The sequence below is a fragment of the Cylas formicarius genome, unplaced genomic scaffold, assembly GCF_029955315.1.
Source record: "Cylas formicarius isolate icCylForm1 unplaced genomic scaffold, icCylForm1.1 PGA_scaffold_1__22_contigs__length_36826433, whole genome shotgun sequence".
Lineage (NCBI taxonomy): Eukaryota > Metazoa > Arthropoda > Insecta > Coleoptera > Brentidae > Cylas > Cylas formicarius.
Window position 1 is genome coordinate 5,048,459 of NW_026844264.1, and position 919,270 is coordinate 5,967,728.

At 34.1% G+C, this 919,270-nt stretch overlaps 11 protein-coding genes and 1 pseudogene across 44 annotated transcripts in view; 6 read left to right on the plus strand and 6 right to left on the minus strand.

The window, feature by feature from the left end:
- Positions 1-302,680, plus strand: part of LOC132696963 (basement membrane-specific heparan sulfate proteoglycan core protein) — a 571,468-nt gene extending 268,788 nt beyond the window's left edge. For 4 of the 9 annotated variants that reach the window (XM_060662152.1, XM_060662155.1, XM_060662154.1 and 1 more), the window contains 54 exons: positions 1,997-2,107; positions 2,166-2,285; positions 171,246-171,368; positions 171,917-172,036; positions 172,775-172,885; positions 176,080-176,307; positions 179,612-179,728; positions 203,456-203,674; positions 208,170-208,304; positions 210,835-210,957; positions 211,014-211,235; positions 214,273-214,563; positions 215,613-215,672; positions 215,802-215,816; positions 216,412-216,639; positions 216,769-216,840; positions 217,579-217,686; positions 217,744-217,989; positions 220,136-220,539; positions 220,613-220,921; positions 222,613-222,939; positions 222,989-223,134; positions 224,695-224,896; positions 228,056-228,196; positions 228,253-228,534; positions 228,686-228,888; positions 231,097-231,325; positions 231,382-231,555; positions 234,064-234,770; positions 236,815-237,023; positions 244,111-244,268; positions 249,875-250,049; positions 250,117-250,152; positions 253,642-253,793; positions 255,891-256,288; positions 256,350-256,612; positions 258,389-258,569; positions 260,212-260,445; positions 260,506-260,684; positions 265,762-265,776; positions 265,862-265,957; positions 267,523-267,714; positions 270,779-271,039; positions 272,077-272,343; positions 277,468-277,608; positions 281,505-281,789; positions 281,847-282,004; positions 284,445-285,009; positions 285,065-285,286; positions 288,044-288,352; positions 289,436-290,065; positions 290,115-290,315; positions 293,748-294,111; positions 301,665-302,680. In XM_060662152.1, the coding sequence (XP_060518135.1) occupies positions 1,997-2,107; positions 2,166-2,285; positions 171,246-171,368; positions 171,917-172,036; positions 172,775-172,885; positions 176,080-176,307; positions 179,612-179,728; positions 203,456-203,674; positions 208,170-208,304; positions 210,835-210,957; positions 211,014-211,235; positions 214,273-214,563; positions 215,613-215,672; positions 215,802-215,816; positions 216,412-216,639; positions 216,769-216,840; positions 217,579-217,686; positions 217,744-217,989; positions 220,136-220,539; positions 220,613-220,921; positions 222,613-222,939; positions 222,989-223,134; positions 224,695-224,896; positions 228,056-228,196; positions 228,253-228,534; positions 228,686-228,888; positions 231,097-231,325; positions 231,382-231,555; positions 234,064-234,770; positions 236,815-237,023; positions 244,111-244,268; positions 249,875-250,049; positions 250,117-250,152; positions 253,642-253,793; positions 255,891-256,288; positions 256,350-256,612; positions 258,389-258,569; positions 260,212-260,445; positions 260,506-260,684; positions 265,762-265,776; positions 265,862-265,957; positions 267,523-267,714; positions 270,779-271,039; positions 272,077-272,343; positions 277,468-277,608; positions 281,505-281,789; positions 281,847-282,004; positions 284,445-285,009; positions 285,065-285,286; positions 288,044-288,352; positions 289,436-290,065; positions 290,115-290,315; positions 293,748-294,111; positions 301,665-301,716 (11,516 nt within the window). In that variant the 3' untranslated portion in view covers positions 301,717-302,680. Of the gene's footprint in view, positions 1-1,996; positions 2,108-2,165; positions 2,286-41,588; positions 41,831-69,327; positions 69,465-171,245; positions 171,369-171,916; positions 172,037-172,774; positions 172,886-176,079; positions 176,308-179,611; positions 179,729-203,455; positions 203,675-208,169; positions 208,305-210,834; positions 210,958-211,013; positions 211,236-214,272; positions 214,564-215,612; positions 215,673-215,801; positions 215,817-216,411; positions 216,640-216,768; positions 216,841-217,578; positions 217,687-217,743; positions 217,990-220,135; positions 220,540-220,612; positions 220,922-222,612; positions 222,940-222,988; positions 223,135-224,694; positions 224,897-228,055; positions 228,197-228,252; positions 228,535-228,685; positions 228,889-231,096; positions 231,326-231,381; positions 231,556-234,063; positions 234,771-236,814; positions 237,024-244,110; positions 244,269-249,874; positions 250,050-250,116; positions 250,153-253,641; positions 253,794-255,890; positions 256,289-256,349; positions 256,613-258,388; positions 258,570-260,211; positions 260,446-260,505; positions 260,685-265,761; positions 265,777-265,861; positions 265,958-267,522; positions 267,715-270,778; positions 271,040-272,076; positions 272,344-277,467; positions 277,609-281,504; positions 281,790-281,846; positions 282,005-284,444; positions 285,010-285,064; positions 285,287-288,043; positions 288,353-289,435; positions 290,066-290,114; positions 290,316-293,747; positions 294,112-301,664 lie in introns of those variants that run through there. The other 5 variants (XM_060662161.1, XM_060662157.1, XM_060662158.1 and 2 more) reach the window with 5 other exon arrangements.
- On the minus strand, positions 92,356-95,147 carry LOC132697276 (uncharacterized). Its single transcript, XM_060662633.1, has 2 exons — positions 94,740-95,147; positions 92,356-92,694 (listed from the first exon to the last, which is right to left on the minus strand). Exons 1-2 carry the CDS (start codon positions 95,056-95,058, stop codon positions 92,378-92,380), a joined length of 636 nt encoding a protein of 211 aa, XP_060518616.1. The 5' UTR covers positions 95,059-95,147; the 3' UTR covers positions 92,356-92,377.
- Positions 302,681-325,781: 23,101 nt separating the features above from the next.
- LOC132696851 (uncharacterized) lies at positions 325,782-428,703 on the plus strand. 2 transcript variants are annotated; one of them, XM_060661934.1, is made up of 2 exons: positions 325,782-326,189; positions 424,594-428,702. In XM_060661934.1, exon 2 carries the CDS (start codon positions 424,640-424,642, stop codon positions 428,054-428,056), a length of 3,417 nt encoding a protein of 1,138 aa, XP_060517917.1. In that variant the 5' UTR covers positions 325,782-326,189; positions 424,594-424,639; the 3' UTR covers positions 428,057-428,702. The 2 variants fall into 2 exon arrangements, with proteins under 2 accessions (XP_060517917.1, XP_060517918.1); XM_060661935.1 differs by lacking the exon at positions 325,782-326,189 and adding an exon at positions 413,098-413,510 and having other exon boundaries at positions 424,594-428,703.
- On the minus strand, positions 347,055-347,847 carry LOC132696273 (tigger transposable element-derived protein 6-like; annotated as a pseudogene).
- Positions 428,704-435,906: 7,203 nt separating the features above from the next.
- LOC132697310 (coiled-coil domain-containing protein AGAP005037) lies at positions 435,907-838,030 on the plus strand. Of its 15 annotated transcripts, none has more exons than XM_060662680.1 (21): positions 435,907-436,142; positions 451,471-451,682; positions 530,346-530,393; positions 596,726-596,883; positions 623,766-623,934; positions 624,028-624,226; positions 624,630-624,816; positions 775,358-775,487; positions 791,871-792,008; positions 792,578-792,686; positions 797,390-797,518; positions 799,983-800,095; positions 802,358-802,405; positions 804,845-804,901; positions 809,396-809,485; positions 810,082-810,144; positions 811,867-812,142; positions 817,021-817,237; positions 818,671-818,826; positions 818,888-819,002; positions 835,527-838,030. In XM_060662680.1, the coding sequence occupies exons 2-21, from the start codon at positions 451,562-451,564 to the stop codon at positions 836,688-836,690; spliced, it is 3,687 nt and encodes a 1,228-aa protein (XP_060518663.1). In that variant the 5' UTR covers positions 435,907-436,142; positions 451,471-451,561; the 3' UTR covers positions 836,691-838,030. The 15 variants fall into 15 exon arrangements, with proteins under 15 accessions (XP_060518663.1, XP_060518671.1, XP_060518669.1 ...); XM_060662681.1 differs by lacking the exons at positions 435,907-436,142; positions 451,471-451,682 and adding exons at positions 502,489-502,822; positions 520,817-521,139; XM_060662682.1 differs by lacking the exons at positions 435,907-436,142; positions 451,471-451,682 and adding exons at positions 502,489-502,803; positions 520,817-521,139.
- Positions 628,708-655,671, minus strand: LOC132697224 (uncharacterized). Of its 5 annotated transcripts, none has more exons than XM_060662547.1 (6): positions 655,552-655,671; positions 633,443-633,669; positions 633,159-633,343; positions 632,764-632,978; positions 630,960-631,059; positions 628,708-630,663 (listed from the first exon to the last, which is right to left on the minus strand). In XM_060662547.1, exons 2-6 carry the CDS (start codon positions 633,625-633,627, stop codon positions 629,819-629,821), a joined length of 1,530 nt encoding a protein of 509 aa, XP_060518530.1. In that variant the 5' UTR covers positions 633,628-633,669; positions 655,552-655,671; the 3' UTR covers positions 628,708-629,818. The 5 variants fall into 5 exon arrangements, with proteins under 5 accessions (XP_060518530.1, XP_060518531.1, XP_060518534.1 ...); XM_060662548.1 differs by having other exon boundaries at positions 655,557-655,637; XM_060662551.1 differs by lacking the exon at positions 655,552-655,671 and adding an exon at positions 646,954-646,972.
- Positions 701,478-725,331, minus strand: LOC132697002 (nicotinamidase-like). Its single transcript, XM_060662230.1, has 6 exons — positions 725,014-725,331; positions 714,889-715,072; positions 709,537-709,748; positions 706,690-706,846; positions 705,974-706,142; positions 701,478-705,915 (listed from the first exon to the last, which is right to left on the minus strand). The coding sequence occupies exons 1-6, from the start codon at positions 725,118-725,120 to the stop codon at positions 705,668-705,670; spliced, it is 1,077 nt and encodes a 358-aa protein (XP_060518213.1). The 5' UTR covers positions 725,121-725,331; the 3' UTR covers positions 701,478-705,667.
- Positions 740,509-769,559, minus strand: LOC132696512 (neuronal pentraxin-2-like). Of its 3 annotated transcripts, none has more exons than XM_060661375.1 (5): positions 769,385-769,559; positions 757,678-757,869; positions 757,520-757,625; positions 750,275-750,480; positions 740,509-742,845 (listed from the first exon to the last, which is right to left on the minus strand). In XM_060661375.1, exons 1-5 carry the CDS (start codon positions 769,418-769,420, stop codon positions 742,438-742,440), a joined length of 948 nt encoding a protein of 315 aa, XP_060517358.1. In that variant the 5' UTR covers positions 769,421-769,559; the 3' UTR covers positions 740,509-742,437. The 3 variants fall into 3 exon arrangements, with proteins under 3 accessions (XP_060517358.1, XP_060517360.1, XP_060517359.1); XM_060661377.1 differs by having other exon boundaries at positions 769,381-769,521; XM_060661376.1 differs by having other exon boundaries at positions 769,371-769,521.
- A 130-nt stretch (positions 838,031-838,160) lies between the features above and the next one.
- On the minus strand, positions 838,161-839,245 carry LOC132697312 (probable phosphatase phospho2). The gene is made up of 2 exons (XM_060662696.1): positions 839,064-839,245; positions 838,161-839,009 (listed from the first exon to the last, which is right to left on the minus strand). Exons 1-2 carry the CDS (start codon positions 839,115-839,117, stop codon positions 838,266-838,268), a joined length of 798 nt encoding a protein of 265 aa, XP_060518679.1. The 5' UTR covers positions 839,118-839,245; the 3' UTR covers positions 838,161-838,265.
- A 784-nt stretch (positions 839,246-840,029) lies between these two features.
- On the plus strand, positions 840,030-850,539 carry LOC132696959 (interferon-induced, double-stranded RNA-activated protein kinase-like). Of its 3 annotated transcripts, none has more exons than XM_060662143.1 (6): positions 840,030-840,060; positions 840,181-840,663; positions 840,750-841,032; positions 841,091-841,462; positions 841,531-841,736; positions 846,839-850,539. In XM_060662143.1, the coding sequence occupies exons 2-6, from the start codon at positions 840,217-840,219 to the stop codon at positions 847,166-847,168; spliced, it is 1,638 nt and encodes a 545-aa protein (XP_060518126.1). In that variant the 5' UTR covers positions 840,030-840,060; positions 840,181-840,216; the 3' UTR covers positions 847,169-850,539. The 3 variants fall into 3 exon arrangements, with proteins under 3 accessions (XP_060518126.1, XP_060518125.1, XP_060518124.1); XM_060662142.1 differs by having other exon boundaries at positions 840,036-840,127; XM_060662141.1 differs by having other exon boundaries at positions 840,036-840,663.
- A 32,379-nt stretch (positions 850,540-882,918) lies between these two features.
- LOC132696839 (T-related protein) lies at positions 882,919-910,253 on the plus strand. Of its 3 annotated transcripts, none has more exons than XM_060661898.1 (6): positions 882,919-883,154; positions 891,314-891,481; positions 899,972-900,225; positions 906,978-907,256; positions 907,519-907,677; positions 909,656-910,253. In XM_060661898.1, the coding sequence occupies exons 2-6, from the start codon at positions 891,321-891,323 to the stop codon at positions 910,183-910,185; spliced, it is 1,383 nt and encodes a 460-aa protein (XP_060517881.1). In that variant the 5' UTR covers positions 882,919-883,154; positions 891,314-891,320; the 3' UTR covers positions 910,186-910,253. The 3 variants fall into 3 exon arrangements, with proteins under 3 accessions (XP_060517881.1, XP_060517882.1, XP_060517883.1); XM_060661899.1 differs by having other exon boundaries at positions 899,975-900,225; XM_060661900.1 differs by lacking the exons at positions 882,919-883,154; positions 891,314-891,481 and adding an exon at positions 899,744-899,832.
- Positions 910,254-912,139: 1,886 nt separating this feature from the next.
- LOC132696275 (craniofacial development protein 2-like) lies at positions 912,140-913,877 on the plus strand. The gene is made up of 3 exons (XM_060661014.1): positions 912,140-912,146; positions 912,207-912,991; positions 913,086-913,877. The coding sequence occupies exons 1-3, from the start codon at positions 912,140-912,142 to the stop codon at positions 913,875-913,877; spliced, it is 1,584 nt and encodes a 527-aa protein (XP_060516997.1).
- Positions 913,878-919,270: the final 5,393 nt, after the last annotated feature.

Genomic DNA, 919,270 nt, shown 5'->3' on the forward strand with positions numbered 1-919,270 from the left:
TATTCTGTAATTCGCAATAATAATTCAAATTGAATCAATTTATACATTGTTAAAAGGCGTATAAATGGGGTAATCAAATTAGCAAAAAATATATAGGGTGTTCTATTAACAAAAACATAACTGTAGCACTTATCTTAAACATTATGTCTTATCAATAAGATTCCGTTTTCATCAGATCATTATTATATAGCTCGTTTAAAATACAAAGGGTAATTGAAATGTCCAAAGTTTCTGCTTCACCCTGTGTCTCACCAACAAAGGCAGCTAGCATTATTTTGATTACCGCATCTTCGTGTACAGTATTGCGAAAACCGCATCGTTCTATCTCTTATTGATTGATTGATGATACACTGATAGTCTCATTGATTAATAAATACCTTCTATATTACGCTTCAATAAATCTAGCTGAGGCTAGAAGTTCGCAGCTCAAAACCTTTTTTAAAATAAGTGCCCCGCCCCTGTTTGTATTTTTTACTGAGACCTGACTATTTTTCGAAAAACAACCCTTTGCTACCTAGAATTAACTAGATTTAACTAGTAAAAACTAGAGTTAACAAATATTCATAGTTAATTTTAGCTTTATGCTTTATGTCTAGCAGCAGTTTTTCGGAAATTCGGGTACTTATTCGGCTTTCGAAACGTCAAAGTCAAAAGATGGAAATGTAAATATTACTTTTACACTTTTCACTTTTCTCGGTGCCTCTTTTTTTTTTATTTACCAAATTAAAAAAAAGTAGCTGTAGATGTTTTCAACGTTTTTGGAGCTATAAAAAAAGAAGGTGAAATTTTGATCTCTATTTATTCATGTAATAGGTTTAAAAAAAAATGTTAATTTCACATTCTCCACTAAGACTCTTCAACATCGCTAATATTTGTTTTCAATTGATTAATCATTTTTGTAGGTCACCTTCATCATTTAGCTGTTCAATAACTTCTGTTTGCAATTGCGAAGTTGTAAACCCTGAAAATTTTCAGCTGATGGTTGATTTGTGACTTGGTAAAAACTAGTTTTAACTATTAAAATTCATCTCGGACAAAATATCGAGTTTGTCCGTTGTTCTTGGGACAAGGACAATGGGCAACGCCACAGTCATCATGGATGTACAGGAATTCCAAAACAATATCGTGGAAACACTTGCTAAAGGCATACAGATTATTTTATTATTTATTATCGAGCACAGCATAAATACAGACGCTATATTCCGGACAATATTAGAACTTCGTTAACTCCTCATTATCCCTATGGACTTCCAAAAATGCACTTAGACCTATCACCAGTTCGATGTATTTCACAACCAGCACAATCAATAAACAATGAATAATAGCTCTATCAGCACCTCTGTATATAGGAAACATACCGGACAGTATTTAATTGTTAAACTCGAAAATTAAATACTGTCCGGTTTCTTCATTTTGAAGCAAGCAAACTAGGGATCATCGAAATACTTTGCAAAAGGGCAATTACAATACACTGACCAACTATCAGTCGATGTAGAATTAAGTAGTATTAAACTGTATTGTCAAAACGTTCTTCTGCCACCTTCAAGCAATAGTTAAATCTACATTTAAGTCTGGCGGATTGTTAAAACTAGTTTTTTCTTCGAAAAATCAGGTTTTTACTGTAACAAATACACTGTTTCAAAACAACTAAATATCGCCAAACATAACCTCCAAATACCATGAGTTCGTTGAACTGCTAAATGACTTTATGAGATAGCAAATAAGTTCAAGCAGCTAGTTCCCGATGTTAGCCTGTCTCGTTAAGAACGTCATGATGAAATAATTAATCAATTCATCAATTTATTGCCAGTGTAAAACTGGTACAAATGCCAAACATAATGTTGCCGGGCCGTTAACTTTTACCCAAAATGTACCATTGATCGAAATTGCTTTAAATATTTTAGGGTACCGACAAATCCCCTACACTCGTTTCTCTCTGCATTTCGAAATGCCAGTTTCGTATGAATATTTACACGATTTTCTGGATATTTTGCAGACTGCGCCCAGGGTGAATTCAGCTGTGACTTTTCGCGATGTATTCCTGTGCAAAAGAGGTGCGACGGAGTGCCGGATTGTTCAGACTCGACCGACGAGCAGGAATGTTCAAGTAAGCCTCAAGTGACCTCCTTCAACCCTTTGGATGACGTTTTTGCCCTTGATTTAAGGATGCGAAAATGGTGCCTTATTCTGCGACGGCAAACTCGGGTACAACTGTATCCCCGTAGACAGGATATGCGACAAAAATCAGGATTGCAGGGATGGTGCGGACGAAAGGGATTGCGAAGGTAGGAATAGTATTTAAAATGATTTGAATCGAAAAGAAATTAGATGGAAACATGGAAGACGTTGAACTATTCGTGTCCTGAAGAATTTTCGCCCATATTGCGGAAGATGGGGAACGCAAATTTCAAAAATAGTCCATGATGATGAAGTTGAATAAATCATGAGGAAGATTGGATCAACCATTCTATACAAAATGCGTTTTATTCAGTCAGCGATGAAGTTTTATAAAGATATGTTTCGATAATATAGGAAAACGATCATCATTCTTCAAAGAAACGCCCATAAGCTATCGTTTACAAATATTATGGATTCCCTCCTGGGTCGATTGTTGATATTCTTAGCTTCTTGAGGGCTTAACTGGGACTGTTAGTCTTTCTATTTTGTACCTGCTTATATACTGTGTAAGGGGGCGGAGCTAAAAAATGGGCATCATAAGTCACTCCGATGACTGATTCTCATATTGGTGAAAGGTAAAGACCTGAGTCGTGAGTAATATTGTTATGTTGCTTATAGATTTCTATAGACTCTCGAATTTTTGGTTAGTAGAAGAATTGATTACATGCAAGAATCTTAGTTTTGTCGAATAATATTTGATATCCGGTTTCATGATTATGCTGATCAATTATTGAAGATTCTTTCATGTTCTAGTGTATATTTTTCGCGTATCCAATGGAATTTTGTCGTTGAAGGATCGAAGATGTTGGGCAAGTAGTGAATTGGTTAAAATTATAGTTCTTATGATTTTTTGACATGTTGTCAGTAATGTTTTGGATGTACGGGCGGTGAGGTTGCTTATGGACGCATTTTGCCTTTTTGCTAGGGACTCATAGAACGCTTAATAACTTTAAATCGAGATGGAGCTCTGTAAACAAGAGAGTTGAAAACCGATGACTTCTGGGTCAGATGGTGATGTGAGAATTCATTAAGTTTATCGGTCTGTTTTGCAAAGGTTTTCTGTAAACTGATAACTGAATGACCCAATGGTGTGATTATCTATTAATACCTAAGATCATTATTAGTTTCCAATTTAATAACATGGTTTAAATAGCAATTCTTGACCACGGGACCAAATACCAAAGGTAGTATCTCCATAGATTCCAGGATTTTAAAATAAATGAATTTACCGCGACAATTTCAGGAACAGGAACTTTGGTCATTATTTATAATTGTTCTATGAAGTGAAAGTGAAAGCAAGTGTTAGTACTATTGGTTTTTCAATTTATTCTAGTTTATATGTTAAAACCCTTTACATGGAAAACGAATAGGTACTTAACGTACTTAAGTTGGATATTGATATTGATTCGATGTTATACAGATGTTATAAGATGATAATGATGGGGAATATTTAAAGAAAAAACTTCATCAATGTATGTCCTAAATGTTTAAAATTTTGATATCCAGTGGGTTAAAGTGTGTATTAAGGAGATGCACAACATTTTTTTATTTATATCAGTGATGTTGATTTATATATATATATATATATATATATATATATATATATATATATATATATATATATATATATATATATATATATATATATATATATATATATATATATGATGACACTATATTCCGGGATATCATCCGTTCGCTCGTTGAACTCCGACTGGAATCCTGCATCCGACTGGAATCCTGCAGACGTTTCGCCAAAATCTCACTTGGCATCTTCAATGCTCGCGCTCCGAAAACACTTCGAAGTGTTTTATATATCGGATATCACAAGTATGTCTATTTATTTATTTATTTTGAACGATCAATGGTTACTTTTTAAATTTTACTTTAAATTTAAATTTTTATTTAACTTTTAAAATTGCATTGCAAATTCTAAGTGAACTTTTTCTTGACTTGTCTAACAGCAAATAATGCATGAACTATCAACCCAGTTTTTGTCAAATAGTATCGTAAAAAATAATCACGCGGAAAAGAAAAAATTTGATTCAAAAATATATTTTTATATAAATAAAATATTACATAGGCCGCTTTGCTTCTGCGCATCAGTATGATTACTACTTCTGACAATTTGTACATTTTTATCTGGTTGTCATTTTTGTTCAGTCATTGATTTGAATTATCAAGGGAAACACATTAATTAGTTGTAGAAAGTCTTGTCCATGTTCTAGAATTTATTGCGAATGACATACATTATCCATCATTATACTACGTAATATAAAAAAGACCCTTTCCCTTATCCCCCAATGACATTACGGAAGTTCAAAGCTTCTCGCTCTGAATTTTTTTTCTGTACTAGGATTGCGTTGTTTTTATTACAGCGCAGTCGGAATATTCCTGATAAAGGGCGATTAGATGCCGGAGAGACATTACATTCGCGGCGGGTGGTCGTTGATTAAGGGGCGGGGACTGCGCGACAAATATCCGTTTGAAATTTGTGTATGCCGAAAATTTAAGCCTGAAAATCGAGATACGAAAATGTAGCACGTATTTTTGCTCTTAGTTGATTAAAGCAAACGTACACAGCTGACTTGATTCAAGTTGAGTGTCCTTGAAAGTAAGGGCTAACTGTGAAATTAAAGAAAGTATGAATATGAACCTGAAATGGATAAGGCAAATAAACACAGCTAGTTGAACTTTAATAATGAAAAAGAACAAAAAATATGGAGCTGAAGAAACGAATTTGTCCACACTATGGAGAGATAACATTTTAGATCTCATAAAATGAAAATTTAACCAACCAATTATTATTTACCTATGGTGTGTCAAGCGAAGTAGAAAAATGTATGTAACACACTTATGCTTTCTATTTTAATTAGAGAATTTAGTCGCGATTTATGCCACGGATTTTATAGTATCAGCTTTCTGGTTGTTTGTTTATTTTGTCCCGCAATTATCAAAATAAGTCCAAAGGTCCATTTATGAAAAGTAAATTAGAATTTATAACTTAAGAATTTTTAAAAAGTGTGTCAGACTTTCTGAAAAATAAGTAGCAATATTATGGTATGGATATATTTTCTGTCTACTCTGGATTATTACATAAGCACAAGCTCCAAAACTCATTTTGTGAAGTGCAATTCTGAGAAACCTTGGTTAACTGGATATCTGTTCAAACAAATAAAACATAAGAGAGCTCTGTGGCGTAGATTAAAGGCCTCTGGCTCTGCTTCCGATTATGCTTTGCACAGAAGATTTTCTAATAGTTTATCCTTGGAGATTAGAGAGGCGAAGTCAGCATTCGAAAATGACCTCCTCAATCGGCCCAAAGCGTTTTATTCTTACGTCAGACAACACGTATCGTCTAAGGTAACCCTTCCTGTCATTAGAGATACCTCGGGAGAGGTCTCCTATAACCAGGACTTCATTTCAAATGAAGTTGCTTCATATTTTGCTAGTGTCCTTGCTGATGAACCAGCTAATCTACCGTCTCACTGTGAAGGTCATATTAATTCAAATTTATTAGAAGACATTCACTTTATATAATATATAGGTTTGCGCATGACCAATTTTAATCTGACGTGCCCCTTGTGGTCTTAAGCAATGATGAATGCCTAGGTGGTCATCCATTTAAAATAAGGAAGGAACAATTCAGGACTTCACATCGCCTGCATTTTATAAGTAACAGGACTTTCGATTATTGGAACAGTTTACCCCCAGATGTTGGGTGTGCGCTGAACTTGTCTGTATTTAAACATCGCTTGAACAGTGTATTGTTTCACAGCAATAACTAAATATTTATTATATGTATAACAATCTCATACTACTAACTATCAATGTGCATAATAGGTTTTCCTCTGCATTATTCTTTGTAATAATAATAATAATAATAATTTCTGAGTTACATCAGAATTTTTGAAAAATAGGTCAGACTTTGAAAACTAAGTGAAAGGTTTTGAAACACAAGTTAGAATTTCTTAAAAATAAAACATAATTTCTGAAATTTAAATAAGAAATTCTGATTTAAATAGGAATAACTGAGAAACAAGTCAGAATTTCTAAAAAATAAGTCAGAATTTATGGAAAACAAGTAAGAGAATAAGGTACATTGTGAATCGATATACACAGTCATTCATTAAGAATTGGCGATCTCTAAACTGCAAAATGTTACGATTGAGATCAATATACCTCATACAAATCTCGGTGGTTTCAATTTTCGTTTCGTTAATTTATAATGTTGTTGGCAGTTTTTTATATGGCATTTACGCAATTGGAACTTATCATCAATCAATTATATTTTTTATCTGACGTGTTTCCTAGAAAGACCGTCTAATTTTGTCGGTTTGTGATTTATTTTCATTTAAAAAGGTAATTTCATGATTCATGATTCATGTTTTCTTTCTAAATACTTAAAAGATGTAAATATACAGGGAGCAATAAATACTAATATTTAACAATAACGAGTTTGTAACAGTAATAGAAAAGCATCGAATGAAATTTAATAGTTTCGTAATATTGGTGTCTAGTACTTCCAATTTAGAGATTGACCTTTTTCATATATCACTCTGTATATCTAAGGATTCGATTTCCAATGTCCCTCACTAGAGACTTGTTAGAAATTTATAAGGGGTGTTTTTTTTCGATGTATAGAAGTTTAAGTTGCAATAAAACAAAGATGGATTATTCGATTGACATGAATTTTATTTATCCGAAAGATAATCTTGTGGCATTACATTTTAAATATGATTTCTGGCATATGACCGCCAGGGCTGGCGCGGATGTAGTCCAATCTGGACGTGCAATTTTCGATGACTTTTTCCAACATTTGTGGATTTATATCGGCAATAGCACGGCGAATGTTGTCTTTCAAATGGTCAAGCGTTTGTGGCTTATCCGCATAGACCGATGACTTTACATAGCCTCACAGGAAGTAGTCTAGCGATGTTAAATCACAAGATCTTGGGGGCCAATTCACAGGTCCAAAACGTGGAATTAGGCGGTCACCAAACGTGTCTTTCAATAAATCGATTGTTTCACGAGCTGTGTGACATGTTGCGCCGTCTTAATGTCTTGTTGACATTATGGTTATTCAATTCAATAATGGAAGAGTTAGTAATCATAGCTCCATACCGATCACCATTGTCTGTAACGTTCTGGTCATCATCGTTTTTGAAGAAGTACGGACCAATGATTCCACCAGCCCATAAAACGCACCAAACAGTCAGTTTTTCTGGATGTAACGGCGTTTCGACATACACTTGAGGATTAGCTTCGCTTCAAATGCGGCAGTTTTGTTTTCGACGTAGCCATTCGACCAGAAGCGCGCTTCATCGCTAAACAAAATTCACTTATGAAAATCGGGAACAACGGCAATTTCGTTTTGGGCCCATTCGCCTTACTTGATGATCGTTTGGCTTTAATTCTTGCACGAGTTGGATTTTGTAAGCACGTAAACAAAGATCCTTCCGCAAAATCTCCAATTCCTGCGCTAGATGGCGGATGGACTCATACACTCTACAGCAGCAATAGCTTCGTCTGTACCCATCGTACGGCGTCTCTGGGGATGCGAGTTATCAATAAGAGTAAATGTGGTGCGAAAACGTTCCATGGTTAACCGAATTAACTGCTCTGATGGACGATTTTGTCGACGATAAAATGGACGTAGTGCGCGATACGTATTCCGCACAGAACCGAAATAAAATTGCACTATTTGCAAGCGTTGTTCAGGCGTGAGTCTATTCATGATGAATTGCCAAACCAAACTGAGAATAAATCACTTAACAGCTGTTAAATTGGTCGCCATCTTAAACACTAATGCCAACTTAAATTTCTATACATCGAAAAAAAAACACCCATTATTTGTTCTCCTGAAATTCTGCATTAAGGCTGAACTTCTGACATGCTCTTCAGAAAGTCTGAATTATTTTTCCGAAATTTTGTCTTATCCCTCAAAAATTTGATTGCTTAAGAACTAATACCTATATTTCGTTCGTTGGAGACTTTTCTGTTTTGATGGAAGTTTAGTTCGTTATAAATTTTTGTTTACGATATGTGGGTCTCGGCGTTATATCGAATTGATAAAATTACGTTAAATGAGAAACCATCAGAAAAAAAGGCCAAAACAGTCCTGCTACGAAATCGTCGGTTGCATGTAAAGCGCCGATTTACAATGTCGGATCTCCGATATAAGAGGCGTGCTTGAATTTTGTACGATATTGATTAGGGGGGTGATCCTCGTTGAAGCGTCGTTAAAAATGAATCTAATGAAAGGCCGAGATTGATTTTTCCGCTTTCGCCCGCACTTAAGATTTAACCTATATCAACGTGGTGGGGCCGTGTTTTGAAGCTCGGAAAAACGGGGGTTGAGCGTGATTTCCCCTGTTGAATCCGCGCGTCAATTTCGATTTTTCGGGTGGTTATTGGAATATTTATAAAACGGCCCCCGAAACCGGGCATCATTCATTTTTGGATCTCTCTCGCGTCGACGATTTTTTTTTAATACGTACACCCTGTACAGCTTTACCCCTTTAGGTCTCGATTTGTTCAGAAATGAATTTCGGTAATAACAACTCACTAACAACAAGAAATATCGACTTGGGGGGAAAAAATTCCTATACTGTACCGAACCTTTCAATTAAATTCTTTGTTCTACAACATTTATTTACATTTACATTATTTATTCTTATTATGTCTTCGCTGTGTTGAAGTTAAGGCTATAGTTTTGACTTGCTATGTGTATTCTTTGCACAAATGTTTGTATTTCGCTGAAATGTTGTGTTAAATAAGAGCGGCGAGAGGACGCATCCCTGGCGAACAACTTCTCTAATTGCCATCCTTTGTTCTAAACTTAAACTTCCCATCAATGCTTATAATGTTTGACGTCAAATGCCTTAGAGAAATCTACGCAGCACAGATGCACGTCCATTGTACACTGAATATGGCATCTGTTGTACCCAGTGCACTTCGGAAATCAAACTGACACTCTGATATATTTTCTTTACATTTACTGTATATTCTACTATGGGTAACAGCCTTAGTAATATGATCAGGCTTTTCAAACGATACTGATCACAGTGTTTGGCATTTCGAGTCTTTGGTATAGCTCGAACTGTTGATCGTAACCATTGTACTAGAATTTCTCCCTTTTCAAAAATCGAGGAAATGATCGTCTGCTTCGCACAGGAGTTTAAGCATTCCACCTTGCATTTTGTCTGGGCCTGGTGATATTTTAGCTATGAAATTGCTTTTGATACTTCAGATCGTATAACTACTGGTCCTGGTACTGCTACTTTTTGATCTACGGTCATCGTTAAAAAGTCGTTGTGCGTATTTGTTTCATATGTTCACAACTTTCTGGTTGTCTGATATTAGATTTCCATCCGAATCTATTAAATTATAGTAGAGATTGATTGCGTTCCTTTCAGTTGTTGTAGTAGTTTATTTCTTGGTACTTTGAATGATTTTTCTCTTTATGTCGTTTTCTCTCCTCCATCAGTCACCAAATTTTTCATTTTTATGCGGTCCTGCGATGAAAATGTCCTGCTTGTCTCGTCTATAGCATCTTATACTCTCTCTCATTTAGAAACTGTGTTTGTAGTTAGGTCCCTCCTATCTTTGATATTCTATTCTAATTTGAATTTGAAGTTTTTCCACTGCTGCATTAGAAACCGATTGCACATCAGGTTCTGCACAGGTTCTCACCGACTTGGTATTATTGAGTTTATAAATCAGCTTGGCACCATTATGACGTTAGATGTAAAAAAAAACAGATTGGCTGTTTCTTACAATGGTTTCCTTCGCGTCTACGAGGGTTCGAATTGAATCATATCCCACAATAACATTTTTTTTAGTATATGGATACTACAGGAGTACTGGAGTAGGTACTAAGTGGGACAGGTATTTTCAATGAAGTATCCCGCATATAACTCACGGTAAAAGAGGTCGATCTAGTTTTAAATTAAAATTTAAAGTAAACTAATTGTGAAGGGTGGACTACAGGCGTGAGTTTTACTAAGCGAGACTGTAGATTTCTTGTGAAGGAAATTTCAAAAGACACTCTCGTTTTTCGTTTTCGATATACAGATACTCAAAGTTTAAAAAAATATATTTTTTATTAAAAAATTCGGAAACACACTAAATAAGGTATGATTGTGTCAATCATTTATAAAAAAATGGATACCTTTTTTAACAACAGTTTAAAAATAAATGAAAAATGTTGCCTCAATACCATTTACAAATTTTCTGGATTCTTCCTACATTGGTTGTTAGTGAATGGAACTTGCTGATGATTACGTTCGATGAGTTTATTTGTCACAGTCCCAAGCTTTTTCAATTTTTTTTAGCATAGTTGACATTTTTCATCCAATGTACTTTTGCTGTATATGCATGAAATGCTGAAAATTCCTGGTGTCTCAAACGGAACTTTGTCTTTATATGGGGTCAGTAATGTTTTGAATATAAGGAATGACCACAGTGGTAAGTATGGGGTTACTTGCTGACTCATTTTCTTCGGGGGGTTGTGGTGAAGTGTATTTTGTAATGGAATGCGTAATATTTATAACGTGGAAATTATTTGAGAGAAGTGCAGATGTTAGGTATATGAAATTTTTTAAGTTGCTTTACTTATTTTTAAAATTATTTTGTCGGGATTAGATCTTGAAATAGCATATTTTTGGTTCGAGTTTCATTAACTCGTTAAGATGGCACTTTAGATAATGCGTGGGCAGTGGCGTTGAGGTTTTTTAATTTTTTGAATGCGCTTCTGCGCAAATTTTCAACTTCGTTATAAATCCTAATTGTTTCTTTGAAAAAATAGTTTTACCTCTAAGATGTGAAATATTTCAACCCCAGGGTTCAATGCTGGTCTGATATTCTTGAACTTATTTATTACCCAATTTGACACTATAGATCCTAAAGCGCTATTTACAGCTTTCTCAGATGACGTTTGGTTCTTAATTTCATACAACTCCAACTCAGTTCTAGCAAATGATTACAATAACTTTATTAAAAAAAGAATAGTATGAATAAATTCAAAATTGAATTTAACAACCTTAACCTTGAACCTTAACTTTAACTGGAAAACTTCTTCTCATCAAGGCTCTTCAAGTTTTGCCAGTACTGGGTTCTCATCCGATTGAACATCAGATCTGGGACAATTTTTCACCGATTTGATTGAGTTTCTTCTTTTCTCTTTACCTTAATCCATTTAAAACGAGGCTTAGCGATATCATCATGCATAAAAGAATATAAATAAATTGAAAATTGAATTTAACAACCAAATGATCCCTTTTTACTACAACACAAAATTTCGTGGCCTATATATATAACTAGAAAATTTCTTCTAATCAATGCGTGTCAAGCTTACGCAGTACTGGAATATATAGCTTGAATATCTAATAGCCAAGAAATGTTCTCACACAATTAAAATCAATTCTAAAAGTCGAACAGCTAATGTTGACACAAGGCTGCGATGTAATCTGTTTCTGGTATATAAGTTCTCTTGCCGTAAAAACAAAAACTCATAGTTGTAGAAGATATTTTAAAAGTTTAATGTTTTAAATGTACCATCGTTGTTTCTTCATGTAGCATCATTGTTTCTAGTGATATACACAGTTTAAATACTAGTAGAGTAGTAGTTTTAACCTACTTATTTTTTAGTAATCTGTCGACATATAGAGGTGCTCATTTTCAAAATTTGTTAACGTTTAAAAATATGAAAAGAAAATCTTTCAGAAGATTATTTACAAATTGTAACATAGGTGCATCAATTTTTTGTTTTCTCTTTTTAGTTAGTTTCTTTGTAGCATTAGAAATGACTTGTCCTATACAATGTATTGTTGTCGATGGAAGTATTCGCATCGTATTTTTTGCATTGTATTTTATCAACTAGATTTTAATTTTTTTTGCAATTTTTAGCGAGTTTTGTACATGTTTGTTTGCCAATTTAATCGGATACAATGGATACCTAAATTTAGAAATCATTCGCTGAAATATAAGTACCTTATGCTAATGGTTGGTATATCGCCCATCGTATCCGGAAAATGTGCATGTATACTTCATGCTTTATGTGACCTCTATTCTTTCTATCACACAAAGGCCGACCGGCAAAGTGTTTTTATCCGGATGTTTTAGGGACTGATTTTTAAGCTCCAGTTTTTCCCGGAAACAAAATTTTCTAGTCAGAGACATCTATTTATGCCACATTGCGATTTGGTTGTGCGATAGTATATACATTGTGCTGATTGATTTATTGTGTTTATATGTTTCATTCCAGCTTTCCAGCATCTAAAAATAAATTTAATTTTTTTTCTACATCCATAATCATAATTCCGACTACATTTAAAGTCATGAGCTTACGCATTATTGTTTAAATCATTGTTTTCAAAAAGAAAAAATAGTCTTAATTGAGCAAATACTTAATTCATTGTTTCCTATCAAAATAGAAAACTTATCTGAGATTAGCTCGTGTAAGTGCGTTTCTCAACAATTACATTAAAATTAACAATGATGACATCCGACATTTTTTAAATTTGATAAAAATCAGTAGAACTTTAGTGTTCTAGTACCCTACCATAGCATAGCGCAACCTCAAAAATTGCTGCAGACAAACTGGTTAATGCCGTAGCTCGACCACAAATTTTCGCTAGTCAGCAATGTAAAAGTATAAGTTTGGGTTAGGTAGTCAAATAAAGACCAAAAACATGAAAATGTCAGTAAGAATCACTGAAAGGGATTTTTTTTCAAAGAAACGTCCATAGGCTTGGGTAATATTACTTTTTTATTCTCTTCTGTAAAAAATCTACTTATAAACTGAAACGGTTTCAGTTAACCTCTAAAGAAGCCAACAGGATGATTGTCTGACAAGTAGAATGCTGATTTCACGTTCGGTGAGGCTTCTGCAGGTTCAGAATTGGACAGTTGGTACTGTTTCTTATTACGCTTGAGGATCGAAAATATAGAATGTATTTTTGGATTGGCCTTTATCATTCATAACTTTCACTTTCAGTACTATTTACAAATCTTCTGGATTCGTCCTGCATCTGTGGTTGATGACCTGAACTTTCTGACGTTTCGGCAAGTCCTGTTGGCCTTTTCAGAGTTTAAACGAAACTATTTCAATTAAGTTATTCAATTCTGAACCTGCAGAAGCCTTACCGTGCGTGAAATAGAACTGAAATCAGCATTCTACTTGTCTGACTAATTCATTAGATACAGTTTGGACCGAACCAAAAAGTAGTCTAGAAAGTGTTCAACATCAAATCTTCAAAGCGATACAAAGCAAAAGAAATATTAAAAAATGTCTTGGGGTTTCTGAAAATATAGATACAGTTAAATATAAGTTCGTGTAACTGTCCTAGACCATAACATAGCATAGTGAGACATAAAAAAAATTGTTTGCTGTAGGAAGAAGAGGTTTACAAATACAAACTCAATAATGTTGCAGCTCGTAACTGAAACTCAGTTAAGCTATGGAAAAGTCAACAGGATGATTGGCGGAACATTGCAAGTTCAACTCAGCAACAACCGAAGCAGTAGAAATCCAGAAGTTTTGTAAATAGTAATACGTTTATTATTCTAAAAATCAAAATAATTAAAAACGCGTCTTTCGGAAGAAATGGCAGACATATTTGGAATGTTAGCAACACGTGCAAGGCACTTACGACTTTTCTCAAATAATTAATACTAAACCAGTTTTCCTGCTAATTTGCAAAATATAGACAGAAAGGCATAAACAGCCGGGCAAAACGTGACCTTTAAGTTTAGAAACTCTTGTAGGGCGAAATTAGTGGCCAAAAACGGCATTAACTTTTTTGTGGATTGATTTTTAGACTTTTTTCTTATAAAATCCGCTGAAGCGTTTTCGTGGAAATGGATTTTAAAAATTCACTGTTTAACACACACCCTTCTTATTCATTCACCAAAAATTCACTTGGCTTTTATTAATTTTCATTTGTTGACTCAATAGCAGACTATTTTTATGGAAAACAAAATAATGCTAACCAGTAAAAATAATTCATAATACCATATTAGATCACTAGCAATGAAAAATCGCTTTTATACATTAAATTTCCATTATTTTGAATTCATAGTGGTGATCTTATTTTAATATTTTGAGAAGAATCTCGAAGTGATTGATGTTAATTTTATTTCCAAGGATATTAACGCGCGTTAGTAACTCTTCCGGACTATCTACTTCTGTACCATATATAGAACGATACATATTAGCTCATAGATAAAAATCTACTACCAGTTTCTTACGCCCTGCCCAAAGTACTTTATCGTGCTAAATCGTCATAACATAAAATTTTGTCCAAAATATTTGGAAAGTCTTCGGATCTTAAATTCTGTACTGTATTGTAGGCCTTGCATGTGTGTCATTTTACCGAGCTAAGAATTCATTTACCGAAGTCACAAAACTTCTTGTTTCTTAATACGATTTGAGGATTTTTCTCAATTCTGTTTAGCGCTCGCGTATAATCATTAGAAAATACTTCCCGATCTTGTAAATAAAATGAATATCGAGAATTACTTTTCAATTTTTGATAAATAAATAAGACGGGGAAGGTGTACAGTGTATTTTTGAAATCCACCATATTTATTATATTAATATATTATATTTTTTTGATAAGTTTACGGCTGCTGATTGAAAGTAGCCGGTGAAGAAATTAAGAAATGCTAAAGGTCTATAGTCCAGAAGTTGAATATTCTTAGCCTAAGATTACACCCGAAAGCGTAACTGATTGACCCGAAAATGGCAGGCGGGATAAAACACGGAAAAACTTGTCTTTTGTTGTATGCTCTCGCAAAAAGTCTTTAAGGGTCGTCGGGGATGTATACATTATGGTTGAAAAGATTCTCGGGTCTTGCACAATGGCCGAGCTATGGCGCATTCGATGTCACCGGGCAAACGAGCAAAAATTGTCAAATCTGTTTTTTCACAAGTGTTAACTGTCATTTTTATACCGACCCTGGTAGACCAAGTTTAAAACGAATACTCGTATGCGTTAAGGGAGTCAAAAAAAAAGGTTTAAAAAAACCGAGCTAACACGCATTGTAGACCGTTTGGTGTACTATTAGAGGTATCTGGTTAACGGAAAAACGGATCTATTTTAAAATACACAGGGTGACGTAAGAGGAAGTGCTCTATCGCTCCAAAATATTGTCAAGTATGCAATGGTACCGTTTCAATGTAAACGTTGGCAACATCTAATCTAGAAACAAAGTAGATTTTGTTCATGTTTCCCTATACCTATGTGTTACCGTTATAAGAATAAAATTTTAATATTTTTAAGCAATTTCAACCTTTGAAGAAATCTTACTAAATTCAGTGCTATAAGCAAACAGAAAGTCGACATTCTCCAAAGTATTTTAAAAATAAAAATTAATTTGAATACGAATTTTAGAAAAACGTTTAATTGAGTTTTTTTTATTATCAAACTCCGTATACTCATTATTTTTCTAATTCTAGGAAAGAAACTAACAAAATTTTGCCCAAAATTTCATTTCAAGATTTTTACATAGTGCAATATTGCACAACTTGATTTCGAAAAAACGTTCGCACATAAACAGAATAAACTTAAAACTTTTTTTTTAATTTAATTTGAGCTTTTTTTCATCTAACTGGCGCTTTTGCGACTTCCGCTTTAATTATAATAATATAACAAAATCTAATGAACTATGACCTTCAAAGCAAGTAGCACTGTACGATTATATACTATAATGGAAAGTATATTTCAAATTCAAATTGAGGATGTCAAACTTATTATATCAAAGATATCATAATTTTGAGAAAATTATTTTATAGACTTATATTTTGAGAATACAGCAATCAAATCAAAAGTATGTTACATGTTGTCGTTTTTATTTTAATATTTGGTCATTTAAAACAGGTATATATAGGTATATTGTTTCTCCTTCTTTAATTATATATCATCAAATTTTAAACCAAGACTATTTACCACGACGAAAAAATCTTGAAAATATTATATTCATTGTTCAAGCATATTGAAATTCTTAATTTAAACTGGTGTTCTTAATTTCGAATTCTTAAAATCAACTAGAAAATATTGAAGATATCCATAATCTACAAGTAAGAATTTGTTTTTTTCTGTGTACCATTTTTTTAAAATGTTTTCTTTTACGAAGATCCAGCAATGGCTTTAACGCTATTGGAAAAACCGTTTGTGTTAGCAGATATTTTTATATTAAGCTTATGGAAAACTCTTTCCTTTCTAAACTTTTCCAAATTAATAATAGCCGCAATATTTCGAGTTTCTAGTGCTGCGGCCATCGCGCCCCTTCTCCCTATTAATGTCAAAGTAAATTGTTCCCTTCAAAATTATGCGTAATCCCTTCTTATAATCACCAAACCGTCGTAATAACCGCAAATATGGCCACAAGTAATTTTAAAGACGACAAAAGCGGATAAACATAAATTCCCAGCCCCCCGCCCTAGGCGTACGTCGCGGTACCATCCTGCGAGACGTCCCACCCTTATTATGCCGTCACTCCCCACTTTGCATAAACATTATGACCGTTTGGCAGTCGACCGCGCTTCTGTATCCTGGATTTTAGGGGTAAATAAAAGTTCGTAGAATGTATAATAGACGGCGATCCGATTACGCTAACCCTCTCCCTCTCTATCTTACCGACGATCCGAGGCACGTTGGCGGTACATTGCTTCCAGCAATTAGCCAAATGCACGTGTTGCTTGGATGTGCCGTAATTCGTTGCTGGTCAAGGGTCACGGTATTAAGTTGTTGCTCAAATTGTTCATCGATATGAATCGAGATTGTGTACATTCTTATAAAATATACACATCAAAACTGAATACATTTACATTTGAAAAGTTTACAAATTGAATATAGTTTGGAAATGATAGAAAACAAGAATCAATAAGACAATTAACATTTAACTATTAAGAATTAAATTTTATTTCTCAAACAAACAAACGCATTATTAACACAAAGGACGAAAAATTTCAGTATGAACACCTAATTTATTAATATCTGCGTCTCAGGAATGAAACACCATTGTTGGTCTAAACAATTTAGCAACTCAGTTCTTGTTTGAAATTTTGTGGTGATACACGCCCCTCAAGAATATCCCACGCGTGCTCGATGGTAAATCAACATAGCTTTCTTCTAAAAATCATCGTTCGATTGTGCTGCAAAATGTCTTCGCGATACTGATTTGTCGTCAAAGATCTTCCAATAGAAACGAGCTTCGTACAATTTCCCAAACTGATTGCTGCTCAAACAACCACCACCCCTTGAAACCTGTTGACTTCTTGCATAGTCTAAAAGCGACTTATATTTCTAGCTCTTCTCCAAATCTTTCTTCCTCTCTAGCCTTAAACAAATCTAGATTAAAAAGATTAAGAAGATACGCCATCAGTGATCGTCATTCAACCCTAAGTTTTCCGGACCCATTCTATACGTCTAGCTCGATTTCCTCTGCAAGTCATAGGCACCCGTACCGGTTTTCTCTCATCTCTCTTGCAGCGCCCCTGTATCTCACCCGAAGATTCCCCGTATCCTGATTTCGTTGCCATAAGCGACCAATTGCATTTTTTGGGCTGTTGAGGGCTTCTGCTGTTGCTCTAACTGTCATACCAATAGCTCGCAAGTGTGTGTGGAGGTCAAGATGGTGAAGGTATATGTTATTATCGTGAAATTTGCTGAAATTCGATCACAACTCGTCTAAACACTTAATACAAATTTGGACATATAACATTTTTTTAAATACCACTTTTTAGGATACTATTTACAAATCTTTTGGACTCTTGTTGGTTTCTTCAGAGCTTGACTGGAACTGGCTCGCACTCTACTCTGTACCTGCCTATACATTGTTTGAGGGGGGCGGAGCTAAAAGATATGAACATTGTCTCTAGTGACTGATTCCCATATTGGTGAAAGACAAAGGCACTTGAGTCGCGGTTAAGATTGTTTGGTTGCTTATAGATTTCTATACACTCTCGGATTTTTCGTTGGTAGAAGAATTGATTACATCCAGGAACTTTACTTTTATCGAATAAAATTGATATCCCGGTTTCGTGATGGGTTTATTTGCCGTAGTCTTAAGGATCTTTTATATTCTTTGAGCCTAGTTGATATTTTTCATCCGGTCTCTTCAATGTATTCTTTGCCGCATATACATGGAATGCTGTAAACTCCTGGTATCTCAAACGGAATTCTGTGTTTGACGGATCGAAGATGTTGAAAGATTTTTGGACGTGGAATTACAGTAGCCTGTGGTAGTTTCTTTTAAGGACTGAAAGCGAATGTTCCAAACAAATAAACAGAATGCAGAAGAACGCAATCAGTTAAAAAAAAATTATATTATATGCATTTTCGTTAGTAATGTTTATCTAAAGTAAAAACAGTTCTCAGACTTGTCTCTTGTTTAGTTTTGATGTGTATGGTGTTTCTTATGACTTGTTAAAAAGATCTGTTCTATAAGAAAAAAAAATCAATTTCATGGTTCTTTTCGCGTTATCGATGATATTTGACAGTGTGCTTAATATGATAAGATTGACTAACCAAAAGTACTTTCATGTGGCGTAAATGTAGAGGCAACCAAAAAATCAATGTAGCTGTTAACACACAAGAATGAGATTTTCTTATCTGTGTACAATGCCTAAAATTTTCTTCTAGAATTTAAAATATTTAGTTTTCGTTTAAGAATCAATACACTTACTAAAATATCAATCAGTATTTTTTAAATTTAATTTTTTTTAATGAAACTTCCGCATGCTACTGTTGTTTGTTCTTTCTTTTCTTGGTATCAAAAGCAGCTGTAGGTTCTCCATTATTACCAGATATCGCATTTATGGAATGTTTTTAGAAGAATGCCCTCAATACTTTTCATCTGAAACCAAAACCATGCAGATGGTAATAACATCTAACCATAACTAATAAAACCTATATTTCCTTTCCCCAATATGCGAATTAATCCCTCATGTCATGTACGTCCTTTAGCTCCATCTCCCTCAAACAGGCGCAGAGTGGCATGCAAACCAGCTTCAATTTAGTTCTGAAGAAAAATGATTGACGAAACTCCAGCAAGTTTGATTTGTTTTTTACAAAACTTCTGGATTCCTCCTGCGTCGGTTTTTGCTTAGTCGAAATTGCTGACATTTCGCCAATCATCCTGTTGGCTTCTTCAGAGTTTGAGCCGGTTTATCAACAACCGAGACAGGTGAATGCCAGAACATTCTTAATTTGCTCACTCAAAGTAGGTAGAAATAGCGAATAAAATAATAATATTAAAAATATTCCCCAATTTAAGTATTTGAGAGCATCAGACCTATTTACAAACCGCCTGGATTATTCCTGCATCGTTTGTTTCTAAATAAAACTTGCTGACGTTTCGCCAATCATCCTGTTGGCTTCTTCAGTTTCGGATAAGCTCTGCAAAAAGTCAGCAAATTGGGGCCACTCAGGAGGACTGTGGAAGAATGTTTGCTAAAATAGAATCTTTGGTGAAATAATAGAATATTTTAATAATAATTTACTAAATTTAAATTAAATGTTTCACAAGCCTCCTTACTCCATTAATACAGATACACGCGTTGTTTATAAATGAAAAATATTTAACAGCAACCTTAAAGTTTGCCATCTCGAATGGTGTTCGCTAGTAATCGCAACCGCTACTAGTAAACTCGAAAAAACTGTGATCCATATCATCGTTTCCCACGTCAATCTAATGATTAGGGAAGATTTCGTTTAAATAGTGCCTCGCATTTATTTTCTTAATTATTAAAAGGGCACACGAGAGAGAGAGAAAAAAATATGCAAAGCCTGGGGACCATAGGCGTACATCGACAAAAAATTTGGAGGGTAATAAGTACAAGATTTAAATGACAGGTATAACCTAATAGCCATGAAAGGTACAAGAAAGAAAAAAAATGGTATGATGAAAGTCTGACACAAAGAATCTGGCATAAGCACCTCTACAGACCTTTTCCTTTTGAAAACATGCTGAATTTTGATTGGGAATGCTTAGCACTTCTATTTCTATGACAACTGACATATGTTGTAAATATTTATAAACATATTTTGGTTAGTTGCTGCTCATATTCTGGCCATTTTTGATAAATACACAATTTATACAATATTCGGTTTTTTCTCTAAAATTACTACAGATAATCTACAGAACATGTGAATAATATATCTAACAGTTCTGCTTTCATTGTTGTTTGTCTATTCTATGCACCCTCTATTATTGTTAACAATTATAAACCTTTAAGACTTGCAGGTCGCGGGACAGGATCAATACCGGAATAATAGGCAAATAGTTTTAGGCATGTCGTGAAATGATCGTATCGTTAAAATATTAAAATTGTCTGCGACAAACGAAATGAATTTAAACGGTCCCGTTTCACGCAAAGGCACGCGACACGGCCCTCCGCCTTTTTATTCCTTGCGGATGTTGTCGTAATTTTCGAATGCGGGCAGTAATAATTATTAAAATTAAAAACAAATAACGCGAAACGAAAGTAAAATGTCCCAAATTAAAATTTTCCGTGATAATATTACCCAATTTATATGCTTTATTTTTCAAGAAAATTATGTTTCTCATTTATTATTGACAAAGAATAGCAAAGTAAACAGAAAAATAGAAAGAGATGTAAATCAACTATCACAAAATAAACGTACAATGCAATTAAAAAAAAAGTATATATCTGCTGAAGAAAATGCTTGGAAACGGTGGAATATCTGCAAAATTAGTCCATTGAAAAAAAAAAATGGAATTAAAAATATGAATATAACACCGAACATGGTCCCCACAAAAACTTACTGGAGGGCGCAACTTTGAAATCTCCATGTTTGATTACATATTCTACACCACAAAAAATCAGATTTTGTCCGTCTTCTCTTATAGAATTTTTGGCAAAACCAATGACCTGCGACGGAATCGATATTTTAAAGCTACAGAACACATTTGATCACCTCTCACCGGTGACTAGAGTAGCTCTAATTGTTTTGCTACAAGGTTTAATGAAGCTCACGTTTTGAAGTGACTTTCTGCACTCCTGATTAAAGCATAATTCATATCATAACATTCAAGAATTGCAGGTGAAATCCTTCACGGACAACCTGCTTAGCAAGTGCGGGGGAGTGTGAAATTCCCTGGTGAGTTATGTAATCCAGGTTTACCCACTAAAACACCCCCCAATCTACAGCATCGGCTGCTAGAGCCGTTAGCTGTCAATCTCTCATAATATTTTCTATATTTTAATGACGTTTAAATATGTCGCTGTAGGTTTATGTTTATGAATCAAAATAAATAATAAAAATAATAGTAATAATAATAAATAATAAATCATAAAAATAATTTTAAATTGTTTTTTTTTATTTTTTCTAAAACAAATAATATACTAGACATATTACTTTGACACACGATTTGGACAGCCTGTATGTGTAATTTCATAGTTTGATGCAAACGTAGGTAAGGGTTTCTCATGTTAGCAATTAGCTTTTCTCTATTTATTTATTTTATGTTATTTATTTCCTTTTACAAAATAGCACAAATTAACACAAACAATCCTTTACTCTTTAATTGGATGTGAAAGTAACTTAAAAACTAGAAAAAATTAATCGTTACCTGTGAATTTATTACATGATATACCAAAAAGGTATGTTGACACTTCATTGTCAACATTTTGCAAAATCCTTGGCTGAACAAAAATGTTTCTTACCGGTACCGTATTGGAAGAAGTATTGTAAGTTGGTACATAATGGTGAATCTATTAATTCATTTACAATGTTATAGACAAAGCACACATTTCAAATTTCGTTTATAAGTAATAATGAAGTATATTATTTATATCTGTAATTCAAAGCATTTACAAAAGTGTATAACAAACTTTGAAAATTTGCCTAACGAGTGTTTTAAACATAGCGGTGAGAGATTTAAAGCTTTAAGAACCTTGAGCAATTAATATTCAGTGTTTTCCAGAAATCTTTGGGATCTGAGCGAAATTTATAACTTAGATAAGCTTTTCTTTCATTTCTGAGAGTTATAACAAATAGGCTCAGCAAGGATTTATATTCAATTTTACTGCCTCAATTTTTAATTTGTTGTACTTAGATAAGGCTTTATTTCTCAGATGTTTAGTAAGTCTCAAATTACCAGTAAATCAAGGTGCTAGAGCTTTGGTTATCTTTCATGTTTTCAGGGGAGCATGAATATTGAGTAACTTACCTAAATTTTTAATTACACGAACATTACCTGCAAGATCTCCAGAACATGTTACCAATACATTGATTAAAGTTGGCTTTGACTTATAGCTACTACAAGCCGTATTAATAAAATCATCATTAAAGTGTGTTACACTTTGAATTTAATCTATTCAATTCAGTTTGGAAAATTTGATGACCAAGGGTGTTGGCAGTACAATACAACTTTAGATCACTATAGCGTGATAATGTCGCTCAGAATAATAAGGGCAAAGGAACACACTGCCGACTAATTCGTTAGTCATATTAGAAACCAATATTAGTTAGGTACAGGTTATTCAGGTACTAGAAAATCAAAAATGGATATGATTTATTAATATTAATAATTATTTTTGATTTGATAGTTTAAAGGTCCTACAATTTGTGCAAATATGTGGAAACTCACCCATTCGCGACTACGTTTTGTCATTGGAATCCATCTGAAATGGAAATAAGAATGACATATGACTAATGTCATGCTTAAATCGAATGATATCAAATAAAATCATTTATATTGTCAATGTATCAGGCATTTACACAGGTAGATGAAAAAGCATTTCCCGACAATTAAAAAACTATAACATTTCACCCTAAAACTATAAAAGAATATAATACGGAAAATGTAAAAGTAATAAGAAAAAAAAAGCAAAGAAATGACTACTTCCTCTTCTGGTCTGTACTTGGGTAGCAACAATGTAAAGGCAAAAGAAAGAAAAAAAGAAAGAAATAATCTTATAAAATTTAATTATTCAATTTTTTTACCCAAACGATATGATAGATAATAGGGTACACGGAGGAGTTTTACTTTTATCTGTTGAAAAATGTCTTACCTTTGTAATTTTTAAAATTATTTTGTAATCCATTTCACATTTTGATAATTATAGATGTGAAATAGTTTCGATAGGCAGCGATTCAAAAACCTGAGTAACTCTTGTCATACCTCTTTGAAGTAACATTTAAAAGGTAATGTGGTTAACAATTTGTATGTTGAATTGTTCATATGATGCGCTTACGTCGATGATTCATATTTTGTGATGATTTTAAATGTGGAATAATGTGGTTTCAAAATGGTATTCTATATGAAAGCATCATACAGCTATTTTCCAGCCCACATTTTTTCTATTTCGATAACAGCGAGCTGTTATACACGCCATAATCGAAAATTGTTGTTTTGAAGGTGATTTCTTTTCGTCTTGGAGACAAGGAATACAACAAACTGAAAAAGTGGATACGAAAACTACACTCTCCTGCGATTGCTCTATGTCACTTTGACGCAAAAATAAATACGAGTGAACATAAAAATTTCCAAAAAGCATTTTCCGATTAAAAATAATTTAATTAATATTATCCAAAGCGAATAATAGATTTGCCTCTACCAAGTCATTATTTTTTCAGCTGTTTTAATAGTCAATTAGCTTGGGAGCGAATCAACATTGGTTAAATAAAATTACACAAATTTAAAATAAAATGTTTGCGGTTTGCAAAAATCGATAAAGTTACCGCCTCGATTGTATTTGTGTAATATTAATGTTATTATTTGTCGATTTTTTTTATTTTTAATTAACTTGCCGAATGTAACAATGTACGTATGTACTTTTCCATCGAAAACATTAACGAGATATTCGGTAACGTTGCTCGGTGCTTGTGTCGATTAATGATTTTTGGATGCCCGCCAAAAAACGTCCCCCCAATAAAACGTCACGACGTTCTACACTCATCAAACGTGTCGAAAAATCCCGTATAGTAAATATAGTAGTGAGTCAACTCAACATGTGGGCTGTTGGGTTGCCGTTTTACCGGGTCGTTTATAGAGTATATTGGTTTTTATCGCTTTTCTATTTTGGCGAATACGTTCGCTCGGTCGATGTAAATAACTCCTACCATCGGTACAACCAGGAATTTAGCACCGTCTTAGCCACATACGTCCAGCTAAAACAGACCGCATAAGCTAATCATAAAACTAATATTAAAATTGCAGAAACGAGAATACCGACACAAACCGAATGCATCCACTTGCATCTGGCGCATTTCCTATATAAAAATACAAAAGAATAGGAATTAACCGTAACTTTTACTTAGATTTATCTCAATATATATAAACATAAAGTAAATTTGAAAAAAAAAAACACATTCATCATTCAATTTCTAGTCATGTAGCCTGGTCACTTAAACGGAAAAAAAGGAAAACGAAATAATTAGATTTCGCCAAAGAGTTAAAAAAAGAAAAAAAAAGAATAAATAATGAACTAAGAACCCACTAGTACGACTAAATTTCTTAAATTGCCAGTGTGCTTCTAAATGAAAATCAGAGAATTTAAATTTTAGTTTTTATTGAAACGAGGATTCAATAAGAACTTTGTGATTTGTTTAACGTAAAATGTACATTAGAAGATTGAGAGAAAATTTACAGGGCATATAAAAGATCGTCTATTGCCAGGTCGTCCACAAGCTACTGAGAATACATTGATTAAAAGTAATTGAGGTAACTTCAAATAATGTTGTTAGCCAAGGAACCTCTTTGCGTGTATTAAAAGAGTGAAAGTATCATGCCTTACATTACTGCGGGAGCTGATCCCGAACGCAGAATACATTTGTCCAGCTCAGACACTGTATAGTGCTTAAGCCACATTTACGGTAAATGTACAATATTTTAGAAGTACAAATAATCCAAGACGGTGCTCCGCCCTATTTTGCTCGACAAGTGGGTGAATAGTTAAGCACTAAAATGATCTTGGTCGTATACCAAATAGTAAATTTGAACTATTAAATAAAGTATAAGTGCGGCAGGTGAATTTAAAACACAAATGTCAAGGCCATAATTACTTTAATTTCATACGAGATATCTTCGCAAACAATTCTCTTTTTTTTTCGAGAATGCTTGGAAAGACTGCACCAATCTATTATGGTGATGTATGAATGTAAATTTTTAGAAACACAAATACTTGTTTTCTAAAAACTTCAGCAGAGTTTTTTAATCCATACTTTATTTAAAAGTTTCTTGGAAATCTACAACAACAAGCAAAACTATGCACAAATATTACACGACATAAGTAAATAAAATGAAAGAAATAAATGCACTCGTCTATGCATATACCCATGAAATGCCAAATCGCCAAGTTTGTTAAAACTTTATACCGTTGCGGCCATTTTCATTATTAATCTTTATAATATTGTTGACCTAAGACAATTTTTCATTTTTAAAAATTCACTATTCTCATGAAAACAATGGAGGGTCTGACTTTCTAATTTTATGTATTATGCTTAATGCTTAATAAATTTATGTATTCTTTTTATATACCTGTCAATTTTTCTTTAGTATTTTAAGCAACCTATTTATTAAGAATCTATTCGGTACTGTATAAAGGAGTATGAAGGAGGGTGTAACAATTCTGGGAAAAACGTAATGATGAAACTAAAAGTTTTGTTTACTCTATATAAATTTTGACCCAGCCTGAATAAAATTAGTGGATAAATGAAAATTGTAGGTTTAATTTTTTGCGGAAAATTTAGCCATTGATCTGCGTCTTTACAAGACGGAGAGTGATAAAAAAAATGTACAAAAAAATTATTTTCCCGACTTGACAATATCCGAAATTAGTTACTTTAAAACTGAAACTTAATAAAGGTATTAAAGCTATATAATGAATTCTCCTGCAGAAAAAGTAATTTCTATTTTGTAAAGAAACAGGGGTCCGGTAAAGTTTGATGTGATGCAATTTTAACAAAAATATGAAATCTTTTCTGTCTTTTTTCATTTGAAGAAGCGCCACAAAAACAAAAAGCAGTTTTAATGTAATTGATTTCATGTGCCATTGAAGAAAAATATTTATGCTTTTTTGTTCGCAAACACATTTATAACTCAGAGTAAACGCCAGTTTAAATGTAACTGATTTCTACTATTCTGAAGGCCAGAAAATCAAAAATATACATTTCTGCAAAAAATATTTTTGCTTCAACGTTCATAAAGGATTTGAAAAGACAAAAGTGCAATTCTTGCCCTTATATTTTTGATATCGTAATCATTTTATTTAAAAGCTTAAAAAACCTGGGTGCCGAATTGTCTTATGATGGAGTGGCCAAATAAAGCATGATTTAAAGAAAAAAAACATAATCTCCCCTTGAAGTATGTTCTTTAATGTAAAAAAATCCACGTCTACTTCAGCAGAACTTTTCAACGTTACATCTCATCGTAAATCTTTTTTGATGACAAAAAGAAAATGAAATGTTGCAGCAATCGATCAACGTATGAATACTAAAGTTGCTAAAATATGGAACAAATTAGTTTAAAAATCAGGTATCGAATTTCACACACTTCCGTAATAATTTTTTCTTGCTCATTTTTTTGCAGTAAATACCTTTTTTAGATGTGCCATTATTTTTTAAAATCCGTTTTGGAATTCTCCGAATAAAAAACAGAAATTTAATTTTAAAGTGAACAGGTGAATAGCTAGTTCTTAAATTATCACAATTCGATTTCTGTCAATAAAGCAAGTAAATATGGCGCACCTTATGAGACTGAAAATTGTAATTTTAATTCTTATTAGGTATGGAGGCAAGATATAGTTTGTTACTATTTTAACGCAAAATATCCAGTGGGTAAGTTTGAGAGAAAATTTATAGAGATAGAGCATGTCAAAGTAATTATTTTATTAGGTGTTGAAAATGTTCACCATTAAAAATGCTTCCAAAACAATTCAGTCATCTAAATTTTATGGTTCCTCCTTATACACTTTTTATTTTAAATATCCCGAAAAGCAAAAAGTCAATGGAATATTAGCTGGGGATCTTGCTCACCATTCTATTGATCGATTAGCAATCTACTGTCCGGGAAATTTAGTGTTTAACTATTTAGCCACTTGTCGAGCAAAATAGGCCGGAGCACGGTCCCGGATTATTGGTACTCCTAAAATTTTGTAAATTTACCTTAAACGTAGCTTCACCATTACACAGTGTCTGACCTGGAAAAATATAGACTGCGTTCGGGATCAGGTCCTGTAATAATGTAAGGGATGATACTTTTATTCTTTTAATATACGCAAATAGGTCCCTTGGCTAACAACATTATTTGAAGTTACCTCAGAAGGTGCACGATGAACATTATCCTCAACTTCTAATCGTTGTGTTCTCAATAGCTTTTGTACGACCTGGCAATAATAAAAATTCTCTGATTTTCATTTAGAAGCACACTGGCAATTTAAGAAATTTACTGGCACTAGTGGGTTCTTAGTTCATTATTTATATTGTGTTTGTATCAGAGTTTGGATGCACTTGGTGCTCTACTGCCCGAATTTGATAATGTTGTATTTGGCGGTGATTTTAATATTGTTCTTATGACCATTAATAAATCTGCGAATAAAAGAAGGCACGTGAGTAACATCGATATCACAGACTTTGATGGACTTGATAGTTTCTTCTGCTTCTATTATAGTTTCTGACTCCGATCACTGCTTAGTGTCATGTAGTTTTAAAATCGAAAAATTCAATCCTAAAAAATTTTACAGAAATTGCAGAGATTTCACAGATTTTCACCTGTGTGTACTTTTTTCATGATATTGATCAAATGGAGCCTTTTTTCAAGGCGAAAGTTTTGATTTTGTTTGGGAAGCATGCATCTGTCAGGACTTGTAAATTAACTTAACCGCCAGCTTGTTTAAAATTTAAAAATAATCATGCAGCTTAAAAATAAAGCTTTGAACGAGCCCAAAAAACTCAAAACTCAAATTACCAAGGATGAATATAGAACCTTAAGAAATTTGTTAAGCATGACTGTAAAGTCAAAACAGAAAGTGCGCAGGCAGTGCGTAGGAGTTTATGAATGAATGGTAAGTGTCATAATATTGACTCGTTTATAAAACATGACTATAGTAATCAATTATGTTGTCACGGTGCTGCTGCTTTTAATTTTCTTTCTGTCACCGCTGCGGAAGTAAAGAAAATTTTACTTTTGTATCAAAAGCTGAGCCACGGGCGCCGATAGTACTGCTACTGTATAGCTACTGTATTTGGCTCCTTATCTGAGTTCCAATGAAGATATATCCGAATTTCGCCGAACAAGTACACTGCCAACTCTATCCAAGGTATTTAAAAACCGTAATTTATAGCATTAAGTTTAATGCGGACTCGATATATTCTTCCTGCTACCCAATCTGGATTTCCAACTAGCCACAGCACTGCAGACCATAATAGATTTTAACTAGTATTTCAAGTTTACGATAAAAATGAAAATACTTGTTTGGTTCCTTTAGACTATAGTAAGGCTTTTGATACTGTAAATCATAACATTTTATATAGTTTAAGTATATGGGGTTAGGCAACTTAGCATTGAATTTCCTCCAAAGCTATTTTAGAAATATATTTGAGGGTGTTGTGTTAGCTGATGAAGCTTCACATTTGTTATAAGTAACTAACAGCGCGCTCAGGGTAGCATATTAGGACTCGTTCGTTTCTCTTTATACACCTTTGCCTTTTTGAAATTCATTAACTAATTTAATTATTAAAGTGGGTAAAAATTTATGATTACACTTTTTAGGCCATGTATCCGATACTCTGAAAAAGTGTTTCTATAAACAAAGTTTTATATATGCATGAAGATGTGTTAGATAAAAATACAAAATTCAATCTATGAGATACTCTGGTACTGTAAATTAATGTATCACAGCTCTGCTCTGGAAGAAAAAAAAATCACTGCAAAAAGTGCAAAATTGATATTTGGGATTTGCATACAATTTACGTAAATATGGCCTTTGCAGATTCAAAATGGTTCAAAATTTAAGAGAGGTTTAAAATTCATTTCTGTCGTTCGTTATACAAAATTTTCAAATGTAAGAAACTTGTAACCTGTGCAAATACGCATGAAAGGCAAACTTGGCATTGAGAGCCTCTCAGAGTTGATAAATATCGCACTACTTGTTTTCAACTTTGCTTTTCTTATCAGGCCCCTAAACGTTTTAATAAACTCCCAGCTTAACATAACCGGTTTACTACCGGTGTATACCCACATATTAAAAAAAAATGTTCGGTTTAAAAACTTGGTATCAACATTAAATTTTTGAGTGACCCTGTATATTTTCTGTTGGATTTCAGCGTTATTATTTTTATACTGTGGTATTCAAAAACCTATCGATACGGATCGGACATTTTTTTAGCGTTTCTTGTGACGATAAACCGTTATCCGCCACTAAAAAAGTAATTTTAAACACTTCGTGATAATTAAAAACGATTACTTGACAGATGCAAATGGGATGACACGCTTATTACGTCGGCGTGCATAATAAATTAAACGCGATTTGGTTTTATTAAAATCGTTCCGTTGGACGTTTTGCGCGCGCGTCTATTAAACATCCTCGAAATAGATTTTTATTGGTGACATAAGCGACGCCTATTTTATCTTTTTTAAATTAATTACGTCATCGGATTAGATGCGAGTCGGGTCACGGGGATGTGGGTTATGTGCAGAACGCCTTTAAATAATAATAAAGTTCCAGTTTCGCGTTTTATCGGTAATTTATACATATTCGAATTTAAAATTTACCATCCTGTCGCTTCGCGTATATACTCGCCGGGTATACAATGTAGTATGTCAATTACGGGCGTATAGAGTGTTGCTGAGAGTAGTAAACCCGGTCGTCCTTATAAAATTTAATGCACTTTTGGGACAACGTCGCGTCAATAATCACCATCAATCACTCGTTGTTTATCGCGCTCGTTATTCGACATTATGTATTGTTTATTGACCATGATTATGCAATCGCCGTGTGGTTAAGATATAGAAGAGATCCCAATGTTTGCTACGGTTTTTTTGATGCCCGATGATATATACATATAAAAAAATGCATTTGACTAATGTCAAGGAACAAACTCCAAGAAAATGAACTAAATGATGTCCTGTTTTTCAAAGGAACTTCTACGGGCTATTGTAATACTATTTACAAACCTTCTGGATTTCTCCTGTTTCGATTGTTGATGAATCGAAGTTGCTGATGTTTCGCCATGTTGGCTTTTTCAGAGCTTAACCGAAATTGGTTTGCATTCTATTATGTACTTACTTATATACTGTTTGTGTGGGGCGGAGCTAAACAAGCAACCAATGTTAACCGGGTCATTTACCTTTCACGATCTCTTCTATTCTCTACTGCTTTTTGGACATTGCTATGAAACACGGTAAGTGTCCGCAGTTTGAAGCTATCAACTTGAAATTTGACATACTTGTGTAGGTGAGTTTCCTTATGGCTTCTTCAGAGCTTAACGAAAACTAGTTTGCATTCTATTACTTACTTGTTTGAGTGGGACGGAGCTAAAGAACCAACCAATCTTAACCAAACTCAGTTCTTTACCGTTCACCAGTGTCGCAGTAAGTCATACGAGACAATGTTCATGTCAATTATTTAGCTCCGCCTTCTCAAACGGTATACAAGCAGGCACAGAGTAAAATGCAAACCAGTTTCAACTAAGCTTACAGACGCCGAAAATTCAGAAGATTTGTAAATAATAAATAAATTTTCACCTTATTGCCTGGAGGATTGATACGTCTAATGTAAACGTTCCTTCTCGTGTTGTTTGCCATTTATCGTTGCATTTGTTTTCATTGCGTTTGAACAAAATATCTTAATTGTTACTTTTTACTAAACTTCTGGATTGTTCCTGCTACTAGGGATTCTTCTTCAAATAACTAAAGTATCATCGACGCCGTGACGTGAATTTTTTTAATTGACTGAAAATTTGAGTATTTAAATTGAGTAAATTTTTCAAAGAAACTTCCACAGACTCCTGTAATACTTTTTATAAAATTTCTGGATTCCTTCTGCGTCGGTTTTTGTTGTCTCGAATTAGCTAATGTTTCGCCAATCATCCTGTTGCCTTCTTCAGAGCTTGACTAAAACTGACTCGCATTTTACTATGTACGTGCTTTTATATTGTTTGATATGGACGGAGCTAAATAAGGGACATATTCTCTAGCAAAGTAACTAGCTTCCTTATTAAAATCCTTTACAGGGAAAACTGATAGTATCCTACATAATTCCTTTCACTTCATTGAACAATTAAAAAGCACTACATTAGATACGTAAGATATTCTGGGTAGTTTCGACGTAGAATCCGTCTTTACTAAAGTTCCTATTCCTGAAACTCTCACCATCATTTCAAATATATTAAAATCCGAGAATCTGGAACCAAACCTTCTCACCTTAATTAAAAAATACTTGTCTGGAACATGTTTTTCTTATAACGGTCAAATTCAAACGTCGGGAACAGCTATGGATTCTCCACTATCACCAGTCATCGTGAATATATTTATGGAAGCCTTTGAGAAGAAAGTTCTTGACACCTTACATCTAAAACCAAAATTAGAGAAACGCACGGTCGATGATACTTTTGTTATTTGGCCTGATGGTCAGGAATGCCTAGTAGATTTTCTTAGACATTTAAAGTATACATTCTAACATACGTTTCAGTATTGAAATAGAAACTAATAACAACCTCCCATTCTTAGATATTCTTATCAATTGAAAATCACACCTATCGTTTGGTCATTGAGTTTACAGAAAACCTACTCACACAGACTGATAACTTCCCAACCATCCGGCCCAAACATCATCGCTTATCAACACTCTTGTTTACAGAGCCGTGAAACTATCTCAGCCCCAGTCATTCAACCTGGAATTAAAACACCTTACCTCTGCTCTTCTCTCTAATAATTTCGATATTAAAATATTAAGCGTTCTAATACACTTGATCACAACCTTCCAATAGCAATGAAACCGAAAGCAATCCCACACTTGCCACTGTTGTCCTTCCTTATAGTCAAAACATCACTGACCACATATCAAAAGTTCTAATATAACGTCAATACCAGATTTACCGCTTGTCTAAAAAACTCTCAACATCTTCGATCCGTCAAAGACAAAATTTCGTTTGAGATGCCAGGAGTTTACAGCATTCCATGCATATGCGGGAAAGAATAAATTGGAGAGACCGGACGAAATATATCAACTACGCTCAAGGAACATGTTAGAGCTTTAAGACTAAGACAAATAAACTCATCAGCAGGTGCTGAACACAATCACGAAACCGGTCATAAAATTTTATTCGATAAAACCTTGCATATAATTAATTCTTCTACCAACGAAAAATCTGAGAGTCTATAGAAATCTATAAGCAATCTAACAATCTTAACCGCGACTCATGTCTCTACCAATATGGGAATCATTCACCCGAAAAGGTGTTTATACCCCTCATTTAGCTCCGCCCCCCTCAAATCATATAAAAGCAGGTACAGAGTAAAATGCGAGCCAGTTTCAGTCGAGCTCTGAAGAAACCAACAGGATGATTGGAGAAACATTACCTAGTTGGAGTCAACAAAAACCGACGCAGGAGGAATCCAGAAGTTTTATAAAAAGTATTGAGTCATTCGTATTGGTAAAGTTGCGGCAATGTTTTCGTTTTTATTCTGTCGGTGATGTTACGTTTTCAAAATGCATTTGGCAAATGTATAAACGAGCGTTGGCTTTCGCACTGTAAATTTTCGATGGAAAAAATGCCGTCACGTCTAAAAATGGCCAACCTGCATTACGTGTGCCAAAAAGAAACGGACCCTCGGAAGAGATGATTTTTATTAAAGTGTTTAATAGCAAAGCTTGTATTAATTAGCAACAGTATTTAACGTAGAATTTTTAAATTTGTTCCGTGCCATTTTTTGAAACGACTTTAGCTCACAGTATACAAATTAAATTGCACCCACGCGCGGGTCAGCCGTCGGAAATATACCAGAAACGAATTCCCGATGGATGCAATTAATTAAGTACACCACGTGTATGAAATATGCAACTGCTAAGCTAATTCACACTTGCAAGTTGGCGCCCACATAATCTCCACTTCCAACGGCAGATATGTCCGAGATAAATAATTCATTATTAGTCCGGGTCCGTGCCCCATTTTTTACTTTGAAGATGTCCAACAGTTTGTGTCTAAAATGTTTATTTAGAATGTACACAAGTTACTTTCGCAAAATCGCAGAGTTTGCAAAAAGTATACGCGATCCTCAGTAAACTCGATATCTTGGTAACGATAGGTCCTAGGGGACCACCATTGCTACAGAAATGATCAGCGGTAAAAACAAATGTTTTTCTACTCCCGTCTGTAAAATTCCTAATTACACACCGATCTAGCGTGCGGGAAAGGTCACTTTACCACGTCAGTTTCGCTTCCCACGGATCCGAGCTGCTTCGGACATTTGCGGGATTTTACCACACGGGTTTGGGAGCAATCGGATGTTTTCGGAGATATTTCCCACGCTTTAAATTTTGACGTTTGTCAATTCTGACGGTCATGTCAGTGAATGTATTCGTGTTGTTTTGCGAAAATGTAACCAAAAACTAAATGTCTTAGAAAAAGTATAGTATGCAACACGTCCGGTAAACTTTTTAAGTCACTCGCTCCGCTCGCGTCAAATAAACTCGTGAGTCAAATGCCGGTTACCGCACTTGTTGCATAATATACTATTGTCCGTGATCTGTTGATTCATTGTTCATAGCTTTCAAACGGTTCAAATTTTGCTCCTTTTTGATAGTCCGCGGTATACACAAAATGGCCGCGATCTAACCTCGACAGCCAACTTTTTTTTCTATTATCAGCTGTTTTTTTGGACGGACGTTGCTATAACACAGGGTAAGTATCTGAAGTTTGAAGCCATCGACGGGAAATTTGACCTACTTGCATAAGTTACGAGACCTCTTAAAATTGGTAGCGCTGGGGGATTGGAATATATTTTTTAGAAATTAAAAACCACGTTTTCAACGGTGCAAGCCCCACGAAAAGTTAAAGTCAAATAGGAAGGAGTAAGGCAAGGATATGCCCATTCGCTCCTACTGCATAAGGTCTACTCTGAGGAGATGTTCAGAATAGGTTTTGAAGACACCTCGGATGGTATACTTAGTAATAGGCCATGCATTAACAACCTGCGTTACGTCGGCGACTCGGTAACTTTATCATGTAGTGCAACAGCTAATGTTTCGAGTAACAACAGCATGTGGAGAATTTTTGATGAAACTCAACAATAAGCTGCAAATTGGGTGATCTGGATTGCCGGCTTCAGAGTTCCTTAACTCTTTTGAAGTGCAAGGAATATGTCAAACTAGAAAGTATGCAGTTTCAAGAAAACCGTTGAAAATAGGTTTAGGGAAAGGCAGTCGATGTCCAATTAGATGGTGCACCACACTATTCATAGAATATAATCAAATACAAAATGGATCTCAACGAGGATCTCTAAAGGTTAATACGTATAAAAAGTTACAGTTAATTCTGATTTATGAAACATTTGTGGAATACGGATTAAGAGGCAAAAAAAATGTATATATTATTCCTTTACTGGAAAGGATTCCGTTGTTCCACAAAATCTCCAACTAACCTTGTTATAAAGAGGACATGTTTACAGTAAATGGAGTAGCATTTTATTTTCTTGGAGACTACATACAATTCTAAATTCAATAGGATTGAGTTTATACGACAAACCAAGTAATTATTCGTTAGTTGACCTAGAATCCTAGTGGTGTGGAGAGGTAAATTGGAGCTGGGGTATTTTAGAAAACAGTTACTAATATTTAAGCTGCTCGTGTAGTGGGAATTCCGAGTCAATTCAAGGATAACCTGAAAGCAAATTTCTTTGCATTTCATACGGATGTTAGAGAGTGGAAGTCAAATTTTGCTACAGATGGTTTCCATAATGTCTGCCAAATTTAATTGACCATCGTAACACCGCCTTGGAAGTCTATCGCTGCCCATTTCAAGTAACTTTACCAGATGTTTTAGGCAAATTTTAAGTAACAGTTAAATGAATTATACCACCTCTAATGGAAAGAGAGCAGTAGAAGTAGCTTTTTCGTGTTACTAGAAAAACAACTGGCAATAGTACTATTGGAAACCCGCATTAATTCTTTTGCGTTTCCCCAGAAAATGAAGAAGAACAACAGGTAGCTCCCAAATATGTATGCGTAAAGCAAGTGATTCTGGTTTTCGGGAAACATTGTGCCGTCTTGCCTAAAGAAGTCAAGAAGAGATGCCAGAAATATTAAGGAAAAGTATGAACTCTAAGACCTCCCTTAAAGAACAACGGATGCGATATCAATCTTCTTTGAAAATAGGTCAGGGGCTCTGACGGTGAGCTGAGGCATTCTCGTTTAAGTTCTTTATATGGTGGACATACTGACACTATAAATATGTAGCTTGTGCCACAGTAAATTCTAATAGATCGAAAGTTCTGCCGAAGTCAAAAAAAATCTTTTTCAGTGATAAATCAATTTTCAATACCAATACGAAAGGACGGGTCCTATGTTCTTTTTCAGCGTACAAATAATAGTAAAAAACAAGAGGTGCATTGTTTAAAACTTTGTTACAATAAGAAACAATTTCGATGAAGTATAAGGAAACCTGAAGGAACATACCTTCAAATTTTCTTAGAGGCATAAAAATTACATCGTATACATATAAATTCTTATGTATATATAAAAGATTACCGCACATTGAACTATCCTTCGTATACTTTTATCAGTTCAACGCATCCGTATTCGTTTTTTATTTATCGCCTTTGTGATCGATCCGGCCGCATTTTTCTATATGTTATAGTAAAAATGTAATTTTCTTAAGCTGCATTGCACATTGTCATTAGAAGTGGTCGTACACGCGATAGGCGTATATCGCGTTAGCCCATCATACGTGTTGTTACCGGCACTGCGGGGTTGTAAATAACGACTGGATCAATTTTTATGAAAACCCCCAATTAACCGATTGTGTTGCAACAAATTTGATACGACGCGTTTCTTCTTTTTGTCTCTCTGTGTAATGAACGTTTAACGCATTTTTAATAATTGCGCTATTTATTGAATTTAGTAAATATACAGGCGTAGTTGAGTTTAGTATTGCAGGAATTGAGACAAAAGGAAATGGTGGTGCGGGTTTTATGAGGTATCGATAGAAATAATCGAAATAATGATAGCTTGTATTATAAACTATACTCCAGAAACGCTTCCGCTTGGAGTAAAATGGCGCCAATGTTCGAATTATTGTTTGGTTTTTGTTTTATTGCTCGTAAACACCGGGGGATCTTCTTCTTAATCTTGCTTTTATTGGGCACGCGTACAGTGGACAGTGGCCTATCACCGACATCCGTGCAAAAGTCCAAAAAGAACAACAATAACGGACCAGCAACATTTTAGTTTCATGCACAGCCAGGCCTATTATGTTATTATATAGTTTGCTCTTTTTAATTAGTAGGCTATGAATTTTGAAAAACGGGAGCATATACCACACGCACAAAGCGGAAAAATGTGTTATTGTCATGTCGTCATTAATGGTCTTGCCTTAATCCCCATTAAGTTTACGAAGGTTTCCACATTAGTAAAACATCGGTACACCGAGTTCTAAAAGTCGACTATCTACACCCTTTTCGTATTAAATGATATCTGATTTTTGTAAGTTACTATAGTTATATGATCGAATTATAAGACCTTTTTTCTTTAATGTTAAAGTTAAAAAACCACTTGCCGAGTTTATTATAAATCGTTCCTTTACCAACGAGAAGAAATATGTGACTGCAACACGAAGGATGTTCAGTACGCTCACAAAATTAGGAATTAGCCTGATGTAAGTCTAATCCAAACCGTTGGATAGGAAGGGGCAGTTTGTTTCCGTGGAGTTCCAGATGTCCAGACCTTACTAAAAATATGGTTGATTGTATCCCAAATAATGTAGCCAACCTTTCAAGAGCTGAAATGTACCACGCAAGATAAATTCCTGCATAGAAAATGACTGAAAGCACCCTGAACATTTACAAAGAAGTTTGAGTTTTTCAATGAAATTTCCACAGGCTGAAGACCTATTTACCAATCTCCTGGATTCCTCCTGCGTTAGTTGTTTATAAATCAAATTTGCTGACCTTTCATCAATCATGCTATTGGCTTCGTCGGAGCTTAGCTGAAACAGAATCCAGAAAATTTGTAAACAGTCCCTTTGATCTATTTTGTGTGTGTTTTATCGTTATTAATGTTTAGTTTTCATAATGTTTAATTTTTTTCATATATTTTATCCTAGCAACTGGCAGGGTACTCAATCGCAATCATCTCACTCATAGCACTTTAGATGCTATAGAAAAATGCTTTATTAAGGAAAATTTGCAGTTACCGATATATATTTCCGTATATGTTGGAGTACACTGCACTACCTTCCTTTTATAGATAGAGTAAAAAGATTTGGATTTATCACAGCTTTAAAACAGTGTTCACCCTGTCATTAATATAAGAGAATTTTATAGAAAACTGGTTTTAAAATTCAAGATGGCAATTACGCTCTGTGGTAGCCATTTCAGAATCTCAAAAATGTTCACTTCCCCTATTTATTTAAGAACTATTTAAATGTTTTTATTAATATATTTAATACACGATTCCCTCTTCTACGAAAAATTGCCGTAGTTTCGAAAAAATTAAGAGGTGTCATAGTTTAATGCAGAAATTAAAATGAGATATACATCTGAGTAACATCAATCAATTATGAGATATAAATAGAGAGTCCATCGCCATTGCCTTGGCGCGAATCCTTTTGAAATCATCTACAAAACATTCATAAATCAAAGTAAATTATCTGTAAATCACTATTAGGCTATTAGAAAGTACACAAACAAAAAAAAAACTAGAACCAGATATACGAAATTATACGACATCGTGAATGGCTGACTGATCAATTGACCAACAACCTATTAAAATAGCAGGAATTCCACAAATACAAACGCGTTGTTTGGTCTGGATATAAACTTCTGGCGGCAATCCAAATCGGTAATAGAAAGTAACAGATATTTTTACTTCTGGTATTATGATAGCGTCGTACAGAAAACAGATTTGCATTTTGCCTTCCGATCGGCTTTCGTTTTTGACACGAAACATGCGAGCGCGCTTCGAATGCGATATTTTTCCCGTGAGAAAATGTTTTCTTACCAACAGAAAAACTGTTTTTTTTTTTTTTAATTCAACAGGTGCCTGGAGAAGTTTACAAAATCTGGACCCTGATTTAGACATTAAGATCGGAATTTAAATTATAATTCGTATAAATGAGAAAGCAGCATCTCCTCACACTAATCACTAGTGTTACTCAGTTAGGGGTGTCATGTCATTCGACTTTTATTTTAAGGATGCTCCTCTTAATAGCTGGCCGAAGCAACTTTTATCATAAAGTGTACAGAAGTCCTTCCACTCCGACTTGTCTCAATTCCTCCATAGCACTCCGCTCAGAATACCCACATAGCGGCGCACAACTCGCTCAAGTATGTCAAATGTTTGTTTTGCCTTTTGCTACTCTTCAGTTTGACATGGTTATCCCAATCAAACTTCTCATCAATTATTGCTTATCTTCATTAAACCAAGTTGAGTAGACACTGCAAATATTCTGTGATTGTTGGTCACCTTCATTTGAAATATTGTTTGTGTACTTGTTTTCTAATTTATTGGTATAACCAGTTTTTTTTAATATATCTCTTAATGCCCAATCAAAGCATGATTTTCAGTCAGTCAGTCAGTCAGTCAGTAGTCAGTACTAGTGTACCTTGCAAGCCCTTTCGCCAGCTCCCAGTGGGCTAGATCAAATCGTGTTATTGTCAAATCGTTTTGACGTCGAATGATCGACTAGTGGAGTAATACTATAAATCTCTTTTATTCAAAAACCTCGTTTCAATATTGAGCCCAGGCAGAGATTTTGAACACTTGTGCAAAATCCTGTTGCACTTCTTGCTCCTAAGAATCAATTAACCCTTCACTCCAGGAAAAAAAAAATTTGCCCCAACAGTGAATCATATATAGGTCTGTGGTTATAAAATCTAAGAAACAAGACAAAAACTAAAGGATAAAATCAATAGAAACTTGCAAATTCTCAAAAATAATCAATAAGAGGTACTACTAGAAGATACAAACAAATATGGGGAAGAATTTTAATACTAATGGAAAGAATTTAAAAGGAGATTCGTGTAAATATAAGTCAAACATAAGAAACGTTCTACAACAGTCGTTCTGAAGTATTTGAAACATCACAAGCAGAATAATAAACAGCCTACAATATTGGCCAACCAAAATGGCGAAATTATAACGAACATTTAAAGAAAATTAAAACATTACTTTTTGAGGATGTTAGAGATATAAACAGAATAGAAAAATATCACGAATACAATGGGCAGGAGATTACTAATCAACTCATGCTATAAACGCCATACAAAATATCATATAACAGAAACACTTCGAAGTGTGATTTTGGCGAAACGTCTGCAGGATTCCAGTCGGAGTTCAACGAGCGAACTGATGATATCCCGGAATATAGTGTCATCATATATATATATATATATATATATATATATATATATATATATATATATATATATATATATATATATATATATATATATATATATATATATATATATATATATATATATATATATATATATATATATATATATATATATATATATATATATATATATATATATATATATATATTAGCAATATATGCAGATTATACGACTACTAGCCTGAGGTACTATGATAAAAAAAACAACGATTTCTCAGAAGAAATTAAAACCAGAATATAGAAATGAGAAGGGTGTTTTGTAGCATTGATGTCATCGTAGATCTTAAGGTCAGGATGATGAGATGCTAAGTGTTGTCGGTACTGTCAAATAACGTAGATTCATGCTCCTTTCTTCTTCTTAAAGTGCAATATCCATCTAATGGATGGCCATAATTTTGGCAAACTCGTTTCGATCCTGTGTGGGCACTAAGGTGACTCCACTATAGAATGTGTTGGTTGATTTTGAATGTTTTTGAGTTTGATGCCTCTTTTTCCTTCTAGCTGGCTCTTCATAATCACGATACTTGCGGTTTCTGAATTTGTGACCCAGGTAAGCAGGCTTCCTTATTTTTACTATTTCAAAGACTCTTTCTCTTTCCATTTTGATCATTACCTCCGCATTTTTCACATGATAATTTAAGAATTCTTCCGAACACCTACATTTCAAAAGTCCATGTGTCTACTCCATATAATAGCACCTCGTGTATATAGCACTTGGCAAGTGATGCCGATGAGAGCTCTAATCAGATGCTGAGAAGAGCTCTCATGTTCATGCTGCTTTGGCCTATTCGATTCTAGGTCTAAACCTAAACATGTTGGATATTGTTGCAGTTCATTATAATATTTAAGTTCTCATTTGGTGTTATGGTATCGGCCATTACCTTCCTTTTGTCCTTGATTTTTAGACCAATCGTTCTCCCTCGGTGTTAATTGGTCATTGTAGCCTTTCGTGTCAATAATGACTGTGTGAGCAGCATATCGAAGGATCTGTCCAAAATGTTATTGTCACACTCCCTATTTTCCAAGATGAGATTGTTTGAAGATTATTTATAGTTCTTAACTACCATTCTACCTTGGAGTGTGTTTAACAAAGTTTAATGATTTTTGACAATGTTTGAAACACATGAAGATGTAAGATGTCTTGCCGAAGCCTTATCTGAATCCAAAGTGAGTTGACCCAATGGATCCTTAGGAGTCTGGAAATCAAAAAGGTGGAGGTGCTGGAGCTATGGATGTACCATATTATACTGAAGATAAAATAGGCCGATTGACTAACTCACGTGGAACGCATGAGAAGAATGCGATGGGGTAAAGAGATTATTATTTCAGTGAAAAGTGGCGACAGACAAGTGCCACTTATTGCAACTCATAGGCAATGAAAAGCGACGAGGAAAAGAGTAAGAAGGCGCGATTCCTGGCTGACACGTTCAGTTACTCCATTAATTTTGGTCAGCTGTATCAAAGCTACGTATAGCATTGATAATTGGCAACCTCAAAGAAGGAGAGGCCGACACTGCATGTTATTTGTTGTTAAAAACGGCGACACAAGAACTTACGCTATTGGTTGTGCATTTACAGAAGCAGCAAAACAGAAGAAAAGACAAATTGGCACATTTATTTGTCTTTGGAATCAACAGTTTGGAAAAAAGCAGCGGCATCGGCGATTGGCGGCCGCGTGGAAACACACGTGCGATTCGCCGCGAATCGCGGTGGTCGGAAAATCCTCTGGCGACCGACTGCGCTCTAACGCGGTTTACGTAGCCCGACGATATGCACCGAGAGATTAACAACACTTTCTTCGAGTCAGTCGTTCGACGGACCGCGTAGCATCGAACACGAACGCTTTGCATCGTAGACTTTAGGCTTCGTAGTCGTATCCCACTCGTCGCGCCCCGTTCGGCGAACTTTCTTGGCGGGTATTTTAAATTTTATTCAAAGTTTTTGTTTCGCCCCGGACCATTTTTCGGTTTTCGTTTTGAGCATGTGATTTTTGTCCCCTCGTTGCCCGGTGATTTTCGTTTTTTGGTTTTTATAGTCGTTTTGTAGGAGTTGTTTTTGGAATGGTAATTATTTTTGTTCTTTTTTTTTGCTCTTCGACGATCGGAAAGCCAATTGATTGCGGCGATTGTTATTAAGATTGGAAAAGGAAAAGGGTGTAGGTAGTTTTAGAAGTTGGACATTATGCAAATGATATTTGTCAACTAAAATATGTTTCCTTTAAACTCATTATATACAAGAGACCCATAAAACATTTTTTTCAATGAACGTATGCCGTAACTTGATTTCTTTTCGAGATGCGGGATATCAAAGTTATTGTAAAAAATCCGGTTTTTATTAATTATTCAAAAACATTTCTTCTGATTTTGATAAATTTTGAGAGTTTCATTTACTGTAACCAGAGACTTCTTTTTCTTTAACAAGAAAGGCTCCAGAGGCGTCGCAGGGGGTAATGAAATCGACAATTAAGAAAAATCATTATACATTTTGTATATTTAATATATTTTTAAATTAGGTTATTAAAAATATTTTTTTTGTGTTATTAAGTTTTTTCGCAATAATTAAACTTTGTTTTTCATAGATATATGTCATAACTTGATACATTTTTTAATTTTTATTTTATTATTTTTTAATTTTAATTTTCATATTTTCATTTATTGTAATAGGGGGCTTCATCTGCGGCAATTAGAGAAAAAGTATTCCAGAGGCGTCCCAGGGGATAATCTATTCGATGGTTAGGGAAAATCGTTGTACGCTACTACTTTTTTGTATGTTTAATATTTTTTTAAGATTATGTAATTAAGAATACATTTTTTTGTCTTATCAATTGTTTTTGAAACAAAAAATAAAAACGATTTCCCTGCACGTTCCTGGATATTTAAAATCCGCGCAAAAAACTTTTAGCGTTAGAGCATATAGCGGATTTATTTTTACGTATTATTACAATTTAATAAAGATTATATATCTTTTGCTTCGTTTTTGAGTCAATTTTTTTATAAATAAAATTCTAAAACTGGAGAAGGCAAAAAAAGTTTATTCTAAATGACTTAATTTTAAAAAGAATATGAAACATAGAAACATTTTCCTATTTGATTTACACTTTTGTTCTAATTGCGTTTATTATCGGCGGTTTAATCAAAATTAGAAAAAAATATTTTTGAATAATTAATCAAAAAAAATCCGTCTTTTTGGAAAAATGTTGATGTCTCGAACACAAATCAACTTAGAACATATGTTTATGGGAAAAAAAAAATCTAATTGTTAACTGAAAATTCATATATATACAGATTTTTTCTTAACTGATAAATATACTGAATTCTAAGACACATTCTGTTGTTTTTGAAAGAATGTGTAATTTAGTTTTTTTTTCCATTTCCAAATATATTTTTCTAAATTTCTGATAACTCTTCTTGTATACATTCCTTGTTCTAGCACAGAGACTAGAAGCAACTAGAATTTTCAGTTATGTTTACAATGAAGCATTCAAGTTAAGTAAAAAAGTTCTTAATTTCTTTTAAAAACAACCTATTAGAATTTCAATGAACTGAGTGAGGCAAATTATTCTCTTTAAGAAATATTTTTCATTAGATTGCATTCATTAATATACCTTTGTAATGAACTAGTTTTGTATAGAAAATTTAATGGCCTAACTCATATTTGAATATTTCCAAAACTTTGAACGTTTGATGATACTCTCGTATCGTGATATTAAAAAGGTAATAAGGGCTTTTGATAGATATTTTTTTATACATTTGTGAGCACAAAACACTTATTTTTCAAAGAAACTTCCACAGAATACTCTAGCATTATTTACAAAAGCTCTGGATTCTTCCTGCGTTGGTTGTTGTTTAATTGAACTTGCTGACATTTCACCTGTTGAACCAGTTTTAGTTAAGCTCTGAAGAAGCCAACAGGATTATTGGCGAAAAGTCAGCATGTTTAATTCAACAGCAACCAATGCAGGAGGAATCCAAAACTTTTGTAAATAGTCCAATATTTAATTATTGCAAAGTTTTGTTTTGCTAAATGCAAATGAAAGTTATTATTATGATATTAGTAAAAAAAAATTGCTGTTGAATTTGACGTCAAAAGCCATTTTCAACTTCCTAATAATACAAGAAATTAAGAAGATACTGGGTACTCTGGAAACTGCATTTATCTTGAATTCCACCCCACAAACTTCCATCATTTTGGAAATAAGTTGTGTCATAAAGAAGTACTTCAGTAATACTAAACTTAGAAATCTTTAATCAAGATCGTTTTGAAAACAAACCCCTCAATATTTTGTGTGTTTTTCAATAATCGATATTTCAACAGTAGTTTAAAAACTAGCCAAATAAATTCTGTTCTTTAAAAATTTAAAAACTAGATGAAAGTTTCTTTAAATAATGACAATTTATCTTCGCAACAGTTTGAAACTATGACACTCCACTGTTCTTTTAAAAATGTTTCACCGTTCGAATAATTAAAAAGCTCGTGGTACTTTACGATAAAAAAAATAAAGTCACCTCTCCCGTGTCCAACAGGACCCCTAATCAATTGGCTCGCCGCTAAGCAACGCCGATTACGTCACCAAAAAAAAAATCGCCACGATTCGACCGTTGACGTACTCCGTTATCAGATGTTTAATCAAACGATATGGTTGATACGTTTATTCGTCTAATTAGCGCGTTTGATAACGCAAAATCGTACAACATTGTTTCGTACTTCCCGTAGAGAGTTATTTTAATCACCACGAAAAGTAAGCGACTATACGCAAAACGAGTGGTTATTTCGGGATGAAACGGCATCACTTTCGATTCACTAATCCGTTTAATCGCGTTGGGATTTATGGGTTGGTTATTCTTATTGGTCGTTCATCTGCTCAATTATTTGTACACGGAATATACGGGGTGTCAATGAAATTAGTATCCAAGCGCTAAGTCAGCCAAAAAATTGGAAATTTCGAAAGGTTATAATAATAAATAATAATATTTTGACATATAAAACAAATGAATAGCACTACTGGTTTTGAAGTAAAATCAATTTTATTATTTTAAATGAAACACCTTGTATAAGTTCCCATTTTTGTATTCTACGGGTAAATCGAAGTAGGCAACGTTTCTTATCTTTTTTCGATAACTCTGATGGGTTTAGAGTCAATTGAAAAAAAGTAAGTATTTTAACCAAACAATTGGCAGTCAGAGTATATGGAAGCCCCCTACATGTCCCGTTTTCAATCCGCAATCTTCAATACTTAGGACCTGTGCATACCTCTAAATTTTTCACAATTTACCAACTTAACAGCTTTAAAGTAAGTTTTTCCATTCAAAAATGAAAAAAATTTCATTATTAATGTTCTTTAAGCACCAAAATTTAATTATAAAATTCTATATAGTTTGCTTTCTCAGAAATATTATTTATCATATTTTATTAAGGTAACAGTTTTCATTTAAATATTTATTGTTATATAAAAAGCGTTTTTGTTAATATTAAGAAAATAATTTAAAATAAAGGTATTATTAGTCAACGGCTAAAATAGGCAACAAATTCATTTAAAAATCAGGTTTTTCTTGCTAATTTTTCTGCCGTAAATTTTTTAAATTCAATTGCGCTTTATGCTTCCGATGTCACGCATAATTCTATTCTATCGTTCCTCTTCTACCAATTCATTGTCCGGGAAATACTGTAAATGTAAACGTGCGGTAAAAGCACAGCAAAATGTTCACTCAATTTTAGATTTTCAGAAAATATGTTTTTTTTTTTTTAAATGGCTTGAAATATACATGTCCCCACAGTAGTTTAATTATGGGATAAATAAAACGCAGCAGTAAATAATCAGACCTCAAATTTAGGTTTTCAAGAAATTTCAAAAAATGTATTTTTATTGAAACTGGTCCATTCCGCATGGTATGGTGTAAAACAATTAATACATAAAGCTACTGGATATTTTTTGCAATTAATGTTAGCCTTTTTTGTTACTGTACTGGCAGATTATATATCTGTTTCGGCCACTTTCTTTCAAACATTTGAGAAAACTTTGATATTCTTTAAAAGCCTGCCCTGCCTTCTCGGCGGTTTGTACATACAAAGATTCTGATCGAAAAATGAAATAGATGAATGAAATTTTTTTGCGAGTGAGTTCTTGATACAAAATTGAATGAATGAATGAACACATGAATGAATTATGAACACAGGTCATCAGCAATCTAAAAAACACTTTGCCACTTCTATCCAAATCGTCTAAAGTAATCATTTGATCTGCATGATCTACTCCGCCATATATTTCTACCTATTGAATTTAAAATTCTGTATATTGCATATTAGGCTGATATGGATTTGTCGTTTTGAAGAAATTGTAAATATCGGGCTGCAGTATCATTTTGTTCGGAGAAGTAAGGTCCAATAATTTTGTTATTCAAAATCCCTGATAAAACATTTATTTTGTGCGGGTTTATTACTAAACAGTATCAGCAGATGAAGAAGTGGATTTCAGTTGCACATTTCCATCACAGTGTCCCAAAATTATACTTTGCGGTCAGGATTATCTTCGTTCAGCTCCTGTAGTAATGTCATCTTGCACGGATGGCACTTTTATTCTTTTAATTCATTTAAAATTGTTCATTGGCCAACATCACTAATCGAGGCTACTTCACAATGGCGATTATCCAACTTCTAATAAAATATTTAATCTTGTGTGTAGCCAGATAATGTTTTACTTGCCCTGTTTTTCTAAACTTCCTCTCAATTTTGCATACTGTGGATCTGCAATGGGTCGTTGAATAGAAATTCAAATTTCAATTCTCTAGGCACCATCAAATTCTTTATCGACAGTAATGTAACAATAACAATTCAAGAACTTTACTAGTACTAGCTACTTGCTGCTCATTTTAAATTTGAATTTTAATATTTTTTCTATTATTTATAAAAAATAGGAGATAGGTATAGATATAGATGTATAGATGGCACCAAGTAGAATTCATTTTTTTTTCTACGTTTCCTGGTATGTATTTTTATTATAATAGGACACTATACATTATCTCTGTGTCAGTAACAATGTTAGCTGCCGTAATATGAAACTTCGCCTGCTGAAGCAGTATACGTGTGAACGTGCCCTTTAAGGTACTCGGAAAAGTGCGGACAAGAAAAAAGTGTCTTACCGCGTATCGCGGGGTAATGTATTTCGCGCGTTCTGCGCTATTTTTGATCTGGACGGGTTTACCGCGACCTTGGAGTACTTGTTGACTTAATTTATGAATGAATTGTTTACTTTTTACGCCTTTCGTGAGTGCGTAGCTATGGACCGGTCGGACCTATAAGGGAGTAATCGTTTAAACGGACCTGCGCTTTTTATGTAGAAAAATAAATATACTAGTAACTAAATTATAACGGCAAATAAAAAAAAAGGAAAATGTTCTCTTTCGGTTATCACGAAACGCGAAAGATATAAAATAGAAAAAGTAAAGCACAGATGAATTGGCAACGGTTATTGAGTTAAAAGGAAAATACTTAAATTTTTTTGCCCAAACAAGGTTGTTGTTTTCTATCTACAAACACAAAAAACACAAAGAAACCACTTTCATAACGCTCAATATCAAGAGAATGTTTTTTTAGTAATTTTTACGTCTAAATTTTGCATTTTTTTTTATTTTTGATTGAATTTATTTTTAAGAACTTTGAACATCCACCATAATTTTTTGTTGTCCATTTTTTGGAGTATATATAAAATGTACGGGGTGGACCAAAAAGTTTATTATTAATTTATTTTCTACATAATTGTAACTTTTAAATCAGATTTCCGGAGCCTACTGTCCTGTACTTTTACCTTTGGTGGAATAAAAGTTATTGCTTATCAAGCTCACCCTACTACCACTGAAAATATGGTTGATCGAATTCGAAATGCTGTAGTCAACCTTTAAACAGCTGAAATTAATACTTCCGTATTAAATACACGTAGCAGGATGAATTCCTGCATAAAAAATATCGGGAGCCACCTTGAACATTTGTGAAGACCCTTTTTTCCTTTAAATCAATTTTGTTGTATTTTAACGTTATTAATGGTTACTTTCCGAAATGATCGAATACAGCTATCAATTTATAAGCGTTGCGTTAGGTTAGGATAAATATATTGTGAAGCGGTTTTCACTGGATTTTGATCTTTTGTTTGACTATCTAATGACGTACAAAAATTCATATCATATTTTTTTCTACTCCTTTCTGTAAAATACCTAATTATACACCGATCTATTGTACGGAAGGCGTCACTTTACCACGTGACTTTCTTGTCCCACGGATCCGAGCGCTTTCGGACATGTCCGGGATACTAGCTCACGGATTTGGAAGGTGGTTTCTGAATGCAATCTGTATCACTCCTTAACTTTTAAAACTTTGCACGACGGACGGCCGTTTCCGGGGATTAAAATTTCAAAAGTTTTTCTATACTTCTCACCGTTTAACTAAAATAAATCGAGCTTGATCAGTTTCCCGTTTGCGAGTCTAGATTTTCTCTTTTGTCTATCGTTTCGCCGGGTCGGCCATTTAAAATATTCAGAATTACGACACAACCGCGTTCGTTTCAAGTGGCCGCGTAGGGCCGTTCTCCGCTATATTGTTACGTCTCAGATGTGATTTAGACACGATCCAAATTGACATTTCGTAAGGTTAATAAATCGTGTGTCAGTCTCGATCGGATCTCGCGTACAAGTCGCAACCGAAGCCGACATTTGATTGGCTATAATCAAGACGAGTTTTTCAAAACATAAATTTAATATAAAAAAAAGGCATCAGACCTATAAAAATTTGAAATACAGACCTCGAATCTTAATAATAATAATAATAATAGATTTTTTGCATAAACAATATCACAGCAAAGACAAAATAACATATTCGCATGACAAACTTTAGCAAAAGGTTTTTACGAAAGTCAGCAGGAATTTCCCACATACTGTTTGAGTCATAATATAAGTTAATTTACACTCAAGTGCAATAAAAAAAAGCGCAAGACTGAAATGTTTGGTAAAATTGTCAGCAACTTATTATTTTTAGGTTGAGTTTCATTTTTTTTTTCGAAAACTTACTGACCAATTTTAAACCTCTTGTTTAGACGTTTGATGAATTTTGGCATTTTAGTTATTCTTCTTAGTAGTTTTGTAATCTCTTTCCAATTTTCTCTATTTGCTGCGTCTCTAAAGTATTTGTTCCGGTATCTTTGACAATAACGTCTGGGCTCGTTTATTTATATCATGACTTTTTCCACACGTCTTTTTATTTCTTTGGTATCACCTCCTGTGTTTGTTATCATTGAGTCAAGGTATCCAAACTGGCTAATCACATCGATGTCATTTATCCTTTTGATTTCTGTTTGTTTTCATTTGGCCTGTCAATAATCATTTTTCTTTTTTTGTATTAATAACCAATTCATCCTCCCCGCTTGCCTCTCCATTTCTTCTTAAAAGTCCGATCAGTTCTTGTGCGCTATTGGCGAATAACGTGGTATCAGCAGTACCTCTCAAGTTTTTGCCACCAATGGATATTCCTTCATTCCAATTAAAGTTAGCTTTTCTAATGATTGTTTCGCTATATGCATTGAAGAGAATAGGACTGGCATGTCTATCGTACGCCTTTTGCCATGCTGAAGGAGTCACCATAAACTGTGTCTCTTATTACTTTCAGAAATATTTTTTTATGAAATGATGATTGGTAGGCTCATCATCTATGATATTGCCACATCTTTAGCCACTTAACACAGTGAAAAGCCTTGCTGTAGTCGATATTATCGAACGATATTGTATTCTTGAAAGACACTTCAAGAGGCTGCTGTAATAATATTTACAAATCTTCTGGATTCATTCTGCGTCGATTTTTAATGAATTACCTCTGTTGTTCGTTACATTCATGAAAAGTTTCTTAAGAAACATAACTTCAAGACCAGATTTACAACTTGTTGGAAAGTCTCTCCACATTTTCGATTCGTCAAAGCCAAAATTCCGTTGAGGAATTTATAGCATTCCATGCCATTGGAAAGACCAGACGACAAATATCAACTAGACATGAAGAACATGAATGAGCCTTAAGACCACGAGCAATAAACTCAGCAGCAGTTGGCGAAACCTGACATCAATTTTTATTCGGTAGAACTAAAATTCTTGCATGTAGTCAATCCTTTTATCCAGGAAAAATCGGAGAATCTATAGAATCCATAAGCAACCTAACAATCTTAACCGCCACTCAGGTCGTTACTTTTCACTTATATTGGGATCAGTCATCCGACACAATGTTAGTGTTCCTCCTTTAGCTTCACCCAACTCAAAAATATATAAGCAGGTACAGAGTGGAATGTAAGTCAGTTAGTCAGTTTCAATTAATCTCTGAAAAGGCTAACAGGATGATTAGCTAAACGTCAGCAAGTTCGATTTATGAACAACCTACTCATGAGAAATCCAGAATCTTTTGACATATTTTATGAATCATTGTAGCATCTACCTGTCCCAATTATCATCTTGGGCGCAAGATGATCTTCACCAGATTTACTTTTCTTAGAGCTATGAGGCTCCTGTTCACTGTTAACCTCAATGCTAACAGTACCATTTGCTGCTTCTGGCTGGTCATTTGATATTAATTTCCGACAATAATCGATCCTCTTCTTTGGTCAATATTGCTCCATCCTCTGGTTTTATGCAGTTGAAATTAGGTTAAGGTTACGGGTATTTGGTCAATTTTCATAAACATGTCTCTAGCCTGGTTTTGTTTGAGTGAATTAGAGCCTTCGTTGATGTAACTGTTGTTTTGATCTTTTCTACATAAACGTTTAATTGTATGTATTCGTTTAAAGTTCTTTGATTGTTTAGATCTCTTGTTTTTCCATGTTCCTCATTTGTTATTATTTGTTCGTTAACCTCATCCATACACCATTTGTTGACTCTTCCTTATCATTACACATTTCATCCAGTTTCTCCGTCACCATCACTTTGTAATTTTCGTTTTTTCTTATTAACCAATTTGGGCATCTGTTTTTCTTTGCAGGCCGCAATATCAATTTGAAGCGCAACTCTGCAGATAAGAATTGGTGGTCACTGTAGTCAATCTGATCTCTAGTTTTTTTCTGCTGACCTCCATGTATAAAAGCGCCTAGAATGATGTTAAAATGTTAAAAATTAACAGTTTATTGTCAATATCCAATAGTCTATAAGGCGTTCCTTTCTCTGTTTCTGACTGACCAAGACTGGGCTTGCACATTACATTTCGTAGATCGTGTTCCTCTTGGGTAGCACCAACCTTAGCATTAAAATCACCAATTATTAAAGTTGTTGCACGGGATGGTAACTTGGCTAGGTCTAAAGAGCTTCAATTTTTCCATCCTTTGCTTCACTTTCAGGTGCATAAACTTGAACAATATTGACATTCATAGGTTTTGTTTCGAATTTTACCACTATGATCGTTAACTGCAATTGATTTTGTCACCTCTACTCATTTTTACAATTATTGCAATCCCGTTCCCTGATGAAGACACGTAGCCTGAGAATGTGTTATAATTCCTAGATGTGAAATGTCCGCAAAGTGGGTTTGCGATAAGCCCACAATTAAATGAGTTTTTATTTCGTTCTCCACAATTGCCATCTTGCCTGGTTCACTTGGTCTGTGTACATCTGAAGTACCAACCTTTGTGGTGTTCCACATTTTAGTCATTATACATACATTATTAGAGTGCATTTGTGAGAGATCTATCCAACAAAAAAAAATTATCACAATCAAGTATTTTACAAGGGTCTACAGGGTGGTTATGATTGGAGTGTTTTAACAGAAAAAACTTATTTTTGAACTAAATAGAGCAAAATTGACTAGTTATAGGCTCGACCCTTTTCAAAAATTGATTTTTTAGTTGCGAATATTTTGGATTCGGATAAAAACATTTTATTTATTAATTTTTTTAAGCCAAATGCATTTTTTCTACAGTTCTCCATTTTCTCATGAAAGAATACAACTTTTTTTATTTTATATGTCACTATAAGCTATATATATTTCTTGGAATATGTAATGAAAAAAGGAGGAAATATATTTTGGTTTATGTATTAATAGGCATGCTGCCAATGTCAGTTAAGGACATAAATTTTATTCTTTATTAAATTTTGTTCTGCCACACATAATTTTGGCAGATAAAATTTTAGTTCCGTTAACAATTTAGAAAGTGCCAAAATTATGAAAAGTATGATAAAATGTTACAGTTTGTCAAACGAATCTGCAGAGGCAGCTAATGAACTTTAGTTTTGAGTATTGCCACTGCATTTGCCTTATAAAAATGTCTTGAAGGGAATCCAAAATTTTCATAAATAAAAAAGTTGTGGGTAATTTTCAATAGGGAAGAAAATTGAGAAACGCTCTATATCTCGGATTTTTATTTATCTAGTTCAGAAATAAGTAGAAGGGTATTTCATGTTTGTATCGGAAAATTTGCAATAACTTAATAAAACGAAAAATTTCACTTTAAAACGGGAGAAATTGAATCCTTGTTCATATTTTAAACAAATTTTTTAAATTCTCGTAGTCAAAAAATCAAGGCTACCTGCATTTTCAACCAACTTGCGATGCGTCCCTTAAGAGCATCGCTGATCCGTCTCTATAAACGGGGGTTAGTTCTATGCAAACAGCACGTACATCGGGGACCGGGGGAGCTTAAAATTTTAATTAATTATAGAAATTGTGTTGTTTGACGCAATCAGTTATTGTTGATTGAACTGATTAATTTTATATTTGTCTGAGCAAATGGCATTTGCGAAATTTACAATGTTTACCCCAACTGACAGTGCTGCTGACGCGTCCGGTGCCAACACGGCGGCTGCCAAATATAAATTATAAATGCAATAAGAATTTAATAATAATCGTTGGTAATTTATGTAAAGGTCGCTACGCGGTTAATTTGACCGAATATCTGAAGGTTTTTTTTTTAATTTTGGGTAATGATAATTTGTTATTAATCATACAGAAGCCACGAACAGTATACACATTATCAGGCTGTCATATCACATTTTGACAAAAAGTTTGTTTTGACCTCCATGGGAGATCTAAAGGCAGGTTTATGCACACATTATGAGTAATAAAAATGAAAACCTAATTTTTAAAGAGTTAAGTATTTTTTTATTGTGAATATCGAATGGTTTAGTTTAGCTGGTTCGTCAACTGTGAGCTGCTTCATAACTACAATCAAATTATATTTTATTACTAAAAGCTCTTGCCTAATCAGGCTTTACTTTTTGTTTGAACGCGAAATTATTGTAAGCAATAAAAAAATTTGTAAAGATCTTGCAAAAATATATATTATGCTTATATTATATAGGTGTTTGAATATTCAGTATTTTGCTCAATTTTATTGCTTATCGTTGGTTTTTCTTTTTTTTATCATTAACAACGTCCAAACAACTTTTATCTATTTTAAAAGCAAACGAACGTTTCATCAATCATCCTGTTGGCTTCTTCAGAGCTTGATTGAAACCGTAACGGTTTCATAACTTCTGTCCAGACTTCAAGCTGTGATTGATGCGGAAGGAGATTGCACAAAATATCAAATTCCTTCCAAGTGTTTTTTCTTGTCCACTTTATCTTAAAATGTTGGGCCCCTGTTAATAAGGACCAATCGTCTTCTAAATTTGTTACAATTCTTGCAGCCCCTAAATTTAATTATTTTTATTGTTTATTTAAATTTTTCAAAGAAACTTCCAGAGCCAACAGGATGATTTACGAAACGTTAGCAAGTTCGACTCAGCAAAAACCGACGCAGGAGGAATACAGAAGTTTTGACAAAATTATTACAGTAGCCTACATTTGTAATTACTAATTTAGGTATGCAATTATTGGAATCATAGTTATGAAAAAAAACATAGTTTTTTTCAGGTTATTAGCACATATTTTATTATAATCCTCACTCGTATTATTAATATTGCTATTGAAAAAGCATTAGAAGTACCAACCATAAAAACTTGACTAATCAAATTTTTTGATTAGGTATCTTACATTGAATAAAGCTATAAAGGTGTTGCAATTTTGCTTGTGGAAATTAAAGAAAAAAAACAAAAGAAAATAACCTCTTTTTTTTGTGTTTTTAGCATGTTTTTCTTTCACACAACGTAAGCCCTCGGTTTACCAAATCTTTCCAGTTAAGTAATCTGTAATTTTTATTGCGAAGATTGAAAACAAAAGTAAAGCAAAAAAACAAAATTTTGCGTAATATTTGAGCTTTATTTTTCTTTTTTAATATAAGTTTTACTCATCATCATCAAGGAAAACACTTTTTCCGTGTTAATAGCATATTTTTCTTTTTTTTTCTGTATTTTTTTTTCTAGTTTTATTTATTTGGATGGTGGAAAAAAATTCGAACAAACCATAAAAAATTGTTAAATCAAAGAAAAAACTAAAGAGCATAACACATTTTTTGGTGTGTCATTAGCATATTTTTCCTAATTTTTTTTCCAAAAAGCTTAGCTGTCTTTCTAAGAAATCTGAATAACCAACCATGAAAATTTCATCGTTCATTCGTAAAATAATCAGGGTATTGCAATAATTTTCTCCAGTGCTATTAGTCAGTATATTTTTTTCCATTCTTATTATAATTATAATATTTTAAATATTCTTTTCTCTGTGAAAAAAAAATATTTTCATTTTTTAAAAATAATATGTAATTTTGTAACAACCAACAATAAAAATCCAATTAACCATCTCTTCCCTATTTTTTTTTTTTTGCTCAAGCGAATTATTTGTCAACCAACCAAAATTTTCAGGGGTATCTTCAAATCGTGTATAAAACCGAATGGCAAAAAAAGGTACTAAAATGTTCGCTGTAGTATGATATTTATTAATTTCATTCAAACTTTTTTTTTCTAATTTTTTATTGAGTATTACATCATTAGGCATATAAATAAATCTTGTGATGCTGGCGTAATATGTGTAAGCGGAGCTTTGTGCGTTTGAGTCGAAATTGTTTATTTAAGGATTTGGGAGGAGGGAATGTCTGCGGAATAACTGGATTGTCGTATTCCTTGAGCGTAGTTTATTGGGGAACATCAAAAACGAATCGCTCGGGGTGGGAATTAGCAAAGAAATCCGGGCTGGCTAAACGTTATCTAATTTGTTCGTTTGATTCGACGACCCCCTCCGCCTCGTCGCCCCCACGCGGCGGTTTATTCAAATGAAAGGACCGAGCGGTCGTCTCGTACCTTCCAAACGCAATAATGGAGATTGTTAAGTTTTCGTATTAGCATTAATATGCATGCTAATAATCCGCACTATAGTTGTGGTTATTTAAAGGGGGTTGAGGAGGGGAGGGGCCCCTCCCCATCGCAAATAATAATAATTTAGTAATATTAAAATCGATGCTTGCATGTTGTACGTTTTGTGTAACTTGATTTATAAGTAGAGTTGACAATTTCTTATCTTAGACCATGGACGAATCTTTACTTTCAACGACTTTTCACAAAGTGTGGGTCATTATAGAGTTCACGTTTTATTCGTTTTCCCTCATTAGTTGTTTCGTGTGAAAATTGAATGGATATTTCATTTGGTTGTTGGCGGAACATTTCCAAATCTGTATTAAGACACAATTCGTCTGTTTGATCTAGAAGATTTCTATGCAAAATATTTTTTTGAATCGTAGCAAGTACTTATGCATTTAATTTTTCAAAGAAACTGCCTATTGTTTACATAGTTCTCGTAGAACTGTATTTCGAAGTATCGCTCGCAAATCTCATCGATCCACAGGTCCGGGAAAAAATGCTATTTCTATTAAAAAATAAATATGACATTTCTTGAAGACATACTTTCATTTTAATCGCGATCTCATAAGGGAAAGCTTATTCGACCAATCCTTTCTTAAGATATAAAGATCTTCTGAGCAGATTTGATAGATTTCCAATCTGCTTCTGACAAAGAATATAAATTGCTTCTTATCTATGAGTGCCACCAAATTCTGCCAGAATCTCTAATTAAAGAACTTCGAACAGAAGAGGGCCTTAAATGTATGATAAATTCTGAACAGAAAAACCAGAAAATCGTAGTATTTACAAATATTCTGAATTCCACCTGTGTTGGTTTCTGATGAATCGAACTTGCTGACATTTTAATGATCATCCTGGATTTGCATTGAACTCGGGACCTGCTTATATACTGCTTAGGAGGCAGAACTAAAATAGGGGCATGGACATTTTATGGATTCTAGACGTTTTCTTTTGTAGAAGAATTAATTACATGCAGCAATTTTAAATTGAAGAATTTGATGTCAACTGCCGACGAGTATATTTGACTAGTGTTAATGCTCTTTTACCCTGTTTAGATATTTTTCGTCCTGTTTCTCCAATCTATTCTTGGAACGCTGTCAACTTTTGGTATCTCAAACGCAATTTTGTCTTTGACAGATAGAAGATGTTGAGAAATTTTTATACGAGTGGTAAATCTGGTTATAACGCTATCCTTCTTCAGACTTTTTGATTTGTTTTTAATCGTAAGGAAGGACAACAGTGGTAAGTGTGGCGTTGCTTTAGGACTCATTGTCTTTAGAAGGTTGATGAAGTGTATTTTGTGTGAATCGTTAATATCTCTAATACGGAAATTATTACTGAGCAGAACAAATGTAAGGTGTTTTAATGCATGAGTTTAGTGACTTGGTGATGTGAAATAAATATCTAAGAATGGGAGATTATTATTTGTTCTCTTTACTAAAATCTCTTCTCCTGGGAGTCTGAATATTATTTTATTTATATTAAAATCCTGGATTCTGAGACCAAACCTTCCTACCTTAATTAAAAAATGCTTGTCCGGATACTTAAATTTAAAATACGGCATACTTATAGCAGTTTCACTGTTGCTTCTAGTAGCTTGAATTAGAGGCCCTGAATCATGTTTTTCATAAATTGTTTCTAAATTTAATGACAAATAAATTTTCTGACATGGGCTGGGTTTTCCGGTTAATCGATGTAGATATATTAACTAACTTAACTAACTACGCTGCTGAGATAACCCAGGTGAATGCAAATGTTTTAAAACGTTCGTGAATTGGTTTATTTATTATTTTTGACCACAAAATGTTCCAAAAATCATTAATAAAAAATGTTCCAAGTGATGCGGGGTTTCGTGGCAACACCGTACTATTTGTAGGATCAGTTTAAAGTGAAGGTTTACCGCGTCTAATTTTACAATTAAATTATTTATTATATTGGTGCCGGAACAATGAATGGCGTCTGGCAAACGTCGGGGGTGTCGGCTTATTTGTTTTTAACGCGTATTACTAATCTGATTATTTGCATTTATTGCCCGAGATTAATAAACCCGAATTGAAACAAGCGGCCTATTCTTAGAACGCAACTATGCGTAAATATTTCTGCATTCTGCTATTTTCCGTGGTTCACTGAACCATACGCTTCCTCTGATTCAAAATGGCCTCTTTCATGGTCCATATTATTCAAACGACCGAAAACGATCTTTTATAAGTATACCGCCAAGTGCAAGACTCGTTTATACAGGGTTTTTCGATTAGGGATATCGATCAGCCAAAAATAAGTCCGTTTTTTTATAAAAAGATACCTCTTGCCTTGCTTCGTTTTAAAGATACAGGATGTCAAAGTTTGTCAAGAAAATCTTTAGATCTTTTTTATTTTCACTTCAATGTTTTATTATGTGTTGCCAAAAGTATTTTTACTTGTTGGTAGTTGATGGTTTAGCCAATTGTGCCACAAAAGTAACATCATAAAGTAAAACACGAATTAACACGAATATTAATTTTTTTTCGATTAAGCAGTCAAAAATAAAAATGTTTGCCTTTTCAATTTGGCCTTGAAATAATATATATGTTATAATAAAAATATAGTGTCTAAAAATAATACAATTAATCAGAATTCGGTTGGAATACCGTATGTACATAATAAAATTGGAAAACTAAAACATATTCCTTGTAGATATAATATCGCAGTTTTTTCCACAAATTTTCAAATAAATCAATTTTTACTGCATTAAAAAGTAAATGTTCAAATCAAATGTTTTATATTCCATACCTTGCTTAAATTGGCCGACAAATATTTTGGAATGATACAGTAACATTTAGATATACTAAAAACTTATTTACTCCTTTAGACTGACATGAATATTTAGCAAACTTTGAATAACAACCCACGCAGGAGTTATCCAGAAGATTTGCAAATAGTATTACAGTAGTCTGAGGAATATTCTTTGAAAAATTAACGAAAATATCCTGGATTCCCTGGATCATCTAGAAGCACTAGTTCTGAGCCATCTAAAGTACTGTATTTTTTTATGGTCCCTCCCTTTTATGCTATATTTTGACGGAAAATTAATTACACAAAACATATAACCTCTGTACTCGATTTATTTATAACCTCAAACGAAGTGATCACGCAACTCATAAGCTTCACGATTAAGATCGTGTCTATGAGAACTACATTTTGCTTAGTTTCTTCACAAACTACTGAAAAGTGAAAGTCCCTTATATTTATTGGAAAAACTGACTTCTACAAATTGCATTTTATTTCGGGGATGTCAGTATAAAATACCCAAAATTAAGAAGACCATGAGCAACTCCCCATAAACATGTGTTAAACTGACCATAATTAACCGAAACTAAGCAATATACTCAGATTATTCAAGCCCAGAATATCTTCTTTGTGCTTTTAAATTACATTTTAGAAACCATCTTTTACGGAAAAATACCTAGAAAATTAAATATTTGCCTTTATTTAATATTACCATTTTGTGTCTTTTTTTTCTATGCTGGAATTATATCTGAAACACAACATTGGTATACCAAATTAAGAAGTAAAGAAGTACTTATTGCTACATGCTCGGTTAAGTTGACGGCTTAGTTGATCTTCGCCGAGCTTAAAATGAAGGCTTTTTTATTTATTTATTAATTGGGATAGCACAATTTCTTATTATATCTGGTTTTTTTATTTGTCTACTAACATTCGAACTGAATAGGCTTTTGATTTTATTCTCTCAACCGTAGTAACCACTGAAACCTCTTTTTTTATCTTGTTCGTGTGTAAATTAATTCATTCAAAAATCAATAACATTAAAGGCATCCGCTTCCGAAAGCTTAAAAATCGGATTAGTTATTCGCGTTTCACTAAAATTGTGTCATTTTACTAATAAAAATTGCGACTCGTGGTGTAGACCGAGTTTGGGAAGACAGGGAAGATTTTAATAATGATCGAGCGCTTATCTGCTTATTTGCTCAAGAAAATTAATGTCAAATTAAACGGTTTTATGGGCCGTGAAATTGATTTTTCTGATTTTTATCGCCAGCTCGGATACTTACATCACACCCCGATAATTAAGTACGTCCTCCTCTCAAGATGTTGATTTATGTGATACCGAATCGCGTTCGTTATTTCTTAAATTTCTGCTCACATGTAAATTGTGAACAAGACTACTTTAGTAACGATAACAATTTATAATAATATAATGTTGACACTTCAGTCACTATTTAAATTCGTTAAACGGGCTCTCATTGGCAATGACGTCAGCTCTACAATTTTCATATCTGAAATTGTTAGTAATGTCTTTTACTAGATAATACTTTGCTACAACCAAATCGGTACTGACATTTTTTTACATAGACTTCGGTAATTCAAGTGAATAAAAAATTTGCATTATAAAAAGAGGGTGCCCCACTAAGAGCAACGAGGTACAGTCTAGGGAAACAGATGTTCCTAAAAATTTTAACAGAAAAGTAAATCTGCCAAGTAAAACAAAAAAGAGCAAATGACCATCAGAGGACGTAATCCTCATCTTGAAGTTGAAAACTAGTTCTCTTATAATAATGATGCTTAGGGTGAACACTCCTTTAAAGCCTAGACAAATTCAAATCTTTTTTTTAGATGCGTCGTTGAGGTTATCCAACCAGACAACTTTCAACTTCCCCGTAGATTTTCTCACCGAACTGTGCTGTCTTTTTACTAAAAGCCAGTATTTTATTGTTTGTCAGCAACCTTTAGTTTTGGACAACCTACAAACTCTTTATGAAACAAGTTGTCATTAATGTTTTTTAGGAAATAGGATATCGTTATATTCCTGCTGCTTCTGTTGTAATTGGAAATTAGCTATATAACTCACACATCCACAGTTTTTAATATGGCGCTTGCGTGATTTGGAACTGAGGATTTGAAAAATTTTCCGCTATAGCCCGAACATAGCCGAATAGCGGACCCCGACCACTACCGAAGATTTTCAGCGAAAATGCGAATGAGAACGCAAGCGGCAATCGGAACACACCCAAACATTCAAAATTTTCCCGCGCCAACCCGAAAATTCCAAAACATTAACGAAAATTCAAAATTTCCCTCCAAAAGTGGCTGAAAACGGGCACTGCTATACTACTTCTATCACTAAAAGGAAAGTGGTGGGGGTGCTCCAACCTTTCGGGAACTACAAAATGCCTTATCGGGATTTAATAAACGTGGAGTCGTTAAAATGGGCTTTTTCTAGGCTATCAAACGTGATGTGAGTGAGATAATGGTCTTTGAGTACACCGCCACCAGTTGGCAAAAGAAATAATTTTCTGAAAACAGTTAAATGATATGATTTCTTTATGTCATTAGTAGTCAAGCAAGATTCCAACTACCCAGTAAAAACCTCATCACCTTTATCCTAACCTAACCCAACGCTAATGAAAACTAAACATTAATAAAGATAAAATACAAAATTGATCGAAAAGAAAATCAAAGGCCTTTATAAATGTTCAAAGTGCCTCTCTATTTTTTGGCAATATTTTCTTGAAGCCAACCAACCGATATTCTTGATTATATTGTCACCAAGACGGACGTTTTAAGAGAATGACTTTTTACTGTACTTTTTTTGTATTTAAAGTTATTCATCATAAATTTTCCTATTTTTGAATAACTTCGAAAAACTCGCTGCACAGTGTTTCAAATGACAATATTAGGCAATCAAAATTTTGTGCAAAAATTAGCACTGAAGACTCTTTTAGTAGGATACCATTTTTACACAATTTTAAAGATAGATAGATACTAAGAAATAGAAAAGAAATAGATACTAAATAGATACTTCTTCAGAGGTTACCTGAAACTAGCTTGCATTCTATTCTGTAGCTGTTCATATATTGTTTGAGGAGGGCGGAGCTAAATGAGGGGATGACTGATTCCCATTCGGCCCAAAAATCATCGATTATTAACGCTCTTGTTTACAGAGCCGTAAAACTATCTTAGCACGAGTCACTGAAACCATAATTAAAACATGTTCGTTTCCACCAGTCCTTCACAAAATACACTTCACCACAACCTTCCAAAGACCATGAGTCCGAAGGCAACCCCACATTTGCCACTGTTGTCCTTCCTTACATGCAAAACACCACTGACCACATATTAAAAGTTTTTAAGAAATATAACGTCAAAACCAGATTTACCACTTGTAATCATTTCTTTTACCAATCAAAAACCCGAGAATCTATAGAATATGAGAATCAGTCATCCAAGACGATGTATCTTTATCCTGTCTGAAAAAAATATATATATAATTAAACAGGTAAATATATAGAGCTCTTATATTAAAGTAATGGTCATGAAACTAGGTAATATTTTTTTAGTTCTGTCAAAATTTGGTAAAATTTTCGTGCATTACTTTTCACCCTTGTAAAGCATTTTTAACTTACCAGACGAATAGTCAGAAGTGATCACACAACAAAATCTAATAAATTCATATCACTTTTTTGATACGGAACGCCCATATTTTACGCTATAATGACAACAATAAAGCACAAACCGGGGTTATCGATAGAAACCGGGAAAACTAAGTCATACTTGATTCAAGAAAATGTTTTTAATGAATTTTGTTGTATGGTCTGGTCATGCAGTACTTATTTGTGGGTAACTTGTTGAGTTTCCATTTTCATTTTGTCTATTTTAATCGGCGAATATGCTGAAACGAAACATTGAGCCGTAGGTTGAAATTGTTTTGGCTTTCCGTTAAAAATTTGATTACTTTTGGTTTTTGATTATGTGTGCTGATAGATACTGAATTTGCCAAAAAACACATTTTTTTAATTCCATTTAAAATCAATTTCATGATCGTTATTCTCGTCCTTACTATTTACTAGGCCACAAAGTCTATTGATTTCTATAAAATCTGGAAATATTGAACTTTCCTACTGGGTATTTTAGAGTAAGTAGAAAAATATTTTAATTTCAACTTAACCACGAAAACTTCCGACTACCTTGAGGTAGATCAAAATTTTCACCATACCTTTAAGAACGGCTGCGGATTTTTAAGAAGTTTTAAAAATGCGAGGCATGGTTAGCTGGTCAAAATCCATGGAATCGTTGTCGATTATTCGTTTCAAGCGTGCAGCGGACTCCTTTTCCGGGCGCGGTAGAACAGCAGTCTCCCGTATATAATCCTAACGTTATAAATATAGTCGGGAAACGGTTGTAACAATTGCAAATGTCATATTTATTTTTACTCCACGTGACGAAAAACAAACACCTACATTCTTCGCTATCTGACACAGTATAAACAACGCGGTGACAGTAAAATTAAACTATTCGTAATTGATAGTACAGGGTGTGCACGCGCAGTTTTGTTGGTACGCTGTGAAACCAGAACTGGGAAAAACTAGGACTAATTGGAAACAGAAGGTAAAATAATTAGAAGAAAAAAATCATTGGTACAAATAAAAGTAAAGAAAGAACTAAAAAGAAGGTATTTGTGCTATTAACATTAAGATAAGTTTGTAACAAATTTTGGGCTAAAACGTTGAGATTCAGACGATGGAATAATAATAACATAAAAATTTAAAATAAAAAAAAGTTTAATAAAAAATAAAAATTTATGAGGAAAGAAAATAGTCCAAAAAATTACATAAACTGACTTACTCAACAGAAGTTTACCTCAAATTTTCTAATTTGAGGGATCTATGAATCCAAAACTCCAAAAAAGGCAAGTTCAACGACCTAAATGCATGTTCCATGAGGGTATTAAGAGCGAGAATCCCTCAGATACTGTAAATATTTGTGAACTTGTCATGTTCTGCTGGTAATTTCATGAGAAGTCTTTAATATTTTTCGCTGAAAGTAGCAAAGCGTTTGGCAGCCAACCTTCCCTAGAGCCACGTTGTAAAATGGAAATTCTTTCTTCTTTAGATGCAGTTCGATGAAGAATTGTGCCACATTATATTATCAAGGCTCCTCTAAATAATATATATTTGATAAATAGCCTTATTAAAATACAACACAACGCAACAATACAAAGAACATATCACAATAGGACAGATGGCGAGGTCTAGTAGCGCTACTTCATCTAACCACCGATACAGTGTAGTTGAATATTCAGAATTTAACAAGAAAAGAACTAGCAAACATAAATATCAGCCCTTAGGTTCGCCAAAATTCACAATTTGACAATTTGAAACCAATGCAAAATTTTATATTCCCAAAAAAAGAAAGAAAACAAAAAAAGCAAGGATAACATTCAAAAACGACTAAAAGAAAAAAAAAGAAATTAAGCCGTTCAGCCTCTCCTCAATCTCACCAGTTCTTTTAATGTCTTTTTAAATATAGAAGTAGGGGAACAATCAATAACATCCAGTGGAAGTGAATTGTAAATTTTAATATCGTCATATGTGAAAGAGCTCTGAAAGGCAGCCGTGCTATGCTTGGGAACATAGAACTGGTTACTGTGACGAGTGGCCTTATTATATATATCACTACCCCTGACCAGTGTATCATAGAGACACCTAGGCTTTTCGTACCTAGTAATTTTATACCCTAACTAGACTGAGGCACAAAATACTTTTCAGACAGGTTTAACTATTGAGAATCTTTGAGTGCCGGTGTTATATGATTCAATTTACGCAAACCATAGCTGTATCTCAGGCAGGCATTTTTCAATTTTTGTAAGCTGTATTGGTTCGTCCGTCTTAGAGCCTGCCAGTATACAACGTCCGCATATCCCAATAGAGAGAGTCACGCCCTTTAAGTCTAATCTCAGTAGATAATTAGTCTTTATACATTTACAGTACTTTTAGTTCTACAGTAAATAAGAACAGTGAAAATCAAAAAGCGGTTAACTATGAAGGAAGATTCCTAAGTTCATATATTTGTCGACTAATTCAAGCGGAGTATCATTCAACGAAATTTTCAGATCTTTGTACTGGATAATTTTTCCAAGAAACTGCCACATACTACTGTAATACTATTTACAAAATCCCTCTTGCGTCGGTCGTTCAGAGCTTAACTAAAAGTTTCAGTTAAGCTCTGAAGAAGCCAACAGGATGATTGGCGAAACGTCACCAAGTTCAATTCAACAGCAACCAACGCAGGAGGAATCCAAAAGTTTTGTAAATAGTATTGTACTGGATAATTTCCTCTTTTTTATTGCCAAAAAGAACAACCTGGTTCTTAGAATCATTTAATATCAGACCATGGACTTTGCAGACACTAGATATCACTTCAAGGTCCTCATTTATGCCATTGAGAGACATCTTTGACCATAAATGATAAGTATATTTGCATATCATCAGCACATTAATGAGAGTAACATTTATTTAGGTGCCTACAGACCATTTATCGAGTGCTGGACTATACAGTCATTTCCACGTGTGGTCTTACATTATCCTGATAGGTGCAATTTTAAAAAAAATATATGACTAATCTTTCATAAAATCTTAGCACAACTAGGTTTACGCCGAGATGCAATTCACCACATAAAAAGTGGGATTACTATGAACTGGTTTAAAATATATAGTTTACCCATCAGTGTTCGTATGATATTTATGTTAAATCGGGAAGTTGTTCTGATTGAAATTTTATTAGTATGTACATGTATGTTTGAATAATCGGGTCTGAGAATATGTACAGGGTATGCTTATTAAGAACGTAGATCTAACCACCCATATATTTTCATTACTTTAACTGAACTAAAAAAATTTTTTTTTGGGTTGTTTTACTGAAAAGTTCTTTATTTCGCCTATTTAACCTCACAATTTACTGTGTGATAATGACACAAAACAGTCAAAGTATTGATAAAACATATTGGTCCATTTTTATCAAGAACAATTATTTGAAAAGTTTATTAAAATTCTCTAAAATCGCACTATGGAATACACATTTTATGCGAAAAATTCTACATTGCTTTTTCTTCTTAAAGACCTAATTAAAATTTGGATATATATATTTTTTAATGGAACCATATTTGCTATGTGGATGTTTTTTAGAAAATTCGAAGCTTTCCCAAAAGTGTTTCAAATAATGACCGATTTGACAGGCAATTCTGAGTGCCATAGACTCATAGTGAGTGATGAAAAATATCATACCAAAATTACATATTGCAAAAACGCAGGTCTTTTTGAGTTCTACAATTCAAAGGGAAAGTAGACAAGCCTTTTTTTGTACTATTGATGATTTTCGAAGCCTACCTCCTTTTTGCGTTATTTTAATTTCATTGGAATAAGCAAGTCAACTTTGTATATTGCTTCTGGTGGGTCATGGTATTTTTCGAAAAGTCTTGTATTCTACACGCCTTTTGCAGCTTCCGTTGAAATTAGGACACAAATCCCTTTTCTGTCTATAAACTAATAAAAGATATTTCTTCTTTCCTTAGAAATGAATCATTTATTGCATTGAATAGATTTCATCAACACTTCACGTAATTATTTGTGAGACATTTCCAAATCACTCATCGTTGTTCACACGTCACTCAGTAAAGATCTAAGATTCACTGATCACGCCTGCTCAGATTATCACTTTAAAACGTCAGCGTCATTAAATACTGTCATGAGCCAATCGAAGTTTCCTACTATGTCTTAGGTGGCCAATTCGACTGCGGTTTTAGTAAAATGCCTTTACTTTTCTTTCAAATTCACTGTTTTAAAGATCAGTTTGTTTTGATCTCAATGACCGTCCTAATATTCTATATCATTAATCATCTTAGACTATTAGGTGAGGTCTACTTTGGCAATAGGTATGTAAAAAATCGTCAAATGGTGAATGTTTTGATTTTTCTTTTTTCGATTGCCTTAACGTAGTTTGTTTGATATGTTTAACCAAATACGACTAAATATCTTTTATTGTGCGAACATTCCTGAAATTTTCTAAAACTCCTCGGAATTGCAAAGAATTTCAATGCATGTCCAATCATTTAACCATATCTAGTCGTACTGATTTTCTTTATGTATGTATTTTGTTTAATGATATTTATGATATTTACTGATATAATATAATAATTAATGAGTCTAAAAATTGAAACTGAAACTAGAACGGAATGCCTTTCAATAACCAAAGAATTTTAAAAGATTTCAGAAAAATACCCATAGAATTTCAAGGAATTGCAGTGAAATTCAAAGGAATTCAAATTAAATTACTTAGCTCTGCGGTTTACCCCTACAGCTACGTTATTTTCAATATTAAACTTTAATTTTCTGGGTAATAGTTAACTTTCTAATTTTTCACAAATATTCCGTTGCCGAGTAACATGTTAAGTGCTAGCAGGTTAGAAAATAGAAAAACTAAGTCGAAAATGATTTGATAAAGTACTTCACGAAATGAAGTTTATCAAGTTGAGAAATGCGTCTTGCGTAACTCTGAGATATTGTGACTGTGACTTTGTTAAGCATGTCCCTCAAAACATATTCCAGTCAAAGCTCACAAGCTTAATATCCCCAATAAAAAACAAGGTTAAATTTGCTTTAAAAAACGCTATACTAAATTGTCAAAGAATGCCAGGAAAAATCAAGCAAATTATTGTACAAACTAAAATAAAATAAGTGTTTTCTGTTTACATCGTCGAGCCGCCACTGGGGACGTCACCGTCGCGGAACGTTCATCGGTAAAATCGACGATAATTTTTCCTCGGTAGCGCGTTTTGAATTTTTATATGCCATATAAATTTCACGTCGGAACTCGGTGGAAGCACATACAGAGCGCGAGCTGAGTTCGCTCGCTTAACGGACCCGAACAAAAGCACTTACACCTATTAAATGTTTTTTTGCGACGAATTAAGGGAGAATGACCCCGGGTTATTTTGCATTTCCTGCTACCGAACCGAGCGGTGCGGCGAGGGGGTCAGTTTTTCACTCCGACGCAAAAAATAACCCCCGGCGCGTGCTTAATTTGTAGAATCGTTATTGGGTTGTTAAATAATTTTGGGTGGTGATATTTGGTATAGCTGCCCAGTTCGTAAAAAGTTTAGTTTAGTAAAATTTAAGAAGTTCTGGACATTGATTAGAATACGTGGAATTTCAATTTTAAATAACTCGATATAATAACTACGTCACTACAACGCACAGTAGCTATTGTGACACTTTCCTTAGCTATAGGGCGTTATCTGGGTTCGTCTTTCTGACCAGACGCCATAACTTCCTTGTTGTGGCTCATTGCCTCTAGTTTGCTCCCAGCAGATGGACATGCACTCTCGATAAGCCTTCACACACTCTTCTTGTCAGAATCTGTATTCCCATGATGCTTAGATATTTCTTAAGCCGGCAGTCACTCGTCAATAGAGCTACCATTATTCTTACGGCCTTTTTTTTGTAGCTTAGCAGGTCGTAAATTTGGCCGATGAGCCTCTGATCAACTCGTTGCCCTGTCTTTGTCCTGGCATGTCTCTCTTCTATTGTTGGGATTCTCTTCTTCTGGTACGATCATACACTTTGACGAACCTTCGCGGGCGGCGCTTTCGTGTTACCTTGGTGAAATTCGTACCCTGGTAGGTAGGACATTGGAATGGAATTTTTTGTTGTCGTTCTGGATTTATGTATTCCAGCTTCTACTGTTTCTTAGATTTTTGGGCCGACTGCGTCTGCCCTTATCAGTGGGCATCAGCGGGCCATTTTTCCAATTTTCTCTGGCCCAGTATATGTTGATTGATTTGAAAAACAGAAGATGTATCACAAAATTCCCATATGGTTTAAAGTAATGTGTCATATTCGTTATGTACCTTTCGATATATAAAAAAAAACCTAAACCAACTTCTCTAACAAAACTAACAGCTGAAAATGGCAGTACACAGTTTTATATTTTTGAAAGTAACTATGTTTAGAGTTTAGAGCGTCTTTCAAATATAGCAGCTTAGTGACCTTTAAATCTTAGATTTAAGTTGTTCACATCTGCCTTAAGTTGTTTTTTTAAAGGTATGGCCGGTATTTCGTTTTTGACTTTTTTATTAAATCTGGATCTGAGAGTTGATTTTCCCGTCTTTTCTGAATTTTCTAGAACCTTAAATTTTTTTAGAGAAATGCGAAATACTGTTTAAAGAATGTTCTATATATACTTTGTCCTCACACTGGATCGCTTTGTTAGTTAAGTTTGTAAGTTCTTTATAAAGGGACTGATTTTTAGTTCTTTAGTTTTTTTTGTATTTAAAGTTGGTTTTATTTGTTAAATTTATCAGAAACTTGGTATTTTTTCTGTTTCAGGGTAAGTATTTCTTTTTAAAGGTTCTTTTTTCATCGATAGAGTTCAAGTCAAATATACTACGCCAAGGTATAGAGTTTAAGGTATTATCCAAGCGCACTCAGCTCAACATCTGCAAGAATCGATTTGTGATCCGACATATCATGGCCTAATGACTTTTATCTCTTTTATATATAGGTGATCTATTAGCTTCTTACTGGTATATTTCTATCAGTGCCTATTACATCTCTTCTGCCAAAGGTACAGCAGTACAAGCACATCGCCACCAAAGTTCCCATCCATCCCAATTTCCCCCCAAAATAATCGTAATCCGTTCTTTTTAGTATCCTTTTCGTGTTGTTTTTTTTTTACTTATCTTTTGTTTATTTTTTAGCTGCTTTTGCTACCCAATTTCCGATTTGGAATACATTTTTTGCATTTTTTCTATTCTCGTTTTGCTTCTTTCCCATCCAAAGGTGCCTGCAATTGGGTTGATTGTAGTATTGGGGGTGATTGTTTTCTTCTCTTTAGTCGTGAATTTTATATAAATTCACAGAAAAATTTGCTTCCCTGATTGTTTGATGGCTTTCTATTTAAGGTCTATTAGACTCGTAGACCTTAAAAAATCCCCCATAAAAGTTTTACTATTCATCACGTATTTGTTTATTAAACGAAACCACATTTAATCAACTCCGCGAGCGGAGTCGAATGCACGCATCACCTCCGCATATTTATTTATTTATAAACGCCGGCACAGAAATTAGTTTACGCTAAACGTTAAGTCGTGCGGTAATGCCATTCGAAATCGATATAGGCGCTAATGATAGCCAGAACGTTAAACGAACAAATAAATCGCACTCGACACGTATAAAAACGTATAAAACGCATATCCGCGAATTAAAAGCTCAGCTTAGAAAATATACAGCACGATTTGTTTTGAACGGAAACAGTACGCACGGACCAGGTTAAAAGCCTTTGAGGAATTACACATTTCATAAAAAAACGACACTGAAAATTCGCAAATGTTCGGCAACCGTTATAATACATCCGTTCGAAGTTGGGATATGACTTAACTCGTTGCAGTGACGAATTTATCGTTAAACATCTGATAAGTGGATAGTCGAACCGAATCGGCCTTGTTGTCCATCCCTCGTCCCCACAGAACTAAAGCTAATACAAACTTATATTAGGCACTCGTTTGATTCTCCCGCGTATATTACGCACGTCTGGGTGTGCGAGGTCGGTATCTCCATGATGGAGAAGACACCTTCGAAGAGAAACCTCGTCTTCTGCCTGACGCTGCTGATGGCGATGTGTCGGAATGCAGGTAAGGTTTTATTATAGGTTATGTTTATCACGGTGTCGTAGAGACGCAAAGGGTTGGTCATGTGCTATTGACACAAATTGGTCTTACTGTGCTGCCAACGTAATTGGAGTGTCGATGAAATTTTACCGCCAAAATATAAATTTCGGTAATTCTCACAGAAGTAATTTATTTATTACTTAACAACTTTACCATTAATGAAATGCATTCTTCTGGATTCTTCCAACATCGATTGATGGTAAATCGACTTACTGACGTTTCGCACATCGTGCTGTTGGCTTCTTCAGAGCTTCGGTGAAACTGCATTCAACTCTGTGCGTTCTTATATGCTGTTTGATAGGGGCGAAGCTACATTAGGGATATGAATATTGGCCCGGATGCCTGATTTCCCTATTGGTGAAACGTGAGCCATTCAGTGGTTGTTTAGACATTTCTATGTATTCTCAACTCAAATCACTGAACCTAGAATTAAGACATTTGCTCCTCCCTCTAATAATTTCCACATTGGAGTTATTAAGTATTTCATCTTAAAACAAACTTCACCATAAGCAACTCCACACTTGCCATTGTGAATCTTCCTTACATTCAAAACATCACTCAAAAATTTCGAGAAATCTTTCAGCATTTTCTTTCTTTCAAATACAAAATTCCGTTTGGGACATCAGGAGTTTATAGGACGTCAAACCTTATTCGACTAAACTAAAACTCTTGTGTGTAAGCAATTCTTCTATGATGCGGTCTGCAGAAGTTTGTTTGAAAATCCTTTTGTTTTTTTTAGTAATAGTTATATTTCTATTACCTATTAAATAATAAAAATAATATTTCAAATTTAAAAGCGCAATAATTTTATTTTTTGTTTTTAATTTTCTGTATTTATTTTTTATTAAAGAGAATACAGATTTATTCTATTTATTCACTAATTTATTTTGTGTTATATTTGCAATAAGTAAAACCAAGAAGTTCTATCCAAAAGTCTAGCAGTGAGACCAGGACCAGGAAGGTCTTTGTATACTTATGAAATTGTATTTTGTTAATAATTCTTATGTAGTATATGAAATCAAATAACTATTATTTTCAATAGTTATATGAGTTAAGCAATTGGACGCTATGGCGGACTCGCTTTGTTCTTCTGTATAGGTGGCAATAAAAAAAATGTTGTTTAGGTTCATTTATTTTGCAACATAGTTTTCACAAACGGTATAAGGCATGTTCCAATTTTCCGAAAACTGAACAGAGTGGTCAATTATAAAAGAAACATTGAGATGTCTTTGTACTGAAACAAAAATAATCTACTTTACTATGATCATCTCGTGATATAATTATTAGGGATTTTAGGAAATATAAATTCAAAACTTGAAGTTCCAAAATACATTTTGCAGTCCCTTAGCCCTACACCTCTGCATTTAACTACCAACACTAAAAGGTAAAGGACCTGATGATGTACCATGGTGAAATCCAAAAACTATTATTTTCCTATAACTAATGACACCATATGTTGATTTCTTTTTGTCAATAATTTCGATCAAGAACTTTAAGAACTTCTCCCCTTTGGTGTGAAACCGCATCAAACGATTTGGAAATGTCATAAAAAACACTGCGTTGCCGGTTGCTAAAAGCATGTGTTTAATTTACTATTTGTGAAGGATTTCCCTCTTGTAAAATCCCTATAGCATCTAAATACAGCAATATTAGATTTTTCTTCTTTATGTCAATTAGAAACAACGCAAAAATTGTTCACAGGTTTCCTTTGGTTTTAAAGTAGCCGTAGAAGATTTATACAGTGAGCAACCTAAAAGCAGTCTTCCCGCTTAGATTTAATTGCAGCTGTTGCACGGTCCTTCCCAATATTACTGATGATATTTTTATCACCTTGGATAACGACAACTTGACCGCGTCAGTTTTGTTAGATTATTCTATAGCTTTTAATACACCCGTTGCTTTTTTCGAATTTCAAATATATTGGTTTGAGTGTCTCTTCACCAACGCTTATTAAAAATTATTTATTATCAACCGTGAGCAGGCAGTGGTTTTTGGTAGCAAATTCTGTTGTTCTCTATTTACACATCACAATTCTCAAAAGCCTTCTTATCGCGTCAGATGATACTCAGATGTATCTCTCATTTCTGATCGATGAAACCATCAGGCTCTTTGTGCTTTAAGCTCACAATATTTTGCTGACAAAATTTCAGCAATAGTCTCTCGTAGAAAAACAGACAGAATAAAATTTTTGCATAACTATAATAATCAAATCAATCAATCAAATAAAAAAATTACGGGTGTTCAGAGTTGTTTACTGTTGTTGTTGTGCCACATGTCTAAAAAAAGCGTATATAATATTGAAATTATCCTTTTAATATATTCACATTTTCTGTAGGGCAGCATTTTAGGACCTTTATTGTCCTCTTTCAAGAGGTGGCTGTACAAATTTTTGTTATCAAAACAATAATTCTCTTATTTGTGCAGTGAGTTTCCAATTTTACAAGAGATGTATGTTTATCTGTCTGCCAATATCTGTCTTACTGTATTATATCTGTTATTGTATCAAATGTTGATGTCGATTTTCACTTTTTTAAATTTTTTTATTAGCAAATTTTGTCAATGCTTTAAAGTAGACTTTTTTTTTGTGTATTTCTTTATGTTGGATACGAGCTTTAGTATAAGAACAATCAGCATTCCTGCAATGCTGAACTGAACTACACCTATGTGTCTAATATGTGGAGTTACTTAATTCAATAAAGATATCTATTATTAAACTAAACGATTTAAAAGTTAGTTAGGAAGTGACGGGTTGTAGGTCATCACTCTATTATATCAGCTTATGTTCTTCAACTTCTTCTGAAATATAACCCAAAGATTTCCAACATAATAAACCAACGAAAATCGATCTTAGATATTTAGGCAATATAACATATAGAATTGGCCGATATAAGGAATTCATATTATTCGCAATATTTCGCATATTAAATGGAACTGTCAGGTCGTTAGGATCTTTAATTTCCGGTAAAATCATTAGCTGCCAGCACTATTATAAAAACGATCGATGTGCAAATAAAAGGTCCCGGTGCAACGCAGACGACCAACGGAAAGGATCTAAAATTAGAGCTCATTGTGTAGTATTTGCAAAAAAATATATCTAGGAACCTATTAGGGAAAGGTCGCGTCGTTATTTCAGCAGTGCATTTTTACTGCCTACAGTAAAAATATAATGCGACGAAATCGACTCAATCTTTTTTTACGAGCTTTTAATTTTTTTCTTGCATCCTTTTTTCCCGGTGTAGGATTTTTTGCAGCTGCGATTAAATTAATGAAGTCAACCCTATTAAGCTGTAGTGTGTAGAAGAACCGAACGGTGACTCACGCGCCAAAAGGTCTTGGATTGTCAGCGTGATAAAACCATATAACTATAAATTAAATAAATGTTATCATGGGCACTAGTTTTTAATTTTTCTTTAAATGACTTTAAAGATACTTGACTTCTTATCATCGCTGGGATTATAGAGAGCCTTGTTACTTTCGAAAAATCGATGAAATCGTATTTTTCGAAAGTATACGCGATTGGCAACGAAACTTATACCTCGGCAACGTCGAAAAAACCGTAACTTTGAAGTTCGGCGAGGCTTGAAAGACACATTATATAGGGTGTATGCACAATAAATTCACTTCAATTTTGCGAAAGTGCCATAGTGGTCCGCAGGAGCGCTATAGAAAAACAATGCGTTCTTCTAAAACAAGAAACCGCGACGCGGCTTCTTTTGGAAATAAAGAGCTAATCCACGATACATGCGACGAAATTGCCCGGCCCAGTGACGATTTGTCGAAAGCAATCTTGTTACTTTCGAAAAATCGATGAAATCGAATTTTTCGAAAGTATACGCTTTCCAACGAAACCTATATCTCTGCAAGGGAGCGTCGTACGGCGTCGCCGTTGGTACCGATGGAATCAGCGTCAAAAAATAAACGTTTCAATTTTTGTCTGTTCTCCGTTCTCTGTTCTCTGTCGACGCTCCATAAAAACGCAAGTAACTTCCGAACGGTTTGAGTGAGGGAGCTGAAGTTCTGCTCCTTTTAAATTGGCCACGAAAAACATAAGCCCATGGCAAATGGCGATTGAAAATTGGCATCTGTCTTTTTTTGCGATTTTCGTCTGTTTTTCGTACATTGCTATGAAACACGATAAGTGTCCGAGATTTGCAGCTATCGATTTCAAAATTGGCACAAATATAGAGTTTGGTCCCCTAACGGAACCTATTGAAATTGAGGTGGCTGGGGGGTCCGGAAGTATTTTTAAAAATTGAAAAACCGCATTTGCTTGAAAACTTGAAAAAAAATCATTTCTCAAAAGCGGTATGCACCATGGAAAAAATTGTTAATCCAAATGACGCGCAAGATTCGACCAAAAAATCTCTATTCTTGATGATTTTTTGAAAATGAAAAAAAAAAAAAAAGAAAATGGGCTCCCTTTGTAATGATAATTGACCATAACTAGAAGGCTGTGATTCTGTTGCCAGTTTTTTTTACATGGCGATATAGCCCATGTGGGCAGCTATTACTTTTGTATTTAAAGTTTTCACATATTGTACAGGGAGTTCGGGATATTCCGTGCTATATTGAAAAACGCCATAAGTGACTGAAATATATAGCTATCGGCTTTAAATTTGACAAGAAAATGAACGTAAGTACCCACATCTAAACATTAGAATTCGAGCGTAAAATAAAATATCAACAAATAATTTTTAAAAATTTTGTTTGATTATTTTGGCTTCCAGAAAAAAATGATTTCTCCAAAACTAATTAACTATTTAAATTTTAGAACCGGGAAATGTGGGAAATCCTTGGCTATGACTTTTGTTTCAGGCATTTTTTCAATTATATAGAACTTTTCAGGAATAAATTATTAACCGTAAATCAAAACTCGTAAAAAATATGTCTAATTGGTTTAAACAGTGTTATAGACCACATCGGGACTTACATTTTTTGTATTTACTGTTCCAGATATTCGAAAAAATCCAAATGAAAATCATCATTTCTCGCCCTCAATTTAACATCATTTACTATTACTATGTACCTACTGCATTCTTTCAGAAAACAAGTATTTTCTCGAAAACCATTTACTCTTCTGGAAAAATTTATATACCAGGAAACGTAGGAGATCCAGTGTCCGTTTATGGGTAAAGAATCTAAAAGTTCTTAAAATTTTCGTTTTTTTTTTTTGGGGTAAATTATTGGCGATAAATGAAAAACTGTTTGAGATGGGACAATTTGATATGAAGAGTATCGTAAACTGTGTCGAGAGAGAGTTTCAGTTTTCGTCTATAATACAGGGTGGGCGAGATATTTCAAAATATATGATTTTAAGCCGCAATTTACCAAAGTTCAAATTAACTTACATTATTATGGCGCAATAAACGTTCAAAAATGTGCCCTTCTGCTTGTAATCTTTTTCGTATATTTTCATCCATTAAACACTGATGAGGTTATCTAGTTGATATACGTCAATACAGCAAGTATTTCTCTACGCCTCACCCGGTGTATAAATTACATCAATTAATTCAACTTTAGGAAAATTCGTACTTTTTATTTAAGTTTACTGACACCACAATAAATTTTATGAATTTATTTACTCAGTTGTTCGGTAAAAATTTGCCAATGTCATTTGTTATAGTAATATTCTTAGACCGAAAGAATTGTAGATATTGGAAAAGTTAAAATAAATCGCAAAGTATTAAAAATAGGCATATCACATACTCAATAAAAGTTGTAGATTTTTGTAAGATCTTTCAGAAAAAAAATATATATGATGTGCAATTTAAGAAAATCAAGATTTTTCAATTTAAAATAAAACCAATATATTCATTTATTTTGAACACTCTGCAGCATCTAATTCAAATTGCCTTTCGAATGACGGCAATCTCAAATATGAGGGACCTTTAGAAATAATGGGGCTAATGTTTTTTTTGCCTTTGTGAAAAGTCGAATTTTGTTTAGAAAAATTGAAATGTTTAAAAAACTATATTTGGGTATGTATCGTTAGTAAAAAAAGTTTTAGAATTTTAAAAGGGATTCAAAACAAAATTTAATAATAGGGTGGTCCATTTAAAGATGTATGTTTTATTCATCGCGATTTTTATTAGCCACCCTGTATACTAAAAACTAAATTTAAATTGTGCATCCTAAAAATCTTTACAACTTTTGTATTTATTAAGTTAAATTTAAAAATTTGTATATCAAACAGTGGGTCAGTTTCTGTTATATTTTGGACGGATATGTGTGGATGTCTTTACCGATGATTCAGAAGTGAAATTCTGAGACAGCGAATCCGTATAGAAAATAAAAATACCTTCAAAATTGTGTCCACAACTCCTACTCCAAAAAAGCCTAAAGTTAAAATATTAGAAATATTAAAATGAAGTTGAGCGTTGGGATAATTCTTTTCGTCCCCCCTGTAAAGTGGTGAATATGGTTTCACTTGTCAGCCGTCGTTGTATCAAATGAGACTATGCAGGACATAAAAAGTTGAAGTTTTTGTTAAGAAAGACGAAAGCCCTCGGTCCTTTTCATTCCGTACCGTGAAATGTTGCAAATTGATCTTAATTCTTGATCAGCATTTTCATGGCCCCCTTGTATATCTTAGTTCTTTAAGGGAAGATAGTAACCACACCTTTTTAAGAACAAACCTGCATCTACTTTAATGTGTGTCAGTTATAATGAGACACCATGTGCCTGTGTTCATGTTAATGTGGTACTTTAAACACATTTTATATAACAAAGAATTGTTAGTAAATTTTGAAGCTGATAGATTACTCTTGATGAAATTAAATACTTTCACTGTCTTTATTGCTTATTTACACAAGGTTTCCATTGGCCAAATATCTTTAGTCATCTTTAGACAGACGGAAACGAACGGATTTTCATTCGTAATTTCAATGGGGTCAGAGTTAGGCGTCATAGCTTTTGTGCAACAAAAATAGAAAATTATTAATACCATTTCGACGACACAAGAAAACGCCTGTAGTAAATTTTATGGTTTCCAATTTTCAATACAAACAAGCCCGAATGGGCGTAATTAAAACAATGATTTACGACCTATCCGATATAATATCGAGCCACGCGCCTCTACAAATAAAAAAAGCGACAGAAATGGAACGAGGAACGTTTCGGCCATCGATGGTTTCAAGTTTCACGCGGCTAAACGTATCATTTAATTGGGCGAAGCGCGAGGACCACTCTCGCCCTCCTCTTTACCCCCCCCTTTATAATTCCAAATCGCCTCCGGCTGACAAATTAACCGCTTTAATTTACTTCTGATCGCGATAATAAAGTTGACATGTTGCTATAATGAATCGGGGGGTGGTAATTTGTTTTCCGGCGACGGTCTAACCGATATCTTTCGGGTGACGTTTGGATGGCACCTGAAGAATCGATCGATAAACATTTGCTGTCGGTTGAGCCCCAACCAGCACTTCTTATAGGATTTACAATAAAAAATGTGAACTGTTTTGTAAGGGGTGTTTTTTTTTCGATGTATAGAACTTTAAGTTGCAATAAAATGAATTTTATTTATCCGAAAGATAATCTTGTGGCATTACATTTTAAATATGATTTCTGGCATATGACCGCCACGGCTGGCGCGAATGTAGTCCAATCTGGACGTCCAATAACACGGCGAATGTTGTCTTCCAAATGGTCAAGCGTTTGTGGCGTATCCACATAGACCAATGACTTGACATAGCCCCACAGAAAGTAGTCTAGCGGTGTTAAATCACAAGATCTTGGAGGTCAATTCACAACTCCAAAACGTGAAATTAGGCCGTCACCAAACGTGTCTTTCAATAAATCGATTGTGTCACGAGCTGTGTGACATGTTGCGCCGTCTTGTTGAAACCACATCTCCTGGACGTCATGGTTATTCAATTTAGGAATGAAAGAGTTAGTAATCATAGCTCTATACCGATCACAATTGACTGTAACGTTCTGGCCATCATCGTTTTTGAAGAAGTACGGACCAATGATTCTACCAGCCCATAGAGTGCACCAAACAGTCAGTTTTTCTGGATGTAACGGTGTTTCGACATACACTTGGGGATTAGCTTCGCTCCAAATGCGGCAGTTTTATCAGGAACAACGGCAATCTCGTTTTGGGCCCATTCGACGAATCTACGCCTTACTTGATCATCGTTTGGCTTCAATTCTTGCACGAATCGGATTTTGTAAGCACGTAAACCAAGATACTTACGCAAAATTCTTCCATAAAGTGGATGGACACAGATCCAATTCCTGTGTTCGATGGCGGATGGACTCATTCGGGTGTTCCTCAATGCTACGCTCTACAGCAGCAATAGCTTCTTCTGTACGCACCGTACGGCGTCTCTGGGGATCGAGTAAACGTGGTGCGAAAATGTTCCATGGTTAATCGAATTAACTGCTCTGATGGACGATTTTGTCGACGATAAAATGGACGTAGTGCGCGATACGTATTCCGCACGGAACCATGATTTTCGAAATAAAATTGCACTATTTGCAAGCGTTGTTTAGGCGTGAGTCTATTCATGATGAATTGCCAAACCACACTGAGAATAAATCACTTGACAGCTGTTAAATCGTTCGCCATCTTGAACAGTAATGCCAACTTAAAGTTCTATACATCGAAAAAAAAAACACTCATTACCTTTATCATTTTGCGTTTTTGCTTTCTATGCACAATAACGAAACTTCATTGCAAAAACCACTTTTTTTTCATTAATAAAAGGCGGAGAGAAGAAGAAACGTTTGAAAGGAAAAGGGGATAGTTTCGTACCTAATTCCTTTCACTTAATTGAAAAATTTAAAACTAACCAAAACTATTTATGTACGTTGACGATATTTTTAATATTTGGCATCATGGTCACCAATGACTTCAAGATTTTTCAAATCACGTAAACTCTGTACACATTTGACCATTGAATTGGAAACTAAAATCTCCCATTTTTTAATATTGTTATTGATAGAAAATCAGACGCAGGAATTGAGTTTACAAAAACATAGAATTAGATACCTAACATCTGTTCTTCTCTTAAATTCGTTCGATTACACAATACACAGTGGCCCTTTCTTAAATTCAAAACATTACTGAGCAGATATCAAAAGTTCTTAAGAAATATCATGTTATAACCAGATCGATCTACCACTCTCCAAAGAGACACTAGCAGTTAACAGCATTCTATGCATACGCTGCAAGGAATGTCAAATCAGCGGGGGCTTAAGTTTGCTACAAATCCTTTCACTGACGTCCATATAATTGGTTCGCAATGATATTGAGGTGTGAGCAGCACAGTTTTCCTTTTCACAATTTTGCACGGCGTATTTCATAAATTGTTGTTTATAAAAAATTGCTATATGTAACAGTTCCTTCTTTATCAAATTATCGTTAAATTCAATACCTTGGTTAAGCAGTTGATAATTTGTTTTCTCCAAGATAAGGTTGCAGTCTTGTTTATGCGTCTTTGCGTTGTGTAGCGAAATATACTTTTTTCATTTCACAAAAATAGTCTCCAAGAACCTCCTTTTGAAAAATCTTTCTTCTCTCCTCCCCAATGCACCTTAACAAAGTTTAAATATAGATTTGTTTTTATATTTGTTTAGTAAATTCTGAAGTTATCAATGAAAAATTAATAACTGTTAAAATCTGTTCAAGAATTTTATTGGGTAATCATTTTTTTTTAATATAACGATCGAGTGAATCAACTTTTCTTCGAATTACACTTTTGGCATCTTAATAAGCGACTATTACTGAGTTTGGGGCATAAAGATCAAAAGTGATATTTTGAAATAGCCTCTAAATATGGTTTCGTTTGGTTTGTGGAGAGTGACTGCATGGATATACTCTGCAAAAAAGTTATGAAAATTCGAATAAGAAATGAAACTATTAGAGGCCAGCTGACCACAAGGATGGGTTTTAGCACCACTTCCGAGGTTCATGGTTATAAACAATCTTATTGACCGCTTCAATGAGGAAAATCACTACACTGTTGCATAAGCACTGTTGATCATGATGAAACATAACATTGTGATTGCTATGGATAATGTGTTGCTGACGAAACTCGCAGACATTGCTGTAGACGCAAAAGAAATCACCATAAGCAAGATTACTGATAAAACAGTATGCATGCATACTGTTCTGGAATGTTACTGTGCCCTTGTTGACGCGTCGTTCGTTCGGCCTGACCAAAAGGGCTGCCATAGTAAACTTCCGTCGGTCTGGTGAGTAAAACTTCCGAAAACAATTTAAAAAACAATAGGATGATAAAGAAAATTGTGCCAGCCAAGCAATACCTGATTATGTCGAGGAATAAGCTACTCATAGCCATATGTATTCTTACGGATGACTGTTGACTGAACAAACACCCATTGGTGCAATATATGACGATGCATAAATACTTTTAACCGAAAATTGGCCATAGCAGAATGCACATGATCTCTGCACAGTTATATCGCTCCGTGTCGGACGTCAAACGCATAAATTGATAAGAACGATGCAAAAAAAATTGTGGATTATATATTCTCCTGGTTTTGTCGCCGTAGAACCTGACGTGTTAATCCCAGGTCTGTGCACATATGCGGAAACTTTTCACCGCTGATTTGCACGGTTAAAAGCGACGTGAGACAATTTGCAGTAAAATAAATTTCCGAAATTAAAGCGACTCGTTTTGTACATGTGTTAGCGCGTCCAAATCCGGCGATGCGAAACTGCTGCAAAAACATTTTTGCAAATATTACTAGGATGAAAAACATCAATTCTTGTGTTCTCATTAGTTTCTGGACGACCTAGGTGTAGACGATCTTTGATATGCTCTGTTTCTATAAATTTTTCCTCAATTTTACTTATTGTTAATCTTGCTATGAGTCTTTCTGGAGATTTTGCGTTAAATCAATTACAAACTTCTTTTAGTTCTCATTTTGTCTCCCTACCGAATAAAAAATTGAATATTTTAGTTTTTCGGCTTTCGATTCCCTTACAGACGGAAATGTAATTGTAACAGTTTAAGAACTTTACTGGTACTAGTTACCTACTTGTTCATTTCAAAATAAAATTTCTTTTTATAAATTTTCTGGATTCCTTCTGCGCCGGTTTATATTGAGTCGAACTAGCGAACGTTTCGCCAATCATCCTGTTGGCTTTTTTAGAGCTTGACTGAAACTGGCCCGCATTTTACTCTGTACCTGCTTTTATATTGTTTGAGGGGGGAGCTAAATGAAGGGCACATATATGGTTAGGTTACTTACAGATTTCTATAGACTCTCGGATTTTTCGTTGGTAGAAGAATTATTACATGAAAGAATTTGTGTGATTGTGTTCGGCAACTGCTGATAAGTTTATTTGTCTTAGTCTTAAGGCTCTTTCATGTTATTTGAGCCTTTGAGATATTTTTCGTCCGGTTTCTCCAATGTGTTCTTTGCCGCATAAGCATGGAATGCTGTAAACTCCTGGCATTTCAAATGGAATTTTGTCTTTGACGGATCGAAATGTTAAGAGATTTTTGGACAAGTGATAGATCTGGTTTTGACGTTATATTTCTTTAGAACTTTTTTTTGATATGTGGTCAGTGATGTTTTTAATATAAGAAAAGACAACAGTGGCTAGTGTAGGATTGCTTTCGCCTTCATTGCTTCATTGTTGTTAGGTCTGATTTTGGTTAGGGTTTTGGTTTGATGGGAGGTGTTTTGCTAGGGAATATGTTGGAGAACTAATGGTATTGGCAATAGGTCGAAGGGGTAGTCCTAGTTTGTGAATCTTTGGGAGTCCGTGGAGGCGAGGAATTTTAGAGTCATGAGGGGTGACAGATTTTTTCACGGAGTATGATCAAGAAGAACCCTCAATGATAGATTTAAGGGTGTGTTCCATAAATGACGTAGGATCCTGTAAGAATATCTTGAATCTTTTCCTGATATTCATTTGTTGATGACCACCAGCATTTCCTTTATCTGCTTTTAGGATTAGATTCTAGATATTTTATGGCAATGCGTTCAGGCTTTGCAATATTAAATTCAGGGGGTTTTAGTTTTTCAAGGATTTTTGCGGTTTCAAATCGATTTTCATTAGCTGTTTGAGATGGTACTTTGTGTAGGATAGACTCGACATTTGAAATGATTTCCTCTTTTGGTTAGTTAGTTAGTTGGTTGGTTAGTACGTGGGACAAGGACCAAGTTGGAACGTTTTGAAAGAACTGATTTTTCCGTTTCCGATAGTTGGTGCGATGATACATTTATCACAGTGCTTGGTAGTTGAGAACAGAATGTATTCAGCAGTATTTTATTTCCTCGCAAAATATTTAACACATTTCTTCTGAATGAATTTCATTTATCAGGGATTGTTTGTTTTGAAACATTTGGGTACGAATACTACTTCTTCCCAGAATCTTTCAATGGGGTTAAGGCCTGGGGATTCCGTTGGCCATTGCAAAGCTCAAACGCTATTTTCTCAAAACCACTGTTGAACAAATTGTGAAAAGTGTTTTGAATCTGCATAATGAAGAATAACATTCTACATGATGTCCCTGTAAACAAATCGGTCCGTCGTGTTCCATGCTATAAAAATACACTCCCCTTACCATGTTTAATTGTAAGTGTTACGTATTTAGAATTACACTTTTTTTATGGGTAACCTCAGAGTCTCATTTCATCAGAGCGGAACACTTTGTAGTGTGTTTCATAATTAAATAGAACTTTTTATCCAAAAACTAATAGCTTTTCGTTGGATGTTTATTATATAACTTTACATCTACTAATCTTCTTGGTACTGTTAGTAAAATAGTTAGTAATAAAAAACAGCAATTTATGGAATTTCGGCAATAATCCTAGCTGCGGACTTCCAAGAATCATTTTGAGCAATTCTTTTGATTCGTACTTCGGTCATTACTGTTGTTTTCTTTGGCCTTTGTTACCTTCCCCGAATTCATTCACAACCACTCTCTGCTTCAATTCTTTTGAAATTCGAATTCCTCTTGCCATGACTAATGCACCACAGCAATGTTCAAAAAAATATAAAATAAACCTCACACAATTACTTTGGCCTTCACTTTCGCTAGAACCCTTCTTTCAAACAAATTATTTCAATGTTGGTCTACTTTTGGCGTGTTGGTATTAACCATTTAATACTAAATGTTAAAATAAATTCATTTGTTTTGTTAGTGAAAATTCTTGCCGTTTTAACACCTATTGTGCTATACATTATCATGCATGCATAATAGGGAGCTAGCTCAAAAAATAAAATCATTTCAAAACTATTAAAATCGTAAGATTATATCAAAAAGAAAAGTTCCAATCACAATTAAATTACCTGAAGAATAAAGGTTTAAAATTTGAAAAATTTTGCTTACTCCTAAAATGCGCTGCCATTGGTTGTGACGTCAAACCGTTGTTTGTTGATCTAGGCGCACGTATACAGACATTGAAATATCACGTAAAATAATCAATACTCATTAATCGCACGTGGTAATTAGTTATTTTCGGGGAACGTTTTCTTTAATTTTGCAATCAGACAATTTATCCAAAGTTGATATATTTATTACTGCATCGCACATTACGAGGATTTTTCTGAAGCTGAAGTTCGTGGTGTAAAAGCTATGAAGTAAGTATAAGGTATAGTATAGGTACAGAGATTTAATTTAACATTTAATTTAAATTGGAAAGTTCGATAATTGATATTTAATGGTGGCATTTATACAAAAATTTAATTTTACTTTAAAGTTGATCTATTTTTAACTTTGTGGTTAAATTGAACTTCACGGTACTAGCTTTTATCAGCTGAATTATTTATGTTATTTTCTTAGTATTTTATGGGAATTTTGCATACGCTGATATTAAAATGCTTCACTTTTCTGCAATTATTGCTGCGCCTTTAAATAAAGTAAGTAAAATAAAAAAAAGTAAGTAAATAAAGTAAAGTAAAATTTCAAATTTTAGGTTAAATTAGATGTCTGCATAAAAACCCAAAAACAAAATAAAATCTTAGATGTTAATTAAATTAAATGCCGTATAATAAGGTCTACTAAATGACACAACCCGGAATAACACGACTAATAAGTCTTATTAAAAATAAGTATTTAAATAGAACACTGTTTAGAATGAGCTCTATAAACACCAGTACTGATTTATTTTGTTTTATACACACATTTATGCTTACATTAAAATATGGTTCATAAACTTGAATCTTTGTGCTCTTTGTAGAATAATCCCTTACACTTCTTCTGCATGCTTTTAGCCATTTTATTCGTTGCTTTTTATCTTCCGGTACTCGAATGAAAATTTTAACTTCATTTTTCACAATTGAACTCGTACAAAAAGTACACTGTATTTATAAGGAGCATTTTTTAAAATAAATAAAAAATATTTAACATGTGCTGTGTACTTTCCTGCTGTGTGACGTCACGCCGGCTGCCGCAAATATTTCTCGAAGTGTTGCTCTACTTTTGTGCTATAGTATAGGTAAATGGATTAAAAAAAAAATGTATTCCATTTAATAAAGAGATTTGGCATCGTCATCTGCCTTTTGACCCACAGTGTGCAAGAAAAAATATGATTGACATGTGCAAGTATTGCAGGATTGCAGTGAATTCACATGTTAGTAACATAACATAACTATTAAACCTTACATTACATTGATAATTCATGATTCAATGTAATGCACTGGAACCCTGTTAACCAACATTTTTGCAAAGTCACGTTAAAATATAAAATATTCCGTCTATTTTCTGAAAAGTTTCCTATAGAAACCAATACGCGTTTGAAGATTCGATAATTTTATTTAAAACCAACGAAGTTTGGTGAAAATATTTAACTCACTTTTCGAAAACGTAAATCTCACACGGATTCCTGCGAAGCGGCGGACCTAATTTAAAACGGGTGCCAAAGACGGCAAGCCACTCGTCTGACGACCGGCCCTTCTGGGATTACGTAAGAAATACGAGCAGAAAGGAACTCAAAGGCGCCAAAGACACCGTGTAGCGGTTTTGGTATAATCGAGTTTCCGCCACCTACGAGCGTATGCCGTGTCCCATCGGAGATGTCCACCGAGACGGACATACCCGGGGGTAAGAGACTATCGACCATTAGTGTCTGGAATATGGATTGCCTCGTTACGATTCGCGCGGTTTTGTATATAAAGTGCGGTTCCGACCGCGATCCCGAGGATCGGACAGTTGTAAATTAAAGCAGCAGGAAGTTAAGACTTTAAAATACATCAGCTCCGCGAAAACCTGTTGGACGAAGACGTCAAATCTCTTCTCTGGACAGATCCGACAAAGTCATCCCTTTTTCCATAATGTTATATGACCCAGACTATGGAAGCTGTGTGATACTATACATTTGCAGGAAGCTGCCACTCTGAAAATTCATCGGCCGCCAGCTGAGTCCATAAAAGTTAGTCGTACTGCAAGAAACTGGGAATAATGTAACAATAAATTAATATGTTGAAACCTAAATTTTTACAATGTAACTAATACTTCAAAAGTAGATTATGAATAAACTGAGACTTTGAAAATAGATCGGCAGGAACCTCGGACATTAAAAATTAATTTGTGAGAAATTGAGACTTTAAAAATTTAAAATTTAATCAGCAACTGAGATGGTAAAAATATAAGAGCAGAAGAAAATTAAACCTTAAGAGTTTATTGGCAAGTAACAGAAACAGTTTCTTATCAAACTGAAACAGTTTCAGTTAAGCCCCGAAAAAGCCAACAGGATGATTAGCGAAACGCCAGAAAGTTAGATTAATCAACAAAATTAAATGATTTTGCTGAAAGCAATGACTATGAGACTGATAGTTGAATAATTGAAGGAAGCTGAAATCATAGAAACTGATTTTTCAGAAATTGAGAGTTCATTTATCTGCAAACTAAGACTTCCTAATTGGAACATTAAAAATCAAAAATCAATATGAGACTGCTTCTTTAGAAGTATGTAACAATAAACTGAGTTCTAAAAAATATATCAACAGGAAACACAAACACGAGGGATCTTTAACGTTATTCACAAAGAAACTTAGCATACTGGGACTTTCAAATTGATCTACTGGATCCTCAAACCTTAGCAATTAATTTTCAAGAATTAAGGTTTTAAAAGTTGTCAATCAGTAAACTGAGACTTTGAAAATGGGACGTTAAAACCTAATCGGCAACCAAAACTCAATCAGCAGGCGATTGGGGTCTTAAACATTTCAGCAAACAAAACTGAAACCTTGAAAAGTAATTAAACAGTGCAGGTTTGAACAAGTAAGCTAAAATTTTAGTAATTATTTTGTAAGCAATTAATACTTTAAAAAATGTTCACGACCAAATTAGAGATTTTGACAATCCAACATTGAAAATTGATCGTCAGCCGACCGAACCTTTAAAACTTAATCAGCAGGAAATTAGAAGAATTGATCAACGGACCAACAGAGACATTAAAAATAAACCAGCAGAGGATGAAAACTTGAAAATTGATCCCCAAGAAACGGGCATTCTAAAAATTAACTAAAATTTAACAACATACAATTAACAACACTTGTAAAATGAACTATTACTATCGTGAGAGTCTGAAAATAAATCGGCAGGAAGCTGAGGGTTTAGAAATTAATTTGCAAGACCAACTTCTTTTAACAATTGATCATGAGTAAACTGAAACTTTGAAACTGCTACTTCAAAACTAGATCGGCAACCAACTTAGACATTAAAATCAAATCATCCTAATATTGGATTAAAAAATGATTAAAAGGAGATTGCGTTAAAAGTAATTTCTCAATAAACTAAGACGTTAAAAAGAGGATGATAGGAAGCTGAGCTGGAAATTAATTTGCATGAAATTGAGACTTTAAAAACTGAAACTTGATCGGACGCCAACTGAGACCTTGAAATTAAATCAACATAGATCAGTACAAAGTGAAACCTTGGATATTGATCAGCAAGCAATCGAGATTTTAAGAAGGATAACAAGGAAACTGATACTTGAAAAATAAATTATTAATATAATCAGAAACTTAATTGGCAGTCAACTGGGACATTAAAATTAAATAATCAGAAAATTAGCAACTAAAAAAATAATTAACAGGAAGTTCAAATTTTTTAGCAATAAGCTGAGATGTTAAAAACAAATCAATACAGGATCAATAGTGCAAGCAACGGAGTTTTTAAAACATAATCACAAGGAAATTGATACTTGAAAAATAGATTATTATTATGGCGAGCCTTTGAAAATAAATGCGCAGGAATCTGAGCCTTACATATTGATTTGCAATATATTATTTTAAAAATTGATTATAAGTACACTGAAAGTTTCAAACTGCTACATTAAAACTTGATCAACAACTCAGACCTTACAATTAACCCCTCTGAGGATTTATTAACAACAAACTGTTCAAAATTATTTAGCAATATACTGAGACATTAAAAATAGATTAGTAGAATATAAAAAAAAAAGATTTGACCAAGTAATCAAAAGGAAACTGCTTTAACAATAGATTATTAGTATACTGAGATTTTGATCATAAATCGCAGAGAATCGGGTCCTTAGTGATTTGCTTGAAACTGGGGTCTTTAGAATTGATTAGCAGAAAAGTTAAAAATTACTTTACAATAGGTTGAAACGCGAAAAATAGATCAGAGACGGAAGTTCAAACCTAATCACAAGGAGAGTGATACTTTTAGCAATAAATTGAGACGTTAAAAATAGAACAATAGATTATGAAACCGTGAAAATTAATTGGCAGGCAATGTAGATTTTAAAAAGTAATCACACGGATAGACATCGATTTGCAAGAAATTTTATTAAAAATTATTCATCAGTGGATTGAAAATTTGAAATTATGACAATGAAGCTAACTAAGACCTTAAAATTAAATTTCAAGTAAAAAGTAAAAGTAAACTGAAACGTGAAAAATAAATCAGCGGTAAAATATATTATTAGTATACCGATACTTTGAATATCGATAGGCAGGAAATTGATTGATTTTCGCAAAAAACTGAGAAATTGAAAATATGTATATTATCATCAAACTCAAACTTTGAGAATAGATCGGCAGCAAACTGAAACCTTAGAAGTTAATCAGCAGTTTATCGAGACCTTCAAAATTGATTTGATTTAGAGAAAACGGAGACTTTAAAAATGAACAGAATTATTGTTGGATGTTGGATCTGCACGTGTTGGGAAGACTCGAATAACCAACACGTCCACCGTTGTTTAATTATTTATGGACAACAGATATTTTTTTGAACCGACCAGCGCCGCCCCTCCCTCAGGCGGCGAAAAAACGTAACGGGACGAAAATACGATACCGTTTTAAATTAAATTATCCGGGGACCATATTTCGTTGTGGCGTGTCTGTTTTCCGGGATAAAAAGCCGAGATAGAAACGTCAAAGATTAGATTTGTGTTCGCATTACATTTTGTCTAACAATATTTGCTGGCAACGGCCATTGGTAAATATGTTTCGAATTCGATTTCGGGACACAATTTCGTTCTAAAAGATCCTTTTTTTGTCATGTGTTCGTCGTGGTTTTTTCTATATACGTTCGTTTCGCCCCCTACCGCCCCGTCTTTATCACCGCGACGGTGTCAAATGTTTAACGCGTCATTCTAGCTACTGCACAGTGCTTCCGTCTTATGGGAAATGAGGTCATGAAATTCTCACTCTAATGGGATATTTTAAATATGTTTTTTTTTGTGCATATTTCAACTTTTCCAAGATAAATACATAATTTTAAACTTTAATGTAAATAAAAAAACTATTTTTAATCGCTGGTATTTGCATCAGAAAACTTCTGCTTGTATTCGTTATGCCCTGAACTACCATCAAACCCGCATTTTCCTATTAACATTAAGTCTCCTTGGAGTGGAAGAGTTGACAAAACGTCTTTTTCTAACTCAAGAATCCGGTTATCCGTGTGATCCAGAAGTGACTGCAGTTCAACTTCTGCAGATGTCTCTGACGCTTTTTCATCCGAAGGATAGCACTTTTCCTTTGCCTCCAGAACTTTGTGATAGGAAGGAAAGACATTTTAGACCGTTTTTGAATTAACAAAATCTTTAATGTATATTGATACCTGGTCAACTTAGCTTCAACAATAAGCGAGAGTATTTCGTCTGCATTGATCTGCGAACTTAGGGTTTTGGACTCATCTTCTTTTAAATATTTAATTCCTGAACTATCTACTTATAATAAATCCGACAATCTGCGGCGTTTAGATCGTTCATTACATTCTTCAAACTCTTTCAAAATTCTATTTGGCCTGCTCTTAGTCGTCGGGTTCCCTGCTGGATTTCTGCCAGCAATCATCGCTGGTGCTTACCTACTAGTTTTGATCTAGAACTATAAGTTTGCCTTCAATACTCAATGAAATTCTTACAAAGATAGGAGACACGTAGCTGTCAACTCGGCTGAGATTTCACGGATTGTTTCCGAATTTTTGTCTGCTTTCTTGGCTAACCAAGTATTGAAAAGGTACATCCTCGTGAAGGTGCATTTGATTATTTGATCTGCAACAAAAAAAACCTACTTTTTTTGTGCGTCTTTTATGTATTGTTTTTAATGTAAAATTGATGAAAAGAAAAGATTGGTAAACAACTTTAATAAATTTGGCCCCAAATGTGCAAAAAATAACATATGTACCAGGTGAATAAAGTTTATTTGTTTGTTTGTTTTTCACCTCGGGATACACTGTGACTGGAGTCCCTAGATATATAATGCACTATAACAAAAACAATGATATACATAATTTTTTTATCAATACGTTACGTTGATATTGCTATTCGAAAATACGGGCATTTGAAGGTAACCATAAAGGGATAAGAATATAACTGTTTTTGACACAAAAATACCTTGAGCAGCAATATCCATTATGGCACCACTTGCTTTCACAGTTTTTGGTGCGAAACTATATAAATCCAGGTAGCAACACACACGAAAAAGTTCACTGATCTCCGCAATACAAAAGGTGTACAATTACGATTGACGAAGTTCTCATTTTGATGAACGAAATCTTAGTGAGGGACTAGTTAATACCGGATTTCCTTTTATAATAATCATAATTAGACATTTCTGAGAAACTTAACGACTTTTTAGGGAAAAAGAAAATTATGAGAATCAAACAATTAAATCAACTCAGCATAAACAAGACAAGCCATCTATGTTGCTATTATGATTATGATGTTAGTACATGTCTAGTTCTTAGTGATTGATGCTTCTAGAGCATGTTTTTTTTTTGTAAAAGCTAAATACAATAATATTTTTTCCATAAAGATGTAGTAAAATGATACCTAAATATGTTAGTGAAAGCCGTATTCCGATAGTTTACTTCTAGCTTAAAATGTGATAATGATAAGGAGGAAGGTATTGGATTGCAAAATATACAGCCTGGGTTAAAAGGTGGATGTCGATATCAAGTTCCTTTTTTTTTTTCAATGGAACTCATTTTTTTCATCCATTTTCGACATTTCGCGCATAATTCATCTAGTAACCAGTAAGTAGCAAGTAAAGTAAAGTCACAATTTCTTTTCTGTCAGTAAAGAAACTGAAATATAACTGTAAGATACTTAAAAGAAAATTAATAGAAAATTTATAGAAACAGGGCATAAAAAGATCTGCGTCTAGGTCGTGCAGAAACTAACGAGAGCACAATATTAAACATTTTATTAGAGGGTGTAGCTTCTATGAACAGTTTTGCATTTGTGAAAGAGAGAAAAGTATCATCGGTACAACGTTACATTCCTACAGGATCCTACAGGAGCTACCCGAAGATGATCCCGACCGCAGACTACAGTTTTATGAAACTATGACGAAAAATTTACATTGGCAGTGATGAAGACATATTTTCTTTAAATGGTACGGCAAATAAACAAAATTATAGGTATTGGAGTACCAATAATTCCCGATGGATAAGAGAAAATCATACACAATATCCACAAAAACTAACTATTTTGGTATGCATTTTGAATAACAAAATTATTGGATTTATTTCTTCTATTTTATCAAATAACGTATTTCGGGGTATAACTTTTTTATTAATACCGCTCCGTTATTTTTTTTTCAGATTATTGTAAGCAAGAAAGATTATAGAGTGGTATTTCATAGTTGATTGTACTTTAGACCTTTAGGGAGGTATCGAACAGAATCTCCTAAATTCAAAATTAGTTGTACGTTATACAGGATTGGTCAAAACTAACGATTTGTCTACCAGATACAAAATTACGAAAAGTGTTTGTTATCACATATCTAAGAGCAAATTAAATTAATCCTATACCTAAATAGTTTAATTTCTGTAAATCAGGATTCGTTTCATTCAATTCTTCATTGTTCTGCCTATTATGTGATTGCCTTTTCCATAGAATATTGGTTTCGTTCCGATTTGAACGGATTTTATCTATAAAATTTGCACCACAATCAATAACCAACAAACTGGACTGGTAAACAGGAAAGAAATTATTTAACATACGTTTAATATCCCAAAGGAACCAAATTTCAGAGAAACTTGTTTTTATTTCAGAAAGCAGACGATTTAAGTACAGGGACGTGATATATCACTCGAAATGTAATTTAGTTTGCTTTTAGAATATGTGATAATATACAAAGTGTTTTTTTTTAATGCACTTTTTTGTATCTGATAGGCAAATAATTAGTTTTGGTTAGTTTTGGTTAGGCAAATCATTAGTTTTGACCCATGCCCTGTATAATATAGAACTAACGTTTAACGTTAACGTTAACGTTTGGTTCGAAAAATAAAAAATATATTTAATTTCTCGAAAGCCACTTAAGATAGGTACAGCATGGTAATATGCAAAAACAATCATAAATTATCAGCCGATCGGAAAATGCAATAATGTACATGGTGCTCCAATTAAAATGTCCATCTTGATGCTACTTGTTTCAAGAAGCGGCAACGCCGCAGCCTTAAAAATATTCTACCTCGATAGAGCGGCGTCACTTTGTCGCTTATGGAACTAAACGTCTAACGAACCACCAACCGTGAAACACCCCGTATCTTAGTTCAAACAAATCGCTGAATCGAAACACTTAATTAAAAATAAGCACGCTATGGATAAGAACTGGCATTGGCATTAGTCTTGACATTCATTAATCTAAATCAAAGATATATGTTTGGACACGCCCTGAAGTTCTCTGCAATTCCTAGGAATTTCAGGATATGTTCAGACAATAAAAGTTATTTAGTGGTGTTGATTAAATATATCCAGACAAACTACATTAAATCCATCGAAGAAAGATTCAGAATGGTGAGCATTTTACGACCTACAGAAAAAATCGGCCTCACCTATCGCTCAAAGATTTTTATGGATATAGAAAAAAAAAACGAGCTTTAGAACTGCGAATTAATCTAGGTTTTAAAGTGACAATTGCTTACGGATATTTACTGAGTGATGTGCGACGTGACCATCAAAACTACAAACGTCAAAATACTATGGCTAAAATCTATCGAAAACATTCGACCGCTCTTAAACACTGGACTAAAATCCGACAAATGTCTGAACACTTTTTGCACGCTTGATCTGTGATAATAAAAAAAAGAATCTTTTTACGCTACACCGGCCAGAAAGACCAAATTTAGTTCACACTGTATAAAAAATTCGAAAATACTTTTTTGAATAAATCAATTGCTACCTTTCTTTGAAAAATATTCATTCGAAACCACACTGATAGTAAAAATATATCGCAACACAAAATGCATTATGATGCTTTAGTTTTTTGTAATTCCACTGGAATTCCACCGTAAATCCTTCACATTATACAACATAAATCCACTCCACCCTCGGTGACAGCTGTTTAGTAGCTAATTGGAAAGCTAAGTGCTAAAGCACCCTAGTGGTTTATATATTGTAATACTTAGTTGCGATGGACCAAGGCAGAAAAGTTTCAAAACATCCAACGCGGCAAAATTATATTTAACAACCAAAATTCAATTGCTATCTGAAGATGAAGAATCGTCTGATCGTTCATCGTTCGTCGGACAAGGGCAGATGTCGGGCAGCTTTTTCTGGGCATCCTCAACGGAACTGTCAGCGTTCCTCCGTTCTTCCTTAAACTGTACGGACCTATTCGGCATTGTTCGACTTTTGGATTTTGCTTTCGGCGACCTTTTCTTTCTTTGAGCTTTCGGAGTATTGGCGCTTTTCGGTATGCAGAAACACGACGTGTCAATCGCGCCACCACTGGAAGGCCCCTGATCCGGAGGGCTTGGACTCCTTTTCCTTTTACGCGTGACGTTAAACAGACCTTTGATTGATTAATTGTATTTATTATTTCATTTTCACGACGTTTAAACTGGTCCAGTATTTCTCTTCAAGTGAACTGTTAAAAGGACGTGAAAAAGTGTATGCATGTGCGTACAAGTAAAGGAAGCTTTTGAAATAATCAAGAATAAGTTGAAAGAGGACCCTACTCTTCTAGAGGGGAAATTTCTAATCAAAAAGTCCATAATGCGCCGGCTGAAATTCTGCATGAATGCTTCCATAAAAAAGTCAATTGTTCAGCAAAGACGATAGGATGCTCGCTCCCTCTAATAATTGCAAATGTTCACATAGAATAGTTTGAAAACGTAGTCGTGACAACCGCCCGGACAAAAGCCAAGCTATACAGCAACTATAGGACTGTAGCAACAATGAGGACCAAAATTTTCTCTACCACATCAGCAAGTAGCCAGCTTCCCTTCCCGGATGTCCACTAATGCGATAACCTCATTCTTATACCGGAAAGCGTCGGTCTCTCCAAAAGATGCCAATATTTAAGTGTGGAATAGTTTGAAGATTTGGGCATGAGAATCTCCAAAATGAAGCCCAACCTTCATACCACTCCACATCATAAAGTGTATTATGGAGAAAGAAAATATTGCTCGGCTCCCTCCCTTTATGTTTTATTCCACAAAGGTGATAACCGCATTCAGAGATCAGTATTCTAGAAACTTACACCCTAGTGAACGAGCTTTATCCTTCCGATTTCCGATTAATGAAAATTCAGCTAAGTTTGTAGACAGAGTTCCGGAGAGTCATGGAAATCAGACCTAGTTAGTAGAAGTGAAGGTTAACCAACCTACTCTCAACATCTCCAACTTCAAAAGCCACACCGAAAGGAGACAAACGATAGTTAAACAATATAACATCAACACCAAACAGTTTTCTACCGAGCCACCTGACTGACGAAGACCAAATCTTCGGATCTTACAGGTACGGTGACTCTTATGTCGACAAGACAGAAGTGGTGAGGATCAATAATTATCTAAAAAACGTAATAGGCTAAGAAATTGAGAAATGCGGATTAGCTGACTATGCCTAGCTGCTTTGACATACCATGAAGTGGACAGTAGTTAAAAACATCTGCAAGGGATAACATAATTAACCTGCGATATTTAAAAAAGACCTAATAAAATTAACTTCTGAAAAACCACTTCTCTATTGATTCAATATTTATCTTAAGAAGACAAAAATATGAATTTTATTTTATATTTAATGCAATTAATATCTAACGTTAGCACAGATACTGACTAAAGAAGTAAACTTAAATAGATGAATTAGACAATGAGATTCCGTCATTCCATCATTTTCAATGAATAAATGGATAACAAAATAGGATGGGAAAACCCATTTTCATATAGTGTACTACAACAGAATCTACAACAGCTATTTTCTTTCCCTTATCAATCAACAAAACAAATGCATGACAACATGAACATACTCGATAAGATGCAATTTAGAAATTGGATACGATCTGGGTTTAAATTTAACGAGCTATGGAAATTTGAAACGGGATTTGCAAGCACAAATATATTTCTGAATGCCTACAACATTATATGGAGGAACCAATATCTATATTAACCTGGGGAGACAAGATTACACAGATCCACGACCACACAATGGAAATAAAAACACTAAGAATCTTGTAAGGAAAATCACTATACGAAAAAGTGAGAACTGCAGTTCAAGATGGGATACAATGTGTTGGAATAAGAAGGAAATTCTGGAATAAGCACGTTAACAGAATGAACGATGACAAAGAATAATATACCAGTCAGAAGAAGAGCCAGAAGAAGACCGCTGAAGAGGTGGAAACAATGCAAGACATCCTTATGAGGAGAGGCTTTACCAGGATAACAAAGCGATAGTCTTCCATATGTGAAACCGTATAGAAATAGAGAGAAGGAGCAGTAATTCCTGCTCTTTAGATATTAAGAGTGTTTGGACACCATAAGTGGAAAAATTTTATCTTGATTTACCGGGAACTCCGCGGTATACACAATTCCTGTGCAGTGGAACATGCTTACACACCTTGTATTCTTTTCATTTCTCTTTTGCGACAATCGGCTCCGATCAGATGTATATTGGCGGCAGGAGATACTGTAGAATAACGATCGTTCCTCCTGACGATGAAATTTGTCAGTTCGGCGTTAAACAAAGCGCTTTGCACCTGACTTTTCACGTCACCGTCGAGCTTGTAGTGCCTCTCCATATATTTGATTAAAGCGTCGAGTTTAATACTCCTTCCGTGTTGCGTTTGTAATTGATCGAGTGCCGATAGGACCGTGTACAGGAAGCTGGTTCTCGTCCTGCACTCTTTGACCGGGGGCGGCGGAGGAGGCGGGATCATTTCGACGGACTATATTTTTTTCCCGACCGTGTTAATATTGAATGGAAATGGCGTGTGATATTCGCGGTAATTTTTGTCCTCCGTAAGTCTTTGACATTTCTTTCCGGATGGTTTGACTTTGACAACTTGGAAGTAGGGTTTTTTTACTATGTGTGGCTGTTTGGCCAGCTTCACGGTGAGTGATTCGCCCCTCAAAAGATGCCTTCTTGATGAGGGTCTGAGACATGCCATCCTTCTTCGCGAACATAAAGAAACACAATTAAGAAGTAGGAGAAACCATTCCACCCAATACAATTTCAAGCCACATATTTCCAAAAAGCTAGAAATATTCCTAGCAATCATCTCAAGTAGGGTTGAACGGATCGGATGTTATTGATATGAAGGGAAGAAGCAAAAGGAAAAACCATATACCTACCATAAACTATTATGGGTAGACTTATCATCCTATATGGCCCAGATTGGAAAGTGAGCTGTAATGGTTAATGCTTTAGGCAGCACAAAGTAGTCACTTCTTCTCTGTTCAGTCCTAACCAATCAAGATTTAGTAGGGGTCGTATCAAAGGGTGGTAAGATCACCTTCGAAAGGAGCCATGTTGACAAAATGTGTTCTAACTAAGCCATATTGTATTATTCTATGTATCTGTCACTCATAAAGGGTTGACAATAATAGCAGCAAAAAGGGTATCATGAATTCAACTGTCGGTGTAGTAGTGCTAGACGCGTTTCTGATTTATTGACCGTCATCAGTTGAGATTACAAATATTCTGGATTTCTCCTGCATCGGTTGTTGATTAACTGAACTTGCTGATGTTGCTTTTTTTAGAGGGTAACTAAAACTGTTTTGCTTTCTACTTTGTACCTGCTTATATGTTGTCTGAGGAGTGGAAGGAAGTCCAGCCCAGTCCGAATCATTTAAATTATTTTGTACTATACTTGCAGCTCTGGCATTATAAACTCCTCTTGTAAGCTAGCAAGCATATTCGTTTTTCCATTAAATTTCATATTTCATTTAATAAGGGAAATGAAGACATGAACAAGATACTTAGAAAAGGTAGGCCTATACAGACTGTCATGTAATAGTGTTGCCGGAAATAAACGAAATATAAAATAAACACTCCATCGTGTCTAAAACTTCAATTTAAATAAAAAGTTTTTTCCTAACGTCATTTCGTAAGATCTAAGCTACAACTGAAAAAATATTTATCCAAATCGTGTCAGCAGTTTGCGACAAAAAACTTTGTAGTTGATCCCAATTTAAGCTGTGCGTTACCTAATTTCAATAAGAGGTTTAGCCATAAAACAGTCCTGCCTAATTTTCAAATTTTTCAATGTGTTACGTGTTATTTTCTTAGTATCTTAATGATTTGAAAAATCGATAAAAATCAAAACAGGTTTTTAAACCTTTTTTTTTGTTGACTCATCACTTCTTAATCGACTATTCAAATTCCATCAAAATGTTTTAAATAAAACCTTGCAATTGTAGAGTGGTATCCATGATTATTTAACAATAATATTTAAAATAAATTATTATGCGTTTCTGATGTTCAAGGAATACCCGAATTAATTTAATTCTCACAATATAAATAAATAAATACAAATTTCATTGTATATATATACAATCCTGGTATATATTATACACTGAGATACCCCTTTTTTTAGGTTAGAGTTAAGCAATAAAATATCTTAGGTGCTTTTTTCACAACTAGCCCTTATTCTTATGCTTCAAGCTTTCGTCCAAGATTGTAGGTTTCATCAGGAAGACTAAAGTATATGGAAAGACATTCTACTACATTTTGACACATAAAATTACCCAAATTAAGCAAGCAAACCACAAAACTTTTTTAGTGTTAAAATTAATAACCTATTGAAACTTACAGAATGTGCAGTTAATTTAAACTCTAAATTATCAATCCAAAAGCAAGTGGCCGGCATGTTCGTGTCAACATTAAAATTTTCGTTATTATTTAAAACACAGCGATAAAAGATTAGTTTAAACTAATAGACAGTCATCATTACATTACAATTTAAAACAACAACACTTCCACTCATCGCTTTGATTATCCCCTCTTTCCATGTCTTTTTGGGCCTACCACACTTTCTACGGTTCTGGGGTATCCATTCCATTACTTTCTTCGGAAGTCTGCTATCATCCATCGTTTGAACGCGCCCGAGTCATCTATTCCTATTCGTTGTTTAATTTATTCATTGCGGATCCTGTCGCTTGTAGAAATTCTCAGTGTTCTAAAGGCGTCCATTTCTACCGCCTCAAGTCTTCTTCGATTGGCCTCCGTTATCCTTCACGTTTCTGCGCCGTATAGTAGACTGCTTTTTACCAGTGTCTCATATATATTGATTTTCCGTTTCTTTTCCACAGCCAACTGTTCGTCTAGTTTGAGTTATTCTTTTTTTGATATACCCGTCATCTTTGCCAGTTGCATCAAATATCACTCCCAGGTAAGTATATTCACTGCAAGGCTTTATCTCCTCATTTTCTAGTTGGACAGTAGACAATTCTGCGCCAATCGGTAGGTATTTGGTTTTCTGCGTGTTGATCTCCAAACCCCATTGCTTATTTTCTTGTTGCAATTTTCTCGTCATGTACTCTAGATCTTCTACTATATCATTGGCCATGATAACTTCGAGATCTAATACAGCACGAATATCGAGAACAGGAAGAAGAGGAACAGTCCGGATTTCGAGCTGACTGCAAGACTGCAACCAATCAGGAAACACACCTTATGTTTATTGACCTTCACAAAGCATATGATACTGTCCCCGTCAACAGATTGTTTCAAGTATTACAAGAAACCAACATCAACTTTACCCTAATTAAGCTCTAAATGTTTTGACCGGTCAATTCTACAACCCTAGATACTATGTTACTTGCAGCCGTACCAATAGACGTGAATTAGTGGTTGGCGTATACCGGCCCCCCTCCTTCGTGAAAAACAGGGACACAATTAAATAAATTACCGGCGCGCGAAGCTCAAACACCGAGCAATTATTTTTCCGGATTAAACAAAAAAAAAATGAGGTATAACAATTCACGCGGCGGTGCGCGGCTTCAAAAGCTCCAATTTGGAAATTTCTCGAATGCTCAGCGCCAGCGTATGTATGCATATTTATTTATACATAAATACCCGGTGAGGTCGGTGCCGTGGGGATGACGTCATACGGGAAGGAGGGACCGGGAGAGCCGCGAAAGATTTAGAGTTTTTAATCAGGGAAAAGGCTTCGACGGCGGATTTAATTGCGGACAATTTGCTGCCGTTCATAAAACTAATTGAAAGTAATTAAGGGACTCGCGAATGGCCGCGGCGGCGGCGTTTCGCAAATCGGGACGGCCAGTGGTGTTGCTCGCAATATTTAGAAATACAAAAAAACATTGTTTTTGAAATTATATTTCAATATTTTGCATTAATCACTAAATTACGTCGTCAAACTCCCAATGATTTTGAAGTAAAAAAAAAAGGTTTTTTATACAATCGTGTTTTCAGAGAAAGATATCTCAATCAGTCACTTCCTTGTCCCAAATTTGACCGAAGTAAGGGGTTAGTTTAACCCTAATTTGGTTAAAATTGTTATAAAAAGGGTCGTCCCAAAAGAGAGATTTAAGAATTATTTGGAAAAATGCGCCCTAGAGATGTTTTGAATTTTTTTAGAATTAGGTATGAAAAAATACTTTTTCTCCTCTTGATTAATTTCCGACTATCAAAACTCGATATTACAACGTAAACATACAATAATACAAACATTCGGCCATCCTAACATGTCTATGATAGCAGCTACCCTACTTAACGCACAATAATCGTAGGTTATTATTCTCTCTCAAGAGCATCGTCGATAAATAACGTGGTCCCTCCCTATCTTCACGTATCTGCGCTTAGCAACACTATGGCAAAACGTTAATACAAAATCGTAACGAATTTCCCTCAGCACTTTGCGATTTGCGACTCTTTCATAGCGAATTAGGCTTAACATTTCAAAACCAATAGAACACCATGCTTTGAAATTTTAGAAATAATTTCATCCTACCATCCCTTTAGCTTACTATCTTTTCTACATTACACTAAGTTTTAAGTTAAGTTTTAATTAGACAAATTTTTGAGTAATAAGTAAAAATTTCAAGTCAGAATTTCTGACATAAGTCAATAACGCTAACTTGTAATTAGTCAAATTTTTGAGTAATAAGTACAAATTTCAAGTCATAATTTCTGACATAAGTCAGAATTTTGTGAGAAACATGTCAGAATTTATTTAAGTCAGAATTTCTGAAATTAGTCATAATTTCTGACATAAGTCAGATTTTCTGAGATTTAAGTCAGAATTTCTCATTTAAGTAAGAATTTCTAACATATGCCAAAATTTAATTCACAAATAATGCGCAATCTCTAAACTAGGGACACTTGACAAATATTGCGATTGACCATCCTGTTTTCGTTTAATGTTTTCATTTTATTCGTGATTTTTTTTTATTTTAGGTTTTTGTCATGACAATTACGATTTTGAAACTTAATATTGTTAATAGAGGGCGCTAGTTTCACCATATTATATAGCTAACTGTATTCGTATCTTTTTGTTGGTCGAGTACTGGTGGAAATATGATAGAAATCTGAACGAATTTTCATTTTTCATAGAAACACCGTCTAACATTACAGATTTTTGACTTATTTCCATTTAAAAGTTAATAGTAGTTACAACGTATGAGTAGCAATAAAACACAAATATTTAACAATAACAACAGAAATTATGACTTATTCATATCATATATCATTTCTGTCTTCATTCTTTTAAGTCTATGTGTCTTAAACTTTTGAAAACATTTAGTACCGGTTGAAATAGAAAAAAGGACCTGTTGAGACTGTCTTTAAATTAGACAATTCAAAACGTAATAAAGTTATGATTTAGGCATCATACTGGATTTTCAGTTAATATCTGAAGCAATTTTGAAAAGAAAGGCTTGAAAAATCTTGGTTTTGTATTACGCAACATTAAAATTTAATATATTTTATATAAATAATAATAATAATAATAATAATAACCAAAAAAGCAGTTTAGAGACCTTATTCTTATTCTTAAATAGATATAACGGGGAAAAACACTGCTATTCGTATGTAAATAACAGTTTTATAAGTTAAGCATCATCTCAAACACCTAGATATTGCTCAGTCCTTATTTTTCTTTATAAAATTGTGAACAATATTATTGAGTTATCTTTTCAGTACAGGGTGCGTCAACGATAGAATACGGTTCATTATCGCATTGGTTGTAAAAATATATACTAAATACAGAAGTCGTAAAAATTGTGAGGATGGCTCAAAAAAGCGTGACGAGTAGAATATACTTTTTTTTTAGTGGAATACTCTATTTTAAATTTTGTTTTAAATCCCTTTTAATTTTTTTTTACTAATAATAATAAACCTAATAATGTTATTTATGCTCTATAGTTATAGACTGCGTTGATATTTTTTCAACATTTTTTTTCCCAAGGATGCTCAAGGATGCTTTAATCTCACGATATGTCACATGACGATCTTGCACTATCAGTTCACAAACAGCATCGATGTTTTGTGGTATAACAACAAATTTAGAACGACACTCACGAAATTTATCCTGGAGCGAACGTCGACCATGATTGAATTCGTTATACCAATTTTTCATCGTTCTGTGGGTTGGTACTTCATCGCTATATGAAGAATTAAGTTCATCGATGTGTTGTTTTATTGATAATTTACGTCGAAAATTATGAAAAAAATATTTTTTTTAAGAACCTGTAAAAAAAAAGATTGTAGATCAAAATGTTTTGAGATCATTTATGCTAAAAAATATTAAATGTTCCAATGGGAAAAAAAACAAAAAAAACACTTGGTGTTGCCAAGGACAGAAATATAAGTAGAAGCTCTCGTATTCTACTTAAGGCTAACTTTGTTTGAAAGACACGTAAATTTTGAAAAATGATTTTAATACTGTATATTAGCTTAGGAAATATCTAGTTCAGGATAATAATAATAATAATAATAATAATAATAATAATAATAATAATAATAGTAATAATAATAATAATAATAATAATAATAATATTTATTTCAAATTTGTTACATAATATAACAAAGTGAAACGATGTCAAATATGGTAACAAAACTGCCATACAGACATATAATAGACACACAGAAAACTTAAATAACCTATCACATATTAAAATAGTCATTAAGGTTCTAACTGAATTAATAGTTTTTTAATTTCTACCTTGAACAAACGCTGACTATCAATCCCTTTCATATTCACTGGTAACATATTGTAAAATATGACACACATATATTCTGTTCCTGCTTCAGTAATTTGAAGACGATGTGCGAGGTAATTGAAATTGTCAGCTTTTGTTGCTCTATTGGTGTCCTTAGATCTTGAAAAAGGCTTAAATTTGTACATAAAAACATTAAACATTCGAAGGTATATAAAGCGTGCAAGGTCAAGATCCTATTTCTCTGATCAAATTTCGACATTTTACTTAGAACTCGAATTGTTCTTTTTTGTGAGATAAACAAACAAAAACTTGGCATCATCTGAAATATCAAATATATGCTCCTCTATTTCAAACTCGGTAATATTTTCCAATTTGGATGAGTTTATTTTGATTAAACCAGTTTTTTAGTCGTATGAAAAAATTACTGCTATCATTTAACAATTTTGCAATGTTCTTGGTGACAGTTATCAAAATCTTACCATCACATAGTTAAAGTATTGTTTGCCCTGGTTGTTTGGACCTAAGATATAGGTTATTTATGACAATAACAAATAAGAGTGGCTCCAAAATACTATCCTGTACAATTCCACACCCCTACTACTTGCATTTGCCCGTTAAGATATGTTTTCCATCATGCATTGTCCCTAATTTCGTAACTTTCCAGTTTCCGTGGAAGTAGATCTCTGTCTAGACAGTCTAAAAATATCTCAGCTGCTGCTTGCAATATTTTAGCAAATTGGAAAATTGCTGTCTGAGTTGACCTTCCCTTCAAAAAACCATGTTGATTGTTGTGCGGTACCTTGCAATTTGATAAAAAAAAATAGTTACACGTTTACACATGGCCAGTTCAAAGAGTGTACAGAAGCCAAGCAACAAACTGGTAGGTCTATAACTGTCCAAGATTTGCGGGTCACCCTTTTTAAAAATTGTTTTTATAAGTGATATTTTTAACTAATCCGGGAAAGTTCCACTTTTAAAAGATTTTTTTAATAATTCTCGTTGATATTTCGTCTATGCCACTGCTGTGATTATTTTTAAATTTCACAAATTTCTTCACGAGTGACGGGTTTTAAGTATATTGACTGGTTGTTCGTTATTATATTACAATGTACGGATGTTGTTCTACATATTCGAGAATATTTGGGATTATTAATGCTAGATATTTATTAGCTATTTTTGGTTTTTCCTGTAATTTATTTGTTTATTGCCCACGTTTTATTGTTATATTTTATAATTAGGTCTTGATAAGATTTTATTTGAATAGATTGTAATTTGTACTCTTTTTTTGTATGTTTGTATTCGTCTTTATGTGTGTTCATTAGGCTTAAGAGGATATCAAATCTTCTTTAATTTTTTGAAGTTCAGTATTTGTTTTAGTCTTTTTTACTTTATTTTTTAGTAATTTAAGAGAGAAGTTCTGATCAAAAAGAAGTTTATAAGTGTTTATGAATGTTGACCATTGCCTATTTACATTTTTTTATTTGTGCTCAATCTTGATTTTTCAAGTAACACAAATCAGTCCCTCTTTCTGGTTGAAAAATGCGCTTATATACAGGGAGCACAGGACACTCCGAGGATGGATTTGTCAATAAATAAATCAACAAATAAATGGAGAAGTAAAACCAAGATGCGACACACAATATCTAGATGACGCAGCCATTTGAGTAGTTGTTTATCCGATGCGATTCATTCTTTGAATTGCCCACCTTATCGGCACCACACGTGCCATAATTTTCCAGCTTTCCGCTCGTCGATGTTTTGTTCCCGCCGGCGTCCGAGGCGTTTTTTCGAAAACAGAACCGCATCGATGCGTGATTTCGCTCTATTTTTTACCTCCCTATCCCTAGGAATTATTCCGGCATTAAAATGGCCCCTACCTTCATTAAAATAATTGTTAATGATTTTGTGGGTTGACTCAATCGATTTCTACCGGCTATAGGTGCCCGTATAATGGGCGCGAGTTACAAATCCCTGCGTCGTGGAAAAGTTACGAATTACGTATCGCGTATGCGCTGGTTGGATATGCCGCAATTTATTCGAAATTACCCTCCCGTACCGCGGGGGAAATTATTTTTAATAAATAACAACCACCACCCTCTTGCGTTGGAGCGTGTTCGCAATCGAGGTTAAAGTTTAATGATTTGCAAAAAAAAAGGTTTTCCACTTCCCCATGGGAAACGAATTAATATCGAACGGCCGATTCCCAAATCGGAACATCATGGAATAAAAATATCACAAATCGGGACAAAGTTGAAACAGGTCCTCCATTTTCATGTCCCATTTCGGCATAGAAATAAATTTACCTAATCAATACATCAAGGGAAATACAAACCAATAAATGTAATATTAGTTTTTATAAAAGTTCTGGATTCATCGTGCGTCGGTTTTTGCTGAGTCGAACTTGCTTGCAGGAGGAATCCAGTTGTTTTGTAAAAAGTATTACGCTATCCTGTGTAGTAGTCTATTCCCTGCACATCGGGTTTTTCATGGCTGATATGGCACGATTATTTGACCAAATACAATGTAGCATAATCAATGCTAGAATCGTCTTTTTGAATAATTAAAATTTGTGTTCTTGTTATTGCGGGAATGCGAAATGCCTAATTGACAGAAAAGGCATGATAAAGTAAGAATATCGAACACTGAACTTTCTGACCCTTAAGAAATGAGTCAGTTTTTCAACCCATTTTGGAGGAGGAATAATAAAATAAAATTTTACAACGAGGGATATCTTAAATGCAATTAAAAGGAGTGCCAGCGTAGTTTTGGTTAGTGATTAGCTATAGTGTAGGCCCGTTGTTGAAATTAATAGTTAATTACGTATATAAATTTTAAAGGATGAATGTTTGACTAATTTTGAGACAGTTTATATAAGATGAGATGCAGGGGCAGGAAATAAAGTATTTGTTTTTTTTATTATAAATTCGACGTACTTGGTATATTGGCTGAACTTGAATTAACTTTTCCTTAATGTTAGAGGGCGCCATATACGCTGTGCTCTTGAATTTAATCAACCAGCACTTTTTTGTGGACCACCGTCATGTCATTTCTGTTACGTGCTTTTGAAAAACTAGTTGACATCCAATTTCTTGAATCTCGTTCATTTTGGACTGGAGTTTCGTAAAATAGCGACTTCAAGCTACCTAATAGAAAATAATAGAGAGGATTATGGTTCTGCTCTTACTATTCAACGGTTAGGGTAATTTTCGTCCAGAAATTCACGCGCCACCATACTGAAGTGTGGTGGGGCTCCGTCGTACATCAACCACATAATTCTTCATCACTTCTCAATATCCAGGAACCTGGTTCTCCAAAATCCCGCGATTGTCTTCGCCATTAATCCTTTCCGAAGAATACAAGAGTACCTTTTGTATATAGAATTGATGCAGACTTGGCGTTGGACTTAATAACTCCTGATTTGAGGGAAAAAGTTAAAACACATCTATTCAAGTGTTGAAATTTTGACTGAAGTGCTGCAGGGTCTAATTCTGTTACTCTGTTTTTTACTATTTACTCATCTGGAATTTTAAAATCTCTAAGTTATCGTTTAGTTTATGCAGATGATCGAGTTTATTCAGATGATGTATTATTGGTTTCCAGTACATATTGATGACGACCATAATATTTTGAGCATAATTTCCTACTAAATCCAAACAAATCAAAATTTTTATATTTTAGTAATAAAAAAATAACAGTGTTTTTCAATATATATATATAGGAGGACATCTTATGGACTTTACTTGCCACATTAAATAAAACGAATATTATTATACTCGTATATTAGTTAGAATCTTTGACACGTTTGAATGTTGTACTGCGCCTCTGCCCACAAAATAATTATATTTTGAATAAAAATTGTGCGTTATAAACATGGCAATGTTATTTCTTTTCTCTTTGATGTAGCATCTGCTCTTTCAACCACCATTAGCAGCTTTTAGTACAAAAAGGGAAACCTTTTATTATAACTAGATGTTTGGAGTTCCATTGCATTGATTTGAATTGTACGTGTAGTTTCTTTGAAAAATTAATGATAATATTCTTGGATTTTAAATTGGCTTTAAGTACAAAATATATAAAACGCAAGAAGGAAAAATATCTGGAATTAAACGGAAAACTCACACTGTATATTGTTTATGCAATAATAATATGATACTATTTTAACATATTCTAGTTTTGATAATGCGTAATTTATATCTTCTCTAATTTTCTTAGCAATAAAATCATGATTTTTCTTGGTCACTATAATCTTAAATCTAAGAGGTGTATTAATACTATTACATTTTATATAAACTTCAATTTGTACAGTGATGTTGTGTTTGCTACATTGCATTGAAGCGATTAAATGATTCGAAATAGTTTTATTGAGGTTGGCAGATGCATTTACCCAAATGCGAGGTGGAAATTTTGTGTACTTTGTCGAATATATTTCATTCATGTGGTTTTAGTTCGTAAAACTCAAAAAAAAAATTGTTCTAGTTTCGAAGGTTCTAAAAATAAAAATCCAAAACAGTAATCTTGCCATTTCAGGGCTTCTGAATTCTTATGTTACCAAGATGGAATCTGCAGCCTGTAATTTTAACGTTTTTCCATGCACATATTATTACATTTTCACAAAATTTCGCAATTTTTGACAGACACAGCTCATAAGTGGTTTAAGTTTTGTCGTCTAATAAATAAAACACTAATAGATAGGTCTGAAACATTATCTCTGTGGACGTTTTCATAAAGCTGTTTGGAATAGGCCTTAATGCTGTTCATAAAATTTAGGCAAGGCAATAATCCTATTAAGAGAGTGCTCAAGATTGATTTTTTTACCTGGCTCTGGTAACTTTTTTCCGAAATGTGAATATTACAAGGGTCATTAAAAATGGTTTCACCACATGTCCGAGGATTGTGTGTTGAAATGGACTACGCCCTATCGAACTGTAAAGGAAAGATTAACCGGTATTTTGTATGTCCCTTTCGCTAATAAATTTTGTTCTTTCTTTTCAGGTAAGAGGTTTCGGCTCGCAAAACGATGAAAATCTGGTAAGTTCTCCGTAACTGGCTCCATTATGCGCGCGAAAATATACGAGTAGTATGTCCAACATTCCTTGTCATTGCGCGATATATCGATCATGAGTAACACTAAATGCACGCAATTTGTGTCTCATGGTGCTACTTTTTTTGTGAAACGAAAGATGTAGTCCACAGAATTTTCTTATTCGGTTGCGTTTCTGAGCTGCAGGGTGATTTCGAAAATTTCGCGATTTGCGGCACTCCCCGTATCTCTGTTATTACTTAAGCTACCGAAAAAATAAAAAGACCATAACCATAACGTAACAATATTGCAAATTAAAAATAAAACCAGTGGTTGGAGGAAAGGTCCTCCAGGAAAAGGAAATCGTCCATATTGTATATTCTATCGTATCAAACGGAAAATTATCACGATGGCGTGAATTCGGACGTTTGTGCAAACTGTTATGGTAAAATGGTAAAATATCTTCCCTCCGATTCAATAGTAGTTATCGATAGCGCAAGCTATCCTATACGGAAGACTGCAACTTCATCCCTGAAGAGAGATTTTCCTACGTAGCATCTAATGGAGTACGTTCATATTTTTTGAATTATGACATAAAAGTTTTGTATTTTTAAATGAGTTGTATATTTTTACGTCGTTATAACATATTACCATTTGTGTTCAATTCAGATTTGTATTCAATAGTATAATATTTTAATATGACTTCTTATGGTAGGCCGTTGGATGTACTGGTATACCTCGACCAGAATTATGTTTTTACAACCGACTCCGCGATTCACTTTGCCAACTGTTACTCCAAAACCGCAGCCCCTTATAGAACACCCTGCCGAGCAGAGCCTTACCCGTAACCATTCCAGGACCGTCCTAGGAATTTTTCTACCTACACTAGCAAGCGGGATATAAGTATGTTTTCAATCATTTTCGCAGAGCAATTCTTGAAACATGTACATAAAAAAATTGGTACATAGTAACAATTCATTACGTTGTACGTCACTTGTTTTTATTGCTGCTCCTACTTCCCCTTCCGAATTTCTTATAACATTTTAAATATTCAAAACAATTTGTTTAGCATTCAAAGACAAATGGATCCGTTTTTTTATTTGCTGAGGTAGTTCGTCTTCTAAATTGTCATTAGGTTCCACTACCATCTCCACTTCGTCTTTAAATTCTGCGTTGTTTTCCATGTCTTCTTCGAAAGTGTTAGCAAACAGAAACCTTCAAAAAATATTTAGTTGTAAGATTATCTATATTCTTATGACGTACCTTTATCTACCGTGAATATAATATATAGTCTTAAAAAAGGCTGTTGTTTAGAAATCGAAGAACTATGTAGAAGACACAAAAATATAAAAAGAATGTTGTTAATCGACAGGCACACAAGGCAAAAATGATGGTTTTAAAAATTACCTGTAAGATAAATAGAGGACAGGTGCTTACCCTTAACCTTTGAACTATTCAGTCAAAACACCCTCGCAGGGTCAAAGCTCAAGAAAGAAAGAAAGAAGATATTGCAATTTAGATTAAACTCTTCAGAACGATACATATCACCTGATCTTAAAATGAATCTACTTATTCGACAATACCCAGCAGCATCAATGCTTATTCAAGTTTCGACAAATTTTTTGTTACGGCCATCGCAGGCAAGACCTGCTTACTGCAGAATAAACATTTGTTGGGATGAATTTTACTACGGTCCTGCGAAGGTCTGCAGTTGAGGTACTGTAAAATTCTTAAAACGTGAAAGCAATAAATGCGCTATATTTTTGGTTGTATTATACCAGCACTTGCTATTATGCATTTTCTGGTAGTAGCAGTTCCAATTTTCCAAATATAGTTTGCCTTTTTTTGGTTTGTTGGTTTGTTTGTTTTTGAACAATAGTTTATTTATCATAATTTTTTCACTATAATTTTGGTCGTATAATACTAAATTATTATTTTAATTTAAACGCTTTATTCGAGTAATATTTTTAACCGCATTTTCCTCTCGCAAAGTTAGTTTAAATTTGTATTAGTTCGGAAAATTGTATTTCTTAGAAAAAAAAAAAGAGTCCAAACGTAAATCTAAATATAAAGCTAAAGAAACTGCTCAAACGTACTCACATTCTATTGAATGTAGTGTCGTTGCTCTGGTAGCGCATTAAGCAATATAAGGGAGCGGTTTTGAACAATTTTTAATTCCTTGGCTTGGCTTTTCGCAAATATTCCACTGTCTGATGGTGATTTTGGTGTTTTACAGACGGGAGTAGAAAAAAATCTTGCTATCCTTATTTTTTTCTGGAGTTTCTTCATCCTTTCCCAGATAAACTTCAAAACTGCCATAGAAAAAAATGCAGTGAAATCACATATTTTGCAGGTTTGCTTGGCATGTGAACCATAAATGGACAGAGGCCTCTGAAACTTACTAATTGCTCAATTATTTTCCATATGACCTGGGCTTTCTTTTGCTTCTCTAAATCTTCCAGACAAAACTAGTATTTCGCAGGCAGCACGTACTTCCGTAACATCGACATCTAACCATAATGCCGTTAAATTGTCTTCACGAGTCTCGTTATGGTAATTTATAATTTCTTTGGGTATTTGAACAATTAATTTCAAAAATCTTAGCCTATAAAAATAAAGAAAAACAATGCACAATAGAATCGATATCTTTGCTTTTCTCTGTCAGAGTTTTTCTTTACGAATGAAATCAGATTCTCTTCTTTACCTGTTTTAGGAGCTGTGTATTTTCATATATTTCTCAGGTTCATTTCACCCTCCTCTATATTATCTTCTAACCCAGAACAATAGCTATATGATCCCCCAATCTTCCCCCATTATTTTCTTTTTTACAAGCCATTCTCATCTATAAACATTCAGTTAACTGTATTGGTATAAAATGATATTCCAACCGTAGTAGGGCTAAACACGTCTCAATTTGTACTAAAACAAAAAGTAACTCATTAGGAACAAAAAAAATTAAATCACAGAATACCAAAACTGACATTACCCAGAACAACAAAATTGAAATTATTCTTAAACTGTAATAATTATTGGTTTGTTTATTATTAATTATGTTTTAGCAGTGTATTTTAAGAGAATTTTCAGAATATTGGGTCAATTTTGAACAATGTAACCCCGAAACACGAAATTCCAATGCGCCTTGCAAACCTAAATTGGGGAGGGTGTTATGTAAACTGCTAAAACAATAGCCAAATTCACATTTTTATTTTTTTCTGAAATATCCAAGAGTTTACATGGGATCGTTCCACCATTAAAGAATATGAGATCGTTTTCCGATACCTGTCGCACCGCCTATTTGGAAAAAATAGACAAAATTTCGCGTCGCATAAAACGTGGGTTCAGACGCGCGGGCCATTACAAAGGAAAGTTGCCAAAGCCGCGGAAGTTAATTAATACAAAAAGGCTCTCCGCGCCGGTCTTTTGCTTCGTTTCGAAGCTATAAGGAGTTGTCGGAGAGAATCGCGATTAAGTTGGTAATTGATTATTATGCGCCGTAAAAATGCCCGGAAGGCACAGCTGTTTGACGAAGTCACCGTCAGGAGTTCGAATATCCAAAACGAAACGTTTCAAATAATTTGCACAGGAATAGCAAAAACTGTAAATACGACTAGCGTGAAGATCAGGCAAATAAATGCTGGTTCGTTTAAAAAAAAATTTCTACTCCCTTCTGTAATATACCTAATTACACACCGATCTAGGGTGCGGGAAGCGTCACTTCTCCAAGTCAGTTTCATTTCCCATGGATCTCAGTCACTTCGGACATTTCTGGGATTTTACCGCACGGGTTTGGGAGCAATCGAATGTTTTCGGAGATATTTCCACCCCTTGAATTTTGAAGTTTGTCAATTCTGACGGTCATGTCAGTGAATGTATTCGTGTTGTTTTGTGAAAATGTACCCAAAAACTAATTGGTCGTAGAAAAAGTATAGTATGCAACACATTCGGTAAACTTTTTAAGTCACTCTTTTATTAAACACTCGCTCCGCTCGTGTCAAATTAACTCGTGAGTCAAATGCCGTTTACCGAACTTTTTGCATAATATACTATTTTCATCATTACTTTTGACAAAGTAAAGGGATGGCCTTTAAGTACAAGGACGTAAAATTTTTAATTAAGTCTGTGAAAAAATAAGGCTATTATATTATAAAACTAGCTAATTCCCAGCCAAAATACCCACCATCTTGGAAAATGATTTTAAGAACTCTTTGTATATGAAAGATAAACTCGATACGGAATAGTATATTATGCAATGAGTGCGGTAGACGGAATTTGACCCACGAGTTCATTTGGCACGAGCGGAGCGAGTGCTTAATAAACGAGTGAGATAAATAGTATACCAAATGTGTTGTATATTATGCGTTTTCAACGACCGTCAGGAAAAAATCACAATTTAACAAATTAGAAATAATAACAAATTATAGGATTACTAGATTTCAAATAAAATATTGCATGTTGCATACTATACTTTTTCTGCGACCGTTAGTTTTTGGGTACATTATCGCAAAAGAAACAAGAATACATTCACTGACATGACCGTCAGAATTGACAAACGTCAAATTTCAAGGCTTGGGAAATATCCCCGAAAACATCCGATTGCTCCCAAACCCGTGCGGTAAAATCCCGGAAATGTCCGAAGTGGCTCGGATCCGTGGGAAACGAAACTGACGTGGTAAAGTGGCGCTTCCCGCACGCTAGATCGGTGGGTAATTAGGCATTTTACAGCCGGTAGTAGAAAAAGTATTTTTTAGGGTATTTTTGGTTTATTATGTTTTGGAGTTAAAATTTACAAAAGTTCGTGACCTATATTAAACCACCGCTGACGGTTATAAATAAATCCTATCCTTTTTGTGCTTAATATGTAATCGAAACATCAATCTCATAGATAAAATTACAGTAATTTATATGAGTCGGCTTTACTTTTATAGATGTTGGGGAAATTAATATAAGTTTTGTTTTGTGTATGTGTGTACGAAAACTATGTTTATGTTATCAACGGGATAAAATGCACGAGATGCAATAACAAACCCCATTAGTGTTCAGCACATATAAGCTTACAGCGAGGGGTAAACCTCTTGCTTAGGATGTACAGAGTGAGTGAACGATAGAGTAGAGTTCACTATCTCATTGGTTGCACAGGTATATTTTTTTAATGGAACGCTTTGTCTTAAAATTTTGTTTTGAATTCGTTTTGCAATTGTATATATTTTTTTATTAATAATAATACATACCTAAAGCTAATAGTTTTTCCAGTATTTTAATTTTGCTTCAAAAAACTATAGTTCCATTATTTTTGAAGGTAGATCACTAACAATTGGTATTAGCGTTATTCAAAGATGACCTAGAAGATATATTTCAATTAGATGCTACAGGGTGTTCAAAATAAACGAATATAGTTGGGTAATTTTAAATTTTAATTTAAATTTTAAAGTTTTATTATTATTTTTCATGAATCTACTACTTTTATTAAGTATTAAAAATATTTTTAATACTTTACGATTTATTTTAACTTTTCCAATATTTGTTTTTCTTCTTCGTTATATTAGTAGGTCATGACAAAATTCTTAGCCAACAGGGCTGCGTTAACTTTATTGGATTCGTAGTTGACGGTTATTAGCAGTCTTGGAGAAAATAACGGAAAAATTTTAAATTCACAGAACACGTAAATAATATCAAATACCTATTACTATAATAGTATATTACACAACAAATGCGGTAAACGGCATTTGACTCACTAGTTTATTAGACACGAGCGGAGCGCAGCGGAGTAGTTTTATTTTGAACGCCCTGCAGCATCTAATTTAAGTTCCTTTACATATATCTTTTACATCATCTTCGATTAACGCTAGTATCAAATAAGAGTGATCTGCACCTTCAAAAATAACGGCGCCATCGTAATTTTTCTGCAAAATTTGAAAAGGTATCAATTTTAATTTAATAAAATCTCAATTTAATACTAGCAGCAAATTCTTTCACATATGTCTCTGGTAAAATCAATTAAAAATAAAGCTTCCCAAAATAATGTAGTATTCGCAAGAGCAGATAAAGGAAAGACAGTCGTTGCTATCGATTCCCTAAAATATATTACAAAAACCAAAGAGTTTCTTAATCCAGATATATATCAGAGTATACAATATGATCCCACTGAATTATATCAAAAACAAATCAAAACAGGAATTACTGATTTATCAGTTTTTAACGACAAGGAAAAATACCAACTAATAATCATGAGCGCTCAACCTTCAAAGTTATATTCTTTAATTAAACTACACAAACATGATATGCCAATAAGCCCTATAGTTTCTTTTGTAACAACACCACAAATTTCAACAAGATTAATTAAAATTTTAGAATATAACACTGCCTTTAAACCTAGATATGCTATCAAAAATTCATTCGAACTAATTAACAAGGTTAAAGACATAAAAATTCCTCCTAAGGCAATTCTAGTTTCATTTGACGTTCAAAACTTATTTCCTAGCATTCTACCAATTGACGTAATAAACATAATAGACAATATTCTCACGCAGAGACAGGTTAACCCTATCATTAAACAAGACTTGCTAGATAGTTTAATAGTTTGTTTAGACCAAAATTATTTTGAATTTTTGAAGATTAATTATGGGAAACCCACTTAGTCCACTACTTGCAGCGATTTTCATGGACAATTAAGAAAATATCATACATAAACATCCTCTTAGTAAAGGATTTCTCTGGTGCTATAGATGATGTTTTTCCTTGTTTCACTGGAACCGAAAGACAACTGCAGTTCTTTTTGAATCATATTAGCTCTATACATAACCGCATAAAATGTACCATAGAGACGGAACCAGATAACTCTCTATACTTTCTGGACATAACTATAACTAAACTACAGAACAAGTTAGTTTTTTCCATTTACCATAAACCCTCGCACAGGGACACAATAATACATAATAACTCAAATCACCCCTTTTATGCTTTTATGCTTTTATCAACAGACTACTTAATGTTTCCCCCAGTTTCTATAGAAAATTTTGAAAAAGAATTAAATATTATAAAACAAATAGCTTATAACAATGGTTACAACCCCTTTTTGATAGATAAGATTATAACTAAAAATCAGTTTCAAATTCATATTAAACACCGAAAACAAAATTTATAAAACAATAAAATACATAGGAGAACCTAGCAAGAAAATTTCGAAACATCTATCTAAATTGGATATTAATATTGCTTTTAAAACTGAAAACACCATAGGACATTTTCGAAACAACAATAAAAACCCAAAATTCCGGAGTCAACAAGTTGAAATGTGGATCTTGTCTCAAAATTTATATCGGACAAACAGAAAGAAACGCATTAACGAACATAAAAGAGCGTATAAAAATAAAAGTTCATTCATTTTGAGGATAATTTTGATATTTTAGTTTAATCATTCAAAAAGCAAAAAACTAAATTTGTTGGAAGCTATGGAGATTAACAAAATGAGATATTCCAATTTATTACTTTATGACCAATTGGATTTAAAGGCGTCTCCGTTGTTAAATTTCAATTTACAACCCTATACCTGTAATTAAAAATTCTATTACTACCTGTTTTTATATATAAGTGTCGGACTATAGTCATATTTTGTATTTGATAAAGGCACGGTGTTGCCGAAACAGCTGTCATAAAGCATTAAAAACTGTGAAAATCTGATCATTTTTTTGCTCTAATATAAGTTGTTTTATTTTTAGGTATGTTTTATTGTTAATAAAAAAGTTAAGGAATATCAAAACTAATTGAAAATAATATTTCAAAAAATTTATGTTTTTTTCATCGCGACTTATTGAGCTACCCTATATAATGTAAAATTATTTATATGATTTCAAAAATTTTTGCAACTTTTATATTTGTCATTTTCTCATGACTTTTGAATTCACCCTGCACACCATAATTCCACTGCGGTTTACGGCAACAATTTCAAATGATTTTGAAGTGTTAGTATCTACAACAAAAATTTTATCCATTTATTCTCTTCAAAATTCATTGTTGTATTTCACGTTTTCGAATCTCGTTCTGCCATCTTTACAACAGCAATTATTATCTGCTACACGTAGGAAGCCAACTACCCGTCATTAGGGTCGGGTGTTTCAAGGCGAAACCGAAATTGTATTTGAAAAAAAAATCTAAAATCACGCAGTCATTAATCTCTTTGATGTCATACGAAACTGCATTAACGATTTTATGATCACCCACGCAGCCATTTATTCTCCGAAGGCAATCCGTATATCGTCGGGTGTATATTAGTAGACCGGACTCGTATGATTAGTATCTACCATAATGATTGCATAATAGAGAAGCGTCACTAGTAATTAGGAGTACGTTTTAATTTACATATCGAACGTAAGTGTTGTGAAATGAACGAGAGAAATCAAAAAACCAGATTGAAAATACCCAACAATGCGTGAAGTAAATTGATCATATAGAGCCTGAATATGAAAGATGTTTGGCGGAATTCAATAAAAACTAAACTAACCGTACAACCGAACCGAACCTTGCGGCTTTAATCACTTCGATGGGGGTACAATTTTGTCGGATTAGTAATAGACAATGATGAGGAAATATGGCGCTATGGTGTTGACATTCTAGAGCTTAAAAATCTGAAAACATTTGCCACCACAAAGTACAGGGTGTTCAAAAAAGAAGCGGCAATATTTAAAGGAATGATTCCTCAGATCAGTAAATGTAGGTCCGAAAGTGCATTGTTTCCAAGATGCTGGACGTTGAAGTTTGTTTTTTTAATAATATTTTTTAAATCAAATGAAATAGATTTCCACCGATTTTTTTTGCAATTTGGCAGCGTTGTTTCTAATGATAAGGGGCTGCCTATTTATAAAATTTATTGAAATAAAAAAAAAGTACCCTGCTGACAGTAAATTTATGTCGATACTTCCTTCCCCTTCTTCAAATTTTCTCATATCTTGCTTCGTTTACTAGATGAAAAAAAAATTTATAGTGCAATTATATCTGTCAACAATACGACTATAAATAACTTAATATTTATCGTAAAAGAACTTTAGAAAAACCCTTGGAAATCACCACCTGTACTACAGTTGCACCCAGCAATAATTTGAATTTTTTGGACCTCTACATTTTTCCATTTTCTTCATGTGGCTCCAGAGGAAAAGACCCAGAGGTTCTAAGTCAGGGGATCGTGCGGCCATAAGTGAGATCCACTTTGACCAATCCAGCGACTTCCCTATCTTGATACCAAAAACTCACGAAAAACCTAACTGAAATGAATGATATTATGTAAATTTGTTATTGCATGTCTTGAGAAACTTGCCTTTTCGGTAAACAGAATCAGCTGGGGATTTCAACCATTGACCGAATTCAATGCGTGGAGCAAAATCCACAAGATGAAGTGATTGAATAGATTGACAATGGTACTGATACAACAAATTTTCCTTGAGAATCTGCTAAATTTTTCCAGTAGTTCCTCTACTTCGTTTTAATGTGTCAATATTAATTTAATTTTGATCGAATGTTATTGGAACGAATATTTTTATGATAAATGGACATGCAATAAAATAGTTTTTATTTTCTCGTAAACGAAGCGAGATATCAGAAAAATTCAAGAGACGAAAAAGTACTTCTTTTAGTCACCCTGTCTCAGGGAAGTATCGAAATTAAATTAAAGTCAGTGACGCCCTTGTTTAATTTTTATATAATTAACTTAAAAAAAGCCATTAACTTTCAAACATCATAAAAAAAAACTTTGACAAAATCGGTCAGAAGTAGACGAACTAGTCGCAATAAATATTTAAAATGTTTATGACTGTGACTCGTTTATGTCACCTCAGTTGCTTTGTAACAAGGAAGAATGTTACTTTTTAAGTGTAGAAAACGGGTCCGTAATTCCATGGTCATATATTTTACAATGAATTCACTTTTATAACCACCAATTTACCTCTTTCACATTTGGAGTTAACCTTCTGTTTAGTCATTTTGCTGATAGAAATATTATTTAAAACAGCTAATTTAAATCGCGTGAAATGTGTTTGAAATTAGTGTCTACTTAATATGCATGTGCAATAAAGTCGACAATCTCTACACTAAGATAATGAAAGATGAAGTCCTAGTACGCTTTATGAACAGCACTACATTCAAGTACTGCTTTGTCAAATAGGACTCAATCAGAAAAAAAAAAAGAAAAAATCTGGCACAAAAGCCGCTGAAAATCTCGAGATTATAACAAAGCATATCCTGTCAATAGTTGGCATTGGTCGAATATGCAGCAGACTTGCTAGGCTGCAAAAGGAAGGCCGTCAGAATAATGATAGGTCAAGAGATGAGCCATTACAGCTTGAAGAGGCATCTAGGTCTACATCTGAGGAGTAGAAGAAAGTACCGAATGCAGATTTAGCTAAAATGAGAAGATTTTGAGCAGAGGCAACGAGCTACATCAAGGAATTACTGTTGAAACTGACCGAGAAGAGTCTAGATAAAGCTTTTTAACTAAAGATAACTAGATATTGTGGGTTGCATTGAATCATAACTCGTTTAAACTCTTCTCCGATACCCTACAGCACCAAAAATATCATCACGAGGGACAAAGGCAGGTCCAAGATACTACAATGTATCTTGTAGGGAAAGAAAGAACTATAAAGAGGCATTGAGCGATGAAGGGTTTTCTCGGTTGCAACCTTAGAGTCTGGTTAGTTTTGGTTAGATGGATAGCGACCGACAAAGTCATCATGGCCAAGCACTCGAAGAAAAGGAGAAGAAGAATTAATAAATGAAATAAATTGTTTGATAAATACTGTCTAATTTAACTGCCAAATTATATTGATTATCACTAAAAATTCCATTATTCTAGTTCAAAATAGGTATGGTATGTTTTAATACTTTGCAGGGTTACATTTAAAATTCATGTTTTCGTATTTCGCAAATTGTAGATAATGTTGTAAACACCCTGTAGGCGATAACCTAAAATGTATCATAATATGGTATAACTGTAAACAAAATTTAATATTTTTATCTAAATAGTTAATTATTTCCATGATCGATTATGCTTTTCGCAAAATTGTTGATGTTTGGTTCGAGTTGATGTGGCAAATATGTCCCAAATATTTTCAAAAAATAGAGGCCACAGCCTATTTATCTTTTTCCATTCTCCATATACATTTAATAAGCAAGCCTTTTATTCTAACTAGCATAATTTAAAATTCTTAAATCAGTTTGTTTGAGTCTAAAGCATTTCCTATTTTACAAATTAAATACCAGGAGCTAATTTGTTTCTTCGATTTCAGATAGCACTTATTGAGAAAATTATATTTTTAATTTAATTTTTTAAAGTAATGGTTAATTTTTAAAGTGGCTTTAAAAATAATTTCTTTACATACCTACGTTAAGGTAATTAGGATTAATAATAACAATTTTATTTTTAGGAAGAGCGGAGAGTTTAATTATTAATTCGTGCTGCATTTATTTTTTCAATATTTGTATACCGGGTGACAATGAAACTACTGTGCACTGCGGTATTTCAAAATGGCTTGATTTAAAAATATGAGGATAAGGTTTTATTTGTAGCATAAAAACAATCGAACTGCGTTCCCGAAGAAAGGAAATGACTTCAACTTTGTTATTTTAAATGAAACATACTGTATGTTTTTCTTTTTTCGAACTTGCTAAACAATTTTAAACAACTTTTGTCTAACATACTTTATGTCAATATTTTCTGAAAATAGTCCGTTTTAAAATATGGCACAGTTCTAAGATCTTTTATTTCTTTTCAAACATTTATCAGTTACTGCACGAAAACAGCTAAACTTGCAAGAATAAAACCTTCACTGCAAAATTACAATACACCCCTTTTTTACGTTGTTGATAATCCTTTTCTCACTTTGCCTAGAATATTATGGCGAGATGTTTAACAAAAAGTAGAAATGTCCCTTATTGACGGTGAATGTCTTTTAAATAAAAGACCGTTGGTCTCACTTTACGTTCTAGTTCATTTTGGAAATCTTCCCGAAAATGAAAATAAAGAAGGGTATATTTTCAGTAAAGACGCAAAAATAAATGTGTTAATGTCAAATTAGAGCAATTTTGCAGTTACATCATAGTATGACATTTATATCTAGTTTATTACTGGATGTCGTAAATTGACACAGGAAATTTGTTAGTAAGTAATGTTAGCAATATAAGACATAGAGATCATTCTTGAACTACCTTGAACGGAGTATAGCTTTAAATGGTTTATTGAATTGCGCTTTGATTAAGGAATAAGGTAAGTAAACGTAATATTTTTTGTTCTGGTCTACTGCGTTTTCTTTCAAAAAATAAAAACATCTTAATATTATTGTAAATTTTTGAATGGCTGTATTTTAAAAACCATTAATTTTCGAGAATTGTTTAGTGAGTTCCAAAACTTCAAAATATACAGGAGGTTCCATTCAAAATAATAAAGTTATCGTTTTTTTTTGCGCTGATATCGGAAATGAAATTTAATAGTTTTTATGCTACAACTGTTCACAATATCCAACTCTATTTCATATTTTCATCCCACGTTATTTTCAAATGCCGATGTGGACAGTGGTTTCGTTGCATCCCAATTAATAAAACAACATTTATACTATTTTTTTCAATTTATATTCTAATTTATTGTTATGGTTACCTCCTTGACGTCATATGACGTATTTGTCCCAACACCATGTTCATTGTCATGAAGGTTGCATTAATGACGACTTCTCACCGAGAAGTCTACGTCAATTTATAACGATTAAACACCTCATCGTCAGGCGACCGAGTGGCCACTCGGCAAAAAGAAAACAAAACAAAGGGAAACCAACAAAAAGGCCCCTCGATACTTTACGAACCCTTTTCTATATCTGATGTATTCTGTCATCTGGAAAAACATCCGCCTGTCTCGGCGGCCAGATTTATGAGCGGCGCCGATGAGGAATCAAGTCATTAAGCATTATTTTCGATCCGCGGGGTTTCTCCAACTTCCGATGTCGCAAAACTCTCGGCAATAGTTTTCGTCGGACGCGCGTTTTCCTGTTGCTGAAAATTTGCGCCCCGTGAGAGAGGTCAAATAACAATCCTGCGGCATTTTCCAGCGGATTCTCTCCCTCTCTTTCCTTTCATCGGCGTTATTGTCGACCACTATTGTTCAAATCTTTAATACTCCAAACCGCCCCCCGCCCCCCGCCTTCCATTCCTTCCGCCGCGGAGCGAAGAAGAACAATTAATTATATTTTCTTGCTCGGTCCAAATATACAGTTTATTGAGATGTAATCTTTGGGGTTAACTAAAAGTGAGAAGTGTACTTACTTCTTTTTTACAATATTTTCAACTTCCTGTCAGTTCTGGTTCTACCGGAAGTTGCTGTCAACTTGCTTATTTCAAACGGAACATCCCGTACTTTATTATTATATTTTGAGATTCTGTGTGAAAATGTTTTTGGCATATGTTCTATACCGATGTCCAACCGCTTTTTAAATGTTTGGCACTGAAAAAATATTGCACCTTCGGCTTAACCAACTTTGAAAATGCATATTTCTGTTATTTCCGAAAAGTGTTAAAATAGATTCTTAAGTTCACGTTTTCGTTATTGTTGTTGTCCATTTTTATACAGGGGGTCCAAAAATAGGCCACAAACATTCACGTCTTTTTGTAAGTCTTCAGGGCAGTTTGTTCCTCTTTGGTAGTATTCGTCGCCCTTCTTCTCGTCTTCTCCAAAAAAGGTCTAACTTTTCGTCGCAGTTCATTTTCCGGTCCTTCCAGTTGTAACGTCTCTATGGAGCTTATAATATTCCTGAGATAGATGGGCTGCGATGAATGGTGTCGTATTTGTTCGGCTGAATATTTTTCCTTCACGTACTTAGCTATGGAAATTATTACTTTTATTATTTTTATTACTACTTTTATTATTACTACACACACCTTATATCTGCTCTTCTCTCTAATAATTTCCTTATTAAAGATATTAAGCGTTCCATCACAAAGTACACTTCACCACAATCCTTTTACAGCCACTGTAGTCTTTCCTTCTGTTTAAGATACCAGGAGTTTACAGCATTCCATGCATATGCGGCAAACGATACATTGGAGAAACCGGACTATCAACTAGCCTTAAGACTATGAATAAATGATAAACTCATCAGCAGTTGCCGAAAAAAATCGCGAAATCAGACATCAAATTTTATTCGATAAAACTAAAATTCTGGCAATTCTTCTATCAACGAAAAATCCGAGAACCTACTAATATCTATATATCTGATATATATATTAAACAACCTTAACAGGGACTCAAATATGGGAATCACTTATCCCAGACAATGTTCCCCTAAATCTAATATTGCAATGCCTGAACGGCATTGCCCTAAAATCTCTAAAATCTAATCTCGACATCGTAATTCTAAAAGCAGATAAAGGAAATGTTACAGTGGTCACGGACACAAATGAATATCAGGAAAAGATTCAAGATATTCTTACAGACGGATCATATGGTCAACTTAAAAAAGATTCTACGTCATCTATGGAATTGCATCCTTAAATCTATCATTACGGCTTCTTCTCTATCAGACTCCGTCAAAAAAATGTGTCACCTATCATGACTCTAAAATTCCTCGTCTCTACGGACCAAAGATTCACAAACCAGGATTACCCCTTCGACCTATTGTCAGCACCATTCTCCAACATATTCTCTAATTCTCTAATGTCTAGCTTCCTGATTAACACCCTTTACAGGGAAAACTGACAGTTTCGTACTTAATTCCTTTCACTTCATTGAATAAATAAAAAGCATTACATTAAATATGCAAGATATTCTGGTTAGTTTCGACGTAGAATCCCTCTCTACTAAAGTTCCTATTCCTGAAACTCTTACCATCATTTCAGATATATTAAAATCCGAGAATCTGGAACCAAACTTTATAAACTTAATTGAAAAATGCTTGTCTGAAACATATTTTTCTTATACCTGCCAAATTTTTGAACAAACGTCGGGAACAGCTATGGGTTCTTCACTATCAGCAGTCATCGCGAATATATTTATGGAAGCCTTTGAGAAGAAAGCTCTCGACACCTTCCATCTAAAACCAAAATTATGGAAACGCTACGTCGCTGATACTTTTGTTATTTGGCCTCATGGTCAGGAATCCGTAGTGGATTTTCCTAGACATTGTTGCTATACTCCCTAACATACGTTTTAACATTGAAATAGAAATTAACAACACCTCCCATTCTTAGATATTTTTATCAATAGAAAATCGAACCTAACATTGGGTCATTGTGTTTATAGAAAACCTATGCACACAGACCGATACCTTAAGGCATGGTCACATCACCATCCGGACCAAAAATCATCGGTTATCAACTCTCTTGTTTACAGAGCCGTAAAACTATCTCAGCCCGAGTCATTGAATCTAGAATTAAAACACCTGACTTCTGCTCTTCTCTCTAATAATTTCCACATTAAAGATATTAAGCGCTTCTTTACAAAATACACTTCACCACAACCTTGCAATAGCAATGAAACCGAAAGCAATGCCACACTTGCCACTGTTGTCCTGATCTCATATTAAAAGTTCTAAAGAAACATAAATTCAAAACCAGATTTACCACTTGTCCAAAAATTTCTCAACATCTTCGATCTGTCAATATCAACTAGGCTCAAAGAGCACGAAAGAGCCCTCAGACTAAGACAAATAAACTCATCAGCAGTTGCCAAACACAAACACGAAACCGGTTGCATCAATTCTTCTACCAAACAATAAATCAAAGTGTCTATAGAAATCTATAAGCAACCTAACAATCTTAACTGCGATTCAGGTCTGTACCTGTCACCAATATGGGAATCAGTCATCCGAAATGGTGTTTATGCCCTTCATTTAGCTTCGCCTCCCTCAAACAATATGAAAGTAGGTACAGAGTAAAATGCGAGCCAATTTCAGTCAAGCTCTGAAGAAGCCAACAGGATGATTGGCGAAACGTTAGCTAGTTCGACTCAACAAAAACCGACCCAGGAATCCGTAAGTTTTATAAAGTTTCTTTGAAAAATTAATTAACTTCCCTTGTTGTTGCCTTACCACTAGCGGTTCTGTAACTATATAGTTTCAAACTTAAAATTTACCTAAACCTGTAGCTTGTAATCAGGGATTTCAACAAATCGATTTAGTAATTTAGCGTTTTTTTGACTAGTGCTAGAAACTGTATCACGAGAGGGAAATTGAAATTACAATCAAGTCACTCCGGCGCCGAATTTTTACATCGTTGGCATCTCGTCATCGATGACGTGACTACACGTTTATGTGGTATGAGCTACAGAACTCTAGAGTGAGAGTAACAGTTGTTTTAAACGTATTGTAACGACCTCGCTTCCGCAATAAAAAAAGCACATACTTATTATTTCGATTATGTGTAGGAGGAGACGATCATTATGCAAATGTGCCGAAGGACTATTTAAATGCTGTTTCGCACCTGTTCCTAAACAAGTGGCATACACCTACGAAAAAAATATGCACGACACACAGTAGTTTCGATGCGAAACCTTTCCAATTTATGTTAACTAGTTGGTCGGTTTTGCGGACTGTAAATGGCGTACGAAGGAAATAGATATAAGAAGAAATGCAGCACATACCGCAACAATTTAGCGTTTTTAAATATAGTAGACGATGTAATATGTCATGCTAACAAGATCTCCTATATGCTACTTATGCTGAATTTTAAATTATGGAAACGAAATTCATACTTTTAAATTCAGTGGAATCCAGAAAAGAAAAATTGGACGATAATAACTTTTATTCTACTCGCTACACTAAAATGCTCAATACGCAAAGTGTCATTTTAACACGTCAGTTTCGCTAACCTGCACGGTCACTAAGTCCGTGTCATATAGTAAATTTTTTTATGAATTAATGAAGTAATTACTTTTTTAATTCAGTTGCCTCACCGAATTGTAATTGTAAAATTAACGAAACTGTAATTGACTTTATGAGCATTTGAGAATTTTCTTTGAAATCGAGCATTAAATATCGAGTCAGTCAATTTAAGGTCTGAAATTCCTATTTTTCCAAATCAGGCAGTACCAAAAAAATGGCGTATTTGTTGAAATTTGAAAAAGAAACAACTTCAACAGATTCTTTTAATGCGTTAACTGATAAGTAAAAGAAGTGATCAATTATGCGGACTTGAGAACCGACACTGTACAGGGTGAGTCAACGATAAAGTTCATTATTTTATTGTTTTCAAAAGTTATGAGAAATTAAAAGGTAAATAGAAAATTTAATATACACAATTTCAAATTATTTTAAAGTATACAGGGTGACTCAAAACACACCCTATTTTTAATAATAATGCATACTTAAACCTAATAGTCTTGCGAATATTTTAATTTTTCTAAAAAAATACTGGTCTTCACTAGTAGATTACTAGATTACTCATATTTGATCTTAGCTTTATTGGAAGATGACGTAAAAGATATATGCAACATAACTGAAGCTGTTCCAGGTTAAGGAAAATATTTGATTTTTTTAATTGAAATATCTCGATTTTCTTAAATGTCACATAACTATTTATATTTGCTCTATATTTCAAATTTTTCAATATTTACCCTTTTTTCTGTCTAATACATATAAATATATAACAATAAGAAATAAATATATTCCTTTATTTTGAACACCTTGTAGTACTAATTTTAATTGCGTTGCACATATCTTTTACGTCATTTTCTACTAACGCTAATGAGTGCACATTCAAAAATAATGTTTCTATTGTAATTTTTTTGTAAGTATGAAAACTAGCATTTGTCTAAACAGAATATTCGAAAAACAAAAAATATATAGCTGCTATTATTAAAAAAAACTTGAATTTTGAAACGAATTCAAAACAACATTTAGTATATGATGTTCTGATTTTAAAAAATGTATGTTTTCTTCGTCATGCTTTTTTAAGCCACCCCGCGTATTTGAAATTTAATGGATGCATCCTAACAATCTTTACAATTTTTGAATTTACCATTTTCTCTTAATTTTTGAAGCTAATTAGATAATAAAGGTTACTCTATCGTTTACTCACCCTATAAATATGCAGAGGGATTAAGTAATATACAACTACAAATATGTGTTCTAAAACTCGTGAATTTCAACTATTTTTTTTTTTTAAACTGATCCTAGGAAACTTTATTTCTTATTCTAAGCTAAGGAACATGCCAAAGTTGAGGCGGTGTATTAATTATTCACCCTATATACTGTCCTATTGTTTTCTGTTGACTTTTTTTTAATATTAATGACTGTACACATAGGTATAAATTCATGATTGTGTACAGTTCAACTTTCAAAAGTAGGATAGATATAATCATAATATTTAATAGTCACATAAGAGTTAATAAAGTAGCAAGATAATACATGTTGGGATTGATGGCTTTTAAAGCACAATAACTGGGTCTAAACTTTCAGTGGCTTCTACAACCTGGAGCGAGAGATTATTAAAATGCTGACTCCATTTTTGTGTCTTAAAAGAACGACGACATATTTTGTACTATTCAGTTTCAGCATAGAGTTAGATGAAATATTAACAAGCCATTTAAATGACAGAAACGAATAATAGATTTGAGTACCATCTGCATTCAAATGATACTGACAAAATTTTGAGACATTGAGTAAAACAAGATGTGTAAATGCGAAACAACAATGTGCCTAGTGTACTTCTGTGTGGAACTCCGGTGACTACTACATTTAGAAAGACTATTTTATTATTATCTATTCCCTGCACGAAAAAATCGTCAGTGAAATCTGTCAATGTGAGTCTGTCATGGTATTTCTTCCCGTATGATCATGATTTTGTTGGTTGCTATCCGAAACAATTGGATGATGGTTTTTCCGTACCAGGCTCTAAGGTTCGCAAGCCAGGAAATACTTTAGTAGCCCGTTTTTGCCTATGTTCCACATTAGGTGGTTCAGTTTAGATGTTGATTAGTTCTGGTGCTGTATTTACCATCCTCGGTTGCTAATTGTTTGGGTCTACGGTATCTTCAAGATCATTCTACACCATACAGAAGTACTCAGAACACTTAACAACCAAAACATCTTACTTTTGTATTTAATGTGCACATTTTCAGGAAAGCACTATTTTTCTTTGCAATTTGATACCAAATCTCCTAAGAATTATCCCACGATTTATTTATTATAGAAACTCGCTCGATTCTCCTCTGGTTTATATATGAGTTTGGTTTAACTAGTGTTTCATAGGCTTTCTATTGTGTCGGAGAACACTATTATATCAATTGCATAACACTGTTATCAAGCTTCACTCCATTTATTGAGATATCTGTGTCTATATCTCTTACTTCCTCCCCAAAAATATGCTATCAGCACAGATTGAATGTCATGGGAGAGATCAAACTGGTTGGTGCTATTTTTTCTTCACATATGCAATTGGAAAGCCAGATTACTTTTCGGATAATATATCTGGTAGATGCAAGAATAATGTATATATGCATTTTTATACTTTTTTCTTAATTTTGAGTTATTATTTTTATTTTTATATTTCCTGGTCAGTGAGTTATTTAAATATTTTTTTATTACATGGATGTGTTTTTTCGTAACACTACATAGTTTGCTATAGTGTTTTATTTGGTTTAGTTGAATGGCTGACAGTTCGGTATTGTATCCTCTAGATCCTATTTAATGACATTTAAATGCTCATTGTGGACGAGAATTCAGGTCTCCTACGTTTCTGTGTTTCTGTATTTCTGTCTGACACTATTGTCACAGGCATTTATCCGTATACCGTAACAAAATACAAGCCGACGTCCTCTAACGTATTGGACGAATCAATCCACCTGTCCGACAAATCAACCGCGTTCGTAGGCAATCATTATTAATTAAAAATCGTAGACCCTTTGATTTATAGCTCGAATGCGGTCGAATTCCGATTCAAACATGCCTGTCAATGACGATAATGATGATGGCGGCTTGAAAAATATTATTGCCGTATTAAATTTCCTCGGCGTGACTTTGTATGTCATTCCATTGCTTTCCGTTCGTTGATCGTCAATGTTTGCAAAAAAAATGGGAGGAGGTAAATTTTAACGTATACTAAAGGTGAAATAGTCAGTGGTCTACAGTGAATTCTAATACAATTTTAAATTTATACTTAACAAACTGGCCTTGTTCATTTTTCTCCAGTTTTGTTTTTAAAGAAATAAAAATGCCAACCACTGCATCCATGTATGGGTGATTCCATTACTTTTTTAAGTAAAATTTGTAAGATTTTAAAACCAGACCTTTTAATTTTTTTTATACCTATTATTTTACAATAAATGCCTGAAAGAATTTACTACAACTTCAAGGCGTTAAGAAAAAGGAAATAGATTTAAGTTTAAAATCATATAAGCTCTTTGCACTATTTCATCAACTCCATGTTCATGTTTGTAAACAGTACTCAAATGATGTACTTTCAATATGATTCACTAGACGGTTCATAAATCCCAAGGTACATGGAGCTCGAGTCATAAATTCAAATTCTAAAGTTCGTTGAATTTTAAAGACAAAAGGTATTAAACTGTAATTCAGTGTTAACTTGAAACATTAACCAAAAAAGTTTTTTTTTTTTAGTTTTATCATAGAAATAAGAATATATGGGGTAATTAGTTTAAAAATAATTTATTGCGACAATTTATAGATAAATTTTAGAATGCACATTTAGCTGATTTATTGTAGGTTCTCTCTGATGGACAAATTATATTATATGATGAAATATATTCATCATCATCTAATTAATATAAAAATTTCATCACCAGTTTTAATTTTGGAATTTGAATTCATTTGAGCCGGGCGGTCAATTTGTTGTGCCATTGTGCCTGGGATCTATGAAGGACAATTCATGAGTTAGGAAAGAGTGTAGAGGAGACCGATTGCCGAGGCATAGCGAATCAGCCTTCCAACACCCACTTCCAGAATGTTGATAATATTTCGTGTGTCCACTCCCAGAATTTCCTTTCGGATTTCGCTGAGTGGTTCAGAGTCAACAAGTACATGCAGAAAAGTTGTATGATGCCAATGTTCCTAAGATGCTTTCTTGGTGGCCAGTGTCTAGTTATCAGCCCAATAGTCAGCCTCAGCTGATTCCTGTTGAGCCCGATAAGGCTGGAAGCAAGAGTCCTGGACGGCCCCTGAAATAGGGCTTTAGTACGTCTCATACCTTCAGCTTCAAGCCATATATTGAAAAATCTATTGCTAGATCTCTGGTCAAATAGACCTTTAATGAAGCTGTCGGGTACTGGGTAGGACAGATAGGTAGTGTACTGGTGCGACAAGCTCCACTTTTTGCTAGCCTATCTGTCCTCTCATTCCCTTAGATTCCACAGTGTCCTGGGACCCAGACGAGTGTGACGTGATTTGCCTTAGGTAATTTCGACTAACATGAGCGACCTGAGGGCTGCACGGCTGTCGCAACAAATATATATGCGTTTGTTCCTATAATTTAGGCCGACAATATGTCTGGCACAGGCCCAAATCGCATAAATTTCTGCTTGGAAGATGGTGGTCATGATTGTGTCCCAGAGTTTTCTCTGTTCTTGGTTCATCGCACCAGTCTGCTGCTCCTGTTCCTTTCTGTGCCTTGGACCCATCTGTGTACCAGATGAGCCCCTTCGGTTTCAGGACGCTTGGGAAGTTCTCTGTCCAATCCTGCCTATTTGGGAAGATTGCTCTGAAGTTGGTCTTGAATTGGTAGGTCTTGGAGATGCGATCACCACCCAGGATCAGAACCTGCTCCAGATCCTTGTCCCTAAGTATGTAAACCGCCTTCCTCCAAAAGCCATTAAAGTGCAGCCTCATGGCATATTTTTCCGCCGAGGCATTAGCATATAGAGATGGGGACTTAAGCATAGCATAGCTCCCAGCGCCAGGGTGGGCGTAGTTTTCATAGCCCCTGTTATACCCAGCATCGCAAATCTATAGACTCTGTGTAATCCTTTGATGTTGGAACAAACAATACAAAACATAAAAAATCGCAGTTAAAATTTATTACGTAATTTTATGTAGTTGCAATAATTTGTGGTGCAATATTGTAATGCCGCATGCTGTTAAAAATTTGGGAGGGCTTGAAAATGGAAATAAATAGAATTTACCTCGGTTTAACAGTCTTGTTATTATATTATATTATAGTTTAAATATAAACAAAAACATATGGTGTCATGGAAAAATTTAAAGGAAATGCCGATGATGTATAAATATCATAATTTACAGAGTACCCATAGACACATTTTTTCAAATCCAATTTTCAGTTCTGCGTGAAAATTTACGCATAATTCATGTATAAATATCTCCCAATTTTTATGAGCAATAGATTCAAAAACAGAAATTCAATTTTGATTGAACAGGTTAGTACCGGTAAAGTTATTAAATCGCCACGATTACATTTGTGTATAATGTATAACTGAAGTAATTTTTTTTTATCTTCTGATACTCTTTAGTGATGAAGCAACGTTTTGCTTAAATTATACGGTAAACAAAAGTTATGTTTTGGAGTACAAATCCCAGATGAATGAGAGAAAATCATACACAACAAAAAATACGTGTTTTGGCAGAGATTTTGAATAATAAAATTATTGGACATTATTTCTTCTACCAAAATCTTACTGGAGCCCGATATTTGGAATTCCTTCAGAATAACTTAATTCTTACCTTCGCAGTTTTTTTTCCAAATCCGAATGAGCCTGTTATGCCAGAGAGACAGATTTAGTTTGAACAGGGCGGTGCAGTGTATATTTAAAAATATGTATTTCACGGACAGTGGATTGGTAGAAGGGTATAAATAGAATGGCCTGAAAGATGTCCCGACATTAGTCAACTGGATTTTTTCCTCTCGGGATATTCGAAATCAAAAGTGTATAAGAAAATTCCACAAAATTTAGATGATTTAAAATTCGATATGAAACAAGTCAAATTAATGGTATAAGATATAAGATATGCTAGATGCGTAAAGAAAAAAGGACCCTGGAACCCACATCAACTTTTTGGCCCACTCTGTATATTTTCAACTGCAAAATGTACAGACAAGAAAAAATATTTGTTTTTTAAATGATTTTGTTCTATATTTTAGCTGTTCCCAATATATATATATAAAATTTAATATATTAATTAACCAAATAAGAAAAGAAGAAATAAAAGAATCATATTAAATCAATATGGAATAATAGAAAAAAATCAATGACTAGTTGTCTAGTAAAAATCAAAATAAAATAAATTTGGGTTTTTTGAAAAATCTTTGTTTTGCAAATATATTTATACAACTTAATATTTAAGAACATGCAATTTTATTAGAAAGTAGTATGTGTATAAATAGGACATATCAAACGGATCTTCTGTAGCTCAGTTCTATTAATTGCAGGCACCTGATTCTCTCTTGGTACTGAAAGTAATATAGATTTGGACAGAATTTGAACACAAGATAAGGTGCGGACTTTTTTTTGATGCTTTGTATTCTGTTTTAATCTGTATAAATCGAATTTACTTGTATCTCTTCTGTACATATATCTTTTCTGAATGCGCAGAAACCAGCTCAAAAAGAATTTAATTTCGAGAAGTGGAAAATAAGCATTACGAAATGCTGATGAGTACTTCGCGGTAGGTTGCGTACAATTGCTATAAAAATAACAAGACCTGAATATAAATCGCTATTTCAAATTAAAATTAAAATTCAATCGGTACGAATTGTGAACACAGATATTTCCGAAACACAGATGCGAAACTAAATGCGACAGAACATGTAAGTTGTATTTTTAAAGAAATTAACCTCGTTGGGTGTCAAAGTTTTCAAAAATAGATATTATATATTTTAATAAAATTTGGCCCACATGTACTATGTATCAAAAGGCATTATTTCATGTACCATAATTTTTTTTTAGATGCACCAGTGACTAATGGAATTTCACTTGTCTATTTTGGCAGACATTGATTAATATAAAAATTATTCTTGCAATCCACAATCGTTTCTAAAGAAATTTAATTTCTTGATTTTGTTCAATCTGATGTACATTTTTCTCTTAAAAAATTAAAAACTTCTTCTGCCCATGATAATAACAATATCGTTACTATGACAGCATACAGAAAATTATTATCTTTCTTAAGTAATTATCCCTCTATTTTATTAAAATACTTCAAAAAATCGAAGTACCAATATTATTTATCTTGTTTTTTTACAAAAGTTCTCGACTCCTCCAGAAGTTTTGTAAAAAGCATTACAGTAGAATCCGGAAGTTTCCTTGAAAAATTATTTATCTTGTTGTTAGGATGTTATATTATTTCATCATAGATGTAAAAGTGAAAAGAAAAGTCAAATATTTTCTTTTTCTAAAGAACTCGAGTTGGTAAGTACAAACTAGATATTTCGTTTTAGATAGCTATTTTATTTTTCATAAAAACATTTCTTGATTTAGCCAGTACAATGATGTTCTAATTAACCAAAATATTAGTTGTTCATAAGCAGTCAGTGCCACGCCATTAATCTCCTCTAATAAAAATGACATTTGCATTCATTTATGAGCAGATTTGATCTCTTTTTTTTTGTAGTCCGTTGCAGGATTTTCACTTAAAAAATAGAAACTAATTTTTTGCCAACAGAGAAGAGGTATTTATTTTTTAAGTTAAAACCGTACATCGCATTAAAAAAAATTAAGAATTTAAATTTCTTTAGAAATGAAATAGATAATTGAACTACCGCACGCCCGCCACTGGTGTTTTCAAAAAAATAAATAATGCCTCTCAATACATAGTATGTGTGTGCCAAATTTCATTAAAATATTTGGTGGTATCGCAGATATTAAAAATATATATTTTATTTTTCAAACTTTTACTACCCTGTTTCTCAAAAGTTAAGACGTTTACGACATATAGTCATTTGAAGTTTTCTTTTTAAAAATGGACCCAAAAATCGGCCCCTTAATTATTGACATTCAATTAAAAAACACCTTGTGTAGATAATTTAAAAAATTGGCTGTTGGGGAACAAAATTAAAAGGAGTTCCCACAAAAGTAATGAAATTCATACGTAGATAGTATGAAATGCACTACACGTAATTTTTTAAGAACTATCCAACTAAATAAAAATCAATAAATATTACTACTTTTTACAAAACTTCTGGATTCGTCCAGCAATAAATTTTACTACTTTTTACAAAACTTCTGGATTCGTCCAGCAATAAATTTTACTACTTTTTACAAAACTTCTGGATTCCTCTTGCAGTAGCCTTTGAGAGTTTCTTTGAAAAATTAATACATTTTGCTATACTGATTTTTGAAAACCATTATTTTGGCTTTTCTTTCAATTGCTACTCACGTTATTAATTGAAAATCTCTTAAAACCTTGCAAACATTCAAAGACATCATTTTTTTGAAGTATGTGTTATAAATTTAGTTATACATATAAGTTGTTAAACTATTATTATTCTAATGATTAATAAATAATAATAATAATAATAATAATAATAACAATAATTAAAAATTGTTTGTTATATACGACATTTCCAATATTCTAATAAACGAACCACACCTCTATCCGTGATCCTTGTCGCTCAAGGTCATCGAACAGCGAACTGGCGCATCTGCATGAACATAGTCTGCGACTGTAGAACCACTGGCGTCATTCGTCGCAGTATGACTTGGCGGTAAAAACACCCGCTTGGATTTTTGTGCATTATTTCACATTTCGTGACATTTATGCGGCACTCGAAAGAAAAACGGCATATCGGGGTCGCGTTTGGGGAAGGGAAAGGGAACCTCGCGTCTTGATACGGCTCATCACGGTTCATTAGCATAATGGCGGCGCTTTCCGCTAAAATGTCTCGTATTTGCGTATGGCAGTGTCGGGTGTGTTATAAGAGGTCTTCTTCGAGGAGAGTGCATTAACCCGGTTTGAAGAAAAAGAATGAAGTCGGCCGTTATTTCATTTTGACGAAGCTTTGGATAAGCCCACAGGTTACGCCCTGGGCGTTTTTTTTTGTATTATCTTGAATAAAAATTTTAATTTGTATTATAGTTTTCTTGTTCCATTTGTCTACAGGCTATTTTAAAACGATTGGGCCATAGATACTCTTTCTATATCAAAATTCAGATACAGAGCGATATAAGTAATTTAATTTTTTCGTTTTTTATTACTTCATCATTTCATTATTTCATAGTTTTAAAAAAAATTGGCATGTGGGGGTTTTCAGGGATGACATATTAGAAGGCGTAATCAGCTTTGCTATAATTTCCAGATGGCGCAACCTGCACACATTTTTTTTTTTTGCCAAAATAACATCATTTTTTTTTGTATATTTTCAAATTTAAAATCGGATAAGACAGGGTTATTTTTTGGTATTTTCGAAGTACAAAAAATATTTATTAATATTATATAAATATTACTTTGAAATGAACCCAAGTCATCCATCAAATTTATAAAATCGTGTTGTAAAAAATGTAATAGCATCAAGATTATTATATATTATAATTATTTAATAACCCTCCCCACGTTTATCTCCCGAAGTATTGACTTGAAATTGAAATATTTCAATACCAGGTATGTGCTGGCATTCCATGGGTCGTTAGTTTCTGAACACCCAGTTCAACAGAAAAATGTTATGTACACGTTGAGAGCGTTATCGACAGGATGCTATTGTTGTTGAAATTTCATTTCTGTAAATTGTGTTTGGAGTGTGTTAATTTGCATAGTTATGTTTTTCGAAAAGGCAGGAAGATGTCGAAGGATAATAGCAGAATATGCAAGAAATTTGATAAACGGCGCTTTAGTCATGAATGCGACCGAAGAAGTTTATCGATCATTCGTTTTGGAGTAAATTAAGTTAGAACCAAAGGAAACTGATATAAAGTATCAGTAATCGTTAAAAATCGCTAGCAAGAGGGTGCTTGGGACCACCTCACTTTAGTTTTGCAAGAACATGAATTTTTTCGACAATTAAGACCCGGAAAATCCCTTTTCAGAAAATCTTTGGAACAAAAAGGTTTTAAAAAATCGGTTCATTTTTTCTTCTAACAATATATAAAATGTTGCATATACTCCTTCTTCTTCGTCTTTCAATTCCTGTCCAGTCTAGATCTGGGCAATCATTCTGACAATAAAAATTTTGTTCTACGCAGCTCAGACAAAACCCCTTATTGTTGAAGAGAACCAAGTTCAAAGGCTCTTTAAACAAAAAATTCTTCTTCCGCCAAGTCCTCGTTTTTCTGGAAATTGTTCTTGTAATATTTCTTGTAGTAATCTGCATCTTTTTTCGCTCCGCATTACGTAACCCAGGTATTCGAGCTTTTTATTTTAATTGGATTAATTATTTCCGTGTCTTTTTGCGTTCTGTGAAGCACTTCTTCATTTGTCACAGGGTCCAGGAATATTCCAAGTCCCCTATGGTAGAGATACATCTCTTATAATAATAATAATAATAATAAAGAGTCTCTATTTTTTCATAATTCTATAAAAAGATTACATTTAAGTAAATGAAGAAAGGGTGGTATCGGACTATGTTGCTCTAATAGAGCCCCTACAGTTTGAAAAGGAAGAAAAAATCACTTGCAAAAACTTCTACAGTGTGTTCGGTCACTGACTTGCATTGCATACGATGTAAATTTATATTTAAATGATGGGCGGCCAGTTAGTTTGAGGTGTTACGGAAGCTTAAGAGCCGCGATTTCCAGCGCGTTTAATATTTTAGTGATTGTTTTTGTACAGGTCGAAGATTCCATATTATAATGTAGAACATAAAACGCATAGCAGCGAAGGAGTCCTATTTTTGTAGGTAGTGTGTGAAGAGTGGCGCCATTTTAATAAATACCGCTCTGGTATTTTCAATACGGCATCGAAATTCCTGTAAGTGACCCTATTGAGCATTAACGTGTAAGTAGTTATTACTTCAATAAAAACGCGTTAACGGTCTCTTTTCTGCTCTTATCTCAACAGCTCCCGCCACCACTGTTTCCACACTGACTTTCAGAAGCGATAGATCGTTGACAATTGCCATATCAGAAATTTTAAATTTATTTAATCAAATCCTCATGAGCTCTTATCCATCAATGTGTCCGCTAAAATTAATTTTTAATGTTAATAAATAAAAAAGTTATTTCGACTTTTAATCCTGCAAACGCTACTTTTTTTTATTTAAAATTTGTCCAAAATTGTCGGCTCAAAAGTCCAATCATCAGAAATTTGCTTTCGTTACTAATATATTCCAGTTTGCTTATAACAAAAAAAAAGAATACCTACTTTGAAAGTTGCCCCAGTTGATCAAAAAGTGAAACCAACTAACGGCGCAAAAACTATTGAAATTTTACACACTTATTTGTACCAAAAGTGCCTCCTTGTACCGCAGTAAGAAGTATAAATCGTTGAGATGAAAACAGCAATTTTATATGTTCTTTTGTAATAACTTATGAAGAACTTAACCGATTGGGACATTTTATGTTTATTTTGCAGTTTTTTTTAACGCGCGCAACTTTTGTTTGAAACATTTTTCTGAAAAGTCTTGCTCGCACTGTTAGAAGTATCTGGTAAGTGGATCAACGGATTTCTTTAAATTATACAGGGTCATGTAAGAGACGGTGCTCTACACTCTAAAATATTTTCAAGTATGCGGCGTTGGCATCCCCTGTATATCATTTCATTTTTAGATTCTTCTCATGAAATAATATGTTTGGGCCCTTGAAGAAGTCCTAATAGTTTCGTTCTTTATTTAAACGCAACATGCAGGGTATTTCAAAATTAACATTTGGTTCGGGAGTGTTTCTAATGTGTTGCATCTAAAATGGTTTGTTTGTTGTTGTGTTTTGCGTAGAATCTAAAGGGTGCCATTTAAATTAGGCATGATGTTGCCAGGTTCATATGGAAGTGGCGTAATTGCATTTTTGAAAATAATTTAGAGTGATAGCGCACTTCTTTTTACGTCACCATATACAATTGAAAGTAAATCCATTGATTCGTTCGCCAGGTACTTCTAATAGGTCATCCACTGTGCACCACCCGCACAGTTTCTTTTAAAATCACTAACTAACTTGCAGGCACAATTGTGCAAAACTGAAAAACGCGTTAGGTGAGAAATGAGAAATCAAATAAAACTCAGATATATTTTTTTGTGTTACTAACACAATGATGTTTCAAATTTCAAATATTAATGTAAGATTGGTTCCGTATTTTGATGAATTTAAAAAAACCGTTTTATATAAAAAATTTGTTATTATTGGCTTAACGTAAACACGGCTTTCTTCAAATATATCTGACGTGTGCGGTAAGGCAATGTTGCTCTTTACATTAGATATAATCTTAAATATGAAAACCCGTGCTCCTAGAGTCACGACGTTCTAGAATGCATTGATGTAAAAATTATTACATAAAAAAGAAATTTTGGCCATTGGAACTGTTTGTAGGCCTCCAAAGTATCATGGAAATCATGGAACACCTAAGTCCCCATTCTTGATACAATAATTCATTTTGTAAAAAAGATTTCAATATAGATATTTCGCAGTGTGAAAACATTTTAACTAAGCAGTTATTTTCAACATTAGAGCCATTTAATCTAGACCAAATTATTACCGAGAACACAAGAGTATGTAAGTCGAGTTTTTCAATTATTGATTTAATATTCACAAACTATGATCAAATTGCAAGCAAGGAAGTTATTTATTCTGAATTTCCTGACCATTTTGTAGTGTACTGTGAAGTTGAATAGCTACAAAAAGAAACCAATCACTTATACCATTTACATATAGAAGTCTAAAAGATATAAACTCTGATTTATTTTAAAGAGAACTTCTCTCATTTCGGTTTGACAACATCTATGAAATTCCGCAAATTGTTAAAAAAAAATTAATTTTAAAATTGTGCTTTAATAAATATTTTTAATTCTCTGATATGTACAGCTTGTAAAAAGTCATTGCAACCATGGATCATGGAGAATATCAAAAGTCGAAAGACGAAAGTCCCTGAGAAGTGAGTCAGCAACTTAATGAACTAACGCCATCTAAAATTGAAGGATATTCCCGAGTTGTTTCGAGATGTTGATGAGAGTTTTTAGATTCCCATTCAAATAACAGGAAAAGTCATATCAGTTCGTTGCTACAATTTACTTCGGTGAAAGATTTTCAAGTGCCTAAAATTATATAAAAAACTAAAACTAAAGCGTCAGGTTTAGACAGTCTAAGCACTACATTGATTGAACTTTGTTGCCCTCCCATCTATGAATTTATTACTCACCTAATAGATGAGTCTAAAAAATCAATATTTTCCTGCATGCTGAAAACAGGCCATTGTAATCCTACTGATTACAGCCAGTTTAGGACTGTTATTATCAAAAATTCTTGAGAGAATTCTAGACACTCAAATTCGTTGGCTCATTGGTCAATATTTTCTATTACCCGGAAAGCAATCTTATTTTCCAACTAGCTATAGCTGTACAACTGCCATAGCAGAATTGACTGATATTTCTCATGCAAGATGATACTCAAATAAATAATATAAAATTAGATTTTTAGAAAATCTTATTCTCACTAAATCTTTCGTCATTCTTTTCGGGAACAGAAGTAGTATTAAATAAAATAAAATATTTTTCAGTAAGTATTCACAGCTTAAGTTTTCTTGCTTTGGAAACTATCTATCCCGACGGTCATTACCTTCATCGAAATGACATAGTGTGTGGAACTTGCCTATACAGTATCGACGTCAGAAGATGCAGAGTTCGTGTATTAGATTTATTTTTGGTATGAAAATATAATTGGCATAAACTGGATTGTAATCTATTATTTTACAATATTATTCTTCTCTTTATTTATACAATAAAATTACTTTTCGAACGGATGTGTATCATTTACATTTGCGGAAAAGCGCATTAATATTACCAAAGCATAAAAACCAATTTTTAAAAAAATATTTGTCATTATATTAATTCACTATCTTTTAATTTGGCACTTACATTTAAAATGAAATTAAAGAAATCCCTGTCCGAAGGAGAATAATTTTTAGGTTTTGCTGAATTAACGGAAGAGAAAACAACATCCATTTGGGTTCCCTGTCTTACGAACTTCAACTGTATATTATATAAATTTTCTTTTATTTGTTTATTATCCATTTAAAATTATTTAAGAAAATTTTGATTTTTTTTATCAATCAGATTTTTTTTTTTTAATTTTATGTTATACGACAAATAATAATCGCAATTATTTATAACTTGCATTTGTTCTTTGGACTATTTTAGATTTTTTGCTGTTACTTTATTTCCATTTTTGTGTTGTTTCTGGCACAACGGCAAAATTTGTAAATGCCACATTTTCAAAGGCAATATTTTTGTCCTCAAAGAGAAAAGAAAAAATTATTAAAAATTAAAGAAAGTTTAAAACCTACGTTAATTTTCTCTTGCACAAATTAAAAACCTCAAAACCCACAACGCGGGGTATCAAATTATAGAAAAAAAAACTGCCGGTCGGCCGGGCAGATTTTAGCAGGTCTAATTATTTCAATTAGGAGCAGTTTTCTGTTACATCATTAAAAATAGATCCATTAGTCCGCCATAAACAACGGCCAAATGAACGCTAAGCAAATTTGTTTTGATATTGCATTATATAACGTTAAACAATGGCAACGGTTAGTACTATATTGCAGGATGTTCGCAGGTAAACATTAACGATTTTTCTAAAGGACAAAATATATAGATTTAAAAGGCGGGGGTTAATATTGCCGGGTTTACCGTTCGATATAGCGGCCGATAACGACCAGTTGAGCCGCCGGGTTTGGATAACCTCAAAAATGACGCTTTGTCTATTCCTTAAAAATTAAGCATATGCAAGCTGGATTTAATTTTATTATTAGCAAAAATTCGAAATCAAGACCGGAATCAAGGAGAACTTAGTAGAACTTACTAGCCAAAGGAGAAAACTTCACCGAAAACCTAAAATAGTAGCTGAATTGGAAAAAGGGAGCATATTTATTTATCTGGGATAACAACAACTGGTGATGGAAGAGAAGGAAATATTGTCTCAAAATCGTTAAAGAAAAGAATATATAAAACAATAATAAGTCCCGTAGTCCTATATGTTTGTGAAACATTGAAACTAAATTGAAAAGGACGGCGATCAGTAGAAATATTCCAAAAAACGGTTCTAAGGAAAATACATGGCGGAAAGTATGGGGAATTATGGGAAAGAAGGAAAACTAGTGAATTAATCGAGCTATGTGATGAACCACCTATTAGCTTTGTCAAAGCACACATGATGAGGTGGCTAGAGCATATAACGATATTCGATGACACCGGACCAACGGTCAAGAGAAATTGTTGGAAGAAGGAATAGGGACAGACCCAGGATTAAGCGGATGTAAATGGTATATGGGGACAAAGAAACTAGAAATACAGGAGTAACAAAGGCAGGTGATGGATAGAAAGAAATATATATGTTTCGGGTAAAGTTAGATCGGCGATTAAATCTAGGATTACCCGGGTAATACCCACTACTCTTGAATCCAAAATATTAACCGCGTTTTATCCGTATTTCATTGGCTGACTTTGAGTGTAGGATTTTATTATTGCGTCATCTTTCAGCACTCTATCGCCACGTGAAGTGCGAAAATGGCAACCAAAGAGAGTGGTGGATGCCCTCGTTTAAAGCAGCGTTTCTATGAAGTTTTGAAAGAGTTTGTGGGTTTTCGAAAAGTGCAAATAGTTTTCATTTTAATAATGAACAATACCAAGAACTGCTCGCATCAGTAAAGTTAGCAAAATATGGTAAAATCAAGTCTGCTCCACAATATGGACGTTTGAAAAGCTTATTCTTCTTGTATAATCAGGTGAATCTCCGTATAAGATATTACGTTACAGACGATGAAATGTTTGATATTTTGCGTGATGCACATTTGGCCAATGGACATGACGGTAGGCATGGTATGGAAATTGAATACAAGAAAAAAAGCTATATCTGCGCTTGTGTGAAGGGTGTCAAAAAAATTAAATCTGTCAAAAAAGGACTTGTAGTTAAACCAATGGTTTTTTCGGAAATTTTAAACGGATTTATTCTTATGCAATCTCTTTCAAATGCAGAATATAAATGTGTCGTGGTATATTGGGATCACTTAACGAAGTTTGTTCAGATACGTGAATTAAAGTCGAAAAGGGCTTAGTAAGTTGCTAAGATCCTAATAGACTTATTCTGTATTTTTGGCGCCTCATCTATATTATAATCTGACAACAAGGCTGCGTGAAAAGAGTAGATCAAGGTATAAAAAATATGCAAAAAATACATGATGAAAAATAGCGCATACCGCGATGGACTAAAACGAGCTCAACTTTTTCAAAAGAAACTATTGAGAATATACGAACCGACCAAGAGCTTGAGAAAATCGTTAGGGAATTTGGTGTAGAAGAACAGCGTTAATAAAACCAAAACGAAGTGGTCCAGTAACAGACAAGAAAATATTACTGAAGGTGACAATATAAACGGCGTGGACAATAATAATTAAGCAAACGCCAATAATATAGAAACTTCAGAAAATCAAACGAAATGTGCAGAATTTGATGAGCGAAGTACATCAGGAAATATAATGTGTGAACTTTGCTGGTGTCAAAAAAACATACAGTTCAACAGAAAGGATGCAAAAATAAAATCAAGCAAAGAAGATGAGTTTTATCTAATTCAAAGTTTCCTCGATTTGCCGTTGAAGATACAGCAAGAGTGAAAATTCCAGACATTGGTCCAGGGAGGGGCGATTTTAGAAACGTTCTCATGACGGTTATCGAGAAAATCGATGACGATTTTTATACTCCTGCACACGAGAAGAGAACATCGAACAAATATTTTCTAAAAATCAATTTTCTGTGTGCAGTGAGAAATCTGTAGATCTGGAAAGTGTGTCACTATAAAAGAAGAGCTTACATCAGCTTGCAAACGAACAATCAGTTTTACGAGGCGAAGGATTTAAATAATGTAACTGTAAAAGTAAATGCACTACCAATAAATGTAAATGCAAAACTATTGGAAATCTTTGCAACTCGAAATGTCACAGCTGTTCTTATTTGAACAAATCAGTAGAGTAGATTACCTTTAAGAGAATACAGGTTTAGAATTCAAATTTTTATTTATAAAATGTGTGTTTTTAAACATTAATGGCCTTGTCATTTATGGTACAACCAACTTTAACCAACTTTAACTAATCAACATATTCTGGACTGTACCCAAGACATTTGGGTATTATGTTCGGCAACTGCTGATGAATCAAGTGGTAAATCTAACATCATTTGATTTGATATGTGGTAATATTTTCAATGTAAGGAAATGCGAAGTATAGAATATGAGTTTCATTTTTAAGTCAGATGGTGAGCGGGAGATGATTAATTGAGAAGTCTTTGATGGTTTCACTTGTGTTGAGTTTAGTTTTTCAAATTTTTGAATGTGATTCTGTTCAGAAGATAAACGTAGGGTTTCAGCTTTGTCATTAATCATATTTGATATTGTGTCGAACTCGGACAGATCAGTCTATATTTTTTATAATATTAATTGTCATTTTTGTTTTTTTTATAACTGATAATTTCGGTACATCACTCACAGTGCTCCTGATGTATTTGATGGGAGGAACAACAACAAAATTGACGATATTATTAGCACACGCTTCGTAAACCATATAAACAGTATAAAATTAAATTTTCTTTTTCTAAGGTGATTGATGAGACAGTGGAGAAGGGTGTTAGCCAGAGAAAAACTTCTGCAAAGGGTATAGACGGATATTGATATTAAACTTATTTCTATCGTTTGTCTCGACCTCACACTCCATATAACTTTTCTTATTAGTAAATCTATTGTTTCATGAAAATTTACTTCAGTGTTCAATGTCGAAAATATTAGAAAAGGTCATATACCTACAATTTAATCGGCAGTTAATTGCAAATGGTACTGTACCCTCTGCTGAATCTGCTTTTCGTTCGCAAAATATCTCCCTTTGCGCTTTTAAACTTCATTTAAGAAAACATTTTTTACTGAAAAATATCTAGATAGTTACACATTTCTGTTTATTTAATATTATTTTTTATCTTTTTTGTTTTATGCTTCATTCATGTCTTTGTATGTATATATTTTTGTAATGTAAAATTGGTATACTAAATTAAGTTGTATGTCTAGTTAAATGCTCAGTGCCGCTCAGTAACTGCAGTATACACATTTCTTTGGGAGCAACTTGGAGGGCTGATTCCAGAGTTTTTTTGGGTGATAATGTTTCTAATTTTATTTATTCAAAGAAAGGGGTGACAGAAGAGTGTGTTGTTATTATTTTCTATACATACACCACACTTTTCCATTGATCTTAAATATTGCCGTTTTCATCAATACTTTGGCGAAATAAAGATTAATTATTCATTTTATTATGTTAGCGTAAACTAAATTTGTTGTTTTTGGCTCCAACACAAAAAGTGTCCGTTATAACTATACTTTGAATATAGCCTTACGTTAGGTTCCGTCGACGTCTGTAAGGATGTGTTCATTTAAGGTACAATGATCATGTATCATCATCATTTTTTAACATGATGATTTTGTGTATGTACGGCCTCTTATTTTCTTATAAATAGATTCGACCCTCATTTTCATGTTATGGCTGGTCCGTCTTTCTTTCTTCTACAGCGACCTAGTGTTTTCCTTTCCCATTACCTACGTGTCCATACCATATTTGTTGTCTGGTCTCTATTTTAGTTGTATAAATTCTTTTATTTTTTTTTTATAATCTCTTTTCTGTCTCAATTCTATTTCTGTTCCTGGTTGATAACTGGCATCGCTCTGATACACAAGATATTATTTTTTGTACAATTGCCCTGTAGATGGTCAGTGTTGTGTTTAAATTTTTGTAAAAATGTCTCCCCTATACTCTATATCTTTATTTAATATTCCTTCTCCAGATTCAATACTTCCAAGTATCTGCATAAAATTCATGCTTTTATTACTTGCAATTGTAATTTTTTTCTCTCTAGAATGTAAATTTTAAATAGCGTCGGAAACAGTCAGCAACCTCTTTTAAGACCTTTTGTGTGTGTGTTTCCTATCTTAACTGAGTTTTGTATATTTTAATAAATATTTTGTACTGTACGAATGACATACTTGATTCAGGCAGATATTTGAGAAAATTTTAAACATTATATTGAAGGGCATGGTATCTTAAGCTATTTGTAAATCTATGAATACAAGATGCGGGGCCAATTATCGAGTTCTTCTCTTTTCTGTCATTTATTGCAGAGTAAACATAATGCCTAAGCATGATTGCCCTTTACAAAAGTCACTTCTCCTGGTTCTTTAAATTTTAGTTCAATTGTACTTTTTAAAATTTTATTGTACAACCTTTCGATTGAAAAACCTACAATTACTCATCCATAATAGGAAATGTCTACCTATTACCTTTTTTATATATCGCCCTTGATATATCTCAAATTCCAATCAGGGGAACATCTTTTCCTTCTAGTAGATATTAATTAAAGATAAAATTAATGTTTCCGACATAATAATACCTGATCCGTTTTTAAGAAGTTCAATAGAGATGTTCTCAGGTCCTGGTGCTTCACCGTTTTTTATGCCCCTTAATATTCCTTTTTCTGGTGCTATGTTTTGAACAAAATCTCCTTCATTAAACTGTATTCTGTTTTTCATTCTATTTATTTTATTAGGCTATTAGTTTTATTTCTCCAGCTTTGAATGTTTATTTTCTCACATTTCGTTTTTTTACTTTGTCACCATCTTTGTAGCGTCTTGGTTGCATTATTTATACTTCTGGGATACTGGGTCATTAATTTTCATAAATTTCCACAGTAAATAAAAAAAAATGGTATGTATTTGATCGGATGTCTTATTACGCCAATAATGCTTAAACGGCTTAAAATTATTATTTTTTTTATTTTCTAAGTGAACGAAATGAAATCTAACCAAGAATGTACATAATATATTTTTTCTACTCTCTGCTCTAAAATGCCGATTCCGGTACTCATGGCATTTTGACATTTGTTAGTTGACGTTGACGTCACACGTCAGTCAGTGAATATAATAGTACTGTTTTTCAAAAATATGCCCGAAAAACGTATAATAACGCACCAACAAAATTTTTATATTTTCTTTCTGTAAAAGTCATATGAACAAAATATATAAAAAAATATTTGTTTCGAAGAGTTTTATGTCCTTCGAGTATTATAAATCAGCGGTGAACGGCACAGAGCCATGGTTAAATGTATATTCGGCATTGATGAAATAAAATAACTCAATTCTGTCCGCGTCTTCAACTATAGTCACGAAACGGCCATAAACTGCTGCTTGACTAATAACTTACCGTCTCCATTATGCCGTTATTTACGTAAAGACGCCATGTTTCCATTCGTGTTCAATCTAAAACACGGAGTGGACTCGCAGACATTTGATAAAATATCCGCATATCGGCACATCCGCCAATATGTCATTATTAGTATTATGGGTTCCATAATCGCATCTGCGATTTCTTGGATAATTTTAGGAAAAAAAGTGTATATTAATGTAGATCTGCACTAGAAGAAGAAAAAACGGATTTACTTATTTTCATTGAATTGCTTTAGATATTGTGTTGAAATTCGGTAGGTGTCTACACGGCATACAGAAGAAAAAAGTTGTACACCGACAATCGACATTTATTTCTTAGTAAAAATTAGAATGAAATTAAAAATCGTAATATGGAAATCTAGCATTAAACAACGCGAACAAAATAAAAAAAACATCTAAATTAACAGTTAATAGTGACCACCACCTTTAAAGCAAAAAATAAGAGGAAACGTGAATGAACTAAATCAAAATTTACATAAAATTGAACTGATAACTTAAGACCTGGATATGGCGGATGTGTCGAGAATTTTCTATAGTTTTACTATTAGATACTTATACAAATCATTATTAACATTTTTTTGGTAATTGTATATGCATATATTAAAATAGTTTTGGAAATATTATTTTGATTTGCCTTAAAAAAAATGTAGTAAAAGACGCTGCTTTGGTTGGCTTTTGGTTAGTTCTGATTACTTATGGTTAGTTTTGGTCAGTTTGGTTAGCAGAAAAAGCTATTTTACTATAACTGACCTTGATTGATGGGTGATGATGATGTTGTTAAAGCTGCCTATTAATGTTCGATTTCGATTATAAAGTAATATGCAAGGAGTGCCCTTAAAATAAGAGAGTAAATTATTTAAACACATGACTTATAAATTTTCTTTCCTGGCATAACCTAACATAAATCTTTGCCTTTTATTTAATAAATATAAAAATTGAAGGATGTTACTTTTCACAAAACTTCTGGATTCCTCCTATGTCGGTTTTTGCTGAGTCGAACTTGCTGACGTTTCGCCAATCATCCTGTTGGCTTCTTCAGAGCTTGACTGAAACTGGCTCGCATTTTACTCTGTACCTGCTTGTATATTGTTTAAGGGAGGCGGAACTCAATGAGGGGCATAAACACCATCTCTGATGACTGATTCCCATATTGGTAACAGATAAAGACCTGAATTGCGGTGAAGATTGTTAGATTGTTCATTGAAACTAATAATAACCTTCCATTCTTAGATATTCTTATCAATAGAAAATCAGACCTACCATGATTGGGTTATTGGGTTTACAAAAAACCCACGAACAGAGACCGATACCTTAATGCAGGGTCGCATCACCATCCGGCACAAAAATCATCGGTTATCAACTCTCTTGTTTACAGAGCCGTAAAACTATTTCAGCCCGAGTCACTGAACCCACAATTAAAACACCTTACCTCTGCTCTTCTCTCTAATAATTTCCACATTAAGGATATTAAGCGTTCCATCAAAAAATACACTTCACTACAACCTTCCAAAAGCAATGAGGCCAAAAGCAATCCTACACTTACCACTGTGGAAATTCGTTACATTCAAAACATCACTGACCACATATCAAAAGTTCTAAAGAAGTATAATGTCAAAAACAGATTTACCTTTTGTCCAAAAATCTCTTAACATCTTCGGTCCGTCAAAGACAAAATTCCATTTGAGATGCCAGCAGTTTACAGCATTCCATCCATATGCGGCAAAGAATATATTGGAAAGACTTGACGAACAATATCAACTAGGCTCAAAGAACACGAAAGAGCCTTACGACTAAGACAAATAAACCAGTTAGCTGTTGCCGAACACAATCACGAAACCGGATATAAAATTTTATTCGACAAAACTAGAATTCTTGCATGTAATCAATTCTTCTACCAATGAAAAATCCGAGAGTCTATAGAATTCTATAAACAACCTAACAATCTTAACTGCGACCCAGGTCTTCCGAGACGGTGATTATGCCCCTTATTTAGTTCCGCCCCCCTCAAACAATGTATAAGCAGGTACAGAGTAAAATGCCAACCAGTCAAGCGCTGAAGAAGCCAACAGGATGATTGGCGAAACGGCAGCAAGTTCGACTCAGCAAAAACCGACGCAGGAAGAATTCAGAAGTTTTTTAAAAAGTATTACAGTAGCCTGGGGAAGTTTCTTTGAAAAATTGAAGGATGTCCTCTCTATAGCAGTTCTCTTTCAGTTCGAGGAAGATATTTCCAAATGAATCTATCAGACATATAAGTCTGTACGACGCAACGGGTATTCATTTCCTGAAGGCCCCTTGTGATGTACTGTATGAGAAGACGAATGGAGTCTAGAGCGACCTGTAGTTCCCGCCTAAGAGGTGATCCGATCTGGACAAGGTGCTTTCCCCGACTTGAGCCTTTGTTTTGGCTTGTCACACAAAAATTTTTTTGGTCACGAGTAAATACTGCTCGTCCCTTTCACGGTTATATTGAGCGGGCTTTTAAGTTGGCCTTTGGCCCAAAACTTCGTTCTCGAGCTGATCAAATAATAGCTTTCCGTGTTCCCTTTTGCTCTCTGAATGGCTTCCCTATACTCTTTTCTAGTTTGTTTGTAGACGATCTCCAAGGTGCTCACACCTGTCTTACTTCTGGCTCTGATGTTTGCGATTCCTTCGCTCCATCAGTTTGCTGCTATAGCTGTTTTGGAAAGGGCCTGTTGCAAACCCCTGATTTGCATCATAGAGCTGACAGGCAGATCCACCTTCGGGAGTAGCATGAATAAGGTGTTCTCGAATGTGTCTTTCCTGATTAATGTCTTTGTTTGCATATCTCGCCACCTGTGGCCCCGCACTCTGTCCCCGATATCCAAATGGATATACCTAGGCAGGCTAAAAGACTTCTCCTCTAAAACGTCCCTGTCCCTCACGTTGTCGTCCAACTCAAAAGAGGATAACGTGATGTCTACATGTAATGTACTGCTGCCTCTGAGAAACGTGGGTTTTTTACAATTGAACGCCAAGTCCAGGGTTGCCATCCACTTGGAGTTGATAATCCAAAATTTCTTGATCCTTTATAGGTGTTGAGAAAAGTATGTGGGTCAACTAATCTGATACACTTAGATCACGGGCAAAAGTTGTTTTCGCAAAAGGCATGAACTTTTAAAAATCGTAGACATAGTTTAAAAATAACAGAAAAATGCGGCACTTAACTACGACAACAAAAGAGTTAATAACAAATTAAGGACGCATAGCTATGAGGTCACGGTTCATACGCCGCGTAAACAGCGTAACGCATGCAGTCCAGTCCCCATTCGCTAAGGGACTTTGATTTGAAATCGCGGGAGCCGGGGCGACAATTATTCAAAATTAATTGTTTGTTTCATTCACGTCCTTCGTGAATTTAACAAATCGTACACGAGAACATCTGGACTAGGCAGACGAGCCCGATTGTTTCGTAAGCTATAGATATTGCGCAAAATATTCAATTAATATATAGGTTAGTAACGAGGATATCTGTTTCCGTCATTGCGTGTTTTGTGGAACATTTTATAAAACGCTTTTCCAGCTTCTGCGAGGACGTGTTAAAAAGTTTTTTTGTATGTCATAAAAAATTGGAATTGAATTGATAAAAGTCGCTTTCCATAAAATGAGTACGAAAAATAAACTTTCGCTTAGGAAAGATACTAGGTCATCTATGAAACGCAACATTAAACCATGAATTCCTATTGAGCCTATTATTAGCACCATTGGTTCTTCAACTCATTCAGTAGCAAAATACCTTGCTTTTATATTAAAATCCTTACTAACTAAAACTAACCAAAACTGATGGTTTCGTATTTAATTCCTTTCACTTCATTGAAAAATTAAAAAACATTGATCACATGCAAACGTAATTCTCAACGTAGAGTCCCTCTTTAATAAAGTCTCTCCAGGGGACCGGAGCATTCTATGGTTCTAGCGCCCTCAGTCATTAAAGAGTTAATAAAGGAATTCTCCCTGAAATAATTTCTATAAATAATAAAATGAAAAAGAAAGCTGTTGGCTAGCTAGGAAGCTATTGAGCTATCCAAAGAAAACACCAGGCTAAGAATACCTGGGTATGTCCAGAAAAAAGTTATACATAGTCACAGTGTTTTCTCATTTTCATTGAAACTGACACAAAATGACGAAACAAAATATCGAAGTATAACTTACGACTAAGTTTTGGCTACCTCCAGATCTAAACAGTGTTCAAGACATTAGTTTACAGCACCTCAATACATACTACAGAGAAGTTGAGATGCCGCATGATAAATATTTAATGCCTAAAGTATCAGAAATACTCCTGCACGAATACCTGCTAACCAGTTTCCTTTGCTACTTATACCAAAAGAATATTGTATAAACAGTTAACAAAATATACTAACAATGATTTATGTAAGTAACTAATAGTAAAGCTACAGATAGTTCTCGACATGTCCGCCATATCCATTCCTATACAGTTCACAAAAATAATTAGGTGTTACCCAAGAATACAAATTTTTAGTGAATCAGGTAGGCTCGATGCATTTTCAAAAAGCAGCAGTCCAAATCTGTTTCCCAAAATACCTATTAAAAATTATGAATATCCTTACTCAACCAGAAACAGAATGAACAAAGTCACTGTCAAAACTAAGCTGTCGAAAACAATGGGATGTAGATATTTTCTTTACCTCTCTGCAATAGTTTCACAAAAAATAATAGGATTGCTTTGTACCACAACATTATTTAAAGTCAGATGAAATACTTAGTATAATAAATTTGAAGAACAACTAATAATTTCAACCTTATTAAATTTAACATCTTTGTCTTATTTGTTTGTGATTCTGTATGTATGGTTTATTTTGCACGTGATAGGTTGCACTTGTGGAATGAAAACTGTCTTTATTGTATTCTTTTTCTCTATTTTTTCCTCTTTTCCTCAATAAATACTTTATAATAGTGAATCACGATTCCTTTTTTATCGAATTTGTTTTTCACAAATAAATCCATAACCCGTGTTCGTTGAATCAATGCACTTTTTTATTAATATCATTTACTTGTTTGGCTCATTGAAGCTGTCGAAATTTGCTATGTGACTATGGATAGATCAAATAGATCATTTGGGTTGCAGTGGCAGGCTGTAACAAACCCCTTCAAATCACACTCTGCAATCCTACCTGCCTGCGCCGCTGATTGCCTATAAGTATAAGTAATTTTATCATTTGATTGGCATTTTTTTTGCATTAGTCGCAATTCGATTGGTGTAGGCATTATTATTAATCTCTAGATTTTAATTTGCTCCACACGACGAACAATAATTCGAAATGTTATAAATATAATCAAATATTAACCGGTAAACGTGCATTCGGACGCGTGAAATATTAATGTCGTCGACAATCGATTCGATTATTTGGCAGCCGAAAACATCAACCCGCTTGTTCAATTATCATATAATTATTAATCGTTTGTTGTTTATATAATAACTTTGCCCGGCGGCAGTTAATTGTGTAGACCTTTTTTTTCTCTCGGTCTGAGCAATTTTATTGGTCCGTAAAATTCGAACGTTAATGCTGCAATAACGGAACGATTTCGAAAAATAGTTCGAAACTAAAATAGCCCTGCGACTTTTACGAGGCAGTAAAAGTTGCGTGCTGGGCGACGAGAATCGATTGCGCGCGTGTGATTTTTCAAATTGTGATTCGTATTTTACAATTGGGCAACGATAACGAATGACCGTTAAATCCAGGAAAAATTTAAAAGTTATTATTGGCACCGCGTTTCGCTTTTCATCGGTTCGCAGTCAGTAGATGCAAGTCACTTCCGTCAACTACCCTTTAATTTACCGGACACCATGCCCATCGCATCTCCTCCTATTCGATAGGACCTCCGCGCTTTTACTTTGGACTATAAGATGCCTGTGCCATAAGGAAACTAAAGATGTCATAATTTTTTCAGAGTCTTCTCCCAGAGCTTGCATATTTACTTGGGTAAATAAATTAAGCGTATGCGACGGTTCCGGATTCAAATCGGCAGAGTTAGCAATTGGCCTGTCTGTCAGTGCAGAGGATCTATTGTGACTTTTACAAGCATAAGGTAGCACGAACTTGAATCTTTTCTCCATCATACATAGAATTTAGGTAAAAAAAATAAACAAAAACGCTTTTAGACACGAATCTTCAAGTCACTGATCCCCACCATTACTTGTTTTAAAACTCACTCGTCGAATTTGGTTCAATATTAAATTTATACCTGACCGGAAAAAGCTAAACACCCTGTATTCATAAAAACTATATACTTAACAAATTTAAGTCAAGACGAGAAACTTTTGTATTAACCTTTTTTTTGCAGATCCTATAATTTTTCTCATCAGATGGCGTGCATCTTTACTCTGAACCACATATTTCTAAAATTTATATATAAATTTATATATAAATTTATTTCTTTCTCAGACCTTTATTATTTCTTACAGATTGTAAGGAATCTAGATCTAGCTTACACACGCGAAACCAGAAGATGAACAGAAGCAATTGAAGGGATGCTTCTATTTGTAATTTTTTTGTATAATTTCAAGGCTGCCTTCTTCTTGGCACAACAAACAAGAAACCAGGTTACATTTGTACGAGCTTGCGGTTATTTCCTTGAAATATTAGAAGGTAAGAAAATTTTACAATAAAAAAGAAACATTGATATTTTCATGGCTTATAATTTTTATTTCCACCCATTGAGTCATTTACTCATTATACATTGGCCACCAACCAAAGAAGGTTGGAACAGTGGCCCTCTATTATGGGCTGAAATATTAGGGAATACAGGTGCCTGAATTAATTGAAAAAAAAATCTCGAAAAATGTGCAGGAGGAGGGAAGAACATTTCTCAGAAGCCCATAGGCCAATTTTACAACAAACTTGTTCATCCACGAAAGGAAGGTAATTTAAGAAGAGCAGGAAACTGCCACAAGTGTTATATGCGTTTTCAACTTTATCAACATTCGTCTCTCTTATTGGAGTCCACAGTTTCCATACTCGCTCCTTCGGATAGCTTTGGTTTGGTTTCAGGTTTTATTATGCCCAGCAGATGAAAACGAACTCTTGATAGACCTTCACATGAGCACAGCACGTATGCGGCTTTTTTCTCTTCTTCTTGGCAGAATCTGCGTTCTTTTTACCTTAGCGGGTCTGGTATAAATTTGACAGATGGTGTTCTAAGGAATTCGCCTTCTTTTGTACTGTATTCTAAGTACTGAGGTAATCTCTGGCTGGAACTCTGTTGGTAGCTGGAAATTTTCGTTCTGGATTCATATAGTCCAATTCCTATTCATTGAGTTTTTGAACTGTCTTTATTATGTACCTAATTAGTTCTGACTTTCTTGCTATCAGTTTTCTGTGGTTAGTATTTGAGTGTTGTAATGCTGATAAAGCAGTACTTGGGCTCAGTGCTGCCGCACGATAGTAAGTTTTTTCCTTATATTTAATAAGTGAAGATCACATGACACAATGTTGATAAATGGCTTTCGTATTTTAATTGCAAAGATATTATGTTTATGGTTATGATTCTAACTTGTGAATCGATGTCTTTTTTACTTTAGTTAGCTCAATCAAACCAGATTATCAGTAGCTGAATGAAAAACAGAGGATCAAACTTTTATCTAGAAATGTCCGAAGAAATGTTTAAATCTTTCTTCGTTTTTTTTTTGTAGCGCGACATTCGCTAAAAACCCAAGGGGTTGTCTCTTGTTTAAAATAAAGTACAGTTTGTTATATAAACTTAGGGTCATAAGCCAACCTACTACAAATGCGGCGACACTGTCATGAGATGAAAACACACTTTTTGTATAATTTTCAATTTTTTGAATAAGTGGAAAAAATGAAAAAACTTATGCAATGTTATATTTTTTTAATTTATCTTTAATTTAGCAACTTTTATCTACTGGAATGTTTTCATAATACTAACCATTCAATATAAAATACGACTAATTTAATCAAGAATTTATTATCTAATCTGTTAATTATTTAATTATAAAAGTTTTAATTCAATTGTGATGAATTATACCATTGCTGAAAAGACAGATACGTATTTTATGTATGGGCGTGCAAACGGAAAGAAATTCCTTGGAAGCTTATCGTCATTATGCACAAGCGCATCCTAATCGTAGACCACGTCACCGCAACTTGCTTCCTAGGCTTCATCAAAAGCTACATGATTCTGGACATTCGAAGTAGAAGTTACTGTACTAAATATTATTGAAAGACAACCTCAGAGTATTCAAGCTCTTTTACCAGGAGGTTTAGAACCCAATCCTTTTACCAAACGAATACCGATAATCCTTTTTTTGTTCAAAAATTCTCTATTTGGATAAAGCTAGTTTCTCAAGTCAACATTTTCACAACAGGCATGTAAAAAATGCCGAAAGTGTTTTTTCTTAGGTATCGCAGGATGAAATTTGGCTTGCACGTTCATAATTAAAATTTCTAATTTTTGGCATTAAAACAATATCTTTAAATGTCAAAATGACATTTTTTGATATAATAACACAGGTCATGTGATACTTCTTTTTAAAGGTCTTTTTACGTTCTATTTTCATAATAACTTCAATTATCTATACATTATCCATAATCCTACATTCCCGGAAATTTCTTGAAATTATTTTTAGTAAATATTCCGACAATAACAATGAAAACTGTGACTTGTTGGGTGGGTGAAACGAGCAGGTCCACCATGTAAACTTAAATATGGAGGCGGGTATTTTTCCCCGGCAAAAATTTGACGCATAGAGGTATTTTCTCAGTCGAGGAACTGGCGTATAGTTTTAACATTCCCCTCATACACCTTCGAACTTGAGAGGCGCATCTCGCGCGTATGTCTCCCAGTCGAGGCAGGATATCACAAAGTCTCTCTCTAGGCCATTTTACCGCGCCATTATAATATGACGAGGCAATGCGATGTGCCCGTTTAAGCTTTGAGAGTCAAATTACCAAGAAGCAATCGGGACACAGCATACGTAACGATATATCACGTGAGGCGGGGAATTTGAGCGATACCTACCGGGTAACGTCTATAAAATTTCAATGCGATCGATCGATTTTCCCTAGATTGAATTAGTGCGCGAAACGCATCAAGGCGGCATCCCCGACTTGTAAATTACATCTTCGAGACCATTAATCCAGTCAAATTACACATATACATGCATCTCTCAAAGCGGAGTGATAGACAGAAAAGAAAACACCTTGGCATTCATCCATCGAACTTACTCACGTTGGTGGGAAAGCGCTCGGCATGTTCCATCTAAAACTACGGAAACGCTACGTTGATCATATTATTTGGCATCATGGTCAAGAATCCCTCCCCTTCTCAAAGTCCTTTGGAATACTTGAAATTAGATTTAGGGGATCCGCAGTTTACTCCTTTCTTCTTCGAAGACAAGTTTAACCAAACCTATTTTTTGAAACTATTCCGAAGCATTGCTATTTATTTCATTTGATATTTTATTAAATTAGGTCTAATCTAAGACCGTCAAATCCAACTTTTCCTGTTTTTAATACCTTCATTTTTTTCCGTTTCTTCCCGAACTCTGTAGATCCTAATATAAGTCTTACTATTAAATTGGAAACTAATAATAATCCATAATTCTTATCCATTATTATTAATAAAAAATCGGACATAACATTGGTACCGTATACTGAAAACCTACGAATAAAGACCGATATCTTAGTGAATTGTCACATCACCATCCAGCCCAAAAATTATCGGTTAAAAGCTCTCTTGATTACAGAGCCTTAAAACTCTCCCAGTCTGATTCACTGGACCCACAACTGAAACACCTAACAACTGCTCTTCTATCTAAAAACTTTCACATTAGGGGTATTTAGCGTTCCATCACAAAGTACATTTTCCCCAACAACTTAACAAGATTTACCACTTGTCCAAAAACTTCTCAATATCTTCGATCCAGCAAAGACAAAATTATCGTTGAGACACTAGCAGTTTACAGTCTTCCGTGGATATGTGAAAAATAATAACATGAAGAAATAGAATGAAAAATATCAACTAGGCTGAAGGAATATGTAAGATCCCTGAGACTACCATCAATAAACCCATCAGCATCGGCCTAATAAAATCACAAAACCGGACATATATTTTATGCGATAAAACAAATTATTGCATGTAATTAAGTCTTCTGTCAAAGAAAAAACCGGGGATCCATTAAAATTATCAGCAAACAAACAATCTGAACCACGACTTATTTATGATTATGATTAACGATGATGTTGATCAACAGATTAGCCCAGAAGATTTTTAAATTTAGGTACTGTTTTTTTCTCTTTTCCAAAAATTTTTCTTGAAGTAAGTTTTAACAAACAAATATCTCATATTTCTCCACCCTGAAGCAAGGAAAGATTTTTTATTTTTATATTTAGTTTATGGATTTAAAGTACAGTTCTGAGTTTTAATTGAATTTAATCTAATTCACACTTTTCAAGTCGACTTCAAACGTCATGCTTATTCTACATCTTCTTCTTGTTGCATGATCTTTAAAAATTCTTTAGAGAACGACCTGCCCTTTCATCTGAAAGTGTCCAATTACAACCAATTCAAAATTAAAAAAATATTATGTGTTCATTCTATGACTTATTGTACCTAGTTTCTTCCCCAGTGAAAAGTTTATTGCATTGTGGCACTTCTTAAATGTGGATTAATCAGTACTAACAGAACGGTCTACACTGAAAGCAGATATATGAGCGACTCCAAGTATATTCACAGATAAATTGGTTAAGGCTTTCGCGGCCCGTTGATAAGCTATTATCTTGGTTCGGGTTTAAAGGCCGTCGTCGATTGGAATTAACTTCCTAACGTTTCGCTAGCACGATTGGCGAGCTTCTTCAGAGGTTCTTCCATCTCCGATGTTGGACGTAGACTGACGATTTCTCCTGCGCAGGTTGTATTTATGCCGATTGGTGGTGGGCGGGGCTTGTTCCGCTTCGGTTGGTCTCAGGATATCGATCGGTACTGCTCGGGCGTTCCTAAGGATCGGGTTCCAGATTTGGTTGAGTCTAAGGGTCTCCTCCTTTCGGTTGAAATTGTGTGGGTGTTTTTGTATCTCAATGGCTTCCCTGACTAGTCTGTTGTGATAGCCGTTGACCGATGCTAGTAACTTACAGCTCTCAAAGTGTATCCTGTGTTCCCCGCTGCTCAGTGCGTGTTCAGCTACTGCAGACTTCTCTGTACGTCCTAGCCTGCAGCTTGCTTTATGCTCCTTAAGTCTCGTTCCCATTGATCTCTTGGTAGTCCCGATGTAGACCTTTCCGCATGAACGGAATGCTGCAGGAGTCTACCGCATTCCGTGTTCATGCGGAAAGGTCTACATCGGGACTACCAAGAGATCAATGGGAACGAGACTTAAGGAGCATAAAGCAAGCTGCAGGCTAGGACATACAGAGAAGTCTGCAGTAGCTGAACACGCACTGAGCAGCGGAGTACACAGGATACACTTTGAGAGCTGTAAGTTACTAGCATCGGTCAACGGCTATCACAACAGACTAGTCAGGGAAGCCATTGAGATACAAAAACACCCACACAATTTCAACCGAAAGGAGGAGACCCTTAGACTCAACCAAATCTGGAACCCGATCCTTAGGAACGCCCGAGCAGTACCGATCGATATCCTGAGACCAACCGAAGCGGAACAAGCCCCGCCCACCACCAATTGGCATAAATACAACCTGCGCAGGAGAAATCGTCAGTCTACGTCCAACATCGGAAATGGAAGGACCTCTGAAGAAGCTCGCCACTCGTGCTAGCGAAACGTTAGGAAGTAATTCCAATCGACGACGGCCTTTAAACCCGAACCAAGATAATAGCTTATATTCACAGAATTATATAGTTCAGTAAGAGATACTTCTCTGGTCTATAGTTTGCGTCTAATTTATTTGGCCGTTTTCGAGAAAAATCTTTCTTTTCTTTCTTTAAAAACTTTTTCGGCAGACATGGGTCGATAAGAACCCTTGCCACTTTATTTTTACTGGTGTACCCAAGTAACCACCACAACGCAGTTCTGTCTCGGAATTTTTATTATTTCAAATGTCTATTAAAATTAAAATCTTGTACTCTTGTAGCGCAATCCATCGAGTGTCACTATTGATGGCTCATCTTAAATTAAATAGTTAAATTTCAAGTAATTTACGAATTATAATTTTGGAATGACTATACTTTAGAGGTGAGGGGTAACATTAATTTTATGGTATTAAAATTATTTCTGCTGAAAGCTCGAAGGATCTGATGAAAGCGGAAATAATATGTTACGTTATAGTTGTTGATATTCTCCAACATTTTTGTTTTAGTTTCGACAAAAAACACAAACAGTAAATGTAAAAAAAACTCTTTCACACAACAACCACATGTATTTAGTTTGGTTTGTGTTTGCATAAGTGTAAGTAAATGCTTTATGTTTGAACCACTTTCATTCATAAAATGGCAACAAATAAATTCCGCCCTCTTGGAAATCATGAATGAAAATCCACTCATCCGCCGATACAGCGGGCTTTACAGGTCGACGAGGTGAAATGGTTCCCCACCTTTGTAGTTAGTTGGGTTAAAAGCAAACATCTTCGTGCATGGGCCAAAAACCGTCAAGATCGATTTCTATTATTTGAACTTGTTTTTCCACTCCCTTCTGGAAAATACCCAATTATATATACACCGATCTAGCGAGATATTATCTACGGCTTAAATTTTGACGTTTCCAGTAAATTCCTATTCCCACTTAGAAAAGTTTTAGGGCTCAATGTGAAAATGTTAGGTATGGATGCTTGTCACAGGGAAGAATTATTAGAAGTAGAAATTACACACATTGAAGATCTTAATACTGTAACAATTATGATATATATAATACGCATACGTGTTTCCACAAGTCAATAGTAGTTAATAAGATAAAATAAGAATTACATTGAGAACTAACATTTAAATTAAATTTAGGGAAAACAAAAATTTGCTTTTTGCTTCTGGCGAATTTCCGCTTACAGCATATGTGAGCGTTGAGTGAACCGGAGCATCATATGCAGTTCTAAGAACTAAGAAAGGAAAAACACAAGAACTCAACCCTCACAAAGCAAAAGTAGGAGAGTGGTTCAGCTTTTTAAAATTACCTGACCGGATGACGCAGGACGATGACGAAAATCAACAGCAAACATTTCCTTCAACCCTTCAACAACTGTAGCCGAAAGTTAAAATGATAATTCCTTAACCAACAAAATGGAAACAGCGAATAAGATCTTGCATTCAGATGAAAGTATTGAAGCTGTTGATAATTAAAGACACTAGTATTTTTCAAAATGTTTCGTTTAGCAACTTCTGAAGAAAATACAAAAATTGTTTATGCCAGCAAAGTAATATTGAAATTGCATTCTCCTTATGGCATGAATAATTCATATTTCTCGATTGAACTATTTTTGCAGGAACCTTGAAATCTGAGTTTAACTGATGCTAGAACATTAATTATTAAGAGCAGTTCGATGATAAAATAAAATTCCATTTTTATGTATCTTATTTATCAATAACTTATTCTCAAGAGAAGGTGAAAAATAAAATGACATCTTTTATTTATCAACTCCCAAAAAATTAATATATAGCAGCTAATTTAATTACAGTAATTAATTTTTTAATTTTAACTAAGCTGTAAACTCAGAATCACTATTATCATCAACATTATTCACATCACAGCTGTAAAACTTATATTTTTACTTGCTAACCATTCTTGTATTGCATTTTTTGTCTAGCTTATATTTAGGATTTTTGATAGAGAGCATTATTGAGCATTGAAACAACATTCAATAGTTTTTATAATTCATCTTGCAGTCACTGATATGAGCGAAAATAGAGCTTTTACGTTTGATATGATTAGGAATTTAACAATCTTACCCGTCTGACACTATTTACCGTTTGCAGCAAATTTGGTGGTTTTTAAAGTTGTTACTAATAGCGTGACAAATTTTCAAATATCCATTAGGATCTGCACTTTCTTGCATACGCGATCTTCAAAATTTAGTCCATAAAACCAACATTTGGCGGTTTCATCATTGCTCGTCTGGGTTATACTCCTTCCAATTCCAAGTCAAATAAACGACATTGTATAATAACATGTTTTAAAATTGCGTATATTCGTTCATTAACATTGCATATCCAGTAATACAATTTAAACTAATTTATTTAGTTCTAAACAGAGATACCGATGCCAGTCCTGATCGGAATTATAAAAAAATAGGTTTAAAGTCAACTTTTCTTTGAGTGGTACGAAGTTTAGTAATGTGATGGTTTGTTATTACTTTTGATTTATGAAATTGTGACTTTTTGCGTAGAAAAAGTATACCATGCAACACTTTTAATAAACTTTTCAACCAAACATGGATATTCAAAATATAAAATACAAATTATTTAAAAATCCCGATTAGGGTCTGATATAGGCGAAATCAATAATGCCTATGGTCAATTCGAGAACATAAATAAGACAAAAAGGGTCACTCTTCGTCAGCCCGACGAAAAAGTTATCGGTCCCACTATTACACCTTTTGAGTGCCACAAAGTGCTAAGCAGGGGCAGGGAAGTGGAGGCAACTTATTGTTCAGTTTACGTTCAGTGACCGAAACCTCTGTCTTTTAAGTTGCTACGGTTTCGTAGAGCGTTTCTTTTGTCATTTAAAAAGGTACCGGCAAAATAACTATGCTCTGTGTGCCCCCATCAACGAAAGAGCACTGCGCTTCCGGGTATGCGACTTTGATCGGTTTATTGAATTTACGTATGCCGTACGTTCAATTTCAGGTTTTATTCTCGTAGAAAGAAGTGCACAGCCACACACACATATAAAACTTATTGTTTCGTAGCGTTCATATGTATACAGTGCATGCATCTGCTGATGTTTTAAAATGGACCACCTAGATAGAAGTTGCTCGCGTTTGCAGTGCGAAACAATTTGATAAGTTGACGGATATCTCGAAACATTTTTATCTAATTTCTACTCTGATTATTACCTGCGTTTGCTAATTAACTAAACTAACTTTCACATTTTTAACGTATAGTGTCGAATGATTTATTTGTCGAATAAATGCAACTGCAATAACACCAATGCGTAGTAACTAGTTATTTTTTATTATCCATTTAAAATGTGTTGACGATATGAATTTAAAGCAAGATAATTATAGAGTCACTCTAAGCTCCGCTTCAGACTAGGTGTGCTTTTATCACATGAAAAATAGTATTTTTAAAACAAAAATATAGCACATCTCAAAAAACAGTTACAAATAAAAATCAAGACCCATAATAGATACTTCTGGCAGCAGACTACGGTCAGATCAATGAAGATCTCCTAAATCAGTTCTTCACTGAAGAAAGCACAGTACCTTGGAAAATGTAATTAATATACTGAACACAACAATTGATAACTTTTTATGTCCAGTTCAGCAATTGATGCAAGCTGGTGTGTTAGAGGCAAGACATTTTTTATGTTGATTTTGGGAAAGCTTTTGATAAGGTTCCTTCTCGGAGATTGCTGTACAAGCTTCATCATTTGGAATTCGTTGACAATTTTTAAGAATCATGATAGATTTCATAGATAAACGAAACATTTATGTCGGATAGGATCAGCCAAATAAAGGAGTTCTTCACTTAACGACCAAGATAACTTCATTTTCTGCTGACACTGATTGCTATTTCAACCGAGAACTCCACTATTATGATTATCAACACGACAGTGACATAAAAAGGTGGATAAAAGAATGGCTAAGACTCTTCAACGATTGCAAATGCACTATTCTCTATTTGAGAGGAGATAATACTCATCTCACCTACACAGTTCGCACTCTAGAGGTTTGCGCTGTAGAAGGTTGCCGAAAATTTAACCGCTTGATTTTCGTTATATCCAATTCTTTAAAGTATGCAACACCCGAGTGATCTATAAAGCTACTTTCAACCTAATTCGGACTATGCTCAAAGCATATAAAGTATATGCCGAGGACATTGAAGCATCGGAAAGAAGAAGGATCTTTTTCTCCTTACTAAAAAAAAGAAATCACTGGGATAATCTGTGGGATGAATTGTGAATATAAAGTAATGCAAGGGTCGCATCGCTTTTCCGCTTATCTACTTATAGCATTTAATAATGATAATAAAATGTATTATATAAATATGTATTTATATATTAAAGTTTCATTTTTGGGTGTTTCCATTGCCATTGAATTGCTTTTCTGTACAAAAACTTTATATTCGTATATTATATTCCTTAGTGTTATTTGTGATCCAGGCTTGATGGCAAAAATTAAGTATTTTTGCGTACTATGTATTGTTAATATAGTGTATATAGTATGGAATGGTATGCATATAGTATGGTATATATAGTATAGTATGTATAGTATATTATGAAGTATGGTATTGGGTACTATATATTATGTAGTATAGTATGGTATTTCTTAATATTTCATTAAATTTTAAGAAATAGTATGCAACCAGTCGTATAACACATACTTTAGTCGCTTAGTTCTAGTAAACGAATGTCTTAAGAAGATTGAAAACGTGTTGTATACTATATTTTGATGTGTGACGCGATGAATAGAGAACACATGCAGCACCCTCAGAACTGGCAGACCTTTAAATGCCAGCAGTGTTTAAAATATTTGCTGAAAACATCCGATCGCTCCAAACCCATGACTAAAGCACCGGAAACGGGAGAAATGGCTCGCGACAGCGTTTAATGAAGTTTTAAAGTGACAGGGAGGGGGTAGAAAACCTGAATAAAAATTTTTCATGTATATAATAAGTATCAATTAGTGTCGTTCAATTTTAATTAATTGTTTTGCAAAGAAAATTTGACGTCTCCTATGGTTTACACGAAATTCGCAGGTAATCGACTCGCGTGTTTTTTCGGCAATCCCCGCGCCGCCTCCGATTTAACTGCCCCCAATTTTCAACGGAAAAACGGGCCATTTTCCGCCACAAAGCGGGTCGGCATGAAAATCCAAAAGCGACCTGTTGATGGTTTACTTAAAACGGAGCAGCCGACTCGTGAAATTTTAATCGGATATGCGGTGTTTCCTTTTAGTCGAATATTCCGCCACCGGCGTTGCCGCGCTTACCCTCGAATACCCCGATAATGGGGAAAGATTCTACTCTCTCTCTCTCTCTCTCTCTCTCTCTCTATCTCAAAAAGATTTGAATATAAGCAAACACGAGATGTAACAATGGGACGAAGTTTTTCCAAAATTTGGAACACCCTGTGGAATGGAGTAACAGTTGTTAACCACACTGCAGCATACTCTCTTATAGAGATATACTGTTTTAAAGCTAATAAACACCAAATCGTATATTTATTAAGCAAACTAAGGAAAACATAATGGCAAAAACTAAAAACATTCTAAAGCTAAAATTAACTTCATCGATAAAGTTCGTAACAAATTCGCAGATGATGAAGATGTGGGTGGTAATTTCGAGGGACATCCGTAGAGATATCAAAGATAATCTCCAGAACGCTGTTGCTCCCTACTCTCATTTTAGGGGATACAGATTGGTATTAATGGACAATAATGCGCGACCGCACAAGGGACGATTAATTAACGAATATTAATATGAATTGGGTATCGAACGAATGGTTTCGTCTGTCTGCAGTCCTGATTTTAATGTAATTGAGAATCTCGGATATCAAGCAGAATGCCATGAGACAGTGGAGGTAGTACTTCTATTACGATTTTTCCAAAATAAATGTAAGGAAGTGGGTTCGCGAAGCCAACATGGTAAGGAGTGATTTGAGTGGATATCTCTACGAAGAGATGTGAAGAGCATTTGAAAGGAGGTCGTGGCAACGCTTGCCAATTTTTGAAATATAGCCGACACTCAAACATTAAGCCGTGTCCACACTAGGTTGATCAACAAATCTGATTTAACACATTCAGATTCGACTCCTCCACACTGACTCAATATATGAGACCCACGTCCACACTGAATCGACATCGTTATTCGAACCTAAATAGTGTGGGCACAGATTAGGTGTATTGTCGTGCGAACATTGCATACTAGTGTCGAAGTGTGCGTATGCTTTCGATTTACTCATGTATCGCTAATATAGCGTATGCAACCCACTGTATTGTGTCGACATTATCGAACAGCCGTCTTGGTCTGCAGTTCTGGAAGAATTTCATGCCATTCCACAAGATTTTCTTACAAATTTTTGTTTGTTGACTTTTCAGAGCTTTACTTGATGCTTTCGCTTTGAAACAGTGTAAATCCAATTACAACAGACATAACACAAAACTTTCAGAAAAGATAATGCTCCGATGTGATTCCAGTTGAGAATTGTGGTGGCACCACTGTTCGAATCTAGAGGGTGTTCACTTTTCAACATAAGTCTAAATGGAAATAAATTGAAATTGTACCTATAAATTCCCTGGGCTCCTTCTGCTGAAATTTCGTCCAGCATGTGTTCGCTATATATTGTTTGGGAGATGCTGAGCCAACGAAAGGATAACAGATGATTCTCGGATCCTTCTTTGGTAGAAGAATTGATCACATGCAAGAATTTTTATTTCAGTCGAATAAGTTTGAGTTTATTTCAGTCTAGTTTATACGTATTTTCATAATTAATATTTTTCGTCCTGTTTCTTCAATGTACTTTTTCCTGTATTTGCTGCATTGCTGGTGTCTCAAACGGATTTTTTGGACAAGTGATAAATCTCATTTTAACATTATATTTCTTAAGACCTTTTGATATCTGGTCAGTTATTTTTTGCATATAAGGAAAGAACAATAGCAAGCGTGCTTTCGGATTCGTTTGCTTTGGGAGGTTGTGGTCAAGTGTACTACTACTACTCTACTTCTCCAAATTTAGCAATCGTAAATATCAATTAATGCATTGCTAAACCTGATAGTTAACTTAGCAATCACATTTTGCCCTTATTTTCGTTACTGGTTGACGGTTTTGAAATTTTCTTGAGCGAACTTAGTAGATTGTTTTGAATTAAAAGCTGTTGGGTGCTTTGTAAGACCGCAGCCGAATATTTTTATCTAAACTTTTTAACTGCCTTGAGAAACGTGGAAAATCAGGAAGTATTTTTTTTTTCAGGAAATATGCAAACATTCTTACGAATATCGATATATAAGGTACCATAGCTATCAAAGCAATTTTCTTAACTAAAAATTTATTAACTTATTTTGGCCAGACAGGACGGTCAGCAGAATCTAAGTAGCTGAAATAAAATCCAGTCCAGTGATTGGGGTTGAGATAGTTTTACGACTGCAAACAAGAGAGGTGATAACCGAGGACTTCTTGCCTGGATGTAACAATGCATGTCATTGATAGTAATGGAGAATTCATTCTAATATTTGTTCATAAATAAGATCGTTACAAGGAAAATATGTTATATGCAAGCATTTTGATTCCAGATTCTCGAATTTTAATGTATCTGAAATCATGTTGAGAATTTCAAGAATATGAACCTTAGTAAAGAGGTACTCTACGTCGACATGTCACAAAGTTCGATTCAACACCAACCGAGGAGGATTCCAGATGATTTTTAAATAGTATTACAATAGCCAGTGGAAGTTTCTACGAAAAACTGAATTTGAATTGTGACCTTAAACAGATAAATCTAACACAGCCTCGACGGTTGGAAAAAGGGTTTCGTTTCGACCGTCATGTGGAAAGACCGTCGGAATAACCGGAACTTTCCCGATTAAAAACGGTAACCGGCCGCAATCATCCAGATTGCTGCAAATATAGCGCGGGCATTTTGCGCGGCGACGAAAAAGATGAAAAATCAACGTCCGCAGAAAATTTAATGGGAAAAGTTGGGCAACGCCGCGCGAGCGGAAAATATTTATTCGAAAAGCGCGGAGTCCCGTGACGTACCGATTTCATATTCATGATGTATGTGAGCGTGTGTATAACCTACACACGCATTAAATAAATATTTGTAGGCAGATATTTTTTACGCCGGCCGCGCGTGAATTGTTTATGGACGGCCTAAGAGGTTCGTGAATTATTTCGGTTTCCATTTCGACAAGTCAAATATACATTACATCGGTCGAAAAATCAATTAAAACGCACGCGTCGATTTGTTCGTCGAAAGAATCCGCCATTTTTGTTGCGTTCGGGTATCACGGGTATTCCATTTGCGAAGTATGTCCGCAAAAGCTCCTGCGCCCTGATATTTAATCGGTAAATTAAATAGTTTGGCCTGACTTCGGGCTGCTGTATTTATACGGTTGCTGAAGAGAGCAAGACTTTGGAGAAATTATAACTGGGATGCCGTATACTGACAGTTTTTTCCTATAATAAATAAATAAATCGAACATAACGTACTAGAGGGTGAGGCAAAATAACTTCCTTTATACAAAACACATTGAAAGCCATTTGGCTGCTGTTCGATTGGAGCAACTGAGCTTTATTTTATATTCGAATATCTTGAACTGTTGGGTTCGTAGCTTTACGTCCAGGACCAATTGAATTGACAAAGTTGATTTCAGAAAATTTTAAAAAATATTTCTTATTTAAATATTCGACAATATAACGTTTTGAGCTATTCCTTGTAGGTTTTAACAAACTAATATAGTCAGCCCTTACATTTATTAACCTTCCTGAAAATTTTCTTTTAATTGTGGAATGGATAGAATCGCATTCCATTTGCATATAGTCCTTCTCTTTGAAGGATACAAACATTGAAAAATTCAAGAGTATTTGACAAAGTGAACCACAACAGTCACTCCAAAGATAATAGATTTGTTGTCGGAATTTATGTAAAACTTTGATCTATAAAGAGGTACAAATAACAGAGGCAAAACAATGCGCTTTTATTTCTCCTTCTCCCTACAAGTTTGCACAAAAGTACAGATCGAAGGTCCATATTATAAACTTGATTTAGTGGCTCCGTATCTTTTTCATTTTCATATGTCCGGTATCCTACACAAATGCCACATTCAACCATTTTGGAAATAGATATTGAAATTTATGTTAAATTTATGATTTTGTCATGCACATGAATCTTATACAGTCCCATAATTGACAAGACATTCATTTTAATTTTGCATTTTATTTTATGCAGGTATCATAATATCTACCTGGGCTTAAATTGTTTTATACAGTTGTCGAAATATATGCCGCCCATTTTTATTTTTTAAGGATATCAATGTATATCTACAAAGTTTTATTTTATTTTTACAGATGAATATGTCAAGTTTAATTCTATCAGTGGTTAAATATTAATAGTCTTGTTTTAATTTATGTCGATATCACATAATATCCAGCAAACTTATTTTATCTTACGTGACAATCATATTCACCTGTTTGCTTGATGTGTTTGGTGTGCATGGTGTGAGTTTCATTCAGCACTAACTAGGCTCTCAAAATATCTACTGCTGCCACCGTTACGTGTTTGCGTTTATTTCTCCCATTTGTGTAGCGATCGTTCAGTAGAGCTGTCTTGATCCTAAAACGTATTTAGTCGGAACCCGTTTGGTTTTGCCAAATGCATTCTTCCACTCTTCTTATGCAGATTGTTACCTGAACACCAATTCACATCACCACCCGGCACAATTACAATCAGTGATCAAAACATTGATCACAAGATCAGAAACACTGGCAGACGAAGACCACAAAGAGGAAGAAACAAAAGCTGTACAGGCGGCCTTGAGACAGAATGGCTTCTCCGAGTACAATATAAAGAAAGCCCTAAGACCACGGCCCACTAAAACCCAAGAAAAAGAAGAAGAAGAAAAACCTATGGCCAAAGCTCTCCTACCTTATGTCAAAGGAACAAAATAAGCAGAGTCCTTAAGAAAAACAAAATAGCAACAATCTTCATTGCAGACAAGAAAATTGCCAATGTAATTCCATCAGCAAAAGGAGTGTATAAAATACCCTGCAAGGACTGTGACAAGAGCTACATTGGCCAGACAAACAGAAGGTTACAGGTTACAGGTGCGCAACACTGTAACCAAAGACGAAAGAAATTCTTCAATAGCCCACCATGTAAGGAATACTGGACATTATATATATATATATATATATATATATATATATATATATATATATATATATATATATATATATATATATATATATATATATATATATATATATATATATATATATAATATTTAATTATATACATATAATATTAAATAATAATAAAATAAATAATAATTAAAAAACTCTTCCACAGGAAATTTCAGAAAGGTTGTATATATATATATATATATATATATATATATATATATATATATATATATATATATATATATATATAACCTTTCTGAAATTTCCTGTGGAAGAGTATTTTAATTATTATACAGGGCGCCTGTTTTAATCTGGGTAGAAACTTGTAATGTTTTTGTTTCTAAAGACAATTAATGAAATTTTTTCATACTCTGACTCCCCCCCAAAGCGCTATTAAAATATAAAACTTACTGTATACTTTTTATAGTCACCCAATTTTAACATATACGTGTTTTTTTTCCAACTTGAAATGTCCATTTGCAAACGGTGCAAAAAACAATAAAGCATTTTTTATCAATATCCTGATGTGCACAAGAAAAAATCACCGATTCTTTGAACCAACCAAAAAACTAGAAATCTCAACCGTTGTAATTAATAGGAGCGAATTGAATTTGTTCGACGATTTTTGATTAGGGATATTGGCCCCACGGTATCGTAATAATAGGCCAATTTTCACGGCAACCATCGCCGTCACAATGGAATATTGAAAATTCGAAGCGGGTCGTCGCCTTTCTTTATGGCAAAACTTCGTATAATAAATTTCTTCGTATTCAGCTCGTTCGGTGAATGGTCCCGCTTGGTACAAATTTTGTCCGTTATTGGGAATTTTTAAAGGCACTATACCGAGAAAAAAATTGTTGCGCCACGCAATCGGATTCCGCTTCTCGCGACTGCAGGGAACATGCTACAAATTTTCTAACACTGTCTCCTGGAACAGAAATGCGTATATGTCCTAGTATTATAGTTATAGTGTCATTTCATGAAGAACTTCTTATTTCTGTTTATTCTGAAATAAAACAAAGATTGACAAATAACACACTTATTTGAAACCAAAACTAAGTATTTAATAAAACTAGGTTGTTGTTAAAGTGATGACGGGTGAACTTTTAAAATAATATATCACTACTTCATGCATGCATCACTTTAACGACATTTGAGGTTGCACTGCAGTTTTGTTTTGAAACATCGGCAGTTGTTGTTTTCACATTAAATTTTAAAAAGTTTACATCCTCATTTTAAATATATCTGATCTTTAAATAAGTTTTGAAGAGGAACAGCTCACCACACTACACCGATAGGTGGCTGGTTTCTTTTGTACTTGAAAAAGTTATAACGTTCTTGAAATAATTCAATTTCCGTTTTTTGAGCATTTTCATTTTGTCGGTTGCTATTAATGGCCAATTATCCCGAATTTACTAAACACAAAGTTGATAAATCATATTAAAAATCCAAATAAAATGTTGTTTATCTACGTTACGTTTCTTACAATATTTAGAAGAAGATAAAATTACCCAGGAGCTAACGTTACGACATTTTGATGTTTCACTTTTTTAGTTAATTTATTATCTCCGCTTATTTTCTCCTTGAAAATTAGGTTTCGCCAACTAACCAAAACTAATCTTTTTTTTGTTATTCTATTACCTAAATAATTACTGTCCTACTTATTGGTTAAACCTAATTTTTAATGATCATACTATATATTGGAAAATGGGTAATAATGTCGAAACATAATTATGTCAGTAATGGGATAATTTGGTGCCCCCAAGTGATGAAGATAAATAAGATTTTATTTTGATTTTAAGTATCATTTGTCATCCTCATTAATAAATAATAATAATAATAATAATAATAATAATAATAATAATAATAATAACAATAATAATAATAATAATAATAATAATAATAATAATAATAATAATAATAATAATAATAATAATGATAACAATAATAATAATATTAATAATAATAATACATTTATTTACAATAATCCACAAGTCAATAATAAACATAAACAACACATAACCTGAAAACTTAACGCCTAAAAAATATAGAGGGCAGATGTACAATTATGAAAAAGTAATAATAATAATAATAATAAATTGTCTTTATTGAAAATAAAAATATTACAATATAAGTAACAATACAAACAACAAGAACAACACCATAATTGTCAACAAAATACACACCCGTACCTACATCATAAATACAAGAAATAGACGCACATCATACACTCATAAGCTCATGCTAAAAGATCTCTGGAAAGTTACCGAAGTGTGTCTAGGAACGCAACGGAAGTATCATACACAATGTAATTTGTAATCTTACAGTGAGGAACAATAACCGTTAGACAATATCGTTTATTTGAACTTTTACCTATTTTTTTATCTACGACTAACTAGCAAACACTGTTTTTCAAAAAGATATAGAAGAAGTGGCTTATTAGTTTTTGGTAAAGTTATTATATTTAATTTACTTGGTAATTCATTAAGAAATTTGGTTATTACATAATAAAATAAAGTGAGTGAAGTGGTGGTGTGAGGTTCCCCTTGCACCTAATATTGGTAGTGTGCACCTCATTTATAAATTTTATTTTTTGTAATAAGAAAGGAGGAGATTTAATCACCAAAATCTTACAAAATAAGCAAACCGAGTGCATATATCTTCCATTTGTAGAGTGTGATTTATAGGCTCAATTTTTTTTACACCGATTATCAGTCTCAAACAACAGTATTGTAATTTCTGAATACGAACAGTCAATCATCAATCAATCAATCAAATCAATGTGATTCAAACAAAGACGAAAGATAACATCACAGAAATTAAGTTGTGATAGGACTAATGACTCACACAACAATACTTTTGGTTTTTCTATTTAAATAATCCTTGTTTTGGTAAATAACCTTTAAATTGAAGTAAGCTGCTTGAAGGCATTTAGATATTTGATTTGAAAACCACAATTCACTGTCCAATAGTAAACCTAATTTTTGTACAGTGTCACTACTATGAATTACTTTGTCTTTGATTCTTTAAATGTAAGTAGAAGGGAACTTTTGTTTTTCTTATAGTAATTAACAGCTACCTATTCCTCTCGTGTGTCATCTGCATAATAATGACTTAGACATGAAAGACATAGCTTAAAAAAAATTGAAATATATGTGGAGAATAGGATCGCCCCTGATATAGATCCCTGTGCAATGTCTTTATTGAGACATAAAAAAAGAAGATAATTTGAACTTGTATGTCACTGCTTGAACCGTATGACTATAACTAAAAAGTAGATTTACTGATTTTACAGAAATTAAAACTGCGGTTAGCGAAGGAAAATTGAGCGTATTAAAAGCTTTTGAATAATGCAAGAGAGTCAGAACAGTAAGGTTACGTTCATCTAGAGCTTTAAAAATATCATCTGTAACTTTGAAAAGGGCAGTTGTGCAACTGTGTTCAGCTTTAAAAGCTGATTGATTTACCGGTATAAGAGAGTCTTAGAGATTATACAAATGCTTTTGAAGCTGTTAGTTAATTACTTTTTCAAACATTTCAGAGAATGTTGGGAGGACACTGATAGGTCTGATATTAATACAATTCATTGGATTTGGAATTTAGGCAGATGAATAACTGAGACTTTTTTCTATTGTTCAGAAAATATACATTTTTGTAAATAAAAATTTATTGTATGTGTGATGGGCGTGAATATGTGGGGAACGCAAAGTTTAATTGACATACCATCCACCCCTACAGCTTTAGTTTTAATATTATTTATTGGGTTTATTATTTCGATTTCCTTAACACCTGTAAAGGAGAAGCTAAGGCTTGAAGCGTGTTTGTTTCTTCGATAATATGAATTAATTCAGTATCCGGCAGGAGATTGGGTCTGCTATTAATGAAGTGTTTGTTTATATTTTCAACACCTAACTGTTTTGGCATCGAATCACTACTTCCACCTTTACCCAAATCCAACGATCTGAACGCTTTCCATAGTTCCTTCCGAGTTTGATTCAGTTGATCATGTTCATCGTATTACGCCTCCTTAAAACAATTCCAATAGGCCGGGTTTTTATTGTTTTTAAATTTAGCTGAATATTTATCACATCGTTTTATCATTTCCTTGAGGATGTCCGTTAACCATGGCGCATAATTTTTAGTCACTCGGATTGTTTCAAATTGTGCATGTGTATCGAGAAGCATTAAAATATTATTACTCAAAAATTTCACTTTATCTTCGGCATTTCCAAAATCAAAAATTTAAAACTGTCATAATTAAGTTTGTTAAAGTTTCTGAGTGCCATAAATGAAGCTGGTGTTCTATTGATCTTAATATTCAGCACACATGATTCTAGTTGGTTGGTCGGATACCCAAAGAATCTGCAGAACTATTAAATAACCTGACCTCAGTCTTTTGATTATAAAGTTAATTAATATTAAAATCACCATCCCGCAAAAAAATTCCCAAGTTAGTATTTTGCAATTGAATATTCACTGAAATAAACTGGAGAGTCCTACATTTATTTAGTATTTTGTATGAAATATTTTACATAAAATGGGATGGGTTGCGTTGTTGCCAACTGGGGATACCCTGTATACAAACAATTTGGTTCAAAATTTTTATAAATCGCATGTAGCATTATAATCCTTATCAGATTGTTTAGGACTACCTAAAATTGGAAACTTATTGCGTCCCAAAGTAATCACCTAACTGACTTACCTGTCTTCGTACAGCTGTTATCGAAACAGTATGAACCATAGATTAAATCACAGGATTCATTCAAAAATTAGTAAACTGGAAAATATTCGTCCTTTCAAATATTGCTTGTTAGCCATACGTTTTGTGAAATGTTTCGAATATTTCAGTTTGTTCATTTTCATAACTATAAAAGTTTCGTCTTCAAAATGTGCTGCCTTTATAGAGTAATTAATTTTTAGTTTTAGGCATATACAGTGTTCAAATAAAACCCAGTTTTATACTCAATTCTGTGGGAATTTCTGTTAACACTATCCGACCCTTTCTTAAAATTGTGTTTTTTTATTTATGTCTTTGTTTCACTTATTAAATAAAATATTGAATTCAATGTCAAACGTAACAATTACAGTTTATTACATTAAACAAATAAAAAGACAATATCAGGTGTTTCCTCCCTTACTCCTTATAACTGATTAATATTGATTTGATTGGTTTAATTTGTGCTTGATCGATATTAGTTTATTTTTCGCTGGTATTCTTTTCTTCAGGCAGATGGGGTTGATGGTCCATCGCATTAAGGTGTAGACTACGTCGTCACAGGTCTTATTCATCATTTTGCAGTATGCAATCTGGTATTATAAAACTCCTCTTGTAATGTGAAGTGAATAAAAAAAACAGGACGCTGAGAAAATATGATAGGCTATGCATTGAGCTAGACAGAGACATAAAAGTGTTAACTCCCACAGAATGTGACAAACATTGAGTATAACACTGATTTTTTTTTAATTGTTTTAGGAAAGTCAAGCTAGTCATGATTGCCGAACTAAACAGCACTTTTGAGAAATTTCTCTCATGATATATATATCTTCATTTTTCTTCATTTTCTAGATGTTATGGAAACAAATCTTTAGCACGCGTCCTTTTTGTTTCCAGCGTCCCGATGCAGCGAATCAGAATTCGATTGTGGCGATGGAGAGTGCATTCCCAGCTATTTGCGGTGCAGCGGGGAGCCGGAGTGCAGGAATCAGCACGACGAATACGGCTGTCAAACCTCACGTAAGTTTCTGTCCGTTTTCATTTCTACCTCTCGTTCGGCATGGATCGAAAAAGAACCGCTTCGGATTATGGCTGGCACTGGTAACAGCTTGAACATTTTGCCCGGCTTCTATTGCAGTTGCACAACGAAGGGCATGTTTTCCTTTTTTACTGGGGGTTGTGGATCGCGAAATGTAACATGTACAGTACTAGCTTGCGGATGCAGTTGTGTTTTTGAGGTTATGTTCGCTTGTCCAAATGCAAACGAGGCCAGACTTACGCATTATAGATGTTCTATAGTGTAGATGGATATTAGGTATTAAAATCATGTTATACCGTCTACTTATTAGGTTTAAATGTAATCATGTAGGGTACTGTTTTTTTTTTCAACCCTAGCCGAACGTATGCAAAACGTTAGTTTCCATCTGCATATTTTAGAACCTTGTAAAACGGAAAAAAATAACCTCTCAACGCAATTGCAATTGCAATACAGTCAGTTTACATTTGCGTATGTGACATGTCTAACGCTGATTACGGTAAATTTGCATGTTTACACACACACAAAACAGAAACGTTGGGAACCTGTAGGCCAGACCAGTTTAGGTGCCATGACGGAGAGTGCATACCTTTAGAATGGCAGTGCAATCGTCAGTACGAATGTCTTGATCAAAGCGATGAAAAAAATTGTCGTAAGTGTTTGAAGACTTTCCCAATCAGTCCATTTGTGATGTCCGTATTCTTCTCGTAGAGACCATGTCAAGTATCCGCTTCAACATTCTCATTCCCTTTTCTGTAGTAATATCCATTGTTCGTGGGATTGCATCGTTTCAAAGTTACCATCATCTGTCTAATGCTGAAAACCGATATATTAACTTTTGGTCTATCGGCATAAAATAGTCATTCGCATTCACAGGAAATGCAATACACAATACCTGTTGCTGTCGACTCTAGATATACAAGCAATTATTTATCAAATTCTGATGTCCATAATATCAGAATATCAAGATGATTGAGAAATTTAGATACTCAAGGCGAGATTCATCTGGAAATATCCTGATAATTCAGAAATTTCGACACCCAGGCTGGATATAATATCTGAAATTCATAATAATTAAAAAATTTCCATATTCCAGCTGGGTATATCAGAATATCATGACAATTGAGATATTTCGAAACATATCAGATTATCATGATAACTGAGTTCCTATGAAATTTTGAAAATTAATCCTCTTGATGGTAATTTGGCAGCGATGTAGATCAGAATCTTATTACGCCACCCCAACTTAACGGATTTTTTTTTCTAAACGTAGCGTCCCGTAATCTACCCGCCATGTAGCGTTCTTTCCCATTAAATATCCTAAATGGTAAAATATCCAGTCATTTTTATCCGTCGTCTGTCATTGTAAGGATACAATATCCACTTGCAGCATGCCGCGATACGGATTTCCATTGTCTCAATGGTTTTTGCATACCGTACGCGCAACGATGTGACGGAACACGCCACTGTCAAGACCAGTCCGACGAAATTGGATGCGAAAGTATGGGTTCTAACACGAATTTGCCGCATTTGATAAAATCTATAAGGTGGCGGTAATTTGGGTATGGTTAGGGAGCGGACATAATTTTAATATGAACCTTAAATTAGTTAACTTAACATAACTCAACTTTGGTAAATTAGAATGCTAACCTTAGTATCGCCTGCAAGTATTGGGAATTGCTGAGAATTAATTATAAATAGTTTTAAACTTCAAAATATTTTTTTCATTAGGGGTTGTTTGAGGAATTACATAAAATTTTAGAGGTAAAAGTAGACTCACTATAATTATAGGAAAGTTTTAATAAATATGAACTTGCGTTCCAAGATGCAGCCACCAAAATGGGAGTTGTTATTTGAATATATCAAGAAATAATCTTATTTCTCATAAGCATCATACAAGTGTAAACCATCACATCTTACTGAACCTCGGGTATTATTTTTAATTAATCTGTAAATACTTTTAAGGACTTTCTTTCATCTGATTATTTGATTTGTTTGTTTTTTTTTTAATTTGATCGAATCGCTTGGATAATTGTTAAAATAGGCGCTTTCGTGGATATGTTTATAAACTTTTCAAATGTCAACCTACAATGGAAAACCTGGAAATGTCGGGATTTGCATTGTTGCTTTTTGCACGTGCTATTTTTCAAATTTGAAACAAGTTTATGTGTATCTATACCTACGTTTTTCAAAAAGTACAATACGTAAACAAAATTGTGTAACAATCCGGTCAGTCGGACTAAGAATAGAATAAAATAAAAATTCCAATCGGGTTGATTTTGGTTAGTTTTGGGTACCCAGTAGAAACAAAGTTTTAAAAGTCCTCATCGATGTATGTTTAATAAGTTAATCAAAGTGAAACATAAAAATTTTTGTTTTTCTGGATTTTTATTGAAAACGATGTTTTGCTAAAAAAAATAGAAACCTGAATTGTGGTTTAAATACTTTTGGTCTGAAGATTTCGCGATTCAAAAAGTTAAAGGAGTTACATTCTGTATTATAAGCACCCACTTCCACATCTTACGGATTCTATTTGACGCCTCCTTTGGGGGAATTTTGTGAGAATATACTGAATTTACTTCATACTGATATTAATATTAATATAAATATTAATCTACGTTATGGTAGGTGCACTACTTTATGGATTTTTCTCTCTCTCCCTCTCTCTTCCATTTGGGATTCAGTCATCCATGACGCAATAAAACTTCATGTCTTTTCCTTCCTTTTCTGCTTCCTTGATTATGAATTGTCCAAATATAGAAAATCGCAAAATCTGTTCATTCATTAAAAATCAAATACCTAATTCATCAAACTAATTTTAAATACAAATCATTGTATAAAAGATACAGTTGATATTTTGTTGTTAAAAAGGAAAACATTCGGTTTATTCTGTTTTGCAAGTTTTCCTATCCTATGAAAGCGAAAGTCACTACACTATAGTGAAGAAAAGGGCACACAAAACCCTCAGTTGCTATTCGCCAGATAGAACCATATCCCTCTTAAACGACTGTTAGAAATGAGTAGTATCAAATATGGCGTAACTCAGGGTGCAATATCAGGGCCTCGGCTATTTATATACCCCGCAATAAAACTGTTAAAGATGCTCTTAAACAAAACAAGGCTCAAATTTTAGTCGTATCAAAAATACAGCGCTCGCGAAATTTTCTTTATTGCAATAAACAAAAGTCGCCCTATTTCGCTTTGTTTCACTCACATGATTTCCCATTGTTGGCACAGCACTGCTTCTTTGATCATCTTTAAGGTTTAAGTTCTTCGAGTTCAGTGGTTCTGGAATAATGCCTTTGCCATTTCTTTTCATATATTTCACTCTAATTGGTTTTTATACTATTAAAGACTATTTATACTATTAAAGACAATTTATTTTCTTCATCCAAAAACTATAATTATAACATGAGATGAGTCCGAACAACGTAAAAGGGTAAAAGAATTAGGTTACAAATTTAGAGAAGTCATAAAAGGACATCTTCTGAAAAAATAGTTTTATTGTGATGAGGAATTCTTTCATAACGACACGACAATGTAAGTGCTCATCATTTCTGTATCTCTTGTGAAGAAATAGTCAAACAAACTACTTCTACTACATTGATTCCATCATTTTTGTTTATAATTGACATGCACCTCATTTAACTCCGACCCCCTCAAACAATATATAAACAGGTACAGAATAGAATGCCAGTAGAGCTCTGAAGAAGCGAACACGATTATTGCCGAAAGGGCAGCAAGTTCGATTCATCAACAATCTACGCAGAAGGAATCAAGAAGTTTTGTAAATAATACTATGTGGAAGTTTTTCCCACAATCACAATTATTCTTAAATTTCTGTCTTCCGCTGCTCAGATCCAAATTGGTTCTAGGTTTCTGTGTAGCAGAAGTACATATCTTATTCGTGTTACTCTTAACATGCATCGTCATCTAGTAGACTTAACAGTCCTGCTTATCTCAGTCTCAGTCAAATTTTTTTTTATAATAATCACTACTGATGCTTTTTCAAGAAAATGTACCCGAACCCTTGAATATGTCCACAACTGGTAAAGCTGGAAGGATGAAATTCAATACCTGGTAGTTTCTGGTTATCCTAAAAGCAGTGTTGTCAGCTTTACCCCTGTTGCAATGTATTTAGAATCGTATGAGTAAAAGGTTACCGGAATTATAAATATCATCACGGAATCTGACAATAGTGTTGCAGTTTTGGAGATACTTAAGCATTCCGGTAAACAAAAATAATTGGGACAATCCGTTTAAATTAACCAAATTAGGACGTGTAACGTACAATTGGCATACCTGCCAATACTGCTGTTATTGTCACATCTTAGGAACGATGATTCTTAGCAAAAAAAATATAAGGACCATTTTTGTAGATAATTGAATGAGTTCAGAAATATTTTTTACCGCTTCATAGAAAAATGATAATTACTTATGGGATTTTTGTCACTCTCTAGGAATTTTTGTTATTTGATATGTCCATTACGACCGGATTGTAAAATTAGTAAAGGAAATCACCGTTAAAGGCAATTATCAGAAACCATTTTGGTGGTGGCATTTGCACTCAGAGAAAGGTTTTGTACCGAACCGTCCAAAAGTGTCTATAACGGGGGGAAGCGACGAATACATGGTTATGTCCCTCCCACCGAAACCTAGTTTATGTGGCTTAAAACCCGCTCAATAATAAACTAGATATTACACGATGCGAGCACTACCAGTGGCGATGCTCGAATGGCGATTGCATCGATCAGATTTATCGATGCAATCATAACATCGACTGCGGTGACGGGTCCGACGAAAAGAATTGTTCCTATTGCACGCGCGATCACTACAGATGCGGTGACGGGTCTTGCATTGACGTCACGAAAAGGTGCAACGGCGTGGGCGACTGTCCCAATTCCGAAGACGAAGAGCAGTGTGGTTAGTTTTGCTTTTATTTTCTGAGGTTTCACGGTCGATTCGGGCTATTTTCGCGCTCAGTTCATCGAACGTGGCTTTAAGGGAGAGGGTTAAACCTACGTAAAAATAAATATTCTCATGAAAAAATAATGACGCAGGCAAGAAATTGTTTGAACTCAGGTGGCTTTTACTTGATGAAAATCCATTTTACACAGTTAAATTTGGATAGAAAATGTTCAGATTTTCACAGGTAGTAATAGATTGGTAATTACCGGTATAGGGTTATAAATTTAAACTTAACAACGGAGTCGCATTTAAATCCAATTGGTTCATTGAGTAATAGATTCGAATATTTCATTTAATCACCATAGATTCCAACGAATTTAGTTTGTCTCCTTGCTGTAAGTACTTGCTAGAGTACGGGAAGCGCCATTTTACCATGTGAGTTTCTTGTGCCACGGATATTTCCTGGATATTATCGCAAAGGTTTTGGAGTAATCGGATATTTTCGGAGATTTTACTTGATGAAATTCCATTTGACACAAATAAATTAAAACAAGAAATGTTCAGATTTTCACAGTTATTTATATGAACGTAATATATAAAAAATAGTAATAGATAATTAATTAACGTTATATTAGATTTACGAATTTGAATTTAACGTAGTTTTCAACAAATTTTGTTTTTTCCTTTTTGATGCATTATGTAAATTATCAAAATCGTGAAACAAACATGTGCATTTCTGAATTTAAATTAATGGTTGAGGTAGAATCGGAACTTTTTTTATACGCTCTTTTAAGTTTGTTAAAGCGTTTCTTAAATAATGTTCTACCTGTTTGTTAGATATAAATTTTGGGACATCTTTTAACAATATCTTTTTAATTTTGTCTTATTTTTGACGTACAAAATTAAATTCTGCATAATAGTTGATTCAATGTGGCAATTTAATTTATCCAAGCAAATATTAAAAAAAAAACATCTAGCAAGTAGTAGTGGTTGAAAATGAAAAAAAAGTAACATCAGCTGTTAATTGACTGATACGATGGCAGGAATTTACATTGAATAACGTCACTACAGAAAATCCAATTATTAAAAAAAAATAAAGTTAATATGTTATCCGGGTACTTATTGTATCTCGACTAAATTTCTTCCTTTTGCCTTAATTTTTTCTAGTAAATAAAATATATAAAGTTGGAATTCAATTTATCCAGACAAAAAACTTGAAACAATTTTTCAACGCAACTTCCATAGGCTAATTTAATATTATTTACAAAACTTCTGGATTCCTCCTGCGTCCTGTTGTTGACTTGAACTTGTTAACGTTTCGCCGATCATCCTGTTGGATTCCTCAGAGCATAACTGAAACTGACATCACACACGTGATGGTTTCAGTTAGGCTCTGAAGAAGTCAACAGGATGATTGACGAAACGTTAGCAATTTCGACTTTAACAACAACCGATGCAGTAGGAATCCGGAAGTTTTGTAAATAGTAACTTGAAACAATATCTCATAATGTAGTAGTAGTAGTTGAAAATCAAAAGGCAAAAAAATGTAATATTATAACGTCAGAAACAAAATGTCTAACAGCCTCTCTTATCGATATGAAACAATTGATATATGTTGGGCTGAGTTTATAAAAAAAATCACTTTCTTATGTAGTTAGCGTTTCGGGAACATTACTGTCTTCTTCGGGACTAAAATGGATAATTTTTCGTGGTAATTTATGTGTGTGATTAGTCCCGAAGAATATGGTAAAAAATTGACTAACTTGGATAGTGTTTTTTTCTGAAACCTGTCCAAATGCTACCAATTCTTTAGTACTATTACGTTAGATGTGGCTTAGCTTAGATTTAATTGCAGGAAATTGCAAGAAATTGAAAAGTAATAGGATCCAATGTGAATACAGAAAATGCTTATTTTTCACTCGCAAAGTAAAATATTCGTTTTGCTTTATCTCCAGTGTTGACCAAGAATTAAGAAATCAGAACTAACAATTGCCAAAATATTACCAGTGTGTAAAATTTGCTGAAAACATCTGGAAACCGAAAATGGTATAGTACGTGTCGTGTCATTTACGACGTCAGCTTAATTAAACACTGTCGCATATCACTTGGGCTATTTTCGGCACTTTAGTCACAGGTTGATGAACAATCGGATGTTTTCGGTAGATATTAAATAATAATGATATTCTGACACCTTTTACTGGTTACGTCATACGACGCTGGGTGAATTTATAATAGTCTCAGAAAAAGTATATTATACAACACGTTTGATAAACTTTTCAAGTCACTAGTTTGTTAAGCGTTAGCTCCGCAAACTTGTTGCATAATATGCTATAATTCAAATTTGAGAATCGGGGTGTAAATATTTGCCCAAAACGTATTACACGCATAATGTTAGGTGATATCTATAGCATAGTAATGAGATTTCAGCCACCAATTACGTCATTATGTCATAAGAAAATTTAAGAAGTCATAAGAAAATTTAAGAACAATTTTACGACCCATTCGCCCCTTCCCGTCCATTCTAAACTTCCTCCTTCCTGTCCCCCTCATTTCCTCCCTCAATCCCTCCCTGTGGTGATCTGGTAGAACTTTCAGATATTATTTTTGTGGTAACCAAAGGACCATGTCTTGTGGTTAGCGCAAAGATAAAATCTGAACTGTGACGAGCTCCTTTTGGCTGATAAGGATCCGGGAGGAATTGCGGGAGAGGATAAGGGCAGTGTAAAGGGAAAAGAGTGGGTTGTAGGTAGGAGGACAAGGCTATGAAGCCAGATGGATACGAATGACCTTCAAATGAACCGGCATTTACTACGATGAATCTTAATTTTTCTTATGTAATAATGACGTAATTGTAATTCGAGTCAGATATAATTTTTCTCTTTTAGAACTAAACCGATGCAACAGAAGCAAAATCCGCTTTCATGGGAGGCCTCTCACCTTAAAGCCGCTTACTTAATACGCAGTCGTAATACTATCGCCCGAATTGATTCGCAGAAGAGAGTAGTTAGTTCGTCTTTTATGTCGTACTCAAATTCTCAATTCGCTTCGTCTTTCTGCGTCTGTATTTTGCGTTCCCTTCCCTCTCTACTTGTAGAAGCTGCTGTTATTTTTCTTATAAGAGCGGTATTTTGTTTCGGCCGAGTATATCCACTTTTCTTGGATTTTCCTCTTTCCTTATCGTTCTTTATCGCGGTCTGTATTTGGGCTTTTTGTGTTCGCTTACGTCTCTTATTTTCGAAACCCGGTGGCTAATATCGATGTGCGACCTCCCGCGTGGTTAAATATCCCATTGATTCGTAAACGAAATGTCCCCCTTTAGAGTATTGCGGACAGAACCAGTATAAATGTCACAACGGACAGTGTATACCGGAGGTACTGAGGTGCGACGGCAATTACGATTGCCTCGATTCCACGGACGAAATCGATTGCCTCACTGGTAAGGTCAATGTTGCCGAGTTTCGTTATTAACCCCCTGTATGTGTGAAGAATAACCTGCTGTTCGTTATTAGTCTACCTTGTTCGCTGTTTCCCTCATCGGTCTACGACTCGGAAGCGACAATTTCACAGATACTTTCTACAAAATACAGGGTGACCCACATTGAGTGTCCTATTAAATAGGATCGCGTAGAACCGCAAAAGGAAAATTTTTCGATTCATTGCCATTACGTTTTCCCTCGGGGCTATCTCTAGCTGAAAACGTTCTCTTTTTTCAATTACTCGGGACTTTGAATGGGACACTTAACGTGCATCAGCCCCACATCGCATACCGAAGACACGTAACGAGCATGAAATGGGAACCACTCTTCTCCCTAGTGCTTCATCGATGTAATGCGTTTAATATTATCTAGCTCGTAATTTTGGGAAATACCAACTTCTACAGGGTGGTTCTCTAACAATGCAAAGTGCTGAGTTCCGAAACTATTCGCCTTAACGACTTGCGGTGAAAGTTTTTATCACTTAAATGGCCATATGTTCCGATTTTCAAGAGGGGCGTCACAGTCATCTTAAGCTTTTCTGTAAGTGAAGAGTTTATTAAAAGGGCTTGGTAAAAACTTTTTATGTAAAAGTTGTATGATTTGACATTGATAAAAACATTTCTTTTAAAAAATATTTGGTATATTTCTACTTGCAATGAAAGTCCTTTGCATCGCGATTTCAAGAATATATACTGGCTGTTCAAAAAGTATATAAAAGGTGAAATATCTCAAGAATTGCGCAACAGATCAGCCCATAAACATAGGGATTTGTCCGAAGGACGATGTTATGAATCCTACTTTAGGGTTATGACACCTTCGTGTTAACATAATTAACGTAAACGTAATTAATCTTTTTAATGCATACCTACAAAGCCCTGTGGACTTGTTTGCACACATAGGAATGCATAATGATTACAAAAATTTCGATTTACAAAGTAATAAACCTATTCAGGCTAAGAGATCATTTTCAGTTACCGATGTATTTTTGGTTTTTGTAAATCACAAAATTATCATATTAGTAAAGCTAGCTAGTAAACACATTGTAACCTAAGAGCTTAGTATTATTGTCCAATACTGTTAATGGAGTCACTCATTTAATTTAGAATTATATTTTTTCAATTTTAATTAGGTTAAAGATTTTTTTTTGTTCAACTAGTGACTTAGTGCTGGCATTTAGTGCCATACATATTTTTGCTGCACATAATTTGTACTTGTACCAATAGTTCTAGGGTTGACATAGTGAACTATAACTTTGTCATCAGCCAAGTCTTTAAAATGCTTATAAACTAAATCACCCAAGGATACGCAGTATATCTCTGCAATTTTTAGTATGTTGTTAGAACGAGGAGTAAACAAACAAGAGTTTTTATGAACTTCAGTAACGTGTTTTTTACAACTTAAGTTTTGGTCAAATTATTCTCTTAAGTCCTTACTATCTGTGTTTGTTAATTATTATAAGCTGAGTGAAATTCCATGCAGTCATCTTTTTTTTTTGACTGAATTCACTTTTGGTACTTTCTATAACACTTTCCGCTGTGTCATCAGCCAACTATTCTATGCTATTCTATCCATTCTAAATTTAAAAATAAACTCTGGTGATTTACAATGGCCTAAATTTTTAATGTAAATATTGCAACGTTAACCTCATTAAACACTGTTGTGTGCCAATTCAAGCGTTTCCACTAGTTTAGTTACGGGTTACCAGCTACCAAATGTTTTCATTATATTTAAAATATTATTTTGAAGTCAGTTCTGATAGTTACCTCACACATCATTCGTTTTGCAATAATTTATCCAAAAAGTAATGGTCGCGTAAGAAAAGTATAGTACGCAACACATTTATAAACCTCTTCAGAAGATCATTAGTGCATATTTGGGAAAGGAAAAATAAGCCATATGCTAAACAAATTGAATTTCTAAAAATTAAAAGTAGTCGACAGTATTAATAAGTATTGAGTAGGTGACAGTATTAATATCTGTCAGGGTGAAACAAAATGATAATAAGAATACTCGCAAACTATATGTTTTTGAAATCGGGTTAAAAAGGACTTCCATCTTCCAAAAAATGTAGTTCTTGATTTGTTTGAATCTGCAGCACCCATTAATTTTTATGTTCTATGTTCAGATTCGCTACAAATTAAGTGGAGCATTGTGGAGTTTTCATTTTTCATAAAAATGTAGTCAAGAGTTAATTAAATAGGTTGGTAAAAACTCTATACCTCACCAAAATCATCGGAAAAGGAAAATTAATTTAAACAAATCATAATTTTGAATTTCTTAAATCATACAAGTTTTTATACTGCAAGTCTCTACGACAAATATTTTCTGAAATGCCACTATGCATTTTTATTTGGGTGGACATATATAGGAATGTAAGCATTCAAGCATTCTCAAACAGAGATCTTATAGATAAACCAATATAGTAATCATTATACAGGTTGAATCATAATCGAAGTAAACCACGAATTGTAGAGATTTGCGATAAAAATTGTTATAACTAAAGTGACTTAAAGGGAATACTGGAAATTATTGTCCAGCTCTTATGCTCCCATGGTGTGTTATATCTATAGTCGCGTAGAAAACGGCATTTTACTAAATAATATTTTATTGTAAGTCGATTAAGAGAATACGACCACTGCTAGCCTTACAAAATTCTGCATCTTTTTGGACTTATCAAGTTTAATTGTAGGGCATTAAATAAATGCGGAGGGGGAAATGAAATTTCTTACTAATTGAAATACCTACAACATTAATTCAACTCATCCGCTATTTTCGACTCATTTAAAAGGGGAAACCTATATATTTAGGAAAAGAACATACCTAGAGGGCGCCAAATCAAATATTAAAGCGTTTTTAAAGTTTCTCCGAAATTTCAAATATAATTGTATAAGTATTTCAACAGGAGCAGAAAGTAGATGAAATTTTGAAGAAAAAAGCTTGAAACCTAATGTTGATAACTTCACGCGTTTAAGAGTTATTTCCAGAAGAGCTTCCTTTAACATTTTGATATAAGAAATTGCCTAAAATTTTTATTTGACGCATTTTAAATTTTAATTATTGCCATTTGCATAATAATGTGTTATTTTCACCTTATTGATACGGAAAAAGCGTTTGATAAGGTACTGAGACATAAATTATGGAACATTCTAGCCGAATACTAATATGATTAGGGCGATGAAAATATATATTCCAGAAAATGTATATTCCATATACTAAAATAAAATTTCATAGTCATTCACAACCAAAGATGAACTGTATAACAATGGCAAGGAAAGTCAATATAGGCTGGTAAGTACATGAGAAATATCTGAAGAAGTGTTTGCCTACGATATAGTTGTAATCACAGGAAGTGAGAAAGATCCACAGAATAGCATGACCATATCGAGCAACCCACTGGAAGATTTTATATAAAACTAAAGCGGAAGTAATTATGATGAACACAAACAAATACAAACAAAACTAGTCACAAGTTTCTACTGCTTATGAGTAGAAATAGAGAACAACTGAAAACCTGAATATGAATAATAACTTCATAAAAAAAAAGCAAAATTTAATATAAATGACTTCAAGACCATATATCGATCAATTTTTACATTTGAATGTGAACTGTGGACATTGACTCAGTTCTTTAGTTACGCTCTGAAGAAGCCACTAGGATGGTTGGCGAAACTTCAACATGTTCGACTCAACAACAATCGACGCAGCAGTTTTTCTTGCAAATTTCTTTGAAAAAAAAAATGATTACTCACCAAAAAAGCAAAATTCCAGCCCTCGAAATGAAATGTTTTAGAAGAGAAAGTAATCACAGAAATGGACAATATGAAGAACAGGAGGAAAATCCTAGAAGTACACTCGAAAACATTCGGAAATACAAGAAAGTGAGACAGATATAGGGAACAACACTACAGAAAAGAAAGAAACGCCAAGCCAATATGGCACATCACTGTTGCTTATATTCTGCAAAAAAGTTTGAAGTGAATCAGGAGCTATGGCGAGCAATGAAAAGTATTGGGCAAAGTTTTAAGATCAGGATTAACCAGATGTAGTTTTAGTAACTCTTGAACACGTGAAGTTATCGATATGTGGTTTAGAAGTTTATTCTTGCATTTTTGTCTAGTTTCCAGTTTGTTACAGGTATGTTTTCTTTCTGGATAAGGTTTTCCCTTTTAAAAGAAACCTAATTTGCTCGACTGTGTTGATTTAAACAAATATTATAACCGTTTAAATCAGTCAGACATCTCCTTTATTTGATGCGCAACAATTGAAATTGATGAACCCAAAGGATGCCGAATTTTGCCAGGAATATTCTTTTATCAACTTATAATTTAATATCATATACGGTTTTCTACCCGTCCATGTCGCTTCCTAGTTATAATTTTTTTACTTGGCTGATTTGACCACCATGTAGAATGAGAGTGTCACTTGACATTTACATGCAGGATTTTTAAAATTAACTATCGCTCAAAAGCATTTTTGGCCCGATTTGCCTCACGATTTTGGTACGCACTCCGCTTGCGCTGGCATGCATGTAAACACGCTTTGCGCACCTTGTACGCACAACGAAAAATGTTGCGGATTATATTGAGAATGCCAATTAAAACAGGATAAAAGAAACGTTGTACATATATTTTATTGTTTGTTTGGTTTTCGAAGATATTTTTGCGGATCTGTAAGGTTATATTGTTACTAACTTTGACGATCGTGTTTGATGGCACGTGTCACACGTTGAACAGTGAGTTATGCGGAATGCGGCGCACCCATTGGTTGATACAGGTAGCATCGAACGTTTGAGGCCGAGGATCGTCTCAAAAATTTGTACAGATTGGGAGGCACTTTTATTTCTCCCCGGAAGGGAACTAACAGCACGCCGTGTACAGATTTTCAGTCCATTTCATTTACTTATCGTGTTGGGTGATGATTAATTTAGGATGCGGCCAATCGGAATTTCAATGTGCGGAAGGCTATTGCGTCGCAGATTACAAAAGGTGTAATGGCATAAACGATTGTTTGGGGGGTAGCGACGAAGAAAACTGCCCCACTCCGACTCCCGGTAGGTTTTCTTTCGTATATTTCTTTTTCTTTACTTTAGGACAGAAAGGAAAAAAAGATGTTGCCATTACTTGCTATGACGTCAAGGTCATTTTAAGATGAAAGTGTCGTTCTTCAATGGTAAATTATCTCAACGTTATACTTTTTTGGTTTATTTAGTTATAAAATAAAGTCATATTTATTGCGGAACAGCGGACACTATAAAAATAAATACCTTTTTATCATAAAACGGGTTACTGTAACTTTTTTACCAATATGGGCTTTTGATAACAACTTCCGAGAGAACTATCCAATTGACATTTTTTGTTTGATGATGGAAACGATTACCTTTCCATTACCTGTAAGAACATATCAATTATTTACGAAACCTTGTGGTAACTCTTTTAAAACTCCTATAGCACTTTAATTGAGAATCTTGTTAAGGTAAAGGTAATAAAATTTTAATCCCAGATGACCAACCTTAGTTAATCAAAAATTACTTTTTATTTTAAATCAACTAAATGCGATCCTCAAGAGTGTTGAAAACCTTTCAAATCACACACCTAGAATGTCTGCCTCGTGGAATCTGGGGGAGGCATGGTATATGGCCTTAGAATATTATACGACGATAATGATATTGTTATATTTTACGAGGACATCGAAAGCTATGGAACAACACAAAACCCGCTTAATATAGGTGATTTTATGATATTATGAACTGTGATAAATGAATAAGTCCTATCGGAAAAATCAAAAACCAGGTTGACAACATTTTATCCACTGAAAAAGAATAATAATAGATGTAAGAGTACTTAATAAGTTTACAACGGGTAGTGACCATAGAATGGTAAGGATACATGTGGGTGTAAATAGTGAATTTGAAACATGGATCAACTACGCATGCAAAACCTTGTGGAAAATAAAAAGATCAACCCAAAATATATGGCCTTAGAATATTATACGACGATAATGATGTTGTTATATTTTACGAGGACATCGAAAGCTATGGAACAACACAAAACCCGCTTAATATAGGTGATTTTATGATATTATTGGTAATTTCGGTTATGAAGTTTGAAACGAAGGAACAAACACTGTGATAAATGAATAAGTCCTATCGGAAAAATCAAAAACCAGGTTGACATTTTATCCACTGAAAAAGAATAATAATAGATGTAAGAGTACTTAATAAGTTTACAACGGGTAGTGACCATAGAATGGTAAGGATACATGTGGGTGTAAATAGTAAATTTGAAACATGGATCAACTACGCATGCAAAACCTTGTGGAAAATAAAAAGATCAACCCAAAATCTAGACCTCCCTTTAACAGAGATATAAACGAAATAAGCAACACTGTAACAAAGACATTAAAAAAGGTGGCAACAGAAGTAGCTAGAAGATATAAAAAATAAATCCAATAAAAAAGAAAACTTAATGAGAAAGGAAGTTGACAATCAATTGGGTACACCGAGATTAATAAAACTATTAAAAGGCAAATGAATGAAAAAACCATAAAAATCCAGAGTAAATTGAGAAAAATAAAAACATAAAATGTCTGAAACACAATCTAGGAAGAAACGAAATTAATAAAATTAAAGACCAAGACGGAATAGAGAGAAACACTAAGGATATTTTTAAAATAATTGAAGAATTTTGTACTGAACTATATCGCGCAAAACAGGATTCCCAGAAGAAGAAGTAAACAATTGAAAAATGAAGAAGAAAACGTGAACTCGAAGCACTCTAACCTAAAATCAGTATATCAGAAATAAAGAAATCTTTAAAAGACTTGGGCTGTGTAAATGCTGAAAAAATTAGTCATCAATACCCTCCATTTAACCAAATGTTACAAGAGAAAATAATACCAAGCGACTGGGCACTGTCAACATACATCTATATAAAAAAGAAAAAAAACAGACGTCATATATAAATTGCTTCAAAAATATTAACGAATAGACTAACAATGCAAGCACTTCCTGAAAGGGTCAACAAATCAGACATATACAATAGAGCAACAACTAACACTAAAATATACGAAGGAAAAAAACAAATACCAATAGAAGAGTTAGGCTTTTCAATATGGCATTGGAAGACATATTTAAAAATCGAAATTTGCTGACAAAAACTGGTGGGTGACACGCTGGTGTTGGAGTACTTCCAGCAAACAACAACAACGAGACTCACAATGAATGACAATAACACCAAAACCATGACAAATGCACAAGAGAATAGAATAAGTCGAAGATTACATATATCTGGACAACAGATTAAAATGGATAAAGAGAATCAAACAGCAGAAATCAAAACGAGATAGAGATTTGCAGAGTTTTATCCTAAAGAACAAAAAATTTCCACAATACCTGAAGACCAGAGTTTTTAACTAATGTGTACCCAGTACTCGCATATGGAGTACCAGTTTGGACGTTTACAAAAGATAATCTATGCAAAATATAGAAAACACAACGAGCCGTGGAAAGGTTTATATGCTAGGCATAAAATCAAACGATAAAAGAATATACACATGGACTAGAGAAACAACTAAAACCAGAGATGTCTAAGCTAAAATGGCGATCATATAATGGAGACCATGGTGAGAGATGCGGTGGGTACATGCTATTAAGCGCGTCTGACATGGCTAGGGATCGACAAGACAATTAGGAGAGGCCAATGTTCAATATTGGACAAAAGAGGCTGAATATACTGATATAGATGGATAGGAGGAAATCCAGAATTACTGATGCAGTAGAAAATCAGTTTTAGTCTATGCTTGAATACGCAGCAGATGTCGTCAAAACTTGACAAATTCAGTCAGTTAATTAAATTGGCAATATTATAAAGTAAGATCTTTTGTGTGCTACGGCAATGAACTCTCATTCTAAATGAAACTTTGTTAAATAGATAGGAAGGAGGGCACCCCTTTTTAATAATGGTACAATAATGTAGTTGCCATAAGTGAGTTAAAGTAATTAGAAATATGGGGATGACCTCGTACTTCAAAAATTAACCTTGGCCATAGCTTTGAAGTTTTTGTACACGTCTTTTTTCCAATAACTCAAAGTAAGGGCCAAACAATGTACGGCAGTAATTCAACCGAGATAAAACTAAGAGATGTCTGTAGAAGTTTTGTTCATCATAAGCTCTCCTGAGCTTTTAAGAAACGTGTCCTCCATAGGCTTTTACACCAATCGAAAATTTACAAATACATCTTCAAGTTTTGGAAATATTGCTTAAAATGCTCCTTCCTTTTTTATTCACCAGGTTCTACGTAAGTGTCCTCAAGCACTACTGCTCTAGCAATAAAACCTAAGACGGAAAAACTTTGTAACCTCTATTGAGCTAAAAAAAAAAAATAGAAAAATAATTGGTCGTGCGCAAATTTAAAATGTCACCTTACTTTTCAGTTCTTTATTTATTGATAAACATGCCTTTTAAAATTGTTCAAACTATAGAAGTTGGGAGAGCAACTACCGTCTTTTAATCGAAGAAGCTGTTGCTTGGGTCCTTTAAACCGTTAAAATGGAATCAAATTGATTCGGGACCCAAATGCCAGAATCTACGTGAAATACTATTTGCAAGTATTCTGGATTTCTCCTGCGTCGGTTCTTAATGAATCCAACTTGCTGACTCATCATCCTGTTGGTTTCTTCAGAGCTTAACTGAAGCTGTTTGAAGGTGAAGAAGCCAACAGGTTGATTTTTAAATAGTGGAAGTTTCTTTGAAAAAAAAATCTACATGTAATAGTTTTTTACTGTGCTAATGATTTATACTTTGGAGTATCTGCAAAATATTTATTGGATGCTTTAAGATTTGCAAATGTTTTTTCAGAGTAAGCTGTAAAACTTCGAAGGATAAAGTATGCAATATTATAAAACTTGCAGTCTTTTAGTATATATATGTTGTAACACCAATGATTTCTTATGAAACTCTAACAACTGTTGTAAACCTCAAACTGCAAAAAATGTTAGTTGGGTAGATACTCGGAACCCAAGTTGTTCGATGTGAAACTTATTTTTTACATTCCTGAATATTATTCCCAGATTGTGTTGCTCCTGAATGTCAAAGAATTTAGAATCAACATTGTTGATTTTTGGGACATTAAATAGTACTTGAGGTAAAAAAAATTTGTAATGCATTTTATCGGGAAATTAACAAAATACGTCTCATCGTAATTCTAAGATTTTCGCAATTTTCAATTCCCACAAGATGAGGAGCCCAAAATTATATTAGAAATTAAAATTACTGTATCCTTAGGTAGACATGAAAAGTTTCTAAAAATACTGAAAAATTTATAATCGAACCTGTCGCTTCTAATCCTCGCTCTGGCATGACCCAATTAGTAAAGATCAAGGGTTTGTCTATACTTAATTACAAGTCGCGTGGGTGGATCACGGCATTCACTGAACTGTTCGACGGCTTTCTAGACCGTTTTAAATACAACATTACCTTTTTAGTAAGCTTATCTGCCCTCCGCTATGATAAATTATTAATAGTGCCTTCTTCTATAGTCAAAACCTGTCTTATTATGCTGGTCTTAGGATTTACCAACTACAAATTTTGACGTTACTAACCGTTTTGAAAATGGAAGAAACTGAAAAATTACAAACGAATATCCAATAGCGAAAGCGGAATCAGAAGAAGACTCAAAAGTGTAAGCAAGGAAAGTCAAAGACCGAAGATTTGAGGCAAGATGTCAAAATGGAGGTTCAGCACGTCATTAATGTCACTCTTCGAGTTTTGAAAAATCTCTAAAAAAACGTATTTTTTTGGATATTAGACTTGAATCGTTTGAAGTTTTCGGTATAACAGCCACATTGGAGTGGACGTGGCAACTGTCAAGAGGAAAATGGGATGTCGCTCATTATTTTTTATGCTGACAACAAAATATATCTGGCCACAAATCTGACATTTATAGATTTGGAAAAAGTCTTTTGGCTTTAAAATAATTATTTGGAATTTTACTTGAGACAGGTATGACTAAAGCAATTATAAATACAATCTGGAATATGTGGAGACTTTCCTATCGAAATCTTTAAGAACATCAAAGGGACTTAGACAACGGTGCACTTTGTTACACTGGAGAAGAAGTGGAGCTATGGGAATAGAGATCGACAACCACTACCTTCCACCTTAATTATCGCAGGCGATCACGTTATCATTGAAGGTTGTGAGGAGGATACTTACTTATCTGCTTAGGGAACTGGAGAAAGAATACAAAAAATAAAAACTTAATATCAACCTTACAAAAACCGAATAACTAAAAGTGGGAGAAGGACAAACTGAACATACTGAACTACACATACGCGAAATTAAAAGGTGCAGAGAATACAAGTATTTAGGAAGTTTTATATTGGAACAAGGAAACTCTAAGAAAGATAATGAAAAGAAGAGGAGCTGTAGATAGAATATACCAATATATGTCGAAGGAAGGAGTATTAAGGAGTAAGAGCGGCGAAACAGAGTGATATGGAGATCCAAATGCGAGATGCAGTATAAGCTGTAGGATAATACGCACCTTGAAATTTTAGAAAAATTGCATAAAAGAAATTGATACCAAATACCTGCTTTGCCTATGCAGAAAAATTATATTTTTAAGCAGCTTGAAAAACAGAATGAAAATCGTTTGCCGAATATCTGAAATGCTGAAACCGGAGTCTCTTTTCAATAGCAAAATTCGTTAAATAACCAAAAATATAGGCAGTGGAGAAAGTATTGCGTGAACATGGCGATGAGGTTCTGCGACTGCCGTCATTCAATGCTTAGCGCAATAGAATAAAGATAAATTAAATAATAATAAATAATAATAATAATAAATTAGAAAACCTTAACAGATTTTAAAAGTGACGATGGGAGTTTTTAAATTTCCTGTCTAGAACATTAAATACTATTTTTTTTATAAATAATTTCCAGTACGGTACCTAAGCTGACTTCCATTGTTTCCGCTACTGCTTCCGGAAGTTAGTTTCGAAAATTTTCATTTACTTTTTAGGTCTTGAATTGATTTTCCAAACTAATACCATTGATTTTGGATAGTTGCTAAAATAAATTGAACATGTTTAATATTATTACTAACAGGAATAAATATTGAAGTTATTAATTAAGCTGACGAAGTAATCAATAAAAAAAAATTACATCTTTGTTATCGATAAAATTTTTGTAAGTAACATTATGTGGTTATCACCATACTACGTAAAGTAATAAAACTATTTTCCCTTCTTCGGGTATTATTGTGAAGGCACAATATTTTAGTTTTTGTGTTTAGTGACCTTTGGACACGCATGATATGACTGGATTTGACTATAACCTAACTTTTGTCACGGCTGACGTTGTTTTTTCAATTGATGCGTTAACTGAGCTTCACATCAAAATTATTTCATGATATTTAGTTCGTTACGGATGCTTATCATATATTTAGTGTATATTTTCCATTTGTAAATGGAACGGAGTAATAAAACCTTGTTACACATGCAAAAGAATATGGTAGAAAGGTGAATTTGACCTTTTTTGTCAAAATCACTTGGCTTTAGGTCAATTTAAGAAGTTTGCCCAGTTTTATCCATTCAATAATAATAATGGTCATAAATAGAAGAAAGTAAATCTTCGGGAGCCTCGACATTCATGTCCTCGTGATAATCTCCCGTTCAATAAACCCTCTTTTATCAGCAGCTCGCTGAAGCGACCAGCCTTTTTTGGTATTTTTGGTACTAAAATATTCTCCTGCTCCATGTAGCATTTCTTGTTTTTTTTTTTCAAATATTTTAGTCTCCGCCTTCGAGGTTTTCGACTTGTCCATGCTCTCCTCTTCAAAATAGAAATAGTGAACTTTTCTTTGAATCGTATATTTTGTATATTTGTATATTTTTCTTGTAATTGCCAAATTTCTTAACAAATATCAGGAAGAGCTATGGGTTCTCCATTATCGCCAGCCGGCCCAAATAGTTGACAGCTTTTGAAAACAAAGCCTTCCACTTCCTACTATGTTGATAATGACGTTTCTTGGTCTCATGGTCAAGAATCCCTCAGAGATTCTCTTAACCATTTAAAATGTATACAATCAGCCTACGTTTTACCATTTAATTATAAACTAATAATAATCTCTCATTGATAAATATTCTAATTAATAGAAAATACGATCTAAATTTGAATTAAAACATCTGACATCTACCCTTCTTTCAAGTGTTTTCCATATTGGACATAATAAAAATACACTTCGACAAAACTTCCCATGGAAAACGAATCCGAAAGCAACGCCACTTTTTTCCTTCTTTATATTGACAAGTTTACTGGCCACGCATCAAAATGTAATCATCAAAGACCAAATTCCATTTGAGACACCAGAGTTCACAGCATTCCATATATTGGAGAAATAGAACGGAAAATATCAACTAGGTTAATCGTGTCCCTGCTTTAACTCCGCCTCCCTCAAACAGTATATTAGCTGGTAGAGAGTAGAATGCAAACCAATTTCAGTTAAGCTCTGTATTGTAAAACTAGGATTATAAATGATTTTTTCATTCACTAATGAGGGGAACTATTACAACTTGTTTACATTGGAATGTACAGTGTGCTGTTTTACTACTACTGAAGATTAGCGTAGTATTTATATACGTTTATTACTCAACTATAATGTTGCCGTACTTAAGTGGTTTTATTACTCCACAACATTTGAAATTCATTGATATAACTTAAATTTTCCTTATAATAAAATGACAAGCCCTTGTATGTTATTACTTATGACTAGTTGGTAGTGCTGTGGTATACTTTTTTAGTAGTAAGGTAGGGCGCTTTTTGCTTTTATCAGTTGTCCGTCTACGGGACTAAATCAAACCCATTTATCGACTCTACGCCATATTAACGCTTCACCATACTAGTGCCCGCTTAACAAGCACGCTTTTTTTCCGTTTTTCCGCACAGATTCGTATTACGGCGAATGTTCCGCTAACGAGTTCATCTGCAGCGACGGCTTTTGCGTGGACTTGGTGTACCGATGCGACAGTGTACCCGATTGTCCAGACAAATCCGACGAGCTTAATTGTGACGAAAACACTAGCGGTAGGTATCGAGCCGAAGGCACCTGTCGATATGGGGCTTAACCCCACCGGAACAACGGGTTAAGCCAAATTCCGGATAGTCCGGGAGTCGGCTTGCATTTTTGATGACCACTGGTAATAATTCTAAAATGTTTTCCTGTTGTTCATTGAGCAATTTTCAAAATGGAAGTGAACGTCAGCTGCGGATGTACATTGTATGTACATATGTATGTCTGTTATTGGTGAAGATAGAGCCTTGCGTTTTCTAACTAACTAAACTAACTAACTAAAACCTTTGGTCCTTTTTTCGTGAAACGAAAGGTGACGTTACAAAATTTTCATGATTTGCTTAGTTGCTAAAATGCAGGGAGTATTTAGAAATTTGAAGTTTTGGAGCACCCCTCGTATCTCGTGTTTCCTATGACATGAATTGTATATATGGTTTCGTCTTTTTCAAAAAAAAAAAGAAAGTTTGTTTTTTTCGAACGGAACACAGTATACCTTATAGACCAATTTGATTCCGCTTAGTATGAGCTTCGTAAAAGTGGATACCAATATGGGGTGGTTTGTGTAACTAATCTCACAAAAATGTGTTTTTTTTTTTAATTTTCATGAAGTTTTTTGCAGTAGGCCTTAGGAAATTGAAAGTTTGCGAGTGCAATCTCTTGTTATTCTGAAAGCTTTTTAGAGGATTGAAAATGTGTGTAGGTTGTGCGTTAAAGAAAATGGTCGACGTTTTGAACAGTTTTTTTAGCTTTATAAATTAAAATAATTAGCTGAGGTTATTTATACAAATAATACCGTACTCTTATACTAAGCGGAATCCCATTGACCTCTAAGATATAGGGTGTTATATTAAAAAAAGTTTTTACATGTAAAAATCTATATAGAGATACGCGGAGTGCTCCAAAACTTCAAATTTCCAAAGCCACTCTGGATTTTAGAAACTAAAAAATTTTACAGTGTACAATAATTATATGTAAAAAAAAATATAATACTACATATGAACAAATATTTATATAGGGTGTCCCTGTAAAGGCGACGATATGTACGATATTGTGGAAAACGGTCTTCGAAATTTGCAAACAAAAATTGCTTTCTCGATTCTCTATTTTCTGTACACTGCTTAATAGTCCAGGCCTTGGAGACGATCTCCAATTCCTTATCACACTATCACTTATTTACAACAATAGCTAAATACGTTTTACTTTAACCTGATTTTATGTCGAAAGCAAAACAGTTTTGAAAGTTCTTTTCCTTTAGAAAAGGGTTTGAGGTCATAATTTATCAGCCCAGAAAAAGTCTGTTTTGTTCATCATATAAGCACGCGTCTTAACTGCAGGGTGTCAAAGTTTTTAGAAAAAGTTATATCAACTATTCAAAATCCTTTCAACTAACTAAAATTTACCACGCCAATTTTCCGTGCTAAGGGTCTTCATTTTCTATAATTAAAATAAAATTAATCATTTCAGTGGCGTCCTATAGGTTCATCTAATTGATATTTATGTTGTATTGTATATATATTTATATGGATATGGTAAAATCACGGTACGCTACTTATTTTTTAAGGATTTAATTTTTTTTATATTAATATCAATATATCAATCAGAAATCAAACTATTTTTGTCCCTTCCATTTTTTATTGGTTATTTAAAAACTTCAAAAACGATTTTTTTAAAACTGAGAATGTTCTTTTATAATCATCTATGTTTATATATTGCTCTTTTAATTTTAGAAATTATTATTTGTTTTGGTCCAAGTACATACACGAAAATGCCGACATTCAATATTTAAAAAAAGAGGTTAAATGCGAAAAAAGTTAAATGACAAATTTTTAATAGCTAATTACTTGGTCTGGTAATGTTATTAAATCTCCAAAATATCAGTGGGGTACTACACCTATAAATATCAATCAGACCGCTCTCTGGGAGTCATTAAAATAAAATTGTTTTATTTCAATTGCATTTTGTTTTATTTTGTTTAATCAAATATGCACTTAAAATTTTGTATTGAATTTTGAAACACCCTGTAAAGCGATACCCTGTCTACACATTCGTTGAACGTTTTTTTATTCCATAAAATATAGAGTTTAATAACAAAATATTTTGACTACTTGCGGTATTTACTGCAGGAACTTAAAAAAATATATATGACAGAGGACGAGATTCTATAGGGTGATTGAATATTAAAAAAAACTTTTATTTCTTCGGGAATTTCAGTTTAAAAATCAAAATTTCGAATAACCTTGTTTTAAAAAGATTTGAATACGTTTTTAATGGGCTAATTTAAAAGGTTGGCCAATTTTATCAAACTGCGAAAAATATTTGGAATTTCCTGACTCCTGTATTTTAGAGCAATTTTCTTGTAAAAAATCGATGGACCAGTGTCTCGCCTTTTAAACCAACTGAATAGTGTCGTACCTGTTGCTAAATTTTAATCGGTGTGCATAAAAGCTTTTGCAGTATATTAGCATCAATCAGCTTCTCTACTTGTACACCCCATGCCTAGTTTCAAGATCAACATCATCACACGCCTTCCGCTACTAAAACCTCATAGCAAATTTCCGCAAATTGTGCTTTTTTTCAGCAACTTTTCTTAAATGGGGAATAGTTAATAATAAACTTGACTTTGCATAGGTATTCAGAAGTAAATATTAGGCTACGTACTTTAAAACATTGTGATTTAATACTCAAGTGTATTGCTCTGGGAGTGGGGAAAATGCATTATATGTATTATACAGCCCAGCTGAAGTCAATAGGTTGCCGTTTTCTATTTTCGAGCCAGGTTTATTTAGAAATACCATTTTTGTTTATAAATCTAGCAGTTTTTCACATATTCCCCTGAAACTTGGTACATATTACTGTCCCGTTAGGTTACAATTTTTTTATAAATTTCGTAAATAAAAACCGCAGACTAGCAAAAAAGAAAGGACGTGTTGAAAAACAAAATCATCGATGTACGTCTATGGTCTTGGTACTCATTTCGTTACAAATATAATATAATTTCACTAATATAGTATAATTTTTTCCTTCTTACGTATTTTTGGGAATTGAAGTTTCTGAGATTTGATTGATATTGACATTGTTTGACTTATCATAAAAAGCAATAATGAAGCAAAATTGACGTGAAATCGTCATTTCATTGTCGACGCAATGAAAAATGTATGAAATACTCAATTTTTATAATCAAAAGAATTTCGTTGTTGTCAATTAAAATTTTAAAAAATGTGTTTGGCACTAATAGTCATTATATGTTTCGCCAATAGATTGAGGATGGTGATCATCTCATATACAATTATTAGAGTTATTTGAAAAACGTCATATGAGTCATGTTAAAATTAGCTCTACCACTTAAAGGAAAGAAAAAATTTTTCGGAAATAGATGTCAATAACTTCAGAATAAATGCAAATAAATGACTTTTATTGCAACACAAGATAGTCAAACAAATACTCTTGAACATCTCATTTAGATTTCTAGATTTCGCATTCCTAACCAATACTATTACTAAAGGAATTGAAAACAAAGTAATGTCGCCATTTTTGGGAATATCTTCAGGACACCTACCATTATTGAATGGTGACATTCGTTCCTTTAGCAATATATATATATATATATATATATATATATATATATATATATATATATATATATATATATATATATATATATATATATATATATATATATATATATATATATATATATATATATATATATATATATATATATATATATATATATATATATATATATATATATATATATATATATATATATATATATATATATGATGACACTATTCTCCGGGATATCATCCGTTCGCTCGTTGAACTCCGACTGGAATCCTGCATCCGACTGGAATCCTGCAAATCCTGCATCCGACTGGAATCCCGCAGACGTTTCGCCAAAATCTCACTTGGCATCTTCAATGCTCGCGCTCCGAAAACACTTCGAACACTAACAAAAATGTCCAATTTTTTTTTCCGTTTCTTCGCCCGAAATCTTAACTACTTTCAAAGATAGGACCGATTTATTTAATTCGCCACCACAATATCTTAAAAACTACAATTCAAAAATTCAAAAACAAAAAATGATGCAAAGTATTAATTATATCGAGAAAATTGGGGGAGGGGGATGGTATAACAGTAAAGTGGGGACACTCCCTTTTTTTCGTTTATATGAAAATTGTATCTTAACAGGATAATCATAAATACCAGGTTTCCACCTAAAAACTGCGTGATTCATAAATGAAAATGTTTTTTTAACCACCTGCATTTTTGAATTTCTAAATGGTGTCACAAGATTAACGCAAGGCGACACACAGGTTGAAAAATTTTATAAAATATGTTCGGAATAGTGATTTAACTTCGTCAACTATGAAGATAGTAACTTGTGGTAGAATGGATCAAACGGTGATGCTAAACACACTGGTCATCCAAAAACAAGCCGTTCAAATGTCGATACGGAAGCAGTTCGTGAGAGTATTTGCGTTCAGAAACATAAATTCCGCGTTGTGGACAAGTTTTGCGAATTTCAAGAAAACCTCTACAGCACATCTGCCCATGCTTACAAAGTTGACAATTGACACAAGAACTGCAGCCTAGTGACCATACACAGCGCGATTTTTCGAATAAAATCATTTCTAGCGATGCAAATTTTGTAAATCGTGAAAATTGCTTTTTGGGTTTCAGAAGACCCACAAGTGATTATCGAAAAGTAAATGCATCCTCTAAGTGTCACGTGTTTGGTACTGATTTTGAGCTGGAGACATCATTGGACCATACTTTTTCGAAAATGGAACTTGTCAAGCAGTGAATGTTACTGGTTCTTTCTAATATTTATGTGGATGACATATGGTTTCAATAGGATGGTGCCACATGCCATACAGTCAGTAAAAACATTCAATTACTGGTAGTATACTCTTTCATTTTCGTGACGAGAATTGACTGCCTAAATCGTAGGATTTGACACCATCGGATTCCTTTTAATGCGGTTAGCTGAAGTGTGCCAGCAAAACCGTAGAGGTTGTTTGCCGATATGGTATTCCATACATAACCCTATCGTGTATACTTTATGATTCAATAAAAAAATAACAATTTAAAGAAACAGACTGTGTTTTCTTCAATTCAGAACTTGCGTTAATTTTGGGACACTCTTCAGAGTCTATCATTATTGCGTTGACCCTTTTATTTCTACTTATCCTGTATAATATACATGGTGGTAATAGGTCATCTGCCCGATTCACTCTGTACAAACGGCGGTATGGAATTAAGTCGTTAATGCAGTTCGCTAAGTCAATAATTTGACGAGATAAAATCGCTCGCGAAGGATAAAAGCTTTTAAATTTAGTTCCTGAAACTTTGTCGAAACTAGGACCATTTGCCGTTAAATGGCGTTGATATTATCCGAGTACACGTGCCTTCAAATATAAAATGGAATTAATAAAATAAGGGGGCGATTCAAAGCAAATCGGTGATAGAAAGATAGAAGAAGCGCAAGCTCCGAATAAATATTTCGAGGAGCACAATGCAGAAGGAATTGCCATAAATGAGAAGAAACTGAACAATATAAGATGATGCCATCGCAACACCTTTGGGGTCGGACGTGAACTTAAAGAAAACTGAATTACTGATACTAAGTAAAGATTATAATCGTGGTTCCAAACTTTTTATCAATCAAGTTTGCGTAGAGCGAGTGAAACAGTCCAATTATTTGGGGACCATTCTAAATGAAAAATGAAAATAGTAGTGAAAACGCAAGAGAGATGTTTGTAAAAATCAACCCACTATTTAAATCCCGTCAAACTGTTACGTTGTTGCGTGTCTTCTCAGTTCTCCTGTTTCAGAGAAACTATCAAAAGATTAAAACAAAAGATTATTGCACATTCCAGTAATATACACATAGATAAATATCCATTGAATGTTCCATGTACACCGTGGCTAAATAAAACTACCCACTATACGATCTGGAAACCCCTAGGAGATACCAAAAAAAGTTTCGTACAAAAGTTTCTTGGACTCTCATGAAGGTTTATTATATTATAATTTTGTTGATACAGGGTATCCCAAAAGTGTCCCCTCCGACATCAACTTTGTTATTTTAAATGGAACACCCTATATATATATATATATATATATATATATATATATATATATATATATATATATATATATATATATATATATATATATATATATATATATATATATATATATATATATATATATATATATATTCTCACGTATTGATTCACGGATGGAAAGATGTGATGACACTATATTCCGGGATATCATCCGTTCGCTCGTTGAACTCCGACTGGAATCCTGCAAATCCCGCATCCGTTTCGCCAAAATCTCATTTGGCATCTTCAATGCTCGCGCTCCGAAAACACTTCGAACACTCGAAGTGTTTTCGGAGCGCGAGCATATATATATATATATATATATATATATATATATATATATATATATATATATATATATATATATATATATATATATATATATATATATATATATATATATATATATATATATATATATATATATATATATATATATATATATATATATATATATATATATACTTAAGAAATGGTTCTAGGGTTTTTTTGGTCCTTTTTTAGTGAAATTAAAATAAGTTTCCGTTACCTGTGAAACATTTTATTTTTTGTGACGTTTCGGCCTTCAAGACCTTCTTCAGACATTTAATTTTAACCTTAAGCCAAAAATCAACTTTTCACTATTTTGATTTTTGATTTGATTTTTGGCTTAAGGTTAAAATTAAATGTCTGAAGAAGGTCTTGAAGGCCGAAACGTCACAAAAAATAAAATGTTTCACAGGTAACGGAAACTTATTTTAATTTCACTAAAAAAGGACCAAAAAAACCCAAGAACCATTTCTTAAGAATATATAAAATCAAAATAATCCAAGAACTCACAAACTAGAAATATATATATATATATATATATATATATATATATATCTATATATATATATATATATATATATATATATATATATATATATATATATATATATATATATATATATATATATATATATATATATATATATATATATATATATATATATATTTTTGACATTTTTGGAATCCTTGGTTAAAATTAGAAATTCCTATTCGAATTTGGCATAGTTTAGGCAGAAATTGAGGATGTGTTTTTTTTTATTTTTGCCTCATGTTGTGATCCAGGTATTGCAAAAAAATTTAACCACAGACTACGGATTAACTACTCAGTCAGTTTGACAGATGCTCCTCAGCTTATACAGGGTGTCCCAAATAGGTGGTGCCGTTTTGGCGAATTCAATTAACAAAATATTAAATATATTTTTATGCCGATATCAATTCTAGGATAAAAAATAAGTTTGTAATATTTAATTTTTTCTTACTCTTTAAGATATTCGAGGTTTAAAATAACACCCGTTGAATTTAAAGCTGCCCACATTAGGTCACTTGTTGGCAATATTAGGTATTTTTTAAATAGCAAAGACATGATACTACTTCTTCTAAAGATATAATACTCCAGATATAAAAATAAAATCTATTGTTAACAATACAGATTAATTAAAACTTCAGAATTCATATTTAAAGAAAGATTTAATGGTTAATTATCTATTATTGAAAATACCAACTAACAAAAATAAGTAATTAAAGTATATAGGCTAACTAACCAAAGTAACAAATTTGAATAAATAAATAAATAAAAAAAAGTTAACTAGTTCGGTCTATAAAGTTTAATTAAAAATGTCCCTCTTAAAATGCTCATTTCATCAGACATTAAAACAATAAAGAATTATCAAAATATTTGAAAATGTAGTTGGCTATGACATCACAATTTTTTTTGACGCATTAGTTGACAATTCTGTTTGTTTTTGTTGTTTATCATATTTTTATTGAAAAAGTGCATAGTTTTTTGTTAGTGTATATTTGATTTGTATTTTAAATAAGTTATAGTTTTTTGGTTAACCTATAAATTTTAATTATTTATTTCTGTTATTAGGTATTTTCAATCAAGCGAGATAATTAACTATTAAATGTTTCTTTAAATATGAATTCTGAATTTTTATTAAATCTGTGTTTGTAGTATAGAGTCGATTTTTCTCAAAATCTGCAAGTACCTAATATTGCCAACAAGTGACCTAATGTGTTATCTTAAACCTCGAATATCTCAAAGACTAAGTAAAATTTAAATATAAGATAAATTACAAACTTATCTTGTTTTTGTCCTAGAATTGATATCTGAATAAAAATATAGGGTGTTCCATTTGAGCTGAGGCGCATCTGTCAAACTGATTGAGTAGTGCATCATCTCCTTAGTCTGTATTTAAATTTTCGTTGCAATACCTGGATCAGTGGCGTCAAAACGCATTTTTTTATGGGGCAAGCAAAATATGAAAAAAAAACACATAACCTGGATTTTTGCCTAAACCATGCAAAATTAGAATAGGTATTTCTAAAGAAACTGACCTTTCTTTTAACCAAGGATTCCAAAAATGTTAAAATACGGGTTGGGGGGGGACACTTTTGGGACATCTTGTATCAACAAAATTATAATATTTTCAATCTTCAGGAGAGAGTCCAATAAACAATAAACAAGCGTTACTGCAGTGTCACAATCTAACTTCCGGGATCATTCATATGTAGGTACCGGGAACATTTACTATCGTCTTGCGTAGTGGCAAAATGGTCATACCCGAATTTTAGACAATATTCCTCATCAAAACAAAAACAAATTTAATTTCGGCATATATTTCAATATTGCGTATACTTTTAAACTTTTAATAGGCTGAACCAAACAGAATGTCACTTTAAAAAATATTATTATATCATCATCTTACTGTAAGAAATCAATTCACATTTTGCAAAATTATCCATAGATTATACTGAGAAGTAGCCTTAAGTTCATATTGCGCATTTTTTAAACTTCGTATTCAGTAAAGTTCATGTGAAACGCTTGTAATTTGATTCTTTATCTTATATTTAAAGAGCTATTAGGAAAGTTGAAATAACAACAAGCAAGTTTTTCTTATTACCTTATATAGCGATTACTACAGTAAAATTTGATAGATATTATTCTCATAGAGAAAGAAATCATTTTTCGCCTATGCCTCTACATTTAAAGAAAATACTGCGGTAAAAATATCGCATCCAAACTTATTGACGATCTGTGAGCATCCATGTTGGTCGCTGAATGACGCAAGATTTTAAATCTAGCGCATGCGCATGCGGAATAATGGACAGAACGGTACTGAGTGCTATAAGAAATACTTCACGGCAATCTTAAGAGCAAGAGAAGACCAAGCCGAAGGAGATACAAATACAATTTGTTTCAGCATTTCATTGTTTCTGGACCGGTTAAATATCCTAAAATATCTATATACTTCCTAAATGAATCATCTTCTTGGTAAATACATGCAGCATAATAATCTCTCGCTTTGCCTCAAAGGCATCTCTACCAAATTTCCTGATCAATTATTAATTTTGAATTTTTCGCGACACTTTCGAAACTCCTGCAGTTAATTTTTTTAAGAATTTGCCTATCAGTGTATCATGCGTCATACACTTTTACAATACCAGATCCTTAAATTTTTTTTTATACTTAATAATAATAACATTACCTAATAAAAAATATTTACTCTCGACTGAAGTACTGACTATAATTCTAATAAAAATAAAAATAATAATTTATTAAATAATTTGAACAACTCGTTTTTTAGGTGTAATAATACAAAATAATAATTACATCTTCTCAATCTTTGTAAGAACTCTCTTACACTCACATACGTTTATTAGTCACTTCGTGATTATATTCTTCCTGTAAGGTAAGTTTTCTCCTCATTTTCCTGGGTCTTCCAAGCTGAAAACTTTTCAAAATTCCTAAAATATACGGCGTATTGCATTATAGTTAAGTTATGATAAGTAGTTGAATATGTTTAGTTAAGTATGTATAAAACGCAAACGTGTTGTTTGTGCATATGCAATTCTTTTGGATCTTCCAGATGTAAAAACTAGATGTTGGTAGGAGCGGTTTGTTTTTATATATCGGTATTTGTGCGCGATTATATTTAATATCAAACAAAGCGCTCTTCGATTCAGATTGCCTTCTAAATGGCCCGGCACGGTTAGAAACTTAAAAGTGTACTCCTGACACACGGTTATTGTTTTTTCCGCCAATCAGCTAGCGGTAGCCACTTTCACCTGCACCAATCACTGTGACGTAACGCGACCCGATAGATGTTCAGCAATAGCGTTGCCACAGCTGCCTCATTTCGACATAATACCTATTAGAAGAAAAAATGTATAAAGTTTTAAAAGTTTGGCGAGTTTTGTAAGTTTTCCAAAACTGTTGAATTCTCAAAGTCATGGGAAAGATACTCTCTTTACTTAATAATATGTAACTAACATAATTCTAGTGCAAGTTGTTACGACTCAAAGCTTCAACGCCAATTTTTCGGATCTGTATTGGGGTTCCCTCTGGGCGTTCACTACCAAAAATTCCTTTATAATTTTTTCTTCTCTCGTTTGGAGTAATTTGCTTAGACTACATGTCAAACCCTATACAACTTTCGCACCTCGATTATCGGGTCTAAGGTCGCTTTTAATTGGTAGAAGAATGCGGTGCGGACCAATTGAGATGCCGCGATGGTACTTGCGTCACTGGTGTACAGTGCGATCGCGTTTACGATTGCCTGGACGGTACCGACGAACAAAACTGCGAGTACTGCTCGATAGAAGAGTTCAAATGTCGCGACGGGCAGTGTATTCACGAGAGTTTGAAATGCAACGGCGTGCCCGAATGCCGCGACGGTTCGGACGAGGAAGAGTGCGGTACGAATGGCAACTGAGTGGGGTGTCTAACATAACAACACTACTATTGTCGACCACTTGTTTAGATACGAGAGATGGTCCTGATTTTTGTTACTTTAGTTGTTATCCGACCACAAAAAACTACTGGTTAGGTTGAACGTTGAATAGCGTATCATGAGTTTTTCCTATAATATGTTTTTCTTTTTATCCTTGCTCCCACTAGGTATGGTCTGTTTCAAAGTATACCGTTTTGGTTTTAATCACAATTGTGGAAATATTATATTTGTTCAATAAATGGAACTTTTGATTTTTGGTTTACGCTTCATTTTAATATGTTTAAACTTAAAAAAAAAAAAAATTCTAGATAAAAACCGACGACTACCAATCAAACGAGGAAATGAAAGAAGACGCAACAGAAAGAAGAACAATAGTTATTACATACCTCAATCAAAAGTTGATATTAAGTAATGATGTTGTAAAATCTATTAAATCAACACTCAACATCTTGGGTTCCTCTAAAGCAATACAATTGAAAATAAAACATTAGATAGAATAAATTAAACTCGATTTGTCAAAATCTGCAGTTGTGTCTTTTAAAGTTGAAAATGTAGTTTCTTTGCTGTAAAGGGTGTTTCACCTAACCCGTTCATTGAAAGTTTAATGGGATGTAATTTCCTGCCTTTCCATATTTGGATGTTCCAATTGTACTTCTTTTTTCAAATTTTATTAAAATTAAAGTTGTGGTCAACTTGCCTATTGCAAATGGAACATATTATTATATTATAAGATTCCGTGCGAAATTCTAAATATATTCTGTATATTATATCCTATACCTATATGTACCCGTTTTTGAATAAAAAAACATCCAGCATCCAGTATCCATCTTCGAAAATGGAATATTTTTTTAATTTTTGAACATTTGATTCTATTTTTAAACAGGGTGTTCAAAATGAGACCATAAACATCCATATTTGGAAAGCCGCTAAACTCGATTTGAATGAACGCCCTGTTACTTTAAGTGTTACCAAGTCCAGAAAGTCCAGAAAGTTTAAATTTAATGTGAAATAATACTCAAATTCTCATATTTTCAATTTGTTCCACGGTGAATATTAAAAAGTGCTGGAGAGAACCTGTCACGTAGATTCCTATTTGCCGCCAATGAACAACATAAAATTTAAGTAGATTGAAAGAAACTTCTTGCGTTTCAGAGAATAAAAAAATTGATTTAACTTAACTACGAAAAAATAAAAATATTGATTAATAAAACAAATTCCATATGCTGCTTGTGGTTGATAGTCCAATTCGGGCAAAGCGGGCCGTACCTTTTCAAATAATTTTAATGCTAACTTTAATAATTTATTTTTCCATAGCCAAGTACCATCACAAAATCTAATTTTTTAAAATATGTTTCGAAATAGGTATAAGTAACCCTAATAAACTTTTGATGAACGGGTTGGGTGAAAAACCAAAGTAAGTTAGATTTTCAATATTTATTTGTCTCGATGATTATAATTCTAATACCAATTATTTGGTCTCTTATCACGAACCTGTCGACAAATGGTATATTATTATAAATGTGTCATAGGATTTGAAGTCAAGGTTAAGTTTTCTCAGCCTGCGGGAATTGCAGTGCATGCACGGGTTAGTTAAAATTCCATTCTTGCTGATAGGCCCTGATTGAACACATTAAATGAAAAGTTGGTCCAAAATCAGACGTTTGGTTTGTTGTCCTAGAAGGACACAACCGACATGAATTACACTTTTCATTTCCTGAAGGTTATTAAATCTCAAACTAAGCAATCACCGGGATTCCATATACCACTTTATTTGCGGTATATGAATCCAATTTTCCAAACAACTAACTCTATGGAGAAGATCGCTACTAATAATTATATTGGTTTTATCTTTTTCTAGCTTTTTTTTAACCTTATCCAAACCAGAAAAAAAAACTTGTTTTCATAAAAGATTTAGGTTTTCCTGTTTATCTTGATCACTATTGTCCAAATGATGAAATTTAAAATTGCTACTTTTTTTTTTTCATTCCATAAATCTCCAAAAATGCCAATATTCTTTGTCGAGAATATTGACATTTTTGAAAGTAGCCAGATTTGTTTATAAACTTCTTGTTTACCTGTTACTATCCAGTAACATTAAATATGAAGGTCGTAATTTCTTTTTGGCAGGGGGTCCACTAAAAGCCAAGACGATATACATTGAGACTCACCATACCCATTTCTCATCCATAGAGAAAAACTGATTCGAACTATCCAATTCGGGACCATTCAACTAAGTCACACAATCTTAGAAGTGACTTTTTTATTCCTTTCAATTCTTTTATTTATAGTTTTAGCATAAATATGCCATTCAAATAAAATAATAAAAAACTGGACAATATTATCTAAAAAAAAATTATTTTTGATAGTTTTGTTCTCAACCCTACGCAAGAATCTTCTTCCGATGATTTATCCGATCTGGATGTTTACAATAGTCATGACTATTCGTTGGCAGCATATCAAAAGAGTTCGGTGGAAGTAACACTATACCATCAACGCAGTTTTTCCGGACAGGAAATTATCGTGCGACCTGGACCTCTCCTGCCTTCCACTTTTACAGTAATTCTTCGTAATAAAGGCAAAAGTGTTCCCGTTTCTTAATCATCACCATAAGTTGTGATACTTATGGTGATGGTTATTAATACAGTCCGTTCAAGATATTTTAAGAATTCTTTGATAAATTCAAATTCCAAATACATGACTCTGAAATCGTCCAAATCTCCACACTCACAACACATAATGAAATTTAAACTGAGGTCTATTCTTGTTATGTATATTTGCCGACGCCACACAGTTCTGTCGTAAATAATACCAAATATCCACGGTTTCAATGTACTCTAGTTCTATCCATATTGGCTTTTTGAATTTCCATTATTTCTCCATGTTGGCATCTATCAAATGAATTGGCATAGTACAAAACAGTATAGTACATTGCAAGTCTTGTAAAAAGAGCACTACCAGAGCCATCTAAGTATCAGAGACGTTTGACTCACATTTATTGTAAATTATGCTATGGATGATCTTAAGAAATATCTTTATTCCATGACTCGTCCCTAAGATGTCTTGGTATTGTTTATTAGTTTTGACAGGTTCAGGCTCTCAGCCAAAACTGCAATAAAAAGTGTACCGAACTAAATCTAAGAAAAATGGAACACGTGGCGTAACATTTTAATAATGCAATATTACGCTGGTGTTTATTTTGCGCTTTGCATTTTTCTCAAGCAGCGCATTTGTTTTTGACATTCAAGCGAAAGTTATAATAATATTTTGCCATAATATTGTTAGATACTATTTAAGTCATTAAATAATAGTATATTACGCGTGTCCTTAAAATAATACGGAATATGTCGAAAATCGGGAAATTTTATTTCCATTGCAACTTATCTCTGTAATACCACTTTTCTTCGGAAATATTTTTTTCTAAACAATCTGTCAAAATTGATTAATCTGTCATAATATAGAATTTGGTTACAAAATTATAGAATAGATTGTACAGGGTGTTCGAAATTATGTTTTCTACCCCCTTACCATAGGAACTACGAGCGATAGAAGAAAGAGATAAATAGAAAAAATCGTATAATTACATCTAGATTTATTAAATTTTTCAAAAAGACAGGGTATGTATAATCTCCTACATCTAGCCGACAAATCTTGAATCTTGAATTTTATCTCAAAATTAACAAATTTCCCTAAAACGGAGCCTTAATTATTTAATTATGGATAGATTTCTTATCATATATTTAATTAAAAATTTAATAAAAAAAAGTTAAAAAGTTATTTTTTTTATTTTTATATTTTAATCCTGTTTAGCATTGTGCATTAACTAAAAAAAATAATTCCGATTTTTACGGAACACACTGTATATATGCTAACTTTTAAAAAATCTAGACGAAAGCATTCAACTTTTCTATTTAACTTTTTTTATATAGTTGATTTCTGAGTTTATTTTTGAATATAACTTCGTGGATAATGGAAATGTCAACTAAAATTAATATCTGACATAAACACATAAACAATGATATATTATATGACCTAAGTGGTGGTCACTTAAGCGTTTAGACCTTATTGCGTATAAAATTAAAATGTATTCTAATATTAGGCACCAAAGTAAACTGACACCCAAAGATATCTGACTATTCAGCTCGTAAAGATTTGTAGGTTCATCTATCACAAGTTTCAAAAATCAGGACGCAGAACAAGTGGTCATATAGGAAGCCTATCAGTTTCACCCCGGTGTGTTTTGAGCTTGCTTAATTTTGACCAAAACTACGAAGATAAAACACGTTCGACCAATATAATGACGCCTATGTTGCATAACCTCACATGAAATCTTTTTAACGGCATGATAACGAGTGCACCAACGTATATCTAACTCGGTTTTCCTACGGGAATCGGTCCGTAACAGCATGCTGCCCCGAAAAATATCGGCACAAAATTTTATTGAAATTGAATTTAAAATTCAGAGGGATGTCTCAACGATGAGTTCGATTGCGAAGACGGCACGTGTCTGGAGATCGAAAGGAAATGCGACGGTTATAGGGATTGCAGCAACGGTCGGGATGAAGATGGATGCCCCGAGGTTCAGTCGCGTAACGAAAGTAGGTTGGACTCGCTGGTGGTGTTGGAGAGGGCGCCGCTTTCGAAAATGGCTGGAGGGGGGGGGGCTTGTAACGTTCGATTGTTTTCGTGATGACAATACAAGCGCATGTATTTTATATAGTCTGTTTCCTCAGATGGTGGAACAGTATTTAGCTTTTCAAGGGATTAAATATACAGGGTGTATGATTTTAATTAAGCTCCAATTAAACCATTCAGAGGTAAAAGTTCATATAAACATTTTTATTAATATTACGTCATTTTTAGACAATTTTCAGTCTAATTTGTAATTACTCAGAATTTCACGAAATTTAAAAAAATATAATAATAATATATCAACGGACGAGCAATGTTTTAATTTACTAATAATAACAAGTAGTAGATACATATTTGACCAAGATGCAATAATAAAATGTCTAAGCAACATATTTTTTTCAATTTAATTTTTAAACTTCAGCTTTTAGTTTACCCTAAACAAATGCAGTTAATAAGTTCCTCTGCAAATTTCGAGACGGGACAAAAATACCCATAGTTTGTACAATGATGTGAAATACCACATAGCTGTGTTGGTCTGGTGTTTCTTGCAGGTGACAGAGTTCAGGACAAGAAACATGATTATTCATTCGCTTAAATGAAAAGTAAAGCTCAAAACATGTTTTATGAATTTCCAAGTTTTGAATAATGGGTATGCCAGTCATTGTAGTTGATTTTTTCCATCAGAATATGCATGTCATAGGCTATGTGACGTAAAAAAAACACTTCTCTACTCTCTTAAATGAGACAGTATAAGATCTGTGGTTAGGTATTTATTTGACCACTGCACAATATATACTCTTGATTACGTGAATATTCGAGAAACTGCTTAAACTGGTCAGCACAAAACCTAGTAGCTTCATAGTCTTATTATATGCTATATCAATGTGACAAACTAATTTAAGATTACTGAATGTTACACCCAGTCCTTGATAGAATGAACACTTTCTATATATTCAGGCAAATAAGATGTTTTTAAATCACACCAAAATGATTAATTATGCAGATCATATTGTAGTAGTTCAAAATCACTTTTACAATGAATTAGATTTTTATATTTTACACCCTCTTGATGTAGTCCACTTATCAACCTTATACTTAATTCGTGCTAACTGAGTCAACCTGAGAGTTATTCTCAACTGCAGTTTAATGATCTATGTTGATTACAAGGTTAGTTTGGGTAAATTTTCCCTTGACAGAGCCATGTTATGCCCGCGTAGGAACACCTGTTATATATATATTATAAAACTGATTCTTAATAGGTCACACTCCATATCTCACATTCCAAGTTGTCATCCAAATTGCTCGAGACAAACAAACACTACCACAATATTCATATCACAACCAGTTAAATTTAAACTTCTTGAATACAGTATCCCTACAAACATGGTCTACACGTGTTGATGAGTAATGTTGTGCAAACATATTTACAATACCTGAAGAGTTCTTACTCTTGGTATCCCCATATAATACGTATTTAGGAAGCTCAAACTTTAGACTTTAGATATATCCGAAAATCATTTTTTGAATGAATACTGGATAAATGATCTTGATTGTAATTTGAATAACAATCTTGAGCTAGTATCCTCCACACATCCCTTAAATACAAAACTTGCTGCTATTTGTGGGAATTTCAAGGCCCAAGCTCACGGTTTAGTGCAAACTTATCTATTAATTTTCTAAATTCTAAACCACAATGTCTACTACGTCAACAGCGTCGAAGTCAATATCCCAGTTTAATAAAAGTGAAGAAAGAATAAAAGTGAAATTCAAATCTATAGAAATAGCGCCCGCGCATTTAATATATGAAATATTACGATATATTGAGTTCCGAAAGTCTATGTAGAAGAAATTAAAAAACTACATATATATTAGGCGATATATTTCACTTTCTCCTGCGTACATCAAAGGCGAAATTGCAAATTATTTAGTAACCTGATTGTCATATCAAAAAGTTCCCAGCTACGTTTTGTATTGATTAAAGAATTATACAGTGTAGAGTATACAGTGTACAATTGTTTTTGTTTATTTTCAGTTTTCTATCTTTTGGCGTTCTAGAAATATAAATGACATCAATAGTTGAAAACGTACCAAGCCGTGAATTTAAATAACTTCGCAATCGATGATCTATACGTTTATATGAACTTTTTTCTTGATTTTCAAAGTACAACGACTGCTCTATGATGATACACCCAGTATATATTCAAACAAAAGAGCGCAGCGAATAGATTTTTATTTACTCTGCCCTTCCAAGGAACAGCTTTGTGAACTGGAAGAACTCCTTCAAAAAATGGTGGTGGTGGTAGCTGTACTTACGAAACTTGACTATTATCTTGGGCACCGATAGTTACTGCATTGTCCATATTCATTTATCGAGGCCTTATGGTTTGATAAAACGCTAACGGATCTAGACTCGGAGCTTTCGCAATTGAAATCGATGACTTTTTTTTACGCGTTCGTGCTCGCGTGAAACTGCTTAAGATCCTCGTTTTGATTTAGGCAATCAGGCGACAACCTGCCGAGCCGACCAGTTCGATTGCGGCCAAGGAGAATGCATCGATCTCACGTTCAGATGCGACAACTACCGAGACTGTATGAACGGAACCGACGAAATCGGATGCGGTAAGGGTCGAATCGCTGCGCAAAGAGCACACCGTACGTCTGCGCGTTACGATCAGATTGCAGAGTGGACGAGTTCAGGTGTAACAACGGCGTTTGTATACCCTCCGACCGGGTATGCGACAGAAATCCCGATTGCGAGGACGCTTCGGACGAGGCAAACTGTCGCAGGGCTTGTCAGGGCAACGAGTTTAGGTGTCACAATAACGACTGCGTGCCGAATCATCTGCGCTGCGACGGTAGACGCGATTGCTCCGACGGATCCGACGAACTAGAGTGTGGTAAGTTGGTACAGTTACGTATCTACACCGGCAGAACTGAATATCATTAAACAAATTGCACTGAACAACGGCTACAATCCGTCCATTATCTATAAAATTATAAATAAAATACAAATCCACACAACAGTAAACTCTATTCATCCGAAACCTAACACAGAACACGAACAATTTTAAACAATTGCATATATAGGACAACCCAGTGAAAAAGTTTCAAAACATTTGTTAAAATGTGGTGTAAAAATAGCTTTCAGAACTAACAACACAATAGGAAAATTTTTAAAAAACAATAAAACGAAGTGTCCAAAATTTATATTCGACAAACAGGTAGATCCTTCAAGAAACGCATTAACGAACATAAAAGAGAGTTTAAAAACAATAGGCTATATTCTAATTATACTACACACTTAAACACAGAAAAACACATTTTTGACGACAATTTTGATATTTTACACACAGCCACAAAAAGTAGAAAATTAAATTTATTGGAAGCCATGGACCTTAACAAAATGAGACATTAAATATGTATTGCTTAACGACCAATTAGATTTAAATACCTCTCCATTATTAAACGTAAATTCTCACAACATTAATTAAGATTTTATTGTCATTAGTTTGTAAATATGACATTTGATTAAGACACGGTGTTGTCAAAACAATTGTCATGTGAATATATATATATATATATATATATATATATATATATATATATATATATATATATATATATATATATATAATTTCGTGAAAATGTGAAATTTTAGTTCTTATTGTTGATATTCATCTTATTATTTTTCGAAGGGGATCAAATGATCTCATAGCTGACGTTACTACGTTTTGACATCATTACCCATTTTTAATACTTATTATTAAAAATTAGGTTGCACTTATTTTTTGGATAGCTTTGAGGGTGCCACTAATTCGCAGAACACTTTCAAAATAGTCACCAAATTTTTTCTCCATCGTCGACTCCTGGTTACGAAGTTATACGGGGCATTTCGAAATTCTGGGTCAATAGTTTTGTGATAAATTTCGAAGCGTCCCGCACTTTTTGTTGTATTTCAAAGTGACCGACATACGTTTTTAAAATGAAATTATGTTGTTTTCTGGCCAATCCGGTCAGGGGCATGCGAAGAGCCCGACTGGTTTCGATGCAAAGATGGCGCCTGCATAGACATCATATTCAGATGCGACAATTTCTATGACTGCAGAGATTTTTCAGACGAACAGAATTGCCTCGGTTAGAGCAACCACAGTATAAATTTTGTGTATTTTTTACTGTGTTGTTTTTGCGACGAAAGGTTCTGCTAGTAAATACTTGAACTATTATCGATTTGGTAATATTTATACCAAATTTGATACTATTATTAGAGAACCTTTTTACATTATATTGCCATAGAATTGCGTAGAGAGCAGTGAATGTAGAAATTAAATATAAATGTGGTAATTTTTTCTTTCCAGTAGGAGTTGCGGAATATAGTCCTAGAATTCGATGTGTAACAAAGTCTCGTGTAAATGTATATATAATGTTGTCTTTTCTATAATTGTTTCTCTAGATGTTTTTTTTTTCGTTATATGCATCGCACGATTTAATTTCGTTATTTTTTTAAATAATATTATAAACTATTAAACAGGGTGAAATACAATACACGGATACAAAATTTAAAAAAAAACACGAAATTTAGCAAAATGACTTTAGAATAGTAGTAAATGCCCACAAAATCACAAATCAGTCAGTATTATCATTTTGAGAAATAATAAACCTGATAGAGTCTTAAACAATGTAGTAAGATATAGATTTTGTAGTCTTCTTTCTAAACTTTCTAGTAGCTCTGCCTTGATTGAAACACACAAATCTGAGTCGATTGATGAATCGAACTTGCTGACGTTTCGCCAATCATCCGGTCGGCTTCTGTAGACTGTACATTGGCGATACTTTTCTTATACACCCTAATGTACATGTTACTATTTAATTATTTTTCTTGTTGGGTCATTAGTCATTCGGTCATTGAGTTTACAGAAAAGCTACACACATCGGTTATCAACGCTCGTGTGCCACAAAACTGTCCCAACCTGATTCACTTTACTCAGAATCACATCTGCTCTTCTCCCAATTAATTTCTGCTTTAGAGATATTAAGCGTTATATTAATGAGCCCCAAAGCAACCACATAAGTGACGCTATGGACCCTCCTTACATTGAAAACATATCACTAGTTCTTATAAATTAAAAAAACTAGATTTACCACTTATCAGAAACTATCAAGATATTCGATCCAACAAAGTCAAAATTCGTTTTGATACACCAGAAGTTCGCAACAATCCGTACTGGTAAGGATATATTGTTGAGACACGCAAGAATGCCTATGGTGACTAACAACAACCTTCTCAACTGCTATAAAACTAACTACACTTTTCAGTTGTTTATTTATTGTCACTTTGACCCCCTGAAAGATCTAAAAATGGAGTTTACAACATTCGATAGGCGAAAAATATTAGCTAGACTTGAAGAACACGGAAGTATTGCCGAACGTAACCAAGAAATCAGACATCAAATATCATTCGATTAAACTAAAATTGTTACATCATGTAATCAGTTCTTCTTCCAATCAAAAATCGAAGAATCCATAAAAATTTCAGTAATCAACCAAACAATCTTAACAGTTTAACAAGTTTCAGTTAAGTTCGGAAGTAGCCAGTATGATGATTAGCGAAATATCAGCAGCAAGTCCGGAAGATTTGTAAATGGTATTATAGTAGCCAATGGAGGTTTGGTTGACAGTATCCAAAACTAACCAAAGTGGGAATCGCATCCCATAATGAAATCAGGTCAGAAATGCAACATGTTCTTTAGTCACTTCTTACAAAATTACTTTTTGAAAGTACCGTTGCACCTTTCGTGTGCTTTACTTTTACATTTATTTTTGTTTGAATTTAATTGCGTTATTTTTCGCATGCTGCACCACCGTTATATTTATTTTCGTTTGTCTCTATTTATTTATTTTCTTTTTTGTTTCTTTTGTTCCCGTTTTCGTATACAGCTTGTCCCAGCGATAAGTTCCAATGTACGAACGGGCAATGCGTAGAGGGCTACTTACGCTGCGACAGGACGCCCGACTGTAGTGACGGGTCGGACGAATATAATTGCCCATACGTTACACCCGAAACAACCACCCGTCCTTATTTGCCACCAGGACCGACCGGACGACCGGACGCGATCAGCTGTCCGGACGGTTATGTCCACTGCCTAAGCGGAAACCAATGCGTGGAGCGGAATCGCCTTTGCGACGGACGCGTCGATTGCAACGATATGTCCGACGAGTCATCTTGCAGTAAGTAGATACCGACTCTGTTCTCTGTTACGAAATTTTAAAAGTTATAACTCCACAACGGCTTGAGCAAGAGTGCCTAAATTTTCACCTTTTCAAATACGAAAGAAACTTATTATGTCGATTAAATAAGAACTCCATGAATAGAACACAAAGTGTTCAAGATCTTCTATTATGGATATGAGTTTCGACAGAGTATTGGATAGCATATTTCATAGAGGAATGACATTGAGCCAGGTCAGAAAAGGGAAACATTTTTTAAAGATTATAAATGTCAAATGTTATCTTTTAGCAAAATGAAAAGCTTCAAAATAGGTTTTTATCGGGTATTATTTTAAAAAGACACATAGTTTCTTCTCAACGAAACTCTCAGTCATATTTTGATAATTAACACAAAGTTAACCCAAGATTAAAATAGTTGGAACTTTAGATAGGATTAAGGTAATTTATAACATTTGAAACACCATTTAGGCAGAAAGAGCGGAGGTTGTAATAGAAACGAATTCAGGTGCGAAAACGGACCCTGTATAAGAATGGAGCTGAGATGCAACGGACACGTGGATTGTCCGTATGATACGAGCGACGAGCTAGATTGCGGTTCACGTAGGTCCAATACGGATTGTTATACGAATTATATTTAATAATGCATTTTGGCGTATGCTCCTTATTTTTAATAAAATTTCGAGAGTTGATAGATTATCCTTATTTTTTTCAGGAGCTTCAGATTTTGCATACAAAGAACTAATATGTTTAATATATAATTGTTCATTGAAAATTCTACACAATGTTCGCTTTGATTACCTTTAATCTTTAAGTTTGAAATAATCAAGTGAAATGAAATTAAATAATTATTATTTTATACATCACTTTTAATTGCGCTCCTTCGAAATTTGATATATTTAAATGGAACGAATTGGATGTATAACACGCATGTTATACTTTGTCTTGTATATTGAACAATTACGATTAATATAAAAACTAAAATTGTTTAATGTTTTATCAAAAATTACGGACAATTACGAAACACTGACTAAGTCCGAATATTTTTTCAGTTGGAACTTCCGACGGCCTCCTCCTTAAAACGTATCCATCACAACAGGAAATCAAAGAAAGTGAGTACAGATCCGAAATCCACAAAAAAATGTTTAAACTTGTTTTAACACAATCGGAATCTCCTTTCTATATATATGCACCAGTAACTAATTTGTTTTTGTCTTGTCCCTATGTGTTTTCTGGAGCAGACATTTATAAACTGGGTGAGTAAAGCTTTCCCGTTATAAAGGGGGATTGCAGGCGAAATTGATCACGCTACATCGGTTGGTTTGTGTTTTCGACCATCGTCCATCAACGATATTAATTTACATTCTTAGCGTCGTTATTATTTAATACATTTTACTTATATGGCCTGTAACAATGACATCATCAAACAGAGAAGTCAGTGATCAAACAGTGAAAAAACAATTGGCTGTCCACCATAAAACCATTCTTGCGTTTTAAACAACTCTCTACCTATTTTGGGATATATGTGGTTTCAAATCGTCAAAAGTCGCAACAAATTTTACTCTGAAAAATACATTGGAAATGTGGAAACATTTAGAATGGGGTCGATATATTATTGTCTCAGATATTCAGGGCTTCTCTTTCGAATATAATGTCATTGATTTCCATCATGGTAAAGGATATTAAATCATTCATACTTAACGTATTGGCTGATTGTGAGTTATTCACACAATATTCATAAATTTATTAAAGTTAACATTGAAACGGCTTGAACATTTTAATACCTTTTACTAATAAATCTTGATGCGAGCCTGCTCCTAACTTCGCTAACTGCCGTTTCCGCGATTATAGACCGGGAAGTTGTGTTCCAATGCCGTGACGAGGGACCACTTCGAGCTAGAGTCCAATGGACTAGGGCCAACGGGCAACCATTACCGCCCGGTTCGAGAGACATCAACGGTCGCTTGGAAATGCCCAACATCAGATTGGAACATGGCGGCACTTACGTGTGCTCGGCGGTGGGCTACCCTCCCAGAACTCCCGGGGCTCAAGTGGCTGTTCAATTGCACGTGGAAAAAGGTGAGATTATATAAACTGACTAACTTCTTATTGGTAACGGCGGACGGATTTGGGATTTGGGAAAACATTTAGTGCTGGGGTTTAGCTAATAGGTTTACTTAATAAATTGCTGCCCGCTGGTTCCATAAGGCAAGAAAACTCAGTCGTCAATTTTGAAATACGGAAACTTGGCGCCATTAGATACAGAGTACCACGGAACAGGTATATTTTTAATTACCATAAGTATTTCCTTTTCTTAATCTATTCGTTCGTTATTGCGGCTTTCGTTGCTCGATATTGGTAAGTAATGCTAACAAAACATGTATTAACTATTTTACTGAATATTGAATGTGTATTGAGAGGGTCGCTAGAAATTAATACAATAGCAATACATATCGCGCGACCCTCTACAGTTCTGAGTATAGTCACTCTCCGAAATAACAATCATTTGATCATTGCGATGATTTTGTAATTGCGGAAGCAATTCAAGGTACTTGGGGCTTCAATTGCATTCTAAAGGTTTTATTGATTATTTGAACTATTTACAACGGTTGGCTCGATGGTGTACTTTAGCGTTTCATCGCCGAAAAGCGTCAAACGCTAAAGATTTTGACTAAAGTTGGTTTGTAAGTATATAGCTATTGAATTTCAACTCTGGTTTTTCAAAAATTCTTTTTTTATTATTATTATTGTAATTTTTATTTTTTTATCCTTTTAACTGAATTTTCGCTATGACGCCTTCCAACATTCCTCTTATTTTTTCTACAAGCAAACCTATAATTCAGATCGGCATTTTTTATTAAAAAATTTGTCGTGGAATTTATAATAAATTAATCAATGTTCTAAGAGTTGCTTATATGTAAATGAGTTAACTTTTATCTGAGGACTTTCAGTTTTTCGGGATTCGCTACAGCGTGACTAATATTATAGCTGACCCTCTACCGCGTCCCGTACCCACAGCTTGCGGACTGAACCAGTCTACTTGTTCCAACGGCGACTGCATTTCGAAGAATCAAGTATGCGACGGCCGATACGACTGTACCGACGGATCAGACGAAAGCCGATGTAGTACGTCGCTACCCGTGTAAGCTGCATAGCTTCCGATATTAACCGAATGTTCCGTAGGCTTACAATGCGAACCTAACGAGTTCAAGTGCGACAACAAGAAGTGCGTCATCAAAACGTGGGTCTGCGACGCCCAAGACGATTGCGGCGACGGTTCTGACGAGGCGGGATGCGCGCGAACCATCCCCGGGTCGGACTGCGGCGCGCATCAGTTTAGGTGTCACCGAGACGGTCTTTGCATACCGAAAGCGTTCCACTGCGATGAAGAACCTGACTGCGGCGACCGAAGCGACGAAATCGGGTGTGGTAAGTAGAACGCTATACTCCATCGTTACGTCACTTGTAGCTCAATCGCTGCAGGTCACCGTCTAACCGGTTCTCGGTGCCACTGGTCGACCACTTAGCAACGGTCGTTCGCAATATTCTTTTTACCAGACCATTTTCGCTCAGTTCTTGAATCGCAACGAGACGGCGGTTCGTATTTCATGAATTCGCTTAGCGTGGATCGTTCGCTCAGTCGCGTCCCAATTCGCTCATCTCTTAGTCGTTTTATTCCGATTGAAAGTTACCATTGCAGCAGTTGATGCACTGGATCAGCGCCTCGCAATAGCTCTCACACACTTAGCAACGATCTATTGCCAAGTCGTTTCGCTTAAGATCATCGCGCAGATATTTAATAAAAGCCTTTTACACAGTAGCCCATGGTTTACTTTGATCTTTGAGATGACTTTCCGCGTAATAAATTGCACCTATTCTTCGCTCAAAGTGACTGTCGTGCTCAAAATCCAGTTGAATCGGACTACCTCTCATTTGATTTCATCCCGTCATGCATTGAATTGTCGCTTCTCGAGTGCAGTTCGCACGGTCATCGCCCAGTTATTTGAACAAAGCTGATTTGCATTGCAACAGCTTAGTCGCTTCACCATGGTTGTTGATCAGCAGCTTAGCAACTTAGTAACTTATAGTCGCTTTGTGACGGGTGCTTCTGGAATCGCTACGATATAATTCGTCACTGAGTCGGTTTGCAGTGGATCAAGTCGATTAACGGCGACAGCTCACTCAGTCGCTTGGCAAAGTTTCTTGAATCACTACAAGGGGGCTGTCACTAAATCGCTGTTCCTGCTTTGCGATGACTTTAAATTTAGTTGAATCGATCCATCACTTATTTGTTGAAGATGTGCATTACATCCCTCGAAGCATTGGATCATCGTCGCGTAAGAACTCTTCATACGGTCTCTTAGCAACGATCTCACGCCAAGTCGTTTCGTTGAAGCTCATCGGTCAGGTATTTCATCAAAGCTTCGCAATGGCTGATGATTGTTAGTTTCGCATTTTATCTTCTTCTTTTGCAAGTGTTATGATCGATTCAATAGTTGTCCTGAGGTCGGCTATTAGAACAGTTATTATCGTTTTGTCCATTTCAGAATCTGAGGTTTTTCAACCAAGATATTATGTTGTTCTTTGTCCTACACTTCCTTTCCCCCTAATTTTCCCCTGGATTATGAACTGTAGTAGACTGTATTTTTTTCCTGTCTCGTAACATGCCCAAAGTATTCAAATGCTTCTATTCTCTTCAGTAAAGCTTCTATGACCATCCATGCTTCAACTCCATACAGGAACATAATATTGGAGAATTCTGATTTGGTTATTCGGTTAGCAAATTCATGTATTGGATTCTATTTTTCATTCATCCTAACGGAGACAGGACGTATTCTTATCTCGCTTGATCTGGCTTCTTCTGATAGTCGATCTCCTAACCGTTTATTTGCTTTTGTTATGTCTGACTTCAATTCAAATCTGTACACACAGGTAAACGTGATAGTTTACATCCCGACGATAGTTAATACCTGTGTACTAAACAGCGCCAAACAATTCCTGGATCCAAATTGAATGTTCTCCATTTTACTATAAGGTTTCTTATAACATGGACTATAGTTATATTCGATTATAGTAACAATATTTTTTGGGCTTGTTTTTCTTATAAATTGTTCTAAAAGTCTGTTTAAAACATTCTGATGGTATTTTTCCAGTACTGTACATTTGTATACTATAGTGAGCGTTTTAAGCCTATGCTCCGATTATTTTTCGTTTCCGTGCACGTGTCATCTGATCTTGTTGACCTATAATTAATGCAATGGTCATCACCAGTTATTTGCAAATGATTCTTGCCCTCTTTAAACAATCCGGTTATATATTCTTGCCATTTTTTTACTTGTTTTTCTATGTTCAAAATCATCTTCTCCTGTTTATTCTCAAGACCCTTTGGTGACCGATTTTATCTTCACTCAATTATGTCAATAAATCAAAACGAGGACTCAGATGCTTCGCAACGTTTTTCTCTCATCATAATTTTATAAATTATTAAACTGGTGAAATCTCTTGGCTAAAGCTATCCAAAATTTATTAGATTTAAAAACAAGCGAATAGGAATAATTATTTTTTATTGTCTCAGCTAAACCAGTGGTCTCGCGACCTCCGCCTCAAATGGTAAAACTCCAAACCGGACAAACGTTCGAGATATCATGCCGAGCGGTGGGCGTGCCCACCCCGCAAATCGTGTGGCGCCTGAACTGGGGCCACATCCCTCCCAAATGCAAAACACGCAGCAATGACGGCGAAGGGGTCCTGGTTTGCGAGGATATCCAAGTTGAGGATCAGGGCGCGTATTCCTGCGAAGCGATCAACACCAGAGGCACCACGTTCGCAGTACCGGACACCATTTTGATCGTCAACCAAGAATCCGTCTGTAGATCAGGATATTTCAACGTGGACGCCCGATTGGAAAGCGAATGCATCAAGTGTTTCTGTTTCGGACACACTACCAGCTGCAGATCTGCGGACTTGTTCGTGTTTCAGGTACCGTCAACCGCTCTTTATGATAATTGGGTGATTTGTTCAATTCTCCATGCCCAATCTTAATCTGTTGTAGTTCCAGCCGCCTTTTGATGTCCTAAAGTTGTTGGGTGCTCGAGTCGATCCCTACACGGGAGTAGTCGACATTAGGGATGAACCAATCTACAAGGGGGCGCAGCCTCATCTTCAGCCCGTCGGCGCTAATGGCGTCTACTCTTCGCTCCAACGTTACGGCGAACTGATACAGCCCGACGTGGTTCCCTATTTCGCCCTGCCGGAGAATTACCACGGCAATCAGCTGAAAAGTTACGGGGGTTATCTGCGTTACAGCGTAGCCCACGGAAACCGAGGTCGACCTCTTCCAGGACCCGACGTTATTTTCACCGTAAGTGGGAAACCGGATTTTAGATTTATTATGTCATCGATTAATTTTATTAACCAATAAATTTAAAACAATTAAAAGAACAACTGAAAAGTTATCCCTCTGAGTTAACTGACTCAACTCACACTAAAAAATATGTTTTGCAATGTTTTATTTATTTATTACACAAAACTGAACCAGCATATGTTTTGTTTGTGGAACGTAGTTTTCGATTTACATTTGTTTCGCAATATATGGTCTGGTGAGAGTCATAATTGCATCATTTTAATAGCGTGTTGGTAAAGAATAAAAGGGTCTATTAGAAAAACCATTCGAACTAATTTGCCTTACATTGCGAGACAAAACAAAAATTTCAGAATTTTTTTGACCTAATAAATTTTAAGCAGGGTGTTAATATGCTTTTTAAAAATATTTTTTTGGACGTGTTATATATTTTTTGCCCAATACCAAACAAAATTTATTTAGCTTGAGGCATGTCCTTGTTCTATTCGCATTCGCTTCACAATTTGTGCGACGGAAAACACAAATTTCAAGATATTCTTGATTAAATCAATTTTAAAATGTAATGTAATATGTTTTGCTTGTGCACAATCCTTATTCGCATTCACCCAAATTGAAGTAATTCAAAATAGTTTATTTAGGAAAAAACTGATATCTTATTGTAGATAATAAATGTCAGAGAAACAAAAAATAATCTGGTCTAAAGTATCAGCTATGTATGACCAAAGCAGGGAATACGTTTTGCCTTGTTCGAGCATTATCAGATAAATCCAATAAATACTCAATGAAACCAAGTAAAAAGATCGGTTTGCCTTAAATCTGTCTAAACGTAAAACAATGCAATCAAGACGTTTGGGTCTAAACAAAAAAAAACGCCACAATTTAATAACTTAAATTTAAGGTGACATCCAATGACAAACTTAGCAACAACAATCGTTAACGTTAGCTACCGTAAAAAGGAACAGACGAAAAAGACGAAAAATAAACGATAGATGCTAATGACAACGAGTAGTACCGTTATAGACGGCGTTAGCGTTACTGGCTTTATTAAAACTAAGATGCTTTTCAAATAAAACCTGATCGTTACCGATCTCCATATTTTCTGGTAAAACTAGCTCTCTCCCCTTGTCACAAGTGTCATGTGAAAATGAGAGACCGTAAACTCAGATAAACTGTAGCCTTTGATTCCTTGCATGTGCAGGACATTCTGTGCGTTTCATTTTACAAGCACGGAGGACGTCAAAAGGGACAGTTTGTGTTTCGTTGTTTCTAAATGTTTTCTTAAGGTGTTAGTTATTTTCAATTATTAGAAAAACATCCCAAATGGTTAGAAATTGTCTTTGTGATTCATAATTAACATGTTTAATATAACCACATTGAATATATACTTGTATCCTTAGACGTACTTAAAATGTATTAATGGATTTAGGATTTATTGTATGTTATGATTATGGTCAAGTTCTTATTCTAAGCCTCTCTTGGCAATCTATTAAAGGCAGAATTGAAAGTAAAAAAAATTAGTTGAGATCGAGGAATCCTTTCTTCTGGTTCAGAGAGAGAGAGAGACTCATTCACCAACGCATTCCAAAGTAAACAGGTATCGTCCGTAGTCACCATTACCACAAATTCTGCGATACTTTATACTAATACCCCATAGGTATAGAAACAAACGATAAAGAGTAATCTGTAATCAGGGCAACAACTATGTGCTGCTGCACGAGTCCAGGCAATCTCCTCAACCATATGGTACGACCACCATGCAGGTGAGATTCTTCGACGGCGATTGGATTATCAAATCGGATAGGGCGCCGCAACATCCCGCGACGCGTGAAGAAATAATGATGGCCCTGGAAAACGTAACCAACATACTCATCAAGCTCGAATACAACGAGGGCATCCTCAATACCACCCTGTCGAATATCGAAATGGATTCCGCCGCGAAACCGGACAGCGGGCTGGGTACGGCAAACTACGTCGAGGAGTGCTCCTGCCCTGTTGGCTACACTGGTTTCTCCTGCGAGGTAGAATCTCATCGTTTGGTGGACGGATATGTGGTATGTTAATTTCCAGAGCTGCGCAAGTGGGTACGTGAGACACGAATCTGGACCATGGCTCGGTCAATGCTATCGGGAGCCGCCGGTATGTCCGCAGGGTAGTTACTACGACGGCACCGACTGTCAGATTTGTCCGTGTCCGCACACGAACCCCAGTAACCAGTAAGTAAAATCGTGTTTGTGGTATATAGGTTGAATGGACAACAAGAGTGCTGTGGATTTTATGAATGATGTTGGAGGAATGAAAAAAAAATTATATAAAAAGTTATGCGAAACTGATTAACTTGGAGTATTGCAGATGAGATGTAAAACAATGAGCAGTAAGGTGTGTGACTTTCGATGTGTGGTTATCGCGGTGAAGTGTGAGTTTAAATATGAATATCTGAGTGCCTTAAATAATCACCCATCAATAAATAATACAAATAAATAAACAAATACTATTTATCAATGTTCTGGAGTCCTCTTGTGCCGGTTCTACTCTGTAACTGCTTAAATATTGTTTGAGGGAGACGGAGTTAAGGGAGGGACGTCAACATTATTTCGGATGATTGCCATTTAGTAAAAGGTAAAGACCTGAGTCGCTTTTCAGTTTGTTTGGTTGTCTAGAGACTTCTAATGATTATCAGATTTGATTTCTGGTATCAGATTGGAGTTCGATAACTGCTACTAAGTTTATTTGTACTAAGTCTTTTTCATTATCTTTTAACCAAGCGATATTTTCCGGCCTACTGAAATCTAGACAACCAAACAATCTCAACGGAGACTCAGGTCTTTCAACCAATATGGGAATCATTCATTTCAGACCACGTTCATGTTCGCTCTTTAGCTCCGCCCCCTCAAACAGTAAATAGGAAGGTACCGAGTAGAATGCAAGCCAGTTTATGATATGGTGTGAAGGAGCCTACAGTAAGAGTAATATCCTGCACCTCGATTCAAAGTTACATTTTTAAACCATTTTGAAAAAAAATAAACAAAGCCTCTAAATTGCTGATCAGCCATTGCAAGGTCGTGGGATATCCCAACATAATTAAAATGTTACATCATTTCTATGTCAGGTAGAATTTGGAATACTGCAACTTGGATTAAGAATTATTAATATTTTATGGAAGAAATTGGAAGAATTAAAAATAAAATTGTAAGATATCTTCAATTTAAAACTTGTGGCATCTATCCAATTTTTTCATAGTATACGGATTTCATTCGAATTCAGCAACACTACAACAAAGACGTCTACAACACTACTGTGTGCTTAATTTATATATTTTTTTTTGTATAATTTATTTTTTCTCTAGTTAAAGTATTATCAAGGTTCAACAGAAATTGCTTCTATTTATCTAAGGCTAAAACGAATGTAATGCTTTTTTCTCCAACCTACGGAATGGTGAACTCGGTTTATGAACATTGATTTTTCTAATAATATTCATATTCTTCTGTGCTTCAACATTATTTTTTATCTTTTTTTTTTAGTTGAAATTGTAGTTTTTTTTCTTATTGTAGGGTAGTGAAAACAGTTTTTTTTGTGGTTTACACATTGCAGGGTTGCGATAACTTGTTACTAGGGCCTATAAGTCTTTGGGTAATATTTTTTAGAATTTTGATCTGCCATTGCTAAATTGTACTGTTGAAACGTCTAAATAAATAAGTAATAGACAATTTAAAAATTTTGGGAAGACGTATTACCATGACATTTGCACCATAGACGTACCTATAATTGGCTTTTAGATTCGCTCGGACCTGTCACCTCGGATCCGACGGAAACGTAGTCTGTGACTGCCAAGCAGGTTACGTCGGTCTAAGATGCGAACAATGCGACAGGGGTTATTCGGGCAACCCCTTAGTGACGGGAGATTTTTGTCGCCCGGAGAGTCACTGCAGCATCGAAGGATCAACCGGGACCGACGTTGACGGTAGATGTGTGTGCAAGGTATGTCATCCTAATTGTACGATGTAAGTGTGATTCGATTAAAAATGTAACCCTTATTTTTTGCTCTCTGTGCGTTGCGCGTTCAATCGATTATCGGTGAGTGAACTTTCCCTACACACAAAAATTAAGACACCTTTAAGATGAAGATGGAATGTTGCCGCAAACTTCCTTGAAGCGTTATATTAAAAATAAACTCGGCAACATTACATTTCTGCTTATCGTCTACACTGTAGAGGGTGACCCGTTTATGAGGCACCACTGCCTTATCCAAAGAACTAGAAGAGATTGAACAAAAAGTTAAATACAAAAGTTGTTAAAATTAATTTGACTTTCATTTATTATATACTAGAGTTATTTCAAATGTATGTAAATATTGATTTAGAAGGAGGTGTTCAGCAATGTATATATAACAGTATTTAAACGCAGCGTTTCGAAATAATTGACGTTCATCTTCATTATTGGCCCGATTTGTAAACTGATTTTTCTAAGTGTTTCAATATTTGCGTATAAAAAAGATTCGCTTCGCAAAACTTGCATTTTAAATTAAAAAAAAATTCACATTGTTGACGCATTATCAGTTTCCAATTTTTTTTTCATTGCAAACCCAAGTATATTAGGCTACGTCTAGATAGATTACTGAAAAACGAATTCAACTATATATAATATTAGGAGTCTAAAAATCACCTGAATTATTGGTCATTATCTTCAGTATGGAGATTATTCTCCAAAATGATTTACAAAGCACATTTTCGAGCAATGACTGTAAAAAATGAATATACGTGATACATTTAATTATGAATTTTGATGAAGTATTAGTGCCCCCATTAAAAACAAATGATTTATAAAATGGAAGTTAAAAACTTAAAAAACATCTATTAAGGATTCTCCAACATTATTAGAACAATCAACAATTATTTAAGAAGATGTTCTATATGACCTCCATTTTGGGCAATATATGAAATGTATGTATACTGAAGTCCTTTAGGTATTTGGTCTCTGTGGTTGCACTAGATCTTTAAAAGTACCCCATAAAAAAATTTAGTGTGTTGACCAATTCGTTCCCTGTACATACTTCAAGATACTATGACAGGACTATAACGGTAAGGAGTACCATCTTGTTGCCAAAGTAAATTTCCTCGTGTTTCCGCTAGTATTAAATCACCAATTTCGCAGCAATTGATGATACCGCCTGGAATTTAAATTACCTTCAAAAAATACTGGTTTAAAAATTTAGTTTTTCTGGATCGCCTACGATCGATTTGTTAATTTCAATGACATTTTTCTTGCTTTTCGGTTTTCACTGAATTAGTCAGTCCATATTATGTCATCAAAAATATTTTCTTGTAAATTTCAATCCATTAAAATATTGCACCTTCACAAACTTCCATTTATTAAATCGGAGGCAACGTCGCAGCGTTGTTCTTTTAATATTGAGATTCAAAGATGCTTGCATGGTGGTTGTTTCCGGACTGTCTTCAAATTGCAATACAATAACTAGCGGCTTTTCTTGACTAGGTATCTGACGATAGATTTTGTTAAATGTTTTTTCGCTGCAATGGCAATTTATCCATGCAGTTTCTATGCTTCACTTTTATTTCTTAATAAATAACATACAATATAAATTTTCTCTTCCATAGTAAACATTATGAACGAAAAAAAATTAACTAATTAAGAAAAATATATAATACTGTAAATATTTGATGACGGAAACGTCAAAATTGTTTATTATTAAAAGAATAATTTTTGCTGTCAAGACTTGCTATCGCATAATTCATAGCTATTGGAGAATTGAAGCTGCACGTTTTAAATGTATGTATTCTGAGTGAATTTTATTTGCTCGGTACTGATAATAATTCAGAAACGGTGATTAGTAGAGCCCTCATGATGCGCGAAATATGGCAACACTGTAAGATTTTTTCATTTAAAAATACAACTTTTGCAAAATAGGTAAATGACAATTGCATCTTTATGTACACGTAAAGAGAATTTGAAAAAATTGCAATCAATCTATCTAAATGAGTATTAATTACTATAAATCAGTATTAATAAGCTTTGTTCCATTTGGAATAAAAAAGGTGGTGGTGGCCACGGCGAAACGAGTGACGCTGTATATATGAAAAATATAAAAAATGAAGAGTACACATTCAATACTAACTTTTTGTTTAATTTCTTTTAGTAGTAAAGGACGGTGTCGCACTGTACAGCCACTGTACACCATTCCCCACTAACATTTTTCGCAAATTAAGGTTTAATTATATGGTTATATGGTTAAAGGTTTTTTTTATGAGCGACTTACTAGAAACCTTAGCTTCTATAACAGTTTTTATAGTAGTATGAGTAAACAATTAGTGTTTTGTAGACCATCCACTAAATACCAAACTACTTTAGGTTTTGCAATATTGCATCGTTATCTTTATCTAAGAAAGCTTTTCTGTTGGTTACTTCTGATTTTTTAAAAAACTTACTACGAAACCTTGAAGACCTTACTATATAAATGTTACTTTTCCTCTGTAAAAGCACTTAATAAATATTCTCCATGAAACACAAAGTTTGCTATAAAATATTTTCGTGTTTACAAAAATATATTACCGGCTATGTGCTAGGCTGGTAAAGTAACACCGTGTTAGGTTCTAATGCCGTGTTTTAACAATTTCTCTCATTTCTACAATTTTAAAAGGGCAAATAAATTTTATAAAAGTCTCGAAAGTGTTTAATATTTCTCGAAAGTCCATACTAGCTTGCCAATAAGGTCCCAAAAAGCGAAACTGGTAAAAATGGCATCCTTTTATATGGCGCTAATTCTTCCGTTGTTTCGGGTTAGTAAAGACCCACAAGGAGAAAAGAGACAATTGCCTTTTGAGCAATATTACTTAAACTTGAAAAAAATGCGATTAAAAAATGTAACCAAATTGCAAAAAATACATTTATTCAAAACAAGGTCGCGTAAGTTTTAAGAAGGTTAGAATATAAAATATAAACACTGTAAGGAGGTTTGACAATCTTAATAAAAATGCACTTGCCAGTGTAACGGAAACCTCTTACATGGGGAGTAAAAGTTATATGCTATATTTAAAAAAAGAAACAAAAGCATTTTGCGAACAATTGTTAGTTGGGTTCATTCCCCGTTTAACGGCTTTGTTCACTACATTTACGCTTCAGGAATTCACTCACGGTCCATCTTGTAACCAATGCAAGCCCAACACGTTCTACTTGAGCACCAGAAACCAGTTCGGCTGCATATCGTGCTTCTGCATGGGTGTGACTCAGCAGTGTTCCAGTTCAAACTGGTACAGGGATACGGTAAGCCCTATCTCTAAACGCTAGGTACCTATAAGTTAACTCTTCCTTATTCCCAGCTGAGCTCGTACTTCACAACATCAACGCTAGAATTTAAACTAGTAGAAGATATCGACAAAGAAGCTCCTATCTCATTGGGCATTCGTCTCGACAAAGACAGCAGGGAGATAGCTTACAGTTCGTTCTCCAGACCGAACGTGTATTATTGGTCTCTGCCTAGGAAGTACTTGGGAGACAAAGTAACGTCTTACGGTGGGTACCTTAGGTACACCATCAGGAATACCCCGGTGCCAGGCGGCGCCAGTTCCAGGAACAACGCTCCAGATGTCGAACTAGTTAGCGTAAGTATATTTTTGGCTTATTAAGCAACTACGTGCAATAAGTGAATTTTTCATAGAAATAATATATGCGCAGTGGAAATTTGAAGTACCTCTGTTTTTTTTCTCTTTGCAAGTAATTGTCATGCAAAAATATGTTGTTTTTTTTACTTAGGCCAACAACATCAACCTGTTGCATTTTTCAAGCAACGCGTCCTCGTCGTCCAACTCTCAAACATTTGTCGTGCCTCTTTTGGAGCAATATTGGCAGAGAAACGACGGCCTAAGAACCGACAGGGAACACCTACTGATGGCTTTGGCCGACGTCAGTGCCATCTACATCAAGGCGACATACTTTACCAACACGCAAGAAGCGGCGTAAGTTGTGCTTTTTACCAGTTATTTAGCGGCCTAGGTATTTGTCCCCATTGTTGCTAATAATCTCTTAATATTTTTAACGACAGAGACAGCAAGAACTCAAGTTTGTATTATGGTAAGGGGTGTTTTTTTTTCAATGTATAGAACTTCAAGTTGCAATAAAACAACGATGGATTATTGGATTGACATGAATTTTATTTATCCGAAAGATAATCTTGTGGCATTACATTTTAAATATGACCGCCACGGCTGGCGCGAAAGTAGTCCAATCTGCAATAACACGGCGAATGTTGTCTTCCAAATGGTCAAGCGTTTGTGGCTTATCCGCATAGACCAATGAAAGAGTTAGTAATCATAGCTCTATACCAATCACCATTGAATGTAACGTTCTGACCATCATCGTTTTTGAAGAAGTAAGGACCAATGATTCCACCAGCCCATAAAGCGCACCAAACAGTCAGTTTTTCTGGATGTAACGGTGTTTCGACATACACTTGAGGATTAGCTCCAAATGCGGCAGTTTTGTTTGTTGACGTAGCCATTCAACCAGAAGTGCGCTTCATCGCTAAACAAAATTCGCTTATGAAAATCGTGAACAACGGCAATCTCGTTTTGGGCCCATTCGACGAATCTACGCCTTATTTGATGATCGTTGGGCTTCAATTCTTGCACGAGTTGGATTTTGTAAGCACGTAAACCAAGATCGTTCCGCAAAATCTTCCATAAAGTGGATGGGCACAGATCCAATTCCTGTGCTCGATGGCGAATGGACTTATTCGGGTCTTCCTCAATGCTACGCTCTACAGCAGCAATAGCTTCTTCTGTACGTACTGTACGGCATCTCTGGGGATGCGAGTTATCAATAAGAGTAAACGTGGTGCGAAAACGTTCTATGGTTAATCCAATTAACTGCTCTGATGGACGATTTTGGCGACGATAAAATGGAAGTAGTGCGCGATACGTATTCCGCACAGAACCATTATTTTCGAAATAAAATTGCACTATTTGCAAGCGTTGTTCAGGCGTGAGTCTATTCATGATGAATTGCCAAACCAAACTGAGAATAAATCACTTGACAGATGTTAAATCGGTCGCCATCTTGAACAGTAATGCCAACTTAACTTCTATAAATCGAAAAAAAAAAACACCCATTATTATAGTTACTTTCTCCTGATTTTCCAGATTACTGTTTGACCAAACCGTATTGGCTTAGAATAGGTGTGCTGCTTAAAATGCTGGAACTGTTTGAAAATATATTCAAATTTGATTTTAAAAAAGTTTTTGTGTTTCAAGTAAGTGTATCTAAAAAATTAAAAATTAAAAATCGATTGTGTAGGCAAATTTTTGAGAAATAAGTCAGAATTTGTGAGAAACATGTGAGAGTTTCTAACTTGAGTCAGAGTTATTGAGAAAAAAATCAGATTTATTACATAGTTCATATGTCAGAATTTCTGATTTAGTATAAAATTTCGGAGGAACAAATCAGAATTTCTGAAATAAATCACGACATCCGATATGCATTCTGCATTAAAAATTTAGATCCATAATACAGTTGTAATTATTCACATTATAATGTGTAGGATACCCGGTTTTCTAATTTGAGAAATAAGTCAGAATTTCGGAGAAATATGTCACAGTTTGTGTTTTGAACCCATTTCTGATATAAGCATTTCGTAATGACATTCTTAGATATAGAATGGTCAATCTCTAAACTAGAGGTACTAGAAACCAAAATATTATGATTTGAAGATACAATCTTTAAATTAATTGATAAAGTTTTTATGGCATGATGATGATTCAATGTGATTGAATATTCAATTTTTCATATAAAGACCGTCTAACTCTGTAGGTTTTTGAGGTATTTGCAGTAAGAAAGAACCAATAACTAATGATCATAATTTTGGTAATAATAGTGAAAAAAAAAACTTCCAATCAAATGTTGTAAATTTCACAATATTGTGCTGTTTAGGCCTTCAATTTAGAGATTGCCCATTTTTTATGAATCACCCTATATATCTTCGTGTCAGAAATTCTGATATTTTTCTCACAAGTTCTTACTTGTTCTTAAAAAATTTGGCTAATTAAACTAAAACTTATATTTTATTTTTGGTGACCCGTCGACACTTTCACAGTTTTCCAACATATGACATGTAACATGTTAAATAGCAACTGCATGTCAAATGCCACTGAATGTCGACTTTCCTTTAGATTGATGAATGTGTCGCTCGACATCGCATCGGAACGCAATACCGGATCTTTCGAACGCGCCCTCGAAGTCGAGCAGTGTTACTGTCCAACAGGATACGCCGGACTTTCCTGCGAAGACTGCGCATATGGCTATACCAGATCAGGTGACGGCATCTACCTGGAACTATGCGTACCGTGCGAGTGTAACGGTTACTCGAACGACTGCGACCCAGAAATAGGAGTTTGCAGAGTACGTCGTCGCCGACCTTTGGTTAAGATTAGCAGTACGTGAACTTTTTTTTTCAGAATTGCAGGGATAATACGTATGGCGAACATTGCGATCTGTGTCGGCCAGGTTACGTGGGCGATCCCGCCAGAGGACAACCTTGCATCCCCCGTTCCGACGAGCCCGCGCCATGTTCCTGCGACGAGAGAGGTGCCGCGTACTCGGAATGCAGGAATGGAATATGCCAATGCAAGGTAGACCCATTTCGAAATTTTAATTTTACATGAACAATGCCTATAGGGTATATCTGACAATTCCACTTTCCACACTATCCCAGGAATGCAATAAAATCATTAGCAAGATTCCTTTACCATAGAAATTGTGATTTTAGTTTTGTTCCTGTGTTGGTTGCTGACGTTTCGCCAGTCATGTCGTTGGCTTCTTCGAAACGTAACTGATTTGCATTCTACTCGGCACCCGCTTATGTTTGTTTGTTTGCTATCCATACTCTGATTTTTGTTCTGTAGAAGTTTTATTATATGCAAGAATAAGATTTGATGTCCGGTTTCGTGATTATTACTTCATCTTTTGAACAGTTTATTTCCAATACTTTTACATGATTTTTTTTTAAGTTAGTTAATGTTCTTTTTCCCATCATTCCAATGTATTCTTTGTCGCATATACATGGAATGCTGTAAACTCCAGGTGTCTTAAACAGATTTTTGTTTTCTTCTGTATCAGAATTATTAGAACTCCTCACGATTCTAAAATTCCTCGTTTATACGAACTCTTCTCCACCTATTGTTAGCACCATTGGCACTCCAGCCTATTCTCTAGTAAAATATCGTTGTACACGGAAAACTGATAGTTTCGTGCTTAATTTGTTTGAATTCATAGTGCAATTACATACCCGTTACACTATATATAAGTCCCTTTTCCTAAAACTCTTAAAATGAAATCAGAGATATTAATTCCGAAAATCTGAAATCAAATTTTCTCATCTTAATTGAACAATGCTGTTCTCGGAGAATTTTTTTTGAACGGTCAAATTAGTGAACATATATCAGTTCTTTATCGTCGCAAATAAGACTTTAAGATGAGAGCCCTCGACATTTTCCATCTAAAACTAAAACCAAGGATGATCATACTTTTGTTATTTGGCCCTATGGTCCAGACTTACTCCCAGAATTTCTTAACCTATACATCCTAACATACCATTGAACTTGAAACTAAAGTCTCCTATTTGTAGACCAATACCTTAATGCATTTTCATATCACCATCTGACCTAAAAAACATTGGTTATCAACTGTCTTGTTTACCGGGCAGTAAAACTATCTCAACCTGGATCAGCAAACAAATTAACACACACCTATTATCTGCTCTTCTCTCAAATAATTTTCATATCAAACGCAAGACTTAAATTCAAACTTAAATTCAAAAGAGTCAAAATATATCGACTTGTATAAAAGAATGTTCAAATGCCTTAAGATTACCATAAACTCAACGGCAGTTGCCGAATCTAATCATGAGACCGGACATCAAATTTTATTCGATGAAACTAAAATTCTTGCATGAAATCATTTTTTTTTACAAAAGTTCTATAATCAGTGGTAGTCTCTACACAACCAATCTTAATCGCGTCTCAGTTCTTACCATTCACCAATTTGAGAGAGTGCATTTCAAGATATAAAATATTTGAGATCTGTGTTTTATTTCTTCATTTTTGACATGCAATGTGTGCGAAATAACAAATTTGAAGTTCGTACTGTTCTGTCGCAGTAAAACAAAATTTTGAAATGAGCAATATGTGTTGCTAAGTTCTCTATATATTACTTGACAGTGAAATTAAGCAATTTTAATTATATGTAAGAATTATTGAAAATAATACTGATTGAATAACCGATTTACTTTATTTTATTGGCAAAAATCAAAGACAAAAAACTAGTATAATCCTTTCAGATTCTATAATTAATCTTATAAATAAATAAAATAATTTTAATATATTGATAAACCATGAACCTTTTGCCCCTATTATTGTATATAGTTGAAATTGCCTTTTAATATTCAATGAAATCATAAAACGTGTAGGGTGGCATTCAAAAAAGTAGTATTGATTTACCATACGCGGAACGTGGCAACGTTGTACCCATGTTCGTCACTTCAAATTTCTATTTGGCATATATAAAAATTGAAAAGTATTAAAATTATTCTCTCCAGGACAGTTTTTATTTGTGTCAAAAAATAAAGGCAACCGCATCTCGATGAGAAACGTCATAAATGGTTGAACTAGTGTGTGCCATTTTGCAATATAGAGGTTGCTATTATTATTTTGAAAAAGCTTTAAACAAAATAGTCATAGTGTTTTAAAGTGAGTTAAGAACATGGTATCTATAAATACTAGCGAGCTGGATCTTGGCTTCGAGCTAAATAATGACAAATCATCAATAATTTCACTTCTGAAGGAGCATTGCGGAGAAACTTGTCAAGAAAATCCTGATTTGCGTTTTCTTTAAGAAGCCGGTACTCTCATTAGACCAGACCAAGGCAGCAATTGTGAAAAATAATTTGAGAGTAACTGTCGTAGCGTCAAATAGTGTTTTACTATTCTTAAACGATATGATGTGTATCAAAAAGTTCCCAAAATCTTGATAAGATTGTTTTGGTGTTCTTGTTGAACCGGCACAATTAATTTGGGTCTAAAATAATTAAACAAGAAAAAAGGGTTTTTAATCAATTTCAACTAGTAAAATTTGTTCGTCAGCCGAACGTGGAAGGTCCGTCTTGCGACAGATGTCGTAACGGTACCTTCGGTCTGGACGCCGTAAGCATCGACGGTTGCGAGTTCTGCTTCTGTTCGGGCGTGTCGAGCGAATGTAGCGAGAGCAACTTCTACGTCGAACAAATCCCAGTGACGATCCTCGAAGATCACGGTTTCACGCTGACCGACCAGTACTACCGCCAGAGAATCGCCTCTGGTTTCAATCTAAACCCGTCCCTTAACGAAATCGGCTTCAATTTCGCACCTAGTCAACGCGAAAGAATGTACTGGTCTCTCCCAAGCATCTTTACCGGCAACAAGTTAAAGTCGTACGGCGGCAAGCTCGAGTTTATGCAGAGATACCTCGACTTCCCTCACGCCACTTACGTGCCAGACAAAGACGTCATCATTACGGGCAACAGCGTCGTCGTCTACTGGACCAATCCTCAAGACCTGAGACCGGAAATCGTCAATAGCGTGTCTATAAGGTTGCATCCCAGTGCGGGATGGTACCGATTGGATCAGAATCGCGCTCCAAGACCGGCGTCTCGGGAAGACCTGCTCATCGTTCTGGCGAATATTGAAACGATCCTCGTAAGGGCCACGTTGTCAACCGATACTTCCAGCACGTATTTGAGCGATATCACTTTAGACACTGCCGTGGACATCAATACAGGCAAACCCAGGGCTTCGACCATTGAGGTTTGCAGGTAAGTACTTTGCTATTTTTTCAATCTCCCTCCACTGCTTGTTCTTCTCAAGGTACAGTTTTCATTTAGTGAAGGTTGGATACCGATCTCGGTATATCCCATTCGATCATTTGCAGCTTGAAACAAGGTCGGAGTGTTTAAGCCTCCTCTCTCGCTTATTCTTACGCCAGGAGTGTGTTTTTCTCCCAATACGATGTCGTCACGCAATCTCACCTTCCACTATCCATTAAAAAGGCCGCATTATATGGCCACCGCAGGTGGTTTTTCTTTTTTTGATAATTATTTCCTGTTGTGATCTTCTCAATATTGCGCACTCGGTAACATGTGCTGTGTGTATGTAACATAGAATAGCACAGAAGATGTTTTAGGTTGTCAGGGTCGAAGTTGCAACAATTTTTAACCATTTTATTTTTTTTTTCATTTATTACTGTCCTTGGTGAAAGCACACGTGATTTACATATAAAATGGTCTTATCAACTTTTATACTGAGTCCTAGTTTATCTCCCGTTGTAGTTAATTTGTTTAGCAACGGTTAGAGTTCTTCCATATCATCTGTTAATGATCTGTCCGTTAACTTTAATACCATCTGTTTCATCCTGTAGAGTGTAGAGCATCCGAGAAAAACAACGGTAAAATTGTTTCTCCACATTTCTGGAAGCTTCCCTAGTTCGCAAGTTTTCACGGAAACCGAACTACGAGATTAATTTGTATCTTGTTCTCATTTTCTATGTGGTCTTGCTTGAATAATAAAAAAAAATTAAATAACTGGCTCATCATATTTATTAGACTATACTCCATCGCAGTTTCTCGCTTGGATTTTAGCGAACTCTATTATTTATTACACCAGTTTTTTAAATATGATTAAAAACTTTCACAACAGTCTCCATATATATTTCATCCAACAATTTTATTATTTCCATTTTAATTTTCTCCGAACCTACACTATTACCCATTATATACTTCTTGATAGCTCGCTTTACATCGTCTTTGAGAATTTCTGATGCTGTCTCTCATTCTCTTGTTATATTCCAGTCCCTTGAATCTACTTACCTTAATCTGATCACCCGTTAAATTTCATGCTCGAGTTCCATGAAATCTCGGACTTTGTTCTCGGCGACCTCGGAGTTAATGTAACCCCATAAAAAAGTTACATGGAGCCAAACCAAACGATCTAGGTGGGTAGACGTAGTACAATGTTTCTATTGAAGTATCGTCCTGTTGGAACCAAAAATAATCAATTGAGGCAATAGGAAATTTGTGCGCATTGCTCAACAACGAAGTCCATTAACAGTGCATTTCCTTCTCCGTCGTCAAAAAATCGTAACTCTTGAAGAATGTCATTTCTTCTCCGTGAATTATTCTTGAGTTCTCAGATTCCCATGTTTTGCCAAAGTTATTGAGATGAAAATGTGTTTCATCGCTGAAAATTATGCGGGTCTCTTATGCAAGATCCATATCAACTGATTTTAAAAAATGTATATTATATTCGTCGTGCTCTTTTATGCCACCACTTTAAAATGATTTTAAATTGGGCTTCCTAACCATCTTTACAACTTTTGTATTTACCATTTTCTCATAACTTTTTGAACCAATCAGATAAAATTTATTCTATCGTTGACAATCTGTATTTGTAAAACGAGTCAGTAATCCTTAATAGTTTATGATTTTATGTTTTATTTCTGGTTCCTGCAGCAGTCTGTTTGATAGATGCTCATTTATATAGGATATTGTTGGTCGTGTTCTGGTTCTCACTTGTATGCTGCTGAGATTAAGATATTTGTATTTCTAAGGGTCTGAGTTATTCAAGTTCTTATCTACTTATAAGATTTCATAGTTAACACTTTCTTTGTATTAGCATTTTTCGTGGCTGGTCCCGCCATTATATCTGTAAGCTAATGAGTTGCGTTCTACTTCTTAAATTGCTTGTTCATCTCAATGTTACTTAAAAATATATCACAAATCACAAATTCCATTCGGAAGATAATAAGGAATACTGACTTGAAGATGAGGTACAGAGTGCAATGCGTCTTCCATTTGGTTTCAGATGTCCCCAGGGCTACAGGGGCACGTCTTGCGAATCTTGCGCGTCCGGTTACTACAAAGATCTGTCCTTCTCGGACACCAGTCCGTTGGGCTCGTGCAGACGGTGTCCGTGTTCAAACCACGAAGAGAGTTGCCAGCTGGACAATTCTCAGCGAGTGATATGCAACTGTCTCCCCGGTTATAGCGGAAGGAATTGCGAATTGGAAACCCGTAAGTGACCTTGTCCTTTAGATTATTGAGTGAGTTATCTAATTGATCTTAACATTTTTTGGAGTAGCACATATATATGATGTTGAGCCTACGAGACCCTAGTGGTGTATTTTAGATTTTGGAATTTGTAATTAAGGGTATGAATCACCAATTGGCATTATTTAGCAGATTTGCGTCGAGAGTCTTGTCGGAAATTTTTGGAATATATGTTTCAAAATATTCCTTGTTTGAGGTTGACAGATGCAGTATTGTATTGTATTATATGCAGGATCTCAAATATTACTGGAGACACATTTTCGTAAAAGATAAGATGTGGTTTTCAAAACAGTTTTAGCTGGCTTTTCTTCTCAGAGACAGTGTAGAACAGAAAATTCGCTTGTGTATTAAACATCCTGAATGGAAATGAATTGGGGAACCTTATGGATCTGTTTACGTAGAATGCGGTGCCGTAGTTATTTTTTTTATATAGCTTATATAATTTTTAATATACGAGATGATTTTTTAATATACATATGTTTGGGCATTTTTGAGAATATACTATTTTATTTTAATTTTATTCCAGTGTACATATCACACTTTCACAGTGAATATGGAAAAGCATTTCAAAGTTAAGCGAAGTAATTCCGTTTGCCCTCTGGTAGTTTGCTTCAACACCTCAGAAATAAAAGAGATCTTGTGCTATTTGTAAAAAAAGTGATGAGTGAGTCTGAGTCTAAAAAACCAGTTGGAGAAAATAAATCCAAAGCAGATATTGGTCCACCAATATCCAAATTCAAATCAATCAAGCCAAATGGATTGAATCTGTTCCTCACGAATGTAGTTAAGGTCCTAGTTGCGATCAACAACCCTTACGTGTCTCTAAGAAAACTCCCTTCCTCTCGTGAATCTTTCTTCTTTAATTCGATCTCTGAAAGCGAGCAATTGTCTATTGTAGGTGCTCTAAGAGCTGCAACAGTTTTTTCGAATTTTCTTCGCAATGAAAAAGGAGACCTAGATATTCTAAATTACCCCATTTTTAAGAAAGTCAACATTTGGCTTACTACAGCTGAGGTCTCTTAAGTAAATTAGAATTCTATGGCATGAGAGGAGTTCTTCTGAAATTAATCGAATCACATCTGGATCAAAGGGTTCAATGCGTTGGTTGTGGAAGTGCGTCGGATGACTTCATTGTACTTGAGAACATTCTACAGGGCTCTGTTCCTGAACCGTTGCTCTGCGTCATTTATATAAGTGTTCTGCTGCAGTCTGTCTTATTTTTTATAAATAGCACTGGTGAATACTTGAAACTACTTGGCATACAACATTGTATTTTGTATATTGTGTACTCACTAATTAAATTTGTCTATAACATATAATAGTTATTTAGTTACTTCTCGATATTATTGTCCCAACTTTTTGTTATTTTAGACGTATTATTTGTTGTATAACGTTTCTCAAGCTACAGAATACAAAAAAGTAAACATTAAAAAAACTGCTTAAATTGATTTCCATCAGCTTATGGTGACTTTTCAAATACTTTGTGAATTTTCCTTTATTCTTTTTTCTATTTGTTTAGATTTTTAGAAAAAAAAGACTCAATCGAAATAAAATATATAACCTTAGCTCGTATTTTAAAAATTATATCTGTCACAAAAATGTCAGTATACCACTGGATTCAGTGATCTATAAAATTCCGTGTTGATCATCTCATTGCGTTTAAAATACAATGAGGAAGTGAAATAAATAAATTTCGAGATATGGCCTACTAAGAAAAACATAACATTTAATATACACTTTGATTTTGAAAAAGCTAATAATAAACCTAGTAAAATTAGTAAAAGACATACAGGGGGTTCCCCTGAATTAAAGAACAAGTTTAGTTTGTATATCCAAAATTTGTAAGTTTTAGAAGAAAACTGACTGCGCTAGATACTCCGTGAAATTTTAAAAAATGGGTATTCACTGTAGATAAATTTAACTAATCCTGTTATTTGCCCCTACTTGTCGCTGAAAAAATAAAGATTTATATTTTAAGATTGTACGAGCGCTGTATAATCAATAGTTAATCGTCACTAATTTACATAGTGTTCCACTTACGGAGTATACACTCCCGTAAAATCTTTGTTTGTGGTTCAATTTTTATACTGTTTTTTTGTTGGATAGATCTCTCAAAAATGAACTAAAGCCTTATTTTGTTTATTGCTTCAACCTAAAGTCAGGACCAAATGGGACTTAGGGGTGCTTAGAACCCAGCTCTACTAATTTCCACCATGTTTCAATGGTGCTTGAAATATTGTTTCACTCGTTTAAGGCTTTATCTCTTTGTAAAATTTTTGGTTGGTTTAGATTTTGATTATCTTTGTCGTTGAGAAGATCTCTGAAAAACGCATTACACGTTAAGTTGTGGCCATTAGAGATTTCGTTAAAAATAAAATGTCAACGAATTTTTATTCAGGACTGCCTAAAACCTAATTTGCGTGCCTAACTAATTTGCACTAAATTGAATGACGTCAACATACTTTTCCTTTTTATATTTTTATTTATCACTACCGTAAACAAGAACAAATCTAATTATTCGAATAAAAGCAGTTTGTCGTAGCATCACTAGACAAGAGCTAATAAAAGTGGTTAGCAACATTCCAATTTGCACTGAAAAGTGCATAGAGGAAAATGGTGACCTAATCGAAATAACTAATATTTAATTTCTGTTTTGTTTTAAACAATTTCGTTTTTTCCAAAACACCAATACAGGTTTTGGTTATATGACTTTCAGAAGATATTCGTCAAAATTGGTGGTGACTCTTCATAAAGTTTTGCAAGATGCCGCGAAGATATTATCAGCAATCACAACTAATACTTGTCAATATCTTGGCTTTCCTTGGAAAAAGATCAAGCTAAAAATGGCATCCTTTCGTAAATTGATGTAATTGAACAAATTTCGAACGCAACACGCAAGGCCATACAACAATCATAAATCTTAACAAAAGACGAATAACGAGCGATTTACTTCCAAAAAGTCTCAAATGCAAAATGAGGTAAATACAAAGGCCAAATAGGAGATATGATTTAGTGCATGTATGCGAAAAATGAATATGTTAAAATGCAGACTTTGCTTAAAAAACTGTGAGATACAAATGAATATTTCAATTTTTCCATCACCTTGCTAAGAAAGCACTTAAAAAATATTGATTAAAACTTTTTTAAAAATCAGCTTGTGCCAAATCTTTCTCCAGAAAATTTGATGGTGATGGACAACATCACTTGTAATTAGAACAAACAAAGTAGTTTTTTATTTTTTGTTTAAAATTAGTTATATTCAGCAAGTGGGTAACTGGTAAATTTCTGAAGAGTGAGTGTTTATTCAAATATCTCGGACATTTTTTCGAATTTAGTCTAAACTATACCTTTCTAATGCTGGGCATTTATTAATGCGGTTGTTTTAAGATGATATTAAAAAATAAATGTCTGTTGTCATTTTCAATTTGAAAAAGCATTTCTCGATTTTCCGCTTCAAAAAACTGTATCAATTGGGTATGATTTTAGTCGATTCCCATCGTCGTTTCAAAGCCTGTTAGTAAATTCTATCGAACAAAAAATGAATTGTGAAAATTGAGCCACAAATATGCCACTGCAGGAGCTTAAGCAAGATGCCCATGATATTTCGAGCACCACGTAGCAGGTTTTAGTTTATCCTAAACTCTTATTCTTATTCTTAAAGAAATGCCTAGTAGCTCTTCGGGATATTTCGCTTCAAAAATTACTCCTATAACTTCAGGTTGATACAGTATGTACCATAAGCTTTTATTCTACTTTTGAAATATCTATAGAACAAAAAAAATAACAAATTCAAACAGTAAATAAAAAGATTTTACAAGGACGAACAACCTTAAACGGGCGCAAACGATATTCGAAATACCCTGTGTTAAAACGTGATAGAAATTGGTATAGGTGGATTCTAAGTACTTCTGAATAAGAATTCGTTGAAACTTTTTTCTTAAAAAAAACTAATAGTATTACCCTCTTCTCTCTCTTTGGTAAAATGGTCCCATTACTAACAAAAAAAATTAAAAACGAACCATAAATAAGGGTTGTAAAATGGGTCCTAAGTGGGACACACAAGCTGTAACTAAGTAATCATCATTAGCATATAATCAGTAGCAATAGCTAACGCAACAAGTGCCCACGCATCCCGGGATTATCTAATGATCATTTATTCTCCACCAACGATAGCGAAGCTTCCAGGAAAAACAGAGATTGATATCCTGTTGCCGGTGGAATTGAAGCCTTCGAAGGTGGTGGCTCCGATGGGCGAGCAAATCGAGTTTACGTGCACTTACTGGAGCCAAAACACGTCAAATTTCGATTTCGTTATACGCAACCTGAATAGTTTGCAGGAAACAAAAATTTCTAACTCTATCGCGTTCAGCGGCGGAGCACGGGCAATTTTCAAATCCGTTGTGGGGTGCGAAGAGCAAACCCTTCAGTGCTTAATCGTTGGTAAAACTGGGGCCATTAATGGAGTTGTAAGCGTTAAAATCCTGCCAGGTTTGGAAAGATATATATAATATATATCACCGTAGAGGCTTTTTGTGATATAATTCGTTCATTGTCCCGACCATAGAATAGATCCGACGATATAGTACGAGTACGTTGATTGATTGAAGCAACTTTGATGTATATTTCTCGATCAATTGACAACAAATTTGGCAGGAAACTTTTAGGATGCTGTTTTATTTAATATAAATATAAAATTCAGGGAGAGTCGACTTTGAATGATTAATGTAAGAGAATATAAATTACAGTTGCTTTACTCACGAGAGAAATATTATGTACTAATGTCAATACAATTGTCTCTAACAATTTCGCATTGTCTGGCAAATATTTTAACCGAATGTGTACTGCGTCCACCATATAAGATTTGTGTTTAGTTTTAGTTCAGAAAAATACGTGATAACACATTCTAACTATCGAACTTTTCGTTAATGGCGTCGCAACAATGTGACGTCACTTGTTGTGGTGGTCCACCACATTCACCTCGAGAAATTAAAAGAGTTGGGGAAACACTTTTAGTTCAGCATTTTGTGAGTCCATGAAGGGCATATTTCAAAATTATTTTCAAATATGCAGGAGGGCTAAGAAAGCTATCTATGAAAGTTTTTATTCCTACAGAATTCCATATATTTTGTATATCTTTAGTCACTCTTCCGGCTGTTCTAAATTAAGTGTTAGTCATTGATTGGCTGTTATGAGTAGAGATACAAAGTCGATTAAGTTATCAAACTAGTAGCGCTGAATAAGATGGTGAAAACAGGAAAACAATTGAATTCAGGGTTTAAAGAAAAATGAGTAAAATGTACTCTTTTTAAATGTAAAATTAAAAATAACCGAATTATCAGCACATAAAACCTATTTATTAAACAAATGTGTTCGTCTCCTTCTTTTGGCAGAAACGGTTTCATTATTTCTAAAGATTCTATAAAGGCGTAGAAAAGATTGTGCAAAATAATAACATCCCCGCCAACTGGTTTTCTAGTTGTGAAAAAATTAGTTTTAATGTGTTAATTAGTATTATTGTTATATCAATTGTTATCAACTATTTAAATTAATTTTATAAATTAATTTTACTGTATCACTTATTCAGAAATAGTTTTTACAGATGAAGAAAAGTGCGACATGATAGAATGCTATTTGGCATGCAGTAAATCGTCTGTAAGGGCAAGAGAACAATACAAAACATATATCCAGAGAGCGTTCCGCCACATGAACAATTTTTTCTGCACCTCTATCGAATCTTTAGAAATATTGAAAATGTTTTTGCAAAAAGGAGACAACAAAAATTTTTGTAGGTACTCAAATTGATGCTCTTGGATATTTTGGAGCATATCGTGACAATTATGTTCGAGACATAGTCGAAAACTCTACCTTTAATACTGTCCGAAGGATTTAAAAAAACACAAATCTTGCCCTAGTAAATAACGACCAGCCTAGGCGCTTTTGGCACGGAATTCAGAGAGAAGACTGTTTTTTTGTCATTGGTATGTTGACTTTTGCCGGTATATTTAATGGACGGACGAATCAAATTTTTCAAATTTTGGAAATTATTTTCCAATAAATCACGAGAAAATTTATTGCTAGTACATCTCCGAGGTCCACAAGTTCGTTTCAGCTTTAACGTTTAGTGCGGTATGATTGGTTTTGGTCTATGATTTTACACATGAGCTTGACCTCATAGGTAGGTAGAATCCCCATTTCGAACACCAGCTCATAATTTCGAAGGCACATTTTTGACAAACCATTTTCAGCAATAAATGGATTGCTACAAATGAACCTATTCCTTGGCCTCCTAGGTTACCAGATATAACCCCACTTGATTTTTACTTGTGGGGTTATTTAAAGAACGAAAATTATAAAGCGAATACCAAACAGCTTGACGTTTTAAAGGCTACAAAAGAGAAAAAATTAACCAGATAGACAGTAGAACAATAGTAAAAACAATTCACTCAATAGAAAAATGTGCTTAAAAATGTATTGAACTATCGGGTGTACTTTTTGAACACCTCTTAAATTAACATTAACAGTTAATCATAAATTAATTAGGTTTTTCAGTTTTTTTCTCTCGTTCTGTTTACTGTTTTACTAAAAAAAGGACATTATATATTCTACTATTTAATGATAAACTATTTAATGATAAATTAAAAAAGTGAAGTTCTTAATTTTTTATATATTTGGGGCACTCATTTGTTTTTAGATTGTAGTAAATTGTTTTTAGATTAGAAGGTAATAGAGAAAAAATCAAATAAATTAAAAAAATAATAGTAAACTCAAAATCAAAATATAAAAGAAAACTCTGTACCTTTTTTCATATCTTAAAATAACTTTAAAGTGGGCGACATAATACGGTTTTTCCGCAACTCTTTTCATTTCTCGTACAAAAACCCAGGCGAATGTGGTGGGCCGCTCTTTAAAAAATGATCTGCTTTAATAGGCCAGAGAAAATTTGTTCATAATTTTGACAAAAACTTATTTCGATAAAATTTCGTACGATCAAATGCCTGGCCTCTATTTTATTGTTGACATTGACGTTCACGATGTTCGTTATCATTTTTAGCCGTCATTGTGACAGTGCCGCCAAGACCAAATATGACGATCACGCCTCCGACACCGCCGTCGATCGAAGTGGTCATAACGGGTCACACGCTCCAAATTTACGAAGTTGGCAGCACCGTCAGGCTTAACTGTTCGGCGACGTCACGCTTAGCCCCCCGAGTAAGTAACCCTAACATAACTACAAATCATACCAAATACACTTTTACATCTTGTCGTTTAATCAAAATATTGTATAATGTAAACCTGTCAATCATTTGTTACGTTATATACTTGTTATATATTTGTTAACAACTCCGTGGCTCATTTGTCAATCATTATTAAAACACATGGCAGTAACGTTCAGTACCTGTAAAAATTAATAATTAAATGCCATGAACCATGAATATGAGTCACTGAAATCACTAGAATCACTAGAGTGGTCGTTGATAATAAATGTGGGCACTTCCTGCTTGACCATTAATTGTTCCCTCTTATACATAAACATTTACAAAGAGTAATAAACAATCTAAGGCCACTGATTTACAAATTCAAATATTTTAAAAACACCTTAAATAAACAAGGCAAAAACACACTCTTTAGTGCAGTCAGGTTTACAATATGCAAAAATTGGATTCCAAAAAACTAGTGTTAAGGGAGTCGAAATTATGTTTTAAAACGGTTTTAAATATTGTCAAAAACAAAATCTAACTACCAAATATACAAGAAACAGAGAAAAGTGAAATGAGATAAATTAGTTTAGAAAACAAGTTGGCCTACACATTTTTGGAGGCCTATTTCTATAATTTCCTAGATGAGGATTTAAGGCAGAGATTCATATTTTAACATCATCATCATCAGCTTTTAAAAAATTATGAAAAAAATTATTTTACTGTAAGCTTCGAAGCAATAAACTTGATAATAGGGATATATATATATATATATATATATATATATATATATATATATATATATATATATATATATATATATATATATATATATATATATATATATATATATATATATATATATATATATATATATATATATATATATATATATATATATATATATATATATATATATATATATATATATATATATATATATATATATATATATATATATATATATATATATATATATATATATATATATATATATATATATATATATATATGTATATACATATATATAATAATAATAATAATAATAATACATTTATTGTTATAACCATCAAAGTACATAGAAATAATTACATAACCAAAGTTAAATAAGTGAAATAATGGTCAACAATAGCCCTTGTTAGGGCGCCCATTTAGAAGTTCTAGATACGGTTCAGGCCTCAATTTAACAGCGAAAATATAATAATAAAAAATTTCATAGAATTTATTTGAAAGCTCCAAGCGTAGATACACATAATTCTAAAGAAAAGAAAAGAGAAGAAATGGAGGGGGAAGGAAAGGAAAGGAAAGGGGCACATGTTTTGTAGAAGAGCTTAATATTAGTGCGTACGTAACAACTGCTTTTTGAAATTATTCGTAAAAGTCGAGTTGGACTGATTAATATCAAAATTAGTAATAGAGTTAATGCAAATGGCTATATTATAGGAATATGATCTTTTAAATAATTCTTTGCGGTGACGTGGTATAACTAGTCGGTGTCTTCCACGCAGATTCAAATTATGTATTGATATGTTAAGAGTAATTTTTCTGTAAAGATAAAAAGGTAATTTTGTTTTAAGGATGTTGAAATAAAGGGAACTCATTCGTAATTTGCATCGCATTGCATTTGCATCGCATTGCATTTGCATATATATATATATATATATATATATATATATATATATATATATATATATATATATATATATATATATATATATATATATATATATATATATATATATATATATAGAGATATACAGTGTGTCCAAGATAAGGATGCACAGCATGGGGATCTCGGAAACTATAAGAGATACAGTGTCGGTTAAATTAGACAAAAGTTGCGCATTTTGATACCGAACAAGATCCCGTTTTACAAATTTGAAAATTTCAAGCCGTTCCGGAAATATCCGAGAAAAACCGAAATATTGCGATTTCGTTTTTATTATTTTTTAAAGCTATTTGAAAAGATATGAAAAAACGGAAAACACTTTTCCATTGGCACTTTTTAATCTCTCCAAATTGACGTTAACAAATTTTCATTACAGCGTTTCGATTCCATGGAACCACCATCAACTTTGATTTTTCTTATGGGACGGAAAAAAAGTACACACAGTATTAGGTTGTGCTTTTCATTGCGAATGCAACGATGTACGATACAATACGGTTACTTATGTTTTTATCCAGAAAGATGGATTTTTAATACATTTCAGCATTTAAATGGAGTAGGCCATGACAAAATGACATCCAGTCAATTTCAATGACACATTAATGTTATTTGTCTTGGTTATCAGTCGATCATAAGTTTATTCCTTTAGTTATTGTTTTTGTATTTTTATTGTTGTTGTCTTTTTCTAATTTATTTTGTTCTACCATGGAGGGAGGTAATTTTACAAACGAAGAAAAATGTGATATGCTGTCTTGCTACATCTGATGCCAAAGAAATTGTGTGGAAGCCGAGCGTAGGTATTCTAACAAATACCCAGAGCGGAGACAACCTGACAAGAGTATTTTTCGGCGTTTGTTATTTAATCTGAAAGAATATGGATCATTTAAGAAGCCTGCATTATCCCGACAAAAACCTTCCAATGAAGAAAACCAATACATTGTTCTACAATCTGTTATCGAAAATCCACAAACTTCTACCAGAGAAATTGAAGACCAGAATGGGGTAGCTAAATCTACAGCTCAGTTTATTTTAAGGAAAAATGAATTTAAGCCTTACAAATTCAGAATATATCAAGGATTAAAACCGGGTGACGACGAACGACGTAGACATTTTTGTGAGTGGTATACCAGGATGTGTGATGAGAGTTTTAATTTTCCATATAAAGTGATTTGGTCTGATGAAAGTATGGTGACCAATAACGGTATTTATAACAGGCGCAATACACACTATTGGTCGCAACAAAATCCACGTGTTAATAGACTATCCAGACATCAAGTTCGCTTTGGGTTTAATATTTGGTGTGGGATTTTTGGTAGCAAGATTATAGGCCCTATTTTCTATAATAATTCCTTAACTTCCGAGCGGTACCTTGACATCTTGAGGCACGATTTAGAAGATGCCTTAGATGATTTACCGCTAGGCGCTGTGCAAGGCTGCTGGTTCCAACAAGATGGTGCCCCAGCCCATAACTCCAGAGAAGTTCGCCAATATTTAACTGAACGGTTTGATGGAAAATACATTGGGACTTACAGTGAAACATCTTGGCCTCCAAGGTCCCCGGACTTAACTCCCTTGGACTTTTTCTTATGGGGCTACATAAAAAATGAGGTATTCAAAGAATGTTTTGACAACGAGGAACAATTACGTCAATCAGTACGAGCAGCGTTTAATAAAATTACTCCTGAAATGTTAAGTCGTGTTTTGGAGTCTACCGTGAGACGGGCATACTTATGCCTAGAAAATGGAGGTCATTTATTCGAACATTTGTTATAGAATTTGTTTTTCATTAACTTGTTGGATTTAGTTGTTATGTTAAATGAACAGTTAGAGTTAGTAAATAAATAAACACATTAACTCGAACTTGTCAACCATTTTCTTTTGCCTTTCATCGTTCGGATCTCATGGCCTACTACAATAAAATACTAGAAATGTATTAAAAAGCCACTTTTCTGGATAAAAACATAAGTAACCGTATTGTATCGTACATCGTTGCATTCGCAATGAAAAGCACAACCTAATACTGTGTGTACTTTTTTTCCGTCCCATAAGAAAAATCAAAGTTGATGGTGGTTCCATGGAATCGAAACGCTCGGAGCGCGAGCATTGAAGATGCCAAGTGAGATTTTGGCGAAACGTCTGCAGGATTCCAGTCGGATGCAAGATTTGCAGGATTCCAGTCGGATGCAGGATTCCAGTCGGAGTTCAACGAGCGAACGGATGATATCCCGGAATATAGTGTCATCATATATATATATATATATATATATATATATATATATATATATATATATATATATATATATATATATATATATATATATATATATATATATATGTATATGTAGTGTTCGAAGTGTTTTCGGAGCGCGAGCATCGAAGATGCCAAGTGAGATTTTGGCGAAACGTCTGCAGGATTCCAGTCGGATGCAAGATTTGCAGGATTCCAGTCGGATGCAGGATTCCAGTCGGAGTTCAACGAGCGAATGGATGATATCCCGGAATATAGTGTCATCATATATATATATATATATATATATATATATATATATATATATATATATATATATATATATATATATATATATATAATACCTTTTTCGCATCGTTTCTTCCTTTCTAGTGAATCATTATCGATGAATTCACTTCAGTATAGTACACAATAGTACACGTTGATGTCTTTTCAAACAATTTTTTTTAATTTAAATACGTAGAAGCAATATGAGCAATTGTAATAAATTTAATTTTTATCTAATCGTAAAGCGATTCTCTTGCAGTACATATCCAAATATCAGTTTCTTTTTAGTCCTTTACTCTCCTACATTCTGTCGCCAAAATTTTCTTCAACCCGCATTCTAAACATGACCAATAATTACTACGGCACTACTAATGGCAAAGCATAAATTATTTTAAAATTTATGAGGCTACTAAAATAAAAATACGTCCCTGCACTGTAATATGTCAAAATTAACTAAATGTCAATGGCAAGAGCTGGGAGGTGCTCAAACTTAGATTTATGTATAGACATTTTTTATTGAATTATTTTTCAATAGACTTTTAAACGCACTACTTTTTGTATTATGTTAACCTCAGTGGAAAGTTTATTACAGGGTTTAATTGGTAGCACTCTCAGACTATTTGCTATATATATTGACCGTTTCTGAAGCGATATATATTTTATATATTATTTTTATATGTACAATTGAAGCCAAAATGAATAGGGATGGGAACATTTATAAATTTAGTTTAAGAAATATTTTGCAATGGTATGTATATAGTAGCCATAACGGTAAAGTTCCAAAAGCTGAATATCGGCCTTATTCCTTAACCTGATAGGTCCACGTAAAATATTAGTCAATAAAAACAACCAAATATTTCACAACTGTGATTTGTTCAATCGTTTTGTTATTTAATTTAAAAATACACACGCCTTTAAATGTGTCAAAATAAAAAGCATCATTTTTGTTTTTGATTCATTTAAAACATCCATTTTCATTGCGAAACTTTACCGCGCCGGTAGATATTTTGGATAAAATATCTAACCTACCTACCATTTCACTTCGTATTTACGTAATGACTAAAAAACCCCTGCATAATACTGCCAAAGAAAATTATGAATCAAAGCGGTCCCAGTTTGCTTCCTCGAGATACGCCACTGTTTACTGATTGAGATATCGAAATAAATTGATTTGTTATTCTCTAACAATGAGTTAAGATTTTATCCAAGAATAGTACTTCAATGCATCCCGCAATTATAGAATTTTTCGAGAGTTAATTATATACTTATCATATCAAAAGTCTTGGTCACATTTATTTTATTTTGTTCTCTACTCTGATTCGCTTTTGGTATGGACTCTTTTGGTATAGTTGGTATAGTTCTACTCAAAGCTTGAATGGACTAAAAAATGCAATTAAATTTTTTGAAAGAAAGTTTTGACTGATTTTTTTCACAATAGACCGTGCGTGTACACTGGAGCAAGGACTATAGAGACTTACCATACACGGCGATCGATGACGGACGCGGTCTCCTGGTGATCACGAACCTGCAGGTCCCTGACTCTGGTCGCTACATTTGCGAGGCAGACGACGGATATTCCATCGTGACCCAAAGCGTCAACATTGTGGTCGGTGGTAAGTAAGCAGCGTCAATTGGCGTCCCGAGTGTTTGACTAATTCGTTTTTTTTGCTGCCGCTTAAGTGAAAGTTACAAGAAATATCAGTAGTTCAGGTAAACGTAAGTGTACATAGCATTGTCCATTTTATGAAGACGTTTTTTTCATTAAATTAAATAGCCTGTTCAATATTCTCAATTGCCTCAGGCATTTAAAATAAGGGCTACGGTACCTAAAGTCTATTTCAGTAAGGTGTAGACAAATAAAGCCTCATTACATATGTAAAGGGATTTCATTCATTCACTTTCATTATTTGGCATTGATTTAATAATAATAACAAAAACAAAATCAATGTAATGAATACCTGGGTTCTTAAACTAACCAACCACAACTTATACGTTCGGCATCTTGAAATCGTCAATCTAGGTTTCGTAGATGAAATGAGGAACCTAAAAATTTTTTCACTAGCAAAGAATCAATGACCACTCGCTGGCACAAAGGAGAGCTGGAAAAGTAAGGAAGTGCACTGCAGGTTTCGTATCAGCCTTAACAATTAGGAAATTAGCAAAGCAAACTCGTTATCCTACTTATTCTCTTATTTCTTTCTTCTCATTCTTCTTATTCTATTTTTTTTTCTTCCCTGGCACAAAAGGGTTTCTCAGCTTCATTTTGGATCAAGATCTCACATGTTGGATCTGGGTGCAGCCTAGATCAATCCATACAGCATGGTGTGTCCGGCTTGACATCGTCAGCAGACCTAGCACACCGCGCAATATCTTCACCGACACGAACAAGTGGTCAAGATCCTCAACCGGAAATAGCTTTAAAAACCGGACTGTGCAAGGCCACAACTGAATATATAGAATATATAAAATTGAATGGAACTCATCTGGAGTATTAACATCCAGAAAAATCCTCTCTAAGTATGGGTCATATATTTGGGTACTAGATAAATTAATTTAAGCCTACGCTGAGAAGGTGAGAAAGTACCAACAGCTACTATTCGAGCTGAAGCAGCTCTGGAACCTGGAAAAGTCGACACATTTTCGATAGTCATAGCAGCCAATGGATTAGTACATAAAAACTGGCTATAATCGATTTTAGTTGGTCTAAAACTAGTTGCTAAATTCACAAAGGACATCCGAATGGAATTTGGAATAGAAAAGTGTGCCTTTATACATGCGAAGAGAGGTAAGAAAATGTAATTTCCAGCACTACTCTTGCACGAAAGCAGGCGCTAACCGCTGATTGTAGAACGATGAAGCAAGATACAGAGGAGAATCTTATGAAAAGGGTTGGATCCGTCGTGAAAACTTTGTGTGTGGGCGCCCAAATTCAGGCTATTAACTCATGGGTTCAGAGCCAAACACCGCGCTCATTACCTTTCATTGTCTATGAATGAAGGTGGAAGAGGTTACCTGCAAAATGAAACATGCGATCCTAATAAGGAAATTGTATACTTACTCCACTAACTGCATGGCCAATCTCCATAAAGCGATAGTGGTAGCTGATAGCAACTACTCTCCACTGAACCTGAGTCCTGAAATAAAAAAGAACATTCAAACCGCTAGAAGAGGAGTAGGAGAATAGTCGAGTATATCCAGAAAAAACACTATCCGATGATCAGTGTAGGATGTGCGAAACACCACACAGCATTTGTCGTCTGGATGCCCAACCCTCTCGCCATGGGACTACACGAAGCAACACAACAGATTTGCAGGAATATTTCATCAAGCAATCTTCAAAAAATATAATCTGAATAATACAATAACACTATATAATAACTATAATAGAGAACGGAAATATAAAAATCTATTGGAACGGGACAGAGAAATGGTAACGAGTAGAGAGACCCGAAATTCCAATATCTTTGACACTACCATACTATTCGATCATAACATCAACAAAGCGAGAAATGAAAAGTTCGATAAGTATCAGGAGTTGGCCCTGGAAACAAAAGACATGTACCGGTTATACTCTGTCAAAATTATAGCAATAGTTGTCTTCGCAAATGGCCTAATTGACAAGCAGCTCCCCAATTTTGTGAAGCAAATTGAACTGTCGGTCTCTAAAACAATTATAAGTCTTGCCCAAAAAGCTGTAATTTTATCAACATGCTGCGCAGGTAGAAGAGTTCTCGGCCGTGAATAAAACGTTGACTACACCTTGTTCCGTCTTATACCAAAGACACCGACCCAAGTTGTGAAAGAAAAGTCTTAATTGAATTAAGTAAATACACATTTTATTAAAAATTTAAAAATTCAGGCGTAGTTTAGTTCAGCATTGTAGGAACGCTGATTGTTTTTACACTTAATCTAGTTATCCGATATAACAACATATACAGAAGGATAGATTAAACATATTATATGTCAATCTTAAATGTGCATTATGTATGTCAGTCCGAAAGTTGAACTCTATTAGTGAAGTGCAGAATGCGCTAGACTGTGATTAACATATTGAAACTTGCGAATGCCATAGACCAAGCATAGACAAGAAGAATATGTCGTTTGGGATACAAACAATGAATCGCAAAGTAACGTCTATGTTGTCCAGTTTTCACTTTGTGGAGTAAATTTAAACTCTGAATCAATCAGCAATCCAACATTTTTTATTGGATCTATAAAATATATTGATTTATTTAATAGAATGTTGTATGCTTGTCGACCAGAAACTATTGCTCATGATTGCTTATAAAGGTCGCAATTTAATCCAGAAATTACCTGATTGACCTCATCGATCAAAATACATGTCACTATCATCCGCATAAAAGTGACCAAATACGATAAGAAGATTTTTGGGAATTGTGAATGACAATAGATATAGAATAACAGAGGTCCCGAAATAGAAACCTGAGAGCCTCCAGAGGATACTTCTAGAGAACTACACATTCTGCTTCCAAAAAAAGATCTATCAAAATGTTGGTAGCAAATTTATAGGCTGAAGGTTCTGTTATCTTTTAGACATTTAGGTACCCTTATTTTTATCAGTCACTTCTCACATGCCTGATAAACCGGTAACTAAAGATCTTTCAGCTTGAATGACGTGTAATGATTTGCAATAAATCTCTTCAATTGCTTCCATATAAGTCTTATTGGATTTGACACTTCGTGACACTTTGTTTTTCTACAACATCTTTAAAGGCGTATTACATAAAACGATTTGGATAACAAGTAGATAATTTCGTATTTTCATCAGTGATATCTCGATAGAAGACTTTTACTGTACTACCCACACTTTTTTGGGAGATTCCTCTTCACCAGTTGTCTTTCTTTTCCACAATAATAAACGAATTTTTTAATCCTAACTATGGGGGAATAGTGTACATCTAAAATAACTTTCCCACTCGTTTGTAGTCAATGTCGTTATTTCATTACTAATTTTATAACACTGTGAACAGCAACAGCAAATACCGCAATTATGTTTCAGTTTGTCATTAAAGTGTTAATAATTTCCATAAAGGAATAATGAGTGTAAGATAAGCAGTCAAAAATGATACTAAGTTCATCTATTTCATTTATTAGCCTACACTTTTCTGAAATAGCCAATATAAGGTTTTTATATATATTCTTTTTTTGTGTGGATATTTCATTATTCTATTCAATTGATTTTAGAGCAAAACGACGTGCCTCCCGCCATAGTGGTATCTCCGCCTGTCATCGACGTCAGCGAAGGCGGTCTAATCGAAGTCCGTTGCTTGGCATCCGGCAACCCCATCCCAGAGTTACTTCTGTCGAGGGCCGATCACAACGTATTAAATCCCAGCGTGAGTATAAGGGACCCAATGTTTATTTCGCTTTAATAGTGGTGGTGAAGGTCTACAGCTAGAAGTGGTGTCTCTTGGTTACTTAGTCATCTACCGTTTGCTGGTAGTGGTTTAATATCTCATGATCTAATCTTTATGTTTCGTTTGTGCGCAAACCAAAGAATCCGAATGTATTTGACAAGTGTGCGATAAATGACAGTTCATATTTTTTTGTTTTTTCTTTTTTGTCGCTCTAAGGTTTTATTCTAACAGTCTCGTGCTTGTGAGACATCTTTCTATTCTCTAATCCAAGATACGGTGTTGCCGCCGTATCAGGAGGCAGTCTGTCCGCCATTTTGTTGCCTTCAATACCTACATGAGCGGGTACCCAGAGCAGATTGACATGAGTTCATTCCGCCAATCTTATTGTTTTTTGGCTTTCATGTAACAATTTAAAGTTCACGTTGACAGTCTGGACTGCATTCCTGCAAAAACGCCTGAATTTGGGTGTGGGGCATGTTACTTAAAAAATAGTTACAGCTTTAAGAGCAATACAAAAATGGAACAAAAATATATCCTTTCTACACTGCCCAGAATAATTAACGCACCACTTAATGATTTATTTGATTTATTTATTACTTATTTCATTATTTATTTATACTGTAAACTTCCATAATTCATACATTCCAAATTTCTGCAGTTCTTTTATTTTATTTTTATTTTGTTGCAAAATGGAATAACAATATATCGTTTCTAAACTGGCCACCAAAATTAACGCACCAATAAATTCTTTTGATTTATTTTATTTATTTATTATTTATTTTATTGTTTATATCGCAAGCTGTCATAGTACATACATTCCAAATTTCTGTAGTTGCTTTCGTTTCGAGATCTGTTTATTTTATTTTTATTTTGTCGCAAAATGGAATAACAATATATCCTTTCTACACTGGCCACCAAAATTAACGCACCACTTAATTATTTTGATTTATTTTATTTATTTATTATTTATTTCATTATTTATTTATTATTTATTTTATTATTTATTTATATTGTAAGCTGCCGTGGTATATAAATTCCAAATGTCTGTAGTTGCTTTTTTTTATCGAAGTCTGTTTATCTTATTTTTATTTTGTTGCAATTCAGATTAATAATGTTCCTCGTCTTTTGTAAGCTAGAATTTTACATTTGTAAGGTACGGTACGGTACATGGAACGCCAATCTAAGAAATTTGACCTATCCCATCCTATGGATGGGATGAAGGAGGGATGAAGCTTTCGGAGAATTGGACAGAGGTTTGGTGTATCGCATTCGTTTCCAGTATGATCGAACGTTACAGTGAGACAAATCAGCTCTTAAAAAGACCTGATCAAGGCAGATCTCGTATAACTACGCTAGTTCAAGACCGTTTATTTAGAGTATCTGCTTTAAAATAACGATTTGTGAGAGGAAGGGTACCACGAACACAGCTACAGAAAGAAACCTTGCGCGAAGATCAACCTTTGCTCCAGAGCATCGTAGAGCAAGACTAAATTTTGCCAGAGAACACATCGTAACTTCCAAAACACCAGATTATTTGTATTGATTATTGATAATGGCAATTTAATAGCACATATGTACATAAGGGAGATAACCCTCCTCTGCATGTTGCTCAGATGCGGCAAAATTATCTCAATGCGATCGGAATTGAAACTGTGGATTAGCCAACAAGCAGTCCCACTTTTAACGCAATAGCTCTGTGAATGAGCTCACTGGAGATATCGTCCAAATATATATTAATTTGGATCAAAACTAGTTAAGACCTGTACTTTTAAGTATAAATAATCGCTGCTATGCTGTTACTCAAAATAGAGCAGGAAATACCCCTTGTTAAGTAGTTTTAACTAAAATTAATATTTTTTTAATTTTCTTGTTTGTTTCTTCAAATATAATAGTGGTGTGTTAATTTTGATGGACAGTGTACTTGAAATAAGAAATTTTGGTAGGTTTGGGAAAATACCATAGATATATGGCCGTTGCGCAGCCTTGACGAACCCTATATATGTTTGTGTACTTTTAATATAATAAATTAAGACATAAAAAATAAATTTCTTGCAAATAAATTTCTGTAAAATTTAGCACACCTTCGCCAACGGGGTATTCCGCATCACTCAAGCCAGATCGTCGGACCAAGGGTTTTACCAATGCGTGGCCACGAACCGTGCTGGCACCGACTCTAGAAGTTTCGAAGTGCGCGTTTCGGCCAGTTCAGTGTTGAGGGTCAGAATCGACCCCGCCCAGTATACCGGCCGAGTAGGCGAGGACGTGGTGCTCAGATGTATGGCCGATCGCGCTCAAATCGTGCGATGGAGCAAACAAAACGGCAACCTACCGTACAGATCTAGAGACGAAAACGGTCTGCTTTACATCCCCAGCGCGCAAGCGGACGATGCGGGAGTCTACATCTGTACCGCTACGTCTTACGACGGGACCAGAGGCGTGCAGACCGTAACGGTGTCCCTGACCGGCGACTCCGGGTAATTCAAACATAAACCGTGTATCGTGGAGTGTTTTTTTACGACCTAATCCAATTTTCAGCGTCTACCCGTCCGCTAGGGTATCCCAGGACCGTATAACGCTCCGGCAAGGCGACTCCGTCGAGATTAAATGCGACGCGTCAGGTTCTCCGCCACCGACAGTAAAATGGACCAAAGTGCAAGGCGATTTCGGCGCCAATCTGGAACAAATCGGCTCCACGTTACACATAAGAAACGCCAAGATCGAAGACAGGGGTGTGTACATTTGCGTGGTCACCAACAGCTTGGGCATAGAACAGGCCGTATCGACCGTGGAAGTTACACGTAAGTTTATATATATTGCGTACCTTCTACACCTGATAACATCTTTCTCATCGCAGTCTCCTTAATTATCTATCTTGAACAGCTTCATCTTGAAGATCTCTGCTGGTTTCTTCTTCATAGGTCTATTCGGGCATGCAGTTTAAATGTCTGAAACATTTCAAATGTTTGACATCTATTGCCTCTATTATGTTGCTCCTGGCTACTGCCCGTCATCCTGATTTAAAATTTTGAGTTTTGTTAGGACATAAATTAGGACAACAATTTTTTGTTACTCTTTTTTGTTAAATTGCACGCATCTACATCATTAACGACGACTATCTCGACAACACTTTTGTTTTTCATGGAAACTTCCACAGGCTACTGAAATACCGTTTACAATTATGAACGTTTAAAACTGAGTCAGATTCTACTCTGAACTTACTAATATACTGTTTTTAATGTTTCTCTAATTCCACATAGGCATTGGATGCTGTAAACTGTACAACTCTCACCACTCTAAAATTTCTCGTTTCTACGGACTCTCTAAGATTCAAAATTATCGGTTAACAACTCTCTTGTTTACAGAGCCGTATAACTGTCCCAACTCGAGCCACTGAACCCAGATTTAAAACATCTTACACATCTGCTCTTCTCGCTAATAATTTCCACATTAGAGATATTAAATGTGTCATCACAAAATACACTCCACCTCAACCTTCCATAGAAGATAAATCCGAAAGCAACCCAATACTTGTCACTGGGGTCCTTTCTTACATTCACTTCCTTTACGTCACTGACCACAAATCAAAAGTTCTTAAGAAATATAATGTTAAAACCAACAGCAGACAAAATTCCGTTTGAGATTCAGGACTTTATAGTATTCCGTGCATACGAATGAAAAAGTAACCATGTATTCTGCATTTATTTGTGACCTCTACTTTAAGTTTTCTTTGTTTAGTATCAAAGTATCATTTGCATCCTCTTCGCCTTAAACGCAAATTATTTGGTCATATGCGAAATGCGGTATGTATAAGACAATATCTCCTATACTCATACTACTGTACTTCGCTTTTCCTACTTCCAAGACTTACAATTTTGAATAGTGTGGATGCCGTACAATCTTAGGCCCTTAGACGCTGTAAACTCTTCTGATACAGCTTATGTGGTTTCGATATAGCATTCATTTATACATTCAAGCATTCCTGAACTTATTGGGGGGTTCACTATCGTGTGCTTTTTGCAGATCGATGAATATAAGGGCTTTTTTCAATTTATCTGCGTTTCTCACGCTGTTGTCTGAGGATGAGAGTACTATCAGCGGATCAGCCGCCAGTTGAGAAACAATTTTGTCTTCCTGATCTGAAAATCTCCTACCACTCTTTGCTTTATGATCTTGGTTCTGTGGTTTTGGTTAGTTTTGTTAATTGTTCAAACATGTTTGGGCTATGTTTAATAAGTTCAGTGACAACAGTTCCCGGACTAACAGGATTTTTCTATCATTTCAGGGACCTTGGGTTATATCTCTAATGTTTCTTACAGCAGAGTAAATGTTTGTGTTACCAGCTGATGCCATGAATTCTTTACGATCTTTGGTTAGTTTGGATGGATAATAATTTTTCCACTGATTGGCAGAAATGTTTGTTTTTATTGTCTCCCCCATGTCTTAATAATGTTTTAGGTTTCGCTAGGTCTTGCTCCTTCTATTAATATTCTCCAATACCTATTCTTTCCTTAATTATTTTCCATGGATATATGTTTTTACATTATAAAAAGCAACATCGGTATTTTTACTGCTAGGGTTTGAGGCTCCGTTGCTGCAAATTTATCCCGAGTCCACTTTAACGATAGTCGCGGGAAACAGCGCCCACCTGCAGTGCAGAACTATACAGGGCTATCCCTCGCCCACTATCACCTGGAGCAGAGAAAATGGTCGACCTTTGGGAACCAACGTAGAAATAATGTCCGGTGGAACATTAAGGTAATGAAAACGTCACATTTATCGCCATGTTGTAGTAATTATACTTTATTACGCAATCGGCATTGATATTTTTATATGCAGACGTCGAGTTTCCTGGATACTATTCAGGCCCTAATTGAATATTTTTATTTAAATTAAAATTACTAATTTTGGCAATACGTTAGGTATGTAGTCACGGTACTTAAGATATCGCACAATTGAACTAAAACTTAGAAACAATTCAAATAATATTATTACCTTAATATATATTAAAGGAAAATTAAGGAATTAATTAGTTAGAGAAGGGAAATATAATTTTTGGGACCTTGAAATATTAATAAATAAAATATTTTGAATGTAAAATAATACAAAAAGCTATAACTTTTTTTAAACAATAAAAATGTGGTATTCACTCTGCTCATTTTTTTTTTATAAAGGCACGGTGTTGCCGAGATAGCTGTCATAAATCATTAAATAAATATGAAAACCTGAACATTTTTTGTTCTAATTTAATTGCATGAATATTTCAGTTGCAAAAACATTGTAAAAATGCAAAATAACAAAAATATCTTTTATCATGAAAGGACGATAATCTTTGTAGAAGATAAATAAAAGGATAGAAAAGTACTTTATTCTCCAAGCAGCCATTTACTTTTTATTAATAGCAATATCTGTTCAACCTTTTATAAAATTTGCTTCAATTATATTTATCGTATTTCTAACATTAGAGTGACCATAGTTTACGTCCAAGTTCTTTACACCGCATGATCCTATTTTTGAGATAATCATTCGTATAAAAATAATTTACTATAAAACTCTACTGAAAAACAATATTATATCGCCCTTCACTAGTATTTTCATAGGCAAATATTTTAGCTATTGAAACTGAGGATATGACAGATGATTGAAAATGAAGAGTTTTATCTTTTGAACTGAAACTGAGAACAACACCAGATTTACCGTAAATCTCTCAACATCTTCATACATTGAAGAGATCGGTCGAAAAATATAAACTAGGCTCAATGAACATGATAGAGCCTTAAGACATCGAGAAGTAAACTCATCAGCAGTTACCGAATAAAATCATGGAGAAATTTCATATGATAAAGCATAAATTCCTGTATGTAATCAATTCTTCTATCAACGCAAAAACTCAGAATCCATAGAAATTTATAAGCAAAAAACAATCTTAACTACCATTCAAGTTTATACAGCAAGTACCGAGTAGAATGCGAGCCAGTTTCAGTCAAGCTCTGAAGAAGCCAACAGAATGATTGGCAAAACATCAAGTTCGATTCATCAACAAAGATTTGTTAATAACGTTTATCTATTTATATCAATTGTTAATTTGTTAGTTGTTATCTGACATAAACAGGACATGTTTCAAGTCAACTTCAGACTGACTTAACACTGACGTAACAAATACATTACGTATTAGATTATTGAAGTCACTTCAACAACACGTCATAATACATCTGACGTTTGGTGTCACGTCATGGGACTTTACGATGAGTCTGTTTAAAAGTATCCTGCTAACGCTTCTCCTTAGCTCGTTTATATATTTATTCGTCGAGAATTTCTGCGCCCTGCTCCTGCTGGCCCTCCTGCTCAACTATATCGGTTACCTGTTGTATTTCTATTAAGGTAAAGTGAATGTTTCCAGACTGACGAGAATCACCCAGAACGAGGAAGGCGCGTACGTGTGCACCGCATCGAACGACGCCGGCACCGCGACGGCGGTCGCCACCGTCGTGGTCCACACCTTACCCGAATTGCAAGTAACCCCGAACGAGGACATGATCACACGTTACGTGGACGAGCACTTGAGGCTCGAATGCAGAGGTACCGGAATCCCGGAACCTAACGTGCGATGGCAGAAGGAAGGCTTGGTTCCCAGGTACTTGTTTCGCGGTCCTCCTTTTTGGAGGTTTCGTTGATGGACACTTACCGTTCTTAGCGTGCGAGGAAGCTCGAATTTAGACGAGTCCCAAGTTTCGCGTTCTTACGCCGTGCAAGAGTTTACCCGTCTAACGACGCAAGACGCCGGCGTCTACGTGTGCGTCGGAGAAAGCGGCGCTGGTATCAACGAGAAGAGGGTACTGGTGGATATTTACCCGGAACGGGGCGATAATCCGGGTGAGTGAACTATTTTGCCTTTATAATGTGAGTTTATGTTCATGTTAGGTCTAATGTGATTAATTGATGATTTATTATTAAACCAGAATTAGCTTTTAAGCGCTAGCTCGCCATTTAACGGTAATTTTAATATCCTTTTCAAGTTTTGCAATATGTAACAAAATTTCTCATCGACTAGCATATATCGGGTGTCATGGGAATTTCTAGCACAGCGATACCTCTATAAACCAAAACTGCATAAACTTGAAATTTAGACAATAGGACAATAAGGCCATAGTGGTAAAACGGTATCGGAAGAACAAAAATGCCAAACGTGTACCATTAGTGAAATCAGTCTCATCAACTAACTGCTTGTATTTATTAAAAATCTGGCGACCTTGAATTGAACTGAGATTGCTTTTGATGAAAATCCTTATAACACAACACCGCGCGTCCGACGTCTATATAGATAGGGGGTTACTTGAAAAGTTTTTAAAAATTTTCTTTATAGTTTTTCTCAGCAAAATAATATTTCTCGAAGATGATTGCAGTTTTCAGATGAGACAACAAAAAGAATTTGCTCGGGGCTAGATCTGGTGAGTAAGGCAGATAGCCAAGCAGTGCAAACCATAATTCGTTATGGCTACTGCTGAGGTATGACAAATTTAACAATTGAAACGCATTCAAATCCATTTTGTTAATGTTCATAGCTTCCAACAAATTTAGGAATATAATTTTTTTCTCTTGGTGTTTTACGTAAAATACCAAAATTATCGTCGAACTTGTGCATTTCTGAATTTCAGTTAATGTCATAGTTAATATCCGAACTTTTATTTTTATACGCTCTTTTTATGTTCGTTGATGCGTTTCTTTGCAATTTTGGCACGTGATTCACATTTGAACTTGACTTGACCTAACACAGCGATTCCGGATTTTTGAGTTTTTCGTGATTTAGTGTTATTATTTTTTTAAAACTTTCTCATGATGTTTTCAATTTTAAAAGCAATCTTGAGACAAAATTTAGTTAGATGTTTCGAAATTGTCTTGCTAGGTTCTTCTATGTACTAGTATTTTACTGTTTTATAAATGTTATTAAACACCGAACCCAAAAACCCTGAAATAAAAAATAATACTTTTAAAGAGTGTATGAAAATAAAAGTTCTGATTCTAACTACGCAATTCATTGAAATTCAAAAATGCACAAATTTTACGATAAGTATTATATATTACATTATCCACCAAAAAGCAAAAAATTAAATTTGTTGGAAGCTATGGAAATGAACACAATGTGATATTCAAATCTATTACTTAATGACCAAATGGATTTGAATGGGTCTCCGCTATTAAATTTAAATTTATAACCTTACAATACCGGTAATTAAGAATCTGTTTATGTATGCAGACGTCGGAACATTCTAATATTTTATATAATATATAAGCACGGTATTGCCCAAAGAGCTTTGATAAATCATTAAATAACTGTAAAAATCTGAATATTTCTTATTCTAATTTAATTGCGGTCAAATGTTTTAGGTCAATATCAGCACTACCTGTTTTATTTAAAACTATGATTTCTGCAGTCTGCCTTGAATTTTTCTCATTCAGTATTAGCTGCTCATTTATCACTAAATAAGAAAATTAAAAAAACTGCACTGAAGGCGGTGTTACTTTTTTTTGTGAAAGTTTATCATTCTGTGACTTCCCATAAGTAGAATAACACTGTATGGCTTTCTTATCCATGCTGCCTTTGTTATTAGTCAAAATTGTTCTTTTTTTTTCCATAGCTCTAATAAGTTGAGAGATAGTAGGGTTCAAAAACTATCATCTTAGCTCAGTCAATTTAAATTTAGAAAAAAAACATATTTTAAGTAAAAAATGGAAAGATAGATTATTTAAAAAAAAAATTAATAATAATTAAAAAAAAACATTCGCTTTCAACGAAAGGACACTGAAAGTTGGACTTTGTAGTTTTACATTTATAATTGGCGGCCGTGACAATGACATGGCTGCTAATCAATACTACTGGGGCTATCCAAAAACGATAAAGAACATTTCTTTCATGGGTTTACCCGTGGAACAAAAAAACGGAAAAAAGGGTAAACCAACAACTGCTATTCAATTGAAATGTAGCCATATTTTATTTATTTAGTTCTTCCAAATTTCTGATTTATTACATTTTCTTCTACAGTTATCACTATGCTAGTAATTCCATTGAGATCCGGTATATTTCAACATAAAAAAGATTGGAGTACACTGTGACTTTTACTGAGCATATTTGCTCCACTGTCAACATACCAATCAGTTTTTTTTATAACTTCCATGCCGCATTAAAGCACATGTGTTGGAGCTTTCGTGGCCCAAAGCTTTTGACATGTTATAATTCCATTCGACTGGTTATTAGCTTTTCAAAAATATATGACAAAAAAAAAGCTATTTAAATTTAAAGCATATATCTTTAATTTGATTTTTTATGAGTAAATAAATAACACATAAGTTACATTATTTATTTCAAAAAGTTTTCAAAACATATGGAAATAAAATTGTGTTTGTGTGCAATATACTATTATATCACAAAACTAAAACCTTTTTTTATGGCCCATTATAGGATATATATTTTTGACAAGCTAATATCAAAAAATAGGAGAAAATGACTACACCACTGGATCCTACGTAAAAAAAACTATATTCACGTCATTTTCCACCTTGTCGAAAAATGTCCAAGTAACATTTTGAAAATCAGTCTGTATCTAAAAATTCAAATCAAAAACTTGACGTCCTAAAACCATCAAAAATGGGACATTTTGTGTGTATGTAAAGTAAGCACGTCAAATATTGCCAGTTTAACGCTTAGTTGTATATAAATCTTATATTTTTATTAATAATTAACTACAAATTGCGTAGGAGTATATAAATACATTGTTGCTAATACTGTATATTAGTTAACTGAAAAAACTAAATAGAAACTAAGTTATTGTAACTAGGCCTCCTATTATTCTTCTAAAACAAGATAAATTAAGAACAATTATACTTTCTTATTGCCATCTTTATTCACATTAGGAACTACAGGACAAGTAAACCTTTCTTTGTCATGTTTGGTTAAACCTACACATTCTTCATGTTTGTTTGCGAATTGAACCGAAGCAATTTGTTTGATCACAATTAGTGTGAAAACTTTGTTCATTTCCTTCTCTTTGTGTAATCAAACTCAGTGCATTAGCTTCTCAGGCCTCTGGTCTAATGGCTTCAAAACCAGAAATAATGTTTAGAGTAATAGCTTTTAACCAAAAGGGAGTAAAAATTTATCCCATCCTCATTTTTCTTTGCTTTTCAGAATTTCTTGTTCCCAAAACATCTCAATACTTTTAAATACGGACTTGTCCATGGATTACTACTAATGCGACGTGTTGCTTTGACGGCAAGATAATGTTATGTTAACTATGGAAATATCAAGCTGACTTTAGGCCACAGCAAATGTTAGCAGTGTAGGGGCAGGATTTTTGAATGTAGAAAAGTGATTAAAGCACTCAGTAAATGCTTCACTTATTATGTTACCTTTACGACATATTTTGCCCACGCTGGGATGCAGTTAACTGTACCCGCTTTACCCATTTCTAGTCTGATAAAATTTGTTGTTTATGAATTGTCAATCTGAACCCTTTCTCGTCCAAGTTATAAATGTTACCTAGTTTGTCAAATATCTTTAGCTGCTAGATAGTTGCTCACAACTTATGGAAGTAGTCATCAACTGTTGGGTCAGGTGGGCTCGTGGCATATTCTTCAGCTATTCGTCTTGATACATCCAGATGCTTTGACAAGAGTAACTTGAGCCATTTTCTTCCAGCTCTTTTCGAGATTTTGAAAAACGGATTTGAACCATGATTGTACACGAAAATACACTTTCCATTGAAATCTTGCTTGTTATAGGCATTCCTACCTCAGATACTCTTTGAATTCTTCCAACAAGGTCAGTTTCTTGTGTCGCAGAGAATATCGAGCTTTCTTTTTGTATTTAGGTCATATGATTAAGGCTTAGTGTTGTACGAGGGATATTTTCTTTTCTTTTCTTTCTGACCACTGAGCTATTTTTCTTGATCTTCCTAATATTGCCAGTGAAAATATTTTGAATCCTTAGTGGTGGCAACATTAGAAGCAAATGACGTATAAAAAAAACATTCCCTAACCTAGAAATGCATTTCAAATAATACACGCACATCAAAAATTAAACCTTCCGATGTTAAAACAAGTAGCCGACTAATCAAAAACTACCTTACCTACCTACAATGGCAATATTTAGAGCACGTACCTTATTTGTTTAAAAATTGAGGTTATATCTACATTGATTAATCCTATTAGACTACAGTAGCCAGGCGTATATTTTGTTATTATTGTTGTTTTGCTTTTAAAATAATGATAAAATGACAAAAAATATGCCATATTTAGTAGAAAAAACGTAACAAATTACGAGGGTTATTCGAAAGTCACTCTCTTTCTAAGGGGTCAATGAAGCCCAAGACATATGAAATAAATCTAAGAACACTCTGGTGGTTGTTTTCTTTAAATAAATATAAACAACATTGTTTCGCGTGTGACAGAACGAGAATTTGTTCGAACAGGCCTCTTACAATATTTATGTATCTAAGTTTGCTCCGCAAATTTGGGACTTCAAAATTACGCATTGTTACCCCCGACAGAGTCATTAGCAATTTAGGAATGGTGTTTCATAAGACGAGTTTCTCAACAACATCATTTATGACAGAACAGTAAAAAAAAAACATCCCTCTTGCTACTACTTTTTTACGCTGCATAGGTTCAGGTCCCCAACCGAGACTTCTTGCAGAATGCGAAAAAAAGCGGAAACAATTTATTGAGGGTGGACCACGACTAGTGGTTCATAAGCACGAGTGGCAAAATTCAGCAAAGATCTTGTATTAAAGGGGGGGGGGATATTAAAACTGATTCAGATTCTTTCGCTGTGCAATCTATAACAATGCTAATTGAATTTTTGGGTCTACAAATTTGCGCCGTTCCACTAATATTTGTCGTCTAATGTGGCGTTTGCTTTCTGTTTCAACTGGAACTCTACTAACTGGGATTCTAGATCAACATCCGGGAGGTAAGTGTTACATTAACGATAACATATTAATTATTGTTCAATTATAACATTGGTCATTGGAAAACTGAACTTTGGAATTAAATAGGCGGAGACGTTGGACCGCGACTTGACGAGCCCTTCGAAGAGTTCAATGCGATCGCCGGCGGGAGGGCGGAGATTCGGTGCAGGATAACTAGCAGCTGTAAGCATAGTTTAGAATACGTATAGTCCTCCCAGAAAGATAAGAGAGCTCAACTAACATTTTTTGTTTGACAATGGTAACGGTTACTAGTTTATAAAACCTGAGAACTGAGAAAACCTGAGAAATGTTTGCGAAACGTTTTCGTTGCTATTGTTAAAGCTCTGTAGAATATAATGCCGAATGTTATAAAGGTAACGGTGACCAAATTTTGTAAACCAGAAATTTTTTTTTCAAAGAAACGTCCACAGGCCACTGTAATATTTACAAAACTTCCAGATGCCTCCGGCGTCGGTTGTTGTTTAGTCGAAGTTTCTGACGTTTCGCCAATCACTTTAGCTCTGAAGAAGCGAACAGGATGAAGGATGAAAGGTCAACAAGTTCGACCCAACAACAACCGACACAGGACTAATCCAGATGTTTTGTAAATAGTGTTACAGAAATTAGTTTTATAACAGCAGGAATTGCGCTTACATTAACATTATACCTAACACGAACGAGGTTTATTAGACCAAGAAGAATGTTAACAACAATTCTGGCACTAGGCCTGTCCCCTAAATATTTAGAATTACACCTATGTAAATTAGTTTGTCATTTTGAATCTTGAAATTGAAATTAAAATATTTGCATGCAATCAATTGTTTCACCAAGGAAAAATCCGGCGGTTCATAGAAATCTGACTCAGTCTGCACGTGATAATGAGTAGTGATACATCTGCCTGCCTAAAAAAAAATAAAGGCAAAGAAAATTCGACAATCTCTTAATATTTATTAGGTTCCATAAAATTACAGGCAGACTCTAATATTAAATCCTTTGGGAACTTTTATAAAACTTAACCATGTGTCTTGCAATAATACCCAAGGCGATTTTGGAATACTAACTACAGTTTTCAGTTCTTTATTTATTGCCACTCTGGCCCGGTAAAAGAGTTAAAAATGGAAATAAGTTGATTCGGAACACAAATTTATTGCCGGAATCTGATAGGAAAGAACGGCGGCTATTAATCAGCTCCCTAACCTTTGACCAGGTTAAAATAATCCACGCAGATAATAGGTTGTTACACACAAGTATCTTTTGACAACCTGGCAGGGCAGACCTATATATCTTGATGAAATTTTAGTCTATTTCTTTTAATTTTCTATAGTTTTCGATGATTTATCGCCTGGTGCTTTGTTCATATTTCTTAGACTTCACGACATTAAAAACATTGCGGCCTCCTTCTAAAAGCAACGGAGCGTAGAAATGAATTAAAACAAGCTGTGTGGAGGGTATTATCAAAATTTTTTTTCAAAATGTGGTTTCTTACTCTTCCACAATGAATGATGGTCTGTGCTATGTTCATCTACGACTTTAAGAAACCTCAAGACAAAAAAAGTCGAAAACTACCACTACAACTGCGTAGAGCTGAGATTTCTTACAAACCCCTTATAATATTCGTTACCTTTAGCTGCGAAAAATGTTAGATGTTGTTAGTTAGTTAGCTGAATGCATTAAATTGCACTGAGAAAAGTTATAATACTCTATTATAATTCTGAGACGACTATAATTGTTTATTCAACAATTTTCAGCGGACGTGGAAACCTACACGGACTGGATTAGAGCGAATAACGCCACCCTGCCGCCAGGGGCGTATATTCGCGAAGGCGTGTTGTATATCGACAACGTGCAACCTTCTGCAGCCGGGGATTACGAGTGCGTCAGTTATTCGACTCGCGACCGCCAGGTGGTGTTCAGGGTCCGAAGCCGGCTTCGAGTGTTGTGTAAGTAGTGTGCTCCGCACGCGGTGATTTCGATTCAATCTGCGTTTCTAATCTAGTATAACCCAAAAACTATTAATGATGTTTTTGACCAACTAGTTACAGTGTACTTGAGAAATCTGTGGATCTGTAAAAACTTAGGTATCACAGGCACAGAGTGACTCAACGAACACTTCAGCCGGTTTCAGTGATTGACGTTGATTTCATTCCAACATTCTCTTTTTTTATCTGGTGCAGGTAGTACCACTCTGGTTTGGATCAAATTATGGGTTTCCCCTATTGTTATCAATTTGCCAACACTTAAAATGGTATACCAAAAGCGCCCTCGTAAAAATGATCGTTATGTAAACACAATTAAAGTTTGGTATTACCCACATAATATTAGGAGTCATCACTTTTTATTAAACATTATAAGAAAATTAAGTCGTAAAAACAAATATGAAATAACTTCAATAAGTTCCTATCTTTGACCAGCAGCCGCGTGTTGCATTATACTGATAGTGTGTAGCTCACTCTAGCGGGGCGATCTGACAGATGGCTAATTCGTCAATTCGCGGTTGATAAGGGTGTCACTTGTTTTTTCTTTGGTATATTTAACGGAAAATGTAATTAGATTTACTAGATAGACTAGGCTTAAAATCATAAACGTCATAATCCAACGTCATTGCACTTATATACCATTACCTTGAGCCAGTCGCCTTAAAGCTTGTGTGACAAGCGCTATTTTTGACTTCCTTTATTGCTACGTTCATCTGTGTCTCCAGAGTCTGTCCATCACAGAACCAAAATCAACCAATTCTCGTTTAAATAATTACATTTTTCGTTTTCCTACGCGAAATTGATGCATTGACGTTAAATGTTTTTGTTTCCATTGCATCAATCGTTGGATCTCATTAATGCAACTATGCTTGTCAATATTTTTAAATTTTAGTCCGTGGAGAAATCGCCACAATATTTCGCGACTGCTAGCGAATAGACCATTTTCTTTTACTTTCTGTGGCAATGCTCCGAGTGACTGTGTGAAAACTATAAATTATTGCCGGATTTTTTTATTTTCTATATAAAAGTTTCAGTAATGTTCTAGTAAACTTTAACTGTTTCCTTTTCAAACCGTTTTTTAAAAATTAAATACACACCATGTGCAATTGTATGAAGATAGAGATAAAAATATTAGTATTATATAAATTTCACATTCATATACTCGTAAAACGATCTAAAGATAACAAATAATGGAGGGTCAGGGGCCTTTCTTATGACAGTTAAGTCTTATTCTAGCATATTCTAGTGTCCCACCCATTTGGAGTGATTGGAAACGCAGGTTGACCCTCACCCGCATAAAATTAGACGCGCGCAAGTTTGATTCGGATAGAGATGCGTACTAACGTTACCTTTTTCTATTTTTTTTCAATCAGCCGAGGAAGACATATTATGTGCACATAGAGGTACTGTATGTTTTCATCGGTCCTTTTTTTCATCACTTCACTACGACGTCGCGCAAAATTTCTAACTTTTGAGATATTGAGGGATTTTGTTACGCAGCGTCGCAACCGCCATTTTAATTTCGAAGTTAAGACATTGCATCGCTTAGTGGTGTTGTGGAATGCTTATGTTTAAGGTTGATCAAGTTTTTACCCCACTTTATTTTGATATCCTCTAGGGTGTTGCATCAATAAAACTTAAATGGTTGCAGTTTTATCATTTCTTATTGGTGGGAATTTCTGTCACATTGTGTGGTCCTTTATTGGGCACCGGAAAAAAATTGAAAAATTGGAAATATCAACTTTCTTATTCTAATTGGACCCCTATATATTATTGTTTTTTGCGTCCAGACTTATTGCAATAACCTATACCCAAATTTCATCGTTTCTGAGATATTTAACATTTGAAATTTTACGATATTACCCTGTAAACAATGGTGCGTTAAACAAATGTAGTTAGTAATTTCGATTACTAAGAATTCAAGATGCAGGATAACAATTAAAATGGAATTGAAAAGACTGACGAAAATCTTTTTTTTCTATTTATAAACCGCCTATTTTTATATGTAAGTCCAAGTCCAAGAAAATTTTTGTTATGTTAAACCCCGAACTGTAACGCAGAGCAACGCATAAAATCGTAAGTTACTTTTTTAAACTGGATTCTATTAAACACGGTTTAGTCCACTAATAATAATACTATTTACAAATCTTCTGGTCGGTTGTTAATCAATCGAACTTGCTGAAGTTTTGCTAATCATCCTGTTTGGTTCTTCAGGGATTAACTGAAACTGGTATTCAATGTACACTATAATCTGCAATCTGCTTATATAAAAAAGCCATGAATCGGGGTTAATATTGTTTGGTTATTTAGATATTTCTATGAAATTTTTCTTTGGTATGAGAATTGAGTACATGCATAAAATTAATTTGGTGGTATTAGATTTCACGTCTAGTTGCATCATCATGTTGGGAAAATGCTGATAAGTTTATTAGTCGTAGTCTCAAGGCTTTTTCATATTCTTTTTGCCTAGTTGATATTTTTCGACCTGTATCTCTTTACTAAAGTTCCTATTTTTGAAACTCTTCAAATCTGATTATTTGGAATCAAATATTCTCATCTTAATTGATTCTTTTAAATACTTTTATCGTGTAAATGTCAAATTTATGAACAAACAATATATAAATTATTATCACCAATTATCGCAAATACATTTATTTAAGCTTTTTAATAGACAATCAGACCTAACATTAGCTCATTCAATTTACAGGAGACATACATACATACTTAGATCCATCAAGGACAAAACGTTGGAGAGAGATGATGAAAAATGCCAGCAAATTCTAGCTAAAGAAAAACTAACCAAACAAAAAAAAATCGAAAATCCATGGTAATTTCTAAACAACCAAATAATCTTAACCTGACTCGGGACTGGCGAAATGTCAGCAAGGTCGTTTGGTCAGCAACCGATGTAGGAGGAACCCTTTAACTAATAATATCGATTCTACAATACTACTAAGCTGTTCATCATCATTTTCTTGCACTATAAGTCTTATTTATATCTATATAACATCTTTATTATAACCCGCAGCACCTCCTCGCATAATGCTGAACCCGTCGAGGCAGGTGGTCGAACCGGGACAAGACGCTTATATAGATTGTTCCGCGACCGGCGACCAACCCATCCAGATCGAGTGGAACGCCGTGAACCGTACTATACCGGCCAGCGTGTACCGTCACGATGGTTACATCCGTTTCAACAATATCGATATGAGCGACGCCGGAATGTACAGATGCACCGCCCGAAACTCGGCGGGCGAGGCCGATTCCGTCGCCGAAGTAATCGTAGCCCGTAAGTATCGTAACGGCGCCCTCTAGCAGTTACCCTATCCAACACAGAGTGTTAAAATAAAATTTGTATAAACATGTTTCCTTCAATGCAGTGGTTTGAGGATATGGGGTTGAAATTTTTTTATTAACGTCTAAAGAAATATTCACTTGATTTTTTTGAAATTTGACAATGGGTATTAAGTCCAGTAGCATCCATAAAATCCATCAACCCATCAATAAACCCTTTACATTCACTGTTAGACACGGGCGTTCCCCCTCCCTTATCCTTAACGCTCTGCATCAAATTGTCATTCATTTTTGATGTTGTTCATCTTCCTGTTGTCAATCGGAGAACATGACCAGCCCAATTCCATGTGTGCTATGACTTCGCAAGTACCCATTTCGCATGTTATCACGAGACGAGACTCCGAGCATAGATGTTTTTATTTTTCTGTGAATGTTCTCTGATGTTGTAAGAGTCGGAGTTTCCGTACCGTAAGTCAAAATCGCCAGCATATAATGATTTAAAACTTTCCGTTTTATTGATGTTTGTCTTAAAGATCAGGCTAGTGCATCGGAAATTGGTTCAACTGTATCAAAAACTTGATCACAATCGAGAAAGGCACGATCGAGGGGTCTATTACATTCGATAGATTTCTCAATTACAGTTTTAAAGCTCAGTAGATGGTCGTTGGTCCTAAATGCTGCCTGCTATATCGGTTGGTCGAAATTTAGTTTGTTTTCGTGTATTGAAGAATATTTATAGATTGCTGTGCATGCTTATCGATCTATAATTTTCTAGTTCGTCTGTATATCCTTATTTGTGAAGTAATATTATTCGAATGTATTCGTCCGTTACTGTCAATGAGGCTGTATCTTTAAGGCCCACCACGGTCTACATCTAAATTGCCATTGTTCATTCTAAGTTTGATTTTGGTGTTTATCTTTGTGGTAGCTGTCATTCGTACTTCCTTTATGAATCCACATCATCATTACTTAAAGAATTTTTTATTGGGAACAATTATTAATAACCATTAAAGAGCGCTATTGACTTTTCAGATCAGAGACCGACTATCCAGGCAGAGAATCGTTTCGCAAGCGCCGCACCCGGTTCAACGGTATCGATGCGTTGTAGGGCCGGCAAGCCTGAACAACAAAACAACATCGAGTGGATCCGTGAGAACAACGAGCTGCCACGCGGCTCTAGGATAAGCGGCGGAAACCTAACCATCTACAATATCAAGAAAGAGGACGAAGGTCGATATCATTGCGAGATCCGAACCCCGGATGGTACCGTTTCCGACTATTTCGATCTGCAAGTGCAAGGTAGGCGATCCATATGCCTAATAGTAGCCTTAATTGTCGGAGATCGTAGCACCAAGTATTAGTTTAAGCACATTATTGATCCGCACTTAACCGGCTCTGGGGACGCGTGTCACATGGAATAGAGATGTTCATAAAAAGGATAAATTGCTTCACGTTATAAAAGGATCAGAAATGGTATTCAAAATGTTCCGAATAATAAACAAAGGTTTCGGTTAATTTTAGCTAATCCGTTAAAATTCGCTAAAAACTCTCTCATTGATCATGACGTTAACGCTCATATGGAAACCGTAAGGCAAACTAGCAGCCGCACATTTTCATATTTGTAAGAGGAGATGTTTAATGTAAGTCATTTTCTCATTTTCCAAAAGTCACAAAACCAATATTTCGCGATAACATTTTCTTTCTTCCGATCCCTCTCCCTTTGATTATTCTCTCGAGCAGGAGGTCTCATGATATACGCCAGATACGCTATTTTCATCTCCTAGATTAGTTTAAACAGTTATTTGTTGATACGCGTTAAAAGTTCGAAGAAGTCAAAAATCTTTGTTAATAGCAGTCTTGCTTCCACTATTGCTTCTTCTGCAATATTAAGATGGAAGCTACAAAGTTATTCAGGGTTCTGAAAATAACCAAAAATTTCAAAATTTTATTCGATCTACAATTACAGGGAAACTTGCGTCGTCCTGTCAATCGCAAGGCCCTTAACCACAAAAATAAATGTCAAAATAGAACAACTTAATCACAATTCTGGGGAAGTAGATCTTGTCTGAGACAGGTCATAGATAAGAAAAAACAAAAACATCGACATACAAAAAACTAACCAGAACTACGAAAAGCTATGGTCACAAATCCCAAAAATATACTTTTCTTGAGATATCGGTGTAAGAGATATAAAGACAAAAGTAGCTCGAATATAGCAAGCCACAAAAGCCCTTCACGCCATGGAAAAACGAAAAAAACAAAAAGGATATTTCAAAACAGAGCCCATAATATTTGGTTTTGAAGAAGTTCAATACCACAGAATACAGTTTTTGGAGTTCTTGTAACAAATCCCTTAGACGTTCTGATAATAGAATTATGTCTTCCGCTAAATGCACGTATTGTGTTTAAAGTTAAAAGCACGAGGAAAGCAAGTCACAAAAACCCCTTCATGGATTGCTATGGAACGACGCTCCGAATAAAGAATACAAAAAAGATTCTTTCAAAGAATAGCACAAAATATCACCTTATATACGGCAGAAGTTTGCCCAGTGACAACAAGAATAAGAAAGAAAATAAGAACTGCAAATTTTGTACTGCAGTAGTATGGCCACCTACAGAAATTCCAGAACACAGGTCGCCAAAACGAATATCGGAATGGGAGTCTCCAGGAAGAAGACATAGAGGGGAAACACGCATTAGACGTGTGACTATAGATAGAAAGAGTTCCAAAGAAAAAGAAGAAGAAAGTATTAACAATTGAGGAAACTAATATCCTTTGTTCTCCCACCTTATTGACCAGTGGTTAGCTCGTGTTGGCGATCAGCGATATCTATATTTCCACACTGTTAAATCTAATAATCAATCTTCCTTTGGCATTACAATGAAAATGTTCGGCAAGATTTCTGCAGGTTGAGAATTGAACAGTATACTCTTATCTGGTTGATAATTGACTACATATGAAACTACGTCTGTCTTGATTCGAGCTGCAGCATTAGCCAAGTGTTTATTTGTGAACTGTTATCAATCAGAGTTTTCTTAACAATATACTAAAATTTGGTTTGGTTTGTTAGACTTTTTGTTTCTGACTTGAGTTTATTATAAAGTAAAGTATTTAGGGAATTTTTAATAAAGGTAGTAAAAGCTGTACCTGCGGAAAACAACTAAGTCAGCTGACTTGAATGTTGTCATGAATTTCAAGGAGAGTAATGTGACGCGATTTGTTTACAATGGTCACAAAAACCCGCTTCATTCAAATATGCCTCCTCCGCGCCCTCAACCACGCTCTCCTTAACTACCTTAATTGTCGATTTTTCTCATCTCAAACTGTATTTCCATTCGATCGCAGACTGTAATTTTCCAAATATGCTGACAAGATTTTTTTGCAGTGAATTCGATAACTTTACCGAAAGTGGAAATAATTAAACGGTTCTAAAATTATCGGGTACATAGGTGTAACCTTTTCTGCGAGCAGGTAGTATATTCCAACACACGATAAATGATCATGGCTGTAATACTCCTTTTATATGCCTTTTAACGTTTTTATCTTCTCGTAATCATTTTTGAGCCAAGACAGTAAATCGCTCAAGGTAGTAATAATAGGGGCATATATACACACTAAATTAATTAGTCTTTAGAATGGTTTGAATCTATCTATTATCCAAGGATATAATTAATGGTTTTTGCGTTTAGTGCATAGTGCAATTGCTCGGTAATAGAAATAATGATAAAAATAAGAATATGTCACATAAATTTTATCTTTATATAGTTGGATAACGATTCTCTTGCAGCACTTATTCAAATGTCACTTTGTTTTTGGTTCCTTACAAACCTAAATTCCTCCATGTCCTGATAAACCCTCCGTTTATTAAGGGTTTATTAATGTGATTGTAAAAAAGTATTTCCGATATTTTTTCTTTGGTAAATGTTATTGTATAGGGGGTTTAAAAAAAGCACGACAAAAAGTATATAAAGGCTGATCTAAATTGAGTGTTCATCATTGGAAACTTTGTTATGAATAGAGATACAAAGTCCATTAAATTAGCAAACTAGTGGCATTTTTTCATTGATTTTTATGGCGAAATCAGAAAAACAATTGAATGTAGGGATCGTAAATTACCACCAGAACAAAAAAGGCCATATACAATATTAGGCTAAAATTATCAGCACAATTCTGTTTTGGACTAGATGGCTATGAGTGGTAGCGAAATAAAACTCTTTTTTCCTATTACTGTTTTATTTGAGGGTGGGAAACATTGCTTTAAAACGTCAATGTATTGGTATCTTTCCTTATAAAGTTCGTCCTTCAAACAATTATAAATGAAGTGGGAACCTAGGACGCCAAGGAATAGGTCTATTTGAAGCAATCCATCTGTTGTTGAAAATGGTTATAAAAAAATTGATATGTACCTCGGACGTTATGAGCTGGTGCGCTCTCCTGTTGGAAATAGATAATGTGCCTACTTATGACGTCGAGCTCAGCTGGACACTCCAGCTGGAATTTCAGTAACAATCAAGAAGATCAAGAATACGAGAACCAGACGTTAAAGCTGAAACGAACTTGTGAAACTCGGAGATGTACTAGCAATAAATTTTCTCTTGACCGATGATGATGATATTTGGATTATAAATTCCACAATTTGAAAATTTGATTAGTCATTCTTCAAAATATACCGAGAATTATTTGTTTTGGCGGCAAAAATTAACATGTCAATTACAAAAAAAGTCTTCTCTCTGCATCCTCTGGTCGGTATTAAAGAATAAGTTAGAATCTTTGACTCGAATAGAACTGTCACAATGCTTCAAAATATCCCAGAATACCGATTTCCACGTCTTCACTTATAATAGCATTTTCTCGTAAACTTTTTGTACAAACGGTTTTATTATTTCTAAAGATTCGGTTAAGGCGCAAAAAAAGTTGTTCATGTGGATATGGATATAGGTTTATTTATCGTTCTCTTGCCGCTACAGAGGATTGTCGAACTTTTCTGCGTGCGCAAAAACCATTTTTGAATAAGTGATACAGTAAAATTAATTGAAACAATTGATAACAATCGATCTAACAAGCCTTTTTTGAGCAATTTTTTCTGCACCTTTATCGAATCTTTAAAAATGAGGAAAAAAGATGTGGAAATTGGTTGTTATTATTTCTTATGTATAATAAAACAATAAAAGAAAAATGGAGTGTTATTTCGCAACCACTCAGAGTCATATAGTCCAAAGGAAAAATATGCTGATACTTCCGTTATTTTCAATTTTAGGTTAATATTGCACATGACCTTTTATGTTCTGTTGTTGATTTACGAACGTTAGAGTAAAGCAGTACACATACTTGGGGACAACCATAAACGAGAACTGGCACAACTCTCAAGTAATACGATGTCGCATCGAGAAGGCCCGCTTTTTAAGAGTCGTAATCTGTCCTTACACATGAAACTTGCGTTGCTACGTCTTCTCGGTGCTTCTGTATGGCGTAGAAACTTGGATACTCATTAAGGAAACCACCAAGAGACTGATAGTATTCGAACTGTGGCTGTACAGGACAATATTGAAAATATATTGGACACAAAAATAACCAATATATTGCAATTATTGCAACGTATGAATAAAAAAACAGGACTGCTTGATTCCGTAAAATGTCGGAAACTTCAGTAGCTCGGTCACATAATGAGGAACTCAGGTCAATATGGGTTATTACAACAAATCCTCCAAAGCAAAATTAACAGCAAGAGAGCACCGGGTCGAAGGACAATATCTTGGTTAGCAAACCTTAGAACGTGGTTTAACAAATCTTCAGCAGAACTTTTCCGAATCGCCATCAACAAAGTAAAAATAGCCATGCTAATCGCCAACATCCGGAACGGATAGGCACGAAGAAGTGTAAACAATATGCAGGGTTCGTAATCAGTGGAAAAATGCTACTAGTTTGCTAATTTAACCGAATCTGCACCCCTACCCATAACAAGGTTGCCAATGATGAACACTTAATTTACTGCAGCCGGTATGTTGACTAGTATGAACTCTGCAGGCACAAGTTGTCCATACATAACCAATATGTCCTTACCATTTATCGCGTGCTGGACTATACCTTGCTAACTTTAATTTTATCCAGGAAGCATTGATTTATTAGTATGGTCAAGTACGGAACGATGACGTCACTAGGGACTAACCTCGCGAGAGTGCTTCAATTTATGTATTTTTAATTTGAAATTAGTTTAAAATGATTAAACGGTGGTTAATTCTTAACTAGGCTGTGAAAATCTATTGATTTTTTATAAATTTTGATAAATAGTGGAACTTCCTGTTCGATCGCTGCGTTTTAATATGGATAAATCAAATTCTATGTGACACGTAGTCCCGCCGCCACGATCGTTTTAATATAATATATATATATATTGCATCCCTGTCATTTGCATGATCGATCAGTGCAACAGCCGGGCTGTCGTAGTGGTTGGTGGCGTTGCGGCAATGGTAAATGTATCTCGCCGGGGTTGGTCTGCGACGGATCGAACGACTGCGAGGATAATTCCGACGAGATATCGGGCTGCGCTGATTGGACGCGACGGGGTTTGTGACACTACTCTCTAGAGAAAAAAAACACACACCTATACACACGCAAAAACTGCGTAGATCTTTCCCTCTTGCCTCTCTCCACCTTAGCAGTGTCGTCGTTTCTTCGGTTTTGTCCGGGATGGCGCTGTAGTCGTAATCGTCTAGCGAAGAACACAATGCTTGGACGCCATTACTGTTGCGCGTCCCATCGTGTTCTTTCTCAGTCTTTATTTAGATGTTGTGCTTTCTGTGTCCGTATTACTAATGTTGTGTCGTTCCGTTTCCTATTTATTTTTATGTTTTGTAGATTCTAGGAAACTAAATCTTCTACGGCTGTATCGTTATAGGAAATTTGGATACTTGGGTACTTGGGTAATATCGAAATCAACACACCACTGTAATTTTTGTAATGAAGTCGTTTTGCCACTCTATAAATAAATAAGCAAGCTGGAGAACAACGGATTACCCCTTTATTGGCTTATGAAGTTAGAGAAAGCAATGAAAGATGTGAGCTCTGTATGATTTGTGATGGTATAATCGGCAATAAAATAGATTGTTCCACTTATAGTTCAACAGATATTATTCCGCCTTAAATGTGTATCTTCTGACCAATGCAAGACAGCAGTCACTAACGATCATGATCATATTTACTTGAGAGTAAGAGAAACAGAATCAGTTGTACTTGGCATTTATTAATTTAGCTAGAACGCCCGTACTCAGAGATGGATTCAAGCATTTTCTATATATTAATAGATCAGGGTGTTCCTCAATGATATGCAGGTGAATCTACATGAAAAAATTATAAAAAATTTTTAAATATGCTATTGTCCCAACATTTAGTCCATGCAATAAAAATTAAAACCAAAAAAATCGGAAATTTCAAAAAATATATATCATCAGAGCCAAAATTGGAACTGCTACTACCAGAAACTCATTCTTCGTCTACATTAATAAGAAGTGGTGATACCGTTATATCAAGTGTATTATCTTTTTCCCAGTATTCTTTTATTATATTTTCTGTATGTGTTATGCAACTGATCCAATTTTCTTTGGTAACTGCCTGGTGGTGCATTCCAAACAGATACTACTGCATTATCATCGTGCCTTGCATCACTAACAATATTTTTATTAAAATATATTTTGCACTGAGTCCACACCAATTCTATGCCATTAAATATACAATGGTAAGCATGCGATCTTTAAACTTGATGAACGATTTTAGCAATTATTTCGCACGTAGCAGACGGCTAATTTGTTTTGTACTTTATATTTGGGTAATTAATCCGCTTACTGCGCCACCACTTGATAACTTCTTCTCCTCTTATCACTAAGTCCAGAATGATATCGTGGATTGGCCATAATAATTAAAGAGTTTCGGCAGCGGCTTTTCAAAAATGCGACCCAGTTTTGTAGTGGAAACTTGTCACAGTGAAAGTGACAACAACGCTACAAATAGTAAAACCATGTTCAAAAGGTGGCAATTTTAAATTAATGGAACATTGTTAATCTTATTCCCAGTGGGTGAGATGAGATGTCTGACTTTTGTATTATATGCGACCACACTAGCAGGGTGGGCTGTAGATCAGGTTAGATTTTTTTAAATGTGGTCCTTCGGTTTTGAGTAAAACGAAGGATGTTCGGGTTGTAATTTGCTCTAAATATATTGAAATCTTCAAACAATCTAAAATTAAGGGGCTAAGAAATTTTATAAACTGTAATTTGACATAATTGTGTTTTTATTTCAGTTAACGTTTATTTGTTTTAAGCGTACATGTTTTAAGTGACTGGAGTAGTATTATTTACCATAAGTGTTTATTGTCCATGTCATGCAAACTTTAACTTATTATTGTTATTATTATGTTGTTTATGTTACCAACAAGGAAATGCCAGTGAAGCGATATATTAAGTGATTTTCCTTCATTTAGAGTTTAAATTGCATATTCTATAAGTATCACAAATTTTGTTCTTACATATATTTATTTATATTCAAGATTATTATTGAGTATTTTCCACACCTAGTGTATTTGAAGCATGTGTGCTTTAATGTTTTTGTTTATTGTGTAAAACAATTTTAGTAATTTGTTCCTTTTGTAATAGAATGCAATAGAATATCATTTTTAGTCTTCCTGATGAAGCCTTCAAACTTGAACGAAAGCTTGAAGTAATTGACAATAAATGATAGTTGTTACAGAGGCACCTGAGATGTTTACAGATGTATCCCATTGTTATTCAGCTTGATTATTAGCAGTGCCCCGCTACTGTCTTTCCGGTTATAGATAAATGATGAAAACTTTTAATTTTTGAATACACAAAATTTAGCGACAGGTGCACCTAACAATTTTAAAAATCTGTTTTACAAAGCCAATTTCTAATTTACAAAAATAAATAAACTGCACTAAATGTAGTATTTTCTCAAGCTCTTATAACTGATTCAGGGTAAGCTTGTTATTAAGCTTTGGATAATTTCTTGAGAAATATTTCCCCATTCCTAGAGAAACAAGCACTGGCATATGTTATGTTTTACCGTTATCTTTGAGAGTGGAATAATTAAATGTTGTCATATGCTATGCGCCACCTAGTTGTCGATAGCTAAGGAATTTTTGGGCAATCCAACCACAACTTCAAAAAAACTGCTGTCAATCCACCAACATAAAATTGGTCTCTGCCCATCAGTGCTGCAGGAAAAAGAAGAAGAATAACGATTTAAAAGAATCAGACCCTGGAGGCCCAGAGAGTATCACCTCACTGAGGATTTTAGATCTGTGACAAAACTCAGCTTCCTACAGCTAATTAGCGCGATAATTATTCCGCGTTCAAAGATAACCGTATCAAAATTTTGGTGATTTAAGGAGAACAGACAAAAGTAACACAGTACTTGACGCCGAACTAATCATTTTAGAATATCCCAAACTAGTCTAGATCTCTGGTGGCCACGCCAAGATCTCAATGACTATTATATTTAAGTAATTCAAACAATTCCATTACATTGCATGAAAATGGTGACAGGATGCGGTTTAAACATGTATGGATGATTTAAAAAATATATATATATTAATGTAGATCGGCAATGGCTTTATTTTTTATATACAGGGTCTTGGAAACATAAGAAAAAACGGGTTTTCTTCATTTTCGTTGAAACTACTTTAGATGTTTGTTGGCTAGAATTCATAGAGACAATTTTTTTTTCGGGTGGGAAATAACTTTTTTCTTTCGGCACTGGAGTCGGGGTACGTCAAGATTTATTTCTTAGTAAGAAATAAAAAAATATCATACATCTCAAATGGGGTGTATGAACTGGCAAACAGTCATCTTTTTTCAATAGGGTTTTCCTCTGCCAAGTGATGTAATCAATTCTAAACTGCATAATAGTTATTTGTGAAAACATGAAAAGTATTGCAGCAAATTTTCAATGGGTATAAGGCTCATTGGAATGAATAGCTAAATCATGTAGTAATCAATTTTAACAACTAATTTGGACGTGTTTTTCATTTTAATTCACGTTGTTTGATGCTAGTTTTTCGTAGAATTTTTTTTTTAATTATAATATTCTGTATCACGCTTGTCCCGACACCCCTAGTCAAAGTAGAATTTGCACCCGAAAAAAAAGTATGACACCCGACAGCAGTATTCGTTCAATAAATAAATCTGACTAACTTCTTGTCGACTTTTTCTACGGCTACGACACCCTGAAGGGTTATTAAATCAAATGGCAACTCGCCCAACTTCAAGATCGAAAGGCAATCCAATGCATTCTCAAAACACGTATCCAAGTTTCTCTATGCCATAGATTAAATAAACCTAGATTTCCATTTCAATGCTAAAAATTTGCCACGTCGTAAGCCAGTTTAGTCAATGCTTAAACTATAACCGTCAATCGTAAAGGATACATGTGTATGTCGATCCTTTTGTAGGTCCGTCAGTCAAATCCTTACCTTCTCCAAACCCGGCCCTCCACATCAGCCCGGCGGAAAGGGAATACTCAGCGGGCGAGAACGTCGACCTGTACTGTCAGTCCAACGAACCGGGTGTGATACCCACGTGGTCGAAGCTGGGAGGATGGTTAGCGGACAACGTGAGGAACAATGCCGGACGGTTGATGATATACAACGCGCGAGTTGACAACGCGGGCGTCTATAGGTGCGAGGCGACGGGACGTCAGGGAATATATCACAAGGATTACAACTTGTATGTCAGAGGTAAGGAGGTTGCGGATCCTACAGGAATAGATACCGAAGACAACAATAATTTTTCAGACGAGGAAGAGGTGAACGACGACGCGCCCGTGGAGGTGAAACGCGTGAAGAGGCAAGACACGGTAGTACTAGACTGCAACTCCGACCTAGAGCAGCCCGTCACTTATCTATGGAGCAAGCAAGGCGGAACCCTTCCCAGTTACGTCGACGAGCGCAGCGTGAGTCGATTTTGAAGAAAAATGAATATGCTTAAGTACTTCACATAAGAGAGACTGTCCTACAGAATCAAAATAATTTTGTCTAATCAATTGTATTTCTAATATTCTTAGGGATCTGTAATGAACAGGACTTATTTCTCGGTCTAACTTTGGCCATACACACAACGGAGTACCTTACAATCTCATAAGCTGTCTTGCACAAGGCCAGGGATTATATTATACTTCTTACAATGCACAGATGTTTGTGATAATATTTTCCATTGGATCTCTCTTCCTAGCGGTGTCTAAAACGCCTAACCCTTTCCACTGCGTGATGTTTCGCAACCAAAACATTTTCTTCCTATCCATTCCTTTCTGGTTTTCCTGTTCCTAATTAGTTCAAACCGATCTAGCATAGTTATTAATCGCAATCGTTTTCTAACTTCCCCCTCTCATATTGTAGATAAGTACCGACCAAACGTAACACTTTAGGATTTTTAGTCTTAAGTTACGATCAAAGTTGGAGCAGGTAAGCAGCGGAAACTCAAGAATGCTTTTTGTTCGATGTACAATCTTCGACGTGCCAGGTGCCCAAGAATTTGAATTTTTCAAGTACTTACTCTTTTTTTACGCATTTAGTAGAATGTTAAGGCGGAGTCTACAGACATTTAGTATTTACATTTAAGGCTACATGCTTTCCTTCCTTACTGACCAGTTATTGTAGGTTATTTGGTCTATCAACGATTACCATTTATATTTCCACACTACCAAACCTCACATCTTCAACGTTTCTTCTGCGTTGCACTGAACTTTTGTGAAGACCTTTCCAAGTTCGGTGTGGCTTTAGCAGATTTTACAGTAGCTGGCTTTCCATTAATCATAGTTGTGGTTAGTTTTGCTGATTAATATATCATAAATTTTGTTTTTTTTTTTGTATAAATTCGACAAGGACTATTGGCATATTGGAAACCGTAAAAGATACGAAAAAATTCTGATTAGTTTTGGTGATATCCGGAAAAATATACGAAAATCATAAATTACGTTTGACTTTAAAAAAAATTGGAAACGAATGACACTTTGCCATTGCAACTCTTTCTCTCGCACAAATTGATGTTATTAAGTTTAACGTAGTACTTTTCGGTTTTGTGTGCCCATTATCAACTTTGTTTTTGAAAATACAGATCTGTATTTTTTTATATTTTTAATCAGCTTGTTATTCAATATCGCACTTAATGATTTACTAAACAGTAACTCCTCAAAATTGACGAAAAAGACAAATTTTCACAAAAAGTAAAGTGGCCAAAAAACAAACCGTCTATATATAGATAGAGTATCATGTTGAAAGTACGTCATCTGGGTGTTATTTACAAAGATGGAGTTGATGAAATAGTTTTATTTTATGTCAGTACCGCGGATAACTGAGTCAGTACAGTGGAACGGAAAATTCGAAATTTGTTCTTCCTTTTTGACGCTTTGAAGTTATAGTAAAATCCTTTCAGGCTTTTATTTTTACAGTAAAATAGATGAAAAAATATGCATAGAAAAAGTGTAAAAAGTCTAGTTTCAGATTCTTGGAAATTTTAAATAAAAAAGTTCATACTCACTTCTCGATTTCCTAAAACTGCCGAATTCCAACAAATTTGTGTCCAATTGGGCAAACAAATTTGGATGTAGTTGTACCCGCTGGGCTAATTCTCTAGCAATTCTCGAATTTTTAAGTAAATTGTAATAAATGCGTAATACATCACGTTTTTCCACATTCGAAAACTGGAAAATTTATAATACATAAATACATACAACAGTAAAAAGTAACTGAGATTTTAATAATTAACAACTATGTTAGGACATAAAATGTTTGTTTCATAGGCACCTTATTTTTTGTGTAAAATTGGCTATATTGTCAATTTTAGGACGATATAATTTAGTTTCAGCGGGATATATGTATTTTTTCAGAGTGACAAGCTCTTTCGAAATGTTAAATAAAAAATGCAGGTCTGCGGTTGAAATTTTTTTTTTAAACTTAATAATGCCAACTTGTAGGGGAGAACAATTTGCAATGAAATAGTGTGTTTTTTTAATTAATTAAAGGCAGGATTTTTTTTAATTACTAATTTTCGGATTTCCCGTATACCTCCGGCATCGGGAATTTTTTCGATTTAACCGATTTCATATCTCTTACACCTTCCAAATTCCCAATAGTCTTCGCTTCGAATTTGGAGCATAGTGATCGTTAATCGTTACCTTTGAATTCCATTTCCACGTCTTCGAAAGCCACTTGGAAAATTTGTTGAATAGGAACGGAGATAGCGCACACCCATGTTGCCCCCTTTTATGTGTATGGTGTTGGACCTATTATTGTCTAATTTAATTGGGTCCACTTGTTTCCCACATATGTTACATCGACTCCCAAATTGACTAAAGTTTTACTTTTGGTTGCATGGCCTTTTTTGTGTTTTTGCAGAAAACTATAGTCTTGAACTCCGTCGGCAGTATAGACGCGGGAACGTACGTGTGCTCGGTAACCAACGACAAACGCACCCTAGACGTGCCTATCATCCTCATCGTCACCGGCATCATACCGTATTTCACCCAGGCACCGAACAGTTACATAAGTCTGCCGACCCTGCCGGACGCGTACCTACATTTCAGCTTCGAGATTTCCTTCAAGCCGGAGAACGACTACGGTTTGATCCTCTACAACGGTAACAGGGAGCGAGAACGCGAGGCGGATTTCATATCGCTCGCCTTGGAAAACGGTATTCCCCAGTTCAAATTTAATCTGGGCCACGGTACCGCGACCACCACCATTCAAGCGGACGAGCCGATAGTCGAACGCGATTGGCATACCGTCAAAGTGGTCCGAAACAAGAAACGGGTGATCATGTTCGTCGACGGCAAAGGTCCGTACATCGGTGAGCACGAGGGCAAATACTTCGGGCTCGATTTGAGTGAGCCCTTATTTTTGGGAGGCGTGCCTGACTACGGCAACATCTCGCCGGACGTGGAAATCGATAGAGGCCTCGTCGGTAAGACGACTATGTTATTAAGTAAGCCCCAGATACTATCTTGATCACGTCACAGGTTGCGTTAGCCGTTTCAAGATAGGCTACGCGCACCAAGATATCCTGCAAGAGGCACTCAACACGACCGGCATCACCAATTGCGAGACGTGCACTGAGAACAAGTGCCTAAACCAGGGAGCGTGTCAGGAGGCGTTAACGACCGAAGGTTACACGTGCGTTTGCCCTGCAGGGTTCAGCGGTCCCACGTGCAACAAACTTAAGGGAGAGGCTTGTTCGCCTTGTGAGTATAATATTTTTTGTTCAATTGTCCTTGAGATAAAGCCGAACAAAATGAATTTCAATAGTGGAGTCCACAAAAGAAAATAAATTTATTCACGCTGTTATCAAAACTCGCATTAAAAATATGCTCCGGAGAATGAAACAACATTAATAAGTTTCATTGGTCATGACGTCAGCTCTCGATTCGAAACCTTTCCTACGTCTAGCATTCACAAATTGAAGTGTCTTTCGTTATATTGATATGATACTTCTAATCACGTTTCATCTCAAACTAAGCTATCCATATCTGCCATTAGCTTTTAAACTAGCAATAAAATAAGTTCAGTGTTCGGTATTTGATAAATTCATAACTGCTTGCATAAGTAGTTAACATTCCAAATCAGTCAGCAATTTTTCTAAAAGACTCTTTGTTTGAATTTATATTAAAATTAAAATATAAGTAGTGTGGTCATTTTCAAAATTTTACCTCTACACACTGAACGTTCGCAGGATTCGAACGTTACAAAATGTTTTCAACAAACAAAATATTAATTCTTATCGAAAAATGTGAAATATGAGACCTGCTGGATAAATTTTGAAGCCCCTCAATAATATATTAATATAAACCAAAATAAGAGCAAAATAAGAAACTTAGTGTCCAAACCATATTATGGGCAGTCATTGTTATTCTATAACAAAAAGCAAGTAATCAGAAAGGATTTTGAAATTGAAGCAACCTTATACAATAAGTAACGACTTGCCGACGTACTTGTATGTTCAGACCTTTAAAGATCATATGCGAACTCTTTCTATATTTTTGTAACATGGGAATAGTTGTCTTAAGTTTTAACTATTTTTAATACAGGGTGTTTCAAAAATAATGGGCCACAGAACACTAGCATATTCTTTGTATCAAAATATTTCGATGTGTTAAGTAGTGTGATAAAAGTAATTTTATTTTTTCTTTTTTTATTACATATTCATATTCATGTTCTCAAATTGAATTTCTGCAAATTATCCAATAAGTAAGGTAAACGGCATATGAGTCACGAGTTTAATTGGCAGGAGCGGTAAAAATCTAAAAATACAGGTATTGAACAATACATATCAATTTACTTATACCGTCAAAAATAAAATTGTAAATAAAAATAAAATAAAATAAAAAATTGTGCGCCGGTGATGCCGCAAAACTGATTACATGATCTAATTTCTCAGTCCCGAAAACCCTAGATACGAATTTTTGTGCCTATACTTTTTTTGAAAATTGTGAACGTAAGTAATAAAAGCGACAAAATGAAATTACTTTTATCACCTTGTGTATTCTTAGGTATTAAGTTTAGAACTTGATTAATTTGTGATTAATTTATGATACAAAGAATATTCTGGTCTTCTATGGGCCATTCGTTGAAACACACAGTAAAGGTATCGAGGTATGCTGTTGAAATAGCTACCAGACGGCGTAATTGAAATCTTGAATTTTAATAATATATTATGCAACAAATGTGGCAAACGGCATCAGCTAGATCTTCGGCAAAATCTTCAATAACCCCGAATGGCTAAATGGATTTTAATAAATTTGGAACGGCTTTTCTTAGGCAATCAAACCTGCTAAGAGTTGCTATGATTGCGATTGAGTAGTCTGCCATCAGATAGCGTTTTCTGATATAATGGCAAAGAATTTTTTAAAAGAATTAAATGCGACGATATGATTTATTACGTCATTAGATAGTCAAGCAAGAGCCCAACGATCAAGTGAATATCACATCTCAAAATTTTTATCCTAACCTTAAATATTAATAAAACAATTTAACACTCAAAAGAAGTTGAATTTTTGCAAGCATGTGGCTGCAACATTATGGATGTTCAGCACACTTTTCTCACGAAAGCAGGAAATTTTTATACCAGACTTATTCAAATCATTGAATAGGAAGGGGCAGTTTGTTTCTGTTGCCTGTCAGATCTCCAGTCTGTACTGTCCTGGGTTATTAGCTTTGGGGTAGACTAAAAGCGTTTCATGAGTCGAACTTGGCAAATAGACGACGCTGAATAAATTCTTTCATAGAAAACAACGGGAGGCACTTTGAACATTTTTAACAACATTTGATTTTCCTTTCAAACAATTTTGTTGTGTTTCATCGTTACCAATGTTTTTTTTTCTTTCAGAAAATATGTTTTTTGTTATTATGTCAAAAAAAAAAATCTGGTGGCAGTTTATTAAAATCCATTTGGAGTTATGGAAATGTGGAAACATCCTTTACCATTTTCCTTTCAAAGGTAAAGTAAAAGGCATCCAACAAAAAAGAATTTCTCTCTGCCTTAAAACAGTGTTCACTCTTCGAGTACATCCATATTTCAATGTACATCAATATGTCCTTTTATTTTGTAAAGAAATATATTATGTCCCAATAAGGGCAACATGGTACGGTATTGAGAAAGCGGAAGTTTCTAAATAGTAAAAAAAAAGTATATCGGCCAAGAGAAAATGCTGGAAATTATTTATGAAATAAATAATTTCGTAACCCGATAAACGGATGTGTCCGAATTAGTGAAGTAGTACTTTATATATATTTTTAATTTATGAACCAATCAACCAATCAGTTTCATTGTCACGACCACTTTCTAAACTTTAGTCTCTTAAGTTTTATGAAAATAATGGAATTCTTATTGCCCAAAATTTTATTGCGCTATTAGAGTGCACAAGCTCCATATGTCGTTTCGCCTGGGGTGCGCCCGAACCGTACTCGATAACTAATAAGCAGTTCGAATTGTTCTCCTGCAGATTCGTGCGGAGTGGGCAGATGCCAGGACACGGAGACCGGATTCCAGTGCCAGTGCCCGTTGGGTCGAGCAGGTCTCAGATGCGAAAAATCGATTACGATTTTCGAGCCGGCGTTCAGGAACGACGCGTACCTGGCGTACCCGCCGCCCAGGCCCCTGAGGAGGACGCGAATCGAAATGAAGATCAAACCGCGCGACGTCAAAGACGGCCTTTTACTCTACGCGGCGGAAACGGCCGAAGGTCACGGCGACTTTATCAGTTTGGCCATTAGAGATCGCCACGTGGAATTCAGATTCGACAACGGTAACGGTAAGTTCGGCGGAAGATGTGATCCAATAACATATAATTTAGATGCTGAAAGTATTTTTGGGTGGGTGTTTTCAGTATCGTTTAAGTCAATTAAAAAAGTGTTGAAGTAATCTTTCATTATTTGGTGTGACGATTTAATGAGCAATGACTGCGGTACATCCAAGACTCTTTTTTCTGCGAAATACAGTCATCGTCAAAGAAATAGAGCCAGTTTAAACTTTCGATATAAGTTTGCTTTACATTTTTCTGAAAACATTTTTCGATTTCTGAATTTATTATTACAATTTTTGGAAAAAATAAATTAAGGTTAACTCAAAAACCAAAATTTTAAGGAAATACTTCAATAAGATTTAGTCATTTAACGGAAATAAGGTGATATTTGGTTATTAAAATAGGACCGCGAAGCAATTGCTTATGAATGAGGAGCTGGATTTGGAAACGTCAAAATTTGTATATCTAATTTCTTTATTTCGTAAATCATTCTGTGGTATCCACGTTCCGTCAAAGACAAAATTCTGTCTGAGACGTTACCAGTGGAGGAGGAATACTTTGGGGTATGGGTATTGGATATTAAAATTAAGGTTTAAAAGAGTCGTTGTTCCTCGTCACTGGTCCAGTATATTTGAAAGATATTTCAGTTAATACTAGGCTAAACTGTATAAAGGAACTGCTCTATTCCCTTCAGAAGGCGACAATAAACTTTATTTTCAGAAATATAAAAAAAATATTGGAATTTTAGGCTGCTTAAGTTTTATTAGAGAGGTGGGTATTAAGGGTTTTTTTCTTTCCATATGTAGGTAGGCACTTAACGAATATGAAATTTTCGTTTCAACCCTATGTCTTATTAGACCAAACCAAAATTTTTCCGCCGAAGAAAACTAGGACCCTCGTATTGCTTCACTTCATAATAAGCCACCAGAATGCAAACTGGTTTCAGTTAAGATCTGACGAAACAGAAAAATTGATTTAACAACAACCTGCCCAGGAGGAATCCAGAAGATTTTTATTTACGCATTATTTGTCTATACGATAAATAAATCTTTTTTCTTTAAATCGACGTGTTAAACGTTGCATGTTCCGTAGGCGCGTCGGTAATACGAAGCGACGAGGAAATAATTCCGGACCAGTGGTCCGCCATTTTGGCGGTAAGGTCGCCAGCCGAAGGCAGGGTCATCATCAACGGGCACGCTTCGGCGCCGACCCGCCTGCCCGGGAATCACAAGACGTTCACGCTGCTCACGCCCCTCTACATCGGCGGCTACGACAAGCAAACCGTTACACTGAACAAGGGCGTGCAAGTCCGCAACGGTTTTAACGGTTGCATCATCGATCTGAACGTGTCCGGTCTGACTCAAGACCTGCGCAACACCACGGACTCTTCGAACGTTGAGGAGTGTAACGCAGACGAGGACATGGACAACAACATCTTCTCGCCCGAGTACGCGCACGAACACCAATACAAACCGATCGTGTATGACAGCAAAAAAAACGGATGTTCGGACAGTCCGTGCAAGCACGGCGCGGAGTGCGTTCCCCTCTCACCGCTGGAGTACAGATGCAACTGTCCAAACGGGTTCACGGGCACCAATTGCGAAACGGCAATGGATCCGTGCCGGGATAAACCGTGCATGCACGAGGGCAACTGCAGACCAAACGTCACCACCTTCACTTGCGATTGTCCGTTAGGGTTCGCCGGACCGACTTGCGACCAAAGTAGGGTGGGTTTCGAAGCGGTGTCGGGTTTTTATAATATCGTTTTCAGGGTACGAACTGAGAAACGACGCGCACTTTAACGGCGACGGGTATCTCGAGTTCAGTCGATCCTTGCTGAGCCACCAGAACGATGATGAGGCTGAAATCGTCGCGTTGGAGTTTTCGACGAACAAACCGGACGGACTGGTCTTCTGGCACGGACAAAGTCCCGATCAGGACGGGCGGGGACAGGATTATATCGCTTTAGCGGGTAAGATTTTTGATTGTCTCCAAACCGATATAAGAATATAAAAAGTAAATCGCAAGAAGTCCAAAGTAAGCGTTGGATGGTACAGCCTCCAATGGAGTTGTCCATCCATATACACAGCTTTAAAAATTGTAAAATTGATGCACCTCAGTGATTTAAGTAGAGAAGATAAATGACCTTCCGAGTGCTACTAAATTTCACACACTATATAAGTTTCTATCTTATGCAAATGTCAGAAAGAACAAAAGGCGATCGCAAGCTGTCAAAATGACAGCAACATCTTTTTTTTTTAATGGAATGCGCTATATTATTAGCCTAAATTTGACATTTCATTCAGCCATTTAGCCGTTTAAAAATGGTCAATTCTGTCTTGATAGCAACGATATTATCTATGTTTGCAATTGTTGTAGTGGTATTCTATTTTTGACAACTAATCAAAACTAAAGATCTGCAGCGTAAGTTTAATAACTTAAGATATTTCAAATGGATTATACTGAGGAAGAAAAATGCGAAATAATAATATTATATTATTCAAATGAACATTATATGGCAAAGGTAAAAAGAGAATATCGACAAATATATCCCGGTAGAAGAGTTCCTTCAATAAATATAATCAAAAATGTAATTAAACAATTTAAGGACCAAAATGGTGTTACACGGAAGACCAGGACAATAGAAAGAAACTTAACTTTACTTTCAAGTTAAATTATACTGTTACTATTGAGCTTGGACATTAAGTGCTCATATTTATTAAATATAAGTTACATTGTGCCTGTTTAAAAATTTGGGACAAGTATTTTTGATTAGGGATCATATTTATTATTAGCAAGGGCAGATTTTAAATATTTGTAGCAAATGTGCAATTGGGATTTTGTTATATGGTCGCCGAATATATTCTTTAAATAAAGAATGTGTACAAGAAGCATGTGGATCAAAATGGTGTCATTTTGAATGTATGAATTTAGAAATTAAACAATAGTTTTGTTTTTTACTTGTAGCTTTTATTAAAATAGATGAAATATTCGATAATGGTTTATTATTTCATTATAACTGGTGTGTAATAGTACTGGACCTATGGACCCTAATGTTAAAAAAAGCATTTTTCAGATCCATTTATTTTCAATTTATCTATTTGTTCTTCGATAACTGTTCGATAATTCCCTGAAATTGACACACATTCGGGATCCACCACTATTTTTCGGAACCATAACCACCCTTGAACAATACTCAGAGTCAGCTGGCTTAATAATATTTTGCTCTTATTAACCTCCGTCCTAACTTCTGCTTGCTCCTGAACGGAAAAACGTTTTGGTTTGAAATAAAAAGATGCCGATCCTGGCTTTATATTTATCTTCATTTCAAATTTTGTTTTCGGTTCAATACCTGTTTCTACATTTTCACAATAATCTAAGAAACCGGTTTTAATTCTATTTTTTTATTAAAAGTCAAGCTGCCTTCAACATTTAATTGATCAACAGAACTATTTGGAAAGCACTCATAATCAACAAAAAATATGTTATTCCCAGAAAATTGTTCATCCAAATTAACTTTCTCTATAACAACCTTATCGCCAAACGTAACTTTTACCCATTTGTTGGAAATAAAGTCCCTACCAATTTATATTTTAAAACCGATTGTTTCAGGAGAAACTACATGAATGTTAATGTTAATTGTTAAATCACTGCAAATCAATGAAATAGGGCTTCCAGTATTAAAAACAGCCTCCACATTATGCAAAGAGTATTTTTGCAGCTCGACATTCGCAGAGTAAGCATTCTCCTCTACATACATCGTTGTTAAATCAGCTTGTGCCACTCTTGTTGATCGTCCTTGTTGTTGTTTGTTGGGACAATCCCTGATTTGGTGATCTCTCCTGCCGCATCCAAACAAGTAGCCCTCTCTTTTCGAGGTTTTTAACATCTATCTGCTATGTGAGCCCCTTTGAAACAGTTGAAACACTTTCTAGCTGGTGGGCTTTCTCTCTCTCTGCTGAATTTTTGTCCTGGGAAATAATAAAACGCTGTTAATTTTCCAATCAAAGCCAATTTTACATTTTCTTCGTATACGTTGCAGCTGGTCTTAACGGTCCTTATTCGTGTAAACCAACCTTCGACATCACCAATATCATTGAATTCGGGCATAAGGGCACCAACTTCAATGTACTGAAAATTTTGTTTGATCCCTTACATGTAACGCCTCAACAGTAAATGCAACGATATCCTGTGTACTCATATCGGAATCACCACTCCCTCACGGTTAGTAGCCATCTTCAATCCACGAAATTAATCAAAAATTCATAAATTGCATGAATACCATATTTGCGCATAAAATTCAATTACAGGTAAAGCACGAGTAGCCTCTACATGGCTTCCAATCCCAATTCTGAAACTGTCGTAATGTAATGGCTACGATAAAAGCGGGATTTTCATAATTTTATAAATTTATTTCTTGTGCACCATTAGTCATGTCTGCCGAACGAGGACGCACACACAAACAACCGAAACATGACCGGGATCTGTATTACCGACAACATTCACAGAGTATAAAAATTAAAGTTACATTGCTGCATTATTATTATTATTATTTTTATTATTACTATTATTATTATTATTATTATTATTATTATTATTATTATTATTATTATTATTACATTATATTCTACATGAAGCAGAACGAAACTTGGGCCTTTTTTGTAGGTGCTTTAAGATTTGTATTTAATTAAGCCCTTTAAAAAGGCGTCTCTGCGATCTATTGAACCAAGCATAATTAATCACGTAACCCATATTGTCCCAACTCTCATCTATTCGATATTAACATTATACTTTCGCGACCACGCTTCACGTTTTCATAACATATGTCTTTCATTAATCTACCGATGGTATAGAGACTAAATTGACTTGGCCGCTTCTTTCTTGATGTTAAAAATTGAAGCGCCACTCACAGCTGCACTTCTCATATTCACTAAACAGCATATCATAATTTTCTCACTCGCGTGGCGCACTTGCTCTTGTTTGAATTTTTTGTATTCCATGTCAATGGTAAAAAATCGAACATAAAAGAAGAATTTCATATTTGGGAATACTATAAGCCATTTTGACGAGCTTGCTCATTTCAGGCATCAATACCTCATCAAACTAATCCAATTTACTTGCCCTTAAAAACCGATACCATTAAGCATTTTCAGCACATGCTATTCTAATTCTAATGTATTTAAAGTGATATTATCTATCTACATATATTTTGCTGTGCTGTGCTGTACTGCTTTCTCCCGGTGTGACCTGGACTATAAAATATCTTTTCTCTCATTGGTGATAATGTCAAACCTTCACTGCCAACAAAAAAAAAACTACTTGACTCTGTCAGTCTCTATAGGACGTCCAGTTGATAGAATAAATTACTTAAGAGCTAACGTACAATCATATTTCACAATTTCAGTATCGAACGGATACCTGGAGTTCAGCTACGACTTGGGAATGGGACCGGCCATCATTCGCAACACTGGAGTGCGCGTGGACGACGGCGAACGTCACAGCGTCATACTGAAACGCGAAGGTCGCGTCGGTTCCATCGACGTAGACCACATGTACGTTGAGGAAGGTCAGTCGGAGGGCATAACGACGACGATGAACTGCAACGGCAACATATTCCTCGGAGGAGCTCCCAACGTCACTAGAATGAGCGGAGGCCGCTTCGCCAAAGGTTTCGACGGTTGCATACACGGGTTCGAGTTGCAACAGTCGAAAACGATGGACCTTGGCGTCAAGGCCATCAACGGTCTGAACGTGAAGCCCTGCTCTAGGTAGGTACTGAGGAAATAAGACTCGCTAGTGTTGGGATTTGATGGGGCACCATTTTGACGGCAGCTAAGTTTTAATTTGCCACTTAAACTATCTCGTTGCTAACCATGCATGGGGTGATACGATTGTATTGGTTATTTTAGTTTAAATAATTCAATTCAATTCAATTCAACTGTTCTAGATCCATTTTAATCGTATAGCTATAAGATAATATAGTGGCCCTACTACGGTAAAAATTGATGATTTTTCTTTTGCGCATGCGTCACCGCCACTGACTGAGTTGACACATTGCTATAATTTTTCTGGAAAATTGATTAAACAAGTCTGTCCCCTGTGCCGTTGTTGTTTTTAATTTTTGTGTCAATATCTCCGTAAGGCAAACCTGTATAATTTGTTCTTTCACGAAATTATAGCAAATGTGGCTAATATGAGGACCTAATAGGATCTTAGAGAAAGAGTGACAGTTTTAGGTACACTCAAACAGCTACGAAGGATGTTTGGGTAATATGTAGAACAAGTATAGGAAATATCCCTGGTCAATCATTTTTTTACTTAGATGTTTCATGTGCGATATCTAACATCTCAGAGTTATTTCAATGAGTTTATAAAAACCGACGCTTTGCGCCCATTCACAAAAAAATAACTAACATAAAAAAAATACATGTAGAAATTGCTTCCTAACTATAGGCCTTGAAGAACAATAACACCAAATCAATTACAGAATTATACTGACGCCGACGTGGGCACTGCAATTCTGCACTTCTTTTCCAGACCTTAATTCCTTTTTTGTCTGAAAATGTAATAGGATTTAGACATACTTTGGGAAAATACTGCCGTAAAAATGCCGCACCCGAACATCGACGATCTGTCAGCGGCCATGCTGTTTGTTGAAAGCCGCAAGGTCTTATGGGTCCAACTTCAGAATTTGCAATTAGAGCTGCCATTGGTTAAAAACGAAATTTTAAATCTCGCGCATGCGCACCTTGAATGGACCTCAAAAAAATTTTATATAGTTGATTCATGAGTTTCTGTACTGTCAGCATAGGGAGGGCCTCTGTGTGTCTAGTACCTATATGATTGTAATCGACAAACGAACCTGTATAATGGAATTATGATTTTAAACACACGGAGTGAGAGAACTTAGAATAGTTTTATAGGACTACCTTGAGGACACGTTTTAATATTCTTTAACACCGATTAGTTAGCTTACTTCAGTATATTCACAACTTGGTTTTGTTTGTTTTATGTTGCATGTTTTTGTTTAATCTTTTGACCAATGCTTAAATAAATTGGCAGTTTTTTATATCTAAACCCCTGCCCAGTTTAAATAATTTAATTTAAATCGTGCATTATCTACATCAACGTTTTGTTGATTTTGTGTCGACTAGAACACAAGATTTAGTGGTACAGTCATCTTATTATCTTCCCATTCTAGATCCATGGTAATTGACAAATGAGCATATATAATCTAATAACGATGTTAAATCCCCTTACTCAAACTTGAAAATAGTCGTCTAGTGTAAACTTTGAAAAAAGAATGCATTTACATGAGAGAATTTCCTATGGCGTAATAGGCAATTAGTTAGCAGAGTTCAGTATATATATTAGCAGCTTAGTGTCTATTTTCTTTTTAAGTCGGCATCAAGATTTAGAGGGCATGTTTATCAGGTGTCAACGTTTATAGGAAAAATCGTATTATTTTTAAATAAATAAAATAAAATTATTCATTTCAGTTTCCAAAGGGTAATCTAATTCATATTTATAGGTAATATCGTAGCTACTGATTTTTTTTATTTAATAATGGTTTTAGATGAAGCACTCAAAAATGATGTTTTTGTTCTTTCCTGGAAGACCCAAAAAAATTGATTTTTTTGTTGTCGTTAATAAGATCTTAAAGTTACTAGTTTTGACACTTGTTTATATATTTACATTTAATGTTTTGTTTAAATGTAAGTTATACTACACAATAAATCATGCAATAAATATGTGACTACTATGCAAATACACATCTTCCATAGAATGTAACATTAAATCTGCAATCAAATCATCATCTCTTCCGAAACCAAGAAAAGTCCTCAAGACTCCCAAAATTCCTCAGCTCGGCCTTGTTTTGTTCTTAATTCTGGTCGTCAGTTTCAAGAACTAAAACAAACTATGTTAAATCCAAACGACATTAGTTTTGACTTTGAATATCTCTCTTACTGTATTTTTTTTATTCGATTTTAAGAAAGCTTTTGACGTGATTAATTCTTAAATCCTCATTTTAACTCTTCATCGGATATAATGTCTTGAAAATGCCTGTCATTCTTTTTAAATGACAGAACACAAACTTAACACTTACAAATCAACATCTAGGCCTTTCTCTGATAACAAGGTAGTACCCCAGGATAGTATTTTAGGCACACCTCTGTTTGCCAATTTTACATCCAAGCTTACTACTTCATATTGCTTTTGCGATTATCATCTTTATGCCGATGAGACTGAACTGTAATTTTTTTCCGGAGAAATGTCTTAACGAAGCAACCCTCAGTATTGTATAAATATTTATAAATATATGTTATTATTAGCTACAATAATGATTTCTATTGATCACAAGCGTGAATAGCTATTATCCGTAAACCAAGAAAAGCAAATTTTACTTCCTCGTCGGTATACCCTAATTAAAATAAACCAGAAAAATTGTCAAATAAACGTCTAAGGGTTTCCAAGTTCATTTAACCTTGCAATGACCAAGTCATGGTTGTATTCTGCACTAACACTTATCTTAATAATGATGTAAATGATGTAAAGTCGGTAAATTTTTGTAATTTTCTGGCAAGAGAGACAGTTACATGAAACACATTTGTGAAATAAATTGGAAAAAATAAAGTTCAAGAAATAGTTCTCTTAATATTGTTATATAGAATTACCTGAGAACAATTGCATTTCCTCTTACATTAACATCAATGTTTACTTCATTTTCTACATCTTCGTTGCTGAAATTATTCAGTATCATCAATTTCTTTGTTTTCATTAATTGCAATATGAAGTGCCGAATTTTGTTCTTAATCACTGTCACTGGCAAGCAATCTCCTTTTCACTTTCAACATTCAATACAGCTTCTAGTGTCTTTGTGTGTGTATTCTGCCTATGTTGCAGCCATTTGAAACAGGACAATTTCTCAAATGGGCAACTGTGGCTTACAAACATCTTGTACATTAATAGGGCATCTTGCACATTCTACATTTTGAGGCATTTTTTTAAAACTCCAAATGTTCACCACAACACTCATCCCCTACTAGTATTTAATACAAACAAAAATACAAACTTAACACTTCATGTTACTGCAATTACCATATACATATTTCTTAGGCTGATGCTTAGTTGCATTTTATCAAAGCGATGCGCTTGTAGAAGCGATAATGATCTCTGAATTCACGTTGACTATATACTGCAAGTGGGCTCCGTCTTTCTCGAAAAACTCTGCCCATCTGCACAGCACCCACAATGTCAAATAACTCTACATTGGAAGATGAACTCCCGAATTCTTGTAAATCCATTCTTTATTCCAAAAAGTTCTGTTTACGAGGTCTGAAAATAACTGATTTTGTTATAAAACTTTCTGCAGCAATTGTTAAGTAAATGTCTTAGGGAACCCATTTTAGGAATTAACTCATGGATCAAACTAATCAGGTAATTAAAAGTGTGTTGAGAAACCAGCCCTAAATAGACCATTAAGGTCACTGTAAACAATAGCGGTAGAGCGAAGCTGACCAATCAAAATGGCGACCCTTACGTTACATTGCTACTGATAGACGCTTCATTTTTCACGCTGCTATTCGGACAGGGTAAGATGGATTCCGTCCTCTCTGATATTTGCAGACATCGACGAGTTCGATGAATTTGTCGAACCTCCTCCCGTGAACATTATCCATCCGAAACCCTCAAATTTTGCTCAATCTGTCCGCGCCGTTACGGTTCTCCGTTTGGTTTCGTTTTTGTTTGTACATAAATTACTGTTACTGAGTATACGGAAAGATTGTTGACCAAATTTTATATAAATTATCCCACGTTAATGCAATAAATATCTAATAAATTAGGTGAACCAACCTAGACGCAAGAAGGTTGAGGAACATATCAAAAAAAAAAAAGAAAAAAATCTAAATTGTAGCCGGCCATAGGTAAAATTAATAAGTTATTAACATTTGCGAGGTATAAAACTAACTATATATATACTGCAAGTGACAAAAATGTATACTCGTTTAAATTTGTTTGTGATAATCAGTATTCTATGTAAATAAGATTTTAGCTAATATTAAAGATATTTTATTACATTTTATAAAATATATAACAGACTGATGCTTTTTTTATATTTCACTTAACGCCACACGGTATGGACTTCTTAAGTTGGGTAAGTTCATCGAATGTAATTCGTAAAATGATTTCCAGAGGGCATGATGGTTGAACTAACTAAACTAAGTAGCTAGGCCTTCGCCTTAGATCTAGTTCCTAAAGTACCCAACTAGACCGCCCCCATTTCCTAGCTTTGTATATTGGGTGCGTACAATGCGCTCACAGTCACTCCGCCCTCTAGAGATTGTCTTATATGATGAACCTATCACTATATGTTTTACAGTTATAAAGCTGTTTTTGGTTAGTTTGAATTTGAGTAACCTGTTTCTTTTAGTCAAACCATGAGCCAAGTGAATAGAAAGTGCTTATATCACAGCAGCTAAATATTTGAAATTGAGTGATTCGAGTATAAAGAAAAAACCTAACATCAAGCCATTAAATTTTCTTTGTAGTAACTACTTAGTATACCGGGTTGGTAAAAGGTACTGAAACGCTTAAAAGCTGGATTGATAAAATTTAATATATGTTGTCAGGTTTACCACGTTTACCTCATAATTCTATTATTTTAAAAGGAATTGCGCATGTCGAATAAATATAGTTAGTAATTTCAAATATGTTTCCATTAATTACTGAGCTGCGTAAAAACACCGCTTTTGAAATAAAAAATACCGTACCGCTCAATTATCTTCAAAACAGCTTTGTTGTCAGATTTTACGGTATACTTTTATTATGTCGAATTTAGTTAGGTCTCATAATTTCAAACGTTTATTTCCATTAATTGCCGAGCTACGGCAACACTGCTTTTTGAATAAAAAAAAAAACGGAACGTAAATACATATCTCGAAAACTGCCATAGATGGAACGATAAAATTCAATACTATTACGCTGACTGGTGGGAAATTTGAAAAAGAGATTTTTTTACCCATTTTTTTTAAAAATTTCCTGGTCTTGTCCTGATGTTAGTCTAATTAGCAGTCCTTAATGTTTGTTTCTGGAAGTAGGAAAGCGTTTGCCACAGAACCTTCCCTCGAGCCAGCCACAGTGTAAAATGAATTGCAAGTTACATAGGTACCTTAGTTTAATTCGAAATTGTTTTTTTTTTCGTTTTGAGTAATTTTATGTAATTTAAGTTAAAAAAAAATCAACATTTTGTACTAAAACAGCACTTCTTATTGCTGTGCAATCACTATTAAATCGTTAATTAGCGCGGTTCGATATTCCCTTCAGCAAAATTGTGTTCAATTGCATTATCTTCACCAATTTCTGATAAGAGTTACGAGGGCAGCGCCAAAATTTCCCGGCCTGAATATGAAAGAAACAGTAGAATAACAATTTTTTTAATATTTTTCAATATAATCCCCCTAAACTTCAATGCACTTATTAAATCTCTTTATTAACACCTCAATCCCTTTAAAAAAATATTCTTTTTGTTTGTCTGTCAAATGAGCTAAAACAGCCTCTTTTAACTCAACTTCGTCGTTAAACCGCCGTCCATGTAAGTCCTTTTTCAAATATCCAAACAAATAATAGTCGCTGAGGGCCATATCTGGACTATAGGGAGGATGATTTATCTATTGGCATCCACACTCTAAAATGGCAGTATGGACAGGTGCATTATTGTGCAAAAGACGCACGCCTCTGGTCAGCTTTTCTCGACGTTTTACATGTATGCAGTCTCGCAATTTATGTAATAATGTTGCGTAATATTTACCATTGACAGTGGTATTAGCTTTTATCTCCCGTCACAATAGTTTTTATCACAGGCTCCGACTCACAGAATTCCAAAAAAGACCGCGCACACTCGACACGGCGTTATTTTTGAATAGCCGAAAGGTTTTTAGGAACTTATCTTGCACTAACCTTATGCATACCTAAATGATCGTGCAGGATTCGACGAACACTTGTATCAGAAAGCTTAGCTTAGATTTCCTTTAAACTTTGATCACTCAATACCACCTCTTTCACAATCGCAACAATATCTTCCGTTATGACCTCCACTGGTCGACCAGTTCTTGCATGATCTTCAAGGGACTCCTGCCCCATTCGAAAACGTTTTGCCCATTCTTTCACTACCGAATACGAAGGAGAACTTTGGCCGTACACACCATACAGCGTTTCTTTAATAATTTTAGGTGCTAACCCTTCTTTTGATAAAAACTTTATGACTGCTCTATACTCAATTTGCGTTATTTGCGACATTTTTGTTTAAAATGCTGTCAATAAAAAACTATTTGACAAAGGACTGCAATTTTTTTTTCGCAGCCTACTAAGATATATATTTAAAAGAAGACAAAAGTTTTATAGTGATACTAGAGCTGCATCTATGTCAGGCCGGGAAATTTTGGAGCTAACCTCGTACATCCTCATCCTCGAAGGATGCTGAATTCGAGCATACAGTTGAGGCATATTCTTAAGCGTTTCATGCCTACTTTGCAGCAGCTGCACTTTTCTGCACACTCTTTTGTACATTTGCAAGAAACACTTGTGAGAATTCCAACTGGAGCTGGATCGTTAGCATTTATAATGGCGATAAAGCCAAGTTCCGTCCACCCCTATCCCAGCTCTGAGGATCCTTTGGTCTATCATATCAGCTGTGCCATCTCGAAAATTGGCTTTGTTGGTGATCTTGAAAATGTCTCGTAGCTTGCGGTGAATAGTGAGGTGCCAAGGACCGTTGGCCTGCTGAAATGAGAACCTCAGGATCTACATCTTCATGATGAAAAACCTGGTAATATTGTGTTGGTATCACATCCACAGATTGCATGTTGGAACAGAATATTCTGTTTTACAACGGTCGAGAAGTACAGCAGAATTTTAAGTTTTATGTCAACCGACGCAGAAACGCAGAATTTATTCCTCCGTAAACATTTGGCGGCTACCACTTACCACTTGGAATGGTGCAAACTCAGATTACACGCATTTAGAACCACATAGAAGTGTTAAAATGATTTCCAGTTTTCTGAAAATTAATTCCTCAAAAATATTAACTTGATTGACCTAATTACACTAATAAATCGCATAAACTTCCCTGCATCACCAGGTTTGAGATAAAGGTCAGGGTAAAGAGCGTTCAAGAGCCAGGCAGGTCATGACCATTTATCGTATGCTGGCCCATGCTGCTTTTTATTCACTTGGCTTAATGTATTAAAAGGTTTACTATGGGTAATTTTTGTCAAAAAAAAATATCAAAGGGTATGTTAAAATGATTTTTTGTTTGTTTCAGCTTTAACGACATGAACAACAACATCTTCAACTTTGACGAACTAGTGAATTGAGGGAGTTTTATAATATACATAACGATGGGTACCGTGATTTTGTAAAAAGATTATTTTCCGTAAGTGTTCACTTCTTTTCATTGTGTTCATTTTGTTAAAAGGCGCACGTCGCAACTCATCTTACGTTTAATATAATATATTTAATATATTAATTAGTAATAATCCCCGCGGGGCCGCGTGTCGAGTTTCTTTTTGTTTCGCTTCGCTCTGGGACACGGCCCCCGTCTTTCGTTTGTTTAACTTTTTACGGAACTGCCATCCTTTCTGGTCTTTTACCCCACCAATTTTTTTATACAATTTTTTATACAGTATATTTTTCTTATTTAGATGATTTGTATAATAATCGAACCGTGCCATTTTAGAATCTAGATATGACAGAAAACGCAGTCCACTAATTGTATTTGTATAATTTCCTCATCCTAAGGCTACGATTTTTTGTTTCCATGGTGCTATTAATATTGTATTCATAATATAAACCGGCCTTTGAGGTCCGTTTGTCCCACGGACCCGGTGGCCAATAATCGTTATCGTATATACGCTGAGAGAAATTTTCCACACACTTGCTTATTACTCTAGAGGCGTATTTAAGCAGGAAGCACCCCAGCAAAAAAAAAGTGGTGCTCCGCCGCTGCCGTTTTCGAATCTTTTCTAACGCGCTAACTGTCCGACAGAAAACATTGTGATCCGATTACAAGTAACCAAAACGTATCAGCAATGGTGATTAACAATAAGTATATGAAAAAATAAATAAATAAAACTAGATTATAGAGGAATAATAAGGATGACAAATTTTTGTAAGCGTTTTCGTTGATCGAGGTCAAAAAGAATTCCGTTAATGTAACCGTTATTGTAAAAAAGAAGATTAAAATGGGTTTCGTCGATAAATGCTTCAAATGTATTATTTACCAATTAACGTGCTATGTTAAAATCGCATTTTCAATAACAAGAGACAATAAATTCTAAATGTATGTCAATTTGTTTTATTTATGTTTCGTTTTACCCTACTTAACTAACCCATAACCCTCAACCTAAGTCGGGCTTGAACGTAGGAGTTACTGTTGACTGGCTTAAAGTAACTACTAATAAAAAGCTGACAAGGTCAACACAATTGAAATAATAAGCGATAAAATAATAATTGATTAAACAAATTCATAATTATAATCACGGAATCAATTAGCGAGCAAGTCAACGCAACAGAATATTAATGCTTCATACTATAGTCACAGCGTTGCCAGGAATATCAATTCCAGAGTGGGTTCAGCTCAAAAGATACCTATGTCATGCAGATAGACAATATCTTTTTAAATACATATAAAATATAATATATTATGCAACAAGTGTGGTAAACAGCATTGCGTTAATAAACGAGTGAATTAAAAAGTGGACCAAACGTGTTGCATACTAAACCCCAGTCAGAGAAATTCTGCAGTTACGTCATAGCATGGCATCTTTACTAGTTCATTACTGGATGTCGTAAATTGACACAGGAATTTTGTTCGTCAGTTTTGAAATCCGGGTGAAAAGCAGCGTCAAGAACAAAATTTTTTAATTTAACGGATAATTGGAAAATGTCCCAACGGTTTTGTGAAAAAGAGCAAGCCCTCGATAAAAAAAATGCGGAAAAACCGCTTTTACCCTTATTTCTCCATTAAACCAGTTATATCGCAACACACGGAACATAAATTAAAAATAGCTAAAACATACGAATCATTTTTGATTACGTCACTGTACGTGGCTACTGCTCTGACTGGAGTTTATACTCTTTCTACGACCGTATTAGTTTTACGGCGGTTCAGTAATTAAACTGACGATAGAAAGTGAAAAAAAAATATAAATCAATATCAGAATAGTATATTGTGCAATAAGTGCAGTAAACGATATTTGACTCACGAGTTTTTTTAAAAAGTTTACCGAACATGTTTCAAACTATACTTTTTCTACGGCCGTTAGTTTTTAGGTACATTTTTGCAAAACAACAGGAATACATTTACTAACATCGCCGTCAAACATCCGGTTGCTCCCAAACTTGTAAGGTAATTTCCTGAAAATTCCCAAAGTGTCTCGTATTCCTGGGAAACGAAACTGACGTGGTAAAATGACAGTTTCCGCATGCTAGTTTAGTTTAATTGCAGCTATTGAGTTAAGGAAAAAACTGTTTTTAACATCAAGAAAGAAGCGAAACAGAATAAAGGCGAATTCATAAATGATACTCCGAAAAAAAGCTTACAAGTCAGTGAAATTCTCAGCCAAATTGTTCTGGAATACCAAGAAAATTGTAATATCATCCATTCGGACGAGAACTGGGTCAATGTGGGTTCTAGGATTAATTATTTTTTATGTGACAATACCATAGGAGGTGTTTTTTTAAAGGTTTTAACAACAGGTCTTAAAACACCTACAAAAAAGGCTTACATTTCGCTCTGGTTCATGCAAGATATGCAAAAGAATTTCTACCCAGCCCGACTGCACACTCCATTCTAAGTGTTTTTTGTGTAATTGTAGACTCTAAATTTAGTTGCAGAAGGTCGCCAATTTGAAGACAAATGGACTGAAGATTTATTTTTAACTTCCAGAATAAAAGGGCAATACTAAACTGCTATCCTATGCTGCAGTCGCTGACAGGACAAATATGAAACGACAAAATCTTGAAAAAAACAGTAGCAAATGTTTAATAGACAAAGAACACAACATGGCATTGTTGTGGAGGCTAATAGGAAAGTCAATAAAATCTTTTACCGATGGAGGATTTATGTTATAAGCAGTGTTTTGTCTCAATAAATAAGAACTAAAAGTTCAGATTTTCACGAAATTATATATTTTTACATGACAATTGTTTCCACAACACCGTGTCTTTATCAAACCTCATATATAATGTCATATATAATTTCGTGAAAATCTGAACTTTTAGTTCTTATTTATTGTGATAAATGGATTTTCATCAAGTAAAAGCTAAAAGCCACCTCAGTTCAGTGTTTTGTCTTCTGAAAAGAAACATGAATTTCTAAAAATTAGTTTGTCAAGACGAATAAAAATGATGGGTGCGATGAGAGGTGAGATGATGCACCTTCTATGGTCGAGTAACCCAAAATGGGTGGTCGACTTTACAAGTTATTGGAATAATACAAATTTAAAACGTCCAAAACAAGGACGGTTAGTAAATGATTTGTACAGCTATCCGAAAGCGTTTCAGAACGAAGCCAGCAGATGATTTTTGGTAATAGTTACCATTCCACCACGCTCTCTGCGTATGGAAAGGTTGCTGAAGGAAGTTACTGTCGGAACATTGAAAGATTGTTCTAACTTTTTGCTACTCTAACAAAAAGTAATATGTAAATTACTCCAACACAATTGTAAATAAAGTTGATCGAAATTCAAGAAAATGGAGATGTGCGATTTCTACAAAAACACCTCGAAGAAGATCATAAATAACAACATAATTAAGTTGGAACAGTTTTTGTCAATGAAAGTCAATAAATCAAAACAACGTAAAAGGTTGACTGATCATAATTTGGTAAATTCTTTACGTCTTTGTATCAGTGGAGTTAATCCAAATATCTAATCTAATCTAATTGGTTTCACAAATTCAAGCTCACAAGTCTCATTGATATCTGCGGCACTACTTAACTTCATTTGTTTCGTTTCTTCATTTTATTGTTTTAATAAATAGCATTATATGTCGTATTATTTCATTTCTGATATCTATCCTTAACAACATGCCAAAGGTCGCCTATACCTGACCTAAAGGGAAGTAAGGTTTGCTTCTAGAAATGTTCTCGACAAATGACTTTTCAAAACCCCATTAATAGAAGCAAATGGGTGCAAATTATTCTTAAATTTCTTGAATGGCCCCCAAGAAGTGTCATCGCATTCTTGAATTTGGGTCCCGTTTTTGAGCAATATTCTTACAGTACACCTTCGGAAATAAAAATCAATAACGTCAAAACAACTGAACGAATTTTGTCATACTTGGTGTCGCTGAAAAGAACTCTTCTTAGGCTATGCTGTTTGAGCAGATCGATTTAGATTGCTTGTGTCGCCACACTAACTGTGTGGTAATCATATTGAATGAGTATTCATTAGTATTTTAAATATAATGTTGGTGTTTCAACAGTAAATGTATATATAGTTAACGGATATAATTTGGAACAAATTCATTTAAAAATCATCATAATCATTATCATAATTTGTTCGTGGGCATTTTTTGCAGTAAACCGAAAATATACAGGATGTGTCACAAAGTATATATCGATATGTCGATGTTCCTTTTTTGTAATCACCATTTAAAAAAAATGTTTTTGAATTCTGTATCAAATTTCATTCATAATTCATAATCATGTATCATACAAATCTCTTACTTTTTTTGAGCAAAAGAATGAAAAACAGTAAAATTCATTAATTTTCACAATTACGTTTTTGTCAGTAAATAAAGTGAATATGGAGCATCCAAATGAAATCCAGAGAAAAGGAGAAATCAAGAAAAAGTTTGTAATTCGTTTAATGCAAGATATCCAGAAAGATCCATTGCCAGATCTATAGTGGGTAAAATTGTAAATTGTAAAAGATCATCTACGGTCAGGTCATTCAAAAAATAAATAGACAAGATAAAGCATTTTATTAGAAGTTGAGCATAATCCCGCATAAGACTTCATTGCTACAGGAGCTGAACGACGAGGATCCCTACTACAGACTTCAATTTCGTGAAACTATGATGGAAATGTGGACCTTAAATCCATTTTTTCATCGTCAGACACCCTTTAATGGTGAAGCCACGTTTTGCTATTGAAAAAACTTCTGGAATCCTTCTGTGTCGGTTATTCTTCAATCGAATTTGCTGACGCTTCGCCAATTATACTTTTAAGTTCTAAGGAAGACAACAGGATGATTGACGAAACGTCAGCAAGTTCATTCAACAACAAACGACGCAAGAGGAATCTAGAAGTTTTGTAAACAGCATTACGTGGAAGTTTCTTTGAAAAATTAAGCCACGTTTTGTTTAAATGTATAAAATGGCGATTTTGGATAACAAAATTTTTGGACCTTTTTTCTTCGATCAAAACTAGTGCCCGATGTTACTCTTGCAGTTTCTTTTCCAAATTCAAATAAGGCTGATTTGCTAGACAGATTTGGTTTCAACAGGTTGGTGTTCTGCCCCATTTTGCTCAACAAGTGGGTGAATATTTAAAGTCGGTATTTCCCGGAGAGTGAATTGCTAGAAGGGCATCAGCGGAATGGCCAGCAAAATCTCCAGAGATTGCTCCACTGGATTTTTTCCTCTAGGGATATTTTGAAATCAAAAATCTATAAGCAAAAACCACAAAAATATATAATTAGGGACGAGATATTGCACGAAGTAGTCATTTTTAACTCCTAATAAAATAATTTCTTCGACCTGTTTTTTGTTCTTTTGCTCGTAGCATAATCTGACCAAAAATTCGAAAATGGATTTAAAAATATGGTGTTCAATTTAAAAAAAAGAAACTTGTATCTTTTCCATTTACGACAAAAAATGAGAGCATTTTTCTTGAAATGCAGTACCTGATTTTTAAATGAAGTTGTTCCATATTTTAACAGTTCACTGCATATTTTGCTAAAAAAAAAAGAAGGGAAATTAGTGTTTGACAACGGCTGGTTTTTATTTCTTTTATTGATATTATAACTTCGAAGGAGATATAGAAATGCCAGCGTGTTAGAGCTATTGCTTCGCAATAAAAGTGGTATCATTGTATTTAGTTTTTTGAGAAATTAAATTTTATTTGTAGTGATGTTGCAAAACCTAGCGGCGATGTGAGCAATTAGAATAAGAGCCCTTTTTAACACCTCTAAATTCAGCCATTCTAAAATTATAGATATTTATTTCCGAAAATTTCGAACTTCCCCTCCATGAAGTAGAGCAAAAACCATTTAACGAAACACAATTAAATTTATATTTGAAACGGTATCTATTTTAGCTATAATTCCTCAAAAATTTGGATTTAAAATTCGAAAATGTGCTGGCTCCTTTAGTCGTATTATTTTTAACTTTATGGCAATTACTTTTCGAGATAGGGTCGACTGCTCTTCCTAATGGCCCACTCGATAGAGTATGTCCATTTTCCGTTGCTATTACCGGAGTGTCTCAGATAGAGATAGACTGATGCGACTTTCGCAATTTTCAAAACAATCCCAGTTAGCCATTTCAGTAACCCCCTTTGTTTTCAAACCACCCTTATAATAATAATAATAATAATAATAATAATAATATTCCTTTTTACAAAATTTATGGATTCCTTCTGCGTCTGTTTTTGCTGAGTCGAACTTGCTGACGTTTCGCCAATCAACCATCATTCTGTTGGCTTCTTCAGAGCTTGACTGAAACTGATTCAGTAGCCTGTGGAAGTTTCTTTGAAAAAAAAATTAATAATAGACCATGCTTCGAAATTGAAACATGGTTAGGCGTTTAAGCATAGGTGAGGCAGCGCAAATGGACGTCACATGCGGGGTCCCGCAGGGATCACTAATAGGTACAACCCTATGGATTATTAGTATTACAACGGTGTGCTCCGAATTCCCGTTCCAAATCGGATATGATGTGGATCTGGCTATCTTAGCAGAAGTAAAGAGACAGAGATGATGGAAACAGTAGCCAATATTGACCTTTACAATGTCACGGAATGGATGAAATCTAAAAAAATTGGCCCCCAAAAAACGGAGGCAGTCCTACTTGTTGCCGAAAGAAAGGTTAAAAACATGGACCCCCATGTCCATGGGGGTCCACGCCAGAGCCGTAACAGAAAAAGCCAACAAGGCCTTGAACAATATCAGTCGCCTTTGACGAAAAGTGAATGGACCTCGTGAAAACACTTTTTCGTTATAGTCTTTAAGTTTTTTGATGTCGTATTTTACAGAGTATCCTGTTTGTACTCTTTTTAATTTAGTTTTATTACTGGGTTGTGATCACTGGTAAAACTATTTCTGTGTCTGTGATTTACCAGGATGTAATGGATCTGATTTCTAATGAAGACGTCCTTTCCGTTATCTCTGGATGGTTTCCACCAATATATTCGTCTTGGTGGTAGTTTATAGAATGTGTTTAGTATAACTAGGTTGCGTTCGGCTGCGAATATATTGAAAGTTTTTCCTCTGTCGTTCCGATCTCCAAGTCCGTAAAGCCCATGTGCCTGCCCGTTTTTTCTCTGCCCACTTTCGCGTTCAAGTCACCCATTAGTATTAGGAGTTCATGTTTCGAGAACTTTCTTATCAAGTGGTGAATCTTGGGCAGACACCATCCACCCTAAATTTAATAATCTTTTCAAGACGTCAAGAGAGATCGAATATGAGTTAAATAAATTAATGCCCAGATTATGAATTGGATCCAAGCAGCGAACAATAAAACAACGCCAGAGAATGCTGAGGAGTTAAGAAAAATAAATGATTGTAATTTTGTTATATCTTACTATTATGTAGATAAGATGCAAAGAGATTCAAAACCGGCTCGCTAAAACCCAGCACGGATTTTTTTTTAATCAACTTGGAGTGGTCAATACATCAACTTGAATTCCCTTGTCGAGCTCCAAGTTGGTAGTAGTAGATCGTATTGCTAAGCGATCATAAATCAGTTTTTCAAAGGCTTCAGCAAATGTTGATAGGATCGTAATTGCCTTCCAGCAGTCTGCAACAGCATTTTTTAATTCGGTCAAAAATGGCTAATAGAGGCTAGACGAAAATTTGAGCGCAATCCCTAACAATAAAGACCGGAACCGAGTCACATTCAGTTGCAAGTTTATTCGCCATAGCTGACTAGACTCAATCAATAACTCTTCCTTCGTAAAGCAATCAGCTATGAATAGATGGGTTGCATGTACAAGTTCGTGGTAAGTTGATATCATTTTTAAAACTATAAACATTACTATAATACTACTATATCTTGTTATGTGGAATCCAGTAACCTACCAAGATGGGTTTAAAACGGAACACCCTATATATTTTTTAAAAATTTAACTGCGCTTTTTACAAGCTATTAAAAAAATCGATACTTCTGTTATATGCTAATTTTATTTCACTTAACAATATTACTATTATTACCAGAACAAGTACAAACTACAGAACATAGTGTATAAATAGTTTGAAAAAAAAAAAACATTTATACATATTTTTGAAAAACTTGCATATTTATTAGATACGTTTAGAAAATTCAATCAAATTTTCAAAAAGTATATGCATGCTTCTTCATTTAAAATATGTATCTCGAAAGTTACACTTATGTGAGTGCGCCACTGACTTTTGGATTTTACGTTCTAGACAATTATCTTCGTAAATACCCAACGAGGTAGTTGTAAATTACGCAAAAAATGTCTACCAGTTTCTTGAAAGATTTTTTCTAAAGTTTGCTATTTTTTATATTCTATTCGTATTTTTTGGAATAAAATAATAATGTTAACCATAGTAACGCTAATAAAAGATAGAAAACTAGTATGCTTTCTAAAATGTCAAAATATATGTTAAGTTAAAAATATGGATTTAGGAAATTATATGCAATTATACATTGGAACATCGTATTAAAGGTCATTTTAAGAAATTTATATACGACGTGTTCTATTTTAAATAGTATAATTTTAGCGCTCCGTTTATTTATATCTTTTACAAAAAATCTCGGTATGCCAATAAACCCTACGTCAAAAGATCAAAAAGATTTCGTCTTCATCATCTGATCATTTTGAAATATAAACGGTAATTAAAATAGCAATTTTACAGTGCATTTAAAAAGAACGGCATCTTTTGTTTCTCGAAAATTGAGCATTTCGAAAATCGCTTTTCTCTAATTTTAGTAATTGAGATACCTCGCAATAACAATGAAAAATGGACACACCGTACAATTTTAACACGTGTAAAGTACGAGAAAACGAAAGCTGTCGAGGAATTTCCCATCTGTCGCGGAATATTTTTAAATAAACTGCGAACGATATTATTAAAATATTTCGGTAATCAAATATATTCTCCTACCAATATCGGATATCTGTTGTACCGATCAGGCCCGTTTCATTCACAGTTCTATTCTTTTGTTGTTTGCGTCGTTATTTGGGGATAAAAGAGGCGACCAGTGGCGCACACCAAATCTCCAGTCGTCCTTACATAAATATTTGTTTGCACCCATTGGTTTGTTCATATAGATAGATTTTGTTTGCTTGAAATGGCAGTGTTGCCGCATCTGTTGGAACCAAAAACCAACTTCGGTTAAAATGAATGCCCTTTACAATTTTCCTTTTCTTTTCTTTCTTTCTTTTAACTTTCCAATATGTTGCAGCTATTTATAAACATTATTTTCTTGCAGTTTTGCAACAAATGCATCTGAAAATAATTGCGATTGAAATTTTCGTTTATGGTATCAGAAAATTATTTAAAGTTGGCAAATTATTTTTATTTCTATTATTTCCATTATCTATATATGACGTTAAGTGGTCAAAAGATAATTTGTTCGATTTTATTGTCAAAAAGTGCAATTCCATATAATTTGTCGAATTTTTTACTAAATACGTAGAGATGATTGAAACAATTCAAAAGAAATGTCAAAAATTCGATCTTCTAAAAATGTTATAAAATTATAAAATGTTAATATTGTTTAATATGTTTTAAAAATCATCAACAATCTAGCATTTGACAGTGCAACACTGAGTTAGCTGTACTTAAGTGTCCAAAAAAACACATTTATGAGGTACAGAAATATAACAGCAGATAAATTCGACAGTTCATTTGTTTTGATATAGATTAAAAACAAGGAAAAGGTACAAGACGCACGGAACAAAACGCAGTGCAAACAGCACCTACAACAAATACCAAATACCATAGTAGATAGTATATTATGCTATAAGTTTAGCATACTATACTTAGAACGTCCGATAGCTCACAAACCTCGTGATTAAAGTACCGGACATGTCCTCGCTACCGATTGCGACGAAGCTGATGTCTTAAAATGACACTTTTCGCAACGCTGATCAGTGCTTAATTGCATATTTTAGAGTAGAGAGTAAAAAATTGTGCTTTTTTATCCCACAGTTAAAGTTTTTGGATGACAACAGTTTATTTATTTATTTATATATCTAACACGCATAAAACCTAAGTGACAGGTCGTTTGCATTAGTGTAGTGTAGTCGGTTGCATTAGTGTAATAGATACATAAGCATTTGGATGGAATAATTACATCAAAAAAGTTAACTTTAAATCTAACCTGACATATAAGGGAAGATGAAAAGTCTAAAATTTATAATTATGGTTAGTAGATTGCGAAAAAAAGTCCATATCGGGTCAAGTATTTGGAGTACATTGAGACAACAGGTGAAAATTTAAAAATATTTCTTCTATGCGTGGGCAGAAAAATTGTGTTACTATAACTAGAGTTTATGGATATCACTAAGAGACAAAACCAAATATATTTAATAATATTGCATGCGAAAGGCCTTGTGGAGGGTTATAATATGTCCATTTTATACCATACAAAACTTTCGTAGCATTTTGTCCACGCAATTACTGTGTACAATTGTACTCAGGAAACCAAACTATTGATGAACGTTGACCTGACGTATGAGTTATATAATATTTTCATTAACGGCTGGGACCAAATTTATCTTTCTCCTCCGTGTAAAACCTATTCTACCACCACAAACAACTGTTTTCCAGGCATTTCAATAAAAACCTCCTTCTGTTATTGTCGATTTTACAATTCAATGAGATTCCTTGCGGAAAAAAGATATTAAACTACCTTCAATAGCATTATCCTTTTCATATGAGTTTCGTGTTTGGGTTGTATGGTTTTCAATCCTGTTTCTTAAAAAACAGTTCTTTTGGTATCGTTCGAAATTAAGTGCTTTTATGGATTCATCCGAGGGTTCAACAAGTCTACTCTAGAAATCATAATCGCTCTTGATGTAAAAATTTTAATCTTTGAAATCTACCTAGGAAGAACTTAAGAGAACTGGAACAATATACTTGAAACTTTTGTGACAAACAAGCTTTTTTACAGCCAAGGAATGCTTCTATAATATTTAATTGGCTCTTCATTTCCTAGTGATCTTTTCCTAGTTTAAATTCGTAATAATTACGGTTCACCACACTTTTTCCACGACCGTTAGTTTTCGAATACACTTTAGCAAACCAAAAACGTGAGTTTCCTTTGCCATGGATCCGAGCCACTTCGGATATTTCCGCGATTTTACCGCACGGGTTTGGAAGCAATCGGATGTTTTCACACCTCACGGCTTAAATATTGAAGTCTGTGAATTCTCACTATCATGTCTACCCAAAAACCAATGGTCGTAGAAAAAGTATAGTATCCGTGACCGCTCGTGACAATTGTTGCATGATATACTATTATCGTAATAGTATATTATGCAACAAGTGCGGTAAACGGCATTTGACTCACGAGTTTATTTGAACGACCAGACCAAATGTTTAATAAACGAGTGACTTAAAAAGTTTACCGAACGTGTTGCATACTGTACTTTTTCAACGACCGTTGGTTTTTGGGTACATTTTCGTAAAACAATACGAATATATTCACTGACATGACCGTCAGAACTGACAAAAGTCAAAATTCAAGGCCTGGGAAATATCTCCGAAAACATCCGATTGCTTCCAAACCCGTGCGGTAAAATCGCGGAAATGTCCGAATTGGCTCAGATCCTTGGGAAACGAAACTGACTTGGTAAAGTGACGCTCCCCACACGCTAAATCGGTGTGTAATTAGGTATTTTACAGACAGGAGTAGAAAATAGTATATTATGCAACAAGTGCGGTAAACGGCATTTGACTCACGAGTTTATTTGACACGAGCGGAGCGAGTGTTTAATAAACGAGTGACTTAAAATGTTTACCGAACGTGTTGCATATTATACTTTTTCTACAACCGTTAGTTTTTGGGTACATTTTCGCCGTACAACATGAATACATTCACTAACATGGCCGTCAGAATAGACAAAAGTCAAATTCAAGGCGTGGGAAATATCTCCAAAATCACCCGATTGCTCCCAAACCCGTGCGGTAAAATCCCGTAAATGTCCGAAGTGGCTCGGATTCGTGAGAAATAAAACTTATGTGGTAAAGTAACGCTTCCCTTACGCTAGATTGGTAGGTAATTAGATATTTTACAGACGGGAGTAGAAAAAATATTATTCTTATAGGTACAGTCCCCCTGGATTTTTGTTGCATCGGGTTTGACTCTGCATCACTGTCGTTTCGCCAAACATGCAGTTGGCTTCTTGAGGACAATGTTAGAAACTGGGGATGAATTGTTCTGTATCTGCGGTTTATGTTATTAGGGTATTGCTGATTTCGATAAACTTTCATCGTTTTCTTGGATAGAAAAAAGTCCTAGGGTCTTATCGAAAAAAATTTGGTCGCCTGTTTCTACTTGTTCAAAAATCTTCCAACATTTGCGATCAGTAAAAATATAAAATTTAATGCCAAAAAACTACGAAAACGCTGCGATGCTCTCGGTCAAGAATTCTTGCTATATTTTCTGAATTATTTATACTCTATGCACACGTTTTACCATTGAATTGAACACTAATAATGATCTTTCATTCTTAAATATTCTTTGTAATGGAAAATCGCTTTTCAGGTTGAGTATCCTACTAGAAGTTGTAGAGAAATAAGTGAATAATGAAGAATTGAGAAATAGATGAAAAAATAACATTTTACTGAATTGACTTATTTCTTCGAAAGGAACGCTCAGGTAAAATAAGTCCGAATTACAAAGCCTAGAGCTCCCTGGTTATCGGATGAAATAAAGAAGTATAAAAAAACAAAACCCAATGCCCTCCAAATATACAAAAAAAAATTCAAACCGTTGAAAAAAGATATGCTTATGAAGAACGAACGTAACGTAACCGTATCACTAGTGAGACGCAGAAAGAAACAATATTCGGAAAATATTTTCAACCAAAACAACTCACAAAGTACCTGATACTCGATGTTAAAACATTAAAAATACTTATTTTGGCTCCCTGTTACAAAAGATCTCCAATAAATATGATGAAAGAATTTATTTTTATAATATTGGTTTGTAGGAAACTGAGCAGTGGGAATCATCTGGGTATTATAGCATTTTATGGGTATTGTAGACATTGCAAAGGCACTATCAATTATTCTATCGACTTGCGCTTGTGAAAATGTTTATTTCTATAAAGTTAAGAATTAAGTTTTGTATAGTATGGCCAAAAACATAGTGCATTTATTGGTTTCACGGATTAAGAATTTACAGTACCTTAACCGCAGACCTTCGTAGGACTGTGGTAAAACCCATCCCAACAGATGTTTATTGCGCATTAAGTAGATTATATTCGCGGTAGATAAAGGTACGTCATAAGAATAAAGACAAATATTTAGTAGAATCTTACAATTAAACATTTTTTGAAGGTTCCTGTTTTTTAACACTTGAAAATGTGAAGACCGTAGAATGAAGCAGATGTTCCCATGTTAGAAGAAGACGCAGAATGTGAAGACAATTTAGAAGACGAACTAACAACGAACAAATTGTTTTGAATGTTTACAATTTTATAAGAAATTCAGAAGGGGACGTAGGAGCAGCAATAAAAAAAGTGACATGACCAAAGTTTTCAAGGCAACTGCAAAAAAATGTATCATGGGAAAGTGAGAGAATATCCTGGTACTTCGCGAGTTTTTGAAGAGCAACACGCAGATTTAATTAGGCGTGTAATCTACGACGCTCATAAAGTGAAAGTGTTTTAACCCTAAAAGAACTGCATAAAAAAGTAGTTACAAACATTAGTTGTGCCAAAGAGTCGTTGCGTACTTTTTTGAAGAAAATGGATTTTCAGATTAATAAACGTCAAGTGCTAATGGAGTCTCAAAGAATTCCACAATGGAGGGTGGATTATTTAAATGCAATTGAAAAATTTCGACACTCACGAAATATAGTAAACCAAATAAAAGTATTCAACTTGTGTACATTCTATCAGGCTTTTTCTAACATTAAAATGAGTTAGGATAATGCAATGACTTGCGGAACGGTCAATATGAGTTAGTTAAGCTTACGAAAATACGGAAATATTAATTTGTTCATTCCATTTCTATTTTTTTTCTTTAACACTTTACTTTCTCGCGATGCAGTACCGTGCGTTAATTTACCTTGATGGTATTTTAATTCACTGTAACGGGTCTGTAGTTATATTCTATTCTACGATTTTTCCGTTTTTTTCTGCGCTAGCAGTCTGATGAATGGCCTGTGAAGTAATATTTCGCCATAGCAGATCAATGATATCGACAGAATCAACAGTTATCAATTTCACTGTAAAACTATTCATGCATAAAGTTAAAGGATATATGTTACTAGTCTAAACCATGACTTCAAAGATTCTTATTCATAGTATAATAGGACAATTCAAAAATGGTCTTTTAGAAGCTGAATTTATATGTCTATACCTAATGGATAGAAATCTGGATAGGCAAACTTTTGCGATGACAGAGAACAACAATCTATAGACGTTGATGTTGACAACCACCAAGCAAATACATCAAATATTTGTTAATAACGATAGTCACTTAAATAAGACTAAAACAGTGAGTAATTCAACCAAGCTAGACTTAAAAGATTATTCAAATAAGAATGTGAATTTAGGTGAAAAACGTCCAGAACTTGAAAGAATAATAGCAAAGGTATAAAAAATTCGGCATTAGGCTAGCTGCTAAATGAAGTAAAATAAAGGTGGTGTTAGTTGGATCAAATCACCTCAAAAAAGAGGAAACGAACAGCTTAGAAAAAAATCCAATGCTGTTCAAAATAAAACATTCAAAAAATAGTCGAACCGGAAAAAATTGAGTGAGAAAGTAGCAAGTATGAATGAAAGTGATAAACACATCATATTTGACAATTCATCTTATCATTTTCTTCTTTAAGGGAACTAGAGTTAGAACTAAAATTAGAAAAAAAGTTAGCGTAGTTTATGATGGGCCAAAATAGTAAAAAAGCAAATGAAACTTAACGATGATGACCATAGAATCATGATATTGCTCGTGTTAAAATGTTTCAAGCTAAGTCTTAAAACGTTAATATATTAGAAGCTTTCCTTGTACTTATTTAGAATCTTTATTAAGTGAAATTATCTCTATAATTTCAGTTTCAGATATATTTCTGTGAATTTCTGTGAATAATAGTGTTTTTCAACCCCCTATTGTAAAATACCTAATTATACCTAATTATACACAAACTCGTGACTCAAATGCCGTTTACCGCATTTGTTGCATAATATAGTATTATAATTATGTTTCCTTTCATGTCATGAGTTTCTAAAATAGAACACATTTTTAATAAAAAGCCTATCTGTAAGACAAAGATCATTCCAGAATATGAGTGTTTTTATTTTAAAAAAATTAGCTATTATGCCCCTGAGGAGTGAAAGCATATATATGCCGAACCCCTGAAAGCAGCAGTAGGCGTACTTCAAATGGTACCTATCTAAATTTTATTAAAATCAAATGAATGAATTAAATTTATTTGGTTGGCTTTTAATACGTTTGTATATGGTTAATATATGACCTAAAAACAAATTAGGGGGCATTTTGAGGAATGGTTAGAAATTATGAGGTATGGGAAATGAAACTACGGTGCATTGTGGGGTAATATAGAGCAGTATACGGACATTGGAGGGAATTATAGCGTCTAGTGGGCATTACATCAGAATTTTCTCACCCCTACGCACGCCGACCGATACCTTAAATTATTGTAACATCACCAACTTATCTTAACAATAACCATCTACGATCTGCGCTTCTCTCAAGTAATGAACATTAGAGATACTAAGCGTTCCATTACAAAATACATTTCATCAAAACCTCAAAAAGAAAATGAGTCGAAAGCAACCAAATACTTTTTTACTTTCAAAGCATTACTGACCACATATCAAAAGATCCTAAGTAATATAATCAAATTTACCACTATATTTCCAATATGTCTGAATATGTCCGGTTCATCAAAGACAAAATTCCGTTTGGGACAGGACGAAAAATATAGGCTCAAAGAACATGGCCGAACATGAAAGCGAATATTAAATATTATAAAAATCGACAGAAATTTCTAAACAACTAAACAATCTCAACCGCGATTCATCAATATGGGGAACATGAGGCAATATTAAAGTCTTTCCTTTAACTCTGTCTCACGCAAACAGTAGGTAGTCAGAAATAGTCCAGCACATCATAAATGGCCCTTTGCCCTCAATAAACCGAGCAATAAACCAATAAAAAGTCGATTATTTAGACGAGACTTGATTCGACACTGTAAACAAAGGACGACTGTGCTTCGAGGGCAAGGTAAACGCTTTGCTATTGTCAGCCAAAAACATTAAAGATTGCTATAAGACCACCATCAGGACGTGATAGCTGAATGTTGGACAGTTGGGTAAAAAATTATCTTCTTTCAAAAATCCTACCAAGCAGCGTAGTAGAGTTTATCATAATGCCAGTGTACTTTAGCTAAAAAATACCAACGATGAGCAGTAAAAAAAGAGATATTGGAAGAGTTCCTGAATCAGCATGACCTTTATTTTAAAGATACAAAAAAAAACAACTGACAAAATTTATTTCGTAGACGAGGTTATAAAAAAATCCAGTAATACACCCTAAAATTTCCATCTTACAACATGTTAATCGTGTACATGATCTGGAAAATATTTCGGACAATATAAAACCATTAATTATATCCTTGAATGAGAGCAATAGCACAGATTGAGACTATTCTAGCGATTAATTTTATTGACCATGTATTTATTGTTTATATGTTTATATAAACAATAAATACAGTCAATAAAATTAATTGTACTTACAACTGTATAGCTGTCAAAGCTCTGTATACCAGTACATATAGTTGAGTATAAATGACGTACACTTTAGCCGCAAAAGTCTGTTGTTATACCCGATGCTACTCTTAAATTTATTTCAGGGCAGTAAACACGTCACCCAACCCTATTAATAAGACCTTTAGATCCATCGGTAGGCACTGGTTCTAAGCAATGATCTCTAAACTTATGGAGGGGCTATAACAGTTTTATGAGGGAAAGCAACACAAGGCAAAGAGGAAGCGGTAACGCGGTTCCAAGTAGCGATCTACCTTCTCGAAAACCTATATCAATACAGGAGTGCTACACTTTCTAAAGAAATTATAATTATTATTGTAGATTCCTCCTAAAACCCTTTTTTGAATTGGAGTGAGCTAGTTGTCAAACCACACACCCAGATATTTAGCATGGTTTTTCCGTGGTATTGGATATGTAGGAAGGGAACAGATTGCAACTTTTATGGAACAAAATAGCTGCCGACTTACTTGGATTGACTGATAAACCCAATGAAATGTATTATTCAAACTCTCATTAAGTTGAAAAACATTTCTGTCGGATTCGGCCCTGATAGAAGTATACCTATGACATCGTAGAATTGAGGGACTGTTGGATTACCATGTACAGAAAATTAACATATATAGAAAATCAGATTGGAGAATTGGGGAATTGGGGATATTTCCCCTCAAATGTTTAGCCCTTCGTGGGCAATTCTTTAACGATAAAAACCAAGTCCTTTGGTACACCTAGTTAGTCCAAAATACGGCACAAAATGTTAACATTAACGTTGACACAAGCCACCGTATCGAGACTAACCTTAACAACATATTAGTTACTAGACAAATTGCCCATGATCATGCTCATGCTCATCAACCTGACTGCGAGGGAGCCAATATACATTCTTAATCATATTCTCAATTTTTGAAACACAAGAAGTTGACATTAAAGCGGGGTCCTGGTCAGGTTTCATATGAGAAGCACCATCTGCGCTTTCTGCTCTACAGGGATTTGATCTAATCCTGCCTAAATCCGAAATTCAGCAGAAACAAAGTTCTTATCAAAGGAAAGTGAAGCAAAGCTTTAGACGGGACCTGGAACCAACATTTTCCTACCTTTAACAGCAACAAGAAATTCATCCATAGAAAAATCTTCTGAAAACTTTGATCAATGAACTTAACTAATATTCAACCAGACCTCTTTCATGGTCGTAAAATGCGACAGATTCTCACAGAAGGATCTAAATATTGTTTTCCTTTTCTGATGAAAAAAGTTCCTAGTTGAGGCCCTATATTAACCAGAACACAGTTTTACAAAGATGGAGACTGCTTGAACAAACTCAGTGAGTCAGTTTTGGCTTTAATAGCCTCAGAGCACTGAGAATTCTACCAGGGAAGACCAATCCTTGCTCCTGGCTTGAAACAACGAGTTCATTTTATAATTGGCACTTTTAATAACGTATTATAAAAATAGTTACAGGATTCCGGGAAAGAAACGTTCATATGCGAGAATAAATCAACTTACGCTCCTGTCCACCAAATGCCGAGAACTCTGTACGTACCACCCATATCCACTGCGCAGCGTAATCGAAGATGATGCTTGTTAATTCTGTCCAATAGTACGCTGAAGTTGGCAAAGTCACCTATACCTCGAGAACAAAGTGCTACATTCGGGGACACTAATGGTATCTGGACCAGTCGCCCTTGTTACTGAACCATCATTTAGAAGCACAAGATTATTGTTCTCTACTAAATCAAAAATTATATTCCTATTATAACAGCCTTTGTAACTATAAACCCTTGACCTCCCCGCTTCAGCATGGTCATTCAGATCCGCAATGAGAAGACTAAGAATATATAAGCAATATATCCCGATTAAGTTTCAAATGCGGAGGGTTATACATAGATGTAACAAATACATCCCTTAATTCAATCACTAATAACTGTCATCTAGCTGGTTTAGTGATTTTAATAGTATCCAGAATGTTATAACCCAACGACCGTCTAATGAAAACCGCAACTTCTCCGTAACCATCCGCTTTGTCGTCCCTCACCTGAGAATAGAGAGGAATCTTATAATGAGTACCCAGACTCATTTACTAATAAAACCTAGATTAGTTTACTTTTCTTTTTTAACAATTTTTTTCTTTTTTTAAGTTTATTAATATATTAAAGAGTAGCCCGAGTGTACTAGATATTTTTAAAGACATGAAAAAATCAAATTCTTAAAATCTACAAACCGATTACTGTTGCCCGTAGGAGGCTGGCTGACGACCGTGTCGGAATCAGACCGACTTCATTCTTAATTTAATTCCTGCGATGCTGTTGCTTTTAAGAGTACAGCCCTACATCTCGTTTGAGAAGGAAATAGAGATTGCTTATGGGCCCTAGAGTAGTTACCTAAATCTGGTTGCTTACATTTTTTAGCGTGTTTCTTGGACAAGAACCTTTGTGAGAATACCGCTAGGGTTGCTAAGAGCTGTGAGGTGTCAGTTTTAGGCATTGGTGGAAAGTCCTCATCTGACAAATTGTGAAACTGAATGGATTCGTTGATAGGTACTCTTCTGTCTAATATATTCCGGAAAATTCTTGACAATGGTCAAATGGCACTTGTTGTAATTAACACAAACGGTTTTGTGGACACATCTCTTTTTTAGCGATTTTAATGTTCTTTTCGCACACAAATAAAAAATGATCGTGGGCACAGTAGGCGCACTTTGTTTTCTCCCTGCAATGACTTTTTACATGACTAGACTTAAAGTTGTACCTTCAAAGGCGAAAATATGAATGTTAGAAGGTTCGTTTTTATACACATAAGATCCGTAAATAGCTTGGACATTCCCCTTTCTATTCAAACGTCTAACATTCAGAATTTTCACCTTTTTCACATTTTTACCTACGGTCACGAAACCTTCCGCTTCCGTATCCAAGTCATCTTCAGCAATCGTTGTCGAATAACAGTTTTGTAGCCACTATCCCAAGGGGTATATGTTCCTTAAATATGGCGCGAATACAGGAACCGCATATACGAAATGGTAATTTACATGGGATTATAGAGGATACGTTCCCAGGTGTCAAAATAAAAAAAAAACAATTATATAAATAAATAAATTTGAATTGAATATATTGAATAATTATCTTGAGGCTTAGACAATAGTTGGAAGAATTTTGTAATTTTCTCTTGCCGTGCAGCTTTTAAAAACTCATTCAATTTAGACTGATACTTAGCGGTGATATTACCTGTATGGCTCTTAAGGCTTTTGTAATTCTCTGTTGCTTGTCAGTTTTTAAAATCTCGAATTCACACTCCAATCCGATCGAATTAGCAATTTGGCTGTTAAAAATAAGACTTTCATAGAACGATTAACGTTCATAAAAGGACAGCAACGCTCTTTTGCCATCCATTTTCACTAAGATTTGTCGAATTAAATGTTCAATGGGTAGTAAATTTTACATTTCTTCCAAGTCGGTTAGTCACATCTTCATCTTGCGATTCAAGCAATTCGTATCTGTTCGAACCCATCGCGTCTTGTTCCGTTATCGATTTTGGCTATGTTTGCAGTCGAAGTTTGAAATTGCACCGATTATTCATGACTTTCTGCAGTCAGAGCAGGCTACAGTTTTTCCAGGATGACTTCGATGTGTGTGGCTTCAGTTTTCCAATGATTCTTTTATGCTTACGATGCATTTTGCTATGTCAAATTTTTTCAAGCATTCTATAACATTCATATCAGAATTACATTCCATATTATCCAATATTATTTCGAAGGTTCGTCTAATGCAATAGAGCACTATTCTATTTGGATACATAAACTAACTTTATAGTCTATGTTATGTTATCAGTCACAAAAATAGCGCTTGTAACCCACGCCAAAATACAGGCAGGTTATCCTTGTTTTGCTTTGTTAAAGTCCGAAGATTAAACGATCTGTAAAGCATCAGTGCCTTAATGACACGGTGGTGTAACTCTACCCTTTGCTGCCTTAAATCCAGGAGCAGACTTTTCGATTTTGGAAATGAATATTTTGTTTGGCATTGTCTTCCAAACAGTGCAGTTCTGTCTGCATTAAATACTTGATTTGTATGTTGCATCAGCTACTGGATGCGCAATTTTTTTTGGACATCGTTCTGCTGCAGATACTGCTTCTCCAACGATTTTAATGTTATGCAATGATTGTCCCACCTTAAATTTATTGAACCCACCTTTAGATGCTTCCATCTGTACATTCAATACTACAGCTATCATCAAGTTTTTTAAACTGAGCATTAAAGACGCTTTGATCTCTCCCGCAAATTGAACCACTCATTGAGATATCATTTAAAATACTTTAGGAAAAGTACGTTAAATGATAATAATTTATCTTGATAAAACATGGTTCGATACAAACGACATTGTATCCAAAGGATGGGTTGATTCCACTCAAACCTGTCAGATAAAAGCACCTTCAAATAAAGAAAAACGCATCACCATAATACACGCTGGGTGAGAAGACGGATTTGTCCTAAACTCTTTGCTGTTGTCTTCCAAAAAATATGCATTAAAAAATATTCCCAATAACAGTGTTATTGTAATGGATAACGCAAGCTACCACAGCCGTCTGCTACGCAAAGCACCAGCCTCATTAAATTCAACAACCGAAATCCGGGAGTATTTGTTAGAAAATAATATTTATTTTGAATTCATTTCATTCATTTACAACGAAATTTAGTGGCACTTCTTTAATCCGCGAATAATGAAAACGCGAATCGGATTAATTAAAGCCCGTATCTCGAATCGCCTTAAGAGAACATTGGGATCAAAACTACCCAGTGAAAATATTTTTAAAATATCCTTTGAAATGTTTCTAACTTAATAATATATTTATTGGAAATAATCATAGATCTAACATAACTAAAGTAGAGTGCCTTTATCCTAATATTTTCAAAGCACCGTTACAAGTTTGAATGATATGGTTAGAAAAACGAAAGTTTTAATTTATTTAATTTTAATAAAAGATTTAAATTAGTTGGGTTCTTACTACTGCTTAATAAGAATTCATACCACTTTGGTCTTTGAAAAATCCCTAATAGTACTCTTCGCTTCTCTCTTTTTTGTTTAATAGTCCTAGTTGGTCAAGGTAAAGTCTGTTCATAGATATAAGAAAGTGACTAACTGATACGAATTAAGGAAAGACATTGTTGAGAATTTAATTATTTGGGGTTTTGTTAAAAAAGATACTAAACAATATTTATTTATTTATGTATGTATTTATGTTTAAATCTAAAATAAAATTACAAATTAGAAAAATTATTAAATTACTTAAAATTATTCACATAATATATCAGTATCACTATTGCTATCATCGCCCGTTCTAATTATTAATTGTTTTGTTTAACAGAATTTGCCCAACATTGTGGAGGGATGTTAAAAACTTCGGTTTCTATAAGTTTGAGGACATTGGAGTTAACACGGAAAAATGGAAAAACATTGTTACGACGAATGGCAGATTTCAGTTGGTGCAAACATGTTCAATGGGATTAAATATACAGTGGTAAGGTGGAAGCCTTAAACTGTATGCCCTAGATTTTTTGCATAATTATCACAGACATATTCCTTTCAAGCTTTGTAGAACCTCAATTAATTGCTTTTTGGTATAATCTTCGTGAAAATAAATGTCGTTATTATACATGTAGTTTTGGATTGTTGCTTGTGTGTCACATGAGGAAGGGGTTTTAGTCAACTGTCTACTGTTATAACTTGCATTGTCCATTACAATTACGCTAGAACTAGTTTGTTTTTAAACCAACTTTCAAATAAATCAGCGGTGGTGTTTTCATGGTAATCCAGAGAAGAATCTTTAATATTTTTCGCAGACAGAGAAAGTCCATTTGGAATTCAAACCATCTTTAGAGCCGGCATGCAAAATAGTTATTCTTTCACCTCTTCTTGAGAGCGTGTTTGTTTTACACTTATTAGTTGAGCCAACCTAACCCTTTTCCGGGGTATCATAAGTGTCGAACCAGGTTTCATCCAAGTAAATAATTGGCCTTATGTTGTTCTCTGTAAATCCCAATTTTTTGTAGATATTCCAGACGCTATTTCCGAATTCTAAAAGATTCCATTAAAACTTGCCTTTTGTCATTTTTTAAAAATCTAAAACCCATGTGTTGAATACACTTCCATAAGGTAGTTCTGCCGCATTTAACACCGGTTTCATCTTTTTCAAGCCTCCTAATCAAGATATCTAATGTAGGCATGTTTTGTTCCTCGCATAACTGGTAAATTTTACGCCGTATTATATCTTGATCACTTTCATCTACACTCGAGAAAATGACAGCATCGCTACTTTTTTTCCTCTCTGAAGTGGGATTATTCACAATTTTCCATACAGTTGATGTTAGAATTTTCGTCAATGTGGCCGTTTCTTCTAAAGATGCTTGCTTGCTGGTACCACGTTCAATGAGAATCAAAGAAACATTGTTTATAACTTCCTTAGTCTCAATAGAATAGTGTTTTCTACATTTTGGAGGGAGCATCTCCTGAGATACACTAGACTCGCACATATTTTGCATAATTCGCACACGATTCATCACACGCTGTATTACACACGAAATAAGAATGATTACTAATAAACTTAAACTAAGTAGAATACCAAACCAAAGAATATTAAACACAAGTAGGTGTAAAATTATTTTCTATTACGGACCACAATTTTACCTGAATTTAAATTCCGAAACTTTAGGTAATAGTCTTGTTGCATTGTATGTTAATGACCACCCTTGGATGATCCCATTCAAAAGCAATTGGTCACTTTCTTATATCTATGAACAGACCATATTAGTGGATTTTTGAGAGATCTATCCAACAACAACAAAAAATCAAAATCACCATATACGAAGGATAGTTCTTAAGTGGTGACACACTGTGATTTTGATTTTTTAAACATTCGTCTTCTCTTTCTCGCGCGTTTCCGATAGCTTTGACGACATCTCGAAACGAAGATAAAAACGTCACTACAGTCATTACCGTTTATCGCGGGTATATTAGAGCAGCCGGTCTGAATATCTGTGAAACATTAAAAATAACCTAAGGTAAAAAGCGCTCGTACGCCGCTGGCCGCCCAACATCCCGGTGAGTGCCATATGCGTTCAACTCTTGGCGAATCCGTTCACACACACACACACTCAAACACAACAGAATCGACAAAATCGAAAGCCTGCCGGGCTTTATATCATACGGAGCGGACGAGCCGAGAGACGGAGAGAGAAAAAGAACGGAGAACGCGGTGGTACCCCGAGACTACCACTCTCGTACCTCTACGCGAGTCAGTACGGGACGGACGGTCGAATGAGCCCAACGCGTCTTCAATTTTAACACAGGTACGAGCACATACATCGTGGCAGTCGTCATTGTTTCAAGCGCGATTTCATTGCTACGTCTTCGCGGTCCTTTGTGTTCAACTCGGAGCGCCCGCATGCCCATATCATGTCTGTGATAAAAATCCGCTTATTTAAGACTCGTACCGGCGGCGAGGCGTGTTAGACAAAGAAACTGCCGCGGAAAAAAATCTGACGTTTGCCCGTGACCCGGTGCTGTTTCTGTTTTTCGACCGACGAGGGAATTATTTTGACAGTGGACTCGACTCGGATATCGTATTCGTTCGGCCCCGTCATAATGGTAAGACCGTTTTCAGTGCGACTAGAAAAGCTTAAATGAAACGTGTGTGAGATTGGCTTCGAATTATGGACAATTGACGAACATTTCTATAATAACTAAAAATTGCAAGATATAAAAGCTATAATATAAGAAAATTTTGTGGAGTAATCCCGGAGATTATTCAAAACTTCGCCTCACAAACGGAACCTCTTAGATGCCGTCAAAGCTATTATAAACGCGCGAGACGAATGTGTAAAAAATAATAATCAGAGTGTGTCCACCCTTATAAAATCTTAATATATGGTTCGATTTTCATAATTTTTTTTTGTTGGATAGATCTCTCAAAAATCCACTGAAACCTTGTCCAACTGGGACTATTAAACAAAAGAGAGAGAAGAGAGGAGTACTATTAGGGATTTTTTAAAGACCAAATTGGTACGAAATCTTATTAACCGAACTAATTTGCATCATGTACAGGGTGTTCGAAATAAAGACAGAGATTTGGGAGTTTTATTTGACACTATGCTTTCGTTTTCTAACAATATCAATCAAACTTGTAAGTATGCGTTGAAAATGTTAGGATAAAGGAATTCGTCTTTAGTTATGTTCGATGTATTTCCACAGAGATGTTTTAATCATAATGTTCCCTTAAAGCGATTCGAAATTGTAGGAACTATGCATCATAATTTTTATTTAAATTATTTAGATCTCTTATAGACTGCTCTGAACTGTTATCGCGGATCGGTTTTCAAGTTCCTACACGGGCAGTCAGAACATTTACTATGTTCCACCTAGCAACTCCCTCGATAAAACTTTTTCATTAGATGTTTAAAACAACGCTCATTTTTATTTCTATTTGTAATGATATAGATGTCAATGATCGAACACAGGCTCAGTTTACTTTAGTATTAAATGTTTTTTACGTTTCATGTAGATTTGGTTTCGAGTTTTGCTGTTTTTTGTTTTTAGTTTGATTGATTTTTACTAGGTTATTTATTGGTACGTTTTCGGTTTTCGGAATTTTCATTTGACCTGGTAAATATACTTAGCAAATTAAATGTCTTGTCATTTGATATTATATATCTTAGACATTATAACTTATTGTTATTATTATTGTTATTATTATTAATAATATCTCGGGCACGTCGCTTAAGCACTACTCCTGTAGAATGTTTGTTTATGGCTCAATTGTGATAATTTCTTTCCAGCTCTGTGAAATCCCTGAAGTCTCTGAAACTTTGGTTATGAATTATTTCCAAAATTTTGAGTTTATAGCTCTTGCTTATTATTACATCATAATTATTTACATCATGATAAACATTTTTTTTTAATCGAATATGTAATTAAATAACTATTTCATATCCTCCTCCCTTCCGTTGTTGACTGCAACATTTTTAAGATTATAAATATTTTCTCCGCTTTTTTTTTTCTATTTCGCTTTAGTTTTAATTTTTTTGTCAACAGAAAATTAAGAGAGTCAAGAGAAATTGAAGAGTTCTATGATAAAAGTTATTTTCACTTGAAAAAAAAAAGAAACAAAATTTTTGAAAAAAACGTTTCAGTTTAACTACGTTCTGAAATTTTATGGAATTTATAATAACCATTAACCATTCCCACTTTTTGAAAATACAATGTTAATTTTTTATATATTATTTTTACTTCCTGTTTTTTTTACAACGCAATGCAAACATTTTCTACACAACCTAAAAAGTATTTTTCAAAAATAGTCAAATCCGTAATATCATTTAGAAATCTGTGAAATCTCTGTAGAAACCGGGACGTCTGAAACCGATGAAATCTTTTTGAAATCTGTGAAATATATGTTTGTGTGTTAATTTCAGATGGCGATACTAAAAGGCACTGTTACGGTTTTTTTCATATAGCATGGGCAATTGACACAGTTTTATGAATCGGAAGATCGGGAAGTACTTTTATGATGATGATAACAGATTCGTTGCTAGGAACACCTAAAAGTAACTGGAGTAATGACCAAAGCTTTTAATGTTTTCAAAAATATATATTTATTTTAAATTTTTATTATACAAATTTCAAAAATATTAAAAAGGACTTTAAAGATTTCTTAGGGGCATTTATTTCTTAGTATCATATTAAAAATAACAAATAAACCTATGATAATAGTATTCGAAAGGTATAAATCCCTTAAACGGGTAAGAAATTGATGATGAAATTCTGATAAGCTTCCGAGATATTTGAAGTAACTCGAGGTAACTGTTCAAAAAGTCTTTTGATTGGAGTTTTCTATTCATTCATATATTTCATATTTCTTAGTTGGAAATTTAAGGCAACATTTTTAAATACCTACATCAGCAACATTTTCGATTTTAGACAGATTTAAATGAAAAACTTATGAAGTTGATAGGCCTAGAGAAAGTCTAGTGATATAAAAAGTGTATTTCCGATTTCTATGAAGAAAATTACTCATGAAAAGGAAAAACATTAAGAAATTAAATTTTGAAAAATGAAACGAAACGAAAAATATTTATTAAAAATTGTATTTATTAATTTAAGATTGACATTGACTCTTTCTGATTTATAAAAGAAACTGTTTGCAATGTGTTTTTAATATATAATTTTCAATCTTTTAATTATGACGGAATACAGAAATTTTTTACTTAAACCTAAAGTTATTTGTCAAAATCTAGAAACTCGTTTAACAATCTATGAAATCTTTATAGAATCTGGTTAAAGAAATCCCTAGCAGCCTTTCTGGATATTTGACATGAAAAATCAGTCCCAGCTTAGGATGAAACACGAAGCAAAACAAGGTCAAAGTGCATTTTTGGCAGATCTATCCAGCAAAAAAAATCAAAATCGAACCATAAACAAAGATTTTACAAGGGTTGTACAGTCCTTAACACATTGTATATGCGCGATAAAGTTTGGATTAGAGATTTTTGAAGTTTCATAGAAAGCTCCCTTTAAATGCGAAACACCCTATCAGCCGACTGAGGTGTCAAACGCGTTGTTAGGATTAAGAGAAAGAGAACATTTTTTTTAAACAAAAAAATAAATATATATATATATATATATATATATATATATATATATATATATATATATATATATATATATATATATATATATATATATATATATATATATATATATATATATATATATATATATATATAGATTTTTATCATTCCGTGTTCAATTTTTACAAAAAAGCGTTTTAAGGTATCTACAAATACATTTTGAAATATTTCCAATTGAAATATAAAAATCAAACTAAATTCAGATTTCATACCGCTAGGTGATCTTTTTATTGAATCGATTTTTTCGAGGTAATGTTATGCATTTTGTTAAAATATTACCTGTTAATAGAATATATTGATAGAATAAATGTTACTCGTGCAGACACGTACGAGTGACATGGACGCGCGGCCTCTGAAGATGCCAAGTGATATTTTGGCGAAACGTCAGGCGAATGATCCTACTCCAGGGTCAAACAACGAACGGATGAACACCCGGATTACCACCAATACATATATATATATATATATATATATATATATATATATATATATATATATATATATATATATATATATATATATATATATATATATATGACACTATATTCCGGGATATCATCCGTTCGCTTGTTGAACTCCGACTGGAATCCTGCAGACGTTTTGCCAAAATCTCACTTGGCATCTTCAATGCTCGCGAGTGTTCGAAGTGTTTTCTGAGCGCGAGCATTGAAGATGCCAAGTGAGATTTTGGCGAAACGTCTGCAGGATTCCAGTCGGAGTTCAACAAGCGAACGGATGATATCCCGGAATATAGTGTCATATATATATATATATATATATATATATATATATATATATATATATATATATATATATATATATATATATATGTATTGGTGGTAATCCGGGTGTTCATCCGTTCGTTGTTTGACCCTGGAGTAGGATCATTCGCCTGACGTTTCGCCAAAATATCACTTGGCATCTTCAGAGGCCGCGCGTCCATGTCACTCGTACGTGTCTGCACGAGTAACATTTATTCTATCAATATATTCTATTAACAGGTAATATTTTAACAAAATGCATAACATTACCTCGAAAAAATCGATTCAATAAAAAGATCACCTACCGGTATGAAATCTGAATTTAGTTTGATTTTTATATTTCAATTGGAAATATTTCAAAATGTATTTGTAGATACCTTAAAACGCTTTTTTGTAAAAATTGAACACGGAATGATAAAAATAATACTTTGTGGTGGATTCATTAAAAAAAAAAAACAAAAATTGACTGCCCCACTGGATCTAATTGGTCCTTTGTAATTTATAAACGACACTTCTATGGAAACTGAGCATTCGTTGACCTACGTTTATATGAACTTTTTCTCTTGTTACTGGATGGAGAAACTCTGACCTATGGTGGATGTATGTTTTTAAAACATATTTTATACACGGCTGGCCTTCTATCCAAAATATAAAAATAGTGGGCATATTGAGATTAACTTTTCTTAAAAATCATTTTATCGAAAAAAGAAATACTAATTTTTGAATGAAAATTCGAATATTATGATTTAAATAAATAGGTGCAAACTAAAAACTGCTTATGTTCTCTGTGGCTGGCCGAATTTGATATATTCGCTACATATAAATGCAATAACCTTCAATACCTCTGAATATCAATGAAGTATTATAAATAGAGAATATTTTCATTTGCTATTCTGAGCCTGAAAATTTTCGAAAATTAATTGAAAATATTTCGACAATTTGACCAAACATTTGCAATGGTTGAATTGTGAATGGTGAATGAGCAGAAACTAAGGACTTAAGTTTCTTCACTAACCAAAGCACAAAAAACGAGAAACTACAATTCCCGAAACGAGACCCACAGGAAGTTGTTGTCTATCCTAGTGACGTGGGCGTCTTAGTAACCCAACACTACGCAATGGATGAGACTCACACCCGGCCTGCACGAATTTATAAGGGAAACGATCCCAATTTGTACGTCAGTACGCACGGGACGACATCTGACGGCGAACGGACCGAACGGAAACGACTTTTTTTTTCGTTCCAAGGGGGGTCATTAAAACCAAATTCGACTTGCCGACCGAAACAACCTCGCGATAATTATGATTATTATATGCCCCGATAGGGCAAAGATCCGTCGCCATGGCTCGACAATGAGAGATTTTCTTTTATTATTTATTTCGATCCGCCACACAGAGGTAATTCTGATAATCTACGATGAGGTAATTCAGAAAAATATAAACTGCATTTTACGATTTTTTTCTATCTTTCCGAACCCCTTTTCGACCACATTTTTGGAATTTTACACTCGTTTATTAAACACTCGCTCCGCTCGGGGCAAATAAACTCGTAACTTAAATGTCGTTTACAGCACCTGTTGCATAATATACTATTCCCGGACTTATAACCTAAATATCTGTATTATTGTTCTGTATTTTGTTAATTTAATTAGATAATTAGTTGGGAGAGAGGGAGTCAGAAGAGGTAGCATCTTTCTTACGGGTTGACTGGACACTGATCCTCACTGCTCTCAGTTCCCGGCAGTTTAAATAGTCAGAGGATGTTAAGAATGCCCGGGTCAATCGGTAAGACTACTAAGTGATAGTAGGCAGAGAAACTAACAAACGCTACTCCAGAAATTGCAAGAGTACAAATTGACATCTTGGAAGTCGGCGAAACACGATGTCCAGAATCAATTATTGATTTTATATCAATTTCGGATAGAATCGCTTTGCTGCAGTTACAAAGGGATCCAACAAGAATTAACATTTTTTCTACCATGTGTTACACGCCGGGTTAAAATCTTGCAAAAACCACGAAGTAAATGCAATTATGGGAAACTTTAATGCCAAGATCGGTCAGAAAAGGACAAGAATAGTGGTTGGAGACTTCTGGCTAAGAGTTCGTAATTCTATCAAGATAATGACTGAGTAGTGATGAAAACCTTTTTTTAATTGCCACATAGACAACTTTAAACCTGGAAATCGCCCCAGGACTCACCTGATTGATTTCATCTTAATCAACCACATATTCAAAAATTCAGGATTCAGGATTCAGGAGCTGATATCTTCTCTAACCACAGTCCTCTGGTTGCTCAAACAACTTAAACAAGAACTAAAAGCAACTAACACCCCAGGTTACATAAATGATGCATGGCTGCATCCTAAGGAGACACAAATTACGAACCAATGAACACACAAAAGAAACAAGACACTAAGGAATTACAAATACGCATGACTATTTCAATCTACACCAAAAAAAAAAACGCTGGATGAGAGACCTGAACGATTTGGTTTCGATGAGGCAAGTGGTCCAAACACCTTAAAAGAGCCATTCGTCACCCAAAAAACGGTAAAGCCGGTGGCCCTGACTACATCTATGTTGATATTCTCAAACTAGCAGAGGATAAGGTTCCAGGGTGCTTACTAAATTGTTCAACACCACACCTCGGGAAGAATACCACAGGACTGGTTACGCTACCAAAGTACCGCACTATAAACTTGAGCCACATACAGTTTAATTAAAACAGAATTTACAAAAATGAAATTTGTGAATTTCAGCAAGCAAAATATAATAATATATATAATATAATATTGAAACACTTGACATTGGAGTCAGAAGTGCATTTTTCAAAATGAAACAGCTGCATACGAGCAGACAATTAAATCTAAGTTTTAGACTACACCTAGCCATCTTGTTTTATGGATTACAAGGATGGTCCAATGGTACAATTTAGATTGGTATTGCAAAAAAACATCGAAGGCTTTGAAATGTTGAAATTATGGTCGTATACTTAGGATTTCCTGGACTGATAGACGAAAACTGGAATACTGTGGACATTTTAGGAAGGGCGAGAAGTGCCGTTTCCTTTAAGTAATAATACAGGGCAGAATTAAAGGCAAAAAGTACCATATCGTAATTTCACGCAGCGGCTTCCAAAATACAGATAGACAGAATAATCGGCAACCTTCAATATAAGACGGCACCAGAAGAAAAAGAAGCTAACTCGAATTAATTGACTTTCTAAAGCCCACGTCATTCCAATTTTTTATATTATTTTGTATCGTTATTTATTTTCTGATAATTATACATATAATATAGAGAAATGTAGCTAACCTCAAAGTATTTAAACTCCTGTATCTTGTAAATTTATTTTTAGAATAATAGATTAAGACTTTTATTACATTACTGTCTTCTTGTTATGTTTGATTGGTGTATTATTTTTATATTTAAAAAATTTCACGAATTTGTCATAGTATCATTTGAATATTTTTTGTGGAAAAATATATTATAATTAGGGAAACTTTTCGAAAATTTCGAATTTGAACTCGGACGGCAGATTTACAATATTGAATTGGTTGTTTGCTAAAAATATTTCAACGTTACCGAATGGATGAATACGAAATGCACTTGTTCCAGTTTTTTTTTATTTAAACTAAATACCTATTCTTTAAAATCTATAAAATTAAAAATTAAAAAAAAAAAGAATAAAATTAATAAGGACAACCTTTAAACTGATACAACTAAAAACGGATCACTATTTTTAAGTATTTTAGTTGTGTCGTGCTCGTTCATCAATTTGACCCAATGTGCATCTTCACAAGCTCAGCACAGGATGTTTAATGATGCTGGTTTCCATCAGCCTTGGATTTGCCCTTCATACAATGCTATGTCTATCCGCGCCATTGCGAGACCAAGTTTGATATTTTTTTCCCACGGCTCTGATTTCCTATTTCATATAAATCTTCGTCGATACTAATTTTACGACGCAGTTGTTTAGATCAAATATTTCCGAATTTTATGGGCGTCGTTTACGTGGGTATTATTAAATAATAAAAAATCATCTCGACAACACGCGATATTAAAGTGGAAATAAAACTGAGGAACCTGTTTTGCAAAATAGCGTTTAAAGTTCACAATATGGTGACGCGATAAATAATGTTATGCGATGTTTAAATATAACGCGTTAAATAATTTGACCTTGACTTTTTTTCTGAATAGCATACGAGATAATATTGCAAAATAACAAATTTGCGAAAAATTTTGCAGCCACCCAGAAATCTTTGTTTAATTTATTTCCATTTAAAAAATAAATCCATTTCGCTGGTGAAGTAGAATAGATTAGATGGAAATCAAAGCAATGGATACATTTAAGGCTACAGTGCTTCTGAAAATGGTCGTGACCCTATTTCCATAGTTTCTTCTGACCTGAAAAAGATAAAAACTGTAGAAACGGTAGAATTTATTGACACGCACCTTTTTTGCTAAGCCGTTTTTGAGTTGTAACCCCAATATCTTTTTTTAGTAGCTGTAGTTCGGGAGTATCTTCTGAAATTAAAAAAGATTAAAACGACTTTTGTTAGATATTTTTTCGTAGAATTTTGTGTTATTACCTATCTTACGCTTTGAATTTTGACATTTGTCAATTCTGACGGTCATGTCAGTGAATGTATTCGTGTTGTTTTGCGAAAATGGACCAAAAAACTAACGGTCGTAGAAAAAGTATAGTATGCAACACGTTCGGTAAGCTTTTTAACTCACTCGTTTATCAAAAACTCGCTCCGCTGCGCTTGGCTCTTGTTAAATAAACTCCTTAGTCAAATGATGTTTACCGTACTTGTTGCATAATATACTATTACCGGGCATGTAACGTACATTTCATTTCATTCAGTTTTTTTTTTTTGGAAACAAAATGAAGTTCGATTTGACAAAATTACATGAGTTGTTAGGCAACGCCTTAATAATGTAATACCTAAATATTCATTTAATATTTGCTGCTTCTTTGTGCCCACACAAATACTCCCTAGATGACAATGTTCTCGAGTACCCAAAAAAAAGGCACGGGTAAGCGCTGAATTTTTTTGTTTATTTAGTAACGTGGATTCTTTTCTGTAATTTTCCAATGAACATTTTATTAAGCTTTGCCAAGCTTTTTTCGCAAGCTTTATAACAAAAAAGAAATAGGAAAATAAACTTGCTATACATTAAAACCGGTTAAAAAATTAAACGAGCTTTTGACTTAGGACTGTTAATAGTTTTGAAAAGTTTAGTTACTCGTCATGCACATTTTATAGTCATATTCCAAAAGACTTCAATTTTTCTAGTTAAAAATACTGTAAAAATATTTTTCCCATTTTGGGTAATGCTACAATCGATTTAGGCGGGGTTGGTTGTCATGGTTAGAAAATCATATCAAGTCTGAATCACCCACTCTGAGGCGTAATCAAGCAAATGTGGATCAATTATCGATTTTTATATAATGCTTTGATTAATACTAATATCGCGGCTCCTACTAGTATCTATTTAATTTTGTTTCACCCATCTCTTTTTTTTTTAAGTAGTGAAGAATATCCATCATGATCATCCTGCCCAATTGTTTCTGAAATGTATTAGGAAGGAGAGAACTTAAAGGTCATATAGTGAAGTTTAGATAAATTACAATAATAGTTTTCCGTACTGCAATTCTTAAGACCCAGACACCTCGAATAGTGTGACCCTAATTTAGGAACAATATGAAGACGAATTTTTGTGAAAGAAAATAATGTGACTGTGGCGTTACTACAGGTAGTTTATTAGAATAATAATGTTTCCAGATAGCTCCCCGCCTTTGACATAAAATCAAGTTTGCTATACCATAGATTAACGATTTGTCAAATTAAATATCAGTATTTCGGGAAATGCCAGAAACTTATGATGTAGAATCCAGGGCAATAAATAAAAGGTCAGACATTATCATTGAAATTTACTACGTCTGAATAATTTATGTGGATTAAAAACTGCTTAAAAAAACGTCTGAGCAACAACTGACTAAAATTGCATAAAGGTTTCCATCAAAAATTATGTGCATTCTGCAGACGTTTTGATTTTAATATTAAAAAAATATTCTGTGTGTGTTGATGTTTTTTTTAAACTTAAGAACATGGATTTTTCTGTTTCCGTGTGTATTTAATGTTTATAAATAGCAGTGGTTGGTGGTGATGAGCGAAACAAATGTGTAATTTATGGTTTCTGAATTGTAGTCCCCGAAAAAGAAAGCTTGGAGTAGCACAAAAGTCTTTTAATTTTAGCCATTCTCACCACTGATTTGTGTTTTTTACTTAGCCGGTCACAACTCCTCATCGTTCTCATCGCGCCATAAAAATAATTATACACTATTATTATCATGGACATGGGCACATAATGGAGATATTAATTAATCTAAGGTCAAGTAAATAAAGACCTATGAACATAGAAATATTCATCATGTTCCTAATATTCCGATGAACTATAGTCGTTAGAGTCTAGAGAAATAATAAGGCCTCTACAGTGTTTTCAAGCATTTTATAACCTTCCCACATTCTTTTTTCTACTTCAATCACATGTTCAACGCGCTCACTCCAATTTTCACAATGTCCTGTTATTATTCACTTTTGCAAGAGGGTTTCAACTTTCTAAAATTGCATCTTATTTTTTCGGACTTTCTTGAGTTGTAGCTGGCATGACTATAACAGACCCCGAATAAGATTTGCTGGGAGTAGTATCCAAAAACATCAGCATTCACGGCTTCACGATAGTCTCCAGTTCATATAGCAACGTGGACCGACAAGCAATGTAAAAACATCATCATACACTTTTCTATTTCTTTTTCATACACTTTTCTATTTCTTCCGTATTTTCGCTTTTTATCAATCTGTACCAGTCAAACGAGGCAGTAAAGGCACGCAGTGCGCACGTGTTTCGATTAACCAAAACGTCAGATAAAGGAGCGATGTTGCGCAAGCGAGTTTGACGGAAAAAATACTCTCGGTGTGGGTTTGGCGAACGCGGTTTATCGCTGACGATTATTCACGTTACGGCAACGCCATTTTAGAACAATGATTTTGCACTTAATAGTTGCTTCTATTCTCAGTACAAAGCTGGAACTTATCGTGGCGTAGTTGTAACTGTTAAAGGTCCGAAAACATGTTGTAAGTTTGGTTTGGTAACTTTAGACATAATGATTTTTTTTTCAACAAATTTTGTAGAATAATATATTTTATTATATATTATATATAAATATATATATATATATATATATATATATATATATATATATATATATATATATATATATATATATATATATATATATATATATATATATATATATATATATATATATATATATATATATATATATATATATATATATATATATATATATATATATATATATATATATATATATATATATATATATATATATATATATATATATATATATGATGACACTATACTCCGGGATATCATCCGTTCGCTCGTTGAACTCCGACTGGAATCCTGCATCCGACTGGAATCCTGCAAATCCTGCATCCGACTGGAATCCTGCAGACGTTTCGCCAAAATCTCACTTGGCATCCTCAATGCTCGCGCTCCGAAAACACTTCGAACACTGTTCGAAGTGTTTTCGGAGCGCGAGCATTGAGGATGCCAAGTGAGATTTTGGCGAAACGTCTGCAGGATTCCAGTCGGATGCAGGATTTGCAGGATTCCAGTCGGATGCAGGATTCCAGTCGGAGTTCAACGAGCGAACGGATGATATCCCGGAGTATAGTGTCATCACATTTTTCCATCCGTGAATCAATACGTGAGGATATATATATATATATATATATATATATATATATATATATATATATATATATATATATATATATATATATATATATATATAATGACACTATATTCCGGGATATCATCCGTTCGCTCGTTGAACTCCGACTGGAATCCTGCATCCGACTGGGATCCTGCAAATCCTGCATCCGACTGGAATCCTGCAGACGTTTCGCCAAGATCTCACTTGGCATCTTCAATGCTCGCGCTCCGAAAGCACTTCGAACACAGTGTTCGAAGTGTTTTCGGCATTATTAATATGGAAAGATTTTTAGTTACACTTCATTTTAATTTTAATTTTTTTTTCAATTTCATTAACTATAAATTAATTATACGTAATAACAATAAACTCATCAGTTTAATCACAAGCGGAGCGAGTGTCTAAAAAGACATTTAATTAAAACTTCATTTGTACCAAAAGATTTTTACTTTCATTTTATCAAATATAAATTAATTACATATAAAAATATTACATCTAGCATTCTAAAAAAAAAATCATAAATAGATTATTTGTCAGTGTTTATAAAGGCGGTCTGTGTATGCAGGCGGTCTGTATGTAAAGGCTGTCCGTATATGGAGGCGGTCTGTACGTTTCAGTTATCAGTAAAAATGGTTAGTTGCTATTAAAAATTAACTGTCAAGAATTATTTAAGGTTCGTTCAAACCTTCAAATAACATTTGACCAACAATTTTCAATGCGCACTTCGATCAGACTGTTTGTTGCGAATCGATTTATTGGGACAACTAACTGATAAATTATCACATTTAGAGACGATGGCGTAAAGTCTGGGTTATGGAAGATTTATTTCATTTAACAATCAGTTATCAATCACCTGCGATCTTTATTCTATTTTCCTCATATCATCGCTTGGCGTTTTGTGGTTTCTGAATGTTTGATCCAAGCAAATTTGATTTTTTTTAGCTTAAAATACAATAGGTATAGATAACTCTGATTTCTTAATTATGGCTCATCCAATAATAAATCTCAGTCATCCTCGTCAGATCTTTCCAATGATACTGTAGATTTCGTCTGTTTCTTGCGTTACCTTTATTTAATCTCAGTATCTGGGTTACTTAGTGATTATTTAGTATCTATAAATGGTACAAATAAATTTAAATTTAAACGTTTGAGTTAAGAGAGAATTTCTTGACCGAAATTTATGTTTGAAGTAACAATTTTTGTAAAATGAGATTTCCGATTTATCGCGAGAGAAGTTGTTCATTTTTATCAAGATTTCATTAAGTTGAATAGCATCATGTACATTTAAAAAGATCGTGCCCCTTTGAGTTAAGATTGTTATTCTGAATTCCTATACTAAAGAAGATATTACTCTCTGATCTACTAATTAATATCTTTGTTATCCTTGAGTTATAAGACAGATATCTTTATAATTGGAAAATATTAATACTTAAAAACCAAGGAATTGGTAGATAATATTCCATTTGTGTCATAGACATGGTGGCCTTGGTTTAAACGTGTTCACCGTTGAGAAAATTTATTCAATTGTAAAATTATTTGATTCCCTCGTTTCTCAATAAAAGTCAGCAGGGGTGATTTTTCGAGAAAAGAGTAGGGACAAGAGTTTAATTTAAAATCAGATGCTCTCGAAAAATTATCGGTAACATGAAGCAAAGCAGAAATAGTGCTCTGAAGAGCTCTGGGAGGATTTTGTTATTGTATAGAAACTGAAGACGTGGTTTAGCCGTATTTTTTTCAACAACCTTTGTGATGGTTGGCAACAAACTTATTGATCAAAAATCATCAATAACACTTGAACACTCTCTTTTTGGTACAGGTATAAGTTCAGCTTGTTTTGAAATGAGCGAAAGACGAGACACTTCTTCAAAAGGAAAGTCGTATTGATTGAGCTCTGAATCATAGTACTAATTAATAGTTATCAAAGTTTCTTTAACTTCTTCTGGCAGACTTTAACAAAATAAAATGAATTAGTACCAAATGCTGTGTTAATATAATTTACAGACACAAACCGAGCATCAACACCCCCAACAGTTTCAACAGAAGTAAAAGCAGCATTAAAACTGTTAGGTTGGCCTAAATTGTTTTCAGATATTAATGTAGGATCACCGAGTACATTAAGTACGAAAAAAATTTTTAGGTTCAGCCTGAAATTTACTTGCTAATTATGTCTTCGACGTTCTATGCAGCAGGATAAGTCATTCCTAAAATTATAAGAGTGTCTATTTATGATCAATTTCATTTAACGTAGAATTAACAAGATTGCTTTCGAAAAATCGCCACTGGGCGGGACATGTTTGCAGTAGCCTTTTGTTTTAAAAAGAAGGCACTTTGCGGTTTCTTGTCATAGAGGGACGCATTGTTATTCTATCGTGCTCCTGCGGACCACCATGGAACTTTAGCAAAATCGATGTAATTTTAGTGTGCATACAATCTGTATAATGTGTCCTTCACATATACTCGAACTTCAAAGTTGCGGCAAACTTCGGTAAAATTTAAAATTTGTAACTGCTAATTGCGATTTAAAATTACATTTTTTCAAATATCTCGCGCAACCCTGTATTATAGACGAAAACTGGATCTCTCTTTCGACGCAATTTACGATACTGTCGAAATCAAATTATCCCATTTCTAGCATTTTATCGCCAATAATTTACCCACAAAAACGGAAATTTTTAGGATCGTTTATATTTTCAAATAATGTTCGAAGTGGAGGTTATAGCCCTGGATCTTCCACGTTTCCTGGTCCAAGAATTTTTTTAAAATGGTAAATCGTTTTCAAGAAAATATATTTTTTTCTGGAACCATGCAGTGCGCCGTAAAAATTAATGACGTCATCGAGTCTTCACATCCCCGAAATAGCGATTTCAATATGGATATTTTCAAATATCCCAAGCGACGAAAATCGGAAATACAAACATTGTAGCTCTTGGTGCGTCCTATGACACTGTTTGAACCAATTAGCCATATTTTTTAGTATTTTCGATTTGCGGCTAATGATTTACTCTGGAAAAGAACAACTTTCTAGGTCTTTTAGATTTTTGGCTATAATTTAAAAAAAAAATGTATATAATGGAAAAAATGCCTGAAATAAATGTTATTGCACTCGATCTTCCGCGTCGGCTGGTTAAAGAATTTTACCGACCAGGTGAACGATTATGGAGGAAAACATGTTTTCTGGAATCTAAAAATTACCAAAAAAAAATTCAAAATTTTTTAAAAAATACTTGGTAAAATTTGATTGCACCCAATTCCTTTAGTTTAAATGTGAACATGGACTTTTATTCCTCTGCTAAATTTGAAGTTGATATCTGCAAATTTAGGACACTTAACAATATTCTCAAAAGTTTTTGATGTCTATGCGGGCTATTCAGGAAAAACCAAAAGACGAGAACGGAGAACGGACAGAAAAAAAATTTTTTTTTTCGAGAATGATCATTTCTGTACCAACGGTGATCCCGTAGGACCTACCGTTACCGAGATATCAAATTTTTATACGAGCGCAGATACTTTCGAAACATTTAATTTCATCGATTTTCGAAAGTAACAAGGATGCATGACAGACGCATAATCCTGTGACTCAGAAAATGAAGCCTGCAATGGGCACGATAATGTGCACCACACAGAACCCTAATCGCTCTATTTTGTAATTTAAAAAATGGTCTGTGCTGTAGTACTGTATGGCATAACAAACACGTTTTAAGTCTTTCAAAGGTTATTAAATCATCAGATTCGATAGAGCTTTAGAGGGCTCATCTGTATGCTGTGTTATCTATAGTGAGCCCAATAGCTTAACACTGTTTCATACCGCTGTCCTGGAGTTAGTCGGTTTTTTCGAATTATGTTTATTTCTTATCTTTGCTTAAAAGATTATTGGCACAAAACCTTTCGGCTAGATCGACAGCAGCAATTGAAGGATCAAACTAAGTTTCAAAGATTTAAGTCATTGAACAACAACAACAAACACCAAAATTGAGTTTTGAGGCACTCCATATTTTAGTTCCTTAATGTCTGAAAGTGTATTATTAAAAAAAAAACAGTTAAGAACTTTCGAGAAGCTTCAAAGGTACGCGAGCATTTTGTCAATAAAATATCATATGGTACACAGCACAAATTGACAAATCGCCCATTGTACAATGCCGCATTAAAGCCCTTAAAGCCCTAAGAAGTGTCTTCATGATGATAATAAATTGACTGTCTTACTAGAAATGTCCTCGCACATATCTGATCTTATTACCGCCATACTGTTATGAGGCAAATCCTATAAAATTGAAGTGGGTCAAAATAAAAGGACTTGCCCTACGTGCATCTTGAAAAACAGGACATTTTAGAACGCTAAATGTCCGTCATTGGTAATCCGGCAAAACAGTATCGTACGCGACTGGGGGAAAAGCCATAAGTTCGGTTAAAAATGCACCCGACGCTTTTTAATCGCGTCGCTGCCGTCTGGAGAGTCACATCTCTTCACTCAATTTGTGGCGAAGTTTTAATTGGTTCCATTTGCTGCGCCGCACTCGGATAATTACAGAGCCGGGGAACTTGTCGGGTTATTGTTTTACGTGCGCTTTAATTTGTCAATCGAAATGCGGATGAATGTCTAAAAATAGAACGCATCCAGAGAGAAAACGAAAGAGACATTAAACCAATAAGGGAGATACGTAGACTTCGATTCGTTAGATTGGCACTACCGTATCCCTCTTGAAATTCGTCAAAACCTGAGAGCTCGAATCTAACGAGAGGCGACAGTGGCCAACCTAGTTACTTTTGCAAAAATTGATAAAATCGCAATTTTCGAAAGTATACCTAGTAAATTTATTACGGTAGTTCAATCATTCTCGAATCATTTGAACTAGGCAGTAAAAGTTTTGCTCCTTTTTATCACCCCACAGGCACACGAGGTATCCAAAAATGGCGGCGTACCGCGGCGGCCATTTTTTTTTTAATTTTAGACTGTTTTGTATTGTAAGTGTCCGAAATTTGAAAATATTGATGCTGAAAATTACAAATGTCCAAGAAAAAAATCAATTTTGGGAAACCATTTATGCGATCTAAAAAATTCTTGAACAAGAATGTACAGCACACGCCTGGTATTCTCAACAAACTGAAAATTGCGTTCCCCTTGAAATGCAAATTAACCATAACTAGATGTATATGATTCAGTTTCCAAATTCTATTGCACGGATTTATAGCCTCCTAGGCCTCCTAAAATTTTGTAATTAAGTTTTTCATTTATTGTACAGGGTGTTCGGGAGATTCTGCGCTATATTAAAAAATGAAGTAGGTGTCTCAAATTTGGCAGAAAAATAAAAGTGCATACCCAAAGCTAAACGGCAGAAAATGGGTGCAATCAAATCTCCCAAAGTCTTTTTTTTTTGAAAATTTTGTTCGAGTTGTTTTTGCTTCCAGAAAAAGAATTGGTTTCTCTAAGGCTATTTATCTGATCGGCAAAACTCTTGAGCCAAAGAACGCGAAAGGTCCGGGTGTATAAATTTTACTTCCAGCATTTTTGCGATTATATACAGGGTATTTCAGTTATGGATATATATCGAATAGACCCTGAACATTTTTTTCTGTAGTTAGTTACTAGTTGTAAATTAAAACTCGTGAAAAATGTGGCTATGTGGTTTATAAAGTCCTGTATGCCGCATCGAGAGCTACAATTTTTGTATTTTCGGGTTTCGTCTATCACCTACGCTGCTCGAGACATTTAAGGACGTCCATATGACATGAGTGACTATTACGACGTACTATATAGTTTCAGAAAAAATTTTTTTGTTGAAAACCATTTACTCTATTGTAAAATATTTTTCGCCAAGAAACGTGGGAGATCCAGGGTTATAACCTCGATTATGCACAGGGTGTGTCCGTAATGGGACCCCGGAAAATGCCGGTTGAGATAATTTGCTTTAAGAATATCGTAAACTGTGTCGAGACCTACAATTTTCCAATTTACAGTTTTCGTCTATCATATCGGGGGCGCGATAAATTAAAAAAAATATAATTGGAAATCGCTATTGCTGATACAAATTTGTATATTTAAAAATGTTTGACACGGCTTTAAAGTTCATCGAGCCCTTATTTTAAAGACACTTTATATGCAATACTATTCTACTCATTTTGCGAAAGTTCCATAGTGGTCCGCATTTTTATTTTTACATAATATTCTTTCAATTACGTGGAGAAATTCGTGTGATTATCTATTCTCTATTCTCTATTGTCTATTCTCTTTTCCTATAGATACTAATCGATAAGTCGTTTATTCAAAATATTTAAATATTCCAGACATATGTTTAGAAAAATGCTCTTATCATCTAAAGCCGAATTTTTTTCTACAAGCCCACGAAAAGAAAAAAATAGCGAATAAGCGAATAAAAAAATATCAACTATTATATTTCATAATAATAATAATTTGTGAAACTAGTGCAAAAAGTATGTATTTGTGCACAAATACACTTTTTGTACTTGTTACACTAAACATTTTTTCTAGGATCGAATTCATTTTAACTGATTTACAAGAATTAAGTATGAAAGCAATACCACAAATTGACGTTACCAAAAATCGTCGATTTTTCAAAACTAAATTAACAAATTATGTAAATTAAACAAGGTGGGCACGCGTCAGTGGCGAGCCGCCACCGTGGGCCCCAAACCTAATTCCATTTGTAACAAAATCTAACACCTGTCCGGCAGATGGCCGAAGACTTACCCACAGCTGAGATTATAAATTATGTAAATTTCTCCTTTTTTGCTTTTCCGTCGGTAATAGAAATAATGCCCCAAACGTCAAGTGGCACCGGTGTATAAGTAGAATGGTTTGAAAAATATTTCCACTCTTACAACATTACCTGCGTCTAAAATCGTACGTCAAACTTTCCGTAATATCCGTAGGATCCAATGTTTTGCAAATATGGACCGTTTATTTTGAAAGTGGTGAACTCCATTTAAAAAATATATAGATATCACCTAATTCATGCTTAATTAAATGTATATTTTATTTGTATATCTAGTCCGTATTCAATTTCTTTATTTATTGATGTAAGTTCAATTGATGGAGGTGGCTTAACAGATGGTTGCCGATTGTTATTTTCATTTGTGTCATCTTACGTGTCAAGACTTGCTAATATAGGTTACTTATTCTATTTTTATCTTAAAATGGATAACTTCATATTAACATATGTAGCTATAGACAAATAGAAAAAAATTAATAACATTTGTAAATATTTATTTTAGTTAATTATAGATAAAATCACGTTGAATATAAACAGAAGAATAATTGAGGATGAAAACAATTTCGCTATGAGCAACAAATTAACGAATCGTAAAATAGAAGAAGATTAATATAGTTAGAATCTTCATCAGATGAGGATACTGCTATTGGGAACTTAGCTTCAACATCAAAATTAAGCGAAATAGTGGACAAAAGTATTGTACAAAAAGACGAAAATTTTAATCAACTGCAATTGCTCAAAAAAAGAATGTATTGATGAAACACAACGTAAGGAAATTTTTTGATAAGTGCTGGAATATAGGTGATGTTAAACAAAATGTATTTCTATATGATAGTGTTCTACGAGAATCTGTCAATAGAGAAAGACCGATATATAATTCGGGCATCATTTAAGTATGTAAGAAGTTTTTCCTCCTAAAATCCTAAAATCGCATGAAATCATTCCGGAAAACATGCGTGGAAATATGTATTGCTCTTGCAGAAGAACTAGTGAGCTATTGACGAACACAGTGATAGACCACATAAACAGCTTTCCGGCATTTGAAAGTCACTATACTCCTGAATTAAACATAAAAAAAATTATACTTGAAAAAACTGCCACATGCACAGTACAGTACAGTAAGTACTATCAGTATATTGTAATTTTGACAATGTACTTGGCGTCTAAAATTACATTTTATATATTGCCATGAGCATTTGTAAACAAAATTGGATTAAAATGAAGTTCAAGTGATTTTTTGAAATTGGAAATAAACGATTTTTACAGTTGTCTACTTTTGAAAATGGTGTAATTCCATTTACAGCCCATAAATATGTATTATTGTTTTCTAATTCGCCTAAAAGAAATCTATATAATCAAATTAAATATTTTTATAACAATAGAAACATTGCCAGAGTTCATATAATTTACCCAATCTTTTTCCTTCATTTATATTCTAACCTCTAATTTTCTCGAAACAAGAGAATATGGACTTACACCATTTTCGTGGTCCATATAATCTGTTCGTTTTGAATAGAAGAGTAATAATATATTGAACGGTAATGAAATCTAATCAATAATCTTAGAAACATACAGAAACTTTTGTCCGCTTATGGGAGTTGTCCGCTTAAAGAATTGTGTGTAAGTATAAATGATAAGAGGAAAAGGAAACAGAAACTGGCAACATTTTGAAACTAGTTATGTATTTATCTGCAATATATACATGGTGTAAAAATTAAAAAAAAAACATTATTCCTTAGGTTTTTGAAAAAAGTCTAAAATGCTTGTCTGACGAAATTTCTCCATATTTTACCGAAGGAGACAAATTTCGTAATAACTTTCTAAATTTTTGTGTCCAAATGCAATGGAATCATCTCTAGCAAATGTTTTTAACATTGAAATATGATTTAGAGCTTCCCGATATGAATACATCGTTTTGAACTGCATGGTGCTTCCACTCTTTCTTCCGAGTCATCTGGACTATCTTCTTCAAGTGGGCCGCGGCTTTCTACATCCAATTTCGAAAAGTTGTCAACGACATTTTCTTCTGCTGTTCTGTTATCGTCTAAGGTCATATGTTTTGCATGTCGCTCAGCAAGTGTCGCTAAGGGCAGATCACCTTTAGGATCGTAATAGTCTTGTTCACTAAATTCTGAGCTACATTCACCTTTTATGAATAGAGCTTTGCCAAAACAATTCTTAATTGTCGAGGAATTTACTTTATTCCATGCAGTTTTTATAAAATACAAATCTTCTAACACATCGATAGACTTTGTGAGCTCAGATCAGCTTTGACCATCTTCAATTTTTGTTAAAATATGTTTTAAGATCAAGTGCCGATAATAAAATTTGAAGTTTTGTATGATACCTTGATCCAAGGGCTGACAAACTGAAGTTGTGTTTGGCGGTAAAAATATCATTTTCACATTTTTCAATTTCATTTAACGAGAGCATGCATCGTCCAAAAATAAAAGAACTTGCTTTTTTTGGATTGCCATTTTCTGGTCGAATTGGAGGTTGCTCCAGACATGATTTCTCGGGTTATCCATGCCTTTTTATTGGATTTCCTTAATAGCAACGTTCTTTAAAGCACGAGGACGAGCCGCTTTCCTGATCACAATGAAATCGTATTTTTCACCTGTCGTATTTGCACAGAATAAAATGGTTTCTCTGTCTTTAGACAACTTTACATCCACACATGTTTCTCCTTTGAGAGACACAGTTTTGTCGGGCAATGCCCGAAAAAAAAGTTTACTTTCATCTGCGTTATACACATCTTCTGGTTAGTAGCCATGCATGTACGGAAGTTTTTCCAAAAACTGTGGCACATCAACTTGATTTACTGCACCAGCATGCATGTACGGAAGTTTTTCCAAAAACTGTGGCACATCAACTTGATTTACTGCACCAGCTTCACCAGATATGCATTTAAAACTAACACTATGTCTCTTGCGCCACTATTGTTGTAACCCAAAGTAGTCGCAATTTCCTTAGCTTTTATTTTCACTAACGGCCCTAAGATTGGAATTTTCTAATTTCTAGCTTTAACAAACCACTCAAAACATCTTTTGTCTATAGCAAAAGCTTCCTTTTTCAAAAAATCCTTCTTTTGATTTATGTTAGTTCCAGATTGGAATTTACTTCTGATATCTTCCTTATTTTTGGCTATTTCAGCTGCTTGCGTTTTCCCAATATTAAACCTCTTTGCAAATCACGAACTGAAACACTTTCTTTGTCTAAAACGTTAACAACTTCCATCTTTTCCTCTAACGAGGGCGTCCTTTTTTTCGTTGCCATTTTTCTCAAAATTATACGAACTACGAATCTGAAGACAAAACACAACATTAAATGCAGGCTAGCAAACGAAATGTGTAAATTATAAAGTTTCCATTTTTGGTGATTATATCATTAAAAGTAACAAGGGCTTCTAACACATCTAATCATCTTCCTGATAATACCAAAAATATTCGAAACTATGAAAGATTTCTAATGTGACTGAAATCGTTTTTAAACTTGTCATAAAGTAATTATTTATATCAAAAAGCCTAGTTAGTGTACAGTGCATAGTGTTTATCATAGATGAGCCGTTTATTTGTCATTTGTCCTTGATAACAGTGCTTCTAAGCACTGCCCAGTATATTTTTGTAAACTACATATATTTTTTGCATTTATTTGTTAATTCAAATAAAGAACTTAGTAAACAAAACATTTTGAGATGAAGAATGAATTGTTATTTTTATTGCTGCGATAAGATACAGTACTATTTCAAATTCACACTAAATCTCCGTTAAATAAATTTCTTAAATAAAATTTCCGATTTTTATCTAAAAGACCAATATAATTTTGTTCCTGATAGATATTTCTTGCCAAATTTTCACTAGTAATACTACAAGAGATCAAATTCGTTTAGGAACATTTTTACAAAATTATCATGATCAAAATATTCATGAGCTCGAAAACATTTCCTAATTTAATTTGATTCGTGTGGCATTCAATAAGAAAATTGCACACCAAATTGTGTTTGAAAATCAAAAACTTATTTTTCGATTTCCAAGAACGTCAACTTTTGTCTTCATCAAGTACCAGCAAAATATTGAATTTTTCGCCGACTTGATTGTTTAGTTGCCACGGCAACTAAGTGAAACCCTAACCTAAGTAGTGTGAATAAACTAGTTTTTAAATATTATATATGCTTCATTAGACAAAGACATTTAACTCATTCAATTCCAAGACCTGCATTTTCACCATTAAGAAGAAAGGAGGTGTCAGATTGTCAAAAACATATTCTGTTATTATAAACGTCAAAAAATTTCCAGTACAGTTCGCTGTTGGGTACCCACGACGAAGAAAAAAGCACGTTTTGATTGCTTAAAAACTAGAGGTGTGGAATTCTCTAAAGAATAATTTTTGTAATGTTTAATAATTTCCAAAATAGCTCAAGCTCGAGTATTATTACAAATAAAAAAGTTGGAAAATTGAAAATAGGGCGTTCCATTTAAGAAAATTTATGTTTTATTCGTCTGGCTTTTTTGAGCCGCTCGGTATACTTTAAAATAATTTCACATTATGGATCCTAACAATCTTTACAACTTTTGTAAATTCCATTGAAAGTGAATGTGGCTTCTGGTTTTTTCGCTCTATGATTACCCCTCGGTTAAGATATTCTAAAGTCTGCTACTCTACCGAAGAAACGGGAAAACCAAGATTGATATTTATGTAAATGATAGTCATGGTTAAATCAAACATATTATGTCCTTTTAGAAGCGAAATGAAGAAACAAAACAGCAGAAACTTTGACCACACTGAAACGATGGAATCAAAAAAGTACAATCTAGAGAGTTTGACCCTAGAAACTGTACCAAAGGCGACTGGACCAAAAACTTCTAACAACAACTCATGACAAAACAGTTCAAGAAGTATACACAAATATAATAAGCAGCATTCGAAGTGTAGCAGAAGAGGCCCTTGGAGAAAGAAAACAAACCCATAGCAAAAATATATAGTGGAGCGAAGAAATAGAAAAAAAAGAATTGAAAAGAAGAAAAAAGAAGAACGCGCACAGAAAGTGGTTAAGTAGTAAAGAACAACAAGATAGAAATGCATACCTAGAGATCAAAAGAGCAACAAGACAAAAAGTAAAAACTGCAAAATGACAGATGCGGACAAGAAATGCCAAAAGATAAATGCTTACTTGGTAGGCAGAAAATGTACTGGATCGTGGAAATTCTTAAGAAAATTAAAAACCACAGAAAAACAGACCAACAAATTGCAATTTATACCTATTAACCAATGGAAAGAATTCTATGCAAAACTCTTGACTCAAAAAAGGGACGAATATGTGAGAAGATCCCCTAACGAAATAAATATTGAGGGAGAACTTGTTAGCATCAACATAACACAAATGAAAAATTCGGTTGCAGAACTTAAAAATAATCGAGCCCCGGGACCGGAGGCGACCCTGGCGAGTTACTAAAGTATGGAACGGAAAGGCTCTTTAGCGCATTAACATGGTGCCTGAATAAATACTTAAACGGTGCCCCAATACCAAGCAGTAAAGAAAGTAGCTCATAGATCGTCAATTCGCAAAAAAGGAAATAAACAAGACTGTACTAACTATAGAGGTATATCTGTGACCAGTGCCTTAAGCTGGTTATATGGATGAATCTTTCTAGATCTAATAGAGCATGAATATCAAGAAGAGATTTCGCGCTGGGAGAACCTGCACCTATAATGTTTTCTGTGTGAAACAATTGATAGAAGAAAAGACTGCAACCAATCAGGAAACACGCCTCATGTTTATTGACCTCCACAAAGCATATGATACTGTCCCCGTCAACAGATTGCTTCAAGTATTACAAGATACCAACATCAACTTTACTCTAATTAAAGCTCTAACAAACCTGTATGAAGAATCCACATCTTGGATAAAGATAGGTATACATTGCCTGAAAAATTCCTGATGAATAAGTGTTTACGGCAAGGCTGCTGCATATCACCTACATTATTTAAGATCTATGTGGCAAAGGCTCTAAGACACTGGAAGAGGAAGTGCAACGGTATGGGGGTCCATGTTTTTAGACCCTACAATTTGCGGGTGATCAGGTTATCATAGCCAATGATAAAGAAAATCTAGAGTACATGACAAAAAAATTACAAGAAGAGTATAAACAATGGGGTTTGGAGATCAACACGCAAAAAACCAAATACCTACCGAATGGCGCAGAATTATTACTGTACTAGAAAATGAGGAGATGCAGCAGGGAGTGATATTTGATTCAACTGGCAAAGATGAGGAGGGTATCAAAAAACGAATAACTCAAGCTAGACGAAGAATTGGCTGTCTGAATGGAATATTTTGGAGTACGAAGATGGAAAAGAAAACGGAAAACCACACTGGTAAAAAGCAGTCTACTATGCGGCGCAGAAATATGAAGGACAACGGAGGCCAATCGAAGGAGACTTGAAGCGGTAGAAATGGACGTCTTTAGAAGAACACTGAGAATTTCTAGAAGAGACAGGATCCGCAATGAAGAAATTAAACAATGAATAGGAATAGATGGATAGTACCGATATTGAAAGAACAAAAATAAACTACTAATATGGTACGGTCACGTTCAAAGAATGGATGATAGCAGACTTTCGAAGAAAGTAATGGAATGGATACCCCAGAACTGTAGAAATCGAGATTTGACACAGGGCCAATAGAATGACAATGACATGGAAGGTAGGCATCGGACAACGTCGCAATTATTAATTATTATTGTTTATATATTAATTATTATTATAATTATTCCGGCAATCGAAAAATCAAAACTGGTGGTTTACAGTCCTGACCGGTATCGTTTAACGAACAGATCAATCAATCTACCAACCGATCAATACTCGTCGCATCGAATGACAACCGAATTTAGAAAACATTTCCCACGTATGTCGGCGCTTCCGACCAAATTAGGCATTAAATTTAAAAGCGTCGTTTATAAGCGATGATCGGCTTCGGAAATTAATAAACAGTTTACTTTCTGCGTGCAGAGAGTAATTTTCGTAGCGGTCCGCTCAAATTAAAGGTAATGGCGAAATGGTGTTAAGGATAACTTAATATATAAACACAAACGCATTTTAAGTTCCCCTCTCCATTTATGGCGACGCGGTGAGTGCCCGATGATTTTAATACTCGCGTATTTTTGAATAATTTATAGAAAGTCAACAGCGTGAAGCATCTTCCCGATTTTCCGTTATGTATATATTTATTTACTATTTAATTGATTTAATTAATGCTTTTCTTCGACTTGGGAAGTTTTTATTGCAAATACGGATGGGTAAGGCGCAAGGGAATGCTAAGGCGCAGTATAAAGGACTTCCGCCAAGAATTCCTATCGATTTTAAAATAATTCTAAGTAATTCCAGATCAATTACAAGGAATTATAACTAAATTAAAGCGATTCTGGTGTACACCCTTTCCTCTCTGGTTTACCCTTCAGCAGAAGCCTCTGGTCAGTTGGTTAATTGGATTGGATAATGATTTTGTCATTTTGTAATTTTTGTATCTATTAGATGATTATTATTATTTAAGTCTAGATTTACAGGGCGTTGCCACATGGATATTTTGCACTGGATCCTAGTCGGATTTATCATATATATCATATATATATATATATATATATATATATATATATATATATATATATATATATATATATATATATATATATATATATATATATATATATATATATATATATATATATATATATATATATATATATATATATATATATATATATATATATATAACAAATTTTAGTTAATTGGGGTATCGGTCCTGATGAGGGCTCAAATAAAAGGCTTTTGTGCTACACCAAGCTTTCGAAAATGTTTATTTTCTTCTTCAGGGGCTACAATATGAAAGCGGCTCTTAGTTATTTAATACTAAAGTCTTCTAGTTAAAGTACTTACTGCTACAGTGCCATTATAGGCCAACACCAAACTCATCCGGATAACAGAAAGAATCAAATACGACCGTTAATTATTATAACCGAGGGCAGCCATCTAGACGAAATTGTTGTTACATTTTATTTAAACGAATTTTACTTCAAACGCAAAACGCAAATGATGGAAAGGTTTTATTAATATGACTACCGCCAGCCGTCCAGTTTTTTTCCCTTCTTTTTTTCCCTTTTGTTACCTCTTTTTTGTTTACAAGGCACCTAATGTATAGAGGCTTGGGACTATTTTTCTAAATTATAATTACATTGTGACGACACTATTATCAGCAAACGCAATTCGATTGACGGTTGGTTGTAAAGTTAAGACATTAGAGTAGATCACACTGAGGCCATCAATGTCAGATCTTTTATTGACCGATTTCGGTTCCAAGAAGATCTCCACCATTTCCAAAATTGCTCTTTTGTTGTAGTTGCTTTCTTTATGGAGAATTTTTGTTTCAACAAAGTTAACATCGTGATCCATTTGGTTAGAGTGTGTTGCTAATGAACAGGTGTTCTTATTGAGTCTGCAGTCACTCTTGTGTGACGTAATTCTATCCTTAAGTACTCGCGATGTCTGTCCTATGTATACCTGATCACACTGATTACAGGGGATGCTATAAATTACTTCTGAATTCTTTTGTACCTCATCCTTATCTTTTAGTTTGCTAAAGACACTCCCCAATGTTTTTGTTTGTTTATATGCTATCTTAATATTTGTTTGTGCTCTCAGAATTTTTGTGAGTGTGGTCGTTAATTCTTTAATGTATGGCAATGAAAAATAAAAACATCTCAGATCGTCCATTTCTGGGCTATCTGAGTGGACGACCGTGTTCCGCGGGTTTGGAGCTCTTAGTGGGGTCGTGCTATATAACAATTTTTTAGTTAACCTACTTGGGTATGAGTTGTTAATCAGCATGTCGTAAAGCTTATTAAGATTTTTTTGTCTTAGTGATGGGTGAGAAATCCTCTCTATTCGTGTCTTTAATGCTATGACCAAATTTATTTTTGTTTTCGTTGTATGGTAAGAGTGGAAATTCATATATCTCCCCGAACTGGTCGGTTTTATGTACCAATCTAATATAATTTTGTTATCGTTGTTCCGGATCACTTTAGTGTCCAGAAATGGTACGCTTTTATCAATTTCCTCCTCTACTGTAAATTGTATGTGTGCATCATAGCTGTTAAACACTGTGAGAGTTTCCCTCACGCAACTTTCAGGTATGGAAGTAATTATATCATCCACATATTTTTTCAGAAATGGTAACTGAAACGACAGCTTATCTACGCACACCTCAAGTAGGTCATCCATAACGTATTGAGCTAATATTGGAGAAATGATGGCACCCATCGGTGTACCTAATTTTTGTTTGTAAAATTCATTGTTAAATCTAAAATACGTTGTATCAAAGACAAACTGAAGTATCTTTAGGAAACAAATTAGTTTCCAATATCCATTAGAAAAGTAGATTGCAATGCTGTTGCTGAAGCAATCTCCAATCAATAAGTACATTTCTGAGATATTGTTAGACCCAATGCGGAAGAATTACGTTACAAATTAGAAAAAAATAACACGCCAGTTTTCCATCCATCGCCACTTGACTTGAGACTCCCGGATCTGTCAAGAGTATTTTTAATAGGCAGCTAATTCATTGTAAAATACGAGATCGATTTTTGGTACAAAGATTATCAGATTCAAAAGGAGAGAAGCCATTTACGCAATGGGCTTATTAATAACCCCTCTTCTAATAGCATGCGTACACATATTTTACTGTTCTTTGAGAGGCCATAACTTATACGGGCTATTAATAACATAAAGGAACATAACATAATATGCAGGGCCATTTTTATGAAAGTAAATGTATCCTCTGGAGGGGCCGAAAGAGTTGAATTTTGACGTAGCCTCACTCTGTGTTTAATTGTCCATCATTGGGCAAAAAATATTTTTTTTGATAACTACAAAAGAATGATGATGAATACAAAAAGAAGAGGGCTGTTACCAAAATATGTGAAAAATATTTACCCATTATAATAATGTCACTGCCTAGCCACTGTTAATAAACAAAAGAAGTAGTAGCTTCCGATCGTAATGAGGATTCTAATAATCATTAAGATCCAGAACGAAAAAGATTCAGCAACAAATCCCAGCAGCAATATTTTTTTCAATTGGATTTTAAATATTATTTAATAGTTCAATATGAATTCAGTATTCAACATTTATGCACTACTTGCTTTTGAATATAGAAAAAAAAACCTATTACGATGTTTCAAAATGAAGGTGAATCTCGACGCTTTTATCAAATCAGATCTAAACCACCCTGTACGTTCATAAATTTGGCTCAAATTCTCTTAGTCTGAGGTCAAATATCATCATTTATCATTTATACCTTACCCGCACTCAATCGAAGACACCCTGTGTATTAAAATGTGGAAAGTTTTCAGCCAACTAATTATTTAATTTGCCTATGTAATTGGCAACAGCATTAGGTCGTCTGTAATAATACCTAACCCTTAATGTTGTTAAATTACAACAATTACAGTTGTGTATTCTACAAAAGTAGAGACCACTACTAAGACTAATTTACAGTAAGCACATGAAGTCCCCTTTTGAACGGTTTCATATATTGCGATGAAATTTGGTATTATATAACACAATTTTCTTTTTTTAGTCAAAAGGACGGTTTGACATAGTTTGGTTTTTTATATTTTAGTAGAATGGTGGGTCTTGTGACATTTAATTATGAAAGTCTTTTTATTCCGTCGCTAAACTCGTTTTTTATTTTCAAATACCACCATATAACTTTATGTTTTTCAAGTTCCAGTAGTTATTTCTCTATTAAACTGGATCAGAGTTACTTTGTCCGAACCATATTCGGTCATTACGTTCTGTTGTTAAACATGATAACAAATAATTACTATAGTAGCAGTTTGATAGGGAAATAAGTCCTGAACTTGATAAAATTTTGTTATAGAATATTTTAAAAACCGAGATTAGCGAGTTGAAAAGGTGAATCTTTGAGGCCAAATTTTGGATACCCTGTATAAATATAGACAACACCAGTGACAAAAATGTGAACCTAAGCCTCTTTTTTATTATTTTGCCAAATAGGAGAATCAAATTTTCAGAATTCCAAAAATATGCACGTTCAAAGTTGGTTGAGCTAATTTTTTTCTAATATGAAAAATTTCAAAAACGGTTAGACATAGATATAGAACATTATACATAAAATATGTTTAGAATTTTTCCATTTGAAATAAGTAAGTTGGCAGCAACTTCCGGTTGAACCGGAAGTGACAGAACGGTGAAAAAATTTTAAAAAGGAAGTACACTTAGAGGTTACCTTAAACTGAAAAATTAAAAGGCGTTTCCAAATGACATCACAATAAACTTTGAAACTTTGAAACGGGTTAAGTGAAAAACCCTGCATAGGATCGTTCCACATTGCTTCGGTGACATTTTTATTTCTTTGTAAACAAAACACCATTATCTTATTTTCTCGAAGACTAAACTTTATACCGGAATTTTATCGTTTGTCAAATACACGGCTTTAAAAGTGAAGCAATAATGTAAACCTAGACGAAATTAGGACAGTAACTCGGCCGTATTCTTATCGGCGTTGCGTTGTTGATTGACGTTTTCAATTTTTACGTTCACGTCATCCGGTCGGTCGCGATGAACCCAAGCGGCTAGAGAAAGCGTTAATGAACGCGCCTACCCGCATCCTAATCGCTGTGAACGCACCCTAATTGGTTAAACGAATTAAAGCAGGAAAGACTTCGAGTGTCGCAAATATGAGCAGGGACCAGATTTCGTCTCACAAAATAAAACCCACTAACGTTGCACAGTGGTTCCAGGCATACCGAGTGTTCCACCATTAGGATATCGGTAACAGTAAGAGATACGGAGTGATTTAAATTAGGACAAAGTTGCACATCGGTGAGTTTAACAATGTGTCGCTTTGAAATTGAAATTATTTTTGTTACTTCCGAAAATATGGCGGAAAATCGGAAACTTCGGGCTTTCGTTTTTATATTTTTATGTCGTTATTTTAAAACTTAGAAAAAATCTGTAAATGCATTGGAACTTTTCAGGCTTCATCTTATGGCCAGGTTACAAATTCTTACGACGTTTCGTTTTTCTCAAACCATCATCAACTTTATTTATTCTTATGGTCCCTGTATTGGATTTTTGCAGTGTTGAATAGCCCGTTTTGTTGCCTTTTTGTTGATGTATCAGAAGTTGTATTTGTGTCACTTCAAATTTTAAATATTGAACAAAATCTTTTATACAATATAAGCTGTAAATTTTCAAAAATGTCGATGACATTGTAATTTCTATTGTATAACTGTGTCGTGAAAAATGGACTTTACCTATGAAGAAAAACGAGATATTTTAAAACTTTATTATAAAAATTATAGCAACTGTACTTTTTACAAAACTTCTGGATTTCTTCTGCTGCGGTTTTTGCTGCGTCGAACTTGCTGACGTTTCGTCGATCATCCTGTTGGCTTCTTCAGAGCTTGACTGAAACTGTCTCGAATTTTACTCTGTACCTGCTTATATATTATTTGAGAGGGGCGGGGCTATATGAGGGGCATCAACACCGTCTCATATAACTGATTCCCATATTGGTGACAGGTAGAGACCTGAGTCGCGGTTAAGGTTGTTAGGTTGTTTATAGATTTCTATAGACTTTCGGATTTTTCGTTGGTAGAAAAATTGATTACATGCAAGAGTTTTAGTTTTATCGAATAAAAATTTGTGTCCGGTTTCGTGATTGTGTTCGGCAACTGCTGATGAGTTTATTTGTCTTCGTCGTAAGGCTCTTTCGTGTTCTTTGAGCCTAGTTGATATTTTTCGTCCGGTTTCTCCAATTTGCTCTTTGCGGCATATGCATGGGATGCTGTAAACTGCTGGGCATCTTAAATGGAATTTTATCTTTGACGGACCGAAGATGTTGAGAGATTTTTGCACAAGTGGAAAATCTGGTTTTGACGTTATACTTCTTTAGAACTTTTGATCTGGGGACAGTAATATTTTGAATGTAAGGAAGGACCACAGTGGTAAGTGTATGATTGCTTTCGTCCTCATTGCTATTGGAAGGTTGTGGTGAAGTGCATTTTTTGATCGAACGCTTAATATCCTTAATGTGGAAATTATTACAGAGAATAGCAGAGGTAAGGTGTTTTAATTCTGGGTTGAGTTACTCGGGCTAAGATAGTTTTACGGCTCTGTAAACAAGATGATGATAACCGCTGATTTTTGGGCCGGATGGTGATGTGACCAGGCATTAAGGTATCGGTCTGTGTGCGTAGGTTTTCGGTAAACATAATGCCCCAATGTTGGGTCTGACTTTCTATTGATAAGAATATCTAAGAATGGAAGGTTATTATTAGTTTCCGACTCAATGATAAAAAGTGGTTTCGAGTGCTACAAAATTCATATCTCCCAACAATTCTATACAGGTGATCCGGAACGACGATTACAATTTTGTAATTGGCTACAAAGGAGACCCGATTTTCCAGCTTCCTAGAAAATGTGATTTGGACAGACAAAAGCACTTTTACATATCTGGAGCAATAGTAATCCTAAGCAAGCGATTTAGTCTTATGTGTCGGCAGGTTTAAAGACGAAAATTTTTGGTCCTTATTTTTTTAACGGCACTCTGAATGGAGAATCGCATTATCAGTTTTTGACATCAACACTTGAAGACTATTTGGATGATTTGCCTTTGATCTACTACAACAGCATGTCATTTCAGCAAGATGGTATCTCGACAAGGTTTGGTGGCAAATATGGGTCGGAAAGAATGGACCAGTGAGATGACCAGCGAGCTCTCCAGATCTCAGTGTCCTCGTCAAATGTTTATGAGACACACTTAAAAGTAGAGTGAATTTCAAGATATCGAAGAGCTCCAAATGCAGAGAAGGGCAAAACTGTGTTTGCAGAATCACGGACAACATTTTATTTATTTATTATTATCTTTATTTATTTATTTATTATTATCTTTACTTATTGCCATTACTATTGTCAGCTTTTTTAAAATATCCTGAAGTTTCTCATAATTTAGTACATTCATAATTTTATCTTAGTTTTTCCAACCAAGCAAACTCAGATTTCTATCCAATAATTTAAAGAAAGTTCAACGAGATTGTTCTCTTTCAGAACACATGTTTTTGTAATAAAGTTTAAGTATATCATGGCAAGGTCCATTTTTAACGACAGAGAAATGTTCTAGATATTAAAATGTCATCGACAGATTTGAAAATTCATGGCTTACTATGGTATAAAAGTTTTTGTTCAATATTTCGAATTTGAGAGAACACAAATACAACTTGTGATACATTAAACACTAAAATGCCGACCTTAAGAAAAAATAAAGTTGATGGTTTGAGAATAACGAAACGTCTTAAGTGAGTTTTCACCTGGCCATAAGAAGCTTGAAAAGTTCCAATGAAAATGTATTTACAGATTTTTGCTAAGTTTTAAAAAATAAAAAATAAAAACGAAAACCGGAAGTTTCAGATTTTTCGCCATATGTCAGGAAGTAACAAAAATAACTTAAATTTCAAACCGGCACATTATTGAACTCACAGATGGGCAACTTTGCCTTAATTGAAGTCATCCCGTCTGAGTCACCGTTACTGAGATCCTAATAGTGGCAACATAAATGAGGTACTATAATTACATGTCACAATTTTCTACTTAAATGCTTTAAAATTACTTAGCACATAACTTACTTTTCCATTAGAAATTCGGTCTTGAATTGGTTATACCTATTCAACAATATCAATAAAGGAATCAATAAAATATTACATACAGCACTAAATAACACAAACAACAACAAATATTCATTTAAACTTAACAACACTATAGAACTGCTTAGAAAAAACAATTTTTATTTTTTACTTTATAATACTTTATAATATCCTTAATTGTTGCTTTGGGAGTTGATTATGTCTCCTGACCTTTCCCTAAACATGCAGGAGAAATCCAGAAGATGTACATCACCCCAACTTTCCGAAAACGAAAAAGAAGAAATTATTTCTAACCTCGAATCCAGTTTAAATAAATTATCATTACATTACAAAATTCATGAGCTCTTATCACCAACTCAATAAAGATTCGACTTTAAACTTCAACTCTTTCAGTCCATAAAAAAGCCAGTTACTCCTCAAGACTCTAAATGTCCTCGAATCTATGGTCTTCGAAAAATTTACTTCTTCGACCTGTTGTTATCATCATTGGTTCACCAACGTACTGTTTAGACTAAATCCAATTTTTAAATCTTTCAGAAAAAAAAATCCAGTTTGCGTCTAGTTAGTTCTAGTTCTCTTTCCTAAATTTCCTGTTCCTGAAACATTAAGCAGCATCTCAAACATTTTAAAATCCTAAAACCTCCCTGCAGGCGTTTTTATTTTAATCAAAAAATGTCAGAAACAGCTATGGGTTCCCAACTTTCCCCGAAATAAGAAAATAAAAAATAAGAAACTAGCCATGAATAAGTTCCCCCTAAATTCTAAACTCCGTACACCATACTGATTGATACCTAAATGAAATATCATATCACCATCCAGCAACAAAATTATCTGCGATCATTTTTTTAGTGTTCAGAGCAATATCTCTATCTCAACCCGAATCTCCTAGCCAGGAACTAACACATCTCTCATCAGTTCTCAAACAATTTTCGTTATCAAGATATTAAATTAAAAAATACCCTTTACTAAAACCTCTTACACAAAGTAACTGCATAATGTCACCGATCATATATAGAAATGTTCTGAAAAAAATAACATCCAACCTAAACCTAGATCTGCTATCGATAAAATATTAAATTCCTCTCAGGACAGCAGGTAGTAGTTGTAGTTGTAGTTGTGGCAAAGAATACACCGAGGAAACAGGTGGGAAAATATCAACCAGACTAAAAGAATACCAGTCTTCTACAAAAAGCTACATCAGGACCTTCTGAACATCGGCACTAAACGGAACTCCAGATTTTATTCGATAAGATCAAAATACTTCTCTTGTCCTTTTTTCTAACCAAGAAAAATTCATGAATCTATCGAAATAATCAAACACCCGTCTTCTATTTGGCAATAGGTCATTTGTGAAGCAATTAAAGCGCCCCCAAGCATTCGACTCTGCCCGGAAAATATTTAAGGTGCACTTACAGCGCTCTGAAGAAGGCAACCGTATGTTTGCCGAAATATTATTCGATGCATCACCAGCCGAGATAGAGTCAACACCCGACAAAACGAAATCCAGAAAAAGTCTGTTCATAGATATAAGACAGTGACTACCTGATATGAATTAAGGAAAGACCCGGGCAAGCTGTAAGAATGAAATATGGCCGAACAGAATTGCTTAGAATTTAATTATTTGGGGTTTTGTTAGGAAAGATACTAAACAATATTTATTTATTTATGTATGTATTTATGTTTAAATCTAAAATAAAATTACAAATTATTTTTATTACCTACTTAAATTACTTACAATTATTCACATAATACATCAGTATCACTATCGCTATCATTGCCTGTTCTAATTATTATTTGTTCTATATTATTTGCAATATGGATATATGATTGTTCTGCTTTTTCTATATGTTTAACAGAATTTGCCCAACATTGTGGAGGGATGTTAAAAACTTCGGTTTCTATAAGTTTGAGGACATTGGAGTTAACACGGGGAAAACATTGTTACGACGAATGGCAGATTTCAGTTGGTACAAACATGTTCAATGGGATTAAATATACAGTGATAAGGTGGAAGCCTTAAACTGCATGCCCTAGATTTTTTGCATAATTATCACAGACGTATTCCTTTTGTTGGTTCAAGCTTTGTAGAACCTCAATTAATTGCTTTTTGGTATAATCTTCGCGAAAATAAATGTCGTTATTATACATGTAGTTTTGGATTGTTGCTTTTGTGTCGCATGAGGAACGGGTTTTAGTCAACTGTCTACTGTGATAACTTGCATTGCCCATTACAATGACGCTATTAGGAGGAATGTTTGGAACTAATTTATTTTTAAACCAACTTTCAAATAAATCAGCGGTGATGTCTTCCATTTGGAATCCAACCGTCTTTAGAGCCAGCATGCAAAATGGTTATTCTTTTACCTCTTTTTGATGGCGCGTTTGATTTACACTTATCAGTTGAGTCAACCCAACCCTTTTCCGGGGTATCATAAGTGTCGAACCAGGTTTCATCCAAGTAAATAATTTGTTGTTCTCTGTAATAAAATAATGTTTTCTAAATTTGGGCGAGAGCATCTCCTGAGATACACTAGACTTGTACATATTTTGCATAATTCGCACACAATTCAACACACGCTGTATTACACACAAAATAAGAATGATTACCAATAAACTTAAACTAAGCAGTATACCAAACTAAATAATATTAAACACAGGTAGGTATAAAATTATTTTCTATTACGGACCACAATTTTACCTGAATTTAAATTCCGAAACTTCAGGTAATACTCGTTGTATGTTCATGACCACCCTTGGATAATACCATTCAAAAGCAATCGGTCACTTTCTTATATCTATGAACAGACTTTACCTACAAGTTCCACAGCGTGCGGAAGTTTCTTTAAAAATTATCCCTAATTCTTTTATTAAAGAATTTTTTTTGGAGATCAACATCATATAACACTTTGTACGAGACATTTTCCCAGTATGATGGTACTTGAAATAATTTATACTTTTTATTTTTTGCCCTCCTGATAGTTCTATAGTGACTTTCTATTACATTTGAGATGTATTCCGATTTACCACTACTACCTTCAAACAGTATTTTCCAAACAAATTCAAATTTTTTGACAAAAAAAATAGATCCTGTGCAAATTTGAAAGGCGTTGTAACATCTCCTTATTAATTGCATTACAATTTTATCTTTGTCTGTAAGTTTGTAAAAGGTACAAATTAGTATCATTGGAGGGCAAGTAAGTTATTTGAACTACCTACTTACAATAGTCATGTAGCACAAATTTTAGTTCTTTTGAAAGCAGAGAAAAAAAATTATGGAACATATTTCCGTAAAAACTCATTAGCGTAGACAATAATATTTGTCGTTAGAGTAGTTTTTGTTGCCCACGCTAACGATGGTAATTAACGCGCTTGATGATTATATTCATTTCTTTTTTGTAATGGCCAATAAAAAATCAGGACAAAGGAGCGAGGGAAAAGAAAGCGAGATTTTGAAAGGAGAAAAAATTTGCTCGACAAGGAAATAAAAAAAAAGATATATCAAGACGAGACAAGAACAATTTAAAACACCAGCCAAAGGTATAGGAAGAAGAATAAATTTATAGAAAAACCTAATTATGCCAAGTTGACGCCAAAGAAAAAAAATATGCAAAATGAGCATAAATTGCACAAAAGTGTCTAAATCGAAAAATTAGGTCAACATTCTTAGAAGATTGAAACGATACGATATTCTCGCTAAATTAAAAATCCAGCAGAAACTTGCCCGTTATTAATTTTGGATTCAAAGTTTAGCTTTCTAAGTGAATGTCTTCGATTCCTTTTATTCTTGCAAAGAATATACTTTTGTTTTTATTAATAAACGTTATTGTTGAATAAATATTTTAGCTAATAGTTACTTAAGCCCGCCTATGACTAAAACTTGTCCCTTTGTCCCGTTCTAAAAATGATGTACTGTTTTATAATTTTCTTTGATGCTTTTCAAATTCCCTTTAATACAAAAAATATTTTTTTGTGAGAATTATCTATGTACGTAGATAATGTGAAACGCGATATATCGGATCTATTTCCTAAATACACTAAAAAAGAAAAGTCATTAATAAAAATAAAACTAAAAAACACTTCCAATTTTAAATCCTATTGTAATGAGTCAAACGACAAATTACTGTTGGTAGTTTGGCAGTCCGACAATAATAATTCAATAACAATACATTTAGCATATACGTTATTTTTTATCGACTAAAATGATTATTTCTTTACACTTTAACGGAAACAATAGAATTCTTTAGACGCCACGTGCGAGCCTAGGAGGTCCTCATTATGTATAAAAATAGATTGCCCCGTTATCACCCATTACGACAATGAAACCTATTGTTTATTTTAGTCATAACAATATGCTAATTCCATTTCAACACAAAGCGAGTAAGAAGCAATAATAATCACATGGCCGCCTAAGGGCTTTCCGACCATAAATATTTCGTCTGACACCTGCCCTTTGGGTATTCTTTACCTACTTCTTCTGCCGGAATCTAGGCTCAGGTAGTTAATACATATAATACATCGATTACGTCCCCGTTAGGACTTGCAGTTAGAACATGTTAAATCTAGTTTTACTTATTTTTTCAATCTAAATTTTTTGTGCAAAAGAAGAGCCTAAAAATTAGGTTACATTTTTATTATTTATTTAATGACAAAAAATACGCTATAAAAATTTACTTTGTTCCAGTTTTGCTCCTAGACAATGCTACTGAGCAAAAATTCCGTCATAATTATAAATAGGCCTTAGGTACCCAACTAACTAACTAACCAAAACTTAACATAGATTTTCACAATGTCCAAATAATGCCAAATTTTTACTGGAAACAAACAACACATACGACAACACCCTGTCAGATGAAATGAGCTTTCAAAGGTGTGTAACCAAAACTAACCAAAACTTAACAATGTTTCGAATATTATAAAATACTACTCTTCGCCGACCACTTGAAAATATACACCAAGATCGAAACCTCCGATGACTGTCTAAATCTCCAAGAAGAACTTCTGTGCTTGGAACAACACTGTCAATATAGTCATATTTTCCTGAATCCCGCCAAATGTTCCTCCTTCCTTCCTTTACCAAAAATGTAAAAACAAATAAACTCAACATACAATATTAATAACACCAACTTAGAGCGAGTGGCGGAGGTTAAAGATCTGGGGGTAACGCTGGACGAAAAGTGGATTTTTAAGACTCATATGGATAGCGTAATAATCGAATCGAACAAAATGACCGGTTTCATAAAAAGAAACTCAATAGATTTTAAAAACTCTTCGTCTCAGTCATTTGGAATCCTAATTACAACATCCACATCACGCGTTTGGAACGTGTGCGATCAAGTTGACTCTCCATACCTCTTATCAAAGATTAAACTACGAATGCCAGGGCAGAAGGCAAGAGATAGGGCGCTATTTGATGTCGACCACTACCGAACCAACATACGACAGAACTCTCCGATCACTAGATTACAAGATATATTTAATTTTCTTAACTGCTTTCTTGATGTTCGATATTTTTGTTACTCCTATTAAAGGTTTTAAAAGCAGAGTGAAATAATATTTTCTAGGACTTAATACGACATAGAACACCCTAATTAAAATGTAAACTTGTAGTCTTTATATTATTATATCACTTTGCATCATGCTATATTCACTTTGTGCTGATGGGTGCAATAATTTAGCTTTATTTGTAAGATACAACGGGAATGCTTTTTTTGGTACTTTGTACTGTATGCAACCTAAATTGTCAATAAATAAATAAATAAATAATCTGACAGCGACGTTACTACATGCAGTTTACGATGACTGCTTTTTGCAATACAACTTCATTTGTAAATTTTAGTTATCATTGCTCCGAGTAATCAGATGAGCCATGGTAGTTGGAGTTCAGAGAAATAATCGTATCGTTTTTGTTCGCGTATTATCCGCTTGCCACATTGTACTGCTTTTATTCCCTCTTGCATTTTAAAAGTAGTGTTATGCCTTATATTTATTATTTATATTTCGTTTTGACGGGATTTCATCGACAAGAAAATTCGTACAAAGAAGAAGAAGAATTCAAATTTACTCCTTTTTCAGCACATCTTTCTGAAATTATGTAGAATAAGCCTTTTTTTCCGGATTTTCTTGGGTGGCATTAACATGACTGGTAGTAACAATGACTATAACAAATCTGGAAGGAATAACATGTAGCATTTGTAGGAACTAATCTTCAAAACCATGAACAATCATGAAAGCTGCAAGTCGGTTTTGTTTGAAAAGCTAGTAAGCCACCACCAGGTTATCGATTTTTACTGGCAATGAGAGTAATAATTCAAATTAAACTAGAACCAAAAATGTTCATATTTTCACAGTTTTTAATGCTTTATGACAGCTGTCTCGGTAACACCATATTTTTATCAAATACGTATTTGATAAAGGCACGGTGTTGCCGAAACAGCTGTCATGTAGCATTACACACTGTCAAAATCCGAAGATTTTTTGTTCTAATTTAATTTGTGTTAAATGGATTTTCATCAAGTAAAAGCCCCCTCAGTCCGAATAGAGCAATAATTATTAATCTTTTACCTTTTCCCGTTATGTTTTAATGTGGAACAGTCAGACAAACGCTTTCTCATTAGAGAATGTCTAAATAGGTATATGGCGGATCATTTAATGATTTCCTGAGCGCAGCGAACACTTTAATTGGTTATATTAAAAATCTGGATGTCTGTAAATTGATTGTTTTATTACTGTGGGTATTATCAGTTATACCATGTACTACACACCACGCGATAAATTAATCGTCCAAATAATAGATATTGCTGTTTTCCTTTCTAACTGCTCTAAGATATGGCGTCGCCAGCGGACCATTTCGTCTTTCTCTATTAAAAGTGATTTTCTGTTTTGAGAGTCTATTCATCCTCATTTATTACAGTCCAACTCTAGTCATATTCGAACACATTTCAAGAATTTTTGCAATTTCGTGACGAAGAATTTCGAACAGATCGAGAATAATTATTTTCTTATGTTTAGAGAGCGCAGTTTTATTTTCTTAGCAACAAATGCAAACACACCGGTCGCTTTCAAACTTTGCCCACAACACCAATTAATTTTAAACAATAAGGTGCGGGTAGTTCAACTACCGTCCGTCCCATCTACCTGCCACTCTCGGGAAACCTGACAATCATCATTAGAGTTAGGATTTTATATAAAAAACATCTTTTTTATAATTAGCAACATCAAACCAATATTTTGGATATACCCGTTTTAGAATGAAATAGATTAACAATTACATATTTCGCATAAAATGAAGTTTTAGTACATATTTCTGGTTAGAGCATAAAGTCGCATATTTTTTAACAATTCATTAGTTTATTACTGAGATTTTCCAAACGGATAAGATTAAAAATGATATGCAAGTATGGCGAACGTGGTTAGATGCAACCTTATTTCACGCGAATCACTTTAATCCAATAAAAAACATTATATTAGACTTTTCAGATTCGGCTGACTCAATTAAAAAAACTAAAAATTGATATGAAAAATGTGAACTTATAGATCATTTGACATATATCAGAGCGAATTGTAGTTTTTTCAGTGTCTTTATTAAAAAATTAGAGACCGAACAAATGTCTAGTTAGAGTCAATTTCAATAGCAGAAGAGTGCGAACATTTGTTGAAAAAAGTTCCAAGCAGAATAGGGAAAATTATTCTTGATAAATTTAATAGTCTAACAACAAAAAATGAAGGGTTTCAAAAGTTACTTAAAATTTTAAAAATTTTATCGTTAGATGCGACGGTTGATAATGATTATTTGGAACCAGAACATCTTCCATCATTTAAATTCGGGCCACTTACTTCGGTCGACGTCGAAAGGACGTTCTCCAGGTACAAAAGCATATTAAGCGATAAAAGACAAAAATTAACCATAGAAAATTTGCTATAATGCTTTAAATATAGATATAAATCATGTTAATAAATACTCCTAATTAAGTATTATTATTTTTATGTCTAAAAACTGTAAATATAATCTAAATTTTTTCGTTGTTTGACTATTCTTTCCCCGATTTTCATTAAACAATATATGTAAAAAACCAGACATATTCATGCGCATATTTTAAGCATTTTCTGTGCATAAAAATCCGAACTCTAACCATCATAGGTAAAATATTTAGAAAGAGCATAGATCTTAACATTTAAGCGACGCAAGTGGTCTAGTTTTTTTGTTGTCGTTAAATTATTAGATTTTACGTGTATCGCGACATATGGCGGCTAAACAATGAGAGGAAGAGATTGCTTTTGTTTGACTCATTTAAACAATTCCTTATCGGAAATTAATTATATGGGTCGCTATACGGAGTTGAATGCAATCGCGTGCCTAAGTGTAGATTACGTCAAACGCTTATCATTTCGTTATTGGGAAAGGGGAACAGTTAGTGCGCCTCTGGCGCTGCGTAATTTATTATTTCATATAAAAAACAATCGTTATTTTTATGCATATAAATAATTGAAATTGAAAGGTTAAAGTTATTTCGCGTCATGTTCAATGACGTATGTAGGGACAAATAGTATTAAGAGGATTTCAAATTTGGTTTTTGAAAGAAAAAACATTGAACACAATGAAAAAATATATAGAAAATTTAGAAACATACTATAACTAAGCGCTTCATTTAAGGCTGTTAGCTAAATTCTTTTTTTAGAAAAATGCAGAGTTATAAAACCTTATTAGGAATGCAAAGTGACCGAACAGTTTTACGCCAATTTAATTGTTTAGCATTGAATTCATTGCAAAATTCTTTGTTTTTATCAACTGTTCCCGGCTTGGATCAATTGATCTATTGTTATCCCTATACCAACACTGAAAATTATGATCCGAAGGCGTTCCGGTAGGGTACTCGTAAAATGGAGAGAAGTTTAATTTAACACAACAAAAATTAGGCAAGATACTTTATCAGTGGACTAGTTTAAATTATTTTTTACAGCTAAATCTATTTCAGAACTAATTACAGCTTTTTATTACAGTAAAGGCTTCAAACCTCAGAGCAAATAGGTCGAGATCGTCGAAAAATGTAGTTAAAGTGTATTTTTTCCAAAACGAAAGTAGATTCAATTAAATTATTTACAACTGTATAAAGAAATAATAAATCAAAACTTGTTCTACCATTTTGCAAAGACTAAGACAATGTCTGTCTCTATTAAGTCGATAATTTATAGCATTTACAAATTTTCGTTGTACACTCTCCAGCCAGGGTAGGTCCAACAATTTGGCTAATATACTTTCATACAGGGGTTGGCAAGAAAAATGGCTCATGCCAACCTTTTGTGCCAAACCGTATAACCAAAGTAATATCTAGGTCTCTCGCTTGCTCCCAGAACTCTAGACAAGTCGTTCAGTTCGATTTCATCCACCTCTACATAGAGGTACATACTGAGTTGAAGGAAGTAAAAACACCTTCGACATTTCTAAAATGACGTTAACATAGTTGAAATTTATTAATACTTATATAGTTTCAGTCAGTATAATGTACTACACATTTCTACAAATATTTTAATACTAATAACTTCTTTACCTTGTCGCAAGTCTATTGCATATATTCTTTCGGTCTCCTTTCTTACACATGCTTGCAACTCCTGTCTTGAATTTGATTCTTCAAGTGTTCATGATTACGTTGTCCCTTCCTTGAGATGAATACACTTCAACTTTTCAACCTTTCCTGATGCTTGATATTTTGTTTCTGTGCATCTGAGATATCTTTTTGTAATAACTTGAATATACATATAGGTTATTAACCTACAAACCTATAAAGGCTTGAAAAATGTTATAAAATACGACTTTTTTGCACTAAACATGCAAAATATTGAGTTGTTCGGAAAGTCATTTCGTTTTTTTTGGGGAACATGAAAGACAGTTTTCGTATAATGAATAAATATTTTATTAAATTATATATTGGCCATTCTGGTCCAACACCTTTTGCCATCTTTCTGGCAGTAACATAATTCCCCTCTCATAAAAGTTTTGGTCCTTGCTGGCAAAAAACTGGTTCAATTGGTTTTTGACATCTTCATTTGAGGTAAAGGTTTTGCCATCCAAAAAATTTTGCAGGGACCGGAACAAATAGTAGTCGGAAGGCGCCAGATCTGGAGAATATGGTGGATGTTGCAGTACGTCCCATTCAAGCTGTAAAAGTTTTTGGCGAGTAACCAAACTTGTGTGAGGTCTCGCATTATCCTGGTGGAACACTACACCCTTCCTGTTGATTAATTCGGGCCTCTTCTCTTTAAGTGAATCATTCAATTTGTCCAGTTCGTTGTATTATCCGGCAAAAGCTCAAAAAAAAACGATTCCTTTGACATCCCACCAAACGGAGAGCATCACCTTTTTTTGGTGAATGTTGGCTTTTGACACGCTTTGAGCCGGTTCATCTTTTCTGCTCCATGACCTCTTGCGTTTAACATTGTTGTATACAACCCATTTTTCGTCCCCAGTAATAATCCGCTTCAAAAATGGATCATTTTCTTGACGTTTGAGGAGCGAATCACACACGTCAACGCGACGACACAAATTTCGCTCCGTAAGGACATGGGGCACCCACACATCGAGCTTCGAGGTTAAGCCCATGCCTTTCAAATGGCCATAAACAGTCGAATTCGACAAATTTAATCTCTCACCGATCTCTCGTGTGGTTATTCGCCGATTTGCATCAACTAATGCCTTTATCGCATCTTTGTCAGCTTCGACCGGCCTTCCAGACCGTGGTGCATCTTCGACATCAAAATTGCCGGAACGAAATTTTGCAAACCAGTTCTGGCACTGGCGTACTGTTAACACGCCTTCTCCATACACATCCGTCAATTTTTTTCTCGCTTGGACAGCATTTTTACCTTTTCTGAAGTAAAAAAGTAAAATATGACGAAAATGCTCCTTATTGCTCTCCATATTTAAAAGGGCACCAACCAAAAACTACTGCGTAGAATTAATAGAACTTTTTCACACACAAGCCTTACAATATCAGCTCTCAAGACATATAATGGTTATGCGGGTTAAGTGTGAAGTTGGTTTCGAAAAAACGTAATTAAGTCCTCTGACGGGAAAAAACGAAATGACTTTCCGAACAACCTTATACCTTTGTTGTGAGCTATTATAAAATATTAAATCAATTTTACCTCGTTCCGTTACACCTTCTGCGCGAATTATACATAAAGTCGTCGTGAAAAACTATTTGTTAAGGGTTTCTGTTCCTGTTTTGCATTGTAACCTTGAATTTACTACCCACAATTAACTGAATTCCTGTTTAAAAAACTAATAAAATATTAACTCAGTAAGATAAATCATTTAAAATTAATTTTAAATTTGATATCCTTATAAAATTCGCTGGTTCTAACCTAAACATTCTGTCACTCCTACCATTGCGTACGTTTCCGGTACTTTAAATACGAGTCTTCGATCGACCAGATGTCATCGGTTTATTTTAACCAGACCTAATTGCACACCGATCTAGCGCGCAGAAAGCGACATTTTACCACGTCAATTTAGTGTTCCATGGATCTGAGCCACACGGGTTTGGGAGCATTCTGGGGTTTTCTGACATATTTTCCCCATAGCTTGAATTTTGACGTTTGTTTACCACACTCGTTGCATAATATACTATTGTGGTGGTTTCAAAAAAATGTACTAAAAATTAATGGTATACTATCGAACACGATAATAAATTTCTTTACTCATTCGTTTATTACCCCCTGCCTCAGCTGCCAGATCCAACCTTTGACTCAAGTACCATTTATCAATCCAACTTGCATAAAATACTATTTAAAATTTATTTCTTTTATTGCGCGTTATTTCATAATTTAGGGCAAAAGCGTAGGAAAATAAGCAAAAGTCTAACTTCGACACAAGTGAAACCGCCAAACTCTTTTTAACTAAAAAACATTAACGTAAATGTACCGAATTTCTGAGACTTAAAAATTAGTTCTTGCAAATGCGGCGGGTAAACCATAGTGGAATTATGGTGTACACTATTAAGGAATTTCGGTGGAATTCTGAGGAATTTCAAAAAACCCAAGCATGAAAATGCATTTTGTGTTTCGAGATATTTGTATTAGCAGTGGGGTTTCGACTGAATACTTTTAAAATAAAGAAAGATAAGCCAGCGATTTCTTAAAAAATAAAAAATATTTTCGAAATTCTCATTCAATTGGAAGTAAATTTGGTCTCATACTTTTTTTTCCTACCACTGGTCGGTGTAGCGTAAAGATGTTCTTTTTTTTTTCACTAAACTAAAATATGCTATTATGCACAGATCAAGTGTGCAAAAAGTGTTACTTTATGATGTTTGTTGTGTGTGATGTGATGTTTTAGTCCAGTGCTTGAGAGCGATCGGATGTTTTCTGTAGATTTTAGCCATAATATTTTTAGGTTGGACAGTTCTGACGGTCACGGGGCACTCAGTGAATATTGTGATATTGTTCACTGATTCTTGTCGTGGATCAATTGAATGTTTCCTGCCATGTCGTAGGTCGCGGGTTCGATTGTGGTTTTAATAACTTATTCGGGTAATTTCGACAAGGAAAATTACAAGAAAAGGAAAAGAGTGCAGCGCCCAGATTACACTTATCCTTACACATACATCAGACCATGGTTTTAATTATTGTTTTATAATTGCGTTAAGTACCCACTTAATTATATAACAGAAAGAAAAACCTAAACCTACCTCTGTAAATAAAAAACTATTAGCTAAAGCCAAGGCTAAAATACTGTAAGTACCAAAATTTTTTAAAGAATTCTAGCCGTGCACATTGGTTTGATTCTTCCTGCGTTCTGTAATTTCTTAATGTTTTTTTCCATTTTTTTTCTCTTTAAATTATAGAATATAACCACGTTTTTAGTTTATTTGGAAAAGAATTTATTGTCGCATTCTGAACGGAATGGGGCAGGTCATTATATAGTTAGCCAAGTCGTAACCGAAGGATCTTTCAAATATACCAGATCGGTGACGAGGAACTATGACCCCTTTAAATCTTAGATTTAAGTTATTCACGTCTGTTCTAAAAGTTATTTTTTCGGAGAGGTATTCGGGATATTATGTCTTAATTAATTTGAAATAAAGATATCACCGATGGATCAAGCGCCGCGTCTTCATGTTCGTCCAACCCGCTTCCTTCAGCTTGTAGCTGATAGGTCTTCCGCTGCGTATGCCGTAAATAAACCTCAAGCCGCATTTTTCAATTTTTTCAATATGTTGTGACGAATTAGCTGTCAAACAAGGCCCATATACAACATCACAGTGATTAAACACGGAGAGAACAAGAGCATCGCATAGGGTTTTTTTAAGATTTCGAGTTAGAATATGCCTTGAGCTATACAACGCTTTTAAACGGCCAATAGCCCTTTGCGTACAAGTCTAGACATGCTTTTCAAAGCGAAGTTTTGTATCTAAAAGTAACCCCACATTTTTTGCATCGTTATGAAGTGGACAAATAATACTATTTATTTTTATTATTACTTCAGAAGCAAGACCCTCAACATCCACCGGCCGATCAAAAAACATTACAGAAGATTTTTTTGGGTTTAAAAGCAAACCGTGATCTCTGGAAATTCTGTCAATTCGTTGAAGGTCACTGTTGATATTTTGGCACTCAAGCAGTAACCTAGAGGGGTCAAAAACATGGTAGAGCTGCTTGTCATCAGCATATGATTGTCCTTTGCAATGTTCGAGAAAATCAAAGAATTTTATTGTGAAAATAATAAACAGAACAGAAGCTAAATTGAGCCTTGAGGAACTCCAATTCTAATATCTAGGCAAGCAGACTCCACCCCGTTCAGGACCACCTTTTGCTTTCTCCCTGTTAAGTAGTTTTTAATTAAATTTACGGATGCCTCTCCAAAACCTAAGTATTTAAGAATAGTGAGCAGAATATAGTAACATTTCTTTACTTTTCTGTGAAATACATTTTAAAATTCGCTTTGCGTTGATCTCAACTACTGTTCCAATTTTTTATATCATCAAATATCTTTCACCAATATGTGCTGTGCAATAAATGCTCTCCGTTTTGATTCTTTCTTCGATTGCTTTAATCTGGTTTGTTTGGGTATGTAATCTTAAATTTCTGGGCATGTTCAAACATTAAAATATATCCAGTAGTAATAATTTTAAACATTTCCTTACAAACAACAACAAAAAAATGATGATGACCACTTTTAATGATGCATAAATGGCAACGGTTTTTAAAAAAATTATCACTAAAGACGCGATCGAACCAACGACCTACCGCAGGTAGATGATTTGTCACTACTACACCATGAAGGTTTCTGTAACTATTAAATCATATTCCCTTATTTAAATATAGAAATAATACCCCAAATGTGTTAGTACCCCAGCCAACTTCGTTTATTAACGTTTGTGATTCTGGATTTTTATTACCATTATTATTATTAAAACAAGTCTATTTAGATTTATAAATATTAATTTTTATAGTTGTATAGATAGGTCATTTCAAACACCACAAAAATCAAAAAGTATAACTTTACGGAACACTACTAGGAATATTTAGTATAATTATTTATTTTATACGCGGTTTTACTCTACTTACTCTACACGATTTAGTTTATATCTAAGTTAACTTAAAAATATATTATACAGATCCGTACGCAATGAATGCACCGAAAATAAAAAAAGTTTTTGTCTCGAAATGGTTATTTCTTTAGGGGTCGAGAAGTTTTCGAAATATCGGCATGACATCTTGGATTCGGAGGTTTGTCGAGATGGTGAATAAGATTACATTCTAGTTTTCCACCTCTCGCTACTTCATGCCATAATTTTCTCGTTCGTCCCGCCCATCACTTTTATAAAGATTGTGATAGAGTCATGATTTCTGGAGCTTGCCTCAATGGAAATTTATAAATTTATTACTTTTATGACTTAATAAATAATATCCTACAATATCGATTTTATCGTCCATAGTAAACATTAGCAATGACAAAATTAATTACGGACTCAATTAATGCGGTAAATACTGGATGAAAGAATTGTCAAAATTATTTACTAGTATTGTTGTCATTCAGAATTCGTGGCTATTGGAGAATTGAGTTCGCATATATTGAATGTTCATCAATTCTACAGGATACCTTTAAGTGTGAACTGATAAAAATGTTGAAAATTTTTCATTCCTTAATATTTTTACGTTTAAACTCTTGAAAAATATTAGTTTTATTATGAGAAGGAAAATTTTCTTTCAATGAGAGACTTTGTTGTCGGCATATAAGATTTTCGTTTTAAACGTTTTTATTTTAAACATGAATTAAAACCATACAAATGCACCGACACTTTACCTTATAGGTTGGTTATCTCTTGTTTGCAAATAACGTAATTCATGGAGAAACTAATATTGTTTTTTTTGCACTACATTTCTTAATCAAAGTATTTACTTACATTTAAATATTTTCATCATATTGTTTAAATGCTACATTTCAAGAAGATTTGTGAATTTCTCTAAATCTAACTAACTAACTAACCAAAATTGCACAATGCTAACACCGCTACTGCAATTCGAAAATTAAATTGATTTGTAACGACCAATCCAACGATCACCCTCCGAACAACGAAACCACAGTACAATTGTATCTAGAAAAATTCTAAATGGCCAGGCGACGCGGCGTGAACTGTTAAATTATATCAAAGACCTGAGATTTTCGGCAAGAAGATAACCATGAAAGTCTATAAAGACAATGACATGACATTATTTCAAAAGCATTTATAGTAAGATTCACAAATTTGTTACAAAAACAACAATAATTTTCAGTCGAAAGTAAAATAATCGAACCAAAGACAAGTTCTTGTAACAAGGGAAAAATACCATCATTCTTTTATCCTAAATTGGGTCTTTTGTCAGTGTGTATTCTTGAGCCAATCTTGTTTAGAAAATAGACTTCGTACTGAGAATGATGGATAATAATGCAGAAATGGTTATCTCCCTCATATTAAATATCGCTGAATTCGCCTTTCACATGCGGGCTTTGCAATTTACAAAAATTAGAAAACTGATTAGGCCCGAAAATTTTTTAAATTAAAAATCCAAGTTTTGCAAAATGAATGAACGACAAGAGCATCTTTTTTCTTACGCAAAACGAATTTGAAACAAGATAGATACATAGACACTTAGCTAAAGTTAGTTTAAACATCGGACCAATGATGTTTAAAATGAAAAAGTTGGTAGTGTCCACGCGGAAACGAGCCATCCTGTATATATGAAAATGTAATAATAGAAAAGTTCAAATTAACCCAGGCAACTTTAGTATTTAACTTTTAGTTTAATCTCTGAGATAGGATAGTGGTGCCACATAACCAATAACAGCAAGGTGCGAATCTGCGCGAATGTGTTAAGAGCTATTGAAGGAGCAATACGGAGAGATCAGGAAAAAGTGAGACCATAAATCCGGGTACTGGATGTGGTACGATTCAGAAAAGTTTCTGAGATTTCTGAATCGATTATGTCGGTAGAATGAACGACAACAGATGGGAAAAGGTACAAAAGACAATAAAACCCAACACCAAGAGGCCTTTAGGCCTCGTGAACGGGTTATGATAGCTGGACTTCCGCCTCCCAGTAAAAAACTAACCACTGAAGGAAAAAGGACTAAGAAAGAGAAACTTGAAGAAGAAGCACAACCCCCTGTACAGTGTATATATTACCAAGTAAACCGGCACCGATAATTACCGACGCTAAACGGTACCTTTGTTCGAGAGAAAGCAAGAGCTAATGATACCGTATACAGATAGCCGGAGGGCGTGCGATTTTTTTTCCCGTTTAATCCCATTATGCGAGCGATCGATTCTATTTTTAATACGCGGAAGTTAATTAATTCCACGATGTCGGCAACGCGTTTCCTGGGATATTCTCGCGGATCGCGCCATTATCTCGGTCTTTTTTATTCGGACGCCGTCAAAGGGATATCCGACGTCGTTCGTTTAAATACGCGTTATAAACATAGAGATAACCAACGAAAATTAAAGTTGTCTATACGTGTAATAAGAACGAAAGTGAACTGAAAAATAAAATTATGGTGAAATTAAGCTGGGTTATTTATCTCAGAATCTATAAGAAATGTAAAAAAAAATTAAAGACAAAAGTTTGTTAGATTCACCTAAACCGTTAAATTATCATTATTATGTGATAGTTTCTTTTTTGTGGATTTTTTTCATTAAACCGAAAATATACAGGGTACGTCAAAAAGTAGATATCGATGCTGAAAGATATTGGGTAAAATATAGTGGATTTGATATTATAAAAATATTTAGTTTCTGTTTCTTTTGAAAAGAACACACTCGCGAGCAATTATCAACTGTATATATAATCATATTTCAAAACGCTGTAATGCAGTAATTTCAATCATATCGTTAGGAAGTTTCTTCGTTATTTTTATATAAACATAAGTATGCCGAGCCAGCAGAGATCTATAGCAAAGAAGGCATGAATTAAATTTTGAAAATATTTCAACACGCCGCCTCAAAAATTAACTTCAAACTTAACATAAACTTTGTACATCTATCTTAAGAAAATATAATTGTTAATAGTAGTAGTTGTAATAGTTGTTAGTAGTCGTAGTAATGGTTTCATTAGCATATCAGTCAACCGATTACCTGTGAAAATATAACTCACTTCAATTAACTTTTTCCCAACTTGTTCTCTAGAAAAACGATACTTGATACTAATAACTTTTGATCTTTTATGAGAATTTTAAGCACCACTGATACTGATACTGATTGGCTTGGCTATAATAGTATTTATACTTGTTGATAAATATTTTAACAAAAGTGTTTCTTTAACTTCAAGCAAAGCCATTCATCGTCGTTTTGTATTCCAAAAGATAGTACATTTTAAAATAATTTAAACAAAAATCATGTTCTACTCCATTACCACCTAAGTCAACGTCAACGTAACCTATGAAAAGCTCTGCCGGGTGACACAAGAAAATGGGAACACTCTATAACTTTTAAACATTTTGAGATAGCATTTTGAAATTTGAAAGGCTTAATATAGACTGAATGTATAATTTTTTGACAACATATAGTCAATCGTTGCACTTCCGGTTTGAGCGGAAACGACAGTGACTTTCGAATTTTAAAAGGCACAACCTATTTTTTTTGCATTTTTGAATTCAGTTTAAATTTTGTGTTTCTTAAATTTTTATTTAATTTTTGAAAATTTGTATCTTGGAGGCTGTGACCATCATAAATACTGTTTACCGGGTAACCTGATCATGTGACAAATTGTAAATGAAACTTTTCTTTAATTGTCTAATGGCAAGTAGCATTTAATGTAATGAACTATTATTTTTTAGGATAACCAATTTTTTTCAAATAACACCCTAGTGAAAACAAAAGATTTTTAAAACAGATACTTTTTTTGCAACATTTTGACACCAAAATTTTCAAAATCCGTTGAAGAATAAGCTCACGGGAAGGAAAAAACCAGATAAGTAAATACATTTTTATTAAAAAAATATATTACTTAGGTGGCTTTGCTTCTATTCATCAATTCTGACAGTTTTATTAATTTTTTTATTTTTATCTGATTATCGATTTTGTTGTGTTATCGATTTGGATTATCATGGAAAACAATAATCAATTCTGAAATGGAGAAAAAGTTTATATGTTTCTTATATGAGGGGAATGCATGCTATCCGGGACGTCGCCTTTCTGCACATTCTATGCACATGCACATGATAATTTTATTATAAGTGAAGAAATGGAAATCAATGTTATGGGATACGTCAACCTAAATCCAGTTGCGTCGCTAAAAGAAGAGGCATTAAGATTAGACATTTCAAGAGAATCTGTAAGGAGGATTTTAAAAAAACACAGCTTTGTAAGAAGACTTCGATATTGTAATTAGCTGTTAGATAAACATGACGAGAATACTAATTTCGGTAACTTAATTTTGTTCACTCAAATAGTGCTATGTTTAACCAACAGAATAACAGATACTGGTCTTTAAATAATCAAAAATTATTTGTCTAGAACTGTTCGAAATCAATGTTTGGGCAGGAGTGATAGGAAGGCGAATTATTGGACCTGTTTTTTTTTCATGGCATCTTAACTGGTGCACGATGATTACAATTCCTAAGAAATGAAATTGAAGACTCGTCAGATGATTTACCTCTTGTCGTGACATTAAATATGTATTTTCAGCAGAATGGCGCGCCTCCCCATAATTTTAGAGATGTCACTGAATACCTACGTAATGTTTATGTCACCGGTCACCGGACTTGACACCTTTAGATTTTTTTATTTGGGGGCACGTGACAGACCGTGTGAAATCTATAAGAATTACAGCGTAGAATATCTGCTGCATTTGATAGTATAACTCCATAAATGTTAGAAAGGGTTACAAACAATGTAATTTCTAGAGCCAGGGAGTGTTGTATACAAGGAGGACATTTTGAAAACATTCCCTATATCTCCCTTGAATTTCTTTTTTTTTAAATTCTACTCTTTTTTTTTCTTTTCACTGTCCACTGTCTACTTGTCGAGAGTTTCTTCTGCATTTTTAATGTTACCGACTTAACAATTAATAATGAATAGAAGCAAAGCCACCTAAGGAATATTTTGTTTTCATAAAAATGTATTTACTTATCTGGTTTTTTCCTTCCTGCGAGCTTATTTTTTAGTACATTTTGAAAATTTTGGTGTCAAAATGTTGCAAAAATGTACCAGTTTAAAATATTTTTGTTCTCACTAGGGTGCTACGTAAAAATACTAGGTTATCCTAAAAAAATAATAGTTCACTGCATTAAATGCTATTCGCCATTAGACAAGTAAAGAAAAGTTTCATTTACAATTTTTCACATGATCACGTGACCCGGTATATAGTATTTACGGTGGTCACAGCCTCCTAGACACAATTTTCAAAAATTAAATAGGAATTAAAAAAAAAGAGGAAAACCATCCAATCCTACGTAGAATGACCTCCTGAATCCGAAAATGTAAAAAAAATTGGTTTTGCCATTTAAAATTGAAAAGTTACTGTCGTTTCCGCCCAAACCGGAAGTACAACTATTGACTACATATTGTTAAAAAATTGGGTATTCAGCCTATGTTAACCCTTCTAAATTTCAAGTCGCTATCTCAAGCCGTTTAAAACTTATATTGTTCCCAATTTCTTGTGTCACCCGGTATATTCCCGCCCTACATAGTTTAATTTAATATTTAGGGAACTTTCTTGATACATTTCCAGAGTTCTTTAAATTAAATATATTAGATATCCAGTAGCGCTTATTTATAATTTTTTTTTAATTATTTGCATTTTCATTTTGCATTTTTCCCACTAACAGCAGATTGTAGGGGACATCTTGGCAGCAACGGGCATCTTCCAAAGTTCCTTGAATCCCAAGTTGCTCAAAACTTCCAGAGAACCCCTCCTTGTTGCTTTTACATATTGTCCATTTTTCTCTACTGCAATTTTGATAGGTGTTGTTAGACTTGAGAAATGAGCACTTTAGTTAGATCGATTAATAATATGATTTGAGACCAGGATCCAAAGGAGATGTAATTTTCTCCTTATTTTCTCGAAATATTGTGTCCAAGCTTAAGTGCCAAACTTTTTCTATATTCCAATGCCTTTTTATAAAAGAAGAAATATCTTTTAAAATGATCAGACCTCCTATAATGGTGATGTTTTTTTTGTCAACTTGAGACCAATTATTTTGGGGCACTTTTCGGAACTTGTTCTGCTATATCGGAGATATTTTGTCGCTGTACTTAATTTCCAAGTCATGTCTATAATTTCTAACTGTTTTGAAAGAGAGGCGGGTGAGTGGGTAATAATTCTTGGGATAGCTTAAGAAGGGATTTATGCTGAACTTTTTTTGGTAGCGTTGATTTTGATAAATGCATTTGTTGCGCATTCCCTTTACAAAAGAGAAAATTGTGAATTAAACAGATTCAACTTTACGAGCACAAATAAGGCACATTGCCCCGAAACCCCCAACAGATATTTTTCATTATGTTGAATTGCGTTAGTATAAAGTCAACAATCAATCTCATTGAAGCATGTTTTTGTTTTGTTAATTCGACATTTCACTCAAAAAAAAAGTTAAAAAAAATCCTTTCCGTTTTTAAAGGATAAGTAAAAGTACGCAAAGTTTCGGTTATCCGTTAAAAGTTAAAATATTGTGCTCGGCACATTATACAAATTACAAATTGAAACTCACATTAAATGAGCCGACTGTATAGTCTGTCTCAATCTTCATCGTGCTGGTTTTTGCTTGCAATTATGGAAGTTACCTGCCAACGGCAGGTGGGTATTAAAGGATAGAACATTAGGGACGGACTCTTAGGTTTTGGTAATAATATATATTTTTTTGTTTATTTTGGGTGGGAATAATTTTATTAAAATTACGTTAAGAGAAAACAATGAAATTAAATACATATATAGAATAAATTCATACCTAGGAATATCTATGCATAATTACGTTTTTATTCTAAATGTCTAATTGAGGTTAATTATAATATGATTTAGGTTGTTTTGTATATAAATGTAAGAATTTTTCCAGCTCTCAATTAGTATATGATTAATTACATTTTTTATCAAATTTGTAACACTGGCACTTAAAATGGGAGTAACACTCTCTGCTCTAACCTTTGATTTTCCTTATTCCACAAATGATCCATGGGGTTAAACATGCAAACTGTATTCATAGTCTGTTCAGATAAATTGTCACATGAACTGTTTTTAAGTTGCATATGAATTTAGGACTTCCTGGCTTTCAGTTTTTGAACTTGATAAAGCTGGTTGTCTACGACGGATAAGACCGTTATTAGGAATATTTTTTAAAAGATGGTTTTGAAACCAATTTTCAAAAGGTTCGGCACTTATATCCTCACAATAATCCAAGCTAGAATCCTTAATAATCTTTCAGACAACATCAAGCAGTTTGGGACAAATCCGTCTTCTGACCCAGCGTGTATTATGGTGATACGTTTTCCTTTATTTGAAGATGCTTTCGTCTGACACTTTTGAGTACCCATCCTTTTTATGCAGTGTAGAACCATGTTTCACCAAGGTAAATTATGGATCTGTTGGCTAATCTATATGTTTTAGTTTTTCATTGCTTTTCGTCTATTTTGCTGTGCTTAAATCTCATTTTAAAAAGAACTCTATGGAGGGTGGCACATCTTATATTTATATTGGTTTCATCTTTTTCTAGCTTCTTTTATCCAAGGTAGAGAAACATCGCTTTCAAAATTCCATAGTGGTCCGCAGGAACACGATAAAAAAACAATGCGTCTCTACGACAAGAAACCGCAAAGGGGCTTCTTTTTGAAATACAAAGCTGCTTCGTGCTACGGGCTACGAACTTGCCCCGTCCAGCGACGATTTTTCGAAAGCAATCTTGTTTAATAAGTCGTCTACTGTTCTGCATCAAGCGACGCGACATCGTTATATTCTCGTAAAATCACTATTTCGAAACGCACAATAAAAACAATTATTAAAAACTGCCACAAATCGTGAACACTCGAGAAATATATCTGAAAGATGCTTATCCCACCCCTGCCTTGTCACCCAAGTAAGAAAATTTTTTGTTGTTAATGGCTTTACACAATAACAATCGTTAAAATATACGTAGTACTTCAGTTGTTTGACACTTTAGAACTATTTGCCGGAGTTTGTTGTTTTAAATGTGGAGAATCATTACACCACTAGTCTGTACTATTCGAGATATAAAACGTGACCGTAATGTGCATTCCGTCTAACTGTTTGTTTTGTAATTTTTGTATAAGAAATCATTTGAAAAATGTTTCAAAAGCATATAAATATTTGGGCAATGACCATCAAATCATTAAACTTTGTTTATATTATCTGAATATTAACGAAACACCACTTGGACTTGGTGTTTTATTTTAATACAGTGACGTCCCAATAATGTTCGTATGTTAATAATTATTCAATGCTAACACGGCCAGTGTCAGGTGGGCATGTTGGGAGTAATTATTAATATATGAACAAAATTGTTACGCCACTGTTAAATAAATATCAAGTTCAAGTGGAGGAGAAAATTATTAATTTATTGCCAGCTTAAATCTAACACTTTTCATCATTTAATTTTGCAATAGAGAAATTAACCAAAGAAAAAATTAAACAGCGTTTTTTGACCGTCGTAGCATCTTGGAGCAACGATGCTATCACTACATAAATACCCATTATTAAGAACACGAACGCTGGGTCAGATCAGGACCCCTGAAACGTCTGAAGCGAACCTGCTAGCAAGTAAAATTCTCACGCAAATTAAGCCGCGTTTTTCGCGACCCAACGGCGAACTAATTGCTTTTTTAGAGAATCATTCAACCGCTTCAATGGAACTACCGTCCAGAGACCACAAAATCGCCGGGCACAACCTAATTTGGAACAACAGCAAAACAAGCTTTGCAATTTTACACTATAAAAATTAAATCTCGAAATAAACGTCAAAATGTTAAAACCGGTTTTGAGTTTTATATTTTTATATATGAGAGTTATGCAGGGTGTTTGAAAAACATGCGGCAGGGCTTTAAAAAAATGCCCTCTACTTTTTTAAATTTTGTATTCTACTTGTAAATCTAAGTATGAAATTTTCTTTATCTTTTTTCCACTACTTTTGCAGAAAATAGGGTTAAAAAATTCCAATGAGTCTTTTTTTCAGTTAATTTTAATGAGAAAAAACATATTTTAACCCAAAAATATTTTATCAAGAACAAACGAAACAACTATTGACAATGACAATTGATATAATCAAAACAATTTCCTATATACTGATAGGTATTTAATAATTTTACTAAAATATATAACGAAATAAAAAATTGAAAGACATACTACATACTACTCCAATAAATCAGTAGTTGTGTAGGAAAACTACTAAAAAGGTGTTAATTAAATTGACTTAGGAAAAATGACAAAAGATAAAAAACAGTTCCTACTTGGATTTAGATTATGCCAGTCATCCAATAAATAAATAAATGATTAAATAAAAATTCATATGAATGGAGGCAATAAATAAATAAAAATATTAAAAAAATACTAACACAACTCAAAAAATTCTAGTGGCTTATTCAAAATATTATTTAATACTATATGTTACGATACCTAGAACCGTACTTCACAATTTTAATCTTAGTTAAAATAAAATTGTCATTTTATCATTATGAAGTCAAATAGCCAACCACTAGGGAGTTATCGCGCTTTAAATGTAGGAGAAAAATAATGTTTTTATTTTTTATTAAAAATGAAGATAGCTAGAACAATAAAATATTAAGAAAGTATTACACTTATAAAAATACGCTACTGCATTTTTTTTAATGAGTGGAGAAAACTGAATTAGACTACCACTGTCATTCTTCTTAACTAAATTAGAAAAACTTACGCAATGACATGGAAAAAATAGAATTTCGATAGACTGGTTTATTAGAAACTCTTTATTATCCTGCAAACTCATAGTCCCTAAGCAACAAAACAAAATGAAATGTAAAGCATTGATCGTCAAAAACAAAAATGTTTTTGAAAAAGAAATTAATTGAGGCTCTCAAACACTTGTATTCTACCAACATTTATCAATTACCTTTTAAAAGAATGTATTTTCTAAAAATAAATTATTAACTACATCTATCTAAAATAGTTGATTTATTCATGCATAAAATCAATACAACTCAAATAAAAAACAGAATAAATGCTGTAATACTACGCATCCTGGAATCCCTAATACACCGGAATATGAGTGGATTATTTCTATGACAATGGGGTCAATTTTTTAGATATCCTCAGATCAACAATCTGGGGATCAACATGCCCACTAATAAAGTCAATCTCTTTCTAACCAGCGGATTCATTCGCACGATTTAAAACCGTTAGCAGTTAGTACATTTAACCCGAAATGTGCTAGAACATCATCACACATGCCTCTTCTAGTCAACAAGGGTATATATTCCAACAAAGTAAGTAATTCTTCTTGGGCAAAAGCAAAATAGGACTCACCAATTAATTTTAAAGGTTGTGGCTCAATTAAATTATCATTGGTATTGGTATTAAAGGGGGGCGCCCTCGCGGGCGTCCAAGCACTTAGGCCACCAGATGGGCCCGTTGTGCCCCCAGGCCGCTCTAGAGGGCTTCCAGAATGCCGCCCCTCCTGTAGAAGGTCAGCAACTCCTTTAGCCCAATACCGTGCACTGAGTCCGGATCGATCAGGGCCGTTCCGAAGACTCCCAATCTTGCCCATGTCAAGGCAGGGCACTCGGTGAGCAGATGATACGGGGTCTCCTCCCCTTCCATGCACCACCTACACTCCGGGTCGTCTCCAATACCTAGCAAGCAAGATGCCTCCTAAGCCTGCAATGTCCTGTGTAGGCCCCTGTTAGTGCTCTACACTCCCTCCTGGTCAGTCTAAGCAGCTCCCTGGTGCGAGGAAGGGCGGGCCCATCCATCATAAGCCTCGCCTGCCTCATTCCCGGAGCAACTCTCCAGCCCCCCGCGGCCCGGTCTCTCGCCCAGGCTTCGAGAGCTCCCCGCCTCACACACGGGGCGATCCCCAAGCAGGGCTCTGGCCCTATATGCCTATGCGAGGAGCCCTCCCTGGCTAAGGCGTCCGCTGCCTCATTGCCCCGGACACCGGTGTGACCCGGGACCCAGACCAACGTGACCTTTCTCTCCTCAGCCACCCTCCTCAGTACCCCTTTGCACTCCTTTATCAACAAGGAGCGCGTACGCACTGACTTCAGCGCCATGAGTGCAGCCCTACTATCCGAGCAGAAGAAGACTCTTCTGCTTCCGTAGTTGAGCCGAAGCACCTCTCTGGCCGCCATCAATAAAGCGAAAATTTCCGCCTGAAACACAGTGCAGTACTGACCCAGAGGGACCGACAAGCTTGATCCCGTTGTCTCGCAGTACGCTCCAGCTCCGGCCAGATCTCCCATTCTGGACCCGTCCGTGTACCAGACAAGTCCATCCCAGGAGCCGACTCTGCCCTCTCTCCAATCTTCCCTTGATGGAAAGAGAAAGGTCAATTTATCAAAGAAGGTCATCTCGGGGATCATGACGTCACTCGGCATGCCCATGACCCCGCGATCCCCGCGACAGCCCTCTAAAATGTCGTACGGACCCCGATTGAGGGTTCCCTCCCTCCAGAGCCCGCAGCTCGCCAGCCTCAGAGCTGTCCTGGCCGCCTCCATCTGCACCCGATCCGCCAGAGAGGGCAGCCCCACCAGAGCCTCCAGGGCCCTCGTGGGCGCCGTTCTCATGGCGCCCGTTATGCAGAGGCAAGCCAATCTCTGCAGTCTGTCAAGAACTAGCCTTGCTCCCGCTCTTTTGGTCCCCGGCCACCATGCCACTGCCCCATGCGTGAGCATAGGCACCACCATGGTACCGTAGATCCACTGCATGATCTTCGGCCCCAGGCCCCAAGTGCCCCCTACCGCTCTCCGGCACGCCCACAGAGCTCCAAAGGCCGACCTGGTCCTTGATCTTATATGTTCCTGGAAGGTCAACTTAGAGTCCAACCATACACCCAAGTACTTGACACTTCCGCTTGCAGAAAGAGGCACCCCATCCATCGAAATGTTGAGGTTGCACTCCATCTTTCTTTTCCTAGTGAAGATGACCATCTCCACCTCGCTAGGATTGACAGCCAACTTGCTGTCCAGGCACCATTGTGAGAATCTTGCCAATGCCCCGTTCAGGAGCCCCTGCATCCTCCTCACGTCCGTCCCCTGCGTCATTATCACAAGGTCGTCTGCATATGCCTGAGCATAGACCCCGTGTTCTTCCCTCAGAATATGCAATATCTCGTTCACCACCAGGCACCACAGGAACGGGGACAAGACCCCGCCCTGTGGACAACCCCGTGATGAACCGATGGAGACCTGCTCCCCACCCAGTCTTGCCTCGACCCTCCTGTCGGTTAGCATGGAGCGGATCCACCTTACAATGGCCGTCCCCACTCCAGTACTCTCCACCGCCCTGCAGATCGAGTACAGGGCCGTGTTATTGAAAGCCCCTTCGATGTCAGCGAACACGCACACCGACAGCCGTCCCGAGCCCATACCCTCCTCCAACCTGGAAGTCAGATGGTGAAGAGCTGAGCCCACAGACCCGCCACTTCGGTACGCATGCTGAGCTGGCTCTAAAGGGGCCTCCAGCTCCACCCAGTCCCTCAGATACCGGTCCACCAGCCTCTCCAGAGTCTTCATAATGAAGCTGGTGAGGCAAACAGGCCGGTACGACTTCGGGTCTGTGTAGTCACTCTTCCCTACCTTGGGAATGAACACTACCCTGCTGTGTCTCCACAGCTCGGGCACGTACCCCCTCGCAATGGAGGCCCTGAACAGGTCCATCAGCGGGCTGGTCAGGAGACCTCCGTCCCTTTGCAGCAGAGCCGGAAATACTCCATCCCCGCCCGCCGACTTGAAGGGGCCAAAGCTGTCAATAGCCCACCTCAGCCTACTATGGGTAACCACCCTCCTTGCCGTGGCGTAGTCGCCTCCAAGACGACCCCCGGCTTCAATATTCCCCCCTGTGTCCGGATCAGCGGACCCTGGGAAGTGCGTGTTCAGCAGCTGTTGTAGTGTGTCCGCTGGTCCCGCTGTGTAGCCACCGCCGGTCCTGCGGACCACCCCCAGTCTTCCCGCAGGGTCACTTCTGAGTACCCTAAGGAGCCTAGCCGCGTCCGGGGTATTCATTACTCCGTCGCAGTAGCCCCTCCAGGCCCTCCTCCGTGATGCCCGTAGTTCTTTTTTGTACTGTCTGCGGACCTCCCTATAGAGATCCCAGTCCGCACCTTGGCTGCTGCTCCTCGCTGTATTGAACAGCCTCCGCACTTTCCTCCTGAGACGCTCCAGGGAAGAGCTCCACCAAGGAGTCCTTCCCACCCTATGCTCCTCTGTCTCAGGGCAACTATTCTCGAACGCCCGCATCATAGCGGAGCTGACTCGGTCGGCGGCCTCGTCAATCTCCTCCATTATGCGGTGTTTCCTTGGTAAGCCCCCTAGGCGCCAAGCAAGTTCCTCTCTATAGAGTTCCCAGTTTGTTGCCCGGGGGTTCCTAAATCTAACGGGTTCCCGAACACCCATCTCCAACCCAAAGGTGATGTATCTATGGTCCGACATAGAGTCTTCCCCACAGACACACCACCCAGTTATTTCCGGGAGCAGAGCCCTGGTACAAAGTGTTAAATCTGACCCGTCGTGAAAAACGTGGGTTCTACCCCTCTGTTGGCCACCTGCAGCCCTGCAGAGGCCATGAACTCCACGAGGTCTCCCCCCCTTCTATTAGTTGCCGCGCTGCCCCACAAAACGTGGTGAGCATTGCTGTCGCAGCCAATCAAAAGAGGAAGATTCGCCTCCTCGCAGTAGGAGACCAAGTCACTGATCTCCTGCGGAGGACAGCTGCGGTCGCCCGGAAAGTACGCAGAGGCGACCACTACCTCCCTCACGCCGTCCCGAGTGGGGGATCTGACCAGAATTGGAACCAGATCCCTGGACGCCTTATCCCTTAGGAAAAAGGCCTCCAGCCCCATGGTTAGAATACAGGCCCTGGGACCGCCCTCTAAGGAGTCGACACTATGCAGCATCGATCCTCCCAGAGATAAGCCCCTAACCCTTGATTTTACAATCCAGGGCTCTTGGATCAGTACAATAGATGTACCGCCCTCCGAAATTTTCCTGCATAAGTGGGCCGTTGCAGCCCTGCTGTGTTGCAGGTTAATCTGTAATATCCCCGTGAAGATGTTATTGCGGGAATACCACCTGCGGGTCACGATGCTAGCCTCAGCCCGAATCCGAGCCCGAGGTAGCACCTCCCTCCGCTTCCGCTTCCTGACTGGTGGACCCTGATGGGATTCCCCGGTCAACTTCGATCTGAGATACCTCCTCGGTTCTCGCTTCCTCGGAGGGCCCTCCGGAGGTCTCCTCCACAGAAGCCGTGGGCGCCGCCTCTCCGACAGGCCCGCCAACCTCCATGGACGAGCCCTCCTCGCGTGAGCCCCCCGCGGCCACCTCATCCCCCTGCGGCCTCGGCGCCGCCAGGTTCACTTTTACCTGTGTCGCCAGGCAGAAGAGAAGTGAGCCCTTAGCCGTGATGGCGCTTGCCGATTTCTCGTCCACGCCCACCACCAACCTTGTGCCCCTTACATCCTCCGTCCTCTGCCAGACCCTCCAGGCAAGGCAATCTAGGCCATTCTGAGCTGCCAGGCAGCGGACTAGTGCCTCATTCGAGACACCCGCCCCCAGGCCCGGAATCCATATCGCCGCCCTTCTCAGTCTCAATCCTTCCGGATCGACCTCCACCAGGTTTGCGAGCCCCCAGGGCCTGACATTAATCAGCTCCCTGCGAACCCACTCCCTGGTTTCTTCATCCATCATCTCGATCAAGATGTGGCTCCTCCACAGCCTAACCGAGCGTATCCGGGGAGGGGTGTATTGCCCCCCCTGCATGATATACATGCTTATGCGGAGGTTAAGAGACCCTATGAACCGCAGCAGGTCCTCGGAAGACAGGTCAGTTTCCTGTCCTCTGAGGCCCACCACCAGTTCAGGCCCCCCCGCCGCCGCTTGTGCATAGGACCGAGCCCCCCTCTAAGAGCCCCCCCGGGACGGCCCGCCTTTCCCGGGCCTAGCTTTCGCCGGGCCACGTGTCGGCCGCCGACCCCCGGCAGGTGCTCCAACCTGGGTGGTCTCTCCCATTTTTCTTTTCCGCTTCCCGCCTGCCGTTTCCGGTGTGCCCCCTATGGAGCCCTCCGTTGACGGCGTGGCAGGATTCCTGGGCGCCGGAAGAGAGCCCTTCTGCGGTTCCGAAACCATCACCGCGAGTCTCTTCTTCTTCGCCCTCCTTTTTTCCGCCCCACTCCTATGTCTGGGGCGGTGTGTCATCGAGGTGGTGTTCCCGGTTTGTACCGAGCCCTCCACCCCGCTGGCGACCTTGGGATCCTGTTCGGATCGCCCTTGGAGGGGGCCTTCCTGAGGACGCCCCTGCTTGCTGGAGCCCCCCTGGGTCCCCTCCTCCTTCTTCATTACTTCGCATTTCATTTTTGGTTCCATAAAGGTCCCACGAGTAGCTAGGGAAACATAACGGTCCACCTCTGCAGAGCCCCGCATGCAGAGGTAAGGCTTCCTTCCCCTAGGTGCGCCCGGTGCCTCGGGGTTGGGATCGGTAGAGACTGATCTTCTATTCAGCCATGCATCCCCTAGGCCCGACCCCCCACCGTAGGATTTAGGATTTTTATTGAGGTTTACTCCTCTTGGTCCAAGTGGTGAAGCTCAGACCCCCCGCGTCGCGTGCCCACTCGTCGAGCCGACCCCGACGCCTGGTTTATCAACCGACTACAAGCCAGTTGGCACCGTTATACCCTGTGCAGGCCCTTAGCCACGACACGACACCTGGGCAGGGTGAGCTGGTCCACGACTGGTTATTTGTCAGCCCTATTGGATTTTTACCTCCTCAAGCCTCCTTATTCCCAGTCACCCAGGCCCGTGAGGGCCTGGGCTCCCCCATCCGCCACCCGGGGGACGCGCCTCATGGATTGCTCAACCACAGAGGTTAAATTATCATACTACGATAACTACTAGCCAAAAGTTAATGGCAAACTGATTTTGATTTCCACCTTCGGTTATTAAATGCGGATTATCGTCGGCGCGCTGTGAAAGTTTTGAATTTCATCCCTTGAGAAACCACCTTCCTCTTGGTAAAAAAGCTTGAAGCCTCCATAGGTGGCATGGATGCAATGGTTGATCTTTTAATATCCTCCACACACTTGGTGCATTAGTCTTTAATTCTCCTGGTACTTGCCTCTGGTGGTCCTTCAATAGTACTTAGCACAGCAAGTTCTAATCCGGATGCTCGAATTACGCAGTATCAACCGGTATCAAAACTCCTTTTTTCGACACTTCCAGCTCCATGAAGCCTTTGATGAAGCCTGGCAGACAAGGAGTCCAGGAGGAGGTCTACGATTACGATACGCGACAAGCCAAGCAATTTCCGCTTGCACGCCCGTACATAAAACGTACAGTATACGGTACTGTAATTCACCATTATTGAATTAAAACTCTTGTTATTGAACAATTAAATGACTAGACAATAAATTCTTCATTAAATTAGTCTTATTTTGAATTAAAAAGAACTAATACATTTTTTTTACATCGGTATGTACTTATTTAAATTTTATGAAACATTATGAAAAATTGCAGGAGTTAAAGTTTCCAAATAAAACAAAATAAAAAATAAATATATTTTATGTAATTACACAAGTTTTTCCTTAAATTTACTTAAGGAGAATGATAGCGGTGATCTAATTTAATTCGCTCCCCTTATGTTAAAAAAGTAAAAAATATGCAGAAAGTGTGCCTTTTATAATAGTAGTACTTCCGTAATATTTTTTTGTTCTATCTATTTACCGTTTATTTTAAACAAAGACCACATGCTCGGTTAAAAAACAGCTATGCTGGACTTTGACGAGTTAAAAGTAAAAATCGCTTCTATCCTATTCTAACTAACTAACTTTTTTCATCTCAACGAAAACAATGTTAAATAGTTTTATTCCATTACTGAACCACACATTTACAGTTTTAACATATGCTCGATTTTAAGATTAATAATTATTATTGTTGCATTGATTAATGTAACAAAAAAAACAACCAAAGCTTATAATCTACTCAATAAATTTTACCATTGCTTTGTACAGAATGTGCTGGCAACGAGGACGCTGGTAACGCAATCTTTGTTTAGTATTCCTATTAAAGAGGGATTCTATTTTAGGCTCTTTACTGCCATTTTTCATCCGATCCCGGAAACTAACGCGAGCCGGGCCGGATTATTTGTAAGGAGATCGAGACTATATATTATTTAAAAGCCGAGCATTATAATTCTCCGTTATTTTGTACATCTACACTCCGCGTTCGAAATAAATACTGTTCGTAACCGCAGGATATTCCTTTCGAATGACCCGCCATTGTGCATACAAGCCTTAGTATAGCGTTGAATTACAATTTCATGGTGATTTACAGTTTGGAGTTTTTACTTACAAATTTTCGAGAAAGAATTGCACGAAATGGCTTTGTTATTAAAATGACAACGTAAAACACAACCTAAAGTGAAGATTATTTCTATTCCTAATTCCCATTTTTCTAAAATTAAATAGTATACCGGATGTCAGTGAAATCACTAGCCACATAATAACTTCGAAAAATTGAATACGTTCAAAACTTAAATATGTTATATAAATATATAAACCATATAACCATAACCATAACCATAAAAACATATAAAACCATTGAATGGAACTTTCTGTTTTACTGGAAGTGATAACAACTTTCTGATCTTAAATAAGATGCCAAGCACTTTTTTTTCCATTTCCTGTTCTACGGGTAAATCCAAGTACGAAAGATAGTTTATCGTTTTGCTATAGTTCTAATATTTTTGGAAATAGTAGTGCTTAACATTTTCAATACGTCATTTTTCTTCAGTCAATTTATATAAAAAAATATATATATTTTAACCAAAAAGATTGAGCCTATATTTTATCCGACGCAAACGAAACAAACATTGACAGTAACAAAATATAAAATTAAAAAAATTTCCAGATGTGCTATGTATATATTCTCAGCTGACATATTTTTAATATTTATTAAATAAATTTAGAAAATAATATCAATAAATCAGTAATTTCTGAGGAAAATTACTAACAATGTACAAATTTTAGTGTACTTACGGTAAATAGCTTTCTAGGAAAAATACTCTATGTGTCAATTTTTTTATTAAAATATATTTTTTTCTAACTTGAATTGACTGAGGAAAAATCAAAAAAATAAGGAACGTTTCCTACTTGGATTCACCTGTAGAATACGAAAATATATAAATACCAGTGTTTTATTTCAAATAAGAAAGTTGATATCACTTTCGGCAAAACCGGTGAGAGACCGTCAAAAGTTAAAATGATATTCTTTGAGACATACTATACTTACATTAGCTACGCAGATATTTATTACCAGCGCATTCGCCAATTTTTATATTCCTTTAAGTCAAGTTACGCATAACTTTAAAAAATTCTCCTTATGGCCAAACAATTGCATTGTAATCTTCCGGAAAGATTAGATTCATTCCTTATCCGACAAAAAGAGCCATGATGTCATGCAACCATTTAAGAATGAAACAGAAACAAAATTATGGGAATTGTGTAAGAACAATACCGCACTATCGATAATCAAACGTACGTACATTCATATTTGTTTATACACTTACGGGTAATGTTGTTAATGTCAATTCAAAAAGTCGAGTTTGAAGCAACACAAAAAATTGTCATTTCAATTAATTAATGATTAATAATGAAAATTAACGAAAAGTTTAAATTTCATTGACTTTTTAATGGCAATGTTAATGATTTGGTGGAGTTGCATATCCATATGAATTGACTAGATGACTAGAACACCATTTAACTTTTAAAATTATAAATTAGTGTTAGTGTTAATGGCTGTTCGCGTGAATTCGCCATAAGTAGGTATCTACAAAAAATAGCGCCACGTTTTGGTTAACAATTTTAACTGTGATCACCGCAGAGTGTTGCCAAACTGATATATTTATAATGGTAAAATTATAGTTCCATAAAACTGAACGTAAAGTAATTCCTTAATCAGCAAGAAGTTTATTTTGAAGATGTTTATTAAAAAAAAACAACTAGTTGAAGTTTGAAGAATCGAATAGTGTAGTAAAACTTATTTCGTACACGAGGTCATAAAAAAATCCGGAAATGTAAACCCCGATTAATAGCACCATTAATATCACTGCGATTTTAATCATTTGGAAATGAAAATAATTAGAACTCACTGTGAATTAATACTTTACAGCAGTTTCAGAAAATGTGTTAATCATGTACTTGAAGTGAAACATAATTATAAAAAAGCACGATAATGATGGCACAGACCCAAAGTATTCTATTACACTATTAAATGGATATCCATAATATAATGAAATATTAAAATGAATGAAATATTAAAATATTAAAACATTGTTTAATTAAATTAAATTGTTGCTCATAATTTTATCGATTTACTTAGATTTTTTTGCATTATCCTTACTATAACTATTCAATATAGTAACAAAATATACCTTTATTGACCTCTACACCATGTTCTTTTGAATAAGCTTCATTTTATTGTGTTGTTGTATGTATTATTGAGTTTCGTTTTTATTAATAAATAAATCGCAGCTCTTGCAGCCAGAAACAGGCGGGTGCTACTGAATTTTAGTTTTTTTTGTGAGCTGCTACACTACATTTTGACGTAATGTTGTTTGTTAAGCGGCAGCCGCACCTGCGTCTGAATAATAACGATTGTTCCCTTCATCTTTTCTAAAATTTGTAACCAATCCAGCATTTTTAACAGGCCTTAAATTTCAGAAAATAGCAACAAAAAATCGCTCTTAGAAGTTAGTGAAAGCCGGCTTGAAGGACAAAATCCCTCACTGTAAGCTGAGAATTATCTGGGTACGTGCAAATATAAGTGGCCACTGATGTAAACCAGAAACTGATAACCATAAATAAAAAAAAACGGATTACAATGAATCTCAACAATTTACTATGAAAACCCAAAACATAAAATTATAGAATACTTGTTATTTTATATTTGCCGTGGCGTTTTCACCATCATAACCCAACGTGCAATTGTCACTTGTTCACTTAAAATTATAAACAATCACTGAACAGCCTTCCTAATTTTGCAGGTCGATAGGTATATGCAGTATGTTAATAATAATGAGTTTTTGCTTTATTAAAACATATTTATATTACTTTATTCCACAATTTGAATCTCCAAATTTTGTTTAACGTATTTCATTCTATATCTTTTTAATTAAGAGGTAAAAAAAGGACTGAAACTTATTTATTGACTCTAGTCTGCTGTAGTCGTAACTGGCTGCTCGAAGATTGGGAAGTCGATCTTTGATTCTTTCGATGGGTAGTTTTTGTTTTTGTATTTCTATAAGAAATATTTGTCCTATTATACCAAAACCAGCTTATTTGCTTTGTGCAGGGTGTTTCCAACATCCTTAAAATATTTCTTTGTAATATCGCCCCATGGAATATTTAATCAATATAGGAAAAATAATGTTTTGTTTTAGATATTGATCAGATGGGACGAAAAACTAAGAATGACCAATCAACTAAATACGTAAACTTCAGGATTACGGAGTTATCTTACATTTTCACACACAGATTTCCAACGAATGATCAAAAAGTCTGGATTTAAATATTTTAAAATTCAAAACGCTAATTTAATCGTCACCCCGCATTACTTTTTTGACAGCATCGAACGCTCACGTCTACTGGATAAGAAGTTAGCAAGTATGTGTACTGTGGCAAACAACTATCGTGCGGGTTGCATACAAATAATAGATCAAATAAGTCATTAATACAGTTTTTGGTTGCAAAACTGCGAAAACGTTATTTCCGCTACTTAAAAATGTTATTAGATATTTAATTTGGCAGCGAGCAATTTATTGCTTTCCCAAAATGCTGTCGTTCTCGTGTTGTACTTGTAAATTAGTGCCAAAGGAAAGGAGGACTCTGTTACACCACTCCTAATTAAATCAAATATTGGCAAATTACCTAATATGGAGGATACAACACTGGGATTTCCTGCGGCAACCGTTAACGCTTTAGACGTCTAAAGCGAGATTTTCGATCAAGGTCGTGGTTTTAAACAGACCTTTATACACCTTTTGAACAAACAAAAATAACGTTGTTCGGTTTATCTGCATGGCGTATTTACCGAACGTCTCTCCGGATATCGATGTTAATAACCCTTAATTTATAGTGGCCACATCCCATTTAGGTTGTTTTTTTGTGTTTATGTTACCGCTGTTATTCGAAAACCGTTAGTATTCATACTAACCGAGCATTTTAGGAATTATGCGTAAATACTCCAACTGTTAGTGACTTTGCATGATTACTGGGAATATTAGGAATTATGCAAAAATCCTAAACTTGTCAAATATAGTGAATAATATCTGGGATATTCCGTTACCATTGATAACAATTATAAATTTAAGAGAAATACTTATGTAAACTCTCCAGCAATACATTTCCGCCAATATTTCCTGAAACATTCAAAATATAGAAAAATATTGGAAATATATGAAATATAAAAAAAAAGAAAAATCCAAATATTTATTCATAAAAACCATAACAAAACACTGCAAAACACAGAACATAGATACATAGACTATATATAATAATATATACATATTGCTGATCCTTCGCAGGCGAAGATGCTGGTATCAATACAATTCGTGTAGCTACTCGTGATAATGAAGGTGAAGAACATAATCCTTGTCCACCAGGGGACTGGGTTATTAATACTACATTTCCATATCAAATTATTTCCTACTTGGCAGTCCTACAACGGCATATTTATATTCAGTTTATTCTCTTATATGTTAAGTATTTTATGGCAGAAAGTAAATAATCCTATAATTCAGTTTATTGCTTCAAAAATCTTGAGTACGTTAGAAATTTGAACACAAAACATTTTTGTTGTGTTTGCACATTTTAAACTGACCAGCGAGTTTTTACAGGAAATTGCATTTGGCTCCTCTTTGTTTTGTTTGTAAAAGAATGTGTTTTGCCTTGATCTTTTTTGCTATATCTGTAACGTTATCGATTAGAATCAATAGAGTAATGATTTTAAGCACACCTTCACCATATGGAATATGCCTTCGTATCTTTCTAATATGTTGCATATTTTTTGTATTATCTGAAATCTTTTAGTCCGTATGTTTGAATTATCCTTCTCATTTCCCCCCCGCTGTATACTATGCAATGCGTCTTTGCAAGTTAGTTTAGTAATTTTAGTAATTATACCATTTATGACTCCTTGGTTTCAAATGTTGCTTCAGCTGTGGATCTAGAATTTCAATTTCTTTGATTGCAGTTTCAATCTTCTCCTTTATTCGATTGAACACTGGCATTCAGATTTGAATTCGGCAGTTTATATCTACTTTGTATATCACGAGCCAGTTGAGTTTCGATATTTTCCTGTAAAAATATATGCTTACTGTTTGCTTTTCTCACATTTTTCTGCCTTTTCTAAAAATTCTTAAATTGTATTAGTTTGTCTTAAGAAATTCAAATAAAAGCATTTACTTTAATTTTATTCACACCACCCAATAAATAATTTACGATATTTACTTGATTTTTTTTTGGTTAGTTTTTATTAGCAAATTCAAAAAAACTTATGCAAGTCGCAGGTTTCATTAAAGTAGAAGGTTTTATGATTTATTTTTGAAGATTATTTGATTCGGCGGTCATAACAGTGGAATTATCACTCAAAATGCAATTTGCATTGTTGCTTGATGGGACATTTTCTTCTTCGCTACGCTGCATACATTTTCTTTTGAACTTCGCCGTGGAAATGTCAATAAGGCTCGATGTACTTACTATGTATGTTTATAAATATTTTTCTATGGTAAGTTTGATGCTGATAAGGTTACAAAATATGAAAGATATATTAATAAAGATCATTAAATTCTTTATTGTGATCCAAAGCCCGAGAGAAAATAAGGCACTGAACACAAGAGCCATAAAGAACCAAGAGAACGAAGAAGGTGACATACTTACTGAGGGAGTAGCAATCATGAATTAGTGAATTAGTAGAAGGAATGCTTCCGAAAAGACCAAGCGTGTGAAGAAGGAGCAAATGAAGCAGACAAAATTACCAAGCAGGAGCTAAGGGAGACAATAGACCGTTATATCTAAAAGTCCAAAATTTAGAGTGGAAGTAAGAGAAAATACTCATTGATAGGAAAATGGGATTAATAATGCCTATAATCAAGAAGGAAGATAACAGTAACTGTAACAATTTTAGAGGTGTAACAAAAACATCATAGAAAAAAGCTAAAATTAAAAAAAAAAACGTAACTTTTAGAAGTACAAAATGGTTTTAGAAAAAGATACACTCCGGACCATGTGTTCATCATCAAGAAAATGAGTAATCGCATTACAGATATAGAAAAGGGGTATCAAAAGCAAAAATATGGAATTGCCTAAGGAAAAGAAAGGTCGATACTAAGTTAATAAGTGTAGCAAAATCCTTGTATAAGAGAACAGAGCGTTATTAGTAAGAATTTAACGTCAGTACTATTTCCATTCCATTGAACATATGTATCATAGTGGGAAGTGAAGCAGATTTGCAAAAAGTAATTTGAATATTTGGAATGACATACTGAAAGAAAATGGAATGAAAGCGAATACAACTAAAACTATGGTTATGGTAGTCGAAAACGAAAGTAGAAACACGAATATTACTTTGAACGGAGACCTAATTGAACATGTAATTTCCAATTCTAAAGGGTAGCACTTGAAGAAGGAGTTAATCAGGAAGCTGAACTTAATATAAGATTGGACAAAGCTAGTAAGGTTTACTGAATAAAGGACTAATCAACAACAAAGAAGTGTTGAAAATTCCAAATTACAAAATTGGTAAAAACAATAAAGTAAACATCATAACTTAAAAATATTAAATATAAGGAATAAACTTACTTTTCTAGATCCATATTAAAAACTTAAGGGCTTAAAATAAATAATAGAATGTTTTAACAATTAAATAAGTCGCTGCTGACACTTGATTTAAACAAAAAGCACAAGAGCAAAATATAGCCGCACTATATCAACAAAATCCACTCCAAAACACGAATATATTCGATGTCAAACGAAGCATCTTGATTATACTGCCTCCTGATTGGCTCGGCAAAATTAAAAACGACGTTGACAGTTTGACATTCACATTGTTAATATTTAAAACAGTGCTTTTATCCGAGTTTAGAATGTGATTTATAAGTCGACTCCACCAACATAAATTCCTTATCAAATCACTAAAAAAAATTTTCACGATTTGAAAAAATTGCGATGCATTACGGACCATAAAATACTAAAATGCCGAGAGCCATAAAACAAAAATGTCGGTATAGGTATCGAAGCAAAAGATTTTAAATTGAATAACGGTTTCTATGCTCCGGTTGAAACTATCTATTTTCTATAAATAAATATAAAAGGTCCCATTTAGCGTATCTAATTGTTTACTTGCCGTCGCAGAGGAAAAAAAATTGTTTTAATACGTCGCGCCGGTATGAAAAAGATACAGTTTCATCAACTACAGGAGACCTTTGGATGCAAGTGAAGTAATGATCACATATCCAAATAATATATCTTATTGACGGTTTAATAGCTCGATTTAATCGAACGGGAACCAAATCAAAATTAATTAGATCGAAACAGGTAATGGAGATTATTTTCCATGTCGCACACGTTAGTCTTCAAATTTTTAACGGTCTATGTTTATTTTCAAATCGTTTACATTATTTGCTTTTGTTTTATAAAATAAATAAAAATAAAGTATAGAATATATAATTACATCAAAAGTGTTCCGTGCAATGACGAATGACGATTTAGTTGTGCCATGAAATAGAAAATTTACGTTAAATGTTAAATATACCCTCTCTTCGAAGAATTTTTATTTTACACAAACATTGTTTGATTATCAAGAACCATACCCCGCTCTCTGGTTTATTTAAATGAGGAAGAGAAAGACCAGAATCCCCATTTTGCTTCATGTTTCTAAAATTCCCGCAATGGTGGGTCATATTCATCTCAAAATATTAGTTATTTAGAAGGAAAATAAGCTATCCTTATTTAGAAAGCGCAATAAGGACAGGTTCTTTAACAGTAAATTAATAAAAATGGGCACTTGAAAAATTGTCAGAATTTCGTAGTTACGAAAGTATTTCTATCTTTTCCTTGTTTGGTTTATTTAAAGTATTACCAATTACTTGTTTAGACTCATTTGAAATAAAATTAATACAGGTTCAGTATACAATCAACTGCTTCCTCCTCTTCCTTCTAGTTCTTTTTTTTTTCGTACATTTTTTATTGTCAATTGCCCTAGAGGAAAATATCCAGTTTAGTAACATCTGTCCGGGAAATGCTGTATTTAAATATTTACCGCCCCGATGAAACCAAATCTAGCATATCAAGCTGACTTGAATTTGGAAAATAATCTGCGAGGGTAGAGATAAAGTCATTTTGAAAAAATTGTACCGGGTTCCAGTAAAATTTGATCCAAGAAATAAGTTTCAATAATTTTGTTATTCAAAATCCCTTCCCAAGCATTTTTTTTTTTTTGTAGATTTTTTATATGATTTTCTCTTATCCATCGGGAATTATTTGTACCCCAATACCTACAATTTTGTTTTTGTTTGTTTGTGCCATTTAAACAACAATATCTGACGATGAAAAAGAAAAATGGATTTAAATTTCACATTTTCGTCATAGCGGTCTACGGTTCGGATTCGATTCAGTAGTAATACGAATGTAGTAGTACGAATGATACTCTCCTTCTTTTAATTCACGCGACGCTGTTGGTTGGGTAATATCATTATTTGACGCTACATCACAAGAAGTTTTTGGACGACCTGGCCGGGCGAGCATTTTTCTTGCAATCCGATACCTGATTTTTAGAAGAATTGGTTTCCTGTTTTAACTGTAGGCTGCATGTGGTGGTGTTTTAACAAAAAAATACTAGGAAAGAGGAAAATTGTAAGGAAAGAGCAAATCTAATACGAAATTCTACTGGGAACTCGATCGTAACTGCATCTCCTTTGAACGTAAATTTCTGTTGTTTTATTTCCTTCAATTTTTATGACCTTTAGCTTAACCGTTTAAATAAATGTCAATAATAGTTAATAGCAATGATAACACGAAAAGAATTTATTCTCATTCACTTTCGGAAATGACGGTGTCACTCTTAATCCTCCTGGACAGAGTCGTTGCTTTTTTAAAGCGGATTTATTTTTCAATACTTTCAGATCTGAAGACGGACGTAAATTATTGAGTACATTTCGTGAGTTGTGTTTCTAGACCTTCCTCTGACAGCTGACTTGTTGGTACTGATAACCACTCATGGACTTAAGGACACAAGTTAGACGGAATTCTCGGATTTCAAAAATGCAATAATATATATTAATAACAAATTGCGTCATTATCGGCTTCCGGTTTGAGAGCAAGTCCCACAATTTCTAAAACAATTCTTGTAATTGTAAAATACTATGTTATGAACTTTTCGTACTTCCCGGTCTAATGGAGTTATTAGGGAAATTGGTTGTGGTGGGACGGGATGTAGTAGAATTTTGTCCATGCTATTTGGCGTGCTGTAACAAGTACATAAAGATAAGCAGTTTCTAAGGCGGCGTAGTATCGATAAGGAAGTGTTTAGTGATTAGTGGTTGTAGTTTATTGAAAGATTGCAAAATATTTAAATGTAAATCTAAGCATACTAATTGAACACCTTGAAACTATCTCCGAATAGTTCAGTCAGGGTTACGTCAAATACAAAACCGAAACTTATATTTAGATACTTCAAAGCCTTCTTGCGGAAAATTAGGTTACACAGTTTTTAAATTTGGGGACAAAGATGGAGGCACAGGCCGCTGGAGGTAATGAGAATTAGCTTACAAAAAAAGTTCTGAAAGTTTACCAAAAATAAAATATATATTTTAGTACTTTTTAGAAAGCTTCTGGATTCCTCCTGCGTCGGTTCTTGCTGAGTCGAACTTTTTTTAATCTGCTACGTCGATGATACTTTTGTTATTTGGCCTCATGGTCCAGAAACCCTAGTAGATTTTCTTAGACGTTTAACCTCTATACACCCTAATATACATTTTATCATTGAGTCGGAAACTAATAATAACCTTCCATTCTTAGATATTCTTATCAATAGAAAATCAGACCTAAAATTGGGTCATTTTGTTTATAGAAAACCTACGCACAATGATCGATACCTTAATGCATGGTCACATCACCATCCGGCCCAAAAATCATTTGCTATCAACTCTCTTGTTTATAGAGCCATAAAACTACCTCAGCCCGAGTCACTGAACCCAGAATTGAAACACCTTACTTCTGCTCTTCTCTCTAATAATTTCCACATTAAAGATATAAGCGTTCCATCAAAAAATACACTTCACCACAACCTTCCAATAGCAATGAGGCTGAAAGCAATCCTACACTTGTCACTGTGGTTCTTCCTTGCATTCAAAATATCACTGACCACATATCAAAAGTTCTAAAGAAGTATGACGTTAAAACCAGATTTATCACTTGTCCAAAAATCTCTCCAAATCTTCGGTCCGTCAAAGGCAAAATTCCGTTTGAGATGAGAGAAGTTTACAGCGTTGGAGAGACCGGGCGAAAAATCTCAAAAAACACGAAAGAGCCTTAGGACTAAGACCAATAAACTCATCAGCTGTTGCTAAACACAATCACTAAACCAGACATAAAATTTAATTCGATAAAACTAAAATTCTTGAATGTAATCAATTCTTCTACCAACGAAAAATCCGAGAGTCTATAGAAATCTATATACAACCTAACAATCTTAACCCGTCTCCAATATGGGAATCACTCATCCGAGACGATGTTTATGCTCCTCATTTAGCTCCACCCCCTCAAACAATATAAAACCAGGTACAGAGTAAAATGTGAGCCAGTTTCAGTCCAGCTCTGAAGAAGGTAACAGGATGATTGGAGAAACGTCAGCAAGTTCGACTCAGCGAAAACCGACGCAGGAGGGATCCAGAAGTTTTGTAAAAAGTATTACAAATAAATATTAATAAGACAAATCACTATGCAATCCAATTAAGCAACTGTGCTAACGTTTCGCCAATCATCCTTTTGGCTTCTTCAGAGCTTGACTGAAAACTGTTCGACTCTGTAAAAAGCGACGCAGGAGGAATCCAGAAGTTTTGTAAAAAGTATTACAGTAGCCTGTGGAAGTTTCTTTGAAAAATTATAAGTTTTAGTATAATTTTGGCAAATTTTTGAGGAACAAGTCTGACTTAAGTCAATTATTCTGAATAGTGTTGGGGCTGGTAAATTGACCGTTGAGTTAACCGTCAATTAATCACTTCTTGTAGAGTGTTATCATTATTTAATAAAAACATGTATTTCTTAATAAATCTCCGAATACGATTAGCGATAGCCATTAATAATATCGACACCATTTAGTTCTCAGAACGACGCGACGGCGACGTAACGCACAATATAAATAAATATAAATTTCAATGAATTTTGGAAATTATTTCGGTGAATTGACACAAAAAAAATTGGCCGGTCAATTCCACAAAGCTAATTCTGAGTAACGTGTTAAGTTGCGAACAGATAATTTCATAGACGTTTACGGAAAACAGGATTGTTTTAGAAATTTCGTCGCTTACTTTTTTGGAAGCGTTGACTCGATCAAAAGTTTTCGCAATGAAGCAATGTCACCAATTTTATCGAAGAGCAACAGCGTCATTGAAATTTGATATGGGGAAAACTTTTTTGTTTAATAAGCTACAAAAATTTATAACTAAAGTCATTTTAAAGTAATTCGAATTTGAAAAAAATGTATTTGATGTTTTTTTTTAATTCGATTGGTTGTAGAATTTAAAGGGTTAGAACCGATGAAGAGCCGGGATCTTTAAAAACCGAATACGGCGTCAACATTCAACATCTACATCAGATTAATAAATTTTAAGATGTTCGTCTTTAAATTAATTTCGAAAAGTAAAACTATTTCATATTCTCAAAAATGGAAACAGAAAAGAAACACAAAGATCATGAACTTCAACAGAAGACAAAACAGTTTAATTTATCAAATACTTGAACTTTAAAACTATTTAAAAAGGTTTCAATAATTGACTGTGTGCGTAATGACAGGTATTAACCACAATCTTTGATTTTGTCAAAATTGGCAAATCTTGGCAGCGGAATCTATATTAATCAATTTGATAGATTTATTTGGCGCTCTCTGAAACAATTATCTTATTATAACTAATAATCTAGAAAATATTTTATCGTAAGACGCTTAATGAAGAGACTTTAACATAAAAAAGTCATAGAATATAGCCAGTCTAGAAAATATAAAAATCTCTAAAAATAAATAGTTCGTTATTGGGGCTCAAGATTTCAAAAATTAATATTTTTTTAAATCGGTGGTAATTATTTTCAAAAGGATGGTTACTTTACTGATAAGGTCAAACACGAAATGTGCCATTTGACATTTTTTTTCCAATTTTGTCCCAATTCAAGCCTTGGCCGTAATATCACTATATCACAATATAAGTAATATCACGTCCACTACTAATCAGTGATTCCGCTACGAGTTAGAATAATGGTTATGGCCTACTCCACCATTTTTTTACAATTATTGTTATCAAGCGGTATTCTGGTTCTCCAGTTTTAATCATACGAATCGCCACGTTAGCAACGCATTACTAATGCTATTGTTAACTTATCAACCACGTTTATAGCTCCTTTATTGATCACCAATATTGACAGTTCCGACTTGTTGGAATAAGAATTTGTTTAGCGTCATGTAAATATATGAATCCTGTTGCTGCAATTTTTTAGGTGAACTTTCTGTTGCATTCCAACTATGGAAATTCAGTAAGTACAGTCGGTACCAAGGTATCATAATAATATAATTTGAAACCATTACTATCCATGTATAGCCATTGTAGGTAAGTAAACACTTAAATATAGGTCTAATCTAATCTATTAGTCAACTTTTGAGATACAGGGTGGTTAGAAATTATTTAGTGTAACATATTTTTTTTAAATATACCATTGGCGGCTGTAAGGAATTGCTATTTTGCAGACATTGAAGGTACGCCACTGATTTGTCTTAAATTAAAAATCATTCTTACAATCTCTGTTCATTTGTGAAGAAATTATTTTTTTTACTTTTTCAGATTCGATGTACCGTTTTCGCTTAAAAAAAAATGAAAACCACTTATGTGCATTTGAAAAAAACTAAAACTAGATAAGTTGTTGAAAGTATTCTCCACCTTGAAGTATACCTCCAGTGTTTCTTATAAATCGCAGAACTCTATAATAATATAAATATAAATAATATAGAGAAACTTGAACAAAATTGGGCTAGTTTCTTTCGTAGAATTCGAAAATGAAACAATATACTAAACCTGTTTCTAAAGCCACCGTACAAAATCTTATTTTCCAACACTCTGTATGTTCGATCTCCAATAGTATGCGAGGAATGAATGCCTAAGCCCTTCCAGGAAAAATTCGCTTAAAAATCTATTTTAAAAATGTTTAAATATACTTTATTTATTTCGTAGAAAAGTATTTTTTTACTTGATTAATAAAATCATTCTATTTACCAATGGGAACTGGTCTCTTATACATTCTGCTACCCTATTGATACCATGAGCAAAACAAGTAGCATCGAATGGGTTTGAATAAAATATTTTTAATTTTTGTTTTGCCCTAACTATATTGCTTAACCAATGTTTCTTGAGGAAATCTGGTTACACTAAAATGGTTGGTTTTTCAAATTTTTTGGATTCAATTAAATAGGATCTATCATATTCATTGGATTTACTAGTTTCCCTCCAGTCGATCTATGTGCAATATATTTCCAACATAAGTCAGTTGTTTCATCAACCAGAACATAAAAATAATTTTCACAAACTTGTTTTTAATGCTATTATAGGTACTACTTTTAGGTAGTGTTGACGTGTCCGGTATTCTAAATTTACAATATTTTGTCAAAATTGATCTTAAATTGGGATTGTGTCAGTTTTTTGAGCGTTATATTGGTGGCTTTACTAAGTCCTCATTGAACTGGACTTGTTCCCTGATTTTTGGTTTTTCTTCAAGATAATGTTGTATTTTTTGGTGCTAGGGTTCCCCTCTTTGCATATACAGTGTCCTCGTAAATGATCGGGGAGACCCTTTAATTTTTTGTACCCTTGTACTCTGAAATTTGGCATGTACGTATATAATTAAAAGATGTAATTTTTGACATAGGGACATTATATATATATATATATATATATATATATATATATATATATATATATATATATATATATATATATATATATATATATATATATATATATATATATATATATATATATATATATATATATATATATATATATATATATATATATATATATATATGGTTTTTTACAGCTGTCGCTGTCTCCCTTCTCTCAACCTACGCCTCCATCCATCTCTGTCTTGCCATTCATCTCCGATACCTCTTTTTTCCATAGATTCATCTACTTCATCCCTCCAAGATCTTCTGGGTCTACCCCTTTTCCTTCTACCTATGGGGCTCCATTCTGTTATCTTGTGTATCCACCTATTTCTGTCCGTTCTTCTTACATGCCCATACCATACCAATCTCTTTTCTTCAATCAATGTTAAGGTATCTTTCTTGACACCCATTTGCTGCCTGATCTCCTCGTTTCTTACTTTGTCTGTTTTGGAAATTCTAGAACTTCTCCTCCAGTATTCCATTTCAGTGGCCTGTATTTTACTTTTGTATTTTTTGTTGATCACCCAGTTTTCCGCGCCGTATGTCATTACGCTCTGTACTATGGTGTTAAATATATGTGATTTGGTGTGTCGAGTGATGTGTCTATCCCAGAGTATTGGATTTAGTTGTCTGATACAGTTTCGCGTCCGGCCTAGTCTACTGTTCATTTCTTCCTTTGTTGTCCCTTTTTGAGATATTATGAAACCTAAGTATTTGAAATTTTTGGTTCTCTTTATTTGATGATTTTCATCGACTTGTAGGTAGTTTTCTCCATTTTCTGTTGTTGCCAGGTATTCCGTTTTCGAAAAATTTATTTCCATTCCATTTTTTTCATATTCTTCCTTCAGTTTTCGTAACATGTAACTTAGGTCTTCTTCGTCTTGTGCGAGTACAACTTGGTCGTCCGCGAAATTTAACGTGTAAAGACAGTCGCCTCTGATTGGAATTCCCATTTGTTCGCATTTTTTCTTCCATGGCTTTAAGATCTCCTCTAGAAATATTTTAAACAATGTTGGTGATGTGGAGCATCCTTGTAGCAGCCCTTTTGTTGTTTTAAAGCTTTTTGAGAGTCTATTTTTATACATATTTGGTTTCTTTCAAACATTTTTTTAACGGTCTCTATTAATTTTTGTGGCAATCCGATGGTCTTCATTGCCTTCCATAGTATCCCCCTGGGTATGGTGTCGTATGCTTTTTTTAGGTCTATAAAGGCTAAATGAACCGCTCTATTTTTAGCCATTTTCTTCCCTATCACTTGTTGTAATGTATATATGTGGTCTATACAAGATCGACCCGCCGTAAAACCTGTTTGTTCTTCTCCAATTTTGCCTTTTATTTCTATTTCTAGTTTTGCCTTTACGAGTTTTTCATATAGTCTTCCCATAGATGATATTACGCTAATTCCTCTGTAATTTTCGCAATTTTTACGGTCGCCTTTTTTGAATATCGATGTCATATATGCAGTTGTCCACTCTTTTGGTAGTTGTTCTCCATTTATTGCTCTTAGAAACATTTGGTGTATCATTCGGTATAGTTTTTCTGATCCGTATTTTATTAGTTCAGGAACAATGCCTCCTGGACCGGCAGCTTTATTATTCTTCATATTTTTAATGGCCATTTTTACTTCTTCTAAGCTAAGATCTATATCCTTTTGTTCGTCTGATGTCTCCGAGTTTTCTCCAATAAAAGTAGGTCTATCCTCTGTTAGCAGTTTTTGTAGTATATTTCCCACATAGTATCTGGTATGTATTCTAGATGTACTTTTTCTTTCCTATTGGTTCTAAGAGATTTAATTAGACGCCAGGATTCTAAATTACGCGTTCCTCCTATATATTGTTCCACATTTTTGCAGGCCTCTTCCCATTTGTTGTTCTTTTCTTTCTGTACTATTCTTTTGACTTCTCGATTTTTCTCTCGGTATATCTCTCTATCTTCATCTGTTTTTATATTTAACCACTTCATATAAAGTTCCTTCTTTTCATTTATGATTTCCTTTAGGTCTTTATTAATATCTATTTTATGTTGGTTTTGTGATTCTTCCTTCTCTCCGAGAGCTTCAGTAGCTGCTTCTTTGATGCATGTTTTTATGTGCTCGTATGTTGTCCCGAGGTCGTCGAGGCGAGTCTTCCAGTTTTTGGTCTATTCTTTGCTGATATAAGTACCGTATTGACTCATCGTGTAAAAGCTGTATATTGAACTTTTGTTCTTTTTGTTTATGTTCAAATGCTATTTCTTTTTTTGGTTCACGTTTGTTCCATGACCAGGGGAACTCCATTTTCGCGATCAATAACCTGTGGTCTGTGCCGCATTCTGCACCTCGTTTCACTCGGACATCTTTTATTTTAATTGAGGAGTTGTTTTTGACTACAATATAATCTATAATTGATCTGAGATCTCTGGTTTCTTGTACCCAAGTGAATTTATGAATTCCCTTGTGTCGGTAGAAGCCATTTGTAATCTTGAGACTATTAAATTCGCATAGTTCGATTAGAGCCTCTCCGTTGGTATTAACCGTATCTTCTCCGAATCTACCTATTATGGCATCGTTTTCTTTTCTTCCTGTTCTTGCATTGAAGTCTCCTGCTATTATGAGTTCTTGATTTTGTTTAAGTTTATCAATTTCTTCTTGTATCGTTTGTATGAAGCTTGTCTTTTTATACATTTTATCCATTTCTTTTTTATTAAGATACCGATTCCGGCTTTTGCTCTTTCCTCTTTTTTAACTCCGCTCCAGCAATAAAAGACATCATCTATAATTTCTGTTCCATTTCCTTTTTTCTTGGTTTCGCTCACCACTAGTATGTCCAGTTCCGTTGTTTTAAATACATCTATTACCTCCTTGCCTTTGGTTCTCCATCCTTGGATATTCCAGATTCCGAAAATTAGTTTTCTATTATCTGTTTTTTGTTTTTGTTTTTGTTTACGTTGGTTGAGATTTAGGTCTAGGTTTTGTACACGATCAGCAGGTTTGCCCCCCCCCCCCCCCGGAAAACCGTTGGGGCTCCCTCTTCTGTCCATTGGAGGTGTGGATTACCACCCGGGGAAAAATTCCGTGGTTTTTCATCCTGCTTCTAGTCTATTTGACCTTTATATTTTTACATGTGCTAGGGAGCTTAAACCTGACGCCATAACCCCCATTTGGAGGGCCTTTTTCTTCAGCCGCCCATTCTGGGAACCGTCGCTGTTTGCAGCCGCCCATTGTGAGTCCGACGCTGCGGTGGTGCTTGTTGCTCCGCGGGAGGTATTTGATTTCCCTTCAACCACCCATATCTGGGAGGCCTTCCCCTATCCGCCACCTGGGGACGCGCTCTCTAGGAGTTGCAAGCTCTCCCGAGACAATATCTCAAAATGTCAAAGTGAGAGCAGGGCGCCATTTTAAGCATTTTTTTAAGGTCTTAGCACGTTCTATTCGCATGCTAATTTCGACAATATTTGATTCGTCAGTTTCTGCGAGACAAAAAATGTTTTGTTAGTGTGTCAAGTTCATTTAAACTGTTTTCTTAAATATTTGTTTTTCATATTCGTTTTATTTAGTATTTAATCGACATTCTATAGGTAGTTTTAAGTTCGTTATGTTATTAGTAAGTTAAATACTTATCAATACCTATCAATTTTTTTGTTTTTCCAAATAGTTTGTGCACGGGAATTCGAGCAAAAAGCTGAGGCTGTTGTGATTTATGGTGACTCCAACCACAATTTACATTTAGCAGTTAGAATTTTTAATGAAAGATATCCCGTAAATCACATCACACGGCAATATTTGAAATACTGCAAAACGAATTTTTTACTAGTGGCATTGTTAATAACAAAAAAAAGTTCCGGCAGAAAACCAGAAAAGAAATAAGTTGAGATTATCGCTATCCTTGTCAACAATCCGCAGAATTCCACCGAAAATATCGCTGAGGAATGTAGAATCTACAATAACTGTAGTAACGTACATTAGAAAACAAACGTTTCACTCCTACAAAATTTAGTACGTCAGCCAACTGTCAGAAGACGATCCGAACAGACGGATGCAAATCTGTGAAATTATATGTGAAACAATTATTCTGGCTTCAAAGTATGCCCAGTACGTATATTTTCGTGAAAATTCACAAGTTTTCCGAAATTATCACCCATAATTTCCGCAGAAAATAAATGCTTGAGCGGGTTGACTTGGTAATCATATTGTTGGTCCAATATTTATCAATTTTAATCTTACTGGTGTACGTTATATGATACGAAATGAAGTTAATCCATACACTAGGTAAAACAATTGTGGCAAACAACCGAACTGAATTTCAAAAAGACATAGTTTTTCAGCAGGACGGTGCGTCACCACAGTATTCGTGACCTGTTAGCGAATGGTTAAATGTTACTTTTCCTAACAGGTGGATTGGAAGACAAGGCCCCATGGAATGGTCAGCTCAGTCGCCAGATCTAACATCGCTAGACTTTTTTCGTTGGGATATCTAAAAAGTGAAATTTGTGTTACAAAACCAAATTCAGTTGAAGATCTGACAGACATAATGTTAATGCATAATGTTAGAAACGAGTTTATTGACGGACTTCATTATTGTCAAAGTGCAAAAGTGATAAAATGATGAAGCTGTATATTTTTTTATTGAGTAGTAGAAGAGTAATACATTTGCAGGCATACATTTCACTGTTTTGCAAAAACTGATGATTTAAAAAAAAACTTAAAATGGCGCCCTGCTATCATTTTCTCATTTTGAGATATTGTTTGCCTGTATTATAATTATATACGTGCATGCCAAATTTCACCGTGCTATATCCAAAGGTACAAAAAATAAAAAGGGAGTCCCATCATCGTGGGCACTGTATAAGAAAGCGGTAAAGGGTGGGTTGTAATTTAATAAACTAAAAAACACGTGCCGTATCGGACAGGGTTTTTATTTTTTATAAATTCTTTAATATTGTAGAAAATGCATGTTTTGTACAAAACAGGTGAATAATGAATGCATTTTGCATTTTCTCCGCCCCTTAGTGCCGTCGGCAGCCTTTTATCATCTTAGCAACGTGCCGTCGCGTCATTCACACAGAACGATACCGTCGGCGTCCTTTATCGGGGACTCAACCCCTCATATGTTCTCATATTGTAAACACTATTAGTTTTATATTACTTTTAGAGGTCTACGAAAGGATAAAGTTAGGCTTGGGTCATTCAGTTATTAAAAAGCTTTGAATGTAACAGTACAACTCTTCGCCGTGCATGTAATGTTTAGATCGATCTATTAAATGTACTAAAACAAGTAGTATTTATTTCATAAAGACTACATTAGTTATAAAGGTAAGCTTCAGTTCGATATAAATTATTATAAATTTTTGCAGGGACTATTTGATGTGAGAGAATTGGCGTTTAGGTATTTGTATGTCAAGATTCGGTCTGAATATCTGAGTTTCTTGAGAGCATACAAAGATTAGAGTTGATTTTTACTTAAGTGGCATAATTCAGTATGTATATACTAGGATGTTTCGATAAAGAGTGTTGTCTCAAAATAAAAAATTCCACGGCTTAATCAGTATAGTCCCTAAAAGGCGTTTCTGCATCCTAAAAACTTCCTCCGCAGGTGGGGAACCTCCTCCCCAACAAATCAAAGCGTCGTAGTTAAGACAAAGAAAGAAACCTGATGACAAACAGAAAGTTTTTTTTCTACTCTGCATAAACTCCGGTGAATTTTACACCTCTTTGTTGGATTGTGCTTTCATTGAAGCGTACTAATATACATTTATTTCAATCACCTCAGTTTTACGTTCATTTAGTATCAATTTGTTAAATTCTGCATAATGTTTCATTTACTCAACGATTGTCTTGGTTGCAATGCTAAGCTGCTCAGATAATGATACAGAAAGGGTAGAAACTGCGTCATCCTTAAAAGGGAAAGTATGGGGAAAGAAGAAAACACAATTCATAAATACTATAATCAATAACGGACCGAGTAAACTTTCCTGAGGTACAGGGTGGCCAATACAACGTAACCCTATGCCTCATCTCACAATATACAGGGTGTACGAAAAATCTTTAATACAAAAGTCATCTGGTTTGACACGAAGTTTTATTTTATTATATTTTTGCATATACACGGTAATATAATTTTTATAATATTCCGATAACTTATAATACAGGGTGTTGAAAAAGTAAAATTTTAGTATTTATCTAAGAAAACTTCCAACAACCATTTTTTTTTCAATGTAATTTGTATGTAAAATTTCATAATTATATCTTATTTGTCAGTAAAAATAAAGCTAAGTTGGTCTAAGGTTGTCCATGTTTAGTTTTCGAAAGATTGACAAATTAATATACTTATATGACGATTTTGTTGCCGGTTTCAAGCTGTGGTAATCTATTCTTTGCTCGCTATGATAGCGTTTAAAATCAATCAATCATATTCCAATTTTTGGACCTAATTTTGTAAACTACCCCAAATTTTTGGTTAAAAAAATTGTAATACAACCATTTTTAGCCTTTTTTTTATTAACAACTAAAAATAATGGTGGATTGGAACAAAAAGTATTATAATAGATTTTCAACATGTCTTCCATGAACCGCCAAAAACGTCGTATATATAGTTCCCATTTTGTTTATAGCATCACTTACCATGTTAGATCGGTTGATATCTCCCTATTTTCAGTCCGATTTTGATAAACTTTATTTTTGAGGTTTCTCCATAGAAAGAATCCAAAAGGCGTCAAATCAGAGCTACAAGCTGGCCAAGGCATTGTTCCGTGTCGACCTATCGAAGTTGGGAATCGGTGGTTCAGCCAGTTAATAACAGGTCTTGACGTATGATACAGAGCACTACCTTGTTGAAAGATTTAACATGGTGTTTGTTACTACTAGACCAGTAGTGGGTATTTTTTCTATTAAAAATACCGCCCATATCAAAAATAGCTTCATACACAAAATACTTTTTCAGATATATTGGATTCAAAATAACGGTCCATTACTAGAACGCAAACTGTTGTTGTCAGCTGTTAATAACTGAACAGGGAGGAATTTAAATGGAAAATAATTATTTACTTTCAAAGCTTTTTCTTCTAGAATGTCACGCGAGGCTTGCCTTTGGGAACTTTCTTCGCTCTCCGCAAAAAACAGTAGAATATTTAATTGTTTTTCTTCAGTAAGGGCAGTTCTCGTTTTCGTCCTGGAGTTTCTTATGACCGAACCATTTAACCAAAAATCTGTTTAGTGGGTAATCTTTTTGCTTGATATAACTGCCGGTACTCCCGAAGAGTCAAAGCTGGACATTTATTGTTGCGAATAAGGACTCATATAACTGTAAATGCTCTTCCAGAGTGTATGGAGCCATATTTTTGGCAGTAATAAAATAACAACGACGAAATTACATTTTACCGAGAGCCTGTGACATTTTCTGCTTTTTTGTTTATCATGGCTTCGTTGTCAAGTATAACAAAGCTTGAAACCCGCAGAAAAATCGTCATATAAGAATATTAATTTGTCAGTCTTTCGAAAACCTTATACAAACTTACCTTTATTTTTATTGGGGGTTCCCATAAAAATAATTATTTTTGGAAGTTTTCTTAATATATTAGTTAATCTTAATTTTTGAACAACTTGTATTATTAGTCATCAAAATATAGAAATTCTATTAAAGTAGGTTCTTGTCGACAAGGTATTAAACCCAAATTAAAAAATAAAGATTTCCTTTTAGGAAAATTACAAAAAATTAAGTTGTGTTTACCAAAGCAACACCGAGTGCCCTGTATATGCACAAATGTGATAAAATAAAACTTCGTTTCGAACCAGATGACTTTTGTATTTAAGATTATTTCGTACACCCTGTATATTCTGAGATAAGGTATAGAGTTTCGTTATATTGCCCACCCTGTACACCGCAGAGTATGAGTTTCATTAGAGATGCCCTAAGTCTGTCAAAAAAAAATAACCGCTCTCTGTTCACTTTGCTATCATAAAAGCACGTTATGGCGAAACACGTCGTTGAATATTAGTGGTATTGTCACCAAACCGCGGTAGAAACAGAGTCGTTAATAAAGGTGGGACCGATAAGGATCACCTAGTTGTGACGGCGTCGTCATTCGACGCGAAGTCGCCAATTCAGGCGGTTTTTTCATCGCAGAATTTTCGTAGTTTCTACATACAAGCCCGCCCCCGCGAGAAAAGCTTCGACGGAACTTTTGCGACTTAAGTAGTCGTGTTGAGACGCGCGTGTGTTTATTACGTTTGGGATTTAACGACGGTTCGTGTGCCCGTGAGAGATTCGGTTCGACGTGCAGCTGCAGTCGATCATAATGAATGCGAAGGTACGGGCGTGACTTTTAACGAATTACGCCGAGCTTTTGTGTTGCTCGTTGAGAACCGGCGCGTCCTGCGCGGCGGAAGTTTTCGAGTTTTCGCCGGTGCCGTTTTTTCTTCTCGGTCCTCGGATACCGTTAGGTAAGGCGAAGTGCGATGCACAAAAGGCAATTAAACCAAACTAGATTGACAAAGGCAACTTCGCGAAAGATAAGGTCTGATATCGATTATAGGAGATATCCTATGTCTAAATTCTATTTGATAAAAAAAAATTATCCAATGTATGTAGAAAAATAAATATATCATGATGCCATTGCTATGCTATTGGCTTAAATAATTGAAGACCATGTGCTGCAGTGTTCATTGACTTAGCAGAAGCATTCGATACTGTAAGCCACTCGCGGCTTTTGACTAAACTATATTTAGCGGGTACACGAGGACCTGCTCATTTGCTAATTGAAAGTTACCTGAAAATCGACAACAAATAATAAAGATTAGTAACTGTTTCAGTAAGCTGAGAACTGTAACCTATGGAATTCCAGAGGGTGCAGTCCTAGGACCCATATTTTTCCTTATATACATAAATCAACTACTTACTGTTGATGTTTCAGGTAAAATCATGTCTTTTGCTGATGATACAGTTTTGTTTGATGAACAATTGGAACGAAGTCGAGAACCGCATTAGTTCGGACTTGCAACTTATTTCACAGTGGCTTGACAATAATTTACTAATAATCAACTTAGATAAAACACACTACAATAAACTTGCTGTAAAACTATTATTTAGAAACAGTTGCTGGTCTTATCTTATGTAATAATTAGTTGCGGTGGTGCCTATCACACAACTCTTCAGCCCCTTTACGTAATACAAAAAGAATTTTGAAAATTGTGTTTAAGTTAAATCTGCGATATCCATCTGACTTAATTTTTACTCAATTTCAAATACTTCACATAAAAATATTATATTATACATTTTGTTCTTAATAAAAAATAACTTACTGGTTAATTCAAAAACTCACGCTTTAAAGTTGGAGAAAATTTAGCTTTACAAAAAATGCGTTTGTCTGTTGCACAAAAAAGAATATTTTTATACTGGTCAAAAAATTTGTAATGCACTACCTCTAGAACTGAAAAATAAAATAAAATTAAAATCATTTAAAAAAATTGACTAAGTGGCTTATTGATGCTAAATTGTAACTTAAATTTCTAAGTGGCTATTTATTGTATTGTAACTATATAAAATCGTTTTTTTTTTGTAGAATATTGTTTTTTTTTTTTCATATTATATAAGAGATGGGAAACATAGTTAAATTAATCTGCGTTATGGTCAAAGATGGCTGTCAAGTTTTTAACTTAGTATACCTTGAATATAAATGTTTTTTTATATTAATATTCATTTCATGTTTGCATTCAATAAGTTGTTAAATTGTCCATCGTTATTGATTTAAATAAAAATTATTATTATTATAATACGTTGATCATCATCAAACCGATAAATAATTTTACATGGAACTACGGAACTAGTTAGTACAGTACAACCTTTGATCCGGACAATTAAATGCACAGGGGTGTGTCCGAATTAGAGAACTGTCCAGATTATCGAACAGTAGGTGCTCACCCGCAAGGAAACTTTCACATCTAAAAAAGCCTAAATTATATGGGGGAGGCCAAAGAAAATATGATGTATCGCTGAAGTGTGTGTACTACAATAGGTTAAAAAGACGCATTTTTCATGCATATGGGCTGATTTTGTTATAGGCACGAGCCAAAGCAGAAACTTTTTTTGGCAAGCCCTCATAGGGTTAAAAACTAACCCATTTCCCTGTTATGTCATTTTTATTGAATGAATTGGGTTCACTATTGGTTTTCCTAATTCGAGAACATAATAGAAAAAATGGTATTATTACTTATATAGATATAGAATAGTTTCTTTCGTGTTTTAGTACCTATATTAGTGTTTATTAGTTTTCTATTTTTACATAAAATAAAAATATGTGCGTATCCACATTTTTTTTGTGTTTTTTTTATTGCTTACTGCCGCTTATGGAGTACTCATTTTCTGGTTCCTAGAGTGTGCTTTATAACCGAAGTTCATTGTATAAGATCTATCCAGCAAAAAATAATTATCAAAATTGATCCATAAACATTCTACAGATGTAATAGTTAAGTGAACTTTATGGAAATTAGTATAGTTTGGTTTTATATCAACCTGAAGAAAGATTCGTTGACAGTTTATTCTTAAAGAAATCCTTAATAACCCTCCTCGATATTTGACATCAAAAATTAGTCCGGTTAGCCAATAAAAAAAAGTAAAAACTAAAGTGCATACTCTCTATATTTATATTTTAAACTTAAATTTTGCACTATATGAATTCCAGCAAATAAAATTATCACTTTTTCGTCTCTCATTATTTTTCAAAATCAAAGGCTTAAAGGCAATGGGCACGCATATAAGATACAAAATATATATAAGTAAATGAATATTGCAAATCACCAAAAGCATCGAAATAACATTTTATAGATATAATATGCCGTGACGGTCCGTTTTTCATTATTCAAAAAAAGAATCCCTATGGTTTGGTCTTAACAATTGGACTGATTTTCCGTATACGGCCACACGTCCTGTAACTTGAAATAAGTAATTGAATTGAAATTGTCTGCAAAAGTTTAAATTTGATTTTCTTCATTCTACGACAGTGTCTGGATTCTAGATTAAAACTTTATCTTGGGGTACGCTCTTCGCGCGTAAATATTCGATGCACATTAAATTTTATTCAATTTATAATACGGCTCGTTATTGTGGGTCGACGAGTCAAGGTCACGGTATTGGTAAATTGTCTTTTTCTAGTTAGTGTTCCGTACTGATAGATATATAGGTAGTTAATTTTCCAATGAAACTTCCACAGTAATACTATTTACAAATCTTTTAGATTCCTGCGTCGGTTTTGTAAATAGTATTTAGGTAGTTTATTGGTAAAAAATGAAAAGTACTGTTGCGGGATAACAATAGAAAATAACTATGTTTTGGTTAGTTGTAATAAACATTTTCAAATGCAAAGTTTACAGGATAAATTTTGTTTAGATATACAGAACTGCACATTAAATGGAACGCCCAAATACTTCACTAATTTTGCTAGCTATAACTGCGTGTCATCCTTGGCCTATAAGCCAGCGGCGTCGAATTATCTTTTTTTAATCCCATGTGTGTATGTAAGGCAGCGAAACATTTTAATTTTTCGGCTAAAAACTTGTAAAGTTCTTTATTGCCATTGAGTGAATCGTTACCTCAACTCCTCTGGATATTTTTGCACGCCGCTAATTTTCACTATTTTCTTCGGCCTAGTAATTCGACCAACATCATAGAGGACCCTACAGAAAGAAATTTTTCACTATCTTGCATTTACACAAGTATAACGAGACGAGATTTTAAAAGAAAAGCTCTGTATAACAGAAATGATTTATTAAAGGAAATCCTACACCCCTGATGCATAGACCAAGGACGACGCTTTGCATCACTAGTTATAAATTCGGTATTTGTTTACCGATGTTGTAATTTTTCTGTCAAAACTACAGAATTTCTTGGGTTAGTTCTGGTTAGTTAGTCCCACTTCATTTGTCGTTCGCTATATATTTTTTTAGATTAATTATTACAATATACATGAAATAAAACTAACCACTAAAACTTGATTTAAAGCAATTAAAACACATCAAGATATTATTTAACTTGAAGTACTCCTGAAATGAGGAAAAAAACCTTCAGTGTAAGATACTTTTTTTAATGATTGGAATAATTAATTATTTTTGGGTGATTCCCTAAGGCAAAAGTTTTGAATCAATTATACTTTTAAAATATTATATTGCTATCTATAGAAGTTGTATTTTGATGGACAATTGTATATTAAGATATATTAAAGCAGTTTTTGAATTCCTCGAAAACTTCTATACATATTTTATTTATTATTTTATATACCTATACTGAAGTCTAACCTTTTTTTGATGTGTTTCGAATTTAATGTCAAAAGTGTCGCTTGCATGTTTAAATATATTAAATATGTATAAATAGCGGCCAATATTATGGCAAAAAGATATCTCTCATTCCCATAATGTTGTTCCACTGACAGAACATTTAAATAATGCTTAATCCAGCCAATAAACGTGATCTTACATTCCTGGATATTCTTTTGTAGAGATTTTAAAAATTAAAATTTATTTGAGCGGCAATGACGATATAGATGACATTCTAGAACAAATTAGGAGTTAATTAAGTAATATTAATGACTTGCATCCTGACTTTATAAGTTAAAAAGGGGGAATCAACTGGGAATTTATTCAAATATATATTCCCAATCTATAAATTAATGTTTATATATTTTCAAAAAATAATAAATAATAATATAATTGAGAACATTTTTTTTTTACATTTTTTAATATAGATATGCTGAAACAGTCATAATTAAACATAAGATGGGGCGTTGGTGCGACGCCCTGATGAGGCTAAGTGACGATTTTGTTTTTGGCTGTTTTCGGCTTTAATGTAAAAAGTACCTAGGACATTTTATACATTCTTGAAATAAGCTTAAAGAATTTAATTGACTATCTAGGGCTTCCAATTAAAAAAAAAAGTAATATTAAATGTATACAGTAAGTCAATGATTTAGTATAGTTTAGTGTTGTTATTATGTACAATTTAAAATTATTTCAATGCATATAGGATTGCTCAAAAAAGTGCGACGAATAAAACATATAATTAAAATAAAAAATAAAAAATTTCGTTTTGAAATTCTTCAATAGCAATACATACCTAAACCTAATAATAGTTTTTCCAATATTTTAGTAATTCTGCAAATAGTTTAAGCATGGCCAAAAATATGATCCAGCACTTTAAAGTGTTTTATTCCACATCACACATTAAGTGTTTTGGTTTTGCACTTCCTGTACTCACCATTACTGCTTCATCGGAAAACATTATTTTAGACAACAAATTTGGATCGGCTGAAGCTTACCCTTTCTTCAAAATTACGGTCTAGAAATTCTTGGTGTAGTTCCACGTGGAACAGATAACATTTGTGTTTCATAGTGGTGCTATTAACAGTAGATTAGGATGTATCACATAAACTAGATGGAAGTAGTTTCCGATTGTTGTTCCTCATTGGTAGCCTTCCGGTTTACCAATTTCTGTTCTCACATTCAATACAATCACTAGCATCAAATCGTTCCACGAAACAACGAAAAATACTTCGCGTTCTAAAGTCTTACTACCAACAAAGTATTTTTTCCTCCTCACCCAATGTACAAATCATAACAATTAATTTGGCTTTAAGAAAATCGATACTGATTTTTTTTTATTTATTGACACGACTAATATTATGGCAATAGTCAGAAAGTTGATTAAATATTGGAAAAGTTAAAATAAATTCCTACGTATATGAAATACTGAATAAATGTAGTAGATCTTCACAAAATATAAGCTTGTGTACCAAATTTCATTGTATATAAGTTTTTTTGCAAGTGTGCAAGTATTTTTTACACATTAAACCATACCGCATTAAATTAAATTTATATAAAAAAATAGAAGAGGTAGCATTTATAATGAATTATCTGGACGCACAAGATAGATTTACAATTAAAAAAAGAAGTAATCAATTGTCACACAGTAGAGCATAAGGATAAACCAAAGAAAACTGTCAGTCTTCTCCACCAACAAGTAAAAGAATAATTGGATGTACAACGAACTCGACATGTTTCAAAATTAAAAAATTTCATCTTCAGCCAGATTACAGCAGAAATAACGGTATATAAGTTGAAAAGAAATTAGGTGTGAAAACCACCACTATGCACAAAGTTGGGTCAAACTTTTTAAAAAATCATCTCAGTCTTGAACAAAATAAAAATAACTTGGAGAATAATTTAACAACGAAGACGTGGACTTACAAAAATTGACGACAAACGGCCTGCATCAAATTTCGTAATATTGTCGTATTTGTCGTCAATTTTGTAAGTCTGCGTACTTCGTCTTCGTTAAATGTCTGAGAATGTCTTTCTAAAGTTTTTTTTTCATCAAGACTGAACTGTTTTTCCTTTAACTTTGACTTTGACGAAACAGACTACTTTTCTATCCCAACTTTATGCATAAATATTGCCAGTGCTGGTTTTTCCAAGCTTATGAGCTCGCCGCTCGTACCAAATCGAACTCGGGACTAAACTGCCAGAGCTTCAAGTTAATACCTGTCAACATGTAAATGGCAATATGTTCAAAAATTATGATATTTGCAATGTTACCAATCGATGCGCTTTCTTTTTGAATTGCGTAAACAAACAAATCATACAAGTTAATTACTTTTGTTCCTTAACAGCCCGATTCCTTTGAAAATACTGTTTATTGGCCAGTGCTTCTGTATTACAATGGGATCGCCGCGGTTAGTTTTACCGCAGCCGTTAAGCCGGAACCAAATATCTTTAAACACATATATGTATATATGTATATATACATATGTGTATCTATAACTGAGGCTCTGGTGCACGTAAACAATTCATTTTACAGCCTAAACAAGAACGAAGTTAACTTGTACGGTACGTAAATCTTATCGAAGACAGACGTTCACTGATTCTTAAACGGTCGCGCAGAATTCAAAGAAAATAGAAGACATGTGCTCCATTCGGGTTATTTAGTCGCTAAATATAGAGGTGTATTTACGTCGGGGCGTATATGGAACGGCAATGATTAAACGAATAAAAAAAATCTCCAGATTTATTTATAACCGCGTGGCATTAAACGCATGCGGGGGTGTTTTCGCCGCCACCCATTGACGTGTTAAAAAAAGAAAACCAAACTTAAACGGAAAGGTTATTTCCGGTTTATATGCGGTAGAAAAAAAGAAAGATCTGTGCCATTTAAATCCATAATTTTCCATAATTTTTCAAAGAAACTGCCACAGGCTACTGTAATAATAATTACAAATAGGATGCCCCATGCGTTGGTTGTCGTAAAACTATCTTAAACCGAGCCACTGAACCCAGAATTAAAACATCTTATGTCCGCTCTTCTCTTTAATAAATTCCACATCAGACATATTAAGCGTTCTGTCACAAAAAACTTTCCACAGATAATAATTCCGAAAGCAACCCCACACTTGCTATTGACTTCATATCAAAAGTTGTCCAAAAATCTCTCAACATGTCAGAGTCATGAGATACAGTTTGCATTTCCTGCATATGCGGCAAGGAATACATTGAGCAGACCGAAGGAAAAATATCAACTAGGCTCAAAAAACATGAAAACATGAAGATTCAAATAAACTCATCAGCATTTACAGAACACAATCACGAAACCGGACATCAAATTTTATTCGATAAAAGTAAAATTCCTGCATGTGGTCAATTCTTTTACCAATGAAAAATCCTAGATTCTATAGAAATCTATAGAAGATTTGTAAATATTAAATACATGTTAATTGCTTGTATCCTTAATATTTTATTAATCTTGAACAGGAAGAAGAGTTTTACAGGCTATGCGACACCTGTGCATGAGGCCGGCGGTCCAACCATCCTTAAATCCCAGGTGATGCATGCATTTTCTAATTCGAAAAAATAGAGCAGACATTAAGCAAACAACCTCATCAGGATACTACCTTCGAATTCCAGAGAGAACCGATTGAACGACGAGCCAAGTTCAAGTACGTTGGTAGTATCATAACAGATAATCCGAATCCAGACTGCGAGATTAAATGTCGAAGTGGTGCATGCCTTCTCCGTTGCAAAAAATAGGAGGACAGTTGGACCAAGTGTGATTCCGACCGAAACCTTAAAGCTCATTGTAGAACATAATATTGGAATAATATTCCAATAATACTGCAACATATAATACAGAAGAAATTCCTGATGACTGGATATTGTTATGAAAAAGCAAGTTCAACACGATACTCATTGGAATATTAGAGATTGCTGGGATAGACGACAGAGATATTCGTATAATTAAAATCTTATAGTGGATCCAAAGAACACAATTAAGAATAAGGAATACTAAAACAGACAGTATTGAAATACGGTGAGTAGTGAGAGAAGGCTGCATGCTGTCTGCCATGCTCTTCAACCTTCACTCTGATGAAATATGCAAAGAAAAATCGGAAGGAATCACAGCTGGACAGGTAATAGCAACGATAAGAGCCGCCGATGGCACAGTGATTCTGGTGCATACAATGCAGGGATTGAAATCACTCACGAACAAAATCGGTGAGGAGCATAATCAATGTCACAAAGAACAAACTCATAACATTCAGCCTATAATCTCATCAAGATACTCTCTGGAGTACCAGGGAAAGCGGATTGAATGAGTAGCCACGTTCAAATACCTTGGTAGTATCATCACAAAAAATCCGAATCCAGACTGGGATATTAAATGCCGAATACAGACTGCTAGGCCTACCTTCTATAATTATCCTTGATTTGCAGTGACTATCTAAATCTAAAGCTGAGGCAGCATACGATTCAGGGCTACGTGTGGTCAGAACTGTTGTACGGAGTAGAGACACAGACTCTGAAAATTCAAAGACCCAGTTGGAGGCAATTATAATATTATTTTTTATTGCTATTTACAAATCTTCTGGATTTCTCCTACATCGGTTGTTGATGAATCGAACTTTCTGATGTTTCGACAATTATGCTGTTGGCTTCTCCAGAACTTAACTGAAACTAATCCATTTCTCTATCTCTAATTCAGTAATGTACATGGCGAATATTTTAAAATATATAAAATATGAGATCCCGTTTGAAGGAAATTTAAACTGGAATCTGTATGGTCATGGTCATAGTCAACTCAGTTCAATTCACTTGGAATAGTTCATATTGCATCCGATCAACTAGAACCACTTGCACCAAATATGTATTTTAAAATTCAATATAAAAAAATTACGGGCTCATCAGCCAAAAACAAGTCTATCGTGTGTCGTAACTTGCTTTGTTTTAAATAAAGAACGTCAAAAATTTCTAGAAAAAGTATGTTTTTTATTAATTGTGCAATAACCTATATTATACAATTTCATTCGAATTACATATAATAAAGTCAATTATGTCCCCAACTAAGCATGCACAATTTTATGAAAATAAGTTCTTAAGTAACTTATAAAAAAGCGATTTCTTGGCAATGGTTTTTAATTTATATCTTGCCTATGAACCTAGACACAAAGAACACAGGGAATAAACAAAAAAATTTTTGATCGTTTGCTCGAAAAACAATATTAAATCTTCAAAAAATCAATAGTGTACCATGATTTTACCTAGACGTATCAATTAGGTCTCCCTCTGCGACGCCACTGGAGAAAATAATAAAAAAAAAATAAACTTTCTAAGTTTTGTCAAAATCTGCTAAAGGAGTAATTAATACAAAAAAAAAATTCTATAAAATATGACAAATTTTATTCCTTTTTTAAGTTTTTTTACATTGCATATATGAAATTGTTCAATAAACAATTCCCCAACTGAAGAAGCATTGGGTGTTGAAGGTTCAAATTTTATTCCTCTTTTTAAGTTTTTTTACATGGAAAATGTACTTCATATTTGAAATTGTTTTCAATAAAATGAAAAGTCTTAGTTCGTCATTTTTTGAAATGCACTTAAGACAACGGGATCTGTTTTCTGCCCTTTCTCATTAAGATCAAAAATATGCACGATAACGGCCATCATAACGCCTTATTTAACCTCGAGACGTCGATCAAGCTCGAGCAATTTTTGCGCTGAGTTTTTAAAGTCGCTATCGACTATCTGAAAAATTCTCAGAACTCTACGTCGTATCTAATTACACTTTACGTTATTTGTTATCGAGTTTAACTCGTACGCTGCGAAACCTCGATAATGCATACGCGAAAAGTTTCTTTTGAATTTGCCCGGCCTGTTGTGATGTACGTAATTTTTCCTTATTTTCGTGGAAAAATTTAAACCGCGAAAGAGACGAAATTAACTAGAATTGTTTATAATTTTTTTTGGTAAATGTTGCGGAAAAAGACTGACACATACATAGTATAGGACTGGTTCATACCCGTAATTGAACTTCAACTCTTAATTTCAATGCTATGTAAGAGTTGTAAAACCAAGATAAAATGATTTGTATAAGATAATAAAAATGAAACCAAATGTATTTGTAAATGTAATGCTTGGAAATAAGTACCGTACCGTGTCGTCTCTAGACTGACTATTTTTTTGCTTTAACCCATATCGAGTTGTGTGGAATGAATATACCTATATCAACCAGCAACTGTTTATTTTAAAACCATAAATCCATCTCAGTTATGGTCGCACTCCATTGCCAAAAGCCGAAGCTCGAACGTAATATCGAACGTAAACACAACTAACCAGCAACTACACACTTCATTCACAATTATATCATATCCTTCTTCTTAGGGTACTGTCCCAAATAATATCGGCGACGAATAGCGGTGGTCTTACCTTGTCAACCGCGGCGCAAAATTCTATTAGAAATAGCTTCAGTTTATTTTTTGTTTTAAAACTATGGGTAAATTACTCTTAAAATGTTACCTAAGAAGGTCAAGCAATGGAATCTACGTTCTTGGCTTTGATATTTTTATATGATACGGAAATTACTGATTTTTAAAACAAAGAGGATTCCGTTGTTGAAAATAGGCGGAGTTGAAGAAAGATTGTATCACATCGTCAGCAGATGTGAACTTTGTAAAATTCTGCTACTTTAGCTTAACATTTAAAAACTTTCGCCCTACTTATATACTTGCATAAATCGTAGCGAATTTAGCTGATCACATCATAACCAAAGCAACTTTCGCTTAGGAATTTTGAACTTTTGCCCTTTCAAATTGTTGAAAAACCCTTACCTTAGCTTACCTTTAGTGTCTTTTTTACTTTAAGGAAATATTTTGTATAGTCTGCAAGTACTACTATACTTCGCTGAATCCTTAGCTCACATTTGTTATGCTGCCACTTGTTCTTTTCCCTTAGGCTTAACAAACACGTACATTGAAATTGTTAGCACATCGAAAATATAGCTTTGCCCCAGCTGGAATAATGTGGAATATAATGCTGTTCTACACTTATTAGTTTATTTCATTTTTATTTTACGCCTCATGTGATTTTTCGACGAACTGGACCAGTACACTTCTGACTTGTGAGATAATTAAATTGAAGCACTATAATGTCTATGATTTTACAAACCATTCGTTATTATTATGTGTAATGGACCATTTTCTATTTCCTTTTGCAGGAGGACGCCACGTCTACCGTCTTAACCGCACACTACCGCTGCAGCCATGGACGGACCCGAAACAGCCTCACGAAATGTTGAAGACCCTCATCAAGCTAAAACCATCTTCAATCTACTGTCCAAACTCAAAGACGAACCGAACAAAAGCATACGACCGACCGAAGATTCCCAGCCGAATAACGAAGAAATCGAAGACATCGTAATCCTGCGAAGAGATTCGAAAACTCAACAAAAGTACATCAACAAACCCGCTTACCTGAAACTACACCGCAGTTTATCTCCTACCAGAACTTCTGTCGACAGAATCAAGGAGAAATTCGACGGCGCGACAGATAACCAAAGAAACGAACGCGAAGAGTCCAAAGTTCCTCGAAACGAAACCCTAGAATCGATTAAGAATAAGTATTCGCCCTCGGCTTTCGGATACTCCGCGCTACCGGTGGCCAAGCCGAGAAGAAGTAGATTAGTGAAAAGTCAAATAATAACCGCCCCGACCACGGACAGAGCGAAGCAAAAATTGAGGTATAGTTTGAACGTCGACAAGTACGGGAAAAAGAAGGACGTCAACTCCAACGACTTAGATAAGGACGCAGGTTCGTCCGGCTCGGAGGAATACCTCACCATCGTCACCAACTCCCGCAAAGATTCGATCGAGAGCGTCCTCAAGTTCCAAGAAGAGTTGGACGCCTTCACGATGGACAAGAAGAAACGCACCAGCAGTTTCCGGAAACTGTTCGCGGGGAAGATTTTCGGAGGCAAAGACAAGAAGAAAAAGGAAGACGCCAAAGCGACGTCATACAAGGATAACGCGCAAAACGAGAGCAACAAATTTATGCGACAATCACCGTACAGGCACACCACTGGCGGCGAGAACATGACGAACAAATTCAAAGACTCGAAAGTATCAAAAAACGACGAGCTACTGGAGAGGGATTACGCGCAAATGCACATCAACCAGTTCAATAGGATCAAGCGCGACTTTGAGCAACCTAAAGCCGCTCAAGGCTACGTTTCCATGGACAAACCCATCATTAAAAGTACCGACACGAGTCCGTATGTAAACATACCGGGCGTTCGAAAGTACATCGACACCAGCTCGTCCGCGAGCACGCTAGAGTCCGATCGGTCCAATTTGTACCAAAACGAAGCATTCGCCAGAGCGAATCAAGCTAAGCATGGTAACGATGACAAGAATTCGCTGAGATCGAATAAAATTGGCGATACCCGCAGGGACACGCCTCCCAGGGCGACGGAGACCAGACAGGATTTGTATTTGGTGAACCCCAAAGCGTTGATACCCATAAATTCGGAACGGCCGTTACCGAATCCGTATCAGAGCAGTAGCGGGGTGTCTTCTGAGGAAAAACTGCCCAACTCGCATATCCGCGTCGAGGAGACGTACGGCACTGTGCTGGACAGCCTCGAAACCGGGCAGAAGATCAACGCGCCGCCTCCAAGATCCCCCTCGCTCGAGCCATCCAAGTTGAAACTGCCTCAGCGCAGGGAAATAGTTCCGTTGTCTCCCAGGATCAGATCGCCAATACCGCCGGATAACATGTCGACCGAGAAGATTATAGCCACCGAATTGTTGAAGGCGAGAAGATCGCCGATACCCAGCAAGAAAGAGCAGAAGGAGGCAGTTCCGAGCCACCAGAGGCTCGAAATCGACATCGACTATCCCGACAAAGTCAGACAGAGCAAAGAGAACATACTGCGCAGTTTGGAGAATCTGATAAGCAAACCTCCGGTGGCTACCAAGCCGCCTCCGAAGCCAGCCAGGTCTCCGATCGCTGCTGATTACGGTTACACCGCCGGGACCGCTGGGGATCGCGTGGTCACTAATGCGCAGGTCCATTCCAACTCGCCGTCGAACAGAACCCCCACCCCTAGCGGTTCGGTACAAAACGTGTCGTTGTCCCCGTCCAGGTCTACCCGCTCGACGACGCCGCTGAACGCAAGGATCCCTGAGTCGCCCAAGACGACGCCGCAAAAGGAAGACATGCGCAAAAGCGTCGAGGCTTACTACTGGAAGGAAATCAAGAAGCTCAAAGATCAGGAAAACTACGAGCTCTACATGTACCAAATGCGGTACGCCAACGCAATGCCTTACGGTTACGGCGACGAGGCGATCAGTGTACGCAGGTCCAGGAGTCTGTCGCCGTCGGTGCAAAGAAACGGACGGCGCAGCCTAAGTTTGCCGCGTGAGTCGAGACCTTCGAACAACGTCATCGGATACAGGCCGAACGCCATCCCCGAAGGCAGGGCGCTTACCAACGCGCCCGCGCAGCAGCCCAGGAGCGTTCAGCAAATTCAGTTCCAGCAGAATTTCGTCAGGAACGCCCCGGAACGGCGAACGGTGGACGGCGGTACCGTGAACTATTCCACCAATAGTCTCTACCGGCCCATATTCAAACGTGGCAGTTTGAGTTCCCCACCTACACAGCAACAGATCGTCGAACGAAAAGTGAGCTTCTCGAACTCGGGAGATGAGGCGGCGCGAGTTTGGCCGACGAGAAACGGATTCACCCGAAGTCCTCCGCAGAGGAGGATCGAGCAGCTCGACAGCCAAACGGACGACGAGGTATTTTTACCAAACGCAACGCTGGTCGTTGACGGGGTGCGATATCGTCGACCTCCAAACGTCAGGCCGCGTGAAGAGTTGTACTATAACGCGGAGCCTGTCTACGGCGTGCGGAATTTGCAGAGGGTTGTAGAGGAGAACCCATATGCGCAAAGGTATAAAGGGGAGGTGTTGTACGGACAGCCGATGGACGCGCTGAGAACGCCTCGGGGTTTGACGAGGCACGGCTCAGTGCAGATCGACGACGAGATCTACGGTCAACGGGGAATGGCTAGAAGGTTACCTCCGACGCAGCAGTCAATGGAACCTCTTTACGTCGCTAGGCAGGAAGTCGTGGAGAAACCTATGCCGCCTAGACGGCAGATTATCGTCAAGGACGACATCTTCGGTCAATTCGGTGGGTACGTCACCCAACAGACCTCCGGGTACCCATCTCGTCAGAGCATAGTCGATTACAACAATCGAGTTAGGCAAGAATACTACCAGCAGAAGCAAGTGTCGGTGTCTAACAAGGTATGCGACATGTACGGTCAGATCCACGACGTTGGGCCTTCGCAGAGTGGGGTACTGATGGGTCAGCTGAGCAGGAACTCAGGGACACCCGTCGCCGTGAGGAATTCCTACTCGCAGCTGCCCAGGCGCGACCAATTCGTGCGTAATGGTAGGTTGACCGCCAGCGCGAACGACATGTACCGTAGGGGAGGAATGGAGAACATCGCGCCCACGCGGCCGTTGCCGCCTCTGCCTCAAGGGAAAGCGAAAGGTCAGGGGCGTAGTAACGGGGGTCCGTCGGACACGGAAAGCGGATCGGACGCGGGCGAGGTGCAGCGAATCCTTAACGGTAAAGGGAAGACGAAGAAACGCGGCATTTTCGGAAAGTGAGAATGCGATTTGTAATTGTGATACTTGGGAGGCCTTCCAATGTTCTACTGTATACCGGGTGTTTAGATAAGGTATGCTCTCCGAAGGAATAAGTCATCAGGGTCGTAATATTGCTGCTAGCGATATCTGCTGTACCAGTACAGTGCAGCGTTGCACCCTCTACCGGTAATCTTTAAACTTTGAAGAAAGTTTTCTGATATTTACCAAAAAAAGAAATCCTAGAATTCTCTGTCCTAACTTTTATCTGAACGCCCTGTATTATTTGTCACTTATTAATTGTTTTTCAAAGCGAAACTCTCGACAATTCAAACTGGAGCACCGTACGTTTTTAAAAATGTTTCCCAAAGGTACGTTATCGTCTATAAATAGAATCGGCTATTTATTTAATGATGGCATTATTTGTGTTGTTTTATCTAATCTGCCCGCGTTAAATTGGCGAGAGTGTTTTCAAAGATAATACATTTATTGGCATTTCCTGGCACTCTTAGCATCTGCAGGTTTTCGCCGTTTTGTCGACGCAGTATTAAATATGTGCTTTTTGTGTTGTGATCGTCTAAATTTACTATTTATCCGCGTATGGGCTACGTTACTATTTTACGTGTTAAGCGAAACGAATTCCACAGTGTAAATAATTGTTAAAATTTTTCAAAGTATTTTTGTACTTTGTAGTTAAATAAATTTTAATATATTTTGTATGAGTTTTATTTGCTCAAGTTTCGAGTCTTCAGTGTGGGAAGTAACATCAATGCGTACTTAATACTTTTTAATTTTAGTGACGTAACACCAGGATAAGATACATGAGCTCGAACATGCATTATACAGGGTTTATTAATTAAGTTTATTAAATAAAGATGTGAATCTTTGTGTAATTTTAAGAAAAAAGTCAATTAATTGCAACCTATTAGAAAAATCTCTTAATTTTAGAGCTACAGGGTTATAGAACTTTAAAAAAAAATACTTTTTCAAAGTGTCAAACCAGTAGTTCTTCTTCGTCTTCTTTCTGACATGGATAACCACGTTAGTAGTTCATTGTCAACACGTCTTAATTTAATTTTGTATAAGTTTTATTTGCGCAGGTTTCAGGTCCATTTTTTCAACAAGTTTCCCTTAATTTGGGAAGTAAAATCAAACCTCAAATGTTAATTTTAGTGACGTAACGCCAGTAAAGATACAAAACAACGAACAGGTATTATACAGAGTTTTTATTGAGTTTAGTAATTAAGGGTGTAAATATTTTGGTAATTTTAAGAGAAAAAGTTAATTAATATAAACATATCTTAATTTTAGAATTACAGGGAGATAAAGTTTTAAGAATTTATTTACCATTTATGAAAATTTCAAACCGCTAACCCTTTTTTTCTTCTTCTTTCTGATTTATTAAGCCTGCCTTGTTATTTCCATAAGTTCTTAACATATTTTCGTATGAGTTTTATTTCAAGTTTCAAGTTCTTTTTTTACAACCTACCATCAGTTTGGAAAGTAACACCAAAACGTACTTCAAACGTCAATTTTAGTTGAGTAATACCACATGAGATATATAAGAACGATTTGTTATTATAGAGGGTGTTTATTAATTGAGTTTACTAATAAAAGTGCACATCCTTGCGTAATTGAAAGAAGAAAAGATAATTAATATTAACGTATTTGAAACAAATTTTAAGTTTATATTTACAGGGAGATAACGTTTTAAGGAATAAACTTTTTATGAATATTTCAAACCAGTGGCCCTTCTTCTTCTTATTCTTCTTCTTCTTTCTGATATGGATAACCACATGAGTAGTCTACTGCCGGCTGCATTAAAATCAAAACGTACCTCAAACAGGTGGTAAATTAAAAAAAAAAAAACAGAACTTTTATGAAAATTTCAGACCAGTAGAGGTACTTCTTCTCTCTGACATCGATACCTACGTTAGTAATCTATTGCCTATTTATTGCCAACACCTCTTGCCCGGAAGATGAAGTCCAGCGTTCTCTCCATCTTTCGGGTGTTCTGTCCTGTAAGGAATGGCAATATATTAAATTAAGTAAAAGAGCAGACAACGAAAGCAACTCGAATTTCGAGAGAAATGAAAGAAGTGAAGTGAAGACATATAAAACAAGACCAGACACAAACAAAACGCTACATATGATGACAACAGTAGAAATAAAAACACCAAGAAGTGTATAGTCCAAAACTCTATGCGAAGGTGTTCGCAACGAAGATGTCAGGCAACAATGAGAAATACAGGACATAGCAAGGCGGGTAACACAAATTCAGCATTGTTGTAGGAACGCATGTATTTTATCAGGAGCACCTACCTCGAAGATTAATAACTGGAAATTTAAATGGCTTGGCATTTATAATATAAATAGTGCCTAAATTAAACTCTGAATTTTTTCTCCAAGTACGAGTTTACTTAGAAAATTACCCTTGAAATTTTGAGGGATAATTTTCAAAAAATCGCGTGCTCGAAAAAAATTTCGGAAATAGTTCAAGCACTCGGAATTTTGGGGCATATATTAAGGAGCCTTTTTTGACGTAAAATGTTTTTTAATTTATTTTTATTCAATTAAAAATATTTATCAAAACAACAATCGTACGATACTGTTTTTTTTTCTGAAAATTAAAATTATTTATAGCCTATTATGAAGCCTATTAAATTTACTTTCGTACGACATGCTTTTGATATTCCGTTGAAATTGAAGAGTGAAAATAACAAAAATGGCGTGATTAGTATTAAGTTCTCTGCAAAAAAAAATGCCACCGGCAAGTGCCAATGTCTGTGTTTTACAACTCTATTACATAAATAGTTAACTAATGTGGAAAATTATTGTAGAATATGAGCAAATCTGACAAAAATTGGCGTCGAAAAAAACACAGTGTCGATTTTGGTTAGTTAGTTACACCATTCTATTAAAAAGTGGAAATTTTGTTTGAGCCTGTAAGCGAGTTTTTATGAATACTTTTGCAGTGACAAGAAAATGGTTGAATATACTTATTGCTAAAAAGAAAGCGGGCCACACATATTATTCTGGTAAAAGAACATGCCGAAAGTAGGGAAGCAAAAAAAGTTATTAGTCTTTACTTCCAGAAAGTTTGGTATGTTGCTTATTCGTCGACCTTGAACAGGTAATGCAGGTGCATCCTGATATGTTTTACTTATCGCAGCTTTTCTATATAGTGTAGCTGACTGGAACAATATGTTTCTATGGAATGCAAATGTTGCAGGTCATGGGGCAAATGAGATTTCTTCCTTTTTACTTCGCTTCTTAAATAGTGGATTTAATAATAAAAGATCCTCTGGTGCTCAAAATATATTTTGTTTTTGTGATATTCTCGGTAGCTCAATGCCTCAATACAGATAAAGGTTTTTATCAGCGGGCATACCTTTATTCGTTGATAGAAAAAAGCAAAATCTGGTCAACGTCATTCAATCAGCAAGGTACAATCCACCATTTGGAGGGGTCGATATCGCCAATTTAGAATTTTGAGATATAAGAGAACCTTTAAAGTTTTAAATCAGCAAAGCAGTCATAAATAGATCGGCAGAGAAAATCCCACAAATGTCGAGACAAAAACTGTAATTTCGGAATCTCAAAAATATGCTGAGTAAAGCTGTGAAAAATTTACTCAATGCTGAAATAGAAAATAGAAAACAAGAAGAATAGTATTCGTTCTATGTTGTCTTATCTGAGTAATAAACTGTATCAAGGCTTTTATAAGAATCTGCTACAAGCATAGGCTGGAGAGTTCCTTTTTTTGTATTTATTTGTAACATGACATTTTCGACTACTGTTATCATTTATCGTACATTTTGTTTCACGTTTGTGATTAGCCAAGTACCTAAAATAATAGGCAATAAATTTCAACGCCATTTTGTTAAAATGTTCAACGGAAGTGATCCCGTTTTCTTTTTTTCATTTCACAATTTTTGTTTTCAGTTCTGTTTTATTAGCTACATTAATTTATGTTAGTATTGCTACTTCTACTTTTCAATTATTCTGGCCCAAAATTATTTTTGTACTTACACTCTTGATGCCCACTTAATCCACACGTATGCATGATACTTAAAGTATAGATAAGATAAAATAAAAATGGTTTTTTTATTAAAACTGATACCCTATAGCTCGAGGATTCACATTCGGAAGTATTGGCAGTCAATACACTAACAAACACGGTAAAATAAGGGATTATATGTATTATATTTGCTACCCTTGTTTTTTATGAAACACTATAGACAAAATACATTATACTGAAATTAAATTAAAAAGTACCTTAATATTCTTCGTTATCTGAGGAACTGTCGTCTCTTGACATTATAATTAAAGCATTGGAAGTACGATCGATCAAGTAGTCAAGATTCCACATTTTCTCAAATTTTCTCTCTTTTCTCTGGTCTTATATATTTGTAGTGGCACATTTTTGGTCCAGTCACCAATCCGTGTATCATCAAGATAAAAGTTTTAACTCTTTCATCGCTTTCCAGTAAAAGTATCTTTGGTGTATGCTTCTCTCAAGAGAAATCCATATTTTCAATAGTGTTCCATAAAAGTTTTCAACAGATTGTTGGTGTCGTTATCAGGCATTTGAATGGTCTGCCGAAACTTGTGTTGATTTCCACGTCACCTCTTGACTCCCGCACAATTTGGAAAGTAAAATCGAAACCTACTTCAAATATCAATTTTGGTGACATAGCACCAGAAAAGATGCATAAGGTGGAACATTCATTATGCAGGATGTGTATAAATGAAGTGTCGACAATTAAGGGAATGAATTGAAAGTGGTCACAAAATGACAACCAATGACAACCAAACCAAACAACAACAACAACCAAATGACAGCCAATTTGTTAAAGTCAAATTTGCATAACGGATCAAAAATAATTTACTAGATTTATTCTACAAAATTTTATGGTAAAGCTTTTAACACTTACAACGCGCATTTCTGAAGTAATGAAATACGAGGATTTTTAGAAAAATCAATTTTCATCATAGGTTTTCTATCAATGTTTTGCATGTATGATTGATAATACGTTAATACGTCATTTTATTTTGTCAAATAGATTAGTACTGGTCGAATTGCTGGAGAATAGTCTCATACATACTCACTTGGAGATGTTCTTTGAGCTTGATGGAGCATCAGTTCACTTTGGGCGTTGTGCAAGAATCTAGTCAGATGAAAATAGATGGGTCAAGGTGACCTAACCTTTGAGATTCTTCTTGTATCCCGTAATATTTGAATGTGTCTCGACTATGCAAAATAATTGAAATGCGTTTGATAACTTTATGTAAATTAGCGACCTTTGTATTGTTGGCAATTCTACACGGAATTAAACTTACTCGTAATGGTTACTTTATTTTTCAGAAAAATGGCCTGCTACCGGACCATCAAATGAAGCTTAACAAATAACAAAACTATCACTACGGTTTCTGAAATTTTCCAAAACGGTATATCCTAATACCGTGTACCTTTCCCTCGTAGCAACTTTCGAGATTTTGTAAGAAAAACCACTGAAAGTCATTACAGTTTTTTGTTACGCCGTTACTTTCTCTTCAAATATTTCTTATATATTAATTAAAAGCCATTTTCAGGTGAACTCCTTTACAGTTTTTTGTATGGAAAGGAATGCATGCCCAAACAATTACCATTTCTCCTAGGCGGTTTTTCAATAAAAGAAAAAGTTCATTTAAGAACACCTAATACAATCGTACCACTAGTTTAAAAATGGAACCCTCCTTTGGGTGTTTTACTTCCTGCCAAATGTCATTGGCTGTGTCCCATCTGGGTAATTTTATTTGCCAGTTGTATCGATATTCTAATGATACTCATTGGCTTACAATTATTTGCTTTCTTGACAAATGGCGGATTCTCCACCGGGAAAAAATTACGGTCGCACCCTCACCAGTTTTGACTTGCATTGCAAAAAGGCGAATGTAAAAAACGAGAATCCCACGAACCCCTACACTTTCTATCGAACTAAACCTCAAACGTCCAATCCAAATCACCAGAAACATTTCTTTTTCTCGCCCAAACTTTCAAATAATTCGCGCGCATATTCCCGATGGTGACCGCGGTGTTCCTGCGACGCATAGTTCCCGGTCCTGCTAGAAGCGTTTCCAGCGCGGCAGCAGGTTAGGGCGTTCACCCGCCACAGTTCCACCGATTGCCGCAAACGCGACGGCGGCGCTGCGATCGATTTTCCCTCGCCTCTACGTCACACGGGATGCTGCGACGCAACGTTGCCGTTGTCGCTGATTTATGGTATGCTGAGGGATGGAAAGATTCGCAGCGGGTCGCAAAAACTAAACATCCGAACGACTAATAATGATGAAATTCCCTAAAAATACAGTTGGTAAAGTTAATCACATTGCTGGCGTTGGCGGTCTATCAAGAACGGTAACATAAAACCTTGCTGCAGGAACAAGGTAATGAATCTATAAGAATCCAGACGTGGCATTTGCCTTAACTAAGGAACATGCAAAGCAACAGTTAGACGCTCGCAAATGCAGCTCATTTAAATTGTTTACAAATGTACAGTTATTCATTGACGTACTATTATAAATTGTAGAGAAATCACAATAGGTCCTCGGAAAATATCAATGAATCACTGCAAATTCAGAGCCAGCAGGCCTTGCAGCAAAGTCAAAGAAAGACTGTAGCTCGCAGATGCCCTAAATAATTTCTAAATCCAAATCGTGCACAAATCATAGTAAATCTTCGAAAATTATCAATAAACCACTGAAATTCAGAGCTATAAGTTGTAGCGGTAAAGTCAAAGAAAATCAGTAGGGCTGACGCACCATGCACCATAACTACAAATAACTGCAAATCCAGTGCCAGATAAAGGCAAATAATTGCAGAAGCGCGGGGGTGATCTAAATCTATTCTAAATTCTGATGAAATAATCGATAAATCACAGCAAATTCTCGAAAATCACCAATAAATCACTGAAAATCAAGAGTCAGAAGTTGTTGCAAAGAGGCCAAAGAAAAGCGGAGGTGATTTAAATCCATGCTAAATCCTAAAAGTCTGTATCGGGCAAGTCCCAATTAAAAATATGTCACAATCAATCTTCGAAAATCACCAATGAATCAAAATAAATCCAGAGCCATTATAGCAAAGCCAAAAAAAACAGTAGCACGGGAGTGATCAAAATCCTTGCTAAATCTAGATAAAACAATCGATAAATTACAATGAGAACAAAGTTATAGAAAGGCAGCGAAGCGAAGGTCATCTATATCGTTATTAAATCTTTAGTAAGTCGTCGATCAATCACAGTAAATATACCAATGAATTACGGCATAACCAGAGCCAGAAGTTGTTACAGAAAACTAAAAGAAACTCTGTAGTGCGCAGATGATCTATATCATTTCCAGCTCTTCAGTAAATGGTCTATAAATCAAAATAAATCTTCGGAAATAAGTAAATAATTACTGCAAAATCCAGAGTCAGGAGTTGTTGTGGCAAAGCCAAAGAATAGCAGCAGCGCGAGGGTAATAACTCCTTTATTAATTCTGAGTACATTGCCGATAAGTCCCAATAACTCCTCGAAAATCGCCAATAAGTCACTGCAAATCTGGAGTCACAATTTGTCACGGTAAAATAATTAAAAGGCTGTAGTGCACAAAGTGTTCTTAATCCTTTCCAAATCCAAATCAAAAAGTAAATTGTCCATAAATCATAATAAATTATTGCAAATCCAGCAAAATCCATAGGCACCTTACAGTAAAGTCAAAAAAATCTAGTAATCTTCAGATATTTAGTTAATGCGCACATTCCAGTCCACGAACTTCGCCGCAACCACGTACGCAACTTGGCAACATCGCGCAGCGATCCGGTCGGCTTGTGCTCTTCGGTGTGTCGTCTCGGACTTAGGGGTTGTCGTGCGGTGTCTATTTTCGCACCCCCGATCGAAGTAGAGTTCTCACCACTATTTCTGATTCGTTTCATTTTCTTGTCCCGATAAAAGTACTTGTCCGAACATGTTCACGGAATGTAGTCGCGTTCGCCGTTTCTCGATCCACATCCACGTAGTCGTAGATATATCGATACGCCCATAACCCCCAAACTTTGTGTTTTGTTTCCCCCCTTTTTAAAGCCGTTCGAGTAAGTATCCCTTGCTGTTTAGCTGTGCGCCAACGTTAGCAGTATAAACCAGAGTATGACGTGCATGAGAGCCCGCGTATAGTATCAGCCTGTGCGTTTGTTTTGTAGCGGAAGATTTAAATTTAGTTAATGAAATTCGGATGATTTTTATCAAACTCAACTAGCACTACGACATTTCTTTTCAAATTAGTGGGAATCCATTCACATAAACCCATTCGTACAGGGTGTAAAAGAATTTTACTTAGAAGGAGTTCTACTGCTCTTAACGATGAGCAAAATCTAACGTGTTTTTTTTTTCATATGCCAAGTGAAACTTAACTTTCTAGCAATGTTCAGCCATTAATAATAAAGTTACCTGTAGTGTCATGCATGCTTACGCACGATACTCACAGTAAATTCATAATTGCACTGCATCGAACGTCTAAGTAACAACTATAGATTTGGCCATTTCAAAATTTATGTTTAATTAAGTTTCTCCGCTATATGAAGATTGTCCAGCTTCATTCCATTTAGATATTTGGTTTCGCCCCACTCCCATTCTTTTTACAGATTTTGACTCAATTCTTTGACGATTCGGATGATCTGGAGTTTTGGTTCGTTGGTTATTTCCTTAGATTTTGATAAATGCAAGTGTGTGTTACCAATCATTTTATTATTAAATCAATAAGTTTTTTTGGAGTTGCGGCACCATTTAATAGTAGGATATCAATAAAATCAGAATAGTAGTTATTCAACGTAGTGTTGTGTTAACCATATAATATTATTTTTGCAAATAAATATTTCACAACAAACTAACTTAAATTGATTATTTCGGTAACTTAGTCAATAAAAAAACAGAATTTCATCTTATTAGTAAAAGTTTTAAACCCTTCAATTTATTGTATGATATGTTACGAAAAAAAGGTACACTTCATTCATATCGCTGTTTAGCAAGTCAATTTTGCAAAAAAAAAATTGCAAAGCAGGTCTGGAGACTATAATATTGTTATTTTGTTGTCAGTTTGACAATTATGTTTTTTTTTTGTTCGTATTGTCCCTAAAGTTCTTCTTTAATTTAGTTCTTTTAAAGTATGGAGTGTTTTTCGATCAGAGAATTCGCAGATATTCATTTTTCTACGTTTTTGCAACAAAAACAAATCTGCAAGAAATTATGATTATGGCAGAACGTTTAACAGAATTCAGGAAAATAATTTATAATTAAGTCAGTCGCCTGGTAGATAGCAGATATTTCAATCTCTTCATTCCTCTGAACGAAAACGTATATATAATAGACCAATACACAATGTCATTATGGCATCATCAACATAGAAAACATATAAAATATATAAAACATATAAAATAATGCTAAAATAGTTAAAAAACAAATTAAGAAATGCATATATATTGAAGAACAAATATTATATTATATTTTCATCCTTAAAAAAGTATTTTATTGAATTCTGGTTTTCATTTAGCAAAAAATATTTGAATATTTTTTTAAAACATTTTCTTTTTCGAGGTTTGCCGTACAGTGGCTATTTATTTGGAATAATTTTATTTGGGCATTTTGTACCTATACAGTTTGGATCTTGCTGTTTTAAGTTTTGTAAGCATTAGCATTATGTTATGTTCATGCGTTTCGTATATCCTAATTATATTTTTCTTATGATTTTCATGATTCATGAATCATCATTTCATGATGATTCACGGTCAGCTTGCAACTAGATTTTGAAAGTTTTTAAAGAAATTTATAACGATCCGGGCTCCCGGTGAGAATCAAACGCACAACCTCCGACAAGTTGAGGTCGCAGGTCTAACGCTTTGCCAATCGTGCCAGTTAGGTATATTTTTCGATTTGTCACATTTCACAGCCTATTAAAAAAGCTTTTAAAATAACATCATCAAAAATTATAAGGATTGAATCAAACTATACAGTCGATGTCTCAAAAGTTATTATTTGTAAAATGTTACATGTATTTCGCCCATACGAACATCATCAGCCTTAGAAAAGGAATTGTTGGAAATAATAAAATAACTTACATAAATTAAGATTACGCACATACAAAAGGCGTAAACTCAAACGCACATGGACACAAATTGGAATGAGACCGAATCGCTTTGATTTAACCGAGAATTAAAAAATGAAATATTGGGATTAACCTGCAGTTTATATTATTAAAAATTAATGTCAGCTCACAATTAAAAACGTCAAGGATAAGTCTCTTATGGCTTTGGTGATTCTAATTTCTCCAGAAGAACAAGTTTTACTAGTGTAAAACAATTACATTTTCTTTCTTACCAAATTGAGATATTCGTTAGCCCTGGCGGAGATCTTCCTGCGAGACTGTCCGATATAAATTGCATTACACTCCTCACAGTTCAAAGAATAGATTTAGATAAATAATCTATTGGATCCTTAACTTCTTTTATAAAGTGTTTTAATGTTTTGTTTGTTTTAAACGCTATAGATAAATTCCTGCTCTTGAATATTTATCAAGGTATTGATTTTTTTACATAATACGATAACTGGTATGTTTTCGCAAATTCGTAAAGTAATTTGTTGATTGAACAACGTGTACACCCGTTATTGAACGCAATTTTTATAATCGCATTAAATTTCTTATTATTAAACGCTTCTCTTTAAAGTGGAATATTAAAAGGCCTGATGATAATATGGAGAATTGGAGGAAAATTCTGTCACATTGTCAGTAGGTATGGCCTATCTAAAAATATCGAATTCAATTATTTAACTTTTGCTAACAGAAGATCCAGAAACGGTAAGGAACCCCCGAAATCCTTCTAAAGTAACCACACCTTTATTATGTAGGTTTCGTAAGATATATGAAGGGGATCCCCATTCAACCCGCAGTGTCTTTCACGTGTTCACATTGTTACTACAATCTAGCTGCATGGCTTAACATAGTTCTTAGAGCATTTATTCTACCAAAAATTCAGTGGAGTTCACCAGTTGCTTAAAGAATAATGACATTCCAGACAGTGCTCCATTGATTTATATTGATGTCGAAAATGTATTCCCAACCATTCCTCCGTTTGAGTGCATTGATTTAGTGAGCTCTTTATTGAATGGCACTACTTTGCCAAGGGTTTTCGTCGATGTTCTACTTCTTTTTTAAGACAGCATTAGAACAAAATTTCTTTAATTTCGATAACAAATTTTTTAGACACATGACTATCAATGGGTTCTTCCCTGTCACCTTTTTTAAGTGAAAATTTCATGAACAATCTTGACAGAAAAATTATATATAGTCAACTTTTCACATATTTAATAGCTTTCAAGGGATATGTGGAATTCCTAACGGTTACCAATTCCTTACGTTAGAAAATTTATTTTAAGTTGTAGTAGAAAGTCGGGCGACCTTACCGTTTCTTGATCTTCTATTAGTCAGGAAAAGTAAAAGAATTAAATTCGAGATGTTTAGAAAAGCCACATACACTGAAAATGTTTTACAATATTCCTCCAACTCTTTAGATTCTCATAAATTTGTCTCTTTCCACTTTCAAAAGAACCATTTAATAAGGAATTGACGACGATTAAACAAATCGTATTCGTTGCATTGTTCAATCAACAAATTATTTTGCAAATTTTTCAACAAATACCAGTTCGGAGTTGAATTGAATGCTTATAGTTCTCTGCTTATTTGTTTATTTATTTATTTTATTAGATATTCAACAGAACAAAGTTCCAGTAACAGATTACAGCACTTAAATTCTACTTAACTATAGAAACCATTCTACTTACTAGTACTTGCCGCTCGCAAGGGGAGTCAGCTCCGCCCACCCGTACATAATTTACAACTAAACTGACTTATTATCATTAGAGCTATTTCCATAATAGTTTTTCCTTAATTATACTTAAACTAGTAACTATGAATAATAATTAACAATAAAATTCATATTGTACAAGGGTGAGCTTAAACCTAAGTTGGTACGCAGTCTTGGTAGGACAAATAAATTTCAATTTAACGAAATTTGGAACAGAAATTGAGAATTGTCAATTTTTTGGTGTAGTAGTTTGTGGAGACCCACAACCGTTGCAACTTTACTTGGTGTTTACAACGTAGCATATTCAAAGTCAATTAGAGAATTCTGATAACTGAGATTGTAGATGTATTCACCATGTTTTTCATGATACAAAAATGTTAAGAATTTCTTTTGCACTTTTACTATTTGGCTTTGGTGTACTGCATAATAAGGTGGCCAAACTATTCCAACGTACTCAAGTATACTTCGAATAAACGTATTGTAGTATTGCTAGTGTTTTTATTTTTGTAAACCTCAACGAGTTTCTAATTATGAATCCATACATTCTATATGCCGAATTCACTATATTGATTATATTTTCAGACTCATGATTTCTTATTATTAATTATTTATTAATTAATTATTGTCAATTGGAAGGGAAGAATCAAAGTTCTGTTTTTTCTTGTTATTGATATGGAAGTATTTTTCAATGTTGAATTATTGTTATTTCTATATACAATTTAAGGTCATCTGCATATAATGCACACTGAGAGTCCCGAACTACCAGTGGCAATTCGTCCATCAGTGGTAAAAAGGAAAGGGGTCCAAGATTCGAACCTTGCGTGACACCAGATCTTGTTGATTGGCATCCTTTAAAAACAACAAATTGTTTCCTTTCTGATAAATAAGATGCAACCAGTGTTAATAAACAATTTGGTTTGATTTTATCACTTTCTTCCTGTATAAAGTTCAAAAGGTTTGTAGTGATAGATCTTTTGAGCAAGAAACGGTGTTGAGAGTCTATAATTTTGCGCATCATATGTCCTCCCTTTAAAATTTGACACACTTTTGTACCTTTCCACCGCGTAGGGTAAACACCTGTTGGAAGCAGACCCTTTGCTAAAAACTGTATCCATCCTTTCAGTACATATAGGGGGAACAAAATCCGGTCTTTAGCTGATTTTAATATATCACCTTCACTCATCCCTGCAATATATATATTATGTGTTTGTGTATTAATTGCACAAACTGATACACTAGATATTTCTTCATTATGGTTTTCATGGTAACTAAGCGAGCGTTTTGGCATTATGGCAAAATAAAAACAACGCTCGCTCCTCGCACGCACTTTTCGCTCGGATGTGGCAAAATAACTATTATGACAATCTCGACAGTTAGGAGTGAGTGATTTCTGTCAAAGGTGATTATTTATTTTATGGTTTTTGGCTTACTACTTAAAACGGCAGTAATTGGTAAACGAAGTTAGTCTTAAACAAAATTGATGAGTGACTAAAGATCTATGCGATAATACCCAATATTTGAAGCATATCACAACGTATTACTAATGTCTATGGTATTGTAAACAAACTAGTATAAACTAAGTTAAACAACAAACTTTTATTACAGTAATATCCTATGCTTATTACAATTCAATTTATTTTGAATTTTAAATTCTTTAATTCATATTTGAGGTTAGAATAAAGATATGGAGATACAGTTTTTAATGAGTTGTTGGGTTCTTGTTTGACTATCTAATGACATAAAAAAATTCATATCGTTGCAGTTAATTTTTTTTTCAGAAAATTATTGTTTTTTTTAAGCAGACAGCGCCATCTGGTGTCAGGTTTTGATAGCATAGGAGATGGATATTTTATCGACTCCAGGTTTATTAAAACTCATTGAGATATTTTGGAGTTATGAACGGTTATTTCCGGAAATGTTGGAGCACCCTCACTGTTTTTTAATGTTTTGAAACATCCCCTTTTTTGTTGCACTTACTGCTATATTATTAACGTGTCATAAATGTCAGTTTCTCAAGAAATGTAGCGCAAGCCATTAAAATTTTGTTCCTCCTTCCTCTATAAATTAGGCACATTTCTTGTATATGTCCTATACCCAAATCCAAAAGTTTTTGAGATATATGCGTTTTTAACATAAAAGAGACGTTCAAAAATGAAATAGCATTTTAGAATTTTTAATTTATATCTTAGGTGGTTGTGAAATAAGTCATCACCAAAAACCGAAATGTTTGTTTATAACTGACATTGACAGGTACAGATTTAGCAAAACTATGATTACATAATATATGAAAGGCCTTATTCTCAAGGAGAAAAACAATGATTTTTGGGAATATTTATTAAACCAAATAAGAGGACTAAATTGGGGGAGGGGAAGGGAACTATGTGTAATTAACCCCCGAATGCATATTTCAGATAAAAAAATCTTCATCAAATCTAAGAAAAATTTCAACACACAAATTTTGCCTATAGGACATATTATACAAGAAATTATTTTTTATGAGATTTTATTGAGGATATAATATAATAATAAATTCCATACCCAGTATATATAAAAATGTAAAACAGATTACTATTCTTTGAATGACTTTTGAATTTGACTTTTTTTCCCAAACGGAGTGGGACATTATAATCGATGACCCGGTACAATTTATATAAACGATAACCGCCGTATCACACGAACTAAATATTTTACCATCATTTTGCAAGCTATAAACCTATAACCCATAAACTCACACTTTCGCTATAAGTGGATGCTTACCGTGGGGAGATGAGAGGGCTTTAAATTTTCAAAACTTTGTCGTAGAATATCGATTGGGGCATAATAAGCGCAACTTAAAACATGAGAGTTTCTAAATTCAGTTACTCTTCCGCTTCGTTAAACCGTCCGTTATAATTATGGTTAGTCGAGAAAGACGACGGCAATGCGAAACATTAAAGACGACATAAACAAAGACAAACTTTTTAAGAGGTTCTAACGTCGCAAAGATAAAATCAAGATACGCAATCTCTATGTTTGGATAAAAATCCATCGTTAATTTATGTATTTTTAAATTAATTGCTGGTGATAATATAAATATTGATAAAAATAATAAAATTAGTGCTACTGGTGGTGGAGTTGACCCAAATAATTATTATACAAAACCAGAAGTAGATAAAAAATTTAATTAAACCGATTTGAAATGGCCATAATGCCTACAAAAATTTCTAAAATTAACCATGGGGAAAGTTAATACTATTTTCAAGCTGAGACAATATTTAAATGAGTTTTGTTAAATGCTGTCTGCTCTACCTCTGGGATTTACTCGAATATATGAGTGACGTGACAAAAATAAATTCGGAAAAGGAATAAATACAATTATATGACTTTTTTATGTTATTAGATAGTCCAAGTAGGAAACCTGCATGTCAATATCTTTATGCTAACCTAAATTATCAATATTTGAATTTGAAATATTTCCTTTAGGGGGGCTATTAAAGTCTCCCAAAATAAAATGGTATCTCTATGTTTTTTTGGACAATACCTTTGAAGGACACCTAATTCGCCTAAAGCTGATATTTCCATGTTTTGAAATGTTTTCAGATATTTACTACAATAAATGAAACATTGAATACATTTTGCTGAATTGCGTACTGTACAATCGTAATTATATAAACAATAAAGAATCTATGCCACCACTATCATTAAAGAATATAATTAATGATTTTCCGTTTTCCCAAGTTTTTTATAATTAGCTTCCACTGAAAATAATGCTATTCCAATTGTAAACGCAGCAAAAAATCTAGGTTTCAATTCTATATAATTTGATTTTCACATTAAAAAAAAAAGCCTTCAGAACATTTACATATTAAAGCAATTATATAAATATTTCCTCTGCAACAACTTATTTCTTTCAAACTAACTAAATGGTCAATACACAAATAACACAACTCGTAAATGCGTTTTGCCTATAACATACCTTTCCGTCGTCATATAACTACTTTTTTGAATAATTTAAATATTTTAAACATGGGAATCGACGGAGACGGCATATGTAGAGGTTTGTTTATAAAATCACAAAACAAGGTTAACCGACTTATCTCAATTAGATGTTCCAACATCTTCCAGATTCCCAAAGAACAAGAAATTACCTGACTTACATTGCTTCTTGTTGTAGAACAATCAGATATCATTTACTTATGTTGCAATTAAGACAATCAATAGTCTTACCAGTCAGATGAGGGAATTAGGGCTATCGGCGTACACAAAATTAATAAATTACTTGCAGAACAAAATCTACTTTTATAATAATAATTTAGATATTCAATAGCTATTTTTATTTATCTTTTATGTTATGTTTAAACTCATGTAGCAGCTTCACCCTCGATTTGGGTTTAGGTTTCCTTTGTCTCCGATTGTTCCAATCCGGGCAAACTCATGTTCAGCCATGTTTCAGGCAGTTGCAAATTGAGCTTTAGTGCCAATATACTCACCACAACATCCTTTTTTGTAATTGCTTATCTTCTTCAATTAATCTGGGGCGTTCTTGCTAACATTTTCTTTTAGACAGGTGTTTTTGAACGGTTGTTATAATTGAGAGTGTGTCCCTTTTATCAAAATTTGATTTGTGGTGCAATTCATGAAATTTAATTTACAAATAATATATGATACATTATTAATAAGATTATTAATTATTATGTTCATGGTTAACAAATTCTATTTAACTGCTCCATAGTATCAATTTACGACAAGGTTTAATTACATCAATTAGATGAGCTGGCATTTTCCGGTTTATATTAGTGCGTCTATGTTTGTTTTTAATTGGCCCATACTATGTTATTTAAATCGCATTGATAAGGTGATAATCTAAGAGATATGTTATCAGATTTTTTATGACTTCGTCTACGAAAGAAGTTTTATCATATGATTTGGTTCTTAAAATTTCAACTAGCTCTTTTAGTTATACAATGTGTCCCAGACTCGCTTCTCTGTACAGTGACTTAAGCCCCTATTATACCTGCAGAAAAGGTTAAATGGTAAAAGTTTTAGAGGAAACTTAGTGGCTTTGATAATCGGCTTCAAATACGTGAGAAAAATCGAAAATAGCAAATTTCATTTTTTGACAGTAAATCCAAAACAGTTAAATTGACAGCTGTAAAAATGCGTCATTGTTCGGACACATTTCTAAGAGGAGTAATCTTTTGTTATCTCACAACCCGTCTTGACTTTCATTTTTCTTACGTTTGCTATATTGGATTTTTCGATTTTTAGAAAGAGCACAAATTTTCTAGTACAAACATTTTTATCACACTTCGTAAAGATGGGTCTTAATAATTTTGTAAGTAGGAGAGGATATATGTGTCACCTATTTTCCAAATTGACCGATCCTAAATCTGAAGCCGGTTATCAAACGCACTAAATATAATACGAGCGGAGATCCCCTGAATCTGGAATCTGAAATCCGAAATATTGTTATATAATCCCATGCAATGGTAAGACGGGACTTAGAAACATAATTAGATGTAAAGGCGGGGATGATGCTAGTTGGTCTGTTGCTGTTTTAGCAATAAGAGCTGGCGGTCACAAAGAGTACACTTTACACAAAACTCAGAATCGATGACGTTATTTACTATCTTATATACAAGAAAATATCAAAACACTGTCTTCTGGACTCCAGTGAGTTCAGGGGAAAATAGTGTAAACTCCTATTACAACAGCGAAATGTCTTCGTCCATTGAAATAAATTTAAAATTATACTCCTAAAACAGTACATCATGTAACTAACTAATTAATAAAATTCATCATTATATACAAAATATCTACAATTATTAAGTTCTAGCTGAACAGACAACAAAACTAAGACCCAGCTAATATTGGATTAATTTAAGTTAGTTTACTATCACTTTTAAAACGCTGGACTCAAAAACCATTAAAAATTATATTTAAAAATGTTAAAAGCTTCAAGTAAATTTAATTTGGACCATTTATTTTAAAAATTTGAAAATCTTTTCATTGATGAACGATTTATGGCGTACTTTTATCCGTTTAGTAAAACATCTTGCTGTTTAGCCTGTATATGTTTTGGAACCATAATTAAAGGAAAGTGTTTTTTTGTTTTTATTTGTTGGACTTTCATTATTTTATGTATTTTATGTATGTTTCGAAATTAAGGAATTTCATCTTCAGTCACTAAATCTAGTGTGCACGCAGGAAAACACAAAATGATTCAATATTTAATTTACACTTGCTACTGCAGCAGGAAAAACGTTTCATAAGTTGAAAGGAAATTAGATGAAACTAAGGTTCTGACAAACCACTACTGACAACACTTACGCATAAATATGGGAGAGAGTATCGTCAAACTCTTAAAAAAACGGCTCAGCCTAAAAGAATTTTTTTTTCTTAATTTTTAAAAATTTCAAAACTAGGAAGACAAACAGACAGGAGTCAAACAATTAACACTGTGGGATTAAGGATTAATAATGAACTTAATATTATTGGACAGTTGGCCATTGATTGTCCATGCTCTCGATCAACAAAATTTACTACAAACATTTAAACAGAGGTATGCCAATATTTTCTATATTTTCATTTCGAGTAGACAAGAAAACAACGAAATGTCAATAATAAACCTGGTAAATTAAAAAGTATTTTATAACCTTATATTTAATCGCTTTATCTGTTTTGTCATCTTTTCTAGCATATTTTGTTTTGCTATTTACACAACTTCTGCATTCCTTTAAACAGAGTGAGTCAACGATAGAGTAAAGTTCATTATCTCATTGATTTCAAAATTTATGAGAAAATATTAAATAGAAAAGTTGTAAAGATTATTAGGATGCACAATTTAAAATTATTTACATACTTTATTATATATTACATACTTTTTCGAAAAACTCTTGTTTTAAATTTTGTTTTGAATTATTTTCAAAATTATTCAACTTTTTTTATTAATAATAATAAAACTTATAGTTTTTTCAATAATTTAATTTTTCTTTAAAAATACTAGTTTTCGCAACTGCAAAAGAATTACAATAACGCCATCATTTTAAAGTTAAATATTTGATATTAACGTTACTCAAGACGACGTAAATGGTACATGCAACAAAATTTGAATAAAATCCTGTTGGATGATCAAAATAAACGAATATATTTGAATCTCTATAAATTGTAAAATCTCGATTTTCACACTATATATGTGATTATTTTTTTATATTTCTTTTTAATACTTTGCAATTTATATTAACTTTTCCAATGTTTACCCTTCTTTCTGAGTAAATAAATTAATTGATATGATATATAAATTGGGTGAGGCGAGAAAAAAACTGTTGGCAGTAAGACCTTACACGTTAAATATTGAAAAAGTTAAAATAAATAGCAAAGTATTCAAAAAAAGGTATATCATGTACATAATAAAAGTTGTAGGTTTTTGTAAGATCTTTCATAAAAAATAATAATATATACGGTGTCCTATTTAAGAAAATCGAGAATTTTTAAATTTAAAATTATCGAAATAAATTAGTTTATTTTAAACACCCTGTAGCATCTAATTAAATTCTGTTGTATATATGAGTGAAGTGACTTGCGAAAACTAGTATTTTTTTATAAAAATTACAACACTATTAGCTTTAGGTACGTATTATCATTAATAAAAAGTTGAAGGTTTCAAAAGGAATTCAAATCAAATGGAGCGTCCCATTAAAAAAAAAGTATTTTGTGCGTCACGCTTTTTTGAGTCACGCTGCATACTTTATCTTTACAACTTTTTTTATCATTTTCTCATAACTTTTGACACCAATATGATAATAAACTTTACTCCATGGTTGACTCACCCTGTACAGACAACAGGATGATTGGTGAAACGTTTGCAAGAATATTAGAATATTATAACAATAGCCTGTGGAACTTTCTTTAAAAAATTTTGATTTTGAAAAGTTTTATCGAATTCAGTAAAATAAGTATATCGTTTCATTTAAAACTAAAATTTATAAAATAAAAACCCTCGTCGCTGTATTAAAGTGCGAGTAACTTTTCTCCCTTCTATACTGAGAATTTTCTCAGAAATATGCATTATATTACACGTCGATTCGAAGCTCACGAAGTTTTCTTGGTAAACAATGAAACGCTATTGGATCAAATGATGAAATTTTAATTGGGTAAGGTCGCGCAGTCCAGGTTGGATTTTAACAGGGGAGGACCAGTTATCGATCGTTCTCATCCAAACATTTTAAAAATTAACCTAGAGTCGACCCGCACCCTATCTTGGCGAACTGCTAAAATCGATTTTTAGACATTACGCGCGTATATTCTGAAATTCCTTTATTATGTTCTCCAGACATTTTTCTATGTAATAAATGAAGGGTAAAATATAAGGAAGGATTTTTTTTCTTATAATATTTTCGAAATGGAGGAAAAAATTGAGATACTGTTATTCCCTTTCTGCGTTTTAAGTCTTTGTTGCTTACGGGTGATTGATATACAGGATCTCCCCCAATTTAGTGGGCTCAAATATAACAACTTATTCTATTTCCAAAATAGGCACTAATATTCTGTATAAACATATGTCGAAAAAATATTTTCGACACAGATTTAGAGAAAGTTTTAGTAAGTATGGCATCCTGAGTTTGACTCTTGATCAGGAGCGCCGCTTCTAAGGATCACAGGTAACAAAAACTGCAATAACTTATTTGTGGGACCATTCTTACATTTTTTTCTTATGAAATCTGTGTTCTGTTATTCAAAAAAGGTGCAGTTGATTGAGATTGCTAGGAGCGACCGTTTTCGAGTAAAATGGTTTTCAGAAATACAGCAGAGTCATAACGTTTTCTTTCTATAACACTACGCCTTCCCTTGCTTTTGCCCTCCATGATGGTTTGCCCCGCTGCATATATTCAAGCTTTTTCGTTTTAAGCATTCTTACCATTTCTTAATGTTTTCCTATTTGGTGAAAACTTTCTGCAGTATTAACCCTATCAACCCATGATATTCTTACGACCGGACGGTAACACCATCTTCGAACGCTAACTTTTTGATTTCCGCTTGCTTGAGTCCAAACCTTTGAAGCAATCGAATTCTTAATTGTAAGTTTATATCCAAACTAAAAAATAGTCTCTTGCAATTTCTATCCTTGATATTACACCATGTGTGTGTTTGATTAGAGCAGTTTTATTCACCCATGTTCCCAAGTATTTGTAATGTTGAACTTTTTTTAGTGGCGTGCTATAGCAAGTAAGACTTGCATTCATATTATTATGCTTTGTAAAAATTATATAGTTGGTCTTCCTTAGTCCATATCGTTCGGTCTTTGCAGTAGCATTTGCAAGTAGTAGCTTCATTTGATTCATTTCATTCTTGGCACACTAGAAGTCTATTTCAATGAAAAATGAAATAAAAATAACCAGCAGTTTAATTCCGTAATGAATGGCTACCAGTGAAAAATCTCTCATTTACATTGAGTTCTCAAACACAGTTTCATTGCTTTTGACAAAATTTCTGGATTCCTCCAGCGTCGGTTTTTGCTTAGTAGAAATTGCTGACGTTTCGCCAATCATCCTGGTGGCTTCTTCAGAGCTTGACTGAAAGTGGCTACGTCGATGATACTTTTCTTATTTGGCCTCATAGTCAAGAAACCCTAGTAGATTTTCTTCGACATTTAAACTCCATACACCCTAATATACATTAACTAACAGGATGGCTTCTTCAGAGCTTGACTGAACCGGGCATAAAATTTTATTTGATAAAACCAAAATTGTTGCATGTAATCAGTTCTTCTACCAACGAAAAATGCGAGAGTCTATTGAAATCTATAAACAACCTAACAATCTTAATCGCGACTCAGGTCTCTACCTGTCACCAATTTGGGAATCAGTCATCCCCCATTAGCCCCTCCCCCCTTAAGCAATACAAAGTAGGTGCGAGCCAGTTTCAGTCAAGCTCCGAAGAAGCCAATAGGATGATTGGCGAAACGTCAGCAATTTCGACTAAGCAAAAACCGACGCAGGAGGAATCCAGAAGTTTTGTAAAAAGCATTACAGTAGCTTGTGGAAGTTTCTTTGAAAAATTCACAGTTTCATTAGTTACCTCACAGCAAATAATCTAGTCGGTTTAACTTTTGTCACTGGCCAAATTACTGGGCCTGCTCGACCCATCTACTTGTTTTCAAAAGTCTTATCTAATTAGTTTTGTTACACCCTGCAGTGAGCTGGAGCTCCATTATGCAGGTAAGGAAATTTAACTACGCTTTAGCATTTAGTGTATTTGGAAAGGACCTATTAACGCATTACCTATGACACTCAAAATACTGTAGAGAACCTATGTTGAAAGTTGGTTCTTCGAACTTAACCTTAAATTTGGGAGACTAATGTTATTAATTCTACTGAAACAAAGACGTAAGTATTTTTTCAAAATTTCGTACCTTGTACGATGTTTTGATCTATTAACTTTCAGCCCTGATAAACATATAAATCAATCTTCTTGGAGATTTCCTAAACTTCACTTCTTTGATCAATTTCATTTGCGTATTGGCGCATTTTGTAAATTACTTTTTGTTGGATCAGAAAATAAAATGAAACAGTCTTTCATGATTTTGAAATCGCAAAATCTCTTCAAAAATGATTCCGACAGTAACAGCATATTGACCATAAGCAATATTTTCAAATGCAGAGAAAGAGCCGTGAAATTCAGTTGCAGACCCATATGTGCCTCCCACAAGCGGATTTTGTTCTGAAACGCTTTCAAATCATCTAGTAACTGCTCTTGTTTTTGAAGTTTTAAATGTAAATCTTATCCGCATCACACATCCATTTTACGTCATTCAATTCAGTTAGTGGTCTCCCTTTTACTTACATAAAATCCGCTATGTCATTTCTAAGCTCGTAAAATCATTTCAACCTAGATGGAAAATGCAATAAAGGAATACCAAATCATCTTTTTGTACATCCAGTTGCTTTTTCATTCAAAATTCCGATGAAACCTTTAGGTACGCTGATCATAGAAGATTCACCATCTGTGCACACTGCAACAAGTGTGGTGGGCGGAATTTGAGTCACAAGTTTGTTTGGCACAAGCGATAAAATTCATAGATTCAGACGAAACTAGATGACTTTCTAAGCTTACCTAATTACAGAATAAATTAGATTTCTCTATTTACCATAAACTTTTACAAATGGACCCATTCATAATAACTCCAATAATCCTTACACACACCTTGTAGTAATTTATCCATATTACAGCAAATAGCTGTTAACATTAGTTACAACCCATCTTTGATAGAGAAGATTATCACTGAAAAACAGTTTCAAATAACTCTGACCTCTATTGGTCTCATACACTGAACCCAAAATTTATAAAACTATAAAATGCATATTAGAACCTAACAAGAAAGTGTCGAAACATCTATCTAAATTGGGTCTCAAGATTGCTTAAACACCATGGGAAATTTTTTAAAAACAAATGTAGAAATAACAAATAACAAACAAATACTTTAGAGTAGAAGTCAATTTATTTTTTACAAATATAAGAATTATAAAATCTATAACTTTTTTCGATTATGGCCTAACGCTTGAAGACTGACTGGTCTGTTATTTTTCAGATCATCGCTGTGTTAAAACTAAAACGGCGGGGAAATGGGGATGAAATACTCAGAACGTTAGTCGTACTTAACAGAGTAATAAGTAGCCGCAATGTTGATCCGCTGGAAGAAGGACAAGGACAAAGAAAAATGCGAAAAGTCCTCTTCCTCTTCGGGACAGAAGCAGGTTTCTTCCACGACGAAGAAGAAGAGGAAATTCGGCAGAGAAGGGGGTAAGTATTGGCTGTTATATAAGAACAACTGTGATGGCAACTAGATTGTGTTTTACGGTTGATGAAACGCTAAAACTTTTGGAAAAACTAGATAAAAATAATCAGCAGACATTTCGTTTTTTTTTTTTAACAGTGACGTTCTCAATACTAAAATATTAACTAAATGATGTTAACGACTGCAGTCGTTGCGTTATTAGAGGACGCTTGGAATAAGACTGAAAATTATACCAGAAGGTCTGCATTAAGGGATCGAAGAGCTACAGAATGACTGACCATAATTTTCTCAGTTTTTAAATAAGGCGCGCAAATTATAGTCTATCAGACTATAGTGCATCGCCAGAATCGGTCAAGATTGACAAAATAGAGGGCTTATTGAAGACGTAATGAATGATTTGCTGACTGTACCGTTCAATTTATCTTCATAACATTTTAATTGGATGTAACTTTTTTGTTTTTAGAGATATCAAGGTTAACAAAAAACAAAATGTAGGGTTAGTAGCCAAGTGTTTTTCAAGACACTATCAATGTTATGACATATAAGCTTACATCATATTTTTTTAAATGGAATGCCCTGTATTTTATATATGTGTTTAATAGAATATCTTGTTCCGATTACAACGATGTGACCACCATTTTCCTGAACACATTTCTTATACACTCTAATTGTATGCATTTAGTAACGTTTTCGGATTGTGTCTTAATTGATTGATTGCCTCTGAAATTCTTTGCCGAAGATTAGACATTATTACAAGGAGTTCTGTGCACTTCATTTTTTATGTGTCCCCAAAAGAAAAAGTCGGGTCTGTTGGCTGGCCAGTCCATGATTCCGCCGTTCCCTATCCAACCCCAAACATTTTCTTAACACGGAATATGTGTTAAGAAAATGTTTAACTTGCACAACATTGTGAGGAGGGACACCGCCTTGCTAAGAGTTGCAAATGATGATCTCCAGTTAATATTTGATTTTAAATATCGGACTCAAAATATGCCCATGACTCCACACTATACATTAATTGATTGGTACCTCTCCCTGTTCATTTAGTGTATTTGTCTAGGATTATTTAAAGACCAATATCCGTATTTTGCCTATTACAACCCTTTCTTGTAGTGAAAGAACTTTTATTAGTCCATAAAGTGTTTTTCAAGAAATTGTTATTCTCATTCTATTTAAAAAATTCAAACTAAACTGCATCTTCCTTTGACCTTCTTCTACACTTAGTTTTTGAGTTTCACGAAATTTAAATGCATTATATTTATATTCTTTTGAAACAGCGGATTGATCGCCGAGAAATACCTGTCTCTTCATATACTCTAGTAATAGATGGATGTGTTTCATAGAATCCTAATATTATAAAATTTTATTTTTTTATTTATTTTTTTCATTTAAAACATTATGATTCCGGAATACTTTTAGCATTTAATACGTTACCTTACGTACAAATGACGAAGTGCAATAGCTTTTATTATTCACAACGTATTCTTGAAGCACTTTCTTTCTTTCACAGATGCAAAATTAGCGCAAAACCATTTTAACAATAATGACTTGGACAATAATCCAGCCATCAACGTTGCTTACTAATATGTCAAACATAAACATATTTTTATTTGTCAGTCAGGGGTCTCTATGAAATGATATAAAAATTTCCTATTTTTGCTGATTTGTCAAAAACTATTGAACTAAAATTTAAAATGTGTTACATCATTGTAATCGGAATAAGATATTCAATTGAACATATATATAATATACAGGAAGTTCTATTTAAATAAATACGATGTAGGCTTATGTCAGAAAATGGATAGTGTTTTGTTTTATACGTCACAGCCAAATAAATTTGTTATCAAGATAAATTGAATGTACGGTACAATATCACGAGTCTGGTTCCATGGCAGATCAGTGGCGATTTGTTGAGAAGAACGTAGAAAATTTATGGAAAGTGGAGCCTTAAATACTCCCAGATATATTGAAGTGACAGTACAGAAAGTAGTCATAGCATTTGTCCCTTCCCGTTCGGAAGTTAAAATAGCGACGCTATAGCCCAGATCTCAATCCAATTGAGCATTTTTGGGATGCATTAACAAGACGCGTTCGCTGCCGTCAAAACAGTACAGAAGCAATTCCTCAAGAAACAGTTATCTATTTGATTGATTCGAAACCAGAGGTGGACAAATCCAATATTAACTCGTGTTTAAATTTTTGGTGATCCAATAACAACGTTAAATATTTTAAAATGCAGCGGTTAATTAAAAAATACCTAGTCATATTTATTGTAAACTATGTTTTCAGAAGGTTCTTTGAAGTACTTTTTCCACAGAGTGTTTTAAACTAAAGACTAAAAACATCATTTTGACTTATCACATTACATTTCATTTCACATTTCATTTTGAACTGCATCAAATCGAAATCTTAAAGAATCTATCGTCTAGCGAAAAAATCATTTTAATAAAGAAACAGAAACGACATATCATATTAAAAAATGAGGCGTCGTTTTTTTTTTGGTGAGTTTAAGCAATATCTTGTAAACCGCTTGTGCAATCAAGAGGAAATAAATGAAACTCAAAGTGTGGCGGAAACTGTTTGATACAAGAAAGACAAAAAAATATTGTTATAATATTGAACGACCTTAAACTCAAAGGCAGACAGACACAAATTGGATTGAAACCGAATCCATTTGATTTAAACGAGATCTTGAAAGCAATATAAAAAATCCTCTTCGAAATACAATTTATTTCTGTCCATATACTTAGTCACCAAACTTAACTGCAATATAATCTTTGGAGTTGGAAGAATATAGAACTGAGCCATAGGATGATTAAAATTGATTAGAAAGTGATTTGGTGTATTGCTCGTATTAAAAGCTGTAGGCAAACCCCTACTCTTGTAAAATGTAGCCAGTAGTTGCTTGCGCAGATTTGTAGATTTACATTAAAACTCTTTAATTACCTTCTAAAATACAATGAGTTACACTGCAGAATATTTTCCCAAAAACCAAAAAATATTTATATTGTAATCAATTCTTTAATTTTGACGTCGTACACAAAGGCTACTCCATTGGTTGCGACGTCACGAGGTATGTGCAAGCAACCCATTGTAGATGAACATTTTATACTGTTCGTCTAGTGTTTGTGTGTGATTTTAGTATTTGGGATTTGAATTTTATTTATGAACAATCCGCCTTTGGTGGATTCCTTGATGGTCGCTGATTCTTTCGTCAAGAATACATTTTCAATTGCCATTCAGCATCGCTTGAATTTCTAGTCTTAGAAGCTTGGTTTAATGCCCGAGGCAGATGATTCCGAAGAACTAAAAACCAATATTTTTACACTTTACAAGTTTATTGGAGATAAAGTAATATTTGTAGTTGCAAGTTTAATAGCAAAAGAACCTGTACACTGGGTGAATATTTGAATTGATTTATTTGGACAGTTATTTCTAAAGAACATTGACCATCCACATTTTGGATAGGCTAGGTGGTTCTTGTTTGCGTCTTCTTGGCAAGCAAAAACGTGTGCAACTACATTTTTGCAAACTCTCTTTTAAACTCCAATCGTTTTCAATTCCATAAAGTTCTCCGTATCCCACTCCAACTGAAAAAAAAAACAATATAAACACAATAACAAACAAAAGTGAGGTTAGGCTACTATTATATTTCTGTTAATGAATTGGAAAGTAGTTTTCTGAAGTGCCTTATATTTTTGAATAAATAATAAATTGCCTGCATGATGGTAAACGTGGCTAGTTCAGTCAAGTTCAGGTCTAATGGCTTTTAGCCATATTGTTCGTTGTTTTTGCTTTTCCCGGAGTAGTAATGGTTGTGGTTTTACAACCTGGCACGATGCAATAAGGATAAACACGAAAACACTCAAAAACACTTGAAATTGTTCAGTTCAAATATTAATTATTGATTTCGGCGTTAATATTTTACTTATGGTAAAAACATTTAGGGGGCACACTTTTTAAGTCTTATTAAGTATTTTCATTCAATAAACAAATATTTGAAAGTACCCTATGGTAAGTAAATATTCCCAAAAAAGGTAGGGCGTTTTAAGTTACGCACTAGAAGTTTAGTTTTGTAAAACTTATTGATATAACGAAGTGAATTGGATGCAATTTGTCTAACCGTAGTCAATTTCTTATTAAACACTTCTATTGAAACATGAAAGTTGAAAAGCCTTGTCACATTGTCGGTAGCTATGGGCTTTCTAAAAATCTTTAATTCGTACCATTTACTTTTCTTACCAGATCAACAAACGACTTTCCTTTCCTCGTTGGATGGAACTTAGTCTGACATACAAATAATAACACATGAGGCAAAAACTGGAGTAGAGGCAGGTACAAAAGAATTACTCCGTAAAGATGGGATCCACAAATATACGATGCCATAGTAATAAAAATAGCAGTGAAAAGAAGCATAGAAAGGTCACAAAAAATTTCCAAAAGTCTGAAATGGGTACGCCTTAAGAAACGTTGGAAGCGTACAGAATAACCGGGTATTAGCATGCAATATGGGAAGAAGAAGAAGAATTCGAAGATAGAAAAATGACAGCGGGAAGAAAAATTTGTCGCAGTTTGTTTTATAAAATTTCCTCCAAAATGTGTCCGTTGTTTTATCAATGAAGCCTTGGTCAGGTTATTTGAAAACTTTTGATAGCATCCTTTAAAATCTTATTCTAAAAATTTTACTTTTGAAGTTTTATAACCTTCGTCGTACCCTTATAAATCTTACAGCACCTTATAAATATGCGATAGCTACTACGAAACGTGGATTGTCCTGAGCTTAAAACACTTTTAACTGGCGTGTTTTATTTAATTCTAAGCTTTCTAGATATAACTAACTAAACTAAATAACTACTATATAAACAACTACTGAAGGTAAGATTATGATCGCCCAAAAGACATTTGCAGTTTGAAAAGTTATTTTATAGTGCTTAAGAAAATTTTATAAATTCTTTTGGTAACTAGCTTATAAAACAATAAATAATTATTAAAAAACGGGCTCAGGTTTAATCGGAATAGCAATAATACGATAAGACACCTAAGTAAGTTTTATAAAAGTTTCCAAGTATATAAAACCATAAGTTTTTAAAAAGCACACATGATAAATATGGCGGCCTTTCATATGGCGGCTATTATTTTTGCAAATCGACATAAATACCTTCTTAAAAAAGGAAGAATATCTCATTTTAAGCAATACTTGTGGAACGTGGAGACATATTTTGCATAAAAAAATGTTCTGCATTTCAAATAGCCAAAAAAATTGCTATGAGCTTTAAGCTTAAATTGCACTTTACAGCGCCCGTTTCAATTTTAGGAAGATAAAAATATGAAATTATATTGGTAGGACATTTTCGGGATTTTGCAGTTGTCATAATCCTAAATAAGACATTTTTATAATACTGTGGATATAAAAATTCATTGCTGTTGACTTCAAAATATGTGGGGAGTGAAAGGTTTATATGGGACTGAAATTTGATTAATGTTACCTATACGTTCTCCGATTAAGTGCTAGAGAGGTTTAATAAGAATAACGAACAAGTTCCACGGAGAATAGTTTCTCAGGTTTTAAAAAATAACTACCATTATAAAAAAAATGTAATTTACGAATATTTTGGATTCCTCCGGCGTCGGTTATCAGCCGATTTAAGGCTGCGTTCCATAGATGACCTTCTTTAAGTTAACGATAGGATCCGTCTGTTAAAGTATCTTAATTTTTTTCCTGATTTTCACTTGTGTTCATGACCACCATAGCATTCAGTTTATCTGATTTTAGAATTAGAATGTGGAGATTATATTTAAGAGATTTTGGACTTATATCAGATTTAGCAGGTTTGGATTTTTTAAGGATTTTTGTGGTTTCGTATCGAATTTCATTAGCTGTTTGAAATGGCAGTTTGTTTACGATTTACTCGACATTTGAAATTATTTCCTCTTTTGTAATAATACGTGCTGCAAAGACGAAGTTGGAACCTTTTGCAAGAACTGATTTTTTCGTCTCACATTTCTACTAATACAGTGTTTGGTAGTTGAGAAGAGTTTGATGGTTTCATTGGTGTTGACGTCAGTCTTTCAAAGTTCTGAATGTGATTCTGTGTAGAAGATAAACGAAGATTTTCAGCTTTGTCGTGAATCATGTTTAAAAAGGCATCGAACTCGAATGAGGGCAAAATGGAAGCAATTTCAATATGGAAGAGTTTATGTATGATGAATTCTCGAAGTTAGTTAGTAGTTTCTAGCATACTTCTGTGAGAGAGGGTAAAAACATGTCAATTAAATTTTAATTTGAATATGCACATTTATTTATTTTTTTTAATGAATAATCATTAAGTATTTCATCTGTGCGGTGACATGGTTCGCATCTGAAACTAAAAAAATATATACTGAGTACCAAAGATTATTAAGATTAATAAAACAGACTTAATATTACTTAATATCACCATAAACCGCAGCTAAAAAATATACCTTGCCATGGCATAAAATCTGGAACTGGAATCACTAGTTCTGATTATTCCGGTCGTGCAGTGGATACTGAGGGCAGAGACATACGAAGTCGCAAATAACCACCCCGGCAGTGAAGGGCAGCATTACGCGACAGTGCAATAAACAACAGTTTATAATATACTGAAGCGCAGAACACACATCAGTATATTGGTACTAAGGGCAGAGACACACCAAGCATCCTGTCGTAAATAACCTCACCGGCACTGAAGGGCAGCAATAAACAACAGGCCATAAGATACAGTAGCTCTGACTTCCAACCAATAAAGTAACAACGTTTACAATAGTTCAAAGAGAGAACACACTAATATTTAACCAAATTCCTTGGGTATATTTTATAAATTAAAAATGAAACCGATCAACAAATCATTTGATACATTGGTATTTTGGCCAATAAAACGAAACCATTATGAAATTCAACTACTTACTGTACTCGTGAGAACACTCACCTTTATTTCGCGTAATTTATTTAGTTATTTATTTATTTACATACACTGCTCAACAGGATTACACCCAATTATAGAGCAGGAGAAAACCAACTACAGTTAATCAGAATTACAAAATTATTTACAAAGTATAAACACCACCACGCAAATACACTAATATTGCAAAAAAAAGATGATCCCCAAAAAAATGAACATAAGAAAAATACTAATGAAGGAAATTTCTCAACTGCGAAGGCAACGAAATTGCAATAAGACTAGGCACAACAGAATTTTAGCCTAATGCAAATTACAACTAAAAATCTCTAAATCGCTGATACGGTTGGAAACGTTGCACATAGTATATAAGGGAGAGAACTTCAAGACATTAGTCCTCGCGGTGGGAAGGTAAAAGGCAGCAGAGTATCGCGATGCTAACCGCGGAACCATGAAATTCAGTTGCTCAAGTAAGTCAGGACCATTTACCGAATTATGAATCAGCTTGTATAACAAAACTTGTGACAAATACTCGCGCTTGGTCTGCAAAGAGTCCATCGAAAACAAACTCAGCAACTCAGTCTGAGGAACACCCTGTTCAGGATAAGATCCATGAGTTTTATAATACATATATTTTAGAAATCGCCTTTGAATGGTCTCCAAGTTCTGCGAACGAACGCCATATCCAGGCGACCAGACGGCAGAGGCATATTCTAACTTCGAGCGAATAAAAGCGGTAAACAAAATCTTTATCGAGTTATGTGAAGCAAAATCCCTACCGCATCTGACCAAAAAACCAAAACCAACCAAAAAGCTTTAGATGAGCTTGCCACTATTAACTAGATGTGATCGACAAACGACAACTTTTTATCGAATATTACACCTAGGTCGCGCACTGAGTCCGGTCTAGCCAGAGATGTTGAGCCAATGCTGTAGTCAAAGAGAATTGGGGACGATTTCAAAGAGTAAGTCATGACACTACATTTGTTAATGTTGTAGTCGAATGCAATCAAGAAAATGATTTATGACAGCATACAGTTTTAAGTCATCCGCATATAGGTATTTGAAGGAAAGGTCCAGCCCTATGTCATTCATAAATAAAATGAACAATAAGGAACGAGCCGTGTGGCACACCCGAAGTTACATTATATTCGCTCAAACTGAAACCATTCACGAAAACGTACTGCCTGCGGTTAGTTAAGCAATGCAAAAAATAGCCCGCACCACTCGTACGCTTAACCGAGAAATGCCAGAAAGATATTTCTTGAAATTTAACTGCACCCTAAATAGTACATTATGCAACAAGTGCGGTAAACGGCATTTGATTCACGAGTTTATTTGACACGAGCGGAGCGAGTGTTTAATAAACGAGTGAGTTAAAAGTGAACGTGTTGCATACTATATTTTTTCTACGACCGTTAGTTTTTGGGTACATTGTCGCCAAACAACACGAATTCACTGACATGACTGTCAGAATTGACAAACGTCAAAATTCAAATATCCGAAAACATCCGAGTGCTGCCAAACCCGTGCTGTAAAATCCTGGAAATATCCGAAGTGGTATACTGAAGTAGTAAAGTGACGCTTCCCGCACGCTTGATCAGTGCGTAATTAGGTATTTTAGAGACGGGAGTAGAAAAACAATGTTTATTATAAGTGACGCCCTTCTACTAATCGTTATTTTGATAAAGCAAGGGGCGAGAAATGCGGTTTTAAGAAAACATCTGGCTCTCAAATGGTTGGTTATTGCGTAGTATGCGTCTTACACTTCTTATACGCCCCATATATTAAGTCCGCGCAGTAAGCTCCTTATCGCCGAGGCGGCAAATATCCTTGTAGTTTTATTCGGACACGCTTTTCGACGTCATTTAAAACGCCCGCCCTTGTTTGTACAAAGACTTGCGTTTTTTTCCCTTTTTTTGTATGAATCCGTCCGCGTTAATTCTCGCCCGGGCTTTACGGCGCTCCACTAATTAAATTTGACCGGAGGCGGCCGCCAAATCCGGCGTGCGCGCCTCGACTCGGAAAAATCCGCATCAAGTGGGCTCCGGCACTCTTTGTAACGGCCTTTCGCGAAGCTGCTGTGCGGATTACGGCGGGACAAGCGCAAAGGGATCCGATTGGCGCACGCTTTGACCTTTTCAGGGCGCGGTTGGCCGTGCTTCCCGAAACGATTAAGTCCGTTTGACGCTTGCGTTATTGTATTTGTTAAAATCCTTACGGCTCGCGCTTTTTGCGTCACTCCGACTGAACTTTCGAGTTCGCTGTCTCCGCGACAGCGAATGTTGGACGATGCCGACACTTGAAGACGGTAAATAAGTCTAGCGGATGAAAGGAACCCTGGAATAACCTATAAAATAGCTATTAAGTATATGAAAAACTTAAACAGCGATGTGTTTATTACACCTTTGAAAGAAACTTCCACATTCTACTGTAATACTGTTCACGTTTATTGCAAGCTAAAACCGTTTCGTTCAAATACTCAGCAATAACTGACTTTTATTATCCACCAACGTCATAGTTAGGATACGAACATAGATGGCGACACATAGATATACAATATATCCCGTTTGTTATTGGGTTTAGAGAAAAATGTTAAATACAAAAACTATAGGTAAGACTAAAACAAACAATTTCAATGTTTAATATATACAGGGTGCTTCTTAAACACGTGGTAAATCAATCGTATACTTGTTAAGTGGATCACATAAAATAACATAACATATTTTTATACTTAATCACATAATGTGCGGTTGTTATGGTCTATATTGAATGATATCGGATTTCTGGCCACTCTTTCGTCAAAAATGCCCCGTGTTTAATACCCTATATTTTTGGCGCCTTTTACGACATTTTTATAAACTGGTTATTTATCCTATACTTGTTTCAAAGTTAGTTCGAATGGTTTATACAGGCTGAGTCAAAATAAAATATATTAATTTTAGTGAAAAATTCTAATGGAACGCCCATTAATTATTCCTATTATTGCTCTTTCAATTTTGTTAAGCATTCTCTTTATCTAAACTTTGTATTTTCTGTAAAGATTGTATAGTATAAGAAAAGTATAATTCTTTCAGATAATAGCATTCGTTACATGTTAATACAAAATATAATTTATTAAATCCGAGATTTAAATAAAAAACATTATGAACGGCGCAAGTTTAGAAAAACAATTTCAACATTTTACGCTATGGATATATTAAAAATGCAATATTAATTGCTAATATTTCCAGGAAAAATAACTTAAAAGTAGGAACAAAACTTTAAAACAAAGAACAACAGTTTAATTAAGGTGCCACTGACTGACTGACTGAAACAGATCTTTAACATATCCCCACAGATCAGGAGATCTACGTGGCCATCAAATCGGACCACATCTTCCTATCCACCAGTTGAACGTATTTAGAAAAAAATGAGGATATAAACATTTAAACACCATTTTTTCTGACTGTGTCTCATCATAAAATGAAGTCTATTGTTAGCATAACAGTGAAAAGTATTCCTATTAGCACTTCAACTTATTTATGTAATGTCAATTCATCAGAAAAAATCATGTTGCTTAAAAATTCTTCTTTGTGCCCATTCAGAAAATGATGGTCTATTTTGATAATGATTTTCATTACGTTCTTGATAACATGTACATGATAAGGATACATCTCATTGTTCAGCAAAATACTTTTCAGAATTCTTAGAAATAATTAAGTCTTGGGACATTTGTCGTAAATGGTAAGAAAAGAAATATTTTTTTTACAAAATTAAAAATTTACGTATTTATTTTTATTTGTCCCTGCTTATTGCTATTTTTATTCATAATTTAAGAAGTTTAGGTTTAGGGAAAAATACAGAGGATGTTCCATTAAAATGTAAAATTTTGGTTTCCCACATATTTATGAATTACCCTATATATTTGGGAATTAATTTTAAATTGTTTCTCTTAGTCCTATCTACAATTTTGGTATTTAACATTTTTTTCTAAAACAAATAATAAATGAGATAAGACACACACTATTTGGAGATCCTGGAGATAATTAACGCATTTTGCATACTCTTAAACTGTTCTTAAATTTTTCGTGTTTAACAAAATTTAGACTGTATATACTGATACCAAATTATATCTATTATAAAATGATTCTTTATATCAATATGAAAAGCTGGGTTGTTGGTTGCCTTTTTGCCAGCTTCAGAGATGACTACATACTCTATACTAAAAAGTCTCTCTGATTTTTGTTTCTTACTTTCCCAAGATACGCTTGCATTGGACAATTTAAATATATAACCTGTATACGATTTCAACATTTATTTCCTGCCCAATCAGCATCGGCAAATCCCTCAGATTCCTTATTATCTTTACTAAATGTTGGACAATATTCATTTGTTCTTTGTAAAGACTTCAGTGCTCTTTTAGCATGTCTACAGTGACCACTGTTCTAACAGTTATTGTATATACTGATACCAAATTATATCTATTATAAAATGATTCTTTATATCAATATGAAAAGCTGGGTTGTTGGTTGCCTTTTTGCAAGCTTCAGAGATGACTACATACTCTATACTGAAAAGTCTCTCTGATTTTTGTTTCTTACTTTCCCAAGATACACTTGCATTGGACAATTTAAATATATAACCTGTATACGATTTCAACATTTATTTCCTGCCCAATCAGCATCGGCAAATCCCTCAGATTCCTTATTATCTTTACTAAATGTTGGACAATATTCATTTGTTCTTTGTAAAGACTTTAGCGCTCTTTTAGCATGTATACAGTGACCACTGTTCTAACAGTTATTAAACTGCCTTAAAAACCCAACTGCGCAACACAAATCAGGCCTGGTTAAAACCTATCAATCCTATCAATTGTTGATAAGGACATCGCTCATTAAGATTTGAATTGTCGTGAAAAGTTAAATGACTTTCCATTGGAATTTTAACAGGTTTACAATCCTGTGTGTTAAATTTAGATAAAATTTGATTAACATAATTTTGTTTACATAACTAACCCCCCCCCCTTTCCCGTTTCTCTTATAATTTCTATTTATAGACTTCGAAATCTTTAATTTTAAACTCCGTCTACATACAAAGCAATGATCCTTAAAGAATTTTCATATTTTTTCATATAAACACAAGGCTCATATTTTCTTCCCTAAATTTAACAAAAAATGAATAATTCTGATGTTCCGTGCTCTGGAAGATTGTTTTAAGTCATAAATTGCTTTCTTAAGCCTACACACTTTTGACTTATTTTCTGGAGAAATCTAGTTGTTGTTGTTGAATTCTTAAGATAATCATTTAAGAAAGCAGTACAAATATCTAAATGTGTAATTTCAAAATTCAATTTTATTGACAAAGCTATAATAATCATAACGTTCTCTATATCACAACATGTGAGATGGTCTCATTATAATCTATACCCTCTTTTGTACAAATCAACTAGCCCTTTCACGTACTCTGCCGTCACTGCCAATTTTCCGCTTAAAAACCCACTTGCTAGCATGCTTCATCTTCAGCAAATGAATCTAGCTCATGTTCCATGGCCTTCTTCCAGTTTCCTCCATCGGGTCTCAATAGGGCGTCATTGATGTTAGCAGGATCACAGTTAAAATAAATAATTTTTTGAACATTATCATTCACACATATATGTTACGTAATAGTCTTAACTGTTGGTTGTCTTGTCGATCTTCCTTAGGGTTTCTTACAACATCACTATCATTCAGATCATCCAATTTTTCGGAATCATTAAAATGTTTCCCCACTGAAATTAGTGACAAATGCTAATCTGTTTCTGTCAATGTTTTATCCTCATCTTTCTCACATTTCTTTAAATTTTCTTCATAATTCAATTTAACTAAACCTCTTTCTGTTGCTCTATTATAAATAAATTTGCTAGTAGTGACAAAATTGTTCTGTGTATTAAACAGACTTTATTCGATAGGACCAAAATACTTCTCTGTTCTGCTTTTCTCTAAAAAAATATCTATTAATCTTCTCCAAATTAAGTTATCCATAACCCCGACACTAAAGATATCGCATAAATCCAGATTGCTATTTTGACCGTTTAAGTCTTCACCTTTCAGTTTCAATTGGTAATAAAGTAAAATGTTGAACCTAATTAGGTAAAACATTAGCACAACTATGGTAGCTAAACATGCTGGTGTCAATCATCCTTATATCAAAGAAAAGGAGCCCGAAAGTCACCTCACTCTTTCTACTGTAGTCCTTCCTTACCATTAGTGACCACATATCAAAAGGTCTTACGTGATATAATATTAAAATCAGATTAACCACTTGTCCAACAATCTCATAATATCTTGGATTTATCAAAGTTCAAATTCCGCTTGCGACACAAGACACAAGGAATCCATAGAAATCTCTAGGATTGAGATTTGTTGTATGTGGCCGATGTTCAGGCTTTCCGCTGCGGCCTGGTGATCTATTCGGCCCTCGATAAAAGTCCGATATACTGTGAGGTGTGGTTTAAATCCTCAAGTCTGAGGATTTTGGCCCCCAGTTTTGAGGGCCTGATTATTCCCCCTGATATGGTGTTTGAGTCCGGTGTACATCCCAATGAGATTTTTCATATCTGATCTGCTCAATGCTAGTAGGGTGTTCGTTTCTTGGTGGGACACTATATCACTCCATTGCCATATTATTGTGATGTGCCACTGGGGCGGCGCTCTTGCACATTATTCGACAGTCTGCTGAAGTGGAAAACGATCACAAAGTTAGAAGAAAAAAAACGCGTCAGATTTAATTAAATAGTCGAACGGGAAGTCGGAAAGACGGAAACAATGGGGCTGATAATTGCCAACGTTCTATATAACCGGACCGGACCGTTGTCTCATAATGCTTAATTGAAAACTCAGTTTGAAACGCTCTATAGAGCACATAAAAGTACTTAGAGTCGGATGCGAGCCGGTCGGCTCGTTATCTGCTCTTACGTTCTCGCGACAGGGCGGATATTGTTCTGTCTAAAGTTTACTTTGCTTACGAATCTGCTGATTTAAGCGAAAAAACTATATTTCTTGGCAAAAAGTAAAAAAAAGAAAATGTTGATATCGTTCGACGTCATTTTCTTCCCCGCAGAATCGGTAATTGCTTATTTGAAAACTCTTAGTGGAGCTTTTTCATTTGCCCCTTCACTATTAAATTAAATATATTTTTTTTTGCTAAGTAATAAGCGGCAAATACAAATACAAACTTAGAGTGTATTTAATAAAGGTGAAAGCTAAACCTCATGAGGTTAGCAAAGGGGCTACAGAGTGACCCAAACAATACGTATGCCACATTCATTTATGGGCATTCGCAAAAAAATACGTTATACAGATATTAAATTATAAAAAATCATACTATTCTTCGTTGTTTGAGCAACTGTCTGTTCCGCTTAACACCATAATTAATGGGTCGACGCATAGTGTAACGCATCCACAGTAAAAATCAAAATTGTTGTTAACAATAACTTCTTCCTTACTTTTAAATTTACCTTTTTACTTAATCTAGAAACAATACATTCCGATTTTATAAACTCTTCACGCCATGTCAACAACACGATTGATTTTAACTAAGCTGCTTGCTCTGTGGATAACTTCAACTTTGAAACTGGAAAAGGAATATAACTGAAATGTATTGAGACTATTATAAAACTGTAAGAAGTCAAATAAATATTTTGGTTAGGGCGGAGGAAAACGGTTTACTTGCAATATTGTTTTAAAAATGATCCAAGGAAATTCTGGCTCAAGATACGTGTTCATTGCCAATAGTAAAAATATGAATTCTTCAAATGGCAATAACTTTTTCACCTTCTCCTTACCTCAAGATTCTCGGTTGATTAGTCTTTTATTACCCAAAACTACATTAATGAAACATTAAATACAAATAGGCGATGACGATACCCTCGTTCCCAGATGTTGGCATAGGCAACACATCTGGATCGGATGAATTCCCTGATACGTGGAAAGTCGTGAATGTTGTTCTGTTCCTAAGACTCCAAATCCTACCCAACTTTCACACTATAGGCCTATCAGTATCTTTCCAACACTTTCAAAAGTGCAAATTAATAATTTATTTGTAAACAGCGTCGAAAATAAAGTTGGCCCAATCAGAAGCTGTTCAATTTTTATAATGATAATATTTTAAACGACAGAAGGACCCATAAATTGACTTTGTGCTGTATACGCGAGGTGAAATTATCAAGATTGTCCACATATTGTACCATATATTACACATGTAATAAACGAGTATGTCTTAAATTCCTACTTTCCATCGACATGGAACAGAGTGGAAGTTGTGTTCCTCCCGAAAATAAAGAATCCAAGCTAAACCCTAATAAATCTTCAGTAATACTCTTTGGAATGATAACAAAACAAATACAACTTAGTTATATAAATTTGCCATTTTCTGAATCATGTAAAAGCTGGGGTTTCACTCTTGATTCCTAGTTGAGGTTCAGAGAACATGTTACCTATAAACTAAGGGTTGCCAATGCTAATTTGATATTAATTTATGGCAATAGACATGATCTTTATCAGCGAATTCGTAAGCTGTGGGGTGAATTACTTGTGCTGTCACAGTTTAATCACTGCAGTGCTGTGTTCAGAAAGTTCATAACTCGTGCCTAAGGCTAATTTATGAAATAAGAAGGAGAGATCACATATCACCTTAATTTACTGGACCAAGTTAGCTGTATATATACCTTCAATGCAAATTACCAATGAATTGCCTCTAATTTAATATAATTAAAACAAAAAAAAGTGTATCTTTATAGAAAAATTACTTTAAGCATATAGTGGAGCGCCTGGGGCGTTAAAAATATAAAAACCCCGGATTTTGGCTAGAGTGAATGAAATTTAAACATTCAAAATGAAATGTTTAGTATAAGTTAAAAAATTGCGATCTTAATTTAAAAAAAAATGTTAGTGTAATAATTCAAATAGTGAAATTCATATGAGGCAGATTTTTTTTTATTAATATTAAAAGAACAAATATATTAATTTAACTATATTAGTTGGAAAAATGAATTAAATGAAGGAAAAGTAAATAATTAATATAAAATTTAATATTTTTTTTTGTTTATTGAAGTAACTTATATTTTCGTACATATCAAACATTTTCTTCAATTTCATTTATATGAATAATAGTAATAATAATATTAATAATATGGAAACAGCTATTATCGCTGCACTATGCACATGCTGCACTACAATACAAACTAAAATTCCGGCATCCACAAGCAGTTCCGCATCCTTTTTTGCAATTACAAAATAACATTTTCAATAGATTATCCGGAGCTGGCAATTGATTCATTGTTACTGGGATGAACGTGTTATTGAAATGCTTTCACCCCCAATTTTCAATATTTGGATTTGGACACACTTTTTAAGTGCTTAAACGCTGCATCAGTTGTAGGAGGCAAAGATGACAAAATAACACTTGTATTTTTGGCAGTTGCTTTTATGAAAGAATTGAACCTCCATATTAAGAATATTTAATAGCCCATTTTCAGAAAAATTCTTAATATTTGGTTCAACAGCAGATAACTTTATTGTTATGCTGGAAAAACCTGTACCCGCAGAAGCTGGATATATTTGAAGAGGGTTATTACCTTTTTCAACAAAATCAGATTCAGATGGAAGAGTCTTCAAGCGTTTTATAGGACGTCGAGGATGTATACCATCAGCAGGAGCAACAATTTCAATGTTTTCCATGTGATGGAACATTCCTTTTCCATAAATAGTATTGATATTAAAGTCAGCATTATCTGCACAAATTGAACAAAGGTGCCAGGTTTTATTTCTGGTGGAGCTGCAAAAGTAGATGAAGCTTCATACAATGTAGCCTCTTTGTATGAGGCACAAAATCCTAAGGAATTATAAATATTTATAACTTTCTTGGAGCGAAATTTCCTATGAAACATGACAGCTAAAGTAATATGCAGAGATGATAGAAATGATCTTGGCCGCATCGCTGATGAGTGATAGATTTGCATTTTTTTTTGTAAGTAGGCATTGTTTCCAAATCTTTTTTGTATCTTTTAAAATTATTTCTGGCAGCAAAAAATTTAAAGATTTCGGAATTGATTTATCAATATCTTCAAACATTGTGTCACGAGGTGTATAATTTTCATTATCGTACACTTGAGCCCGTATGTCCTTCCTAACAATATCACTAGCTGCTTTCAATATGGGAAGCTCCTCGTCTTCTTTGCTGTTATGCTTTTGATTGTAATAATTTTCAGTCAATATATCGTGATTAATCTTCTTAAAAGATATAATGGTATTGGCTCCGAATTTGCTCTATATAACAATATCATCATGATAGCGGTCTATCAGTCGTTTTCTAATACTTGTTTCATCCGGGATATGTTCAGTAGTGATAGCGTTTTTCAACCCTTCCATGGTGAATTGACAGTCATAATTTTCTTCCATGTACTTGTAAATTTGCTGCATTGCTGCATCAATCATCAAACTTCTCCTACCAACAATCTTTTCAACATTACTCTAGCGAATAGAAGTGTGAAAGTAAGTGAGATAACAATCTGCATGATATTTTGCATCAAGTGACTGTAAATCTGCTATACCAGAAGTTCATATCAGAATTTCAATATAATAATAAACTTTCTGTACGGCAATAAAATTCGTGATAGAGTTTTTAAAACTGGAGTATTGACTTGATTGATTGATTGATTATTTAATTTAGCTTCTTTATTTTTATCAGCTTCTTGGCCACTGAGAAAACAATTCTTCTCCCTATCGAAACCAGATAAATCAGTGCTACTTCGGAGCTTCTTTTTCGGAGGTGAAAATGAAGTATTATGGCTTTTTTTACACATATCAATATATTTTTTATTAATATATTTTTGCCGACAACCTGCATGAGCATAAACAAATTCAGATTGTAATTGAGGTAATAATCCATCCTGTCGTTCGCTTGAAGCAGTTCGTAGCGTGCTAGGTGCTTATTTTTACAATATCACCCAAATCAGAATTGGCTTCGGAAGATGAACCTAATTTTTCACATATATTATGCAGCTGTGCTCGTCAGTCATGCTACTAGTCTTTGGTTTATCTGTTGTTCGAAAACTGTAATCGAAAATAAATAAATAACTCAGTAATAAGTTAGTTTTGTTTAATTCATATAAGTCCGATAGTTGAGGCAAAATTGTACTTTAGAGAAATTTATATCACGATATTTTTGAAATTATTAAAGTAATAAAAAAATATTAACTTCTTTATTTTTTCAAAAATTTAATTTTCTACGAAATAGCCTTCATTTAAAAAATGTTTATATAAAATTAATATCTAAAAAGTTACACCTATTTTAAATTAAATCAAAAACTGATGTTTTTCTAATTATTAAGTAAAAAATTCTGTAACTTTTTAATTATAATCATTTTTTTTATCAGAACCCTTGTGAAAATTAGGTTTTTGATTCAAAAGATAGAATAGAAATTATTGATATTCCTATTAGTTAATAAGATATTTAAACAATTGTTTTGCTCCAACTAATTTTTTTCACGTTAATCCATCTTTTATCATCAATTATTTAATCAATAATCTAATTATTAGTGATCTTATACATTTCTAATAACATTACTTACATCGAGTAAAAATATTCACACACTATACAAAAACACACAACACGTAAAGAACACGTTTCATTTATAACTAAACTAGTCGAAAAAAATTCTACATTGCAGCTGTCGTTCTCCCCTCTACGTTTTATTACAGTTTCAAGGTCTAAACGATCATTATGATAAACACAGATATACCTTTGAAAGACTTTAGGTATTTATTTAAAATCAAAAGTACACATGATAATCAAAAAAATTGAAGCAAAAACAATTGTAGAAGAATTAATTTTTTATCTTTTCTATCCTTAAGAAGTTAACTAATTAAATAAATAAAATATTTAAAATTATTATTTAAATTAATTTAATTAAACAGTACCTAGACTTTCTAGATGAGTACTCTTGCAAGACCTACTGTTATACATTATTTCAAGCATTTTATCTAATAACATGTAATAAATAAAAAAAAGTATTGTTATTACTATTATTAAATTGTTAACCGCTGTTTATTGTGCCAGTTTATTTTCAACTATTTTAAAATAAAGGCACCAGAAAAATGAGATAACCAACATTCCTTTTATTTTTCATAGATCTAGGAATTGCGAGTGCAGCATTCTAGGTCCTCTTCTTTTTTCAATATACACCTCTGATTTTTATTTTTTTGAAATATTGCCCCTTTAATTGGCCCACATATCCATGGTGAAAATGACAGCAAAGCCTTTTTATTAACATGGTATTTACAATAGACATCAAAAATAACTTTACTGCACAGAATTTATCTACCCTATTGCCGCCACGGAAATGGAGCGGAACTGAACGGAATTTCCCATTTTTTCCTCTAAACTTTTCTAAAATAGCTTTTAATCACCAAAATGGTATAAATTTAGCAAAATTAAGATTAAAAACATACGAATTCCTGCGGATTCGAATGCTTTCCGCGCATCCACCGAAAGTCAAGTATATGCCTGGTCCGCCATTTGAACATAATCGTGTGCCGGGTGAAAACAACGAGCGATCTGGAATCGCTTAAATCAAACTCGAAACGATATTTCTCATTAAGCCTCCATATTTTATCCCTACAACACCCTAACGTGTCCATTGGCGCGTTAACCGTCTGACCTATTCTCCCCCTTTTCATTTCACAGGTATCGCTCACCTGCGCGGCGTTGCCGTTTCTTTCGCCAGTCCTAATCGGTTTTAAATCCCAATATTGCGATATTTAATAAAAGCCATATCAGGCCAACTAGAATATTACAATTCTCGTCGCTTGGCTGTGAATTAATAATTTTATTACGAAAAGGAAAGTTATTTAGTTTATTCCAAAAGTTCCAATTATGTCACACATATTATATTGGACATTAATTTAAGATTCAATTTCAATTCAATCTATATCAATTAATTTATGAACTCCTTTCCTAAATAATGCGTTCATAAATTTTGATCCTTTTTAAATGTAATTACAGAATAATTCTCTCTCTCTTGTCCGCTTCCTCGTGAAAGAGTATGGTGACATCATGTCTTAATTGCTCTTTCGTCCAGTTCATTCCTTTTTCATAAAATGTGTCTAAAATACCATAGATATGATTAATTTATTCTGGCTGCTAGCGTTGTAGGTTTTTTTAGTTGCTTAAATGTTGATTGATGTTCTGTGAATGAGATCCGCCGTATTCTTCAATAGGCCCACATTTCAAAAGCATATTTTTTCTTCGATTGGGCACATGTGGCATGGGAAAGATCAAGGAGTTTTTTGTGTTATGACCAGTCTGCGTTTGATTTTTTGGTCACAATCGCATTTGCTTGTAATAAGTGAACCTAAGTAATTCAATTTCTCGATAACTTTAAAACCTTCGTAAAATTAGTAAGGTTGCGATCTTTTATTCGTAAGGCCATGTTCTCTGCTGATCGTATCCAATTTTGCTTGAGTTGCTCCTCAGAATAAGCTAGTATCACACTGTCGTCTGCATATATAAGGTTACCCCTATAGCAGCCTTATAAAACTCTTCTCATATGTATGCTCTCCGCTTTTATTGACACCGCAGTTTGGACTAAAAGACTTAGTGTGCCGTTGCCTCCCTCCCTCGCAAAGCTGCTGTAAATATTTTTAAAGCAAAATAATCATACTCCTGGTACTCCCATTTTTCCAAGATAAGTCACAATTTGTCCCATTTTACACAGTTGCATTCTATTTCTATTATGTCACTTACATTCAGGATTTGTTCCCTTCTGTCTTTTCCTGAGATGAACCCTGTTTGTGCGTCGGGAATCTGTGAAAGTAAAAAAGTTGTAACCGGCTGTTTATGACGTGAAGCAGAATTTTACTTCCATACGGCATAACCGCTACTGTTACTATAGTTACTACAGTGTGTAGGAGAGCCTCTCTTGTGTAGCCGCACCTACACCGATTTACAGCATTCCTTTGGCCATACCCCAGTTGGCAAAATCTTAACATACAGCTTGTGGATTCCATCAACACCATGCTGGCTAATAGCTGTTATTGTGTCAGTGCCATCATCACCAGGTGTTTTGTTGTTTTTTTAGGAGATTTATGGCTTTTTCTACTTCATCTGTTAAGATTGGGGGCTCTTTAAATACCTCATAAATCTTTGGTACGCTATGGCCTTCAACTTTATCAATAAAAAAAAGTTTTTCGCAGTATTGGCTTCATACTTCTGCTATGTTGTAAACAGAATAATTAAGCATTTTCCCTTAAATAGAAATTTTATGGAACGTTTTTGCACATGTATAATTGACTAAATTACGTGCGCGCCTGTGTGACGAACTTCCTCTGGGAGAATTCGGAATTTTCGCGCAGTGGAAATAAATAGAAATAAACTCTGCACAGCTAGCTACTAGTATTACTTTTCAAACATTTCGCCATGTGGGTTGGTGGGTGGGTTATAAACACCACAACAAACAAAACTTATTTAGTTCACGGGAAATTGCACAGTTAACAAGCAAACAATGGAGTTTGATCCCAGTTCGCTGCACTTTATAAGAGACTGAAGTTAATAGAATTTTTATGGGAACATGGGTTAAATCCGCGAAAGAGGAGAAGTTAAGGAGTGAAGTTGTTACTTTTTTGCGGACAAAGCCGCGGGGTAGGATCGGTTTTTATTTTCAGAATCAGTTTTAGACACATAGGAGAAAATTGTTTATATTAAATGATTGAGGCATGGTTTCTTAACAATTTCTATAGCAAAACTAAGAGCACCTTCATTTATTTGCTATGTTTTTTGTAAGACATAGAACTATAATTATATAATCTCGGGTTGCCAACATAAAAATAATAAACGGGTTTTACTTAAAAAAAAGTATGATTTAATTCCATTTTTAAAAGCAACCTCGGGAACACATTAAATATTAATAATTAATCACATTGGTAGCACAAATATATTTGGCCGTACTCGCATTTGAATCAAAACCTGGAAACCATCATGACATGAATGCCGTTGTTTTTGAAGTCTACTACAAGCAAAAGCTATATCTTATTCCTCCTAGGTTTGTTAGTTATTGATAATGCCAGCTAAAACTCAAAAAATCCAAATGTTTTCATCCACTTCTTCTTTGAAAAAAAAGACATCAAATTTGAATAAATTTCAGAACGAAATATAACTGTGAATAAAACTCCATAGAATTGGTATGGGCACAAGTGAACTGGTTTGTAGTAAAGCATGGCACCACGTTTAAAATGAAGAACGTTGAAGCCATCTTACAATAGGGAATAAAGACAGTGAAATCTGAAAAGTAGAGTAAGTGCGTCGAACATGAAATAGAAGACGGAACTTGAGAAGCTGATAACATGCTATTACTCTATCGAAACGAAATATAGTTTTTCTGTCAATGCCAGTAGTTGAATAATACGGTTTAGGGACGTCCCTCCGTAGAAGCGACGCCACGGCTTCATAACTTCGACATATTTAGTCCGAGAGCAGGGTGCACAAACATTTTTACGAAATCAGCTGAACCACATTGTTCTCCTCCAGTGATATGATAAACACCAACATCTGACGCATCCCGCAGAGACTGCTTATTGTCTTTAATCGAAGCTGATATGTAGTGGTCGAAGATGAGGGTGATACTGTTCACTACTAAGAGACCTTTTTTCGATGATTCCCACAAGTTGTGAATCACATCTGCCTCCAATCTCGACTTAACTGTTACATAACAAAGGTTCGGAATTTGAATGAATTCCTATACCATATGTGTAGTTGTAAGATTCAGATTTCAGATTGTGAGAGGCAGCAATCTGCCTGTCCGTCACTGAAAGGAGGACCTATTGTTACTCCATCCATAGTTACAGAGCGCTCTCTTGGTTCGTCTCATTGACCAGACTCCACAAGGTCGATAGCGACTCTCCTTGTTGTAACTCATTGTCTCTGGTTTGGTTACGCCTAACAGATGGATATGACCTCTCAATAGGCCTTCACATTGACATAATATGTGCATGGCTGTTCCCTTCTCTCCTTGGCAGAATTTGCATTCAGTGGATGTTATTTTGCTGGATTCCATAACTTTTATTGCCCCTTGATTGTCGGTATAGATCGCTATTGTACTATTACGAATTTTTTTCATTTCCATTTCTCTTGCACAATGCTCTATGACGGTGATCTCAGCTCTGAACGCTGTCGTTAACTTACTGGTGGGTCATGTTTCCAATTTTCTGTGGATGCTATTGCAGTCTTGTAATGTTTAAAAAAACGATACTCGGATATTGCGCTGTCCATAGATAGACAGACTTGCCTCCCTGTAGAGCATCTCATTGGTCTTTTATGTCTACCAATTTTTGGTGATTGGTCTTGCAGTAGTCTATATGCAACAGATCTCGCTTCACCTTGTATATAGATCTGTATTGCTGGAATATTCAGTCAGACCTCAGTACTTCTATCTCTATGATCATATTTCCGATGAATACGCTATGTGTAGTTATAGTATATAGTGTTGAACAACTGACCATGTTTTCATTATCACTACTCTAGTAACCACTATATACCTTTACGGCATGTGTGTTGCTTACGTTTACATTTAATCATTCAAATTTTATTTTATTTGTCTTATTTACTGATAATTTAATGGTGGATGAAAACGTCAACAAGAATAAAACAGCACGTTGGAGTTGATAATTTTATAGATTGACGTATTAAAAATGACACGGTTTCGTTGTGTTGAGAACCAGGGAGGGCCCATGAAATTTTCAAGTTTGTTTTTAAGAATTAATTAAAATTCAGACATTCACACTGAATACTAATATTCTTTTAACAAACAGATTTAGAATTGCATTATTGATGGTGAAAATCTGACAAAAACGGTGTACTTTTCCATCATCCGAAACCATCAAATTGCAATAAAATTATTAGGATGTTTCGAATGTAAAAATTGTAATTGAATTTATAAAGAACTAAAATGAATAAAAAATATTTTAAGTACCAGCAGTATTCCACTAGTTAGCTAGGAACTTTAATCGTGATTTTTAAAAAAATCTTGTAACTATCAATAATAAAGTGCCAATTATGAATTTTAAGCCGATTTTATAATATATCCACTCATTACAATTTTTTATTAACCTATTCTATTGTACAGAGTGTTCAATTTTTGATGGTTTTACATCGTACTTTCCAAACCCGCTTTTTTGATAGAATGAAAGAGAGAAATATCGTAACTATCTTGGATTATTAAGCCCAAGGAAATTATGGAAATCTTGGATTTTTAGACTGACTTTCAAGCTTGGTAATGCGAGAATGGTTAGTATACTTCTGAAATTTACAAATTTTCATATACAGTGTAGTCATAAGATTTTTTGTACTAAACAAATGTAATTGCTAAAAGTTGTTGCATGTATCATAATCATATTAGTGGCACTTATATATGTAAGTCAAACAGTATACAGGGTAGGACAAAAAATACAAAAGTTACACAAACGCAAAATATTTATATATATATATATATATATATATATATATATATATATATATATATATATATATATATATATATATATATATATATATATATATATTTAAAAAAAATAAGAAAAGTTGTTTAGAATTAAGTGTTGTAACTTAATTTTTTAACAGGACCTTGTAACGTATAGAATGTTTTTGTTCGAAAAATATTAATAATTTTCTTATTATGATTTTTTCAATAATTAAAATAAAAACCAAATCAATTAAGCAAATTTTTATTCCAGTTCTATTTTATTTGTAAAATTAACTGAGGTATTTAATTTTTTAGCAAACATTTTATGCTTGCTGTAACGATATTTGAAAACACTTACAATTTTTATAAAAATTCTTGTTAAGTTAGCCTATTTGATATCCAAAACATTCGAAAAGAATTCGAATCATCACTTAGATTTTTTCTGCAGACACAAGTCCATTAATTGTAAGCGTGGATTCACCAAAAAGAATGTGTGTAATGCATATGCAGATGCGCAAATCATAGTCACATTCTTGACATCTGTATAGTCTGAAATTTCTTAGGTGGATCTTCTGGTGTTTTTAACAACTGCCTGAAGCACTTTTGGTTGATTTGTATATAGTTTGAATGACGATATCTTAAAATGCATACTGCAATTAGCAATGCTTTGGGTACTTACTTGTTAAGTGTTATTATATAAATTTGCTACATTGATTTGGGTTTAAATATTTTGATGCAGTATTTACCATTATTAAAATAAATAATATTAAGGAAATGATAAATATTTTTACAACCAAAAACTTTTTTATCTTAGCAAGTCGTGTTTTGATATTAATGGATAACTTTTCATTTTAAACAACTTTTCCTAATAAAATTTTGTTCAATTTCTTTGAAATAACGATCCTTTACCCCCGTGCAATTTTTGTATTTTTTGTCCTAACCCGTATGCTACTTGACTTAACTATTTTAAGTGCACTTAATTGTGGAACAAGCCAAATTTTGGAAATATTAACATTTTAGTTATGCTGTTTTTAAAAAAATTCCTATATGTTGCACGCTAAAATGATCAAGTTGTATAAATTAAATTTCTGCTTTGTTTTAATGAAACATTCTGAATATATTTTAATAATTTTTATTGTGCTTGATATTAGAATTTCAAAATATGTGACACGTAGGAGATATTTCAAATGCAAATCTTTAATTTCATTTTTATTATGGAATATGTTGATAATTTTTTTATGACTTACACAATTTATTAAAATAAATTTTCATTAGTCATGCGCCCCTGTTATTTCCGAAAATTGTCATATTTTGGGTTAACGTGACCCGTAATATAAGGAAGAGGAGGTAGAATTAGATAATTACGGAATATCGTTACAGTTTCATAACTAAAGCGCAATAGGGCAGCGGAGATTTTTTGCATGGTCTACTTATATGTTAATCTTAAAATTAAACATTATATGCTTTCCATTTGACGTACCTTCTGTGTGCTCAATATTTTTGAAAAGCTCGTAACATTCAAGACGTTCCATTAAAAAAAATTATATAAGGTGTTTCAAAACAAATGCGAAAAACTTAAGGAGGTTGTTAGTTATATAAGCGTCAACCGACAGGGAATTATTGTGCTACAAACACGGTGGAACTAAATGTTTTATTATCTTTTCTTAAAAACAAAAATAGAACAGTAAAATACGGGATTATTCCTACTAGAGTTCTCATTTTTTTAAATGAGTGGAGGGGATTGACTTAGACTACTCATTTTTCTTTATTAAATTTAAGGCACATTTTTATTTGATGTTTTATGTAGAAACTTTTGTCTCCTGCGATTTTTTCATAAAAGCTTTTTGGCATCTTAGGGCATTTTTTATTATTACTTTATTTTACATAACTCAATAAGTTTTGGTTACTTTTGGCTATTAAATACGAACAATTTAATTACATATTTATTACCTAATTATTTAGTAATAAATCTAAATATTTTTTTGACATGCAATGCTTTTTTTACCATATATTTGGAAACTGTAAGTTGTTTGGAAAAATTACCGGGCACAAAAATGTTTTCTAATGTACCATGAAATTTAATTTTTTTCTGTCATTGCGTAAGTTTTTCTTAAAATTAGTTAATAATAACGACAGGAGTTGTTAATTCAATTTCTTCAACCAAATATGCAAAGAGGTGTTTTTTTCGTAAAACTTTATTGTTCGGCCTATTATCGTTTTTAAGATAAAGAATAAAAACTTTATTTTTCCGCCATATTGGTAGTGCGATATCTCCCTAATAGTTGGCTTTTGAATAGAGGTTTATATAACAAACTATCCCTTGTTTTCAACAGGAAATCATTCCCCCTTAGTTTTTCCTATTTGTTTCGAAACATCCTGTATATTAAAACTTATAAGTTTCAGAAGAGAATAAACTATACCACTGCTTTAAAAGTAAAAACTTCTATAGAGGACCGTTTTCACCTTTTCAATAAGTGAAATCATAACCTAACTAAAATATGATGAAAAAGATACAAAGTAAAACCAGCACAAATAGAATACACTGGGATTCATTTTACCTATTTGGGAACTGAGTGCAAAAAATAAAAGAGAGGAAACAACTCAATTAAAAAGTTTAGGAACTTTCTATAAAAATCATCGAAAGAGATTCACATTATTTGGAGTCCGAGGGTTTTAAAAATGTACTTTAATGTACTCAGACCAACAGTACGCTTTCCTTTAATTAAAGGAAGGATTCTTGTTTCTCCCAAATTTAATATAACCTTCTAAACAAAATGATAACAACCTTTTTATTTCGGGAGTCGATATAAGAAAAAAACAAAATAAAAAATTCAGCGCCCTGCCTCCCTTGTCAGTATGGATAAATGTTTCTAACCCGGGAAATAAATACGTAGGATCGCGTCGTATTTCTCCGGGACCGGGCGCCGGTACAAATAAATTTTCCCGGAAAATTTCCGTACAGGTAACGTGACACTGTTCAATAAATTTTGAGACAGAGATATAAACGTAGCTCAGTGAGAAGAGAATGAGGCGATGGTTAGTAGCGCGGAATAAGACAACGTGCGATATACGAGTTTTCATACTTTTCACTATTTTCTTGTCTTATAAATAAACAGAACGACAAAGGAAATTTCCCGGGGGAATTTTGTCATTCCACGACGCTCTGACCTGATATTATATCTCTTCCAGTATCTTGACCCCATAAAGTGATTCGTTAAATGACACTAAACGTATATTGTGGTATTCAAAACGAACTCGAGTGCGAGAACAAAACTTCCTTGACCTTTTGGACATGTTTGTATGGAAACAATGCGTCTCGATCGACGGTAAGCCAAACCAAAGTACTCCGCATGCTCCGCCGCGGGCGTCATTGATGTTTTAGTTTGTCGTTGTTATAAACTTTGTGATTTTCTCGGGAACGAATTAGAATCAGGATCCTTAATCATACTTATAAGAAAAATAAAACTACATACTACATAGGTGAACCTATGATAATTATTGGAATAATACATTTCCTACAATAATACAATAATTTTTTTCAATTTTAAGGCGATATATCATACATTAAATAAAGACACTTGATGCGGAGGTCCAGCATTGCTCCTGATTTAACTACTGTAATAATTGAATCACTTTGGGGAAGTTTAAATTCATAATGGACTTCTTTAGAAAACAACTGACCTACAATTTAAAAATATTTTATCTTTAACAATGTTGCCGGTTCCACTCGTGGCAACGTGTATGGTTGTAGTGCATTTTCTAATTTGATATAAAAATTTAAACAACTTCCACTAATTTTGTAAAATTGACAACTTTTTATACAGGGGACGCCGGAAACGTGCACATTTGAAAAAAATATATTAATAATAAAAATGCTTTTTGTTTGCGTCGGTTATTTATAAATTGTTTATTATTTATTTATTTAAAATTATTTGTAAAACAGGATAATTGGCGAAACGTCAGCAAGTTTGATTAATGAACAACCGACAAGCCTTCATGCAGAGGACTTCAAGCGCAAAAGCAGGAAATTAGAAGATGACCGTCTTAAACTGATAAGATTACTCTATACATTGGCTTTTTTTGTTACATTGTAAATACCATAACGTTATCCTTAATTTACTTACAATATTCCATCATGTCAAAGTCTTACCTGTTGTAAAACTTTTCGTAAATCTACTTTACTTCGAGAAAGAATTCATCATATCCGAAAAGAAATAGACGAAATCAATAAGACTCTTCTGTCGCTACATCTTGAAATTGCCTCCATCTTGTCCTCCGAGTTCGATACCCATTCAAATATGATTCATGACAAAGTTGAAAATCTTTCTTTATCTTCTACCCAGAATCGCATTCAAAATTTTGAAAAAAATAACGCCGGCACTGGTGAAACCATCGAAATTTTCTCAACAAACGAGCACTGTGGTAAATATTATGGCATCAACTCTCTGAGACGGAAAAATCAGTTCTTGCTAAATGTTCCAACTTACCCCACGTATCCTAAGCCAGCTGCTATCTCAAATCGCTAATGAGATTCGATTTGTAATCCTTGAAAAATCTAAACGCGCATATCAAACATTCCAAAGTCGGAACGCATTACCTTACAATCTATAAAATCTAGTCAACACACTGCAATTCTAAAAGCTGATAAAGGAGGTCGTCATGAACACAACTGACTATCAGGAGAAAATTTAAGATATTTTTACAGAAGGATCCTATTGTCAACTTAAACAAAATCCTATCTAATTTATAGAATGCAAACATAAATCATTCAGTTATTCAGACTTTTTCTCTATCCGAATCCGTGAAAAGATCTATCACTCTTCATGACTTGTCTCTACGGACTCCCTAAAATCACCACCCAGGAGTACCCCTTCGATCAGCACCACTGTTTCTTCAACATATTCTTTAGCAAAACATCTAGCTTCCCTATTACACCCTCTACAGGGAAAAATGATACTTAAGTACTTAATTTCTCTCATTTTACTGAACAATTAAAAACCATTACATTAGATACTTAATCATATTAAAATCTGAGAATTCGGAACCAAACCTTTTTATCTTATCAATAGAAAATCAAACTTAAAATTGGGTCATTCTGTGTACTTTAATATATTGGTATTGGTATTGGTATTAAAGGGGGGCGCCCTCGCGGGCGTCCAAGCACTTAGGCCACCAGATGGGCCCGTTGTGCCCCCAGGCCGCTCTAGAGGGCGTCCAGAATGCCGCCCCTCCTGTAGAAGGTCAGCAACTCCTTTAGCCCAATACCGTGCACTGAGTCCGGATCGATCAGGGCCGTTCCGAAGACTCCCAATCTTGCCCATGTCAAGGCAGGGCACTCGGTGAGCAGATGATACGGGGTCTCCTCCCCTTCCATGCACCACCTACACTCCGGGTCGTCTCCAATGCCTAGCAAGCAGAGCCTGCAATGTCCTGTGTAGGCCCCTGTTAGTGCTACTTTAATACATTGTCACATCATCACCCGACCTAATAATCATCGGTCTATTATGGCCATATACCAAGTTTCATAACAATATCTATTTTGTTTCTCTTTAAACCTCCAGTCAATGAGAAACCCTGGAAGTCATGGTCATAGAAACAAACATTCAATAAAAGTTTGCTTTCTGAATTTGCTACACAGAAACACAAATTTCAAACAAATACGTCGTTAAGCAGAAATAAAGTGACCTTTGTTTGATCATTGAAAAAGAATCGCTCGGTAATTGCTTATGAGTGATGAGCTGGCCTTGGAAATAATAACATTTAGGTACATGCCAGAAAAATTAAATAATTTTTCTTTTCATTTTATTCCGAATTTGTCAATCTAATTAGTTTATTTTCTAAATAATTCTATTTAAAATGGACCATAATACATAATGACAGTTGAGGAGAGAAAGAAAATCGTTGTGCAATATAGCAAATATGGTCTGCCGTTTTAATAACATGGTGGAAAATGCATTAAAAAGGTAACCGGTACGTGAAAACCTGGAAGTAAGAAACAACAACCTGTTATGAAGACAGGCACTAGAACTGAACTGTGGTTAGAAATAAAATCAAAGACGGTTCGGAGAAGGCTTCATGCACGGTAGAGCATCAGGAAATGTTCCTCTATTATCTTCAAAGAACATTAAACATCCTTTAAAGTTAAATAGTTTAATAGATTCTCATAGTATGCGATTTATTAGACGACCCCCTTAATTTTTTTGTCTTATGCTGCGGCAAAGATTTGAAAGTATCTTTGTCCAGTTGCTGTTAATTTGTGGTATATCATTACAGTAGAGAATATAGGTATACTAAAACATGAAATAAAGTAACCGTAGGTCTCTCGACTTCTCTGTCTGAATCTAGACAAAGCTTCGAAGAAGCCAGCAGCATGTTTGGCCAAACGTTAGCAAAAGAGGGTCAGTACCCGATGCAGAAGATTTCTTGTTTTCAAGCTTCGTGATTTCATGAATTTTCTCTTACTGTCAATCTCCATTCGTCTTGATCTTCAGCCATTCTTTTTGATTGTAGAATCGTTTTTCCAGCAACATGTGTTATCAGATCTGTGTATCGTGTTGGTCATCTCCCGCGGCTTCTCTTTCCCTTCAGCGTTAGTTTTTCAAACCCATCCCGTTTGACTATGTAACCAAAAAGCGAGCAAATGGCTCGGAATCTTTTCTTTTTCTTAATCTTTTGATTGATTGTTCTTCTCTCAGTCCAAGGGACATTTAGCATATGACAGTACAGCTAGAGTGCATCAATTTTCTTATTATCTTATCCAATATTCAGTCTCGTAGATTAATAAAGAAAAAAACAGGTTTTTTACCAGTCTTATTTGATGTTCTCTGAGCTTTCTCAAAGCTTGCTAGCTCTATTTGGTTTATTTTGGTTTTGGGTGTCTACTATCATTCATTAACTTAGTTTACTATGCTTTTTTTTCTATTTGTATGGGTTGTTGTATTTCGTTTTCAGTAATGAGCGTAGCGTCATCAGCATACCACAGGTTGTTAATTTTGACACCGTTAATCGTTGTTCCTCCTTGTCATTTCTCCCCGCTTGGGGATCGCCCCGTGTGTGAGGCGGGGAGCTCTCGAAGCCTGGGCGAGAGACCGGGCCGCGGGGGGCTGGAGAGTTGCTCCGGGAATGAGGCAGGCGAGGCTTATGATGGATGGGCCCGCCCTTCCTCGGACCAGGGAGCTGCTTAGACTGACCAGGAGGGAGTGTAGAGCACTAACAGGGGCCTACACAGGACATTGCAGGCTTAGGAGGCATCTCTGCTTGCTAGGCATTGGAGACGACCCGGAGTGTAGGTGGTGCATGGAAGGGGAGGAGACCCCTATCATCTGCTCACCGAGTGTCCTGCCTTGACACGGGCAAGATTGGGAGTCTTCGGAACGTCCCTGATCGATCCGGACTCAGTGCACGGTATTGGGCTAAAGGAGTTGCTGACCTTCTACAGGAGGGGCGGCATTCTGGACGCCCTCTAGAGCGGCCTGGGGGCACAACGGGCCCATCTGGTGGCCTAAGTGCCCGCGAGGGCGCCCCCCTTTAATACCAATACCAATACCAATACCTTGTCATTTCTCTAAGATATGCCAATATATATATTGAACAGCATCGAAATAACAAACTATACATAACGAAAAATAACATTTCATTCAGATCTCAGTACTACAAATGTCGAGGCATGCCCATTTCTTCTAAAACTCTCCATAGTTTGTGCCAGCGTACACATTAGACCAAGCAGTGTACCTGCAAGTTAAAAGATAATTTAACTTGGCAGTAAAAGTATAGTGTGGAATCACAAATCACAAAAGTATCTTTCTATCTATCTATCATCATATCTATCTACATAAATGACAATAGGACTTTCATCATTCTTTGTCCAGTTGCTGTTAATTTGTGGTATATCATTACAGTAGAGAATATAGGTATACTAAATCATGAAATAAAGTAACCGTAGGTCTCTAGTGTCTAGAAATTCCTTTAAATGAATTTTGATATTAAGTCACAATTTTTTTTAGCTCTCTGCTTTTATAATATTTTTCTGATATTCACATTTATGCTTAGGGGACTCAAACAAAGGTTTTTTTTATACGTTCAGTAAGAGTTTATTTTGTTGAAATCAATTAACTATTTTTTACAAATCACTTTCAAACCTGTGTAATTAATCTTAAGCTAAAAGGTCCTATATTTAATAGCTCTGGTGAATACGACGTAAAGCAAAGGTTTCTTTTTCGAAACGTTCAGTGAGACTTTATTTTGGAGCAGCTAATTAACCACTTTCTCAAAATCTCTTTCAACCTTTGTCATTAAGCTTTACCAAGGAGCAACAGTATAAAATATTGCCGTGTCAAAAGGCTGTTTACATATAAAACACATAAAAGTGGCCACAGAACAGTTCCTCGTGGAAGGCTGCAGTATATGATCTCATATTCGCTTCGCTTAGATATTGATATGCGCCTATTACATTGTTTACTTTTTTGTTATTGTTTGTTATTTGTTATAGCCATCGAGTTGTTTGTTTGGTTATATGAATGAATGAAAGAATTAAAATCATAAAAGCAGTTGAATTTTCGTATGCATCTGCAGTTTGCGGGCGGTTATTGAAGCCAGAGTTCGTTGTTTGTCTTAGTTTATAGTTTTTTTAATCTATAACTCAACTCAAATAGGGTATTATCGCTTTAAAAAAAAACTGGTTTAGACATTTTAAGTACTAACTAGAAAATAATAAAATTAGTACTCTGGAAATAGAATCTTCTTCGACAGAAATTATTCATTCTTAATTATCGAGATTGTCATAAAGAGATGTTTTTGTTATCTGATGTTATTATAACAGTTTGCTTTTTTAATAGGTTGTAAAATTTGACAAATCCTAAAATAAACTTACCTGACAAAACGCTGTACGCAAATTTCATGCTGTTATTTGGCGCTTGTCAAAATCTCTTAATTATTTACCGTTTTCAGTAGTTACAAGTTAAATTTATCTAACCTTGCAGTTTTCTTGCTGCAGAAAACGTCATTAATGTTCTTGCCTATGTCCCCTTTAATCCCTATTTAAGCTTAAGAAGAATAAGTTTATCCTATTGAATTACATCAGGCTTTTTGGATGGATGGATGTCCAGCACACTCTTCTCAAAAAAATTAAAAAAATTTAGACCAGACTTATCCAAACCGTTGGATAGGAAGGAGCAGTTTGTTTCCGTGGCCTGCCAGATATCCAGATATTACTGTCTTGAATTTTTACTTTTTGGATGGAATAAAATATATTGTTAGTTTATCAAACTCGTCCTACTAACCCTAGAAATATGACCTTTCGTATCCGAAATTTAGTACAGTCGTATTAAATACGCGACGCAGGATAAATTCGTGCAAAGAAAACGGCGGGAGGCACTTTGAATATTCAACTGAAGTGGCTTTTACTTGATGAAAATCCATTTATCAAAATAAATAAGAACCAAAAGTTCAGATTTTCACGAAATTATAGATTTTTACATGACAATTGTTTCGACCACACCGTGTCTTTATGAAATGTAATATTTACAAACTACGTGCTACTATATATACCCAAAAATGAAATTAAAACCTTAATTAAAGTTGTTGCGAGAATTTAAGTTCAATAAAGGAGTTTGATTGTTAAGTAATACATTTAAATGTCTCATTTTGTTAATCTCCATCGCTTCCCATAAATTTAATTTTCTATTTTTTGTGGCTGTATGTAAAATATAAAAATTGTAGTCAAAAATTAATTTTTCTGTGTTTAAGTGTGTAGCATAATTAGAATCTATACCATTGTTTTTAAACACTCTTTTATGTTCGTTAATGCGTTTAAGTGTGTAGCATAATTAGAATCTATACCATTGTTTTTAAACACTCTTTTATGTTCGTTAATGCGTTTCTTGAAGGATCTACCTGTCTGTCCAATATACATTTTAGGACAAGATCCGCATTTCAACCTATAAACACCTGATTTTTGAGATTTTAGACATTTCGTTTCATTGTTTTCTAACAATTTTCCTATTGTGTTGTTAGTTTGTATGGATGTGATAGATTTAATAGATATCACCCTAACTCGGAAATAGGTTAACCGATTGGTGAAACAAGATTTATTAGATTGCTTAATAGTATCTATAGATCAAAATTATTTTGAATTTAATGAACAGATTTACATGTCTCAAGAAGGCTTGATTATGGGAAGCCCACTTAGTTCATTTTCAGCCGAGATTTTTATGGATAATTTTAAAAATATCATACTAGAACATCCTTTAAGTAAAAGTTTTCTATGGTGGTATAGATACGTGGATGATGTCTTCGATTGCTTTGTTGGAACGGAGAGACAATTGAATTCTTTTTTAAACTACATTAACTCATTACATAATCAGATAAAATTCACTATCGAGATTAAACAGGATAACTCTATTAATTTTTTAGACTTAACTATTACGAAAACGCAAAACAAATTAGATTTTTCCATTTATCATAAACCTTCACACACCGACACAGTCATACATAACATCTCAAATCACCCTTATACACACAAAATGGCTGCATTTAACTCTTTTATACACAGACTTCTTAATACGGCACTCTCAACAGAAAATTACAACAAAGAACTTAATATCAATAAACAAATTGCACTGAACAACGGCTACAATTCGTCCATTATAGATAAAATTATAAATAAAAAGCAAATCCAGACAACAGTAAACTTTATTTATCCGAAACCTAATACAGAACACGAACAATTTAAAACAATTACATACATAGGAGAACCCAGTGAAAAAGCTTCAAAACATTTGTCAAAATGTGGTTAAAAATAGCTCTCAGAACTAACAACACAATAGGAAAATTTTTAAAATCTCAAAAATCAGGTGTCTATAGGTTGAAATGCGGATTTTGTCCTAAAATTTATTACAGACAGGTAAATACTTCAAGAAACGCATCAAAGAACATAAAAGAGCGTTTAAAAACTAGATTCTAATTATGCTACCCACTTAAACACAATTTTTGACGACAGTTTTGATAATTTACATATAGCCACAAAAAGCAGAAAATTAAATTTATTGTAAGCCATAGAAATTAACAAAATGAGACATTCAAATGTATTACTTTTCCTGAAAATCTGAACTTTTATTTCTTATTTATTTTTTCATTTCGAATATTTATAAAAGCCTATGGTTATGTTAGATAGGGATAAAGATAATGAGATGACAACTCATAGTGCATTTGGTAGGCTATCAAAAGCCTTCTTTAAGAACTCCAAGTTTATTAAAATCCATTAAGCCATTTTGGAGTTATTGACATTAATTTTCGAAAGTGTTGGAGCACATTTTTCACACTTTGCTTTTAGAGACTAGATAAAAAGCAACTAACAAAAAAGATTGGTCACTCCAATTATCATTAATATAAGAAAAATTTTCAGAGAACGGGTTTTAAAATTCAAGGTGGCAGTACGCCCTCTGGTGGCCAATTCAGAATCTGAAAGAAAGTTTACTCAAAAAAATTTTTTTTTCAATTTTTAAGAACATCCGTTTCCAAAACTAACCAAGGAGACTAAAATGAAGCCAAAACATTAAATAATCCTTCCCCATGTAGTTTACATTGATTTGGTGGGTCCATTTTCTACGCCGAGGCCAAAAGCAGAGGTGCGGTGTCTTTTATTGACCCACCGCGGCTTCTCGGAAACGGTGGACTGTTTATATCCACCGCGACACTTTAAGTGATAAAAGTCGAATTAAATTGATATTGAAAGGAGCTGGATAACGCGTTACGGAATAACGACGCTATCTATCCGGGTTAGTTTTACTTAGAGATTTAAACTACCCGCGAGGAGGAGATTTATTGGTTTTACGGTTAAATAGACACAAGGCGCCGTTCGTGACGGTTGGGAAACCAATATTGAATGCCGAGATTGGAATTTATCACTTTGGAATAATGACTTTTACGTTGGGGTGCGCTTTTATACACCTGCCTTGCCTTATACGCCGGGCACAGTCGCGAGCATTCATGTCGTCGCATAATAACTAGGCAAACGTTTTCGCGCCGATTAATTTTGATGCAAAACCGAGTGCGGAGGGTTGGCGTTTTTGTGAAATATGGGAGTTTGCAAAGTCGTTCGTAAAGGATTCAATGGTCCGCTTCTGGGGTCGCGTAGACATGATTCTATTTTTAAGACACGTCTTTACAGTGTAGTGTTTAATAAGGTTTAGGGACAAAATTCGATATCTCAATCTATAATTCAGTAAAGTTGATATCATGTTACAAGCTTTAAATAAATGAAGAATTTAATCTAATGACAGCTAAATTAATGTAGATGTCTGATCATTTTATTCCCTGGTTTTACTAGTGGACACAGTTGTGCTACAGCTGTTCTTATTGTGACAGATGACATCATTAAACGGATTGACGAAGGCAAGTGCACTGTGTTGGTCATACTCGACTGCTCCAGGGCTTTTGATACCATTTAATAAAAAGCTATTGAACGGGGAGAAAGCAAAAGACGGTCTTTAACGGGGTCGAGTCTCCTTGCCTAGATGTGAGAAGTGGAGTTTCACAAGGCTCGATGTTAGCGCCGTTTTTTTTATTTTTTTCAGTGTAGACTGGGACAATATCGAACTTCATTCGCCTAATGCCGTTGGGCTAGAGAGTTGGTAAAGCCAGCTTAATTGTGCATAACATAAATTTTCATAGCCTTACTGCCATTGGGAGCCAGAAAGCTGTGTTCAGATCTTCCGAGGCAGCATTAAGCCTCCAGTACTCTTAATCGACTGTCCCGAACAAAATTCTAGGTTTTAGTAGAATACTATGAAATAAAAATAATAATAAGTTGATGACAAGCTCTTCTTGACCCGCCTCAGTTTGAATGAGAAAATATCACCTTGAACGAACTAACATAATTTCTAAACATAATGATTTTTTTATTAAACGAAAAAAATCCACGTTAATATTGCTCGGCTGTCCGGTGGACGGACTCCAACTTTCCAGTTGTCTTACAGAGGATTGATGTAGTCAAATCGGTACTGAACCCGTCCCCGTTGAAATGCTTTCAGTATAGTGTCTTGCTGGCTCCTAGATGTATCTATTTGGAAGTCATAATGCTTATAGCTACTCCCACATGTACTCCCCAGCAACTGGACAGAGAGAAAAAAATCCCAGAGTAAGGAATTGTCTAATTCCTCGATTGCCAACAATAATCAACTCAACAAGTCGCTGGATTCAAACAGCCCAAAACATACTCAAAATATACAGATGGACAAATTCCACATAGGAAAATTTAAGATTTTCAATATCTCCTTCTTAACAGAACTTCTCCTGTTGTCGTCAGGTCTAAGATAAAATCATGGCCTAAAAGTGAATGGTATATGCAACAACTCTTGGTTAACTACTAGTTAAACCGTGAATACACGAAACCTAGCGAGATATCAAATAATGTAACCAAAAAATACACTCGGCTCCAAGAGGTGAGTTGAAAACTCGACTCCACATAAGACAAAACTAGATCTTTATTTTGTTTACTTCTGAATGAAGATTTGGAACTGGGAAGAAATTATGAATACAGTTGACCGATTACTTGTTTCCATGGATAACCAAGTAGCATTAATCCCATTTTTGAAAAGAAATAAATATTTATTATTTATTTTGGAGGAATAAAAATTTAACAAACAGAAAATTATAAATAATTATTATTAAATTAAATATATCCTAAAAACTCAAATTGGAAATTATGTCGAAAAATAGAAACTAATTGCTAAAACACAAGCCCGATTTAGGAGTGGGCACAGTTTTGATGGACCCTACTCTAGTACTCTAGGGCATTTGATATCATTAGTGACAAAATTGTGTTCACCATTCTTAAATATCTAGGGAGGCATCTGTGAATTTAATAAAAAAATACTTAACAGGGAGAAAGCAAAAGGTGGTCTTGAACGGGATCGAGTCTGGTTGACTAAACAAAAGATTTGGAGTTCCACAAGGCTCCAATTTTAGCTCCCGTTTAATTTATTATATTCACAAAAAATTCTGAGATTTCGTCGTGTACTGTAAAATATAGTCATACGCTGATGCTCTACCGTGTTTTTGACACTTCTGGCTTACATCTTGAATGCCAAAATATCAACCGTGACCTTGAAAGAATTGACAGAACTTCTAAAGATCATCTCTCTTTCCAGTCGTTGCTCGATTTCGAGCATCGTGACTTATTCATGGTGCAAGCCTTCTCCATGCCTCTCTATGCTCTAAGGTTCTCATAACTTCCGCTGGTGACATGTTTATAAGGTCCTTAATCTGGTCTATAAATCTAACTGGTGATCTGCCTCTCGTTCTTTTGCCGTCCATTTTCCCTTGGACCACAATCTTCTCCATACCATCTTTGCGTATCACCCGACAAAAGTGTTTTAGTATACGATTCTAGATTGTTGAAAGCAGCCGTTCATGATCCAGGATATTTAGTTCACTGCGTATGGAAATTTTCGTTCTGTGCGCCGTCCAAGGGATCCTTAACATCCTGCAGTCGCATCTCCTGCGGCATCCTACATTTAATGTCCAAGATTCCGACGCATACTTTGCGATTGAGCGCTTTGAGAAGACTCATCTTGGTCATTTTCTTAATGTTGTGCTCTTTCCAGATTTTAGCTAGTCTACCAAAGCTTCTTTTGCCATCTCAATCCTTCTCTTGATTTCTGACTCAAAGCCTCCTTTGATAGTTAGTTTTGCCCCAAGGTAGACAGTGTCCGTGGTTTCTATATCAAGAATGTGTCTAAGTGGTATTGGGATTGTCTGAGGTCTAACCACAATCAGCAGACAGCATTTAGACCTACTGAGACGTAGGCGTGATTCCAAACTAGCAGCTTCCGCACGTTGAAAGAGTTCAAACATTCAAGGATGAGGGTTTGTTTTAAACCCGAGAAAATCTATAGTCTTGTTTCTGAAGTAATTGAAGTTACTTTTAGATACAAAACTTTGCTTTAAAAAACACATCTCAGTACACAAAGGGCTCTTGGTCGTCTCAAATAATTAAAAACCTTATGCGATGCTCTTATTCTTTTCGTGTTTAATCGCTGTTTAATGTCGTGTATGGGCCTTGCTTGACAGACAGCTCTTCTCGACGAATTGAGAAAATTCAAAAATGCTGCCCGCATTTCATTTACGGCATTCGTCATGCATGATGAACTGCTGCTGCCCCTATTTCCAAATCATTAAAACAAAATATCCGAAGGAGTAATTGTTCCTCGCCGCCGATTTGGTATATTTGAAAGATCCTTCATTTACGATTTGGCTTAACTACATAATAACTTGTCCTATTCTATACACTAAAAACCTTTCAAAAATGCAAAAAAATTACTGGATTTTTTAGTTGTTAGTTTTGTTATAACGGCTTAAATTTTAGAAGTAATTTTTTTTAAGTAATTTTTCTCTTGAGTAATTTTTGAGTGGTGAGGGGTGGTTTATTGCTTTTAAATAAACATCTGCAACTCTAAACGACTGAATGAATTTTAACACATTTTTTTTAAGTAATTTTTCTCGAATAATTTTTGAGTGGTGAGGGGTGGTTCAATTTTGTTTAAATAAACATCTGCAACGCTAAATGACTGAACGAATTTTAACACACTTGTCTCGTCATCAACTCCGTCTAATCTGCAATGTGTCTAGTCCTTAGTGATCCCGTTAGAGCGCATTCTATGATAGAATAATTGAAAATTGAAAAATTCTGTAAAAAAATAAATGCATTTTTTCCATAAAAATGTAGTCAAATGATGCCTAAATAGTGTTAAATAGAATTTCCAAAGGAAAAGAACATTAAGTCATACAAGAAAAATAAATGCTTAAAATCAATTTGTCAAGAAAATTCGCAATAAAACAATATTTATTATAGAGGCGTATAACTTGTGTTCGTTTCACATTAAGTAAGGTCTTAAAACTACTAAAATGCCTTTTACAAATGAGGGAGCTGTAGATATAATTGGGGTTTATTTGAAATATCTTCAAAATGCAACATTGATCCAAAGAATATACAGTTAGTTATCCAGTACGCGAGCAATGTCTCTCACGTTGGTTATGTCACATACTACTATTCTAAACATTTTAAAGGATCAAAGATAAGTTTTTATGTTATTGACTTCTATCTGTTGAGTCGCTTAAAAGATATTGTTTATCAAATGAGACCAAGAAGGACGGACGTCATAAAAATACTAGAGGCTATTCGTAGCCCGTCAGGAACAGAAATTGATGCTGCAGTAATATTCACACGTGAGCGGCTCCACCGATGCATTCAGCGTCATGGAAGACAGTGTGAACATTTAAGGAGGCAATTTAACCACAATTTTATAACTAAATTTCATTATTTTACTACATTCTTATTGAAAAAAGTCACATATGGTATTAAAGTTTTTATTGCTATACCAACTCCTTCTAGAATATAACTAGTGATCACACAACAGCGCGTTCTTGGATATAATAACAGAAAATTGCAAAATTCTCTAAAGAACGTGCATTAAGGGCATGCGCAGCATAGCTAGGTGTTCTTTTGGGATCAGAATCAATCCGCATTTCGTGCAAACGAGATGAGTATCTTTAATTTGAAAACTAATTTTTGTTTGTTTTGGTCTGTTACTCTGTTACGTATTGGCAGTAATGTTCAAAAGTATAAGTTTTATTTTGGAAAGTACAAAACGCAATGTGGCAATAAAACCGAACTATGAAGGCAACGAAGGAGTTTCGTTGACCTTGTGCTGAAGGGAAAATTTACTCGAACACGGGTAAAGAAACTAAATGGTCGTTCGAAACCCAGCGCACACAATAACAATAATAATAAGAATGAAGTGCTTTTATCCTTTACGTACATACATACAAAAGATAATAATGGAACTACAGAGACGGCGATATTCGAAAAATATATTAAGACATTAACATAATGAGTAATTAAAAAAAAGATATATACTCCCAAAAGTTACATTAAAATCAGTAGAAAACCCCGAAAAATAAAAAAAAAAAACTAGAATCAAACAGAATATGCAAGAAAATATACAATTACACTGTGGAAACATTCAACTCAACTCAAATCAACTCAGACCTTATATACTTAAATAGTTTTTTAACTAAATATATTTATATGCTCTTTATTAATACCAAAAGCACTCGACACCGGACCAACAAGACATTCAAACAATTAAAAATCTGTACAGCAAGCTATGGCAAAATTCAGTAAGTTAAATTAGTAGTTTAGATGAACATGGAACGAGGGCTACAACAGGGGTGTGTTTAGTCGCCCTGGTTGTTTAATATACACCCGGAAAACATTTCGGCAGACGCGCTGCAGGATAAAACAGATGATATCGAAGATAACAGTTAATAATCTGGGGTATGCAGATGACGAGGAAGCATTCCAACTGTTGCTAAAGCAATCATTATAGCGGGAGAGAAGCTAGCTACGGTCCAGTATAATTGTTGATATGACCAAACTAATGATTATATCAATCATTATACCAAGGATAGCAATAAATGCAGAAAACATCTTCAAGTTCAACTTCAACTTTAGATATATTGGTACTTTTATTAATTGCAACTTAGAGCCTGACCTCGAGATAACAGCTAGCATAGAAAACGCAAGATGTAAATTCAACAACATTAAACACCTTCTCTGTGAACCTACACTGACATTCGGTGTAAGGTACAGGAGTATTTGTTTTGCTGTATAGGTGACGCTATGGTAAACTGATAACCATAGCCAAAAGGGAAGCGTTCGAAATGTGGACACTACCGAGACTCCTGAAATTTCCATGGACAACACATGGTAACAACTGCAAAATATTGAGATGAGCATAACAGGAAGGGGAATTGCTAATAATTACAATAAATGTAGTAGAAAATTCGGTCGTCTTAAACTGAAAATGGACGATGAGATTGAGTGTGGATGTGATTGGAATAAGAAGACGCTAATGACTTAAGAATATCCGGGACAGGGCTGGCATAGACGCTCATACGCGGTTCCAAGCTGCCAAGGACCGGAGTGCTAAATGGAGAAGAATAAGGTATTTTGTTAAACGCTTTAGCGGTAATGTAGGTGAATAAACTCTCAAAAATCGAGGACTTAGGTTTTAGGTGCTCTAAGGAGATCACGATCACAGTTAATCAGTTTATCCAACAAATATTTACTAAATCTATTAGCTAACCTAGATGGAAATTCAACCAACCTTGAGACAATCAGAAATATGGTCCTATTTTCCACATGCTAGCTGCAAGAACCAAACCATCGCATAGCCTAAGTTTAACTTGTTTGCTCAGATCGTTCTTATGTATAAATTGGAATCGATGCGTGAGCCCTGATTTCTAGCGGAGTAAAACAAGTGGAAGTGATCAATACAAAAAATAAAATCTTTATGATCTATTAGCTGAGTTCGTTCTATAGGTTTAGTCCGTCACAGGATAAACGGTCTGAACTCTAAATAAACTTTAGCAATAGGCACAACTACTGCAACTTTCCATAGCACAGGAAATACTCCTTTTTAAATGCGCTAATTAAAATGGTGTGTTAACACGAATACGATTGTTGGACAGCACAGTCCAAGAATCTCAAGAGATATTCCATCATTTCCTGAAACCTTGGACTTTAATTGGGATAAACTACGTTATCATTACTTACCAATGCCACCTCTAATTATTTAAATGAAAGCCTCGATAATGAAGATAAAAATATTATAAGAGAGCACACATTCAAAGAAAACTTTCTTTTTGATTCTTTACTCCTACTCAATTTCGTTGTCGATATTTTATTCAACTCACCATCTAGAAGTAACAAATAGCGACGGTAAAAATTAATATTGAGAGTAAAGGTTCTTCCGTTTATGATCTGCCAAGCAAGTCATAACCAATTATCGTGTGCTGGGCTATACCAACGAGCAGCGATTCTGTGGGACATAATTTCAAATCAAACAGACCGATTAGATGTTTTATTTCTGATTGAACTTTGAGACAGTGAATATTTGTTTACTAAATTCAACTATGAGTTTAACGCATTTTTTTGGAAAAAAGTCAAACGGAAATTTAAAAAATAGAGCTACTTCGTGTATCGTACCTGCTGGGGCATTCTCCGCTCTGACCCGTCAAGAGACCCCAGAAAAACAGGACGTTGAGTGACCAACTGAACAATCCTATTCAGCCAAAACAGCTACACAATAATTTCCGACAATGCCAATCGTTGGTTTCCCTTCTGGGTCAAATACCTTGAAGCACACAGATAATAATAGGTCAGTGAACAATCCGACTGATCGGCGGATCCTAATCGATACCAAACGAACGCCTCCCCCACCCCACACGTTCTCGAAACGGTTGACGCTTCCGGCGTTTATTTCGCTAGCGAACCGAACCGTATCTTACCCAGCACATCAAGTATCAAAGACCACAGGTTACCGATCGTAGACAGTTTTGACTCGCCCATGTTAACTACTGAGTAGTCATTTTGACGTTTAACAGTGCCCTCTGTCGGCTGTATGATCACAACATTATCTATTTCCATTTCCCTAACTGCATTTTTTTTTCTTAAGATTAACGTTACAATTTATTCTGAGTGCATAGATTTTAATATTTCTTTTTTAAGTTCTTGTAATTAATTTAATAATTGCTTTAGTTTCGGGATACAATTTAAATATTGTTGAAATAATAATCGCGTATAAACATGCCTTGACAGTGTAACAAAAACCCAGTTGTAAGGGGTGTTTTTTTCGATGTATAGAACTTTAAGTTGCAATAAAACAACGATGGATTATTCGATTGACATGAATTTTATTTATCCGAAAGATAATCTTATGGCATTACATTTTAAATATGATTTCTGGCATATGGCCGCCACGGCTGGCGCGGATGTAGTCAAATCTGGACGTCCAATTTTCTATGACTTTTTCCAACATTTGTGGCCGTATATCGGCAATAACACGGCGAATGTTGTCTTCAAATGGTCAAGCATTTGTGACTTATCCGCATAGACCAATGACTTTACATAGCCCCACAGAAAGTAGTCTAGCGGTGTTAAATCACAAGATCTGTGTGAAATTAGGCGGTCACCAAACGTGTCTTTCAATAAATCGATTGTGGCACGAGCTGTGTGACGTGTTGCGCTGTCTTGTTGAAACCACATCTCCTGGACATCATGGTTATTCAATTCAGGAATGAAAGAGTTAGTAATCACAGCTCTATACCGATCACCATTGACTGTAACGTTCTGACCATCATCGTTTTTGAAGGAGTACGGACCAATGATTCCACCAGCCCATAAAGCGCACCAAACAGTCAGTTTTTCTGGATGTAACGGTATTTCGGCATATACTTCAGGATTAGCTTCGCTCCAAATGCGGCAGTTTTGTTTGTTGACGTAGCCATTCAACCAGAAGTGCACTTCATCGCTAAACAAAATTCGCTTATGAAAATCGGGAACAACGGCAATCTCGTTTTGGGCCCATTCGACGAATCTACGCCTTACTTGATGATCGTTTGGCTTCAATTCTTGCACCAGTTGGATTTTGTAAGCACGTAAACCAAGATCCTTCCGCAAAATCTTCCATAAAGTGGATGGACACAGATCCAATTCCTGTGTTCGATGGCGGATGGACTCATTAGGGTCTTCCTCAATGCTACGCTCTACAGCAGCAATAGCTTCGTCTGTACGCACCGTACGGCGTCTCTGGGGATGCGAGTTATCAATGAGAGTAAGCGTGGTGCGAAAACGTTCCATCGTTAATCGAATTAACTGCTCTGATAGACGATTTTGTCGACGATAAAATGGACGTAGTGCGCGATACGTATTCGGCACAGACATTATTTTCGAAATAAAATGGCACTATTTGCAAGCCTTGTTCAGGGCTGCGTGAGTGTATTCATGATGAATTGCCAAACCAAACTGAGAATAAATTACTTGACAGCTGTTAAATCGGTCGCCATCTTGAATAGTAATACCAACTTAACATACGAACTGGGTAAGTATTCAATGACCAACAAAGAAGGAAGTTCGATGAACCAGAACGGTCTGGGTAATACAGTTTTAACGGACGGACAAATTTATGCAATTTTTTTTGCGTACCCTAATAGGACGTATAGTAATAGTATAGTACATAGTATAGTAACTTTTTTATTAATTGAAAAATTAAGCTTAAATTTAGTAAAATTTTGTAATTTTATTACTTTCGCTTTTTTTTATTTTATTCATATTTTTTTTATTATTTATTATGTTTAAATCGCAGAATTTATGGTTTTATCCTCCAATACTCCAATACGAATAATCCTGGTAAAAATACTAATTTTAACACTTTTTTTTTAATTTTTGAGAGAAACTTTCATAGGCTACTGTTTGTCTTAGTACGTCGGTTGTTGATGAATCGAACTTGCTGACGTTTCTTAGCTTCACTTAGCTGGGACTGGGTCTCATTCTACGGTGCCCCTACTTATATACCGTTTAAGGAGGGCTAAGCTAAAGAACTAGCATGAACATTACCTTGGATGACTGATTCCGATATTGGTGGAAGTTACATGGAAAACTGATAGTTTTGTATTCAATTCCTTTCACTTCATTGAACAATAAGAGAACAATAAACAGAACAACAAAAGATTAAAACGACATTTTTGTTAGTTTTAACGTTGAGTCGCCCTTCACTAAAATATTAAAATCCGAGAGCCTGGAATCAAACCTCCTCATTTTAATTGAAAAATATTTTGTAAACAAATATCTGGAACAGCTATGAGTTCTCCATTATCACCAGTCTTCGCAAAAATATTTATGGAAGATTTTGAGAAAAAAGCTCCCGACACGTCTCAACTAAAACCAAAATTATGGAAAGCCTATATTAGAAAATATACTTCACCACAACCTTGCTTAAAAAGAGACCCCACAATGCACACTACATTCAAAATATCACTGACCACATGTCTTAAAAACTGTAACGTTAAAACCAGATTTTGTACTGTCAATATATTCGACAAAAAATATCAACTAGGCTAAAACTAGACCAGCCAGTTTCAGTCTGAAGAAGCCAACAGCGAAACATCAGTCACACATGAGGAATGCAGAAGATTTCGAAAAATTTTTATCACAAACACAATAACATAAACGAACAGTACATTTTTAAATTTGTAACTGACTTTTGATGAAGAAGTTCAATTTACCTGAAAAACTAATAGAGGGAATAGCACTGAACTTGAGTCCACTTCGACCTCTTTTGTCTGTATCTAACTACAAATTTATCCTATTTCGTTCATCCTTAGACACATCATATCAATTTGGTGGATTGGTAGTTGTTTAAGATATTCTCGCTTCTTTGCGGGGCATTTATTTTCTTTTATTATCAGTCGATTTAACGGCAAATGTGCCACACGCGCATTCTGTGTTCTGCATGGCGCTGCTGAATTGATCAGTGATGTGGGAAACCCAGGCTTTTTAAGTGTCAAAGTGAAATTGGAAAACTATGCAGTCCCTTCAATATCAGTGAGCTCGACGGAACAGCAAAGTCAACCCAACAGTAGCTGCAATCTATGCATCAAGAACTTTTTGGAAAACTTCACACCCAGTTACACACCTCTTTCAAAGGCGATCATCGTCCCTATTCGAAACACTTCGATTTGTCATAACGAAATTCAATACAAATAAAAAAATATAGAAAAAAGGAAGAACTCGACAAAAAAGCCCTCAAACAAACCAAACCCAACGAAAACAATTTTTAATATCAAATTCTCAGGATTATACATATTATGAAGGTTTTAGGAGTTTACTTTGACAAACTGTTCATAATTATTTTCTTTTCAAAATCCTTCTTCTAACTATAATTGAAATTTATAAAATTATTCCAGGTGATAGGGCTTTGCCAGGTTTTTCTTTAACTACATTGGGTAGGTTAATGAAAGATATAGGTTTTGAATAGGTGAAACGTGGTCGCAAAAGTACAATGTGTATTGTGAGAAAATGTCAAAATAATTTTATTGTCAAATTGATACATGCCGTTGTTGAACGTTGCGTCTTTTGCGCTTGGTTTTTCTTGCTTTTGAAAAATCGATAAAATCGAATTTTTTAAAAGCATACGCGGTTGGCAACGAAAATTATATCTCGGCAACGATTGGTCTTAGGGGACCGCCATTGATACAGAAATGATCAGTGTCGAAAACAAAACTTTTTTTGACTATTTTGCCGTTCTCCGTTTTCTGTGGAATTGGGTTTTAAGATTCACAGCCCACGTGTTACAGAAAAAATTAGAAAACTGCTGCTATCAAAACTCGGAGATCATCTATTTTGTTCGATTTGGCACACATATGGAGATGGGTTTCCTAACGACGCCTATTGCAACTGGGGTGGTTGGGGGCAGGCAAGTGTTTTTAAAAAATTGAAAATCGAGTTTTCAATAGAATAAAAAAATATTATTTTCCGTAAATCGCCATCGAAAAAATCTTGAACCAAAAGATTTGCGAGATCTAATGCTATAAACATTTATTAGTAATTTTCACAAATGCACAGGGTTTGTCCGGTATTTGCAAAAAAAATGAAAATTTCGTTCCCTTATAAAGACAACACATGTTTACAGTGATTTTGATGCTTAAAAGTTGTTTCCTCATTTGTATATTTTTGGGGGCCCTTTTTCCAAAAGACGCCACATTTTTGATCGATCGCGCAATTTTTTATTATCTTAAAAATGTTATGTCATGAATATACACACCTATGACATGAATATGTTTGTTCCATGTTTAGGCATGAATTTTAAGTGATTTTATTTTTATGGAATTAAATGTGATTTGGCAACACTGGATAAAATTATATGTCTCTACAAAGCAACAAATTTGGCGCACAAGCGTCAATCTGCTTATGCGCAGTTTGGTTGTATTGTGCTACATTGTGTGCGGCCGTTATCTTCGTTGTTGGAATGTGTGAACAATCCAAATAAATTCTGTTATATGTGTGGTAGTTATGTCGTAGTAAAGCAGAAAATGTATACCACGCTTATTTTGTTGTAAAAATTGGCGACAAAGACAAGTCCTTCAGCAGCATTAAGAAACTGACAAAAAGGTAGCAAGAAATGTTTAATCTTTGGTGTTCCTATGTTATGGCGAGACCCTAGGAATCAGAGTGATGATTGTTATTTTTGTTCGTGTAATGTTCAAGGATTCAACAGAAGAAAATAGAAACAAATTGTGTATCCCCATCTTAATTCTGCTATTCGTGCTATTCCTTGTGGACCAGAACTTTGCCGCCAAGAGAACTAAAAAACGTTATATCTTCAGAATCAGAGGAATTTAATACCGACCCAGAAGGCTCAGATTTCACAACAGAGTTCATAGAGTCCGAAATGTTTAACCAGAGCGAAGTAATTAGAGACTTGCGCCTTCCAAAGGATGCATCCGAACTGTTGGTGTCGAGACTTCGCGACAAGTATTTACTGGCACCTGGCGTCACATCAAGCGGGATCGCGAAAAAGAGTTACGTCAATATTTTACTTAGGAAGTACCAGTAGGACATTTCAACAAAATTCCTGACTTAGGATTCCACTTTTTTACTGAATAGAAAAGGAAATTATTTTAGAAATGTCGTGTTTTCACTTTAATATTTCTAAAAAAAACTTTACGTGATACTAATAAATGCATAGAATTTTTGAAACCAACTCACCAAAATGATGTAAAATCAGTTTTCCAAATAAAAACATCTCTCAAAAAGTTTAATTTAGTAGACCTGTGAAATTGAACATAACTAGAAAACTAAAACATGTGTATTGAAGGTTTTCACATATTGTGTAGGGTGTCTGAGTTAAAAACTGAAGCAATCCAATATCGTCAAGCATTAAAAAATGAATTTTTTTTGGCTTCCAAAAAAATGTTTTCTCCAAAACTATTAAGAAAAGCGGCAAAATTCTTTAGCCAAAAGACGCGGAAGATCTGCTACCGTAATCTTTGTTTCAGTCAATTTTTCGATTACATACAGGGTTATTCAATTACAGATAAAAATCCAAAAGAGCCTGAAAATTGTTCTTTTACAGAGTAAATTATTAGCAGCAAAGCAGAATTCTATAAAAATGTTGCCACTTTCTTCAAACAGTACCATAAACCGCATTAAGAGCTACAATTTCTGCTTAAGATATCTGGAGAAATCTATATGAAAATCACTATTCCGCGGACTTGATCTAGACGCGATAATGTCATTAACTATTACGGCGTATAGTTTGAGAAAAAAAATATTTTCTCCATAACTTTACTTCTGGTATTTTTTGGATTATGTACAAGTGTGTCTGTTATGGGCAAAAAAAATTGAAAGATTCAGAAAATTGACCTTTTCGTGAGTAAATTATTAGCCGTAAATGAAAAACTATAATTCATAAGATAATTTGGTTTAAACAGTATAGTAAATTGTGTGGGGAGAGAGTTTCAGGCTTTGTCTATCATACGGGGTACGCGAGACATGGAAAAATACCGTTGGAAATAGCTATTATTTGTAAAAAATTTTATGTTTATCAAAGTTTGCCGTGACTTTGAACTTCGGTGAGACGTGAAAGATAGTTTATAAAGGGTACAATAAAATTACATCGATTTTGCGAAAGTTCCGTAGTGGTCCGCAGGAACACGATAGAAATATAACATAATGGTTTCTTCTAAGACAAGAGACCCCGAAGCGGCATCCTGATGATGAGAAGTTTGATATGCTACCATGTTATAGTGTCATTTGTGTTTGGAAAATAATGGTAGCTTGTTTTTAACATTCTTTAATATTTCTTTTTTTTTGGAGTAAGTTCTTTTTATGTATTTTTTTTTAATGAATTAACATGTGACATAATCAACCTATTTTGCACTATCTTTTTTTATTTATCATGCCTGTGCCTACTACACCAATACATTGATAACTAAATTAAAACCTTGTTTTATGACTTAAACAATGTAATATCATATTGTGTCATACATCGTTGTATTCGTAATAAAAAATGCCATTTTATACAAGTTTTTTCATGGACCCTATGAAAAAATAAAGTTGTTGGCCTATAGGAATAACACCTTAAATAACACCAGCAAAAAATAAAAATACAAATCGGCGAACTTCGGTTTTTTTGTGCGTATTTTCGGGAGGGATGGAACGTTCTTAACATTTAAATTTTGCAACTGTTTTTTGATTTAACCATCTACGTATCCCTTATGGTTTAAAATGTCTCCATGACAGACATCCTTACCTAGGACACACTCTATTTGTAATAAAATACAGAGGAATAACATATGCACTTAGCGCCTGTGTCAAAGACTAGCGAAAACGCAACGTTTTCACGAAACGACTTCGCATCCAGCGCGCTGTGGCCGCGCTTCCATGCGCGACCTCTAGCGGGAACCGACGCAAGCTCTGCGGTTTGGGCGGGACGAGTCGTGAAAATCTAGTCATGCCGTGTTCGCCGCTTACTGCGGACAGATGCCCGTCGTCGTGGTCGCCCGTTTGAAAAACTGCGACATTGTCGCCGTTCAATTTCCGAGTGACATGAGGATATTGACGTCGCTCTACTAGAAAATGATTAGGTCGGATTACAGACGTAGTTCGAAATCGTAGATTACAGTTCACCGTCAAAGTCGATCCCATGTGCGCGGAACAGCTGACACACGACAAACATAACCTAAAAAAATTATTTGCTTTTCCGGTAGTGCGATTTGGTGTTGAGGTTTCGATAAGTTTTCGCTTGCCAGTGGTACCGTTCGGTTTTTCCGCGAGGCCAATTGAATCTAGTTCGAGTTAGCAGCGTAACCCTTATACAGAGTGTCCCGAAATTAGTGGGCCAACTTATAACTCGTACGACGCTGCTTCGTTCGGTAGCTTATTAAAGAATTTTTATTTTTATTTTATTTTATTTTAGTCATTTAAAATAAGCATACTTAAAGATTTCTAAATAATTACAATTTCCTTTAAATATCCCCAAAAATGAAAGTCCCATACAGTCTTTATAGTAAAATATGTACTTGTTCTAGAAAAATATAGAGTAAATCAAAAAAATAAAATTCTTTAACTCCCTGTAGCTACGAAACGAAGCAGAATCGGTTTATTTTTACTTGAAGAATCTCTCCTTCACAGATGGAACATGTTTTTTGAAACACGCTGCATAAACAGATATCGAGAAACTGAAAATAGTGGTTAATATTTTTGGACTATAAATGCCAAATTTTGGTCAGGGGCGGAAGTTTTGGTTAGCCCAAAAATGGAAAACTAGCCCTTGTTGGTGTTACGATGTCTTTTTATTAGTATGAAGTGTTTTTCGAACAAAGAATTTCATCTTACACAGTAGCTGGATTGTTAGAGAATATTCTCATACATACTCGCATGGAAATGTTCTTTCCGCGATAAGGAGCACCAAATCATTTTGGACAGGGTTCAAGAACGTGGTGGTTGGATGAAAATTTTGTGAACAAATGAATAGGTTGAGCTAACCCAGCAAATGCCAGCTAGGTCATCTGATTTAAACCCACCCGATTCTATTCTATTCTATTTTTCTACTCCCTTCTGTAAAATGCCTAATTATACACCGGTTTAGCGTGCGGGAAGCGTCACTTTAACACTTCAGTTTCTTGTCAAACGGATCCGAGCCATTTCGGACATTTCCGGGATATTACCGCACGTGTTTGGGAGCAATCGGATGTTGAATTTTGACGTTTGTCATTTCTGACGGTCATGTCAGTGAATGTATTCGTGTTGTTTTGCAAAAATGTACCCAAAAACTAACGGTGGTAGAAAAAGTATAGTATGCAACACGTCTGGTAACCTTTTTTTTCTACTCCCGTCTGTAAAAAAACCTAACTACACACCGATCTAGCGTGCAGGAAGTATCACTTTACCACGTTAATTTTGTTTCCCACGGAAACGAGTCACTTCAGATATTTCCGGGATTTTACCGCACGGGTTTGAGAGCAATCGAATGTTTTCGGAGGTATTTCCCACGCTTTGAATTTTGACGTTTGTCAATTCTGACGGTCATGTCAGTGAATGTATTCGTGTTGTTTTGCGAAAATGTACTCAAAAACTAACGTTCGTAGAAAAAGTATAGTATGCAACACGTTCTGTAAACTTTTTAAGTCACTCGTTTATTAAACACTCGCTCCGCTGGGCTCCGCTCGTTGTCAAATAAACTCGTGAATCAAATGCCATTTACCGCACTTGTTGCATAATATACTATAAGTCACTCGTTAATTAAACACTTGTTCGGCTGCTCAATGACTCAAATGCCGTTTGTCACTCTCGTTGCATAAAATACAATTATGCCATAGAAGTAGCTAATCCGTAAGAGTTAAGGCGAATTAATTTTACTGGAAATTAGATTAGGATCAGTCGCTTCGAAGTTCTTCATGCTCAAAATATTAGAGTAAGATCACGGTTAGGTTTTGAAAATTAATTAAAAACCTACAGTAAATTAGTGATTTTTCATTGTTAGCCATTTAATACAGAATTATGAATTAAATTTAATGTTTACATAGTCCGATAATGAACCATGAAATGCAAATTAACAAATAACAAATTTAATATAAATGAAAAATAATTTAAGGCATTTCAGAAAAAAAATACACGCAATTCACAAATTAAGTTGGAACTTGCATCTAAATCCTGTGGATAATAAAATTGTACATATGAAAGCTGCAATCATTAAATGTGGACGTCATTTATCGGAAAAAACTAAAGGCATGACCTACAACGCTCTATGGGGAACTTGTAGGCAAACAAATTTTCAAAGGATGCACTTCGGGGACATCTAATGTAATCAACAATAAAATAACTGCATAATTTTAACGCCAAAATGATAAACAATATATATCAAATTAACATAAGGGCCAATATAGCACCGCAAAATCTTATTGGTAATGTATCAAGAGCTTTGAATTATTTACCAACAGATGTTAAAAAACTTAAAGGCTTAGTATACAGATAGATAAGAAATCTAGGTATGTAATTATTCCCACAACTTTCTCACAGTTAGGTTTCTCGTGGCTTAGATATATTTGATAAATCACCCATTTTGTATACAAATAAATAAATATTTGTTCAAAAAAAGGAAACTGACAACATATCTTATCATTTCTGTTTCAAATTCTTCTTTTTCTAAATTTTCGTTAAGTAAATAAAATGGGAATGCTGAACAGTGTATTTTCCAAATTAATTTTCCACGAAAACGGTGCATACCATCATCAATCAAGTATGCATTTTTATCGTAATAGAACACAACGTTAGCCAAGTAATCAGAAAAAAGTTCAAAAATCAACAACAAAAAATTAATTGCAGTTTTTGTTTCCTGTGCCCCTCAAAATTTACTCCACCGATCGAAATTTAAGAATTATAATTTTAGAATCATATTCCGTGTCCAAAGTTGCTAAGACGCCATTATTTCTTAACTTTTTCTTAACCTGTTTATTATTATTTGTATATTATGCAACAAGTGCGCTAAACGGCATTTGACTCACGTGTTTATTTGCCACGAGCGGAGCGCAGCGGAGCGAGTGTTTAATAAATGAGTGAGTCAAAAAGTTTATCGAACGTGTTGTATACTATACTTTTTGTACGACCGTTAGTTTTTAGATACATTTTCGCAAAACTACACGAATACATTCACTGACGTGACGGTCAGAATTGACAAACGTCAAAATTCAAAGCGTGGGAAATATCTCCGAAAAAAAAATCCCGGAAATGTCCGAAGTGGCTCGGATTCATGAAAACCGAAACTGACGTCGTAAAGTGACGCTTCCCGCACGCTACATCGGTGTGTAATTAGGTATTTTACAGACGGGAGTAGAAAAAGATATTGTCAAGTTCATTCCTTTTAGGGTTTGTGTGACTTCGCAGAATATTTATTAATAAAATTTGTCTCCCAAATCGGCCATTTCTAAAGAAAAGAGCATAAACTCAACAATATATTGCATTGCACTCATTTTAAAAATAATTTTTTATGTTGTTGCCTTTCATTGTGCATTTGTGCACTTGCATTCGGATTTTGATCACTTCCTAATTAGAGGAGCGGAATAAAAAAAAGTATCTCTGCTTTGCTTTCTCGATTTTGACGGAACGATTAAGCCCATCTAATATTCAGCAGGTCAAAGCAACGAACGGAAACTTTTTTCCGCGAAGCCATTTCAATACTCTCCGACGCGCTAACAATTTGCTCTCCGGAAGAAATTCAATAAATCCGTACCCGTCCGTATAGTGTCTGTTTTATAAACTCGAGGTGTGCGCGCGGGTGTGTGTGTGTGTACAAAGAATCAACATAAATAATAGCTAGCGTTCTTTTTTCGATATTAAAAAATGAATCTCGTTCCAGATGTTCTTGACACGCGTTCGCCAGTGTTATTAAAATTTACGACGCAACACTTTTGGAAAAAGATATTTCCGAGAGTCGAATATAAATAATATGTGAGGTTAAAACCCGGATATGCTATAAATAAATCCGCGACCACGCCGTCTCATGCTGGCCGCTGATTCGGAACCAAATCGACTTTTCAATTGACAAAAAGATCGTCGAGAATGAATATTTCGGAAATGCTGACATTTAACGGGCAGAGAAAACCAATCTCGTGCCATTTAAACGTAAAGGCTTCGCAATTAAACTATACAAATGGTGAATTCGGTCTATCTATTTATCGGTGAATAATAAGCCTATTATAATGCTTGAAAGCTAATGTAAACAATGTAAAGAATGAAAATCGCCTATGTTAGCTTCCACATAATAGCGAAAACTGCTAAAGCTCATATAATTCGAGTTATGAATGGCAAGGGATGTCGACGAAATGTAACCGAATTCCTTCATATCAGTTCCTTGGGATAACATCATTGTGAGCACTTCGATCTAACTAGGGTGTAGGGTTGAAATAGCTCATTAACACGGGACAATCGATATTATAGGTAGGTGCAACAAATACTGTATTGCAAGGCCTGAAATTCTACACTCATAGTAGCAATCCTCTTCTTCCATTTGACAACCTGACTATTTTCACTTTCAGTTTAGTTTAATTAACTTAAACTACTAGCGTAAGTACGCCAGGAGTGGAGTGCTATCGACTTTTTCCTGGACAATTAATGGTGGTATACGCTTCTTGTATTCAAACTTCCGTTTTTTTGCTGTTAACAACCATTTCTTCACTTTTTCCATTCACGGCATCACTTCTGTATTTGTAATATGATCGGTGTATGATATCTGAGGAAAACTATATATCCCTAGCTGGAAGGATTGCAGTTACTTTCGGGTGACCAGTCTTAACTTTAATTCTATTTTAGTTCGATACAGTCATTTGCGATGATAAATGTAGCATCAGCGTACATAATATCGTTGATTGCTTTTCCGTTAATTTTAATGCTTTCTGTAGCCTTTCAAGGATGCATCCCTGTCGTACACCTTTTCTAATTGCTATCCTCTCGCTGAACAAGTTTCACAGTATCAAATAATTTGGAGAAGTCTATGTAGCACAGATGCATATATCTGCTTCTTTGAATCGGAACTTATACTGAGTGCATTCCGGAAACTAAAGTGAGACTCTGATATGTTTTTTAGATTTACTGTGGTAAAAGCCTTGGTAATATGGTTTTGAAGCTTGAGGCTTGTCAGGCGCTGTTGATCACAGTGCTTTGAATTCGTATCTTTGGTATAACCATAAAGCTTCACCATAGCCGTTACTCTGGAATTTCTCCGTATTCGTAAGGCGAGTTAAAAAGGTTTGTTAGAAAATCGAGGAAATGTTGGTCTGCCTCGCACAGAAGTATCAGGATACACCTTAATTGTTGCCTTCATCTTCCTTTGCTTCTCTTCTCTTCTTATTCATTTTGCCATTTATTTCCTAATATAGTAGCAATAGAATTAAAAATTTAAGTAATATACCCACAAGATTTGAAAGACCATTGTAAAACTGGATTCTTATTGTCAGTACTGAAGTACTCCTTTTCTGTCCTGCTTCATCATATCATTGCCATCAATTTCATAATCATTTGCCAAAGGAATGGGAGGCACTTTTATATCATATAATTTTAAATATTAGTTTTTATTGAAAAACGAAACAGCATCTGCGACTAAAAGAATAGCTGCCAACTATTGCAAGTCTCAAAAAAGGAAGTCTAGCTTAAAAGCTAGATTAATCTAATTGAGAAGAAAAAGAAAAAATATTTTGTTCGTAAAACTATATAACTATATAACATTTTTTATCAAGATAGAAATAAATTTCGATGGATCAAACGCAAAGTAGTATAAAGTAATTCCCATGAATTATGGACAATTACAGGGATTGTGGTTTTCACTGTTCCCCCTGCGGTTTACAGCTTCACAAATTCTATTATGAACTGTTACTTTTTCAGACACCAGCAAATAGTGGTCACATATGACTTTCAAAAAAAATAGAATTTTTTGTTATCTTCTTGACAGCGGTTAGAGAAGTGAAACGTTGAGATATTATTCAAATGAAGGCAATGTAAGTCACAATAAGTGGTTTTTTAGATAGAACAACTTTATGCCGCATTTTCAATATTTATTTCTACAAACTTTCAACTGATCAAGTCTCTCCAGTCGTCTTCAAGTTATATGCACTATTGTGTGTTTCCTTATCCTCACCTGTTGATGTGTCTTTGTCTCTCCCAAACAAAAGCTTACGCATTCGCAAGGCTAGTTCCGGATGGGTTTAACTTCTGTTCATATCATGTTATGTTCATTTCCATGTTCCAAGAGTGGTCACCAACAGAGTCTTCTTGGGCATTGTGTTGTTCGTGCGTCTTTCTTAATCCTCACCTATAAATTTGTCTTTGTCTCGCCTAAAGAGATTCCGCCTTCATAAGGCTGTTTGCTGTTGAGCTTCTGTTCATCTCATGTTATGTTTATATGTCCAAGAGTGGTCATCAACACCAGGTATTGCTCTGACCAGCTTATGTTGTATTGTGTATCTATCCTTTTCATCTTTTTGGCCTTTGATATAAGTGATGTTGAACGTAGGTTGGCTATCAATTTTTTGCAGTTTCCACTCGTCGTGTCGGGTTCCCGCGTCCCAAAATCCAATGCCATTTCTCCAATTTAAAAAAATAGGAAAAATAAATGTTTAGCAACGTAAAAAATGACTTCGAAGATATCTCCTTCTAATGGCGTTGCAGCTTTCTCGACGGTATTAGCTTTCATAAACGTCGCAAAAGATCCGCCTTTCGGCACTAATTATTGTTTCGCTTCAATGCATTTATTATTGCGGGCGAAATTAAACCGCCCGACGCTTTTTGTTAAGTAGGGTAATTAATCTGCGAGCAACGCTTAAAGCAAGAGATAATTTGCTAACACTTCCCAATTAGAACGGAATCTCCGAATGAACTGAGCGAAATATTAAATAATCCGTTTGCAAATGGCCGCTCGTCAGATTGTATTTATCCTTGATTGCGGCCTTGTTGACTCGATTGTTTTGGATCTTAAGTGAACATTACGAGTTGGTAGATTTTAAATTTTCTTTTCCACTTACGTTTTCGTATTTTTCCGGTTTATTTTGTTTTAATGAAAAAGAGTGAAATATGTAAATTTGTCAAAATTAAAAGTCATTTGCACTTATGAAAGTTGCAGTTAACACTAATCCATATTAAGCAAAAAACAAGTTGAAATCAACTCACAAACGAAGGAGAACCATTGGATTGAGGAAGAGTGGAAAAAATAAACCGATCCAAAAGTGCCTCTATTTTTCCCTTCTCAGAGATTCAGAATGCTCTTAAATAGAAGTTTTGCTTTGTATCTTTTTAAAATCATAACTTCTAATAATCTAGTTATATACATACGAGGACGATATTAGGAAAACGGATGTTCCTAGAACATTGAAAAATAAATTGTTAAGTAAATCCAAGAAAAAATGCAGAAAATTACTTTTGACATTCTGTAATAACCACCAGAGTGAGTAATTGTCATATTGAATTGTAAAATCCATTTTTTGCAAAAATTTTGATAGTTATGATCCTTAGAGTGAACACTCTTTTAAAGCTGAGACAAATTCAAATCTTTTTGATAACATCCCAGTGCAAACCTCATCCTTTATCCTAACCTAAAAACAACAACAACAAAATTGAAAGGAAAACACGTAGAGTGTTTAATACGGCTGAACTAATTTCAACTCTTCAAAGGTTGGCAAGAGCATTTCGGATACGATCAACCATATTTTCAAGACTAGTAAAGCGAGTTGATATACAATATTTTTTATTTTACCCCAAAGGTGCCTCTTCCTATTTAACGCTTTGGATAAGCCTGGTCTAAAAAGTTCCTTCATGAGAAAAATGTGCGTATTGTAGTCACATATCTCTTCTTGTTTGTAAAAGAACATTTTTTAATAAAAACGGCAAGGTGTGGAGATTTGACAGGCCATGGTAAAATCATCCAAACTACCATGCAAGACGTTAACACTTCACCGATTTTGATAATTCATTTATTGCACAATGAAAATTGAAGGGCGATCAATAATGTATATTGCATTGCTCCAAAAAATAGCTTCATCGGCCCAAAATATTCGAGATAGAAAATAGTGATCTTCGTCCAAAACAGAATTTTTGTAATTCAATATAATAAGGGGGTAGATAGTGGTCTTTTAGAATTTGGTGCACCGATGTTTTACTAATATCCAAGTCTAAACTTAAGCTTAAATGGAATTAAAGTGAACACAGACAAGAACATTATGATGTTTTCTTCATTCCTAACCTGTCGATTTCTTCTAGACGCTGGATTTAATTAAGTGTTCCAGAGAGGGTGGGTTAGTAAATGGTACCGGCACATGTATATTGTATAATTCTAACAGCAATGTTGAAGAAGTTTTCACAATGATATTTTGAATTCTGGTAACCTTCTCAACACTCATAACGTTTTCTATGTTCAAAGACGTCCAAAATTCTGAAGTGATTATGTTTTTTATTAACACTGATCAATCGGGAAACACTGCTGTTGCCATTTTTGAATTCTGCATGTTCAAAAACCCCCAGATGTTGAATTTTATCGTACCGGCTTTGGCAGTTTTGGAGATGTTTAAGCGTTCCGCTACTTTTTACTAACCCGGTGTATTGCAGTACTTCAAAATATCGATTTGCAGTGACACTTCCTTCAAAATTATAAAATGTTATTGAAGTTCCTAATTCCTAATTCTTCCATATTTTATTTATTGTAAATTTTCGCTGTGGTCGCTATTCGAAGGAGGAAGATATTTATTTAATTAGATTTTAACCTAGAGAATAGAAGCTTCATTCTGGACACCTAACTATGATACAAGTTGAGCTTTAAGAAACTATTAAAAAACTATACTATTACCTATTGAAATAAAACTCAGCATTTATAATATCATGAAACTATAATGATAAGACTAAAAATTATAAGCAATTTGTGAAGATAACTGACAACGGTTAATTTGATATAACGTATTACATTGTAATTTTGACTTATTCTTCCTCAAAACTATAATTATTTTGCTCACTATTTATATACAACAATATACGGAAATTTCATAGATATCTTGGATGGCGGTGCAGTCAGCTAAAACTCACAAATTTTGACATACAAACTTAACATCATATTTTTTTAATGGAATACTCTGTCTTTCAATACTTTTTATTAGGCTTGCTGTTAGCTTCACATTTTTCTTTTAATATATTTTTATGAGTAGGCCATTTAAACGATAATTTGTTTTTACATAAATTAGATTATTTATTAGAAAAGTTAGTTACTGAATTGAATTGAATTTAAAATATCTCTCTTGTGATCCATTAAAAAACAAAAACACACGTTTAGATTGTATCTTGAAATTTGTGAGTTTCAAAAGAAAACTGATATTTTTCTTGTAATATTACGTTTTTAAGGATGTGCATCTACAAAAATTTGTGGACTAAGCCACTACATAAACATCTAGCTCGAGTAATTTTTAACTGATTTCTGTCTTACAGGTTGTCGCAAAATTTCTCTTTTACCGTGTATCTCGAGAACACAAGAAATCTAACACTGGGTCGCTAAAGTTATATCTCTGCTGTTTTCCCAGAAAACTGGTGATTTCAACCAATTTGAGATACGGTATGCAATGCATAAAACCCTAATCAAAATCTTTGAACTTAGAGATGAGCGTTATGAGTTTCTTAATCTATGGATTATAATAATAATAGTTTAACTTCAGCCAACTCTTCACTGCTTGGACCTGGACTTGAAGATCCTTATTTTTTTTTTCAAAGAAACTTCCACAGGCTACTGTAATACTTTTTACAAAACTTCTGGATTGCTCCTGCGTCGGTTGTTGCTGAGTCAAACTTGCTGACGTTTCGCCAGTCATCCTGTTGACTGAAACTACGAAGATCCTTGCTGTTAGATTTTTGGAGCGACTCACTCGTTATCTTATTCGTAATTTTTTCCCGACTATACTTATTTAAAGACTACTGATGAGTAAATAGAATGATTCTCTATTTCCTTTATCAATAAATAAATAGAATGAAATTAAAAACAAATCTCTTGGCGGATTTGGTCAATTTTCAAATTTGAAATTTTATTTTCATTGTTTACTTTTTCTATGCTGGACTCAATTTATCGCATTGTTTATTTTTTTTCTTTCTGCTTGTCTTGTAATGCTGTTAACTGTTTGTAATTTTTAACAGGACATCGTTATGGGCCTTACATATTTGCACCCAAAAGAGCAAATTAATAAATAAAATAAAAATTTACCTTCCATTAAAATTCGAGTTCTTAGTGCCGTAATCGAATTCAGCTCCAAATTCCTATAAAATCGACTCTAAACATTCCTGCATCAAGTCATATGTTAATGTTTTAGTATTATAAAATAGATATCAGCCCGTTTCACTCACCTGTCCATCGTCAGATATTCATGAAAAATCAAAGAAATAATTTCTTTGCGGTTCGAAATGTTATAGTCTAAAGTTGCTAGATTTATTATACCAATTTTTAGAAAAAATAAATTAATATTTATACTAAAACAAACAAATTAATTGAATAGTTCAATAAGAATCCGTTTTTCCGTTGCGCTTAGTTGCGAATTTGCTTATTTCCTAAACAATTCTTTTTAAAATGGGCCGTGGTATCCACTGGGCAGCTGCTAAGAGAGTAATAGATTTAATATTGAGAATATTGAGAAAATGGTGGAAATGCAATCGGTACGTGAAGCAAGAACAAAAATCACCTGTTGTGAGGACATACAGACTGATCGCACTTCTAAAAAAGACCCATTTAAGTCATCTACCGCCATTAAAATTGAACTGGACTTTTAATAAGTTGTTGAACGGTTCGGAGAAGCGTTCAGGCTAATAACATGCATGGTAGATCACCATTGAACATCGTCTATAGTTTGCTCGATATCATTTAAATTGAAATAATTTAAGTGAAACTGCAATTGAGAAATGACGTACTATACTATCAAGCGATGAAACAAAAACAAATTTGCCAGGAACAACCAGGAACTTTCACCAAAACACACCACCAAAAGTGTTAAACATGGTATGGTGTAAGACATCATAAGCTTAATCCGAAACACCATATGCCACAGTACGTAACATAGTTGTAAATGCTGTCTAAGAAAGAAAAACGCTGAAAAATGGTGGGGTCCCAAAAAGTCTACCTGAAATGAACCATGACAGAAAAGTTAGACGAATGATATATGAGGCGTATCAGAAGAATATTGTTTAAGAATTTAAACTTTCCATCAAGAATTTCGTGCGTTCGTACGAAGAATTGGTTTTAATGACAAAACCATCAATAAGATATAAGTTTTGATGGAATCAAGAAGAATTTCGGAGTAGAGGGCAAGATTTTTGAGAGAAGTCCAAGAACTTCTTGCTAAAAACATCCCCATAATACCGTCAATAGAGGACGGACTGGTGATAATCTCAGGAAATATTCGTTTGTTGTAGTTTCGCGGAGCAAACGTATTATCAAAGAAGCAAAGGTTGACTACCACGAATACATGACAGCAGACAGACGTCTTTGAAAAATGGTTTTCTGAAAAATGGCTTCAAAATATTCCACCAAACAGTGCTAGAAAATGATATGTATTTTGAAACTTCCTACATATAGAAGCAGTTATTGGAAGTCTTTAAAGCGGAAACGTTTGATAAGGAGTTGACCATGGAGCAGGGATTCAAAATTATGCGCCTTCCACCATATTATTGCAATTTTAATCCGATAGAACTGATAGAGGGACAGCTGAAACTCCGTTTAAGAAGAAACAGCACCTTGCCCAAATTTAGTTATGGGGAAATAGAATTAAATAGAAGAAGTAGAAAAACATCTGCTTCTAGTTGGAAAAACGTGTAAAACTTTTTTTTTAGATATTCTGTCATTGTTTTATAGCTAAATTTTAATAAACATTTCACCGATGAAACTCTACACAAATCCGTCAACATTCAGCGCGAAGTACCGAAGTAGGGTTCTGGAACGTCATTGTGGAATTGTGAAATTTACCACAGTTAAATATGGGATTATGTCGTAAAAACGATTTATCGTTTGGAGAACTTTATCAACAAGACAATGATCTAAAACATACTTTTAGAAAAGTAGGACAGTTTCTTTCCTGGCCTTTCCAATCTCCAGATCTCAATTGGATTGAGAATCTTTGGACTTGCCTTAAAAATGCAGTTGGCGAGCGTAAAACGAATAATAAGCAAGAACTTTAAGAAATAATTCTTTGCAGATCAATACCAGTAGAATTTTTTCAAATTTAAAACTCTTATAAACACTATGCCCAAAAGATGGGATGAAGTTATTAAACATAAAAGTTAATTTTATGGCTATTTTTAACACATTTCTGGATTCCTCCTGCGTCGGTTTTTGCTGAGTCGAACTTGCTGACGTTTCGCCAATCATCCTGTTGGCTTCTTCAGAGCTTGACTGAAACTGGTTCGCAATTTAGTCTGTACCTGCTTATATATTGTTTGAGGGGGCGGAGCTAAACGAGGTTCATTATTAGATTAGATGTTTGTATTAAAATGTGTTTTGCAACTTGAATGCGATATTAAACGTTTACTCGCCACAAAATATATTACATTCAGATGGCTCCATTTCATTCATCACCACTGTATGTTGTCCCTCCTCCATTAATTGCTATAATTTTTGTTGCTCATGTCATGTCTCTTCATGTTCCCTAACTAATAACGTCAATTTTCTTCCTTGTCATCCATCAGGGCCATCGTTTTTGTGGTTACTTCCGTACTTCTCTAGTTTCGTACAAACTACATGAAATATCACTCTACACGCATAATTTATAGCGTGGAAAAGCTCGCCTGCGATTGGAAGCTTTAAATCGTTTGAAGTAAAGCGAAGCGTAGCACAAATGAGAACTGCTACGTAAGAAAACACAAACACTTTTTAACGCCACATTTTGACGCTCGATGAAGTGAAGCGTACCGAAGCACGGTGAAGCACCGACCGAGTTTATTCTCCGATGGTGGCGCTGCTAACAGGAAACATACCGTGTTGGTTCTAAACGTAATGTTGATATGTTATTTTTGAACTTTTGATCAACACATTCTACATGCATGAGCGAAATAAAGCAGTAATTTTTGTGATGAGTAGTTTGTATAAAATTTAAAGTCAAATGTGAAAACCGCAGTTTTGCAGAAGCATCATTAAAATTTAATTGGCTTAGATTTTCTGTCTTTGTTGTGTTAAGTTTTGAAAGAAACTTCCACAGGCTACTGTAATACTATTTATAAATCTTCTGTATTCCTCCAGTGTCGATTGTTGATGAATCAAACTTGCTGACGTTTCGCCAATAATCCCGTTGACTTCTTCGGAGCGTAACTGAAAAATGTTCTATGGGTTCTCGGATTTTCCTTTGGTTTTTTTTTATCCTAGTTGATATTGAAATACAACTTTTGATATGTATTCAAAATATTTCGAATGTAACGAAATTCCACGGTTTGTCTTTGTGTGTTTCGTTGGTAAATGCTCTCTTTCGGACTGCTCGATCCTATTAACAGTATGACGAGAAGTAGAATGTAAAATAAGTGGTTAAGACAAACCCTAGGCGCCACGTATTGATGGTAAGGTATGTGAAGAAGGTATAGGTCATTGGAATAATGGAACTAGGCGATTCCTACCTTTCGGGATACCTGGGATATAGAGAAACGAGGATGCATGTGCAATGTTCATTTATATGGCCTATTCGAAGGTTGATCAGCATTGCCTCTAGCATTATTAGGGCGGTCACGCATACAAATATCTTTGTTTGCAATACGGCATACATAATTAAAAATTTGTTTTTTCGCCGTGTGACAAATTACCCACCGTTGCCTATAAGCGATCTTTTTCTTTTTCCGCTTTCTCCGAAACAAAACACATTCACGGGTACAGAAGAAAGTACCACAGACGCGAAATCGGAACGGAATTTTAGAAACCAGAATGATGGATGCTCCTAAAAAAGTACATTGAATAAATCTTGACCGTGAGCGGACAGTAAGTGAATTGTGACTTAAGCGCCTAGATGAAATTGGTCTTAACGCTTCTTTGTCAACCACAAGACAAATTCGTTCAAGAAAAATTGGGAAAAATATTACAATTCCTCTCAAAAATCTAAAGTTTTACTCAATAACTTCCAGTATTTATATAACCATAGGAACGAAACTAATAAAAAAACAATGTTTCTTTTTGTATCTATATTTTTGAATTAATTTTTGAGATGTCATATTTGTTGTTGTAAAAATTGAAACATTACTTATCATTCTAAAAATTCTACGCCACTGGCATATATATTTCATAAATGAACAGAATATTAGCGGGGAATCCCCTAAAAATAATTTATTTTCTGTGATTCCAAAATATGTAGTGAAAACATTGCCGCATCTTGTCGACGCAGCATTTCTTGAAGAAACTCCGTTTGAAATTGCAAGACTTTGTAAAAATATTCCAGAGACGTTTTGCTTTGTGCTCAAGAAATTGTAACCTAAAATTTTTTTTCTTACTAGGCTGAAAAGGGGTGGGGGGCAAGAAGGCCCACCTCAGAAATTAACCAATTTTTTTTTTATTATTTCTACATTTTTAGTCCTTAAAAAAACTATTCCATATTGTTATAACCGAATCATAATTAATTTATTGAAAGTATAAATTATTAAATATATAATATAGTTATTATACATAAAATTATAAATACGGGAGAGTGGGGTATGACGGGCAGAAGCTTCGCCAAAATTAAGTTAAAGTTACTCAAAAATAAATGGACTTGATCGTTAAAAGCCACCCGCCTTGGCCCACCCTCCCCTATGTTCATTTTAAAGTGAACATTAGTGATTAAGACATACCCGGCTGTAAGCAACGTATGTGAAGAAGGTTTCAGACATTGGAATAATGTAATAAGGCGATCCCTGCCCTATGATACTGAAAAAGTCAACAATCCACCATGATTACTGTTATTTCCGCTTCGTGAATATAATACTAAAAAATTGAAAAACATTGTTTATTCGAACCGCAATTCTGCAATTAGACCAGTGCCACATGACTCAGATGTCAGTTTTTCTAATCCTGAGATATATGAAGATACCCTTAGTGGTGTTAGTGATATATGAGGTGTTTCTCTCTCTCATATTTCGGGATGCGCGTTTATTGTATCTATATTCCTAATCTAATAAAGAAATTTGGTACAGAATTTAAATCTGAGGAGTGGAAGCTTTTTATTGACTCATCTAAGAAAAGTCTCGATTCTGTTCTATTTTCTTGCTGCTGTACCTGATGCTCATTGTGTGCAGCAATATTGGGTGAAAAGGAACTGAACCAAAGGGGTTAATTTAACTCCCGGATCAAAAAATATTTTACGAGAAATTCTCTCTACCACCATTGCATATTAAATTAGGACCGATGGACCACGTTTAAATAAAGATGGAAGATGTTTTAAAAATCTATGTGGAAAATTTTCGGCTTTCTCGGGTGCAAATTTAAAGGAAAATAATGGAAGATCAAGACTTGGTGAGTACCATGGTCGAATTTGAAAAGGTCGCATGGGTTTTATTTACTAATATTATGAACGGTTTTTTTGGGAAACCAATAAATATACAAATTACAAAAACATTGTAGACAACGTGTTAGAGAAATTTGGAGAAATGGGGTGCAGTTTGAGTATGAAACTACAGTTTTGACACTCACACCAGGATTACTTTCCTGCTTGTCACTACTTGTCGTAAGTGAGGAGCAAAGTGAGAGTTTCCAGCAAGATTTAAAACAAATGGAACGCAACTATCAATGCTGATGAAAGGAGGTTGCAATGGTGGTAGATTATTGCTTGTGGACAATCCGGTCATAGAGTATACAAGTTTTTGGGTCCAAAAATAAAAGGATGTAATTATAGTTTGAGACTTTGTTATTTAATTTAGATTCTTTTAATTCTGTTTTTGTTCTTGTACTAATAAAAATAATAAAAAGGGCTAAATTATGCAGAATCAAATGTCAGATCGAAATCAACTTTCAAAAGTATTGAAATTCTACTACGCTTAAAATTAAATAGAAGAAAGAATTACTGCATCAACAGAATATGTTGTAGAGATTTTTCTGATTGTTTTTCCATTTTGTTTTGTTGGTATTTTTTCCACTTTTTCTCCATGTTTTAAAAATTCATAGCTAGGATAGGGCGTCTTCTTCAATTTATTTGTTCAATTTTGTTGAATATTAACAATGGTACAAGCACGCACTGTTTCAGTAGAATAACTCATTCTAAACTAGACTGTGAAAGTCGATGGTAGATTTAATTAGATTAGTATATTGTGTGTTTGTTAATCTGCTATCTATTATCATAATTAAAATTATTATTATTATCATTATTATTATTATTATTATTATTATTATTATTATTATTATTATTATTACATGTGAGAAGTTCTAAAGAAATATAACTTTAAAACCAGATTAACTAGTTATCCAAAAATATTTCAATATTTTCGATCCGCCAAAGAGCAAATTCCGTTTGAGATATCAGGAGAAAGAATACATTGGAGAAGTGGGCAGAAAAACATCCAATAGGTTAAACAAATTTGAAAAAGAGCCAATAAACTCATCAGCAGTTTCAGAACGCAATCATGAAACCGAACTTCAAATCTTGTTCAATCAAAAAATCCGAGAATCTTAACCGCGACTTTAGCTTTCACTAGTATGAGAATCAGTCATTCGAGACAATGTTCTGCCCCCTCAAACAGTATATAGGGTGTTTCACGGTTGATGGTACCTTACATGTTTATGACGAACGGTACAGTTGATTCTTCCGAAAATTTGGTTAGTTCCATAAGTATTGATACTCTATCAATCGACGTTGCCGCTTTTTCGAAAAAGTAGCATCAACATTGAAATTTTCAATGGGACACCGTGTATATTATTGGATTTTCCAATCCGCTAATACATGCGATTCTTCATATTATCACATATTCTAAGAGCAAATTCCTTCTTGTTCATATTTTGTAAATCAGGATTAGTTTTATTGAATTGTCTGCATTTTCAGGCTATAAGGTGGCTGCATTTCCATACACTATTCAGCTCTAAATTTATCTAAATCATATTTCGACGGTAGTATAAATTGCAATGACAAAACGTTGTCGAGGGTTCCATATTGAAACAATGATTAACAATGAATTGGAGAGTTTGTGTAAATTATCCTTGGATTATAACCTTAAATTAAATGCAAGTAAGTCTTATGCCCGATTCTTTGGTGCAATAAAAACGTAACTGTAGCTGAATAACAAATTGATTTTAAAATTAGTAATATTCCATTAAATGTTGTCGATTCTCCTAGAAATCTTAGACACGGAGCTTAGAAACTTAAGAAACTAATTCATAATCTATTAATCTAAAACTTTTATATTGAAGCAAACATTTTCTTAATCTAAGCGTGAAACGGAATCCATGCGAAAGCTTAGGGTTGTCATATTTTAAATATTGCGGTTTTATTTATGGCCCGTGTCTAGATCCTAAGTTTAGGATTCGCATTCAAAAAAATCAGAATAGCTGTTGTCGGCTTGCTTGCAATCTTCGTATATATGATCTGTGATGTGTCAGAAAAAATGAAAGAATTGGACTTGTTAAAAATGGAAAAGCGTAGGTCTGTCCAGTTGCCAAATTTTAATTATCGGCTAATTACAGGTAGTAGTCATCCCACCCTCCTCAAAGCTAAGTTTTAAGCAATTTAAAAAATGATAGTGTGTTTTCAATTGCCAAATATAACACTTCCCTGTTTAGTAGAAGCTATGTCTGTAATGCAATCATGTTGTATAATTCGCTTCCAGAAAATTTTAAAAAATCTTTAAAAAGTTTAAAATAGAATTTAAAAAATACCAAAAAATGTAGAGCGATAGTTTGTGTGTGTACTTCTACATCACCTTCTATTTTCGTCTTTAATTTTCGACTACAAATATATAACTATTTCAACTGTTCAACCACTTCCCACTTTAAACTAACTTGAAATTAATCTACCGTCCAATCAATACTATTTTCTTTTCATTTATTTTCGTTGTCTCTGTAGTTCTTTGCAACACCTCCGTTCTATTGAAGTCCCTAACTGTAAAAATGCATTTGAGTTTTTTGAGTTTTTTTTTGTAAGGATGAGTATATATATTTCCCTTTCACAGTATTACATTCAAGTTAATGTTCTAAGTTAATTCATAAAATCTCTCTAGGATGGTTAGGTGAGTAGCTGTGCTAGATCTCGCCACCTTGCTCCTGCCTTATACTGCTTTATGTCTTATTGTTTATAGATATCTAAATGGCGACCTGCTATTAATATTATTATTACCATTATTAAATGCCAGTGAAGGAGAAATTCGCGCGAGCAAAAAAGTAAACTCCGGAAATTAAATGATTATTATTTTAAGTCGGACGACACTAATTGGCCTCCGGGGGACCGACGAAGATGGCGTTGTGACGGGATTACGTTTTTCGAGACGTGCGTTAATTATATACGTGGAAAAATAACCCGGGATGATATATCGGACAATACGGTGGCGACGAGCGTCGGGATGCCACTCCCGATTTAGTTTTGGTTTTTAGTCTTCGTCGTGTTCGGTTTCCATCTAGTCGCGACGGTTCTTTCATAGAAAAGGAAGTCGCGTGATGTGCTCGAAATGCAGTCGCTGCTGCAGCAAGGGTTTGGGAGACGACGACGACGATGATTTCGCTTCGTCGGAAGAATGTTCAGGTGCGTCAAGTTAGGGGAGGTTTGTTACGGTTGTATTTCAGAACTATTTCATGGTTTAAAAAATTCCTATTCGTGTATTGTATTCATTCCAACAAAATAAATTATAAATGTTAATTTACTGTAAAAAATTTGAATAATACTACTCGACTATCCATAGTTAATCATACTACAATGGATCGGTTTCAAACAGGTAACGGTACAATTATATTCGTAATGTTTTATGTGGAGTCGAGTTTACAACTCACCTCGTATATCTCTTGGACCCTATTGTATTTTTGGAAGACGATCTAATTAATATATAATTTTCATTTTACATTTAATTCATGTTTCGAAAACATCTATGGTTATGTTGTTAGTTCGTTAGTATTTGTAAAGGATAATTATCAATACTGCCCTCCTTTTGTTAAAACGTCCCAACATCAATTTTTTCGAATTTTGGGTTTTATTTATATCTTAGTAATGCATTGTTATTTTCATCTATTTTCTAAGTTAGAATGTCCTAAGTGTTCATATTGCATGTTTAAATTGCTTAAAAATATTGTCCTATGCCCTAATAATACGAATTTGCTTAATCAAAACGTCCTATCCGGCATTTACTGGAATAAATAGTCCTAACCCATTGAAACTTTAAAGATAGGACATTTTATCTTAGGTGTTAAGTCAGTTTGTTTACTGGCTGCTTATACCTATAATACTTAGAACAGGGTAGTTTTCCAACGATTAGTTTTTTGCACTGTGCCGGTGATTTAGACACATCGAATAATTTACAAGATAACCTCAAAAATCATCAATCCCAGTTGTTCGTGTTTGTGGTGGATGTTAGTATTTGAAGTAAGTTTCCTTAGGTTTAAAATCACTTACGCCGAGGTATTCGCGCTGGTGTGAGAGACGTTAATAATCCACTAACAGTAATATGGCATTGAAGGTGTGACCGGACGAAATAAGGAAGACTTAGTTTCTACTTTTCATGATTTTTTTTTTAAATAATATTCATGTTAAAAATATTACAATATGTCTTGACATTATGCGGCCGAAAACAAAAATAGGGACTTTTTTGTTTTTTTTTTGTAAAGATAAATGTGGGGCATATCATTGGAAAAAAAATAATGTGATCTCAAAACTAAGACCAATTATTCCTACAAACCGTATGATTTTTTGGGAAGAAATAAGTATGCTGCTGAGACTAATGTTGAAGCAGATTCAGATTAGGTACCTAAATTAAGTTAACTTGTGTTTCTTTAATATTAAAGTGTTTTCATTGCTTGAAATGTATTACTTTTCAAGGATAAATATTTAAATAAATACGTTATATTGCCTATGCATTACTGTGTTCTAAGAAACTGTTTTTTTGTTTTAATTCATTTATTCTTAATAAATCTACATACTTATTTTATAGAAATAAAATTGGTTATCATGCAAAACAAAAAGTGCGCAACATATTTTATAAAAACGCGATTATTTCTGTTTTAATAATTTGGTACTTGGATGTTTTAACTAACGAGGGCCGAATAGGACTAGTAGAACAAAGGGATTACATTAGTTATTGATGTAATCACACTTTTACTAGTGGTTAACTAAGACTTTTAAGTATTTTATAAAATTTTTAATATTACATCGTCTGATACGTACTAATGTTAAACCTATCGCTTTTCGACTTTGATTTTATTTTTGGGGATTCTCTGGGTAGCATTGGATGAGACAGGTCGATACTTGTCCGCTGCCTACAGAGTCCGAGTTTTGCAAAGCTTAAGACTTGTTTTCGCTAAAATTGTTATCGTCTTGGATCTTAGTGAATAGATAGTGTCTTTTGAAGATATAGGTGTCCCGCGATTTTCCTGTTTTTCCCATACGCGTCGGTAACCAGGCCGGATGTTCCCGGAAGTCCGTGATGGAAGCGAGGGGAGCCACATTTTTTATAGTTTATAGTAAATAAATCGTTCACCTTATTTGTACCGCACCATGATAGGCGCAGACTTAGAGTCCATACGTATCGAGGAATACACATATCATTCAGGAAGAAAACTGTCCAGCCGCCACGAATGACGCGAGCTCATTGAAAGAAGAAGAAAAATATTTTATCTCTGACCTGACGATAACACGAGGAGTTCTGTCAAGAAGGAGGTGTTGGAGATCTTAAATTTTCCAATGTAGAGGTCATCCATCGGTATATGTTAAGTTTGTTTTGAGCAGTTTAATTCCACTGCGACCTCTTTTAAACTCATTGTTTTTGGCAACCGAGGTTTTAGTCGGATTTCACTTGACGGAACCTCGGAAACCCCAAACAACATCGTGGGTAAGTTTTCTATGAATTTCTGGTATCCTAAGACGTTAAACAATTGCTTGCTCGGTGTTTTTTTTCTTCTTCTTTGTTTTACATTGCATCCGGATCGAGGTTCCACGAGTTCGATACTTTTTGGTTGCTGACGAGTACATGTTGGAGTTGTTGTAGAGGCATTTAGAAGCCAGTCCGTCATTACAACCCAGGTATTTCAACGAGGACAGGTACTTGGCGGAGTTTGGACCAAAGAGTAAGACAGTAAAATTTTCTTTTGTGAATTGGTACGAATCGGATTAATTCATCCTCTATAAGACAACTTCTGCATATTCTGAATTAATTGAAAAGGAAGTATCTGATTTAGTTTACTTATATGCGATAATAACAATAAAAAATACTAGACTCTTTCCACTTAGCTCCCGTTTCTCTAATGAAGTGTGTTTTTTTATAGATAAAGGACTTTAAGTTGGCAACATTTTTTTAACTTGTCAGCTGTCAATTGATTTTTGAACAGTTTGGTTGTGAAAATCACTATTATGTTCAAAATACGTATCGCGAACTACATTAATTATACGGTCAACATGAGAGCAATGAGCAATTGATTAACTATGGAATGTTTTCACACTACGTTTCCTATCAATGATAATATACATCCACACGCTGTGCTACATGCCTACAGGGAGGAAAACTCAAATGAGTCTATCCGCAATCGTGCACAGGTATTGGATGTGTCCATCCACCTTATGGAAGATTTTGCGGAAAGAAGTTGGTTTGCGTGCTTACAAAATCCAATTCATCCAAGAATTGAAGCAAGACGTAGATTCGGTGAATGGGCCCAGAGCAGGATTGTAGTTGATTCCGAATTTCGTAAGCGAAAAAGTTCACTTTTGGTTGAATGGATACGTCAGTAAAAGGAACTGACGTATTTGGAGTGATGATGATCTTAAAATGTATGTTGAGTCGCCCTTACATCCAGAAAAATTGATTTATCCGTACTTCTTTAAAAAGGATTCTGACCAGAACTTTGTGGTGACCGCTGTAGAGCCATGATTACTAACGTTTTCGCTCATCAATTGAACAAATATGATGTAAAGTGCCACAATTGATGTATTAAAGGAAACGTTGGCCTCCAAGGTCATGTGATTTAAGGCCGCTACTCTATATTCTGTGGGGATATAAGAAGTGGCTAGTCTACGCCAATAAGCCCGAAATGATTGACTTGGAGGATAACATTCGCCGCATTATTGCTAATATTCGGGCACAAATGTTGGAAAAAGTTAATGAAAATTGGAGCTCCAGATTACGCTACCCCCGAACAATATTTAAAATATATTATATATATTTAAGTTATAATGCCAGAAGATTATCTTTCGAATAAAGTAAATTTCATGTCACTTTAAATAAAATAATGTTTGTTTTATTCCATTTCAAAGTACAAAAAACGTAGCTCGTGCGACCTCTTTTCGTAGCGTTACAAGAAGGGAGACAGGAGGACCCTTCAGACATGGGAGTCTACTGTCGATATTATTCCAGAAGCCCAGTCGGGTTGCATTGACAACATCTATACTCTACATTCTATTGTACAATTGCAATTGCGCCTGAAAGGGAGAAAGGTTTATGCTGTCTTTGTTTATTTTTGTAGAGCTTTCGACTCGGTCTTCCAAAAGTTACTGTGGCACAACCTACATAGCTATGGTGTCAGTCCCAACTTTATCAGTGTTACAAAGAACTTTCAAGAAGATTTTTCCGTGCAGATTGATATTACATTCGGCTTGCTTTTAGGTTAGTCTTTAAGTCCATACATCTTTTTAATATTTCTTGCAAACATTCTAGTGTCGATGAGTGGTAATAATCAGCTACTCTGATACTGACATTGGATCCAAGCTAAAAACTATTGAAAAATTGAAAATTGAAAAGTTGAACAAATTAGTAGTTCTCAAAAACCAAAAATCGTTTCCTTTAGGTGATCTTTCCTAATTAATGATCCTGTTGAGGTTTAGTTGTCATACATATATGGCAGGTATTAATACAGGTTTCTAATAGTATCATTGTCAGTTGTTTTCCTAGTAACATTGCTCTCTCGGTTGTGAGTTATTTTGATTTTATTGAATCTGGCTTTTTCAAAGTTAATGTTGAAATATGTTTAAACTTTCTGGGCAAGTTATTTATATTGGGCACCGATAGACTCCTAAGTCAGTGTTTTGATCTCCAATTAAAATTGGCGACCACTATGGACATTAAATATAGTTGGGTTGCGCAAGTGAGACGTCTGACTTGTCGACTCGGATTTTCTTATCTGTAGCAAACTCTTGGTTCAAGCACCCTAAAACGCACTTTGCCTAAGATTCTTATTAAATACAAAGAAATTTGCTTTCAGGTTGATCTCAAGATTCTCACTTCACGATGTTTATGTAGTAGTGATGGTTTTTCAAAATACCTTAGCTCTAATTTACCATTCCGCACAACTACGGTTCTAGCTCAATTTAGACTAACGGAAAATCACTTCACAAAATTTACGTATAAATGTTTGTCTTATAAACTTAAACATACTGAACTTTGCACTGTATAAAATGTCCAAGAAAATAAAATTCTATTCCACGTACTGTCTAGATGTCCTCTTTATAAGGAGGTTAAATCTGCTTAAAGATATAAAGAAATTGTGGAAAAACTAGATAATCCAACACCAAGAACAAGGATGGATCTGTGCAGCGTTGATGGCCATTCTGAAACTTTTCTTTTTTTGCCATCTTAACGGTTTTCAGGGAAATGTGCCACAAATAAGATTATACCTTTTTATGATTATTATTATTAACATTTCCTTTTATTTTGTTTGTTTTATCTTTTTTTTTTCAATAGGTGTTTTGTTAGAATTAACCGTAGCATTAAGTACGCATTACCCTTGTTATAGAAATATTTGAATTTGAATATTTTCGTTTTTTCAAACAACATAATTTTATCAAAAAAATGTAAACAGTATATCCACGAACAAAGTAGACAAGAGGACAAATAGAAGAAAGAATGGAAGATACGGAAAAAAGTCATTCTTTATAAATGATTTTGAATATTTTGAAAATAAATGTATAATTTTCTAAAGACTAAAGCGGCCATTTTTACAGTTTAAACAAAAAATATTGTTTTAAATTTCAAAATATATCACATTACAAGTTTTCAAACAAAAAGTTTAAATTTCAATATTTCAATTTAAAACCAAAGTATTTTCCATTACTGCTTCCCATTATCACTTATTTTATTTAATTACATCTTTCATAATTGTGACCTATTTGCCAAAACAAACAAAGTGGTGACTTAATCCCCAGAGGGCCAAAATTCTTATCTCTACCTTTGTGAAAAGTTTCAGGAAAAGTATTCAAATATTGCATTTTGCCGAAGTTAGTAAATATGTATTCAAATAAATCCAATCTGTTACTGATGTAATGAACACTAATCTCTGCAACCAGAAGAACGTCCAAATAAATTTTCCTTTCCTTTCTTAAAATTTTCGTCATTATTCTTGCATATTCAAAACTCCTTTGTCCCAAATCCGGTTTGATTGGCGCCGGCTAAATATAGGTCCTTTGTTTTCGCAACTGGTAGCAGGTACATATTTTTTTCTTTTGAGCCTCATTTCTTTAGTTATTTTGAAAGGCCCACTTGTTTTCTGTATTGTTTTCACAAGTCCAACGAAAGGACAATTTCAGTGTCAATCCAATTTTCCATCTATAATACGAGCTCTATTTTCCACAAATTTACTTAATTCGTAGGCCAAACTAGAACAGCATATTCTACGTCCAAATAAAAGAAACGCCCACAGGCCCTACTGGATCTGAAAATGGTTTTCATTTTGAAAGAAGGTTTTAGTCAGTTTACGGAAAAAATGAATTTATCAACGTATTAACTATTAACTATGAAAGTTGGTACTTCGAAAAACCCTCGGATTCTCATTACTCCGGAAATGCAAGTTGCGAGTATTGTCTGAAAATATTGCTACGTTAGACCATTTTTTTTTCAAAACGATGTAGTTCTTGCATTTGGATCATTCTATCAAGCAAAAAATTCATTTGCCTGCGCCACAAACTGGAAAATAATTGCGAGACTTTTTCTTTGGATTGGTGATATCTGTCAGGGGTCTAAATGCCATTTGAAGATTTTCCTCAATTCTGTTTAGCACTATCTCATAATCATAATTCGCCAATTTTCTTGGCCCTGAAATCAACGAAGCGATCCACGTTCTGTTAGATTTCGATGTATGTTAGAAAACGAGCAGTAGATTTCCCTATTCCAGTACGTCCTATATTTAAAACAGTTACAACTATCAATACATCCTTTTTCATTCCAGGATTTATTTCTGAATAAACTCGATTCATATCCACACTATACTGCTTACTGTAGTTAATTTTCCAAAAATTTTTATAGTCGGTTTTTTCTCTCTGGGTACTTGTTTAAATACATTCCCGCAGTTTCCACGGTGTTACTACAACATAAGTTAAAATATTGTAGCATATCACTCATCTCCTTAATTGAAAAAGCATGTTCCATTTTGTATAGCAAAATAGAACCAACACCAACAAATAGCAACAATAACGTTTTTCTACTCCCTTCTGTAACTTCCCCGTCCCCCAAATTTGAATCCTTTCTTACAGGAGCTTGCAAGAAAAATGACCGATGCTCCCCTTTTGTGGTATAAATAAACCAATATGTCTGCGCCTCAGCCTGCCCCTAGAACTCTAGCTAAATGTTCTAGTTTTATAGGAATATTTGATCTTGTTGATTGCATAGAGGTAGGTACTGAGTTGCAGGGACCTACTAAAGCACCTGTTGCATTCCTAAAATTACATTAATATATGGTTTCGGTGGTACAGTAAAGAAATATTTTTAGTGTCTTAGGTTCCTTCAATTCAGTATGTACACCGTGTGTCAAATAAAGCGACCCATTATACGATCTGGAAACCCACAGGAGATACGAAAAAAAGTTTGTTGATACAGTGTGTCCCAAAAGTGTCTCGTCCGATATCAACTTTCTTATTTGTATATTTCGTATATGTCGACATTTTTGGAATCCTTGGTTAAAATAAAGATCACATTCTTACGAAATTCATATTCGGATTTTGCGTAGTTCAGGTAGAAATTTTCATGTGTCGGAGGGGACACTTTCAGGACTCCCTGTATCATCAAAATTATAATATTTTAAATCTTCAGGAGAATCCAAGAAACTTTTGTGCGAAACTTTTTTCGTATCTCGTATGGGTTTCCAGATCGTATAGTGGGTCGTTTGATTTGGCACACGGTGTACCTGTATGCAAAGGGGGTGGGGGGCAATAAAGTTCTGAGAGCAAGCGAGTGTCGTATATATTAGTTTGGTTTTACAGGGTGACATGTATCAATATGTCAATAAATTGAGTTTAACACACGAACGAGGCGAGTGCTTAATAAACGAGTGACTTAAAGAGTTTACCAAACGTGTTGCATAGTATGCTTTTTCTACGGCAGTTGCTTTTTGGGTATATTTTTGCAAAACGAATACATTCACTGACATGCCCATCAGAACTAACAAACGTCAAAATTCATGCCGTGCGGTAATATCCCGGAAATGTCCGAAATGGCTCGCATCTGTGGGACAAGAAACTCACGTAGTAAAGTGACGTTTTGCGCACGCTAAATCGGTGTATAAATTGGTATTTTACAGAACGGAGTAGAAATAGTATATTATGCAACAAGTGCGGTAAACGGCATTTGACTCACAAGTTTATTTGACAAGAGCGGAGCGAGTGTTTAATAGATAGATAGATAAGTCATTTATTCACAAACCCATTAAAATGTTTTAAAATAGAAGAAATAGAAAATGTGTATCTCTTACAATTAAGTTATACGTATAGGACAATCATATAAGATGTGTATGTAATAAACAATACAAATACATCATCAATATAGCATTACAAACATGTATTTAGAACATGCGTTTCTTAGGGTATAAAAAACATTGGTTGTCAGAAGCAACTTGATATGTTTCTTAAATTGCTTCGACGGGAGCATATTATAATAGTCTGGCCCTGCATAGCTTAAAGATCGTCTACGAAATATTGGATTCAGTTTAAGCTCTGTTACGAGTGTAGTGACAATGGTTATCAATGTGTTTCTTATGTAAATGTTTATTTTTTTTGTAACTAGCAGTATTTAAATAGGCATAGAAAAGGAACCGTAATTATTTTGTGTTGTTGAAATATTTCTTTGCAAGACTGTCTCGGAGAAAGTTTAAAAATTATTCTTTTCTGCTATACAAACACCCTTTCAGCATCACTAGTTTGCCCCAGTTCACAATGTTTAAGAAATTGAGGAGTATGCCGATGCATAATAAATGAATGATGATTTTTAAATAACACACGAAAAAAACACAAACGAAATTGGCAAATTTCGGATTTTTCGGCGTACTTCCCGAAGTGATGCGATTTTTTTGTTTTCTAACAATACGTTATAAACGTTTAAATTTTTCAACTTTTTCCTAATTTAATTATCTACGTATCTCGTACGGCATACTGTATATCTATAAATATTTCCTGCGCTTTTGGGCGAAGATTATCAAAGCCTGCTGAAACCGCAAGAAAGAAAAGTAACCAAGATCTCGTTTCTTCAATTATGAAAAATCAAAATAAAGAGCACATACTTATGAGCATTTTTTCATTAAAAAAAGCGAAGAACTACATAGTCCGTCGCGCTATTGTATTTTATATTTATTAGGGCAACGCCCTAAATTTCATCCGAAACGCTGGCGTATCCGAGCCCTACTTTCCATTCTTGCGGCTAAGCAATGAAGACGTGATGTTTTGTACAATCCACAGTTTTAATTATGAAAAATCACCTATGTGCACGTAGCGAGCTCATTCGTCACTCAAAGATAGATTGGATTTTAAAAAATAATTCACGTTCTTTGTTGTAGAAGAAGAATGGAACTCGGATGGAAAATCTGGGAGAGGCATTGACGGAGGTAAGTTAACATATATAAATTGCTTTTCGCTCCTTAGCAGTTTCGCCCACAGCTGACAAGCGCTGAACGCGCGCCTAAAGATGTTTTCTGATAAATATTTTCGGCTCTTAACATACAATCAACGCCCGTTGCAGATAAAGACAAATTTTAAATGTTATTATTAAAACAGTATGTTTACAAATGCTGCCATATTTGGACACCATTGTTAAAACAAGTAAGCTTGCGTTGCAGATATACCGGATGACACAAGAAAGTGGGAACACTATAACTTTTAAACGGTTTGAGATAGCGATTTGAAATTTGGAAGGGTTAATATAGGCTGAATGTCCAATTTTTGGACAATGTGTAGTTGCACTTACGGTTTGAGCGGAAACGAAAGCAACTTTCGAATTTTAAATGGCGCAACCTATATTTTTTGCATTTTTTGATTCAGGAGATCATTCTAAGTAGGATAGGACGGTTTTCTCTTTTTTTTTTTTTTTTTAATTTCATTTTTGAAAACTGTGCCTAGGAGGCTGTGACCATCATAAATACTATTTACCGGATCACTTGATCATGGGAAAAATTGTAAATAAAACTTTTCTTTAATTGTCTAATGGCAAATAGCATTTTATATAATGAATTTTTTTGGATAACCTAGTTTTGTCAAACAGCATCCTAGTGGGAACGAAATCTTTTTAAAACCGGTACTTTTTTTTGCAACATTTTGACAGCAAAATTTCCAAAATCCGTGAAAATTAAGCTCACAGGAAGGAAAAAATCAGATCAGTAAATAAATTTTTATAAAAACTGCATACAATGCACGGGCCTGTCGAGATTTTTTTCTGCATTCCCCGTATATCAAAAACATATCAACTTTTTTTCAATTTGAAAACAGATTATTTTTTTCCAGGATAATCCAAATCGATAACACAACAAAATCGATAATCAGATAAAAATGTACAAACTGTCAAAATTTTTAATCATACCGCCTTAATGATGAATAGAAGCAAAGTCACCTAAGTAATATTTTATTTTTATAAAAATGTATTTACTTATCTCTTTTTTTTTCTCCCTATGAGCTTATTTTTTAACGGATTTAGAAAATTTTGGTATCAAAATATCGCAAAAAAAAGTTTGTCGTTAAAAAGTTTTTGGTCCCACTATTGTGCTATTTGAAAAAAAATAGGTTACCCTAAAAAATTAATAGCTCATTACAATAAATGCTATTTACCCTTGGACACGTAATGCAAAGTTTCATTTACAATTTTTCACATGATCAGATGACCCGGTATATAGTATTTATGATGGTCACAGCCTCCTAGACACAATTTTCAAAAATTAAATAAAAAAAAATAAGAAGTAAAAGTTCAGATTTCCAAGAAATTATATATTTTCACATGACAATTGTTTCGACAACACCGTGTCTTTATCAATTTGATTGATTCATTCATTCATTCATTGATTTGATCATTTGATAAAGACACGGTGTTGTCGAAACAATTTTCATGTGAAAATATATAATTACAATTGATTTGAATAATAACAAAGTAATAAGTTGCTAAATATTTTATCACGCTATTGGTAAACAAAAATAAAAAGAATGGACCGAGGTGGCTTTTACTGGATGCAAGTCCATTTAACACAAAAAATTATGACGTGTCTGGCTTTTTATTTAATTTATTGATACGAGAGGGCATCAGGCAGGCTGTCTGACCCTCTTCCAGTAGAAAATTACCGCCCTATCTCTTTACTAAATAATTTCTCAAACAATTTTGAAAATGTTGAAGAAATTGATGTTTTAACTGCCAGTCATCGTGGCTTTAAAGAACGACACTCGACAGAACCTTCTATCACAGACTTTGTGCACAAAATATATATTAAAGTTTATAATGGTGAAACGGTCATTGCAGTGATAAATTTAAAGAAATGTTTCAATTCCTTTCTTATCAATCGGGAATTTAAAATCAAATTTGGAAATGCTTGGTCAACGGGCTAGAGAGTCAAATAATTGTATAGTCTTTATCAATCTTCATCGTGTTTGCTTTTGATGGCCCATTCCCAATAAACTTTAACGATGTTATTATCTATTGTTATTAGGTAAAGTTATTAACAAATTCATTTTTACTTGAGTGATAAGACAGGGGTGAGATAGGTATCTTCCTTTCTGATATATTTCTTAAGTGTTGACCATTTGAATTATCATGAGGATACCATTGCCGAACTTTTTGAAAATCGGTTTCAATCTTAAAACAAAAGTCTCAATAACAGTGTTTTTGTCATGGATGACGCCACACACACACCACAGCCGTCTGCTACATAAAGCACTAACCTCATCAAGTTCAAAAACTGAAATTCAAGAATATTTACAAAAAAAGTAAAATGAAAGGTAATTTTAATTTAATAAATGTAAACATACCAATTGACAGTTGGAAAAATTCAGTACAGCACATTATAGAAATCGAGGACTCTTACATTTCTATACAAAACAACATAAATCATATTATAATTGAATCGGTGAGTTTGAAAAACTAGTCGTCATATATATGATTTCGGCTTTCATAAAAAAGTTTTAGGTCTCGTGGTTTGCAATATATTTTTAATGGTAGTTGTTCAAAAAATAAAATGCACTACGAATCGCAGAAAAGAAGAGGGATGGACTTGTACGGTTTTTTAACACAACCCCCTATATAAAAAAAACTAATGAATATTTGTTGATTTTTATTAATGTTTATTCGGGACAAAGAAAAAATACATTATCAAAACAGACATCTCTATAACCATTTTCAGCATTTGCGGTATTCCATGATGTGATATGGTAATATAATTTCATTACCTTCTTGATGTCCATCTTTTTTTTTTTCGTTAATTGGTACAGGTCCTTGATATGCCTTATTATTGGGCAGAGGTGGGCTGCTCTTATGTTCTTTGAGTAATTTAAAAGTATGCTCGTGTAAACCATCTATATACTCCCACGTTTTAACATATCCTAGATTAGCACTTTCATACAGGAACTGACGATACTTTTTACAAAACTTCTGGATTCCTCCTGCGTCGGTTTTTGCTTAGTCGAAATTGCTGACGTTTCGCCAATCATTCTGTTGGCTTCTTCAGAGCTTGACTGAAACAGTTTGAGTCAAGCTCTGAAGAAGCCAACAGGATGATTGGCGAAACGTCAGCAATTTCGACTAAGCAAAAACCGACGCAGAAGGAATGCAGAAGTTTTGAAAAAAGCATTACAGTAGCCTGTGGAAGTTTCTTTATAAAAAAAAAAGAACTGACGATAGTTTGATACAGCAAACCTTATTGAAACCAGTTCTTAAAATCAGTAATGTCAGCGTGTCGGATTCGCTTCACAGTAAATGGTTGCATTTTCCTGGAAGTCAATATTACATTCTCATATTCTTCTGGAGTGTAAATTCTGTCATGTTTTCTGAAATTCCGTTTTGCAGATCCAAAATCTCAATCGCAGGGCAGAAACGAATGTACTCTTACTGAAAAGTAATGACAGATTCTGTTGAACCTCTTGGTTGCCTGTAATGCACATCCATCGAAAAATAAATGCAGTCCAGTGATTTCAGGGGGTATATGATTCGTTCGGAAACTAGAATTGAGAATTGATGACTCTGACTTTTTCGATTACTTGTTTAAAACCTTTTGAATAGGCATCCTTTAAAAGCTGATGAAAGACGTACAAAGTACTTAGAATTGATTTAAAATTATCGAATGTGCTGAAGACCGCCCAAGAAAGTAGTTAATATTGTTCAGATATTTGGCAACATAAAAGACGACTATTTCAGAAAATTTCCATCTAGTACTTGTCGTATATTCCTGCTATTCCCACCATTACAGCGATGTTTTGTACCACTGACTGAGAATTGATTGGCTAATGTACTCAAAATGGATCTAAAATTGACCTTTATATTATGGGATGTGCTACTTGAGATAAGGCATTCATGGAAGAGCGCCCAAGAAAGCAGTTAATTTTTTTTTTGGATATTTTGCAACGTAAAAGACGAGTAACTCAGAAGATTTCTATTCAGTGCAGATACCACCAGTGCTATTAACACCATTACCAGCGATGCTTTGTACCACTGATTGGGAATTGATGAATCTGCATTCTGTTTTTTTTCAATTACTTGTTCAATAGCCTGTGAATAGGCATTCCTTGAAAACGGATGAACTTCAAATTAACACTGTGTGGACGTCAATTTCGTACAAAGAATTTAAATAGGACGTCCATGGTACATCCATTTTTAATCGGTTGGCTAATATACTCAAAATGGATCTACATTACGAAATGTGCTATTTGGGATAAGGCATTCTTGGACGAGCGGTCAATAAAACGGTTAATATTTTAAGTTGTAAAATGTTGTAAATCATTTTTGTTAATTAACGCGACCGTACGCAGTGCTACTTATTAGAAGCAGCGCAGTATCCAATTTGTCTTGTTAATAATTAGCAACCACCCTGTATATCAATTTGCATTATTCATATCAACTTTAATCGAAATAATTTGACGCTTGATTTGCGTGTTTGTCATATCCGATCGCGACGTCTTCACCCTAAAAGCACTTGGTGAAATTTGGGTCAGTAGTTAAATCCTCCAATTGGGTCGGTGGTAGGCAGAGGGGCCTTGTTTTGACTTTACATTTTCTCGGGCAAACTACATCGTCGCTTGAATGCAGACCACTTATCATTTATTAAAGTTCCATCGAAGTTCCATTATCGCCGTCCGCTTTGGACTCCGGCAGACTGAACTTTGCAAAATTGGGGTTGCTGGTTACTCCGATACAGTCTTTCATACGATACAGGGAGAGGAGGACATAAAAATTAACCGGATTAAGTTTTAGTTAATTCTGCTTAGGGTTGTGGAAGTGACCCGTCAATTTTTTTTATGTCAATTGAACATATATATTGAATATATATATATATATATATATATATATATATATATATATATATATATATATATATATATATATATATATATATATATATATATATATATATATATATATAATATAAATAGAGTTGATAATTTATTGGGATTCCCCGAATTGCCAAGTATCGTATTCGGATATTCCTCGAAGAGGGTTATAGGTAAATTGGACATCACAAATGCATAATAATTTATTATAAAATACATGTTATTATTCAATAATGTTATTTAAAACATTTTTTGAGTAGTCAATTAATAAGTGATCAATTGAGAACGGTCAATACTAGTTGTGTTTGAGTAATATTTTACTTTCTTTTAATACGATTCTATAAAAATATAAATAAAAAACATTCAAAAATTTATCAAATTAACTTTAATTAAAGCGACATTGTTGCAATGCTTTATATAAAAATTATTACAGTTATTTTGGAAATAAAATTTTAGTTCGGTGATTATTTGTTGTATTTGGCTATTATAACCTAAAATACAACAGTTATATAAAAACAACAAACAAATATAAAAAAAGGAAAATACGATTTTTTTTTTCATTTTCAAAACTATTTTATACATTTTTAAATATTTTTATATTTATAATTCTTGTACACCAATTCACAGCAGCCATGAGTATTAAAATACAAACGTTTTTGGGTTTAACACGTAGGATTGGAAAAAAATCGGAAAATTTGTATAGGTTATATTTACATATTTTGTTTCAATGGGATACAAATGCAATAAAAAAAATTGAGTTCGTTTTGTTTATGTTTTCATTTGCAAAAATATATGATTTGTTATATATTACTGGATATCAGCATTTTTTTAAGAAAAAAAAAGCACAGTACACATTAAAATTTGGCGACCTCATGAAAACATTGTAGAAATACTTTTATAGTTTTTATTATTTTGGCACGTCCATACATTGCTAAGGTTATAGAAAAATGGTTAAAATTCAAAAGTATTTGGGTTTTATGCGCAGGATCAGAAACAAGTATCGTCAGAAAATTGAAAAATAGTAAAAGTTGTAAGACTTATATAGATGTTATATATTTTATTTTAATGAGACTCAAAAATTGAGTAGGTTCTATTCATTTTCTCATTTAAAAAAAATTACAGCTTGTAGCACGTTGCTGAACATTATCCGTTTTGAAATAGAAAAGAAAAAAGCATACTACACATGACGACCTCTTGAAACTAGAAAAACATTATAGAAATACATTCATAGTATTAATTATTTTTGCACAAACTTCTACTGCTGAAGTTGCCATTACAGGCTATAGAAAATGGTATAACTTCAATAGTTTTTGCGTTTTATGGGTAAGATCAGAAACGCGCATCAGAAAAAAAATTTACATGAAAAATGGTGAAAAATTAATGTAAAAGAAAATGATAAAATGAAAATCTTTATTTCATTTTTAAAAATATACAGCTTGTTGTACGTTATTGGATATCAGTCATTTTAAAAAAGAAAATTTTGTATTCAATTAATCAACTGACAGGTATACTAGTTAGGAATTCCTAGATAATTATTTTTATAGTTAAATTGTTTAAATACAAATATTTTTAAATTTTTGAGTATAAATATTGTAAACGAATAAAATACGTATATAATTTCGTTATTTTTTAATTGGACAAAATGATTTAAATAAGAAGGATATTATTACATACTTTATATGGTTATATTGTATTTATTATTGTTGTACATCCATCTACAACTGCCATACGAGCCATAGAGAAATGGCTTAAATACAAAAGTTGTTGAATTTTATGTATATGATCGGAAAAATATGTTTACCAGAAATACCTTTAACTTTTTTTTTAATATGAAGTTGTAATATAATATAGCCCTGAATTAAAAGGTTTTTTACAGTTACATATATAGGGAACGTCTAAAATATTCTACAGATTGGTTTAAAAATCAAGTATTGTATATCAATTATTTTTTATGAGCAAAAAAAAAAAGACAGAAACTCTATTTTGAAAGGAATAGGTACTAGCAGTAGAGTTCTTAAATTGTTACAGTTACATTTCTGTAATTTTTCAAGTTTCATATGGAGACAAACGACAACGAGAAGATGTTTTAATTCTGGGTTTAGTGACTCGTGCTGAGATAGTTTCACGGTTCTATAAACAAACAAGAGAGTTGATAACCGATGAATTTTGGGCCGAATTTTATGTCGAATGCATTAAGGTATCGGTCTGTGTGCGTAGGTTTTCTGTAATCAAAATGAGTAATTGTTAGGTCTGATTTTCTAATAACTTCCATAACAAAGATATTACCTGTTCATTTGAAAATCAAATTTTTGTTTTTATTCTTTGGCTCATAAAAAATAGGTATACATAAATTATGCTTCACTTTTCACGCAAAATTCGAAAATAGATTTGAATAATGGCGTTCCATTTACAAAAAAGAACTTATTATCGACATCTACTTTTTGACTTACTCGATATATTTTCTGTTTTCTGTAAAAAATTGGCAAGAAAAAATTGTTACAGCATTTTCCATATTTTAGCCGTTTGCTGTAGAAGGAAAAGGTGAACGAAAGAGTACTTATGAAATCAAGAATTCACGAACTTTTTAAAAACATGATAATTGCGTTAAGAGACTAATAGCCCACGGACGGACGTGACAATGCAATTTCTAATATTCTAGAATTCAAAAGTTGACTGTTCCAGAAAATCTTACGCTTCGGAGCGGCAAGCTATTTGTTAAGCGTATGTTCTACGGTTAGAGCAGCCCATTTCTACTCGGATGCGTTGGCTGCATACTAATATCCGTTGTAATCCCATTAAATTGATTACATTATCACGACCGTGGAAATGTTGTCGTGCTGGTAAACAAATCCGGTTCACTATAAATAACATCCCGAGAAGATGGAAATTAATTGTGTAACTCTCTTGCTTTTAACGATGTCTCCTCAGTTGTAATGTAGAATGTGAAATTTTATCTCTCTTGTTTTTTGTATTTCAATGTTTTGTGGGTTATGTCCTTATCGAATATAGAGCATAAAAATTATCACTAGTTTAGTTATCTCTGAACTTAAGATTACTCGCAACTTTAATATTATTTAAAAATTAGTTTTTAATTGGCCGTTAGAATTTTTTTGCCATAGATATTCCATTTAATTGTACACAAACTTTCGACCTTATTTTTCCCATACCGTACTTTTGAAAATAACTATAATAAAGCAATAAAAAGAGATAGAAGTTTTTTCAAGGAATATTCAAATTATTGAAACATTTTAATTTTTGATGAACAGGGTTATTTAAGCCTGCTCTGTTCTGTTCATTTGTTGAATTCCGACCGGAATCCTGCAGACGTTTCGCCAAGATCTCACTTGGCATCTTCAATGCTCGCGCTCCGAACACAGTGTTCGAAGTGTTTTGACCTTATATAAATTGATAATCCCCGATCTCTTCCACTTCTACACCTATGTATAGCTAGATAATTATAATAATTATATAATTGTAAAACTGATAATTTGGAGTGTTTTCTAAACGTGGTTAGGGAAGACTGCTGTTATCAGGACATCACAATTGTTCCTTCAGATTATCGGTTTTATGTCTGACACTCTGAATATTCGTATATGCGATGTTAAGAGTTTTACGAGTCCCTACTTCGTATGCACTTTGCAATACTCCTTGATATAAATTAATTTTCTTATAATACTACTGGTCTACAATAGGCCTACGAAGGGTGGCCATTTGGAAGCTCCAGATACTGTTTGAGGCTCAATTTATAACAATGAATTTTTGCATTTATTTATTTATTTTTATTTATTAAGTGTTTATTAGTTATTTAACGTCTAAAATAAAACAAGGGCTTTTAAATAATTATTAAATAATAATTATTATTTATGGGGTTTTCCTCGTATATTCAAATTGTGTATTGTTGCGTTAAAAGCAAATTTTATATTAAAGAAAAGGGTATTTAAGTTTCGTTGATCTTGAAATATTCATTGGTAATTTATATCGAAGATCCATAATGAGTCAACCCGGTATAGATGTGATCTTTTCTTCTAACTGCCTAAATTAACCTTCGACAAGAGTACCTTCTGGTCACGGTAACGATGAATAGCGTCGAAACCATGCCCGTATTGAACACTGCGGTGATTAAATTGTGGATAACTCAAGCGATCCTCATAACAATTTTTTAATTCCCTGAAACAGGGAACGTCCATTATCGTGAATTAATTTTATGTTAACGTAAGCAACCCTCAGGTTTTTGGGTCCCTTTAAATATAATATAATTATGCCATGAAAAGAGAGAGAAAATCGTTTTCCCAAGTACCAAGTGATGGTATCCATCACAATCCTGAAAACTGTATTTTCTCTATGAAAAATCTTTCGGCTCCTATAGCAAGAAATAAATTAGGTGCCAAAAATTGTTAAAATTCGTAATATAGAAAGCTGCGTTTTATTCCTGATCAGGTGTTGTTGGCCGTGAGTTCTTGATAAATGGTGGATCCGCAATATTTAGTTGCTTTCTATGTTCATGTTAAATAAAAAAACTTTATCTGAACTATGTATAACATATATTTTTAACATATACAGTAAATTTTTTTAATTCATTTTATTAACATTAGTAAAAATAATACTAACAATTTTATTGTTAAAACCATAATGCGAAATTTTCAACGTATATTAGATATTGATGTGAAAGAACGGATTTTTCATTTACATATATAAAGCAATTTGTGTTTCAATGGTCCTACAATGCCGGATTTTCATTCGTATTTTGGCTTTCAAGGTCCATATTGAATCAATCCGGGGTAGTAAGGTACGGGGAGATGTAATTAAATTATATTAATTAATTAATTATATATAATAATTATTAATTATATCATATTAATTATATAATTACTAATTAATATTAATTATGTTATATTAATATAAATTATTATTATTATAATATTATTTTATTAATATTATTTATTTATTAATTATACTAATTAATTAATTAATGTAATTAAATCGTGACAGCACAAGCGAGTCGTCTGAATATAAAATAATTTTAAATTATTATAAATAGCCCTCAGTGCTTTGGTGTGATAGGGAGATCCCGGCCTTGACTGAAGAATTGTTGGGGTCAAACTTCAAGACATGACTAGTTGCAATGTTAAAAAAATGAAAAATCACTACTTATAATATCTTCTGCTATAGCGATAGTAACCAAAAATTTCAGTGTCGTGCTCATAAAAATAACAGTTACAGTGGTGGAAGACACTAGAGCCGTTCAATATGAAAACTGTATAGAAGAAAGTATACTGCCCCCTATTTCATCATATGGGAACCTAAAAACCTTCGAGCACTTTCAGCTATAAAATTGGATTTTTTGTATGGAAGAATAAAATTTAAATTTAGGAAGCTTACTATTTGCTCATAATTCTGTCAAGTACTACGTACTAGAACAGGTAACGAAAGTATAAGTTAAGAATACGATACGATATATTTATATCAGCTGCCCTGCTTTGTTTTTTCTTGTTGTCCCATCTCCTATTTTCTGAGGTGGGCGACCAAACTGACAATCTCCACCGTCGAAACCGCTGATCGAAACAGTTCCACTGATGTTCTATTGCACCATTCCCTTAGATCCTTCAACCAAGAGTCTCTTCTGCCAGCTACTGTTTCTACATCTATTTTGCATAATGAACTGCAATGATCCTCAGGACTCGCATATACGTCTACATTTCGAAGGCTGCCATTCTATTTAACAGCACTTCTGAGGGAGTCCATGCCTCCATTTCTTATAACAACACTGAAGAGACCATCACCCTTTCCGGAGTTCTATGGAGAGATTGTGGTTAGCATAGTCGTCAAGTATTTTGCTTTTAATCTGATGTATGTTTTTGTTAGCTTTTAACTATAATGAACTTTGTTTTTTTGAGGCTTATTTCCAGTGAATAAAGATTACTGACTTCATTCACTGTATCAAAAACAAAGACCATCATCTGGATATCTGACACCACAGTTTGCACAAAATGTAATTTAATTTTAAAAATTAAAATTAAAGTTTAACATTTTTTTTTATTTCATTCCAGTCCTCTTTGATATAACAATTATGAAGTTTAGATTTCAAATAAATTTCTATCTTTATTGTTATAGCTGAAGTGCTATAATTACATAATTGTTAATAATAAACCTGATTTGCAAAAGGTCTAGTCTGTCTCAATTTAATTGAAGCTCTTAAATATTAATATATTTTTTACTGATCTGTAATAAAAATTTCTGTTTCCCTAAGCTAAATTTTATGTATGTTAAAAACTGATTGGTAATGTATCTACTGGTTTCCTGTTTACATTTTCACAAATTGCGCATGCCTATTGTAAATTGTGAATAATAACTAACGAACAAATCAAGAGTCCTTTCCTGTGACAATTTTAAGTACTTAAACGTACTTATTACAATATCGCATCTTTTTAGTAAATTTCTGTGTCATTTTCTTTATTTCAAAACTGTAGTTAAAAACTAACTTATCCACACGTCCCTTTGCATACGTTGTATTTCCTAAGACATATATCGATGCGAGACTATAACTTATCTAGACGTTTCAGGTCTACTGTTTTATGGCGAACAATTTGTTTCCGTATGCTGGCACTAAAATCGCGTTTCATTTCACGTCCGGATATCTACTGCGGCGTTGCCAAACTTCTTTTCTTGTTTCTGCACTAGGGCAACATTGTTATTTAAAGTATACTTTTAGTTTTATGTATCTTACAATGTGAGTAAAAAATTTGGAGCAGACTAATACTAACGAGAGCCCTGAACGGTCAGTAAAAATATAGTTTTTACAAAACTTCTGTATTCCTCCTGGGTCGGTTTTTGTTGACTCTAAGTTGCTAACGTTTCGCTAATCATCCTGTTGACTTCTTCAGAGCTTCACTGAAATTGGCTGGCATTTTACTCTGTACCAGCTTAAATATTGCTGGAGGGGGGCGGAGCTAAATGAGTGGCCTAAACACCGTCTCGAAGACTGATTCCCATATTGGTGACAGGTAAAGACCTGAGTCGCGGTTGAGATTGTTAGGTTGCTTATAGATTTCTATAGATTCTCGGTTAATAGAAGAATTGATTACACTCAAGAATTTTAGTTTTATCGAATAAACTTTCTATACTCTATACTCTATAGAAATCTATAAGCAACCTAACAATCTTAATCGCGACTGAGGTCTTTACCTGTCAGCAAGAGACGGTGTTTATGCCCCTCATTTAGCTCCCCCCCCCCTACAATAATATATAAACAGGTACAGAATAAAATGCGAGTCAGTTTCAATCAAGCTCTGAAGAAGTCAACAGGATGATGGGCGAAACGTTAGCAAGTTCGACTCGACAAAAACCGACGCAGGAGGAATCCAGAAGTTTGGTAAAAAGTATTACAGTAGCCTGTGGAAGTTTCTTTCAAAAAAATAAATAAATAAAATATAGGTTCTAGTTAAGGCAATTTTTCAATGTCAGAATTTTTGAGAAATAAGTCAGAATTTTTGAAAAACAAAACAGAATTTCTCTCTCGTAATGATTTACAAGGTGAATCATAAGGTTTGAGCAATGTATAAAGTAAATGTACCAGAGTGTGCTGAACATGCCTCCTACAAATGTGAGAGACACTAGGCGTTCAATGCTTTAATTTTATTCTGATTTTTTTCCATTAATTTAGAAAGTTTTTATATTATATTTTTTTACATGGCAGTTACGAAATCGAAGCTTATTTGGACATTGCTCATTTCTTTTTAGATGTCGATTTCTTTTTAATGATGGAAATCTGAAAGAATTTTTAATTTATCATAAAAGCGCCATACAAATCTGTCAATTTTTGACTTATTTGTATTAAAAATGTTCAAGGCTTAATTTATAATTTTTTTTATAAATACTTGGAGGATGGAAAAGTTCACCAGTATTTAATAATTGCAATTTTGGTGAGAGCAATTAAAATACTTCAAATCAAATGTTGGAAATTTATAACACTTTTGTGTCTAGTTTTTGTAGTTTAAAGATCTTAAATTCTTTATGAATCACCCTGTTTATCTGACATTTCCATTCGCAATATCCCTGACGAGAGACATTTTTCAGAAATTCTGACTTATTCCTCAAAAATGCATCTATTTAAAACCGCATGGCTTTTATAACTCCCGGTCTATGGTTACTAATCTAGTACAGTGAACAGACAGTAGACGTGGTATATACCGAGATAGTTTGTCCTTCAAAGGTCCTCACGATAAGAGCAGTTTTGAATATATGTTATGGTACAGTATGATAAGAGAATCTTTTTCATTATCTATGACCAAAAAATTACCTTTATTTTTCTGCAATGCGTTGGAGTTGTTCGTGGTTGTGTTAGCAATAAATTTGACAAGTTTGTGCATGTTTGTTTCTATGAGTTATTGGCTGGTGGTATAGCATAGGAATAATGCTATTTTAAATAAGGTTTTTCTTCCTCAGCAAAAAACATTAAAGACTGCTCATTATCCATCAAGACATGACAAGAGAACTTTTGAAAATTGGGTTAAAGTTTCTCTTATCAATATCCCACCAGGCAGCGTAACAGTAATGTATGATAATGATAGTTGCTTTGGAATAATCGATGACATCTCGGCAACGGTAGATCTTAGGGGACCTCCACTGATACAGAAATGATCAACGTCGGAAAAAAATTGTTTTATGTTGTCTGTTCTCCATTCTCTGTTTCCTGTCGGCGCTTCTAATAACGCCGAAACCGTTAGTAAATTTCTCTCCTTTTAAACAGTTCATAAGGCACATAAGCGTATAAGAAATGGCCGCGACCTTGACGTTCATCTTTTTCTCGCGAAGTTCAACGTTCGACAGGTTTTCATACATCTCTATGAAACACGATAAGTGTCCGAAATTTGAAGCTATCGATTTGAAATTCGGGATGCATATAAAGTTTGAAACTGGAGGAAACATTCAAAGATCGCATTATTTCTTAAAAACGTATTATGCGATAAAAGAGTCTTCAATCAAAAGACGCGCAAGTTGCAGACCAAAAACTTTAATTCCTGATCATTTTTTAAAAATGTACCGTCGCTACATCATATTTTTTTAAATGAAACACCCTATATATTCTATATGTGTTTAATAGAATATCTTATTCTCATTAGAATGATGTAACACACTGTATATTTTAGTTTTTGACAAATAGTGCCCTGACTGACAAATAAAAATATGTTTATGTTTGACATATTAGTAAACAACGTTGATGGTTGAATGATTGTCCAAGTCATTATTGTTAAAATGTGTTTTCGCGAGTTAATCATCCGTAAAAGGAGCGATGTGCTTCAAATATACTTTCTGAATAATAAAAGTGCAACCGTAACTCGTCGTCAGTATATTAGACTTTACTCAGAGCGACGAGCTCCTTCAAAACAGATATTTCCAATGCTGGCAAAGAAATTTGCAGAAAACAGATCAGAATTCTATGAATCTCATCCAGTTTCCTCTATTACTAAAGTATATAAATTGACAGGTATCTCTCGGGATCAATACACTCAGTTTTGAAAGAATATAAATATAATGCATTTAAAATTCGTAAAAGACAAAATATGTGCTGAAAAATATCAAAGGAGGATGCAGTTTTGTTAGAATTTTTTAAATGGACTTAATGAGAATAATAATTTTTTGAAAAATATTTTATGGATTGATGAAACTTTGTTCACTACAAGAAAGGGTTGTAGTAGGCAAAATACGCGATATTGGTCTTTAAATAATCCTAGACGAATACATTAAATGAAAACCCAGGGGTACCATTCAAGTATGACGTGGTGTCATAGATGGGCATATTTTGGGTCCGATATTGTAACACCAATATATAGAAGATTTACCCCTAAATATATCAGCGCTGATTATATGGCAGCAAGACCATGCCGCTCTTCGCAATGTTGCGCTAAAAATGTTCTTAACATGGAATATCCCAGGGGTTGGAAACGGAACAGCGGAACTATGGATTAGCCAGCCAAGAGCCCCGACTTAACTTTAATGGATTTTTTTCTTTTTAGACACACAATAAATCACGTGCACAGAACTCCTTGTAATAATCTCGTGGAATTTTGGCAAAGGATTTCATGGACAAACAATCAGTTAAAAGATAATCCGGAAATGTTACTGAATGCAATTAGAGTGTATGAGAAATGTTTTCAGGAAAACGGTGGTCACATACATATACATATTTAGAACAGTTAAAGAATTTTGTACTTCAGTGTGTCTTGTCATTTTTAGTGTTTTTGTTCTGCTTTAATTTGTAAATAGTTATTGTTGATGCAATCAGTCACGGCACCCTTTGAAATTATATAAAAATTTCCAATTTTTGCCGATTTGTCAAAAACAAATGGACTAAAATATAAAGTGTGTTCGGAATAAGATATTCTATTAAACACGTATATAATATCCAGGATGTTCTATTTAAAAAAAATATGATGTAGGTTGTATGTCAGAAAATTGATGGTGTTTTGTTTTATACGTCATTTGGGAAAAAACTTGACCACTAGCTCTACATTTTTTTTTACCTTGATATCTCTAAAATCAAAAAAGTTACTGCCAATTAAAATGTAATCAAGATAAATTGAACGTACGGTACAGGATGCGTCGGTAATTTGCAAAAAACTGAAAATTGGGTTCCTCTTATAATGATAATTGAACATAATTAGAAGGCTGCATTTCAGTTGTTATTTTCTTTCACAAGAATATATAGCCGGTACGAACAGCTAAAACGTTTGTATTTATGCTTTTCATATACAACACAGGGTTTTCGGGATATTTTGTGCTATATTCAAAAATAAAATAGGTGTCTCAAATTTACAGCTATCGACATCAAATTTAGCATGGAAGTAAAACTCCATGCCGACATCTAAACTGGTGGAAGAGACGCAGAAAATCCCGTACTACAACCCCTATTTCATTATTATAGGCCGTATCAAGATCTACAATTTTTGTATTTACGGTTTTCGTCTATCACATACGCTGCTCGAGATATTTGAAAAAATCCATATGAAAATCACTATTTCTCGCGCTCAGTCTAGGCGTGATGATGTTATTGGCAATTACAGCTTACTGCATAGTTCCAGAGAAAAACTGTCTTCTCAAAAACCATTAACTCTGTTGTAAAAATTCATGGACCAGGAAAAAATGTGCTAAAAATCTAAAAGATATTTCCGTTTTTGTGGATAAATTATTGGCTGTTAATAAAAAACGGCAAAAAAGGGCTACAATCTTCTATCTACAGTTCTCGCCCATCATAGAGGGTGCACGAGATATTTGGAAAAATATTATTAGGAATCTCTAGTATTGGTGCAAATTTTTATATTTACCAAAGTTTACTAAACTTTGAAATCCGGTGAGACATGAAACGCACTTTATGCAGGGCGAACGCACAATAAAAATACATCCATTTTGCGGTGGTCCGCTGGAGCACGATAGGAAAACATTGTTCAAACAAAAATGTTCCCCTATGTACCTACATGATGTAATTAAAACTCGGCATGAATTAATACCTGAGAGAAGTTAAAAATAATCATAAAAAAACTCGTGACAACGAAAAACCATTAATTATATGCTTGGATGATAGTGACAGCACAGACCAGTTTTGTTTAACACGCATTTGTTATGCACATAATAGAAAAATGAACAATAAAATTCATTTACCTATAAATTGTGCTTATTGGGCATAAAGTTCACAGTTTAAACGTAAATTCGCCCCGCGCTGCAACGTCGCAAATGGTCCGTAGTCTAGTTACGACATGCCCCCTCCGCGCGCACACATACACTTTATTATCAACTTTTCCGGCGGCGGCGGTGGCGGCGGCGTCAGCGACGTCGGGTTTTCGACCCGCGCCTCGACGCTCGCTCTCCCTCTTATCTCGCGGCCAGTCGCACGCGCTTACTCATCTGTCGAACCGTTAAAATTATTCATTTTCTTCGGCGTTTCGTACGCTGTGCCGGTTCTGTGTTGTTTGTTTGGTGGATGTTCTCGTGTGTTTTTTGTCGACGTTTCGGAATATATTCTCCAGCCTCATCCCGTCGAACGGTAGGGAATGTTTGTTAATAACGTTTTTGAGGTTATATGCGTTGTATGTACACCGTTGCGTTGCTTTCGTGAAATCAAACCGACAACGCGCGTTCGAGTCACGACCGCGGCTTATAAAATCGTTTTGAACAATTTCAGAACGTGCAAAAACGACCAAAACGTAAGCCTCGTAGAGCAGCGTTGCCACATTTCGTAAAATTTAAGCCCATGGCGACTACGTAACCGAATAAAATCGCCTCCATTCTTTGAGTATAAATTTAAATAGACCTCCGACCGGCGCTGTCCCGTTTCCGCCTAGAATAATTAACAATTTAAATCTAATTACGGCGCAAAATTAATGGCCGGGATTCGCTAAAAGCTTTAAAGCTCGCGGGCAAAGGAGGATCGCGCAGCGCCTCTGGTTTCGTTAATTTCGCGACCTGAACTTTTATCAATTAAAATTTTCCTTTCGAAGATTATTGCGAATTACTCGGAAAATCTGTCGGTTCAAATTTGCCCACTCCGTGCAAAACGCCACGTTTTTTTCTATTTTTCTTTTCGCAGCAAGATGATTGTGAACTATTAAGTTGTTAGTTTCGTTTAGTTAGAAAGAATCAAATGTATTCTGTTCTTGTTTAGCATATTTATTCAAAACAGTGAAACTATCTATTAGATATACAATAATGGCGTAATTGCCATTTTGAATTCTAAAACTCGTTTTTTGCAAAGTCTGTTTTAAAGCAGATGCAAATTTAAATCTTTGTTACATGATTTTTTACTCTAGATCTAAAAAGGAAGTGGTGGGAGGTGCTCCAACACTTCCTGAAATAAATGTCCAAAAGGGCTTTTCCTAGGCTATTACCATGAGCGAGATGATTGCGATTGCCTTCAGGTGGGGTTTTCTGACATAATTGCAAAAACAATAATTTTCTGACAAAAAGATTCTATGCAACGATATCCATTTTTCTACGTCATTCCAGTCAAATAAGTGCCCACTAACCCAGTGAAACCCAAATGTCTTTGGTAAGCATCTCAACTCTACGGGTTGTGATTGACATAAAAATTCGTTTTCTATCTTAATTTGTATTAGTTGTTTTCCAATACCATAGACACTATCACCTTGTAATATTTTTATTTGTTTTCAAATATTGGAGATTTTCACTTCTTTTTTTATAAAAAATTTGCTTTAGTCCCTCAACAATATTGTTAAAGATTAACTAAGTTTATTAATTACGTACGTTTTAAGCAATAAGTAGAAAACCATTAAAGAAATAAAGCATCTCCTTTGAAGAAGAAGAAGAAATAAAGATTGTCACAATTTTTTTTCTACTCATTTCTGTAAAATACTCAGTTTCGTTACCCGAGTAGCTACTTCGGACGTTTCCGGGATTTTACTGCACGGATTTGGGAGCAGTCAGATGTTTTCGGAGCTTTTACCGCACGGTTTGAATTATTGACGTTTGAGAGCGATCGGTCGTACATAAAGTACCCCACCTTGTGTAAACTTTTTGACTCAAATGCCGTTTACCACACTGCTTGTTGCATAATATATTAATTTATATTATGTCGTTGATTTTACAACTCTGCGGTAGGTTAATATTAATATCTTCGACAATGACATAGTTTTTAATGTTTTCACACAATGCGTTCAATATCACGGCATATCCATTTACTTCAATTTCGTAAAATGTCTTCCCTATTTAAAAACATACACTTTTTACCATCAGACCCTTAACAGCCCTAAATAGCAATTTTCACACACTTAACTTCTTTTCTTATAACTTCTAACTAAATCTAAGCATGTTTTGAGAAAATAGTACCATAAAAATACCGCACCCAATTTTAATGACGACGTTATTATTACATAGTCATTAAAGGACCCCGTTAACTCTCAAAATTTAGATTGTCGTTTCTTTTGTTTTGAATCCATAGCGAACTATCCAACGCGATTTTTTGTTTAATGACAATTGTACTGTTTTATTGATGTTCGTGCAAAATTAAATAAATTAATTAAAATTTAATAATTTAATAAGAATTAAAAATTAATAACGTACAAAAAGGGAAAAAAATAGTTTACCACGCCTGGTGTATAATGTACTACTATAGCCAGATGTTACAGTTTGATTTTTTAGTAGACTGCGAATTTTGAAAATTCGGAAAATATACCTATCTGAAAAAAAGCTTTACCCATCTTTCATGTCGTTATTTGATGCTCCTCAAAATCTATTAACTACCGCTGGGTGTTTATTGCATTAAAAATGTCCCAGTGTCATTAAAAGGCGTCTGCGGCTGATTCGTTTAGGTAAATGTTTGTGCGAAACAGGACACGTGCATCTTAATTTTTAATTTTTTAAATCTTAATTTTTCTTTAGTGGTAAACTTAAAGGCCAAATTCAATTGAAATCACGAACGGAAAGTACGATCGATGTCCAGCGCACTTTTCCCACGAAGTTAGGAATTTTTTAGACCAGAAATATCCAAACCGTTCGTGTCAGACTTCCAGATCCTACTATCCTGAACTTTTACCTTTGGGGTAGAATAAAAGACATTGCTTATCAAACGGGCCTTACTTCTCTTGAAATTAGTGCAGCGGTATTAAATACACCACGCAGAATAAATTCCTGCATAAAAAATGGCCGGAGACATTTGATTTTCCTTTCAATCAATTTTGTTCCATATATAAAATATCTTTGCATTTATTTTTTTTGTTATTATTTTTTGTCGTTGTGCCAGTAATAGCCATCTTGCTAAATTTTGCATTGATAAAATAATCAGCGGATTCCTTTATTTGCTATGTAAAAGCTTCAGGAATGTGATAGTTGTCTGTATTTTCAAACAGTTATTCAAAATTTAAATAAGTATAAGCAATTTGTTTTTCTGATAATAAAGACAAAAATATAAGTATTACATAAATCGCTTGCACCACATATTCAAATGACGCTTTCTTTTTACTCTCCTCCATTTCGTCGAAATTTTCTTCAAGCCACTGTCAAAACTTAACAAATAATTACCGTAACGCCACTAATTTCAATTTTTTAAATTTCTTAACTGTCGATACTACTAAAATCAAAATACCTTCCTGTACTGATAAACGATTATAAATCGGCTTTTTATTGGGGGTAAAGCCAGGCGCGTCATGACCATTTGTCGTGTGCTGAACTATAATTGCGGATCAGTGTGTCAAGGGACTCCTACTTCAAAATAGCAATAAGTAAATCGAGGTTAATGAAATCGAATATGCAAAACACGTTCCATCCTACTTCGCGTGCCACTTAACCTCAAACCCTTCAAAAGTTCAACCTTGCACGGACGTAACCCGCAATGATTGATTCCCCCGTTCGTAGACTCCAACAAAAACAAGAGTTCACCCTAATGTGGGAGAAAGCAGATACTTGCTCTCGTTATTGATGATTTCGCTACTTTAAGTCTTATGCGTGTGTGTGGCAAAACCTTTGTCGGGATCGTGGAACGTTTTTGCGCACTTTTTGCGCGAACTATATCGCGATTTTGCGTTTACGTCCTCTATTATTAGCGCTCGTTCAGATGGAATGCCAAATCGGTCGATTACAAGCTGACGCTGATTCGCAAAGCGAGCTGTTAAAATATGTTAAAGCACTTTGGTACAATGTAAACACAAACGAAGTGGAATTTAAACCAAACGATTTCGTTTGTCGAAATGTTGATCGTAAACACATAGGCGACACGCATCTGTGGTTGTCAAAATGCCCAGTTTAGTTAGAAGTAGAAAAAAATTGTTGATACGAAAGAGATGAAAGCAGTTGAATTGTTGTTCTTTAACTCTTCCAAGAATGGAGATGTAGAGACCCAGACCTATGCCGATGATACAGGAACTTCTGAGGCAACTATGTTTGAGAAGGTCTATTCGAAATGCGCATACTCGAGATATACGAAAATATCAATTTTTACCGTAGTTGCGCCACTATATTATCTAATAGCTATATGGTCATAAGTAAAACTTCATTTAACAAATAACAATGCAATGTCAATCATAATTAATGTAGGAAATGCACTAAATTTATATAGAAAGTATATAACCTTACGCCCGGCCAACGTTCCTCAATGACGTCTTACAATAAAGAACATTGTAATTATCAAGCTTCAGGCATACATGAAGTAGGTAAAGCCCCTTTTGAAATAGCTTCTCTAGTGGAAGAAATACATAGACCATTGTCGTCCCAATTCAAAAATATTGCTAACTAATCGAGGTTTTAACCAAATTCAAAAGGCAGGCAGTTGTTGTCGCATACAAGTTAATAATACTAATAATTATACTTTTAATATTAATGTTAATATAGAATAATTAATCATTGTTACAATAAATGTGACTTTTGAATAAACTTCTGGATTCGTCCTGTGTTAGTTCACTTCATTGAACAATTAAAAGCATTACAGTGGTTGCCAACGAAATTCTGGTTAAGATTTAGAGTCCTTTACTAAAGTTACTATTCCTGAATTCGAGAATCTGGAATCTAAACATCTCATCTTAATTGAAAAATGCTTGCATGGAATATATTTTACTGTAACGGTCAGATTTATGAACAAATATCAGAAACAGAACAGAAGAAATATTTCGAGAAGCTCTTGAGATGAAAGCTCTCGATACCTTCCATCTAAAACCAAAATTATGGAAATGCTACGTTGCTAATGATTTTAGGTGAATGTGAATGTATCATCGCACTAACTTCAAAATCTAATATTCTAAAACAAATATCTAAAATCTAATCCCGATATCGGAATTCTAAAAGCAGATAAAGAAAATGCTACGGTGGTCGTGAGCACAAGTGAATATCAGGAAAAAATCGATACTCTTACAGACGGATGCTGTTGTCAAATAAAAAAAAACATCCTATGTTATCTATGAAGCGCAACCTTAAATCGATTATTAGGGCTTCTTCTGTATTAGAATCCGTGACAGTCTGTCACCCATCATAACTCTAAAATTCCTCGTACCTACAGATTTCCTAAGATGTAGTCCCATATAAACCTTTCACTCTCCATATATTATTAAGTTAACAGCAATGGATTTTTATATGCACAGTATTATAAAAATGTCTTATTTAGCATTATGAATTTCCTACCAACTTCGTATAATTCCTATAATTTTATATTTTTACCTTCCTAAAACTGGAGCGCAGTAGTTCTGAGCGCTTTAGAGCGCAATTTAACGTTAGAATTAGGTCTCAACAATTTTTTTGCCAATTTGAAATGCAGAAACGGTGCCATGTTTATCGTGTCTGCTTTTTAAAAATAAATGATTTATGTACTTGACATTAACTTGAAAACATTTATTAAACTGTCTTGTGAAAATGTCTGTCACCTCTCATGACTCTAAAATTCCGTCCCTAAGGAATCCCTAAGATTTACAAACCAGGATACCCCTGCGACCTATTGTTAGAATCATCTGTTCTCCAAAATATTCTCTCGCAAAATATTTAGCTTCTATAGTAAAACTCTTTACAGGGAAAACTGATAGTGAATTCTTTCCATTTCATTAAAGAATTAAAAACCCACCCACACGATATTCGACGTTTAATCCCTATTTACTAAAGTCCCTATTGCTGAATAGTTTTTTTGCAACCGTCAAATTTATGAACAAGCGACATAGCGAAAATATTTAAGAGCAACCTTGAGAAGAAAGCCCCCGACACCTTCCATAAATAATATTATAAAACTTATTATAAATATATATATATATATATATATATATATATATATATATATATATATATATATATATATATATATATATATATATATATATATATATATATATATATATATATATTCTCACGTATTGATTCACGGATGGAAAAATGTGATGACACTATATTCCGGGATATCATCCGTTCGCTCGTTGAACTCCGACTGGAATCCTGCAAATCTTGCATCCGACTGGAATCCTGCAGACGTTTCGCCAAAATCTCACTTGGCATCTTCAATGCTCGCGCTCCGAGTGTTCGAAGTGTTTTCGGAGCGCGAGCATTGAAGATGCCAAGTGAGATTTTGGCGAAACGTCTGCAGGATTCCAGTCGGATGCAAGATTTGCAGGATTCCAGTCGGATGCAGGATTCCAGTCGGAGTTCAACGAGCGAACGGATGATATCCCGGAATATAGTGTCATCATATATATATATATATATATATATATATATATATATATATATATATATATATATATATATATATATATATATATATATATATATATATATATATATATATATATATATATATATATATATATATATATATATATATATATATATATATATATATATATATATATATAAACGCTACGTTGATAATAATACTTAGGTTATTATACAATTAGAACCCAATTATAATCACCCATTCTAGATATTCTTATCAATAGAAAATCAGGTCTAACATTGGGTCATTGTGTTTACAGAAAACCTACCCACACAGACCCATACTTTAATGCATTGTCACATCACCATCCGGTCCAAAAATGATCGGTTATCAATTCTCAATTTACAGAGCCTTAAAACTATCTTAGCCCGAATTACTAGACCCAAAATGGAAACGCCTATCATCTGCTCTTCTCCCTAACAATGTCCACAACCATTAAGCATTCCATCACAAAATACACTTCACCACAACCCTCCAAAGACGATGAGTCCGAAAGCAACCCCGCACTTGTTAGTGTAGTCCTTCCTTCCGTTTATGACGAGGAGTTTACAGCATTACATGTACATGCATATGTGGCAAACAATATATAAACAGGTACAGAGCAGAATATAAAGCAGTTTGTTTTAAGCTCTGAAGAAGCCAACAGAACGATTGATGAAACGTCAGCAAGGTCGATTAATGAACAACCGAAGCAGGAGGAGCCCACAAAATTTGTAAAAAACAGCAAACATACGCAAATGAGCAAACAAAAGTTTAATTTTTTTCGTAGTGTACTTAAAAAGAGGCACCAAAAGAATTTCGAAAAACAGATTGAGGAGAGAAACTATATGACAGTGATTGGAACCAAAATAACAAATTACGTCGGTTTTTATGCGACTCACACTACTACAAACACAAGCGGGCGTCCTCCCATTTTAGTTCTTGTGCGTAAAACTCTATGCTCGAAGATCTGGAGACGTACTCGCTGACATTTTTAATTTTTTCTCCAATGACGATTGTTCGAGGATCTATTGGCACAGCGAATAAATTTTTGTGAATCCATTCCATACAAAATAAATCGTTCCTAGTGATGTGTTCTTTTGGTGACTGGTCGTTTACCCGCTTCCCATCAATCGCTGACGCTATGTCATGCTGGATACCTTTATCTGCCGACTTCAGCGACGAAGTTTGAAGTTTCTTGTGTTTACCCGACAGAAATTCCCCCGTCTGGTGACACCGGTGAACTTTTGGCCTTACATCGAAGGAAGCAGAAGTCTGAACACTCACGCTCTTGGCAACTGTGTCTTTAAATGCGGTTAGTTTTCTATGGCGAGGGTGTCTGTGGTTTACACTGAGGGGGTACAAAATGCTACTGCTGCCTTTGTCAGTCAATGCAGTGTCGCTGTAGTCGACACGAACTTTCCTCAGATCGAGAACTTCCTCGTAGAATTCGAGTATTTTTAATTGGCCGCAGCTCTCGCTTCGCAAACTGTAGTACGACGACTTTTTCGACTCTACGTCCGCGCAGTTGCGTTTTGATTTGCACACGCGCGTTTTCCTGCAAACTGGTGGAAATCGCAGCCTCAGTTTTCTCTTCGGACTGACGCGATCCATGGATAACGGGAAATTTAGAGATTGATTTCATTTTCAGCTGGTGTTTGACACTACATCACGGTGACGTGTAACGTGAAGGCGTTTGGCAGAGATGAAGGTTGGGTAAAGTCAAGTTTTTGGCACAGAAAAATTTATGATAATAATAGTAATGAATATATTTTTCTTATTTCAGCCAATATCTAATAAAATTAATTGGAATGGCGAGGTCTAGCTTGCAGCTACTTATATAGAACCTCTCAATATAGATAGTGTTCACACAAAAATAAGATAAATAACAAATTTTTCGAAACAACAAATATATGTATCTGCAATATTGTTATTGAGAAAATATGTAGTTATAGGACATGTTTGAAGAAAGATGTAATAAGTAAAACAAACAATAACAGTACAGCACTTCAATGCAGAAATATTACAGAAACTGCGTTCAAAATTCTTGCAGTAAAGACATACAGTTATATAAAGCAGATCTAAAGCGAGAGAACAAAGGTGAAATATTTTACTGCATTGTAATTAAACGATCCGTGGAACACGGCCGTTCTGTTCCTAGGAACAGTCGGAAAATATAACTCGTAGCTCTATGATGAACATTAAAACCTCTGACTGGCTTATCAAATAAATACGAGGGCTGTTGTGAAAGCTTAATTTCGAAAACAAGTCTGTAAATATAGCTGAAATCGAGTTTGGAGTCTAGGCCAATTAAAATTTGAATATGAAGCAGAGACATGATCAAACAGTCTCAATCCATAACAAAACTTTATATAGCTGTTTTGTAATTTTTGGCTTTCTCTTTTTTCACGAAGAAGAGCGGGACACTATATGCTGCAGTATGCCAACTTAGATAAAATAATGGTGTACCATAGTTTCAATTTCACTGGACGGGCAAGACATTTTTTAAACAAATCTTAAGTTTACATTAACTGGACTAGATATGATACGCGAGGGCTAAACCTCATTTTGTATTCAGAAAATACGCACAAATATACATTATACATACAATATACAATTTTTATAGCAACGTTGTAACTTTTTGATTGATTAACTCATATGCCGAGTTTGAATAAATTTTAACAAGCCAATCTGCAGTTATTATTAGAATTTTTTTTTTAGTTTGGGTAATAAATCAGTACCAGTAGAATTCGTAACAATATTTTTATTTGCCATGTTTTCAGTTTATTTTCCTTCAAAAACTGTACCTTCCACTTCAACAGTTTAACGTATTATTACCTTATTCTGCTGCAAATGTTCTGCTGAAAGTGTACAAAATGTACATTCACACTCAACAAAGAACCAAAAGTTCAAAACTGTCGGTTTTGGAGGCAAGATCTTCAAAATCGTTTTGTTCATACTCGAAGCTAATATCCTTAAGAAATAAATGTGAACTCGCAAAAGAAGAAGTTGTTCGCGAAGATCAGAAGATCTGGTACCGGATGGATGGTTGTCTTCCCTATAATGCTCGTATGGTTAGGGATTATTTGGGAAAAGTATATTATGCAACAAGTGCGGTAAACGGCATTTGAGTCACCAGTTTATTTAGCATGAGCGGAGCAAGTGTTTTATAAACGAGTGACTTAAAAAGTTTACCGAAAGTATTGCATACTATACTTTTTCTACGAGCGTCGGTTTTTGGATACATTTTCGCAAAACAACACAAATACATTCACTGACATGACTGTCAGAATTGACAAACGTCAAAATTCAAAGCGTGGGAAATATCTCCGAAAACATCCGATTGCTCCCAAACCCGTGCGATAATATCCCCGAAATGTCCGAAGTGGCTCAGATCAGTGGGCCATGAAACTGGTAAAGTGACGCTTCCCGCACGCTGGACCGGTGCATAATTAGGTATTTTACAGAAGGGAATACAAAAATACTTTTAACAGGAATTTTATTGGCCCAAGGTGTCGAATCCATTGAACACCAGGTGACCTGACCTCTCGCCCAACGTCTTTTTTTCTGTAAAAGTGCGTCCAATTTGAATATTTACCTCAAAATTAAATTTTGTTTTCTAAATAATAAAAAATATTAAAATTAAATATTATACGGTTCTTGAGTTTCATGCTTTTCACTACAATCATTTTAAATTGGTCTTATCTTATTTAAAATTCCCGTGCTTATTAAATTATTTTAAAGGTTTCTACTAATACATAAACATATTATTCTATTCTATATTATGTATTTATGGGAAGCCGTTGAGAAGAAAGCAATGGACACCTTCCATCTAAAACCCAAATTACGGAAACGCTACGTTAATAATATTTTTGTAATTTTGGTCAATCATGGTCAAGAACCTCCACTAGTCGCCATTTAAACTATATACACCCTAACATACGTTTTATTATTGAATTGGGTCGTTCTGTTTACAGAAAACCTATGCACACCGATACCTTAATGCGTTGTCACATCTCCTTCCGGAACAAAGATCATCGGTTTTAACTCTATTACAGCTTGCTCTTCTCTATAATAAATTCCAGCGATATTAAGCATTTCATCACAAAATACACTTCACCACAGCATTATTAAGACAATCATTCCGAAAGCAACCCCACATTCGCCACTGTTGACCTTCCTTAACTTCAAAACTTCACTGACTACATATCAAAAGTTCTTAAGAAATATAACTTCGCAACCAGATTGAAGACTTGTCCAAAAATATCTCAACATCTTTTATCCGTCAAAGACAAAATTCCATTTGAAGTACCAGTAGTTTACAGCATGCATATGCGACAAAGAATACATTGAAGATATCTTAGGAAAAATATCAACTAGGCTCAAAGAAGATTCAAAGACCATGAGAGAACCTTAAGACTAACACAATTGCCGAACACAATCACGAAACCGGACATAAAATTTTTTGCCTTCCTTTTTGAAATCGAAGTTTCAGTCACGTCATCAGAGCCGTTCACGGAATAATTTAAGAAATAAAATTGTGTTTTTCTACTCCCGTTTGTAAAATACCTAGTTACCCACCGATCTAACGTGCGGGAAGCGCCACTTTCGTTTCCCATGAATCCGAGCCACTTCGGACATTTCCGGGATTTTGCCGCACGGATTTGGAAGCAATCGGATGTTTTCGGAGATATTTCCCTCGTTTTGAATTTTGAAGTTTGTCAATTCTGACAGTGATGTCAGTGAATGTATTCGTGTTTTGCGAAAATGTACCCAAAAACTAACGGTCGTAGAAAAAGTATAGTATGCAACACGTTCGGTAAACTTTTTAACTCACTCCGCTCGTGTCAAATGCCGTTTACCGCACTTGTTGCATAATATACTATTTGAATTCCTAAAATATCATGTTTTAAATAGTGGCAGAATTTAAAAAAAAAAATCTATAAAAAAATTTAAAATAGACTTTACCTTTTAAGCCACAGTGTATATTTTCTATTGTGGTAATATTTCATATTTTAGGCATTCATTGTATACTATTAATGTCCTCGATTCCCACTTTCATTTAATATTGTAATATCCAAAATCAACTTTATTATCTTTTCTTGGTATCTTTTTTAGCTCCTGCTCGTATAACAAAAAAAAAACTTACTTTTGCAAGTGTATTTCGCGAAAAATCTGAAATTCAATCGGCCGTCGGTTTAAATAATCAGGTCGAGTCGACTGCTGTGATGGATGTAACTGACAGTGTCAGTCCGCCCGATGTTCACGGTTCTAAAATTAAGACGCCGATCTATTTTTGTACCAAACAGTAAGTCGAAATCGACGCCAAAATATTTACGCCTATCTAACATCCAACCATTTTGTATAATTCGGTATTGTTTATTTACCTTTTTTTCTCGTTTTTTAAGCTGTCGCTGGCAATCTTGAAACTTGCCCGTATATGAAAAACGACCGGGTTTTTTTAATCAAACTTTCGAGATTGAAGAGGCACTCTCTCGCCAATAAACCCTTTAATTAGCCGAGGTTTTGGAGTGTTAATCCTCCCTAATCCAAAGTTTAACAAGAAGCCCGATAAGCACCACTAGTTCGTATAACGGAAGCTCTCAGCGCACGATGTGCGGACTTCAACGAGCCGATGTCAGTTTTTAACTGACATCAGCTTATTCGCTGAAACCTCTTTCAGAAGGCGACGACATTTGGCGTGACACGTTCTGTAAAAATGGCAGACCAAAACAGAGGCGGGAGCATTTTGATGACGTAGCTTATTCAGTATTCTCTTAGTATTTTATTATAACTAGTCATATTATTGAGCAATTTTGAATATGTCGGGCTAAAAGAAGCCTAAAGAAATATTTTGCTATTTTTTATTATAAGAATTTTAGTTTTATCGAATAAGATTTAATGTCCGATTTTGTAATTGTGTTCGATAAATGCTAGATTAATAACTACTTTCTGTTAAAAAGATAAAACAATTGTGGCAAGTTATTTTGCACAGGTAAATACTAAAGTGCAAAATGTAAAAGAGTGACGGTGAAATGCACTACAGCAAAAAAGATAACAAAAAAGGAGACACATTAAGAAAGAATAACATAAAAAAATACCACAGATACATAACATACTTCCAACATTCGATAATAGATGTAGAAACATGGAAGTGCATGATCTTCAATCTTTTATAGATACGCTTACAATGCTCTAAATAACCTGCACACGCTATTACTCGAAGTACCTTTTTTTCGAAGTTTAAAAACCCAATCTACTGCAGAAAAGTTACCCCACAGGACAACACCATAGGTTAGGTGTGAATGAAAAAGAGAATAATATGTCATCATTAATGTTTCTATAGCTACTTTTTTTGTAATTCACGGGCTATAAAAATACTAGATACAGTATTTTACACAATGAAATGACAAGCCGAACCCAGCCCAGACTATCATCTAATGTAAACCCCAAAAGCTATTGTTTATTAAGGACAAAGGGTCCTGTGTTTTAACTGCATGCAACTTAAGAGCGTTAGAGAACAATAACTCAACCCTCCCTTCAGTTTGTTTTATTTGCTCTATTAAATTTGGCGCGTTTGTGCTATAGCTAATAATCGACATATCGTCTGCATGAAAAATGCATGCATTTGGGGACATAAAATGACATAGATCGATAAGATACAGGACAGAGTCACCTACTATCAACGCTTCTCAGTTCATTATTATAGCCCACACATTGTCTCTTAGATGATCGGGATTATTTAATAAGATCCAATTAATTTTTTTTCTTTTATTAATAATAATTTATTAAATAATTAATAATTTTAATTATTTATTAATATTTATTCAATATTTCCAGCAGCAAGTGGTGAGTTTATTTGTCGTCTTTCATGTAGCCTCAGCCTAATTGATATTTGCATAGAATGCTGTAAACTACTGATATCTCAAAAGAAATTTTGTGTTTGACGGATCGAATATGTTAAGAGGTTTTTGGACAAGTGGTAAATATAAATCTGGATTTAGTATGTAAGTATGTCGGATAAAAACCATTCTAAAGAAAAATTTTAAACACCAATATTTTTTCTACTTTCAAATTTCGACTGTTTTTTTTTATATAAAGGTTCGGTAAAATAGTGAGATTGTCCGATATTCTTTTGGATTAGGAAAAATCTTTCTATAATTCTTTAATTTTATCAATACTGCTACCTATACTGGGTGTTTTTAATAATAACAATTCTTTTTGTACCCATGGAAAAGTTACATAAATAATTGAATAATACATTTAAACAAATAAGGAAAACGAAACATTTTAAGAAGAAAAACACAAATCCTGAGAAGTAGAGCAATAAAAGATTATTGCTTCGCAATTGTTCAACACTAGACTATTCTAGATTATTCCTCCATTTTGTCTATAGAAACGAGTGGATGGCCCTAGCTATAGTTGAGCTAAAGCTAACGAGGGATAATTTCGACAAGCGATATCCTAGCGAATTGCTAGTGCCGTCAATTTGCTTTTGGTTAGTTTGTATGTAGAGTCCCACCTGTTCCTAAAACTCTCAAAATTATTTGAGATACATTAGAATCTGAGAATCTGAAATCAATCATTCTCATCTTAACTGCTTCTATGGAACATGCTTTTCTTGTACCTTTGAAGTTAATGACCAAGCATCAGGGACAGCCTTCAGCGGCAAATGTATTTATTTAAGCTTTTGAGAAGAAAGCCTTCAACACCTTCCATCTAAAACCAAAATTATGGAAACGCTACGTTCATAATAGTTTTATTTGGCCTCTTGACCAAAAGTCCTTCTGAGATTTTCTAAGTCACTTAAATTCTATATATCCCAACATACGGTTTATCATTAATTATTAATAGAAAATTTGATCTAACATGAGGTCATTCTGTTGCCAGAAAACCTAAACACACATCCCCGATATATCAATGCATTATCACATCAGCATCTGGCCCAAAAATCAATTAATTAAATTAAAACACCTAACATCTGCTCTTCTCTCTGATGATTTCCACATTATAGATTTTAGCGTTCCACCACAAAATACACTTCGCCGCAACCTTAAAAAAAATGACTCCGAAAAAACTCCATACTTGCCATGGTGCTCTTTCTTTACATTGAAAACATATTTGACCTCAAAAGTTCTTAATAAACAAAATGTTAATACCAGATTTATCCAAACATTCCTCAACATCGTCGATCTTCCAAAAAACCTCCGTTTGAAAACCAGAAGTTTACAGCATTCCATGCATATGCGGAAAAGAATATATTGAAGAAACGGAACGAAAAATATGAACTAAGCTAAAAAGACATGAAATAAGCATAAACAACCAAGCAATCTTAACCGCTTACGTCTTTACCTTTCACCAATAAAACACTTAATCATTAGAGACAATGTTCACGCCCCTTCTTTATCTCCGCCCCCCTCAGACAGTATATAAGCCGGTACAGAGTAGAATGCCAGTCTGCAGAAGCCATCAGGCCAACTCATCTACAGGTGATACGAAAGGACAATAGCAATATTTTCCCAAAGTTTTGAAATATAATCGCACATTTTAAGTTTCACAGTTTCACTGAGCCTTTGCAAAAGCTTGTCAAAATTTGAAATTTCAAAAATATTGCTTTTTAAAATTTTTCTTTTGGATAGTTTTTTCCAAGGGTGAAGTAATGAGTAAAAAATACTTAATACTATAGTTAGTAATAATAATATGCTATAAAAATGGTGTGGGACCTATGGAATCCGACTCAGGTTTGATCTGCGATTTTTACAGAATGTATTATCGAAAATGTTCAGCATCATTTACAGCTTAAAAATTATCATTAATATTTTCTGACGCACAATTTATATGGACCAAAAATAGTACTGGACTGAGTATAAATCCTTGAGGAGCTGCAGTTACTCCAATGCAAAATTTGAGATTATCACCAACAGTCTATTGAAATTTTATAGCTCTTCGCGAGAATCCGTAGTAGTTTAACCAAGCACATAATAATGTGTCTGTGTGTGTATGTTTTTTTTTATCTTTTTTTACTGGTTTTGATCAGCTGTTAAAGTAACATAGATACAATTACATTGTGTTTTTTTTTCTTAAACTAATTTCTGACTGACCTAAAAACCTCGCAGAAGTTATAATAAGCTTTTAGTTTTCTTTTGAGTGAGTTTAAAGATACTTGCCGCCTCTGGAACACCATTAAATGTGATTGATGCTTTACTTATCGGATTATAGCAAGATTTGATTGTTGCATGGAGAAACAATAATACTCCTTGTATATTAGTAATGAACTTCCTTAATGTGGATAACGTTACACCAATTTGTAATATTTTGTTAAGTCAAGTCACTGCTCACCAAGTCAGTCAGTTGCACACTATTTTCTCCACATCTCATTACCGTGTCATCGGGGAAGGTATAGTATTGTACTCTCAAGACCTGTATTCGCAGATTTAGAGCAACAAGGGAATACAACAGTGCCATTGAGGCATTTCACAATTATTTGTCACAGTTTCACTTTTTGCCTCCATAACACTAACGTGTAGGTAACCTTGAAACATTTTCTCCAACTTCTTCGTCTTCAAAAACCATATCACCTTTGTCTGAATTGTAGCCTTGTATATACTGTTCAAGGTGTTCAATTTTAAGCTTATAAGCGTTATTGGTCTATAATTTGATATATGCGTTTTAGGTTCAGATTTCTAAATTGGATACACTATCGCTATCTGCAGCTCATCGGGGAGACTACAATCGATCAATATATTGTTTGCGAAATTAACTAAACTCTAGGTTAATAGGGTCTCACTCATATTAAGATTTGATATAGTATAGTATAGCCATTCTCTTTGCCATGAGTTGGCTTTAAGACTAAATTTTCATTACATTCAACATAGGCTAAAGAGGGAAATTCAATTAAGAGGTTGCTTTATCTCATCAAATGCATTAGTGAAATCTACGAGAGCTGTTATTTTATCAATATCACATGCTCTGAAGTTATTATCGGTAACATGAGTTAAAGTTTGGTAAGATTGTGAAATTTAATCGGAAATTTATTGAATATTTTCGAAGCGAGTACGCAGCTTCACTTTAATCGAAGGAAGGGTTTTTCCTCGTCGCAGTGAAATGTTTTTCCCCCGGAAAACATTTATATAACGAGCGAGCTGTTGGGCTAAAAATTTCTAAACCGCTAACAACCTTTTGTTCGGTTGTTAACGACATCAAATTGAAAACTGTCACGCTATCGGAAAGCGGCGATGTGAGGTCTTCGAAATGAATGTTTTGTTAGTGAGAAATATTAATACGAAGCCTCCAAATGATATTTTAAGGATGAGATAACTAAACATTTTCTCAGTTTGCCTGCACAATTATATAAAACATTTGCAACTCGACACATCATAAAATCTTGTGAACAACCAACATTTCTAAATTCTAATGGATTTCTGACCAAGCTATGCACAGTGTGGAACCAAGCTATTGTTATGACTCGCTGTTTAACTATTAAAAACTCTAGATTTCTTGTCGAAATTAAAATTTGCTAAATCCACATCCTGGTTTGTTGTTTATTATAAATCCATCAACAGCAAACATTAAAAATTAAAAAGCTAATCTTTCAAAGAAAGTTCCATACTCCTGCATTTCTTCTGTGTTGGTTGTTTATAAATCTAACTTGCTAATGATTCGCCAATCATCCTGATGACTCCTTCAGAAGTAAACTGAAACTGTTTGCAATCTACTCTGTACCTGCTTATATACTGATTAAAGGAATTTTTTCATCTTATTTAAAAAATGCTTATCTGGAACATATTTTTTTGTAATGGTCAATAATCATCCCAAATGTACTGAATGAATTTGGAAGAAATATACTGTCTATTGTCTATTGAATTTTATCGTTCCAGATTTGGTAGTTTTGGATATATTTAAGCTTTCCGGTGCTTTTTACTAACAAGGATCAATGGAGCCCAAGTTTTTTTATCTTCTTCGTTAAAGTTTTTGGGACAGTCGTTGATATGACTATCGGCATTGTATTTGCGTTTCTCATTTCTCACAGTATTTACTCAACTTTTCAGTGTGAGTGTAATATGTAACTTGTTCGGATGGTAGGCCCCATAAGCTCCAATTCCAATTCATGAGACAAAATTTAATTTTTTTCTAATCATCTTTAAGGGCAAACATCTGGCAAGTTACTCCAATGTGCTTTATTAATACTACTATTGCCATATCAACGCGAATGTGATAAAAAGTACCTAAGTAAATTGGTAAAAATACTTAATAATCAACCCTGCTCGGGTTAGTTAGTAGATCAACTATGGAGGGTATTTCTACACCATATTCTACTTAGTTCTGACATAGACCGACTCGACTTCTAAAGTTTCTTTGAAACTGTTCAACGTAATTTGAGATATATTAAATTCCGAGGATCTAGAATTTAACCTTCTCATCTATCTCAACTATCTTAACCTAGAATTAAAACACCTAACATTAGCTCTTCTCGGGAGGAATTTCTGCATTAGATACATTGCGTGCATATGTGAAGAAGAATACATTGACGAGACAGGAATAAAAATATCAGCTAGGCTAAAAGGATATGCCTTAAGACTGCACCAAATAAATCCATCAGCATCTTGTTCGACCAAACTAAAATTCTTGCTTGTAATCAATCAATCAATCAATCGGCAACATGGGAATCATTTAGTTCAAACATTACATAAGCAGAAACAGAGTAGAATGCAGAATACTTTCAGTTAAACTCTGAAGAAGTCGACCGGATAATTTGTGAAAGAAAAAGAAATTCGATTTATCAACAACCTACACAGGAGGAGTCCAGAAGATTTCTAAATATAATTCATAAGCTAACATATGTTGATGAACGCAAAAAAACTAGGAGCACATTATGGCTTGGTGATGACATCTCCAAAATTATGTGTTTATATTCACTTCCCACGTTTTATTTTTTTTACTCAAAACAATCGATGTATGTTCAAAAACAATTTACAAATTTAATTTAGACTTCCCAAGGAAAACTCAGACGTTCTGCGACATTTTAGGGAAGCATTTTTACAAACATGTGATTCCCAAAGAGAGCACCAAAGATTTGTGAATCGATTTGGCAGAAAAAGTTATTATAAACGCATCACTTTCTTATTTTCAAAAAAACCTTTTTGGTGATTGGTTGAAATTTGGTTACTATTTTCTAAAATAACCATTTTAAAAAGAATAATCTGAAGTATGTTTCCCTACATTCTTAACTCAGAAACTACGAATGATAGAAAAGTTACATGGTTGCATCTATAGCTTTTATGATTGCAGGTATCTACCTCTAATGAACGAATCACTGCTGTACATATGAAAAATGAATAGTGACAGTGACAACTATACAAATTTTTTTCTATCGTTCGTTGTTTCTGAATTAAGGGAACCTTATTTAGAAAACCCTGTACAGGTCTTACAGACTAATGTCTAGTGTTCTCAGCATTTATAACCGACGATCATAGGTCTGTGCTCAGTGTTCATTGTTGTAATTTCAATTTATCATAGATTAATGTCTGTTGTTTACGACAATGTTTAATTTATCAATTTTACTTACAAAAATCGTTACTTAATGACCAAGAAAATTAACTTACCATCGTTTATTGTCGTCGGCTCAAAATTAATGTCGATGTACACTGATTTGATGTACTTTTCTTATTAATAACACGTACATTTTTCGTTCAGCGAAAAACCTTAGAAGAAAATGCCAGCAAATACACAACGCAGATTACGTTGGAGTTAAAAAACGGAAGCAAGAGAATCCAGTTGCCGAATATATACGTTGACTAAAATATCAAATACACTCGAGAGAATTGACGGCACTGATGGGCAACAACACGAAGCAGTCGGCCGCAAACTTGCCCGTTAGCAATATTCCTATCGATTCTCTATATAATAATTTATAATTCAATCGAAAACTGCATCGATCAAGCCTCAATGTCCCAAGAGAGGGAAGTGGCAACCCCGCCGATCGATAGTTGCGTCGTAAAATTGCTGGGCACCCCTTCTTATGGCACTGTTAAAGAGCACAGACACACGCCAGTGCGTTAGGGTAGTTTCGCATGGTTTATAAACTTAAGCATGAATAAAGAAGTTTACAGCGCAATGGATGTAATCGCCGGTAGACATATTATGTGTTTCTCCACGTAGTTTTCAATGGAAATATTGCAACTTGTACACAATATATGGTCGTGGCTGTAATAATGCTATTAACGTTTTTATCTGCTGAATTTTTCCATAGAATTCAAATAGCAGTGATAAGGTGGTAATACAAGGGCTATATTCTTGTTAGAATACCTCTTTTTTCCTACTCATCGTTAATTAAGCTAAAGTGCTAAGTGCTAAGTTAATTAAGCTAAAGTGCTGTGATAACTAGCATAATCATAAACTTTTACGCTGTCTGGGATATTTGGTCACTAATTGATTTATTTTTACGTTTTACACTATTAGCGAAACCAGAAAATAATATCCATTTTTTTCCTCTACTTCGACCTGCTCCCCTTCCTGTACTAAATCAACTTGTTCGGTTTTCATTGATTGACTATTCTTGGTACATTTTGTGCAACCATTTTTTTTTGTGTTTTATGTTTTACGACAAGTAATAAGTGTTATTATAAATATAATTATCTTTTCCTTTTAGATTCAGGTACATTCAAAATGCAGTTCGATGAAGAATTTTGCCACCATTTCTCTATAGTGGCATGAGTGTCGAACCAAATCTCGTATAAATAATATCCGCATCCTAACCACTATTATGCTTTTGTCACGCCGTTCCTTCCTATCTAGTGTATCATCGACGCAAGATTGGCTTGGGAATAGCAATAAACTTCACGCAGACAAATAAAACAAATATAAGACAAAAAATATAAATTAATGTAACAATAACCAAATTTTATGAACTATTATTTGTTAATACTGTCAACTTTAGAATATTTCTTACTATTATCGTTCCCTATTCCTGGTTTGCTGTATGAATAACATTTGAAATTAATTTAATATAATTTATCCCATTAATAGTCAAGCCTTTACATCTAATATTCTTTGGAACCATCTTAAAGTTACATATTATTTAATTTGCTATGTAGACATTTCTGGAATCTTATAGTAAACTTTGACTGAAATCTTTTTAAAACAATTAAATTAGAATAACAAATGTTCAGATTTTGAAAAAAATTATTAATTATTAATTAAGATTTTATGGTCATTTTTCGGTATATATAGTATCAGGTAGTTTGTAAATATTACATTTGATAAAGACACGGTGTTGTTGGAACAATTGTCATGTCATAATATATAATTTCGTGAAAATCTGAACTTTTAGTTCTTATTTATTTTGATAAATGGATTTTCATCAAGTAAAAGCCACCTCAGTTCAGGTTCAGATTTTGACAGTTTTTAATAATTTATAACAGCTGTTCGGCAACACCGTGACCTTATCAATTTATTTGATAAAGGCACGGTGTTGCCGAAACAGCTGACTTCATAGAAATTGGGGAAGGCAAATTTTCTCTCTTCTCACCGCGGAATGCTGTTCCTTGTCAATATCCCTTCTTCTAAATATTTACTCATTTTAATAATAACAAGGGCTTCAGGGCTGGTATTTATTTGCAATTCATTTTGATTATATTATATATATATATATATATATATATATATATATATATATATATATATATATATATATATATATATATATATATATATATATATATATATATATATATATATATATATATATATATATATATATATATATATATATATATATATTTGAATTCAAAGGATATCGGGTTGCGGTCCGGGGTTAAAATAGAAAGCTCCTTTTTTCTTTTTTTTAACACTCAATATTTCGTCAATTTATTTGTTGACTTCTTCAGGAGTGAACTAAAATTTAATGAAAACAACAGGTCAAACTATATAACAGACAATTAAAACAATCGTGAGAAATACTTACAAAATTAGAGTCTACCACATAGTTCCTCAAAAACCATACTTTACAGTTAAGGTAAATGAACGAAGCGACATAATGAAACAAACGGATAAACACTTAGTATACAATTCTTAATAATGGTAGGCAAAAGTTGCGCTAACGGGGGTAGCGAAAAAAACAAAAAAAAAAAACAATCAAAAAAAGAAAAACAATCGATCTAAATAATGACAAAAAAAGGGGCATCAAAATAACCTACTCCGTGGATCAACAACGCAACGCGAATACGCTACTCGGTGGCCGAACATTACATTATCTGTGGTTTAACTGAAAAATGTTACAGTATATATTGCTTATTTGTTGTGTATCAGACTTGTAATTAATTGAATCTTTGTTTTTGTTAATATGGCACATTTCAAGAAACAATCGGGCTTTATAATTATTGACACATTGCAAAATTTTTGGATTGCTGTAGTCAAATTCATGTCCTGTTTTTATGTAATGCTCAACCACTGCACAAGTATTCTTATGAATACGGCAATCACTTTTGTGCTGTGTTAAACGTTGTTTTAACCACTGTGAGGTCTGCCCAATATAACAGCCTTGACAACCCAAACACGACAATCGATATATGACATTACAGTTATATAGTAGCGGAGTTGGATCTTTCACTCTAGAAAAAAGTTTAGAGACTTTTTCAGTATTATATTTCGCAATTTTTATTTCCTTGAATTCTTTGAAAATATTTATGATAGATTCTGTGAGGTTTTTAATATAAGGTATCTTTCTGTAACACATCCGAGCGTCTGGTTCCTCTGTTGGACCGTCAAATGTGTTGGAGTTATAGATTAATCTCTTAAGTATATGTTTTGGATATCCGTTATTGACAAAAACGTTGAAAATTTTTTTCAGGTTATTTTGAACAAAACTGTCATGGCTCAAATGTGTAACTCTGTTTTTTATGCCTATAATTGTATTATATTTTTGGTTCTGTGGATGAGAGGAATAATAATTAATAAATCTACCTGAGGCAGTTTCTTTCTGGTACCAATCCAAAATAATTTCATTTTTGTTAGTTCTAATAACCTTGGTATCTAAGAAGGGGACATAGGAGTCTTTTTCATGTTCAATTGTGAATTGTAGGTTGGTGTTGAAAGAATTAAAAATACTCAAGGTTATATCTGTTTGGTCACATGGTACCGCACAAAGAAGATCGTCAACATATTTATAAATAAAAGGTAATTTGAAAGGTAATTTGGGTATAATTTGATCTAGTAAATGGTCCAATACTAGGGTAGCAATTATTGGACTGATGGGAGAACCGATTGGGGTACCAAAAATTTGTTTGTAGAATTTTGAATTGAAACTAAAATAGGTGTTATCAAAAATAAATTTTATAAGTTTGAAAAAATTTGTCTTTGTAAGATTAGTGTGTTCTTTTATCTTTTTCCATTCATTATCCAAAATCTGATTTACCAATTCGAGAGGAATATTAGTAAAGAGCGATACGACATCCAATGAAATCAAAACATAATTGTCAGGGAGTACGTAACCGCTGATCATGTTGGCAAAGGTAAATGAATCTTTTACATTATAGTCATTTGTGTTTGTAAATGTAGTTTTAAGGATATTAGCCATAAATCTCGATATGTTGTACGTAACAGAGTTAATCGAGCTTACTATTGGTCTCAGGGGGATATCTGTTTTATGGATCTTAGGCAAACAGTACAACTTTTAGTTTCAATTCAAAATTCTACAAACAAATTTTTGGTACCCCAATGGGTTCTCCCATCAGTCCAATAATTGCTACCCTAGTATTGGACCATTTACTAGATCAAATTATACCCAAATTACCTTTCAAATTACCTTTTATTTATAAATATGTTGACGATCTTCTTTGTGCGGTACCATGTGACCAAACAGATATAAACTTGAGTATTTTTAATTCTTTCAACACCAACCTACAATTCACAATTGAACATGAAAAAGACTCCTATGTCCCCTTCTTAGATACCAAGGTTATTAGAACTAACAAAAATGAAATTATTTTGGATTGGTACCAGAAAGAAACTGCCTCAGGTAGATTTATTAATTATTATTCCTCTCATCCACAGAACCAAAAATATAATACAATTATAGGCATAAAAAACAGAGTTACATATTTGAGCCATGACAGTTTTGTTCAAAATAACCTGAAAAAAATTTTCAACGTTTTTGTCAATAACGGATATCCAAAACATATACTTAAGAGATTAATCTATAACTCCAACACATTTGACGGTCCAACAGAGGAACCAGACGCTCGGATGTGTTACAGAAAGATACCTTATATTAAAAATCTCACAGAATCTATCATAAATATTTTCACAGAATTCAAGGAAATAAAAATTGCTAAATATAATACTGAAAAAGTCTCTAAACTTTTTTCTAGAGTGAAAGATCCAACTCCGCTACTATATAACTGTAATGTCATATATCGATTGTCGTGTTTGGGTTGTCAAGGCTGTTATATTGGACAGACCTCACAGTGGTTAAAACAACGTTTAACACAGCACAAAAGTGATTGCCGTATTCATAAGAATACTTGTGCAGTGGTTGAGCATTACATAAAAACAGGACATGAATTTGACTACAGCAATCCAAAAATTTTGCAATGTGTCAATAATTATAAAGCCCGATTGTTTCTTGAAATGTGCCATATTAACAAAAACAAAGATTCAATTAATTACAAGTCTGATACACAACAAATAAGCAATATATACTGTAACATTTTTCAGTTAAACCACAGATAATGTAATGTTCGGCCACCGAGTAGCGTATTCGCGTTGCGTTGTTGATCCACGGAGTAGGTTATTTTGATGCCCCTTTTTTTGTCATTATTTAGATCGATTGTTTTTTTTTTTTTTGATTGTTTTTTTTTGTTTTTTTCGCTACCCCCGTTAGCGCAACTTTTGCCTACCATTATTAAGAATTGTATACTAAGTGTTTATCCGTTTGTTTCATTATGTCGCTTCGTTCATTTACCTTAACTGTAAAGTATGGTTTTTGAGGAACTATGTGGTAGACTCTAATTTTGTAAGTATTTCTCACGATTGTTTTAATTGTCTGTTATATAGTTTGACCTGTTGTTTTCATTAAATTTTAGTTCACTCCTGAAGAAGTCAACAAATAAATTGACGAAATATTGAGTGTTAAAGAAAAAAGGAGCTTTCTATTTTAACCACGGACCGCAACCCGATATCCTTTGAATTCAAATAAGTTTAGTACGGTCGATATAAGAAGAAATTCCAAATATATATATATATATATATATATATATATATATATATATATATATATATATATATATATATATATATATATATATATATATATATATATATATATATATATTATTTTCTGAACTTAGTTCTAAAGTAACGTCGTTAAACGATTTTAAAATCCTACAACACCAATCAAAGGTTTCAGAACCTTGGAGACTCACGTTTCAGGGTCATTTATTTTTGCCATTCTGTCCAACATATCGTAAGTTGAATTCTAACTTGTTTTTGAGCTTGAGCTCAGGATATCCCATTTATTTCTGTAAACCTTTTAATTTAGCATCTGGAACAGGACTACTTCTAAGAAATTTTACTACAGATTTAACTTTGTTCGAGCCATGTTTATTTCTTGTAGACCGGCTTGTAAAACTAATTTGAATCTCTAAGCAAAGTATTCGCTCTTGCACCGTGTAGAAGATATATTACGTATAGCATTTTCAGTATTTTCAACGTTTTCCGTAACTACTCCGCATATATTTTCTAAAATGTGCAATTCGGTCATTTAAAAGAAGCCTCTTTATTTTATTATTTATATTTTATTTTATTAAATTACTTGTTCAAAATATCCACCCAGTTGCTCTATACATAGTCTAGCAATTCCTATAATTGAAGTGGTAGCTCTGGTACCAGTCACAGGATCATCACGAATAGTTTCTGCGGCTTTCATAAATCTAGCTACAAGTTGTTCTCTATTTTCAATACTTTCTGCATAAACTAAAATTTTCAGTCTTCCCCATAAGGAATTAAGGTCAGGTGACCTTGGTGGCCAAGGAACTGCTGAACCTCTTCCGATCCACCGGTTTGTATAATTTTGATTAAGAAATTCCTTTGCTTGTTGACCAAGGTGAGGAGGTACGCCATAGTGCTGAATCCACATTCGTTGTCTTATGTTAAGAGGAACATCATTCAGTAATATTGAAAAATCATTTTCAATGAAACGTAAATAAGGAATGACCGTGAGACCTTCTTCAATTATAAACGGACCATTGAGGCGGTCATCAATAATACCACACCAAGTATTCACGGAAAATATATCTTGAAAATGGGATTTCCAAGTTTCTTGTGGATTTTTTAGTGCCTATCAATGTGAATTCTTGGTGTTAATGGTACCGTTTCGGGTGAATGAGGCGTCATCACTAAATAAGCAGACAAATACTTTGATTTCTCAATATCCAGCGACTAAATTTAAGTCTTGAAGCGTAATCATCATGTTTTAAACCTTATACAGGTAAGATGTGGTACGGGTACGAACCGAAGTTGAGATAGTTCTCCATCCAGCCTACGTTAAGCGTATTACCTTTTCTTCGGATACTAGTAGAACGTTGAGCATCAATCGTACTAAGTATTGCGTTTTCTTGAGCAAGTTCTTGTTGAACGGGACTTTGAGAAATAGCTCTACGAGTGAGAAATCATCGACGATATTCATCAATTGCCCCTCGTCCGTTTGCAATTCATAAACAAAGTGAATGTCGGCGTATTCTTCATTCGAAAACGTAAACATTGTTTAGTTTAAGTGGCTTTTACTGCCACAATACATAAATAAGATTCACATCCACCTGGACTTTTTAATAATAATATTAACAACCGAACGTAATACTGGAGCGGCTAATTTAATAAAGCGTTTTTTTTTTAAATGGTCTTTAATATCCATTAAAGTTCTTGTAGTTGCAGTTAGAATAGCGTTCCGTATGTGCCTCGCTAGTTTAGCATTCAAATCAATACAACTTCCTGTTAATGACTGATAGGAGAATAATTAGAATTTAGCATATTCAGAGAAAATGCGAAACTATTTATCTTCCACCAAACTAAATGGCTGATATTCGGCTGCAATCATAATTGTCAATTGCTCATCCAATTTTTTGGAAATTTGCAGATTCGATGTATTAAAGGCCTCTTCTTGAACAAGTTCCTGTTGAAAGGGACGTTGAGAAGTAGATCTAGGAAGTTAGATAAGGTTTATTGGCATTTTCTATTTGGATATTAGTCCTTAAACATGGGGTAGATTCATCCTTATCATTATCTTTAATTTCGTCATGGACAGTTCAAGAGTAACCAGTAGACGTCGCTGGAGCAGATAGATCTACAGTTGCTCATGATGTCGGATGCATTCTCTTTATATGTCTAGGTAAATTAACTGTAGGAAAATTCACTATTACATAACGTGCATTTTGTGCTGCTGTCATTCACCACATTAAAGCAGTTCTATGCATTATTTCAAATAAAAAATATAAAACTTCAAATTCGATTAAGTAAAACAAGATGTAAGATAACTTTTCGACGTCATCATAATCTGGAAGGACACCAATTTAATGATTTTATTATCCGCCAAGTCACCATTTACGCCATGAAACCTGGAAAAGGAACCTCTCAGAACATGTTCTACTCTTCCAAGTACTTCAACTTCTATCCGTTGTCCAACAGAGTATTCTATTTCTACATACAATCAGTAGATGTACAACTTCTGCATTCTGTCGCCAAGGGAAGTTGAAGTCTGCCAAGTTTCACATTACAAGAGACTGTCAACGTTTTCCATCAAGAATATGCAGATTCTGAGATTCTCATTTCAGCAGATGAACGGTTCTTGGTAGCCCTCTATTCTCAGGCAGATGAGAAATTCGTGGACCAAATCCGCTACGAGAGATTTTCAAGCCAAAGCCAATTTTCTAGTCTTGGAAAGCAACATAATGTATGGTTGCACCAAAATACTAACTTATTTTCGTTTTTAACATTCGATTTTGTCTACTACTAAACCGAATTTGATTTTAGAAATATCAGTTACCGCAGAATTTAATCCTCTATATTTTTAAATCGAATAGCATTTTACCGTCTGACGCACTGACTACACTTGAAAATGGGAGCAAGGCGTTTGTTTTCGTAAGCTTCTAGACATAACCTTATTGAGCAATGCTACTAAAGTCGGAATCACGATGGGTGACGATTAAGAAAGTCTCCTTTTTCTTCTTCCTTCTTACATGTAGGCAAATTCATTCTTTCTCTTCGTCTCGTTATCTATTTTTAGTCGATTGGGAGATTGTCCCCATCGCCTACGGGCTCTTGCAATGCTTCTGCATCCGATTGGTAATTTGTCTTTAGTGATCTTTACTATTCTATCGTCGGTCATGCAATTATTGTGTGTGTACTACCCAGTCGTTGATTTTATCTATTTTGAATATTCTTCTGATGGTTCTGACTTCTTTCTCATTCTGTAAGTTTTCTCCCGGCCAGTTTTAGCACCACTTTCCTTTCCGTTGTTTCCAGTATTGGATTTGGTATTGGTGTGGGGCAAATTACTGTTTTATATATTCTGCATTTAACCTTATGTGCTTATTGCTTCACATGATATTGTTAAGACATGCACGTCCGTATCAACATCTCCAAAGCCTGCTATTTCCACGACAAGGTATTTGAACTGCATTTCCACTTGTATGATTCCATTCTGCATTTTTAGATTACAACCGGGTGATGTTCTAGATGTAGTCAGAAGCTTGTTTGCTTGAAGTCTTTTTTAAATAACAGTCTCGTCGTGCGCGTCCTCAATTCATCTTGGTATTTTGTTAGACTCTCACCTCAGTATTTCAGAAGCTCACTGGTCATACCATCCGGCCCAGGGTTTTTTCTGCCTTGTCTAGTGCTATGGTTACAATTTTTTTTCTATGATAATACTGTCGCTTACTACAATTTCGGTCTAGAGTTTCCTGTATACCTCTTTTAAATAAGCCACCCAAGTTTTCTTGGATATTCTGGTCTCTTAGCCGCTTTATTTGTTTCTGCAGTTCTACATTGATAAGGTTTGTGTTGTTCCGTGATTTGGGTAAGTTTGCTTTTTCTTTTTTGTGCTTTTGCATATTTTCCGCGTTCCGAATATTACCGAATATTTAGCTTTCATTTTTAGTCGTTTTTGGTATAGTCCTCTAACAGATTGATTCCACAATAATGGTGCAATTATTTTTTCTTCCGATGTGGTTAGGTCTTTGTTTAGTTTCAGTATAGTTTGTATTTTTATTTTTAATAGGAGTTAAGTGTCCAATATTAGGGGTGCTTGTAAGCATCTGTTTGCTATTATGCAATCGTTCATTGACATCACCTAGTATCATCATTCGTTTGCATTTTGAAATTGTCTCAATGGTGTTTTAGAGTTGATTATTGAAATGTTCCCGCCTTTGTTTAGTTTCATTATCCTCTGGTGTCTTTTCGGATATTATATAGTCTCCTTGGGTTTCTGTGTGTAATTTCATTACCAGAATCGTTGTTGTTGTATTGACATCCTTGCATGCAGCCGTTGAATTTTTGATTCAGTGTTATAGCCATTTCCTTCTCTGCTCCTTCATCCTTGTTCACCGCGCTATATGTATGTCAAAGATTAAAGTGTAAAGTTATGTAATACTATAAATACTCCGTCATTAAAAAAGGATACCATCAAAGAACAGAGAGTTTCATAATAATTATACTTGCAGATAATTAATTATTAACTATTTTATATTTAGAAATGCTGCATAAACAGCTGAGGTCAACATATTTTGGCAACTTATGAGGAAGTCCTAGAAGCTATCGTAAAACAACAAAAGAAAAATCTCCTGTCCATTGCACAAGACTGAATTCTTATGCATAGGAAATTATAGTAGACTGTCAGTGTGATTTTTGAATTCATTTGATAAAAGTTAATAAACAATAAAAAAAATCATCAAAACAACAAGTTTTTACTCGAGAAAACTGTTAGCTTTTTGGTTTTTCGAAGAAACTTCCATAGGCCACTGGGGATGTAGAACGTAGGAGGGATCCAGAAGTTTTGTAAATAAATAGTAATTTGAATGTGAATTGAATTGAATGATTACGAATTCTTTCGGTAAATTGATTTAGTAGATTTTCGTTTATTTCATTTTGTCAAAAACCATCAATTATGAGGATGACCAAAAAAAAACAAAAAAATGAATTAAGGAAAAATATCGCATATATGAAGGTAAAGCTAGTAATAACGTCACCATTATAATAAATGCCCACTCCACGTATTTAAAAATAATTCACTAACGATTCTTAAAATAGTTTTTTTTCGAAACCAAACTGTTTATACGACTACGTCAACTTGAAACGTTTGCACTTGAAAATAAAAGGCTAAAGCTGACCCAGTTTTCTCTGCGTTTTATCTAGATTATACTCGCATTAAAATATTTCACATATATACACACAACGTAGTTGAAATCTAAAGAAAAATTTTGAAGCTTAACATGTTGATGGTTGATAATGGGATGGATATGAGCTGCTTAAATTCGCTTAAAAATATTTGAATCAAACTAGCTACGCTTATGGATAAGGATTTAATTTTTTTTCCAAATTATCGTATCACAGTATTTGTCAATCACCTCCTATCCTACGCTATTTTAGGTCACGCATCATAACCCATGATTGATTTGTTGTTCGCGGAAATTGATGTCATTCCTTCGATCATAATCCTCCGTTCTATTGACAAACATCGGGTCGCTGAATCCCAGTAAAATTGGAACAGGAAATTATTTACGAATTCTCGCTGCCATTAGAAAATATTAAGTTACATAGGGCATTTCAAAACCAGTGGGCCATCGAATTCTAGCATATTCTATGTATGAAAAATTGTTCTAAAGTCGAAAGTTGAGGCGATACAAGGTGATAAAAGTAATTTTATTTTTTCATTTTTTATTAATTTCGTTAACAATTTTTTTCAACAAATTTTTATTTCTAATAATTTTTTCATATTTTAAAAGTGAAAAAGGTTTTACATTGTATTTTAACCCATTTTCGACTCAACTACTTCTAACTGTTAATTCGCTTCAGTGACACAAAACTTACAACAATAAAATACTATGGTATATATTATAAACAAAAGAAAAAAAATATAAAGAATTGCCTAAAAAACCTCGAAAATAAACTCGAGAAGCAGCTGCATCGTGCTTGTTGACTGAACAATTCTTGTCTTAATTTCCCGTTTAAAAGTAATTGTGATAGAAAGAAAGTTTAATTATAATATAAAATATTAACAAGTAATGTTATGGAAAAATACCAAAGAGTGCGCCTGTTCGACCATTTAGCATCCTGTACTTTGTGCGAGACTGGATCATATTTCCTTATACCATAAATTAACAGTAAACAGTTGTTTTGTACTCTTTTAATTCCATTTGTGTTGATTTTATCTAAGCATGGACTATACAGGATGTCGCAATAGTTAAAAAAACGTTAAAGAATCTGCTAATGTTATTCTTTGAGCTTCAGACAATAAATGGTGATGCGGATAAAGTAACCTTAAGGAGATAAATGTCCTTTATAAATAATATCCTATTTCTCTCTGTGTTAATTCTTGGAGCCATATTTTTGACATTTTTTGTATAACTCTGCCTGCCACTTGTATGTTAAGTTCAGATACCAAAAGATCAATATTCTTTCCAAAGAGCATAAAAGAGCAGTTAGTTCTTATAAATCTTTATTAATTAAATGTAGCGCCGTATACCAAGTACTGGGGACAAATGAATGCAGTACCTGAGTATCATCAGCATAAAAGTATGTGTGACATTTTTTATACACGAGAAGAAATTACTTCTGCAAATTGTAGATAAAAGAGGCCCCACTATAGAACCTTGCGGAGCACCGCAATTAGCGGTTTCTCTAGGTGATTGACCAACCTGAAAACCCGACATAGTTTAATATAGCTAACAGTAGTTCGTGGCATATCGCGTCCAATGCTTTCGAATAGTTTAGAAGCATCAAGGCTGACCTGAATATAATGATTTTATAATGTTATCTGTAATACTGTTACACTACTATATCTAGACGGATATCCCGGTTGGTTAGGGGGGAAAATGATATTGATTTCTGAAAAAAGTCGTATTTGATTAGTCGTAATCTTTTCTAGCAGTTTTGATAAACGGGGTAAAATACTAACGGGTCTCGATTCATTAAAACTATCTATTTTATTATTTTTGGGAAACGAAGTAATGAGTGAAACTTTCCATTCATCTGAAAATACTCCTTCTAGGAGGCATGCGTCAAAGATATTCCTGATCAGATTATTACAATAATGTTAGAAAGCTCTATGTCTTCAAATGGTGTATTTTCCAAAAACTCATTGTGACTAATTATTTCAATATTTAGAAATCAATGTGTTAATATTTGATCTGAAATTTGGGGAACATTTTTTATTGAAAAATTATAGTTTTCTCTTGAAGTATTATAATTAAGTCTATTAAATAACAACTTCTATCAGTGACTCTAGTTGTTAACTATTTGTTGCAAGTTGAACGCGCCAATGCAAATCTATTAGATTTAAATTGAAGTCACCTCCGAAAATAACCGTATCACACTCCGTTGAAAATTTCCTCAAAATTATTTAAACAATCAAAAAACAGCTGTTTTGGTGGTCGATAAAGTGGTCCAACAATATATAATACATTTTTTAATTTAATTTTAATCCACAGCTGTTCCAAATATTCCGGTTCAAATTCAAATACAAGAATATCACCACTCAACCATGTTTCTAAAATTCCAAGAGTATCGTATTGAATGAAAGTTGATATTTGGGGATTTCTGACTGGCGAATTTTGTTTTACTGTTCTTTTAAAGTCATAACTGTATTTTACTGCTTTGAATGTTAGTACAACGTTGACTCATAGATAAACTCCGCACCAAAATCGACATAAATCAGCTTAACGGTTATATGATAATCTATCAAACGTAGTCGCTCTATGCTTCAGCTCAAATTAAAAATCGATAAAGTTGCCGCTAAATCCAATCAGGTCGTCATCGGTCGTTCGATCCGCCCCCGTAACAAATTGCATTCGAGTTTTACTGGAATTTAATTCGTAATGTCCGTTTCCTTATTTGAATAAATCCGATCAAATGGAAGTCGGGACGGTAGCGGGGACGCGAAAATAGGATAACCGCCCCCGTTATTGATTTTAAATTTTCAAATTGACGTATCCGCTTCTGAAAAAATAATAAATATGTCTCCAATCGGGTGCGGCGCTTTGCAGTGCGTGTGGCATTTCAAAGGATAAATGATGAAGTTTGAACAACCGTCGTTAATGATAAATAGGAATTTTCCAGTTCTGTTGCTGTAGATTTATATATGGTTAGGAATAATATCAGTACAATATATAATATATATACAATATGTTTTTGTTGGTGAGTTTTTTTGAGAACTTTAAAAATAAGAGTTTATTTATGAAGAGTCAAGCCATTATTTTGGGCTATTTCAATTCTCCTATGTTTAGTACAGGTAGTCAAAGTTATAAGGTAGAATTAATTAACAGTTTTAAGAATTTCCTTAGATTTTATCAAGTTAATAGCATTTTAAATAGCCATAACAGACTTCTTGATTTAGTTACGTCCAATATCGCCATGCCACTAGGATCCAATCCACGGTAGATCCAATCCAATATCAGTATGACTCTCATTTTTCAAAATAGAAGCCAATTTAAAACAACGCATATATAATTTCAGAATGCAGCATATTACAGCATACTTCATACAGATTGGTCAAATTTACTAGTAATAGAAATGTTAATGAGGTTTGTGACAAGTTTTACCAAACATTGTATACTATTCCCTTTGTCTATTATCCATAAAATATCATTCCCGGTTTCACATCCGAAACAATTAAGCCAATTAAGCGAATGCATAGGTTATTCAAAAAACACAAATACAACAGATCAGAGACATTCTCATTTTTTGGTTTTTTAATCAAATATATAACAATATTGATGTCGTATACAGGAACTACATCTTTAAGGCCGAAAATGCAGTCACGGAATTGCCAGAGATTTTCACGCACAAGAGAAGAGAGTTACACCAACCCTGAAGAGATTGTTAACGCTTTTGCTAAGGTTTTTTCTTTTTTTTTTTGGGGGGGGGGGGGGAGCACGAGTTAAAAACAAAGTATCTTGTGATCCTGATAACGTTATTTGTTTCGTTGTGCGAGGTTGTCTCTTATTTTTAACTTAGCCCTAGCAACAAACAGCTTCCTAAATGTCTCTAAGGAGGCCAGAATTACTCCCGTCCTAGAGAAAGGAAAAGCATCTGATATATCTAACTACAGGCCTGTATCGATAACATCGCCTTTTGCGAGTATTTTCAACCAAATGAAACAATTGGTAACCCACAAACAACATGGTCGAAGCGCTATCAGCAATTTGGCTTGCTTTACAGGATTCACTGCTAAGGCTTTGGATGACGGGAGGCTGGTGGATGTGCTATACACAGACTTTTCAAAAGCCTTTGACCGGCTAGACCACACAGTACTGCTCTCTACAGTGATGATGCTTGGATTTTGTGATAACCTTGTGGCATTCATAAAGTCATATCTGCATAACAGAATACAGTATGAGGAGCTCCGCGGTCACTCATTGCTCAGGTTCATGGCTAGTAGCGGCGTTCCCCAGGGTAGCAATTTGATATCCTTGCTTTTCATTAATGATATAGTAGCTAATATTAATAGTTAAATTTTGCTCTTTGCTATCTGCAGAATGACTTGGAGATTATTTGTTCTTGGTGTGCTTTTAATAACCTACGCCTGAATACAGATAAATGTTTCGCAATGACATTTTGAAACAAAACTGATACTATAACTTTTAATTACCATCTGAATCACGTATTATTAAGAAAATGTGACAATTTCAAAGACCAGGGTGTAACGTTTGACATAACAGAACAGAAATCGTGTCGATAAAGCCTCTGCAAGCGCACTCAAAATGCTGGGATTCATAGTGCGAAACTCTAGAGATTTTGCCAGGGAACATACGTTGAAGACGTACAGAGAAATTTACTGAAATTTCTTCACTTTCATATAACTAGTTTCTACCCGGGTAGGGGACTGCCACATAGTGATTTATTTAATAATATTTTAGGGTCCCTCACCGTTAAATCGTAGGAGGTACCTGTCATTTCAGTTTTTATATAAACTTTGCAATTCAATAGGATTGGCCTGAGTTGCTGAGCCAGCTGAACTTTCATGTACCCTCAAGGACTATAAGGGCGTCACCTGTATTTCACCTAGTAACCCCAGGAATCAATTTTTGATTAAAGGTGTTCTCTATCAGTTGATGAAATTATTTAATGACTTCTGCAATCATATTGATGTTTTTTCTCTTAGTTTACCACATTAATTAAAGGCAATTTTGAAATATTGTAATGGATTGTATGTTTCACTATTACTTTGCTGGAGTGTATATAGTTGACTACTTATTAGAATTATAGTTATAGTTCTGAAAATAAAATTGTCTTCTAAATGGATGTTAATCTATTAGACAATAAAGAATATTGTTGTTATTATTATTTAAAGGAATTACCGACTGGAATACTTTTTTTACCTTATTTACTACGCTTTATTTTAAATGAATAAGTTTACAAATATTCGCTGGTCAGCACTTAGGTGCACTGGTATAACAAATAAATGGCTCTTCTATTAAACACTCTTTCATAGCTTAAAATATTTTTGACATTATCAGGGAGTTAATTATATGAGTTGGAAGTCTGATATATAGGGTTTGGTAACTCCCTTTTACTTTTAATGATATTGGGATGTATATAATATTGTGCAGTGTTTTTACTTTGCTTTTTGAGCTTTATTTAAAATTGCAATACTATATTCAGCTTCCACACCCCTAAATTCTCGTATAGGTCCTAAGTGTGAGTTAATCGGTATAATTAAATATAATTTTTATTAGTTTAAAATGGGTATATTAATCGTAGTATTATAAGGTGGGTAGATTTCTATTGCTGTACAGTAAATCATGAGTGTAATTTTCCTAGAAATATGTCTAATGGGTTCATTCCAACTAAGATTATTGTCAACTAAAAGGGTATTTTTAAAGTCCCAGCTACCCAGCTACTACTTTTGATACATTCTCAGTACGTTTATTTTTTAGTTTTATTTTCGGAATTTGAACAGTGTTATTTTTATGTTTAAATAACATAAATTTGGTTTTATTGACATTGATTTTTAAGTCATAAAAAAATTACCAGCTTCTCAGACTAAGCACATTGTGGGAGTAGAATAGTGAACCAATAATCAAGCCCTGTTGTACCCCAAAATTACAATTCTCTGAAAGGCTGATATTTATACCTACGCTTACATACTGTAGCCTATCAGAAAAATAAGATTGTATCGCGATATATCGCCCGCGAACGTCATTTAACATAATTTTAAAAGAAACAACAATATTTGTATTTCACGGGTAAATCCAAGTGGGAAACGTTCTTTATCTTTCTTCGATAGTTCCAATTGTTTCTCAGTCAATTTAACTAAGAGAAAAACATATTTTGAATCCAAAATTGATAGGTATATTTTATAGAAAACCATTTGACATATATTGGAAGTACACTGAAAATTTAGCTTTTTAATAGTCATATTCGTATTGTTCAATACAACTGAAATAGTATATTATGCAACAAGTGCGGTGAACGGCATTTGACTCACGAGTTTATTTCACACGAGCGGAGCGAGTTTTTAATACGCGAGTGAGTTAAAAAGTTTACCGAACGTGTTGCATACTATACTTTTTCTACGACCGTTAGTTTTTGGGTACTAACGACTAGCAAATCAAATTTTCAATGTACCTCAGGTAAAACAGAATGTACGTATTTTATAACATAGTATTCTATAAAAAATGCTCTGGTAATTTCTTGGCTGAATTATGTTTTTTCTTATCTACGTTGACTGAGAAAAAAAGACATTAAAATTTTTGAAGGAAAAAAATAAAGAACATTTCCGAAATGTCCGAAGTGGCTCGGATTCATGGGAGATGAAACTGACGTCGTAAAATGACGCAGAAGGGAGTAGAAAAAAGAAATTCCAACGATTATGGCAATAAAAATTAAACATAAAATACTGAGAAAAGAAAATATGAATTCTAAACAAACTAAATATGCAAAACAAACTGAAATATTTCAAACAAATAATAGTAACAGTTGCAGAAAAAATAAACATTCCATTGAAAAAATGCACATCCCTCTCAATCTATATCTACCAAAATCAAAATAGATATCTTTGGGAAAACTCTTCTCCACAAATATAGAAATTATTTTCTGCGAGAAAAATATTTAGTACAACACACTGGAAATTTGCAAGAACATTTGAATGTCCCCACACTCATATTTAAAAAATAAAATTTGTTAAGATTGCTGATAATTATGTAAAATGTAATTTAATAAAATGTTCCAGGGACACAAGCTAACCAAAAAAAGCATCCACATCTACCCACGATTGAGTAGATTGATTTTAGAAGCTATAATAATAGCACTTTATTTCCAACAGTTAGCATGACCCAATTACAGGAAATGTTGAATATAAATCATATGATATATTTACAGGGAATGTAAAAACTAGAAACAAGAAAAAATGAAATATCGGTAAAAGATTATTATTATTGAATAATTAAAAGCTATTAGAAAATGGTAAATTCAAAAGTTGGTAAAGATTGTTAGGATGCACAATTTAAAATTATTTTATAGAATAGACGGTAACTCAAAAAACAGCGACGAATAAAATATGTTTTTTTTTTATTTGTGATATTATCGTTATTCTCTGATGAAATATGTATGCAACTGAAATTTAATTAGATGCTGTAGGGTGTTCGAACTAAAGAGATACATTTCGATCATTTTAAATTGAAAATTCTCGAATTTCTTAAATGGTACACCATATATACTACTATTTTTTCTGAAAGATCTTACAAAAACCATCATATATATTTTATTAAGTATTTTATATACCTGCTTTTTATGCTCTGCAATTTATTTTAACTTATATACCCTATTTTTAACTGGCAATATTTACCCTTATACCCTTTACCCATCAAAATGACATTGCCAGATTTTTACCTGACAACTGAGTAAATTTTAGCATCTAATTCAAATTCGGATGCATATGTCTTTTACATTCATACCTTTAAAAATAAATAAAAAATAACGTTTTCGTAATTTTTTTCAAGCGTGAAAAACAGATTTTTTTAGAAAAATTAAAATATTGGAAAAACAATTACGTCTAGGTATGTAATATTATTAATAAAAAAGTTGAAGAATTTTAAAAACATTAAAAATAGAGTATTCCATTTAAAAAATGGATGTTTTATTCGTCGCGCTTTTTGAACCGCCCTGTATACTGTTAAATAATTTTGAGTAGTAATATTTACAACTTTTGTATTTCCTATTTTCTCATAAGTTTTGAAGCTAATGAAATAATAAATCTTGCTCTATCATTGCCTCACCCTGCACATAAAGAATTAAAAATGGATAATACACCAAGATTTTACTATAAACAAAAACCTTTCCTACCTTTCCTACCCATTTATTTATTTCTATTTTATTTACGTTATTGTTAAATATTGAACCTTGAACTTTTCAAATGCATATAAATGAAAAACCGACAGAGTTAGAAGGCTTTAATAAGAGTACCATTTCTACGAAAAATTGAACTATAAGAAAAATATGATTCAATTCATCTAAATATGGCAAAACTAGCATCCTCTAAGAACCAATTATGTTCGACATTCATAATTGTCGAATTCCTAAAGTTGTGAATTATTATGCTGGGAAAAATTTCTCTATTATTTAGAGAATTTAAAATAAGTTTAGGGATTACCCGGATTACAATTCACCCTATAGAGAAAATAAACAAGAAGAATGTCCAATTTTTGCCTGCAAAATCTGCGATTGCAGATTATCACTGACTACTGGAAACGCGTATTGCTGATTAAATATATGGGATAAAGCTCCAAGCGTGGGACAAAGTTTTAATGGTCTATTTCAATTTTGCCAACTCGTCCAGATTTAATTAAAACTATGGCGAGACTGTCCGGGAAAGCTACTTGCGTTTCTAGCAATTAAAAATGAAATTTCGATTTTCCGTCATCAACTAGGATTTCGTGGAATGCAAACATGCGGATCCCATAACGACGTATTCCAAAGGGACCCGACAATTCAATACCTGGTGGCTTTTTGATCATGAAGAATGCAAAAATGATAGCAGCAATGTTGCCAAACTTTCCACTTTTACGTCACACGTCGGAATTCTGTTATTTTAAATAGAATGCCTTTTTTTTCTTGCGATGAATTGCGCAGGTCGAATTTAGTAGGGTCTGATAAATTCCAAATTTCTGCTTTATTACTTCCGATACTTTTTACTAACCCGGTATACACCGGAAACGCTTACAAAATACAAAAAGTGTCCGTACTGATATGGAGTCTTTTATTTGGAAACTAGCATCGTTAACAGTTTTTTTAACACTTTATTCATAATATTTATAATTAGATACACATACAGGGTGTCCAAATAGTAATGTATCTAGTTTATTATTTGTTTTTGAGAAAAATGCCAATTACAAAAGTTATACATAAAAGGAAAGGAAACAATATTACATTATTTTCAAATACAAATACAATAACAAATAAACTTGAATATTTCAAAATATATAAGTTTGGTCTAAATTATTTTAGTCTTATCTATAACTTTTGTGTTTAAATTATTTTTCTAAAATAAATAATAAATGAGATATATTAATTTGACCACTATTTGGAATTCCTGTTTATCCCGTAAAAACTATCAAGACACACTTTTCCTTAAACGATAAAGAAATTTTAATAGAGAATTCGTTTATGACTATTGATTTGAAAAAAAAAAGGAATTACACAGACAGCGAACAAGAACGAACAAACAAAAGAAAAGAATGCTTGAGCAATGAATGTTTACTAACATGGAGGCGAACTTAAACTAGTATAAATCCAAGTCAGTAACCTCAAAACTTTGTATCGATCAAGATCAGGATAGTTATTTAAAATGCAAGACGACCCCATCATCCAGATTACGTCGAAAATCCTGGAAGCCTTGAGACAGTATTTCAACAGTTTTGTTAGTAGCACAAGAGGAACATAAATGTAAAGAATGCGTAACAAACGTTTACTGATATAAAGGCGAACTTAAAATAGTATGCAAAGTGTTGTTTGCACAAATCAGTACACCCAAAAATGGTTTCCGACCAAGATCAGGATGATAATTAAAAAGGGAAAACGACTGATTATATCGGGTACCAAAAAAGTTCTAGCAACCTGGGCACAGTATTCCAACAGCATTCTGAGCACAAGAGAAACACAGAAGAACAAACATCTCACATATACCATACGGTCGACAGAGCTGTAGATGACCCCACGTTATAGAAAGTAACGAGGGCGATGAAGAAAATGAAATAACACAAATTACCGGGCAAACATGGTATTCACTTTGAATGTGTAACTATGAAGGAGAATTATTACAGCAGCAAATACATAAATTGATTGATATGAAAATTATAGATCAATGTAACTTATATAAGTTATGGCCCATAGAATACTGGACCGATTTACACATCTGCTTTGATGATTATCAACGCGGTATCAGAACACACAGGTCAACCATAGACCAGATATATTACGGTCTGAAATTTAGCGAGAAGCTGTACAGCCTCTTCATCGACTTTAAGTAAATTTACGATAGTATTTTGCGAATAGAACTTTGGAACGCTATAACAGAACTATCAATTCCCCGGAGTTTGTACGCAGAAATTCGAGGAGGGATCTAATAGCAAAGGCTCTGTCAATCGAATTTCGGATAAATACAGAACTTATGAAAATAGAAGAACAATTCACGTAGAAAAAGAAATGAAAAAATTATTCTTAATATCAATGAAATTAAAACCAAATCAGGCAAAGTCAAGAAGGAAGGATAAAAGACAAAATTTTAGATAATTGTTGAAGAAATTAGTGGACAAATGCTGGACTAGTGTGATATGACAGGGATAAGGACTATATTGTTCTATTGTTCTGAATACTGAGGCAGAACTCAACCGACCATTGGTATTGGTATTGGTATTAAAGGGGGGCGCTCTCGCGGGCGTCCAAGCACTTAGGCCACCAGATGGGCCCGTTGTGCCCCCAGGCCGCTCTAGAGGGCATCCAGAATGCCGCCCCTCCTATAGAAGGTCAGCCCAATACCGTGCACTGAGTCCGGATCGATCAGGGACGTTCCGAAGACTCCCAATCTTGCCCATGTCAAGGCAGGGCACTCGGTGAGCAGATGATACGGGGTCTCCTCCCCTTCCATGCACCACCTACACTCGAGGTCGCCTCCAATGCCTAGCAAGCAAAGATGCCTCCTAAGCCTGCAATGTCCTTTGTAGGCCACTGTTAGTGCTCTACACTCCCTTCTGGTCAGTCTAAGCAGCTCCCTGGTCCGAGGAAGGGCGGGCCCATCCATCATAAGCCTCGCCTGCCTCATTCCCGGAGCAACTCTCCAGTCCCCGGCGGCCCGATTTCTCGCCCAGGCTTCGAGAGCTCCCCGCCTCACACACGGGGCGATCCCCAAGCGGGGCTCTGGCCCTATATGCCTATGCGAGGAGCACTCTCTGGCTAAGGCGTCCGCTGCCTCATTGCCCCGGATACCGGTGTGACCCGGGACCCAGACCAACGTGACCTTCCCCTCCTCAGCCACCCTCCTCAGTACCCCTTTGCACTCCTTTATCAACAAGGAGCGCGTACGCACTGACTTCAGCGCCATAAGTGCAGCCCTACTATCCGAGCAGAAGAAGACTTTCCTGCTCCCGTGGTTGAGCCGAAGCACCTCTCTGGCCGCCATCAATAAAGCGAAAATTTCCGCCTGAAACGCAGTGCAGTACCGACCCAGAGGGACCGACAAGCTCGATCCCGTTGTCTCGCAGTACGCTCCAGCTCCGGCCAGATCTCCCATTCTGGACCCGTCCGTGTACCAGACAAGTCCATCCCAGGAGCCGACTCTGCCCTCTCTCCACTCTTCCCTTGATGGAAAGAGAAAGGTCTTAACCGACCATTGTTTGCGGGTCATAAGTTACACAGACTAGGATTTCCTAATCCTCCGAAAAGGTCAGAAATGTTAGGAAAATTATTCTTATCTGGATGGTATCTGTCAAAGAACAACTCTACATACCGACGAAGTGCAGCACCACCATTATATTTGCACTGGGCATAAACACCAGATCTCTGATTTCCCGCTTAAAAATAAGTATACTAGGTACGTTTTGATCGTTTTTTTTTTTTCAGAAAACAATAGCAATCATAGGTCAATCAAAATAAATTTTTAAATAATTGTTGTTAATTACTAGGAATTGTAATACCTTTTACCTTAATATTGTCAATAAATGCATTCATTGATTGCTAGGTAAAAATGAAAAAAATTGAAACGGCGAATTTTTGTATCTATGTTTTTTTTCTAATTGTGAACGTAATAAAATAAATAATAACATATTTTCCAAGAAACTTCCACAGGATACTGTAATAATATTTACAAATTTTCTGGATTCGTCTCCTGCGGCGGTTGTTGATGAATCGATCCTCTGTGGATTTTTTTAGAACTTAACTGAAACTGAGAACTGACAACAACCGAATCAGGAGGAATCAAGAAGATTTGTAAATAGTAACAATAAAATAATAAACAAACGAAAAAATCCGTAAGTATTGACTTTAAGTTTATTTGGCAATTCGAAATATTTTGATAAAAAGAATATAGAATATGGCTCATTCGTGTTGAAACATCCTGTATGGTAGTCAAAAAATTATTTGAAATAATTTGCAATGGAATAAATAGTAATATGTTTTAGTTGAAATAAAAATTTTAAAATATTTTTACGTGTGGTAGCCAAATAGTCATGAAATCATTTTTTAGGGATTGCATTTATGAGATTTGCAATGCTCATGTTAAAATTAAACCGGGAACCCTTTCTAGTATTAGTACAAAAAGTAATGACTCCACTGAAACAGATATTTTAGCTGTTAACTGCGGGGTTGCACGATTTGCCAACCCATGGAAAACCTGTCGCATCCGGTCGCAACATCGAGTAGCATTTTTTATAAAATTTTTGGAACAATTTCTTCGGAATACCAGGCTGTAACCAAGTGTTTTTTCCATTTGTGCCTTGATCATTCACTCCGTTTAAAAAAATATTCATCTGCACTGTAAACCCAAAAGATTCGTTAAAAAACAAATCCCAGAAAACTTACTTTAGAGTCGTTTTTGATTGTCTTTCATTGCGTAGAATATTTTTTGGCAGCTTATCACTATCAAAATTTGCAAAAATAACGCGACTGGAGCATGTGTGTGTGTGTCTGCTTTATATTTATCTTTGGATCACTTACATCATTATTATTTCGAAACGGGAAATCGTTGTTCAAGGAGACACTATTTAAATACATCCGTGGGTATACTGTATATATGTTAACTGAAGAGATGGCGTAAGGGTTTCAACCCTATACGGAATAAAACTCTCCCCAAAAACCAAAGCACTGTTCTATTTGACCACCTATTGCAACATTGCCTTTCGGCTATTCGGTCTATATCGTACTGCCGTTCGTTCTTGCGTAGCCGGAACAGCATGCCGCTCGTCCGTCCTGACTCAGCATACGTGACTCTTGGCGGCCATAGACAACATATCGCTAACACGGCCATCCTATTCTGAAAGCGTCCTCGCGCTATTTCTAAAATTTTAGAAACCAACAACAGAATTTTTGTAAATGTTACTATTTAAAGTTTAACTCATTACAATCAGACAACGGGGTTGCTATTGTACCACGATTTTTTTTTCAATAATGGGATTGCCATTATTCCTCTACTTAATAATGGGATTGCCATTATTAACCTCGTTTTTTTTAATAATGGGATTGCCATTATTCTTCTACTTAATAATGGGATTGCCATTATTAACCTTTTTTTTAAATAATAGGATTGCCATTATTTTTTACTTAATAATGGGATTGCCATTATTAACATCTTTTTTTTAAATAATGGGATTGCCATTATTCTTCTACTTAATAATGGGATTGCCATTATTAACCTTTTTTTTTAATAATTGGATTGCCATTATTCTTCTACTTAATAATGGGATTGCCATTATTAACCTCTTTTTTTTCAATAATGGGATTGCCATTATTCTTCTAATTAATAATGGGATTGCCATTATTCTTCTACTTAATAATGGGATTGCCATTATTAACCTCTTTTTTTTCAATAATAGGATTGCCATTATTCTTCTACTTAATAATGGGATTGCCATTATTAACCTCACTTTTTTTTTAAACTTTAAATAAACAATGAAAAAGTAAACAATCGTACGTTACCGACTTTTTGTGAATTCGTAGACGGCCATGCACGTAGTTGTTCATGAGCAGCTACAGTAGTCCGCCGTTCCTGTTCTTGTAACGCATATCGGTCATTAGGCATTGCACGTACAGTAAATGGTCCTTTGTGTTTCCGTTTCAATTTTCCTCCGCCGGCTAGCTGAGCAACTTCAACAGCCACAAGTTCCTAGAGTCTCTGCAACGGCTTTGTCTGGATCAACAATGTTATCGCTCGGTGATGCGTCTAATAGGAGCTGCTGATTAACCAGCAACCTCGGCTTTCTTCTATGGCAGGAAGTACCACAGTCTATTTTTTTTCTCCGTAGTCAAAGTTGTTTTCATAGTTCATTCATAGTTCAAAGCAAACGCATTAGTGGCTAGCGAGTGCATAAACTACATCTTCCGGGTTCTGTATGGCCACCTCAATGCTTATTGAAGTGCCAGTATTTTGCTCTGACGACTCTGTTATTGACATCACGTAGGTCCACGCACATTCGAACTTCACCATTCTTTTTTGATACTAGAACTATCGGGCTTTCATATTCTGAGCGACTTTCACGAATTATACCCGCACTTAAAAGGTCATTAACTATTGTCTTAACTTGAAGTCTTTCTTGATATGCCAACCTATGAGGTCGATACGCCACTGGATTAGTGTCCTTTAAGTTTATTGTCATTTCACCAGCCATAGTCTTGTCGGGAGTATTTTTGTAAAAGAATAAAAGACTTGCTATTCTTAATTTCAAGTCCTCTTTCAAGTCAGGTTGATTAATCACAACCCTATCCACACTTTTTAAATTAATTACGTTCGAAATATTGAGCAGGTTATGGTGCAATTCGAGCCCAAAATTGTTTTTTTTCGATTTGTAAACAAAGTCGACTGATGACATTCCATCCAATAATTAGGTGAGTGTTCCCTGGCGGAATAATATCTGGTACGACCGCATAAGTAATATCCAAACTCAACGTCGGCATGACAATGATTAAATTACAAACACCAATAGCATAAACAATTTGGGTGCCAAATCCCGAGAAAGCACGGACCCTGTTTTGATTATCGCATCCAGAGCGCACTATTTTCGAACAATTTCGCGGCCACATTTAAAACCTTCTTGGATTTTTCATGGCTTACCTCTCGTTTTTCCCCTAACTTCGAGGCATGTCATCGATTTCCAAAACACGTTTTAATTTTTCAAAGCCTGCCTGCTTTAGCGATCATTAAATTATCGCTGACGTTTAATTCATCGTTTAATTTCGTAGCGTCTTAACTACTCACGTTAAGTTGAATGTTGATGTTGACGCTTGCGTACTTGAGCCAACTGCTACGGGAAGGTTGGGCGTTGGCATTTCCTGTGAATGTGACGATGACATCATCGCCATCTTTGTTTGATTCGCCAATTCAGCACTTTGCCACTTCAGTTTTTGCCACTGCACTGTCCCTTTCGAAAGTTCAGAAATAGACTTGACACTAGGTGACACATTATCTCCGTTCGAATCTGTTGTAAGATTCAGCGCGGCACCGTTTGTGAAATTGTCTGCCGCCATTTTCACACTAATTCGTATTGCTTTTGCAACACTGGACACGGAACTATCCCACTTCTGATGTTAACTTAAGAGATGGCGTAAGGGTTTCAACCCGAATAAAACTTTTCCCAACAACCAAAGCTCTGATCTATTTGACCACCGATTACAACACTGCCTTTCGGCTCTTCGATCTATATCGTACTGCCGTTCGTTCTTGAGTAGCTGGAACGCCATGCCGCTCGTCCGTCCTGACTCAGCATACGTGACTCTTGGCGGCCATAGAAAACATATCGCTAACATATATATAAAGCATGGCTTCATTTTACAAGGTTGAACAATTTTGAAGGGTGTGTTTCAAAATTTAATACGATTTTACGGAGATGTTACATATTCCATACTTACAGATACTGTTGCATAGTTAAATCTAAAAGAAAAACGCTCAAAGTATGTGTGATGTAAAGTCGGTAACATCCGTCGCCAACATCTAATCCAATGCATAGAAATCTATAAGCAAACAAACAATCTTAACCGTGACTCATGTCTTTACCTTTCAACAATATTATAATATAGGAAGAAGGATTTGACGGTGCTTTTGTCTAAACCGTCCTTTGGAAACTGTATCTTATGAATCGAACAAACCTTCAATTAGGTTAGGACAAACACTGTCATATTTTTTGGTAATTCAACTTCGTCTTCAGTTTATTGAATTTCAATCAATTAAAGACGTTTTCCATTTTCTCATACAAATGAAACGAACTACTTTTGCTACTTTTACGTTAGGAAAGAAACAATTATTTTTTTTATTTATATGTTAATTTATGAATGCTTTAAAAGATTGGACATTTAAAACACATATGTTTAATCTATTTTTGTGTATGTGTCCTAATCTTGGATACTAGTTTTAGTGTATGAACTGTCAAATCTTTATTATTATTTACTTTTAAAACTAATTCAGCTTCTGCTGAACCTGATAACTACGCTAAGGCAACGTTGTGAAAAAGCAATCCTTTGCCTTAGGTTCCGATCGGAAACCACATAGCACGTCTGCGTATCCTATGATGTTTTGGGATAGTCCAATTCCCAAATTTATTTTATTCTATAGACAGGAACTTCCCTACTATTCTCCAAGTACTTAGGATAATTGCCTTTTGCAGACCAGTATCTTTAATATAATCTTGGAAATGTTTTGTCACAATTCCCTCCACAGACATAACAATTGTTATCATTTTGTTGTTATTCAATATCTACATTCATTTAAGTTCAATTAGTCGATCTTGATATGTCGAAGGTTTTCGCTGCTCCTTTTGTATTGGATTCTCTGTTCCTATTTTGCCTTTTTTGTTTATAATTGCAAGATCTGACGTGCTCGGATTTGTTTTTGTTGGCATATCCCAATCTATGATCTTTATTGGTTTTCTATAAGAGTTTAGGGATGTAAATAACCCTTACAGAGGACGGCTATCGCGGCGGCGATTATCTTCCATGTACTGGTTTTCCTTTCCAGTCTCGTATTAAATGTTTAGCTTCAGTAGCTTCAAATGTAGATTAAGTTACTTTGGAGTGAGTAATGGTTATTTTGAGAATGCTGCAGCAATCTTTTTAACTCATAAGTGATGATATGCAATAGGCCTCGACCACACATCGTGGAATTTGGTTGAAATATCTGAATTTTATTATCAGTCGCCATGTTTGCACCAATGAACACTTCAAACGAAAAAGCTAATTTTTTTTAATTAATTCCAATATTTCGAAGTTGTACCAGCGGTTTTCTATATCTTTTCACCAGATATTTTTTATTTTCTAAATTATTATTAATATTGTTATGATTGTTATCTAAGAGAGACACAAAAGCTAGGCGCGAACAAGAATAAAAGTCTTTGTTCCAAATTTAATTGACGATCGAATGGACGTACTCGAAAATACAGTTAAATCGGATTAGCGTTCTGACATTCACCAAAACTCGCAAAATTAAAGCCGGTCGTTTTATTTTTGTTTCTCCTGGGAAACCCGCTCCATTGCCAAGGATTTGAGTGTGTCATAAAGCGGATTTAGTATGCAGCTGGCAACGTACCAATTGGGTCGTACGTATATTTTTCCCATAATCCTAATCCTCATCTCGCTTCAATTTTTCTTATCACGTCGATCCTCGCGATGCAGCGTTTTCTTTTGCCTCTAACTTTGGCGCAACAAACTCCGTGGACAAACACTTGGTACCCTCGACCGCAGACGATGGAAATTCCAGTGGCGCACGTCTGTCTGCGGACCTTGCCGCATCCTCTCGTTATAATCAGCGAAAATGGCGGCGTTTTGCGTATCTTCGATGTCATGGTACTTTTACTGCTCGTCCCGAACGTCATTACGGACTTGTTGGTCGTTTTTCCCTTCATTTCTATCGTGTACTGTTTATCTTGAAATCGTCGCAAAGCGTTTAAAATTTCCTCTATGTCTCGAGAATGCTTCATCTCATCGATCGTCGGCCCAACTGGTGTAGGCTCGGATATGGGCGGGGTTCCCTCCTTAGCATCTCTTTCTAAAGCTAGGGAACCCGAAAACTTTGTATTCAGTATTAACTTGGATCTGTCCGGATGGAGCGGCCTTAGTTTCGAATCCAGATAGACGAACCTTCCTCTGATGTTGGCCTCAATTGTTTCGATTGATTGGCCATCCTCTTCGTACATGTTTCACATTACCCGTGGAAATGAAACCCCGTTGGTGGTCGATATCATGGCTATTAGGGGACGTGGGTGTTGGGGGTGATTTAATTTTGCCCGTCAGCCACATTTTCAAGTTTGACTTTGACATATGGACGCAATTAGGCAATCCGAAGACCTGTCAAATGAAATTCGATATGGCGTCCCGCGGCAAACAAATAAAGTAAATAACGTTTCTTTAGTTCTTTTATAGGCAAAGCTGTTTGATTTTTAGTAAATGACCTTATTTTGTGTGTTGAAAGTGTTTAGGTGTTTTCTAAACTATAAAATCTTATTAATTTTTGTTTTTAAAATGTATTTTGCTTTTCTCAGCTCTTGGTACTGTGTAATAAAACATTCGTTTTCATTGGTGTGGTTTAAGGTCATAAAATATGAAAAAGGTTGAAAATGCCTACAATTTGTGGTTGGTTGTGGAAATCGATGAAGGTACGAGTTTTGGAAAAGAGAAATCTACCGAAAAGGACTTAACGACTCTAAAATTGGAACTGCTTAGTTTTGTAGAGAAATAGAATAGAAAAATACAACAGATATGAACAAATGGAAATATGATACCGGCTTTGAATATGGCATGGTTAATTTGTTAATATTTCAAAGCATATTCCCGTTACGAGTATATAAAGTTATAAAAATTGAATCCAGATTTAAGATATAATTTTTAAATTAGTATTTTTTAAACACCTATTTTAAATAACTAACCAAAATTATTTATCTAAAATATAATTAATATCACAATGATGTTTGTTTTTTTAAATTTGAAACATTACACACAAGTTGTAATGATATGTCAAGCAACTGTGGAACACTGCATTAATGAGAGGTAGAAGTAATAAACAAAACTTCTGTTTTCATAAAAAAACATTTGAAGAAATATATTTGAAATCAGGTTGGTTACAAGACCAAATTACATTGGGAACAGTTTCTAAATTTAGGCATTTTGTTCCACATGTTTCTTGCTCACAATGAATGAATGAACTAGTTAAATGAAAAACCCTGTATAGATGTTAAAAAGAAAGCAGTATTATTATTCTTATTGTGATTCTAATTTGCAGCACTCCATTATCACAGAGATGTTAGTTCGGAGGGCTAAAAATATAGTTCTTTAAGCTTCCCGCTAAAGTGCTATGTTCTAAGCGAGACTCACAATATAGTATTTTAGAAGCTTATTTTAATTGTCTAATCCGGTGAAAACATTGTAACCAAAGGTAAACCGCAATTCCCGATAATTGCTTTTAGAGTTATAATTTTTCGAAATTCCTCTGTAATTAATATGAATTATGAATTATTCAAAATTTCTCTGTTATTAGTTGTAATTTTTCAGAATGGGCTGTGTAATTTCTTTTCTAATTATAATTTGTTGGAATTCATATATATAGTTGAAATTCTTCAAAATTTCTTCACTGTACTTGCTTTTTATACTTAAAATTTATTATCATACCAAAATTCATTTTAATATTTTCTTGCCATACCTATGGTATTCTTTGTAATTCCTCTGCATTTCCTTCATACTTTACTCCATAATTCCTGCCCGGTTTACCTGTTTATTTTTTTCGTAAAAATTGTTTCATTTTCCTCCATGATTCGACAAGCCAGTTAGTATTATTAAAAAATTAAAATTTCATTTTTAATTTTTCAGTTCGTAGTGACAATGAAGGTGGCGAGGTAAGAAGTCGGGGTCGTAACCCACGGCGTGACGACCCACGTAGACATACGTTGGGGGCAGGCGGAGCCGAACAGCATTATCTGGCAGCCATGGCACAAGGCGGTCCTCTATCCAGAACCATGGACCTAGAGGTAACTTTAAAGATAACTAAAAACAGAAAGTAATGGCGTTGATGGAAGTATTAAATATAGTTATATAGACCTGTCACGCTGGGGGAGACTTATTTGGTAATAATAATAAAATAATATTCTTGGTATTTTAACGCCGGCTCCCTTACGACCTCCATTTGTTCTACTGATCTTCTGCCATTGACCTTGCCCTTGATAACAAAGTCTGAGGATCATAATTTCCATCAGCAATGAAGTATTCTTGGTATTGCAATTTCTTCTTCCCTTGCAGTTGCCATTAGCCTTCAAAGGTTTGCGCATCATGCCTCTCATCTTGCCTTGGCCAAAAGTGCGATGCTGAGACTTACCAAAATATGGAGAAGCTCATACATAACTAAAAACTCCAAAATGAATCTGGCCCCAATGGTGGTCATTCCAATCTTCTCAAAAGTCTCAAAATCGTGTTCACTTAAATCTAAAGACCGCAAATATATTGATTCCTTGGCAGCGTGGTTCTCAGAATTCTGTAGACCGCGAGGATACTGGAAGAGTTAACTTTAACCACCTATCATCATTATGCACGAAGAAAGTGTTCCAATAGTTAGGGAAAAACTCAAATAAAGAGAAGTAGAGGCTGATCGCCTTTGAGATGGTCTCATTAAATCAAACAAGTCACGTATCTTTTGACCTTGTGGAAGATCAAGAAATATAGAATGAGGAATAGAGTCATGCCAAAGATATCACGTAGCAAATGACTAAGTAAACGAGCAGAGAGAGAGAAAACCAAAATAATGAAAATTGAAAATAAGAAATTGCAATTGCATTCTGTGTGAGATTTCCACCTATGTTCTGTTTATATCGCACCATAAATTTGTCAATTAAAAGGCTCCAATTTCGCAGCTGGTATACAAATACGATCTGAGTCGTGATGCAGCTGATCATACAAGACCATTCTTCGATTAATGAGTTAGATATGGACAAGAAATAATCACTGCATGTGAAAAAAAATGTGAAAAAAGTGAAAAAACAGATATATTGTAATGGCATAAAATCTAGGAATAAGTTTATGTCGGTACTAACGGCAGGGGCACACATAGTACCTAATTAAGTCACTAGTGTTGATTATTTCGATTGTGCAATGGACACTAAGGGTAGAGACACAAAAAGTAACCTAAGCATACTGAGGGCAACAACATGCGACAGTTCAACAACACGACAGGTCATAATATGGTGAAGGGCAGAGACATACATAGTACCTAATTCAATCGCTAGTGCTGATTATTTAGATCGTGGACAATATGGGCAGAGACATAGGAAGTATCCTGTTGCAAATAATCACACCGACACTGAAGTGCAGCAACGCGCCATTATGCAATAAATACAACAGGTTATAATATGCTGAAGGGCAGAGACACACATCATAAGATTGGTACTAACAGTATAAAGTCAGGCTATAATATACTAAAGGTCAGAGACACGCGATAGTAGCCTCGACTTTCAACCAACAAAGTTACAACGTTTAAAATAATTCAAAGAAAGAACACATGTTGACAAAACTGTTTCGTGAACTGTTTTAGCCAAGAGAGCGTGTTTCTATTGCATGAAGTGGATCAAGGGGTTCATTAAAACAGAGAGACTGTTTTTACAACACCATTGATTTCCACACTTAGAAGTTAAACTAATCCAAATTTACCGAGTACAATTGGTACTAAAAATTGGAAACTATTCGACGCACTCGTCGGGAGCCCGTGGCCGTCTCCCCTCACGGCATTCTCACAAAAGCGCCCACTTCCCCGCAATGTTGCCACTACACTTTTTTTTAAACCACTTACCATTTCGTAAGCCACAACTAAACAAAAATATAAGAAAGTCATACAATAAAATGTATTATTAAATCCATTTTTATTACTAAAAACTATTGTGTTAATCAGGCTTTGCTGTTTTTTTGCACACGAAAATATTGTAAGCAAGAAGACACACCCTCTTTGATAAATTTGTAAAGATATCTTGCACTTGCATATGTTGTCGATTGGGTTGTTGTCAGGACTATTACTTGGCCAATGATTTAGACAATACCGTTGCCTTGTTGGAAAATCTAATTATTTTCAGGGTAAAGCTGTTCCACACTGGGCATCATAATGTTGAGCAATATTTCGGCATAAGTCTAACCAATAAATCCTTCCTTAATCTGCAATATTCCCAATGAAATTCTTCGGTCTACATTTACACTAAAATCGTCTACAACTATGGGCAGAACACATATAGTACCTATTTCAATCACTAGTGCTGATTATTCCGATCGTGCAATGGACACCAAGGGCAGAGACACACGAAGTATCCAGTGGCAAATAAGCCCACTGGCACTGAAGAGCAACAACATGCGACAGTGCAATAAACAACAGGTCGTAATATGCTTTTTGTAATAAACAAGTTAGGCCCTAATATACGGAAGGGCGATAGTAACAAGTAACAACGTTTAAAATATTTCAAACAGAGAACACACTATATTTAACTAAATTCCTTGGGAATATTTTATAACTTAAAAATGAAACCGATCAATAAATAAATCATTTGGTACTTCGGTAATTTAATTTTTTGTGAACACCTCTATTGTCGGCCGAGCTTAATGAACGCGTCCTTAGCAGCTATCGGCCAACATAAGACCCGCCGCCGGTAGAATTTCCGAATGCGTTTGGAACTAAAAGCTCCCACTGTTGACGTAAACTGGATAACGAACTTATTTTGTTGTAACGTAGTTACTCGGAAATGGCCGACAGTTTCCGCATTCTGCCTACGGCCCGAAACGGTTTGTTTATTTCGCTCGCTCTCGCTAGTCAGCTAATTGGGCACCGAATTGGTTTAAATTTTTGTCATCCATTGACGATGATTAACGAACTCGATCTCTGCCAATTTGAAACCGTAGCTATTTCGGCACCCGACTAATGCGGATGCTCGTGCACTAATTAAAAATTTGATAACAATATGTCGTTATCGTTTTCCTTTCGGCAACAGAGCAGAAGTGTCAAAAAAAATTAAATTTCGTTACATTATCATCAAAAGCTCAAAAATGGTATTAATAATACTGTTTTACCAGAAAAAAAAGGAATGAAATAAGCACATTTCATTGCTTTTTTTCATTGGTCATGACATCAATGCTCGTATGGATTTTCCCATAAGCTAGTAGCCACACAAGCAGCTCAAGATTTTCATTGATGTAATATTAGTTACAGCTTTTAGTAGAGACTAATGATTATTTTTCGATAAGAAAATCTTTGGTAACATTTTATTTCTTAAAAAATTAGTAATTACCGTGTATTTTTTTTTTATTTATGCAGTGCATCGCATTTAAGATGATTAAGACACACTTACATTTTAGCCATCCAAATAAATCCAGATTTGAAGTTTTGCACAATGATACAAGTTGATGGTTCGCATTTTTTAAGAGAGTCAAATTAAATTTAAATTTTAAGCGCAACCTACAGCGAATCCACAAACAGGGTTAATTTTTGATATTTTGCTTCGCCTTAAATATATCGAAAAAAGTTGTTTGGAAAAGTTGTTCCGAATGTTATTCTAAATTCACATACCGAATTTTATGATCAAGTTCGCATTTTTAGTTTTTCGAATATTTTGATCAGTACACAAAATTATTATCCATAAATAAGTAAAATTAGTAACACTAACACAAAAGAATAATTATTATATTTTAAGAGAACAATAATTTTTAATAGGTGACTAATAAAATTTAAGAAAATGATTAAAGCAATAATTTTCATAATATAAATGTCTGACTACTCCATGTATTCGAATATATTTTTCAATTCCGTCAACAGGATTGGCCGGCTTGTCGTATTCTATCACAAATTTCTGGACCTTGTTTCATAAATTTTATTTTTGATCACTCCCCAAAAAAAATTAAAATAAAAAAAAATCCAGTCAATTTTTGCTTTTGTCATGCAACTGGAAATAAATACCTACCCTGTCGCTCATTGAGAGGGAAATTTTCTGTAGCATCCAATAATTACTAATTGAAAAAGTAAACTATACGACCAGCGTTTAATGATTCATTAAAGTAAATATGAACTATAACTGTATGTGAATTCGCAATAAAATCTAAATTTCCGTATTTTAAACGATCTGAACTATCAAGTTGTATGACAAACGCAAAACTCAAATCTGTATTTATTTATATAAATATAACAAAAAGTGGCACTAGTGCAGCTGAAATTAAGAACCGCATCCGACAGGGAAAACATGCAACAAAGCAGTTAAATGGAATACTGTGGAGTACCCAAATTTGACCAGAAACTAAAATTAGGATTTATAAGACCATTGTAGACAGTATTACAACCTAAGGGGCCGAAGTATGAGAAATAACTGATTATTTACGTAAAAGATTATTGGCAATGGAAGTGGACTACTGGAGACGCTGTTGTGGACTAACACTGCGACACAAAATAAGTAACAATGAGATAAAACAAAGAATGAAAATAGACACTATCGAAGCCAGAAGTTTAAAATGGTACGGCCACGTATATCGAATGCCGGATGATAGATGGCCAAAAAAAATATTGAATTGGGTTCCTCCAGAAAAAAGGAAAAGATTACAAAAAAGAAACACATGGGAAGACGGTATAAGAAATGCAATGACCCAAAGAAATCTCCAAAAAGAGGACTGGAGAGACAGAAAGCGTTGGCGAGTAGGATGCGTGAAACGACTTTAAGTTGTATTAAAATCGCAAATATATATATGTTAACTTAAGAGATGAGGTAAGGGTTTCAACCCTATACGGAATAAAACTCTCCCCAAAAACCATAGCACTGTTCTATTTGACCACCTATTACAACATTGCCTTTCCGCTCTTCGGTCTATATCGTACTGCCGTTCGTTCTTGCGTAGCTGGAACGACATGCCGCTCGTGGGTCCTGACTCAGCATACGTGACTCTTGGCGGCCATAGAAAACATATCGCTAACACGGCCATCCTGCTCTGAAAGCGTCCTCGCGCTATTTCTAAAATTTTAGAAACCAACAACAGAATTTTTGTAAATGTTACTATTTAAAATTTAACTCATTACAATCAGACAACGGGGTTGCTATGTAACATGATTTTTTTTGCAATAATGGGATTGCCATTATTCCTCTACTTAATAATGGGATTGCCATTATTAATCTCACTCTTTTTTTTTTTCAATAATGGGATTGCCATTATTCTTCTACTTAATAATGGGATCGCCACTATTAACCTCTTTTTTTTTTCAATAATGGGATTGCCATTATTCTTCTACTTAATAATGGGATCGCCACTATTAACCTCTTTTGTTTTCAATAATGGGATTGCCATTATTCTTCTACTTAATAATGGGATCGCCATTATTAACCTCTTTTTTTTTTTCAATAATGGGATTGCCATTATTCTTCTACTTAATAATGGGATCGCCATTATTAACCTCTTTTTTTTTTCAATAATGGGATTGCCATTATTCTTCTACTTAATAATGGGATCGTCATTATTAACTTCTTTTTTTTTCAATAATGGGATTGCCATTATTCTTCTACTTAATAATGGGATCGCCATTATTAACCTCTTTTTTTTTAAATAATGGGATTGCCATTATTCTTCTACTTAATAATGGGATCGCCATTATTAACCTCTCTTTTTTTTTCAATAATGGGATTGCTATTATTCTTCTACTTAATAATGGGATCGCCATTATTAACCTCTTTTTTTTTCAATAATGGGATTGCCATCATTAACCTTTTTTTTTCTATAATGGGATTGCCATTATTCTTCTACTTAATAATGGGATCGTCATTATTAACCTCTTTTTTTTCAATAATGGGATTGCCATTATTCTTCTACTTAATAATGGGATTGCCATTATTAACCTCTTTTTTTTCAATAATGGGATTGCCATTATTAACCTCTTTTTTATTCAATAATGGGATTGCCATTATTCTTCTACTTAATAATGGGATTGCCATTATTAACCTCTTTTTTTTCAATAATGGAATTGCCATTATTCTTCTACTTAATAATGGGATTGCCATTATTAACCTCACTTTTTTTTTAAAGTTTAAATAAACAATGAAAAAGTAAACAATCGAACGTTACCGACTTTTTGTGAATTCGTAGACGGCCATGCACGCAGTTGTTCATGAGCAGCTACAGTAGTCTGCCGTCCCTGTTCTTGTAACGCATATCGGTCGTTAGGCACTGCACGTACAGTAAATTGTCCTCTGTGTTTCGGTTTCAATTTTCCTCCGCCGGCTAGCTGAGCAACTTCAACAGCCACAAGATCCTAGAGTCTCTGCAACGGCTTTGTCTGGATCAACAAAGTTATCGCTCGATGACGCGTCTAATAGGAGCTGCTGATTAACCAGCAATCTCGGCTTTCTTCTATAGCAGGAAGTACCACAGTCCATTTTTTTTCTCCGTAGTCAAAGTTGTTTTCATAGTTCATTCATAGTTCAAAGAAAACGCATTAGTGGCTAGCGCGTGCATAAACTACATCTTCCAGGTTCTGCATGGCCTCCTCAATGCTCAATGTACCAACTGTGATGTGTTTTGATCCTTCTTCAATTTGCATTCAATAGAAGGCGGATTTCATATCTAGTGTAGTGAAGTATTTTACATGGCAGAGACCATTGATCTGATCTTGAATATGCGGCAGCGGGTATCTTGCTCTGATGACTCTGTTATTGACATCACGTATGTCCACGCACATTCGAACTTCACCATTCTTTTTTGATACTAGAACTATCGGGCTTTCATATTCTGAGCGACTTTCACGAATTATACCCGCACTTAAAAAGTCATTAACTATTGTCTTAACGAAGGCCTTTGGCAATTTCTTCTGGGTTACCCAATTTGGTGGTATTTCTGCGCTTATCTTATTTTTCTATATGTTCATGTTTTTTAGAGCTTTGCAAAATAATGAAGAGCTTTTTTGTCGTAAAAATTCTTGATACGTTTTATCTGTAATATTCCCATGTTGCTGGTGTTTTATGTTTTTTATTACTTGACATAGCTTTATCTCTCTCTGTTTTGTAATCATTTTTAGGTTTGAAGTTAACGATGGTGCAATTGGCTTTGTTATACGAGCCTCGCGAAGAGGGAAGTGCTTATTAAAAAGTTCAACAATATTTTACGTAACACAGTCGACCTTGTCATTGATATCGGGGCTATAAAGAATTTTGTACCACGGAACATGGTGCAAGTCACTATCGAACTCCTAATTATTTATATTTTTTAGGTCCCTATAAGTAATTATACGAAGCGTAGTTTTGGAATATTAATGTAATAAAAAATAGTTAATCAGATATGTGGTATATATTCAATGTTCCAATTTTACTATGTTTTTTAGGATGATTTGTGAAGAATGAGTGGATGAAAGTTTCAGAATGTTCAGTAATTCGAGTAGGTTCATTTAATGCTTTATATTAATATTAATTAATTTTATATTAATATTAATAATTAAATAATATTAAATTAATATTAATATTAAAATAGAAAATTGTACGTTCGTATCTCCAAGTACATTATCAAAGACGTCAACGGCGCGATCGATACGGCCCCCAGGAGGGCTGTAGATTACGGTAAATTATATAGATGTGCAACTGAAAGACATTTTTAAACGGATATGTTCAAGTTATTAAAAATTTCACCCCCTAAATGGCTCCTGATAAAAACACCAACACCTCGCATGACCCACGGAGGTCAGTTTGGCTTATCTGGCGCGGCTAAATGCAAAAAAAAACAAATTGGAATATTTTATATCGAAACCCTATAGAAAATTTGTTTACAAACAGATTAACATGACATAGGGCAAATTCTATCCGATTCGTAAACACACAGCCTACTGCGAAATTGTTAAAACTGGATGTTTTTGAACATAATTTGGAACATTACGTTCTAAGTGAACATTTTATGTAGTTATTAATAATTTGTGCGGTAAAAGGCATTACCAAAATATATCTTACCTAGATAAATATTATTTATACTCCATTGTTTTTGATGGACAAGAACTACTGGTACTTTTTACAAAACTTCTGGGTTCCTCCTGCGTCGGTTTTTGCTGAGTCGAAATTGCTGACGTTTCGCCAATCATCCTGTTGGCTTCTTCAGAGCTTGACTCAAACTGACTGGTTTTTTACTCTGTACCTGCTTATTTATGGTTTGAGGGGGGCGCTAATGAAGGGCATAAACACTGTCTCGGATGACTGATCCCCAGTCGCGGTTAAGGTTGTTAGGTTGTTCATAGATTTCTATAGACCCTCGGATTTTTCGTTGGTTGAAGAACTGATTACATGCAAGAATTTTAGTTTTATCGAATAAAATTTTATGTCCGGTTTTGTGATTGTGTTCGGCAACAGCTGTAAACTCCTGGTATCTCAAATGGAATTTTGTCTTTGACGGACCGAAGATGTTGAGAGATTTTTGGACAAGTGGTAAATCTGGTTTTGACGTTATACTTCTTTCTAACTATTGATATGTGGCCAGTGATGTTTTGAATGTTAGGAAGGACCACTTGTCCAAAAATCTCTTAACACCTTCGGTTCGTTAAAGACAAAATTCCATTTGAGATGCCAGGAGTTTACAGCATTCCATGCATATGCGGAAAAGAATACATTGGAAAGACCGAACGAAAAATATGAACTAGGCTCAAAGAACACGAAAAAGCCTTACGACTAAGACAAATAAACCCATCAGGTGTTGCCGAAAATACTCATGAAACCGGACATAAAATTTTATTCGATAAAACTAAAATTCTTACATGTAATCAGTTCTACCAACGAAAAATCTATATATAAATCTATAAACAACCTAACAATCTTAAGCGTGACTCAGATCTCTACCTGTCGCTAATTTGGAAATCAGTCATCCGAGACGGTCTTTATGTCCCTCATTAGCGCCCCCTCAAACAATATATAAGCAGATACAGAGTAAAATACGACATAGTTTCAGTCAAGCTCTGAAGAAGCCAACAGGATGATTAGCGAAACGTCAGCAATTTCGACTCAGCAAAAACCGACTCAGGAGGAATCCAGAAGTTTTGAAAAAAGTGTTACAGTAGCCTGTACGAATTGCTGGTAATCAAAACTCTGTTATTCTTACTATATATTGTATTTTCGATTTATAATAGATTGATCTATAACTCATTTAATACATCTGCAATCTACAAAGTTATGTTTTTAATTCAGTGTTGGCGAAGGAGTTTGAAAAGAGATGTTATGAACACAAAGACAAGAAAAGTACCAATCAAGATGTGACCTGGTCAGGCACCTGCACTCTATATCGACACAAAGATGTCAAAGCACTAATAAAATCGAACTGAGGTGGCTTTTACTTGATGAAAATCCATTTATCAAAATAAATAAGTACTAAAAGTTCAGATTTTCACGAAATTATATATTATGACATGACAACACCGTGCCTTTATCAAATGTCATGTCATAATATATAATTTCGTGAAAATCTGAACTTTTAGTTCTTATTTATTTTGACTAATAAAATCGTGTAAAGAGCATAATGCCGACATCTTCCGACATTGCAATAAGCTGTGGGAAACGATAAAGAGATGGTATTATCATTAGTGAAATATCAGGGGAATTTCGACCACACAATATAGAGGTTAGCTATTGCCCAGGAGGAAATACTAAAGCATTTTGAACATTTCGCCATTGCTTAAATAATTATATATTTCAAATGGGAGCTGCAGGACAAAACTGCTAGAAATAACAATTTGAAAATAAGGATACGAAAAAAAAGAAGAATTCAAATATACAAATCCTGCACCTTCAACCAAGTCCCGTCAAAATAAATCAAAATATTTAGCACTAAACATCTGTTTTATATTTGACTACTATCGACGGAAAAATCTTACAGTTGGTTAACTAATGCCTCTGCCCCTTGTGCCATGCAAAACCGAGCCAAACGAATGACATTGCAGCAACAAAAACACGGCAAGTTGATGCTAAGAATGTGGAGCTGGGCATATCAAGCTTACATGCACGGATCAAATGCTTTGAGAGCATATTTCCTATAGACTAAATCCCAAAAAAATAATCTGTTAGGAAAGCAGTCGATGGGCGAGAAAAATATATACAAGAAAAATTTCGACGTGAAATGGGGCTATTAGTTGACGTTCCAAACCCTGAATTTGCCACGACCCACGATGACAATTCAGCTCGAAAATTCGTTAGGAGTGCCACGACTATTTCGGCGATAACCGGAATTGACAACCCTAATTAAAAGTTTTCATACCACACTAGCGTGCGGACAACAGATTGATGCCGAAAAACTTTTCTGCCTCGAGACTGCTGAGATATATGTGGGGATATACCCTTGGTACTCCGTGCCTCAAAAATCTTATTCAAGGGGGAATATTGGTGAACACAGCTGTCAGATGTCCTTGGAGGTCCAAGAATGCCGCAATAAGGACTCCAAGCACTCCAGGGAGAATCACTCCTGTAAATCCATTAGAAGATATGATGCACTTGTCCTAACCTCATCAGATCAAAAAGATCAAAAGAAGATTCCGAGTCTCTGCCATAAGAAGTAATAACTATCTTAAAATTGACTAAAAAAAATTAGGTCTTCTGTTGAACAGTGAATTGCGTTTTTCAGATCACATATATAAATGCCTTCAAAAAGCTTATTTCAATTTATAAATTGTTTACCATAACAAGGATTATTCAAATAGAAAACCAAAAGTATTGTTCTTTGAACAAAATTGATATTTTTCATATTCAGATGTTACAAAACTGCTGTTTGAGGCTGATATTCGGTGTAACAAAATTTGAGGGTATAAGTCACACTTTCCAAATAGTGGCTGAATATGCAAAATCCAAGATTGCACTCTGTTTGCTTATATTCCAAGATTTTGGTAAATAAATCTCCTCTTTACATATATGAAAAAATAAAATTTAGAAATGACGTGCACAGTATCAATATTAGGTAGACTGAGCTTTACAAACGGTGATTTTCTTATATAATAACCAAATTTCTTAATGCATTAACAAATAAATAAACTATAATAAATTCATCAAAAACTAAGAAGACACTTTTTCTATATCCTAATTAATATCTGTAATTATAAGTTCAAATAAACAATATTGTCTAACGGTTCTTATCCCTCCCTTTAAGATTAAAAATTACATTATGTATGATACTTTTCCATAATTGTCACATCTGCCCTCTGCATTTCTTACGCCTTAGGTTTTCAGGATATGTGGAAGAACGTGTCAGTCATACGTCACTGAACTGATCCTCGAATTTTTCTAAATTGATTTGTTATTATTTATTATTGACTTACCGATTATTGCAAATAAAGAACTTTATTATTATTATTATTATTAATGTTATTATTATTAATATTAAAAACAAAATGAAAATAAATCTGATTTTAATAGTGATTAAAAATTCAAATATTGTTTATACCGGTGTATTTATGTTTGGTAATGTTTATTCCTTTAATGTAAAGCTTATAATGTTTATTGAAGAATTCTTATTAATTTTAATTTTATTACTGTTTCTATTTCAGCAAACTTGTTGAATATTATTGTTTCAATACAATGTGTATATATGTAATATTTGAAAATCACCCTTAAGACATTTATGTAAGAAAGTTGTTATTATAAAATTTGTATTTTGATAAATACCTAATGGTAAACATATTAAAATTTATTGTTCATTGACTTCAGTTTTATATTTACATTTTTTACGATATTTGATATCTTCTTTTATTGTTAATTTTTAAGCCATTTTTAAAACACTCTTTGAACACAAAATACATCACGAGCGTATTTAAAATATTTAAAAAATGATAAATTTAAATAAAAATGGAAAGGAAGATTTTTAAAGCAAAATAATTATACTGAATCGAAATATTATCAAAGATAAAGAAACAACCCCTATATTCAAAATACATTCATTTTTGAAAATACGTTTTTCGTTATCTAAATGGTTGTTAGTATTATAACACAAGATATTTTTTCCGTGCCCGATGGTAAAAACTGACCTCTGTGTGGCCTTGTCTGCCCTAGCTAATCTAAAAGTATAGTTTGTCCCAAAGTATATCGCCTTTGCTTTTCAAGACACTTATCTACATAAGCCGCCGACGGCAATAGAATACCTGATTGTTACTTTAGTATTAATAGAAAATGTTCGAATAGAAGATAAATAAGTACGTTTTTTGCCTCACAGTTTTTAATAGAATCCGTTTGAATACTGTTTCGTATATATCAAACCAAGTTTTATCTAATTAACACAGTTTTTTTCTTTACTTCACAATTTGTTTTACATTTAATGACAAGCGATTTCGACGCTACACCAAAAATTGGTGATATACTCGTAAAAAGCTTTTTCGAAACGCAGGGTAAAACAGGTTATTGTACACTTCCACTTATATTAGCCGACAAGATATACTTTGAGACCTCCCATACACTCACCCTTTCGGAGTATACGGCAAAAATATCAAAAGCGTCGCCACTAATCAAGGCAGTGACCGTTTTTGATACTCTTCTGTGATTTAATCCCGATAATTAATTATTTTTTGAACATTTTGAATGATAAAGTTACCGGAAGGCGGATTAGTGGATAGCCTATTTTCCTTGTCTACCACCAGCCACCCAGCGCCACCTTAGACTAATGATGGCGACGTCCTTCTCGGGCCAGGACTGATGGGGAAACTGTCTAATTAGAAGCGACCCTCCATCTTCCCCGAAAATCGTGCGAAACGCAGCGTTAAATATGATGCCCTCGGCGAATTCGATCAATTAATAACATCCTCTAAGCCGGACTTCTCATCGGAATAGTAAATGACGTGACCTCATCAATTAAGCGGGTTTACAGCGAACCGCCGAGTCGTAGTGTGTTGTTTTCAACATCGAGGGAATTAATTTAGTTAATGGCCGACCGTGGCGGAGTGCCTTTTGCGTTTTTGAGAGGCGTATCGCGAGTCCGTGTCGAAAAAATGTGGACCCCAAGTTAGCGAACTCGATCCGTATTCGAATGGGCCCGACAATGTAGGCGATATCGATTTTGTGAGGCAAATTTTATTCAGAGGGAGACGGATAGAAACGGATATTCTTTTCTATGTCATATATGCTAATACTAACTCAGATACGTGTAATAAGAGATTGCATGGGTTCCAAGTGACACAACTATTGCTATGAGCTGAAAATGGCAACAGTCGAGATCACTTGGAACGATTTCCATACCGCGTTCGATTATTTAAATTTTCAAACAAACTTCCACAGGCTGCTGTAAATACTATTTCCGAATCTTGGCGAAACGTAAGCAAGTTTGATTCGTCGACAACCATCGCATTAGGAATCCTGAAGATTTTTAAATAGTTTTATTATTTGACATTTGATTTGACGTTGCCACTGTTATCATGATAAGAAATGGTGCCATTATTGACGTTTGCCTATTTATTTTTTAAATTTCCTCATAAGTATCTTATTGTAACCGGGTGAAGCATTGCGGAACAGAACATAGGAAATGCCATTTAAATTTTAAGGAGGCCAGATATTGGCTCCCCAATATATTTTATAGCTAAGTTGTAATATCACTTTTTGAAGGAGCCGGTATGTTTAACTCATGTGCAAAAGGTCAATACAAAAAACAATAACGAATATTTTCCATTACGCTATTTCCAGACCACCTTAACTACGTCAAGCTGGACAATGACATATCAAATAAAGCTTGGTTTACAATAAAGACATGCACATTTGATTTCACACATTCAAAATGAAATAAGTATGTAGGAACGAATTTCATTTAAAAGACGGCAACAAACAGAAAAAGCTTCAAGGAACGACCATAAATTTGACCCTCATTTCCTATTGAAAATAATTTATAATTGTAATAAAAATAAGTAATAAGTAATAAAACGTTATTTTTGAATTAATATTCAAACAACCTTCCATGGACAATTAATAAATATTCTAAGCGATCATAAATTTCATTTCTAACATTGTTGAGTTGACATTTTGAAATCCTGTCACATTCTAAGGAAATAGCCTTTCGTAACTGTCCAATTTAACATTTTTATAGGTAGCACTTTTCAAGTGACGTATTTCTGTAATAAGTCCAAATAGGTTTTTACCCGAAGGTTCATTTATACATTTATTTTATTTTTTGAGGCTTCGAGTATGAACCAAACGATATTTTGAGTTTTGAATATTGGGTTCATTGATTACTGTGAATTTGTAAAAAAAATCCCTATCATTATTTGCTTTTGTTTTTTCTTTCTTTTTCTTCTGCGCTATTATCGACATTTTCAGCTGAGTTATTTATTACGGTGCATCTAGAATTGAATTAAGTAATAATACGTTTAATTGTTGAAATCGAAGGTATAGTTTTAATTATGGTTAGGTTTCCTTCAATTGAATAACGCATATTTAGCTTTAATTAAAGAGCGTTTAAAAGCGAATAAGAATCACAAATAAAAATATTGTTACTGTTACGAATTTTAGTGCTGTCATTGTCAAAATGTATTTTACTGGTGTTTGACTCATTTGACCTGAACTATAAAAAAAATCTAATTTTTCCATAATATTTAATTTAATAACTGAAGATTGGCTTACTAAAATTTATTCAAACTTGGCACAGGAGTTCATCCTACCGGCCCCTTCAAAATGTTATATTACGACTTTGCTATAACATGTACAGGGGAGCCAATATTTGGGCATCTAAAATTTTACATGAGATTTTTTATGTTCCTTTCTGCAATCCATCACCCGGTATACTGATTGTTTCAAATCGAAGGGGCCATAGAATACCGGCCAATTCTTTTTTTCAAACTATTTCGAATCTCTCAGTAAACCTGTGTCCTAAAGCCGATACTTCCGGAGATACAGGGTGATTAAAGTAATTTTATTTTTTCGTGTTCGCGATTATAAAAATGTAGGCACAAAATTCGCATGCGGGGGTTTTTGGCGGACGAGAACTGATATGGGGTAATCAGTTTTGCTGCAACTTGTAGACGGTGCCACTTGCACACACTTTTTTGCAAAAATACCGTATTTTTATACATTCTAATTAAAAAATGGATTAGTGTTCAATATTCGTGTTTTAAGTCGTTATCCAGATACTTATTTACATTTTTACATATCAATCAATACACTGCAACAATTGCTGGAAATTATAAATTTATTAGTTTTGGTTAATTACTTATAACATTAAATTTAATTAATGAAATTAAAATTAAAGTTTAAATTAAAATTAATAATATTAAGTTAATGTTTTATAAAATGGAAGTGGGGTATGAGCAGTTTTTGTTCAGTAACCAAAATAATTCATAAGAGGCATGGTATGGTACTTTATAATTTTGACAGTTTCAGATAACATCATAATACCGGAAAATAAATTTAACTGAAACAATACAATCATTTTTCAGAACAGGACAAATAGTAGCACAAAATGTAGCTATTTCAAAGAACGATAAGGTTTAAGGCTAATAACATTTTGTTTATTAATGAAGTCGCCATTTTCGTTTCCTATATTATAAGAATTAGGGCCTGCAGAACTCAAAATATAATATGGTCCTTTAAACAGCAAAAGAACTTACGAATTTCCGAATTTTCCGCAGAAGATAATGGATGCTGTTTGACCAACACCGCGTCACCAACATTAAACTGTATAGGAACAACAGAGTTATCATGCTTCAATTTACCTTTTTCACTCTTCGTTAACATTTTTAAATGGGCTAAATGCCAAATTTGTTCTAAATTCGTTTCTTCAATATTTCCAGCGCGTGGATACTTGATTAATTTATGAATGTTATTTTCATTCTCCTTGCCAAAATGCAGAAAGTTTGGAGTAAAACCCGTACTAAAATGTATAGTGTTGTTAATTTTCAATAGTATCAAGAAGACATGCCCCAATTCCAAAACCAGAACTATCAGTTTGTAAGTAAAAGGTCTTATCTAAATCAGGATGTGACAAAATATTTGCACGCATAAAACTATGTTTAATAGCTACCAAAGCTTTTGTTTCTACTTCACCCCAGGACCAACGAATTCCTTTTTTAAGCAACCCTTTCAATGGTTCATTTAATTCCGCAAAATTTGGACAAAAGCGTCGCTCAAAATTGATAAAACCCAAAAAACTCTTAAGTTCCTTTGTATTTCTTGGTGTTGGATAATCAGAAATTGCTTGTATTCGATTAGGATGTATAGCTATATAATTGGGAGTCACTACATGGCCCAAAAATTTAACTTCACTACGCGCAAAAACAGACTTTCTTAATTTAATAGTCAAATTACATTCCTGCAATTTTGTAAATAACTTTTCAAGGTGAATCAAGTGCTCATTGGCATTTGGGAAAATATTAATAGGTCATCTACGTAAGTTAATACAAAATCATTGAATTCAGATCCCATTACCACATTTAAACAGCGTATAAAGCTCACTACTGAAGTTGGCAGGCCAAACGGTAGTAGCTTAAAACAGTAAATATTATGATCAAATTCAAAACCAGTATATTTCCTATCTTCTGGTCTAATTGGTACTTGCCAATATCCGGCCGTCATATCGAGGGTACTGAGAACTTGACAATTATTAAATTTAGCCAACAATTCTTGTTGGTGTGGAGGAGTGACTTGATCTTTTACCATTTTAGAATTTAGAAATCTTGCATCGAGACATATACATACATTGTACTATAATGTCCATGTCAATCATCTCCTGTATTTGTTTGCGAACGAGTTCTCGATAAGCAAATGGCACAGGATATGACTTTTTATAAAACGGTGACTTGTCACGCATTTCTATTTTATGTTCATATTTATCAGTTCTACCGGGACTTTCCGAAAAAATATTTTTAAAATGCCTTAGTAGATCCAATAGCCTTTTTTTTAGATTCGTCAAAATTATCTGCATTTTTTACCACTTCAATTAGTTCATTTTCAGTAGATTCATGACGTTTAGCAGCACTAACCGTATCATCAATAGAATTTATCGTGATAGATTTTTTATTGGCACTTTCTAGTTCGAACCTAACTTTTGAAATATTACCTTCATCTCCTATCGATAAGGATAAATTAGCAAAATCTATTAAAACTTTCTCATGTGTCATCCAGTCAGCACCCAATATAATATTTTTGTTTAGTTTTGGAACAATAATACAAATAATATTAAACTCTTTACCCCTCACTTCAAAAGGCAATAATATTTGTTCAGACACTTTTTGTGTCTTTGCACCTACAGCAACTGAAATTACGATATTGCTTATTGGTAATATAGGAAAGTTTATACCTTGACATTTTAATAAATTTGCAAATTCTTCAGAAACTGCAGAAACTTGGCTATCTTTTTTCATAAATTTTACCCGAGATTACAGGTGAACAGAAATGTTCCAATGGCTCATCTCCTTCGCTATCTGATACCAAATCACCATAGTCAAATTTAGTAATAACCCTCGTCGACCGATTATTATTACTGTTCTCACCTCTATTTCCGTAATTACGTGTCTGATTACTTTCCCTATTACTAGCACCAGCTCTCCTCTGTCTATCATCATTACTGTCCAAATTATGTTGTCTCCAGGGACCTCTGTCTCCCGGTTCAGTTTCGTCAATTTTCTTTAAAAAATGCTCTAGTTCGTCTACTGTTTTGATTCCCGTTATAAAATTTCTCCTCTGTATTTCGCAAGGAAAACGTTGTGCCAACCATTGAACTAAAACAGACCCACTAATTTTTTCAGTTAAATACATTGCTTTTCCAGCTAATTTTAACACATAATCAGCTCTGCTGCCCCTTCTATACCGACCATACTTGAGTTCATAGAACAGCTCCCTTTCCTCAGTAACCCCCCAATAACGTTTTCGAAAAGCCAACAAAAACTCATCTAAATTATTAAAATGTCCTTCTTTTGTTGCCACCCAATCTGTTGCTGACCCATGTAAACAATCTATTGCTAAATTTACTTGTAAATGCTCAGGTATCATTGCTTCATTTATCAAACGTCGTAGTTTCTTCTCAAAATATATGGGGTGCACAGGGCCGTCCGGTGAAAAGACTAAATTACACCCACCTCGATCCTTCCAAGACGACAGATAAAAACTTGACTCTTTTGCTTGGAAAAAATGCTCCTCATGCTCCATCTGCTTGTTCTGCGCCGCTACTTTATTATTATCCTTTCCTTCACCTCCAACAGTAGCAAGCATTTCCTTATTTTTAGCCACTTCAGTTGTTAATTTGGCCACACTATCGGCCAATGACTCAACCAAATTCCTTAAACTCATACTGGGACTAATAATTCCATCCAAATCCTTATCCACACTAATACACTTTGTATTTCGCTTGGGCATTTTCAGACACGATAATATACCACCATAAACTCGTAAATAATGATTCTGAATCCAGCAAACTGAATCGGTTCCTTCCCAGGTCGTATGTTCTACAGTTCGAGCCCCACGTTGGGCGCCAATTTATGTGTTGTCTCGGCTAGCCAATCGGAAATAAACAACAACTGATGTCGTACTTTCTATTTTCCTTTCAAAACTGAATTACACGCTTACTCATTTGGTAATTTAACAAGAAAAATTTAACAAAATAATACTCGCCAAATTGGCGCGTAGCGTATCCCGCTACCGTCTTGTCACCTCCACAATTACCCATTTCGCTGTTCTCACTCGTCTTCTTCTTAACTTCTGGCAATACACTTTACCACAAACACAATTGGGACAAGGTATTGGGCGCACCACAAGTTCAGTAATATTTCAAAGTTATTGTTTGTGTTTATTTTTCGTCCTGTAATTTCTGGTATAAAATGCCCAGGCATAATACGTTTTCATATCGAGATGTGTATGGTGTGCATTTATATCCAATGCAATTACAATGGTTGCGATGCACTTCGTCGGTATGTAGGGATGTTCTCAGAGAGATATCATACAGTCACGAAAAGTTTTTGTATACTTTATGACTGTTTGGGGTCTTCAGGAACTTCTCTTCTAAAAAAGCACAACGGAAGACTTATAAGTGCTGCTACTACAGTAAGTTCTGCGTCAGTATTTAAAACAACAAAGCGAGAAAGTATTTATCTGACCTGCAAGAAAGAATAATATATCTAACCTTTGTTCAAACCAGCAAAATGATTTGTTAACAAAATATTATGTATTGGCGAGGTTTCTTTTATCCGCAATGATATTTTTAAATTTTATAACAGACATTCAAGGGAATTAGAAAATCCCCATTTGATATGGGAAAGACATTTCCATGACGTATAATTATGTACTACGGCCATTCGAATTATCCCAAATTTTTATGAAGCGACGCCTGTACATTTTTTCCAACATTAATTGATTGATTGACAAATTACCACCTCAGTTTGCTCTAATTGTAATAAAATATCTTAATTTAAACATTCCCGTAAATAGATTGCCAGAAGTCCGTGAATGACTTATGTCCGATAAAATTCCCCGTATTTTGGTTTTTCATTAGTAACAGTAATAGAAAATAAAATAGGTTGTTCTTTTTATTTTTAAAAACCTTCTTTTTTTTCGTTCGCATCTAGTAATGAATTCATTTAAGAGTAATATTTTTAACAATAAATTAATACTCATCTATGACTTGCTGCTCTACTAAGAAAATACTAGAAAATAACTGTATCTTATCAGAAATATAATTTTGAGAGTTACAAAAAAAGGAATGATGGTATTTTTGCAAATCAGTGCAGGTGGCGCAGTATACAAGTTATTCCAAAACTTCTAATTTTTCATCCACTAAAACATCCACCTCCGATTTTTTTTGCCTATGCTTGTAAAATTGTGAACGTAGGTTATAAAATAAAATTACTTTTATTAAAGCGTAAGTTTTGACTTTAGGACATAGGTTTATTTGACAAATCGAAATAATTTAATATAAAAAATATACTGGTATTTTATAAACAATTTGTTTTGAAACATTTCGTATAGATGTTCTTGATGAAGTCATTAACAATTTAATCCAACGTGTTAATCAGACGAGTCCTATGAGAATCAGTGCAATAAGAAATTGTGATAAAATAATTCCAAAATACATCTTAGACGAAAAGCAACTTTACAGGTAGACAACATATTTGGTGAATATAATTGAGGATAAAAATAAACCAAGTGACTAAAATATCGTAATTAACCTTTTTTCAATTTTCAATTTTTTCAAATAAAAGCACTACACTTCAGTAATCCTACAGGTATTTGAGTTATTTACACTGGTTCATTATTTTAACCTAATTTTGACGGAATTGTGGTTATCTTGATTAAAAATTCGTGTCACTCAGCGTAGGTTGACTTGAGTGATTTTTCGGCTCCGCCAAACAGTGACTCGTGCTAATTGAACAGTTCGGTTTTTGGCGCATTTTTTAAAATAAATTGTCAATTTTTCTAACTGATTGGATTTGGGATCGATAAAGATCTATAAGTTAAAAATACTGTTAGTTATACATGATGAGTGATCGTTAAATTTTATAAATTTTTCTATTAGACGCTCTATACAAGATGTTTCACACACTTGCGAAAAACTTAAATATGTTATTTTTGCTTCGAAATAAAGGCTGGTTCGTTATTTATTACGAACGAATTACTATCATTTAAACACAATCGATACGTTATTATTATTACATCGCTATCTAATGTGCTACTATAAACATTAATTTGGAACTAGCATATCTTGTTTATCTTCCAACTTAATAACCAACAAAAATTTTTGCTCCATTTGAAAACTAAACATTACCCGAGTCATAACAACAGCACACTTAAGCGGTATTGTTTTGTTGTTTTGTACCATAACTATGTACCATATACCAGATTATAAGCCTCAATACTTTTTGAAGTGCATTTTTTAAATTAACCTAAAATGTATGCCGCCAACTTGTTCCATCCATTTGGCAACGTTTGGTCAGAGAGTAACATGCCCGGTTGCGGTCATGTTACTCTTGTTGTCTTTGTTGGGTGGAACAAGGCATTTTTATTTAGTTACTAATTAAATTAAACGGTGTCAATGTGAAAAAGCCCTGTATATCGGAAAAACACATCCAAGAATACCCAATACTAGCCGTCTTTTTCTATTTTAAAATTTGCCACACTTTTCTATCCCGAGCCAATCGATAGAGATTTTCATGCGAAGAACGTTACGACGCAACAAGAAAGCTAGCTCGTTTTTATAATCGGGCCAGCAAATTTAACTTATTACTAAATTATCTTCAATTATTTTTGTAAATTTATATAAACATGAGAATATTTACGTTTTTTTGTAAGGTGCCATATGCATTTCAAATTTATACAGTTGTTTTTTTTTATCGAAGGTGCTTATATTATTCGCATTTTGTTGTAATTCAGATAAATAAGTCTTATTGCTAAAATTTTTCATTTGTTTCATTTCTTTATAAACTGTTGCAAGATAAAATATAATCAGCAATCACAGATAAAGGTTTTGAATATTTTGGCTTTTTTTCAATTGGTGAAGGATCAATCTAATTGATAATTTAATCGAACGAGCTTCAAATACACAAAACACAACTTAGCAACTTCACAACTGAATTACAACAAAATACGAATAATATAAGCACCTTCGATAAAAAAAACTAAGTTGCAAACAACCATCATAAGTATTAAGAAAAGACGAATTACGAGCGATGAGTCCTTTACCTCCAGAATGTTTCAAAATCAAAAAGGGGTTAAACAAAAATTACAGATTGCTTAAAGAACAAAATAAAATCTACTGTATGTATGCGAAAAATGAACTGGAACATGTGCAGCAAATGAATATTTTAGTTTTCCCATCAGCTCTCTAAGAACAGACGTAAAAAGTATTGATTTTAAGTGGAAGAAATCAAATAATAGATAAGACCTGATGGATTTACCTCACATTGTCCACAAGAGAATCAATTTATTGAGGGAATACATCAAAAATCAAAATTTATTCGAAGGTGCTTATACTGCCGTGTTTATTTTATTAAAATTTCAGAAACAGCTGGCTGGAAAACTCTAAAAGTTCTAAAAAAACTAGTGAACGTCTTCAAAGGAAGGATTTATTAACATACCCAATATTAAAAGTGCACTAAAAACTAACCAAAATTTTGAGAACTGGTTTATAAATTAACTGATCTTCCTCCAAAAAGTTTCATAGTGATGGGCTACGCAAGCTATCATTCCGCCCTTTGGATGGTTAAAAATTGTAACAATGAAAATGCTATTGAAATGTTATGGTCTGAGTGTAACAGGAAATATGACCAATGTATTACTAGTATCAACGGTATGTACGTTTTTTAAGAATCTCTGCTTTAAGACAACGACATCTACAGAAAGCAGATGAACTCAGAATTTCAGCTGATACTGTTTATTGACACCTAGCTGAATCTGATATGAGACCAAGGAACCTAGTGCGAGCACCAGCTTTGAATCAAGAGCAATGTAGAATTTTGCTAGAAAACATATAGATAGGACCGATAAAGATTGGGAAAGTTCTTTGGTCAGATGAAAACAGATTTTGTTTCTATAACTCAGATAGACCAAATGAAAGATGTGCCCAATGTACCTTCCAAAACACCAGATAAAATGCTCGGTCTGACTTGGTAGTTATTAATAAGGACAGTTTAACACCAGATATGTGCATAATGGAGATCCTGCAAGAACATATGATACCATTGGGATTTTACATTGATGAGAATTTTTTGTTTCAGCGAGATAGTGCTCGACGGCATGTTGCTCAAATTGTGCAAAATTATCTTAATGATGTTGGAACCCAATTTTTGTTTTTTCTTTTTATTATTGTTTTCTTGTCTTCTCTTACAATTTTATCTTTTGTTGTACTTAATTAAGACGTGAAAATGTGTTAATTTTGCTGGTCAATCAGCTTTATGTAAATCCAACCGTAGTTGCTATTGGTTGTTCGGAAATGAATTAAAAGCGATTTTAAAAAATAAAAAAATGTCGAATTAACCTACGGTTTCAGTTGTCGCATTTGTATAAAAAAAAACGAGTACTTTTTCTATGATGGCGAAGACTAGACATACACTTACTAGTGGTATTTTTGTCACATAGTAAATAATTTTCCCCCCTGTTGACTGACCCGGACCGCGATAAAACGCAAAACGTAGTGGTTGACGACGAGATTCAAGATAACGTCAGGGAAGCCAACGTTTCAATGAAACGTGTGAACTTTAGTCCTATCGCCCGGGTGATTCCTTTCGAGGATCGAAAGGATCTGATTAAAATTTCCGAACAGTGTTTCAAGCTAGACGAATCGAACCCTGTCAATTTGAAAATATCGGTTTATCCCAAGCCGAGTACGGAGGAATCGAAACAGGTAAAGTAAGTGACAAAGTCAGCAGTGCACTGCCTGGAGGAATCTAGTCTCATCCAATGTACATTCAATGTTTTAAGTTTTAACAAATTGTAAGAATTGCCTGAATTTATCCTGTAAACGGTCTCACGGAAAGTTTTGGTCTAAACATTTTGTGAGGGTTCGAAAACATCTGCATTGGAAGAAGGCATGTCTTTTAAAATTGACCTCGGAGTCCTCCATACTTAACACCACTAGACTTCTTTTTATGGGAATACATAACAGGAGTTGTATCTCACACACTTACAACCATACCAGATAATATGAAAAAGAGTACTATAGGCGCTGTTAACAATGCAAGGCCGAAAATGTTGTCCAGAGTTGGCAATAACTTCAAGGAAAAGGTTTAAATGTGGCAGAGAAAGTCATCAAACATCTAAACTCACATACAATCCCATAAATTGACTTTATTGTAAAACCAGACCAAACAAACAACTTGTGGCCCCTAAAAGTTTTAGTTAGGTTTGAATAAATTTTTGACCACTGTAAGATGGAAGTCTTTTGTAATTGACAATATGATATCTGCTCTAAATTTGCACTCTACTATATATTTGGGTTACATATCTTATATAGCTTTGATACTTTTCTCCAATTTCAGACAACCTTTTACCATGATAGGAATCTACACATCCGAAATATAAAACTTCTAAAACTGACGATAGGAATACAATATATCATACATCATTGCTCTCATTTTTTATTAAGCATAATATAAAAAACACATTATACATAACTTAAATTATTTACTAACTATCCAAATCCCTATGAAGTATCAAGTTGTTAAAATCCAAGGAGTCTCTTTTAATGTCGGTATGGTATTGTAGGTTCTGTTCTTTTTGAGCGAAATTTAAATGGAATTAGATTCTTCAAAACGAAATTGAACCGCGTTCTGATTAGTTTCGAATCCCTGCGTATTAGTTGAGTAAGTTTTGACGTAGAATTCCCCTTTACTAAAGACCCTATTCCTGAAACTCCCAACATTATATTAGTTATATTAAAATCCGGAAATCTGGAATCAAAACTTGCCATCTGAATTGAAAAACACTTTTATGGAACATTTTTTTTTTGTAGCGGTTAAATTTATGAACCAATGCGCTACTTTGATGATGCTTTTGTTATGTGGCCTCATGGTCAAGAATCTTTAAGAGATTTTCTTAATCTTTATACAGTCTAACACAATTCCGATCTTGCATTCTTCCATTCTTATTAAGTGAAAATAGATAAGACTTAAGAATACGCAGCTCTTGTGACAAATTCGGATATTCATCAGTTGTGCAAGAAGATGCAGCCCTTCAGTGATGAGGATGCGACTCTTATAGACAATTAGACAGCAGTCAGGAGTCAGACAGTGGTTCTATTCAGCAGAGTCAAATACTAGAATTTGTTGGACATTAACTTACATTTTAACCTATCTTGGAAGAATCATATCAAATCAGTTATTAACAAAATGAATAAGTACTCTTTTATGTTGTTGAAAGAGAAATTCTGTAAATAGGAAGGTTGCGGTATCCTTTTGTTATGCACACACTAGCTTATGGTATTATCGTTAGAGAGCCAAAAATGCTTATTGTAATTTCATTATATATTGTGCCACTTATATAAGAAAAAATTTGCCGACCTTGTCAGGCTCTATTAGACTTATTATTAATGAAAACAAGTTTTCAAAAACTCAATGACTAACACAGTCAAAGGCCTTGGAGAGGTCACAGCCCTCAACTATGTCAGGCATTATTGAAAATAAGGCTTCATGGTAGAACGCCCTTTGCTAAACCCATACTGATTTGGTTAGACTCGAAGTAATGAGACATTTGAGAATGCATAATTTTTTCCAAAACTTTGGAAATACCTGTTTTGTGTATTGGCAGAACTTTCGATAATTTAAAAAATTCTAGATCTAATGCAGAAAGAAAGTACCCTTTTATTATGCTTGTCAATCGTAAAATTATTACATTGAAGCACTCTTTAATGATGCTACTATTCAAACAACATCTGTCGAGAACGTCTGAATTATCAAAGGACAGAACCCTCTGGATCTCAATGGCTAGGCAAAATTTATGTTATGTCGTAGACCTTTTGACAAATCATTTGTGCCTTTCTTGGATGCCAATATTGTTGTAAATTTGATTAAATAAATAAATATAAACTCATCAGCAGGTGCCCATCAACCATAATAATCAGCTGAGAGAAGCTCAGAGATAGTTTATAATTTCAACATATCATTAAATTAAAATAATTTAAAAAAATCAGAATTCTCTTCCAATATGGATTGGATGGATTGACACTTTTTCACACCCTTCGTACCTGTTGGCAGAATTTTTCATGAAAGCTTGACAAATTCTGGTTACATTTTAGCCTGTCGAATATAATGGAAAACAAAATCTGATTGACGGATATTTCTACGACAGCTTTAATGCTAAATAAGTCTTGAGAAAGCTGCCTCTATCGTCGGTTTTATCTGGTAAATAGTACAATGGAAACGAGCCAGATAGCGTACGCGACCGACATTGGATTAAATTCAGGACCCTCTCTCTCTCTCTCTCTCATTTCGCATACACATTGTAGCGACGCAGAATTCGTTTGCAGCGGCATGGAAACTTCATTCGATGTAAAATTGAACGACTACTTTTTATTTTATTTCCTTTTTCGACTCGGACGCGAAGGATGCCCGAAATCTGCTGCCAAACTCTACTCGATTTTATTCGCAGAAAGGCCCTTGTATCGGAGATTGTATTTTAATGATGTATGGGTCATTTATCACAGTGGGTTAGTAAAAATTACCGGAAAGCTTAAATGTCCCTAAAACTGCCAAAGCCGGCACGTTGAAATCGTTTTTGGACCCGCAGAATTCAAAAATGCTAACAGTAATGTTAGTAACAACTGTATTCCAACACATTGATATACTCCAAAACTTTTCTATGTTCAAAAACCTCCAAAATTATGAGATGTTAGGAATTTTGTTATTAACTGTATTAACTGGTTTCTCTCACACTTCATTTAAACTTGGGACCATAGGCACAACTTAGAGCGTGTGTAAAACCAATCTGGCTAAAACACCAACGATAAAACAAGGATAGGTGAAAAAATAAAGACTACAGAATAATAATTGTGTTGCCAGTAATACATTATTCAATTTTTAAAATGGGCCCCATTATTTGCCAAACAGTACCCATATCTTGTATTATAAGTGCAGCAACATTCAGGACGATCTTTCAATTGACCTCTCTAAGAACTGATGATTCACAGGGGGTTTATGGTGGATCCAGGTATGGAAATCAGAACTCATCTTCTGCTAAAAGTTTTCTTTCCCAGAGCAGGGTATCGTTAGCTGTTTTTGCAGGCAATTGATTCTACCTCATTCCACAAAAATCTCTTAAATTCATCAGACAGAATCTCTTTTTCCCCATAATTGACAATTCCATGTTCTGTGGAAACCTCTCTTTGAGGCCTCTCATCAAATGGTTCATCAGTTCGAAAAATCTGTGTCATCTTTTCTAAGTTTAGAGTTTGTGAAAACGCCAGAGACAAACGTAAACGCGGACGTAGAAACAAATAAAGACTCATAAAATCGTTTCAGGGCCAGTTGCGAGGTTATCCCCTACCTTCGAACGCGATGCTCTTCGATGACGATCCCGGAATCATGTCAGAAGTGGAGACAAGCTCGACGGGGTTCCGCAGAGGAGGAAAACAAAGGAGTTCGCTCCCCGTGGTGAGAACTCCCAGCAAAACTTTGGAACGACCTCTAGGTTCGTTATTATCCTACTAAAATTTAATATTATCTTTCAGATATTAGTTGAAGGATATAAAATATTCATTCAATTGCACTACATAATTTCCAGGATTGGTATTTCTTCAATATCGTAATGAAACTAAACGAGCGCTTCTGCCAAACGAGATTACGTCTATCGACACCGTCAAAGCACTCTTCGTGAGGTCGTTCCCGAAACAATTGACAATGGAATATCTGGATTCGCCGAACGTTAAGATCTACATCCACGACTCGTCAAAGGATATGTTCTACGAGTTGGAAGATTTGAGGTAAGCGATGTGGAAGTATTAGGTGGTTACTATTTGTGAGATTTTGATTTTGAGATCTGTTGCCTCACCTAAGCTTATTGCGTGACCTACTTGAATTTCTTTATTTGATACTAAGCCTTTTTTCTGGGTTGACTTTTTGACTTTTTTCTTATAAAATCGAAAATGTTTTGAAAAGAATTTGAAAACTAAGCCTTGAAACAGAATTAATAGGTTTGCTACTTTGTTTTCAGTTTGACTTTCAGAATCAGATTGGAAAATGCGTAATTTCAATTTGACTTTCGATTTTGTGGTGCTATTAAACACCCTTGGTGGTTTTTGGTTTTGAAATTTTGAGAAACGGAAACAAGCGTGATCAGTTTTGAGGACGCCGAAAAACTTCTCCCATTTGGTGATTTTTTCAAAGGTCGCACCTGCGTGAGATTAGAGATCGTTCCGTCCTCCGACTCTTCGAATCTGCTGACGTTTCGGGCGGTCTGCCGATGGCGGGGATCGGGATCGCAGGCGGAGTCGGCCATTTTGAAGATCCCAGTTACTTTTCCGAACCCGAATTTGACTCGGAGTACCAACACCAACACATCCATAAGAGCAAGGTGAGTCTTTTTATTCATATTCTTGGCGACGATTAGAGAAGAATGATTTAAGTAGCTGTACCTCCTGAGTGTCCTCTAGAATTTTGTGATGTTTCATATCCTTCACAACTGAAAACTGGAAATTGATGATAAATTCGACAGGGTGTGAGTAATAATCTCGCCTTGAAATGTGATGCATCCTGTTTAGAGAAGACAAGTTTTGCAGCACTCCATTAGATACTTAAGCGTTTGAGGTGACAGTACACAAGGTCTTGTTGAGTTTGTTTAAAAAGTCCAACAAACCTCAGGCTTCCTCAGGTTAATAATGATGGATAGGTTAGTTATTCGTGTGTTAGGAAATACTAATCTAGTTGAAATGTGATTGTGAGATAGCAAAGTCAATGAAATTCCAAAAAATCATTTTCTGTTTCAGAAGAAACTGATGGATAAATTCAAAATTGCTATTTACAAATCTTCTGAATTCCTTCTGCTTAGATTGTTGATGATTTCCACTTGCTGACGTTTCCCTGTTGGCTTCTTCAGAACTTAACTGAAACTGGTTTGCATTCTGCTCTGTCTCTGCTTATATAGTGATTAGATGCAACAATTAAAGTTTGGTCGAATAAGATTTGTTGTCCGGTTTCATAGTTATGTTTGACAACTGCTGATCAGTTTATTTGTCGTAGTCTATATTTTTCGTCCTGTTTCTCCAATTTATTCTTTGCGCATATACATGGAAACTCTTGATGTCTCGACCTGGTTTTAATATTATATTTCTTAAGAAATTTTGATATGGGTTCAATTATTTTTTGAATGTATAGAAGTACTATAGCGTGGGATTGCTTTCGGACTCCTTTTTTTTAATGTGGTGAGGAAGTGTATTTTTTTATTGGAGCGCTCAATATCTCTAATGTGGGTATTATTCGAGAGAGGAGTAGATATGATTCTGGTTCCAGTGATAACTGATGACTTTTGGGCCGAATGTTAATGTGACAATGGTGTGCCAGATTTATCACTTTCACTATCACTTTCAAAAATCTCTCAACATGGATCCAATAAAGACAAATCAGCTTTGAGGCACAGGAAGTTTACAACATTCGATTCCAGAATACATTGAAGCGACAGAACATTCAGACTACGACAAATAACCCCATCAGCAATTGCAGAACACAAACTATCTTAATCGTGACTCAAATTTTCACCTTTCACCAATGTTCACATTTTTTATATTGTTCTACCCACTCAAACAGTCTATAAGCGGATACAAAATAGAATATAGTATGATGAGACGGTGCAACGTGATCAACTACCGACGTAAGAGGAATCCAGAAGATTTGTGAATAGCATGAAAATAGACTAGGGAAGCTTCCTTGAAGGATTTAATATTTACCTGAAGACCACTTACTTACTTAACCAGTTGAAATATGTAGTATAGTTAGACCAGAAATATAGTGCTTTTACAACCGATCCCGTGATTAACTCTGCCTGCTCTTTATTACTCCAGAACCGCAGCCCCTTATAGAACACATTCCAAGACCGTCCTAGGAATTTATCTACCTACGCTAACAAGCGCGATGTAAGTAAGTTTTTGATCTTTCAATTGAAACAATTCTTGAAACCTGTACCTAAAAAAAATAGTACAAAGCAACAATTTATTACGGTCTATTTCATTACATTGTTACATAGTATCATTATTAATATACAAAATATTAAATGCAATAATAATAAAGTATTCAGTCATTCAGTCATTTAAAAAATCGTCACTATCGCTACTGTCGTCACATAGTTCAATGAGCAACTCCGCCACTAATCGTTCTCGATAAATATTTTCTTCTTTTATTACCCGTTTTTCACACTTAAACCAGCTTTGTACTGATATTTTAGCTACCTCTTACCGAATTACGTTTGGTACTATCATGAAATTTTGGTTATTTCTTGTTATATGCACATTCAACTGAGACCAAATCATGTCATTCGGGTTTTATTTTATAGTCTTATATGAAATGTTTTATTTTTAATAATAGCAGAAGTTGTTTTTTCCTTGAAAATTTAAATAACTTTCGTACCGAAATTCTTTAATTTCTTCTTTATTTCAAGAGGGATTTGTAATTTTTCTAATTTGGGCTGAATGATACGAGGCATTATCTAACACAATAACAGTATTTGGCGATAGTTTTGGCAACAGCTTATTTTCAAACCAGTCTTCAAATATTTCCGTGGTCATGGTAATCCACACTTGAATCTCTGACGTTTGACGCAACTATTTTTGGACTCGACATGATGAATTATTATGCGTTTTCCACGTGAAGGCGGCAAGTCTAGTACTACACACTTATTACTGTTATCGCCATCCTTTTTTTACAGTGTCATGAGTGTCGAACTATTGGCCTATTTTGCTCTCAAAATGTTTCTATTGCATTTAAATAGTCCACAGTCCAATGCGAAGTTCTTCGAGATTAAATTTACACTTGACGTTTATTCATTGTTTGGAACTGAAAGTCCATTTTCTTCAAAAAAGTACGCAACGACTATTTGACACAAGTCTGTCAGTACTTTTTTATGCAAATCTTTTAGGGTTAAAACATTATGCACTTTATAAGCGCCGTAGATTATACGCCTAATTAGATCTGCGTGTTGCTCTTTAAACACTCTCGAAGTACCATCATCTTTTCCCACTTTCCTCTTCGGGACTTAGGTCATGTCATTTGTTCTTATTGCTGCTCGTAATTCCCCTTCTAAGTTTCTTATAAAAGTGTTAACATTCAAAACAATTTGTTTAGCATCCGAAGAGAAATGAATCCGTTTTTTATTTTCTGAGCTAGTTCATCTCCTAAATTTTCATTAGGTTACACTACCATATCCACTTCGTCTTCAAATCCTGCTTTGTTTTCCGTGTTAAAAAACAACCTTCAAAAAATGTTTAATTGCAAGATTCTAATAAATATTCATTGATTGATTTATTGATTATAGATTGTTGTTGTTTACAAATCTAAGAAATATGTAGACACAAAAATATAAGAAGAATGTTGTTAATCGACAGGCACACAAGACAAAACGATTATTTTCAAACTTACCTGTAAAATAGAGTACAGGTACTTACCCTTACCCTTTGAACTATCCAGTGAAAACAGCCTCGCAGTCATCACAGTCAAATATACGAACATATTGCAATTTAGATTAAACCCTTAAGAACGATACATGTCACCTGATGTTAAAATAAATGCTTAGAAAATATCCCGCAGCATCAATGCTTAATCAAATTTAAAACGGTCCATTTACGTTTCAAATAAAATTTCAGGTTTCTCCAAATATTCTCAGGTAAAACCTACTTAATGCAGAATAAACATGTGTTGGGATAGGTTTTACCACGGTCCTGCGAAAGTCTGCGGTTAAGGTACTGTAAAATACTTAAAACGTGAAAGCAATAAATGCACTATGTTTTTGGTGGTATTATAAAAAATAGGGTACGTTCAATAAACACCTTTTATGCCACTTTTCCCGCGCATTGTCGCATATAAATACACCAGCGCGCTGAGAGAGAAGTCTCCAACGGAAATGACAATCACCCAATTCTCCGGTTGTCAGGAAATGGTGTTCTTATCGTAATATTGCCGTCGGGTAGACTGCGATTCATTTGCATAATGCCCTGCTCTCGTCAGACGGAATACGCGGCAAAGGTGCATTCGGCCAAATGTGAAGTTATGAGTCGCCTCATAATTTCTCCTGGATGGACAGTAATCCCGACTGGATATATGAGTCGTACGCTACCGAGATCGCGGGCTTAAGGATATCCTTAAAATTTTCCGGAGCGGCCAAATTGCGCCATGAATTATATATAATATCGAGTCATAATTTTCTCCTAATAAAAATGGCTTCTAATTCCGCTACGCGTCATGGGAGTAAATTGCGGTTTTTGGGAAAAATAGCGACGCTAATTATGTTCCACTTATATATAAAACAAAATAAATACAAGCAGGTAATTCTAAATACACACCTAAAGTAGTATTAATTTAAAATATACAGGGATGGGGGCGTGGCAGTTCATGGTGGGGGTTTTATCATCAATACAAGCTTTATGATAAAAATATGTTAGAGTTCCTAATGCCTGATTGACATTGGGAACAGGCTCGCCATTTTTTTAGACCAGTAAGTAGTTTGAAGGATATTTTTGTTTCCCTTTTTAATGCAAACATTAAAGTGTGCATAGTAAAGAAAAACATAGTTCATTGGTTAAAAGTCCGTTCGCCAACAAATCCGAATCTCTATTATGTTATACGTTGACAGCACTGAATTTGTTATGAAATACTTATACTTTAATTGCTTTCAAAAAATCTGTGGATATCTTCACGGAGATATTTAACCTGTAAGATAATCTTGGAAGAATTGAAAAATTGAAAATACCTCAGCAATGGGCTGTTATTAAAGTAGGGTAGATGTAAGCAACGTTATTTCAAATAGCACCTTTTTTACTTCTAGATTGTTTTGATCTACATATTTTTTTTTATTTTCTTCATTTTAAAGCACCCTCCATAATAAAAAAACAAACTCTTCGTGTAGTTTATGCGGAACTTACACTTGCGAAAATTTCATCTATCTTTTTTGTTAGCTAACTTCGTCGCAAGAAAATGTTCGACAAAGTTTTGGAGAAAAAAATCTGTGAATATCTCAACAGAGATATTTAATCTTAAAGACAATTTTGAAACAATTGAATGATTTTCAAGCCATGCGAAAAATAATCCCTCAACAATGAGCTGTTATTGAAGTAGAGTAAATGTGAGCATCACTATTTCAAGAACTGGATTTTTTCACCTCTAGATTATTGTAATCTTCATATTTTTGTAATCTACATATTTTTGTAGTCGCCCTTTTTTCATTTTAAAGCACCCCTCATGATAAAAAACAAACTCTTCATGTAGTTTATGTGGAACTTTTGTAAAAGCAGCTATTGACAATCCAGCCCCCTCCAATCACCACGAACGTTACAATGGCAGATGAAAGTATCGAAGTCAGTCTTCGGCGTAGACTAAAACACCCTACACTGTGGTACCGCTGGCATATAGTACGCACCGGAGAATAGCTTTTTGGGTACTGTTCTCCAACCGAACACCAACGCTTTGTCGAACGGTTCCTCGTCACACCCGGTACACACGTTCATTACCGCCATCACTTCGGCCTCCGCCGGTTCCCTCTCGTCATTTTGCTTTTGCTGGCGCAGGATCGGCTGATTGTCACCTATCCCTGCCAAACCGTCAAGCAGACTCTGCTGATAAATCCCAGCACCGCTGCCCCCTATCAACCCATCGTCCACAATGGTACCACCAGCGACGAACAGTTCCCGTTTCTTATGCTTGCTGCTGGTGGGGGACGACTCCTGGATTTCTCTTTTGAAGAGGGCGTGGCCGAAGGTGTTGTCGATGTACTGGACGTTTGCTGGATTCGCCAAACTTGATCCAAAACTAACAGACTGAGTGACCGCGGACGGAGTGGGGATAAACTGAACGCTCTGCAACCCGGACTGCTGTATCTGCTGCACGCTCTTGCTGAGCTGCTGAGTAACCAAACCGCCGCTGAATTGCCCGTTGGCGAATTGAACGGCGTAGTTTTGGCCTTGGATGATTTCGGGCTGTTGTTGGGCACCGGCCAAATTGATCCGAGTTCCCCTGTTCAGTTGGCCGGCGGTCAGCAACGGATGGGGAGGCAGTGTGGGTCTGTTGTTGGGTGTCGTGGGGGCGGGGGTGGTGATCATATTGCCGTTGTGGTCATATTGGTGCGCGTGGTGATGTTTGTGGTCTTTGTGAGCTTTTCCCGCGGTCAACGCTACCGCGTACAGTTGCACCATGGTTATTTCTCCGAGCATGCCTCCGGAGCCTGTCAAAAATTTTGTATAGTGGTGCGAGGGAACGCGTGAAATGGGTTGTTATGGTATAGCATGTTTTTAAGTCTGATATCAATATGGGAATCAACCATTCGTGACGATTATCATGTCCCTGCCTTAGCAAATCAGTTTAATTAAGTTCTGTAGAAGCCAAAATATTGATTGGCGAAGCAGCAAGTTTCATTCATCAACAACCTACGCAGCAGGAATCCATAAGAGTTCTAAATTTATCCATCATTTTTCTTGAGAGACTTAAACAATTAAATCAAATTACCAAACTACTCATTACCTTTTGGGGCGTCCTCGCCTTCCAAGAAGCCGCCTCCCGGCTGGCGTTGCTCCTGACCAGATATGGAAATTCCCCCCGAAGGCACCACGTGCCCTACCAGCTGCAAATATAAGAACCGTTTCAAAATTCTTCCTAAATATTTGATTTCTAATACTAGTTTGACACTGACAATTTCTTCATGAATTAATACACCAAGTTGGTTGACAAACAGATTGGACGAGCGTAATACACCATTTTGATATCAAGTTCTCGTCAAACAAAATCAGAAAGTTCTTCGTGAATTTATTGACAAAATAGAATTTGTTTTAATTTTCGCCAATTTTTGCGTAAATTCAGTAATACTAACTATGTAAAATGAATCAAAACTAAAGGTTTTGTTATTAATTAATGTTACTAATATACGCATATCCCTGCCAATTTGTTTTTCCCTTGTGGAAATAATAGCATCAACTGTGTCAAAGATAAGGCGAGTTTACGTGAGTTTATGTAGTATTTGGGGCTCTTAAACGCTGAAGTTTATATACCTTATTTATGGAGTTTTGAAAATCTTATGCTTGTGAAGAAACTAAATCCAGTAAGAGCAAGCAAAGCATACCAGTTTAGTTTTACCTTAAAACTGTGAAGTGAAGTGAAGAAGGGTTCTGCCACCACTGATGTTTCACACATCTCTCAGACAAATTCCAAGCACGAAAAGGAAAAAAGCAGAATCAAAAGAATCAAATAAGAACTTCTCTAGTATTCTTGAAAGTGTTAGCCCAGCGGAAGACCCCACTGGATTTTTTTTTTGCTGTCAATACCGTCTGTGAAATACTGATTTAGTTAATCAATATAACAGTTTGCAATTTGTAGAACTGTTTGTGTTGAGTTAAGGGAAATAACAAATAATGCTACATGTAAATGACTCAGAAGACAAATCTTGGATATTATTTATCAAACCTAGGAACTAAATTGAACATAGACACAGACCTATGCAAATGTAATGGAGTGCAAATATAATTTTATACAAAATAGACATCACTTTTTGATTTTGAAATAAAACTTACTCAAAAAAACAAAATTTTTGCTTTTTTAAAAGATTAAAAGTTATCAAGTTTGGGGGTCAACTTCTATATATTAATAATGTTGGTCTAGTTAGAGCACTAAACAAAATATTGTCTATATCTATTAGGTCATTACAATTATCAGTCAACTATAGAGTGACAAAATATTTAAATGTTTTGCAATTTTTTTTTCAAATATGCGAAAATAATCTGGAATCAATGAATCAAAGAGCTTGCTTTTGACATCCTCGAAAACTGTTCAGGGTCTTTTTAAACTCTTGTCTAACCAATTTTAAGCACTCTATATTTTTATGTTCCGGCCAAGGCAACCCCCCCACATGGCAGCATTCCTTTACAATATATTCCATTAAAATATTCCTTTAAAATATACAAACATAACCTCAAAATACTATATATTGGCTGAACTGTTAAATGAAATTGACAAAGCTCCTTCCCAGTGTAAAGCCAGTGTGTTTAGTCAACGACTTCATGAAGAAATTCATCAATTGTCATTGTAAAATTAGTATAATTAAATTATTAAAAGAGCATCGTCGCTTCATTTACTTGACGATTCGAACCATCAACATAACCTAAACGTGACGGTTTCCCTTTAAACTAAACCATTTACGCTTCTTCCTCTCCTAGTTCGTCCATGTATCACATAATATACGTTACTTGTTGTCGAGGCGAGAGGGCCATTTAAATGGTGGTCACGTCACCGCACCCTGAGCCGAAATAAAATACACTCTATATCCCTCGCTTACCCTGTTATGGAATCCCCGGCCGACCCTTTCGGCGTTGACCCAAATTTGCCACTCCCCCGTCTTGCCGTTCCAGCTCTGGCAAGTGTGATACCATCTGTTTAGTCTCAGCGGATAGTTGAGGCGGTAAAATGTATGTCCCTCGACGCTCAAGCTGAAATAACTGGATCTCTCTGTGTTCGCGATCCACGAGTAGATCGCGCGAGGCTGTCCGTCGACTGGAAATACATTTGCGTATACATGGTTGCCTATTTCGTCATTTGTTGCGCAATGCGCACATCGTTGCATATTAAACTGAATTATTTTGCTGTTGTCAATTTCAGCTTTTCTTAGAATTTTATTATCCAAATGTTGAAATTGAAAGTGTTAACGGTTCAACCACCTTGGGCGCAAATTACCTGCGTAAGAAAATATGGGGTGATCATTGGAGTGATTGTAAAACTTTGACCAGAAACACAACGTAAATTCCTTTAGCTCCGGCAACTTCGTTTTATAGACGATGTACTGGAAGTACAGGTCTTGAGTGAAGCCCACCTTGTACAACTCGCAGCGGTCTTTTCCCTGCAGGTCTTGCGTCTGGTATCTGAAAACGAATCGCAAAATCACGAGGTATCAGATCCGGCGAACTAGGCGGCCAAAGTGCACTAAGTGCGTGTTCTGTTAGGTACAAAGTTTCACTTACAAATGGCTACCGAAATTGCCTAGGTACTCAAAATTCGGTGCCGCTCCTTTGTAGGATATGCGGGCGTTAGTCTGGGCGCTTGGAAACAAGTCGGTTGGCGCCAGTGGTTGCCACGTTTCGATGTCGTGGACTTCTGCGATAACCGCCGAAAATAAACATAACACTAGCAGATTTGAACAACGCATTTTCTTCCTTTCCCAACGCTATGTGTTTCTATAATAAGGCATCTGAAAGTGAATGATAATACTATTTACAAATACTATTAATGATAATACTATTTACATATCTTCTGGATTCCTGTTAATCAATCGAACTTGCTAATGTTTAGCCGATCATCCTGTTGGCTTCTTCAGAGCTTCACTGAAACTGTTATCAGCCAACATGGCAAAACGTCAGCAAATTCTATTGATCAACAACCGCTGTATTTTCAATGGTTTAAAATTGTGCATATAGATGCACAATGCCCTGAAACTACCACAATTAAATTATCATGAAATGAACCTAATACAGCACTAAAGAAGAGATGCTTTCATTTAAAATGTAAATGTTGGAAGTAGAAGTTCTAAATTGGGACGCCCTGTAGGCAATACAAGTGAATTGCGGAGAAACTTATTTGAAACCCCACAACTTCTGTATAACTCTTCTGTTTGCAAAATTTGAAATAAATGTGGAGGGCAGAACTATTAAAATTAAAAAAAATCAACATTACCGATACAATCCCACTGAGAAACTGTGCATCATGTCTAGTTACCATCATCTTTGCAAACGATGCTAGAGTGGTTAGTCAGAGTCTTAATTCAAAATTAAGTATTAAGGAAAAGATTTTAAATTTACTAAAACATTATTTATTAAACAGAAAGCAACGGCAGAATGATGGAGTGCGCAGTAACGAAAATGATATTAAAGATAGAGTGCTACAAGGGACGGTTCTTGGCCCCCTACTTTTTATATATATATATATATATATATATATATATATATATATATATATATATATATATATATATATATATATATATATATATATATATATATATATATATATATATATATATATATATAAATAACATATGACATATGAAAAGGGTGAAATACAGAAGTACTAATTCCATGAAATACCTTGTCCTCTCAAAGTTTATTTATCTGCAGAGAAAACACTCAAAAATTCTTTACCTGTGTCTAATAAAAAGCCAGTTAAATACGGAATTTTAGGGTGGGTAACAGTCTCTAATAACTACTTAAAATTTCTAAAAATTCCTCCATTAAAATTAACCATACCAATCTTATCCAACAAATAGTCTTTCTGAAGAAAGTTGGCTACACGATTTGGACAACCATACCATTTTAAAATACCAAAATGTATCGAAAAATGCAAGTACGAAATAAACTTGAAACAATGAAAATGCATATCCTCTTCAAAAACAAATGGCCAAAAATTACTCCAATACTTGTGCAACATGCTGCCCACACGTATTCGAAAGATAGAGAAATTTAAACACACAACTTCGAAAAAGCTAGACATGTTTTTTAGCAATTGGGTTAAAATATCCAAGATAAAGAAAAAATAGTCCTCATAATTGATCATCGCAGTTAACTTTTTTATTTGAATAGATAGAAAAAAGTTTTTATATGAAAGTTTTAGAGTTCCTAAATTTTCGAAATTGAACAAAAAGAAAAAATTGTAAAAAATTGTTTGTTTTCGTTGTTTTTTTTCTAATGAGACACCATGTATATTAGGTTTATAACACATCTAGCTCCAAACTTATTAAAAACGATTGAATACAACGTTTTGCTCTCAAACAAAAAAAGAATAAGGATAATACCCTGTATTAGTGGGCACCTGTGCCGTCAAGACGCATATTCAAAAATATAGGAAACAACTTCAGAGAAAGAAAATCTTTAAACAAAAAACATACGGATAGTTCAAGTCGCCGAAAATGATGAGCTAGATATCCAACTTCTCTTTGACGGTATGAACAATATCTATTTATTTGTTTAAAAAATGGGTTTTGTATTAATTCATAGTAAATTCTGAGACATCCACGAAAACTACTAGAAATTTTGGAAGTCAAAAAATCATTCAACTCAAGATGATCCTGATATTTTGAATCATGCGGATTGTGTGTGCATGTTAGTAAGTCTGTGAACTTGAACTTTACGTCCATTTATTTTTTTATGATTTGTGAATGTTTTTTTGATGGACCTGTTTTTTTTTATTGTTTTTGTATTTCGTAAATCTTGTGCGATTTTGCATGAAGTGTATGTTTTTTTGTTGATCTCATAATTGCTAACAAATTTTTCATTTTTATCTTTAATTACTTCTATTATTGTATTATTATTATTGTAAATTAATTCGCAAAATGCGTTTTTTGAAATGTATCGGGTAACTTAGCTCTTAGTTAACTTTTGTAAACGGTATCTTTGTAGTTGTAGCGCTATAATAATAATCTACTTAAAACTCTTTATAATTTCTGATACTTAGTTTCTGATAGAAATAATAGAGGTCTGCTTAATAGAATAACTATTTTTTATTGAAACTCTGAAGTTAAAGTATAAATTTGAAGCTAAAATATCTTTCATAAAAATTCTGTTCTTATTTTAGAAACTTGGCAAATACATCCTTGTCCAATGGCGGAATTACCCTGAATTTCCGGTCATTTCACGTTCATTTCAGTGAGAAAAGGTGACCGAGAACCTCATTAAAAGGTCAAACAGAAGTTTAAGTTGGCTCTTTAAATAAAAGCAGGGTGCTCGTTTCCCTAAAATAAAACAATGAAATTAAATTTACACGTTTAAAATGTTTTAAATTATTTTTTAAAAAACGAAGAAAAATATGGTTAAGTCCAATCTATAGAGAAGCCATAAATAAAGCTAACGCTGCAATTTTACATTCTCGACTTAGTAATTATTAGATCTTATCTCTCCGCGTTGCACTTATCCAATTACTTTTATCGCTGCGAACCGACAACTTTCCAAATAAACCCAAGATCGAATTTTCGATCTCGACAAACTGGCGGATGCGCCGGCAATTGTAATCTGCAACGTTGTTTTTTTTTTAAAGCTGTGGTATTTAGACGGTAAGAGCGGTGATATGCTAATGGCACTTTCCTTTTCTGTTAATGTAACTTTTCAACCGTGACAATATGTTTTTTCATTCGCTTGAACGTGATTTAGATATTGCGATGCTTGCGCTAAAGTTTTTTCAGTTTGTTGATTCGTGCTTTGTGAAGTGTAAAGAAATTGAAGAATGGTGACTTCAATATACCTAAAAAAGTTGAAGAACTAACGGGACTACAAAAATTTTACGACAAAATAATAATAGATACTGAAGAACTGAGAACATGGACAAAATGTGCGGAAGAAATCTTCGAAGATCATAGATAAAATTTGACCGAGGAGATGAAATTCCTGAAATAACACAGAAACAAGTGTTACATGTACTGAATACACTGAAGAGAGGAAGAGAGGATTCACGTTGTGGTGGAAAATACCACAATAATGGCTGACATCAGCCCTTATAACGCTACGACGCTAGAAGACAAATGCTAAACAATGCCAGGCTACCGCACTATAAGCTTACTTACACTTAAGGCATTCTTAAAAGTAATACATCGTAGAATACATAGAAAACTAGAACAGGATATCAACCAAACACAATTTGGATTTAGAAACGGTCTCGGTACTCAGCACTATTCGCATTAAATGTTATATTCCGGGAATGCCTACACATGAACCAGGACATGTGTGTGTGCTTTGTTAACAGTTCGCCATGACCACCTCATAAAACTTTTACGAGAAAAAAGCCCAGAGTGTAGAGGTATTAACATTATTTCAAATTTCTACCATGGCCAGGGAGCGGTAATTCAGATAGAAGAAAAAACAAAAAAAGAAATAAAGAGAGGAATCCGGAGGGTATTTTGCAGTAGAGATCTTGGAACTGAAAATAGGACTTATGAGATGTTATGTTTTAGCAGTCTATCCATGGCATCTTGGAAGCTAAAGAACAACGATGTGAAGAAACTAGAAGGTTTGGGACTCTGGGTGTATCGCAGAAAATTACGAATTTCATGGTTACAGAGAATAACCAATGCTGGGGTGCTAAGACGAATGAAAAAAGAGAGGGAAATTGTAATGACAATAAAAAAAAGGGGGGAAAATACGTCAACTCATAACGCAAGGAAAAAATAAACATTAGTTCTACCTGTGCGGTGACTATGCTGATAATAGAGGAACTTATGAAGCAACTGTGAAAAACATTTTTAACCAACGACCTTGTCGCATATAAACATCAATATGGCCTTTGACAAATCGTCAATAAGTTGGCAACATTAACATTTTTTGTAACATTTAATTTATTTATTTATTTATTCATGAAAACATAAGCAAGTTATAAATATAATCCATAGATATCTGGTGATCATAAAAATAAATCAAAACGTTTGTGTGTACTCTCTAAATAGAAAATATAATTACAATTTATTGACTTAAGCCCATAAGAGAAACTCGAAACTCAACACTCAAAAGCAAAATAATAAATAAAGTGTGATTTAATTCCAACTATTTTCACATATTTTTTAATTAAGAAATACACTGTAGACCTTGGGACCAATAAATTCAAATAACAGCAATGGTGTAGAAAAAAAGTCCAATTTCTAAAAAGAGCGTTAGAGAGGAACAACATACAATCAAATCTGTCGCATGCTACAAGTGTACGGTGGCGGTTATCATCCTGCTTCAATCTATGAATCTACAAAACTATACAATTTACATTAGAGGCATTTTAAAACCAAATAGAGTTTAATTGATTACTTAATTAATTAATTAATGTGATGCGTGACAGTGTTTGTTTTTTTGAGTCAGCCCAAGAAAATTCTTATGGCAATAGTTTGTTAATTGGATGAACGTTATCGTTCAGTTTTTTTTCCTCGAGATGTCATTTGCAAAGTATACCATTAATTTGTATTTTCGTGAAAAAAAAATCTTCAAAAATGCAAAATATACAACTACGTTTCATAAGGCCTATCAAGATCATATTATTAAATGTTGCCCTTATTTCTTTTTTTTTTCATGTATTAAATTTTTTTCTACATTCCAATCCAAGAATTTTCATCTGCTTGAATAAATAAAGAACTTCAACTTAACGAATTTTTGAATAGTTCAGGGTAATTCAGGGTCACTTTTTCAAATTTCATCATTCACTCTTTGGTCGTACAAACTAACTACTACCTACATTATATTTATCGAATGCTATAGATTTATTATTGCTGTTATTTTAAGATGATACTAAAAATAAATGCCGCCAAAAATATTTGCGGTCTATTTTATCATTGTTTTTCAAATTTGGATAATTAAAATTTGTTTGCAAATCTTAAAATCGCACACAAAATAATCGTTGTTTACGAGGTAAGTATTTATTGTTTAAAGTATTAGATACTTTGCTCATTGGACTAGTTAGTTTTAAGTAGTTCTGAATACAAATATGTCATTCTTAATTTTAAAAAGACCCTAAAAGAACTTCTCGATTTTTCACTTCAAAAAACTGTGTGAATTGACGATGCTATATGCAAACATCCGTTTCGTCGACTTTTCGCAAGATCTAACCAACAAAAAAAGAATGATCAAAATTGAGTCATAAAAAACATTTTTCAGGAGTAGTGCCCGGAAAGATGATAGAAATTGGCATAGTTAGATTCTGAATAAGAATTCGAGGCCAGTTTATTCTTTAAAAAATCCCTAATAGGACTTCTACACTCTCTCTTTTGTTAAATAGTTCCAGTTGGCTTTGACTTTCGGTTGAAGACACGAAATCTAACCGTAAACAAATATTCTGCACTTTGCTATATAAAAATGAATTTTGGTAATCTGTTTTCATATACCTCCTAATATTTAATGTTCTAATATGCAATGTCCAGATCAAAAATGATCATTTTTCGGTTCCCTAAAAATATTTTAATGCTAAATTAAATTGCCGAACTTTGCCGACGAGTGTAATGTTTCAACGCTATTAATTCGATCACGCCTCTAAAAAAATTATAAAATTGATCTCTAACAATTAGCAACTTAGGCAGGTTATCACTACAAAAATGGTAAAAAAAAGTGTTCTGTGCGTTGGTTGAATCATTACTTGATTGCTGTATGAGTGCATGAGATGCAGCCAATATAACCAGAATTGAACCTTTGTCCCTCAAAAATATGTCTTGAATGTGATGCTGCATATAAACAAGTTTTATATACTTGTAAAAAGCAACACAAAATAATCACTGTCTTACTCCAAGATTATATAAATGCCAAAAACAAAATTTTTATACGATATTAAAAATATTTGACTTCATAAATCTTAAATAATAAAATAACTTGGTTGTGTGCTTGGTACGAATTTTATAACCACGCTGAATATATTCCCTGTTTATTATTTTTGAGCGTTCTTTCTAACTCATTCCTTATGTATGCAGGATACAGCCATTTTTTGTAACCTGTTAGATCGAGGTGTTTGCAAAAATATTTTCAACACCATTAAGTGTGAAGGTGTGAAATCCATAGTTTACGATATTATTTTTATAAAACTTTTCAAGTGTCAGTAACTTAAAAAGTAATATGGAGCAACCAATACATTCATGAACAAAACTTGCGGAAAGAGTTTCCATATTTAAGGTGTTCCATTACGAAAAACAAAACCTTTTTGAAATAATTTTTCCAAGACGCAATGACACCCTGTATACTAGGTGATATCAATTTTGAATATTGGGCGAAACCTGTATACATTATACATTAAAAATTTAATATGGATAATCCCTGTATATAAAATCAGTAGAAATATTTATTAAACATTTTTCAAGTTTTTGTATATGCCTCATAAACGGAAAATATTTAAAAAAATTATGTTACTTATGGTTAGCAAGAATCGAGACTATTGCCTTAACTTCTAAGCGACCGCTATTGGAATGTTTTCTTTTCCGTTTATTTGATTACACATTGTATTTGAGGAATGAGAATTTGAGCCAGATTCAACTGGGGTAATCCGATCTAATATTGACAGAACTCGATCGTCGACCGTATCAAAATGGTAATAGCATAATTTCCATTTCACCGCAATTACATGGTAGAGATAAATCTATATTCAACGTGGTTAAATAAATTAACCTTCTTGAATTTCAAGAACGCGATTAAGATGACGAGAATTTTGCATATTTCTTACGAATGTGTTATTAGAATTCAAGCTCAACCAAGTTCAAGTTCAAATTTTGGTATATTGCTTGCTTATTAAACCGAATTATTTTTTTTTGAGGAACGAGGTTTCTATTTTTTTTATTTGTTCAGGGTGGTCCATTAATTCATTAGGCATTACCTAATTACGCGAAAATACACCAGATTCGACGAAAAGTTATATACGAAAAATATATCAAATAAATATTTAGTGATTCATAATTTAAAAAGATTTTTTATATTGGATTAAAAATCAACGATTTTTGAAATATTTAAAATTTTATACCAAATAATATCTATTAAAAGACAAAATACTTAAAATTAGATCAAGAAATTTTGCGATTACCGTTTTTTTTTTCAGTGGAAACCCCCTAATCATTTTAATTTAGCATATTTACCATTAAAAGGTAATGTAAGTTTCATTTCAAAATTTTTATTGTTCCAGATAATGTAATATAAAAGCAACTAACCGAGTATGTTATTAATTTCATTTAATTATACGGTGAAATATTTTCGAGTTCTTAGTTAAATATTTCTAAAATTTATACCCAAATACACAAAATATTTGAATCAGCTTTTGTATTCCACTTGCCCTTAGAATACGTATATTTTCAGAGATGAGGTAATGTTTCAGGAAAACAGATCACTATGTGCTACCTTGTAGTTGTCTATACTTGTATATTGTCTTCCATTTTTGGGCTTATGTCGCTTATTAATAAACCTAGCGTATTGCGCTTTCGTGACTTAAGGGTACTTTTTCATGAAACGAAATGCACCATAAAGAGAAACGTCATTTAGATACAGGATGCTTTTGAAAATGTTGTATTTTTAGACACCCTTTGTGGTTCAATTATGCGTTAACTTATCGAATATGTAAAAACTGACCTCGTTAGAGTGTTCTAAGTAAGATCTAGCGATGAAGTCAGTCATGTATAAGAAGCATTTCAAAGACAATTAACTTTGTTGTACAAAAAGGTGTCCGTTTTCCTAATATACTTTAGTTGATAAACAGTTATTACATTTCTTAATTATTACTTTACTCCTTTACTCCTTCATAGCAAATTTTTTCAAATGGGCTAAAGAATTTGTATTAAACTCCTATCGATTTATATAATATTTGTAAAAAATTTAATAAAAGAAATAAAATTTAAAATGACATTCACAAATTTCTCAGATTTAGCTTATATACCTTTAAAAACTAATGTTGCATTCCAAAAATTTGTTGTTTTCCAAATAATGTGTTGAAGCAAATAAGTCTGCTGTTCAGGCGTCTTAACATTTATTATTGACTAACCAAGACAATTATGACATCAACATCAACATCAAACTAAACAGATAAACAGAAACATTGAAAAAAACCTTATTTGAAAATAAAATTTTAGAGGCGTTGGTTTTGCTTCACAGGCAACAACGTTAATTTTAATTTTAAGGAGGTCGGATGAAAACAAATTCCGAATTATCATTTATTTTATGTCTTCGAAAAGTAATGTTGAAGAGTCTGTTTGTTCCATTATTAATGTTCAAAAATTTGCCTTGTTAAAGTCACATTCAACCCGTATTATTTATTAGTAAAATTGTAAATATGGAAAATAAAAATAAAATATATACTTTTTAGGTTGAAAGTGAATTAAATATTATCTACTTTAATTAGTTAATTAATTAATATTTTAAATAACTTCGAACGAATTTATATTCGTTCCTTCGTTTACCCATTCAGTAAATCCGTATTATTTCCAATTGGAATTTTGTTGCTATTGCTATAAAAATGTTTGAAAACTTTGAAAAGTACGACATGATAAAATGTTATATTGAAAGTAACGAAAGTCAACAGACGGCGTTAAATCTATATTTCCAGAGAAAGAAGGCAACCTAGCTCAAAAATATTTTTGAAGTTAAAACGTCATCTACAAGAATATGGATCCTTTACAAACCCCCCAACCCTCCTTCCACTTATAGAAGTCTAGCCAGAGATGAAGAGTTGGAAGAACTAACGGTTCTGTCGACCCCGACGGGTGCATCAATTACGGCAACGAGATTTTGCTCCAAGACGTGCACTTTGCAGGTGGTACCTAAATAAATCTCAAGAAGACCCCAATTTTGACAGGAAAGTTATTTTGACGGATGAGGCAACGATTTCTAGTGATGAAATATTGACCAGGTATAACTGCTATTACTGGAAACAGCAAAATCCGCATATTATGCTGGAACAAGCGAATCAGGGAAGGTTCAGTTTTAAGGTATGGGTGGCATCTACAGAGAACAAATTATTCGTCCACATATTTTTGATGGAAATTTAAATGCCGAAAAGTACCAACAAATTCTAGAAGATCAGGTAATTCCGTTTATCGACAATTTGCCACTTCAGAAAAATTATGAGTTTTACTTTTGACATGACGGTGCACCTCCTCACAATGCACGAGATATTACTATATATCCTATATATTGGCCCCCCAGGTGTCCAGACCTGACCCCTTGCGACTTCTTTTTGTGGGGGAGAATCAAAATTTCGAAATCGCCCAACTACTAGAAGGGAATTGGAAGCAGCACTTTGTGTGTGCATTCAGGCAGCAGAAAATAGCGCCAAGAGAATATGTAGAATATGTTTACCAGAAGACAGCACTCAAATTTGAGCATTTGAGCGTTGAAACTTGTTAGATGTAGATTTTCAGTGTTAGATAGTTTAATTAATAAAAATTTTAAATAAAAAAATTGCTTTTAATAATTTTAATTCCGTTTATTATTTTAGGGTTGGTAATTATTGTAAACTAGAAGTTTATATGAAAAAACAAAAACAAAAGAAATTTATCAACATATTTAGGGCGCGCACAACGCCTAATATGGTAAATATCAAAAATTGCAAATATCTTTTCAACTATTTAATGAAAATAGGTGTATAGCCCATCTTTCGACAGGAAATTTTATTAGAAAACTGATTTTTTAGAAAAATTGGGGGTATCTCATTTAAAGGAATATAACTTTGTGCGATATCTCGGGAACTAAAGGCTCTAAGACAAAACGGGTAAAATTAAGAGATTCCTGCTTAAACAGTTTTAAAAAAATGTTTTTTCCCAAAACCCTATTCTTACGATTAAAAAAGCTATAGTGGTCCTTTAAAATCACACATTTTTAAGAATCTCCCTGTAGCCTTGACATATCACGATGCGGTTTTCAGTTTTTGACTTCTCTCGAAAATCGAGTCCGTAACATGCATATTAGTTTTGGGCTAACTATGCTGCAAATGCTTAAAGCCCCTTGAATTTTGACCACGAGGTACAATCTAAGTGAAGTATTTAAAAATATATAAAATATATTTGTACTTTATTTGTTATTCCCAGTGAACAACGTCAAAAAAAAATTATTTCAACATGTTGAAACAACTTTTGTATTCAACTTTTTATTGTATATGGTCGTGGATAGGGTTCACTGTTCAATCACGGAAAAATATGGAAAAGTACTTTTTAAAATAAAAAAAACTAAAACCACACAAAAACATTGAAAAAATCTTGTTTTAAAATGAAAAACACGAAGTTCGATAATGCTAGTATTTTATATTCGATTTTTTAATAACCGACACATGTACTTACAGCCTCTAGACGAAAAATAAAAAAAAAACAAATGCAATCCAATAGCACGGCCGGAAAATGAAACACACCTGGAAGCGCGCACCGGAAGATACGTCTAGCGTTCGAAAAACCACTCACGGACGAGAACTAATCAGGAGCGAGTCCGGTTTCTCTCTCGGTCAATCGGTCGTAAGTCCGCGTGTGTCTTGCGGGATGAATTTTTTTTAACCGCGGATAAAAACGACCACGGTGGGGAGCCGTTGTTTTACTTTCCCTTTTTACTCGCATTTTAATTCAACGCGTCTCGCGATGCCGTAAGACTCGCATTTTCTGGAGACAATCACGCCACTTGTATACTGGAACTTGTGGTAAAAGTTCATAATTTTGGACCCTTTATTATTTCAAGCTGACCTTCCAGATGGCGTAAAACTATATTAACATTATGACGATACGATACGATGACCAAAAATTGAGAGAGCTATACAAAAATTTCAGACCTACTGCACAAACAATCACCCCTTATATTAAACCCCGAAAAAGCTGTAGTCGTTCAATTCGTAAACCCTTAAGTGTAATTAAAAATTGCGATAGAAAATTGCTAGGTACAGAAGTTGACTGTCAATTAATCGAATAGACTGTGTATCAAAAAAACTTAATAGCTCTTATTTTGTTATCTTAAAATTGAAATCATCGTTACATACCTCTCCTCTTTTAAATGTATACTACTCACGAATATACTCAGTAATCTCTTACAATGTCATACGACCAGTAGACTCGAACCGAATAAAATCAGTACAACAATCCAGAGATATTTTTTGAAATAAAAAAACGTTCAACTCTGGCAGGTATTTATATACTTAAACTATTAATTTAGATACATAAAACCTTCAAACAAGATCCCATATTCATTCTTATTCCACAAGGTAAGACAAGACAAGAAAAATAAATTGCAGTTAAAAAAAATGTAATAACTATTGCTATAAAAAAAAACATATTTTCATTCTTTGCAAACGTACAAAACTTTCTGCTGAAACTAGAGACGTAGAACAAAAGAAATTCAAAAAATATTTAAAATCTTTACTGACAACAAATGTTTTTTATAATGTATCTGAATTCGAAAATTATGTGAATAATAGATATAAACAAAAAACATAAAAATAAAAAATTCAAAAAGGTTTGTTACTTCATGATACAATATGGGTTGTTTGTGGGTCTTTTTCACGTGAAATTTTGTCTTTTTTTATATAATTATGATTTTAAATATTAACAATATTTAGACATATTGCGATTTTTTCCTGATTAAACTTTCCTTTGTCATACTAATATTAGTGAATAAATGTCTACTCTGCTCTACTATACTGATGATCCTCATTCTACAAGAATTGTTTCAGACGCCTACTTTTTCTGGCACCTTACTTATTACTCAATAACCCACACGGCTTTATGCTATTCTAGTATTATTGCTAGTTGTTATTAATATTTAAAGTGCGTCAACGAGGCGTACGACAAAGATTGGTCATATACGGTAACAGGCATAGAAAAAATCTTTTCACCAAAGTGCCAAAATAGATAAAGATTTACATGTTAAAAATGCAAACTATTAAATTTCATATATTTCTAAATGGTACGCTCCATATATCTGATAAGCTCACCATCCGACAAGTCAAAGGCAGAGCTTTACAGCCCATCTTTTTGCCTACAGGCCCCATAAAACTCAAGCTAAACCGAAAGTTCCTAATATGTACTCAGTGTGCTATTTTCAAAATATAGTATACATGGTGTCTGTTGTTGCTGAAGAAATTTAAATAAATTAAATGAACATCTCGCTAATTATTGTATTTTTGGGATTCATTCCATTGGCTTAAAAAATACTCTCTATTTTATCGAGTATATCCCATACCCATATCCCATACTTTTTGAGATATTTCACTTTATTTCAAAACTATAGTTTGTTGAATGTTTGAACACTAACTTAAAATACCTTATAGTAAAGTGTTCATTTCGCATACACGAACTCATATTTGAAATGATATCTCCACATGAAAAATCTAATTTTGTTATTTGGGGAGATCCGACTGGCCAAGATACTGGACCACCCTCTGCCTATACAGTGCTAGTGCTAGGTCTAGCTACATTTCAGTCGTAAGGTTTCCTTCAAAAAAATGCATCCCAATGACATTAAACTCTATTTTCTGCCCAAAACATTAAGTGACCCTCTCCACTAGTGGCACGTTTCACGCAGAAAAAAATAATTGCAATAAAAGTCGTATTTATTTATTCAGTCATCATGTTTTCTATCCAGTGTATCTTTTCCATCGACTTGTGCATTTCGCAGCATTCATGATATTGATGGTGCAGTAATGGAGAATTCTTTAGCAAGTTGTCTCGTACTCTTCCTGAATTTTCAACCAGACCTCGCAGTAGGATAAAGTTGGGTAGGATAAAGTTGGGCATATATTCGGGAGCCTATAAAAGTGTTTTATAAGAAAATTTAAAAAATGTATCAGTGTAAAGCTTTTTCTTTGATCCGTCAGATGATGAAGTAATATATAAATTCCAAAATGTATAAAATTTTATAATTACTAATTTTTGACTCACCATATAATTAAAAATATATTGTAGATTTTTATCGATTTTACAGCTTTGGCCAAAATATGTTTTCTGTTTATGAGTTTTCTTTGTCGCACGCCTTGTTAACGTATTCTGCATATTCTTAAAAATGAGAAAATCACCACTGTACCGTACCGTGCTGTACCGCCAGCAATATCACCTACTTCTCCTACCGTCGTCTATGCAAACCACCGCAGTTTGTTTATTTTCCACTGAAAAGACATACACATATACTTATCTACCATTACAAAAAACTCATAAATACTAAAAAACGTCGAAAAAGTATCAAAACCTTCTAATCAGGTCTAGTCAACACTTTTTATTTTCGTACTGCCATGGCGATTACGTGATTGAGACAACCAATGCCACACCGCGGTAATGAAAATCATTGAGATTTGAGATTTTAGTGCGATTTCGTGTCCCATCTTAAAAATTCTTTTTCCGTTAACCGAACGAGTGATAAGGTCAAAACATAATTTTAAAAACTAGTGGTTTGAAGACAATATTCTTCAAAATAAAAGGGAAAAGAGTGTCTCGTACGCTGACCGATATAAAAGTAGAGATGGTACTGGGCATACAAGGATAATCCAATCTATATCAGGATAATACTTGGACCACAATATTCTCAAAACATCTGCAAGTTTCTCAAGAACAAGCAGTATCTCTTAAATTACATAGCTTAAATTTTCTTCGTATACTATGATAATACAATACCATAAACGCTCAAAAAATAGAGTTCACTAGACAATTCAAAATATAATGAGCTATTGAGGGGTTACAATAACTACTCAAGCCAACTCCATAAAAGTTGGCTTGAGTAGTTCATTAACTAATCAAAACTAACAGACCTGGGTTCATCAACTTCCTCAAGTAAACAACCTCTGGTCTGACTTGCCTGACTGATTCTTCTAGAACTCCCGTCTCTTAGCACTGACTTATCTTGGACTACTCAGCATTAACCTTGAAGGTTCCCGACTCTATTCTGTTTATCTCTGGCCCTCGGCCAGTTTGCTCTCTCTCTTAATTGATAATCACACCAATAGGGTGTGTATCCTGATATTGTTGAGAAGTCATTAAAGTTAAGGATGGCGGTATTATTGACTTACTGAATACTAGTTTATATGTCTATTATATGCCTTATTAGGAACAAACTTTCTGTAACTTCTCAGTGGGATAATGTGTTGTTGTAATCAGTTAAATTAATTAATTAAATCAATTGCCTTTTCCCATGTTTAAAAAACAAAGATGGTTAATGCTTTTCGAAAGACATATTTGATATCTTCAATGTTCCAAAATTCTAAATAAAATTTTAAATTTGGCTACCTGCCACTAAAAAATTCATGTCTTTTAATTTTCCTATTTAACTTTTCCTTGCATCGCTGTACAATTTTCTTATATGGCGGTTTCATATCTGGGAATAATAGCAGCCTCTTTCAGCAAAAATGTGCATCTGGTTGTACATATACAAGTCGGCCGAAATTTAAACTTGGTCGCGCTTAGTGGGTCTAATAACACATTCGTTTGAAGTATACATAATTTTTTTCATCTTAATTGGGTCCTTGAAATTGATTTACCTATTTTCACTGCTTAGGTCAAGCGGTTAACCTCGATGAATATTGACCAGTTCTTTCTACCATGCATTTGCGGAGAAAAAAGAAAGAAAAATAATATTTTTCAAATGTCGCCATCTCAAAAAGATTCCACATTATATACATATATATTCCAGTTTTTTTAGCAGTGTTCTTGCTCATAAAAATCACTAGAACATTAAATTTCTAGGAAATAAAGTTATACTGTCAAAAACTGAAAACATAAAAAAATATTTCCCAATCGTTAACTTCTTGATGTTCAAAATACTTTCGATTCTACCTATCGATACCTAAGAAAAACATTTTACAAAATAAAAAATATGTTCCAGTTTTCTGAGTTTCTTTGCCTTGTTGTAAGTCTCCGGAAAATAAACTGTTTCCGGATACATACCAACATAAACTTTTTCCATTTTTAACGTAATACGAGACCATACATTTAGATGGATTTGTCACTTCGTTTCCCAAAACATCCGATTGTTGAAAAAAAAAATTTGAAGGCCATGAAAGTTTCTAAAGTGACGAAAGTCAGGGCCGTTCGACGAAAAAGCTTGGGATGACTAAATGATGTAATATCTTCAAAAATTCTGCAAATATTTTTTTATTATGTAACAAGTAAGCCAAATTTCAGATTACTAATTAACTGAAAACTAATAAATTGAAAAAAACAAGAAAACTCTTTCAAGAAGAGGAACATCTTCTAATTTGGGTAGGTAAAATATATAAATGTGAATATATAAATAAATTATTTTCATGTAATAACGAAAATTTCTCATTTCTTTCGGACTTTTTTTTTGTCGAAAACCATGCTTTACTAAAGCTTAATATCCTTTTGCGTAAGTGAGCCAGCTAATTGACTAATAGACTAATTGACTTCCATGGTTAGTTCCAAAGATTTCTCTTGTACCTTGTTTTCCCAGGTATGCTATGGCTCGCTATTTACCATCGGTAGCAAAAAGTATAAAGCTCCCTTTCGGGAAAGAAATGGGAATAGGGACATGTTAACCAAAGTTGCTCAGACTTTTGCACAATTCTCAAAAATGTTCTAGTATAGTGCTCCATTTGCATTTCCGACGTTGTTGTCTGTTTCGAGTTGAATTATCAAAGCTGCAAGTGGCTAAATATTTCAAAAAATGTACACTAATGCCATACAGTTTGAAGAAAAAACCCTATTTAACTCTCGAGAACTCGTAAAATTAATGTGTTTTCTAATTGAACGTCATATATATATATATATATATATATATATATATATATATATATATATATATATATATATATATATATATATATATATATATATATATATATATATATATATATATATATATATATATATATATATATATATATATATATAATATATATATATTCGGAAATCATACATTCCTGAACCTTCGATAGTAACACTTATTAACAAACCTGAACCACGTTGTGTTTTCTTGTCATATTTCACGTAAACTTTGATATTTTTAGATATAATACAAACTAGAATTAGAGGCGCCATCGGGTCGCAAAAGTGGCTAACTTTTGTTTCAGTGGCTCAATTGGAACCTTATAGTAATCTATTTTTATGGTGGTTCAGGATCGTATGGTATATCTAGTATTTTAGTTCAACTATTTGGCCGTTTTTGGCGCTGCAGACAATTTCAAAATTATACACGTTTCTCTGTGTATATCTTACCATTAGTCCAATCCTGATCCACACTACATGGCAACACTGTTAGTTATTTTTTTGAGGCAGTGAGATGGCAAACTAAGTTTTATAGAGTTGGAATTTTGTATACCGTGGTTCAGGTTTGTCATCGTTCTTGCGTCGGCCTCGCGTCGGTCGTCGGTTTGAAAATGAATAATAGCAGCCGTTGCAAATTAATGGTTGATTTGTGTTTAGCGAAAGGTAAATTATTCTCTCTTTCTCCTTTTTCTCTTTCTACACAAAAAGTATTTTTTCGATTATCCACGTTAAAACAATAAAATTTTTATAAAAGAAAACGACAGAAGTTAGTGATAATTGTTCGAATATTTCCGAAAATTATTTGTCACCACCTCCATCAGAAATAAATAAATTAAATAAAGATTCGCCTTTAAATGTGAAATCTCATTCTTCAAATTCAAATATTTATTTTCAAAATGATGAAAATGCAAAAGAAGAGGATGGAAGGTCTGTAATTGATCAAGTTGTGGCTGATGTGTATTTAATGAATAGGAATAGTAAGTACTTATTCAAATCATTCATATCATCGATTTATTCATGGAATAAGTTTGTTTATTTTTCCCATCCTACTAGAAAAAAAGTTGCACCTAACACGTGTGTAAAGTGCATATTCGCACTTAATTGCTGTCTGAACTGCGCTTCACGTAGTACGGCCATGTGCAATCGTGTGCGGAAAAGGAGAACTTTCTACACGTGTTAGGTACAACTTTTTTGGTACGAGTGGTGCAATAATCCAAAGACTTCTAAATGACAAACAATATATATTCGCGATAAAATATAAGAAAATAAGAAGCTCTGATACTGCATGCTGTAATACTCACAAAAATAATTTATCACCTGCAAAAATACAGATCATTGAAGATTGGCTTTTGGGTGTAAAGCCTAAATGTATATATTCAAAACTTTCTTCTCAAAATGATCAGTCAAGTATAGAAGAGGATCACGAAAACGAAAAAAAAAGAAACCGAAAACATAACGGTGATGTCAGATCTACAGATGATCAAACTAAAGGATTACCAGATGAACGGGAGTCCTGTGTGAATAGTGCTGATATTGAAAAAGCTTTAAAATTGCAGTTTTTCAATTTAAAAAAGCTACCAAGAAACCTCTTAGCCACTGATTGTCAACCACGGATACTTGGAGAATTGCAAGATGAAAGCAGAAGCGATAATGTAGCTCAACAAATTTCAGATCTTGCTCTAGAAAATGAGGTAACCTACTATTTTTACGTAATGTAGGTAAAAAATAATTTCGCTACTAAAATGTTTGTTAATTAAACAATTTCGTCGGAAAAGAAAAAATTTCAGTTACAACTGTCCTATAATACAAAAAGGAATAAATATTGCTTCATTCCTTATTTAGGAATACAAGTTAAAGAAAGCAGATAGTTTAACTATGTTATTGTCATAGTTCTATTGAAAGGTTGCAGTTTAATTGAAAATCATTTTGTTGACGATGTTTTGTCTGCATTTAAGATTAAGATTATACTTAAATTTTATTTAAAATTTGAAACAAACATTTTTCGATCTATACAACTCTAGTAATTAAATTTGTGACTATTTCTAAGTTTTCACCATTTCTTTCAGCCAATGGTGGAAAAAGCATTAAGAAAGAACTACAAAGATCGGAGAGATTTTTGCCTCTATTGCGAAAAAGATGTATCGCATTTTGCTAGACATGTTTCTAAATGGCACTCCGAGGAGATTGATGTAGTCAGACTACTTTGTCATCATGTTAATTCAAAGGAGAGGCGACTGGCTTTATCAAACTTAAAAAAAAAAGGAAATTTTATCAAAAATAGGGCAGATACTGTAGTAAGACCTGTCAAGAGATTAAAAATTACTGAAAAATTTTCAACCTCAGACGAGTATCTTCCCTGCAAATATTGTTTAGGTTACTATAAAAAAAAAAGTTTATATAGGCACACCAAAATATGTCCATCTAATTATGATAAAGAAAACAAAAGAAGACAAACTTCCCAAAGCGATGGACAAACTGCTTTACTTTTACAAGATTTTAAACAAGACGATTTATTGAAAACTAAAATTTTTTGTAGAATGCGCGCAGACGACATAAGCCTTATAGCTAAAAAAGATACTTTAATTTGTCAATATGCATTTTCCTATATAAAGGGCCGCCAAAGTAAAGGTAATATTGACTTGGTAAGACAAAATATGCGAAGACTTGCAAAACTTTTGCGGTGTGCTAGAAATGAGAATTCCGACGTTCAGAATCTTATAGATATTCTCCGACCAAAGCACTTTAAACTAATAATATCTGGAGTTAATAAAATTGCAAAATATAATACGCAAACAGAAAATTATGAATCTCCAACTTTGGCGATTAATTTTGGAACACTTATAAAAAAATGTTGTGACCTCGCATATATTAATCTCGTTCAAATGGAAAACACAAGCGATCAACGAAAAGATCTTAAAATATTAAAGAACCTAATAGAATCTCAATGGTGTAATGAAGTTTCTGCGCAAGCATGTACTAATTTAAATGAAAGTAAATGGAACAAAGAAGAATTATTGCCTCTTACTAGCGACCTAAAGAGGTTTAATATTTTTTTGCAAAATGCTGCAGAGCAATCATTTAACAGTTTGAAATCAAATGAACACGATTTCAAAGCCTATAATTCATTAAAAGAAATATTGTATACCCAAGTTATTCTTCTTAACAGAAGGCGACCAGCTGAGGTAGCTCAGCTAAAAGTCCAAACTTTTAAATCAATTAATTTAGAAAGTGATTCCAATAACGAATTTGAAACATTTTTAACAGAATCCGAAAAGATTTTATTAAAAGTCGTTTAGTTATAAGAGGAAAGCGTGGAAGAGGGGTACCCATATTATTATCACCAATAATGAAAACGCATTTCGAATGTATTTTGCAAACTAGAGATAACTTTGCAATTCAAAGTGATTTTGTGTTTCACACAACTGGTCGAGGGTTTGTTGATGGAACTAAAATTATTCACAAATATGCCAAGAAATGCCAACTGGAGAAAGCTGCCAATATAACAGCAACAAAACTTCGAAAGCATTTAGCTACCATCACTCAACTTCTTCAGTTTTCAAATAACGATATGGAGCAATTAAGCAAATTCATGGGTCACACATTACAAACTCATTCAAACTTTTACCGTATGTCCGATAAAGTGTATCAAACAGCTAAAATTTCAAAACTTTTACTTTTAATGATGGAAGGCGGAGCCGACAAATACAAATCTAAAACACTAGATGAAATTGATATTGATTTATCCCCTGTTTTTGATAATGAAGAAATGGAAACAATCTATGCAAGTAACAATAATCTGAACATTGACTGCGAGATGCCATCCACTTCAAATAATTCTGAAATACCAACAAAAGCGATAAAACCAAAAAAGCCAATCCCCATTAACGAACGACAATCATGGACAAACTTACAAAAAACAAAAATTTCGGAATATTTTTCTGATCATATTAAAAAAAGAAAAGCTCCGAATCGGCAGGAAGTTACTGAATTCTCTAATCAATATCCTGAATTATTTAAAGACAGAAAATGGACAAGCATAAAAGCTGTAGTTTATAATATGTACAGTGGAAAACTTAAATATTAAGACGTTGAGATGTTAAATTTTATTTTTTACGCTCTATTTCTAGAATCTTTTATGTATTTGATTCATTACTTTGTATTCTTGAGCTGATTTTGTTTTTAGTTCAGTGTTAAGCCAACTTAGTTTTTAAAATACATATTTTTTGCTTATATTTTATTTTAACTTCACAATAAAAGTGTATCATGTAACTTCTAAATTATGTTTCACAAATAGGCTGTTATTTTGTCTTTCTCAAGAGTTACGCTTTATTATTACTTGATTTGTATGAATAACTTTTTTTAAGTTTTGTTTTTAACAATAAATTAATAACGGTACCCTGGCAGTGCATTTTTTGAAAATTTAACCACGGAACAATAACATGAACTTGACCGGTTCTATGGGATTTAAGCAAAGAATTCTCTAAAATACTCACTTATTCACCGCTATAAACGCCACTTTTGCTATTTACAGCTGCAGGCCAATTCCGACATTTTAGATATATTGGTCCCGGGTTTGATGATTTCGGAGATAATAGAATTGGTTAGTCTTTTGTCGGTGGTCAGTTTTGACGGTCCCTAAGTAAATATATTCGTATTGTATGCAACAAGTTCCATAAATTTCTTTACTCACTCGATCATTGAACTTGTTGCAATATATATATATATATATATATATATATATATATATATATATATATATATATATATATATATATATATATATATATATATATATATATATATAGTGAGGTGCATCTTTAATTCTATTTTGTCCTTAAAAATAATTGTTTCGTGGAAGTCAATTTGCGATAGTTACATAAAAAGTTGAGGAAATTAAAAAGGAGACTGTACACATAACCAAAAACATTTTACCTTCTGACAAAATTTCTGTAATTTTGATATGTAATTAGTTAAAACTGAAAAGTATTTTTGGTGACTTTCATACTCAATTTATTTTATGTAATGGCAGGTTTGTTACAAGAAGGGCTAAGTAAACAAAGATTTTCTTAGCATTTTCCTATTCACCTTAAAATTGGCAACCCTGCGCAGGTTCAGCTTTGCCGCATATATGTGTATTTTGGCTCAGGATTGTGTGAAATAACACAGGGTTCAGGATGACATCAATAATATTAAAAATCCTTAAATATACAACTCTGAAATTGTTGAATAAATCTCATGTATATACACATTTTTGGAACGCCCGCCTCAAAAAAGGCTTAAAAACACCACGTAGGCATTGAATTGAATTTTAAAACTGATGTCAAACAACTCTCATACCTGACAAGAGAATTAATAATCCTTTCTTCATATTTGTACATCGATTTTTTTTAAGTATTTGAATAAAACCGAGATAATTATTGAAGTAATTCTTCTCATTCATATTAACTATATTGTTATAGCATGCATAGAAGATGTTTTTATTTTTTTAAGCGAAAAGAAACACAAAATTAAGAAATTAAATTTCTTTAGAAACGATTTGAAATTGTAAGAATAATTTTTGTTTTAAGAGAAATCAGTAGCCTGCCAGCGATGTCTGCCAAACAAGACATGTGAAATTTCGCCCGCGATTGCTGTATTTTTTAAAAAATTGAGGTACACTAAATAACGCCTCTTGATTCATAATATGCCATATTTCATTAAAATATCTAAAGTGGTTTTATATATATTTTATTTTTGAGAGTTAAGGACATATGTTCACATGAAGCTTTATTTTTAAAATCGCCACCTTATTTTTTAACAATGAACACCCGGTATATTTGGACTCGACGATGCGACACAACACGAAGTAAAATTCGCGAGAAAAAATTGGCCACGCCCAACAAACGGGTTCTAAATCTAAATCGTAACGCTTACGTAACTCGAGCATCGAGAAATTCTCGGTGAAACTTTATATGCACGTCCGACGTCGCATTTCTTCAGGTTAGGTCGAAACTGACCGGAAGATCGAACAGAAAGAGAATGTTACAGTTTCACGCATGCCGAGACGGCAATTACCGTGAGAGGTTTCGTATGGCTCTGCCGGTAATTTGTTAATTATACGAAACTAGATAATTATGGAGAATAAAGGAATTTTGTGCCGTATGTTGACTCGAAAAGGAACAGAAGAAGGTTTTGATCAATTTCGCGGTGCATGGACACGTGCCCTTTTATTTTTCATACATTTTATTATCGCGATTTAAAGAAATAAAACCTTGAATCTTTGACAAATATCTCCTTTTTTTGTTTGAACCGTTTGAAACACACATGCAATTCCATTCCGCCCGAAGATTTAATGTCATAAAATGCCATAAAAATGCGGCATCTGATCTATCAGCGGCGATGTTGATTGGTTAGTTTTGGTTAATTTTTAAATCTGGCGCATGTTGAATGGACCTTCTTAAAATATTGTTTTGTTGCTGCATAAGGTCCTGTATGATCAGTAAGGAGCAATGCATTGTTTTGCATGTTTTGCCTCTTTTGTAGAAAACATATAATAATAGAGAATTTATTGCATTTTATTGCCAAATAAACACCCTTTCCTGCCCATGCCCAAATAGCACAATGACTTCCGTAAAACGTCCTCAGGATATCTGACAGGACATACCGTATATCCTAGGGATATACTGTTTCAGCTAAGGGACATTCTTAAGGCTAGGATATACGATGTTACTAATCTAATTGGAACGTCCACAGTATATCATATATCAGTATATCAGTTATACTAGTTGAGACTTCGTTAGTATATCCGACTTTGAGGAAATAGGATCTTATATAGATATACCAGTAGACCTTAGTTAAGTTATTTCCAACAGCCTATGAGAAATACTGGAAAGGAATTGGTTGTACGACTACAACAATTCTATCCCAGTATTTGGTACTCGTGTCTGATGGAATTAACCCATAGGGTATGGTTGGTGAAGTCATCACTGGAATAGCAGGTGATAATTGAAATGCACAAGTTTTTTGCAATTAATATTTAATCTTTAGTTTTGCATTTGATGGTAAAAGTGAAGGACTGCCGATTGATGCCGTTAATAAAACACATTTTATAAACATTTTTTTCTGTTGTAGATATGAAAAAATTGTAGGTATGTAATATAGCAAAAATATAGAACAACCTTATATAAAGTATCTTAAATATAGAGTAATATACTATACCTAAACTCCAAAAGAATAACTAATATTTGACAGGTTTTCGGTAATTCTGTGGTGAAAATAGGCCTTTTCAGCCAAGCAGCTATTGAATTTTAATATTCTTTTAATGTTTGTGATATGTTTGCCTTCTTATCCGCAACTTTAGTTTGTTTTCCCAAAGACTTTTATAAAGAATTCTTTATTTGGAAAATAATAATACATGAATAATATATGAACCGTTTACACCTATGTTGTACAGAGCTAAGTGACTGTTAAAATGACTGCAGGTTATTCTAATGACATCCTTTTTATATTCTTATTTCTAAATGTCAGCGTAATTTAATAACTTGTATGAATAACAGCGATACAAGACTAATATGCGTTGATTCATAACATACGTAGTCAAAAATGGCCATATACTTCGCATCTGAAAATATTTTAGTTTTAAGAAAGACAGTTTTTACATATCTGCACTTCATAAAAAAAATGAAAAGAACGAGACTATATATATATATACAGTTATATATTTCATTTCATTAAATACAAAACTCATTAAACGCTCATCGGTACGATATCTTTCATGAGAGTACGTACTAAACGAGAACAAATATGACTTTGCAGTTTGACAGTAAAAGCTTATTTTCATGCAATATTTTTTGTCTACCTTAAAATTTTCCTACTTTTTTTTGCTCGTTATGGTGCCTGCTATCAGCATAAAAACAAGCCTTATAAAATAGGAACAACTTTTTTATGAATTAACCCAAAAACTATTTTAATGTGAAAATTGCATTTTATGCAGGGTGATTCCTAAAATTAATACTTTGTTTTTGGGGGATGATTCTTGCGTCCGTTTTAAGAAAAAAACATATTAACTATACTACATAATGAAAAATATAATTTTGTTCTTTGGGATTATCTCTAACATTGCTTACTTAATTAAAAAAAATTTTGGTTTTGTATGCCTAAATTTAATTGCCCAAAAAACAAGAAGAGAAAATGGATTTTATTTTTGTTTTCAGAAACAAAGCAATAAAATACGCAAAAAAGTCTAGAATCAAAAAAGATATGTAATCTAAAACATATAATATAGGTATACAGGTTACAAAAGTCAGTTTTATCTTAACTCAGTCCAGCAATCCCTCCTTAAAAAAAGTATCAACTAAGCAATTATATTTCTTATACTTTTTTTATATTACATTTACGTCTTATTTATTTTTAAAAAACATAATATCTACTTTCCAAATATTAATTTGGCCAATTTTAATTTTGAAAATTTCTCTTTTTTCTTCATTCCAAACCAATTAAATTTCATTGCAAGTTCATTTGAAATCAGCGGGGTCAGAGCTTGTTTTACAAACTGCTTACAACTGGTGCCGCCGCCTGATCTTGCTATCTCATTGACCTAGCAAAATAATAAAAAACAAGGCATGATGTTGGTAGACTACACAGCAATGGCTCGTTCAGGTTAGAATTTATCAAATGTTATGTTATATATTACCATAAAACTTTACTTACAAGAATTATTAGGCCTTCAGTAATGATAATACCATAAAAAAATAACTGAAATGAAAGCACTGAAAGCAGTAAGCACAGCTCACAAAATACTCAAACGCCAAGTCGCCGTATAACGTATACTGCCAACAAAAACAAGGCCGAACACTGCTGTCAAACAAATATATTATTTTTACGTTTTTGTAATTTTTTACTTAGATGAGTCCGTATTTTCTGTGGTATTTTTATTAAAAAAGCGTTTCTCGCCTCGTTCGTGCCCAAAAATAATAGAAACAAGTTGATTTTAAAGGTTTGATTCCGGTCTTTTTTTTAGGACCTAACACTGACGTAGAAGTGCACAAAAACATTGCCTATTAAATGTCTCCCAAAACACCCCAAATCTAAAAAACTAAATATTTTCCTTCTCAGTTGTTCAAAATTTTACTTTTTACATTTCATTTTGTTTTACGTTTTTCACTTTTTTCCCTTACTTCTATTCTAATGCTCCCAGTATGGCGCAAGGGAGTATCCTCAGGCCATATATTTAGAGGATATCTCTGGTATATCGTGTACAGTAAATCCGCACTGGATATCCCTGTGATATATTTTACAGTATATTCTTAGTATATATGCTAATAAACCCATATTATAGGATCTTCGCAGTAGAAGCAAAAGGTTCCTTATTAAATTAATGAAATAATATTGCAAACAGAATCCGACAGTTCAAAGTGTTGGCAATTTTTAGTATCTTTGACGTTGTCTACTTGAAACGTTCTTGTGTGCTTTGTTTGGTAAAGTGAATTGTATCTGTGTCTGTCTGTTAAAATGCCGAAAACTAATTTCCGTATGTCGTAGATAAAGAGCTATCGGAAGTTGACTTAGGATGACACTAAATCATTTTATACACCTTGTTCGAAAATCGTAAATATAAACCATATTTTCACTTTTTTTTTCAGTATATAGTGGAAAAAATAAGATGTGTTTTTTGGAAGAAAAGAAAATTTTGACATTTATAAATTACGTATTCAACCAAATTATTTTTAACTACTATCCACAAGTTTTCTACTGAGATTCTTATTCTTGACAAAATACTGTCCCATAGTTAGTGTTGATGTGATTCACAAGCAAATTGTAAATGGTATGAAAAAAATTGTTATTTATCAAGTAAAAAAATTATTTCTAAAAGCACCTTCAAAAATCTAAGCTACTCAATAATAAATACAAAAACTGTTTTCTCTAACCCAACAGTGACAGAAAATTTAATATTTTTAAAAGGGAATTATTCTTTTGCACCTATTTCAATTACGAAATTGGGAGACACCGCTATTTCTGTGACAGATTCAGTGGCTTTAATAAATCAATTTGAGGTAGATTGTAAAAAAGTTCCAGGCACTGTTCGAATGTGGTCACAAACAAATTATGTCTGAATTGACTTCAAAATTCTAAAAAACATTTAAGAAGCGATTTCAATAATTTCGAAAGCGAACTGGATTTGTATAAATTAGAAACACGCTTAATTCCAAAAGTAAATTACTCTTCGATAACTTCTGTAGATGTTGAGAGAGGTTTTTCATTTTTAAACATATGTTAACAGAAAAAAGGCACAATTTTCTTTTTGGACAATTTCAAAAACATTTAGTCATCAATTGTAACTGTAAAGAATAGGTTGTTAATTTACTAATTGTATGTTATGCCACTTCAAGTGTGGATACATCTCTATTAGCTATATGGATTATGCGAATCATACGAGGTCTAGGTGTCGTTTAAAAAGCGTTCCTTACTGTATAATCTACTATTTATGAAATAATAATAGGCATTTTCAAACGTAAGTATCTTATTTTTAAAAGACTACCAGACCATTCTAAGACCATTATAACAGAATATAAGAAATCAATTATTAATTTATTTTGATATAGATAACAAGCCGTATGGATTATTAAGTAGTAACTAAAGCGACTAAAATACCAGCATAGGTAGGCCGAAATTCCTATTGGAATGTGGATTTCAACTCTTACTGCTTACTTTATTTGTAAATAATACATACAAACAGACATTATCACGTCAAACAAATGATAAAATTAAATTAAAAAATTTCCCTTCTTTTCCTTTAAATTTGAGAAATAATGTTCACTGGAAGGTAATATTGAAAAACATATTTTTTTAAACATTGAGTGAGTTTTTTGTGTAGTTTTTCTTTCGAAGTGGCAAACAAAAAAAGTTTAGATCTCGTAGGTTTCGAGGCTCATAAAAATTGATTTTAAACAATGATTATGAGCCGTATACTTTATTTCGTAAAGATATATAATATCATTTGAAATTGAACGATTCCCAAAGTAAATAAAATTGAATTTTTGTCTAGTCCGATCATGTTTTTCACGTCCAACATACTCTCCTGTTAAATTTGATTTATGAGAAAGTATATTTAAAAATGTAGAAATGTAGATTTTATTTGTATAATAACTCGATGAGTTGTTATTAATTTGTATATGAAATTCATATCATGTTGTGCAATTATTTGTGTTAAATGATTTGCCTGACCAAAATATAAATTTCCTTTTGCTTTCCGGTAAAAGAGGAATACATGATTAAAACTACTTCACGAAGTATGCCCTAACAAACGATTAAATCTCAAAAGCCCCAAATGTATAGAACAATTGGGAAACAATATAATATATATACTCATCTGAAATTAGTATTAACGTGCATATTATGATCACAATTCTAATTCTTATCCGTCCCCGCCTATTTAAAATTTGCCGCCTATAATCGATTTGACATTGACATTACGTCATAACACAGTAATCAAATATATTTTACACCAAACGGAGAAACAAGGAACAACGAAGAAAAATTAACAGGTTTTGGAGTTAATCACATTAATGTAAATAATCTATAATGATATTTATTTAAGTAGTTATTGTTATTTCTCCTGTCGTATTGAAAATAAAATATATAAAATGGGGCTGAAGGCAAATTAAATTTTATAAAATTCAGCTTCGAAAACCCCTACAATAATATACGGAAAAGGATATGTTATGTTTAAATTACACAGAAATTATGGGTAAAGAAAAAAAGAGTAATAGTATTAGTAAGCAGAAACAAGAATTTCCACCAAGTATAATGTATCAATCAACGTTCATAAGGTGCTGTTTATAATTGCTTTGGAATGAGTTGTAATAACATTAGGATCAATGCTGTATATTGTAGGTACGATATGTCAAAAACAACTCGCACAAAGTTAGGGGTAGTGCAAAGGAAGGTGAGACATAACCATGAAATTATATTATGAACTTATCACTTATCACTTATAAATTTAATCTTGCTTACTATACAATCCAGTTTTCAGAGGAACCAAATGATTTAGTTTTAGGGACATGATAAATTACTCGAAAGGGTTTAATTTGCTCTTAGAATTTTTGTATCTCGTAGGCAAATCATTAGTTTTGACCAACCGTGCTACGTTCCAAAATTTTAACTTTCAACTGACATCAGTGTCGTAGTACTCTGTCTTGGTCATAAAATAAAGAAAATAATTAATTTCTTGAAAACCACTACAGAAAGGTATAGGAAAGCATTATTCAAAAACAATCACAAAGTATTAGCGGATCGGATAATGCAATAATATACATCGCCGCTTGTGAAACTAACCAAATTGTCAGAACAGTCTGTAAACGTCTAAGGTACCATCAACCATATAAAACTATCAAACATTATTGCATAATGTAATTTACATCGATTTTCTATTGACAACCATCCAGTTTCCTGTAATTTGGACTATTGTTCTTGTATATGCTGTCAAATCACGCCGAGATTTGTGGACGCGTCGATATCATTATCAACATTCGTAGTTTTTGCCACGACTCGTAACAGAACAAACAATAATTATAAAATTATAACATTAATTGCTTGTATTCTAATGGTCATATGAACTGTCGTCCACCATCACCATTATTACGTTATTATAACGAGAAAGGCGTGAATTTGCTAAGTTGTTCAATGTTTCCAAGGAAATTTATTTATTATTGTGTTATTTACAATGATTGGCTATAGTTCAATATTAATTGTGTTTTCCCCGTATAGCTATTAGATAATATAGTGGCCCCCGTATGGTAAAGGTTTCACCTATTAACCTGCACTGTGCGCGTGCATATTAAAAGGCCCATCTCCATATTTTTTTTTGTGGTCGTTTCAAAGAATTTCTATGTTATCAATATTATTATATATCTAGTACCTGTATGGAACCATTTTGTTTGAAAAATGTCTTTATAGTATATCACTTAATCCCAAAGCAGTTTGTCTCTAATAACTTTCTACAGACTTGTCTAATTTTTTGCGTAGATAATAACTTTTTTGAAATTTCCTATATTTAACATGCCAAACAATTAATTTGTTTTGCAAACCATTGGAATAACGTTGTTTTCATAATAAATCTAATTTAAACATTGCAACATTAGGTATTCTATGTAAATCAATTGTTTCAGTTGCGATATTTGAAATAATTATCAGTTGTGTCACAATGTTGTCATCAATGTGCATAATTTTGCATAGCAAAAGTAATGAAAGACAATCCGAATAATTTGAAGCAAACTAGGGTTATAATCAATTATAGTAACCTCTCTTGCAAGATGGATTTAAAAATTTGACACCATAAAATTGGTGCCTACTCAATAATAAAATTTTATTTAGACATTTGTTTTATTTAGTAATTATATACGCGGCCTTTCGATAAGTTCTAGAAGAAAGGAAGCAAAATGTAAAACCAAAACAAAATTTCGATGTCAAGGTGGCATAAAAAATTGTTAATTTGTTTAAATGGCACGTGATTGTCTTGCGAGGGAAATAGAAGGAAACCGCGCTTACCATATGCCGTTTCCCCATCACCTTCTCCTATTTTTATGGCAAAATAATCGTTAAAATCGCAAGAAATTTGTTTATCGATGTGTTTGTTTATTCGATTTGCTCGAAAGTGACAGCAAGAAGGCGGTCTTAGATATCTTGATGTTATGCCGATTTGGATTTGTATTTTCTGACATTTACAATAAAATCATAGAAGTATGGTATAATATTCGGACAGTTTCCTATCCTCCCTGGCAAGACGAAATAGAAGAATTCTCATTAAATTTTAAGACGAAAATATGGTATACCAATTATTACTCTGTTTCCGAAATGTCGGATTTTGAAAAAATAAAATTTAGTGCGTTTTCTTGTTATTATTAGTAGTGACAATCGATATTCCAGTAATATTTGATACATATGATATAGGGTCCACCTACATTATTATTATTGCTGTTCCTACCTTAATTAAAGCCCTATGAGCAATTAAAATCTTTGCTTATCCTAGGTTCGTAAGATCTACGACAGCAACGCAAGAAACGTAATATGAAAAGGTCGTTATTAGTTATTTTTGCGAAATTATAGAACTCGTTTGCCAGATTTTCGCCAGTGAACTAATTGAAAAGTTCAAAATGTTCACAAAGTAAAGTACAAAATCCCCTTTTTATGTATACTCAATATCACCTTAATAGTTAGTTCTCCACTAGGTATTAATAAGGAAAAGACGCAATAAATTTTATTATTTTTTTCCGGAGAATCTGAATTTAAAATTATAAATGTCAAATTTTGGTCAGGAGCGTAAGTTTTGAGGGGAACGAGTAACAAAAGCTGCAATACTTTCCTGCGGGTTAAATTTTAGACTTTTTTCTTAAAACCTGTGTTCTATTACGAGAAAATCGTACACTTCATTGATATCGTCAGGATCGACCGCATTCGGGGAAAACGAATTTCGAAAATACACTGTTTAGCATGATCATGTCATTAAGGAAATTGAAAATTAGGCATTGTTACTGAATTGCTCGGATTTTTTTTTGTTTTCAGTATGAAATTTATCCAAATTTTTCAAAGATACTTCCACAGGCTACTGTAATAGTATTTATGAAACTTCTGGATTCCTCCTATGTCACTATTTCACACTTGCTGACGTTTCGCCAATCATCCTGTTGGTTTCTTCGGAGCTTAACTGAAACTGGTTCGTATTCTACTCTGCACCTGCTGATATATTTTTTGAGGGGCGAGAAGGTAATGGGGGTCATAAACATTGTCTCTGATAACACTTCTGGCATCTCAAACGAAATTCTGTCGAAGATGTTGAGAGATTTTTGGACAAGTGGTAAATCTGGTTTTGACGTTATATTTCTTAAGAAATTTTGGTATGTGGTCAGTGATGTTTTGAATGTAAGGAAGGACAACAGTAGAAATGCGTTCACGCTTTCGTTTTGATTTTTTAAGGATTTTTGCGGTTTCCAATCGAACTTCATTAACTGTTTGAGATGGCAGTGTGTTTTTTTGTATTTGGATAATACGTGGGTCAAGGACAAGAAGTTGGAATCTTTTGCATGAACTGATTTTTCTGTGTCCGAAAGTTGGTGCGATGATACATTTACCACAGTGTTGGGTGGTTGATAACAGGTTGATGGCTTCACTAGCGTTTTGACGTTAGTTTGAAAGTGTATGAAACTTGGATGAGAACAAGATGGAAGCAATTTCATTATGCAGAGACAGAAGAGTCTTATTAATTTGGTCTTTTTCTTTACGGGTATGATGCACATTTACCTTTGTATTAGAAACTAATAATAATCTCCCATTCTTAGATATTGAAGAATATGAATATCACGAAATCGACCATAAAATTTTATTCCATAAAACTAAAATTCTTGCGTCTAATCAAATCTTCTATCAACGGGAATCTATATAAATCTATACCTAACGAAACAATCCTAACCGTGACTCAGGTCTTTACTTTTCACTCAAGCAATATATAAGCAGGTACAGAATAGAATGCTAGCCAGTTTCAGTTAACCTGCTTTGTTGTTCTAAGAACCAACATTCAATATAAGTTTTCTATCGATGTTTGACTAAGTATCATGGGTAACAGGTTAATGCTTATTGCGTACTCGCCTGGAGATGTTATGTCAGCATGATGGAGCACTGTACGATTATGATATGTAATGAACGTAATACCGATTAGTGATTTCTCATTATTGGTCATTCAATACTGAAAATAGGTTGCTAGCCATCAAAAATTATATAGAAATTAACAAATTACAAACTTATCAATCCGGTTTCAATGCCTATTTTTTGATCCTAGCGATATCAATCAAGTATACATTTTTCTCGTAACAGAACACAACTTTTCCGATTTTAAAAGAAAAAAGTCTAAAATTCAACTTAGAGAAAGGTCTCAGTTTTTGTTACCTATATAGTTCAAAATCATGGCAATGCGCTAAAATTTCGAACTTTTATCTCAACCTGTTTCAGAAATATCAGTAAAACTCCATTTTCAGGTCTATTCCTTATAGGGCATGTGACTCTGTTAGGGGTGTTTTTCAATATGTAGTTATATAGAAAACGAGGATTTATTTTGGACGTAGAAAATGCCCTGGCCCACTAATTTTCGGACACTGTGTATTAGTTAGTATTAATAAATGAATGAATAACTGCATCGTAAAGTGAAGCTAAATCTGCCATATGGAGGTCAACCAATAACCACCAACACTTTGAAAAATATTAGAAAAACTATTTCATGTTCTATAGAAACAGAAAGATCAAATCGAACTATTTCTCAACTTTTAGCCCCTCCGGCTTATAGATTAACTTCCATTCGCCGTTTAATTTTTTTTTTTGGCATCGCTTCAAACAATTTCACTTATGTAAATCTGGTTTAGTTAGTTTTGCTTAAGACAAATTGGGTCGCGCAAAAGTGACCGGCTGCACACTCACTTTTATCCGGTTTTAAATTGTTGCGTACCTACTATATTTCGGCTCTCGTATTATGAAAACGCGGTTACTTAAGCTTGAAATTTTCGTCAGCGGGGGTCATTTTGGACGAATTGTGTGACCATGGTGAACAATAAACGGATATTTTTGCAATTCAAGACAGACACGAGAATTTATTTGCTTATTTTGAGGTGCGTTACAATTTCTGGTGCATTGTCATTACTTTACGTTTAGTTAACATTGCTAACTAAGTTAACATAAATCAACTTCTTTTAGTTTCCTGGCATATCAAGTTATGTCAATATACATAATGAAATGTATATATGTTGTCCCGACAGTGGCGGTTGATAAATTGGAAACCATTGGCGATACAAAAAGTTAAAAAGTTGTTCACGTGTCCCATGAATGGAATAAAGTAACGTTTATTTCTTCATATGTGAATTCTCCTTTAATTCTACACATTTACATTCACATTTAATAATAGTAATAATAATAACAATATTGGATTTTATTGCCCAACAGTTCACACCAATAACTCGCTGAAACGCGACATATATACAAGAAACGAGAAGAAAAAAAATGAGAAAAAGAAAAATACATAGCGAATAATAAAGTACCTTTCAAGCAGCAACGCCAAAAAATACTGAACAGTTGCGAAAAATAAATCCAAGTAAATTTAGAGAAGAATTGACTATATTATCAACGTGTCGAACAAACGAATGTTATGAATCGAAAATCGCACCCAAGTATTTATTAGAGCTGCATCTGGGTAAAGTAGTGTTGTTTAATTTGTAGCAAAATAAGAATGTTTGAAGATTTCGGGTGTGTGTAAGCAGACTTTAATATGTTGAGGGCAATATTATTTTGTTCAATATAAGAAATTCAACCAGTTTTTTAAAGGCTTTAGCAAAGGTTCGTAATTGGCTGATAAATTTGAATATGATTCACCTTAGCCCATTTCCAGCATTTTGAAACAGTGCAGCATTTTATAGTCTGGTTCAAAATGAAAACCAATAGAGAAGAAACAAAAATTTGAGCGTAATCCCTAACAATAAAGTCCGAAAAGAGGTACTTCTTTTGCTATTTACGTAGGTTCTTCGAAATATATTAGGATCTGTAGAAACGGAAGTCTCCACATGCTTTCATTAATTATCTTACCTGATAATAGTATTGACTATTAGTCTAAATTTTATGTAATGAAAAGGCTTTAATTTTAAACAGTAAATTATATCCGGTGTGTACCACTTTCCACGTTTTTTATCGCGAAAAATAGGAACAAAACCGTCAAAGGCAGTGTACACTTTTTCATAAAATGCCTGACATACTCTTACCATCAAAAAACTCCCCCAAAAAGTTCCAGCTTATCTCCAAGAGCTTATTACATAATTCAGACAAATTGACCTCTCTAAAGTTGTACGAACCAATTAAGATATTAATAGAAAAATGCCCACTATGCTATAGCTAAACTTAATAGTTTTTGCTAGTTTTAACAATAAACGAAAGCATTTGATGTTATGAAGAGCGCGAAATAAAAAAAATGGGTATTCTATTTAAAAAAAAAGACAAATTACGTAATAAGATTTATTCATTTCTCTACAATATTTCGGACATCCTGTATAGCACTAACCAACTGTATTAACTTAACCAGGAAAAACGTAGTTTCAGAAAAATTAGAATCTTGCATCAAAAATCAAAACGCTTACAGCATATATTATTATGTTATTATATTATATTGCCTATATTACTGCTGCTTTTAAGCTATGGGGAAAGTTCGTAAAATATTTTTTCAAAAATTCAAGTGTTTTTTATTTATAGGAATACAGTCTCTGTTACGTGTATTATAGTCGCGAAAATCTCCTTTTTTGTAAGTTATTTTTGTTTTTATTAGAAGTTGCTATTAGGAGTTGATGATTGATTGTATCGAAAGCAGTGCTACTTATATTCCAGACTTCTTTTTAAAACGACATTGCGTAAGTTTTATTTCTATAGGATTCAAATCCCAATAATAAAATAGTACATTATCTGACTTTTTGTAACGTCGTCTATGAAATAAGTTTTATCATACTAGTAGGTCCTTAAAATTTCAACTAGTTGTTTTTTTGTATAAGTACGTTCACAATAAAGGTCATGCTGACTTGAAATGGCACCGATCCTTCCCTGTAGATGCAGGTACATTCAAAATGCAGTTCGATAAAGAATATTACCGCCTTCATAGTGTCATGGGTGTCGAACTAAGACTCGTGTAAATAATATTTATTTCGTTTTTCTACGCAAAATTGATGAATTTTAATAAAATATTTTTAACTCCATTACACCAATCACCAATCGTTGGGTCTCGTTAATGAAATTACCCTTAAAATCTAACTTCGCCTTTGTACTTTGTACGATCATTTTCTTTTAATTTCTATTGCAATGATTCAAGTGACGGAATCTGATACTCTCTTATATCATATACACTTTGCATCACCATTCCTAAACCCTTTCATTATGTCTTTGTCATATCGTTCCTTCCTTTCTAGTGTATCATTATCAAGGAATCGAAGCAAATGTTGCCTTGTAATGCTCTTCAGTCCTCCTAACAGCAGCTTCCATTCCTTCTGACGTTATTAGAAGAGCTAGAGACTATTTTGGAACGCAAAATATGAACTATTAGCTATTTTTTTATTGGCTGTATTTCAAAAATGTTATAACAAACGTCGACTGGTGTCTTTCCAAACAGTTTTTTTTTAATTTAAATACGTAGAAGGAGTATGTGCAATTGTCCGAAAAGTATTAGTAATAGGATTATATAAAATTTAAACAAATAGTGAGTACTACACCCGCAAATACTTGGGTGAAATTTCTAATGTGTTGGCACCTCCCAGAAGTGATAAACACTAGTAAATCGGCTGTTTATTGGGTTACGTTTGTTTTCCGCCAGCAGCGCCACCATCGACGAATAAGTTGGTAAATAGGTTGGGAAATGTAGCCCGTAGATAAGCAGTAAAAATTTCTGATTGACTGCCGCCTGCCTTTAGTGCATTTTTTCTCCGTTGACAGCGCCACCGCGAACGTCAACTTATAATGGGCAGTTTAATTATTTACAAGTTTGATTGCCACGTATACGTTGACCTCATTTGCAGCGTTAACTCGATACCGATGGGCGGAGCAGGTTACGCAAGCACGTATATGCCCGTTTACGAAGAGATTACATCTCGTTCGGGTTGTTCTCTGTATGGAGATTGGTTTTACTTTCTTTCGATTATTGTAGCGGGTTTCGCCGGCGATAATTAAATCGTATTATGTTCCGAGAGGTGTCGAAAAGAGATATTCGAAAGTGCGATATTTTGAGGAATTGCAAATTTTTAATCGGACCATAACACGCTTCGCGTAACAAGGACGCAAAACGAGTCGCGTTGTTTCTATTGCGGATAGAAAAATCTTTATTTAGACGCGTGATTGCGTTTTTCGTATCAGGTCACATTCTTTCGACGACTTTTTGCGAGCTTTTACGTAAGGCTTTCCGCGAGCAGTTTCGCGAATAGTTCAGACCATCTCGTTGCACTAATAGTTTGGTAACGTTTATCCCGTGTCTAGTCTGCAACTCCCGAAGCAAAAAAACAGCAGAGATTTTTTGTATGGTTATATATTATGTATTTTTGGGGACAAGTGCCAGCTTCCTTATTCGAAATAGATCACCCTAAACAATGTATCCAAGATAAGGCACTTAGGTACTTTTAATGGGGTATCTCGGTTATTATTTATGATAGAAAGTTGGTTAATATTTACGCGACACTATGCTACTTTTCCGTGAAATTAAAAATGCCGCCAACAATTTTTTTTTAAATACATGGTGAAATCTAAAACTATCGATTTTGGATTTTTTAGTAGAATCCGATATCGTAGTTTGTTTTTTACTTGCTTTAACGCATTATTAGTTATGAAGCCAACATGTATTTTTTATCTGAACACCCTGTAAATTATTTTTTACATTAATTGCAAATCATTTAAGGTTTTCAGAAATATATATTAATATCAAGTTGTTTTGAAAATTAAACTCAAAATTTATTTTCTTTTTATTTTATTTTATTTGTAGCAGTAAGCTACGATTTAAAAACAATATCCAAGTAAACAATTATTAACACACAAGAAACTAAATACTCTAAAAGTCAATTTTTTAAACGTGTTTCATACGTTATAAGCTACTGTATGTAATAATTTTCAACTAATTACACTTCATTACTACATTAATTAATACAAAATAATATATCTAAAAAATATTAACACAATATTATCCCTAATGCAAAACTCACATTTTTCTTATTTTTTTAATGGAATTTAAAAGTACTATTAAAAGTACTACTACCCCTTTAAGTTTTGCTACAGATTCGTATCATGTTTTATATACTTCATTTTGCATATATCCCCATAAAAATAAATTTTTGAGGGAAGTTGTCATCTAAAAATTGTCTTAAAAGTCCAGTTAGAACTTGGAACACGATCTTGCTGAAGGTATATATCATTATAATATACGTAGGGAATATCTTCAAAAATATCATTCGTAAAAACTGTTTTTGTCACATTTGCTTTTTTGATTTTAATAGATGACTCATAGCCATCCGTCTACATAACATTATGATAACATTACATTTATCATATTAATAAGACATTATTTTTAAAAAATATATTTTCATCCTGTTTTTTCGAAATTAAGTAAATATTTTTAGTTGATTTAGTTGATTTATTATGGCCTACTGAAAAGCTTAAGTGATTTCCAGATAATGCAAAAAATAATATGGGGGTGTTCCATAGAAAAAAAAATATATATTAGCTTCTTAACTAAAATCGGTTAGAACATGTAAATACAAACTACGCCACTGGACTCTACGGAAAAAAGTCTATACGTACGTTTTTTAAACTTTTCAATGACTCTTAAGACAACGGACCCAAATAGCACAAGGGCGTCCGTAAAACGTCTTCGGGATATCTGACGGGACATAGCATATATACTAGGGATATAATGTTTCTGCTAAGGGACATCCTTAAGACGCCTCCACGATATACGATGGTACTAATTGGAACCTCCACAGTATAAGAGATACGTATGTCCGGAGGATGTTTGTTAGAATATCCTAAGGATATCCAGTTATACTAGTGGAGACGTCGTTAGTATATCTGACTGTGAGGGTCTTATATAGATATATCAGTGAACCTTACTGATTAGGTTATTTCCAAGAGGCTATGAGAAATACTGCAAAGGTAATGTGCAGTGGTCCAATTGGTTGTACGACTATTCCAGCATTTGGTACTCGCGTGTGATGGAATTAACTTATTGGGTGAGGCTTGATTTAACGCTGATAGTACTCTCATGAAAGTGATCTTAGATGCTAATCTCCACGAAGATGTAGGTTTACATTTATGTATTTCATTTCATTAAATACAAACCTCATTAAACTTTCATGAGAGTAGATAATGTCGCGCGCAAAAAAAACTAGAACAAATATGACTGTTCAGTTTGACAGTAAAGGCCTATTTTCACGCAATATTTTTTGTCAACTAAAAATTTTCCTAGTTTTTTTTGCTAGAGATGGTACCTACTACCACAATGAAAACAAGCCATGAAAAATAAGAAAAACGTTTTCATGTTAAAATTGTACGTTATGCAGGGTGGTTCCTAAAATTAATTCTTTGTTTTTGGTGGGTGATTCTTGCATCCATTTTAAGAAAAAATATACTAACTATACTATATAACTGAAAATATGATTTTGTTTTGGGGGATTTTCTCTAACATTGCTTACTTAAATAAAAAATTAGTTTAGCCTAAATTTAATTGCTCAAAGAACATGAATATATAATATATATTTTATTAAATTATATTTCTTATTGACATTACATTTACGTCGTATTTATTTTTAAAAAAAATAACACCTACTTACCAAGTATTAATTTGTCCAATTTTAATTTTAAAAATTTCTGCTTTTTCTTCATGCCCAACCAATTAAATTTCATTGCAAGTGCATTTGAAATCAGAAATCAGAAATCTGATCTTGCTATCTCATTGACCTAGCAAAATAATAAAAAAACAAAGCATGATGTTGGATGTAGACTACGCAACAATGGTTCGTTCAGCGTAGCATTTACCAAATCTTATGTTATATATTACCATAAAGCTAAATTATTAGTTCTTCAGTAATAATAACACCAAAAAAAAACTGAAATGAAAGCACTGAGACCAGTAAGCACAGCACACATTATACTTAAAATAGACGCCAAGGCGCTGTATACCGTGTACCGCCTACAAAAACAAGGCTGAAAATATGGCGGACGACGAGACAGAGGAGAAGTCGACAAGACTCGAGTGAGTCCGACACGGCACGACCGCGAGTAGTTGTGTCATTGATTGCAGCAGAACAGTGTTGTCAAATAGGATCTTCTAAACGTTTTTGTAATTTTTTTACTTAGATGAATCCGTATTTTCTGTGGTATTTTTTATTAAAAAAACATTTCTTGTCACGTTCGTGTCCAAAAATAATAAAAACAAGTTGATTTGATCTGTTTGATTCCGGTTTTTTTAGGACTTTTAGAACACTGACGTCGATGTAGATGTGCACAAAAACGTTTAAAATTTAACTTTTTAGATTTCATTTTATTTTACGGTTTTTCACTTTTTTCCCTTATTTCTATTCTAATGTTCCCATAATGGTGCAAGGGATATCCTCAGGCCATCTATTTAGAGGATATCTGTGGTATATCGTGTACAGTAAATGTGCAAGCTGTATCCATTCAGTGGATATTCCTGGGATGTATTTTACAGTATATTCGTAATATATATGCTAACGTATATCCAAAAAATATCCTCCACGTGACATTGCCTGGATATACTGGAGATAGTGTGTGCTATCTGAGGAAATGGATCGCACCCCGTGTCTCAAATACCAATAAAATTGGACGTGCTGTTGCAAAAAACCAAAAAAATCCAAATCACTTCCTAATATACGCCAAATAAAGAGAACATGCGACATCTTGTTTCTGGTAAATCATCATTTAGTTTAATTTTCGAAGCTTGAAAATACTATGCCATTTATTAAATAGGATCTTCTAATACGAATACAACGATGAACAGAGTTATTTCTTATATTTGCATACCCACCTACAGGGGTTAATGGAAGTCACCCAGAAAAACTTTCAATACAAAACAGAATGCTTAGAATTTTGTGGAGGGATCACCTAACAAACACGGACGTACACCACAGAATGCAACGAGAGCCCAAACTCTTGTAAACAATTAAAAGCAGGAAGCTAGGCCCGAACATTAGCGATTACTGCAGAGAGTGAGTTTGCGTCTTCTGCAACTCCGAACAGGTGTTCAGACCCCTGGATGCCCGTCGGTTTCGGAAACTATGCAAAATTCGACTTGGAATTTCTTAAGAACTGACCTCTATTTTAGCCGTGAATTCCAAAAAATTATACAGGGTGTTCCTTTTAAAATAACAGCGTCGATGTCGGGGGGATGGGGGGGAGACAAACTTTTTTTTCGTATGTCCTATAGATTTCCAGATCGTATAGTGTATGCAACACGTTTGGTAAACTTTTTAAGTGCGAAATAAATTCGTGACTCAAATGCCGTTTATCACACTTAATATACTATTTTGCAACCGATCCTGGAAGAAAATTTGACTTATGGGATTCAGGCCATGCCATTGATTTCCAGCGCAACCCAATACAAGTAAATGGCGACTAATTAAGCCTGATCTACTCTCGGCTTGCGGGAAAATGTCTCTCACTTTCACGTCCATGTCAGTTTACTGTTGTTCGACCGAACATTGGCATTTAATTTTGCTGGGAAATTGCCGCCACCGGTTTGACTTTGTATACCTGCATGAATAATTATTGTCTAATAGTGCATTTAAAATTATTTTTTTAATAAGACGGATTAATTGCAAATAAGCCCTATTAGAGAGTGGCATGTCAAGTTATATAAAGAATATTAAACGATTTATTGAAGGTTACCGCATTCGTAACGAAAGTCTTATGCATGATTCGGTCGGTGCGTTTACTTTCCCTGGAAAATGATCGACACTCTGTAAGTTTCAATTTTTTTTAAATCCGTGGTTCCTCGACCGCACTTTTTTAAGCTAAAAATAATCTTAATGGTCCTGATGTTAGGCCCGTTTGTAGTGATTAATGACGTGTGAATTACCGGGCAATTAAGGACACTTTTTATGCGAGTGTTCCGGCGCTAACATGCTAGGTTGCAATAAACTTGAGTTGATGTTTTTATGGGCTGAGGATGAGGAAACAGAAAATTGCTCATCATTCGTTCGCGAAATTAGTATCCAGTTGCGACATTTCCTGATGATACCAACTGGGTTAAGGAAACTCACACCCATAAAGGTGTTCAAAAATGCAAGCGAAAAACTTCAATATATGCGCATTTAAATCCATAAAATTTTCAGAATGTATGCATGGAAATGCAAATGTACATTTTTATTATTATATGAATATTAATGTTATTTTAAATAAAGCCAATACCATTTCTTTATAATGAAACCTATTCTTCAGAAATCCTGTAATTTTTTACCCATGCGACAGAGCTCTTTAAATAAATATACATAAATTTAAAAAAAAATTAATACAAGTTTTTTATTCATAGATACACATACTGATACTTACATTTCAAATTGCAAAATCTTACATTGACAAAATATTATTTGCGATTATAAAAAAAAATTAATAATTCGTTAATAATACGTTCAGATAACGGCAAGTTGTACAACATACAATTTTTAAATTAACAATCTTTTTTTTTTAATTATAACAATGATTAAGAACTAAATGTTTTTTAAAATTTTCAAAAAGAAAATTGTGTAAACATATGCTTAAAAGTGGAAAAAGTTTGCTCAACATCTACAGACGTTATCGGACACTATATTAGTTTTGGAATTAAGTGTGTTTCTAATTTAATCAAATTCAGTTTTCTTTCGAAATTAGAGAAATTCCCTAAAAAAAATTCTGCAACATTTAAGTAATATAATAATTTAATTAATAGTAATAAAAACTTTCTGCAATATTTTTCAGGAGTTTGAAGTCTGTGTTATTTTCAATTACTGATATAAAGTTTGTTTTTTTTTTGCAATCTACCTCATATTAGTTTGTCAATTGAATGCTATAAATACAAAAGGATAATTTGTTTTTATAAATATTAAATTGTCTTTCACTGTTGGGTTAGTAAAAAAAGTGTTTGTATTCGTGAGAGAGGCCGAAGATGAGTGGTTAAGATCTTCGATAACTTTTTTAACTACTACAAAGTTCTCGGCATAAAATGCAGCAGCCCTAACCGATTTCCCGATCGAGTTATTACTGGTGGTGGTGGCAATGGAGTATTTAGACGCAGGTGTTTTAAGAAATATTTTTTTACTTGAATAATTTACCAATGGAAACTGGTCTCTGATACCTTCTGACATCCTATTGATAACACAAGCCAAACAAGTCATATGAAATAGTTTACAATAAAATATTTTTAAATTTTGTGCTGCCCTAACCATATAGGGTGCACCATCCGATAAAATAAAAGGCACACAAGAAATTTTAAAATAGACAATTTCAAAGATACTAAAAATTGATTTAGATTCTGTTTGCAATATTATGGAAGAACAATTTTGCTTTTACTTTGAATATTCTATAGGGTGGATTTATCCTGAGTAATCCTTTAAATCTAGTCAATCAGTAAATCTATTCAATTTTCACCATTTTAATGTAATAAACTAATTAACACGTGCGTAGTCGAAAAGGGCGGTACAATGTACAATGTACAATGTGTTCTCTATTATTTGGCATTAAATGGCAGAACATACAAAAAAAATTGCATTTGGATTTTCTTCGCTGGTTAGTAACAATAATCAATTTACAACATAGAATAAATTAGTAATTAACATAATTAAACGGAAAGCAATGTGGTTATCGGATCGAATTCACTGGAAGCGCTCTCATTGTTAATGACATCAGCGCTCGTATCCTATCTTTTTCACATGCTAGCAGCCGATGCGCTAAGGGGATTAATTTCGATTTCTTGTGTCACCGCTAGAGGGCGTTTAGCTACGAATAAAATATGTTTCCTTAAAAAAAATAAATGCAACGGTTATTTTAACTAAACATAGCCAACCAAGGATCTAGCTTATAATATCAGTAAAAGAAATGGAAACAAAATAAAAGAAAGTAAGTGAGCCTTTAATAATTCCTATGAAAGATAAAGGATACAGAATGTCATTATGCAATCGTCAACATTGAACACAAAAATGTATCACAGATAAATAAAATTAAATACAAATTAACAAATTTATATATTGAAGATCAAACTCAAGCAAATACTATTTTATATTTTCATCTTTAAAAAATCTTCCACTGAATAGTTTTATTTAGCAAACAATATTTTAATTTTTTTTTAACTTTTTTTTATTAGAGGTTTCTTATACAGTCGCAATTTATTTCAAATAATTTATTTGTGTATTTTATACCCACATCCTGAAAACGGCAGGCGGTACAGGTGTTTTTATTCGTAATGTTATATTCATGCTTTTTGAAGATCAAACCCAACCGAATATTGTTTTATATTTTCATCGTTAAAAAGTCTTCCAATGAATAGTTTTATTTAGCAAAAAATTTTTTTTTTACTTTTTTTTGTTAGAGGTTTACCGCAGGCGGTACAGATACTTTTATTCTTAATGTTATATTCATGCGTTTTGCAGCTCTTACTGATATATCAAAGAATAGATCTAAGTATAACTTGTTTAACTATTTTTGACATATTTGACATTGGATAACAAATTGTGCCTCCAGCTTAACCAACTTCGAAAATGCAATTTTTTCTAGTTTTTGAATATTTGATTCCCATATTTGGAAAAATATAAAAAAAAGAAGTTCGCATTTTTGTTATTGCTGTTGTTTACTTTTATACTGGGTGTCCAAATTAGGCCGTAAATATATAAGATAAGAAATTCTTCTATATACTAAGCTCGTCGTAAATATTGATCGTTATTTAAATTTAAATATCCCCACCTGATTGTTTAATATTGGGGCAAAAATGGTTTTTTCTATTTATTATTCCTTCTCTTGAAAACTTCGATTCATCGATCCAAATTATATTCTAAATGAATTCTATTCTGCTTTCATGGTCACCGGGTCTGAATTCCTGTATGCGTTGGAAGGATTATGGGTACATGTGATGTTGATTCAGAATTCTTTGGACAGACAAATCTTCTTCTGCAAACGGTATTGCGGGTGAATGGGCTAATGTAATTTTTACATTGTTCTCGTCACCAAATATTGACGGTAAATGGGGATGTCGTCCATAAAAACACAGGTTGAATCGGAAGTGGTTTTTGAAAATATTTTTGAAAAGGAGTACACTTCTACGTTAACTCCAAATATTTCATTAAACTTTTAATGAACGTGGTGGGTGACAAAAATCGGTATATTCAATAAGAATATTAGTGACAAGCAAAGAAACTTCAGCGTTGTATTGCGTCATTGTGAATCGATATTAAAGAAAAACGTTTTTACAAAAAATTCAAGAATTTGTGCGAATGACTATTGAGTGTAAAAGTAGAGTCGGAGATAATTAGATATTTATTTTTATAACCCTCGGTGGTCTCTTGGTTCCACGAAACGACGACCCGCAATTATCGAAATTAATTTTCATTTCGTTCTTTTCTACTACGCCGTCATTAAAAACAAGCGAAAGCGTGAACTGGGAAATTCGTGAATTTGCGATTAAGGCGTAAGTAAAAAATCGTGCAATCGGGCAAATTACGCATGCCAACCTTTCTTCCGCTACCCGAGCAGTGACATTAAGTAGAGAAACAATTGGAAAGTTTAAATCCAATGATTGATAACGATAGTTTAATGTGCGAGTGCAATAATAATATAAAAGTTAATATTTTTTTATGGACCCAGTGTGTTTTCGTTTTTTAACAGTAAAATGTAGTTACATTTTGTCAGGAAGGAAGATCGTAGTGGAGGAGGATATTTTCGTCAACGATATTCCAAAATCTTATAATTCCAAAGTCTTATAATCTTGAACATTACTTCAAAAAATTTAAACTGGAAGTAACTGCCAACAGATCAGAATATACAATGAACAACTATATGGAAAAAAAATCAGGTATTGGATTTCAAAAAAAGTGGTCGCATTTTTTTCTTGCGCATTTTTTTCCGTACATAGAAAGAATACAAGATAGACCAAAAAGTAGATTTTTTTTTATTCATTTTCAATTTCTACTTCTAATTTCACGTGTAATTGATAAATAATATAATTCTGATTACTAACCGAAACCGGTAAGCAGCCTGGTATTATTACACTTGTGTTACTAAAGAATGTAAATCTAAATGAGTGCTTCTAAATAAAACTCATGGAAGTAAAATTTCAATTTTTATTGGATTTGTTGGAAGTTTGTAAGTTGTTGAACGCAAAGTATGAGAGCATGTCAAAGAAATTATTTTGTTAGGTGTCGAAAATGCTCACCATTAACTTTTTTCCTTATTTCGTAGCTAATTCTAAATTTTAAATCATCTACATTTTTTTGGTTTTTCCTTATATACTATTAATTTTAAATGTCCCCAGAGGAGAAAGTCTAGTCTAGAAAAAGGATCAAATATTTTGTTATTCAAGATCCCGGTTCAAACATTTATTTCTTGTGAATGTTGTGTACGATTTTCTCTGATGCATGCGGGTTTATTTGTACTCTAACTCGATTTGTGCCCTAAAATTTTATTTATTCGCCATTTAAACAAAACGTAACTTCATCAGTAAACAGTCTTGGAGGATCAAAAAATGGATTTAAGTTGTTGTTGCATCAGAGTTTCACAAAACTGTAGTCTGCCGTCAGATTCATCTGCAAAGTTGTTCGTTGGAAAAAATTATTATTTGAATTGATATTCTCAACGTCTAGTGTTCTAAAATGTTTAATCTTGTTTTCTCATTATTGAACGATCGTTTACATAACCTATAATTTTTCTCTCAATTTTACTCACTGTGGATCTTGTAATGGGCCTTTCTGGATAAGTTGCGTTAAACAAATTCCAAACTTCTTCTTCGTTTTGTCTCTATTTCTAACAAAAATAAAAATTTCAATTATCTGAGTTTCACTTAGATGTGCCATATTCAGTTCAAGTTGGTATTGACGTCGACTTTTTGACCCACAGTGTATATTTCCTGTTTACTGCCAAAAATTATAATGAACGTGTGCTAGCATTTTTTTTTAAATGCAATTCGTCATTTTTAAATGGATTTGTATCATGTTTCGGTCGTTCACGGTATAACATTTTCAAAAAATAGTATATAATTAATTTAAACGAATTAACAATACGCAAATTAATTGCAAAGAAGAAATAATCTACCTAGGAATAACTTTTCATATATATCTAAATTTCAAAACGATATAAATAAAACTTCGAACAAAGTAAAAATATCTTAAAGTGCTATAAGGCCATGTATTATTATAGAGTCCCGACCATCATATGAATCTGAAGATGTCATAGTTAAAGCGTATTGAAATATGCACTCATCACAAGGAATGTTGAGCAAATTAATGGATATAAAACTCAAAATAAATAAGAACTAAAAGTTCAGATTTTCACGAAATTATATATTATGACATGACAATTGTTTCGACAACACCGTGTCTTTATCAAATGTGACAAAATGACTCACGAGTTTATTTGACACGTGCGGTGCGAGTTTTTAATAAACGAGTTTGTTAAAAAGTTTACAGAACGTGTTGCATGCTATTCTTGTTCTTCGTTAGTTTTTGAGTACATTTTTGCAAAACACGAATACATTCACTTACATGAATGTCAGAATTGACAAACGTCAAAATTCAAAGCATAGGAAATATCTCCGAAAATATCCGATTGCTCCCAAATCCGTGCGGTAAAATCCCGGAAATGTCCGAAGTGGCACGAATTCATGGGAAACGAAACTGACGTGGTAAAGTGACGCTTCCCTCACGCTAGATCGGTGGGTAATTAGGTATTTTACAGACTGGAGTAGAAAAATTCGTTTTTCAAACACTCGCTCCGTTCGTGCCAGATAAACTCGTGACTCAAATGCTGTTTACCACACCTTTGCATGATATATTATTCCATCACTAGTGATGCAGTATATCTAGATAGTCACAGCACCAAATGCTTGGTCTCTTTCTATTCTATTCTGATTGATTTCGTGACATTTTTATCGCCTTAAATATCTTGGTTTTCCTAATCCAGCCTATCCATCTTTATTTATTTTTAAGTTTGGTTCTACGCATAGCAAAATTAATAAGAACTAAAAGTTCAGATTTTCACGGAATTATATATTATGACATGACAATTGTTTCGACAATACCGTGTCTTTATCAAATTCACATTTGATAATTCACATTTGATAAAGACACGGTGTTGTCGAAACAATTGTCATGTCATAATATATAATTTCGTGAAAATCTGAACTTTTAGTTCTTATTTATTTTGATAAATGGATTTTCATCAAGTAAAAGCCAACTTAGTTCAATCTACGCATAGCACCTAGATAATATTTTTTCTTTACCACCTGACTTTATGAGACCATAATGGTGGAGCGTATGAGTTTTCAGATCTATTCTCATTATTCGAAAAAGGATTGCTTCAGTGCCACATGTCAAGTCTATAAACGACTTTACTGACTGCTTTGTTATTTTTTTTTTCTAAAAAGCAAAGTTTTAACGTTTACAAAATTCCGGGCCGTAAATTCAGCAACCGCTCGTTTCAAAAGCGTACCAATGGCGACTAAGCATGAAATGACACGACTTCAAACCTCTCAACCGTATGTGCATATACGCGCCAATTAGCAATGTAGATGGAGAAAACGCGCTTATAATTTTTGCTTGACCTCAGTCTTGCCCGACACGTTTAAACATTCAATTTGCGTTCACCGCTGGTGCTTTCGTTTTCTGCAATTCAAATCCGGGCGACGTCACATTTTAAAAGGGCATAAACGTGAATAAACTAAGGCTAAAAGGAAACGAGAATATTAATTAAGCCCTTACGAGCTGTTTTTGGAAACAAGCGGGGCCAAAGGGTTGTAAATGTCCGCACCTTTATCCCTTTTTCACCAAAAATTGCCGTTTACTCACGCTGTTGAAATGAAATATCTTGGGGATAATTTACCTCTCGTTGAATTAAGCGCGGAAATGCGAACCAGATAATTATTTACCACTACTCTTTCTCATTCTTCTCGAAATAAATCCAAACTGCACTGTACGAGGGCGATTATGCATTATTTAAGCCTTGAGTACTAATGGGTTTTCACAAAATGTATGAAATGTATAAAAATTTTAATAATCATACGATAAGCAAAAGCGGTTTAGGTTGTGTGAGGTATGCCAGACTTTTCAGGAAATTCCCCATCGTAGAACCTTCCACCTTTCCTTTAATAACGAGTCGTTCTATATTGTCTGCATCTTTTGATGATGATATGTCCATAGTATTTTAGTTGCTGCAGGTGGACTTTACTGGAGAGTCGTATGTCAGTATTGGAAATATTAGACAGTTGATGAATCTTGTTGAAATTTGGTGAATAGGACATATTCTAGTCATCTTTTTCGTAGCAACCTTTTTCAGGTCTCATCTGTCTCCTCTTCTAATGTTCCTGTGTTCGTGATTAACGATCCCAGATACAACGTCCAACAGGTCAATATTGATTATTTGTGGGTGATTGTTGTGTTGTCTATCCACTACCATGATTATTGTGTTGGGTGTGTTTATTTCCAATCCAAACACTTGACTTTCATTCGCACGAGGTCAATCGAGTCCTCTTGGTTTCTCACAAGGAAGGTTCCTTCCCACTACCCAAGCGCTTCCCTGATATGTTCTCCAGATTATTAAAGAGTTGTGGAGGCACTATACATCCCTGCCCGACTCCTTGTTCTGGATGCAATCTATTAGACAGGATGTTAAGCACTTGCTGGAGTAGGCAATAGAAAATAGCATGTTATGCAACAAGATCGGTAAACGAAATTTTAGTCATGCGAAAGTAAATTCCATTTTAATCCCTCGTAAAACTTCGTAATTCTATGTCGATTTATTTAGATCCTAAATATGAGAGTTTCGGTCCCAAGTTTCAAGTACCTGATTTTTCCCGCCGGGTATCTGCACAGTTCCGTTTCCTCATTTTCTAAGCTCATCCGGCACTTGTCATATTTTGCGAGGCCGATCTTATGTATATGATATTTGAAGTTCCAGTGTCCAGTGTAGATCCTTAGAGTGTTTTCTAATACATTCCGTTTCTGTGTTCGAATGTGACCACACCGATAATCACAGTCCGTATGGGCGAGTTTCCTCTGCTATCCAGACTTTGATTGTATTCCTCACCGATTAAGGTATATAACATCGGCTGTGGACCTCTTGGTAGCTTATCTGCTTATCTCGTATGGGTATTGCCTCTTGGCAGTTCTTACAGTCTTGGAGGAACAATCAGGTATTTTCAACCTCTTCAGTGCCGCTTGACAGTTCGAAAAAATGTTGCCAATTCTTTCGTTCTTCGGCGACCCATAATTGCCAACCATAATTGCCGTTTTCAAGCAAATGATTGTGCAAAGTCGCTTGAAAACGTTTGTATTTAATAAACGAGTGAATGAGGAATTTTATCAACGTGTTGCATACTTCACTTTTCTTACTAACGTGGGTAACGAAGTTTGATAAACGTCATTTTATGTAAAGATATTCTACTTTTTCTTCGACCATTACATTTTGGGTGCACGAACCAGTGAATATGATAAATGAACACTTAGGAATGGTTTCGATGGTTTCCAAAGTACATACATTGGTAGTTAATTGAAAGGAATCTCAGGTCCTTTTATTTGATGCTAATAGAGGTAAACTATATTATATAGTCTAATATACTAATATATATAATGGGTGTTTTTTTTCTATATATAGAACTTCAAGTTGGCATTACTGTTCAAGATGGCGACCGATTTAACAGCTGTCAAGTGATTTATTCTTAGTTTGGTTTGGCAATTCATCATGAATAGGCTCACGCCTGAACAACGCTTGCAAATAGTGCAATTTTATTTCGAAAATAATGGTTCTGTGCGGAATACGTATTGCGGCACTACGTCCATTTTATCGTCGACAAAATCGTTCATCAGAGCAGTTAATTCGAGATTAACCATGGAAATTTTTCGCACCATGTTTACTCTTATTGATAACTCGCATCCCCAGAGACGCAGTACGGTGCGTACAGAAGAAGTTATTGCTGCTGTAAAGCAAAGCATTGAGGAAGATCCGAATGAGTCCATCCGCCATCGAGCACAGGAATTTGATCTGTGTCCATCCACTTTATGGAAGATTTTGCGGAACGATCTTGGTGTACGTGCTTACAAAATCCAACTCGTGCAAGAATTGAAGCCAAACGATCATCAAGTAAGGCGTAGATTCGTCGAATGGGCCCACAACGAGATTGCAGTTGTTCCCGATTTTCATAAGCGAATTTTGTTTAGCGATGAAGCGCACTTCTGGTTGAATGGCTACGTCAACAAACAAAACTGCCGCATTTGGAGCTAATCCTCAAGTGTATGTCGAAACACCGTTACATCCAGAAAAACTGACTGTTTGGTGCGCTTTATGGGCTGGTGGAATCATTGGTCCTTACTTCTTCAAAAATGATGATGGTCAGAACGTTACATTCAATGGTGATTGGTATAGAGCTATGATTACTAACTCTTTCATTTCTGAATTGAACAACCATGATGTCCAGGAGATGTGGTTTCAACAAGAAGGCGCAACATGTCACACAGCTCGTGCCACAATCGATTTATTGAAAGACACGTTTGTTGACCGCCTAATTTCACGTTTTGGACCTGTGAATTGGCCTCCAAGATTTTGTGATTTAACACCGCTACACTACTTTCTGTGGGACTATGTAAAGTCATTGGTCTATGCGGATAAGCCACAAACGCTTGACCATTTGGAAGACAACATTCGCCGTGTTATTGCTGATATACGGTCACAAATGTGGGAAATAGTCATCGAACATTGGACGTCCAGATTGGCCTACATCCGTGCCAGCCGTGGCGGTCATATGCCAGAAATCATATTTAAAATGTAATGCCACAAGATTATCTTTCGGATCAATAAAATTCATGTCAATCGAATAATCTATCGTTGTTTTATTGCAACTTAAAGTTCTATACATCGAAAAAAAAACCTTTAGAACTAATACATATATAGAAATCTAGGGCTCATTTTTGATTCAGATGTGAAATGTTCAACACATGTTTCTTCACTTATTCAAAAAATCTATGGCAAATTAAGATTAGTATATACGTACGGGATATTTACGAAATTATTACAGATTCTTTGATCTCACATTGCTTACTGTAACTTATTTTTTATCCATGCTTTATTGCAAAAAGAAATACTTCAGCGCTTCAAAATGTTTGCGTTGTGCAAATTTGCAAATTTGATAGAATCACACCATTTCTGCAACTGTCTGGATGGCTCACTGGATGCAAGAGATACACTTTGCATTTGGCAACTCTTATTGTCAAGGTTCGATCTAGTGTTGCAGCATAGCCACCGTCTTGTACCAGAGATATTTAAGTTCCTCAGTGTCTTCAATTCCCTACTGCCCGACGACAGATCTCCTATTATAGATATTCATGTTTCACTGAAACTTTTTTACATAAGCGCTGAGAGACCACCATAAATAAAATATAGGTTTTGGTTTAACTATTCAAACTTTTGAGGATTAAGTAAGAATTTTTAAGAACCATATTAAAATTTATGATGTAAGTCCCGTAAGGGTGGACAAAAATGGTCAATTTCTAAACTACTAGACACCAAAATATTATGAAATCCTGAAAGTCTTTTCATTGTTACTACCAAAATTGTTATTGTTAAATATTGTTTTTTTTATTGTTTCTCGTACCGGTTCATTTTTTAAGTTTTTCAAATCAAATAAGACAAAACTCTGGTTTAAAACTGATCCACTTTTTTGTCTGGTTGGATAGAGGAAGCACCCAAGTATATACAGTAGCAACTTCGAATTTTTACGTGTATAAATAAGGCAAATAGAAATTTTTAATCAAATTGCTGTCAAATTTTGAACCGTTTTTCCAGCCCCACATTGAATTTCGAAGTATATTTTTGGGAAGTATTTGGGGATGGCAAAGTTTTGCATTGGAGGTTCTCGAGGATGAAGAATTTAAATTCATTATTATTTTTCGCAAATATCGATACATTTTCTATAATTTATCGAGAAATTTTTACCGATATATCGCGTCCTGGAAGGGCGATGAAATTTGCAATTGAAAATGACAAGTTTTGAGCCGGATTAAAAATTAACTTTCATTGAAAATTTGCCTATGTAAGCAATTGAGATTTTTTCAAAAAAAAAATTTTATTACTTAATTAAGTTCATGCGGTAAGGTTAACATGCAGTGACAGTAAGTGAATATCTATGAAGCCTACACAGTCGTCTATACCCTACTCAGTTTAATTTTAATTTATTTCTTTATATAATTTTCGACGATTTTGAATAAATTGAAGGCAAACCTATAAGACCTATAATCAACTATTTGATATGGTTGGATAAAGGAAGAACCAGAGTATCAGAGAATTAAAAAAATTGCTGTCAAATTTTCAGCCGTTCGAGGTAAATTTTTAAATGGAGATTTGAGGAAGGAAAATTTTTGCATTTAGGGTTTTCGATACCCGAAAATCTGAATTCACTATTATTAAACTAACCAAAACTAACCAAAATGTCCGCAATGTATTATAATTCGGTGTTTCATAGTTGGGAGAAAAACGTATTTATAATCTTATACAAAAACGGCCAATGGCGAACAACGTCGCTGAAAAGGGAAATCGGAGAGAGCCAAACCCACAAAGTATATTTTAAAAATTTTGTTACGCCCGTAAAAGTTATTTATCTAAACTAAACCGTTAAACGGCTAAAAGCTTCTTGCATGCGCACTTCCTTATTGCAATTTACTGAAGTTTGAACCGCCGCTTTTCATTTTAAATTCCGCCTAGTAGTTATACAACGGTTTTCGCATGTAGGTGTAAATAGTTCTGATGGTAATTGTTTCACACCACTCCAATGTTGCCAACTCTTTGGCTTATGGCTTTCTGAGTGAAGTTGAGCTAAGAATGCACAACCAATTCACATATGCACTTTCATTGTGTAGAAATAAACAAGTATTTGGTTTAATTTAATTTGTTTCTGATATTCTGTTGTTGAGTTGATACGGGAGAGAGAAGAGAGGAGGGAAAATATACGCAATAATGGACACATTTACCGCCTTATGTAAATAGGCGCGCTCCGGCGATTTCCTTTTAAATTTTATTGAAAAGAAACAATTTACAAATCTTCTGGATTCCTCCTGCGTCGAACTGACTGTACAGTTTCAGTTAAGCTCTGAAGAAGCCAACATGATTGGCAAAACGTCAGCAAGTTCAACACAACAACCACCAATGCAGGAGGAATCCAGAAGATTTGTAAAAAGTATTACAGTAGTCCGTGGACATTTCTTCGGAAAAATAAATTCAAGAAAATTTGTGTAAAGTAGGAAATTAAAAATTCCGCTCAATTCCTATATGCTTTCAAATTCTTTTTTATTCCCATTGTAAATCGCATGCTAATGAGTACGCTTTTTTGTCATTTTTGACTACTTCACCATCTTACCTGATCCTAGACGAGAGTAGTCTACACTACAACACTTGACGCCTCAGTGATTCCATGTAAGGTGACTTATTTTTAATGAACTTGAAATATAAAGACGCCATCTACAACCTGAATCTTTTTGGAGATAATTTGAAATTCCTTGGCGTCTTTGAATTTTATGAATCAACCTCAAGCAAGTTTTGAATTTCTTGGATTTTTCTTTTATCGGCTAAGTCAAGGCAGGGGCTGTAAACACTAGAACGGCTGGTTCAGCTGAGACAACACCATAGAATTGCAAAGCCGCCTCTTGGTCTATAAGAATCAATTAGTTTTAAAGTATCATAAGCTTTTTTAAGTTTTTCAGTTACATGCCGACAGAAACGAAGTTTAGAATCCACGAATATACAGATTTTTACTGAAATTATAAAATTGGAGGGCAGTATCATTAATTGTTAACAAGAGCTGATTTTTTGAAATTTCAAGTTGAACATCGCTTCCGAAGATTACCGCAACTGATTTAGCAGGATTAATTTTGAGTATATAATAAGTAGCAATATTATAGAAGTTATTTAAATCGGAATTTATAAGTTCATTACTTTCCCGAAAATCACTGTCATTTAAAGTTTTGTATGGTTGGGTGTCGTCAGCATGAAGATTATAACTCGCTGTGTTCTATTACATTGAAAGGATTTTAAGAGGCTTGGCGTATTACGATTGAAACCAATGAATTTTAATATAGAAAAAATAAGCTCATGATGGAAAATGTCAAATGCCTTTCTAAAATCTAATAACGAGATTTAGTTGTCATTAGTAGCTCCTTTACATCGGCGAGAACACTCTCGTAGCTATATCCTGACAGAAATTCTGATTATTTCTTTGGTAGTACTCTGTTTGCGTTGATATGGTGTCTCAGCTGCCGATCCGTTACTGTTTCTAACACTTGAGAAAGTAAGAAGGATTCTAATTTCTAAGTTCACTCCATTTTTCTTTTGTGCTGCAGTTTTGACATTTATTTTGCAAAAATGCTTTTTTTCCCTTCGAATGAGCAATGTAGCGAAAGTGCGTAATTGCTTTTAATATTCGTAGTGCGAGGGGTGCTTAAGTTAGTTTAAATCGTTTTAGGGCTTCGCTTCTCAGTTTTTGCATATATTTTATGTTGTTCATATAGTCGCTTAACAAACTTACCTATAGATCAATATCATATTCAAGTCAAATAATAATACGTGTAATTTCCAGAAACATTTAGAAATTTTAATTTGATATATACCATCGGAAATGTCTACGTCACTGGCTCCACATTTGGTAATATTGAACATATTAGGGAAAATAAGGTCTAAGGTCTGACTTTGAGGTAACCCGCATTGGATCTCTAACATATTGTTTTAGAGAAAGAGTATCCGCTACAGATTCTAATCTTTCAGAAAAATTACTGAACTTCAACATATCGATATTAAAATCCTCCAGACAGACAAACATTTTGGTGAAATGGTAAAATATCTTCCCACAATAATAATTCTGGATAACGCTAGATATCATTTACGACGCATAGAAATGACACCAACTTCATCTTGAAGGAAACAACATGTTAATAATAACGTCAAAAGAAATTGACAGTTCCTCAGATAACGAAAATATGCAAAGCATGAACGTGGCTTAAGTATTCGTTGGATCACTCTGTAACATCTACAAAGTCTTATTATTCCACGCCATTCTGAAATAGACTATACCTACTTATTTTACTTCGAAGAAAAAGGTTTGGAAATTTGATATCGCACTTTCCAAAACAAATTATCATTGCCTTGGCAATTTATAAACATAACTTTTCCTTAAAATAATAGCCCAGGAAGTGAGCGCGGATCTTCCTTACGTCGGCAGCTCTCTTTTATGCAATTGCGTGTGCGTAATAACGAGTTCAATCGAAAATTAATACCAAGCACTTTAATTGTCGCTATTTACCGTTTATGGAATTTTCTTCGGTTTTGTAATGTTGACGGAAACAAAATTCAACCGATCATTACATTTAATTATGGCAAAATGTTGGCGTAACGCGTATTGTTAATTTTCAAGTAGTCATACATAGGTGAAGCAAATAAATAGGTAGTAAAATTATTTACCCTTTATTTATGTATTCATAAGTCAGGACAGCAAAAAAATGTATACAGTGTGTCAGCTAAAAGGGTCCCCCTATCATCATTTACGACCAAAAGTCATTTTTTATAAAAGTTTTACCTGTTGAGAAAATGAATTCATTATTAAAAAATGTTAAATCAGATAGACAGGGTGTTAAAATATTCTGGATAATATGAAAATGCCTCAAGAGAAAAGTACCATTATTTATTATTTTTAACAAAAAAATTATAATACTATTTTTTTGTTATTATTTGTACTATTATAGCTGCCTCCCACCTCCACAATTTTTTGTGCTAAGTTAATGATATTTCCCCATTATTTGAAAGATTACGTGAGTAAACCACCCCGAGAAAGAAGTCTAATAATGAAAAGTCAGGCGATCTATCTTGATAATAAATTGTTACAAAACTTCATATCCACCTTCCGCCAAAATGATCGTTTAACCATTTTCCGACCAATGCTGTGCAATGAGCAGCACAGTTGCCAAAACGTAGCATTACGTCATTCTGTATCAACTATTACGAAATGGTAAGACAAAATTTTCCTAAATGTTCAAATACACGTCTGGGTTTCAAAATATAAAATATAGGCCACATTCCCCACTATATATTGACTCTTTCTTTCGTAACCTTGAATTGGTTTATTAATTAAATAATTAGTAATTATAACGTCGTCATCAGTAAATACACAAATTTGTAAAATCAACAAGTTTCAAGGAACTTTCCTGCTATCCATAAACACTAAACTAAATCCTTAAAGTCTTTCTTCATCTCCAGGTTCAATTATATGGCGTATGTTTGGTTTAAACCGTTTAATTTTGTTTTTCTTAAAAATTGTATGTACTTCGCTTTTGCTTATATCCGTTGTTTGGGCACACTTCAAATATAATTTTTATAAATTAATTTTGTTTTTCTTAAAAATTGTGTGTATTTCGCTTTTGCTTATATCCATTGTTTGGGCACACTTCCAATATAATTTCGTGTTATCTTTAATAATGTAGCTATGTCATTTTCATCGTATTTTTCCCTTGATTCATCATTGACAATTAAAATTTTCTAATAATTTTCGCAATCGCAATGGAGAGAGGCGTATAAGGAATAGCTATGGCGTATTGATGAGACACATTTCTAATTCCGTAATATTGTAATTAATAAACACGCTCATCCAAGGTGCAAGCTTTTGCTGATGGCACACAGCTTTATTTTCACTTTCCTTGCACGGATTTTTAGACTTACACGAAGGCCATCAGGATATTTCTGGGCAACAAACACTAATCCAAGTTACTGCTGTCGGAAGAATGTTAATGTCAAATTTGAGAATTAGTATTGACGGCCACAATTTAACATTTAGTAAGGTGACACGTAACCTGCTTTCTGGCTTCATTCCAATTAACTACTTATGGAACATATAAAAACATCTTTACTCCAGTCGTCATTTTCTAAGTACCAAAGTTACGTTGCGCGAGGCATTCGTGCTCTCTCATTTTAATTATGCAAGCGTTATCTATCTATCTACCTAGAGGTGCAGAATATTTTGTTCTCGTTTGATATTTAACCTAAGAAAATCGGATCATACAACACACTTCAGTGGTTGAACATGTGTTAAACATTTGGGTTGTTTTGCATATTGTTGAGCAAAACGTTCCCATCTTAGGCTAGAATGTCTTAAACTCAATTTAACCTAAACTCTGATATGCATGACAGAAATACCAGAAACATAAACAAATGTTTTACTTATCTTCAAAGAACTTGCAATTCTTTGGCACAAGATTATAATGTTGAAAATTTCAATACTATTTTCAAAATTCATTTATTTAACAAGCATTTCTTATTCTGCGGGTAGTACTAACTCAGTTTCTTGACATACATATACATATACATATACATATATATATATATATATATATATATATATATATATATATATATATATATATATATATATATATATATATATATATATATATATATATATATATATATATATATATATATATATATATATATATATATATATATATATACATTTATACCATGATTATTATAAATAAAGTCGATTAATATTATGATGACATAAACTTGAAAGTATACGTATCTTCATTCCTTTGTGCAATCCATAATCAATTGAAAATAATAAGGATTTTATTTTGATGTAAGTTTATTTTATAAATTTTTTATTAAAAATAATAAATAATGGTAATTCTCCAAACCATTGTTTATATCGCAAATTCATTTTATCAGCAAGCAGAATTCTTTAAACAAATGTATTTGGAACTGAAGTTATTATACTGCTTTATCCGCTTAGCCCCTTTTTGAGTTAATATTTGTTTAAGGCTTTATTTGCGCAAGGAACGAATTCTGTGACCCCTTTATTTTCAAATATACCAACTTATTTCGCAGTTTGTGAGAGTGAATTTTGCACATTTTTCGTCCTTTTATTACTTCTTTCTGTACTCTCTCCCCACGAGTGATAATAAGAACATATTAAACTAGGTTTAAGCACTTGTACAAACTTCAAAAGGTAAATCTATGGCGAATTTTAAGATAAAAAATTTACTAAAATCAGTGAAATATTTACCCCTTCAATTTTGCACAAGTACCTGTACCAGCTTGTAAACAGCTTCACTTTCGTTCACATTCCACAGTATTCAGAAGTGGGTAACTTATTTCCTTTACATTTATTGTACGTGTAGCGAAGGTTTTTCCAACGTAGTAAACAGTGGCGTTGCTTTTTTATAATCAGATTTTAAATATGGCCTTCTTCAATTTTGACACCCTGGATCTCTGAAAAGAAGCATTTCCGAACATTTTATCACTAATTTTTGTTGTTGTTTAGGTAAATTGCAATGAAAATCAAATTTGTTTTATTGGCTTACCTGATTGCTTCAAATTTTCTTTCCACGCGTTATCTTTTGTGAATTGATTATTATAATATTGGTATTTCTTCATTTATCGATTACCAAGAAATTGTTGCGCTTCGTCCAAAACAGATTACTAGCTCGGATAGGACAGGACGTAACGTATTGATTTACAATTTAGTCGACATCACAGAAGATTGCATCCTAATCGTTTTTTAAAATATTAAGGCAGTTTGGAAATATAGCAAAAATTTCGTTGCTTCTTCCTGAACGTTAATTAACCATTATTTGCGGTAACGCGTGTACGCAATGTTTGACAAGTAGGCCTCGACGACATCCTTCCTCTTTGAAAATATTTTTAACGAGTATTGCATAAAATTGAAAGCTCCATAGATCAGTAAAAAGTCGGCAGTGTAAAAATATGTGGGTACACTTGAAAAATTCCTTTCCAGAGTGAATTAAAAAGAAAATCACTACAATTTTCCGCTTCGACGAGGAATTCTTCCCAAACTTCACCGGGCCAGGGCGATTGTCCATGATTTAACAATTATTATTATTATTATTATTATTGTTATTATTATTATTATTATTATTATTATTATTATTATTATTATTAATATTATTATTATTACGGGAAAATACCTTATCTCAGAACATGTAAAGAATATCAAAAAAACGCAAAATTAAAGGTTTTTAAAATAATATATTGCTGTATATACAGAGTGTTTGTGTAGAAAACTAACAACATTCTTAAATGGAACATGGAGAATATTCATACGTTCCTTGAATCCTTCGGAACTTTCTATATATATATATATATATATATATATATATATATATATATATATATATATATATATATATATATATATATATATATATATATATATATATATATATATATATATATATATATATATATATATATATATATATATATTATATGCAATGATCACACATGTTTTGCAGTAAATAGAAAATATGCAGATTGGGTCAAAAAATAGACGTCAACGTTCCTTCTTAAATGTGTCAAATTTCAAGCATAACTAATATACTATACCCCATACGTACCTCTCTTGCACTTTTAGTAAGAAAAATAATGAAAAACAGAAATAGAATTTTGAAGTGAAAGTGTGTAAGTAAATTCACACAATTACATCTCTGTCAATAAAAAATGAAATCCAGAGAACTGTATTTTTAATTTTTACTTGATATGTAGACGGTGAGTTAAATTGTGAGAAAATTTATAGGAACAGAGTATGTCTACTACCAAAAACTAACGAGAGCACAAGATTAAAGCTTTTATTAGCTAACAGCTTTACGTGTATTAAAAGAAAATTATCAACCGTACAAGATGACATTACCACAGGAGCTGAATAAAGATGATCCTAACTGCAAACTACAGCTGTGCAACTTAAATTCATTTCTTCATTGTCAGATACTGTTTAGTGATGAAGTCACGTTTTGCTTGAGAAAAAATCATTCAGAACATCCACAAAACATAAATATTTGTGTAGGGATTTTCAATTATAAAAAACTATTAAAAAATTATAAAATCTTACTGAAACCTGATATTTACAATTTCTTCAAAATGACTTAGGTCCTCCTTAGAATGACCTGCCAGATCTCCAGATATTAATCCAATTGATTTTTTCCTCTTGTTATATTTAATATCAAAATGTATAAGGAAAGACTCCAAATCAATGATGTAGAGTATATGATATATATCAGTGAGACAGAAATGTTTAGTGTCTTGTCGAAAATGTATGGCTTTATTTTATACGTGGAAAATATTAACCAAAATTAAGCAAAACTTGTTGCTTACGAAAATATTATTTTTATCCCCTGGGGACAAGACTTTCAAGCATTCCACTGGGTATTTTTGTCAAATTCTTGCACTAAGTCGTGCATAGGTTTCAAACTGCTTCTCATTGCAATAATATTCACCTTTTTCTCCATCAATATTGCACCCACAAATTCATAAAGTAATGCAACAGTACCAACTGCTTGGAAAAACATGGTAGTTTGAGCTGGTTGATTGCCTAAAAAAATAGTTCAAATTTACTATCCAAATCGTAAATATAGTAGTTGTAAGAAACAAACCGGTCGATAACAAATCTGACAAACAATAATCTAACAAAAGACATAAAAGATCAAGCATCTAAAATATTTCGTGTATTATTAGTGGCGTAGTAATGGTATCCCGTTGTTTAAAAAGTATTAACCAATAAAACGCCACTATTTATGCAAGGTGCCGTAGGTGTATAAATGCTGCCTGGATAAGTTTTTTCATAAACGTAATTAAAAATTTTGCGTAACTCGACAAATTTGCACACACGATGCAAACACGACATGCAAATTGATATGTCTACAATAGAACGGGCATAAAGTGTCGAAAAGCATTTAAAGCTTTGTTAACACGAGTACATTAATGCGGCTAATTAAATTGTACTAACACTTGCGTAACGCGTTAGTTTTTCAATCATTTGCAAGTCATAACTACGGGCCAAGATCAAAGAGGTTTCTTCTGAATGGATTAAAATTCACGAACTATGGTTTTCAGTATAATTTCTGCTATTAGGCGAGTTTTATAATAGATAGGCATAAACTGTTATGGTGTACGGTACACCCAGTAGTCTAATTAAATAATGATAATTTTCAGAAAATAAATATTCGATTAGTTTAAAATGCAAAAGTTACGGTTTCGACTTTGATATCAAACCAACAAATTTTTAATTATCCATCGTCTATTGGTAAATTTATTCTCCAATGGTTGTGCTGCTAACAGTAAACAAACATTGCTGTTTGGAAGTTTTGCCTGATGTTTACCTTTGGACAGTTGAATAGCTCATTCTTCCTTCATAAACAGAAAATATGAAAATAAAACAAAACAAAAAAAAAGAATAGCAACGCATTAGTTAAATGTTGTCCCAAAACAAAAATTGCTTATAGTTCTAATAAAAAAAGCGAAAAATAAATCATCCCTTGGACTATCGTTAAACTGAGAAACGACAGTGTACAGTGAGTCACAGTCAATATCACACGATTCGGCAATATAAAATAAGATCCACGTAACTTAAAGTGAAAATGTTTTAAGCCTTTACGCTGGACACTCGTCAAACTAGAAGCATATAGACTAGTTTAAGCCCGAGATGTTGGACTGACATGGTAGTAGCTCAGTAGTTTGTAGGTAAGTAGAGTTAGTGTCAAACACAACACCCAGACCTCTGAACATATCACATCTCCAAGTGAATACTGAAACAACATAAAAAATGATAAAAAGGTAGGACTTTGCAATTGGAAAAATTAGGGCACCACTGATTTACCAGAAAGATCTGTAGGTTATAAATCGGAAAAAAAGTATTTTCCTACTATTGGGGTGTAAAGTCGTGCATAATATCTCTACATAATCAACTACTTATCAATTGCTTCCATTTCCTCTTCTCCAGAGTCATTTGCTTTGCCTCATTACAGATCTTCTCTTTATTGTCAAAATCTTGTCTAGCGTTTCGTTCCAAGTCTTCCTCTCTTTCTACGCTCACTCGCCCTGGTTAACCACACTTTCTTGTCCGGCACTGTCAGGTTCTAACTTTGTAAGTGTCCCTAGCTGCCGCTGTTCCATGTTGAAAGAAAGTAAGGTGCCCAAATTTGATCCTTGAGGGACTTCTGACATAGCAAATATCTTTCTATCTATCTATATTCAACAAAGAAATGTTTGGTCGAGATACGATTCTATTAAAATTAATACATCCTTCAAAAGACTTACGCAGTAATATTTGTTCAATTATTTGGTCCAATTCTTTCTGGATGTCTAGGTATATAACACTGACCTGTCGGTTTTGTCACAAAGTTAGTTAGTATGCTAGTTATAAAGAATAATTTCTCGAAATTTCCCGTGGTTTCACAAAATTGCAATAGGTCTGCCTTCAGAATCGAACAAATTTGAGTTTTTTCCATATCTCTTTTTATACTTTAGTCTTTAAAACATGATTGAACATAATGAGAAGAGGTTCAACAAATGCACTTATTCAGTCTTTTACAATGAGACTGGGGATGTTTTTCCCTCCGGGTTTTAATTTCTTTCATGCTCTGAGAATATCTTTCCCTGAGATGAGACGAATGTCACCGTAAACTTTATTCAGGAACTGTATCTGAACACTGTGACGAAAACTAACTGAAAAGATAAGCTTGAAAACAACTCTGCAAAACAGTCAACTACTTCTTGAGGATTATTAAACTCAGATTCATCTAAACGCATAGACGCTAGTATCCAATTTACACCTCTCTTTAAGTTGATGAGGTACTCATTGGGCTAGCCTCCACCTTTCGGGTATATGGAATTGGGCATTTTTCTGGATAAATTAACGATAAATATTAAGTCCAGTTGTGGAAACTAGAGTCTCAAATTTACAACATTCAAATTTACCGGCAGATATCTATCTCAATGTTTGTAGCGCATATTTGTAGGTGCTTGTCCAACAGAAACAAAGGGGTTTGTGATATATCTCAGTTTGTCCTCTGATATATCACTTGATACCATCAGATTGTGTAGTCTCAGTGATGTAAAAGTGTGTTTAAATTCATACATCTTGAATAAAAAGAAATTCAAATTTTGCACCTTCAAATTTATCGAATGGCTTGTTTATTTACGTCAAAAAATGCGATGAGGGTGTTATTCCCCTATACCCTTCAAATGAATAAATAAGAATTTATTTAACAAATGAAATGTACAGAGTGAGGACGGTTCGTTCTGGTTAATTTTGAGTTTACTCAACTCTATAAAATTTGACATTCTGATTTACCATAATAAGGGGTTTCTTTTAAGGCAATTAGAAAAAGAATATCGATGTCACAGAGGGTATTCTAGTTAATAGGGAAAATCATTGTATGCCACTACTTTTTGGTATGCTTAATATTTTTCTCAGATTAGACAATTAAAAATACAATTTTTTGTCTGTTCAAGTTTTGGTTAGTTTGGTTTGTTCTTGAAAAAAGAGAGAGAAACAATTTCCTGTATCTCCCTGAACATTAAATACACTAGCAAAAATCTTTTTAATCTTGATCAAAATCGGCACAAAGAAAAATCGGGCCAAAAATATCAGGTACAATTGTTTCAAGTGGTCTAGGGACATGTTCGGAAACCGTGTTTATGTATTTGTTTCAAAAACAAAACACGTTGCGAAAAAGCTAGACAAGGCAAAGATCGTAAAGATTGCAAATAGCTTATTCCAAAAAAACTATTTCAATCATACAAACAAACAATAGCATACAATAATTTTTGATAATCAATAAAAATCCGATTTTTTATGAAAACTTGGACACACTCTTTCTCGAAATCAAATCAAATTATGACATGTGTTTATTGGAAAAAAAAGTCTTACTTTTTCTTCGAAAACTGATTTTAAACAGTTTTTTTCCAAAATGGATCGCAAGAGAATTTAAGAAAAATGTTTGCTACTGGATCTCATTGATTAATCAATGGAACCGAAAAACTAAGAAACTAATATGGACAATGCACAATATTAGGCATTTTTTCACACAAAATCGACAAGTTTGGAAGAGCTTAGCTGTCCTCGGTACTTGTTTTTAAAGGTTTGAGAGCACTTGACAGCGTTAAGATACCTATTAGGTACGGGATTATATTTTTTTATATTTTATAAGTAAATGATCAGATGAGCAGTTTTATCTTATGGTGATACAGAGGTATTGAGAGTTCTAAATCTTAAATTTAAATTATGTACATGTACTGAATAATTTTGTTGTCGGGACACACACTGTATGAAGCGGACGAGTATTTTTCATAAAATATTGCAAGCATGTATAAGAGAGGGTTTCTGAACTGTTTGGATTTTGTTCACGCCCTCCTTATTTAAACATATAGTTCGTAAACTGCATCAGCATAATTAAAACAACTTAGAAATTAGTTTTATTATTTGTGCTCAAATAAAAACCCAGCAAATGGGCAATTGCGATCAATCCTAGACACTTAAACCATATGAGATGCTTACTGGTGCGTGCAAAGTCGTACAAAAAAATTGCAAAATTGCCGCGTTCAAAGGCAACCTTGCCCCCAAAAAAGTGAAATATATCAAACTTTTATTAACCGACGTGCCGCACTTTAAATATTTCGGTGTGAACTTGCATTCCGAATATTGATTAATTGTTATTTCGCCATCTCTATTGTAAAATAATGGCAAATATTAGATTGCGTCGGTCCAATAGTTAATAGGAACGCCCGATAAGAACGATTTAAGTGCATGTTGAAAACACTTAACTTGTTAATGACTTGTTAGAACTAAAAATTATTGGTAAGTATCGCTGATGACACTACAATGCTCTACATTGCAGAAAGAATTGCAACCTACAGCTGAAAGGATATTAAAATCTTAATAAATAAATTAACTTTAAATTATAAGAAAACAAAACACCTACCCGTTGTGAGCTATAAAAACCATTTGTCAAACGTTAGTCCCTTAATAATAAACAATACAGAAGAAATTCCGGGAACAGAACCAATTAAATAGGAGCTATCATGAAATAGGATTTACAATTTCTAGAAAAAGATCAACTGAGATCGGCAAGCACAATCAAGAATCTATCGTATTTATAAGTGGAGACTTTGTTACAATCAAAAAGAGTAATTTTGTTATTATCACTCAGTAGTTGTTTGGTAATATCCAGTAAGTTCACAGACATGATAATTTTTAATTAGTTTTTCCAAGTTTATTTCCCAAATTATTTTTTGATTTGAACTAATTTGTATTTCTCCCTGTAAATTTGAATAATTTTTTATTGTTACTAATTTAAAGTGACCCATATAATTTTCACAAAACCTGTATTATCAACATCATCAGCAATCATCGACATCAACTTTGGACTGAAAATGGAAATGTAAATGGAACACATTTTATTGCATTTTTGGATTTAGTGATAAAAACAAACGTATCTTTAATCAGACCGACCTATTTCCGCACTGTTTAGGAAATATTTAAGCTTATGTGACTTGTTATTAAAAAAGCAGCATATTAAGAAAAGCTCCCAAAATAAATATTAGTCTAACTAGGTTATTCGAATTTTCCAGGATCTCGTTTTTTAATCGCCCACTCTGTGTATCTATTTAAATGGACAATTTCACGTTTTTAAGTTGTTTAGTATCCTGAGACCCACATATTACGGTTTATAAAGTCTATTAGTAGTAAGTTTATAAATATTATATTTAATTTTGTTTAATTTTATAATGTTAACTAGCGTGTCTATTTCCTAACATCAAGTGGTGCTACTTTAAAATGTTAACTTCATTGGACACTGATTGTATGCTAATAGTATGCACATGCTTCTATATATGTACTTTTTTGTAAGTATGCAAGTTGATAAAATTTGTTCACATTCTGCATATTCGAACGTTCCACTATGGGTAAAATATACAGGGTGGGTTATTAACAAATGAGATCTTGATTTTTACAAATTTCGAAAGTTGTGCAGTACAAAGACACGTGCTAAAATTCTAGACTCGAAAATCAGGAAAATTCATTAATCCTAAGTTATTGTATGTATATATTCCCTTTGCAAATATTAAGCCTAATATCACTTTTGTGGACTTTTCTTAATATGCTGATTTTTCAATAACAAATCACATAACCTTAAACATTTTGCAAAACGATGCGGAAGTCAAATAGGTCGGTCCACTAACTCCAATATAGTGTGTGCCAGTTAAAATTGCAATCTTGATTACCGAAGAATTGCAATAAACAGTGAATAATTTGAAAATTTAGCTATTACAGGTTATCAGAATGTATATATAAGACACCCCTTACGATTAATGGGTACAGCTTTTAGCCGACTTTTCGCAGCTGTTTTTCTTTTCTTATTTATTCGAAGGACCGTTGAAAATTCAGGCTAAATATCAGAACCTAAATTTAATCGCCATCTTCGTGGCGTTTCGAAATTTTTACGAATCGATACTTAACAAAATCTTAAACCGTTTCGAAAAAGGTTTCCTTTTCTTGTAAGTTATGAACATCCCACTGGGATTAAAATATTTGAACCTCGCCCAAAGCAAACAAAGACAAATGCGAACATAAAATATATTTCACATACATTCGCTGTTCTTAATGTTAATTAACATGATACACTTCGCTTCAAAATTTATGCATCACTAAATTTACACTTTCTTTATGAAAGAAAAATTCGTGGTTCTATCGAAATAATATAACAATCCAATAATATAAACCGCAATACTCTCTTCCATTTGAAGTTGATGGTCCCATAATATTTCGTCGAATCAGCTAAGGCCTTATCAATCTGCGCCTTTTTTCCGCGTTTAATTTTTTCAAGTTTACTTAAAAGATAATGACTATAATTACCGCAATTCCACATTTTTTTAATGGACTGGACTTCGATGTAAATCTGGTTTTTAAAAATGATCAAAATTCTTTTGGATGTACTATTTTTGCATAATGTGGTGTGGCTTCTTGTAACCTGGCACAGTTACCCGTTTGACATTAAAATCCGTATTTCTGCTGATAATAATGTTGACATAAATTCAAACAGAATGTGACTGACAAACAATTTAAATAAAATTGTTCTTCATACGTATCAATTTTGATGATTATCTTGGATGAAAATTAAAAAATGAATTATTTAAACCAGTATTCATTGAAAGTGATCACCCAGGGTGAACACTGATCGAAGTTGAGCCGGGTGCTACTTTTCATTCACTTCCTGCAATCATGGCGAATGAATCGTCTGTCATAAAACGTGTAAGCAGATAACCACGCCCTTATCGTTGTTTTTACCATAGATAGAGGGTAAAAGTGACACGATGTACGGTGAATTGCTTCTAAAGTGGAAAAGCAATCGTCTGCTGCAAGGTATCTCAGTGCAGTTTGCAGTTTAATTCGGGAATGAACGCTTTATCTCATAATTGTATTTCGTTTCTCAATTGGTTACTTCACATTCTCAACTAGCTCTGCAAATTAGGCTGGAGAAATTGTTAAATGGTTTTTCAGAAAGCCAATCTTGTAACAAAATGGTTGACGCTTTCATAATATTTAGCCTATTAACCCACGGCCTTATCCACCAACACTCTTCTGCGTTTAATTTTGATCAGTTTACTTAAAATTACCTTGCTACCAATAGAATTTGGTTTGGTGCCACTTTTAAACAAACTGGATAACCTCCTTCTAGTACGAATCTGGTTTTTAAAATTGTTAAAATCACTTTTATGATACATCCATACCGAATCGTGTAAACAAGTTTTATTATGGTAAAATATAGATACATTTTGTCCCAGCGCATCCGCCACGTTATCGATGCACATGGTTAATTTAATTATTTGATTAACAAAATAGATATTGCTCACAAATGACCAGGAAATGTCGGTTCGGTATGGATTCGGGCACAGAATACCATCGGACCAAATAAATTTCTTTTATAAAACTAGTCAAAGGCGCAATACACTAACTTATTGTCCATTATTAATAACAAAGTAGGAATATGAATAGGAATAGAAATACAAAAACAATAACAATCTAAAACAGCTGTTTGATATTTATGTTTGACATTCCGCTGCCTAAGTCCACTATATTGACCCCAAGCTCGTCACATCATAAAAACTACTCCAACTCTACTCCAACCCTGTTTTCATTAGCCGTGTGGATTTATACCATTCGCAATTATCATTTGCACTTCCAACGAATGTAACAATTTATCCAACATTTAGATAAATTTCATAGAATAAAACAACAGTGTGTTAACGCTTATTTATTTCTAGTGGTATTTAACAAGTAAAAAATAATAAGTACGACATGCTACACTCTCAAATTTAAATAATACAATCACATTTAACGATAGGACTCTACTTAAGCAACTCACTTAAGTGATTGGTGGATTCACGCAACCTTGCAATATCATTAACACTAATTTAAAAGTTAAAGTAAAAATTGGAATGATTCTTTAGTGAATATAGATGGACTCCAATAACTATTAATATTAAAAGTAAAGAAATTATTAACTTTCATTAATTTCTCCCTTGAAATGAAATACGTGCATGTATGTCACGAATGTCAGTTTTGTCTGTAATCTTTCAAACGACTGTTTGACTTTACAAAACCAATGTTAACGTTAATATGGAGTAGGAATAGGTAATCCTAACAAAACATGTTACCAAATATGTCAATGTTTCAGAACCAATGCTATTATTACAAATATACGCTAGACCAGCATCTGTCAATATTATTCCAGCGTCCCAATCTCAGATAAAGAGGAATGAAATGTCAGACATAATTGAAAAGTCTGCAAAAAAAAGACGCTATAATAGTAGAGATTTCAACGCCAAAATAGGCAAAGGCAAATCAGGTGAATACGTGGGACCATAAGCACTAAGAGAAAGAAACGAAAGAAAAAATAGGTTTGAAATATTCGTCACGTTCTAACTTCTACACGTGGAAATCGCCATTGGATTCATCTGAGCAAACAGTCAGAAATCAAATTATATTTTAATTAACAAAAGATATCCAAACTCGTTCAAATCTATAAAAACACACCCTGGGCCGGATGGAAAATCAACCTAAATGTAAAAGGATAAAAACAGAAGACATTGCAGATATGAAGACATAAATAATGAAATAACACAGTAATAAGCATGATTACCTTAAAACGACTAAAAATATTAAGAGAAACTCATACAATACAAATAATAGAACAGAGAGGACTTCGAAAAAATGGGTCCACAGGCAGGGGCAGAAGAAAACCCATAAGAATAAGTAAGAAGACCTTAAACGCAGAAGAAAGAAAGAAGCTGTTGGGAGTTTATAGATCGAAAACAACGAATGGGGTAAGGAAAGACCAAATTTTTCTAGAACTACAAATGAATCCGAAGTCTAGGCATCCACATAATTATCAAACAGGTAAAATCCCAAAGGAATTTAAAACTTTACCTAATAAATCAGGACCAAAGAAATGCGACGATTATAGGATGATTAGTCTCATTAACCACTTATTTAAATTATATAACTCGGTGGAAACCTGAGAGCATTAAGCATTAAGTATTTATGTAAGTTTAAATGAAATAAAAACGCACTAGAATCATTTAAGACAAAATCGAATTTTCAAAAACTTAAATATAGATATGCCAAAGTAACAATAAGTATCCGTCTTGGTATGTCTCAAGTAATAAAATATAAAGCTGAAGTATTATGCACACTCGAGATGGAAAAAATATAACAATCCTATTGATTACGACACTTTTTCTGAGCTGGGGAAGAGAATTAGGGCAACAATAAGTGAGGCACTAGAATATCACTTATAAAGCTGACTCAGATATCTGTAAGGCATTTTCTTTTTGGTATTTATGAGCCTGCCTCAATTCTTGCAAATATCCTTTTGTTAGATACTCCATATAACTTTAAACATCATTTGTGAAGAGCAAATTAGGATTCAGCTAAACAGACTAGATATAAATAAAAACCCTGGAAAAAACAAATTGTCTTCAAACTTTTCAAAATGTTGTGCGGCCGCTATTTTTATTAATAAAATTTTATCAGAGGGCCACTTCCCGACTATTTCGACATGCGCCTATTCATAAAAGTAGCAGTCAGATTGATATAATAAACTATCGACCAGTATAAATTCTTTCTATTTCGGGCAAAATACTAAAGACAATTATAACATGGTGCGATTTTTTTAACTTAGGTACGTACTTGTTTAAATCCAGGGATGTTAGTGTAGATGTGTTTACATGATTCGTGAACTATGACATCCTCAACACCTTGGCAGGAAATTATTAAGAGAGCGGTGCATCAGGGCTGCGTTCTATCATCATTATTATTTAATTTGTACTCAGAGAGAATATTCAGTGAAGCTCAGGTGATCCAAGGTGGTAATTTGACCGTTAAAAATGAAGTAGTGGAGGGTGTGTCCAGTATCTTGGCTGCCACTTGAATGTGAAATGGGATCTAACCTTCAAAGTTAGGAGTAGAATAGAGCAAGCTAGATAAGTCTTTATAAGTATGCAAACGAGCTTGACCGACTGCTATGTATTTAGGGTCCTGTTCTGCGATGGCGAGGCGTAGACACTCACAGACTCAATGTGCAAGAAGTTGAAAGCTTTCGAAATGTGGCAGTGTCGTAGGATACTTAAGATTCCCTGGACAGAGAGAATTTAAATATCTTTAAACGTCGAAAACTGGCCACGTTGTGCGTAATGACAAGTACAAACTATTACACATCATTGTTGAGAGAAAGATGTGGCTAAAGGAGGCCCAAGACGTCTCAGAACATCGTGGCTGTAAAACCTACTCCAGTGGTACAAACAGAGCACCACGTCTCTGTTTAGAAAGGCCGCCGATAGAGTTCGCGTCAAATGGGACTAAATTTAAATCTTCTGATACCACTGCTGCCATACCTCAGAGATCGCACTTGGGACCTCTGCTGTTCCCTTTGCTCATAACAGACGCGCGTAAGTGTTTTGGTTTTGTAAAATTTATTTCGTATGCTGATGACCAAACGTCGTAAGTGTATGTGCGGAGCATCGATGACTGTCACACATTTCAGGAGGATTTTGATAAGGTTTATGTCTATTACTTAAGAAGTCGACTGTGTTATTAAAGTTAAAAATTAAGAGTGTTGTATTAAAATATCAGGAATCTTGGAATTACTATAGACAAGTTTTGAAATTTATATTGTAAACATAGTCGAAAAAACTTGGGCTTTATTTTTAGGATTGGCAAAAAATTTCAAGATGTAGTACGAAAAATAAAGTTTATTTTTCACATAAACTTTAGATATAATCGCAATCGACTAGGTGTATTGTATGAAGCAAACCTTGACTTCTATCATATGTTGAAATTTATTTATTAAATTTTAAATTATTAAAATTTATTAAATATTGTTGAATAGTACACATTAGCATTTTTTGCATAACACCATTAATAAGAGAGTAGACTGTCCAGAAATGTTAGAAAATTTATTTTTAATGCCTCAATGACCAAAACGCCTGCTTGTTATATGCGCCTAGATATAATGCTCAAACTAAATTTAATGTATTTGTACCTTTCATTTTCTTTTGTTTAAAAATATTTTTTTGAGACTTTGTTAATTGTAATGTTAGTGCCTCATGTTGTGTACCTGATTATATAGGCTTCAACGTCATACACTAGTGGAGATTTTATCTGAGATTAAATTTACAATTAATTTGACAATTATTCCGGCACCAAACAGCATTTTCAGACATCGATGGGAATGATTCAGAAGAAGTGACAATAACACCTGTGTTGTTCAATATATACTTCGAACATACATTTAAGAAGACGCTTGAAAATAACAATTCAGGAATACTTGTAAATAATATTAGGTACGAAGAACTGCACCTACTTACGAATAGCGCAATGGAAGTCAGCATGGAATATGGATTAAATTTAAACTTAAATAAAACTAAATATATGGTGATTAGTAAGTACCCCATAATAGACCAACGACGCATAGAATGATCAATCATACAATTGGGGAAATTCAATGCTGTTTTGAAAAAGCCACAGCGGTATTTATTAAGATGGCACCACTCTTCAAGGACACGTACTTACACTACAAAAATGTCTTTTCTGTTCTACTTTATGGTATGGAATCTTGGACCTTGACAGGGCTGCGTGGCTCTACCCCAGAATACTGAAAATGTATTGAGAACCTAATAGCTAATAGATGTGGAGCAAAAATAGACAGAAATAATTAATACAATAAATATTAAGAAAAATATCAGGAAGTCAGGGACGTGACACATGAAGAATTTCTTCGTTTAAGAACCTTAAAACTGGGTTCTGTTCAAAAACAACGGAATGTAATGCATGTTTGCGTGAATCCACCGTTTACTGAAACCGGTACACTTTAAAAGATAAAATATCTGCTTTTTGTATGTATACCTAGCTCCGACTTTTAATGCAACGTGCAACTTGCTAGTTAACCTCTTTCGGCGCGGGCTGCTTCATGGCTTTTAGGTTTAAGGCCAATTTGTAACCCAGTTCGGGTCGTCTGTCGTTGCCTTTGACCAGGGCGTCCACCTGATTCGAACTAACGATGATACCGTGGTTTTTGGTTAGGTTCCGTTTAGTTTTCTCGATATCCAGAAGGTCCACCCCTCTGCAGCAATCGTCTATGAGTATCGTTCGAAAGCCGCTGACGATCGCGTCCGCGGCAGTGGCGCCTGTGTAAAAATCAACAGACAACTTTTTAATTTTTGTACCTCTAATAGACGATCTTACCCACGCAAACATCATACGCTATACCGCACACGTAAACGTCCGTAATGTTTCGCATCTTCAGTTGGGCTTCCAGTTTGGTGTCCGTCAGCTTGGAGTTGTCCCAAAATGCCGAGTAGGAATCGACCTCGGGATTCGTGCCTTTGTAGATCTTGACCGCGTTATCGACAACCTAGAAAGTATATGGCACTGGTGGCATGGTGATTTGTCATTGATTTATAAGGACTTACGAGAATTCAAGAGGATTTACTAAACTACTATGCATTTCCAGAGGATTTACCAAGGATTCAAATCACTTCGCGCAGCGTTGGAACACAACTACTTGAATTTAAATTATTAAATTTTTAAATCAATTTTCAAAGGAAGATTACTTCTTGGACTACTTCAAACTCAGCCTTTTGAGGGTTAAAAATTTGGCAATGTTCCCGATTCTCCTAGGCATTTCGTCCATACAAAATTTGGTGCCTTACAATAAACAAGTACAAAATCGAAGAGCATTTAATTTCATCAAACTGCTATGCTTGTGTCGTATAATAGTTATAACTTAATGAAAATTAAAAATCTTAGTATGGATGAATTATTTGATTGTAAATTATAAATAATGCATCGGGGGATTTTTTAGTAACAATAATTGTGTAAAAAAACTCAAAATCTAAATTTGAAAGAATTAAAAATGTTACAATAAACTTGAACTTCAACTGTGTTTGGTGGAACAATACCTTGAGATCTTTGTACAGTTCACTTCCCCAGGTATTTTGCACGCAGTGGCGTGGCCATAAGCGTTGCACCATAGGCGGGTCGCCGTCGAAAACAACCGTATCGTACAGTTTTGCGTTATTACCCGCGATCGGGCTGGATTCGTGAAGTTTTCTCAAGCTGAAATAGACTGAATATCAAATTCGTGTTCGCCACTGAGTATGCGATCCAATTATTGATAAATATTAGTTGGAAAGGGATCAGTAAACAAAGAAACTAAGAGAAACCCAAGAATAATGCAGGACACATTATAAAATCAAGAATCAGCAAATCGGGTTCTAAGTTTTCTATACATTATTTACCTTCATCTTTCGGTTTTCTAAAAGATTGAAGCAAGATTTATTTATTTATTTTTTAATTCTTAGGCCTAGACCAGTTTTTTTCTATACTTATTCTGCAAAATTTTAATTATGGTAGCAGAGGCAAAATGTGTTTTTATTTTCTTATATTAAATTTAGAAATGTTGGGGGTCTGTGTTCCATTTTTATTTTGTATTTTATATTATCTTGATTTTCATCATCATCTTATTGTTACCATCTGGGTTACCAGCACCTGTTATCTACAAATCTGACTCCACAGTTTCAAGTCATTTTAACTATGATATGGTCCGTGTTAAGATAGTATGAAAGAATGGGGGGGGGGGGGGGGTACAAAAGTCATGTTTAAGGTTTATTTACGGCATTTGTAAATATACACATTGAAAGGGGAAAAGAAAATTGCACTTATTCGTTTGGCAATTTATGAACGCGGAATCCAGCCTATTTTTCAATGCAACTAAATTTATTAACGACATGCTCAGTCTTCCATTTTCAACGTATATCTCTCCTCCTCATACTAAATTATTCTAACTCTCATTTAGAATTGTCATCTGTCCATATCTTACATGCTACTTACAACTTTTGTTAAAGCATTTGGTACAATTGATCGTGGTATTCGGTTAGATCTTTTTTGTTTTTCTGATGTTATGGTGGTCCAGTTTGCGGATTATCTGTCGGATATGGCTCAAATTATATGAGTGTATCACCTAGTGTGTCTCAGGGCATTCATTGTTCGCCTTGACTCAATAATAATTTTACTAAAACAATGTCGCTGTTCTTGGCTGACGAAATAAAGTATTCTAGGAGCTTTATGTTCTTGTTAATTTAGATAATGACCAATTAAAGGGTGAGTGCATCTTACAACATGGAAAGCCACTGCAATGTTGTGAAGTTGTCAAGATCTTGGTATTTTGTTCGATCAGCGATTGATATAAAAAAGTTTTCTAACTCTTAAATCTTCTAGTGTTGGAATCTGTAGCTCGAACTGCAAATAGTCTTCGCTAGACACTTGTAAAAATATATATGTTAATTATTGTCCTGATATTAAGAGTATGGATCAATGATACGGTCTCCTTGCTTGCAATGGTTAGATCATAGTGACGCTTCAGAACAAATTTATTTGATTTTGATTGCTAAACTTAATTCGAGACTTATCGGTAAATATGTTGTTAAATATTTTTGATTAATTTCTCGGTTTTATTGGGTGTGCATGCCTGTAGCCTATTCTCTGGGCACAACAGAACCCATTTTGTGGCAGCTAAGTTTTATACAATTTTATCAGAAAAAATGACAATGATCTAATAATTTACAGAAAGTAGTGTCCAGCATAAATTTACCTTTTGAACATTTTTATATACAGCTCATTCAAATTAAACCGATCCTAAATTGTCGACCTGTTCCGTCATTATCTCCAAGTTCACGATATCTCTCCGATTTGCAACAAAAGTGTAAATGAAAGAAGGCCCCAAGTACTCTTCACGAAGGCAAGTTTGTACTTGGGAAAGAAGATAACTTGTTGGTTGTGTGCTGGAAACTTGGAATAGTTACATAATTACATCCCGGGAACGACGGTGATAGTCGCGAAGCGACATTGAAAACTCAAGTTGGGACCATTGAATGGGCTAAACTTTGCTCTCTACCAGTGAGATAAAGCTGTATTCCTATTCTCTTTTGTGTTGAAAGTAAGTGGTAGCTTTTAATGCAGGAGGCATGTTAAGTATTTTTGTATAATTTCTCAGTTTTTACTCAGTGCTCATGCCTGTACCTACAATAGGATTCCTTTGCTTTTTAAGGAGACTAGGGTAGGCAGCTTTGAAACAAGACAAGGTTGTCAGCTCTGAAAAATGTCGGGCTAATTTCTTACTTTTTTGGTGACAAATTGCTGATCAATAAAACCCAATTTTAAAAATTTTTATGCATCAAAACCTTAAAGCAAAGGACGTATATAGAGGTTCATAGCGCATTATTTAATGTTTCGAAAGTTGCAACAATATCGCATCTGTCAAAAAAAAATACTGAAATAATTTAAGTATCGTTAGTTTGTCTTAAGAGTCTTGGTAACGGTCAACGTGGTATTTTGTCTTGCAATAGGCTTGATCCCGTTTATAAATAAATAATAAATAAATATCTTCATAATTCCAACTTATCCGTAGCACTAAATGATACCGGATTTTATAAGCTGCAACTCGTCGATACTAGTTTGTTTTGCTTTGTTTTCTCTTCTTGGTTTTCTATTATTCTTGATTTATATCTAATTTATTCCAAACGGTTTTTAAGTTTTTCTATTTTTTTTTCCAATTTCAAATCTTATTTATTAAATTAAATAATTGTCGTCTTGGACTTCCAAACTAACCAAAATAAAACGACGTCACGCGAAGCAACTTTCACGTAACGGTGTTATCGCGGAAGCAAAAATGGAGAGGCTTTTTGCGTGACTTCCTTTAACCGACAAATTCGCACGAAAAAGCGCGCCAGTCCGTGAAACAAACTTACTGCAAATTGTCGACGAACGAAACGTGATCCTCGGGGTGCCAGTCGTGAGAGTAGAACACGGCGTCAAAGTCGACAGAATCTAACAGATGATTGATGGGTTCGATGACGTCTTCGCCGTTTTGCTGGGCCGGACAGTTTCTGATGTCCAGCGTGCCGCATATAAAATCATTTTGAACGTCGATTACGAGGAGGGCCGAAATCGGTTTGACTATCTAAAATATAAATTAACTAACGACAATAAATAAAAGAAGAAGAAACTAAAGGCGGAGGTTTCTACGGACCCGCTTACGGGCAAGTCCGTTTTTCAAGCTTGGGCATGTGATTATGCTGCCTATTCAACTACTTGCTTATTGGTTTGCGACTTTGCTATAGATTTTAGATACATAAAATACATGTGATTAATTGTAAGAAGAACAAAGCGTACGCCATTTCGAATTTATCGTTATGTGTGACACTGATCATGATTTATAGCATATAGACAAACTCGTTGTGTAGCAAAACACAAAGCTGAGATTCATCAATCGTAATCCAAAATGTTTTATATATTACGTTGTGTTAGTCCGTTGTTTGCAGCAAAATATGTTTTGTTTCCACTTGGCATCAGAGATGACACATGCATGAAAAATGCCATTTTGTTCAAAACGAGTTCTTCTTCTCCTTTCCGCTTTCTGAGAATGGACAAATTGTGAGTTATTCAACATTCCATTGTGTAAGACAAGTTTCGGTTAATTGCAACACTAAGTTGTCCTCTGTTTCTTAAAGTCCTCAAGGTCAACGTATAAGCGTCATACCGAAATTATCCCCTCTCTGACCATTTTTGCAGCGAAATTCGAAAGAGAACATTAATAATATACAAAGATTCCATTCCCTTCCAAAGATTCCTTCCTAAGAACGAACGAATATGTGTAAATAAATACAATCATTTATTACAAAAGTCTGAAGCTCAGCGCGGAATGGACATATAGCGAAATGTCTCCTTCTCTGGCCATTTGTGGAGAGAAATTCAAATTTTAAGTAAAAAAGTAACAGTTACAACGGAATTACCAGAATATATTCATTTATTACAAAGGTCTCAAGCTCAGCGAAACGAACACATAACGAAATTATACCTCTGACCATTTTTGGAGAGAAATTCTGTTCAAAACTAGTTCTTGATAATATTATCTTTCTCTTTTTCTGTTCCTGAGAACTGACAAATTGTGAATTATTGAACATACGGTTTAGTGGAACAAGTTTTGGTTAGTTGCAACACTGGTTTGCCCTCTTCCCTTTTTCTTCGAAAGGAGTTAATGATCCAATAAATATATGCGTTTATTTCAAAGGTTTCAAGCTCAACAGATACTAGGTATAGCGAAAATACTTCTTCTCTCTCTCCATTTTTGGAGAGAAATTCAAAAAAGGACATTAAAAACATAAAAAGAATTCATTCCGTTCAAGACTAGTGCTTGAAAATATTATTTGTATCCTTTCATGTTTCTGAGAATTAACAAATGGTAAGTTATGCAACATTCCATTGCGTGGAACTAGTTTTGGAAAGTTGTAACACGGATTTCTCCTCTGTCCATTTTCGACGAAAACAATTAATCATCGAATAAATGGGCGCGATTCTGTTTTAACTGTGATCTTTATATCCGGTATTGTTTGTTCTAATTGATGATTAATTAATAATCTAATAATGAAGTTTTTATATTAATTAGTTCATCATGAACATATTACAACATATTTTTTCATTCAGAGATAATTTACAATATATCAGCCAAATGTCAGTACCGTGTCATGACAATTCCTATTTTTTTTGTCGCAATAAATAATTTTAATTAATTTCCTCATAAATTCTTATTTCCATGATCAAACTAAAATTAAGTTGATATTTTTTTTGGGTGATGTGTTAAGTTAACACTGAATTCCGGTTCCATAACTTTTGGGTAAAACTTTTAAGTTGAATTTACATGACTCGAGCGCCATCTACCTTGAGATTTATAAAACGTTTAGCGAATCATGTTGAGAGTACGTCAACTTTTTACGAACATGGAGTTGATTAAATGGTGCAAAGAGTTGATACGATTTTCGAACTTAAATTTATTTTACGTCAGGTCGATAAATGAGTCACTGCCGTGGAATTAAAAATTTGAAATTTGTTTCTCGTTCTTGGCGGTTTGAAATTGTAGTAAAATCCTATCAGGCTTTTATTTTCCCAGTAAAATAGATAGATAATATGCATACAAAAATTTGAAAGTCTAGTTCTAATATCTTAGAAATTTTAAGCAAAAAAGTAACATTGTTTCCTTTTTATTGCATTACTTGCACGATGCAGATTTACTTGTCACTGCAGTGCTACTTTGAGTCTAACTAATTTTTTTATGATGTATGCAAATATATTTTGGCCCTGCTGCCGACATCCTGTTAAGAAAACAAGATAGCGGGTGGAAAAATAGAGCAATATATTACTCTAATTTAGTAAGCTATATACAATTACAATACAGTACAATACAAGTCTACAACTTCCAAAATTATTTCCGCCTGAATAAGAATACCTTAAATTACTGATTTTTAGTTACGGAGCGAAGTTTAGAAGACTTAAAATTTTCGACAATCTTAGTATTTAGATAAAATTATAGCTCATGGACGCGGGACAATTTTTAATATTCAATTAATTAAATTTACTTATATTTTTTCCTACCACCAAAGCATTGTTTGGGGTCAGTAGATGGAAAACATATAAGTATTGTAGCTGTACACATTGTAGGGGATCATTTTTTATTTATGTGTCATTTCAAATTTCGGATAGAGCATGCGTGTATCACATTGTACAGGCTGGTTAAAAGTTGTACTATCTAAGGTATAAGTAGGCATTTATGAGCAAAGAAAATCAAACGCGATTCCCAAAATATTTTTAACTGCAATTGATTACTAGTCAATATTTTCCGTTCAAGCAGAAATCAAAGTTCAAAGTTTTCCGAAACAAGGGCGCCCTGAATTTAACCCCCCACATTTGGGGGTAAATTTAGCAGGCGGAACGTACGGAAAGTTCGCTTTATGCGGCAAATCGCACCTTCGAAAGGTCAGGTGTTAATTGACTGAACTATAACGCGGGTCTCCGAATCATTCCTTGCGAATAATTGCCCGTTATACATTGCGTAATATCCGCTTTTCTGCGTGACGAATCAGAGCGAAATATTGAAGATATTATTGTAGAGTGCAGAGCAGATTTTCGTGCTACCTAAACGAGCCTGTCTCCTTCAAATATATCGAGCTGTCAACTTAGAGCAACCACGTTAAAATTTAACGTCGTGGTAATAATAAAGTGAAGGAAAGAAAAGGATGTCTTCCTCCTTAAATTTATTGGACCAAATCATTGAATGCGATATGATCAATTCTTTGGAAAATTACGGCGATAGTGACGTAGATTTTCAAAATGCACATTGAAATGCCATGTTTTAATGCTAAATACCTATGATTATGCCCTGTTTTTTGATGCGAGAGATTTATAAATTTATTAAACTGTTAAACTTAGAGGTCTTAGCTTGAAGCCTGAAAGTGACAGTTAGACGTTCGGATAGTCGACCTACCTGTGAATTAGTATTTAAAATTAGAAACATAATTACTTTCCGGCAGTTGTTGGCAAAGTTTGTTCTTGAAAATAGCTAAAGTTTCTAAATTTTTTACTCAGAAGCGGATTGGTAAAACGGCGTTTTCTAAAAATAAAAAAAATTCTTATTCCTAATAAATTCAAAATTTTTCAAATATATTCTAATATTGCTGGAGTTGGACAGTGAAAAATATAAGTACGATGATAAACGCGGCCTACCAGGTCACCAAAAAAAAGTACAAGAAGAAAAGACACCGTCATAAAAAAGAATGAAAAGAATGCCATCTCAAGAATGCACTCGTTTTACTTATAATAAGAATAAGGGTCACTAAAATTTAAGATTTCGGACTTTTTAGGCAGTGGAGTTGATTACTTTCGATATCTAATACACAGAAATTGACAGTATTACTCAGAGCGCGGAGAATTCTGAGACAGTCTAAAAGGGCCATATTAATATTTAATTCATCTTCATAATTCATTCATGCAAAAGTCTAACAAAAACTTTATAATATTCTCTTCATTAACTGTGTAACAACAATCAAATGGCACTTCAAAATGTGTTTTGCAATTATTTTGATAATAATCCAAGATCGGTTTATTCAAAAAATAATTGCGTATTAAGGAGAGCAAGAAACCATTGTTTATTTTATTAGGGTAGCTCAAAAATTCCGGTTCTTCATTATAAGTTTCTTTTTGTGTAGATATTTAGATCTGTAAGCTTTTTTTTAAATAGTTTTAGCATTATTTAAATTACTATTCTCGCTGTGTTCGAGATATTTTTCTCCGCTGGAATGGCTAAATTTGTTTGGTTTTTTATTTGTTTATAAGAGTTTCAGTCTGCGTCACTCTTAGTTTATGCAAACTTATTGAAAACCTTATTTTTTAATAAAATCATATTTTCTTTCAGAAAAATTAACCATGTAGTTTTTTTGTTTATGATTTTCACTTCCTTTAAAGGAATATCTTTTATCTGGAGGAAACTTAGCTAAATGAAGGATATAGAATATACCGTTGGTAAAACATGCAGGATAAAAATTTAAGAACTGCGGGGCAAGCTTTCATGGAAGGATGGTTCACTGGAGCGAAAGCATCCTCACGAAAAGGTAAAAAATTGATAGTAAAGATTGGTAGGTAGTGGTTTACTTACCTGACATGAATGCTGATGTGTTCGAAGACTACTTCTAGCTAGCGAATGCTGGATCTTATTTCTTCTGGGTTTGTTATAATCAAAGATAATGCTTAACAACATTATTATAACCTCTTTTCGAACATGTGATTGAAATAGAGCAAAGAATGTGGAAAGGTGATAACATGCTAGAAAATACTGTAGAGCCCCTTAGTATTTGTCTGGATTCCAACGACTATAGTCTACTCGCAACATGATGACTAAAATTTACAACTAGAGTTGTATGGCAAATAGTTTTTTTATAGAATATTATTTATTATAATTTATCCATTACTTTTATTACTTTCATTTTCGTCTATCTGTTGCATGCAAATTACTGTGACTGTAATTTAGGAACGATTCAAGATGAACGAATATTATAACATACGCTTTAAGTTGTCCAACCTGATTAATGATCCCTGTCATGGAAAATTAATATTTTATTACTCTTTGGCATTAAGAAATAAGCTATAATGATTCAAAATATCTTCTGTCATTCTTGAACTTTTTTCTTTCCTCAGGCAGATATTTAAAAAATATTTACGAGCATATTTGAAGGAAACCGATAACATGGCATCTAGTATCACGTGTCACTCACTATTTTGATCCAGTTGTTCCAACAGTACACGAACTCGTCCCGATCTATTTGTCCGTCAGCGTTGACGTCGAACAAATTAAAAATGTCCGCTACCGAAGCGTCCAGTGGATACGATTGGCCAGTGCTGTCCCTAAACAAGGCCTTGCAGAGCTGCCTGAATTCGTTCGGATCTAATTTTCCATCGCTAAAACATTATAAATGATTTTGCGAGTTATTTCAATATTTCGGTAAACTTATAGACTGCTTCAAACTGAATTTGAATGAACTTTACATGAGGCAGAGAGCCCTAAAGCAACCACGTTCGAGCAAAGCTTTAAAAAATGCAATCGAAAGAAAAAAAACCTGATACAACGCCGAAATGGAGAAATTTTTTACTTTTTTGTTATGACCTTATTATTGAGTCAAAACTGCCATAAAATAAGGTACAAATATCATCGACATTCATCATCAATACAATCACTAAAAATAATTTTAATAATAATTTCAAAAATAAATATGTTGTTTTACTACTTAAAAAAAATATATTAAGAGACTTTTTTGTAGAACATTAAATTTCCTTTAAAAATCAGTAGTTCTTTACAGCTGCTTGTTAGTTTTGGTTAGTATTTTTCTGCTTTCTTCTTTCCGAGAATTAAAAAATTCTGAGTTATTCAAATTTCCATTCCGTAAGGCAAGATCACAAACTCAGTGGAATAAAGGCATAGTGAATCCGAATCCGTTTTTGAATATTTTTTATTTTTATTATATTACTTGCTTCAGATTTATTTACCGATGTACTGCCACTTTTGGCCTCAAAGGAAAGAATTTTGTAAATAAATAATTATTATTAGTAAAACCAAATAATTGATATATTTAAAATTATTTTAATTTATTGTTTTAATGATTATGAGAGTAGAGTAATTTTCGATTGTGTAGAATGCGAATTTAATTCAATATTCAAGTTGAATCGTAAATAACTTTTTTTAACAGCTTAATAAAATATATTAAGAGACCTTTTTTGTAGGACTTCAATATCAATCAATCAAATCATTATTGCTCTTTTTTATATATCGAGTTGTTTCAAAATAAAAAACTTATGAATGTTTCAGCCTTGATTTCCTGCAAAGGGTTCGTCTGATAAAAAATTTTTAGCCTGAGCTTTTTTTTATCCAAAGTATCCAATCTCGTACAAAAATATATATATTCAGATAAATATTTGACCTCAGTCGTTTCGCTGTTTTGAACGCAATAATGAGATAATGCCAAAAAGAATGAAAATATAAATAATAGGCCTCTTGCCATTAATACTAACGGTTGAAACTTTTACGATGATCTTTTTTTTCGTCATTCTGAAAGATTTGTATCACCGGATGAATCACTTCCCAATCCATATGTCCTAAAAATATTAAAACTGCCTAATAAAGAAAATTGGTAACTGGTAAAGAACTAACCATTAAATTTCCGAGGGCAAGAATGAACTAGGCGACGTCACGGGCTCTATGACGTCGCCGACGGTAAATATTGGCAATTTCCTGTTTAATGGGAATTTTGCACGTGACCGTTAAATCGCTTTAAAAAGCGTCAATATCGCTTCCGAAAGTTATTTTTACTCATCGCCGTTCACACCGTTAGTTCATATTTTAAACGACCCGAAAGAAAATAAGGGACATCCGAAATTGTTCAGGAACACGACATACCGTTTTGACCAACTCCAACTAAGCCAGTAAAAACATAAAACTTAAATAAAAAAATCGTGGGTATGTAATTAACCTAAACTGAAAGTTTTTATAAAATTTTATTATTACTTAGGGCACAAATACAAAATTCAAAAAAATGGGTGCCTATGGTCGAATATGTAATCAGATTAATAATACTAATTAAATAAATATTGCTTTTACCATAAAAATAAGATTAATAAATTAAATGTATATACTCCCTTGTGTAAAATATCAAGTTATACACGGATCTAACGTGCAGAAAGCTTCACTTTACCACCTCAATTTCGTTTCCCACGGATCCCAGCCCCTTCGGACATTTCCGGGGTTACCACTGGGGTTTGGGAGCAATCAGATGTGTTCGGAGATATTTACCACGCTTTGAATTTTGACGTTTGTCAATTCTGTTCGTCATGTCAGTGGATGTTTTAGTGTTATTTTGCAAAAATGTACCCAAAAACTAAGGGTCATAGAAAAAGTATAGTATTCATCGCGCTTGGTAAACGCGTAGCGTAGTGACTGTTTAATAAATGATTGTCGCCACAAACCAAAACCTGTCTCACGTAATGGAAATTTGAATAACCCAGAATTTTTCAGTAAACGGCATGAGTGACTTAAACAGTTTACCGAACGTGTTGCATACTATACTTTTTCTACGACCGTTAGAATTGACAAACGTCAAAATTCAAGCCGCGCGGTAAAATTTCCGAAAACATCCGATTGCTCCCAAACTCGTGCGGTAAAATGCCGGAAATGTCCGAAGTGGCTCGGATACGCGGGAAATGAAACTGACGTGGTAAAGTGATGCTTCTCGCACGCTAGATGGGTGTGTAATTAGGTATTTTACAGAGGGGAGTAGAAAAAGATACTAACCAAAGCTATGTAACAGGCTATTTTACAGAAGAACTATTGATTATTGAAGGGAATTTAATGCTCTACAAAAAAGGTCTCTTAATAGTTTTTTTAAAAGTCAAATCCGTAAATTAAATTTGGATTAATATATGAAACTTTTAACTTGCTTGCCAACTTTTCACTTGCTTGTAATGTGCTCTCTAAATTTTATACGAGAATCTAGAGTAGTTCCTAAACCTTTTCAAGTACTTCATTGCTTTTTATATTATCAATTTGATTATCATTTCCAAATATGAGCATTTATTAGGTTTAAGTACGATATGTTGACTGACAGAATCGTAAGGTCTATTCAAATGAGAATTAATACTGTTGCTTGTTTTATTAAGGTACACCTGAGTGTCATCGGCATAATCACAAAACTGTAACGCTGTTGTAAATCTGGATGTAAAAATTACAAACAGAAGTGGGATTTTAAATACTACCTAAATACCACCCTGGGGTACCCACTTGTTAACAGCCTAGGTATAGAAGTTAATTCGTTTATAGTTTATTTTTATTAATGTTTTCATTTTAAAACCTGTAACAGAAATATAAAAGACAAGATTTCTGAGATTTTCAACCATCGTGAAGATAACTTTTAAATTACACCATTGCAGAAAACAACTGCGAACGGGTTGGTACAATAATAACAATAATTAATAAGAACTAAAAAAATTACACCTAGATCAGAAACAATCTGTATGTGCAAAAATCTAACTAGCATTACGTCAATTGCAGAACTTTATATAATTATAAATATACATGATTATTATACAACCTGCACGTACTAAGAGAAAGAGAAGAAGAAGTGAAAAGGAGAAAGAAGAAAATATGAAACCAGTATCAAATGCTTTAGGGACAAAATATACTTGTGCAATATGAACCCGAGGAACGTTCTATAGTTGCTTTGTTGCTAATATTTTGCAAACAGAAAATTTTCTTAAGCTCAGAGGTAGAGAATTATATATCTTTGCAAGCTTGCAACAAATCGTTGGTTACCATCCTTTTTATAGAAGGGAACATATCAGTTCTGATTTCATTAAGTTAGTATAAGTATTATTTTTGTATTTGGCATTTAAAAAGGATGTTAACGAATTTATAAAACACTTCACTGACTTCTATGATAAAGCATTGAAATTAGGGTCTCATGATTTATCATGTCAAATGCTTTGCTAAAATCACGTAAAACTAAATAGTATTACATCTGTAGTATTACATTATGCAACAAGTGTGGTAAATGGTATTTCACTCACGAGTTTATTTGACACGAGCGAAGCGAGTGTTTAATAAACGAGTGACTTAAAAAGTTTACCCAACCTGTTGCATACAATACTTTTTCTACGACCGTTAGTTTTTGGGTACATTTTCGCAAAACAACACGAATACATTTACTGACATGACCGTCAGAATTGACAAACGTCAAAATTCAAGGCGTGGAAAAATATCTCCGAAAATATCCGATTGCTCCCAAACCCGTGCGGTAAAATCCCGGAAATGTCCGAAGTGGCTCGGATTCATGGGAGACGAAACTGACGTGGTAAAGTGACGCTTCTCGCATGCTAGATCGGTGTGTAATTAGGGATTTTACAGACGGGGGTAGAAAAAAGCACTTTTCCAACTATAATCAGCTCTAAAACCTGATTGGGGGCAAAATAATTTAAATATTCAGAATAATGTTATTTTTACAAAAGTTAAGAAGTCTTGGGTTGGGCACAGTATTAAAGGCGGTGGCAGCTTATAAACAATTATTAATAGCGTCTGCATTATTAGAACACTTAGGTAGAGTTGTTTGTTTGCATTTTATAATATTAAAGTTTTTTCAGTTCACGGCACTTCTCTCTAGAATTAGAATTGAGGAAATTTTGTTGAATGTGACACAATGCTAGTGATCTTCTACCTACATAGCGAAAGTACATAACTTAACTGAGAAATGCATCCATTCTCCAAGATACTGGGGGTTAAATACAGGTAATACAACAAATCCACGGTATCATTCGCCAAAGCATACATTTAATTAAAAAAAAACAGCTGACATATTTCGCCCTCCTAAAATGGCATTCATCAAACCTTTAAAAATGATAAATTCAGACCTGAAGTCTTATTATCGAAATGGAAATCTTACCAGTAAAATATGTGTTGTTGTTGAACGCCTAGCTGTTGTAGGAAAGTTGAGTAGAAAATTTTTGTAAACAATTAAAGAACACAAACATCAATTCTTAAAACACAACAATACCGATGTCACGGTAACAAAATCAACTTTTACCAATCTCAACAACTTAATCTTTTAGAAACGTATGCTGAAAAGTATTAAACCGCTTAACTCCCGCTTTACTTTTAACAATTTTCCTGAATAGTGGGTTGTGTGCAGCCAATCATTTGAGCACTATTTACAAATTATTCTCTGGCTTCTTCAGAGGTCATGTGAAACTGAATTGCATTCTACTCTGTACCTGCTCAATATACTACTTGAAGAAGCAGGTGCATGAATATTCCTTCAAATGATTGATTCCCATATTGGTGAAAGTTGAAGAATAGTAAATAACTGAGTGACGGTTATGATTGATTCACTTAAATTTATCACGACGTTGGTTGCTGGTATGGTCCAAACCATGTAGGTCAGTGAACCGCGTAAATTGGCCAAATTACGCATCTGTAATATTTTTAAACCGGAACCAAAACGCGAATCAATGAAAACGCTCTTTCTTTCAGGTAGTTACGTCACGGCTTCAAAACATTTCCGTCGATACGAACGCCGTTTTGTACTTCCGCTTCGTTTGCTTATTTTAAGAGAAAAATGATAAATTGCTGTTTGTTGGTTCGTCGGTCTTTGCACACGTTGAAGTATTTTCACGGCCGCTATAATAAAGGCACGCGATCGGATAGTCATTCAACTTCTCTTCCATCGACCCTAGACTCGCTTCCAATTCGGTTTGGCGCTTCGCCCACATTCAAGGCTACACAAAGCAGGTCGTAATACCAAAGGGTGTTTGCAAAAACAACGTTAATTAAATTTTTAAGGACTTGACGAACCTTAGCCTTAGCAACTTCAATATTTACGTGTGCGAGAACTCACAATGACCCTTTTTAAGTTAGGTTTAAAGAAGTTGTCGCCATGCTCTACGTGGATGGTTGATAGAGAATGGAAAGAAATGAAAAGCAAGGCAAGCAGTTCATTAGCAGGTATACAGTAGAATAGCGACCACCCTTGGGAAGATATTGGTTGCTTAAAAGAAAAACAAAGAAAATAAAAGTCATTAAAATATATATATATATATATATATATATATATATATATATATATATATATATATATATATATATATATATATATATATATATATATATATATATATATATATATATATATATATATATATATATATATACAGAAATAACAAATAAGAAATTTTTATGTCGATCATATAAAACATCGTCTATTGTACCTTACCACAATTGTTCAAATTAAGAAAAAAGTTTACAAGCCTCTCCAAATCACACAGGCTGCGGACAGATGTGCTACATTGGACACTGCAATGTAGGTTGTTCAACCTCATTTTCAGAATTGGGAGAACACGGACTTATTTGTAGTACCCCTTCGACACAGTCTCTGTGGCTACATTGCTGTCAATTTATGAACATTGTTTCAGATCCAAAAACTTTTACTTATTATATTCTAGTTCGTGTTCATGTTCATCTTCGATGACAATTTCGCAATCCTATCGAATTCCATATTAAAGCATTGCTCAGAGAGTAACTTTTTTTCAGTTTAGTCTAGTGCAAAACCGCTACCTACGCATCCCTCTCAATAAAAGAATTTGGTGACGTAAGATGGTGTTTGATGAAAGAAAAATAAGTTTCACATTGTCCAGTGCTACTTTAGAATGCGAAGTTGCGTTATTTAAACAAAATTCCACTCACTACCTATTCTCTCTCTTAATGTTAGCATCAAACTCTCATCGGGGATGATGATTTTACCTGTGGTAGGGGATTTTTGCTTTTTCACCTTCCATATTTGCACAAAACAAAATTGGTATTCGGAGTTTTGAAGTTGTTTTCCCAAAACGTTAATCATTTTTCAACGTATTTGTCTTTGTTGCTAAAGCACGATAGTAATAAAGTCCAGTGTGGCCTGCATTATAGACATCTTTTTCGGAGTACTCTTTTAACAATTTTTTCTCCAAAGGTAATGTCTTGCTGACGACAAAATCGTCTTTTGAAGCAAAATTTCCGCTTTGTTCACAATGGCTACCTTCTCGGTGCAATTTTTTAGCTTCTTATTCAAAAGTAAAAACAAAATGATTTTCTAGTTTTTCAAATTGGGAAAGGCTTAATTATTCGAAGTCAAAGAAAGGGTCCTAAGCTTATTAGTAGATTAGAGAATCATTATAAAGTGCAAATATTTATAAATAAATTATTGATGAACTAAAATTATGTAAATCGATGACTTATGTAACTGATAAACTGGCACTTCAAAATCGACAACATAAAATGTCGGTCACATATAATTTTAAAAAACGATAAGCCTCGTATAACACAAACTAATTTCAAAACAAAGATCGGCATTTATTAACATTGACAACTTCTACGTAATCTTGAATCATTCTGTGATGTACGTTCTTCCTTATCAAGGGCCAAAGTTTGTGAAACTTTCTTTTTGGGTGCTATCTCTCTTCAAGTGAGCGACGTTTTAAACTCATTAAATATAAATATTAAACGGGAATTTTATTATTTTGTTTATAATTCAACAATAGCACATTATAAATAAAAACCTTACTTTTTTACGGCATTGTCAGTTACTAAAAACCATATTTCAAAAAACATCAATAAAAGTAACAACTATGCATTTTTTTATTGGAAAATTCAGTAGAATAAAACTCTCCAACATATGTTTCAGAAACGTTGATCTTGGCGACAGTTCTTACAATGCAAAATATAGTACTTTGCAACAAATAATGGTTTCTCAACTACTGAACTATATATATAGAGCATTGGTCTCTTAAATTAAAAATGTTCCACAACCTCCCAACGAAACGCTGTATTCAAAAAGAAGAACCCTTGCGCCCTTGTGCAGCCATTCTTTTACAAAACTGATATCGGATGTGTTATCCTCACTTAGAAAGGTTTGAAGTTAAATAAAAAGTTAAATTTTAAGTTTAATAGTAAAATTGAAACTTTAACACTCTGTAACTAAGCTATGTATAGCTCAAACGACTATTTTGGTTTTTAGTTTCTATAATCCAGAAATTTCCTAGTAATCTAAAACAGCCCATATTGAAAACGGATACAGTCAGGAACTATGCATACTTCACAATTTGGAAAATAATATATTGCTCCATTTTGTCATGTATTATGAAAATCCTGCCGCCCACAACAACCATTGGATATATCAAATTGGTCCATATATTATCCATGCAGTCCAGCATACTCTAGACGTTCAATGAACGATTATTTTTGTACGACTTCTGAACATCCAGAGGAGGATATCTTCGAATATCCTTTAAATGTTCGCTCTAGGTTATAATATAAAATGAGAAAAACTTAAGGCACGATGTTTAAGAGGTAAGTTTTGGCAGACCACAGCAAAAGGCAATTTCAAAGTTCTAAGAATATATTTCTTTTTTATTATATCAAAATTTGCAAATCAATCCGATATAGTGACAATCGGTTAAATTGAAGTAAATATGAACAGATAGCTCTGTATGTTTTATTTATAATTATTTTTGGTATTATGTGACATCACCGCTTAGAGAGGTAATATGCATGCACAGAATAAGAAGAAGCCTTACTAATCAAAAACTAAATTCCATAAACTTTAGTTAAACCCTAATGTCTTAACCAAACAATTCTCGTCATGCTATTTTATTCGTGCCATTTTATTATTGCACACTGCTTGTATGAATTGTTCTTGTAAGTACAGATGTCTAATAATTAAACAATTAAATACGTGCTAACGCTTCCGTAAACATGCAAACAAATTGTATTAATTTAAGATGCTCAATAATAAAAATGCTAGTGTTGAATCGAAGACTGATATTCAAAAGGTGCTAACTTTCAGTGCTAGAAATAGTTGTCTAAAAATAGATCCACAAATGAAATAAATTTGTGAGACCAATGAAGATTTAATATCAGATCTAAATATTAGTATTATAAATAGGAACAATTAGTGTCAGCAGAAACCATGTGTTGGAAAAAAGGACATACAAATTAAAAAATCAATATAGTAATATACATTACCATTTTACAAGTTCAATTTTTCAACAAAGACGGTGGGAAGGATTTTCAGCAAGTACGGTGGAAAGGATAATTTGTCAAAAGATATTTGCTTGCGTTAATAACCGATGGACTCTCTTAAATATGTGCATGTGATGCGACCAAAATTAAAAATTGTTTCAAACGGCTACAGATTAACTCAGTTTTATTAAGTAAGTTATGGTAACAACTAGATTTTCACTCTTCTTTCATTTCTACATTTGAATACTTTTTTCGATTTTTTTTCATTTTATAGATACATTAAAACTTATGTTTTCAAAAATAGCTAAGTGAGAGACACAATAAAAATGTATTTTATTACACAAAACTGACTGCAATTGTGACAACATATATAATCGTAAGGAAATAGTTACTGATGCTGATATTTTACTGTAATTTTAGCTGCCTATCAGCAATATAATGGTTCGATAAAAAAAACTTATGCAGAATAAAAAGTAAACTAATATTAATATTGAGTTTTAAAAATCATGGTAAAAAAATAAATTGGAAACATGCTTGAGGACTATTTTATCATATGTTATTGTTTATTATATGACATTTCAATGTCAATTTATGTGGTCCAAAAACTTTAATATTTGAATATTTCTTAAAGTAACCTTTATACACTTCAAATTAAATTTGTACGTGAGTTCCAAGAGAAATAAATACTTGGATTTCAAAAGCTTTAGATGTCTGAATTCTAAAATGTCGTCCAAAATCTCGGACATCCACTGGACAGCATTTTTGTTCAGAATAGCTGGTTCGTTGGATTTCCAATGGCTTAAAGTGTGCTATTTGGACAGAACATCAGTCCGAAATGAGGTGCAATAATTTTACTTTCATGCACAAAAACAGCTTTCAAAGACCATACAAGAAGCAAAATTCTCTCATAATATTTTTTTCCAAAAAATAAAATTTTAATTTAAAACAATAAAAAAAAAACAATAGGAGTATTATTCAAATTATAATATATTTGTATCTGGAAGACTAGACATTGAATTGAGCTGTGCCATGAACATATTTGTTGAGAACGTCCACGATATTTTAGTTCTGAAGATAAGAATTAAGCAAAACCTATGAAATCATCATGGTAGAGATGACTTCCTAAACAGCTTTTTTACGAAATTTGAAAACTATACTACTAATACATCACGTCGAGGAATTCCCGAAAACATAACCTCAAATCCTCAACGCAGCCCGCTTCGAGCGACAACCGTGTGATACCGTCGAAATAACGATCCCGCGCGAAGTTGTCTATTAAAATGACATAATGGTGGAAGAGGTTACGTACCAATTCTTATCGAAGGCGGCTAGGCACGCGTCCATTTCGCTGCGGCACGTGAAGTCGAAACGGTCGTCGCTCGATGAATCAATGAGTTTTGTGCTAGCGCTAGACATGACGCTGCCGACGTAGGTGTAACTAAGCGCCAAGCGCCCAACTAGCGTGCTTTCCACGGCTGACGCAGCGTGGCGTCGTTACGTCGCGAGGTTGCCAAGTCGCCGATGGAGATAAAAAGATTTTCCCGCGCAATTTCTTATTAAATTAATTTTTCTGAAGTTATTTTCAAATAGACATTTGACTATTGTACGTTACTTTTTGTTGACATTTCAGACAGAAATAAGTGGGTGTTGTGTTTTTGTTTTGTGTCATTTGCACTAGAGGAACAGCTTTAGTATTATTGTTTTTTCATTCAGTTTTTCGCCAGTTGACAAGATGGAAGTAGTTTGTATTGTTCAACATATGAATACGGTTTAGTGAAAAACAAAAACGCTTCTTTTTTTTTTCGTCTGTAGTAGTCTTATTAAGCGGCGTGGAACAAAGAAAAAAACGTCTAATCTGACACACGATAAATGGCCCTGCTTGCTATAATGCTATTCATGTTTTTAGACTCGTAGGCATTTTTTGGCCGATAAATCAAAACAAAACTATATAAGAATACATTCTAGTATTGCGTATTTCGTACTGTAAAATTCTAATTATATAAATAATAAATACATATTAAATAAAATTAGTGTTCAGGATACTTTGAATATGTAATAATAATAATTAATGGTTTTCCGTTGCCTCAAGATTTTTTATCATTATTTTCCACTTCAAGTACCCGATTAACACATACTCTTCAAGTGCTCTCTCGCATTCATTTTTAATTACAACATTTATTATTATTTTAATTATTTCTATTCAATTCAAATTCCAGTGATAACGTAGTTGTTAAATAGGTATATTGGCAGATTTTTTTATAACCTTGTCTATCATAGTATGCGGTAAACGGCATTTGACTCACGAGTTTATTTGACAGTAGCGAAGCGCAGCGGAGCGAGTTTTTAATAAACGAGTGAGTTAAAAAGTTTACCGAACGTGTTGCATACTATACTTTTAGTTTTTGGGTACATTTTCGCAAAACAACACGAATATATTCACCAACATGACCGTTAGAATTGACAAATGTCAAAATTTAAAGCGTGAGAAATATCTCCGAAAACATCCGATTGCTTCCAAACCCGTGCGGTAAAATCCCAAAAATGTCCGAAGTGGCTCGGAATCGTGGGAAACGAAACTGACGTGGTAATGTGACGCTTCCCGCACGCTAGATCGGTGGGTAATTAGGTATTTTACAGACGGGAGTAGAAAAAGTAAATTTTATCATACGATTGGGTACTTCAAACTTTAACTAATTGTTTTTTGGATCTAAGAACTCTTGCAATACCTCTTTTTACTGCTGATTGTTGATTACCATAAACTATTAGACAGTCATGTCCTGATGGAGCAGCCTATAATGTTTTTTGCTGCATGTAGCAAAGCGTTTGGCACCCAACCTTCCCTTGACTTACAGTGTAAAATACATATTTTTGTTCCATAATGTACATTCAAAATGCAGTTCGACGAAGAATTTTCCCACACTCTCTTTATAATTTCATGGGTGTCAAACCAAGTTTCATCTAAAAAATGTGTATTTTGTTTTTCTAAATGAATTGATTAGTTTGAATGAAATTTATTTTTCTGTTGCATTGATTCAAGTGATTATTCTTATTGTCACTATTATAAAACGCTTCTCTTACGTCTTTGCCACATCGTTTTTTCCTTCTACTCAATCATTATCAAGGAATTGACCTTGGCATGCTAGTTCATTCCATCTCTTCTGGTGTTTTCAGAAGACCTGCAGACAAATTTTGCAAAATTAATTTTTTTTATTTGCTATGTCTTTTCAAATAGTTTTTTAAAATTCAATACGTAGAAACAGTATGTAAATTTGTCTCATAATGGAGATAAATATACTAGTAAAATCATTGTCTTGCATCAATGATACTTTCAAGTTCTAAAAAACTATTGATTACACATTTTCCATTTTCCAGTTACACAAATCGGTCAGTTTGTACTATACCTTTTCCCCACGCAATTTGTCCGCCTGACTATGAATGTTGACAGAAGCTAAACAATCGTATAACTTACTGTTTACACTAAGCTCACTGGGTTGCAATACATGCAGCGCCTCCTCTTTGAAGTCACCGATTCCAATCGGGAATCGAAAGGGGAAATAGCAACTGTTGGAAAACTGAAAATTGCCGAAAAATCTAAAAAGAGATACGTTTTTCTTTCAACTCGCGTTGCCTTTTTATCGGTTTGGTTTTGTTATTTACGAGAAAAAATGTACTATTTACATATCTTATGGATACCTAATCTAATAAATAAAATAACAACGGTAAGTGACCGCATGGGGCTACAAATAAATACAAAAAAGACAAAAATGATGGTAATAAGCCGAACCCCGAACCAGCCTCTGGACATAAGAATACGCGGGACAGTTATTTCAAAAGTGCAGAAATTTAGATATTTGGCTTGCTGGATTGGAGAGGATCTAAATCTTGATGTGGAAATAAGAACAAGAATATAAATGGCCATCGCAACATTTTTGAAAATGCGAAACTTGCTAAGTGACAAAAGCCTTAACACCCAAATCCGGTATAATTTTGTTAAATACTATGTGTTTTCTGTGCTATTGTATGGGGTCGAGTCGTGGACGTTAAAGACTAGTACGCTAAACAAATTAGAGGCGTTAGAAATGTGGGTTTATCGACGTATGCTGAGAATACCCTGGACTCCTGGACTGACCATGTAAATAACGAAGAGGTATTACTAAGAATGAACAAAGAACGGGACCTCATAAACATCATTAAAAAAAGGAAAACGGCCTACCTCGAACACATCATAAGTATGCATTTCTAAAACTTATAATAGAAGGCAAAATTGAGGGTAGACGAGGGCCGGGGCGGAGACAAGGCTCATGGTTAAAGAACGTGAGGGATTGGACAGGGCTAGACTCCCATACATTGCTGAGGAGTGCGCAAGATCGAAACGAATTTGCCAAGATAGTTGCCGATCTTCATTAAATGGAGTTGGTACCTTAAGAAGAAGATGATAATGAACTTGATGCCGTTTTGCCATTATTCCTGTTGGTTTCATCAAGGCTTCACTGAAACTGATTTTTCAAGGAAATATCCACAGGCTGCTATAATACTAGTTACAAAACTTCTGGATTCTTCCTGCGTTGCTTCAGTTAGTTTCAGTTATGATCTGAAGAAGCCAACAGCCTACGCAAGAGGAATCCAGATGTTTTGTAAATAGTTTCACTGAAACTGCTTTGAATTCTAGTTTGTACCTGCTTACTTGCTGTTTCAAGGGGAGCGGAGTTAAAGAGGGACCATGATCATAGTCTCAGACGTTTGTGTGAAGAGATTTTTATCGATTCACGAATTTTTCTTTGGTGGAAGCATGGGTTTCATGCAAAAAATTTATTTTGATCGAATGGACTGTTGAAAACGTTTGTGGTCTCAAATGCAATTTACACTTCGACGGATTTAAAATATTGAGAGATTTTTGAACAAGTACTAACTTTGGTTTTAGCATTAAATTTCTAAAAAACTTTTGATATATGGTCAGTGATGTTTTGAATGTAAGGAGAAACTGCAGCGGCAAGTGTCCTTTCAGGTTCATTTTCTTTAGGAGGTCATGGTGAAGTGTCTTTTGATATTGAACCCTGAATATATCGAATGTGGAAATTGTTTGACGAAAGATCAGATGTAAGATATTTTAATTCTGGCTCCAGTGATTCGTGTTGGCATGGTTTTACAGTTCTGTAGGCAAGAGATGACTTCCGGGCTGGATGGTGATGTGGTAATGCATTAAGGTATAGATGGATGTGCATAGGTTTTCTGTAAACTGAACGGCCCCATATTGGCTCTTAAATAGTAGCTTCTTTGTCAAAAGCTTCCATAAATATATTTGCGACGAGATTAAAATACGTCTATATACATAAAGTTGTGTATTTTTAAATAGGATCCTCTGTATAATTTTACGTTATTGTATCCGCTAGGGGCTTTCCGAACAACAACACTTTACCATTCGTTTTTTATTTTAGTTATTATAGTGCAATTTTTGTTTGAATTTATTATTTTAAAGACTTGGCTCCGACCGCAACAAAAAAAACGCCTCGTCTGTCTAATTGTCAATGTTGCAAAAAGTACTATCATTTAATTTTTTAATTAAATTATTCCAAATATTATGGCTGTCAAGGAAGACTTTGAAAATATTGAAAAATATGACATACTGTGTTGTTGTTTTGTGCAGTGTCGTGGAAATACGGATGAAGCATCTGAAATGAATTTGCAGATGTATAATGGAGAATACAGAATATTTTACTTTAATGTAACTTTTAAAAATATATAATGTGTAATAAATAGTAACGGGAAATTAGTGAAATCGATGTCTTGGCGACAATTAGAACAACTACTACAAATTTTTGTAGAAAAATTGCCTGCCTTCCAAAACCTGCGGTTAAAAAAATTGTAAATTTAAATCCTATAAATTTAAGCCAGTTCATGATTCGCATCCCGGGGATCAACAATTTTGTATATACGAATAGTGGAAAATATCGTACCAGAAATATTCCAAGAAGTCCCGTTACCTCAGCTAAACAGTACATTTTTTCAACAGGACATTGGATTGGGATACGCTGTCCTATAAGATGGCTACCCAGATCTTCCGACTTATCAGTACTTACCTTCAAAATCAAGTATACAAAAATCATCATGGAGGATCTGCGATAAGTCATGGGAATTAAAAAATTGCAAACTGTATTAACTAACTTAACTAAATACAATTTTGAAACTAATACAAGGGAGGAAAAAGGTAACACGGATAAACTTTATATGTTAAAATCATAATTTAGTATTAGATAGTAATTTATAATAATGAACTAATACTTATTAGTTGTTATAGTTATTAAATAAAATATTTAATAATAATAATTTATTTGCATATCATAGCCTACTATAAGAAGTCATATTAAAATATTATAATATTGAATACAGACCTGAATTAAAAACAAATGTCGTCGATGAAATACAATGACATAAAATTAAAAAAAAAAAAGAAAAAAACTAGTTACTCCATTGGATTCTAAGTAAAAAAATCTCTATAGACGTATTTATATTTTTTCGATAGATTAAATATTGACGGAAATTGCCACAAATTGCAAAAGTTTCAAAATCATCTTGTAGCTCAGCTGTTGATGATATCTTTCGTTTCACAAAAAAGTAACCACATGACCGCCAAACCGTAAAACTCTAGTTTTACTTATAACCCTCATAACCGAAATATCTCGCAATGACCACGAATTTCGGACACACTTTTTATTTCAAAATTAAATTTCTTTATTTCTTCTTTTTCTCATAAAGAGAAGATATAAGGTATGGCACATAAATAGACAACTTGCCCATTTTTTTTAATTTTACTTAAATGTATATATATATATATATATATATATATATATATATATATATATATATATATATATATATATATATATATATATATATATATATATATATATATATATATATATATATATATATATATATATATATATATATATATATATATATATATATATATATATATATATATATATATATATATATATATATATATATATATATATATATATATATATATATATATATATATATATATATATATATATATATATATATATATATATATACATATATATATATATATATATATATATATATATATATATATATATATATATATATATATATATATATATGAAAACACATTATACCAAATGTGAACCCTTAATTTGCAATACTTATTTCACAATAAATAATTACAGCTCAAAAATGCCTAAGAGCCGTTTCAAGCAAAATTTGCACCGTTAGTCTCGGTTTTAAAGCGTTTAATGTTCAATTTTTGTATTTATTATGGAAATTGTTCATTATAAATACTGTATCGTTGGATATAGGATTGTTTATCGTTAGTCTAAGGTTCTGAGGAAATAAACACAGTCCGACGTTCTGGCAAATTAAATATGACTATATTTTCACTTACTTACACAGCGCACAACAACAACTTCTTTTACACTTGGCATGGACAACAACAATTCGTCTATCCGTCTTTCGTTTTACAATTCGTCTATTCGTCTTTCGTCTTACAATTCCTCTACTCGTCTTTCGTCTTACGATTCGTCTACTCGTCTTTCGTATTATTAAAGAAAAAGGGTAAGCGGCACGGCTTTCCGCGTTACCCACGTCTTTTACGTCTTTTTAATTTGATCTTCTAATATACATAATGCCCGTGGTCAAGTGTCGTGACCTGCTTTTATACCTTTCATCGGTAAGCATCAAAAGTAAACCTGAACTCTCAGGAAACACCGCAAAGCGGCTTCCTTTTGTGATCGGCTCACTTCCGTTAAAAGAAATAATGTAAAAATTACCCTCTATAATTGCATGCGGAAATAATAAACAAAGAAATACCGCCCTAGCGAAAACTAAACTAAAGGATATATTTTATCTACATATATATATATTATTTTTGGGCTTTTGGAATTTTATTTGTGAGAATCACAAAGAAATAATTGCAGAAAAGTCAAGCATTTTAATATCAATATATACAAACTTCGCATAAAATAATAATAATAAAAAAGTAATATTTAAATAAATCTGGTGACGTGAAGTTAAATTTAATTTAACAACAAAGTTAAAAGTTGATCAATTTAAAAATTAAATGGTATCTTAAATTATATTTTTTATAAACCGTTAAATTTTAATTAGCGAACTTTTGAAATTAAATTCAATGGTAAATTGAATTTCTATATAGCCTGTCTCAATCTTCATGGTGGTTCCTTTCGACGACTTTAACGATGTTATTACCTATTGTAATTGGGCGACAAGGCAGGGGTGGGCCACTTATATTTTTTTCTTCCTGATATATTTCTTCAGTATTGACCATTTGTGGTACTGTTGAATAATCGTTTTCACTGTGTGTTTCAAAAAAGTTATTTTGCGAGAATATAAAAATGTGGTGTTGAAATCATTGGTCGCTCGATGCAAAACAGGTTGTGAAAAATATGTATGAAACTTTAATCAGTAGTGGACTTATTCAACAATAAGTTTTAAAAGAAATCTGTCTACTTACAAAAACTCCAATATCGTCGATAAGGGATATTATTAATAGTGGAGAAATAAAAAAAAAACATAGTGATTTTCAATCTCACGGTATAGACGATAATGATTAGGACCTAATAAGAAAAAAAATATATTGTCTTTATCAAAGCGAAGTTGTTCCTACCTTGGATAAACTGAAAAAGCAGCTCGAAGAAATTAAAACCAACATCAATAAAATCCGTGGCACCCTCCATAGAGTTTTAAAATGGGATTGCCCACTTGAAGATTTAATTACTGTCAAGAAACTAAAAGATATAGATGGTTCGATGAACACAACACTGTATCCAAAGGATGGGTTGATTCCATTCAAAACTGTCAGACCTGCAAATGAAGGAAAACACATCACCATAATACACACTGGATCAGAAGACGAATTTGTCCCAAACTGCTTGCTGTTGTCTGCGAAGAATATTAAGGATTCCACCTAGGATTATCATGTGGATACAAGTGCTCCACTTTTTGAAAATTGGTTTCAAAACAATCTTTTCAAAAATATTTTCGCTAACAGTGTTATTATTATTTTATCGTAAGCTATCACAGCTATCTGCTACCCAAAGCACCGGCCTCATCAAATTCAAAAACTGAAATCCAAGAATATTTGTTAGAAAATGATGTTTTTTTTCTTCTTCTTCTTCTTCCTACTTTAGTCTAGGCAAATTGCCTGTTCATTTTCGTCGTCTCTGCCTATCCCACTGCCAGGTTGTCACTCCATCGTTTTCGGGGGCGACCTAAGCTCCTGCGACCCAATGGTGATTTGTCGCGTGCAATTCTGACTATTCTTCTGTTGTCCATTCTACTAATATGCTCGTTCCATTCTTTCTTTCTACGCAATACCCACGCATTAACGTTTTCCACCCTGCATGTTCGTCTTATATTTTCGCTCCTCTCTCTGTCCAAGAGCGTTTTTCCAGTTATTCTACGAAGTATCCTCATTTCGGTTGTCTCTAGTAATTGTTTAGTTTTCGCTGTGTCTGGTCGGGTTTCTGCGGTGTATGTCATGGTTGGTCTTACTATTGCCTTGTAAATTCTCGATTTGGTTTCGATTTTAATGTTTTTATTTCGCCAAATTGTGTCGCTTAAGCATCCTGCTATTCTTGTTGCCCTTGTTGTTTGCCCTCTGACCTCTGCCTCCACATCACCATAACCCGAGATTTCTATGCCCAAATATTTAAATTTCATTACCTGCTGGATGATTTTGCCTTCAACTTCTAATTTGCATCTTAATGGTGTTTTTGATGTTGTCATGCATTTAGTTTTTTGGGCCGATATTATCATATTAAGTGATTTGGCAGTGCAGTTAAATCGATGTAATAGTCGTTGCAGATCGTCTTCACTTTCAGCCACCAGTACGGCGTCATCAGCGTAGCACAGAATATTGATTTCATGGTCGCCCATTCTGTATCCTCTCAGTAATCGTACATTTCTTATTATTTCGTCCATGATAATGTTGAAGAGAAGGGGACTCAGGGAGTTTCCCTGTCGGATACCTCGGCCCACTGCTATTGGTTCAGTCAGGATCCCATTTATTTTTGCTTCGATCTGGTTTGCTTCATATATATTTACTATCGTTTTGATGAGGTTGTGTGGAGTTTGTCTGTTGTAAAGGAGGTGTAAAACGTCTCTTGTTTTTTTTGTTATTTTGAATTCAGTTAAAAAAAGCGCAACTTCTGGAAGTCCTAAATCCATATGCAATTAAAAACAGTATGTATGTGATAATGTGGCTGAACAGGCGGTGCATGCTGGTCATATCACTGCATGTTTAACCCCATAGAGCATTTGTGAAACCAAGTAAAATCAAACAGAGAAAATGTTACTCCTATTTTACGTCCCAGCATAAATTTGATAAAAAAATTTAATTAGTATCATACTAATTGAGAGCTTTAAAAATTAAGTACAGCACATTATAAAAATTGAGAACTCTGACATTTCTATACAACACAACATAAATCCTATTATAATTGATCTCAATGACGACTCTAGTAGTGAATCAGAATTAGATTTATGCATTTAGAATAAAAATCTAATTATGTATAGATTTTCCTAGTCATAAATAATTCTTTTTTTATTATTAGCAAAACCTTTGAGAGTCCGTCCCTAATATTCTCTCTTTTAATACTATAATATTATTTCCCAGTGGTCCTTTCTCTCCGTCATGGTCTCGATAATATTGTGTGCTGTGAGCCCTACTTCACGACACCGAACCTGGGGCACTTCAAGAATGTGTGTTCTGCCGTGTATCTATCTCAGCAGTAAATGCCGATTCTGTTTGTGTATGCTCTATATGACCCATGCCCTGTATGGAACTGAGTTACGAAGTAATCGGTCCGTCTGTGTCCACACCTCAGCCAGGGCCTCAGCTGCGAAATGAGTTTCTTTGTCCACTAGACTGCCGTGGTAGTCTCGTTCTATTGAGACTGTCATTTCTGAATGGATCGCTCCCTCTCCCTATCCGAGGGGGTTCCCCGCTCGTACGCTCTCCTACGCTCCTCTATCATGAGGTCCAGCGGGACGGCACCCGCGACAATGCACGCAGCCTGTGCAGATACTATTCTGTAGGTGCAAGTCACCCGTAGAAGCATACGTCTCTGCATCGACTCTGCATCGAGGTCAGCATAATCCTGTGCTTCTCGACTATGTCAGATCAAATGGAGGTCCCGTACGCCACCACTGACGGAACCACTCCATTCAGTACTTCCCTCCTACGACTGTCAATCCCACTGATATTTGGCATTATTTTCGATAGGGCCGTCACCAGAGTTTCCGTCTTTTTAACCGTCTGCCGGACGTGGTCTGTAAACATCTGCCGATCGTCTAGCCATATCCCGAGATATTTCACGGATCTATCTAGGATATTATCTAGGATTATATTCACCGGTCCCAGTGCGAAGCTGACGGCCTCCCTCTCCTTCCTCGTCCGAGGTCCTCTGAGCAAGACTTCCTCGGTCTTGTGCGGTTGCGAGTCATCCATTTTGCTATTATTTCAACTCCAGAGGTCTATTAACGGAAGCCATTGAGGTGTGCCCGTCGTCAGCGTTCGCCACCAAAACGAGATCGTCTGTGTAGGCGATATTATAGCAATTTTCCGGCAGTTGCAATCTCAGCACTCCGTCGTATAGCACGTTCCAGAGCGTCGGGTCCAATACGGAGCCCTGTGGGACGCCCTGTGTGATCCTCATCTGACGGCGGCCGGTATTATTGACCCTTCATTGAGGTAGCTTTCGATTATCCGAATAAGGTCGGCACTGATGCCTTGCGTCCTTAGTCCCCTAGTGATTTCGCGCCAGGTAGCCGTGTTGAAAGCGTTATTAACGTCCATAGCGACAACCACTGCCCATTTTCTTTCGCAGTGATTTGCGATGCTCAGATTTGCCTTTTCTGAATCCATGTTGTGTGACCGTCAGTCTCTCCTTTTCTTCTAATTCCAATTCCAGTCTGTCTTTCACGATATATTCGCAAAATTTTCCCAGTGAGTCTAGCAAGCAAATAGGCCTGGAAGAGTAATGTTCGCCTTTTTGCATTAGCTCTGGAAAGTTTGTGTGCTAATAAGGTCGTTCATGAGGCACCGGATGGTTTATGGGGCAGTGCCTTCTTTACTGCTTGCAGAGTGATCCGATCGGAGTCGGGGGCTTTGCCCGACTTAAGCCTATGCACTGCTCCCAGCAGTTCTTTAGTGCTAATAAGATCCGCCGTGTAGCCCGGTTCGTCTCTGAGCCACCAGTCTAATTTTCTTGGGAAGAATTTACTCACGTGTCTATACTTCGCACAAAGACTTCAAGTGTTTCTTTTTTGATTTTTGTATGTCTGGCCTGTATTCCTTCCTTGTTCGCTTATAGGCGGACTTGGTGTCAACCCTGGCTGCTCTGGCTCTCGCTAGGCGTCTCCGATCCTTGTTGCTTCTGGTTCGCAGCTGTTCTGTGTGGGAGCCTGTGCAAACTCCTGCGAAGCAGAGTGTCCCTATAAATTTTTTTTTCTAATTAAGGTTATTTTCTTCGCGTCTTCTCAGTGTGACTTTGGGCTCGGTCTACCGATGCCGAAGCATATGTACCTGTGCAGGCTCAGGGACTCCTCGCTCAGAACATCCCAGCTCCTCGATGAGCACAGCGTAACATCAATATGAGAAGAACTGCAACCTGTGAGTAACGTGGGTCTCGAGTTGTTCCAGACCGCCAAGTCCAGGGCTGCCATCCACTCAGAGAGGTAATCACCCCTAGCGTCGGTGACATTTAATCCCCATAGTGGGGATTTAAAGTGTATATCCACGGCGATCAAGACATTTTTATTCTCCTTCCTTATGTCGTCTAGTTAATTTTTTAAACTTTGTAGCGTGATATTCGGGGAGAAACAGCAGTTTAGGCCACTAAGCTTCTTAAATCTGAGGATTCTGTACGCTTTTTTAGTCTTGTGAGTCTATATGACCAGGTTCTTGTTCTTGCAAAAGTCAGCACGATGAAAATTGAGACAGACTAGCCTCTACACCACAAACTTCAGTTTAACAAAAATTTTCAGTCTTTAATCGAACTACCAAACATCAAATCAAGCACAATTAAAAAGAACTTTCTCCGAAAAGAACTCCACGTTCGATTAACGAGTATTGATTACTTTAAGTGTTATTTGCATACGTGCGCCTAGATCGACATACAACGGTCTGACGTCACCCTCAATGGCAGCGCGTTTTAAGAGCAGGCAAAATTGTTCAAATTTCTAACCTTTATTTTTCAGGTAATTTAATTGTGATTGGAATTTTTCTGTTTTATTGGAACTTGCTTTTGATAACATCTTACGATTTTCATTGTTTTTAAATAATTTTGTTCGTTCCCTATTATCCGTGAAATTTGCCGCAGAATTCAAAAATGGATTTTAAAAAATGGCGTTCCGCTTAAAATGAACTTTGTATCAACATTTGCGTGCTAACATTTTTTTTTAAATCCAATTCCTGATTTTGAAATAAATATATTCGATATTGAGTCGCAAAAATCCCGATTAAAAGAAAACGCATAACAAACGGCAACGGTGCATCGGAGGGATCAACGATGACGTCGCAGATGCCACACCACACGTCCTTTTCGCTAACGCAGCGCCTGTAAAACGCGAACGCGATGCAACCAACTGCCAAATAAATTATCGGGGTCGCGGCAATCGTGCTTCGAGAGACGAGGCACGAATTATTGTAGAAAATCGTATCGATCGCGATTCGTTCCGACCTGAAACGCTTACTCACGCTTACGATAATAATAAACAAACGGAGGAAATACAAACCGTCGCGGTTTGCCGCACTTAAATAGACGTCGCGTCGCGGCGATGTTCATTGTCTCGCCGTAAAATTTATTTTCTTTTATTTCAGAGCCGCTTAATGGAAATTGGGCGAGGGCGATCGCCGTTTATCCACTTTTAGTAGACCTTCGATATTCCGGCTCGAAGGAAAAATTTCAACCCTTATCAAACACTTTGTTCCTTGAACATCTTAAATGCCGGTTCTCATAACTTCCATGGTTGAACATGTTTTATGGAAGAATCTATCGTTTGGGTCGTTTTGGTACATGGTGTAGCAAAAAACTCTGTTCTTACTTTAGAAAGCCTTAAAAATAAATTGAGGCTGAACTCTGATATGCATAACAGAGATACCAGAAATAAATTGAAATTTTTAATCCCGAAGCACAGAACTGCAGCATACAAAAAAAGCTTTATTTATAATATAATATATATATATATATATATATATATATATATATATATATATATATATATATATATATATATATATATATATATATATATATATATATATATATATATATATATATATATATATATATATATATATATATATATATATATATATATATATATATATATATATATATGTGACACTATATTCCGGGATATCATCTGTTCGCTTGTTGAACTCCGACTGGAATCCTGCAGACGTTTCGCCACTTGGCATCTTCAATGCTCGCGCTCCGAAAACACTTCGAACACTGTCAGTCAAACACCTAAGTAGTCGTGTACTCATTTTTGAAATAGAAAAATTGCCGAAAAAAATATAGTATTCGCTGATTATTGCAATACGAATAGAAATATTTTAAATTTTGTGCCGCATTTGACCTTTTAGTACTTTATCATTTTTTAAAAATCGCTTGAAATGGGATAATAACTTAAACTTTTACGGGGATGTTTCCAATCCATACTGTATATTTCTATTTTTTCTGTAAATGCAAATGAAAAACAGCGAAAGATTTATTATTACCATGTGTAAATCTAACTGGAGAAAGTATGACAGAACAGATGGTTGGTACAAAATAAAAAATAAAACGGAAGCGAACGATAGGTTTTTCTTAACATCGGTCATGCTTTTTATAGATGTTCCTTGACCACTTAAATTTACAAAAATTGCAATCTTTAATATATCATTGAAAAAAAAAGAAAACAAATCTCCATCCTTCATATAAATCACTTGAAAGTGAACAGATTGATTATGTTTTCTTTTTATATGTTGCTTTAGGCATAACTAAACTTGACATATGGGGTGCTTTTGCAGGTGGAACTTCAAAAGATAAACTTACGACAGTCGTTACCATAAGTTCACATTCTAAAACAGTTTCAGAATTTGTACTGCTTCAAAATGTTGACTTTAAACACTAACTTTTAAAGAGCAAATAGGAAGATAATGCAAAATAATATGTGCAAAATCAATAATTTGTTTGAACGATCTATATAAATCTTATACTTTGCCTTTGTGTTGTTTGTTGCCTGGACAGAAATGCAGTTTTTATTTAACATTTAGTTGTCACCCATTTATATTTAAAAGGAAAATTCGTTTTTAAAGTGTTCAAGAGTGTTTAGATCTTCATGAATGTTACATGAGAAATTATAATAGTCCAGCTTTTTACAAAACTTCTGGATTCCTCCTGCGTCGGTTTTCGCTTAGTTGAAATTGCTGAGGTTTCGCCAATCATCCTGTTGGCTTCTTCAGAGCTTGACTCAAACTGGCTCGTAAAATTACTCTGTTCCTTCCCCCCCCCCTCAAGCAATATATAAAAATAAAGTGCGAGCCAGTTTCAGTCAAGCTCTGAAGAAGCCAACAGGATGATTGGCGAAACTTTAGCAATTTGGACTAATCAAAAACCGACGCAGGAAGAATCCAGAAGTTTTGTAAAAAGCATTACAGTAGCCTGTGGAAGTTTCTTTGAAAAATTAATAAGAATCCAGCATTAGCCCCAAGAGAATATAGGTTGTTCTATCCTGCAAGCCGGGGTACCTAAGAGACATTCTTACCGATGACGCGATTTTCAATACGGCTGATGTGTTCAACGGGAAAAATACTCATTACTGGTGTATCTCAAGTGAAAATCGTGTAAAAGAAATTAAGAAACAGGATCGGAAAAGTGTTTATGTGTGGTGTGGCATTATACGTGATAGAATTATAGGAACCTGATTTTATGATTTTGTTCAGATTGGTGAGAGATATTTAAATTTGTTGGAGAACTCGTTTAATTGATAATCTAGTAGTGCCTGCTAGAAATGGTTTAAATCGACGTTTTCCATTTTGGATTGATCGATACAGGCGGAGCCCTGACTCGATACCATTGGACTTTTTTCGTCTTAAAATAGGTGTAATAGTGTTCGAGACTTAATAATGAGAATACGAAGAGGGGTAGAAAGACTTAATGCAACAGCAAATATTTTGTAGTTAGTAATAAGTTTTATTTACTTGCATTACTTGTTGATTTTATATTGAATTTAGGTAATTTGTGTTTAAAAAAAGCTTAGTTAGAATAGGATATTATATAGATTTAGTTAGATTTAAAATAAAGTACACGAGTTGTTGCAGAAAATTGGCCAGAACTTCTAAACTACCTATTTTTGTAATAAAAACTATTGAAATGACACCGAACTAAATTCCAAACCCAATAAAAGTACTCAAAATAGTGTGTTCCATTAAAAAAATTGTTTTTTCAATTACAAAAAACATTTTTTGAATCTTAAGCACTTCCATGGATCCATAATAAAAATTCCCACTTTTAGTTTTCAAGTGTAAAAATTCACATATTTCCAAAATAGAAAAGTTCATTTTTCTCAAAAACTACTAAAAGTTTCGTATGCTATGTAATGACAAAAAATACTCAAAATGAAGCAAATAATTAATTTTTTTAAAAAATATTCAAAGTATTTCATTTAAAAAAATAACGTTGGTTACTTCCAGGAACAATGGAACACCCCGTATACATAAAAATACTATAAATAAAATAAACATTTAGGGTCAAACAATTTTTATTTGATTTTTTTTCCTGTGTCATAGTTATTAAAGAGGCTAAATTAGTTTGTTACACTAGCGGTAACCGTGCGCTCGTTAAGACTCCACACTGTTTTCCAAGTGTGACAGATAGATGATAGATATTTTGTTGTGCGCATCACTCGAGAAAAATTACGTCCAAAAATCATTCATAAAATAAAGTCCATGACTTTCTAACTCTTACTAAAAAAAACATTCGGCAAAATAATTCATATTGTATATTTTTATAAATTATGATTTATATTTATAACATTATATGTACGAAGTGGCCCGTTTAAAACTGGCCTATACCTTAACTCGAAACCTACGGGGGTTACAAAAAAAATTAAATACAAAAGTTGTTTCTATTAAAAGGACCTTTTTTTCATAAAACACATTTACATTTTTTTAAATAGAACACCCTTCATTTTATTGCATTTTTTGGATAGTCCTTTGAAAGACAAATTCAACGAACGAACTTAATAGCGATCATCTTCACAATTCGGGTGATGTTTAAACCATCTTTGTTAGGTAGTGCTTTTCTTTAGGCAATGATTAAATGATAAATTTAAAATATTTTCTTAAAATTAGTAGTGGTGTCACGTTTCGCAAAATGATGTTTTTCTTAATTTTATTAATTGAGACACCCTCTATATTATTGGATTTTCGAATAGCCCCTTTAATAGCAATTCCAATTATATAACATAGTAAGGATTTGTAACTTACCTTAATTGCCAATTATTTTCCAATAATACATAAATTCTTTAACATTCATAATGTAAGAATCTTCTAAATAAAGTCCTAAATGGAAAAAAAACTTTATTCTTAATAAAACAATAGTAGTTCTCTGTAATAATATTCCCCAAAGAGAGCACCAAAATTTAATTTTGCAGTAAGATGGCGCTCCTTACCATCGAAATGCTGCGGTCGTTTTTAAAACGAAAATTTCAGACAATGGATTGGACAAAACCGCCAGCAACGAGTCTAGATTTGTCACCGATGGACTTTTTTTGTGGGGCACATTGAAAGATATGGTTTAAAAAGATAAACCGTCAACAGTTTTGGAAGTGCAGCAAACGATTTGCGTCTCCAAGCGATTGACATATTAAAAAACTAATTTAATTAATTTTACTTGTAAGTAATATGCATTAGTAGTTAGCGTCAATTTTTTGTAATCATTTCACGTAGAGGTTTAAACGTAGAAATAAGTAATTTGAGACATTTGGAATCATTGTGCAAAGCTCAATATTCTGTTTCTACTATAACTTCTTAACAATGCTCTGAAACCGTTGTGAACAAGTTGATAAGGACCTAATTCCCAGTTTCATATCTTAATAATTTAAATCTTATACCCAGTTTTTAATTTTATCTGCCAATTAAGCCAAAACGGTAAGTCAGAGACCCGCACTATGTTATATAATTGAAATTGCTATTGAAGTGGCTATTCGAAAATCCAAAAATATACAGGGTATCTAATTTAAAAAAATTGAGAAAAGTATCATTTTGCGAAACGAAGCGACACCGCGTATTTTAAGAAAATATTTTAAATTTGGTCATTGCCTAAAGAAAAGGATTATTTTCCTAAAAATAATTGATGGTAATAAATTTTAAAAGTCAATAAGCAGCGATAACCTGAATTCTGAAGATGCTATATATATCGTTGAATTTGTCTTTGAAATGACTATCCAAAAATGTATTTCTTTTTTATTTGTAACCCCTGCAGGTTTCAAGAAAAGGTATAGGCCCCTATTAAACGGGCTACCCTGTACACGTACATGTGCAAAAAAGACGTTCCAAAGACAAGCATTTCGGCGCACAGAATTGTCTGATAACGACTTTAACTTTACAAAAGTGACAACGTTGGAAATGCTATTGACAGCCCATCAATTACGCGTTTTCGAGTCTACTTTGGAAATAACGTCAACGGTCGCAAAACGGCTTTACGTTGGTCAATATGGCACCGCCGAACACTCGCACCGGCGTCTTGGTCCAGCTGACGATGACCTTGTCGCCGCTTAAGGGTGCGCCCCTCAAATAGCCGCAACGATAGCTCAGCTCGACCAGAAGAAACCCCAGAGATTTAACGGGACTCGGCAGTTTCCCGAAACGACGATATTTCGTCGCTTCCTGGTAAATTACACGCTTGTTGGGGAAGTGATTCCGCCTGAAATACGTTTCTTTCGTTCCCTGATGTGGGCGAACGGCGCTCCGAACCAAATTAAAACCGGCAACGTCGCCTTCGATACCGTCGTCCAGGCCTTTGTCGAAGTCCGTGTACTCTTGGCCTACCACGACGTCACCTCCGGATTTTATCGGGGCTCCGACCAACTGCAACGTAAAAATGGCGTTACTACCGTTTATATCTGGTGTTTAATCTGACATTCAAGTGCGCCACGTACTACATAATACAGGGTGTTCAAATAATGTGTCAGTGTGTATCATTACTCAAAAATATTGTGAGTCCTAAATATGTGGGAAACCAAAATTATATTTTTTTAAATGGACCACCCTGTATGTATGGCTTATAATAAATATACAGATTTATTGTCATTTTCGCCTTTCGTGAAGAGTATATAAGTAGGTCCAGAGTAGAATGCAAACCATACCCAGTTTAGCTGTGAAGCAATTATCAAGATGACTGGGCGAATGTCAGCAAGTTCGGGTCATCAACAACCAACGCAGGAGGAATCCAGCAGATCTAGACTACTTCACTAGCAACTTAAAAGTAGCTTTAGTCCTAATTAGTCGACTTTTCGTTGTTAGTGAATAAATATATCGCTGTTAATTTTTGTTACATAGTTCCGGTAACGTGTTATTAGTGCAGAGTGGAAACTATCGATTTCGTCTATATCGGATAAAACCTGCAGCTATAAAGATTAGTTTGGAACCGGCTTACTTTGTTTGTCCTACTACCTAATAATCATAAAATATTTTTGCTTCTTGTTACAAATTAATTGAAGTTGCCGCAGCCTGTAAGCAAAAGATAACCCGCGTCATAACAACAACACTTATAAACGGCATTGTTGGTTAATTTTCTACCCTAACAATGTACCATGTCTAAGATAAATGGCCTAAAAAGGTCTTTTTATTTTATTAAGTAAGTAATGAATATTTTTACGCCCAATATTATATTACAATCATAAAAAAATACATCACACCTTTAGTTGACACTTTACAGTTAATTTAATTTTTGCGTTAATTTATGAAAATACATATATAAAAAAACGTTCGGAATTTTTGTGCGAATACTTTGAAAATTGAATGGAAATATGTTAAGATCTCCTAATTCTATAGTAAGTGAACTAAACATTCCATATACTAGACTCTCTTGCCCTAAATTAGAATTGGGTTTTGGGAGCTCAAAAATAAAATTAATTTTAATTGTATTTTGCGTCTGTTTTTAAGTGTTTTGTTGCAAAATTCATTAGTAAAAATTACATGAGTAATTTTTCCTGTTTTTTTTATATATAATAATATATTTTATATATATAATTTTTTATATATAATATTGCATATATTGAACCATAATCTAATAAACTTCTAAGCTGAGAGTTTCGGGTCCCAGATATTCGATACTTCTTTGAAATTATCTGTCTATTAAATCTTAGTTCCTCATCGAAAATTGCGCAAGATCTCGCATTTAACTTTTCTTTCCTAGTATTTTTCCATTCCTTCGAGATAATTGCTATCTGATCATTTCCCTAATATATTTTTGCATCAATCGACAATTTAAAACCGTTGGCATAAAGTATATCAAGGGAAACAAGTAGAGATCTGGGCACATCATTAATTAGAATGTCAAAAAGTACGGGTCCGAGGTTTGGTCCCTGCGGAACTCCAGAATATGCTATAAAAATTTCCAAAGCGGCCCCTCTGCAAACTATTTTTTTTTTGGAAAATTCAGATCCTACACACGCAACCACGACAGCTTCTGCAGGAGACATCATGACTAACTCTATCACAGGTTTCGCAGTATATTTAACGAAATTAACATGAAATATTTACCGCAAACATTTGATTGATTTAGGGTTAGGGGTAATATGAAGGGTATATAAAACACATATCAGCATTACTCACAGTGCTTCGCAAATTTTTAATCATCCAACTTCAATCTCGATATAGATAATGCGCATGCCTGTAGTTAACGGGTAGAGAAAACAGAGACACTAGAGGTCTCTGGAAATGCACCTAATTTAATAAATAATAATTTTAGAAGTAAATAGTAAATTTATAAATTTGTGAAGGAAAATTCCCTTCAAGAATTGGAAAAATTATTCCAATTCCAATTATTTACATAAAAAATGTAGTAAAACTAATAGTTTACAGTCACCATAGTTTAGGTACGCATATTTGCAATGGTATCCGATAACCGGTTTTCTCTCTTGAAAAATATTATAAACTCTATAAGGTCCGGCGAGTATCCTGTTGAGGTCTTCTGTGACCTCAGCAGGGCATTTCATTGTGCAAATCAGGACTTAATGAAGGAAAATGTCTTGCAATGGTATAAGCAGTCCGCAACTGAAATTTGCTTGGTTCTTTTTAACTTATAGGAAACAATATGTTGGCCTAATGTATAAAACAGATGGTGTATGCACTGAAATAAAGTGAAATACATCATTGGCGTCCCGTATTAGCGCCAGTATTTTGCCTCTTTATTGATGGTTCAGAGAGTTTGGTTCGGACGACTTCGAAAACATATCGTTTAACTTGACGGATCGGTGCGATTCATTTCTGGAAGACAAATGCAAAGTGGTTTTGAGTGTGATAAACTCTTGGTTTAATGGTAATAACTTATATGTAACCAGCAGCCATGTAGCTTCAGATAAATAGTGAAGATTTGCTGTCAGTATATGATGTAAAGTTTCCTGGAATATTCATAAATAAAAACATGAATTTTAAGGCTCACTGCTCTTCTTTGGAATCGAGGTTGCTAAGCTACATCTATTTATGACATAACCAGAGAGATATTTTAACGGAACCACAAATATTAAGCGTCATAAGTCATAAGAGCAGTTATGTCCAAATCCTGTAAACCTATGTAAAACCTAATATTTTAACAGAACCACAAATATTATGTGTTTATTACGTTCACGTTGAGAGAGGCATTAGATATGTGTTTCAAAATAATTCAGGTTTTACTTTAAATATTAATTTTCACTCATGTGTCTAATTTAAATGTGTCTTTTTTTATACTTTTCGGATTCCTTCTCTTTTATTGTGGCGTCTGATCTTATGCCAACGTCGAAAAATAGGCATGTCTGGTCCTTAATTATAATGTCTAGTTTATTTGCCACCACAGTCCTGTCGGTTTGTACTTCCGTGTCCCACATTATTGTGACTTCCCCATTGGCTTCAACGTTTTTGGGTTTGTGTTTGTACCAAGCGTCCTCTACCTCTATACCGTAGTGTTTACAGATATTGTCATGTAGTGTTAAGCATACTTTATTGTGAAGTTCAAGATTTTCTTTCCTTGCTAGGACTTGGCAGCCTGTTTACCAAGTCTGCAAAATCTGCATCTTGCGTCTACTTTTTCTTTGAATATTTTGTTTCTGATATAGTTGATTGAAATGGCCTGGTATTGAGCATCGACCATTAAAGGTTCTGTTTCTCCCTTTAATATTCCTGTTGTCAGCTATCTGAATGTCTGCTTCTTGTCCATATCATCTTTATCAACTGCTCTGGCATACTGTACGTGCATTTCTTTGTTTTTACATCTTTGTTCTGTTTCCTCCTTAATTTTCCTCCTGCATCGTTGTCTGAGCCTTTTCGCTTTCTGGGCTGCCGTGGTTCCCTTCATTTCACTTATAGATGTGTTTCTATATTGTTTTGTTAGTTTTTGGCCTTTTTTCATAAGTGTATATTTTTCTTTCCTCTCCATTTGTTGTAATTTATTAACTCTACAAGCCTATCATCTTTTTTTCCCTTAAGTAGTTTGAGATCCCTATTGTCAAGTGGTAAGTATGCTCAGCCAGTTTTTGCTGTTTTTCCTCGTTCTACTGTTATTTTGGCGCACTTGTCCAAACCAAATTGCATCCGTATATCGTCACTAAATACTTAGACAGTCATAAAAAGGTCTTCTAGTTCTTTGTCATTCTTTGCATATAATTTTAGGTCGTCAATGTAAAAAAGATTGTTAAACGGCCGCTTTTTCTTGTCTGGAATCTATCCTCTATTGGTAGTGTTCAATTCATTTGATAGCGGGAAAAGCGCCATGCAGAAAATGGGAGGTGATAGTGAGCGTCCCTCATTATTATTATTATTATTATTATTATTATTATTATTTTCATAAGCACAAACATGTGTTTTTCGAATTTTGTGTAACAAATAGTTTCAGAATCGTCTTTTTTTCAAAACGATGCAAATGATCGGCTCATTGTTTTATCGTACATCCGGCGGAAACGGTTGGCAAAAGATTCGCGAAATACAACTTCCTACTCGCGAGAAAGTTGCACGGTTAATTGCAAAAGTTCCGAGCTCCGTTTTTAAAGAGGCCACCGACAAAGTTTGATGAGCAAACTTTCCCACAAAGCCTCTACGCTACACCATGGCGGGCCAAATATGCGGGATTAGAGAGAGTTCTTCCATTGCAAATTTGGTTTTGCGAAAACTCGGATTAAGCGGATCGCGCAGTGAGATCGTAGAAGTTGCCACCCTATGCCACGCGGGTATGTATAAGCCTCGCATCCATTTGCAAATAACTTGCGGTACTCAACAGCACTGATGTCGTCATTGGGACTGGACATCATAATGCCTTAATTAAAAAGTTCCCGGAATAACCACTGTGGCACAACCATTGTTCTGACTTCAGTTCTTTGTTTGTGTTAAGTTGGTACATGTGTTGTTGAGAATCCCTCGAAATCTTAGCGTCGTGGCTTTAGATTTGCAAAAGTTACCTAGCCAAGAATACATCTATCTCTGTAGGTGTTGGCGCTTTTTTACAATTTTATAAAAATGGATTTCAATTTGCAACAACGAACTTATATTAAATTTTGCATTAAAAACGGTTTTAAGGGTGCGCGAACATCGGAAATGTTGGAAAAGTGAATCGGTCACGATTCTATCGTTTATCAGTGGCACGAGCGGTTCAAAAGTCGCCGAAAGTAACAAAAATGTTGGTCGGTAATCGCAAATTAATCATCTGACAGATAGCGGAAGACTTGAACATTGCCTATGGATCCGCCCAAGACATTTTGGTTAATGACTTGGGTTTCTGTCACGTACCATAAAAGTTGGTACCAGAAGACCTCAATTTCATGCAAAAAAGATACCATGTAATATGTAATTTCAATTCAATCTACTGGAGAAATTTATAATTCAAGGGACATTTTGCATATTTGTATTTTGGATTAGCCTCGGGTGCTTATGACTTTGATAAATTATAAACCAACCAATGAACCACACAATACAAGTATAAAATAGAAATACCAGCTACAATTAATTAGCTACTATCGAAGGTCGTGGTCGAATTGCCGGCTTATCTACACTGTATTCTAAATTGTTTTAAAATTTATTGTGGCAAGTTCGTTTGCTAAGAAAAGTGTACGTGTACTTAGCCTTAGCAAGGCGACGGTTCTGATATATATTCGGCAAAAAAATAAACAAATAAAAACAAAAAGCGTACAAAAATATGTGTAAGAAAACTTATTCAGGCAATATCCGTTTTAGGGATGACAAGCTGCTTTCTGAATTCAGAATGGAAGATACACAGCAGTTAGATAGTCAGTGGCGAGGAGAAGGATTCCCAAAACAAAAATTATTCCCACTAAATATAATTGCTAAAGCTAAATACAATTCGAGAAAAGTTTTAGGACAATTTTGTTTCAGCCGGAGGTGATTTATATAATATCAAGTTATCTTTGCAATATTTTTTTCTAATAAAAATTTTGTAGAGCTATGAGCATTTTCAGCTAACATAAATTTTAAAGGAAAAATGAACTTCCATGTGCTTTTATACACCTCGTTTTTCACTTGTTCGTTCTTTCATTTTTTCCGCTGTTCTTCTTTCTAATTTTTAAAATGCGCCCTACTTTTCCATCCTATTTTGAAAGTCTTTGCAATGTACATGCCATTCTAACTAATATTTATTTGTTTCATATTGGTGAAGACTACGTTTCAATGACCTATTTTATAAAACCTGAGAACCTGTCCAATGTTCGCCAAATGTTTTCATTACCCTTATAAAATCATTAAAACCCTTAAATTGTAGTTCTATTTAAAACTTTTACTCCCCATTTATTTGCAACTAAGAGGTTGTCGTTGCCTTTAAACTATGAAGACATTTTATATAGTAATGCCATAAAACCTAAATATATTATATTATAAATTTCGCAACCTACAAACAAACAAAAAACGTTCCATTTTCGCTTCATATTTTTATATATCATCTGTTTGTCATTGTATTTTCCATTTGCTCTATAGTTGACATGATTAGCATTATTACGGAAATGTTTTGGGAAATGTTATGACTTCTTAATGTTTCCTACGGCTACGGCGTTTCATTTTAACAGGAACAATTAACCGAATCATTTTATATTTTACCTGCATATCATTTTTACCCGTATATTTTTGACGAAATATGTTTTCAAATTTTGGGAATATTTGCCTAAAATGAGATATTTTTTCTTTTTTATTAAGGGATTTATTCTATTCGAAAAAACTTAAAATTGACTGTCACATAAAAGGTTCTGTGTTTAAGGTTCCATTTTTAAAAATTATATTCAAATACTATTAAACTCCCTGGAGAATTTTATAAAACTTATCTAGGTGTCCTATAGCAATGTTGGTCTTCCAAATAAACCTAATGCGATTTTGGAACAGTTCATAGTTATAATTTTATAAGTTACCAAAAAGATGTTTATAAACACTTTCGTAACAGCATTAAAAAAAAACAACTAATTAAAATTAAAAACTTCTTTTTAATTTTTAATGTCAGTTATGCATTTTCAACTTCACTTTTCAAAAACCTCTGCAAAACTTTTAAGCAACATAACAACACCAAAAGTTTTGCAGATAAAGTAATGGAAATATTACGAAACTTAAAATGTATTGCTATTTACTATTTACAAATCTTCAGGATTCCTCCTGCGTCGGTCGATATTGAGTCGAACTTCCTGACGTCAATTGCCTTCTTGGCTTCTTCAGATCTTATCCAGGATTTCTAAGTAACAGTTTCAGTTAACCTTTGGCGAAACGTCAGCAAGTTTGATTTATAAAGAACAGACATATGAGGAATCCAGAAGATTTGTAAATAGTATAAGTTTCTTTGGAAAGGTATTGATAATTCTTGGGCGTCTTACAAAACTTATAACACCGATGGTTTCTTATAAGGCTATTAAAAAACTTATCGAAGCTAGAATTTCTTATAAATATCCGTCACCTGATAACAATACCTTAAGTATCGAAAAATGTTCAAACAGTTCAAAATTTTCAATTGCGAAAAAAATTTTTTTTCTTAATTATTGTGCTGCAGAAGTCTCGAAATTAAAATAATTAAATTATTTGCGCACATTACAAGCTCTAAGAAGTTGTCAAGCACGTGGCGTAAACTTGGAGTAAATGTTCAGCAAAATTTATGAGAATGAGGAATGTCTAGGTAAATTTTCTTGAAAGCAAAATTCAAATAAAAGACGAAGCTATCATTTCTACATCACGGACTCGCCTTTGAATATTATTGCGTCGTGTAGTTAAAAGCTCTTTTTACGTGTTTTCACATTTGGAGTGCGGTAACAATTGCATTATTGTCTGAATGACTAAATACCTCGCCGGAGAATCCATTGTATATTTCCTTATTTACTATCGCATTCCACGAGCCGTCGATGGACGACCACGATTGACATACGTGGTACCACTTGTTTTCCGCAAACTGATATGCGATCTTGAACACGGGAACCTGCAGAATTTCCAGATTTATGTCTTTGCCGTGCGGCGATATCCAGATGCGTATTAAACGTTCCTCCTCGTGTCCTATTGGAAATAAATAAGAATTTTACAATTAAAAATGAGTAATGTCACATCCAATGCGTATTACCAGCTGCCTATTGTTTCGCACATGTTACATAAGGCACCGCTTTTGTTATAAATATACAGGGTCATCCGAATTATAAAAGAGAAACTTTAACAGCGTATTCAGCAGATGAAAATAAGTAAAAAAAATAGTTCGTTTTTTTTTTAAATCTCTACTATATTTTGCTTTCAAACCTAGTAGGTATTGGTGAAACTTAAAAACAAATTTATAGCATAAAGTTGTTTTTGTTTCATCAGTAGCCACTGTGAGACAGTTTTAACTAATTTAAATAATAAAAAGTGGTACGTCAATTAGTTTATAATTAGCCAGAATATTTATTAACAAAATTGCAATAAACCATTATCGTACCACCTTTTTAAGTATTTCATTGAATCAAAACGGTCTTACGGGCGCCACTGGTTTAACGAAAACAATTTTATCTATGCTATAAATTTGTTTGAAGGTTGAAAGGAAAATCTACATCGCTGGATTTTTGGGGATACTTATGGGAATATTACTCAAAGAATCCTGTCTTAATTGCTTTAAGTGCTATTAAAATGACCGCTGATGAATTAGCTAATGTTTAAAGTAATTTGTCATTGAACAATACTCTTTTAGCTGACTCTAATTCTATTTCTTGACCATTACTATTAGCAGCTAGAATATCAGAAATTAATGACATATATAGAGAGGTCGATTTAGAAGACCTTTCGAGTTGTTCGACAAAGTTGTCCGACAACTAGTTTCCAGCACATGGCTTTCTACAACTCAAGTTGTGGGTTCGATGGTTCACACAAAAATGTCTGAAATGGCTAACTACAAAAAATGAACAAGAGTCGGAAGTCATAAAAACGCAGCTAAATGTGCAAATTAACAGAGCAAGAAACAAGCCATGAGAAATTAATAGCTGTATAGCAGAAAGAAAATGCGTATGGAAATTCATATCAAGCAAAGTCGGTCAGTGCTGAACATTCAAGTGATTAAACCCGAACAATGGTTAAAACACTACAAAGATCTACTTCAGGAAGCTAGATAAGAATAGATAACTGTCTCCAAGACACTTAATGTACAAGAAGAGGAAGTTGAGATACCTGATACCGGATCCGGTAAGAAAAGCTGCTATGAACCTTGAAATAGATAATCCCGAAATATGGAACTCGGAAGCTTTTTAGTTTAACAGTTATAATTGATAAATGCGTGAATGGACGGTAATCACTATAAGGGCATCTCGAGTGCAAGCACAATGAACAGACCATATTGCAGAGTTTTTGAGCTATCTCAAAAACAATGTGGTTTCAGAGCAGGAAAGTCATACTTTTTACATCAACATCAAGCGCAAATGCAAGAAAGTCATGTACAAACCAGAACCAGTTGTGTGTGGAAATTGGCGGAAATTTGGAAAAGCATACGACACTTGTTACCAAAACTACGGACAGCAAAATTAATGAACTACATAGGGAACCAAAGTCAAGAATTAGGGTCCCACACTTTTTGAAATATACATAGCGATGGCGTTAAAAGCTGGAAAAGAAAGGTCCAGGGTATTGGAATAGAAATTAAAGCTAGATGTTTATTTAATCTTCAGTTCGCCATAGACCAAGTCACAATAGGCGGTGATAAAGATGATTTAATAATTCCAAAGCTAATAGAGAATGGGGCTTGACAGTCAACTTAGCCAAGAAAAAATGAGGGAAGGACACTTTCAACTGAACAATCCCCAAAATATCCTTCTTTGTCCGGAATATGAATATCTGGGCATTAGATTCGACACCGCCAGAACAGTCAAGGAACTAATGGGACCTCTGAATGGAATACCCAGGAACAAAGAAATTATCAAGAAACGGAAATTTAATATCTACGAGGAAATTGTTAAAAGCACCATTGTGTATGGTTCAGAAAACTGGAGAATTTCCAATAAACACAAGGAAGGAGTTGAGTCAGTTAAAACGGATGCAATTAAGAGATCTGTGCACATTTCACTAAGGGAAAGAGTAAGAAACGATATCATAAAACATGATGGATGGGAATAGAAATTAAATACGTTGCGTGACGACAAAATAATTAAGCTATATTGATTTTTATGAAATAATAAAATCATTTCCCACAAATCAGATTTTAGTTACCTGCATTTATTTATCATTAATCCGCCGTAATAGGTACTTTATGAAAAATAAATTACGTATGTGGTTTGGTTTGGTTTGGAAAGAAATCAACCAAAGTAGCCCCTGAATAAATAAATTTGATAGAACCGATCGAAGGTGTTCCGCCGTATTAAGGAACATTTGTGCCCAAGAAGAAAATTAAAACTCTTCGGTACATACTTGACAAGGTTCATCGAAAATCGAAAGATAAAAATCCATAAATAATATCGTTTAATCATGAACACATGTGTAATGATTTCAACACAGAACAATGAACATTCAACCATTGTTATATATCTTCTGGCTTTTGTTGTAATACTAATTTCTAAACTGGTGAAAATAAAAGAAAAGAATGCTGTAAAAACGGAATTTTATCTTGGTTTTAACATTATGTTTGTTAAGAACGTTTGATACGTGGTCAGTGATATTTTGAATGCGAGGTAAGGAGGTTTGAACGGAGGTGGGATTGCTTCCAGACTTATTTTTTTTTTGGAAGGTTGTGGTGAAGTATACTTTTACAGCTCTGTAACCAAATAGTTGCTTACCGATGACTTTTGGACCAGCTGTGACAATGCGTTAAGGTTTGAAGATCTAAGAATCGAAGATTATGATTAATGTTTAAATCAATGGTAAAACGTATGTTAGGGTGTATAGAGTTTAAATGGTCAAGAAAATCTCAAAGGGCTTCTTGACCACGAGGCTAAATAACAAAAGCATCATCAACGGTAGAGTCTCCATGGTTTTGGTTTTGGATGGAAAGTGTCAAACCCTTCCATAAATATGTTTGCGATGACTGGTGATAATGGAGAACCCATAGCTGTTCCTGACATTTGTTAATAAATTTGACCGTCGCAACAAAAATATGTTCCAAGTAAGCATTTTTCAAATAAGATGAGAAGGTGTGGTTCCAGAATCTCGGAATTTACTATATCTGAATTTATGTTGAGGCTTTCAGGAATAGGAACTTTAGTAAGACAGAGAAGAATAAGAAGATGTAGAAGCTAGATATTTTGCTGTGTTGTAGAATCAATGTGGAAGTAAAATCCTTAAAGAATTTTAATACCTGTTGGAAGATCTAAGCGATTAATTTCCTATTTAATAGGCACCTCGCAGACGCGGTAATTTATTCTTTTGCAACGTGCCGTAAACAGTAGTATTAACATTGGCATTAAAAACTTTCTTGAAAAAAATGTTAAGCGTAGCTTTGCCCACAGATGCGTGAAACGCCACGTACTATTTCGCAACCGCTGATTGATCTAGTTTCAGCGTGACAGCGTGCCTATATAAGTACGTAATGTCACAACATATTGTCCCGCATTAACGTTGAATAAATTAACAAGAAAATTACAGAATTGCGCTCAACTATTCGGAAAACGTCGCGAGGCCTGATTTAAATTAACGATAAATTTGATTTTTGCTATTAATCTGGCACGATAAAGAGTGCAACGGCGAAAATATTTATTTTAATTTCCTTCCAGTTTTACGATACGCGTGTGTAGCAGAAAACGCTAATTCGTGGGGTATGAAATTTCCGACTTTTAATGGGAATTGTAATAACGGAAATAATTGTTCCGACGTAAGAAAAGCAGTTTGTCAATAAATCGCAATCACACGCGGTATTTATCATAATATGGAAAAAAGTGGTCAGGCCTTTGTACGAACTCGTTTATTAAGCACTTGCTTCACTCGTGCCAAATAAACTCGTGACTCATTTACCGTCAGATAATTTAAATTTTTAAATTATATACAAAAGTAAAACGCCCTGGCTGCTTTTCAAATTGTTGTTTTTTGAATTATTATCAGAACTTTTAAGAGATACATTTACTATAAAAACTTGAAATTTATTTAGGGCTTATTGCGAAAAATGAAAACTCTCTCATAATGAAGTAATATACAACAAGTGTGGTAAACAGTATTTGAGTCACAAGCCACGAGTGCCTAATAAAGTGATGACCTAAAGAGTTTACCAAACTTTGTTAAACTTTGGTAATACCACGACGACTCACTGTAAAATATTCTGTCACAACAATCGCATACTTAGCCACCGTCGATGATTTTTAAGTGACAACATAAATGTGCATTTTCCAAAAACCAGAGTAAAATTATCATGTCATTAAGGACTGAGATAATGCTGTGATACAAAAACAAACATAATACATAAAAAAGAAAGTAAAAGGAGAAAATACCTAACAGATTTCAGTAAACAGTTTGTAAACCAAATTATCCTCCTTAGTTTTTGCAATGGCTGTTTTGAAGAAATGACAAAAATCAACATTTTGATTCACTAACTGGTAAAAAAATCATGAAAATCGGATTAAAAATTAAAAAGTTATAAACCATAGTTCAGTATGGTGGACTTCTTTGAATTTAAAAATCATTATAAATAAAATAAAAATAAGGAACTGTAGTTAGGAGATAGTTCAGCGGGTGAGATGGCCATTTTCAATATCTCAAAAGATGTTAATAGGTTTCCTTACATTTTTGTGCAATTCTGTGTACTTCATCTTAACAATATTGCTTGATGAAGGTCAAAAATATTTAACACTTATAATAAATTGCTTTCTTAAGAGAAAATTCAAACAGAAACATGAATTTTAAAATTTGCTGTAGAGGTTTTTATCTCAGCCGGTGTTACCAAAAACAACTCATTAATTTTGAGTTTTAATTCGAATAATACAAATTGAAAAAGACAAGACTGGAAGAACCATCAATTGGGAATATTACTTAATGCCCATCAGCATTAAGCAACTAGAGGGTCATGCTCAAATAAAATTATTTTAAAATTTAAATTAAAAATAAAATGAAGTGCGATATGCCAATACAATCTTTGACAAATTATATATATATATATATATATATATATATATATATATATATATATATATATATATATATATATATATATATATATATATATATATATATATATATATATATATATATATATATATATATATATATATATATATATATATATATATATATATATATATATATATATATACATATATATATATATATTATCACGTATTGATTCACGGATAACTCCGACTGGAATCCTGCAGACGTTTCGCCAAAATCTCACTTGGCATCTTCAATGCTCGCGCTCCGAGTGTTCGAAGAGCCGAAGAGCATTGAAGATGCCAAGTGCCAGTGGGATTTATATATATATATATATATATATATATATATATATATATATATATATATATATATATATATATAAATCCTGCAAATCCTGCATCCGACTGGAATCCTGCAGACGTTTCGCCAAAATCTCACTTGGCATCTTGGCATATATATATATATATATATATATATATATATATATATATATATATATATATATATATATATATATATATATATATATATATATATATATATATATATATATATATATATATATATATATATATATATATATATATATATATATATATATATATATATATATATATATATATATATATATATATATATATATATATATATATATATATATATATATATATATATATATATATATATATATATATATATATATATATATATATATATATATATATATATATATATATATATATATTAGGAAATCTTAGCAGGAAATGTAATGTTTTCTTTGCGTTTAGGATCCATTCAATAGGTCAGTAAAGTTATTGATTCTTTAAAGTCTAATGCTTAAGTAAGTTATGAAATTAGGGCCCAGACGATTAAATATTCAGTTCTTCCTTAATTATCTCACCTCATGGTGGCTACTTTCCGTCTTCATTTAAAATTTCGTTCATTAAACCCATAAACCAAAAGTAAGCGATCCACATGAAAACCCGAATTAAATGATTTTGTTGTCTCACACTTGCAGTCGAGATTCAGAAAGGGGCACCTCTGCTCTCCTCGATGTAACAAACTAAATGACTACGTCTTTGGCTATCAGCGGGTCTGATATTTCTTGACTTTTCAAAAGCATTTCATATGCTCCATCACGCAAAGCTCACTTTTTGTGGATTTGATACAGTTGTAGTTACTAACCGCGTTCAGAACGTGATTCTAAAATTCTAATGCTGAGATCATCAAGACCTTTAACACAACTGAGGGAGCTTTGGAATAAATAGTGAACTGAACAAAATATCAAAAGTCTCTTTTTTTACTCAATAGATCATATTCAGCTCTTAGAACATTGTAAAAAAATATAAGTATAATGAAATTTAAAGTCACAAGCTGTACGAGAGTCTCGTCTTGTCTGTTATTGACTATTACGACGTTATTTACAAATTTTTTTACACCACTACTAATACACCTTGGCGTTTGCGTGAAAAACTTACTGTGAGGTACAGGCAACATACTGCAAATTTAAGGGTTGTAAATGAGTTATCTCTCCTGTGTGTGTGCGTGTGCGTGCCTGCGTGTGTGTGTGTGTGTGTGTGTGTGTGTGTGTGTGTGTATGTGTGTATGTGTGTGCATGTTGTCTCTGGTAAATAAATATAAGAGGTATGTTTGTGTTATTATTTTTTTATTTGTAAACCTTATTATTTATAATTATGCTTTGTATACCTAACAGGTTAGCTATGAATAATCTCTGATAAAATGCTTTGATTATTATTATTATTGATATTATTGTTACAATTATTATTTATTATTAGTAATTATATCCAAATATATGGACTTGTGTGTCAAAATATAGTCAAAAAACGGTTTAAGTAATGAAATTCATGCATGGAACAACTAAAACAAATACACTTTTGAAGGCAAAACTGATATGAAGATCTCTACTGAATGACATTAATAAATACAATTAATTGATTGGACTTTGTGGGATACCGGAAGCGGCGCTATTTAAATGCTTACTTGAAATACTTACTCGAATAGGACAGTAACGGATGACTGTAGCTTAAGTTACTGCTTCGAAACCACAAGCAGAAAGTATACTCGTTCATCTCCGGCACTTCAATATCATATTTCAAAAACTAAAACCATTCATTAAAATTTAAGTCGATTTTAAACAACATCAAGCCCTACCTGGATATAACCTTTCTGCGTTAAAGAAACAACGGTCACGTAATCCTTCAAATGATTTCCGCTCTCCTTTGAAGGGAAATCGAGTGAGTTTTCTACGTACGAAGAAACAACCGAAGTACCTAGCGTCTTCATCAACAGCAGCGTCCACTTGAACACCAACCAAACGAAAATATTTGGCTTCATGACGTTTCCCTGAAAACGAACGTATTCATATTCGATTGCCATGTTTCATAAAATATTGTGGTTAGTTCGTTATTTCCCTCCGTTGAGTAAGTCATCTTTTCAATTATGACATTTTTAATATTTAGCGCCAAATTAATATATAAGTAAAGATCAGCACCTTAATTTGTAAACCGCACTATGCCACCGTAAGATTAATGGACTACATACTTTTGGAATCTTATATTTTTTTGCTGTTTATTGTTCAATAAATAGTTTCCGATTTTAATCTAGTGCTGAATATAACCAAATGATTACTATAATTGAAAATATGGTAGGGAAAAAAGTTAGACCAGTTTCCAAATTCCAGATATTGGAAAATTATTAACATAACTAGCAAAATTGAATTCTTAAATGTGTCCTATAACAGTCGGATAGCGTTGTATTCAGAACTGGTTACTTTTGTGATGCCTTTTGCTGCGATTGTTTTGTTTTTTTTTCAACAAAAATAGTTGTATCAAGTGATTTTATAGTGGGTTGTCCAATATGTCATATAACGCATTATGCACAAATTTCTTTTAAAAAGATATAATACTTTATAAGCAAGCTTATACAGTTTCAAAAATCGAATTTTATAAGACCTGTATACCTATTGCATTGGCTTTATAATATGCCATGTACTAGCAACAGCATTATAAAGTAGTTACTCAACCATTTAAACCAACTTAAAGTTGTTTCATGTTGTAAAATAATTGCCCTCAATTATAAACAACTTAACTTCGGATACCATACTAAGACCTTTATAAATGCTTTATAGGATAAAGTGAACGTAAACTAACATATTGGCACCAAGATATTTAAATTTGTGGAATGAGAAATTTAGTTTAAGCAACAGCTATTGTAATGAACTCTCAGTGGAAAAAATTAATAAACCTAGTGGCAATTTAAAAAGAGCTTGTAAGAAAAAATATCAGCTTCAAAACATCACTCCTTCAATCACACAAGACAAACCAGACAATAATGGTATTGATATGGATGTCCCAAATCTGGCACCCAACCAAACGACGTTAAACAACCGAATAATGCAATGATATCAGATGATATGCCATATCTTATCCCACCACCGCCTGTAGAGGGCGCGTTGGTACACCTTCTTAAACTTTTTCAAGCATGGTTGTCAACTTGACCTAAAAATTGCATACTTGGAAGAAAATTTTACGTATTTTGTTCTTTACACATTTATTTAAGGCGTAAAGTTTATAGAGGGTGGTTCGGTTACTTAATATTTATTTTTTTATTTTTTATTTGTATGTCAGATTTTGATTGAAGTTTAATAATTTCCTACATATTGCATTGAATGTAATTTAATTATTCTATTGTATTCTCCTGAATTTATAAGGACTATAAGATCTCTTGACTTAAACAATAAGGCGTTGTTGAATATTTTGCATCCATCAATAATAATTTCAATGTAAGGAATGTCGCATGTGCTATTTAACTGGTATATTATACATAGATGATAATGCAAAAACACTCAGTTTCGTCGAATTTTATTTTATTATTTACGTGCGGAAAAAATATGGAAGATATCGCATAGAGCAAACGATGGATATGGATATCGTAGGTATTTTCATGCTTGTGACATGACATTTAAAATACACAGTCGTCGATATCTATAATCATTCCCTTGGATTTTAGTAATTTTAAAAGTACAGCCTAATTAAGTACTTAGCCTCGGCTCAGGCCGATTTTCGAATGCTTTAATTGCTATTAAATTATTATGAGCTGTTATGAAAGTTTTAATTCTTATCAAAATAAATCTGGCCATCTTTGGCGATTTATGCAGTGAATGAATTCTCGTATGCAGTATTAACCTATTAATATCTGAAAAAGAACTTTAAGTGAAAAATATATACATATATACATTTTTTAATATTTCATAAAACAATCAAAATTGGAGCTCTTCATTTTATTGCCAATACAGTCAATTAGTAAAATTTGCGGCACATCAAAATTTGCGCTCTCCGAAGTTTGCAAACGATTTTATAAAATATGTTTTACACCGTACTGGCTCTGTCATTTTTAAAACCGATATAATTCGTTGGAGAGTGTCCACGTTTTAAATGCACAACCCAAAATTTATATTATAATACGCTTACAATGCAGTTTAGTCCAATATTCTTCGCTATGATATAAAAGGATTTCTTAAACTACTAAATGATAAAATGTGTGCTCATAATAACAGTCTTATATAAAGAATACAATGCACTATACAAACATTTTGTAATATTTTTATAGTGCAGCTTTAATCTCATTTTATAGAGTTGAATATGTTTGTTTACAACTGTCACTTAAAAATTGTATCAACTTTTAATAGAACTGTTTTGCCACCAAACTGTCGTTTAAAAATGGACTATTTTAAGTTAAGTTGTATTTAATCATTTTGTAGAACGTTATTAGAAATTCAGTATCCTATGAAATATATCTTATAGTTTATACAAACCCTAGAGAAATTATTATTATTTTGTTACTTTGGAAGAATAGTAACTTGGAAACGAAACTGAGGTATCACTTGGTCTAATAATCCTAGCAAGCATAAAAAAGAATACCTGAAAATCAAGTCACATATAGGGATTAAAAAAAGTCTCCACAGACAAGGTGGGGTGGGTCAAAAATCGAAAAAAATATGCATATATGCATAGGACTTACATTAATTCAATTCAAGGATGCAATTACGGCCCTTGGTGGTGGTTCTAGAAACTTAAAAATAATTTCCGCCATTTGCTTTTTAATATTTCTCACCCCACCTGTACAATCTAGGATGCCACGTGTTCTTAATATGAATTTTTTCATTTCAGTTCTAGTGGATTTTTAAGTTTTATTTCGAGTTTGACTTTTTTGATGCATTTTAGGATTTCAAAGTCATAGCTGACTTTTATCGCATAGCTTACTTCCTTCATAAGGACTATTTGTTGGATACGTTTTGTTCCGGTTGTAATGTGATTAAACATTCACCACATTACAAAAAATATAAAGAACACCTGGTAGAATAAAATTGCACATTTAAAAAAATAGTACAAAGTCATTTATGTTCTAAGAATTTGACTACATTTAGTTTTAATTTCTTTCTGTTTTCAACCATAACTATGCCGCTAGATAAAAATTGGTATGCTAATCCCTTTCAAAAGAGTTGACTTGAGTACAGGGATACCGAGTTCTGCCCTGTTAAAGATAATACAGAGTTGTTAAAAAGACTTAACGCACGTAATCAGCAGCAAATAATATACAAAAGGAACTATATATATAGAGATGCTCAGAGTACCATGGCATGCATCTTGAGAGTGCACTTCTTTTTTTTAATTATGATCCCATATGAAATTCGAGAGTGCATACAAGCAAAACATATAGTTTTAATGCTCTTTATGAAAAGCCTCCGAACCAGTGCGCAAGAACAGTGAACTAAGCAGCGAGGAGGGAATAAACCTCTCCAAGGAATATAATATTTTTGCCCTCTAGAGTTAACATATAGAGAATAGTCACTTTTGAAAAAATCCCCAGATGGACAGATTCGGAAGCTCATTTATAACAATTTTCTATTAGCATTTCAAATAGATAGTTCACATCTTATGTGGGCATGCTTCTTTTTAGTGTTCTCAAATCCATGTCCCATTCACTCTAGCTTGTCGGGTAAAACCAATTGCTTGTCGTGTGTTTTGCCTCGAAAGCCTTTAATTAGTCCAGAAGCCGTCGCGGTTACATCGATGAAAGTAGATTTGAAAAAAAAAGATTCCGCGTAACGCATGTGATCGTGCTTGACAATTTCGCGTTTGTCGTAGGTACAGGAAAGGAAACGTTTGCAAAATTCCGGTCGTAATTGCGATCGTTTTTTTTTATCGCGTTAAGCCTTCGTTATGCGGCAAGCAGGCTTCCAGACGACAGTTAGATTGTATCCGTATACTGTTAATTAAAATACTTGTATTTAATTAAATACCAAAAATAAGTTCTGTAAGCTGCAGTACTTGACATAAGTATTGCAACAAATCAAAAAATTGGAGAAATACGAAAACATGGTTCGTTTTACTTTTTGAGTTGGCTGCGATAATATTTGTTTGCTGTTTTTTGAGATTCAAAAGTATTGCTACAGAAATAGTTTATTGCCTTTTGTGTATTGATGTAGTGGTCTGGTGGAAATCTTAATTTGCAACTTACCGTGTTGTTAACGTTAAGTTTAGAAAATAAAATGGATAAAGGAGTCATATCCAAATATTTAAGGACTCGAATTTTAAGATTTTGTCAAGATGAAGAAGAACAAACTGCTATAACTCGCATGTTTCCATTAATTCTCAGATTCGCGGATAATCTCATAATTAAATGAAAGAAATGATTTAAATACTAGTCCTAAGTCAAGGAATCAATTTCTGTGAACGATCCGAGGAAATCCAGGCTTCAAATCAAAGGCGAAATACCCCACATAAGCAAGGGTCGAAGTGGAAGCACAGTTATAAAGCAGGGGACCAGCCAAAAAACCTTTAATTTGTGTTAGAAATCGAGCTGAAGAAATTGCCCTTGAACTTCTTTACTGCGCCCGTTACTTTAAATCCTGCTTTAAAGAGAGAGATTTTGGACCAAATTTTCATGAATTTTTCAATTATTTCCAAATTTAAGAATATTTTAATTTAATTTGTTGCTAATTATTTCCAAGAAAATGCTATTTCACAGAAGTGTAGAAAAGAAAGAGCTATTACCCAATAAAAAGAAATTTAAAAATAATTTCCAGAAATTCATCTTGTTAGCTTTAGCTATAAATTTTTTCGCCATCCGGTACATAATATCTAATATAAGTATTCTAACGGAACGCCATTGCCACATTATTTTTCAGTGACGGTGAATGCATAACAATTTGACAAAATCGATAAATTGACCCAAAACCGGGTGGTACTACTTCAACTCGATAAAGAGGAAAAAATGTGAAATTAAATCAATGACAAAAAATAAAATTATCTTAAGTATTCGCTGGATCACTCTATGACCTTTCGCATACCTAAAATAAAAGAACAACTTAGAAAAAGTATTAAGTTTTTGTTGTTCTAATAAAATCTGAGAAATCGCCATTAAAAGAGTAAAGATAGTTAAGGAATCGGTTGAAACAAACAATTCTGGTTAGGCTCGCATTCGTTGGCATCACGCGAGTGCGGAAATTCGAATTCCGTCGTCGTATAGCGTACTTTCTTAATGGTTTAGCTTGCTCTTCCATCCAACCATGTCGCGTATTGCGAAGCGATTCACTGTCACGGACAAGAGCCTCTCTCCTGATCGTTTTCATTTTTATTTGAAAGAGTTGCGACGTACATGTTCATCACGCACGTAATACGTAAGTTCAAGATTGACGGCAGGTGTTTCGCGTAGACGGCTGCGAAGATATTCGCGTAGTTTGAACGACTTAAAAAAAACGCAGTTATGGTATTTATATTGATACAGGTTACGCGAAAAATAAATTTAAAATGAAATTAAAAATCTGCCAAATTTTTTTTTTTAATGGAAACTACCAATTTTTATATTCTTGGAACATTTAGCATTAAAAATTAAAGCAATTTTAAAGGTTGTATATGCCCAATGTTTTTACTTTTTGAAATATTTCCCATAATATTTGCCATATAAGTTCAGTTAGTCTAAGGTGGCTATGACGGCGTTTGAACAAAACAAGTGCTGATTTTGTGATCTACCATTTCAAAGTTGACCGTAATCTGGCCGACGCGCTTATGAAAATCCAAAGATTATGTATGCATTATTTATACAGAGTAAGATCAAGGATAAGCGATGACGTTGGTGATTTTTTTTATTAATGAACGATCAATAAATAATTAATAGGTTACAAAGGATAATTTTTCCAGTAACTGGTATTTTTCCGAATAAAAATATTAGTTGAGGTTGTAAATATGAACTCATCTGTCCAAATAATATTAGAAATTATATTTTATGAAAAGTGTCTCTCCATAAGATTGTTGCAAAAATATAACCTGATGTTGTAATCCCGTTTCACTAATTTCTGCACTGGACAGAATTTATAGGGTTTCCAGTTATTTATTTAAATGCACTTTCTAATCGTTGTTCTTTTGACATCTATATCTAAAGACGCATTTCAGCTTAAATTGTCAGGGGTCTCTGCAAAATGCAACAAAATATTAAGTTTCTCTTCATTATTCAAAATATGGCGACGTTTATTTTTTCTTTCTTGGAAGTTCCATGTATTCTAAAGTGTTACTAAATCCTGTCGAAGATCTTTTTTTCTGGGCGCCTCCTTAATGTAAATTTTCTAATATAATCTCTAAGAGCCAGGGTGCGGTTTTTATTGTTCGATATGTAACTTTGTAACATATCTTTTCCCCTGTGGTAGACATAGTACGCAAGCAGCGTTCTAGCACATTTAAAAGGAAATATTTTAAAAAGTGAAAAATATTAGTTATATATATAGTAAAGTATTATAAAAATTTTGGCAATTTTTTTCATTTTATTTTCAACAACAAAAATTACTCAAGTGAAACAATAAATGCTTCCGAATGAAAAAATTGACAGATATTTCACGTCTAGCAAAAGTCATTTTCCATATAAAAAATTATGAATGTTAGGACCTTATACACAAAATATGTCTACAATTTTGTATAGAATTAAAAAATGAAGTAATATACAAAGCGTTCCATTTAAAATAAGAAAGTTGATACTCACCCCGTAAAATGAAACACCCTGTGTATACAATATTAAAATAAATTGAAGGTTTGTAATACCCCCATTAATTTAACTTTTAGATCCATTCCCTATTGTTTCTGAGATAGGGTAGTGTCCCGAGATAAACGGCCCAACCTATATAATCGTATTCAGAATTCAATATCACAGACGAAGAAGAATAAGAACAAGAAGAATTTTGTGATTGTCTACGGGAATAATGAACGCTTTCTCTAAAAGCAGACGAGCTTATATTTGGCTTCTTTATGCTAGAGAGTAGTAAAATATAAATTTGCAATGAGGGGGATCATTAAACAGGGTGAACAACTTATAGTTTATATCGTAGACTTCAGTTAAATTGCAATTCCAGTTGCCATTTTTGAATTCTGCAAGTTCAAAAACTCGTAGATATTGAATTTTATCCTTCCGGTCTAGCAGTTTTGGAGACATTTACGTGTTCCGGTATTTTTTACTTACCAGGATTTTCTTGACTGGCAGCCGCCATTATTGATGACTACATATAATGGGCCTAAGAGGAATAAGATGTACGTTTTCTTCAAAAATAATAGCATTTATTTCCTTATGATAGTCTCTTGTCTGTTTTGATTAAAATGCCAATTAGCTACCACCTACCAATCGGAGTAATTTTACGTTTCTTCAAGAATGCTTTTGTTCCAGTGGACCATCCTTCATTTCATGACCATAAGTGTAATGAAAACACCCACTGTGATTTCAGACACTACTTTGTCCAAGGGAACCATTTATTTTATTAAGTAAAACTTGATATATTGTTTGGTTGTCCATTGGAAATAATAATTTTCTCATTTTTATAGCCCGCAGTGTTACTAATCCCGTTTCTCAGTAACAAATTCAGAAACAGTAGCCATTTTCAAAAACGAACTTTGCCAACAACTGCCGGAAGGAATTCTAATTTTAAACACTGAGGCACAGTAGGTCAACCACCGGACCTTATATATCACTTTCAGGACCCTTTACAATCATCATAGATGTTCAAAGCTCAATTGATGGTAAGTTGCTCTCCCAGCGCTCTAAGAGTGAGTGGTTTTTTAGACAAATTTCATATTGTACACAAAACCATTTTCATATTTTAATTTTTTGTCTCCTTTTATTTTCATTTTTAACATAGCCGGAATACAATAACAGCAAAATAATCGAAACAAAGGATTAAAATATCCGCTCTACTTGTACATATCTTCCCTAAGTAAATGTTTAAAAGTTGGTACGAATTGAAACACTTTGGGGAGAAACTAATATGTAAAACTTTGAAACAATCTTCATCGTCGCAATCAATGTTCTAAAAAATAATCTCCGAAAATATTTCATTTTATTTTAGTTATTTTATTTAATTATTGTTGACAAATCGAACTTGCTGACATTTCGCTAATTATCCTGTTAGCTTCTTCAAAGCTTAACTGAAAACTAACCAATTCTCCTGTTGGCTTTTTCAGAACTTAACTGAAACCCAGCCAATGAACGTGAGCAAGAGTAATCCAGATGATTTTTAAACAACGTTACAGTAGCCTGTGGGGGTTTCTTTGAAAAACTAAATATATAATGGAAAAATCCTATCACACCATATTTCACAGAAAAAGCTATAATTTACAAGCATATTGACAACGAAACATCACAGTTGAAGAAGAAAAAAAAGAATTTTGCTATGGAACGCATTCACAGAAATTAGACGACCCTTTTGGATGAAGGAGGTTTCCACATATAAAATATTTACTTCTATAAACAGCTCTTTCAATTTGAAAGCCTAACTTATTCAGAATATCCAATGATGATGATAAGTTCGTCTACCAGCTGTTGAAAGGTTTTTAGAGAAATTTGATATTTTTTGACAGACCACGGACCAAAATCGAAATCAGAGTACTAGAGGATTAAGAATAGCATCTCCCAAGTGTTCTGAAAAATAATTTCTGAAAACATTTAATTTTGTTTCCTTTCATTTTATTTATCTGTAATTAATTTGTTAATTAATTAAGTAAGAAGAAAAACTACACTAAAACATAATCTATTAATTCATCATGAATCTACTCACGCGTGAACAACGCTTGCAAATGGGCCCCAAAACGAGATTGCCGTTGTTCCCCATTTTCATAAGCGAATTTTGTTTGGCGATGAAGCGCACTTCTGGTTGAATGGCTACGTCAACAAACACAACTGCCGCATTTGGAGCGAAGCTAATGCTAAGTGTATGTCGAAACACCGTTACATCCAGAAAAACTGACTCTTTGGTGAGCTTTATGGGTTGGTGGAATCACTGGTCCGTACTTCTTCAAAATCGATGATGGCCAGAACGTTACAGTCAATGGTGATCGGTATAGAGCTATGATTACTAACTCTTTCATTCCTGAATTGAATAACCATGATATCCAGGAGATGTGGTTTCTACAAGATGGCGCAGCAGGTCACACAACTCGTGCCACAATCGATTTATTGAAAGACACGTTTGGTGACCGCCTAATTTCACGTTTTGCACTTGAGAAATGGCCTCCAAGATCTTGTGATTTAACACTGCTAGACTACTTTCTGTGGGGCTATGCAAAGTCATTGGTCTATGCGGATAAGCCACAAACGCTTGACCATTAGGAAGACAACATTCGCCGTGTTATTGCCGATATACGGCCACAAATGTTGGAAAAAGTCATCGGAAATTTGACAGCCAGAAATCATATTTAAAATGTAATGCCACAAAATTATCTTTCGGACAAATAAAATTCATATCAATCGAATAATCCATCGTTGTTTTATTGCAACTTAAAGTTCTCCGCAAATGCTTCTGTTTGTTAATCATCTAATATTTCAGACAAACTCATGGACATAAGAACATAAATCATCATCATAATCATGAGTTCTGAAAAATAACCTCCAAAATATTTCAGACATCATTTACGTACGTGGCAATAGAGATTTAGAATAGTCTTACCAATCGGATACAAAGATAGGAATACCTATCTACACTAAATTAATATCATCTAAATTACTTTTGGAAGAAAATTTGCTTTTCGAATAGTCACATGAAATTTCAATTGCTATTTCTAATTTTTTTTTAATATATTTTTACTACCATTCCATTGGGCCTCTTTTTCCTCCGGTTGTTCCCATGGGGGAAAGCTCCCATTCACTCGTTATATGCAATAACAAATTGAATTATTCATAGTAACACTTTCGAAGTGTTTTCGGAGCGCGAGCATTGAAGATGCCAAGTGAGATTTTGGCGAAACGTCTGCAGGATTCCAGTCGGAGTTCAACAAGCGAACGGTTAATATCCCGGAATATAGTGTCATCACATTTTTCCATCCGTGAATCAATACGTGAAAAAAAAAAAAAAAAAAAATATATATATATATATATATATATATATATATATATATATATATATATATATATATATATATATATATATATATATATATATATATATATATATATATATATATATATATATATATATATATATATATATATATATATATATATATATATATATATATATATATATATATATATATATATATATATATAAAGTTTTTTTTAACTCCTATTATTTTATTTTTTGCGTTTTTTTTTATATATTTTTTTAAGTTAGCAATCTTTCAATATACTCTGGATTCCTGGGTTTCCAGGCCATTGATATATTTCATCATACCGTATTACCGCACAAGTGACTATTTTTAGCATACGCATAAAATAACTTAATGTTTTGCATATTAATACAAATGCCTTGTGGTAAAAAGAATAGCAGAAATAAAACTTTCTCCCTTTCATTCTATTTTTTTGTTATTTATTTATTTATGATTAATTTGTTTATTCCGTAAATTCTAAGGAACTACAGAGCAAACCACATAAGAAAAAAAATATTATTCTGGAACCCTAGGCTACGGTCTAATTCAATTTAATTGGAACCCCGATCAATAATATTTTATTCGACGCATAATGGAACCTTCTCGTGATTTGTTTGCTCTACAAATGACGACGCGAGATGTGGGCCAATTAATTAATCACAGTAACGTTACAAACTATAAATACGTAAGGAGCTACTCTTTCCGAATGCTTCGGACCGACCGAAATATGTTAAATATAATTAAAAATTCGATATTACACGAGGCGTTATGTCACACTAGTAACAAATATGCAAGTAGATGAATTAAAATGACTAATTAACAAATCAGTTTAGAAAAAAATGGTTTTAGGTAAAATTATGTAATAAACGTAAAAATGCAAATTTAACTCTTCGTTCGAATGGAAAGCGACCCGAAATTAACGAAAGTAATTACGAAAGCGTATAAATGTAAATACTGAATTTTTCAAAAATTGGTTATTTTTTCTTAATTGACGACTGTTTAGTTACATCTCACCTCCTTTTTGCCAGGTTCTTTTATTACAATGTATACGGTTATATTATGGTGTTCCTGATTATATTAAAATTATTAGGTTTTTTAATACTTTTGTAGCTTTACCTAAAAATACTTTCTTATCTTTTCTAATTTGCAGTTTTCGGGGTATCTCTTTGCTTTTTCCATTGTATATCAATCTTTAGCCTATTTTATAAACTCGCTGAATTTAGTAACCTTTATTATGTATTATTTATTTATATTTAGGACATCGTATTAAGTAATATGTCATTTACTATGAAAAATATCAAAAAGATTTTATTTATTTTTATTTTTAATTCTTAGATGACATCGATTTCTATTAAAATTAAAATATACCTTATCAAAATTGAAATTAATAAATACTGTGCAGTCTTAACTCTAACACCCTGCATATAAAAAATAATTGAAAATTACCAAAAATTACCGACGTGAGGTGGAGGTTGAACGCTTGAAAAATATAGCATCACATTCCCCCTCGCACTTAACCGATAAAAAGCCGACACTGGAACTCAAGCGCAGAAACTTTCATCGATCGATTGAAAACTCGGCCACACGCATTTTTAACGTCGCGTCGTATTCGTCGTCTGACTGACCGTCGATGTCTTTTCCTCTCGACTGACCGCAGGCTCGACGCACCGTGATAACAACACAAGAAAGGTGGTGAACGACACCACTTCGCGTAAAAATCGTCCAGTCCAGACATGCTTCTACAGTTGTCTTCTCGGCCGCGAAAGCGTGGTCTATTTGTCTTCTATATTTTATTTTTTAGTTAGAAAGGAAGTGGAAGGCAGCACCAAATGGGGCAAAAGTAAAATTAGCTTATTCGGTTACATAATTTTATATTTTATTATTTCTAAAAATGGAATAAGAAATTTATTTGTAAAAAAATCATAGGTAATAGGTATATTAACTAAAATATTTTCAAAAATTTGGTAAAATAATTAATTTTTCGGTATATTTCTTTAGTTAAAAAAGAAAAGCAAGGTAATCTTCAACGGAAAATACGCAACATATAATAGACAAATTAATACATAAAATATACATTTATGGCCAAACAAGATACGTTTTGCCATTGAAACAGAAACTAATAACAACCTCCCATTCTTAGATATTTTTATCAATAGGAAGTCAGACCTAACATTGGGTCCTTGCGTTTACAGAAAACTAACGCACATAGACCGATATCTTAACCCATGTTATCCCAAGCATAAAAAAATACTTTTTTGCTCTGAAATTATTTATTTTGTTGCACTTAAGAATATATTACATGTGTCAAAAAAATAAATAAAAACTCGAAACATACAAAAAAATATTGAACTGAGGTGTCTTTTACTTGATGAAAATCCATTTATCAAAATAAATAAGAACTAAAACTTCAAAGTGACATTTCATAAAGACACGGTGTTGTCGAAACAACTGTCATGTCATAATATATAATTTCGTATAAATCGGAACTTTTAGTTCTTATTTATTTTCAAAAAAATATTGGTGCGTAAACGAACCACTGAGAAAAAACATTAAATAATGTTTTGGGGCACATAAGGAGTAACATATAAAACAACTAAAAGTAGATTGTTTTCCAAATAAAACCTGATTTGATACAAAAAAACGCATAATATTTTATGGTGCATGAGCGCACCACTGGTAACACCCGGTTTCATTTTTGGTGATATTCTACAAAGCATGAAGTATGTAAATGCACATTACACTTATTACAAACGTAAATTGTGTGGCTGTGGCAGATTCTACATCTCTTTCGGGCTTTAGTAGCATGAACAATCATGAGGTGACCTTGATTATCATAATGCACTTCATCTATGGCAGGTGCAAGATTTGTTTCAGTAATTGTTTTATCAGTTTTTGAAAGTCGCAAAGTGATGTAGGATTTAAAATCAAATCAATCACTTCGTTATCAAAAAACATAAAAAATATTTCAAGCGGAGTTTTTCCAGAAAGCCTATTTTTTAGTTCCTCGCATGATCTAAGTTCATCGGATATAGGTGTATGAGTGTAGTCAATCTGACCTTTCTTCCATTTGACAGTAGAAGCAAGCCTGTCGTTTGCAGAAAGCATACTCTTCTTTTGAACTCCAGGGTTTCATTATCTGACGAGTCCCATTCAGGTTCAGTTGTTGATGAATTACAGGACTGTTGAAGGACAACTGTATCATTCGGTGTATGTAATTCGAAAGTTCCACCTATATCAGTTGGTTCCCCAAACTCTTGTAGATTTATGTTATCGTTCATATCTTCTTCGTCAGTCAAGGTATCCACGTCGGGTGGAATATAGACCGCGTCAATATGTTCTGTAAATATTTTTCCACGTTATTTTTAGCATAAATTTACAAGGAATGGACTGCTATAATACATAAGAATACGTAAATCCACATCATACTTTCATTGTTATTGTCTTTATCCATCACAATCTCCTGCATAGTCACCTCTAATTCCTAATTTCCTAATTTCCTAATACCTCGGAAATGCCATATTTTACGAACTGTAACGTTCACTGCACAATTGTTTGATTGTTGGATGTTTATTCTTCTGACTTGTCTAGACTTGCAATAACAAAGTTTTGTTTCACAGATATAACCAATGGTGCATTCACGCACCAGTAAATATTTTCAAAAAATAAAGCATAATCAATATAGTATTTCCAATTTATGTTTTCTACATTACTTAAGAAAAATCGCAATACAAATCCAAAATATGATTTTTTACTATTTTGGATTTACTTGAAAATGTGATCTGAAACAGCCTTAAGACTAAGACAAATAAACTCATCAGCAGTTGCCGAACACAATCACGAAATCGGACATATAATTTTATTCGAGAAAACTAAAATTCGAAACGAAAAATCCGAGAGTCTATAGAAATCTATAAGCAACCTAACAATCTTAACGGCGGCTCAAGCCTCTACCTGTCACCAATATAGGAATCAGTCATCCGAGTCGGTGTTTATGCCCCTCATTTAGCTCCCCCCTCAAACACTATAAAAGTAGGTACAGAGTAAAATGCGAGCCAGTTTCAGTCAAGCTCAGAGGAAGCCAACAGGATGATTGGCGAAACGCTAGCTAGTTCGACTCCAGCTAGTTCGAATCAACAAAAACCGACGCAGGAGGATTCCAGAAGTTTTATAAAAAGTATCTCGTTAAATCGCTATATTTCATTTTTCCAGCCTGTTGTGCTCGTGGGAAGTGCTTAAAAATAATTCTTCAAATGTTTTAAAAAATTTAAATATAAGATTTAAAGTTGAAGTTAAGGCAGCATATTCAAATTAAATAACATTGTTATCGATGTAAAACTACATATGTAAAGTAAACTACATGTTTTGAATATTTGAAATACAGATTTGCTAGAGTTTAATCGGCTGCCAACAAATATTAAGTTGTGTGATAATTTAAATAATAATAAATAATAAAAATTAATTAAAATTTTTTTTATAATTGTTTTGTTGTTATATAGTTTTTTATGTACTTTATACTTTTATACTGTAAAGCATATATATAAATATATTTCTTTCTGCCTTATGAGATAAATGGAAAGAACGCCTTATCTTTTTAATTCACGACTTATCGGAAATCGCGGACCAGAACTAAATGAAAATTTGTGGCACATCACGAGATATTATTGCACACCTTTTCTCGCTTATAATTAGGCATCACGTTTCTCCGCTCTAATAACATTTAGTTATGAAGTCACCTATTTCTTTCAAATAGATAACGCGTGTAAGTTAAGGTTTTCTAACGAAGGATCTCGTTTTTAAAAAACACTTTTTATTTTACAAATAGAACTACGAGGTTTTCTTTAACCCGCTACAAGGAGAACTGGACGCAAAGTACAAAGTTGTTATATATATAAAGTTTTTATGCAAGCGTCGCGTCGCAGATACTGGGGATACTGAAGCTAGCATTTCATCAGCATATTCTATCACATAATTCCTCCCTCCGAAGTGGAAAACAACAGGGACGAAGGGTTGTTTTCGGAAGACTGGTCGTTCTTGGTTTTCTTGGAATCTTGCAGCAAATGGCTCTTGTGGATTTTCCATGCTATAGCTATTAACAAGATTAAAATAAACATCATTCCTGTTGAAGTGGCGAGACTCCAAGTGACTGGATGAATTTCATAACCAATGTCGGGGATCGATGATTTCGCAGCTTCTCGTAGTTTTTTGATCGTATTGAGATCAATCGATTGTAGTTGGAGTGGCTGGTACTTTACATCGTGATGTTCCATATTTTCAATTTTGAAATACCGCAGATGTTTCATCTGTTTGTACCGCGTTACTTTCGTCGATTTGGTATAATTCTTGCGAAATAAAATTTCTAGGGCCAGTAGGTTTGAAATGGTTAATTTGATTATTTTGACGTGGTATAGTATAGTTTGTTCTTGTTGACATAGGTTCGGGTTTATTGTTAGGTATCTGACCTGTCGGTTTAAATACGTTTTTAGGTGGGCCAAAAACTTGCCTATTTGTAGGAAAATTTCTTGGAACTTCGCGTGGTTGAGGCATATTAATTGGACCTCTGGGAAAACTATTAGTCTGGGGAGTAAACTGATTTTGATCATGCCTAATTCTAAAATTTTGATTATGGTGATTATTGTTTTGAAAATAATTTGTAGGGCGAATCGGTTGCACATAATTAAAATTTTGGTTACTAAAATAATTTGGATTTTGTGAAAATTGTTTAACGGGTTCGATAGAAGTATTAGGCAAAACTTTTAATTGAATTGGAGTTCTGAAGATATTTTGTGTATATTGAAAATTTTCCTCTTCAATAATTTGGGTCATAGCTATTTCTATACAGCTCGGATTTTTAAGTCTTATAATACTTTGTAATTGTCCTGGCAATCCTCTAATAAACGTCCTTAAACAAATTTGATCGTATTGACGTAAATGAATTACTTTGCTTGCATTATCCATAGTATCGGCAGGAAATGCATTAATTTTTTGAGCAAGGATACTTCTTAAAACTTGTAATCTTTTCCCAAAATCTAAAGGATGTTCATTTTTAAAGGGGGTGGCCATAAACAAATCCTGTTCTAAACATTCTAAGTTTCGTCTATCGCCAAAACAATTTAACAAAGCTCCTTTAATATTGTCCCACGTTACTAACTCCATTCTACAGCCTACTAGAATTTGTGCGCGATCAACAAGTTTCATTCTTATAGTTCTTAACAAATATTGTTTTAAAATTTCGTCGTTTCCTTGACCATATGTATCAAAAAGGAAATCTCCAGCTGATAGAAAACTATTTAAAGTGTTGGAATCACCATTATATGGCAGAATACTATCTATAAACATTTTTAACAAAGTGTAATTTACACCTGAATTCGACGATTGATTAGAATTCATTTTCAAATTGATTTGACTGTTCTCTACTTTCTGTTCCACTAAATTTAATGAAGTAAAAAACGCACTTAAATTGTCGACGTCTTTATCTTCATTCATAAATTTAATTGATTTTGAAATTTCTTAAAATTGAACTTAAAACTAAGAATCCTTAAAATTATTTCCACCGTCCTAACCAGGGAAGATGAAAGGGGAACAATATGAATTTTGGGCACTAACCTTGATTTCTCTTAGTCGTCAGCCTATTCTTCCTATTGGAATTTTCCTTGCGTAGCACTGCTTGCGGGGGTGATTTCTTGCCTTCCTTGCCCTCAGTCGAACTCAATCACGTTGGGTTTGTCAGACAGTCTATCACTGGTTCGTTTTGGAGTCTAAGGGTTGAAACCCACGTTTCGCAATCTAATCGTCCCGATGACGTGGCTTTGACCGAAAACTACCCCAAATCCTACCGACTGCGCCAGTTAAGGTTTTCTAACGAAGGATCTCGTTTTTAAAAAACACTTTTTATTTTACAAATAGAACTACGAGGTTTTCTTTAACCCGCTACAAGGAGAACTGGACGCAAAGTACAAAGTTGTTATATATATAAAGTTTTTATGCAAGCGTCGCGTCGCAGATACTGGGAATACTGAAGCTAGCATTTCATCAGCATATTCTATCACATAATTTGTATCACGAACATTTTTTTCGGTGAGAAATATTTGCTTTCATTGTCGTTTTTTGCCATTAATTTAATTTCATTTGCCCAAAAAAATGTCCAGTTGCTATTTAAACAGAAACTTAGCCACATAGTTTAGCAGGACGATCCTTGTGTGCAAGTTCATTATTTGCCGACAATAAAACAATTAAATATTTACTGGGATATCATTAAGATCAAGTGTGGTTAAGGCGTTGAACAAGTACTAAGAACGACAACAACTACTCTGAGTTGAGATAATAGTTCCCAATACGAGGGCGCCTCATGCCTCAAAGAAAATCCTAATATCGTTGTCCAAACTCCTAGATGACTGAAGCGAATCCTGAGAAAAAAATCTTTGATTTTATTTCAGGCAAGCGGCAAGGCAGCACCTTACTACATGGGTTCGACGGCTAGCTTACCCAGAGGAACTACGTTCCTGAGAACGTATTCTCCTGCAGTCTCCAGCCTTTCCGCCGATCGAATGAAACCTGTACCGACAGGTGAGTGTTCCGCTCCGTATTTTAAGTGATAAAACCATTTGAAGTCGCCGATATATACTTTGATAAATTAAGATGGAGTGTCCTATTTAAAGTTGGGCACTTCTAAAAGTTCTACCAAAGGGAAGTTTTATAAATTTGTAATTTATTGGCCGCCAGATCTATTCAGAACCAATTCGAACTCTCATAGTATGCATTTTGTTACACCAAACTAACATTCATCGCAGCTTAAAGTTTTGTTCTAAGTTAACAGATCTTTATTTAAGAGGGTGAGCTTTTGTAATATTTTCTTATAGTTTTATAAGAAAAGTATTGGTGATTCAAGTTTCCGCTGCTTTCAAATTTTACTGTTGCTTACTTCAGGTTTTTAAAAATATTTTAATAGCACTTTTAAAAACCTGATTATAATACTTTTAATACTAGGGTTTAATAGGTTACTCTCTGAAGCTAGTATAAATCTAAAAGGCATCTAGATATTTACAAAAACATACTAAGTACACATTTTTCAAGAAGAAATAAGTTGAGAACAACTAAAAAGTGTAGCAACTACTGCAATTATCGAATAATTGACATTTGTCTGAGTATAGTTGAAGTTGCATCCCTCATGTAAAAGGTTTGACTTACATAATTAATTATTAAAATTACTAAATTATTTAAAAAAAAAGTAATTCTTTTATTTAAAAATAGCTTTTTGTTCCTACATGTGCCTGTGACTCAATTCGATTTGAATCGCGATTGAATCGCATGAAAACCCATTTTTTTTCTATATGTAGTCCTATTTCAATCCAAATTCGATTCGGAAAAAATGAGATCCTATCTAAAATTTATTCATGTAAATGCGACTTTGACGTCAGGCTTTAATTTAATTCCGCTGCATCAGGAATCAAACGAACACAATTTCAGATACATTTTGTTTGTATTTTTGTTTTTATTTTGCTGCAAATTGTTAACTTGTAAAACTAAAACACGGCGAGTGATAGTGACTAATATTATTGTTGCTAAAATCGGTAGAAATTTTTGACTAGAACTGAAGGTTAAAAGTGTCTTGGATGTTTTTATAAAATTTAAAATAGTTATTTGATGTCAAAAAGTATGCTCGTTTCGAACAAACTGGTAGAGAAAATAGAACAACTGTCATTGTTAATATTTTATTCAAAACGGACAAGGACGACGGAGGATAAAATGAAATCTCAAAACGTTTACAGGTCGGAATGGAAAGGATTTGAAACCTCACATTAAAACTCACCAAAACTTAAATTCAAAACAAGTTTTAAAAACGACTTTAGTCACATGGTTCTATATTGTTTGCACACATTTTGGGTATTTTAACATTTTGGTCGATGGCTCCCTCTTCAAGGGGTGAAATTTACCCTTACAATTTAGATAGGGACGGCGGGTAAAGTGACTCCTCATTTTAAAGTTCTCTGTTACTAACTTTTCAACTAAGTTGAATTTTAAAAATTATGTTAATGAATTTTGAAGACATTTTTTCAAAAAACAACTTTCAAATTGTTTTAAAGTGTTCGGGTACTAGTTTCATGCTGCAACGCATTATTAGCCTTTTGAGATACTTGATTCATAAAAGTTGAGTGTGACACATGATTCCTATTTTTATTTTTTACAATCTTCTTCCATGCACTAAAACTTTTATTCAAGTTCTCTTCTGACATTCTCCTTCTGCATTCATCTGCTATTCGTTTATGCAACTCTAGCAGAAATTTTAACCTAGTTAGCAAAGGTCTACTTTTTAAATATGACCAGAAAAAGAGTGACTTAAAAATGGAAATCTGTAGACCGTGCAGACCATTCCTTCTTCCAGGAACTGGAAATAAGATGATCCGAGGTATCTAGACCACGACAAAATACATCTTCTTGCTTAGTTACTGATAGTTTTCTAGCTTTATGTAAACGGTCTTCTTTGTAAAGTTTATTTCTTGATTCAGCAGCATCTTCACCAAAGTCAGCGACAGGCAGTAAACAATTTTCAGTTATTTGATTATTACGCACCAAACCTTTATGGATGGAATCTGGCATGAGGAACCAAGGACATAAACTTACAAATAATGTGCCTGTATGAAAGCAGTGGCCTGGAAACATTCAGATGTTATCCCATTTTCAAAAACTAAGAATCCGTCTGAGTTCAATCATCTTTGTTTGATCAGCATTCTTACTACTTTATCAAAAGCCTTAGAAACAGTAGTATTGCGGCAGTTGAGGCACCATGCCAGCGCAAACAGAATATCATCGTAAAAACAATCGGAATTTCGGTCGCTATATAGCTGCGAGATTACTCGTATTATTCAAAGCTGCTGATGAAAACAAGATTTTAGTAAGGCGTGTGACATGCTCAATCATAAGTTCATGTTTGCCATTTTAAAATTCATTGGTTTCAATTATAATGCCAAAAATCTCTTAAAATCCTTTCTATTTAGCAGAACACAAGACATATGTTCTTCTTCAGAAGTGGCACAGGGTAGCACCTTGCATCCTCTTTTGTTTACTATTTATACTTCTTAGTTTTCTATGTCGTTAAATAACCTCAATTATCATCGTTATGCCGACGACACACAACTATACACAGCTTTCAATGACAGTGACATTCGGCAAAGTAATCAACTTATAATTTCTGATTTAAATAACTCCTATAATATTGCAAAATTAATCCTACTAAATCAGCTGCTGTAATTTTCGGAAAATTTGGCTCTTGTTTATAATTAATGACAATTTCTCCAATTTTATGATTGCAGTGAAAGGCTGAGTTTATTCTTGGATTCTAAACTTCCGTCAGCATGTAACTGGAAAGCTTTATAAAGCTTATTTACTCTTCCAGATTCTACTTATCACAAGAGACCAAGAGGCTGCTTGGAGACTCTATGATGTTCTCTCAGCTGAACCACTGTTCTAGTAAATACAGTCCTTGCCTTGATGCAGCTGATAAAAGACGATTCCAAAAACTTGCAAACTCATGCCTGAGGTTGATTTATTTTTCAAACACGCCCAAGAATTTCCAATTTGCTCCTAACTGTTTGTTGGCTCAATATGTATAATAGATTCAAGTTGCATAGGGCGCCTTTTTATTTTAAGATCATTAAAAATAATGTTTAATAAAATTTCCTTTAGAGCAAACGTCGGTGGGCTTAATTTGCGTAATAGGGAATTGTTGACTCTTCCCCAGCACAAAAAGGAAGTATTTAAATGGTCATATTCTTACATTGTTGCTTTGTTAGTTAACTCTGCACTTGTCTGGAGTTAAGTTTAAATTGCAATACTTGATCATTTGTGTTCATGGTTTCCTATTCTTCTCCTTTTATTCTTACCTTTTCCATTTTCCTCTCTTCTTTCATATTTATTGTTTGTTTACTTACTATATAAGCCTTATTCTTTGCTGTCTGGAACAATGAAGCTTAACAGTATCTGGGTTTTGCCTGGATGGCTGAGATTTATTTCAAGCCTTTTGCGGCATGTTTTCCTAATTTAGTTACACTGGTTACACATAGTATACTATTGTAATTTTTCATGCTGTTAGCAATAAACGTTATTATTATTATTATTATTATTGTTTCTGATCACTAAGACAAAAATTTAACTTGTCCTTCCATAAGGCTCTTCTGTGGCGTTATGGTTTTTAATGTTCTCAAATACGAATTTGGTTAAACTGGAAATTTTGAACTTTGCGTCGTTTTCTTTTTGCCATACATGATTTGAGAAACAGTATTCGCCTACAATACAAAATACAAAAAATGCCCAATATGTAACTATATGTATAAGTCACTTGTTTACCGACATTTTGTACTTCTAAGAAAAAAAAGCACCCTCTCAGGTATTTTTATTTTTATGAAGCGTGCTAAACAAGCACATTCTTTCTAAGAAAATTATTACGTTAATCTCCTAAGTTAACATCCAATATACAACTAGAGAAAAAATGTCTTATACGTAACCAAATAAAAGCGCTGGTGATAGACGCCAACTTTCAGGTTTTTAAAGTGCTGATCAGCTGATCAGACCATAGTGGGTATTAAAAATAAATGAAAATGGCATTCAAAACTGGGTTTGGATGCAGGAAGGTTTTCAGTACGATCTGAAAATGTTTTGAAATTTCGACAGTTTGACAGTCACATCTGGCGTCTGCCGTTTTTTTGTGAGTTTTTGAATGATAGGTGCAATATACAGGGTACGATCCGAATATGTAATAAAATATACCACACCATTTGAAATAGCGACTTGCGAATATCGTCTATTATGGCCGTATATCAAATTTGCAAAACTTCCCTTTGTAAGCTCCACAGAACTCTTAACGGGACCATCGACGTGAATCGCTTTGCGAATTTGATTTGGAAAACGTTCGTGACGTTTGGAACATAATTCTCGGCTATTTGTTTGCCGTATCGCTGTCTCCATTCGTTCCTCTTCACGTCTCTTATTCAATTTGCTCCAGTTATTTCCGTTTTCCGACTTCGAATGGTTTTCGGTATTCAACGATGTTGTTTTGGAATGCCTGCCGAATGAAGAGTTTCTATCGGGGCATGAATTTAACCGAAACCTTTTGTTTTTGGAAGTCGTTCGTATCTTGTTATTTGCCCAGTGTAGTACGTATGCGTAGAAACTTGTTTTTTTTTTCATTTCACTCAACAGTCTTTTCGTTTGGTTTTATAGTTTGATGCATAGAAACGCAATTTTTGATATCGTATGATAGGCAAATCCCATACGATACTACTACGCATAAAGAAATTGCCACAGCTAGGAAGAGTTCCGTCTCTGTATTGTTATGCGCTTCAGTTTTTTTTGTATAGAAAATATTTTCATATCTTGAAATATTCGTTTTTCTGTATATGCTGCTAATCATATCATCAGACTCATATAAGATTCATCATAAGACTTATACAGGGTGCCCATTTTTTAATAGAAGGATTCGATTTTCGCGAAAGTGCGCTACTTTTTCGAAAAACAAAAGATGCCGCATACAGAATTTTCATATACTTTTTGATTTTTGAGACACGGAATGTTTTTGGAAGCATTGAATTTTGGGGCACCCCTCGGTAAAACGTGGGTCTGTTGCTGTTTCTATCTTCAATTATTATCGATAAATAAACAAAACTTATATATTTTTATATTTCCCATCCTGTATATTAGTGGATAATACGATCGAGTTTGTCAAGAGAATCTCAAAAATATATAAAATTCTATGATTGCTTTTAATATTAAGCTTAATATTTAAAGGTTTTAAGCGTTTGTTTCTTAACTCCAAAGGCAGATTGTTAAAAATACGATCACCTAAATAATCAGGTGACCTTGATGTCGTCGACACCTCACAGTATGTCACCAACTAAATTAAAATTGTATACATTGTTAAAGACATACAGTGACACTTCAAAAATGAAAAGAATCGCCAGACAAATAAACCCCTACATGTTGTAAACTTGGAAATGTATTCAATACTCTTCTAATGTACGGTTTTGATTCAAAATTACTTTATCGGCATTTACAGATGATTTAAAAATTGATCCCATAACGCAATCGGGACTCCACCTTCGCATAGTATAAATTGAGTAACTGTTGCCTAGTTTTAATTAAAAATTAAAATTGCACGAAGATTTATAAAACTCAATCCTAGAAACCCCACAGTATCCCTACTCGAGATAGCAAAACCCAACCTTATAGGTTAGGTTTTGCTTGCGTTGAAATACAGATTAATTTTTCCAAACCATGTCATGAATCTATCGAATACCCTACTGCACTTCTCTGAGAGGTCATCGCCATTTCCACACGACAACACCAAAGAAAGATCATCCGCATACATCACAAACAAATATCACGTAAAATATTCAATTTCAGTTTACATATAATATGAAGAGTACAGGGCCTAAAACTGAACCCTGAGGGACACCCATCTCTATGCGTTGTCTGAATGAATTTATATTTTCCATTCTCTTACCGTTAAAAAACCTAAGGGATACAAATTGAGAACGATCTTCTAAAAAACTACTGACCCAGTCTAGAGGTTTATCTTTTCCACCCGAAGCGTGCAGAGCTTCCACAATTTTAACCGGGCATTCACCATCCTCGTTAAAAGATATAATCCTACGGACACACGTATAAGCAGCAGTTGAAGTGCTTCTATTTTTTCTGAAGCCATATTGGTTATCTATAAACATATGACATTTATCTACAAAAGACATTAATCTCTCTTACAAAGAATACTCAAACACTTTAGAAAAACTATTTGAAATTGTTACCGGAGATAGTTCTCCGGTAACTGGCAACTGCTCCTTCTTGAAAACTGGCACAACTCTATCTCTTTTTAGCAGGATGCAAATGTGCCACAGAAAAGATAAATTCACCTAAAATGTTAGGGGACCTATTATCATCCATAAAAACGTTGGTATAACATCCGATCCAAAAGATTTTTTGTTTTTTAATTTATTTTACAAGAGTATACAAGAGCTGCAGCTCCATAAAATGTGTCATGTAAAAACTCTGATCATTCACATCCCTAATAAACACATAAGATCAATCTTTTTGTTATCCCACTGAATGGAACTAACAATATTTTTGGGAGCATCTATAAAATAGTTATTAAATACAGACGCCACAATATTATGGTTATTTTCGATATTCTTGCTCTATAACTTATTCATTAAATTCAAATTCTCAACACTGAACCGACATTCGTTCGCCAATACGAAATCACCCTCACTATAAGGGTAAGGATCGACAGAATCGGAAATTTGTCGCCGCTAGAAGGCTATTTGGTTTCAGAAATTTTGTTTTTATGTTTCTTCCGGACCCTTGTATATATCGTACCATTATTAAAAATTTTTGCCTATCTATTATACATGAATCTAAACAATACTGAAAATCCTTGTCCACATATGGGACATCTGTAAAAATTGGTCGAGCTCTGATCCCAACGTGATTTTCTTTTTCGAAATTATCTGAACAAAGTATAATATTATTATTACGAAAGAGAAAATAAGGAAAAACAATGAACTTCGTTTTAATTATGCAAAAGAAAAAAATCGTAAATTAAGGTTTTATGGCTTATGACTCAAACGTGTTTCATTTATAATAAATTACTGTGCTCGTAAGTATATTTCACTGCATTTTCATATATTTTACTTCTTAGGTATCGCCACAAGAAGAAAACTTAAATCGATAAATCGGGTGAACTAGGTGGCCATATTATAGAGCCATTTGTTACAATCCAGTGGACACATCGTATAGTGTTTCGGTAATTTATTTGCAGTAAAAAGGCCTTAAAATACATTATATACAATTTGTCTTGCCAGTATAATATATGATATATTAAAACCAAACCAGCTTTGAATTTTGTCGTGAAATGAGCTTCGTCAGACAATATAACGAAATTTTCACAATTTACTTTATGTAAATACCAACTACAAAACTATTCGGTAATAAGCGTCGCTAGGACGCAAGTTTTCAGACATCTTGAATTCGTGTCTTTTTAAGATCGTTTGGACCTATGATTTAATAATTCCGATATACTCTTTTACATTCCTGCAAGAATTACTTGGGTTATATTCGGATTAAACTCAATACATTCATTTCAACGACTTCCTTGTTTTCCTTTTTGTAAATATAAGACCCGGGTTTACAAAATGATCAGGGTTGAATTTAATTTGATCTTATGATGCATATCTAAGACTGATTATAAATTGTTTTAACTAGAAGAGAATACAATAATTAAAACATATTAAAATAGGTTACACTGAATATAAAAGTTAGCATATCGTACTTTAATTTTTTTTTATATTTAATATTGGTTGCCATAGATGGTTTTGATATTTTGATTAAAATTTGTAAGAGAAAACAAAACACACCACTGTATTCCGCAACGCACTCAAAAATTTCTGAATATATTTCTCAAATTAACCATCATGGCGAACTATCAATAACGATGTTTTTTGTTTTCAACACTTTTGCTTAAACTTATTTTTATATTTTTAAGATGCTTTTGACAAATTGAATCGTGTTATCAAAAATATACAGGGTGACACATGAATATATGTAATTAACATATACAAGTAGCCACGATCTACTATTGATAGTTTGTTTTGCACAATAGTATACGTAGCAAGTCATTTTACTAGATAACCTTTTTTTTACTCCAATCTCTAGAATTCCTATTATACACCGATCCGGAATATTACCGCACGTAGGGAACAATTTTAACGTTTGTCAATTTTGAGGGTCATGTAATAGAATGTAATTGAACCAGCTAGTAGAAAAAATATAGTAATAATCGCGTTTGGTAAACGTTTTCAGTCACTCGTTTATTAGGACCTCGCTCGGTTACACTCAGCTGATAGCAAAACAAAACTCATGAGTGAAATGCAGTTTACCCAACTTGTAGCATAATATACTAATAGCAGCCTCTTTTTTTACTTTCGAAACTGTTCCATTGTAAGTGGCCTTTAAATTACCATAGCATTTAACATGTTATAGCAATGAAAGTTCATCTAACAAAATTGTCCAAGCAGTTATAGAGTCGTTTTACTTTTGAAAAGTAGTGCCTAAAAAGGAAGATAATAAACATTTATGAATATGTTTTATTGGCATATTTATCAGGAAAATTAGAAAAGTTAAAATCATTATCGTTGTGGAATAAATATTTAATTTCGAAGCCGTACTGATTATCAATATAAGCAAAGATTCTATATTGACAATCTCCACGAAACAAAGAAATAGAATTGCCTTTCTAACTCATAACCTTGCTCTATTTATGGATGGACTCAATCTCTCCAATCTAATAAAATTGAAAAATCTCAGCTCAATGCTTGAGAATGGCTTCTTAATCTAATCTAATGTACGATCCGTATATAAAAGCATACGTATTTTAAACTTCAAATTTTGCAAAAAATCATGAATTATAAGTTCTGATGTTCCAAGTTTATTTTCAGGCCTAGAGAATATGGCGGTGTTTGTCAGCAACTTGTGTTACTTCACCGCGATCTATAAAACTTTACCAATTCTTTTATTCCTTTATAGGTTAATTTGTAATAATATTCAACCATAATTTTGTATTTTCGTTTTCCATTACCTTCACAATTCTAAAATTATATTAATAAAAATACGCATGTGGGGGCTCTCGTTGTTTAGAAATTATGCATATAATATATTTTTGTATATTCTCAAATTTAATTTCTGATAAACATTCGTGAAATCCAGGATGTTGCAAATGAGTTCCAAATCAAAACCCCATTTTTTAATAGAAAACTAAATATTAAATATATCGAAATGCACGTAGAACATCTACTTTCACTTGTTTTTTGTAAATAGGTAATTAAATAAAATTAGTTTTGATTAAAAGATATAAATATCTTGAAAATGGCTTAAAATATAGATATTCAACAATACCACCTATTTTACTACCAGAAAATGGACTTGTGTTATCAGTACCTAAAATTTCAGAATATACAAAAAAAATATTATGATATTTTAGTCGAAATGTGTGACGCCACTTACAAGTTATCCGAAAAATGATTACACCTTTTAATTTCTCATCCCTGAAAACTCCATATGAGATTTCTTTTGCCTATATTCATAAAATAGTGAATGTAAGTAATAAAAAACGACAAATCGGTACGAAGAATAAGCTGGTATTTTCTGGACCATTTGTTTAAATAAATAGTAAGAAATCATATGTATTCATTGAAAACCTAATATGCAAACTGTGATTTTTATGAACTTTCCCAACACCAAAACAGATAATCCGAGGTTTTTCATATTTAGTTGAGGAAAATCACTAATTCTATATGCCCAGCAAACGTTGGTATCTTCAATGCTCGCGCTCCGAAAACACTTCGAACACTAGTGATGCAGGATTTGCAGGATTCCAGTCGGAGTTCAACGAGCGAACGGATGATATCCCGGAATATAGTGTCATCACATTTTTCCATCCGTGAATCAATACGTGAGAATATATATATATATATATATATATATATATATAGGACTAGGATAATACGAGAGGCCATCGAAATAGAAAAGTCCGGACACCTCAATACGAGAGACGACGCTCTGCATTTATCCAACACGTGGAGAACGATAATCAAACAGCAGAGCGATGCGCAGCAGCCAACGGGGACATCGCAACTACGATCGGGCGAAATTAACAACGCGACAATTCAGGGGGCGGAGCCACCTCCCCCCACGCACAAGCAGCACCGTTACCATCTCCGGCGCAGAGTATAAATACCACACGCACCGCCGATAACCTCCCAGTGTTCGAAGTGTTTTCGGAGCGCGAGCATTGAAGATGCCAAGTGAGATTTTGGCGAAACGTCTGCAGGATTCCAGTCGGATGCAAGATTTGCAGGATTCCAGTCGGATGCAGGATTCCAGTCGGAGTTCAACGAGCGAACGGATGATATCCCGGAATATAGTGTCATCACATTTTTCCATCCGTGAATCAATACGTGAGAATATATATATATATATATATATATATATATATATATATATATATATATATATATATATATATATATATATATATATATATATATATATATATATATATATATATATATATATATATATATATATATATATATATATATATATATATATATATATATTTTACTAAACGTTAATTTCTAATGCTTGGCTGCTTGAATAAATTCTTTCTTTGACAAAATTATTTTTCAGTTCTAAGTAAAATGGCACTTCCAAGAGTTGTTACGTAAACTACTATCAATTAGACTGTCGCTGCTCCATAAATTGACTCTTATTCTATTAATTTATCACATTTCTTTAAAGTCGTTGGTAGGAAAGAATTAAAAAATATATTGCCTTGGCGGCGAATTTGTCTATGTAAAAAAGTCAATATTTCAAGATATTCATATTCCCATACCGTTGAGCTAATGTTGTAGGTTATAGTGTTATTATTTAAATTAACTTTGGAAATAATTATCATTTTACGTTATGGTCAGAGTTTAGTGACAATTTTATAGCAAATAAAAGGGTCGGCCATGTCCACAACGAAGAGAAACATTTATATTATTATTTCTTATAATTCTACTCCAGACTTTAAAGCAAAGTCGTTTGACGATAATAGACACCTGCACTAAGAGCAATATTAGGAAAACGGACAGTCCTAGAAATTAAAAAAAAAGTTATTCGTTGTTATTATTGGCTGGAAATTATTTTCTAGTTTGTGAAATACCCGCCAGGTGGTGTAATTGTTATCTTGAATTTTAGTACTTGGTTTGTACAAAAATGGCATCCGTAGTTAAAGTGAGTATTATTTTAAAGATGACACAAATTTAAGTCCGCTGCTGTTTGCTTTATCTCTATAAGAAAGGTTAAAAAGTTGTTCGAATATTTCCATAAATAAATACCCATATCTCTAAAACTGATTAACGCATTTTAATCAACTTGGAGTAGTTAAAAAAAGCTTTTTTCTGACATAACATGATTTTTTTTGTGTCAGCAGATAATCAAATGACAGCTCAACAACCCAAATGAAATCGTAATGCATTATCTTTATCCTATTTACAATTCTTCTGGATTCTTGCTGCGTCAGTTGTCAAACTTGCTGATGTTTCGCCAATCAGCCTGTTGGCTTTTTTAGAGCTTGACTGAAACTGGCTCTGTACCTGCTTATATATTGTTTGACGGAGCCGGAGCTAAAGGAAGGGCATATTGGTGACAGATAAAGACCTGAGTTAAGATTTGAAGTCCGGTTTCATGATTGTGTCGTAGTCGTAAGGCTCTTTGATGTTCTTTGAGCCTAGTTGATATTTTTCGTAAGGTCTGTCCAACGGCATTTTCTCTGTGACGGATTTAAGCTGTTGAAAGATTTTTGGACAAATGGTAAATCTGCTTTTGAGTTTATATTTTTTAAGAACTTTTGATATGTGGTCAGTGATGTTTTGAATATAAGGAAGGACAACAGTGGCAGTGTGAAGTGTATTTTGTGATGGAAAGCTTAATATCTCTGATATGGGAACTATTAGAGAGAGTGTTAATTCTGGGTTTAGTGACTCGAGCAGAGATAGTTTTACGGCTCTGTAACCAAGATAGTTAATAACTTATGATTTTTGGGCCCGTTGGTGATTTGACAATACATTGAGGTATCAGACATGGAGTATACGTTTTCAGTAAACAGAATGACTCAGTGTTAGATCTGATTTTTTATTCTATGGTAAAACGTACGTTAGGGAGAACAGAGTTTAAATGGCTAAGAAAAGCTACTAGGGATTCTTGACCAAGAGGCTAAATAATAAAAATATCATCAACATAGCGTTTCCATAATTTTGGTTTTAGATGGAATATGCAATGTCTTTATTCTGTCACCAGTATGTCTATGTCCCTCCTTTAGCTTCTCCTCCCTCAAACAATATATAAGCAGATACAGAGTAGAATGCGAGCCAACAGGCTGACTGGCTAAACGTTCAATTCCACAACACCCGGCGCAAGAGGAATGACTCAATGTTAGGTCTGATTTTCTATTGATAATAAGTAAGTACCTATGATAAACAATCGCCGGTTACAGCTATGGCTTCTCGATTGTCACCAGTCATCGCGAATATTTATGGAAGCCTTTGAGAATGAAGCTCTCGACACATTCCCTCTAAAACCAAAATTATGGAAACGCTATGTTGATGATACTTCTGTTATTTGGCTTCTTGGTCAAGAATTCCTCCGATTTTTTCTATATATACCATAACATACGTTTTAGAATTGAATTAGAAATTAATAATAATCTCCCATTCTTAAATATTCTGATCAATAGAAAATCACAACTAACATTGTGTTATTCAGTTTACAGAAAACCTATGCTTATATGCCCATTCATACCTCGGTTATCAACTATCTTGTTTTCAGAGTCTTAAAACTATCTCAACTCAGATCACTGGACCCAGAATTGAAAGATCTAATATCTGGTCTTCCCTCGAATAATTTCATGTCACCACAACCCTCCAAAAACAATGAGTCCTAAGACTTGCAATTGGGTTCCTTCTTTACATTCACTGACAACATATTAAATAGAAAATATAACGTTAAAACCAGTTTTAAGATAAAAATAAAAAAAACACTCTGTTCATTAAACATTAGCTCTAATCACCAACGCGATTACTAATTAATTGTTGGAAACCAACCAATTGTATGTCGTTATTTGATGCTTGTCAAAATCTGTTGATTGCCGACATTTGTTCAATTTTCAATAATTCAATAATTACTTAAATTGGTCAGATTTCAACAATTGATTAGTTTTAGTAATTGGCAATAAAAAAAATATGGATAATAATGAATTGATTGAAAAAAAAGAAATCACGAGGTAGTAATTTCAGCTCCTGGCAAATTTTGTCCTAACAAAATGTATTGTAAAAAAAGTAAAGGCTAAACAACATAATTTTATTTTGTTTTTAAATATCATTTGGCATCCAAAATTATAAATTATCATTTTATTAATAATAATCCGTAAAGAAATGTTTCTAAAAATCCTTTTTTGAATCTTAAGTTCTTTGAATCTTAGTTTAGGTTAGGAAAAAAATGAGATGGGCTGTTGGGATCCTACTGGACTGTTTAGTGACGTATAAAAGTCATATATTTGAATTTATTTTTTTTTTCAGTAAATTATTTTTTACGATTATGTCAGAATGTGACGTGAGGAAAACAATCGCAATCGCCTCACTAATAGCAAGATCGTTTTTAAAATTGTAAATTTTTGTATAAACCGAGCATTAAAATTTAAGATAACAAACTCAAGTCAAATGTCTAGCACCATCCGTTTCCCTTTGCGTTGCCCTTGATGAGACCCCCGGTGCATCTACTTGTACGGCGATGCCAGGTTTAAGTTTGTTTCTTTTAAACTTTCCTGAAAAGGAACGATTATTATTATTATAAACTGACTGCAATTCCTTTTTCTATACTTAACATTAAAGAGAAGAACTAAAAAATTAAGCCATGTAGATATTGCAACGAAAGGATGATTGATATATTTTACGGAAATATAAAAACTAACCGTAAACTCGACGATACAGTGAAGTTCATTATCTCATTGATTTCAAGAGTTACGATAAAATGGTAAATAGAAAAGTTGTAAAGATTATTAGGATGCGCAATTTAAAATTATTTTAAAGTATACATGGTGGCTGAGAAAAATGTGGCGATTAAAATATACATTTTTCAAAATCCTATTTCTCAATTTTGTTTTGAATTCATTTTGAAATTCCTCAACCAACACAAACAATTTTTCAAAAAAATACTAGGTGCAAAGAAATTACGATTGCGCCATTATTTTTAAAAGTAGATATTTGATATTAGCATTAAAAGATGACAGAAGAGATATATGCGATAGAATTTGATTTCCATGCTATTGGGTGTTTAAAATTAACGAATATATTTGGATCATTTTAAAATCCCGATATATATTATCATTTTGTATGAAAGATTTTACAAAAACTTTATTGGGTATGTTATATACCTTATTTTATTTTAACTTTTCCAATATTTACAATTCTTTCTGTCTAAGACTATTCGCATAATATTAGTTGGCCATGACCAAACTATTAGTCAAAAAAAAAAGAAAAGGAGAAAGAACTGGAGCCTTACATAAAGCAACAGACAGTTATTGACAAATTATAAATTCATTGAAAAAGTGAATAAAATTGAATAGCTATTACTACAAATTAAGTTATCTTATTCTTAATTATTTTTATAGCACAATAAATGTTCATGTTTAGTAATGTTTGGATATTTTCTTGGACGTTCCTTAGCATGGGTTAGCGGTGTTATTCCCCTGCTCGCATCCCGAATCCTATTTTCCATATCTTCCGGTGTTGTAGGGGGATTCAGATCTTTAAATATCTCCACAATAGGAAGTCTAGTGGTGTTAAGTCACATACTCGAGGGGGCCATCCAATGAATTCACCTCTACCGATCCAATTCTGTGGATAATGAGTATTTAAAAATTCTCGAACTTCTCGATGGCCATGTTATCAACTGCAGCAACTAACTGCAGCACTAGCATCAAACTTTCCCATTGATCGCTGAAAAGATTGTCTAGTTGTTATACGTCTGTTAGGGAGCTTCGAATTGTAAAGTCTTACCCAACGAAGTATTTTTTCAACCCCACCCAGCATTTCATTTAATTCAGTTGCATGGAATGCTGTAAACTCCTGGTATCTCAAACGGAGTTTTGTCATTGGCGGATCGAAGATGATGAGAGATTTTTGAGCAAGTGGTAAATCCACCTTTGACGTTATATTTTTTAGGAAATTTTGATATGTGGTGTTTCGAATGTGATATGTGATGTGGTGAAGTGTATTTGGTAATGGAACGCTTAATATCTCTAATGTAGAAGTTATTAAAGAAAAGAGCAGCTGTAAGGTATTTTATTTCTGGGTTCAGTGGCTTGATCTGAAATAGTTTTACATGTGACACTGGATTAAGGAATCGGTCTGCGCGCGTAAGCTTTGTGTAAACAGAATGACTCAATATTAGGTCTGATTTTATATTGATAAGGATATTTAAGAATGTGAGATTATTATTAGTTTCCAATTCAATAGTAAGTCGTACGTTAGGGTAAATAGAGTTTAAATGGCTAAGAAAATCCAGTAGGGATTCTTGACCATAAGGCCAAATAACAAAACTATCATCAATATAGCGTTTCCATAATCCCTCAAACAATATATAAGCAGGTACAGAGTAGAATGCGAGCCATGTTTCAGTTAAGCACGGCAGAAGCTAACAGGATTGTTGTCCAAACGTCAGCAAGTTCAATTCAATAACTGGCCCACGAGGAGTCTAGAAGTTTTGTAAATAGTATTACATCAGCTTGTGGAAGTTTCTTTAAAAAATAAACTAGTCTTTTTCTAGAAAAATTCAAGAGAAACTATTACGTTTAGGTATGTATTATGATTAATAAAAAAGTTCAAGAAATTTGAGAGGAATTCAAAACAAAATTTGAAAATAGGGTGTACTATTTACAAAACTGAATGTTTTATTCGTCACGCCTTTTTGAGGCACCCGGTTACGTTAATCTAATAAAATTAATTTAATTTTAAATCGTGTATCCTAACAACGTGTTCAACTTTTGTATCCACCATTTTCTCATAAATTTTGAAACCAATGAGCTTCACTCTATCGTTGACTAGCCCTTTACAATTTCTCAAAAGCGTCAACCTTGTATCATATGTCTTCGTAGAACAGTATTGAAGATAATGGGGCGTTGCCAACCAAGTGGATTTAATTTTTCCGGGCGGTATGTGAATAAACAACTAAAATTTACTATAAAATACGACAAAATCGTGAACATAACCTAAGCTCCGAAAAATCACATCCAGTAGGATGCCGAACCTCAGTGAAATAGTCGCTAACCACTGTCCGTATAAAAATAAAATATGCCTTTTTTGAAAGGTGCGCCCCCAAAACCGCAACGGGCTTACAGTAGCGGATCAACCCCGGGCAGAAACGCGAGCGACGGCCCCGCCCCTCGACCACCTCCAGACCGATTCGCCCCTTTCCAAAGGCCCGCCAACCCCCTCTATGTGCCAGGTGGGTGAACGGCACCACGCTCGAACCACCAAAACAACCGATACGTTAATTCGACAAAATGAAAATAAATTAAAAGCAATTTAGGGACCAATATGGCGGCCATCGGATCGCGCAACTTCGAGGTTGTTTTCGTGATGCGTTTTCCCACTAAAAACGCCCAAATTCCCACCGACTGTGAAAAAGTACACTAAAAATGTCCGTTATAAAAAACTACCCTTCGTATGGGATCGTTTTAACTTTTTTTTTCGATGTGTTTTTGTGTGACGTCGACGATTTTTTGTGCGTAGTTTTTGCGGTATTTTGATTCCCCGAATGTTTTCCGTTTTATTTTTGGGCCGGAGGGCAGCACTAGTAATTAAACATTGTATAAAAGCCACATAATCATTTATTAATACACAGTGTACAGAATCACACAACACCCGTAGCATATTGTAGTGGATAGTGTCTGAAAATATGGTTATAGATGAGCTATCGCCTCCATGAGGCAATTATTAGCTCGTTTACTAACCAATCAGCGTAGCTTTCTTCACCCAAAGGAGTACCTAATGATATATGAATTAATTATTTAGATGGTTATATGTCATCCCCAGAGAGAGGTTCCAGGTACGAAGATCCATACTACAGCCAATACGCTCCCAGATCTGGGTCAATCACTCCTGTAATAGACGAAGAAATCAGGTAAGAGACTCGAAGCTATCAACACGGAATATGTTTTACTCCGACTCTTTTAACATCTCAATCGAAACGTCTTATATCCTCTTGGCTATACTTTATGGATTGATCGTCTCATTCTTGACCTATTACAATTTGAATACCCTGCTGCGTTAGCGCATTTTTACATTGCTTATAATTTCTTAACTATGTTGGGAACTACTTGAAGCCTTTCTTACTCTGATTAACATCTGTTTAGTCAATCAAAACTTGAAACTTTAATAATTCAAGTACAGTTTATCCATATATTGTTTTAATCAGGAGAAAAAGATCTTTCGCCATAACTGAAAATATAGACGGCGTTCCATTAAAAAAAAACTTGCTACTGTTTTCCTTAGCTAAGCCATTATCTTGTGAGATGAGAAAACCTACCATATTTATCAAGTGATTGTCTCCTGTACTACACAAAAGAAAAGAAGAAAGAAAAGAAAGAAAGTAGCTGTTCCTTTATTAACAAACAAGGAATATATATTTATGGAATTATGTACATCATTATAAAACATTTCTTTTGATTTTGGCACTCCGGATTAAGTTTAGTAGCTTTTTTTTCTAGAAAATGTGCCCGTGGTTTATGCGCCAGTGAACTATACTAATAGTGTCTCAAATAATGCTTATGCTTGACCGTCAAAATATTGTTTTTAAAATTCCTCATCTCTTAGATCATATCACTTACAAAATTAATTATGATATTTCCTCCTGCAAGTCTCCCAGTGACTGGAAGTTGGCCAGCGTTATACCAGTAGCAAAGAAGAGTGAACCTAGTGAGCTTTCTCATTTCATGTCCATAAGTCTCCTGTCGGTTCTTAGGATTCTGGAGAAAGTTATGACTCAACAGTTGAGCGATTATATGGTGTATGATGATATTATACGTGCCGTGGATGTAGACAAATCTAGTTGTCGTTCTTTTTGATTGTAGAAGAGCATTTGACACTATTGATCATAATATTTTGTTTTCCAAGCTTAAATTTTTTGGTATAGATTCTTCCGCAGTATCCTTTTTACGAAATATCTTTTACGGTACGAGTAAAATTCGAAATGAATTCTGATTTCTTGGACGTGGTTCGAAAGGTTTCCCGGTTCTCACCTTACATCTTTGTCTTCTGTAACTACCTTAATTATTTCAGTTCGCATCAATTTGCAGATGAGTTTCAACTATTGCATCTCAGTTTTAATTTCAAGGGTCGCAAAACATCAAACGAATCATCATGATCTAAAGATTGTAAGTGACAATACCCCTTGCACACAAAATTTACCCTATCAACCCTAAATTTCGTATTGTTGAGATTTAGACCTCACGTGTCTTGTCTAATCCAAAAAAGTTATCGTAAACTTACCGCCTTATATTTGTCTAAAAAATTTCTTGAAACTATATGACACAATTATTTTATCTACCTTGGCATATCGCAGTGAAAGCTGTATAAGGTTTTGTTGTGGATTGAGACGGTTTGATCATGTCTCTCCTTCATATTCAAATTCTAATTGACTTAGACTGGAAACTCGATTTCAGATCGTGTACGCTTGTTTTTCAAATTACCGTCTCACAATTGCCCTTGTATTTATTTGATAAGCTAATCAGAGGCCCTGATGTTCTGATTTTGCTACTCTTTCCAGGCACAAAAATCGTTAGTTACAATGCAGTAAAATATTTCAACTGTGTTCGCCAAAGCATTAAGGCTTGCTCGAGCCTTGATAAATTCATGACAAAGTTAAAGGATTGCTTTAAATTAGGTTTTTCAAAACCCGCAGGATTTTCTACATGTCTCCGAATGGTTTTGGGCACGCTTTCCGTAATATTTCCCTATTCATGTGCATTCGTTTCACTAGTCGGATCGTACTGCTATTGCTTGTTTTACCATTTACATCCTTTTTCCATCTTATCACTACTTATTTTCTCAAATGGCAATCTTATCCATGTATATATTTTTTTGTTCTAAAAAATTTGTTTGTGTTCTTGTTTTTTTGTGTTTCTATCTTGTTAGCAACTATACTTAGAGTTTAGAAATGAGTAACTACAAGCTAGATCTCGCCACTCCAATTACAGTTTCTTAATGTATTGGCTGCAGTAAGAAAAATAAAAGTATTAATATTATTATTATTGTATAGGTAGACAGAATACGGTCGAATTAGTACAAAGTATAACATTTTTTATTTTTAATTACATTTTTTAAAGTACATTTTTGCTTTGATTTACCTATTTATTATACACAAAACCATAATAGTTAAATATTTTCATACGCATCGCTTTTGAGTTTATACCTCCCTAATATAATATATCCCTGCTTCTTATTATTTTTTTATATATGTTTTTAAATATAGACAAAACTGGTACCAATAATTGTACAAAATTATATGAAAATTTATTAACACATTCGACCTTGGCAACACCAAGGATCTAATGTCTGTCATCTTTCATTTGTTAATAGTATGAGACTTCCTGGTTTAATTGACAAATTTTTAGAGTTGCTACCTAACAACGTTTTGCGGCTTTTATTGGCTTTTTTTAGATACCGGTTAGTTATTTTATGCTCTAGTTGCAACATATACCTTATTTCGTTGCCATAAGCATCTATATTATAAAGAGGATCAACAGATGAATCATATTTTTTTCAAAAATTAATTCAAAGAAGGTATAATTATGATAACTAATAATAATTAGGAGTGGTATTGTAACAAGAACAAAAATATCATATCCACACAGCGAATAGACTTGTTAAAGTTATAAAGTTTATAATAGTCAGGCGGATGATGCAAAAAAGTACATTATTAATATTTATTATTTCCATTAATTTTATGGACGCCACTCAGTACAACTCCATCACTAGTGTTATAAAATATATAAATATATTTATCATACCTCTCCAGATATAGATTTTCAGTTTGTTAATAGCTTTAGAAATTTTGTGTACGTGCACGTTTGTTTATGAGGTCTTCAATTATATTTTCGCTCAGACACTTCCTAGAAATAAACAACATAAAAAAATCTTATCTTCCTTAGTTTACTTCAAACTTCAAAGCTTTGGAGTTACGTCTATTTGAAGAAAGGTATAACTAAGATACCCATTTCTAAGCGTTAGAAGAATCTGAGTTAAATTCTCCTGAAGTTATAGTCAACGGTTTGGCAGAGTTCATTTCAAGTGAATTTTCTGAGCCTAGTTTTAATACCACTGTACCGATTCAGTATCTAAATTATATTTACGGTTACATTGGACTCATCTCAGGGGAGGATATTATCAAAGCATCAAAGTAATTACAACCCATGACTACCCGATGGTACGATATTCCCAGTTTCATTGTAAAGATTGCATAGGTGTATTTGTTGAGCCACTTCTAGTTATATACAATCACGTTATAAAGGGTAAAGTTCATACAGAGCTATGGAAAAAAAAAACTAAAACGTCTAAAATTTATTTTTTAAAAATCAATATATTTTTTGTTTGCGGATGACTTACAATCTATCTGGACACCACAAAACAGTAATTGGTACTTTGTGAACTCAGACGTAATATTCCCAAATGTAAAGCCCGGCGTGCTTTGTATTTTTGTCGAAGTATTAGCCCCATGTTGTTCGACACTCAACGGCATGCCCTTGGAGAGATGTGATATGTTGAGAGATCTGGGAGATGTTACTTGTCTTGAGCATATATGAAAAATAACGGCAAGCACAGATTATTGGGTCACTGAGTTAGAGACTGCCGAGGTCCAACAATTTGCTTACACAGCGTTTATAGGGAGTAAACTGGAACAATCATCTAATCTAATATCAATACAAGCCTTTTAGTTTGGATACATTGATGTTATCGTTCATGGTGATTTGATCACCTATTTTTACTCCAGCTGTTTGACATGGAGTCTCTTAAGGTGAGACGAACTTGTTTATCGGTGGTCATGCTGTATAAATTCGTTTATGATCCTGTAGATTGGAGAAAATCCCTTTTTTATTTCACGCTATAATTAACGCAGTTGTTATTGATTTGGGAGTTATTGTTCACCAATTTTCACTAACACAATTTTTCGGTAAAATAAAACGTCGGAAGATGATTAACACTATGTATTTTGTGAAAGAAACAAATTTTCCCGACATTCTTACTACCGTCAAAAGTGCTTTTCCCTTATGTGCGCGACTCGGAGACCGACCGACCCTCGTCTGCCTAGAACCAAAGGCACCCCGCACGGAATTTTATTATAAGTTACGTGCGCATGCACACTGACTGAAAACTGTGAAATTAAGCAAAAATATTTAATAGCAGTGTTGACCTTTTTTTAGAATTTTAAAAGTGGAATCAATATGAGGGTCAGATCATCATTTTATCAAATGTGTCTAACCTATAATCACAACTGTAAAGATGGTGAAATAATCTTTCGCTTTTTTTTTTTAATTAATAACAGTTTTCGTCTTCGGACAGATATTAATGCAATTTGTGCGCTGCCATTTAATGTTTTATTGTTTTATTTTCTGTGGCGCATTTTGTCCATTACGCATTTCTTCTTTAACCATGAGGGCAAGGGACCTTGACTGACCTTGACCACTATTGAAGTCAGCTTTTCCATTATTAGAGGTGCTTATGATAATTCGGGTCCTAGTTTTCTGGCATGATGACGACGTTGCCAGTCTTTATTGCACAATTTCAGATTGCGTTCCAAATTAGTTAGTAAGAATAGTTCCATTATAGTGATACAGAGCTGCTGGACGAATCGTACTCTTTATACGGAGTTAAAGCGGCTCCTCCGGCTACAGGTCCGAGGTCGACGACGCGAGGAACGTTTCCAGCACCAGCAGCAGTTCCGTACGATGCTACCAGGTAACAGATCTCCCCTCTAACTTTTTTATTTTACTTTTTTGAAAAAAAGGTTGTATAAATTTTTTTTACTGTTTAATGTGTATATTGATTATCACATGCATACTTATATAGAAAGCGCTGCTAAAAATTGAAAGCTCTTAATATTATTTCATAAGAAGAAAAGTAATTTTACGCTGATTTCAAAAATATGTAACATGTTCTAGTTAATCAAAAATATTTTCCTTGAAAAATTCGAAATATTCTTCTTCTTAATCCTACGTTAAGTCCAATGACTTGTGTTTACTGGGTACTATTTAATCTTATTTGTGATTCTGTTGACCAGCTATCTTGCCATCTTTTTTGTGGTCTTCCTATTGATATTTTCCCCTTGGGTTTTCCATCTCTTCTGATCTTTGCTAATCTGTGCTCTTCCATTCTCGTTACGTGTTGATTCCAAATTCTTCTTCTCTCTCGTCCTCATCTTACTACATCTTAAATATTACATTGTTGCCGGATATCTTCTCTTCGTACATGATCTCGTCTAGTCTTTCCTATTATGCATCTTAATGTTTTCGTTTCATTTGTTCTTAGCGCTTGTTTTGTTTTCTTTTTATCGGCTCTTGTTTTATGACATACGTAATTATTGGTCTTATACATGCTTTATACATTCCTGTTTTCGTTTCTATTCCTAGATGTTTATTTCTCTACACTGTATCCCTTAATGCACCTGCTGTGGCTGCTGCCTTCCTCTTGGTAAATATCTCAGTGACTTGTTAATCTACTTCTAAGTATCTTGATGACATTACTTGCTTTACGATTGTCCCTTCTATTTCCAGCTTACATCTTGTTGGTTCCTTAGATACTGTTAAACATTCAGTTTTCTCTGTTGATAGTTGCCATATTGTATTCTTTTGCGGTTTTATTAAATATGTGTAACATACTTTGTAGGTTATCTTCGCTATTAGATATCAGTACCGCATCGTCCGCGTAACATAGGATCGTGATATTTATGTTTCCTATTTTGTATCCTGTTAGTTTTTTTACTTTTTCTATCATTTTTTCCATAATCAGGTTAAATATTGTTAAATATTGTAAATATTGTCTTTCGTCCAAATAATCGGCGAATTGAGTTTGTAAATAATTCAGGTACATCTCGCCATTTAAATCAGGTGATAGGTCGATGGGTCCTGACATGTAATTACCAATTATTCCCCACCAAACGTTTATTTAAGATTCCTGCTGGAAATGGCATTTAAAACGGGGAATTTCTAGATCCCACGCATGCTTATTTCTAAAGATATAGTAAATATTATTTTATTTTCAAACGTTGGGTCTGGATTTTGCCGGACCCAATAAAAACGAGCAAACCAATCTGACTAGAGGATAACACTCTAAAAAATTTCAGAGGAGTCAAGTGATATGGATAAAGCTTTTCTTTGTGAAAAATTCTACAAACTGTAGATTTGCGCACTTCGGTCCCCGTTTGTGCATATTTCCGGATTTTTAGCTACTTGGATTAAAATTTCCTCTTCCAGCTCTCGGTTAATCACTTTTAGTCGCCCTACAGAATCCCTCTTGGGCCGGAACGAACTATTTTCGCCTGTTATAAATATTCTTAAAAATTTTAAAATCTGGTTTGGAAACATATAATGTCTCGCATCTCCACGCTGAAAAACATATGGCATTATCGGAAAACTAACCAAAACTTTTTAAAAACACCCAAGATACTGACACACAACAAAGAAATTCACAAGAACCTCTGTGCTCTTATCGCATTTCTTTTAGTTAAAGATACTTTGAAAAAATTTGCAAGTATGTTATCGTGTCGTTTCCGTCAGAGCCTATTTCGCACTATTTTACTGCCTTTTATGCCTTTTTATAATGTTAGTCAAAGTCTACTTTGAACTATTTTGCATGTTGACATGCAACTGTTCAATTCAAAGGTAAATTTTTCGAAAACTGCGACTCGATGCGAAATTTATGTTTTTCTCATATCAAAAACTCAGATTTGTCAAATTTCAACTTTTGGACTAAGGTAAGTTTCGTTTAATCTTAATATTTTTACCTAAATGATCTCCTGTTTTGCGATGTACCATTACTTATGGAACAGCCTGTATATAAACTGTCCAATTTGCCCATATGCTCATACTTGATATTTCGTCTAATTTAATTGTTTCACAGATTTGTTCGGCTGCACGAAATCAACAGCACTCTCGACAAGGCAGCACACACACTTGAAATCAGCGTAAAAGGGTGCTTCTTTATATGCAAAATAATGATACATAATGATATATGACAATGATACAGAGCTTCCAATTTAATAAAATATAACTTTAATACACAATGATTTTTTGGCATACCATGCATTCAAAGCATTTTTCTAAAATGTAAAATAAAAAACTCAGAGTAGGATTGCATTTACCAGTACTGTGGAGTTTATAAAAATTATTGCTTTGAGATTAATTACGCGTTTACCCATCATCAGGTTGCGGGTGGAGCACATGGAACGACAATTGGCCAATCTGACGGGCTTAGTTCAGAAGGCGCTCACTCATCCGGCGGGTCATCTTCAGGTGCCCGTTAGAGAAGGTTACAGAGGTGAGGGTTGTGCGTTATCTCCATTTTGTTGTGTGCCTTGCATCGTGCACTAAAACAAAAAAAAAATAGTGTGCAAGTGTTTGGGGTGCAGGACTTAGGCACTGCAATTTTAGCGGATAGTTTGTTGGAAAGGTATGGAAATGGATAGCCGGTACGTTGTTAGTGCGCGGTAGATGTTCAGACACGATTTAATATTCTTGGGAACTAATCGAATTTGGTGCAAGGGGATGGCCTCAATAATTGTGGAGAATGGGTAGATGAGGAAACGGAATACTGTACCAGGTGTCCCAATAAGGGAGATGAGGTCGGTATTAAGAAAACGGGTAGTACTAGAAATTAAAAAAAATATGTATTAACTCAATCGGTCAAAAGAAAGTGCTAAGTGTGATTGTTATCTTGAATTTTAAACTCAGTTTCTACAAAAAATTCAAACGCTTACAGTACTATCGCTATACTCATTTTAATATATTTGGAGGACTTTTTTATAGACTTATCGTGCTGAGAGTGACGCGATTTTGTAAATGTTATACTGGGTGAGTCAACGATGACGTAAAATTCATTTATCTCATTAGGTTTAAAAGTTATAAAAAAAAGTACATATAACGTTGTGCAGATTCTTAGGATTCTCAATTTAAAATTATTCTAAAGTTTATAAAGTGGCTCAAAAAAACGTGACGAATAAAACGTACGTTATTTTATTTTTTAATTCGTTTTGACATTCTTCACCTTCTTAAAGGTGAATCGATCATATGCAAAGGAATCTGATTTAAATCCTACAAGGTGTTCAAAATAAGTGACTTTATTTATATCACGTTAAATGGAAAAATCTAGAATTTCTTAAATGGCACAAATACCTTATATTACTTTTAATTATTATTATGGCGCAATAAGGGTTCAAAAATATGCGCTTCGCATATTTTCTTTTAGGTTCCCGAATTCACGTGTTCCGAATCCTATTTTCCATATTTTCTGGTGTTGTAGATCATATCAATTAATCCAGCTTTAGGAAAATCCACACTTAGTTTTTTTTTTATTTACTGACACCACAATAAATGTTAAATTTATTTCGTCATGGCAATAGTCTTAGACAAACAAATGGTAAATGTTGGAAAAGTTAAAATAAATCGCAAAGTATTAAAAGCTGCTATATTACATATTTGCTAAAAGTTGTAGGTTTTTGTAAGATCTTTCAGAAAAAAATATAATATATATGGTGTGCTATTTAACAAAAACGAGATGTTTTAATTTAAAATGCCTAAAAAACTTATTCGCATACGGTGTAATAAAAATTATTGGTCTCGCTTTTTTGAGCTACTTTAAAGTAAATTTCAGTTGTTATTTTCCTATCTTATGAGGAAAAAAAAGTCATACAGTTGCATTTACTTTTTCCATTATTTATTTTTAAATTTTGTCGGAAACCGCGTCTTGGTGGCAAGGTAAGCCATCGTACAAATCAAGTATACAGCATTATACAAAAATTATTTCAATTTGCATGTAAAATAGTACTCACTTTTAATATACTTAGAAATTTTTGTAGAAAGCTAGTTTTAAAATTCAAAAAAGAAAATATTTTTTTTGCCCATTTACCTTTTTTTCAAATATTTAGGACCTCCCTTTTCTTTAATACTCTAACTTACTGAGTCACTCGGTATATTTCCTAACCATTCGTCCACCTTGCAAATTTAAATCAATCAAAATTTGCATCTGCCTTTGATAGGTCGATGATAAAATGGATATTTACGAACATTTTTGGAAGTATTCACTTCACTAGTTTCAATTTTTTCTGGGATGTATTTATTACAAGAAATCGTTTATTTTAAACGAAATACCTAAAAACATTTTGCTGCATTGTGAAAACACCAGCGAGGTACACAGAAGCGTTTGAATTCCTAAGATTACTTTAGCGCTCTTGCATCAAATATTAATAAAGCAACATGTATTAAAAAATAACCGCTGGAAAACGTAAAAAAAAAATTGTGGGATATGGCAGATATTTTTGCATATTAATAATAACAACAACAATAACATGAGGTTTTAAACCAAACTATAAAAATGCATTTCATTTATGTCACGCCTCTGTCACAACTCCATTTTGGGGTGGCCATTTCAACGATAAATGTTGTCGCGAATTTTTCAATTTTCGCCCGAAATTTCTTCAACAAACCGGCTGAAATGGCCACTCCGACGGACTAACATTCAACTTGCAAGCTTGTGTAAATAGTTTTTCGTTTGCTAACGTTCATCATTAATTTGTACCAACAGGAGATGAGTTCGATAAGAACTCCAGCTCGAGTTCAGCTTCTTTACCAGGTTTGTATAAATCACTGTAAATCACTCGCCGCTTTTGTCGACCTCTAACGCTGTCTCGCAAGATATCGAAAATATTTGAAATCGATTTTGTTCGACTTTTAGTTTTAGGAAGGATTTTTGCACAATAGTATAGCCTTCACGCGGTTTAGGCTATGCGACAGATCAAACTTTCGACCGAACAATTTTAACCTAGTTTTTAGCGGCAGTCAAGGCAACATTTCGCGGTTTCTAACACCAGTAATAGAAAATGTTTGGTTCCAAATGTGAATATTCTAGTGCGCACATATCATTTGCCTTGAGCAGTAAAGAATTCTGTTGAAAAATGATCAATGAAAAAAATGCTGTAGCTATCATATTTAGTTTCTTAATGCGAGAGAGTAATAAAATGTAAATTTTCAATGCCAGAGATGTTTACAAGATTTTATTACAAATTATACATGATGACAGGTAATTGAGGTATTAGTTATTCTAAGATCAAGAAAATAAAAAGTATTGAAAATCATACCTTCTCATTTTAATTGGAAAATGCTTCTTTTTTGAACACATTTGACTTGTAACGGTAAAATTGATCAATAAATATCAGCAACATTATTAGCAATTCTCGCAAACATATTTATGGAAGGTTTTGAGTAGAAGGTCCTCGACATTTTCCACCCATCACCAAAACTATAGAAACGCTACGTTGATAATACTTTTGTAATTTGGCCTTTAAGTTTGAACTAGGTATTCTCTATAATAATATCCACATTAGAGATATTAAGCGTTCCATCGCAAAATATGCTTCTCCACAACCTCCTAAAAAGAATGACTCCGAAAGCAATCTTGCCATTTCGGTCCTTCCTTGCATTCAAATCATAGAGTGGAGCTAAACTTTCAGTTAAGCTATGAAGCAGCCCAACATGATTAGTAAAGTGTCAGCAAGTTCGATTGATCAACAACCGGCGCAGGAATTTGCAAAATTTACAACCTCTTCGTCTTCCAGTAATAAGTAATTAAAGTAAGCCAATTAGAGTTTTATTTTTCTTGAAGACGACTACACTTTTTTCAGTGGCAATCGGCATTAGCTATGACTACAATAAACACAGGAAGAATAATATCTAGAGTTATTTTATTCCAGTGGACCATCCTTCCATGAAGACTCAACTCGCGCTTTTCACATTTTTATCTTGACATGTTTTACCAATGGTAAATACTTCATTTGCCGTCCTTCTTCTGATTCCTTCTTTTAGGAGAGATGGCTATAGTCATGGCTATCCTGACTTTATTGACAGCTGCTTTGAACATTTGGTCAGAGGACATTTCAAATCGTTCCCTCAAATTCTTAAGCCTGAAGGTTCTCCTTAAGTTGGCTTTTCCTTGATTTTGCCATTCAGGATGTTTTCAACCTTTTTTGTTTTAAGCATTATTATCATTTCTTTAATTCATCCATACTTGTTTGCCTTCTCTTTATATTTGTAAAGTGTCTCTATCCGCTTATGCCAGGGCGTGACTCTGATTGTCATTTATCTTTGATTTGTTTTTTCTCCGCTGGGGATTTTTAGGCAGAATTTCATTTTTGCTATTTTGAACAGATTTGTAAGGATCTTTAATAAGAACGAAGTGAATTTGGTTCCTCACCATACGACTAGCTCCAGCTGTAGGAGACTTTCTTGTGTATAATCTATGGTTGGGAAGTTGAAAAAAGTTGTTTTTTATTATACTTTTAAATTGACAGAAATCCGTTTATTACGTATGGTGAGCGCAAACCTTCCCACGTAGGTTTCCACTTCTCCATGTCCTACTTTAGCGTTAAAGACGCCATGTATGTTGTTACTCCATTGTTCTTTGCTGTCTTTAGAGCTGGCGTAAGTTCCTCATAAAATTTCTCAATTTCTTCTTCACTCTTAAGTGCTCTCATTTCTCTATAAGATAGAGGTGTTAAGGCGATCATCATTGCATTTTTGTCGGTCATAATCGCCCATACCATAGTCAGGCAATCTTTTCATTGTCATTTTAAACACTAATGTACGGATAGGTCAACTACCTTTCTACCTGCCACTCTCGGGACCTTTGACAAATCATCATAAGTACAATACTAAGCTTATGGAATACGAAAAAGACCACTAAGGTGATTAATAACTCTCTTGCATTGAGAAACGGAGCATAGCTATCAGTTTTAATATTGGCCTGAAAAACGCTATACTTTATGATAATTCAGCAAAGTGTAAAAATGATCCTCAAATTGATTTTTTTTCTGGTGGTTCTTATATTTTTGAGAAACTATCTGACATAAATGTCATTTACAATGATCGGATTCCGACCGACTTCATTAGTTTTGACTGAACTTGCCCAGCTTGCCAGAAACTTCTTTAGTTAGCTAGATATAGCGTTTTTGCAACCACCATTTTGTGGCCGTGCGTAATAAAACATTTAACACCGTACATTTATATATGTTGACAGATGATACGTACCTTCGTTCTGAAACCAAAACTCCCAAACTGGGTAAAAGCGGATGCCGTAAGTTACTTCTATAGTTATATAGTTGATACTTTCGAGCATGCAAAATAGACAAACTCGATGTATATGTGATGGCCGCATTTTACATTCCATATGTTCGCATTTTGCAAAAGCCTGACCAATTTCCTATTTAATTCTTCAACTGTGCCATAACGAAAAGCTTGTGCAGGGTGAGTCACTCAAACCGCTTGCCAGGAATTTGGAATGGTAATATGGGATTGATAATCTTATCATACCTATATTTTCAATTACCTTCAAAATTCTTAATGGAACACCTTCTACATTATTACTTTCCAATTTGAAATGGGTGAAAATGGAAAATTCAATTCGGTTCTGCTAAATTTTTGGCAAACAAATAATTTTTTATCCCTGTTGAAAATTCGATACTTATAAATAGGCTACCAGAGCTAGCTTTTTAGTCGTGCCAGACGGAGGTTACCGTTGAGATTATTCTAGTAAAATTAAAAAATGTCTTTCAGTTGATTCAGTAGCAGTTAGAGAAGACTTAAAATTCTTCTTGAATACTGAATTTCAGGATAATTTGATATGAACAATACAGTATTCAACATGTATGTAAATTAATTTAAAATTCAAATAGCCTACATCACAAAACTTAGGCCTCAGCAGGCTCATTGTGCCTCTTCCTGGAACACTTGTTTTTGCATTAAGTCTAATGCCTCTAAGTAGGCAATGACATCTCCAAGGATCGTCTCTTTGATTAGAGATATGATTCGCCTTAATCATAGATCAAGACATTTCCACGAAATCTGTTCTACTATCTGGTCTTCATGTTCGAATCAGCTGCACGTGAGTGTGCAACTCAAACCCAACCTGAATTGGTAATTGTTGAGTAATGATCCATAAGAATACCTGTAAATAGACTGTCTGCCAACAGTTTTCTGTTCCATCCCATTGTTATATACAATAGGGTCAGACCACAAACTGTACATACATAAATACAGACAACAGAATCAAATATATGCCCAAAGATCCCTAAAAAGCACTAGAAGTTACTGGGAGTCCTAATGAATATACCAAGCAAAAAACCGATAAATAGAAACACTGGATGTCTGAGAGAATGAACTTAGGAAAAGAACCGAGGAGGCTCAGGGCTAGGGCGCATAAAATCTAACAAGAATTCAACTAGAGATGGCGAACATAAGAAAACGAATAAAATCAATGAGCCACAAGAGAGAGAATCACATCAAAGAATTATTCCAAGAACTATAGGAATACGCTGATCGTCGAGAATCCAAAGAATTCTTTGACAAATGAAGTATTTAACTAAAGGAGGATTAACTTGAGGTCATAGCTACCGTATATAAATATTGTTTCATAGTGACGAGGAAGGAACATGTAGAGAGAAAAAAGAACCACCTGTCCTTAAATTCGAAATAGATATCGCAATAAATTAATATAATAATAATATAATATTAAATAAATTAAATCCTAAGGGCTAGACGGAAAGCTACAAGATACAAGATACAAGATAGGCAATGAAATTTGGAATACAGGAAAGTGACCAAATGGTGCATTCCTATTTACAAAAGTTATTCTCCACCAGACTGTAATAAGTAACGTACGATGGCTCTGATTTCTTAGGCGAACAAAGCTCTCTTTGCTATCATCGACAAGAGATTAAAATCAATTTACCACAGATTCCCAGGAACAATGCCGATTTGTTTCTGAAAGATGCATACCAGAACATATTTTCAACCTTAGAGAAATAATTGAAAAATCTAGGGAATTCAACATAGAAACATATGTATACTTTGTGGACTACTCCAAGGCTTCCGACAATGTAAGGTGACATAAAATGCAGAATTCTTCGCATAATCTGGACAAACCACCACACAAACATCTCAATATTGACAAAACTCAACATTACCCACTTGCTTGCTACAATTATTTTTCTATTTATTGCTAGTTAAAGACAAGCTGGAATGTAATATAACTCGAGGAAGATCATCATCCGATGGTCGGATCAAATAAAAAGTCTCACAGGCAGCGCAACAAGTGCAGCAAAAGAAAAGTGGACAATGGCCATAAACCAAATTTCATAACATCACCACATCCATTCGAAGGATAAGGAACTGAGAAGGAGGAAGAGATGATTTTGATATTTTCATGAATTAAAAATTTGTTGATGAATTTCCTAAAGTAATATATATGTATAATATAATATAACCATAAACGAGATTGAGTAATTTTTTTCCAATGAAAAAAGAATAACAGATGTAACAGCACGTAATAGGTTTATAACGGGTAGTGACTATAGGATGGTGAGGGCACATTTGCGTATAAATAGTGAGTTTGAAATAAAAAGAAGATTGACAACAAACATAGATCAACTAGACATGCACAAACTGGTGGAATATAAAAATTGATACAAAAATAAAATAAAAGAGCAATTAACCCAAAACTTAAAAAAGTGGCAAAAAAACTGAAATAGCTAGAAGAGATAGAAAAATAAATAAATACGTATCAGACATAAGAAAAGAAGAAAAGAAAGTCAATTGAATACAAAAAAAAAAAATAAAGAAACCAGTAAAATCCAAAAAGCGAAGATAAAAGATGTTATTGAACAAACTAGGAAGGAACGAAATTAGCCAAATTAAAGACCAAGATGAAATAGAAATGAATAGGAGGATGATGTTTTAAAAATAATTCAAGAATACTACACTGAACTATATCGCACAAAACAACGATCCCCAGAAGAAATAAAAAAACAACTTAAAATTAAAGTAAAAAACGTGAAGTCGAAACTCTAACCTTAAATCAATAAGCTAGACATAAAGAAATCTTTAAAAGACCTTAAGGGCAATCCAGGAAATGATGAAGTGGTTGTGGAAATGCTGATAAGTGGAGCAAGGAAGGAATCCCAAACAATTGGGATGAATTTATTACAATAATTTTGGGACGGAACGAGAATCAATACTTGCGGACAAAAACTATGCTACTTAGATTATGCTGATCACATAGTACTAACAGCAAACAACAACAACGAGTTTATTGAAATGATCGAAGAACTAGATATGCAAATCCAAAATATAGGACTTTAAATGAGTTACAATAAAATCAACACTATGACAAATCCACAAGAGGACTCTCAAATCAGATTAGGACATCATACAATAAAACAAGTCAAAGATTACATATATCAAACCAATCAAAATCGATAACGAGAATCAAGCAACAGATCAAATCAATCAAAAGAAGATGCAGACTTGCCTGGGTAGCATTTGGAAGTGTTTTATCCTAAAGAACAAAAAATATCCACAATACCTGAAGACAAGAGTTTATAATCAATGTGTACTCTCAGTACTCATATATGAGGCACAAGTATGGACATTTACAAAAGAAAATGTAAACAAAATAAAGTAGACACAAAGAGCGATGGAAAGACATGCTAGACATAACATTAAAAGCTAAAAGAACACATGGAATACTGAAAAACAATAAAACCAGAGATGTCGGAAGAGAAATACCTAAGCCAAAATGGAAATTTCCACAACATTACATATATTATGATGAAAGGTGAAGGTAATCATAAACCGGAGACCACCAGAGAAAAACCACAGATGCGATGAATAGGAAAATTGCGGGTCCGAGATGGATAAACATCGCAAGGAATAGAGAGGAATGGAGACAATGTTCAGAACTGACCGGAAAAGGCTGAGTAGATAGATAGATAATTTATTTTTGTATAATATATAAATAAAATTAAGGGTTCTCAATACATATAAGGACTAATTTTCATATAAGAAAATTCAATTAATAAAATTCTTCCCTTTCAGTAAGTATCCTACCTGGACCCCTTTCACGCAACATTTTTTCAGTGTTCGTGAAAAACAAAAAATAGACAAAACTCATAAATTAACACACACCAGGATGGCACTTCGTGAAGGAAAGAATGTTGCAGTGAAATCAATGCCAATGGAAATTTGAGATTTTGCAATAACTCCAAATATGGTTGGTAACGCTACCATTTATACCGGAAATGAAACAGTATCATATTGATATTGAAAAAGCCCTATTTTTCAATATAAACTTTAGAAGTCAAAAATAACTTAAAACGAAATATAAAACTCTTATTATACAGGGTGTTCTGCAAGCTTTTAATAAACGGCTTGCGTGAGTTACTCTGTGCACTTTACCTATATAGACAATACTTATGAACTTCGACAGGGTGTTTCAGAAGTTAATGTCAATATGGAAATGTATTTTTGCAAAATAACGTTTTGTAGTGTGCTCCTAATTACGTGATTAATCACATATTTGTAATATTTTTATAAAACATTTTTGTTGCGAAAAAAGAAAAATTCCGCCGTTGATATTCAGCTGCAAAAAACACCTTGATACTTCTCTCTGTCGAAATAATTACTTGCCCAGTAGTAACTTGTGACGCGACCTCTTCATCGGGAATGCTTCGTTCATTTGCTTTTTTTTTCCTCATGTCGTCATATAACACTGTTTTTTGTATGTAATTTTTAGATAAGTCCGTTTCATTCGAGAAGTCGGTCTCCTTTAGCGACGAGCCGCCCGACATGAATTCACCCAAACAGCACAGCCCTCAACATGCAGGTAAAAAAATAGCTGAGGTGGGGAGTTGGTCCGATCTTGTACAGCCACAGATCACCGAACAACCAGCAAGTCGCAGAAATAGTTTTAATATCCAGCCTGGATTCAAATTTATTCAATTTTAAATATAAATGAGACCTTTATCGATTAATGGGATGGGAGTTATTGGAATTGTGGTAACCAGTGTTGGTAATGGTGAAGCATGTAAACTAAAAAGATAGAAAAATAGCAAACATTAGCAAATTTTTGCCATTTTGCACCACTTTCACAAGTTAACAAACTATTCCATGGTTTCTGAGACACCAAATGGCCGACACTGAATTACCTACGTCCACCATTAATAGAAAATTTCTGATGGTTGATTTAAAGGTTTCAATTACCTCAATATTTAAGACTCTTCTAAAAATGAGAACAAGGGAAAAGAAATAAACTTGGTTAAAACTTAGATCCGCCCCCTAAAGGAAATGTAAGACCGTAAAGTATCAGGTACGAACTGTATCAAACGCAGCAACATTTTTGCTCATTGACTTGCATGGGTGTGAATTTTGGTTTTCATCACTAACTTAGTTCGTTTTCGATGCGTTTGCTTCCTCCATCAGCGGATACAAAGCCTGCCAAACCCGCCATTAAATCATCCACACTCCCGAGGACTTCGTCTCAGGGTAAGTTTCGTTCATTTTTAACATCGGTGGGTATCTGCCATCTTTAATTGTTGGTTTGGGGCAAGTGTGTCTCTATGGTGTATGTTTAAATAACTCGTTGCGAGAAAAATAAAACGATATTTTTTGAGTTTTATTGAGTTAAGCTTCGTATCTAGATTTAGGAAATCTGCTGCTGAACATTGACAAAATTACATGTGATTCTCTTGAATACTTCCTTTTGAGGTCTTGTTGTTTCTCGAATTAGAAATTTCCGCGAACCTAACAAATTTAAAATCCAAAACCAAGCAGCTTCAAACTAATTGCGAAAATTGATTCGTGTATCCCATTTAGCTATTAGATAATACAAGGTTGGTAAAATTGATGCTCCTCAGGCGAAAATGATATTTTCACGCACTGCGCGCCATTTTCTTTCTAAATCACGATCTCCAAAAATTTAAAGGGTATTAATTTAAATTGAAAACTTATTAACGTGTAGTAACGCCCTAAAAATACTACATTTAAAATGAAACCTGCCAAGATAACGAACTGTGAGCATCCATGTTGGTTGTTTATCGGATGTTGGTTATTGTTTAAAAGCGATATTTGAAATGACAGGTTGTATTGGTTGAAATCGAGATTTTCAATTACCGGGCTAGATTTTGTCATTTGTCATTGATCATTTGTTGTTTACTGTTCAAAATTTGCAAAGTATTCATTTTATTATGTTTTCTCGCTATGTTGTACTTTCCATCAAAAGTCAAGCAAAGGAGGAAAGTAACGTAGTTGGGTGCTGGGAGATAATTATTCATTCCTTTTTCCAGTATATTCTAAACAGTTGACTAAGATTGATAGCAACTAATTTTTTAAGATATAAGCAAGTCGCTATATGGAACTTGAACAAAATTTTAGCCTCCATGTCCTAACCAAAACTTCATTCATACTATTCAAAGGCCTTTGCTTTAATCTATTTCATATTATTATACTCAGGTTCCGCAGTTATTGCCTCGAGATTCACCAGCTCACCTACAATTCGCACAATTTGCAATTTGCTCAATATGAAAGCAGATAACCCAATTTTCCTTAAGAGAAGGGAGAATAAGAGCCCTTTAATAAGAAAAATAATCATTTGTGGGAATTTCAGAATTCACGTACTAACATAAAACATTTTCTACAGATGTCTAATTACACATTCTTTACAATTCTTTATTTCCTTTTGGATTTTCTTTGGATACGTTGAGGAAGTTAATTTTTTGCATGAGATGCGTCAGAAAATACAAGGAGGCCAGAATGCATACATTCAAACACATTAAAGTAAAACGTATTGAGGTAAATGATGGACAATTCCAACATTTGAGTTAAATTATAAATAAACTACTATTAAGTTTATGTGTTTTTTAAAAATATCAGAAGAAATTCTTTGAACTTTTTGAACACCAACAAGTCAAAACCGACAGAGTTGGATATCCTAAACAAAGCAAAATTTAGTTTTTTAGATTTTCGTCATATTTTAATTAATTCATTAATTAATCATTTAAGGAAAAAAATACATAACGAAATTAAACTTTGAACGCCCTGTATCTCCAAAACTAGTAACATTTATATGTTTATGTGAGGCGTCTTCAACTCAATAATAATAGTTCAGTGTCTAATTTCTCCACTATAGTTAAAATTTTTGAACACAAATATGCGCTGACAATTTACGGAAAACAATCGTCGCTCGATAATACTGGTTTATTTTTCTAGAACGAGACCGACTGAAACCGGCGCCTCCGCCGAAACCGGCTTCACTCTCGCCTGGCCAGTATGACAGCAGGATCTACAGAGACTTGCAGCTCACGCCGGAAATGTACAATCAGCTGCGCGGGTTGCAAAAGAAAGCGAAAGATTTGCGTGCGGAAGTAAGAAACTTGCGACGCATGTCACAGGCGCAGGCGCATTCGGTGAAGGAAACAATCAGGGATACTTTTATCAAAATACGGGCTATGCTGCTCGCCGGAGGCGAACAAGTCTGGCAAGCAGGTTATTATTTTTTTGTCTTTTATTAATTCAGCGTCGACGTAAATGTGACTAAAGTGACTTGTTACGTTTTAACCACGCGAATTATTCCGTTGATCTCATACAGGGTGCTATTGAAATGAAATGACATAATTTAATGAACCAATCTCTTGCGGCCTGGAATTTCAGAAAAATTGCTCCAAAGATTTGGTATAAAATGCAAATCATGCAACGCCTCGTTTAATAAGTTTTTAGAAGACTTTTTATTTTGTCTACAAATTGTATACAAGGTTTAACCCATTTGACACAAAAATTGCTCATTTCAGAAATTCATTCATTTCAAATTCCAAAAGAAGGTGACAGCACAGGTATAGCGTCGCTCGGGTCAGCCAGATCTGTACATTTGAACTACTCCGTATGCCTGACTTCCATACATATCGTCCATGCACCTCTGTCATATCTCTATATACCTCTTCTATACCTTCATATATATTAGATATATTAGAAAATACATGAAATACATCAGACACATGGAATAGTTCAAATTCCACGGGCTTGCATGGCCGTCACACCTACCTAATAGTGCAAATTGCTTTTACCAAAATCACTACTCTACTCTCACTTAAAAAAAAAAGGTACATTATAACATTACAAAACCCTACAGAAACAAAAAGAACTGCCTAAAGTCATAAAAAAAAATTATTCTACTCTCGCATCTGAAACTAGCAAAAAAACTATACCGAAAATAGATATGTACTCCAAATGCAACAAAGCTCAACATTCAAAAACAGCCAAAGTCTTCTCCACTAGGAAAGTATTAAACCTCCCTATCAGATATGCCTTAAGTAAGGACCAGTACACACACCAACTGACACAGACGTAGAAGCCGAATGGAACGATATAGAAACAACAAAGATCTACTAAACCAAAGCAATTAATTGATGAAAAACACAAAAAAAATGGAAACTGTTTGCAAAACCTGACTGAACAAAACAGATCGAGATAACGGTAACGATAACAGTGGTATAAAAGAGGAAACAGATGTAAAAGTTTTGGACGATAAACAGAATGTCCAAATGTCAAAGAAATAATATAGTTTGTTTTTTGTTTTAGAGAAAAATGTTAAATATAAAAGTTACAGATAAGACTAATAGAAACAATTTAAAATTATTTTCAGACATACAGGGTGATTCACGTGGAAAATCAAACTTATATATTTTTAAATGGAGCGGCCTGTATGTTATTGCATTCATAGGTACTCCTTATTACACTCACCAAATGAAAGGTGGGTATGGTCCACACTGATGTATTAAAATTTGTGGCAATTTTTTTGGCGAAAATGTCCTTTGTTCAATACCTTATATTTTTGACGCCGTTTTCGACAGCTGTAATTTTCCTAGCACAATTTTATAATATAGCTGTCTTGAATCGTTTATACAGGGTAAGTTAAAATTAAAAATATAAATTTTAGTGAATTAATGTTCTTTCAATTCTATTAAACATTCGCTAAACATAAACTACATTTTTACGCAAAAAACTCAGAAAATTTCTCAAATTAAAATAAATAGGTTTATTTTTAATTTTGTGTAAAGTTTGGTTTTCTATATATGTGTATATTTAAAAATAATATTAAATTGTTTCTTTTATTCTTATCTATAATTTGAGATATACAGTTTTGACAAACTATTTGCACACTCTATATACATAAATGAATTTACTAAAGCCTACAAGACAACCCAAACAGAAAAGCTACTAAGGTAGTGACGGTATAAATATGGAGTTTCTCAAATTCGCACTTGTTATCATTCACTAGAAGAACAATTGGGCTTTAGCAAAGGTAGATCAACATTTGACTTAGACACATATGGTTTCGAGAGTTAGAGGCATATGGCTTTCATACCTTTGGGCAAAACATTCGACAACAAATCGTTCTAAGCTATTCGATATAAAGGAAATGAGAAGGAACCAAACACATCTGACCAAGGCTATAAGAAAACAAAAACTGATGTAAACAGCAATGGAAGAACAAGTCCTTGCAGACAGAGATGCGCCATCTTCAAAACACTCTTTAACATATAAAAGATCATAAACAGCGTATAACAATGGGTTAAAACTTAGCAATATAAAATTTTCTTAATTACTTTCAGCAAGGAACTCAAGCTGAATGAAATATTTGAGGAATATGATATGAATCTATCATGAATCCTATCAAACCAACACTACTATACGGAAGTGAATCATGGGCCCTCAATAAAAACCAAGAATGTTGCCAAGCACGATGCTGAAATGAGGTGAGTAGAAGAAAATAGGAAAATATGGGTGACCATATAACTTGGATGAACCCACAAAAACTTACCGCACAAATTCATAAATACAGACCTTATGGAAAGAGGAGTTTAGGAAGACTTTGAAAGATATGGATACGGCAACAGGCACATTAAGCCTAACATTTATATTGAAGAAGGATACGTTCAGAGTTCTACGTTCTACAAATTAAATTATTTAGTCAATCCACATTTTGCGGGTTGTGTATTTCTGTGCCACTCCAGTTACAAGAATTTTAGCATAAACTTGGATATGGCGCTACAAGTATAGCTCCGAAAAATATTAAAATTAAATTGTACATCTTCACGTGCAACTAATATAGTTTAAACCTATTTATGTGTATTAATGGTTACAATACAATACAATACGAATACAAGCATTCTGAAGACGTTGGAGTCTCTCCTTATCTCGATTAAGTACAGCTGGCCATTAGACAATACGCGACGAATAAGCGACATTGGATAAAACTAACATATCACAGAGTTTAAGTTTGACTTCTTTACTGACAAAATGTTTATGAGTATACAGTGTCCTCAACTTATAGGATTAACACATAGCCAACATGCTTAGCAAACCGCAAGTCACCGTCAAACCATAACTAATCCTAAACTTTTACACCCGTCTGAAGAAGGAGAGATAATCTCATCATTTAGTGTAATCTTAAAAAAGGCGTTTTTTACAATATCTTCCCTTTTATTTCCAAATAATAATGTCTGCGTTTTGTTAGTATTCAATAATAGGTTGTGAACTGCAGATTCCTCCTCAATTATATTTAGATCTAAATTTATTTTAGTAGCGGCTTAGTAGCGGCTTACTAGCGGCTTCGCTAGCAACAAAAGATAAATATAACTAAGTCATGGGCGTTAATTAAAGTTTTATTAGCAAAACGGAATGAATTAGAACCAAATTGTTTATTAATATAATTTGCCGACACAAACCCCGGATCAATACCACCAACTGCTCCAAAAGAAGTAAAACCAACATTAAAACTATTAGGTTGGCCAAAATTGTTTTCAAACATTAAGATAGGATTACTGTGCACTCGAAGTCACCTCCAAATACGCCAAAAATTTTTGGGATCAGCTCTCACGCAAGGGTTCACAAAATTTCGTAATTCTCTATACTCGTTTAAAGCAATATCTTACTTAAGACGTTTGTATCTTAAACGTGACCTATTTTTAAGTATTATTAAAATTAAATAATTGTAACTGTTTTTAATGGAGCATGAATAACAATACATAAACAATTCATTATCGAATGCCGAAAAATCTCTAAAGGTTCAAAAAAGGGTTGGATGACGGTCTTTCTGCAACTTGAGATTGCAAGAAACAATACAGTGATCAGAGATATCACTCATATCATGAACTTCAATATTGCCACTTATGGATAAATTAGAAGTGACCAGTACATCAAGAAGCGAACTAGCGAACTAGAGTTTCCAGTAACCCGAGTGGGCCCTGTAACTGTGCATGCCGGAGTTGGTGAAAGTATTTGAAAATCGAAAATAAGCGGGAGTATTAGTTAGCCAAACATCAAAAAACCAAACTGAGGAATAAGTGCGGTAAGGACGTTTTCCAGAGAGTCAAGGCATTCAAGTAAGTTAAATGTTGGAGGTCTATAAACTGCTACCAGACCCAACGTTTTCCCTTCGATATTAGAGACAGCCATAATTGTTCTAAACTATTATTATTAATATATTCCGATATATCTATAGCTCTAACTTTAAAATGACTGCGATAATAAAAAGCTACTCCTACACCACGTGTTCCACGGTCACGCCATACAATAATATAACCATCAATGTTTAGACTATCATTAAGTTCCAGAGTTGAAAGCCAAGCTTCTGAAAAACCCAGAAAGTCAACTCCAGAATCCAAAATAAATTGGGAAAAATGATCAAAGTTAGAACATTTAAATGAGCAATAGCGCAAGAATCGCTAGACATGAGACACTTATTGACTTATCTGCTGTCATTTCAATAAGACCCTGTTTATTAATAGTGTATTTGTTGGATTTGTGTGACCAATGGTCCCTCTTTCAAAGGCATTATTGCAGATTGCGTTTAACCAATATGACGCTTTAGCAATCTAGGCTAAGCTTCGAGCAAAATGAAATGTTTTTCGTCTTTTCAGTTTAACTTATGAATAATAAATATAAACAATGTTTTGTCAAAATTTTATACCATAGTTTTTTCCTGGTTGCTTATAAAAATATTCACCAGTTAATCCTAAGTTAAAATACATGTTGATTCCCTTTAATAATTAAAATCACGATGAATTAAAATACAAAGGAGTTAGGAAAGTATCCCATTTTCCTTCTGCAGAGAAAACCTTTTTGGTCTTTCAATGGAAAGACAAACACATTTGGGCCTTTGTCAAAGAGATCGCTTCTAGTGGATGGAATCAAATTTGAATTTCAAATTATCGACGGTCGATCGCATTCGCGCCAGTTTGCCCGAATTTTGGACGGAATTTAAAATCGAGAGATTGACTTTTAGTTCGTCTGAGAATGTTAAAACGGAATTGACCATTTTGATGATCGCTAGTAAAATCTTTAAATTATTTTTCGAATGTTCAGAGATGGATCAGGAAAGAATGCGGCTCACACGCGAGGAGGACCTCTACAAGCAGGAGATGCTGAGATTGGAGAAGGATTTAGGAGAACTCGAGTCTACCGTGGAAGAGCTCCGGGGGAACGTCATTAATAGAAAAACGAGGGTTAACATGTCAGACGTGGAAAATATGGCCCTAATTTTAAGCAAGAGTTCGAAAACTGTTGCCGATTTAAAGTTAAGGTAAGGGCGGTAGATTATTGTTTAAATCTTCCAAAATAACACATTTGCGGAAGAACGATTATTTTCTTCCGCTTAAGCAGTACAGTGGTGATTTAAAGACATTTATGGCGGAAAATTTTGAATTGCTTAATTTTTCATGGAGAACCATGTGATTTAACAAATAAACAGCTCGGTTAGTGCAGTCTTCTTGTATCAGATTTGATACCAGCATTTTCTTAAATCATTTTAAGAAACACAATTTTTTCCTATATTGACTTTTCTACTTGCTTCGACTTGCAGTTCTTTTAATCCCACGAAAGTCCTTGTATATTATAAAATCAAATTAAAATGTTGTTACGAAAAAACTTGTTTATAATAATAAATTCTACATGTTCTAAAATATAAAATAAAAATATTATTTTTTCCAGTAGTGTCCTGCTGGTTTAATATTGAATCTATTTTGAATGAACATTTATCTCTTGTAATTATAAAAGTAATGATAACTTTTTCGTTTTCTAATGTTTTCTAACAGTTTTACAATTTAAACATGTATTGAATGTATATGCATTTATTTTGAACCTAAAAAAGTGCACACTAATAATAAGTAATGCAATGGTAATATCAGCTCTAGACAGTAATACATTCCTGATCATGTTTCGAGAAATTTCCTGCCATTTGTTTAAAATTAATTTTAAGGTTTGTCAATACTGACCGTCATGTCAGTGAATGGATCTTTCTACTCCCGTCTATAAAATACGGGAAGCGCAATTTTACCACGTGATTTTCATTTACTACGAATCCGATCCACTTCGGGCATATCCGGGATTTTACCGCACGGGTTTGTGAGCCATCGGATCTTTTTGGAGATATTTCCCACGCTTTGAATTTTGACGTTTGTCAATTCTGACAGTCATGTCAGTGAATGTATTCGTGTTTTTCGAAAATGTACGCAAAAACTAACGGTGGTAGAAAAAGTATAGTATGCAACACGTTCGGTAAACTTTTTAACTCACTCATGGGTCAAATGCCGTTTACCGCACTTGTTGCATAATATACTATTTTCTACTCCCGTCTGTAAAAAGCTTAATTACACACGGATCTAGCGTGCGGGAAGCGTCACTTTACCACTTCAGTTTCGTTTCCCGCGGATCCGAGCCACTTCGGACATTTCCGGGATTTTACCGCACGGGTTTGGGAGCAATCGGATATTTGCGGAGGTATTTCCCATGCCTTGAATTTTGACGCTTGTTAAGTTTGCCGGTCATGTCAGTCAATGTATTAGTATTGTTTTTCGAAAATGTACCCAAAAACTAACGGTCGTAGGAAAAGTATAATATGCGGTAAACTTTTTAACTCACTCGGCTGTGCTCCGCTCGTGCCAAATAAACTCCAACTTATTGAGATGCATTGTACACCTGTGTACATGAAGAGAACTGTTTAACTTATTCACTTAGATTTCCCGGCCTACAAGACAGTATGAAAACCCTACTGTCTACCGAAATGGACAAGATGATGAGGGAGGAGAAATTCTTGAAGGAAGAACCGGAAAGATTAGAAAGCGCTCTGAGACGCTGCAAGAAGTTGACGGGTACTCTCGTTACGCTCAAAAGGTGCGCAAGCGAATAGCCATGGACTCATGTCCCGATGCCTGGGTTCGTTTTTTTTTCTCAGATTAGCCAGTGTTCAAGAACAACGATTGCCATGCTCAAACTCGAATAATGACGGCAGACTGTCGCCCACCGCGATCGAAACGCCGCCTATTACGCCATCTTCGCAACACAGCAAGGTGAGTGACGTCGTAGGTGTTTAGTTTTGTATCGAACAAGCTGCATGTTTTTTTTTCATTTGGCAACGAATCAATTTATATGAGTCAAGTACAACATGTGGATATACATATTAAACATTAAAATAGAGACTGTCAAAAAGATCATAGAATGATTTGAACCAGCCTTACTTCTATTTTTGTGTCTTTTAAACTTTCTGATATTAACCAACTATTTCCCTATACCTCGAGCTAGAAAACTTATAATATACGGCGTTATCTACTTTTATCTATTTACATTGTGTCCATTTTTGATAATTTTATTGCGTATCGCCCTTATTAATAAAGAGTGCTTTCACACAGAAAAGTCATAGTCAAAGTCATGGATTTTTAGGGCACTTACAATTACTGGAAAACTAATTGGAAATGTTAGCTTACTGTAATTTTCATTTTTGGAATTAACAAATATATTATTGACACATTAAGCATAATCATACGTTTAAACAATAATATATAATATCTAGTATTTAGTTGGGTATCCGTTGCGTTCAACACCTCCTAGGCATAGTCTGTATTAGACATCTGCCAATATCTAGTGGAATATAGGTCCAAGCTCCTGTCATATTTTCTACTAGGTTAAGGTTTGGGCGACAGGGTGGCTACTATAAAACATCTATATGTACCCAGACAGTGCCTCCCCTAACAGCATGTTTGGCATCATTGGAATTTCCAAAGTACTGATAAGTTTTCTTCTGAATATGACGTTTTCCAGTATGTTAATGTAATTACACTGACACATGGAGTTCTGTAAAACAAATACCATTCCAGGAGAAATACGCTCGAACCATAATACAACCAACTCCAAATTTCACTGTTTTCATAGTGTAATGCGAGTTATTTGGTGAATAAAACGTTTACCATCAGGACCAAATTTATTTACCTTGGATTTATCCTACCAGTTTTTTGAAACGGTTAATCATATCAGCAATAATTTTATTGGAGTAATCTTTCCTATGAAGATTAATAATAATCTGTCTCTCATTTTCCTTACAACTCTTAAGACCCATATTATTCGGGAGGAATTCAAAGGAAGATTTACATTAAATTATTATTATTAAAATCTCTATACTGACGCTACTCAAGCGTTCCTAATTAGATTGTCGTTTAAAAATGAAGTTCTTTAAAATAAATCAACTAATACATTTATGGCTTCAACTTATGATTGTGCTTAATATCTTAAATCGTGCTTAAATATCTTAAATTAATTATTTAGTACTAACAATTGAAACTAACGTATGTTATCGTTTTCAATTAATTTGCCATCTTTGTACTGAGTTCGGTTATGTTTCAACTCACTGAATAGGTCAAAACTGATCCGGATAAGATGTAGCAATCCAGTGCAGTCAGTTTTTTCCTGAAACTCACACATTTTTAAATACAACGTAAATTTGTGTTATTTTTAAATAAGGCACTCTGTATGTTTCATTTAAACATTAAAAAAAAAACTTCATGTTCCGTGTAATGAGTAGAACTATAGTCGTTAGAGTCCAAAGTAATAATGAGGATCTTTACAGTTTTCAAGCATATTATCCAGGTTTTGGCATTATTCCTTCTATTTCGATGTCTTCGACGCACTTACTACTCTATTGTTCAGTGTCTCTATTCCCTATTCTTACTCTATTTAAAGGAGATTTTCTGTTTTGAGTGTCTTCGTTAAGAAAATTCCGTAGTTTTTTGTAACCTATGGAATGGAATCATGCTTTTTCATTTCAGGGATTATTCTGTACAATAGGTATTTCTATTTTTAAGTAAAATGATTGTCACTAAATTTTGCACGAGAGTGATTATATATATATATATATATATATATATATATATATATATATATATATATATATATATATATATATATATATATCACTCTCGTATTACATAACATCACAATTTGTGAGTCTCAGACTACACCGTTGCATCCCATAATAAAAAAAAACCTATCTAGATCGGTCTTCACCTTTTCGTCATAATCGATCTTCAAAATGTCTCCAAAAATACCTTCCGATTTTTAATACAACATATTAGGGATTTTTTTATTTAGATTTTCTTTCCGAGAGTGAAGGTAAATAAAACCAAACCTTGTTTACCCACTGACGTATCAATTTTCATGAGGTAACAGGAAACTTCACCCAAAAACACAAAAAAGCTCTTCAAAAATATAAATTGATTCGTTTTTTATACCGCTTAATTTCGAGAAATACTTAAGGAAAAACCAATTTTTCAACTAACAAACTGTAATACTGACAAATGCATTTCCAATGTTACCTTAGCTAACTTTACCTGTCTACTTGATCATATTTGTGAAAATTAACAACAATTTAACATTTTTACGAAGGAACAATCATACGGAAATTAGTGTTGACAGGAGCGCAGAAGCGGACTTGGGTTAGCTTTGGCACATTTGGCTCCTGTTAACACAATTTATCAATCAAACGCGGACGTTTTACAAATATGGTTAACACTAACGATAGAGTAGGACTTCCGAATGTAGGAGCATCTTGTGAGACCCTTTTTAAGTGTTTTATCGCAAGATTTAATTGCCCCTTTAAGTGTAAGTATTACAAAATTAAAAATTGTACGCCGCTACTGACCTGCACATAGGTATATTAAATGTTTCGAAATGTAGAAGTTTGATGCTAACATATTTTTAATTCCCATAGTAGTTATGTGTTGAAACTTATCAACAAGAAGACTTCTAAAGCAATACGGAAGCCAAGTTTTACCCAATTAAAGAGTAGAAAAAACGATTGTTTCGTTATTTTGTGAGGTCTGATGTCAATCTATAAAGAACCATTTCCATTCCTAATACCTATTAAAAAAATCTTGCTGGATATGAAATTTTTAATGGACAAAATACGGCATAAAAAATGTCACATCCAAACCGGAAACTTAGTAATATCAGTATTATTATTATTATTATTATTATTATTATTATTATTATTAATATTATTATTATTATTACTATTATTATTATTTAATACTCCTTCTCAACATATTTGATGTTGGCTTCAAAAATATTATCAGCAGAGTTATTTATATATTTAGAAGTTATATGGAAAGAAAACGCTTTTCTTGTAAAATAAATTCGAAAGGTTCAAAGACGTTTAAAGAAAAACATTTTGTACGCAACCGATAAGATTCAAACGTAACCACTTGTCGGATAAAAATATGTTGGGGATTATCAAACCAGACGTTAAGGAAAAGTCTGCCCAAAATTGTTGACCAAATTATTTTCTGTTACATCTCCGATGTAGTATGACTGGAAGTGGAGCTCCAACTTCAAAGAAGCTATAAGCGCTCACGAGTAATAACAATTGAACGTTTTTACTGCTTGCATATTTATTATTACATTCGTGACTGTTCCTTTGGATTCAATTACTGAGGATTATATATATACATTATACATATAAATATTTCTTGGCTAATGATTCGATATTTTAGTTAGTAATTTATTGGTCTCTATTATACTTACATATCTATTTATTATCTGCACCAAGAACACGCACCGTTTTAACATTTTCTTATATGCAAACGCACATTGATGAATGTTGACGACCAACCTAATCAGTGGCTTTAGTGTTTTTATTATTTGTGTTTATCCCTAAACCCCCTTCGCAATGAATTGCTACCTACCCACCTACACCGATTTGTACATACTCGTGCGTGTAAATAGACCGTTTTATTTTTGTGGATGTTTTATTCGTTATTCGTGATTTTGCTAAAAGGGTTTTTTAGCTTAAATCATCCCCGCTCAAATCCTACAGAGTATTTTTAAAACGCTGATGGATCCATCAATGATACTTGATAATGATCATAATTTGACAGATTATGCTAACGTATCTTCTCCTACGAGGCACCTTCGTTATAAATGCAATTATCGTATATAAAACTATTCGAATCAATTGAAAAGGAGGCAAGAGGTTAATGAAAGCGGAGTAATAGTTATCCTAACGTCGGTTATGTGACACAAATTTCCCCACATCCAAGAAAAACATTGTTTCGACGGCGCTGCATTCCCGATCACCCAATGTAATTTAAATAGTACAAAATCTAAACGAGGCTCTGAGAGCAATAACGCTGAAAATTAATTGAAATTGGCTCAACTACCATTTTCGAGAGCTTGAGATTAAATAGGTAAATTGTTTAGAGATGTTAGAAATTTATTTATTATTTTTGTTGGCAGTATTTTTCTTTTTTTTCCTTATTTAAGACCAAAAATGTTACTTCAAACCTAGGAACGATTTTTGTTATAGAACGGCTCAGAGACTACTTGAAATGCGACGATGTCAAATAGACCTTTTCATTAGATTTCGGGAAAATTGTGTCACGAAACTGCATTAGAACAGCTACTGAAAATAAACGCTTAAAATTAATTAAAATTCATTATACCTTCTTTGGTAATGAATTTAATGATATATATTATAATATATGGATGTACTACACTTTGCGAGAACTTGAGATTGAGTAGATAAATTGGTTAAGGTCCTTTCTACAAAACTTCTGGATTCCACCTGCCTCGGTTTTTGCTGAGTCGAACTTGACGTTTCGCCAATCGTCCTGTTGGCTTCTTCAAAGCTTGACTGAAACTGGCTCGCATTTTACTCTGTACCTGCTTATATACTATTTGAAGACTGGGGGGGCTAAATGAGGGACATAAACACCGTCCCGGGTGACTGATTTCCATATTTTTCGTTGGTAGAAGAATTGATTACATGCAAGAATTTTAGTTTTATGGAATAAAATTTTATGTCCGGTTTCGTGATTGAGTTGGGCAACAGATGATGAGTTTATTTGTCTTAATCGTAAGGCTCTTTCGTGTTCTTTGAGCCTAGTTTTCCGGTTTCTCCAATGTATTCTTTGCCGCATATGCATGGAATGCAATGACCCAATGTTAGGTCTGATTTTCTATTGATAAGAATATCTAAGAATGGAAGGTTATTATTAGTTTCCAACTCAATGGTAAAACCTATGTTAGGGTGTATAGCTTAAATGTCTAAGAAAATCTACTAGGGTTTTTTGACCATGAGGCCAAATAACAAAAGTATCATCGCGTTTCCATAATTTTGGTATCAAATGAAAGATGTCGAGAGCTTTCTTCTCAAATGATTCCATAAATATATTCGCGATGACTGGTGATAGTTGTTATAGCTGTTCCCAACGTTTGTTCAAAACTTTTGACCGTTATAAGAAAAATATGTTCCAGAAAAGCATTTTTTGATTAAGGTGAGGTTTGGTTCCAGATTCTCGGATTTTAGTATATCTGAATTGATGCTGAGAGTTTCAGGAATAGGAACTTTGGTAAAGAGGGATTCTACATCGAAACAAACTAGAATATCTTGTGTATCTAATTTAATGTTTTTTAATTGTTCAATGAAGTGAAAGGAATTAAGTACAAAACTCTCAGTTTTCCTTGTAAGAGATTTTAATAAGGAAGTTGGATATTTTGCTATAGAACATGTTGGGGAACCAATGGTGCTGACAGTAGGTCGAAAGGGTAATCCTGGTTTGTGGATCTTTGGGAGTCCGTAGAGACGAAAAATTTTGGAGTCATAGGAGGTGACAGATATTTTCACGGAGTCTCATAGAGAAGAAGCCTTAATAACAGATTTAAGGTTGCGATCCATAGATGACGTAGGATCTTTTTTAAGTTGACGATATGATCCGTCTGTAAGAATATCTTGACTCTTGAATGCGAGTCAGTTTCAGTCAAGCTCTAAAGAAGCCAGCAGGATGATTGGCGAAACGTCAGCAAGTTCGACTCAGCAAAAACCAACCAGAAGTTTTGTAAAAAGTATAACAGTAGCCTGTGGAAGTTTTTGTGGTTAAGGTCGTTAAAAATTTATTTATTATTTTTGTTGAATGCAAATCAGTTACACTGACACTCACTCCAACTCACAGACCAACAGATATGGTCCAAATGGTGCAAAAATTTAAACATTTTTTTATCTTCCTTCCTTATCGCCAATAAAATATAAACCTATGTAAAAATTTAAGAAGACATAATAAAAAAAAATTGTCACAGAACAGAACAGAGACTACTAGAAATGCGAAGTTGCCAAAACGACTTTTTCGCAAAATGTCCTGGAAATTGTTTCATAGAACCGCATTCGAATAACTACTTACAACAACGTGTAAAATTAATTGAAATTGATCATAACCTCTTTGGTGCTAAATGTAATGTAATGCTAAATGTAATGATCATTTCCTAGAACTTGAAATTGAGTAGATAAATTGGTTAAGGGCGTTAGAAGTTTATTTATTATTTTTATTGAATGCAAATCAGTTACACTTTGTCCAGCACTCACTCCAACTCACGGACCAAGAGGTATGGTTCAACACACATTTAAACATTTTTTATCTTTTTTCCTTCTTTCACACCAATAAAATAAAAAAATATATAAAAATTTAAAAGTCCTAATAAAAAAAATTGTCATAGAACTGCATTCGAATAACTACTTACAACAACGCTTAAAATTAATTGAAATTCAACATAATCTCTTTGGTGATGAATTTAATGATGTATATGATAATTTATGGCTTACTGTCATTTGCCAGAACTTGAGATTAAGTGTGTAAATTAGTTAAGGATATTAGAAACTTATTTATTATTTTTGTTGAATGAAATTACTTACAATTTTTCCGAAAATCACTCGATCGCCCTTACCAAAATTAAAGAAAACACACACATTTTTTCCGTCTTTAACACCAACACGAAAACGTAAGGACTATTTTCGTCATAGAACAGCGCAGAGACAACTTGAAATGCAATGATGCAAAACGACTTTTTCGCTATTATTTGAAATGAACCACCATATCATGTATGGATCTACTATCATTTGCCCCAATTTGAGATTGATAGTTGATTAACATTGGTTAAGGACGTTAGAACTTTATATATTATTTTCATTGAATGCAAGCCACTCACAATTTGTTCGGCAATCACTCGAACTCATGGACCAACAGATATTGTCCAAATGGTGCGAAAATTTAACCATTTTTCTTTATTCAAGACCAATAAATTATGTTCACTAGAGCGTTACATAACTGTTTAGATATAATTTACCTTTTCCTTATAGTAAGGTGCCATTGGAAATGTCTGCGAGGGACTTTTTTTGTTATGCACCTAAATCCAAACCATTGTGTCACACGCCGTTTCTTGTATGACCTATGTCGCTGACATCGAAAAAAGAATTCTTTATTTGACGCTTTTATGTTTGGTTAAAATTTTATTTGTAGTTTGAAATGAGCTTGACGTCACTTTTGAGTAACTTTTAATAATTATACCTATTTAGTTTTTGGGCGTAGATCATGACGAAGTATTCCTGTAAAGCTAGCTTTTTAGTATGTAGCTTTTTGGCTTAAACTTTTGTGAACCAAAACCATTGAAGTAGAATTGAATAAATTTCGGATAGTCTAACCTTACTATAAGGGAAAGAATTTTGTTGAACCGATGTATGCATGCGGATTGTTTTTTTTTTTCATTTTCCTATACGCTTTCTAACGTGCGTCCTATGATAAGCATGAGGCATGTCCGTTTTTTTTGTTTTTAATTATTGTACGTGTCGTTTTTGCCTACTGGCATCTTATAATTGGTAAGACTTAATAAAATTACTTTAAATGAACGTTTTAATGCTTGCCATAAAAACAAAACATATTTATACGAAGCTGTTAGCAATCTGGTAGTAACATTCTTTGTTTTCGATTATTTAGTTTAATCGTAAATTTCAATGTTCCTCGAACACAAAAAACTATCAGATTGAACGCTTATTATAACTGCCTTAATACTGTTTAGCAGCCGACTCTCGTGATCGTTTTAAGCTCTGCATGTTGTATTATAATGTACGTTTTGAAATGTTGTCTATTGTTGGCGCAAGCTATATGAAACTAATTTAAGTTGGTACGATTTTTCTAACAACCGGAAGTAACCAAAAGATTTTAAATGGTTCCTACGAAAGCCCGCGATTATGCACAACAGTTTTCAACACTCGCAGCGTTAACACTTGTGTATTTCTTTACGTTGTTCAGTGTGTTAATAATTTTGATTAACGTTTTTTTAGTTGATGCAGTTGTCGGAATCACCTCATGACTAGTAGTCGATGTCTTTATTTGCACAATATTTTTTTAATTTACCAGGTAACCGCCTTATTTTATTCTAATTTATTTTAGCGTATCTTTGTTTTTCTTTTGTTTTGGCTAAAATTAAAGATTTTAACCGTATTTGCTTTACTTGCAATTTAAGGTCAGTGTCCAATTGGAATGTATTCCCCCAAATTATATTTTCGTGTCACACAAATATCACATTTCAAGGAAACTAAATAAATATCCATTTTTTCACCCAAAGACGCCGTTCGCGAACACTGAATCGATATTTTAAGTTTCATTTTGATATAACCTCTGCTTATATTGACATCTTTGCATCAAAACTACAGATATAAGCTTAGAACCTTATTTTGTGGATCAAATAGCTGTCTTTCCTTCCGGCTTTTTCGTCACTTTTTACGAAAACGGCATGAAACCTGCGGATATCAGTACAAAACCTCACTCTCTGAGTCAAATAGTTGCCTTTCCTTGTAAATTTCTGCGATGGAAACCGTCAAATCCAGGTTTTGTCAACAACGCTTGAACTGGATTTATGCACGTAGATTAAAAGTAGTAACTGACCTTTTTGGCAGCTGTGTCGAAGGTCATATGGCACAAATAAAAATGAAACTAAACACATAACCCATGGAAGTGGAAGTGCGCATGGATAATGATGTCACTATCTAAAAGTGAAATTCAAATTTCAGCCCCAATGCATTTAAAAATACTTCACTACAAGTACTTTATTACGCCAGCGTCTTAAGGTCAAGAAATAAGCCAGAGAGATTATATGTAACGTGTTAAATGTTAACAGGTGTACTCTCTCTCCCATGTACCTGTTTTTAAATAGTAGTAAAATACGTATATGCTCAACAACGATATAACAGAAACTAACCAACTACTTGTCAAGAGCAACATTCCATTTTAGAGTGGTCTTATATTGTAACCTCCAAAGTCGCAGCATAGTTGCACCACAGTTACAAGGTTAAGGTCACTGCTTCCCAGTATGTTGAAACGTATTCTTCAAAATCAAAGCACTGAACACCGAATCCAACAAATTATTTTCTATAAGCCAATTTGGATTTCGAAAGACTTAAACTATTTCACAGGTCATATTTTGAAAAGGTTTTGAAAAGTACGGTGACACACTTGAATCTTTTTTAGACCTTACAAAAGCCCTGTTTGTGACACAAAAAACTATCAGTGTATACATTTTGCATTGCAATTAATTGACTAACATCTCACTGCTCGTGATCAGCATGTTTATTTCAATCAATATAATTCAAAAAAGTAACAGTAGGTACAGTGTACCGCAAGATACAGTATAAATTATTTAATTTACTCTTATAATCAACACAATTCTATTTACTAGTAAGGTAACCAGTTTTGTGCACGTGAGTTTTTTTTTACTATTATGACCCTTGAACACAGGAAATTTGGTCAGGTTCACGGTGAGTGGTAATTAACTTATTGAGCTCTCAAAGGATGCCTCCGTGAAAGAAGGGTCTGAGACATCCCATCATTCCTCATGGATCCCCATAGAGAACAAAATAAGAATCTACCACACCTAATCCGACCTAGGTGACAGCGGCACAATTTAGTGACTTTTTTCCCGGTTCAAGCTAACCTACGAAACCAAAGCTTAGCAGGAGACACATCAGAGTGTGAACTATAATTAGCTCACTTAAGTCGGTCGGTCGGTGACCTTCACTGTTGTATCCAAAATCTTCCAAATATCACTTCTAAGTCGAGGTAATACCCCTCTAAAACACAATTTTAAATTTATAGGATGTTCCAACCGACCATAATGAGCCGATTGATCTGCATAACATTTGGTTTAATGTCTACGGCTGAGAATCCAACAAAGGTGAATTTGGACTCTTCGTTAAAGTTATAATCTTGCTTTTGGCATCCAGAGAGAGACAATTAGATTTAATTGCCATTCCAATTTTGCGAGACGATTTTTTTACTACATCCACTCAGCAATATAGACCCGTAATCTAAATGGGAGCTAACACATGCCTTGTGCAATGATGGAAGAAACCTCACCAAGTTCTGCTAATATAACAGAGCATATTAAAACATTCAGAAATTTCTCACAAGTGACATCCAAGGAAACTCTTCCGGCAGCTAGTAAGCATATGCTACTAAACCCTCTTTTTTCTTCTTTTTTCTCTAATTCGTAAGACGTAATCTTGTTTTTAACTGGTTTTTACATTTTTTCTGATGTGCAGTGTTCATACCATCCTGCAGGAGGTCTGCCAGGAGGTCTTTTTGTGTTGAGTTTATCGTCTGTTGCCTATTTTGCACATCTATTCTAGTTTCCGTCCATCTGCCATTTGTTTTCACTGTTTCTGCTCTAATTTCTGCAGCATATGTTAATATTGGTTTGACCGCTATCTTCTAGATTCCGCCCTTGCTCTCAGTGGTCATGTTACTCGCCTGTCCTTTGCTCCTCCCTTATAGCAACTTTATCCGATATGTTTGTTATGAAAATTTTGGTGAATTACTTACCGATACTCTTTAATGCTGATATATTGGTGTTTTTTTTTGGTTGTAGTTATTTTTTGGATTAGAATAGTTAGTTCTTGTTCCATTTCTGTTCTGCTTTTTAGTAACTCGTTAGCGACTTGTCTGGTCTAGAAGCTTTCCTTGACTTTAGTTGTTTTATAATGTCAAACCCGTGGAGTTATTTCTGTCCTGATAAGGCATTTGGACGGCATAGAAAATGTGTTGGTATTATCTCTGAGCTGCGTTACAGGAAGGACTATCGGCAGTCCTTTACAACATTAACATTTGTAACTCTGCCTTGTGTGTACATTATGCAGTGCCTGAACAGCTATCCAACAAGGGATAACAATAATCTTGTACTAGAAATGGAACCCGATAGTTGTCATTGAACTTTGATCAATAAAATAAAATGCTATGGATGCCTTTTTCCTCGTTTAAAGAGTACTTCAAATCAAATTTTAACTTACGTTGGGTTTTCTTTTAATCAAATATAATGTATATTTTAATAGTCTATTAAAAAAAAACAAACAAGTTCAAAAACAAAATTTATAATTTAAATTTAATTACTTTGCATTTGCAAATGTTTATTACACGTTGTAACAATAATTTTAAAAATATTGTTTTTTTTCTAATTTTACCTGTAACAGTATAATTCTGTATGATTTTTTAGCAATAAACTATCTATCTAGCTAGAGAGCAAGAACGGCTTAGCTGACCCATAAGTTCTGCTATGTTTAGCCAAGCTTGCACTTTAGCAAGTCTGTTTTAAAAGTTAAAAGTTTTTACCAAATACACTCACAAGGAGTGAAGTGATTGGTTCAAAATAATTTTTAGTTGGCTGTATAAGCAGATAAGATTTCCGTAATTTGAGTAAATAAACCCAGCTGTATTCTCCTTAACTCTTTACTGGCCACTAAAAATTCTTAATCCACCCGCCACTGAGCCGGAAATTGTTTACATTTCGAACTTTTGAATACCGGCATTATAAAAAGTACCTAATTTGAAAATTTAATTCCTAGTAGGTAATTTTTTTAGTTTGATATTATTTTATCCAAAGATTTTTCAACACAAAGGAATCTCACAATGGGGACATTGAAGCAAGTTTCTTTCCTTTCGCCGTGATTTTTGCAAATTTTGCAACGTTTTTGAAAATAAATTTTATTTTCATTTCCGGATTCCGTTTCTTGTGTATTGAAAATGAATTGAAATTGAAATGAATTGAAATGAAATGAAACTTCTTTTTTCTTATAATATTTATTATAAGAAAATTTATCTGCGTTCATATATATTAGAATTCACATCACTTTCTTTTTTTTTTCATCATTTCTCCCGTTTTTCGATTTATTTTGGCGATTTCTTTTTGAAATATGTTTTTATCTATCCTTTCATGAATTAATGAGTCATGCCGCATATTCTAATTGTCCTGGAAAGTAAGTGCTCTGCTAATTCAACACTATTATAATGGTTATCCATTTAAATATGATACCAAATATTTCCATATTTATTTAAAACATTTTTAGGGGATTTTACAACTTCTGTCCACTTTCGTAGAATTGAAGTGCTTATGCTTAGTGCTTGTGCAGATTCGCTTAACATTCTGACACTCATGCCATAGTTAGCAATCTGTCCTGGGTTGTAGACTGAGAAACTCTGTGGGGTATCATTGCCTCATGCAATGCAAGATTGTGATTTTTTGTTGTTTTATTGTTCATTCAATTTTGGCATTTCATCATTAATACAAAAATGTATTGATTATAATGTTGGCCTAAACCTATTTCAAGGCACGACTTTACTAAAAATTAGTTCTTCATTCTGTAAATCAGTAGACCACTTTTTCTCACTTGTCCCACTAATATGTTCAAACCAAGAATTTATATTTGTGCATATTTTGCATATGATTTCTGCTTGTTTCTTTTACTAATAATTTTAAAAAAATATCGCCAATAAATAAACACTTTAACTTTATCGTTTCCCAAAAATGCATTTTAATTAATATCACCATCGTTTCCGGACCAGTGCGTGGTTCAGTTATTCTCTCCGTTCTCAAATCCTCTACCCTCCGAATCGTTGATCTCAGCATCACTTACCAACAATATAGTGGTCCTACTAAGGTAAAAATTGATGCGCCGCAGGTAAAAATTTCCGTGCATTCATTAACTTACATGTTGCAACATTTTCCTTCTAAACAGAGAATTCCAAACACAAGATCTGGGCATATTTTGAGAAAACACTGTCGTAAAAATGCCGATTGACGATCTGACAGCAGCCATGTTGTTGTTATTGAATGGCGCAACGTCATAATAAGTTCCTACCTAATTAATAACACAGGTCTACAGTGATATTGATGTTTGAAAGATGTTTGTTATTTGTATATTTTTGGGTGCCCTTTTTCCAAAAAAAAGACATATTTCTGCTCTATGACGTCATTCTATTCGTATTTTATTTATATATATATATATATATATATATATATATATATATATATATATATATATATATATATATATATATATATATATATATATATATATATATATATATATATATATATATATATATATATATATATATATATATATATATATATATATATATATATATATATATATATATATATATATATATATATATATATATATATATATATATATATATATATATATATATATATATATATATATATATATATATATATATATATATATATATATATATATATATATATATATATATATATATATATATATATATATATATATATATATGATGACACTATATTCCGGGATATCATCCGTTCGCTCGTTGAACTCCGACTGGAATCCTGCAAATCTTGCATCCGACTGGAATCCTGCAGACGTTTCGCCAAAATCTCACTTGGCATCTTCAATGCTCGCGCTCCGAAAACACTTCGAACACTTGTGTTTTCGGAGCGCGAGCATTGAAGATGCCAAGTGAGATTTTGGCGAAACGTCTGCAGGATTCCAGTCGGATGCAAGATTTGCAGGATTCCAGTCGGATGCAGGATTCCAGTCGGAGTTCAACGAGCGAACGGATGATATCCCGGAATATAGTGTCATCACATTTTTCCATCCGTGAATCAATACGTGAGAATATATATATATATATATATATATATATATATATATATATATATATATATATATATATATATATATATATATATATATATATATATATATATATATATATGATATGATGATGACACTATATTCCGGGATATCATCCGTTCGCTCGTTGAACTCCGACTGGAATCCTGCATCCGACTGGAATCCTGCAAATCCTGCATCCGACTGAAATCCTGCAAATCCTGCATCCGACTGGAATCCTGCAGACGTTTCGCCAAAATCTCACTTGGCATCTTCAATGCTCGCGCTCCGAAAACACTTCGAACACTCGAACTTCGAAGTGTTTTCGGAGCGCGAGCATTGAAGATGCCAAGTGAGATTTTGGCGAAACGTCTGCAGGATTCCAGTCGGATGCAGGATTTGCAGGATTCCAGTCGGAGTTCAACGAGCGAACGGATGATATCCCGGAATGTAGTGTCATCACATTTTTCCATCCGTGAATCAATACGTGAGAATATATATATATATATATATATATATATATATATATATATATATATATATATATATATATATATATATATATATATATATATATATATATATATATATATATATATATATATATATATATATATATATATATATATATATATATATATATATATATATATATATATATATATATATATATATATCTATGACACGTTGGGCATGATTTTTATTAAATTAAATATGATTTGGCAACACTGGATAATATTAGATTTCCCTAACAAAGCACCAGAGTTGGCGCAGAAGCGTCAATGCAGCGTTGTAACCTACTTATGCACAGTATGGTTGTTTTGGCCGTCGTGCTACTGTGTTCGCGGCTGTTGTCTTCGTGGTTGCTTATTTATAGTGTTCTAGAACATATAAATATGGAAAGATATTGCGTGAATAATCCAAATAACTTTTATTGTATCTGTGGGAGTTAGGCCACCAACTACGCTTATTTTGATATAAAAATTGGCGACCGAGACAAATTCTGGGCTCTTCATACTATTTGTTTCGTTTGCGTCGAAGCATTAGGAAACTGGTATGGCGGGAGCCTAGGAATCAAAGTGATGATTATAATCTTTGTTCGTGTAATGTTCAAGGTTCAACCGAAAAAATAAGAAATAAATGTTGTTTGCCAATCTTGACTCTGTTATTCGATCTGTACCGATAGCTACCCCGCCAAAAGAACTAGAAAACGTCATATTGTCAGAATCAGAGGAATCCAATTCCGACCGAGATGACTCAGATTTAACACCTATTTCAGAGTGTCCGAAGTGTTTAACCAGAGCGAATTAAATAATTTAATTAGGAATTTGCACCTTCCAAAGGATGCATCCGAATTGTTAGCGTCCACACTTTATGACATTTACTGGCCCCCGGCGTCATATCAAACTTTTACCAGGATCGCGAAAAAAAGTTCCGTCAATATTTTACTCAGGAAGGACCGCTAATGTATTGCAACAATTTTCCTGACTTAGTTTCAAAATTAAAAAATGTGCCGTATATAAAAGAAAAATGGCGCCTGTTTATTGTGTATTGTAACAAACTGACCTCGGTTCCCGTTGCACATTAAGTATATTTAACAGAAACGTATGAGACTTTAGGACTTCTTTTGAAGAAAATAAACTACCACAAACATCAGTGGATGCTTTGTGGTGACCTGACCTGATAGCCCGGCAAGAGATAGATATGGCCCTCTAGAACAAGCCTTACACCTGATAGTAAAAAAATTAGTTGACCCAAAAAAGTTTTACTGCTTCCCCTTCATATCCAGCTTGGCTTGACGAAGCGGTTTGTTAAAGCCTTGCGCAAAAATAGGCAAAGGTTTCAAATATTTGTCCGAGAAATTTCTGGCCATATCTGGTGCCAAGATAAAAGAAAGCATTTTGGTTGGGCCGCAGATAAGAACATTATACAAATATGTTACAACACTTTCATCGCGTAGGTTGTAATACGAGTTTGAAAGTGCATTTTCTGTTTTCGCATTTGAACCATTTTCCTGAAAATGTTGGAGCAGTTAGTGAAGAACAGGGGGAGAGGTTTCACAGCGTTTAAGTGTTAAGTGCTATTTTTTTCACGAGTTAAATAATCTAGAAATCGTTAGGGCATTTTGATATAATTTAATTATCCGCTAAATTTAAAAATGTTGACACTGAGAAACAATTCCTGTCAATTTGCGACAACTAGTAATGCACTAGACGAAGATGTCATGCTATAACGTAACTGCATAATTCCTCTGACTGGAGTTTAACTCTCTCTGGTAGCTATATAATTAAATCGTTTTTTTTTATATTAATTGTTTTTCGTCTGTATCGTATTCATCCCCAGATAATACGTCAGCATATAACTCATTAGTCTCATTGCAAGTTTTTCATTCAAAATCGTCGCGTCGTCTTCACAAAGAATAACACAAAATGATTGTGTCCAGAAACGTATTAAAACGTCAGCGGCTACTAGATTTCGAATAAAAAATGACATAATATTATCACGTCAACGGCCTATAATGAGTTAACAAACACAATAACTTGTTGAAGGTGTCCTTCACTTTAAGGCGACTGATTTAATTTCTTAATCGTCCTTCTCTGCATATTTATATTCCTTTCGCAGAATCACCCAATTTGCAAATATTGCCGGAATACATTCCAAGTTTTATTTGGTAGTTACGATACTATGATAACCATTAATGCTTGTAAACGTTGGTTTGGATTGGTTGTTTCGGTATCTACTTATTTGGTGCCCAGTGTCATCCCGTCACCGAGACACTAATCGTTTCTGTTCGCAGCCCCCTACCGCACCACGTATGGGGTCGCTCGTCCTCGGGGGAGAATGCCCCGTCGGCGCCGACGGTGCCCAGCGTCCGGAGAACGCGCTCGACGCTCTGTTAGACGAGCTGCAGACCTTTTCCAAACCCCACCCCGGTACCCAATCGTCCTCTGACAGTTCCGAACCGCCCGCGATCCCAGCCAAAGGTATTCCGCCCGTAAGGGCTCCGCAAATGGCCGAAATCGGCAGGAAGGGTAGTATGGATTCCGCCTCCTTCCTGCCGAGCAATAATTTGACGGTTAGCACGTCCACCGGTAGCTTGAGACGATTGCATTCGTACCCCAGCGGATCGGATACCGACAACAGTCCCCCCATCCAGCCGTTGCAGAGTAGCAAAACGAATAGCAAACCCCCCATTCCAGAGAGGAATGCCGAACTACTTCAGCATCTAGCCATGGGGAAACGAGTGCCACCCCCACCGCCGCCTAGAACCAGTTCCAAGTCACCGCTGGCATCACCAACGTCTCCCAGTTTGCCGCCGAGGTCAGCGCAGCATAACCAGACCAACGAGAAGCCCATATCCCAGTTCGAACAGGCGACACAAAACCTGGGACTGCAGACTTTGAGGAGGAATATCCCCAATAGGTCCAGCGTTAAGGCGCAGACTTTACCGAGGAATTTGGGATCGAACCTGCAGGTGCCGAACGATTCCTCGGACCCGATATCGGCGAGCAACAGCAGTAGTTGCGAGAGCGTCAATTCGCAGGATAGTACGAAAAAAACGAGGAAGGAAGAGCTCGAGCAACGTCACCAAGAACTGCTGAAGAAGCAGAAAGCACTCCAGGAACAGTACGCGAGATTGCAACAGCTGCAACGAGGCAACAATACGTTGGCGGTTATCCCTCCCGCTCCGGACCAGCTGCTGAAGAAAACAGGAAGCGAATCGAACCTGCTTCAGAAGATGGGTTTCCAGCTGGCCACTTCGCAGATCACGGGATCGTTAAACAACATCCCCAATACGACTTCGAGCACAGTCAACAAACCTACCTTGACCAGTACGAACAACCCTAATCCTGCTCAGGGCGCGAACGAGCACCAACCGGAAGACAGTGGCGGAGAGAAGAACGGCAATCAAACCGCAGAGACGAAAACCAGCAAGGTGTACGAAACGGAGATACTATGACCTACCAACGCGGAAAGTTTGCAGCTCATACGTTGAAAATTTTTGCACGGATACTTCAACGCTCATATCACAAATTTTGGATTGTTGATTCTTTTTTCTAGTTGAATGTTAGGTGTTGAACGCGGATATTCGGTTAATCTTAATTTATTTTATTATTAATATAAAATTAATTATCCATATAGCTGTTAATGTGAGGCATTTAAATGATGACACTATAAATTTGGTACGGGTCCATCGGAAACGTGTCTACCTAAATCGACATGACTCCCAAAAAGTAAACCAGAGTGGTGCCAGGAATTTGTACTTTAAATGATTTTCTGATCGACCATTCTTGTCCATTCATGAAGAGCCTTGTCTTTTAGAGTTTGAAGAATATATCCTTAGATAGGTATAGAGAGCGTGTGAAAAGCACACCGTGATCTTTAAAATGCAGAGTATTTCTATGGTGCTGTCTTTGGTTTACTATCATAGGGTCAGTCAGACTAAAAGGTGCCGTTTTATTTTATACCAAACAATTCTAGTCAAAATAGTATAAATATCCTTAATATAATTACTATAGAATAAAAGATGATTTGTCAATACTTATGGTTTAAAGTAAATTTTATATTCCAAACTATGTGTTCACCAGCCCATTGTAACATGTTGAGAAATTTTTAGCTGTTTGCACAAAACTTATTAAAATTTTCACAGTGTAAATATCGACATTTAGATGAGTTAAAAAACAAACGAAACAACAAACCAGACCTGTAAATAACAAGGGTTAATCCAAAATGAACGTTTCAGTTTTGGTGTTTTGAAAGTCCGAATGGATCTTGCTCAAAAAAAAAGCACCTTACTTTGACCTTGTCTTATGAAGAAAAAATCCAACCTTTCGCGAAGTTGTTCATTTTGTTCTTACGAGGGAATTTCTTCCAATCTATCACTATGAGTCCTCCATTCGTAATATCGCAGCTTACATGTAATACTAATAACAATTAACAATGCCTGTATTTTTGGAAATTGTTACCTTAGATCTAATCACAAGTGATTAGTTTTTGTTACAAAAAGTCGCAACATATAGTAGAACGGAACAAACAGCAGAACATGTACATATAAGACAATTACCGTGGATAAACGCAGTGGCTACATTAATATTTTGGGTGCCAGTAATGTCATTGAAGACGGATAAATGTATAAATAAACACGATTAAAACAAATGGCCTTTTCTTCAATCCCTCATGAAACGACCAGACGCAAAATCAGATTGGAAAACAACACAATTTACTTCCGGGAGTAATTTTTACATAATTTTCAAAAGCACGACAAATAACTCGCAAATTAACTAGATCCTGCCCTGACTACCGCCGGTAAAATACAACAATTTGAAAAAATGATTAGCAACCATAACTATATAAATTGTGGACAAAAAATATGTCCAATAATAAAACAGGTCACCTATAGGATCTAAATGAAAAAAAAAGCAATGTTGAATGAATTTTAACAAGTTTATTACCCTATTTCAGTCAAGCATATTGACTATTGAAGAAAAATTGACACTGTTGCATGGGCCATACAAAATAGAAGCCCAAGAAAAATTTAATAATTTTCTTTGATAAATTGCAAAATTTGTTTTCCTGTAGTCCAAACGCAGACTTGCGCTTTTACATCGCATTTTATGCCACTTTCAATTAAAGTGCCACACTTAGACTTCTGCACAAGATCAGAACATTTGTATTTGTCCCTAACACAGGCGACATCATCATCTTTCAATCTCAAAATTGGACATAAATCATTATATCCATCGCCCACATAAAAAACCCGATTGTAATTGACATTTTTTTCCATTTGAGATTTAATGAAATCCTCCATAATCTTACCTTTGCATAAATTTCGTGTACTTAATTTACAGCAATCTTGGACATGATACATTTCAATTTTTAATAAACCATTATCTTTAAATACGGCCGGATTTGAAAATACCTTTAAAACTTTTGTATCAAGTTTAGATTCTTCTAACCATTCCTTTATGAAATAAGTGTTGGAGTCACTGATTATTATAATGTCAAAATTGAAATTATCATAAAGCTCTGTGATTAAACCCTTCATCCCATCCACAGCTGGTATGTGTCGAATTAAATCCGAAATATCATACTCAGTTACTTTGTTTTCATGTAATACCGAAAAGACACCTTGCATAAATGAGGTCCAACCCTCGTGCTTGTGCAGTTGACGAATTTCTTTCGTAATTTTTTCTGGAGCCACTAGCTTGGCTACCGCTGTGTCAGAATTATCATCTATGATAGTATAATCAAAGTCAAACACTGCTAAATTTTTCATAGTCTAAAAGATAATAATCGGAAACTTACAAAATTCTTCTAATCAAATATGACCTACCCTTAGAATGTGGGTAAACTGGATTTCTGCAGCTCGTTTAAATAATCCGATCATAAAATGTCATTACTAATTTATTTTCACTCTGCTTAATATATAAGAAATTTAAATATTTTGGTTTATTTTCTCACATTTTCTGTTAAAATTTTGATAGACAAACAAAAGACATCGACAATTTGTATTTAGATGCCGCAAATCACAAACCACTACTTCTTCTTCTTTGCTGTTTACAAACAGTTGGGCAAGACTACTATGGCCATTCGCCTATTACCGACATTTGAAGAGGAATTTATTCTTTTGGTTACAGACCAATAGTTAACAAAAAAGCTATTATCAACATTTATTCTCGTTTTCCAATATAGTACTTTGACCGATAACAAAAAAAACGGCCTCCCCCGCTTCCCCCGTGGACCATCCGGGACCATCCGGCCTCAACACCGGCGTGAACGAGAAAAAACCGAGGCGCCGGCGATGATTACACCTTTCAAACACTCACTAGACACTAAAAAGACTAAATCCACTCTGTGGAAACCGATTCCATAATTATTGGGGACGATTACAAAGGATTCTGTCGGGAGCGAACGAAGGTTAGACCGCCGCGTGCAATCCGCACCAACAGAATCCCCCACAAACCGCTAAAGTGCATTTTCTTCTTCTTCTTTTACTTCTGTTAGCCAAGATTGCCAGAATCATTCATCCATAAAGTGTATTTTATTTTCTGTGCCGCAAAGTATTCTTCTTCTTTGCTTCTTATGGGCGAATGTGCTTCCGGCATAGAGGGGATTTAGAATATACATTTATTAATTTGCTGGCGAACACAAAATACATTATCCTTATTCCTTGTTATGTTTTATTCTTTTTTTACCTACACAATACAAAATAATTGTCACATTCTTTATGTGCTGGAAAAACAAGAAGTTTGTTGTCTGTGTCTTATGACAAAAGCGTCAGGCGCATAGATATAAAGTGGTAAAATTCAAGGGAAACATTTGTTGCATATGTAGGTTATATTTTCAAACTTTTTGATTATTTTTGTAACATAGCAGTTATGTATCATTATTCATTACGTACGTATCCTGAAGGGGTCAAATGGAAAGTTAACATAAGGTTTGTTTTTAAGTTATTCTAGAATTTTCCAATTTGTGGATTTCAAAACATGTCAAAATATTTTCTGGAGCAAGATAAGAATTCGGGGACTTCAGAAGATGAAGAAAATGATTTTCGAAGAGAAGGTGATGTATCGCAATCGATGTGCATTGCTACCAGGCCAAAAGTTTCAACCCCTGTTAGCTTACTTATTGAATCTTTAATTCAAAACATGGTCAATATTTACGAGACTGATACCAAAAAGGCCTCTGTCATGTATAAAGTTGTGTGTGATAAACTTTTCAAAATGGAACTCATTGATGAAAGTTACAAGATGGGTGAATTTGAGGGAATGAGGAGTGAGTACCAAAGAGCATTTTTTCATTTAATCAGTTCTGTAAAAAATGGAGATGTGACAATACCACCAAGGCCCATTTGGCCAAATTCTGAGTTAATTTCCCACTACTTAAGGGAATTTGATGAAATAGAATATATAGCTGGAGGAGGTTTTGGACAAGTAAGTACTTTTCTACTTTAGCTTTGTTCTGACAAATATTAAATTATCAACATAAATTGAAACTATTTTCAACTATTTGTTGCTAGGTCTTTAAGGTCAAACATAAGTTGGATGATACCGAATATGCAGTTAAAAAAATTGCTATACATTCTGAGGGTATTGAGTCAGTAAAACATTATCTCTCGGAAGTTAAAACGTTCGCCAGTATGAACCATTCCAATATTGTCCAGTACAAAGCCGCTTGGCTTGAAATTGGTCCACCTTCCATAAATAAGGCAATTCTTCATACCGAGTGGGATACAACTAATAGCCAGAGACCGAACAAATTTGTTGAACAGTCGGATTATATTTACCATAGGGAAATATCTGGTAATAAATGTAGCTGTAATCAAAACGATATTGTCATAAACACTTATTTGATTTTAAGATTCATTTACGGACAAGAAGTTCAATGACAGCACAGATTTTGAAATTAACTTTGAGCACAGTGCTAGCGGGGTGTCCATACCAAGCCGGTCAAGCTCCAGGAAGTGTAGACAAAAACGTCACAGTGTGTCCGAAGGTGACAAAGCAGTTAGCAAGCTGGACTTGAGGGAAATCGAAAAGATCCGCACCAATAACAGGCCCAAAATAAAATGGGCAACTCTTTACATACAGATGGCTCTGTGTCAATGCACACTGAAGCAGTGGCTGGAGACGAGAAATGATGTGGCTCAACCTGATAAGGCAGTAGTTCAAATGAACAGTGACATTATCAGGAGGAATGCCATTAAGCAGATTCTCATTCAGGTGCTGAGAGGTGGGTTGCAATTTTTGTTGTTTATTACCTTGTCTTTGTCATTATTGATTTTTGTGTTTGTTTTCCAGGTCTGGAATACATTCACTCCAAGGGAATTGTTCATCATGACATTAAACCTAGCAACATTTTTATCCAGAAAGAAAATGGTATTACTTTGATTCAGCTAGGGGATTTTGGGTTAGCATGCCCCTTACAAAGTGTCAGGCACAGTCTAGCATTTGGAACTAAGTTGTATGCAGCACCAGAACAGTTGGCTGGAAAATGTGATCCTAAGGTAATAATCATAAATAATTGTTGATAACTTTTAGACTGCATTCTGCCCAACTTGTAACTCAATAAAAAGTGATGTATATAATAATTAAGAATATATTTACTTATTTTTAAGTCAGGGAAAATAGATCATTTCTTGGAACCATTTTAATTCCAAGTTTATAATAGAAATGAGCTTCGAAAACGTAAAGAGATTGCCAGATGTATTTAAGCAAAATGCAAAAATGAAATATTGGGAACCATAATAAATGTGAAAATGGTGAAAATGGTTAATGGAAAAAAATTGAAAAAATGTAAGCTTAATAAACCAAAACCAAATTTCCCGATTTCAGTTACTTTAGAGGTCACTTTCTCTTTCAACCTTTTTGAGCTCTACTTGAAATCCCAAAATAAATAATTGTAAAACCGATTAAGCAATCCTGGTATGTCTTCTACCCATACTACAAAGGAATCCCGATTAATTGTTAGCAACGACATTGCTAATCAGATAAATTCAACCCCAAAAAATAATTAGTGTTAACGACATTTGGTCGCCATTAGTTTAATACTCTCAAATATCATTGTGGTTGCTTTATCACATTGCTAATATAAATTTAAATTTCAGAAAATAGTCTAATCTACTATTAAGCAACAAATTTGAACACTATTAGTTCATTAATAGTTAAATAAATACCAATTACAAAAGAAAGTGACTTACCAGTGCAAAAACTTCTTCCTTTCGCACCACACCATACACATTTTTAAAAAAAGGATATGCAAAATGATAAATTGAAAATGTACTTCTTCATCGACATCTTACCCAGTAGTTTTTGAAACCTTTTTAAAAGCTACAAATACTTCAAGACCAAAATGTATTTGCACGGTAAGAAAATTCAATTTGCCAAGCAAACTTATTACAACCAGATTATTTTGTTGATGAGAGCAGGAACCGATTTGATAATATTCAGCAAGCTGTGTACAATTTTCAGAACGTCTTTGAGAACCTGTTAATATCTGTTAGTAGAAAGCATTCAGCTGGCGCAGATGAGATTCTGTGCTCTCTTATCGATTTTGTTGCTGTCAATGTGGTGTGGTAGGTACTGATGCATTAAAAAAATCAGTTCAATTACTGAGGTTTAACGAAAAATGCTTTTCTTAAAGATGGAATCGCTTTTGAATAAAGAGAATAATTTTTTTTCAGATATTTTTTTGCGATGTTGTTAATTATTTTTTTATTTAAAACTCTGAGAGTAGGGCTTTGGGAAGAGCTAGATTTACTATTCTTACTACTCTAAACTTCCTTTTTTGTTTCTAAAATACATTAAATTTGAGATATTATCTCAAGTACCTTGCTTTGCCAAAACATACACAGGCAGATTAAATGATCAGAAATAAACATTAAAACATACATACCTGCTTCAAATACTTGAAGATTAATTGTCAAGGGTCTTTGTTTGTTAGATTCTTTCAATAAATGAGGGGGAAATCAAAAATTACTTTATTACCATGGGGATTAATTTAACAATTTTCACTGGTAAAGTGTTTATCATAAAGATCTGATGTATCGGATGGGTAAACTGTACTCACCTAATAGCATATAACCATAACTCTTGGTAAGTTTGTAATAGTCACATAGAGAATTCTGGGTACTTAATACTTAAGTTCTTCAGGAGGTACAATGTTCTGCTGTAGAAATCAGAAAGTGAACAAAACCGCACTCAGCCCCAAATAATAGAACACCCAACACTCCAGGCGAATAAGTCCCATGGCTTGTGTGGTCCGTTTTTTCCATACTTTCTTATTTGCTGCTTTTCTCTCCGCCTTTCTATCCCATTTCTTGCTTTGTCTATTTTCACCTCTGCTTTTCATTTTGTCCTTGCTCTTCCTTGCCTTTTCTTTCCCTCAATTAAGGTAGTCAGGATTATTTTTGGGTCTATTTCCCTATTCATTTTTTGCACAGACCATAACTATCTCAATCGCTGAGCTTTTACAACAAACACTCTATCAGATTCATTCAAGAGGTTTTGTAGTTCTTGCCCATTGTTCACGCACTGTCTTTCCGCCATAAATCTTCGGAAGTTCTGCTCAGCCTTTTTCCAACGTGCATACCTCGCTTTCATAAGTAACAATGACCTTTACTTTTCTGGTAATCTCTTTATTAAACTAAGCAAAACTACCCTATTCAACGCATTTATACTGCGGCTTTCTGTCATGAGTTTATTCTGTATTTCCTCTGTCACACCCAGTTTTCTTGTGGTTATGTTTCTGTTCGTTTCAATTATTAGATATTGTTTTTGAACTCATCATCTGACCATTTCATGGACTTAGTTTTCTCCTCATTTCTTACTTACTTCTTGCTAGGATTACCAGGTCATCTGCAAAAGTCAGGCATTGAGGTCTTTTTTGGCTTTCCTTATGACCTTCCCTAGACATAAACTAAGTAACACCGATGACAATAGATCACTCGGCCTCACTCCCTCTTTGACCTCGAACCTATCCGATATTTTTTTGTTGATTTTTACCCTATTATCTGTCTTTTTTAGAGTCGCTTGGACCATGCTTGTTATTCTTGATATGCGTCGCCAGTATTTTATAGGTCACGTTAAGGAGTGCTATACCCCTGTAGTTCTGACCATTACTTTTAACCCCCTTTTCATAGTATCACGTCCGTCCAATATTCTCAACCAATTTATATCCAATTTATATCCGTCCTCCTCTAACCTTTTTCCTCCATATTTAAACATCTCAACAGTATTTTCATCGCATCCTGAACTTCTGTTTTTCTTTAGCTTATGTATATAGAACAATGTCAACTTAAACAAATGGCGATAGATAAAGCCTCCCTGAGGTTAAAGAATATATGAATACAGCGACTCTCAATAGCTTACATATAGATATTGCAGTTAATCAACTTTGTGCAACAAGGGTTACAGATAAGATTGTATCTACTATAGATCATGTACTAACAAATAAAAACCTTAGTTGGTTAAATTAAATTATTGATTTAATAATAATTAATAATTTAATTAAATTAAATTATTGTGATAGTAGTGTTTCCGATCATAGAATATTAAGGATAAAAGTACTAACAAATTCTCCATCTGTAAAGGATAATAAGCGTCCAAAACAGTGTCTAACCAAAAACCTGTTTATTGACCAGGCCATTGACTAATTAAATCTAACCTATAGAAGCAATAGAAGCAATTAATTAAAACACGTGGCAAACTGTATAAACAAGAGATAAAATATCCAAATAATTTACAGGTAGGCGCTGCTTTTTTTAATCAGAAAAGAATAATTGAAAAGCAACTATATTTTTTCAAGAAAAATGGGAACAAACCGGTACAGATCAGAAAAAACTAACTCAGAAATAAAGCATATTGAAAATCGAGGAGTTTGTATAGACGATAAAAAACAGGCTTCTAACGTGTGTAATGAATATTTTGTTAGTATTAGTAGTGGGTGGTTCTACCTGTTTCATTGAGATTGAAATAACAGATCAATGTTTTTAAGTGAAATAGATTACGTAGAAATCTCACAGATAATAAACAACAACTTAAATAGTAAGTCCTCAGCAGGATTTGATAATATTAACACTAAATAAAAAAAATGTACCATCACTGGTAACACGAATAAATAATACCTTTGTAGAAGAAAAATTTCCTGACTCCGTGAAGATTGGCAGTCACTCATATACATAAAACTGGATCACTCAGTCCGGTAGATGATTATAGGCCACTAACAGCAATACCATTTTTGTCAAAAATAGTAGAAGTAATCTAAAAAAACGTATAATCTTATTTGTATCAAAATGTATTAGCGTTATAAATACCAATATGGATTTCAAGAATATAACAGCAAATAAGCGCAAGTGCGAATCGTGTCAATTTTATCTTCACCTTCATTGATAATAAAAGCTAGGCGGTAGCAGTATTAATTCCACAGTACTTTTGAGTAAAATAGAAAAAATGTACATTAGGAGTAATGCTCATATGTATCTCGCATGATTCCTGAAAGATAAGGTACAATGCACTTTTGTAAGTAACATTATTAGCTCTAAGGAATTTATGAACTGTGTAGTACCGCAGGGCTCGAGACTTTGTCGACTGCTTTATGCTTTGCTATTTGCTGATGATATATCAATAGTGTACAGAAGTACAGATCTAACAAGTCTGAAAAATACTGTCAACAGTGATTTAAATAAATACCAAAACTGGCTCAATACTAACAAACTATAAATCAATATAAAAAAAAACATTATATGCTCACAAAGAAATGTAAAATATCCTAATTTAGCAATAAACATAGGACGGGAGGAAATTCAGGGAGTCCAGTATACAAAATGCCTCTCATCTTAGATGAAAAACTATGGGTTTGAACACGTAAAAAATAAAATTATACCGATGATAGGTAGATTAAGTAGATCTCAATTGTATCAAACATATAACTCATATTTTTTCTCAATATTTAAATACCTTGTTCCCTTGTGGGGTACATGCGGAATAGCCTTGTTTTGTAAAATGAGAAAACTAGAAAATGAAGTAGTAAAAATGTAATTTCAGATCGATTATAGAACACCAACGGATTTAGTATGTGAATTCACCGGTATATTAAAATTAAGAGTATAGATTGAAACCAGAACAGAGTAAATTTATATAAATATTTAAATAAGAAAAAAATGTAATATCAATATAAAGTCTTATAAACCACCTTCACGAGCATAATAAACATAACAGTCATAATATAATAGTACATAATGTTAGAACCAATGTAGGAAATAATCCGATAAGTAAAAATATTAAAACATTCAACTGACCGACGACCTGGGTGGACAGAACTTGGCTTATGAAAAATTTGTATTTGTATTGTAAAAGTATATGTATGGTTAATGTAGTAACTATGTACACTTGAATGTGTAAATGTTTGGTCATGTCCTAATTTTCATTCTAAGATTAAATTGTAAGAGAAATATCCCAAGGTCACACAAAACAAAATAGTATATCTCTTTGCTCAGATTAGCACCGCCCTTTTCTTCTGTTCCACTCTGGAATCAATCTTTACGCATGGAGGCCAATTTTGATTAGGAAACAGTCTCGATGCTATACTAAAGTCGCGGACCCCTTTTAGAGCGACATGTACTCGGTCGGTATCGTCTTATTCGAGCTGGTCGAGAACTTTAAGACCGACATGGAACGTGTGGAAAACATTACGGAGTTGAGAAAGGGACGCCTGCCTGTCAGCGTTGCTTCCGGCGAACCGGAATTCGCTCACGTCATCGAGAAATTGATGCGGAAAAAGCCGGAACTCAGACCCGACACCACCGCTTTGCTTCACTCACTGACAGCTTCCGAGGAAAACGGCAAAGTCGAGCTGCTCAAGGCTCAACTCGCAGAGAAAGACGAAGAAATCGCCCACCTCAAGGAGCTGCTGAAGTCTCACGGTATCAAAAGCGTTTAATGTGATATGATTTTTAGATGTCGTTCATCGGAAATAATGTTTAAAGTTAGGTTAGGTTTAAAAAGCCAACGTCATTACGGTTGCTTTCGGCAAGTTCCGTTGGTGCGGATCATTCTTTCCTATTACCATAATTATTATAAGTTATGATTAAGCATAATAATTCTTTTGATCGTGGTTAAAATATGTTTATAAGGAAAATCAATCCGGTGCTTCTCTAACCCTTGAATTTTTAAATCATTGTATTAAATCGTTTAGGTGTTGGTGCAGACTCAGGCGAATCGGCCCTTTCGATTGAAATTTCGTGATAGTTCGTGAAAGTTCTTCTTCAAGAATTTACGTTTGTGATTTTTTATTGAATGACTTATTTACTACTAGCGCACAATACGCTAAGGCCTAATTTTATTTTATTAACTTCAAAAATTGCCTAAAATGATATGTAAAATTTGCGTTTCTATTCCTTCCGTAAAATAAGCCGAACATATCTGAAATACACTCACCATCATGAAAACCAATATTATACATAAAAAAGGATATTTAATGTTTGGTGATATTTTATTGTTCTGATAACTTACCCACAAACTAAACAACATATCTCAATTAATTGTTATTAACAAACAACCAATCGTATATTTCAACAGTACAAAAAAACAAGTTTATATTATCCCAATGTTATCTTTATATCAATGAAAGTGTATTGCTAAGAAATGCTGAAACGAGGCATTTCTATCAACGGATATTACCTTCACGTGCTTGAATTGCCTCCATTCTTCTTGGTATGCCTAAAATGAAATAGCGGATGTCTTCGTGAGGGTTAAGTTCCGATTCCTCGAATAAGGGTTGTTCTAATTCACTTCAAGATAAAGGAGCAGGAGCATGAGTTCCTATTCTTCGCTCATGCATGTCCGAAATCCGAAATAAACTACTTCAATTACTTCAATCTGTGTGCTGGAGAATAGTTCGTAATGTTTTTGACGTATATGTGTGTGCAGTTTTGTTTTGAGATAGAGATAGAGAATTAAACTTTTGTTTCCCCCAAAAAATAATCAAACAGTTTTATGGAAACCAAATTTGGGAAATATTTTATCGAAGTTATTGTCCAGACACACCCAATGTTTAATAACAAATCTATTTCATGCTTTTATGACTCTCAAAAACATAATTTATTCAAGCTTGCCGCACTTTTTGAAAAATAGCTGTAATATTCTTAATTTTTTTTTTTCAAAATAAACTAATACACAGGTACTGTTTTAAACTTTATTAAAATATAAAAATAAATTTTATTTCTAAAAAATACAAATTTATTAAAAAGAAAACACCTTTTCCTTGTTAAGGTCGGAACCTGTCCCACACTACCTCGAAAGATGCCGCGTAGAAAGAAGGGAGAAGCCGCAGTATCAACAAAAAATGTCTAATTGCCGTTTTTTTTTTCTCAATTCGAGGCTAGAACAAATGTTACAAACGCCACCACATTTTAAGCATTTAGTGGTTGTCTTTTGGTAAACCGCGAACTATTCCACAGGATGATTTTTTAATCATATAAACTTTCGATCACCTGGTTATAGCTTTAAAAATCACACTGACATTTTCTCCTCTCTTTAGGTGTTAAGACGTAGATGTTTTGCACCTTTCGTTGTTAGGACTTCATCAGGTTTGTTGATTAATTGAACATCTGTCTCATCCATATTTAAAATATGAGCCGGCTTATACAATAGGTATCACTCAACAGATAGAAAAATGTGGGAGTTTCTTCTGCGTTAATTTCTCTAGCTTTTGACTGTGATAATCCTTGAGAATGCTTTATTGGCAATGCGGAGTTTTTTTTTTTTTAATGATAGCAATAATATGTCAAGCTGCCATTGTCAGAAAATTTGTGTTTCAATTTTAGTTTGTCCGCAAAGTTGAAAGCCAACCGTCGAACTGTAATTTAAGTGCAACTGTCATTTTGCACTGAGAGATGCCGGGGCTGGTTATCAAGGTCCGAAATTTAAAATGCACAAAAATAAGGCATAACATGTGTAAACTTAACTTTAAAATATTGAAGAAAACTTCCGAAATTTATTAGAACAGTACTTAGTTCGTTATTTTTGTGGCTTTTTTTATTTAGGAACTTTTATCAAATACCTGGACGCTGATTTAGAAGCATAATTTTTGGTGTCTTGATCGTGATTAGCCGATCCTGAACTAAATCTTGACGAAAGGCACACACGTTACCGCCGCCCGTTATCATCTTTGTAAATCTGGGAAATGGAAATAGCGGTTGATGTTACTTGCCAATTTTCGTGGAACCATGTGCCTTCAATTTTAATATTGTGATCGCGCCTATCGCGTTTTAGCAGTTAAGAACTGTCGTCGCGCTCATTAAACGCTAGTCGATATAACGGCCCCTGACAGAGGATTTTTGTGTTCCTAGCAAGCCTCAAAATAAATATCAAAATAACGTCACATCATTGTGAAATACTTAAATAAGGTTAGGTTGTATTATTACCTCGTTTATAATAGGTTTTTTTTCACATCAAATCCGAAACGGCTTTCTGATCGATGTAAAAACAGTATAAAAAGAAGAAGCCTGCCTACTGTTAGGTTGGTTGTTACTTGTTCTGGAGTTATAATTTATCAGCAAAATGTTACACTAAAATTCATATTATGTTGAACTTCAATAATAAGTAATAACCAAGCATAACAAGGAATCCCCTCATTTGTATTTATTTCATTTTGTGTGCATTAATATACTAATATTATTGAACTGTCAGACTAGTGATTTGAAGCCAGGTTCAAACTTATGTGTAAAAGGTAAAGATCAATAGCAATACACTCCAAACCTCTCGAAGTTTAAAAGTAATGTGAAAACAAACATAATGTAATCAGGCGAATTTGAATTTGAATATTTTCTATATCTATGTATATTTTTTCAAAAGCGATGTGAACGGGTCGTTTTTCTTATTAGAATTTACGAAAAAGGTACAAAGGTATTGATTTCCAGAAGAGCGGCAATATTTTTTTTCAGTATAGACGTTTAAGAATCGACAATTTAAGCAATTTCTTGTCAGGGACCATATTTCTAGTAGTAATACATAATTAGTTAGGAATTAAATGGATGACAAAATGTGCCGGTCGCCTCTTGGAAGGATTTAATTATTATTGATTGGAGTGTGCTACTAGGGGAGAGAACAAATTAATCATTGTAGAAACTCGGCAGACAGATGTTTTCTTTGTCATTCGATTTGAGACCTGTTAAGACAGTAATTATTGCGTTTTTGGTTATTTCCATACAGTCCGTTTGTAGTCATGTGGAAGTTTAGTTTTAAGCGAGTGTTTTCTCGAAAGACCGTTTTTATATTTTCTGTGAAAATCTAATTTATTCTGTATTTTGTAAGGACTTGTTTTTCTTCTTTTTTAATAAAATATTTTTTAATAAATATGGCAGTTTTATTGAGAGCGACATATACTGGGCAGCTTCAATTTGTCTGTCATCGCTTCCTACTTTCTGTTTGAGTCACATTCGCGAAATTGTGACCTCTGTGGACCAAACATGTGAATTACGAAAAAATCCATTTTGAACAATACAACTTTTTAGTATGTGAAGTCGGAATGAAAAATATCTGAAAGCACTGATATTAAAAGTAAGAAATGGGAGTTTTCTACAATATGTCTTAGTCAACCTCTTTTAATGCTTTGTACGTTTCCCATGTTTACTTAGGAATAATAAAATCGCATTGGTACTAATTAATTAAATTAAATAGGTAAAAAAATTATTCCGTTTCACTCACGGAGTCATCATTAAATGTCAGAATCTTTAATCAATTCTTAAACTGCGCTCTACTGTATTTTTCCACCTCTCAGTAGGTGTATTATTAATTACATTTTTAATTAATTTTATTAGACTCGGACTTAGGGGTAGCATTTTCTGCTCTCGCATTTGATTTTGCTTGGTGTCACAAATGTTATCCGTTAGATTCTGTCGTGAGAATCGATCCCTGTAGAATCCTTTGTTTTCGTTCGTCAAAAGTAGAATCTGTAGGTAAGCCGCAAGCATTCTTCATTTTTAGTAAGTGTCTAAACATAAATTTAATTCATACAAAATATTTGGTGATTGCATTGTCAAATATTTACTGCTGGAATTTTTATTTTTCTACTCCCTTCTGTAAAATACCTAATTATGCGGAAAGCGTCACTTTACCACGTGAGTTTCTTGTCCCATGGATCCGAGCCACTTCGGACATTTCCGGGATACTACTGCACGGGTTTGGGAGCAATCGGATGTTTTCGAAATTATTAATTCTGACGATCATGTCAGTGAATCTATTCGTGTTGTTTTGCAAAAATGTACGCAAAAACGTAGATAAAGTATAGTATGCAACAAGTTTGGTAAACTTTTTATGCTGTTTACCACACTTTTTAAAGAAATCAGTCCAAATCACACTGATAATAAATATCTCGAAAAATGCATTTTGATGCTTAAGTTCCTTGGAGTTCCACTTCAAGTTAATGTGTACAAGGTGGTCGTAATTGGAGTGTTTTAAAAGGAAAAACTTGTTTCTGAACTACATAGAGCAAATTGACATGTCAAGGGCTCGATTTTTGAGAAACATTTAATGGTTAAAACCGCATGGCGAGATCTTTACTACCTTCCGAGATATAGCGCGTCTTTCAATTTTGGCCCATTTTGAAATTTGCATACACCTTTTTTATTTATAAAAATTTTGGATTCGGATAAAAATATTATTGAGGCATTTTTTAAAGGGATATGCAATGACTAACTCCGATTTTTTCTACAATTCTCTACAATTTTCTGTCATATAAATTTGTTGGTATCTGTGATAAAAAAGGAGTCATTTTTTGTGTAGGCCGTTCATATCGCGGTCAATGTCAGATAAGGACATAACTTCTATTTTTTTCATTTAGCAATTTAAAATATACCAAAATTATGTGTTAAATTTTGTCAAACGAAAATGCAGGCCCAGCTAATGAACTTTATTTTAATACATATCCAGAGCGGCACCAACCAGACAAGTGAATATTTCACACGTTAAAAAATAATTGAACTAAAAAACCTAAATTCAGGCCATATCGTACCAGAAAAGTCCATCAATTACATGAAGGGGATGCCGGTAGAAGAATACAATTTTGTAAGCGGTTTATCGGAAAATGCAATGAGAACATTAATTTTCCATTGTGCATTATTTGAAGTCATGAAACATGAATTGACTGTTCAGGAATATTTAGTAGATACAATTAATTCTGATCGCTTGAGCATAGAAAATTCTCAATATCGACAAGGAGTATTTAGTCAGATGAAATCTGACTGAAATCATTAGTTAGCTGATTGTACATTGTAGCAACTGTTAAATCCGAGAGTGTAATTAAACACGGAACCGAACCTAAACAATTTACTGTTCAAAAGAAGTGGGTACAAATATATAAAAAAAGTAAAATAACATTTCAAGCGACTTAAATGCTCAAAATTCGGAAGAGCGTTTTTAAAAATATTTATTTATACAGAAAGCAAAATAAAGTTTTTAATATTAATTAAATATCTCAATTTTACAATATGACAATCGAGCAAATAGGGTTTTCGATGCTGTGTCAACGAGGCGTTATCTTCGCTTAGCTTTGGTCTTCGTCTGCAGTTTGGGGCATATAACTCGCGTAATAACATTCGCCAACGTCCATCTTTTCGTCTTCGACTAGCATCTTCTTGTTACTTTTTTTTGGTACCCTGTGACTCACTCTAGCGGGACCGTACGTATCCGTTTATGGGCGGATAGATAGTGGTGAGAGCGTTCATTTGTTACAACATACAACATTCCATTATGTTTTATCATTCACTCTCCAATAACTCTTAAACTATTCAGCATATATATATATATATATATATATATATATATATATATATATATATATATATATATATATATATATATATATATATATATATATATATATATATATATTTATATTCTCACGTATTGATTCACGGATGGAAAAATGTGATGACACTATACTCCGGGATATCATCCGTTCGCTCGTTGAACTCCGACTGGAATCCTGCATCCGACTGGAATCCTGCAAATCCAGCATCCGACTGGAATCCTGCAGACGTTTCGCCAAAATCTCACTTGGCATCTTCAATGCTCGCGCTCCGAAAACACTTCGAACACTGGGAGGTTATCGGCGGTGCGTGCGGTATTTATACTCTACGCCGAAGATGGTAACGGTGCTGCTTGTGCGTGGGGGGAGGTGGCTCCGCCCCCTGAATTGTCGCGTTGTTAATTTCGCCCGATCGTAGTTGCGATGTCCCCGTTGGCTGCTGCGCATCGCTCTGCTGTTTGATTATCGTTCTCCACGTGTTGGATAAATGCAGAGCGTCGTCTCTCGTATTGAGGTGTCCGGACTTTTCTATTTCGATGGCCTCTCGTATAATCCTAGTCCTAAAATCAGGAATATTAGCTATTTGTTTGCAAGTGCCGAAATCAATTTTATGGCCTGTCTGATGTTGGTGCTGAAACAAAGCAGATGTTGTTTGTTTGTTTCTTATGGCTAAACGATGTTAGTCGAGCCTGGCTGAAATCCTTCTGTTGGTCTGTCCCACATACGTCAGGCTGCACGATCCGCATGCTACACTGTATACTCCTTGGTTTTCCAGAGTAATTTTTTGTTTTGGGTTTCTTAGTATTGCTCTGATGGTATGGTCAGGTTTGTATGCCGTTGATATGTCGTGTTTCCGTAATATTCGGCCGATTTTGTCAGTAACCCCCTTGATGTATGGCAGGACAGCGATCGATCTTCGTTGGGTCTCGTCCTGCACTCTCTGCTGCGGCTGTTGTTGTTTACTGATTGCCTTGCTGATGGTACGGCTTTGGTATCCGTTTTGTCGAAGACAGGTACTAATTTTCTTCAGTTCTTTATCTCTGTTCCTCTCGTTTGTGAGCCTGAAGGACCGAGCAATTAATGTATTTGCCACTGCCTGTATCTGTGATGGGTGGTGATGAGATTTAGCGTTCAGATATCTATTAGTGTGTGTTGGTTTTCTATAGACAGTGTGTTCCAAGTGTCCATGTTCGGTCCTTGTGATGTGCACATCTAAAAAGGGCAGACTGTTATCCTCTTCAAGTTCTATTGTAAATTGAATCCTTGGGTGGATGGAATTCAGATGATCTAGGAATTTCAAAAGCTCCTCCTTGCCAAAAGGCCATACAACAAATACGTCATCAACGTATCTTGTCCATAGTTTTGGCTTCAGATTTGCCTTCTCTATTGCTTTCTTTTCGAAGTAAATCATGAAGAGGTTAGCAATCACAGGTGAGAGAGATGATCCCATTGCTGCTCCATCTATTTGTCGGTAAATTTTCCCGTTGTGCATAAAGTAAGCGTTTTTCAGGCAATGTCTTGACAGATCCATTATGTATGGCGGAAGATCTTCGTTTTCTTCTATAAGCAAGAGTGCCTCTTCTACTGGAATACTCGGGTAGAGGGATTTGACATCGAAACTTGCCATAATGTCGTCCTTGTCCATCCTGAGAGAACCTAAAATCTGAGTGAAATGTTCTGAGTTTTTAACATAGGAATCTGCCCTTTCCACTATAGGCTGAAGTGCACTGGCCAGATGTTTTTCCAGCTTGCATAATGGTGAGTTAAAGGCGCTTACGATTGGACGCAGGGGAACCCCGTCCTTATGGATCTTTGGGAGCCCGTAGAATTTTGGGCAACGACTCGATTTTTCCCTCGGAATAAGTTTCTTCTTTGTATCCTCGTTTATTGATGAATCGAGAATTTTGGACTTAGTTGTTTTTTCCAAATATGTCGTGGGATCTCTGGTGACTAGTTTGTATATTGGGTCGTTCAAAATATCCTCCAATTTTGCATTATAATCCGACGTATTCATGACGACAGTGGCATTTCCTTTGTCTGCTGGCATTATTAGAATGTTTTCGTTTTTGTTTAGATTCCTTAAGGCTTGCATTTCTTCTCTGCTTAAGTTTGGCTGCGGTGGTTTTGACTGTCTTAAGACTCTGGTGACATCTTGCCTAATTTACTCCGCATCTTGTTCGTCTATGGTGGAAAGACTTGCTTCGACGTTGGAAACGATCTCTTCGACGGGTACTCTTTTTGGAGCTATTGCATAGTTAAATCCTTTATTCAGTACGCTGACTTCTGTATCGGAAAGATGGTATGCTGAAATATTATGAACTGTATTGCTTCGGTTTGTATTTGGCACTTGTCCTGATTTTTTGGAATTTGACTGAAGGATTTCTAATTTCTTCCACAGTTTTTTTGACGTGATGTCCTTGTCTTTCTCAGTGCGCCATGATGTTAATAATTCTATGCGGCCCCACAGCAACTGATGGATCTTGTTGCTCAGTTTCAGGTGGAGTCTGAAAAGTTGTAGCTCAGTCTCACTAATTTCGTACCGGGTCCGCCTGATCTGGTCTTGGAGTAGGGCCTTGCTAGCTTTGTCCAGGATAGCTTGTGTCTTTCTGGTGCGTGTATGATAAGACAACCTTGTAAATGTTGGCAGCAAGTTCTGGTTGCGGCAGTTTTTAAGAAAATTCAAGTTGCACAGCGAAATAACCCTCCTTTGTCTTAGTTTTTCATAACACTTGGTGGCTGTAAAGGTCTCCTTCCCGTAAAGGTGTATGATATTCTCACGTATTGATTCACGGATGGAAAAATCTCACTTGGCATCTTCAATGCTCGCGCGAGCATTGAAGATGCCAAGTGAGATTTTGGCGAAACGTCTGCAGGATTCCAGTCGGATGCAGGATTTGCAGGATTCCAGTCGGATGCAGGATTCCAGTCGGAGTTCAACGAGCGAACGGATGATATCCCGGAGTATAGTGTCATCACATTTTTCCATCCGTGAATCAATACGTGAGAATATCATACACCTTTACGGGAAGGAGACCTTTACAGCCACCAAGTGTTATGAAAAACTAAGACAAAGGAGGGTTATTTCGCTGTGCAACTTGAATTTTCTTAAAAACTGCCGCAACCAGAACTTGCTGCCAACATTTACAAGGTTGTCTTATCATACACGCACCAGAAAGACACAAGCTATCCTGGACAAAGCTTGCAAGGCCCTACTCCAAGACCAGATCAGGCGGACCCGGTACGAAATTAGTGAGACTGAGCTACAACTTTTCAGACTCCACCTGAAACTGAGCAACAAGATCCATCAGTTGCTGTGGGACCGCATAGAATTATTAACATCATGGCGCACTGAGAAAGACAAGGACATCACGTCAAAAAAACTGTGGAAGAAATTAGAAATCCTTCAGTCAAATTCCAAAAAATCAGGACAAGTGCCAAATACAAACCGAAGCAATACAGTTCATAATGTTTCAGCATACCATCTTTCCGATACAGAAGAAGTCAGCGTACTGAATAAAGGATTTAACTATGCAATAGCTCCAAAAAGAGTACCCGTCGAAGAGATCGTTTCCAACGTCGAAGCAAGTCTTTCCACCATAGACGAACAAGATGCGGAGTTAATTAGGCAAGATGTCACCAGAGTCTTAAGACAGTCAAAACCACCGCAGCCAAACTTAAGCAGAGAAGAAATGCAAGCCTTAAGGAATCTAAACAAAAACGAAAACATTCTAATAATGCCAGCAGACAAAGGAAATGCCACTGTCGTCATGAATACGTCGGATTATAATGCAAAATTGGAGGATATTTTGAACGACCCAATATACAAACTAGTCACCAGAGATCCCACGACATATTTGGAAAAAACAACTAAGTCCAAAATTCTCGATTCATCAATAAACGAGGATACAAAGAAGAAACTTATTCCGAGGGAAAAATCGAGTCGTTGCCCAAAATTCTACGGGCTCCCAAAGATCCATAAGGACGGGGTTCCCCTGCGTCCAATCGTAAGCGCCTTTAACTCACCATTATGCAAGCTGGAAAAACATCTGGCCAGTGCACTTCAGCCTATAGTGGAAAAGGCAGATTCCTATGTTAAAAACTCAGAACATTTCACTCAGATTTTAGGTTCTCTCAGGATGGACAAGGACGACATTATGGCAAGTTTCGATGTCAAATCCCTCTACCCGAGTATTCCAGTAGAAGAGGCACTCTTGCTTATAGAAGAAAACGAAGATCTTCCGCCATACATAATGGATCTGTCAAGATATTGCCTGAAAAACGCTTACTTTATGCACAACGGGAAAATTTACCGACAAATAGATGGAGCAGCAATGGGATCATCTCTCTCACCTGTGATTGCTAACCTCTTCATGATTTACTTCGAAAAGAAAGCAATAGAGAAGGCAAATCTGAAGCCAAAACTATGGACAAGATACGTTGATGACGTATTTGTTGTATGGCCTTTTGGCAAGGAGGAGCTTTTGAAATTCCTAGATCATCTGAATTCCATCCACCCAAGGATTCAATTTACAATAGAACTTGAAGAGGATAACAGTCTGCCCTTTTTAGATGTGCACATCACAAGGACCGAACATGGACACTTGGAACACACTATCTATAGAAAACCAACACACACTAATAGATATCTGAACGCTAAATCTCATCACCACCCATCACAGATACAGGCAGTGGCAAATACATTAATTGCTCGGTCCTTCAGGCTCACAAACGAGAGGAACAGAGATAAAGAACTGAAGAAAATTAGTACCTGTCTTCGACAAAACGGATACCAAAGCCGTACCATCAGCAAGGCAATCAGTAAACAACAACAGCCGCAGCAGAGAGTGCAGGACGAGACCCAACGAAGATCGATCGCTGTCCTGCCATACATCAAGGGGGTTACTGACAAAATCGGCCGAATATTACGGAAACACGACATATCAACGGCATACAAACCTGACCATACCATCAGAGCAATACTAAGAAACCCAAAACAAAAAATTACTCTGGAAAACCAAGGAGTATACAGTGTAGCATGCGGATCGTGCAGCCTGACGTATGTGGGACAGACCAACAGAAGGATTTCAGCCAGGCTCGAGGAACATCGTTTAGCCATAAGAAACAAACAAACAACATCTGCTTTGTTTCAGCACCAACATCAGACAGGCCATAAAATTGATTTCGGCACTTGCAAACAAATAGCTAATATTCCTGATTTTAGGACTAGGATTATACGAGAGGCCATCGAAATAGAAAAGTCCGGACACCTCAATACGAGAGACGACGCTCTGCATTTATCCAACACGTGGAGAACGATAATCAAACAGCAGAGCGATGCGCAGCAGCCAACGGGGACATCGCAACTACGATCGGGCGAAATTAACAACGCGACAATTCAGGGGGCGGAGCCACCTCCCCCCACGCACAAGCAGCACCGTTACCATCTTCGGCGTAGAGTATAAATACCGCACGCACCGCCGATAACCTCCCAGTGTTCGAAGTGTTTTCGGAGCGCGAGCATTGAAGATGCCAAGTGAGATTTTGGCGAAACGTCTGCAGGATTCCAGTCGGATGCAGGATTTGCAGGATTCCAGTCGGATGCAGGATTTGCAGGATTCCAGTCGGATGCAGGATTCCAGTCTGAGTTCAACGAGCGAACGGATGATATCCCGGAGTATAGTGTCATCATATATATATATATATATATATATATATATATATATATATATATATATATATATATATATATATATATATATATATATATATATATATATATATATATATATATATATATATATATATATATATATATATATATATATATATATATATATATATATATATATATATATATATATGATGACACTATACTCCGGGATATATATATATATATATAGACCTGGATAGTTTAGACTATTCAATTAATGGAGTTCCACCAGTCACCAACATGGATATTATAAGTTAAGGAGTAAGGAGCAGATGAGGGCTTTTAAGAGTGTAGCTTTTTATTAGGCACTGCTATAAGGAACGGCATTTTTGTTTAATTAGTGAAAAGTGGGCGCAACTGGCTGTATCCCCAGACAGATTATTGTTTTGTGACTGTTGTATGGAATCGTGCTCGGAAAAGCACGCAACCAATGTTCTGATTGAAAATATATTTTTAGAAATAAAGTATAAAATAGTTGTCTTCTTACCTCTACCGTTTATTAAAACAGAGTATTCCATAGTTGTTTGTTATATCATTATAACTTGTGTGTAATGGTTTAAATTTGAAAAACTTACATCATTGTAATATTAATTTTATTTATTTTCTTTAAAGTGTAGATTTAGTCTTTATAACTTTATAAGTGTGGGGATCAACTGATTAAAGCAATTTGATGCTGTGGTACTCTGAATGGGAACCTATTTATTCTTTCAAATTTTAACAAATGAACTATGCGATATTCAAAGCCAGTACAATATTTCCATTTGTTAATATTTGATGTATCATACTTTAAAGCAAATGGTGAAATCTTCAATTTCTTGACTACAAACCTAAGCTGTTTCAATTTTAGAGTCGAACCATCTATCATTAAGTCCGTTTGAAGAGATTTTACAGCAGGTTGATTCATATCTTTTCCAAAACATGTACTGGTACCTTGATCGATTTCAGTTTTTCTTACCTGCAAAAAAAATTACTCGATCGTGGTTGGAACTACAAAACACATTTTACACCCTTAAAAGTAATATAGTATTACTTCTTCTTCTTCTAGTGTCTATCCTTTATGGATGTCGGCAATCATGTTGGTCCATACAATCTTGTTCACAGCCACCCTGAATAAGTGTACAGTATTACTGCACTAACGAAAACGACTGCTTTTACACAATACCTTCCAAGAACTAAGAAAAGCAAAATACATTTTAAAAATAAAAATTAATAAGCTTTTATAGTTTGGACAACACCTAAACACTTTCAACTGCAACAAAATAAGATCATTTGCTAAAAAACAAACAGTTTGGCTTACAAAGAATCGTTATTTACTCTGTTTGTTTGCCCTGCGACGTCATATTGAAGTTCATTTGACAGGTCGTTGGATTGCCTAATAACATAGAATTTGACAATTGCTCCGAATATGACGTACGTATTGAATAACAGTGACCTCGAGGTAGAAAGAAAATAGGTCGAGCGATACGTTGCCGTATCGCGTTTTATTTTACCTGTTGGGCAATTCGTCTGGGAAATATTCGAATCTCGTGTGCTATTAAGACGAGATAAAGTGTTTTATCGAAACGGTCATATTATAGGCGGATCAAAGGAGCCGTCGAATTAGTCTTGTCTTAACCCGCCATAAACGGCGACTAATAAAGCAGTAAATACGAGAAGTGCTTCTGCTAGATCGCAAGTTATACCTGGGCATCCTTTTTGTAAGTTTTATTCGAGGGGTATGCTATAAAACCGTGACACCGCCAACAATTTTGTCCAAACGATGTGACAGATTGAGACGTATCTAAGTTTTGCCGTACGAATAGGTTGCGTTCTGTACAACAGTTTTAAAGAAATTTAATCTATACTGGAACGTCGACAAATTAAAGAAAAAACAAATTGAAATAGATAATAGGGTCCGTAAATATTCTATACGTGCCCCTGCGCATGATCCTATGTAGCGATCTCGACACGCTTAATTCGCAGCGGCCATGTTGTTCGCTGAACGCAGCAAGACTTTAAGGTTGAAAGCGAAATTTGAAATGAGAAGAGGTCTTATAAATGGAAGAGAGGAAAACGACTGAATGAAATTGTGCACAAATTTCGTGATAAACTTGTGCAAAAATGATTTCTTAGCTATATTGCTACCATTTAAATTGATTCGTGAGTTTAAAGTAGGTACACGTTCAGGTATGCAATCCTAAAATCCCATTTTGTAAGGGTTTTTGCATGGTTGACGTTAGTCATTGTGTTATAAATGGTAGAACCTTCTAGAAACACCTACGTACATAAAATATACGTACATATTATTATTATTTTGTTATAATGACATTAGGTCAACTTGGATAAAATAAAATAAAACGCGTAAAATATTAATGAATTAGGTCTATTTTTGAAAAACTCCCAATGCTTCAACTAAACCCATAACGCAACGAGCCAAGAAGGGGAATAAAAACTAGTCATAATCGAAAAAACTATCTTCCTTCGAATCTGATTCATGCATATTGATAACAGTCGACGCATCGATCAACTTTTCCCTTTCCAAAGCCTCACTCATCATACGGTCTGTGCCAGAAACAAAGTGTTATGAATACTCCATCAGCAGTATTATTATTATTTCACGTGAGCAAGTGCTTCAATTCAATAAAAATCAGATATTATGGGATTGATGGAACCTATTTTGTGTACAATCTGACCAATCTGACCATCTCTATCGCATTAAATTTGTAATGATAACCATCTCTATCGCATTAAATTTGTAATGATAAGCCGAAAGTAGCAAAACGCGACGGTCATTTTCCAATGGTAACTTGTCCATTGTTAAAATATTATATTTTGAAATAATTTCATATTCAAATACGTAGGAACAATCTATGCAGTTTTTCTAGCAAGTGTTGTTTCACTAACTTCCATAGCTGGTCTTTCATTAAAATTCTTTAACTTTGATTAGGTTTTGGCTCAGCAAGTGCACAGTGACAGTGCATTGCCCATTATTATTAATGAAGGTTCACTAAGATTGGTCAACAGCTGTTGATGATAAAAAAACAATATATGTCAGTTTTTGTGGATACAAAACTAGAACACTTATTCCTGTTTATAGGTTAGAAAAAGTGTACTTTTCCCATAAAAAGGGACTATAAATCAACTTTCAAAAGTTTCAGTCTTCCCGACTTAAAAATACGACTGGCAGCCTCGTCAAAAATGAAAAGACATCATTCTGGTTTTTCATATATTCTCTCAAAAATGTCAGTCGTTTATAAGCAATACATGGTTGTTCTATAAGATATTTCCATCAATTAATGAACCATGTGAAATATTCATGCCATCGATATCGTGTAAATTTTTGCGTAGCGATTCTACTGTGACATGGAGGAAAAGTAATCTCCAAAACCCACGAAAAAGTTATATGGATTTTCGACTTTACACACAAAAACGCAGTACCACAAATTATATTATTTATTAACGGTGTTCCGTTCCGTGTTCCGTTCCTGAACTTTAACTTTATATTCATGGTCTGTTTCGATGGTTCCAGAAACTTATTCCTCGATCTTAGAGAAATATCTAATGCATCGGCAACACGCTACAATAAGACAATAAGTACCTACCTAATAGATAATTTTCAAAAACTTAAATTGCTAAAACCGGTTTTCGCAATTTTTTTCTTTGATACCAAAAGATTAGACTAGGACGTTTTGAATTTGTCTGTAAAATATCTCACAAAAGCTGAATAGTATCAGTATTTATGAGCAGGTATGTCGAAATGGCCTATAATATCCCCAAATATGAATTTCTGCTTTTAATTTATGCGCGATTTCTTTGTTTTTTAATATCGTCTGCTGGTTAGTGAATGATGAAAAGATAAGTTTTCTGGCAGCTGAGTGGCGCTCCAAAACCGAGCAGTGTTGGTGAAAAAATAATTTTTAATATCAAGAAAGAAGAGAAGTTATGTTATAGCGAATAGGTCTTCAAGATCAAGATCAAGAAATATCGCCAACAAAATTGTAATATCTATATTGTAATATCTATTTAGGTGAGAGTTGGGTCAATGTGGGTTATGTGTTTAATTATATTTGGTGTGACAATACCATAACAGATCACAGGGACGCATTTTTAAATGTTTTAACAACTCTTAGAGCACTTAAGAAATTATGCCCACTTTTCTTTCTGCTTCATGTAGGATATGTAAAAGGATTTGAGGAGTTGCTAATTCCCAAATTCCCAACAATTTTGTTGTGAATAACGCGCCCTAGCATTCTTGTGATTTAGGTATCCAGTTACCGCATAGAAAAAAACGGTACGGTGTGTAAATCGTAGTCAGGAGATCACCCGAGAGTGATAGTTTGACTGCCAGCTGGTTCTAGTTCTTAGCGTTACCCAGGGTGCACCACGTGGAGGCGAACTAGCTTTGTATATGTATATGTATATTTTCGTATCTAGAAATATGTGTGTAAAGCGCCATACGCTAAATAAATAAATGGAAAAAAACGGAAATACAAGATTGATTGCTCGAAAAACACATTTTTTTTATGGGTCGTACTTGAAATCAGAGCTACTGGAAGTTGCCTACGCATACAGAAATAGGTATCATACGGCGGTATCCGTAAAACATCGATCCCATAAGTTTAACTCCTTTCGTGACCATGAGCCAAAGACTTCAAGGTGTAATTGATGCGGATGGAGATTGCACAAAATATTAAATTCTTTTTCAAGTGTTTCTTGTCCTATTTTTGTTAAAATGTTAGGCTCCCGCCAACCAACTTCTAAATTGGTTGCAATTCTTGCATTTAACCTAGCCTAATTATTTAATAGTTGCTCATTTAAAAGATAAAAATTGCTTTTTTATTTAAAAAAACATAAAATTTGGGTCTGGTTAGGTTAGACGTTTTTTAATGATGAAACTTAGGAAAAAAATTAATGATAAACAATAAAATTGAACAAAACACTGAATACTGTTTTGTAAACATGATATACAGATTTGCAATATATCTCCACAAATTTACAGAAGAGAATGAGTCTTATTGCTTACAATAATTACAACAAACAGTAAAGGCTAATTAACGCAAAAGTTTTTAGTAATAAAAATAGATTTAATAATATATAATGGCAATGCAATAAAAATACGCGCTCTTACACCTATCAAAATTCTTTAAATTTTTAAGCTTTATTTCTTATTTAGTTCTTTATCAAGAATCTAAAATAGATACAAATATTATATAAATTAAATATTTGATATAAAAATATTTACATACCATATTTATTTACATATTTATTTAAATTTTTATTTATTTTTTCAATGAATTTAGAAAGTACAAATATGAAATAACTGAAGTTGATGTTTATTATTGGTTGCTAAGACTTTATTTAATTGTTGGTTTATTTCAACACTATTATTACAAGATCATAACTCTCTTTTATTGAAAGATTTTATGGAATGCCTAACATTAAATAGTAATTATTGTCAATTCCAAGAAAACTTATATATATGTATATACATATATATATATATATATATATATATATATATATATATATATATATATATATATATATATATATATATATATATATATATATATATATATATATATATATATATATATATATATATATATATATATATATATATATATATATATATATATATATATATATATATATATATATATATATATATATATATATATATATATATATATATATATATATATATATATATATATATATATATATATATATATATATATAAAACTGTAGTAGAAAATCATGTTAATGATGTTCTTAATGCTTTTGACACTACTGAAGTTGAAAAAAATAAATTTTGATTTAACTTTATTGAGAAATCTTAATAATAATAACATAAAAACAAAATGGCATACAAAAGATACATGGTGAAGAAGACATCTAAGTTATAATTCTAATCACTCCAGCAGTATACTTTTATACTGAAAGCAATATTAATAAAATTTTTAAACAGCGAAACTACATGTTTTATAATTACAAAGTATAAAAAAAAGAATTAATCAAAAATATGTTGCAATACCAAATATAAATCATTTATCTGAAAAAGCAAAACGTATTCTTTCTAAATATGATATTACAGTGTGTTAAGAAAATAAATTTTCAGTCCATTAAAAAGTCAGATTTTAGTTAAAAACCTTGTTTAAATTACCCAGAAAAGTATGTTGGAATGACAACTCAACTTTTAGAAAATCGTATAAATATACTAAAAACGCATCAGCTGCTTTACATAAACATCAAAATTTAACAAACTAAACTTTTACACAGGATAATAATTTATCAGAAATTGGCAATAAAAGAAGTGATTCATATTAAAAAAAGAATAAATGCTACCAATAATCTTAAAAATATTAGTAATTTAAATTAATCACACGACAATTTAATAATTATATATATATATATATATATATATATATATATATATATATATATATATATATATATATATATATATATATATATATATATATATATATATATATATATATATATATATATATATATATATATATATATATATATATATATATATATATATATATATTATAACAGTGTTTCAAAATTTTTTTTTTTTATTTATATATTTGCATGTATTTTAGATTCTTGACAAGGATCCATATTGTTATCGAAAAGTTGAATAAAACTTAAAAAATTTAGAGCATTTGAATATTATTGTACAGCCGCAATCTAAGAACAATTTAGGCATTATATATGCATTTCCTAGATGTTGATGTTCTGGAACAAATTTATTGTAGTTTGTACTAGAACCCAGGATTTTCTTTTGCATTTAGGTGTTTTTTTTAAGTGTTTTGACCCTTAGAATTGACAAATATCAAAATACCGTCCATCTATGCCTAAAATCTACCGAAAATATCCGATCACTTCCAAACACGTGACTAAATCACCGGAAGTGTCCGAAGTGACTCGTGATAGTAATTAATAAAGTGAAATTATTTCCTCATCATGTTACACTAATTGAGAACGCTGCTCCTTACGATATTTCGTATCAAGAAAAAATAAAATCATTGAAATTTAAAAAAGCCGAATTAATAACCACCGACAGAATGTCAAATTTTTAAAACAAATTAATACTCTACATTACCATTAATTTGGTTTTAATTTTAATTGTTAGATTTCAAGGTGGTTGAAAGATTATTCAAATTAAAAATGTTTAATGGATTTTACTATGGACCGCACTTTTCTTAATAGTTTTGTATTTCAAAATCAAAGCTACGAAAATTTTATTGTGAATAATTTATTAGAATACTAGATTGGGATCGTTTTTGAGAACCTCTTTTCTCGTCAGTTGGCAAACAGCAGCCCTCGGAGAGTTACGTTGAAACCGTTTGTGCAACTTATTAACACATTGGGCCGTCGTCTAACTGACCGATGTCGGCAATTGCTACGTTGTCGCTGTTCGCAAATCTCCCTCGGCGTTAGGAATGTTAATTCACACGACTTCAAATTAGAATTAGTATTTGTAGTAATCGTTAAGAATAACATTTTAATATGGTTGTAACTTTCTTGTTTTTAAAAGCATCAAGTTAGATGAAAAAAGACAATGGTTAGTAGACAAGTTTTTTCCTAAATGACATGTAAAGCAAAACAGTTTTAGGACATATATCAGCCCATTTGATGTATTTCTTTAAATAGAGCTCCATGTATATTTTGTCGCACGTACATATGTACTTTTTTGCAAAGAAACTACCGAATCCCCCTAAATTTAATGTTCCAAAGGATTAATGATTCAGTCAAAATTTGAAGTTAAGAGTTCAAAACTAATTATTTATAAAATATTACAGGTGTTTCACGTGTAATATGTGTCCAAGTAAACACAAATTAGATTCCAATTCCAACAATTATATTTGGGACCTTGACTTCCGTATTCTGACTGAATCTTTATAGTTTTATGAAACCATAAAACTATAAAGATTTTGACATAGTAAGAGCAGGAAAAGCAAATGCTTCTCTAGTCATGAATAGGTATCCTATCGTCAACTTGAAAAATATCCTACGTCATCTATAGAACGCAATCTATTAAAGCTTCTTATCTATTAAAATCTGCGAACAAATCGGTCACCGCTCGCAACTCTAAAATTTCTGCTGTTGCTGTTGCTTTTATCTGCTCCACACGTAATTGTAGCAGATTTCAACGCCCACAATCCAAGGTAATGATCTCGCATTATTAAAAACTGGAAATCAGAATCATTTTAATACGATATCAAATACTTTTTCAGGTATTGATCTAACCATAGCATCAAGCGAATTAGCAACAACACTTACTTGAACAGTAGATGATGACCTATAAAATAGTGACCACAAAAAGACAAGCCGAAACAGATACATAGACTACCTATTAAATGGAACACGAGAATAGCAGACTGGAATAAATACTCCAACGCTCTGAATGTATCATCAAATTCTACTGTAGAGAGCTGTACACAGTGCATTGTAGCAGCGAATATTGCTATACCAAAAACAGGAGGAAAACCTCTTAGATGAAATGCACCCTGGTGGAGTTCTGAAATAAAACAAGCCATTAAACTAAAGAAACAACCACTTACCATTTTTTAAAAGTATCCTACAACAGACAATCTCATACATTTTAAAAGAACCAGAGCATTAGCAAGAAAAACAATTCTCAATAAAAGAGCTAGTTGAAATAAATACACGTCTAGCACAACATCAAGTGAAAATGTAAGGGTAACATGGAAAAAAATGAAAGCAGTTTCAGGACTGAGTTTAGACAACACAATTACAGAACAACACAGAATCTGGAATGATAACCCAAGATCAGACTGAAATAGTGGAGACAGTGGCCACTTATTTTGAAACAGTCAGTAAAACAACAAATTATAACCCTGATTTCTTGAAAATAAAAGCCGAACAAGAAACATATCTGAACTTTTCTGAAAACGATTCCTGTGAATATAACTTGGACTTTAAAATGGATGACCTAAACAAAGCACTATTTCCAATGATATGTGGCAAAATTTAGCAACACAGGCCAAAGAAGCACTACTGGAGGTATACAATAAATTTTGGAAAGAAAAGGTCTACCCATATTGAGAGGCTAACCAGAGATTGTAAGCAATTACTTAACATTTTCAAAGTCACACACAAAGTGGGGAGCAGATCCAAAAAGTTTGCTTCAAATATATAAAGCTATAAAGCCATCATTCTGTTAAAAATTGACTACCGCAGTAGTAAAAAGTTTACTGGCTTGATTTGATCGGGTCCACAACATGGGAATTAGATATTGCACGGGCGCTTTTCCCACAATACCAGTCCAGAGTCTGTACTGTGGCACTGGAATGATGCCACTAAAATTACGAAGGAAAGCGATGACAACATACAAAACCAATATAAAAGTCTATCCAAAAACTCGGAACAATACCTTCTTATTCTCTTGTATAGATGCATATACCGGCAAAAACAGCATAACATGTCTTTTACCAGTAAGATACAAAGAATATCTCCAAAAAATTGACGTAAACTTACCAAAGGAACTGAGTAGTGATTGTGAAACTACAACAAGGAATAGCCCAGTAATAAGAAGAACCAGAAGTAAAAACAAAATATGAATCTTTACAACTTTCTAGACCAGACCTGGGGCAGTACGGGTCTTTAGACTGCGTGCAGGATATACGGTCCTTACACGTAAACATTTTCTTAGTGGAGAGCCTGTTCCTGAGTAACTTTAACTGTCACTCATGTACTCTATGAATATCCAAAATATCACACGCAGAGACAAGCATATAAAATAATTCCATTATTTGAAGACAATTTGAAAAAAGAACGGATTACAAACAGATTGGCATATTTAAAGAACATTGATGTATTTAATAAGATCTAGAAAAGCTTAGAATAGGTTATAAATAAGGGATGACACAATTAGAATCTACAATAGAGATTAACAGCTAAGGGCCCTAGCAGCCGATGTTGTAGATTGGGAATATTTAATTGAGTAAACCTGGAGTGCACCACCCTCCGGGGAGTCGCACACGCCCCTGCCTTCATGGATTTCACCTCCAACTACCTAAAAAAATAAATAAATAAAACATAATAATAAGTGTCTCCACAAGTTCGAGAATGGATGGTTAGACGCTGGAGTAGGGAGAAGAGGATCGAACTAATGCGCGTCTACTATAAGGTTACGAGCAACGAGACTAACTTTATCGGATATCGATTAACAACCTTTAACGAATGGACTAGATCATGACACCACGCTGCAGGCTTTATTCGATTACGTAAGATACATTATTAGAAAAAAGATTATTACGGAGGTAGAACTTTAAGAGCTGAGATACCAAGAACATCAAATATAAGATCACATCACGTCTCCAACGCAGACTGAGCCAGTGTCCTATGAATCACCTCCAGAACCACTAATTAGGAATATTAACTATACCGAGCGGAGCCACATAGAAGCAAGAAAGTTAAAATAAAAATCCGAGCTCTGTCTAAGGATTTATGATGGTCTTCCTATTAATGAGGGACACCCATTATATAAAAAAAACTCAGATCATCTGAAACAATAATGCAAGCGAACTCGCTGTTAAGAGAAAAACTTAATCGGATTGGTACATTGGAAATACTCGTTCACTAGCTATACTGTATGGCTCTGGCTGTCAAAATTACTTGACAACTTTAAACAAACGGTTAGTTTTGGTTAGTTTTGGTTAGTTTTGCAGTTGCTCTGCGCTAAAATTAAAGAACTACAGAGAAATATCACGCTGGTACCAAGAAAATAAAACGTTCTCCGAAAACCAACAGCTATTTCATGGGAAGTTATATGGCTAAAAAAGTGTGCAATCAGGGCTAACCAGGGACGACATAGCGCAGTTCTGGGCTAAACTTTGAGAGACAACCCTTCTTCATGGAGAAGGGGCGAGGATATAAGGAAGCCTTGGTAATAGATTCCATTGTCGCAAAGCACGCCAGGAGAAAAACGCGCAACTTATCGATGGCGTGGATCGATTACAAAAAGGCGTTCAATTCCGTGCCGTACACGTATCTGTTGGAAGTGTACAAAATCAACTCGAAAACGCGCGAACTGCTGACCAGTCTAATGTCAAATTGGATGACAACGATCAACGTGCGAGGCCAACAAACATACACCACCAAGCAGATATATATAAAACGAGGCATCTTTCAGGGAGAGAGGCTTTCTCCGCTGCTGTTCTGTTTGGCACTGAACCCACTCAGTAAGAAGATGCTCAATTCAGGGTGCAATGGTTACTGTCTCTAGCGAAATCCACCTATATTAATAACAAACCAGTTTTATGTAGATGATTTAAAGCTATATGCATCTGGCGAGAGGCAGCTTACCTTCCAAGTTGAAATGGTCTCGCAGTTCTCCCAGGATATTGGAATGGATTTCGGACTGGATAAGTGCGCATTTACGACTGGAAAATCTAGAAAACGATAGGCCGATAACCCTAATCAACGATTCGGAAATTCCGACTTTACAGCCAGGAGAATATTACAAATATTACGAATATCCCAACATTATGACATCGACATGTAAGTCAGCAGTAAATTGACATTGACAAAATTGAATTCCAAAAAGGACACTCGCAGCATGATATTCATTGAGCGGTTACCACACTAGTAAACGCGCATCACATTGTCGCCGATCGCGATCCTACCCCGAACTCGGCCTCAAGGCTGGCAGAATGGAGCGGGAAGGCACTCCACGGCAAATTCCACCATTCCGTGAAAAGTAAGGACATCAATTATGAAGCATTCACAGCTTACCTTAGAGTTGGTTACCTGTTTCCAGAAACCGAAGGCTCCCTCCACGCCATTCAGGACCAAGTTGTCCAAACCAGATCTTATATTAAACACGTCCAAAAAGGAAATGAGAACTGCCGCCGATGTGAAAGAGACCTAGAATCCATCCTGCATATCACCGCCGGATGCCCAACCATCGCGCCGCGGAAATATCTAGACAGACATGACATGGTCGCAAAGATTATCCACCAGGGAGTGAGTAGAAATCTCAAAACTGTTAGCGTAACAAAACCTACGCATCAATACTCGCCCGCAGTCCAGACCGGACATTGTTATTATCAGCAAAGCACAGTGGGAATTATAGATACATCATTGGTATAGCCGTTCGTGTAGATGTCAATGTACGGCAAACTTAGAGCGAAATGTTAGCAAAATATGAAAAGCTTTCCTACGAACTTAAAGCGCTATGCCACTTAAAAATAGTCCATACTCTGCCTTTTATTGTCTCAGCGAATAGGCTTGTACACAAAAACTTTACGAAACATCCCAAACAGTTGAAGTTAGACTATACTTACCTGATCGAAGCTCAAAAGGCCGCAATTCTAGGCACCTAACGAATTGTTCGAAAAGTATTTTCTCTTTTGTGTCTACCGAGCAGATAATAATAATAATACTTATTTCGCAACAAAATCCTAGCCTTATGGTTGCAAAAAAGGAGATGAAAACAATCACAAAAATTCAATATTAGGTCGGATCCTTAACAACCAATAAATGAAAAAGTTTTCTACAGTTGCAAATAAAAATAGTATGGTATATATCTTTTGCTACTCCCATCTGCAACATGCTTAATTACACACCGATCTAGCTTGCGGGAAGCGTCACTTTACTACGTCAGTCTAGTTTCCCACGGATCTGAGCCACTTCGGACCTTTCCGGGATTTTACCGCACGGGTTTGGGAGCAATTAGATGTTTCCGAAGATATTTATTTCCCACGCCTTGAATTGTGATTTTTCTCAATTCTGACGGTCAAGTCAGTGAATGTATGCGCGTTGCTTCGCGAAAATGTACTTTTGAGTCAAAAACTAACGGCCGTAGAAAAAGTATAGTATGCAACATGATCGGTAAACTTTTAAATTCACTCGTTTATTAAACACTCGCTCCGCTGCGCTCCACTCGTGTCAAATAAACTCGTGAGTTAAATACCGTTTACCGCACTTCTTACATAATATACTATTTTCTATTCCCTCCTGAAAAATACCTAATTATACACCGACTTAGGGTGCGGGAAGCTTCATTTTACAATGTTAGTTTTTCGTCCCAGGAATCTGAGCCACTTTCACATTTCCTGGATATTACCGCAAGGGTTTGGGAGCAATCGTTTATTTTCCGGGATTTTATCGCACAGCTTCAATTTTGACGCTTGTCAATTTTGACGGACATGTTTTCGAAACATGTGCCAAAAAACTAACATTCGTAAAAAAAGTATAGCATGCAACAGGTTTGGTAAAAATTTTTAAGTCACTCGTTCGTTATACACTCGCTTCGCTTGTGCGAAATAAACTCATGACTCAAATGCCGTTTAGTGCTCCAAAACTTGCAGAGGAAATGAGGGAAGAGATCTCAAAAAATGTTAGCCCTCAAACGACTATAAACTGCATCGAGCAGCGTATAACGGCTGCGTTGCCAGAAGAAAAACATTAAATTCGAAAAAAAAAAACGTAAAAATCGTTTGGAATTTGCCCGAGAACATATTAACCAAACCAGGGGGTTTTGGGAAAACGTTATCCTTAGCGACGAAACAAAAATTAGTCATTTTTTGTCACATGGTCGGGATAAAGTTTGGAGGAAAAAAATACAGCTCTGAATATCGGAAAATGTCTGTCCTACGGTGAAGCATGGTGGAGGTAATGTTTTATTGTGGGAGTGCGTATCAGCTAATGGGACAGGCAATTTAGCTCTTATTAACGGGATCATGAACCAACATGGCTATTTGAACATCCTAAAGAATAATTTAAACCAAAGTGTTAGTTAACCTTGAGGGGCGTTAATTATTCCAACAGGATAACGATCCTAAACACATTGCTACGCTTCACTGGATCATCCATAATGTCCGCCAACAACTTCACACACCACCACAACCACCGAAAGTTAACCGTATAGAGCACATGTGGGTAGAATTAAAGAGTGAAAAAACATCAAGTTACGAGTAAAAAAGGCCTCAAAAATAGAGAAGAGTGGGAAAACATATCGCCAGAAGTTACAAGAAAGCTTGTTTTGAGTCTTCCAAAAAGACGATGTCATTATTCACGCAAATGGCAATTGTACAAAATATTAGACTTTAAGAAACTTTTCAATTTATCATAAGAAATAATAGTGTACGGAGACTTATTTGATATAATATCTTGTTTCTAAAACTGTGTTATTCTTTATCGTTTAAATAAAGTGTTTCAAATGATTTTTTATTTTTTTTTATTGCTCTTAATGAGATTGTCAATATTTACTTGAAGTATATTTCTCATTAAATGTAAGTGAAAAAAGGAACTAAAATAAAACTGAAAAAACAATATGTGTACGGAGACTTTTTTGACAGAGTATATACTATTAAATTATATACTAAATATTTTTTAAATAATAATGCTTCTTGCAATTTATCTATTCTAATATTATGTCTATTATATTTTTAACTAGCCTTAATTGTTTTTGAGTTTGTTCAATAATTTATAATATAATATAATAAAAATTTTGTAAAGTTTTAAATATTGTTCAAAGTTTCAACCGCTATGGATCAAGAATCTAAAATAGATACAAATATTATATAAATTAAATATTTTATAAAAAAATATTTACATACCTTTTGACAGAAATATTTTGATTTCTGAAGTTTATGTTCATTATTAGCTAACAATTTAATTAATTGTTGTTTATTTTCACTAGTAATACCACTATATTTTATACAAATATTTTTACAAAATTATCCCTCGGCTTCGAATCGGAATAATTTTTAAAATATTCATTAGTGAAAAAACATTTTCACTATTTAAAGGTTGAAGAATAAAAAGAAACTATTACTATAAAATTTATTATTCTAATAAATTACCTATAGTAACGGCTCTGTAACATTAATTTCAGTCACCGACCTCATCTTCCTATTGTATGCAAATTAGTGTGACCCTAATTTAGGAATGATTCGAGGTGTGTGGGTCTTCAAAAGTAAAAATTAGACATTTTTAGAAACCATCATTGCAATTAATCTGAATTTTACGATATAACCTGAAAGTATAATGACCTCTCTTAGTGTAAATTTAAATTTTATGACTCTCTAGTAAGAAGGAACTAGATATAGTAGTGCTAGGCGGGATTAAATTAAGTCAACCATGATTGTGATTCAAATTGGTAACGGTACCGATATAATCCATTTTAAAGAGTACCCGCGGTTATAGATACTGAAACAAATCCGCTATGATAAGCGTGACAACAACGCGCCCATAACGTAGAAACAAATGTGTGTACTTTTCATATTAAGCGACAGTTTTGGTGAACCGAAACCGGTCGGCTCGTGTTTGTTTTGTAATTTTTTGAGATACCTTTGATTATGTTTAGTCAGAAAGGCGGCGGGACGGGGCCTCGATGGTCGACTAAAATAAACTCGTGGCTAACATGGCTGCCCGTTAGATACCTACTTTTGTTATTATTCTAGTACAAATACTACGCTGTTTGCTCTACATTGTGTACTTTCGGCCGATACGAAATGTACTGGTGTAGGAGCCGTAGCAGGAACTCGCAATTCCGACGTACACTATGCGGCCATGTTTGTTTGGGAGCTATTTATTCGGCGTGTTTTTTCTAACGAACTTCAACTCGATAAAAATCAATTTAAAAAGCACCAAAAAATGAGCCACGTCCTAACATTTTATGAAAAGATTTAAAATATATTTTCTCGTTATGAATGAACAGGATGAATCAAGGAAGCAGTGATGTTTATCATATAGTTCAAAATGTCATTGGTTTCAAACGTTATGTGGTAGTAGTTTTTCCAAAATTTTTGTTTTTAAAAAAGAACACTAGTTTTCCCAGTTGCGATAGGGAGTTCAAAATAAACGAATATATCTAGATTATTATTATTATTATATCATTACTTGAAAAAAAATTTTTTCTATTATATATATATATATATATATATATATATATATATATATATATATATATATATATATATATATATATATATATATATATATATATATTCCTTCGAAGTGTTTTTGGAGCGCGAGCATTGAAGATGCTAAGTGAGATTTTGGCGAAACCTCTGCAGGATTCCAGTCGGAGTTCAACAAGCGAACGGATGATATCCCGGAATATAGTGTCATCACATTTTCCATCCGTGAATCAATACGTGAAAAAAAAATGTATATATATATATATATATATATATATATATATATATATATATATATATATATATATATATATATATATATATATATATATATATATATATATATATATGTATCTTAGAATAATAAAAGTTAATCTTTTATTGAAAGCACAAATGGTTGGAGCACCTCTGACATTAGCTGGGAGTTTTTTTAGAAGTTTAAGAGCCAATATAAGAAAATCAATGTTGAAAACAATTAATGCGATGTTTAGGAACGCTGAGAAATGATTCTCACACAGGGATTTGGCATTTTGTACAATAAATTCTTTTCCTTCTGGAGCAGAATAGGCCAGTAGCAGCCACTCTGATACATTAATTAACATGTGAATGTACCAGAGTGTGGTAAAGTTTTGATTTAATATTTTTATATAGAGCATCTTTCTGTATATATAAAAGTTACAGTTTATAAAAGCACTTTTTCAGAATACCGGATACATAGCTTAAAAACTAGCATCGCTCCCATCGAGTTTTGTTTTGAAAATAGCGAGGTTACCAAGCTTAACTCTATTCCGTCCAAAAATAACCAACTTCGTTTTAGAGTTATGCGGTTATCACGCTCTATAAATTCTTGGTGTAGTTCCATGTGGAAGGGATGATATTTGTGATATTTGTTTTCTAGTGATGCCATTAACGTAAAATTTGCCATTCTTTTTCCTCATTGGTGGCATTCCGGTTTAACACTTTCCGTTTTTCATATTTCATAACACTAGCATCACACTATTCCACTAAAACTGAAGAGTTGGTATACGTCTATTTGGGTACATCGGTTAGTATAGTCTCACTGGCAACAGAGTATTTTTTTCCGTCTCACCTGGTATATAAATTCTATCACTTAATTCGGCTTTAGGAAAATCCACACTGAGTTTTTTTCTCAATTTACTAACGCCACAATGTATTTGATGAATTTATTTACTCAGTTGTTGTAATCTCATTTTGTCATCACCAACTAATGTTATATCAATAGTGCTAAACAGAAAGAAGGGTAAATATTGGAAAAATTAAAATAGATCGCACAGTATTAAAAATAGCTATATGACATACTTAATAAAAGTTGTAGGTTTTTGTAACATCTTTCAGAAAAAAAATATAAATAAAATTAATATCAAACATGTGTGATCTACCTTCACAAATAACTGCGTTATCGTATTTTTTTTATAATAGTGAAAACTATCACTTTTTTAAGTTAAAATATTGGAAAAACTTTTACTAGTCTTTGGAACTTTTTTCTCATAACTTCTGAAACCAATGAGGTAATGAACTTTACTCTTTCGTTGACTTACCCTGTACACCACTATTTTCAGGGCTCACTAGGTAGTAACAAATTAACGTATCGGGTAGGTATAGGAAAACCTTAACAAAAGCGTTGAAGTAGAAATGGAACACGATGAAGTAGTTAGATATAAGGCGTTCCATCTAAAAATGTGAAATGAAATTTAGTTGAAAATATGTCAATTTGACAATACTATGAAATAATTATCTCTTAGCTTTACTAAATTTTTGGTAATACATTTGACTCTATATTTGATATGATATTTTAACAATAATTATTCTTGGAAACACCCCACATAGTTGAGAATACTGCCCTGTTTTGTCTTCCGATTTGTTAGAACATTATTTATTTAATGAAGTATTTTTTTCAAACTAGTGGTAATAGAGGGAAAATACGAGGAGGAATATGTATAGCATTTTACTCCACTACTGGCGCCAACGTTTATGTTGGTATCCTTTAATTAGATTTTGAACATAAAGCAAGTGGGCCATTTTGAAATTTGTTTTGCTTGAAATTTTTTATTCGAAAAGTAATTTATGGCTTCCTAGTAAACGAAAAGCATATTTCAGGCAAGATATTAATGGCAAAAGCAACTGCCGTGACTGGTATTCCACCGACGCGGGTTATTTTTATTATTTTTAAATAACCTGACCTAAGCGAGACCCTATTTAAATTTGTCCCTTGCGACAAAGGGTTGCCGATATTGCACAATTTCGTGTCGTTTAAATATTTTATGGGGGTCGTGGTGTTTGTTTCCTGTCTGGTAGGGAATAAATTGCAGTTTTACAATAACGGGGGACCACCAATAAATAGATACCGCAATAATACGCAATCCCAGTATTACTTCGTTGTTCTTTTTGACGGCATCGGTTTAAGGGTTCACGGACCCCACATGAAGACTCTAAATTGCGCAAGCGATACAAGCGAAAAGTGCTAGCAATATTTCCGCTTTACGATTTCCAACTGTGTAGTCGAAAGGAGGTTCCTAGTCTGCTCTATCGTCGATTCAAAACGCTAATGCAGGACAATTCTGAGAAAGATGGCTGTACTCCGGATGAGATGACCATTTTAAATATATCAAGTATTTTTAACTATATGTTTTTTACATTTCGTTCTTAAATCATATTATCCCAAGCCTTAAAAAAAATAAAAAAATCTTTTTTGCTCTGAAATTATTTATTTTGTTGCACCTAAGAATACGTTACATGTGTCAAAAAAAAAACTCGAAACATACCAAAAAATACTGGTGCGTAAACTAACCACTGGGAGAAAATATTAAATAATGTTTCGTGGCACATAAGATGTAACATATAATTTATGCGAAAATATACAAAAGAAAGTTCAAATTCGACTGAAAATAACTACAAGTAGATTGTTTTCCAAATAGAACAATGATATGTGAATATGTGACCTTGATTATCATAACGCACAACAGATGAACAAAGGCACCAAATCTTGAAGCCAAACGAACTGGCTTACCATTTATAAACATTTTGCAAGAATGGCGACCAAAGTATGAATAGAATGGATAAACAAATGGTACCTATTTGTTCATCTATGGATAAATTGAACGAAAATATGCGACACTGAAGATTTTTTTTTTATTTATTACATCAAAGAAGGGTCTAACTGCTGAAAATTTATCATTTTTATGCAACAGATTATTGTCAGATAAGTGCAAGTTTTGCTTAATGAATTGGAATCTATTGCGGCTCATACATTTTTTGATAAGACCAATTCCTTTGTCTTCATCAGTAGACCAGTAATGCTAAATATGTGCAATGAATGATGACCCGAGAACAATAAAGTGCCTACAAAAATTAAAAGTTCATTTTCAGAGAATTCATGGCGATTATTGTTTTGGTTAGTTTTACCGAAAATTTTTAAATCAAATCAATCACTTCGTCATCAAAAGACATAAAAAATATTTCAAGCGGAGTTTTTCCAGAAAGCCTAGTTTTTAGTTCCTCACATGATCTAAATTCATCGGATATAGGTGTGTGAGTGTACTCAGTCTTACTTTTCTTCCATTTGACAGTAGAAGCAACCCTATCGTTTGCAGAAAACATAAGTCTTCTTTTGAATTCCAGGGTTTCATCATCTGATGAGTCCCATTCAGGTACAGTAGTTGATGAATTACAAGACTGTTGAAGAACAGCTGTATCATTCGGTGTATATAACTCGAAAGTTCCAACTATATTAGTTGGTTCCCCAAACTCTTTTAGATTTATGATATCCTTCATAACTTCTCCGTCAGTCAAGGTATCCACTTCGGGTGGAATATAGACCACGTCAATATGTTCCGTAAATATTTTTTCACGTTATTTTTAGCATAAATTTACAACGAATGGAATGTTCAATACATAAGAATACGTAAATCGAAATAATACTTACGACTTTCATTGTTATTATCCTCATCCATCACGATCTCCTTCATAACCGCCTCTGATTCCTTTTGAGTCAAATACCTCGGAAATGCCATATTTTATGAACGTAACGTTTGGTTTCACAGGTAAAACCAGTGCTGCATTAACGCATCAGTAAATATTTTCAAAAATTAAGGCATATTCAATATAGTATTTCCAATGTATGTTTTCTGCGATGTAAACTACATGCCTTAGACTTAACAAAAATTGCAATACAAATCCAAAAAAAATTTTTTTACTATTTTAGATTTACTTGAAAATGTGATACAAATTTATGTACCGCTTTTGTTAACTTTTGAAGTCATATATAAGATCTTTCCTTTACACACAAATTAGCGATTTCTACGGTTTTATGTCCTTTAGTCCTTTAGATAATGATGAAATTTAAAAATAATAAATAATAAAAATAATAAATATAAATAAATAAATATAAAATAATAATAATTATAATAATAATAATAATAAAATTTCTAAATGGATGTGCAAAAATATTTCCTGGATGTGACAAAAAAAAACATAGAATAGGTGCATTAACGCACCACTGGGACAAAATGTTTCCCAGATGTTTGTACATAATGTAATTAAGTAGACTCCCTAATTATGTCAAAAATCTTATTTTAAAAGTAACGACGTACTTTTTACTAGTGTTTATTTTATGGGTCTTTGAGATTTTTTTCCATATTCCACATCCTAGTTGAGCTTGGGTTCCTGGTCTGCTCTATCGTCGATATTCAAAGAAGCAATCTCAAGACGTTAATCCCTGAAAGACGGCTATTTTCCATGTCAACAAAAATTTTAAATCCGTGTCATTATTATTTCACATATCGTACTTAATTTTTCCTAGATATTTTTCTATTACATAGCTCAGTAACATTTATTTTGCAGACATGAGAAACATTTAATATCGAGAAGAAAATTGTTTTATTAATTCGCCACTGAAATTTTTTGAAGGAAATTTTACTAATATTATAGTTCTTTCAAATTATGTGGACACACAATTGCGATGTCTAGATCTGATTTGAAGGAGAGAAACAAGAAAGAAGAGAAAAGAGCAGAAAATGATTGAATCTTTAAAAGCTCATTTATAAACGATAAAAATGGTCATTTTTAATATTTCCAAAAATTTTGAATCCACTTCAACACTGTCTTAAGAATCTGTTTTCACAAATCGTTTTAAATGCTTCCTAGATTCTTGTGTAATAAGTAGGTAAGCGACCTACCTATGTTAAAAATATTATTTTACGTGCATAAAAACATTCAATATTCATAGCAAAATTGCTTTTTTAATTCGCCATTGAAATTTTTGAAGATAATTTTGACTTATGTTTTTATTATGGTTCTTTGAAATTATGTGAACCTACCAAAAGTATTCTATCCGCGATTTAAAGGAGAACCCAGAAAAATAGAGGAAAAAAAAAGAGCAGAGAAAATAAATAATGACAAAAACCAGTTTGAATAAAGGAAAACTGAATAAATACCTAAAATGAATAGTGATTACCAGATTAATAGTGATATTTCAGCACACAGCGAATTTTAAATAAGGTTCATACTCTGCTTTATCGTCGATATCCTTCAATTTCCATCTCAAAACGAAAATGTAGGGTAATTCAGAGAAAGACGCCCGTACTGGGGACCATTTCAAATATCTCCAAAAATTTTAATGGTCTGTTTAATACATATCGTTCTTAATGTTTCCTAGATTTTCATTTTGCATTACGTAAGTAAGTAGAAGTCAAATATTAAAAATATAATTCTTGGGATATAGAAAAATTAACATTGAATTTTTTGGACTCATTTTTTACTAGTGTTTATTTTGTGGTTCTTTGAAATTATGTGGTCTTACCAGACGAGTCGCAATTGCACTGAACTTCTCAATTTTAAGGAATACCCAAAGCAAGGAAGAGGAAAAAAGAACAGAGACAGTAATTGGAGGCAGGAACGACTTTAGATTAAAAGAAAAAAATAGAAAAGAGACGATGATATTTCACAACTTTATCGTAGATTTTACCCTATGCTCACATCAAAGCTCTAACGAAAGGCAATACCTGGAAAAATGGTAATTTTCAATATCTTCAAAAATTTTGAATCCATTCCAGTGTTACGTTAAAAAACTGTTTTTTATATAATTTTAAGTATGCTACCTGAAATATATTTCATGAAAAACATTTAATATTGTTCAGAAAATTGCTTTTTTCCACTAATTTTGTATTATTATAACTTGAATTTTTCCCGATACGATTATCCCCGATAAAATACTAGAAAAAAGAGCAGAGAAAGCGACTATAAATAAAGGAAAAATTATAAAATACAAAATTAGAATATTCATCAAGTGATGATATTTTAGCACACAGCGTAGTTGAAATAGGGTTCCTAGTGTGCAATATCGTCAATATTCCTTGAAGACCCACCTCAAAACAATTCCTGGAAAGATCGCAAATTTCAGTATTTCAAGAAAGTTGAATCCACTTCAGCATTACGTTAAGGTACCTAGCGATGCTAAAAATATTATTTTACTGGCAAGAAAGATGTTTGAGATTAATAAGAAAATTGAATTGAATTCAATTTATGTGGACTTACCAAAAGTGTCACAATTGTTCTGAACTTTCGCTATATAAAAAAAGAGAAATAAAGCAGATAACATTTTTTATGACAAAACCGATCTTAAATGAGAAGGAAAAATGAAAAAATAATCAAAGAATGGTCATCAAAAGACCATGAGATGTTGATGATAGAAGAAAAAGGAATTAAGATGATACGCACGAATACAATCTCCCACAACGTAATTGAAATGGGGTTTCTGGTATGCTCTATCGTCGATATTCCCCGAAACTCATCTCATAATGTGTAGAGCGATTCTAGGAAAGACGGCTATTTTCATTTTTTCTATTCTTTTAACAACCTGTTTAGTCAAGTAAGTAAGGTAAGATAATGTTAAAAATATTTTACTGGCATAAAAAATATTTAAGAACCATAAGATAATAACTTTTTTAATTTGCATTGGAAATTTTTGGAGGTAATTATAACTAATATTTTATTGTTTATATTATGGTTTTTTCAGATTATATGGACTCACTAAAAGTACTACGATTGGAGTGAACTTTCGCTTTCATCCATCTATCCCCGATTTTAAGAATCCAAAGCAAAAAAGAAGAAAAAATACCAGAGAAAATGATTGAAGACAAAAACTACGTTAGAATAAAAGGCAAAATGAAAAAATACAAGGGGAATAGACACCAGCAGACGATGAGTTGCTGATAGACCAGAAGGATAATAAATTGCAGTAGCGATTACGATGATACACCCGAAAGATTCTCAAAATATTGATCATTTTATAATACATTATTTTCATGATGTTTAAAAGAAAGGTGGGCCAAATCTGCCTATAAATTATCAATGTGTCATAAGTTGTCATTTTTGGTGAGAACTTGTCTGTACAATATTTTGGCCTCATTGCCTGTTTTATATTTAAAAAACAACAACAAATGCTTTTCATATGAATACGAATTTTATATATCACGTCAGTGTGCAAATCAGGTCGGGATGACCTTTTTAGTTTCGAAAACAGTTTTGGGCCTACTGTGTTTTTACACTTGAAAGCAATGTTTGGTGTATATATGAATATAAAATATAAAATATTTGATTTGTGTCATTGATTATTATAGAGCCTCGAACAAGAAATTACATATTTCGAAAAATCTTTTTTTTTTTGCCTACAACATCCTGCAAACCATAAAAAGATCTTAAGATTAAACAAAAGGAGTTTTCTATTTTTTAGAGAAACTTCCACAGGGTACGGTAATACTTTTTACAAAACTTCTGCATTCATCCTTTGTCGGTTTTTGCTGAGTTGAACTTGCTGACGTTTCGCCAATCGCCCTGTTGGCTAGAACAGTTTCAGTCAAGCTCTGAAGAGCAAACGTCAGCAAGTTTGACTCAGTAAAAACCGACGCAGGAGGAATCTAGAAGTTTTGTAAAAAGTAAAAATTTTCCAATAAAAATCGTAATATATTTTCTCAAGTAAAGTCATTCTCATAATCATTTTTTGACCTACTCAATTAAACGGTCAGTATAAATAACCCACACGATGGTGTTCCGAAAACACTTAAGCATTTGACGGTGACGAAACGACAACCACCATCGTAAAAATTCCGAATGACGCGTATACCTTTTACTTCTAAATCGTCGGTCGTACCTGTTGAGTTGCGGCCAATCGGGTACCGCGGTAGGCGTGGCGTGTTGGTCGCCCCTTAGACACTACTCCAACTTAGAATTAGTGTGTGATAATACGAATATTATGCGAAGATGTGTCTTGTAGCATTTATCGTTACCGTGTGAAATATTGACAAATAATATTCTAACAATAAACGGTTAATTTACAAGAAGTGCGCGTGTGTGTCCACCGAATAAGCGTGCAGGGTATGATTGGGGTATTAAGATAAGTTAAACAGGATAATCGCCAAAACTGTTTGTTTTCCGAGTTTCGTGCCTTTTGGTTAAGTGTATTGGTGCACCCGTTTTAATTGGGAAGGAGTAGCCGATCGAAATCGTAAGTCACCATTGGGATGTTAACTAGGGGGTTATGCACTGTATTAGTCTAACCACATGGAGTAAAATTAAGCAAAAAATGAGGTCATAAGTTCTATAAAAATTTAATTAACCACAAAAAAATAAATGTATCGAAATAACCACTCGGTATTGTAGGGCAGGAAATGACATTCATTGTGTTTTAAAAATATAAAGAAATATGTTTATGAAGTTTATTGAGGTATAATTAATTAATATTTATCCTAATAGAAAATACGATGCGTCTAAATATATACAAATTATAGATAATCACATATTCCCGTACATTTTTATTCAAAATGTAAGTAGTTATTACGATTAATTGGAGAGAAAATATTGGAAATTGTGTGAGTTGTTAAAAATGTTAAATCTGGAAAAATAATTAAATGGATTTCAAATACAATTTTTGAAACTGTATTTAATTGTAAGTCAAATTACTTTGGCAATATATTTAAATTTATTTAAATACATAATTTTGATAGTAAATTCAACATTTAACGGTAAGAAAGTGTAAGAACTAAGATAAAAAAATGTTTGAAATTGCACATTGCACAATTGCGTATTTAGGTACACTTTTTTGGGAAAGAATTAAAATAAAAAACCATAACATTCTAATTATACAGACAGTCGTCCAAAGTCACTAATATATATATATATATATATATATATATATATATATATATATATATATATATATATATATATATATATATATATATATATATATATATATATATATACAAAATCACTTATACATTCAATATGATATATAATGATATATAATTGAATTATCATTAATATCTAACATAATTTATTTTTTAGAGAAATCACATTCTGGAAATAGTCATCAGATTGATTTGTATGAGGTGTCAATGGCCACCTACGTCAAGCATGTGCTCATCTGTGGCCTAGGACAATAATATTGCATTGTGTTTTTTAAACATTTTCAAAACTTTAAAATGTTTTTTATCTAAAACTTCAAACGAACTAAAATTTCAGTGAGTGCCGAATTATCTAATATTTATATTACTTTCTTTACTTTACATCATCAATAAATTCCTTTTGGATTTCATCTGTCTATAATTGTTTTATGAAAGAATCCACATATCTCGTTTAGCAGGACGATATACTTCGCTTCGCTTCGTTATTCTGCGCTGTTTGTATCGAGTTTCCCAATTTGCAAGGAATTAAGTAATATTTTCTACCATTCAATATATGAATTCGTACATTTTGACTAAAAAAAATGAATAATGTGTGCTTCGTTTCTCTTCGTGCGGAAGTATAAATTTTTGTAATAGGAAAAGTCGTACCAACTGGGTATCTGGGGACTATTAGCATATTAATATTAATCATTATGGAGAATATTTTGACACAGATGGTTGCAATTTATTAACCAACAGGGCTAACGCTCTGATTAGACGTTTTAGCGAGTATCCAGTAAGGGCGACGATTATTAAGAAAAGAGATGGTCCTAGAAAGCATTAAAAAAAAGTAACTTGCTTACATTGCCAGGTGGTGTTTTCTGACATAATCTCAAAGAAATGAGTTTCTGAAAAAAATGCAATGATGCTTTATGTCATTAGGTGGTAAGGTTGAGGCCTAATGACTCACTGAGACCCACATCTCCATAACTTTATCCTAATCCAAAATATGAATAAAATAACTTAAAACTAAAACAAGTTGGATTTAAAACAGAATGCCAAAATGATAATCAATATTGAAATAAAATGTTGTTATTTATATGTAATACTTTTTTTTCAATTTCTTCAATTACTTAGTATAGTTGTCAAATTTTTTTCGTGAATTATACGAGAATAACTATTATTAATAACTATCACATATTTAAGTAGTTAATCGTGGAAAACAAGTCAAGAAATAAATAAAACATCTCGTTTGTTTTCACATGAGAAAACACTAGGGGTATTTCATGTGATGCTTACCAAAATCTCTCTATTGACTCACATTTTAAATAGTTTAAATTAGTTTGTTAAATTGTAGGGTGGTTATATGTTTAATTCATCGTGATGCAGAAGAAATCAACCAGTTACGAACAAAGCATTTTACTACTTAAATAACTGAATTATTGAATTTAAATAAATTAATAAAATTAAAATAAAGTGTTCAAAGAAAGATTAACTGACTAAACCTAATTTTTAGTGATCTATGTCAGCTCTAGGTCATTTTGTGCGATTCGAAGCAATAAGAAAGAAAATAAAGAAATTTTTATTTATCCCAAAACGTAAATAAATTAGCGCTTTATATAAATAACAATATTAAACTTTTAAATTTTAATTTATCAATTATAAAACGGCAATCACTTTGAACATTAGACAATTTGGTAGAAAATGAGTTTTCAAAATCCAGCTGGCAATTAAGCCCTCTGGTGGCTATTTTAGAAACTCGTTGCCTTTATTAGGGCATACAACTTATCATTGAAAATGTAAAATGGAACACCAATTCTTGACATTTTAAGCGTCCCTATCCATAGATACATTCATTTCAGGAAACTAGTGTGGTATAGTAGGCGTGGTAGGTGGTACACATTTCTAAACCAGTAGAAGCAATTGGATGCAATAAAAGTATATTAGGAAACTATATAACGCAATTAATATTTAAATATTTGAAACTTTAAAATTATGTTAAATTTTAACAAAATTCACATGTTAAAAACCTTAAAGTTTGGGTACCATTAAACAAAAACTCATTATGATCGAAGAAATCAAAAATGTCATAATATGCACGAGATTTCATTAAAAAAAAATACAACTCAATTTACCTTCACATATCTCATATGCAAATTAATTTTATTATTTTTTGTAATCTTTAATTTTATTATTTTAGCGTCAAGGTATTTTGAAAACAAAAAATTGTTCTTTTAATAAACTTTTTAATTTGTTGACATTGTAAATAAGTTTTGGCTAGCTCAGTTTATTAATTTGGGAGAATTTTTTAAAGCCGCAGCTTTTTACTGGAAAAAGCTTATCATTACCTTATATCTAATTTCCTAGGAAATGTATCAAAACAAAGAACGCTTTCTGCACTAGGTTTAATAGTAAATGGTGCTATAAAATTATCGCTAAAAATCAAAAGAAGATTAAATATATACCAGAAACAGTGTCTAATTATAACATCTATTGGTAGTAATAAGTATAATATGTAATTATTATTATACATCTGATTTATTACGAAATGATAACAAAAAATGTCTGTTTAAGAGCTTTTCTATTTTGTATAACTTAATTACTATTACTATTACTATTGATCCTAGACAATTGTGCCAAACTAAAACTAAACTGATCAAAATTAAAATATAGTTTTAGGTTAATTATATCAATTTCCAATTTAACTGATAATTTCTGAGAAACGAATTTATGAAAAACAAGCCAAGAATTTATGAAATAGTCAATTTTTCTCAACAATAAGTCGAAAATTCTGGCATAGGTTTCTTGTAAGAGACGTTGCGAAATATTCATTAATTGAGGAAGTTTCCATAGCACAATATTAAAAATTAGAATTTTAATATGACAATTACGAATTTGAGACTTATTTGGAAGTTCCTTCTAGAGGGCCCTAGTTTTACCATATTATTTAGATAAATCGAATCATATTTTGTTTATCTGTAGAGCTCTGGTTAAAAATGATGGAAATCTTAAAGAATTTTCAATTTTTCCTAGAAAGTCCGTCCAAACCTTGACTTGCATTTGAAAATATCCTTAAAATATGAAACGTACAAGAAGCAATAAAAAAAATGTTCAACAATAACAATTTTGGTAATAAAAAATCAAATCAAATGTTGGAATTTCATAATATTTTGGTGTCTGGAAAAGAATTTTATTGACTGTATGCAATCTTACAGGTATATTATAGTAAGTCAAAAAAGAAGATTATTAATGGGCAAAGAAATATTAAATAAAAAATACATAAATAAAACACAAACAGTAAAAAACTATCACCAAAATCAGACAAATATAACAGGTATTTTAAAATATATTTTATCAACAAGACAGTTTCTTGAAGTGCGGATAGATTTTCTTACATTTGGTTTATTTAAATTTAAGAATATGATGATTTCAATTTATTAAGTGATAGTTATGTAGATTTTAGGAGGAAAGGTAGATCCATTTTTTTTTATGGATTTCTAACAGTATAGTACAACTATATACAATATTGGCAGTAAGCCGCTTCAACTAATACTCATTTGCCTTTTTTCTAAAATTAAGGCACTTCTTGCAATTGTGGTCCATATAATACCTTAGAGTAGAAAAACCCAAAATAGTACATTTTTAATATATAATAAGTTCACCATTCTCTTCAACACATTGTGTGCGAAAAAACAGGTACATTTCGTATACCATACCGAGAAAACTTTTCGTACCTACAATTTAGAGGATCTTTATGAATCACTCTGTACGTCTAATGTTTCACTCAAATTAGAAATTCAGACTGTTTTTTCAGAAATGCCGACTGATAATTGTTTACTTAACTAATGACTCTTTTGGCGGCTTTTTCAGCACTTTTGTACCATGGAGATTCGGTAGGAAAACTTCGTTAAAAAACCCGTTTTAAAATAGTTACGGCACTATTTTGATTGTAGCTGTCAAGCCGGGGAAAGTTCCATTTATTATTCTTGCAGGTAGGATAAGGAGATTTCCGATAAAATACATACTGGCGTGAAATTTTCCGAAAAATTTATTTTGTGGTAATATTTTTTCGACTTTTGAGGATATAATACCAAAAGCTTCTTTAAAATGTGGTTGCTTTTTTCTTTCATTTTAATCCATCATTCATCTATCCAAAACCTGAATTCGGGGCAAGGCACAGAAAAACCATCCTCGCTTATTACGCTAAACGTAGTTAACACGCATGGTCCACTTAATCGACGAATGTTGACGCTGTGACGCAAAAGGTTGACTTTTCGTATTAGAAAAACGGTTTTTATGATAATAATTGAAACCATAATTACAACTATCTTAATTCTGTGTACCCTATCGGTTAAGGATGAATAATAAACACGGTGTCGTCACGGTACCGTCGGACTTGCTAATTTTCCCATTGTGACGTGTATGCGTATGGCGACCAGTAGTTTTAAAACTTCCTAATTCGTGTGAAAACATTTTTGTTCCGTAATTATAGTATCGGTACGCGCCCGCACCGGCGTGCCTGGTACCGTACCAGATGTCGTCTTTCTTACGTGTTTTCCCGCGGGTTCATTTCTGTGACGTCACCGGATCAAGTTTCGAACGATGACGTGCGTTTTATCGATCGAGTTCAGCGTCGGCGAAGGTGTGATGTGCGAAAACGTATTTGGGCGGATCGAAAAGCTCAATCGGAAAGATATTACGCAAGTTAAATATGAAGCATTAAAATCGTAAAATAAATGTATAGATTAACAGTTGCGTAAGCTATACACGAAGGGCCGTTTAAAAAGGTTAGGGGGTGTTGAAAATCGAGATTAATTTTAGAAAATTTTCATTTACCTCAAATCGGGTAGAAATTTTAAAGATTAGTTTTTAGAAGGTGTCAAGTCCAAATTTCTTATAAGAGAATTAGAAAGGTTTTAATAAGTTAGTGTGAAAAGAATCAGAAAAAAGTGATTGGAAGCCAAGCTGCGGCGTTGTTATGAATTAGTCATATAGGGTAAGTCAAAACACAGTATTTAAAGCCCAATAGGCTTTAAATACTGAAGTAAGGAAAAAACTTATCAGGTATGGAAGAGGACTACAGAATAATCTTCTTTACATTTAGGTCAGGTAGTACTATCCGGGTTTGAGTGGCTTTATGTCAAATAATGTATTTATTTTTTATTCTCAAATCGAGAACATATATTAAGAAAGTGTTACTATTATATAGTGGCGCTTTCTGCTTATTTTTCATATTGTTAAAGTCAGCGGAGGCAATTGATTAAAATTATCCCTATGGTTCTTTTAACAAAAACAAGACTAACCAAAACTAGCCAAAACTAATCATAACTAAATTTAAAGAAAAACTTATGCAAATTTTTGTCTCTTGCAATGTTTTCATAGAACTTACAGTTTGTAAAAAAATGTAAATGCATGTTGAAAAAAATATGTTTTGCAAAAGTGATTTAGTTGTCAAATGGTTGTATTTTGTGTGAATTATCTTGTAAACAGTTACATTTTGAAAATGAGTTATTAATTTTTGTAACAAGTTGATCTATTATGAAAAATAAAAAAATATATGTATTTTTTGGCATTGCACAAGTTATTCCTTCAATTAAGAAGAATGATTTAAAGGAATATGTAGAAAGTATGTTTTTTTAATAGTGATGCTTCTGTAATCACGCCCTTAAGTTTGTTACGTCTGTTTAGCATCACTATGTTTTATTTAATTAGGTTTTCGAAAACGTATTCTAAACAAATCCGCAATATAAATATATGCAACATTTTTTCGCATTGTCAGAGGATTCATTTCTTAAAACCTTCTAAACTAGTTTAAAAACTTAATTTTTGGTAACTACCCAGGTAAGGTTTAAATTTGTGTTTTTTTGATTCTACACCGGTTTGGTAAAAAAATTTAAAAAAAAGAAAAAATGATACACATTTTTACAATTACATTTTTGAGAAACTTTTTCGCTGTAATCCGTATATCAAATCAATATTTGAATTTTAACAATAAACACTCATAAATATTTTCTCAAACCTTGCTCAAGTAGCTATGCGCTTAGTTGTAGTTTAAAACTTGTTTTTATGATAATTAGGCAAGCACTTGTTGAAATGTTAAATGTTTAAATTGTGCGTTTTTTGGCTATATACAGGATGCGGTATAAAAGTTTAAAAAAGGACAATTGAAAAAATGACGATAACTAGCAAAGAAATTCTGTTTGCAACGATTAAATACAACCAAAACTGCCAAAGCTGGAAAGATAAAATTCAATTCTTGAGCTTGTAAAATTCATTAATGCTAACAGCACTGTTGTCAGGTCTACCAGTTTTACATTACAGTTCATAATTTTATTGCTACTTTCCCAAAATTCCAAAATGGATGAAAAAAAAATCAATTCCCCCCGTTGAATTATAGAAAAATTTATTGGACCATGCTGTAGAGTTTTATTCTTAATAATTTACAAAAATATACAGGGTGTGCCTGGTATTCGCTAAATACTGAAGATTGGCCAACTTGAAGACAGCGATTTGTTAATCCATTTATTTTGCACAACGTTGTAGCCCGTACAAACTGCTAAAGCTTTTGGTAATTAAGGTTTTCACCAGTTGTTCAGGGTATTCCCTGCTATGTTAAGAAAAGTATTAATTGGTCTAAATTTCCAGCTATCCACTTCAAAATTGACGGAGAAGAAATCTAAACTGTAGTAAACTAGATGCTATCAAATATCGCTAAGTATTTTCTAATTTTTTTTTAAAACTTTTTTGGATTATTTTTGCTATCAGAAGAAAATGTTTGAAAATTACTTTTCACAAAACTTCTGGATTCTTCCTGTGTCTGAAACTGAAGAAGGTAACAGGATCATTGGCGAAACGTTAGAAAGTTCGACTAAACAAAAACCGACTCAGGAGGAAGCCAGAAATTTTATGAAAAGTATTACAGTACCCTGTGGAAGTTTCTTTGAAAAATGTTTGAAAATTAATTTTTTCGGGAATAAGTTATATGGCGATTTGGTTTAAACAGAATTTTTTTATATTCACGGTTTTCATCTCTCACTCTGCTCGCGATATTTGAAAAATTCATATGATAATCGCTATTTTTCGGGCTCAATCTAGACACGATGACTTCATTTACTATTACTATTAGAAAGATTTTCTTAGAATTATAAAATATAAAAACGAGCTGGCATTGAATTTCATTTTACCAGCTTTGGCAGCTTTGCATATATATATATATATATATATATATATATATATATATATATATATATATATATATATATATATATATATATATATATATATATATATATATATATATATATATATATATATATATATATATATATATATATATATATATATATATATATATATATATATATATATATATATATATATATATATATATATATATATATATATATATATATATATATTTAGCTATATACGGGGTGTGGTAAAATAGCTTCAAAAAAGAAAAATGAAACAATGGTGACCGAGTGAATGAATATACTTTCAGGGATCCGATGGCCCAACATATCCTGTCTGCGGTTGACACAGAACTAACCTCCATCAAGGAAAAGGGCGATTCTTCGGATAGGGATGTGTCGATATCCTTGGACGACCGCGATCTATGGGTCCGCTTCCAGTGTTTTACTAACGAGATGATCGTGACGAAAAGCGGCAGGTACGATTCTGAAAAGCGATTCGTTGCGTTAAGGAGACGTTTGACTTTTTCCTAACCAAAAAATTAACAAAATTAACACTCCTTTATTGCGTTAATTAATATTTGCTTGCTAACAGCGCGACAGCAGTGGTGAGACTAACGACGCATTAATTTCTGGCACGGGTCAGCTATTTTGTGGTTTGAGAGATACTGAAACTGAAAATAGATAATTATTTGTTGTTGAAAAAGTTTCAAAAAAGTATAGAAAAATGAAATTTGAATATCGCGATTTTTACATTGGTATTTTTGAAATATTTTTTATTGCACTATATAGAAAAATTGATTGAAAAATTGGTTTGAAGCCAAGCTGTATGAATATGGGGTGAGTCAAATTTATTTAAAGGTCACTTCTTTGAATTCTAGCATCAATTAGATTTTTTCGTCAATTTAGGGAAAAGGCTTGAAAAATACTTTACTATAGTAAAAATTTCACTGTGTCATATATTTTCTGTGGGCATGTTAGTTAAGTGGTTTGTGCTTAGTATCCGTAGTTGAAAGTTGATAACAGAGTATGTGTTATTCACCGTGTTGTTAGCTAGTACATAAGGGTCATTTGGTAACTCTTTTTAGGTAGGTTATGTTACTTCTAGTTGTATAACTATTAATAACTAGTTATAATACCTTCTTGTTTATACCTATAAAATCGTTCATTTGAAATAATTCCAAAAAATATATATTCTTTTGACTAAGGTTATAAATATGAACAACGCAAAGTAAGCAGCTTTTAATTTCAAAGAATTTATTTGTTTAAACCGGATACAAAACGAACCATCAATTATTCAGGAAATTTTTCCCAGTATGCCCTCCTGCATGTTGGCATCAGCGGAACAAGTTTGTCCAAAATGCCTTTCTTTTTGTCTTCACAAATCCCATTTGGATTGGATTTGTTTTTTTTTTAATTTTTCGTATTTATCAATCATCGAACGAACATACTAGAATACAAAAAATAATTAAATTGCAAATCCGAATAGCATTAAATTTCTTGCCTTTAGAAATTGACTGCCTGTATCGGCGTTTATTTGAACTATGTCGTGCAGCAACGGTCTAAGTTTAAGCTTGTTTATTTTATATAGCGAAGAACAATCTGGCTATTGAAAAAGTCATTGCAATTCATTTGCGTTACTTCAGTTCTCTCATCATTATCATTTTGAATAGCATCAGCAAAATCAGTAAAATCATGTATCTTTCCTTCATAGAGAGTTCTATTTGATAGTGCAAAGTTCGAAAATAAAAGAATAGAAGAATAATAGAACTTAATGTGGCAACAGCATTTTTCATGTTCAATATTTCATGTCTCATATATTTCTTGTCACTTTTCTTGTTTGAGGAATCGTTACTTGAAGATACAGTAATTTTAAAGCTATACCTATACGTTGATCGCATTTCAAAATTTGAATCAATTCCTTTTTGGGTCTCAGGTGTATTATTTTCTCCATTTTCTAATTCTCTGATTTGAGTGCAAAAAATTCACCATCTTTTTCCCACACATTTTATGATAGCGTAAGTTTTATCTACTCCGAGCCGAGAAATTTCTGTAAATTTATTTTTCTAGAACCGAGCGAAAAAAGCAAGCACAAAATGGCACTTTCTGTAATCAAATATAATATAATCAAAATTGTTGATTAGATTATTTTTACGTTGGAAACATTCAACAAGTTGAAAGGTCAAACAAAGTCAAATATTTCATTTCTGTTAGGTATAGGGGTTTGGCTTATGACGGCAGTATTACAGTAAGGAAGAAACTCATCAGGCATGGCAAACGACTGCAGAGTGATCTTTATTTCTATTTAGTATAATACTATCCGGGTTTGGTCAATTTATGCCGAATAATGTTTTTATTTTTTGGTTTTTATTTTATTACAATCACTGGAGGAGATTGTAATATGATCGTTCTTAACTAAATTTAAATTTAACCTTATGAAAAATGTTGTACCTGCAAGTTTGTTCGTAAAATTTAGTTTTGTCATTTCAAAAAGAAAAATAAGTTAGTTGTGTGCTGTCACCTGTATCCTTTAAAATAATTTTTTGAAAAACATTTCGCTCACTAGTTGATCTATACATTAGGAAAAATAATGTTCGACTATTATCATTTTTACATTCGCATTTTGGAAAAACTTTTTTACTTCATCCAGTTATTTTGCGGTTTAAAAGATATCAACATTGGAAATAGATAATTATTTCTTAAAGGGCTTAAGTGATATTTGTAGAATTCGAGAAAAACAGAATTAAAACTTCTAAAATTTTGCCTTTTCTGTTTGCACTATAGTTAGGGACAATGTGTAAGAATTAATGTAAACGATTACATTTTGTTTTTTGTTCTCCAAAAAAATAGTTTATCTGACGTGCCTAGTTTTCTGTATAAACATATGTCGAGTTTAACAGAGTCATATAATCTAAAAGCAATGGGGTTCTTTGCCTCAGTTGCTGAAATTCGTAGACGTTAGCGATCATTAATTTTAATTTAACCCCTCGCCGAAGGGCTGCCTTAGAAAAAAAATACCCATTTATCAATTTTTTTAGAAATCGCACTTTTTGTAAATTTAGCGCGTATGTTTCGGAAGGTTTAACCAGCAATATGCAGCATTAATATTGCGCGGTGTGCGACCAGAAGATAAAATACATGAAATTCAGTAACTGTTTAACCCGAAAAAAAAAAACAATACAATCGTTTTATACACGTCCGGTAGATACATAAATAATTGTAAATAACAAACACAATCAAACCGTCCAAACATTTTAAATTGGATGTGCCGTCATGTATTCGCCCAAAGCAATTTTAATCAACTATTCTCCTACCTTCCTTTTAAATGAATGTAGTAGTAGAAATCTAGTATAGATAGTCATACAAAAATATCATCGGGGAGAGTTTAAGATGAGGTGCACGCAAAAGTTTAGTTCCCTGACTTGTGACATACTGGTTTTCGCTGTGCGAGATTGGTTTCAGTACCTGTCTCCTAAAACCATAAAAACATTCTAGTTTGAGAGAATGATGAACACGCATCGACTAAAGTTATAGCATCTATAGCGGATATGCTGGGCCTAAGGCCAAACTGTTTAGGGTTAAGGAGATTATTGGGTTCCAGATAATTAACAATATGAGGCTTCAGGACTAGTTTAACCGATTTTCCAACAATGAGAGATGGAGCGATAATTATTACATCCTCTATATCACATTTGTTAGATAGATTAGATTAGAGAGATAGATGTATGAGTTGAAAAGATGAGCTAAAGGTAAAATCACTTGTTCAGTGCAGTGCTTAATTTTATTATTTATTTATTAAAATCATCAGATTCGTAATTTTTTATATTTATTAAGGCATTTGAAGCCATGACATGAGCTTATGCAGGTTTTAAACTTCCTTGTCGTAATTATTTTAAAAAATAATTGTTTTAAAAAATGTTTTCTGTTTTTATTCTGTTCATAATGGAGGACCAGGAAGGGAGGAAGAAAGAGAGGAATTCTACATCAGAGTTAACATGAAAGTTTATCCTATCATTTATGATAACTTCTATAGATTATTTTGCTGTCCTATAAGTTAAATACCTGCATCGCTATAATGTGCGCGAAGTGGTCAGAAAACAAGGATCTATAACTTTAGTGTAATAGAGCAAGTTTGTTAATATACTATCAATACAGGTTTTACTAGTTGTAGATACTAGGGTAAAATCCCAGCATGCCCAAGAGTATGTCAAAATCAGTGCTGCAGGACATATAGTTATTTATTATTGATTTTTAATTTTTGTTTTTAACTACACTCAACAGGACCAAACTGGTTACACACATCCTAATGGATAAACACGGCAACATCACCAAAATGAAACAATGTTAAAATTAAGCATTTTAATACTCCTCCTTGAGCCAGTGTTCATACTAACAAAACAACTAGAAATTTGTGATTTTTCAAATATACAGAAAGCTCGTCAACTTTATTCGATAAGCAATGACTATTTACATCTATGACACTGATCGTATTAAAAGTTTACTTTGCTTGTTTACTGAAATTTGTGTCTTGTCTGATTTCTTTGAAAATTTCCCAGGGATTGCTGATTACGTTTAGTTTGACATTTATGGTGGTATTTTGATCACATTCTTAGTGAAGCTTTTTTTAACTGTTTTTATAAGTCTTTAGCGATTTAGAACAGAGAAATAGTTTTGGTTAGTTTTATAGATTTTATAGATTTTTAACCAGGTGGAATAACGAAACGCAAGAACTACATCTTTCCATTACCTAAAACAGAACCAGAACAGAATTTAAAATTCGAAGACTTTCCAAATCGTCCAGAAATTTTGCTAGTGAATTCTGAAGAATCCCGATATTTTGGAGAAAATTTTATGGTCTGACGAGCCATTTTCGCAATTCTAACCAAGTGTCGATTACGTTTCCTATCAAGTTAATAGATCTATTTATTTCACTAAAGAGATTAATGTTTATTTAAATTTTCCCACAAATGATCTAACCGAGTTGTTAAAGATTGTTCCCATATGTACTCGTTTAGATATGTTCTAGCAGATAGTCCAGAAGAGTCACGACGGCAAATTTCTGTTGCTGGAAATCAAATTAGACATAATCATTTTTAAATTCTTCATGCATTTTGGAATACTATAAGATCACGACCATGTATTCAAAACAATGGAAATGTGTTTGAGGACTTAATGTGAATTTGTGTTAGCAAATCATCTGATTTCAAGGTCTACCTTTCAATTTTTTGATGAATAAATAAAATGGAAATGCTAAACAGGGTATTTTTGCAACCTGAATTCCTCGAAAAAAGTTCAATGAGTTTACCTTTTTCTCGCAATTTCTTATTTTATAAGGAAAGAGCCTATAAGTCAACCCACAAAACAGTGTTTGCAGTCATTGTTATCTGTACGACTCAAAAGTTACATCCCTCAGTACAAAATATGACATTTATAATTTTAGAATACTTTAGAATCATATTCAGCATGGCTAAAATTTCAAAGCTTTTCTCCAAGCTGTTTCGGAAATATTTTTAAAACCCCATTTTCATGTCCAGTTGCCAGATATACTAGACTGGAATATACAAAGGACTTATTTTGGAAATAGAATATGCTGGAATAGTTTGGGTCACCATGTATGTACAAAGTTATAAATACACATAAGAATCCAACACAAATTTTGTCTTTGCGAGAGACATTCACACTTACGAGATGTGTTCAAAAAGTGAGGTGACTTTTGTAATTGGGCGGGCTACGTACATTCGATCTTTTTTTGTTATGTTGGTATACATGTCCCTAACATATGTTCCCAGTTTCAGCTAGTTTGCATATTTCCTTTTTTTGTGAGACAGGAGCGTTAGACATCTTTTGTGTGCTGGGCGATTTTCTGATGTAAATAAAAATGGAACAAAGAATTTGCATAAAAAATCGAATACAGTCCTGCAAAACTGTTGAAATGTTGATAAAACATATTTATAAGTGGTACAAGTTGTTTGAAGATGACCGAGACGAACCTCGCTTTGGACGCCCCAGCGCGTCAATAACTGTTGAAAAAGTGAAACAAATGGTGTTGAAAAATCGTCGAATCACTATTAGAAAAGTGGCTGAAGCCGCCGGCATCTCTAGGGGCTCGTACTATGCAATTTTTTTTGCAAAGTTTTCGGCATGAAACATGTAGCAGCAAAATTTGTTCCGAAACTGAGTAATTTTGAACAAAAGGACTCTCGAAAGAGCTGTTGAACGACGTCAATGATGATCCTCATGTGCTCAAAAAGGTCATAACTGGTGACGAATCACGGGTATATGGTTACAACTTCGAAACCAAAGCCCAGTCCCAATGGAAAAACCCAGAATCGCCAAGAGCGAAAAAAGAACGTAAAGTCCGATGAAACGTCAAGGTTTTGCATACCGCTTTCCTTGATTATCGGGGCGTAGTACATCAAGAGGTCTTACCACAAGGTGGTACGGTCAATAAAGAGTATTAACTTAAAGTTAAGTGCCTTTTGCGAGAAGCAATATGAAGAAAATGTCTGGATATGTGGGAAACAATTCAACGATTTTTCATCACGATAATGCTCACTCATCGTTGCTTGCGTCTAAAATTTTCGCCTAAAACAAAACCATAATCATGTCTCAGCCCCCATATTCATCGGCCCTCTGTTTTTTCCTGTTCCCAATACTCAAGAAACCCATGAAAGACATGATTGAGGAGATAAAGAAAAAATCGCTGGAGAATTCAAGGCTATACCAGAAAGTGCTTAGCAGAAGTGCTTCGAGGATTGGAAAAAACGTTAGCATAAATAAATACTTTTGATAAAACTTAAGAATCACCTTACTTTTTGAACACACCTCGTATTAATTGAAATTAAGTCGAGCTAACAAAAGAAAAAATAAATTATAAATATTTGATTAATTTTGGGTTATTGCTAAAGGTCCCGTTGCGACTCTTGTGAGGTTGGGTTACGCGTTTCCGTTTCTGTACTAATAAGTAACGCATATTACTAAATTATTTTTTTCAGTTTCTGGTTACGATATGATGAATACTAATATTTCGCTTCTGTAATTGATGGTATTATTTACCAGTCGTATATTTCCTTTTGGCCTTGCCAGCTATTTAGACTCGGTATAGATTTAGAATGTCCTCGGGACCAGTGCTACATGTACTGTTTAGAGAGTTATGTAACACTGTAAATAATTTCATTTATTAATAATTTTTTAGTGTATTTTAAGATATATTTTTTACGCACAGTTTATGTATGATTTTTATCAAACATCTCAAAGAAATAATGAAAAATAATGATTGATGTTGCCCTATGACCCCGAAACGTGCTTTTGGACGAATGTAGTTTTAGTTATAGGTTGATGAATTGCCCTATCTAAAAATGTTGATTTCAAGCTTCTTTTACGAGATATTTTTACTAATATGAGCCTGTGTCAATTTTGTTTGACAATTATCAGATTAATAAAAATTTATATTTATATTAATCTAATTAATTTATATTTGTATATTTTGAAGGTTATATGAAAATATAGTAATTACAATAAGTTGCAATATACAGGGTGTGCATTGGTGCTTTCACGGAATTTTCGTTTGCTCATCCGAACATAAAATGTATATCTGCCATTCCCGCATTAGTGTCATTCATCATTGTTGAATTTAAACTCTGCGAACTGCATAAGTAATGGCAAATAAAATAATATATTTTGGATTGGATTATATTTTTTTATTTGAAAACGATAAGTATTATGAAAACATTGCAGGAGACGAAAAAGTTTCTAAATAAAATTAAAAGGAAAGTTTTTATTGTCATTACATAAGTTTTCCCTTAAGGTTAGTTAAGAAAATGATAGGGGTAGGTCAATTTAACCCTCCACTCATTTAGTAATATTCACTAATATTAATAGTATTTCCGTAACACTTAATAGTTCTATCTATTTTTGTTTTTGAGATATAAACTAAAAACATTATCTACCCAACGTTTATATAACATACTAACCTTTATTTTAAACAAGGAACCATCCCGGCAAGATTTTCGCAGTTGTTTTGAAACACTCTGGACAGATATCCGTGAGTTCAAATGGAAAGTGACATAAGCATCTTATTATTTTAGTCAAAAGAATTAAATTATATTACACCATAAAATGGCTAATTAAATATGGACTGAAATTTTTTTCTGTATTTTTGGATAGTATTTATGGAACACATCTCCCTATGGAACCACTGCTGATTTAAATTCTGTCGAGCATTTCTGAAGAAATACCGAATAGAATAAAAAAAATCAAATCTATTAACAAGTTGGACTAGCTTTTAACTATTTATATTATTATTACTAGATATAATTGTGGCTTCCAGTTCACAGAAAAATACGTTGGGCAGAATTTCAATCGAAATTTAATTTATTATCGGATGAAAACCACTGCAAACAAGTTTCTGCACTTCAGTGTGTTTTCGTCGTTAAAAATGTAAAGGAATATTTTTTATGGATACAAAAAATCCATAAAAAGTATTCCGCGGGTTAAAATGCAAATATTTCTTCAGGACCCAGACCCGAGGCAAACAAAAAATATTGTTAAATTCGGCTGAAATCTATATTCGGCGTCTCTTTCAGAAACGTTACTCACCTAAAATGTTGTTCCTTTTGTATTTTTTAAGTAACAATGTTTGCACATGTTGTTTGCATGTGCGCGCATAATCAAAAACAGATTTTTAACCGAAATCAAGGTTGAAACTAAATTGATAGGTCTATTGTGGATCGTTTAGTGCACATAATAGAAAATAGCTTTTTCGGGTATTATTGTCAAGAATATTTTGATAACGTTCCACCTTATTTCAACGTTTTTGACTGTGTTCAAGGTGAAAAATAATACCATGAAAGTTCATTAAATTAAACCCAAATGCCCAATCTTAAGATTAAACTACTCTTAATTGTAAATTTAGCACAAAACTTACAAGAATGACGAGAGATGGCGTTAAAATCATCTATTGCTTTCAGAAGAATGTTTCCTGTGGTAAAAGTGAGTGCTAACGGGTTAGACTCCAAAGCGATGTACACGGTACTGTTGGAATTCGTTCAAATCGATCCGCATCGATGGAAGTACGTGAACGGCGAATGGGTACCGGGTGGAAAAGCCGAAGTACCACCCTCGAATCCCATTTACATTCACCCGGAGTCGCCAAATTTCGGGGCGCATTGGATGAAAGAGTCAATATCGTTCGCCAAGGTCAAACTTACCAACAAATCGAACGGTAAGCGAAAGAAAATGTATTGTTGCCTTCTTCAATGATTAGGATTAACTTCAAATAAGCATATTTGCAAAGGATCGTTTAAAATTGAATTCAAAACGGCGAGCAGGGTTCGCTTTTCTCCACAACCAAAAGTCCGTCAGTGTTTAATTGGTTGCATAATCATGTCCAATGTTTTAACTGGTAATTGATTCATTGAACTTAAACACTAGAAAGTAAAACTGTTCCTTTATACAGACAAATGAAAAGTTTTTTTAATATAACGGTAATGTGCAAAAATTGCTCTTTAAGCGAGGTTGAAACATCTAGCAATTTTTCGCACGAACATTTCTAATCTCAAATTTAATCCCAAATAATATTTTTTTCAGTAATAAATTGTAAACTGCAGAGCTAAAGGAGTACACCAAGTAATTCCCGCGGAATTCCACGAAGTTCCACTAGCATTCCGTGGGAATTTTTTTAAAATTTATTTTTTAAAGCATTCTGTCCTATTTGAAGTATTTAAACGCATTAATTATTACATTAAACTAATAAAGAACCATTTTATGGTAGTTACCATTAAATATAATACAATACTATTTTTTTTCCGTTTTGAAATAACGGGCAAAGATGTTTTATTTAGTTAATGTGCTTAATAAACTTGTTTTGGTACAGCGATTTACTCGAATTAAAGAATTACAATGCAGAGATCTGGAAAACCGTATGTTTAGTCGAAAAAAAAATAGTGTAAGTTTTTGGCTAAGAAATAATCACTCTGCCATGATTTTGAAAAAAAAAAGTAACGGAGCGGCACTAACAAAAAATGTATTGCATAAAATAGTCACCCTCTACATATTATCTGAAGAAATTGAATGTAAGCATCGTCAAAGAAACTCCTAATTCAAGTTTTTATGTCCCTACACCCATTTAGTAATACTAAATAGCAGTACTAGTACTTTCGCAATATTTTTTTTTAAAGATAAAAATGAAAGCATTATTGCTAATGGTTGGCTTTTGACCCAACATTTATATAACAAACTTAAACAAGTATTTCGCTTTTGTTTTGAAGCACCCTGTATAGATAACCAAGCGTTCGAATAGAAAGTGACAAGAAAGTCCTATCAATCAATGAAACAAATGGCGAAATTAATTAAATATACATTGAAGTGTTTTTTTCTGTATTTTAGTATTTATGGAAGCCACACTCCTGTGGAATAGCTACTGATTTAAATTCACACATTTCCGATAAAATAGAGAATAAAAATTTGCCTAAAAAAACTTCAAGTCGCAAGTTGGATTAGTTTTTAACTTTTTTATATTATTATTATTATTATTTGATATAATTTTGGCTTCCAAATCCCGCAAAAATATGTAATGTGAATTTAAATCAAAATACGTATTTGTAAGAAAAACTGGTTGCATAATTATAGGGCAATATTTTCACTGGTGATTGATTTGTTGGATTCAAATAATAGGAGTCAAACAGTGTGTTATTGAAATGACATCATATCATTTAATCTACTCGTTATAATTGTATTTCGACCAATTTCTTACACCAAGTGAATACTCTATCATGTTGAAAGAACTTTTCCAAGCCAGTACGTATGGGAAATATTTGCATTCGCATTTATTCCATATATATTAATTATGATACCTGCCAAACATTGATAGAAAAGTTTCCCTAAAGGCGGACAGGGATTGGTTTTAATCAATGTTGACGTTTCGAACTTCCATTGTCTAATAGTTTTTGTAGAATTCTGAGGTCTGTGCATTTGATTCTGTGATGTTCTGTAGAAGTGTGCTATGGAAGACCAGATCTATTTGTTTCTCCATATTCTGGTGTTCTCCTATCCTTACATGTAGTGTTTGATTCGTTTCACCTACGTAAGATTTTCTACACTCGCAGGGCAATTCATATATTCATTTTTTGTTGTCTATGATGTTGTTTGGTTTCGTTTTCGTTAATAAATTTCCTATAGTTTGCCTACAATGGAAAGCGGTTTTGACGTTGTATTTTGTTGCCAATCTCCTGATATTTTCGGAAACTCCATTAGCATGGGGAATGAGCATTATTTGGTTAATTTTGGTTTAGTTAGTTCGGCTGGGCTCTAATTTATGTGTTGTATCATATTGAAACTTAGAAATGACGCCTTTTTTTGTTGTTGTTGTTGAGTGGTTGGCTGATACGTTTAGATATGGGCCTGTATGTGTGGGTTTTCTGTAGACGGAGTTATTAATCTGAGCTGAATCCAATCTCGTGACCAAGATAACGAGGAATGGTCTTGTTCCGTTTTTCTCTTTTTTCGTTGTGAATTTTATTGACGGGGTGATCCAGGAAATGTTCCAGCTGTTTCCAGTCTTTGTTTCATATTATGAAACTGTCGGCATATCTCAACCAACATTTAAGTTTGTAAATTGTTGATTTGATAGCTTCTTCCTCGAACCTTTCAATGTAAATATTTGCTACTACTAAATTAAAAAAAATAATCCTCCTGATTTAAGAGTGTTGTTACTGGAAAGAAGAATTCACAAAATAATTAGCAAAAATCACACATCGCACCACACCACAGCAAATTACCACATCTGCCAATGATCTACAAACCTGACATGCCCCTCAGGCCAATTACAAGTTCCAGAAATTCGCCAACAAGTGAGTTGGCCAGATATATGTTGGAGATAAAATCACAGTAATTCGCCAAGAACTCTGCTCATTTGGTCGAAAGAATTAAAACAACATCCTTAAATCAGGGAGATTATTTTTTCAATTTCGACGTAGAAAGTCTTTTCAACTACGTACCTTTGGTCTCGTCCCTAGCGATTATTAGGAGAAAGCTTCAAGAATATTTAACATTGTCACTTCTACCACTAAAGCAGCATCATGGAACCATTGGATTGCTCCCTACGCAATTCGTATTTTCAATTCAAAGAACATTTCTACGCATAAGACGATGGCTTGTTAATACTGATAGCAAATATTTACATGGATTGGTTCGAGCTATCAAATCAACAACTAACAAACCTAAACGTTGGTTGAAATATGTCGACGACACCTTCATAATACGGGACAAAGATCGGAAACAGTTATAACCTTTACTGGATCGCATTAAACACATCATTGCAGATAGCATTCAGTTCAAATTATTGCATCTGTGTACAGAAAACAACACATACAGTCCAATGCTTAAACGTACCATCTAACTACTCAGCAACAACCAAACGAAGAACCCAGCTCTACTTGACCATGAAGTTGAACGAATTAAAGAAGATCTAAAATAAAACGGCTATTCAAAGAGACTGATTGAAGACGAAGTTTCAATTCCAAGCAGCACATAAATCAAAGCCCTGCCAAAAGCAACTAATGACCATTCCCTAGGTTAAAGAGGTTTCCGAAAAGATAAGGAGAATTGCAACAAAATATATCACAACCGCCTTTCGTTGTTAGCATACTATAAGAAGTTTAATAACGAAAACAAAACCAGAGAACACCACACATAACAAAACCTATGAAGTCCCCTGCGATTGTGGAAAATCTTAAGCAGATGTAAGAACAGCAGAGGACAAGAAGCATACCCGACGTGGAGAAACAAATAGATCTTGTCTCGTAGAGCACTCTTGGACAGTGCACCACAGAATCAAATGTAGAGCGTAGAAATCTCAACGCTGTTGCAACCTCCACTGTCACGCGTCAGGAACCTTGACCTGCCCCAACCAATAACGTGGCTCCCTCTTTTCCTCACTCCGTATAAATGCTGGTGTACTTCGACCAGAAATATAGTTCTTTCACAACCGTCCCCGTGATTAACTTTGCTTACTGTTTATTACTTCAAAACGGCAGCCCCTTATAGAACACCCTGCTGAGCAGAGTCTTACCCGTGACCGTTCCAGGATCGTCATAGGAATTTATTTACTAACAAGGCGAATATAAGTAGGTTTTCAATCTTTTTGGCCGAGCAATTCTTGAAGCATGTACATAAACAAATTAGTACAAAGTAACGATTTATTACGTTCTATTTCATTATATTTCTACATAGTATCATTATAGCATGTATATTAATACATAAAATATTAAATATAATAATAATAAGTGTCATTTACTTAAAAAATCGTCACTTTCGCTACTGTCGTCACTTTGTTCAATGAACTCCGATACTAATCATTCTCGATAAATATTTTCTTCTTTTATTGCTCGTTTTTCACAATTAGATCAGCTTTGTACTGATATTGTGGCTAGCTCTTGCCGGATTGTTATTTCTTCCTATATGCGCCAAATCATCTCAGTCGGGTTAAATATATAATGATACGGGGGTAATCTCAAAATTTCATGTCCGTTTTGTTGTGTTACTGAATCGATATTATAGTCTTTATTAAAATGTTTTTTTTTTGATAATTCCAGAAGTTGCTTCTTCGTGTAGTTCTCTCCAAAATATAAATCATTTTGGTACAGAAATTGTTTAATTTCTTCTTTATTTGAAGAAGTGTTTGGAATTTTTGTAATTTGGGCTGAATGATACGAGGCATTATCTAACGCAATAACAGTATTTGGCGATAGTTTTGGAAACTGTTTATTTTCAAACTAGTCCTGAAATTTTCATGGTAATCCGTACTTGAATCTTTGACGTTTTTGGACCCAGAATGAAGAATTATTATGTGTTTTCCATGTGAAGGCGGCACGTCTAGTACACACTTGTTACTTTAATCACAATAACCTTTTTTTACGGTGTTGTGAGTGTTGACCACTATTGGCCTTTTTTTAAATTGTTAAATTCTAATAAATATTTATCTGTAATCTTATGACGGCGAATATAATCTATAGTCATAAAAAACACTCAAAGAGCTGTATAGAAGACACAAAGATACAAGAAGAAGAATGTTGTTAATCGACAGGCACACAAGACAAAAATGATTATCGTCAAATTTACCTGTAAAATAAATGGAGTACAGGTACCCTTACCCTTACCCTTTGAACTATCCATTGAAAGCAGCCTCGCAAAGCCAAAGCCTCGAGAATCAGGTACATAAATACGTACTTACTGGATGGATCATAGTTAAATAACGCCGTAATAGATTAAACTCTTAAGAACGATACATATCACCTGATGTTAAAGTAAACGATTCTACTTATAATACCCCTCAGCTTAGTCTAATTTAAAACGGTTCATTTACGTTTCAAATAAAAATTTCACGTTTCTACAAATATTAGTTACGGTCTATCTCAGGCAAGACCTACTTAATGCAGAATAAACATCTGTTGGGATTGGGGTTTTACCACGGGTCTGCGGAAGGTACTGTAAAATACTTAAAACGTCAAATCAATAAATGCACTATATTTTTGGTGGTATTATAGCTTCGATCGTAGCGAACAGTTTTTACTTCATAACGGCTAGCCGAAACGTCGCAGTAAAAAACGTTTTTAGACATTGGAAGTTCGAAACGCCCGTATTGATCATTGACACAAAACCTATAATAATTATCAGCAAAAATGACGACTACGTCATAATGATGACACCAGCAAATGTCATTAGAATAGACTTGGTGTCATTGCTATGGTAATGGTCATAATTCCTGTATACTTTATCTGTTGAAAATGTTGGCTCGCCAGACCACAAAATTTTGTCCAATATATCTTGATTGTTGAGAATCCACAGGCAAAATTCTAAATGATTTGAAAAGTCTCCGGGTCCTAAGTTGAAGAATGTAGTACTTGCATTTGGGTCACTCTACCAGAAATTCATTAAATCTACGTCACAAAACTGTAAAATGACAGCGAAACCTTTTCTTTTAATAAAAATGTAGCAAACTTATAATTGTTTTCGGAATATTGGTGATATCTGCCAGAGATCTTAATTATATTTGAGGATTTTCCCTAATTATGTCTTTCCATTTAGATCGACTAGACGATCCAGGACTCTCGGGTGTGTTTGTCGTCTTTCGTACTTCCGGACAGAGGTGCGCGCGTTACCATTGCAAAATCCGTAAATAAAATGGGATCTGCTAATTCTCTGTTCGATAAACTATCCAGACTTATAAAAACCCAAGTTAAAGAGAATTTCAGAGAAAATGTGAAGAAAAAACACCATAAATTTCAAACTGACGACAAAATAACAATCGCGTCAATTCTGTTCCAATGCCTGGTTTTCAATTCTTGATGATTTTATAAGAAAAAGTTTAAAAATCAATTTTAAAAAAAGTTATTGCAGTTTTTGTTACCTGTACCGTTAAAAGTTCGCCACTGACAAAAATTTGACATTTATTACTTTAGTAAAATTTCAAAACTTTCTCTCAACCTGTTTCGGAAATGTTAATTAAATTCTTCGTTAGGGGATGTTTTTCAAAATTTGTTTGCTTAGAACACTACGGTTCATTTAAGACGTAGAATACGATTTTCTGTTATGACCTACTAATTTGGGGATATACTGTATATTTAAATGCCTATCAATAAATTATTAAATTTTATTGAATAGACATATTTGCAGCTATACTGGTTAATTTCGTATTTATTAATATAAATCAGTGCAATTTATCAACAAAATATAACCGAGTCATAACAACATTACATATAGACGGTACGTTTTCGTTACCAGGTTATGAAAAATAGCTTCTCTTAACCGAATTGTACAGAACAAAATATGCCAGATTCACGAATTAGGCTGTATGATGTCAGTAAAACAATACTCACTTACCAAAAAACCTTGTATTGCAAATAAACTGTCAAAATGTTTTAATTTCAATTTAAACTAAACTAAACTAAATATATATTTCCCGAATTTTACTTTTAGGAAATGGTCAAATAATGCTAAACTCATTACACAAGTACGAACCTCGAGTCCATTTGGTCAGAGTCGGAACGGAACCGAGAAGAGTCATTACTTTTCCGTTCCCGGAAACGCAGTTTATTGCCGTAACCGCGTATCAAAACGAGGAAGTGACCTCTCTCAAAATCAAGTACAATCCGTTCGCCAAAGCATTCCTGGACGCCAAAGAAAGACCGGACAGCGTTTACAACCAGCGAAGTGATTATTCACACAACTACAGCACCCAGCAGCAATACTCGCAATGTAAGATTTTTTCTTGTTTCTTCAATTTCTTTTATGAATTTTGTTACTACTTCTGCCAAACGTCAAATTAAATTGCTGCAATAGAAAATGGATCCTCTATAAGTAGATATGGAAAGAGGGTTCTAAAATAACTGTCTCAAATGGAAAAAAAATGAGTTGAATGAACATCCGGGAACTCCCATTTGCACTTGAGTGTCAGATTTAACCTTAAATTGTTGCTTTTACTGACTTAAATTGTAAAGGAAAGTCGTATATTTTGCAGATGGGTCGTGGTTTATTCCACATCAGTCCATTTATCCATCTTCAGGACAGATGTCGCCTTGCCAATTCCGATCCAGTCCCAAGTTGACCAGACAAAAATCGGCACCGTATCTACTCAACAGGCAAAAGTCTGCTTCTCCGGTGTCACCTCCACCGCAAGGTAAGTAAACTAAGCTGCGAGTTACTTATTCCGTAAAATTTCGTTCCGCCTCAGAGTCATCAATAGGTGTGCAATAAAACTATTTTCTATTGTAAAGACGATATTAATAATAGAATTTTTTGTCATTTTTGACTACTTTCATCTATGACGGAACAATTAATGACAGATTAATTAAAATATACTGACGGTGAATATAATAAGTATGTCAGCGATCTTAGGCATTCTATTCATTTAATTGATTATTTAAGAGAAACCAATGATCCGCGACCCGCTAGATCAACTGCTAATCAACAATCAACCGAAGCTATTCAAAATTCCGTTTAACCATTTCACGCCAGACTATCTTCTTCTTGTTGCGTTCCTTTCCCTTCGGAAAAATATCAAAATGGGTTCCCATGGGTCCCCAATATTCCGAATGACAGAATTACAATTGACCGGCTAGACCAACTAATAATACTAGTCGAAATTAAAGTTTCTGTAACATCCAAAACGAAATATGGAAAAAATGTTTGGAAATGTCGGAAAAGTTCAGCCAGATTAGTAAAAGCACCCCGACCGTAGTTTGAAGAAAAGTTCGCCTCTCTTATTTTAAAACCGAAATACCAATCCTTTCGCTAAAATATAGGAAAATTGTTATTGAGCACTTTAGAAAATACCTGGAAATACCGTAAAGCACTTTTAATGAAAAGCAATGAAATTGTTTGCTTGCGAAATATAAAAATATCTTAATGAGACGTGGATTACTGAAAGTTATATAGTACCTAAAATGAGACAAGGAAAAAATCTAACTAGAGTTCGGCAAGCTTTTAAGGAAGGTCTGTTAACGTGTATTAAGGTGCTTTCAGGAAACGAAAAGAGACTTCTAATCTTCCATATTGGATGATAGTTAAAAATAAACAATCTAAACGTTTCCTAATGTTACCGAATTCTACTTCCTTTTCTCTCTTGCAACTTGGTATAACCATACTCCTTAAGAGAATCGGAGGCTGATAACACAAGAACTTATGAATCAACAATGAACAAAATTTTAATATTTGTGAACTCGTGGTATAGCTACTTAGAATGGGCAACCGACGGACTCCCAAACCAGAAATTTGCTTATTAATTTAACGTCTTATGTTGGCGACAACATCCATTGTGTTGGCGCTGGCGTATTTGACAACAAACTATAGTGACAGTTTCCTACATACGGTCAAATTCAGTCTTTGCGCATCCAAAGGTCATTAATAATATGAATCAAATCAGAAAGCACATAGACTACCACAATGTTGTGCAATTAAAAATGGACCGGAAGGCAGAAAAAACAGTTTTAAAATATAACATTGATTATTAATAAACACAATTTTCTATTGAATATTAAACAATCCAATTTAGTTTAGCAACTATCTAAAATCACTGATAATTATTTCAATGAATGAATAGAAAAGGAAGTCCTCGTCTTCTAACTTGTTCTCGAATGGAAAAATGCTCATCCGTGCCACTTGGAGATCCAGTATTAATTTTTACGTATCTTTCACGACTTTGTTCTCCAGTACTCGTGCATATGATTCTCAAAGTATTTTGTCAAACTATTTGAACTTGCTCCAATTTTAGACGTTCATTAAACTGTTTAAATAATTTTCGCAATATTCTTTTTGACGTAGTCGTATTAGAAAATGTTTCATGAAAAATATCTATAGCGTTTTGATAACAGACATGTTCAATATCATAACATTCTATTAAATAAATACGTTCTTCTTTAGTTAACACTTGCTTGCTTGCTTCAAGAGAGAAGAACCATTCCGTATTTCTATTTCCTCAGCTGTTTTTTGCTCTATCTGAGTTACCGCTCTCTGACTATACTTGAATTTTGAAATAATGTAAATATCTTTAGAGTCTAGGTTTTCTTGTAAGAGATTTTTGATTATTATAGTCAAGAACTCCCAAATACACTTCCTAATAGTGCTTCACGCAACAATTTTAATCTCTTATTTTTTAGTTTACAACCCCCCCGAACACATTCAGCAGCAACAGATTTACACTTCGCCCGGGGCGACTTACGCCAGCTGGTCGTCGATGTCGACGATGCAGGCGCAGACGCCCACGACGCTCGTATCTCCCATCAACTGTTGGTCTTTGACGTCGAGCCCGCCTCCGCCGCACCAAATATCTGCCCAACCCACCCCGAACCAATCCCCGAACCACCAGATGTACCAGTACTCGCCCGTCACTAGCCTTACCAACCTCTCCTATTCGACCTACTATCCGCAAGATGTGCCGACCTATCAGAATCCCGAATACCTGGTCAACCCAGTCGCGCAGGACGTGACGTACGCTCAGATCGGGGGAAATCGGAACTCTTCGGTGGTATACAAGACGGAGCAAATTCAAAGCATCGACGGCGGCGTGGCTGATTACGACAGCGTGAAATCGGAATGCGCAGCTGCGCGGCAGACGTCACAGGAGACCAGCGAGTCGGCGTCGCGGACCCCCAGGCACGACTGGACTCCGAACCACTTACAAAATTAGGAGACATGTCGTGTTGTGACGGTTGAGCGTGTATATATTTTTAATAATTTGTATTGTTAAATAAAATGTTTGAAAAAGGACGCCCCGATGGTGTTTCATGTCAAAGTAAGGTTAGGATTGAAAAAAAAAACAAAAAAAACTATATGATCAAATCTTAATAATATACTAGAGATGAAGTTACTTTCTGGATATGAATTTTATTATATGAAATGGCCCAACCATTGTAAAAACATGCGAGTTTTAAAAGTCTCCCCTAAAAATAGGTTTTATAACTTTGATCTCTGTATAATAAAATACTTTTTCCGAAATACCAACTTCCAGCGAAAATACAGAAAATTACAGGCCCATAGCCCGAAATTTTGCCCGAGATCCAGTTTGCTTTCTGGGACCGGAAGGGCTGTATATTGCCGCCATAAGCGAAACCTGGGTAAATATGTAAATCATGAAACAGAGATATTACGCGGTAAAGAAAATTATTAAGGTCAGCTTTTTGAGTTCTGGCATTAAGGTGATTTTTTCCTGGATTTAAAAAATAGGCTTACCATATAGTTTACCATACTGAAAATGTCGCTGTCATATATTTTCTGTTGCCATGTTGGTTAAGTGGTTTTTACTTAGTATCCGTAGTTGATAGTTGATAACACAGTATGTGTTAGCTAGTACATAAGGGTCATTTGAGACAAATTTACTAAACGGTAACTCTTTTTAGGTAGGTTAGGTTACTTCTAATTTTATAACTATTAATAACTAATTATAATACTTTCTTGATTGTACCTCTAAAATCGTTAATTTGAAATAATTCCAAAAAATATTCTTTTGACTAAGGTTATAAATATTTATTTATTTGTTTAAAACGGATACAAAACGAACCATTAATTATTCAGGAAATTTTTTCCAGTATGCCCTCCTGCATGTTTACTTCAGCAGAACAAGTTTGTCCAAAATGCCTTTATTTTTGTCTTCACAAATCCCATTTGGTTTGGATTCATTTTTTTTTATTTTCTGTATTTATCAATCATCGAACGAACATACTAGAATACAAAAAATAATTAAATTGCAAATCCGAATAGCATTAAATTTCTTGGCTTTAGAAATTGACTGCCTGTATCGGCGTTTATTTGAACTATATAGTGCAGCAACGGTCTAGGTTTAAGCTTGTTTATTTTATATAGCGAAGAACAATCTGACTATTGAAAAAGTCATTGTAATTCCCATGTAACCTAGTATGTGTTATTTACCGTGTTGTTAGCTAGTATATAAAAGTGATTTGAGACTAATTTACTAAGCGGCAACTAATTTTATGTAGGTTATGTTACTTCTAGTTTTATAATTATTAATAACTAATTATAATTTCTAGTTTCTAACTCTAAGTCGTTAATTTAAGTTAATATGAAAAATTTATTCTTCAAACTAAGGATATAAATATGAACAACGCAAGCACTTTTTAATTTCGAAGAATTTTCTTTTTAATTATATAATCAAAACAGATAAAAGGTGAACCATTATTCCCACCAGGCAAATTTTTCCAGTATGTTCTCCTGGACGCTCCCATCAGCGGAAAAAGCTTGTATTAAATGACATTTTGTCTCCAGAAATTTCATGAGAGGAATCCGGATGTGGTTTTGGTTTGGCCAATTTATTTACAGATTTTTTGTGCAAAACATCCAATTCCATTTATCATCAAACAAACATCGACACCAGAATACAAAAAATAGGGAAAACGTTAAATTTATTACTTTTGGAAATTCACTGCTTTTGTCCATCTTTATGTGAATCATGTCGTGCAGCAACGGTCTAGGTTTAAGCGTGTTTATTTTATATAAATAGAAACAATCGGACTATTGAAAAATTCATTGCAATCCATTTACATTACTTCAGATTTCCCATTATTAGTAATTTTTATAGCACCAGCCCCTCCCTCCCCAGGTGGCGGATCGGGGAATGCCTCCCAGATATGGGTGGTACCGGGGAAATGAAATACCCGGGGCGGACCAAAAACTAGTGAAGCGTCTGTTATTCAGGTGAGAAGCGGCTTCAAACGACGTCTGACTCCATGTTAGGGGCGGTCGAGAACCAGAAGGAAAACTACAAACCCTTCAGAAGGCAACGGGAAACCACTGAAGTATTTTCCCAAGAAAACTACATGGAAGAAGTTGAAAGTGAACGGCCCTCAGTCTCCGGCAAAAAGAGGGTGCTAAGAATCCCCGGAGTCAAAAATAAATTTAACATAGGATCATGGAATGTGCAAAGCCTGTTCGAGGCTGGAAAACTCGCAAACACCATCAAAGAAATGCGAAGACTAAACCTAGCACTGTTAGGAATATGCGAAACAAGGTGGCCTTCCTCTGGACGTTGCATTACTGACGACGCAGTATTTTACCATTCTGGCAACGAAGATCAATATCACAGATACGGAGTTGGCATTATCGTGGATAAACACCTAAGCAAGGGTGTAACAGATTTTATACCATACAATGATAGAACAATGCTACTAAAAATTGAAGCAAAACCAATAAATATCAGTATAATTCAAGTATATGCCACCACCCTAGACAAATCTGAAGAAGAAATTGAATCCTTCTATGAGGACATCAAACAGCTCCTAAAGTACACGAAGCCGCATGATCTGAACAGTATCCAAGGAGATTTTAATGCCAAAGTGGGCAAAGGAGAAGTGATCGGGGGAGTGGTTGGTCCTTGGGGTCTGGGAGAAAGGAACATTAGAGGAGACAGACTAATACAATTCTGTCAAGAAGAACATTTTAAAATCATGAATACTTGGTTCTCCCTACCTCCGAGAAGATATGTATGTATGTATGTATATGTATACCTGGAGGGCACCGCAGGATAGACCTGGAAATATTGTACGGAATCAAATCGATTTTGTCCTCGTTAACAAGAGGTTCAGCACAACCGTCTCAAGAGCGCAGACGTACCCGGGCGCCGACGTGCCATCCGATCATTGTCTTCTAACGATAAGCATAAAGCTAAAACTAGCTTTGTGCAAGGTCAACAAAGGTCAAATAAGAAAATTAGACACCTCGAAATTACAGCAGGAGGAGATAAAGTCTGATCTTAGGAACAAACTAAACCAAAAATTGGAACATATAAAAGACCAAACAGATCAACAACCACTGGAAGTATGGGAAACAGTTGAAACTACCATAAAGAACGTCACAATTGAATGTCTGGGATATGAAAAAAGACGCAGCAAAAAGAAATGGATGACTGACGAGATCCTACAACTAATGGACAAACGCAGACAGCACAAGAACACTAATCATGATGAATACAAGAGACTAAACTCACTAATAAGATCTGATATTAGAAAGGCTAAAAGGAAATGGCTGGAGGGGGAGTGTAAGGAAATTGAATACTTGCAACAAATACACAATACGCGTGAAGAACACAAAAAGATGAAAGAAGCATCTGGAATGTATAAAAAACGACCTCCAGGAATATATACCGATGACACAAACAAATTCATAATAGAAGCAAATGAAAAGAAACAGCTGTGGGAAGAATATGTCACAGATTTACTTGCCGATGATTCTCGTGAAGGCCTAAAAGACAACCAGTTAAGCGAATCATTATCAGGGCCACCTATATTGAGGGAAGAAATAAAGAAAGTGGTTATGGAAGCAAAAGATCATAAGGCTACAGGACCAGATGTATACCAGGGGAGGTTTTGAAACTGATAGATGACGACAATATCGACGTCTTGCTCAAAATATTCAATTATATCTACAATACAGGACACTTTCCCCGAAGCTGGTTAAGATCAACTTTTATACCCCTACCCAAGAAAAGCAACGCCCGAAAGTGCAAAGATCATAGACTCATAAGTCTGATTAACCACTCCTTAAAAATTTTCCTCAAAATAATACACAGGAGAATACAGCACAGATGCGAGAAAATTATCGGCCCTAGCCAGTTTGGATTCAAATCAGGTATGGAAACACGTGAGGCGCTTTTCGGACTCCAAGTCTTAATACAAAACTGTCTAGATGTTAATAAGGACATATTTCTATGTTTCGTCGACTATGAAAAAGCTTTCGATCGTGTACAGCATTCAAAACTCATGCAGATTTTGAGAAAAACCGACGTCGACGACAAGGACATAAGGTGTATCGAGAGATTGTACTGGGGTCAAACAGCTAATATTACCACACAAAACATTATTACTGAAGATATTGATATCCGGAGAGGAGTTAGACAGGGATGCGTCCTGTCTCCATTGCTTTTTAATTTATGCTCCGAAGCGATATTCAACGAAGCTTTTGAAGAACAAGAGTTGGGAGTGAAAGTGAACGGAATACCAATTTCGAATATCCGATATGCGGATGACACTGTCCTCATTGCCAATGATGTTGAGGAACTACAGAGAATGTGTACTAGGTTATGTGGCAGCAGAAACAAATACGGGATAAACATTAACGCCGACAAAACCAAATTTATTATAATCAGTAGGAAAAAACCAATATATACAGATGCCACAATTCAGATAGAAAACCGAAATATAGAACGAGTAACACAGTTCAAATACTTAGGATGTTGGATGCATGCAGGATGGAACTCGGAAAATGAGATTAGGTGCAGAACAGAGATGGCACGTGCGGCATTCATGAGATATGAAAAAATCCTTAGAAATCGAGACCTGCACCTGTCTCTTCGAGTCCGATATGCAAAATGCTATGTTTGGTCGGTACTTTTGTACGGAGTGGAGGCATGGACTGTGAATGCAAAAATGATCAACAGAGTGGAAGCCTTCGAAATGTGGAAGAGTTCATAAGAACTACTTACAGCCGTAAAACGCAGGAAAACGGCCTACCTCGGACACATTTTTAGACATGATAGGTATCAGCTGTTACAACTCATATTAGAGGGTAAAATGGATGGCAAGAGAGGAATAGGAAGGAAACAGATGTCATGGGCAAGGAACATTAGACAATGGACAGGTCTAAAAACAATTGGGGAACTTGTCAACGCGGCAAGAGATAGAGACCAATTTCAGGGTGTGGTCGCCAACATCCATTAAGTGGATAGGCAGCGTGATGATGATGATAGCACCAGCAAAATCAGTAAAATCATATATCTTTCCTGAGTGCTTCATCAGCTATTTGTTGGTTTCACTCATAAATGTAAGGTCAGGTTCGAAATAATATAACTCAATATAATCTGCACTATGAACTGCACTTGAACATCTATAAAAGACTTGTCTAAAATTATCAACGAACCAAAATTATGTTTTGATAAATATATACCTGAATTTGTTTGGTCGGTACATAGTCTGAATCATCATCTCGTGAAGAAGAAACTTTTCTTTTCTTTGTTGTGTGTTCTAGGTTTTGAACTATTTCAGATATTTTCATTTTTTCGTTAATTCGTTCTTGAGTATTAAAAATTTTTATTGAACAATGATTATTATTTTTTTAAATACTTTGTGACACCCTTTGTTCATTACTTCTTTTGTAGTTTGCGCAGATTCTTCTGCCGCACCTACAATAGGAGAAAATTCAGTTTCTCGCTGATTAATCTGTAAATTGGCTTGCACTGATACAGTTGGTAGGGGAGTCGACCGCATTTTCTATATACATATCCATCCAAACCATTGTTGTTTGAAAGATAGTCACTTGGAGGTACTAGATAATAGTTCAAAGTTTGAATCATTTTCTTTTTGGGCCTCAGGTGATTACCCAGTTAGTAACGTTAGTAACACTATTTGGCTAAGCATATTCTCCAAAACTTGTTAATTACGGTGTCTCAGTTTTAAAGATAAGTTTATTTACCTCAACTTAGCTTATTTTTACGTTCGAAACATTCCTTGTAAGTTGAAAGGTCAAACAAAGTCAAATATTTAATTTTTGTTAGTTACGGGGATTTGACTTATGACGACAGTATAGATAATCTCTATGCTTTGTCATCTGACATACCCCATGGTTTGATTTATTTTAAAAGGGCATTTGATAATAAACCACAATCTACCTTTGCAAAAGCTATATAACTGCGGCATAGGCTCTTCATTAATTAATACTATTAAAAATATTTACTCTCATGCATTTGTTCAAGAGCTGCTGAAGAACTAATTAGAGTGAACGTAACGCACTTTTTCTTTTATACCGGTCTTTTGGGGCCATATTTGAACAAATTTCGTGAAGGTATAAGAATAACCAATTACACAAAATAGAAACATGGCACTGCTGGGAGACGAAGATATTCATTGGTTAGACCTACCGCATTCTGAAACTCCAGCACTTTTGCTATTACGTGAGACGTTCTTCTGAAATTTCATTTCGTTTATTTATACTTAAGAAGTGGATCTCTAGCGCAAACTAACTATCGGTCTAGCTATTAATATAAGCAAAACTAAAACTATTAAATTTGCTGGAGGTGGTCAGGTAGTTTGCACTTATTCTTTCAAACTTAATAATCGTCCCTTTGCAATAGTGTCCGAACATACTCACCTGGGCCTTGTCTTCCTTCCTACTCCCTTTTCAGAGAAATGGCGGAAAAGTCAGTAATTAAAAACAATGAGTTAACCGGGAAACTATTCTCAACAATGTCCAAAACCAAAAGGTGTCCTGTTAAGCCACGAAAAAACTCTTTGATTTTTTATAACATAGCAGTAAGAGTAAACAGGGAAAATTAATCAGCGTTTATAGATCTGGAAAAATCTAAATTAAAAAAAAACAAACCTTTATCGAGAGGACTTCAAGCGCAAAAGCAGAAAGTTGGATGGTTACAGACTGAAACTGGTAAGATTACTTTGTACATTGACTTTTTTACTACGTTGTGGAGATTCTAACGTTATTGGTACCAAACATAATTAAAAGTTCGTCAAATGGTATAACTTGTGTGAATCTCTTTGGTATCATTGAATAGAGGGAGGACCAAAGTATTTAACGTATAAATTTCAATTTCTGAAAATTATTAATAAATAATTTATAAAACGTTTAATGTTGATCATTGATTTTTAAACTACTTTTTCCATTTAAAATGAAATTTTAAGGTTATTTCTCTACTTATATTGATCCGAGAAGGTTAAAATCTTTATTGAAAATGCACATCAATGTGCGAAATATGTAGTCGATTGCATCAAATTTCGGAAACTTATCGTGTTTCATAGCAAGGTCCAAAAAACAGTCGAAAATCGCGATTAAAAGATGGATAACGGCGTCAGATCAGGGTCATTTCTTATAATTTCATCGATTTTCGAAAGTAACAAGATTGCTTAAGCAATCTCGTCGCTGCGCGAGGTCTATTCGCAGATACTATAAAATCAGCCCCAAACTCCCAGTTTTATTTAATATTTTCGATTTATTATTTTCATGTTCATCATGATTTTTGTCAAAAATTTAGATTTTAAATTTTTTAAAATACCTACGGTGCACTGAGAAGCTTGAAATTTTTATCGAAGATGGAGGTCAACACAACACAGAAACCATAAAGTTCCCTCCAGCCCCCTCGATTTAAATATAAATAATTACTTGTTATAAATTTACAGCCTCACACAAAAACCGTTCCCGACGTCAAACGGTATAACTTGTGTGAATCTCTTTCGTTTCATTGAATAGAATTTTAATTTCTCAAAATTATTAATAAATAATATATAAAACGTTAAATATTGATAATTGATTTTTAAACTGTTTTTTCCATTTAAAATGAGATTTTAAGGTTATTTCTCAACTTATATTGATCCGAGAAGGTTAAATTTTTTACAGAAAATGCACATCAAGGTGATCTATCTGCACATACTATATTGTCTTCCCCAGCCCCCCATTTTCGGTTAATACTTTCGATTTATTATTTTCATGTTTATCATGTTTTTCCTCATAAATTTTAAATTTTTAATTTTTTAAAATATCTACGTTTATCCGAAAAGATTGAAATTTGTATCGAAGTTAGAGGTCAATGAGGTCTATTCATACATACTATAAAATAAGCCTCCAACGTTCTCCATCACTAGTGAATATTCTCAATTTATAATTTTCATTGATATGACACTCCTCAAAAATTCTCATTTTCATTTTTTCAAAATACTTACGTTGCTTCGAAAAGATTGTAATTTCTACTGAAAATGGAGGTCAATGAGGTCTATCCATAGATACCATAAAGTCCACCCCAACCCCCTCCATTTAATGGTAATTCATTATTTTTTAAAAAATTTCAGCCTCCCACAAAAAACGTTCCCCACGATAAACGGTCCAACTTGACGTCGGAAAAGCCGATAATCTGACTATTAGGAAAAAAATCGATACTCTTACAGACGGACCCTGTCGTCAACTTAAAAAATATCCTGCGTCATCTATAAAACGCGACCTGAAATCTGTTATTAAAGCTTTTTCTCAATTAGAATCAGTAAAAAACTCTGCCATCCTTCAAGACGCGAAAATTCACACAGCACACATCAGGATTACTACTTCGACCTATTGTCAGCGCCATTAGTTCTCCTACACATTCTCTATTAAAATATCTAGCTTTAATTTTAATCTAATTCGTTTCATTTCATTGAATTAAAGCCCTTGGTTTTGGAACTCTCAACATTATTTTAGATTATTATTAAACTCCGAGAATCTGGAAACACACTTTCTCATCTGAAAAATGGTTGTCAGGAACGTATTCTTCTTGTGACGGTTAAATTTATGAACAAATCCAGTTTTGGGTTCTCCATTTTCGAAAATTATGGAAACGCTACATTGATGAAACTTTTATTTTATTTTACCATTGAATTGGAAACTGATAATAATCTCCCATTGTTACATATTGTTATAAATAAAAAATCAAGCACATCAATCTCCGGCTCAAAAAATCTTCAGTTATCAATTCTCTTGTTAAGAGAGTAGTAAAATTATTTCAACTTGAGTCATTGAAATTAGAATTAAAAACTTTTCATCTGCTCTTCTCTCTAATAATTTCCGAAATTGATATATTAAGCGTTCTATCACAAAATAAACTTCACCATAACCTTAAAAAAATATGGAGTCGTAAAGCAACTATACACCTGTCACTAAGATTATTACTAATTTCTCTATGTTTCTTCCAAGCAAGATTAGATTTCCACTAATTGCCACCGAATACCACTAAT

Coding starts and splice junctions, on each gene's coding strand:
- LOC132697276 (XM_060662633.1), bottom strand. CDS start 95,058: ATGATCCCGCCTCCTCCGCCGCCCCCGGTCAAAGAGTGCAGGACGAGA. Junction 92,695..94,739: donor AGAAATGAAAAGAATACAAG/GTGTGTAAGCAT, acceptor AATCAATCAAAG/GTCTGTTTAACGTCACGCGT.
- LOC132696851 (XM_060661934.1), top strand. CDS start 424,640: ATGGACGGACCCGAAACAGCCTCACGAAATGTTGAAGACCCTCATCAA.
- LOC132697310 (XM_060662680.1), top strand. CDS start 451,562: ATGTTGATCCGCTGGAAGAAGGACAAGGACAAAGAAAAATGCGAAAAG. Junction 800,096..802,357: donor CGTTAGAGAAGGTTACAGAG/GTGAGGGTTGTG, acceptor TTGTACCAACAG/GAGATGAGTTCGATAAGAAC. Junction 802,406..804,844: donor GAGTTCAGCTTCTTTACCAG/GTTTGTATAAAT, acceptor ATATGTTGACAG/ATGATACGTACCTTCGTTCT.
- LOC132697224 (XM_060662547.1), bottom strand. CDS start 633,627: ATGCGTTGTTCAAATCTGCTAGTGTTATGTTTATTTTCGGCGGTTATC. Junction 632,979..633,158: donor CCCCATATTTTCTTACGCAG/GTAATTTGCGCC, acceptor ATGTATTTCCAG/TCGACGGACAGCCTCGCGCG. Junction 630,664..630,959: donor AGGCGAGGACGCCCCAAAAG/GTAATGAGTAGT, acceptor AATTTTTGACAG/GCTCCGGAGGCATGCTCGGA.
- LOC132697002 (XM_060662230.1), bottom strand. CDS start 725,120: ATGTCTAGCGCTAGCACAAAACTCATTGATTCATCGAGCGACGACCGT. Junction 715,073..725,013: donor GCCGCCTTCGATAAGAATTG/GTACGTAACCTC, acceptor ATAATGTTTTAG/CGATGGAAAATTAGATCCGA. Junction 705,916..705,973: donor AGCGTATGATGTTTGCGTGG/GTAAGATCGTCT, acceptor ATTTTTACACAG/GCGCCACTGCCGCGGACGCG.
- LOC132696512 (XM_060661375.1), bottom strand. CDS start 769,420: ATGCTATATTTTTCAAGCGTTCAACCTCCACCTCAC. Junction 757,870..769,384: donor GCGTTCAACCTCCACCTCAC/GTCGGTAATTTT, acceptor GTTCGTTTTCAG/GGAAACGTCATGAAGCCAAA. Junction 750,481..757,519: donor TCCGTTACTGTCCTATTCGA/GTAAGTATTTCA, acceptor TATTTCCAATAG/GACACGAGGAGGAACGTTTA.
- LOC132697312 (XM_060662696.1), bottom strand. CDS start 839,117: ATGATCGGATTATTTAAACGAGCTGCAGAAATCCAGTTTACCCACATT. Junction 839,010..839,063: donor AGTTTACCCACATTCTAAGG/GTAGGTCATATT, acceptor ATTATCTTTTAG/ACTATGAAAAATTTAGCAGT.
- LOC132696959 (XM_060662143.1), top strand. CDS start 840,217: ATGTCAAAATATTTTCTGGAGCAAGATAAGAATTCGGGGACTTCAGAA. Junction 841,463..841,530: donor TCTCATTCAGGTGCTGAGAG/GTGGGTTGCAAT, acceptor TTTGTTTTCCAG/GTCTGGAATACATTCACTCC. Junction 841,737..846,838: donor CTGGAAAATGTGATCCTAAG/GTAATAATCATA, acceptor GACCCCTTTTAG/AGCGACATGTACTCGGTCGG.
- LOC132696839 (XM_060661898.1), top strand. CDS start 891,321: ATGGCCCAACATATCCTGTCTGCGGTTGACACAGAACTAACCTCCATC. Junction 907,257..907,518: donor CCAGCAGCAATACTCGCAAT/GTAAGATTTTTT, acceptor TATATTTTGCAG/ATGGGTCGTGGTTTATTCCA. Junction 907,678..909,655: donor GGTGTCACCTCCACCGCAAG/GTAAGTAAACTA, acceptor CTTATTTTTTAG/TTTACAACCCCCCCGAACAC.
- LOC132696275 (XM_060661014.1), top strand. Junction 912,992..913,085: donor CCCTACCTCCGAGAAGATAT/GTATGTATGTAT, acceptor CTCGTTAACAAG/AGGTTCAGCACAACCGTCTC.